This window comes from Microcaecilia unicolor, chromosome 3 (assembly GCF_901765095.1).
Source record: "Microcaecilia unicolor chromosome 3, aMicUni1.1, whole genome shotgun sequence".
Classification (NCBI taxonomy): Eukaryota; Metazoa; Chordata; class Amphibia; order Gymnophiona; family Siphonopidae; genus Microcaecilia; species Microcaecilia unicolor.
The window spans coordinates 89,795,946-90,884,456 of NC_044033.1; the positions used below are offsets into that span (position 1 = coordinate 89,795,946).

The 1,088,511-nt window shown below is 44.8% G+C and overlaps 6 protein-coding genes and 1 long non-coding RNA gene across 14 annotated transcripts in view; 4 read left to right on the plus strand and 3 right to left on the minus strand.

The window, feature by feature from the left end:
- LOC115465589 overlaps positions 1-53,618 on the minus strand; it is a 96,983-nt gene extending 43,365 nt beyond the window's left edge. For both annotated transcript variants that reach the window (XM_030196162.1, XM_030196161.1), the window contains exons 1-3: positions 53,384-53,618; positions 46,539-46,578; positions 15,721-19,230 (exon numbers count right to left, since the gene is read on the minus strand). In XM_030196162.1, coding sequence (XP_030052022.1) covers positions 15,721-19,230; positions 46,539-46,578; positions 53,384-53,503 — 3,670 coding nt within the window. In that variant the 5' untranslated portion in view covers positions 53,504-53,618. The remainder of the gene's footprint in view (positions 1-15,720; positions 19,231-46,538; positions 46,579-53,383) is intronic.
- Positions 53,619-276,440: 222,822 nt separating this feature from the next.
- B3GNT2 (UDP-GlcNAc:betaGal beta-1,3-N-acetylglucosaminyltransferase 2) lies at positions 276,441-338,625 on the minus strand. 2 transcript variants are annotated; one of them, XM_030196164.1, is made up of 3 exons: positions 337,928-338,625; positions 283,310-283,382; positions 276,441-279,421 (listed from the first exon to the last, which is right to left on the minus strand). In XM_030196164.1, exon 3 carries the CDS (start codon positions 279,410-279,412, stop codon positions 278,219-278,221), a length of 1,194 nt encoding a protein of 397 aa, XP_030052024.1. In that variant the 5' UTR covers positions 279,413-279,421; positions 283,310-283,382; positions 337,928-338,625; the 3' UTR covers positions 276,441-278,218. The 2 variants fall into 2 exon arrangements, with proteins under 2 accessions (XP_030052024.1, XP_030052023.1); XM_030196163.1 differs by lacking the exon at positions 283,310-283,382 and having other exon boundaries at positions 337,928-338,624.
- Positions 338,626-382,996: 44,371 nt separating this feature from the next.
- Positions 382,997-429,877, plus strand: LOC115465592. Its single transcript, XR_003941437.1, has 3 exons — positions 382,997-383,075; positions 428,627-428,723; positions 429,674-429,877. It is a non-coding gene; the product is annotated as an uncharacterized LOC115465592 (long non-coding RNA).
- Positions 427,373-741,911, minus strand: COMMD1 (copper metabolism domain containing 1). Its single transcript, XM_030196165.1, has 3 exons — positions 741,716-741,911; positions 620,944-621,225; positions 427,373-427,583 (listed from the first exon to the last, which is right to left on the minus strand). The coding sequence occupies exons 1-3, from the start codon at positions 741,887-741,889 to the stop codon at positions 427,476-427,478; spliced, it is 564 nt and encodes a 187-aa protein (XP_030052025.1). The 5' UTR covers positions 741,890-741,911; the 3' UTR covers positions 427,373-427,475.
- Positions 741,912-747,057: 5,146 nt separating this feature from the next.
- CCT4 (chaperonin containing TCP1 subunit 4) lies at positions 747,058-866,978 on the plus strand. Its single transcript, XM_030196167.1, has 14 exons — positions 747,058-747,322; positions 770,258-770,310; positions 771,127-771,216; positions 785,476-785,584; positions 805,200-805,342; positions 814,166-814,287; positions 814,444-814,576; positions 819,214-819,353; positions 826,724-826,820; positions 838,674-838,784; positions 838,862-838,992; positions 843,279-843,513; positions 865,307-865,420; positions 866,822-866,978. The coding sequence occupies exons 1-14, from the start codon at positions 747,199-747,201 to the stop codon at positions 866,834-866,836; spliced, it is 1,617 nt and encodes a 538-aa protein (XP_030052027.1). The 5' UTR covers positions 747,058-747,198; the 3' UTR covers positions 866,837-866,978.
- An 18,186-nt stretch (positions 866,979-885,164) lies between these two features.
- Positions 885,165-971,359, plus strand: FAM161A (FAM161 centrosomal protein A). Of its 6 annotated transcripts, none has more exons than XM_030196168.1 (6): positions 885,165-885,384; positions 895,271-895,335; positions 915,917-916,020; positions 936,292-936,545; positions 947,699-948,880; positions 970,673-971,359. In XM_030196168.1, exons 4-6 carry the CDS (start codon positions 936,298-936,300, stop codon positions 970,788-970,790), a joined length of 1,548 nt encoding a protein of 515 aa, XP_030052028.1. In that variant the 5' UTR covers positions 885,165-885,384; positions 895,271-895,335; positions 915,917-916,020; positions 936,292-936,297; the 3' UTR covers positions 970,791-971,359. The 6 variants fall into 6 exon arrangements, with proteins under 6 accessions (XP_030052028.1, XP_030052029.1, XP_030052031.1 ...); XM_030196172.1 differs by lacking the exons at positions 885,165-885,384; positions 895,271-895,335; positions 915,917-916,020 and adding exons at positions 916,642-916,647; positions 919,552-919,556; positions 923,472-923,474; XM_030196169.1 differs by lacking the exon at positions 895,271-895,335.
- A 52,956-nt stretch (positions 971,360-1,024,315) lies between these two features.
- The window catches only part of XPO1 (exportin 1), a 543,231-nt gene continuing 479,035 nt past the window's right edge, over positions 1,024,316-1,088,511 (plus strand). Inside the window, 1 exon segment of the mRNA XM_030196174.1 lies at positions 1,024,316-1,024,751. The gene's annotated coding sequence lies outside the window, so the exon portion shown is untranslated.

The following is a 1,088,511-nucleotide window of genomic DNA, read 5'->3' on the forward strand; positions in this document are numbered from 1 at the left end:
TTCCCAAGTCCGGTCCTGGAGTACCCCTTGCCAGTCAGGTTTTCAGGATATACACAATGAATATGCATGAAAAAAATTTGCATATAATGGAGGGTGTAGCAAATCAAGTTCATGCATATTCATTGTGGATATCCCAAAAACCTGACTGGCAAGGAGTACTCCAGGACTGGACTTGGGAAACACTGGTGTAGGTAATCTGTAGTGAGACTGAAACTGGTGGAGAATCATTCCAAACATTAAAAACAAATTAAAAAAAAAAATCAATGACCCTTTTATGAACATCAAGGGGCATTTTTGATATGACGTCTGAATTCAATTTTAGACGTTTTTCACAAAACGTTCAAAAATTCAGTAGTAAACATGGCCGTTTTCAAACCAGAAAAAGTCCTTGTTTTGAAAATGGCCATTATTTCAGTTTAGCACAGTTGAGCCCCAGATTATTTGTATTCAAATTTAAATCCCTATTCTGCTGAAAATATATAATGTATTCGGGGCACTATTTGGGGCCAAATCAAATATGTATATATGGTACAGCCCTAAATGTTAGTTCAAGGATCAATGTCATACACTAGCTGTCATGACTGCCGATTAGTGTGGTTGCACTTAACATCACCAGAAGAGGTGGCGTTGAATCGCAGCTGTGCTACTAGCAACTCAGTAGCGCAGTCAGTATGAAAGGCACAGGGATGCATTCTCCCACCCTTTCCCTTCCAATCCAATCCCCCTTTGAGCATAGCCTCATACCTTAACAGAGACATCAACTCTTCCACCTTCTCTCCCTCTTCCCCCCCCCCCCCAACCCAGGTCCACTCCGATCCACTCAGGGCCTCCGCTCTAGGTGCCCAGCGCTCCCACCAGGTGTTGTGGTGGACTTGCAGCCCTTCTGCATTTCCTCACAGCTGTATCCGGGGTGACTCCAGTTCCACCCCGATCTTCCCAGGGTCTTCTCTCCAAGTGCACAGAGTTTCCAGGTGCTTTTTGGCTAGAATCAGGCGACCCTCAGGGGGAGGAATGCTGGCTTCGGCCTAACCCCTGGTAAGCCTTTCCTCAGCTGAGAGGTGCCCAGCTCTACCACCGGCTGCCTTTCAGGTGCTGTGGAGGACTTGCAGCTCATCTGCATATCCTTACAGCCTTCTCCGGGGTGACACCCAGGTCCACTCCGATCCACTCAGGGCCTCCGCTCTAGGGGCATTTTTCTCTTTGTATCTAATCTTTTTCCAGTTGCTAAAGTACCTTAATCGTTTATGGCCCCTATTCACATTCTCTTCCTAGCTCTGTCCCTTCCTAATCTTTTCCCTCACCCCCTACCTCTCTCCGCTACAGGAACTCACTTCCCATCCATTGACTTCATCACCTCACCTTCTCTCCTACCCTCTTCCTCCCTCTTGGCTTTTAATCTCCGTCTCTTTCTTCCCTCCATTTTGCCTTCCCCATTCCACCTAAATACCTCTCGCCTTCGACGTCTTCGTGGCCTCACCTCTCCTATTCTCCTCCGCTCTCTTTTACTCCTTCTCTTACTCTCAGCTGGTGACATCAATCCCAATCCTGGCCCTCCTCACCAACTATTATCCAAACTCTACAGATCTCAACGTCACCTCTCTAACCTCATCTCTATTCCTCTACTCCCCTCCTCTTCTCTGCCCTTCTCTTGCGCCCTATGGAATGCCCGCTCTATCTGTAACAAACTCCTCTATATCCAGGACCTCTTTATCTCACGTCACCTCCATCTGCTCGCCATAACAGAAACCTGGCTCTGCCCTGATGACTCTGCTTCAGTCGCAGCCCTGTGCCATGGCGGTTATCTATTTTCACATACTCCTCGCCCTGCTGGCCGTGGCGGCGGTGTTGGACTACTTCTCTCTCCCTCCTCCAGATTTCAACCCCTTCTTCCACCTCAATCTCACTGTTTTTCCTCCTTTGAAGTCCACTCTATCCGCCTTTTCTCTCCTCTGCCTCTTCGAATAGCGGTCATTTATCGTCCCCCTCATAAGTCCCTTTCATCCTGTCTCAGTGACTTTGACGCCTGGCTTGCCTTCTTCCATGATCCTTCCTCCCCCTCTCTCATCCTTGGTGACTTTAATATTCCTGCTAATGATCCTTCCAACTCTTGTATTTCCAAGTTACTCGCTTTAACGTCCTCCTTTAATCTCCAACTATGCTCCACCTCCCCTACTCATCAAAATGGTCACTGTCTTGATCTCATCTTCTCCTCCAACTGTTCACCTTCTAGTTTCCTTGCCTCTGATCTTCCCTCCTCTGATCACCATCTTATAACTTTCACACTTAAATCTCCTCCCTCCCAGTCCCATCCTATCTTATCTAATTTATCTAGGAATATTCACGATATTGACCCTTCATCTCTATCCTCCCATGTTTCAAACCTCCTCTCTACTGTGGCACCATCCACGTCTGTCAATGAGGCTGTTTCTTCTTACAACAATACTCTATCCTCTGCCTTAGAGGCTCTTGCACCTTTGATGACCCGCCCTGTAAGGCGTACAAAACCCCAACCTTGGCTGACTTCTAATATCCGCTACCTACGTTCCTGTACCCGCTCCGCCGAACGCCTCTGGCGGAAATCTCGGGCCCTTGCTGATTTCTTACACTTTAAGTTCATGCTGACCTCCTTCCAATCTGCTCTTTTACGTGCCAAACAGGATTATTATATCCAACTGACCAACTCTCTTGGCTCTAATCCTCGACTTCTCTTCACCACATTGAACTCTCTCCTCAAGGTGCCCCCTCCCCCAACTCCCCCTTCATTATCTCCTGAGACCCTTGCTGAATTCTTTCACAACAAGGTTCAAAAGATAAACCTTGCTTTCTCTACCTCACCACCTCTCCCTCCACTAGTCCATTCCCCTCTCTCTCCTTCCCCTCATTCCCTTTCCTCCTTTCCTGAAGTTACTATTGAGGAAACTACACTTCTCCTTTCTTCCTCAAAATGTACCACCTGTTCCTCTGATCCCATTCCCACCCACCTTCTTAATGCCATCTCTCCTGCTCTTATTCCTTTTATCTGTCACATTCTCAACCTCTCACTTTCCACTGCGACTGTCCCTGCTGCCTTTAAACATGCTGTGGTCACACCTCTCCTTAAGAAGCCTTCACTCGACCCTACTTGTCCCTCTAATTACCGACCCATCTCCCTCCTTCCTTTTCTCTCCAAATTACTTGAGCATGCTGTTCACCGCCGCTGCCTTGATTTTCTTTCCTCACATGCTATTCTTGACCCACTACAATCTGGTTTTCGCCCTCTCCACTCAACCGAAACTGCGCTTACTAAAGTCTCCAATGACCTATTACTGGCTAAATCCAGAGGTCAATATTCCATCCTCATTCTTCTTGATCTTTCCGCTGCTTTTGACACTGTCGATCACAGCATACTTCTCGATACCCTGTCCTCACTTGGATTCCAGAGCTCTGTCCTTTCCTGGTTCTCTTCCTACCTCTCCCTCCGCACCTTTAGTGTTCACTCTGGTGGATCCTCTTCTACTTCTATCCCTCTGCCTGTCGGCGTACCTCAGGGTTCTGTTCTTGGTCCCCTCCTCTTTTCTATCTACACTTCTTCCCTTGGTTCATTAATCTCATCCCATGGCTTTTCCTACCATCTCTATGCTGATGACTCCCAAATCTACCTTTCTACCCCTGATATCTCACCTTGCATCCAAACCAAAGTTTCAGCGTGCTTGTCTGACATTGCTGTCTGGATGTCTCAACGCCACCTGAAATTAAATATGACCAAAACCGAGCTTCTCATTTTCCCCCCCAAACCCACCTCCCCGCTCCCCCCCGTTTTCTAGTTCTGTTGATGGCTCTCTCATTCTCCCTGTCTCCTCAGCTCAAAACCTTGGGGTCATCTTTGACTCTCCTCTCTCCTTCTCTGCTCATATCCAGCAGATTGCCAAGACCTGTCGTTTCTTTCTTTACAACATCCGTAAAATCCGCCCCTTTCTTTCCGAGCACTCTACCAAAACCCTCATCCACACCCTTGTCACCTCTCGTTTAGACTACTGCAATCTGCTTCTTGCTGGCCTCCCACTTAGTCACCTCTCCCCTCTCCAGTCGGTTCAAAACTCTGCTGCCCGTCTCATCTTCCACCAGGGTTGCTTTACTCATACTACCCCTCTCCTCAAGACCCTTCACTGGCTCCCTATCCGTTTTCGCATCCTGTTCAAACTTCTTCTACTAACCTATAAATGTACTCACTCTGCTGCTCCCCAGTATCTCTCCACACTCGTCCATCCCTACACCCCTTCCCGTGCACTCCGCTCCATGGATAAATCCTTCTTATCTGTTCCCTTCTCCACTACTGCCAACTCCAGACTTCGCGCCTTTTGTCTCGCTGCACCCTACGCCTGGAATAAACTTCCTGAGCCCCTACGTCTTGCCCCATCCTTGGCCACCTTTAAATCTAGACTGAAAGCCCACCTCTTTAACATTGCTTTTGACTCGTAACCACTTGTAACCACTCGCCTCCACCTACCCTCCTCTCTTCCTTCCCGTTCACATTAATTGATTTGCTTACTTTATTTATTTTTGTCTATTAGATTGTAAGCTCTTTGAGCAGGGACTGTCTTTCTTCTATGTTTGTGCAGCGCTGCGTATGCTTTGTAGCGCTATAGAAATGCTAAATAGTAGTAGTAGTAGTAAATATCAGAGAGGAAAGACACAAAAGGTCTCTTGGACAGATAAAGATGGGGCAGGGGGATGGGTAAATCAGTAGAATATACATGGTTAGGAGACTTATCGAGTTTCAGTAGGAGAATGTCCAAAATAGGGGGAATATCAAGCGATACAGGAGAGATTGGTAAGGAGGAAGGACGAGCCCATCTTTCCTCCTCAGAGGGTCTAGGAGAAGAAAATGCAAAATACTCTGGAGGCAAACATTGAGAAAGGAATGCATCCTTGCCCTGACGGTGCCAGGGAATAGGAAGAAAAGGGAATGAGGATGAGCCTGAAGAATGTCAAAGTAGAGTATTTTCTGAATGAAGCAAACGGCAGTTCAAAAGAAGCATAGACAAAGTTAGAAAAGCTAAAAGAAGTTGGTCAGCTGGAAGGGGGGGGGGGGGGGGGGAATGAAGGAACTGAAGAGGCAGCCACTGGTAAAGAAGGCAAACATGGAGTCAGAACAAGGGGGTGGGGCAAGAAGGCAAGTAATGAAAACCCCAGACCACAGGTATGCGCGCCATTGGGACGACATTCAAACACAGACAGGGGATTCAGACGGCAACATGCCAGGAAAAAGAAAAGGTGCAAAGTACTAAGAAAACTGTCCCCCTGTCGTCGCCCAAGGAGCACGACCTGCTCCTTGTGTGCGCTCTTTGGGTCTTTATAAAGATATACTGGTGACATCTCTTGCTCTCTTTCCTCTTAGCTACCTCTACTCTCTTCTGGCATGCCAACATTGCACTGAACAATTTCCTTGTCTGAATTATTAATATAAAGGGTCTTGTCACAACACTGTAAAAGATTCCAGTTTTTGGACAAGCAAAATATCTCAAGATCCTCACTTTCTTCTGGATGTCTGAAGATTTATGCGATCTCTAATGCTCATGTACTAAAACATCTATTTAATAATGTGTCACAATTCTACAAAGGTTTTATTTTCTTCAAAGCCAATATAAACTATTTGAACTTAATTTTTCCTTCTCGGAACATAGGTTTATGATCACTTATTACTATGGGTTAAATCATGCATATACTTTGCCAATTTCATGTCCAAATCTCTGCAGAACCCAAAATAAGTTGTAGGGTCAGAGATTTATCAGATGTGGAAATAAAGAGAACTGGAAAGACGTTTACAGTAAGATAAGTGCAAAACAAAAATCTTGAAAATGTATGTCTCTAACTCAGTATTTTTATGTTATGAATTCCAAAGTTAATATATCAAAATTTAAGTCTGGCAAGTTGAGAGTTCTAGTAGTTCTTACCGGCAAGTATAAACTCCCAACATTCCATGCTGTTATTGTCATGCCATGACTTCCCAAATATTTGTCCTTAGGCATTTCCTGCCATGTTTCTACAAAATAACCAGTTCCCCCCAACTTGGCATACAGTAGAAATGCGCTCCTTATTTTAGACTCTCTCCTGCATGAATTCAAAATGCTGTTCCATTTAGACTGAGGACAATTTTCAGAGGTATTTCTGCACATAAGATAGGATTTTAAGAACAGATATGGGATTTTTTGAAAAATTACATACCAATGTCTATTAGTATAGATCAATTTATCTGTAGAACTAGATTTTCCATTTTTTATTGTTTGCATGAATTTCGTTATCAAAATTGCCAACATATACACCAGCTCTTCTCATACTTATCCAGTATGAGCCCATTGTAAGGCAAAACACAGAGTCCGGACACCAGTTAGCTCGTCGCAGGTCAGCAAGCGAGACCAGGGCCACAAAAACAAGGAGTTTTCTTATACACACACACACACTGAATTGGGTGCATGCCGAGGTTGGATACAAATCTGGAAGGCCATACGGTGTTAAGCTGGGGCTTTTATTCTTTTACTCTTTTCTTTGTTAGTTCAGGAGCAAGTAATTTTTACTCTCACGCAAAGAAACTTCAGCCCAGGTTTTATGAAAAGAAACATGAACTTTACTTGATTTTCTGCAATAAGCAGTTCAAATCCTTTTAGAGTATAACAGGTTAATTTATAATCCAACTTAATATCTTGTAGCAAGAAGACCAGAGCCAAACTCAGGGATATGGTATATCGTAGATCCTCACAAATAAACAATCTGCAACGAGTGTGTAGTTATAACAAAGAAACTATCAAACACATCACTCCAATATAGTGTCACACTGGGGATTCAGATCTGAAGGATAAAATATATTAAATTTTTAAAAATAGCCTCAGTGTAACAGGGAGCCTGACTTTTATGCTCCACTGTAAATATTACCATCACAGGCTTCCACCACCTTCTGAAAAAAAACACAGAGAAAAACTCCCAGAATATTTCAAAAATTCTAAAGAAGTGGGAGAAAAGTCTGTGTTTAAAAAACAGAAGGGAGGGTAACACAATTTAACACAATACAGATCCAAATACCCACAACACTAAATCTCACTATGAATATAAATCACCCAAAGAGACACTAATTAGCAATCCCTCACTAGACTAAAATCCTCATTCAAACAGAGAAGCCTTCCTGCAAGTAAAGAAAACTCAAAATAGAGCAAAAACTCTTATAACATTGCTAGAATTGCTTAAACTTCCATCCTTACTAATGAATGGATTCTAATTCTGACAAAAAGTAAACTTTACTTAGCTCAGAACATCCAAATTGTCCTGACAGAAGTGCAGCCTCATAGGATTTTCATAGATCCTACAATATGTATGGATTTACAACTCCTCCTGTCCATTATCCATCCTTTCTGGGTGAAAACAACCTAAGGCTGTGCCTGCAGGCACTGGAGAAGTAAGCGATCTCCATTGTGGATCAGATCTCCCTGTCTGTCCACTCTCCCCAGAGGTGTACCTCTCTGGGCTACTACCTTGGGCTCCAAACAGGCGCTTTCCTGTTCTTGCTTCCAGGCTGGGGGGGGGGGGGATCCCCTGCTTTCACAACTGGAGCACTCTTCCACGTCCCGGTTAATGCTTGTACCTACAGAAACCTTCACTTAGCTCAGCCTTAGTTTCTTGAACCCATCCAGGACACTTCCTCACCCCAAGGGTCCTGGCGGGGGTAGAGGCAAAGGCCTTGTTTTCTCCCCAACAACAACAATATTTATTAACTTTAAACTCCTCCCCTACTGTCATTCAACAGCCAAGAACATTTCCCTCAGCACTTTTCCCATAAACACTCTCCTTAGGGCTGGGTTTCTCACTATTTCTAACCAGTTTCCCTCCCCCCCCCCCCCCCCAACTCTAGGAAGGAGTTGTTCAATTGTTTAGTAATCCCCATTATAATGGGGAATTATACAAGTATAATAGCAGACCCCCAATTCCCTTCCCTTTCTCATTTACTTCCTCATATTCCCCATCCATCTAAAGCATGAAGACAGCAGCAGTGGTACAATAGTGGCAGCAGTCATCATAGGGCCTTGAGTGTCAGGGTGTATTCACAGACCTCACTACTCTACAGAAAGGTCATACAGAAGGAGGGGTCAGGGCTCGTCTCAGAGACCTCATGCTGACTGCCACTACTGGTCATGGGTTCCCACACATTAAATACCTTCAAAAGAGGAGACAGGTTACAATTCAGGCTTCATGCACCTCTCTTCCTAGGACAGTGACTCTTAGAAGAAATCTGTGAATTTGGATCCAACGCTGCATGATTTTTTTTTGGAGTGGAGGAGTGGCTTAACAGTTAGTACAGAGGGCTGAAAACCAGAGTAACTGGGTTTGAATCTTGGTGCAGCTATCCGTGATCCTGGGAAAGTCAACCATTGCCCCAGGTACAGAATCTTAGATTTCTGACCTCACTAAGGACAGAGACAGAATCTTATTTGTGAGCGCACTAGGTAAAGAGAAAGTACCTATATATAATATGCAAAGCTCTTTGGTTATATCACAGAAAGGTGGTATATCAAATGCATTACCCTTACCCTTCTGGTTTCTTTCCCCTAGGACAGGGGTCCTCAAATCCAGTCCTTGAGGTTCATAACCCAGCTCAGAATTTCCACAATGGATTAGAGGACCCAAGCCCTAGGGTTTCCTGTAGCCCCTTAAGCCTCACAAGATTTTCCTTACTGCATGGGCTTTACCAGCCTGTGACTCAAACATGGCTTTCAGTGCAGTGGTTTAGCCAGTCTAAGACAGAAATCTATCTTTGAACCGCACCATTCATACTATTATACTTCCCTCCCTTTCTGGTGGGAATGCTAATTAGTTCTACACGTAGGCATTAATGTATCAAAATGATTGGAGGTGCCAGACAACACAAATTACCCCTCCTTGATTATAATGAAGGAACTTTCCTAATATTAGGGTGCTCAGCACCCACAGAGCTAGTGCCTATGTTTCTACTACCTCATTTGTGTTGAATGTTCCCTATCCTGGAAAGCTCCTTGTTTTAAATAATGTTATTCCTATACCTAGTACAGCCACTAGAGGTCTCTAACTAACCATTAGATGTAATTGTGAAGTTTCAAAGAATAGATTTTACAGTTTAAAAGAATAGGCACTACTGATCCATAGCAACAGGTATTGCTGTGATTTCCACCAGTACATATAACCAGTAGCAAGCTACAAGGGTCGGTCACTAAGTCATTGTACACAGAAACAAAGTTATATAGTTTGTCAGATTTCACAATAGAATTGACAACATAAAATACATATCAGGAACCTAAAGATCCAACTCAACCGGGATTAGAGGTATGCTAGCAGTGGGAAGGAGTATCTGTTTTGTGAGGAAAGCATGCCTCATAGAATTATTTGCAATCCCTCTGCATCTGTATGTGTGCAAGTATCTGTGTGCGACAGAGAAGAGAAGCAGTTTGAAAGCAGCCATGTTATTTTTCAATTTTTCAATGTATCAAAGTTTCTGCTTCTTCCATAGAAAATCAGTAGACCATCAGGACTAGCCAAAGAGTATCTGACACTCTTATGCAAACCTTCAATCATGTGCACCCACCCCTTCTCTATTCAATCCCCCTCAGGTAATCAACACCTCCCCATTCCCACTCAATCCCCCCTTGACATGACCAGCATTTCTCCTTCCCTCCCTAACCCCTGTTCAGGACTTCATCTCATCTTCATTTCCCTATCCCCATCCCATAGCCAGCATCTCTCCCTTCTTCTCTTCCTCCTGTCATTACCATACCTCTTCCTATGTCCATCCTAGAAGAAGAGCTGCTGTTGGTGTGGGGCCTTTAAACACAGGTACCCACTCAAGTGTTGCAACATCTCACCCATTCTGATGCAGAGCTTCCTGTCTGGGATAAGCCAGCACTTGAACATAGGCTTATGCGTACTGTGCTGATGCCAAAATCACTTGCAAGTTCGGAATTTGAAGAGATAGTGCAGTAGTGGCAGGGGGAAGAGAAGAGATAAGTGGAGAGATGCTGGACACTGGTGAGGGGAAATGAAAGGTTGCTCTCCTACCATGCCACCACCTTCCAAATGCTGCCATCCTAGACGGACACCTAGTTTAGTCCTCCAAACTGGCCCTATAAGCCATTTTTGAAGGGCATTATTTCTCTGAAACTCCCCCCATCTAGTCCCCCATCTAATCCGGCCCATTTTTAAACTTTTGTGTTTTCATCAGATTTTCCTCCCAAGCCAAATTTAGTTCCATTTCATATAGCTTTTGATAAGTCATTTTGAAGACAGATGTTCAACCCCTTATGTATAACTTCTTTCCAATATTCCCATTGGGTTGGAAAGAATACAAGTTTGACCTTTTGAAAAAGTCACAAGATTTTTAGCTTCACAAATCCTACTATGTATTTTAATACATCCAAGCTAAAGTCTGGAAACAAATTGAACTCTCTCATGAATTCTATTCATCAAGAGGTACAATACCTCCTCTGTCTCTGTAATTGAAATACTGAAAAATAAAGTGTGTGGCAATGCATCAAATTGGAGTTGGTTGCAATGGGGTTCTGTGTTATCCTTTCCACAATTATATGAACATTATCCAACTCTGAATCTGTTTCAGCAATTTTTTCAGGAACCGTTCCAAATTATTTGGCTTGAAACAATCCCAGGGAATCTAGCATATATTTCTCTGTGAGAAAATTGTCTTACTCCTCAAATATTCATTACCATTCAAATGTTTCATAATCTTATCCACTGTAAGGATTGTTTTAATTTCCCCATCTTCTGGTTTACCAATATCCTATTAGCAGGGCCGGTCTTAGGCAGAGGCGACCAAGGCGGCCGCATAGGGCCCCACTCTTAGGGGGACCCCACGCGGCGTGCCTCAACTCTGCCTCACTCCGACCGACCCCCGCTCGGATGACCGCATCATGATCCCGCTCGGCCGCCGCTGCTCCGCTCCCGCCACGTTGCAGCACAGTTCTCACCCGCCATCAGCAGCCTCCCGCCTCCCCGGACCCCGACAGTTGCACCGATGGCCCCGACAGAGAGTTGCAGTGCCAGCGCGACGGCCCCAGCTCCCGACAGAGAGTTGTAGCGATGGCTCACCCCAGCGTTTCACTTCCCGCTCAATGTCCCGCCTTCTGATGAGGTATTTCCTGTTTGGCGGGCAGGAGTCACTGAGCGGGAAAGCTGCCTGGAGCCTGGTCGGAGGTGAGCCGGTGTGTGAGTGAGTGCGACTTAAAAATAAATAAAGACAGTCAAGTAGAGCTCGAGCTGGAGCAAGTTTGTGCCACTGCCATTCAAAGGCAAGCCGGGTATGATGATAGCTTTTCTTATAAGGAAGAAGGAAGTTTCAAACCCCTTTTGTGCCATTTTAAAGGTAAATACTATTGCAGTAGTCTATTATTCTCCCATCAGTGATTAAGTCAAAATTCAGTGTTTTATGAAGGGCAGTGACAGGAAAAGATCAAGAGGTTAGCTAAAGTGGTGCGTGTATGTGAGGGGTGGGGACAGGGGCAAGTGGAGAGGGCTAGTAGTGCCAGACTTTACTGTTAATTTGCCCAAAGTTATTGAAAACCTAAAGAATCCCAAGTGGGCAGACTAAAAATTGTCTATCTAAAGGTACTTATCTTGCTATGCTGGCCAGATCATGTGTATTTAGGAGAATTTGAGTTTCCAAAGCAAATAGCATTGTAGCCTCAAGAAAGAGGGGCATTTCTCTAAGCATGTTCAGCTTAGGAGAGGAAAAGAGCACATATAAAATCCATTTCCAAGGAACCTTTTTAAATTAAAAAAAATAGGGGAATTTGAAAGTACTGGATCTTTTCTTAGTATTTTTCCTTTATTCTTCTTTGTTATGAGAATTAGAACTACTAATTATAGTGGATTTGAACTGAAATTCTGGGGGGGGGGGTTCATGATAGCATTGTGCTTATTATTTCAATCAGTTTTTTTTGTACAAGTTGTAGAAGTTTAGCTTCGTCTTTATTTGAAATTTCATAAAACATTTTTCTAAAAATGGAATGATCTTATCAATGGGGTGGAGCTAGGGTGGGGGTGGAGCTATGGTGGGGGTGGGGCTAGGATGGGGCCCCACCAAATTGGTCTGCACAGGGCCCCGCACTTGCTAAGACCGGCCCTGCCTATTAGGCCATAGAAAATTTAAGTCACTGCCCTCCCACCCTCAATATCTCTGCTACATCCAAGCATTGAGTGTCTTATTTCACCTCCTTTGTTTTATGTAGTATGTAGGTCCTCACATATTCTTCATAACATTTTGTTAAAAGTCCTGCCTTTATTTCAGGCAAGTTGTATGAAAAGAACATTTGCTATCTTCCGCATTCTGGAAAGCAATCACAAACAACAAGTTAAGTTCTCGAGAGAAAGCTGAAGCTATATCTTCCTCCTCCTCCTCCAGAGCAACCAGCTTTATCAACTTTTGCCAGTTTCTTTTTATCATTCATCTTCACTGGTCTGTTAGTTTATTTTGGACATATTCTAATTTGATCAGGTGAAGGATGAAAGAGCAGAAATTTCAAATCAGAGCAGCTTGGAACTAATGAGAAAAGAAACTTATACAGATTATATCTTATGACCTCAGTTTCAGAAAGAAACAAAATTCTATATTTCTTGTGAGAGGTAGCCAGAAGTCCATTTTTGGGGTTTCCCAGAGGTGGACTGAGGGGGCCACTAGAATTCTCTCCCCACCTCACATCCCCTGCTGCCAAAATATAATATTACCTTTGCTGTCAGGGATGTCAAGCCCTACCAGTCGAAGACTTCTCCTGCACGAATCCCGCCTGTGCTGAACGAGCAGCATGTAATTCAGCAGGTACGCTTCGGCTGCTAATGCCAGCACTCTGGGGGCTCTAGCCAAAAGCAGAAGGGGCCCCTCTCCCCATGGCTATGCCACTGTTAACAGGAAGCAATAACCGAGTAAGGGGTTGTACACACCTCATATTTTTGGTCTCTGCCTTGAAGAATGTGGGGGGGGGGGGGAGCAGTTGGGTGTTTGACCATTTCATGTGTTTTGGAAAAAAAAATCATGCTGCAATTTCTTCAATTGGGTACTGATGTGAGAAGCAAGAAGAGGATATAAGGTGGTTATGGACAGTTTGTGAACTCTTTTCTGATCTGGTGTTCACTAACCTGCCTTCCCAAATTTCTCAGCACCTGTAGATGTTTATTCTACTCCACTGGCTCTGCCACTGAGAGCACAAGCCCACCCATTGTCCAATGGAAGAATATGGTGAGAACTGTCTGATCTTGATGACCATGAGAACCTGTAGATTCTCAAAACAGTATTGAAATATTGAACCAATATTTTGGTGCATTGCATGTGTAATCCTGCCTGGCCAGGGCTCACAAAAAACAGTTTATACTTCAGATGAACTGGGCACAGGCCAGTGCCAGGACCAGGGCTGGGCTAAATCCTGGTAAGCCGAAGGGTATCTTTCTCTGGGCACTTCCAAGTCCACTCTCATTCAAAAACAACCAGCAGTCGCTCAGTTAAACTTTGACTGTTTTTTCTTAACAACAACTTGGGAAACAGTTCAAAACACAAATTAATATGTACAAGTCAGGGCATATGAACATTTCAGGTCAGCTTCAGACAAAATCTCCTTCCATTGCCAAACAAAATACAGTCATTGATCATCTGCAGCTCGGTTTTCTCTTTCACCTCTGTCCCACCCCAGACCAGGATTCCTCAAACACCAATGAAAGTTCTGCCAGATGTGAGGCTCCCCTGCTCCCACTCCTACTTGGAGTGACTTTTCATGTGGGCACACCGTCTAGTTCCCAAGTTGGGAAGTCCCTGCAGGTACCCTCTGCCCTGTGGCAGGGGCTTCATCCACTGCATGCTACAAAACTCCTCCTTTTTTAGTCCAAGACTTCCCCCTCAGGTTATAGAATATCATCTATGTCTGACAGCAGTTAAGCAGGAGCACTTAATGCTAGCTGAATGGCTGGTGTAAATGCTCATGCCCAAAGTTAGGCATAAAACCTACTAGCATAAGCCCATAGTTAAACACGCCAATTATGTGTGTAATTGCTGATACAGAATTCGAACTCAGCATGCATCACTCCAGCGCCTTATACAGAATTACCCCCATAGTGGATGGAAACTGACAGACGGGGGACTTATAAGTTAACCAGTTGGCAGTGAACATTTAACACCATTCGAATATTGGCCCAACTCTGATTTTAGATGGCAAACTTTTGAAAAGGACATTGAAAAGATAGTATTTGTTCTCAAATAAGGGCTACCAAAACGATGCCTGCCTACATGCAATTCTTACACCAAGAGGTTTAAGAGACACAAAAAATACAGTCTTTGCAGTAAAGGGAAAGGAGAAACTTGACAAACATTCAACTATCTAATGGTCTCCACTAAAATATATTTTGTGTAGGAAGGAAAAGGACAACATGTCATAATATGAAGTTGTAGAAAGGGAGGCTTTGAAGTACTTGTTTACTGAGAAAGTGATGGATGCTTGAAATAGCCTATTTACATAAATGTTATCAAACCGTAAATTCAAGTATGCATTTCCATACCAAAATCCAAATGTTTGTTTACCCAGAATGGGATAGAACTGGGGGAGGAGGTGTAATTGGAAAGCCTACTGTGCTGAATACTGGTTACATCTGCTTTAGTTTCCCCACAGGCAATCAAGGTCAACTAATATAAAACAGTGGTAGGGTTTTGATATACTCTTGGATATGGTTGGAAGGAGATAGTAGATAGCCTGTAGGCTTAACAATTACATTCCCCAAGCTAACAGCAAAATGGATAAGACACAACTTCATCGATATGGTCATGTTTGTAGTAACAGCTGAAAGTGTGAAGTAATGTAGGTGCAGGGCCAGCATTTGGGGTAGGTGGAGGGGGAAGAGTACAGACAGAACTTGCCCTGGGCTCCCAAAGCTTGCATGAAGCTGAAGGAGATACAGCTTGTTGGTGGGCTTTGCCCTCTCTACAAATTTCTGCCATGGGCTCCAGCATGTTTAAAAACACCATCCGTGTGTATGTGGGGGAGCTGGGTAGATTAAATAATCCTTATCTGCTCACCATTGCTACCAATGCTACATTACTGTACACATTTAGGATACTGTAAGAGCCTCCTATCTCCTCATGTGAGCAATAGGCTTTTATTCTTACTCCGATAGTAAGGATGCCCTTGTGATGTCATTATCCTCCATGAAAATAGCTGATTTTGTAAATCATATCTGAATTACGAGAAAGTATAATCAAGTTCCACAGCAGCACACAAATGCTCTATAACCAAACAAAATGCATGCAGCAGCTTAACAGAATGGTTATTAGGTCTACATATATCGGGATCAATCTACCTCACTTTTTCTGAACAATTTGAGCACGAAGGTTTTCACTGGGGGGTTTTTCCCATATTGTGATGGGTCCATTTTCTATCAAAAATTAAAAAAAAAAAAGACTAAAGGGAAAGTAAATATTAACTTGCAGTAGAGTCAGCAAATAAAAACTGAATATGAAAAGAAGATCAAAAATAATTTTGAAACAAAATTGCCTAAATAGAAAAATTCTGTTTATCTTTACAGTAGAGGGATATATAGCTGTAAGACACCAATACAATTAATAGGTTACTCAGCTTAAGTCAGAAAGTATAACTTGTGTCTTACTTCTAATAACTACATATTACTAAACCACAATTAAAATACTATTTAGAAAAAAAAAGTTTTATAGCTACATACCAAAATCATATTGGTCGTCTCTCGTTTCCAGAGGGGTCATCATTTGAGATACCATGTCAGAAAAGGAGTAATGAGATGTTCTCTTTCTGTGGGTGATCATTCCTAGATCTGTAGACAGTCTACTCCATCCTGCACTCTTCTCCAACTTACTGAATGGGGAACTTGGCAGTATCTGCAAGTTTGGTTTATCATTTATGTGAATCTCATTAACCTCTCTCAGAGGAGGTGTAACATCTTCATTTTGATTCCTAAATCTGTGAAATGCATACTCTCTTGCATGTTCATAAGCTTTCATTACCTGATAATTCAACCAGGCCCTGAACTGAGCAAATATGTCTGAAGACTCATTAATTGTATGATATTTACTTATATTATTTTCACTATAGATCATAGTGCTAACATCCTCAGGTACCCACAGTGATAGCTTCTTTGCATCTTGGAAATGGAGAAGTTCTTCAGAGCTTGTGGACAAATTCTCCAAGTCAACATTATGTGAAACATTTGGTGCATACATATTTTCTTCATCTTGTAATACTTGTTGTTGGACCTCAGCCCTTGCAAGTAGAGATCCAAAAAGTGGTGGGACAGTTCTACTTGGCAGTATTTGTTGCAGACCCATATTAAGAATGTTTTTGTGATAACTAACAGATACTCCTGTAGACAATTCATCTTTTAATATACTATTTGCTGCCATAGTAGCAACCTTAAGGTCCATTTTGTCAAGGTCATTCAATCTTGAATTTTCCAGGGTAAGAACTTTGAGATGTTCAAGAGCAGCTGTGAACACCAAATGTATGTCATCAGCAGCTGGTTCAGATTCTTCATAGGGACTACCAGGATAACTTTTTTCTTTAGATGTTCCCACTGCTACCGATTTAAATTGTAGGTGACTAAAAATTCCTGTTTGAATCTCGGTGACTGGTTGAATATTAGACAGCAAGCTTGGACTGATCACACCCTTATAAACTGAATGATTTAAATGCAAAACCTCACTATGCCTATTTGATGTAACAGAACTGAAACTTTTTATCCGAGTACTTAGAACAGTTTGTTCTTTAAGGTCGTCCATCGTGGTTTGAGACATTTGTACAATGGGAAATGTAACGTGGTCAGCACTGGTTTCCCCTGAATTTAGCTTTAGCTCATCCAGGCTAGTCAGTTCATTGGCTTCCTCAATACCTAGTTTATTCCTCAACACTTTTGATTGCAAAATGGTGCCAGCATTTGGAATGTCTGCAGGTTTTATGGGATCAATAAGGTATGGAGTACTTGTATTCGTTTTTGACAGCCAGTCTGAATAAATAGTTTCCCAGTAACTAGCAGTATTAAATGAATTCTGCTTCTCATTTAAGCCACTTAATATTAAGAAATTTGTTTTGGTTTTGAAATACTTTTCTTCGATTGTTAGATAAGCATGAGTATGTTCTAGTTCTATAGATGAAATGGCAGAAGTTTCTTCCCATGGTACTGTTGAAAATTCCATGGAACGATATGTAGCATGTTCTGTATGAGATTTGGGATTAGTGACATTATTTGCTTCCCCTGATAAGTAAGTGATGGGGAAAAAAAAGGGTGGTTGTATTGAAGATTTGTTTTTGCTAATAAGATCCGTTTCCATTACAGCCGTGGGGGCAACCACAGAAGCTAGCCAGGGCAGTCCTGTAGCAGCTTTGGATTCAGTGATGTCATAGGTTTTCTTTACTGAAGCTGCAATACCAATAGTAGAAAGGAAATATCGCTCTGTTGTTTCTAAGATCCCAATACAATTGATTTCCTTTAAATGCGTCATCATAGAAGGAAACAAGCGATAGAGAGTATAAGCTTCAGTGACACTACTGGAATTCACGTCCCTTACAGATGTTGAGGCCGTTATAGAAGAATGAAAGGTCTGGTCAAGAGAAGGTTTAATGTCACTGAGGTAATCTATTTCCTTTGTGGAAGCTTTCAAGTCATTTAAGATACTAACTTCCATTGAAACTGTTGGAACCAAGATGGAAGAAAACAAGGGTTGTAAAGAAACTTTAGAGTCACTCATGTAATCAGTTTCTGTGCCAGATGAAGAAAATAAGGGTTGTACAGAGGTTTCATAGGCACTCATTTTCCTTATATATGCTGAGGTAGCCACAGTAGAAAATAAAGACAGTGGCGTGTAGGGTCTAGTATCACTAACATAAAGCAGTTCCTTTGTAGTTACTGGAGCAACCACAGGATAAAGCAAGAATTTGATTGAAGGGTCAATATCACTGATATAATCTGTTGCCCATCTAGATGCAAAGGCAGGAACAGAAAAGTAAAAGGATTGCCAAGTACAAGGTGTAGTATCATGGACATAATCTATTTCATTTCCAAATGTTGAGACAGTCACAGAAGAAAGTAAATGCTGACTATAAACCATAGTGTCACTGCTGTAAGCCATTTCCTTTACAGACATTGGGACAGTTACAGAACGCAAATATTGTTCTATAAATACTTTAGGGTCCTTGACTCCATTAACTTCCTCCAATTGTACTGGAAGAGTATAACCTTTGATATCACCAACATAATCCATTTTCAGTAATGTTGAAGGACTTGTAGAAGCAAGCAAGGACTGAGAAACATTAGTCTGAATAATGTAATTCGCTCCAGTTACAGATGTTGGGACAGACTGAAAAAAAAAAGTTTGTGCATTAGGTTTTATGTCACCGATATCATCCATTTTACTAAGAGATACTGGAGCAGACTTGGAAGTCAGCAGGAGCTGAGGAATGTGTGTTTTTCTGTGATTTATAGTTTCCAAGGTTTGCTGAATATTAACTGCCATGACACTGATGTAATCTATTGGAGAAGGCAGGGATGGAAGCATGCTTTGCTCTGAAGCTGTTTCAAGGTTACCACTAGAAACTGTTTTTATGATAGTTGCAGAAGTGAAGAGAGAAAATGGAGATTTCTGCATAAAAATATTTGTATTATGACTGTGTTTAGTTTCCTTTAATTTTACTGCATCAGTAATGGAAGACAGTAATGGAATTTTGGTAGATAGTTTAGTATCGTTACTAGATTTGATTTCCCTTACTGGGGTCGGCAACACTATTGAAGAAAGTAATGGACAATGAACAGCAACATCGGTTCCATAGTCTTTAAATATATAATACGATCCATGAAAATATTTGCCTGCATGTTTATGAGAAGAACTGCTAGACAAAAAAACTACATGAACTGCCAAGGCCTGAGCTGCAAACATGTGAGTGATTTTGTTCCAACAGGCATATACAACGGTGTTCTCTACTGTTGATAGTACCCCTTCAAACACTATTTTATCTTCATTCTTATCACAATCTTCATTAGCTATGAAGTTTTTGATGTAAACAACAATATGTTTTCCTGGTCCAGCCCAGATGGTCCAGTTACACCAGATATTAGTTAACGAGTTGTCAGTATGCACTGGAGGGGAAAATTCTCCAAAATCTTGGCTTAGGAATAAATGGCAACTGGTTACCGGAACATACACCAACATTGGTGGTTGTGCAGACTCTGCAGGGGAAAAAAATGCCAAGAGTAAGTTTATTAAGTAGTTTTGAAGGCTATATATTTGTAAGAACATTGACAGGATAAAACCAGTGCAGAAGAGGGTTATCAAAATGGTGGTGCAAGGCCTGCAAGATATACCCCTAGTCCAAGCAACTTACAGAACCCTGGAGAAAGAAAGGTGTGAAACACTCAAATATTAGCAGGCTTCAATAAAATGTATGGTTAACATTTTCTATAATGAAGGATACTTGAGGAAAAAAAGGTCGATATGAAGCTGAAAGAAAGGATACTAAGACTTTTTATTAAAAACTTCTTTACTGGAAGGAAGTAATCCCTTAGAATTGCCCAGCAGAATGTTGGTTAAAGTGACAGAATTCAAGAACATATGCTCTTAATTCTATGAAGTACATCAAACGTTAGGCACCAACTCAGTGCATACCTTTAAGCACTAAATGAAAGTTAAGCATCAACTGAAAAATTAATAAAAACAAATTTAAAAAACCCAGGGTTAACCAGCAGTTTTGTACACAAACTACACATAGGCGCTATTCTGTAAGGTAGGGGCCTAAGTGCTTTAGGGCTTCTTTTACAAAGCCGACAAATGAGAGGAAGCCCATAGAAACTGAATGGGCTTCTTCTCATTTGCTATATCGAGAATCAGCAGCGCGCCTTTGTAAAAGGAGGCCCTTAGTGTGTAACTGCAAGGGGCCATGCTGCACAGTTACATGCAAAAAAAAAAAAAAAAACTTAGAGCACTAAGATGCATACAATTGCCAGTATTTAGGTGTTAATATTTACACCTGCCTTTTACATGGTGTATTCAGTAGTGTACCAAGGGCGGGGTGGGGTGGTGGAGGCAGTTCACCCTAGGTGAGGGCAGCAAAGGGTTGCATGAATAGTCATGTGGCTGTCAGCTCCACCAGTCCCCTGCCCCTGAACAGGAAGTAACATCAGAGGGAGCAGGGGACCGGCAGAGCCGACAGCTACATGACTGCTCATGCACCCCCTTGGTGTTGAGGTCGAAATTGAACTCGGGAACATTTTTTGGAAGGTCTTCATCTCCTGAAGCAGTGGGATAGGCACTGCGAAATGATGGCCAGCGTCGGGGTGACCTTGTTCATTTATACAAAGTGCCATTTTATACAAACTACAAAACTTGTTTCTCAAAAAACTATAAAAGTTTAAGATTCTGTGGATCTGAATTAAAGTTTTTGGAGATTTTAAAGCCAATGATTGAAAGATGATGGTGTGCACAACAGCACCCACCTAATTCAGAGACTTTTTTTCCTCCTTTTTGAAGAGAATATGTGAGTGACATACTATATGATGATGTCAATAGAACCATATACACTGATATAGTGAAGTCGTATTTTGATTTCTGTGGTTTTTCACTTCACTCCTTGTTTATTATTTGTGGCACTAAATGAAGTTACAAGGTAATACTTTTAAAATGGAATAGGAAGCCATTTTTACACTCAACGAATAGTTAAGCTCTGGAACTCATTACCAGATGTGGTGACAGCAGTTAACATATGTGGGTTTAAAAAAAAGTTTGAACAAGTTCCTTGAGGAAAGTTCATAGTCTGCTATTGAGACAGACATGGGGGGATGCCACTGCTTCCCTGGGATTGGTAGCATGGAATCTTGTTACTCTTTTGGCCATCATTGGAAACAGGATTCTGGGCTAGATTAACCCATTGATGTGACCAAATATGGCTACTCTTATGTTCTTATTCTAGACAGATGTTCATCTAATCTATTTTTAAAACTCACTTCCTTGTCAGTTAGGCTAGGCAGAGCAGGCCACTGCAATGTACAATCTGTTTACAACAATACAATAGATGTTACTGCAATGGCCTAAACCGGTTTTTATATTACTGAGTGACCCTTAGGGTGCAATTCTATAAAAGGGTGCCTAGACAGGCTGCTGTGTTCCTTTATAGAATACTAGTGTAACTATGTGCCCAACATTTAGGTGCTATCACTTACAGTAGCCATAGACCTGGGAGCAAGTGAATGCCTAAGTGCAGCAGCAACCCATGTAACTTATTTCAACATGCACACATAACTTAAGAGTACAGTACATCCTACTTAGAGTTCGATTCCCACCCACTCACCCCAGGCCTGGATATTTGATTTAGAGCTTTTTAAGCCAATTTACGGGGATCCTACACATGCTGTCATTCAAATGTAGTGTATATTATTCAATGCAAAAAATGTGAAAAAGGGTGCTATGTTGGAGAGACAGGCCAAACGCTCAAGATGAGATTGTGACACCACATCACAAACTAAAGTGCTAACCAGAGTGACACCTCTGTAGAACAACATTTTGCCAAACTAGAGCACTGCACTAATGGTTAAAACATAATTAAAAAAACCATCCAGGAATATAAAGCCTTCGAAATTAAAATTATGAAATATTTTGGCACCCACCAGACAGGACTTAAGATCTGGGTTTCCTATCACATTATAAACCATAAAATTATACTGCTTTGCCACCCTCTGATCATCCACTTCATTTCATTATTTATATACCGCTTAGACCTAAGCGGTTTACAGTCTCATTTCACAGGTCTGTCCCTAGTGGACTCACAATCTAAAGTAGTACATTGTACTACTGTTGTACCATCCACCATCCATCTCTCCCAGTTTCTCACCCCCTCTCCCCACCCATCCCTACCTTCCCCATGATATTGTCATTGGAATGCTTTTCTACATCACAGATATATTCTGATATATGCCATCATTTGCTCATTTCTGATCCAAAGAAGGGGTATCTTTGAAAGCTCATCAAAAAAATGTATTTAGTCCAATAAAAATCAAAGGTATCATTTTCTTGTCTTTGTCTTGTTTTATTTCTATTACCTAAGCCAATTAGGCAAATAAGTGGTTTAATTTGGGCATCTACATCAGCCAGTAATTAACTCTTAGCAATATAGTGTTTTTAGGTCCTTGAACAAAACCTAAAATAACATTCAGTGGATATACTCCTACTCCTTTAGCAACTTAACAAAATCACTAATGTTAAGATGCGGGCAGCAGTGCTGCATTGAGATGGAGGCTATTCAGTTTTTAGCATTGACTGTCACATGTTTATCTCTTATTTGGTGAGAGGTCATGAGTAAGTTCAGTGTAAAGAGCTCCTAACACTCAGGAAATGAATGCTATCCCTGGAGGCTAGAGTAGCAAACTTTGAGAAACTGAGGTACACAAAAAACTATATAGCGGAGACCTTAAGGGTCAAGGTAGAGAAGTCCCACTTCCAGTCAGGTAGCCTCTGTGTTGCTATAGAGAAGAAAGGTCACCCCTTAAAAGGAAAACATCACCTTGGTGCGGTAGAAGTGAGCCTGTAGCTAGGACCTGCCTTCCAGGGGATGCAGTATCCCCCTTGCACGAAGAATGTGTCTCTAGGGGCTTCTGCACATGAGGGAAGGATTGGGATGGCCATTTTAGTTGGAGATTCAATTATTAGGCATATAGATGGCTGGGTGGCTGGTGGATGTGAGGATTATTGTTACTTTCCTGTCTAGTGCAAAGGTGGCAAACCTCACATGCCACCTAGATAAGGTTTTAGACAGTGCTGGGAAGAAGCCAGCTACCTTGGTACATGTTGGTGTCAACAACATAGGAAAACATGCTAGGGAGGTTCTGGAAGCCAAATTTGGGCTCTTAGATAAAAAGTTGAAATCCAGAACCTCCAGGGAGCATATGCAGAAAATGTTCCATATGCAGGACTCAACAGATAGGCAGAACTCCAGCGTACCAATGCATGGATAAGAGATCCATGCATTGGTACGCTGGAGTTCTGCCTATCTGTTGAGTCCTGCATATGGAACATTTTCTGCATATGCTCCCTGGAGCATATGCAGAAAATGTTCCATATGCAGGACTCAACAGATAGGCAGAACTCCAGCGTACCAATGCATGGATAAGAGATCATGCTGGGATGAGGTATTTAGATGTTAGGAACTAGTCAACATTCTGGAGAAGGGAAAGCCTATTCTGAAAAGAAGGGCTCCACCTCAACCAAGATGGAACCAGGCTGTCAGCCCTAACTTTTTTTTAGAAAGGTATTCATATCTGTTACATTTCCTTTCCTTGAATCCTGCTAGACCCAGTCCATACCAAAGGGTTGTGTTCCTTCTTAACCAGCAGATGGGGGTAAAGATTCTGAACTGTTGCAGTGACATCACCAGTATAAGGACTGGTACATCCTTCAGTGTTGCTATTGCCCAAGCAGTATAGGACACAGATGAGCATTTCTCCTTAGGGAAACCTCTGCAGAACATATATTGATTTATATGCGGCAAGTCATTAATAAATGAGGAGCAGATAATCACCCTTAATTCTATATGCTGCCATCTTCTAGGGTTGTTCTTGGACTGTCTAGCAGGATTCAAAAAAGGAAATGAGCAGGCATGAATAATTTCTTCTTCATTGTTAACCTGCTAGACCAGGCCATGCTAGTGGAATGTACCTTAGCAGTTCCTCACAGGGAAAGGGAAGACAAGCCTCTCCCCCCCCCCCCCCCCACCCCCAAGTGACTGCCTGTCAAATGCTGCCTCACTATTGGCCAGGCTTGTAATGCTTCACAAAAGGAAGTGTAGTGATGATCACATTGCCACTCTACAGATATCTTCCAGAGACGTGGACTGGACCAAGTCTAGCTGGAACTACTTTTAAACCTACCTATACTGACTCAATGGCCAGCTTTATCCAGCATGATATAGAAGGCTTAGTGGCTCTCTCCTTTGTACAGCCCCTGAAAACAGGACAGTTTGTCAGACTTATGAAAGGGATTTGCCACTTTCAAGTATTGCAGCAAAACCCATCTCACATTCAATTTATAGACCTTGCAAGATAGTTCTAAGCCAAAGCCCAAGACCCTCTCACTCCCTCTGGGCCCCTCACCTCCCCTCATGCTTAAAGGCAGGGAAAAAAATCATCACCTGGTTGAGACAGGAGAGAAGACACTTTTGGCAAGAAGGACAAAATTGTCCTGGAAACTGAAAGCTCCGAGAATGACAAATACAGGTCCCTGCAGGACAAGGCCTGCAACTCTAAGACACTCCTGGATGACCACAGAGCCACTAGAAAAACAAATTTTAAAAGACCCCCACATTTTCCCCTCACAAACAAGAAAGTGCTGCCATACTCTGCTTCAAACTCTGCTGCAGAAAAAACCAGAACAGTGGATAACTAAGCTTGCCATGGAGAAAGCTGTCTTTTTGGAGTACCACTCCTTAGAGTCTCCACAAATGCACAAAAGCCAAGGAAGTGGAATACTTGTGGGCCTGAACACCGTAGAAAAACCCCACACCAAGTAACACTTGCTCTTTAGTCAGCACTTTTAAGGGCTAAGCCATAAGTGAGAAGGGATTTGGATCCTCCATTAGGATGGGGCCTGCCTCAGGATCCAGTCCCGTCTCAAAATCTCCTGTCCTTTTGGAAGGGAAACAGGACTCACCAGGAGGCACTGCATGTTCAGCTAGGAGTCAACAGGTGGACTGCAATCTGCTGCCAGTGCCAACACCACACTTCTGGTTCTTCCCCATTTGTTCATATATACTGCTGCCATGGCATTTTGTCAGACATCATCTGGACTGTCTTTATTGACAACTGTGCCAAGTAGATGACCCTTGCTTCTAGCATATTGTTCATGCAGCCTCCTGCTGTGACCACTTGTCCTGTGCCACTTTGCCCTAATAGTGGTTCCTAATCCCACAATGCTGGCATCCGTGGTGACCATTATCCACTGGGAACAGTCTAGCAGAACTGCCTGGTTCAAGTGCAAAGAGGAGCACAGTAGCACAGACAATGGAAAAAAGACCCCAAGGCCACTGGAGAGGGGCAAAGCAGCATCAGTATTGACAGAAGATCCCAAGGTGCAACACATGTGACCCCAGTTGCAAGTCTCTAGCCTCTACTCCTAAGGGTCATTTGTTTGATCCTTGGTGAGCCTGATACTAGCTAAGTAAACACAAGTGCTGTTTTCCTGACCCCACAGTCTATAATAGTATTGAAAATAAATGGATTTTCAGTGTATTCAGGAACTATGCCCATTCAGTTCATTTAAAGGTATATGAACCAAAACTTGCCCTCATGTCACCAATTGATAATCATAGTTGTCCGACAATGGCTACACATTCCGGTATCCACCTCTCCCTCCTTCCCCCAGACTGGATGCCTGGGCACTTCAGGGTTTTCTTACTGACTGGAGTGCTAGACTGCCTACTCGGTGCTGTCAATTAAACAGGAGGTACAATATTGTCCACTATCATTCTTCATGATAGCCTTTCCAGTCTTGGTAGATTTGGTAGCTGCATCCCAATCACCAAGCACTAGTCTGTTAGACTTTTGATTAATTTGTTTTCTCTTTTGAGGTCTCTTATTTTTAATTTTGTTTGTATTTTGTCTAGTAAGGTTGTAACTGTACCTTGCCATCTGACAATATGGGATTTTTGTGACTGCTCAAATTCACCTCACAAACCAGTACATATACTTGGGTTTTCCTCAGACTTTCATGAAAACATTTCAACAATTTTCCCTATAACTCAGCAGACTTGAAATTAATTATCAATATTTCTCATCTCTTAAAAGGAAACACGAACAAGAAGAAAATAGCTGTTAAGCTCAAATTGAAGAAACTTGCTGATAGTATTGTTATGGGATTTTTATAGTGTTGCTTATGAAACAGGTAAGAAAGCTTTGGCTACTTCAAAATATTGCTTCCGCTGCTGCATTACTGGGTATGTATGCTTGCTTCCCAAACTTTGGGCTGGCAAGTGAAAAAGCTGCCTCCCAATTGTTGAGGTCTACCTTGCACATTTTAAGATTATGCTCGAGTATATCCTCAAATTTAAGGCATGTTTTTCCCCGTATCTGTGCCCATTTTTCATTTGGCCATAGAGCACCACATTTGGGTATCATAGAGGGGCATAATCGAACAAAAACGTCTATCTCCATGGGCGTTTATCTCCGAGAAACGGGTCCGTGAAGGGGCGGACCGAACCGTATTTTCGAAAAAATTGATGCCATGTTTATTCGACAATTTGTGAGCTGGGCGTTTTTGTTTTTGAATAATAATGGAAAATGAAAGCGCCCAGCTCAAAAACGAATAAATCCAAGGCATTTGTTCATGGGAGGGGCCAGGATTCGTAGTGCACTGTTCCCTCTCACATGCCAGGACACCAACCGGGCACCCTAGGGGACACTTTTACAAAAACAAAAAAAAGGTAAAAGAGCTCCCAGGTGCATAGCACCCTTCCCTTGGGTGTTGAGCCCCCCCAAATCCCCTTCAAAACCCACTGCCCACAAGTCTACACTATTACTATAGCCCTAAGGGGTGAAGGGGGGCACCTACATGTGGGTACAGTGGGTTTGGGGAGGTTGGACGACTAAGCATTAAGCAGCACAATTGTAACAGGTGGGGGGGGGATGGGCCTGGGTCCACATGCCTGAAGTCCACTGCACCCCCTAACAACTGCTCCAGGGATCTGCATACTGTTGCCAGGGAGGTGGGTATGACATTTGAGGGTGAAAATAAAAAGTTGTGAAACATCATTTTTTGTGGTGGGAGGGGGTTAGTGACCACTGGGGGGAGTCAGGGGAGGTCATCCCTGATTCCCTCTGGTGGTAATCTGGTCATTTAGGGCACTTTTGGGGCCTTATTCGTGAAAAAACAGGGTCCAGGAAAAGTGCCCTAAATTCTAGCTACAAACGCATACTTTTTTTCAATTATCGGCGAAAGGCGCCCATCTCTGTTCGGGTGATAACCACGCCCCAGTCCCGCCTTCACCATGCCTCCGACACGCCCCCGTCAACTTTGTACGCTTCCGCGATGGAGTGCAGTTGAAAACGTCCAAGTTCGGCTTTCGATTATACTGCGTTATTCGTTTTTGGGAGATAAATGCCTATCTCCCAATTTAGGTTGCAATATAGGCGTTTTTGTCTTTCGATTATAAGCTGGATAGCATCCTCCATCCTTATTAGATAGCCTGTCAACGCTTTCCCCATCATCCCCTCCACATTAGAAATATAGCACTTCTGGAGAATTTCTGTTGGGAGATCCTGCAATACTACCTTATATTTAGGACTTCCAATTTTTAACTGATAAATGACAATTAAAATAAAAAAAAAACAACTTATGGAGCTATAAAAAGTAAAGTGTTTTATTGGATAAAAATCTGATAAGCTTTCCCTAGTTCTATTTCACCCCATCTCATACTTCCTTGGATCCTATTTTTGTGCCTTCTCTGCACTGTCCTCAGCTGCACAATTGTACATAGTTAATTCCACCGAAAACAGGTCTACACCAACCATTAGGCTGGCAAAGACTAGCACTTCCATATGGCTACTTCTTCACATACCTCCCCCCCTCTTCAGCTCAACCTTCACCAACTGAGAACCTGCCTCATCAGGGCCATCCTGCTCTTCTGAACAAAACGAGCACTTACACTTTCAAGTTTAACAGCCATGTGGGTCTCCTCTCATTAGCAGCACCTAATATGTCCCTGAGAAGGGTCACCTCCTCTTTTTGTCTCCCTGCATTCACATTTCCACTCCATACAATCATGGCTTTCTGGCATCCTGAAGCTCACTTTTTTCAAATTTTGCCTCTGAAACACTCTTGTCCCATCTCAACCAACTTTCTTTCTGACCTGCTTTCAACACTCCTCAGCAAAACCACTATTTTCTACTGCACACTAATCTTGTTTCAAAGTAGAACTGTAAACTAGGCAACACTGTGTTTGCAGTGACTTGTGCATCAGCTTTACACATTCTGAGGGGGATTTCAGGAGATAAAACAAAAACTTAAAAGTATCTCATGCATACTAGTAAGTCAATACTGGTACATCTCTTTGGTCCACCACTTCCCTTCCCCAAACTAGCAGGACAGCTGTGCTCAAAAAAAAAGGATTTGTTTTGCAGTTACTATGGCTCTATTCATTGTTCCATTCACATGGAGCCAGAAGCAGTGATCCAATTTGGTGCTTTAGAGAACTGCAGATGAGTAAATGGCATATTCAATGTAAATATATCTTCTTCTTGAGTCAGGTGATAATCCTATCATATACCAGAATCAGAATATATAGTCATGGCACTTTACTTCAGACTTGTCACCTCTCTCGGTTGGGGCTAAAAAAATAAAAACATTAACCTTGCTCAATAGTTCCTGGACCAGCTGAGGGAAATATTTAAATTAAAATTGGAACAAGATTCTGTAAAGAATCAGAATAATGTTTTCAAATATTTTATTTGTTAATACTCAAATTTAAAAGATGTGAACACAGATGTTAAGTAGTGTTAAATTATAAAGTGCTTCAGTAAGTGGTTATTGTACTGTGTTGTAATAAATAACTATCATAAATAAATACTTGAAAAAGAATTCAGTTCAATCCTAACATTAACCAATTTCTTTTCAGATATGTATAAATTATTAATCCAGAACAGGAATACCAATATTGAATCCTACTACTTTATCAGATGTGTGTAACATTTAACTTCTGTCAAGTGTTTAAATTAAATAATTACCTTTACCTAAAACACTCTAGAAAAGAACAGATTCTTTTGTGTACTACTTTTGTCTTTCAGGTTCTGGACTCAAGATATTGGTCAGGTAAGTATAATTCATATTAATGTGTATTCTCTTTCTATTCTTTCCTTTGTCTTTTCCTCTCGTTTGTTTTTAAATTCCTGTAGGGAAGTCATTTATCTGTGCGACTGTCTTTTATGGGATTCTTCACCTTTCTTGGCAGTAAGGCTCTTAGATTTTCCAGCTTTATCTTCTTTAGACCTTGCTCTAAAGAAACTGAAACTTGCTCTAAAGAAACAAAGATAATTATGAATTGCCGAACAAAAAAAACCTCTGCAGCAGTGCTCTAGGCCTTCAGGATTTAAACCCAAGTCACAACTGTTACAGTCCTCATCTCCACAGATATGAATTTCCTTACAAAAACTCTTTCAATTTTTCACAGAACCAGACAGGCATCCTCTACAGCATCTGACTCACCAATTTATGAGAATTCACACAACCAGTCAGATATACTAACTGCACAATTTCCAGTCAAACTCCTGAAATCAATTATTCAAAAACCACGTCTCTCACATAACTGGTCAATATATTACAAAACCAAATACTTAAACCATTTTTTCTCAAAAAATCTCATTCTCACAAGAGCACCGCTGTCACGTCTTCTCTCTGATGTCTTCAACCCTTCTCTCTTAACTGAAGTTATACTCAGGGTTGCCAGTGGAAAATTTTTTTCTAGCCCAATCCAGCCCAAAACCAGCCCAAAACCCGCCAAACACAAACCCCGCCCCTGACAACCCCCACCCCGCGTCATCACCCCCCGCCCCCGCCGTCACCGGCCCCGCCCTCGCCGTCACCAGCCCCACCTCCCACGTCACCGGCCCCGCCTCCCCCGTCACCGGCCCGCCCCCGCCATCACCGGCCCGCCTCCCCCCGGTCACCGGCCCCGCCTCCCCGTCATCGGCCCCGCCTCCCACGTCATCGGCCCCGCCTCCTACGTCATCGGCCCCGCCTCCCACGTCATCGGCCCGCCCAAAACGTCACTAACCCCGCCCAAAAAAACGTCACTAACCCCGCCCCCCCGCGGCCGAAAAAGGCAAAAAGCCGCCCGAAAAACCGCACAGAAACCCAAAAAGCCGCCCAAAAACCGCAACCCGCCGCGGGCAAAATTTCCCGCGGCGGGTCGTAGAAAACCGCCCAATTGGGCGGTAAAACCGCCCACCTGGCAACACTGGTTATACTGTTTCCCTAGTAACGGGCTTTGACAGCAGAAGACTCCCTTGCTGGGGTGGGGGGGTGGGGGGGGGAGTTAACCAATCAGAAGCTTGTTTGTTTTTTTTTAACAGACACTGCAATTAAAATCATGTGTACACTTCCATGACGACTCATGAGAGCGTGATTGAGTTATCATGGAAGTGTACACATGATTTTAATTGCACAATAATTGCACAGCATAAAAAAAGAAGAAAAAATGAGTTTTATAGGACTGGGACCAGCACTGCTGTTCGCTGCTTCTTTGTAGGAGCTGCCCTGCCAAGCCCAAGTTAAGTACATCTATTACAGTTTGATTTTTGGAATATCGAGTAGTATTGACATCTTTTGGCAGGTAGGGAGGGATGACGGTGCTATGATGTTGGTTGTGGTGGCGAGTGCACTGCTGGATAGCAGTTCTTGCGTACCCAGTTCTGAGCACTGTTCACTTTAATTTTAAGATAATATATAGTCCAAGTAATGTTAGGCTCTACACTATCTTAGCGGTTTAGGGGGGTGGTCATATGTATGTATATTAAGGTAACATTTTTCTATTTTTTAAGGCATTAAATTTCAACTGCCAGACACCTTGACCATTCTTCCAGTGTTTGGAGAGCCCTTCTCATGGTTTCTACTCCCTCCAGGGTATCCTATCTATTGGCTATCTTTGTGTGTCATTCACAAAAAAGGCAACTTTTCCTTCTAACCCATCAGCAATGTCTCTCACAAGTATATTACACAGAATCGGCCCCAGCACCGACCCCTGAGGAACTCCACTGCTCACCTTCCTTTCCTCCGAGCGGATTCCATTTACCACCAACCTCTGCCGTCTGTTGGTCAACCAGTTTCCAATCTAGTTCACCACTTTGGGTCCTAACTTCAGCCTTCTGTGAGGGACCATATCAAAGGCTTTGCTGAAATCCAAGTAGATTACATCTAGCGCACATCCTTCATCCAGTTCTTTGGTCACCCAGTCAAAGAGGTCAATAGGATTCGTTTGGCAGGATTTTCCTTTGGTAAAGCCATGTTGCCTCGGATTCTGTAACCCTTTGGCTTCTAGAAAGTCAACTAGCCTTTCCTTCAGCAGTAATTCCATTATTTTTTCTACCACCGACGTGAGCCTTACTGGCCTGTAGTTTCCCAGTTCTTCTCTCTCTCTGCTTTTGTGAAGAGGGACCACATCAGCTCATCTTCAATCCTACGGAACCTCTCTCATATCTAACGATCTATTAAATAAATCCTTAAGAGTTCCCGTCTGAGATGTATCCCATCTGGCCCCATAGCTTTATCCACTTTCAGATTTTCAAGCTGATTATAAACATTTTCTTCCATGAACAATGCTATATCCACTCCATTCACAGATACATCTTCAGCAGCCAACCAGGGTCCTTCTCTAGGATTTTCTTCCATGAACACCAAAGTGACATATTTGTGTAGCACATTCGCTTTATCCTCATCTCTCTTCACATAGCTATTCTCAGCATCTTTCAGTCTTGCAATTCCATTCCTATTTTTTCTCCTTTCCCCAATATATAAAAAAAAAGGTTTTGTCACCTCTTTAGCCATTTTTTCTTCCACCCACATTTTCATTAGCCATATTTCTTCTTTGGATCTTTGAGCTTAGTCCATTAATCTTTTCTGTGATCCTCTTGTTGCATTCTTCTATATATTTCTTGAACAAAGTCTCTTTTGCCCTTATTTTTTCAGTCACCCGTTTGGAGAACCATATAGGCCTTCCTGTTCCTCTTATTTTTGTTTACTTTTCCTTGTGTAAAGACCAGTTGCCATATTTATAACAGTTTAAAGCTTGGACCACTGTGCTTCCACTTCTCCAATTCCTACCCTGCCATCAGCTCCTTCTTCAAGTATTCCCCCATTGTACCAAAATCAGTACATTTGAAATCCAGTGTGTCAGCACTCTGCTTTTGCTCTTACATCAAACCATATCGTGTGATGATCACCATTTCCTAGGTGGGCACCCACACAGACATTGGAAACACTTCCTCCATTTGTCAGCACTAGATCCAATGTTGACCCATTCATCGTGGGTTCCGTCACTAGTTGTCTGAGCATGGCAATTTGACAGCCATCCATGATCTTTCTACTTCTTTCCAATTCTGCCAACACGACATTCCAATCCAAATCAGGCAAGTTGAAATCTCCCAACAATAGCACCTCCCCTTTCCTACCAAACTATCTTCTATCAGGTCCTTGTCCAGCTTCTTCATTTGTGCTGGAGGTCTGTAGATAACACTCGTGTGGATACAAGTTCCATCTTCTTTTTCCAGGATGATCCATATAGCTTCTTCCTTTCGCCAGGTACCTCGCATTTCAGCCGCTCTGATATTGTTTTTCACATACACCGCCACTCCATCTCTTCGGCCCTCCCCATCCTTTCTAAAAAGATTATAGCCCGGCATGGTCGCATCCCATTCTTGGGAATCATTGAACCATGTTTTTGTAATAGCAACAATATCCAGGTTTTCCTCTAACATCAGGGCTTAAAGATCTTGAACCTTTCTACTTAGGCTACGAGCATTTGTGCTCATTGCTTTCCATGTGCAAATTGTGTTAGGATGGTTTTCGTTATTTACATGACCTTTCCCTCTGCCATCAGGATTTTTCTGGGGGTGACTTTCCTAATTCCCTTGCTTCCTTTTGGCACCCCCACCCTCTTTAAATGTCTAGAAACATACCGTCTGAATTTCTTCCCAAAGATCCTTTTTCCTGTCACAGAAAGATGTAGCCCATCATTACAGTACCGCCTATGATTTTTGCCATGTACTACCCCATCCTCCTATGCGTATGAAACCTTCTTCTTTACACCAAACTTTGAGCCACTTATTGAATTTTACATAGTCTCTCTTCTCCCTTCCCATAGGTAGGAATAACTTCAGAAAACGCTGCAGTCCAAACCCAAATATCAGTTCCTCCCCAAGCTTCTGGAATGCTCTCTGTGCTCTAAATTATTGTTGGCCAAGTCATTTGTCCCCAGGTGGATTACAACATCAGTATTAGAATCCTTACTCTCCTATCGGACCGCATTCAGTATTGGTAGTCGATGATCCTGGAAAGCACTTCACTACATTGGGTCCTTTGAACTGTGTTCCTAAGTTAATGCCTCCGATAATAGAGTCTCCTACCAGTAAGAATTTTCTGCTTTGCACCGATCTGTCATTCTTTTGGGGAAGTCTCTTGGATTGTGTTATATTCCTTGCCTCTGGTTTCACATCAGTACTTCACTGCATGCAAATCTCTCATGTGGATATCTTGAAAACCCTGACGGGATGGGGTGCCACCAGGACCAGGTTTGGGAACCACTGAACTAACCATTTAATTCCTTACAGCCATAATCACATCTATTACTTCATTGTTACCACCACCACTTGTCCAAACTAATAAAAAGAAAAAAAAAGTCATAAAACAGTAAGACAATACTCTAAAATTATCACCACACTGCACAACAGATCTCCTTCACAAGTATCCTTTACAATAATTTTATATTTAAACGGTCAATACAAATGTTAACCCAAATGTTCACCTTTCCAAACCTGAAAAACTACCCACTCTTCCTCCTTAACCCTCCACCCAACCTCCATTCATCAAATTTAAATATATTTTCTTGCTACCAGACCCTGTCACCAAAACACTCAAAATTTTAGTTAGTAAACTTTAAAATTAACTTTTACCAACTCTTCTGACGTCCTCAATATCCTTCCTGACTGCATGTGGGTCCATCCAGCCCATCTCCATTCCCAACCCCAGCCACAGCCATATACTCCCACAGCAGGCCCACCAGGCAGCCTCAAATTCAAAGCCCCAGTTTCACATTGGGCCTACCTTCGTGCTCTGGAGCATTTCTACCCATATGCTAAAAAGTCCACATATGCGTAGAAACTCTCTGGCATGGCTCCAATCAGCCCTGGCCTTGCCTAACTTTGTGGCTGCCACAGCAGCACTTTATTCAACATGTCTGATGCGCTCACAAGCCTCCTGCCTCTCCCATAGCCCATGTAGCCTCTGCACCAATGTGTGCCCTCCCAGAGCACCAGAATACACCCTGGAATGACCACTCGGCAAGAACCTGGTAGCCAGCACAAAATTCACCATGTGACACCCAGAACTCAAACCAGTCCCAAACCCAGAACAGAACCCACCATACTCAACAAGGTAAACTATCATTTTTACTCTTGGATTTCATCACTAAAGGAGTTACTGAATGTGATTAATTCATGCTTGTCAAGTATTACTAGTTGGGGGTTACTGAGCATAAGTAAGCATAACTGAAATCGAATTTTCCTAAGTCTAAGATACTTTTAGAACATAAGAGTTGCCCTACTGTTCAGACCAATGGTCCATGTAGCCAGGTATTCCATTTCTAACAGTGGTCAATCTAGGTCACACGTACTGGGCAGAGTCCCTAAAAGTAGCAAGATTTAATGCTACTTAGCATAAATAATAAGCAGAGACTTTCCACATGTCTAACTTAATAAGGTTTTATGGACTTTTCCTCCAAGAATTTGTCCAGACCAATTTTAAACTCAGCTATATTAACTGCTTTTAGCCCTTGCTCTGGCAATGAGCTTGACTATAAGTTCAGCGAAACTCTTTTCTTCTATATTTTCTAAAAATGTTCTGCGTAACTTTATGGAGTGTCCCCTAGTCTTTGTACTTTTTGAAAAAGTAAACTATTGATTTGTGTTTACCCATTCCACTCCTTTCAGAATTTTATAGACCTCTACCGTATGTAGTGGACAGCTCATCCTCTGCTGTGGAACCTCAAATCTGTGTTAAGAAAGCTTTTCCTTATTTGGCAGACTGACCCCAAGCAGTATACTCCAACATACCAGTAGGGTGCAATTTCCAAGATGACAGAATCAAAGCTGGAGCTGGTAGAATTGCTCTTTTCCTCAACGGTAGCATTGAGGGTGAACTTGGGGGTAAGTAGATTATTAGGCCACTAGGAATTTCTGAATCAGGAGCTCTCTGGTTTGGGCCTGTTTTCCAATAAAATCTTATTTGGATGAACACTTGCTTACTGGATTGCTGCTGCTGCATTTTCTTTTCTTTAGTCGGGCCATACCATCCTGAATGAATGAGAGGATGTTATCCTCTCCTACCAGTAGATGGTGGTAGAAAAAAACTGATATTTTCCAGTGAACTCACCAGTAAAGGAAAAATTCCAGTACGCATCTACCAAAGCAGCAGAAGTTCCCTTTGAAACACACACCCATGCCTCATCAACCACTGCAGCTGCAACGATCACGCAAGCAAATAAAATAAAATCCGTGGCACTCCCTACCCTGCGTATACAAAATTTCTCCATTTTATATGTTTGTGTTTTTTTAAAACTGTAAGGGAAAGAGCAGAGCACATGGAGTGGGAAATAGACCTAGCAATCCAGAGATGAATGAGGAAACTTCGAATACTTCAACATCATTTATTAACAGGAGACTCGACACAGTACTGTGTTTCAGTCACAGGCCTGCTTCAGGAGACTAAAATATACATAAAACAAAAAAGAAAAAAAACATGAATACAATACATAATCAAAATTATATTGTAAAAATGTCTAATGGACAGAAATAATACAATTAAACCTAGCAACAGATGTAACAACCAATGTACAAAAAGTATCATAAAGGAAAAATGACCTAATAATTAAAAAAGTGATTAATATGATTAACATACGCGTATAGATACAAAAAGTGAAGCATAAGTAAACATAATAATAATAACTGACCTCTGCAAACGATCTTTCATATAGAAATTTGAAAAAAAACATTAAAATTGAGAATACAAATTGGGTCTGCAAAAAGGAAACATGAGTGCTACATTCAGAGTTATACAAACAATGGTTCATAATACATTCTGATAAAGTGTGGATAGATAGATACATGCAATGCAGTGTATAAAATACAAGAACTTCAAATATACAAATAAATTGAAAACTAATAAAAATACTGCATTCAACCTTATACAGTGGTGGAAATAAGTATTTGATCCCTTGCTGATTTTGTAAGTTTGCCCACTGACAAAGACATGAGCAGCCCATAATTGAAGGGTAGGTTATTGGTAACAGTGAGAGATAGCACATCACAAATTAAATCCGGAAAATCACATTGTGGAAAGTATATGAATTTATTTGCATTCTGCAGAGGGAAATAAGTATTTGATCCCCCACCAACCAGTAAGAGATCTGGCCCCTACAGACCAGGTAGATGCTCCAAATCAACTCGTTACCTGCATGACAGACAGCTGTCGGCAATGGTCACCTGTATGAAAGACACCTGTCCACAGACTCAGTGAATCAGTCAGACTCTAACCTCTACAAAATGGCCAAGAGCAAGGAGCTGTCTAAGGATGTCAGGGACAAGATCATACACCTGCACAAGGCTGGAATGGGCTACAAACCATCAGTAAGACGCTGGCGAGAAGGAGACAACTGTTGGTGCCATAGTAAGAAAATGGAAGAAGTACAAAATGACTGTCAATCGACAAAGATCTGGGGCTCCACGCAAAATCTCACCTCGTGGGGTATCCTTGATCATGAGGAAGGTTAGAAATCAGCCTACAACTACAAGGGGGGAACTTGTCAATGATCTCAAGGCAGCTGGGACCACTGTCACCACGAAAACCATTGGTAACACATTACGACATAACGGATTGCAATCCTGCAGTGCCCGCAAGGTCCCCCTGCTCCGGAAGGCACATGTGACGGCCCGTCTGAAGTTTGCCAGTGAACACCTGGATGATGCCGAGAGTGATTGGGAGAAGGTGCTGTGGTCAGATGAGACAAAAATTGAGCTCTTTGGCATGAACTCAACTCGCCGTGTTTGGAGGAAGAGAAATGCTGCCTATGACCCAAAGAACACCGTTCCCACTGTCAAGCATGGAGGTGGAAATGTTATGTTTGGGGGTGTTTCTCTGCTAAGGGCACAGGACTACTTCACCGCATCAATGGGAGAATGGATGGGGCCATGTACCGTACAATTCTGAGTGACAACCTCCTTCCCTCCGCCAGGGCCTTAAAAATGGGTCGTGGCTGGGTCTTCCAGCACGACAATGACCCAAAACATACAGCCAAGGCAACAAAGGAGTGGCTCAGGAAGAAGCACATTAGGGTCATGGAGTGGCCTAGCCAGTCACCAGACCTTAATCCCATTGAAAACTTATGGAGGGAGCTGAAGCTGCGAGTTGCCAAGCGACAGCCCAGAACTCTTAATGATTTAGAGATGATCTGCAAAGAGGAGTGGACCAAAATTCCTCCTGACATGTGTGCAAACCTCATCATCAACTACAGAAGACGTCTGACCGCTGTGCTTGCCAACAAGGGTTTTGCCACCAAGTATTAGGTCTTGTTTGCCAGAGGGATTAAATACTTATTTCCCTCTGCAGAATGCAAATAAATTCATATACTTTCCACAATGTGATTTTCCGGATTTAATTTGTGATGTGCTATCTCTCACTGTTACCAATAACCTACCCTTCAATTATGGGCTGCTCATGTCTTTGTCAGTGGGCAAACTTACAAAATCAGCAAGGGATCAAATACTTATTTCCACCACTGTACATGCTCTAAAGGATCACGACTAACCTCATTGCTATTAATGAACAAGCACTACCACTTTAACCCTAATGGCGAAAATGACTTATCTATAAGTGATGACCTAACATAGGTTACAATCCAACCTATTACTCAGGAACTTATATGCAATACCATAATGTATTATTCTTCACCATGTATGTACGCACCTTAATGCAATACCATTTGTAATTACGTTAACTGGAAATGGCAATCGCCATTACGGCAAATGTAAGCCACAATGAGCCTGCAAATTGGTGGCAAAATGTGGGATACAAATGCTACAAATAAATAAATAAAATAAATAAATGTTGGTGGAACAAAGTATGCTAAAGCTTAAAACAAATGCAGTCTAAAAAATGTGTAAACTTTTTTACAAAGACACCAAAAGACACTGAGGAATTGTGATCTAAGATGTTGACACGTTTGTACATCTAAAGGAATATAAACATAGAAAGAAGGCTTATATTAAAACATATGAAGAGTATCTTTTACATTACACCTACACTTATACTTCTGGTGATCAGTTTCATATAAGAGGTTGATACACTCTTCATATTGTTTTCAAGCTTAATTTTTCATTTTTTAGGCATGCTGCTGCTGTCTTTCACTACACACTATTATATTCAGCTTCCATGTTAATTTATTGAGTACCATGGTATTCAGTATATTTCTAAGTCCCTATGAATGATTAATGCGTATGTGTGCTTTTTTTTGTGCCTTTTAAAACAAGACATCATTCAGGCAAACTTTACTTCTGGCATCACACCATACATTCGACCTAATTTGAATTTCACTAGCGGTACTGTTATTTCAACGTCTTTATGGTAAAACAATTATATGCACCACATCTACCTGATGCATGTGATACTCTTATGTACCCGTAGTTTAAATACATTTGGCTCCATCATACAGATTTTTTACAATGCCATGCATTTTGCCGTTTGCAGTCACTTTCCAGGTTCTTTATCACTTTTTATCTCTATAAATGACACAAAGTCCATGTGTATCTGCATCCTTTTAAATACGGTAAGTGTAACAAACTGCTGTGCCCACATCCTTTTATCTACATATAGATAAAGATATATAAATAGGCTGCACACACCAAGCCATGTTAGTAACCTTTTTTACGGACCGCAGCACTTTTTTTTATCCATAATGGATGTTCATTCAGCTCTGCATAGTATCTGTTTTCTCTATTTTACAGACCATTTATTTTATCTTTCCGCATATTCTAACAATGCATACCATGCTTCCAAGAGAAGAGCCCAATGAATGTTTTCCTGCATCACTTTAATTCTTCATACTTTGTTTTTAGTTTGACATTTGTGTTGAATGCCAAAGGAACATCCGTTCAGTACAACAGTGTATTTTTCTTTACCGACATCATAAATAACATAGTAACATATAACATAGTAGATGACGGCAGAAAAAGACCTGCACGGTCCATCCAGTCTGCCCGAGAAGATAAATTCATATGTGCTACTTTTTTTATTTGTACTGTCCTCTTCAGTGCACAGACCGTATAAATCTGGCCAGCCCTATCCCCGCCTCCCAACCACCAACCCCGCCTCCCAACCACCAGCTCTGCCACCCATTCTAGGCTAAGCTCCTGAGGATCCCTTTCTTCTGCACAGGATAAATCTACTCCATACCATACATTTATGCAGCATCCATTAGCATTTTCTACACTACGTTTTTTTTACACTATGTTCAGCGGCACAGCCTACGTTCTCATTTGTTCTATCATCCTTTTATATATATATATATATATATATATATATATATATATATATATATATATTGCATCGTCCAGAGTTCACATGGGTATTCATTTACACATTCTTTAGACGGTACATTGCACGATGTGCATTTGAAATAAGAGTCCTTTCAACTAATTCATATTTACACATTTCCCCAGTACCTATAAGCTCACTTTTTAATAATGTTTTTTACAGTTGCCTTAGTGATGCACAAGCATTTATTATAGTTTTATATTATATATTCATCCAGTACCATTATTCATTCATACTTTTTAGATCTCTTTTATTCCCACTTAGCGACACATAAGTTTATTTTTTCAACCCTTCCATTTACAGTTTTATTTCATTACTCACATCAGTATTGCCAAATACCTTACACACCACAGAGCTCACATCAAGACCTAGTCACACAAATATATCCCATTGAATGAATCAAGCATGCGGTGTAGTTTTAATGTAAGCCTTTTTTTCTGTTTTTATATTCCTTTAAGCAATGTACAAACATGGGTCAACATCTTTAAACAATTCCCCAGTACCTTTGGGTGTCTTTTGTAAAAGTTTTTTTACACAGCGTTTTAGTTTGTTTTAAGCTTTAGCATATTTTTTCCACCAGCATTGACAGGTATCATGTACCTTCCAGAGCCTATATAAATACATATTTATATATACACATTGGAAATGATGTATGACGCATGATGTGCAGTTTTAATATCAGTTAATTTTTATATATGCATTCTGTCATGCAATCATTTTGTTCACTTGTTTTTATATGATCCTTTAGAGTATGTATATGGCCAGATGCAGTGTTTTATTTGTTTTCAATTCATTTGCACATTATTTCATGTTCTTGTATTTTATACATTGCATTCCTCTCAGTTCTTATGCATTATATCTATCCACACTTTATCAGAATGTATTATGAATCATTAACTGTTTGTATAAGATTCTGAATGTAACATTCATGTTTCTATTTTGCAGACCAATTTGTATTCTCAATTTTTAATATGTGTTTTGTTTTCTTTTTTTAATTTCTATATGAAAGGTCGTTTGCAGAGGTCAGTCATTATCATTATGTTTACTTATGTTTCATTTTTTATTTATTAGTTCATTTTTCCTTCATGACACTTTTTGTACATTGGTTGTTACCACACCTGTTGTCTAGGTTTTAATTGTATGATTTATATTTATGTCCGTTAGACATTTTGACAATATACTTTTGATTATGTATTATATTATTATTCATATAAATTTTTCTCTTTTTTGCTTTATGTATGTTTATTTTAGACTCCTGAGGCAGGCCTTTGGCCAAAACACAGTACTGTGTCGAGTCTCCTCACCCTATGCCTGGAATAAACTCCCTGAGCCCATACGCCAAGCCCCCTCCCTGCCCATCTTCAAATCCTTACTCAAAGCCCACCTCTTCAATGTCACCTTCGTCACATAACCATTATACCTCCATTCAGGATATCTAGACTGCCCCTACTTAACATTTTGTCCTTTAGATTGTAAGCTCCTTTGAGCAGGGACTGTCCTTCTTTGTTAAATTGCACAGCGCTGCGTAACCCTAGTAGCGCTTTAGAAATGTTAAGTAGTAGTAGTAGTTGAAGTATCCAAAGTTTCCTCGTTCATTTCTGGATCACTAGGTCTATTTCCCATTCCTTGTCCTTTCCTGTTTGTGTTTTGTGGGATCTCAGTGTTCATCTGTCTAGGCAGATTGTCAAAGAGCAGAGAGCCCCATGAGCCCCAGGCCTTAGTCTTTCAAGGGAGAGTCTCATCTAAAAGGAAATTATCAGGTACAACAACTTCTCCTTCCTTGTTGTCCAAGGCCATGCCCAAGCAGATTCACTCGGCAGGAGACAGCAAAGTGCCTTGAATGATAGCTCTGCAAAACTCTGAACAGGACCAAGCACATCCAGCCTATAGTACTTAACAAACAAATGGAGTGACACCACCATTGCTACCCTGCAAATATCATCCAGAGAGACCATCTGGGTCTGAGTTAAGTGCCCGCCTCAACCCAGGAGGCACAGATTCCTACAAAATATAGGCAGCTACAATGGCTGCCTTGATCCATATTTCAAAGGGGTCAAGCAGTGTCCAAGGCCTCCAGCAAGAACATGCTGCAGGGTAATATTTACCTATCTGGCATTTGGCGTTTGTGCAAGTACTTGACTCTTTAAATGTTCTTTAGAAGATTAGTTGCTCATAAAAGCTCATGTGCCAAGAAACATGTTTATTTGCTTTTATTACTGCTGCTAATGTCTGACGTCAATTTAAGCATTTGTTTCTAAATTTTGCTTTTTTTGTATAATATACTTTAGCATTCATTAATTGCTTGTATTGAGTGGTTTATGATGTTTTTATTTATATTTTACCTCATTTTATTTGAATATTCTATATACCACTATGAGGGGCATTTTCGAAAGAAACGTCTAAGTTGGGATTTGGACATCTTTGTAAAATGACCAAATCCAGAGGCGGGGAAAAGCGTATTTTTGAAAAAAGATGGACATCCATCTTTAGTTTCAAAAATACCAAGGACATCCTTAGATTTGGACGTCTTTGACTTTCGGCGATTTTCGAAACCAAAGTCAAAAATATCCAAATGCAAGCCATTTGGAGGTAGGAGGAGCCAGCATTTCTAGTGCACTGGTCCCACTGACATGGCAGAACAGCAATTGGGCACCCTAGGGGGCACTGCAGTGTACTTCATAAAATGCTCCAAGGTACATAGCTCCCTTACCTTGTGTGCTGAGCCCCCCAAACTTCCCCCCCCAAAACCTACTACCCACAACTGTACACCGCTACCATAGCCCTTATGGGTGATGGGGGCACCTAGATGTGGGTACAGAGGGTTTGTGGTGGGTTTGGGAGGGCTTGCTGTTTCCTCCTCAAATGTAATAGGCAGGGCCGGTCTTAAGGCAAGGCGGCCGCATAAGGCCTCGTGCTCAGGGTCGCCCCGCCTGCCCGAGCTCCAGTCCTCCCTCCCTCCCTCCCAACGGTGCGCACGATGGTGGTGTGGTGGGGGCGGTCCGCCCCAGATGTCAGCCGGGGGGGGGGGGGGTGCTCCGAGTCCGTTCCCGCTGCTCACACCCTGTCCTGCCTTTAAAAGAACAATTTGGAAGTGCTGGAGTGACAGGCAGCTCCTCGCGTCGGCCCTGCTGTCTAAAAATCTCTTTGACGTCGTTGGGCCTTCCCACATTGAGGCCCGCCCTCCTCTGAGGTAACTTCCAATTACCGCGAGACGGGCGGGACTCAATGTGGGAAGGCCCTAACGACGTCGAAGAGATTTTTAGTAGCAGGGCAGACGCGAGGCGCTGCCTGTCACTCCGGCGCTTACAAATTGTTTTTTTAAAGACAGTGAGGGTGGTGGGCAGCAGGAGAACGGAGCTGGTAGGTGGGGGGGGGGGACTCAGATGGGAGAAGAGTGTGCGATAAATGTATAGGAACTGCTGAAGGGAGAGAGAGGAGTGGGATGGAGAAAGCAGAGTAATAAACATGAGCTGAAATTATTTCAGAAAGTTGATAGAGGCCAGTTAATTGGGCAGTATGTACCCAAGCTAAGCAGTGATCTGCACCATGGAGTGGAGGGTAGGGAGAATTGTGTTTGCTTCTTTGTAGGCTGGACATTTGGGACTGTTTGGCTACATAGCTTATTCTCCAATGAAGTTTGATGGAGGTAAAACCATATAACATCTACTGGAATGGCAGGGAATAAGAACTGTGTGTAGGACTTAGGGGGACTAATACAGGGTGCTGTAGGATGGGGGTGAACTGCATCAGTAGAGCTGTGTGTGCACTGGAATAGCAGGAGTAGAGACGCTCAGGGTTGCCAGTCCCAAAGAATGAGAATCACTATCCTAGTGAGTGAAATTGAAGGCTAAAGAGTGAAAGCTTTCAGATGGCATGTTATACAAATTAAAGGAGCAACATCAAATGATATTTACATCTTTAGATGTTGCTGAAATCCCATCCTTGCTGTTGCTCCTGCTCAGCTTCAGGTCCTGGCTTGAATTAACTCCTGCTCTGTTGTTGCTGCAGTCTGGGCTCCACTTTTGTTTTTTGGAGCTGGCTGAGAACTGTACTAGTTCTGTTGCTCCAGTCCCGAAAATCCACTTTCTGCTTTACTCCCTCCATTAGGTTACCTGAGTTCAAAGATGGAGGGCCTGTTCTGCTGCCCCCTCCTCTATCAGGACACTGCAGGCGTATTCTAAACTTGGTGTGCCAACAGAGAAGCATAGTGGTGGGGAGCAGTGGCACAAGCTGGGCTGCCTCTAACAGATTTTCAGTGATAGGGACTAGAAAATGCCACCAGCCGTGCTATTCCAGTGTTCCTCTCTTCTTAGAGACGTCCAAAATCGGTTTGCGATTATACCAATTTGGACGTCCAAGTACCGATTTATGTCGGAAGATGGACGTCCATCTCTTTCGAAAATGTTTGGCGTCTTTTAAAACACAGTATTCGGCTGCCCCACTGCTTTTACTAACGCTTTTGTACAATTGAGAAGGCTCTTTACAGAGCTCAATCCTCGCAAGTGCGGCGATTCATAACTATAGTTATATATTTTGGGATTGTATCTCCATTTTATCATATAGGCACAGAACCTATACAACTTATATATTACATTACTACACTTTGACCCCTGAGACAGGCGTTGCCTAACGCCGAAACACGGCCCATGTCGGGTCACTTGTTAAATAAAGAATTACAGTTGTCCCAGTCTTGAAGGCCCAGTGTTGCTTTTTTGTCTGCATACTAGGGATGGTAAATCAAAATAAAGATTTGAACTTTGTACAGTTCCCATGGTTTAGGCTGTGATGTTACATGCTGCAGCAAAGCAGATGAGCTTAAGACTAAGTGCCTGTAAGGTGAGAAATCAGGACGAGGTAAAGCACTCAAGCAAATTAGGGAAAATATTAAAAGAAGAAGGGAAGAAAGGTGTTCTTAATGGAATGCTGCCCATCCTTTAACAATTATAAAACTATTTTTAAAATTATGAAACAAAGTTAGCTACCCAGCCTCTCATCAGAAGTCCCTATTTATTGGGATTTATTAACTGCCTTTATGAAAAGATTCACCCAAGGCGGTGTGCAGCAGGTACAGTTTAACATAAAACATACAATTTTGTTAACAGCATAACAATAGTAAAATAACCAAGAAATAAACATAAATACAATAAATGAGGTAAACTTGAAAAAAAAGTAGATTGTGTCAGGGGTCTATATCAAACATGTGTCAGGGGTCTATATCAAACAACAACACGTCTACACATCTGGCTCTAAACCAAAGTGGGAATTTTGCCCCACTTCCTGAGCGAGCAAAGCCAAGGTCTTTTCTTCACAGCTGCCACTGGGTACAAATCTGATTCAGGCATTGAATACAGAAGCAGGAGCAGGTTTGCAGAATCTCTCCACACTCGTCCTTCCCTACACCCCTTCCCGTGCACTCCGCTCCATGGATAAATCCTTCTTATCTGTTCCCTTCTCCACTACTGCCAACTCCAGACTTCGCACCTTCTGTCTCGCTGCACCCTACACCTGGAATAAACTTCCTGAGCCCATACGTCTTGCCCCATCCTTGGCCACCTTTAAATCTAGACTGAAAGCCCACCTCTTTAACATTGCTTTTGACTCATAACCACTTGTAACCACTCGCCTCCACCTACCCTCCTCTCCTCCTTCCTGTACACATTAATTGATTTGATTACTTTATTTTTTGTCTATTAGATTGTAAGCTCTTTGAGCAGGGACTGTCTTCTATGTTTGTGCAGCGATGCGTATGCCTTGTAGCGCTATAGAAATGCTAAATAGTAGTAGTAATAGTAGTTAATAGAACTACTGTAAAACAGTATCAAAAATATACACATTTAACAGCACTAGAATTCAAATACCAGAGATAAATACAATGTTAGCATAATACTACTGATTCACCTAATAAGCATGCATTAGGTGATATGTACAGTGGCAGCAGTGGATAGGGAGCGGAAGGGCAGTGGAGCAAAATGTGCCCCCCCACTTTGGCCTCTGGCCCTCACCAACCACCTACGCCCCTGGTTTGTACAACATCTCCCACCTCAATAAGAATTTCCCTACCGAGTCAGACCAAAGGGCAATAAGACTCAGTGTCCTGTTTCTGACATTGGCCAATCCAGGTCACAAGTACCTGTCAGTATCCCAAAAGGTAGCCAGAGTTTACACAGCTTACTCCAAGGATAAGCAGCTGTTTTCCCTCTCTATTGAGAAGTGGCCTAGTGGTTAGGGTGGTGGACTTTGGTCCTGGGGAACCGAGTTCAATTCCCACTTCAGGCACAGGCAGCTCCTTGTGACTCTGGGCAAGTCACTTAACCCTCCATTGCCCCATGTAAGCCGCATTGAGCCTGCCATGAGTGGGAAAGCGCGGGGTACAAATGTAACAAAAATAAAATAATGGTTTATGGACTTTTTTCTCCTAACCTTTATTAAATCTTGTCTATGCCAACTGTTTTACTACATCCCCTGGCATTGAAAAAAAAAAGTACAGTAGTTTCTCCTATTTGTTTTAAATGTATTCCTTATTGACTTCAGAGCATGTCCCCTAGTCTTTGTTCACTGGGCAGGAGGACTTGATTTCAATTCCCATGCCTTTCTCATGTGTCTTAGGCTGACCAAAGCTGGTGATACTGTAGATCTGGAGTTTAGTCCCTGGAAGGGACATGTCTCTGCTGTTGTCTTAACAGTGACAGCGACACTTGCTGGTTAGATAAGTGCATATGATCAGCTTGTGAAGGAAGTTGCAGTCTGTGTCCCTTGGGAGGAGTACCTTTGTCATAAATGAGATCAATAAGGGAAGAATGGCAAAATATGGGTGCGAGGCAATGGTTAAAATGGGCAGGAAAAACAATTGGAGGTGCCAGGGGAAAAAATGTGCAAATATGAGGAAAAAAATAATACAAACATAATATCACAAGACAAATCTCCTTTATAAAGATGGAAAAACAGCAGCTCTGAGAAACCACTTATATAGTATTTCTATATTTTTGCACATATACGGTTTGAATTTACTTAGGGGGTCTTTTACTATAAAAGTTTAGCTCGAGTTATCTGCAGCAGGGCCCATTTTATTCCTATGGGCCCTGCTGCAGATAATTCGAGCTAAGACCCCCTTAGTATGCAAATATTAAATCAAATAAAAATTTCTTACCCAATTGCCTCTGCTTTTCAATTAGCTGAACAAAATTATCCTAAAATTAAAAAAAAAATTGGTATGTTACAATTCAATATTAACAATTTAACCCACTTTTCAATAATAATTCAAGTAGAGTTATATTCAAGTACAATAGGCTTTTCCCTATCCCCAGAGGGCTTACAATCTGAGCTTGTACGTACAGCAACGAAGGGTTAAGTGACTTGGCCAAGGTCACAAGAACAGTGATGCACTTGGGCAAGTCACTTACCAGTAAAAGATACTTTTTAAATCTGAACATTAACACAGGAAACCAAAGCCTTTCAATTCAAATGTATTAAAAAAAAAAACCAAAAACTCAGTTATGAACTGAAACAGGGGCGTGCTTACAGGACCCTAGCCCACTGGTTCTCAAACCTGTCCTTGGGGACCACCAGCCAGTTGGATTTTCTGATCTCTAATGAATATGCACGAGACGGAGGTGACAGGCATGCAAATCTATTATATGCGATTTCTCTCATATGTATCTCACCCAACTGGCTGGTTGTCCCCCAGGACAGGCATGAGAATCACTGCCTTAACCACAAACATTTCCTTTACATTTAACATGCAGACTGCAACCCTTGCATTGCTAGCCTGATTTCACTCTCACAATTTTCTTTCACACAATTCAAAGGAGACTAGGAGTACTAGCCAATGCAGCCTCCTTTATCACACACAAGGGCTCCATCACTGCATTCCCAGTAGTCACACCATGAAGTGGGATTCTGCCTTAATACATGATTTTTGCCACATTCTATAATATAGTGAACTTACTGTACATAATACTAGAACTAATATCTCATGTGCAAATGCATACATAGATCTCCATAGAGCTTATGTTTAGTCATAATAGATACATGACAAATCAAATCATTTCTTGTATACCACTAATATCCCTTTTCCAGAGTTCAGTGCGGTTTACATTCTAGGTAAGACAAAAGCCAATAAAGTTAGTGTGAGGTATGAGAACAATTAGAGACCATTGGTGTAATGCACGAGATAAAAACATAGAAAAGGATCGTGCATGATTCTAGGAGGTAGAAGTCAATGGATCGTTATGAAGCAGTCTTTGGGAAGAGAAAAGTTTTTAGCCTCTTTCTGAAGCTAAAGTAGCTGTTTTCTGTTCCGATGGCAATAGGTGGAGATTTCCATATTTTAACTCCAAGTACAAGGATTAGAGAGCTGAAAATCTTCTGATTTCGAATTGTCTTTTGAAACGGTGATGCTAGCATCAGTTGTTCTTTCAGTCTGTTAGACTGGACCAAATATAGCAAAGCAGTCTTAGTCAGCAGTTCAAAGGTGAAACCCTCTAAGATTTGAAAAACTAAAACAAGCAGCTGTGAACCTGAGACTTTCTGCTATGGGAAAGCCAGTGCAGTTTGTTAAGGTGAGTTGGAACACTAGTATATCTATTCAAACTGTATATTAGTCTACCAGCTGTATTCTGTATGATTTTAAGTTTTTTCTGATACGACACAATATTAAGAAATAGAAAGTTACAGTAATCCAAGTGAGGTAGGACTGGAGTGGAGGGGTAGCCTAGTGGTTAGTGCAGTGGACTTTGATCCTGGGGAACTGGATTTGATTCCCACTGCACAGGGCCGCCGAGAGACTGGGCCAGGCCCGGGGCGAGACTGGGCCAGGGCAAAGCCACCCCCGAGGCCCCGCCCCAGCCCCCCCCCCCGAGGTCACCACCTCCCCCCCTCTGTCCGCCACCAGAACGGGCCCCCTGCATTGAAATCACAGCGTCTCTCACCTCCGTGTGAAAGTGCTGCAGGCAGCAGATCACCTCCCTTTGGGCCTCCTTCCCTCCCTGTGTCCCGCCCTCGTCTGACGTAACTTCCGCGAGGGCGGGAAGGAGGCCCAAAGGGAGGCGATCTGCTGCTGCCTACAGCGCTTTCACACGTAGGTGAGAGACGCTGTGATTTCAAAGCAGGGATCCCGGCCCGGTGGCAGATGGTCGACGACGGAAGGCGGGTGGGACTGCGGCGCCGGGCCCCCCTTGGAGGCCTAGGCCCGGGGAATTTTGTCCCCCCTGCCCCCCCATTTCCTTGTGACCTTGGGCAAGTCACTTAACCCTCCATTGCCCCAGGTACCAAAACTTAGATTGCGAGCCCTCTAGAGACAGAGAAGGTACCTGAGTACATCTAGCAGCACTATAGAAAATGATTAGTAGTAGTAGTGCAAGGCTTTTTGGTCAAAGAATGATCTGATTAGACATAGCAGTCTCATTTTGAATAGCATTTTCTTCCATAACTGGTTAATATGGGATGAGAAGGTGAGTGAAGAATCAAGCAAGACCCCTAGTACTCTGGTTTCAGATTCAACTGTAAAGCTTTGACCATTGGACAAAGATATTGATGATGTGGTTTTGGAACTACAGGACCTTGGTTTTTTGTGCGTTCAATTTTCAGTTTATTGGTCAGAGCCTAGGTGCTAACAGCAGTCATTCCATTCCCTACAGACTGAATTGTATCTTTGTTTGATGCTGTCACTGGTAAGAGAAGCAGGATGTCATCCACATAGGATAATAGTAGTTGATTAAGACCCAGGTGTATTGAGACAAAGGATGACAAAGAGATTGAACAGGATAGGTGAGAGGGGAGATCCCTGAGGGACCCGCAGTTAGGAGACCAGTAGTTGGAAAGTTTGCTGTTTTGCCTGACAGAATAACTTCGATTTAAAAGGAATTCACTGAACCATTTGATCACAGTCTCTATTATTCCTATCTGGTCCAGACGTTCAAGTAGCAATGTGTGGTCAACCAAATCGAACGCTGCCTATATAATCGAATTGGAGAAGAATTAATTGGTTTCCTTTGCACAGGTGTTATTTGACATATGCAGTGAGAACTAGCAGCAATGTTGATGATCTAATGCCAACTTGTGACCAGGGTAATATAGAAAACGTTTCCAGATATAAAGAGAGTTGATTACTAATGTAGGTTTCTAATACTTTAGTAAAAATGGGTATGCTTGCCACTAGACGATAGTTTACAGGCGGTTACATCTAGCCCAGATCCCTTTAACAGTGGAATGAGAACAATTTTGCCCATATCAGGAGGAAGAGAGCCATTTTTTAACAGCTAATTGAGATCATCGAGTAATCAGTTTACCGCTTCCATAGGGATGAATTTGAGTAACTATTTTGGGCACTGATCCAGGGAGCAGTTGGCTCGGGAGCATTTCAGAGCAGTGATCTTACATCCTGAACTGTTAGTGGTTGAAAAAATGTCCAGTTTTGGTCAGTTTTGAGTCCTTGGATTCTAGGATCTCCAGCGATTGAGGCTGAACCATAGGTTGGACTATTTTCCTCTGTTGGAGTAGGTTTAGATAGTTCAGACCTAAATTTGGAGGCTCTTATTGGCGAAATGATCAGCGGGACATGTTTTCTGTGAATGTTCCATCATCATTAGTGGAAGCTAGGTTTCTGGGAGAACGTATGAGATGTTAAAAACCTCAAAAGGTGAGTTGTGAATTCCGAGTCAGTTCCAGGCAAATGGTGCAGCAAAGCTTAAACAGCAGAGAAAGGAGCTAGCAATGGAAAACGGCACAAATAAGAGTGACTTGCTAGATGAACAATGTTCAAAAAAAAAAAAAGACTGTAGGGAGACAGAAAAAATGGTAACAATGAGGAGATGCACAATAAATACTTTTGTACAGTGAGCAATATAAGTGAACTGTATGGGGAGAAAGTGTAATAGCTTGAGGAGAGGGGTTTCATAGCTATAGCAATGTTGAAGGAAGATACGTTTAGCACCTGCAGTTTGAACAGATTACAACGGAGAAAGATGGTTCTGTGGGAGACCCTTGAGGAGAAGTTGCAGTAGTCGGGGGGGGGGGGGGGGGGGGAGAATGGGGATAAATGAAAGCATATGAGACTTTTAGTTGCATGTTCGGAAAGGGATGGATTTTTAGCAATGTCATAAAGGAAGAAATAGCATACACATATTTAAATTTCTTATATACCACTTGTAAGCCTGAAAGCTATCAAGGCATTGAGGTCAGTAAGTAATTTTGTATTCCTAGCAGTGTTTTGAATCTGCATGGAGAAAAGATAGTATACAAATATAGCACATTTCTACAGTTGATCCCATGACCAGTATTGGTAAGATAACGCTTTCCCCATAGGGTTTGTCTCTCAGTTCCAGTAAGCCATGTATGTCTCAGCTGTCTATGTGAGAAAGGTAGTGCTCAGACACATTGATAAAAAATTTACTAATTTATTACATGCTTTACATGTGAACACTGAAGTGCAATACACCAATTAGCAAAGCCAAACCAAATATACCTAGGTTTGTGCTTCTCAAATCTCTTCTGGAGGGGCACATGGCCATCAGGTTTTCTGGAAAGCCACAAGGAATATGCATATAGCAGAGACTCATTATATGTAAATCTTGTGGTGATCCAGAAAACATTTTTTTAAAAATCCAGAGACTTTTTTACTATATGAGTGGAAAGGTGAATTGGAGTGTATTCAATTTGCAGTTACAGTTCTTAATTTTCTAATACAGGTTAACACTTGTCATCAGTAGATTTGGAACTCCTATCTCTATGAATTCTGCAACATAAGGGCCAGTGAAATGGAAAGTGACCCAAAGCTGCTAATTGACAACTTGAAACTTAGGCTTGGCTTGGCTTTCCTTTCCCTACTGTGGCACTATGGAGCCTGTATACTGATTTCAAATGGACTACATACCAAAGTGCTCCTTGAAGAAAGGTTCAAACCCAGAACTGGCTGTAACAAGAGCTGAATTGGCAAGCAATTGATATACATTTTTTTTTCCAGTTTTGCACTAGATTTTTTATTTTATTTGCAGTTTTGGTTCTCACTTTTATAGAAATACACCGATCCTGAAAATATGGTTGCTGTAGGCCAGGGGTTCTCAACCAAAATTTCAAGACTCAGCCAGTCAGATTTTCAGGGATATTCACAATGAATATTCATGAGACAGATCTACATGCACTGCCACCCTTGAAAGGCACATGTCTCCCATGCATTTTCATTGTGGATATCTTAAAACCTTGACAGGCTGGCTGTGCTTCTAAGAACCACTTCTCTGGATTACATGGCTCAGGCCAGTAGTTCCCAAACTCGTTCTGGGGGGGTTCCTCAGCCAATCAGATTTTCAGAACATCCACAATGAATAGTCATGAGAGATTGCATGCACTGCCTCCACTGTATGCAAATCTCTCTGATGAATATTCATTGTGGGTATCCTGAAACCCTGACTGGCTGGGGAGTTCCCAGGACAAGTTTGGGAACTGCTGGCTCAGGAGTTAATGTAGTCACTCTGTACATTTCCCTTTCTTTAAAAAAAAAAAAAAAAAAACCCACCCACACACCTTTTAATCTTTCTCCAGAAACCAAATCAGTTGGCAACTACAGAGCAACTTATGACAGAATGGAATTAAGCTGGCCATATTAAAATAATCACTCCTTTCTAAACAGATTTCACCCAGTAATACACTAAATCTTCCACAGCACTCTCATATTCTAGCATTATACCTCTCTCCAGTGCATTTTATCCAGGGCTTTTTTTGAGGGGGTACTGAGTACCAGCACCTTTTCCATTGTCTGCTAAAATTGACCCATGGACCCCAAGTTTTAATGAAAATGTTCAGGCTCCACACACCAATTCTGCCTTGCCATAGATTCTGTGACTGGTTGCAGGGGTCTTGGCTATTGTGGAGTGGGTCCCTCAGTAATCAGCCCATCCCTGAAGGGTGGCCTAGAATTTGAGTACCAGCACCTTTTTTGCTAGAAAAAAACGCACTGATTTTATCTAATGAAAACGTTGCCGGTACTCATGTCAGGCCGCCCTTCAGGGGTGGGGTGATCACTGAGGGACCCTCCCCACAATAGCCAGGCTCCCTGCAACCAGTCACAGAATATATGACAAGGCAGAATTGGTGTGTAGAGCCTGAGGTTTTTCATTAAAACTTGGGGACCAGAAGTCAATTTTAGCAGACAATGGAAAAGGTGCCGGTACTCAGTACCCCCTCAAAAAAAAGCCCTGCCTCTCTCACACATACAAACCAAGTTGAGTCTTCCAGATATAAGCCCATTATTTATCTAAACCCCATAACACCTCCAGAAGGAAGTCTGAAGGAGATAACAGGGTTGCTCTATATCACAATAAGGTTGATTACCAGATAAGTTATTTTATTCCATTTAAAAGCACCACAGCAGCAAATGATCAAAGGCATAATCCAATCTGGAAATAAAGGGAAATCAAAACTCTCCAGTGCCTCTTCTTAAATAATCACTTCAGGGGCTTTTTTTTTTTAACTGAAGATTTGCTGCCATTTTATACATACAGGAAATATACTTAGTAAATAGGGCCCTGAGACTTTCTTGTAGCTTCAACTCTGCTTTCATGGCCTACAACCCTGGAGGGTTGTTTACTAAAGCTTAGCTCGAGTTATCTGCAGCAGGGCCCATTTTATTTCTATGGGACCAGCCACAGATAACTCCAGCTAAGCTGTAGTAAACACCCCCCCACCCCTGGTTTGTAGGTTTATGAATTTAGGGAATTTGTGAAGCACAGCCATTATCAGGTCAGTCCATTCTCTCTGGGTCTCCAGCATTTTGCTGGAAGCTTCCATGTTTTTCTTTCTTATATGCTGCTTTTTGTTGAAGTTTGCAGTCTTATCTGTTCCAGAGTCTCCAGCCAAATTAGCACAGCTCCAGGAAAACAGAAAAGGAGTCCAGCAAATATTTTTGGAATCCCTAGGAAAAATACTTTAATATAATGGCAAAGTCTACAAGGAGACTATCTTTAAGTACTTTTATTCACTTGGCAGGTTTGAGACACTCAACTTTTCATTTGCAAGTTTTGCCTTGTCTCTAAAGGTAGCTTTGGAAATTTCTTCACTTAATTGTTTTGCCAGGAGTAAAGACATCACACAAAAAAGAGTGAAAAAGAACACCTGCTTCATTGTAAAGATTTACCATATACTTCAAAAACAATTAAATAAAATACGTCATATTTCTGAACTCATCTAGAACTACCACTTGCTTTCTCTCTTAAGCCAGTAGCCATCCCTAGGATGTTCCTTGATGCAAAAACACAATGAATAAGACAAAAGTGCATTTTAGTTACTGAGCAACATCGCCACCTGTACACTGGGGGTGGAGCTTATTTTCACCTCATATTTAAGGCAGGACCTGGGAATTTGCCAATCTCTTCCACTCTAACCCTGGTCGTGCAATAAACCAAGTGGTTTAATGTCTTGTGCAAGAATAATTCAAAACATGCAAAGCACATGGTTGCAAAGCGCTAGGTCAGTGGTCCCCAAATCTGTCCTGGGGAACCACCAGCTAGTTGCACTTTAAAGATATTTATAATCAGTAAGTAAAGGATTGGATTTGCATGCATAGCCTCTGTTGCATTCAAATCCATCTCATGCACATTCATTGCAGATAAAAAATCTGATTGACTGAGGGTACTACAGGACAGGTTTGGGAACCACTGGTTTATGTATTAATATTTATTCCTTATCTAATCACCAAGGTCCTCTTGGTAAGTTACAATAACAAATCTATTAAAACAAGATTATAGAATTACAGAGCTTCCAAGTTACCCATTCCAGGAGGGAGACTTTTTGGCTAGTCCTGGTTTTAAATTCACACCCCAAAGCAGTGTAGTATTTGTAGTCCATGATTCTAGCCATGCAGGTCCCATAATGCACCAGGATGAGGTTGGCAGAAATCCAGGACTGGCCGAAAAGTCTCCCGCCTTGAATGGGTAACTTGGCAGCTCTGGAATTATAGCACAAAAAAAAAAAAATGAAATTTGCAATGTAGCTGATTGTGGACCGGTTTCTCCATTATAATATATATTATTTTCTCACTAATAGTGGAGTGGACTTGAGGTAGAGCTTGGAGGATTAGCTTAGTGTTTAAAGCAGGGAGCTATAACCCAGGAAGCCAGTGTTCAATCCCACTGCTATATCTTGTAACTCTGGGCAAGTCTAAGGTTGCCAACTGGATCCAGATTCACCAGAGTTGATCCAGTCCTGGGTTTACCCCATTGCAGGCAGGGATTTATAGTCTTGCTTTTCTTATGGGATCTTTTACTAAACATTAGCTCAAGTTATCTGCAGCAGGGCCTATAGAAATAAAATGGGCTCTGCTGCACATAACCTAAGCTAAAAGAAAGTTATAAGACAGACAAAGAAAAGTAGAAAGGACCAACACAGTTGGAAAAATAAAATGCCCATACAATGAAGGTTGAAAAATATATTTGGTTTTGAATTTATTAATTGGAATATGTCAACTTTGGGAAATGTGCATTTCTGATATCTTTGTGTTGTGCTATGAGAGGAAATGCATTTCTGTTTTATCAGTGTTACACTGCAAAGAGTGGCTTCTTGAAGATTTCAGTTTAGTTTTTATCCTCATATTTCTGTTTCTAATTTGTAGTCCCTTGTTCTGTTTTTGGTGGTGGTGGGGTGGGGTCTGTCTGTATTTTTGCATGTGCAATCAAGGTGAGGGATTCTGTTACATGTAGTTTTTTGTTTTGGGTCTGTTGTAATTTTTGCAGTACCACCTTTTCATAGATAGGACTGATACTGTTATGGCATGGCTGGTTTTGCTATATGCTGAGAATGGTCTTTTTGCAGTGTATCTTAATACATTATAATGTACCAGGCAGCTGGCTTTGGAGGGAATTTGTGTTGCTGTTACTGAGGCCATAGGAAAATTAAAATATTCATTTAAAATTTAATATTATGAGGCCAAATTATGCATTTTTATGGGATCATTCTTATTGGGGATAGGAAGGTCATTGTTATTGCTTTAGAAATCAAAATCCTGGGTGGAGGATCTAAGGCTCTCCGCCCTGATTCCTTTAAATACCTAGTAATACCTCTGTCCATAGAACTATCACTTCAGTTCTGGTCCCCTCCTCACTCTCTCCTGCCCAGTCCTAAACTAATAGAAGCACAAAACCCACACATAATGTAACACACTCAAAAAAATGTCAAAGCATTTATAACATTTTTTTAAAGAAATGTGCTCATATATTTTCACAGGGATAATCACAGACACTACGGTCTTAAATGTTATCCCGGGCAACTGTGTTTACTTGACAATCAATCTTAGCAACATAAGGAGATGTTGCAGTTGCTTTGAAACAGTGGCGTAGCCAAGGGTGGGCCCAGGCCCATCCCTATGATGTGGCTGGCAGGCATTCTTCCCACCCCCACCAGCCGAAAACTCCCAACAACTGTCCCTCCTGCATACCTTGTAAATAGATCATTACCTGCAGCAAGTAGCAACTGATACAGGCTGTAGGGCCAACATGAGCAGTGTGTATTAGTTGTTGCTCGCTGCCGGTGAAAATCTATTTAAAAGATATGCGGGGGGAGGATATTTGAGAGACCATATGGTATGCAGGTGAGAGAGAGAGAGACCAAGTCACTTGTGGGACAAGGCAGAGTTCTTCTGCCAACCCATCTTGGGCCCAGGCCCACCCAAAATTGGGTATCTGGCTACGCCCCTGCTTTGAAACTCAATAGTTGGGTGCCTTGAAACAGCAAGTTTGCAAAACATGATCTGTGTCAGGACCCAGCCAATTTGAGTTGAATAAGATAAGTGATCTTAAATATTTGTGTTTACTCCAGCACATTTTGGCACAAAAAAAGAAAAATAAAAGTAATGTGCAATGATTAGCTGCCCGGGTGGTTAATTGTGGTCAATCTTAAACAACAACAGGAGAGTGGAATCAATGGCATACCAGGCCAGGAGCTTCACTGACCTGTTTTCCTGTTACCTCTCCTGGTATGGGTCATGCATTTGATATGCTACCTTTCTATGGTACAACCATGTTATAAATAGGTACTTTCATTGTCCCCAGTGTATTGAAGAGTTAGGTGTCTTCCCTGGGGTCACCAGAAGCCATGGTGGGACTCTGCCCACTAACCTAACCATTAGGCCACTCTAGAAGTCTGCAAATCACTAGTGGAGTGGTCTAGTGGTTAGACCATTAGTCTTACCATCCAGCGATGCCCAGTTCAAATCCTGCTGCTGCTCCTTGTGATCTTGGGCAAGTCAGTTAACCCTCCATTGCCTCAGGTACAAACTTAGATTGTGAGCTCTCCAGGGACAGCAAAGTATTCAGTGTACCTGAATGTAACTCACCTTGATCTGCTACTGAAAAAGGTGTGAACAAAAGCCAAATAGCTAAACAACTGTGAACCACATAGAGAAAGAAAACTGTTGGCAGAAAGAGCAGGTCAGAGAAGCACTGGGCCTACTGCAATGCTAGCTATGTTTTTCTGCTGTCAGCAGGGATTGGACCACTTTGGATGGAGGAAAGTGAGGCAGAGGGAATGGATGTTGGAGGAGCACATTGTAGTTAGGCAGTAAAGAGAACATAGATTGCTTAGACACAGAACATCCCACCCAACTATCTCTCTTATGCTCAGCTGAGTACATCCTTCAGCATGAAATTAAACGCAGAAAAAACTCAATGCCTAATACTCACCTCCCAATACAACACAAAAGAATTTACAGCTATAAACACACCAAACCTGAACCTTCAAATCTCAGAAACACTAAAGATCCTTGGAGTCACTATCGACCGCCACCTAACGCTCAATACTCATGCTAACAACACAACTAAAAAGATGTTCTACAGCATGTGGAAACTTAAAAGGATAAGACCATACTTCCCAAGATCCGTCTTCCGCAGCCTAGTACAATCCCTCGTGCTCAGCCATCTGGATTACTGCAACTCACTATACGCAGGTTGCAAAGAACAAACACTGAGAAAACTTCAAACAGCCCAGAATACGGCAGCCAGACTCATCTTTGGAAAGCCAAAATATGAGAGTGCAAAACCATTACGAGAGAAACTACACTGGCTTCCACTAAAGGAACGCATCACTTTTAAAGTATGCACATTAGTCCACAAAATCATTCACGGTGAAGCCCCAGCCTACATGTCTGAGTTAATAGACCTACCACCCAGAAACGCCAAAAGATCATCCCGAACCTTCTTAAACCTCCACTTCCCCAATTGCAAAGGCGTGAAATACAAAACGCTACATGCATCAACCTTTTCTCACATGAGCACGCAGTATTGGAATACACTGCCACGCAACTTAAGAACAATCAACGAGCAAGCTTCCTTCCGCAGATCATTGAAGACCCATCTTTTCGAAAAGATTTACGGAAAGAACCAAAACACATAAAGTCCACACCTACTATTCACGAATGCATCACACATTCACCTCGGAACTCTCATTCCCGTAATATCACATCATTCATACCTTCAATCACAGAAAGATATATATCATATGTCTTTATGCCTTCTTATCGCCCTCTAAGCTCCCATTGTTTCCTCCCAATGTTTCAATGTTTGTGCTCCATTGTTACACTCCCAACGACACTTCAATTGTTTCGCATAATTATGCATAATGTAATCCATAACCAATCTGTAACAAATTGTATTTCCAACATTTAACTCATATTGTAAGCCACACTGAACCCGCAAAAAGGTGGGAAAATGTGGGATACAAATGCAATAAATAAATAAATAAATAAATGTTGAATTCAATGTACCATGCTAACGACTATATTGAGAGAGAAGCTGATTAGAGTACCATTGGGGCACAGATAACAGGCTTTTTCTTCTACCCAAGTAAAGCCTGTGCATGTTAGATATTGGAACACTGTAGAGAGTACAGCAAGATTGCTACAATCATCCCTGGGAAAGAGTGCATACAGGGCCGTGCCGATGCGGTAAGCGGGGTAAGCGCCGCAGGGGGGCGCCATCTTCTGGGGGGCGCCGCCGCTGCGTGCTTACCTTGCCCCTCCCGCTCCCATGTAGGAACTGCCCGCCCTCTTCTCCCCCCCAAGATCCCTTTCCTTTTTTTTTTCTTTTAAATTTACCTTCCTCCGGCAGCGCAGCGTCAGTGAAGGAGGCGGCGCTCCCAGTCCCGACGTCTCTAGCCTTCCATTGGGTCGCTCAGTGTTCCGCCTTCTTCTGATGTCATCCTTGATGTCAGAAGAAGGCGGAACACTGAGCGAACCAATGGAAGGCTAGAGACGTCGGGACTGGGAGCGCCGCCTCCTTCACTGACTCTGCGCTGCCGGAGGAAGGTAAATTTAAAAGAAAAAAAAAAGGAAAGGGATCTTGGGGGGGAGAAGCGGGCGGGCAGTTCCTACATGGGAGCGGGAGGGCAGGGGAGAGAGGAGCATAGATGGGAGGGCAGGGTTCATGGAAGGGAGAGAGGGGAATTGCTTGATCGGGATGAATGGCGGGGGCAGGGGACAGATGGGCATGGATGGGTGGGAGGGTAGGGCTCAGGGAGAGAGGGGAATCACTGCCTTGGAGCCAGGCAGGTGCGGGGGGGGGGGGGGCGGCGCCAACTGGTAGTCTGCAGGGGGCGCCAGAGACCCTTGGCACGGCCCTGAGTGCATACTGGACTCACTTGCTACTAGGACAATGGAGAAAATGCTCTAGATTAAACTTCCAAAAATTACATAGCCTTTACACAGAGGGGTCAATATTCAAAGCAATTTACCTGACCATCAAGGGATTGTTTGGGGCTATCCGCTGATATTCAAAAGCACTTAACCAATTAGTACAGTTGAATATCACTACAGACTGTTAAACTCAAAGCTATTATGTGAGCGGACTGAGGGCAGAGTCGGCACTTACACAGTTAAATGGCAATATTCGGCATTTAACCAACTCAGTTTAGCAGTTACATTGGAACACATAAAAGTCAGTCCTGTCTTTATGAAGTGTCGCTTATGCAGTTACCTGCTGAAATGGAGGAGTGGCCTAGTGGTTAGGGTGGTGGACTTTGGTCCTGGGGAACTGAGTTCGATTCCCACTTCAGGCACAGGCAGCTCCTTGTGACTCTGGGCAAGTCACTTAACCCTCCATTGCGCCAGGTACAAATAAGTACCTGTATACAATATGTAAGCCGCATTGAGCCTGCCATGAGTGGGAAAGCGCGGGGTACAAATATAACAAAAACAAAAAAACATTGCACTTAACTGCATAAGAGATAGCTGGCCTGGCATTGAATATCTGGAAATATCTGCAAACAGCCGGTCATGGATGCAGGGCTTTCATGACCGGCTGTTTGCAGTTATATCAAAATCCTTTCTTGTCATCTGGACCCTGAAGCAGTTTGAACGAAACGCTGGCCACCGTTGGCCTGGGGTCAAGTCAGCATCTTCAAACACCCACTGGATGCTGTTTCAGTGCTTCATTTAAGTTATAAGATAAGTGTTTTTCTTTTTTAAAAAAAGTTCACAACACTATGGCAATTGCACCAGTCTCTTTTGGTTCCACCAAAACTTGTGCCAACTGCTCCTTTCTACTACTTGCTTGGTCTGGTACCACTAAGTGGGAAGCTTCTTTCTTCAGTCCAGTTGCTCTGACTGTCAGCACTAAACAGCTGCTAAAATAAGAGAGAACCTACTTTCTGTTTCATGTGTAGTACAGGAAGTATTTCTTCACTACTTTCAATTCCTGTGTGGTACCAGTGGCTTGAGCTAAGAAAGGAGCTCCCTTTTCTGTAATGGATTTAGTGGTGCTGGGCAGATGGGAGAAGGAGGCTGATGAGACCAGTCTGATGCTGGAGCTGGGTAAAGGGGGCTGGGTGCTATCATGGGGGCAGGTGGGAGATGTCTGGTAGTGGAGGGAGTCTATGTTGCTATCACTGATTTGATACCAGAGTTTGTTTGTTGAGGTGTAAACATTCTATTTCTGCTCCTTACCTCTTGTTAGGAGAGTTTTAATGATTGATTTGGGAATGCTCCGTGAATGAATAATTATATTCTATATTCTCCGTGGGCACTTGTGCTCCTTATCCATGGCCGTAGAGCTGTGCAGCTAAGTCCTGGTGACTGCCAGCACCAGATGGCTCCACCCTGGAGGAATGAACTAAATATTTTTCTTTTGTGTGTGGTTTGACTTCGTTAAGCTGCTCCACTTTGGTTTTATGTGCATATAATATATAAGTATATATGGTTTATGCATTTTCATGATTTTGTAAAAACCTAATTGCTTGGCTCCTTTCAGTTTGTAATATTTTGGCACCTGTCAGTTTGTAATATTCAATCACTCCCAGCCACCTTACTGCCTTACTGTAGCTCTGAGGAGGGAGTAGGGAAAGGGGGCAGAGAGCCGGGGGGGGGGGGGGGCACCATCTCATCCCTCGCCTAAGGCGGCAGATTACTTTGGGACACCGCTGGAGACAGGGACTGATAGTGGAGCTGTGGGACAGGAGTAGACACAGGCTATGAGGGGAACTCAGAAGGAGCATAAGCTGTGTGGGGGAAGGTTGCTGGCAGGTGGAAGCATGATCTGGGAGACAGGAAGAAGAGCAGGCAGAGGGGTCGGGGGACACAAGCTGCAGACAGAAGAGAAGCTGAAAGAGATGGAGAAGAGCTGTGTGGGAATGGGAAAAAAGAGTGAGCGAGGGAAAGGGAGGTCATGGTGGAGAGAAGACATATGAAGGTGAGAAAAGGGTGAAAAGAGGAGGAAGGAGTAAGACTAGATGAGAGAAGCTGTAGAAAGAAACCATGGCGGGGACTGACTGAGAAAGAAGTGGGGATGGTCTGAGAGAAAAGAAAGTGTATGGTGTGTACAGGTTAGGAAGGGAAAAGGGATTATTGAGGATTGGTTGGGAGGGGGAGAATACGAGTTATATATGGGCCAGGGCAGACTGGAAGGCATAGCGAGAATGTCTTCCTGTGTGCACGCCACCTGCTGTGCTCTTCATTTGAAGATGTGTTCACAACCTACCATGCTTTAATTTCCTTTATATGGACTGGGTAATTTGTGCCGAGTTAAGCACCCCCAATCATTTTGAAAAGTTGACTCCTATGAGCCTTCCCTCTGCCGTGTCATGCCTCTTCTGATGTAACTTTCTGTTTCTGTATCGGCATGACACGGCAGAGGGAAGGCCCAAAAGCCAGTTGGAGGCAGCTTGTGTGAGTTGCTGCTGCCAACAATAAGTTTGAAGGACTACAGAAGGAGAAAAGGAGGAAGGAAGATGCAGAGATGCCAGACCGCAAACAGGAAGGAAAGATGGGGAGAAATGCATAAAACAGAGTATTGCACTGTGAATATCAGTGGAGCAGATTATTGTTGATTATATACATATTATTATTCAGCTAATTACTGTTTGGCGTGGACTGTGAGAGCTCTACAGAGGATTTTTTGATTGTTTGCACTAATAACAATATTTTTTTTTTCATTTCTAAGTTACAGATACGATATTGAGGGGAGTACTAATAATGGTATATTGAGCTGGAATGAATAGCCAAAAAACAGAATTTTCATGAAGGATAGCTCTTTGAACCATTGGTTCTGGTTCATACAACTGACAATCTCTCCATTTCACATTAACATTATGACGCCCTTTTACTAAAGGTTAGCGTGTTCTTCTCAACATTTAGCATGCACTAATTCTTAGAGCTTCTATACCAAGCTGCAGTAAAAGGGGTTCTGTGGTAGCGTCGGCACATGGATTTGCCGCTTACCAAGGCTCCTTTTACCATAGCGGGTAAAAAGCCAAAAAAAAAAAAAAAAGGAAATGGCTGTGCATTAAGTAAACACTTGCCAGGACTCCCGCTCTAACCCAGCAGTTAAAACAAAAATCCAGTCGCACTAGGGGTGGCACTACCACTGGTTCCCACATTAGGCCGGCGGTAGTGCCAAATTGGTGCGTGACAAAGCGGTGATATCTCTACCGCTGCTTTGTAAAAAGGCCCCTAAATGAGATCTTTTAGAGCGAGTGCAAGTGCTTCCTAGGACTCATATTGGGGGGTGAGCTTGGTATAGTTTATGTTTTAGAGATAACCATTTGGTGGTGACATACTAAAGAATTTGTCTTCATTACACATCCAAGAAATAAAAATAGTTGTTAATATTTTCTCTTCTCTCTGCAGATATGAAAATAAAGCTTTGTATTTTCAGAAAAGTTTTCAAAGAACTCATTTATTGCATGCGTGATGCACATATTTAAAGGCTGAGCAAGGTCCCCCACTGACTCCCATCTCCATAGGACCCCTTGGGCCTACATGTAATCTAGTGGTCCAGTGAGGTCCTATAGGCAGGAATGATGCCGAGTCACTCCTGTCCGTCTGGCAGCCAGTGTAAAATGACCGCAGTGACCTCTAGTGGATGCCTCGTGGCAAGAACATGTTCGGCCTTTAAATACGTGCTGCCTAGGAGGGAGGAGGGGATCAGGGTCGCAGGGGAGGGAAGGGGGATTCAGAAAAGCAGTACTTTATGCACGTCCCAGCCGATATTCAGCTGAGGCCTGCTTAAGGGCCCTGTTTACTAAGCTGCGTTATAGGCGCGTTAGCATCTTTTTAACTCGCGTTAACCATGTACGTACCTACAATATCCCTATAGGTGCCTACACGGTTAGCACGTGAGCTAATTGTAGGCATGTTAAACAGGGCCCTAAATGTCCTATGTGGGTCCCGGCTGAATATCTGCAGCTTCCTTAAATTTATATAGCCCTGTATATTCAATGCCAGTGCCTAGACATGGACCGGCATTGAATACCTGGGCTAAATCTGCCTGAGGCAGTCACTGTTTTTTAAAAAATGCTGTCCGCCGCAGGCTGAATATCGGCTGGATGGGGATTTTGACAAAAGAGCATGTAATAGATTATATTTAAATTTTTAAAAAGGATCTTTGAGGGAAAAGAGTGCAGGTATTGGATATATAGATGGTATCCATATATACCCACCTTCTGATGCTCCATTAAAAACAAGGGATTGTTGTGTGTGGAGTATTTAATAAAGGTAACGTGGAGGGGAATAATCGAACGTCGCTGGCAAAATAGGTCACCAGCGATCTATTTTGGCGGCAGCGCAACAGCTGGCTGGAACCGTATTTTCAAAAAAGATGGCCGGCCATCTTTTTTTTCGATAATATGGTGTGGGCCGGCGAAATGCCTTGGATTTTGCCGGGTTTGAGATCACCAGTTTTGTTTTTCCGCAATAATGGAAAAAACTGCCGGCGATCTCAAACCCAGCAAAATCCAAGGCATTTGGCCGTGGGAGGAGCCAGCATTTGTAGTGCAATGGTCCCCCTCACATGCCAGGACACCAACCGGGCACCCTAGGGGGCACTTCAAACATCTTATATAAACAACCAAATTAGCTTCCAGGTGCATAGCACCCTTCCCTTGTGTGCTGAGTCCCCCAAATCCCCCCCAAAACCCACTGCCCACAAGTGTGCACCATTACCCTAGCCCTAAGGGCTGAAGGGGGGCACCTACATGTGGGTACAGTGGGTTTTGGGGGGTTTGGGAGGGCTCAACATTACCCACCACAAGTGGAACAGGTAGGGGGGGGGGTGGGCCTGGCTCTGCCTTTCTGCAGTCCACTGCAACCAACAACAACTGTTCCAGGGACCTGAATACTACTGTCAGGGTGCTGGGTATGACATTTGAGGCTGGCATACAGGCTGGCAAAAAAGGTTTGTATTTTAATAATTTTAGTGTGGGAGGGGGTTGGCGACCACTGGGGGAGTAAGGGGAGGTCATCCCCCATTCCCTCTGGTGGTCATCTGGTCAGTTGGGGCACCTTTTTGAGGCTTGGTCGTGAAAATAAAAGGACCAAGTAAACCCGGCGAAATACTGCTTATCGCCGGGTTTTATTTTTCCATTATCCGCAAAAGCCGGCCATCTGGTAGCCATGCCCAAGCCTGCCCATGTCCCGCCTTCGCTTCACCGCCAACACCCCCCTTTGAACTTTCGCCGGCGAGGCGAAGGGAAAGCGGCGAAGCTATCACAAATGTAGCTTTCGATTATACGCTTTTCGCCGCTTTTGCAAAATCGCTGGCCATATCCCGATTTGTGTCGGGAAATAGCCGGCGATTACTTTCAATTATAAGCTGGATAGGCATCTATGTGTCTTTATAAAATAGGCTGTAAGAATTATACATAATAGCATACAAAGCTGTATGTGCTTGTACTCCATGTGTGCACATGCAGATTGTATAAATTGTGTGCATACATCATAACTCTACTCTAGTTCTGCTCAAACAGTGCCCTGGGAACAAAGTGCTTAAAAGCAGGCAGTATTTTCAGGTGCACCTAGTATTTTGGGGTGTCTTCCTGGGCACGTTTATAATAGTAAAGTTCTGCATGTAAAACATGCTTTTCATTTGCAAAATGCTTCATAAAATTACTCAGAAATATTTTTTGGCAACTAGGCTTAGAAATAGGTATCAACTGCAATGGTACATACAAGCTTTACTTTCTCTTTCACAATACGCTGTTAGCATAGCAGCATTACTGAAACTTATTTTATTTATTTATATTTATTTTTAGCACTTGATATACTGCAAGTGATCCCTGAGGGATTGTAGGGTCTGCAATTTCTATTACAAGTACTTTGCACTGTCTCTAATGAGCTCATAATCTAAGTTATATATTGTACCTGGGGAAATGGAAGTCTAAGGGCACCTTGTACTAACCTGTGGTAAAAGGGAGCCTGTTCTGGCGTCAGCACCTGTTTTTGACGCGCACTGAGGCCCCCTTTTACTGCTACTACTACTACTATTTAGCATTTCTATAGCGCTACAAGGCGTACGCAGCGCTGCACAAACATAGAAGAAAGACAGTCCCTGCTCAAAAAGCTTACAATCTAATAGACAAAAAATAAATAAAGTAAGCAAATCAAATCAATTAATGTGTACAGGAAGGAGGAGAGGAGGGTAGGTGGAGGCGAGTGGTTACAAGTGGTTACGAGTCAAAAGCAATGTCAAAGAGGTGGGCTTTCAGTCTAGATTCAAAGGTGGCCAAGGATGGGGCAAGACGTATGGGCTCAGGAAGTTTATTCCAGGCGTAGGGTGCAGCGAGACAGAAGGTGCGAAGTCTGGAGTTGGCAGTAGTGGAGAAGGGAACAGATAAGAAAGATTTATCCATGGAGCGGAGTGCACGGGAAGGGGTGTAGGGAAGGACGAGTGTGGAGAGATACTGGGGAGCAGCAGAGTGAGTACATTTATAGGTTAGTAGAAAAAGTTTGAACAGGATGCGAAAACGGATAGGGAGCCAGTGAAGGGTCTTGAGGAGAGGGGTAGTATGAGTAAAGCAACCCTGGTGGAAGATGAGACGGGCAGCAGAGTTTTGAACCGACTGGAGAGGGGAGAGGTGACTAAGTGGGAGGCCAGCAAGAAGCAGATTGCAGTAGTCTAAACGAGAGGTGGCAAGGGTGTGGATGAGGGTTTTGGTAGAGTGCTTGGAAAGAAAGGGGCGGATTTTACAGATGTTGTAAAGAAAGAAACGACAGGTCTTGGCAATCTGCTGGATATGAGCAGAGGAGGAGAGAGAAGAGTCAAAGATGACCCCAAGGTTTCGAGCTGAGGAGACAGGGAGAATGAGAGAGCCATCAACAGAAATAGAAAACGGGGGGAGCGGGGAGGTGGGTTAGGGGGGGAAAATGAGAAGCTCGGTTTTGGTCATATTTAATTTCAGGTGGCGTTGAGACATCCAGACAGCAATGTCAGACAAGCACGCTGAAACTTTGGTTTGGATGCAAGGTGAGATATCAGGGGTAGAAAGGTAGATTTGGGAGTCATCAGCATAGAGATGGTAGGAAAAGCCATGGGATGAGATTAATGAACCAAGGGAAGAAGTGTAGATAGAAAAGAGGAGGGGACCAAGAACAGAACCCTGAGGTACACCGACAGGCAGAGGGATAGAAGTAGAAGAGGATCCACCAGAGTGAACACTAAAGGTGCGGAGGGAGAGGTAGGAAGAGAACCAGGAAAGGACAGAGCCCTGGAATCCAAGTGAGGACAGGGTACCGAGAAGTATGCTGTGATCGACAGTGTCAAAAGCAGCGGAAAGATCAAGAAGAATGAGGATGGAATATTGACCTCTGGATTTAGCCAGTAATAGGTCATTGGAGACTTTAGTAAGCGCAGTTTTGGTTGAGTGGAGAGGGCGAAAACCAGATTGTAGTGGGTCAAGAATAGCATGTGAGGAGAGAAAATCAAGGCAGCGGCGATGAACAGCACGCTCAAGTAATTTGGAGAGAAAAGGAAGGAGGGAGATGGGTTGGTAATTAGAGGGACAAGTAGGGTCGAGTGAAGGCTTCTTAAGGAGAGGTGTGACCGCAGCATGTTTAAAGGCAGCAGGGACAGTCGCAGTGGAAAGTGAGAGGTTGAGAATGTGACAGATAAAAGGAATAAGAGCAGGAGAGATGGCATTAAGAAGGTGGGTGGGAATGGGATCAGAGGAACAGGTGGTACATTTTGAGGAAGAAAGGAGAAGTGTAGTTTCCTCAATAGTAACTTCAGGAAAGGAGGAAAGGGAATGAGGGGAAGGAGAGAGAGGGGAACGGACTAGTGGAGGGAGAGGTGGTGAGGTAGAGAAAGCAAGGTTTATCTTTTGAACCTTATTGTGAAAGAATTCAGCAAGGGTCTCAGGAGATAATGAAGGGGGAGTTGGGGGAGGGGGCACCTTGAGGAGAGAGTTCAATGTGGTGAAGAGAAGTCGAGGATTAGAGCCAAGAGAGTTGGTCAGTTGGATATAATAATCCTGTTTGGCACGTAAAAGAGCAGATTGGAAGGAGGTCAGCATGAACTTAAAGTGTAAGAAATCAGCAAGGGCCCGAGATTTCCACCAGAGGCGTTCGGCGGAGCAGGTACAGGAACGTAGGTAGCGGATATTAGAAGTCAGCCAAGGTTGGGGTTTTGTACGCCTTACAGGGCGGGTCATCAGTGGGGAAAAGGCTGTCTTTTAAAAAAAAGAAATGGCCTTGCGGTAAGTGAACTACTTGCCATGCAGCCATTTCAGGGGGAGAGGGAGCACTTACTGCCACCCATTGAGGTGGCAGTAAGGGTTCCTGCGCTAAACTGGTGGTAACCGGGCAGCGAACAGCGCTGCCCCGATTACCGCCAGATAAACACTGGCGCTACAAAAATTTAAAAAATACTTTTGTAGCACTGGAAATGGCATGTGCTGGGGGTGGGAACTACTGCTGGGCTGCTGCGGTAGCCTGGTGGTGATTACGGATTAGCGAGCGGTAAGCCCACATTGGGATTACCACTGCTTAGTAAAGGACCCCCTAAGTGACTTACCCAGGGTCACACAGAGCTGCAGAGGGAATTGAACCTGGCTCCCCAGGATCTCAATCCACAGCGTGAGTCCCCCCTCCCCCCCCCACTATGGGCTTTTGGCTTCACCCCTGCATTTGGTGCGACAGGGTGGGGGGCCCCCTAAGAGTGTTTGCTCCGGGCCTGCTTTTGTCTCTTGGCAGTCTTGTACCATTATATTTAGTAGTGTGTCTTGTATTCAGATGCCTTCCTCTTCACAAACTCCCCATCTCTTGTACATGTATCAGCCCAAAGGTCCCACATTACCCCTCCTCACCAGTGACAATCCAAGCAATAACAAAGTCGAATATTTTTCTCCCAAAGAAAAATTTCAAGATGAGCCATTCCCTACAGGAGTAACTGTTATCTTGGTAACCAATTAAGGGGGAAGTTATTAACGTGAGTTGTCATTAAGATGAGTAATTTTACCACTAATTCATGCTACTTTAGCACAGATCCCATTTTATGCAGTGAAACCTAGTTACTAATAACTGGGGTTAGCAGTAACATAGCATATCTTAACAGAAGTCCACATTGATAACTCCCCCCCTAAACATATACAAGGAAATCTGAGATAAAAGTTGCACCCCTTGTTACAACCTTTGTAGTCTGAGACAGAAAAGATTGCCTTCTCAACTATTTCACCCAAGCAGCAGCAGGATTTAAAGGGTCCACATGGCCCAAATCAAAGACCCCCAGTGTTCAACCCTAGCCCTGATGCAGGGAGTATTTGTTAAAAATAGATCCCTCTGGACTCCTCACAAGAAGACCTTCAACAACCCAGTGGTCCAGAAGCCCCTTAACACCCTCTACCCCCAACCCCAACTCAGGGCATAAGTGATTTAAAAAAATTATGCCTGGGGAGGATTGGTTTACCCTGGTTCCTTAGCCCTGGAACTCCAACTCATCAAAGAGGTCTGGGAGACAGGGCCGCTGAGAGACACAGCCAGACCTGGAGCAGGACTGGACTGCCATAGGCGCACCCTGTGCCCCCCACCTGTGCTGCTGCCACCGCGCTGCCCCTGCCTCCAGATACTCGGGCTGCTGCCTTGCTCTCTCCTCTCCTGTGCTGCTCCTGTCCATGCCAGGAGTCGGGACCCGGTTGATTGCATTAATACGATATCGCGCTAATGCAATCATAGTAACATAGTAGATGATGGCAGAAAAAGACCTGCATGGTCCATCCAGTCTGCCCAAGACAAACTCATGTGTATACCTTACCTTGATTTGCACCTGTCTCTCCCAGGGCCCAGACTGTACAAGTCTGCCCAGCAGTTTTTCCCGCCTCCCAACCACCTGTCCCGCCTCCCATCACCGGCTCTGGCACAGACCATACAAGTCTGCCCTCCCCTATTCTCGCCTCCGAACCACCAACCCCTCTTCCCCCCACCTGCTCTGCCACCCAATTTTAGCTAAGCTTCTGAGGATCCATTCCCTTTGCACAGGATTCCTTTATGCATATCCCACGCATATCCCAATCATCCGGGTCCTAGGCGGCACGCATGAACAGGAGAGGACAGACCTGGAAGCAGGCAGGAAGAAGCTTACCGGGTTCGAGCCTGGGCCCTCCCTTGGAGGCAGAGCCCAGGGAATTTTGCCCCCCGCCCCCTCAGTGGCCCTGTTGGGAGATGTTGAGGGCAAGGGTGATTCCTGCTCATTCCTGCCCTGTGGGCTGCCACTTTCAATATGATGATTATTTGGCAGCCTGAACTCTAGTAGTACTATACTATACTATTCCGGCACTTGTATTCCACCTATATCAACTTTGGAATCAAAGCAGGTAACAAAAAGTATCTCCCTAAAAAAAAAATTTGGCTTACCATTAAGACCAAACCAAAGTACAAAAAGTGGTATATTCACTAACAGAAGATTGTTTTCTTTGTATTAAATGTTATAATCTTAGTACTACAATACTATCACTAGAAATCAGAGGACAAAATTTGAAAGCTTCAAGTGCTAGGGTAGTAGTGGGTACAAATTGCCCCTGCCATCAATGTACCTTAGACTTCTAGGATGAGCCAGCCCTGACCTTGGCTTTTATGAATGGGGCAGAGCCTAAATAGGGCAGGACTTGGACAGGGAAGGAGTATTTGTTTAACTTTCTGTCTTGAGTTGAGGCTGGGAGTTTATAGGGACCACTTGACCATCAGAGACTTGAGGTCCTCCAGGAGAAGGATCCAGGGGTGCTCTTATTTAACATTTATGCTCTGTATCCGGGCTGGGAAGGAATCTTGGGGGGGGGGGGGGGGGACTGCTAGTGCACCATGGAGTGGAGGTCCCCCAGGGGTGATCTAAGGAGCCTTCAATTCAGGCCATGTAAGCCCTACAACTCTTGCCACCACTGCATGAAGGAAGCAACTTAAAAAAAAATTGGCATGTTCGTTGTCACAGCCAGGAATGTGCACAGTTCTGTGGCAACACGTAGAACATTTATTACAAAATTTAGCTGCAGATGAGCCAGAAACTCAGTTGCATTCTGTATCTGAACTTTGCAAACAGGTACGAGCCGGGAAACATTTTTGTGTTATATTCTGCAGGTCCATGGTGTGTACAAGCACCTCTTTCACAAGACTTTCAGTGTTTGTTTTGCCACAACAATATTTCTTTCCATTGTCTGAGTCATAAAGAAGTTTCTGAGTCAATCTGATACAGCAGTGGATGCTGCAAGAATAACCTAAAAAGAACACACTTCTGAAAGGAGTGCTTTAAAAACAAGCCTTTAACTTTACATGTAATCATGCTGTGTATAATAAGTTTATGATTTTCTTTTATTATCCATTTTTTTTCACTGTGCTTGTTCTTCCAGTCACTTTGCAGCTGACCGCCCTGGTTGCCTAGCAGACACAGTTGAGTCTCGTAACCTACTTCTCATCTGATTCCCAGAAGCCACAGCATCAGACACGAAGTAGGGAGTTCATGGATGCCTGTCAAAGTGCCTTGTTCAGATAAATGGTGACGGAACTCACAAGGGAAGGGTTGATGCTCACAAATAGAGGCTATTTATAGAATAGTGCTCAGAGTGCATTTGGGTGCCATTTACAAAACTAAGGGGCCCTTTTACTAAAGGGGTGGCGTGCGCCAATCTAGAACTACCGCAGGAGCCCTGCAGTATTTCTCACCCCAGCGTGCGCCATTTACGGAGCTACAAAAATATTTTACATTTTTGTAGCATTGGTGTTTACCTGGTTGGGTATTATTGGGAAAGGTATGGAAAACAGGTGTGAGGATGTTATAATGCCGTTGTATAGCTCCATGGTGCGACCGCACCTTGAGAATTGTGTTCAATTCTGGTCGCTGCATCTCAAGAAAGATATAGTAGAATTGGAAAAGGTGCAGCGAAGGGCGACTAAAATGATAGCGGGGATGGGACGACTTCCCTATGAAGAAAGACTAAGGAGGCTAGGGCTATTCAGCTTGGAGAAGAGACGGCTGAGGGGAGACATGATAGAGGTATATAAAATAATGAGTGGAGTGGAACAGGTGGATGTGAAGCGTCTGTTCACGCTTTCCAAAAATACTAGGACTAGGGGGCATGCGATTAAACTACAGTGTAGTAAATTTAAAACAAATCGGAGAAATTTTTTCTTCACCCAACATGTAATTAAACTCTGGAATTCATTGCCGGAAAATGTGGTGAAGGCGGTTAGCTTAGCAGAGTTTAAAAAGGGGTTGGACGGTTTCCTAAAGGACAGGTCCATAAACCGCTACTAAACGGACTTGGAAAAATCCAAAATCCCAGGAATAACATGTATAGAATGTTTGTACGTTTGGGAAGCTTGCCAGGTGCCCTTGGCCTGGATTGGCCGCTGTCATGGACAAGATGCTGGGCTTGATGGACCCTTGGTCTTTTCCCAGTTTGGCATTACTTATGTACTTATATGTACTTATGGTGCTGCCCAGTTACTGCCAGGATAGCGCTGGAGCCCTTACCGCCACCATAATGGGTGATGCTAAGTGCTCCTCCCCGAAATGTTAAGTGGTTCACTTACTGCATGACCATTTCTTTTTTTTAAAAAAGAGACAACCTTTTACCTGCTGCGGTAAAAGGAGGCCCTAAGCATGTGTCAAAAGCATGTGCTGACACTAGAGCAGGCCCCCTTTTACTGCAGCTTAGTAAAAGGACCCCTGAGTCCTTTATGTATAGATTGTATAGATTCTTGTAAAATTGCCCAGACTACATGCAGATAAAAATGTGCGTATACAACCTGTACATATACATGTTTACCTAAACTAAGTGAACATGTTCCTTTTGGAAAATGATGCAACTTATGCTCATACTAGTGGAACCATGCCCGTTTCCTCAACAATGAAACGGGCCCTAGGAAGGCTGTCATGTAAGCTTTTTTTTCTCTCTCTCCCCTGCCCTCCTCTCCATGTCCAGCGATTCTTCCCTCCCCTCCATGTCCAGCGATTCTCCTCTTCCCTGCCCTCCCATCCGTGTCCCGCGATTCTCTCCTCTACTGTCCTCCCATCCTATCCATGTCCATCAGTTCTTCTCTGCTCTGCCCTCCCCTCCCCTTCCCTTTCTCCCCTCGATGTCCCACGATTCTCTCCTCCCCTCAATTTGTACCTGAACGTTCTCTGGCTGGCTGGCTGGCGCTGGCTTCCGTTCCGTTCGTAACATCCCTCCTGACATCAGCTCGCCTCCAGCGTTTCCTTCCCTCTCACTGTTCCGCCCTATGACATCATTACGTCTTGACGTGAGGGCAGGACAGTGAGGAGAATGGAACACTGGAGGCTAGCTGATGACAGAATATGTTACAAACCCAGGCAACCAGACATGGAACATTGGAGGTGCAAATTATTATATAGGATGTGCTGCAAAGGTTAGGCAGTTTCTTCTAAAATTACCCTCCCTCAGGGTAATAATCAAAACTCCCCGCACTGGTGCAAATTTCACTGGTACTTTTACCCATAAAGGGCCCTGTTTATAAAGGCATGCTAGCATTTTTAGTGTACACTAAAAATTAGCATGCACTAACTGTATAGACACCCAAAGGAATATTATGAGCATCTACATGGTTAGCGTGCGCTAATTTTTAGTACGTGCTAAAAATGCTAACACACATTTGTAAACAGGGCCCAAAGTTTGAACAAATAATCAAAGCAGGCTTTTGCTTTGAATTTTGTCCCTGGTCAAAATTATATGCAGAAACTGTGTCTGCTTTTTCTGTGCGTAGAATTTCCATTGGAAAATATGTATGCAGCTTTGATTATCCAAAGCTATGTGCACATCTCCGATTGCCACCCTCCAATAACCTTTCCACTAAGCAAGTAAACGAATGCACATTATCAAACATGCATACTTTTTCCCACTGACAGGTTAGGCAAGAACCGGTGCCCTTGTTGTGGATAAAATAGTATTTATTCATGTTTTATGGTTTATTATTCATAATCAATTATTTGTTTATTTTTACTGATGGTTTGTAGATAGTCTTGGTTCCTTTGTTTTTCTTGGATTAGCGGTTTCATTCTTGTTCTCATTTCACCTTAGTAACAGCAACACAAACTGCCTCTACTTCCACATTGTGAAATGATACAAAATTATGCCAAGAAGACAATCAGAGCTTATATAGAAAACCTGTCATATCATAACTGGCAGAACTCAAACAACAAACACTTAACCTGTTAAAGGGAAGCACTGCAAATAATTGCAACTGTTGAGGAGAAAATAGAAAAATTAAAAACATTTTAGACTAGTATAGATCCTTAGACAAAAAATACATCCTAGCAAAATACCTCAACTCCATCTGACAAACTTTGCCAGATACAGAATAAGAGATCACAAATTAGAAACAGAAACTTACAGACAAATACTGAAATAGAAAGCCTGAGAAGCTAGCCAGACCCAACATGCAGTGCAACACTGGAGAAACAGAAATATACAGTGCCAAGAAACAGATTAACCCCCCCCCCCCCCCTCCAGGATGGTCCATCTCTAAACATTTGGGGCACTATTCATTCACTGAATATAGAGAGTCTACAAATGGGAAAAGCTGAAGAAAACAGTGACTCTACCTAGGAGCAGTCACTCTTTCAAGATCACCTCAACAGCAACCAGAAAATTAAACATGAAGTAGCAAAGAACCCCAGACTAACCTCTAAATTAGAGGTCAGTTGAATTTCGTTTTGGGTTTCTGCTTTGGCGAGAAAAAAAGGCCAAAATTTGGATTTGGCCATGTTTCAATTTAGAAACCCCTCCCCCTGACCAAAAGTGGTAACCACTCTCTACCCCCACCCCAACCAAAAGCAATTGGGGATTGCTCCTGTCCATGCTGGCTACACATTTTATTTATTTATTTGTTGCATTTGCAGCCCACATTTTCCCACCTATTTGCAGGCTCCATGTGGCTTACATAGTACCATGAGGCGATCGCCTTCCGGTATGACAAATACAGAGTGATATTATGGTACAATAAGGTGCATGTGTGACAGACACATAAGGGAATAGAAAGGAGGAAGCGTTAAGTTACAGTGGTGGAAATAAGTATTTGATCCCTTGCTGATTTTGTAAGTTTGCCCACTGACAAAGACATGAGCAGCCCATAATTGAAGGGTAGGTTATTGGTAACAGTGAGAGATAGCACATCACAAATTAAATCCGGAAAATCACATTGTGGAAAGTATATGAATTTATTTGCATTCTGCAGAGGGAAATAAGTATTTAATCCCTCTGGCAAACAAGACCTAATACTTGGTGGCAAAACCCTTGTTGGCAAGCACAGCGGTCAGACGTCTTCTGTAGTTGATGATGAGGTTTGCACACATGTCAGGAGAAATTTTGGTCCACTCCTCTTTGCAGATCATCTCTAAATCATTAAGAGTTCTGGGCTGTCGCTTGGCAACTCGCAGCTTCAGCTCCCTCCATAAGTTTTCAATGGGATTAAGGTCTGGTGACTGGCTAGGCCACTCCATGACCCTAATGTGCTTCTTCCTGAGCCACTCCTTTGTTGCCTTGGCTGTATGTTTTGGGTCATTGTCGTGCTGGAAGACCCAGCCACGACCCATTTTTAAGGCCCTGGCGGAGGGAAGGAGGTTGTCACTCAGAATTGTACGGTACATGGCCCCATCCATTCTCCCATTGATGCGGTGAAGTAGTCCTGTGCCCTTAGCAGAGAAACACCCCCAAAACATAACATTTCCACCTCCATGCTTGACAGTGGGGACGGTGTTCTTTGGGTCATAGGCAGCATTTCTCTTCCTCCAAACACGGCGAGTTGAGTTCATGCCAAAGAGCTCAATTTTTGTCTCATCTGACCACAGCACCTTCTCCCAATCACTCTCGGCATCATCCAGGTGTTCACTGGCAAACTTCAGACGGGCCGTCACATGTGCCTTCCGGAGCAGGGGGACCTTGCGGGCACTGCAGGATTGCAATCCGTTATGTCGTAATGTGTTACCAATGGTTTTCGTGGTGACAGTGGTCCCAGCTGCCTTGAGATCATTGACAAGTTCCCCCCTTGTAGTTGTAGGCTGATTTCTAACCTTCCTCATGATCAAGGATACCCCACGAGGTGAGATTTTGCGTGGAGCCCCAGATCTTTGTCGATTGACAGTCATTTTGTACTTCTTCCATTTTCTTACTATGGCACCAACAGTTGTCTCCTTCTCGCCCAGCGTCTTACTGATGGTTTTGTAGCCCATTCCAGCCTTGTGCAGGTGTATGATCTTGTCCCTGACATCCTTAGACAGCTCCTTGCTCTTGGCCATTTTGTAGAGGTTAGAGTCTGACTGATTCACTGAGTCTGTGGACAGGTGTCTTTCATACAGGTGACCATTGCCGACAGCTGTCTGTCATGCAGGTAACGAGTTGATTTGGAGCATCTACCTGGTCTGTAGGGGCCAGATCTCTTACTGGTTGGTGGGGGATCAAATACTTATTTCCCTCTGCAGAATGCAAATAAATTCATATACTTTCCACAATGTGATTTTCCGGATTTAATTTGTGATGTGCTATCTCTCACTGTTACCAATAACCTACCCTTCAATTATGGGCTGCTCATGTCTTTGTCAGTGGGCAAACTTACAAAATCAGCAAGGGATCAAATACTTATTTCCACCACTGTATGTCCAGTTCAGGTATTAGTATCGTTGTGTTGCAGGATTCAGGCATTTAAGTTGGATCGTTAGGGTATGCCTTTTTGAAGAGGATAGTCTTTAGTGATTTCCGGAAGTTTGGTAGGTCAGACGTTTTCGCTGCGTTTGGTAGTGCATTCCAAAGTTGCGTGCTTATATAGGAGAAGCTGGATACATAGGTTGATTTGTATTTGCAGCTTGGGTAGTGAAGGTTTAGGTATGAGCGTGTTGATCTTGTTGTGTTTCTGGTTGATAGGTCTATGAGGTTTAACATGTATCCCGGGGCTTCGCCATAGATGATTTTATGAACCAGAGTGCAGATTTTGAACGCAATACGTTCTTTGATTGGGAGCCAAAATGGCTTCCGTGTTCTCTTGTAGTAGTCTTATGAAACTGCCAGTGGAGGTCCCAGCAGCCATTTTGAGATTGGACCCAGCATGGGCAAGAGCAAGTGAGGAGGGCTTATGTCCATGCCGGTTCCAATCTCAAAATGACTGTCGTAACCTCCAGTGGCAGTCTCGCAAGACTGCTGCAAGAGGCCCCAGCAACCAATTTGAATGCAGATCCGGCATGGGCTGGAGCAACTGAGGATTGCTCCTGCCCTGACTAGGCCATTAAACCACCAGGGCTTCTAAGGTAGGCCTGGGAAAACCTACAGGAGATAGAAGGGCAGCACAATTGACAAAGTTAGTTCACTCTGTTCACTTAACAACCTTCCCCTTGATTTGATACCTTACCTTTAGCAGAAAACTCCCTCATCACAGGCTTCTGCTATTAATACTGTCCATGATCAACTCTGCTATTAATACTGTCCATGATCAACAACAGTCTCAACATAGGAATTTGCCCATATTATTGGAAACATGCCCATATATAGTCAATTTTGAAGAAAGAGAACCTACTCTCATCGGTAGTTTCCAATTTTCGCCAGATTTCTAATCTCTCACTTGTATCCAAATTGGTTAAAAAGACAGTTTTTACCAACTGTCACAATTTGTCGAGGACACCCATGTCCTCCATCCACGGCAATCAGGATTCAGAATTGGGCATAGTACTGAGACAAATATTGCAAGTGTCCTCAGTGATCTTTATCAAGCATTTGACAAGAGGAACATTGCTTTATTAGTTTCTTTGGATCTCACTTCAGCATTTGACTTGGTTGACCACTCACTCCTCCTTCAACGTCTTCATGAGTTTCACATCGGTGATACTGCTTACAGCTGGTTTGTCTCTTATTTGACTGTTAGGTTTTTCTCAGTGACTACTGCTACCTCTTCTCACTGACAACCCCTGTCCTGCGGCGTTCCACAGGGCTCTGTGCTTGTGTCCCTGCTCTTCAACATTTTCTTAAGCCCTCTCGCTCTACTAATCCAAGATTTAGGTTTCTCTGCCAATTTATATACTGATGATATTCTTATCGTCCATTATATGAACCCACTAGTTCCTGATGTCTCAACACTGCAATCTGCTCGTCATAAGATCTCCCAATGGCTTTCTTACAATCTCCTCGTCCTTAATCAGACAAAAACAGTTGGCTTCTGGATCACTGGCAATCTCCCTGCTCCAGTGTTAGCACCATCTCTCTGTGGATGCCCATTGACCTTAGTCACTAGTTTTAAATATCTTGGCATCATCATTGACAGTAAACTATCTTTTGAACCACAGGTCAATGCTCTAATCAAATCCTGTTTCTTCTTGCTAAGACAACTCTGTGCCAGCCCTCAGGTTCTTGATCACTCATCACAAATTACAGTACTACTGGCATTGGTAATTTCAAAGCTTGACTACTGTAGCATTGTCTATGCCAGCCTTTTTCTCAGTCTCTCTTACATAGACTTCAGTCAGTACAAACTTTAGCCATTAGGATCCTTTCAGGCTCATTTTCAAAAGAGAAAAACATCCAAAAAGTGACATAAGTCTACATTTGGATGTTTTTCTCACAAAAACATCCAAATCAGTATTTTTGAAAACACGTTTTAGATGTTTTTCTCTGAAGTCCATCAGAAGTGTGTCAAAATCTCAAGGGGGTATGCGAGAGGTGTGTTCAAGGCGGGACTTGGGCGTTCCTAAGACTTAGACATTTTTCAGCCTTAATAAAACAAAACAAAAACGTCCAGGAGTAATACTTAAGACGTTTTGAGCTAGACTTCATGGACTAAAACTTAGATGTTTTGAGCTAGACCTGTTTTTATAACAAATAGCTGCAGTGAGAATGGAACCTACTACCCCAGGATCAAAGTCTGCTGCACTAACCACTAGATTACTCCTCTACTCTACACAAAAAGGTGCCCTTACTCTCCTAGTGGTCACTAACCCCCTCACACCCCAAAAAATGTGATTACAAATATTACTTGCCAGCCTCTGATGTTATACTCAGGTCCATCATAATAGCATGCAGGTCCCTGGAGTAGTCTAGTAGTGGATGCAGTGCATAGGCGCCGACTCCGTGGGTGCTGTGGGTGCTCGAGCACCCCCAATAGTCACCCACCGGAAGTTCCCTGCAGGGCGTCCCCCATCCCTCCGAAATTTAAAAGTCACTCATCTTACCTCCTCGTCGGAGGAGTTACATCTGCAGCAGCAGCCCAGGAAAAAGCGTGCAGGTAAGAGACTCAGAGCTGTTCCGTTTGGTCTTTCTGAGCTCTGGTCCTGCCCTCATTTCCTGTTTACGCAAGGGTGGGACCAGAGCTAAGAGAGAGCAGACGGAACAGCTCTGAGTCTCCTGCCTGCATGCTTTTTCCAACCAGGAGGTAAGATGAGTGACTTTTAAATTCGGAAGGAGGGAGGGAGGTGGGGGGGGCCACCCTGGAACTGGGAGGGAAGGTGAGGGGGCCTGGAACTGGGAGGGTGAGAAGGGGGACCTGGAATTTGGGGGGAGGGGGCCTGGAACTGGGAGGGTGAGAGGGGGGGCCTGGAACTCAGAGGCAGGGAGGGAGGCCTGGAATTCGGAGGGGGAGGAGAGGGGGCCTGGCCTTGAACTGGGAGAGTGAGAGGAGGGGCTGGAACTCAGAGGCAGGGAGGGAGGCCTGGAACTCGGAGGGAGGGACAGGGGAATGCACCACCTGTAAAAAAAAAAAAAGAAAAGAAAAATTCAGCACCCCCAATCATTTTGAAAAGTTGGCTCCTATGATGCAGTGCACTGCAGACAGGTGGACCCAGCCTTCTACCTCCCTACCTGTTACAATTGTGGAGGAAACTGCGAGCCCTCCAAAACTTACCAGAAACCCTCTGTACCCACATATAGGTGCCCCCTTCACTCATAAGGGTTATGATAGTGGTGTACATTTGGGAGTAGTGGGTTTTGGGTGGGTTTTGAGGGACTCAGCAGACAAAGTAAGGGAGCAATGGTCAGATGTGTACCTGGGAGCATTTTATGAAGTCCACTGCAGTGTCCCCTAGGGTGCCCAGTTGCTGTGCTGGGATGTCAGGGGGACCAGTCTACTAAAAATGCTGGCTCCTCCTACATCCCAATGGCTTGATATTGTACGCTTTGCACTTGGACTTTTTTTTTTCAAAAAGTCCAAATCATAAACGTCCAAAATACAAAACGTCCATAGTATTTTCGAAAAAAAGATAGACATTTTTCTTTTTTCGAAAACGACCTTCTTTCCTGTTCAGAATTTTGTGTAAAAAGTCCAGATTTAGATGCTATATCGAAAATGGCCCTCTTTGTGACACATCATGTGCCTTCTCTCTTGAAACCATACCATTGGCTACCCGTTTCCCACAGGATAAAATTTAAGGTGCTTATTCTTGCATATAGGACTCTACCCACCAATACCCCTTCCTACCTTTCTTCACATATCCTACCTTACACTCCCTCCCGTGCCTTGCGTTCCTTAGATGACCATCATCTCTGTTTGCCCAGTCCTTAATCTGTTCACTTAGAATCTGCCTGCATCTCTCCATTTTATTACTTGGCGCCATCCCTTTGGAACTTACTCACAAAATCTCTGTGACTAGAATCCACATGTCCCAGATTTAAAACTGGTCCTAAGGCTCATCTGTTTCAAGACGCCTTTGATCTTTAACTATACTCCATCCTCTAGGCAGTTACTCACACCTCCGTAGCCTCTTTTCTCATTCTCTCTTTTCTCCTTGTTTTCATTTTTCCTGTCTGTTGTGTAGTTCCTTTCCTTTCTAAGTAAGATTTGATTGTACACTACTTTTCTGTATTTACAAAGGGAGGTATATTAAGTCTAATAAACATAAACATACATTTTTCATCAGGGGGGCATGTGGCCCTCTTTTGCTTGAGGGGGCTGTGCCATACCGGTTTCAGCTGAAACTGTGCGGTGAATTTCGGCCATGGGCTAGGTTTCGGCTGAAACAAAAAAACCTGGTTTCAGTCACACTCTATACATCTTCAGGTCTTTTTCACTGTGTATGATGCACAGGTTTATCAGAAAGAAAACAAATGTGAATGATATTCATGGAAGGATAGCTCAGAAAATACAACTACTCTTTAAAAATTATGGGCCTAAAATTCAATGATATATATTTGGTCAGGAGCTGCTCCTATTCAAATAAGTGCTGCTCACCAGGGCCAGCCATTGACCAATAGTGTTGGAGCACTCTGGGGTACAGAGCCTGGTACCACTGATAACTATCCAGATAAGCTTTGAATATCAGTAGTGCCACACTGCCATACACCCGGATATTTAGCACTAGCATCTTGGTATGGCCCAGCTCTGAGTATCCAGGTGTGAATTAAAATGCTGTGGTCGGTGTTTGAAGTCAGCACAGACCACAGCATATTGGGGAAATGTTTCTGTCCTCCTTAGAATTGCCAAAGATCATCTGGATGACTCACAAAAATGTTAGAATGTGTTATGGACAAATGAGTCAAGAAGGAAACCAACATGAAAAACCACCAAAGTCAAACATGGCAGAATAGATTATGGTAAAACAAAATACAGTGAGAATGAACAACAAGAAAAGGAAGATGATCCAGCACAAAACTGTCCTTTATTATGATAAATCACACAAATCTCTGATGATTATTTATTTTATTTATTTATTTGGATTTATTTACCACCTTTTTTGAAGGAATTCACTCCAGGTGGTGTACAATAAGGATAAATCAAACATGAGCAATAGGCAATTGCAGCAGTAAAAATATTCAAATAACAATACAAAGTATGACATAGAGGGGCATAATTGAACGGGGCGCCCAAGTTTTCATGAGGGCGTCCTCGCAGGGGCGGGGCAACACGTATTATCGAAACAAGATGGATGTCCATCTTTCATTTTGATAATACGGTCGGGGATGCCCAAATCATGAAATTTAGGTCGACCTTAGAGATGGTCGTCCTTAGGTCGTTTTTGAGATGGTCGTCCTCAGTTTTTGGCGATAATGGAAACCAAAGATGTCCATCTCAAAAACGTCCAAATGCAAGCCATTTGGTCGTGGGAGGAGTCAGCATTCGTAGTGCACTGTTCCCCCTGACATGCCAGGACACCAACCGGGCACTGCAGGTGACTTCAGAAAAAGGTCCCAGGTACATAGCTCCCTTAACTTGGGTGCTGAGCCCCCCAACCCCCCCCAAACCCACTCCCCACAACTGTACACCACTACCGTAGCCCTTAGGAATGAAGGGGGGCACCTACATGTGGGTACAGTGGGTTTGTGTTGGGTTTTGGAGGGCTCCCATTTACCACCACGTGTAATAGGTAGGGGGGTGGGCCTGGGTCCGCCTGTCTGAAGTACACTGCACCCACTACAACTGCTCCAGGTACCTGTATACTGCTGCGATGGACCCGAGTATGGCATTTGAGGCTGGCATAGAGGCTGGCAAAAAGTATTTTTAACCTTTTTTATGGTGGGAGGGGGTTAGTGACCACTGGGGGAGTAAGGGGAGGTGATCCCAGATTCCCTCCAGTGGTCATCTGGTCAGTTCAGGCACCTTTTTGAGGCTTGGTCGTGAAAAAAAATGGACCAAGTAAAGTCGTCCAAGTGCTCATCAGGGACGCCCTTCTTTTTTCCATTATCGGCCGAGGACGCCCATCTCCTAATCATGCCCCAGTCCCGCCTTCGCTACCCTGCCGACACGCCCCCGTGAACTTTGGTCGTCCCCGCGACGGAAAGCAGTTGAGGGTGCCCAAAAATCGGCTTTCGATTATGCCGACTTGGATGACCTTGCGAGAAGGACACCCATCTCCCGATTTGTGTCGAAAGATGGGCATCCTTCTCTTTCGAAAATAAGCCTGATAGTATACTACTTACAATGTCAACACAATAGTAATATAACATTTTAACTGACAGTGAAGGATATAAGCAAAGATGGAGCATATAGAAAGGTAAGAGAGTAAGAGGAGCTAGAAAATAAGGTGACTAATTTAAAGAAAGTTGCACATGAGGTCAGAAAGATGGTTAAATATTATCTCAGCTAGGGTAGGAGTGGATAAACATGTCCTGCTGCAGTATGTGCAGCCCATGTCACTCCTTGGGTGTGTGAGTGAGACTAACAAGTTAGTTACTTCTTCCATGATTAGTTAAATGTGGACTCGACACGGGCCATATTTCAGCAGCATCACCTGCATTAGGAGTCCATGAGTACTGAAAAGTGCAAGTGGAATAAAACATATGCAATCTTCCTAATCAGCAATATAGTGTTGTAGCTTTGTGGTACAATGGAGAAAAGATTCTCAAAACACTGATGCCGATAGCTTGCAAAGCACTCCTCTCAGGAGCCATCTAGTGGTATAAAGAAAGCTGTTGAGTCCGCATGTATCTAAGCATCAGAGATTTGTGCGATTTATCACAATAAAAGATGGTTTTGTGCTGGATCACCATCCTTTGCTCGTTTGGTCATTCCTATTGTGTTTTGTTGTTTTTGTGACTTGAGAGATTTTTTGCTTCTTCTCCATTTTATAGAATAGATTATGGTATCAGGCTACTCTGTTGCATGAGGACCTGGCTTCCCATAGTTCATGGAACCAGGAATTCTGCTTTAAATAAGTACATAAGTCTTGCCATACTGGGAAAGACCAAAGGTCCATCAAGCCCAACATCCTGTTTCCAACAGTGGCCAATCCAGGTCACAAATACCTGGCAAGATCCCAAAAAAGTACAAAACATTTTATACTACTTATCCCAGAAATAGTGGATTTTCCCCTAGTCCATTTAATAATGGTCTATGGACTTTTCCTTTAGGAAGCCGTCCAAACCTTTTTTAAACTCTGCTAAGCTAACCACATTTATCACATTCTCTGGCAATGAATTCCAGAGTTAAAATTACACATTGAATGAAGAAAAGTTTTCTCCGATTCGTTTTAAATTTACTACATTGTAGCTTCATCGCATGCCCCCTAGTCCTAGTATTTTTGGGAAGTGTAAACAGACGTTTCACATCTACCCGTTCAACTACACTCATTATTTTATAGATCTCTATCATATCTCCCCTCAGCCGCCTTTTCTCCAAGCTGAAGAGCCTAGCCGCTTTAGCCTTTCCTCATAGGGAAGTCTTCCCATCCCCTTTATCATTTTCATCACCCTTCTCTGCACCTTTTCTAATTCCACTATATCTTTTTTGAGATGCGGCGACCAGAATTTAGAAATGTTAAGTAGTAGTAGTAGGATTGAACAGAATATTTGAGGTGCAGTCGCACCATGGAGCGATACAAAGGCATTATAACATCCTCATTTTGGTTTTCCATTCCTTTCCTAATAATACCTAACATTCTATTTGCCTTCTTAGCTGCAGCAGCACACTGAGCAGAAGGTTTCAACATATCATCAACGATGACACCTAGATCTCTTTCTTGGTCTGTGACTCCTAACGTGGAATACTGCATGACGTAGCTATAATTCGAGTTCCTCTTTCCCACATGCATCACTATGCACTTGGTCGTTCTTACTTTTTAGAATTTTCCTGTTTCTACTGTTTTTTTGTTCATTTTTGGTTTTTCTTCATTTTTTCCTTTGCTCTTTTTTTGTGTCATCTTCGCTGTTTTTGACTGTCACTATGCACTTGATCACATTAAACGTCATCTGCCATTTAGACGCCCAGTCTCCCAGTCTCGTAAGGTCCTCTTGTAATTTTTCACAATCCTCCCGCGATTTAACGACTTTCAATAACTTTGTGTCGTCAGCAAATTTAATGATCTCACTAGTTACTCCCATCTCTAGGTCATTTATAAATATGTTAAAAAGCAGCGGTCCCAGCACAGACCCCTAGGGAACCCCACTAACTACCCTTTTCCATTGAGAATACTGACCATTTAACCCTACTCTCTGTTTTCTATCTTTTAACCAGTTTTTAATCCACAATAGAACACTACCTCCTATCCCATGACTCTCCAATTTCCTCTGGAGTCTTTCATGACATATTTTGTCAAACACCTTCTGAAAATCCAGATACACAATATCAACCGGCTCACCTTTATCCACATGTTTGTTCACCCCTTAAAAGAAATGTAGTAGATTGGTGAGGCAAGATTTCCCTTCGCTAAATCCATGTTGACTTTGTCTCATTAATCCATGCTTTTGAATATGCTCTGTAATTTTGTTCTTAATAATAATCTCTACCATTTTGCCCGGCACCGACATCAGACTCACCAGTCTATAATTTCCCAGATCTCCTCTAGAACCTTTTTTAAAAAATCGGCATTACATTGGCCACCCTCCAATCTTCCGGTACCACGCTCGATTTTAAGGATAAATTACTAACAATAGCTCCGCAAGCTCATTTTTCAGTTCTATCAGTACTCTGGGATGAATACCTTCTGGTCCAGGAGATTTGCTACTCTTCAGTTTGTAGAACTGCCCCATTACATCCTCCAGGTTAACAGAGAATTCATTCTCCGACTCATCAGTTTCGAATACCATTTCTGGCACCGGTATCCCACCCAAATCTTCCTCGGTGAAGACCGAAGCAAAGAATTCATTTAATCTCTCCGCTACGGCTTTGTCTTCCCTGATCGTCCCTTTTACTCCTCGGTCATCTAGCGGTCCAACCGATTCTTTTGCCAGCTTCTTGCTTTTAATATACCTAAAAAAAAATTTTACTATGTGTTTTTGCCTCCAACGCAATCTTTTTTTCGAAGTCCCTCTTAGCCTTCCTTATCAACGTTTTGCATTTGACTTGACATTCCTTATGCTGTTTCTTATTATTTTCAGTCCGTTCCTTCCTCCATTTTCTGAAGGATTTTCTTTTAGCTCTAGTAGCTTCCTTCACCTCACTTTTTAACCATGCTGGCTGTCATTTGGTCTTCCGTCCTCCTTTTTTAATACGCAGAAAATATTTGGCTTGGGCTTCCAGGATGGTGTTTTTGAACAGCATCCACGCCTGATGTAAATTTTTGACCCTCACAGTCACTCCTCTAAGTTTTTTTTTCACCGTTCTTCTCATTTTATCATAGTCTCCTTTTTTAAAGTTAAACGCTAACGTATTTGATTTCCTATATATACCTACTTCAAAGCTAATATCAAATCCGATCATATTGTGATCACTGTTATCAATGGGCCCCAGCACCATTACCTCCTGCTCCAGATCATGTGCTCCACTAAGGTCTAGGTCTAGAAATTTTCCTTCTCTCGTCGGCTCCTGTATCAGCTGCTCCATAAAGCTGTCCTTGATTTCATCAAGGTATTTTACCTCCCTAGCGTGCCCCGATATTACATTTACCCAGTCAATATCGGGGTAATTGAAATCACCCATTATTATTATGTTGCCCAGTTTGTTTGCGTCCCTAATTTCCTTTAACATTTCTGCATCCGTCCATTCATCCTGGCCAGGCGGACGGTAGTACACTCCTATCACTATCCTTTTCCCCTTTTTCCTTTTCCCCTTTACACATCGAATTTCAATCCACAGTGATTCCAAGAAGTGTTTTTTTTTTCCTGCAGAATTTTCAATCTATTTGATTCAAGGCTCTCGTTAATATACAATGCTACCACTCCACCAATTCGATCCACCCTATCACTACGATATAATTTGTACCCGTTATGACAGTGTCCCACTGGTTATCCTCCTTGCACCAGGTCTCAGAGATGCCTATTATATCTAATTTTTCATTTAGTGCAATATATTCTAACTCTCTCATCTTATTTCTTAGGCTCCTGTCATTCACATATAGACATTTCAAACTGTTTGTTGTTCCTATTTACATCATGCTTAGTACTTGACAGTATTAATTTGCTATCTTTTGTCTGATTTTTGTTTTTATTTAAGGACACCTGATCTACTACGGTCTCTTTTGCAACCTCACTATCAGGATACCCTGTCTTTCCTGTTTTGGTGATATCTTTGAAAGATACCTTATCCCGAACCACGCGCTTTTGAGCGACTGTCAGCCTTCCCCCCGTTTCTAGTATAAAAGCTGCTCTATCTCCTTTTTAAATGTCGATGCCAGCAGCCTAGTCCCACCCTGGTTAAGGTGGAGCCCATCCTTTCGGAATAGGCTCCCCCTTCCCCAGAACGTTGCCCAGTTCCTAACAAATTTAAAACCCTCCTCCCTGCACCATCGTCTCATCCACGCATTGAGACTCCGGAGCTCTGCCTGTCTCTTGGGCCCTGTACGTGGAATGGGTAGCATTTCAGAAAATGCTACCCTAGAGGATCTGGATTTGAGCTTTCTACCTAAGAGCCTAAATTTGGCTTCCAGAACCTCTCTCCCACATTTTCCTATGTCATTGGTACCCACATGTACCAAGACAACTGACTCCTCCCCAGCACTATCTAAAATCCTATCTAGGTGAAGCATGAGGTCCGCCACCTTTGCACCGGGCAGGCAAGTCACCAGGCGATCCTCACGTCCACCAGCTACCCAGCTATCTATATACCTAATGATCGAATCACCAACTACAACAGCTGTCCTAACCTTTCCCTCCCAGGAAGCACTTGGAGACATATCCTCAGTGCGAGAGGATAGTACATCCCCTGGTGGGCAGGTCCTGGCTACAGGAGTACTTCCTACTTCACCAGGGTGATGCTCTCCTTCTAGGAGACCTCCCTCCTCCAAGGTAGCACAGGGGCTACCAGACTGGAGGGGGGACTTCTCTACAACATCCCTGTAGGTCTCCTCTATGTACCTCTCTGTCTCCCTCAGCTCCACCAAGTCTGCTACTCTAGCCTCAAGAGAACGAACACGTTCTCTGAGAGCTAGGAGCTCTTTGCATCGAGCACACACATATGACATCTCACCAACTGGGAGATAATCATACATGTGACACTCAATGCAAACGACTGGATAGCACCCCTCTTGCTGCTGGACTGCTGATTCCATCTTAGTGTTTTTGAGTTTTTCAATCATTTAAAACTTGCTACAGTATTAAGGATATTAGCCTAATATAAAAGTGTCTTTTAGTTTCTATAGTATATTGTATGATTTATTTAGTGTTTCCTTCTTAGATGGTAATGAAATGTATTTAAAACTCTATAAGAGCACTCCTTGCTTGTTACTCTAATTACAATAACTGACTATAAATGAAGAGTTGTCCTAGGGGTGGGCGGGAAGACTAAACTAGATCCTGCAGTGCCTGCTGGATTCTGTTAATGCTGTGGTACAAAGATTTTAAAACTAAGTGGAAAAGACTATGAAGATTAGTTGATAAAATTTTCTTTTTATATTTTTATTTTGCCTATCACTAACCTACAATTCCTCCTTTAAACCCCAATCTTTAAGTTTCCAAAGCACAAAGCAAAATAGTGTTCACTTACCAGAGAAATGTCCTCTTCTCTCGGAACTTCTCAGAAAGGGACAGGGGTCTTTATAACAGAAAATTTGACATTAGATTAGTGAGATATAAATGTTTACTAAGAGGCATATTTTCAAAGCACTTAGGGTCCTGTTTACAAAGACGCACTAGTGGTTATAGCGTGCGTTAACCATGTAGACGCCCATTGGAATACTGTTGGCATCTGTACGGTTAGCGCGCTAATTTTTAGCATGCACAAAAAATGCTAGCACACCTTTGTAAACAAGGACCTTTGACTTACAAAGTTCCGTAGGTTACTATGGAACTTTGTAAGTCTACTTTGAAAATGAGCCCCTTTATAAACAGTTTAAGACTTTGTATCGGTCAATTCTGTATTGTGTTTCTGCTTTTGGATTATTGGCTGTTGAATAAAAATGATTTAACCATAAGCAAAGGCTGTCATCTTACAAGTGGTATTCGCATTTTAAATGTGGATATCCCAGCAGAATGATATAACTCTCCCCCCCCCCCCCCCCACCCCCCCAAACATATATAAACAGCCATTTAAGAAAAGGTTGGTGCTAAAAGTATATGCAGGGAAAATTTCTAAGATAGCCAGAAGTGTTGGGGACATGTTTTCAGCAGTATGGTATTCTTGACATGTATCCACGATTCTGGGTAGCATGTTGATGTACAGGCAAAGCCAGAAAAATGTCAGGACTTACACCGCCTATAAAGGACAAATAAGTCTTGCTGCAGCATGTTTCTGTGACTGCTTATATTAGTGCTGACTGGAGGACATCTGAAATGAGAGTCATTGAGCCTGATTGCATCTTTGTCCAGCCAGGTTTGCCATCTTCAATCTCTCTTGGTCCTATCTGTGTTACCTTCCCTCTGCAGCCTAGCTCTCATCCTTCTGCCCTGCCTGCAGGTAAGCACTGACACCTCACATACCTAGCTGCACAGGCATCCAGACCCCTGTCCCTTCAGTTCTGACCATAATATACTTGAATCTGCAGGGTGCAAGGTGTTATGCACATGTGAGCTTTTCCCAGCATCCCTGTAATTCTCTGGGAGGGAGATGAAGGTATGGGCTGACAGTGTTACCTAACAGGGAGAGGTGCCATCACCCAACTATGTTTCAGCCTGTTCCCTTACACCAGCAATCAATGTGAAAGGCATCCCTCCACAGCCAACCCAAGGCTAATGCGACTTCCACAGCCTATCAGTAATGTGCACACAATGACGCTAGCCCATGGCCCTTGCTACCACTCATTCAGCTGCCATGCCCTGAATGATGTCCATTGGGATTATGATCAAAGAACTTCACATGTCTTTAATATTGCTTTTTGTGCTCTACCCAGCATTTGAAAGCCAGGACACAGAAGTCAAGGCTGGGGCGGGCCAAGCTCACAGCTAGCTGTGCCCACACAGCATATCTCACTGGCAGGTGACAACACATCCAAGTTCAAATTTATTATTTCATATACCACAGATCAGTAGAAAAGGAAATGTCTAAGTGGTTTATAAAAATATAAACAAATCTGGTGAGGTAGGGAAAACAAACAACCACATATAAAGGACAGGATAAAAACAAAACAACAAATATCCGGGAAATCACATTCAGGTAAGTAGTACAGTATTGATTTCTAGGGAAAAAGGAATTGGAAACACATGAGGGTACAGAGCTGCATGTGTTGACTGTGAGATCAGCCTGGGTCAATTGATGGAAAAGCTTAAAAAAAGTAAAAAGTCTTCAGGCCGCCCTTAAATTTCTGAAAGGATGGCTCAGCTCAAACTCAAACACGTGAAGCAATTCTTCCCGAGAGAGACATTTCGCAACCTAATACAATCAACGGTACTAAGCCACTTAGATTACTGCAATGGAATTTATGCAGGATGTAAAGAACAAACCTTAAAGAAACTTCAGACCACTCAAAACACGGCAGCTATGCTTATATTTGGTAAAACGCAATTTGAAAGCGCAAAACCCCTCCGCAAAAAACTACACTGGCTCCTAATCAAAGAACGCATCGCCTTCAAAATCTGCACCCTGGTTCACAAAATCATCTACGGAGAAGCCCCGAGTTACATGACAGATTTGATCGACTTACCAATTAGAAATTGTCAGGTTCTCAGGTTCAGAGCCCGCGGGGCCGGGCTCTGGAGCAAACGTGAGCCCTTGGGCTGCTGACGAGGAGCGACAGCAGCAGGCAAAACCCACCAATCAACGCTGGGCAAGCACACCGATACCGGCAGGGACTGCAGGCACCGCCCAGCGAGCCGGAACACACGGACTGGAACACGGGACTGGAATTCCCTGGACTGGAGGACACAGGACTGGAACCCCGGACTGGAACACTGGACAGGAATCCCCCGGACTGGAACACTGGACTGGAATCCCCCGGACAGGAGGACACAGGACTGGAACACTGGACTGGAGCACACCGGACTGGTCCACACAGCTTCACCTGCACTTAGCTACTAAGCCCCCCAGGAGTTGAGCTCCTGGGTTTGAGTAGCCGGCAGGACTTACTGGACGACACAGGGACCAGGACTAGAACAGGCTGTAGCTGAAGTGCGCCTAACTCCTAAACTGACCAAAAGTGTTCCTAAGCCCGGCACCAACCAAAGAGCTCCTAAGCCCTCCACTAACAGCAGTGCTCTTATCAGAAACTAACAGGGGTGCCCCTACGCCCAACACTAACAGAAGTGCAAGGAAGCCACAAGGGAAAAGGAAGGGAAGACAAACGCCAGACCTAACACTGGTGCTTCCTAAGCACCAAGCTGCAGCAGCTAAACATGGGTTCTCACCCCGGTGCTTTCTAAGCACCCAGCTACAGCAGCTAAACACAGGTCACAAGGAAAAGCAGGGAAAGCACAAGGAAACAAGCAGGAAAGCTAAATACCCAAACAACAAAAGATGCTTCCTAAACACTTACTAACAAGGATGCTCCTAGCACCAAACTCCAGCACTGCACTAACAGCAGTGCTACACACCGTAGAAAAAAGGGAAAGCAGAGGAGCCAAAGGGAAAAACAGGGAAGTCAAACACACAAGTCACAAGTGCATACTGCACTAAACTAACCTGGACCTAAAGCTAGGGTTACCATTTTGTGTCATCTAAAAAAGAGGACACATGTCACACCCCCTACCCGCCCCCGCCACGCCTCATGCCACGCCCACACCACGCCCCCTTCGGGTCCTCGTTCCGCCCCTATTTCCCCCCCCCCATCACATAGTCCCCTCCCCCCCTTCACATACCCCCCCCTCACTTACTATCTAGCCCTGGTGGTCTAGTAGCGTCTTCTCTTCGGGGCAGGAAAGAGCCCCCTCTTTCCTGCCCGGAGCGCTGCCTGCCCTTGCCTGCTGCATCCTCCTCGGTCTGGCTGAGGATTCAAAATGGCCACCAAGAGTTGAAGCGGCCTCGTGAGAGTTCAACTCTCGGTGGCCATTTTGAATCCCCAGCCAGACCGAGAAGGATGATAGACAGGGGAGGCAGCGTTCCGGGAAGGAAAGAGGGGGCTCTTTCCTGCCCCGAAGACATCACTAGACCACCAGGGAACATGGTAAGGAAAGGGAGGGGACGGGAGACCAGACCCACGGCGCCGATCGCCCGCCCACACGCCCACTGCACACACGCGCCTGCCTGCACCCGCGCCCACGTTTGTCCAGAAATCCGGACAAACGTGGGTGCAGGCAAAATCCGCCGGACGCCCCGGACATGCCCTCAAAAAGAGGATATGTCCGGGGAAATCCGGACGAATGGTAACCCTACCTAAAGCAAGTAGCCAGAAGCAAACGTTGCGAAGGCCCTGAAGGAAAGAACCCCCTTCCTTATCAAGGCCCTCCCTGATGATGTCACACTCCCTAGCCCCAGGCAACAGCACACTGACCCAGAGAGACCCAACCCACACCAATGCAAAACCGTGAAGCACTTGAAGCCAGTACACCCAAAGAGAGGTAGAGCTAACTCAGTCCACCCACACAGCTGTGGTAAAATGAAACAATTAACCCCATGCTGCTGGAAGCTGCCAGCACAGAGAGACAGAGCCAGCTCAGACAGGACAGACAAAAGAAACAGAAGCCAGCTAAGAAGCTGACCCCCAGGAAAGAGGTAAGTTTGAGAGGGGTTCTGACCCCAATCATAACAGAAATGCATCCGAATCAACAAGATCTTATCTATATCTGCACTACCCAAGCTGCAAAGGACTTACATACAAAACAACTTACACATCTAGTTTTTCCTACATAAGTACACAACTGTGGAACGCAATACCAAAAGCCTTGAAAACGACGTACGACCACCTAAACTTCCGGAAATCACTAAAAACCAACCTGTTTAAAAAGGCATACCCTACCGATCCAACTTAAATGCCTAATCTCTGCAACACAATCAAACTAAAGCACGTAATGGACATAACACAACTATTCCGTTCTCTGATTCCCTAATGTGGCTGTGCCACATGAACTTGATCTTACCACAACATCACCCTGTATTTGTTCATACCGGAGCCTGCAAAGTCCTCTCCGGTACTATGTAAGCCACATTGAGCCTACAAATAGGTGGGGAAATGTGGAATACAAATGTAACAAATAAAATAAAATTAGGGAAGCTGACTCTAAAGTTTAGAACCAACAACACTGAAGGAACTGTTTCTGATGTGGTGCAGCCAAACATGATAGTGAGAAAGCACGACTAAAATGAATGAAGAGATCTGCAACACCCAGGCAGGTGTGGAGAACCCAGGCATCCAGGACTTAGAGAGAGCATGAGTACCTGTCACCAATACTGAGCAGCTGGTGCCATCCCCCTTCTTGGATTTAGAGCCTGATACACAGCTGAGGCTGGTAGTAATGGGGCCCATCATTGCCCTGGAAGAAGCCGGCAGGAACTGGTGATATGTGCCTGTGATCTAATAGTGCAAATCTGTGATATCATGGAACAGAGAAAGTGCAAATTAGCCGTATAGGAATGCATACTTGACATGATGGAGTGGCAGATGGCATAAATCACAGAGCAGATGCAAGAGAACCAGGATATGGTGTGGGTAATGTGGACACTGACTGCTGGATGGAAGTACTCTGTGAGAGGTAGGAACCACCCTGGAAGAGATAGCCCTCCCACAGTGACCACCTTCTAGACCCCAGCCCAGCCCATGGGTGCAGGGAAAAGGCAGGAGAACAAGACTGCCTCCAAGAGGCCTTTGAGTGGCTCATGGTGGGGCCTGTGCCAAGGGTAACTGGAAGCAGGTATGCCACATTGCCTGTAACCCACCAATAAATGTGGAGACAAACGGAGCAGATCAGTCAGTAGTACAAATCAATCTTATTCTGGGGTAAAAACCTAATAAAATGCCTGACACAGGCCGTGTTTCACTCAAAAGGGCTACGTCAGGGGCTAAAATTTGATCTTCATCAACAAAATAGTAAAACAGTGTATACTCTAATAAACACCATATGCAATTAATGGCCAAAGGTTTATGGCACCATACCAGATTTTAAAAAGCAGCATAGTTAAATTGTCAACGTTATAATCGCTCTTCCAGAAAATCACTGCATGTAATTTCACACTCCAGTATCACTGGCTTTTTTTTCCCAGCGATACCGGACTTTGAGGTCATAGTACAGACTTTTTACTAAACTAAGTTAAACACTTAACCCTACACAGCCACTCTAACACTTAAGGCAGTAGTTGGACACTTAGCATGCATTCATTGCCATCTTAAGGGGGTCTTTTACTAAGCTGCGGTAGTGTTTTTAGCTCACGATAGAAATTGGCTGGCAGTAAACACAAACATGCCCATAGGAATATAATGGAGGACTTACAGTCTATCTGCACATCCTCACAGCCTTCTCCACAGTGGCTCCCAGGTCTTCGCTCCAGGTCCCTAGCGCTTCTACCTGCTGCTTTTCAGGTGCTGTGGAGGACTTGCAGCCCATTTGCATATCCTCACAGCCTTCTCCAGGGTGACTCCCAGGTCCACCCTGATCCACTCAGGGCTTTCGTTCCAGGTGCCTAGTGCTTCCACCAGCTGCCTTCCAGGTGCTGTAGATAACTTGCAGCCCATCTGCATATCCTCACAGCCTTCTCTGGGGTGACTCCCAGGACTACCTCGATCCACTCAGGGCCTTTGCTCCAGGTGCTGCATGCCTGGCAGCGCATGAAACATTTTGTCTATATGCTTTGTATTTTCTTTCTGCTTTTTCTTATGGCTCCAGTACAGCTTCTCTTCTTGGTACTGTCCCTTCCCAATCTCTTTCTCCATCTGAAACCACTGTATACCGTAGGAACACATTACCCACCTTCTGCTTTCATCATCTCACCATCCCTTTTGTCTTCTCCCTTCTTCTCTGCCTTCATTGCTGTTGTCATGCCTCTCCTACTCTTCTCCTGCTCTCTGCTGGGGATATCAATCCCAATCCTGGTCCTCCACATCAGCTCTCATCCTCTTCGTGCAGGTCACGCTGTGATGTCTCCAATCTAATTTCTGTTCCTTTCTTCTCCCCTTCTTCACTGCCTTTCTCATGTGCTCTGTAGAATGCCCGCTCTGTCTGCAACAAACTTTCCTACATCCATAACCTCTTTATCTCTCGTACTCTCCATCTGCTTGCCCTAACTGAGACTTGGCTTTGCCCTGAAGACTCTGCTTCAGCTGCAGCCCTGTGTCATGGAGATTACCTTTTCTCTCATACTCCCCGCCTGGTTGGCCACGGAGGTGGTGTCGGGCTACTACTCTCACCCTATTGTAGATTTCAACCTCTTCTTCCACCTCAGTCTCACTGCTTTTCTTCCTTCGAAGTCCACTCCATCCGTCTATTCACTCCTCTACCTCTCCAAGTAGCAGTCATTTATCAACCCCCTGATAAGTCCCTTTCTTCCTTTCTCACTGACTTTAACTCCTGGGTATCCTTCGTTCTTGAACCTTCATCTCCTTCTCTTATTCTTGGGGATTTTAACATTCATGCTAAAGATCCCTCTGACTCTTATACTTCTCAGTTTCTCGCTTTAGCATCCTCTTTCAGTCTTCAACTGTGATCCACTACCCCTGCTCACCAGAATGGTCACTGTCTTGATCTTATCTTTAACCCTCCATTGCCCCTGGTACAAAATAAGTACCTGAATATATGTAAACCGCTTTGAATGTAGTTGCAAAAACCTCAGAAAGGCGGTATATCAAGTCCCATTTCCCTTTCCCCCTTTCTCCAGCTGCTCACTCTTCAGTTTCTGCGCCTCAGCTCTTCCCCTCTCTGCCCATCATCTGATAACTTTCACACATAAACACTCTCCCTCCCAGTCCCATCCAGTCTCCACCAATACATTTAGGAATCTTCAGGCTATTGACTCTTGCACTCTGTCCTCCAGTGTTTCAAATCTCTTCTCAACCACTATGTTATCCGTCAATGAGGCTGTCTCTTCCTATAATACTATTCTCTCCTCTGGATACTCTTGCTCCTTCCATTCCCTGTTCTGTAAGGCGTACCAAACCCCAGCCTTGGCTGACCTCTGGAATCCACTACCTACATTCCTGTGCCTGATCGGCCGAACACATTTGGATGAAATCCCGTCCCATGCTGACTTCATACATTTCAAATTCTTGCTGACCTCCTTCCAGTCTGCTCTTTCACTTGCCAAATAGAACTACTACATCCAGTTGACAAACTCTCTTGGCTCAAACCTCAATGTCTCTTTGCCACACTGAACTCTCTCCTCAAAGTGCCTTCACTTTCTCCCCAGACTCCAGCTGAGTACTTTCATGATAAGGTTCAAAAGATTAACCTTTAATTCTCAACCAAGTCATCTCCACCTCTCCTTTTCTCAGTCCATTCTCTCAACCCTCCTTCAACCCCTGCCTCCTTTTCTTCCTTTTCTGAAATCACTGAAGAGGAAACTGCATAGACCTACTAACCAGAAACACATTAAGATCAACACGAACATACCTAAATCTCCATCACCCAAGCTGCAAAGGTCTCAAATACAAATCAACCTATGCATCCAGCTTCTCCTATATAAGCACACAACTATGGAACACAATACCAAACGCCGTGAGAACAACATATGACCACCTGAACTTCCGGAAACTACTAAAAACTACCTTGTTCAAAAAGGCATACCCCCAACGATCCAACTTAAATGCCTTAACCCAGCAGCACAACAAAACCAAAGCTCATCCTGGACATAACTTAACTCTTCCTCCTTATGATTCCCCAATGTGTCTCTCACATATGAACTTTACTTTACCACAACCTCACTCTGTATTTGTTCAAATCGGTATTGGCGATCGCCTCTACGGTGCTATGTAAGCCACATTGAGCCTGCAAATAGGTGGGAAAATGTGAGATACAAATGTAACAAATAACTAATAAATAAATACATTTTCTTTCGTCCTCAAAACTAACTACCTGTTTCTCTGATGCTATTCACACCCACCTACTTAGTGCTATCTCTCCTACTCTCATCCCTTCTATTTGTCATATCCTCAATCTTTCACTTTCCACTGCTACTGTTCCTGATGCCTTTGAACATGCCGTAGTTACACCATACCTTTAAAAACCTTCATTGGACCCAACTATCGCCCCATCTCCCTCCTCCCTTTCCTATCCAAGATACTTGAACGTGCTGTTCACCACCATTGTATTGACTTTCTTTCATTTTAAGCTATTCTTGATACACTTCAATCTGGCTTTTGCCCTCTTCACTCAACTAAAACAGTGTTTGCTAAAGTCTCCAATGACCTATTCCTGGCCAGATCCAAAGGTCTCTATTCTATCCTCATCCTTCTCAATCTATCTTCTGCTTTTGACACTGTTGATCACTGTCTACTCCTTGATATGCTGTCCTCACTTGGATTTCAAGGCTCTGTTTTTTCCTGCTTTTCATCTTATCTCTCCCATTGTACTTTTAGTGTACACTCTGGTGGATCCTCCTCTACTTCTATCCCACTATCAATTGGTGTACCTCAGGGCTCTGTCTTGGGACCTCTTCTTTTCTCCATCTATACTTCTTCCTTTGGTGCTCTGATCTCATCCCAAGGTTTTCAGTATCACCTTTATGCTGATGACTCTCAGATCTACTTCTCCACATCAGAAATTTCAGCAGGAATCCAGGACCAATATCAGCCTGCCTGTCTGATATTGCTGCCTAGATGTCTCACCGCAATCTGAAATTAAACATGACCAAGACTGAGCTTCTTATCTTTCCCCTAAACCAACTTTCCCTCTTCCCCCATTCTCTTTCTCTGAGGATAACACTCTCATCCTCCCTGTCTCATCAGCTAATAACCTTGGGGTCATCTTTGACTCCTCTCTCTCTTTCTCTGCACATATCCAACACTGCTAAAACCTGTTGTTTCTTTCTCTATAATATCACCAAAATCCGTCCTTTCCTTTCTGAGCACACTACCAAAATCCTTATCCACACACTTTTTACCTCTCGCTTAGACTATTGCAACTTGCTTCACTCAGGTCTCCCACTAAGCCATCTCTCTCCCCTTCAAACTGTTCAAAATTCTGCTCTACAACTTATATTCCACCAGTGTTGCTATGCTCATATTAGCCTTCTCCTCAAGTCATTTCATTGGCTCCCTATCCATTTCCACATACAGTTCAAACTCCTCTTATTGACTTACAAGTGCATTCACTCTGCAGCTCCTCAGCACCTCTCCATTCTTCTCTCTCCCTAAACTCCTCCCCAGGAACTCCATTCATTGGGTAAACCTCTTATCTGTACCCTCCTCCTCCACTGCTAACTCCAGTGTCCGTTTCTTTTATCTTGCTACACCATGTGCCTGGAATAGACTTCCTGAGTCAGTACGTCAAGCTCCATCTCTGGCTGCCTTCAAATCTAGGCTAAAAGCCCACCTTTCGGATGCTACTTTTAACTCCTAACCCCTATTCACTTGTTCAGTACCAATGTCTGTTTTATCATTCTCAACTTAGAAATTCCCTTAGCCCTTATTTATCCTGTTTGTCTGTCCTGATTAGATTGTAAGCTCTATTGAGCAGGGACTGTCTTTTCATGTTCAAGTGTACAGCGCTGTGTATGTCTAGTAGTGCTATAGAAATGATAAGTAGTAGTAGTGGTGTTTACCACCAGCTGATTTAAACTGCAAGCTAAAAACGCTACTATGGGTTAGTAAAAGACCCCCCCCCCCCCCCAAGTGCACAGTGTGGAATGGCATGAGGGATGGATAGGGAAAAAGTGTGGACTGCATCTTGCAGTTAATGCATTTTAACTTAAGGTGCATTCATTGTTACCACAGCAGATAACGGAGATCATTTAACACTACCTCAATAAGTAGCATTAAGTTGTTTATCATGCAGTTAACGAGAAGTAAATATATTTTCTCTTTCCTTAAATGCATGGGCAGATGCTGGGAATGCCCCCAATAATTAACCCAGAGGCTTTGCAGTTACCACATGGTAATTTGGGGAATTATCACACGGTAGCTGCAAAGTTTACTGCACTTTACAAAATGGGCCTGATAGTGTTCCTCTGAATGAAACCTACACATTCATAGTCCTGTGGAAGATTGGCAGTAGAAAGTAATAAGTCTTTCTGTTTGATTATATTAGTTAGGATAGTAGGATTCACCAGACTACAAGTGCTAAGACGTTTCTAAGGGAGAATAAGAGAAAACGTAGGAGAAAAACTGAAAAGTGCCTATTGCATTCCAACCCAGAAATCCTGACTAATTTCATAGTGGAATAAAAAGTGCTCAAACACTTATATGAAGTACATTATTATTATTATTAGCATTTGTATAGCGCTACCAGACGCACGCAGCGCAGAACACCTGATACAAAGAGACAGTCCCTGCTCAAAAGAGCTTACAATCTAAATAATACAGACAGACAAGACAGTTACGGGTGAGAGAAGTAATGGGTGAGAAGGGAGGAAGGGACAAGGGGAGGGCAATTGTGGCTAGGAGCTAAAAGCAGCAGTGAAAAGGTGGGTTTTCAGCATAGATTTGAAAACAGGTAGAGATGGAGCTAGACGTATAGGTGCAGGAAGTCTATTCCAGGCATAAGGTGCCGCAAGAGAAAAGGAGCGAAGCCTGGAGTTAGCAGTGGAGGAGAAGGAGGACAACAACAAGAGAGACTTGTCCAGTGAGCCAAGTTCACGGGGAGGAACATAGGGAGAGATGAGAGCGGAGAGGTAATGGGGGGCTGCAGAGTGGATGCATTTAAAGGTCAGTACGAGAAGTTTAAACTGAATGCGGAAGCGGACAGGGAGCCAGTGAAGTGACTTGAGGAGCGGTCTAGTGTGGGTATAACGATTCTGGCGGAAAACAAGTCGTACCGCAGAATTTTGGACAGATTGGAAAGGAGAGAGATGGCTGAGCGGAAGACCAGTGAGAAGTAAATTGCAATAGTTCAAGCGAGAGGCGACAAGGGTGTGGATAAGGTTTCTGGCAGCGCATTCAGAAAGGAAGGGGCGAATTTTACTAATATTGTAAATAAAGAAGCGACAGGTTTTGGCGATCTGTTGAATATGGGCAGAGAAGGAGAGAGAGGAATCAAAGATGACTCCAAGGTTACGAGCCGAGGAGACAGGGAGGATGTGAGAGCCATTAACAGAGATAGAGAAAGGGGGGAGAGGGGAGGTGGGTTTTTACATTGTAAAAAAAAAAACATACCTTACTTTTTTGGTTGTTGGGGGAACACCGATTCCTGAATAAATTCTGTAGATTTGTTGTATCTAGAAATAATAATAATGATATAACAAAGAAACTTACAAAAAGTGAGGAGTCTGGGCAAAATTGTTGACAGACACATAAATTTGAACACATTACCCTAGTTCTGATAAAACTTCACTGGTTGCCAGTAAAATAAGAACATAAGTGTTGCCATACTGGGACAGACCGAAGGTCCATCAATCCCAGTATCCTGTTTCCAACAGTGGCCAATCCAGGTTACAAGTACCTGGCAAGACCCCAAAATAGTAAAATAGATTTTAAACTGCTTATCATAGAAATAAGCAGTGGGTTTTCCCCACGTGCAGATGACACAAAACTATTCAAGGTTGTTAAAACACATGTAGACTGTGAAAATTTGCAGAAAGACCTTAGGAAATTGGAAGACCAGACATCCAAATGGCAAATGAAATTTAATGTGGACAAATGCAAAGTGATGCACATTGGAAAGAATAATCCAAATCATAGTTACCTGATGCTAGGGTCCACCTTGGGGGTCAGCACCCAAGAAAAAGCAAACAGGATTCTAGGAATTATTAAGAAAGGGATGATTAATAGGACTGAAAATACTATAATGCCTCTGTATCGCTCCACGGTGCGACCTCACCTTGAGTATTGCATTCAGTTCTGGTCGCCGTATGTCAAAAAAGATATAGCAGAATTAGAAAAGGTTCAATCAAAATGATAAAGGGGATGGAACTCCTCTCATATGAGGAAAGGTTAAAGGGGGTTAGGACTCTTCAGCTTGGCAAAGAGACGGATGAGGGGAGATATGATTGAGGTCTACAAAATCCTGAGTGGTGTAGAACAAGTAGAAATGAATCTATTTTTTTACTTGTTTCAAAAGTACAAGGACTAGGGGACAATCAAGGAACTTACATGGAAATACTTTTAAAACAGAAGGAAATATTCTTTCACTCAACAAATAGTTAAGCTCTGGAACGCTTTGCTGGAAGATGTAGTAACAGCAGTTAGTGTATCTAGGTTTAAAAAAAAGTTTCAACAAGTTCCTGGAGGAAAAGTCCATAGTCTGCTATTGAGGCAGACATGGGGAAGCTACTGCTTGCCCTGGGATTGGTAGCATGGAATTTTGCAACTATTTGGGTTTCTGCCAGGTACCTGTGACCTGACTTGGCCACTGTTGGAAACAGGATACTAGGCTAGATGGACCATTGGTCTGACCAAGTATGGCTATTCTTATGTTCTTAGGTAGGAAGTTATCTAAATCTTTTTTAAACCCTGTTAAGCTGTTTGTGCCAGATTCTCTGGCAACGAATTCCAGAGTTTAATTACACATTGAGTGAAGAAATATTTTCTCTAATTTGTTTTAAATTTACTACTTAATAGCTTCATTGCATGCCCCCTAGTCTTAGTATTTTTGGAAAGCGTAAAGAAGCGATTCACATCCATCCATTCCATTCCACTCATTATTTTATAGACCTCTACCATATCTCTCCTCATCCGTCTCTTCGCCAAGCTGAAGAGCCCTAGAACTGAAAAAACTAAAAACACAAGTCAGAAGATTAGAACAAGCATGGAATAAGAAAAAAGACGACCCTACACTCAACGAATAGAAGCAATTACAAAGAAAATACAAATACACCATCAGACAGACTAAAAGATCATATTATAAAACTAAAATCGGACCAGGCTACAAGGATATATGCAAACTCTTCCAACTCGTAAATAATCTACTAAATACCACACCGGTTACCTCTAATAACATAGATGCCCCATCAGCAGACAACCTTGCGAATTACTTCTGGGAGAAAATTATAAAGATACGAACTATGATACCCAGCAACACAATTGATTATGCAAACTTCCTGGAGTGTCTAGATCCAATACATGGAGAATATCCAGCAGACCGATCATGGACCAACTTTGACTCACTATTGATCGAAAATATCTCCCAATCACTCAAAAGATACGCCGTCACAATGCAAATTAGACATCTGTCCTAGTAATATTGTAAGATCTGCCCCTCAACAATTCATAACTGACCTCATGAGATATCTAAACTACATGCTACAAAGAGGTCTCTTCCCAAAGGATAAAGGAAATATTCTACTCACTCCTCTACCTAAAGACGCAAAGAAAAGTACAAGTGACCTAACCAACTATCGCCCAGTAGCATCTATTCCGTTGATAACAAAACTTATGGAAGGAGTAGTGACGAAACAGCTCACTAACCACCTAAATAAACACTCAATTCTGCACTCAATCAGGATTTTGATTGAACTACAGCACAGAAACAGTACTAATAACTTTGATGAATACATTTAAACAAACAATTGCAACTGGCAACAACATACTGCTCCTACAATTTGACATGTCCAGTTCCTTCGATATGGTCAACCATGGAATATTATTACATATCCTGGAATACTTTGGAGTTGGAGGGAACGTTCTTAACTGGTTTAGAGGATTCCTGACAACAAGATCATACCAAGTAACAACTAACGCGGCGATATCAAACCCATGGATACCTGAATGCGGAGTTCCCCAAGGATCCCCCCTCTCAACAACCCTCTTTAACCTAATGATGATACCCCTAGCCAAGCTATTAGACAATCAAAATCTCAACCCATACATATATGCAGATAATGTTACGATTTACATCCCATTCAAACATAGCCTAAAGGAAATCACAGACAAAATCAACCAAAGCTTCCAAATCATGCACTCCTGGGTGGATGCATTTCAACTAAAACTCAACGCAGAAAAAACACAATGTCTTATACTCACCTCACAACACAACACAACACAAATGAATTCACCACCATAACCACCCCAAACTTTTCCCTCCCCGTCTCAAACAATCTGAAAATTCTGGGAGTTACCATTGATCGTAATCTCACACTTGAAAATCACGCAAAGAATACAACTAAGAAAATGTCCCACTCCATGTGGAAACTCAAAAGAGTAAAACCTTTCTTCCCAAGGGCCATCTTTCAGAACCTGGTACAGTCAATGGTATTAAGTCACCTGGACTATTGCAATGCACCTTATGCTGGCTGTAAAGAACAGACCATCAAAAAACTTAAAACAGCCCAGAATACCGCAGCCAGACTCATATTTGGAAAAACAAAATATGAAAGTGCAAAACCCCTAAGAAAGAAACTACACTGGCTCCATCTTAAAGAACACATCGCGTTCAAGATCTGCACGATTGTTCATAAAATCATTTATGGAGATGCCCCAACTTACATGCTAGACCTCATGGATCTGCCACCCAGAAATGCTAAAAGATCCTCCCGAACCTTTCTTAACCTACACTTCCCCAGCTGTATAGGATTAAAATACAAACTAACACACGCGACCAGCTTTTCCTATATGAGTACGCAGCTGTGGAATGCACTTCCAACTCACTTGAAAATGATCAACGAACTAAGTGACTTCCACAAATCTCTGAAAACCTATCTCTTTAACAAGGCCTACCACGAAAACCCATAATTAACTAAAACACAAAACCTATCCTCCTTTATCAGAATGTATCTTTCCACAACTGCATGACCAACTCCTTTTGTTTCCTTGACTTCTTTGTAACACCAATTGTATTCTCCACCCTGGTATGGCGATGCCATATCAGGTCTTTGTAAGCCACATTGAGCCTGCAAATAGGTGGGAAAATGTGGGATACAAGTGCAATAAATAATAAATAAGTTGTCCCATCCCCTTTATCATTTTCGTCGTCCTTCTGTGTACCTTTTCTAATTCCACTATATCTTAGAAAAGGTACAGAGAAGGGTGACGAAAATGTTATAAGGGTTGGGACAACTTCCCTATGAGGAAAGACTAAAGTGGTGCTCACAATTTAAAATCTTGATTTTTGTTCACAAATGTATAAATAATGAGGTTCCTCTCACACTGGTAACTTTATTGAGAGTTTATTGTCCTCAACGGTCTCTCTCTCCGTTCTAGCAATAAACTACTCTTGGATTTGCCATCTGTTAATCATTTATGTTTGGATGAAAACAGAACAAGAATGTTTTATGTGGCGGGGGTTAGGTTGTGGAATAGGGTCCCAGAGAAAATTTGTACTTTAAAGAACTAAGTACAATTTCGGAAACAGCTAAAAGCATTCTTATTTCAAGAGACTTTAAAATTAGAGATTAATTGACCAGAAACTATCTCACAATTTGTAAATTGTTAGAAATGACTGGATTGTATGGAAAATTTTAAGGGGTTATTTTTAATTTGTGATATATTTGTTTTAATTATTATGTATGTAGTTGATGTGAACTGCCTAGTATATTGGATAGAGCAGCATAAAAACAGTGATAAAAATAAATAAATAAACATCATTGAGGAGGTTAGTTATCAATGTGAGCTACCATTAACATTTTACTGTTTGTTTTTGGTAACTACATCTCATTGCATTAAATGGGACCTGGGCTAAAATAGCTCGTTAGTGGTAAAAAAAAAAAAAAACCTCTCTTAATGGTAGCTCATGTTGATAACTTTCCCATTTAGTATGTGGAACCAAGTAGCTAACTGTACATTTTTAACAAGAAAGAAAAAGTCTAGTTCTTAAACCAAACAGCATACTAAGAGGTATTGTAGCTCAGAATCCCATATAAATGATTATATAATACTAGTAAAAGAGGCCCGTTTCAGAGCAAATGAAACGGGCGCTAGCAAGGTTTTCATCGCCAACACCCCCCCCTCCCTCCCTCCCTGTCCAACCCCTTTGTTGTTCTGCCATTGCTCCACTCCCGATGTCATGACGTTTGATTAGTGTAAAAATATCTTAGATGAATTCATATTTGCATGTTGTATTTATTTGGTTAGAAAGGCTCAGTTTGCATTTGTAGTGAACAAATACTGGGTATTGTTGGTATAAGCAGGTTGCAAATATTCTAGGGTGTGTCAGCTTCTTCACTAGCAAAGAAGAAGGGATTATAGATTTGTGTTTGTTCAAGATCTCCAACAGATATTGGAGGGGCAAAGAGTAAAAGAGGTTTTGTTTTTTTTGCTGTGTCTAATATGTATTACTCGAGAGCCACAAAACAAACAGGAAACAGACTCCATGTAAACAGTCCAATCAGAAGGGAGTAAGGATGGGTAATAGACACTCCACCACAGGAACTGGTTCTTGAGAGATACTTTATTTAATGTTGGTACAGTAGGACCCAACACGGTCTTTGTTTCGGCATGTAACACGTCTATCTCAGGGGTCACAATAATATACAACTAAATGTAAATGGGTAGGAATATCCAAAACACTCCATTCAGAAAACAAATGGACCTCAAGTGCTGCCTGAGAGCTGATGTCCGTTTGTTTTCTGAACAGAGTGTTTTGGATATTCCTACCCATTTACATTTAGTTGTATTTTATTGTGACCCCTGAGGTAGGCATTTTACATGCCGAAACATGGACCGTGTCGGGTCCTACTGTACCAACATTAAATAAAGTACCTCTCAAGAACCAGTTCCTGTGGTGGAGTATCTATTACTTTATTTTATTTATTTATTTGTTGCATTTGTATCCCACATTTACCCACATATTTGCAGGCTCAATGTGGCTTACATATTACCATGAAGGCATTCGCCAATTCCGGTATGGGATAAGTACAAAATGTTGTAATGGGTTAGGGAAGATAAGATTCAATCAAGTTGGGTTGAGGTAAAAGAGTTTGTCAATGTCCAATACAATCTTTGATAGTGAAGTGTTGCAGGGTTGAGTCACTTAAGTTGGGTCATTTGGATATGCCTTTCTGAATAGGTGAGTCTTTAATAATTTCCTGAATTTTAGGTGATCATAAGTTGTTTTCACCACTTCTGGCAATGCGTTCCACAGGTGCATGTTTATGTAAGAGTAGTTGGACGCATGGGTTGTCTTATTTTTTTATTTTTGTTACATTTGTACCCCGTGCTTTCCCACTCATGGCAGGCTCAATGCGGCTTACATGGGGCAATGGAGGGTTAAGTGACTTGCCCAGAGTCACAAGGAGCTGCCTGTGCCTGAAGTGGGAATCGAACTCAGTTCCTCAGGACCAAAGTCCACCACCCTAACCACTAGGCCACTCCTCCACTCCATATTTAGTCTTTTACAATTTGGGTAGTGGAGATTCAGGTAAGACTGTGATGAACTGGTACTATTTCTGATTGGGAGATTGATTAGGTCGATCATGTAACCTGGGACTTCACCATAGATAATCTTATGGACTAAGGTGCAGGTTTTGAAAGAGATGTGTTCTTTGATAGGAAGCCAATGCAATTTTTCACAGAGAGGTGTGGTGCTTTGGAATCGTGTCTTACCAAATATCAATCTGACTGCTGTGTTTTGTGCCGTCTGGAGTTTCCTTGTGAGTTGTTCCTTACATCCCGCCTAGATTCCATTGCAGTAATCAACGTGGCTTAATGCCATTGATTGAATTAAATTACAGAAAACATCTCTTGGGAAGAAAGGTTTTAAACGCTTGAGTTTCCACATTGAATGAAACATTTTCTTAACGGTGGAGTTGACTTGGGACTCAAGTGTAAGATTTCGATCAATAGTAACACCTAGTATTTTGAGACTATCAGAGATGGGAAGGGAATTCTCTGGAGTGAATAAGGTTGTGGGTTTATAATTGTTGTAGTAGGATGAGAGGAACCATCCTCTACTCCCTTCTAATTAATATGTATTACTGAAACCAAAGTGAAGGATATAGATACTATTCTTTTAAAATAGAAACATACAAAGTAGCCATTGAGGATGCATAAGATGCCCCCATGGCAATGCCATGAACCTTGAGATAGTATCATTCATCAAAACAAAAATAATTCTTCTTTAATACAAACTCAAGTAAAGAAGTAAAAAATTCAGATGTAATCCTTTGAGATGTCAATTTTGGCTCCCATGTCCAACTTCAGTTGATCCTTCATCATACCAATCTAGAATTTAAATCCTTCTCAGCAACCAAAGTGGTATTAATAATCAGAAGCATAAAATCAAGACTATGTTTATTCAAATAAGCAATCCATATATCAAGAAAAAATTTATCTTGAATGAAAATCTTATGCTCCTTTAAAATGCGAAGACCAAGAGGAATCATGTGATTCTTGATTACTGTACCAAAATATTCCCATGTAACTCAGCTGTTATAAGCTACTTATGTAGGGGCCCTTTTATAAAGGCAGGTGAGGGCTAACGTGCAGTAACATGCACCCAATCGGCACTACTGCTGGAGTAGTGCATGTGCCCGGTGGTATTTCTGATTTTGGCGCATCCCGAATCCCGAGGTAGAAAATTATTTTCTACTGTCTACCACAGGAGGCATTCCTGGTCGTAACTGGCTGCACACTCAAGTTGACATGTGCTGCATGTGGGTAGCATGTGAACTCTTACTGCTAGGTCAATGGGTGATGGTAAGGGCTCAGGCCTTAAATAGGCGCATGCTAGTTTTAATATTAATGCAGGCCCATTTCATGGCCCATTAAAAATTGCCTTTTTCCCAGTCACGGTGAAAGATGGCCCAGTACGTGCCTAAAAGACGCGCCTACACTACCGCAGCCATATTTTACCGTGGCTTTGTAAAAGGACTCTGTAGTGCTTCTGTATCACTCTATGAGAAGGACTGATCATGTTAGCCACTATCATCCAAAAGTGCTGATCGCTGTAAAATGTTTGACATCTGTTCATCAGTATCTGGTTCATTAATTTGGACCATAATGAATGATAGAGATACACATTTCTCAAAAATTAAAAACCAGCAAGAGAAAAAAAACATCCAAAATTATCAAAGTCCAAAAACTCAAAACACCATGAATAAAACTAAAAAAATGTATAATACTGAAATTGGGCCTTCAAATGTGAACATCCAGAATGGATATAACCTTATTATTCATGAATAATCCTCTACAATTATCATCATTAGTCAAAAACAAGACCAAATATATCTAAGCAAAACATACAGTGTACATATATATCAATTCAGTAAAAAATCAAAATAGAATATCATTTTTTTAAAAACAGTGAAAAATCAACATAGGGCATAGTTATCAACATGGGCTACTGTTAAGAGGGAAGTTATCAATGTGGGCTACAATTGATTAATTTGTTACATTTGTATCCCACATGTTCCCACATATTTGCAGGCTCAATGTGGCTTACATAGTACCGTGGAGGCATTAGCCAACTCCAGTGATGAAACAAATACAAAGTGATGTTGTGGTCGAATTAGGTTCATGTGTTACAGAGTCATTAGGGAATCATAGAGAAGAAGAGTTATATTGTTCATTACGGGCTTTGGTTTCGCTGTATTGCCTGATTCGGGTACTTAGGTTGGGTTGGTAGGGTATGCCTTTTTGAACAGGTTGGCCTTTAGTGATTTACAGAAGTTGAGGTGGTCGTACGTTGTTTTCACAGCTTTTGGTAGTGCATTCCACAATTGTGTGCTTATATAGGAGAAGCTGGATGCGTAAGTTGATTTGTACTTGAGTCCTTTGCAGCTAGGGTAATGAACGTTTAAGTATGTTCGTGTTGATCGGATTGTGTTTCTGGTTGGTAGGTCTATGAGGTCAGTCATATATCCCGGGGCTTCGCCACAGATGATTATCGTGGACTAGGGTGCAGATTTTGAATGGAATCCGTTCTTTGATTGGGAGCCAGTGCAGTTTTTCTCGAAGGGGTTTGTCGCTTTCGTATCACGATTTTCCAAATATAAGCCTGGCTGCTGTGTTTTGAGCAGTCTGAAGTTTCTTTATGAGTTGCTCTTTGCAGCCCGCATAGATTCCATTGCAGTAGTCAGCATGGCTTAGTACCATTGATTGTATCAGATTGCGGAATGTTGCCCTCGGGAAGAATGGTTTCCACATTGAGTGGAACATTTTCTTGATTGTAGAGTTGACTTGGCTCTCAAGTGTAAGGTGACGGTCGATTGTAACACCGAGGATTTTCAAGCTGTCTGAGATAGGGAGGGTGTAATCTGGGGTATCTAAGATTGTGGGTATGTTCGTATTGTATTGGGATGAGAGGATGAGACACTGTGTTTTTTCTGTATTGAGTTTTAGTTGGAATGCATTTGCCCAATAGTTCATGGTATTCAAGCTGAGCTTGATTTCATTGGTAATTTCTGTCAGATAATGTTTGAAAGGAATGTATATTATAATGTCGTCTGCATAGATGTGTGGGTTGAGGCCTTGGGTGGATAGGTTATCTTACTGTTAACCTCAGCAATTAGTAACAGTGTATAGATATTTCATCACCTGACACTTCATCACTGAGAGACTTCATCACCTGACACTTTATCACTGTGTCACTTCATCACTGAGCCAGTTCATAAGTTGACATTTTATCACATCTGCGCCTGTTCTTTTGCATCTAAATATGAGCCTTGCTAAAACTTACACATAAAATGTCATGTTTAGGCATAGAAGAACAGTGATTTCATCACCTTAATCTGCCACTTCATCATGTGACACGTCACCATCGCAGACACTTCATCACATATTAAAGCTAAATGCATTCAAATTATATGTGTGGAAAACTTGCAGCAAATGGGAGAGGGGGTGTGTGTGCTGGTAATTTGTGCACATGTCTAAAAGAAACCAAAATGCCAGCACACATTGGCATCTGTTCTTTTGCACCTAACTATGAGCCTCACTAAACATATATGCCTATGTGCATCCAGCCCGCGCCAAATCAGCATTTCCACCTGGCTACCACATACCCCAGGCAGTAATTCTGAATTTGGTGCATGCCAAAAACATGCTTTAAAAATATTTTCTATTTTCTACCGTGTGATGCTTAACCGACAGTAAACGGCAGTAGTGTACGAGACCTTACTGCTAAGTCAATGGGTGGCAGTAAGGTCTCAGGCCGAAAAAGGATGCACACTGGTTTTTATTTTGCTACACGTCCATTTTCTTACCCCTTAAAAAAAGACCCTTTTTCTAGGACATTACAAAAAGTGGCCCAGCACGTGCCTAAAAGATGCGCTCACACTGCCGCAGGCCACATTTTGCTGCGGCTTAGTAAAAGGTCCCCATATATTATCAGGCACCAGTAGTTTGGAATCTTTTACCTCTGGAAATTCATTTTATTTTGAATTGTTTGGCTTTTTGTAAAATGCTAAAAAAAACTTGGTTGAGAAATTTTTTACAATACGTCTGACAACTGCTCTTTTCCAAGTAGAGGGGAACACCCCAGGTGTGAGACTATGGGGCTCATTTTCAAAGCACTTAGATTTACAAAGTTCTATAGGTTACTATGGAACTTTGTAATTCTAAGTGCTTTGAAAATATGCTTCCAAGTGTAACCATAGAAAGAGCTAGTGGAAGGAGACCTTGGGCAGGATCTTCAAGCCAGGCAGAAGGAATGGGGTCTAAGGGGGGGGGGGTGGTAGCCCTCATAGAAGAAAGGATATGTGTTAAAGCAGAGAGGTCAGGGATAGAAAAGTGTTCCAGGTCATGGATAAGGAAGTGATTGACGTGGAGGGGCATAATCGAATGGGGCGCCCAAGTTTTCATGAGGGGCCCCATAAAGGGGCGGGGCAACCCGTATTATCGAAACAAGATGGGCGTCCATCTTTCGTTTCGATAATCCAAACAACATTTTAGCTGGATTATGCGAATGTTTAGTAAGATTATCACAACACTTCTGTTTTGCCAGTTTCAGTTGATAGTTGCAAATTCTCAGGTGGAGTTTACAGATGGCAATCAGATCAGGGTGTTCGATGTCAACACCATTGGTGCTCTGCACTACAGGCTTGCTGCTTAGAGCCAGAGACCCCAATGATACCAGGGGTTCTTGTGAGGAAAGGACATCACTGTCTGAGTCGAAGGAGAATAGGCCTAGAGGGTTGTGTTTCAACAGGGCACTTGTTCTTCGAACAGAAGCTGGGGGAAATGTTCTGGGAATTATGTTGAGAGACGAAGGGTAGAGGAGGGATCTGGAGGATGAGGACATGATGGGACAGGCACCATGTGAGTGGCACACGCTGAACAACCAGTGACTTGAACAGAAAACTGACGATAAAAAGTGGTCGGACCAAGATATTGGATAACAGTGAACAGAGGAAGGCTGAAGTGAGGATGTGGTGAGATGATTAAAAGGTCAAGGGTGCAGCCTGCTGTATGTGTGAGTAGGTTCACCAATTGAATAAGATCCAAATGGGAGCCTGCGTTTGGTGTGCTAGTAGGAGAGAGTGAGAGTGCAGTGAGTCTCATACCATTGAAGAACTGGTTTGAGATCTTTGCAGCTGTGGAAACAGTGCCAACTTGGCTGGCATGTGACATCATCTGTCAGTGTCCAGGTATAAAGGAAGCCTGTGTTTGATATGCCAATGGGAGAAAGTAGTGCAGTGAGCCCTTGTGCCCTGGAAAAACTAGTTTGAGAACTATGCAGCTTCTTGAAAAGCACCAACCCACTTGGCATGTGATGTCATCTACCAGCATCTAAGTATAAAGGGGGCCTGCATTTGAGGCACACAACTTCATGTTTGGCCCCGTTGGAGTATGGGGGAAAACACAGGGACCCTTTTGATCTGATTTTTTGGGGTACCCAATATTTCTTGCTTATAAAGAGCAAAAGCAGAGTGAATAGTTGTGGTCCAGTTGTCTCTTTACCGGTGGTCTCAGGCACCATTGATACACATGTGGTTGTTATGTCTGGGTCCTTTAAAGGGGGATTATAGTGATGACCCAACCAACTATACGGCTTAAGAAGATGTTTTCAAGCTTTCAACCTACGTATTTTGTTTTCTGAATGAGATTAACAATATTGGAACAATATTAGAAAAGTAGGGGGGTATTATTCATCTCACCAAATGTTTGTTTTTGTGGTCTCTTCAGAGTATTATTGCACTTTGAAATTAATTTCATTTGCCAGATTTGCAAAGTTTGAAATAACATTTTTAAGACAGAGTCTTTTTTTTCTGACCAATGATTAAATAGTCCCAAATAGGAACAGTGTCCTGTCAGAGCTGGAAATTTCTGACTGCATTTTTTGTGGAGTTTTTTGTCTTTTGTTTTGTTTTGCATTGGAGAGACCCAACAGCAACACACTAAGCAGTTGTTCATTTTCAGCCCCTGAAGGGCTCTCCTTAGGTTCAGGGGGAAGATCCCTCAACCTTCCTTGTTTTCTTTAAGTTGTAGTTCCTAACAGATCTAGGCATGAGTCAGCAGTGTCCTTATCAGTGTCACCTAAAGCATCAATACCTTACAGTTTACAGTTTATTCCAAATTTGAAATACCACCATTTGGACATACTGGCATAAAGAAAGAAAATAAAAGAAGAAATTACAGTTCTTGCATAGAATAGAAAAGATCAAAGCTGCTGTCATGCTTCCCATGTCCACTCACTTCCTCCATCTCCCCATGTGGCTGTAGCATCAGTAGGTTGCACAAGCATCTCTAAAAATAAATGCCTTAAAATGTTTTCTAAAAACTTAATAAGATGGCTCCATCATCAAAAAAAAAATGGGAAGTTATTTCAGACAATGGAGTCCACTACACTAAAAATAGAGTGGTGAATAGTTTCTAAAAGATGATACAATTAACAGATTCTTAAATATGAATACAGTATAAGGAACCAAGAAAGAGAAGATGAATTTCATATCCAAGAGTTAAATTTTTAAATGTTATCCTATGACATTCAGAAGCCAGTAGCAGAGTAATATGATTCCATATTATTGCACCTTTGATAAGTTAACTGCTATATTTTTAAAAATGTGAAGATGTCTCTAAGCTCAGTTAAAGGTATTCAATCAAGCAGAGAATTACAATAAACAGTACTGCTTACTATTGTGGAATGTATTATGAACTTAAAGCTTTACCAGAGAATAAAGATTTAATTGACTTTGAGGGGCATAATGGAACAGAAACGCCTATCTCCATGGGCGTTAATCTCCGAGAACGGGTCCGTGAAGGGGCGGACCGAACCGTATTATCGATAAAAAATAGACACCCATGTTTTATTCGCCAATGTGTGAGCTGGGCGTTTTTGCTTTTCAGCGATAATGGAAAAGGAAAGTGCCCAGCTCAAAAACGAATAAATCCAAGGCATTTGTTCGTGGGAGGGGCCAGGATTCGTAGTGCACTGGTCCCCCTCACATGCCAGGACACCAACCGGGCACCCTAGGGGGCACTTTTACAAAAACAAAAAAAAAAGGTAAAAGAGCTCCCAGGTGCATAGCACCCTTCCCTTGTGTGTTGAGCCCCCCAAATCCCCCTCAAAACCCACTGCCCACAAGTCTACACCATTACTATAGCCCTAAGGGGTGAAGAGGGGCACCTACATGTGGGTACAGTGGGTTTGGGGGGGTTGGACGACTAATAAGCATTAAGCAGCACAATTGTAACAGGTAGGGGGGATGGGCCTGGGTCCACCTGCCTGACGTCCACTGCACCCCCTAACAACTGCTCCAGGGACCTGCATACTGCTGCCTGGGAGGAGGGTATGACATTTGAGGGTGAAAATAAAAAGTTGTGAAACATCATTTTTTTGTGGTGGGAGGGGGTTAGTGACCACTGGGGGAGTCAGGGGAGGTCATCCCCGATTCCCTCTGGGGGTAATCTGGTCATTTAGGGCACTTTTTGGGGCCTTATTCGTGAAAAAACAGGGTCCAGGAAAAGTGCCCTAAATTCTAGCTACAAACGCATCCATTATCGGCGAAGGGCGCCCATCTCTGTTCGGGTGATAACCACGCCCCAGTTCCGCCTTCGACACGCCTTCGACACACCCCCGTCCACTTTGTCCGCATCCGCGACGGAGTGCAGTTGAAAGCGTCCCAAATTCGGCTTTTGATTATACCGCGTTATTCGTTTTTGTGAGATAAACGCCCATCTCCCGATTTAGGTTGGAACTTGGGCGTTTTTCTCGTTCGATTATAAGCTGGTTTGTCATGTGATGTTTAAAGAAGCATTTCTTGGAAATATAAGAGGCATGTAACTTTCAAAGGTAATTCCCATCATCTAATATGACTCCTGATATTTTTAGTGATGACATTCAATCAAAGGGAGACCCTGCTAGAAGTATGGTGAGATTGGAAGACATGATCTCTTGTTGTTAGATACCATTCCTTTAGTTTTCTTAGGATTCAGTTTCGTCTTATGACTGAAGAGCCAATCCACTATCCTGGATAGTTTGGAATAAAAAGTGGCAATTTCCTGAGCATGATAAAGATCTGTAGTAGTCAGGATTTAAAAGCCATCTGCACATAAGCAAAAGCAGTCAATTTGAGTGACTGAATAAGTTCAAGCAGTTGGGCCATAAATATTTGAAACAGCATAGATGCCAACACAGAGCTCGAGAAACCCCACTTGTGAAGGTGTATGAGTCAGAATAAGACTAATTACGAAACACTGTATATGTCCAATCTGTCAAATATAACTCAAACTTGGCCAAAGCAGTTCCTGAGATACTAATTGATTGATGTCTAAGAAGTGACAATCCATGATAAACTACGTTGAAGGCTGCACATTGGTCTAACGATAGTAGAACCACAATTTTATGTTGACCAATATGGGCCCTGAGATAGAGCTGGTGTTAGCCACAGAAGTCTGGAACAGTTGCTAGAGACTCTCTCTCTCTCAGCTTCCTATGGTGAGTTTTCCTTGAAAGATATTTAGCAGGATCCAAGATGGCGACTTGAAAGGACACGAGGCTCAGAGCTCCTGAGTACCTAGATGATTGAACGCCAGTTTCCCTAATAAATATCATGGGGAAGCGAAAGGAGAAAGCTAAAACTCTTACCTCCCCGAGCTTAGCTGTGAACCCCGCTGTGCGCCAGACCATCCTGGAATCCTATGGAGTGACGATCCTCGGAGAGCAACAACCTGATTCTGCAGGGCCCGCTCCTGTTGGCGCGGACCATAGCATTGAGGGGGTATTGCTTAGCCCTCCCCCGAATACAGCCCCTCATCGTCCAGGAGTAAATACGAGTATGATGGAGGCAAAGGAGATCGGAGCAATTGGTGGAGTACCACCCCTGGCAACTGTGCTGGGAGCGCCCGTTGTATCTTCGACGCCAACCAATCTTACAACGGAAGAAGTGTTTTCTTCGTCTTTGGTTTGTGATACTACTCCTGCAGGAAACCACGGATTTGTTAAACCGGCTGTAATAACGCTTGAAGTGCTCTGGGACGCAATTCAAGGTATTCACACCTCTTTACAATCTATCTCTAACTCCTTTGGGGGTGAAATAACTAATTTAAAGGAAAAGCATAAAAATATGGCTGAAAAAGTCCAGGGAACTATTGATAAGGTAACAACCTTGGAAGGAGAGATTTCTAAATCTCAGAATATATCAGCCACTCTAATCAAGGAATGAGACATTTTTGCCCGTAAAATAGTATATTTAGAAAATCAAAGTCGTAGGAACAACCTGAGATTTATAAATTTCCAAAAATCTCCTTTAATTGCTCCTTTGGACATGTTGAAAAAATATTTTCTGGAAGTATTGGGAATCCCAGCGGCAGCTTTTCCACCTGTCGCTAGGGCCCAGTACATAACTGGAATAAAGAATAAAGTTGGACAACCTCAGACCGCACCGGACTTAGATTTGACTCATTTCCTTGAAAGTTCCTTGGATATAGTGACTGAAAGGACTATGTTACTAGTCACCTTTGCATTAGAAATGGATAGAAACAACATTTTTCGGACTTATTTTCGCCATATAAACACGGAATTCCTGGGTTCAAGTGTCCAGATGTTTCCAGATTTGGCTAGAGACACCCAGAAGAAAAGAAGAGAATTCCTGTCTTATAAGGCAAGAATTCTCAAGCTTGGAGTGGTTTTCCAACTAAAATTTCCATGCAGATGTCTGGTGTAATTAAATGAAAACAACTATGTCTTTTTCGAACCCTTAAAATTGTTACAATTTATTGAGGCACAAGAAAGTGTGGAAAAACCTTTACCTGCCTCCCAGTGAGATAAATGCTATTATGTAAGTTATCAGGTTTATGTTCGCTCTTGAAATTTCATATCTACATTTTTTCCTATATCTTTTTTACCTAGTACTTTGATCCTGGTTTTGATTTGTGGACAAAGTGTAAGGAGAAATATTTCCTTTTAAATATTTGTTGGATTATTATATTTCTTGTAAATTTCCAATACATTTATGTTGATATGTAAATAAAGTATTAAAAAAAAGATATTTAGTAAGTGGTGAAATATACTGAAGAAATGCAAAATGGGACAGACAGTTATGTCAGTTTTCTAAGGATACTGTAGGAAAGCTACAAGAGTTGGTAGCTGCTAACTTTAGTCTTGTCACACTTCTTAAGTGGTTAATGTATCAGGAATTAAAAGATAATCTCAGTTTACAATGTAAACTTGAAGTTTGGGAAAATAGAATTAGAAATATGTGTTTCCTTAATTTTCCCTATAATAATGATCAACTTTAAAAGTTTCTAAACATTTCTATTACTAACCAGATTGGTGTTAATAAGTGTTACTATATTTGAAAGCACATTAAGGTGGTTAATGACACCAATGGGGAAATAGATGTTTTAGAGCCATTTAGCACTTTGGATTGGAGCAATTTTCTAGAAAATTCTCAGATACCAGATTGAGCTACCCTATTGATGTCCTTTATCACTAAAGTGATGAGTCTGGTCTTGAAGGCATATTTTCAATATTAGGAGTCTTTTTTCCTGGAATGAAGAGTCAGGTTTTTTCATTGATGTATCGTGCACAACTCAACTGCACAGGAAATCCTTTTAGGCCCTGAAGCCCTATGTTTTGGCTATAGGGGCATCTTTTTTCCTTAAATATTTGTGCAAGTACCTTTTAATGTATGAGGGTAATCAATATGCTTTCTTTGTTGTTATGCAGTTAGAAAAATTTCTATCATTTGGAGAGGCGGTAGGGTTAGTGCCTGAGACAGGGGCGTATCTGTGTGGGGCCATGGGGCCCTGGATACCCCTGCCGACAACCCTCTCCACCCCCCCTCCCGCCGCCAACCCGCTGTCGCCATCGCCTATCTTTGCTGACGGGGGACCCCAAACCCCGCCAGCCGAGGTCCTTCCGTTGCAAAGCTGGCGGGGGACCCCAACCCCCGCCATCCGAGGTCCTCTCTTCCGTTGCAGCAAACCTTCCTGCTCTGAGTCTGACGTCCTGCAGGGAGGGGGGTGGAGAGGGTCATCGGCAGGGGGGGGGTCAAAGTTGGCGGCAGGGGGTCCGGCAATGGCGGGGGGGGGGGGCGGCGGCACCGGGGGGCGGCTAAAATGTGCCCCCTCACTCTGGCTCTGGCGCCCCCTCCCACCGAAGTCCAGATATGCCCCTGGCCTGAGAGAAGGAAGGGGGCTATTTTAAGGATCAAGTCATCCTCTGGGAGCAGTATGAGAAATAACATAAGGAAAAGAATTTCTCCTCAAGATGTGGACTGATACCATCATAGATGATTTAGCGTTGTTATTTGGTCATGTTTCCTGGTTTCTTTGGTAATTCATGTATGACTTTGTCACGATATTCAGGAATGGAGTGAGCCTTTGTGCTGATCCGAAGATCAACAGTCAGAATTCCCAACGCTTCACCCGCAGCGACCACCGTTCCCCAGCGGTTGAGCCCCTGGGTTCAGATGGCCAGCAGGACTTGGAGATGGGACGGATGAGAGTAGGACTCAGGGGATGACAGCGATAGCAGCAATTAGGAGAGGTCAGGGCCAGGCACAGGGTCAGGGCAGGCAGCAATCCAGCCAGGGCTACCCAGAGACTGGGCCAGGCCCGGGGCGAGACTGGGCCAGGCCCGGGGCGAGACCGCCCCTGGGGCCCCTGCCTCCCTGAGGTCACCCCCACAGCCACTCCCCCCCCCCCCTGCCCCCCCCCCCCCCATCTGCCACTGGGCCGGGCCCCCTGCATTGAAATCACAGCGCCTCTCACCTCCATGTGAAAGTGCTGCAGGTAGCAGGGCAGCAGATCGCCTCCCTTCGGCCCTCCTTCCCTCCTTGTGTCCCGCCCTCGCGGAAGTTACGTCAGACGAGGGCGGGACACAGGGAGGGAAGGAGGCCCGAAGGGAGGCAATCTGCTGCCCTGCTGCCTGCAGCGCTTTCACACGAAGGTGAGAGGCGCTGTGATTTCAATGCAGGGGGCCCGGCCTGGTGGCAGACTGTAAACGACGGAGGGTGGGTGGGACTGCGGCGCTGGGCCCCCCCTTGAGGTCCGGGCCCGTGGAATTTTGTCCCCCTGCCCCCCCCCCCCTCAGTGGCTATGAATCCAGCAGAAGTCAGGTCCAGGCACAAAGTTAAAACCAATTAAATCAGCAGTAGTCACAACATGAATGCACCAGATACCAGGAAGAAGTAGCTGAGGCAAAGAGAGGAGGAAAACTCCTAGTTTTAAAGTGAAGGCGTCTGAAATCAGAGTAAGTGCACCCAAAGTGTAGGCACATCCAAAGTATAGGCACGTTAAACCGGAACTGAAGAGAGAAGTGTATGTTAGCCTCTGCTTCCACGTCTGATGTTCCAGGTACGTGACAGACTTTTCCATTGTATGTTTGGAATAAATATATTTTCAAACTCAATTTTAATAAATGAGACACAGGAACGTTTCAATATGTAAGGTTTGGACAAAGGGAAGATAATTTTGTAACAGGTCACCTATCCTCTGTTGCAGGCATGTACTTCACTCATCCAGGACCCAGGGGAACACCTGTTTGGTATTTTCCCTTCAAATCTCCTCTTTCCACCTACTCCTCAGCTAGTTAAGGGTTCATATGCAGTATCCTGCTCAAAGAGATGCTACTTTTCTTTATAGAATACCATCATAACTGGTAACATATAGTACACACCTATAATTTGGCATGAGCACTTTTGCCAGCCATAGAGCTGGTGTTATGTACTTGCACCTAAATGCCAGACACATTCACATACTTTATAGTATTTTATAAGTTACATACGTGTTCTGCCCAGACACCACCCATTTGTCAAATATGCACCAAGATATTTACAGAATAGTACTTAAACAGATTTTCAGCATTTATGTGCTCACAAACTCATGTATATAATGATATTCTAATCATTTACTCCCACATTCATAAGAACATAAGCATTGCCATACTGGGACAGACTGAAGGTCCATCAAGCCCAGTATCCTCTTTCCAACAGTGGCCAATCCTGGTCACAGGTATCTGGTAAGATCCCAGAACAGTAAAACAGCTTTTATGCTGCTTATCCTAGAAATAAGCAGTGAACTTTCCCAAGTCCATCTTAATAATGACTTATGGACTTGGGAAATTGTCCAAACCTTTTTTTAAACCCTGCTAAGCTAACTGCTTTTACCCATTCTCTGGAAATTAATTCCAGAGTTTAATTACATGCTGAGTAAAGAAATATTTTCTCCAGTTTGTTTTAGATTTACTGCTTAGTAGCTTCATTGCATGCCCCATAGTCCTGGTATTTTTGGAAATCGAAAACAAGTGATTCACATTTACCCGGTCCACTCCACTCCACTCAGTGCTTAGCACCTTATTTATAGAATTATCATCTAAGAGGGTAATTTTATGAAGTTGTGCCTACTTTATGCCTATAATACCTGCACCTTCCTTTCTACTCTTATCAGTAAGCTACTCAAGTACACCATCAGAGATGTGAATTCCACCCAAGTTTACCATAGTGGTCTTCTTTAAGCAGGCTTATACTAGAACAGAATCTTTGTTAGCTTTTCACAAGAAGACATTTTCCTTTGGGAATTAGCATCACATGCTTTTCAAGAGCACGGGCCTGTAGATTAAATTGCTTTTATGAATCATGTAGTTCTGTTGTTTCCCAGGTTCTGTCCAAAATCAAATCCATACTCTGTTTATACATATCTAATATAATGCCTGTGAGGAAGTGTATAGGAGACTACCAGAAGTCAAGCCTAGTAAGGTTTTCTCCTCTGATATGCAAGCGACTTTATTGGCACAATATTAAGTCTGTGAAGCAATAGGTTTCCATGTATCTGAATACAGTAAATAAAGAGATTTTCTGTTTATTTTTACATGCTGGCTGTTTTTGTGAGGCCCTGCAGTCAGTCCTCACTCACACTACTACCTATTCTGTCAACAATGGGATCTGAGCTTCTCTATTTAGGAAGAAGCTGAATTCGCTGACCTCCAGTATAGAACCAGGAATTTGGAGTAAAGGGACTAGCCGTTCCCTAGTTAGGGACTGGAAGAAATGCATTCAGAGCTGAACAGGAAGGATTTGTGTGTGTATGCGCATCTACAGTGTACTACAGGGGAATAAGTCAGAATGGAGAGGCTACTCCAGGCCCTAGTGAAAGGGAAGCGGCAGCAGATTGTGAAGATACAAATTTTGGTTGGGTTCTGTGTTGCTTTGAACCTTTTTTTTTTTTTTGCTTGCATTTTCAGGATCCCGATCAGCCATGGTGAATGTCAACACTACCCACCTCAATGAGAGTAGATACCAGCAGATCTCAGTGAGAACAGAAAAGGTGTTGCAGGAGTTCTGCAAGTTCTATGAGGATGCTTCATATTATTTTTTAGTGACCTTTGAAAGAACTGCTAGAATGGCAACATAGGCCACTTACTTAGGGAACCTCAACTGGTAGCAGCCAAGTCACATTCCTATATGCAAATTCAGATGGGAGAGCCATATAAGCAGAGGTCAAGATCACCATCTTGAAACAGACAGGGTGTACTGCAGAAGCATTCCAGCAGCAGTTCAGGAAGGGGTACCTCTGTCCAAAAGAAAGTCCCAGAAGCTTCTTCTACAGAATTAAGGTTATTGCCTAAGGCTAAGAGAGGGGCTAAGACAGGAGTGGAAATCACTAAGGTTGTTCTGTTGGCACAGTTCATAAAGGGCTTGCCTTCACCTATGAGACAATGGGTTCTCCAACTCTCCAAACTGATGCTACAGGGTATGCTGGAGCTGGCAGAAGTTTCCATCAAGTTCAATCAGAGTCATAACCCTCCAAAGAGAGGAAGCTGCCCTTGAAACAGATGGGCACAAATGTGCCTGAATAGACCAAGGAGAGGATACTAGCCCCAAGTCAGGAAGACAGATGGGGAAGCCGGAGTACTTAGGGTCACCCTCACTAAGGACCCAATATCTGACAATGGCCCAAGTGCAGAATGTGAACTTATCTACATGTTTTAATAGTGGGGACTGGGGACATTTTACCAAAGACTGCCCTAGCATGGGAGAAGACCCTATGGATGTAGGTCTAATGAGTGTGTATTCCTGAAATTTTGTGGATGCTCCCCACCCCAAGACACAAAACTTTGTACTTCAAATGGAACTGGAAGGGATTCCCCTCCAGGCATTAGTAGATTCAGGAAGAGTGAAAACCCTCATTTGGAGGGAGACCATTAAAAGGCTTCAGGTTAACTATGAGCAGACAATTATATTGTCCTTTGTTCATGAGGACCAGAGACAATACTCAACTGCTCAAGTCACAATCATAGCATCAGTGCAATAAGCCACCATGGCTCCCTTACCATGGCTCCCTTACTCAGTTGTTCTGGGTTGGGGCTACCCAGACTTTATAGCTTTATGGACAGCTAAACGCCTCGCCTGAAAGTCGAGAGAGGAATTCTTCCCCAAGATCTTCTACTAGAGAGAGCCTTACGATCTAACAAGTATATTCTAGTCATCCTGGCTTATGCAACCTGCTATCTAGAAGTCATTGTTGATAGCTCCATCTTGTCATCCTTGGATCAATTGTGTTTTTCAGATAGATAATAATCCCTACCAGTTTGAATCTACTACAAAACTTTTAGGGATATAGGCTGGTAATCAGTTATCTATGGAATCTTAAGTTAATAATTTGGTTAAAAGTTCATTCTTCCTGTTTAAAACATTAAGAAGAGCTGGAAATGTTTTGATTCACCAAAATGTATCCTGATAGTTCAAGCATTACTGTTATCAAAATTGGATTATAGTAACTGTGTATATGCAGGATGTTCAAAAACCCTTCTGAAAAAGTTACAAACTATTCAGAACACTGCAGCTAGGCTTATATTTTCAGCACGGAAATATAATCAGGTAACACCATATCTTGTGCATATGCACTGGCTTCCAAATGAGGCCAGGATGAAATTTAAATTATGTATGATGGTATTCAAAATTATTCAAGGTATTGCACTACAGTATATGGTAGATCTTCTCCAACTGTCCTTAAAGAATAACAATCATGGTCTTCACATAAAAGGTCCCAGGTACGCATCTCACCATCACCCCCTTATATTGTATGGTGAGCCCTTCATACAATATAACCTACTGTACCCAACTGTATATCACCACAATAGCCTTTGCCTACAGGTGTCACCTATATGTAGGTACTATAGGTTTTTGGTGGAATTTGGAAGGATCACACTTTCCACCACAAGTGTACCAGTTAGAGTGGGTTATGGGCCTGGGTCCCCTTCTCTGTAGTCCACTGCCCTGATTAATAGGCTACTCCTACAGCTTTAATAGGACTGGCTTTAACATCTGAAGTTATCATAGAGGCTGGTATATACTGTTTCTTTCACAGCTTTGGTAGGTGGGAGGGGGCTCAGTGACCACTGTGGAAGTAAGGGGGTTTATGCCTTAATCCCTCCAGTGGTTATCTGGTTATTTAGGGTACCTTTTGGTCACTTAATCATGATTGAAACAGGTCTAGTCAAAAATGTCTTCATTGTGGCCCTAGATGTTTTCATTTTGTTCCATTATTGTAGAAAAACGTCTATCTTGTGGTGCCGCCCATGTCCCACCCAAAACACGTCTCCAATACACCCCCTTGAAATTTAAATGAACTGTGAAGCAAAACATCTAAAATCAAAGTGTCGAAAATTGCAAGTTGGACATTTTGGAGAAAAAAGTCCTTCTGCCACCTTATGACATTTTGGTATGTTTTTCTTTTTTGAAAATGAATCCCTACATTTATCAAAGCTGTTGCCTCTTCTTTTTCCTATTAGGCTGCATCAACATGGAATGCACTTCCCTTTCCCATACAATGACTAAATGATTACTTAGTATTTAGGAAAGTAGTAAAAACTGTTTTATTTCGGGAGCATTTGTTAACTGCACCCAAATTTTCTTACTGATTTATCTAAAGTAAAAAATTATTCATATTACTCATTATTTTATTATGCTAATTATTAAGGATTGAGCTGAATGGGTAATTTGTGGACTATAAGAATTGATATGTACTGTATTATGCACCAACATCATTAGAGACTACTGAGACTGCTGCTGGAAGTCCCTGAGACCATTTTCTGAGCTGGGCGTGCAAAGGAGCAGGAGCTGGAGCAAGTAGGGACACTCCTGCGACCACTACCCACCAGCGAAAAGGTAGGCCCAGTAGGGGACTACCTCCAGGGATGCAGGCTCGGGCAGGGGTCTGCCACAGGAGGGCTCAGGAGAGGGGAGCTGTCACCAGGGGAGGGATCTCAAGAGGGGAAAGCTGCCACTAGAGGGACTAGGAAGGAAGGAAGGAAGGAGCTGCTGCTGGGGAGACTCAGGAGGGGCGAACTGCTGCCAGGGAGCTCAGAAAAGAGGAGCTGTCACCAGCGAGCCCATATTTTGCAGTGGGGGGGGAGGGGGGAGCTGAGAATGATTGCAAGGGGGAGGAAGAGAGTTTCAGATGAAAATGCACTGGTATTTTCGGCTGAAACCCGAACCCAAATTTCGGGCTGGTTTCGGTACCAATCTAAAATTTCAGTCAGCCTCTATTGTCCAGAAAGACCAGTGCAGAAACATTTTTGTAGGTAGTGGGATGTCTTGGGAAGATTCTGTTGTTTCTTCTGTGACTTCAAGTGTGCTCCGAACTATGCTGTCTCTCTCCAGACTATCGGGAAAAAGGTGTAGTGCCCCTCGGGTGCATGGAACAACCACTAGCATGGCACTGTGCACTTAAAAAGCCCGCACAAAGATGGGCAGCAGGGTGGGTGCTGGGCGGCTGGTGAGCTTACCCACCATGCATTGGCACCCCGCTGAGAGAGGAGAAGAGAAAGCTAGGGATATAACCTCAAAGGAGATCCCGAGCGTCATCATTGGCTGGCGTTTGGGAATGAGTGCATCCCTCCTTCCCTCCCTAATTGATAGGTTTCAACCTTCAACCATAATGTTGCAGCTTTTGGCAGGTGTTCCCAAGCCTGACATGAGATATGCTTTGCAGCTGGGACAGTTGCGCTTAAGGTTGAACCCCCTTGGTGTGTGGCAGGGAGTTCTAGATTGCTGCTTGGTGAATTATCAGTCTTGCTAATGGCAGCGGACTTGGATTGGCATATTAAAGCTAGAAAGCTTTAGGTTGGCTTGGGTATCCTAACTTTAAGTTAAGTTGGATTTAAATAAAGCCGCAGCCAAGTTGTTGCCATTTGCAAATACATGAGTCCTGTGTTCATTTATGTGAGTTACTGAAGTTTTAGGCGGGCTTGAGAAGTCACGGTTGCCTATGTTATCATGTTGGACTCAATTTGGAACACCTTGGCATATCTCCACCAGGTCTGTCCATCTTTCAATAACCTGGTCAGCTTTTCAAGATAGTCCCAAAATACAAGAAAACCAAGGTTTCCACAAAAGAGTCCACCAAAGAAAACATAGAGTGGAAGAATACTAAGTACCAGGATGATGTTAAACAGAGGGAGCTTATTCTTCTTCCAAGGTAGCAGGTGGCAGCAGCACAAACGCTTCACTAACTGGGTTTTTTTTTTATTATTTTTTATTGAAAAACTGTTTTCTCTGTTATTATGCAGTGACAGTTTTATGTGAAAGCAACAACACCATAAGTATTGCAATAAATTTCTTTTAAAAGAACAATAGTAGCAAGGCTGTGGCTCCAGTCCAAGTGGTTTACATGTTATATACAGGTACTTATTTTGTACATGAGGCAATGGAGGATTGAGTGACTTGCCCAGATTCATAAGAAGTTGCAGTGAGAATTGAACCCAGTCCCCCAGGTTGCTGCGCTAATCACTAGGCTACTCCTCCAGAGTGAAGCTGCTCATGAGGGTACCTACCTGAAGTTCCAGTTAAGTCCCCTTCTGCGGGTGTTATGGCTGTGTTGCACGCTGAAGGTGTGATGTTATCACCATGCTGTGGCACCCTGAGAAGTCTGAACTGCAGCTCTACAAAATCTGAAGTGATTTTATTCAGCAAGGCTTGCCACCAAGGTCATGACATATCCTCTTTAATATAATCACTTGCGGAGGCGGTTTCGAGTTTTACATGACTGGAACATCCTACTTTGGGTTCTATAAATAGTTACCGTGGGGCTTTAGTTCAAAAGAGTTGCAGTGAGAAGGAATAAGCAGCTTGTGAAGGAGGGGGAAGGTTGTATGTAGGAATATTGAGAGAGGCAGCTTATGTCACACACCAGGGGCTACTGAGAGGGACTGTCAAAAGGGGGGAAAAAAGGGTATCTGGGGATTTCCCAAACCAAATAGAATTGGGTAAAAGTGACAGTGAACAGTTTAGTGTGTCTTATTCCAGTTTAGTCTTCAGAGTTTGCATATTTTCATGCAGGAACTTCTGAAGATTAGCATGTAAAATGTGTTTAGCAGGTGTCTTTTTTTCTTACTGAAATACATTTCAGTTGTTTCAGTTGTTTGAGTGAAATACTCCAACCGTATTTCAAGGTGGAATCTATGTATAGAAATTCACTTACCAGGAATAGCCAGGACTAATATCCAAGCCAGGAACATCAGGAAGAAACTTACTCAAGTAACATCACCTTTAATCCCCACCATGTGAGCATTGAGGTTACTGTAAAATTCAGCCAGTAACCATCAGCGTTTCTTTACGTGCTGATTACTGCCGGCTAAATTAGAGCTGAATATTCAGTGCTGGCACTGACCTGGGTTATCCGTGGTGCCTGGAAGTTATACAGGCATTGCCAATATTAATTTCCACATAGCTAACTGACCAAATTTGAGACTGCCTTTAGTGTGGCCAGTGCCCACATAACTCCCAGCTCCTCCCTGAATCACCCTGGCATTCTCTGGTGGTCAGAGATTATATTCAGCAGTACCATTTCCTTACGCGCCAGCAGTGGCGTACCTAGCGTATTTGACACCCGGGGCCAATCATTTTTAACACCCCGTCTTCTATATGAAAATATTATTTTTACTAATAATCCATGAGTCACACAACAAGGGTGTACCTAGGAAAGGCAGCATCTTAAACACTGCAGTGAGCACTAGAACATCAATACACCCATTGTAAAACTAAACAAGACATTAGTAAAAATGATCCTGCCAACAGAAAACCATGTCTTTTTCACAAACATACAACACAGATACATCCTCACTAAGTATAGAATAAGTAACCACAAACTAAAATAGAAATATGTAGACAAAAATTAAACTGACCACCAAGAGGCCAGATTCCACATACAATGCAACACCACAGCAGGGGCGTAGCTATGGGTGGGCCCACCCAATCACAACTCAGGCCCACCCAGTCTCAGCGCTCGGAAAATTGGGCATCGGGACCTGCTCTGGTATGCAGTGGTGTACCAAAGGCTCATGGCGGAGGGGAGAGACTGGACCTGAGGAAGAGAGAAGGGAGATAAGGAGGCAATGCTGGACTTGCGGGGGAGTATACTGATTCTGGTTGCTGTGGCAAAGAAGTAGTAAGATAATTTTTTGAGGTGGCACTTGCCGCCCTGTGCCATCCCATAGTGATACCTATGTCTTTCCTGTGATCTTTCTGGCAGTGCAGTTGAAAGTATGCGCTTGAAGAATAATACTATAACCCAGGCACCCACATTTATGTTCCCCTTGTGCACATAAATGTCTAGAATACTAGCACTTGTGTATTTGTACCCTTCCAAGGCAAAAGTGCCAGCAGGGCGCTTAAGAGCTATCCTGCAAATACCTGTGTAACATACATAGTAAGTATTTGCAAGAGGGTGTACACAGGCAGGACTTCCATGGGCATGTTCCTGCCACATTTAGGTGCCCACATGCTATCTCTAAGGCTGATGTAACTGTAGGTACCTAAATGTTACTGGATTACTCTAGTATTCCATAAAAGAACCCGGGTGCCACCCCAAATATTTCTGTCTAAAGATGCCACTGTTTGCATGGTTCTGCACCTCTGCAATTCTCTTAAAGACCCTAGGAAGAATCTAGTTCTAAGGGATAGATTCTCTACTGAAGCACCCTCCATGGACACTGATTTCAAACAGCAGTGGAATTAGAATGATATTGAATAAAAGGCTTGAAGCCTTATGAAACTTGAGATGCATGAAAGATGCATAGAAGGACTCAGGAGCTGATGCTCAAGACTACCACCAATGTTAACATAAGGTTAATGCTGGGTTTGCGCACACATTATTATGCGCCGAAGGCTCAAATGGATACAGCGCTGGTTTTTATTTGTGCTGAAACCATTACTGCAGACCGCATTTAAATGCATGTTAATGTGGTCATTCTACACCCTGCAGTCATGCACAAAAAATGTTTCTCTTGTGTTTAGTATGCGAAACTTTTTGCCAGTCCGGGGCAGCATAGAAGAGTTGGTTGAGAAAAGCAGGTGTCTAACAGCACCCCTTCTCTCCCTCCAACCCCATTACCGTGCCCCAGATTGCTTCCAACACCACACCCCCCAAGCTGAGCGCAATTCGACCCAAGCAGCCCAGCTTCCTCCCTCCCTCCCTCCCTCCCTCCCTCCCTCCCAATGTTAAATAAAAAAGATTCCCAAGTGGTCTAATGACCCACAGACTTCTCTCCCTCCCACCTACACATTCCCTAGAAGTACAGTGGCCTTCTTCCTCCCTCCCCCATCACATAAAAAACCCTCCCTGGTAGTCTAGTGTCCCCCATCCTATAAAAAAAACTCCATAGTCTAGTATCCCCCCACCCCATGACCCCAGCCCAAGGCCTCCTCCCAACCCATACCTGGAAGGGGGCAGGAATGATGTCCACTTGCTCCTGCCTCTGTGTGCCGTTATCTGCAAAATAGCAACGTCCCACCCTGCGCGATGGGATGCACTGGTTAGGGCCCATTTACCATAAAAGGGTATTTCTTTATCTGTCTTCATTTTTCTATGTTTCTACACCACAAGAAGTGGCAGAGGGAGAAATAGGATACGAACCCTGGCTTCCCTGCTCTCGGTCCATTGCTCTAAACACTAGACCACTCCTTAGTTACAATGTTAATGCTAATCCCTGGATATCCACTTCCAAGATAGCATCTCTCCATACTCTGTCTCACCTACAGTTTAGCAGCTCAGAATGGGGCACCCACTCTCATGGTGCTGACAGGTGGATTGAAGATTGCGAGTGCAGGGGTATATGCACAGGTGTAGACAGACCCTGAGTAGCACTTAGCAGGAGCCTCTTAAGTTAAGTGGTCAAGGTCAGCTAACCCTGAGATAGACAGTGCTAAGGCATAATGTGAAAGGAGGACTTGTCACTACCACCTATAGGCAGGATATCAAAATTACATCTTTCTTAAAGAGGCATGATCAAAACTGTGTAACCTTCTCCAAAGCAAATCATTGTTTCTAAAGAACAAGGGATCTTTGTGATTACAGTTATGTTTGTCAGAGTGTTGAGTAATTTGCATGTACTAGAAGTGAAAGATACCTCTTACCAGTAATATTTTTGTTTAGAAAATCATCTTGCCAGTATCTGTTTTATGGATGCTTCATCTATGTTTTTAAAAGCAGCTAATCATGCATAAGAATATGGTGATGCACTGCAGTGTTATTCAGCACACCTGAACTGGCTCTGCAGGGCAGTTCAAGGCTGATACTGGGCTTGCCCTGCAGTGCACATGGTTATAGCTCGCCTGGTCTGGGGTTTGGGAATAAAGATGCATTATTGATTGCATATGTCTATCTCACAAAATGAGACACTATAATATTTAGCAACAGGGACTCTGTTAATTGATATTTGTAGTTAAACATCTCCAGAGAGCCTTTAGCTCTAACTCACATAAAAAGATAATTAATTTAAGCTTGATCCCTTGCGGGGTACCCCAGGGTTCAGTCCCTGGGCCCATATTATTTAACCTCTTTCCTACTCTGCTTGGCCTCCCTAGTCAGTCACTTGACATTACTTTTTCACATATGCCGATGATAACCAACTTTTTTTTGTTCTGGACTCCCCTCGTCCTGTTCTTATGCCTGAACTCTCCTCTAAACTGGCAAAAATTGCTGACTGGCTGGTTAAGAATGGAATGAAACTCAACCCAAGTAAAATAGATGCTATCATCTTTTCCTAGAAATCTACGTCTCCCCCTCCTTTCCAATTATTTATCCAGGGAATCCAAATCTCCCTGAAGGAGTCAGTAAAAAGGCATAACCCTTAATAGGAATTCACTCATATTTCCAGTGTAATGAAGGGCTGCTCGATCACTCCTGGATAAATCAACCATACAAATCCTCATTCTTAGTTGGACTGAAAAACTTTACAACTCAGGAAGTTACGAACAATACAAAATACTGCTATTTTTTAGCATCAGGAAGTATGATCATGTCACTCCTCCACAGCCCCCCCCCCCCCCCCCCCCCGCTTTGCGAAGAGCACTGGCTCCTGATTGCCTATAGATTGCTGTTTTAAGATCCTCATTGCTGCTCACTAAAGCCTCTATTCTGGTTTACCTGCTTTCTTGTCTAGCTTTCTAGTCCCTCATATGCCTCAGAAAGCCCTTCGGTCATCCTAACATAATCTACTGGTTATTCCCTCAACCATTCTATCTGACTACACTGTACGAGAGCTTCCTGTTTCAGTGGTTCAGGCCCCCTGTCTCTGGAAAATTTACCGTTATATAGAAGATCTGAGTCATCTTTCACTTTCAGCAAGTATAAAGTTTCCCTGAAGACCTACTACACTGAGTCCTAACTTGCAGACTCCTCTTTATTTTCCACCTCCTGGTCTGTTGTGGTTGGAGCTGCCCTGGTTTGTAATTATCCTTCCCCCCTAATGTCATTTTGTTCTTTTCAGCTGTAACATAGCTCCTCTTGTTTTTGCCTCACAGCTCCTCAAGTCTTTTATTTTATTCTGTCCTTGTTTGATGTGTCTGTCCTGCACCTATATTTAACTGGTTCCCTTTTCCTTTGAAAACCATTTAGGTTGTTTTGAACTAGGCGGTATATCATATAAAGTTGGAATGTGAACATAAATATATGAATTTAAAAACATAGTTGCTTGTAAGGGTGGAAACGATCATATTTAATTTTGATTGAAGAGTTTACATTCTGTCTTTACAAAGGGGAACCTACAAGAAGTGCAATGTGAAATGTGTACACATATTGGGGAAAATTCTATAAATGGTGACGAAAACTAGGCGCTGATAAAAATCAACGCTCAATGTTATTCTGTAAAGGGTGGTCTGGGATGAGCGCTGTATATAGAATAGCGTTCAGTGCCAAATTCTGCACTCAACTTTGGGCTCAAGGACTTGCATCAGCAGAAACCTGGTGTAAATCCTGGCATGCAAGTTGGCACAGATCCCCGCTATTCTGTAACACTATGGACATCTTTTGTGAATGCCCCTTACCTGCCTATGCTCCTCCTACAGCCACGCCTCCTTTTGAGTTTCACATGATCCAACTTAGGCACCCATTGTTACAGAATACTGCACAGCCAGATCAGTGCCCAAATCATAATTAGTGACAAGTGCTTGTTAACTCCAATAATTAAATCATTGGAGCCCATTAACGGATTATTTTGGGCACCAATCTGGGATCTGCACCCAGTTTTGGACAGCCTTTATAGAATCTGGAGAATTGTACACACATATTGAACTACAAGTACAGAAGGAAGGGATTCAGTGGAATGGGCACTATATAGCTGTAAGGGGTAATTCTATAACTGGATGCCTCCAATTAAGTGCCCGGAGGGCACACAGTAAGAGCCTTTTCCATAAAGTAAAATAGAGTCCTACTTTTGTTTTTAAAATACTAGTATAACGACTTCCGGTGGAGGCATGGAGCAGTGAAGACGTGAGACAGAGCTGCTCCGGGGCGCATATTTAAATCGGCGCTCGTAGAATCGAACACCCACCCAAAAACCGAAGCAAACATCAGCAAAGACATTTAACACATAAATTGGCTGTTGGTGGCGGCTGAGGCGACGCGGATGGCTGCGAAAGCGGCTCGAAAAGATCCCAAAGAAAAAGCCCGCGCCGCAGAGAACAAAATGGCGGACAGGGCCGTGCCAGCATCGCCGTCACCAGGCACATCGTGGGCTGCAGAAATCACGGAAGAGGTGAGGGCAGCGGTGGAACAAGCGGTGGGCAATAAACTGCAACTAATAGTAGACAAACTAGAAGGGCTGACTGAGAGGCACACGCAACTGTTTACTGAACTTCAGGAAGTGCAGCGTAGAGTTGGGATAGCAGAGGAGGATATCCAAAAGGTCTCAGAGGAGCAACCGAGAATGCAGGCGCGCCTTGCAGAGGTGGAGGCAAAGCTCGACGATCTTGAAAATCGTTCGAGACGGAACAATCTGCGCCTTGTGGGGCTGCCTGAAACCCTGCCTGAGCGGAATCTCTGTGTATTTCTGGAAAAATGGCTGCCGGAGGCGCTTAGCAATGAGGAATTGGCAACAGCATTAAGGGTGGAAAGAGCGCACAGACTTGGCCAGAGGAGAGAGGATACAGGAAGGCCCCGAGTGGTGATCTTTAGGATCTTGAATTATGCCCATAAAATGCTCATCTTACAAGAACTGCGTGCAGGCAAGCAACTGGAATACAAAAGCAAAAAATTCCTCTGTTTTCAAGATTATTCCACTGCAGTGTCCACAGCAAGAAAGGGCTTTGCACCGCTGTGCACCAAACTTTTTGGGCTTAAGTACAGATTCAGCCTTCTATACCCAGCTAAGCTCAAACTGCTGGAAAATGGCCAAGCAGTCTACTTTGAGAAAGTAGAGGAAGCAACTAAATATGTAGACCGGATGCTAGCCAAAGAGCGCGAGGGCTGAGAACAAAAGGGAGCTCTATTAAGGAAAGAAGAGACTACACTGAGCATTGGTCGCAGGTTAAAGGCCTCAGTGGAGATGGACTGGTCCATACAGATACAAATTATTGTCATGTTTGGACTATATGAGTATTGTTATGCAAGTTATGCAAGTAGCAAGTTATAAGGGAGTCTGGCTGGCTCATATCAGGAGATGAGCCGTTGCCCACTTTTGTTGTTTGAGTTTTGAGAGTTTACGGTTGGCTCAGTTGCTAGAAGCATCAAGGATACTTGGCATAGCAGATAACTAATGACAGAGGCAAGACAGAGGAGTAGCGGACATAAAGGCTGCAGACAGTGATTGTTTGAATCTACACTGGGGATTTATTATGTGCCAAGTACAAGCAAAGCGGAAAAATGTGGTTGTTTGGGATAACAGACACGGATTTTTGAGGACTACAGCTGGCCAAATGAATACTGGAACAGTGAGGGGCTGGCACAGCTATTAACCTGAGGAGAACTGAGGGTACTTACGATGGACATGAACAGAAGAGACATTTTCGTTTATCTGGTTTTAATACAAGAGGCTTGGTGAGAAATAAGTTCTGGTGACAGGTTGGGTGGGTGGGGATAGCCACAGATACATGAGGCGCCCTAGCCTTGGAAAACAGGAAGTTATGCCAATAGGCAAGGGACGACAGATGGTGGGTATAGAGGGAGAAGGGGATACGGGGGGGAGGGAGGGGGGATGGGAGGGAGGGGGAAGGGAAGGGAAGAGGAAATCCTTGTATGCATGGAATTGGAAGGAGAGAAGTATGAAGGAAAACTTAGGGGTGACCCAAAGAAGCATGAGGGAGGGGAGGGCGGAGGCTGGGACGCTCTCTCCGTGTGTAAGAAAGAAGAGTGTACATAAAGCCTTGCAAGTAAGACACAAAAGAGAGAGAGGTGTGACATGACAACTTTGCAATGCATAACATGGAATGTGGGGGGCATTCACTCGCCGATTAAGAGGCAAAAAATCCTGAAAATGTTGAATGATAAAAAAGCGTCCATAGCGTTCTTACAGGAAACACATCTTACGAGGGATGAACATAAGAAGTTGAAAACCTGGTGGGTGGGAGAGCTATATGATGCACCAGCAGTTGGGAAAAAGGGAGGAGTGGTGATATTGATAAGGAAAAACTTGAATGTAGAGGTCAAGAAGGTGGTGGCTGATAGAGGGGGGAGATATGTTATAGCCTCAGTGGTTGTGGAGAGACAGCCACTCCTGCTATGCAATATATATGCTCCCAATACCTATGATAGGAAGTTTGTCACTCAAATCACGCGCAAAATCCATAGTTTGGGTGATATTCCCTTAATGGTAGGAGGAGACCTGAATGATGTATTAGACCCGACTTGGGATAGGTCTCAACCAACTGGGAGGGATCTGGCCAGAAAGGAGAGAGGTAACTCTAGAATTTGTGAAATGTTAGAACTGGTGGATGCATGGAGAATATTACATCCGGTAGACAAAGATTTTACGCATCTTTCCAGAGCACACCAAACGTTATCTAGAATAGACTATATATGGATCTCTAGAGAGCTACTAACAAAAGTGGAGGAGGCACAGATAGGCCCCATAACGATTTCCGACCATGCATGGGTGAGAGTCCAGATTAAAGTAGGTGCGGGAGGATTTCAGCTAGGATCCTGGCGTTTTCCAACTTATCTTTACCGCGACCCCCAGTTCTTGCCCTTCCTGGTGGAGAAATGGAGAGATTATAGCAGCAACAATGAACAACATAGGATAGACCCTATACTCTATTGGGAAGCGGCGAAGGCGGTACTTCGGGGAGATATAATATCTTATCTAGCTTTCAAAAAACGGGCCAGAAATAGGGAGGTGATGAGGCTGGAAAGACAGGTAGTAGCGCTGCGGAAGAAATATGGGGTACATCATGAACTAAGAGTTAAAAGACAGTTATTGGAGACACAACAGGCCCTTAATGAACTTTTACATGAGCAAACGCAGAAAACGAACATATATTACAAGTACAAGCTGTATAGGTTTGCTAATAAAAGTGGCAGATTTCTAGCTCGAATCGCCCATAGGCGATTTAGTGCCAAAAAAATACTCGCAATGGAGGGTAACACGGGAACACGGGTAAATACGGATGAAAGTATAGTTAAAATTCTGGGGGACTTTTTTGGCAGCCTATATGCAAAACAAAAAGACCTAGTGAGACCTAGTGAGACTTATCTTCATAGTGTGGATCTACCACAGATTTTAGAAGAGGATGTAGAGGTATTAAATGCTCCTATTACAGAAGAGGAGGTAGTCCTAGTAATTAAAGGGAGCAAATTGGGGAAGGCACCGGGGCCAGATGGCCTGAGGAATGAATTCTACAAGCTCCTAAATAGTGAGATCAGCCCTGTATTGACCGAAGTGTTTAATGACAACATACAACAAGGACAACTGCCTAGGCACCTAAATAGAGCGCAAATCAGTGTATTGCCAAAACCAGGTAAGCCAACTGATAAACCAGACTCGTATAGACCAATTTCGTTACTGAACACTGAATTAAAACTCTTAGCAAAGATATTGGCAAATCGGCTAGCCAGATGTTTACCATCTTTAATTATAGATTCGCAAGTGGGGTTTACGTGTGGGAGGGTTATAGCTAAGAATATGCGTAGAATATGGGTCGCCTTGGAAAAAATAAGAAATGATAGGAGCAAAGCCCTGCTTATTAGTTTTGACGCCGAAAAGGCGTTTGACCGAGTTGATTGGACTTATTTGTTTGCAGTATTGAAGGCCTATGGGATCACAGGTTTATTTGCGAGGGCAGTAAGAACTTTGTATACAGATCCGCAGGCTCAGATATATGCCAATGGGCTACGGTCTGATTGGTTCCCGATAAAGAGAGGCACGAGACAAGGATGTCCACTGTCGCCTCTACTTTTCATATTGGCGTTGGACCCTCTCCTCAGAGAAATCCAACATAATACTGATATTCAGGGAGTTACGATTCGCGACCATAGTTTTAAAACAGCAGCCTTCGCAGATGATCTGCTGGTATTAATCACTGATCCCAAACGATCTCTGCCACATCTCATGGAAAGTTTAAAGGAGTACGGGGACTATTCAGGATTCAGATTGAACCTCCTGAAATCTGAAGCGCTAGCTAGTAATGCAGAACTCGAGGGAGAGTGGGGAGATAGATTCCCTATAAGGTGGGCAAGGGGTTCCTTTAGGTATCTGGGAATACAGCTCCCTATGGACACTAGACAAATTTATGACTTGAATGTTGCTAAGTTACTAAAAGATACTCAGGAGCAATTATCCCGTTGGTCTGGGCTACCTGTGTCACTTATGGGCCGGATACAACTATTTCGAATGATAATTTTCCCGCGCTGGCTTTATGTACTGCAAGCGTTACCGCTACGCCTGGGAAGGCGAGAGTTGGTAGCATTGCGAAGACTAGTAGTGAAGTATTGCTGGGCTGGTAGAAAACCTAGGATGAAGTGGCAATATCTAATAGGGAATTGGAGGCAGGGAGGGTTAGGCATCCCAGACATGAGGACATATAATCAGGCATGTTTATTGAGGCATTTGAGGGATTGGGTCCTTGATACAAACACCTACACGGATGTGGATCTAGAGAGGGCATACTTTCATCCCTGGCATCTGAATTACTTAATCCATGTTAGGAGAAAAGGGCAACTACCGGAAAAAGTTAAAGATAGCATGTTGCTGGGACCGCTATGGCACATGTGGCGGGAACTGGTACAAAGGTGGGGTCAGGATCCAACGGCTAGCAGACTATTGCCTCTTGTTGGGAATAAGGATTTTACACCGGGTAGTGATAATGCAGTGTTTCGCACACTTCAAGGTCAAGGGGTGGAGCTATTGGGTAGCTTTCTCAGGGACGATAATACTGTGATTTCCATAGTTGACTTTCAACGTAAGTGTTCAGGGGGGCCATTGGGGATATTGGCTTATCATCAGCTCGCCCACTACATACTTAGAGGCATATTTTCAAAGCACTTTGGGAGGCTATGTTCCATAGGTTTCTATGGAACTTTGGGAGGCTAAGTGCTTTGAAAATGAGCCTCTTTAGTATCCCAAAGGAAGGATTAACTCATAGATTTGAGACTAAGTTGAGGGAGTTTTTGGAAGGGGATGCGTTGGGACAGGTCTCTGTATCTTGGTTTTTTAGAGAGCTGGAGAAAGGGCTACCACGGAGGCGGGTAACTGAGGTGGCGATGAAGTGGGAAACTGAAATTCATAGGAATATCTCTGAACACCATTTACAACAATCATTGAGGGGCATGCAGAAGGTGATACATAGTGCAGAGTTGCAAGAGTGCCAATATAGAATAATACATAGGGCATACCTCTCTCCCAGAAGGGTATTTCATGCACGGGTGACAGAAACGGATGGGTGCCTAAAATGTGGACAGGGCGGTGCAAATCTAACACACTGTATATGGCAATGTACGACCATAAAGGCATTCTGGGGGAGAATAGGCCAATTTGTAAGGGAGGTCACAGGATCCCAAGTTCTAATTACGTTTGAAAGAATGCTGCTGAGTGTGCCTAAACAATGGGGGGTAGGGACTCAGGGAGAAAGAGTGTTCCTGAGCAAATCCTGTATAGTGGGGAAAAAATGTATTATGAATCACTGGATAATGGATACCCCCCCTTCTTACTGGTACTGGCAAAATAAGATGCATCAATTGATGTTATGGGAAGCGAGAGGGGAGAGAGTGACACCAAAACGACAAGTGCGGTTTTTGACGGTGTGGGGACAATACATAAATATGATTTCACCGAAAGCAAGAAGTCAAGTGCTTAATGGGTTGCCATGGGGAAATGGAGAAGATAGGTTGAGATAAGGTTGAGCCATGCAACAAGGGGGGGCTGGGGGGGGAAGAAGGGGAGAAACATAAGATTTGACCAATAAGATTGAGACTAAGGTATGATTGATGATAAAACCATCGAACCATCAGAATGTTTGTTAAGGGAACGGGGGGGGGGGGGGGAAGGGGGGGGTAGGGGGGGGGGAAGGAGGATTGTTGATAATTCAGTTCATGTTATTCCAATGTTGATAGCACTATTATAGGAACTGATGTACAATTGGATTAAGTGTTGTACTATTTTGGAGTATACTCAATAAAAATGTTTTAAACTAAAAAAATACTAGTATAACTGGGTATTAACACACCTAATATTTAGGCGATTGCACTTACACTAGCTACAAGTGGCAATATGGGCTAAATTCTATATATGGCGCCTGAAAATTCCACGTAGAAAAAAAATATGCCTAGGCATGTTCTATAAAATACAACTGTATTTTATAGAATAGGCTTAAATTTCTGAGCAGTATATAGAATACGCGAGTGCCTTTCCATGCGACCAAATTTAGTCACGGCCATTTACGCCATGTTTTACTTTGTGTAAATCCCAACGCCTAAATTAGGCGCAGAGTGAGTATATTCTATAACTACATACACAGATTTTAGAAACACCCACGGCCCACCCATGGCCATGCCCCCTTTTCAACTAAGTGACTCAGAATTTAAGCACACCACGTTATAGAATATGCTTAGCGAGTTGTGTGCATAAACCTTAATTAATATCACTTAATGCTGATAATTGCTTAACATCCAATTAACAGTGCTGATTAGCTAGTTAACTAATTAAGTTACACACGTTCTTATAAAATGCGTTTCAATTTCTGCCCAGAAATTATGGCGCCATATGTAGAATCTCGGGGTATGTGTGTAATTTACAATATTCTGTAAGTTATGCAGATAAATGGGAGTCCTGCCTATACCTTTTTGCTAATGTAAGCTAAGTGGGTATTTAAAGAACAGCACTTAGGTGCCATGTTAACACTTATGTAAATGCCAGCAAGGGGTAATGCATTTCATATATTACCTTTCTGTGGTACAACCAAAGTGATTTACATATTATGTATAGGTACTTTCTCCATCCTTAATGAACCTGGAGCAATGGAAGAGGTCCTGTTACTAAGCTGCGTTAAAAAGTGGCTGACGCTGCTGTCTGCGCATGGGTTTACCGCGTTCTGCGGCCACTTTTAGCATGGCAGTAAACTGACTGCACTTGCTATATCCCCCATTAATAGCCACATGCTAATTTCCCAATTAGTGCATGGCCATTACTGCAGGAGCCCTTACCACCATCTATTGCTTGGCAGTAAGGTCTCCCGCAATACTCCCATGGTAATTGGGCAGCACATAGCACTATTCTTCTCCACAGACTACAGTATGAGTAAAAATATTGCTGTTTCATTTAGAACAACTGACCCCTGAAGACGCTCTATGAGCGAAGCACGTGCGTGTAGGGTCTCAGCGTGTGTATATGATACACTGCAATAATAAGAAGATATCAGCATGAAGCCAGTAGATATTGGATAGAATGTGTTGAAGAATGGTCGCATGCTTTTCTTGTTCTCTGTGGATTTTGAAGAAATCTTAAATGTTTGGAAGTATCAAGACTACTCTGTGGAGAAGAATAGTTCTATGAGCTCCGCCATATGGAAGCGCTGAATAAGAATCTTGTGTGGAACGTGGTTTTGAAAAACTAATCTTCTGAAGTGGAGTAACAGCATAGCAGACTACTTGGAAGAGACGTTGAGAAACATTGACAGAGTTCTTTACTAAAAGATTAATGACATCTTAAAATAAATGTTTTAGATAAGATTGTATGTGAGAGTGGCTGAGTGATTGTGTTCAGTGGCGTAGCCACAGATGGGTCTGGGTGGGTTGGGCAGGGCCGCCGAGAGGGGGGACAGGGGGGACAAAAGTCCCGGGGCCCGGGCCTCCAGGGGGGCCCAGCGCCGCCGCTGCCTGGCCCGCCCTCTGTCGCCGCCTGGCCCGCCCTCTGTCACCGCCTGGCCCGCCCTCCGTCCAGGGGCGTATCTGCGTGGGGCCACAGGGGCCTGGGCCCCTGCAGATTTTGCCTTGGACCCCCCTACCGCAGTTAACTCTCCCCCGCCTACCGCCAACCCTTTCCCCGCCTACCGCCGTCACCTACCCCGAGGTCCGCTCCTGCCGGCTTTTTAAACTATTACTTCAGCTGGCGGGGGACACCAACCTCCGCCAGCCCAGCTGAGGTCTTCTTTAACTTCTTCATCCTTGTGCTGTTAAAGTTCCATGATGCATCCTTCCAGTTGGATGGAGTTTGACATCGCAGCACGTTGACGTCCGTACAAAGTGCTGCGACGTCAAACCCCGTCCAACTGGAAGGATGCATCATGGAGCTTTAACAGCACAAGGATGAAGAAGTTAAAGAAGACCTCGGCTGGGCTGGCGGGGGTTGGGGTCCCCTGCCAGCTGAAGTAATAGTTTAAAAAACCGGCAGGAGCGGACCTTGGGGTAGGTGACGGCGGTAGGCGGGGAAAGGGTTGGCGGTAGGCGGGGGAGGGTTAATGGCGGTAGGGGGAAGGGTTGACGACGACGACGGGGGCGGCGGTAGGGGGGGTTATAATGTGCCCCCCCCCACTCTAGCCCCTGCCCTCCCTACCACCGAACCTCAGATACGCCCCTGCCTCCGTCACTCCCGGAACTAACATTAAGGCTCCTTTCACTTTGCAGCAAGCAGCAGCAGGTCAGGCCATTCCTTCCTTCCATGTCCCGCCCTCGCCTGACGTAACGTCCACAAGGGTGGGGCATGGAAGGTAGGAGGAGAGGTCTGCCGTACCGCTGCTTGCTGCAAAGTGAAAGGAGGCTTAAGGTTAGCTCCGAGGGCCCGGCCCGATAGCGGGTGGAGGGGGGCCCGGCGGCCTCGGGTGGGTGGGCGGCAGGGGGGCTGGCGATCTTGGGTGGGCGGAGCCCAGCGATCTCGGGTGGGCGGCGACCTCGGGTGGGGGGGCCCGGGGCGGCCTTGTTCCAGGCCCGGCTCCGGCTCCGGCTCTCGGCGGCCCTAGGGTCGGGGCCCACCCACTATGGATTCAGGCCCACCCAAAATTGTGGCATTCTTGCTGTGGCTGGTGGAGATCACCATACTTTGCCAGCTGAAGATTTCCTCTCCTTGGGCAGCCCTTGCTCTTCCAAATGTCAGCCATTAGCACTTGCCTTGAGCTGACGCTGAGACCGGCCCTTCTACACATGCTCAGTTTTTAAAAATGCAAAAGCACTGAGCATGCACGGCCTGCCAGCAGCAGCAGTTTGAGGCAAGTGCTGCTGGCTGCCATTTGGAAGACTGCTGGCTGTTCGAGGAGGAGGAAATCTTCAGCTGGTAGGGATTGGGGATCCCCGACAGCTCAAGTATTTAATATTTGGGGGTTTGTGAGGAGGGAGGGGTGGAGAGAGGAGCAAATCGGAGGGGGAGGTAAATCCCATGCCCACCCACCTTGGGCTCAGGCCCACTCAAAATTGGCCATCTGGCTACGCCCCTGATTGTGTTGTGGATGTTGGTATGTGTTATAGCTTTTAATAGACATGAGTAGCAATGTGAAGAATAATCTTGAAAAATCATGAGGTAGAATTATTTAATAAAGATTGAGTATATATGATATAACAGTTGTTGAAGAATTTGTATTGTATGCAGATTACAACCAGTAAACGAGAGTGTACCTATATTAGAACGGTAATGTATATGTATATCCAGGGGCGTATCTGAACTTCAACGGTAGGGGGGGCCAGAGCCGAGGAGAGGGGGCACATTTTAGCCCCCCCCCCCGGCGGCACTGACCCCCCCCCCCGCTGAAGACGAAGACGACGACGCCACCACTCCCCCCCCCCGCCCGACTACTTTAAACCCCCCCTCTCGCGGAAGACAGCTCCAACTACTTTAAACCCCCCCCCTCCTCCCGCCGTCGCGCCTCACCTCCCTTTGCTGGCGGGGGCTGGCCTGCCAGCCGAAGTCTCCGTCCTTCCTTCCGTCACTTTGCCGTCATGCCTCACTTCCCTTTGCTGGCGGGAGACCCCAACCCCCGCCAGCCGAAGTCTCCGTCCTTCCTTCCTTCCTTCGTTTGGGTCTGGTGGTTTCTGACGTCCTGCACGCTGCACGTTGTACGTGCGTGCGTGCAGGACGTCAGAAACCACCAATCTCAAACAAAGGAAGGAAGGAAGGACGGAGACTTCGGCTGGCGGGGGTTGGGGTCCCCCGCCAGCAAAGGGAGGTGAGGTGCAACAGCGGAGTGACGGCAGGAGGAGGGGGGTTGAGAGTGTCATTGGTAAGGGGGTCCAGGGGCAAATCTGTGGGGGCCAGGCCCCTGTGGCCCCATAGCAGATACGCCCCTGTGTATATCTCATACATATAAAAGCCAGCTCTTTCGCTCTTTCTCCCTTCCCCCATATTAGCATATTCATTTGCATTATATATATATATGCATATGCAAATGAGTATACTAATATGCCCTGCCCCATCCTTTGCCCCCCCCAAATGAAACAGCCAAACTACGCCCATGTCCCTAAGTGATTGCCCAAGGTCACAAGGAGATGCAGTGGGAATTAAACCCACTTTCCCTGGTTCTTAGCTCACTATTCTAACCATTAGGCTAACACACAATCCTTTTGAGAAGCAAACAGACAAACCTATTATAGTTTCACTTCTTTCAAATCTCATGGTGGATGATATCATCATGAATGCAAGACCAATACCTTTTTCTGTAAACAAACTGAATGGGTGAAGAAAAGCAAATGCAAAAAATGTGATGATGTTTCCCTGGGCACCCTTCTTCCCATAATTCAGAAACACGATTGGCTATGTTGTCTGGACTGACGGACGTGTATACACACATCCTGATACTTCCAGCTCACTGGAAGTATCTTTGGCTTTGGGTAGGAACACACCACTTCCAGTACTGCGAGTTGTCTTTTGGCCTCGTGTCAGCACCCAGGGTCGTTACCAAATGCCTAGAAGTAGTTGCAATGTCACTATGCAGGCGGGGGCTGTATGTGTTCGCTTATCTTGACAATTGGCTGGTGAAGAGTGTGTTAGAAGACGGTGCTTGGGATTCCATGCGGAGGATTATTTGGGTGTTAGAGCTACTAGGGTTCTTTATAAACTACACCAAGTCCCATCATCACCCTATCTAGCGATTGAAGTTCATTGGAGCACTGCTCAATAGGCAGAAGGTTTGAGCCTTCCTCCCAGAACCAAGAGCGGACAGTCTAGCCACCCTGGCTTCTCAGGTTCGAGCCTCTCAGCAAGTCACAGCTTGTCAGATGTTGAGATTGTTGGGCCACATGGCTTCCACAGTTTATGTGACACCCATGACACGCATTCATATGAGATCAGCCTCCCAGCGGTGCCAAGCCACGGGAGGTCTAGAAGATGTCATCCAAGTGTTCCCAGACCTTGTTCACTCTCTCTTCTGGTGAACCATTCCACATTCCTCAGCCTCAAAAGGTGCTGACAACGGATGCATCTTTCCTAGGTTGGGGAGCTCATATGGATGGGCTTCACACTCAGGGAGCCTGGTAAGCCCAGAAACAGGTCTTCAGATCAACCTTCTGGAATTCAGGCAGATATGGAAGCAGGGGGGCACCGGACCACTCCCTCTGTGTCAGGAGGCTGTCTGGATGTGGCGCTGGGCTCACCAGCACAGCATGTTCCTTTGAGCCACTTATATGGCAGGCAAAAACAACAGTCTGGCTGACAGACTGAGCAGAGTTATGCAACTGCACAAGTGGTCTGTCAGCAAGGGCATTGCCCGCAAGATCTTCCGAGCATGGGGCACCCCCTAAGTGGATCTCTTTGCCACTCACCTGATTCACAAATACCCTCAGTTCTGTTCCAGGCTTCGGGCTCATGACAGACTATTTATTTATTTATTTACCACCTTTTTGAATAGAGGAGTGTGGTAGCCGTGTTAGTCCCCTCCTCCTACCCTGTCAGACTGTCATAGTAATGCTTGAATGTTTTCACTTATATACACTGTCAGCTAGCACATTTGCTTATTTCTGATCTGAGGAAGAAGGGCAACCTTCGAAAGCTAATCAAGAAATGTATTAAGTTATGTCCAATAAAAAAGGTATCATGTTTTATTTTGTTTGATTTCTATTGACCACCTTTTTGAAGGAACTCAAAGCGGTGTACACCAAAAATAAATCAAAGATAATAAATAGACACTTACAGGAGTAAAAATATTCAAATAACAATACAAAGTATGGCATAGTATGCTATATTACAATTTTTGTTAGCACTTGTATATGTTTTCTACCCTCACACAATTAAATAATAGCCATTTTCCAACTATAAAACATGTTTTAGAAGTGAAAATTTACTTTACCCCCATTACCCAAAAATGCTGGATTCAAAGATAGCAATAACAGATGACATTGTGTATTTATGAAGAGTACAATTTGATTATTGATATGATGTGTTTGGGTCCAAGTCATCAAATTAAATAAACATACTGTGCTACAGTTTATTTTCTCACAATTAGCAGATTTAAGTTAGGGGTAGCTATAATGCAACAAGCTTAAAGCTTGTATCATGTCTCATCTTCAAAAGTGATTCCCACGGGTCAGTGTTTGAATGAAGATCCTGGGAAGGGCAGTGGAGGGGGAGAGGTGAAGGCTCACTGGCAGAAAACCAGATCTGACCCGGTGGATAAAGAAAGACTTCACATCATTCTTTAATGATCCCACTGCTCAGCGCTGCCTCATCGCTCTCTGCATCCAAAGAGAGAAGAAACTGATTACAAAAGTAAAAAGGTTTACTTTGTTGCCACCTTGAATTATTTAGGATGCTGGAAGTCAGGAGATATAAAAAAAAGACATTTAAACACCTATACCACTTCAATGAGCAGGATGCTTTCCTCTACATTGGGGGATGGGTTTTCTGTATACATATCCTCCCATCCCTGTTGTGAGGAAGACTTTGTTGAAACTCAAGCAAGACCACGGGAACATGATCTTAATTGTACAATACTGGCTACGGCAGATCTGGTTCCCTCTTCTTCTGGAGATTGGAGTTTTTTCCAACCCTCATCATGCAGAATGAAGGATCTCTTCTGCATCCCAACATTCAGTCTCTGGCCCTCATGGCTTGGATGTTGAGTGCCTAGAATTTGCTTTCTTGGGTCTTTCAGAGGGTGTCTCCTGGATCTGGCTTCCAGGAAAGATTCCACTAAGAGGTGTTACTCATTTAAATGGAGGAGGTTTGTCATCATGTAAGGGCAAGGCCCTACATCTTATTTCATGACCTACACAGACCCTGCTTAAATACCTTCTACGCCTTTCTGAGTCTGGTCTTAAGACCAACTCCAAAAGGGTTCACCTCAGTGCAATTAGTGCTTATCATCACCATGTAGACAGTAAGACCATCTCTGGACATCCTCTAGTTGCTCACTTCATATGAGGTTTGCTTTCATCAAAACCCCCTGTCAAACCTCCACCTGTGTCATGGGACCTCAAAGTCGTTCTCACCCAGATGATGAAAGATCCTTTTGAGCCTCTGACTTCCTCCCATCTGAAGTACCTGACGTGGAAGGTCATTTTCTTGGTTGCTGTTACTTCAGCTCGTAGAGTCAGTGAGCTTCAGGCCTTAGTAGTGGATGCACCTTATACTAAGTTTCATCACAACAAAGTAATTCTCCGCACACACCCTAAATTCCTACCAAAGGTCATGTTGGAGTTCCATCTGAACCAGTCAATTGTCTTGCCAACTTCCTTTCCCTGATCTCATACCTATTCTGGTGAGAGCACCTTGCACACCTTGGACTGTAAGCAAACATTGGCCTATTACATGGAGCAGACAAGGTCCCGCACACAGTCTGCCCAGCTTTTTGTTTCTTTTGATCCCAACAAGATGGGGGTCGCCATCAGGAAATGCACAATTTCTAATTAGCTGGCAAATTGCGTTTCTCTCACTTATGCCCAGGCTGGACTGACCCTGGAGGGTCATGTTACGACTCATGATGTCAGAGCCATGGCTGCGTCAGTAGCCCACTTGCGGTCAGCCTCCATTGAAGAAATTTGCAAGGCTGCGACATGGTCTGCAGTCCACACAACCACATCTCATTACTGCTTTGAGCAGGATACCCAACGCGACAGTCTGTTCGGGCAGTGTTGCAGAATCTGTTTGGGGTATAGAATCCAACTTCACCCTCTTAGGCCCGTTTTATTCTGTTCCAGGCTGCACTCTCACTCAGTTTGTATATAGTTTCAGGTTAATCTGAGTTATATCCTCGTCATTGTGAGACCCAATTGTCCAATGTTTGATATTTGTAGTGAGTCTGGATGCTAGGGATTCCCCACTTTGAGAAAAAATAGGACTGCTTGTCCTCAGAAAAAGCGAAGGTACTTACCTGTAGCAGGTGTTCTCTGAGGACAGCAGGCCTTATATTCTCACATACCCACACACCTCCCCTTGGAGTTGTCTCCTATTTATATTTTCATTTTTGCTGTAGTATCTAACTACAAAGTGATGTACTTAGGTAATAGAAATCCACGGGAGACGTATGTGTTAGGCGGTGAGAGTCTGATAGCTACGGACGGGGAGAGGGATCTTGGGGTGATAGTATCTGAGGATTTGAAGGCAACAAAACAGTGTGACAAGGCAGTGGCCGTAGCTAGAAGGTTGTTAGGCTGTATAGAGAGAGGTGTGACCAGCAGAAGAAAGGGGGTGTTGATGCCCCTGTATAAGTCGTTGTGTTCAGTTTTGGAGGCCGTATCTTGCTAAGGATGTAAAAAGAATTGAAGCGGTGCAAAGAAAAGCTACGAGAATGGTATGGGATTTGCGTTACAAGACATATGAGGAGAGACTTGCGGGTCTAAACATATATACTCTGGAGGAAAGGAGAAATAGGGGTGATATGATACAGACGTTCAAATATTTGAAAGGTATTAATCCGCAAACGAACCTTTTCCGGAGATGCGAAGGCGGTAGAACGAGAGGACATGAAATGAGATTGAAGGGGGGCAGACTCAAGAAAAATGTCAGGAAGTATTTTTTCATGGAGAGAATAATGGATGCTTGGAATGCCCTCCCGCGGGAGGTGGTGGAAAAGAAAACGGTAACGGAATTCAAACATGCGTGGGATAAACATAAAGGAATCTTGTGCAGAAGGAATGGATCCTCAGGTGCTTAGCTGAGATTGGGTGGCAGAGCCGGTGGTGGGAGGCGGGGCTGGTGGTTGGGAGGCGGGGATAGTGCTGGGCAGACTTATACGGTCTGTGCCCTGAAGAGGACAGGTACAAATCAAGGTATACACAAAAAGTAGCACATATGAGTTTATCTTGTTGGGCAGACTGGATGGACTGTGCAGGTCTTTTTCTGCCGTCATCTACTATGTTACTATGTAACTGTGAGAACCGTGCCCTAGCGAAGGGCAGGAAGGCACTTGCACATGCGCGGTGGAGTGTATCTCGCGCTCTACAAAGCTCTGTTTTGAGCTATCTTGAAAGGATTATATAAATTTTGGATGCATGACTAGGGACACAAACATACACTTATTTATTCAATATCACAATTCCTCATGTACAGATACAAAACAACCTTTTAGGGTGGATAGTGTTCCACAATGAGTCGGAACTAGAAGCAGGAAAGCTTAGCGTGTCGAAACAGCCGCGACTATGGACCCTGAAGCAAGACCCGAAACTCTGGCCACAGTTGGCTGTGGAAAGGAACCGGGCTGTAGAACTTCAAAAAGATAAGTCCCATAGAGTTTAATAATTAAGTGAGATTTAGAATGAAGAATGTTTACATAGTAAAGCACACATTCTGACAGATTGGAGGTTTTTTGCCTATGATGCTAGTGGGTACTCCTTAGATATATGACAGAGTATACTGCGAAACAAGGAGTCACTTTACGCCACGTGAGGCTTTTTCCTCCAAGTATAACCAAGACTTTAACACTCTAAGACGTTTTCATAAGTGTGAAGGATTTCATTGTGAGATTTGAGTAGACAATAATTTATTTATTTATTTATCACATTTATACCCCACATTTTCCCACATGTTTGCAGGCTCAATGTGGATTACAATAGACCGAAAAGGCTATCGCCAGTCCAGTAGTTATACAAATACAGTATGCCATGGCCCTGCAAGAGCAGACCACTGGAGAACCTTATTACATCTAAAGAACATTTTTATGTTTATTTTCTCTCCTCTACCTGTGAATGGAACAGGACCCCCATCTGATTATAACAATAGTAACATAGTAGATGACGGCAGAAAAAGACTACTACTACTACTACTACTATTTAGCATTTCTATAGCGCTACAAGGCGTACGCAGCGCTGTACAAACATAGAAGAAAGTCCCTGCTCAAAGAGCTTACAATCTAATAGACAAAAAATAAAGTAAGCAAATCAAATCAATTAATGTATACAGGAAGGAGGAGAGGAGGGTAGGTGGAGGCGAGTGGTTACTAGTGGTTACGAGTCAAAAGCAATGTTAAAGAGGTGGGCTTTCAGTCTAGATTTAAAGGTGGCCAAGGATGAGGCAAGAGGTAGGGGCTCAGGAAGTTTATTCCAGGCGTAGGGTGGAATAAGTCTGCATAATAAATAGTATTTTCTTTTACCAGCACCTGTTTTGTGTCTCCAATTTGTCCTGGTACCAGGCCTGCCCTCGCTCACATTACCAGAAGAGAATAACTTTATAAGTGATTTGGAGCCAGCATGGCTTTGTGCAGGAGCTTTTCTGTAGGCTATTTTACAGAGACACATAGAGGGGCATTTTCGAAAGAAACGTCCAAGTTGCAATTTGGACGTTCTTGCAAAACGGCAAAATCCAGGGGCAGGGAAACCCGTATTTTTGAAACAAGATGGATGTCCATCTTTCATTTCGAAAATATGGGCCTGGGTCCACCTGTCTGAAGTGCACTGCAGTACCCACTAAAACTGCTCCAGGGACCTGCATGCGCTGTCATGGACCTGAGTATGACATCTGAGGCTGGCACAACATATTTTTAAATATGTTTTTTGAGGGTTGGAGGGGGTTAGTGACCACTGGGGGAAGTAACAGGAGGTCATCTCCTATTCTCTCTGGTGGTCATGTGGTCATTTTGGGTACCTTTTTGTGCCTTATTCGTAATAAAAATACGTCTGGGTGAAAACGTCAAGTGTTCGTCAGGGATGTCCTTGATTTTTCGATTATAGGTCAAAGACGTCCAAGTGTTAGGCACACCCAAGTCCCGCCTTCGTTACACGTCTGACACGCCCCCTTGAACTTGGACGTCCTTGCGACGGACTGCAGTTGGAGACGTCCAAAATTGAGTTTCGATTATACTGATTTGGACGTCCATCTTCCAATTTATGTTGAAAGATGAACGTCCTTCTCTTTTGAAAATGAGCCCAATAGACTCATATGTTATCTATATAAGACAGGTTCAGCATATGTGCCTATATGCCTTCCCTGCCTAGAAACTGTAAAGCAGGGAATCGGGGGATAATTTTATAGCTTTTTCCACATGTAAATCATGCCTGAAAAGAATTTCACAGCAGTATACCAGCATACATGTGATCTGTTTGCAGACGTTCCTGGGGCAGTTTGAACAGAGTTGTGATGTATGTGTGTATTTTACTGAATGTGTGTACATGAATGGGGTAATTTTATAAAGGTTCTTATAAAGCCTGTTTATATGTGCATGGTCATTTGTGGAAGTTACTGCTCCTCCAGTACAGTCTACACTTACACATGTGCTGCCTATAGGCATTCCCAGGTGCATAGTCTGGATGGAGCAGACATGGACTTGCAACGTATGTGTGTATTTTATAAAATACATAGATACATCAGTAGACTGCACACACACACTTACACCAGTGGTATATTTAAACCAGGTGCATCTGTGGCGTGCACTCTCAGACATGGCCCCCACCCCAACCTTAAAATCATCTCTGCTGCAGTCTCAGGCAGCGGTCTCATGGGCTGCTTTCGGCCTGCAGTGGGACTTCCTCCCTGAACCGTCCTGCCCTTCACATCAGAAGGGGCAGGACAGTTCAGGAAGAAAAGGGAATGGCTGGGACTTGATATACCGCCTTTCTGTGGTTACAATCAAAGCGGTTTACATACTATATATACAGGTACTTATTTTGAACCTGGGGCAATGGAAGGTTAAGTGACTTGCCCAGAATCACAAGGAGATGCAGTGGGAATCAAACCCAGTTCCCCACAATCAAAGTCTGCTGCACTAACCACTAGACTAGGATGGTTCAGGAACAAAGTCTCACTGCAGGCCGCAGGCAACCTATGAATGTCGCTGCCGCTGCCCAGGTGAGGACTGAAGCAGAGAGGATTTTAAGGTACGGAGGGACGGCAGTAGCAGAAGTGCAGGGAGAGATGGGGGGGGGGGGTGGCACAGGAGGTGGGGAGATTCACTCCTTGTAAAAACTTCCTGGCTACACTACTGACCAACACTAGAGGATAGGTGTGTGCTATTGGAACTAGTTAAATTTTATAAAGGCACCTAGGTGCCCCTCTTGCCTTTATAAAATAGAAACACAATAGGTACTTTTTGGACATGTTAATAGACACCCTGTTATAAAACTACCCTCTGTGTAAATACAAGCAGTGGATCAGTTAGCTGGATTGCAGAGTCAGAAGCCTTTAAATAAGCAGTTTGGGAGGGAAGTCACTTAGATAAACATTTTTTAAGGTAGTATTTGGAAGATCCATGAATCTGTTTTTTACCTCCCCCGCCCTCCCCATGCTTAGTACATCTGGCCCTCTCATTATTTATGTTTTCAGAGCAGTACAAAGGGACAGCAATGCAATTAACCTAACAGAACAGGAAACACAGCTATCTGAAACAATGGGGTTTATGGTTTTAAAATGCTGCTTATATCACCAGAGATTGCTTATATTTAGCTGTTTTATAATGTGAGAGCTTTTAGTAGGAGTTTCATTGATTGCACCCCTACAGACACAGTGGATTGTAAAAAGCTTTATGGTCACAAATAAAAGGCACTAAGCACTTATTTACTTCCTGTTATCCCACAAGAGGCTCATTTTCTTCCTATTAACTGAGAGGAGGAATGAACTCTAGTCTTGTCTATGTATATTCTGAAATTTTTAAAGTGTCTGGCTGGTTTTTAAATCTGCTTGGAATCAGAACAATAGTTATATGTGATGGCAGGTTCTAGTTACACTGGTTTTGTTTCTCAGGTAGACAATAAAACACTAAGAATTGCTTAATAGAGGAGCCTCCAATAGGATTCAATTTGCATTTGGATTCGTGTTCTAAGTGCTCATTTGTTTCCTATAATCTGACAGGAGTACTGGGCCTCTGGGGCCTGGTATTGGCTGAGTATATTTTAGAATTTTTAAAATTGTCTTTGGCTGATTTTAAATCTGTCTTGAGTAGAGAGGTGTGGTAGCCGTGTTAGTCCACTTTTAAAGGTAATCAATAGAAATAAAACATGGAAAAGAAAATGATACCCTTTTTATTGGACACTAGTAAAAAAGGCCCGTTTCTGGCTGAAATGAAACAGGCGCTAGCAAGGTTTTGCGCGGAGTGTGTATGGTTGAGGGTCTGTCAGAGAGTGACTGTGTGAGAGTGAGAATGTGCAAGTGTGTGTGTGTGAGACAGAGTGGGTGTGAGTGTGTCTGTGAGAGTGCGTGTGTGTATGTGAGAATGAGTGTGTGCGAGTGCATATGTGAGACAGTGAGTGTCCTTCCCTGTCCCCCCTGTCAGGAGTCAGGACTGGGGGGACTGTGGACAGTCATGAAGGCAGCCCCTACCAAAATAATGAAAGCAAGACCATTTGTATAATAATCACTACGTTCCAGAGAACAAAATGGAGCAAGTTCCCACATGCTATCTTTTGCTTTCTGTATTCAGTAGCTGACAGGCTTGCTAGACTTACCTAAGTGGCTGCAGCTGCAATACACTGAAAAGCAGGGTTGCCAGGTGGAAATTTTTTTTCCCACCCAAACCAGCCTAAATCCAGCCCAAAACCCGCCCAAACTCAAACCCCGCCCCTGACACCCCCACCCCCGCGTCATCACCCCTGCCCCCGCTGTCATCAACCCCGCCCCCGCCGTCATCACCCCCGCCCCTGCCGTCATAGGCCCCGCCCCCGCCATCATAGGCCCCGCCTCCCCCGTCATCGGCCCCGCCTCCCCGTCATCAGCCCCGCCTCCCCCGTCATCGGCCCCGCCCAAAATGTCACTAACCCCGCCCAAAACGTCACTAACCCCGCCCCCCGCGGCCGAAAAAACCGCCCAAAAAACCGCCCTGAAGCCCAAAAAGCAGCCCAAAAAACCGCAACCCGCCGCGGGCAAAAATTTCCCGCGGCTGGTTGCGGAAAACCGCCCAATTGGGCAGTAAAACCGCCCACCTGGCAACACTGCTGAAAAGCAAGGAAACCTATGAGACGTAGATACGGCCGTCCCCTTGGCCTCTGACGCTCCTCCCTTCTTCTATTTGACTTCCCTCTGATAGGTCCGTCATTCGGTGTGATGCTCCTCCCTTTTCCTGTTTCAGTTCCCTTTGACAGGTCAGTTGGCCTCTGACGCTCCTCCCTTCGTCTATTTGACTTCCCTCTGATAGGTCCATCATTCGGTGTGACGCTCCTCCCTTTTCCTGTTTCAGTTCCCTTTGATAGGTCAGAGCGGTGCAGCTGTGACACTCCTCCCTTCTCTGATAGGTCAGGGCGGGGCAGAGATGTAGTGTGCTTAAAAATGGTTACAGAGCTTCGAACATACGAACTGTTGAAGCCTCAGAGTGTGCTTTAGAATGTTGAGGGTGCTTTTTATGTGCAGATGGGGTGTGGCCTACAGCCCAGATGGGCGTGGCTGAGACTGAGGGTGAGTAGTCCAAATAGCCTAGCCTACCAGGAGGACAGGAGTTCAGGACAGATGGAGTGAGCTTCAGAACACTGAGGGGGGATTTTATTTATATAGATAACTTAATACATTTCTTGATTAGCTTTCGAAGGTTGCCTTTCTTCGTCAGATCGGAAAATCTGTCTTGAATTTAAATTGTAGTTTATATTCCCATCCATCCTGTCCCCCCTCCTTGACCTTTCCAAATTTTCTTACATACACGCCCATAATCAAGAATAGCAGGCTTTTCTTTTCTGCTATTTTTTTTTTATTTGCAGAAAATGGGAACCAAGCTTAGTTCCCTCATGCTTTGCCTACCCTACTTCCTCTATTTGTATAGAGACAAAGCCATTTTCAGGAAAGGGAGGGTGGCAGGAAGTTCCTGAGTGCTATTTTAGGACAAGGAGTCTTTGATATGATATGCATGAGTGTCTTTACGGTTTTTAACCATCATTTCAATTCTCAAGTAAACCAAGAATTTCAGTTCTTATGTAAACCAAGAAGGCGGAACAGGCTACTCACTCTCTCTCTCACAAGTAATAACAAATGAGGTACACAAGGTTAGTTTGTAAGGGATAAAAGCCCTAATTAAATCAAACAGCATAAGGGAGACAAGACAACAAAGAAGCCCTGCACTTGATGGCTTTAGCAGATGGATTCTAACAAAAGCTTAACACACAATTTTTGCTTGATGATGCAGTAAACAAATTACATGCAAACCTGTGTATTAATGAGCAAGAGACTATCAAATTCATGCACACAAGGTTCTGCACTAAAGGTAGCTAGTGCTGTGTGCATGTCTGAACAGAAACTTTATCTGCACATCTGTGCATATGCTGGACTGCTATACTTTGCTTTAAATGTTTGCAATGATGATATTAATGCAGAATAGCAGTTCAGCACATGTACAGATGTGTGCCAATACAACTTTTTTCTGCTGAGACCTGTATATATCAATAGCTGTCCTTAGCACAGAAACATCACCTCCCCTGTTCTACCTTTTTTTTTATTTTTTACTACTACTACTACTTATCATTTCTATAGCACTGCTAGATGTACACAGTTCTGACAGCTTACAGTCTATTCAAGCCAGACAAACAAGACAAATAAGGGATTAGGGAGTTTCATTTCTTATGGAAATGATTAAAACAAAACGAGTACTGAACAGGTGAATACGGGGTTAAGGGTTAAAAGCAGTGCTTTTTTTGTGCTGGTACACACCGGTAAGGAGCGTACCGGCACCTTTTTTCCTCCCGGCGTCCGCCCCGTATAAGAGGCTTCGGGAGGCTAAGCCTCCCCAGCCCAACCGTGACCTTCTTCCCCTGCTGCCCCCACAAGCGCAGGGCTCCTTCCCTCCCGACTCAGCTCCCCAACCGGCTCCCCGGCTTAGCTCCCCGACCGGCAGCCCGACTCCTCTCTGTTCCTCCTCCGCCCCCCCCCCCCCGTGTTTTACCTTCCGTGGCAGCGACATCAGTAAAGAAGAAGGCACTGCAGGCTCGCCTCCAGCTTCTCCCTTCCCTCTTCACACAGTGTCCCGCCTTCTGCAATGATGCATTTCCTGTTTCCGCAAGGGCAGGACACTGTGTGAAGAGGGAAGGGAGAAGCTGGAGGCGAGCCTGCAGTGCCTTCTTCTTTATTGACGTCGCTGCCACGGAAGGTAAAACACGCGGGGGGAGGAGGAGAAACAGAGAGGAGTTGGGCTGCCAGTCAGGGAGCTGAGCTGGGGAGCTGAGTCGGGAGGGAAGGAGCCCTGTGCTTGTGGGGACAGCAGGGGAAGAAGGTCACGGTTGGGCTGGGGAGGCTTAGCCGGACGCCGGGAGGAAAAAAGGTGCTGGTTCACTTGGGGGGGGGGAGCAGGGAGAATCGCTGGACATGGAGGGGAGGGCAGGGGGAGAGAAGGGATTGCTAGACATAGAGAGGAGGGGAGGGCAGAGGGAGAGAAGGGATCGCTGGACAGGAGGGGAAGGCAGGGGGAGAGAAGAGATCGCTGGACATGGAGAGAAGGGGAGGGCAGGGGGAGAGAAGAGATCGCTAGAGAGGAAAGGAGGGCAGGGGGAGAGAAGAGATCGCTAGAGAGGAAGGGAGGGCAGGGGAGAGAAGAGATCACTGGAGAGAAAGGGAGGGCAGGGGGAGAGAAGAGATCGCTGGAGAGGAAGGGAGGGCAGGGGGAGAGAAGAGATCGCTGGGCATGGAGAAAAGGGGAGGGCAGGGGGAGAGAAGAGATCACTGGGCATGGAGAGAAGGGGAGGGCAGGGGGAGAGAAGAGATCGCTGGGCATGAAGAGAAGGGGAGGGCAGGGGAAGAAGAGATCGCTGGACATAGCGAGGAGGGGAGGGCAGGGGGAGAGATCACTGGAGAGGAGGGGAGAGCAAGGGGAGAGAAGAAATCGCTGGAGAGGAAGGGAGGGCAGGGGGAGAGAAGAGATTGCTGGAAAGGAAGAGAGGGCAAGGGGAGAGAAGAGATCGCTGGAGAGGAGGGGAGGGCAGGAGGAGAGACGAGATCGCTGGACATGGAGAGAAGGGGAGGGTAGGGGAGAGAAAGATCGCTGGAGAGGAGGGGAGGGCAGAGGAGAGAGGAGAATTGCTGGCCATGGATGGATGGAGGGGAGGGCAGGGGAGAGGAAAATTGCTGGACATGGATGGATGGATGGAGGGGAGGGGGATAGTGGGAGAGAAGAGATCGCTGGACATGGATGGATGGAGAGGAGGGCAGGGGAGAGAGGAGACTTGCTGGACATGGATGGCAGGGAAGAGAGGAGACATGCTGGGCATGAATGGAAGAGAGGGAAGAGAGGAAGGAGATGCATATGGATGGGAGGGCAGGGAAGAGAGGAGAAATGCTGGACATGGATGGAGGGGAGGAGAGAGGAGAAGTGCTGGACATGGATGGAGGGGAGGAAAGAAAAAAAGGAGAAGATGCATATGGATGGAGATGAGGGAAAGGGAAGAGAGGAGAAAAACTGCACGTGGATGGAGAAAATAGGCAAAAGCTGGATCCACATTATACCTCCTCTAGTCAATTCCACAGAGGAGGACCCAGCTTTTACTTATGGATGTATGGCAAGAAATGAAGAAGAAAGGAGGAAAGTAAAGAAATAAATGGAAAGGAAGCCCTGGAAACGGAGTTAAGGGAACAGGTAGAGAGCAGCAGAATCAGAGACTGGGACCAATATGGATAGAAAAGCAAAGACACCAGACAACAAAGGTAGAAAAAATCATTTTATTTTTATTTTAGTGTTTAAAATATGTCCAGTTTGAGAATTTACATCTGCTGTCTTATTTTGCAAGTGGGTATACTGGAGCTGTAACAGCTTTCAGAAATTATTTATAATGAAAAAAATCACGTTATTTTTTTTCTACTATACTAGTATAATATTTTCAATGATGTCTGTTTATATGCGTCATGGCTGGTATAAGGGGTGTGGCTAATGTGGGTGTGGCTATCAAAGGGGTGGGGCCATATGTGGTGACCCCGCCCATAATGAGTACCGGCACCTTTTTTTCTACAAAAAAAGCACTGGTTAAAAGTAGCCTAAAACAGGTGGGCTTTTAGCCTGGATTTGAATAGGACCAGAGACTAAGCATGATTTACCAATTCAGTCTATTCCAGACATGGTACAGCAAGATAAAAGGAATGGAGTCTGGAGCTGGTGGTAGAGAAGATGGCTATAGAAAAGAGCAACTTGCCTTATGAAATGGAGCTTCCAACGAAGGATGTAGGGAGAGAGGAGAGATACTGAGGAGCTGCAGAATGAATGTACTTATAAGTCAGTAAAAGGAGTTAAACAGGGCATAGTGCCCCTCGGGTGTACGGACCCGCCAGTAACATGGCACCATGCCCCAATGAGACTGCACAAGGGATGCAACAGCGTGAGTGCTGGGCGGTAGGGCAATTTTCCTGCCGCACATCAGCACCCCGCTGTGTGAGGAGGAGTCGAAGCCGGGGCTTTAAAAGCCCCAGGGAGAGCCCAAATGCCATCTTTGCATGGCGTTTGGGCAAATACCCTTAATCCCTCCCTCCCTCCCTCCCTGTCGGGATAGAGCATGTAATTATTATGTCGCAGTTTAGGGCGGGTGTACCGAAGCCTGATGTGAGATAAACTAGGCAGCTGGGACAGCTGCGCTTACGGTTGAGCCCCCATGCTGTGCGACGAGGAGCTCTGGTTTACTGTTTGGTGAATTATCAGTCTTGTTAGTGGCGGCGGACTGGGATTGGTATTTTAAAGCTGGAAAGCTTTATGATTGGCTTGGGTATGCTCAGTGTAAGTTTTTGTTGTATTTAAATAAAGCTGTGGCCAAGTTGTTGCCAGGTTCATAAAATACATTGAGTACTGTTTTCATTTATATCATCATGAAGTTCTTGGCAGGCACAAGAGATCTCAGCTGCCTATGTTATGAACTATATATGGAAATGGATAGGGAGTCAATTAAGTGAATTGAAGAGAGGGTTTGTGTGAATGTAGTGACACTGCAGAATTTTGAACAGATTGAAGGGGACAGAGACGGTTTAGTAAGAGCTCTGTGAGGAGCAAGTTGCAGTCATCCAAGAGGGAGATGATGAAAGCATAGACAGGGGTCCCTTGTGCTCGCAGGAAAAAAAAAAGAGCAGGTATTAAATCCTCACAGATGCTACTAAAGAAGAATGAGCTAACCCTTTGTACATGTCCTCAGACTTTGTATTAAAGGTCCTATGTTGTGCTCACCCTTAAAGTCTTCTGTGTATTTCTCTGCATCAGGGCAGAATAGCAAATAGCCTTCTTACCTTTGATTTTAATATGCCACATGGCTTTGCACAGTGTTAACTTCTACAAAACCCTTGTTTGCTTCTTGTGCCCACAAAATTGTGCACATTCACTCTAACCTCATGCCAATGTCTGTGCACTTTTGCTGCATTGGCTCCAAAAGCAGAACAGAAATAGCCACCAATATAGTTAAAAAATGAATAAGAAAAGAGCAAAACAAATAAAGAGACAAGGAGGATGAACATTACATTGGAAAGTCATGTGTGCAAATGTACAAAGTCTTTAAGTAAAACCATAGGGGAAAGGGGTTGATATGCTGCTCATGGATGGGAAGGAGAGAAGGGGACAAGCTGCACATGGATGGGAGGGAGAGAAGAGGAACAGCTGCATGTGGATGGAAGGGAAGGGAAGAGGGACATGCTGTACATGGAGGGGAGGGAAGGGAAAAGGGGGAAATACAGCACATGGATGGAGGATGGAGAGGAGAGGGGGACATGCAAATAAACACAATCCAAACTATGGGCAAATGAATACAAATGCACTTAGGCTGAATACTGGCATGTACCTGTGTGTATGTGTGTACATACATGTATGTATGTTAATATTCTAAATATCTACATGCATAACACTCACATAAATATTAGTGCCTATGTAATAGAAACAGAAGGGAAAATTTTGTGTTAAATTCAGTGTATCAAATGAGACCTCCGCTCCTTGTTCAGTTTGAATATTGTCTTTTTGTTTTTCTTTTAAATGATGGTAAATAGTAAATCTTTGAGACAGGTGGAAACGTCTGTTCTGGAATCTTCAAAGTTTCTAACAAATATTTTTTAAACATTATCAATTGAGCCAATGATGATATTTTAGGAAAATGAATCAATCTAAGAGTTTTAGCTCTTAGTTGATTTTCCAAATTGTCAGTCTTAACATGTAGTTGTGCATTTTCTTTAATCAAGTTAATCTGTGTTTGCTGACAGGATTTTAATGTCTCAGTATTCAACTGTGATATTTTCTCAATATTACTTATTCTTGTTTCCAAGTTTGCTATCTTTTCCATTGGCAACTTTGAAGTTTGGGTCACCAGTAGCAGTTTCTGGGAGAAAGAATTTTCTAACCCCATAAGGGCCTCCCATATTGAATCTAAGGTTATAACTGCAGGTCTTACAGGCAAAAAAGACTTACTAGGTAGGTGTTGTTAATTCAGCAAGAATTTCCCCGAACTGCTGTACTCCTCTTGTTGCACTGGAGTCTGCCAGAACACTGGCTCTCTCCATTTTCCTCTCTCCGACACCAGCTTCCAGCGTGTCCAAACTTCCAGTCGACCCCGCCACAGGAAACCCTCCCTGGTCGATGACTCTAGGGGTTTCCTGCCCCTGCTGCAGTTCCAGCGCCAGCATTGTTGGAGGCCTCCGTTCATTGGGGCAGAACGTGATCTCCGCCTCAAGCTGGGGGAGCGGGACACCTCCCACCACTCCCTCCAGCAGCGAAGAACCTAGCCCTGGACTTGTTTTGGAGGGGGGGTGCTGCCGGGTTCTTGAAGCCTGGATTGGCCGCTGTCGGAGACAGGATGCTGGGCTTGAATAGACCCTTGGTCTTTTCCCAGCATGGCGGTGCTTATGTACTTATGTACGTCTGTGCTCTGGAGGGGGCGAAAACCTGACTGTGATTCATGTAATATTGAGAATTTGTTTTTATAATCTGTAAGTTGTTTGGCTACCATGCTTTCCATCAGTTTGACTGACAACGGAATGGATGCTACTGGATGGTAGTTAGTGATTTCATTTGTTTTTTTCTTGGTGTCTTTTGGTATCAGAGTGAGTAGGATAGTGCCATTTTCCTTAGGGAAGAGACCTTGCTGAAGCATGTAGTTTAGGTGAGATGTGAGGTCTGTTATGAAGCGGTCAGGGGCAGATTTCATTAGGTAGTTGGGACAGGTATCTAGTTTACAGTGAGTGTTGGAGAACCTGCTGATCGCCAGTGCAACTTAATCGACGGTAAGGAGGGCGAATTTTAACCAGGTTCGGTCAGCCGGGTATTCTCCAGTGGTTGGGTCCAACTCATTAAGGAAGATTTCAATGTCAGTGTTGTCCTGAGGTAGCATGTTGCGTAGGTTTGCAATTTTTTCATTGAAATACTTAGCAAGTGTCTGCAGATAGGATGTCTGTATTCGATGGTGTCTAGGAGTTTAGTCATGAGTTGGTATAATCTCTTCGTGTCTTTGTAATCTGCCCCTATTTTAGTTTTGTAGTATGATCTTTTGGTCTATCTTATTGCGTATTTGTATTTTCTTTGTGATTGTTTCCATGTGTTGAGTCTGTGTTCGTCCTTTGTTTTTCTTCATGCTCGTTCGAGTTTCCTGAATTGTGTTTTTAGCTTTTTCAGTTCATCATTGAACCATGGTATCGAGTTATGCTTACGTGAAGTTTTTGTTTGTAAGGGTGCTATTCCATCTAGTATGCATTTGCATCTTTTATCCCATTCCACGAGGTAATATATGGAGTCTGTTTGTGCTGTCCATTCATTGTTGTATATCTGTTGCCAGAATGTTTTCATGTCTACTTGACCTCTTGTGCTGTAGGATGTGTGTTCTTGTATTTGGTGTGATCCCTTCTTCCACCAGTGTAGGGATAAATTTAATTTGTAGTGATCAGTCCAGGGTGTTTCTGTCCATTTAATATCTATTATTATTAGGGTCTGGTCTGTTGAAAGTTTGTGTGAGATAAGATCAGGTGTGTGCCCTTTGACGTCGGTTGCTTGCATTTGTGGCCATTTGAGATCCCATAGGTGGAGGAATTCCTTACATTCTTGTGCGTTGATTGAGTTTGGGTCTTCTAAGTGAAGGTTGATGTCTCCTAATACTAGTACATTGGAGTTGGTTACACATGTGTTTGAAATAAAGTCCATGAAGTTAGTCTGGCCTTCGTTCCAATTACCTGGAGGTCTGTAAAACAAGACACAATTCAAATGATCACGTAGGGTTTTGTTGTGGATTCAGATTGAGGCCATTTCAAGTTGAGGTGTCATGGACTCAGCAGTGGTTTCAGTGGTAAAGTGGGATTGATAGATTAGTGCTATGTCTCCGCCTCTCTTTTCCTTTCTGGTGCAGTGTGTGATTTTGTATCCTGGAGGGCACAAGTCTAGGATTATGGGGTCCTTTTGGTCGTGGATCCAGGTTTCATTGATGAAGAGTAGGTCAAGGTCTTCTGCCATGATCTAGTCTGTTAGTATTGCTGTTTCGTTTACTGCGGATCTGGCGTTGATGTAGCCCACTTGGATTATTTGAAATGGGTCTTCTGCATCTGATGTTGTGTGGACTTTTATTAGTTGTCATTTCTTTGTTGAGGTGAGTTTGTTTGGACCCTTCTTTGCATTCTGTAGTGGTTGTCTGCATGTTGGTGTTCTTCCTTTGTTTAAGTTGTTGTCAGTTTGATGAGGTGTGGTGTATCTGATCAATCTTTGATGATTGTATAGTATGCATATAATGTTACTTTCTGCAAGAGGGGTGGATCCCCTGCCTTCCTTTCATCAAACAAGTCAATTCATTGGTAAGCAATGAAAGGAATATAGGAAGCAATGTATCTTCGCTGGAAATGAAACACACAAATTAAGGGCTCCTTTTACTAAGCTGCGGTAGTGATTCCCTGCATGGCAAATGTGATGAAGCCCATTCAATTCCTATGGGCTTTGTCACATTTGCCATGTGGGAATCACTATCGCAGCTTAGGAGCCTTAAGTAAACTGAGCTATAAAACAGCAGGGAAAGTACTGACAAGAAACAAGCTATTTATATAAATGTTCTGGTAAAAGATGTGTTCACCAGTTCCTGATAAAGTGATACTGAGTCCAATGAAAACAAATTAGGAATTAAATACACCCTAAATCAACAAAAAGAGAAAGCAAGAAGTTCCTGTCAAGAGGCTTAGTATAAGGACAATGCCAAGGAAGATAAATGATGAACAATTATACTAAGAACCTGTGTTTGATTCCCAGATCAGGACTTCATCTTGCCGGGTTGGATGGGATGAAGGGGATGCTACAGAGGCAGTGCTCACAGCCCTTAGGAAGAATGGAGTCCTTGTCATCAAGCAATAGTGACACATGAACAGTAAGGGTAAATATTCAGCTGGTGGAGGTAAGCGTTTTTTTAGCTACTGCTGGAGTTATTCCCCGATATTCAATGTTTGGCATATTTGGGCACTGGCAGTGAATAACCAGGTTTGTGTGACCGGCTATCTTTTAGCTGGTTTAGTGTGATATCCAGCACTTAACCACCTAAGGAGCACCTATGCGCAACTAACGCGCGCCAATTCAAAATTACCGCCTGGCTACTGCATGGCCCATGTGGTAATTTCATTTTTTACGCGCACCAGAAAATATATTTTATTTTCTGGCGCACAGCGAAAATCAGGTGGTAACTCCAACTTGATGAGCGTAGGTGATTACCACACAGCTAACGCGAGGGAGCTTACTGCTAAGTCAATAGCTGGCAGTAAGGTCTCAGATAAAGTCTACAGACCTCCGACACAATTGGAGGAACTAGATAAAGATCTAATCGCGGATATTCAAAAGTTGGGAAAGAAGAGAGAGAGGTGCTGTTGCTGAGAGATTTAAATCTGCCAGATGTAGATTGGAAGGTCCCATCTGCGGAATCAGAAAGAAGTAGAGAGATTGTGGACGCTTTACAAAGTGCTCTGCTCAGACAAATGGTGACGGAACTCACAAGGGAGGGAGCAATGCTGGATCTGGTGCTCACAAATGGGGATAGTGTGTCAAATGTCCGAGTGGATGCCCACCTGGGCAGCAGTGACCAAACAGTCTGGTTTGATTTGACAGCTGAAGTGGAGGGGGCCACTCAAAACTCAAAGTCCTGGATTTCAGGCATGCTGACTTTAGTAAAATGGGGGAATACCTGAGGAAGGAGCTGATGGGCTGGGAGGACGTATGAGAAGTGGAAGGACAGTGGTCCAGGCTGAAAGAAGCTATAAATATGGTCACAAACCTTTATGTAAGGAGAGTAAATAAAAGCAAGGGAAAAAGGAAACCGATATGGTTCTCTAAGCAAGTGGCTGAGAAAATAAAGGCTAAAGAGTTGGCGTTCCTGAAATACAGAAGAAGAGGAACACGCAGAGGAATACCGGATGAAACTGAAAGAAGCCAAGAGAGATACGTCTGGTGAAAGTGCAAACGGAAGAACAAATGGCTAGAAATGTAAGGACGGGTGACAAAAATTTCTTCAGGTATATTAGTGAAAGGAGGAAGAGGGAATTGTGAGACTGAAAGATGCTGCGAACCGCTATGTAGATAATGATGAAGAAAAAGCAAAGTTGCTAAATAGATACTTTTGTTCTGTTTTCACAGAAGAAAATCCTGGAGAAGGACCGCGATTGACTGGCAAAAGTACATATGAGAATGGAGTGGATATAGCACCGTTCACGAAAGAGAGTGTGTATGAACAACTTGAAAATCTAAAGATGGACAAAGCTATGGGACCGGACGTGATCCACCCCAGGATATTGAGGGAGCTCAGAGAGGTTCTGGCGGGTCCTCTTAAATATTTGTTTAATAAATCCTTGGAGACGGGAGAGTTTCCGTGGGATTGGAGAACAGCGGATGTGGTCCCTCTTCACAAAAATGGTGATAGGGAAGAAGCTGGAAACTACAGGCCAGTAAGCCTCACCTCGGTTACTGGAAAAGTAATGGAAGCGATGCTGAAGGAAAGGATAGTGAATTTCCTGGAAGCCAATAAGTTGCAAGATCCGAGACAACATGGTTTTACCAAAGGTAAATCGTGCCAAACGAATCTCATTGAATTCTTTGCCGGCGGGGACAGAGAGCTGCGGGTGACCAGCGAGCACCGGGCGGGGATCGTCTAACAGCGACTCTGAGGCGCAGTCCGACAGGACCGATGACCTGCTCCCGCTGCTGCTGTGACCACAGGCCATGCTAGGAGCTGGGCGCTTCCCTCTGCCACCGTCCCCCGGGGCGGCTTTCCTGGGTGGGGGCGGGGCTCGGACCCCTTTCTTGACGGTGCTTCTGGGCGGGCTGGGCTTATTCTTAGCACTGGGGGTGCTGCGGTGGAACGGGTGGGGCGGCTTAGCAGAAAGGTGCGGGGATTTGGGGGGCGGTGGTGGTGGAGGAAGCTTGGCAGGGGAGGTGCGCGGGTCCCGCAGGAAGGGGCGCGCCGGGGAGGGGGCTCGGTGCAACCGCCGCGCCTGCTGCAGCTTGGGGTTGGCGCCACAAACAGCCTCCATCACATATACACACTCTCTGTCTCCGCAATGATTCATCTACCCCAGTGCCACTCTGCACCGCCCCCTCCCGTCACTCCAGCTCCAACAAATTCTTCTCAACAGCTGACAATGCCTCCATCCACGAAACTAAACACCTCTCGACAACAGAGAATATAGTTTGCCTCCCTCCCCCCCCCCAACACCATCGCATTAGGCTTGGAGAAGAAGGGATGAACCGGAGGAAGGGAAAACATGGATTACTACTAAAAACATTACAAAAACCTGCCGTCATCGCATGCTGGCTGTTGGATTCAACTTGGTTCGGCTGTTCCTTTCAGAATTGTAAACACACTTTCTCTCTGAACTCACTCTCACACTCTCTCTTTCAGACAGACTCACACACACACACTCACTCACTCTCTCGCACACACACATATACACACTCTCACTCTCTCAACTTTTAAATTGCATTTGAGAAATAAAAAATCTTGCCCGTTTTAATGGGCTTAACGGCTTGTATAATTTATAATGCAAATAAATATCACTACAGGCTGCACAATGTACAAATAATTTTATTAAAAATTTTTCTCTCTCCTGTCTTTGACATTTGACCATCCTGTGTAAACCTTATCCAGACTAATCATCCCTCCAGCCTGCTGAAAACTTTGAATACTCGTCAGCATACCCAAATGTGAAACCCAAATGACACTCTAAGCAGTTTCTTAATTTGTTTTTGAGTGAATTCATTAAGCTGAACCCCCATTCACAGTCAACACTGGATGCTAGAAAAGTTCACCCAGTATCCATCAGCTTGGTAGGCTCATAAAACTGTTCTTTTTGAAGTGCAAATGTCACCATCCACCTTATAATCGAAAGAGAAAAACGCCTAGATTTCGACCCAAATCGGGAGATAGACGTTTATCTCACAAAAACGAATAAATTGGTATAATCGAAAGCCGATTTTGGACGTTTTCAACTGCACTCCGTCGCGGATGCGGACAAAGTTGATGGGGCATGTCAGAGGTGTGGCGAAGGTGGAACTGGGGCGTGGTTATCGGCCGAGGAGAGATGTACGCGTTAGGGCGATAATCGAAAAAATAAAGGCGTTTTTAGCAAACATTTAGGACACTTTTGTTGGACCCTTTTTTCACATGAACAGGTCCCAAAAAAGTGCTCTAAATGACCAGATGACCATCGGAGGGAATCGGGGATGACCTCCCCTGACTCCCCCAGTGGTCACCAACCCCCTCCCACCACAAAAAAATGATGTTTCACAACTTTTTATTTTCACCATCAAATGTCATACCCACCTCCCTGGCAGCAGTATGCAGGTCCCTGGAGCAGTTGATAGGGGGTGCAATGGACTTCAGGCAGGTGGACCCAGGCCCATCCCCCCTACCTGTTACAATTGTGCTGCTTAATGCTTATTAGTCGTCCAACCCCCCCAAACCCACTGTACCCACATGTAGGTGCCCCCCTTCACCCCTTAGGGCTATAATAATGGTGTAGACTTGTGGGCAGTGGGTTTTGAGGGGGATTTGGGGGGCTCAACACACAAGGGAAGGGTGCTATGCACCTGGGAGCTCTTTTACCTTTTTTTTTGTTTTTGTAAAAGTGCCCCCTAGGGTGCCCGGTTGGTGTCCTGGCATGTGAGGGGGACCAGTGCACTACGAATCCTGGCCCCTCCCACGAACAAATGCCTTGGATTTATTCATTTTTGAGCTGGGCACTTTCATTTTCCATTATCGCTGAAAAACAAAAACGCCCAGCTCACAAATTGTCGAATAAAACATGGACGTCTATTTTTTGCGAAAATACGGTTCGGTCCGCCCCTTCACGGACCCGTTCTTGAAGATAAATGCCCATGGAGATAGACGTTTTCGTTCGATTATGCCCCTCTATGTCAACAAAGTTAGTAACTAGTTTGCATTTAATTTTTTCATGCACAGCAAGTTTAAAGTCATTATACTGCTTAACTATGGCACTATTTTCAGCTAAGAAGTCTGCCTATTTTGAACAAAAGTCATTAATTTTTTCAGCTTCATAGGTAAAGTCACACTCAGCAATCCCTGAACAATCAAAGGCTGGCCATTCTAGTACTTCATCTGCAGGAAACCTTTCTTCCAAATGAACACAAAGCATAACTCATATCCAATGCAATGCTTTCCTCATGGCTTTTTTGTTAATCAAAGCCTTAACTTCTTAACTTGGTCAGTATGCCATGTGCAAAATGAAGTGCTTCACACAATGTCAGGCCATGCCATTACAAAAGCTTACATGGTAAAGCCAGTTCATCTAAAACTTCTAGGCCTATCTGGTGTTTAGTGTTTATTAGTTTGGAAATGGGATCATGCGATTTACTTTCCCCAAAGTACTCAATCAGCACCTCATAATTTTGGATTATTACTTGCAGCACAAAGTGCCTGGATAACCAGTAATCACCTGACTTCACTGACAGGCATGGACTGTAGAAGTCTGCCCGGCACTGGCTTTGCTTCCCAATTACTGGTGTTGCCATCTAATTACCACTAAGTTTGTTTGGTTCCATGTCTTCTATATAGGATTTCTTTGTGTTTATCCCACTCATTTTTGAATTCCGTTACCATTTTCATCTCCACCACCTCCTCCCGCAGGTGGGCATTCTAGGTATCTACTTCCCTGTACATGAAAAAGTACTTCCTGATTCCTGACATTATTCCTGAATCGGCCTCCCTGCAACCTCAATTCATGTCCTCTAGTTCTACTACCCTCCCATCTCTGGAAAAGGTTTGTTTGTAGATTAATACCTTTCTGCACTTCTTGGCGTTAAATTTTAACTACTAGAATCCACTACACACTATCACCCAATAAAGAACTTGTATACGTACAAAACTATAACAAACAGTTCTCAACAAATATGATAAGGAAGTAATAAAAAAATAAGAGGAAAAAGCCTCAAAGAGCTCCAGGCATGTAAGTCTTCAGAGCTCAGTCTCTTCATCACTGGTGAAAAAAACTCATATCAAAATATGAACTTCTTTGAAATTTAATTAAAAAATTTGAATTTTTTGTTTTTAAAGTCTTTATAATAAAAATAATTCCTACTAAAGTCAACTTAGCTGTAACATATTGCTCTGTTGTAGTTGTTACCATTCTTCCTGTTCTGAATGGACCCACAACCTACAGTGGCTAGCGTTTTGCCTTGCTGCATCAGGGTCTATGGATCAAAAAAACTAGAACAAAAAAGAAAGAACATTCACCAGCCTACCTTCCAATAACTATCAACCTCTGCTACATTACTCTCACATTCTTCTCAATACCGCTGGCAAATTTCCAACTGAAGAAAAATGGACAAACACAACCTTGTCAAAATGGCCCCTTCTTACACAGGTGACATCAGATGCCGTAACATATCCCAACCAATTAGAACCAAATGGCTGAAACAGAAAGAATCCTTTGAAAAAATTAAAAGAAACAGCACAACTCAATCTGTACATTCAATCCTGCTCATGGGCCAGACTCCCCAGTCCGCCCAATTCCTTCACCAGTTGATCTGAGTGAGGCAACAACTGCTCCTTATTTCTAGCCCAACTTGAGATGGCACTTCAGGATCCCCCTTCTCCTTCTTCACGTTACTTGGAAGCAGCTTGCAGGCAACCAAAGACCTTTTCTTGCTCTAAATCTTCTCCTTTATCTCCTCCCAAAATTGTCACTCTCCCCAATATGGGCATTACCTGTCTGCATTTTATTCCATACACACTCCCCATGGGCTAGGCTTCCTCCCACCCAGGGTCTGACTCTCTACAGAGATTTACTCTCTTAGTAATCTCCATATAATAGGGGATTACATATCTAATCCCTTAAAAATTAGCATTCATCTCATAAGAAGTAAGGAAGTTGACATTTAAGCAAAGTTGTTCTTTTCTGAGCACCAACCTGGAGTCCAGGTGTGATTGAACATTCTGTCCTGAAGAAGGTGTCAAACTTTGCTTAAACACCTTCTGAATAGAGCGAGGGGCTGTGATGAGCTCCCTCCACCTCCCCCCCCCCCCCCCCCCCCAGTATAGCTTCCTTTCAGGTCAAATACACAGGAGGGGGACTACAAAATATTGAGACACAGGACTGCAGATCATCTTTCAGTGATGGCTGAGAAACCTATCTTATAAATAGGAAATGACTCACTGTTTTAACTCATTTGTTGTCCTGTATAGTTTAGTGGTATGCGTAATTTTTTTAAAAATTAGAAATCATTTCTTTTTACAGAAAACAAAATTCATTCTCATGAAACAGCTACCTATGATAAGGGAGCAACTGTGAACTGTAGTGAAAAATAACATATTCCCTGTGTTCTATACAAGCAAACTAATTAAACCACCTGGGACCAATAAACCAGGAAGGTCACAAAACCATGGGAGTTGTTTTTCTGCTGTTAATTGCTTTTATTTTTTCCTTGTTATTGTTACCACATGGAGAACGGGAGTATGGCCACTGCCCCACCCAGTCTGAAGACTCTTGATACCTGATTATACAGGACAAAATTTCACTTACCTACTAAACCTGACAACTCACTTTTACTTTGAGATAGTTTTTATAAACCAGTGTTGCCAAATGCATGGGAGAAGCTCCTTGCGACACATCAGATACTCTGGGAGTGTTCTATAGCAAGGCATGCATTACTTTCTTATTTATTATGAAAACTAAACATGAAATGTCCTCATTGACTTTGGTAGCAGATGCACAATGAGTCATTGTCCTACGTTCCACAGAGCTGCAGAACATTCAGCAGTTCTAGCATGACTTTAATAGCCAGGCATGAATATGCTTTAATTCCAGTTGACCATGGTAGCAGAGGAGCAATTTTTCTCCCTCAAAAATATGTGACAATATATTACTCTGGAGAGGTGTTCCATTACCCCTGATAGTAGTTTTGCTGATACGTATTGTGAAGAGTACAAGGACATGGAGTGGGAAATGGCCAGGGAAGGGGAGAGAAGGGCTCCTTCGGGGTGGCCCGAGTCCGCCCGTAGGGGTGGTTGCCATAGATTCCGGTCCCCAAGGATCCAGCATCTTAGGGAAAGCAGTTGGTCACCTTCCTCAGAGGAAATAGTGAGAGCCAAAGACTACAATTCCCAGCAGCCCTTTAGGGAGGCACAGAGTAGAGTCCTGCCCTGCTCGGTCTCTGCACTTTTACAGTCTGGAAGTTTTCTTTTTACCCTCCGCATTCTGGGGTTTGGAATTCCACAGGGTCCTTTGTAATCCACTGGACTACGGAGAGAGCTATATTGTAATCCACAGTCAGGGCTATCTTGCTCAACCTCTTCGCTTTTACAGTCTGGAGGTTTCCCTCTTAGCTGTCCCTTGCTTGGAACTAAGACTCCTAGGTGGGTGTGCCCCCCCCCCAGTGCATCCCGGATTCCACCACCACTGCTTCCCCCACTCAGCTCCAAACTCTCTCTGAAACAATCCCTCTCTCTATTCCTTCCCCTTTCCTAGGGAAGGGAAGGAGAGTCTCTGTGTGTTCCCTTCTCCCCTCCCCCCCCCCTTTTTCTCTCAGGTTCCTTCAACTTTCCTAATTAGGGAACGAGTCAGTGTTGCAGCACAAATCCCAATTTAAACAGTTCACTTTTATCACAGCACAAAACCCAATATAAACAGTTCACTTTCCACGTCAACCTTTTTTGGGGGATTATGGTTTATATGTTTTGTTCAATGTGACATACATCGAAGAAGAGACCATAAGCTGTAAAATATGAATTACAGAAAAAAATTGAAGTTTTGTTTATTTGTTTATTAGGTATATTCTTTACTATCTTTTGTTAGATACATCAAAGCAGTTACAATTATTATAATTACAATCAAAGCAAGAGAAAAGAACTCCAATGCTAAATAAGACTGGAACACAAACACAGCTGTTGTTAAAACTAGAAAGCACAGCAAATATATAACACATTCATTTTCATTTTTCTTTTTGTTATGGTTCACGACTGAAATTATTTCATGTTTGGTGAGCAATTTTTATTTTAATGGCTATGGTGATCTGTCATCTCTAATATCAAATACATTCTAGTTTTTATTAAACACTAGTAAAAAAAGCCCCGTTTCTGATGCAAATGAAACGGGGGCTAGCAATGTTTTCTTCTGTGTGCATGTGGGAGTGTGTGTGTCCCTGCCCTCTGGCCTCTCTCCCCTCCCCCCTCTGAGTCCTTCACTGTTACAGAGCCAGCGATTTGATTTCGTGCTCTGCTGTTTTCCTTCACTGACTGTTTGTGTTACAGAGAGGGCGGGGCAGACACTCATAGGGAAACCGGATATCTCGCCCCCTTCACACTTCCAGCTGGAGGCTTCATAGAACGTTGGTGTTGCTTTTTATATAGAGAGATGACTGTTGTATGATTAATGAGTAACCATTATTTTAGTTTAGTTTAGTTTATTTCAACAGTTACGATCATTTGTCCACTCCATAATTAATCAACTTCATTCATAGCATGCATGTTTTAGAAAATCACTGGTTAGCATACACGTCTCATTTTCACTATCATATCTCTGTTTGTAGGTTGTTTCTATGTGTTTTTAATCAGTTCAATATTTATTATTTACTGTTTTAAGGGATTTTGTTTACTCAATTTAATATCCACAATTTATTGTTTTGATTTTTTTATATATTTCATTTTAATGTGGATATATGTTTTAATTTGTATGTAGACCCCTGATGCAGGCACATACAAAGCCAATTTTTGGTAGCGGGTAACTGTCCATGGCTCCACCCCCACAGTAGCCATGCTCCATGCAACCAGCCACAGAGCATATGAAAATGCAGTATTGCAAATATTATATCAGTCCCTAGAACAACACATCCCTTGTTGGGAAAACAAAATAAAAAGGATTCTCTACACAGAAACTACATATCAACAGACTACATCACCACTACTTAGGAGCCAAGGCTCATAGTGTCCACCCAAGATTTGTGATTATTAAAGCAAAAATCATTGTCTCTTCTTCGTCTTCCTGCAGCTGCTCTAGGCCTGGAGGCTTTTCTCCTTCCCCTCCTCCTACAGTTGCTTCAGGTCTGGAGGGCCTTCATCCTCCTTCTCCTTCTCCTCCTCCTGCAGCTTCTTCAGGCCTGGTGAACCTTCTGCCTCCTCCACCTACTCCAGGGCTGTGGGGGGGGGGGGACATTCTTCTCCTCATCTTCCTCCTCTCCTCCTCCTCTAGGCCTGGGGGCCTTCCTCCTCCTCATCCTCCTGCAGCTGCTCTGGATCTTGAGGGCCTTCATCCTTCTCCTCCTGGAGCTACTCCAGACCTGGAGAGCATTTCTCTTCCTCCACCTGCTCCAGGGCTGGGAGGCCATTCTCCTCCTCATTTTCCTGTTCTCCACCTCTCCAAGTTGGGGGCCATCCTCTTCCTCCTCTTTCTTCTCCTTCCTCAGGGTACTGGAGCTCTCCTCCTTCTCCTCCTTCTCCTTCTCCTTCCGCTGCCCCTTCACTGCTGAAAGAATGAAAGATGAATGTTAGTCACTGTGGCTACCACAGGGCTGCATGGCATCAACATCAGGCAAGTATCTACAGAGGGGTGTCATATTATGGGCTTGCCAGTAGATTTTGTTGTGCTGTGCTTTTATGTGATGGTGACAGGCACCCAGGGCTACACAGAAACATGGTCTGGGTATGGACACAATATATAGGACATGATGTTAGTCTGGTTGTACATAGGCACCTATATTCCACTTTGGTGGGGAGAGGAAGAGTGTACTGATGGGTATGCAGAATGCCTCTGTGGTAGAGCAGCTCCTTTGGGTTCCGGGCATTTAGAGTGACAGTTTGGAGTTGGCCAATAGGTACAGTTACACATTGCTGAGTTGTCATGGCAGTGAGCACTCTTCAGACTCGGCTGTCAAATCCCTCTCTGCAGCTGCTATGGCTATAATGAGAGGGCCTTTGTATGACTTAGCAGTAGATACCCAGAAGGTGGTGATTTGAGGGCATGCTTTCTATTGGCAGATCCTATTGACAGGCACTTATCAGTTTCATCTTCATGGATGTGGCAGGGCAGACATGTGGCCACAGCTTGGCACTGTGGTATTTCTGATCCCTGCCTATGTGCTGTTAGTGACTGGAGGAGCTAAGAAACAAGACTGTGCATACTATTACTGCTACTACTTATCGCTTCTATAGTGATACTAGACACACACAGTGCTGTATACAAACACATAAGAGACAGTCCCTGCTTGACAGAGTTTACAATCTATTCAAGGCAAACAGAACAAATAAGGGATTAGGGAATTATTTATTGTGGGAATGATTATGTGTGTCATCATGTTAATGTCTATGTGGAGCATTGGGTGTTCCCTTTCCCTTAATGACAGTATGCCATATTTGGCACACTTAAGAGGCCACCATGCCATTTTCACATATATTCTACATATGTACCTTTTCTAAATTGGCAGAATATACTTGTCCAAAGAATCATTAGAGGGTGCTACCTTCGTACATGCATGTAAGAGGAAATGCCAGGTTACCTCTTCTGTGCTGCTGTGTAGTCATGAGATTTGGAACATCCCTTGACTAGGACTGTGGACACTGTAAACTTTTACAGAGTTTTTAGTTTAGCTTATCCCTTTCATTCTGTGTTTTGGTTTGTGAGGGTTCACAGATCAAACTGGTTTTAGCTGTTAGGTATCCCCTTCAGGTAGTTTCTTGTGAAGAACTGGTTTATCCCTGTTTCATGGAACTTGGAGTTTAGCTGTTTGTTTTTAATCATGGTTGGGGTAATTTTATGAAAGCTTGTTATTTATTTATTTACTGGGATGTATTTGTATACTGGGATTTATTAACCGCCTTTTATGAAGAGATTCACCCAAGACGGTGTACACTTACAATTTTGTTAACAGCATAGCAATAGTAAAATGATCAAATATAACATAAATATAATCAATGAGGTAAACTTGGAAATGGTGACTTGAAACCTATTAATAAGGTTAACATGAAACAGTATCAGCACTGCAGAACAATCAGATAACTGAAGTACAATAAATGTCAGTACAACATTACATTAACACCCTGATTTTATATATGGTGCTCAAAACTGTGTGCACAAATTTGGACACGTACCCAATTTGCGCATCCAAGTTAACTGACAAATGAGCCAATTAGCACCAATAATTGGGTGCTAATTGGCATTAATTTAAATTTACATGCGCATCTTTAGGTGCAGGGATCCATGCAGATCTGAAAAGGTTGGCAGCCATGGGAGGGGCATGGACAGATCAGGGGCGTTCCTGGAATTTGCTCGCAGTGTTACGGAATAAGGGAGATCCGTGTCTAATTTAGGCATGAGAATTTACACCAGGTTTCAGCTGATGTAAATCCTGATGCCCAAAATTTGGCATAGATTAGCACATGCTATTTTATAAACGACACTTAATTCTGAAAACCACTTATAGAACATCACTTGGCACTAATTTTTATCAGTGCCAATGTTTTGGTCCTAAGTGCCACTGGCTGTCTGGATAGCAGTCCTGAATATACATGTTTTTTAGATGTCTCAGCCACTGGCTCAATGTTGACCTGTTAGATTTTTACCTTAAGCTTCGTAGTAAGCACTGCACTTTCTACCTTTGTTCATTCTTAACTAATGATTGATTTTAAGATCCCCTAGGCAGAAAACCATGCCAGTTCCTTAAATAAATAAATCAGATGTTAATAACTTTCGTGTAAAACTGGTTGGTTGAGTGAGCAGATTTTAATTTAAAACCTCCAAGAGCTGCACCCTTGCTTAACAGATTCTAGTAGAATATGACACCTGTAGAAATGCTGTTTCCACATAAATTATTCCTTTTAAAGTATTGGAAAACTGTAGTTTACACACACTGAAGTCAGGCCAAGATGCACTAAAGTCATCGTTAGAGCCTTTCCCTATCGAATTCCATAGCGAATCTGTAGGGAACGACTATGCATAAAAGAAAGGGAATGCAAATGAGCCGCTCGTTGCAGCTCACTTGCATTCTCTAATCCCTCATAAAACCGTCAGATAATCAGCCGGTAGAGCATGCGCAGAGCAGCCAAGCGTTATGCTGGCTGCTCTGCGCATGCCAAGGATGTAAAACAAAAACCCAGCAAACACGTCCTTTATGGACGTCCTTGCCGCCCCCCCCCCCCCCCCCCCCCACCTGAGGTCGCTGCTCCCCGCTCCCTCCTGCATTGAAATCAGAACTTTACGCAGCCCCGGCCCCCCTCCCTCCCTTCCTTCCTTGAAATGACAGCTTCCCCGCCATCAGTCTGTTATTATGCCACATGTTTTTACACATGTAAAGAGTAGGACTTTAATAAAACTGTACAGCTCTATTTTATTCGGATAGTGATTTTCTATTTTATTCGGATAGTGACTTTTCTTCCCCCCTCCCTTTTTTTTCTTAATTAATGAGGTTAGTTTATAATACAATCTGTTATATGTACATTTTCTTAACTATTGCTTTTGAATATGTGAACTTTCTTCTTATATTTATATTTCTACTGATGGAATGTATTTTCTGTTTTCAAGTTTTATACTTCTGGTAACATTGTGAATTCAAATAAAAAAAATTGTACAGCTCTATACAAATGTATAAGTACATGTACTGAGTAAATCATACTACTAATATGGGCATTGCGTGTAGGCATTCCCAAGGGTGTAGTTTGGGAGGAGCAGAGGGGGAGTTGCGATATATATGTGTATTTTGAAAACACATGGATACACGTGCACATTAATGCCTTAAGGCTGGGTATAAATTTGTGCATGAATATTGCTTAAAAATGGATAGAAAACACACTGTTATGAGTGCAAAATGTCTTGTCTTATTGAGTTGAAAGGAAACAAATGAAATGAATTACCCAAATAATTTATCTGAAAATGAACTGAACCAATAATTTTTTTTTTCTGGGCACATCTCTTGATTTGGAAATAAATATACCTATGTACTAAAACAATAATAAAATCAGGAAATCTGATAAAGTAATTGATGATTAGGGTCAAAGTACTTGTTTAGGGGTTCCTTGAATGAACAGGGTAGGAAGAAGGGGAGAAGGATGGTGTTAAATATTTTAAAAAGCATTAAACAAATACAGGGTTTATGAAGAAAGTGAGGCACCATGAGAGGCACTGGAAAGAGGGAATGGAGGATCTGTTTATAGTAGTGTGATACACAGAGCTTTTACAGAGGCAGAAGAAATGGATAGAGATTTGATTGAAGACATTCACAGAATTACTGTGAAAGGGGAGGGAATTTTGCTGAGTGATTTCAATAGGCCCGATGTCAATTGGGACATCCTAGCTATGGTATCATCTAAAAGTAGAAAGATCCTGAATTCCGTACAGTGAAAACTGTTCCAGCAACTGGTAATAGAACTCATGAAGGAGAAGGTGATACTGGACCTGATATTTATAGATGGGGAGAGCATTTCTGATGTCATAGTGGGTGATCATTTGGGAGCCAGTGATCACTGGATTATTACTACTACTACTACTATTTAGCATTTCTATAGCGCTACAAGGCATATGCAGCGCTGTACAAACATAGAAGAAGGACAGTCCCTGCTCAAAGAGCTTACAATCCAATAGACAAAAAATAAAGTAAGCAAATCAAATCAATGTGTACAGGAAGGAGGAGAGGAGGGTAGGTGGAGGTGAGTGGTTACAAGTGGTTACGAGTCAAAAGCAATGTTAAAGAGGTGGGCTTTCAGTCTAGATTTAAAGGTGGCCAAGGATGGGGCAAGACATAGGGGCTCAGGAAGTTTATTCCAGGCGTAGGGTGCAGCGAGACAGAAGGCGCGAAGTCTGGAGTTGGCAGTAGTGGAGAAGGGAACAGATAAGAAGGATTTATCCATGGAGCGGAGTGCACGGGAAGGGGTGTAGGGAAGGACGAGTGTGGAGAGATACTGGGGAGCAGCAGAGTGAGTACATTTATAGGTTAGTAGAAGTTTGAACAGGATGCAAAAACGGTTAGGGAGCCAGTGAAGCGACTTGAGGAGAGGGGTAGTATGAGTAAAGTGACCCTGGCGGAAGACGAGACGGGCAGCAGAGTTTTGAACCGATTGGAGAGGGGAAAGGTGACTAAGTGGGAGGCCAGCAAGAAGCAGATTGCAGTAGTCTAAACGAGAGGTGACAAGGGTGTGGATGAGGGTTTTGGTAGAGTGCTCAGAAAGAAAGGGGCGGATTTTACGGATGATGTAAAGAAAGAAGCAACAGGATTATGTGGGTCATTACTGGGGTACGGGCAGTGATGATTCATATATTTTCAAACATTGCTTTTTAATTGGAAATTAGAGTCTGCTGTGAATCGATAGGACTCATATAATGACCTACTAACAAGGTTTGCTAGAATTTTCTACAGGGAAGCATTGGTGGCCATCTTGTGGGGATGATATTTAAGCTGCTGGAAAGGGAGACTTGAGCCAGAATGAGACTGAGTGGAAGATCCCTGCCTATGAAGTAAGCCTGGACAAGGAGGCTAAATAGAATAACTTTAACAGTAATCATGACATTTTGGAATAGTAGCATAGTAACATAGTAGATGACGGCAGAAAAAGACCTGCACGGTCCATCCAGTCTGCCCAACAAGACAAACTCATATGTGTATACCTTACCTTGATTTGTACCTGCCTTATTCAGGGCACAGACCGTACAAGTCTGCCCAGCAGTACTTCCCGCCTTCCAACCACCAGTCCCGCCTCCCATCACTGGCTCTGGACAGACTGTATAAGTCTGCCCTCCGCTATCCTCGCCTCCCAACCACCAACCCCTCTTTCACCCACCTGCTCCGCCACCCAATTTCGGCTCAGCTTCTGAGAATCCATTCCTTCTGCACAGGATTCCTTTATGCATATCCCACGCATGTTTGAATTCCGTTACCGTTTTCATCTCCACCACCTCCCGCGGGAGGGCATCCTGGATTGTGGCCATTGTAAACTTCTACTGAGTTTTTATTTTAACCTATCTGTATTTTTTGGTTTGCTAGGTTTCTAGCCAGAAGGTTGCTAGGCTGTATAGAGAGAGGTGTGACCAGCAGAAGAAAAGAGGTGTTGATGCCCCTGTATAAGTCGTTGGTGAGGCCCCACCTGGAGTATTGTGTTCAGTTCTGGAGGCTGTACCTTGCTAAGGATGTAAAATAAATGGAAGCGGTGCAAAGAAAAGCTACGAGAATAGTATGGGATTTGCGTTACAAGACATATGAGGAGAGACTTGCGGACCTGAACATGTATACCCTGGAGGAAATGAGAAACAGGGGTGATATGATACAGACGTTCAAATATTTGAAAGGTATTAATCCGCAAACGAACCTTTTCCGGAGATGGGAGGGCAGTAGAACGAGAGGACATGATATGAGAGTGAAGGGAGGCAGACTCAAGAAAAATGTCAGGAAGTATTTTTTCACGGAGAGAGTGGTAGATACATGGAATGCCCTCCCGCGGGAGGTGGTGGAGATGAAAACGGTAGCGGAATTCAAGCATGTGTGGGATAAACATAAAGGAATCTTGTGCAGAAGGAATGGATCCTCAGAAGCTTAGCCGAGATTGGGAGGCGGGGCTGGTATTTGGGTGGTGGGGCTACTTCTGGGCAAGACTTCTACGGTCTGTGTCCTGAAAATGGCAGATACAAATCAAGGTAAGGTATACACAAGAAGTAGCACATATGAGTTTATCTTGTTGGGCAGACTAGATGGATCGTGCAGGTCTTTTTCTGCTGTCATCTACTATGTTACTATGTTATGTTTCAAAGGTCAAACTGGTCTGAGCTTTCAGGTGTTCACGACAGGCAGTTTCTTGTGAGGATCTGACTTAGCCATGTTTTAATGGAACTTGCAGTTTAGCTGTATACTTTTTAGCCATATGGAGATAATTTTATAATAGCCACATAAACAGCTGTGTGTCTTTATAAAATAAGCACCTAGAACGAGAACCAGCCCCAACAGCGCATATATTTTTTTGGATCACATTATTAAAAATATGTTCTGATATCAAGATAACAAGTTAATTTTTGTGAAAAGTGATTACATCCTTTTCTTATATTATGCACCTATTCACAGATTTTGAATGTTTCTCGATATACACCTACACTCCCAAAATAATTTTGCCAGTTTATTAAATTTTACAGTATATCCAGAAACATTCAAAATTTATTTTTATTTTTGTTATATTTGTACCCCGTGCTTGGCAGGCAATGGAGGGTTAAGTGACTTGCCCAGAGTCACAAGGAGCTGCCTGTGCCAGGAATCAAACTCAGTTCTTCAGTTCCCCAGGACCAAAGTCCACCACCCTAACCACTAGGCCACTACTCCACTCTGTAATTAGGTGTATAGCATAAGGAAAATATGTAACTATATTTTTCCTATGTTAAGGGCCCTGTTTACTAAGGTGTGCTAGCAATTTTAGCGTGCACTAAATGCTAGAGACACCCATACATTTTGGGTGTCTCTAGCTTTAGAACACACTCATTTTTAGCACATGCTAAAAATGCTGGCATGCCTGTAGCACGGCTTAGCAAACAGGGCCATAATTTTGTTATCTTGATATGAGAACATATTTTTATTGTGCTAATGTTTATCATATTTCTGTTATATGAATACTAGTGAAAAAAGGCCCGTTTCGGTAGGCAATGAAACGGGCGCTAGCAAGGCAATCCCCCACTCTCCCTCGCTGTGTTGCTCTGTCCCCTCCGAGAGCCACGCCCCCTCCCTCCCTCCCTTCCTTCCGTGTTCCAGCCTCCCCTTCCTTCCTCCCTCCCTTCCACTTCCAGGCTCCCTCACTGAGTTCCAGACTCCCCCCTTCCTCCGATTTCAACACCCTCCCCTCCGCATTACTGACCCCTGGTCGCCCCTGCCGGGACCATCTCGCCCTCCCCTTCCCATCGAAAACATTCCCCCATCGCCGTTCCCCACTGCCCTCCCCCCCTCTGTCGTTTCATGACCCCCCTCGTTTTTACCTCCTGCACGCAGGGACGTCATCCGCTTCACACAGCCTCTTCTTTCGCTTCTGTTTCAGCTGTTCCTGTGGTCCCGCCCTCAAGAGCAGGACCACAGGAACAGCAGAAACAGAAGTGCCCCTTCCCCCCCACCCCGTGTCGTTCATGACCCCCCCTTATCTCCCCTGTCGTTTCAGGACCCCCCTCCCCACCTCTCTGTCCCTAAGAGCCATCTTTTGTTTTAAAGGTTTTACCTCCTGCACGCAGGGACGCTGCACACAGCCTGTTCTTTGGCTCCTGTTTCAGCTGTTCCTGTTGTCCCACCCTCAAGGGCGGGACTACAGGAACAGCAGAAGCAGAAGCGCCCCTCCCCCCCGTGTCGTTCATGACCCCCCCCCCCTTACCTCCCCTGTCATTTCAGGACCCCCCCTCCCCACCTCTCTGTCCCTAAGAGTTGTCTTTTGTTTTAAAGGTTTTACCTCCTGCACGCAGGGACGCTGCACACAGCCTCTTCTTTGGCTCCTGTTTCAGCTGTTTCAAGGCATGTTTGGCATCAGTAGTTTAAACACAATATGTCTTCAGTTCATATCGGAGAGGTAGAACATTAGCAGAAGTTTTATCTTACAAATAGATTGATTACAGTGAGTTGGGTTCTACTTTGGTTGGACAAATGACCTGTGGTGGGTGCCAGTGGTATCCATTATCCATCAATGGGCTGTACTGGATTGTACCTGTTGTACCTGGTTCAGGCAGGAAGATTTATGCCATATCAGACACAAATTGCGACAGCACAAATGTTGTTTATGCTCCTGTTTGCCCTTGTAATAAGATCTATATCGGGCACTCTACCAGACCTATCAAATATAGACTAGATGAGCACAAATTGTGCATAAAAAATGATGTCCTGACAGCACTTGTTGTATAACATTGGTCCACTCATAAACACACATAAACACACATTAGTGGACCTGCATTGGAGACTGATTGATAAGATAGAGCTGGAGTGGGAGGGTGATGATGTCGATAAATTGTTCAACTACAAAGAGCAACGATGGATATGTACTTTAAATTCCTTGTCCATGGGGAGAATTGAACAATGAATTAGATTGGGTTTCCTTAATGTAGATTGGCATTTTTCAAAATCTATTGCTTTCATTGATTGACTGATTACCTGTGGCCATTTATGATGTCATTAGCCTCTGGGGCATTCTATTGGTTGATGTGATTTAATGGTTTGAATACTCCCTGCCTCGTCACCATTTGTTTAGATGGGTGCCCTTTATAGAATACCGTGTAGTGTCAGGATCTGTGCTCAACTTTGGGTGTGAGGGTTTGCACCAACTGAAACCAGGTGTAAATCCTAGGGCATAAGTTAGGCGCAGACCCCCGAATTCTCTAATACTATGTGAATCTTTAGTGAATGCCCTTGACCTGTCCATACCCCTCCCCCTTCTGAATTGCACACTAAAAGATTTTTGCACAAATCTTTGTAGAATAGCGCTTAGCAAGATGTGTGCATAAATCCTAATTGGAGCTATTAACTGCAATAATTGGTTGTTAGCGCCCAATTATTGCTAGTTAACTGCTTGTTACTCAATTAAGATGTGCGTGCAATTTGGGCATGCAGTTTTGGGCACCATATATAGAATCCGGGGGTTAGTGTGGAAAATGTAGAGTACATAACTGCATGGCGGTGTGGATGTGGGTGGGGTATGGGTGGATCAGATATGCCCAGCACTTACACGCTAAGATTCTAGAATACTGTCAGTTACACACAGAACTGCAACATTTACTTGCAGTCATTTCCACCGGTTATTGACATGGTGTAAGTGGCCGCACCTAAGTCCATGTAAATGCCCACTTACACTAGTATTCTATGATGGCAATTACGCATGTAATTGCTGATATAGAATTCACACTTGGCGTATAGCATCCTAACATCTAAATTTCTATGACATTTTCAGAATTATCCCCTATATCACTTATACTCTCCCTTACAGAATAATGATTAGGGTGCTTGTGTGTGTAAATGGCACTTTTTGCTGCATTAAGACAGGCAAGGTGCATGTAGGGCGTATAGTTAAAGAATTGCTCTTATGGTCAGTCCTTTCTATGATTTGCCTGACAGGTTGATCCAGTCATGGGATACTTTTTCACTGAATGCCTGGACTGGATTAACCTGTAGAACAAAGATGAAGTTCACAAAGAGGAGAAGAACCAAAAAAAACCACGAAGTACTGGGACAGGAAAAGGCAACAGTGGGAATGACCAGACAAGTGAGCTGGGTGATTCAACACCTTATGTTCTTTATTGGCAAACAATATACAAGGAACAGATGGTTAAATTGTAACGCACTCAACATAGGCTGTGTTTCAGCGCGAGTGCCTTCCTCAGGAGTCCAAAAACATTTACAGGTTCACGGTGCCAGTACATTCTGGTCATTCCCACTGTTGCCTTTTCCTGAACAAAGATGGAGCCCATTGGCAATCCTGCTCTTAGTATAATAAATTTATTTGCCCAAAGGAGTGAATACATTTATGTGATATATTTTCAGTGTCCAGAAAAGGGATAAATCAATGTGTTCATCTGCCATCCAACTTTTTGTCAGGCCCAGTCAGTCAGTATTCACTTTTTTGGTAAGTCCTTTCCCAGAAGAACCTGTTGTACTGCTATTAGATTCAAAGTGTTAAAGTTAATGGGATCAATTCTTTTAGATATTGATCAGCGTTTCACTGAGGGGGTCTTTTACAAAGCCGTACTAGCATTTTTAGCTCATGGTAAAAATCAGCTGGCGGTAAATACTGAGACGCCCATTATATTCCTATGAACGTCTCAGCGCCAAAAATGAAATTATCACAAGAGCCATGCGGTAGCCAGGTGGTAACTCCATTTTGGCTCGCATTTGGTGCGCATAGACACTTACACAACTTAGTAAAAGGGCTCCCAAATTAGCACACAGACTAGGAATTAGAACAGTCTTGTCAAATCTAAAACACAATAGGCTTCTTTTACTAAGCCGCACTAGCGATTCCCCCTGTGGCAAATGCAACAAAGTGCATAGGAATTGAATAGGTTTCGTTGCATTTGCCACGCAAGAATCACTAGTGTGGCTTAGTAAAAGGAGCCCAATGTGTTATCAAAATCTCAGAACCTAACAAAAAGATCCCTGTTCAGACACTGGCCTTGCAGTTACACATGCAGAACAGAGATAGCCCTTCTTTAAATGCAGGCAAAAATTAACCTGAAATCCCAAGAAGCCAGACTCTGCATGCAGCATGATACCAGGAAAAAAGAAAGAAACACGTTTCCTCCTGTACAGTGCAAAATAAGACAGCAGATGTAAATTCTCAAATTGGACATATTCCAAACACTAAAATGAAAATAAAATGATTATTTTCTACCTTTGTTGTCTGGTGACTGTCTTTCTGATCATGTTGGCCCCAGTCTCTGGTTCTGCTTCTCTCTATCTGTTCTCTTATCTCCATTTCCAGAGCCTCCTGTCCATTTATTTCCTTCCATTCCCCTCCATCCATATGCATCTCCTTCCTCTCTCTTCCCTACCCTCCATCCATGTCCAGCATTTCTCCTCCCTCCCCTTCCCTTCACCTATGCCCAGCATTTCTCCTCACTCTCCTCCACTCCATGTCCAGCATTTCTCCTCTCTTACTTCCCCTCCTCTCTATCCATGTCCAGCATTTCTCTGCTCCCCTCCCCTCCATGTCCAGCATTTCTCCTCTCCCCTCCCCTCGATGTCCAACATTCCTCCTCTTCTCCTCCCCTCCATCCATTCCCAGCACTTCTCCTTTCTCCCCTCCCCTCCATCCATGTTTATTTTATTTTATTTATTTTTGTTACATTTGTACCCTGCGCTTTCCCACTCATGGCAGGCTCAATGCGGCTTACATGGGGCAATGGAGGGTTAAGTGACTTGCCTGCATTTCTCCTGTTGCCCCTCCCTTCCCCTCCATGTACAGCATTTCTTTCTCCTCTCTTCCCTCCCCTCCCCTCCTCTCTATCCATGTCCAACATTTCTCCTCTCCCCCTCCTCTCCATGATCAGCATTTCTCATCTCTCCCCTCCATGTCCAGCATTTCTCCTCTCTTCCCTCCCCTCCCCTCCATCCATGTCCAGCATTTCTCTTCCCTCCCCTCCCTGCCACCTATGTCCAGCATTTCTCCTTCTCTCCCCTCCCCTTTCCTACATGTCCAGCATTTTTCCTCTCTTCTTTCTCCTCCCCTCCATCCATGTCCACCATTTATCTTCTCTATCTCCTCCCCTCCATGTCCAGAATTTCTCCTGTCTTCCCTCCCTTCCTTGTCCAGAATTTCTCCTCTCTCCCCTCCCCTCAGGACCGGTCTTAGGCAGGGGTGACAGGGGAGGTCGCACAGGGCCTCGCACTTCCTGGGGCCCCGCGGCGCTCCCTCCCGCTCCCTGCTATTGCCATCTCCTTTATGCATGGGCCGCGATCTGACTGCTTTGCCTCTCCTCCCCTGAGCTGCAGGGTGCCCTCCTGGCACATACCTGAAGCCACCCTGGTGGTCTAGTGGATTCTTCAGGGCAGGAAAGATCCCCAGTCTTTCCTGCCCGCTGCCGGCACTGACCCTCTTGCTGCTGCATCTCTTTTTAAAAATGGCTGCTGAGACTTCAAGCGGCAGCCTCGCCGTGGGCTAACAAAGCTTTCTATATAGTCGGCTCAAGGATGCCTGGTTAAGTAAATTAAAAACTGGTTATGCATAAATAAATGAGTAAAAAGAAACATCCCTTAAAAAGTGGTAAGAATATATTAAAAATAGGAGTATAAAAATTATATAAAAATGGTATTAAAAATATAAATATAGCAATATAAATATATTAAGAAATAGGTGCAAAGCTACAAAAAGAGTCTCAAATCTATTTCAGAGTTCAAGCCAAGAGGTTCTCTGTTCCTCTCTAAGAAGATGTTTATCGATATCTTTTCCTCTCCATAAACTGGTGAGCACTTTATACGCAAAAAAATTGAGGTCATCAATGGAGTGATTCAAAGCATTCCAGTGTTCATTTAATGGTGTGGAGGCAACGTTGCGGCTGATGCAGCTCCTGTGTTCTATCATGTGAGTCTTTACAAGCCATTTTGTTTTGCCAACATACAGTAATGAACATGGGCATTGGATGATATATATGACGTGTATAGTATTGCAATTGGATTAATATTTTACTGTTTTTGACTGTGGGTGTGTAAAGGTAGTGACTTCCAAAGCATATGGGCAAATGCTGCATCTGCTGCATCGTCTATGTCCAAGGTGCATGTTCAAAAATGGATCAATTGAAGGATCTGGAACCATCTTATCTTTAAGATTCCTACCTCTGAAGTATGCTATGACCAAATTCTTGTCTCTAAAACAATCATGACCCTCCAAGATATGCCAATTTTTTTCAGCTATGAGAAAGAGTATCTTAATGTGGAGACAACATCTGGAGCCCCCTTATCCTGCCAAGTTGTCACTAGATTGCTCCTAGGCTTTGATCTGGCTTTTTCGTATTCTTCCTTGATGCACACGCGCATCCAATCCATGCATCTGCACCAGCACAGACCACCTTTTGGTGCACCTTAGTAAAAGGACCCCTAAGCCGCATATGCGCCTACGCGTGCCCAACAAGCACCAATTTGGAACTACCGCCCAGCTACCACATGGCCCGGGCGGTAATTTATGTTTAAATCTGTTTATTGACGTATTACGCAAGAGATATAACATACACAACTTTCCAACTAATAACATTTCTAATACACCAAACAACTGCCAAAATTTCTGTCAACGTCAATTAGTTTCCATTTACCTTCCCCTTCCCCCACCATATCCCATCCCTCCCCCTCCTCCAAGTTTAGGGTTTAACATTTTAGTGATGACTTAACAAAGAATATACAACTTGTAAAACTTATGCACTAATACTTATAGCAAACCATTAACTCATGACGTCCACAGTGATGCCATTTGTCATCCAAATTTCTATCACAAGCCCCCCTCCCACGCCCCCCCTTCCCTTCTGTTGCAAAGTTCAGGCTAATGATATTCCAACAAAGCAATGAAACAAACAACAGTTTATGTGATTAAAAAAAAATCCTTCTCTTTAGAGTTTATTAAATATTAAGCTACGAGCTTTAGGTGACAGTGATTGTATGTAGGGCTCCCAGACCGACAGGAATGCTTTCTGCCTCTTTGGGGAAGATCCCACTCCCCTGCATTCCAGTAACAATAGTTCATGTAATTTATTCCTCCAATGCCAGAAATCTGGCGGCGACTCATTCATCCAGGATCCCATAATTAGCTTCTTCCCGACCATACTGGCCTTACGAATAAGCTGCTGGGCCCCCTTGCCGTGAAGCCTGAATACTTCATATTTATCCAATAGGATCCCCTGTGGCGAGAAGGGAATCCGGGCATGTACCAAAGACTCCAGGTATTGGAATATCTGTTTCCAAAAGGCCTGGATCCGATGACACGTCCAGAGGGAGTGCAGCAACGTACCCTCCCCTGCCCGCATTTCGCACAAAGCGGATCCACAACCCCCCCAAATTTAAACAGTTGACTTTTGGCCATATATGCTCTATAAGTTATACGATATTGACATTCTCGTAGGCCTGCATTCACTGATATCTGGGGGATACGTGCTATCAGTTTGCGGACATCTAGTTCCAACTGCGGCTGCCCGAAATCCACCGCCCATCTTTGGCGAATAGGGCCCGTGTTCCTCTCTCCCTCTAGTTCCCCTATGGCTCTCTGTAGGCCTGATACAGACAGCCTATCTCCAGGGATCGACCCAAAAAAGGCCCGAAGCCTATGCCCGTGACTCTTCTCCAACTTGTTGTGGTCCAAAGATCTAACATAATGAGCCAACTGGTAGTATGCAAACAGATGATTCATACTAATACCAACTCCCAAGGCTCCCAGTGATAAGATCTTCCCCCTTGTATCCAGGACGTGCTAAAGTCGCGTAATCCCCAATTCTGCCCATCTACGGAATGTTTTATTCTCCGAACCTGGGGCAAATTGTGGGTTATCCTGCAGTGGCATTAGATCCGAGACATCTGCCTCTATGCCCCACATCTTGTTTAATTCCCTCCATACTTCCCTCAGGGGTGCCAGCAATATATTATTCCGAATGTGTGCCGGTATTACTCTCCTTGCGCAATGCAATAAGTAGTGCGGATGGAGCGGCTTAAAAAACTCGTATTCCATGCCCCGTGGTGTATAATCCTGCCTTCCTAGCAGCCAATCCCCCAGGTGTCTCAACAGACAGGCTTGGTTATACCTGCGGATATTTGGAAGCCCCATGCCCCCTTCCCTCCACGAGCCCATGAGTAATTTCAATGGAAGTTTCGGCTTAGCCCCCCTCCATACAAACCTCCTGAGGTGTTGGTACAATTGCTAAAGATCCTTATGCCTAAGCCACAGGGGCAGCACCTGGAACATATATAGCCATCTCGGAAATTCGACCATGCGAAACAAGTGTATCCGCCCATGCAAGTTAAGCGGTAATGCTCCCCACGTACTCAGCCGGCTCTTCATTTTGTCCAATAGATTAGTAAAATTTAGTTGGTATAACTTAGACATCTTCATAGAGATCCTCACCCCTAAATATGGAAGGAAGTCAGACGCCTACTTAAGCGGGAATCCTGCTCCCCACTCCTTCTTCACTTGTGCATGGGCTGTCAACGCCAATGATTTAGAGTAATTAATTTTAAGCCCTGCAAAGTCCCCGTACTCCTGGAGCAACTCCAAGAAAGCTCTCAACGATTGACTGGGGTGTGTGAGATGCACTAGTATGTCATCCGCGAATGCGGAGACTTTAAACGAGGAAGTTCCCCATGTCACCCCCTGCACTTCTGGGTGGGTCTCAATTTCCCTGATCAATGGGTCCAGTGCAAGCACAAATAGCAGTGGGGACAATGGACACCCCTGCCGGGTGCCCCTCCTTATCTGAAACCGTGCCGACTGCTCCCCATTGACCCACATAAACGCCTGTGGGTTCGAGTAGAGTGCTCCCACTGCCATACGAAATTGACCATCCATTCCAACTCTCTCCAGCACTTTGAACATGAAATTCCAAATTACACGATCAAAGGCCTTCTCTGCGTCAAAACTGACCAGCAGGGAAGGCCTTTCCCGCCTCTCCACAATCTCTAGGGAGGCCAAAAGTGCTCGAACATTGCTCCCCACTGATCGTCCTTTCACAAATCGGCCCGGGCGGTAATTTAATTTTTTACGCGCATCCACTATGTGCGCCAGAAAATTTATGGTGCACGGTGCTAACCGGGCGGTAATCGGCAGTGTATGCGCACTGACGATTACTGCCCTGTTAACGCATGAGACTTTACCGTTAAGTCAATGGGTGGCGGTAAGGTCTCAGGCCCAAAATGGACGTGTGCCGATTTTTATTTTGCCATATGTCCATTTTCAGCCCAAAAAAAGGCCACCTACCCTCCTCTCCTTCTTCCTGTACACATTAATTGATTTGATTTGCTTACTTTATTTTTTGTCTATTAGATTGTAAGCTCTTTGAGCAGGGACTGTCTTTCTTCTATGTTTGTGCAGCGCTGCGTACGCCTTGTAGCGCTATAGAAATGCTAAATAGTAGTAGTAGTAGTAGTAGTTTTTTGCAGGTGCACTGAAAAATGGACTTGCGCATGTCCAATACACGCATCTACACCAGCACAGGCCATTTTTCAGCACACCTTAGTAAAAGGACCCCTTATTTATTTCGGACAACACTATATCATAATGTGGATCAATATCTTTGGGAGTCCGCAATTTTTCTTCCACCCTAAGTTTAAGCTCATTACTATCACTATCATTATTTTTTAATCTCAATAATGTTTATTTTTATTGTTATATTTATATACATCATTCATTATATGTTATATTTATTTGTTTATGTATAGTGGTTTTTTGTGACCCCTGAGACAGGAGGGTTGACAGCCGAAACACAGGCCTGTGTCGGGCCTCATCTTGGTGCATTAATAAAAGACATTTGGATTCTATACTTCCCCATATGGAAGTCATTGTGTCATCCTTTACTCCTTGAAAATCAGGGTTCAGCATCTTTTTTCTCCATCTTAATTCCATTCTCATAGTCATCTACTTAATGCAAATCTAAATTTAGGTGCATAATGAAAACAGGTTCTTATATTTAAAATTTACTTTTAAGATCTCAAAATTTGATGTACTACCTGGCTTTAAGTGCTCGTATCCAGTGCTCTGTCCACAAACATGTGCTCTGCATTGCTCAGGCTGGAACAAATTACCAGACAAACTGAGAAACTTACCTTCTTTTGAAGACTTTCGTAAGGCTTTTTATTTTTAATGGGGTTTATTTTGTTTTCTTTTGTTCTGTGTTTATGCCATTATAATGGATTTCTTTTCTATCTTAATTGAATTTTGAATTACTATACCATCTTGCTACTTTCAATTTGCTTTTGAAAGGTGGTATTTTAAAACTAAATAAACCATAAAGTTTCAAGTTTATTAAGAACTTACTACCTCGTCTCTCAGCAATGCCAACTAAGCGGCTTACAGACTAATGAAAAAGAAAGGGCAACACAAAAAAGAGGAGGAAAGGGGGAGAGCTACAATAGCCATGATAGGAAAGTGGGGGGGAGGGGGACACATCAGGAAAGGGAGTGCCAGAGCCTAAGAAGGGAGTGACAGAGGGATGTCGGTGAGGTTTGATGTCTTTGTTTTTGCTTTTAGACTGTACATTCTTTTTTTGTAAACCATCTTACCCATTATCCAGTCTCCAGGAAAGTCCATATGAGAGCACTGTAAAACTCGGTTCTGAAGCAGCATTCAGCATGCTGTGTGCTTCACTGCAAAGCCCTGGGCTTGAGACCCAGGGGCATTGCTACTGTAGGCTTAGAGATGCTTTTGTATTCCCTTGGGGTGTTCTCACATCCTACATTTTTCTTGCCAATGAAGAATGAATTATTTATGCCATCATGAAAATAATTATTGTACACAGTAAATCTGTCTTCGAATGCGTCCTTATTTTTAACCAATAAACCAATATAAAGATAAAGGTTAAAATGAAGGAGCTTCTTCATTAGAAGACTGACCTGCTATGGCCTGTAAACAAAGCTTGTGTTATGTGTATCTTTACATGCTCTGTATAAATGCTCTGCTAGACATTAGTTCCTAATTGATCCCTAAGAGACCCATCAACAGAGCATGTGAACACAGTGCCAGCAACAGAAACAAATGCCTTTCTAAAGCAATAGAAGCAATTTTCAGTTCTAGGCAAGCTGTGTCCTTATAAAACTATGAGGTGCATTTTCAAAGGGTCTGGCCACTTAACTTTGGATTCCTTTTACTAAACTTAGGGCCCTGTTTACTAAGGTGTGCTAGCATTTATAGTGCGCACTAAAATTAGCATGCGGTAAATGCTAGAGTCGCCCATATGTTTCTCTGGGCAACTTTAGTGTTTAGCGCACATTAAAAATGCTAGCGCACCCTTAGCACTGCTTTGTAAACAAGGCCCTTAGCATGCCATTATGTGGATCTTTCCTGTGTTGATAAGGCAATTTTTACTGCAGCTGTAAAAATGCCCTTTTCAATTCTTTTCGTTAATGGCCGTGAATTAATGTTACTATTAGCCACAGCCAACTTTTTAATTACTGTGGTAGCACTTACTGCTATCTGGTTTGTAGGCGGTAAAGGCTCCCACATTATCTGTGCGCTAACCAGTTAGAACGTGGTAATGTAGATGTGCTAACTGGTTAGCGTAGAAACATCCACTCTCTGCCCCTGACACGCTGCCTCAAAAAATAATTCCAAAAAAATATTTACCACAAAGTTAAAGTGTGGCAATCAGGGGCGTAGCCAGACTTCGGCAGGTGTGGGGTCCAGAGCCCAAGGTGAGGGGGCACATTTTAGCCCCCCCCCCCCCCCGGTGCTGCCGACCCCCCCCCCCCCCCCCGCCATTGCTAAACCCCACCACCACCAACTTTGACCCCCCCCTCTGCCGACGACCCTCTCAACCCCCCCCCCTCCGCCAACCCACCGTCGCCTACCTTTGCTGGCGGGGGACCCCAACCCCCGCCAGCCGAGCCGAGGTTTTCTTCTTCCCAATCCCGCACAAGGCTTCGTTCTAGTCTGACGTCCTTCCCCATCAGGCACACTATTTCCCCTACTTTCCTCATCAGAGACCCCTTCTCTCTCGTACCATCAGCTACCTCATCTCTCAATCAGGCACACCTCCTCATTTATCAGGCACTTACTTTCCCTCCTCCTTACATACTCTCTCCTCCTTTCTCCAAGCATGCTACTAGAAGATTGGAGGGTGGCCAATGTAACGCCGATTTTTAAAAAGGGTTCCAGAGGTGATCCGGGAAATTATAGACTGGTGAACCTGATGTCGGTGAGAAGCAAAATGGTAGAGCCTGTTATAAAGAACAAAATTACAGAGCATATTCAAAAGCATAGCTTAATGACACAAAGCCAACATGGATTTAGTGAAGGGAAATCTTGCCTCAACAATCTACTACATTTCTTCAAAGGGATGAACAAACATGTGGCTAAAGGTGAGCCGGTCAATATTGTGTATCTGGATTTTCAAAAAGCATTTGACAAAGTACCTCATGAAAGACTCCAGAGAAAACTGGAAAGTCGTGGAAAAGGAGGTAATGTTCTATTGTGCATTAAGAACTGGTTAAAAGATAGAAAACAGAGAGTAGGGTTAAATGGTCAGTATTCTCAATGGAGAAGGGTAGATAGTGGGGGTCCCCAGGGGACTGTGTTGGCACTGCTGCTTTTTAACATATCTATAAATGATCTAGATATGGGAATAACTAGTGAGGTAATTAAATTTGCTGATGACACAAAGTTATTCAAAGTTGTTAAATCGCAAGAGGATTGTGAAAAATTGCAAGAGGACCATACAAGACTGGGAGACTGGGCATCCAAATGGCAGATGATGTTTAATGTGAGGACGTGCAAAGTGATGCATGTGGGAAACAGGAACCTGAACTATAGCTACGTGATGCAAGGTTCCACGTTAGGAGTCCCTGACCAGGAAAAGGATTTAGGATTCATCGTTGACAATACTTTGAAACATTCTGCTCAGTGTGCTGCGGCAGCAAAGAAAGCAAATAGAATGCTAGGTATTATTAGGAAAAGAATGGAACATTAAAATGAGGATGTTATAATGCCTTTGTATTGCTCCATGGTGCAACCACTCCTTGAATACTGTGTGAATTCTGGTCACCGCATCTCAAAAAAGATATAGTGGAATTAGAAAAAGTACAGAGAAGGGCGACGAAAATGATAAAGGGGATGGGACGACTTCCCTATGAGGAAAGGCTGAAATGGCTTGGGCTCTTCAGCTTGGAGAAAACACAGCTGAGGGGAGATATGATAGAGGTATATAAAATACTGAGTGAAGTGGAACGGGTAGACGTAAATCACTTGTTTACCCTTTCCAAAAATACTAGGACTACAGGGCATGCAATGTGTAATGTATCTCCACGGAGAGGTGAGCCCTTGAACACGATGAAGGAAACCCTCACCGGGCTGTCGGCCAAAACCCTGAGTCCTCTCTGTGCCTCCCGCCGTTCCCCAGGAGTTGAGCCCCTGAGTTCGGGCGGTGGTCAACTGATTCAGCTGACCCTGCTGCTGCTGTACAATCCGAGCTAGTTCGGTAAGGTCGGGTTTGTCCGACGAGCTCATGGCTTCGGCTTTCTGTAATGTATCTCCACAGAGAGGTAAGCCCTTGAACACGATGAAGGAAACCCTCACCGGGCTGTCGGCCAAAACCTTGAGTCCTCTCTGTGCCTCCCGCCGTTTCCCAGTAGTTGAGCCCCTGAGTTCGAGCGGCCAGCAACAGAGAGAACAAAGTCCCGCACAAAGTCCACAGGGTTAGACCAAGCAGCAGGTCACAGCAAACCAGGGCTAGGCAACAGGTCCACACCAGGCAGCGGTCACTAGAAGGTCCAGGAACAGGCAGGGGTCAAAAGCAGGTCCAGGAACAGGCAGTGGTCAATACCAGGCAGCGGTCAGAAGCAGGTCCAGGAACAGGCAAAGGTCAGAACCAGGTATCTGTCAGAAGTAGATCCAAAGCACTGCTACTAGTCAGCGAACCGAGTAGAAGCCGAAGCACTGATAGACTGAGGGCAGAGCCTTAAATAGGAAGGAATCAGGCTCAACCAGGCACAGCTGAAAACAAGATGGCAGCCCCCATCAGGAACACCCTGCGACCAAATAAGGGCTTCCTTCCTGCAGCTGCCACCTCCAAGATGGCTGCCCTGGCCTAACAGCCCTCTCCAAGATGGCCGCCAAACCCTGGAATAAACCTGAATCCAAGATGGCCACCAGTGCCCAGCTCAGAACAGCCAGGAAACATGACAGCATCCTCCCCTAAAGGCCTCCCTCTCTATTCCGGGCCTGGTTTAGAAGGATAGTGGGCATGGAAATCACGGAGCAGCTTGGGAGCGTGAATCTGACTAGCAGGTTCCCAGGAATTATCCTCAGGTCCGTAGTTTTTCCATGCCAAGAGATAGTAGAGACGTCCCTTCCTCACCTTGGAATCCAGGATGTCTTGAACTTCGAACTCTGGCTCTGAGGACACGTCCAGTACAGGGCCCACCTTGGGCCGAGGATGCCACCTAGACGAGACAAAAGGTTTGAGTAAAGAAACATGAAATGCATTGTGTATCTTGAAACGAGATGGCAGCCGGAGTCTATAGGTAACTGCCCCAGACGCTCCGCAACGGCAAAAGGCCCAATGAATCTGGGTGCGAATTTGAAGGATGGCAGTTGGAGCTTGAGATTCTGAGTATTGAGCCAAACCCGTTGACCTGGCGCCAGCTGAGGAGCGGATCGCCTCTTGCAATCGGCAAACCTCCAATAAGTCTCCGCGGCCCAATGAAGGTGGAATTGTACGTCCTTCCATACTGTGCGGAGATCAGTCAAGGTTCTGTAGAGCTGAGGTGGAGCAGAGACAGACGCTGCCCCTGGTGCTGGTGGCATAGGAAGGGGCAACCGTGGATGCCATCCATATGCTGCGAAGAACGGAGAGGTGTGCGCTGCTGAATGGAGACTATTGTTATACGCAAACTCTGCCCAGGGTAATATGGAAACCCAATCATCCTGTCGCGCATTAACATGCATCCGGAGGTATAGCTTCAGTGTTTGATTTGTACGTTCTACTAATCTATTGGTCTCCGGATGATAGGCTGAGGAGAAATGGGTCGTGATACCGAAGCTGGAACACAGGGCCCTCCAGAATCGAGATGTAAATTGAGGACCTTGGTCGCTGATGATGCGGATAGGCAGCCCATACAGGCGAAAGATATGGAGAATGAACTGCTGGGCAAGAGCTGCCGCTGATGGAAGTCCCTTCAGGGGAACGAAGTGGGCCATGCGAGAAAAACGGTCGATCACCACCCAGATGACGGTACACCCCTGGGAAGGTGGTAACTCTGTAATAAAATCCATTGACATTTCCTGCCAGGGAGCTTGAGGCACTGGCAATGGTTGAAGCAACCCCCAGGGCTTCCCCATAGGTCTCTTGTATTGAGCACAAGTGGGACAGGTGGTGACATACTGCCGGACATCCTGGGCCATGCGGGGCCAGCGATAATAGCGAGATATAAGATGCAAAGTCTTATGATATCCTTGATGTCCAGCGATCGTAGAAGCATGTCCCCATTTCAATATCTTCTTGCGGAACCGAGGGGCCACTGAGATCCTGGATTTCCCCGGAGTCGTGAGCGTAGTCACGGCAATGCAAGCTGGGTCAAGCATGGGCTGACACTCCTCGGTTTCTTCTGGTGGGTCAAAGGCTCGAGACAAGGCATCTGCCTGGACGTTTTTCTCTGCAGGGCGAAAGCTGAGGCAGAAATTGAAGCGAGTGAAAAACAAGGACCATCGGGCTTGTCGAGGATTAAGTCTCTTAGCATCCTGCAGGTAAAGTAGGTTCTTATGGTCCGTGATGACGGAAATCGGATGCACTGCTCCGTCCAAGAGGTATCGCCATTCCTCCAACTTGAGGGCTAACAGTTCCCGATCTCCCACAGTATAATTCCGTTCGGCCGCTGTGAATTTCCTAGAAAAGAAGAAGCAGGGATGCCGCTTCCCCGCCTCCGAGGTCTGTGACAGGAAGGCCCCCGCTCCTACCGCTGAGGCGTCCACCTCTAAAATAAAGGGTCACTGGGGATCAGGACTATGAAGAACCGGTGCGGAAAGGAAAGCCTTCTTGAGAAGTTCGAAAGCTTCGATGGCTTGCGGAGACCAATCCCGAACATTAGCGCCTTTCTTGGTTAAGGCAGTAAGGGGAGCGGCTATTACAGAGTATCGGTGTATAAACTGTCTGTAGTAGTTAGTGAACCCTAGGAACCGTTGGAGCGCTCGCAATCCCTGTGGTCGTGGCCAATCTTGAATAGCTTGCACCTTCCCGGGGTCCATCCGTAATCCAGTTGCTGAAAGGATATAGCCCAGAAAAGGGAGGCTGCGTTGATGGAATGCGCATTTCTCGAGCTTCGCAAAGAGGTGATGGTCCCGCAGTCGTTGAAGCATCGTACGGACATGCTTCACATGTTCCGGAAATGAGGAAGAAAAAACGAGAATATCATCCAGGTAGACGATGACCGATGAGTATAGAAGATCCTATAAAATGGAGTTCACAAAATCTTGGAAGACGGCTGGGGCGTTACAAAGGCCAAATGGCATGACCAAATATTCAAAATGCCCTTCATGAGTATTGAAGGCCGTCTTCCATTCATCCCCCGGCCTAATCCGCACTAGATTGTAAGCACCCCGTAAATCCAATTTAGAAAAAATGGTGGCCCCTTGGATTCGGTCAAAAAGCTCCGGGATGAGAGGCAAGGGGTATCTATTCTTGACGGTGATGGCATTCAACCCCCTATAATCGATGCATGGCCGTAATGACCCATCTTTCTTGGCCACAAAAAAGAACCCAGCGCCAGCCGGCGAGGAAGAGGGTCGAATGAAGCCCTTCGCCAGGTTGTCCCGGACATACTGCCGCATAGCATCTGACTCTCCGTGAGAGAGGGTGTATAATCGTCCCCGAGGTGGGATCTGTCCCGACACTAAGTAGATGGCGCAATCAAATGGTCGATGAGGAGGAAGGATCTCTGCTTCCCGGGCATCGAAGACGTCCTGGAACATTTGATACTCAGTAGGAAGCCCAGGGCACTGGGCCCTTACCTTCCCGGTGGCCGCCTCCACTTTAGAACTGGGTGGAACCATGGTCTCAAGACAGGTCTCCTGGCACCAAGGACTCCAACTGGCCACATCCCCCGTCTCCCAGTTGATCTGTGGCATGTGCTGGCTTAGCCATGGCATTCCCAGGATCACTGGATGAATGGCTTTGGACAGAACATACAGCTGAATAGTCTCCGTGTGACTCGCCCCTAATCTCATCTGTAGGGGTTTTGTGACTTGGGTAATGGCATAGGGCAATGCCATGCCTTGGACTGAAGTCACCTGCAACGGTGATACACAGGTCATACAGGAACTCCCCAACCCAGGCAGGAGGTCCGCAGCGATGAAGTTGCCCCCTGCCCTAGAATCAATCAAGGCAGACGTGGATACTACCGCGTCCTGAAATTGCAGGGTCAGGGGAACCACCACCAGCTTCTCCACTGGCGGGGGCTCTGGTTCTGGCTTAGAAAATACATGACCCAGGGCCACCTGCCTCAGTGGTCCTGGGCCTGGTCGTTTCCCGACTTTTTGGGACGTTGGCCTACCATATGGCCGGACTCTCCACAGTAGAAACAGAGTCGGTTTCTACGCCGAAACATTCGCTCCTTTTCGGTCAGCCGAGACTGGCCCAATACCATGGGTTCCTCCGATCTCTCTGCTGGAACTTCCGGAGCTGGTCTCGGAGTTCGACAGTCCTGCGGGGTGGAGGAGTGTCTGAGTCCAGGGCGCTGTTCCGCCCGCTCCCGAGCTTGCTCTTGGAACCAGACATCTACCCTAGTGCACAAGGAGATTACGGCATCTAGGGACGTGGGTACTTCTCATCCAGCTAGTTCGTCCTTGATGCGGCAATTCAATCCTTGCCAAAATATGGCGGTCAGCGCCTCCTGGTTCCAGCCCAGCTCGGCTACAAGGGTCCGGAATCGGATGGCGTACACTCCCACGGAGTCTGTACCCTGCTGCATGCACAGCAGCTCTCCGGCTACAGAGGAAGGTCTTCCGGGCACATCAAATATCATTCGGAATTGGCGTAAAAACTCACTAAAATTAAACAAAACTGGATCCCTCTGTTCCCACAGGGGGGTAGCCCAGGCTAAGGCTGGTCCAGACAAAAGAGTCATCATGTACATAACTTTGGCTTGATCTGAAGGGAAGGCTCGTGGCTGCAGGTCAAACAACATCCGGCATTGGTTAATGAATCCGCGACAAGCGGAGGGAGTACCATCAAAACATGGCAGGTCCGGAAGGCGGAACCCGGCGGGCGGGCCCGCCGGCTCTGGAGGAGCAGAAGCGTTGGACCGGGTGGTCTGGATTGTCTGAACCTGAGCACAGACGCTCTGTAGGGCAGTGGTCAACTGATTCAGCTGACCCTGCTGCTGCTGTACAATCCGAGCTAGTTCGGTAAGGTCGGGTTTGTCCGACGAGCTCATGGCTTCGGCTTTCTGTAATGTATCTCCACGGAGAGGTAAGCCCTTGAACATGATGAAGGAAACCCTCACCGGGCTGTCGGCCAAAACCTTGAGTCCTCTCTGTGCCTCCCGCCGTTTCCCAGTAGTTGAGCCCCTGAGTTCGAGCGGCCAGCAACAGAGAGAACAAAGTCCCGCACAAAGTCCACAGGGTTAGACCAAGCAGCAGGTCACAGCAAACCAGGGCTAGGCAACAGGTCCACACCAGGCAGCGGTCACTAGAAGGTCCAGGAACAGGCAGGGGTCAGTACCAGGCAGCAGTCAAAAGCAGGTCCAGGAACAGGCAGTGGTCAATACCAGGCAGCGGTCAGAAGCAGGTCCAGGAACAGGCAAAGGTCAGAACCAGGTATCTGTCAGAAGTAGATCCAAAGCACTGCTACTAGTCAGCGAACCGAGTAGAAGCCAAAGCACTGATAGACTGAGGGCAGAGCCTTAAATAGGAAGGAATCAGGCTCAACCAGGCACAGCTGAAAACAAGATGGCAGCCCCCATCAGGAACACCCTGCGACCAAATAAGGGCTTCCTTCCTGCAGCTGCCACCTCCAAGATGGCTGCCCTGGCCTAACAGCCCTCTCCAAGATGGCCGCAAAACCCTGGAATAAACCTGAATCCAAGATGGCCACCAGTGCCCAGCTCAGAACAGCCAGGAAACATGACACAATGAAGCTACAAAGTAGTAAACTTAAAATGAATCGAAGAAACATTTTCTTCACTCATCGTGTAATTAAACTCTGGAATTTGTTGCCAGAGAATGTGGTGAAAGCAGTTAGCTTAGCGGGGTTTAAAAAAAAGATTTGGATAGCTTCCTAAAAGAAAAGTCCACAAGCCATTATTAAAGTAGACTTGGGAAAATCCACTGCTTATTTCTGGGATAAGCAGCAAAAAATGTATTGTACTGTTTTGGGATCTTACCAGGTACTTGTGACCTGGATTAGCCACTGTTGGAAACAGGATACTGGGCTTGATGGACCCTCAGTCTGTCCCTGTATGGCAACACTTATTTACTTGTGTACTTATAACTACCCCCTACCTCGCCACCATCAGGCAAATTCCCTCTGCATTACTTGGCACATCTTCTTTACCATGCACCCCCACCCCCCACCGCCTGGAGTTTATGCTTGTTTTCTACCTCACCTCCTTCTTCCTGGTCCAGTTTGGCAGCCTGTGTATTCTTTGCACCTGTTTTAGCTGCTTGTGCTGCTTATCCCACTCCTGCACAGTTCACTATCTTCTCTTTGAAGCCACCTGCTCTAAACCAACTGAGCCCTATGCAGTTCAAAATGGAAATCAGTGAACCATGAGGGAAGGGGATGAGCAGCAACAGCAACTAAAGCAGAGGTAGAGAAGTGAGAGAGAGGAGAGCAGATGTCTCACTCCTGTTTCTGTTCTGCCAAACGCTATACAAATAGCAGCAAAACTGGACTGTCCAGTTGAAAACTGGGCAGTTGGCCACCTTAGTTTAAGGTTGTATTTATCCTACTTGCCCCAGGTACCAAACTACCTAGTTCCAGCCCTGCTTCAGCACATGTGTAGGAGGCTGCAAACATGCTATGTCATTGCAGTTTCAGACAGAACATTCTGTTCCCTGCTCTAGAAATCAGATGCCAATGAAAGGGTAAAACTAGGTGGTACACTTAGAGGGTCTGATCCAATACGATTCAAACAATAGTTTTAGGAGGGAAGCATAAAATCCAGTTAGAAGGGAGGAATCCTGTCCTTCTCCCAGAGGAGGTCGAGAGAGGAGTCTAGCTAAAAAGGATGTAGGGACATTGAGTGGAGAACTCCACCCAGGGGCCCACCAGAGTCTTATCTCACTGATCTAGGAAGCAGGAACACTAGTTAGACAGAGGCTGCTAGTCTGTTAATCAGCTGTCCCCTGGAGCCTCAAGAGACTGAAGTGTGCCCATTTTGCTGTAAAATGTTCAGAGAGGTCATTCTGACTCATAGCTTTCCCTCTGGGGCACAGAGTGCCCTAAGGCAGAAGGTCTAGTCTAGTCACAAAGAGACTGGATCCTACACCTTAGTAACATGCAGAGGTTGAAGCTGCTGATATCTATAGAACTCAATTAAGGAAGGGGTTGCTGGAAGTAATAATATAGGTGAGTGCCAACTTCCTTTGTATGCCAAGGGATATTTCACCACTCCAGGGGTTATCCTTCACCTGTTCACAAAGGCAAGCATTCAGCACTCAAGGAATCCATCCCATCTGAAAGGGAACATCTTACCACCATTGCTAGTTAAGAACACAGTAATCCTGTTATCACTCACTAAGTAAAATAACAGAGTCAGTTATTCAACTAATATATTAGAACATCTACACTGACAGGAGAAATGATACGGAATAGTTGGGAGAGATATGGGATGTACTGCTGAAGTGTAAGGAGTTATATCTACCACCTACTAAATGTATGAGAGTTGTTGGAGTTGGAAGTGTATGATGTTCCTCCAAGGACGCTTACTAATGTTCCTTTGATGAAATGTTATGGTCCATGTCGCCATCAATTATCCTTAAGGGTAAGGATAATTTGACTTTTGCTTTTATTTTTGATATCTTGTATATATTCGTTAAATACCAGAGCAGAGAGCTGCACGGGAATGAGGATTGCAGAAATCCCATGGAATCCGCAAGATTCCCATGGGTATGGAAGAAGTTACCATGGGAATCCCACAGGGATGGAAGAAGTCAAAATCTCTGGTGAAGGCTTGACATTACAACTTGATTATGTACCTGCCGCTGAGGTGACTGCTACGCATGTATGGTGCTACATATATGTAGCTTCTAAAATCACCTTCATGATATATGTGTGACAAGCAGGATGTAACATCTTTTTGAACTGTATAAATAGTGCTACTTTTACTATTAAAGTTTTCTTCTTTTTTTTAAATTTTATTTTAAAAATTTATATGTTGCACAATCTACCATCCTTGTGGCGTACAATATAACAAACAAAATACTAAATACAGAATACTAATACAAAAAGAATACTACATATGGTGATGGTGTGGTAAGATAAAGTTCATGTAGCACAGCCACATTAGGGAATCGTGCAACGGAAGAGTTGAGTTGTGTCAATTACGTACTTTAGTTTTGTTGTGTAAAATTAGAGGGTAAAGGGGTAATTTCATATAGCACAGTAGGGAACAATGTTTTGTGTGCTCAAATAAATGCCACAAAAAAATTAAACACAGAGAAATCAGAGCACCTACTTTTATGTGATATTTGCGTAGACATTTCTAGAGAGGGAGAAAAGGTGGGGCAGGGAGAAGTTTTATAAATTTTGCACATTAGTCCTGATTCTTACTGGCACATATACACACAAAATTACACCTGCCTCAGCAAGTGCAGATACATGTGTCTCCTTTCCCTGGCCTAGGGTAATTTTACAAAGGCATATATATACTTAGATATCCTAAGCATTCTGTTATAAAATTATCCTCTTGTGGATAAACACCAAAATCGTTTTACCCACACTAGCCCACTCCTCAAGTCACTTCACAGGCTCCCTGTCCACTTCTGTATACAGTTCAAACTTCTCTTACTGACCTTTAAATGCATCCATTCTGCAGCCCCCCATTACCTCTCATCTCTCCCTACATTCCTCCCCATAAACTCCGCTCTCTTGTCGTCCCCCTTCTCCTCCACTGCTAATTCCAGGCTTCATTCCTTTTCCCTCGTGGCACCTTATGCCTGGAATGGACTTCCTGAGCCTGTACGCCTAACTCCATCTCTACCTGTTTTCAAATCTTTGCTGAAAACCCACCTTTTCACCACTGCTTTTGGCTCCTAACCACTACTCAATTCCCCTCTCCTTGTTCCTTCTCAGCCAGTACTTTCCTCACCCTTAATTGTCTTGTCTGTCTGTATTTTTAGATTGTAAGCTCTATCAAGCAGGGACTGTCTCTCTGTGTCAGGTGTTCAGCGCTGCGTGCGTCTGGTAGCGCTATACAAATGTTAATAATAATAATAATAATTTTATAAACAACTTGAGCATATACCTCCAGATTCTATAAATGGCATTCACAATTGCACACTCCCAATATCCCCATGCAATTTAATAGAGTAACAAGCCAATTAGCGCCAATAATTGGGCACTATCAATTATTGATGCTAATTGGCAACAATTTGGATTTATACATACATCTTATTGAGTTCTATTCTATAAAGGTGCATGCCTGAATTTTTTAGTGTGCAGCTGAAAAGGGGCGTGGTCATGAGAGGGGCAGGGGCAGGGCAGGAGCCTCCACTAAAGATGCATGCAGTATTATAGAATCTAGGAGATCCACGCATAATTTGCACACAAGGATTTACACCAGATTTCAGTTGGTGTTAATCCTTGAGCCCAAAGTAGGGCATGTATCCTGGTGCTACACACTATTCTATAACAGCGCCTAACTTGGAGCAGTGTTTATAGAATAGTACTCAATGCACATTTTTTTTCAGTGCCCTGATTTGGGCCCCATTTATTAAATCTAGTCCATAGAGCAATCTTATAAATAGTCACAGGGAGGAACATTTTCGATATGACATCCAAGTCTGACTTTGGACGTTTTGCAAAAAACGTCCAAAATCTGAATAGGAAAGAAGGTCATTTTCAAAAAAGAAAAACGCCTATCTTTAGTTTTCGAAAATACTGTTTCGAACGTTTTGTGATTTGGACATTTTGTTTTTGGGTCTGTTTTCGAAAAAAAAAAAAGAAAAACGTCCAAGTGCAAAATACGTAAAATCAAGCCATAGGGATGTAGGAGGAGCCAGCATTTTTAGTAGACTGGTCCCCCTGACATCCCAGGACAGCAATAGGGCACAGTGGGTTTCTGGTGAGTTTTGGAGGGCTCACAGTTTCGACCACAAGTGTAACAGGTAGAGTGAGGTAGGAGCAGGGCTTTTTTTGAGGGTGTACTTGGAAGTACTCGGTACCGGTACCTTTTCCATTGTCTGCTAAAATTGACCCATGGATCCCAATGAAAGAGCTCAGGCTCTACACACCAATTCTACTTTGTCATAGATTCTGTGACTGGTAGCAGAGGGCCTGGCTATTGTGGGATGGGTCCTCAGTGATCACCCCACCCCTGAAGGGTAGCCTAGCATTTGAGTACCGGCACCTTTTTTGCTAGAAAAAACGCACTGGGTAGGAGCCTGGGTCCACCTGTCTGCAGTGCACAGCAGCGCTACGAGAATACTCCAGGGACCTGCGTGCTATTCTAATGGACTTGAGTATAACATCTGAGGTTGGCATAGAGGTTGGCAAGTAATGTTTTTCATTACATTTTTTGGGGGTGGGAGGGGGTTAGTGATCACTGGGGGAATAATGGAGGTCACCCCTGATTCCCTCCAGTGGTCATCTGGTAATTTAGGGCACCTTTTTGTGCCTTATTCGTTATAAAAACAGGTCTAGCTCAAAACGTCTTAGTGTTAGTCCTGGACATTTTTGTTTAGTTCCATTATGGCTAAAAAACATCTAAGTCTTAGGAACGCCCAAGTCCTGCCCTGAACATGCCCCTGACATGCCCTCTTGAGATTTGAATGTACTTCTGATGGACTTTATAGAAAAACTTCTAAAATTAGGTTTCAAAAATACTGATCTGGACGTTTTTCTCACAAAAACGTCCAAATGCTGCTTTATACCACTTTTTAGACGTTTTTGTGTTTTGAAAATGAGCCCAATAGGCCCTTATAAAATGTATTGGTGTTTATATGCAATAAAGTAAGCTCAAAGAAAACTGGGATGAATTTTCAGAGCAAGTTATTTGTTTGCTAGCAGATGGTGAATGCATAACTTGCCAATCCATATGTTTTAAAATTTTATATGAATAGTAGGTGGCCATTTAGTAATGTTTGACAGGTCCAGGCTTTTTTTTTTTTTTTACAACCCAGAACTGTCAAACAACTTCTGTGGGAGGATTATGCCTTGGGCACATGCCTAGGCCCAATCCTCCTGCAGAAGTATCCCTATGATCATCAAAGCTAATAATGTGCATGAATTTGAACGGTATTAGCATTGCTCATAGGGGCGTAATTGCCCCATGCTGTTCCGGGACTAATTGAAGAGCGCTGTTTGGAACAGCAAGGGGCTTTTGATCATCTGCACCTAGATGCCTAAGTCTAGATGCCTTGTTATAGAATTGACCCCTAAATGGGAATTTTCTGCTCAAAATCTGGATGCAAAAGAGTGACATAAACATAAACTGTGTGCCAGATCACCAGACATGAGAGATTGTCGTAAAAGAAATGGAAAACTGTATCAGGAATATTCTGTGTTGAGAAATGTTCAAAAGAAATTTGGGGGAAAATAGTCGTTCTTCTGATAAGGCCAATACTGGTGGCTGGTATAGGTCAGGAAGCCTAGAGGAATCAGTGGTGCAAAGCAGAAGAAGGGAAAGGGAAAAGGCTGATGACACTCAATGAATTACCTCTTCATGAGGACAATGTTTAAACCCATTTATTAGGGGGTAAATTCTACAAGTAGCACTTAAAAATCGGCGCCGATAATGTGTTATACTTAGCGCGATTCTTTAAAGAGTGTGCGTCCTTTATAGAATCGCACTTAGCACTAAGCTGCACCTAACCGTAGGTGCCTGCAATTAGGCCTGCTATAAGCAACATACATAAAATCCAGGAACGACTCCAGGAACACCTCTAACCACACCCCCAAATTGTTATGTGTGATAGGATTTAGGCACGATCCATTATACAATTGGATATGTACCTAAATCTTAATTATTGCCAATTAGTGCTGATAATTGATTATCACCCAATTATCAGCACTGATTAGCTTGTTCAATTAAGTTGTGCGTACTCTTTATAGAATCACGCTAAGCATGTCTTTAATCGGTGTCAATTTTTCAGGCACAGTAAATAGAATTTGGCCCTAGGTAAATTGGCTGTCCAAAAATTCCCCTCAGTCAATTCGATACAGTAGTGTACCAAGGGTGGGGCGGTGGGGGCGGTCAGCCCTGGGTACAGGCAGCAAGGGGGTGCGTGGAGCAGGCACATGGTTGTCAGCTCTGCTGGTCCCCTGCCCCCTCTAACATTATTTCCTGTTACAGGGCAGGGGACCGGCAGAGCTGACAGCCGCGCACCTGCTCTACACACCTCTTTGCTGGGAGGAAAGATCTGATGATGCACTTCGAGAGGAGGGAATGACACGCAGGGGGGTTGTGCTGTGCTATGGGGGGGTGCAGCGGCAACCCACCCTAGGTGACGAACAGACTAGGAACACCACTGATTCGACAGCTGTACAATCTAGCTGAATGGAGTGGAAATGTTTCCAATCCACAAGGGTTTCAAAGAGCACCTACTTTTAGCTACAGGAGAAGGTTGGGCAATAGAAAGTATATGTGGGAATTTGTTTTTCAGATTTCCACAAGTACTTTTCCCTTTGGATCCATGCTACACAAATATTTAGTGTACCTGAATGTAATTCACCATTGGCTATTACTAAAAAAGATGTGAGCTAAATCCAAATAAATAAATAAATGGAATGTGCAAAGTCTGTGGATACTGCTGTCAGACTTTGGCAGAGGAGTTTTCTTTTGAAAATTAGCTTGCATGTTTGTGGTCACACAAAACGTGTAGTTTATAATAGATCTCCACCTTAATTTGTGGTCATCGTTACAGGAACCCAAAAACATGACCATTATATCTGTCTCCAATAAGCAACAGTCAAAACAGACCTAAATGTTCAGTGCATGGGAATGCTTACAGTTCCAGCAGATGGTTTTCTGGTTCATAGAAGAACCACATAAGAGCTATTAATAATCCTGATCACATTCAAGAAGTGAGCTACATCAAAAGTAAGGTGCTCCTATGTACTTCTTTCCTGTTCCACTTGATATAGAGATATTGGATGTAGTCAGACATGCAAGCAAGCAAGTTCTTCAGAAAACGTTGACACCTTAGAAAGAGGACTATCTAATGCCAGTCAGGTCTCTTGCCACTCTCTAAAAGCAGCCAGTAGCAAGATAATAAAAAGGTGTTATCACTTTCACTTCAAGAGAAAGGTGGCCTACCTGGAGGTCATAAGTCAATGTAATTTCTCACAGATCTAAGAGATTAGACATTGTTACTCATGTTTCTGCTGCCTGTGAGGTGCTAATGTCAGAAAGGCTATATATATAGAAACGCAGGATAAGGTGGCATGACTCATCCACTTGAAAGTGTGCAAACACTGTAACATTGCTTTACTAGAAAAGCACTGGGATCATGACCCTGACAGAACTGTGGAGAACAAAAAGGTTCCCATACTGACTGATAAGAAGCTTGATGCAAGAAAATCAGACATAGTGGTAAAGCAGAAAAACTTAAGAATGACATTACTAAAACAGGTGTCAGTGCCAAGTAATTATTCTATACATTGTGGAGAGATGATCCTCAAGTACCAAGCCATACAGTCAGAGACCAAGAAAATGTGGCAGAAAGATTATCCATCAAATTGCGTGCCACAGGCCTCATTAAAAGCAATTACCAAGCACAGCTTGATAAGTTGCTTGCAAAGGCTTGGGCTGTCTGCTGTTGGATCAAAGCCTTCCTTTCAGGTTCCCTGCTCCCTACCCATTGCTGTCTGGCAGCTCTCTGTCCCTTTACTCCCCTCTCCCCTTATTCCTTCCCACAGGTAGGGCATCTCTTCTCTCCTCTCCCATCCCTCCCCCATCTCATCCAGCATCTCTCCCTCCCCCAGTCCCTTACAATCCTCCAAACTCACGTGTTGCTAGTGGCATCCATAAAGACAGGCTGCTTCCAGCTTGTGGGGCCTTCTTTTGCTATGTTCTGTCATAGGACGTTGCATCAAAGGAAGTAGGATATGGCAGAGAGAAGACCCTGTTGGCCAGAGGTAGCATAGCTACAGGTCTACCATTGCCAGTGACCCATGTGGAGAACTTACATAGTAACATAGTAGATGACGGCAGAGAAAGACCTGTATGGTCCATCCAGTCTGCCCAACAAGATAAACTCATATGTGCTACTTTATGTGTATACCTGACCTTGATTTCTATCTGCCATTTTCAGGGCACAGTCCATAGAAGTCTGCCCAGCACTAGCCCCGCCTCCCAACCACTAGCCCCGCCTCCCACCACCGGTGCTGCCACCCAATCTCCGCTAAGCTTCTAAGGATCCATTCCTTCTGAACAGGATTCCTTTATGTTTATCCTACACATTTTTTAATTCCGTTACTGTTTTCATCTCCACCACCTCCCGCAGGAGGACATTCCAAGTATCCACCACTCTCTACGTGAAAAAATACTTCCTGACATTTTTCTTGAGTCTGCCCCCCTTCAATCTCATTTCATGTCCTCTAGTTCTACAACCTTCCCATCTACAGAAAAGGTTCATTAGCAGATTAATACTTTTCAAACATTTGAATGTCTGTATCATATCACCCCTGTTTCTCCTTTCCTCCAGGGTATACATGTTCAGGTCAGCAAGTCTCTGCTCATACGTCTTGTAACGCAAATCCCATACCATTTTTGCAGCTTTTCTTTGCACCGCTTCAATTCTTTTTACATCCTTAGCAAAATACAGCCTCCAAAACTGAACACAATACTCCAGGTGGGGCCTCACCAACGACTTGTACAGGGGCATCAACACCTCCTTTCTTCTGCTGGTCACACCTCTCTCTATACAGCCTAGCAATCTTCTGGCTATGGCCACCACCTTGTCACACTGTTTCGTCGCCTTCAGATCCTCAGATACTTTATCACCCAAGATCCCTCTCTCTGTCGGTACATATCAGACTCTCATCACCTAACACATACGTCTCCCGTGGATTTCTACTCCCTAAGTGCATCACTTTGCATTTCTTCGCATTGAATTTTAATTGCCAAACCTTAGACCATTCTTCTAGCTTCCGCAGATCCTTTCCCATGTTTTCCACTCCCTCCTGGGTGTCCACTCTGTTACAAATCTTGGTATCATCCGCAAAAAGGCAAACTTTATCTTCTAACCCTTCGGCAATGTCACTCACAAATATATTGAACAGAATCGGCCCCAGCACTGATCCCTGAGGCACTCCACTACTCACCTTTCCCTCATCCGAGTGAATTCCATTAACCACCACCCTCTGGCATCTGTCCGTCATCCAGTTCCTAATCCAGTTCACCATGTCGGATCCTATCTTCTGCCTGTCAAGTTTATTCAAGAGCCTCCTGTGGGGAACCGTGTCAAAAGCTTTGCTGAAATCTAAGTAGATTACGTCTATAGCACATCCATGATTCAATTCTCCGTCACCCAGTCAAAGAATTCAATGAGATTCGTTTGGCACAATTTACCTTTAGTAAAACCATGTTGTGTCGGATCTTGCAACTTATTGGCTTCAAGGAAATTCACTATCCTTTCCTTCAGCATCGCTTCCATTACTTTTCCAATAACCGAAGTGAGGCTTACCGGCCTGTAGTTTCCAGCTTCTTCCCTATCACCACTTTTGTGAAGAGGGACCACATCCGCTCTTCTCCAACCCCACGGAACCTACTACTACTACTACTACTATTTAACATTTCTAGAGTGCTACAAAGTGTACGCAGCGCTGTACAAACACAGAAGAAAGACAGTCCCTGCTCAAAGAGCTTACAATCTAATAGACAAAAAGTAAAGCATTTAAATTTAAAATATAGCAGTCAAGCACAAGAGAACAGTCACAGAAGGACTGAAGATGTTGAAGGGTGGTCAGTGTGATTAGGTGTAACTCTGATTGGAGTAGTGGGAGAAGGTGATAGAAGAATAGAAATGGGTGAGGTAAAGTAATGAGTGGGTTGATAGTGAGGTTATATAAGACATGTTACTCTAGGAGTGGGTGGGTAGAGGGGTAGGGTGGGTGGGATTAAGTCTAAGGCAGGAGAAGGTATTCTCTGCAGCCTATCTGTGAGATGGAAAATGCTCTCTGAAGCTGCTGCTATAAGTTGTTAGTTTTCTCTCCCTGAAAGAGATCCAAGCCACACCCACGAAGTTCAAACTGTCTGGGGGGAGGGGAGGAAATGGCAGTGCTTGATGAAAAAGAGAGCTCAGTTTGATAGGAGATATACTATAGGATGTCATTCTGAGGCCAGGCTAAGTCTAAGGCAGGAGAAGGTATTCTCTGCAGCCTATCTGTGAGATGGAAAATGCTCTCCCGTCTCCAAGGATTTATTAAACAAATCTTTAAGAGGACCCGCCAGAACCTCTCTGAGCTCCCTCAATATCCTGGGGTGGATCCCGTCCGGTCCCATAGCTTTGTCCACCTTTAGATTTTCAAGTTGTTCATACACACTTTCTTCTGTGAACGGTACTGTATCGACTCCATTCTCATATGTACTTTTGCCAGTCAATCGTGGTCCTTCTCCAGGATTTTCTGTGAAAACAGAACAAAAGTATCTGTTTTTGCAAATTTGCTTTTTCTTCATCATTATCTACATAGTGGTTCTCAGCATCTTTCAGTCTCACAATTCCCTTTTTAGTCTTCCTCCTTTCACTAATATACCTGAAGAAATTTTTGTCACCCGTCCTTACATTTCTAGCCATTTATTCTTCCGCTTGCGCTTTCGCCAGACGTATCTCTCTCTCTTGGCTTCTTTCAGTTTCATCTGATATTCCTCTCCGTGTTCCTCTTCTTGAGTTTTTCTGTATTTCATGAACACCAACTTTTTAGCCTTTATTTTCTCAACCACTTGCCTAGAGAACCATATCGGTTTCATTTTTCTCTTGCTTTTATTTACTCTCCTTACATAAAGGTTTGTGGCCATATTTATAGCTTCTTTCAGCCTCGATCACTGTCCTTCCACTTCTCGTATGTCCTCCCAGTCTGTCAGCTCCTTCCTCAGGTAATCCCCCATTTTACTAAAGTCAGCATGCTTGAAATCCAGGACTTTGAGTTTAGAGTGGACACCACTTCAGCTGTTATATCAAACCAAACTGTTTGGTGGTCACTGCTGCCCAGGTGGGCACCCACTCAGACATTTGACACACTATCCCCATTTGTGAGCACCAGATCCAGCGTCGCTCCCTCCCTCGTGGGTTCCGTCACCATTTGTCTGAGCAGAGCACTTTGAAAAGCATCCACTATCTCTCTACTTTTTTCTGATTCCGCAGATGGAACCTTCCAATCTACATCCGGCAGGTTGAAATCTCCCAGCAACAGCACCTCTCTCTTCTTTCCCAACTTTTGAATGTCTGTGATCAGATCTTTATCTAGTTCCTCCAATTGTGTCGGAGGTCTGTAGACAACACCCATGTGGACAGAGGTTCTATCATCTCTTTTTAAGGTGATCCATATCGCTTCTTCCTTTCCCCAGGCCCCTGTCATTTCAGTCGCTGTGATATCATTTCTCACAAACAGAGCTACTCCTCAACCTTTACAACCATCTCTATCCTTCCTAAATAGATTATAGCCTGGTATGTTTGCATCCCATTCATGGGAACCATTGAGCCATGTTTCCGTGATTGCAACAACATCTAAGTCTGCCTCCAACATCAGGGCTTGAAGGTCATGAACTTTATTGCTTAGACTGTGAGCATTTGTGGTCATCGCTTTCCATCTACATTTCAGTGGAATTTTTATCTTCTGATTAGTTTCTTGTTTAGTCTCACTTCCTGCTGTGTTGGTAAGAAGTGATTTGCTAAGATTGTTGTTTTCATTGCTTTCTTTTCTACTGTCGCATCTTATCTTTAGCTTTAGCTAGGAGTGACCACTTGAAGTGAACTGCCTCCATATGCCACCCCTGCCTTCTAGTTTAAATGCCTAGAAATATATTGTCTGAATTTCTCCCCAAGGATTTTTTTTCCTGCCACAGTGAGATGCAGCCCATCGTTACAATATAGTCTTTTGTTTTTCCATGTATTGCCCCATCCTCCTATGTACCTAAATCCTTCTTGGTGACACCAGGCTTTGAGCCAGCTATTGAAATTCTCAGTACTTTGCAATCTTTTCTCTCCCTTTCCAAAGGTAGGTAGTACTTCAGAGAAAGCTATTGTTTGTATCAAAGGTTTTAACCCCTCTCCCAGCTCCTGAAAAGCTCTCTGCACGGCAAGTGGGGTATTACTGGACAAGTCATTTATTCCTAGGTGGATAACAACATCAATGTTTGACTCCTTAGTTTCTTCTCTGATTATAGAGATTATTTGCATGGTACTCATGGTAGCTGAAGAGCCTGGAAGGCATTTCACTTTGCATGGCCCCTTGAACTGTGTTTCAAAATTAATGCCTCTGATAATGGAATCCCCTAGTAACAACAGTTTCTGGGTATGAGTTTCAACATTAGTGATTTGGGGGTGTCTTTTCTCTTTGGGCACCTTCATATCTTTTTGTTCCACCTTCATTGCTTTTTCTTCTGCCTCAGTTCTATTTTTCAGGGACATCACAGTGCTTTAATGGAGCAAAAGAATTCTGTAGATGCAACACTTGTGAGGGCAGATGCTTCTGTGCCACATAACGTAGTCTACCTGAGCCTACCGTGAACCATCTATTCTTAGGTGGTTTTATCCATTGAGGCAGTGGTGAGAAGTTGGTATGATTCTGTGCAGTCATAGAAGCTGCTTTAAGTGCATCCAATTCCTGCTTTACTTTACTGAGCTCCTGTTTTAAACTAGCAAGCTGAAGACAGATAGGACAAGCCTTAAGTCTCCAGAAGATTGGCCTTGAAACTAAAGCACCACAATTATTACAGAGAATAAAAGTCATCCTGATTGGTTGAAATGGGTATGAACAAGTGTACTATGATGGGGTTAACAGTCTGCAAGATTGCCTGTGTGTGACTGAGGAGTAAAGTTAATGAGTTTTGGCTTGTCTATATATGATTGGAAAACCCTGGGGTGGGTGGGATGTGCAGAGGGTGGGTGGGACTATAAGTCCCAGTGAATCAGCCAAGTGCTGTATCAAAAAAAGTTCTCTAGGTATGACCAGAAATGATACAGTCTGATCAAACAATTTTCAGTTGATTAAACTTTCAAATTCCACTAGAATGTAACTTTCCTTTAGTAAATAAATCTAAATATTCCCAATAATTATAGCAATTTCATCAATGTAAAATGCAAATTTATAACCAGTTGGGAGACTAAGTTTTTGTTTTTGCCTAGGACTGGCAGAACCTTTCCACAAAGTTAGAATGCTACAGGACCAGAAGCAGTCAGAAAAGCCTATCCTCTATCAGAGCTAGGCAGGAAAGGAAAGAGGGTATTATTTTTGTTGTTGTTGTTTTTGTCTTTTTGGGAGGGGGGGCAGGGTTCAAGTGCACCGCAATACAAATTCACAAGGCAAATTAATTAAGCAATAAGCATTAAATTAAAGAGACTAGATATATCAGGTAGCTAAACCTATAGCCAAAAAGTTGAGAAATTAGAAAAAAATAATCAGAAATTACTGCAGTATTTTGGTTCAGTTCCAGCACATTGAATGCTTGAAGGGGTGGGAGCAGGAGAGATACAGAACCCACAGGGAGGGGGAGGGAAATATGCTGAACCCATGGAAGCATTGAGAAGGAAACACACCAGACTCATGGGTGAGAGGTAGGGGAAAATGTGGTACCTGTAGGAAGGGGAAGAGAAATGCCAGAGCTGCAGGTGGGAGGAGGGGAAAATGCTGAGACCATGGGGGAGGGTGGAAGGGAGAGATGCCTGACCCAGGGAAAGGGGAGAGGAAAAGATGCTGGATCCATGAGATGGGGGAGGAAAAGATGCTGGACTACCCGGGGAGAGACTGGAGTGGGTAGGAAGAGAGGGGAAGAGATGCCAGAACCAGGTCATAGAGGGATTAGAAGGGAGAGAAAGAGAGAGAGAGAGAAAGAAAGAGAGAGACTGGGGGAGAAGAAAAGAGAAAGACACTGGCCAGAGGGAGAGAGAGAGAACTGTCAGACCGCAGGGGAGGCGGTGGGGGGGAGAGAGAGAGAGATGCTAGCCCCAGGGTAGAGGTTATGGGAGGAAGGGAATAGAGAGGGGAAAAACTAGACACAGGGACAAACAGAAACATAGAGAAGAGATACTGGATACAGGAGGGAGGGTAGGAACTCTGAGGAGTAATACTGGACAGGGCAAGGTAAAGATACAGACGGAAGATGCAGAGTATGAGGGGACAGTAGAGACAGGGACACAAAGGTGATATGCTGAACAGGACAGATAGGGATGTAGAGGGAATATGAATGGTGGATATGGAGAGAGAAGAAATGTCAAATGGACAGGAGACCTTGCAAAGACAGGAAAAGAAAATTGAGAAAAGCAGAGAAGAGACACTGGGACTATAACGAATGGAGAAATAAAATGCTCAGATAACAAAGAATAGGTTAGCTTTGGGAAGTGCACATCTCTGATATCTTGCATTTCAATTTCTATTTCTCTAATATTACTGTACAGACTCTGACCTCTTGAGGTTTCTAGTTCAGTTTTTTAGCTTCATATCTCTATTACTGATCTGTGCTCTCTTGTTTCATATTTCTTGGGGGTCGGGCTGCGCATGTGACAAAGGTGTAGTATTCTGCTAGCACCTACTTTCTTTGTAGAGATTTGTAGCAGTCCCATTTATTCTGTTTTCTCATTAGGTGGTAAATTGGTGTTTTATGGCCCAGTATAGTATTTACTGTGCTGCCTTTTCATGTGTAAGTTTGTAGCTCTTTGAGTCCTGGAAGTTAGTGATGTTATGGTATAGTAAGGTTCTGAGTGGGCATTTGCACAAGTATGTGCATAGTGTTTTTCAGTGGAGGGATTATGTGTTGGACTTACTGAAGTGACATCTGGGGTGCTGCCTTGTATAGGTAGGATTGTTGATATTTGAGTCCCGGATGTTAGTGCTGCTTTATTATGACAGGTTGTCTATAAAGGTCTGGAATTTGTTTTTTGTAGGGTTTGGTTACTGGAACTCTGAAGGGGTCTCCTCCCCACCCTCCAAATCCCCACTACTTTGAGAAAGATGGTCTTCTAGTGGCCCATCTTAATTTTTCTGCCCAGGGCCCATTCAATCCTAGCTATGCCACTGGTTGCCTGTGCATATTGCATCTTATACATTCTAAAAAGAAGCTCTTTTTGGAGAGATACAAGTATTATGATGAGCATTATGTAATACATTTGAGAGACTGGGATGATACTCCATAACCCTGGCTTAGGAGTGAGGTTCATTACTGTCATGGTATGCCCAATGCTAACCCATATGGAGACTTGACTCCCAAAAGAAAAGAGCTTCTCTAATTCTAGCCTAGCATGACACAATCTGCTATAGGAGGCTTGGCATCCCTTGCAGCGTGCATAACAGTACACACATTCTCACTACCAATGAGATGTACCTGAGTTGCATATGACGCTTAGCCAGACCAACTGGAAAGGAAAGTACTACATGCATTGTCTCCTTAGTAGAAAATCTGCTGCTAATTGTAAGAAATGAGTATGTGATATGTTTCGGTGGTGCCCATGAAACGAAAGATATATACCCATCACATACACACACATTCCCTGTGGTGCACACCATTTGATGGGTATATATCTTTCGTTTCATAGGTGGTCTCTGTGATTAAGTTTCTCATTGTATGGTATAATTGTTTTTATTAGGCCAGTTTGGCCATGGCAGTGGCATAGCCAAGGGTGGGCCCAGGCCCACTCACTTGGGGCTCAGGCCCACCCAGTAGTAGCACACCTATGATGTGGCTGGCAGGGATGCCCAAGCCCCACCAGCCGAAAACTCCCAACAACTGCATACCTTGTAAATAGCAGATCTTTGCCTGCAGCGAGCAGCAAATGACAACATACTGTTCGCACTGGCCCCACAGCCTTCCATCTGATGTAAAAAGGGGCCAACATGAGTAGTGTGTATTAGTTGCTGCTCGCTGCCAATGAAAATCTGCTATTTAACAGGTATGCGGGGGAGGGGGATGTTTGAGAAACCATATGGCATGCAGGCGAGAGAGGGAGAGACCAAATTATTTGTGGGACAGGGCGGTGTTCTTCTGCCCACCCATCTTGGGCCCAGGCCCAACCAAAATTGGGTGTCTGGCTACACCCCTGGGCCATGGACAGTTCAATTGTTATCTTTTAGCTTTGTTACTTATGCACAACATCTACCATCAACAATACTCATTGTGCATTATTTTAATTTATCTTTTATGGATTTTATATCTCCAAGTGAGTTTATTTGTCAGTCCTTCATATTTATTTTATTTTTATTTATATTTTGTAGCATGTATATATTTTTTCAACATGTATGTAAATATATTTTTCTCAAATATATTTGTTTATGTATGATATATTTATGTATGTTTTTTAGAGCACTATTGTGACCCCTGAAGCAGGCATTTCTTAACGCCGAAACACGGACCGTGTTGGGTCCTTTGTGTCCAAGAAGCGAATAAAGCATCTCTTAAAGCACCATCTTCTGTGATGGATTGTCCTTCGGCCAGCCTCTACTCCTTTACCCTTGTACTGTATACATAGAGGTTCTTCCTGTTTGTTTGCTGTGCCTGCTCAGACCACATGATGGACATCTTGTGTTGTTTTTGGTGGCTGTGCTACATTTTGCTCAAAAATCTTGTTTCCCACATCATTATGTTCACATACATAAGTATTAACTAAGCTTTTCTTATCTTTGTTACATGCTTCGTTTTGCTCTATCACAGGGCTGGCCTGGTGGCTCAGTGACAGTACTGTGTGCTCTGTGCTTCAGTACAGAGTGTCCCAAGTATAGTCAGACCTTGTGTTCCATGGGCTAGCTGGGATGAAGATGCTATTGCATTCACAACCCCTGGGAGGAGGGAGTCACAGTCATCACACAATAACAACACCTAGAGGGTAATTTTAGAACAGGGTACTTAGGTAGACAGATGCTATTTTATGAAGACTTATATGTCTTTAGAAAATACTAGCATTAAGTGGCTAAAATTGCACCTATAGAGACAACCTGACATAATAAAGCAGCACTAATGTCCAGGAGTCAAATAGCAACAATCCTGCCTATAAAAGGCAGAACCACAGATGTCACTTCGGTAAGGCCAACACACAATTCCTCCATTGCAAAACACTTGTGCAAATACACACTCAGAACCTTACTATACCATAATATCACTGACTCCCAGGACTCAAAGAGCTACAAACTTATATATGAAAAGGCAGCACACTAAAGATTACACTGGGCCATAAAACAACAAGAGCAATAACTCCACCCACGTACCTTCCTGACAAGGGGCATACATTTAAGCCAGCCAATATTTTATAAAAGGCATTTTACATGGGTACATGGCCAGATATGTGCAAAAAAAAAGACTTTATAAATTAGCCCACTAATTGCCATACTTGGCACCCACATTAGCAAGGTTCCAGAGTGAGTTGCAGTTTGGAGCTCTTGGATGAGGCCTGTAGCTATGATAACTGGAAGGCTCTGGGGAGTGAAATATAAATTAATAGTAATCGAAAATGAAGACTGGTGATGCTATACAATAATCTAATCTTCTCATGATGAGGGCCTGTCACTAGATTATGTGGAGAGGGATAAAGGTACAATTGTCATATAGACTGCAGGTGGCACAAAGATGATTTCACCACCATTAAAATCTGATCGGAGACTGTTAAGCCCACATGAAGTGTTGCCCTCAGGTTGCATACCACTGCTTCTACTGAAACTGTCAACTCTGGGTGATCTTAATTTGAAAATCAGGATGTGGAGCCTCCTTCCTTGCCCACACTATCTTCATTTTTCCACATTAAGCCATTCAACAGTGTCTTGTAGATGTTTAAAAAAGGGCACGACTGAGCCCTGTGGAACTTCATAACTAATGTCCATACAGTGTTATTATTATTATTATTATATTCTTGATATACCACTTTTCTGTGGTACAACCAAAGCGATTTACATACAGGTACTTTCTCTGTCCCTAGAGGGCTCACAAAGTTTTTTGTACCTGGGGCAATGGAGTGTTAAGTGACTTACTCAGGGCCACAAACCTGGTTCAAGATATGGTTGGATGAACATAAGTACCATTTCCAACAGTGGTCAATCCAGATTCAAGTACCAGGCAGGATCCCAAAAAGTAAGCTAGTCTCCATTATTATTATATGCCCAGGGGTAATGTTTTTCTAAGAATTTGTCCAAGCTGTTTCTTAAACCCTGCTATACAGCTTCACCACAGCCTCCAGTGATGAATTCTACAGCTTAACTTTGAGTTGATCAATCCGATAGTTGAAAAATCTCTTCATATACTCCCTTTGTTAGTTCTAGGGGATTTTAACTTGCATTTGAATCTGGGGAGCAGGTGTACTAAGAATCCATGTTTAGAGAATATGAAAGAATTAGGATTTGCTCAATGCACTAATAACCTTGGTTGGGGGAGGGGGGTGGTGCTGGAGAGAATAGTATTAGATTTTCCAGGAACATTATTAGGTCTTACTGAGGATCACACTGATCCTTTCAAAAGATCATCTAGTCTCATTTAATAATAATAATAATAATAATAATAATAATAATAATGTCAAGTTGTCTATAGAGGTGAGGATAGCAATGTGAAGGAGCTGGCTGCCCTTTTTCCTGTTGGATGACCTTTCAACTGCTACAAAAGTTTGGATAACACAAGACAGGCAGGATGTGATTTGGCTCCAAGCCCAGCAACAATGGAATAAGCAGCTAGATCAGGCATGTAGGAGTTCAGGCCTTGAGTGCCACAAACAAGTCAGATTTTCAGAATATCCCTAATGAATATGCATATAATAATTTCCCAGTAATCATGCTATCAATATCAATTCTTTTTATTCAATATGAACATTTAAATTCTTAAAACATAGCACTCATTCATTCTTTACCTTTCACCCCCCCCCCCCCTCCCGTCTATATTAAAATCTTACATACTCACAAATCAAGCCCACTCGGTAGGTAGAACAATATATCCCATATAATGTTTTATCACTATCAATATTAAACCAAACCCTTCTATTCCTTTCCCTACTCTAATTATCATATAATAACAATCCAATATGTTCTAGGACAATATTTATACGCTCCAATTCTTCAATCAAATAACATTCTTGTCCATTGTTTTAAATGTTATTTCAATATCTGTGGTCATTTTTCTTTTAAAACAAATAAGTATTTGACATGTAAACAAGAACTTTATTTCCCATCTGAAAGTCCACCACTACAATAAAGGAAGAGGAGTATACCATAAGCTAAAAGGTATTCTAAGAAAAAAAAGGGAAAAGAAAAGAAGACTAACCACCAATCCTTCCTCAATTACTTCATTCAGGGCATAATAACAGAACTCAGAACACAAAGCCAAACCCCGCTAGCCCAACCTAGATATCCCAACAGGAAACTTATCAGCCAATTGTGAAGGCTCAAAGAAAACATATTTCACATCTTTAAACTTGACCACACATCTACAAGGGTACTTCAACAGGATAGTAGCTCCTATCTGAAATACTTTAGGACACAATAAGAGAACCTGTTGTCTTTTCTTTTGTATGGATCTAGCCAAATCAGGAAAATTTTGAATTTTCAAACCACAAAAGGAAAAATCTCTTTGAGGAAAAACAGTCCCATAACTTTATCTCTATCTAAATCAGAATTCATTACCACTATCAGTATGGTTGAAACAGCCTGTTTTTCAATAGACATTTCCAGAAAAGTTGTTAGACCAGTCTGTAAATTTGGTTCCAAAGAATCCTCCAGAGTTTCTGACTGCACCAATTTTTTAACCCATAAATAGTAAACTTTGGGAACAGCTGACGCTGGGATTTTTAAAACCTCCACCAACTACTTCCTGAACATTTCCTTAGCTGAGATATTTTTAACTTTGGGAAATTAATAAAATGAAGATTTTAATTCTTAGAAATGTTATCCAGATCTTTAATCTTGTTATGAAGTAAATTCACATCTTTAACCAAAGACCCTCTACATCAAGAAGCAGATTCCAAGGAACCTTCCAAAGAATCAACACAAGTCTTTAATGTGCCCATCTCAGCCTTTTGGGAGTCCAACTGTGTTGATAATAATGGAGACTGTTGATGAACCTTGGAAATATGAGAAGATAAAGTCATAACCAGCTCCTCTATTGCCTGCCAAATCGAGTCCAAAGAAACCACATCAGGTCATTATAAGAAGAAAAAAACCTTTGGTGTTTCTACACCTGGGCTTGCACAGGCACCTTGCACACTGAGCTCCTTCAAGGGAGCTGGCTCCAATGAAACCAATTCTCTTCTTTGCCTCTCCATAGTCACAGCCAACCCAAGGGCAGGTGAACTTCCTGTCACCTGCAGTCGGTCTCAGTTGGGAGTAGATCTTACAATCTCCGGATTCAGGGGAGGTTGCCCTACGCCTAGGTTCAGAGATGTTTCAGATGCCAAAGGAGATACCTCTCCTGCAGACACTGCAAATGCTCCCAGCGGGCGTACTCTCATGCTGCTGAATGAAAGGCCCCATGCACTGAAAGTTACAGTCCATCGGACCAACTTTGGGGTAGAAGTCATGACCACAGCACTGGTCTGGCTACTGCCCTTCCATTTCTTTTCCATACAGGAAAAAAGGCAGAAGATAACGAAAGGTTTGAGACCCATCCAGACACTCAGGAAATCGCAGCAGCCATCTTGCCTTAGCTCCTCCTCTCTAGGTCTTTATCTTCTGCTTCCCCTCCTCCAAGTCCAGCATCTATCCCTCTCCATCTCCACATCCCACACATGGGTCCAGCATCTTTCCAATCCCAACTTCCACCTACATAGATCCAGCATCTCTCTAATCCACTCACCCACCCCTTCCTGTGGTCCTTGAAATGCACAGTGGATCACTGGCAAAAGCAGCACTAAGCACAGGCTGCCTCAACTGCTGCCACCAGGGCCTTTTCTCTGCCACATCCCACCCACAAGAAGTTACATCAGAGTGGTGGCACATGGCAAGCCCATTCTCTCTGCCCCCCCCCAAAAAAAATAGTTCCGTCGTGGCCACCTCACTCCCCTTCTCCCTCTCTTTCACATCTGGATCTGGCATTTGCTCCCATCTGCCCATGGCCCAGCAACTCCCTCCTCTCTCTAAACCTCCCTCTTCCTGGTATACCTCATCACCTTCGCAGGTGGAAGCAGCGACACACATCTGCTGTCTGCGCCAGCCCCACAGGCATCCTTCTACAGCATCCCGCCCTTGCTGATGTCACTTTCTGTTTCCTCTCTGGCGGGACACTGTAGAAGGCCATCCACAAAGGAACTGAGGTACACCGGGTGGGGTATGGAAAGGAGTTGCCAGGCCACAGGTGGGGGCAAATGCTGGATCTTGGGGCAGAGGAGAGGGAGAGAGATGCATGACAAAGTGGGGGATAGTTTTGGAAGGTCCACCCAACTTAACTGTGGGCCCCCCCAAAATGACAGGCCTGGCTATGCCACTGCTTCAAAAAATGACCCACCCATCCACAAAGTCTCTCAGCATGTTTTTTTTCCAGTCATGCACAGGCTGCTAGCCTGTGACCTTCAGATTTCAAAATACAGCTATTCTGCCTCCTGAAAATAACTAGCCACATAGTTAAGAGGATCCTTTACATAATCAATGCATAATACTGTTTTGAAAGGATATAAGTACATAAGTACATAAGTAATGCCATACTGGGAAAAGACCAAGGGTCCATCGAGCCCAGCATCTTGTCCACGACAGCGGCCAATCCAGGCCAAGGGCACCTGGCAAGCTTCCCAAACGTACAAACATTCTATACATGTTATTCCTGGGATTTTGGATTTTTCCAAGTCCGTTTAGTAGCGGTTTATGGACTTGTCCTTTAGGAAACCGTCCAACCCCTTTTTAAACTCTGCTAAGCTAACCGCCTTCACCACATTTTCCGGCAATGAATTCCAGAGTTTAATTACACGTTGGGTGAAGAAAAAGTTTCTCCGATTTGTTTTAAATTTACTACACTGTAGTTTAATCGCATGCCCCCTAGTCCTAGTATTTTGGAAAGCGTGAACAGACGCTTCACATCCACCTGTTCCACTCCACTCATTATTTTATATACCTCTATCATGTCTCCCCTCAGCCGTCTCTTCTCCAAGCTGAATAGCCCTAGCCTCCTTAGTCTTTCTTCATAGGGAAGTCGTCCCATCCCCGCTATCATTTTAGTCGCCCTTCGCTGCACCTTTTCCAATTGTACTATATCTTTCTTGAGATGCGGCGACCAGAATTGAACACAATACTCGAGGTGCGGTCGCACCATGGAGCGATACAACGGCATTATAACATCCTCACACCTGTTTTCCATACCTTTCCTAATAATACCCAACATTCTATTCGCTTTCCTAGCCGCAGCAGCACACTGAGCAGAAGGTTTCAGTGTGTTATCTACGACGACACCCAGATCCCTTTCTTGGTCCGTAACTCCTAATGTGGAACCTTGCATGACGTAGCTATAATTCGGGTTCTTTTTTCCCACATGCATCACCTTGCACTTGCTCACATTAAACATCATCTGCTATTTAGCCGCCCAGTTTCCCAGTCTCGTAAGGTCCTCTTGTAATTTTTCACAATCCTGTCGCGAGTTAACGACTTTGAATAACTTTGTGTCATCAGCAAATTTAATTACCTCGCTAGTTACTCCCATCTCTAAATCATTTATAAATATATTAAAAAGCAGCGGTCCTAGCACAGACCCCTGAGGAACCCCACTAACTACCCTTCTCCATTGTGAATACTGCCCATTTAACCCCACTCTCTGTTTCCTATCCTTCAACCAGTTTTTAATCCACAATAGGACATTTCCTCCTATCCCATGACCCTCCAATTTCCTCTGTAGCCTTTCATGAGGTACCTTGTCAAACGCCTTTTGAAAATCCAGATACACAATATCAACCGGCTCCCCTTTGTCCACATGTTTGTTTACTCCTTCAAAGAATTGAAGTAAATTGGTCAGGCAAGATTTCCCCACACAGAAGCCGTGCTGACTCGGTCTCAGTAATCCATGTCCTCGGATGTGCTCTGTAATATTGTTTTTAATAATAGCCTCTACCATTTTCCCCGGCGCCGACGTCAGACTCACCAGTCTATAATTTCCCAGATCTCCCCTGGAGCCTTTTTAAAAAATGGGCGTTACATTGGCCACCCTCCAATCTTCCGGTACCACGCTCGATTTTAAGGATAAGTTGCATATCACTAGCAGTAGCTCTGCAAGCTCATTTTTCAGTTCTATCAGTACTCTAGGATGAATACCATCTGGTCCAGGAGATTTGCTACTCTTCAGTTTGCCGAACTGCCCCATTACGTCCTCCAGGTTTACCGTGAAGTCAGTAAGTTTCTCCAACTCGTCCGCTTGAAATACCATTTCCGACACTGGTATCCACCTGGAAGTTGTGCAAACAAGAGTTTAAGAAAAAGATGTTTAAACTCCCACCCTAGCCTTAGCCAGGAGTCCATGCAGAAGGGATAGATTTCAACAAATCAAATCCTGCTGGGCAGCCTTACTTAGGACTAATAGAAGAGGATCATTTATTACCTCTAGCCAGCCCTGCTTTTTGCTGCAGGGGGCTTGTTCTGCTCTGGATTCAGTGTCACCAGGGTCTTCACCGATCTACACTACTTTTATTCTTTTAGTAGAGAGGTGTGGTAGCCATGTTAGTCCACTTTTAAAGGTAATCAATAGAAATAAAACAAAATAAAACATGGAAAAGAAATTAAGATGATACCTTTTTTATTCTTTTAGTGAAATACTGCACTGCTCCTAGAGTCTGTGACCTGAAGGAGAAATGCCAGGACCACAGACTTTACTGCCTTGATAGCATCTGAGCTTTCTACACTTTGGTTCAAATCGGCTGCATGATATAGGAAATTGTTTTATGGTGCATTTCCCAGTCTCTGCTCAATAAACTACAAGTGAGTATCATGCCTCTGAAAGCTTTTGTTAGTCATATTTAAATTAGAGGACCCTGCACTGCAGGCCTTAACAATTTGCTTGCTTTGAGTTGTATCTGCTCTTAGTTTGCTCTGGAAAGCTTATGAGCTATCTGATAGCTCCAGATCATTGGGGGAAATCTGAACCCTTCATGGCTTTACTCCCACTGCCTGCAATGGGGCTAAAACCAGGACTGGGTCAACCTGTCCCTGAATGACCCAGATCTGTCAGGTAGATTTGCTATTTATAGCATTAATTCAATCCCAGGTGCACTCCTTGCCAGTGTTGTTCAAAATACTAGGTCGAAGTACTTAAGTAAAAGTAAAAACAAAAAGGGCAACCTTCGAAAGCTAATCAAGAAATGTATTAAGTTATGTCCAATAAAAAAGGTATCATCTTATTTTCTTTTCCATGTTTTATTTTGTTTGATTTCTATTGATAACCTACATAAAACTAAAAAGTATAGTGAAGAACACATTAAAAAATTTAGTTTAGTGAAAGTAAAAAAGTTATTGCCTAATATCAGTGGCGTTCCTAGGGGGGCTGACACCCAGGGCGGATCGCCGATGCACCCCGCCCCCCGGGTGCAGCGCCCCCCCGGAACAGCGCGATGCCCCCCCCGACGAAAGAACCCCGGATCCCCCAGCGAAAGAACCCCCCCCGGGTGCACGCCGCTGGGGGGGGGGGTGCCGCGCGCCTGACGGCTCTTCATTTTCAGGCTCCCTCTGCCCCGGAACAGGAAGTAACCTGTTCCGGGGCAAAGGGAGCATGAAAACGAAGAGCCGACAGGCGTGCACCCGGGGCAGACCGCCCCCACCTTGGTACGCCACTGCCTAATATAATGCTTTCCGAGTACAAAGTAAAAGTACTGCAACTACAATGAATGCAACTATTGTTAACAGTTTTAGCCCAATAATTTTGCTGCTCTACAATTCAATCCACTTTGCTTTTAATAAAACTAAATTTTGAAAATGACTCACTCATATAAGTGCCCTTGTGAGTTATTAATACAACACAGCTAAAAAGATGCTCAACAACTGCACTGGTAGGAGGTGGAGTGTTCACTCTGATAAAAAGTTTCTTCAGACTAGGCTGAAAAGCTACTGATGTCTTCTGAAAAGGTCTACAGGTGTTGATCAATGAAATGTACTTGAAACAGTTGATTTCTGTACAGCAAGGAATGCTTTATCATCATCATCATCATCATTATAATCTGCATTAAAAGTAGGGCTGTATCACTTCTATCTTCATCGCATCTTTGTTGGTATCATCATAATGCTGTCCACGTACGGAGAAGGCTTTCACAAAGTTGGAATCATTGTCTATTGTTCTGACACTTTTTCATATGATAAAAAACTCTGCTCAAATATCTTCGAGAACAGATGCAAGAACATTAAATGTGAGGGAACCTTTCAGTCTTAAGGCCAAACAAGCAGACTTCCTCTCTAAAGACTCTATCAATCCAGTGGAATGTAAAATTTGTGGTAGAGACATATGTTTAATCATCAAGAAATGCAGCCAGCTTTAGCTTTACCTCCACTTAAAAGTGTCCCAACTTGTCACTGTTCAGTTTAGCTGGAGATCAGTAATCAATTCAACAACCACAGGCAACTCCATTGGTCTCATAGGCTATAATCACTGAACAGCAAAACTTAAGATGAGATGATCCACTGTTTGCAATAGCAAAATCCTGTTCCAAGTTTTTATTATTATTATTTGTTACATTTGTATCCCACATTTTCCCACCTTTTGCAGGCTCAATGTGGCTTACATATAACCGTTAATGGCATTAGCCGATTACGGTCTGAACAAATACATGGTATGAATGAATACAATGTGATATTGTAGTAGAATGAGGTACATGTATGGTAGGTACAGTTGGGGGGAAGTTAGAGAGGGAAAGGGGGAAGAAGAGTCAGATAATGTCTGTTACGGTCTTTAGTTACATTGTGTCACAAGTGACCAGGTATTTTTATGTTGGGTCGGTGGGGTATGCTCTTCTGAACAGATCTGTCTCTAGTGCTTTCCGAAAATTTAGGTGGTTGAGCATAGTTTTTACTGCTTTTGGCAATGCGTTCCATAGTGTGCGCTTAGGTAGAAAAAGCTGGTTGCATAGGTGGATTTGTATTTGAGTCCTTTGCTGCTTGGGTAGTGGAGGTTTAGGTATGATTGTGCAGATTTTGTGGCGTTTCTGTTTGGCAGGTCGATGAGGTCTGTCATGTATCCCGGTGCCTCGCTGTAAATAATTTTATGAACAGTCATGCAGAATTTGAAAGTGATACATTCTTTGATTGGTAGCCAGTGCAATTTTTCTCTGAGTGGTTTGGCGCTGTCAAAACGTGTTTTTCCAAATATAAGCCTAACTGCTGTGTTTTGGGCAGTCTGAAGTTTCTTTATGATTTGATCCTTGCATCCCGCATAGATTCCATTACAGTAATCTGTGTGGCTTAGTACCATGGACTGTACCAGCTTGGAGAAGTGACGGCTTAGGGGAGACATGATAGAGGTATCTACTATAATAAAACGCAGCCTCAATGTTCTGAGGACACTGACGTCACTGAAGTCACTCACACACCGGTTCATGGTTTCATGGTGGTGAAGCCACACTACATCTTCATGCCCCGCCCTCGCGTCACACATGATGACGTCGAGGGCGCAACACGAAAACAAGGCTAATTAACGCACGGGGAACAGTAGGGAAACACGTACTCCTCCCCTTCCAAAAAATCCCAGCCGCCCAGGACGTCCACATCAACCCGACCCCTTTCCCCACATAGCCCCGCCCCTTTGAAGTTACCGCCCCGCCCACGGTACCACACTCACCCTCAGCAACGTCCCTCCCCCCCGTCACCTCCCCTCCCCTTCCCTTCCGCCTGTCTCCCTGGTGGTCTACAGGTACCTGTTCGGTGGGGGCAGGAAAGAAAGAGCCCCCTCTTTCCTGCCCGTAGCGGTGGTGGTAGCATCCTTGCTACATCGTGTGGGAGTCCGGCTCTCGGCGTTTCAAAATGGCCGCCGAGAGTTCAAGCTGCATCGCGAGACTTCAACTCTCGGCGGCCATTTTGAAACGCCGAGAGCCGGACTCCCACACGATGTAGCAAGGATGCTACCACCACCACTACAGGCAGGAAAGAGGGGGCTCTTTCTTTCCTGCCCCCACCGAACAGGTACCTCTAGACCACCAGGGAGACACGCGTAAGGGGAGGGGAAGGGAGTCCCCTGCCCGCTAGCGCCCATTTCATCGCCGCCAGAAACGGGCCATTTTTACTAGTATAAAATAATGAGTGGAGTGGAACAGGTGGATGTGAAGCTTCTGTTCACACTTTCCAAAAATACTAGGACTAGGGGGCATGCGATGAAACTACAGTGTAGTAAATTTAAAACAAATCGGAGAAACTTTTTCTTCACCCAACACATAATTAAACTCTGGAATTCGTTGCCGGAGAATGTGGTGAAGACGGTTAGCTTGGCAGAGTTTAAAAAGGGGTTAGACCGTTTCCTAAAGGACAAGTCCATAAACCACTACTAAATGGACTTGGGAAAAATCCACAATTCCAGGAATAACATGTATAGAATGTTTGTACGTTTGGGAAGCTTGCCAGATGCCCTTGGCCTGGATTGGCCGCTGTCGTGGACAGGATGCTGGGCTCGATGGACCCTTGGTCTTTTCCCAGTATGGCATTACTTATGTACGCGTTTGAGTTTCCACATTGAGAAAAACATTTTCTTTTTGCTGTTTCATTTGGTTTACCATGGAATCATTATTTACCCTTTGCTTCTGCTTTTAACTTTTAATTGCAAGCATCAGATGTAACTGAGTAAAAGTAATAGAAATTGGTGAAATTATTACTTCGCACTGAGCATGAGTTGGTGGCCGGAGGCTGTATGAGGAGAAAGGTGGTGACTCAGGCAGCGGCTTTCTTCGGCTGGTGGGGCTTCAGCTACCCCACCAGCCATTGAACAGGTACTGCAGCTTTTGAGGGGGCCTGAGCCCAAAATGGAGGGCCCAGGTCTCAAAGCCCCCCCCCCCCCCCCCCCCCGTGGCTATGCCACTGATCAAAGGCTCAATATCTTCCTTTCTCCTGCCTCCAGGCCCAACTCTCTCACCCTTCCTCCCTTCTACCCTCAGGTCCATTATCTCTCTCTTTTCCTTCCCTCCCAACTCCTCCCCACAAGTCCAACACCTCTCTCTTTTTCTTCCTTCCCGCCACCCTCTCCACCCCAGGTGCATTATCTCTCTCCCTCACTCCCTCTGAGCACAACATCTATCTCTCCCTCCCTCCCTCCCTCCCTCCCTCCAACCTTCTCTCCCTCAATTGGCATTCCCCCCTCCCCCCATGCATAGTCCAACATCTCTTCCTTCCCTTTTGGTCCTGTCTATGGTTCTCTTCCTCCTTCCCTCCCTCCCCCACCCCAAGGTTCTCTCTCAGTTCCCTTCTTCTAATGTTCACTTGCTCACCTGAGGTTCTCTCTCTATTCCCTCCCTCCCCACCCCTTGCCAAGGGTTCTTTCTTAATTCCCTCCCCCACCCACAGTTCTCTCTCAAGTCCCCCTCTCTCTATTCCCCACTCATAGTTCTCTCTCAATTTTCCCCTCCCCTCCTCACCCCCGGCCAAGGGTTCCTACTCAATTACCTCCTACTCCCCACCCTTGGTTCTCTCTCAATTCCTCCCTGCCTGCCCCCATCCACCTGATGTTCTCTCTCAATTCCCTCCTGCCCCCTGCCTGCAGTTCTCTCTCAATTCCCTCCTGCCCCCTGCCTGCAGTTCTCTCTCAATTCCCCCTTCATCTCCCCTCCCCTCCTGTAGTTCTCTCTCAATTCCCCCCTCCCCTCCTGTCTGCATTTCTCTCTCAATTCCTCCCTGCCTGCACCCCCCCCCCATGAGGTTCTTTCTCAATTCCCTCCTGTCCCCCACCTGTGGTTCTCTCTCAATCCCTCTGTCACAATCCCAGGCTTTGAACAACCAGACTCTGGAACAACGTGAACCCTTGGCCTACTGTTGTTGAGTGGCAGCAGGAGGCAAAAGCCCCCAAGCAAGACTGGGCAGGATTCAGGATGCACTAGGCTTGGCTAGAGTCAGATACTGGAACAAGCTTGGCTTGACTGGGCTGGACCCAAATGCTGGAACAAGCTTGGCTTGACTGGATTGGAACAAAATGCTGGAACAGATGGCTTGGCTGGACTGGAACAAGCTTGGCTTGACTGGACTGGAACCAAATGCTGGAAAGGATTTGGCTTGGCTGGACTGGAACCGGATTTGGGAACAAGCCTGGCTTGACTGGAACTGGATTCGGGAACAAGCTTGACTGGACTGGAACCGGATACTGGAATTGGCTGGATTGGAACGGACTTGGCTTAGCTGGACTGGAACCAGATTCGGGAACAAGCTTGGCTTGACTGGACTGGAACCGGATTCGGGAACAAGCTTGGCTTGACTGGAACTGGAACTGGATTCCGAAACAAGCTTGGCTACAAACAGGGCAGAGACAAGCAAGGAGGGGACTGGAGCAAAAGACTACCAGGGTAAAGACAGACAAGCAGGGACAGAACCAAAGCTGAAGGCTTGCAAGGCAGAGGCAAACAGAAAGGGAACTGGAGCTAAAGATTACCAGGGTAAAGAAAGACAAGCAGGAACACAAAGCTGACCCACATAGGCAAACAACAGAGCTATTGCTGAAGCTAAGGTAGAGGGGACTAGATTTAGCAAGACAGACTAGGCAAGACACAAAGCTGAGCCACACAAAGAACAGAACTATGGCTGAAGCTAAGGTAGAGGAGACTGGAACTAGCAAGGCAGACTAGACAGGACACAAAGTTGAGCCACACGGACAAACAACAGAACTATGGCTGAAGCTAAAGTAGAGGGGACTAGAACTAGCAAGGCAGTCTAGGCAGGACACAAAGCTGAGCCACACAGACAAACAACAGAAGCATGGCTGAAGCTAAGGAGAAGGGACTAGAACAAGCAAGGCAGACTAGGCAGGACACAAAGCAAACCAACAGACAAACAACAGAACTAAGGCTAAAGGCAGAAGTGCACACAGGCACCACAATTAAGAAGACAAGACACAGAAGTGCCCACAGGCACCCAGACAAGAACAAGGCAAGAAATCTAAACAGAAGTGCACACGGACTAACCTCGGGACCTTTGGTATTGCAAAGGCCCTGAATGAAAGTGCACCACTTCCTTATAACAGGACAAAGACAGGAAATACACAGAACCCAAAGTGAGGCTTGAAACACAGGGGAAGTGGAAACCCTACAGGACAGAAACAGGAAATACATACTGAACACCAAAGTGAGGCTTGGAACACACAGGACAAACACAACAATACAGACAATAGCCAGCTCATGAGCTGACCAACAGAAAAGGTGAGTCGAAAGAGGGGTCACGGCCACAATCGTGACACCCGCCTCCCCTCCCCCGACCACAGTTCTCGCTCAATTCCCTCCCCTCCCCCCCCATGGGTCTCTCTCAGTGCTCTCCCTTCCCCATTCGGTTCTCTCTCAACACTCTCCTTCCTTTCTCCACCTATACACACGGTCGGTCCAACATCTCTCCCTCCCATCCCAGACTTCCTGCAGCTCTCTTCCTTTCCCTTCCCAACCTGGTTTACCTTTGCAGGAAGTCTTCACTCTGCTGGACCAGCAGCAGCTGCATCAAAAGGCTGCCTGAGGCCTGCACTGGGATTTTTCCTGTGACCCATCCTGCCACAGACAGCCTTTCAATATGGCTGCTGGTGCTGCAGGGTGAAAGCTTCCTGTAAAGGTAAACTGGGTTGGGTTTTGTTGGAAGGGAAAGGAAGAGAAGGGTAAGGGAGAGAAACCTGCTGGTGGTCCGGGAGGGGAAGGATAGTTGCCAGACTGACCATGCCTGTGTACAGGCAAGGAAGGGAGGGAGGCAGGTTAATTATCATTTGCAATTACATTTTTTAATTGTGATTAATAGTTAACCACAATTAATGTGCAGTCCTAGTAATTTTATTCTTTATAATAGTTTCCACTATTTTGCCCGGCACTGAAGTCAGGCTTACAAGTCTCTAATTTCCTACATCACCCCAGGAACCCTTTTTAAAAATCAGCATTACATTGGCCACCCTCAAATCTTCAGGCACCATGGACAGTTTTAACGACAGGTTACAGATCACTAATAGCAGGTTAGCAATTTCATATTTGAGATCTTTCAGTACCCTGGGGTGTATACCATCCAGTCCAGGTGATTTATCACTCTTTAACTTGTCAATTTGGCTCAGTAAAGTCTTCCAGGTTCACAGAGATTTCTTTCAGTTCCTCTGCATCATCACCCTTGAAAATAATTTCTGGTACAGGTAGATCTCATACATCTTCTTCTGTAAAGACCAAAGAAAAGAATTCATTCAGTCTTTCTGCTATGGCCATGTCTTCCCTGAGTGCCTCTTTTGCTCCTTCATGATCTGACGGCCCCACAGATTCCCTCACAGACTTTCTACTTCTGATATATCTGAAAAGGGTGTTACTATGAGTTTTTGTCTCCACAGCAATGTTTTTTTCATATTCTCTTTTAGCCATCTTTATCAATGCTTTGCATCTAGCTTGGCAATGCTTATGTTGCTTTTTATTTTCTTCATTTGGATCCTTTGTCCATTCTTTGAAGGATGTTCTTTTAGCTCTAATAGCCTCTTTCACTTCACCTTTTAGCCATGCTGGGTGTCATTTGCTCTTCTTTCCACCTTTATTAATATGTGGACTATAGTCTGGGCTTCCACAATGGTATTTTTTAAAATCTCTTTATTATTATACATTTTATACAAGCATATCACTTGCAAAAGAAAAATTCCACTATGGTAATAATTCTAAGGGAAATTATCTGTACACAGATTAAATAATTCTATAGTTTCATATAAGTCCACTACCGGAGTCCAATAGTCCTATAAAGGAGAGAAAGGAAAATAATCTTTACATCAAATTGAGTTTCAGACAGGTTTCTATTCGGTTTTTTCTTATATAAGAGCTCTCCTAGCTGTTATAAAGGAGGACAATTTGTCAGGATCAAAATATACATATTTCACTGACTGGTAGGAAATTAAACATTTGCATGGGTATTTAAGATAAAATGTTGCTCCCATTTGGAGTACCTCCTGTTTCATTTGCAAAAATTTTCCTCATTTTGTCATAGTCGCCCTTTTGAAAAATAAATGCTGCTACAGTAGATTTCCTTAGTGACTACTCCAGATAGCAGCTCAAGTTTGATCATGCACACAGTATATAAATATGGAGCAATCCCAGTTATTCTTATACACTCAGCTCTATAATAATAGCTTTCAAAAGTCACTTTTCTGTAGTCATTGGAGAAAAAAGCTGCTCCATAAATCAAGATTCTGACAGGGGTTTCTTGTTTCGCAAATCTCTGCTTGATGCATCAGGGAAAGAAACCGGAGTTCCCTTTATCTGTGTCAACGGCTCACAACATGGCTCTGGTTTCTTCCCCTGATTCAGCAAGCATCATTGAGGAAAGGTGGATATGGGGGGGGGGGGGGGGGGGGGGGACAGGGAAAGATGGATAGGTGATCAGAGGGCGACAAAGCAGTATAATATTATGGTTTATAATGTGATAGGAAACCCAGCTCTTTGTTAAGATTTCTTTCATTTGTAACAAAATATTTCATCATCTTAATTGCAAAGGACTTATGTTCCCGGATTGTTTTAAAAATTCTTCTTAGTATTCTGACCATAAAGTCTTTGATGCAATATTCTGGTCTTACAAATTGCTCTCCCACAGAACTGTTACCTTAGTTAGCTTGCCCTATTTTGACCCCCTCCCCCTTCCATCCTCACCTTTCCCCCATGAATTTGTCATTGAAATGCTTTTATGTTTCACTTATATTTTCTGATATGTGTCATTTTTTGCTAAGTTCAGCCCCGAAGAAGATATTGATTTTGAAAGCTAGTCATAAAATATACTAAGAGGCCATTTTACTAAGGCGTGTAGGCGCCTACAAGCGTATAACGCACATCAAATTAGAACTACTGCCCGGTACTGCGTGCCCCGGGCAGTAATTCTGATTTTGACCTGCATCCAAAACATGCGGCAGAAAATAATTTCTATTTTCTACCATGTGGCGCTAACTGGGTAGTAATTGACAGTGTATGCATGCTGACAATTATCGCCCAGTTAACGCATGAGACCTTACCACTAAGTCAGTGGGTGGTGGAAAAAGGCCCAAAATGGATGCGCACTTTTTATTTTGCCGCACATCAATTTTTGGCAAAAAAAGGCCTTTTTTGCAGGCGCGCTGAATAATGGACCTGCGCGCATCCAATACATGCGCCTACACCAGCACAGACCATTTTTCAGAGTGCCTTAGTAAAAGGGCCCCTGTTAAAAGTGGAAAGCTGAAGGGAAATGGGACTTGATATACTGCCTTTCTGAGGTTTTTGCAACTACATTCAAAGCGGTTTACATATATTCAGGTACTTATTTTGTACCAGGGGCAATAAGAGTCACTGCAAACAGAAATGATTTGTCTCTCAAAAGTGGTTGTAATTTGTTGTTGGAGATAGAGAATGGATTAGGCAAACTACATAGAAAGTGTCACCCTAGGGGGGTGGGTGGGCTGAGAGACAAGGTGGGAGGGTCTAAACAACCAAGGAGCTGTAGAATGGGTTTGCCTTTCAGGAATACTTTAAAGCAAGCCTTTGAGGTTTGTTCCTTGGCTTTTAACTTGGTTATTCAAACAGAGTTATGGGTTAGATATATTAAGATTAGGTTTATTTCCTGTATCATTTAAAAAGAATTATGGGGTAGATATATTATGATTTCTTTTCCCGCTTATATTTCCATGTGGGTAATAACTGTGAGAATACTGCTGTATGTTATATTTTTCCTTTTGTAAATTGCTTTAATACATGCTGTGCTAAGCAGTATGTTAAGTTAATAAATCAAATCAAGCCAAAGGAAGTGCCTCAACAGAATGCCTATACAAAGTGAGTTTTATATTATTATATACTGTAGATATATAATTGATGTATCAATAGAGGCTTATCCTGAGCTTTGTCATTATATATCTTACCTATTGTATGGTAACTACTCTATTTTGTTTCTATATGATTTGAATAGCTAGGCAAGCAGGAAATAACAGTACATAAAAGCTGTAACCTGAAGGTGTAATTTTCACAGTTACAAGTCTTATTTAATATGGTAATCCTATTCTATTTGTTATAAAGAGAACAGTTCTCTTTATAACAAATTATTATTACAACTTACACAAGACTTTTATGGCAAATAAAAATCAACTGCTGAAAATTCTCTCAGAATTAAATAGAAGTGCTGACTTTTAAACAATCTATTATGAGGACCTCTATATCATAGTAACATAGTAACATAGTAGATGACGGCAGAAAAAGACCTGCACGGTCCATCTAGTCTGCCCACGATAAACTCATATGTGTATACCTTACCTTGATTTGTACCTGTCTTTTTCAGGGCACAGACCGTATAAGTCTGTGCAGCAGTATTTCCCACCTCCCAACCACCAGTCCCGCCTCCCATCACCGGCTCCGGCACAGACCCCGTATAAGTCTGCCCTCCCCCATCCTAGCCTCTCAACCACCAACCCCTCTTCCCCCGCCACCCAATTTCAGCTAAGCTTCTGTGGATCCATTCCTTCTGCACAGGATTCCTTTATGCCTGTCCCACGCATGTTTGAATTCCGTTACCGTTTTCATCTCCACCACCTCCCGCGGGAGGGCATTCCAAGCGTTCACCACCCTCTCCGTGAAGAAATACTTCCTGACATCTTTCCTGAGTCTGCCCCCCTTCAATCTCATTTCATGTCCTCTCGTTCTACCGCCTTCCCATCTCCGGAAAAGATTCGTTTGCGGATTAATACCTTTCAAATACTTGAACGTCTGTATCATATCACCCCTGTTCCTCCTTTCCTCCAGAGAGTATATCATACCGCATTAAAATACAAAAAGAGACTTTTTAATAGCAAGTGAAAAATAGTAGTAGACTTATTGGTCAAATACGACAAAAAAACATTTGCAGTTATTTACTAGGGCAGAGCTCAGATAGTTATAATGTTTGGAAATGACACTTTAATTATAGGACTGCTATTATAGAATGACATGGAGATGGGGACATGCAGTTAACCATGGGGACGGGAACGAGAACAAAGCCCTCCGGGTTGGGGGCAAACTTTGTCCCTCTGTCATTCTTTAAAAGCTTAGAGACTAGCCTTAAACAGGCTGTTCCAAGTAGATAAAACAGCATCTATAAAATGCTAGTAACAATATGTAAAAACTTAACATATCTTAGACAACTGGCAACTGAATTCAGTGAAAACAAACTGCAGAAGATGCTTTTGGATTTAAATGAAGCACTGTTAAATGACATCATTTGTCTCTTGTCTGCGACGTCCTTCTATCACATGTCCACTTGCTCTTACTGTTACTGCAACAGATTCATCCATTGTAGCTGGCAGCAAGGAACATTTTCAACATTTGACACTTATTTTTCTGTTCATCCAGTATGCAGTGTTGGTTCTCTTCTACACCTAGGTCTGAAAGAGAATCTTCTCAGATGATGTAAAAACAGAGGCAACCAAATCTTTGAGAAGATTCGCCCTTTCCTCTCTGAGCACACCACCCGTACTCTCATCCACGCTCTCATTACCTCTCGCCTTGACTACTGCAACCTACTCCTCACTGGCCTCCTACTTAGCCATCTATCCCCCCTTCAATCCATTCAGAGCTCTGCTGCACATCTTATATTCCGCCTGAACCGATATACTCATATCACCCCTCTCCTTAGATCACTTCACTGGCTTCCAATCAGATACCACATACAGTTCAAGCTTCTCCTTCTTATCTACAAATGCACTCAGTCTGCAGCCCCTCATTTCCCCTTACGTTCCCGCCCGTAACCTCTGCTCACAGGACAAATCCCTCCTCTCAGTACCCTTCTCCACCACCGCCAACTCCAGGCTCCGCTCATTCTGCCTCACCTCACCCTATGCTTGGAATAAACTTCCTGAGCCCTTACGCCAAGCCCCCTCCCTACCCATCTTCAAATCTTTGCTCAAAGCCCACCTCTTCAATGTTGCTTTCGGCACCTAACCTTTATACCTTTCAAGAAATCTAGACTGCTCCTATTTGACTGACTGTACATCTGTCCTTTAGATTGTAAGCTCCTTGAGCAGGGACTGTCCTTCTATGTTAAATTGTACAGTGCTGCGTAACCCTAGTAGCGCTTTAGAAATGTCAAGTAGTAGTAGTAGTAAAACCAAATTGAAATGGAAGGCTCGAGTCCATCAATCTCACAATTGTCAAAATCATGAACTGGCCATGGATCAACTTCACAAAAGTGTCCAAAAAGAACATGCAGTCTCTTTAGATGTTTCTCTTATTGTCCCTAAAATCCTCCTCTCAACAGTATTGACCATAACCTTAACAGCTGTGCTGTTAAATGGTATGAATCATGTTGCTGGAAGTATTTTCATCAGTACCAAAGGTATCTACGCTTGTGTTCCTTATCTCCAATCACAAGGACAGCATTCTTCCTAAGAGCTATTAGGAAGAAGAGCCAATCCTAGCTTTCTGTGTAATATTTTGGTTAATGGGTGAAGGAAGGAGGGATGGATTTTCACACAGTCTGCTAGGGTGATTGATTTTAACTTTGTATGTTTAGCACTTGTATATAAATAGATAATTATTGTTGTGATCCCCTTCGGTTTATTTTGTGCAATGGGCTTAATGGAGTATCAAATTCTATAAATCAATAAGTGCATCTTTCACATCTAAAATACACCCGAGTTCTTCAAGAGACAGAGGACTATCTCCATATAGGACTGACCTTAAGGTGGAGGGTACTACTACTACTACTACTACTACTATTTAGCATTTCTATAGCGCTACAAGGCGTACGCAGTGCTGCACAAACATAGAAGAAAGACAGTCCCTGCTCAAAGAGCTCACATTCTAATAGACAAAAAAATAAATAAAGTAAGCAAATCAAATCAATTAATGTGAACGGGAAGGAAGAGAGGAGAGTAGGTGGAGGCGAGTGGTTACAAGTGGTTACGAGTCAAAAGCAATGTTAAAGAGGTGGGCTTTCAGTCTAGATTTAAAGGTGGCCAAGGATGGGGCAAGACATAGGGGCTCAGGAAGTTTATTCCAGGTGTAGGGTGCAGCGAGACAGAAGGCGCGAAGTCTGGAGTTGGCAGTAGTGGAGAAGGGAACAGATAAGAAGGATTTATCCATGGAGCGGAGTGCACGGGAAGGGGTGTAGGGAAGGACGAGTGTGGAGAGATACTGGGGAGCAGCAGAGTGAGTACATTTATAGGTTAGTAGAAGAAGTTTGAACAGGATACGAAAATGGATAGGGAGCCAGTGAAGCGACTTGAGGAGAGGGGTAGTATGAGTAAAGCGACCCTGGCGGAAGACGAGACGGGCAGCAGAGTTTTGAACCGACTGGAGGGGGGAGAGGTGACTAAGTGGGAGGCCAGCAAGAAGCAGATTGCAGTAGTCTAAACGAGAGGTGAGAAGGGTGTGGATGAGGGTTTTGGTAGAGTGCTCAGAAAGAAAGGGGCGGATTTTACGGATGTTGTAAAGAAAGAAACGACAGGTCTTGGCAATCTGCTGGATATGAGCAGAGAAGGAGAGAGAAGAGTCAAAGATGACCCCAAGGTTTCGAGCTGAGGAGACAGGGAGAATGAGAGAGCCATCAACAGAAATAGAAAACGGGGGGAGCGGGGAGGTGGGTTTGGGGGGGAAAATGAGAAGCTCGGTTTTGGTCATATTTAATTTCAGGTGGCGTTGAGACATCCAGACAGCAATGTCAGACAAGCACGCTGAAACTTTGGTTTGGATGCAAGGTGAAATATCAGGGGTAGAAAGGTAGATTTGGGAGTCATCAGCATAGAGATGGTAGGAAAAGCCATGGGATGAGATTAATGAACCAAGGGAAGAAGTGTAGATAGAAAAGAGGAGGGGACCAAGAACAGAACCCTGAGGTACGCCGACAGGCAGAGGGATAGAAGTAGAAGAGGATCCACCAGAGTGAACACTAAAGGTGCGGAGGGAGAGGTAGGAAGAGAACCAGGAAAGGACAGAGCCCTGGAATCCAAGTGAGGACAGGGTATCGAGAAGTATGCTGTGATCGACAGTGTCAAAAGCAGCGGAAAGATCAAGAAGAATGAGGATGGAATATTGACCTCTGGATTTAGCCAGTAATAGGTCATTGGAGACTTTAGTAAGCGCAGTTTCGGTTGAGTGGAGAGGGCGAAAACCAGCTTGTAGTGGGTCAAGAATAGCATGTGAGGACAGAAAATCAAGGCAGCGGCGGTGAACAGCATGCTCAAGTAACTTGGAGAGGAAAGGGAGGAGGGAGATGGGTCGGTAATTAGAGGGACAAGTAGGGTCGAGTGAAGGCTTCTTAAGGAGAGGTGTGACCACAGCATTTTTAAAGGCAGTAGGGACAGTTGCAGTTGAAAGTGAGAGGTTGAGAATGTGACAGATAAAAGGAATAAGAGCAAGTGAGATGGCATTAAGAAGGTGGGTGGGAATGGGATCAGAGGAGCAGGTGGTACATTTTGAGGAAGAAAGGAGAAGTGTAGTTTCCTCTATAGTAACTTCAGGAAAGGAGGAAAAGGAATGAGGGGAAGGAGAGAGAGGGGAACGGACTAGTGGAGGGAGAGGTGGCGAGGTAGAAAATTCAAGCTTTATCTTTTCAACCTTGTCATGAAAGAACTCAGCAAGGGTTTGAGGAGATAATGAAGGGGGAGTTGGGGGAGGGGGCACCTTGAGGAGAGAGTTCAATGTGGTGAAGAGAAGTCAAGGATTAGAGCCAAGAGAGTTGGTCAGTTGGATATAATAATCCTGTTTGGCACGTAAAAGAGCAGATTGGAAGGAGGTCAGCATGAACTTAAAGTGTAAGAAATCAGCAAGGGCCCGAGATTTCCACCAGAGGCGTTCGGCGGAGCGGGTACAGGAATGTAGGTAGCGGATATTAGAAGTCAGCCAAGGTTGGGGTTTTGTACGCCTTACAGGGCGGGTCATCAAAGGTGCAAGAGTGTCTAAGGCAGAGGATAGAGTATTGTTGTAGGAAGAAACAGCCTCGTTGACAGACGTGGATGGTGCCACAGTAGAGAGGAGGTTTGAAACATGGGAGGATAGAGATGAAGGGTCAATATCGTGAAGATTCCTAGATAAATTAGATAAGATAGGACAGGACTGGGAGGGAGGAGATTTAAGTGTGAAAGTTATAAGATGGTGATCAGAGGAGGGAAGATCAGAGGCAAGGAAACTAGAGGGTGAACAGTTGGAGGAGAAGATGAGATCAAGACAGTGACCATTTTGATGAGTGGGGGAGGTGGAGCATAGTTGGAGATTAAAGGAGGACGTTAAAGCGAGTAACTTGGAAATATAAGAGTTGGAAGGATCATTAGCAGGAATATTAAAGTCACCAAGGATGAGAGAGGGGGAGGAAGGATCATGGAAGAAGGCAAGCCAGGCGTCAAAGTCACTGAGAAAGGATGAAAGGGACTTATTAGGGGGACGATAAATGACCGCTATTCAAAGAGGCAGAGGAGAGAAAAGGCGGATAGAGTGGACTTCAAAGGAAGAAAAACAGTGAGATTGAGGTGGAAGAAGGGGTTGAAATCTGGAGGAGGGAGAGAGAAGTAGTCCAACACCGCCCCCACGGCCAGCAGGGCGAGGACTATGTGAAAATAGATAACCACCATGGCACAGAGCTGCGACTGAAGCAGAGTCATCAGGGCAGAGCCAGGTTTCTGTTATGGCGAGCAGATGGAGGTGACGCGAGATAAAGAGGTCCTGGATATAGGCGAGTTTGTTACAGATAGAGCGGGCATTCCATAGGGCGCAAGAGAAGGGCAGAGAAGAGGAGGGGAGTAGAGAAATAGAGATGAGGTTAGAGAGGTCGCGGTGAGATCTGTAGAGCTGGGATAATAGTTGGTGAGGGGGGCCAGGATTAGGATTGATGTCACCGGCTGAGAGTAAGAGAAGGAGTAAAAGAGAGCGGAGGAGAGTAGGAGAGGTGTGGCCACGAAGGCGTCGAAGGCGAGAGGTATTTAGGTGGAATGGGGAAGGCAAAATGGACGGAAGAAAGAGGCGGAGATTAAAAGCCAAGAGGGAGGAAGAGGGTAGGAGAGAAGGTGAGGTGATGAAGTCAATGGATGGGAAGTGAGTTCCTGTAGCGGAGAGAGGTAGGGGGTGAGGGAAGAGATTAGGAAGGGACAGGGCTAGGAAGAGAATGTGAATAGGGGCCATAAACGACTGAGGTACTTTAGCACCTGGGAAGAAGATTAGATGTAAAGAGAAAAATGCCCGGCGCGCGGCACCTAGAGCGGAGGCCCTGAGTGGATCGGAGTGGACCTGGGTGTCACCCCGGAGAAGGCTGTAAGGATATGCAGATGAGCTGCAAGTCCTCCACAGCACCTGAAAGGCAGCCGGTGGTAGAGCTGGGCACCTCTCAGCTGAGGAAAGGCTTACCAGGGGTTAGGCCGAAGCCAGCATTCCTCCCCCTGAGGGTCGCCTGAGGTTTCATAATACATAATAGAGGTTTCATGTTTATGTTTATTTAGATTCTTGATAACCCACCAAATTCCAAGGACTGGGACAAGGCGGTTTACAATTAATAAAACAAGACAAAAATTAGAAAGGAACACAATTTGCAGATAGGACAGAGCACTTATACATAGCACACATACCAAATTAACTAAAAGAGAACAAAAAATTAAAATTCTTAGCTTTAAAAAAGAGATGGAATGCAGATCAACTAGGCTGTGCCATAGGCAATTTTGTACCAAAAGCCAATTTGAAAAAGTAGCCACTATGCTTCTGCCCAAAATTTACAGGCACTAATAGTTCTAGAGCAGTACTCCCCTTAACAGACAGCCCAAGGCAATCACTTCTATTCACCCCCTGTCTCTCCCCAAGGATAGTTCTGACTCCACACACACTATGGGGTAAAACGAGAATGAGTTAGACTGTCCTGAAAATAAATTGAACCATTTGGTAACCATAACATTATCTTCTCATGAGAGGTTAACCAAGATCATTAGACAGTAATTGTTTCATTATTATGTTGAAACAACAAATGCCACCCACATAATTTGGCACTAATTAGCACCTCAGCAGAGAGTCCAAGGACTGCACAAACATGGAGCCTGAATTACCATCTCCCTCTGCCTTAGAAATGTTCCCAACATGCTCACAGGCACATTGTGGTGGGTTAGTGTTTAGAAGCTTACACTACCACCACCTCTGCTTTTCCTGTTGTGTAAACCAATGTTTAAAATGACAGTTCCCTTTCACATGTATTACAATTTAAAACCATCAAAAAACAAACAGTTATCATTAGTTATTAGACCATAATTATTTTCAAAAGATAACAAGATGAACACATTCTGAAATGTGCAATCCACTTTCACTATTGCTGTTAAACAAGGAATTTGAGCCTGCAGATGTCAGCTGGAAGTAAAAAAGCAAAGAAACTGAGACAATCTTAAAGTTTAATTTTTTGAACTGACATTTTAGACCTCAATATTTTCTATACATAGTTCTTGTTCCACAGTGTCCCAAACACACTGTACTGTATCAAATGTTGGCTATTCATCACACTTACGGAGCACTTCCCAAACAGCTACTCACATATTGTGTATTATGGACACATCAGCATGTTCAGTACAACAGACAGGCAGGGAATGGCACATAGAAGAAAGGTGGCAGCCAAGTGTCCCAAAATCTAGTCCTCAAAGGCTGCATCCTATTTGAGTTTTCAGGATTTCCTCAATGAATATATATGAGATCTATTTGTAGACAGGGGAGGCAGTGCAAGCAAGCAGATCTCATGCATATTCATGATGACATTTCGAAAATCAGATTAGTTTGGACCCTCATGAACCAGATTTGGGGACCACTACCCTAACCAGCTAATAGTTAAGAAATAAAGGTGCCTATGACTTAAGTCACTTGACACTATTTATTTCAATATTTTGTCAACCCCACCAAGAAACCCCAGAGTAGATTAAAACATAATGTTCCTATGATGAACATCAGAGGCAGTGCAATGCCTTTTTGTTCGGGAGATCCCTAACTCCTCCACAACCCAAACTCAAACCCCTCTCCCCTTCTCCAAGGCCTAGCAATAGATCTCTTCTCCAAACCCTATTCCCAGTCTCTGTGTTATCTCTGAATCCTCTTCTCCCACTCCAACATCAGACCTTTCTCCCAGCCCTAGCATCAGCTTCCGTCTTTCACCTGCCCCCATTGAGTCCCACAATTTTAACACCCCCTAATATCTGTCAGCGTAAGCCCCTTTTCCCATCCCCATCCTCACATCAACCCCCAGCCTCTTTCTCCCACCCTCAGCTCCTGCATCAGCCCATTTCCCCTCTCCCTCCATGGTCTAGTATTATCCCCCTCTCTCCCCTGGTTCCAATTTCTCCTCTCTCTCCCTTTCCTGTCCCCCTCCCATAGTTCATCATCTCCCCCCACCATGGTCCAGTATCCCCACTCTCTTCCCTTCCCTACCTGTGCTCCAAGCATTTTCCCTCAAATCTCAGTCCCTGTAGCAGCTACTCCAGTGTAGCTATGACAGTGTTAGCAGGAACAATGCTGGTCAAGCGGCCATGGAGCCTCTGCGTTCAGGTGTGCTATGAAGCTCTGCTGGTTCAGCCTCCACAGTAGGAGACATGTTTGTCACAGGGGGTTGAGCTGACAGAGTCTCACAGAGCACTTGAATGTAGTCCTTTTATTGCTAACACTGTTGCAGCCATGCTGGAGGAGTTGTGACAGGAACTGAGGTTTGAGAGCAGTGCAGAAGAGGGGAAGGTGCCTGGACAATATGGGCTGGAGGAAGGCCTTTGTTCCCATCCCTATGCATGCATGCAGTGTTGGGGGGGGGAGCAAACTATGCCTAAACTCTGCAGGTAAGAGAAGGGGGCAAGCCAGCATGAAACATTTGGTGAAGCCAGAGCCCCCTATTATCAGCATAAAGTAAAGATCATGGTTAATAAAATCAGCATAACTTGTCTTATACTCATGCCCTGGAAGATTAGAACAGACCATGAAAATAGGAGCATACTGTTCCTACAGGTCTGTGCTCTGAAGAGCACAGGTACAAATCAAAGTAGGGTATACACAAAAAGTAGCACACATGAGTTGTCTTGTTGGGCAGACTGGATGGACCGTGGAGGTCTTTTTTCCTGCCGTCATCTACTATGTTACTATGTTACTATGTACACAGAGGATGCCAACTTAGACTTCAAGGAACATGTCTACTGTACCTGAAATGTAGCTCATCTTGATCACAGTTTTGGAAAACTGAGTTATTAAATAAAAAGATCCAAAATCTAAACATCCAAACAGAAATGAAGAAACTAGAGCTAGTACAATATCAGACTCAGTCAACAATAGGTTTTGTTTTTTTTACAATTACACAAATTCATTAATATACCTTTTTTTTTTTCTTTCATTGCAATTTTTACTTGTGAGGGAAAATAACTTTGTTAAATTTTATATTTACAAAAATGTTACATAACTATCAAGCACAATACTTGAGGGTATGAGAATTGATAGCCATCAATAGGGGGAAGGTCGAGAAATTCTATCCACTGAAAAAGGAAAATATAAAGAAAAAAAATCCACAGTTTGTATGGCAGTGGCAATGGCCAGCGGTGAGCCTGCGCTAGCCTTATCCATCCATCTTGCCCTTTTGTTCACCCAGTATCCAAGCACACCAGTTGTCTAGCTGGCAGGGATTCCCAAGCTTCACCAGCTGAGGAAATCCAGAACTGTGCTCAATCACTTAATCATGGCACTCACGTTGGGCTGCTGTTGCTGGCATCACAAGCATCATAGGCGGTCGGTGGCCCAACTGTTTGGGGAGGCTAAAGGGGGTGGGGCCAGGGGTGGAGCTTAAATCCATAATTGTCTGATAACACGCAGAAAAAATAAATAAAAAGTCACAATTAATACCTTTGATTAAATTTAGATATTAGATATGTATCATATGTCAAAGAATAAAGTGGTTGCTCAAAGCATATTCTAACCACAATCGCTCAACTGCAAAACACTATGCACAACTTTGTCCAAAAACACACTCAGAACCTTACTGTACCATAAATATTACACTGGGCAGACCTAATACACCAATATACCACCCATACGGAAAATGCAGACTGTCAACAATATGAAACACTACTACTACTACTTAACATTTCTAAAGCGCTACTAGGGTTACGCAGCGCTGTACAATTTAACATGGAAGGACAGTCCCTGCTCAAGGAAACAAGGGATCATATCATCACAATTCTCATGCAGAGCCACAAAACACCCTAATTCATGTTTAATGTGGGATAAAATGCCATAAATAAGTAAATAAATAAATATAAACTTTTAATGTTGAGCACCTTTTTCTCAAAGTGGACATATTCCAAACACTATAATGAAAATAAAATGATCTTTTCTACCTTTGTTGTCTGGTGACTTTTTCTGATCATGCTTGCCCAGTATCCGTTCTGCTGCTATCTGTCCTCAGTGCAGGTCAGGAAGTCATCCTCGTTAAATATCTCCCTGGCAACCCAGGACACCTCCAGCCAACCCCCCCTGCTTTCCCAGCAGTAAGGTAAACAAACCATAAACCAATTTCTACAACTGCTAGAAGGCTTTCACTGCAGCTCCTGCTGTGAGGATGGAGGTAAATCAACAATTTAATCCCCTCAGAGCAGCTGGACTCCATAGCTGCTCCATTCTGCTGCAGCAGGGGGGAGGCTTAGCCTCTCCACTACTACTACTACTACTTAACATTTCTAAAGCGCTACTAGGGTTACGCAGCGCTGTACAATTTAACATGGAAGGACAGTCCCTGCTCAAGGAGCTTACAATCTGCCTCTTATACCGGGCGCCTATGACAAGCATACTTGGTTCTCTCGCATAATCAGTTCATGCACAAGAACTAAGCACGCTCATGATGCCATCCTCAGCAACTCAACATGCTGCCACCGAGTGCCACGGTTGAGTGACTGAGCACAGCTCCAGTTTTCTTCATCTAGCAGGGCTTGGGGTTCCCTGTCAGCTAAGACATTGTTTAAATTTTGGTGGGGGATGGGAGGAAAGAGGAGACTGGAGGCAGAGGAAATGGGCTGCCTGGTGCTCCCTCCCCCCAAAGAGTTAGTTCTGGCTATGCCATTGTTGAATGGATTTAAAGAAGGTGTTAGACTTTTACAGGCGACGTGATTCTCACACACACACACACCAATTGAACTGATGTGTGTCCTGATTACTACAGTGCCTCCAGCCTTCTCCAGAGATAACAAGAGTTGCCCATCCCAATGCTGGAGATTGAAGGCCAGTGAGTGAGATTTTTCTAACAGGATCCAGCCATATCTAAAACTAGTTCTGGCAAATGCACATTCCAAAAACTGACATATTCCAATCAATAAATAGAAAATAAAATTGTTTTTTCTACTTTTGTTGTCTGTTCATTTCATTTTTCTTATTGTGTTAGTCATAGTCTCTGGTTTCTGCTTTCTTCTCTTAACTGCCTTGCCAGAGTCTCCTTGTCCATTTGGCACTTCTTTTCTCTCCATATCCACCATCCATCTTCTCTCTATCCCAATCTTTCTGACCCAGCATCACCCTGCCATGTTGAGCATCTCCCATTTCTGTGTTCCTATTCTCCCCATCCCCATGTGTCAGTCTCTCTCTCTCTCTTCTTCCCCTCCTGTCCAGCATCTCTCCCTCTCTCTTCCCTCCCTCTGCCCCCCCTAGGGTCCATCAACTGTTCCTCTCTCTTCTCTCACTCCTGTTCTGTCTTCCCTTTGCAGGACCAGCATACCTCTCCCTCTTCCTTCATTCCCCGCAGATCCTGGTACCTCTCTCTTTCCTTGACCCCCCCCCCCCCCCAAGTCCAGCACCTCTCTCTCTCCTCCCCTCCCCCATGCAGCACAACCTCTCACTCCTTGCCCCCAAGGAGGTTATGAAACAGCCTTGCCTTGCCCTCTCCCCCGATGCAGCACTGACCTCTCACTCCTTGCCCTCTCCCCCTGATTCAGCAACATCCACTCACTCCTTGCCCACCCCAATCATGATGTCCTGGAGGTCTAGGGTACTGTCGGGCAGCAGTGATCCCCAGTCGCTGCTACATGTGCCAGCTCTAAAGTTCAAAATGGTGGCTGTGACCTCTCATGGTAGTCTCACAACAGTTTGTGGCCACCATTTTAAACAGTGAGCCAGTATGGGAAGCAGCGATTAGGGGATTGCTGCTGCCCAACCACATGTCAAAGCCCCCTCCTCTCAACTTGTGAGAGAGGGCTTTGGCATGTGAGCTGGAGTCAGGAATGTGTGTGTCACATGTCAAATGCGTGTGACTTGGTAGTTTTGCTTCTCTCTGCTAGGCTCTTTTCATTTTCTATCACACTTATCACTATGGAATCTGTCTGCCCTGCACCACAGTGCTTGACCTCTTTCTGAAACACAAACTTAATCAGTGCCTAACTACTCTGTACCTAAGCCCTCTGTGTGCTTTTTGTGCTCTCTGTCCCTAACCTAAGCTTGTTAGTCTTTACCCTTTTTCATTCTACATTCCAACACAAACTTTTCCCTCCAAACTCTGAGAGAAATGGTATGCAAAATGTTGCTGCATTCAGGATATATGATGATATCACCCATGGGACTTAGAAGTAGACTGAAATAAGCTTGTTTGGCTGCTTGACAAAAAGTTTCAACATGGTAGGTCAAGTGATTCCTGTTTCTCCCTTGTCCCTTCCCAAGATAGCTCCATTCTGTCTGGTTAGCAGACTCATTAATGAAAAACCCATGACCCACAGGAGCAGAGATGCTGGAAACATAGCTGAAGTCATTGGAACTTCACAGTCAAGAAAGAAGTTGGTCATTATCCTCTGAGCACAAAAACAAAACACACCCCAGAGGAACCCATTGGAACAGCATGGAGTCTGTCCTTGATAAGTCAAGACCAAATTCTGGTCCAATGGGCGCCTCTAGGAATGTGTTTCTCCTGCTGATGCCTAGAAAGCAAAGTTACTCACTTGTAGAAGGTGTTCTCCGAGGACAGCAGGACACACATTCTTATATGTGGGTGACATCATTCGATGGAGTCCAGTGTGGAGCAACTTTCCAGCTTTTTTTTCTAGAAGTGTTTGGAACAGCACACCACACATGCATACTCATCTTCCTACCTGCTGCTATAGCACGAGACCAGGCACTCTAATACAAAAACTAATAGAATACAACTCCTAGGAGATGTGGATGGATATGTGAAAATGTGTGTCCTGCTGTCCTCAGACAACACCTGCTACATATGAGTAACTTCATCCAAGGACAAGCAGGACCATCATGTTATCATATGTGTGAATCCCTAGATACCAGGCTGACTGAAACAAAAACAAAAAAAGGGGGGGGGGGGGGGGAGAGAACAAAGCAGAGACCTAGAATATTTATTTTTATTATTTTTTTTAAATCAGCCTGGAACAGAAATGAAATGGGCCTGGAGGGTGGAACTGGATTCTAAACCCCAAATAGATTCTGAAAGATTCATTGTTCTAAGCAGTAGTGAGATGTGAATGTGTGGACTGATGACCACGTTGCAGTTCTGCAAATGTGTTCTATTGAGGCTGATCTCAAGTAGGCTACCAACGCAGCCATGGCTTTGACATTTTGAACCATGACATGACCCTCAGGAGGCAGCCCGTCTTGGGTATAAGTAAAGGAGATACAGTCCACTAGAGTGCATTTACCAATGGCTGTCTTCATCTTGTTAGGGTCAAAAGAAACAAAAGGCTGAGTGGACTGGGATTTAGTCTATGCCGGTTATAAGGCTAATGTTCTCTTGCAGTCCAAAATGTGCAGTGTGCTTTTGCTGGGATGGGCATGGGGTTTGGGGAAGAATGTTAGCAGAATTGATGGTTAAGATGGAACTCCAACACAACCTTAGGAAGGAACTTTGGATGCGTGTGGAGAACTATGCTGTTGTGATGAAATCTTGTGTAAGGTGGATCAGCTACTAGAGCCTGGAGCTCATTCATCCTCAGGCTGAAGTGACCACCACAAAGAACACCACCTTCCAAGGTCAAAAACTTCAGATGGCAGGTAGCAAGAGGTTCAGATGGAGCTTTTATCAGTTTGGTGAGAATGACATTGAGATCCCATGACATTATGGGAGGTTTGACAGGGGGCTTGAGTGGCAGTAAACTTCTCATGAATCAAACAACTAAAAGCTGTACAGAGAAGGGATTACCTTTCACACGCTGAAGGTAAGCACCAGTTACACTGAGGTGAACCCTAACAGAGTTGGTCTTAAATCCAGAATCTGACAAGTGTAAAAGGTACTCAAGCAGTTTTTGTGTAGGACAAGAAAAAGTATCTAGGACCTTGCCCTCACACCAGACGAGAAACCTCTTCCATTTAAAATTATATGTAACCATCTCTAGGGAAAGGTGAATAAAGAAGTGGATCCAAAATTGTTGAGAATGGCTGACTTTTCATGTCATGGGTCCATAAGCAGTCTGCAAAAGTTAAATGTTTGAACTTCTGTAACTTTTTCATTTTTTCACATAAAAGGATGGGGTATTACAAGTTGGTTGCTCTAACAGAATTCATTAAAACTTAATGTTTTGTTTCTGGTGATTTTAGTAACCTTTTCTCAGACATTGTTATATACAAGCAAGGAGGACAATGGAGACACCCTCATGCAAGCAGAGTCCATCACTAACTTCTCAACATCCAAGCCATGAGGACCAGGGTCTGTAGGTTGGGATGTAGCAGTGATCCCTCTTTTTGGGTGATAAAGGTCCAAAAACAGTACAGTTTCCACAGGTCTCTGAAGGCTAATTCCAGAAGTAGAGGGAACCATATCTGTCTCAGCCAGTAAGGCACAATAAGGATCATGGTCCCATTGTTTTTCTTGAGTTTCAGCAATATTTTCACTATGGGAAGATATGCATACAGAAGACCTGTCTCCCAATGAAGGAGGGACGCATCTGAGACTAGTCTGTTGTGCAACCTCAATCTAGAACAGTTATGAAGGACCTCATAACTGTAATTCAGATGAATGGCAAAGAGATTATGAGGGACCTCATAACTGTAGTTCAGATGAGTGGCAAAGAGATCAACCGAGGAGGTTCCCCATTCTCAGAAGATCTTATGGACTACAATCATATTGAGACCCCGTTCTTGTGGTTGCATCACTCTGCTCAGCCTGTCTGCCAGATTTGTTGCTTTTCCTGATCAGGTAAGTGACCCTGAGCCCTAAGTTGTGCTTAAGTACCCAGGACCATAACCTGAGCACTTTCCAACACAAAAGGCATGATCTTGTGCCACATTGCTTATTGGTATAATATATTGCAACCTAATTGTCCATGATGGGCCAGGTTGAATGCATCCATCGTAAACATCTTGTGGGGTCGAAGAATTTGGAATGGAAGTCCCTGTGTCAAATTGGACTGAATCATCCACCATAAAAGAGAGACTGTATCGTTTATACTGTGTCAGCTGTTCGGGGCTTGAAGTGTCTCACAAGTCTTGTATATTCTGGTTGTCATCAATAAAAATGTTGAATCATACAGAGAGACCCCTGCAGTGACATCCACCAGGTTGCTAGAGGCCTGCAAACACTGGAAATCCAGGGTCCACTGGGCTGGTCTCAAGTGGAGATGTGCCAGGGGTGTCACATAGACGGTGGAGGCCATGTGGTCCAATAATCTTAACATCTGCCAAGCTGTGAGTTGCTGGCTTTGAAGGGCCTGCAGCACAGTGTGGACTAGTGCATCTGTGCATTGATCTGTGAGAAAAGGCCTGGGCCTGAACCATATCTAGAAGGGCACCCATGAATGCCAATATTTGGACAGGGAGCAGATGGGACTTTGTATAACTGACAATGAATCTTAGTAGCCCCAGCACCCAAACAGTTCTGGATACAGATTTCTGAGCTCCTCTCTTCAATGTGCTCTTTACCAGCCAATCATCCAAGCAGGGAAACATGTGAACCCCCAGTCTGCATAGTGACACTACAACTACTGCAAGACATTTTGTAAAATTCCTGGCAGCCAACGCAAGACTGAGAGTCAAAATGTTAGCAGCAAAAACACTGGTCAAAGAGCCAGTATTAGTAGTGGTGTTTCCCTAATTTGGATCTGAGATACTGTCTGTGGCTGGAAAGTATCTAAATGTGTATATAGGCATCAGTCCAGACAGCATAGCCAATCATTCTCTTGGATTATGAGGATTAAAGTACTTGCCAGATACTTGTAACCTGCACTGTTGGAAATAGGATGCTGAACTTTTCCATGGTCACTTTGTTCATGGCTCTGAAGTCTAGGATGGGATAGAATGCTCCTGTTTTTTGGGGGACCAGGAAGTACTTGAGTAAAATCCCTTCCTTTTTTTTTTCCCCCTTAGTGGAATGGAATCACTACATTATCCTGCAAAAGGGAAGAGAGCTCCTGTAGAAGCATTCCCCGGTGCTTTAAGTCTGACACTCTTGGGGGGCAACTTGGAGACAATTTTTGTCAATGAAGGGTGTAACCCATCTGGACTATTTTGAGAACCCACTGGTCTGAGGTTACAATGGGGCCACCTTTCCTAGAAAAAAAATCAGCATCCCTCTTACCGGTAGGTCATCTGGAAGCACTATGCTCTGGAGCCAGTCAAAAGCTTATCCCTTAGTTTTTGACTGGGGAGCTAGCTAGGACTTTTAAGCCCTTTGCTGCCTCAGGTGGGAGCCAGAGGTCTGGGTGAACTAGAAAGGGCAACAGGTAGGAGGGCTCCTACGCCTCTGACAGCAGTAGAGTCTCCTTTAACTTGCACCCAAATACATCCTAGAAGAGAAAAATCACAGAGGGAGGGGCTGAGAGAGTTACTTGACGGTATCAGCATGCTTTTTGATGAGGTTGGTGACACCTTCCATTAATATTCACTCTGGAGCCTGCAAAGACCAAGGATGAATTGACCCCTTTACTACTGTAGAAATAACAAAAGAAATTTTAATCAGGAAAGAATAAAGACATAGAAATAAGATCAAACATGTAATGACACTATAAAAAAGACTTCAAGCAATCCAGATAGTACCAATGCTTTAGAGACCATGGCAAAGCAGTAAAGGTGCCTATAAACAGAACATGTCAACATTGTGTCATCTCCGTTACACTCTTTCAACAAACATAGGAAAGCCTCTTTTTCTATCTACTGTTTCAATGACTTGCCTTTGATGCTTAGGTTGGATAGTTCTTATCACTCCTTTAGGAAAAGATTGAAAACTTACCTTTTTCAGAAATTTCTATCCTACTTCAAGTGATTTTGATGTATGTGATATGATGAGTAAACTGAATTTTAACATTGCAAACCACATAGGACCTTGTTGGATTTTGAAGTATATAATAAAACCTTTGATTAGATTAGAAAAACAAGCTTTAAAGAATTTAATCTTCCTTGAGTTGCACTTGATATAATTCCATCAACCTTAAGATCTATGAATATGCATCTTTAGGCAGACTTTTGGTGTTTGCAAAAGTACAGTATCATCAAGAAGGCCCTATGTACCTACAGTACACATTTTAATTGCAATTTATCATTCACCAAATACTAACAGAATGCTCTCAGCAGAATCACAATATAAAACATATCACAGAAGATATGGATCAGCTAACCAAATATTTTACAAAATAAAAATTATGTAATATATTCCCCCAGGCTTATACCACTGGAAATAAAAACATAGGTAGCAAAAAAAAGCCAAGTGTAACCCAACCTTAGCTTCAGCACTACTCAGTCTCTATTACAGCAATTGACATGGATGTTGGTCACAGTGGTTAAGGGTAAGATGGTTCCCCCCTGAGACTGAGTACACTTCCACCTAAATGGTACAGATGTTAATATCCGGTGTGTGTACCAACAATCACTGAGCAAAATGCAGACTCTTTTTGAAAGTGTCAGTTTTATTGCACATTTATTTAGGTTAAAAACAATTTCATAAATACTTTTAAAACCAGTTAAAATCTATAAATATCTGCAAAGTGCTTTTAACAATATAAACACCTTAACTAAGGTGACATATGTTTTGTGTTTCTTTTCAGGGCCTCTACTCAGATTCAGACCAAAGAATCTTCTCTTTTTCCCTACCGGAGAACTCCATCAGATAAATAAATTTAACAATATTCAAACTTCACTTTAATATCAACTGTTCAAAAGAATATGTTTCTTTGTTTTAAAATCATTGTCACTTTTTGTCTTTACAGAACCTCAAAAATATCAGGAACCCCTCACCCTTTTCAGGTAAGTAATATACTGTTCTCAATTATGTTAAAATTATCAGGAATTAAAAATTGGAGCGCTCTTAAAGTGCTTTCAAAGTCTCAGTTTTAAAAAACCCTAATTTTCCTAGGAAAACAAATTTTAAAACATGTGTACGCCTGGAATAAACTTCCTGAGCCCCTACGTCTTGCCCCATCCTTGGCCTCCTTTAAATCTAGACTGAAAACCCACCTCTTTAACATTGCTTTTGACTCGTAACCACTTGTAACCACTCGCCTCCACCTACCCTCCTCTCTTCCTTCCCGTTCACATTAATTGATTTGATTTGCTTACTTTATTTATTTTTTGTCTATTAGATTGTAAGCTCTTTGAGCAGGGACTGTCTTTCTTCTATGTTTGTACAGCGCTGCGTATGCCTTGTAGCGCTATAGAAATGCTAAATAGTAGTAGTAGTAGTAGTAGTGTGCACACAAAAAGGAAATGGTAAAAAGTTATCCTTTTCCTCTGGTTTTCTTGCGTTGGCTAGCCTCCTCACTCCTGGTCAAGAACCTCATGACTGCAGCACTGGAACTGGAGCTGCAGCAGGACCTTCAGCTGGTGCTTTGGTACCTACTGACCTGTCTGGCTTTACATAAAGCAAAAAGAAAGTCTATCTCCCTTTTTGCTGCACCCGTAGTGTGTCCTCTCTCTCATAGGAACCTAACTGAAATAAGCTACCAAATACGGCCGGCACAACCCAGTAAGCATGGCACGGGGGCGCCGACCTCTTGAGGGCGCCACAAGCCATGCTTACCGCTGCTGGGAGAGATCCTCACGAACCTCACCTGCCCGCCCTCAGCTTCCCACAACAGCCCTCCTTTCCTGCCTGCCGCCCTGCCTTTAAAACTTTTGTTTTACCTGAAGTCGCAGTGGCGGCAGCAAAAGCGGCAGGCTCAGATCGGCTCCAGCCTTCCCTTCCCTCAGTGTCCCTCCCTTGTGGAAAGAGGAAATTATGTCAGAGGAGGGCGGGATGCTGAGAGGGAAGGGAAGCCTGGAGGCGAGCCAATCAGACGGCCACTTTCACTTCCGCCGCTGCGACTTCAGGTAAAATAAAAATTTTAAAGGCAGGGCAGCAGGAAAGAAAGGAGGGTTGTTGTGGGAGAAGAGGGCAGGCAGGTGAGGGTTGGGGTTGAACTGGAACTTGGGGGCTTAAAAGGAGGGGAGGTGGGAGCTGGGGCGAGTCAATGGACGTGAATGGGATGGGAGAGCAGAGGAGAATCGCTGGACATGGAGGGGAGGGCAGGGGCGAAAGGAGAGTTACTGAACATGGATGGAGGGGAGGGCAGGAGAAATGCAGGACATAGGTGGAGGAAGGGAAGACAGGAAGGAGATGCACATGGATGGAGAGGAGGGGAGAAATGTTGAATATGGATGGAGTGGAGGGCAGGGAAGAGAGGAGAAATGTTGGACAGGGATGGAGGGAAGGAAAGTAAGAGAAAGAAGATGCATACAGATGGAGAGGAGGAAAGACAGGAAGTAGATGCACACTGATGGAGGAGAGAGGAGAAATGCTGGACATGGATGGAGGGGAAAGAAGACAGAGGAGGAGATGCACATGGATGGAGGGGAGGGAAGACAGAGGAGGAGATGCACATGGATGGAGGGGAGGGAAGACAGAGGAGGAGATGCACATGGATGGAGGGGAGGGAAGACAGAGGAGGAGATGCACATGGATGGAGGGGAGAAAGGAGAAATTCTGGACATGGTGGGAGGGGAGGGAAGACAGAGGAAGGAAATGCACATGGATGAAGGGAAAAGAGGAGAAATGCTGGACATGGATGGAGGGGAGGGAAGAGAGAGGAAGTGAAATGAACATGGATGGAGGGGAAGAGAGAGAGGAGAAATGCTGGGCACAGATGGAGAGGGAAGAAACAGGAAGGAGATGCATACTGAATGAAGATGAGGGAAAGGGAAAAGAGGAGAAAAACTGCATGGATGGAGAAAATAGGCAAAAACTGGATCCACTCTATACCTTCTCCAGTCAAGTCCACAGAGGACCCAGCTTTTACCTATGGATGTAGGGCAAGAAATGAAGAAGAAAGGAGGAAAGTAAAGAAATAAATGGAAAGGAAGCTCTGGAAACAGAGTTAAGAGAACAGATAGAGAACAGGAGAATCAGAGACTGAGACCAAGATGAACAGAAAAACAAAGTCACCAGACAACAAAGGTAGAAAAAAATCATTTTATTTTCATTTTAGTGTTTGGAATATGTCCAATTTGAGAATTTACATTTGCTGTCTTATTTTGCAATGTATAGCAATGTGTTTCTTTCTGTTTTTCTGGCATTGTGCTGCATGCTGAGTCTAGCTTCTTAGGATTTCAGGTTACATTTGAAGAGGGGCTATCTCTGTTCTGCATGTGTGACTGCAAGGCCAAGTGTCTGAATAGAGATCTGTTTGTTAGGTTCTGAGATTTTGATAACATATTGTTTCAGGTTTGGCAAGACTGTTCTCCTAATTCCTGGTCTGTATGCTAATTTGGTGTGTGTCACTTTGGGTATACTGGAGCTGTAACAGCTTACAGAAATTTATACTGGAAAAAAGTTATTTTTCTTCTCCTATACTGGTGTAATATTTTCAATGATGCCTGTTTATATGTGCCATGGCCGGAAAAGGGGTGTGGCTACTGTGGGGGCAGAGCCATAGTGACCCCACCCCTGGATGGGTATGGGGCACTAATAGGCTGCAGGAGGGCACCAGAAACCCTAGCACCGGCCCTGCTACCAAATAAAAATATACGCAGGTGTCCCTCTGTGAGAACCCCAATGCTTAATCAACCCTGTTCATTTCCCAGCCAGATCCTTTTGTCCGGACCACTCTGCTTTCAGGTTCACTCTGCTAAGGAATCTAATCTTTGGGCCCGTTTTCCAGTCATTCTCTTACAGCCCTCTCCCTGAGAAACAAAACTAAGGAGACACTTTGCCAACTTCTTCTGGCATACCAAAACCAAATTAGGCTTTTCTTTAAATAATAATTTTTCTTGAATTCCCTTTTAGAATTAGCTTTTTACCAAAATCACCCAAGTGCTTTTCAATACTTAACCACACTTCCCAGAATTATTAGCTTCCCCCTAGGATAGCAATTGCAATAACTTAGACACTCAAATATCTCTCAGGCCCATTTATTTCCACAAACCTACCAGTGATAGTCCCCAACTGAACTTTCTGTCCTGCCCAAGCCGTTGTTATGGCAACCAGGGTTGCCAGGTGGAAAATTTTTTTCTAGCCCAATCCAGCCCAAAAACCAGCCCAAAACCCGCCCAAACACAAACCCCGCCCCTGACACCCCCGCCCCCGCCGGCCCCGCCCCCGCCGTCACCGGCCCCGCCTCCCCCGTCATCGGCCCCGCCTCCCACGTCATCGGCCCGCCCAAAACGTCACTAACCCCGCCCAAAAAACGTCACTAACCCCGCCCCCCTGCGGCCGAAAAAGGCAAAAAGCCGCCCGAAAAAACGCACAGAAACCCAAAAAGCCGCCCAAAAAACCGCAACCCGCCACGGGCAAAAATTTCCCGCGGCGGGTCGCGGAAAACCGCCCAATTGGGCGGTAAAACCGCCCACCTGGCAACACTGATGGCAACAGACTTCTAGCTATCATCTGACTCCCTCTGTCCAATCAGCAGTCCTGAAACAAAGGTTACAGTTTTTACCAAGAATCAGTGTTGCCAGGTGGGCGGTTTTACCGCCCAATTGGGCGGTTTTCCGCGACCCGCCGCGGGAAATTTTTGCCCGCGGCGGGTTGCGGTTTTTTGGGCGGCTTTTTGGGTTTCTGTGCGGTTTTTCGGGCGGCTTTTTGCCTTTTTCGGCCGCGGGGGGGCGGGGTTAGTGACGTTTTTTGGGCGGGGTTAGTGACGTTTTGGGCGGGCCGATGACGTGGGAGGCGGGGCCGATGACGGGGAGGCGGGGCCGATGACGGGGAGGCGGGGCCGGTGACGTGGGAGGCGGGGCCGGTGACGGCGGGGCCGGTGACGGCGGGGGTGGGGGTGTCAGGGGCGGGGTTTGTGTTTGGGCGGGTTTTGGGCTGGTTTTTGGGCTGGATTGGGCTAGAAAAAAATTTTCCACCTGGCAACCCTGCCAAGAATATGGAACCTGGGATCTTTTGACACCAGCTGCATTTTGAAAACCAAAATCTCCATAGGTTATAATGGGGAAAAAAAAAAAAGAACATTTTCCTAATATTCTTTTGCCAGCTTCTTGCTTTTAATATACCTACAAAATTTTTTTTACTATGTGTTCTTGCCTCTAACACAATCTTTTTTTCAAAGTACCTCTTTGCCTTCCTTGTCAATGCTTTGCATTTGACTTGCCATTCCTTATGCTGTTTCTTAGTACACAGGCCCTTCGTAACATGTTCTCCCCTTTTACGGCCTAAAATTAATTTTTCAATGGATCAGACCCCCATAGCCTACCTAAAGAGAGTCCTCAAAGACCCCTACAACCAAAAATAAATTTCACAAAATTTTCCAAGAGCCCCCAGCAAACGTGATCCCCCCCAAAAATCACATTTAAAAGTTAAAATAAAGATATTCCAGGCCCAAGGGACCTCTTAACCTGGCTCCCTATGTGTGAAGAAGGCCACTTCCACCTTCCAATTCGGTCCAGGTGTCCTGTCGCAGCCTTGTTTTAAAAGCCGTGAAAAAATGCAGTTTTGTATGGAGGTCCTGCCGGTCAGGCCAAAAATTGAGGCCCTGGCATTGTTTTGGGCCTACCAGGAGCTCTGGAGCTGAACTCAGCATGTGCAAAAGTGTGCACATGCTGAGTTGCACTCCATCTGACAGACCAAAGTCTGCCATTTTCCTACCGGGCTGCTACTACTACTACTACAAATCATTTCTATAGCGCTACCAGTCATACGCAGCGCTTCACAATTGAACATGAAGAGAGAGTCCCTGCTCAAAAGAGCTTACAATCTACCTGCCTTCTCTCAGCCAGTATAAGTTTCTTTAGCTGTGGTTGTACTTGCTTTAGGAGTGTTTTGATAAGATTTTTCAACTGTTTTGTATAATCATGTGTGGATTCTTCACTCAGTTTCCTATAGTATGTGTTGTCTGAGAGCTGTCCTTGTTTTTCTTCAATATATTTTTGTGTGTGTCCATAATCACTACAGAATCTCCTTTTTGTCTGCAGGTTTGATGACAATGTTTTATTTTGTAGGATTTTTATGGCAGCTCGTTCTGGTGGACAGAGATTGTACAAAATTATCTTCTGTTTGTTGGAAAGTTGTGATTTCAACCTATGCCTGAAACTTTCTATGTAGTTATCTAGTTTATTGCTTTGTCCATCATATGGGGTGAAATATGTGTTTTGTTTAAAATTGTATTCCAGTTTGTTGGGAGTCTCTCTATTGTAAAAATGTACTTTCAGGCAGTGTCCTCAAGAATTCTTCTAGATCTGAATATAGCGGAATTTCATCGAGTTTGCTGGAAGGCCAACATGACAGTCCTTTAGAAAATAGAGAGCTCATGCTCTGATAATTGGTAGTCAGAGGGGTTTATTATCCCCATTTGATTTGCACTTCCATCGGTGTGGTCAGTTGCAATTTGCCTGCAGAGGATCTGCTGACTCCCATACTCTCCTGGTGTGTTTGAATTCCGATTTTCACATTCCTCAGATGAATTGTGTCCAAGTTGTTTAGGTCTGCTCCATCAGGTGTTGGTGATCCAAGACGAGATGCTGTTCTGTGATTCTACAGGAGAAAGGTCACTTTTTTTTCCGCTTCCTTCGGAAAGCATGTGGTTTTTTTTACTTGGATGTTTTGCAGTTCCTTCCTCAGTTGGTCCAAAAGGTAGGAATGAAGTTCCTGCAAGTTTTTCATGATTTCTTCTTTCTGGATTTTAATCATTTTCTTCTTTTTGTAGAGTTGATGTAAACGTTTGTTTCTCTGGTTCTGACTAGTGCGTCTGCAGAGTTTTTCAGCATAGTCAGAATCGTAAGTAGTGGCCAAAGGATTTTTGATCTTGAGTCCTTTAGGAATAATGTCATTCTTTTTGCAGATTGTCAGAAAGTAAAGGTGGCTGTTCAGTTTTGTTTCTTTTCCTGTAAGTTTGCTCATTTGTTTCTTCGTATGGCAGTATGTGGTATCTTCCATCTTGGGTGAAGTGGTAGGGTAGCCATCTCTCCCTGTTTCTCATCCCCCCCTCCCCACCCTACCTTCCCCATGGGACTGTCATTGGAATGCTTTTGTGTTTTACAGATATATTCTGCTATATATGATTTGCTCATTTCTGATCCAAGGAAGGGTTACCTTCAAAAGCTTATAAAAAAATATATATTGTTAGTCCAATAAAAACAGGTATCATATTTTCTTTTGTCTTATTTTATTTCTATTTATTATCTTTAAAAGTGGACTAACACAGCTACCCTACCACTTTACCCATAAAATGTTAAGTTTTTCCTGGCATATTGGATACTGTTTGATATTGTAACTTCCTAGTATTGGCCTAGTTCTTTGATATATTGTAATGCACACTGATCCAGTAATGCGTTGTAGCAGAATATAAATTTTATTGTAATTGTCTCTTTGGGTCTTTAACAAGATTCATGTATTTTATCTGTAAAGAATAATCTTTTTGTCTAATTGTTTTAATAAATGATACATTATTCACAAAACCTATCATGTTCTAAGTGTGTGTTTGCTGCCTTAGACTCAAGTTTCATATTATTCCTCATTATTTCTCTCTGCTCCATATGTAAACCAAGAAACTTTAGAACGGGTAACATAGTAACACAGTAACATAGTAAATGACGGCAGATAAAGACCTGAACAGTCCATCCAGTCTGCCCAACAAGATAAACTCATTTTACACGGTATGTGATACTTTATATGTATACCCGAGTTTGATTTGTCCCTGCCTTTCTCAGGGCACAGACTGTAGAAGTCTGCTCAGCACTGTTCCTGTACTACAAGTTCTGAAGCTAACGTCGAAGCTCCTTAAAATTTACACTCCAGCCCATCCATATCTATTCAGCAACAATCAGGGCAAAGACCATAAGAAGTCCGCCCAGCACTGGTTTTACTCTGCAATTACCGGCGTCACCACCCAATCTCGGCTAAGATTCCGTAGACCCATTCCTTCTAGACAGGATTCCTTTGTGCTTATCTCACCATGTTTGAATTTCATTACCGTTTTCATCTCCACCACCTCCCGCAGGAGGGCATTCCATGTATCTACCACCCTTTCCGTGAATAAATACTTCCTGACATTACTCCTGAGTCTGCCCCCCCCCCCCCTTCAACCTCAGTTCATGTCCTCTAGTTCTACCACCTTCCCATCTCCGGAAAAGGTTCATTTGCGGATTAATACCTTTCAAATATATGAACGCCTGTATCATGTCACTCCTGTTTCTCCTTTCCTCCAAAGTATACGTGCTCAGGTTGGCAACGCAAATCCCATACCATTTTTCTAGCTTTTCTTTGCACTGCTTCCAGTCTTTTTACATCTTTAGCAAGATACGGCCTCCAAAACTGAACACAATACTCCAAGTGGAACCTCACTGACGACTTGTAGAGGGGCATCAGTACCTCCTTTCTTCTGCTGGTTATACCCCTCTCTATGCAGCCTAGCATCCTTCTGGCCACAGCCGCCGCCTTGTCACATTGTTTCTTCACCTTCATAGCCTCTGACACCAACAAGGTCTCTCTCACCTGAGTCGAGCTTACTAATCTCTCCCCTCCTATTTGGTATCTCTTTTGGGTTTCTGCACCCCATATGCATCACTCTGCACGTCTTGGCATTGAATTTTAACTCCTTTACAAGAACAGTATCATGTGAATATGCTCACAACAGATCTTTTTTTTTAAACTGCAATAGTGCTCAGTGGATTACAATTGACCACAGTCAGTATCTTAGTAATAACACCGTCCCAATATCATTGCACAGGAGTCCTCCTACCTGTCATTCATAATGATTAATTGTTCCACAATCAATTCAACAGATATAGAAAACCACTTAGCTTAGTAGGCGCCAGTAGACAAGCTCCTATGCTAGGACTGGTGCACCCGATGTTCACTGTGAATTCCTTGGTCAATGCAATCACAATTTCTTCAGTGAAACCACTTCCCCTGTGCATTAAAAATGAAGCTTCATAGACCAAAATGCTGCCATAATTTCTTGTTCCCTACATGGACCATGTTTCACCAGTTGCGTCTTCAGGAGGATGGAAAGCGATGACCACAAATGCTCGCAGTCTAAGCAATAAATTTCATGACCTTCAAGCCCTGATGTTGGAGGCAGACTTAGACATTGTTGCAATCACGGAGACATGGCTAAATGGTTCCCATTCTGCAAACATACCAGGCTATAATCTATTTAGGAAGGATTGAGAGGGTCGTAAAGGTGGAGGAGTAGCTCTATATGTGAGAAATGATATCACGGCGACCGGAATGACAGGGACCTGGGGAAAGGAAGAAGCGATATGGATCACCTTAAAGAGAGATGATAGAACCTCTGTCCACGTGGGTGTTGTCTAAAGACCTCCAACACAATTGGAGGAATTAGATAAAGACCTGATCGCAGATATTCAAAAGTTGGGAAACAAGAGAGAGTTGCTGGGAGATTTCAATCTGACAGATGTAGATTGGAAGGTTCCGTCTGCGGAATCGGAAAGAAGTAGAGGGATCGTGGATGCTTTCCAAAGTGTTTTGCTCAGACAAATGGTGACGGAACCCACAAGGGAGGGAGCGACGCTCGATCTGGTGCTCACAAATGGGAATAGCGTGTCAAATATCCGAATGGGTGCCCACCTGGGCAGCAGTGACCATCAAACAGTTTGGTTTGATATAACAGCTAAAGTGGAGAGCAGCCACTCAAAACTCAGTCCTGAATTTCAAGCGTGCTGACTTTAGTAAAATGGGGGAATACCTGAGGAAGGAGATGATGGGCTTGGAGGCAGTACAAGAAGTGGAAGGACAGTGGTCCAGGCTGAAAGAAGCTATAAATATGGCCACAAACCTTTATGTAAGGAAAGTAAATAAAAGCAAGAGAAAAAGGAAACCGATATGGTTCTCCAAGCAAGTGGTTGAGAAAATAAAGGCTAAAGAGTTGGCATTCCAGAAATACAGAAAAACTCAAGAAAGGGAAGACGGGGAGGAATACCAGATGAAACTGAAAGAAGCCAAGAGAGAGATACGTCTGGCGAAAGCGCAAGCGGAAGAACAAATGGCTAGAAATGTAAGGAGGGGTGACAAAAATTTCTTCATGTATATTAGTGAAAGGAGAATGACTAAAAAGGGAATTGCGAGACTAAAAGATACTGCGAACCGCTATGTGGAAAATGATGAAGAAAAAGCAAATTTGCTAAATAGATACTTTTGTTCTGTTTTCACAGAAGAAAATCCTGAAGAAGGACCGCGATGGACTGTAAAAAGTACAAATGAGAATGAAGTGGATAGAGCACCGTTCACGGAAGAGAGTGTGTATCAACAACTGAAAAGCTAGAGGTGGACAAAGCCATGGGACCGGACGGGATCCACCCCAGGATATTTAGGGAGCTCAGAGAGGTTTTGGCAGGTCCTCTTAAAGATTTGTTTAATATATCCTTGCAGACGGGAGAGGTTCCGAGGGATTGGAGAACGGCGGATGTGGTCCCTCTTCACAAAAGTGGTGATAGGGAAGAAGCTGGAAACTACAGGCCGGTAAGCCTCACTTCGGTTATTGGAAAAGTAATGGAAGCGATGCTGAAGGAAAGGATAGTGAATTTCCTGGAAGCCAATAAGTTGCAAGATCCGAGACAACATGGTTTTACCAAAGGGAAATCGTGCCAAACGAATCTCATTGAGTTCTTTGATTGGGTGACAGGAGAATTGAATCAGGGACGAGCTATGGACGTAATCTAATTAGATTTCAGCAAAGCTTTTGACACGGTTCCCCACAGGATGCTCTTAAATAAACTGGATGGGCTGAAGATAGGACCCGAAGTGCTGAACTGGATTAGGAACTAGTTGACGGACAGACGCCAGAGGGTGGTGGTTAATGGAATTCACTTGGAGGAGAGAAAGGTGAGTAGTGGAGTGCCTCAGGGATCGGTGCTGGGGCTGATTCTGTTCAATATATTTGTGAGTGACATTGCCGAACAGTTAGAAGGTAAAGTTTGCCTATTTGCGGATGATACTAAGATCTGTAACAGAGTGGACACCCGGGAGGGAGTGGAAAACGAAGAATGATCTGAGGAAGCTAGAAGAATGGTCTAAGGTTTGGCAATTAAAATTCAATGCGAAGAAATGAAACGTGATGCACTTAGGGAATAGAAATCCACGGGAGACGTATGTATTAGGTGGGGAGAGTCTGATAGGTACGGACGGGGAGAGGGATCTTGGTGTGATAGTATCTGAGGATTTGAAGGCGACGAAACAGCGTGACAAGGCGGTGGCCGTAGCTAGAAGGTTGTTAGGCTGTATAGAGAGAGGTGTGACCAGCAGAAGAAAGGGGGTGTTGATGCCCCTGTATGTCATTGGTGAGGCCCCACCTGGACTATTGTGTTCAGTTTTGGAGGCCGTATCTTGCTAAGGATGTAAAAAGAATTGAAGCAGTGCAAAGAAAAGCTACGAGAATGGTATGGGATTTGAATTACAAGACGTATGAGGAGAGACTTGCTGAACTAAACATGTATACTCTGGAGGAAAGGAGAAACAGGGGTGATATGATACAGACGTTCAAATATTTGAAAAGTATTAATCTGCAAACGAACCTTTTCCGGAGATGTGAAGGCGGTAGAACGAGAGGACATGAAATGAGATTGAAGGGGGGCAGACTCAAGAAAAATGTCAGGAAGTATTTTTTCACAGACAGAGTAGTGGATGCTTGGAATGCCCTCCCACGGGAGGTGGTGGAAATGAAACGGTAACGGAATTCAAACATGCATGGGATAAGCATAAAGGAATCCTGTGCAGAAGGAATGGATCCTCAGGAGCTTAGTCGAGATCGGGTGGCAGAGCCGGTGGTGGGAGGCGGGGCTGGTGGTTGGGAGGCAGGGATAGTGCTGGGCAGACTTATACGGTCTGTGCCAGAGCCGCTGGTGGGAGATGGGACTGGTGGTTGGGAGGCAGGGTTAGTGCTGGGCAGACTTATACGGTCTGTGCCAGAGCCTGTGGTGAGAGGCAGGGATAGTGCTGGGCAGACTTATATGGTCTGTGCCCTGAAGAGCACAGGTACAAATCAAAGTAGGGTATACACAAAAAGTAGCACATATGAGTTATCTTGTTGGGCAGATTGGATGGACCGTGCAGGTCTTTTTCTGCCGTCATCTACTATGTTACTATGAAGACTGAAAAATAACAAAACTATTAAAATCTTTGTTAAAGCCTCAGTTTTTGCTTAACATAATCTTATTAGAGACTTTCAAACCCTGTATAGTGAATCATGAAAATATCTGAAAAAGGTCTTGCCACCTCTCTTTACATCTTTATCCATTTTTTTTCTTCCACTCGCGCTTTCGCTAGCCATATTTCCCTCTTCGCTTCTTTGAGTTTAATCCAATAATCTTTTCTGTGATCCTCTCATTGCGTTCTTTTGTATTTCTTGAACAAAGCCTCTTTTGCTCTTATTTTTTCAGCCACTTGTTTGAAGAACCATATAGGCTTCCCTTTTCTCTTGTTTTTGTTTACTTCCCTAACATAAAGATTGGTTGCCATATTTATAGCAGCCTTTAGCTTTGACCACTGATTTTGCATTTCTACTAAGCCTTCCCCCTCCAACAGCTCCTTCTTAAGGTATTCCCCCATTTTATCAAAATCAGTACGTCTAAAATCCAGTACTTTGAGTTTTGTGCATCCACACTCCGCCTTTGCCCTTAAATCAAACCATATCGTGTGATGATCACTATTACATAGGTGGTCACCCACCCGAATATTGGAAACACTTCCTCCATTCGTGAGCACTAGATCCAGCATCAACCCTTCCCTTGTGGGTTCTGTCACCATTTGTCTGAGCAAGACACTTTGACAGGCGTCCAGTCTCCCTACTTCTTTCAGATTCTGCAGACGGGACGTTCCAATCCACATCAGACAAGCTGAAATCTCCCAACAGTAGCACCTCCCCTTTCATACAAAATCTTTTGAATATCTTCTATCAGATCCTTGTCTAGCTTCTCCATTTGTGCCGGAGGTCTGTAGATAACCCCCGTGTGGATACAGGTTCCATCTTCTCTTTCCAGGTCGATCCATAAAGCTTCTTCTTCTCCCCAGGTCCCCCGCATTTCAGCCGCTCTGATATTGTCTCTCACATAAAGAGCCACTCCTCCACCCCTTCGGCCCTATCCTTCCTAAAAAGATTATAGCCCGGTATAGTCACATCCCACTCATGGGAATCATTGAACCACGTCTCTGTAATAGCAACAATATCCAAGTTTTCTTCAAACACCAAGGGCTTGCAAGTCTTGAACTTTTTTTACCTAGACTACGAGCGTCTGTGCTCATTGCTTTCCATTTGCATAGTGAATTTAGGTGGTTTTCTATATTTAGATGACTTTTCCCTCTACCATCATGTTTATTCTGGGGGCGACTTTCTGATTTCCCTTGTTTCCTTTTGTCACCCCCGCCTTCTAGTTTAAAATGTCTAGAAACATACAGTATGAATTTTTCCCAAGGATCCTTTTTCTCCATCACAGAAAAATGTGGCCCATCATTACAGTACAGCTTGTTATTTTTCCACATATTACACCATGCTCCTATGTATCTAAAACCTTCTTCTTTACACCAAGACTCAAGCCACTTATTGAAATCCACTGTTTTGCATAGTCTTTCCTCTCCCTTCCCCTATGCAGGTATGGCACAAGCTTCAGAGGAGCAATAGTATCTATCTTTCTAGTCAGTTCCTGATTCTATGTAAAAGTCCACCTCATCTACAGTTTGAGTAAAAGAAAATACAACTTTGTGAAGGTTGACAAAAAGGTTATTGGAATTCGTTATTTCTTAATATAATATTCTTTGGTATTGCAAAGTGAATCCTCAGAGTTGGACAGACCATCTTTTGATCGGTTACAGGTTACATGGGACAATAAGTACAACTAGTACATTCATACAGTTTCTCCTCATTATGTGGAGCTGCATGCATTTTAATACAAGTTCATTGAGTAAGTCTACCACAAACAAGTACTTTACTAATTACTGGTTGATAACTTCCACCAGCCCCAGACTGTCACAGCAGAACATGACAAACCTGTTCTGGAGTCTCCACTCAACAACTCTAGCCCTATGACCAGCAGGAATGCTATGCTTTTTGCCACCTCCAATTACACCCTCTCCTTCAACCATTTATCTGCTGCCCATTCTCTGCCAAACTATGCTCCAAATGCAAATTCATTGTTGTATACTGACTCCCCAAGCCATGGTGCTACACAGCCGACTGCTCCTCAAAGAAACCTCCAATTTTTTTACAAGTCTTTTCTTAATCACTTAGTGACTCAAATGAAGTGAGAATATTTACAGATTCCTGTTCATAGAGATGGTCAGGCATCAGACAAAGGGCTACCAAAGTTCAGGCTACCCACAAGGAACCGTATCATCCACAAACCACCTTTTATCCCCTATTGCATTGTACATTGCCTCCTGTAACGCTACCTTTGACCTCTCGTAGCAGTGATCTCAATGTGACCAAGTACAGCTCAATCCCTAGGAAAAAAAAACAAACAAGACTGGGCTTTCGGTTTTTTGAATGATGGGACCAAAGAAACATTATCAGACCATGAGACTACTTGTGATAAGAATCCAGAAACCATCTAAGAAACCTGTTAATAGCTTTTGTGCTTTCCCTGGCATGAGTAAACAAGCAGTCAATCCCACAAGGTATTGACCCGGACAAGAGATAGAGCAATAGTGAAGAAGCTGTAAGAGCCTCGTGCTTCAGGGACCAAAGGCTGGGCAGCCAGCTAGCTCAGCATCCCGAATGAAGTGGTGCAAATTTGCAGTCCAGGAAGTGGCAAGTGATTTTGTTGAAACACCAACATGCATTGTTTCTCAGATTCCCCACCTTCCCAATGGGTCCTATATTGATGCTATTCTCCATTCCCCAATTGGATAGCTAATCTGCCCAGTGCTTGTCCCCCCATACCTTGCCCTGTTCATCCAAAAGGACTGGCTCGAAGATGCATATAGCCCTATGTGTCTCTTTTTCATCATTATGTTAACTGTAAAGCTTGTGAGGTGGAGGAGGAGTAGCCTGTTACAGCAGCTGGCTGAGAACCAGGACAGCCCAGTTCTAATTCAACTGCAGCTCCTTGTGATCTTGGGCAAATCATTTAACCTTCCACTGCCTCAGGTATAAAGCTAGATTGTGATCTCTCCAGGGAAAGAATATCTACAGTACCTGAACATATACCACATCAACAGCTTTTGGGTTTGCAGACAGTACACAAGAACTAAAAATAAAAAAATAAATGGATGTGTTGCACATCCCAGTACATATAATTTGCTCCCTGCCATCTTATCTCAAAAAACACTCATATTTGCCACGCCCAACCTTCACAGTCCTCATATGCTCAAAGCATAGGCCCCAGAACAGGTGGAGTCACAGATTATGTTCCCTCTAAGCAGAGCACATGAGCGATTGCTCATACATTTTAGGAACATTGCTCACAGATTTTACATTGTAGCTCACAAAAATGTTGGGTTTTTTTGTGCTATACACAGAAATGCACTGGTAATACTGGCGCTCAAAAGTTGCTGGTTTTTAAAAATTGTTGCACACATCAGGCCAAGCTCCTTAGTGGAAACATTGGTCAAGGACGCCCTGGCACCCCCAAAATTTGCAACCCTATCTCCCCATGATGCCTTTCTTCTCTTACCTTGCACCTGCATGTGCTTAAGGCCAGTGTGGCTAGCACTTTTGTTTGTTTTTCCAAAAAATGAAAACGTCACCTGCATCACTTGAACATAAATAACTGTCCAATTCATTAACAGCCTTCAAAGTAGAGAATGACACAGGGGCAGAGTTTTCCCCATCCCTTCGGGCTCTGTCCCCATCCCCACCTCGTCCCCACAGGATCCGTCCCCATCCCCGTGTCATTCTCTAGTCTGGGCTACCCTACAGGAACTTGTGTGGCTCGCTGTGGTGGTTCCAGTTCCTCTGGCAAAGGTGGGTCGGAGCTACTATTCCATTTATTTTGCGATGCCCAAGAAGGACGGCTCTTCCCAGCCCATCCTCGACTGGGCTATGAAGGTCAGGCATTTTCAACTGGAGACCTTGTGTTCCGTCGTTGTGTTGGTTCAGTTCGTGGAGTTCCTCTCATCCCTAGACCTCAAGGAGGTGTACCTGCATATTCCCATTTGGCCGCCACACCAACACTTCCTGCATCTTACGATTGTAGACACACATTACCAGTTTTGGGCCATGTCGTTCTGTCTGGACACGATGCCATGGACCACCTCCAAGGTCACGGTGGTGGTAGCCTTTCTATGGAAGGAGGGTGTTCAGGTCCACCCTTACTTGGGCAACTGGTTGACCAGGACATCTTATGCGGAGAGTGTGCAGGCTACAGCCTGGGTGATAGGTCGTCTTCAGTCCCTGGGTTGGGTGGTCAACTTCAGCAAGAGTCAGTTGACCCCTCTCAATCCCTCGAGTACCTTGGAGTGATCCTGGATATGCACCAGGGGAAGGTGGTTCCTCCCGGAGGTCCACCTGTCTTTGAAATTCATGACAATTACTATTTATTTATTTAGATTTTGCTCACACCTTTTGCAGTAGTAGCTCAAAATGAGTTACATTCAGGTACACTGGATATTTCTCACAAAGTTTGTACCTGAGGCAATGGAGGGTTAAGTGACTTGGCTAAGATCACAAGGAGCAGCAGTGGGATTGGAACCGGCCACCTCTGGATTGCAAGACCAGTGCGCTAACCACTAGTGTTGACTAATTAAATAAATATATGAGCATGCATATTCTCACTTATTTTATTTGCCTTGTCATTTTTGTAGTCATTCATTTGTAAACACTCATTTGCATTTTTGGTAATCAGTTATGTTTTTGCATTTACATTGACGTTCAGCAGTTGGCGACACTTATCCTTTCAAAAAGAGTACTCTGCTGTCCAGCTTTTTTTCTTTTGGCATTTATGCCTAACTGCGGAGCGTATTGCTGCTTTAGTTTTAGTAAGTACTCAGTGACACTGATTTTTTTTTTTTTTTTTTTTTTTTTTTTAACTGGCATCTCTGGAGAACATATCTTGAAGGCCTCTAACAAACGTGCAATTAACAGCCGAGCCGCCGTAGGGTCATCCCTGTCCTTAGGAGGGGAGTTCCTCGTCCTCCAAGGGATCCACCAGGGAGTGGGCTGATGATCCTGAAAGGTCATCCGCAGATCCCTGTCCTCCTAAGGCAGGGAAATCTCATCGAAGTCCTTATGGGTGTCCAAGTGTAGTCTCTTAGAAAACAGAGTGGCCAAAATCCCTGTGGGGTGAGAAAAAAACCGTCAGGACCCAAAGGTGGGGGGGGGGGGGGGGGGGGGAGAGAAGAAATGCTGGACAAGAGGCCACTTCATCAAAAAGACCTGGTGCATGAGAAGAACAAATTCCGGGAAAAAGGGAACTGAGAAGGCAGGGATGCCCCCCTTGCTCGCCACTACACCCACAACCAGGCCCTCCTTAGATAAAAACATGTCCTTCCAGCGCTGAACATGGTGGTGCCTCCAAGATGGTGGCTGGAAAACCGCATGCCAAGGGTGGGTCAGCGGAGCCCGCCAAATTCATCCTGACTCCCCAGATGAACCACACCTTGACAGGGAGACCACAGCATCCAATGACGACTCCAACACGGAAACGCAAGCACACGTGCCACAACCCCCCCCCCCCCCAACGCTGCTCACTGGCATCCACACCAGAAGCAGCTCTTCACCCCCTCCGCAGCCATGCATACTCACAGGGAATGACCAGCTGGAGACAGCTCAGGAAAGAACACCAGGTGCTGCAGAAATGATGGCCCACATGCCTCGCTGACTCCAACAGCAACAGCTGTGCCTGCCTGAGAAACCCACTGGTTATTGTATAGTGTGCCCCTCCCTTTGTATAAGAAGGCAGGAGATTTAAAGTTCCAACAGGCGAGAGATCAGCAGTAAAGGCAACAGGGGAGACAAGGAGGGACCTGGCACCACCAGGTGTCCCTACAGCCCACTGGGCACCCTCAACCCAACAGGCCCAGGGAAGGGCAGGAGACACCACCAACATAGAGCCACACTGCAGATGTCCATCCACTTGCTAGATAGAATACATACTGAAAGGTCTGCTCCACCGGGTCCCATAAAGCAGAGATCTGGTGTTCTATCTTCATCTGCTAGTGGGCGGACATAACCCATTCGTGCTGGATTGATCTGGGGGACGCTATGGAAATAAGGGTTAGAATGACACTGCAGGTTTTATAAATTTGTATTTAGGATCCAAAATGGCTATACGGAGCTCCTGAACACCAGTGAGGCAGCCTGGGTCAGGAACTTTCCCCAGTGTTGGAATGGGGAAAAGGAAAGGGAAACCGTAGCCACTTACCTCCTCAAGTTCTTTGGAAACCTCATCCGCCCGGCAGACTACCCTGGAAAGCTTTGGAGTCCGGAAGCGAGGAGAGCTGGCGATTGCTTGGACGGAATCCGCAACTTCAGAAGCGGACCTTAACGTTGAGGGAGTTTCACTAAGCCCTCCCACTTGCACAGCTCCTCCAATACCAGGTAGTAGATACGCGCCGACGGGGACACAACGTGTGAAAGCGCCCGAGGGAGGCTTCTCTTGTTGCGAGGAGGGCTCGAGGCTGTGTTAACCCCAGGAAGAGAACCTTCAGAGGAGACAGGCTTTTCAGCTTACCTCCCCTCCTACCTGAGGCTCTACTTCCAAAGTAATGGAGAATTGGTGAGACCTGCTGTGGTAACATCAGAACTATTATGGGATGCGATTCAGGGTTTAAATTTCTCTCTCCTTCAGGTTTCTAACTCTTTTAAAGGAGAGATTGTGGATTTGAAACAATCAGTTCAAGTTTTGTCTGATAATTATGAAAATCAGATGTATAAAACTGAATCATTAGAAGGGGAGATAGTATGTTTACAAAGTTTTGCCTCTATGGCTATCAAGGACAGATGTACAAGCTCATAAGCTGGAGTACTTGGAAAACCAAGGAAGGAAAAATAATTTGAGGTTTTTTTTAATTTTCCTAAGTCACCACTCATCTCAGCTCTTGATATGTATGCTAAGAAAGTATTTTGGTGAAATATTGGGAATACCAACTGAGGGTTTATCCACCCATAGTCAGAGCCCAATATATCATGGGAACTTCTAGATCTACTGCACGACCTCAATCTGATTTAAACTTGACTCAATTTCTGGAAAGTTCCTTGGACATAATAACGGAACAGACAACACTTCTTGTGACTTTGGCTTTAGAGCCAGACAAAAATAATTTTTTGGACTTATTTTTGACATATGAACGCAGACTTTTTGGGAGCAAAAATAAAAAATTTTCCTGACTTAGCAAGGGAAACAGAAAAGAAAGACAGAATTCTTAGCTTTAAAACCTAGAATTCTTAACATAGGTGGTATGTTTGTGTTGAAATTCCCTTGCAGGTGTTTAGTAATGTTGAATTCAAATAATTATGTGTTTTTTGACCCGAATAAGCTGCTGGAATATGTAAAACCTAAAGAAGGTGGGAAAATTAGGTTCTTACCTTGGTAATTTTCTTTCCTTTAGTCATAGCAGATGAATCCATTACGAGTGGGTTGTGTCCATCAACCAGCAGGGGGAGATAGAGAGCACTGAAAAATCATAGTGCCTCATGGCCAGCTAGCTCCATCTGCCTCTTCAGTATTTGAAGCTTCCAAAGCAGTGTGACACCACCACATATAACATGAACTTTCCTCACAGCGGATGAACGCCCCAGAACAGGAGCAACAATTCAAAGGAGGGACGAACTCAACCTCCTGTAACAGAACAGAAATCCTGAAGACTGTTTTCCAACTTCTCCCAATGAGGGAACATATCTACAGGAAAAACTGAACATAAAACCAAGATCAATCATATAATGAACCACTGAGGGAGGGCTCATGGATTCATCTGCTATGACTAAAGGAAAGAAAATTACCAAGGTAAGAACCTAATATTCCCTTCCTTGTCATCAAGCAAATGAATCCATTACGAGTGGGATGTAACAAAGCAATCCCTAGATAAGGTGGGAACAAGCCACACCACGCGCCAGCACTTGTGCTCCAAAATGCGTGTCTCTCCTGGCAGCCACATCCAGCCTGTAATGTCGGGCAAAAGAGAGCTTAGAAACCCAAGTAGCTGCACTATATATCTCTTGAAGAGAGTGTGCTCCAGTTTCAGCACAGGAAGAGGAAATCACTCTTGTGGAATGTGCCTTAAAGGCTTCAGGCGGAGGCCGGCCAGACAGCAGATATGCTGAAAAAATAGCTTCCTTGAGCCAACGGGCTATAGTGGCTTTAGACGCTGGAGACCCTCTGTGCGGACCTGATAACAGAACAAAAAGATGATCAGAGGTCCGAAAGGCATTTGACATGCGCAAATACTGCAACAGAGCCCTGCGCACATCTAGGAGGTGCAATTGCCCAAAGGATTCTGGAAACTCCTCTTTAGAAAAGGAGAGCAGGAAAATAGGCTGGTTTAGGTGAAACGCTGAAACCACCTTAGGCATGAAGGACAGCACAGTATGTACCATAACTCCGGACTCTGAGAATTGCAGAAATGGATCTCGACAGGACAGCGCCTGGAGCTCAGACACCCATCTCGCTGATGCAATGGCCACCAAAAAGACCGTCTTTAGGGTCACATCCTTCCCCGAAGCTCACCTAAGCGGTTCGAAGGACGAACACTGAAGGGCTTTTAAAACTAACTCCAGGTTCCAGGCCGAGCACGGAGCTCGCACGGGAGGACGGAGCCAAAGTACCCCTCTAGAAACCGTGTCACATCCGGACAAGCAGCCAGAGAGAAACCAGCGACCTTCCCTTGAAAACATGCTAAGGCTGCCACTTGATCACGCAAAAAGTCAAGTATTGGCGAGACAGAAGCCCGCATGGGTGTAATCGCTTTAGAAGCACACCAAGCCTCAAATTGGCACCAAATCCTGGCATAAGCCACGGAAGTGGAACGCTTGCGGGCCTGTAGGAGAGTGGAAATGACTTTATTGGAATAACCCTTGTCTCTCAATTGCGCCCTCTCAATAGCCATGCTGTAAGACCAAAGCGGCAGGAATCCTCCATGGTTACCAGTCCCTTTGACAACAGATTCGGTACCAGAGGTAACAGCAGGGGCGCCTCCACCAGCATCCGCCGGAGGTCCACATACCACGGCCTCCTGGGCCAATCTGGGGCGATGAGAACCACCTCTCCTTGGTGTAGCCGAATCCGCAGGAGTACTCACCCTATCAAGGGCCATGGGGGGAACACATACAGGAGGCCCTGAGGCCAGGGTTGAGCCAAGGCATCCAACCCTGCTGAGCGAGGATTTCTCTGTCTGCTGTAAAAGCACAGGACTTATGGCCTCCAGCGCAAATGCCAAAGATCCGCTATGGGCATCCCCCATTTGGCACAGATCTGCAGGAATACTTCGTCTGCAAGCTCCCACTCCGCTGGGTCGATTTGATTCCTGCTTAGATAATCGGCTTGCACGTTGTTCTGACCTGCAATGTGAGCTGCTGACAGAAACTGCAGATGTAGCTCGGCCCAGTGGCATATCTGAGCGGCCTCTGCGGCCAGTGCTTGACACTGAGTGCTGCCTTGTCGATTTATGTAGGCTACTGCTGTCGTGTTGTCCGACAGAATTCTGACAGCCAGTTCTTCCAGGGTCAATTGAAAGGCCAGAAGACCCTGGAATATCGCTTTCAACTGCAAGCGACTGATAGACCACTCCAACTCCTCGGGTGTCCACAGACTCTGGGCATGCCTTCCCCGGCAATGTGCACCCCAGTCCTTCAGGCTGGCATCTGTTACCACCAGGCACCAATCGGGGAGCGCTAGCGGCATTCCTCGCCGCAGCATGCTGGCTGAAAGCCACCACTCCATACTGAGCCGGGCCGCAGGGAGCCACGTGAGTCAGCATTGATAATCCTGAGATATTGGAGACCATTGTTGAAGCAGGGAACACTGCAGAGGTCTCAGGTGCGCTCTCACCCATGGCACCACTTTCAAAGTGGCCGTCATCGACCCCAACAGCTGGACAATGCCCAAAGCTCGCGGGCGAGGCATCCTCAGGAGCAGACGGACCTGGTTCAGAAGCTTGCACCGCCTTTGCTCGGGTAGGAACCGGACCCCCAAATATTCTAGAGATTGAGAGGGGACAGGTGACTTTTGGCCAAATTGACGACCCAGCCCAGAGATTGAAGTACTGAGACCACTCTGGCTGTTATCTGATGACTCTCCACTGCCGAGTCCGCTCTGATGAGCAGTCGTCTAGGTACGGGTGAACCCTCTCGCCTGAGAAAAGCAGCTACTACCACCATTACCTTTGAAAAGGTTCGAGGAGCTGTGGCGAGGCCAAAAGGCAAGGCCCGAAACTGGAAATGTTTTCCCATAGCCGCAAACCGCAGAAACCCCTGGTGCGGGGGCCAAATAGGAATGTGCAAGTAAGCTTATTTTAGGTCCAGAGATGTGAGAAACTCTCCTGCCTTTACCGCCGCAATGACGGAGCGCAGGGTTTCCATGTGAAAATGCCACACTCTCAGGGACTTGTTGACTTCATTTAAGTCTAGGATGGGCCGAAAAGACCCTCCTTTTCACGGCACCACAAAGTAAACAGAGTAATGGCAGAACCGCATCGGGACTCCACAAACACGTCTCTCACCGGGGGCATTGAATTCTATTCTGTAGCCATCTCTGATCAGGTCCAAAACCCACTGATCTGAAGAAACCTTGGCCCACTCCTCATGAAACAGGGAAAGTCGTCCTCCTATAACAGGGAGAGAGGAGAGGGCCGGCACACCATTATTGAGAGGGTTGCCCATGAACTCCAGGCCTTGAGCCAGCTGCTGCAGAACGTTTGTCCGAGTGAAAGGAGTTCCTCTGCTGAAAACGGGCACGAGAAGTAAACCCAGCAGAATGCCCCGGGCGGTACCTTCGAGCTTCACGGAAGCGAGGTCTGTAAGAGGAGGAAACCGCCTGACCCTTGGAGGAAGGCCGCGGCCTATCCTCGGGTAAGCGCTGGGGTTTAGCATTCCCCAGGCCTTTAACAATGTTCTCCAGTTCCTTACTAAATAGGAGAAGGCCTTGAAAGGGCAACTTCACCAACCTTTGCTTAGAGGCCATGTCAGCTGCCCAATGCCGTAGCCACAACAGGCGGCAAGCCGCCACAGCCATCTGCTTAGCCGAAGCTCTGACCAAATCATAAAGGGCGTCAGCCAAGAAAGACAAGGCCAACTCCATCAGCGGTGCCACCTCCGCAAGGGGCTCCACTCCATCTCTGGGCTGTTCCACTGCCTGTTGTAACCAAGCGAGGCAGGCTCGGGCAGCGTAACAGCTGCATGCAGACGCCCGTAAGGATAGGCCTGAAATCTCAAAGGACCGCATCATAGCTGATTCAAGGTGTCGGTCCTGCATGTCCTTCAGGGCAACCCCTCCTTCAATTGGGAGGGTAGTTCTCTTTGTCACAGCCGTGACTAGGGCATCCACTTTAGGCACAGCTAGGTGCGCAAAATGCTCCTCACTTAGAGGTTATAATTGCCCCATAGCCCTGGCAACCTTCAAAGGCCCCTCGGGGTCAGCCCATTGAGCAGAAACAAGCTCTTGGATGGAGTCATGCAAAGGAAAGGCTCGAGCAGGCTTCTTAGTACTTGTCATCCTCAGATTAGCAGAGGAGACTTCAGCACTCGCAGGATCTTCAATAGAAAGTGCCCGCAATGCATTAGAAATAAGCGCTGGCAGCTCATCGCGGTGGAAAATCCTCACCGTGGAACGATCATCTGGATCCAGTGGCAATCCTGCACCTTCCTCTGGCTCTCCAGACCACGAGGGCCTGCCAGACTCCTCACATCCCAGGGGGGGGGGGGGGGGGAGGAGGGGTGCGCCACTCTCTGAAGAGGAATAAAACCCTTCTGCACTTGTCCTGCGGCCATCTGTCAGGGGAAAACGTACCTGACAGCAATCCAAGGCCGGGCTCCACTGGAGGGGACACAGGCAGCAGGGCCAATTGAGACCCCTGCGGGAGAGCTCTTTTTAACATAAATGCTTTATGCAGCAGCAAAACAAACTCAGGGGAGAATGGCTCAACCTGGTCTCCCGGTTCCAGTCCGGGGGTCATAACTCTCATATTAGCCTCTACACGAGGCTCTCCTCCAGGCTCAAACCCCTCCTCCTCAGCGGGGGTTGCGCCATGCTGTTCCAAAATGGCGCCCACTGTCAGCTCCACAGAGCGAGAAGAGACCTCGCTCGCCATGCTCGGGCCGGCTCTGACGTCAGAAGAGCACGATTTACAGAGCCCTGCTGCTGATCTGCGCTTGCCACAACGGGAACAGCGCTTAACATCCTCCGCAGCCATCGCCAAAAACGGCGGGAAATTCAAAATGGCGGATTTGCGCCAAAATTGTCACGAACGCGGGCCCTCCCCGGAGGAGCTACAAAATGCTCTTACCTCCCCGGACCGAGTCTACAGAGCTCCAATCCGCTGCACAATCAGAAGAAAACCTCTTTTCTGGGATCACAGCACAACACGACTTTTTTTTTTTTAACGCTGTGAGGAAAGTTAGAGGCAAAAGCGCAAGAGGCAAATTTTTTTTTCCACTCCGGAGGATCAGTAGCGTGGGAAAGACAGGGAAAGGGCGAACCTATGGGCCTGTATCCACAGCGTGGGCAAAGACAGGGACAGGGCTAGCCTATGAGTCTACATCCACATCGGGGGCCGGGTAAGGCAGGGAAAGGGCGTACCTATGTGCCTTTAAAGTGGGCACCACCAGCCACAACACCTCTGCTACAACTGGTAACAGCACAGGAGCCACCCCAGGCAGATTTTCAGAAGGAGCTGAATAAGCTGCGTCCACCCTGCTGGGGAGATAGAGAATACAGACGAGGCAGATGGAGCTAGCTGGCTATGAGGTACTATGGTTTTTCAGTGCTATCTCCCCCTGCTGGTTGATGGACACAACCCACTTGTAATGGATTCATCTGCTTGATGACAAGGAAGTTAGGGATACCTTGGTCACATCTAGTAACTGAATTTGCTGTATATTGGTTGCGAATCTCAGGCTCTCCACTGCTCTATTTTAACTTTGTATTCTATTTATTTTTCCTTTGTATTTTTATTTCCTAGTATTTGGATCCAAATATGTGGACAAAGTGATAATTGTTTTTCTTAGTAAATAACTTTTCCTATTAATCATGTTTAGGAATTACCTAAACATTTATGTTAATTACATAAATGTAAAATAAAAATATATTGATAATAAATTTGTATTTATATGTATTGGATTATTATAAACATACTTAAGATATATTCTTAAGAAATTATTTTTGAATGCACTTGTGGTTAACCCTGTTACTTTACTGTTTGTTGTACACTTGGTTAAGTGGTAAAATGTTTGTGAATATTTGTGGTGGTCAATCCTTACTACGTACCTATATGTCACAAATCTTATATCCTGGAAGGGAAAATTAGGTTCTTACCTTGGTAATTTTCTTTCCTTTAGTCACAGCAGATGAATCCATTACAAATGGGTTGTGTCCACCTACCAGCAGGGGGAGATAGAGAGCACTGCCTCTCAGTATTTTGAAGCTTCCAAAGCAGTGTTAAACTGCAAAGTAGCATAACATGAACTTTCCTCACAGCGAACGAACGCCCCAGAACAGGAGCAATAACACAAAGGAGGGACTAACTCAACCTCCTGTAGTAGAACAGAAATCCTGAAGACTGTTTTCCAACGTCTCCCAATGAGGGAACATGTCTGCAGGAAAAACTGAACACAAAACAGAGTCAATCAGGGAGGGATCATGGATTTATCTGCTGTGACTAAAGGAAAGAAAATTACCAAGGTAAGAAGCTAATTTTCCCTTCCTTGTCAGCAGCAGATGAATCTATTACGAATGGGATGTATCAAAGCAATCCCTAGATAGGGCGGGAACAAGCCACACCATGCGCAAGCACTTGTGCTCCAAAAAGTGCGTCCCTCCTGGCAGCCACATCCAGCCTGTAATGATGGGCAAAAGAGAGCTTAGAAGCCCAAGTAGCTGCACTACATATCTCTTGAAGAGAGAGTGCTCCCGTCTCAGCCTAAGAGGAAGAAATTGCTCTTGTGGAATGTGCCTTAAAGGCATCAGGCAGAAGCTGGCCAGATAGCAGATATGCAGAAAAAATGGCTTCCTTAAGCCAACAGGCTATAGTGGCTTTAGACGCTGGAGACCCTCTGTGAGGACCTGACAACAATACAAAAAGGTGATCAGAGGTCCTGAAAGCATTAGACATCTGCAGATACTGTAACAGAGCCCTGCGCACATCCAGAAGGTGCAACTGCCCAAAAGATTCAGGAAACTCCTCCCTAGTAAAGGAGGCCAGATAAATAGTCTGGTTAAGGTGAAACGCTGAACCCGCCTTAGGCAGGAAGGAAGGCACAGTATGTACCGTTACTCCGGACTCTGAGAATTGCAGAAATGGGTCTCGACAAGACAGTGCCTGGAGCTCAGACACCCATCTCGCCAATGTAATGGCCACCAAAAAGACTGTCTTTAGAGTCACATCCTTCTCCGAAGCTCGCCTCAGCGGCTCGAAGGGCGAACACTGAAGAGCCTTTAATACTAGCCCCAGGTTCCAAACCGGACAAGGGGCCCGCACAGGAGGCTGGAGCCGAAGCACCCCTCTAAGAAACCGTGCAATGTCCGGATGCGCAGCCAGGGAGAGGCCAGCGACCTTCCCCCGAAAACATGCCAAGGCTGCCACTTGAACACGCAGGGAATTATAGGCCAAGCCTTTTTGTATACCATCCTGCAAAAAGTCAATTATCAGCGAGACAGAAGCCTGCATGGGTGTGATTGCTTTAGAAACACACCAAGCCTCAAACTGGTGCCAGATCCGAGCATAGGCAACGGAAGTGGAACACTTGCGGGCCTGCAAGAGTGGAGATGACCTTGTTAGAATAGCCCTTGTCTCTCAATTGCACCCTCTCAATAGCCATGCCGTAAGACCAAAGCGGCATGGATCCTCCATGGTCACCGGACCCTGCGTCAACAGGTTCGGTACCAGAGGCAAAGGAAGGGGAGCCTCCACCAGCATCCGCCGGAGGTCCGCATACCACGGCCTCCTGGGCCAATCCGGGGCAATGAGGATCACCACTCCTTGATGCAGTTGCTCTGACCTGCTATGTGAGCTGCTGACATAAGCTACAGATGTAGCTCGGCCCAGTGGCATATATGAGTGGCCTCGGCGAGCAGTGTTTGACACTGAGTGCGCCTTGTCGATTTATGTAGGCCACTGCTGTCGTGTTGTCCGACAGAACTCTGACAGCCAGTCCCTCCAGAGTCATGTGAAAGGCCAGAAGAGCCTGGAATATCGGTCTCAGTTCCAAGCGATTGATGGACCACCACGTTTCCTCGGGGTGTCCACAGACCCTGGGGGCATAGCTTCCCTGGCAATGTGCTCCCCAGCCCTTCAGGCTGGCATCCGTTACCACCAGGCACCAATCAGGAAGCGCTAGCGGCATTCCTCGCCGCAGCATGCTGTCTGAGAGCCACCACTCCATACAGAGTCAGGCCGCAGGGAGCCACGTGAGTCTGCTTTGATAATCCTGGGACAAAGGAGACCATCGTTGAAGCAGGGCAATCTGCAGAGGAACCATGTGCGCTCTCGCCCATGGCACCACTTCCAAGGTGGCCGTCATCGACCCCAACAGCTGGACAAAGTCCCAAGCTCACGGGCGAGGCATCCTCAGGAGCAGACGGACCTGATTCTGAAGCTTGCACCGCCTTTGGTCGGGTAGAAAGACAAACCCCGAGGCCGTGTTGAACTGGACCCCCAAATATTCTAGAGATTGAGAGGGGGTAAGGTGACTTTTGGGTATATTGACGACCCAACCCAGAGATTGAAGTACTGAGACCACTCTGGCTGTTATATGACGACTCTCTTCTGCAGAGTCCGCTCTGATGAGCCAGTCATCGAGGTACGGGTGAACCCGGATACCCTCTCGCCTGAGAAAAGCAGCTACTACCACCATTACTTTGGAAAAGGTTCGGGGAGCTGTGGCAAGGCCAAAAGGCAAGGCCCGAAACTGGAAATGATTTCCCAACACTGCAAACCGGAGGAACCGTTGGTGCGGGGGCCATATAGGAATGTGCAAGTAAGCTTCTTTTAGGTCCAGAGACGTGAGGAATTCTACTGGCTGTACCGCCGCAATGACAGAGCGCAGGGTTTCCATGTGAAAATGCCGCACTCTGTGACTAGTTGACTTTCTTTAAGTCGAGAATGGGCCGAAAAGACCCGCCTTTTCGCGGCACCACAAAATAAATGGCGTAACGACCGCAGCCGTGTTCGGCGGGAGGCACAGGGATCACCGCTCCAAGGTGCAACAAGACTTGTAAGGTCTCCTCTACCGCCGCCCGTTTGACGGCCTTACCGCATCGGGACTCCACAAACACGTCTCTCACCGGGGCACCGAATTCCAATCGGTAACCTTCTCTGATCAGGTCCAGGACCCACTGATCTGAATTTACCTGTCTATGCTTAGCGTGCATCCAACGCTCAGGGGCATCCAAGTCTGGCATCAGCCCCGGGCCATCATCAGTCGGAGGGGAACCAGGTAGCAGAGTAGTGTCAGACACCTACAGCAGAGCTCTTTTCAGCATGACGGCTTTATGTAAAATAAACACAAACTCAGGGGAGAAAAACTCACCCTGACCTCCCGTCTCCGAATTAGGAGCCACGGGGAACGGAGCTCGTCTGGTAGCCTCGGCCCAAAGTGCCCATCTGCTCTCAGACTCCTCCGTAACCGCGGGGGTCGAGCCGTGTGACGCTTCCAAGATGGTGCCCGCTGCCAGCTCCATTGAGCGGGAAGAATCATCGCTTGCCATGCTCGTACTGGCTCTACCGTTAAACAGCACGTTTTACAGAGCCCCGCTGCTGATCTGCGCTTGCCACAACGGGAACAGCGCTTAGCTCCCTCAGCAGCCATCGCCGAAAAACGGTGGAATAAAATTCGAAATGGCGGTTTCACGCCAAAATCACCCCGATCGGAACGCCATCCACGGGCCCTCCCCGGCAGAGCTGAGTACCTCAAAGGACTGAGTCCACAAGCTCCGGTCACGCTGCACAGTCAGGAAAAGCCTCAGAAATAGCATTTTTTAAACGCTGTGAGGAAAGTTGGAGGCAAACAGCTACAGAGGCACTCCGGAGGCAGAAGAGGGTGGGAAAGGGCGAACCTATATGACTGCATTAACACAGGGGGAAGGGTAAGGCAGGGAAAGGGTGAACCTATGTGCCTTTAAAGTGGGCTCCACTTAGCCACAACACCCTTGCTACAACTGGCAAAAGCACAGAAGCCACCCCAGGCAGAATCTTCAAGGAGCTGAACAAGCTGCGTCCAACCCTGCTGGGAGATAGAGAAATACTGATTGACAGATGGAGCTAGCCGTCCTAGAGGCACTATGGTTTTCAGTGTTCTCTATCTCCCCCTGCTGGTAGGTGGACACAACCCATTCGTAATGGATTCATCTGCTGCTGATGACAAGGAAACTTAAGATGATCACAGAACAGTTAAGGCAAAAATGTTTAAAGGAGTATTCCCATTTTTAACTCCAAGGTTAAATTTAAAAACGCATAAACTAGTTGTGACGTTTTGATAACTTTAATTAAAAAATTAACTTTATTTAACATGTCAATTTAAATTACAGCAGATTTAAAATAATATACTTTGAACCAACACTATACAAAATAAAATGTTGCACAAATTATTCAGGAAACTGTTTTGGTCTTCCATCTCAATAAATAAATACAGGCACTTCTACATAGATTCACAAGAAGCAGTCACTGCTATGAAATTACAGAGTGAAAATATGTTAAGAAAATTCAGAGTAGAAATGAATCCTTCAATTACGATCAAAAATGTCTAAACAACTATTAACTTACATGATGAACGGCATATTTTTAGCTTTATTTTCAAATCTCTAGAAATGACTGGAACCCAGATTTCACAAATCATGTGTCATTTCAGTGTGACAAAGGAATGTATGGATTGACCCGCTAGCCCAGTGGTTTAGACCAGGGTTTAGAAATGATCATGGAATTCCTATGTCTTAGTGTAAGTTGGAAGGGGAATGTTATGTAGTAGCTTCTGTCTCCTTGTGGAAAGGAAAACTGCTATGATCATGACTGCTACTATGTTGTGGAGGAAAAAGGATAATCCTCTAGGTTAAGAGGTCTTCAAAAGTGTTCATAAACAAAGAAAATAATCCTCCATGTAATCATAAAACAATATGGTTAAGTCAATAGTAAGACAATCAGATTCACAGCTAGTTAAGATCTTTTCATACTAAGGATATATGTATGTTGACCAGAGAAGGCCTATGTATGAAGGAAGAGGGAAAATAAAATGTGCAAGGTTGCCACCAAAGTCAAGTTTATAGTAATTTAAGCTTCATCACAGCACTTTACATTCAGACCAGGTGTTATACAAGGCCAAAGCACAAAAGATACATACTGGCTTGTGTAGGCTTTGGAGCAAAACTTCCTAAGTGGTGAATATAATCTAAGTAATAACCAAAACTCTCTTGATTCTAGAGCTGCTAGAGATCAGGTGTGTCAGGTTGATGAGGTAGGTGAACTACATGAGGTGCATGATGACCTGAAAGCTAACGGCCGTCAAACAATCAATATTAATGGGTTTTGACATTAGGAGAATTTACCTTAGCCAGAGAGGAATAAGATGACAGAATACAGCAAGTCTTAATAATCAAAGGGCTAAAGCACCCAACAAGACCAGTCCAGACAGCATATATAAAGAAAATATCAACTGACTGCTAATCTATAAAGCAGCTCCCTCATCAACCTAGGGGCACACACTTTTCCTTAAAACAGTAGCTGGAGATAAAGAAAATGAAGGCAATATATGCAGTATTTCCTGCTCCTTTTGAGCTCTCCCTATACTATTAGGGGTCAGATCACCAAATAAGTGTTTTGAACAATACCCAGCCATTAACAATTTTTCAAATCATTTAGTTGTTCCATAAGAACAAGAAATTATATGGTCTACTTCTGGCATTTTCTTGCTGCCTTAGTAATGTCTTACTCGCCTTTCAATATTAACTTTCAAAATTAGCAACAAAACATAAACCTGTCACTTTAAACATAAAGGGGAAATGCCTCAGGGAAATTAGCATAGCAGCATTTTATTTTTTGAATAAAAGTTTTCAATTTTCAATGCTCTCACTGTGCTGGGTTTGACATCTGTTGGAAAGACCATGTTATTGACCATCGAACCCCACTACACTGGGAACAGATTTTCCCAAAACTGTTAACATATTTCAGCATTTCAAAACTCTATCTTGGCTACAAATGACTGACAGTTAAAGGTGCATCCTTTCACATGGTCAAGTTAAATTCACCAATGCAAATTAAATACAATCCAAGTATAAATACTGTTCCTTTACAGGCGTTTTAATATGCTGTGTAACACAAATTTTACTATTCGTTCATAAAGTCAACTTCTCCCACCTTACTAACTGCATAGTCTAGACTGCCCACTACTACAGCTCAAAACACAGTAGGATATGGTAATGGTGTTTACCAACCCCAGACATCAGAAGATTGTGTTTCAAAACCTCATTTCAGAGATTGTACAAGTGAAGTAAGGCCTTAATGAATAAAAAACAAGATCACCACATTATGCTATAATCTCAAAACCACCACACATGCAGATTTATGCAGATTTTTGAAGTACCATATATGACTAACCAACTCAGGTTAACAACATGGGATTACAAATGACAAATTTGGAACAGAGATCAAGTGCACACAGAGGACGTTGTAATAGTTGGGAATTACATTTCATATTTAAGAAAGTCTTTGGGAACATTTTGTACAATCAAATGGTAGACTAAGCCTACTTGTACAATCTGCCATGTGCATCTAGTTTTCCATGAACACCACTTTATATCTTTAGCAGTTTAAATGTGGATCCTGCAACTGTGACCAAATTTTAATCATTTCTTGAGGTTTTCTGCTATGTACTAACATTAAGTTTGAATAGGAACAAATGTTTTTCTTCTGTTTTTCTTCTATATCAAATGTTTTGAAACCTTTGTGTTTTTCTGGAGCAAGCCCAAGTTTCTGAAGGCACATTCCAGTATAAACATCATCAATGGGATAAAGGAGAACCTGGTCAGTTATTTTGTACAATCTCAATGCCAGATTGCCAGAATAAAGAAATCCTCCACCTCCTGCATATGGAGGGTAAGAGCCTTCATATATACTTTCTGGGATGTAGTACTTCAATTTTTTGTCTCTATGAGGTCCAGCATCTTTGATAACATCACCTATAAATAAATCTTTGGCTTTATCCTTTGTTAAACTCTTCAAGTAATCCAGGATCTGATGGGTATTCACAAAAACATCATCATCTCCTTTAAAAATAAACTGGACGTCTGCACAGGACTGGCTAACCCATTTAAGGAATAGTATCTCCTTCAGTGTTAAATTGAAGAATGTGTCCCTGTAGCTCCAAAGAAGAAGGTCTTGATGAGTTTCACTCTCATATCTCAACATGTCTGAAAGGTCAGGGAAATTATCCTCAGCAGGAGTTTGCCCAAGCAAAAATACCCTGACTACAGATAAATCACCAACTTTCAGTTCTTGTCCCCAAGATTCCCTAATTGCTTGTCTTCTATCAAAATGTGGCGTTAGTGACTTGATAGCAAGCAGCAGAAAAGGTTTGTGCTGGCATTTATTCTGTTGATCCACCAATAATGAATAATTCCTACATCTCAGGTAGAATAAAAAGTCTTTAAATCTAGTTGGCAAGTTCTCAAAATCCTTTATCTCTGACATTACTGTTGTATCCACATCACAAACATTTATAAGACTAGCATTGGTAACTAAATTCTCTTCAACGGTCATGTTGGATAATAATGTCAAAACCGGATTGTATAAACTTTCTAGTTTCTGTTGATGTCTATTCCAATAAGCAGTGGATGGAGTATATTTCCTCCAGAACTTGCCCTGGGGTATTACCACTCTTACTTTCCCATCTTTGTCTCGACCATCTCCTCTTGCAACTTCCACAATAACATAAATAAAGAAATTGACCATCATTAGAATCAGCAGCTGTTTTAATCTTCTGCGTCCAACACTCATTTCTCATACCTAAACAAAACAAAATAAAACACTGTCAAACATAAAACAAACTTGCAAAAATATTGCTACCATAAACCTAAATAAATACTGGGACATAAAGAGACAAAGGGTTTTTACCCCCTCCCCAACAGAAACTTGATGAACCATTCACCTTCCAACATACTTGGCCAAATGGTGAATTACATCTAGGTATATGCAACAGAAGCTTATGAACGAAGAATAATGGAATTAACCTGAAATAAGTACTATCAGAGAGAAAGCAGGTAGGATTGTATGTTAATTTATAATTTATTACAATTACTTTAAATTTACACACATACTTTAATCTGTACATTAATCTGGTACTAAAATTGCTGACCCTATCAGGCAATTAAAACTTTTCTTCTACACAGCAGTACACAAATCTGCAGTTTGAATCATAGGGCAAGCTTACTTGAATATATTTTTAGTGACCATCTAGCAACAATGCACTGTGTACACAAGCCTTGTGCATTAACAGCAGATGGACTAAACACTACAACACCCTATGAAGCTGCACCTATTTAAAACAGCAACATAGAGGGATTGCCCTGTCATCTGCTGACATATGACTATCCCAGCTGCCACATATGGGATAATTTGAAGACATCATTGTTTTTGATGGCAGCATTGGAACAGCTGTGCTATGCCAGAATCACCAACCACATAATGGTTCTAAGACTAATTTTATATCAGTCAGAGCTAAGTTATGTGATCAAATGAACATTCATTAAGGTCTTACTGGCCATTGCCAACACTACTACTTAACATTTACAAAGTGCTACCAGGGTTAAGCAGCGCTGTACAATTTAACACAGAGGACAGTCCCTGCTCGAAGGAGCTTACAATCTAAAGGACAAAAAAGTGCAGTCAATCAAATTGGGGCAGTCTAGATTTCCTGAATAGATGAATAATGGTTAGGTGCCGAAAGAGACATTGAAGAGGTGGGCTTTGAGCAAGGATTTGAAGATGGGCAGGGAGGGGGCTTGGCGGATGGGCTCAGGGAGTTTATTCCAAGCATAGGGTGAGGCAAGGCAGAAAGGGCGGACCCTGGAGTTGGCGGTGGTGGAGAAGGGTACTAAGAGGAGGGATTTGTCCTGTGAGCGGAGGTTACGGGTAGGAGCGTAAGGGGAGATGAGAGTAGAGAGGTAATGAGGGGCTGCAGATTGAGTGCATTTGTAGGTTAATAACAGAAGCTTGAATTGTATGCGGTACCTGATCGGAAGCCAGTGAAGTGACTTGAGGAGAGGGGTGATATGAGCATATCGGTCTAGGCAGAAGATAAGACGGGCAGCAGAGTTCTGAACGGATTGAAGGGGGGATAGATGGTTAAGTGGGAGGCCAGTGAGGAGTAGGTTGCAGTAGTCAAGGCGAGAGGTAATGAGTGGATGAGAGTATGGGTGGTGTGCTCAGAGAGGAAAGGGCGAATTTTGCTGATGTTATAGAGAAAAGCGACAGGTCTTGGCTGTATGCTGGATATGCGCAGAGAAGGAGAGGGAGGAGTCGAAGATGACTCCGAGGTTGCGGGGAGGATGAGGGTGTTATCAACTGAAATAGAGAGTGGAGGGAGAGGAGAAGTGGGTTTGGGTGGAAAGACAATGAGTTTGGTCTTGGCCATGTTCCGTTTCAGGTGGCGGTTGGACATCCAGGCAGCAATGTCGGATAAGCAGGCTGATACTTTGGCCTGGGTTTCCACAGTGATGTCAGGTGTGGAGAGATAAAGCTGGGTGTCATCAGCATAAAGATGATATTGGAAACCATGAGATGAGATCAGCGAGCCCAGGGAAGACGTGTAGACTGAGAAAAGAAGGGGTCCAAGGACAGATCCCTGAGGAACACCAACAGAGAGCGGGATGGGGGTAGAGGAAGATCCATGAGAATGTACTCTGAAGGTACGGTGGGAGAGATAAGAGGAGAACCAGGAGAGGACAGAGCCCTGGAATCCAAATGAGGACAGTGCATCAAGGAGTAGATTATGACTGATAGTGTCAAAAGCGGCAGATAGGTCGAGGAGGATGAGGATGGAGTAGTGACCTTTGGATTTTGCAAGGAACAGGTCATTACAGACTTTAGTGAGTGCCGTTTCTGTCGAGTGTAGAGGGCGAAAACTGGATTGCAGCGGATCGAGGATGGCATGAGAGGAGAGAAAATCAAGGCAGCAGCTATGAACAGTGCGTTCAAATATCTTGGAGAGGAAGGGTAGGAGGGAGATGGGGCGGTAGTTGGAAGGACAGGTAGGGTCTAGTGATGGTTTTTTGAGGAGTGGTGTGACTACAGCATGCTTGAAGGTGTCAGGGACAGTTGCAGTAGAGAGGTTGAGGATATGACAGATGGAGGGGGGTGACAGTAGGAGAGATGGTGTTTAGTAAGTTGGTGGGGATGGGATCAGAGGAACAGGTGGTGCATTTCGAGGAGGAAAGAAGGTGGGCAGTTTCCTCCTCGGTGATATCAGGAAAAGAGGAGAAGGAGGCCTGGGTTGGCTGTCAATGCATAGTGAATACACAGGATGAATGTACTTCACTATGCACTGGTCAAAGTACAGTGTATCAGTAAAGAAATACAAGTTATCAGAAGCTTAATGAATGCAAAAAGATTACCTTAGTCTGCTTGTGAAAGTTTGCTTATAAAAGTATGTTGACATCTTTCATAAGCCTCTGTGTAAAGTTCACATTTAATTTCAGCATACAGTACATTTAATGCAGAAAACATGAAGGCTTCCCATATAGAATTTACATACTTAAGTACAGCACCTATGAAAACAGGAAATAATTTGAACCTGATTTATCTGATTTTCCTTCAGCGTGTTTGGGAAAAATGCACAAATAAAAGGTATTTTATTTTATTTATTCCCACTTCAACTCCTTGCGACTCTGGGCAAGCCCCAGGTACAAAATAATACCTGTATATAATATGTAAACTGCTTAGATTGTACAAACAGACAGGCAATATATCAAAATCCATCCCCCTTCCCTAAAGGGCTCAATCTCCCACCCCAGATCCAACATCTCTCGCTCTTCCCCCTCCCCCTCCTCTTCCCCAGGTCCATTATACTTTTCTTTCTTTCCTGGGGGTCCATTGTCTCTCTTCTCTTCCTCCTATTGTCCAACATCTCTCTCTCATTTCCTCCACCCCCATGAGCAGCACTAAATTATTCTTGTGGCTGCTAGAGATCACTACCTTGGCCATAACTCCCACTGCTGGCGGGTCTGCAGCTCACTCCCTTTCCCTTACCCAGGGTTCGGCATTTACCTCAGTGGAAGTAGCCTAATGGTTAGTGCAGTGGCCTGAGAACCAGGGGAACTGGGTTTGATTCCCATTACAGCTCGTACGGACTTAACAGCCATACTGGGTCAGATCAATGGTCCATCCAGCCCAGTATCCTGCTTCCAGCAGTGGCCAATCCAGGTCACAAGTACTTAGTAGAAACACAATTAGTAGCACCATTCCACACTACCAATCCCAGGGTATGCAGTGGCGTCTCCCATGTCCATCTCAATGACAGGCTATGGACTTTTCCTCCTGGAACTTGTCCAAACCTTTTTTTAAACCAAAGTTACATCTTCCAGCAACGAGTTCTAGAGCTTAACTATTCTTTGAGTGAAACAACATTTACTCCTATTTGTTGGAATGCTAAAAATGCTCAAGAATTCATGCTGAATGACCGAGATGAAGAAAACGTGGACAGAATATAGTAAGTCATTGTACTATAAAGATCAAGTAGATCAACAGTCATTTCAATCTGTTACATACGATCAGGGACGATTTGTAATTAAAGACTAAGCCGAGGCATCACTGAAAGCTTTATCAAAGAACAAAGCATCAAGCACTGATGGCACTCCCACTGAAATATTACAATGAAGCAGTTGTTAGAATACTTACACCACTCTGCCAGAAAATTTGGAAGACAACATCATGGTTCAGTGACAGGAAAAGATCTATCTTCAAACCAATACTGAAGAAAAAAAAAGAGTCAACTGCCTGTGGAAATTATCAAATAACTGTTCAGATCTCACATGCTATAACGATTCTACTTAAGATCATTCAGTGGAGATAATTATACCTGGAATAAACATAGAAACATGATGGCAGATAAGGGGCCAGATGGTCCTTCAAGTCTGCCCATCCTCAGCATCTACCTCCCCTTTTCCCCTAAGAGATCCCACACATCCCTGTCCCACACTTTCTTAAATTCAGAGACAGTCCTAGTCTCCACCACCTTCACCAGGAGACCAGTCCACACGGCACCACCCAATCTGTGAAAAAGTACTTCCTTAGAATTCTCCCGAGCCCATAACTTCTTAACTTTATCCTATACCTCCTCATTCCAGAGTTTTCCTTCATTTGAAAAAGGCTCACCTCCAGTACATTAATGCCACAGAGGTATTTAAACATCTCTATCAGATCCCCTTCTCTTCTAGGGTATACATATATAAGTCTGTCCCCATACGCTGTATGAGAGACCAATTTTGTGGCTGCCTTATGGACTGACTCCATCCCATTTATATTTTTTTGTAGATGCAGTCTCCAGAATTGCACACAGTATTCCAAATGGGGACTCAACAGAGACTTATACAAGGGCACTATCACCTCTTTTTTCCTGCTGGCCATTCCTCTTCCTTATGCACTCAAGCATCCTTCTGGCTTTGACTGTCGCCTTTTCTACTTGTTTGGTTGCCTTAAGATCATCAGATACGATCACCCCCAAATCCTGTTCTTCTTTCATACATAGTATTTCAACCCCTATACTATACCATTCCCTTGGATTTTTGTAACCCAAGTGCATGACCCTGCATTTTTTAGCATTAAATCTTAGCTGCCAATTTGTGAACTATTCCTCAAGCTTTGCTAGGCAGACTAGGCAGGACACAAAGCTGAGCCACATAGACAGACAACAGAACTATGGCTGAAGCTAAGGTAGAAGGGACTAGAACAAGCAAGGCAGATTAGGCAGGACACAAAACAAACCAACAGACCCAAGTGCATGACCCTGCATTTGCTAGATCTCTCCACATGCTATCCACAGCCTCCGGGGTGTCCACCCTATTACAGAGTTTGGTGTCATCTGCAAAGAGACAAATCTTACCGGACAGTCCAGCTTCAATATCACTCAAAGATGTTAAAAAGAGCTGGCCCAAGGACCAATCAATTAGGTGTTTTTTTTTTTTTTTTAATACCTGGTAGCTGCAGTGGAGCCCGGGGGAAGGACACCTAAACAGGGTGAGTTGGCGAGGGGTGGGGGGGATGGGGATCCGAAAGCCTGAGCCACAAGCCTCACCCAGTTTGCACTAAGAAGGACTGGGGGCAGGGCTCAACCAAGCTATGGGGCCACAGCCTGCAGAGACCAGAGCTAGGCCAGTGTCAGCAGTACTGACAGCACGACCTACCATCTGCTAAGGTTCAGAAAATACTCAATCTTTCCAAGGAGCACCACCAGCTAATACTGGTGAGGTGACTGGTAAAACTCAGTTTTTTTTCTCTACCTCCATCTGCTGGTAGGAGGGAAAAATGTCCACTGATGCAGAACAGTGGAGCTGAAGCTAAGGAAATTAATTTAAACTGAATCCTTGCCTGTACCTGCGAAAACTGCAAATCAAACAGCAAGGGATGTGCCGAAAGTCATCTTTTTTTAGTCTTAATATTTTTATTGATTTTGTAATAAAGAGAAAGCATTAATAACAGTTGTACTATAATATGATATTTAAATTGAGTTAAAATAAAGAAATAAAATAAAGAAAACTTAAAGTATGTAAGCAGTATAAAATTCTCTCTCATGGGCGGGACCAGAGCTTGAGAGCGAGACAGAAGGGAAGCGCGCTGAGTGAAGACTACGCTTTTCGTTGCCGCTGCCGACGCTGCCTTAACCCGGTACGTTTTTTCAATTGCAGAGGAGGAGGAGGAGGAGGGGGGCCGTGGTGCTGGGAGGGAGGGAGGGAGGAAGGACGGGCGGGCTGATGCTTGTTTGGAAGAGGGAAGGAGCAAGGGCAAGCGGCGTGGTGCTTGGTGGGAGGGAGGGAGGTCGGCCTGGTGCTGGGTGGGAGGGAGGTAGGCCTGACGCTGGGTGGGTGGGTGGTTGGGAGGGAGGCCTGATGCTGGGTGCTAGGGAGGCCTGATGCTGGGGGGGGTGGGGGGGGAGAGAGGAAGGCCTGATGCTGGGGGGGTGGGGGGAGAGAGGGAGGCCTGATGCTGGGTGGGAGGACTAGCAGCCTGATGCTGGGTGGGTGGGAGGGCTGGACATTTGTGGCTGGAGGGGAGAGGAGGGTTGCTGGACATGGATGGAGGGCAAGAAATGAAAAAAGGAGGAAAGTAAAGAAATAAATGGAGGCAAGAAATGAAGAAGATAGGAGGAAAGTAAAGAAATAAATGGAAAGGAAGCCCTGGAAACGGAGTTAAGAGAACAGATAGAGAGCAGCAGAATCAGCGACTAGGACCAATATGGATAGAAAAACAAAGTCATCAGACAACAAAGGTAGAAAAAATCATTTTATTTTCATTTTAGTGTTTGGAATATGTCCAATTTGAGAATTTACATCTGCTGTCTTATTTTGCACTGGGTATACTGGAGCTGTAACAACTTACAGAAATGATCTATAATGAAAGAAAATCATGTTATTTTTTTCTTCTATACTAGTATAATATTTTCAATGATGTCTGTTTATATGCGCCATGGCTGGTGTAAGGGGGTGTGGCTATCATAGGGGTGGAGTCATATGTGGTGACCCCGCCCATAATGAGTACCAGCACTTCGCGATAATTAATTAGATTTTGGGTTGCTGTTTGGGCACTCGGTCTCTGAAAGGTTCGCCATAACTGATATAGGAGATACAGGGCAACCTTGTCTGGTTCCTCTATGCAATAAGAATGGAGCAGAGAGTTCACCATTAGCTACAATTCGAGCAGATGGTAATGAATACAGTAAATACAACATATGTATGAAATTGTCAGGAAAACCAAAATGTCTAAGTACATTAAACAAATACTTCCATTCCACTTGGTCAAAGGCTTTTTCAGCATCTAGGGAGACAGATAATATAGGACAGTCTTTAGAGCGAGCGAAATGGATGAGATGACAAAGTAATCTAGTGTTAACAGCGCCATATCTGAGCTTTACAAACCAGCTTGATCTCTGCGTATAAGTGATTGAATAATGTTTTCCATTCTACAGCATAATAACTTTGTGTAGATTTTATAATCAGTATTTAGTAATGAGATTGGCCTGTAATTTTGTACAAGAGTACTCTCTCTTAGGTTTTGGCAGTACTACAATATTTGCATCCAAAAAATGACCTGGAGATGGGGAGTCCAATAAAGTTTGACAGTAGGTCAGCAAGTGAGTTGAAATTGAGGTGGAGAATGATTTATAAAATTCCACTGGAAGACCATCCGAACCTGGCCCGTCCTCGTCTGACGTAAGTAATCTCGTAGGTTACTTACGTCAGACGAGGGCGGGCCAGGAGCAAAGGAGGGAAATCCGAAGAGGCGATCAGCTGTTGTTGCCGGTGCAGCGCCTTCACACGGAGGTGAGAGGCACTGCGAGGGCCCGGTGGCAGACGGAGGGGGGCAGGGAAGCTGTCATTTCAAGGAAGGGAGGGAGAGAGGAAGTAGGGCCGGGGATGCGTGAAAGTTCTGATTTCAATGAAGGGGGAGGGGGAGGGGGAGCGGCGTACCATAGGTGCAGCGGATGGCTGCGATTTTTTTTATTTACATTTTATAAGTTTTCGAAGCCCGTGCAGCCCCAACGAGAGGTACAGACCTTTCATTAGCTTTCCTGGCATTTTCCAGCGTTAGGGCAAGCGGAAAAGCTTAGTGCATCTCATTTCAATAGGGTTTCTACACAATTTGCTCATCTGCATTCCGTTTGCGTTAGCTGCTACAGTCGTCGGAAAAAAGTATTTAGTGCATGCCAGGGTTTAGTGCTTGCTCGTTATTGCCTCGTAAAGTTTAGTGCATCTGGCCCAGAGTCTTTGTTGTTAGCAAAAAATTCAGTAGATTTCTGGGAGATATGTTCAAGAATGATGAATCTGAGAGCAAAGAGGTACTGAGTCTCCAAGTAGATTTTGTTGTATTAAAAGACCAATTAAAATCACAGGAAATTGCTGCGTGATCAGAAACTGATATTTCATGTATCTGTGCAGCAGACAACATAGGAATGAGGTCACTAGTGCTCAAAAAGTAGTCAATTATTGAATGTTTGATGAGAAGCAGAGAAAAAAAGAGTAATCTCTGGCTGTAGGATAAAGGAGCCTCAACAAATCAGACCACCCATTGGACTGCATAAGGACATTTAGTGAGTTACGAGCTTTGAGTTTGGCAGGCCTGCAATTTGAAGAACGATCTAAATAAGGATCAATGGGGAAGTTAAAGTCTTCTCCAATTATAGTGTGATGGTTAAGAGCAGTTGACCCGGATATGTTGATTTTATGAAAGAAATAAGGATCATCTATATTCGGAGCATAGACATTAATGTCAAGGCTTGTCTTCTAAGGAACCTTGTAGCCGAGACCATCTGCCTTCATTATCATGGATAAGGGAGATTAGTTAAAAAGGCAAAGATTTTTTTATGAGTAATAACACCATTTTTTTGACCATTTGCAGGGCTTATAAAACATTGATCAAACCAATTGTTTAGAAGTTTGAGACCTTCCCGTGCATCTCAATGAGTTCCTTGAAGAAAGCAAATGTCCAAATTTTTCTCTCAGATAAAGTAGGAGTTTTTTCCGTTTAATGGGATTGGAGATCCCTTTAATGTTAAGGGATAATATACGTAGCTTGTCATTGGTAATATTAAAGATTTGCATCCAGCTGATCAAAGTAACACATACAAGCATGAAGAGATTTTAGATATTAGGTGTAAAAACCTCAAAAAATAAAAGCAATGAATGGAGCAAAAAGAAAATAATAATCTTAACAAGAATAAAACATAAGCTCCATATAAAAAAAAAAAAGAGAAAAAAATCGCTTATGGGGCACATGCGCTCAGTATAGACAAAAAAAAAAAAAAAAAGTTTAAGCCAGCATACGAAAATATGATACTGTATATAGCAACAATACGTATATATCCATTGGAACATCAGCACCTTAAAGTGATCCAAATATCACATACTAGTCAGAGAGTCTTTATCAAGAAATTTTTGAAGGTCAGCAGGATCAGTATAGTATTTAGTATTATTCTGAAAAGTTATCTTCATGGTTGCAGGATATAAGAGGCCATATTGAGCACCTATGGCTTTTAGCTTAGGGCGCATTGCTAAGAATAATTTCCTTTTTTTTTTTTTTTGCAGTGGGTTTAGAAAAATCTGGAACCAAAAGAACTAACTCCAGCATACATTAGAAATTGTGAACAAGTAGCATTAAGTATCAGCATAAGCTGGTCATGTCGGAGGAATTTAACAATTATAGGTTGCGGGTAATTTCTCCCCGGAGTAAGTCGTAGCACAATACGGTGAGCACGTTCTATATCTATGAGAGTGCCAGCAGGCAAGTCAGCAATCTTTATGAAAAACGATTTTAAAAACTGAAACATATCCGTACCCTCAATTTGCTCAGGTACTCCCAGTATGCGCATATTGTTTCTTCTTAATCTGATAGGTCCTCAATGTCACGCTGCATGGATTCAAATTTATTCAGCTTCCGTTCCATTTCCAAATGAAGTGCGTCATGAGCTGACATACAGTATTCAAGAAACTCAATTCTGGCATTGAATTGAGTAAGTTGTGTAGAGATTGTAACTAATTCTGATTTTATTTCAGTGTTGAGATTCTGCTGCATTAAGATATGTAGAGCCTTTATATCATCCGCAAGAGATTCAGCATTGTCACGTGATAACGGCAACGGTGATTGCAGGGCCTTGTCAGTTGTAGAGAGGTCCGTTTTATTCCGTTTAGAGGCTGAATGAAAAGAATGCGAACCTTCATTCCGGTTGGATTTAGAAGACATCTTATTCATATAAGTTGAGAGCAGAACCCTGTCCAATAAAGAGAAATATTTAGCTGCTATATTGCGGTTTTAAGAGAAAAAGCTGGTGGGAGAGTAAACTCTAAGTGTCCATACTGGATGACGTCACGGCGTTCCCCTGCCAACAGCCATCTTGACACTTCACTGTATTCTGATCCATCTGCAATTGTTTAAGCAACTGGCTTGGCATTCCCACATGCATCCCAAAACAACAATCTAATACTGAAAGCACTGCTGCCTGCACTACCAACCAGAATATATCTGGCTTCAAAAACAGACAGTCTCTATCACCCTCACATTTATCATACACTGACAATACTGTCCATTATCACCTGTTCAAGTAACTCAATTTTCCTCACATCTGCTACTGCGAATATCCCCCAGGAATCTTATCCAGGCCCATGTTGTTACACTCTCCTTGCATTTACAAAAGTTCAGTTTTCTGTATATTCAAAACTCCGCCTATTAACCACTTTGCAATAGCAGCCAATCCTTCATTCAAATAGACCACCCTCACATTCCAACCCTTTCCCAAGGAGACAAAGAACTGCATGTCACCCACATAAACATATCCTTTAAAATACAGCCTTATCAGCCCTCCCAGGGAAGGCAAAAAAATGTTAAAACAGCAAGGACAATAAATACGACTCTTGCAGCACCTCCTAAGAACATCTGGTGGATCAGCTGACCTGGTCATTCACAAGCACCTGCACACCTGATGTACAAAATATTGATCCATTCTAAAGATGTCCCTATTATTTCCAACTTCTCAAACCTCTGAACAATCATTCATGCTCAAACAAGTCAAATGTTGAAGCTAAATCCAATAGAAAGAGCAATTTCTGCTCCCCCATCAACACAATGCTAAGTTTCATACTGCAGGGCCCTTGATACCTCCTTTGGGCTGTGTTCCCCTCCAGAATTCCACCTGAATCTCTACCAAACCTCCAACTTCCTCTACAAACTCATTCAATTACTTCATCGTCTTTTCCAGAACTTTTGCCAAAAATGGCAAATTTGAAACTGGTCTTCTTTCAGTCTATCAAGTCCTTAAACCCATATAACAAGGATCCAGCTTACAGACTATGGGATGTACCTCCATTAAAAATGTTCACCTGCTGGGGGGGGGGGGGGGGGGGGGGGAAGAGGGGGCACTAGTAAGCTATTGAACAAGATGGCTGCGTAAAGAATTTGTTCCCTCCCTAGTTTGCTAGATTACATAAATATAAGGGTTGGAAATTCTCAACTACTAAACATCAACCTATAGATGCAAATGTCTAGATCTACAAAAGATCCTCCCACCCCAAAGAAAACAGTGCCCAGGAGAACTACCTCAACCAATACTGAAGTTCTATAAGAGGAAATAAGAGCTCTTCATGAGTTAACTACGTTGAAACATGCAAGTTAAAAACTGATCTAGCAGCACTTTACCACCTCAATGTCTGATTTCCAGCTGCGCTTAGAATCTCTAGAATTGTAAAAAAAAAAAAAAAAAAAAAGAAGAGAGCATACTACTAAGGAACTCTCACAACTGAAACTACAGATAGATTTTTCAGGTCTTGTTCCAGATGTTTAGTTTAACAGAAATTAGCAAAATATCCAAATTTTGGGCCTGCCGGGAGGAGATGAAAGACCGGATATGCTTCAATTCTTAAAATGGTTTCCGGATTTACTGAAGCTTTGATGCGCAATCTGAACAACCACTTGGATTTGAAAGAGCCTATAGATTACCATCACATTTGAAACAGAAACGAGATTTCTACGTCCAACCATAGCAAAGCTACTCAGATATCCACAAAAATTTACAACTTTTTACAACAGCATACACTACACCCGTCTCAATACGAAGGCCGTAACATTCTCATCATTCAAGACCTGCAGAAATCCACGCACTTAAATGGAAACAATTCCTAAATATGAGAGACTATATCTTGGACCAAGGCATGGTTTACAACATCCTGCACATATGATCGTACCTTTAAATAACAGAAGCTGGATGAGAACCGCATACCATGGACACTTGGGCCAATCTGAGGCCACCAGAATCACCTTGCCCGGATGGTCCAAGATCCTGTGTAGCACTCTGCCTATCAATGGCAACAAAGAAAAGATGTACAGCAACTCTGACCTGGCCAAAGGTGCAGCATGGTGTTGATCTCCTCAGAACTGAACTCCCTTCATCTACAGAAAAAGCATGGCACTTTCTTGTTGCCATGGGATGCCATCAGGTCCACCTCTGGTGCCCTCCATTTCTGTTTAATAATCTGAAAGACTTTAGGAGCCCATGGGTTTAGGGACTGATTACTGAGAAAGTCCATCTGAATGTTTAGGGATCCTGCTATGCGAGACACCAATATCAGAGGAATATGCCTCTCCGCTCACTGAAACAATAGTCAAGTCTCTACAGAGCACTGCGCTCTGAGTGCTGCCTTTCCTGTTGATGTGACATTATCCGACAGAATCTGGACTGGATGGTCCCGGAGGATGGGCTGAAAGGCCACCAGGGTCTTCCTGACTGCCCCAAGCCTCATTTCAGATCTCATCGTAAGCTGCTTTAAATATTTAGGAGTATGTTTTGATTCCAGTTTGTCCTTTAAGGCTCATTTCTCAGCGATTATGCAGTCCGGTTTCTTGTGCTTAAACAATCATGGTTGGAGCCGAGTTATTTTGACTTCCACACCATGTACCTATTCCTTCTTGCCTTGCTCATGTCTCGTTTAGACTACTATAAATGTGGTCTTTGCAGGAAATTCCACAGTACCAGTTTAAACAGCTAGAACTTCAAAATATGGTGGCTAAATTGCTTTGCAAGGCCCCAAAATTTGATCACGTCTCTATCGTTAAGAGATTACATTGGTTGCCTATTATCAATATTGTTAACCCACAGGGCTTTATATGAAGAGATCACCCATATCTCTTTGCATCAATCTTCCTCAACTACCAAGTTGATCACTTCGATGGTTACATGAACGTGCAAGTTCCTCTGCCCCTCTGCACATGTTCACTTAGACAACATTCTTCTTTGCCTCCCTCTTACAGCATTCTCTACCTGTATCCTTACAAAAAGAACTGTCTTTAAAGAGGCTTAAAATTATGTTGAAGATTTTTTTTTTTGGGCCTAACATTTGGTACCTAATTTCTTGGGACAGGGATCTGGATGCATGTTTGTTTTGAATGGATCTCTCATTGTTTGCAACTGTCCATTTTTTAAATGGAGTTTTTTTCAAACTAAAATCTCTCTACCCATACAAATACACGATTTTGTTTATACACTGCTTTGGCCTGCCTATCAGAAAAGGCGGTAGATCAAGTTTTAAACATATGTAACTTAGCTAGCTTTGCTATCAGCTATCCAGCATTGCTCTAGAACCAATCCAGCATTCACAATTAGTATCAACAATCTAAGATATGTAAGAAAAGGGAAATACTAGAAACTATCCCAAAAAAAGGACACAAGGAAAAATAAATTGCTTCATATATGCCAGACCACATTAGACTTGCTTTATAGTGTATTTTACTTTAATCTCTTCATAAAGAGATTCAAACATAAAATTTACTCCAGAAAAATTTGAAATAAAGAACCCACATCAGAGGATTGGTTAAATGAAAACAACCATATAGACTGCAATATAATGAGATAAGCAACCAAGAAAGAGATGATTGGTTGAGCTGTATTGGAATCCTTTTAAATAAGTTAGGCACCATGTTTGAATCAGACTTACTAGCTGAAATAATAAGAAAGGTAAATCAGGTAGCAGCTGCCACTACCCTAGATAAGTATCTCCCACAATAAGTCATGTAGGACAATTCCTTATTGATGTATTTCTCTGTTGACAGGACACATGTAGGGGAGAGTATGAATTGAAGAAACATATATACTATCGGATGATCTCCCGAAGAACTTAGTGAAATGTAGGCTCTCTGTCGAGATTGTTGGATTATTTGTAGTAAATAATTAACAGATTTTAGTACACACAGCTTCAGCTTTAGAAATGTTAATTTCTTTCTTCATCTCTCTCTCATTCACCCCTGAATAATTCACTGCTGAGTCACTTTAAAGTTGAAGTAACAAAACATCTGTTTACTCACAGTTTGTAGTTAGATTATAATCAGACAGGCTTATATATACATTTTACTATACATTTGTCTTATCAGCTCCTTCCATGTGCTTAGATGGTAATGGATGCTCACACCACCATAGATCCTCTCAGGTTAGGAGAGATCATGAGCTCCATGTGCTCCATGTGCTGCATCTGCTGCATCTAACCCCCACAGGAAGTTGCATAGCTGTGTGACCTCTCTAAGTAATTCACATCAGAGGTCACAGAGTAATCACAGAGAAATAATAGGTGACAGTCAATGCATGTAAAAATACAATACATTCCAACAAACCCCTTCTCATGCATAACTGTCATGCAATTATTTATTCATACAAAGTCCAAGCTTTATACGCAGATTCACAAAATGTTCTCTGGGTAACGGTTTGGTCATGATGTCAGCTGTCATCTCACTGGTGTGACAATAGTGTAGACTGATGACCCCTTCTTTTGCCAACTCTCGCACGTTGTGGTATTTCGTTGCGATGTGCTTGGTGCGTGACTGAACCTTGTCATTCTGTGACAGTCGGATGCAGCTCTGATTATCTTCCATTATCTGGATTGGTCTCTTTTCAGCTATACCAAAATCCAGCAAAAGTTTTTCAATCCACATCAGTTCTCTGCACGCTTCCGATACGGCCACGTATTCAGCTTCTGTAGAAGACAAACTCACAATACTTTGTTTATGACTGGCCCATGAAATTTGTACATTTCCATACATAAACACATATCCACTTGTGGATTTATAATCAGAATGATCCCCTGCCCAATCTGAATCACAGTAACATATTAGTTTTGGATTACTATTGGCTGAAATCTTTAATTTACAATCAATGGTACCCTTTAAATACCTTACCATCCTTTTAACTGCAGTCCAATCTGATTTGGTAGGTGAGCTGACCCTTCTGCTCAAAATTCCTACTGCATTTGCTATATCAGCCCTGTATGTGGTAGCTAGATATAAAAGCTTACCTATGGCTGATCTATATTGGATGTTATCTGGTAAAGGTTCTCTTACTGTTTCATCCTTCAGAAAATCAGTGATCATGGGAGTGCTTACAACTTGGGCATCTTGCATACCTAAACTTTCAATAAGCTCATTTATTTTCTGCTTCTGGCTTAGAAGATAAGAACCATCATTTTGTTTCTCAATTTCTATACCAAGATAGTATGACACATTACCAAGTTCTTTTATCTCAACATTGAGGTTTAAACACTTTACAATGTCCTTGTACTCTTGCTCACTTTTGCTTGCAATGAGCAGATCATCAACAAAAGCTAAAATGTATGCATATTGTCCATTTCTGCACCTAGTGTACAAGCATTTATCTGCTTCACCTTGCTTAAATCCTAAATTGGTCAATATTTCATGCAATTTATCATTCCAACATTTTGCACTTTGCTTTAATCCATAAAGACCTTTGTTTAATTTACACACTAGCTGTCTTTGTTTTGTATTTATGAAACCTGTTGGTTGTTCCATGTACAAGTCTTCAGTTATATCTCCGTGAAGAAATGCTGTTTTCACATCAATGTGTTTGACTTGCATGCCTTTTGAGACTGCAATGCTCAGAAGTGTTCTGATTGTCGTGTGTTTCACTACAGGTGCAAACACTTCATCAAAATCTTCTCCATATTTTTGAAGATATCCCTTTGCCACTAATCTTGCTTTATACCTTTCCACTTTTCCTTGTGCATTCCTTTTTAACTTGAATACCCATTTGCATCCTATAGCTTTCTTGCCAGGAGGTAATTTTGTAAGAATCCAAGTATTATTTTTATCCAATGCATCAATTTCTTCTTGTGCAGCTTTATGCCATTCAGCAGCTTCTTCTGCTGGCATTTTCTCAATCTCATCCCATGTTAAGGGCTCTTGAGCTTCTGCTGACTTTGTTAGGTAAAACAGTCTTGGGGGTGGAACACCTTTGTTTTCCCTGGATGAGCGTCTGACAACAGGTTGGTCTGACCTTTCCGCATCCTCTATATCTGAGAGTTCTTCTCCAATTGATTCCCCTTCTCCAACTGTACTGTCTTCTTCAATGATCCTTTCTGTGTCTGCTTCCTCTGCCTGTTCCTCGTTAGATACAGATGAGTTGCTTTCAGACATCTGCCTTGGTATGGCATTTATATACACTGGCATGTCTATTATGGTTCTAGTTTCATATTCTGGATGATAAGGCTCATCTGGGATAATCCAGCCTTTATCAACCCTTTTGTTTTCATCAAAATATGTAACATGTCTTATGCCAACAATGCCAGTTTTCAGATTCAAAATTCTATATCCTTTGTGTCCTGGAGCATAGCCAACTAAAATGCCTCTTTCTGTTGTGGAATCCAGCTTATGCCTTCTTTGCTTTGGTATATGAGCATATGCTGTACTTCCAAATGTTCTTATGTGTGACAGGTTTGGCTTCCTACCATGCCATGTCTCATGTGGTGTGCGCTCAGCGCCTTTAGTTGGCATTCTGTTTTGTAGGTACACTGCTGTGAGAATGGCTTCCCCCCATAGTCTTTTAGGGAGATTGCTATCTGACAGCATACATCTGGTCATTTCCACAAGTGACCTAAATTTTCTCTCTGCAACAGAATTTTGCTCTGGTGTATAAGCTACTGTTGTGATATGTTGAATGCCTTCTTGTTCTAGAAATGTGCGCATGCTTTGTGAAGTGAACTCACCACCATTGTCGGTCTGAAGAACCTTTGGTTTTCTTTCAAATTTATTGCTCACCATGGCTACGTATTTCTTCAGCATGTCTGTGACTTGACTTTTCTCTTTCAGCAAATAGGCCACACAATATCTAGAGAAATCATCCAAGAATATTAGCACAAATCTGTTATTTCCCAATGATGGGATATTAAACGGTCCACATAAGTCACTGTGTATTAAGTCCAGCACTTTATTACTCCTATTTCCTGTGTATGCAGGAAATGAGGGTCTCATACCTTTTTGAGTAACACAGTCTATGCATTTCTCCATTTTACCAGCATCTGCACTTATCTGAATGCCGGTGGCCAGTTGCTTACTGTAAAGATCCTGGATCACCTTAAAATCACGATGTCCCAGGCGGCGGTGCCAGATTTCCAGACTACATTTACCATCATTCTTCCTTACTTGCGCCATATGTGAGGCTTCACCTGAAATGCTCAGTTTATAAACATCATTATGCATAAAAGCTTCAGCATACACTTCATCATTTTTAGAGATTGTGCACTTACTGTTTTCAAAATGAATCACAAATCCCTTCTTATCTAATGTAGATACACTAAGCATATTACAAACTGCTTGGGGAATATACAAGACATCACTTACAGGAATTTCTTTAACTTCATTAGACACTTTGCATTTTAAGAATCCAATGCCTTTTGCTTGGATCTTAGCAGTCCCTGCGTTTGCAGTTTTAAGAATACCTTCTTCTGGACACATTTCCTGAAAGAAATCCTTACAATTGGTTAAATGGCATGTGCTCCCTGAATCCAAAATCCAAGTACTTTCATTTGAATTATTATTTACCATAGTCAAAGATTTTTCTGCCATTAGAAAGCCCTTGTGTTTATCTTTGTCCTTCATACATTTCCTGGTTTGAAAATTCTTTAGTTCCATTGGCTTAGGTGAGCTAGAGGGAGTGTTTTGTGTTTCCTTACACCATTTAGATACATGTCCCTCCTTTCCACATGAGTAGCAAATCAGCTTGCCCTTGGGTGGAGTTTTCCCATAGCTCCGCCTTCCTCTGTTCTTTGCCAAGAAATTTGTTTCATTTCTCTCTGACTTGCTTTGAGAACACATCTCCTCAGAATCATTTATTATGCATTCCTGCCTTAGTTTTGATGTTGCCTGTTCAAAAGATTGCCCTTCAATGGCCTCATTTACAGACCTAAAAACATCAAACTTCTTTGATAGTGAGGTAAAAAGAAATGCTCTTTTCAATGCATCACACATGGGAATTCCAGAAAGTTCTAACTTTTGAAATGAAGACATAAGATGCATAATGTGATCATTACATTTACTTTTATCCCTTAATTTGGTTTCATTCAACTCTGCCAGCCAAATTGGTTGCTGCTTTGCATATGTAGTTGCATACATAGTTCTCAGTTTATATAAAATGTCCTTTGGTGTATCTTTTCCCTCCACTAATATGGCTTGTTTCTCTGAGAGAGCTTCCAAAAGCATGCACTTCACATAATAGTTTGCATTGTCCCATTCAGCCATATTTTCAGCTGTTCTGTCTTGGTCTAAGCATATATTTAATCTTTTTGCTCGAAGGAGACATATGAATCTTAATTCCCACTGCTGATAATTAAACTCAGTTAATCTAGGCACCTTGAGAGAATAGAACAATGGTGAATTTCTTCCCTCAGCCATTTTCTTAGCCTTCTGTCTGCTGTGTGGGGGGAGAGAGAGACAGACTGAATCTTTCCTTTAAAACTTAAGAGAAAAATGTGGCCTTTTTTTCTGCCTGGTAATATTTCTCTTCTTTTTCAATTCCTGGCCCTGGGCCCATAACCCTTTTGTTGGATTATTTGTAGTAAATAATTAGCAGATTTTAGTACACACAGCTTCAGCTTTAGAAATGTTAATTTCTTTCTTCATCTCTCTCTCATTCACCCCTGAATAATTCACTGCTGAGTCACTTTAAAGTTGAAGTAACAAAACATCTGTTTACTCACAGTTTGCAGTTAGATTATAATCAGACAGGCTTATATATACATATTACTATACATTTGTCTTATCAGCTCCTTCCATGTGCTTAGATGGTAATGGATGCAGCACATGCAGCACATGGAGCACATGGAGCTCATGATCTCTCCTAACCTGAGAGGATCTATGGTGGTGTGAGCATCCATTACCATCTAAGCACATGGAAGGAGCTGATAAGACAAATGTATAGTAATATGTATATATAAGCCTGTCTGATTATAATCTAACTGCAAACTGTGAGTAAACAGATGTTTTGTTACTTCAACTTTAAAGTGACTCAGCAGTGAATTATTCAGGGGTGAATGAGAGAGAGATGAAGAAAGAAATTAACATTTCTAAAGCTGAAGCTGTGTGTACTAAAATCTGCTAATTATTTACTACAAATAATCCAACAGAGATAACCGTCAAGAAGCCATTTTGAGCTAAGTTAAGCGTTCTCATACTTTCATTCAATTCACAATAGATGTCCTTTTAAGTTTGAAGCTTTATTGAAATATAAGATCACAAAAAAAAACAAAAAAAAAACAGAAGAAAAAAACTCCAATAAAAGCATTTTATAAATAAGAAAAAATATTTGAAAAAAATAAATAACCTATGGGAGGTTTTTCAGACCGGTGAAGAAGTTCACACAGCAATTTTGTAGGAAAAAAAAACATGATAAAAAGCCGAGCATCTGAGGACTTTCCCTCCTACAACTACTTGACTTAAAAAAGAAATTCCACTTAGGCTTGCTATTATTTATGTATAGTATGTTACTCACAATGTAAATACAATACACCTCCCTGCAATATTTCCCTGCAAGTTAAGAAACTGTGGGTAGAGGACCAAATCTCAAAATTACTTAAGCATTCGCTAGCACTGACAGTTTTAAAATGCAGTTACTCCTTATATCTAGAAGTAACTCTGTGGGGCCCTCATCTGTCAACATTTTATGCAGGAGTGGCCTAGTGGTTAGGGTGGTGGACTTTGGTCCTGGGGAACTGTGGAACTGAGTTCGATTCCCACTTCAGGCACAGGCAGCTCCTTGTGACTTTGGGCAAGTCACTTAACCCTCCATTGCCCCATGTAAGCCACATTGAGCCTGCCATGAGTGGGAAAGCGCGGGGTACAAATGTAATAAAAATAAATAAATAAAATATTGTAAAAATGCCCCAGTTTATTTTCAGTGAAAAAATACTGTGACAAAAAAGGTTGAAAATAAGGTGAAATTTAGATATACCTGTTCCTTTACATGAACCCTGCTATACTAACTTAAACAAGTGGATTGTGTCCCTGACACAGATAGAGATATTCCAGCCAAATCGCTTAGCACCACCTAAGTGGGGATATTTGATGGCACTTAACCAGACAGTGCCACCAAATATCCCCACAGACCGCCCAACACAAAAACAAGTGGGTGGTTCAGTGCAAGCACTAGGGGCGGTATTGGGGAAGAGCCAGGGGTTGAGTGGGTCCTGGCTTTTGAGCTGTCCTAAATTTACCTGCTTAGCTAAGCGGGGCTCAGCACTGAATATCAGCCAGGACCCGTATAACTATTTTTAAGTATAAAAGACCTCCCAATCCCCCTCCCGGGCTCCCAAATGAACCACAGCCCTCCAACCCCCCTCCAACTACAGGCTGTAAGCATCAATGCCTCTCCCCTCCCAAGATCTAAGTAGGACTCCCCCATGCTTGTCTCCCCATTAGTCCTATTGGGGTCATTGGATGGCAGGAGCAAAGCCTCCTCGATTCTGCCCCTCGCGGCTGCCTCAAGAGGACAACGACCCAACTAGGACCACCAGGGAGATGGGTAAGATTTGGGGGGGGGGGGGGGCTTGTAACAAAAATAGATATGCAGTTCCCAGTCAATATTCAGCTGGGACCAGTATAAAAAAATTTTACGTGGGCTCCAGCTGAATATCGGCTGGGACCTGCATAAACTCCAGCAGCTATGGCATTGCAAATTAGACATGATCCAGCACCGAATAGCTGGGGCTAGTCTAGCCAGCGCAGGCTGAATATCAGCCAGACTGATTTTTCTAGCGACATCAACAATACAGAGACTGGTGCCTTCTGAATTCTCCAGTATGCCCCTGACAAAGCAGAATAAAGTCCAAGGTATCACACCCATGTTCTAGCTGATCAATGCAGCAAAGAATTTTAATGCATATCTACATACAATAGAGAGAAAAAGCAGTGAACTCAATGACTCCCTTAAAACTGAAGTCTACTATGGAGGGTCCCAGACTGGTATAGCAGGACTCAAGGAAAGGAAATTTACAGGTATAACTAAATTTCACTTTCCTTATTGTGTCTGCTACACTACTCTGAACAAGTGGGATGTAAATAGACAGATTACACGGGGGGAGGGGGGAGAAGACAACCAGGGATCCTGAATAAACTCTCTTCCAAAAGCCAATTGTCCTCTAGCAAAAACATTGAGTCTGTGATGTTTCACAAAGGAATGTAGCAATGGCCAGGTGACTATCCTGCAGATATCCTCAGGCTAAATCACCCCGGCTTCCAACCAGGGGGTTGCTTGTGTCCGAGTCAAGTGAACCTTCAATCCTCTTGGCATCTGCTTATTCCGATAAATATAAGCTGCCTCTGCCGCCACCTTGATCCAAAGAGAACTGAAGATTTGAAGACTGGAAATGCACAAACAAATGATTTGAAAGGCAGAGGAATTTGTTTCCTGCAATTAACAGAGTAGAATGTGCTAGACATCCTCATTTCGATGCCAGTCATGCACAAGCGTGCCTACCCAACTGGGGGCCGACCATGATCCAGGACATAAAAGCAATTCCACCTTCCCCCTACCTGGCTATCTTGGGTGTGGAAGAAAGTGAAATTAAATATTACCTTGATAAAATTTCCTTTTCTTTAGTCAGCCTAACTGTTCTAAACAAGTAGGTGTTGACCCCTCCTACTAGCAAATACAGCTAGAGGGAAAAAAAAAACTGATCTCTTTCCAATTCTGAGGCAGTTCTTTCAATAGACCAGCTGTTTGGTGCTAAAGTTAGTATTTGCAGTTTTTCTGCATGATTTGCTGAAACTTGGACTTTGTTTTTCAACTCGTTTAGCAGGTCATCATAATCAGAACATTTGTCACATTTCTGACTGGTAGAAGGTTGAGTTTCAAACTCATTTAGGTCTAAGCCACCAGCAACTGCAAGATGATGACTCAAAGTATTTTGCACTCGCCTGATTTTGCGCTTGGTGTAGCCTCGTACATCACGCTTGCTGACTTTTTTGAACTTTAATGGAGAAATACCAAGAGATGTCAAACTTGTGTTCAACTTGCCAGAAATGTCACTGTGTTCATCATCTGCTGCTGTTGTTGATGATGATAAAGAATCAGCAGCTCTGTTACTGACGTCTTTTCGACAAGATGGACATAGTTTCTGACCCGGCACAAATATTTTGCTTGTTAAGGCCTTTAGCTGGGCTGCTAGTGTGTCATCCAGCACTCTTAAGCCCCTTTTTGCATTATGACCACCTTTGGAAAATGGGTTACAGCAGGTTCTTTGCAAAAATTCAAACTTTTTCAACAGTAAGGATTCATGATGAAGGCAAATAGTTGATCCAGCATCGAAAAGTTGACCAGAACCGCTCTTGTAACAACGTCTGTTGATCAGGCAGAAGCTCTTCAATTAATTTCAAACCTTTATTTTTATTGTATGTCAGTAAATGACACACTGATGTACTTGAACAGCCAACTGAGCAAAGTGGAAATTCATCTGATCTTTCTGGATCCATTGATGACCATTAGCATCAGTTCAACAAACGCATTTATTCTTGCAATCAGGTTTTCAATGGGTAAAATTTTACTTCAGTCTAAAGTGATTAATATCTTCATTTGTGGCATTTAATTCAATATAAATGAGCCTGTCGGTGCAGGTGCGATTTTCTTCAACAAGAAGTATGTATACAATGGTTTCCACCCTGTTTTTTAGTTTACTTGAACACAGTTTTATAACATAATGTTTAAAGAAAACTTCTTTAGCCAGTTAGACTTGGCCAATTATGATTGGTGAACCCTGTTGCAAGGCAGAATTGTTTGTTTCATTGCCCAATTGTATGCTTCTGGTACCTCCTGGCTCCTGAGTGTCTGTTGCTAGGCTTACTTTGATGCCTACAGTTCACTAAGAGGTCAAACTGTAGCAAGGGTGAAGAAATACCAGCAACAGACACTCAGACGCCTTGCAACAGGGTCCACCAATCATAATTGACTGCAGTTTTCTTTAAACCTGTTATGAAACCTGGCCTCATCCTTCCACATCCTAAAAAAACATTCCTGTTTTTTTTAGTTTTCTTGAATACAGTTTTATAACATAATGTGTTCTTTATTTTAAAAAAGTGGTGCTTTTTGAAAGAAGAATCACTTTTACTACACTTGTATCAAGGGTGTAGTAAAGAAATCACAGGCTGCTGCTGCCCGCAAACATTTGAGGGCATTTTTGCAATCCTTATATGAAGAGACTCCAAAATTGAAAACTACATATTCTGATAGAAGGAAATCTGCTCTTTCTAATGGTGCTAAAAGAAAGAATATTGAAGCTGTCCCACTGGAGATCAAGGGCATCAAAGATAGCCCAAAATGGGCAAAAATGCTTTTTATACCAACTTTGAACGCTTATAATTATTCAACCACTTGAAGGAAAGTGCTGCAAATTGGAATGCCTCATTACAGCCGTGCATTTAGTACACCTACCAAAAATCAACCTGAAAGGCCAACTAGTTTAGAAACTACAGCAGCCTCAACATCGCTGTAAATTGATTTTTGCCGTTGTTTTGGCAAAGTTTGAGCCTAAACCATTCAAAAAGTAAGAGGACTAGGAACATGGGGTTTTGCCAGTTCATTAAGCCCTAAAAGTAGTGCAGGTTCTCCAAATATCCCCCTTGTACTACTAAAACTTCCAGTTTTACAGCTTCTGGAAGTTGGCCCAAAATGTCATTTTTGCTCAGGCAACATTTTGCAACCCTTTACTTGAGGTCCCCTAGAACCTCCAATTTTTAGTCTTTTGAACTAACATTTTGCACAGCTTAGTTTTTTATCATAAAGAAACTATGTACCAAATTTCATCAAAATCTGAGATGGTGAGGTGGGGACCCCTGGTCCACTGAATGACTCTTTTGGCAGAGAGTTTATTCAGGATCCCTGGTTGTCTTCTCCTCCCCCCCCCCCCCCCCCCCCCCCCGTGTAATCTGTCTATTTACATCCCACTTGCTGTCACACCAGATGGCAAACCTCCTCCATTTGAAAGAATAACACTTTTTCGTGGAATCTTTCCCGGAAGCAAGACTCGGGAGACACCTTCTGAAAGACCCAAGGAGGCAATTTCTAAGCTCTCAACATCCAGGCCCTGAGAGCCAGAGACTGGAGGTTGGGATGTAGAAGCGACCCCTCGTTCTGGGTGATGAGGGTCAGAAAAAGCACTCCCAATCTCCACGGTTCCTCAGAGGACAACTCCAGAAGAAGAGGGAACCAGATCTGACGGGGCAGAAGAATGCAATGAGAATCATGGTTCCACGGTCTTCCTTGAGTTTCAGTAAAGTCTTCCCTACTAGAGGTATAGGAGGAAACGCATACAGAAGGCCTGTCCCCCAATGAAGGAGAAAGGCATCTGACGCTAGTCTGTCGTGGGCCTGAAGTCTGGAACAGAATTGAGGGACTTTGTGATTGAACCGAGTGAAAAAAGATCCACTGAAGGGGTGCCCCACGCTCAGAAGATCTTGCGGATAACGTCCATGTTCAGTGACCACTCGTCAGGTTCCATAATCCTGCTCAACCTGTCGGTCAGACTGTTGTTTACACCTGCCAGATACTTGGCCTGGAGAAACATGCCATGGTGGTGCGCCCAAAGCCACATCCGGACGGCTTCCTGACACAGAGGGCAAGATCCGGTGCCCCCCCCCCCCCCCCCCGCTTGTTGCTGTAATATACTGCAACCTGATTGTCTGAATTAAAATGATTTGATTGGACAGCTGATCTCTGAAAGCCTTGAGCGTGTTCCGGATCGCTCGTAATTCCAGGATGTTGATCTGAAGATCCTTTTGAAAGGACCAAGCTCCCTGAGTGTGAAGTCCATCTACATGAGCTCCCCACCCTAGGAGGGATGCATCAGTCAGCACTTTCTGCGGCTGAGGAATTTGGAATGGACGTCCCAACGTCAGATTGGATCGAATGGTCCACCACTGAAGGAACTGTAAAAGTTGGTGGAGAGATAGATCACATCCTCTAGATCCCCTGTGGCCTGACACCACTGGGAAGCTAGGGTCCACTGAAATGATCTCATATGTAGGCATGCCATGGGAGTCACATGAACTGTGGAAGCCATGTGCCCTAAAAGTCTCAACATCTGCTGAGCTGTGATCTGTTGAGACACTCGAGCCAAGGACACTAGGGTAAGGAGACTGTCTGCCCTTGCCTGGGGGAGATAAGCTCGAGACATGCGTGTGTCCAACAGAGCTCCAATGAACTCCAATTTCTGAATTGGGACAAGGTGGGACTTGGGATAATTGATTACAAACCCCAGTAGCTCTAGCACTCGAATAGTCATCCTCATGGACTGTAGAGCGCCTACTTCCGAGGTGCTCTTCACCAGCCAATCGTCGAGATAAGGGAAGACATGCACTCCCAGTCTGCGTAGCGATACTGTGACAACTGCCAGGCACTTTGTGAAGACCCTGGGCACAGACGCGAGGCCAAAGGGCAGAACACAGTACTGAAAGTGCCGAGTTCCCAACAGAAATCGAAGATGCTAGGAGTATCGAGATGTGAGTATACGCATCCTTTAAGTCCAGAGAGAATAGCCAATCATTTTCCTGACTCATGGGAAGAAGGGTGCCCAGGAAAACCATCCTGAACTTTTCTCGGACTAGGAATTTGTTCAGGGCCCTTAGGTCTAGGATGGGTCGCACCCCCACCCCCCCACCCCCATTTTCTTTTGCACAAGGAAGTACCTGGAATAGAATACCAGTCCTTCTTCCCCTGGTGGAACGGGTTCGACTGCATTGGCCTTTAGAAGGGTGGAAAGTTCCTCTGCAAGTACCTGCTTGTGCTGGGAGCTGAAGGACTGAGCTACCGGTGGACAATTTGGAGGCATGGATTCCAGATTGAGAGTGTATCCTAACCAGACTATTTGACAAACCCACCTGCCAGAGATTATAAGAGGCCACCTTTGGTGAAAAATATCAACCTCCCCCCGACAGGCAAGCCGTCCGGCACGGACACTTTTTCTGAGGCTATGCTTCACTGGAGCCAGTCAAAAGCCTGTCCCTTGCTTTTGCTTTGGAGCCGCAGGGGCCTTAGGCACACGCCATTGACGGGAAAAAGGGTGCTGGGACTGAGCCTGGATAGGCTGCCGAGAAGCAGGAGTGTACCTACGCCTATTATAGGAATAGGGATCACCCCTCTTCCCTCCAAAAAACCTCCTAGATGAGGAGGCGGTAGCAGAAGACGCACGGCGGGAGAGAGAATCCACAGCATCATGGTGCTTCTTGATCTGATCAACCATGTTCTCTACTTTTTCTCCAAAAAGATTATCCCCACGGCAAGGAACATCCGCCATTCGCTGCTGGGTCTTATGAACCAGGTCAGAGACACGCAACCATGAGAGTCTGCGCATCACTATACCTTGAGCAGCTACTCGGGATGCCACATCAAAAGTGTCAAGTACCCCTGGCCAGGAATTTGCGACACGCTTTCTGCTGCCTGACCACCTGGTGAAAAGGTTCGGCGAGCTCTGGAAGTGCTTCGACCAAACTGGACAGTTGCCTCACCGAGTTCCGCAAGTGGATGCTCGTGTAGAGCTGGTAAGTTTGGATCTTGACGGCGAGCATAGCAGCCTGATACATTTTCCTCCCAAAAGAATCCAAGGTCCTAGACTCTCTGCCTGGGGGCACCGAGGCATAGTCTCTAGTACTATTGGCTCTTCTGAGAGCAGAGTCCACCACCATGGAATCGTGAGGTAGTTGGGCTTTCACCATTATTGGTTCTCCATGGACTCTGTACTGGGACTCAGCTTTTTGGGGGGATCACTGGATTAGATAGAGGGAATGATCAGTTTCACATAAGAACTTCCCTGTGTTATGCAAGGGGGCCGCTGCAACTTCTGTGGGCGAAGAAGGATAGTCCAGGACCTCGAGCATCTTGGCTCTGGGCTCATCCACAACCTTCATAGGGAAAGGAATGTCCTTAGACATTTCCCGAACGGAGGAAAAAGAAAGACTCTCAGGTGGAGACAATCTTCTTTCAATCAGCGGAGTAGGATCAGAGGGAACGCCATATGACTCTTCCTCCGAAAAGTATCTGGGATCTTCCTCCTCCTCCCACGAGCAATCATCATCGGTGTCGGACAAAAGCTCTCTGAGAGCAACCTGAACCCAAGCCTGTCTCGACGTCAAGGAACAACGACCTTGAAAGGGATGTCGAGAAGTCTACCCCTGCCTGGACTGCGACGAAGCTTCCTCCGCCAACGTCAAGGGAGAATCGACCCGGGTGGCAGCCGATGTCAATGCAGCAAGCGGCACCGAGGACGGGGACCTCACCACAGGCGAAGGCCCAGATGCCGCTTCCACAGTCAATGCAGGAGGTGCAAGCACCCCTGGCACCGATGCAGATTGGCGCAGCAATCCCTCCAAAAGCTCTGGAAGAAGGGCCCTGATGCGCTCGTCGAGAGCCTCCATCGGAAAAGGCTGCGGGGCCAGTGGCAGAATCTGAGGGGGCTCAAGAGCCAGTACCAAGCTGCCAGAAGTCCGACGCATCGGCACCTACTGTATAGAGGGTGAGCGTTCCTCTTGGCGCCAACGCTTCTCGGGTGCTGAATCCCTCGGCTCCCTGGAGCTCTCAGTACCGTGTCTGGAAGGAGAACGATGACAGTGCTTCTTAGCCTTCACTCGGTGCCCATCATCGAGACTCATCGGTACCAAAGAGGAGAACGTGGAATCCTCATGCCTCCTCGGGGCCGGGTCCGACGAAGGTCGGTTCCGGGGGCCTGCATAGCAGTCGGCCTCGAGACAGGTGGAGACCCACTCGATGCCTCGCTGCTCAAGCATGGTGTGGTCGTTCAGCAGCCATTACCTGCGTCAACGCCGAACCAGCCGACCTCGGTACCGAAGTCGACGTCGAAGGACTGAACCAATCAGCAAAAAGTCTTTCACGCTGAGCCTCCCGAGACACTTGGGTCCGCTTTTTCATTAGAGAACACAGCTTACAAGCAGCTGGAAGATGATCGGGCCCAAGGCACTGGAGACACCACGCGTGGGGGTCGGTAGCCAAGATGGTACGGTTGCACTGAGTAAAACGCTTGAAGCCGCTGGGTGTCCTTGATGACAGCGGCTGCGAAACAGCGGCTGCGAAATTAAAAGACGCGATTGTGTCAATAAAAAAGGCACAAAAAAAAAAAAGAAAAAAGGGTAACGTAAACCCGACCACGTGGCCAAAAGAGGGCCGCAACGAAAAGGAAGAAAACTTACAACAGGGAGAAAAAACTAAGAAAATAAAGGAACTAAATACAAAAAATCTTTTTTTACAAATGTTTTATGGAAGCTAATGAAAAAAGAAAAAAAACTTACGGGCAATCCCCTAGACCGAAGGCAACAGCGAAGCAGGAAAAAACTCCGTGTTACCAGAATTCACAGAAAAAAAAGCAACTGAGGGACTCAAGCTCATGTCACGGGCGGGAAGCCGTTTGCGCATGCGCGGTGCACTCTGCCCGCGCGACAGAGCATTCGAGAGACTTCTTCATTTGCTCTCAAGATTTTGCCGGTCTCCTGGGCCGTCGCAGACGACGACCCAATGGTGAGAATCAGCCTGTTTGTCATCGCAGAACAAAGAGTAGAGTACCCCATGAGCCCTGGACCCCCAGGTGGGTTTCAGAACAGTACAGCTGAATAAAGGAAGAAAATTATCAAGGTAAGAACTTCACCCTCCTTAGCATCAGTCTGGGCTAAGCTCTGGAGCCAAAAAGAATATGGAGATCATCAGGACTCTCCCCATCCCTCTGATACCTGATGAGGGATGCGAATACTCCTGTTGCAGAGAACTGCAGCAAGTGAAAAAAATATAGGAGACAAAATGGCTCCCACCAAAAACATTGTGACCACAGAAGGGGGGGGGGGGGGCACCAGAGGCATTTGGAAAGGACACTGCAGAGGTACAAGCAACTTCAAAAGAGGCCACTAAAATAGTTCCTGGCTTGCACTATACACCACACAGACTAAAGAATAACGGAATAGGAGATAAGATACAAAAACATTCAAATATCTCACAGGATTCAATGAAGTACCACTTTGCAGAAAATGGAAAGGTTAATGGAAAATATGACACCGAAAAGAAAGAAGCTCAAAAAAGGAAGGCTTCAGCAAAGCTGATACGAGTCAGAGCAGTAGCAGCATTCATGCATACATGAGACACACAAAGCAACGGTAATGCCACAGATATAATAAGAATTATGATACTACAGTAACCATTCACAAAACAGGCAGACTTGGTGGACTGTGTGGTCCTTTTATGCTTACGTCTATGTTTTCACGTTCTGTATAACTTCCACAGATAAGGGATGAAAACTACATTTGTTCCCTCAAACAACATCAATGAGTACTGGCATACAGTAATACTAACTTGTGAGAGTATTGGCATCCAGTAATAGTAATATGTGAGAGGTTTATATTTGCAAACACATAACAAAAGTATCAGAAAACTAAAATGTGTTATATATAAATAATAAAGAACATCTACGTAGTAATACAATTTTCTTTTTGAATAAGAGTAGCAAGAATTTTTTAAGCTTATCAATTTGTTTATACCATCTACCTCCTGGCCCCTCCTCCGAGTGTATACTATTTGTTAATGAGAAGAAGAGAAGAAAAGTGGAGGATAAAACGATGGTTTCAAGAGAATGGAACACAACCAATCTTAAGTAAAACCAGTGTTTATTACAAATCAAAGCGACTCGACACAACGTTGTGTTATGGCCAAGAAGACCTGCATCAGGAGTCTGTGTGCAAGTGTCGAAAAGTAAAGTCTTGAGGACCACAGAGAAAATCAAAATAGTCTTTAAAAAGACCGTTGTGTGTTAGCACTGCTAGATGCTAAGACTTATACTATTTGCTAATAAAACAAGATTAATTAAAAAAAAAACATGCATACTTTCTTCTGGGTTTTCAGAGGTAATGAAGATACATACCTGTAGCAGGTATTCTCCGAGGGCAGCAGGCTGAATATTCTCATGATGGGTCATCTTCCGCGATGGCCCAGGAGACCGAAAAAACGTCAAAGCAAAGAGAAGAATCCAGAACGCTGCATTGCGCGGGCCGAATGCAGTGAGCATGCGCGAACGGCTTCCCGACCGTGACACGAGCGTGCCCTCTCAGTTCAATAAAAAGCAAACAAAGAATAGAACTCCTCCAAAGGGGAGGGGGAAGGGTTGTGAGAATATTCAGCTTGCTGTCCTCGGAGAATACCTGCTACAGGTCAATCTAAGTGAGAGTGTAGCCTGGAACAGAACAAAAATGGGCCTAGGAGGGTGGAGTTGGATTCTAAACCCCGAACAGATTCTGCAGCACTGACTGCCCAAACCGACTGTCACATTGGGTATCCTGCTGAAGGCAGTAGTGAGATGTGAATGTGTGGACTGAAGACCACGTTGCAGCCTTGCAAATCTCCTCAATAGATGTTGACTTCAAAAGAGCCACTGATGCAGCCATGGCTCTGACGTTATGAGCCGTGACATGGCCCTCCAGAGTCATACCGGCTTGGGCATAAGTAAAGGAAATGTAATCCATTAGCCAATTAGAGATTGTGCGTTTTCCGATGGCAACTTCCTCCCTGTTGGGATTAAAAGAAACAAACAGCTGGGCGGACTGTCTATAGAGCTTTCTCTGCTCCAAGTAAAAGGCCAAAGCTCTCTTACAGTCCAAGGTGTACGTGTGTCCAACAGAGCTCCAATGAACTCCAATTTCTGAATTGGGACAAGATGGGACTTGGGATAATTGATTACAAACCCCAGTAGCTCCAGCAGTCGAATAGTCATCTGCATGGACTGTAGAGCCCCTGCCTCTGAGGTGCTCTTCACCAGCCAATCGTTGAGGTAAGGGAACACATGCACTCCCAGTCTGCGTAGTGATGCTGCGACAACTGGCAGACACTGTGGGAAGACTCTGGGCGCAGATACGAAGCCAAAGGGCAGTACACAATACTGAGAGTGCCAAGTTTCAAACCGAAATCGAAGATACTTCCTGTGAGCTGGGAGTATCAAGATGTGAGTATAGGCATCCTTTAAGTCCAGAGAGCATAGCCTATCATTTTCCTGAATCATGGGAAGAAGGGTGCCCAAGGAAACCATCCTGAACTTTTCTTGGCCAAGGAATAGAATCCCAGCCCTTCTTCCCATGGTGGAACGGGTTTGACCGCATTGGCCTTTAGAAGGGCGGAGAGTTCCTCTGCAAGTACCTGCTTGTGCTGGGAGCTGAAGGACTGAGCTCCCGGCGTGCAATTTGGAGGCTTGGATACCAGATTGAGAGTGTATCCTAACCGGACTATTTGAAGAACCCACCTGTCGGAGGGATCACCCCTCTTCCCTCCAAAAAACCTCCTAGATGAGGAGGCGGTAGCAGAAGACGCACGGCGGGAGAGAGAATCCACAGCATCATGGTGCTTCTTGATCTGATCAACCATGTTCTCTACTTTTTCTCCAAAAAGATTATCCCCACGGCAAGGAACATCCGTCATTCGCTGCTGGGTCTTATGAACCAGGTCAGAGACACGCAACCATGAGAGTCTGCGCATCACTATACCTTGAGCAGCTACTCGGGATGCCACATCAAAAGTGTTGTAAGACCCCCTGGCCAGGAATTTGCGACACGCTTTCTGCTGCCTGACCACCTGGTGAAAAGCTTCAGCAAGCTCTGGAGGAAGTGCTTCAACTAAACTGGACAGTTACCTCACCGAGTTCCACAAGTGGATGCTCGTGTAGAGCTGGTATGTTTGGATCCTGGCGGCGAGCATAGAGGCCTGATACGTTCTCCTCCCAAAAGAATCCAAGGTCCTAGACTCTCTGCCTGTGGGCGCTGACGCATAGTCTCTAGTACTCTTGGCTCTTCTGAGAGCAGAGTCCACCACCATGGAATTGTGAGGAAGTTGGGCCTTCACCATTACAGGCTCTCCATGGACTATGTACTGGGACTCGGATTTTTTGGGTACCACTGGGTTAGAAAGAGGGCAATACCAATTTCGCATAAACACTTCCCTCAGTGTATTATGCAACGGGGCCGCAGCAACCTCAGTAGGCGGAGAAGGATAATCCAAGACCTCGAGCATCTCGGCCCTGGGCTCATCCATAACCTCCATAGAGAATGGAATGTCCTTAGACATTTCCCGAACACAAGATCAAAAAAAGAGACTCTCAGGTGGAGACCTTCTACTCTCAATTGGCGGAGTAGGATCAGAGGGAAGCCCACACGACTCTTCCTCCGAAAAGTATCTGGGATCCTACTCCTCTTCCCACTAGCGCTCATCAGTATCGGACAAAAGCTCCCTAAGAGCAGCCCGAACCCGAGCCTGTCTCGACGTCGAGGATCGACGACCTCATGGGGGATGTCGAGAAGTCGACTCCTGCCTGGACTCAGGCCCACTGATGTCGAGGGGGAATCGACCCAGGTGGCAGCCGACACCGGTACCACAAGCGGTACCGAGGACGGGGACCTCCTCACAGGTGATGGCCCAGATGCCGCCTCCGCAGTCGGTATGGAAAGCGCAAGCACCCCCGACACCGAGGCAGACTGGCGAAGCAACCCTTCCAGAAGCTCTGGAAGAAGGGCCCTGATGTGCTCGTTGAGAGCTTCCATCGGAAAAGGCTGGGGGGCTGGTGCAGGAGTCGGTTGCAGAATCTGAGGGGGCTCGAGAGCCGGAACCAGGCTGCCAGATGACCGACGCATCGGCATCTCCTGAATGGAGGGTGAGCTGTCCTCCCGGCGCAGACGCTTCTCGGATGCTGACTCCCTCGGCTCCCCGGTACTGTGTATGGAAGAAGATCGATGACGGTGCTTCTTAGCCTTCGCTCGACACCTGTCATCGAGACTCCTCGGTACCGAAGAGGAGGACGTGGAATCCTCACGCCTCCTCGGGGCTGGGTCCGACAAAAGTCGGTCCCGGGGGGGGGGGGGGGGGGGGCCTGCATAGCACTAGGCCTCGAGATAGGCGGAGACCCACTCGATGCCTCGTTGCTCCCAGCTTGTGAAGGTCTTTCGGCAGCCATTACCTGGACCCTCAGTGTTGCTGCTTCCCTCGACGTCGACACCGATGTCGAAGGACCGGACCGATCTGGAAAAAGTTTCTCACACTGAGCCTCCAAAGCCACTTGGGTCCGTTTCTTCATCAACAGGCACAGCTTACAGGCAGCTGGTAGATGGTCGGGTCCAAGGCACTGAAGACACCACACGTGGGGGTCGGTGCTACAGATGGTCCGGTTGCAGCGAGTACGTTTGAAGCCGCTGGGAGTCTTTGATGACATGGGCGGGAAAACAGTGGCTGCGAAATTATATGGCTCGATGTTGTCAAATAAAAAGGCACAAAAAAGAGAAAAAATACCCAGCCAAGCAGACTAAGGACTGCCATGACAGAAAATGAAAGGAAACTTAAAAAGATGAAGAAAACCTAAAGATTAAAGGAAAGAGGGGCTTTTTTTTTTTTTAATTTTGAAGAGTAAGAAGTTGAAAAAGATAAAGGGGAAACGATAAACGTTTACCCAGGTCTCTTGAGCTCTAAAATTGCAGTTGAAGAAAATACGCGATTCTCCGATCGTGGATCAAAAGAAACTGAGAGGGCACGCTAGCGTCGCAGGCGGGAAGCCGTTCGCACATGCTCAATGCGTTTGCGCAACGGGAAAATTAGGTTCTTACCATGATAATTTTTCTTTCCTTTAGTCATAGCAGATGAAGCCATTACGTATGGGTTGTGTCCATCAACCAGCAGGGGGAGATAGAGAGCACTCAACTTTTCACAGTGCCTCATGGCCAGCTAGCTCCACTGCCTCTTCAGTATTTGAAGCTTCCAAAGCAGTATGGCAAACCGCAATGGGAATAACATGAACTTTCCTCACAGCGAACGATGGCCCCTTAACAAGGGCATGAACTCAAAAAAGGAGGGAATGAACTCATCTTCCTGGAGGGTATAAACTCGTCCTCCACTTTGTATAAATGGAGGGAATATTTGCATCCTCCTGGAGGGAATAAACTCATCCTCCTATAACTGTAACAAGAATCCTGAAGACTGTTTTCCGACTCCCCAAGGAAGGAATATAACTTCAGGAAACAAGAACAGCAGCTAAAATCAGAATCACTGCAATACAGACAATCATACAGGGAGGGCTCATGGCTTCATCTGCTAAGACTAAAGGAAAGAAAATTATCCTGGTAAGAACCTAATTTTCCCTTCCTTGTCATCAAGCAGATGAAGCCATTACGTATGGGATGTAACAAAGCAATCCCTAAATAGGGTGGGAACAAGCCACACCACGTGCTAGCACCTGTGCTCCAAAACGCGCATCCCTCCTGGCAGCCACATCCAGCCTGTAATGTCGTGCGAAAGAGAGCTTAGAAGCCCATGTTGCAGCACTGCAAATCTCATGAAGAGATAGTGCTCCAGTTTCCACCCAGTAAGAGGAAATCGCCCTTGTAGAATGTGCCTTAAAGGCTTCAGGCGGAGCCTGGCCAGACAGCAGATATGCTGAAAAGATAGCTTCTTTGAGCCAACGGGCAATAGTAGCTTTAGACGCTGAAGACCCTCTGCGAGGACCTGCAAACAGCACAAAAAGATGATCAGAGGTCCTGAAAGAATTTGTAATTCGCAGATACTGCAACAGAGTCCTGCGCACATCCAAAAGGTGCAATTGCCCAAATGAACCTGGAAACTCCTCCTCAACAAAGGAGGGAAGAAAAACAGGCTGGTTTAGGTGAAACGCTGAAACCACCTTAGACATGAAGGAAGGCACGATCCGAACCGTGACCCCTGACTCTGAGAATTGCAGAAAAGGGTCTCTACAGGACAGCACCTGGAGCTCTGACACCCGTCTCGCCGAGGTAATGGCCATTAAAAAGACGGCCTTCAGTGTCAAATCTTTCTCTGAAGCACGCCGAAGCAGTTCAAAGGGAGCCCCCTGAAGGGCCTTCAATACTAACCCCAGGTTCCAAGTTGGACAAGGTGCCCGCACAGGAGGACGGAGCTGAAGCACCCCTCTAAGAAACCCTGCCACATCTGGATGAGCAACTAAGGACACGCCTTCAACCTTACCACGCAGGGAGGCCAATGCTACCACTTGCACCCGCAGGGAATTATAGGCCAAGCCTTTGTGTACACCATCCTGCAAAAAGTCCAGAATCGGCGAGACAGGAGCCTGCAACGCAGAAAGCGCTCTTGAAACACACCAGACTTCAAACTGGCGCCAAATCCTGGCAGAAGCCACGGAAGTGGACAGCTTACGGGCCTGCAGGAGAGTGGAAATTACCTTATTTGAGTAGCCTTTCTCTCTCAATTGCGCCCTCTCAATCGCCATGCCATAAGACCAAAGCGGCAGGCGTCCTCCATGGCCACTGGACCCTGTGACAACAGGTGCGGAACCAGAGGTAACAGAAAGGGAGCCTCCAACAGCATCTGTCGGAGGTCCGCATACCAAGGCCTCCTGGGCCAATCCGGGGCAATGAGCACCACTTCTCCTGGACGCAGCCGAATCCGCAGGAGCACTTGCCCTATCAAGGGCCACGGAGGGAAGACATACAGCAAGCCCAGGGGTCAGGGTTGAGCCAAGGCATCCAACCCGGCAGAGCGAGGATCGTCTGCTGAAGAAGCACGGGACTTTGGCATTGGAACTGGTCGCCATAAGATCCATCACTGGCTTGCCCCATTTGGCACATATCTGCAGGAATACATTTGTCTGCTAGTTCCCACTCCGCTGGATCGATCTGATGCCTGCTTAGATAGTCGGCTTGCACGTTGTTCTGACCTGCAATGTCAGCTGCTGACAGGGACTGTAGATGCAGCTCGGCCCAGTGGCAAATTTGTTCGGCCTGCGCAGCTAGAGCTCTGCACTGAGTGCCACCTTGTCGATTTATGTAGGCCACTGCTGTCGTGTTGTCCGACATTACTCGGACAGCCAATCCTTCCATGGTCACTTGAAAGGCCAGAAGAGCCAGAAACACCGCTTTCAACTCCAGGCGGTTGATAGACCACTCCGACTCGTCGGGCGTCCACAGACCCTGGGCATGCCTCCCCTGGCAATGTGCGCCCCAGCCCTTCAGGCTGGCATGTCACCACTAGGCACCAATCGGGGGGGCGCCAGCGGCATTCCCCGCTGCAACATGCTGTCCGGGAGCCAAGGAAGTCTGCACTGATAATCCTGAAATACTGGAGACCATCGTTGAAGTACAGAATACTGTAAAGGTCTCAGGTGCGCTCTCGTCCATGGCACCACTTCCAAGGTGGCCGTCATCGATCCCAACAGCTGGACAATGTCCCAAGCTCGCGGGCGGGGCATCCTAAGGAGCAGACTGACCTGATTCTGAAGCTTGCACCGCCTTTGTTCGGGAAGAAACACATAGCCCGAGGCTGTGTCGAACCTGGCCCCCAAATTTTCTAGAGATTGCGAGGGGGTCAGGTAACTTTTGGCCATATTGACGACCCAGCCCAGAGATTGAAGGACTGAAACCACTCTGGCTGTAGCTAGATGACTCTTTTTTTCTGAGTCTGCTCTGATGAGCCAATCGTCTAGGTACGGGTGAACCCGGATACCCTCTCGCCTGAGAAAGGCAGCTACTACCACCATTACCTTGGAGAAGGTTCGGGGAGCTGTGGCGAGGCCAAAAGGCAAGGCCCGAAACTGGAAATGTTTTCCCAACACCACAGAAACTTCTGGTGCAGGGGACCAAATTGGTATGTGCAAGTAAGCTTCTTTCAGGTCCAGAGACATGAGAAACTCTCCTGGCTGTACCGCCGCAATGACGCAGAGTCTCCTCTACTGCCACCCGTTTGGCGGCAGAACCGCATCAGGACTCCACAAACATGTCTCTCACCGGGGCATCGAATTCTATTCGGTATCCGTCTCTGATCAGGTCCAAGACCCACTGATCTGCGGAGATTTTGGCCCACTCCTCGAAAAAGAGGGAAAGTCTTCCTCCGATGACAGGAAACGAGGAGAGGGCCAGCGCACCATCATTGAGAGGGTCGCCCCTGAACTCCAGGCCTTGACCCGGCAGCTGCGGAACGTTTGTCCGAACGAAAGGAGTTTCTCTACTGAAAGCGGGCACGCGAAGTGAACCCAGCAGCACGCCCCGGGCGGTACCTTCTAGCTTCACGGAAGCGAGGTATGTAAGAGGAGCGGACCACCTGACCCTTAGAGGAAGGCTTCGGCCTATCTTCGGGCAAGTGCTGAGGTTTGGAATCCCCCAGGCCTTTAACAATGTTTTCCAGCTCCTCACCAAACAGGAGAAGGCCTTGAAAGGGCAACTTCACCAACCTTTGCTTAGAGGCCGTGTCCGTTGCCCAATGTCGTAGCCAAAGAGTGCAGCGAGCCGCCACTACTACAGCCATTTGTTTAGCCGAAGCTCTGACCATATCATAAAGGGCGTCAGCCAAAAAGGACAAGGCCGACTCCATCCGCGGAGCCACTTCAGATAAGGTCTCCGCTCCATCACCGGGCTGTTCCACTGCCTGCTGTAACCATGCCAGGCAGGCTCTAGCAGCATAACAACTGCATGCAGACGCTCGACCACTGAGACCTGCCAAATCAAAGGACCGCTTCAGAGCTGAATCAAGCCTGCAGTCTTGAATATCCTTCAGGGCAACACCTCCTTCAACAGGGAGGGTAGTTCTCTTTGTCACAGCCGTGACCAGGGCATCCACTTTAGGCATTGCAAAGCGAGTCAAATGTTCCTCACTCAGAGGGTATAATTGCCCCATAGCCCTGGCAACCTTCAAAGGTCCCTCGGGGTCAGCCCATTGAGCCAAAATAAGCTCTTGGACGGAGTCATGCAAAGGAAAGGCTCGAGCAGGCTTTCTGGTACTAGCCATCCTTGGATTAACCGAGGAGGCTGTGCCACTCCCAGGATCTTCAATCGAGAGGGCTTGTAAGGCATCTGAAATAAGCGCTGGCAGCTCCTTGCGGTGGAAAATCCTCACCGCAGACGGATCATCAAGCTCCTGTGGCAATTCTGCACCCGACTCTGGCTCCTCAGCCCAAGAAGTTCTGCCAGACCCCTCAGAATCCTCATAGCCCGACCACAGGGGGGAAAAGGGGGGTGTGCCACACTCAGAAGGGGAATTAGCCCTTCTGCGTTTATCAGGAGGATAAGAAACAGGCAAAGCCAACTCCAACAGGCCAGGATCCACCGGGGGGGGGGGGGGGGGGGGGGCAGGCAGAGGGTCCGAAGATCCCTGTGGAAGAGCTCTTTTAAGCATGTATGCCCTATGCAGCATTAAAACAAAATCAGGGGAGAAAACCGCTCCCTGAGCACCCGGATCCTGCCCAGGACTATCAGCTCTATTAGCCTCACTCAGAAGACCCCCCCCCCCCCGGATTCAGGGCTCTCCGTCGCAACGGAGGCTGCGCCATGTGGAAAATCCAAAATGGCGTCCGCTGCCAGCTCAGAGCACGAAAGATCGCCGCTCGTCATGCTCGGGCCGGCTCTACCCTCTGTACAGCATGAATTACAGAGCCCCGCTGCTGATTTGCACTTGCCACATTTAGAACAGCGCTTTACAGTCTCTGCAGCCATCCCAAAAACGGCGGTAAAATACAAAAATGGCGGTTCGCACCAAAAACGTCCCGATCGCAGGCCCACCCCGGAGGAGTCAGAAAACACTCTTACCTCACTAGACCGAGTATCACAGCTGCAGTCCTGCAGAAGAATCTCAAGAAAAAAAACCTCTTTTCCAAGATCGCTGCGCTAAAGCGCGACACGACTTTAATTATTTATTTATTTATTTTTACCGCTGAGAGGAAAGCAGAGGCAAAAGAGGTAAATAAAAACACTCCGGAGGCTCAGATAAGTGGGAAAGGCGAACCAATGTGCCTGCATCCACTGAGTGGGAAAGGACAGGGAAAAGCAAGCTAATATGACCACATCCACGGGGGCATGGGTAAGGCAGGGAAAGGGCTGACCTATGTGCCTTCAAAGTGAAGCTGCTATAGCCTCTAACACCCTGGCTAACAACTGGCAAGCCAGGAGCCACCCCCAGGCAGATTTTGATGGAGCTCGAAGAAGCTGCAGCCACCCTGCTTGGAGAGATAGAGAATACTGAAGAGGCAGTGGACATAGCTGGCCATGAGGTACTGAGAAAAGTTGAGTGCTCTCTATCTCCTCCTGCTGGTTGATGGACACAACCCATATGTAATGGCTTCATCTGCTTGATGACAAGGAAGCAGCGTTCTGGATTTTACTCTTTGCTTTGAAGTTTTTTTCTTCTGGTCTCCTGAGTCCTGGGCCGTCACAGACGACAACCCATCATGAGAATATTCAGCCTGTTTGTCCTCGGAGAAAGAATAGATCAAGAAATACTGTCCATTCTGTAAAAATGACCCATGAAAGTCATCACCAACACCTGTGAAAAGAAGGGGGAAAAAAAGGTTCCCCTTCTAAAGTATATATAAAAACTTTTAAAGGAAAATATTTACAGGAAAGCATTCCAGCACAAGTAACCATTTGCCAGTTATACTGAAGAGCTCCTGGAAGCTGTGCAACAAAGCCTACTGCAATAAAAGGCATTACTGGGAATTTCCACAAGTACAATTACGCAAGAGTCAATGAGTCAAGAGTCATTTTTCTTTGAAAATAATGTTCATACCAAGATAGTATATACAGCTGCTGATGTAATGCCCACACTTACTCAATTTAGATGAAAGCATAGATACTAGGAAAAAGCAGGCACAAAAACACACTTTCCATCAGACTTTCTGCACAAATTTCTTATACTTTTCTCAGCAGTTCCTGTGTTTACTTATTTTGCAATCTTCTCTGCCAAGTTCATTGTACAACTCTCTATACTTTTCAGGCTCCATGTTGTCTGTTCTCTCAAGTTGACAGTCTAAAAATTACCAATTGTTTGTTCAACTCGTAAGAGAATAAGAACAGGTGGAAAAAGCAAGTTAAAAAAAAATCTGGGGACTATAAAAGGAAAACAAATGTAAGGAACACCAACACAACATATTAAGTTTAATTTTAAATTTCAATGTATTTAATATAGATTTCTTTAGCATCCAGACTGCACCACACCTACTAGCAGAGGCAAAGAATCTGACTTTTCCCAGTACCACCATCAATATAAGGGTTTGTGCTCTGTGGAAAACTTCAGTATTTTTTTCTAACTTCAGAAGATAGTAGGCTGTTCAGGCTCACGATCCTGATCCTTTGCCTAACTCCCACCATGCAGGCTAAGGTCACACTATTTGGTCAAGTCTAATAGCCTTGTTCTCAGGTTCCCAGATCTGAGTGCAAAGCTTGGCTGTGCAGTCCCAAATACTTTGAAAAATCAGAGGCCATTGCCCTCTCTACTAACTGCAGTTGTAGACACCTACTAAATTTCCCTTTGGCCTGGTCTAAAGGGCTACTGAAGTAATTGGGGGTCTACCTTCATCTAGACACAAACGTCATTTATAAGAAAAATGTGCAAGAGAAATTAGAGGCCATTTGGGCTCTTTGTCATCGCTGGTGAGCCCTCCCCATCTCTTTCCTGGTCCGAATTGCATTGGTTAAGGTGGTGTACCTTTCCGAGTTACTTTACCCTCTCCAAATGATGCCTATCTGGGTTGTGCATAGGGATGAAGTACTGTATCGCGAGATAATTTCTTCTTTTATTTGGGGAACACGCAGAGCGCAGATTGGCTACAATAAACTCATCTGGGACCGCGATAAGGGGGGAACAAATCTACCAGATCTTCGTCTCTACAATGTCGCTATGGCTCTGCAATGGATACATGAGCTCCACACTGGCCATCTTAAATATGCAACAAGCGGGTGTATGGGGAAGTGATATCTCCATCTCGGTGTCTAATGAACTTCATTGTAGGAATAAGTGGTTTCGTCTGCCCCCTCTGCTGCGTCCCTTGAAGGTGGACTGGTGGAGAACTAAGTTGGGGGGAGCGAGGGGTCCTACTCCTTTCCTGGAACTTTTGCGAAACCCTGATTTTGCTTCTAGTCAAGATGGGTCTCCCTTTGGATTATGGGTTAAAGAGGGATGTAGATATGTGGGACAGGTGACTGCCTTGGGGCGGGGTAGTTTTCCCTCTTTCTCACAATGTCCGTCAGCATGGAACATCCCGCAGAAACATTTTTACTCATATTTGCAGTTTCGGCATTATGTTGCCTCTTTGAAAAGCCCTATGGGTGCATGTGTCTCTTTTACTACTTTAGACACTGTTTTCATGCAACTGCCCGCCAACCAAAATAAACTCTCACTATGGTATAGACTGGGCAAAGAGTATAGACCTTCTCCTTTTTTTTTTTTTTTTTTACAGAGCTAGCAACGGACTAGAGTACACGTCTGGGAGTAGACGTTTCTGTAAAAGAGCTGTCGATTTTTTAGTTTAGCTTTATGGGTTACCCCTAACGTAGGCCTTCATGAGATCCAATATAAAATTTTGCACAATGAATATATCACTAGGAGCAAGGGTAAAATCATGAGTCTTTGGGACTCTGATGACTGTGATAAATGTGGTCTAGGCAGGGGCTCTTTGGTACATCATTTCCTAGACTGCAGGTTACTCCAGAAATTTTGGCCCGGTGCTATTGCTGTTTTGAAAATGTGGGAAAATTAGGCTCTTACCTTGGTAATTTTCTTTCCTTTAGTCACAGCAGATGAATCCATTAACTGATGGGTTGTATCCGCCAACCAGCAGGTGGAGATAGAGAACACTGAAAAACCACAGTGACCATTGGACAGCTAGCCCCAACTGCCTTCAGTATTTGAGATTTCCAAAGCAGAGTGAATCAGAAAGGTAGAATAACAAACTTTCCTCACAGCGCACAACTGCCCCAGAACAGGAGCATCAAAGGAGTGACGATCTTAACCTCCTGTCACAGAACAGTATGTAGAAATTCTTAAAACTGGTTTCCAACTTCTCCCAATGAGACATATATGGAGGAGTGGCCTAGTGGTTAGAGTGGTGCTTTGGTCCTGGGGAACTAGGTTTGATTCCCACTGCAGGCACAGGCAGCTCCTTGTGACTCTGGGCAAGTCACTTAACCCTCCATTGCCCCAGGTACAAATAAGTACCTGTATATAATATGTAAGCCGCATTGAGCCTGCTATGAGTGGGGAAGCGCGGGGTACAAATGTAAATAAAATAAAAAATATATATCTGCATAAAAGAACTGAACAAACAACAAAGTCAGCTAGGGAGGGATCATGGATTCATCTGCTGGGACTAAAGGAAAGAAAATTACCAAGGTAAGAACCTAATTTTCCCTTCCTTGTCATCAGCAGCAGATGAATCCATTAATGGATGAGATGTTCAAAAGCACTCCCTACTTAGGGTGGGAACAGGCCACACCGCGAGCAAGCACTTGTGCTGCAAAAATCGCATCCTGTTTCGCTGCAACATCCAGCCTGTAATGCCAGACAAAAGAGAGCTGAGAAGCCCAAGTAGCCACACTACAGATCTCTTGGAGAGTGCACCCGTTTCAGCCCACGAGAAGGACATCGCTCTCGTGGAATGCGCCTTAAATGCTTCAGGCGGAGACCGGCCTGAAAGCAGATATGCAGAAAAACTGACTTTCTTGAGCCAATGGGCTATAGTGGCCTTAGACACCGGACACCCACGTCGAGGACCTGTCAACAATACAAAAAGGTGATCAGAAGTCCTGAAGTCATTTGTCATCTGTAGATACTGCAACAGAGCCCTGCGAACATCCAAAAGATGTAACTGCCCAAAGGAGTCCAGGAAATCTTCCCTAGAAAAGGAAGGCAGAAAAATGGGCTGGTTCAGGTGAAACGCTGAAACCACCTTAGGCAGAAAGGAAGGCACCGTACGTACCGTTACTCCGAGAATTGCAGAAAAGGGTCCTGACAGTACAGGGCCTGAAGCTCAGAAACGCATCTAGTCGATGTCATGGCCACCAAAAAGACTGTCTTGAGAGTCACATCCATCTCCGAAGCTCGCTTAAGCGGCTCGAAAGGCGAACACTAGAGAGCCTTCAACACCAGCCCTAGGTTCTAGGCTGGACAAGGCGACCGCACGGGAGGATGGAGCCTAAGCACCCCTCTGAGAAATTGGGCAATGTCCAGATGAGCAGCAAGGGACAAGCCAGAGACTTTCCCTCGATAGCATGCCAATGCTGCCACTTGAACCCACAGGGAATTGTAAGCCAGTCCTTTTTGTAAGCAATCCTGCAAAAAGTCCAGCACCGGCGAGACAGTAGCCCGCGTGGGAGTGATCGCCTTTGAAACACACCAAGCCTCAAAGTGGACCGCTTGCGGGTCTGCAAGAGAGTGGAAATGACCTTGTTAGAATAGCCCTCGTCTCTCAGTTGCACCCTCTCAAGAGCCAGGCCGTAAGACCAAATCGGCAGGAATCCTCCATAGACACCGGACCCTGAACCAACAGGTTCGGCACCAGGGGCAAAGGAACTGGTGCCTCCACTAGCATCCGGCGGAGATCCGCGTACCACGGATGCCTTGGCCAGTCCGGAGCGATAAGGATCACCAATCCCTGGTGTAGCTGAATCCGCAAGAGGACTCGCCCTATCAAGGGCCAAAAAGGAAACACATACAGGAGACCCGAGGGCCAGGGTTGAGCCAGAGCATCCAACCCTGCTGAGTGAGGATCTCTCCTTCTGCTGAAAAAGCGAGGGACTTTGGCGTTTGCACCTGACACCATTAGATCCATTTCAGGTGTCCCCCATTTGGCACAAATCTGAAGAAAAACTTTTTCTGCCAGTTCCCATTCCGCCGGGTTGATTTGATGCCTGCTGAGAAAATCAGCTTGCACGTTCCTCTGACCTTCTATGTGAGCTGCTGACAGAAGCTGCAGGTGGAGCTCGGCCCAGTGGCAAATCTGTGCGGCCTCTGCGGCCAGGGCCCTGCACTGAGTGCCGCCCTGACAATTTATATAGGCCACCGTTGTCATGTTGTCTGACAGAACCCGGACAGCAAGCCCCTTCAGAGTCTTGTGGAAGGCCATAAGAGCCTGGAATATCACTCTCAGTTCCAAGCGATTGATGGACCACCCCACTTCCACGGTTGTCCACTGACCCTGAGCATAGCTTCCCTGGCAATGTGCTCCCCAGCCCAAAAGGCTGGCATAGGTTATCACCAGGCACCAAGAAGGAAGCGCAAGCGGCATTCCTTGGCGCAGCATCCTGTTGGAGAGCCACCACTCCATACTGAGCCAGGCCGCAGGGAACCACGTTAGTCTGTGTTGATATTCCTGGGAAATCGGAGACCATTGTTGAAGCAGGGCAATCTGCAGAGGCCTCATATGCGCTCTTGCCCATGGAACCACCTCCAAGGTGGCTGTCATCGACCCCAGCAGCTGGACAAAGTCCCAAGCTCGCGGTCGAAGCATCTGCAAGAGCAGACGGACCTGATTTTGAAGCTTGCACTGTCGTTGGTCGGGGAGAAAGACAAACCCCGAGGCCGTGTCGAACTGGACCCCCAAATACTCGAGTGACTGAGAGGGGGTCAGGTGACTTTTGGGCAAATTTACCACCCAGCCTAGAGTCTGCAAGACTGTAACCACTCTGGTTGTAACCAGGCGATTTTCGACTGGCGAATCCGCTCTGATGAGCCAGTCGCCGAGATATTGGTGAACTCTGATACCCTCTCACCTGAGACAGGCAACTACCGTCACCATTACCTTGGAAAAGGTATGGGGAACTGTGGCTAGGCTGAACGGCAAGGCCTGGAACTGGAAATGTTGTCCCAACACCGCAAACTGGACGAACCGCTGATGCGGGGGCCAAATGGGAATGTGCAAGTATGCTTCTTTTAGGTCCAGAGCCGTGAGAAACTCTTCTGGCTGTACCGCCACAATGATGGAGTGCAGGGTTTCCATGGGAAAGTGTCGTACTCTTAAAACCTCATTGACTTTTCGAAAGTCGAGGACCGGTCTGAAAGACCCGCCTTTTCGAGGAACGACAAAATATATGGAATAGCGGCTGCAGCCGCGTTCGGCGGGAGGCACTGGGATCACCACTCCAAGGTGCAGCAAGACTTGCAAGGTCTCCTCTACTGCCGTCCGTTTTACGGCAGTGCCGCATCGGGACTCCACAAACACGTCTCTCACCGGGGCACCGAATTCCAATCGGTAAACTTCTCTGATCAGGTCCAAGACCCACTGATCCGAGGTAATCTTGGTCCACTACTCTAGAAAGAGGGAAAGACGTCCTCCTACTGCAGGAATCGAGGAGTGGACCGGCGCCCCATCATTGTGGAGCACGCCCCTAAACTCCAGGCCGAGACCCGGCCACTGTGGAGCGTTTGTCCAAGCAAAAGGAGTTCCTCTGCTGAAAACAGGCACGTTGAGAAAATCCAGCAGAGTGCCCCGGGCGATACCTGCAAGCTTCACAGAAGAGAGGTCCGGAAGAGGAGGGAAATACAGGGCCCTTGGAAGAAGGCCTCGGCCTATCCTCAAGTAATCGCTGGGGTTTAGAGTTCCCCAAGTCTTTAACAATCTTCTCCAAATCCTCTCCAAATAACAGGAGGCCCCAAAAGGGTAACCTCACCAGCCTTTGCTTAGAGGCCTTGTCAGCCGCCCAATGCCGTAGCCAAAGAAGGCGGCGGGCAGAAACCACCACAGACATCTGTTTAGCCGAAGCTCTGACCAGATCATAAAGGGCGTCAGCCAGAAACGACAGGGCCGACTCCATCCGCGGGGCAACCTCAAAGAGGGACACCGCACCATCCGCGGGGGTGTTTCACCGCCTGTTGTAATCAGTACAGACATGCGCGGGCTGCATAGGAACTGCAAATCGATGCCCTTAGAGCAAGGCCCAAAATTTCAAAAGACCGCTTCAGCGCGGATTCAAGCCGCCGGTCCTGCATGTCTTTCAAAGCGACCCCTCCCTCTACTGGGAGAGTGGTCTTTTTAGTCACCGCCGTGACTAAAGCGTCCACTTTAGGCATCCCCAAAGGGGCCAAGTGCTCCTCACTCAGAGGGTAAAGCTGACCCATAGCCCTGGCCACTTTCAAAGGCCCATCGGGGTCAGACCATTGAGCTGAAATAAGCTCTTGGATGGAGTTTTGCACAGGAAAGGCCCGAGTAGGTTTCTTAGTACTCGCCATCCTAAGATTAACAGAGGAGGCACCGCCTTCAGCAGAATCATCAATCGAGTCGGCCTGCAAGGAGTCAGTAATGAGCGCTGGCAGCTCGTCGCGGTAGAAAATCCGAACCGCACTGGGATCATCAGAATCCAGTGGCAAACAGGCCTTGTAGCGCTATAGAAATGCTAAATAGTAGTAGTTATCATCCATCCATGAGGGCCTGCCAGATCCCTCAGACTCCCCACATCCCGACCATGGGGGGGGGGGGGGGGGGGGGGGGGGGGGGGATTGCGCCACTTTCAGGCAGGGAATTTACCCGTCTATTTTTAGCATGTTTCCAACGCTCAGGGGAGGAAATAACCTCTGAAGCCATCCACAGGGCATCAACACCCAGGGGGAACCCAGGATGCAACGCAGTGACTGACACCTCCAGCAGAGCTCTTTTCAGCATAAAGGCTTTATGCATTAAAAGCACAAACTCAGGGGGAAAAAAACTCACCCTGACCCTCCGAAATAGGAGAAACGGATGTTGGAGCTCCTCTGGCAGCCTTAAAACAAGGCGCCCCCCTACACTCAGACTCCTCCGCAACCGCGAGGGTCGAGACATGCGGCGCTTCCAAAATGGCGCCGCTGCCAGCTCCATCGAGCAGGAAGAATCATCGCTCGGCATGCTCGTACTAGTGCGAGCGTCTAAGGAGCACGTTTTACACAGCCCCGCTGCTGATCTGCGCTTACCACAACGGGCGCAGCGCTTAACTCCTTCAACAGCCACCGCCAACTGGACGGAAATATAGCAATAAAATGGCGGCTTCGCGCCAAAACTTACCCCGTTCGGAACGGCGTCCGCGGGACCTCCCTGGAGGAGCTGGGCACCACTCTCAACTCAGAAGACCAAGTCAATGAGCTCCGGTCAAGCTGCACAGAACCAGAATCTCTGGAAAAAGCCTCAGAACAGCCACGCAGTAAAAGCGCGCTCTTTTTATTTTTTTTAACGCTGTGAGGAAAGTTGGAGGCAGGCAACAACAGAGGGACTCCGGGAGGCAGGGGAAATGAGTAAGGCAGGGAAAGGGCGAATCTATATGCCTTTAAAGTGGGCACCACCAGCCACAACACCCCTGCTCAACTGGCAAAGCACAGGAGCCACCCCAGGCAGAAATCCAGGAGCTGATCAAGCTACGTTCACACCTGCTGGGAGATAGAGAAATACTGAAGGCAATTGGGGCTAGCCGTCCAAGGGTCACTGTGGTTTTTCAGTGTTGTCTATCTCCACCTGCTGGTAGGCGGATACAACCCATCAGTTAATGGATTCATCTGCTGCTGATGACAAGGAATTTGAATGATTCATACGAGTGGTCATACGGGGTTCTGCTAATGGGCTCAGACACTGATTTACTTAGACAAGGACTCACCAGTCACCAATGTAAATTCATCCAGCTAGCTTTAGTTCTGGACAAAAAAAAGTAATTGTCAGCATTGGGCTGGCCAGCTGTCCCCACCTTTGGAGCGGTGCTATAGCAGTATGAGGCAGATGGCTGGACTGGGAGGGCCAGAGGTTATCTGCTCTGGCCCATCGGGCATCTCCACAGTATGGGAACTTATGGAAGTGCTGTATGAGGCAGTTGCCCAATGCGCCCCATGCCTCTGTTTTAGCTCAGTAGAGCCTGGACACAGGATTGGGGGGGGGGGGGGGGGGGGGAGTTTTCTGTTCTGTTCTTGTAACGGTATCAGTTTATTACTGAAATATGTAGCATATTTGCTGGATATATATACAGCAATATATTTGTGTATCTTTTAAAAATATATATTTGACACAGCAGCAGAGAGAATAGTTTTATTTCAAGCCTCTCTCTCTCCATTCCTTTTTCTGGGAGCTTCTGAGAGCAGGAATAAGTTAACTACAAACACTTAACAAACACAAAAGAGCTTCCTCTGCCCTCCCACCTAACAAAAGATGGACTAAGGTGGACACCCGAATACTCAGAGGAAGCATAAACAGGACATTTGCTTGTCAAAGGTATACCTGCCCCTCCCATCAGCTTCCAGACATGTGCAGAAAGGAAGGACTTGTAATGTGTATCTGCCCCAGAGACTGAACAGGACATCAAAAGACATTTGCCAGCAAAGTCCAGACTGTAAGTCTCGTGATGTCATAAGACATGGGACCAACTCAGGGGTCGTGTGCAGACCAAGATACCACAATGCTTTGCAAATGCTCAGGGGTCGTGTGGAAACCAGGAAATCAGAACAAAGATCCACATGGCATATGCTCCTGCAGATTGCAAGATATAAAAGGACAAGCTGTTTCCCAAGACTCAGATTTCTCTTCAACTGCAAGCAAGATTCTCTTCACTGCAAACAACTCAGATTCTCATCAACTGCCAGCAAGTCAGATCCTCTTCATCTGCTGATGCCTTGCTCCTGAAACATGTGCTCATCAATAAGCTGGACCACAGCATGCTTGTAACAAGGACTTGTAAGTTGATCTAGACCTGCTACTTTGTTCTAATTTTAAGCACAGATTACCTGTAAAGATTCCTCTCAAAACCTACCTCTCGTGTGCAATTGTATATTAAATCAATCTTTTTGAAGCTAAAAATATGGTCTCTTTGTGTTCTGAATATATATATACTTAATATATTTAATTTATTGCAATTATCACCTTTGGTGATTGGTGGAGAAATTAATATCCTAAAACTTATAAATACAGCGCTTGCTCTTAAATTATAAACAGTAGCGAGTTGCTCTCGAGCTATTTTCCCCAAAATAACTCATTTCTTCCAACATATTAATTGCTGGAGAAGTGGGTAGAATTTCTTGTAACATTCTTATATACAAAACAATGAGTGGCTAAGCAAAGCCTTGTAATAGTTGTGTAATTTTATCATGTTTACTCTCTATTTCGATAATGTTGAATTAATGTTCAAGCTTTGTTCTGTGCTACTTGTTAATAAACAGATTTTAAAAAAAGAAAATGACATGGTAAGCCACAGTAAATTCTAACTGCAGTGTTAAAGAAAAAACAATGTCTACTAGAAAACAACGCTGTAAGAGGAAAGCCTTAAAGGAAAACCAGAACAAAATAGCCCAAAACGAGGACCTATCTGAGCTTGAAAGAATAAGAATGTGATTTGAAGAGGATTTCGGACTGTCGGGCGAAGGAGACTAAGATCTTTGGAGCAAACGAGAACTTCCAAAAGGACAAGGAAAAAAATTACCCTGTATCGGACCTGAGAAAACCGGCAAGAGCTGCAACCTGCAGGAGAAGAGAAAAAGAGTAATCCTTTATGAAAGCCAAGAAAAAATACACCAAAAACAAATAAGAGATATGAGGCTCAACCACGCAACCGCCGAATAGAAAGCAAATGTGCTCTTAAGTTGCCAAGCCCGCAAAAGAGCCAAACGGTAAGACAAAATAAAACCTGGTATGGATGAAAAAATGGAACGTATTTTATTATATTTATTTATTTGACTTATTTAGTTATTTATTTTTTATAAATATGAGACGATGCCAGAGAGCTGATGGAGGAAACACGTATAGAAGGTTGAAAAAACCACTGCTAAACGACGGTGTCTATCCCTGCCGCCGTTGAGACTGTTACTGGACATAAGAAGCAAGAAATGTTTGGGAGACTGAAGGCAAAAAAAAAAAGAGATAACCCTCAAGTGACGCAGTGAAGTAGTATCAGATGAAAACACTGAAAATATAAGAGTCCATTCTCTTGAAACCAGGGTGAGACAACAAAGAAACAATGACTTGTAAATTACAGTTACGCGCATGTCCAACTATGTCAGGAGTCTCACTGACTGCAATCTCAAGAGTATCCTCTTAGTTTCTCCTTGGCGGATGACATAACCCATTGCCATGGCAAAGACCAACAGAGCTCTCACCGCCTTGCTTGACACTAGGGGAACTAAATTCACCTGAAAAGGTAAACGAATTGCTGTGGTCCCCAAGGAAAAAGAGAAAAAAATATACAAATAAGCTTCTGCCAAAAAGTGCACTGCACGAAGCAGCCCTATGACGGATCGAAGGTGCTTGTGATAATGACTTGATACTTCAATAGCGCGATTGACGACCACGAGATTCCAAATAGGACGAAGGAAAAAATTCCTTCTTGGGAACTAGAAAGTAAAATTGTACTCTACAGAATAGAGCAAGGAAAAGGCCGAAGGCCCAAGGTCATCAAGAAGAAATATAAACCAGGATGCTTGTAGAGGAGACGGAAGACCCTGCGCCAACCTGACTAAACAAAGAGAGAAAATTAAAGACATTGAATGAGAGATCAAATGAAAGGCCCGGCTACAGTCACCACCCAACCTAGAGACTGCAAGAGATGCACCCCCCGGTGCGTGACCTGACAACTCTGCTGATAAAGACTTTCTTTAATGAGCTAGTCATCTAGGTAAAGATGAAACGAGGATCCCTTGTTTCATGAGCGCCGCTGCTACTACGACCAGAACTTAGGTGAAAGTGCGGGGAACTGCCGCAAGACAGAAGAGCAGAGCACGAAACTGGTAATGTCGCCCTAGAATCGTAAAGCGCAATAATCTGCGGGGAGTCTGCCGAATAGGAATATGTAAATAAGCCTCTGACATATCCAAGACCGATAAAAGCTCTCCTCGCCACACTGCCACTATGACAGACCGAAGAGTCTCCATACGAAAACTCGTGACCCTGAGAGCGCGATGAACATCTTTTTAGCTCTAAAATAGAACCGAAGGGAGAATGCTGCCGAAAATGGCCGGTTAATGGCTAAGCAAAAACTAGCCATTTTCTGGGTTCTGGGGAGGAGAGGTGGCTAAGGACACTACATAAATAGAGCCACCTACCCCAGCCCTATGTCTGTGGCGTCCCATAGCTGGTTAAGTTTCGAATATAGCTGTGCAGCAGCTATGGTAGCACGCTCCGGACAGTATTTTATTTTTTGGTATAGGCTCAACCATTTGTTCAGTACAGACGTCTGATTCACCGGCTGATACTTTCCTGAATCTCCCCAATCCTCGTATCATGGTCATTCCTCCTGCCTCACTGAGAAGTACCAGACCCACACTCAGATATGAATGTGGTATTTGCAACCTGAATTGGCCACAGGTGGAATCACATGATGGACTTTGGTCATTCCCAGAATGGCAATACTGATGTACTTACGGCATAAATGCACAGGCAATGAGTGAGGCCCCTTCCAATTGAAAGGAAGCTCTGGAGTGAGGGCGGATAGAATGAAAATGAAAAGGGACAGACTTGGAAAATACTGTAACGGAAAGGGTGGTGAATTTGTGCCACAGTCTCTTGGAGAAGACGGTGGAGACAAGACTGTATCTGAATTCAAGAAAGCTTGAGACAAGAACAGAGGAACTCTAAGGAAGAGGAAGGGAGAGTAGATGGTATGGATGGGCATACCGGACAAAACCAGAATGTTTACAATCTGCCAATGCAGACTTGATAGCGAAGACAAAAACACAATTAGATGGTTTGAAGAACTCCCACCATCTTTAAGTGGAAAAATATGCACATTGAAAGGATTACCTTCTTCCATAAGTGGTCATATGTCCTGTAAGTACTAGAAGAAAGCTAAGATGAAATATGAGAGGCTTCAAGACAGTTGGAAAAGTAGGGAAGACATGAATAAAGCACGCCTTCTGAGGCAGTTGAGTGATTGGGTGCTTGGTAGACAGGACTGTCCCTCAGAGAATATGAGTTTATATATCCCCATGGCATCTGAACAATCTGCTCTATGCCTATAGAGAAAGATTCTTAATTCTTAAAACACTGTATAATACTACAGTCATTGAGGGAATAGAGAAAGTTTCTTAAATTCTTAAAACACTGTATAATACTACAGCCATTGAAGGAAATTCTTGAAAGGAATTAAGTTATTATGGCAAGATTTGTAGAGTGCTAATCAATTGAGCATTAGAGCCAATGCAGAACTTTGCCCCAGGTAAAGAGAATGACAGAACACAAAAAAACCCACACTTACACTGGACAACGATAAAAAATTATGTACTAGATAAGACCACTGTTAGTAGCCAAGTTATATATCTAAAACTTAAATCATGGAAATTGTGATATATAACTATATATGAAAGGGACCCTTTCATCCAAATATTGCCTGCTGATATTATGTGGATTCTAGAATCCTGTTTTCATAACCCATGCAAGGAAAGGAATAAGAAATGTTCAGTTTGAAGCTGAACTGCACTTGGATTTGCAGCATATCCTATAATAGAAAAGTCCCCGACGGAGAAAACGGAGGGTGAATCAAAATGGCCGCCATTCGCGCCACTTGCACTGTGGCGGTCCCCGAAAGCGCGTCTGACACCTCCACAACAATCGGAGTAGAGCGGGACGGCGGAGAAATAACAACCAGCGAAATAGACCTCGAAAAAAACAGGAGGAAGCATAGGCCCCGAAGAAACATCCCCAGCAGAGACAAATTATATGTTCCGGCTGCGTTAACTCCGCAATGGAAAAGCTGCAGCTGCGGGACCAAAAATGAGAAATAATGGAAGGCAGACGCGACGGAGCTGGCAAACATGAACTTGCGGATGCCGCCCGACAAAAGAGATTCCAACGAAACATCCAACTCCGTGCTGACAAAAAGCTGCTGTAGTCCCCCCTGTATGGCGGATCTCTCTCCGCCCAAGAAACAACTCGTCGCGCCTTTTTTTTTTTTTTTTTTAACCAAGCCGGCACCCGCTGCCCGAAATGCGAGGAAACGGAGGAAGAAATTCTGAGGGAGAAAATGGCCCGTTAAAGGCGCAGTGAACATTATTTTCTTCTATTTTCCCCTTTTATCTTTTTTTTTTTTTTTTTTTAAACAGCTGAAACAGAATAAGAAAAAAAATGCCCAAGAGCAATAGAAGAGCACAGAGCTGCCTGCATGATAGCAGTCTGGGGATCGTTTTTTTTTTTTAGTAATTTAAACAGCTTGCTCGTTAAAATGCTGGGAAAGAAAAAATACAAGTAAATTTAACTTCCTATCGTGGTTGCCTCTCCCAAAGGCAATACACCTTTCTAACCAAAGGGTAGCCCTTCCCAGCTAAGTCTGGGAGTTGGGGAGGAAGGGGGGGAGGGACTCGGGGCACCCGAGTGTAACACCCCCGAGGCTGGAAAAGAAAGAAAGAAAAGAAATACCTATCTGTCCAGGCTCTTACTGAGATTCCCCATGCACAGAAGAAGCATTATCCTTAGTAATAATACCATTAACCTCATAAAGAGAAAAAAGAGAGAGAGACTAATGGGCTCACTTCCTGCCTGCTGGAGACTGAGAAAATACTGAGGCTAGGACCAGGGCTCTTATTGGCTCTCTAGAGTCACAGATTTTTTCCTCAGTCTCCACCTGCTGGAAGGCAAGCACAACCCATCAGTCCAATCCTGGTCCGGTCCGGAGAGACGCTAAGGAAAAATAAATTTATTTTCTATTTTGTATTTAGAGTATGTCAGATTTGAAATGTACATCCGGACAGAGCTGGTGTTAGACATGGCTGGGGCCCAGGACAGAAATTTGGGAGGGGACCCCAAAGCCCAATGCTAGACTGCACTTCAACTTCCAGCAGGCTTGGGGCTCTCTCTGGTCAGGGGCCAAGGGCAGTTGCCCTAGTCAGTCATACTCCTCTAGCACCATTCTTGGCATGTGCCATCTTTATATTTTGCATAGAACAAGAGCAAATGCATCTTTTTCTACATCTCTGGTGTTGTACTACATAACTGTTCGAGGAGTCAGAGCTTGTGAGAATGGGATAGGAACTGGGACGGAAACAAACTTTGTTCCTGTGTCAGATTCTCTAGTGTGAACGTGAACCAGTGATGGCCGCTGGGGATTAGCACAGGGATGCAGACTCCAAGCTCTGACAAACCCGTAGTATGTAATCCAAAACATAATTTTAAATAATGAATTTATTTTACCTCCAAGCAAAATAGCCTGTATATAATAAAATGTAAGAAAACACTCTAAATTTAAACCTGGGAATTTCAAACTCTTAATTCAAGTTCTAAATCTCTAAAAGTTTGAAATGTAGGTTTTATGGGTGTCTCACTTTGCAATTTCCAAGGTTAAATAACCATAATGTTTTTAAATAAATCAACTAGGAACCTCAAACCTCCTAATAGGGAATACTCAGCAAAAAAATTGCACCTTCTACTATTTTCTTCAGGAGTAAAATACTATCACTGGTTCCAATAAAGAGAAGAAAAAAAAGAGAGAAAAACTCCAATTGCAAAAACTCATATATACATGAGAAAAACGAATGGTACAAAAACTCTCCTTGCTCTTCTCTCTCTCAATTTTAGAAATTAACAAAATGAAACACCTCCTCTCAAAACGCAAGAACCGGTAATTAACCCGGCATATCTTAAGGAATCCCAAGCTAAGGTAAAATTATGTATCATACCTGATAATTTTCTTTCCATTAATCATAGCTGATCAATCCATAGACTGGTGGGTTGTGTCCATCTACCAGCAGGTGGAGATAGAGAGCAATCCTTTTGCCTCCCTATATGTGGTCATGTGCTGCAGGCAACTCCTCAGTATGTCGATATCAAAGCTCCATCCGCAGGACTCAGCACTTAGAGAATTACACCCACAAAGGGACAAACTGCCCAGCTCACCACCGCCGAAACGGGGGAGGGGAATTAACCCAGCTCATCCCCACACAAGTGGGGGAGGGGAATCCGTCCAGCTCATCCCCACGGAGCGGGGGAGGGACACCACCCCGCCGATGCGGGAGGATCTGGCTTATCCTGCAACCGCAACCGCGGGAGGAGCTGACTGACCCTAACACCGCCGAAGCGGGAGGGGTACAAAGCTGCCCTACAGCCTCACGAAGCGAGAGGGAGCGCCGGCAGAATTTAGGTCTCAATCCAGCCCCATAAAACGGGGACCGTTGGGAGAACTTATGTACAGTATGCAGGATGAGGGGGAGGCTTAGGGCAGCTGTTAGGGGCATGCAAACTGAGCAATTGCCCTGGGCCCCAAGAATGACCAAAGCTAAAGAAGCCACAGCCTGCTTGCAGATTTTGGGGTTCCTATTTCCAAATATTCTGCTTTGGACCCCAGTATTTTGGAGGGCGGAGCCTATAGGTCATGTGCCACTTGTGGTTGGGGGAGGGGAGCACGGAGTGTTGCCACTATTTGTGGGATCAAGGTTTGGGGTGTCTCACTTGTGCCACTTAGGTGAGCTGGCCTAAAGATTCAACACCAAAAAAAGTGTATTAAAAAAAGACCCACATCAGGGACCAATATGTAAAGCAATTTGTATGCATTTTGCATGCCCAGTGGTTTTATGCTAATTTTCCCATACTCATCTTTCTGCTTGCATTAGGGAGTGGGATTAGCAAGAGAAAATTCAAGCATAAACCACTGCATTAACAGGTAGCACAGCTTACTGCCTCAATCCCCGAGTCAAAACAGAATGCTGCTGCTTCATGTTTATGCTTTCTATTCATAAAAACGTTGCACTTCATACAAGAATGTAATTAAAGTTCTAGCCATTATATAGATTTGGATTAGTTTACAATTATGTTTATGCATTCTTGCTATACTGCCCTTCATCACATACACTACATAACTCTCTATTTACAACATATTTGTGCTTACCACGTGAAAAGGTGTGTGCTTTACGTCAACCAGCTAGAACACACTTTTGTCACTCATCTCTAGAACAAGGGACTGCAGCTGAGGTTTTTGGAGCACGATTTCACTGCTGATCATTTCACAGTGATTATATTCTTGAACCAGGAATCTTGTTCTTCAGATTAAAAAAAAATCTCTTTATATTTATTTTATATTCATATTTCTCGACTTGACCATATTCTCGTATTCCTATGACACACCAATTTAACTGCAACCAGGGTCTGGATTCTGGTACCAGTGTTCTTTTAAAAATATATTTTCTCGGAATTGAAAGGTGTTGGCGTGGGGATTTAAATGGAAACGGTAAAAGATACTTGGCTTGTAATTGCTATGATCGTGGTAGACTGTGTCCCCCTTTTTTGCTGTTTTGTTATGTTCAGCTGTACTGTATTCCTGTTTGCCAGTTATTGCACCACTGTTTGAAAGTAAAAATATATTTTCTCTTATAACATACCTGCTCCCCAGCATACATAATTAGTTTAGTCATTAGACTGTTCTTTAGCTAGGGGCCATGTACCAGTGTGCCCCCCTAGAAATCTGAATGCAGTCACTAGGTGTCATCCTTTAACACCGACTATTATTACCCTGCTCCTCTGATGCTACAAATGCCATCTCCATCTTCACAGCATCCCCAGTCCTCAGAACACCTGCAGACCTAAATACTATATTTAGGCATCAAATCAAGAACCTGTCACATAGGTTAGCCTTGGCTCTACTACTTGCACTGCACAGATCTAAGAGGAACTAATCAAGACTAGTCCTATTGTGGCCACATGCCATGCCTGTGACTAATAGGTTAAGAGAAAATGGAACACTTCAAAAAGTTTTAGAACTGTCAGTAAAATGCAAGATGTGGCATGGCCTAATGGTTAGAGCAGCAGGTTAAGCACCTCCTGCTGCTGCCTCATGGTTGGCAATAGGTTGAGATCCTGAGGGACCAAGTTCAGTTCCCTCTGCCAGCTCCATGTGACCCTGGGCAAGTCACTTAGGGGTCCTTTTACTAAGCCACAGTAAAAGTGGCCTGCGGTAGTGTAAGAATGTGTATTGGGCATGCGCTGGGCCAGTTTTTACTGCGTCTGCAAAAAAGGGCTATTTATTTTAATGGGACAGGAAAAGGGCATGCGGTAAAACTGAAACCGGTGTGCATCCAAAACCAGCCTGAGCCCTTAACGCCACCCATTGATCTAGCGGTAGGGGCTCATGCGACACACGTGCAGTGACCGGTAGGCACACGCCAACTGCCAATTACCACTGGAAACAACGTGCATGGGAGGAAATAAATAAGTCATCCAGGCGTTATGGGCGCACATCAAATCTAAAATTACCACCAGGGGAGCATGGTAGCCTGGCGGTAGTCTCGTTTAGGCACGCGTTGCGCCTAAAGCACCTTTGTAAAATATCCCTTAGCCCTCCATTGCCCCAAGTAGAATGCTTAGATTATGAGCACATTAGGGACAGTGTAATAGAAATTGTGAACCACAGTCGCTTCAGGGATCACATGCGATATATCAAACACTGAAAATAAAATAAATACGATGGTAAACATGAAAGGGGAACTTTCTGATGCCTACAAATTCAAGCCATTTTTTTGTCAAACAAGAGGTCCCACCAACCTTTCTTTATTTACAACAAATCAGAAACTAGTGTAAGTGATCTAGCAATAAATAGGACAGCGTTCTCAAATGCATTTACAATGTTCTACAAAGGTGCCACTCAATGAGCTTTCTAAACAAAGGATCTATGGTTATAAATGTACACATTCTGATGTACCAACTTACTACACATTAAAATTAAGAGCAAGTTTTAATGTATAACTTTGTTAAACTGTTGAGATGCCTGTTGATAAATGTAAAGTCACCTGACCATAGGATTTAGCGTATTTGGCTGCTTAAGCTTCCAAGCTATCCAATGATGACAACTCCGTGTATATTACCATGTATGCAGCTTAACACAATACCATTTGTAATTCTGTTACCCGGAAATGGCAACAGCCATTACGGCAAATGTAAGCCACATTGAGCCTGCAAATGGTGGGAAAATGTGGGATACAAATGCTACAAATAAATAAACTCTTCAGAGTTAAATCGTTGTAATCATTCACAGCAGAATGACACAGATATCATACTGTACACATTGGGACATCTTTCCCCATGCTACATAAAGCCCTGCAATATACTTCATGGGTGACCCAAGACTGACGTGTACTATTTCTTTTGCCTGCATGGTTACTCGCCAGGTTTGCTAACAAAATTCCTTGGGGGGGGGGGGGGGGGGGTAGGGAAAAGGCACGGCGCCTGGAGACAACAGCCACTGACGCCGACCGAAACAATCAAAGAACAGAAAATTTCCAAGGAAGTTTCTCGTGTCGTTATTGTCTCCTGAGCTTTAAAAAACGAAAACAACCCAGACCAAACCCCTACCACGAGGAGGAGAAAACCTTCCACTCTCCCACTGACTTACGACATTAAGTGGGACGGCAGAAATGGTCAATCTAAGGACTGGAAAATAATGTGGGGATCGACAGCCTGCTACAAAAACAGAGACCCAATTGCCTAACCTCCATCACCACCCCAAAAAAATATCCCGCCCTTCCCGTACTCACCTCACTTCCCCAGGGCCGCCAGCGAAAAATAAAAACATTGCGCCCCTCTCACTCGTTCCGGCAGTTACCAAAACTGGACAGCAGAATCACCAAGAAAAAGCACAATTACACACACCCTACAGTATGTATGTGTAAGTTTCGTTTTCTGACAGTCTGCGGAATACTAAAATGACGGCTTTTTTTTTTTTTTTTGTAGTAAGCACCTCACAATCTTCCGTTAATAGAGGAAAAATACAGCAAATAAAATGGCTAATAGCCACAGACCTTGAGAAATTTGTACTAACCTTGCTGTGTGTCCGGGGAGGCATGGAAGTGAAAGCCCGAACGCGAGATCCACGAAAAGGAGCTGCCCAAGGACGGCTACAACGCCGAGGTAAAGCTTCATATAAGCGGTTCTCCTGGTACCGGCACTTTTTCCGTCGCCGGGGGTACGTGACCTTCCTCTTTCCTCTAGTGGCCCCTCTCGAACGGCCTCGGGAAGTGTCTCATCTTCCCCGCGTGCAGCCTCACCTGGAGTAACGAGCGTGCGTTCCCAACTTCCCTTCCGGCCGAGGCCCGAAATATGGGGAGGGGGCGCTATTAGCGCAAAAGGCCCCCCCGGCTTTATGCTGAGGGAAGTATCAGAAACACGGGCGCCGTCTGACTCTCCCGAAACGCACACCCTGCTCTGGCTGCAAACCCGCCGTCGGAGCCGAGTGACTTAACACTTGTTGCCTTCCTCGTCCCCACCACACAGACACAAGTCTACAGAGCGACAAAGCGCGCGCGCGCGCACTCCCTCGTTTGCGATCACGCGCTCCCGTTCCGCCCCCTAGGTCTTCGAGTTAAGCAGAACAGAGCATGACTCTGAAGCGGCTGCTGTCGGCCGCCAGTGCACGCGAGAGGACGTTCTTTGGGACCGGCACCGTCTGTGCTGCAGCCAATCCTTAGGCGGGATTGGGTCGCGAGGACTAGTCCGGGAGGGAGACGGCCGGCTCACAGAGGAGTTGTTCTTAGCTGGAGAGGTGAAGTGGGCAGGATCACGTGAGATGATCGCTGTCCCCCCACGAGGATTGACTGTCTTGGAAAGGGGAGGGGGGTGAAAGCAAGGTGAGGGGTAGGACAAGGTTGGGTAAGCATGTGAGGGAGTACGAGAACCCTACTAGGGTAGGAGCAACCTTTCTGAAACCAATGAGTCAACCTCTGTGGAACTGTTCACTTATTGCTCATTCTACTACTACTACTATTTTTTAAAATTTCTATAGCGCTACAAGGCGTACGCAGCGCTGCACAAACATAGACGAAAGACAGTCCCTGCTCAAATCAATCATTACATAGCCATGTTTGTTTTCAGGAGATTCATATTAAGCAGATCTTTTGGCATATTTTCGTAATTTTTAATTATAAGTATAGATGAAAGATTTATGAAGGCACCAACCGTGGCTAGACTTGGAGATGTGACAATTGGTAGCCTTGAGCACAAGTTCCAATTTTTTATGCTAATTCAGTCTCTTTATATGTGTTAAGTGTGTCCACTATATAAACAGATTGTTCAGAAGTTTGTGCAAGAAGTTTAAAATGGAGTTATGTATTTTGTGTTCGTCGCAGGACTTAAGGCATGTCAAAAATGCTATTATAATTTGTATAGTGTGTACAATGTGTATATATGGATATAATTTATTTATAGCATTTAATATTCCCACCCATGGGCAGGCTCTATGTGGCGTACAACAATCTATAAAAACATACAACAATTCAGCAAACAAACAATCAATGTCATAAGAGTGTAAGAGAGAAAGGGTAATAGCTAAGGAGGGAAAAGGGGAAAGAGTAGCGATGAGCAGTATGTTGCTATGACAGTTGTAATTCAGAAGGAAGAGATGCCAGGCGGGTTTGGAGTGTATACTCAACTTATTTCTCTCCACCAATACTTTGTAATCCCAGGTACTATGTAAGCCGCATTGAACCTGCTTTGAGTGGGGAAGCGCGGGGTACAAATGTAATAAATAAATAAATAATAAAGGGGGTCAATAGCGTGGTTTAATCAAGTAGGAGAGGCTGCTGCTTGCTTAAACCACACTGTGCAGGCTGGGAACTGATATTCAGCAGCACTTAAATGAACAGAGCTGCTGAATATCGGTTCTGACCACTATTGAACTGGACAGTCTGGGGAACAGGGGCAGTCTGGGAGTGGAGTTAGGGAGGAACTGGGAATTATGCTGGCACCGGCAATAGAAACATAGAAACATGACGGCAGATAAGGGCCAAATGACCCACCCAGTCTGCCCATCCTCTGTAACCCCTAATTCTTCCTGTTCCTAAGCGATCCTACATGCTTATCCCATGCCTTTTTAAATTCTGGAACAATCCTCGACTCCACCATCTCCACCGGGAGGCCATTCCACACCTCCACCACCCTTTCTATGAAATAATACTTCCTTAGGTTACTCCTAAACCTATTCCCTCTTAACTTTGTCATATGCCCCCTCATTCCAGAGCGCTCCTTCATTTGAAAACGGCTCTCTTCCTGTACATAAATGCCCTTGAGATATTTAAACGTTTCTATCATGTCTCCTCTCTCCTTCCTCTCTTCCAGCGTATACATGTTGAGGTACCTAAGCCCATCCCTGTAATTTTTGCATTCAAGACCGCTTACTAATTTCATAGCCGCCCTCTGGACTGACTCCATCCTGTTTATATCTTTCCGTAGGTGTGGTCTCCAGAACTGCATGCAGTACTCCAAATGAGGCCTCACCAGAGACTTATACAACAGCACTATCACTTCCTTTTTCCTGCTGGTCATGCATCTCTTTATGCACCTAAGCATCCCTCTGGCTTTGGCCTTCGCTTTTTCTACCTGTTTGAAAGCTTTAAGGTTGTCAGACACAATCACCCCCAAGTCTCGCTCTGCCTTCACACACTGAAGCACTACACCCCCTATACTGTACCGTTCCCTCGGATTTTTGCGACCCAGGTGCATGACCCTGCATTTTTGGGGATTAAACCTTAGTTGCCAAATATCGGTCCATTCCTCTAGCTTCGCTAGGTCCTTCCTCATGTCATTCACACGTTGCAGAGTTTAGTATCCTCTGCAAAGAGACAAACCTTACCAGACAGCGCTTCCGCAATGTCGCTCACAAAGACGTTTAAAAGAGCTGGCCCTAGGACCGATCCCTGCGGTACTCCACTGACAACATCCTTTTCTTCAGAGCAATCTCCATTTACCACCACCCTCTGTCTCCTACCATTCAACCAGTTTTTTACCCAATCGGTTACTCTAGGTCCCACACCGAGGGCACTCAATTTATCAGTCGCCTGTGCAGAACTGTGTCAAAGGCTTTGCTGAAATCCAAGTATACCACATCAAGCGCCCCTCCCACATCCAACTGTTTGATCACCCAGTCGAAGAAGACAGTCAGATTCGCCTGCCACGACCTGCCACTAGTGAAGCCATGCTGCCTCGGGTCCCGCATTCCATGTAGTTCAAAGAGAGGAGTGTGGTAGCCGTGTTAGTCCACTCTTAAGGTTATCAATAGAAATCAAACAAAATAAAACATGGAAAAGAAAATAAGTTGATACCTTTTTTATTGGACATAACTTAATACATTTCTTGATTAGCTTTCGAGGGTTGCCCTTCTTCGTCAGATCGGAAATAAGCAAATGTGCTAGCTGACAGTGTATATAAGTGAAAACATTCAAGCATTACTATGACAGTCTGACAGGGTGGGAGGATGGGGGTGGGTAGGAGGTATGCATGGGGACATCATAAGTACATAAGTACATAAGTAGTGCCATACTGGGAAAGACCAAAGGTCCATCTAGCCCAGCATCCTGTCACCGACAGTGGCCAATCCAGGTCAAGGGCACCTGGCACGCTCCCCAAACGTAAAAACATTCCAGACAAGTTATACCTAAAAATGAGGAATTTTTCCAGTCCATTTAATAGCGGTCTATGGACTTGTCCTTTAGGAATCTATCTAACCCCTTTTTAAACTCCGTCAAGCTAACCGCCCGTACCACGTTCTCCGGCAATGAATTCCAGAGTCTAATTACACGTTGGGTGAAGAAAAATTTTCTCCGATTCGTTTTAAATTTACCACACTGTAGCTTCAACTCATGCCCTCTAGTCCTAGTATTTTTGGATAGCGTGAACAGTCGCTTCACATCCACCCGATCCATTCCACTCATTATTTTATACACTTCTATCATATCTCCCCTCAGCCGTCTCTTCTCCAAGCTGAAAAGCCCTAGCCTTCTCAGCCTCTCTTCATAGGAAAGTCGTCCCATCCCCACTATCATTTTCGTCGCCCTTCGCTGTACCTTTTCCAATTCTACTATATCTTTTTTGAGATACGGAGACCAGTACTGAACACAATACTCCAGGTGCGGTCGCACCATGGAGCGATACAACGGCATTATAACATCCGCACACCTGGACTCCATACCCTTCTTAATAACACCCAACATTCTATTCGCTTTCCTAGCCGCAGCAGCACACTGAGCAGAAGGTTTCAGCGTATCATCGACGACGACACCCAGATCCCTTTCTTGATCCGTAACTCCTAACGCGGAACCTTGCAAGACGTAGCTATAATTCGGGTTCCTCTTACCCACATGCATCACTTTGCACTTGTCAACATTGAACTTCATCTGCCACTTGCACGCCCATTCTCCCAGTCTCGCAAGGTCCTCCTGTAATCGTTCACATTCCTCCTGCGACTTGACGACCCTGAATAATTTTGTGTCATCGGCGAATTTAATTACCTCACTAGTTATTCCCATCTCTAGGTCATTTATAAATACATTAAAAAGCAACGGACCCAGCACAGACCCCTGCGGGACCCCACTAACTACCCTCCTCCACTGAGAATACTGGCCACGCAATCCTACTCTCTGCTTCCTATCTTTCAACCAGTTCTTAATCCATAATAATACCCTACCTCCGATTCCATGACTCTGCAATTTCTTCAGGAGTCTTTCGTGCGGCACTTTGTCAAACGCCTTCTGAAAATCCAGATATACAATATCAACCGGCTCCCCATTGTCCACATGTTTGCTTACCCCCTCAAAAAAATGCATTAGATTGGTGAGGCAAGACTTCCCTTCACTAAATCCGTGCTGACTTTGTCTCATCAGTCCATGTTTTTGTATATGCTCTGCAATTTTATTCTTAATAATAGCCTCCACATCAAAGCATATCATTGATATTCTAACAGGATAGGTGTGGATAGGTGAGGGGAGGGTGATCAACAGAGAAATACAGCTTTATGGTTTATAATGGGCTAGGAACCCCAGATCCTTGTTAAGTCCTTTCTGTTGGGTGTTAAAATGTTCAATCATTCTGACTTCAAAGGTCTTACGTTCTTGTATGGTTTTAAAGTTACCTTTCAGGATTCTCACTGTGAAGTCACTGGTACAGTGTCCTGGTCCTGTAAAATGCTGACCAACAGGGGTGGGAGCCTTACTGGCACCAGTATTGTTCATGTGATGTCTATGTAGTCAGAAACATAACATGTAGTTCAAGAAATGTCACAATCCTCCTCTTTAGAAGCGTTTCCATTAGCTTACTCACCACCAAGGTCAGACTGACAGGTCTGTAATTCCCAACCTCCTCCTTACTTCCACTCTTGTGCAAAGGAACCACATCCACCCTTCTCCAGTCCACCGGGACCACTCCAGTTTCTAAGGAAGCATTGAAGAGGTCCGTCAGGGGAGCCGACAGAACTTCTCCGAGTTCCTTAAGCACCCTCGGGTGTATCCCATCAGGCCCTATCGCTCTCTACTTTTAGTTTGGCAAGCTCCTCATGAACACAGTCCTCCATAAACGGGTCTTGGTCTACCATGCATCCATCCCCTTTAGCCTTTGTTTTCTGCAGCCCTACCCCCAGTCTTTCATTCGTGAACACAGAGCTAAAATAATCGTTAAGCAGTTCAGCTTTATCCTTATCGTCTCTCCCTCAGCTATGAGCCTCACAATGCTATTATGGCACTTCCTTTTGTCACTTACATATCTGAAAAAGGTCTTGTCCCCCAATTTTACCGTATTAGCTCTTTTCTTCCATTTGCCACTTCGCTTTCCTGATAGCTTTTCCAGCTTCTCTTCACTTATTTAGGTATTCTCTCCTGTCTTCATCTTTCTGAGTCGTCTTATAACGTGCAAAGGCTAGCCTCCTTACCCTTATCTTTTCAGCTACTACATTCGAGTAAAAGAGAGGCCTTCTTTTCCTCTTACTTTTATGTAAATTTCTAACATAAAGGTTAGTTGCCTTTAATATAGCTCCTTTCAGTCTTGTTCATTATTGTTCTACATCCTTCAGCTGTTCGCATCCCGCTAACTGTTCCTTGAGAAATTGCCCCATCTCGGCAAAGTTAGTTCCTTTGAAATCCAGGACCTTCAATCTTGAATGAGCCCTCTCTTCTGTTTTAATATTGAACCACACCATACGATGATCACTAGATGCCAAATGGTCTGCCACCTTGACGTCAGAAACGTACTCTCGTAAGCACCAGGTCCAGAACAGCTCCATCCCGCGTCGGTTCCGTTACCCACTGCTGGAACAATTCTTCCTGTAGGGAATCTAAGATCTCTTTGCTTCTAGATGACCCCGCAGCCGGGACACCCCAATCAACATCCGGCATATTGCAGTCACCTATCAGTGGTACTTCCCCTTTCCTAGCTATCTTGCGGATGTCTTCAATTAAGTCCCTGTCCATTTCCTCCGACTGTGAGGGAGGTCTGTATATCACTCCGATATAGATACATTTTCCTTTCCCTCTATCCCGTTTAACCCACAGCACTTCTTCCATACCCCACATGTCCTGCAGTTCTGTCACTTGGATATCATTCTTAGCATATAATGCCACACCTCCACCCTTTTTTCCTACTCTGTCCTTCCTGAATAGATTGTAGCCAGATATAGCAACATCCCAGTCATGGTTCTCCTTGAACTACGTCTCCGTGACCGCCACTAAATCCAAGGCCGCTTCCATCATTGTAGCCTCAAGATCTAGAAGTTTGTTTCCCAGACTACAGCATTGGTATACAAGGCTCTCCAGATTTTACTCTTTTTATTCACTTCTATAGAGGCATTAGATATCCTACCTTCCTTGAGGTTAATAATGGCTCCGTGACCTTTTATACCCATCCCCATCAATTTTAGTTTAAAGCCCTCTTTAGTACTTTAGCCAGCCTGTTGCTGAAGACACTCCTTCCCTTCCTTTACAGATGGACACCATCACCGCTCAGTACCTCTTGGAAAATCATCCCATGGTCTACGAAACCAGAGCACTCTCATCGGCACCAACCACGCAGCCAAGCATTTATCTCCAAGGTGCGAGCTTCTCTCATTCAACCTTTACCTTTGATAGGGAGGATCGATGAGAACACCTCCTGCGCACCTAGATGTTTCATCCTCTGGCTCAAAGCCACGAAGTCTCATATGATATGTTCAGTAGGAAACTTAGCTGTATCATTTGTGCCAACATGGCAATATTTATTGTCGGTGCCTGCATAATTATCCAAGCAAGCTGGACTGCACAAAAAAGGCAATCATAACTTTGCCTGGTTAGCTATGCAGGTACAGCACTGAATACCGGCCGTACCTGTATAAACCTTCCAGTGCCGTTGATGACGTGGATATTCAGTGCCAATGCCCATATATGGCTCAACATCAAATTTCTGGTTATAACTTAGCGGATGGCAGTTAGCATTTAAAGAAACGCTGACTGCCGCCAGCTGAATATTGACCCAGAAATGGATATCCCTTACTCCTTGTGGAGACAGATGGTGCATACATTGAAAAAGTGAATTTATTTTTTCATATAAGACCTCCCTGTTTCTTTGTTACTGCTGTGCCTAGACGGCTGTATTATTGAAGAGATGCCAAGTGAATCATCCCAGAGTGTGAGATTTACCACCCCAAAGCGCGAGGTATTTCAGACGTGCCTATGGAGTATAAATCTAGAAAGATTCAAGGGCCTCTTTTATCAAGCTGTTCTAGTGGCTTCCAGTGTGGTAATGCAGAAAAAGCCCATTCACTTTGGGTCACTCCATTGGCATTGCCATGTGGGAACCACTAACGCAGCTTGATGAAAGAGGCCCTAAGCATAGCATTGCTTTGCAAATGAACAAAAAAAGCACATAAAATTAAGGGCCCTGTTTACTAAGCTGTACTAGAGGCACTTTAACGTTTTTAGCGCTTGCTAAGCATTAACGTGCGCTAACCATGTAGGTGCCCATAATATTCCTGTGGGTGTCTACATGGTTAGCATTCACAAATTTTTAGCATGCGCTAAAAATGGTAGTGTACCTTAAGAAACTGGGCCCTTATATTTGCCTTGTTTTTGTGTCTGCCTCTAGAAAGATATAGACAATAGAAGCAATACGAAACAATTTTCAAAGGGATTTGCTTAGTGGCTAAAAGTATGTGGATAGGTTGTTTTTTGTTTTTTTTGTTACATTTGTACCCCGCGCTTTCCCACTCTCATGGCAGGTTCAGTGCAGCTTACATGGGGCAATGGAGGGTTAAGTGACTTGCCCAGAGTCACAAGGAGCTGCCTGTGCCTGAAGTGGGAATCGAACTCAGTTCCTCAGGACCAAAGTCCACCACCCTAACCACTAGGCTACTCCTCCACTCTGTTTCAGAACACAGATGCCTGTAAGTGTAGACTAGAGAAACAGGAGGATGGGAGAAAGGGGAGGCAAATTATACAGGAAATTGTATTCAAATTTCTTCCTATTGGTTGGGCCACCTGGCTTATCTTTTCTTAGGCTTGCCTCTCACAAAAGCAGTGGTCTAGAACAATGCACTGGCATTGATGCTTTAACGAGTGAGTGACAGGGCTCAAGAGTGTGTGAGTGAGAGATCCATCAAATAAGTGTGATACATCTATATAAATAATTCTCACCTCCAATTCTGAAGCTCACTGTGTGGCAGGGAAACACTGAAGCCCTGTACTGTTGCAGCCTGTCACACCACTCATTCTCAGTCTCACTCATACATTCGCCCTCAGCCACGCCCCATCCGGACATAATTCGCAACCCCAACGTTCGAATGAAGCCCCCCCCCAAGCTCCACCCACTTTCGTGAAGGGTTCGTGGATTCATGGTGGTGAAGCCTCTCCACTGCCCATACCTGTCTGTCACGCCCTCGCGTCGAACGTCACAACGCCCCACGCCACAGAACACAAGTGCCAATTAAACCAGGAACGTCCCGCAGTCGACAACACACATGCGCCTCCGCAGGAAAGGGATCGTGGATTCGTGCTGCTAAAGCCCATCCAACTCCCCATGTCTGTATGCCCCGCCCATGCGTCACAATGCGATGACGTGAAGGGTGGGGCGGTAGACAGAGCGGCGCTGATACAGGACTTGGAGGGAAATCCCGGAGTCCCCCTCGGTATTTCTGGTGACACAGCGGAGTAGCGACGAGGACAGAACAAAAAACAAACACCAACAGGACTTCGAGGGAGATCCTGGAGCCCCCCTCCGAATTTCGGGTGACACGGCGGAGTAGCGGCGAGCCCAAAACAAAAATAAAACACAGAGAGGGAACTGTAGCTTCGCCCTCGCGTCAAAACATTATGACGTCGAGGGCAGGCCGGTAGAGATGCGGTGCCAAAACAGCACTTCTGGGAGATCCCGCTGCCCCCCCTCAGTAAGCACCTGGCTAGCGCCCGTTTCATTTGTTTCCAAAACGGGCCCTTTTTTACTAGTTACTAATAAGTGAAACCAAGCATATCTGTTTATTTGAAGGGGAAGTCTTTTACCTTCAGTTTCATGTGGGATGGGGGTGTCTTTTAACTCCAGTGTTTTGTATACAACGGACACCTTCTCTCAGCACTCACTCTTCCAAATTAAACTGAGATAGATTAAAAAGGTAGAGTCATAACTGGGTGATAACTCAGAAATGGACAAAATACAGTTCACAGGAATCAAACTAATATTGCTTGGAATCTTTGGTCTCTTGTCTTCTGTCTTGAAGCTTTTATCTTTTCTTTTCCTGTATCTTTTTGACTCATTGAGGCTTCCTTTCTTCTAGGTAATCCAATATTTGGAACCTAAAATACAATTCACAAGCAAGATCCCTCCCACTCATTAGGTTATGTACTCTCATGACATCATCAAATTTTTCAGTCTCTTTCCATGTCATTCCAGCTAGGGGAAACTATTTGCATATATTCTCCCACATAGTACATCATAGTACCTTCAGGGATAGATAGCGCCTTAAGTTAGTACATGATGTTTAAATACAAGGAAGCTATGAATCATTTCCGACTCCTCCTATATTCAATTTAGAATGAAGATCAAGCAAAACCTCAATATACAAATTGGGTAACACTGCAAAAGCAATGAGGCAACTTTTATTCATGCAATATATCACTCAAAATCGTATACAATAGATTCTCAGCCCACCATACAAGAGGGAGAGATAACAAAAAAAAAAAAGCAAAAACAAACCAAAGCTGTTTTATATATTTTAAAGCATCCAAGTAGCTAACTCTGTGTTTAGGGTCAGTAGAGATATATCTCTCATTCACAAACTTCAGCACACATTTACAAGGAAAATTAAGAAAAAATTGCACCAAAAACTAAATATTCTTCATGCATAACCAGGAATTGCCTTGTAGCATGAGTTGTCCTATACACATCTTGGGGGGGGGGGGGGGGGGGACAATATTCCAGTATTGTTTGCAGTTTACATCATATGTTAGAAATATTTCTGAGCACCTTGCAATCCTTAATTAGCGCTCTTCATTCAAGTGATGTTTTGTTGTATGTTTTTGACTGCTCAGTGAGTTGGTAGGGACTAGGGAACATTCTCCCAGCACACACAATTCCTTTCCATATCTTAAAATTCATAGTATTGGCACTTCCATTATTTTACTCCAAAAAAACAAAAAGAACAAGAGAGAGCTCAAAGACCAGAGGCTATAGTTATGCATTCTGCATTCCTCTCTCTTTTATGTTTGAGTTTTTTTTTAAACATAGTTGTTCCATATCTGCACTAATCAAGTGTGTATATGCTGTCACACCGCGCATGGAGACACACTATAGGAGAGGATCTGGCTTTATTCTTGGTGTAATGTCAGATTTGATCCCTCCCCCGCCTCAGTAGGAAGACTTCACACAGATATGTTCTACTACTACTACTACTATTTAGCATTTCTATAGCGCTACAAGGCGAACGCAGCGCTGCACAAACATAGAAGAAAGACAGTCCCTGCTCAAAGAGCTTACATGTTTACAAAAAGTCCCCAGTCTTGGAGCCAGAACAGCTCTTCAATTCAGGAGTTTATAGAAATTAAAGTTCGGGATAGAATCATTAAGAAAAACAGCTTGTTCTTTATAAAAAGTCCATTGAATCAAACCAGTCTCAACAAAAACACAGCAGTCCTCTTTCTTCACTGTTTATTTGCCCCAGAAAGAGGTCTTTTCCCCTAAGGGCCAGCTCAGCTGCCCTCCAGCCTGGATAAGCTCTGGTTGTTCAAACAGTTTTATATCTGTTAAGTTTACAGTTCTATGTGCAACTTATATAATTCAACAAAATATAGCCTCCTCATTCTATAACGTAGCGCTTATTATTAAACATCAAGTGCAACCATAGTTTATGGAATGTTAGCACTTATGCATGTCAGAGGCGCCAATAAGTTGGCATTTATGCGTGTAAGTGCTAGGCGCTATTCAATAAAGTATGTCCAATGCCTCTTACCCCCAGATTCTGCATAGGCTGCCCACATTTGGGCACGGATCCCAGATGCGCATAAAGTAATTAGTCAATTAGGCACTAACAATCAATTTTTGGAGTTAAGAACACTTAATTGGCAATAATTAAACATGGAAACAGAGAAAAATGTAGGCAGATAAAGATCATGTGGCCTATCCAGTCAGCCCATCTATTCTCCCTATCACTCCCTTAGGGATCCTGTGTACTTGTCCCAAGCACTCTTGAATTTACATACTGTTTTTGTCTCCACCACTTCCACCGGGAGGCCATTCCACAAATTCATCACAGTTTCCATGAAGAAGTATTTCCTCAGGTTACTTCTGAGTCTATCCCCTTTCACCTTCATCCTACTTCGTTCCAGAGCTTCCTTTCAGTTGAAAGAGACTCACCTCCAGTGCATTTATGCCGCATTGGTATTTAAATGTCTCTATCGTATCTCTCCCTCACGCCTTTCTTCCAAAGTATACTTATTGAGATTTTTAAGTCCCCATATGCTTTATGATGAAGACCACAGACCATTTTAGTAGCTGCCTTCTGGACCAACTCTCTCTTGTTTAAATCTTTTTAAAGGTGTGGTCTCTAGAATTGTACACAATATTCTAAATGAGATCTCACCAAAGTCTTATACAGGGGCATCATCACCTCTTTTTTCCTACTGGTAATTCCTCTCTCTGTGCACCCAAGCATCCTATCTTTTGCCGTCGCCTTTTCTACCTGTTCGTCCACCTTAAGATAATCATATAAGATTACACCCAAGTCCCGCTCCTCTTTCATGCACAAAAGTTTGTCTCCCCTTAAGCTGTACTGTTCCCTTGGGTTTTTGCATTCCAAATGCATGACCCTGCATTTCTTATCAGTAAATCTAAGTTGCCAAATCCCAAACCATTCCTCTAGTTTTGCTAAGTCCTTCCTCATGTTATCCATACCATCAGATGTGTCTACCCTATTGCAGATTTTGATATCATCCTTAAAGAAGCAAACCTCAGCAGATAGCCCTTCAGCAACATCGCTTACAAAAATGTTAAAAAGAACTGAACCTTGCGGCACACAACTGGTAACATTCTTTTCTTCAGAATGAGCTCCATTTACCACTAACCTCTGTCGCCTTCCACTTAACCAGTTCCTAACCCAGTCAGTCACTTTAGGGCCCATACCGAGGGCACTCAGTTTATTTATTAGTCATCTGTGAGGAACCCTGTCAAAGACTTTGCTAAAATCTAAATACAACACATCTAGTGCTCTCCTTTGATCCAACTCTTTGGTCACCCAGTCAAAGAAATTAATCCTGCAACTTTGCTTCCTTCTGAGGAAGGAAATGGATCAGCTGAGGAAGATCATGATTGTATGCAACAGATAGTTTTAGAAACTAAACCCCAGCCAGACCTCTCTCCCACTCCTTTAGTTAATGTTGACTTGACTCTGTATACCGGTGGATCCACACGCACTGTGGGACCAACAAGGGACATTAAGAGTGGGATATGCTGTGTGTACCCAGGATAGCATCCTGGAAACAGGAACGTTACCTTTCGCTTGCTCCCAACTATCTGAACTGTTCTTTTTAATAAGAGCCTGAGCTGTAAATATTTACACCGACAGTGGAGTTGGGATGCTTAGACAGATATGGGCACAGAGGAGATTTCTAACTCATAATGATTTTCTTGTGCACTGTTGTTTAATTTAATTCACAATGTCAGAGGTTTAAAATTATGCTTTGAAATGTGTGGAGTGAAGTTATAAAGGAGCTTGGGGGACATAGGAGTTAAACCACCATCCTTGAAGAAAATCTGTGTTGAAGGAATTATGTAAGTAGAGGTTTTTGCTGGAAGAAAATTGTATTGACAACAAGAAATGTGATTTATTGCAATTTGTTAGTTGCCATTTTAAGAGTTATGATGTCGGCCCACATATGATACTATGCTAGGGAATATGTTTGGAAAGGTTGATAAAATGATACGAGTAATGGGATACATTTGATAGCGTATAAGAGGAGATATCAATGTAAATTATGATGTGCACTTTTTTGGATAATTATGATATGTACCTTTAGGTTGTTGTTTCAGTTAGCACAGGAAGGGGTGAAGAGATGGATGCTTCTTGAAGGTATTTTTCTTTCTGAAACTGGCCTTTTAAGCATATCAGGACTTTTTAGACTCAGTGCACCCTGTTGGGCTCCGTAGGTGAGGTAGGGTTTAAACATTCTCATAGGGCATTTCTGCTGTACACTAGCCTGGGATTGAATTTCTGATAATTTTTCTTCTACTTTTAAAGACTATGGGGGGGGGGGGGGGGAGATTCTATATAAGGCCCCTAAAAAATCCAAGCAGAAAACATTCCTGCCTAAGCGTATTCTATACGTAGCACCTAGATTTATGAGTGGTATATAGAATACACTTAGTTCATATCCCAGCACCTAAAACTACGCATCTCCGTTTACAAAAACATGGCTTAAATCCAAGCACATAGATGTAGGCACAGAGGGTCATATTCTATAACTAAGTGCATACATTTTGGAACGCCCATGAAACACTCATTTCCCCGTCCATAACCATGCCCTTTTTTGTCTGTGCACATTAAAAGTTAGGCACAGTGAGTTACAGAATATGCTTAGCAAGTTGTACATGTAAATTCTAATTGCCAATTAGTGCTCATTATTGCTTGTTAAGTGCTGTTATCAATGCTAATTAACTTGTTAAACCATTTAAGTTATGCACATTATTATAGGGTTGTTTACAATCTAATAAAATAGGAGAAAAACCAAGATAAAACTGGACTAATAGACATGACACAAGAAAGGATAGTAGGGCAGAACTACAATCGTGACAGTAAAGTGGGGGAGGGGGTAGAACAGTAGGATAGTTAACAATTGCTTCTTTCTTAGTTCTGTTTTGTTCTTTTTTGTTACTATAACTTTATTTCTTTGTTATTGTTTTTTGACCTGGCAGCCTCCCTCCTACTCCTCTGGCTTTTGGCCAATTTGGAATCTGCCCATCCCTTTTAGATGTTATAAAAATGGGCTGAATCAGTAGCACCTTGGGCCTTTATTCACAGCAGTCCTGGAATTTAGCCCATTTTAAATCCCACTTTCTCTAGCTAGCTCAGCCTTTGCAGCAGCAAGTCCTTTGGTTAAGAAGCCCAGACCAAATCTCCCTCAGGAAACTGGTACAAATATATATTTATTTCAGTTCTCATGTCTGTCTTCCTGGCTGTTTTTAGAATTGTCCTTAAGGACTAGTACAGATAAGCTGGAGTCACCATGGATGCAGTGCTGTATATACAGTACTGGCAAACCCCATAAGGATGACTTCATTGCATGCCAGGAATTCCTACTTAAAAGGACACAGACAAAAGATATTCCAGTTATCACAGCCACCAAGCTTATAGACTTAATCTTATCTTTTTTAAAAACTATTACAAAAAGATTTCACCGTATATTGCTAGCAGGCTGCTTTTCTGATGCTGTTGTGCATAGAATACATTTTTGCATCATGGTAGGCAATACAATCTAAATAATAATAAAAGTTGATTCCACCTTACCCAGAAACCATAAGAGGGGGGCTGCCTGAGGAGTTGCATTCACAACATACCTGTACCTTTGAGCACTACAGACAGATACCCAGCACCAGTTGTGTACATAGCTCCTTTCTGTTGCTGCATCAGGACACCCTGACATAATAGCCTGGACAAAATAGTCCCGTAACAAAATATATCTTGACAAAATAGCATCTGTAACAAAATAGCCCATAGCCCTTCACAAAAATATGTATAGAAAAACTGTCTCCCTCCCTCTGGGGATCCAGCATCTCTTCTTCCCCTCTATCCCCCACTCCCTCATTTGAGCTGTCTCTTCATTCAACTCCCTCTCCAGTGTAACATCTTTCTTTCCCCACCCTATGTTCTGTCATCTCTGTCCTACTATCCCCTTTCCTGCATTCTGGCATCTCCCTTCCTATGGTCTGGAAATGCATCTTCCTTCCCACTCACCTCCCAACATCTTCCTTCCCACTCACCTCTCAACACAGTCTAGTATTTCTTCCCCTTCCTCCTGTCTACCCTTCGTATTTCACCCTTCCCCCCTCCCCTGGCAATCCTTCAATATTCCTGTGGGCCACCGGCAGTGTCAACAAGCTGCTTTGGCTGGCCCTGAAAGTGTTCTCTTTGTGTCCTGCCTATGTGGACATAGGAGGTTGTATCATGAGGTGGGAATCAACAGAGGAAACACTTTCAGGGCCAGCTGAAGCAGCTTGTTTTCTTTGTTGACACTGCTGGAGGTTCACAGGAATGTTGGAGGATCACCTAGGGGGGGGGGGGGGGGGGAAGGGTGAGGGAGATACCAGACCATGCAGGGCAGGCAGCAGGAAGAGGGAGACATTCCAGACAGCACTGAATCTGGGGTGGCAAAGGGGAGACATACCTTGGCTCAAAGCAGTAGCAGGTCTCAGAAAGACACAAAGTTGCTGCAGCAGGAACAGAGCAGGTAAAATACCTGGGGGTCAGGCCCTTTGGTTGGGGTGGCTTATTTGTCAGGGGCCAAATTGTGAGCAGTCCCTTTTGCCAGGGGCTTTTTTTGTCTGGGTTTTATTATTTTGTCAGGGTTATTTTGTGGTTGGGCCTTTTTGTCAAGGCTATTTTGACCAGGTAATCTGAGTCAGGTGTTCCCAGAGCTCTTTGGGGTGGGGTGAGAGACCAATCTTCCTACAGCCCTTCACAGCAAAAAAGGGAAGGAGGCAAGCTCTCCATAGCTTCTTGGGCTATGTAGGGAAGGCGGTAGGCCTAACGTCGACTGTAAAAACATAAGACAAGCCACAGTGAAGTCAGATCACAATCAAACCCAGTGTCCTGTTTTCAATAGTGGCCAGTTCGGGTCACAACTATGTGGCAGATCCCAAAAAGTAGATCAGATTTCTCATAGCTCACTTCAATGAATATGTGAATGCTTTTCCAAGTCTATCTGGCTAATAATTTTTCATGGACTTTTACTTCAGAAACTTGGCCAAAACATTTTTGAACTTTGCCATGTTATTCACTTTGACCATAACTTTTCATATTTCTATTTCTAATTTGTGATCTCTGTTTGATGAGGGTGTCTGTCTGTCACTGTGTTTTGCCTGTGACCAAGGTGTGGTATGTAGCTTGTGTAGATATCTATAGAAATCGCACCTACCAGTAGTAGGTGTACTGATATTCTATGGCCCAGTGTAATATTTTTAGTGTTGCCTATTCATATGTAGGGTTGCTATTTGAATCTTAAGAATTAATGCTAATGTTGTATGTCAGGTTTGCTTACATGTATGGTGAGTTGGATTTTTTTTTCAGGTTTTGTATTTCATAGTGTGCCTGGTATTGGAAAGATTTATGTTGCTGTTGCTCAGCATATGTTTTCTTTGGTGACTTCCAAGGAGAAATGACCTACCTGTTTTGGGGAAGATGTAGAATTTTTGTGCATTCAGAGCATGTTTACATTTAACTCATAAGAACTGCTATAGTGTGCCAGACCAAAGGTCTTTGGAAAGTTAAGCATTCCTCTGCCCCAACCCAGCTACTCTGCCCTGCAATTGCAAAACGAAGCAAGTGCTTCAATTAAATTAGACACTTGCTTCCTTTTGCCATTGCAGGGCACTACTCCTTCATGCCACCCAGCTGCCAAAAATTTCTGAGGAGAACACTGTAGTATCAAATGTGTAAATGTTGAGAAAAACACTGATTAGTCCAAGATTTTGTTGTTAAGGTTGCAAATTTGTACTACTGTGGCTGATATTCCGTATGTGTCTAACTCAAAATTTTTACCAAATAATAGATTAGAAAGTAATAATTATACAACACAGCCCATTGAGTAGCCATTTTTATTTGCTTGAATCACAGTTATCTATATAAATATTATTTTATACATACTTCCCTGTTTTGAAATCCAAGAAGTTGCTCTCTGTGACGCTACAGCACAACTATAAGCTCAACTTTAAGAAGACGAGTGAGTTGATCATTTATATATTTTTCCATTGCGCCAGAAGTATAAACTTTAAATAATCTATCCAATTATTTTAGATTACTGATCTATATAGAATAGTTTTTCTTTCCCAATAAAACCCGTTTTGTGTTACAATACACTATGAACTCTAAATTTATTAGACTGGCACAGTCTCCATTTTTATATGTTTTTATACCAATGCTTTTTTTGTAGACAAAAAGGTGCCGGTACTCATTATGGGCGGGGTCACCACATATGGCTCCACCCTGTGATAGCCACACCCACATTAGCCACACCCCTTACACCAGCCATGGCGCATATAAACAGACATTGAAAACGTGATTTTTTTTCATTATAAATCATTTCTGTAAGCTGTTACAGCTCCAGTATACTCAGTGCAAAATAAGACAGCAGATGTAAATTCTAAAAGTGAACATATTCCGAACACTAAAATGAAAATAAAATAATTTTTTCTACCTTTGTTATCTGGTGACTTTGTTTTTCTATCCATATTGGTCCCAGTCTCTGATTCTGCTGCTCTCTATCTGTTCTCTTAACTCTGTTTCCAGGGCTTCCTTTTTATTTCTTTACTTTCCTCCTTTCTTCTTCGTTTCTTGCCCTACATTCATAAGTAAAAGCTGTGTCCTCCGTGGAATAACTGGAGGAGGTATAACGTGGATCCAGTTTTTGCCTATTTTCTCCATCCATGTGCAGTTTTTCTCCTCTCTTCCCTTTCCCTCATCTCCATCCATGTGCATCTTCTTCTTTTTTCTTTCCTTCCCTCCATCCATGTCCAGCATTTCTCCTCTCTTCCCTCCCCTGTATTCATAAAGCAATAATTCTCTCTCCCCTCTCCTCCATCCAAGTCCAGCATTTCTCCTCTCTCCCCCCAAATCCCTCCATCCATCCATGTCCAGCAATTCTCCTCTATCTCCTGCTCTCCTCTCCATCCATTTCCAGCATTTCTCCTCTCTTCCCTGCCATCCCCTCCCCTCCCATCCATATGCATCTCCTTCCTGTCTTCCCTCCACCCATGCCCAGCATCTCCTCTCTCCCCTGCCCCCCCTCCCATGTCCAGCGATTCTCCTCTGTCCCCTTCCCTCCCCTCTCATCCATGTCCAACGATTCTCCTCTCCCCTGCCCTCCCATCCATGTCCAGCGAATCTCTCTTCCCTGACCTCCCCTTCCATTCATGTCCAGTATGTCTCCTCTCTCCCCTGCCCTCCCGTCCCATCCATGTCCAGCGATTCTTCTCTGCCCCTTGTCCTCCCCTGTCATCCATGTCCAGTGATTCTTCTCTCTTCCCTGCCCTCCCCTCCCATCCATGTCCAGCGATTCTCCTCTCTCCCCTGCCCTCCCCTTCTATCGATTCTTCTTTCCCCAGCCTGTCCTCCTCCACTGCCTGCCTGCTACGAAGCAATAAAGAAAGGCTGCCAGCGTCGGACTCGGCAGCGCAAATGGTGCAGGCAGCGATTGAGAGAGGCTGGCAGCGTCGGAGCTTCCCTCTGCGAGTCCCGCCTACTTTGTTTCAACTTCCTGTTTCCGCATAGGCAGGACTCGCAGAGGGAAGCTCCAACGTTGCCAGCCTCTCTTAATCGCTGCCTGCACCATTCGTGCTGCCAAGTCCTAGAAAAATAGTAAGTAGGCGAGTGATCCGAGTGAGAGAAAGGGTGCAGGACTCGCCGGGGGAAAAAAGGTGCCAGTACAAAAAAAAAAGCCCTGTTTTATACACTTATATTCCAGAGAAAAATGTATCACATTATACGGTGAAAGATCAAAAAAGTGACCTTTTGGATTGCAAAAAGGTAAAACGTAAAATTATTTTTATGTTTGTAACATATTTCATTAGTGTCTACTATGTTTTATAGTTATTTATGTATATTCCAGTGTTTAAAGAGTCCTTTGTATGTTTTATTTAACAGTTATTTCCTACAAAAATCTTTTATTGTAATATTTGCACCAAAATCAATGATGGGATGTTTGGGCCTCCTGGGTTCTCTCAGATGGATGTGAGCCTCACCTATTTGGTAGATGCGCGCGTACAACCGCCTTTGTGAGCTCTACCAGCAATTCCGCTGCCGCATGGGGTGGGGACAGGGGCGGTGAAGCCGGCGCCATTTTGTTTTCTGCTCCGCGGAGTCAGTCGTCTTTCCGTTTCGTTACTTTTGCAGCCACCGACATTTCCTTATTCACCAGGAATTTGTCCATACACTCTTACATTGATAGTAAGTTCGTTTTTTCCACTGTTTCAGGCCTGGGGGCGCTTCTGGTATCGAGTTAGAGGCTGCCCTCGGAGCTGGCGATGTAACTCACATCCACCTCCGCTCACTGCATCACGTGACCTCCGCCCACATGATTCTTATCGACGATTGTTATACATTGACCATGTTTCCCATTATCCTTATTGCTATCCCATATCCATTCCTCTCCATCCTCCTATGCCTACCTTCTAACGCTCATTTCCTTCTGCACCCATTTCCTCCTATGTTGATTTACTTATCCGTTAACCCCATTAACATTGCGTTTACTACAAAATGTATATTCTTTTTTACGCTTTGTAATTCTTCATATTGTAACTATGTAAGCCACATTGAGCCTGCCATGTGTGGGAAAGCGCGGGGTACAAATGTAATAAATAAATAAATGCTTACTCAGATGTCAAAATTGATCACGACTTCATATATATGCTTGATGTCAACGATCATAGTTATTTCTGTGTGATCATTTGTTCTCAATATTATTGTTTCTATTTATCTAATTTTTATTCATGTCTTTTGTTCATGATTTTTAATGTATGATTATGAATTTCCTAGCCTATCTCTATTTAATGGAATATGATTTATACATACCTGATCCGTTCGTATATATGTATATATATATATATATATATATATTATATGTATACAATTTGTTTATATGTTCCATTTACTTAACAATTTTGAAATTTATCGTTCCCTTATATATGGAGACGTTAAGTTTGCTTACTGTCAACATTTTTTAACAATTTTTAAAAATGTTCTGTATGGTTTTATATGATATATTTTTCAAAGTATTTATATGTTTGTTTCCTGATAGACTCCTGATGCAGGCCAGATAGGCCGAAACACAGCTGTGTCGAGTCTTGCTCACCGACCATTTTATTGTATTTTATTTCACCTTCTTTTTTGTTTATTAAAATATTTCATTGGATTTTTAACTGAAGCGTCTATTTTATATTTTATATATTTTGTTGTTATCTTCGCTGTTTTTTTGGTTCTGTTTACAGTTTTGCGGATACTGGTTTCCTCTGCTTTTTGCATGATATTCCGTAATAACATTTTAAAAATTAAATATATGAATTTTCCTTGTATATGTACGTACCAGCTGCCTTTTAATCCACCAATGAAGCATTGTGTATATAGGGGTAAGTTCACTTCTGGCCCTGGCCCCACCCCAGTTCCACTTCCTTTTTGTTTACAAATTAAGCCCTGCAGATAAGAGAGGTTTACCTGATAAACAGAGTTCCTGGGAGGAGTAAAAGGAGAGATAAGATTGTAAAACAGAGATGGGTAGTGACAAAATATTAGCACTTTGTTACAGTACCTAAGTACAATTGGCAATACTTTTACTTGTATTGAATTGCTTTTTTTGCCATACTTTTTATTTCTAACTCATTACAAGCTGTACTTTTGTACCTCTGCTTCTCTCCCTCTACAGGTGATGTCAGACCCGGCTTGCAGCTGATTCATACCAAACTTCTGGTTCCAAAAACAGCTGACCTGGAACTAGAAGTCCAGGCCCAATCAGATGCAAGCCGACATTTGACATCACTTGGAAACCCTAGTCCCACCCCCTTCTCCAAGTAAGATTGGCCTCTCACTTACCCAGACTCATCCAAGATGGCCTCCTATTCCTAATTTAGCAACAAACTAATGTGACTGCGTGATTGAAACGAGGAGGACTTGGAGGAGGCAGTACCTATGCGCTGAAGTCATCACGTGTGCACGTTGTGTTCAGCGAACTCTTGGTCCTGCAGCCTAATCAAGTTGCCCATAGCCCCTCCGTTAGTGCTGCTCACTTATCTCCAGCTGCCAGGGGTGCAGGATTTGGTGCAGCTCCTTCATAGAGATGGGCTGGCACTGCTCTGCAAGTCTGCAATCAGTCTCCAGGGAGAGCCTCCCCGGAACTAAGCCCTCTCTGCCCAGGCTGATGTAAGCTCAAACTGTATGACATACGGGCCAGCAGCATCAGAGGTCACCTGACTACTGGTTTGTGCGTGTGGAGACTGCTGAGTGCAGCCAGGTGGTAGTAGCGCTGTTCACCCGCTGCCTGCAATGGTAGATTAGTCACTGCTGCTAACTAGTAGTTAGCTCTCAGTCTCAGAGTCTTCACTGTGTCTGTTCTGCACTCTGCAGCAGTACCGGGCCAGGTGTATTATTTTTTGCTATAGCAAGCTAAGCAATCAGCCCACCACTGAGCCAAGAGAGAGTCGACTAGATATTTGCAGGTACCATTCCTGGCTTGTCTGACCTCTTTAGGGTGCAGAGGAGGCAGGGGGGGGGGAGCAGTGGGCAGTGGTGGCTTTTCACCTTGTTCTCTTGGATAGGGTTTCCCATTCCCACCCTTTCTTGCTGGAGTTTCTCATGTGGAAGCCTATCATCATGGTGATGTCAAAGCCAAAACATTTACAAACAAAAACTTAATCTACATTTAAAAATTCTGTGCATATAGCTATTAAAAATTGTATAGCGGCAATCATTTGAAAATGTAAAACACAAAACCCCCTCCCTCCTCCATCCTCTCACAAATAAATTTAACAAGCTTGTTAAAAAGGTATTCATTTAAAATTGTAAATTATTTTATTATGTTTATGTTGCATTGTACTCACAGAGATCTAGTCTGATTACAAGTTTATAGGTACATAATCACAATACAATATTGCTTGTAAACATACTGGATTCTGTGATCTTTGTAATATAAAAAAATTGTTTTAAAAGTTGTACTTTTTTACTTTTACTTGTGTTTTTCTTTTAGATAAGATGTTCCACTTTTACTTCACTACCTTTGAAGCCAGTACTTTTACTTTTTATTTAAATATTTTTCAAAAGTAAAACCCCATCTCTGGTGGAGAGGTACTGAGGAGCTGCAGAATGAATACAGAAATGGATAGGAAGCCAATTAAGTGACTTGAGGAGAGGGCTAATGTGAGCGTGGCAACACTGGTGTAATATAAGTTATGCAGCACAATTTTGAATGGATTGAAACGGAGAGAGATTGCTTAGTGGGAGACCTGTGAGAAGCAGGTTGCACTAGTCTAAGCAAGAGGTAATAAAAGCATGGATAAGGGTTTTGGTAGTGTGTTCAGAAAGAAAGGGACAAATTTTGGCGATATTATAGAGAAAGAAACAACAGGTTTTAGCAGTCTGTTGGATATGTGCAGAGAGAGGAATCAAAGATGACCCCCAAGGTTATGAGCTAATAAGACAGGGAGGATAAGAGTGTTATCCACAGAGATAGAGAATGGGGAAAGAGGAGTGGTGGGTTTAGGGAGAAAGATAAGAAGCTCAGTCTTCGCCATGTTTAGTAACAGATGGAAATGAGACATCCAGGCAGCAATGTCAGGCAGACTGAGACTTGGGCCTGGATTCCTGCTAAAATTTCTGGTGTGAAGAAGTAGATCAGGAAGTCATCAGCATAAAGATGATACTGAAAACCATGGGAGGAGATCAGAGCACCAAGGAAATAAGTATATATGGAGAAAAGAAGAGATCCCAAGACAGCCCTGTGGTACACCAACAGATAGTGGGATAGGAGTGAAGGAGGACTCACCAGAGTATATACTAAAAGTGTGATCAGAGAGATAAGAAGAAAACCAAAAAAGAACAGAGCCCCGAAATCCAAGTGAGGACAGCATATGAAGGAGTAGGTGGTGATCAACAGTGTCAAAAGCAACAGATAGATCAAGAAGAATGAGGATAGAATAGAGATTTATGCATCTGGCCAGGAACAGGTCATAGGTGACTTTAGCAAGGCCTGTTTCAGTTGAATGTAGAGGGCGAAAGCGAGATTGAAGTGGATCAAGAATAGCTTGAGATGAAAGAAAGTCAAGACAGCAGTGGTGAACAGCACATTCAAGTAGTTTGAATAAGAAAGGGTGGAGGGAGATGGGGTAATAGTTGGAAGGGCAGGTAGGGTCCAATGAAGTTTTGTTTGAGAAGTGGTGTAACTATGGCATGTTTGAAAGCATCAGGACCAGTTGCAGTGGAAAGTAAAAGATTGAGGATATGATAGAAGGGATGACAGTAGGAGAGATAGTACTGAGTAGATGGGTGGGAATAGGAACAGAGGAACAGGTAGTAATTTTGAGGATATGATAGATAGAAGGGATGACAGTAGGAGAGATAGTGCTGAGTAGATGGGTGGGAATAGGAAAAGAGGAACAGGTAGTCAGTTTGTAGAAGGAAAGAACATGTGCGGTTTTCTTTTCAGTGATTTCAGAAAAGGAAGAAAAGGTGGCAAGGATTGAAGGAGAGTTGACAATGGACTGGGAGAAGGAGAGGTGGAGGTGACTTCATTGAGATCTCAAGGTTAATTTTGCAAACCTTGTTATGGAAATACTCAGCCATAGTCTGGGGAGACAGTGAAAGAGGGGTTAGAGGTGATGTCACTTTGAGTAGAGAGTTCAGTGTGGCAAAGAGACGTTGAGGGTTTGAGCCAAGAGAGTTTGTAAAATGGATGTAGTAGTCTTGTTTTGCAAGTGAAAGAACAGACTGGAAGGAGGTCAGCAAGAATTTGAAATGTATGAAGTCAGCATGGACACGGGATTTCAGCCAAATGTGTTTGGCAGATCGGGCACAGGAAAGTAGATAGCAGATTCTAGAGGTCAGCCAAGGCTGGGGTTTGGTAGGCCTTACAGAACAGGGAATGGGAGGACAAGAGTATCCAAAGCAGAGGAGAGGATAGTATTATAGGAAGAGACAGCCTCATTGACAGACTTGGATAGCATAGTGGTTGAGAAGAGGGATGAAACAGTGGTGGAGAGAGTGCAAGGGCCAATAGCCTGAAGATTCCTAAATGTATTGGTAGAGATTGGACCTGACTGGGGGGGGGGAGGGTGATTAAGTGTGAAAGTTATCAGATGATGGTCAAAGGGAGAAGAACAGAGGTGCAGAAATTGGAGAGTGAGCATTTGGAAAAGAAGCAAGATCAAGACAGTGGTCATTCTGGTGAATAGGGGTAGTAGAGCACAGTTGAAGATTGAAAGAGAAACTAAGAGGCATAAGAGTCAGAGGGGTCATTACATGGATGTTAAAATCCTCAAGAATGAGGGAAGGAGATGAAGGGTAAAAAAAGAAGGAAAGCCAGGAGTCAAAGTTAGTGAGAAAGGAAGAAAGAGACTTATCAGTGGGCCGATAAATGACTGCTACTCAGAGAAGTAGAGGAGTGAATAGACAGATGGAGTGGACTTTGAAGGAAGAAAAGCAGTGAGACTGAGGTAGAAGAAGAGGTTGAAATCTACAAGAGGATAAGAGTAGCAGCCCAATATCACCTCCATGGCCAACTGTGTGAGGTGTATGGGAGAACAGTTAACCTCCATGAAACAGGGCAACCGCTGAAGCAGAGTCTTCAGGGCAAAGCCAAATTTCAGTTAGTGCAAGCAGATGGAGAGTATGAGAAATAAAGAGGTCAAGGATGTAGGCAAGCTTGTTGGAGACAGAGTGGGCATTCCACAGGGCACACGGGAAAGGCAGAGAAGAAGGGGAAAGGAGAGGAACAGAAATAAGACTGGAGACATTGTGGTGTGACTTGCATGATTAGGATGAAAGCTGATTTGGAGGACCAGGATTGGGATTAATATCCCCAGCATACAGCAGGGGAAGGAGCAAGAAAGTACAGAAAAGAGTAGGAGAGATGATGACAGCGATGAAGATGAGATGCACTCGGATGGAATGGAGATAGTTGAATGAAAGGAAGAAAATGTTGAAGCTTGAGAGCTGAGAAGAAAGGAGAAGACAAAAGGGATGTTGAAATGATGAAAGCAGAAGGTGGCCAATGTAGTCCTGAGGTATGCAGTGGTTTCAGATGGAGAAAGAGATTGGGAAAAGTCAGTGTCAAAAAGAGAAATTGTACTGGAGTCATTGAGAAAGGAAAATAAAAACTTGTAGTGCATGGCAAAATTGGTCGATGCACAAAAATGTCTTCTTATAAAATTGTCACAGCTGCATAAAAGATGGGGGAGATTCTATAAATGGTGCTAAAAGGAACCAAAAAATGGGTGCTAAGCCAGTATTCTATAATGGCAGAGTTATGTACTAAATCTGTTAAAGAATACTAGTGTGTCTGCAGATAGGCAGTAAACTTTAGACATGACCATTGCACCATGTCTATGACTGGCACCTAAAATCAGAAGTTGGGCACCTAAACATTACCTCAGGTACAAAACTAGATTGTGAGCCCTCCAGGGACAGGGAAATGCCTACTGTACCTGAATATAACTCACCTTGAACAACTACTGAAAAAAGGTGTTTGAGAAAAATCCAAATAAATAAATAAATGCATTTGATCTATAAAGTGTGCACAAGAATAGCATGCCTGTGCCCTTCCCATGTTAACACCCCCTTTGCAGTTGTGAACTATTGTCGTTAGGTGCTCAGTGTACAGAATAGGGACGTAAATCAATTATGCATGTAACTGCTAATTAGATATAGATATAGAACAGAATAGGTGACAGTATCAATCCTTGTGATACCCCAGATGTCAGTGCCCATGATAGCGATAAGGTGCTGCCAAACATTATGGACTGTTGCCTGTCTGATAGATAGGATCTGAACCAAGCAAGTACTGTTCCATTGATACCTGTTTCTGCCAGTTGTGCTAACACCGAGGCAAATCCCCTGTCTCAGTTTCTGTGAAGATCATCTAGTAGGGATATGAGGACTGTTTCTGTTCTATAACTGGGTCTGAATTGACATGGATCCAGATTGACATGGATCCAGCCAGTTTCTCTCTTCTAGCCAATCACTGAGTTGAACATAGACTGTAAGAAATGGGATGTTAGATACTGGCCGGTAACTTTCGACTTTGTCCTGGTCAAGGTTGTTGTTCTTTAACAAAGGGTGCACCACTGCCCTTTTTAATGCTGTTGGTAGTTGCCCATTAGAAAGAGTTCACAATTTTTGTGGTGACTTCTATGAGGCCCATACTTACCTGCTGTACTATCTTTGATGGGCAGGGGTTGAGGGAGCAGGTAGTTGGTTGAAGGTCTCTTGGGGTTTTGTTAAGGCTCTCCTCTGTTATTGGGTTAAAAATGTCCTTTATGTCTGTATCAGGAGGGGGCAAGTTTGTGCGCTCCTGGTTAGCAGATTGGAGACTGGGAGGTACTGCCTGTAAATCCTGGTAGAAACTTAATTTTGTTGGCAAAGTATGGAGCAACATTAATGCAGTTCTATTGTGGGGATTGCAGTAGGCTGCTTACTATACTGAACAGCTGCTTGGTTGAATTGGCAGCCAGTGAAATGCATTGATTTTTTGGATACTGTTAAGGCTTGGCGGTACTTTGTCGTGTGCTTCCTACTATTTAGCCTTTCATCCAGGTGAGAATTACATCATCTCCTTTCTCTGTCCTTCACATAAGGATCCACAGCTCTGGAGAAAATCAAGGTGACCGTTTGTGAGTGGGACATAAGATATTTCGTTTTCTCTAAGGTCTTGGCTAACTGTGTATTCCAAATGAAATCTAGGTGCCCAGATTCTGTTATAGAATGTTAGTGAAGCCTGGCATCGGGGTGCCTTGTATTTATGTGTTCTAAGTCACACCTGCCACAGACCTGATATTACTGTGGGCACTTAAATGCGGCAAGGGCGCGTGTAACTTACAGAGCCAGAACTAGAGTGAGATAACTGGGACATTGCCCTGGGCATCATATTGTTTTAGAGTGCTTACGGCACTGCTGTGCAGAGAAGGGAAGGGCCCCATGCCACTACAGTTTACAGCAATGCTCTGGGCACTACAAAAGTTAGTTTCAGCACTACCTGCTTTGAACATTCCCATCTCTGTTTTTATAGAATTCCATGCCTCAATAATTAAGGTTCAAATGAAGTACTTCTACCTTTTGGGCTGGCTTGAAAGAATGGTTTCTCACTCAAACATTCAGTTGTTATCTTTGTAATCCTTGACTGGTGCTGAACCCAGAACTCTGATCATTTTAGCAAGGAATAACCTGTTGAATTTTCGGCTATGATTTCAGACTTGTACTGTTCATCCCAACACCTGGTTCCTTCCAGTTACATTCCTTGTTTAAAATGTTTACATTTTAATTTTAGACTCTTCTCATATTTTCCCTTCATCAACATTTGTAACTTTCACTTTTTGTTTGCTTTTCCTGCCTTCTTGTCTCCTGTTACTTTATTTCTTTTTCTATGGTGCTCTTCATGGTTATTAAATTACTTTGATGTGTACACAGAAAGGCAGCACACAAAAACAAAACACTAAAGTCAATGTTAGTATTAGTTGACAGGATCTACCACAGCCCCTAAGATTTTATATTTGGTTTCTAGAACTTTGCACAAATTATCCCCTTAGTAGCTGGCAAAACATTTGGTTGAGTATATTTCCCTGTTATAAATTGCATTAATCACAGCAAGCTTTGCTGTAGCCATTTGAGCCAGGGAATGTGAGATTGCTGGTGACCATAAAAATTGTATTTAGCTGTGTTGCCCTGACTTTGTGGGATTCAGTCCCATTAGAGTGCTGGCTTAGATCGAATTTTTGACTTTTTAGGGACTTGGTTATTTAATCATACCTTTTAGTCTGGTTTATAACCTATCTGATCTCTATTTTATTAATGTATGTTGTATGACTATATATATTCAGTGATGTTACTGTAGTTCACACCAAGTTGTTTTGGATAGGGCAGGAGTATTACATTTTAATTAATCAATATATAAATACCTTACCCCCACTCCAGGGGTGACAAATTGCAACCCTGGAGGACTGAGAGGATCTGAGGCATCTGGATGGACAGTAAGGGATTAATAAGTGTTTAGGGTGGATGATAAAATGTGCCTTGAAGACTAGGATCAGAATTTTGAACTTGGTCTCATAGTTAACAGGAAGCCAGCAGTGAGTGGCCATTAAAGTGGCTGCATGATCAAGTTTCCAGGCAAAAGTATGGAGTCTGATAGCAATGTTCTGCATAAATTGCCAGATGTTTTATTCTAGTATTTTGTTCTCTATTTCGGTTTACATATATTCACCTGGTAGAATCTAGAGATTTATGGACTAAGTACTATAGCATCAATTTTCATATGGTTTATCTAAACTCTGCTGTTGAAGCTCATCCCTCCACTGAGTAGCTAAGGTGGTTATTTTAGAAGACCTATTCATGATTAGGGTGGTCATAAACCGACATTTAAACATGTATATTGCATTTTATTGTGTTGACATTGTAAGTAGCACACTATGCCATACTATGTACTCTTATTTGAATATTTTTACTGCTGCAATTGTCTATTTATCTTTGACTTATTCTTGCTGTATACCACCTTGAATGAATTTCTTCAAAAAGGCAGTAAATAAATTCTAATAAATAAAATAGCTGGGATATATATAATGTCCAAATCACAAATATGGGCATAGGGCAAGGGTGTGTTGTCTGGGCATAGGTTGCATGGGACTAGGGCTGGCTGAAAATATACATATGCATTCCCTATTTCAGAAGGGGAATGCACATCTATATCCTGTGAGATCAATATCGGGATTTACAGCCAGTGCCGTAGCGAGGGCGGCTGACACCTGGGACGGGTCGCCGCTGTGCAGCACGGCGCACTCCCCCCCCCCCTCAGCACTTGCACCTCCCCTCCCGGAGCGCTTACCACTACCATAGAAAATGGGGCAGGCGGGCGGGAGGTCCATTCCGCCCAGAGTGCACGTCACTGGGAGCTTCGTTGGCTCCGCTGGTTCCCTGCTCTCTCTGTTCCGGGGCAGAGAGAGCAGGGAACCAGCGGAGCCAACACCCCCCCCCCCCCCCCCAGCGGCGTGCACCCGGGGCAGACCGCCTTTGCCCCCCCTTCCTACGCCACTGTTTACAGCGGATGTCTAGGTTTTGTAAAGGTGTTTATTTTGTGCACCTCTACTGGAAGGATTAGGGGATGTAGCCTCCTTAATCCCCTCAGTGTTTTTTGTTCCTCACAAAAAGTGATACTGGCAAATAACTGGCTTTGTGACAGCTTGGGGAAAACTAGATGTGTAGGTTTCTAAAATAGCAGACACACATCTATGTGCCAGCACATATGTTAATGTGGTGGCCCTGTTGATATTTTAGATGTTGACACTTGTAAAATGGATGCTCCCACTGCATGTAGCCGGAGCCCATGTCTATTCGGCATGATTTTACAACAGGTTCTATGTTGGCAGATTCAGTTCTAAAATACTAGTAGAACCTGGCATGCCCCAACCTGGAGGCCTTAATTTCTATTTCTGTGTTCTTTGGGGCTTTAAATGTCATATATGACATTAAATGAAGTGTAGGAGTAGCCTAGTGGTTAGAGCACTGGTCTTGACATCCAGAGGTGGTTGGATCAAATCCCACTGCTGCTCCTTGTGATCTTGGGCAAGTCACCTAACCCTTCATTGCCTCAGGTACAAAATTAGAATGTGAGCCCTCTGGGGATACAGAAATACCCAGTGTATTTGAATGTAACTTGCCTTGAGCTACTACTGAAAAAGGTGTGAGCAAAATCCAAATAAATAAATACAACTATGCAGATATATTTTAGCTCTTCAAATTTGGGTGATGCCAGGATTAGAAGAACTCTAGCTGGCTGGTGCTGATTTTCAGGGTTATCCAGCTGAATGTAGCAGACTAATTCCACACACTCTCTCTCTCTTTCTCTTTCACAATCAGGACTAGGGGCTAGTTCAGGAAGTTATGGGGCCATCACAATTATGGGCTCCTCCTTCTGACAGGTGATAATAGGGCTGAGATGAGATTGGAGAAGTAGGCTAATGATTAGAGTAGTTGGCTGAGAACCAGAGGAGCTCAGTTCAAATTCCAATATAGCTCTTTTTGATCTTGGGCAAATCATTTGACCCTCCATTGCCTCAAGTACAAACATATCCCCCTGTTTATTAAGCTGCGCTAGTGGCTGCTTTGCGCTAATGCCAACATGGCTCATTCATTTTGAATGGGCTGTGTCAGCATTGCCGCATGGCTTAGTAAACAGGGGTGTTAGATTGTGAACCCTTCAGGGATAAAAAAAAAAAAAATTACCTGCAGTATCTGAGTACACCACTTCAATAGCCTTCAGCCTTGAGGTGGTATATAAATAAAATAATAATTATTTTAATGCATTTGTGACTCTGGACCTCTCAGTATCTTTTGCACCAACAATGTGGACATACAAGTTTGGGACTGTTCCAAAATACAAAAGTTTATTGAGGTATATGTGAAAGGGTGATAAGTTAGAAAAAATACACCTTTTTCTAGTGGCATCTATCCAGAAAGGGTTAACAGTCACAAAATTATAGTTCACAATCAACAACAGCAGGAGATTCCTCTGCCTCCCTGAACTCCATCAAGATACTCCTTAGGGACCCCTCCCAGTCTTTGGAGTTTCCTTTCTTGGTATGTTATTTATTTAATTATGACATTTATATCCCACATTATCTCAAATGAAATTTAAATTCAATGTGGCTCACAAAGATAACAAATGCAGAACTGACAAGGCGTTCTGATTACATAAAACAAAGTGGATATATACACATACAAATACTGGTAAAACATTGAAGTCTTGTTCATGTAACAAGTTTAATAATATATAGGACAGAATGTGAAAACGGACAGTTGTTATTACAGATATCTTTAAGGTTAATTATTTCTATTGTTGTGTATTGATCTTATCTTATGGTACCTGATCTCAGTTAATGATTTTCTCATAAAGGGCACCTTCTTCCTGCACATGAATGAGATCTTTTTCACTCCTGTGGTTCCTCCTCTGAGAATCCGTTGGCAGGACACACTGGTTAAGACCTCCTACTGGTGTTCCCCCTGGGTGCAGAGCCCTGTCAAACGCAGTAGAGATGCACAGAGTTACTTTTTAAAATTTTGTTTCATTTATTTGAAGCAAAAAACGTATCAAGTTGATATTCAATGGCACTTATCTATAACAGTTGCTGTTAGCCATAGCTAGGCCTATGTCCAGTTATTCAGCGACTCTATTTGCATAGTGCCACTGATACCTTTGAAGTGCTGGAGGAATCCTGGTGTCAAGTTGGGGTGGAGATAGCAGTTATCTTGTTAATGGTGATATTTAGGTCATAGTTATAAATGTGGGCTACCATTAAGATGAGTTATTTTATCTTTAACTTGAGCTATTTTAGCACAGGTTCTATTTTATGCAATGAGACAGTAAAATAACATGTCTTAATGGTAGCCCACATTGATAGCTTCCCTCAACCCCCTTCAGTCCTCTAACCAGAACTATCTGAATAAAGTTAGGATATCAAAGAAGCTGCCCTTTCTTTATTCTAGTAGCTATCTGGATAGTAGGACAAATATCCCCACTGCTGGCATTGAATATCCAGATTTTAATTCATTTGCAGTGGCTGACATTTGAAAACAAAGCTGATGGCCCTGGCCCAAAAATAGAATTGGCTGTCAACTGCACCTCCTGGTGACACATGGGTTGGAGAAAAAACATCTGATTACTGAGCTGGGGTGGGAGGGTGGTGATCTCAAGTGACTTTTAAATTATAAGCAGCAGAGATGGATTTTTACTTTAAATACAATAGCCCCAGCAGGTCTTAATTTAGAAACTGATTGGGTTTCCCTGATGTAGCTTTCTCTGATTGGCTAAAGCTTAGACCATGTGACTGTTACAGCATTGGGTTCAGTTTAACTATTGATAGTTATTCCCACCATCAAGTTATAGACAACCATGGTCAATGTGATTTATCGAGTGACTGGTCCTATGTTCACATGGCTCAAACATCACTTGAAGAATTTAGTTACTCAGCTGATCAGGAAGGCTTAATTTTACAACATTCATCCTTGTTAGATGAAGGTAGAAGTTCTAATTCATTATCATCATGGCAAGATTTTGAAAACCTTAACAAGTTTATACCTGCTAGTTTGTGTGCACAATATTTTCTCAAATTTATAGACACACATTTATACCTACTAGTTTGTGCAGGTAGCTTTTCCTTGAAAATCCAATGATATGTGCACAAGTCCAAACTCTGTCCCCAAGAACACCTTCCTTAGCGTCCCTCCGGACTGGCCCAGTGATTGACTGATGGGTTGTGCACGCCTTCCAGCAGGTGGAGACTGAGACTTCTGACTCATCAGAGATAGCCAATAAGAGCCCCTGCCAGATAGTGGAGTCCAGTAATCTCAGTCTCCAGCAGGTGGAAGGAAGGTGGTGAGCCCTGTCAGTCTCTCTTCTTGCTTTCTTTGTGTTAAAAATAGAAATCAAACAAAATAAAACATGGAAAAGAAAATAAGATGATACCTTTTTTATTGGACATAACCTAATACATTTCTTGATTAGCTTTCGAAGGTTGCCCTTCTTCGTCAGATCGGAAATAAGCAAATGTGCTAGCTGACAGTGTATATAAGTGAAAACCTGTCAGCTAGCACATTTGCTTATTTCCAATCTGACGAAGAAGGGCAACCTTCGAAAGCTAATCAAGAAATGTATTAAGTTATGTCCAATAAAAAAGGTATCATCTTATTTTCTTTTCCATGTTTTATTTTGTTTGATTTCTATTGATAACCTTAAGAGTGGACTAACACGGCTACCACACTCCTCTACTTGTGTGTTAAAAAAAAGGCAATTAATAATTAAGTTAATTTCAGTTTCTTTCCTTCTTTTTCTGTGCACCTACTGGTTGGGAACCTTGTGGAGGTAGTGGTCTGTGGAGGCCTTCAGTTTCCTCAGGGGTGTTACACCCGGGTAGCCGGGTCCCTCCCCCTTAGTCCTCCCTGCCCATTGTAAGCTCACTCTGTGGGTCTTTAGGCGGCTCAGACTCTTTGGGGAAAGAGATTCTGGGAGAGGCAGCTGTATTTACTTTTTAAAAAAAAAGCACTTCTGGGACCGGTCAGTGCAGCTCTGTTCTTCCCTGCTAGATTTCTTTGCCTGACGGCCTTTCTCCAGGTGGCGGTTGCCATTGAAAAAAAAAAAGCACGCTTTCCAGGGAACCAGGTGTACAAGCCGCCATTGCTGTTCCTATCATGGTTGAAAAGCTTAAGCGCTGCACCGTTTGTCAGTGCCGGGACATGGACAAAACGGGCCGTTGTAAGTTCTGCACTTGTGTAGAGAGCGCTCCAGTCACGGTTCCCACGGCAGCAAGTTCAACTAATTCGGGAGGAGTTGATGCTGTGCTTCCCTCTGTCAGTTCGGTGGTTCCCATTTTGGCGGGAACCGCTGCCATTTTGCCACCATCAGCTGATCTCCTGATTTCCCGCTCTCCTCCACCGGTGCAGTCTCAGCCTGCCAGCGTTTCCAATCTGCCTGCGGGTTCTGGGGAGGGTTTCCCCCCAGAGTTCATTTTGCAGATGTATAAGGCATTTTTATTGAGGCAATCAGATCCTCCTTCCACTCCAGCAGTTGTACTGGGGAAGAGTCAGCAGCTATCTGCCAAAAGGCCTAGAAGATCTTGTGAGCCTGATGAAGATTTGGATTCTGAGCCAGATTTTGCCATGCCCTGTTTAGAAGACCAGGCTTTACCCCAAGCAGACTCTATTGAAGATCCTTCTATTTCTTTAGAGACGGATATGGATTCTTTGATCCCTGGTGAGGATTCTTCAGTTCTTAGGATTTTTCACAAGGAGGATCTTCAAGATTTAATTGCCCAGGTTTCATCTACTTTGCACTTTGACATCAATGGAAAAATTATGCGTACTGTTAGTGGAAGCATTTCCTAAGGATGCTGGACACAACTTTATTCCATATGTTATTTGATGTTTTGAAAGCTTACTGAATAGACCAAAATGTTAGCTTGTTGAAGCTGTGAAGATAAAGCACGTATGCTATGATCAAGTAAAATTCTTACAATAAGGAATAATTTGTCCATAAGGAACAGTCTCATAATAAAAATGAAAACACTCCACTAGAAATAAGGTGAAAATAATATCAACCTAAAATGGAGGAAAAAGCCTTAGAGTAACAATGGAGCACTTAGACCATTGGGTTCATTAGCACCAGTTACCATGATATAGCACACTTGAACTTCCTGCAGTTACTATGTGCAGATAAGTTTGAATATTTTTGGAACCTTAGGGACACTTTAAGCACCTTTAGCTTTGAATATAATGAGTTACCCTGCACATTGCATTGTTGACCTTCTACGGAGATTTTTTTCTGCCGATGACTGAAATTGAGAAGCACGTATGAGTGCTTCATTGTTACTCTGAGGCTTTTTCCTCCGCTTTAGGTTGATATTATTTTCACCTTATTCTAGTGGAGTCTTTTATTTTTTGTTTTGAGAATTTTTGTCCCTCACTCCTCGTTGAATGTTTGATTGTGTATTTACAATAGGCACAGTGCCTATGTCCCACAAAAATGTTTTAATTTTTTTAATCAGAAAGAATAAAAATGAAGTAGGAGTTATTTGTTTTTATGCCTTTCCTTTCAGCCTTGAAAATATACACAATAAATAGAATATAAATACATAAAGTACAAATAAAATATACATATAATTCAAATTAAAAGCTCAGTCATATATTAAATGCCACCAAGGAAGGGGCTTAAGAAGGCAAAAGTGTCCAGGGCCCACAGAAATCATAATGTGGCTCTGGATAAAAGTGTAACTTGCTTCTCTTTGTCTACTTATGCTCTACCTATTCAGCCTGAAAAGACTGCCCAAAGCTGATTAGAAAAATTAAAGAAAATATACTAATCATGACTTTTAAATATATTCTAAGGATATTATATATTATAAGGATCCAGGACAAAACCTTACTTGATCATCTGACCTGCATCCTGTTTTACAGTCCACCTGGGAATTGGAACGAAAGTTATCCTATCTTCTCAGACTTTATTTCTAATATGTGTGTATCCAATGCCAATATACTTATCCTGGGTGATATTAACACTCAAGTTGAAGACTCGAAATCTTACTCAACACAAGAATGTAAAGAGTTTTTTCAATCTTTGGATTTTTCATTGCCAACTTGCGAACCCACCCACATTAAAGGTCATACACTGGACCTTTGTTCATTTAGAATGGCATCAGACCGAAATTTCCAAACAACTGACTTGTGTTTGGTCTGAGATCCCATGGACCGATCACCTTAAACTTAACTTATCCATATTATGGCAGAGAAATGGTCCCCACCAAAACCAACATCATACTACTATTACTACAAGAGGTCAAATAGATCCTACGGAATTTTGGTCCAGGATATATGACGAGTGGTCAGCAAATACGGATTCTACACACTTCCTTTCCAAATGGGACACAAGATGCAACAGTGTACTGGATGATCTAGCACCTCTAAAAGTCAAACCACTAAAAAGGATTAATTCTACACCTTGGTTCAATGACGAACTAAAAGAATTAAAGACGCAAACTAGAAAAATGGAACAAAAAAGGAAAAAAACGAACACAAGCTTAATTAATGGAAACTAGCTATCAGAAAATATAAATACACAATTAGACACGCACGAAAGTCCTATTATAAATCTAAAATCGGGCATGATTATACAGACTCAAAGAAACTATTTTATGTTGTTAATAAACTCCTTGAAACCAACTCAGTTACCACAACAAGCATAGATACCCCATCTGCTGATACACTGGCCAATTACTTTAATGATAAAATTCTAAAATTACGTAATTCACTTCCTCGGAAGAACTTATACACTGATCACGTCTTCAATTTTCTCGAGTCTACCTCTGAAGACCACCAAGCAGACCGTATATGGCTGCAATTTAACCCCTCTCTCCAATTACTTAGTCACTCAAGCTATTTCCAAATTCTCCAACTCTTTTTGCAAACTGGACATTTGCCCTAATTACCTACTCAAACTTGTCCCTTCACGATTCACTCAAGACCTCATATCACATCTAAATTTCATGCTTAAATTTGGCTTTTTCCCAAAGGACTATGGGAACATCCTTCTTACTCCTATACCTAAGGACTCCAAGAAAAAGTCCAATGATATCACAAACTACCGTCCAGTTGCTTCTATTTCATTGGTAATTAAACTAATGGAAAGCATGGTGACTAAACAACTCATGGAATATTTGAACAAGTTTTCCATTCTACATGACTCACAATCCGGATTTAGATCTTTATACAGTACTGAAACGGTTCTAGTTACCCGCATGTCCAAGTTCAAATAACTAATCGCTGGTGGCAAAAGTATACTTCTCCTCCAATTTGACATGTCTAGTCCATTTGATATGGTTAACCATGAAATCCTACTACATCTTCTTGATTACTTAGGGATAGGTGGAAGTGTACTTAGATGGATTAAGGGTTTTCTTTTATTCAGATCTTACCGAGTGAAACAGAACTCAATTTTATCATCTTCATGGAATGCAGCTTATGGAGTTCCTCAAGGTTCGCCATTTTTCCCCCACGCTTTTTAACATAATGATGATCCCATTGGCTAATGCCCTTTCCAAACTAGGTCTAAATCCATTCATATATGCTGATGATTGTATATATATGGCCACCCTTGCTCTCAGTAAAATACAGGTCAATGGCTCAGGCTAAAGAGCTAGGCCTCTACAAGCAAATGGCTCATAATAAGAGCTAGGCTTCTCTTAAAAATTCAAAGTCATCTCTGATACAAAATACATTTTTCTGCAGCACAAGCTGAACTGAGTTCTCCGGGAGCTGGCACGGGAGGGGGTCCTTTGCTCTTATAAACATGCCTGGGACTGGCATCGGTGAAGAGTCATGAAAGATGTTTTGGGCTAATGAAAGTAGATAAAGGGGTAGATGTACGTAGTTAGAGAGTACTCATAGGGAGGGGGGAGCTGAGAATAGCTGAGAAGAGCAGAGTGACCGATGAAGTCATCTCGCCAGCTGTGCTTTGCACCCCTTTTGTGTATAGTTAGAACCTGGGACCTAATGAAGTCACCCTTATCGGTTTCTTATCAACTGATAAGGGATAGCAAGTTCTGCTGACAAAGCTGGATCCCATTGGAATCCATTGGGTTGAGACAGTATAAAGGAAGCACCCCGAGAGGTGTAAGATGCAGATGCTGATGGAGGAGAAAGACAGAGCACCACCGAGAGCTGATGTGTCGTGTGATTCTGTTCCACTGTATGATTGACTGAATTGCTGGTATCTTCATTATTGGGTAATGTATCAATGCTAATTAATACTAATAAACTATATCTCTTTAACTAATTAAAACTGGGTTCCTCTTTAATTACAGACTTAGCTATGGCTGTGCCTGTACCGAACTGTCATGAGCAGATTCAAGGTTGGGAAAGCTAGATATCTGAAGGGCATATGTAACTTTGCCCAGAGAGATGAGACGGGCCACTGCTTCCGCTGCCTGATTAGCAAAGGCAGATTCTGAGAAAATAAACATGATGTTACAATCTATATACCTTTTAGACAGGACTTGGCTGAACTCACCAAGCTCATCAGTTCAGGCCTGTGCACAATGAACGCATGGGCTAACTCATTCCAGCTGAAACTGAATACTGAGAAGACTCACTGCATCATCCTGTCGTCTCAGCATAATAAATATAAACCTACCACTCTATATACTCCCAACTATTCCCTACCCATTTTGGATAGTTTAAAACTTCTTGGAGTTACAATTGATCGGCATCTAACCCTAGAAACCCAAATAAATTGTACCACAAAGAAAATGTTTTACTCGATGTGGAGACTTAAACGCATAAAACCCTTCTTTCCTCGAAATGTTTTCCGTAACTTAATACAGTCAATGGTATTAAGCTATATGGATTATTGTAACGGAATCTATGCAGGCTGCAAAGAACACCTAGTTAAGAAACTTCAGACTGCCCAGAATACAGTGGCGAGACTGATTTTTGGCAAATCTAAATTTGAATCTGCCAAGCCCCTTCGTGAAAAATTACATTGGCTTCCCATCAAAGAACATATTGCCTTTAAGGTCTGCACCTTGATTCACAGGATCATTTATGGTGAAGTTCCCAAATACATGCTGGATCTGGTTGACTTACCAGATCCTATCTAAATTTACACTATCCTGATTGTAATGGCCTTAAATACAAATCCACCTACGCCTCCAACTTCTCCTTCATAGGCAAACAACTATGGAATGCTTTACCCAAATCCGTAAAATCAACTCAGAACTATCTAAATTTCAGAAAATTATTGAAGACCATCCTATTCAAGAAGGCTTACTTTCCAGACTCAACCTAAGCTACCCCATTCCTGGTTTCAGCAAGATTCATGGACCTTATTACCTGTAACCTTGTATTATCTTTTGCTATTTTCGTTGTCTAAATGATACCTATTTGTTTATTATTTATAGCATTTTTATCCCACATTTTCCCACCAATTTGCAGGCTCAATGTGGCTTACATTTGCCGTAATGGCGATTGCCATTTCCGGTTAACAGAATTACAAATGGTATTACCTTTCTTTTACACTGCTTAATTGTACTTTTCTGTACTGTAGTCTTCCCTACAGTTCTGTGTAAGCCACATTGAGCCTGCATCTAGTGGGAAAATGTGGGGTATAAATGTATTAAATAAATAAATTCTATACACTCAGTGCTGCTATCTGGATAGCAAACAATGCTGAATATACATGGACAGTGGCGATATTTAACTGCTATCCATATAGCTAGGAGCTTTAAGTGAGGACAACCTTTTTGCTGCCCTACATTAATCCTCAAAGATATACAGAAAGCAGATAAATATCACCGACTAGCTCTAGAATTGCCCGTGTTGCACCCTCACTTCACCCTGTATTATTTGGAAAGTGCCAGGGCGATCTTTAAGAATTTTCAGCAGCACTATCCCGACAGTGCCACTGAAATGGATCAGTAGGGCTCTTATCCATATAGCAGCTGCTACTATACCAATAAGTGTTTTTGAATATTTTTTTTTTGTTACATTTGTACCCCACGCTTTCCCACTCATGGCAGGCTCTATGTGGCAGGCAATGGAGATTGGGCCAACAGTTTCATAAATTCACATAATAACATAGTAAATGATGGCAGATAAAGACCGAAATGGCCCAGCATCCTATCTGCCCCACAGTGATTTGTCTACATTGGGTAAATGCACGTATAAATTTTCATATCGAACCCAACACCCATCCCCCCCCCTTCCTTTGTAGGAAATGAGTGTGGACTGTACCTTGAAATTAACCTATAGCAACTTACCATGTGTTAACAGTTACCACAGCAGATAATGAAGATCACTTAATACCATCATTAAAAAGTGGCATTAAGTGCATGCATGTTATCTGTTGTCATACACTTAACACATAGTAAATGTATTTTATCTGTGTTAACTGCATGGGCAAATGCTAGGAATGTCCCCTAACAGTTAACGCAGAGGCTTCACAGTTATCACATGGTTATTTCAGCTAAACTTTACAACAATTTATTAAAAGGACACCTTAATGTTTTACAGGTGGGTTAATAGGTGATGTTGAATTGAGGACAGAGATCGTTTTTAATTAATTGGGTAAAGGTGAAAGATATCATGCCTTTGTTCACAAAACAATCTAGGAAAATCAAGACAGGGGGTGGGTGAAGAGGTGAGAAATGAGATTCAGATTGGGCAAATCTCTCCTGTCCTTTCAAATTAGCCTTGCACTCTTGCTAATTCATCTAACAGCTACAAACAGCTGCAAATAAACTGCAGGAAGGGGTAGTGAAGATGGGCGTATGGGGTTGGGATAGAAATCATGGGGTCAAGTGAGATGGAGTAGAATGGAATGAAGAGGATGCAAGAGAATGTGAGACTTCATATCACACCTCCCCTTAACACACTTCTACACACACACACAAAACACTTGCCTGCCTACTTCCACTCTCTCTACACACAAACACACATTGCACCTATTCCCACCTCCAAAATCTGTCACGATCTATGGCCCCAGTTTCACCTATGTGGAGGGGCATTTTTGAAAAGGATGTCCAAGTTTCAATTTGGACATCCTTGCAAAACGTCCCAATCTAGGGGCGGGGAAACCTGTATTTTCGAAACAAGATGGATGTCCATCTTTCATGTCGAAAATATCGTCAGGGACATCCAACTCCTTAAATTTTGCCGTCCCTAGACATGGATGTTTCTGATTTTCAGTGATTTTCAAAACCAAGGACGTCCATCTCAGAAATGACCAAATGCAAGCCATGGGAGGAGCCAGCATTTGTAGTGTACTGGTCCCCCTGATATACCAGGACACCAACCAGGCACCCTAGGAGGGCACTGCGGTGGACTTCATAAAATGCTCCCAGGAACATAGCTGTACCTTGTGTGCTGAACCCCCAACCCCCCCCCCCAAAACCCACTACCCCCAACTGTACACCACTACCATAGCCCTTACGAGTGAAGGGGGCACCTAGATGTGGGTTCAGTGGGTTTGTGGTGGGTTTTGGAGGGCTCGCTGTTTCCTCCACAAACGTAAGAGGTGGGGGGATGGTGCTGGGTCCGCCTGTCTGAAGTGCATTCACCCACTAAAACTGCTCCAGGGACCTGCATACTGCTGTCATGGACCTGAGTATGATATCTGAGGCTGGCATAGAGGCCGGCACGACATATTTTGAAAGACGTTTTTTGAGGGTGGGAGGGGGTTAGTGACCACTGGGGAGTAATGAGAGGTCATCTGGTCATTTTGGGCACCTTTTTGTGCCTTAGTCGTAATAAAAACAGGTCCGGGTGAAAACGTCCAAGTGCTCGTCAGGGACGTCCTTTTTTTCGATTATGGGTCAAGGACGTCCAAGTGTTAGGCACGCCCAAGTCCCACCTTCGCTACGCCTCCGACACGCCCCCTTGAACTTTGGCTGTCCCTGCGATGAAGTGCAGTTGGGGACGTCCAAAATCGGCTTTTGATTATACCGATTTGGACGTTTCTGTGAGAAGGACGTCCATCTTCAGATTTATGTCGTAAGATGGGCATCCTTCTCTTTCGAAAATGAGCCCAATAGCCACCCATAATCAACAGCAAGAGTCATGCAGGTTATGGAATCACAGAATGTATTTGTTGATGTCGCACAACTCTAGGCTTGTTTTATATGTTCAGTTGTAAAGGGAAATGCCATAGCTCCATGTTGAAAAACCTGAAATATATGTTGCAGAACTGGAGGCTCAGGGTTCATACTGATGTAATCTTTTCGTACCCAGTGAGAATCAGAGGGTTACTTTTAGTAAATTGTAATAGTTTGATGGGAGAGGGCCAGAATCAGCTTGTGCTGGGAGGCATTTGGCACAGATAATCCACCCATGCAGTGCTCCTTTTTCTTTCAAGAAGACAACTCAGGTCAGAATTTTATTCTGAACCCAAAATAAAAAGGTTTACTTAAACTTGGATTATTCAGGCAAACAATGGGGCAACTTCTCAACAATAACAATATTTACAGAGATAGAAAAAAATAATTTCCAACACCTGCATGCTCTAGTAGGTTTCTTTATGGACACTCTCCTCAATAGAGGATGCTGATAAAGATCTTTTTACAGCTTTATCCTCTCTGAGAGCTCCTTCCCCAGAGAGAAGCTTCTCTGTAAATCTACCAGTTTTCTAAGGACTCTTTTATACCGCATATACCAGCCAAATGGATCTAAATGATGTACAATCTATAAAAGTAATAGAAAAGAATGCCAGTAAATTAAACAGGAAAGATAATCATTCAGACAAGAACAAGCACACAAGTAGTCAAAATACAGCAGATCATCCCAGTTGCTCATATCGCTCCAGCCCCCAAGGGTTTTAAAAAAGTTTTAATTTTGGGAAAGGAATGTTCGCATTGAACATTAGGGGTGGAGTAAGGGCATCATTCCAAAGTTTAGGGGATAAGAAATAAAAAGCTGAATGTCTAGTGGATTCATAGGTGCTTTCTTGGGGTTAGACAGAACCAATTGATGGAAGTCAAGGGAACGCAGTGAACAGGTGGGCGTGTAGGGAATAATCAGAGCCAGTGGTGTGCTGGTAAATTTTTAACAACAGGCTCTCTCCCCGGTCCACCTCGGCACCCCCCCCCCCCCCCGTCCACCTCGGCGCCCCCACATCCACCTCTGCGCCCCCCCACCCACCTCTGCGCCCCTCCCAAAAAAATTGCAGAGCTGGCTATACCCAGGGGGGGGGGGGGGGCCGCGGCCAACACATTACTCTCTCCAGGAAAAAAAAATTAAATGATCCCAGGTTCCAATCTAATTCATGTTTAATATGGGATAAAATGCCATAAATAAGTAAATAAACATAAACTTTTAACGTTCAGCACCTGATTCTCAAAGTGGACATATTCCAAACACTATAATGAAAATAAAAATTATTTTTTTTCTACCTTTGTTGTCTGGTGACTTTGTTTCTCTAATCATGCAGGTCCAGTATCTGATTCTGCTGCTCTCTATCTGTTCCCTTGACTCCGTTTCCAGGGCTTCCTTTCCATTTATTTCTTTTCTTTCCTCCTTTCTTCTTCATTTCTGGTCCTCCGCATACTTGACTGTACAGTGGATCCAGCTTCTGCCTATTTTCTCCATCCATGTGCAGTTTCTCTCCTCACTTCCTTTTCCCTCATCTAATCTCCTTCCTCTATCTTCCCTCCATGTCAATTTCTCTTGCTCTCCCCGCCATCCATGTCCTGAAACTCTCCTCTCTCCCCTGCCCCTCTCTATCCATCCATACCCAGCAATTCTCTTCTCTCCCCTGCCCCCTCTGCCCATCCATGCCCAGCAGTTCTCTCCCCTGCTGCCCTCTGCCCATCCATGCCCAGCAATTCTCTCCCCTGCCTCCCTCTGCCCATCCATGCCCAGCAGTTCTCTCCCCTGCTGCCCTCTGCCCATCCATGCCCAGCAATTCTCTCCCCTGCCTCCCTCTGCCCATCCATGTCCAGCAGTTCTCTCCCCTGCTGCCCTCTGCCCACCCATGCCCAGCAGTTCTCTCTCCTGCCTCCCTCTGCCCATCCATGCCCAGCAATTCTCTCCCCTGCCTCCCTCTGTCCATCCATGCCCAGCAATTCTCTCCCCTGCCGCCCTCTGCCCATCCATGCCCAGCAATTCTCTCCCCTGCCTCCCTCTGCCCATCCATGTCCAGCAGTTCTCTCCCCTGCCGCCCTCTGCCCACCCATGCCCAGCAATTCTCTCCCCTGCCCATCCATGCCCAGCAGTTCTCTCCCCTGCCTCTCTCTGCCCATCCATGCCCAGCAATTCTCTCCCCTGCTTCCCTCTGCCCATCCATGTCCAGCAATTCTCTCCCCTGCCCATCCATGCCCAGCAGTTCTCTCCCCTGCCGCCCTCTGCCCATCCATGCCCAGCAATTCTCTCCCTCTGCCCACCCATGCCCAGCAATTCTCTCCCCTGCCTCCCTCTGCCCACCCATGCCCAGCAATTCTCTCCCCTACCTCCCTCTGCCCATCCATGCCCAGCAGTTCTCTCCCCTGCTGCCCTCTGCCCATCCATGCCCAGCAATTCTCTCCCCTGCCTCCCTCTGCCCACCCATGCCCAGCAGTTCTCTCCCCTGCCTCCCTCTGCCCATCCATGCCCAGCAGTTCTCCTCCCTCCCCTGCCCTCCCGCTCCCATCCAGGTCTAGCGATGTCCTTCGCCCCCCCCCATCCTCCCCTGCCGCTCCCATCCATCCGTTTCAATTACCTGCCTCGAAGCGCCACATTATCTAAAGCCTGCCTGCTGCCCGTCTCCAGCTGCCTGCCTTCCCTGCTTGCTTCTCAGGAGTTGGTTCGCGCCCTTAGTCCCGCCGCGGGAAAAGGAAATGACGTCAGAATGATGTCAGAAGGCGGGACTAAGGCGCGAACCAACTCCTGAGAAGCAAGCAGGGAAGGCAGACAGCTGGAGATGGGCAGCAGGCAGGCTTTAGATAACGCGGCGCTTCGAGGCAGGTAATTAACGGATGGATGGGAGTGGCAGGGGAGGATGGGGGGGCGAAGGACATCGCTACACATGGATGGAAGCGGGAGGGGAGGTAAGCATGGCGCCCTCCTGCCATGCTTACCTCGTGCAGTGGAGCCGGCTCTCCCAATACAACAACCGGCTCGCAAGAGCTGTCAAAATTTAACAAGCGGCTCTTGCGAGCCGGTGCGAGCCGGCTCCAGCACACCACTGGTCAGAGCAGATAAATAGGAGGATACACCCAGATAATAAGCTTTGTGTGTTAAAGAGCCTACAAATTGAGCCTACAAATAAGTGGGAAAATTTGGGATACAAATGTAACAAATAAAAAATAAAATAAATAAAGACAGAATTTAAAATAGAATCCAAAATTTGATAGGGAGCCAATATAGTTGGATAAATAATGGGAAAATATGATCAAACTTGTTGGCTTTGCAAAGAAGCCTAGCAGCACAATTTTGCAGTGTTTGTAAACATTTAAGTTGAGATAAGGGAATACTTGCATATACCAAATTACAGTAATCTAAAAAAGATATGAGAGAAGCATGAATATCTGCACATGTTATGATACAAAGTCCTTAGTAGGTGGTCCCTTCCCCAATGGGAACTCAGCTGCTTGGGCTCTTCATAATTGTAGATCTTCTGGGACTCTCCTCTTGTCTCCTCCAGTTCCTTCAGGCTTGATCTTTCAGTACCTTTCTTCTTAAAAGGATGTGGTGGTGAGCTTGTTCCCCATTCCAGCTATCACCTGTGGTAAGTACAGCAGCTTTATAGGCTCTATTACTGTTCTTTCTCCATTGCAGTGGCTGTATTAGCCAGAGACCCTCTTCCCTTTACAGTAGTGGTGCAAAGACAAAGGAATCAAATTTGGATTAAGTTTTTATACTAGCACAGTTTACCTCCAATAGGTATACTCTCTTGTAGAGCCAGCCCCGTCTTCCAAAAGCTGTTGAGGTCTGTAAAGTCAAAATACAATCTTAAGTAGAGTCACTAGAGATCTCAGCAGTTTCTTAACAGAGCAAAACCTTTCTTCTTCCCTCAGCCTTTGCTCCCCCCCCTCCAAACCTCAGCTCTTCACAGCAGCAATAACAATAACATACTGCCTGAACCAGCACTGGAAGCCTTCCCTCTGCCATGTCCCACCCACATGTAAACATGAAGTTATGTCAAAAGGGGTAGGGTATGGCAGAGAGTTTTCCTATGCCAGTCCAGGCAGATTAGTATTGTTACCATTGCCATGACGAGCCAAAGTTTGAAGGACCCAAGGAGGGCTGAGGGAGGAAGAAAAAGATAAGTGTGGATTTGTGGGAGGGGGTAGGAGAGGCACTGCATCAATGGGGGGAGGGGAGAAAGGAGCAGTACTGGACCTAGAGCAGGGGAGGAAACAAAGTAGAGGGAGAAAGATACTGGACTCTCAGGGGCAGAAGGAAGAGGCACTCTACCTGTTTGGGGGGAGGAAGAGGTGCTGGATCTATGGGTGGGGGGAGGGAGGGAGGTAAGAAGGTGAGAGAGATATGCTAAATCCAGGCAAGGAGGCAGAAGAAATGCTGGACCTGAAGTGGGGAGGGGGACAGAGAGATACTGGACCCAGAGGGGGAAGGACAGGAGAGATGCCAGAGGTGGGATATACCAGACTATATACAGAAGGAGGGAGAGAGTAAAAGACAGATAAGCTGGACTACAGGGAAGAGAGGGGAAAGATGTTGGATCTGGAGAGGGAGAGAGAGAAGGAAAGAGATGTTAGTGTGTAGGGAATGGAGGGAGGAAGGGAACAGTGGCGTACCAAGGGCGGGGCGGTCTGCCCCGGGTGTCAGCGGGTGGGGGGGTGCTCCGTTGGCGCCCCAGTCCCCACCTGCCTACCAGCTCCGTCGGCAGATGACCCTCTTCTCTTGCCACCTGGCACCTGACCTAGCCTTTAAAAAAATCTATGAAGCGGTGGTGCGGCGCCTCGCATCTGCTCTGCGTGTAAAGGAAGAAAAATCACCGCCGCTTCATAGATTTTTTTTAAGGCTGGGTCAGGTGCCGGGTGGCAGGAGAAGAGGGTCGTCTGGCGACGGAGCTGGTAAGCAGGTGGGGACTGGGTCGGGGAGGGGGGCTCAGATGGGAGAAGGGGACTGGGTCGGGGAAGGGGGACTCAGATGGGAGAAGGGGGCGGGAACTCGGGTCTGAGAAGGGGACAGGAGGGAGAATGGTTCTGGGGCTGAAACGGGGGGCCCTAATGCAAAGCATGTGGATGAAGGGGACTGGAACTGGGGGTTTGAAAAGGAGGGTAGGTGGGATAAGGGGGCCAGTACTGGAACTGAGGGCTGAAAAGGGGCAGGGGCTGAAACTGGGGGGGGCTGAAAAGGGGACAGGGAGAAGTGGCTGGGGCTGAAGCTTGGCACTGGTAGGAGAAAAGGGCTGGGGCTGAAACTGGGGACTGGTGTGGGGATTGGGGGCTAAAAAGGGAGGGACAGGGAGAAGTGGCTGGGGCTGAAGCTCGGCACTGGTGGGAGAAAAGGACTGGGCCTGAAACTGGGGACTGATGGGATAGTAGGGCTGAAACTGGAGGCTGAAAAGGGGGGCAGGTGAGAGATGTGGGCTGGGGCTGGAACTAGGGGCAGGTGGGATAAAGGGGCTAGAACTGGGGGCTGAAAAGAGGGGGCAGAGAGAGAGAGGGGACAGATCCTGGATGGAAGGGGAACGAGAGAAAGGGCAGACAGTGGATGGATAGGAGAGGGAGGACAAATGGTAGATTGAAGGGGCAGAGAGAGAAAGGGCAGACAGTGGATGGAAGGGGGAGAGAGAGAGGGGAGAGGGAGGACAAATGGTAGATTGAAGGGGCAGAGAGAAAGGGCAGACAGTGGATGGAAGGGGAAGAGAGATAGAGGGCAGATGTGGATGGAAGGAAGAGAGGGCAGACAGTGGATGGAAAGGGCAGGGAAAGAGGGCAGACATTGGATGGAGGGGACAGCAGAGAGGGCAGACACTGGATGGCAGAGAGAGAGCGAAGACAGATGCTGGATGGAAGGAAGACAGTGAAAAGATGATGAGGAAAGCAGAAACCAGGGACAACAAACTGTAAATAAAATATTTATTTTTATTTTTTTGCTTTAGGATAAAGTAGTATTGTAGCTGTGTTAATAAATGTTTATAAATAGAACATGTAAATAAGGTAATCTTTTTATTGCACTAATTTTAATACATTTTACTTTCAGAGAACAAAACCCCCTTCCTCAGGTCAGGATAGGATACTGTAACAGCACCATACTGTATTGACCTGAGGAAGGAGATTATGGCCTCTGAAAGCTATGTATTAGTCCAATAAAATTATATTATTTGTTTTATTTCTATTTGTTAATTTGTAAAGTGGTGATTGGTATTTGTTAGTTTTTTCAAATTTACATCTGCTGTCTTTATATTTTGCACAGTACTAGGGGACATTTTCTGTTTCTGTGGTGTTGCATTTAATTTTTGTCTAAATAGAAAGTTTATGATTACTTATTCTATAGTGGATTAGGGCGCATCTGTGTTTGTGAAAAAGACATGGCTTTCAGTTGGCATTGACTGTGCAGGATCAACAATCTGTATTATTCTGTCTGGTTTCATTTTACAATAGGTGAATTGATGTTCTAGTGCTCACTGTAGTGTTTAAGATGCTTTCCTTTTCCTTGTGTAACTCGTAGAAATTACTGCTTATGGTATGGTAGATTTGCTCTATAGGTCCTGAGTGTTTTGTATTCTTCGTATGTCTAGTACTGGATTTTGGAGGGGGGTGTTAAAAAATGACCAGCCCCAGGTGTCAACTAACCTAGGTACGCTACTGGAGGGGGAAATATACTGGACCCACAGAGGGAGGGAAATATTTTAGATGGGGGAGGGGTGGAGAGGAGAGAGACAAAGAGGCCAGACCATATGGGGGTTGGGGGATAGATAGAAAAGATCCTGGATCATGTTGGGCAGAGAATGCTGAAAGAAGGAATAAGCTGGACACAGGCAGGGAAAGGGACACACAGAAGAGAGATGCTGGGTATGGGGAGAACATAGGTACATGAACACAGAGGGTCGGTGCTGGACAGAAAGATAGTAAGGAGACAGAGGGTCAATGCTGGACTTATGAGAGGTTATGGACACAGAGGGACAGGGACACTGGGGGGGGGGTAGGGATATAGAGGGGCAATGATAGACACAGGGAGAGGGATATGGACATAAAGAGGATTCTGGACAGGAGAAGAGAGAGAAACAGAGATGGGAAATGCTGAACATAGGGGAGAGCATAGTGACACAGAGGGAAGATGGAGAAAGAAGACATGTCAATGGACTGGAGACACTGACAGGAGTTAAGAGAAGACAGAGGAAAGCAAAAACAAGAGACTAGGACTAATACAATTAAAAAATGACCAGACAACAAAGGTGGAAAAATAATTTTATTTTCTATTTAGTGATTAGAATATATCAGTTTTTGGAATGTACATCTGTCAGAGCTGGTATTAGACCCTGCTGGAGTCTAGGGAAGAACTTTGGGAATGGGAGAGAGCCCCAAAACCCACTACCAAGCTGTGCATTCTTCAGGTTCAGACAGGCTTGGAGCCCTCAATGGCCAGAGGGTCAAGAGCAGTTGCGTGGTTGCACTGCCCCTCCACGCCCCCCCCCCCCCCCCAGCCCGCCCAAACACTATCCCTGATATCAGCTATCTTTTTATTTTGTACAACATAGGGAGAAATGCATCTCTTTCTATTTGTCTGGGGTGTTAAATGCAAGATTCTTGTTGAGGTTTCAGTTTAATTTCTGTCTACATATTTTTACTTGTAGTTTGTGGGTTTGTGGTCATTTATTCTGCATTTGGTATCTGAGTTCTGTTTGTGTGACTGGGACCAGATATTCTATTAGCATGAGTTTTCTGTTAAGTGATATGAAATCATTTGACTTGTTCAGTTTTCTTGATAAATGAAGCTCACTTATGCTCACTTTCAAGTCGCTTAAGACAGATCTTCCCATGTACTTATCTTCTCTTACAATTCCATATTCTCCAGCCCATTCACTTCACTCTTTAAATGATCATAGTCTTGTGCTACCAGGTCCTAAGCAGGCCCACCTGGATTCTACTAGGCATCAGATTTTCTACTTTGCAGCTCCATTTATATGGAACTCATTACCTCGTTCTGCCCAAGATGAATCTTCTCTTTAAAAATTCAAAGCTGCTTTAAAAACTTTGCTTTTTGACCGTGCATTTCCTCCTCCTTAGGCTGGTTACGATCCCATATTATTGGGTTCTAGAATCTTTTCTCTTTAGCTATACTTCTCCTTCCCTCCAGCTTCTATTCCCATCCTATACTTTTACTTCCTTCCCTGGTTAACGTAGGGGCTGTTTTACTAAAGGGTTGCCGCTGGCCCAATGCGGGTGCCGGCGGTAGTTCCATCCCCAGCACTCGCCATTTCCAGTGCTAGCGGAAATATTGAAAAACTAGTAAAACAGGCCCGTTTCTGACACAAATGAAACGGGCACTAGCAAGGTTTTTCTCGGAGTGTGTATATTTGAGAGAGTGTGTGTGAGAGTGACTGTGTGTGAGAGAGAGAGAGTGAATGTGCGAGTGTGTGTGTGTGACAGAGAGAGAGTGAGACCGCTGGGTGCGTGTGTCTCCTCTCTCCCCTGCTCCCCCTCCAGTCACCCAGTGATTCTGCTCTCTCCCCTACCCCCCTTCCAGCCACCCAGCGAGTCTCCTCTGTCCCTTGCTCCTCCTCCAGCCACCCAGTGATTCTCCTCTCTCCCCTGCCCCCCCTCCAGCCACCCAGTGACTCTCCTTTTTCCCTTGCCCCCTCCAGCCACCCAGTGACTCTCCTTTTTCCCTTGCCCCCCTCCAGCCACCCACCGATGCTCTTCTCTCCCCTGCCCCCCTCCAGCCACCCAGCAATTCTCCTCTCTCCCCTGCACCCCGTCCAGCCACCCAGCGATTCTCGTCTCTCCCCTGCCCCCCTCCAGAACACTTGAGTATATCCCGCAATATGCCATTTTGAGCTGCATTAAGCATGTGTTAGTGCCTAATGTAACTTAGTAAAAGGGCCCCTAAAGGAGGTACAATGATAGGAGTAAATGGGAACTTGCTTAGCCTGTCCCTTAGAATATGCATCAGCTAAATGCTTTTGAACAGGCCAAAAAAGGTCAGGAAATAAGCTGCAAAATGTAATATTGGCCTATTGAACGTTGAACATTTGTATTAATCAACTAATTTATTTGATCTAATTTGATTCTTTGCCTTATAATTCAAGGAATACCAATGTGAGATATAAAATTATAATAAAATCATATAGTAACGTGGAGGGGCATAATCGAACTGGGCACCCTGGTGAAGGGGCGGGGCATCCCATATTTTTGAAACAAGATGGGCGTCCATCTTTCGTTTCGATAATACGGTCGGGGATGGCCAAATCTCAACATTTAGGTCGACCGAAATGTTGAGATCGCCGACCTTAGAGATGGCCGACCTCGGTTTTCGCCTATAATGGAAACCGAGGATGGCCATCTCAAAAACGACCAAATCCAAGCCATTTGGTCATGGGAGGAGCCAGCATTTCTAGTGCACTGGTCCTCTCACATGCCAGGACACCATCCGGGCACCCTAGGGGGCACTGCAGTGGAATTCACAAATTGCTCCCAGGTGCATAGCTCCCTTACCTTGGGTGCTGAGCCCCCGAACCCCCCCCCCCCAAACCCACTACCCACAACTGTACAATACTACCATAGCCCTTAAAGGGTAACGGGGGGCACCTAGGTGTAGGTACAGTGGGTTTCGGGTGGGTTTTAGAGGGCTCCCATTTACCACCACAAGTGTAACAGGTGGGGGGGGGGATGGGCCTGGGTCCGCCTGCCTGAAGTGCACTGCAGTACCCACTAAAAACTGCTCCAGGGACCTGCATACTGCTGTGATGGAGCTGGGTATGACATTTGAGGCTGGCATAGAGGCTGGAAAAAATGTTTTTTAATTTGTTTTTTTGGGTGGGAGGGGGTTGGTGACCACTGGGGGAGTAAGGGGAGGTGATCCCCGATTCCCTTCGGTGGTCATCTGGTCAGTTTGGGCACCTTTTTGAGGCTTGGTCGTGAACAAAAAGGGACCAAGTAAAGTCGGCCAAATGCTCGTCAGGGATGCCCTTCTTTTTTCCATTATCGGCCGAGGATGACCATCTCTTAACCATGCCGCCGTCCCACCTTCGGTACACTGCCGACACGCCCCCTTGAACTTTGGTCATCCCCGCGACGGAAAGCAGTTGGGGCCGCCCAAAATCGGCTTTTGATTATGCCGATTTGGGCAGCCGTGAGAGAAGGACACCCAGCTCCCAATTTGTGTCGGAAGATGGGCGCCCTTCTCTTTCGAAAATGAACCCGATAGTAACATAGTAGATGACAGCAGAAAAAGACCTGCACGGTCCATCCAGTCTGCCCAACAAGATAAACTCATATGTGCTACTTTTTGTGTATACCTTACCTTGATTTGTATCTGCCATTTTCAGGGCACAGACCGTAGAAGTCTGCCCAGCATTAGCCCGCCTCCCAATACCGGCTCTGCCACCCAATCTCGGCTAAGCTTCTGAGGATCCATTCCTTCTTAACAGGATTCCTTTATGTTTATCCCACGCATGTTTGAATTCCGTTACCGTTTTCATCTCCACCACCTCCCGCAAGAGGGCATTCCAAGTATCCACCACTCTGTCCGTGAAAAAATACTTCCTGACATTTTTCTTGCATCTACCCCCCTTCAATCTCATTTCATGTCCTCTAGTTCTACAGCCTTCCCATCTCCGGAAGAGGTTCATTTGCGGATTAATACCTTTCAAATATTTGAACGTCTGTATCATATCACCCCTGTTTCTCCTTTCCTCCAGGGTATACATGTTCAGGTCAGCAAGTCTCTCCTCATACGTTTTGTAACGCAAATCCCATACCATTCTTGTAGCTTGTCTTTGCACTGCTTCAATTCTTTTTACATCCTTAGCAAGATATGGCCTCCAAAGCTGAACACAATACTCCAGGTGGGGCCTCACCAACGACTTATACAGGGGCATTAAAACCTCTTTTCTTCTGCTGGTCACACCTCTCTCTATACAGCCTAGCAAGCCTTGTCACACTGTTTCGTCGCCTTGAGCTCCTCAGATACTATCACCCCAAGATACCTCTCCCCGTCCGTACATATCAGACTCTCACCGCCTAACACATACGTCTCCCATGGATTTCTACTCCCTAAGTGCATCATGTTGCATTTCTTCGCATTGAATTTTAATTGCCAAACCTTAGACCATTCTTCTAGCTTCTGCAGATCCTTTTTCATGTTTTCCACTCCCTCCTGGGTGTCCACTCTGTTACAAATCTTAGTATCATCCGCAAAAAGGCAAACTTCCAACCCTTTGGCAATGTCACTCACAAATATATTGAACAGAATCGGCCCTAGCACCGATCCCTGAGGCACTCCACTACTCACCTTTCCCTCATCCGAGCGAATTCCATTAACCACCACCCTCTGGCGTCTGTCCGTCAACCATTTCCTAATCCAGTTCACCACGTCGGTTCCTATCTTCAGCCTGTCAAGTTTATTCAAGAGCCTCCTGTGGGGAACCGTGTCAAAAGCTTTGCTGAAATCTAAGTAGATTACGTCTACAGCACGTCAGTTCTCCGGTCACCCAGTCAAAGAATTCAATGAGATTCGTTTGGCACGATTTACCTTTGGTAAAACCATGTTGTCTCGAATCTTGCAACTTATTGGCTTCTAGGAAATTCACTATCCTTTCCTTCAGCATCGCTTCCATTACTTTTCCAATAACCGAAGTGAGGCTTACCGGCCTGTAGTTTCCAGCTTCTTCCCTATCGCCACTTTTGTGAAGAGGGACTACGTCAGCTGTTTTCCAATCCCATGGAACCTCTCCCGTCTGCAAGGATTTATTAAACAAATCTTTAAGAGGACCCGCCAGAACCTCTCTGAGCTCCCTCAATATCCTAGGGTGGATCCCGTCCGGTCCCATGGCTTTGTCCACCTTTAGATTTTCAGTTGTTGATACACACTCTCTTCAGTGAACGGTGCTCTATCCACTCCATTCTCATTTGTGCTTTTGCCAGTCAATTGCGGTCCTTCTCCAGGATTTTCTTCTGTGAAAACAGAACAAAAGTATCTATTTAGCAAATTTGCTTTTTTCTTCATCATTATCTACATAGCGGTTCGCAGCATCTTTCAGTCTCACAATTCCCTTTTTAGTCTTCCTCCTTTCATTAATATACCTGAAGAAATTTTTCTCACCCCTCCTTACCTTTCTAGCAATTTGTTCTTCCGCTTTCGCCAGACGTATCTCTTGGCTTCTTTCAGTTTCATCCGGTATTCCTCACCGTGTTCCTCTTCTTGAGTTTTTTTGTATTTCAAGAACACCAACTCTTTAGCCTTTATTTTCTCAGCCACTTGCTTGGAGAACCATATCGGTTTCCTTTTTCTCTTGCTTTTATTTACTTTCCTTACATAAAGGTTTGTGGCCATATTTATAGCTTCTTTCAGCCTGGACCACTGTCCTTCCACTTCTTGTTCACTCTCCCAGCCCATCAGCTCTTTCCTCAGGTATTCCCCCATTTTAGTAAAGTCAGCATGCTTGAAATCCAGGACTTTGAGTTTTGAGTAGCCTGCCTCCACTTCAGCTGTCATATCAAACCAAACTGTTTGATGTTCACTGCTGCCCAGGTGGGCACCCACTCGAATATTTGACACACTATCCTCATTTGTGAGCACCAGATCCAGCGTCGCTCCCTCCCTCATGGGTTCCATCACCATTTGTCTGAACAGAGCACTTTGAAAAGCATCCACAATCTCTCTACTTCTTTCCGGTTCCACAGATGGAACCTTCCAATCTACATCCGGCAGATTGAAATCTCCCAGCAACAGCACCTCTCTCTTCTTTCCCAACTTTTGAATATCTACGATCAGATCTTTATCTAGTTCCTCCAATTGTGTCGGGGATCTGTAGACAACATCCACGTGTGTGGGAGAGGATTGGAGTATGGGTAGTGTGGTTTGAGTTTGAGAATTAAGTTGGATTATTTGGGTAAGCTTGTCTGAAGAGGTAAGTTTTAAGCAGCTTTCGGAAGGGTAGGTGTTCATTGGTTGTTCGGATGTGTCAAAGTATTGCATTCCAGAGTTGGCTACCTATAATGGAGAAGTTGGATGCATAGTAGGTTTTGTATTTGAGGCCTTTGCAATTGGGAAGATGGAGATTGAGATAAGTACGAGAAGATTTGGACCCGTTCCTGGCTGGAAGATCGATCAAGTTGTTCATGTAGCTTGGAGATTCGCCATGGAGGATCTTGTGGATCATTGTGTGGGCTTTGAAGTTTATACTGTAACCAGGTACATCTAAGTGCAGCCAAGGATAGAACAATCTCTTCCAGCCACAGGCTCCTGGTACAGTCAAGAAATAAATGTCCACCAGCAACTTCAATCTTAAAGACTTTATTCCATGCAGGTTTCTAGTAGACCTGATACACGGTTCCAACAGCAGCATTCACCTTCAATCTTAAGCACATGTAAGCCACCTGAAAGTGTGTGGCACATAGTCCCCCTTTAAGCAGTAGGCTATCAGCCCATACCAGGATTCAATACAGGCTCACAGTCAGCTCCAGTCTGGGCTCTTTATCCAGTGCACAATAAACAGTAGTTAAATTCCAAATAGAAGCAGTTCATTCAATTCATCATCACAGTTAAATCACAAAGCAGCAGTTTCTACCTTCTACTCTCTTTACCTTCAGGAGAGTTCAATACTTTAGGGACTCCTCATACCCAAGGGATTTCACCCTGCATCAGCTTCACCGGTAAATTCAATACTTTAGGGACCTCCCTTACCCAAGGATTTTCAGCCTGCAAATACTTTTGGGACTTCCTCACACCCAAGGGATTTCAGCCTGCTTCAGTACTTTAGGGACCTCTCTTACCCAAGGGTTTTCAGCCTGCAACTGCTTCTCCCCTTTGCTTCTCTCCCCTGGGACTTCTCCCACCTGCCTAATCAATCCCTGGCTTCTGCTCTCACAACCAATCATTCTCCTTCCATTAGCTTCCCCCACACCCATACCAGCTGAGTTAAGCATTAGACTAATGATGAGCTCCTGCACACAGGGTTTCCTATCTCTCTATCCCCTTAGTGGCAGCCAATCTACACATCCTGCCAGCTAACACCCATGTCTTCCCCTATTGCAGCTAGGAGTCCAGTTCGGGTTCCTCATCTCACCCCCTGGCTCCTTGCCTGCAATGCCTTCTGGGACTTGTATTTCAAACTGACAGTGCCTTAGCCCAACTATCCTGGATGTGACTCTATCACAATACTCAGAAACCACTTAGCAGTATTTTGGTTCAGGTCCAGCACATGGAATGCTACAAACAAAGATAATAGCAAACAGCAATAATTACAAGTATGAAAAACAAACAGTACTATAAAAAAAATCAAATTGATTAATAATGCAAATCAAATTCCACAATAAGAGAACCAAAAATACCACCCCCAGGGCTGCTGAAACGGGGTAGGGGAGCAAGATCCCCGCAGTCCCGGCTTCCAAGAGGGGCCAGGCCATAAGCATTGCATGGGGTGACAAAATAGGCTTTGTCACCCCAGTTTTAAATGCAAACCAGCATTAAATTCTCCCACCCCCGCCTGGTTCAGTATCTCTCGTCTTTCCCTCCTCCCCTCAGCAGTATCAGAAAAGAAAGCAGCCTGCCTGTGGCTGGCCTCAGAAATGTTCCCTCTGCTTTGTCCCGCCTCCTCTGACACAACTTCATGTGTCCATGCAGGCGGGACACAGCAGAGGAAACACTTCAGAGATCAGCCAGAGGCAAGTTGCTTCTTTTTTGATGCTGCTTGCAGCCATGAACACTGCCAAGGGAAGGAGGGAAAGACGAGAGAGATATTGAACTGGGAGTGGTGCCGGTGGTGGGCAGACAGGGGTGCTGTGGTGCAGTGGCAGTGGACTTGCAGGAGGTGGGGGTGGCGGCAGTGGGAAGGCAGGGGTGGGGGCGATGGCAGCAGGCAGGCGGAGGGTGCATTGTTTGCCCAAGACCTAGCTTTGTGTCTCGGTGGCCTTGCCCCCTCTCCCTTATGAGGAAGTAATCAGACTATTCCCCAAATATTAGATAAATAGTAAGTTGAAAAATTTCCCAACAGATTCTAGGAAAATAATTGAACCAAAAATCATGTGTGTCCAACTTTGGTAAGTTATGCTCTCTTCATTAGGAGGCGTATTTTCAAAGCACTTAGTTACATGATCAATGAAAAGTGAGCTAAGGATGATGCTGACTGAATATACAAAAGTTATCAATTGGACTGCATTGATCAGCATTTGTTTTTAAAAATCTTAAACACAGCAAGAGGATGTGATGTAGGGGCTTGATCAGAGCTGGGTATAATTCTATCTCATCTGAACTTCAGTTATCTTCTACACACTGCTTCCTCTGCTTAGTTTCCTGGAAGAATTGTTCCCAAAATTAATGTACAAAAATCTTCATTTATGACTGAATTTGGCTCATGTTGCATTCAGGAATGCTGTGATTCTAAAATTACTTTTCTTTTAGCCCCATGGGCTTTATTCTTCAGTTTTTGGTTATGCTACTTCTTGCTCACTACTAATCTCGTTTATCATAACTGCATCCTTGTCTGTTTATTTATTATTACTCCTGTGGGAATATGGAACAGGCATTTCCTTCCTCAGTGCTCCATATCTGACCCTGTACATAGCACTGATGAGAATCTGGAGTTCATGGTCTGAGCCAGATCCATCTGTAAAACAAAGCAAAATATTTATCAAAAATGTCAGAATCCATTTAAGCACTCCATGACTTATTCTGTCTATGCTGACAAATGCCCTTTCACTTGTTACTTTTCTTAAAATGTTTGCTCTTCAGCTAAAACAAATGTATCAATCCAGGTTAGAATTTTAATTGCAGTCTTTTTAGGCATCCTTTATGGTGAAATACTGTAGAAATGCCCTATGTGCTTGATGATAACTGTGCATACATGAAGAGGTTATGCACGGAAAACTCTTATTTGAAGGGAGCTATTCAAGTGAATTTCCACATTTGGGAAAACAAGCCTTTAAAACTCCACATGTAGGTAATTTCCTGCAACCAGGAATTTTACATAGAAACATAGACAAATATGTCAAAGAAAAACCATACGGCTTATCTAGTCTACCTATCCATACCAACTACTAAGCTCTATAATCTTTTCTATTCCCTTAAGCAGTGTTTCTCAATCCTCTCTTGCAGGCACACCTAGCCAGTCTGGTCTTCAAGATTGCCATAATTAATATGCATGAGATAGATATGCATATAAAGCAAAGTTACTTACCTGTAGCAGATGTTCTCCGAGGACAGCAGGCATATATTCTCACGTGTGGGAGATGTCAACCACGGAGCTGGATACTGCCATAGCGCACTTTCACTTTACAACTTTAAGGCAGTGCTTCCCACTAAACAAACCTCCAAAATAGAGACGTTGCTATTCAAAATGGAAAATGTGTGAACACAAAAGACAACAGTTATGAAAAGCAAGTAACTGATGACCAGAGATTGTTAAACAGCAGGAGCACGTATGAAAGAAAAATAAGGAAACATGACTAAAGAATGCCAAAAGCCGACCATGAAGCGAATTGATTGTACTGAGTGGTCTAAATAATTACTGCTACAATTAGGAGTATGCTTGACTATAAAAATATAAGCCTATTGCTCATGTTTGATCTATTCTTACTGTACACCGCCTTGAGTGAATTCCTTCAAAAAGACGGTAAATAAATCCTAATAAATAAATAAGCAAAAATGAGGAATTATATCACAAACTGTACCTGAAGTGTATAAAAACAGAACTGTAATGAGTCTTTAAAAAAAAGCCAGAATTAAAACCTTAACCCAAGCTGAAAAATAACAAAGCCATCCTTCCGCTTAACTGTCAATAAAAAAAACCCTGGTATTCTATAACACTGCACCTATATTGTACTGTTCTAGGCAAAGTATAGTGTAGTTTAAACAGCCAGCGTAAACCATCCCAAAATAGAAGCTTTACCAGTAGACTCTCAATTCTTAAGCAAATCTTCTTTATTGTAGTACTCAGAATAAACAAAGAAAATCCAATGTACAGTTCAGTTGCTTAGAAAAGAATTGTGGCCTTCTGCAGTTAGAATCTGTATCTAGCCACCTCAGAGGCAAGTAGATGGCCAGAACCTCAGCCCAGCTGAGAGGAAAAGCTGTAATACTCAAAGGGGATTAAGGGGGAGCAATTCAAGGAAAATAAAAGGGGAATGACCTGGGGAAATGGTGAAAAATCTTGATGGAATTACAGTAGATGAAGGAAGGGATCAGCCCCTAAAACAGCTCACAGGCATGCTAAGAAGACTGGGCTCTCTCCACACAGCCCGCAGGGGGCAAAAAAGGAGGGCTGGCCCCAGCTCAGAGCTAACAGCCAATATGGAAAGCTCACAAGGCATCAATCACAAGATACTGCAAACTATAAGGGGGGAAGCCCCAGTACACAGCGCTATTACACAAACAATGCAATTTTTTATTACATTTGTACCCCGTGCTTTCCCACTTATGGCAGGCTCAATGCAGCTTACATATTATATACAGGTATTTATTTGTACCTGGGGCAATGGAGGGTTAAGTGACTTGCCCAGAGTCACAAGGAGCTGCCTGTGCCTGCAGTGGGAATCAAACCCATTTCCCCAGGACCAAAGTCCACCACTTTAACCACTAGGCCATTCCTCCACTCATACTCATATTAAATATACATAACAATTCACCCTGCTGCATGAATATGGGGGCAGAGCATATATATTTGGAATGCCTCTGACCCGCTCATTCCCCTCCCATGATCATGCCACCTTTTGGGTTGTGCACAAGACATTTTGGTCATGCAGCATTATAGAATAGCACATAGGCAGATGTGCGCGCAAATCCAAATTAGTACCAATTAAGAACCAATCAACTCCAATTAACGTCAATAATTGGGTATTAGCACCCAATTGACTAATAGAGGATAATGGGTCTCCAATAATTGCAAATATATCACATGCATGTTTATTGCAGGACTCCAGAAAACCCAAATGGCTGGGTAGGAGGGGGTTGAGAAGCACTGCCTTACAGATCCTCTGTGCTTGTCTCATACTTTTTTTTGAATTGAGATATAGTAAAACCTCGGTTTTCGTCGATAATCCGTCCGAAAATAATCGGCGAAATCCAAAACCAACGAAAACCGAGGCAATAAGAAACAGTCAGTTATGCAGAGGCACTGATCCAAAATCAGCAGTGTGGGCACAATGGCGAAATTCTTATCTTCAAGCCACAGCAGAGGCACTGAACCAAGAGAGCAGGCAGTGATCACACAAAGAGAAACAACGCCACAGGAGAATGCCCCAGAAGATCGCCACAGGAGAACGCAAAATTAGCAGCGTGGGCACGCCGACAAAATCCGAGGCAACAGACGAAAACCGAGACAAATGTTTTGCAAACAAATTCGACGAAAACCGAAAACGGCGAAATCCGAAGTCACCGAAAACCGAGGTTTCACTGTACAGTTCTTGTCTCACACACTTTTACTGGGAGGCCACTCCATAAATACACCATTCTTTTCATGAAGAAATATTTCTTTAAGTTACTCCTTTCACATATGTCCTATGGCCCCTTGTTCTAGAGCACAGGTAACACAGAAACACATGGATTCCCTTTCACAACATTTATTTTTGTTACATTTGTACCCCGTGCTTTCCCACTCATGGCAGGCTCAATGCGGCTTACATGGGGCAATGGAGGGTTAAGTGATTTGCCCAGAGTCACAAGGAGCTGCCTGTGCCTGAAGTGGGAATCAAACTCAGTTCCTCAGTTCCCCAGGAACAAAGTCCACCACCCTAATGGGGAAGGGAGGATGAAGGGGATTCAAAAAGGCTGGGAGGATGAGAGAGGGATAATTTATGTGGGTGGGGATGGGTAAGAAGAGGCTGACAGGATAAAAATTCATTAAAACTATCAGCTGAAAGTAAAGAATGCTGTACCTTTGGAAAGATTGTGCACTCCAAGGAGTTCCAGCCCCCCACAAATACCCCAGGAGCTCCCTCAGAAAGGACTCCGGATTTACAAAGTTTTCTATATATGTAGTCGAGCTGCTTTTTCCTTCATTGCTTCTTGCAGAGCAGAGCCCTATAAGCATTTGAAAACATATTTAAATGACACCAAGCAAGGACTGAAATATAGAAAAAGATGGTTAGCATCGACATCTTGTCCTTGTTTGCATTGACCTCATGTTATTCTATTCTAGTCAAGGCTTTTTTTTATTCTGTCCTGTTCCTGAAAGGTTCCAAATGGAGCATAAATCAATAACAAATTAATTAGAAATATGGTCAAAAATGGTAAAATTAAAAATAGGCTTGCTTTTCTGATGTAGGCTATGAAAACTATAAGGCTTCTTATAGCTATTCTGCATGCACTTTTAGATTCTTTAATATATAATTTTTCAATGTGTTTTTTGTATTTCTTATCTTTTCATTACTCTTTAATTTTTTTAAGGCTGTATTTCGATAAAAATTTGTAATTGTGCAATTAAATCATGTTATTTATTTATTTTCCCCTCACCGCAGTTCCTTGTGACTCTGGGCAATGGAGGGTTAAGGGGCCCGTTTCAATAATCCAGTTCAACTTGTCCCCTCTTTCCATTATTTGGGTATCATTCCGTTATTTGAGTATCTCACTTTTTCCCCACAGGTCTCAAATTTGTGCATGGCTGGATTCTTTATACTGAGAGAACTACATTCAGTTAGAAGATTTTTTTTTTTATTTTGATTCTTTTCACTCTCTTATCCTATCTCTCTTAATCACCAGAATATGTTACTGCAACATTGTTTACCTAGGATGTTCCCGTTCAGTTTTGAAGAAACTTCAATCTCTCCAAAATACAGCCATTCGCCTCTTGTGTCATCTCCATAGAACAGACTGTTTCCCTGTATCTGCACAATTATCATTGGCTCCTGGTTGAACAGCGAATAATTTCCAAACTCATTACCTTGACATTTAATGCTTATCGTTTAGGTCTGCCCCCTTTATCTAGCTGTTCTTACTTATTCTCCTACCCAATTGCTACATTCCATAATTGATTATTGCTTGGTTCTTCTCAGCCCACTGGTCACCATGCTTTTTTCTTTACAGCACTGTTTTGGTATGCTACTCCACTTTCAATACATGCTGAGCTCTCCTTCAAGAACTTTAAACAAGAAATTAAAACCTGGCTATACAAACAAGCATTTGACCTAACTTGAACTAGCAGCTAAATACCAACCAACTGCCCATCACTTTTTCCCCTGACCTTTCCCCCTCCCTCCTTCCTCTATTTCCCTTCCGTGCTCATCTTTGTCCCTACTCCTTTCCTCTCTCGCCCCTGGTATGTATGTGACTCTTGACTGAATGTATTCTTTCCTATCATAAGCTATAGTTCTTTTTTCACATTGTTTTAAATGATTGTTTTTAGGCTGTAAACTGCCTGGATCTGCCAGTTTGGTAAGGCGGTATAGCAACCTTAATAAACATAAACATTCCTTCTAGTCCTTAGTTACCTAGGGTCAGCAATACCAAACGATCAGCAGCTTTCATCATGTCATGATTGTGGCCATGACCCCTCCCAGACTCACCTTATTTCTGGCGGTCAGCTTCTGAGCTGGCTTCCCTCTGTTTTGCCTGAGTTAGCTCTGTCTCTGTGTGCAGGCTGCTTCCAGCGTGGCTCTAATTACCCCACTATACTGCACCTGTGTGGGTTAAGCCTCTCTGTGTTTCAGTATGCTGTCTGCCTGTGTCTGGTAGTTGTGACATCATCAGGCAGGGCCTTGATAAGGAAGTGGTGTTCTTCCATTCAGGGCCGCAACGTTTGCTATAGGTCCAGGTTAGTGTTGGTGCAGTGTGCACTTTTGACTTATGTGTTTAGCTTCCCTGCTTTTTCCTTGTAGCTCCCCTGCTTTCCCTTTTGGTGCTGTTAGAAGCACTTTTGTTTTTGCTGTTAGAGGTACTTCTGGTTTTGGTGCTGTTGGAAGCACTTCTGCTTTCTGCGGTACTTCTGGTTGTGGTGCTGTTAGAAGCACTTCTGTTAGTGGAGTGCTTAGGAGCACTTCTGGTAGCTTGGTGCTTAGGAGCATCTTTGTTAGTTTAGTGCTGTGGAGCACTGCTGTAGCTTGGTGCTTAGGAGCACCTTTGTTAGTTTAGTGCTGAGGAGTACTTCTGTTAGTGGACTGCTTAGGAGCACTTTTGTTGGTTTAGTGCTTAGGAGCACTTCAGTCTGGTTACGCTGTAGGAACACTTCTGAGTTGCTGAGTTTCCCTGCTTTCCCCTGTGGGCTTCTCTGCCTTTCCTTCTTGTGCTTAGGAGCACTGCCATCTGATCCTGGCCCTGCATTCCTGGTTCTTGGATGGTTAAGCTTGCTCTATAGTCCCAGTCCCTGTGTTATCCGGTATCTGGTAAGTCCTGCCGGCCGCCTGAACCCAGGGGCTCAACTCCTGGGGGACGATGGCTAAGTGCAGGTGAAGCGGGTCCAGGGTGTTCCAGTCCGGTGTGTTCCGGTCCAGTGTGTTCCAGTCCGGTGTGTTCCAGTCCAGTGCAGACCAGTTCGGTGTACTCCGGTCCAGTGTGTTCCAGTCTGTGTGTTCTGGCTCGCTTGTCTGCATCTGCAGTCCTTGCCTGTGCCGGTGTGCTAGCCCAGTGTTGGTTGGTGGGTTTTGCCTGCTGCTGTCGCTTCTCGTCAGCAGCCCAAGGGCTCATGTTTGCTCCAGAGCCCGTCCCCGCGGGCTCTGAACCTGAGAACCTGACACATCAAAGCTAACACCAGACCTGGGTAACAACAGCATGAGGGTCCCATGTGGATGACATTGTAATTGGGGAGCATTTGAGTGGGGTTCCTTGAGAGTGTAGAAGAATGGCAAGAGAGCAGTTAGGTTGTGTTTTTTAAGAGCATTCAAGAGGGAGAGGGAATTGTGGGGGCAGCACAGTCTGCAATTTTTCTTTTATGGGGCAGGAGTAGTTGAATTATAATAAACATATTTTTCATTAAACAGAGGAGATAGCTGCTTAAGGACACTGTAGTGAAAGAAGCAATTCCTCCTCTATCCTGCGACAGTTTCTGAGAAGCGGTATTCCATTGGGTATGTTCACTTAAAAGTACAGGGGCTCTTGGGTCAGTGGGATAAGTAGTATAAAATAGAATTACCACTAGCACACTTCTAAACCCTTAAGGAGAGGGGTACAATGGGACACTAGCATTCAGTGAGGGGAGGCACCCCTTCTATCACAGTACAACTTTAGAGGTGTACCATTTCAATTCTCCCTCCCCTCTCCCCCACCAGTCAGGCTCTTGCATCCTCAGAAGAGAAGGATGCACTTAAGGTCACCTAATGGGTAAGCACAACCGTAATCTGGCCATGCTGTCAAGGATCCAACTCTTTTTTTTTAATGAGATTGGCTAGGCAGGAGAAGGGTTAGAGGTGTCTGGAAGGGTGTCCTTTACTGAATTGGGGATTTGGGTGCTCAAGAGGAAATTTGTCAAGCACCTAATTTGCCAAATTTAGGCCTGCTATTGCAGCACCTTGATTTGGGCAGGCAAGTTAAGTGGCTAGCACTGATAATCAACCCTAGTCAACTAAAAATCAAAAAATACAGAAAACAACAGCAGCAGTTAAAAACCATAAGGCCTAGTCAGTCTGTCCATCCACACCAATTGTTCAGCTCTATAGTCCCTCTTCCTCAGAGATCCTCTGTGCTTGTCCCATGCTTTCTTGAATTCAGACACAGTCAATGCCAGTGTCCCCTCTAGACTCTACAGGAGTACTCCAACTACATTGCTGCCGGGGGGGGGGGGGGGTGATGCTTCAATATTGTGTTTTCAATCACTAGGGACACACAGGTCCTCTTGAGTCCTGCAAACTTGCCTGTCCCTTGTTATTACAAATGTAATATTGAAACATCACCACTGATGGCAGGAATGTGGGTGGAGGACTCCTGCTCAGCTTAGACTCTAAGAGAGAATATTACTTATCGCCTGTCCTAGGAGGCTGTTCCGCACATCCACCACTCTTTCTGTAAATATGGTAGAATATTAAGCTTAAATAAATACATATATAAAATAATGGTGTGCTCTGTGCTGAAGGGTGGGCATCCATTTTCAGTTTCCTGAATTCTCTTTCATCATACCATGTTCTGTTTTATTTGCCTGACATTACTGAGAAGAGAGAATGAGAGGAGAAGGGATTCAAATGGGACTAGAAATTCTTGCCAGTAGTATGGGATTATTAAGGTAGGATGCAAATGGTTGCTTTATTTAGCATACTTTTTTGACATTTCAAAGGCTATGCAAACAGGGTGAGGTGGTACAGAATTTTGATTGCAATCCAATTCAGAAGTCATCTATCAAGTTACATATTCACAATATGAGAAGGACAATTTTCAAAGCTATTTTATAAGTTGCTGCCACCCCAGCTCCACGCCTTCTCTGTCCCTTGGAATGCCTACAGGTATTCTCATAAAAGTATGTGCTATGCATCAGTAGTGCATACTATTATATATGTAAACAAACAGTTCTTTGTACATATAAAAGGCCAAGGGAATTCCCTTAAAATGCACATAGTGTTATAGAATTTGGGGGATCTGCTCCCAATTTATGCCACAGGATTTACACTTGGTTTCAGTTGGTGTAACTCCCCGCGCCCAAAGTTGAATGCAAATCCCGGTGCAACACACTATTCTATAAAGGGCATTGATCCCGGAATGCCCATTATAGAATGCCGCTTTTTTCAGTGCTGAATTTTGAGCGCCATTATAGAATTTCCCGCTATGTGTGCTAAGAACATGGGATATGTTCTTTCTGTTCTCTATGAGGGCAATTTTCAGACTGCTGTGGGGCAATGACTGCAGATACTTTTACCTATTGACTCTGCCAAGTTTCCAAAGAGAAATTGTTGGTTACATGGGTAATTAAACATGTACTTCTCTGAAATCTGGCCTCCTTCAAGATGGCCAACACACAGTATTCAACAATGGGGGTAATTCTATAACTGTGTACTTATATGGAGGTGCTTAGAGGATAGCTGAATGGCACACATTCTTACAACTTGAGGTAGGCGCCTATTTTCCTTTATAGAATTCTACTATAACTGGTATATACCCCAATTCTATAAAAGTCACTGAAAATTGCACATGCAAATTTAGGTGTGGCCTGATTTGCACGTACAATTTAATAGGATGATGAGCTTAGTGCCAATAATTGTTTTTTTAACAAATAATTATTGACACTAATTAGATTTAATTTTGTGTTACGCTCCTAAGCTTTATGCACAGTCTAAAAAGGGAGGCAAGGAAAGGGGACGGTCACGGGCATTTTAGGGTAGAATGGGGCATGGATTTGAGTTACACACGTAATTACACAATAACAGTGTTCCACGTGTAAATTTAAGCGCAGGGATTTGCACCATGTTTTCATTGGTGCAAATGATCGTACCTAAATTTATATCCTATATAATAAAACGCACCTCCAACATTCTGAAGCTGACTGCATGGCTGAGGCATTCCTGCTCTCTGTATCCATCTCCTGAATTGACATCACGTACGTCCGGGTTCGTCACAAGCAGAAGTGACCAACCACACGAGGTTTCTCGGCTTCAGAATGTTGGAGGTGCATTCTATTAAATAGTATTGGTCAGTTCCTTGAAGCACAGCCAGAGCTCAGCGTCCTGCACAGTAACACTCAGACACCAGAGAGAGAGGGGGGGCCTGACACCAGAGAGGGGGGGAGGTATCTCTGTCACACACACTCTCTCTCTCTCTCACAGTCAATGTCTTTCTCTCTCTCACTCTCATACACTCTATGTCTCACACTGTATCACATTCACTCTCTATGTGTCACACAGTCACTCACACACTCTCTTGGTCTCATACACTCAGTCTCACAGATAGTCTGTGTCTCACACACACTCTCTCGCACACACTGTATCTGTGTGAAACACACTCTCTCTCACACTGTCTCACATAGGCACTTGCACACACTCTCATTCTCACACACACACTCTCTCTCACAGACACACTCGCACCCAGACTCACTCTCTCTCTCTCTCTCACACACACACACAATCGCACATTCATTCACTCTCTCTCTCATACACACAGTCACTCTCACATACACTCAAACATACACACTACGAGGAAAACCTTGCTAGCACCCGTTTCATTTGTGTCAGAAACGGGCCTTTTTTACTAGTGCAACTATAATGCTTAAGCGTTATTCTATAAACCACACAGAACTTTAGGCGCAGCTTATAGAATAATGCTTGAACAGTTTGTTTCGGTGTCGATGTTACAGGCACCATTTACTGAATCTACCTCATAGTGTGTATGAGCTTAGATGTGAGCCCTTACACCAAACATACAGCTGGCATGTGTGCACATAACTTTGCACCCCCACCCATGTGTACACCCTACCTGCAAACTACAAGCCATTGGAGAGTTATAGAATAGCGCTTAGACACAGATCTGGCACATTTGTGTCATGTCCCCTACCTCAACGCAAGCAGCGTCCTCGGGCTGCGCGGGGTCCCATTGACATGCACACTTGACTGGCACAGCCCTGAGCTATGTGTGTGTAGTTTTTCTCTGGGTTGGTTCAGAGAGACGGTGGTTGCAGGCTCCTTGATTGCTTTGCTTCCGTGCACCTGTCTGCTCTCTCTCTCTCTGCTTGGCTTCCCTTTCCCTATCAGCTATGTGTGCTGACTGAGTTCTGGTAGGAACATTCTTTGTCTTCCCTTGCTTCTCTCCTATGGGTCTCCTCCTCCTCCTGCTCTTATCCTATGGCTGTGCTCCTTCTCCCTGCCGGTTCCTTCCTGCTGATGTCAGACGCCAGCACTTTATTAGCTGAGCTCTTCCTGGACTCCATTCTTCGACTTCTACTTTGGTAGGTGTTACTTGCTCTGTAGTTTGCTTCTTATCTACTTGTCCCTCGTTGCTGACTTTGCCTGTACCTGGATTACTTGCTTGCCTGCTGCCTGCCTATTGACTTTGCCTATACCTGGATTACTCTCTTGCCTGCTGCCTGCCTATTGACTTTGCCTATACCTGGATTACTCTCGTCTGCTGCCTACCTAATGACGCTGCCTGCTTCGGGATTATTCTCCTTTCTGCTGACCGCCTGGCCAAATCCCTTGGCGCCCTTTTCTCATCTCTCCACGTAAGTGCTGCCGGCCCCCTGCACCTGGGGGCTCAACCTCCGGGGAACGGTGGTCACCGCAGGTGAACCTTGAGGTTGCCTGGCCGCCAAGCGGAACCCGGGTTTGCTACATTGGACTTGGCAACGCTCTACTTGGTACAAGAACTCAAGTACAGGACAGTGTGTATATTCTAGTACTACCCAAATATTGCGAGGCTGCCGCTACAGGTCATGACAGCCATTTTAAACAATGTCCATTTTCTTTCCTTAATGTCCTATATAAAGCTATCCTCTGATGTCAGAGCAGGATAACTCTTTAGTGGGCTCTAGGCAAGCAGGCATGTTAGGTTCTCTAGTATATAAATATATTTTAAAACTCACACAAATGGGGCCCTGCAGGATTCTGACTGCAGAAGAAAACTGGCAGAGAAAGCAGCAAGTAGTAAAGTCATCTCATCAACCTCTGTAGATTGTAGGACAATGGATTGGGGATGAGGGGAACGGACAGACCTCCAAGCAGTGGTGGTTTTGTTCTCCACTGCACTCTTCTTTCTGACGCAAGCTGCCTTACCAGGCCAAAAATCTGCCTTGGGAGTCATTGAATTAAAAGATCTGAGAGGACCCCTACACATTTGTGCCCTAGGCACATGCCAAGTTTACCTATGTCTTAATCCTGCCTTGTCTGAAATGCCTAAATTTATGCAGAAAAGATATGCCTACCTAAGAGCAGGTGTGACTTTGTGAGGGAGCTTTCGAGGAGGTTATTTTATAAAAGCACAAAAGTGCATATATTGCCTTTATAAAATAAGTACAATATATGTACCTGTGCCTTCCAAGCTTAGATCCCACATTACAAATTTCTTTCATCGTCATTGCATTAAATTACGCAGTGAACACTGTTCTCTGATGTTCAGTGCCTTGCAGATATGTTCATGGGACTCACTAAACATCTTTGCTGGAAATTTTTAAACAGAAGAATCAGCTTAATCGACTTTATTCATACCTGACAGAACTCAGAGGAGTTCATCATAAAATCCTGAAACATTTTTATTAATCTTTCTAGAACCATCATTCAGTGGTGGTTTGACTATGTGGGGGGGAGGAGTGGTGAAATAACAACTTAATATAGGTGACTCTGTTTTCATGTTTGTTTTCTTTAGATGGAAGAGGACATTGCTAGGTTTGAGAGGTTTTTCTGTTGACTTGCCAAGTTGGCAGTCATTAAGTCTTTCTGTGCATAGTGACCATAATGTATGAGATGCATGAGAAAAAAAGAACAATTTAAATCATCCATTCTGGAACTGGCAGTAGTACTGCTAGAAAATTGTTTTGATCCTGGTGTCACTTTCTTTAAGTACCAGGCACTAGCAAATGAAGTCTATTTTGATTTATGATTCCAAAACATGGTAAAATATAAGCATTTCAAGAGAATAATCTATGGCACAAAAAAGCAATGCCGTGAATTACAAAACTGCAAACTTTTGTTTTTAATCATTCCATTTCTTCCAGGAAAGAATCCAATTACAACTATGGCCTCCATGAACCATTCCACGTATTTATTATCCTGAACTTAAAAAATAGTTTCCAGCATCTGTTCTGAATTGGTTTTCTCTGTCGCCTTCGTCTCTCAGCTGTGCATCATGAAAACAATACACTTTCTATTAAACTCCACTCAATATCAAGAACTTTAGCAGGAAAAGCCTCAAAACTCCCAGACATAAGCCCATATTGGCACTAAGACAATCATAGACATAAAAACCTCCTATTAGGAGCACATTAAACCCATTAAAAACCAGAAAATACCATTTATCATTTTTCTTACTTACACCTTTTGCTAAGAAGTCACCAAAGAACAGCAATAATAATATAATCATATAAAAAATGAAATAATCTGTAGCCACACTAAATAAAAACAAACTATACCAGAAATACAATTGTGAACTAAAGGGCATAACAATATCATGCACTCCTACAGATTCTGAACACTAAAACTTAACAGGCCAATTTACAGTTATCTGTCTTTCTATGAATATCATCCCATTCATATTTTCCCAATGGTCAATGTACCAACAGGGGATACCTTCAGATCTTTAGATGTTATGCTCCAAATTAAGACCCTCATCCTGGGTGTCCTGCATTTTCAGCTCATCTTTAACTCTTCCTTTCCTATTTGGGAAAGAACAAGTTGTTCTAGGGCATCTTTGTGATTCTTTTTTTTTTTTTTTGACGATTCAGTATTCAGATTCCTTTTCACTTTGTTTCTGTTGGCAACATGTTGTGTAAACATCAATGTTATCTACTTTAGATGTCCTCCATCAAGGTTTAGATAAAGGAGACTTAGGGGCCAAGATGGTGGCAGCTCGAGCTTTTTCTTATCACCTTTACATTATTACGTGTTATTTTTGTTTCTGAATGGCTTATAGGTGCAAGGGGAAGGTGAGAAGCTATGTCCCCAAGCCTCTTAAATCTGACCCAAGAAAGCAAACCTTGATTTAGTCATTTGTCACTTCTGTCGTTTAGTGCACCTGGTGCTGTGCTGCTGGAGGATTGGCTCATGTGGACATGAGAAGCACCCTCTTACCTCCCACAACAAGAGTTACAGTGGCACAGGGCATCTAGAAGCATGCCGACATGTTTTTCCATATCGCTCGGGGAGGAAGCAGGAGGAGCTGCTTTAATGTCCCCACCTAATGCTGCTGACACAGTAAGATCTAAGTGGCCTGAGATATTATTTATTTATTGCATTTGTATCCCACATTTTCCCACCTTTTTGCAGGCTCAATGTGGCTTACAACACATCATGGATGGTGAAGATATATTAGAAAATAGACATTTAGTGTTACAGAAGAATTATGGGAACAAGATAACGATAGAACATGGCATAACCATAGGCGGTTGGTGGCCCAACTGTTTGGGGAGGCAAAAGGGGCGGGGTTAGGGGTGGAGCCAGGCGTGGAGCTTAAATCCATAATTGTCTAACACACAGAAAAAATAAATAAATAAAAATAAGTCACAATTAATACCTTTTATTAAATATAGATATTAGATATGTATCATATGTCAAAGAATAAAGTGGTTGCTCAAAGCATATACTAACCACAATCGCTCAACTGCAAAACACTATGCACAACTTTGTGCAAAAACACACTCAGAACATTACTGTACCATAAATATTACACTGGGCAGAACCTAATACACCAATATACCACCCATACGGAAAATGCAGACCGTCAACAATATGAAACAAGGGATCATAATATCACAATTCTCATGTAGAGCCACAAAACATCCTAATTCATATTTAATGTGGGATAAAATGCCATACATAAGTAAATAAATAAATAAATATAAACTTTTAATGTTGAGCACCTGATTCTCAAAGTGAACATATTCCAAACACTATAATGAAAATAAAATGATTTTTTTCTACCTTTGTTGTCTGGTGACTGTTTTTCTGATCATGCTGGCCCGATTCTGCTGCTATCTGTCCTCTTAACTCCGTTTCCAGGGTTTCCTTTCCATTTCTTTCTTTCTTTCCTCCTTTCTTCTTCATTTCTGGTCCTCAGCTTCTGCCTATTTTCTTCATCCATGTGCAGTTTTTCTCCTCTCATCTCCTTCCTCACTCTTTCCGCCCCTCAATCCATGTCCAGCATTTCTTCTCTCTCCCCTCCTCTCCCCTGCCCTTAATCCACCCATGTCCAGTGACCCTTCTCTCCCCCTGCAAGCACCCATACACAGCAACCCTCCTTCCCCTGCCCTCCATCCACCCATGTCCAGCAGTGACCCTCCTCTCCCCTGCCCTGCATGCACCCATACTCGGTGACCCTCCTCTCCCCTGCCCTGCATGAACCCATTATACCCAGCGACCCTTCTCTCCCCTCCATCCACAAATGCCCTGTGACTCCCTTCTCTCCCCTGCCACCTCCTCCCGAGTTCTACGGTGAATTCTCCCTCCCTCCCTCCGGATCCGGTCCCGGTCCCTCACACCGACCTGACTCTTCGAATTCTTCGGGGCAGGCAATCTTGCCTGCCCGCTGCCAGCGCTAACTCTCCCCCGCTGGTGCTGCTGGCGTTCGCGCTTCAAAATGGCCACCGAGACTTACAGGGCGGCCTCCAAGACTTCAGCAGAAGTCTCATGAGGCCGCCTCTGGAAGTCTCGGTGGCCATTTTTAAAGCGTGAACGCCGGCAGCGCCAGCGGGGGAGAGTTAGCGCTGACAGCTGAGCTCCGAAGAGTCAGGTCGGTAACGTGAGGGACGGGACCGGATCCGGAGGGAGGGGGAGGAGCCGGCTCGCTGCGGCTGGGGAGGCTTAGCCTCCCCAAGCCTTCGATACCGGTCGCCTATGGAACATGGTAATAGTATAACAAGCAGATATTATAAGACAGTTCTGAATATATATGTAGGAGTGGTGTCTGTTCACATTATCTCTGGGCAACCTGAACCATGAGGAAGTGTTTTGATTAAACCTCCGATTGTAACCCTGGTTGCCTCTGGGCTGCCCTGGTCTGGTTGGAAGCTTCAGAATCACAATGCTCTAGATAGTTCACTTTTTGCCACGCTAGACTTACAAATAAGTCTGCATGAGAGTTCTATTGGCTGTTGTCTAAGAGAGTGGATGGATTAGAACAGCAGGGAGAAGCCAGGAACACTATCTGCTACAGTGCCCACAGTAAATTAAATTGTTGGAGAACTAGCAGAGATGTCTTAGTTTAAGATTTGTGAACTTTCTGCACGTTCTCTTGTAACTTCCTTTTGACAACAGAATATTTTGGGGTATTCTTAAGATTCCAAGGGAAGCAGCTTCACCTGAGAGCAAATATCACTTGATTTTAAGATTTTGGCAAGAGGAATTAAGAGCACTCATTTTTTCTAGTGATAGCCTGAAATTGTCAGCACTGCTAGAGAGATCTGCTGGTGGTGTCTCATTTCAGCAGGATATATACTGAATTTTCCATCTTTATTTTTGTAATAAACCTGTTGCTTTTCTGGGCCAAACGGTCTGGGTTTACTCAGATTTACTTACAGCTGCACAAGATAAGAGGAAGAAATTTCTGTCTATGTCTCAGGAAGCATCAGCCCTTGGGTTGAAAATGTTTGATAGATTTCCTTGTAAATGTCTTGTGGTTAGTGGTAATCAGAGAAATACATATTTTTGAACCTGTCCAGCTACAAATTTTTATGGGATGGCAAAAAGGCAGCTCATGTGGCTTGTGGGAGCAGCAGATGGATAATGCTAAGTTGATTCTGAGTTTGGTCCTATCTCTGTATAGCGGTAGCGTTTTTAGCTCATAGTAGAAATCAGCTGGTGGTAAATGCCAAGATGCCCATAGGAATATAATGGGCATCCCAGCTTTTACCGCCAGCTGATTTCTACCGTGAACTAAAAACACTACCACAAGACCCCCTTTATCATAGTTACCATTTTGAAAATTAAATGCTGCTACAGTAAATTTCCCTTAGTGACTGCTGTGAAGAAACAGTGTGTTTTAAACCTGTAGAATGTATTGGATATTTTCCTGCATTAATTATGTCCTGAAGTGTGTTTCTCCTATTTGGCCAGCAGGTGATGTTTCTTTGCTGTAAAGCTGTTACAGAGAAATTAATGTTCTTCTCTTTAGTTTTAGCACAACAGAAAGCAAGAAGCAGTTTATTTTTTGAAATTTTTTTTGTTCTGGGCTTTGATTGGCCCAGGAGCTCATTTTCATTTGGAGAATACTGGCTTTTGTTCCAGGAAGAAGAGAGAGACAGATCTATTTGTTAAGGCCCTGTAAACAGTTACATTTGATAACTTGTGAGCAGCTATATGTCCTGATCGTCCCAGTTTAGAAAGTAAACAAATGTTTAGTTACTGTAATAATTGATCCATATTTCAGTTACCTGTCATTGTTTGCTGATTGCACTTTTTATGTTACACTGTTCAATTTTTAAGACAATAAACAATTTAGTTTATTGCCTCTTTGTCTGGACTGATAAAGAATCCTGGTGGTTTGTGTGTTGGTCAGTGAGTGCATGCTGAGAACTGTGGGACCACTGGGAGTGTGGCTCTAGTATCCTAGAAATCACTGGGGATACTTTGAAAGCGGGAGACTCACCCAGAGGTGGTTGTGACCCAGTCGGTGAGAGGAGGGTGCTAGTGTAGAGCACAAGCAGCACGTGCAAGCAGACCTGAGCTGTACTGGGGATAGAACTAAGTGGCCACGGGGTAACCCCAGGTGGGTGGCTAGGCATTTTGTGACAACTGCACTCCAGTTATTAAGTCAAACTTGATCATGTTATGATCACTGTTTCCCAGTGGACCCTAAACCTTTATCTCTTGTACTAAGACTCGCATTCCACTAAGGACTGGATCTAAAATATCCTCCTCTTGTCAGTTCCTGGATCAGTTGCTCCAAGAAGCAGTAATTTATTACATCTAGGAATTTTACCTCCCTAGCACTCCCTGATGTGGCATTTAACCCGTCAATATTGGGGTAATTGATTATACTGTTGCCAAATTTGCTAGCTTTTCTAATTTCTGTTAACATATTTTCATCTGTCTGATCATTCTAGCCTGGCAGATGCTAGTACAGCCCTATGTATATATTCTTTCCCTTCACACATGGAATTTCTATCTATAAGGATTCCACATTGCTGTTTCATGCCAAATTTTTATTTTGTTTGACTCAATTCCCTCTTTAACATACAGCACAACCCCCTCCAATTTGATCCACCCTATCATTGCAATATAATTTATAACCTGGTTACACAGTGTCCCATTGATTGTCCTCCTTCCACCATGTCACTGAGATAAGTATTATATCTGCCCCTGCATTTAGTGCTATATACTCTAACACTTCTGTCTTATTTTTTGGCTTCTAGCATTTGTATACAGACATTTTAAAGTGTGTTTTTTCCTTGCATCTACAAGTTGCTTAGACGTTGACAGGGATAATTTGCAACCTTTGCTGTGTTCTACCCCTAAACACTCCTGGTTTTCTTTTACCATTGTTGAAACATTCTATTGGGATTCTCTAGATGTCCTGTTACAATAATACCCTTCATGGATACCTTACTTTGAACCATGCACTTTTGAGCAACTGTCAGCTGTCCTCCCCATTTTGTTAGTGCCAGCAGTCTGGTTCCATCCCAGTTAAGGTGGAGTCTATCCTTTTGGAATAGACTCCCCCTTCCCCAGAATGTTTCCCAGTTCCTAACAAATCTAATCCCTTCCTCCCTGCACCATTATCATCCAGACATTGGGACTTCGGAGCTCTGCCTGCCTCTTTGTTCCTCCACCTGGAATGGAGAGCACTTCTAAATATGGTACCCTGGAGGTTCTGGATTTTTAGCTTTCTACCTAAGAGCCTAAATTTGTCTTCTAGAACCTCCCTTTCCTATATTGTTGGTAACCACATGTACCAAGACAACTGGCTCCTCCCCAGCATTGTCTAAAATCTTATCTAGGTGATGCATGAATCACCAGGCAGGCACATAACCAAGTGATCCTCACATCCACCAGCCACCCAGCAATCTACATGCCTAATGATTGAATCTTGAACAAATAAGGCCGTCCTAACCCTTCCTTCCTGGAGACACATCCTCGGTGTGAGAGGTTATTGCATCCCCTGGGGGGCAGGTCTTAGGTACAGCATCACCTCCTACCTCTCCAAGGTGATGCTATCCCTTCAGGTGAGCTTCCTCCTCCGTGGCAGCACAGAAGTTGCCAGACTGGAGGTGGGACTTCTCTACTATGTCCCTGTAGGCCCCCTCTTTATACATACCTCTCTGCTTCAGCTCCTCTAAGTCTTCTACTCTAGCCTCCAGGGATGAGAACCATTCTCTGAGTGCTAGGAGCCCTTTGCACTGAGTACACACATATGATCTCTCACCAACTGGGAGATAAAAACGTGACACAGTGCAAAAGACTGGATAGCCCCCATCTCGCTGCTGGACTGCTGCTTCTATCTTATTATTGATAATTTCTTAAATAAGTTGCTAATGGAGTAGGAATTTGTAGATTGAAGCCCCTTACTGTTGTTAGTTATATTCTAGGCTGTGCTAATATTTAGGGATTTTTATTATTTGTATTGTTACTTGTAAGTTTGCCTCTGTAAACCTAAATAGACTATTTCTAAGAGCTAGTTACTGACTGATAGGGATGCCCTAATTAAATTTATAGCCTTCTAATTGGTTCAAGGGCCTATAAATCAGAGATCAAGCCAGGGGTGGGGGAGGGAGAGAATTAAACTCCAAACTGAGGTTTCCTACAACACGCATGTCTAAAATTCATAGCATGCAACTCCAAAGGGGGCATGGGCATGGGAGGGGCATGGGCAGATCAGAGGCATTCCCACAAATAGGTTGACTGGGTTAGGAACTGGTTGAGTAGAAGGTGACAGTGGGTAGTGGTAAATGGAGCTCACTCTAAGGAAAAGGATGCTACCAGTGATGTGCCGCATGGTTCGGCTCTTGGGCCAGTTCTTTTTAACATTTTCATAAGTGATATTGGTGAAAGGCTGTCTGTTAAGGTTTGCCTCTTTGCGGGTGATACCAAAATCTGCAATAGGATACACACCCTTGATGGTGTGTGGAGAACATGAGGAAGGACCTAGGGAAGCTTGAGGAATGGTTCAGAATTTGGCAGCTAAGATTTAATGCGAAAAATGCAGGGTCATGCATTTGGGCTGCAAACCCCCGAGGGAAAGGTACAGTTTAGGGGATGAAGAACGTTTGTGCATGAAAGAGGAGCAGGACTTGGGTGTGATCATATATGATAATCTTAAGGTGGCCAAACAGGTAGAAAAAGCAACGGTGAAAGCTAGAAGATTGTTTGAGTGCATAGGGAGATGAATGGCCAATAGGAAAAAGGATCATGCCTTTGTGTAAGACCCTGGTGAGACTTCAGTTACAATATTGTGTACAATTCTGGAGGCCGTACCTTCAAAATGATATAAACAGTTTGGACTCAGTCCAGAGGGTGGCTGTTAACATTGTCAGTGATCTTTGAGCAATGGAAAAAACAGTGAGGTGGATCCAAGGAGGATAACAAACAAGTCTTTATTAGCTGTTTCTAATAAAGACTTGTTTGTTATCCTCCTTGGATCCACCTCACTGTTTTTTCCAATGCTTAACTTTGGGCACCATTTATCGAATCTATCCCTAAGTCCAATTCTTAACTCCAACATTGTATTTAATAACTCTATAATTGAGTTGGGTGATATATCATCAGTCTTTCCAAGTAAATGTGGGATACAAATGCAATAAATAAATAAATAAATAACACACCTTTATACAAGGAGGTAGCTTATCCAAGAGAACTGCGTGAACCTCAGTCAAATACTTCTTAAACATATCACGTGGAGGCACAGTCAGTAAGCATGGAAAATTTATAAACTGCAAATTCCCCTCCTGACAACATTTTCCAAATTTTCTGCCTTATTCCTTAGGAAGGCAAAATCCTTAGTCATAGATGAATGCAACTACTTATTAGATTCATAGTCTTTTCAACGTCTTCTAACCTGGAAGAGACCTACTGCAATTCTAATGCCTGGAACAAAACTAACTTTACAACTTGAACTTTCTGAGCCAATCCATTTAATTGGGGCACACAAATTTTTACTAAACCTGTGATAGCATCCCATAGAGCAGGCCTTCTCAACTCAGTCCTCGGGGCACACCAAGTCCCATTGGGTTTTCAGGATATCCACAATGAATATGCATGAGATAGACTAGCATGCACTTCCTCCTTGGTATGCAAAAGTGCCTCATGCATATTCATTGTGGATATCCTGAAAACTGAATGGGGCTTGGTGTGCCCCAAGAACTGGGTTGAAAAGGCCTGCTATAGAGCATCCAAAGCAATCACTGCTGGTCTGGATAGTAAAGAGAAGGAAACCACCATAGCCCCCAATGTCCGGTTAAGCACGGACTCAGAAACAGAAGATCAAGGGTGCCTGCTAGGATTTACCCTCGGGCCTCTGTACGTCACTCCTTCTATTGCAAATCATGCTGGACACCGACCCCTCAGACATTTCGCCTGCTCTAGCTCTTTCCAATCTGTCTGGGAGACAGACTGGACAAGGATTGGTGGCACAGACTAAAACCCTGAGTAAGGTTTTTTTCAAAGCTGACAAAGGGACCCATGAAGCACAGATCGTCGTCCACGTACTGGTCTTTCACGCAGGAAGTAGCAAACCACACCACTTAGCGACATCACTCAACACAAGAAACCGAAATGACTGAGAGACATATCTGCAGCCCAGGCAGATGAACAAAGACTATCCAGCCCCCCCCACACACACAAAAACAAACTCCCCAGAGCCCAAACAGACACACAATCACATGCACACACTCCTAAACCATAAGTAATCCCCAAAATGGCCAATCTAAGGGCATGGGTCTTTTATTACACAATAACAATGTGGATAATGGGGATACCAGCAGCAACTCCTAATGAACAGAGCAAACTACCAGTACGTATCACAGGAACACAATGCTCATTTCAACAACTGGAAGAGCCTAACCACAACCTAAGCAACAACACAGAGGCCAAACAAACAACATTAAACCAAACATGAACAACAACCAACAAAACCACAACATCAAAACGGACAGACCACACAGACAACTGCAACTTGTTAAAAACACCAACATTAAGCACGATACGTATGTCCTGATACCCATAGGTTATACAAATACAAGATCAGCAGTAAATAAGACAGCACTGCTAGGAGATTGAATAAACATGGAACAGCTTGGATTATTGCTCATAACTGAAACATGGCTGCACCTCGAAGGTGCCCCTGCACTGCTAGTCCTCTGCACACAAGGATAAAAAAAAAAAATTTTTTTTTGTTACATTTGTACCCCGCGCTTTCCCACTCATGGCAGGCTCAATGTGGCTTACATATTGTATACAAGTACTTATTTGTACCTGGGGCAATGGAGGGTTAAGTGACTTGCCTAGAGTCACAAGGAGCTGCCTGTGCCTGAAGTGGGAATTGAACTCAGTTCCTCAGTTCCCCAGGACCAAAGTCCACCACCCGAACCACTAGGCCACTCATATATATATACAGAACCTGTCGCTAAACACATCCCCAGCAATCGAAATCCTGGCATGCAAAATCACTGACAAAACACTAGCTGACCAACTATGCATTATATACTATTCTACCGCCCCACAGGAAGCTGGACAAACATCCAAAACGATTTTATGGACTTCGTATCAAACATCTGCACCAATCACCCAAATGTCCTACTAATAGGAGACATAAACATGCACCTAGAAAAACAAAACAACACAAAAACCAGAACCCTAATGAACTTCATAAACCAATGGAATTTCACAACAGCACAAGGTGATTCATCGCACACAAAAGGACACCTATTAGACACACTAGCTCACAAATTCTCAACAAATAACAATCAGATACTAGTAAATGTCATAACAAAACTATGTAAGCCACATTGAGCCTGCAAATAGGTGGGAAAATGTGGGATACAAATGCAATAAATAAATAAATAAATAAAACACAAATGGGAAGAGGTATTATGATCAGACCACAGCAAGCTCACTTTCACACTACAATGGAAAGAAAACGGCAAGAAAAGAGAACCAAGAATTCCACACGCATTCATTGCCCCATATAAGCCGCATTGAGCCTGCCATGAGTGGGAAAGCGTGCGGTACAAATGTAACAAAAAAAAAGTGGACCACCTTACTTTCTGGACAACAACGATAAATGAACATAGCAACATATCACCTGAGGATAAACACTTCATGAGAAACTGGGATAAAACAAGTCAAAACACATTAAACAAAATAGCACCACTCAAAACAAGAACCAAAAAACAACCACGTCCCTGGTTTAATGACAAACTACTACACATGAAAAAACTGTGTAGGAAACTTGAAAGAGCATGGGCCAAAATCAAAAGAGACACAAACAAAACCATATGGAGAAAAGCTTTAAGAACCTATAAAACAACATAAAGAAAGTGAAAGCAGAATACTAAAGCACATATATGAACCTCAAACAAACCAATAAAAAAAAAATATTCAAACTCCTGAACAAACTACTGAAAACCCAGAACATACTGGCAACAAATGAAACACCACCAACTGCAGATGAGTTCCACAATATTTCAAAAACAAAATAGCAAACACAAGATCAAATCTTGCAAAACCACAAACAACCATCACAGACTACCTACAAGACTGCGAAACAAACAACATCCATACTGTGGCAGACAGAACATGGACCACTTTCAAACCACCCCAACTAAACACATTAAAGACACTACTGACAAAATATACACATGCATACTGCCTACTAGACAACTGCCCCAACTACATGATGAAAAACCTGCTGGACTGGTTCATCAAGTACTTCACCAATCACATCATATACATGTTTGAAAGAAGTCAATTCCCAACAGACAAAGGCAACATAGTACTCACACCTATCCCCAAAAACGCAACTAGCAAGATCAGCAATATCACAAACTATAGGTCAGTGGCCTCAATACCACTAGTGACCAAAACGATGGAGGGTCTTGTAACACAACAACTAATGGAATACTTGACAAAATTCTCAATCCCTCACAACTCCCAATCAGGCTTCAGACCACATCACAGCACTGAGAAGGTCATAACCACTCTGATAATGAAATTCAGAAGCTTAATATGCTAAGGAAAAAACATACTGCTATCACAATTCAATATGTCAAGTGCGTTTGACTTAGTAGACCACACTACACTAATGACACTGCTCGACAACATGGGAATCAGAAGTGCAGTGGCAACGTGGTTCAATAGCTTCCTAAGGACCACAACCTATATGGTAAAGATGTCAAACCAGATATCAACCTCATGGATCTCTGAGTTTGGGGTATCACAGGGATGGCCAATATCACCAATACTGTTCAACATAATGATGGTGTCACTTGGTAAAAAACTTGGAATTAATGGGTTTCAACCTTTTCATATATGCAGATGACATCACCATCTTCATACCTTTTCACAACAGTATCACAAGCATACTGGACAAAGTTAAAAAAAGGCCTGGACCTCATGGAAGAATGGGCAACAACTTTCAAACTCAAACTGAACAGAGACAAAACCAAATTCTACTACTACTACTTAGCATTTCTATAGCGCTGCCAGGGTTACGCAGCGCTGTACAAGTTTAACATGGGAAGGACCATCCCTGCTCAAAAGAGCTTACAATCTAAAGGTTACAAACTATGTAGTCAGTGTAGGTATAATGAGTGGGGAAGGTGGTTATGCGCCAAAAGCAAGGGAGAAGAGATGGGCTTTGAGTAAGGACTTGAAGATGGGCAGGGAGGGCGCCTGATGTATGGGCTCGGGAAGGCTGTTCCAGGCATATGGTGATGCGAGGCAGAAGGGGCGGAGTCTGCCCACACAACCCCAATTCTTACCAAAACTTCACAATCAACCAACAAACATACTGCATCGAAACACAACTAAAAATACTAGGAATCATTCTTAACAAACATCTAACACTGGAAAACCAAATATAAGCAGTAGCAAAGATGCTTCAGAATACTATGGAAACTGAGAAGGGTAAGAGATTAGTTCCCTAGATAATCATTCCGGATACTGGTTCAATCAACAATACAATTGCAACTAGACTACTGTACTGCAGCATATGTAGGATGCAAGGAAAACACACTAAAATCACTGCAAACAGTCCAAAACACGGCAGAAAGACTAATATTCAAGAAGTTGAAATACAAAAGGGCAACTCCACTTCTCAGAGTGAAGGAGTAGCCTAGTGGTTAGTGCAGTGGCCTTTGATCCTGGGGAACTGAGTTTGATTCCCACTGCAGCTCCTTGTGACTCTGGGTAAGTCACTTAAGCCTCCATTGCCCCTGGTACAAAATAAATACCTGAATATATGTAAACCGCTTTGAATGTAATTGCAAAAATCTCAGAAAGGCAGTATATCAAGTCCCATTTCCCTTTCCCTACATTGGCTACCAGTCAAGGAAAGGCTACTCTTCAAAGCAAGCACCCTAATCTTTAATATACTATTCAGAACAGCAACCAAATATATGCTTGACATGATAGAACTATTCCCAAGGAATTCAAGCCCAGAAACCCAGTGGCGTACTAAGGGGGGGGAGGTCCACCCCGGGTGCACGCCGCTGGGGGGGTGCCACGCGCCTGTCGGCTCTTCGTTTTCATGCTCCCTCTACCCCGAAACGAAGAGCCGACAGGCGCGCGGCACCCCCCCCCCCCAGCAGCGTGCACCCGGGGGGGGGGGTTCTTTCGCCGGGGAGGGTCGCGCTGTTCCAGGGGGGGCGCTGCACCCGGGGGGTGGGGCGCATCGGCGATCCGCCCCGGGTGTCAGCGCCCCTAGGAACGCCACTGCAGAAACCAGAAGCTACCTACTCCTACATCTACCCAACTGAAACACCATTTGCTAAAGTCTCCAATGACCTGTTCCTGGCCAGATCCAAAGGTCTCTATTCTATCTTCATCCTTCTTGATCTATCTGCTGCTTTTGACACTGTTGATCATCGCCTACTCCTTGATACACTGTCCTCACTTGTATTTCAGGGCTCTGTCTTTCCTGGATTTCTTTTTATCTCTCCCATCGTACTTTTAGTGTTTACTCTGGTGGATCATCCTCCACTTCTATCCCACTTTCAGTTGGTGTACCTCAGGGATCTGTCCTGGGACCTATTCTTTTCTACATCTATACTCCTTCCCTTGGTACTCTAATCTCATCCCATGGTTTTCAGTATCACCTTTATGCTGATGAGTCCCAGATCTACCTCTCCACACCAGAAATCTCAGCAGGAATCTAGGCCAAAGTATTAGCCTGCCTATCTGACGTTGCTGCCTGGATGTCTCACCGCCATCTGAAACTAAACATGACCAAGACTGGGCATCTTATCTTTCCCGCTAAACCAACCTCTCCTCTTCCCCCATTCCCCCATAACACTCTCATCGGGCCTGTCTCATCTGCTCGTAACTTTGGGATCATCTTTTAGCTCAATACCAAAAGTCATAAGAAGCATCACAAATTTCCTTCAATTCAGGAAAGAAATGAAAACCTCTCTTTTCAAAAGATTTTACAGCTAACTACAAAAGTTATTGTTGCCTTTCCTTTTCAAATCCACCTCTCCTAAAGACATATGACCAAAGACTTGCTGACCTGAACATGTATACCCTGGAGGAAAGGAGGAACAGGGGTGATATGATACAGATGTTCAAATACTTGAAAGGTATTAATCCGCAAAAAAATCTTTTCCGGAGATGGGAAGGTGGTAGAACAAGAGGACATGAAATGAGATTGAAGGGGGACAGACTCAAAAAAGATGTCAGGAAGTATTTTTTCACGGAGAGGGTGGTGGATGCTTGGAATGCCCTCCCGCGGGAGGTGGTGAAGATGAAAACGGTAACGGAATTCAAACATGTGTGGGATATGCATAATGGAATCCTGTGCAGCAGGAATGGATCCTCAGAAGCTTAGCTGAAATTGGGTGGCGGAGCAGGTGGGGGGAAGAGGGGTTGGTGGTTGGGAGGCTAGGATAGGGGAGGGCAGACTTATACGGTCTGTACCAGAGCCGGGTGATGGGAGACAGGACTGGTGGTTGGGAGGCAGGAAATTCTGCTGGGCAGACTTATACGGTCTGTGCCCTGAAAGACAGGTACAAATTCAAGATATGAGTTTATCTTGGGCAGACTAGATGGACCATGCAGGTCTTTTTCTGCCGTCATCTACTATGTTACTATGTAACTATATGAATAACTATCTCCTAAAAAATTCTACAACTACAAAAGCTATCATTGCCTTTTCCTCTTCAAATCTATCTCCACAAAAACTGTATTGAATAACTACACAAACTATAGATGCCCTCTCCACAACACAAAGTACTACTGTAACTTCACCAAAATGTAAATTGTAAGCGACTTTGAACCAAAACCTGGATACAAGAATGCATAAATAGATAAATAAATAAACAAATAAATATTCTTCACATTTTACAATGGGGAGCCACATCTAGTTTTATAAATAACTGCAGTTTTGCACCTGCCCCAAGGCATGCACAAGCACCAACTTGAAGAGACAGGTGCAAAGGCAGAAGGAACCCCTTCTGTCCCTTCCCGCAGCCAGCTCCAACACCAGTAAAGCCCCCCCTCTCTCCCCCAGATCCCCTCTACCACCCCACATGACACAAAGTCACTAGGGATCAAGAAGTGCCATTTTGAACCTGGGCACTGGATGGACCAGGATCAATTAGAGATTGCTCCTTACTAGACCACCAGGGAAACCCCAGGTAAAGTCTGGGGCCCTTCACGGGGTGGGAATGCCTTACTTGTGTTCGGAGGTGGGAGGAGAACTGCTTTAATACTGTGTGTGCTAAGCGGTATATCAAGTAAATAAATCTAATCATAATCCAATCAAATCCCCACTATTCAGATATCAGCCTGACATGGAACCAGATTCTGCTGCTACAGCCAGGAACTCACCATGTTCCTAACTGCAGAAATGTATAATTTCCGGCGATGGGGTGCAGTTTTTTTACATTTACAGTTTGTAAAACTGCTGTTTCCACTGGACATGCTGGGAAATAAACATTCACTCCTGCACATCCTAGATATTTTACAAAACACTGCATTCAGCAGAGCCTTTTGTAAGATACAGGGGGAACTATGCACGTCCTGACCTAGACTTCTCAGTTCTTCCCTCAACGACCTATGCAAAAAGGGCCTTTTCATGTTGTCTTTGGTTATCTTTGTTCGTTTTTATGTTCTCTATCCATGCCAATGCAGATTTACAGTATATAAACTATTTTAAATAAAATTAATAAGCATGTGGTGGATGTATCATGGTGTGGGACTGCTTTGCTACAGCAGGACCTGGACAGCTTGCCATCATTGATGAAATCAATATTTCTGTTTTTTAGCAGTAGATTATAGAGAAGAATGTCAGGCCTTATGCAGAAAGCCAATAACCAGTGGGCTTGCTCTCCAAAAAAACCCCAAAACTGTATATATGTACAACTGTATTATACACTTTATTGGTACAATGGATATGTATAGGCAGCAACCGATTTACAAATAATATTAAAACAAACAATATTCTTTACGACCAATTGATTTTCACAGAATGTTTTGCTTGATTTCTGCTGCACTCTTATAAATGTAGCCAACTTATGTTTGCTATTCATCCAAGATTTAACAAATGGAGTTGCATCTAATTTCTTCCATCCAACCTGGAATGTCACAGTCTCCTTCATCTTATCTATCTTACTAACTAAATATCTTGCAAACAGATCAGCATCCGGCCCTACAGCAGATTCTTTAATGTTATAATACTGTGTCAAAAACCAAACAGTTTGATATAATTAAATCATTTCTTACCCTATATATCAATATACTCACTACTGGGAAACTGGAACAAGCTGGACTGTTACAGACTCCTATACAGACACTACATGCTAGCAGAATCCTGTCGTACATGCAGAACATGGACAGACCCTCAACTGATCCAAAATAGGGGGTCACAAATAACATACAGACAAAAACTGGAGATCTCCCAAGAAATCCAGATTCTATAAGCAGTGAAAATATTGTTAAAAATAACAGAAATGCATTTTCTTCCGCACTCTGCTAAGTACATTAAAAAAAAAAACATCCATAGGCAGCATATCCCCCTTTCCCTCCCATCAATGAGCAGCATGTCCCCCTCTCCTCTCCATCCCCTTCTATGTGCTGCATTTCCCTCTTTTCCCTTACCCCTCCATGAACATGTCCCCCTCAACTATCTTTTTTCCAGCCCCCCTCCCTGCATCCACAGCCATGATCCACATCAAGGATCACTTTGCCCTTCAGATCCTCCAGCATTTTATTTTCCCACTCCCAGTAGCTCAATCTTGGTACAATTTAGCTTAAGAAAGCCTTTGAATCTTTAGCCAAGATACCATTTTCCCTAGGCAGTTATTAAACTTCTGAGTAGTTTTCAGTGAACATGGTCTTAATTTCATGCAGCACTGCAGATCAGCATACAAGAAGCAAGGAAAACCTCACAATCAGAGATCAGTTTCTTCAGTATCTCATGAAGATGCTCCAAAGTATGCCTCTCTCTAGATCTTAACATCCGTCTTCTCCCACTTAAAAATTTAACAGAGCCCAGAAAACCTTAGCGGTGCACCTTACATACAATTTATATTAATGCAGGGAAGACCTGATACGCAGGAACTAAGTAGGCGCTATTGATGTTTGAGGGGATGGTTCTTGAAACAGCCCTGGGGGGCGATACATGATCGTGTCGGATGATGTACCCCCCGTCTGACATATGCTCTGCTCAAGATAAGTGTATGCTATAAGATCTATATTGTTTTTGGAGAATGTTTATATGAAGAATACTATCCATGGGGAAGCTAAGAAATTAACACTAAAGTTCTTGAAAAATTGCCTATTGAACTTCTTGAGGTGGGTGCAGAAAATCCTTACATTAATATAAATTGTATGTAAGGTGCACCGCTGAGGTTTTCAGGGCTGTCAAATTTTTAAGTGGGAGAAGACGGATGTTATTATTGATTACTTTTTCCCACTTTAGTTGACAGCGTATTTTTGAGTATTTTCTCTCTAGATCTTGGCAGCATTTTCAAATACCTTTATTCACCTGCAGCAGCGCATACATTCTTGCAAGAAATATTTTTGAGTAGAGATAAACCTCACAATATTTTTTACTATCTCAAAATCACAAATCTCTCATTTTCATATGTTCAATATGCTCCGACCTATGCATCATCTCATCCACTCGAAAAGGCAGGACCTGCCTCCCTTCTCTATTCTGTGGTCCAAATCAAATTGCTTTTCTTTACATTCTTTTCTTTCAGTAGCAGCCCTCAACCTGTTTCTAATTAGGAGACAGATTCATCTTATCAGACACACACTCGCTTTCTTTATGTTTGGCAAAAGCTATTAGTGCTTCCCTATGTGAAATCAGGCTACTGTGCACTAGCCAGAGAGATATGTCTGGCTCCTAGGCTCTGAAACAGCTTGCCAAGATATATCCATTTTATTGGTGATTACCAAGTCTTTTGGAATAAAAAGTAAAGGCCTGGTTATTTGATCAGGCTTTTAATTATATAAACTAATTAAAATGCTAGACTTTTAGTTTAACGTAGCCAGGCTTTATACGCATGCTAAAAATAAGAGTTTGCTTTTTACCTTTGCAAGGTCCATAGACTTTAATTGAATGTCACTGAATTTTTAATTTACTTTTTATTTGCATTGTCTGTATTACGTTATATAATTCTACGTCACTTTAACTGGACTTGGATCTAGAGCTCTCCATGCAGATTTTCTGGCTGCTCAGTAGAAAACATGGCCTGGATTGAGAGAAAAGATCTACAATCCAGTACAACAGGCTAGCATCCTGTTACAGTCTCATTGAATACTCCATCTGCAGCTGGTGGTGCACCTTATTTTGAATGACCTACTCGTATCTCTCTGTTTTGCTTTCCTTTTCAATTCCAGCTCAAAATTCATTCCTAATCCCAGTGGTTCTCAACCCTCTCCTGGAGGCACCCACCCCTAACCAGTCAAGCTTTCAGGATATCTACAATGAATATGCATGAGATAAATTGCATGTAATGCAAGCCTCTTGTATTCAAATCTCTCTTATGGCATATTCATTCTAGTAATCCTAAAAAGCTGATTGGCTAGGTGTGCCTCCAGAAAGGGTTGAGAAGCACTTTCTTAGCCCTTGCCTTTGAGTGTCAATATTAAAAAAAAATAAATAGTGTGGTGATTTTTTGGGATATTCTTTCTTTGCTGCCCCTACTTTCCCCCAGATGGCATGCCAGGTGGTTCTGAGTTTGGAGAGTGATTTGGATGACATGCACCTGTCATAGTAGTGCTAGCCGGCACCTCTCTTTCCCTGACTGCATGTTCTGCTATCACGGTGCTCTTAGGTCCAAGCAACCTAGAAGATCATGTGGCCTAGTGGTTAGAGCACCGGTCTTGAAATCCAAAGGTGGCTGGTTCACATCCCACTGCTGCTCCTTGTGATCTTGGGCAACTCAGTTAACCCTCTGTTGCCTCAGGTACAAACTTAGACTGTAAGCCCTCCTGAGACAGAGAAATATCCCATGTACCTGAATGTAACTCACCTTGAGCTACTACTGAAAAAGGTGTGAGCAAAATCTAAATAAATAATCTGGATCCCTTATAGCACTCAGTAAAAAGCTGCAGCCTGAGTTATGAGGCTTGACAATATTTTAATAGATTTTGTATAAAAATATACACAATTGTAAAGCATCTTGAAATACATTTGTTAAAAGAAAAGTGATAGAAAAGAGTGCTAATTGAGTTTATCGTCCCAATATTTACCATACTGTCTTCATTGGTACCAGCCGAAACGGGCACTTCGTTCTGAGAACTCGTGTATTTTGGAAGTGCTTTGTTTTTTACTTTTTTGATTGGAAATTTTGAGTATTTTCTCTCTAGATCTTGGCAGCATTTTCCCGTGGAGGAGAGTTTACTCCATAGTCGGTCCTATGGACATTTGTTGATGCAAGCTCCAAACTGATTCCTGTATAATGGGAACACAGTTTTGTGCTAAATCTAACTATATTGTTCTATGTTTTTTGTTTAATGTATTTTTTTATTATATGTTACACTGTACTTCGTTCTGGATAAGAGCACAATATAGATGCTAATAAATGAAATGAAAATGAATTCAAATTGTGCTTGTTTCATTTGTCTTTATGTACAAGAATTGATACTTGATGATGTCTATTACACTATTAGAGGTATTTGAAGTCACTGTTCCACAGAATCAGTTCTATTTTTCACCATTGTTAATTACAGATTAAAGTATGAGATGTTTATTATAAATCTATATATCCGCCTTATTTCCTCTGCAAGATACCTCTATATTTCAGCTGTGAAATATATTTGAGTGATAGTTTTAATTAACTGTTATAAACTAATAAAAGATAGTTGACCACAGGAACCTAGACAGAAGCCAAAGAAAATGCAAATGCTATAGATATAATTATATAATACTAGTAAAAAAGGCCCGTTTCTGGAACGAATGAAACGGGCGCTAGCAAGGTTTTCCTGGGAGTGTGTATGTTTGAGAGAGAGAGAGCCAGAGTGAATGTGCGGGTGTGTGACAGAGTGAGACTGTCTGTGTGACAGTGTGTGTGTGAGAATGAGAGTGTGTGACAGGGCCCCCTCCCCTGTTCCTAATGCCCCTCACCCCGTTCCCTCCCCTCCTTTTCCTCCTCCTTCCCACACTTTGGGTTCCTTAAGGCTTTCAAAAGTCTATGTACCCCAGTGGCCCTAACGCCCAGTATCCGGATACCCCACCGCTTTCCTCCTCACCCCTCCCCCAAGATGTAATACTTTCACGTCCTTAATTTCTTTTAAAAAGTGTCCTATCTACCCTGTGTACAAATGCCCGGCATTCAGATTGTGTTCCTCTCGTAAATTTTCATTTCTTTCATTCATTCAGAACTTGCCCCCCCCCTGAACACTTTTGGTTCCTTCAGTCTTTTCAAACTGTCCTATGTACCCTGTGTGCTAATGGCCAGCATTGAGATTGTTTTCCTGTCCCAAATTTGCATGTCTTTCAGTCATTCACAACTCCCCCCCCCCCTTCTCCAGTTTAACACTTTCGTTTCCTTCAGTCTTTTAAAACTCTCCTATCTACCCTGTGTCCTAATGGCCAGCACTCAGATTGTTTTGCTTTGCCAAATTGTCTGTCACTGAGGTCAGTGCGTGCCTGCCTAGCAGACCACTACCGGCAGGCACGGTCCCAAGCACATCCTGTTGGAGGTGAGAATTATTATATAGGATGATTAGCTCAAAGCTAGAGGCAACAATTTTATATCATAGAAAATCATGTTTATTGAAAAGCATTTTGTATTATCTTTCAAATTAAATCACTTTCCCCAGTAGAAAAACAATGCTAATCTTGAAGATCAACTGGTGTGAATCAATGCAGTTATGCTCTCTTCAGCTTCCGACAGTTTCTTCAGAATATAGTTAATCTTGGTTTCATCGAACTCCAAACAAAGAAATTCAGATTCCTGGAAAGCAAGGAAAGAAAATATTGAGTTGGGTGATGCAAACAAAGAACCTTTGATAAAATGTATTAAATACTGATTTTTACTCTTGAATTTATCCCTATACCACAATGGGGATATTTGGAATAACACTAGGAGTGGCTACAAGTAAACAGAGTGTCCAGAGTAGGGTGCAGTTGATGTCTGTTAGATATGTTCCATTGCTCTGAAGAATGGATCTTAGAACTAGTATTGACATACTCCATTTAAAGTTAAAACCTTTTAAGATCTTGTGAAACCTCAGGGCTGTTTTTGCTGTATTTTTGGAAGTTATCACAACCTACGAAGACTTCTGTTTATCAACAAAATTTCAAAAAAGCTGAGAAGAACAGGATACAGGTTGTATATTATACTTTTGTATTAGCTTAGTAGACAAATGACCAGTGGATAAAGTCATCCCAGTAATTGCTGACCTTTATTTCCTTGGGTACGTGGTAGAGTTGTGCATGGACAAAAAGTTCAGTTCATGCTCATTTTAAACATATTTTTCCCAACTTTTGGGAATTGTTTTTCATGTTTTTCCCACCTAAATACATAGTAACATAGTAGATGACGGCAGATAAAGCCCTATACAGTCCATCTAGTCTGCCCAACAAGATAAACTCATATGTGCTACTTTATGTGTATACCTCACTGATTTGTATCTGCCATTTTCAGGGCACAGACCGTAGAAGTCTGCCCAGCACTAGCCCTGCCTCCCAACCACTAGCCCCACCTCCCACCACCGGCTCTGCCACCCAATCCACGCTAAGCTTCTGAGGATCCATTCCTTCTAACAGGATTCCTTTATGTTTATCCCATGCATTTTTGAATTCCGTTACCGTTTTCATTTCCACCACCCTCTCCGTGAAAAAATACTTCCTGACATTTTTCTTGAGTCTGCCCCCCTTCAATCTCATTTCATGTCCTCTAGTTCTACCACCTTCCCATCTCTGGAAAAGGTTCATTTGCAGATTAATACCCTTCAAATATTTGAACGTCTGTCAATGTTATTTTTACACACATAGAGAGCTGCACAGGAGTGGGGCTAGTGGGAATCCCACAGGATGGGCCAAGGTCCAAGGGGATGGATCCAGACCTTGCGGGGATCCTGCAGAAATTTAGGTAAGTCCAGTCTTGCCTCCCCTCCCCTTGGGTGCCTTCCCCAATCATACCTCAGTACATCCTGATGGTCTAGTGGCCCCTTACAGACAGGAAAGATCCCCACACTTTCCTGAAGTCTTGCGAGGCCACTGCTTGAAGTTTCTGCAGTCATTTAAAAAAAACAGCGGCAACAAGAGGATCAGCGGCAGTAGGCAGGAAAGAGTGGGGCTCTTTCCTGCCTGTAAGAAGTCACTAGACCACCAGGATGTGCTGAGGTAAGTTCAGGGAGGGCACCCAGGGCTGGAGGGAAGAGGTGGGTGGATGGATTGAGTCATGCATGGGGGGAACTGTGGGTGGGAAGGAGTGAGGGGACCGTAAAAAGGGAGGGAAGGAGGGTTGGAAAAGATTTTGGTAAGGGGGGCATATATGGATAGGAGGGAAGGGAAAGCGGAAATAGAGCTCAAGGGATAGAAGGGGATGGAGAGGAGAGGGTGATATGCTACTCACGGATGGGAGGGAAAGGAAATGGGGACATGCTGCTCATGAATGTTTGCTTTTTGGAAATGTGAATCTTTAAAAATTTTTATTTAGCAGAGTATGGAAGAAAATGCATTTATGTTACTTTTACCAGTATTTACAGAATCTGGCTTTCTTGCGGGCGGGTCAAGATGACTTTACAGTGAGGTGCGGTGAGAGCAGGGGCGGTGCTGGATGGGCCATGTGTAGGAATGGAGATAACTTGCAGCAGGGATGGGCTAGATTCTTGTGGGGATAGGTGGGGACGGGTTACATTTCTGTCCCCATGCAACTCTCTAATTTGTATGCATGTTAATTCATATATATGAAAATGCACAAACGATTTGTGCACACTTAAAATTTTTAGGTGCCCAAACTGAATGCATGTTCACAAATGCATTCACCTTCTAAGTGGACTCACATGGTCATTGCCATATCATTTCATTCTGCACTAGATATGGAAACAATAGGAAACAGAAGAAACAGGGGAAGAGAAACCTACGTTAGAAACAAAGAAACGCAAAACCTGATGGCAGATGAAAACCATTAAATTACATGGAACAAAAGCCCAATGGATGACTCAAGTTTCTAAGAGGAGAAGGCAAGGTCAGCCAACATAAAACGGCAGCAAGACTCTATATATTAATTTTCAGTTTTTTTCACAGATTCATTTTAATACATGTTTTTAATGTTACAGATTTTTAGCGTGTATTGATTGAATTAACATGTAATAAATATTTAAAGAGCACTAATGAAGATACATCTATAACACATATATTTTTAAGTAGCACAAAATATGACAGACTGGGTCAAATAGTCCTGATATGCCACCATTTACCTATCCCTATGTAATGCCTATAGACAACCAAATGGTAATATTCTTTCAAAACAATTTGCAACATAGCACTACATAAATATATTTTTAAATACCATTCCATTTACATACTACAATGCTTCTCAGCCCTCTCCTGGAGGCACATATCTAACCAGACGGGTTTGGAGAATTTCTACAATAAACATACAGTACATGAGATACATTTTCATAAACTGGAGACCTATTGAATGCAAATCTTTCTTATGGATTTTCATTGTGGTGATCCTGAAAACTCAAATGGCTAGAAGCACCTCCAGGAGAGGTTTGAGAAGTACTGACATATACCATGGATGTTTCCATAAGAAGATGCATAAGATCTTCCTTTTTTTTGAGTGGAAAGTATTTTTATTCTATCAGTAAAACTGAATGTTGAAGGCAACGTACTGGGGCAAACACCCAAATTGCAACCAGAACCTAAGTACAAAGAAGCAGACTATCACGGCAGATGAAACCCTTACGGCCATTCGTTCTGACCATTTCCCTTCCTTTTGTAATACTGCAGACCATACTTGATGTCCAGCGTTATCCTCACTGACACTATTAAGAATTCTTTCTGCTACACATATGCTTTTTAAATTATAATACTAGTTTTATCCCCCAAACCTTCAAAAGGCCCTGTTTCTGTGAACAGATATTTCATTAACTTACTCCTGAGTATATTTAGTTCCAGTTACATTATAATCTTTTATCCAGACCTTTCTTTCTACTAAAAAGTAAAGTTGAATATTAAATTGACCCTGTGCAGCAAGTTTATAGTTTATTAGAGCTTGCTGAATCACCTTCTCTCAGTAAGATAACAAGGCATTGTACATCAATAAAACATGGGAAAATTAGAAAGGAACACCATCAAATTATACAAAAAAGAGGAAAAAAGAATAAACAACTAAATAATATAAATAAGATTGTGGCCTAGTGGATGCCCCATGAACCATCAGAACCCATTCAAGAAGGATTATTGAAGGAAGAGTATTCCAAAGTGACAGAGCTTGCCAAAAGAAAGCACGTTCTCTAGTAGAGACATAGTGGGCTTCCTTCAGGGGTGCAATTCTCAAACAGTTGGAGCAAAGAGCTGTAGCTGGGATATAAGGGATAACAGAGGAAGACAGGTACAATGGAATGCCGGAGTAAAAGACCTTGTGGATTAGAGCTAAAATTCTATATTGGATACGGAATGCGATGGGAAGCCAGTGTTGCTGAATGAGAAGGGGAGTGTCACGATCAAATCTACTAGAATGAGTCAAAATATGAATAACAGTGTTTTGCACTGTCTGAAGATGGCATAGAGCATGCTGTGGGAGACCTGAATAGATGGTGTTGCAGTAATCTAACCATGAAACAAGGAGAGCATATAAAAGTGTTATCTGTGAGGAAGTCAAGATAGAGCCTAACATATTTAAACTGATGAAGAGAAAGGAAGCAGGTTTTGGCCAGGGCAGACATTTGATGAGTAAAAGAGTTTTAAAGCAGTTTACAATAATAAAATTTTAAAACAGATAGCTGTCAAAAGAAAATAAAATGTGATAGAATACAATATCAATAACAATATAAACATAAATAAACATGCAGGATCAGCTCTGGACTGCTGGTGGTGATTAAATACAAAGCACCTGATGAGTTTTAATTTGACACACACATTGGCTAGTTTTTTCATGGTTTTAACACACCAGGCTTTAAAAAAAAAAAAACTGATTAAAAAAAAAAGAAACTATTGTTTTGGTATCTTTCCCTATCCCTTTAATGCAGGGGTGATCAATGTCAGTCCTCGAGGTCCACAATCCAGTCAGGTTTTCAGGATTTCCCCAGTGAATATGCATAAGAACTGTTTGCTTGCAATGCATATTCATTGGGGAAATCTTGAAAACATGACTGGGTTGCAGACCTCGAGGACTGACAAAACAATCTGGTAACAAAATAGCCCTTGACAAAAAAATGCAGTGCCATATTCTGGGCGGCAGTGGATCAGGCTTTTTGTCAGGGAGCTAATTTGTCAAGGGCTATATTGTGGGCAGGCCGTTTTGACAGTGGCTATTATGTCAGGAACTTTTTTGTTTGGAGATTTTTTGTCGGGGCTATTTTGACCGGGTACCGTAGTACAATCATCTTGTTTCTGGAATATTACAGCAATTCCTATGCTACAAGTAGAAGAACTATTTTGCCACATTTCTAATGACCAGAGATAAAATGAGAGGAAAGCACCCATCAGTTCTGAGATTAGAATTTTAAGTTGTAGGATCTCCTAAAAACTATTGATAACTATTAAGTGTAATGAAATAACTAAATAAATGTTAAAATAGATATCTCCAGTAATGTGGGCAACTGGCATAGAGATCTGGGAAATAATCACACCTGTTGGTCATAATGCAAAATATAACTTGCCTTTTTGTTATGCAGGGTTTGGCAATATTGTTGAAAACCGGGTCTAACAAAAGTCATACATTTCATACAGGACAGTACAGCTGTGTGACTGATACGCTTATGTATTTATACATTGTACTAGACCTAGAGGCTGACTGACTTTTGTTTTCAGCACCAAAACCAACTCAAAATCTAGGTTCAGGTTTTGGCCAAAAATGGCAGTGCATTTTTGGCTGAAACTGAATTCCACCCCCTCCCTCCCTGGGATCACTCACAGCACCCACTGTCCGCCTCCCAAGCGATTATCTTGGCACCCACCCTCTTTCTCCCATCACTCAAAGGCCCTCCCTGGGTTTACCTTTAAATTTCCTTGTGGTGTAGTAGCTTTTCAGTACAAGGGTGATCCCCAGTCACTCTTGCCATGCCTGTTCTGCAGCCAAAATGGTCACTGGCACTTCCCGCGGCACGCTCATAAGACTGCTGTAGGAGGGCCTGGTGGCCATTTTTAGACTGCAAACAGAATAAACCAAAACTACTGGAACTTGCACAAGCAAGAGCTATCTCAAAATGGCCACAATGACCTCCTGTGGCAGTCTCGTGAGACTGTCATGGGAAGTTTCAGCAGTGATTTGGGCTGCAGATTTGACGGGGGCAAGGGCGACTGGGGATCACTCTTACCCTGAAGAGCCACTTTCGTTTCGAAAATACTGCCAGGGACGTCCAAATCCTTAAATTTGGTCGCCCCCTAGATTTGGTCGTCCCTAGACATGGACATTTCTGATTTTCTGCGATAATCGCAACCAAGGACGTCCATCTCAAAAACGACCAAATGCAAGCCATTTGGTCATGGGAGGAGGCAGCATTTGTAGTGCACTGGTCCCCCTGACATTCCAGGATACCAACCGGGCACCCTAGGGGGCACTGCAGTGGACTTCATAAATTGCTCCCAGGTACATAGCTCCCTTACCTTGTGTGCTGAGCCCCCTCCCCTCAAATCCACTCCCCACAACTGTACACCAGTTCTTTACAGGTGAAGGGGGGCACCTAGATGTGGGTACAGTTGGTTTGTGGTGGGTTTTGGAGGAATCGCTGTTTCCTCCACAAACGTAACAGGTAGGGTGGGATGGGGCTGGGTCCGCCTGTCTGAAGTGCACTGCACCCACTAAAACTGCTCCAGGGACCTGCATACTGCTGTCACGGACCTGAGTATGACATCTGAGGCTGGCATAAAGGCTGGCACGACATATTTTGAAAGATGTTTTTTGAGGGTGGGAGGGTGTTAGTGACCACTGGGAGAGTAACGGGAGGTCATTCCCGATTCTCTCCGGTGGTCATCTGGTCATTTCGGGCACCTTTTTGTGCCTTTGTCGTAATAAAAACAGGTCCGGGTGAAAACGTCCAAGTGTTCGTCAGGGACGTCCTTCTTTATGGGTCAAGGACGTCCAAGTGTTAGGCACGCTCAAGTCCCGCCTTCGCTACACCTCTGATATGCTCCCTTGAACTTCGGCCGTCCCTGCGCCGGAGTGCAGTTGGGGACGTACAAAATCGGCTTTCGATTATACCGATTTGGATGTTTCTGTGAGGACGTCCATCTTCCGATTTGTGTTGAAAGATGGACGTCCTTCTCTTTCGAAAATGAGCCCGATGGTAACATAGCAAATAACAAAAGAAGATAAAGACCATCAGCACACATGAAGTATGGCCAATCCAGTCTGGCCAATAAGCTGGCTTAAGTTGCACTTGCCACTCTGTGCAGGTTATACCCTTCTATGCCTTTTTTGAAAGGTGAAAATCATTTGTTTTGCTTGAGTCTATCCTCTTGCTATATATGAATTCTCTGTGTTTATCTTATGCCTTTTTAAATTCTGTCATTGATATAATGGAGGTAGTGGGCATGTAAATCTCTCTCATATGCATTAGGAATATCCTGAAACCCTTACCCACTGGCAGCCCTTAAGGTCTGGGAGGGAAGACCAAAGAACTAGACCTTCACAATGGTGAGGTATTCAGTAGAACATGGAATCATGCCATTTGGGTTCTAATCTTGGCTTTTATACTGAGTCTCTGGGCCCTTAAGCAACTCAAGTTGCCTCTCCATGCCCCAGATAACAGGTTTTCCAAATATACGGAGGTACTAACTGAAAAAGATGAGAACCAGAAACTCAGCAGCAGAGCACATGAGACTCACAATTAAGTTTCAGGCCCATTTCCTGCTCCTTGGGTTAGCTGGAACTGGGAGCAACGCAGAAGGCAAGTGGAAGGAGAATCAAACTCAACCTATTTGCTAACTAAGGTACATGCTGCAGTAGGGGGAGGAGTGGCCTAGTGGTTAGGGTGGTGGACCTTGGTCCTGGGGAACTGAGGAACTGAGTTTGATTCCTGGCACAGGCAGCTCCTTGTGACTCTGGGCAAGTCACTTAACCCTCCATTGCCCGCCACATTGAGCCTGCCATGAGTGGGAAAGCACGGGGTACAAATGTAACAAAAATAAAATAAAAGATATTAGTATGTGGTATGCTGTGTGGCAACTACAAGGTTAATGATGGAAACACCCTTGTCTGTATATTTTTTATTTAGATGTTAGCTCATGTCTTTTCAATTGTAGTCCAAGGAGAGTTACATTCAGGAGTGGTAGGTATTTCTCTAGTAATCAAAAGGCTGGAATTGCTAAAGTGCACTACCATATCAGTGCATGCTATCACATATTAACATGTGTAATTTACAGCAGATCCCATTTATTCAACAGGGCCTATTTATTAAATAATGTGTGTTAATGATTTTAGTATATTTTAATAATAAATCTAGCCTTACATTTATAGTTGAGGCAATGAAAGGTTAAGTAACATGCTCTAAGGTCACAAGAAATATCACTTGAAGAAGTGGAATTGCAACTTTGGCTTCCAGGGTTCTCAGGCCACTGCTCCAAACACAAGGTTAGGTCTCTACTACTCATGCAGAATGAAAAACATTAATGTAACCTGGAACCACGGGAGAACGGGAAGGGAGGGTGGAGGCGGCCTCTGCTTTCCTAAGCAAATAAGCCGTAATCTAATAAACAGGTGTGTATATCTTTGGCACCTCTGCTGCTGTCCTAGTAAATACGTTAACCCCATCTGTATTTGCTCAACAGGAAATAAATTAGCAAACCAACAATAATACCAGCTCAGGTACATCTGTTACTGTCTTAGGCATGTTTATTCAAGCACCTGTGTCTCTGTTTGACCAAGGGAGCAAATTGTGTTTGTTAACAATGTACTTATTCTTTCAGTTAGCTCATTATGCTCTATTTAAGAAGGTATAATATGAACTTTAATTTAGAAAATAGAACTGCTGTTACCCTATAGGGCTATGACTTTTGGAGGAAGTTATCAAGATGTGGTAAAAGGCGAGCTTTTCCTGCATCTTGATTTACCTAAGGCATCATCAAACTGACTCCCATGTTTTGCTACAATCTTTTCACAATTTCACAATTTTCAGTCAGCAGTTTTCCTTATTTTTCTCTCTCGCACTCTCTTGGTCTTCCAAGCACAGGTTAAATCTGGTACCCGCTTTGTCCTTCTAGTTCCAAACTCTCTCTTTGGGCTCCTTTTACTAAGCGGCGGTAAGCCCAATGCCGGCTTATCGCTCACTACAACGGAAGTACCACTGGGCTACTGCAGCTGCCCGGTAGTACTTCCCACCCCTACCTCGCCATCTTTTCCGGTGATACAAAAAATTATTTATTTTTGTAGCGCCAGACTGTACCCGGCGGTGATCGGGCAGTGTCGTGCGCTGCCTGGTTACTGCTGGGTTAGCGTGGGAGCCACCTTCCCTCAATGAGTGGCGGTAAGGGCTCCCTGCCAAAATGGCCACGCAGCAAGTGCTTTACTTGCCACCTGGCCATTTCCTAGAGGAAAGCAAGACCTTCCCTTTTACCAGCTGTGGTAAAAGGGGGCCTCGGTGCATGTGTAAAACACACGTCAACACCATCACTGGCCCCCTTATGCCGCAGCTTGTAAAATGGGGCCCTTTGTTTCTATCTTCTTCTCCCCTTCTTTCCTGCATTGTCTTTCCCTGCCTCTCTTTCTTCTACAAAACTTGTCCATGCCCCTCTTTTTTTTACTTTCTTCTGCTTCCTCAATCCTCATCTCCATTCCCATTTCTCTCATTATTAATAAATCCTCCCCATCGCAAGTTGTTAAAGGATTCCATTTCATAACAGACATAGTAGGACCCTCTGCTTAGTGTGCGGCTGCGGCTAAGAAAGCAAATAGAATGCTAGGTATTATTAGAAAAGGAATGCAAAACAAAAATGAGGATGTTATAATGTCTTTGTATCGCTCCATAGTGCGACCACACCTCAAATACTGTGTTCAATTCTGGTCACCGCATCTCAAAAAAGATATAGTGGAGTTAGAAAAGGTACTGAGAAGGGCGACGAAAATGATAAAGGGGATGGGAAGATTTCCCTATGAGGAAAGGCTGAAGCGGCTAGGGCTCTTCAGCTTGGGGAAAAGAAGGCTGAGGGGAGATATGATAGAGGTCTATAAAATAATGGAGTGGAATGGGTAGATGTGAATTGCTTCTTTACTCTTTCCAAAAATACTAGGACTAGGGGGCACGTGATGAAGCTACAAAGTAGTAAATTTAAAACGAATCGGAGAAAACTTTCTTCACTCAATGTGTAATTAAACTCTGGAATTCGTTGCAAAAGAATGTAGTAAAAGCAGTTAGCTTAGCGGGGTTTAAAAAAAGGTTTGGATGGCTTCCTAAAGGAAAAGTCCATAGACCATTATTAAAATGGACTTGGGGAAAATCCACTGCTTATTTTTAGGATAAGCAGCATAAAATGTATTGTTCTTTTTGGGGGATTTTGCCAGGTACTTGTGACCTGGATTGGCCACTGTTGGAAACAGGATGCTGGGCTTGATGGACCTTTGGTCTGTCTCAATATGGCAATACGTATGTACTTATGTAAGTAAGCCAGTCCTATCCCATTATATACATACAGTTTATCATGTTTCTTTTCTTTAGGAAATCAGAGAGTATAAGTGCATAGGAACAAATCTATGACTAGCTGAACTTCTTTATGATGACTCCTGCAGGATGTTCTTCTTATGCTTCCCATAGTAGGACCCTGTCCAATAGGGCTTACAATTAAGTCAGTACCTGAGGCAATGGAGGGTGAAGTGACGACAAAGGTCACAAAGACAGTCAGTGGAAGAAGTAGGATTTAAACGCCGACTTCCTTGGTTTAACAGCCTATTCTTCCAATCATTTGGTTAAATCTCTGCTTGAGATTGTTGTCTGCCATTGTCTCCACTTCAAGCATATTCACCACTACTGTGAGAGCAAGTGCTTGCACAATAGAGTGCCAGATGAATTTTGGGAGTACCCCCTCCTCCCTCCAATAAGAGAGTATTACTTACAACTATTAGAGAGTAAGGGGAAGATGCACAAAAAAATCGTTAGAGCCCTACCCTTACCGATTCCCTTAACGAATCGGTAACGGAAGGGCATGCATCAAGCAATAGGAATGCAAATGAGCTGATCGTTGCAGCTCACTTGCATTCTCTTTTTTTTTTCAATTATTTATTTTTTCAACATAATTACACATCGATGCTCATACATTGAAATGTATAGATTCAGTACATAGCTTCAAGAATTTATATTACAAACAAAATCTTATCATATTTGTCCACAACAAGGGGATCCAAGATTAGGAAATTCTAACTAAAACAACTTATAAAGTGACACATATCACAACTGAACTAGAAGGACGTTAGGATCTTGCAGCCTAGACAGTACAGCTATGTGGGAACGGCCATCACAGACGGGTTACGTATAGCCTCCTTAGCTAGAAGAAAATCTTTTAATTTAATAGGACAGAAAAAAAGATAATTTACTCCGTCTAAAGAAATCATACATCTAGATGGATATCTAAGGGTAAAGGTTCCACCCAGGGAAAGGATTCTTGGTCTCAATGCCAATAACTCCCTTCTCCTGACTTGAGTTTCTTTAGCTAGGTCTGAAAATATGCGTATTTTCCCGCCCATAAAATTAACATTCATTTTTCTGAAATAAGAACGCAGAATTAAACTCTCATCTGACTCCAAGGCAAACGCTGTAAGTAAAGTAGCTCGATCTGAAATCTCAGAACGTTCTAGAAAATCAGTCAAATTGTCTTGAGGAGGTTCTGAGTCTATAGGCATAGGTTATTTTAATGTATTGCATTTTAGACACCAAAGGGTGACTTTCAACAGAAATGTCCAGAACTTCCAAAAAATACTTTTTCAATAATTCACCTGGAATAATAAATGAAGAAATCGGAAAGTTAAGTACTCTAAGATTATTCCTTCTAGCTTGATTTTCTATATATTCCAATTTCTTTGCCTGGATTTTGTTCTCTTTAATAACAGCCACCACTGTAGTCTGCGTAGATTTTAAATTAGATTCAAAAGTCTGAATTTTTTCTTGATGGGATTCGACTCTAGTGGTAAGCTGATTGGATCGTTCCTTTAATTGTCTTATTTCAGTCTGTGAGGAATTAAACATTCGCTGGAGGTTCACATTCACCCCTTGAATGGCCTCCCAAATCACATCCATAGTGATTATTGCAGGCTTTTCCATACCACCTCCTAACCCTAAGAGATTTACCTCGGGTTAAGGCTAGGGACGAATATCCCCTTCTTGCTGTATCAGTACCTGGGGTTCAAGCCAGAAACGGACCTCCACCGCCGACAATAGTCCGCCCACTTTGGACGCCTATTTGATCAGCGCTTCCTCTGTTCCGCTACTCCTTCCAGGTTGTGGTGGGCTCAAGCCTGCCAACGGGCTCAAAGTAGCGCCCTCTATACTGTGCTCCGTGTACGTCATTTCGGAGGTTCCAGTGGCAGGATCCCTTGGTCCCGGTGGGTGGATTCCGAAGGTCTCGAGTGCGGGTTGTGTCATGGTGGGACCACCAGCAAGACTCGAGGAGGTATGAGCCGCTGCTTTTCCTTTCCTCTTCCCCATTTCTCCCGGGGAGCGCTCCGTGACATAAACCCACAAGAGAAACTCTGGCGCTCATGCTCACATGTCTAGTTCGGCAGCCATCTTGGATCGAGTAAGCTCACTTGCATTCTCTATTCCATTGGTAAACAGTTGCCATGGAGCATGCGCAGAGCAGCCAAGCGTTATGCTGGCTGCTCTGCGCATGCCAAGAACGTCCTTTATGGACGTGCTTCACTTTAAAAAACAAAACTTTAAAAACCTGTACCTTGGACTGAAGCTGCACAGCCACAGCAAGAGAGGGCTCAGCAGTTCCTCTTTCACAGGCTCCCTCCCTCCGTGTGTGATCGGGATCTAAGAAGAAGGCACAGCTCCCGCCTCCAGGTCTATCTCAGCCAATCACAACGTTGTGATTGGCTCAGAGACTTCCTGGTCTCAGCTGAGTGAAGCACTTCCAAAAAAGATGTTTTTATTATTGCAAGGGGGGGGGGGGGGGGAGAGACGGCCAAAATAGACACACATCCAAAAAAAAAACGTCCATTTTGGCCGTCATTCCCCCCTGCAATAATAAAAATGTCTTTTTTGGCAGTGCATCACTCAGCTGAGACCTGGAAGTCCCTGAGCCAATCTCAGCGCGTTTAGCTCGGCTGAATGCGTTGTGATTGGCTCAGAGACTTCCTGGTCTCAGCTGAGTGAAGAACGCGCTGTGATTGGCTGAGATAGACCTGGAGAAGGGAGCTTCTTCTTGGATCCCGATCGCACACGGAGGGAGGGCGCCTGTGAAAGGGGAACTGCTGAGCCCTCTCTTGCTGTGGCTGTGCAGCTAAACGTGATTTTTCCTTCTGCTCTGCCTCCTCTCACTGCTCTGTTTACGCTTGTCTTTCTAAATAAAGCATTTTTATTTGTCTGGCTTGTGTGCATACTTAACGAGAGGTACAGACCTCTCGTTAGATTTTCCAGCGTTAAGGCAATCGGAAAAGGTTAGTGCATCTCATTACAATAGGGTTTCTACACAATTTGCTCATCTGCATTCCGTTTTCGTTAGCTGCTACCGTCGTCGGAAAGAAGTCTTTAGTGCATGCCAGGGTTTACTACTTGCTCGTTAATGGCTCGTTAAGTTTAGTGCATCTGGCCCTAAGTCCCAGTGGTGAAGATACGTGGGGCCACGGGGGTCTGTGCCTACCCAAATTTCCTCTGGGCCCCTGGTTTTGCTGGCGGGGGTCCCCAACCCCCGCCAGCTGAAGCCTTGTCAGCACCGGTCTCCGGCACCGCCACATTGCCTGCCCAGCTCTCTCTTCCCCCTCACGTCCTGCATGCTCCTTTTAGTGAAATTCAGCATGCTCATTTTCAATAAAAGGAGCATGCAGAACGTGAAGGGGAAGAGAGAGCAGGGCAGACAATGTGGCAGCGCCAGAGACTGGCGCTAGAGAAGGTTTCAACTGATGGGGGTTGGGGACCCCCCTGCCAGCCAAGGTGTTTGCTGCAGCAGTGGGTGGGGAGCGGCAGGCCAGCAGGGGAGGGGGGAGTGGCAGGGCGGCGGGGGGGAGTAGCAGGGTGGCAGGCCAAAATGTGCCCCACCACCTCGTGCTCTGGCCCCCTCCCACTGCGAGGTCTGGCTACGCCCCTGGTATGTCCTCCAGGAGCAGCAAAATACCAAGTGTACCTGAATGTAACTCACCTTGAGCTACTACTAAATAAGGTGTGAGCAAAATCCAAATAAATAAACTTTTTTCTTAATTTTTATATATTCAAGTGGACTAACACTGCAAACACAGTTCTTCATCTTCTAATGGCAACCTTCTGCTAGTTTCAATTTAACTAATCTGCACAGTTTACAGTGGGACTGAACCTAATGGTGTCCTTGTTTTTGCAGTTTAATTTTTTTTTGTTACATTTGTACCCCGCGCTTTCTCACTCATGGCAGGCTCAATGCGGCTTATGTTGAACAAGATATACCATGTGGTGTGCATGATCATGTTACAGAGCTGAGCAACTTTGTTTTTCACACATGATTAAATAACATACAGCTCTGAACCCCAGCTATCCAAATTACTGATGAGTCACAGTTCAAAGAAGCATTCGTAGTCCCAACTTACAATATGATATATGTTTTGAACTGCATGTAGGAAAGCTCTCATACACTGCTCAGAGTATTTTCAAGTGTAGATAATGTAGGTTTTGCTTGGCACTGTAACTACTCATGAGGACTTAATATGCTGCATTACTAATTCTGATAAACTTTTGAAATTAATTCACATAAAATGTTTAAAGCACAATGGGCTGATTTAGCATAATTTTTTCAATAGTTAGGCATCAGCTTAAACTCTGTAGGCTGTATAAAGTCAAAACAACTTCACTTCATAATTTAATTTCAGAATTGATATTCTACCTTTCCAATCACAAGAAGGTACACAGTACGGTATGATAAAATAACACACTGAGAAAACATAATTAGTGCCATTTTAGATAGATCGTGGATGTGGGAAAATTGATGTTTTGTCAAAAACATGCATACCCTGTGCCATATTTCAGCAAAGCAGGGCTGTATGTGTATACTAAACTCGATGTTTCTGTGTCCTCTGCCAAAGATAGCACCAAATATGTAGGAGATAAACATGGATCTCATAAAATATAGCCATGGTGCATGTACTAATCCAAAAGGTGCCTGTGTTGCTTAAACTGGGTCCATATGGGCAAACATGGGCATACCTTGCCCATATACATGGAGTAATTAGCATCTGTGAGCTTCCCTGGCCGTGGAAGTTGCCTGTGTATTGCATGCATGGCAAAATGTCTACCAGGGTTCTGAGAGTGACACAAAATGTGCAATGCTATACGTACAGCACCACAAAACATGCAGCCCTATCTATACAGGCTCCAGTTGCAGCACATCTACATACCCTTCTGACAATGATCTGGGCAGCCATGTGCCCTTAGGCCATCTCATACAATATATACAGCGGGCTCTATCGACCTGTCACATCAACGTAGAAGATGGAGGCCAGGAGGGCAGGAACTTTTCAAATAAAGAGAACAACCTCTTGGTGCTCCTCATTCTATATAATGAGGAATACCTCTTCATGGAGGGCAGGTGCTGGTTCCCACAGGCATCAGGAAGAAGGGTCTGTGCGGAGATCTGGAAGATGCTGGCAAGGTAAGGGACTCACACTGCCCACAAGACCACACACCTATCTTTGACCATGACAAGCGGCACAGCTACCATGCTCTTCAGTGAGGTCAAAAACTTATGTCCTGGCCTACATATCCTGTGAGAAGCATGTGGCCTGTTGGCCTTCCTCTCCTCCCGGTGTGCCTCATGCAGGATGGCATGAACAGCCCAGATGTTCTATCAGCTCATGGTGTACACTCCCACCACCAACATCCAGAGTGCTCCCCTCCACCAATACTTATCACCAACACTCAAAGTGCTCCCATCTACCAACACCCAGACTGAGACACAGTGCAGCAGCACAAACACTGTCAGACAACAGGTCAACAGACACTTCCTCACTTGTACACACACGCAGGCACAGATATAGATTTCATGTGCGGCTAGGGAGGCGGCTAAGCAGATGCAGACAGAGGGACTCGGTTGGGGCAGGGTCAGGGATGGATATGGAAGGGGTTCTTGAGTGGGATGGGAAAGGGTAGCAGGAGAGAGGTTTGTGGGATCAGGCAGGGCAAAGAGAGCTGGGCTACGGAAGGCAGGGGTTATAGATGACAGACCTGGGTGAAGATGGCAATCAGGTTCACAAACTCTCGCTTCAGCTCTCCTCTAATCAGCACCAATGCAGTCACACACAAAAAAAGAAACTGCAGCAGCACTTATTTTTCCTTTATAGTTGGTGTAAGTCCTAATGTTTTTCTTGCATTGGTCTGCATGTTGACATGCTACTCAGAATCAGATATAGATGTCAAGAATGCTGCATCACCCATGACATAACCCCGGACCATCTTGCCAAGCCTCTGGCCATTTTCTGTGTTTTTGGATGGTCACACTGGATAGACCATATAGTCCTTATCTGCCTTCATTTTTCTATGCTTCTATTTGAAGACCATAAGAACATAAGCATTGCCATACTGGGACAGACCGAAGGTCCATCAAGCCCAGTATTTTGTTTGCAGCAGTGGCCAATCCAGGTCCAAGTATCTGGCAAGATCCCAGGTAAAACAGATTTTATGTTGCTCTTCCTAGAAATAAACAGTGGATTTTTTTTTCCCAATCTTAATAATGGCTTATGGACTTTTCTTTTAGGAAATTGTCCACACCAATTTTAAATCTTGATACTCTAACTGCTTTTACCACATTCTCTGGCAATGAATTCCTGAGTTTAAGAACATAAAAACATAAGCACTGCCATACTAGGACAGACCAAATGTCCATCAAGTCCAGTATGCTGTTTCCAACAGTGACCAATCCAGGTCACAAGTACCTGGCAAGATCCCAGAAGAGCAAAAAAGGTTTTATGCTGCTTATCCTAGAATATGCAATGGATTTTCCCAAGTCCATCCTATTTATTTTATTTGTATTTATTAAACCGCCTTTATGAAGAGATTCACTCAAGGTGGTGTAGAGCAGGTACAGTTTAACATAAAGTTTACAATTTTGTTAACAACATAATAGCAAAATAACCATGAATAAACATAATTAAAATAAATGGGGTAAACTTGAAAACAGTAAATTGAAACCTAATAATAGAACTACCATGAAACAGTATCAAACATATACACATTTAACATCACTGGAATTAGTAGTAAAGACTTATGGACTTTTCTTTTAGGAAATTATCCAAACCTTTTTTTTTTATTATTTATACTTTATTCAATTTATATTTATGTAATTAACATAAATACACCTTTCAGCAAAAAAATCTTGAAAATGGGAATTACTTCCCCTAGAAGGAAAGAAAAACTTTAAGTAATTAGTCCACATAATATTGATCCATGAAATAGGAAATATTCTTAATTCAATAGATAAAAGTAAATTAATACAAATTCAAACAGACAGGATCTGGAGGAATGCAGCTGGGTTACACGCTAGCAATCAAGAACTACTGCAAATTATTCTTTAGAGGAAATAAAATCTGTTAACTTCTCTGGTTCAAAGAAAATATAATTTACAGTATTCAAAGAAATGTAACATTTACAGGGGAACCTTAACATAAAGTCCCTCCTATATGCAATACCCTTTCTTTCAACATCAAGAATTTCTTTCTTTTTCTTTGAGTTTCTCGCGCAAAATCAGGAAACACCTGAATTTTTGACCCCAGGAAGGGTGAATTTGTGTGACGAAAATAAAGCTTGAAAATATTGTTCCGATCTAATTGCAGAGCAAAAGTGACCAAAAGTGTAGTTCTTTCAGTTATAACCTCCAATGAGGTCTCTAAGAATTCCGTTAAATTTAAATCAGATTGGGGGTTAGGCAATCTTCTCTCTCCAGCTCCAGAGATATACAATACTTTAGTAATAGGTGGGTATCCCTCGGGGGGAATACCTAATACTTCATTAAAATACTTTTTTAACATATCTAGTGCTGGAATGAGGGGAGACTTAGGGAAATTAAGGAAACGTAAGTTATTTCCCCTAATCTGATTTTCTAAGTATTCTGTCTTCCGCTTTTGGAGGTTACTATCCTTCATCAATACTTGCGTAGTTGAGGTCACTATTTTAAGATCTTTATCAAAAAGTTCCATCTTTGTCGAGTGTTCTGCAATTTTCATTACTAAGTCATTCTGCACTCGCTTTAGCTCCGTTACTTCACCTCGCAAAATACCTGATATTTGTTGCAGGTTGGTATTCAGTCCCTGTATTGCCTCCCACAGAGAATCCAATGTAACGGTCGATGGCTTATTAAAAACTCCAAGAGTCATGGGAGAGTCGCTAGGGTTTCTTTCAGACGATACTGTCTGAGCTGCAACACTCACTGGCGTCAATGCGGCTGCGGGGTCTCCACATGCAGCTGCTGGGGACCGACTTCCGGATTTAGCTAGCTGCTCACTTGCTCCTGCAGCTCTTCCCGGTCTTGGAGGGGCCGTTATCGGAGGAGGACTCAAAGACACTCCCTCAGCGCTTAGGTCAACATGCTCTCCCGGACCTCCCAAGCGCTCGCTCCAGCTCCCTGCATTTGGAGTCCCGACTCCTCGAGCGTCAGCTGCTGCATGAGAGGGGGATCAACCCTGCCTGTGGAGGTAGGCACTCTGAGTTTACCCTTCCGCTTTCCCATAACGGGTCCGTGGCTTCTCAATTGGGCCAACTTTCAGAAGGTGTCTGGAGCTCTTTCCTGCATGTCTGTTCAGGCAGCCATCTTGGATCCTCTATCCAAACCTTTTTTAAACCCTGTTAAGCCAACTGCTTTTACCACATTCTCTGGCAACGAATTCCAGAGTTTAATTACTCATTGAATGAAGAAATATTTTCTCTGATTTATTTTAAATTTACTATGTAGTAGATTCTTTGTGTGCCTCCTAGTATTTTTGGAAACAGTAAACAAGCAATTCACAACTACCTGTTCCACTCCATTCAGTATTTTATAAACCTTTATTTGTTTTTTTTTTGTTACATTTGTACCCCGCACTTTCCCACTCATGGCAGGCTCAATGCGGCTTACATGGAGCAATGGAGGGTTAAGTGACTTGCCTAGAGTCACAAGGAGCTGCCTGTGCTGGGAATCAAACTCACTTCCTCAGTTCCCCAGGACCAAAGTCCACCACCCTAACCACTAGGCCACTCCTCCACTCCATATCACTCCATATCACCCCTCAGCTGTCTCTTCTCCAAGCTGAACAGCCCTAGCCTCTTTAGCCTTTCCTCATAGGGAAAGCCGTCCCATCCCCTTTATCATTTTCGTCACCTTTCTCTGTACCTTTTCTAATTCCACTATATCTTTTTTGAGATGCTGTGACCAGACCTGCACACAGTATTTGAGGTGCAGTCGCACCATGGAGCGATACAAAGGCATTATAATATTCTCAGTTTTGTTTTCCATTCCTTTCCTAATAATTCCTAACATTCTACTTGCTTTCTTAGCCTGCGCTGCACATTGAGCAGAGGGTTTCAATGCATCATCAATGATGGCATCTCAATCCTTTTCCTGGGTGGTGACTCTTAATGTGGAACCTTGCATCACATAACTATGGTCTTGGTTCCTCTTCACTCTTGCTGACTTGCTCACATTAAAAGTCATCTGCCATTTGGATCCCCAGTCTCCCAGTCTCGTAAGGTCCTTGTCAGCATGGACATACTTAAATTAATATGAAACCAGCTTGACATACTTAGATTAATATTAAACCAGCTTATGACTTCTGATAACTCCCCCCTCCCTCAGGAATCACTGAGGATATCAAATAGACCAAATGTTGCCCAGCTGGCTAATAGCCCTGTTGTTTCTCAATTACTCCTGATTAGCATACCTATGTCCTCTCTGGGCATCTGGGAGCAGTGCTCTCGGTGAGAACAAAAGAAAGCCAGACAGATAGGCTCCAGAACTAGGGACTTCAAAGAAGAGAACCTGTGACAATGGTCACCTTCTTGACTTCAGAAAGTAAACTGGAGTTGCTAAAGGAAAGAGCTGAAATCAAAGGCTGGGAAGAAAAGAAGTTATTTGAGATATATAAAGCAGAGCACAGGGCTCTGCTCTCACTTCTCTCTCTTTCTTTTTCTCTGCACACCACTATCTTGAGCCCCAGAGCACAGGGCTCTGGGGGTTGGCAGTTTTTCTCTCCCTCTCTCTCTGCACATGGCTCTGCTTTCTTAGGCTCTTCTTTCTTTCTTCTCTGCTCCCCCTTCTTCTCCAGCTCTACCCCAAAGTGTCTCTCCCTTCCTCTGAACACCACTATCCTTTCTTTCTCTCATTGATTCTCATCTAAACACACACACACACAGACAGCATTGCACTATTTCCCTGTACTAAGTGCTGTGAGTATATATATATATATATATATATATATATATATATATATATATATATGCAAATACAATATACTTTCTATATATATCCAAACCCGTGTGGATTGTGTATTCTTTGGGAACCCACTGCCTCTATGAATTGGACCTGACTGCCTCTACAAACCCACTGCCTCTGTGAACTGGACCCGGGACCATCCCTAGACAATGAATGCTGACAGTACTCTTGCAATTTTTCACAATCCTCTTGTGATTTAACAACTTTGAATATCTTTGTGTCATCAGCAAATTTAATTACCTCACTAGTTATTCCCATATCTAGATCATTTATAAATATGTTTAAAATCAGTGGTCCCAGCACAGACCCTTGTAGAACCCCACTATCTACCCTTCTCCATTGAGAATTCTGACCATTTAACCCTACTTTCTGTTTTCTACCATTTAACCAGTTTTTAATCCACATTAAGGTTATCAATAGAAATCAAACAAAATAAAACATGGAAAAGAAAATAAGATGATACCTTTTTTATTGGACATAACTTAATACATTTCTTGATTAGCTTTCGAAGGTTGCCCTTCTTCGTCAGATTGGAAATAAGCAAATGTGCTAGCTGACAGTATATATAAGTGAAAACATTATATACACTTATATACACTGTCAGCTAGCACATTTGCTTATTTCCGATCTGACGAAGAAGGGCAACCTTCGAAAGCTAATCAAGAAATGTATTAAGTTATGTCCAATAAAAAAAGATATCTTATTTTCTTTTCCATGTTTGATTTTGTTTGATTTCTATTGATAACCTTAAGAGTGGACTAACACGGCTACCACACTCCTCTACTTAATCCACATTAAGACATTGCCTCCTGTCCCATGACTTTCTAATTTCCTCAGGAGTCTTTCATGAGATACTTTGTCAAATGCCTTTTGAAAATCCAGATAAACAATATTGACTGGCTCACCTTTATTCATATGCTTATTCACCCCTTCAAAGAAATGTAGAAGATTAGTGACTAAATCCATGTTGGCTTTGTCTCATTAATCAATGCTTATGTATATGCTCCGTAATTCTGTTCTTTATAATAGTCTCTATTATCTTGCCTGGCACCGACATCAGGCTCACCGGTCTATAATTTCCCGGGTCACCTCTGGAACCCTTTTTAAAAATTGGCATTACATTGGCTGCCCTTGATTTTTTTTTTAATTTGTATGAAGTCTTTATTAAGCATTGAATAATCCCTGTACAGACAAATACGTCAGGAGGCAAACAGCATACAATCATGAAGAATAGATCAAACAATATAACCCCCATAGAAACTCCTTCCAGTAACACAAAAACAATCTGTTGACAATATCGATTTCAATGCTGCCAAAGTCTCAAACAGTGACCGCAGATTTGTAAAGTTTAAGTATAATACCCATGTCTCCCTACCCAATCGCCCACCTGGCCCACCCAAGTACCTCCACCCCTCTTCCCAACCACCCCAACACGTCTCCCCCTAGCTAGTGCAATGTTTCAGAAAAGGCTACCATATCGCCTCCCACATTGTCTCCGTATGACTACGCACAGCCCGAAGTCTCTCCATTTCACATATATACCACAGTTTATTTAACCATCTCATCAGAAGTGGGGCATTAGTTGCTTTCCAATATGCTGCTATCACAACTCTCGCCACCACCATAGTCAGCAACGCCTAAGATTTAGTAAGATCTGGTGGCTTTTTTGCAAACACAAAAAATTCAGGAGACCATTTAATAGGGATAAAAAGGAAGAATTAAAACACAGTCTATGTTGTATAGTTTTCCAATAGGCTCGAATTTTAAAACAGGACCACCAAATGTGACCCATCGTGCCCCTTTGAACACATCCACGCCAGCACATTGGTGAAACCCCAGGAAACATATGGTGTAACCTTACCGGAGTCAAATACCATCGATAAAGCACTTTAAGTACATTCTCCTGGAAAGGAACTGAAATAGAAATCTTGGACTAGCCATCCTCAAAGAAGTACCAATCCCCCTCATCAATATTCACCCCCAACTCCCTCTGCCATTGCTCCCTGTGTGCCGGACTGGGTCGCATCTCCCTACATTGATAGAAGTATAAACAGGTAATAAGCCCCCTAGTAGTTTTAGAGTCCTCACAAAGGTCCTCAATAAACGAGTGCTCCCGCACTAATGTTGCCCGGATCTCCTTTGAAGTGAGGAAGTGCCTCAACTGACAATAAGCAAACAACTCATTTGGCCAAATAGGATATTGTTCTTTCAAACAGTCAAAAGACAGCAGACGACCCTCATGAAATAACTGACCCCAGGACACCAGGCCCAGGGATCTCCACCGAGAAAAAGGCCCAGAAGAAACACCAGGGGGAAAGAGTGGGTTATTCGCTATTGGCGACAACTTAGATAACACCGTGTCCGGCTTGGCAAACAACCCATCCCAATAAAAAAATGTAGAAAAAAATTGATGGGCATAAATCCTTACTCAAGGACCTATGTTTCTGTGGAACCCACATCAAGGCACGGAGCGGACACGAGCCCACCTCAGCCTGTTCCAGTTTCACCCATAATTTATGGGGATGATCATGATACCACTTAAAAATTGCTCGCGTTTGCGCCGCCTTATACCACAGAACATTCGGGACACCCAGACCCCCCCCCCCCCCCTCCAATCTTTGTACAATAGAGCCCTTGGCAACCTAGGGAGCTTATTAGCCCAGACAAAACGAACCAATCTATCTTGCACTCCCCCAAGAAGCCCCTGGACACTCTAATAGGAAGAACTTGAAAAAGGTACATCAAACGTGGTAGTATGTTCAATTTTAACACCGCAATTCTACCCAGCCAAGACAAATCAGTAACATCCCACCTCTCTAAATCTATAAATAACCCTCAAGAGAGGAGGATAGTTAGCCAAATACAGCTCCGAAAGATTAGAAGTAATAGTGACCCCCAAGTATGTAATACCTCCTGATACACATTTAAAAGAGAAAGATTGCTGGATAGACTCCAATACCGGACTGGAGATGCCAGCCGCAAGAGCTTCCGAATAATGTACATTTAATTTGGTTAGACTCTGGAACTCATTGCCGGAGAAGGTAGTGAGAGCAGTTGTCCTTGCTGAGTTTAAAGGGGGTCTGGACAGATTCCAGAAGGAAAAGTCCATTGATCGTTATTAAATTTGGGGGTTTTGCCAGGTTCTTGGTGCCTGGATTGGCCGCTGTCAGAGACGGAGTGCTGGGCTTGATGGACCTTTGGTCTTTTCCCAGCGTGGCAGTACTTATGTACTTATGTACATATAATGACAAGCATTTCATCAACTTAGGTAAAGAGATTAACGGTTTTGTCAAAGAGAGAAGCACGTCATCAGCAAAAAGCGCCAATTTGGCTGCCCTTGATTTTAAAGATAAATTACATATTACTAACAATAGCTCTGCAAGTTCATTTTTCAATTCTATCAGTACTCCAGGATGTATGCTATCCAGTCCAGGAGATTTGCTACTCTTACATTTGTCAAATTGCTCCATTACATCTTCCATGTTTACAGAGATTTGTTGCAGTTTTTTTGACTCGTCAGCACTGAATACCATTTCTGGCACTGGTATCTCTTCCACATCTTCATCAGTGAAGACTGAAGCAAAGAATTCATTTAATCTCTCTGCTATGGCCTTGTCTTCCCTGATTGGCCTTTTTATCTCTGTCATCTAGCGGTCCAACTGATTCTTTTGCCGGGTTCTTGCTTCTAATATACCTAAAAAAAAAGTTATTGTTCTATGTTTTTTCCTCTAATGCAATCTTCTTTTCAAAGTCTATCTTTGACTTCCTTATCAGCGCTTTGCATTTGACATGCCATTCCTTATGAGGTTTCCTATTATTTTCAGTCGGATCCTTTCAATTCCTGAAGGATTTTCTTTTAACTCTATCTTCCTTCACCTCACTTTTTAAGCATGCCAGTTGTCATTTGCCCTTCCTTCCTCCTTTTTTAATACATGGAATATGTCTGGTCTGGGCTTCCAGGATGGTATTTGTGAACAGCATCCATACTCGATTAAAATTTTTGACCTCTGCAGCTGCTCCTCTAAGTCGTTTTTTTTTTTTTTTTACTGTTCTTCTCATTTTATCATAGCCTCTTTTCTGAAAGTTAAATGCTAAAGTATTGGATTTCCTGTACTTCAGAGCTGATATCAAATCTGATCATATTATGATCAATGTTATTAAGCGGTCCCAACACCATTACCTCCTGCACCAGATCATGCGCTCCACAAAGGATTAGGTCTAGGATTTAATAACAACACCTTGAGTGAAAAAACATTTTTTCCGATTTGTTTTAAATTTACTACTTAGTAGCCCCCTAGTCCTTGTATTTTTGGAAAGAATAAACAAGTGATTCATGTCTATCTGTTCCACTCCACTCAGTATTTTATAGATTTCTATATCTCCCCTTAGTCATCTCGTCTTTAAGCACAACAGCCCTAGCCTCTTTAGCCTTTCCTCATAGGGAAGTCATCCATCCCCTTTATCATTTTTGTCACTCTTATCTGTACCTTTTCTAATTCTGCTATATCTTTTTGAGATGCCGTGACCAGAATTGCATACAATTTTCAAGAAGCAGTTGCACCATGGAAAGATACAAAGGCATTATAATATTCCCAGATTTGCTCTCCATTCCTTTCCTAATCATTCCTAACATTCTATTTGCTTTCTTATCCACTGCTGCACAGTGAGTGGGAGATTTTCAACGTATTATCAACAATGACACCTAGATATTTTTCCTGTGCAGTGACTCCAAATGTGGAACCTTGCATCGTGTAGCTATAGTTTGGGTTTCTCTTTGCACTTGCTCACATTAAATGCCATCTGCCATTTGGATGCCCAATCTCTTGAGGTCCTCTTGCAATTTCTCATAATCCTGTTGTGGTTTAACAACTTTGAAAAGCTTTGTGTCATCACCAAATTTAATCACTTCACTCATTATTCCCGTTGCTAAATCATTTATAAATATGTTGAAAAGCAGCAATCCCAGCAGAGACCCCCGGGGAACCCCACCATTTATCCTTCTCCATTGAGAAAACTGACCATTTAACTCTACTCTCTGTTTCCTATCTTTTAACCAGTTCTTAGTTCACAGTCCTGCTTATTTTCGAAGGAGATGGCCGGCCATCTTCCGACACAAATCGGGAGATGGCCGGCCATCTCCTAAACCCAGCCAAATCGGTATAATCGAAAGCCGATTTTGGCTGGCTTCGACTGCTTTCCGTTGCAGAGCCGGCCAAAGTTAAAGGGGGCATGTCAGCAGGGTACGGAAGGTAGGACGGGGGAGTGGTTAAGAGATGGCCAGCTTCAGCCGATAATGTAAAAAAGAAGGCTGGCTCTGACGAGCACTTGGCCGGCTTCACTTGGTCCATTTATTTTTAGGACCAAGCCTCAAAAAAGTGCCCCAATTGACCAGATGACCACCGGAGGGAATCAGGGATGACCTCCCCTTACTCCCCCAGTGGTCACCAACCCCCTCCCACCCAAAAAAAAAAATTTAAACATTTTTGTGCCAGCCTCTATGCCAGCCTCAAATGTCATACCCAGCTCCCCGCGTTTGTGTCTGATCATTGGCCCATTAATTCCAAAATCCATTCCCTCCCCCTCCCTCACCTTACTGCCACCCTCTTATGCTATCCTAAAGGCTCCTAAAGACAGGCTGTTCTAACTTAATCCATAGTTATTCAGATATTGATCTGAATATCACTACTATCTGAATAGTGATGGTTCAGCTCGTTCTCCCCAGTCATTCAGCACTATTATTAATCCATGTAGTGGCACTAGATATCCATGATATACTGTAAGTGCTGCAAAAATGCCAACAGTGAAGTTTAAATATCAACCAGATAATTTATACATGTGATGAATAGTTTTATAATAGGTTGCCTATGTGTGAAGACCAGTGGGCATCTATTTCAGGCCTATTGTATAAAGACATATAGGTGCCTACATGTCTTAATAAAATTTCTCCCCAAAAAAGTTTGTATAAATCCGCTCCTGAACACACCTACACTAGAGTCGCATACATGTATGTGTACGGTAATTTTATAAAAGGCATTTTATGTGTGTATATCAGCCTATACATGTGAAAACACTTTTATAAAATTACCCCCATAGTATGTTGCTCCTGGAGTGCCCAGAACACGTCTCTTTGGCTCAAGGTATTACGAATTACACATTTAGCATTATACATACAATGCCAGAAAAGTTTCAAAAAAATAAAAAGGCACTTACATATGCAGCTCCTTGCCAAACATAGACGTGCCCTTCAAAAACTGAGCTCAATCTTCAGTACAGTCTTTAAAAGGGTTGAACCACTGAACTGTTCCCAATATGATTATACTACATTCATCTTTTTAAATCTCTTTTTTGAAAGATGTGAAGTAAGATGTTCCGAGGCTGGGCATCAGGACAGCCAAATAATTAAATCCTACCAATGCCTAATGAAAGCTTGATCAAATTTACTAGCATATGTTAGTATACAACCATGTCTCGTTTAGTTAGCAAGATTAATTTTAATACAGTCAGCCATCAGCTGGCTCAACAAACCACTCTTCAGAGCTATCACTTGAGAAACAGAGCTTCAGAATCAACAACAACAGACTTCCCATATCCTGAATCCACTCAGGCCCTGATGCTCAAAGCTCTGGTACTAAAGCGAACAGTGCCCCCCCCCCCCCCCCCCCCCGTATTGCAGGAACAGCACAGAAAAATAGCCCTCCAAAGTTCAAAGCTGTAAGCAGCGGTGGCCATTTTTGCAATGCATCAGGGCCCCTTTTTCTGAAGTGCCTGAGGAGTAGAAGCCCCGACGCTGGCAGGCTGAGTGTGAATCGCCGGTTCCGGAGGGAGAAGTGTTCTCCCTCCGGAACCGGCGATTCACACTCAGCCTGCCAGCATCGGGGCTTCTACTCCTCAGGCACGTCCCACCTCTGCGAAAAACAGGAAGTTGCTTAGAGTAGGCGGGACGCACCTGAGGAGGAGAAGCCCCGACGCTGGGGCACCATTGGAAAGGGGGGAGTAGATAGGCACACAGAGAAGGCACTACTGGAAAGGGGAGGAGGAGATAGGGACACAGAAAAGGCACTACTGGAAAGGGTGAGGAGATAGGGACACAGAGAAGGCACTACTGGAAGGGGGATATGGGGCAATGGTGACAAAGGGGTGAGATGGGGACAAAGAGGTAATGCTGGAAAAGGGGGAAGATGGTAACAGGGGTAATGCTGGGAAGATGGGGACACAGGACAATGTTAGAAAAAGGGAGAGGTGGGGACACCAGGACGGCAGATGCTAGAAAGGGGGAGATGAGGAGACCAGGTAGGCTTGTGCTGAAAAGGGGGGGAGATGGGGACACAGAAAGGGCAGATGCTGAACTTGGGGGCAGGATAGGGACAAGGGACACAGAAGGGAGATGCTGGACAGGACAAATAGTGGTGCAGAGGAAAAAAAGGATGGTGCATTTGGAGACAGATGTAGAGAAGGAAGGAAGAAGACAAGAGGTGAGAGAAGAAATGGAAAGGCAACCTGGAAAAGAATTTGTAAGGCTGACTCATGGAACATGGAAAAAAAAGACTGGGACCAGCCAAATTCACAGACAACAAAGGTAGAAAGAATTATTTTTATGTAATACTTTGTAAGGACTGAGATGTACCTGCTTTGTAAAATGTACAGGAGAAAATGCATTTCTGTCTCTTTTTTTTTTTTTTTTACCAGTATTGCACTGTTTAGTCTGGCTTCCTTGGGGGGGGGGTCTCTATTTCAATTTTTGTTGTTGTTGGTTTTTTTTTTTTTTTGTGGCTCCCTATTCTGCATTAGATTGGTAGTATGGAATGTTGTCACAATTTGGATTTCTGCCAGGTGCTTGTGACCTGGGTTGGCCACATTGGAAACAGGATACTGGGCTAGATGGACCATTGGTCTGACCCAGTATGGCTACTCTTATGTTATATAGACAAGGGTCTGTCCATGTTCTGCATGTGTGACTGAGGTGAAGGATTCTACTAGCATGTACTACTACTACTATTACTTAGCATTTCTATAGCACTACTAGGGTTACGCAGCGCTGTACAAGTTTAACAAGGGGAAGGACAGTCCCTGCTCAAGAGAGCTTACTATCTAAAGGTAACCAACTATGTAGTCAGTGTAGGTATCATGAATGGGGAAGGTGGTTAGGCGCCAAAAGCAAGGGAGAAGAGATGGGCTTTGAGTAAGGACTTGAAAATGGGCAGGGAGGGCGCATGGCGTATGGGCTCGGGAAGTCTGTTCCAGGCATAAAGTGATGCAAGGCAGAACGGGCGGAGTCTGGAGTTAGCGGTGGTGGAGAAGGGTACAGATAGGAGTGATTTGCCCTGAGAGCGGAGGTTACAGGTGGGAACATAGGGGGATAGGAGGGTAGAGAGGTAATGGGGGGCTGCAGATTGAGTGCATTTGAAGGTCAATAAGAGAAGCTTGAACTGTATACGATAGCGGATCGGGAGCCAGTGAAGCAACTTGAGGAGAGGGGTGATATGAGAGTATCGGTTCATGTGGTAGATAAGACGTGTGGCGGAATTTTGGACAGATTGGAGGGGGGATAGTTGGCTAAGCGGGAGACCAGCGAGGAGAAGGTTGCAATAGTCAAGACGAGAGGTAACGAGTGAGTGGACGAGGGTTCGGGTGGTCTGTTCAGAGAGGAATGGGCGAATTTTGCTAATATTATAGAGGAAGAAGCGACAGGTCTTAGCTATCTGCTGGATATGGGCAGAGAAGGAGAGGGAGGAATCGAAAATGACTCCGAGATTGCGGGCTGAAGAGACGGGGAGGATGAGGGCATTGTCAACAGAGACGGAGAGCGGGGGAAGAGGAGAGGAGGGTTTGGGTGGAAAGACAAGGAGCTCAGTCTTTGCCATGTTCAGTTTCAGATGCCGGTTGGACATCCAGGCGGCGATGTCTGAGAGGCAGGCCGAAACTTTGGCCTGGGTTTCGACTGTGATGTAGGGAGTGGAGAGGTAGAGCTGGGTGTCATCGGCATAGAGATGGTACTGGAAACCATGTGATGAGATCAGCGAGCCCAGGGAAGAGGTGTATATCGAGAAAAGAAGCGGTCCAAGGACAGATCCTTGAGGAACCCCAACAGAGAGCGGGATCTGTGTAGGAATGTGTAACAGTGCAGCTTGTTCCAGTTTCCGAATAGTAGGTATATTGGTGCTCCAGAGCCCCGTGTAAATGGGTTAGGGCTGTTATGGTGTGGTAAGTTTTGTGTTCTAGGGCAGTTCTGGAGTACCCCCTGCCAGTCAGGTTTTCAGGATATCCACAATAAATATGCATGACATTGATTTGCATATACTGCCTCCATTACATGCAAATCTTTTTCATGTAGATTCATTGTGGATAGCCTGAAAACCTGAATGGCAAGGGGGTACTCCAGGACCACCTAGGTAAACACTTCTCTAGGTCCCACTGTAATATTTCTAGCACTGTCTTTTCATAGATGGGTTAGGGCTGTTATGGTGTGGTAAGTTTTCAGTATAGGTTTTGGGTGTCTTTTTGCAGGGGGTTGTGTTATTTCACAAAGTGTCTGGCCCTATTTGAAAGTAGGCTCTGGGGCAAGGGCCAGGTCACCCAAAATAAAAATGTTCAAGACTAGTGTACTTCACAAGCAGTGGAAGGACTGGGTGTGCTATTCCTGAGGTGATGGTCACGATTTGAATATTTTTATTTGAAGTTAAGAAGACAGGTTGCCTGCTCTGGCCAGTCCAGGGACCTCTTCTGTGTCCTGCCTCCTGATGTAACTTACTGTTTCCTTGTAGGCAGGACGTAACCGAGACAGCCTGTATTAATCGTTGCCTGCCACAGCCCCTGAGCAACAACACATACACTGCTGTCTAGCTGACACAAACTGGGGCCTATTTTATAAAAGTCTGCTTCCCCTGAGATCAAAACCCGGCTACGCCTCTGACCAGGGCCACCGAGAGACTAGGCCGCCCCGCCTCCGCCCCTCTCACTTCCGCCCCCGCCCCCCTGCTGCAGTCCGCGGTCTCACCTGCCTGCCTCCACGGCTCCAGGCCCCTGGCATTCAAAGCGGCAGTCGCAGATCGCTTCTCTTCTGGCCTTCCCTCCCTGTGTCCCGCCCTTGTCTGATGTAACTTCCGGTTTCCATGAGGGCGAGACACAGGGAGGGAAGGCCAGAAGAGAGGTGATCTGCGACTGCCGCTTTGAATGCAGGGGGCCCGGAGCCGAGGAGGCAGGCAGGTGAGACCAGGGACTGCAACGCCGGCGGCCTGACCCCGGCGCCGGGCCCTCCTTGGAGGCCCAGGCCCGGGGAATTTTGCCCCCCTGCCCCCCTCCCTTCTCAGCAGCCCTGGCAGTAACTCCAGGTTGCCACGTGGCAATCCTTTAATAAAAGGGTCCCTATGTGTGCTGTGAGACTGAAAATAAGAGGGAGGAACATGCTTGGCATATGCATGTGAATTTCATGATAAGCACAGCACTTGTGCACATAACCAGACAAACTCTGAAGTGAAGCACATATCTGCACCTTTAAAAATAAGCTTTTCCACTTGAAATGCTTATATTTAAGTGCAGAAAACAGAAGCCAATGTGTGCTTTCACTTTTGGGTTTGCTCAGACTAGCACACATTTGTTTCTCAGTACCAGTGCTTAGAAGCTTGCATGGGTTTCCCTCCGCTTCTGCAGATTCTAAACAGAAATTCTCTCTTCAAACCCCTGTGTCAGCGCCAAGCTGGCATTAGGTTTCCAGTGGTAACAGCAGGGTTTGTGTGTTATTCTCTGAGCACTGGGAGGGCATAGTAAATGACCTCATTAACATTGGTTTGACAACATTTAAATACAATTTACAACTATTTTTGCCACACACGTTCTTTCCTGCGCTAAAGCCCTCTGAGTATTCTGTGCAGATTAATGCCAGTGCTTGTTCAGCAATAATCAGCTCTAACACCAGTGTTAGGTTCTGAGCATCAGCCCCTCATGCATCAATGATCAAAAGCAAACGCGGGTGCTAGAGGCCATTAGTTAGCGCTCTTGTTTGCTCCCGCCCAGTGATCAAAACTGGCGAGTGCCTGCAGCAATGAGCTCGTCGGCTCTGAATGCAATGAGCATGCAAAGGTATGTGAAACAGGGCATTCCCTTATTCCTCCCCAATGCTCAGCGGGCAGTGTACCAATCCCTAAGCCAGTTCGGAGTTGGCATTAGGGTTTGCCAGGGAATTGGGGAGGAATGGGGAGACCCTGTCATGCATGCTCACAGGCTTCCCCCACACACCACCTGGTGGTCCAGTGGGAACTATTGTCCCCCCCCCCCCCCATTGATCAACGAAATGGGCTGGAGGTCCTACCCCCCCCCCCCCCCCATCGCCACCATGACACAAGGGCTGGAGATCCGGTGAATCTTCAGCAATACCTGGTGTGCAGTGGGATCCAATAGTCCCCTCTCACCTCTCCAGACACAACCCCCCCCCCCCATGCAATACCTAGTGTGCAGCGGAACCTGATAGTCCCCTCTCACCCTGGTGGCCTAGTGCCGCCCCCAACTCTCCTGTACCTTTAAATGGGAGAGGGAGCACAACTTCCCTGCCCTGTTCAGTGCATCCTGGGATGTGCTGGGCAGGGCTTACCTACCATATAAGGGAAAAACTGCCTCCTCCTACTTAAAGATACGGGGGTGGGGGGGGTTGGAAGGCTTGGGGGGGTGGCACTAGGCCACCAGGGTGAGGGGACTATGGGGTCCTGCTGGACCACCAGGTATTGCATGGGGGGGTTGGACCTCCAGTCCCTTTCATTGATCAAGATGGGGACCTAGGCCACCAGGGTGAGGGGAGGGCAGTAGGGTCCCATTGACCCACCAGGTATTGCTTGGGGGAGGGGTTGTATGGGGGGGGGGGGGGAGCTGGAGGTCCACTGGAACTGTCAAACAACTTCTGTGGGAGGATTGTGCCTTGGGCGTATGCCTAGTCACAGTCCATCCGCAGAAGTCCCCCGATGATCAAAACTAATAGTACTTATAAATTTGCATTCTATTTGTTTTGATCATCGGGGCTTTATTTCCCCATGCTGTTCCCACACTAATTTTACAGTGCTGTTTGTAACATGAGATTTTCGATCATCAGCCTATCAGTGTCTTATCAAGTGGACATTTTCAGCATTAGCAAAAAGGAAGCAATTTGCACATACTCTTTGTAACACTAACAAAGTGAAATAAAATCTTGTAACATGTGGTTAGCCTTCTTTGTTACTGTATTGCCTTGAGACAGCTGCAGCAGTAAGAGGGACAAATGGCAAATGTATCTATAAAGGATACTGGATTCCTGCAGCAGGAGTTTTGGAAAAAAACAAGAAACTGGTTAATCAGCGGATGGTGGAAACACAAAGATATAACCCAATCATAGGCCAATAATGGATAAAGTAAAAATTGGTTTTACTAGTGATCCATACATAACAGAAGCTCAAAACTCTGAGGAAGATCCTTACAACTTCAACTAAGAATATTAAAGACATTTTTTATGAAATACATGATGGTGATCAGGTTTAGGGCAGAAAAAAATATTATGCAAGGGCTGAGTCAAACTCTGTGGTTATATCTACTATAATAAAACTCACCCTCAAGGTTCTGAAGACAACGTTCTGAAGTCACAGTCACACCCTGAAGGGTTCATGGATTCATTGTGGTGAAGCCACAACACTGACCATGTCTCTCAGCCCCGCCCTCGCATGACGGACCAATCAGAAAAAACACACTCAATGTTCTGAAACACAAAGGACCATCACAAAACCGTTCCCAGGCAACGCTAGGCAACATAAGACGGACCTATCAGAGGAAACTATGTGGCAATAAGGGAGGAGCATTCACCAGCAGAATGGCTCATTATCTGTGCAGCACGGAGAGCACAGAACCACCGCTTGAACGAGAGAAGAATATTCCTGTTGTGGGTATGTGCAAAAATAGACCGGAAGGGGGGGGGGGGGGGGGAAGAAATTTTTAAATGCCTAATGCCGGTACTGAAGAGTGCCGGAGGGCCTATAGCACAGACTATATTTGGGTTCGCTAGATGTGGAGTCGGTGGAGCTGGAGAACAGTGTGCCCCTCACCATCTGGGACGTGTCCGAACAAGACAAGCTGTGGCCCAGCTGGAAGGATTACCCGCGACCCAGCCAGCAGCAAATTTCCCTACTCCTTCCCTGCCTAGGAATCGCTGGAGACTGGCTGCAAAACTAACGAAACAACCGCACACCGACACACCACCTCCATCATTCGAAAGGCATCCACTCTTTCTACAACAGAAATGCAAACTAATAATACAAAACAAACAAAGAATACCTGGTTTCTCATGCGGCTGCAGGTAACTCCCTACCCCCTTCCTCTTCCCCTTTTGCTGAAGCGGCCAAGGACGTGCCCAACCATCCCCAGCCTCAGGCAAGCCATCTCCCACCTCGGGGATTCCCCAAGCACCCGGAAAAAGACGGCGCTGCTTCCCGCAGCGCATAAATGTTCCAGCATTCCCCTGCAGCAGGCCTGAAATGGACAGAACATACCGGATCACCCCCCCGACGGCCCGAGACTGTGCTCCTCTCCCTTCCGCCAACTTAAAACAACCATCTGCGTCCTCAGGCAAGCCGTCTCCCACCTCCAGGATGCCCAGAAACCCAGCCCAACGGAAAAAGACGGCGCTGCTTCCCACAGCACATTTCACTTCCAGCGTTCGCCTACAGCAGCCCTGAAACGGCAAAAAAATACCGACAGACCAAGAACGTGCTCCTCTACCTTTCGCCCATCTAAAACAACACTGCTGCCTCAGCACAACACAAAAAAAAAAAAAACCCGGAAAAAAACAATCCACCACTCAGCAAAGGCTGACCCCCTCTACAACCACATTTACATTTCACCAACAGAAAGACCCCCCTCCACAAACCTCCTTGACAGACAAAACCACACACACACAATACAACAGAAACAAACCCTCAAAGCCACACACCAATCCATCCCACTTTGCCAGCACAGCACAGCACATCCCCCAACCCCCCACCCAAAAAACAAACAAAAAAAAAGACACACATCAACAACCTGCACACACACCCCACCCTCACACACTCACACACACACACACGAAAACTCTGTGAGACATACACACACAACAAAAAGCCACATGCTAGCACCCGTTTCATTGGTTTTGGAAACGGGCCTTTTTTACTAGTATTCCAATAACTCCTTAAGTTAAATATAATGGAAACGATCCCTCTAAAGTGGGCCAGAGTCCTTCACCATGTGCATGGTGCATCAATACTGCAGTTTCAATGACGAGGAGCAAGCAAGTTATGCAGGATTGCCAGGGGACCTGCCTACTTTCAAGACTGAAATCACCTACTTACAAGAAATAAAGATTAATAAACACAAAAGCAACAAAAATTATAAGCTGATACCTTTGCATTGGACTTAATACATTTCTTCATGAGCTTTCAGGAGGTAAAACTCCTTCCTCAGGTTAGGACAAAATGAACCAAAGATGACACTACCCAAAATAACATAAAAAGCATTGTGAAGGAGAAAGTGGTTTGGGGAAGGGGAGCGATGGAGGGGTGATCAGAAGGTGATGTCCAATAGAGTTTTATAGCTTACAGGCCCCAATTTATTAAGCTGTGTTAGCATTCAGTAATTCCTGCATTAAGGGCCTAATCGTGTTCTATAAGAGGCGCCTAGATTTAGGCGCAGTATATAGAAAACATTTAGCTGATATCTGAGGGCCTAAAACTACATGCCTCCAACAAAAACGTGGCGTAAATCACCGCATGTAGATTTACAGGCACTGGGCCATATTCTAGAACTAAGAGCGTAAATCATGGAACGCCCATGAAATGTCAAGTTCCCCGCCTATAGCCATGCCCCTTTTGAACTGCACACATTAGAATTTTGGCGCAGTTCATTACAGAACACGCTTAGCGAGTTGTGTGTGTAAATTCTAATTACTGCCAATTAGTGCTCATTATTGCTTGTTAAGTGCTGTTATCAACGCTGATTAGCTTGTTCAGCCAATTAAGTTATGCGTGTTGTTATAAAATACACCTGGACTTTGGCACGGATCTCTAGGAGCGCTATATAGAATCTAGTTCTAAGCAGCTAACAATTAGTGTGGGCTTGCAGTAATAGTTAAGGCAACTCCTTAACAGCTAGTGCACAGTAATTTCCAAGTTAATTGCCTACCATGGAAGGAGGAATGGAATAGGTTAGAAATGTGCCTAACAGTTAATGCTCAGTGTGCTGCTGCGGCTAAGAAAGCAAATAGAATGTTAGGTATTATTAGGAAAGGAATGGAAAACAAAAATGAGGATGCTATAATGCCTTTGTATCGCTCCATGGTGCGACCGCACCTCGAATATTGTGTTCAATTCTGGTCGCCGTATCTCAAAAAAGATATAGAAATGGTGCAGAGAAGGGTGACGAAAATGATAAAGGGGATGGGACGACTTCCCTATGAGGAAAGGCTAAAGTGGATAGGGCTCTTCAGCTTGGAGAAAAGGCGGCTGAGGTGAGATATGATAGAGGTCTATAAAATAATGAGTGGAGTTGGACGGGTAGATATGACATGTCTGTTCACGCTTTCCAAAAATACTAGGACTAGGGGGCATGCGATGAAGCTACAATGTAGTAAATTTAAAACGAATTGGAGAAAATATTTCTCCACTCAACGTGTAATTAAACTGTGGAATTCGTTGCCAGAGAATGTGGTAAAGGCGGTTAGCTTAGCGGAGTTTAAAAAAGGTTTGGACGGCTTCCTAAAGAAAAAGTTCATAGACCGTTATTAAATGGACTTGGGGAAAATCCACTATTTCTGGGATAAGCAGTATAAAATGTTTTGTACATTTTTGGGATCTTGCCAGGGATTTGTGACCTGGATTGGCTACTGCTGGAAACAGGATGCTGGGCTCGATGGACCTTTCCTAGTATTTTTATTTATTTATTGCATTTGTATCCCACATTATCCCACCTATTTGCAGGTTCAATGTGGCTTACAGAGTTTTGTTATGACATAGTCATTACAGGATATAAAATACAATTGGTAGTAAACAAAGATTAAGTAAGGGAAGAGAGAAGGAGGTGTTAGGGAGGATAGTATAGAAGGTGGGCTATCATAGCTGGGTGAATTCATGGGGTAGTTTTGTAAGGCTATGGGTTCTCTTTGTAGGCCTTGTTGAAGAGATGTGTCTTTAAGGATTTGCGAAAATTCATTAATTCGTCAATACTTATGTACTGTGTATTAATAACCATTTATTTAATTGCATAGTAAAGAACTTCTCTCTGCTTGAGCTGAAAAGCACAAAGGCTTTGTAGTTGGCACACACTACTTTTGGCCGTTAACCCACAATAACTGCAAGATTTCATCTTGCTTGAATATAAAGGAACCATGATGTGTTAGAAAGCCCAGATCTTTGTTAAGTCCTTTCTTGTTAGAAAGGATCTGATAATATAAAGTCACAAGGCTTATGTTCCTCCTGCTCCTTTTGTTTTATGAATGCTCTGTTACGCATAAAAGAGAAGACTTACTTTCCTTTAACTCTCAACTATTAATGTATGTAGCCATGGCTTGATGGTAAATTCAAATAAAAACATTTGATAACAAAAGTTTTATATTCCTGGATAGTTTTAGGAGCATGCTGATCAGACTGTCATTGATGCAGTGCTTATGTCCTGAAAAGTGCTCTTCCACAGAGGTGTCACCTTGATCTGCTTTGTAGTATCTGATCTTAAGTCTATCTAAATTAATTCTTGCCTTAAACATCTAACCTGTTTAACCAATATCATTCTTCACATTTTATACAGAGCAATTTGGTGGCTATGGAGTCAGTTTCAGAACAGATTCACAGACGTTGAGTATAAATATTGGCATAAATCATGGCATAACTGCCTAAAATATTCATACAGTGCACACATATATGGATTTCTAATCACATGATCCATTATATTAAAAAAATGTATGCTGCCTGCACACACATGAATTTCTTTTTTTTTTTAATTTATTTTTATTGAATTTTTATATTTACATATTAAACATAAATGTATAGGCAATATCTGCAATTATTTAAAGAAAACTTATACACATATATACGGAATTATTTTCCCCTTAACTATGTCCACAATATAAGGATCCAGATACTAGGCAAACAGAACTTAAAACACAAAAAGAACTTACACATCATCATTGGACCAGTTGGGAGCTGACTAAAAATCGCAGCTGATTAAACAGTATAATTAACTATTGGGTGTAGCTGTCAGGAAAAATCTGAATTTTAGACCCCCCCAAAAAAGTGCATTTATATGACGGAAATAAGAATGGAAAATGTTATTTCTGTCCAGCTCTAAGGCAAAAGTCACTAAGAGAGTAGTTCGTTCTGTCACAACTTCTAAAGAACTTTCCAGAAAATCAGTCAAATTCATATCCAACTGAGGTTGTACATTTGGAGACTTTGAAATCCCCGTTATATATTGGGTTCTTACTATGGGCGCATAGCCCTCAGCCGGAATCCCCAATATTTCACCGAAATATTTTTTAAGTATATCTAAACAGGTATTAAAGGTGATTTGGGGAAATTCAAAGATCTCAAATTATTTCTTCGCCCTTGATTTTCCAGATATTCCATCTTACGGGCTTGACTGTCTCTCTCTTTAATAAGCATTGAGGTAACACTTTGTAACTGTAGAATTTCCCTAATACATCAGTTTTATTATTTTGGTCTTGAATATTGTCGGACAGTTTCTGATGAGATTGCTTAAGTTCCAAAATCTCTCCTTTAAAGGAGCTAGATATCATTAATAGAGTAGAATTCAAACCTTGGATAGCGTCCCATAGTGACTCCATCGTCACTACAGCTGGTCTTATCAAACTTCCATTCCCCCTGGAAGCAGAGCCCTGGATGGAAGACGAGGAGAGCTGAATCACCTGCATCTCCTCTGTTGTTAATCTCCCTGGGGATGAAGTGCCGGAGGTCCTCCTCTCTCGGCATGCGAATGCTGACCCACTCCGGGCGCCCCCATTTGTTGTGAACCTGCCGTCACAAAATTACTTCCATGTCATGGAGGGGCTGTACAGGAGGGAGGGCTCAGCGACACTCCCTCTAAACTGCAGTCCACATCGGAGGACGCGGAACCCATCGAGGCGGGTGTCTGCTCACCCAGCGTCCTCACCCCAAAATTCTCCTTTGTAGTCTAACGAGAGGAGGGGGTTCCTGCCAGGCCCCAGGAGGTAGGTGCCTTAGCTTTCCCCTTTCTTTTCCCCATCACCGAGACAAGGAAAAAGTCTTAGCACCAGGCTTCTCCGGGGATAATTCAGGAGCAGAGGAAACGCGTGACTGCTCCAGTTGCCATCTTGAATCCCATCAGCCCACACACATGAATTTCTAACCATACAGCCCCTGGATGCCCTTAAGCTAAGAGAACAATAGATATGTAATTTGAATGTTTGATGGTAATTTGTATTTTCTGTGTGTAATGTATGCTTTACACAGGGACAATAGGTTTATTATAATATTAAGCAGATGCATGCACACATAGAAGAATGCATGCTGACAAGAGCAAATGTACCTTTTATGCAATCTACGTGTAGATGCTCTCGAAGGGGTAGAATTTAGATGGAGCCAGAAGGAATGCACTTTTTTATTTTAAACGTTTATGTTCTGTCCATCCTATCATTCTAAAGGGGGGGGGAGTGGAATTAGTAAAGGTTTAAAGATGAGCAACCAAAATGATGAAGGGGATGAAACTCTTCCCATATGAGGAAAGGCTAAAGAGGTTAGGGCCCTTCAGCTCGGAAAAGAAATGGCCAAGGGGGGATATGATTGAGGTCTATAAAATCCTGAGTGGTGTAGAATGGGTAAAAATGAATCAATTTTTCACTCTCTTTCAAAAAGTATAAAGACCAGGGGACACTCAATGAAATCCTACTACACATACTTGAATACTTCGGCATTGGAGGAAATGTCCTAAGCTGGTTCAAGGGGTTCCTAACCCTGCGCTCGTATCAAGTTACATCACACTCAACCACGTCCAAGGCATGGATACCTGAATGTGGAGTTCCACAAGGATCACCCCTCTCACCAACTATTTTCAACCTAATGATGATCCCCCTAGCAAAACTCCTATCAAACCATAACCTCAATCCACATATATACGCTGATGATGTGACGATATATATCCCCTTCAAACATGACATCAAAGAAATCTCCAACGAAATCAATCAAAGCCTACACATCATGAACACATGGGCAGACACATTCCGTCTGAAATTAAATGCAGAAAAAACTCAATGCCTGGTACTCACCTCCCTACACAACACCAACGAATTCAACGCGATAAACACACCAAACCTAAACCTTCCAATCTCAGAAACGCTAAAAATCCTTGGAGTCACTATCGACCGCCACATAACACTGGAAACCCACGCAAACAACACAACTAAGAAGATGTTCTACTGCATGTGGAAACTGAAAAGGATAAGACCACTCTTCCCAAGATTCGTCTTTCGTAACCTAGTGCAATCCCTCGTCCTCAGCCATCTGGATTACTGCAACTCATTATACGCAGGCGGCAAAGAGCAAACACTGAAGAAACTCCAAACAGCCCAGAACACAGCAGCCAGACTCATCTTCGGAAAACCAAAATATGAAAGGGCAACACCACTACGAGAGAAACTACACTGGCTTCCACTGAAGGAACGCATCACCTTCAAGGTATGCACACTAGTCCACAAGATCATCTACGGCGAAGCCCCAGCATACATGTCCGAGTTGATTGACCTACCACCCTGAAATGCTAGGAGATCTTCCCGAACATACCTCAACCTCCATTTCTCTACTTTCAAGGGCGTGAAATACAAGACGCTACACGCGTCAACCTTTTCTCACACGAGCACGCAGCTTTGGAACTCACTGCCATGCAACTTAAGAGCGATCCACGAACAAGCATCCTTCCGCAGATTACTGAAGACCCACTTGTTTGAGACAATCTACGGAAAAAACCTAAACACATAGAGTCTACACTCACTTACATCAACACATCACACATCCACTCAAGATCTCTCATTCCCCCCAACTCCACATAACTCATACATATACTTACAGGAATAGGTAAACCATGTGCCTACATGTCTTAACACTGCCCTTAAACTTCCTATTATCTCCTCCCAAAGTCTCCCTGTTGATGTCCCATTGTGATATTCCTAATGATAATTTGATTATCTCGCATAACTTGTACAATGTAACCCATAACCAATTTGTATCAACTGTACTCTCTTTATTCATATCTTATTGTAAGCCACACTGAGCCCGCAAAGAGGTGGGAAAATGTGGGATACAAATGCAAACAATATATAAATAAATAAATTACATGGAAATACTTTTAAAACAAATAGGAGGAAATATTTTTTCATTCAAAGAATAGTTAAGCTCTGGAACTTGTTGCCGGAGGATGTGTTAATGATGGTTGGAGTATCTGGGTTTAAAAAAGGTTTGGTCAAGTTCCTGGAGGAAAAGTCCATAGTCTGTTATAGAGATGGACATGGGGGAAGCCACTGCTTGCCGTGGCATTGGTAGCATAGAATGTTGCTACTAATTGGGTTTCTGCCAGATACTTTTGACCAGGATTGGCCACTGTTAGAAGCAGGTTACTAGACTAGATGGATCATTGATCTGACCCAGTATGGCTATTCTTATGTTCTTATGGTAGAAGCATATTCTATAAAGCAACATAGGTACTTACTTTCCTTTATAGTAACAGTGAAAATACATATCTATAAGTTAGGTATGAACGCTTATGCCAGCCGTAGAACTGGTGTGTGTACACCTAAGTTCCAGTAATAGGTAAATAACATATAAGTTAAGTGCATGAGAATCCTGCCCATGCTCTGTTCAGACTATGCTTATGTGAATGCCTACCTGTCTAATACGCACTATGTAAGATATCTGCATATTTACAGAATAGCACTTAGGCAGGATTTTGGCATATATGCTTGTATGTGCATATATAGAACATGTGCAATTATTAAGCAAGATATGCAATAATAAATAACAGTAACATGAAATAAGACCTAATAACTATACAAAAAATAGTATCCTTGTCGAATAATTATTTGCAATACATTTTCACTGTGAGGGTTAGTAAAATCAAAGTGATGGCAAACAAAATCTATGCCACAAATGACCCTAATCCGGACTTTCATGTGCCAGTTAGCACAGCGGAGCGTATTCAATGGGATCCACATTTTTAAAAAAACCATCAGTCTTTATAAAGCACACATGCACATAGGTGCATCTGACTCAGAGAAGGCGTAACTATGGGAAAGAGTATTTGTGCACTCCTATGAAGAGAGGCTGAGAAGGCTAGGGCTTTTCAGCTTGGAGAAGAGACGGCTGAGGGGAGATATGATAGAAGTGTATAAAATAATGAGTGGAATGGATCGGGTGGATGTGAAGCGACTGTTCACGCTATCCAAAAATACTAGGACTAGAGGGCATGAGTTGAAGCTACAGTGTGGTAAATTTAAAACGAATCGGAGAAAATTTTTCTTCACCCAACGTGTAATTAGACTCTGGAATTCGTTGCCGGAGAACGTGGTACGGGCGGTTAGCTTGACGGAGTTTAAAAAGGGGTTAGATAGATTCCTAAAGGACAAGTCCATAGACCGCTATTAAATGGACTTGGAAAAATTCCGCATTTTTAGGTATAACTTGTCTGGAATGTTTTTACGTTTGGGGAGCGTGCCAGGTGCCCTTGACCTGGATTGGCCACTGTCGGTGACAGGATGCTGGGCTAGATGGACCTTTGGTCTTTCCCAGTATGGCACTACTTACTGTATGTACTTATGTACTTATGTAAGTACATGTTGCCTTTATAAAACACTGATAGCAAAAGGCCCTTCTCCACTTAGAAATAACTTGTCACTTAATTAAAAAGAAAAATATTTTTAATGTGGACGTTCAGAAGGTGGATAATATTTGAGTTAAGCATTCACTCCAATATCAACACCTGTACGGTCTTTTTTAAACTTTCAATTTTTCAAAATCGGTTCCAGTCATACAGTGATATAAAATCAATTTTATAGAGTAAAAGAAAAATTTTACATCTTCTTTTTCAAATAGTAATAATCAAAACATTAAAGGCTCCTTTTACAAAACCACAGAAGTGATTCGTGGTACGCCAAATGCAACAAAGTCCATTCAATTCCTATGGGCTTTGTCCAATTCAGCATATGGTAATTACTACTGTGGCACTGTAAAGCACTTATCCAAAATTATTTTCTTCTTCTCAAGACTACAGAAAACCACCTCCCGACAGCACTATGTTTCGCTATGAGCTGCATAAGGGAAGGAGTTCAATGTTTCAATACTTCACGTCAACTGAACTGAGATGTGCCATGAAGTGTTGAAACATTAAACTCCTTCCCTGATGCAGCTCATAGCGAAACACAGCACTATGTTGGGAGTTAGTTTTTTGTAGTCTGAAGAAAAAGAAATCATTTTGGATGAGATAGGTACTTAAGAGGCTCATTTTCAAAGCACACAGTCTTACAAAGTTATACTTTATAAGTCTATGTGCTTTGAAAATGAGCAACTTAATGTTTTGATTTGAGAAAAAAAAGAAATAAAAGTTTGTCTTTTAATTTACAAAATTGAATCATATAACTGTTCAATTGGAACTGATGTTGAAAAGGTGAAAGCTTTTTTTAAAAAGGACCGATGACAAATATAGGTGTTGATATTGGAGTGAATGCTTAATTCAAAAATTATCCACCTTCTAAAGGTCCACATTAAACATATTTTTTCCTTTTTAATTAAGTGATAAGCTATTTCTAACTAGAGAAGAGCCATTTGGTAGTGGTGATCTATATCTTTTTGACTGACCATTTATAATCAGTGCCTTTATAAAAAAAAAAAACCTCAAAATACATGCTTTTTTTCCATAAACACCCTGTTATAAAATTATCCCCTATGTGAGAAGATTACACCCTGTTCCACTCATCATTTGATTTTTGTATACAATCTAAAATGTTTTCAGCTTTCCTGATATCTCCCAAATGTTGGCCTTGATTATTTTGAAAACCGAATGAATAATGGTAACTGCAGAGGAGAGAGAAAGATTTCATGTATATTGCTAACATGCATTTAAGAAGTAAGACACAATGAGTAACTTTACAAATAACTGTGTGTGAATTAGTTGCGCGTTACATGCTTACACGAGTGTTTTTGAACACACAGTGAAGGGATGCAAGGAAATGTTCTAAGGTCTGTCATACTAATCAAGCTACAGATTTCCCCCAAACTAAGAGGCCCTTTTACTAAGCCGTGGCATAAAGCAGCCCGTGGCAGTGCAAGCGCATCTTTTGGGAGCACGCAGGCCAGTTTTTGCCACTTCCTGGAAAAAGGGCCTTTTTTAAGGGGCCGGAAAATGGAGGTGTGGCAAAATAAAAACCAGTGTGCGTCCATTTTTGGCCTGAGACCTTACTGCCACCCACTGCTGTTTACCGCCAGGTAAGTACCACACAGTGTGCACCAAATTCAGTACCTGGGGCACACGGTAGTCAGGCAGTAATGCTGATTTGGTGTGTGCTGTAGGCCCTTATGCACCTCTGTAAAAGGGCCCCTAATTGCACAGTATTCTGGCACCCCAATTCTTGAGGAATATAATGGGAGTAGATTTTTTTTTTAAGGAATCAGATTTCTTCAATTTACCTGTTATATGTTATTTTGTGGACTCAAAAAGAATTGAATTATTCTAAATGTGTTTTACTTTTTCTCTCCTGATAGAAAACCTAGAAAAAATAAGAGAGTCTCTCTCAGAGGATAATAGGGATGGGAGTAATGTAGGTATGCTCTAATGAAGAAATATTCAAAATGGAGGTCAGCCTGGCTTGAACTTATATGAACAGCACATTATGATCAACTGAGAAAATAATTACTGTAAGTGGACTGAGGGACTAAGTGCTATTTTCACATTGTTGTGTGAATGATTGTATAGCAAAGTGAATGGGGAAGTGGAACCTGAGTGATCAGATTTATGTTAAGGGATAATGTGAAAGGCAAAGTGTTGAGTACTTATTCACTGAACTAATAAGAATAAAATTATTTCATCCCTTTTATAAATCAGGATTTACTTTGCTTGAAAATGCTACTTCATTTAAAAGGAGGATATAGATTATTTCTATAGGGCAAACTAAAATAATTAAAATGGCATACTAACTGATAAGGATAACGAAAACACAACAATTACCAGAAGATCCATGAGACTTTCAAGACTTGGTAATGGCAGGGATGGCATGGTGTCACTACAGGAGTACATTAGTTTTACTGTGTAGGGAAACACGCACACATTCTGAATTATACTTACCTCTAGTACATGCTTGAGGAACCTGATGGACATTTTTAAGTGGTGCCCTTTTGCTGGTATGAGTCCTTAAAATATCATTAAAAATACATACAAATAAATCTTTGAGCAAAACACTTCTGAAAATGGACAGCAAATGGATTTATGGACAAATTTCTAACAGAAAAGTAAAGACCCCTTTAAATTAATCTTTGAGACCTTCCTAAAATACAGCAATATAAACATGGAAATAGAACCCTCAGTCCTCAAAATGAATTGCATTAATTAAGTGTAGTCTGCAGAATACCTCTTTTTAACACTCAGATGTTCTATACTTTGTCTCTAACTCCTTTTCATCACTACTATCCCAAATGTGGAAGAAAGCAAACACTGTACCGACAGTAGAGTCTGTCTGTCTCATAGATCGGATGTCCTTAACTGATTTTATTGTTCTTAAATAATATTACTTTATAAAAATGCTTCCGAACAGTTTGTTTTCATTTCCAAAGTGCTAATGAAATACGTGTACCAGTTTAGAATTAATTTTTTATGAGGTGTCCTAGCAACAATTCTTACATGTAATTCACCATAGTTATGGATAGCTTTATTTTTCAATTATGTTAGGTAATGTAAGAACACCAAATACAAATGCAATACAATACCCTATGTCACTGGTAACCGATAGGGTTGAACATTACGTATAGATACAAGCACTGTAGCAATACTGGGCCAGGGCACAATTTCCATTTATCCTGAGCATCCAATGTGAATTATTTATTGTGTGTAACTGTGAGTTTCTGATGCATTCTTATTTTCTCTATTAAAAACAAACCCTGAATTTTGCTTAGAAGGCAAAAGTACGTTTCTTTGTTCTCTAATTTCCATGTACAGGATGTTTAAGGTGCTCAACACCTTGGTCCTCCTGGGATGGTGTGAAGGCACTTCAAGGGTACTTCGAAACACAGCATGTAATGTTTATTTCAGTTTATATGTCACCCATTCTTCATGTGAACACAAGGCAATACACAAGGTTAAAGGCTAGTTCACTAAAGTGTGCTAAGAATTATGTCCTCTGAACAATTCACGGGATTTTTTAAACATTCTTAAATGTCTTTAGTTTTCCTGATATCTCCCAAACATTGTCCTTGATTATGTTAAAAAGCTGACCAATTCAGCCTGCATTTTAAAAAATGCTGACTGCCATATAATTAGTCAACTCCAACAGAAGGTAATTTCTCCACTGAAGATCAATGGCAAGCAAACAAGTGAAGAAAAAGAACTCTCTCAGATGGTGTCCTTAAAAAAGCTCTTTATTCACAAACAGTAAGCAAAAAGTGACCCAACACGAGTTATGTTTTGGCCCTACTGGCCTGCATCAGGGGTCTACAAACAAATACACAAATAAAACAATCAACACAAAACATAAAAATGTATAAAAGATCATAATCCATAATAAAAAGGTAAAGGTATATTATCAAAATCACAATAAGTGATTACAACCATGTAAATACTTAGGAACATATAACTGAGAAGACCATACCTAGGAATATTGTGAAGCAGTATGTTTTCCTAGAGCGGTTGGATTGCAGTCAAACTCCTATGTGGTATGTATATCTATGTGGACATAAAAATTACATATATATATACACACACACACACACACACAATTTGAGGATATACAAAAACAACAGTAGTTCAGTAAGAGAATAAAATAAAATGAAATAAAACAAAAGGCAATCGTAAAATCCAAATAAAATAACAGATGTCATTGTTTATATGCATATAGTTTGATCAACTCATGATGATAAAACACAGTGGCACGTAAAAAGTGCAAATATATATACTGATACATAGAAAGATACAGCACGTGAAGATCACAGCACATATGTATAAAATCCATAAATATTAAAATGAAATGAAAAAAGATGTCATTATATATATTGATATACAAATTAAGGGAGATGGAACATGAGGATGTCATATTAAAAATGGGGGTGTCAGGTATTACACGCGCAAAAAACAGAAGAAACCAGTCTTCGCAAGAAACAACAAAACAGCGAAGACGACTAGAAAAACGTCAAATAAAAAAATAAAGCCATGAAAAAATGATAAGAATCTTCAAATTTGTATATAAAAAAATAATAAAAAAATAAAAAAGCGACTCTTTGGTTGTGAGAATTAAAAAAACAAACTTTATTAATCAATGAATAGCAGGGAGAAAAGGACTCGACACAGCTGTGTTTCGGCCGTACAGGCCTGCGTCAGGAGTCTTCTCACTGTATGCTGATTTCTTATATTATCCAAATGGTAGAGGGAATATATGTATCTCTTTGCTGATGTTGTAGCGTAAAACAATACTTGAAACAAAATCAAATCCGAGAAGCGTCTCGTCTCTATAAGACTTTTAATACCAACAATTAGATTTTACTGAAGCTAATTTTGCTTAAAACTAGTGCTCTGGGGATACATCTGATTTCTGTACTTCTCAAAAGTCACTACTTATTGATGACCAATGCACAAGGAGGTAAATGCAGGAATTGCCATATATTAACATAAGACTTGACATACTGGGACAGATCAAAGGTACATCAAGCCCAATATCCTGTTAAAAAAACAGTGGACAATCTACATTACAAGTACTGTACACCTAGCAGGATCCCAAAAAGTAGATTCAATGCTTTGACAGACAGATCATGTTCTACATTTGTTGGTAATATTATATACAAATGGAGCCATGGCTATTTAGAATGTCACAATTTCTTCTGCTTTTTTTTTACTTAATTCACATTAAGACAATAGCCCTTTTTTTCCCAACTCGGCCTGGGAAGAATTGGAATAAGCAGCAGGTTATTTAATAAATCAGTAAAGAAATTATCACCCTTGGAGCCATGCTAAAATTATTGTGAATGAAAATATTTGACACTTTTGCTAAAACCAAGACAGGATCAGGAATTGCTGGGGTTGTATAGGCCACTTCTGTTAATAAATCATGATTTTAAAACACTGACATCAATTACAGTGAACAGAATGGACAAAATGTTGCCTACACTGGTCCACAAAGGCCAAGTAGGCATTGTAAAAGGAAGGTATACTTCCACAAATTTAATGAGAATGACGAGAGCTTTGCAGGTTAAGGAGATAAATATGTAAACTCAGTCTTAGCTATTCTTGAAGCCAAAAAAAAAAAACATTTGATAAACGTTGGACTATCTTTTCTAGAGACTCAAACAAATCAAGATTAAATGAGAATTTTTGTTACACTTTTTTACAATGAGCTTGTAGTGCAAGAAACAGTAAATGACCAATTATCAAAAAGTTTTGATCTACAAAGAGGGGCTCGACAAAGGTATCCATTGTTGCCACTTTTGTTTGTCCCATCATTTGATCCTTCAACCATAAATATTAGGGAGGTTAGAGATATAACAGGGATCCATAAAGGGTCCAAGGAATTTTGTACTAACCTGCTTGCAGATGACATGGGGGAGGTTCACAGAACTCCAGCGCTGTAGGGAACAGTGCCAGAAAAGACTGGCTGGAACAGTGAATCTAAATTACTGACTGATGCTCAACACTAACAGCATTCAAATTATATGTACACTGTGGGTGTTGAGCATTGGACGTTAACCCCTGGATTCTATATATGTTACCTAGATTCCACGAGGAGAAACACGCGTAACTTAATTGGCGTAACAAGGTAATCAGCGTTTTTAACAGCACAAGCAATGAGCACTAATTGGCAATAATTACAATTTATGCGCAGAAATCGCTAAGTGTATTCTATAAAGAACTACACCTAAATTGCAAAGCACGCAGTTCAAAATAAACAAGTAGATTAAAAGGGGCATGTTTATGGGCATTTCAAGGGCATTCCAACATTTCCGTGAGTAATTACAAACTACGGGTCAGTGCGCCTAAATCTACACACATAGATTTACACCAGGTTTTCATTAGCATAAATGAACGCATGTAGATTTAGGCACTATGTTATTGACTAAGCGTATTCTATATACTACACCTAGATTTTGTAGAATACACTCAGTTCCGCATGGATTTTTTAGGCACCATATATAGAATCTGGCTCTAAAGGGGGAGAAATGTTCCTGGCATAGTAGTCATAGCCAGTCAATGAAGAGAGAGGGGCGGAGAGCACCGCTTGGAGGATAGAACAGCTATAGCTCACTTCATGGAGCTTATCTTGTTTAAAAATGATGCGGATCTATTTTTATGGAGGAGGCAGCCATCAAGGAGACAGTGAAGAAACATCAGACCATAAAATAGATAACCTATATGAGATGGAAACATGAAGTACACAAGAAGCACTATATATATTTGCATAGGACCAGATTCTATATAAGCTGCCTATCAAGCTGCGTGGTAAACATTTCCGCCTAAGCATATTCTGTAAGCGGCACCTAGCTTAAGGCACGGTATATAGAATATGCTTAGTTGATATCCCAGTGCCTAAAACTACGCACCTCCATTGATAACAGCACTTGGCAAGCAATAATAAGCACTAATTGGTAATAATTAGAATTTATGTGCACAACACACTAAGCATATTCTGTAATGAACCGCACCTAAATTCTAATGTGCACAGTTCAAAGGGGGCATGGCTTTGGGCAGGGAAATGGGCATTTTGTCATCGTTCCAAAATTTATGCTCGTAGTTATAGAATATGGCCCAGTGTGCATATATTTACGCACAGGAATTTACGCCACATTTTCACTGGTGTAAATGAAGGCACATAGTTTTAGGTGCTGGGATATTAGTACCGTGCCTAAATTTAGGTGCCACTTATAGAATACTCTTCGGTGAAAATGTTTACTGCATGGATTTTTTTAGGCGCCTTATACAGAATCTGGTCTTTAGGCGCCTTATACAGAATCTGGCCCTCTGTGCCTAATTTAGGTGTCAGAATTTACACCAAGTTTTAGTTGGCATAGACCGGCTCTCAGCGTATTCTATATACTGCACGGAAATTTAAGCCTATTCTATAAAATGAAGGCATACTTTAGAGAATACGCCTAGGCATATTTTTTTTCTGCACAGAATTTTCAGGTGCCATATATAGAATCTAGCCCTATATTCTTATTGATTGTTCTACATTATGGTTGTTTTGTTTATTATATTATGAGAATTTTGTGGACCATCTTTTCCTCCCTCCCTTTTTCTGATGATTGATGCTTTTATCTGCTGGAGTGTTATTTTCCTCTTTTTGTCTTACTAACGAACAATTACTGGCATTAATTGGCCTTAAATGGGATTTACATATGGATCATATTCTATAATAATCCGTTCGTAAATCCTAGGATGCGTTTTTTGGGGGAGATGTGTTCGGGGGGAGGGTTCTATAAGTTATGCACATTTTCATAAAATACACCTGATGTGTACCTAATTTAGGCACCGGCATTCGGCAGGCGTAAATGTAGGCAACTTAACTTAGGCGGGGATTAGGTGCTTAGGCCCTATTCTATAAAGTGCGGGTACCCTTTATAGAATACCGCTCAGCACAATTTATTCCACACCAAGAATTTGGCGCAATTTATTGAATCTAGTCCATTAAGGGTCTTTTACTAAGACACGCTAGCGTTTTTAGTGCATGCTAAAAATAAGTATGCACTTAACACTAGAGATGCCCATATATTCCTATGAAAAACTCCAATTCAGCAGACCATATATATAATATGTGGGAATAACCTTTAGAAACATATCTTAGTAATCTAAAAGTATAAACAGTATATAACATATCAACACTTCTTCATATCAATGAAACCGAGTGCAATTCTTTTTTTTTTTTTTTTTAAAGGTCTAATTTATAGAACAGGCAGCTGAATATGCGAGTGTTGGAGTATGGGGCAAGCACTTTCAGAATGCATGTTTGTGAGGGATGGGAGGGAGGGAGGGAGGGAAAATAAAAAGTGGAAAAGGTGCTTTGGTTAATAAGTGTCATGAATATGTCTAGATTATATGCTGTTTGCTCAGTTGGTATTTGAACTGTAGGAGATTTTCTGCATCTTGTAAATAAAACCATATTTTAAAAAATATTGGTATGCAAAACATGTTCTTTCTGATTTATAGCCTGCTTGTTTTTTTTTTTTTATTCTCTCCACTGGGCTGCTGCTGCTGCTGCTATTGTATTTCACTGTGGAAGATAACAGTGCCTGTACTAATGATGTTATTTTACTTTATCTAAGACTACATTAAATTGGATGAGCAGTTGGAACTAATGGTCCACAGAAAAAATAGTAGCTGCTACTATTTAATTGCATTATTTCGAGGGATTATTTTAAAAAGCATTTCTGCAGATGACACTGTAAAGAAAACAGGCTTTCATAACACTGCCCCAACTACATGATTTTTTTTTATTTGCATGATGTCTTTATTGAACATTAATACAGAACAATAGACTCGAAGGTCATGAATACAAATATGTCAAGTCACACAAAAGTCACCTACTGCACTCAAATCTCTCTACTTACAACATCCTAAAGTCAACCTCGATTTACTTCATTAGGTTTTTAGATTTTTGTTACTTATGAAATACTCCCCACCCCTCTCCCCACCCCTCTCCCCCCCCCCCACCTCATCCCCCCCATCGTGCCAACTCGCAGAGGATCACTCAACACTTCCATCCGTACAAGTTCTGCTGTTGCTCTCTAAGCACTATTGGCACCAGTGATAAAGAAATTCCATATCGAGTACCATTTACTTTTCTGCTGTTTTCTTTCTGCTAGAAGTCTCTCCATCTCGCACACATGTCGCAGTTTATTGTACCACCTTGTGACTGAGGGAACCCCCTTCTGTTTCCATTGAGATGCAAGTACCACCCTCGCTGCCTCCACTGCATGTTTCACCAACTCTTGCTGACATGAGGTTAGGCCCACCACCTTTACAGAAAAAAAGAAAAATCTCAGGAGCCCAAGTGAGCTGACATCCCAACCAGTGCTGCAGCCTACTATGGATCGCTTTCCATTAAGCTCTGGCTTTAATACAGCTCCACCACACGTGGCCCATAGTTCCCCGTCAACCACACCCCCTCCAACACAAACCAGAGGAGGACGGGTAGATCCGTTGAAGATGATCCGGGGTGAGCCAACTACATGATTTTAAACTTATGCATGTACATCCTGTATGTGCATATGCTTACCTGCTCCGAGCAGAGGTATTTCTGGGACCAGAGCTGGCAAGTTACAGTAGTGTTACTGTGCATACTTTGTAAAATAGCTATATAAATATCCTAAAGATTCTTATATTGAAAACCAGACTATCAGACGGTGATTTCACTATATTCAACTTCACACTGAATATATACCAGGCTCCTCATAGGTCCCTTTACTATTCCAATGCAACCATTTTTTCTTTCCAACTTTCAGCCAAGACTTATAGCATTTATAATTGCAATAAAAAGCACAGGACACACTGGCCTTAGTTCCTCACAGCCAGAGCCACCTAGTTCTAAGTACCACTCAAAACACCAACGTTCATCCACTCATTTAAGTTTTGTTTCTATATCAAAAATTCAATGACTGAACGCATTGTGTGGCTGCAATTCAATGTATATAGGTTTGCTGAAGAAATGTTTAAAAAGATTGCAGCAGGTACAAAATGTAGCAACAAGCTGACATTTCTTTAGAAACATATGTATATAAAGTTAACCAGAACTCAGCTGCTCCTAGTCCTGAAGAGGTGCTGAGAGAGGACCTGCTGATGGGCACAAAATTTCAGTGGTGTATCTTATCTGCTGGAAATTGCATTCAAACTTGGGAATAGGTAATTTCATTATCTTCTTTGTTAAATTACTCTACTTAATAGACAATAGTGTAGCCGTTTAAGTGTCTGTTAGGGTTTCATAGTAACATTGGAACATAGTAAATGATGGCAGATAAAGACCTGAATGGTCTATCCAGTCTGCCCAACAAGATAAAGTCATTTTACATGGTATCTGATACTTTATATGTAAACCGAGTTTGATTTGACTTTGCCATTTTCAGGGCACAGACCGTAGAAGTCTGCCCAGCACTGTTCTTGTACTATATAAATAGTTCAGTATTTTAGGTTGCATTTTAGAGCTTGGCATAAAATCAGTTTAGAGCACAGATACCAGTGGAGGAGGTGGAGGAGGTGAAAGCATATCAGAGAGATAAGGAATTGAAGCTTGAAATCCCCAAAGTTGATGGATCAGTGACCACTAAGAGGAGAAAGGTAGAGGTGACTGGCGATTCTCTTCTGAGGAGTACAGAGGCGTCCATCTGCAGACCAGACACAATGTCCTAGGAGTTGTGCTGTCTGCCAGGTAACAAAATTCAAAATGTTACAAAGAGCTTGCTGAGACTCATCAAGCCTAATGACTTTTATCCAATGCTGCTCATCCATGTTGGCACAAATGATACTGCTAGGTACCCCTCTGAATGTAACAAAAGTGACTTTATGGCTCTGGGAGAGAGGGTGAAGCAGACAGGTGCACAGGTGGTGGTCTTGTCGATTCTCCCTGTTGAGGGGGTAAAAGCCAAGGCAGAGAAGCTCACATCCTGGAGATGAATATATGACTGCACAGATGGTGTTGTCAAGAGCATTTTAGCTTCCTGGACCATGGGATGTTTTTCCATGGTGTCCGTCTATCAAAGAAGGGGAGATGTGTCTTCAGCTGACTGGCTAACCTACTGAAGAGGGCTTGAAACTAGAATCACTGGGGCAGGGTAATCAAAGCCCCCAGGTAAGTACAAGCCCTCAGGTAAGTGAAGCATTAAACACCTCTACACAAATGGGGAAAAAGGGGCAATGTCTGGAAAGCAGTATATACTAAGGCCTGACGTATGAAAAATAAAGTTTTACATCTTGAGGCTGTGATGGAAGAAGCTGATGTGGACTTAGTGGCGATCACAGAGACATGGTTCAAAGAGAACCATGACTGGGATATAGTTATACTGGGCTATAATCTGTTCAGGAAAGACAGGGTAGGAAGAAAGGGAGGGGGAGTGGCATTACTGGGGAGATTCTATACATGGCGCCTGGAAAATCCACACAGAAACTATTTCTACCTAAGTGTATTCTATAAGGCATGGTATATAGAATACACTTAGTTGATATCCCAGTGCATAAAACTACACGCCTCCATTTATACCAGCGGAAATGTGGTGTATATCCTCCACATAGGTTTAAGTGGACTGGGCCATATTCTATAACAATGTGCCTAAATTTAGGGATGCCCACAAAATCCCACCCATAGCCATGCCCCTTTTGAAATGCGTGCTTTAGAATTTAGGCACAGTTCATTATAGCATATGCATAGCAAGTTATGCATGTAAATTATAATTGCTAATTAGTGCTCATTATTGCTTAAGTGCTGTTAACAACACTGATTGGTTTGTTAAGCCAATTAAGTTATGTGCATTGTTATGGAATATACTTAGATTTAGGTGCAGAACGCTATGCACAATATATAGAATCCAGCAGTATATGTTAAAGATAATATTAAAGCCACATAACTGCAGGACCTACAGGGTAAAGAAGAGGCACTGTGGGTCAATCAGGAAAGAGGGAATAGCAAATTATTTACACTGATGTAATATACAGGCCTCCTTCACAGACAGAAGTGGACAGAGGTTTAATTGAAGACATTCAAAATATAGTTGTGAAAGGGGAAGTACTACTAACAGGCGATTTTAATATGCCAGATGTTGACTGGGGTATCCTTATTGCGGAGTCCTTTAGAAATAGGGAGATCCTGGATCCTCTACAGGGGGGAACTATTCTAGCAGTTGATAATGGAACCCATGTGGGATGGGGCCATACTGGACTTAGTGTTTACTAATGGGGAGAGTGTTTCTGTTATAGCAGGTGATCAACCAGGATGGTGTGATTTAAAATTAAGATACGTGTGGAGAGGGTTCATTCAAAAGTGAAGGTTCTAGACTTCATATAAACTAACTTTATTCAGATAGGGGATTACCTCAAGAAATTGCCATCTGGATGGAAACATCTGGAAGAAGCTGGAAAGCAGTAGGCAAAACTGAAAGGAGCTATTGTAAGGGCAACAAATCTTTTCGTAAGGAAAGTAAATGAAAGTAAGGGGAAAAGGTCTCTTTGGCTCTCACAAGTAGTAGCTGAAAAGATAAGAAAAAAAAGGTTTGCCTTTATAAACTACAAGAGATCGCAGAAAGAGGAAGAGAGGTGACAATATCTGGAAAAGTTAAAAGAAGCTGGTAGTCAGGAAAGTAACGATGCAAATGGAAGAAAAAATAGTCAACACGGTAAAATGGGGGAGGGAGGGAGGACTTTTTTTTAGATATGTTAGTGATAGGAGGAAGTGCAAAAGTGGCATTGTGAGACTCAAAGATGAAGGGGAGCAATATGTAGAAGCTGATAAAGATAAGGCGGAATTGTTTGTTCTGTGTTCACAGCTGAAGAGCTGGGAGCAGGACTGCAGAAGACAAAGACAAATAGAAACACAGGGGTGGTAGTCCCTGAACGATTTTCAGAGGACTCTGCAAGGAGCTGGCTAAACTAAAGGTGGACAAAGCGATGGGGCCAGATGGAGTACATCTGAGGGTACTGAAGGAACTTAGGGAAGTTCTAGCAGTTCCGCTGGCTGACCTTCTCAATGCTTCTCTAGAGTTGGGAGTGGTCCCGGGGACTGGAGAAGAGCAGATATGGTCACAAAAGTGGAAGTAAGGAAGAGGTTGGGAACTACAGACCAGTAAGTGCGACTTCTGTGGTAAGTAAATTAATTAAATTAATGGAAATGCTTTTAAAACACAGAATAGTAAAGTTTTTGGAATCCAATGGATTACAGGACCTGAGACAACATGGTTTCACTAGAGGCAGGTCTTGTCAGGCAAATCTGATTAATTTCTTTGACTGGATACCCAGATAATTGGATCAAGGGAGAGCGCTAGATGTGGTGTATTTAGATTTTAGCAATCCCTTTAACACAGTTCCAAATAGACAACTAATAAATAAACTGAGTGCCCTCAGTATGAGCCTTAAAGTGACTGTGTTAGGAACTAGCTGAGTGGAAGATGACAGGATAGTGGTAAACGGAACTCATTCTGAGGAAGTTACCAGGGTTGTCTGGTAAGGTTTGCCTCTTTGCAGACATAGGAGCCAACTCTGTGGGTGCTTGAACACCCCCAATATTGAGAAAATGTCAGACTTGTGAGTTCTTTTACCAAATAGAGCACTGCTGAGCCCGGTACTCGGACCAGGTTCTGCTTGGCGGCTGAACAACCCGGGTTTCACCTGCGCTGACCGCTGTTCCCCAGAGGTTAAGTCCCTAGGTGCGGGCGGCCTGCAGGACTTACGAGACGCAGGTGGAAGCGGGGTGGTGAACGTATCGGCCAGGCAGGCAGCAGGTCAACAGAGTAATCCAGGCACAGGTAAAGTCAATAGGCAGGCAGTCAGTCAAGAGAGTAATCCAGGTACAGGCAAAGTCAGTAGGCAGGCAGCAGGCAAGAGAGTAATCCAGGCACAGGTAAAGTCAATAGGCAGGCATCAGATCAAGAGAGTAATCCAGGCACAGGTAAAATCAATAGGCAGGCAGTAGGCAAGAGAGTAATCCAGGTACAAGAAAAGTCAGCAACGAGGGACAAAGTAGAGAAGAAGCAAACTACTGAGCAAGTAATACCTACCAAAGTAGAAGCCAAAGCATGGAGTCCAGGAAGAGCTCAGCTGATAAAGTGCTGGCGTCTGACATCAGCAGGGACCATCAGGGAGAAGGAGCACAGCCATTGGATAAGAGCAGGGGAATGAGGAGCCGGAAGACCAATAGGAGAGAAGCAAGGGAAGCCAGGCAGAGAGAGAGCAGACTCAGGTGCGTGGAAGCAAAAGCAATCAAGGAACCTGCAGCCAGAGAAGAACTATATATACATGGCTCAGGGCTGTGCCAGTCAAGTGTGCGTGTGGATGGGACCCTGCGCAGCCCAAGAATGCCGCTTGCGTTGAGGTAGGGGACATGACAGAAAATTCCTTGTATGTATCCAGGGAGGGGTTATTTCCATTGGGCTTAGCACCCCCAATAATTTTAAAAAGTTGGCTCCTATGTTTGCAGATAATACTAAAACTTGCAATAGGGTAGACACCCCTGATAGTGTGGATAACATGAGGAAGGACTTAGCAAAGCAGATGGTCTGGAATTTGGCAGCTTAGACTTAATGATAAAAAATGCAGGGTCATGCATATGGACTGCAAAAACATGAGGGAATGGTACAGTTTAGGGGTGAAAAACTTTTGTGCACGAAAGAGGAGCAGTACTTGGTGTGATCGTATGTGATGATCTTAAGGTAGCCAGACAGGTAGAAAAGGCAATGGTGAAAGCTAGAAGAATGCGGTGCATAGGGAGAGGAATGGCCAGTAGGAAAAAAGAGGTGATGATGCCCTGACCTCATTTACAATATTGAGTACAATTCTGGAGACCACACCTTCAAAAGGATATAAACAGGATGGAGTCGGTCTAGACAGCGGCTACTAAAATGGTCAGTGGTCTTCCTCATAAAGCATATGGGGACAGACTTAAAAATCTCAATATGTATACTTTGGAAGAAATGCAGGAGAGGGGAGATATGATAGAGACATTTTAATACTTATGTGACATAAATGCACAGGAGGAAAGTCTCTTTCAACCGAAAGGAAGCTCTTCAATGACAGGCATAGGATGAAGGTGAAAGGGGATAGACTCAGAAGTAACCTGAGGAAATACTTCTTCAGGGAAAGAGTGGCGAATTTGTGGAACAGCCTCCTGGTGGAAGGTGGAGATGAAAACACTATCTTAATTCAAGAGAGCTTGGGACAAGTACATATGATCTCTAAGGAAGTGACAGGGAGAACAGACGGGATGCTGGGCTCGATGGACCTTTGGTCTTTTCCCAGTATGGCATTACTTATGTACTATGTACTTAGAATTCTGTGCAGAATGCTGAATATGTTCTGTTTATGGCTGTATGGCTGCCTTCCTCCCTCCCTCTCTACCTATCTGATAACACACCACTATAGCACAACAAGAGAGAGGCGCTGCACAGCCACACATCAGACTGCTTCCGCCTTCTCTGCCACTTTGGTCCCCAGCAGTTCAAGCTGTGGGTCTGTATAGAGGCCCGCGCAGCCCAAAGGAACAGTCATGCTCAGGATGGCAAAGAAAGAGAAGAAATCAGCCCGATGTGCAGCTGTGCAGCTCCTCTCTCTTGTCGCACTGTAGTGGTGCGAGTGCAGGTACACAAAGAAGGAGGGAGAGGGGTGCCTGAAAAATGGTGGAGTGTGGGAGGGACTAAAAAATGTGAATGAAGTTTGTGGGAGAGAAGGCTGGAAAAACATGGATGGAGTGAGGGTGGGTGGAAAAATGTGAATGGAGTTTGTGGGTGAGGGGGCTGGAAAACGTTGGATGGAGTGGGGGAGGAGCTGGAAAAAATGTGAATGAGGTGTGTGTGTGCACCATAGGAAGGGGGGTGGAGGGATACAGGAAGGTGAATAGGGTTGTGTATGCCATGGAGATGCTGAAGCAAGATGGATGGGTTGGTACATACTATGGGAGCGGGGAGGGCTGGAGCAAGGAGGGTGAGATGAAGTGTGCCATGGGGGGAGGAGCTTGAAAAATATAGATAGAGTGTGTGTGTCATGGGGCAAGAAAAAAGTGGTTGGGGGGATGTATGCACCTGGGAGATGCCAGCCCTTATAATGAGGGAATTCTGCACAAGAAAATTCCAAATAAAGGGTGAAACTTTGCTGAATTTTCAAATATTTATTTATTTATTTGTTACATTTGTATCCCACATTTTCCCACCTATTTGCAGGCTCAATGTGGCTTACATAGTACCAGAATGGCATTTACTCTTTCCGGTGTGAACAAATACATTGTGCTGTTGTGGTAAAATGAAGTTTATATGGCAAAACCACAGAATAGTCGTAATGTGGAAGGGTAGTATTGTGATCATACGTGCTTTGGTTTTCTTGTGTAGCCGAGGTCAGTCTTTTAAGTTGGATCGGGATGGTATGCCTTTTTGAACAGGGTGGTTTTTAGCATGTTCCGGAAGTTTAGGTGGTCGTAAGTCGTTTTCACTGCTTTTGGTAGTGCGTTCCACAGTTGTGTGCTTATGTAGGAAAAGCTGGATGCATAAGTAGATTTGTATTTAAGGCCTTTACAGCTTGGGTAGGGTAGGTAGAGATGTGATCGTGTTGAATTGGAGGCGTTTTTGGTTGGTAGGTTGATTAAGTCTATCATGTATCCTGGCACTTCACCACAGAGAATTTTATGAACCATGGTGCAAATTTTAAAGGCAATGTGTTCTTTGATTGGGAGCCAGTGTAGTTTTTCTCTGAGGGGTTTTGCAGTTTCGAATCACGTTTTTCCAAATATGAGTCTAGCTGCCGTGTTTTGAGCAGTTTGAAGTTTCTTTAAGGGTTGTTCTTTACACAGTATTCCCCAGGAGTAAAATATGAAAATTAGAGAGCACATCTCGTTTTGTGTAGTGTTCAATGGCATACTGTTTCAGCTAATGACAGCAGGGCTCTTCCAAAACACAATAGGATGATGTAAAAAGAATAAAGAATCCTTCTTACGTCACCCTGTTGTTTTTTGGAAGAGCCCTGCTGGTTGCACTAATCATTCTGTGAGTACTTTTATACTTAGTGAGCTACAGCCCTCCGCTTCTGTGTCTTCCATACTGCTTCAGCTATAATATACAAGTTTCTCTTTCTTCTAGGGGTATTCATGACAAGGTGTCTCTTTATCTGAAGAATTAACTACATCTTACTCTTCTCCAGATCAGCTGAGGTTATCTCAGGAAATGTTTTTAAGTATTCCGGCTCTGTCATAAGCTAGGCTTGTTGGAACTAGAGAGAAAAGAGATTTCACAGTTTGTGGAATGCATTACCTAAATAGTGCCTTTCTCAGGAATTTGGAGTTTTAAAAAGGGCTTAAAAACCTGGCAGCTTATGAAAGCTTTTGGAACTTACCAGATGGTTCTATGGATAAATAGGAAAAGACAGGTAATTCAATCTGAAATCCAAATCCAAACAAGTATTCTGTTTGTTTTTAATGGAGTTAACATGTGAAATGCTACCTACTTTCTTCCCAATTCTTTCCCAAATACAGATTAAGTACTTAGGTGAGAAAGCAAAACTCCTCTTTTGACCACAAAGGGGCTGGATTTATTAAAGGCTTTTTTTTTTTTCACTTTTTGTGTCTATGGGAGAACTCATGAAGAACAGTCCTATGTGCTTATACAAAATACTTGGTTTAATGCTCCATTGGCAGTAATTTCAAACGCTGGCTAAGTCAAAGAGTAATCAAACTTGAGTTTCCTATTAGTAACATTGGAACACTAACCACTGGCCATGAAACTGCCTATCTTTCCTACATACAGGGAGTCTTTTACTAAGCTAATCCGGAACTACCGCCGGGCTACTGCAGCAGCCCAGCGGCAGTTCCCACCCTCAGAGCGCACCATTTCCAGTGCTACAAAAATATTTTTTAATTTTGTAGCGCCGGGGTTTACCCAGCGGTAATCAGGCAGTGCCGTGTGTTGCCTGGTTACCACTGGGTTAGGACGGGAGCCCTTATCGCCACTTCAATGGGTGGTGATAAGTGCTCCTCCCAAAATGGCTGTACGGCAAATGGTTCAATTACCACAGTCCATTTCTTCTTCTTTTTTTAAAGACACCCTTTTACCCACTGTGGTAAAAGAGGGCCTTAGTGCGCAGCAAAAGCATGCGCTGGTTTTACTGCAGCTTAGTAAAAGGGGCCCACAATGCACTATGGTTTCAAAGTTTTTGCCCTCTTCACTCGACAGAAACAGCACTCTCTAAAGTCTGTAATGACCTGTTCCTTGCCAAATCCAGAGGCCACTACTCCATCCTCATCCTCCTGGATCTATCCGCCGCTTTTGACACTGTCAATCATGACTTACTTCTTGCCACACTGTCCTCATTTGGGTTCCAGGGCTCTGTTCTCTCCTGGTTCTCCTCCTATCTCTTCCACCGCACCTTCAAAGTTCACTCTCATGGATCTTCCTCCACCTCCATCCCCTTATCTGTTGGTGTTCCCCAGGGATCGGTCCTTGGACCCCTTCTCTTCTCAATCTACACCTCTTCCCTGGGCTCCCTGATCTCATCTCATGGTTTCCAGTATCATCTCTATGCTGATGACACCCAACTGTATCTCTCCACACCAGACATCACCGCGGAGACCCAGGCAAAGGTATCGGCCTGCTTATCCGACATTGCTGCCTGGATGTCCAACCGCCACCTGAAACTGAACATGTCCAAGACCGAGCTTATCGTCTTTCCACCAAAACCCACTTCTCCTCTTCCTCCACTTTCTATCTCAGTTGATAACACCCTCATCCTCCCCGTCTCATCTGCCCGCAACCTCGGAGTCATCTTTGACTCCTCTCTCTCCTTCTCTGCGCATATCCAGCAGATAGCCAAGACCTGTCGCTTCTTCCTCTTTAACATCAGCAAAATTCGCCCTTTCCTCTCTGAACACACCACCCGAACTCTCGTCCACGCTCTCATTACCTATCGCCTGGACTACTGCAACTTACTCCTCACCGGCCTCCCACTTAGCCATCTATCCCCCCTTCAATCTGTTCAGAACTCTGCTGCACGTCTCATATTCCGCCAGAACCGATATACTCATATCACCCCTCTCCTCAGGTCACTTCACTGGCTTCCGATCAGATACCGCATTCAATTCAAGCTTCTCCTTCTTACCTACAAATGCACTCAGTCTGCTGCCCCTCACTATCTTTCTACCCTCATCTCCCCTTACATTCCCACCCGTAACCTCCGTTCACAGGATAAATCCCTCCTCTCGGTACCCTTCTCCACCACCGCCAACTCCAGGCTCCGCTCATTCTGCCTCGCCTCACCCTATGCTTGGAACAACCTTCCTGAACCCTTACGCCAAGCCCCCTCCCTGCCCGTCTTCAAGTCTTTGCTTAAAGCCCACCTCTTCAATATTGTGTTCGGCACCTAACCCTTACTGTTCAGTGAATCCAGACTGCCCCAATTTGACTGCCCCTATCAGACCGACCGTTCACTTGTCTATTAGATTGTAAGCTCTTTGAGCAGGGACTGTCTCTCTTTGTTAAATTGTAGAGCGCTGCGTAACCCTAGTAGCGCTCTAGAAATGCTAAGTAGTAGTAGTAAAGTTCTTGTTACAAATTTAAACTATTAGCACAGGATACAAATCTTATTTAAGTTAGTTTCTTATCTAAATTACAACTAAGCTCTAATATATTTTTCTTACATAAGGTAATGTACCACAATATTTTACATTCTTCCCTTACCACCCTCCACCCCCAACAGAAAGGGAAAATTAGGTTCTTACCTTGGTAATTTCTTTCCTATAGTCACAGCAGATGAATCCATTAACTGATGGGTTGTATCCGCCTACCAGCAGGTGGAGATAGAGAACACTAAAAACCATAGTGCCTCTTGGACGGCTAGCCTCAACTGCCTTCAGTATTTGAGATTTCCAAAGCAGAGTGAACCATAAAGGTATAATAACATAAACTTTCCTCACAGCGAACAAACGCCCCAGAACAGGAGCAATAACCATACAAAGGAGGGATGAACTCCACCTCCTGTAGAAGAACATCATGTAGAAATTTTGAAAACTGGTATCCAACTTCTCCCAATGAGATCTATATCTGCATGAAAGATCTGAACAAAAAACAAGTCAGACAGGGAGGGATCATGGATTCATCTGCTGTGACTAAAGGAAAAAAAAATTACCAAGGTAAGAACCTAATTTTCCCTTCCTTGTCATCAGCAGCAGATGAATCCATTAACTGATGGGATGTACAAAAGCAATCCCTACTTAGGGTGGGAACAGGCCACACCGCGAGCAAGCACTTGTGCTCCAAAAATCGCATCCTGCTTCGCTGCAACATCCACATCCAGCCTGTAATGCCAGACAAAAGAGAGCTGAGAAGCCCAAGTAGCTGCACTACAGATCTCTTGAACAGAGAGTGAACCCGTTTCAGCCCACGAGGAGAAAATCGCTCTCGTGGAATGTGCCTTAAATGCTTCAGGTGGAGACCGACCTGAAAGCAGATACGCAGAAAAAAATGACTTCCTTGAGCCAACGGGCTATAGTGGCCTTAGATGCCAGGCCTCCATGCCGAGGACCTGACAACAAGACAAAAAGGCCATCAGACGTCCTGAAGTCATTTGACATCTGTAGATACTGCAACAGCGCCCTGCGCACATCCTAAAGATGTAACTGCCCAAAGGAGTCCGGGAACTCTTCCCTAGAAAAGGAAGGAAGAAAAATGGGCTGGTTCAGGTGAAACGCTGAAACCACCTTAGGCAAGAAGGAAGGTACTGTACGTACCGTTACTCCGGACTCTGAAAATTGCAGAAAAGGGTCCTGACAGGACAGCACTTGCAGCTCAGACATGCGTCTAGCCGATGTAATGGTCACCAAAAAGACAGTCTTGAGAGTCACATCCTTCTCCGAAGCTCACTTAAGCGGCTCGAAGGGCGAACACTGGAGAGCCTTCAAAACCATGTCCGGATGAGCAGCAAGGGACAAGCCAGCGACTTTCCCTCTATAAAATGATAATGCTGCCATTTGCACCCACAGGGAATTGTAAGCCAGGCCTTTTTGTAAGCCCTCCTGCAAAAAGTCCAGCACTGTCAAGACTGTAGCCCGCGTGGGTATGATCGCCTTTGAAACACCCCACGCCTCAAACTTACGCCAGATTCGAGCATAAGCTGCGGAAGTGGACCGCTTGCGGGCCTGAAAGAGAGTGGAGATGACCTTGTTAGAGTAGCCCTTGTCTCTCAATTGCGCCCTCTCAATAGCCAGGCCGTAAGACTAAATCGGCAGAGCTCCTCCATAGACACCAGACCCTGAACCAACAGGTTCGGCACCAGAAACAAATGAACAGGAGCGTCCACCAGCATCCAGCGAAGATCCGCATACCACAGACGCCTTGGCCAATCTGGAGCGTTGAGAATCATCAGATCTCAGTGCTGTCGAATCAGCAGTAGGACTCGCCCTATCAATGGCCAAGGAGGGAACACATACAGGAGGCCTGAGGGCCAGGGTTGAGCCAGAGCATCCATCCCCACCAAGTGAGGATCTCTCCTTCTGCTGAAAAAGCGAGGTACTTTGGCGTTTGCACTTGATGCCATTAGATCCATTCCGGGAGTCCCCCATTTGGCACAAATCTGAAGAAAAACTTCTTCTGCCAGTTTCCATTCCGCCGGGTCGAATTGATGCCTGCTGAGAAAATCGGCTTGCACGTTGCTCTGACCTACTATGTGAGCTGCCAACAGAAGCTGCAGGTGGAGCTCGGCCCAGTGGCAAATCTGAGCGGCCTCCACGGCCAGGGCCCTGCACTGAGTGCCTCCCTGACTATTTATGTATGCCACCGTTGTTGTGTTGTCTGACAGAACCCGGACAGCAAGTCCCTTCAGAGTCTTTTGAAAGGCCATAACAGCCTGGAATATCTCAGTTCCAAGCGATTGATGGACCACCCCGCTTCCACGGGTGTCCACAGACCCCGAGCATAGCTTCCCTGGCAATGCGCTCCCCAGCCCAGAAGGCTGGCATCTGTTATCCCCAGGCACCAAGAAGGAAGCGCAAGAGGCATTCCTTGGCGCAGCATCCTGTCGGAGAGCCATCACTCCATACTGAGCCGGGCCTCCCTGACGATTTATGTATGCCACCGTTGTTGTGTTGTCTGACACAACCCGGACAGCAAGCCCCTTCAGAGTCTTTTGAAAGGCCATAACAGCCTGGAATATCTCAGTTCCAAGCAATTGATGGACCACCCCGCATCCACGGGTGTCCACAGACCCTGAGCATAGCTTCCCTGGCAATGTGCTCCCCAGCCCAGAAGGCTGGCATCTGTTATCCCCAGGCACCAAGAAGGAAGCGCAAGAGGCATTCCTTGGCGCAGCATCCTGTCGGAGAGCCACCACTCCATACTGAGCCGGGCCACAGGGAGCAACGTTAGTCTGCGTTGATATTCCTGGGACATCGGAGACCATTGTTGAAGCAGGGAAAACTGCAGAGGCCTCATATGCGCTCTCGCCCAAGGCACCACCTCCAAGGTGGCCATCATCGACCCCAGCAGCTGGACAAAGTCCCAAGCTCGCGGGCGAGTCATCCGCAGGAGCAGACAGACCTCATTCTGAAGCTTGCACTGCCTTTGGTCGGCGAGAAAGACAAACCCCGAGGCCGTGTCGAACCGGACCCCAAAATACTCGAGAGACTGAGAGGGGGTCAGGTGACTTTTGGGTATATTGACCACCCAGCCTAGCGCCTGCAGGACCACCACCACTCTGGCTGTGGCAAGACAACTCTTGGTTGCCGAATCCGCTCTGATGAGCCAGTCGTCAAGATAAGGGTGAAGCCTGAGACAGGCAGCTACGACCACCATTACCTTGGAAAAGGTACGGGGAGCTGTGGCTAGGCCGAAAGGCAAGGCCTGAAACTGGAAATGTTTTCCCAACACTCCAAAGCGGAGGAACCGCTGGTGTGGAGGCCAGACAGGAATGTGCAAATATGCTTCTTTTAGGTCCAGAGATGTGAGAAACTCTCCTGGCTGAACCGCCGCAATGACGGAGCGCAGGGTTTCTATGCGAAAATGTCATACTCTGAGGGCCTTGTTGACTCTTCGTAAGTCGAGGATCGGTCTGAAAGACCCCCCTTTTCAAGGCACGACAAAATAAATGAAATAGCAGCCGCAGCCCCGTTCGGCAGGAGGCACCGGGACCACCGCTCTGAGGTGCAGCAAGTCTTGTAAGGTCTCCTCTACCGCCGCCCGTTTTACGGCAGTGCCGCATCGGGACTCCACAAACACGTCTCTCACCAGGGCACCGAATTCCAGTCGGAAACCCTCTCTGATCAGGTCCAGGACCCACTGATCCGAGGTAACCTTGGTCCACTCCTCTAGAAAGAGGGAAAGACATCCTCCTATTGCAGGCATGGAGGAGTGGACCGGCGTCCCATCATTGTGGAGGACGCCCCTGCACTCCTGGCCTTGAACCGGCCCCTGCAAAAGGAGTTCCTCTGCTGAAAACGGGCACATTGAGAAAACCCAGCAGAGCGCTCCGGGCGATACCTGCGAGCTTAATGGAAGCGAGGTCTGGAAGAGAAGAGAAACACAGAACCTTTGGAAGAAGGCCTCGGCCTATCAGGTAACCGCTGGGGTTTAGAGTCCCCCAGGTCTTTCACAATCTTCTCCAATTCCTCTCCAAATAACCAGTGGCGTAGCAAGGGGGGGGGGGGCGGGGGGGCGCGGTCCGCCCCGGGTGTCAGCTCGGGGGGGTGCTCCCTGCCAGCTCCCCCCCTCGGCGCATCGACACCCCCCCCAACCAGCTCCCACACCCTACCTTTAAAAAGAATATCGGAATCCCAGGCGCCTGCCCTGCACCTAAAACAAATGTGGACCGTCGGGCCTTCCCTCGCTCTATCTGTCCCGCCCTCCGCTGATGCAACTTCCTATTTCCGCAAGGGCGGGATAGACAGAGCGAGAGAAGGCCCGAAGGTCCACATTTGTTTTACGTGCAGGGCAGGCGCCTGGGATTCCGATATTCTTTTTAAAGGTAGGGTGCGGGAGCTGGTCGGGGGGAGGGGGGTGTCGATGCGCTGAGGGGGGGATGTCATCATGCTGCACCCGGGGGGGGGGGGGGTGCAATGGCGAACCTCCCCGCCCCGGGTGGCAGCCCCCCCGCTACGCCACTGCAAATAACAGTAGGCCCCGAAAGGGTAGCCTCACCAGCCTTTAATTAGAAGCCATGTCAGCCACCCAATGCCACAGCCAAAGAAGGCGGCGGGCAGAAACCGCCACAGACATCTGTTTAGCCGAAGCTCTGACCAGATCATAAAGGGCGTCAGCCAAAAATGACAGGGCCGACTCCATCCGCGGGGCAACCTCAGAAAGAGGACCCGCACCATCGGCGGGCTGTTCCACCGCCAGTTGTAGCCCGGAAAGACATGCCCGGGCTGCATAGGAACTGCAAACAGACGCCCTCATGGCAAGGCCCGCAATTTCAAAGGACCGCTTCAGCGCAGACTCCAGCCGCCGGTCCTGAATGTCTTTCAAAGCGACCCCTCCCTCTACTGGGACAGTGGTCTTTTTTTGTCACCGCCGTGACCAATGCATCCACTTTAGGCACCCCCAAAGGGGCCAAGTGCTCCTTACGCAGAGGGTAAAGCTGACCCATAGCCCTGGCCACTTTCAACGGCCCATCAGGGTCAGACCATTGAGAAGAAATAAGCTCTTGGATGGAGTCATGCACCGGAAAGGCCCGAGTAGGCTTCTTAGTACTTGTCATCCTAAGATTAACAGAGAAGACCTCGCCTTCAGCAGGATCATCAATCGAGAGGGCCTGCAAAGGCGTCCGAAATAAGAGCTGGCAGCTCATCATGGTGGAAAATCCGGACTGCATTGGAATCATCCAAATCCAGTGGCAAACAGACACTCTCCTCTGGATCATCCGTCCCTGAGGGACTGCCAGACCCCTCAGACTCCCCACAGCCTGACCATGGGGTGGGGTGGGGGGGAGGATATGCGCCACTTTCAGATGGGGAATTTACCCGTCTATATTTAGCATGTTTCCAACGCTCGGGGGAGGAAATAACATCTGAAGCCATCCCCAGGATCTCAGCACCCGGAGGGAAGCCAGGATGCAACGCAGTATCAGACACCTGCGGCAGAGCTCTTTTCAGCATGAACGCCTTATGTATTAAAAGCACAAACTCAGGAGAGAAAAACTCACCCTGGCCCTCCGCCTCCGACAGGAGAAATGGATGTAGGAGCTCCTCTGGCAGCCTCTAAACGAGGCGTCCCCCTGCACGCAGACTCCTCCACAACCGCAAGGGTCGAGACATGCGGCGCTTCCAAAATGGCACCCGCTGCCAGCTCCATTGAGCGGGAAGAAACATCGCTCGCCATGCTCATACTAGCGTGAGCGTCTAAGGAGCACGTTTTACACAGCCCCGCTGCTGATCTGCGTTTACCACAACGGGAGCAGCGCTTAACTCCCTCAGCAGCCATCACCCGACCGGACGGAAATATAGCAATAAAATGGTGGCTTCGCGCCAAAACTTACCCCGTTCGGAACGGCATCCGCGGGACCTCCCCGGAGGAGCTGGGCACCACTCTCACCTCAGAAGATCGAGTCAACGAGCTCTGGTCAAGCTGCACAGAACCAGAATCTCTGGAAAAAGCCTCAGAACAGCCACGCAGTAAAAGCGCGCTCTTTTTTTTTTTTTTTAACGCTGTGAGGAAAGTTGGAGGCAGGCAGCAACAGAGGGACTCCGGGAGGCGGGGGGGAATGGGTAAGGCAGGGAAAGGGCGAACCTATATGCTTTTAAAATGGGCACCACTAGCCACAACACCCCTGCTCAACTGGCAAAGCACAGGAGCCACCCCAGGCAATCTGAAATCCAGGAGCTGATCAAGCTACGTCCACACCTGCTGGGAGATAGAGAAATACTGAAGGCAGTTGGGGCTAGCCGTCCAAAAGGCACTATGATTTTTCAGCGTTCTCTATCTCCACCTGCTAGTAGGCGGATACAACCCATCAGTTAATGTATTCATCTGCTGCGGATGACAAGGAACTGACTGGTTGACAAATACCTTTGAAATATACACTACAGCAGAAAAGTTAATATTCAAACCATTGTTTACATTTGAACTGAAAAGGATTCTGAATGCATTATGCTAAATTGCAGAGCCTGCTTTCCGTTATGGAAATACACTAATCTATGCTGCTCAATGTCAAACTGATATTCTTATGATAAGATACTGATTGGTGGCCAAGGCTTTTTACCTAAGTAACTTTAGAAATGTTTGCTTTTAGAAAATGTCTACTTTCTTAAAGTTGTTTAAAGTTAAAGTGCTTTCAAGTAAAAATAAGTAAGGGATTGATTCATCCAGTCTGAGTCTAGATAGGAAGTTGTAGTCAATAACCATTCAGGTAGGCTGGCAAATAAAAATATTTGCTATTCAAAGTCTGAGCAGGTAAAATACAGAAAATCTTCCAGTTTATTCTGGAATGATGTCTGGACTGAAATTATGGATCTTCTACAATTTAAAGAACCTATATCAATCGAACTTGTTCTATGGAAATCCCCTGTTTTTTCATCCTCTTTATCAGAAGATGACAAAAAACCTGTTTGACTTTCTGATTTCTATTGCTCTTAAACTGATAGTTAACCACTGGAAAGATAATTCTCATCTCTCTCTTCCCATGTGGTAGAACTGGGTATTGTTATTTAAGAAATATGAAAATGTTCTAGAATCCCAAAAATTACAAATCGTCAATTCTCTAAATAGAAAAAATGTGATATTGACCTTACTAATGGGCCCTTTTACTAAGCTGCCTAGGCACCTACGCGCGTCAATTTTCAGTTACCACTCAGCTACCATGTGGCCCTTGCGGTAATTTCATTTTTGATGAGTGAGTGCTACGCGTGCCGGAAAATATTTTTATTTTCTGGCGCATGGGCAGTAATCATCGGTCAATGGATGGTGGTAAGGTCTCAGACCCAAAATGGACGCATGACAATTTTCATTTTGCCGAACGTCCATTTTCGGCAAAAATGAAAAAAGGCACTTTTTACAGGTGCACTAAAAAATGATTCTGCGTGCACCCAAAACATGTGTCTATACTACCGCAGGCCATTTTTCAGCACACCTTTGTAAAAGGGCCCATACGTGATTTTATTACTCTTTACTTCTATAGAAGTTACTCTTTCTGTTCATTTCAACTGAGCAAGTTTTAACTATCCCATTCCCATGCTGATAATTGTTCTACACTGTTTGTTCTATCATATTTTGAAACTGTTCAAACTTTGTCTGACTTGTTAAATCTAATTATATTTGTACATTACAAAATCAAATAAATATATAAAAGAATATTGAAAATCCAGATTTAAGCAATAAGAAGTCAGTCAGTGCCATTTTTAAAAGAGCTGACTGAGGATGGGAAATGAGCACCTTCTCTGACATCTTTCTGCCCTGCCTCATAAAAAGTTGGGAAAGTCTTTCTGGAACTGAAAGGAGACACAGTGGATGGGGGTGGGGGTGGGGGGGGGGGATGTTGTAGGGTGATGATGGCCCTTGGCTTTTGCTGAGTGGTAGGATGGGTGGAGAAAGAGAATTAGGCCTCACGATCACTTACCCTTCCATTCAAGGAAAGGAGGAGAAGGACTGAGTAGTGGCCAGGGTTTGGCCCTTGAGACCATCTAATCTTCAGTTTGGAGAACAGTGAGAGATCTGTTTCTATTTAAACACTTGTATTTTGGTGATTTCCACCTTTGTTTTGTTTGTCCTTTGACTTATTGTGAGAGATTTTTGTTTTCCTTTTTTGGGGGGGGGGGGGGGGGGAAGGCCAGCAGAATGCGGTAAGCAGGGTATGCATGACAGGGGGGCGCCAACATTCAGGGGGTGCCAGAGACTGCCATGCTTACCCTTGCTTACCCTCCCCCACCACCAGAGCAATGCCGCCATCCCCTTCCTGCATACTACTACCTTGCCGCCCGCCCGCCCGCCCGCCCTGGTGGTATAGTGGTCTCTGTGGCTGCGGAAGCAGGAAAGAATCCCACTCTTTCCTGCCTGCTGCCACTACTCTGTCTCCAGCGCTCTCCACTTTTCTGTACCATGGACGGCCAAGCTGTATTTTAGAAACGGCTGCTGAGGCTTCTGAGACTGCTACCGAAGTCTCGGCAGTCATTTTGGGAAAGCACGGTGGCGGCGCCCGCAGCACAGAAGAGAAAAGTGGAGAGCGTCGGAGACAGAGTAGCAGCAGCGAGCAGGAAAGAGTGGGATTGTTTCCTGCCCCCGCCGCCATAGAGGAAACTACACCACCAGAGTGGGCGGCAAGGTAGAACTCTAGTACGCAAGAGGGGGATGGCGGCATTAATGGGGGGGGGGGGGTTTGGCACAGTATAAGTCATCACGAGGACAAAATATAAGGAAACCAATGGACTGCATTAGGGGCTTAAAGCCCATTTAGTTATGTTAAAACAAAAGAGATCTGCATGAAAGAAAAAAAAATTATTATTATTTTGACTTATGAAAACCACTTGTCCCTGAAACATGCTCAAAACAGAATAATCCATTTGTACAAAAGAGATGAGATGAAGATGTGGTTCCATGCACCCCAATGGAAGAACAGTTTAATTTTACTTCCAATCTTAGTAACACCAGGCTTCCCAAGGCAGATTACAACAACAGTTAAGCCCAGTTAAGATTAACAGCACACCTTCACTGAAATTTGGCTATCAGTCTTATTTTCAAAAGAGAAGGACGCTCATCTTTCAACACAATTCGCAAGATGGGTGTCCTTCTCACAGGGTCGCCCAAATTGTAATAATCGAAAGCCGATTTTGGACATCCCCAACTGCTTTCCGTCGTGGGGATGACCAAAGTTCCCAGGGGCGTGTCGGAAGCGTAGCGAAGGCGGGACTTGGCCATGCCTAATACATGGGCGTCCTCGACCCATACTGGAAAAAAAAGGGCGTCCTTGACGAATACTTGGACAACTTTGCCTGGTCCTTGTTTTTTCTTACGATCAAGCCACAAAGAGGTGCCCGAACTGACCAGATGACCTCCAGAGGGAATTGGGTATGACCTCCCCTTACTCCCCCAGTGGTCACTAACCCCCTCCCACCCTCAAACAATTTTTAAAAAATATTTTTTGCCAGCCTCAAATATCATACCCAGCTCCATGACAGCAGTATGCAGGTCCCTGGAGCAGTTTTAGTGGGTGCAGTGCACTTCAGGCAGGTGGACCCAGGCACACACCCCCTACCTTACACTTGTAGTGGTAAATGTGAGCCCTTCAAAACCCACCGTACCCACATCTAGGTGCCCCTCTTCACCCATAAGGGCTATGGTAGTGGTGTACAGTTGTGGGGAGTGGGTTTGGGGGGGGGTTGGGGGGCTCAGCACCCAAGGTAAGGGAGCTCGTAACCACTCGCCTCCACCTACCCTCCTCTCTTCCTTCCCGTCCACATTAATTGATTTGATTTGCTTACTTTATTTATTTTTTGTCTATTAGATTGTAAGCTCTTTGAGCAGGGACTGTCTTTCTTCTATGTTTGTGCAGCGCTGCGTATGCCTTGTAGCGCTATAGAAATGCTAAATAGTAGTAGTAGTAGTAGTAGTAGCTATGTACCTGGGAGCTTTTTCTGAAGTTCACTGCAGTGCCCCCTAGGGTGCCCGGTTGGTGTCCTGGCATGTCAGGGGGGCCAGTACACTACGAATGCTGGCTCCTCCCACAATCAAAGGGCTTGCATTTGGTTGTTTCTGAGATGGACGTCCTTAGTTTCCATTATCGCCAAAAATCAGAAACGACCAAGCCTAAGGACGACCATCTCTAGGGACCAGTGGAGTAGCTACGTGGGGCCCGCAGATTCACCCCAGGACCCCCCTCCTGGCGAACCCGCCCCCGCCGCCGCCTACCTTTACTTTTGCTGGCGGGGGATCCCACTCCCCGCCAGCCGACGTCTTCTCAGTCCTTCCTGCTCTTCAATTTGTTTGCTGACGTCCTGCACGTAATTGTACGTGCAGGACGTCAGACTCAGAGAACAGTTCTGTTCTCTGAGTCTGACGTCCGTCAGCAAACAAATTGAAGAGCAGGAAGCGACTAAGAAGAAGACGTCGGCTGGCGGGGAGTGGGATCCCCGCCAGCAAAAGTAAAGGTAGGCTGCAGCGGCGGCGGGTTCGCGGCGGGAGGGGGGGCCGCAATGTCGGCGGTGGGGGGGTGGCGCCGGGGGGAGGGCTAAAATGTGCCTCCTCCCCCCGGGCTCTGGACCCCTCTCCCACGGAAGGCTGGCTACGCCCCTGCTAGGGACAACCTAAGTGTCAAGATTTGGGCGTCCCCGACCGTATTATCGAAACGAAAGATGGACGTCCATCTTGTTTTGATAATATGGGTTTCCCCGCCCCTTCTCCGGGACGTCCTGCGAACTTGGGTGCCCCTTTCAATTATGCCCCTCTATGTATTACTATATTTATAGAACAGTGTAGAAAAAGGAGCACAAAATACAGCCTTTATTAGTGCTGTTTCCACCAGCAACAATAATTTTTTAAGCAGTTTTAATTATATTCAATTTTATTTCATGATATTTATATCTACATATGGGAAGCTTTCAAATAAATTAATAAGCTGTCAAGTAAAAAAAATAAAAATAAATAAACTTTTGTTCTTCACCTTTTAAGGCACTGGGCTGAAAAAGGGTGTGGGGAGGAAGAAGAGAGAAAGGAGATGCTAGATGGGGGGGGGGGGAGGCGCCAACTGATAGTTTGCAGGGGGGCAGCAGAACCCAAGCACCAGCCCTGTGAGGGAGGGGGGTCTGTTAGATCACCATAGCCCTTCAGCCTTTCTCTGTGCAAACTAGACCTTTCACTTTGGACCACTTAGAATGAAAGATTTTTGCCAATAGTTAGTAGGTATGAGAGGTTATGGGGTAATATTCAGCCAGCAGTGATCAGTGTATTTTGGACAAGTGATTTAAACAGCCAGGAGCCTCTCCTGTCTATTGAAATCACTCTGAATATCAACACCTATTTTTGTATTATTTTTGATTTTCATGTTTACCACTACTTAGATTTTAGCAAAGCTTTTAACACAGTTCCACATAGAGACTAATAAATAAATTGAGTGCCCTTGGTATGAGCCCTAAACTGACTGACTGGGTTAGGAACTGGTGAGTGGAAGGCGACACAGGGAAGTGGTAAATGGAGCTCACTCTGAAGAAAGTGGTATGCCGCAAGGTTCGGTTCTTGGAATAGTTCTTTTTAACGTTTTTGTAAGCAATATTGCTGAACAGTGTCTGCTAAGGTTTGACTGTTTCGTGGATGATACCAAAATCTGCAATATGGTAAACACCCTTGATGGTGTGAATAACATGAGAAAGGACCTAGCAAAGCATGAAGAATGGTCCAGGATTTGGAAGCTAAGATTTAATGCTAAAAAATGAAAATCATGCATTTGAACTGTAAAAACCCAAGGAAACAGTACAGTTTAGGGGGTGAAGAACTTTTATACACAAGAGGAGCAGGACTTAAGTGTGATCATACGTGATGATCTTAATGTGGCCAAACAGTTGGAAAAGGTGATGACAAAAACTAGAAGCATGCTTGCGTGCACATGGAGAGGAATAGTCATTAGGGAAAAGGAGGTGAGATGATGCCCCTGTATAAGATTCTGGTGATGAGACCTCATTTAGAATAATGTATACAATTCTGGAGACCTTCAAAAAGATATAAACAAGATGGGATTTGGTCCAGAGAGCGGCTACTAAAATGTTCAGTGGTTTTCATCAAAGTGTATGGGGATAGACAAAGATCTCAATATGTATACTTTGAAAGAAAGGCAGGATATGGGGAGAAATTATAGAGATGTTTAAATACCTCCATGGCATAAATGCACAGGAAGCGAGTTTCTTTCAGTTAATAGGAACCTCTGGAATAAGAGCACATAGGACAGACTCAGAAGTAACCTAAGAAAAATACAAAATCCTGAGTGGTATAGAATGGGTAAAATTGAATTGATTTTTTATTCTTTCAAAAAGTACAAAGACTAGGGGACACTCAATGAAATTACATGCTAATACTTTTAAAACAAATAGGAGGAAATATTTTTTCACTCAACAAATAGTTAAACTCTGGAACTCATTGCTGAATGATATGGTTACAGCGGTTAGCATATATGGGTTTAAAAAAGGTTTAGATAAGATCCTGGAAGAAAAATCCATAGTCTGCTATTGAGATAGATATGGGGAAGCCACTGCTTGCCCTGGGATCAGTAGCATGGAATCCTTCTACTATCTGGGATTCTGCCATGCACTTGTGATCTGGATTGGCCACTGTTGGAAGCAGGATACTGGGCTAGATGGACCATTGTCTGACCCAGTATGGCTATTCTTATGTTCTTATGTACTTCTTCATGGAAAGGATAGTGAATTAATAGAACAGCCTCCCAGTGGAGGAGATGAAAACTAACTGAATTCAAGAAAGCTTGGGACAGGTACTTAAGATCTCTAGGAGGAAGGGATAGTAGATGGCATGGATGGGCAGACTAGATAGGCCATATGGTCTTTATCTGCCTTCATTTTTCTATGTTTCTACTGTTGCCACATTAGGTTGGCAAAAATTTAACAAGCAAAGGGTGAAATGTATTACTTTACCATGTTAAATATGTGACCATCCTTGGGAAAAGGTGACTAGAGTCACCAGAAACAAAAAAAATTGATTTTAATGAATTCTGTTGGACTTACAGCCAGTCCTCAGGGCATACCAAGGCATGCCAAGTCTCATCAGATTTTCGGGATATCCACAATGAATATTCATGAGTTAGATTTGCATGCAATTTGGGCAGTGTATTCAAATCTCTCATATGCATACTCATTGTGGATATCCTGAAAACCCGATGAGATGAGGACTGGATTGAGAATGGCTGTAATAGAAAACAGTTTGCAAACCCCATCCTTTTATGTGAAAACTAGTAAAAAAAAGGCCCGTTTCGAAAAAAAAAAATGAAACGGGCGCTAGGATGTGGTTTTTTTTTTCTTTTTCTGTTTGATATTAAGGGATATAAATTTTTTTAGGGATCCCTTGCAGGCAGGCAGGAGGAGGAGTAGATACGGGTTGGTTTGAGTGTGGAATGTGGGTGGTGTTCTGTAGGGGGGGAGGGGGTTGTGGGAGTCTCTTTGTGTCTGTAAGAGAGAGATGTTGGTTTTTACTGTTTCAGTTTCTGTATTAAGGGGGTTGGGGGAGGGAGTATGTGTGTATGAGTGTGAAAGCAAGATGCTGTCTGTCCATGGCAGTGTGTGACATTTTGGGGGGTGGGGAGTTTGGTTGTATGTATGTGTGTTAGTGAGTGATGCTGATTGTCCATATTAGATGTGTTTGTTTGTTTTTTTTTTGTGGCTGGTAGGGGGTGATTGTCTGCGTGTGAGTGTGAGACAGTAATCTGAATTCAGCAGGGCAGTCTGATGTGCTATTTGTAGGCACTTGTATTTTTGATGAGACCGGAGGAATCCGTTGCAGGCAGGCAGGAGGTGGAGTAGATATGGGTTTGTTTCGAGTGTGGAATGTGGGTGGCGTTCTGTAGGGGGGGGGGGGGGGGCTGAGGGCGTATGTGTCTGGAAGTCTCCATTGTAGGCTCTGAATTCTGCACGGCACTCAGGTGGGCTGTTTGTATGTGCTTAAAGTTTTCATTAAACCGGAGTGATGTTTGGGGTTTTTTTTTGGGGGGGGGGGGTTGTGCGCCGGAGGGTTCCGTTTGGGTGCTTTTTGTTTGGGGGGGGGTGGATTGGTTAGAGTGTGGAATGTGGGTGGCGTTCTGTAGGGGGGGGCAGGGCTGAGGGCGCATGTGTCTGGAGGTCTCCGTTGTAGGCACTGAATTCTGCACGGCACTCAGGTTGGCTGTTTGTATGTACTTAAAGTTTTCATTAATCCGGAGGGATCCTTTTGGCTGTTGTTTGTTTGGGGGGGGGGGGGGGGTTGTGCGCCGGAGGGATGCTTTTGTCTGCTTTTTGTTTGTGTGTGTGTGTGGGGGGGGGGGGGGGGGGGGTTTAAGCGCGGTTAGTGTGCACAGGTGGTTGTAGTGATTCAACGGGTCAGCGATCCCTTGTTTGTCAGCTGGTTTTCATAGGTCCTTGGTGTGTCTGTCGTCATGTTTCGTTGCATGGCAGCGGGTTGGCGATCCCATTCGTTGTGTCAGTGCTCCGCCCTCGACGTCATCACGTTTGACACGTGGGCGGGGCAGACACTCATGGCTAGAAAGTGGTCTCTGCCGCCTCACTTTTAGAATGTTGGGAAAGTGAGGCTTCATTAGAACGTTGGAGGTGCGTTTTAGATAGAGAGATTTTAAAAAGTTGCTGAAGTTTAAACGTAACTTTTTATGGCTGCTTATGCACCCATGACATGAGAAATTGGCCACTCTCAACATTTTGGATTGACCACTTTAGTCATCTTTTATTTATTTATTTATTCCCAATGCACATTACAATTTTTATTAATACCCACATAGAAAAAGTTTAAGAACATTTTACGGCTTGGGGCCTTTTTAAGTATTAACCATGCTGATTTATCGGCTTTTAATATACCTAGCAAATAATGCAAATTATGAATAGCATTATCCATGTTTTACAGATAAATATTTCAACTTATAGCAGTAAAACATTTTTCTAAATGGTTAATATGACTTGAGATCAGCAACATTACTTCTGGGTATACCTAAAAAGTCTGACCTAACTTCTTTCCATCTCATGACTACTGAGGAAGCACTTTTATCATTCAAGTTAAGCAACTCATTGTCTCCAAAGAAGTCTCAAAACCCAACAGAGCTCTATGTCATTATTTCCCTACATCAAGACATGTAGAGTATATTCCATATTTATGAAACACTTCTTCAGTTCCTACCAATCTTTTAGGATTCCTTATGACCTTTGGCAAATCAACCAACTTTTTTGTAGCTTATTCCCCTTGTATTTTTGGAAACCATAAACAAGTTAGTCAGGTCTACCACTCAGAATTTTACAGTCCTCTATTATATCTCCTTTCAGCCATCTCTTCTCCAAGCTGATCTGCCCAAGGTCATAAAGTGTTGAGATTTGAATCCTGGCTTCCCGGCCTGCTGCTCTACTCCATTTCCAGCCATCAATTGGTGCCCTGAGGCACTAGAGGGTAATAAGGGCCATCTAAGTCACAAGACATTTCTGTAGGATCTAAACTGTCATTTTTCCCTGGGATTCAGCCTGCTGCTGTAACCACCAGACTATGTCTCATGAGTCCTGGCATCTCTTTAAAAATGTGTTTATTATTGCCTGGTTGAAAAGCCCTTTCTTGTACCAAAATGGAAGAACTGTTTTCACACTCCAGACTGCATAGCTTAAGGCTTAATACAGCGACTCTGAGCAAACCACAAGACTAGGTTTCTTACTCTAAAGGGAGGGGGGTTTGAGACACAGAAGGAGAGGAAGAAATCTCTAGTCAAAGGGGATTTGAAAGGCAGATCTTCTGGCTGAGGTGAATTGTCTGAGAGAGAGAGAGAAGTGTTATAACTGACATCACTAAGCTAAGGAGGGAGGTGAGCAAGTGGCATAGCTTGGCTCAGGTCCACCCAGCGGCAGCACCCCACATCAACGTCTCTCCTCCTCCGTGGCGCCCTAGCATCTGATCGCCCATTGCTGAACCCTATTCCTCCCTGGTGTACCTTAAAGGCGTCCCCAGCGTCTGCAGTGATTCAATTATTGCTGCCTGCACTGGCCCTGAAGGCTTCCATCGGCCGGGTCCCGCCCTTGCTTTCATCATTTCCTGTCTGGTGGGACCTGGCCAATGGAAGCCTGCGGAGTCGGTGCAGGCACTGGGGACGCTTGTAAGGTACACCAGGGAAGGACGGGGTTCAGCAATGGGTGGTCAGTTGCTGGGGCGCTGCAGAGGAGAAGAGATGTTGATGTGGGGAAGGTGAAAAAAATCTAAAAAAAAATTTTTATATCTCCGGGGGGTGGGGGGACTTGTGGAGTGCCATACCACCATCTAAGTTAGCTCTGGGCCCATCCAAAATACTGGGTCTGGCTGTGCCATTGAGGTGAGCAGCACGGTGAGTGATATATGTAAATTGCTCACTGAGAGAAAAGACAGACAAAATGATCAACATTTACACACTTTGGGGATGACTATTTATTAAAGTCACGGCTTTCTTTAAGGGGGTACTGAGTACCGGCACCTTTTCTAGTGTCTGCTAAAATTGGCCCATGATCCCCAGGTTTTAATGAAAAAGCTCAGGCTCTACACACCAATTCTGCCTTGTCATACATTCTGTGACTGGTTGCAGGGGGCCTGCCTATTGTGGGGTGGGTCCCTCAGTGATCACCCCACCCGTGAAGGGTGGCCTGACATTTGAGTGCCAGCACCTTTTTCACTAGAAAAAATGCACTTATTAAAGTTAATAAATAATGCAAACACACTAAGTAAATGTAACTGAAGCTGCTTATTAGGTCAGGGAAATTCCTCGCCAGAATATAAGTGGGGTAGACTAGCTTCTCTGGGTTTCAGAACCCGATTCAATCTTTGGTTCTTGGTCTTTTAGCTGGGAGGCAAGTTTTCCTCTATTGGGGAAACCCTGCAGCTGCAAGCCACAGGCTCTAACAGCTAGGAGCTATGTACCTGGCAGGGAGAGACAGACTTAAATACTCCTCTTGAAAGACATCAGTGTAGCAGCCCTTGGGAGCAGGCTCAGGGGCAGGGAGGCCCTTGGGAGCAGGCTCAGGATGGAAACAACTTTAAAAAGGCCATTGAGGGCACAATCGGTGCCTGAGACTGAGAAACAGAGCAGCCCTTGGGAGCACACTCAGCTCAAGGCCCAGAAGCAGAGAAGCCCTTAGGAGCCAGGTCAGGGCATGGTGGATAGTCAGGGCTTGAGGCCCAGCAGCCCTTGAGAGCCAGCTCAGGGTAAGGCTTTCTGGGGCACAGTCAATGTTCAAGGCCCAGTGGCAGAGTGACCCTTGGAAATGCAGTCAGTATTTGGAGCCCTAGCAGAGGCTCCTGAAAATGCAATTGGTACTTAGAGCCCAGAGAGGGTGGAGGCTCCTAGGAGTACAATCAATATTCGGAGCTCAGAAGTAGGGACTGGCCAAGCCAGACTGACTCAGCCCTCATTGGATGGCCAGTAGACACTGGTCCAGAGTGCTCCAGAAAAAGGTGAGATCTGGAGGAGCCTGGTGGAGATGGACAAGGGGAATGACGGAGAGGTGTTTAAACCTGCCACACTGGCAAGGAGACTAACTGGATTCAAGAGCACTGTTTAAGGGTTCTTTAGTAGTTTATTGAACACCATTCATTCACTCAGGAGGTTTCATATGTTGACTATCACAAATATTTCTCATCAGCAAATTCACTGCGGTCTTTTGGGGTTTTCCCAGAGGAAGACCTACCTACTAATACCTTTCTTCCCCAGGCAGAGGCACCAGGCGCCAATCTTTTCAGGGCCCAACAGAGCCTGCCAAACAGAGACTCCAACTAGCTCAAACTCAGACCCAGGAGTGCTCCCAAAGGGGCATTACACTCAGTACTAAGGGTTAGTGTATACTGTGCATTCCTGTCTGCAGTAATGCAGATAGCAAGCCCCAAGTCAAGCCTACTATCTCTTAAATGTGTCCTTGGTGGGATGCATTAACCCAACCACCTCCAATATCCCTGACACCAAATTTCCCGTTCCCCACACCAATCTAGCACTCACATTCCCATCTTTTACTCCCCTCCCTCTTAGCCCCCTGGCACCCACTGGGTGTTCCCCTGGTGGCTAGTAGAGGAAGAAAAGGTGTGATCCCCAGTTGCTCCTACTCAATTGATTGCTGGGTTCAAAATGGCACCACTAACCCCCTCTGGTGGTAGTACTGCTAGGGTCCACACTGCCAAATTAAGGAACACAAAACTACCACGGGGTCATCTTTAAACCCCATGACTGATGGAGCAGGAGTGACTGGAGATTGCTCCTGCCCCCACCCACACTAGCCACCACAGAAACCACAGGGAGGTGCTGGGGAGGGGAGTTTCAGGGGAGGATTGGAACTTGAGTGTCAGAGGAGGTCTTGTGGAGATGAGGGGAACTAAGTGTAGACACCATCCCCTTCAAGAGGCACCCTGAGAGCATCTGGCTGCTTCTTAGCAGCCTAATTTTCCTGTTGAAGAAAGATAACACTGACTTAAAACTCACATTATTTTTACATGAATAATGTAGCTTGCAAAGTTAAATGCAAGCTGCATTATTCAGTTTGCATAATGAGGTGCTTTGCATGCATGTGTATTTCATTATTTAGCTCATGCTGCAGTAAACTAGCATGAGTTAAGGGCAAATAATGCAAGATTTTGCCTTTTAATGCATGCTAAATTGCACAAATCATGATTTTTTCCTTTGCACTTGTTAGTAATACACCATGGGGCAACCAGTACGATACGTTTTACCCTACAGCAATAAAACAATATATTGTGGTAAGATCTGGTAGCTGATATGTCTATAAACTTCCTTTACATCATCCTTATCAAAAAGATCCAAAGAGTCAGATCCACAATAGTTTTCTTAACCCAGAGGCCCTTTTACAGAACAGCAGTAGGCCCAACGTGGGCTTACCGCTCGCTCTTCCAGGACTACCGCTGGCCCAATGTGGCCACCAACGGTAGTCCCACCCAAAGCACGTGCCATTTCCGGGGAGAAAAACCCCGGCAATGGCTTGTGTTGCGGTAACCCGGTGGTAATCGGTTACTGCCAGGTTAGAGAGGGAGCCCTTATCTCCAACTCAAAGGGTGGCGGTAAGGGCTCCCTGTCACATGGCCACACGGTAAGAGTTCTCTTACCGTGTGTCCATGTGTGACTGGGGTCTTTTTACCCACTGTGGTTAAAAGGGCTCTGGCGAGCGGGAAAAAATGGCCCCCTCCACTAGCGCAGGGCCCTTTTTCCTGCAGCTTGGTTAAAGGACCCCCCAATATCCTAGAAGCCAACATCACAAATTTACTATTAGCTCTTTTACATGGTTTGTTTTGAATACCTCCCTCACAACTAGAAATATCACCTAAACAAACTGTATCTTGAATTGCACATCGGGCTGATGCAGAAACCTTGATTTAGAACTATGCATTGACACAGTGTACGGCTTCCTAACACAAGAGCAATGCCAATGTTTTGGTCCTCAAAGCAATTACCAAACAACATGTAAATCCACCCTTCACAAAACATGTGTGCTAACATGGGAAAGCACACTGGATGCATGCACATTCAGGTCTGTGCACAGAAATCGGCACCTGGAGTTGCATGTGCACACATCTTCGTATGTGCTGGAATGCTAGTCTACACATAAAATTTGTGTGATACCAATATTTATGTGCTGAAGAGCATTCCAGCACATGTGCAGATGAGTGCACATGCAACTCCAGGTGCCCATTTCTGTGCACAGACCCATGTCTCTCTGCAGTCTGGCACTTATGCTTTTTGTATCAGCACACCTCCCACATGCTCTAAAAAAGTTGCAGATCATTATACTCACGGTAAGGGAAAAGACAGGCATGAAATCCTCACTATAAGCACTGCAGAAGTTCTGAGCTAAGCATTGATGCCTTCTTAGATCTGGCATTAATGTCCCAGCATTATGCTTATCCTTTTGGTCTTTGTTATTCAGTGCAGATGCAGAAAGGTGTGCAGAACAGCATCATTACCATGGATTTAAATGTACTGTGCACTGGTGTGCATGCTAGGCGTTGCACATGGTTACCTCATGCGCTAAACCTGCTTTTGCATAGGGTGCCACAAAACTGTGTACTAAAGCCAACCAGTGCGTAAAGCCTTGCGTGCTTCTCTGCATCAGCTCCTCAGTTTGATTATATCCATTATCTGTTGCTGGCAATTAAGGATGTAGTCACATGCCAAGAAACTATTTATTATACTTCTAAGCTGATTCTCACAGCAGTGATCTTAGCTACTCCATTTTAAATCCTGACATTTTAAAACTGCATCTCTTGCAGTGCAATATTAACAGACTTATTTTTTATTCCAACCAAATCAGACATTATTAATGTAGTGGGTTGTCAAAAATGTTATGCCATTGCTATTGCAGACAGCACATTTTGGCCCCCGCTCCAGAAATCAGATATCCGTCAAAGGGTAACAGCAGAAATTATAATCTAATATGACTCAAATAGGAGTTTAGGAGTGGCCTAGTGGTTAGGGTGGTGGACTTTGGTCCTGGGGAACTGAGGAACCGAGTTTGATTCCCACTTCAGGCACAGGCAGCTCCTTGTGACTCTGGGCAAGTCACTTAACCCTCCATTGCCCCATGTAAGCCGCATTGAGCCTGCCATGAGTGGGAAAGCGCGGGGTACAAATGTAACAAAAAAATATATATAAAATTTAGTCACATGGGAGGAGCCATGTATTTCCTCTCCTAGAGGGAGACCAGTTAAGAAGGATATACAGGAGATGTGAGTGGGGCCCTGAGATCCACCAGGAGCATCGCTCCCTGAATAGACAAAGGGAGCAGTAGGAGAAGCAATTATACAAGGGCTGCCAGTCTGTTAATCAACTGTCCCTGGAGCCTGAGTTAAAATACTGAAGTGTTTCCATTCCACAGTAAATTGATCAGAGAGGTCAGTCTGACCCAGAGCAGTCCCTCTGAAGCAGAGTGACCTAAGGCAAAAGGTCTGGTCACAGGGAGGCCGGATCCCAAACAGCAGTCAGAGAAGAGCAAAGGTTAAAGCTGCTAACATCTGCAGACCCTAACAGGGGTAGAGGTCACAGGCTACAAACAGTCACAACAGAGCCAACTTCCTATCTGTGTCAGGGATATTTCACAAACCAAGAGGTTTATCATCTGTTCACAAAGGCAAGGGTTCAAGTACTCAGGGAACTCATACCATCTGAAAGCGAATATCTTACCACCATCACCGGGATAAGAGCATAGTAACCCTGTCACCTCCCTTTAAGAGAAACAATAGAGGCTCATGAATTCAACTAATATACTGTACTATAACATCTAAACTGAAAGGAAAAAATGATACAGGATAGCTGGGAGAGATAGGAAATGAATGCTAAAGAGAAAGATGTTATAGCTACCGACTATTAAAGGTATAAAAGATGTTGGAAGCGTATGATGCTAATGTTTCTTTGATGAAGTGCTATGATCTATGTTGCCATCAATTTATCTTAAATACTATGGACAATTTGTCTTTTGCGTTTTATTTTTCTTATGTACAAAAAGTAGGCTCCTATCAGGATAATTCAAGAGGATCTGCATACACCATATACTAATACCGTGTTTCCCCGAAAATAAAACACTGTCTTATATTAATTTTTGCCCCCCAAAATGCGCTAGGTCTTATTTTCAGGGGCTGTCTTATTTTTCGGGGAAACATCGGGGTTGGATCAGGGTTGGCCTGCCCCCCCCCCCCCCCCCCCGTTGCTCCCGGAACTAACCTTAAATGCCTCCTTTCACCTTCGCAGCAAGCAGCAGCAGGGCAAGCCACTCCTTCCTTCCGTGTCCTGCCCTCGCCTGACGTAACGTCCACGAGGGCGGGGCATGGAAGGAAGGAGAGGTCTGCCCTGCTGCTGCTTGCTGCGAGGGTGAAAGGAGGCGTTTAAGATTAATTCCGGGAGCGACGGAGGGTGGGTGGAGGGGGGGGGCCCGGCGACCTCGGGTGGGGGGGGGGGCGGCCCAGGGGCGGCCTTGTCCGGCTCTCGGCGGCCCTGCTTTCAAACAAAAATTTGCTAGGTCTTACTTTTGGGGGAGGCCTTATATCTACCAATTCAGGAAAACCTCTACTAGGTCTTATTTTCGGGGGATGTCTTACTTTCAGGGAAACAGGGTAGTGAAATATGATCCTCAGACACAGATTTTCAACTGGCTATATTGAAGCCATACTCCAAATTGTCAATCATAGGATCAATGCAATTATTTTAATTACATTTGTACCCCGCACTTTCCCACTCATGGCAGGCTCAATGCGGCTTACATGGGGCAATGGAGGGTTAAGTGACTTGCCCAGAGTCACAAGGAGCTGCCTGTGCCTGAATGGGGAATTGAACTCAGTTCCTCAGTACCAAAGTCCACCACCCTAACCACTAGGCCACTCCTCTACAGATGATATACCAAATCAATAAACCGCAACAAAAATCTTATGAAATGAGATTGAAGGGGGGCAGACTCATGAAAAATGTCAGGAAGTATTTTTTCACGGAGAGAGTAGTGGATGCTTGGAATGCCCTCCCACGGGAGGTGGTGGAAATGAAAATGGTAACAGAATTCAAGCACGTGTGGGATAAACATAAAGGAATCCTGTTCAGAAGGAATGGATCCTACGGAGCTTAGCCGAGATTGGGTGGCAGAGCTGGTGGCGGGAGGCTGGGATAGTGCTGGGCAGACTTATACGGTCTGTGCCAGAGCCGGTGGTGGGAGGCGGGGCTGGTGGTTGGGAGGTGGGGATAGTGCTGGGCAGACTTACACGGTCTGTGCCCTGAAAAGGACAGGTACAAATCAAGGTAAGGTATACACAAAAAGTAGCACATATGAGTTTATCTTGTTGGGCAAACTGGATGGACCGTGCAGGTCTTTTTCTGCCGTCATCTACTATGTTACTATGTAAAAGCTTCTGGTAAAAATGCAAAGTGCTCAATTCTCCTTAAATTGCACATAACCCAGGATAATACAGTTCATCGAGCAAAACATTCATCACACTGGGACAGACCGAAGGTCCATCAAGCCCAGTATCCTGTTTCCAACAGTGGCCAATCCAGGTCACAAGTACCTGGCAAGATCCCAAAAGACTAAAACAGGTGAGTTACATTCAGGTACAGTAGGATTACCTTGTCCCTTGAGAACTCACATTCTAGGCTTGCACCTGAGGCAATGGAGAGTTAAGTGACTTGCCCAAGGTCATAAGGAACAACAGTGGAATTTAAATTGACCGCTGCTCTAATCATTAGGCTACTCCTTCACTCCACTGTGTGCTAACAGTATGCATTAAGAGCCAGATTCTATATAAGTGCCTAAAAAATCCGTGCGGTAAACATTACCGCCTCAGCATACTCTATAAGCAGCGTCTAGATTTAGGCGCAGTATATAGAATACGCTTAGTTGATATTCCAGCACCTAAAACTATGCATTTCCATTTACACCAACAAAAACTGGGCCATATTTTATAACTACATGCATAAATTTTGGAATGCCCACAAAATACCCATTTCCCTGCCCGTAAATTCTAATTATTGCCAATTAGTGCTCATTATTGCTTGTTAAGTGCTGTTATCAACTCTGATTAGCTTGTTAAGCCAATTAAGTTAACGTGCGTTGTTATATAATATGCCTGGATTTTGGCACGGATCTCTAGCCACGCTATATAGAATCTGGCAGTAACTGCGTAACAAACTTTAGTAAAAGGCACCCTAAGACTACTCTTTTTTAAAAATCATTTATTTATAATTTTTCATTTTACAACGGTCACGTGCAAACAGTAATACAGAGATGATTGCACATTAATACAATATAAGAAGAAAACAATCCCAACTAGATATATGGATTATATACAATCTTTCTCTTTCTTAGACCACAAAGTGAAGAAAAATAGGGAGAGGGAAATAAGACAAGGAGATCAATTACTACTACTACTACTTAACATTTCTAGAGCGCTACTAGGGTTACGCAGCGCTGTACAGTTTAAACAAAAAGGACAGTCCCTGCTCAAAGGAGCTTACAATCTAAAGGACGAAATGTCAAGTTGGGGTAGTCTAGAATTCTTGAATAGAGGTATAGTGGTTAGGTGCCAAAGGCGACATTGAAGAGGTGGGCTTTGAGCAAGGATTTGAAGATGGGCAGGGAGGGGGCCTGGTGTATGGGCTCAGGGAGTTTATTCCAAGCATGGGGTGAGGCGAGGCAGAAAAAATTAAACAGTAAACAGAAAAAAGAAAACATGGTATTAACCTGATTATCCCCAGATATTACTCATCTAATACATTATTCCACATTGATCATCTGGTTGGCTTCCTCAAGACCAAACACGGCGTATAGTCAATTCATTTCATTGAGAACATACCTACTGTCCAGGTTTTAGTTAGAAATAATATATCTGATTACATTCCCTCTCTTTTAAAAAACCAGAAATTATTTAACGATAGATATACTCAAGTCTCTAATTCAAATCCCACTGATTAAAGCAATCCCAGTCCTCACAGGCTTCACTCCTTTCGAAGTAATAATTAACTAATAACTACTCTTAGCCACAAGGATAGCATGGCCAATTTAGCCAGCTAGGTTTTTGCCGGCTAGATTTAAGCTAGTTAGATTTTGGTTTTGGATTTGATCACATGCCTTCCCAAATCTGCACTCAAAGTGACTTACAATTCAAATACTGTTTTCATTTCTCTGCCCAAGACAGCTTACAATTTATGTAATTTTATTCTACAAAAGCTTAATATACTGCATATTGCACAGAAGTGCTAGCGGTCTACAAAGTACAAATCTAAACAGAGAGCTTGAATGTCAAATAGTAGTGTAGTCCACAAAGAGGCTTATTTTCAAAGCACTTAGCCTCCCAAAGTTCCATAGGTTTCCATAGCCTCCCAAAGTGCTTTGAAAATATGCCTCAAAGCGAGCTCAACAGAACAGAATGTAGTGTGATGGGTGACATCCAGGCGTAACTGTACCCGAGACAATGGAGAGTGAAGTGATTCACCCAAGGTTACACAAAGTATCTGTGGGAGATACAGAATATGATTCCTGGTTTCCCTGATTCTCATTCCACTTTCTAAACATTAGGCTACTCCTCCTCTGAGCTGAAAATTTGCTCACATTTAGCTGGCTATATGATAGCTAGTTAGAGTTTCCCTCTACAAGATTATCAAACTTGTCCCATTAGGTCTTTTATTAAATTTTACTTGGCCACCTTACATTTCTAGCTAGATTTCAACCTCTTATGCCCTAATCAGTTGCCACAACTATAATGAGACCACATGTCAGTCCTTCTGGAAACAGTGGATTAAATATGCAATGTTTAAATTAATTTGCTAGTCAATTAATAAGTTATAATAAAAAACATTTTGTATGAGGAGTTTGTTTGTACTTTGCCAACAAGTCTCAACAAGCAGGAATTACAAAGTTAATATAATACTGGACAGAGAGATTAGCAAGGGGGGGTGAGTGGGGAAGGTGCTATTTAGTTGATTTAAGATATGATAGGAATTTTTCCTTTATATGCCTTGCTTGTGAACATGAGTTTATTAATAGGAACCTCAACATGGGGCAGAGGTGGCCAAACTCGATACTTGAGGGCTGCAATTCAGTTAAGTTTTCAGGTTTTCCATAATGAATTTGCATGACAGGCTGTGAATCACACATTTCCAAACCTCTCCCCCCAATCTATGCCCCTTTACATTTAAGCATGGATGACTGGGGTCCATATAGAGTGGCGGACATGGCTTTGGCCACCTTGTAGGACAGACTAGATGGACCTTTCGGGTCTTTATCTACCATCATTTACTGTGATACTGTGTTATTTACTTTCCCAAGGTGAAAAAAAAAAGTTAGTGCTAAAGTGTTCACTGGATTTTCTTTTAAAACACTTATTAATCTTGTCAGAGAAATATCTTTTGGTAAGTATAAGGCAGTCTACTCTTCCTCTAATAACCTCAAGTGGTCAGACAGCACTATGGAATAAATGTATGTTGGCTGAAACGTAGGTTCTAGGTATCATTGGTGAGCCATAACTGTAAATTCACCCAATATCTTTGTTTGTTAAGTCTTTCCCTCTGAGAAGATCTTCAAATCCAGAGATCCTTTTCTTATTTTATTTCCATCATTTGCAGGGATTACATTTAAGAAAACTTTAGAGAATTCTTTTAGCTTTCAGGCTGTACAATTTTGGCTGTCATTACCTGTAGTGCTATTGGGAACCTTTTCTTATACTTCTTTTAGAAAAGAACTAAAAACGTTCTTATTTAAAATATTTTATGCTTAATTTTTCTGGAATGTTTTAATTTTGTTAACCGCTTTGAACCACCATCTTGTGGGAGTTGGCGGTATAAAGCAACATATCATCAACATCATCACCAGTGGTGGTCACCTAGAGCACAAGCTTCGGGGGGGGGGGGGGGGGGGGGTCAAAGCAAATCAAAAGTTCTCACAGCCTCAAATTCAATAAACCATCAGTATGTCATAGTTTTACACGCTGGGGAGTAATTTTCAAATTGCCTATCTACCTGCTACCTGGATAAACAGCCATTTAACCAGGATAAGTGGCCTTTGGAAATTGTCCTCATTATGTATGGTAAATATACAGAAAAAGGAGAACCACAACAAAAAGTGAACAAATAAAAAATACAATTATTGGATCAATAATACTTCAAATCTATGTCAAGTGGAGGAGTGGCCTAGTGGTTAGGGTGGTGGACTTTGGTCCTGGGGAACTAAGGAACTGAGTTCGATTCCCACTTCAGGCACAGGCAGCTCCTTGTGACTCTGGGCAAGTCACTTAACCCTCCATTGCCCCATGTAAGCCGCATTGAGCCTGCCATGAGTGGGAAAGCGCGGGGTACAAATGTAACAAAAAAAATGTACAGTATAAAGTGATCATACAACCACACAGTTCGTATAACATCTTTTCAGTGGCCTTCTAACTAGTTACTTTTTTAGTTTTCTTTTTTAATTTCTTTAAAAAACAGTGGACTAACACGGCTACCACACCTCTCTACTTTAAAAAGGAGGAAAAAGACCCCAGTTGGCTGTGACTGTCTTACCTAACCATAAAAGCAGGCGGACCTGCAGTCAGGTAGACACTTATGATTCATAAACAGTTCACAGTTCTCTATTACTGGTCTTAAAAAACCTCCATAATATTTTATTAAAAAAATTAACGTGAATTCTTCCTAAGTCTTTTCAACAAGAATGAGTATATACTATGCGTGACTTCAAAGCAGGAGCAGTTCCAACAGGACCCGTTTCACTACATAGGCTTCCTGAAGGGAATAAGCTCACTGCCAGCGATTTAGAATTGTATCCGCCTGCCATTACCTCTTGGCAGACTGCAACACATTTGCCAGTGTTTTATGAGTGTTGTTATGCACTGCAGAGTTAAAGTATTTGTTTGTATGCAATTGATAATACCATTATCTAATACTCTCTTATTCTCTTTCACAATGCAACTGTTTTTTGTTGTTGCTGTTTTCTCTTTTTAAAGCTGAATACAGTCCAAGCATTAAAAATATGCTTCCAGAATAGCCACACCTGAACTCACTGTATATTCATTTATGACATTTTATGGTATGTTTGCAAAGACTTGCATGGTTATCCCTCCTAAATCAATCCTATCCAGCTAAATGGACTTTTAGCAAGTTTAAGTTGCCCAGGTCCAGGAGAAAGACCATTTGGCCAGTCCTGGTTTTGTACTTACATCTCGAAGCTATGTGGTATCTGTTGTCCTTGACTCTACCTATTGAAATTAGTATTGCAGGAATCATAAAGCATCAGGATGGAGCTGTCAGAAATCCAGGACTGGCTGAAAACCTCCTTCCAAGAATCAATTACCTTGGTAGTTCTGGGACTAAATGCATGTATTTTTATTACGCAGATACTTCTTGGAAGAAAAAATGAGTTGTTACCTATCATTTTCTTTCCGTTAGTCCCATAAGATCAATCCAGCGACTTGTGGGTTATGTCCCTCCACCAACAGATGGAGATAGAGAGAGAACCTCAGATATAGCTATATGTGGTCATACGCAGCCAGTATTGTCAATACCAAAGCAGTAAACTCCAAGAACCAACTGAGCTACAAACTCTCCTGCCCTTAATCTCCAAATTGAAAACCTCAACTGTCCGTGCGGGAGACCTGTAAGTAGATACATTTTTTTAAAATCAAACATAGGAACGCCTACCCAGAATAAGAAAACCGCGCCAACACGGGAAAACAAAACTTGAAGAAAAACACTGAATCATACAAGGGTGGGCCTCTGGGTTCATATGATGGACTAATGGAAAGAAAATGATAAGTTAAGAACTATTTTTTCCTTCCATAGTGTCCCCAGATCAATCCAGAGACTTGTGGGATGTACCAAAGCAGTCCTCAAGTGGGGTGGACCACCTATACCCTGGAAGCAATCACCGCCGCCCCAAAAGCCACGTCCTGACCGGCCACCAAGTCCACTCTGTAATGCTGCGTGAAAGAGTGTACTGAGGCCCATGTGATGGCTCTGCAAATGTCCTCCAAAGACACCAAACGAGCCTCAGCATGTGAGTGCATCTGAACCTGCAAGGGAGGCATTCATCCCCCAGCAATATAAATCGAAGTAATAGCCTCCCAAAACCAGAGTGCCACTGTGGCTTTAGAAGCCATTTCTCCTTTTTTCCTACCTGTGTGAAGAACTAACAGATGATCTGATCAACAGAATTCATTAGTGACTTCCATATAACGAATGAGAATGCGCCGAATGTCTAGACACTGCAGGGACCGGAATTCAGCCGGATAGTCCTCCCGGGAAAATGCTGGCAACATCAATTCCTAGTTCAAATGGAAACGAGACACAACCTTAGGTAAAAAATACAGCACTGTCTGAATGCAAACTCACGCTTCTGTAAAGCGGAGAAATGGCTCCCTGAACAATAAAGCCTGTAGCTCTGAGACTCGGCATACAGAAGCAATAGCCACCAGAAAAACCATCTTCATAGTAAGGCCCTTCAGGGACAATAGACCCAAAGGCTCAAACGGTGGGTGCTGCATCGCCCATGACATGATGTTCAGATTCCAAGACGGTAACACCGGCAAGCGTGGTGGCTTTAGGTGATTCACCCCACGGAGCAAGTGGACTACATTCGGGTGAGCAGCCAACAAGGATCCCTGAAGGTGGCCCTGAAAACAAGCCACAGCCACTACCTGAATTTTAAGTGTATTGAGGGAGAGTGACTTTTCCAAGCTTTCCTGCAAAAATGCTAAAATCACAGAAATCGAGGTCAACATTGCAGGGATTCTGGCCGAAGAACGCCATGCTTCAAAGGTGCGTCAGACTCTAGTGTATGCTGTGGAAGTAGACCTTTTTCTGGCCCACAGCATGGTTGCAATAACTGAATTGGAATATCCCTTCTTCCTTAAATGTGCCCTCTCAAAGGCCAGGCCATAAGACCAAAGTGGGAGGAAATCCTACATCCAAATTGGTCCCTAGAACAGAAGCTCTCCCTGAGCGGGAAGACACAGTGACTGGCCCAACAGCAATCTGATCAGATCCACGTACCAAGGATGCCTCAGCCAATCCAGCATTACTAAAATCATCGTGTCAGGATGCCTCACTATCTGACCTATCACTCGACCCACCATGGGCCATGGAGGGAACACAAAGAGTAGTCCAGAAGGCCAACTCTGGAGCAGTGCATTGATCCCTTGGAACAGTACTGTCTTCCCCTGCTGAAGTGGGCTACTTTCGTGTTTAACCTGCTAGCCATGAGATCCATCACCAGAATCCTCCAGTGGGCTGTGATCTGCTCGAACTCCAAGTGCAACAGTTCCCACTCGCCCGCATCCAACTCATTGCGACTGAGAAAATCTGCCTGCACATTCATTGACCCCGCAATATGTGTCACTAAAAGTACAGTGAGATGCCTCTCTACCCAGAGGCAGAATAATTCCACTTCTCTCGCCAGAGAGTCGCTCTTTAGTTTGACTGTTTCATTTGTGGGGGCAAAGGATGGGCCGGGGCATATCAGAATATTCATTTCCATATTTATATATGCAAATGAATATGCTAACATGGAGGAAGGAAGGAGAGAGATGGCTTTTTTTTTTTTTAGGAATAACCATAATGAATATGTATACATATACATTATGGTTATTCCCAAAAAAGCCAGCTCTTTCTCCCTCCCTTCCTTCCTTCTTTCCTCCTTACCCAGCACTCCCCTCTTCCTCTCCAGTAATATTTCCCCACCCCCTTTCCCATACCATGCCAGTGTAAACCTTAGAAATGCATAAGCTCTATATGTAGATCCTTCAAGAGGTAGTGTGTCATGATTTAGGCACCTTTTCCATTGTCTGCTAAAATTGACCCATGGTCCCCAAGTTTTAATGAAAGAGCTCAGGCTCTACATGCCAATTCTGCCTTGTCATAGATTCTGCGACTGGTTGCAGGGGGCCTGGCTATTGTGGGGTGGGTCCCTCAGTGATCACCCCACCCCTGAAGGATAGCTTGGCATTTGAGTACTGGCATCTTTTTCGTTAGAAAAAACGCACTGCGTGTAATTAAACTCTGGAATTTGTTGCCAGAGAATGTGGTAAAGGCGGTTAGTTTAGCAGAGTTTTAAAAAGGTTTGGACAGCTTCCTAAAGGAAAAGTCCGTAAACCGTTATTAAAACAGACTTGGGGAAAATCCACTGCTTATTTCTGGGATAAGCAGCATAAAATGTTTTGTACTTTTGGGGGATTTTGCCAGATATTTATGACCTGGATTGGCCACTGTTGGACACAGGATGCTGGACTTGATGGACCTTTGGTCTGTCCCAGTATGGCAATACTTATGTAACATACCATAGGAAGACAGACTGAAGGAGCAGCCATAAGAGATGCATTTTCTGTTGCCTGAGCCCTGTGACCACTTGAACTGTAGTGGTGGTACAAGCACCAGAAAGTAACCCATTAGCTCTCAATTTCTTGTTGTCAGAGTTGAGTTAGCAACCAAGAAATTCATAGCCTGGTTTTAGTAATGGGACATCTGTCCACTAAGAACTGAACTGAGAGATCAGATAATAATTTCATGTAAGCTGACTAAGCTGGAATTTTAACTGTTGACCTACAAGTGAAAAACTCCATAGCCCTGTGCCAATTTCCTTAAGTTGTCCAGGGCCCCTGGTATTTCTGCTCATGGTCAACACCACCTCCCTCTGCAGGTTCTACGTTATGGCATTGATCCTCTGTATACCAAAGCTCCCTTCCAAACCTAGGTCAAGTGTTGACTGACTAAAAACATTACCACCATTATTTAATCTCGGAGAAGAACTGCAGTAGCTTTCAATGGTACAGAAAGTTGGCAAGGGCAGGCAAAGTAGAATACATCCCAGTTGGGAGAAAATGCTGGGGAACTAATGGGGGAAGAAGGGAAAACACATCCATTCTTAAACAAAGAGGAGGAAATTAAAATAAGTACTTGGCTAACTGAAGAGCACCCCAATTCAACTGGCAACACTTAAGCAACCATTAAGCTAATTAAAACAGAAGAGGCACATCTTGGATCACACTTATTAAAACTTTAGTGGATAACTTAATTGATTTTATTTTATCAGAAACATTAAACAAAGCAACTGAAAACCTGTGACAATTAGGACTATTTTATTGAGAAAAGGAAAAACATAAAACTCTCATGTTTAATACCGCACATATATTTTTGTTAATAGCCTTAACAACTCTGGCTGGGAAGTCAAAAACATCTGAATAAGAGGCAGATGCAGGAACCAAACGTAAAAAAATCTAAATCGTTAAAGGACTTACCGATTTCTAAAAAACGAAGAATGCACCAAGAAACCCCACCTGGAAACTCCGATTTGTAATTCAAAAGTCGGATGCATGACAGTTTCGTAGCGGAGCAGAAAATGCATGCGCTGTTGCAAATTCGTAAAGCACACGGTATCGACATAGGTAATATGCGACCCTGCCTGACGTCATTAACATGCGTCCGCAGCATGCATCCACAGCGTGTAGGAATCGCGTCGCTGCTGCTTAGGCGATCACCGGGCTACTGCCCTGCTTCGTTTTTCTTCTCGCTATTTTCCTTCCTTTGTGCCACGTTGTGTTTTTTAAAACAAAGGTGTTCACAGGTGGGTAAGACGTTGTCATGAGCCTCTGATGTTGTAAACCGTGATTTCGCTGCATTTGCCGTTAATAAATTATTTTTCCCTTTTGTAAGGTGTGTGGTGTGTGCCACATGTGGTTTCATCCTTTTTGTTTTCCCCAAAATCGTTATAGGTAAGAGGCACACATGAATTTATGAAATGCATTGATTGCGATTTGCTGCCATTTGTTGTTTTACGTCTACATTTTTTTCTTTTCAAGGTGTGTTCTGCATTGTTCCACCGTTCATTCGTTCTGCCAGAGTAATAACTGTGGAAATTGTTACTGGGGGAGGGGGGGAACCCACAACAACACTGCCTGCCTGCTGCATCTTTCACCATGCCAAGCTCTGCAGTTTTATCCACAAGCAACACGTGCATAAATCATGGGACAGGCAGCTTGCTAAAGGAAATCAAGCAAAGTGTTTGCTCTTGTTGTTCTCCCCATGACCACACAGATGCATTACAGCAGCTAAGTGAGTCTTTGGAGATTAGAACTTGGTTGTTTTTCATGGTGTAAATTGCGATTAGAAGCAAGTAAGGCAAGATTTTAGTACAGTAGTCTCTATGGAGACTTCCTGTCCAGGAAATAAAGCATTGAAGAGAATAACCCTACTTTGCCTAGCTATGAATACTTGTTGCCATCATTCCAAAGCTTTTATCTGTGAGGCCTTATTAAACGTTCTTAAGTTTGTCAATTGTGCATGGAATTCTATTGTACAAGTGCAAAAAAAAGAAACTGGTTCTTTGTTCTGCTTGTAAGTTCTTAATTCCAGGAAAATGTTTTAGTTTAAGATGCTAGAAGTTTCCATTGTAAGATGTTTATCAAATCATGTTCGCGGTCTCTTACTCAACATCCTAATAATGAAACTACAAAGTAGTAAATTTAAAACAAATCAAAGAAAATATTTCTTCACTCAACGTGTAATTAAACTCTGGAATTCTTTGCCAGAGAATGTAGTAAAAGCAGTTAGCTTAGCAGGGTTTAAAAAAAGGTTTTGAATAGCTTCCTAAAAGAAAAGTCCATAAGCCATTATTAAATGGACTTGGGGAAAATCCACAGTTTAATTTCTAGGATAAGCAGCATAAAATGTATTGTACTATTTTGGGATCTTGCCAGGTACTTGTAACCTGGTTTGGTCACGGTTGGAAACAGGATGCTGAGCGTGATGAACCTTCAGTTTGTCCCAGTATGGCAATACTTATGTACTTAACCCTTCACATGGGTGATGTCACACGCCTAGCATTCTGAATAGACTAGTGCAGAAAAGAGCACTTGTAAGGGTATTACAGAAAACTTAAAGTGAATGTATTTGACAGGTTTACCATAGCAACTATAATAAGGTATAAAATAACTAAAGAGAGCATTTTCAGAGTTATCTCCTATTTAGTTTTCTTATCATTATCTAGTTGAGAGACATTTCTGTTTCTCATATCCACCAATCTGGACAAGAGGTTACTATAATACAAAACTGCCAACGTGACAGATTCACCTTTTTGCTCATTGCCCTCTGCAGCATCTTTCTTAGTACCCATAGTACCTCAATCAGGGGCTTTCAGATACTACGCTAAGGGGCTCATTTTCAAAGCACGTAGAAAAAAAAAAGTGATTCATGCCCATTTTAAACAATTTTCCCAATTTTCATGCACGTTTCATGTTTGTTTCACTTATTTATTTGTATTTATTAACCACCTTTATGAAGATTGTTCTTTGCACGTGCATTGTATGCACAGTAGAATTTTTTAAATAAGTGTGTACAAGCAATTTGTGCACCATATACATTTTTAGGCGCTCAAATAAACCAAATGCATGCTCATGAATGCATACCACTAGAACCTGCACACAAGAAAATGTTCATATAGTAATCATAATGCGATGATAGCCTTATCCTAAAAAAAGGAAGAAATCCACCTCTTTAACATTGCTTTTGACTCGTAACCACTTGCCTCCACCTACCCTCCTCTCCTCCTTCCTGTACACATTAATTGATTTGATTTGCATACTTTATTTTTGTATATTAGATTGTAAGCTCTTTGAGCAGGGACTGTCTTTCTTCTATGTTTGTGCAGCGCTGCGTACGCCTTGTAGCGCTATAGAAATGCTAAATAGTAGTAGTAATAGTAGTAGTAGTTTTACTGTTTCTCAAACTTCCTATCAGGCCAATTTTACAAAATGTAGACAAACTTTAGACCAAATTTTTAGACCTAATTTAGACAAATTTTCGCTGCCTTAAATTGATTTTCAGTTTAACCTAGCCTGTGAAAATCACCCTGTCAAACAGCTAAAACTTAACCCCCCCCCCCTTCCGTTTACTAAGCCGCGCTAGCAGATGCCGTGCGCTGGGCTTTGAATGGGCTTTGAATGGGCTGTGTCGGCATTGCCATTAGTAAACAGGGGAATTACAACATTCCATGTCTGGATGCTTAAGCTTTGCCAGCTAGAACTGAAAATCAGTCAGCTAAGTCCTCTCCCACCTGAAAAAATGAAAACTGTGGTCAACTCTACCCTACTCCCTCCCCTAAAGTCCCCACTTCTTCCCAACAGCGATGTAGCCAGACCTGCTCTTCCTAACCCCCTCCCCCAGTAGATATATAAAATACAGGGGTTTTTTTTGTTTTACCTTCCTCTCCATCCCTGCATCCAAAATTTCTCCCTGTCTCTTCCTTCCTGCCCCCTCTGTCCTTGGTTCCAACATGGCTGCATCTCTTCCCCACCTGTGGACCAGCAACTTCCCCTCTCTCTGAAACCCCCCCCCCCCATCCCTCCCCAGTTTACCTCTGAGGTGTCATCCATGGCTGCAGCGATTCATATTAGCTGTCTGCACCGGCCCTGCAGGCTTCTCTCTGCCATGTCCCATCCTGACTAACATTACTTTGTTTCCTCACTGGGTGGACATAGCAGAGGGAAGCCTGTGAGGCCGGTGCAGGCAACGAATATGAATCACTGCTGCCACCAGCAACACCTCGCAGCATGGGCGTAGTTTGACTGTTTCATTTGGGGGGGCAAAGGATGGCCCAGGGCATATTAGCATATTCATTTATATATTCATATATATATATGCAAATGAATATGCTAATATGGAAGGAAGGAAGGAAGGGAGAAAGAGATGGCTTTTTTGGAAATAACCATAATGAATATGTATGAGAAATCTCATATATGTTCAGGATGTGAGTAAATATAATAAAGAAGCATTAAGACAGTTAGCAGATTGAACATTTTTTGCAGTCTTAATACAAGATCCTACGGAACAATATCAAGATCAGGTTCATCAGTTATTGAGTACAGCGGTTAAAGATGGGGTTATAACCATTCAGGAATACCGCTACTTGTTCCGTCAATATCCTAGAGTTCCGATAATTTATTTCACTCCTAAAGTACATAAGGATAGAGTTAACCACCCCCCCCCCCCCAGGCGGCCCATTGTGTCGGGATGTCAATCACTATTTGAAACTTTATCCCAATACCTTGATTATCATTTGCGCCCTTGTTTACAGTCTATTACATCTTATGTGCGAGATTCAAAACATCTTTTGGAAATATTGGATCAACTTAAAATCTCAGAGAAAGCTCAGGTATGTTTAGTGACGTTGGACGTAACGGCTCTCTATACAAACATACAACAGATAGAGGCGGTACAACTGATAGATAGTTTGTTGGAGAATCTGCCTCTGTCAGTTATCTAAAATTCAGTTGTTAGGTAGGATGGCTAGATTGGTGATATATCATAATTACTTTAAATTTCAGGATACATTTTATCTACAAATAAAAGGAGTAGCAATGGGGGCTACTGTAGCCCCCACTGTTGCGTGTTTATACATGGATCAATTGGAAAAGAAAGGTATTTATACATCTCAATATTTTGGAGGAGTAATTAAATGGCTACGGTATATTGACGATATACTGCTGATATGGCAAGGCACTGAATTGGAATTAAAAAATTTCTTGCAAGAATTAAATGAGATTAGTGACCATATCAAGTTTGTGCATCATATAGGGGTCAGCGAAGTTAATTTTTTAGATATCAATATTTGTTGGGAGAATAATAGATTTCAGACCCGAATGTATCGTAAAAATACTGACCGGAATAGTATGCTTCATTACCGCAGTCATCATCCAAAAGCATTAAAAGATAGTATTCCTACAAGTCAATTGTTACGAGTACGTAGAGCGTGTAGCTCTAGGGAAGATTTCTGTGTTCAGGAAGAACAGATGATCAGTAGGTTCCGGGTTTGAGGCTACCCCCATAAAGTTTTGAAAAAGGCAGCCAAATGAGTATTTAATTATCATCCAGAATGGGGACGGAATGCAAATAATAGGGTTAATGGATGTAAGCCTTTAACGTGTGTTTTACCTTTTACTAGAGCATCGAATGACATTATAAGCATTATTCGTCGTTATTGGCCCATGTTACATATTCATCCTGCATTTAACGTTACACCCCGGTTTGCTTTTTCTAGGGGTATGAATATAGGTGAACAACTGGCTAAGAGACGATATAATCGTGACATCCCTTTAGTGAATAGTGGCCATCATAGATGCAATCAATGCACGTATTGCCAGTATGCCATGGAAGTTACTCAAATCCAAATTCCTCATTCTAGGAAAGTACATTACCTTTATGAGAATACAAATTGTAACACTGTAAATTGTATATATGGAGTGACCTGCCCTTGTGGTTTGTCGTATATTGGCTTGACATCTCGGAGGATAAAATTGCGAATTTCTCAACACTTAAGCAATATACGAACAGCCCGTTTGGAAGCCCCTATTGTAGCCCATTGGTTAGAAATGCAACACAATCTAGAGGAGTTTCGGTTTGTTGTTCTTGATTGTGTTAAATTAGAGAGGGGTGGTAATATGCCTCAGGCACTACTTAGGAAGGAGCAGCGGCCCCAGCTGGACTCAATAAAGAGATTGAGTGGTTAAACCTCTAGGATATTTAACCTCTGTGTTAGCCTGTAACCATCTATTGAGGAAGCCTGCTTCCGATCCTACTCCTGTTCCTTGTGATCTTGGGCAAGTCACTTAATCCTCCATTGCCTAAGGTACAAATTTAGATTGGAAGCCCTCCATGAACAGTGGAAATACCTAGTATACCTGAATGCAATTCATCTTGAGATACTATTGAAAATGGTGTGAGGTAAATCCAAATAAGCTAGTATACCATATACACATTTCAAAATTGATTTCTGAAAGCCAAGCATCAAACCTTGATCATCAGTTTTTGGTGCCTAACTTGGGTGATGAAATTTAAGTGTTGCCAGAGCTGTGCTGCTACAATGCCTGTTCTGCTTCTCTATGGTGCTGCAGAAGTTCCCAAGACTCCTCCTCTGATGCAGGCAGTAAGCTCTTGAGAAGAGGCAGGAGGGGGCATGAAGACCTAGAAAAGCAGCATTAGGTGGAGGGTTGAAGAATCAGCGTTGGCCAGAGGGGAAGGTTAGAGACACAGCATTGGGAAGGGGACATGCATCACTGTTTCTCTGGCACTGCACTATATACAAGAGTCTGGCTTCTTGAGGATTCAGTTTAATTTTTGTTTACCTACTTATATTTTTAGTTTGTAATTACTTATTCTATACACGGGGGTCCATGAAAAAGAAGCGTGGTAGAGCTGGCTCAGGGTACTAGTTTTACTGCACAATTAACTAAAAAAAAATCCCACAGCCATGCTATAAGTAATGAGCATGCAAGTTAAAGTCGCAGTAATCCACAGCTCATTAAAAAGGCTCGGTAGTCTAGTGACTTCCCTCCCTTGTCCAGACCCCTCTGTCCATGATTTTAAGAAATCCCTGGTGTCTGTGTCACCCCCCAGCCCTGTACTTAAAAAACAAAACAAAAGGAGTGATGTCCACTTGCTCCTGCATTTGGTGCTGCCATTTTCAAAATGGCAGCACCTGGCCCCATGCAATGCATTCTGGGTCAATCTGCCATATAAGGGAATTTTTCCATGTATGGCAGATTGACCTCGCCTCTCAGAAGTAGGGAAAGACAGAGGGCCACAAGACTTCCAGGGATGTTTAGGGGTAGGGGTGGGGGTGAGGGCAGAGGGACAAACAGAAAGGAGAAGAAGGGGGGCTGCTAAACTACCAAGGTTTTTTTTTATGTTGGGGGAAAGGAGGATCTGGGTTGTGTCAGGTGGTAGTAGGGCCAATAGATGAGTGAGAGAGGACACATGGTTAGACACCCACTCCTCTCAACCAACTCTTCTACACTACCCTGAACATGGTGTAAAGGTTTACACACACAATGTGTGAGAAAAACTTTTTTCTGCATTGCTGTGAGATAGTTTATGACCACATTAACATGCATTTTAATGAAGTCTGCAATAAGGGCTTCTGTGCAAGTTATCACCCACGCTGAAACCCTTTCTGCATTGCTATCCCATAGTAAATCTGTGTTAAACTCATGGTAACCATGTAGGACGTTTTCTGTATGAGCCCCTTAGTGAGGACTATCTGTGCTTTGCATGTGTGAGAGAGATCAGATATTCTGTTAACACTGAACATCTCTGTAGGACTAACCTGTATTAATCCAGCTTTTTCAAGTTTTCCAGTAGGTGAATTGATGTTGTGGCCACTGCAGCGTTTATGGTACTGCATTTTCCTAGGCAGGACTTTGTGTGAGTCCTGGAAGTTAGTGCTGTTATGAGGGTAGAATTGCTTTATAGGTCCTGGCTTCTGAATGACTTTTGTAGGATTTTGCACTACTTCACAATATGGTACTGGATTTTGGATTTGGGCAGTATATTAGTGGCTTTAGCAACAGAATAGGACTTAGGCTTGAAGAGCTCTCCCCTTACAGCAAAGGGCCAAAGGCAGTGAGGCTGAACCAGAAGACAAGGTTTGAATCTGGGAAGGGGGTTTATACCCTCCAGGAGTTCCCTCCAAAATCTTTCTCCTCCTCTAGTTAGCATACTAGACTGTAGTAAAATTTACATTTGTTAATATTCTGGAGGATGCTGGAAAAGCATGGATGCAAACTCTAATGGACTACATTTACATGTCACAAGATTCATACTAAAATGTATACTGGTTGAATGAAATGTTTGGAGAGCCTACCTATCAGCCCACCTTCTAAAGGACAACAGTACTGGATGGATATAGTCCTATTGAGCAATGATGGTTGTGACTGTGGGGTCAAATGTTGAGAAAACAATTCATTTTAGTCCATGATTTTGTTCAGTGCTACAAATTTGTACTACTGTTGGTGATATTTAATAAAAAGAATTTTAAATAATATTTGAATTTCCCAAGTACTATGTATGTACATACCAGTTTCTTTTTTATGCACAAATGAAGCATTGTGTGTGAAGGAGTAAGTTCACCTCCCGCCCTGGCCTCGCTCCCAAAGTTTACTTCTAGCCCTGGCTCCACTTCCAGTTCCACTTCTTTTTGTCTACAAATTAAGCCCTGCTCTGAGTCTCAAGGTTCTGGGATGGATGCCATCCAGTCCTCTGATTTTGTCCGCTTCCAGTTTTTCAATTAAACAGTGTAATATCAACTTCATTTTCATATGTACCTTTATCAGCCAACCGAGGTCCTCCTCTAGAATTTTCTATGGTGAAGACAGAAGTACTTGTTAAGCACATCACTTTCCACATAGCAGTTCACAGCATCTTTCAGTCTTACAATTCCATTTTTAGGGGTGGGCAACGATAAAAAAATTCTAATCACGATAAACCGTGTGATTAAAAATTTGAATCACGTGATTAATCACGATTAGTCATGGCATGCATTTTGGGTATTTCTCTCACCCTTTCCTACTGGCTCTCTCCTATTGAGCATAAACATCTCTCTCTCTCTCACCATCTTCTCTCATGCCCCCCTCCCTAGCATTCACCCAAATTCTGTCATGCCCTCCCTTCCCCAGCCTTCACCCAGTTTCTCTCATGCCCCCTCCCCAGCCATGAAAATTCTCTCATGCTTTCACCAGCCTTCACCCAAATGCACTCATGATCCCTCCCCAGCCTTCACCCATTTTCTCTCATGCTCCTCTCCCCAGCCTTCACTCAGATTCTCTTCTGTTCCCCTTCCCAGCCTTCACCCAGATTCTCTCATGCCTCCCCTCTCCCCAGCCTTCACTCAGATTCTCTTCTGTTCCCTTCCCCAGCCTTCACCCAGATTCTCTCATGCCTCCCCTCTCCCCGCGTTTACCTCAACAGGAGGGCTCAGACTCCACATTTTCTGTTCTTCAGTGCCTCAAAGTCCATTTTCTTCCCCAGCACAGCGATCAGGCTCTGTAGACACTTGAGCTGCGCAGTGCAGGAAGTCGAGGAACCAAAAGTCGCGGTTTCAAGTCCCGCGACTCTCGTCTTGATTGCCGTGCAGGGGAAGAAAATGGACTCTGAGGCAGCGAGGAAAAAGAGAAAATGCGGAACCCATCTGTTGAGGCAATCGTGGGGAAAGAGGGCGGGTCCGCGTTTAAAAAACAGCTGGTATTAAAACGTTATTAACGCATTAATTGCCCACCCCTAATTTTTAGCCTTCCTTTGTTCATTAATATACCTAAAAAAAAGTCTTGTTACCCGTCCCTATGTTTTTAGCCATTTGTTCTTCCACCTGAGCCTTTGCCAATCGTATTCCTCTCTCCATTTCTTTCAGTTTATCTAGTAATCTCTTAGGGGTAATTTCTCCAAGTGGGTTAGTTTTGTGTATACCATGACAGGAATGTGGAGTATGATCTCAGTCTCTCAAATTTACTGCCAACGCTCGCTGTAGTACTTGTACAGTCAAAACTTTTTTTGTGTGTGTGCAGCCCAGCCATATCTTTCTTCAACTGCTCTGTCTCACAAACTCTTCCCAATGAAGGAAACATCAAGGATAAAGTCTTGAATTCATTTGCATTTCTTCCTGAGCAACATGCAACCAAAATTACTACCTAGAACAGTGATGGGCAACCTTTTGAGCTTGATGTGTCAAAATTCGCCAAAAAACCGAGCATAACTCGGGTGGTGTGTCACTTCGAGAAAAATCACTGCTACTAGGACCGCCCCCGGGCCCCCCCCTACCCGAGATCGCTGCCCACCCGAGGTCGCTGGGCCCCCCCCTCCACCCACTACCGGGCCCAGAACTAACCTTAAAGCCTCCTTTCACGTCGCAGCAAGCAGCAGCAGGGCAGACCTCTCCTCCTTCCTTCTGTGCTCCGCCCTCGCGGATGTTACGTCAGGCAAGGGCGGGACACGGAAGGAAGGAGTGGCCTGCCCTGCTGCTGCTTGCTGCGACGTGAAAGGAGGCTTTAAGGTTAGTTTCCGGGAGCGAGGGCGGACCCAGTGCATTTTTTGTAGAAAAAAAGGTGCCGGTACTCATTATGGTTGGGGTCACCACATATGGCTCCACCCCTATGATAGCCACACCCACATTAGCCACACCCCTTATATCAGCCATGGCGCATATAAACAGACATCATTGAAAATATACTAGTATAGGAGAAAAACAATAACTTGTGATTTTTTTTCATTATAAATCATTTCTGTAAGATGTTACAGCTCCAGTATACCCAGTGCAAAATAAGACAACAGATGTAAATTCTGAAATTGGACAAATTCCAAACACTAAAATGAAAATAAAATAATTTTTTTCTACCTTTGTTGTCTGGTGACTGTTTTCTATCCATACTGGTCCAAGTGTCTGATTCTGCTGCTCTCTATCTGTTCTCTTAACTCCGTTTCCAGGGCTTCCTTTCCATTTATTTCTTTACTTTCCTCCTTTCTTCTTCCATGTCCAGCATTTCTCCTCTCTCCCCGCCAACCCCTCCATCCATCCATGTCCAGCAATTCTCCTCTATCTCCTGCTCTCCTCTCCATCCATTTCCAGCATTTCTCCTTCCTCTCCTGCCATCCCATCCATGTGCATCTCCTTCCTATCTTCCCTCCCCTCCATCCATGTCCAGCATGTCTCCTCTCCCCTCCCCTCCCATGTCCAGTGATTCTCCTCTCTCCCCTGCCCTCCTCTCCTATCCAAGTCCAGCAATTCTCTCTTCCCTGCCTTCCCTTCCATCCATGTCCAGCAATTCTCCATTCTCCTCTCTCCCCTGCCCTACTATCCCATCCCCTCCATGTCCAGCGATTCTCTTTTGCCCCCTATCCTCCCCCTCCCTTCAATGTCCAGTGACTCGCCCCAGCCTCCACCTGCCCCTGAGATCATTCAAACCCCAGCCCCACTTGCCCAGCCCCCCAGCCCCACTTGCCCATACACACATACCCCCAGCCCTACTTGCCCACACACACCACCAGCCCCACTTGCCCACACACACACACACCCCAGCCCCACTTGCCCACACACACCCCCAGCTCCACTTGCCCCCACACACACACCCCCAGCCCCACTTGCCCACACACACCCCCAGCCCCACTTGCCCACACACACCCCCCAGCCCCAATTGGCCACAAACCCCCCCCCCAGCCCCACTTGTCCACACACCCCCCAGCCCCACTTGCTCACCCTCCCCTGCTGTTTGCACCGATCCCTGCCTCGTAAAACTTATTTTTTCGCGAACCGGCAGACTGAAGAAATAAAACAAACAGCTGACAGGCTTGCCTCCTTCGATCGCGTCGGCTGCTTCCTTTCCATGCATTCTCAGCGTGTCCCGCCCTCGAGGAAAGGAAATGACATCAGAGGAGGGCGGGACGCGCTCAGAATGCAGGGAAAGGAAGCGGCCGACGCGATCGAAGGAGGCAAGCCTGTCAGCTGTTTGTTTTTATTTCTTCAGTCTGCCGGTTCGCGAAAAAATAAGTTTTACGAGGCAGGGATCGGTGCAAACAGCAGGGAGCGAGCAGGGGAGCACTGGGCGGACCACACTGCGGCGGCACCGCGTGTCATCGAAAATGACTACGCGTGTCAGTGCTGACACGCGTGTCATAGGTTCGCCATCAGGGACCTAGAAGGTAAAATTATTAAGTAAAGTGTACCTCCATGTTTCAAACCGTGTTTCCAACTCCAAGAAGGTAGTAGCTTTTCTCACCTTGGGCCAGGGCCGGTACTAGATATGATGGGACCAAGGGAAGATGCTAGGAAGACAGCCCCAAAGTCTGTTTGCAGAATGTATTTATTATAATAATTCAATATTTGGCACACTACTCATGCACTATACAAAAAAGGAGACAGGATTAAACCAGGGAGTATTGGAAAAGAATATAAGGAAGAAAAACTATAGCTTTATTAGTTAGCAAAAATGAGTTTTGAATAAGGACCAAAAGACTAGCAGAGAAGGAAAGTATTTAAAAAACTGTGGGCAATTTATTTTGCAGTGATGGTCCAACTATAGAAAGGCAAAGAAACAGAATGAAGCTTGGTTGGTGCATGGGAAGGTGAAGATGATATGTAACTGTGCCCAAAGAAAGCAAGGAGCATGGAAGGATAAAACATGCATTTGGGACATACCATGTGGAGGATTAGCCTAGTGGTTAGTGCAGTGGACTTTGATCCTGGGGAACCAAGTTCGATTCCCACTGCAGCTCCTTGTGACTCGGGGCAAGTCACTTAACCCTCCATTGCCCCTGGTACAAAATAAGTACCTGAATATATGTAAACCACTTTGAATGTAGTTGCAAAAACCTCAGAAAGGCAGTATATCAAGTCCCATTTCCCTTTGGGGTAAATTTCCAGTAAGCCATTTAAATCTGTGCATATACTTTTATGTATGCACATATTAAGCTGGCATTCAAATATGCACACTTTGCATCTGAATATCAGCTTGTTATGATTTATTGTTCATTGGATTTGCAACACCACCTTTCCTGAGGGACATAGCAAAGCAGTTTACAAATATAAAAATCAGAAAGAAAGGAATACTATCTCATTATAAGGTAGATAGTATGAAAAAAAAAAAAAAGACAGAGAAGGAAAAGGTAAAGAGACAGGAGAGAAGTAGGCACCATTATTAGGAACATGTCAAATCAGCCAGTCAGAATGCTATGTGCCCACCAAAGGCTTGTTGAAATAGTTAAGTTTTTTAAGCTGCTTTAAATTTTGGATAGAAAGGTTCTATATGGAAAGAGGAAGGACATGCATTCTAAAGTAATGGTGCACCATATTAATAAGCACTGTGGCAAGTGAAATCAAGTCACACACAAGAAACTGAAGGAACATACAGTTGCCCATTGTATAAATAGTGTAACGCTCAAGTGGAAGTAGAGGGAATAATGAGGAAGGAAAGATAAGCGGGTATGTCAGTATGAAGTATTTCATTGGTTATCATAAGAATTTTGAACTGGATCTTGTACTGAATTGGCAGCCAATGGCGATGGATCAGAAGTGGATGAATGTGTCAGAGTTATTGGCAAGACAAGATTCTTATCACTTTGTTCTGTACAATTTACATAAACTTAATCAAATAGAAGGAAATTCCAGCATCAACAGAATTACAGTAGTCTAAATGCAAGGCTACTAGAATGTATGAAACAGTAATCTGGGAGGTTTCATCAAGGTAACAATGAACTGCTCAAAATTGTTGCAATGCAAAGAACCAAAATGGTAAGGGAACCGCAGGAGCGGAACACTGTGATCCACTACGTGATAAGGAGCAAAACAAAGGAGTAGTGTGACCAGCAGGGCAACTTCAGGAACAACTGCACAACGAAGTGATGGAAGAAAAAACTTTATTTATAATGCCCGACACGGCACCATGTTTCAGCCAAGTGCCTGCCTCAGGGGCCTAGATAAAAACGGAAACAAACATTGTGGGACAAAAAGATAAAACAATCCAAATGTACATGTATATAATCCATTAAATGTCTACAAACACTAGTTCATAGAGAATATATGTATATATAAAGTACGTGTAAATAAATATAACATATCATAAATGAGTAAACATAAAATAAGATCATCAAAATGTAATGAAAGATAAAAAACTCCATATATAAAATTAAAACATATAATCATGAAAGATACATAAATACATAAAAACGCAATTTATTAAATAGTAACATACATAGTAACATAGTAGATGACGGCAGAAAAAGACCTGCACGGTCCGCCCAGTCTGCCCAACAAGATAAACTCTGTAACAACTGAGCACCTCTCCGTGCTGTCTGCTCTCGACCTGCACCTCTCCGTGCTGTCTGCTCTCAACCTGCACCTCTCCGTGCTGTCTGTCTTTACCCACACAAGAGCTTGTGAGCATGACACAGGAGACCTCGTGGCACTCTGCTGACTTGCCTCTGGAACTCGACCGCTCCCACTATCCCCACTCAGGAGACCTCCTCTGGAGACTGCCGCCTTTTCCACTCAGCTTCACTTTGAGTTCTCTAGTCCCCCAGAACCGCCTGTAGTCAGTGGGCCTTTCTGCACCCTTCCCTGGGGATACAATTATTGCCTGGGTCCCACCAACCCTCTGCTCTTCCCTTGGTTTCAACTTTCAGTCACTGTTATTCAACTGTCAAGGGTAGCAGGGATTCTCTGGTGTCCTTGTCTTCAGGGGGATATTCAACAACAAGGTCCCATCTGGGATAGTGCCCTTTGTAACCCCCCACAGGGGCGCTCTCTGGTGTGCATTGGCCCTCTAGTGGCTCCTGCCTGGCCTCACCAGCCTTTTGCCTCAGGGAACCACCTTGAAACCAGACTTCTCTGTGACTGCATTGACTCAGGCCTCTAGGTTTGGTCCTCCCCTTTCCCTCAGGGTGACCTCTTCCTTAACCTGCAGTCCTGGCCCGGCCTCCCCGCTGTATCATCTGGTAACCGACCCACCTTACCAGTTCTTCTGGTGGGGCCCCCAGGTCACCCTTCTCTGGAAGATAGCACAGCTTCTTCTGCTTGCAAAAAATATGCAAATTAGCTGGTTGCATGTAAATTCAGTTTATTAGCTATGTTACAGTCTTGTGGGAACCTGGCTTGCCCACTACTAATCTGTTACTGCGATTCACCCCCTGAGACCATTTACTGGGGACATCTGGGTCTCAGGGTATAACAGCCTCCTCCCCTGGATAGGACCTTCTTTATTCACATTAACCTTACGGTCCTATTCTCCACCCCACGGCTGTTTGTTCTTTTAAACACTTCAGTAGCAATTGTTCATACCCCTAGTACCCAGTGCCTGGTCCCCACCAGGTAAGTACCTCATTGGGTTTGGAGGGAACCTTCTCCTAACCTTTCTCTTGAGCTCTATTTCAGCAGGCCTCTTTCCTCAGTCTTCCTGCGAGTAATCCTCAGGCTCTGGGTGTTGCAGGTTCCCCCATCTTCTCTCCCTTGGGCAAAACTTCTCTCTTTCGGGCAAACCTCTCTCCTCTACTGAGAGGAAGCTCTTTATGAGGTGTCCAATAAACCTCCCCACCTCTTGAGACCTCGCCCCTCTGGTTCTAGAAAGATCTGGGTCCATAAGTCTCTTCTCACTCCCCCAGCTATCTCTCTGGAGCTCCCTCTACTGGCCCATACATGCCAATACTCAGCTCGATCCCTGGAGCTCCCTCTAGTGACCAGAATGGGCATTTTCCTGATTTCAGTGGAAGAGCGCCCTCTGGCGGCCACCTCCTGTAAGGGCAGACCCTGTGGTTATCACAACTCACATGTGCCATTTTTTGTGTATACCTTACCTTGATTTGTACCTGTCTTTTTCAGGGCACAGACCGTATAAGTCTGCCCAGCACTATCCCCACCTCCCAACCACCAGCCCTGCCTCCCACCACCGGCTAAGCTTCTGGGGATCCCTTTCTTCTGAACAGGATTCCTTTATGTTTATCCCAAGCATGTTTGAATTCCATTACCGTTTTCCTCTCCACCACCTCCCGCGGGAGGGCATTCCAAGTATCCACTACTCTCTCCGTGAAAAAATACTTCCTGACATTTTTCTTGACTCTGCCCCCCTTCAATCTCATTTCATGTCCTCTCGTTCTACCGCCTTCCCATCTCCGGAAAAGGTTCGTTTGCGGATTCATACCTTTCAAATATTTGAACGTCTGTATCATATCACCCCTGTTTCTCCTTTCCTCCAGGGCATACATGTTCAGGTCAACAAGTCTCTCCTCACACGTCTTGTAACGCAAATCCCATACCATTCTCGTAGTTTTTCTTTGCACCAATTCCATTTTTTTTAACATCCTTCACAAGATAAATCAAGCACATAAGTGTTTATCTAGGCCCCTGAGGCAGGCACTTGGCCAAAACATGGAGCCATGTCAGCCATTATAAAAACATTTTTTCTTCCATCACTTCATCGTCCTGTTGTTCTTGAAGTTGCCCTGCTGGTCACACTACTCCTTTGTTTTGCAACACAATGAAAACATTTTTGACTAAGGTCAAAATCTGGGTCTCAAAGGAAAACTGATGACCAACGTAGACCCCTAGATACTTACCACCCAATATTCAGCGCTATTTAACTGGCCAGGAATGGGTCCTGGCCGGGTAAATAGCGCTTAACTGGCTATCTGCATATATTCAGTGGGACATAACTGGTTATCAACTGAATGGAAGCCTTTTTCTGACTGCAAATTTACATCATCACGTCTGCCTGATGGGATTTAATTCATTGGTGTCTGGACCTTCTTGCAGCCATTTTGAGGAATCATGTTACCAGTCCTCCCCTGTTGATGCCGTTTGGTTAAAACGGGATCTCCTGTTGGGTCTATATAGGTGTTCTCAGCATATAGATAAGTACTTTGTTTATACTACCTTAGTGCTACTACTATTTGGATTATGATGCTGGGAAGTTACTCATGTGATCTACTTTTTGGGAAGAGCCTACTATTAAATTGAACATTAAATCGTTATGTGGAGTTTTTTTTGTGACCAATGATTGAATGTGAGCTTTTCACTATTATCATCGGTGGCTGTTTGTTTGAAGCTCTGATATTACTGAGGTCTTTTTCCTCCAGTTTTTTGTATGGCAGGCTCTTACCCCTAAAGTAGAAGAGGAGTGATATTATTTATTAATTTTGACCACTTCTTGTCCTGGGATTGGTTTCTGATAAGAGGTAATTGAAATCACCCATTATTATAATGTTGCCCAATTTGGCAGCTTTCCTAATTTCTGTAAACCTTTGTTCATCTGTCTGTTCACTCTGTCCTGGTGGACGGTAGTACAGCTCTACCAGCATGCTTTTTTCCCTTCACACATGGAATTTCTATCCACAAGGACTGCAAGCTGCTATCTGTTTTAAGTACAATATTTATTTTGTTTAACTCAATTTCCTCTTTAATAAACAGTGCACCCCCCTCCAATTTAATCCACTCTATCATTATGTCCCATTGATTGTCATCCTTCCACCAGATCTCTGAGATGTCTATTATGTCTATCTCTTCATTTAGTGTTATATACTTCAACTCTCCCATCTTATTTTTTAGGATTCTAGCATTTGTATATAGACACTTCAAATTGTGTTTTTTCCTAGCATCTACAAGATGCTTTGAAGTCGATGGGGATAACTTGCATCCTTTACTCGGTTCTCCCATTAAGCCCTCTTGGCTTTCTTTCACCATTATTTAAACCTCTCTATTGGGATTCCCTAAATGTCCCGTTTCAGTAGTATCCTTTGAGGATACTCCACAACGAACCATGCGCTCCTGGGCAAATATAGGATCCCCCCCCCCCCAAACACATTTTAGTTTAAAAGCTGCTCTATCTCCTTTTTAAAAGTTAGTGCCAGCAGCCTGGTTCCATCCTGGTTAAGCTGGAGCCCATCCTTTCGGAACAGGCTCCTCCTTCTCCAGAATCTCTCATCCTTGCACCATCATCTCAACCATGCATTGAGACTGTGGAGCTCTGCCTGCTTCTTGGGTCTTATGTGTGGAACGGGGAGCATTTCTGAAAATGCTAACCTGGAGGATCTGGATTTCAGCTTTCTACCTAACAACCTAAATTTGGCTTCCAGAACCTCCTTCCCACAGTTTCCTATGTCATTGACACTAACATGTACCAAGACGACCGGCTCCTACCCAGAACTATCTAGGATCTTATCTAGGTGATGTATAGGGTCTGCCACCTTTACACCAGGCAGGCAAGTGACCAGCTATTTACATGCCTAATGATCGAATCACCAATTATAACAGCTGTCCTAACCTTTCGCACCTGGGCAGACGCTACTGGAGACACATCTTCTCTGTGTGAGAATATTGCATCCCCTGGTAGGCAGGTCCTGGCTAAAGGATTACTTCCTACTTTACCAGGGCAATTCTCTCCTTCTAGGAGATCTCTCTCCTCCAAGGCAGCACAGGGGCTGCCAGACAGGAACTGGGACTTCTCTACAACATCCCTGTATGCCTCCTCTATATACCTCTCAGTCTCCCTCAGCTTTACCAAGTCTGCTACTCTATCCGCAACAGAACTACTTGTTCTGAGAGCTAGGAGCTCTTTGCATCGACTACACACATATAAACCTCTTATCAACTGGGAAATAATTATACATGTGACACTCAATGCAAAAGACTGGATAGTACCCCTCTTATTGCTGAACTGCTTTCTGAATCTTAGTATTATTGTGTTGTTTAAATTTCTTATGGTACTAGGGATATTAGATTAATATAAAGAACCTTAAAATTATATAGTATATTGTGTGATTTATTTAGTGTTTGCTTCTTAGAAAGTAATTAAATGTAATGAAAACTTAATGAAAACTCCCCTGTTATCCTAATTAGAATAATTGACTATTAGTTAAGATTATAAATGAAGAGATGTGCTAGGGGTGGGTGGGAGGTGGGGAGGATGGGTGGGAATAAAGACTGAACTAGGCCCTACTGTGCCTTCTACAGGCTATCTGTTAATGCTGTATGTTGTGGTTCAAGTTTTAGAAACTATGGGGGAAAAGTTAATAAAGTTTGCTTTTTAAAAATTCTGTCTTTATTAACAAACCTACCTTACCTCATTTAAACCCCAACCTTTAAATCACCAAAGTACAGAGTACAAAAAATGTTCAGTTACCCAGAGAAATGTCCTCTTCTTTCATGGGTTGGTGGTCAATTTTCTTGCGCTGTTCCAAACGGTGCTTTAAAATTAGTGCTGGAACAGCATGGGCAAATAAAGCCCCGATGATGAAAGCTAATAGCATGCAAATTTATACTTGCTATTAGTTTCGATCATTGGGTCACTTCAGCGGGAGGATTGTGCCTGGGCATGCGCCCAAGGCGCAATGCTCCCTCAAAAGCTGTATGACAGGTCCAGGCTATAAAAAAAAAAAAAAAACACTGGACCTGTCAGCCCAATTCAAGGGCTCTGCCCAGTGTATTCTGGGATGCATTGGGCATGGCTTCAGTACCATATAAAGGAGTTTCTTTAAATCATAGAAGCACAGAGTACAAAAAATGTTCACTTACCCAGAGAAATGTCCTCTTTTCTCAGAGCTTCTCAGAAAGAAAGTTTCCTGGGACCTTTCCTCTCTATATAGTTTTGATTATAAGAAAACTACTTCAAACAGACCCTTTGAAGCTAACATAGTAATCAGATTGCCCTAGTAACTTCTGCAGCTATTCTACCTTCCTCACACCTTAATTAACACCTAATTCTGGTTAGTAGCACTGCTACCTCACTTCCAGGCAAGAACAGAAAGTAACTTTCTTTTAAAACAAAGTTTACAAATTGCTACTATCTTTTTAATGCTCTTGGCTGTTTTCTGCCTCTAGAAGAAAGCTTCAGTTTAAAACTATGGGAAAAGAGTTGTACACTAACAGGCTTATTTTCAAAGCACTTTGGGAGGCTAAGTTCCATAGGTTTCTATGGAACTTTGGGAGGCTAAGTGCTTTGAAAATATGCCTCTATGGAAACTAGTTAATAAAGCTTGCTTATTTTTTTAAATGAAGACTGAACCAGGTCCTGCTGTGCCTTCTAGAAGCTATTTGTTTATGATGTATGCTGTAGTTCAAGGTTTAGAAACTATGGGGAAAAGGGTAGGGAGACTAGAAGATAGAAGAAAGCAGAAACCATAGACTGGGACCAACACAAATATGTCAGTTTTTGGAATGTACATATTCTAGAACTGGTTTAAAATATGGCTGGGGCCCGCGAGAGAAATTTCACTCACCAGTATTGCAATGGTAAATCTCCAGCTTTGAGATGGGCCACTCTTGACATCTCTGCATGAGCCGTGCTCTGCATGCTTTTCCCACTTTTTTTTTTAACGTTAAATTTTTATTGAATATATGAAAAATTTACAAACATTATATGCTCATTACAACTTGGCATATTTGGTCTAACAAACTTGTATTGAAAAAGCTACAGTTATTCGACCACCCCTCCCTTGACAATTATCCCTCCCCCTCCCCCATTAGATTCCCCCTTAGGAATGCTGAGTTAGAGCCACAACATGTGTGGATCAGGCGACCCTAAGGGGGAGGAATGCTGGCTTCGGCCTAACCCCTGGTAAGCCTTTCCTCAGCTGAGAGGTGCCCAGCTCTACCACTGGCTGCCTTTCAGGTGCTGTGGAGGACTTGCAGCTCATCTGCATATCCTTACAGCCTTCTCCAGGGTGACACCCAGGTCCACTCCGATCCACTCAGGGCCTCCGCTCTAGGTGCCCAGCGCTCCCACCAGGTGCTGTGGAGGACTTGTAGCCCTTCTGCATTTCCTCACAGCTGTATCCGGGGTGACTCCAGGTCCACCCCGATCTTCCCAGGGCCCTCGCTCCAAGTGCACAGAGTTTCCAGGTGCTTTTTGGCTAGGATCAGGCGACCCTCAGGGGGAGGAATGCTGGCTTCGGCCTAACCCCTGGTAAGCCTTTTCCTCAGCTGAGAGGTGCCCAGCTCTACCATCGGCTGCCTTTCAGGTGCTGTGGAGGACTTGCAGCTCATCTGCATATCCTTACAGCCTTCTCTGGGGTGACACCCAGGTCCACTCTGATCCACTCAGGGCCTCTGCTCTAGGTGCCGCGCTCCGGGCATTTTTCTCTTTACATCTAATCTTCTTCCCAGTTGCTAAAGTACCTCAGTTGTTTATGGCCCCTATTCACATTCTCTTCCTAGCCCTGTCCCTTCCTAATCTTTTCCCTCACCCCCTACCTCTCTCCGCTACAGGAACTCACTGCCCATCCATCGACTTCATCACCTCACCTTCTCTCCTACCCTCTTCCTCCCTCTTGGCTTTTAATCTCTATCTCTTTCTTCCCTCCATTTTGCCTTCCCCATTCCACCTAAATAACTCTCGCCTTCGACACCACACCTCTCCTACTCTCCTCCGCTCTCTTTTACTCCTTCTCTTACTCTCAGCCGGTGACATCAATCCTAATCCTGGCCCTCCTCATCAACTATTATCCCAATGCTACAGATCTCACCGTGACCTCTCTAACCTCATCTCTATTCCTCTACTCCCCTCCTCTTCTCTGCCCTTCTCTTGCGCCCTATGGAATGCCCGCTCTATCTGTAACAAACTCCCCTATATCCAGGACCTCTTTATCTCGCGTCACCTCCATCTGCTCGCCATAACAGAAACCTGGCTCTGCCCTGTTCAAACTTCTTCTACTAACATATAAATGTACTCACTCTGCTGCTCCCCAGTATCTCTCCACATTCGTCCTTCCCTACACCCCTCCCGTGCACTCCGCTCCATGGATAAATCCTTCTTATGTGTTCCCTTCTCCACTACTGCCAACTCCAGACTTCGCGCCTTCTGTCTCGCTGCACCCTACGCCTGGAATAAACTTCCTGAGCCCCTATGTCTTGCCCCATCCTTGGCCACCTTTAAATCTAGACTGAAAGCCCACCTCTTTAACATTGCTTTTGACTCGTAACCACTTGTAACCACTCGCCGCCACCTACTCTCCTCTCCTCCTTCCTGTACACATTAATTGATTTGATTTTCTTACTTTATTTTTTGTCTATTAGATTGTAAGCTCTTTGAGCAGGGACTGTCTTTCTTCTATGTTTGTGCAGTGCTGCGTACACCTTGTAGCGCTATAGAAATGCTAAATAGTAGTAGTAGTAGTGCACTGTCAGAAGTCGGATCATAAAGTCCCAATCTCTTATCCGTAAGTCTTTCCAGCTCTCCAATCAAGGATAGCTTTAATATCCAATCAGCTTCGGTCGGCCCCTCTGATCGTTTCCAGTGATTAGCAATGACAGTCTTGGCTGCTACCAAACACATTCTTTTAAGGCGCCTCTGCTACTTCAGGCCCCCTCTGTTGTCCAAACCCAATAAACACCACTTTGGGTCGCAAGACAAAGGTTTGCCCGTGTGTATAGCAATCCTAGCAACAACTATCTCCAAGAAGGGTTGGAGCCTGTCACAGGACAGCGCTGCGTATGCTTTGTAGCGCTATAGAAATGCTAAATAGTAGTAGTAGTAGGACCACAATATGTGTAAAAAAGTTCCCCTTTCCATGCCACAGCGCCAGCAGGTACTGGAAGATGTAGGAAACATAGCTTATATTTTTACAGGGGTGTAGTACCATCGTGTTAATACTTTATATATGCATTTTCTTTCACAAGTGCACATTTTGAAGCCTTTTTAACTTCCCTACATATAGCTTTCCACTCACACTGAGTAAGTTCCACCTCGAAATCTTGTTCCCATTGTTTCATATATGTAAATTTCTGAAATTTAGCCCCTCTAATAAATGTATACAGGATAGAGATAGTACCCTTTATTTTACCCATAGAGGCCCAGATATTTTCAAAATGTTCATAGTCATCTGGGTCTTCTCTCAACCACCCCCTCTGGGATATATAGTGCTTAACCTGTAGGTAGAAAAAGATCTCAGATTCAGGACTAGCATATTTCTCTCATATTTCCTCGAAAGATCTCAATTTACCCACATCTATAAAGTCCCTAAAGCAAATGAGACCCTGGATTGCCCATCTTTTTTTTTTTATACAGGGTGCCCAAATCCTACTGTGAACCCAGGATCTGAACTAACATGTGCAAATGAGGAAGATTGTCCTAGTCTCCCAAATCTAGATCGAAGAGAGCACCACAGTCCCAGAAGGTGCCGCACAATCGGTTTATTTGAAAGTTGACCATAGGCCCTGGAGGACAAGGAGGCCCACAAAACTGCCCCCAGAGCATATTCCCTCACATATTCCTGGTCCATAATTGCTGCGACTGTGCGCGTCTCTTGGCTCCAGGCCAAAATCAGCTTCAGTTGAGCCACCCAATAGTACCACAACAAGTTTGGAACTCCACGGCCTCCCATTTCCACCGATCTCCACATCGCTGTCCTATGTAACCTCGGTCCCCCCCCCCCCCCCCCCCCCCCAATATAAACCACAATATATCACGCTGTAAACGCTCCAGCTCTGACTTGGGGACTGAGATCAGTACAGTCTGAAACAAAAATAGTAATCTTGGTAAGATATTCATTCCTATTGCTGCGGTGCGGCCCCACCATGACAACCATCTACCATGCCAGTCCGCCAGATCTTTATGAAGTTGCTTGAACAGGGGAACATAATTTTAATTATATAATTGGGAGATGTCGAAAGGGGAACTCCTGGGCCCAAGTATCCAGCTCCCCTTGCATGGCCGACATTCCCATAAATTATTATTTATCATAACTGATCTTGAACCCTGATAATCTACTAAAATTATTTAGTTCTCGCATCAATACTGGTAAAGTAAGACCTGGTAATCTCATATAAAATAGAATATTGTCCGCAAAAAGAGCCAGCTTATGCTCACTCTGTCCAACTTGGACTCCCTTAATATCTTCCAATAACCTTACCCTCTGAGCCAGGGCTTAATATAAAGGGCAAAAAGCAGGGGTGACAATGGGCACCCCTGCTGAGTACCCCTCCAAATCTTAATAGAAGAGGAATAACTTCCATTGATCTTACGTCTTGCCACCGGGTCTTGATATAGAAGATCCAGCCAACCCAAAAATCCCTGACCTAGCCCCATATACTGTAATACTTGCCACTGATATGTCAATTCAACCCTATCGAAAGCTTTCTCGGGATCAGCGCTCAAAAAAGTCACCGGGTTCCCACGCCGCTAGGCCTCCCACATAATGTGTAAAGTATGTCTGATATTATCTGGTACTTGCCTTCCTACCACAAACCCCGATTGATCTGTATGTACCCAACATGGGAGCACCCGCCCCAACCTATCTGCCAAGATCTTAGACAAAATTTTTATATCTAAATTCAACAATGAAATTGGGCGGTAGGAGCCAGATAGTGCTGGATCCCACCCCGGTTTCAGGAGCACAGATATTCCCGCTTCATGCATACTCACTGGAAGTTGTTGAACATTAAAGCAAGTATTTCCAACCCTTTGCAACAGAGGACCCACTTCCCCCACAAATATTTTGTAGAACTTTGCTGAAAAACCATCCAGGCCTGGGGCCTTTCCATCTTTAAGGCCATTGACTGCTCAGATGATCTCATCTGATTGAAAAGGTGCCTCTAATTGTGCACACTCCTCACTAGTCAATGTTGGTAAGTTAAGCCCTTGGAGAAATTCATGAATCACTACTACTACTACTTGACATTTCTAGAGCGCTACTAGGGTTACGCAGCGCTGTACAGTTTATCAGAGAAGGGCAGTCCCTGCTCAAAGGAGCTTACAATCTAAAGGACGAAATGTCAAATTGGGGCAGTCTAGATTTCTGAATAGAGGTAAGTGGTTAGGTGCCGAAGGCGATATTGAAGAGGTGGGCTTTGAGCAAAGATTTGAAGATGGGCAGGGAGGGGGCCTGGCGTATGGGCTCAGGGAGTTTATTCCAAGCATAGGGTGAGGCAAGGCAGAAAGAAAGGGCGAACCCTGGAGTTGGCGGTGGTGGAGAAGGGTAATGAAAGGAGTGATTTGTCTTGAGAGTGGAGGTTACGGGTAGGAATGTAAGGGGAGTTGAGGGTAGAAAGGTAAGGAGGAGCTGCAGATTGAGTGCATTTGTAAGTTAATAGGAGAAGCTTGAACTGTATGCGGTACCTGATCAGAAGCCAGTGAAGTGACTTGAGAAGAGGGGTGATATGAGTATATCGGTCCAGGCGGAAGATAAGATGTGCGGCAGAGTTCTGAACGGATTGAAGGGGGGATAGATGGCTAAGTGGGAGGCCAGTGAGGAGTAGGTTGCAGTAGTCAAGGCGAGAGGTAATAAGAGAGTTGTATCTACCCGTTCCCCTGCACTATACAATGTTTGATAAAATTGGGTGAACTGTGTACGGATATCCTTATCCTGATAATACAAAACATCCCCCTGACCCTTAATTTTAGTAATAGTGTTTAGCTGCTGACGCCTTCGAAGGAGATTAGCCAGCATCCCACCTGATTTATTTCCAAATTCAAAGAATTTTTGTTGGGTTAATTTCCTCATATATTCTACTTTTTCAACCTGAAGTTTATTAAGTTCCTGGCAACAATTGCCAACACCTCATCTGCTCCCCCCTCCTGATTTAGACATTCCAAGTGAGCCAGCTGTGCTCTGAGATCTAATTCTTTACTTTCCCTTTTTTTTCTGGCTCCCCATTTAATTAAGTAGCCCCAGAGCACCGCCTTTAAGGCATCCCATAATGTAGCTTCAGTAACTTCTCCTGTATCATTTAGTGGAGGAGTGGCCTAGTGGTTAGGGTGGTGGACTTTGGTCCTGGGGAACTGAGGAACTGAGTTTGATTCCTGGCACAGGCAGCTCCTTGTGACTCTGGGCAAGTCACTTAACCCTCCATTGCCTGCCGCATTGAGCCTGCCATGAGTGGGAAAGCGCGGGGTACAAATGTAACAAAAATAAAATAAATAAATAAATAAAATTGCCAAGTAATCACGAATAACATCCCGAAGCTCTTGACATACTTTCTTGTCGCCGGAAGGCCCTCATTCAACCTCCAAAAATAGCTGGCGTTTCTCAACCTCCAGGCCTCCCAATATTACACCGACCGGTGCATGATCGGAAACCGTGATGCTCTCTATTGTAGAATCTAATGTATTTATTTATTTATTTGTTGCATTTGTACCCCACATTTTCCCACTTATTTGCAGGCTCAATGTGGCTTACATAGTACCGTCAGAGGTGTTTGCCCAGTCAGTGGATAACAAATACAAAGTTGTATAGTGATCATATGAGGTATAAGTGGAGGCTCGGAATGGATGAAGATTGCGTGTTGTCCTGTTCGATCATAGTCATGCTGTGTTGGTGCCCCCATAATTGACGGCTACACCATAACATGTCTATTCTGGTATAAGTGGATTGAGCATAGGAGTAGAAAGAATAGGATCTCTGGCCAGGATGCTGCAGACACCAAACATCTATCAGGTCTAAGCTTGAGATCAGAGACTTCAACTGCTTACAATTTAGTATATTTAGGCCACTAGTCCCTTTAGCATGGCCCAAGTTTGTGAGAGCTAAATTGAAGTCTCCTCCCAGGATCACCATTCTTTTCCGAAACTGTAACAGGTCTTCAGTTATTCCCCCCAAAGAAATCCCCTTGTCCTGTATTGGGTGCATACAAATTTATGATTGTAACCTCCTGACCAAAAAGGAAACCTCTCATTGCCAAACACCGCCCCTGATCATCCCTGAATACTGCCTCTTTAGCAAAGAGAACCCCCCTACGGATATATATTACCAACCCTCCAACCTTTTCCTCCCCTTAAATCAGAATGAACAACATATTCACTATATGCCTTATGGTTAAACAACTGTGTTTCTTGTCTTCGTATATGGGTCTCCGGAAGCAGGATCACATCCCATTGAAGACGTTTTAACTCCCTATGGACCAAGCTTCATTTGCCTGGAGAATTCAACCCCTTTACATTCCATGATCCTACCCTTATTTTTTTCTGCCCTCCTCCTATGCCCCCCTTCCCCCCCCTCGTTGACTGGTCAGCCACTCTCGTGACCAGTGTTCACCCTGAGGAAGCACCTCAGTACCAGAGCAGACCCTATTTTCATAATATCCCAGTCCCACCGTGTTATCCCCTCTCTCCCCCTTCCTTTTCCCTCCCTTCCCCTCACCACTTTCCCACCTATATACCTCAATCGTAACCATCCATTCATATACATCCATTCATACAACAATAAAAAAGTATATTGGGAGGGAAAGTAGAGGAACTTCTCTCTCTGTCTGCTGATGCTGCACTAGCCAAATTAACAGTTTAAAAATCTCTCTCGAGGTTCCGAAACTTTTCGCGGAGCCACGACCAGAGCGTCTCTTCTGCCATGCCTGCTTGCTCTTCTGCGGAGATAGAGTTGATTGAGTGATTTCCGCTGCCGCAGGCGGCAAATCCATGCATCCAAGCTCTCATAGTGCTTTCCACGCCTCAATCAATGTGCGGACCCTCCGCGACTGGCCCGCTATTGTGAACAACAATCCGAACGGGTGCAACCAGTGATAGCGGTATCCACACTTCTGCAAGTATTTGGTGAGGACCCGAAAATCCCTCTGCTTCTGGAGTGTCGCCCTCGCGAAGTCCTGAAAAAAACAAGCTTCTATGGGCACGATCGAACTTGATAGTAGTTGCGGGACCTTCACCTTGCTCACCGTCCTCAGGACCCAGTAGTTTATTAAAGAAAGCATAAATTACACCGCCTGGTGCAATTTTCCAAGTCTTAAAGCATCTCTTGTAATATTTCATGCTCCTTCCGTTCATTATTGAGCTCTTAATACAGTGTCTCTATCTTCCCCTCCAAGCTCTTCAGTTTTTCCTCGGCCTGTCCCACGCAGTTCCCTATCTCACAAACTTCTTTCCAAATATTAGCCACCGCCGTTTGGATTGTTTTCCTCACCTTAGTCATCTCAGCTTTCAACGCCTTAAACCATCTGGCTACATCTTGCTTGGTGAGTTCACCTTCGTTTTCTGTTAACTCTGCAGGATCCTCCATCTTCAATCCTGAATCTGCCATTTTGGCACAAGACTTTGCTGACCCCCGAACTGATCCAGCCGCCAGTTTACTTGCAGTCGTTGTAAACTTATATTTCTCCAATCGATGTCGGGCTGACATTGCCCAATATCTCATTAACTCAACAAGAATGGGGGGGACAGAGGCTCTGGGGACTAGGTAAATACTTTATATTCACTGCTCCAACGGAGCTAAGCACTCAGGCGTCCATCTTCTGGAACTGACGTTACTTCCTCCCTTCCCACTTGTTTTTATGTCTATGACTAAGCTTGACAACAGTGCACATTCAGGCCTAACACACAGTTTCTTTTCTGTCGAACACAGTTTTCCTCTAAGTGCCTAAAAGAATTTAAAGCAAAAACTCAAGCTACAAGGCACAAATAAGATCTTAACTTTTTGATTTAAGCCTACCAGGTCCTTTAGGCACAAGAGGTAGGAAATTCCTCTGAGAAACCAGTGTTCTTCCTGTCTGTAAAACAATACAAACTCTTCTGGAAAGATTTACTGGTTTTGCTCTAGTTTTTCTCCATTGTAAAATCTGTTCCATTTTTTTGTCCCAGTATTTTCTCATTAAAAATACCTGGACAATTTTAGTGACAATTGTTAAATAGTTTTGTACTGGAGCAAAAATTCATGCCCTTTAACAGAATAAAAAATGCAGTGAATGACCTACAATCTAATGTCAACCTGAAAATGAGCAAAATATGGTTCACAAGTCTTAATCAAATCAGAAGTACAATGAGCAGAAATTATATTATTTGTTTAGAGTTCATACAGAGCATAATTACATATCTTTAAAAAACTAGGAGAACCTATTAATTCCAATTGCTTTTATATATGATCAAATAACCAAAGACAAAGAAAATTATTCTCCCATCAATTTAAGCCCACAAAACAAATTACAGAAAGATCTGAAGATAATAAAAAAAAATAATAATAAATAACCAGAGCAGACAGATCTCACTAAAAGGATTAAACAGTTCTGAAAGGTACACAAATACAAGGGAGAGTAAAGCACGTACATCCATGATTTAGAGTGCCTTTCAGCATGGCTCTCCTGAAAATGACCAAATGATCTCAGCTTCACCAAAATGAGGACATTCTGGGGGGTTCTTCTAGGTCACTGCGTTCTAGTTGGTCAAAGAAGACTATAGCCAGGGTACGCAGGGCTTCTCATTCTCTCACTGGCTCATGGTCCTAATTCCTGTAGCATAGGCCTTCCCCTTACCAGCTGAGTCTGCACTGATACCATTGCCTTCATGACTGATTCTGCTGTAATTTCCTTCTCCCTCTGATAGAGTGTACAAGTAGCTCGATTTCTGGGCCTATAGTGAAACCCTGTGAATAGCAACAGTCCAGCTGAGTCAAGGTTAGAACTCCCAAATCAATAAAGGAAATGCAAAGATTGTCTGGCTTATGTTTTGCAGGTTTGCAAACAGCCTAATGCTTAAGCCATACATATCGAAGGCAGTGCTTAAGCCATACATGTAGAAGGCAGTTCTATAAAAGGTGCTAAAAGTTAGGCGCCCAAAATCTAGGTGATAAGCTAGTATTTTATAAAGATATACTTGTAAACTACTATCATTTGAGAACCTACAGGATCGGGTAGTGGATACATGGGGTAACCATTTTGTGTACGCACAACTTAAGCATTACGTTCTTTCGCTGGAATCGTCGCTTCTGGGGAACAAACTAGGAGCCAGGATTTGAGATTTCTTTCAGGTGGCAATGGACATGGATCTCGAGATTGTGTAAGATCTGGGTCAGCTGGGATCCCAACATAGACTTTTCCTTATGGAAAGCTAGATGGGCAGCGGATTCAGGGATTTCCTTGGAGAGTTGGGAGGTTGCTGCTACACTCCAGGGCATTCACACTTTGACTTCAGATGTGAGACTTAGGGAGTGTGGCTATAGAGTGATATCAAGAGCTTATATGTCACAATTGGCTCACGTGGGAGGGACCGGAAACTCTGACTGTTCTAAGTGTGGCATAGTTCTCACACTCTGTACCATGCTCTCTGGGACTGCCCGCGGATCCAGCTTTTCTGGGATAGGATTGGGAGATTTTTGTCAAGGATGTTAGAACACAGGATTCAGGGGTCATTTGAACAATTTCTGTTTGATATACTTGGTGCTTATCATCCCCTGAACAAATCTGCTATTTTGTTTGTGCCGCAAACTAACCTTGGTGGCTCGGAAAGTTATATTCCAATACTGGAACTCACCAGATACACGAGCCTTTTGGCACTGGAGGAACCAGGTACACCTATTGGTCTCATGGGAGGCCCCGGAGGCGAGGGGTTCCCCCAAACGCAGGCTGCGTTTTATGCAACTCTGGAACCCGTATCTGCAGATTCTGGGCCCTCAGGGACGTAGTCTCCTCGTTAATATGTTATAAGTGATGTCTGCAATATCCCTACACTAGATAAGATATGACTTGGTTGGGGGGGTATAGAGATAGGCCTTTATTGGCTTTGGGAATGGAGGTGTTTATTGAACTAGTACGTTTGTTACATAGGTTGCTATTCTCACATGGTTTTGGGATTTGAACAGCTGTGGGTACATTATACCAAAGTTGCTCTATTTTATTTTATTTTTTGTTACATTTGTACCCCGCGCTTTCCCACTCATGGCAGGCTCAATGCGGCAGGCAATGGAGGGTTAAGTGACTTGCCCAGAGTCACAAGGAGCTGCCTGTACTGGGAATCGAACTCAGTTCCTCAGTTCCCCAGGACCAAAGTCCACCACCCTAACCACTAGGCCACTCCTCCACTCTTTTCTGTTATACTGGAACATACTGTTGAGGAGGGAGGGGGGATTTGGGAGAAAATATGGTGCTAGGTAAAGGAATTATCTTTTGTATTAGAAAATACCAAATTGTTGTGATTATATGTTTCAATAAAAAATTGTTTAAACATAAAGGTACACTTGTACATCAATACGAGGGCTGAATGAAAAGTAACATCTCCACATCCATAACTTATGTTTAAATGAAGATATTGTAATGAATAAAAATTTAAAATAATACTTGAAACTTGCTCTTTTATTACATGCATTTTCTACAAAGTCGATACCATTCAAACTGCACATATTGTCTCTTCAACCTTAAGAACATAAGAGTAGCCACACTGGGTCAGACCAATGGGTCCATCTAGCCCAGCATCCTGTTTCCAACAGTAGCCAAGCCAGGTCACAAGTACCTGGCAGAAACCCAAATCATGGTGACATTCCATGCTACAAATCCCAGGACAAGCAGTTGCTTCCCCATGTCTCTCTCAATACCAGACTATGGACTTTTCCTCCAGGAACTGGCCCAAACGTCTTTTTTTTAACCAGATACACTAACTGCTGTTACCACATCCTCTGGCAGAGAGTTCCAGAGCTTAACTATTCATTGAGTGAAAAAATATTTCCTCCTATTTGTTTTAAAAGTATTTCCATGTAACTTCCTTGAGCATTCAATTTATTTCTACTCGTTCTATACCACTCAGGATTTTGTAGACCTCAATCGTATCTCTCCTCATCCATCCTCTTTTCCAAGAGTTCTAATCTCTTTAGCCTTTCCTCATTTGAGAGGAGTTCCATCCCCTTTATCATTTTGGTTGCTCTTCTTTGAACCTTTTCTAATTCCGCTATATCTTTTTTGAGATATGGCAACAAGAACTTAATGCAATACTCAAGGTGCGATCGCACTATGGAGCAATACAGAGGCATTATAGTATTTTTGGTCTTATTCACCATCCCTTTCCTAATAATTCCTAGCATCCTGTTTGCTTTTTTGGCCACCACCGCAAACTGTGCAGAAGATTTCAGCATATTAACTACGACACCTAGATTTTTTTCTTGAGTGCTGACCCCCAAGGTGGACCCTAGCATCAAGCAACTATGATACAGACCATTCTTTCCAATGTGCATAACCTTGAATTTGTCCACATTACAATGCACTTGCCATTTGGATGCGCAGTCTTCCAATTTCCTAAGGACTTCCTGCAATATTTCACAGTCCACATGTGTTTTAACAGCCTTCAATAGTTTTGTGTCATCTGCAAATTTAATCACCTCACTTGTCATTCTGATTTTCATATAATTCTGGAGATCACACCTTCAAGAAGATATAAACAGGATGTAGTCAGTCCGGTGGGCAGCTACTAAAATGGTCAGTAGTCTTCATCATTATAACATATGGGAACAGATTTAAAGACTTTAAAGACTTCATAAGTATACATTGAAAGAAAGATGGGAAAGGGGAGATACGAACAGAGACATATTTATTTATTTATTAGTTACATTTGTATCCCACATTTTCCCACCTATTTGAAGGCTCAATGTGGCTTACATAGTTCCGGAGCAGTACTTGCGGACTCCAGTGCAGACAAAAACAAGGTGATGTTGTGGTTAAGTAGTTCGATAGAGTTAATGCGGCGCAACCACATTGGGATTGTGCAACGGAAGATTTGTGTCTAGTCTGTACCGTGATTTAGTTACGTTGTGTTGCAGAGATCGGGCATCTATGTTGGATCGGTGGGGTATGCCTTTTTGAACAGGTGAGTTTTCAGGTTTTTCCGAAAGTTTAGGTGGTTATTCGTGTTTTTCAAGGCTTTTGGAAATGTGTTCCACAGTTGTGTGCTAATGTAGGAAAAACTGGACGCCTATGTTGATTTGTATTTGAGTCCTTTACATCTTGGGAAGTGAAGATTTAGGTATGTTCTTGCTGATTCGGATGTGTTTCTTGTTGGTATAAATACCTCCATGGCATAAATGTACAGGAGGTGAGTCTCTTTCAATTGAAAGGAAAATTTGGAATGAGGGGGCCTAAGATGAAAGTGAAAGGGAATAGATGCATAAGTAATCTGAGGAAATACTTCTTTAAGGAAAGGGTTGTGGATGTGTGAAACAGTACCCCAGAGGATGTGGAGGAGACAAAGACTGTATATAAATTCAAGAAACTGTGGGACATATGATCTCTTAGGGAAAGGAAGGGTTAATAGAAGTATGGATGGGCAGACTTAATAGGCCATATGATCTTTATCTGCTGTCATTTTCTCTATTTCATGTGACTCCCCCCTCTGCAGAGAGAAGCACCTGTACTGTTAACAATATAAACACGGTTCCCTGTGGGGGGAAAAGGGGGCAAAGGCTGGCCCTGCAAGTTATGCATGAGGAGTGTGTACTTCCTGCTGAAAATGTGCACTTGTAAACTCTGGGGACAATGCAGAAATCTTGCATTATAGCCATGTGCCAATGCTTAGTGCAGTGATTCCCAAACCTGGTCCTGGAGGCACCCTAGCCAATCAGGTTTTTCAGGATATCCACAAATGAATATCCATGAGAGATATTTGCATGAACTGCCTCCACTGCATGCAAATCCCTCTCATGAATATTCATTGTGGATATCCTGAACACATGACTGGCTGGGGTCTCTCAGGTTTGAAACCACTGGATTAGTGCATGGCTTCCTAATTCACGAGTAATGCAAACATTTTGCTTCTCGATGAAATAGCCAAATAACATGCAAATCAGTCCTGTGCAAAAAGTGTACTAACATGGGAGAGCACATCCAAACTCATGAGCACATGGGTCTGTGCTAGCAGAAAATATGCCTTGTGTACAAATTAACACCTAGAGTTGCACGTGGTATTTATGCACAGAATAGCATTCCATCAGATGCATGTGCATGTAGCTCAGATGCTGCTACAATTTTTGGGTGTAGACCTTCATACAGACCCATGCATAAAACCCATTTTTGCACAGGGTGCCCTTCAATTGTGCACTAAAGTGGAACTAACCGGTGCACAAAAAAAACAGTACACTTGACCCCTACCAAGGAAGTAAAATGGAAACTTTGCCGGAAGTATCAAACATATACATGGCAAGTGACCGACTCACCCGCAAATGCGCAGTAGAGACTTCCCTCTCTGTCCCGCCCTCGCGTCAAGACGTGATGACGTCAGAGGGCGGAACAGAGAGGGAAACGGAGTCGGACGCTGCCTGCCGCTGGAGCCTGGAAAGTTGAAACGAACCAACATCGCCGGCGCACCAACCTCCACCCCCCCATCCTGACGTCGCCGCCGCTCCCGCCCCCCTCCGTATCGAGCCCCCTGCACTGACATGACAGCGCCTCTCACCTCCGTGTGGAAGCGCTGCAGGCAGCAAAACACAAATCTCGCCCGTTTTAACGGGCTTAACGGCTAGTCTTTTTAAAAATTGACTTGTAGCCTCACAGGCTTGAAAGCTCTATGAGAAAACTGAAAATTGGCCTCGCTAAATGTGTGAAGAATCAGTGTTGATGTCACAAAGCTCTCTTGAATACTCTTCCAGAGTATCAATACAACTCACACTGAATATAAAGTGCATAAATCGTAATTTATTATGGGATTATTTTACAAAGCTGTGCTAGCGATTCCCACATGGCAAATGAAAGGAAGCCCATAGGAATCGAATGGGCTTCCTTTCATTTTCTGCACCAGGAAACACTAACACGGCTTAGTAAAAGAGGCCCTATATAAATAGTGTAAGCTGATAAGTATGTCCAAATTACTTAAATTGTTATTTTATAATTCAACAATATTAAAAAAATGGTTCTTTGTGAAAATAATTGTGTTTCTTTTACAGGATCTCTCTTCAGAATTATTGGGAGCACCTGACAGTTAAGTATGTGTATGTATGTATTCTTTATTTCCTTTAAATGTAGCTTAGTGTTTCAACGTCCTTTTAAATCTTTTCCTCTTTTTCTCACTTATCTGTTAAAGCTCTCTTGTTTCTTTGCTTCATCTGTCTTGTATATCTTCATCTGATCGTCTCCCTGTACTGACTTTAAGTTCAAATAAAAAAGAGAAAACCTGCTTCCCTGTGTGTTTTACTTTAGTGTTCCCACCTCTCAGGATTCCTCAATTGCTGCTTGACCTGACTTCAAGGAAAATAAAAGATGATTTCAGATCCTTAACTATGAATCGTTTCTAAAACTTATTTTGTTTCCCTACAATAGCTAACCAGGAAATCTGTTTTCTTTTCTTCAGGAAGCTACTCCTCTCACAAACATACTTTCTCATATAAATCCCTCACACAGAAATACATAAGGTAAAATGTAATAGAAATCAAAATTCCTGTTCTTCACTTTTTTATATGATGAGATCAAAATGTACATTGGGGTTTTTTTAAATCTAAACTGGCAATTTTATAAACCAGGCATTCCTTCAAATTCTGTCTTAGTTTCTCTCTCCTTCTTCCAAGAGGAGCTCAAAACTATAAAGTTAAATTCTCAAAGTTCCCAGTCTATTACCAAAAAAATTAAGGGACCCTTTTACTAAGTTGTGCTAAAAAGTGGCCTAAACTATGATTAGCGCGTGGGTTTCCTGCACGCTGAGGCCACTTTTAGTGCGGCTATAAAATGGCTGCATTTCCTATTTCCCCTATTAATGTCCACGAACTAATTTCCCAGTCCTTTCTGGTCAATAATCAGCTTGTGCTCACATACATTCACTATGGTGTTTGCACACAGGGGGTCTTTTACTAAAGCTTTGCTCGCGTTATCTGCAGCAGGGCACATACAAATAAAATGAGCCCTGCTACAGATAACACGAGCTAAACATTAGTAAAAGACCCCCACAATGTTTTAAACTTGCATCATTTACACAGTGTTTATATTAATTGTTGTCTGTATATTTGGTATGTTTTATCCTCTCTGCTTATTTATCAGATACTGATATGCTCACTATTCTTAAAGCTTTTGATTTTTTAATTTATTGTAATTTTAGTACTTTAATATGATTATGCTTTATTGTTGCATGTTTTAAGAGCTTTTTGTCTGTGTGCATGTGTTTTAATTATATTTATATTTTGTATTTTTTATCTTTTTATATTCATATTGATATGTGTTTAATTTAATAGTGTGTTATAAACCCCTATTTGGCGAAACGTGGCCATGTTGGATCTATTTCAATAAAGATTTTCCTAGACTCCTGGTCTGCTCTGGTTTCTGATCAAAACAGGAGCGGGACTTGGGTGGTAAAATTGTGGAACAGCCTCCCATTGGTGGTGGTGGAGACAAAAATTTTTAATTGAATTCTAAAAAGATTGGGACAGGTACATAGCATCTCTAGAGGAGAGGAAGGGGTAATAGATGGCATGGATGGGCAGACTCAGTGGTGTGCTGGTAAATGTTTAACAACAGGCTCTCTCCCCGGTCCCCCTCTGTGCCCCCTGTCCCCCTCTGCGTCCCCCCCCCCCCCCAAATTGCAGAGCTGGCTATAGCCGGGGAGAGAGCCGGGGTGGGGGTGGCAATGCATTCCTCCAGGAAAAAAAAATTAAATGATCCCAGGTTCCAATCTAATTCATGTTTAATGTGCGATAAAATGCCATAAATGCCGTAAATAAATATAAACTTTTAATGTTGAGCACCTGATTCTCAAAGTGAAAATATTCCAAACACTATAATGAAAATAAATTGATTTTTTTCTACCTTTGGTGACTTTCTGATCATGCTGGCCCAGTATCCAATTCTGCTGTTATCAGTCCTCTTAACTCCTTTTCCAGGGCTTCCTTTCCTTTCTTCTTCATTTCTGGTCCTCAGCTTCTGCCTATTTTCTTCATCCATGTGCAGTTTTTCTCCTCTCTTCCTTTCCCCTCAACTCATCTCCTTCCTCACTCTTCCCTCCCCTCCATCCATGTCCAGCATTTCTTCTCTCTCCCCTCCTCTCCCCTGCCCTCCATCCACCCATGTCCAGGGGCCCTTCTCTCCCCCTGCCCTGCATGCACCCATACCCAGCGACCCTCCTCTCCCATGCCCTCCATGGGCCTCTGGGATCACTCTCTCTGCTATTTACTTCTACTTTCAAAAGCTCAAAGTCAATATTGAGCCTGCAGCAGTTAGCACTTTTTTTTTTAAATACTGACCATCTGATATTCAGTTGTGACCTGTTAAGAGTATCTGGCTGGGTCCCAACGTCCCTCTCCCCCAAGATTCCAATCTCCCTCTCTCCCACACCCAGAAATATCATGAAAACCCCTTCTAATCTCCCCTACCCTCCAAATGTCACAAAAATCCCTTCCAATTCCTCCACCCAACTCCCCCCCCGGGTCCCAACATCCCCCTCCCCCAAGATTCCAATCTCCCTCTCTCCCACACCCAGAAACATCATGAAACCCCCTTCTAATCCCCCTACCCTCCAAACGTTACAAAAATCCCTTCCAATTCCTCCACCCAACTTCCCCCCCCCCCCCCGGGTCCCAACGTCCCCCTCCCCCAAGATTCCAATCTCCCTCTCTCCCACACCCAGAAACATCATGAAAACCCCTTCTAATCCCCCCTACCCTCCAAACATCACAAAAATCCCTTCCAATTCCTCCACCCAACTTCCTCCCTCCCAAACATAGACAGCACCCTCACTCTCACCCCAAGTATGCTTCGGGTCTACCTGCCTTGTCCTTCCAATTCTTCGGGGCAGGCAGTCTTGCCTGCCCGCTGCCAGCTGACTCTCCCCCGCTGCCGATTCACGTTTCAAAATGGCCGCCGAGACTTCAGCAGAAGTCTCGGCGGCCATTTTTAAAGCACGAATCAGCAGCGGGAGAGAGTCAGCTGGCAGGCAAGACTGCTTGCCCCGAAGAATTAGAAGAACAAGGAGTCGGTGAGGATCCGGAGGGAGGGAGGAGGGAGGGAGGAGAGCCAGAGCCGGCTCACTATATTTAACAACCGGCTCGCAAGTCGGTAGAAAGATTAACAACCGGCTCTTGCGAGCCGGTGCGAGCCGGCTCCAGCACACCACTGGGCAGACTGGATAGGCCATACGGTCTTTATCTGTCTTCCAGGTTCCCGAGGTCCTCCTACAATTTCTCACAGTCCGCATACAATTTAATGACTTGGAACAGTTTTGTGTCATCAGAAAATTTGATCACCTGCAGTAGCCTGGTGTGTATGTGAATGGTGTGGTGGGGGGGGGGGAGGGGAGGGGAATTTTTGCACAGCCCCCACCAATTCCTGTGAATGGAATCAGAGCAACTCTCCTGGACCCTATTCCCTATACCAGGGGAAGCAAATGGCATTTCCCCTCTCTTTGGCAATTCATTTAACAGAAGTAGAGCCCTCATCTGCAACTTGTTAAAATAATTAATCTTTATGCTCTTGCTCCCGAGAAAAGGTCCCCCCCCCCCCCCCCCCCCCCGCTAGCAGCCAGGAATGGAGTCCTCATAAGTAAAGCTACACAAGGGTTGCAAGTAAAACAAAATACGTTATTTGCACATACAAGCAGGTGAAGCAGCCTGTTCACTTCACAGACTACATAAAGTAAGAACAGCAGGTCTCTTGAGTGAATATATTTTTTCCTTCAGCCCTGTCTCTGGTAGACTCCACAATCTCAATATTCACTAGTCCTTACCTTCCCATTAACTCAGCAGTTTCCTTGTTTATCTTTAGGCTTCCAGTTCAATCAAAAGCAAAGCAGGCACCATGAGTTTTCATTCAAAAAACATTCCCCTGTTTTTTATACCCTCCCAACTTACTATAACAACATAAGAAAAGCCATGCTGAGTCAGACCAAGGCTTAGTCCAGGTCACAAGTACAAAGCAGATCTCAAAAAGTAGACCTATTTCCTATAGTTAATTTCCAGGGATGAACAATGGCTCTCTGAAGTCTATATGGCTAATAATTTTTTATGGACTTTTTCTCCAGGAACTTGTCCAATTCTCTTTTGAAAACTACTTTGTTGGTTGCCTCGGCCACATCCTCCAGCAACAGTTTCCACAGTTTAATTATGGTTCTATAGTCCTTTCTTTATATCAACAGACCTTAAAACCTACAATCATGGACCTTAAAACTAGGTGTAGCCACTGCACAGTGACTACAGCTCCCTTCCCTCAGAGGCTGCAAAATCTGCCTTAGCACTGCAATCCAAGGAAGAGAAGACCCAAACCAGGAATCAATTGGCCTCCCCAATTCTTTATGTAGCTAGAAACAGGCACCACCTTAGATACTGGCTTTCTTTCTTGTTTTCCATTACTAAAACAAACAACTGTAACATGTATAAAAAAGGCTTTGACTTCTGTAAATAAAAGTTTTCAAATTAACATCCTGTGTGTGTAAACCCATCTCTAATAGAGACTGGGGCTCTTGGCACAAGTGGTTAATGCAATTTCCTGATTGAAATAAAAGGTTGCATTTATCTTAGAAATAAAATGAGGAGCTGATCTTATAACTACCTTACTCTGAAAGAATAAAATAAACAGAAAAAGCTGAAATTTTTATTGGTGTTGTTAAGTCTAGAACTGATTTACTTAATACAATATTTTATGAATGCTAATGAATTAGAGATGATAGTAGATCTTCAACCCAGCTGTTCCATAAAATTATTTGTTCTTTGTTACTCTTTAAATTCCAAATTAATTTTAATTCCATTTCAACCAACTTGATAATTTCAGTAGAAACTCTCAATTATTTATTGTTATAACTTTCAATATGTATTTTTCAACTTCTACATTCAGTGCATGAAGACATTTTAAAATCCTTCAATCTCAATTCTTTAATAACATCTTTATCACAATTTGCAATGCACGGATAGAGATGGACAAGAGTTCTGTATCTTGTATGTTCTACCAGAAATCATCAATTTCAACCCTTCCTCTAGACTTAAAATAGGGAGGGTGCCCCTTGCGCACTTAAGGTTACAGAATACTAGCACTTGAGTGTTACTGCACCCTTACCTGCACTGTGTCCCCCTAAGCTGAGAGGGAGTCCTCCAACTGCATTGCTGCCAGTGGGGGGCGGTGCTACAATACTGCGTTTTTAATCACTAGTGACAGGCAGGTTCTCTAAAGTTCTGCAGAGTCTGCTTGTCCCTCACTACTGAAAATGTGATAGTGAAACAGCACCCCACCCCCACACACTCTGGCAAGACTATAGGTGGAGGACTGCCGCTCAGCTTACAGTGAACATGTGCTTACCTGCAAAAGGGCCAGCAGGGCACCTAAATGCTATTCTGTAACAGCATGTAAGTGGAATAGCACTTAAATATAAGGAAAGTATATACACTGATGGAGGATGATCAGCACACAGACAGCTCTTCACTTACACGTGTAACTCATAGGATGTTGTAAGTAACACGTGTTCCTGCTGCATTTACACAACAGCAGGTATGCCAGGTCTATGGCTAGTGTGACTGTGAGTGTGCAAAGGTGTGCCGACAGCAGGTTACACTAGCATTCTGTAACGGAATCTGGGCACCCAGATGGTGTTACAGAACAGGCTTTCACTGTGTGACATCAGGGCACATACAATGAAGTGCCCACTCACAGAATTGTCCCCATAGCTTCCTATTTATTTAAATTTAAAACCAGACTCTTCTCAATGGTCTTCAACAATCTTTTAGTGAATCAATAGCTACCTATTGATTGCTCTTTAAAACATCACTAATTGAGTATCATCAGCAAATAATGATTACACATCAAATGGCTCCATAATTCTTGCCAGCAGCGCTAAATAGAGATTAGAACAGGAGATAAGGGACCCATAGGGAACACCGCTTTTTATAATATACTCCCTGTGGTCCTTCTGATCAATAGGAAGAAAAGCAGTATAAGGTTTGAAAGCATAAACCAATATCTCACAGGTGGGATAGTAACAGGTTGTTATGGACATTATGCAAAGCAGCCAACAAATCAGCTGTACTCAAAAGGGCATCGTATCCCTGATCTGTCTTAGGGGCAGATGCACTAAAGCTAAATGAGCCTTTAATGACTCTCCAACGAGGAAAATTTGATCCGTTGCATGCATCAAAGGGCTTTTACCGAGGAAGCCAGCAGCTAACGAAAACGGAATGGAGATGAGCAATTAGTGTGAAAACCCCATTGAAACGACATGCACTAACCTTTTCCGATTGCCTTTACGCAGGAAAAAGGCAGGAAAACTAACGAGAGGTCTGGACCACTCGTTAGGACAGCTCTGTGCCAGGAAAAATCATTAAGAGAAGAAATAAACAAACTTTGAGCCAATCCCAGCGCATTAGCAGAGCTAAAAGCGCTGTGATTGGTCCAAAGGACGTCAGAAAAACATAAATAAATAAAAATAAAAAAAGGGTCGGGAGGGGGCAAGGGCGCTCATCAGGAGCGTCCTGTACGGACGGCCTTGCCCCCCCCCCGCTGCTCCCCACTTTCCGCCGCTCCCCCACCCCGAAAAAGCAAAATTCGAGCAGCCCCTGCCCCCCTCCCTTCCTCACTACTCTCTCACCTCAGCTCCGCCTCCCGACATCCTCCGTCCTGTGCCCCGCCCCCTTTTGGGGTCGTCGCCGCCATTCCCCTCCTCCATCGGGCCCCCCTCCCTCTTACCGGGCCCGTGCAGCGCCTCTCTCCTCTGTCCGAAGGCGCTGCACGGGCAAGAAGAAAGCCTGATGCCTGCCTTCGCCCAGCTTCGATGGCGCGTCTTTCTCCTGCTGGGCCCGCCCCTTTCTGACGTCAGTAACCGTGCAGCGCCTTCGGACAGAGGAGAGAGGCGCTGCACGGGCCCGGTAAGAGGGAGGGGGGCCCGATGGAGGAGGGGAATGGCGGCGACGACCCCAAAAGGGGGCGGGGCACAGGACAGAGGATGTCGGGAGGCGGAGCTGAGGTGAGAGAGTAGTGAGGAAGGGAGGGGGGCAGGGGCTGCTCGAATTTTGCTTTTTCGGGGTGGGGGGAGCGGCGGAAAGTGGGGAGCAGCGGGGGGGGGGGGGCAAGGCTGTCCGTACAGGACGCTCCTGATGAGCGCCCTTGCCCCCTCCCGACCCTTTTTTTTTATTTTTGTTTTGATTTGGGAGCCATGTGCTTGTGATTTGACTGTGTTTTGACTGTTTGTGGCATGCGCAGAGCAGCTAACATAACGCTTGGCTGCTCTGCGCATGATTTGGGGGCCGATTAACGATGTGTATTGTGATTCTTTGATACATTGTACGTTTCTATACCGATCTGAGCATGTGTGACTTTTTTTTTTGGTGCATTCTTCGTTTTTTAAAAATCGTTAGGGCCTTTAACGATTTTGATTTTTTTACGTTTGCTTGATGCATCTACCCCTTAGTTCTAATGCTGTCCATAGGGAGCAACTGAATAGTCTCTCTGTTATGTTACAGTCAGTAAACAAACTGCAAAAAATACAGTACCTAAAAGTGATACAAAACCCAGATAACTGATTAGAAACTGGACAAAAATCTATAAACTGGTTAGAATTATTTTTCTATTTTTTTTTTTAAACAGGAGTAATAATTGCCTTCTTAAGATGCCTTATCACTATTCTTGCCTGAGATAGATTTATCAAATAAGCAATAAAAGAAACAAATCCATTTCTTAAAGACACAAAACTGGAACCAAATCAAGCAATTTAGCAGAAGACAATTTAAATATGTTCAATTTCCATTTGTGCTCAGGTCCCTGGCTTGCAGCCTCATCCTTTCCTTCCCCGGCCTCTTCCTCTGCCATGCCATTTTCCTACTTCCCCCTCAAGATCATCATCATCAGATTTATCTCTACTATTACTACTACTCAGACTACCAGATGCAGCTTGAAAGCTAATAGATTTGTTTTTTTAATGGCTCACCAGCCTCATCTTTACACATCCATACATAAACATAACCATCCTTAAGGATACAGCACATCTTTCGCAGATATGCAGATTTTGGACATTCGAACTGTGCCAGATCTGGTCACTCTGGATGTTTGCCAGCCAGTCACATTGAGAAAAAGTCCATAGGGTAAGGCTCGGAGCTATGGAGAGCCCAGGACCCCTCCAGGCTTCAACAGGCAAATGTCTGTGAACTGATCCCTGGGGGCTAGCAGTGGCCAAATAGCTCAATCAAAAGGCCATATGCTGTGGACTGAACCCTTGGTAATCAGGCCTCCCTTGAACAATCTTGCTGCATCAATCCAACTTATAACATCTGCTGGAGGCAAAAGGAATACTGGTGAGGTCCAGAGCTGCACTACTTCTTATACTAGTGATGTCATCACAGAAAGCTCGGTGTTCTCTGCCTCCATCTGCTTGTTGGGGAGCATAACCCAGGGACGTAGCTATGGGTGGGCCTGGGTGGGCCCAGGCCCACCCAAGCAGCCGGCAGCTGTCCGGTCCTCCTCTTCTCTGTCTAATTTTGTTTTTAGTGCAGCCATTAGTTTTACACGCTGGCGCCGCTACTCTGTCGCTCACGCCATAAGTCCACATCCAGTTTTAAAGAACTCTGCTGCTTTGCTCCTCCCCCTCATGTGCGACGGCGCCGCAGAGCTGCATGGGAGGGGAAACTATGCCGGCTACCGTCGCGGGTGCAGTTCCTCCACTCTGCCCTGTTTCTGAATGATCAGCCTTATTTTTATTGATTCCGGAGCGGGCTACCGTTGCGGTCGCGGTTCCGGTTCCTCCACTCTGCCCTGCTTGAAGATCAGCCTTATTTTGTTGATTCTGGGGTACCGTCGTGGTCGCGGTTCCTCCACTATGCCCTACTTGAAGATCAGCCGTATTTTGTTGATTCTGGGGTACCGTCGCGGTCGCGGTTCCTCCACTATGCCCTGCTTGAAGATCAGCTTTATTTTGTTGATTCCGGGGTACGGTTCCGGTTCCTCCACTCTGCCCTGCTTGAAGATCAGCCTTATTTTGTTGATTCTGGGGTACCGTCGCGGTCGCGGTTCCTCCACTATGCCCTGCTTGAAGATCAGCTTTATTTTGTTGATTCCGGGGTACGGTTCCGGTTCCTCCACTATGCCCTGCTTGAAGATCAGCCTTATTTTGTTGATTCCAGGGTACCGTCGCGGTCCCTCCACTCTGCCCTGCTCTTAATGAAGATCAGCCTTATTTTGTTCATTCCACCCAGGCCTCAGTACTCCCCCATGGCTCCACAACAGCACACATGGAGCGGAGCGCAGCACAATGATTGCACTCTGAGTTTGCACCACTATCTGCCACCACCATCAAAGCCCAGCTGCCCAGGCCAGGTAAAATAAATATTTTTTTTGAAAGTTTAACATCGTGTACAGTGTAATGGTGGGTGGGGGTGTTCTCTTCACTGCCTAGGTAAAAAAAAAAAGGTATATTTAATAATTAAATGTACCTTTTTTCACTAGGCAGTGAAGAGCCCACCCCCACACAGAAGCCCACCAACAATACATTTTTATAATTCTTAGGTTACAATCTAAAAAAGGTTGTATATTTTTCTTGTTGCTGCCTTGGTGGGTTTTGGGGGGATGTTCTCTGTAGTGTCTGGGTTAAAATAAAAAAAAAAAGGTTTAAATATAAGCAGGTTTCTGGGTGGAGGTAGACTCTGCAGTGCTCAGGACATTAAAAAAAAGTCTTATATTTAATGCTGGTGTCCTTCATGGTGAGGGGAAGAGATGCAAGACCATGGGAGGATGGGTAGGGGGTAGGACAAGGGTGATGCTAGGCTAAAGGGAGGGGTGGGGGGCTAGGGTAGGGCTTATCTATGGGATGAATGATTGTGAAGGGAAAGGATGATACTGTGCTACGGGGATAAATGGGGAAGAGGGTAAGGTAGAGAAAGGAAGGGCTGATGCCGGGCTACGGAGATGGATGGTGGGGTAGGGAAGGGAAAAGCCAATGCCAGGCTGAAGGGCAGGGAGGGACTGATGGCAGGCTACAGGACAATTGTTAATGTTTGGTCCTCTATTCTGTAATTGATGAGAGTTGGTATGTGCTCTGCATGTGATCAAGGTGAGAGATTCTGCTGGCATGTAGTTTGTGTCAGGTTGTATAAGTCTGACTTGCCTGACTTTTCCAACGGGAAGTGTATTGCTGTTATGTATATGCACTGCTGCCTTTATAAAAGTACTGATATTGGTATTCGTGTTCAGAATTGGTGTTGAGATTTGCAACATAGACTCTAAAAAGTTTCTTTGCAGGATTTAGTGTTACTTCACAAAGTACCTGACAGTTAAGGGATTTTATATTGCTAGTATTGAGGTGCTACCAGAATTTGAATACATCTTTCCTGTGTATTTATATTGCAAGATCCTGTCGTGCGTTGAGAGGTTTGCCACTGCAGTAGACTTATGTCTGGTCAATTCTAAGATATGCGAAAATGAAATTATATTTAAAAATATTGTTTTTTCTGTTATGTATGTGGTTTACACTGATGCAGTTGTTAGGCAGACTACATAGAAATCCATCATCAAGTGCATTCTAAGGCCTTATTTTGTAGTATCCCAAGAAACACTACTCACATCTATATACATAGTGCCCACCCATATTAACTCTGGGCCCACCCAAAATGTCAAGTCTGGCTACGCCACTGGCATAACCCACTTGTCTGGACTGGTCTGACAAGATAAGGACAAACAATTATTTTCCTAAAATAACATATTTTCCTCTCCTCCTCATATATAACATTATCTAACCCTTCCTATCTTCAACCCCTAATTTGCCTGAATCTTACCTACCCTAACAAATAATTGTATTTGTTCCTCTACCGGACTTGGCGAATGCCTTTACGGTACTATGTAAGCCACATTGAGCCTGCAAATAGGTGGGAAAATGTGGGATACAAATGTAACAAATCTATATATATAAAACTCACCCTCAACGTTCTATTGTCTGCTGACGTCGCTGAAGCCAAGGTTCGTATGTTTGAAGCTCTGAAGCCACGAAACTCACAGTCTCTGGGTCCCGCCCTCGCGTCAAACGTTATGACGTTGAGGGTGGAGCAGATTCTCACCTCCAACGATCTACTCAGGCCACAAACTCCGGATTTCCACACTGTAGCTCTGCTCCGCCCTCACGTCAAAGTGCGATGACGTCGAGGGCGGGGCACAAAAACCGCCACCCACACAGAGCTACAACGGAAACAGCACCGGTGCATGCCACGAACCAGGTAAAACAGCGATGAGCCATGCAGCCATGAAACCCTTGCTAGCGCCCGTTTCATTGCGCTCAGAAACGGGCCTTTGTTTACTAGTAAATAAATATCATCCTAGAAAATGAAGTAAAATCCTGAAAACTAAGGAAATCATTTCAGGAAATCAAATTTCTTGACTAAGAGCTTGAACAAAGAACCATGCTTTTACTAGTTTCCTAAACCATAAGATAATTCTAATTTCAGGTCAAGGGGAAATATTTCCATTATGCCCCATCCTTGGCCACCTTTAAATCTAGACTGAAAGCCCACCTCTTTAACATTGCTTTTGACTCGTAACCACTTGTAACCACTCGCCTCCACCTACCCTCCTCTCTTCCTTCCCGTTCACATTAATTGATTTGATTTGCTTACTTTATTTATTTTTTGTCTATTAGATTGTAAGCTCTTTGAGCAGGGACTGTCTTTCTTCTATGTTTGTGCAGCGCTGCGTACGCCTTGTAGCGCTATAGAAATGCTAAATAGTAGTAGTAGTAATTATGTAGGCGCAAAATATTTCAAGGTTGACCACTGTGTTGACATTAATCTTACTTATGAGCAACTTCAATAGCCAAAGGGGCTTGCTGAGAAAACCATAATGGCTGAGTTTTAGTGTTGAGGTGAAGAAAGCAAGATAGATATTACAATTTTCCTGTCCATATTCCTTTGTATACTGAAAGGTAATTACTGCAATGGGGTTACAGGATCAAATTTGAGCCCCTGAGAACAAAAGCTATCTTTACTATTCTCCTGCTAACTCTCTCCCCAAACAGCTGCCTACTTTTTCTCCTTTCACTACTCCCCCCATCTAGTCATCTGCTCTCACTTCCCCCATCAATTCCCTTTTACTCTCATCCCTTTCCAATCATCTTCTCAACATATCTGCTCTGATGTCCTCACATGCAATTATTTTCTATCATACTGTTATCCCTAATCACTTCTTCTGATGTCCTTTCTCAATTGTTCCTGCTCTGATTTGCTCACCCCATCTGATCCCTTCACATGTTTCATCCTCTTTCTGGCTCTCTCTCATATACCCCTCTTCCTGTCACCACTCCTGACTTTCTTTAAAACACTCATCTCTTCTTCTTCATAATCCCTGCATTTTTCACACATCCTCTATTTACACTACTCTACATCTTCATCACTGCCTCTCTCATACTTCTACCTTCCATCAGGACTTCTCATAACCCTTCTAAATCATCGTCAAAGCCACTCATACCTCCACCAATCTCCTGTCAGTTCTCTTACCCTTCACACTCCCTCCATTTTCTCCTCTTACACACTCTCATCACTATTTCTCATGCCACCACTTTCACATCCTCAAGTTCCCACTCTTCTCTTCCCTCTGTGCAGAAGGAGTTGCCTAATGCTTAGTGCAGTGGGCCAAGAACCTGGGGAACCAGGTTTATTTATTTATTGCATTTGTATCCCACATTTTCTCACCTTTTTGTAGGCTCAATGTGGCTTACAGTGTGCTGTAGTGGCGATCGCAATTTTCGGCATGAAAATACAATATGGAATTTGATTGAATGATAAAGTAACTTATAATCAGATCATTTCTGGCATGAGAGATTAGTTAAAGGAACATTAATGTTCATAATTTACAGAGTGGTTTAAGGAAACCGGTTATAGAGAGTTTGGTTTTATCTAGTCCAGGAAGAGTATCATTGCTTGGTGATTAGGAAGGATCTTTGTGGTAAGCCTTGTTGAATAGGTTGGTTTTTAGTAATTTTCGCAAGATTGTTAGGTCGTGCGTTGTTTTTATGACATTTGGTAGAACATTCCAGAGTTGTGTGCCAATATAGGAAAAGGAGGATGCATAAGTTGATTTGTATTTAAGTCATTTACAACTGGGATAGTGGAGATTCAGGAATGTGCGTGCAGACCCTTTTGTGTTCCTGGTTGGTAAGTCTATGATGTCTGACATATATACCGGAGCCTCGCCATGGATGATTTTATGGACCAGGGTACAAATTTTGAACGTAATTCGTTCTTTCAGTTGGAGCAAATGTAGCTTTTCTCTTAGGGGTCTGGCGCTTTCGCATTTCGCTTTTCCAAATATGAGCCTGGCTGCTGTGTTTTGGGCTGTTTGGAGTTTCTTGATGATTTGTTCTTTGCAACCAGCATAGATGGCATTACAATAATCTAGGTGGCTTAGCACCATTGATTGAACCAAGCTGCGGAATACTTCTCTTGGGAAGAAAGGTTTAACTCTTTTGTTGTATTTTTCGCATGGCTTTCCAGTGTGAGATTTCGGTCAATTGTAACTCCAAGAATTTTCAGGCTGTCTGAAACAGGAAGGAAGGTTTGATTCCCAGGGCAGCTCCTTGCGAACCTGGGCAAGTCACTGAACTCCACTGCCCCAGGTAGAAAACTTAGATTGTGAGCCCACTAGGGACAGAGAAAGTATTTGCATATAATACAGGTACACCGTTTTGGTTGTACCACAGAAAAGCAGTGACTCAAATCCATGACCCTTTTATCATGGAGGAGAGGCACTGAATGGAGAAATGGGCTTGAAATGACAAACTGATAGTACAGCTCTCCTTCCACCTGGGCCATGAAGGGAACTGGGGCAGATAGAGAGAGGGAGGCAACAGTACAACTCTGGAGGGAACAACATTTTTAAGGAAGTCATTTACCCTTCCTTGGTGACACCTATGGTGATCACAGAATGAAGATTGGAAGCTCACCCAATTGTCCACACTAACCTTGACCCACTACCATTGGAATGCTGCAAATATCCCCTTTCTATATATTGTAACTCTATGCCCAAAACTCTAATTAAAACTATAGCCAAAAATTTCATGCTGAAAGCTACTCAAAAGTTGTATGGGGGGGGGGGGGGCCATGTCCTTTTGCTGTGATGTAGTTTACCACCCTTGGCATGGAAATAAAGCAGGGTGAAAAAAATTAACAACTAAGTGTGATGGTTTCCTGCCTCCAACTTGCTCTGACTGCTGGATAGGTAAATTCCAGTTACATAACAGGAAGTCACCAAGCTGGCTAGTGGCCTATGCGGCAATGTTGAGAGCTGGCAGAACAGAGGTTTGAATCTCTTTTGAAGAGCAGATATAGAGCATTGTTGCAAAACTGATAAGGTTGACCCTATAGAAGGAGGAAAATAGCTGCTACTTCTGGGTTGACCCCTGCCAGCTGAAGAAGCAGTGCTGAAGGAGAGTCTTGGAAGAGACTGCCCTCAGGGCCGGCAGGGTTATTATATAAAACTTGGCCATGCCATCTGAAGTAGCAGTTACAAAAAAAAAAAAAAAAATTATATATATATATATATATATATAGTGGTAAATTGGCATCTCCACTGGGAATGGCCACAGTGCAACTTGTATACTGTCTCATGATGTATGCTGCTAATGAGCTGAGACTGCTAGTTGTGATGGGCAAATGGCAGGCAATCCAAACTGGCCCAAGGGCTCAGGTATCTTGGCAGGAGACCATAATCTACTTAGGATGCCAAAGAATCTTATTGCTGTTTCTCTCCCTGGAAATTAACTTGTTACATAATTTGGAATTCTTTATGGTGTAGCTGCCTGATCCCCAGTACTTTATTCTGTGCTAAACACAAGTACATTTACATAGGAACATATCAAACAGTATCTAACTTTAAGAATCAAGATGATGAACCTGGAAGGAACATAGCACAAATATCAAAATTAGACAGAATTATTAAAATTAAAAGTAGTATTAGACAGCTCAAATATGAAACTCAGGTATGGGCAAACTATTTTGCCTGTGGCAGCAGCATAACTGCAAGCCTACGAATGCCACTCCTATGAGGAAAGTGACAGGCTGCCATGGAATATAGTTTGCCCATCTGTGATGCACCACCAAAATACAGCAGTTGTGCTTCATGGCCTCATCTTTCACCCTTGACTCAACGTATGATGCAAAATAGTAAAAATGCACCATTCATCTTTTCTTAATCAACTATGTGATGACCACAGATCATTCTTTACATACATGAGTTAATTTAAATATTAAACTAGTGCTGTTCAAACAAGTCTTAAACAAGAACACAAAAAGGAAATCACAGCATTAAACAAATACAATAAAGGTTTTCTCTCTCTCTCTCTCTTAGGTCTATGAAAAAAGCACATCTGGCCCATTATTTGCTCAGAAAGTGTGGTTCTGAGAAGCAAAGTATAATATGCTCCTAAACCTACACATAGAATGCAAGTGATGAAAAATGCAAAGGTAGGGCAGCTCTGAAGAAAAATTAAGGTCTTTCTTTTGGGTCAGCAAACAAGATACAGCCAACACCTGGCTTATTGCATTAACTAAATACATTTTAACTAGCTTTTGAGAGTTATGTTGTCTTCACTGAAAAATAAACAAAGTACTGTTGTCAGAGCAATGCTGAATGCTGAGCAGGAAGGAGGGAAAACAGCATCCTCCTGCCAGGTCCTTGTGGGTCTCTTGAGGTGAGCTAGCAGTTCAGAACAGTGCAGGAGGTGGTCATAAAGAGGGTACAGAGTTCATGGAAATTGAAGAGGCAGGACAGCACAGTAGATCACATCTCTAGTGGATTTTGTTGTTATTTTTATGGAGTGCTGAGGGGTGAGGATTTTTTTTTTCCCCATGCTACTAGGGGAGGTTGTCAGCTTGCTTGAAATATACCAATTAGAGCTGACTTTCAGAACTAACTGGCTAAATTTAACCAGACAAATCAGAAAGCTGGTCTAAATCTATGTGTTCAAATTTTGATATGAAAATTTCAGCTGAAAACCTATATAACCCTTACCTGTCTAGGTGAAAATCAGGTGATTGACTAATATATTTTTATAGTTTGAAGGAGATCAGGGCCAGGGCCAGCTTGAGCTGAGAAGCCATTTGGCACAGCAATCCATTCACTCAGCAGTCTTATTTCTCTCAGTAAAGCAGTCCAGTTCAGAATATAAGGTCTCAATGAAAGATTTACTGTAACTTGGCCTATTCAATCAAATCTCTGGAAAATTGCTCAGTAGCAACTATGTACAGCAATAGTAAAGTAGGAAAATATTTTAACACTCACAGTATTTTTTTTCTAGTTTTTTTTCTTTCTGACGGATACTCTCTGGGAAGGAGGCTTAAAATAAAGTCCTTTTTGAGCTTTCTACTATTTGGGATCCCCTCTCCCTATATAGTGTCTTCTTTGTAATTCCTTTATGTATTTTATGTAGGACTCATTGAGCCTTCAAATGCAAAGCCCCTGGTATAACCTTCTCCAGATGGGACTCTGCTGTTGGTACCTTTATCCTTGTGGTTTCTTTATTCTTCAGATTTGATATTTCACTGCTCCTGTCCTATGAAGGCAGTGGTGGTTGCCTGGTCCTCTATCCAGATTCTACCAGGAATCAGTGCAGCAGCTGAATGGCTCTGTTACTATTTTCCATAGTCCCTCTCTTCCCCTGTGCACTGGTGGCTAGCGAATCAGGAGCAACCCTTACATTAATGATGCAGTGGCCAGGGAGCAGAAGCCAAAGACAAAATACTCACCCTGAGCTTGGTATTTATATAACCTTATTTTTCCGTCCAAGCTACTGTCAGTCGAAGCAGAAGGGCCATTCCTTGTTCCAGGATAGTTAGGGTAAAAGAAGGGTCAACCATAATATATTAAAGAGAGCATTTAGAGTCTCTGCACTCCTAAGCAGGGCTGAACCTTGATGCCTCTACACCTAAATCTAGCCATCTGGTCAGAAGCGGCTAAAAAATTCACTTGGATTGCATGATCTGCTTCTGTTGTCTATCTCATGAATATTCATGAAAACCCAGCAGGCTGACTGTGTCTAGAGAACTGAACTGAGAACCACTGACCTAAATCCAGATCTTTCCTTCTATTCACTTCTCTTCCTTTCATTGTGGCCAAATCTATATATAGTATGGTCAGGGCCGCCGAGAGACTAAGGGTGGCCTCCCCAGGAAAACAAGGGTAGGTCCCTCTGTGCAGGCCCCCACCTACCATGAGCCCCCTATCCTCTGGGACCCCCTGACCCTCCACCTGGAAGTAGCTTACTGCTTGCTAGGTCTCTCTCCTGCTCCTGTGTGCTGGGATATTGCATTATTGAGTTAACTGTGCTCTGCAGGCTATGGATCCTTTTTCCTGCTGCTGCATCCCCTCCCGCCTATGCGGAAATAGGAAGTACTTCACATAAGAGGTGGGCCATGACCGGCACAGCAGAATTAATGCAATAACCTGCACACAAGAGCAGGAGACCAATCCAGGTTTCTGCTTGTGCCTGTCACTGGAAGCCTGAAGAAAGCAGCTTTTCTATTGTTGGCACTGAGCTCCCTTTGAAGGCTGGGTAGTGCCCCCCCCCCCCCCCCCCCCCCCCCCCGACAGCCCTGAGTATAGTTAACTTTGGTTTTGTTATATTAGTCACAAAGGAGAGCATCTTAATCAAAGGGGTTAGAAACAATGATTTCATTGGAAACAGAAACAAGTCAGCCCAGGCTCCACATTTACTGTCATTTTGTGCTGCATTCACCTTGCTTCTCCTGTCTTACCTCTTTGACAAACTTAGCTTTGAAATAATGACCTAACTGCAACCCAGACATCAAACAGAATCCAGAGGCATTCTTCACTGTCCAGTTGCTGTTATTAACATAATTACAGAGTTGTTCCAGCCTGTCTGCTTGCACCTTGAACTACAGTGCAGAGTATGTTCCTGCCAAATAATAATCAGCGTCTCCTGTGTGTCTGAAAGAAACCAGACAGAGTGGAGTTTGCATTAACCAGGCCCCAGACGAACTGTAAGATGGAATAGTGAAAGGACTACCTTTCAGCTAAATACGACTATGTTTAAGGAGTAGTGAAGTTAATAAGTTAAGGAACAGTTAGAAAAAGAGAGCACTGAACAGCCAGGTCATGCTTTGAAATTAAAATCTACCTCAAAAACCCATAGGGTAATAACTCATAATATATTGTAAAAATGTCACAAAAATTATCCAAAACTATACATACGGATAGGTGCTCATAAACAAATAAATCCCCAAAGATTCTTATTAATTCCAATAGGGAATCTCTCTCATGAGCTTTAATCATTGTACATATCTAGGTAACAATATTTTTCACTCTACTATATGTTTACGCAATTTCAACTATTGTAATTAAAAAGTGTACTTAACTGAAAAAGCTCAACAACTTGCCCAGGTCCCAAGGTCCTGGGCAAGCACAATAGCTGAAATTGATTAAACCTTTTTAAACTCTGCCAAGCTAACCGCCTTCACCATGTTCTCCGGCAACGAATTCCAGAGTTTAATTATACGTTGGGTGAATAAAAAGTTTCTCCGATTTGTTTTAAATTTACTACACTGTAGTTTCATCGCATGCCCCCTAGTCCTAGTATTTTTGGAAAGCGTGAACAGATGCTTCACATCCACCTGTTCCATTCCATTCATTATTTTATATACCTCTATAATGTCTCCCCTCAGCCGTCTCTTCTCCAAGCTGAAAAGCCCTAGCCTCCTTAGTCTTTCTTCATAGACAAACACACTCAAAGAAAATGCTGCATGGCTGGGGGGAGAGACACACACACACACAAAGAAAATGATGCATGGCTGAGGAGAGATAGAGAGACACACACACACACAAAATGCTGCATGGCTGGGGAGAGAGAGAGAGACGCGCGCGTACACACAGAAAATTCTGAATGACTGGGGAGAGAAAGAGACACATACACAAACACACTGAGAAAATGCTGTATGGCTAGTGAGAAGAGAGTGACACGCACACACACAGAAAATGCTGTGTGGCTGGGGAGACCGAGTGAGACCCACACACCCAGAAAATGCTTTATAGCTAAAAATGCTGTATCTAAAAAATATACCTAAGCTTTAAAATACTCTACTGCCGAATATATGTAAGGCATCAAAATAATATTGTCATATCAATTTTGACCAATACCAAAAGAAAGATATCCACAACAGAATAATAGATATTAATATAATAAAAGACATCTGTGTAATCTCCGCATAGTAGCACCCAAAAATATTTGAAGTTGATAAACCAGATTGTGTTGAATTGATACTCAAAAACAAAAATAAGGCAAATCCTACTGCACACTAAAGGCATAATAGCACAAGCAGAGGAATAAATCAAGTGAAAAAAAATAGGATCACAAAAGTCTATTGTTGAAAATAAAATAAAATAAAATAAAAAAAAACAATCCAGAACAAATGTCCACTACACACAGTATATCAACTGCCCAACATGTTTCAGCAATCAGTGGACTGAAGGTGCTAGATACGCTGCTGAGCATTTGAAACTCTGCCAGAGACTTCATGAGCTTAAAGTAACCTATTTATCTCCAGTTCAACATTTCTCATTATTTATAACTGTGCTCCTGAAGCAGGCTCATTGCCAAAACATGTCTAGCAGATGATGTGCTTGTTTATGTATTAATTGAGATTTATTAACCGCCTTTATGAAGAAATTCACCCAAGGTGATGCACAGCAGGTGAAACTTGAAATAAAACAGTTTTGTAACAGCATAACAATAGTAAATTGACCAAATATAAGCAAAATACAATCAAAGAGGTAAACTTCAGGATGGCAAATTGAATCCTAGTAATAGGATTAACATGATACAGTATCAGAAATATAAACATTTAATTGCACTGTAAAGTAATCCATATAAAATAAATATAATAAAAGGCAGAACATAAATGATACCAAGGCAGCATGGAGGAACATTAATTTGACACATACATAATACTGAGATGAAATACCTTAATAGGCAGGTATTAGAACATACAAGCATGGCCCATGGTTGCACCAACCATCTGATATCCTTGCACCCCCATGGCCATCTAGTATCCCTGCGGTCACCCGGCTCACTTTTAAGGGGGGAGTGACATTATTATTATTTTTTAGGCATGGTAGTGATAAAAGGAGTGTAAAAGTGGCATTGTGAGGCTCAAAGTAAAGGGGAGGAATAAGTAGAAACCGATAAAAATAACACAGAACTTAACAAATATATCTGTTCTGTGTTCGCAGAGGAAAGGCCAGGAGCTGGACACAGAAGGCAAACTTAAACAGAAATGGAAGTGTGGAAGACCTTGAATGATTTTTAGAAGACTGTGCTCTTGAAATGTATGCTAATCTGAAGGCAGACAAAGCAATGGGGTCAGATAGGATACATGTGAGGATAGTGAAGGAAGTTTGAGAGAAGCACTGGCAGCTCCACTATTGACCTTTTCAATGTTGCTGCTGCTGCTGCTGTTTTAGGGTGGTGAGTGATCCCAGAGGACTGGAGAAAGGCAGATGTGGTCCCTTTCCACAAAAGCGGAAGTGAGGAGGTTGGGAAGACAAATTGGCTAGTCTGACCTCTAATGATGAATAAATTATTAGTATTGTAAAGTTTCTGGAATCTAATGGTTTACAGGACCCGAGGCAACATGGTTTTACTTCAATTAGGTCTGGCCAGACAAATATTGATTAATTTCTTTAACTGGGTGACCAGACAGTTGGATTGAGGGAGAGTGCTATATGTGGTGTACTTAGATTTTAGCCTGTAACACAGTTCCACATAGGCAACTTACAAATTACCCTAGTGCCCTCAGTATGGATCCTAAAGTGGCTGACTAGGTTAGAAACTGGTTGAGTGGAAGTTGACAAAGGGAAGTGGTAAATAGAGTTCACTTAAAGGAAAGGGATGTTACCAGTGGTGTGCTGCAGTGATTGGTTCTTGACCTGGCTCTTTTTATCGTTTTTGTGAATGATAATGCAGAAGAGCTGTCTGAAAAGGTTTGCCTCTTTTCGGATGATGCTAAAATCTGTAATAGGATAGATGCTTCTAATGGTATAGATAACATGAAGAAGGATCTAGCAAAGCAGCTAAGATTTAATGCTAAAAATGTTATGGTCATGCATCTGAGCTGCAAAAAAAATAAGGGAGATGTACAGTATAGGACAGTGGTTCCCAAACCTGATCCTAGAGGCACCCCAGTCAGTCAGGTTTTCAGGATACCCACAATTAATATTCATGAGAGAGATCTGCATGCAGTGGAGGCAGTGCATGCAGATCTCTCTCTTGAATATTAATTGCAAATTACTCTCTAGTAACCGTTTAACATTTTAAAAAATTCTTTATTAATAAATCAATATACCTAAAATTAAATCCATTCCCTTAACCCATAGTTACACCAAACCAATCCATGCACACTCACATTCACCAACACATTTAAAATTGCACACAATTCTCCAAAATACTATTACAATACAACATTAAATAACATATATCTGGCGATATTTTGCATCAATATGTGATCATAGTTCTTTTAGTCACTTGTCAATCCAGTGCTCTGAAGTCTCCCACCAGAGCAACCATCAGTATGTGGAGTAATAATATTCTTTCTTCCAACAGACCATCATAATATCAGTGATAAATCATGAGCAGTCAATGATGATGTCAGTCATAAATATCCAAGATGCCCATCTTCACTGTTAACAATATCTAATGTTCCAGATATATATATTTTTTGAAATCATTATTGCACTTTTTTTTTTTTTTTTAGAGTTTCACTCTTTCATATTCTCTTGGTATTCCACCATACGACCAGGACCCGACATGCTCATGTTTCGCTATAAAAGCATCATCAGGGGTCTTGAATTTGGCTCATCCAGGTGGTGAGGTAGTCGAATACCAGCAATGCGATGGCGAGCTCAACTGCTCTCCCAAACGCACAGATGGTCACAGGCTAACACAGGGGTTAAATATCCTAAAGGTTTAACCACTCAATCTCTTTATTGAGTCCAGCCAATATGGGCATCTTGGATATTTATGACTGACATCATCATTGACTGCTCATGATTTATCACTGATATTATGATGGTCTGTTGGAAGAAAGAATATTATTACTCCACATACTGATGATTTTGATTCATTGAAAGTGATTTGAAGAAAGGTTGCTCTGGTGGGAGACTTCAGAGCACTGGATTGACAAGTGACTAAAAGAATTATGATCACATATTGATGCAAAATATCGCCAGATATGTTATTTAATGTTGTATTGTAATAGTATTTTGGAGAATTGTGTGCAATTTTAAATGTGTTGGTGAATGTGAGTGTGCATGGATTGGTTTGGTGTAACTATGGGTTAAGGGAATGGATTTAATTTTAGGAAGATTATGTTGATTTATTAATAAAGAATTTTTTAAAATGTTAAACAGTTACTAGAGAGTAATTTGTAGTATAATACGTGCAACCAATTATAGAGTTTGGACCTAGATTGAGTTTATGAATATTAATTGTGGATATCCTGAAAACATGACTGGCTGGGGTGCCTCCAGGACCAGGTTTGGGAATGATTGGTATAGGGGATGAAGTACTTCTGCGCATGAAAGATGAGTGGGAATTGGGGGTGTTCATATCAGATGATCTTAAGGTGGCCAAGCAAGTAGAAAATGTGACCGCAAAAGCCAGGATTGGCCAGCAGGAAAAAAAGTTGTGATAGTGCCTCTGGCGAGACTCTGTTTAGAGTGTGTACAGTTTTAAAGACCACACTTTCAAAACGATATTATTTATTTTTATTTATTTTTTATTACATTTGTACCCCGCGCTTTCCCACTCATGGCAGGCTCAATGCGGCTTACAGGATGCAGTCAGTTCAGAGGGCAGCTATTTAAGTTGGTCAGTGGTCTTTGTCATAAAGAGTATGGGGACAGACTTAGAGATCTCAGTATGTACACTTTGGAAGAAGGGTGGTAGAGGGGAGATATGATAAAGACCTTTAAATACCACCATGGCATAAATGCACAGGAGGCGAGTCTCTTTCAACTGAAAGGAAGCTCAGGAATAAGGGGACATAAGGTGAAAGTGAACAGACTCAGAAGTAATCTAAGGAAATACTTCTTTATGGAAAGGGTGGTGGATGCATGGAACAGCCTGCCAGTGGAGGTAGTGGAGACCAAGAGTGTATCCAAAGTCAAGAAAGCATGGGATAAACACATTGGATCTCTAAGGAAGAGAAGCATATAGTGGATGGTATGGATGGGCAGACGGGATGGGCCCCTAATAGTCTTTATCTGCTATCGTTTTCTATGTTTCAAATAACATAGTATATATTCCTCTACAATATATTATTCCCCCACGTCTCATATAGTAAAAGCTACAAAGCACCAAGGCACTTTCACTTTCTGTATCCAAATGCTTTTCATCCATTTGGATACAGAAAGTGAAAGTGCCTTGGTGCTTTGTAGCTTTTACTATATGAGACGTGGGGGAATAATATATTGTAGAGGAATATATTCGAGTTATTCCCCAAGTTTTCCACGTCATCACTGTGACCCCTGACGCAGGTGCTAGTCACCGAAACACGGCCCGTGTCGGGTCTTTTTGTCAAGGCTCATTCATTAAAGAACTGTGTTCCATTTTTAAAGGCCCGTGGTGCTGTTTTGTTTTTTTTTGCCCATATTTGTACACAATCCTGAGATCTGCGTGTAAGTAAATTAGATAATGAGGCCTTAATGCCTAACTGCTTGTTAACAGCCAATTATTAATTGGAACTCATTTGGATTTGCATGTGGGTGTGACCATGGGCATGTCAGGGATGTTCACAAAAGATGCATGCAGTATTAACAAAATTCCAAGGATCCACACCCAACATGCATGCCAGGATTTACACCAGGTTTAAATTCTTTACGTCCTCACACCCAAAGTTGAGTGTGTGAATCCCTGCTCATCTCAGAGCGCTCATTATAGAATAGCGTTGAGTGCTGATTTTTCAGCCCCATTTATAGAATCCAGCCCAAACAACCTAACAAACTCTAGTAAAGGGGCCCCTTAATTTTAGTGGTGGGGTTCAGGAACTCTCCAGTAGTGTGGAGAGATCATTGAGGTACATGTTAAAAGTAGATAATGAAGGCATGCTTGGATCTTATGAAGCTACATATCGGCTATGTGTCATATACTTTAATGCCAATTTATTGAAAACATGGTTTTAATTAAAACAGACATTCCACCCAATTCCAGTTTGCTTCAGTTTACGATTGAGCCCGGTATGCTAGATAGAATCAAAAGGTATTTTAAGGTTAATAAGACATAGAAATACACTCCCAGAGGGTGTGTATTTCACATACTTGTTTATCAGCGATTGTAAAGCACAGATGTGGTCAGCGAAACCTAATCTGACTTCTGTGCAAGCTTTTGTTAATCATTACCTATTGTAGTACTGATAGTTGAGGATACAACATAGTTTGCTAATGTTACTGTTGACACAAATCATTCTATATTTATTTGGGTTAGTGACGAGTTCTCAACCCAATTCTTGGGACACATCTAGCCAGTCAGGTTTTCCAGATACCCACAATGAATATGCACGAGAAAGATTTACATACAGTGGAGATACATTTGCACGCACTCTCTCATATATATTCATTCTGGATATCCTGAAAACCTGACTAGTTAGGTCTGTTCCAAGGACTGGATTGAGAACCCCTGGGTTAGTGGTGTTTACATGCTTACAGATTGGGGTGATTAATCCCGCTAACCAAAATAGCCAGAAGAGAAATTAATGTTAAATATTTTTACTAGTGTTTCCTGGACTTCTACACTGCTGCAACTGAGAATATTTTATTACCCTATCAGCTACACAAGCTTCACTGGACTAAATTGTCTGTAGACATTCCTTATATTTCCTATATTGTTAAAGGAGTGTCTAGTGATGCTAATTTCAAAATGTTTAATGTCACCTGGGGCTATTTTTGATATCTTGTACAAGGTGATCAAATTTGACCTCTTTACACTAACTGAGGGGCCCTTTTACAGAGCGGCGGTAAGCCCAACGCGGATTTACAGTTTCACTCTTTCAGGACTACTGCTTGCTCTTTCAGGACTAGGCAGCAGTCCTGCCGCAAGCGCACGGCATTTCCGGTGGAAAAGAACCCCCCCCCCCCCCCCCCCGGAAATGGCTTGCACTGCGGTAACCCGGCAGTAATCAGGCATCGGCGCATGCTGCTGGTTACTGCTGGGTTAGCACAGGACCGAATGGCCATGTGTGCCTGGGGCCTTTTTTACCCGCTGCGGTAAAAAGGGCCCTGGTGTGCAGGAAAAATGGCCCCTACTGCCAGCGAAGGCCCTTTTTCCCGCAGCTTGGTAAAAGAGCCTCTTAGTAAATGATGGCAGATTTAAAACCAAAATGAGCCATCCAGTCTGAATTATTCATTCTGATTTTGCCTCTATTCAGTTTCATTGTAAGGTTGCTTTATAGTCTTTCAGATTACGAAGATAAGTGCTACATAGGTCTTCCAAAGGGCTCTTTAATGCTTCAGCTCAGAGAATGTTCTTACCATTTATCTTACATTTTTACATTCCTTTATCAACTTGGAGTAGAGGAGTAGCCTAGTGCTCCCTGTGATCTTAGGCTAGTCACTTAACACTCCACTGCCTCGGGAACAAAGTTAGATTGTGAGCCCTCCAGGGACAGGGAAATACCTACTGTACCTGAATTTAACTCATTTTGAGTTACTACTGAAAAAGGTGTGAGCTAAATCAAACAATAAATACTTTCAGTGTGTTTGGATGGATTTCTGATTTTTCAGTTAGCAATTCCCTTACTGCTCTGTGGCCACTCTTCTTTGAACCTTTTCTAATTCTGCTATATCTTTTTTTTTGAGATATGGCGACCAGAATTGAATGCAGTACTCAAGGTAAAAATGTTGATTAGTACAGGCTTTTACCTCACTCCTCCCTGAGTTTAGCGGATTGGTTGTGCTGGGATTTAAACGCACAACCTTGGGTTCTAGATGCAAATTCTGCACCTGCAAAATGGAGAGACTTCTGGATAGCCCTATGTGTGTGCATCACATACATACTCATTATGGATGTACTGAAAACCTGACTGGCTTACAGCACTTGAGGAATGGAGGTATTTATCCTTAGATTATACCACAACAGACCTAAGCAAAGAAATTAACACCTTGATTTACAGAGTTCAGTCTTCTCTTTTGGGCGACAGTGATCAAAGTAAATATCTGTACCCAATATTCCATCCCGAAATCTTCATACAGTTTTCCCTATATACATATATATATATATATATATATATATATATATATATATATAAACAAAATAAAGCAAAGGATGAAAGAGCCTTAGTTAAATTGGACATAAAAACAGATTGACACTTTCCTGATGAGTGACTATAGTCAAACAATACAGGACACAGACCAATGAAGTTACATGGAAATACTTTTAAAACAAACATAAGAAAATATTTTAACACTCAACGAATAGTTTTACTCTGGAGCTCATTGCCGGAGGATGTGGTGATAGTGATTAGCATATCTGGGTTTAAAAAAGGTTTGGACCAGTTCTTGAAGGAAATGTACGTAGTCTGTTATTGAAACAGACATGTGGAAGCCACTGCTTGCCCTGGGATTGGTAGCATGGAATCTTGCTACTATTTGGGTTTCCACCAGGTACTTATGATCTACATTGGCAACTGTTGGAAGCAGGATACTGGGCTAGATGGACCACTGGTCTGATCCAGTATGGTTATTCTTATGTTATATAATGGTAGTTATGCATGCAAATGCATCTCATGAATCTCTCGAAAACCTGACTGGCTTGAGACACTTAATGACCAGATTACAACTATCCTGGGCATATTCAGTGCCACTTTAACCGAGTACTTAAATCTGTCCAGACAGACACTTCTGGCTCTTAAATCTATAAAGCTAAATTTGTATATGTTGTCTAAATCAGAAAATGGGCGTCCGAGTTGGAACATTCACAATTTGCAACCTAAAAGTATGTCCATAAATATGTGACTCAAACAAGATTGATACTGAAGAGGAGCTTCCTATTTCTTGTAAACGCTGAATGATTATGCAGAGAGATCAAGGAAGACCAAAAGAAGTGTTTCCTTTTCTTTCAGCAGATGAATGAAAAATTCTACTATAGAACAGAAAAAGATATGTAATTTTTTTTTCAGTTGTCAGAGTTAAAAGCTGTCTTTCTCTTACCACTGTACCTGGCGTCTGAGCAGATATATTTTTTTTTTACTTACTGTTCCTATCAGCTTTATTGTCTCTAACAGTAAAGCTAAATGATGAGGTCAGTCCTTTATTGTTCCTGGAAAATTATCACAAATCACACATTTGTGATCTCAAATTACAAAGTACTTTCTTTTGACTCTGTTGTTTCAAGTAGTTTACTGACATTCTGTATGTCTGGTTGAACATTCTTATCTTCGATACAGATTCAGCAACTAGGTTTGGATCTTTGGATTGCACAAATAGAATATTTAGGTTCACAACACGGGAGATAGAATTTTTTGTTATAGTAACCTGTTCTGCGATTACCAGTTTCCTTTTATTTCCGTAGACTATGTCATTTCCTCTCTCTTGCCTTTAAATATATTTAATCATTTTTAACTGCTTAGTTGTTTAATGATAGGTGGTATATCAAGATAAACCTTGAATCTTGAAATACATACAGTGAAGTAGCATTTCCAGAGATCTAGCTAAGGTCTACAGTTACTAACACAGGGTAATGCTATTAACACATGTTATTTTACCACAGGTCCCATGTTATGCAAAGGGATCTAGTCACTAATAGCATGTGTTAACTGTGTTAGTATGTGGTAACGCAGCAGCTCACATTAGAAAATCTAGGGGCCCTTTTACTAAGCTGTGGAAGCATCTATGCGCGCCCAACACATGCCAAAATGGAGTTACCGCATGGCTCTTGCGGTAATTTCATTTTTGGTGTGCGTCCGATACGCGCATCCGAAAGATAGTTTTCATATTCGAACACGTGCCAACTGGCATTTGACACGTGTTGGTCATTACCGCATGGTTACTGCTTGAGTCTTTACCGTTAAATCAATGGCTAGCAGTAAGGTCACAGACCCAAAATGGACGCGCGGCAATTTTGATTTTGCCGCACGTCCATTTTCGGCAAACATTTTAAAAAGGCCTTTTTTACAGGCGCACTGAAAAACGGATCGGTGTGCACCCAAAACCCGTGCCTACACTACTGCAAGCCATTTTTCAGCGCACCTTAGTAAAAGGACCCACTAGTTTAAAAGAAGCAAATTAAATCAAAGATTTTGATAATTCACCGAGGTGAGCAATTACATTTAGCCATCTAGTTTTACTAGGCAGAGGGAGATCAGGGAGAAAAAAAAAATATAAATAGAGCTAGCACTGATTTTAGAGTTAAACAATTTGGCCAAAAGTAGATGAGAGCATAGCAAGCCTAAATCCACCTTGCCAAATCTCCCCTCCCTTCCACTTGATGGTGAAATTATACCAAAGCAGGTCAACAGCCCCTATTCCTATGGATCTTGTCCTTCCTCTGAATTTTTTAAAATAACTTTCCCATTGCAACCTGAGCAATGCTATTCAGAAACATAGAAACATGACGGCAGATAAAGGCCAAATAGCCCATCCAGTCTGCTCATCCTCTGTAATCCCTAACTCTTCCTTTTCCTAAGGGATCCCACGTGCTTATCCCACGCTTTCTTACATTCTGACACAGTCCTCGACTCCAAGACCTCCACCAAGAGGCTATTCCACACTTCCACCACGCTTGCTGTGAAATAATACTTGGATTCCTCCTAAGCCTATTCCCTCTTAACTTAATCGTATGCCCCCTCGTTCCAGAGTTTTCTTTCAGTTGAAAAAGGCTCACTTTCTGTACATTAATGCCCTTGAAATGTTTAAACATTTCTATCATATCTCCTCCCTCCCTCCTCTCTTCCAGCGTATACATGCTGAGGTTCATAAACCTGTCCCTATATGCAAAGCCAGCAGGAAGTAAGCCTTTTTCTTCCTCACATGTCAGGCTGAACAGGTTTTAGAGGACTTTTCCTAGAGGGGGTTGATGAATAATTGTTTTAAATAAAGAGGAAGGGTTATATAGAGTGGAGCTACCAGCTCTCCAGTCCCCCTCAACTTATGTGTGTAATGGAGAGAGGAGAGCCTGCATGGAGGAGTAGGCTATGGTCTCTTAAGCTATTGAGATATTTTATTATTTTCCCCTCCCCTATTCGTTCTTTCCTTTAGTTTTCTTTATTTAATTCTCTTGTGTGACTGTCTTGCTTTACTATTTTTAATGGCGTTCCTTTTTCTGATTTCCGTGTGGCTCTACCATGCAGCTTTCTGCATCAACTTCCCAGACAGCACATTTTTTTAAGACCACACTCTACAAAATCATCTAAAAAAAACATTTTGTGCTGCCCTCATTTGCATGGAGGCAGGTTGCCCCTTTGTTTATATCAGTGGCGTAGCCAGACCTGACATTTTGGGTGGGCCCAGAGCTAATAAGGGTAGGCACTATGTATATAGGTTTGAATAGTGTTTCTTGGGATACTACAAACTAATACTGCCTTAGAATGCACTTGATGATGGGTTTCTACGTAGCCTGCCCAACTGCTGACCTGCATCAACATAAACCACATACTTATTGGAAAAAAACAATATATTTTAAAATATAATTATATTATCCCATATCGTAAACTTGACCAGACATAAGGCCACCATAATGGCAAATATCTCAACACATGATAGGATCCCGCAATACAATCAGAGCAATGAAATTTATCCTTAGCCCAGCATCAGCCTTTCCCTTCCCCACCATACATCCCGTTTGCTAGGCATGAGCCCTACCCTAACCCCCACCTCTTCCTGTAGCCCTGTCCTACCCCCTAACAATCTCCCCATAGTCTGGCATATCCCCTGCCCTTCCCAATCTCCCCTACCCCCCATCCTCAACCACACCAGCCGTCCCCACCCAAAAACGCACCAACATGAAAAATACAACTTTTTAAAAAATTTAACCTGGGCATTGAGCCTGTCCCCTAAAACCCACCGACATTAACATAAAACATTTTTTTTTTTAACCGGAGCACTGCAGAGACCATCCCCACCCAAAAATCCACTAACATTAAATATACCTTTTTTTGCATAGGCAGTGAAGAGCCTACCCCACCCAGAAGCATATAAAACATTTGTATATCTGGGCTCGAGTTTCCCAAAAGAAGCTATGGATATTCACAGTATGCAGCCAGTGAGTGTGCAAGTGGTGATAAGAACTTACTGTGCTGTCTCCTTCCAGTGTGTGCCTGTTGTGGCTATGGTGCAGTGTTGACTGAGGCCTGGGGCTGAAGGGTGATCACTGAGGGCCCAATCCAACTTCTCCAGCTGAGGGAGTCCGGGTCCTAAAGGAGCTTAGTGCTGGCACAGGACAGTGAGTGGTTCAATTACAGCACAGTAATGAAGAGGAGACCTTGCCTGGAAGAAGAGCCGCAGCAGATTCTGTTGTGTGTGATGCAGAGGCATGGGGAGGGGGGCAGGGCAGGTGCCACATGAGACTGAGAGAGCTACAGAGCAGTACAGCAGCAGCTGCGATGAGACTGAAAGAGGCAGAGAGGTATTGCCGCTGCGGCGCGTGCTGCAGCACGTGCTGCAGCAGCAGCAGGTCCTCCCATTTTCAGGAAAAGTCCCAACTTCCCGTTTGAGGCACCGCAGGGCTGCAGACAATAAAAATTAGGCATGCAAGAGTGGAGGACTGCTGTTGTTTGCTTCCGGCTTTATCCATCCATGTGCCTGAATTGAATGTGCAGCCTACTGGTGCCGAACTGATTGGAGGGACAAAAACTGTGGGTGGGCCTGAGCCGAGATTGGGTGGGCCTCTGCCCACCCAGGCCTACCCGTAGCTATGCCCCTGGGTTTTTATATATATACACACACACACAATGGACATAATTTTATCAGATTGCATTGCCTGTGGCAGTTTGTGGGTATTGAAAGAACTGAAACATGAAATTGCTGATCTGCTGCTAGTGATCTGTAACTTGTTAAAATCGTCCATAGTACCTGAAAAATGGAGGGTGGCCAATGTGACACCGATTTTTAAAAAGGGCTCCAGGAGTCATCCGGGAAATTACAGACCGATAAGCCTGACTTCAGTGTTGGGCAAAATAGTGGAAACTATTATAAAGAATAAAATTACAGAACACAAAGACAAACATGGTTTAGTGGGACAGAGTCAGCATGGATTCAGCCAAGGGCGGTCTTGCCTCACAAATAGGTTTCATTTCTTTGAAGGCGTGAATTAATCTCAGTATTAACTGTAATGTGCAGCCTCCACTTTAAAGGGACGATTCTATAAAGGTCGCTAAAAGTTAGGCGCCAAGATGCAGCACACTAAGCATTAATTCTTACAACAGCATCTGGGCATCTAGATTCTATTATAGAATACTAGCATAAGTTGGCATTTACATGCCAACATTTAGGAGCACCCACTTAAAACCATGTCAATAGCAGACATAAATACATGTACCTAAATGCTGCACTTTAGCACATAACTTACAGTATTCTGTAAGTTAAATGTGTAAATGTGAGACCCACCCATGTGCCTCCCCTCATGCATGTCCCTTACAATTATGTGCTAAGCAAGTTGAGCGTAAAGCTTTAGAATACCGCTTAGTGCCAACTAGCATTTATGCATGTAACTGTAAAAGTCTTCTGATATTTAAAACCATTTAACTGGCCAGGAATGGCTCCTGGCTGGTTAAATGGCACTTAACCGGCTATCTGGCAGTATTCAGCAGGAGATCGGCGGTTATCTCCTGCCGGAATATTGCCAGTTAGCGCTTACAAGGAGATTCTATATATGGCACCTAAAACCTTAGCGCTGAAATCAGTGCCAACTAAGTGTATCGTATAACCGGCACGGATTATAGAATATGCTTAGTTGATATTTCAGCGCCAATATCTGTGTGCATCCATTTATGCCAACAAAAGGAAGGGGGAAAATATCAAGCCCCACATCACCCAGTTGCTCTGAACCTAAATGTTATGTCGTATCAGAGAATGCCTGCTAGAAAAGCCAAGTTTTAAGAGTGGGGCTGAATTTAATATCCATGAGGAGTTGATTTTAGAGAATAGGTGCAAGGTAGCCAAAAGCCACATCACCAGAGGAGTCAAGTAATATTTTCCTGAGGGAAGGTATTACCTGGAAGCCTATATTTGAAGAATGAAGTGTACACGAGGGCCTGTAAGGATAGAAAAGGGAGCTGACATCACTTTTCCTCCTTGGATTCTTCCATTTTGAAAAGATATGCCAAATATTCTAGGGACTCCTGAGAAAGGTGCACTCTGGTGGTTATTGCAGAACAGACCCAAAGGTTAGGAGTGAGGTGATAGGGAGTATATTGGAATAGAAATAGAGAAAATATGTTAAATCTTTTATAAGAGTAAGGCAGTGCTTCTCGACCCAGTCATCAGAGTACACACAGTCAGATTTTCAGGATAGCTGTATTGAATATGTGTGTGAGAGATTTGCATGCACTGCCTCCTTTGTATGCAAATCTATCTCATGCATATTTATTGTGGATATCCTGAAAACCTGTATGGTCAGGTGTGCCCCAAGGACTGGGTTGAGAAGCACTGGATTAGGGTACCTACAGTTTTCACATATACTTTAACAACAAAAATGTTAATAGATATAAATGCTTGAGTCACAAATACCATAAAGTCTCTAGACCCCAGAACAGAGGTTATATGATTTTTTTTCACTGTAGTGTGATGATAAAATACAGTTTAAGCGTCTGCAAACCTTGAAATCTACAAAGCTGAGAGCACAGCTGCTACAGGGTTGTTGGTTTTTGTTAGGACTAACAGGATAAAAAGAAATCTTAGAAGTATTGACTCAGAAATGACATAGGATGAGCTGGTGCCCTTTGATCAAAATTAATGGTAATACATTACAGCATAGGGTAGAACTTTACTGTAGTATTTATTTATTAGGATCTATTTATTGCCTTTTTGAAGAAATTCATCCAAGGTGGTTATACAGCAAGAATAAGTCGAACATGGGCAACAATTATCAGCAGTAAAAATAAATTTACAGATAACTGAACATAGAATGGCATACTACTTACAATGTCAACACAATTTGCAATAAAAATCTTAATAGACAGCTTAGGGTGTAAGCAAAGGTGGAACACAGAGATAAGATAGAGTAACAGGAGTTAGAAAATAAGGGGACTAATTTAAAGAAAGTGTCATATGAAGTCAGAAAGATGCATGAATATAATCACATCTAGAGTGTGGATACACAAGCCCTGCTATAGCATGTGCAGACCAGTTTTAGTCCTTGTGTATGTATGTAGTGGCTATGTGTTTAATAAAGTTAATTTGCATGTAAAGAGCACTTTGCATGCACTAAAAATAGTGTACTATGTAGTGAATGTGTAAAGTGATTACCAGAGTATAAATGAGGGAGCACAGAAAATAGCCTTCCATCCACTCTTTTTCATGAGCCTGGAAAAGGAAAAAATTTCACTCCTGCTGTACGCTAAATCTTACATGTTTCTCATGCATGCTGTGGCCCAAAATCCTCTGTGCTAACCACCTGTTTCCCCAATCCTCTGAATACCTTCAATCCCCATTCCTCAATGCTTTGAATGCCATCAAATCCTCTTCCTCTGAGCACCTTCAACTTGCTTGGTGGGCAGGAAATCAACTCCTGCATAGACATCACGCCCAAAGACAAATGACCCTCCTTTCACTACCTCCAACAATCTACCTGCCTCCTGGAAACATGTCTTACCATTCAGAAGGGTCTGGATATTTGAGGGCAGAAGGAATGTCCAAGTCTTCTGATTGCACTGCTGCTGCTGGTGAATAATGCCATTAGGGGTCCTTTATTCATGTCACATAATGGGGTGAAGTGTCCCTGGCAGTGGTGCAGGCAGAGCGGTTCTGACCTCCTTCCTGTCTATGAAGATCTAGCCCCTTTGGATTGGTAGGACTGTTTTCCAGAACGTGGAGCCATTTTTTGATGTTTTTTTTTTCCTTTTAAAGTTTTCAGAAAAATATAACACCACCAAACAGGAAATGACACTTTATACACCCATACCAGAAAATACAGTGCACTTTGAAACATGTCACATGAACAAGATTCTTTCCTATGTCTTTATGATATTCTGCCTCTACATACTATAACATATTTTGTACATACATGTATTCATTTTTGCCCCAGTCAACTATCTTGCTGATTCCACCATTGCATGAAGGAACCCCATATTTTCTGATGCTCTGCTATCTTATGTATGCTATAAGCAGTGGTACTTTCCGTTTGATAGATGTCTGCAGTATTTCTTCTCTTCCAGGAGCCTCCAGTCCCTTCCATTTTATAGCAGTGCAGCTCTTTGCTACCAGAAGGCACTGTCTTTTGATTAATCTGTCTTGTTCTATGTTCGCTATTTGTCCCTCAACGTTTAGTAAACAATAATCTGGAGTAATATCAATATCCCACCTTATGATATCTTTAATAAACACTCCTATCAGTTTCCAAAACTGGGGGTGGGGAGGGGAAAGTAGGTTGGGGAGCAGGCACTTTTCCTTCATTGTGGTTTGGCAAGAGAGGAAGTAGCTTGTACTGATTGATCCAAAGTGAAAGCAGTTAGCACAAGGGACTTGTTGTTACAGCTAATGTGAACATAGGGGGCAATTCTATAGCTGGATGCTACAAATTAGTAGGGTTACCATATTTTGGCCCCCCAAAAGGAGGACATACCCCGCCCCCACCACACACCCGCCCTGCCCCTGTCACACCCTCGCTCTGCCCCCTGTCACATTTTCCTCTCCCCCCTGTCACATACCCTGTCGTCCCCCTCCCCGTCACCCTCTCCCCTTACCTTACTACTGCCCTGGTGGTCTAGTGACCTCTTCGGGGCAGGAAAGAGCCCCCTTTTTCCTGCCCGGAGCGCTGCCCTGCATGTATCCTTCCTGTTGGTGATCTTGGCGCCGATTCAAAATGGCTACCGAGAGTTGAAGTCTCGTGAGGTCACTTCAACTCTCGGCAGCCATTTTGAATCGGCGCCGAGGATCAGCAACAGGAAGGATGCATGCAGGGCAGCACTCCGGGCAGGAAAGAGGGGGCTCTTTCCTGCCCCAAAGGTGGAAGAGGTCACTAGACCACCAGGGCACTAGTAAGTAAGGGGAGGGGAGGCTAGCAATCTGCCCATTTGTCCGGATTTCTGAACAAACGGGCAGGCTGGCGGGCGGGCTGTCCGCCCACCAGCCTGCCCATTTGTCCAGAAATCCGGACAAACGGGCAGATTGGCAAAACGCGCCCGGTTGCCCGGACATGTCCGGACATATGGTAACCCTACAAATTAGGCACTTAGATTTTGCAGGCTATTAGCCTATTCTGATAGAGCACTTAATGTAGGTAAGTGTTCTTACAGAATGCTATATTAAGTCAGCATCTATGTGCCTACATTATGTCAACAGCAGGCATAAATGCATGCGCCTAAATTCAGCACTTTAGCATGTAATTTACAGTATTCTGTAAGTTACACGTGTAAATGTTGGCCACTCCCATGCTCCACTCATGTGCCTCCCCTGTGAACACCCCCTTGCATTTACATGCTAGGGCAGTTTTGTGTGTAAGAGAATACCAGAGAACCAAGATGGTGTCTTGATGGAAGGATGTGGCAAGAAGTGCTCTGAAGCTTTCTTCAGAAATGGGAGAAAAGTGTAAGGGGGAAGAGTAGGGATTTTCCTTCTGAATCCCAAGTAGCTCTCCCCTATTGGCAACAAACTATATCGGAGTTTCTTACCGTAAAGTCCAATCAGCCACTGACAAGATCTGCTGAGTCGCTAGAAGCAGTGTCTGTTGGAGCACTAAATACCACCTTCAGTCTGGAGCCACAGGTCACTCTTCCTCCACCTGGGTTGGTGTCATTGGTTAGGGAGCAGCAGTCAGAAGCATTGCATAGGGGTGCAGGATGAGCAGAGAGCTTCAAGTCAACTGATGGAACGCCATCAAAAGAAGTTGCAGGTGGAGAGCATCAGAGGAAATGCCCAGATCAGCAGTTATATGGTGGGTCTACCTCAACCTACCCAGGTATTGGGGCAAGGTCAGAGGCCTATAGTTGCACTACCTCCCTTGGCTAAAGCATAAACTTATTACTCTTGGGTCGCTATGGGACGTGATCATTGCAATGCATAATTCTATCACTACTTTGACTACAGCATTTCTGTCAAATCAAGACATTACCAAGACTGCTACAGAGAGCCTGACAATTAGAGAGTCAGGCTACTACTTAGAGAAAGTTCAATCAGTTATTGTGAAAGATAAAACACTGACTGCTATTAGAGAATTTGAAAAATTTCTTTTCAATATCCTAATCTGTGTTTTCTAAACTTTCCAAAACACTCTATATTATCATCTGGAGAAATTCTAAAGAAATATATGGAAGAAATATTGCACATTCCTAAAGAAGCATTGCCTCTCTTTGCAAAAGCCTACTATATTGCTTCAAAAATATTACCTCGGGAAAGAAGGGACACTTCCAAAGGTGGAGTTAATTTAACTCAAAATAGTCTGGATGTAACAGAATATTTGGAAAGTTCTGAGCCAAATAGTCGAGTCACCCTCATTACTTCCTCAAGATTGTGATCATATATTGAGATTATTTTTCAAGTTTAAACATATGGAGTATATGGGACAAAAGATCTGGGTTTTTCCAGATCTTACTAAGTTAACTCAAGAGAGAAGAAAGAGGTTTTTGATATGTAGACAATGGGTCTTTTTGCTAGGTGGTACTTTTCAACTTCGGTGTTCATGTAAATGTGTAGTTATTATATTTTCCACTAGATATGTCTTTTATGATCCAGATCATCTGCAGATCTTGGTAGAAGCTAAACTATTGGAAAATGCCTAATTTTTACGTTGGAGGCATAGGAGCCAGCTCTGAGGGTGCGTGAGCACCCCCAATATTCAGCAAACTCTTTGATTGTGTCCAGGGAGGGGTAATTTTCATTTTTTTTGTTACATTTGTACCCCGCGCTTTCCCACTCATGGCAGGCTCAATGCAGGTTACATGGGGCAATGGAGGGTTAAGTGACTTGCCCAGAGTCACAAGGAGCTGCCTGTGCCTGAAGTGGGAATCAAACTCAGTTCCCCAGGACCAAAGTTCACCACCCTAACCACTAGGCCACTCCTCCACTCATTAGCTTTAGCACCCCCAATCATTCTGAAAAACTGGCTCCATTGGTTGGAGGTTACTAAGAAGTGACAGGAATGTTAGTTAGGACTTTATCCACCATCAGTGTTATTCCTTTTCATCTCTTTTTTAAATAAGCCCTGTTGCTTCAACGGATATTTTCCTTTGGTCATCCTTAACTTTGTTGACTAAGTAGCAATGTTGTAGTATAATAATGTTATTTTCTTTTTCTGTTTCTATTATGTGCTTTTCTTTTAAGTGTTTTTGCTTATATAAACTTATAAATGCAAATAAGAAAGAGAATACCACTGAGCATGTGGCTAGCGCTTATGCATGCAACTGTAAGAGTCACATGCAGAAGTGCTAGTATTGTATAACTTATATGCATAAATGGTACTTAACTTTAGGCAATTTGTTATAAGATGTCGGTGTACGGAAGTAATTTTGTAAAGGATTTTTCATGTGTAAAGGTCTTTATTTTTATTAATACTAGCTGTCCCTGCTGGCATTGCTCAGTGATAGGTTAGTACTTTGTAACTGAGAAAAACAAGGTTTATTTGTGTGTAATAACACTATATAAGTATGTATTTTTAACTCATTTATGTATTGGCTACCAGTACAATACAGGGCTAAATTTAAAACTCTGTCTGATCTTCAAGGCCCTGAAAGGACATGGCCCTGAGTACCTGAAAAATAGGATGATCCGCCACACACCGCGCCAAGGACACTAAGGTCTTCCCAAGAACTTTCACTAACCATACCCTCTCCAAAATACATTACACAATGTGATACCCACAAGTGAGCCTTCTCGGGAGTAGCCCCCACACTCTGGAATGCACTGCCTGAAAGGCTGCGCTTAACACAAGACTATCTCTACTTCAGGAAGCAGGTGAAAGCTTGGCTCTTCAACCAGGCCTTTAACTGGAAGAAGTAACTAACTCGTTAGTCTCATTCACACACACACACTCACAAGGAGTGACTCGGGCTGCATATACTGCAGCAGGACGTTTATCCACTCCTACCGTAGCTGAGATAATATTTAACCATTTCTCTGACCTAATGTGCAGCTTTCTTTAAATCAATCACCTTACTTTCTAACTCTTCCTACTTTCTTACCCTTCTATATGTTACATCTTTGCTTTACCCATCACTGTCACTTATGTTCTATTACGTATTGCGTTGACATTGTAAATAGTATACCATGCCATACTTTGTATTGTTTTTGAATATTTTTACTGCTGTAATTGTCTATTGCTCATGTTTGATCTATTCTTACTGTACACTGCCTTGAGTGAATTCCTTCAAAAAGGCGGTAAATAAATAAATGATGGTTGTTACGTTTTGTGGAGACTTTCATATTCGTTCATTGAGTTGTAAGAAAAAGCTGCCTCTTGTAAATTGGACTTTAATAGTATTCTAGTTGCTTCTCTTTTACGATACTTTCTAAATGTTGAGCATTTCGCTGTCCGGTTTCTTGGACTCTGATAGCAGCTTGTGTTTGTCTTTGGTACTGAAGTCGTATTTCATTTTCTTGTTGATTTTCAATACTCCTTATTTGAGCTTTCCTTTCCCTTTGGTGCACAAGTCGCTTTTGATTTTCAACTGGCGTTTCATCAACTCTTATTTTAGTCTGCTTTTTTCACTCATCTGCAAGCCGTAGTTCATCCTCCATTGTAGTTTCAACCACCCTGGATAGAAAACAAACTGTTTAGTATCTGGATCCATGACTGGCCCAAAAACGGTGGTCTGCTTTAAATATATTCTAAGCGAGCCTTAAACTTTGACAGTGCTGAGGGGTGCGTGAATTGGGTATGTTAGAATGGGTGCATGTGCGTGAGGGTCAGGGTGTGCTACTGAGGAGTTGTACTGTACTGTTGCAAAGAAAAGCTACGAGAATGGTATAGGAATTGCATTACAAGACATATGAGGAGAGACTTGCTAACCTGAACATGTATACCCTAGAGGAAAGGAGGGACAGGGGTGATATGATACAGACGTTCAAATATTTGAAAGGTATTAATCTGCAAACAAACCTTTTCCGGAGATGGGAAGGCGGTAGAACTAGAGGACTTGAAATGAGCTTGAAGGGGGGCAGACTCAAGAAAAATGTCAGGAAGTATTTTTTCATGGAGAGAGTGGTGGATACTTGGAATGCCCTCCCGTGGGAGGTGGTGGAGATGAAAACGGTAACGGAATTCAAACATGCATGGGATAAACATAAAGGAATCCTGTTCAGAAGGAATGGATCCTCAGAAGCTTAGTGGAGATTGGGTGGTAGAGCCGGTGGTGGGAGGCAGGGCTGGTGGTTGGGAGGCAGGACTAGTGCTCGGCAGACTTCTATGGTCTGTGCCCTGAAAATGGCAGATATAAATCAAGGTAAGGTATACACAAAAAGTAGCACATATGAGTTTATCTTGTTGGGCAGACTGGATGGACCATGCAGGTCTTTTTCTGACATCATCTACTATGTTACTATTTCCAAATAATATAAATATGATTCACAATCTATCCAATATTTCAATTTGAATAATCTACCTTTCAATACATAATGCTCAGAGATAAAAACCAATATGATGAGAAAGTTCTTTGTAGACTTCATCCTTTGAGGCGTCCCTTACTAGCAGAGGCCTCTGTGCCATGATGCTACACAGCACTCTTGTTGATTAGATGATGTACCAGAATGCTGGAGCTACATCCACTCCTGAGAGCTCATAGAACTGTTAAGAGAACCACTTGGTTTATGTGTTTAATTAGTTAGTGGTTTCTTCATATACAGCAAATGATCATTAGAGCAAAGTTGCAACTCCAGCTCAGCTGCACTAGACTCTTTGTTGCAAAGATCCATTGAAAAACCTCAACATCCTTCATGTTTTTCTAAAATGCACAGGTTTGTCATTGTCAAACAGGAGTCGACCCATTGCTATGACAAGACCATCCCTATTTATTCTTGAGTTTCAACAAGAATTGACTGAGGAAGAGGATGCTAGCTTTTTCAGGACTGCCCCTTCACTAGTGCCCTATTTGTCAGCTCTTCTACATCCTTAGATTTACCCAATGTCCTTTCAGATCCAATAATCCAGGTAGTAAATAAAATTAAATTTCAGAACTCAATTCCAGTAATGACGTTGAAGCTACAGTAAAAGAGTTGCTTTGCCATCTTCCACAGTAGACACTTTGTTTTGGAGACTGTTACCAAGGGTTTGTTTAGAAAGAAGCAGAACAAGCAAAGACTTGTTAGCTGTGCCTTGCCCTTGGTGGTCACAAGGTTTGCTGCTCTATTTACTGTAAACAAAATTCATGATCATAGTGGTCTCTGCTTTTATAGTTCTTGACAGCATGAATTTTTTTTTCTGTACATATACTTTTTTTTAAACAAGGCATTTAAACACACGTTTCCTTGTCATCATCAGCAGATGAACCCAGAGACTTGTGGGTTATGATCATTTACCAGCAGGTGGAGATACAGAGTGCCAAACTGAAATCTGGGACATAGGATGGTATGCTCCTTGGTCAGTCAGTATTCTGTGTCTCCAGCAGGCAATGGATGGTCTCTCACAACCTCCTGGTTTTGCTTCTGTGGCTCTTGTTCCAGATACCCTGGTTCATTTGAGCTTGGAGGTATCTAGGCTGATAGAGGTTCCAGACTTGGGGTATACCTGGAGGTATCAGGTCCCTTACCCCCCCCCCCCCCTTCCCTGCCACTTCTTTCCTCCTCCTTACAGAACTTTAAAAAAAAATAATGCTGGAAGAAAGCAGTTTTCTGGACAAGAGGGGTGCACTCCTTTAGCTGTATAGATTCAGCCACATGTTCAGAGTCAGAAGGCCTGTGGGTACTGGTAAAGCCTGCAAAATTGTGAGTGTGTGAACTTCCATTCTTCCCCTCTGCTGTTTGGGTTAGTGCAGCTGGGACAGTACACTATTTCTTTTGAGCTACCTGTGTGGGCATTTGCCTGTGTTTTCAGGACATCACCAGCCCGAGATCGATTTTGGCATTCTTTTATACAGTACCTCTCTTCAGTTGGCAGCAGCCATTTTGGTCACAGGCTGCAATAATGGATTGCTCTTTCTTCTTTTCTATCTTTGCAGCGTTCGGACCGGTTCTCTTGATTGACAGAGGTTTTTTTGACTGCCTGTGTGGTTTTGAGTCTCAGCTCCTTCTTGCATAGCAAATTCCTGCACAGAAGCCTGGACGTTGCTGCTTCCAGGTCACTCTCGTCTTCTCAGCTGCCCTTGCATCCTTCTCATTGGCGACTTTTTCCAGGGTACTCCTCCCAGCTGCATTTTCAGTCCACAGCTCACTTCTCTTTTTGAGGCCTTGGCTATGCTGACATAGGCTATCCTTTTTTCCTGAGGGCATCGTCTCCTCACTGTTGCCTGGCCTAATCTTTCCCGGCTGCATAAGCAGCCTTTGGCTTGTGCCAACGCTTGCAGGGGTGTTTGGTGCCCTAGTTGCGTTTACTCCAGGTGTTGGGTTGTGGTGTTTCTTGTTTTGGTAGCTGCAGTTCTGTGCCACTTAGACTATTCTTTTCTCCTTCCTTAGGCATGGCCATTTTTCTCCTCTTTGATGCAGGGGCAGCTGGTGGCCCATGTCCGCATGAGAATCTAGTGGTGCACTGCTGCAGTAGCGGCCTTCGTGGCACGTTGGTCACCCTGGCATGGCCTTCCTAAGGCAGCGATCCCATGCAGCATTGGGAGCCTTAGACTACCAGTTGTCTGGCCTGTTTTTCAGTTCCTTGTGGCATTGTCAACCTTCAGTTCCTGACTGCTTTCATGGACTTAGACCAGGATACTGTGGCATTTCCACCTTGTAGCTCTCTGCGCCTTTGGCTACCTTGGGGCCGTTCCGGCATGGGTGATTGCTCTTCAGATTTAGTGCAGTGGTTCCCAAACCTAATCCTGGAGATACCTCAGCCAGTCAGGTTTTCAGGATATCCATAATGAATATTCATGAGAGAGATTTGCATGCAGTGGAGACGGTGCATTCAGATCTCTTTCCTGAATATTCATTGTAGATATCTTAAAAACCTGACAGGCTGAGGTGCCTCCAGGACCTGGTTTAGTCCGTTCCCCTCTCTCTCCTTCCCCTCATTCCCTTTCCTCCTTTCCTGAAGTTACTATTGAGGAAACTACACTTCTCCTTTCTTCCTCAAAATGTACCACCTGTTCCTCTGATCCCATTCCCACCCACCTTCTTAATGCCATCTCTCCTACTCTTATTCCTTTTATCTGTCACATTCTCAACCTCTCACTTTCCACTGCGACTGTCCCTGCTTCCTTTAAACATGCTGTGGTCACACCTCTCCTTAAGAAGCCTTCACTTGACCCTACTTGTCCCTCTAATTACCGACCCATCTCCCTCCTTCCTTTTCTCTCCAAATTACTTGAGCGTGCTGTTCACCGCCGCTGCCTTGATTTTCTCTCCTCACATGCTATTCTTGACCCATTACAATCTGGTTTTCGCCCTCTCCACTCAACTGAAACTGCGCTTACTAAAGTCTCCAATGACCTATTACTGGCTAAATCCAGAGGTCAATATTCCATCCTCATTCTTCTTGATCTTTCCGCTGCTTTTGACACTGTCGATCACAGCATACTTCTCGATACCCTGTCCTCACTTGGATTCCAGGGCTCTGTCCTTTCCTGGTTCTCTTCCTACCTCTCCCTCCGCACCTTTAGTGTTCACTCTGGTGGATCCTCTTCTACTTCTATCCCTCTGCCAGTCGGTGTACCTCAGGGTTCTGTTCTTGGTCCCCTCCTCTTTTCTATCTACACTTCTTCCCTTGGTTCATTAATCTCATCCCATGGCTTTTCCTACCACCTCTATGCTGATGACTCCCAAATCTACCTTTCTACCCCTGATATCTCACCTTGCATCCAAACCAAAGTTTCAGCGTGCTTGTCTGACATTGCTGCCTGGATGTCTCAACGCCACCTGAAATTAAATATGACCAAAACCGAGCTTCTCATTTTCCCCCCCAAACCCACCTCCCCGCTCCCCCCGTTTTCTATTTCTGTTGATGGCTCTCTCATTCTCCCTGTCTCCTCAGCTCGAAACCTTGGGGTCATCTTTGACTCTTCTCTCTCCTTCTCTGCTCATATCCAGCAGACCGCCAAGACCTGTCGTTTCTTTCTTTACAACATCCGTAAAATCCGCCCCTTTCTTTCCGAGCACTCTACCAAAACCCTCATCCACACCCTTGTCACCTCTCGTTTAGACTACTGCAATCTGCTTCTTGCTGGCCTCCCACTTAGTCACCTCTCCCCTCTCCAGTCGGTTCAAAACTCTGCTGCCCGTCTCATCTTCCGCCAGGGTCGCTTTACTCATACTACCCCTCTCCTCAAGACCCTTCACTGGCTCCCTATCCGTTTTCGCATCCTGTTCAAACTTCTTCTACTAACCTATAAATGTATTCACTATGCTGCTCCCCAGTATCTCTCCACACTCGTCCTTCCCTACACCCCCTTCCCGTGCACTCCGCTCCATGGATAAATCCTTCTTATCTGTTCCCTTCTCCACTACTGCCAACTCCAGACTTCGCGCCTTCTATCTCGCTGCACCCTACGCCTGGAATAAACTTCCTGAGCCCCTACGTCTTGCCCCATCCTTGGCCACCTTTAAATCTAGACTGAAAACCCACCTCTTTAACATTGCTTTTGACTCGTAACCACTTGTAACCACTCGCCTCCACCTACCCTCCTCTCTTCCTTCCCGTTCACATTAATTGATTTGATTTGCTTACTTTATTTATTTTTTGTCTATTAGATTGTAAGCTCTTTGAGCAGGGACTGTCTTTCTTCTATGTTTGTACAGCGCTGCGTATGCCTTGTAGCGCTATAGAAATGCTAAATAGTAGTAGTAGTAGTAGCACTGATTTAGTGCTTGCACTACTGCCCTTCTAGCTGCTGTAGCCTTGTGAGTAGGTGCCAGATGGGGTGCCCCCGGGAACCTGGCAGGTTGCAGCCTTCTGTTTTTGTTCTTTTTGCTGTTGATTTGTGAAAAACAGTTTGTGGTGCCTTCAGCAGTCTTTTTGTGGCTCTGGTGTTCCAGAACCCTCCTGTTTCGGGCTACATAGACTGCCTCGCCTTGTTGCCCACTGCATACTGTCAAGTTCTTGCTGTCTCGAATGCTCTCTCTCTGCAGAGCAGGTGGCATGGTTGTGTCTTTTTGCTTTTACAGGCACTCCTTTGCTGTTAGCAGCTCCAGCTGTGTCAGCCTCCGGCATTTCTTGTGGTCATTGTTGGCCTGTGCCTCACAGTGACAGATTCAGCTCAGTGCATCTACAGCTGCTGTGCTAGCTTGTGACTATGGTATCAGCAGAATTTGGTTCTTTCATGGCTGTTGAGCTTATATCATTGGTACATGTGGAGTGCGGCTCCATCACTGTCTGTACAGCACAGTTTCCTCTTTCCATGTGCTGCATTGATCGGTATTTGGCTGTGGAGTATGGTTCTGGCTATATCCAGTGGCCACATCATCATATCTAGTGTGGTCCACTTGTGCTTCGCTGGTCCCAGTCTCAGTTCAGTTCTGTCTCGAGATTCCATTCCCAGTTTCCTCTCTGGTTGGATTGGCTCCATATCTGAATGGGGAGCAAACCCCTTCTTTTTTGTGTGTGGAACGCAGTCCTAGTCCAGACTGAACGTGACCATCTATGCCTGGTGGCCGTGGCTCCTTTGTTGGGCACAGTTCCATTTCTGATGACTGGGTACAGCTCCATCGCTGCCTGTTGAGCACTGCTTCATGTTTCTGTGTTGAGTCTTCTAGAAGGCTAAAAGAGAATACGAAGAGAAACTTGCCGCAGAGGCAAAAACTCACCCTGACAACTTTTTCAGGTACATCAGAAACAGAAAGCCTGTGAAGGAATCCATGGGACCGTTAGATCATGAAGGAGCAAAAGGGGCACTCGGGGAGGACAAGGCCATATCTGAGAGACTTTGCTTTGGTCTTTATGGAAGAAGATGTAAGAGATCTTTTTGTATCAGAAATGGTTTTCAAGGGTGACGATGCAGAGGAACTGAAAGAAATCTTGGTAAACCTAAAGGCGTACTGAGCCAAATTGACAAATTAAAGAGTAGTAAATCACCTAGACCAGATGGCATGCATCCAAGGGTACTGAAAGAAGTCAAATATGAAATTGCTGATCTGCTGTTAGTAATCTGTAACCTGTTGTTATAATCATCTGTTGTACCTGAAGATTGGAGGGTGGCCAATCTAATGCCAATCTTTTAAAAGGGTTCAAGGGGTGATCCAGGAAATCACAGACTAGTAAGCCTGATGTCAGTACTGGTTAAAATAGTGGAAACTATTATAAAGAATAAAATTACAGTACACATAGACAAACACGGTTTAATGGGACAGAGTCATTATGGATTCAGCCAAGGGAAGTCTTGCCTCACCAATTTGCTTCATTTCTTTTAAGGCTTGAATAAACACATTGATATAGGTGAGTAGGGCGATATTGTGTATCTAGATTTTCAGAAAGCTTTTGACAGAGGCCCTCATGAGAGACTCCTGAGAAAATAAAGAGTCATGGGATAGAAGGTGATGTTCTGTTGTGGATTAGAAATATGTTATTGGACAGAAAATAGAAGGTAGGGTTAAATTGGCCATTTTTCTTAGTGGAAAAAGGTGAATAGTGGAGTGCCACAGGGATATGTATTTGGACCGGTGCTATTTGACATATTTATAAATTATCTGTCTGGAATTAGGAATGACATGGAAGGTGAGGGCTGCCAAGAGGGGAGGCAAAATTCCCCGGGCCTCCAAGAAGACAGAAAACTCCAGTTCTGGGCCCCCATTGAATTGCCTGCCAAGTGGCTGATGGGCTCTCAGGCCATGCATGCTTGGTTTTGAAACCGAGCATGCATGACATGATAGAAAAGCAGTTGCAGGGGCAGGCAAAGCGGCAGAGGAAAGACCAGTGCTGGAGGAAGACCTCTTCTGCTGGCAGGGTCTCGGGATCCCCACCAGCCAAGGTACTTGATATCCTGGGGGTGGCGGCAGTGGTGAGCTTGAGGGGGGCAGCGATCCTGGGGGGCGGTGGCCCTGCCACAGGCCCAGCTCAGTCTCTCTGCGGCCCTGAGGGAGGTGATTAAGTTTGCAGATGACACAAAACTATTCAAGGTGTTAAAACATATGCAGACTGTGAAACATTGCAGGAAAACCTTAAGAAATTGGAAGACTGGGTATCCAAATAGCAGATGAAATTTAATGTGGACAAAGGTAAAGTGATGCATGTTAGGAAGAACAGTCCAAATCATAGCTACCTGATGCTAGGGTCCACCTTGGAGGTCAGGACCCAAGAAAAAGATCTAGGTGTTGTTGTACACAGTACACTAAAATCTTCTGCCCAGTATGTGGCGGTGGCCAAAAAAGCAAATGGGATGCTAGGAATTAGTAGAAAAGAGATGGTAAGTAAGACTGAGAATACTATAATGGCTCTGTATCAATCCATGGTGCAACCTCACCTTGAGTTTTGCGTTCAATTCTGGTCGTCATATCTCAAAAAAGATATAGCAACATTAGAGAAGGCTCAAAGAAGAGCAACCAAAATGATAAAGGGGATGGAACTCCTCTTGTATGAGGAAAGGCTAAAGAGGTTAGGGATCTTCAGCTTGGAAAAGAGATGGCTGAGGGGAGATGTGATTGAGGTCTACAAAATCCAGAGTGGTGTAGAATGAGTAGAAGTGAATCAATTTTTTACTCGTTCCAAAAGTGCAAAGACAAGGTGACAATGAAATTACATGATAATATTTTTAAAACAAATAGGAGGAAATATTTTCACTCAACAAATAGTTAAGCTTGAAAGTGAGAATGGGACTTGATATACCGCCTTTCTGTGGTTTTTGCAACTACATTCAGAGCAGTTTATATAGTATATACAGGTACTTATTTGTACCTGGGGCAATGGATGGTTAAGTGGCTTGCCCAGAGTCACAAGGAGCTGCAGTGGGAATTGAACCCAGTTCCCTAGGATCAAAATCCGCTACACTGACCACTAGGCTACTCATAGGCGGTCGGTGACTCAAGTGGGTGGGGCTAGAGTCAGGAAATGGGTGGGGTATGGGGGGCGGATTGGAACAGAATGGAGCAAGCTAAAATGTCCAGCCAAAAGTTATGCACTGGCCAGGGCAAAATTTTAAAAACTTATCACATAAGTACTTTTGAATATCAACCCAACTAAGTTGTGGGAAAACAAGGGACCTGATATTCAAAAGGGCTTAACTGGTCAGGAGAGGCTGAGTGTGCTGGGAGAGGATATTCAGCAGCACTTAACCGGACAGCATCACTAAATATCTCTTCTGCCTGCCACAGTAGTGTCTGGTTAGTGCCAGGGCAGAGCTTGGGTGAAGCTGATACTTAACCATTTGTTGGTGATATTTATGTAGCGATATTCAGTCATCAAAAAGGCTATTTTAATGTTACCTGCTGAGCAACACAGGCAAAAGTCTGAAAATTGGCTGGTGTATTTTTCTACCTAGCTCAAAGACTGTGGAAGGAGTTATCAAAATATATTAGATCAGAACTCTTCTTTTTTTGAATGTTAAATCCTGTTTAAAAACGTACTTTTAAAACTGGCTTATGGGCTGGTAAAGTCTTGAATTCTTTTTTGAGTTGTTGGGGGCTAAATGAATAGAAGTTGCACTGCTTGTCAGTTTTCTTTCTGTCTGTTGTTTTAAACCTTTTACCTACCACCTCCTGAGTGATTGTGTTAACTGTCCTGTCTGGGTAATGGCATTCTTTTCCTAACTGAATAATGCTTTTTGTGTAATTGTAAACTGCTTAGATCAGATTCTGGCAGGCTGTATATCAAATGCTTGAATAAACATATTCTGTGCCAGTGCCAGAATATTGCCTGGCATTGAATATCTGAACTTCAGCCAGCTGCTGCCAGTGTTTAAAAACTGCTGACCAATGTGGGCTGAATATTAGCTAGAATATTTTCATTAGAGTGTCCAATTTTCAGATTCTGTTTGAGGGTATATTTTGGGAAAGGTACGGATAAAGTATAATGTGGTGTTATGTTCCACCAAATTCAATAAATATTGACTGATTTTATTTCAGATAAAACCAAAGTGAGAGACACTCCCTCCGAATACTGGGTATTTGGCCACCTTATATGTGTGAGATTTGTCCAAATGCGTTTTGCTTTGTCTCCTGATAGGCTCTCTCTCTACTCAGGAGATTAGCATGCAGTTATGCAGAGTATAGAACACCATTGTGAAGACTCAGAATTCTTGAACCAAAATTGTCTGTAATGCAAATTCAAACAAAAGGAAATAACTTATAGTTAGATGTTCTGGACAAGAGTCTCTGCACTGTAGAACTAGGAGTGTGTTCTCTACCAGCTCACCTTGTATACAAGGGGAGCCAGGAGATCTCAGCATCAAGCTGATAGAGTAGATGCTGTGAATATTTTTAAACTGGTTAAAAATTGATTATTTTACAGTAGCTTGAAGAGAGAATATGCAACAAGGTACAGCAAGTGTACTTACAGATCTTAGAAAAACAAGCTGCAGACACTTTCTCAACCCCAAAGGAAAGAGAAGGGGCAGGCTACAGCCCAGCATACACAGGGCCAAGGGCCAGCCACTAGGAAAAGTCCCATAAGGCATAGGGAACTGGAACATATGCTCAGGAAAAGCCTATTACAAGCACTGCAGAAGACTAACATAAGAACAACCATACTGGGTCAGACCAATGGTTCATATAACCCAGAATCCTGCTTCCAGCAGTGGCCAATCCAGGTCACAAACACCTGGCAGAAACCCAATTAGTAGCAACATTCCATGCTACCAATCCCGGGGCAAACGGTGGTTTCCCCCATATCCATCTCAACAACAAACTATGGACTTTTCCTCCAGGAACTTGTCCAAACTTTATTTTTAAACCCAGATACGTTAACTGCCATTACCACATTCTCTGGCAATGAATTTTGGAGCTTAACTATTCTTTGAGTGAAAAAATATTTACTCCTATTTGCTTTAAAAGTATTTTCATGCAATTTTATTGAGTGTCCCTGGTCTTTGTACTTTTTGAATGAGTGAAAAATTGATTCACCTACACCTGCTCCACACCACTCAGGGTTTTGTAGACCCCAATTATAACCCCCCTCAGCTATCTGTTTTCCAAGCTGAAGATCCCTAACCTCTTTAGCCTTTCTTCATAAGGGGGCAGTTAATCCATTCATCATTTTGGTCGCTCTTCTCTGAACCTTTTCTAATTCCGCTATATCGTTTTTGGATACGACAACCAGAATTGAATGCAATAATCAAGGTGAGGCCGTACCATTGAACGATACAGAGGCATTATAATATTTTTGGTCTTATTTTGCATCCCTCTCCTAATAGTTCCTAGCGTCCTGTTTGCTTTGTTGGCCGCCACCACACACTGGGCAGAAGATTTCAGCATATTGTCTACAATGACATGTAGGTCTTTTTCTTGAGCACTGACTCCTAAAGTGGACCCTAGCATCAGATAACTATGATTCAGTTTATGCTTCCCAATGTGCATCACTTTGCATTTGTCTTCATTAAATTTCATCAGACATTTGGATGCCCAGTCTTCCAGTTTCCTAAGGTCTTCCTGAAAATTTTCACAATCCGCATGTGTTTTGAGAACTTTGAATAGTTTCATGTCATCTGCAAATTTAATCACCCATTTTAAAAAATGTTAAATAGCACCAGTCCTAGTACAGATCCCTGCGGCACGCCACTATTCACCCTCCTCTATTGAGAAAAATGGCCATTTAAACCTACCCTCTGTTTTCTGTCCAATAACCAATTCTTAATCCACAGAAGGACATTGCTTCCTATCCTATGGCTCCTTATTTGTCTCAGGAGGCTCTCATGAGGTACTTTGGCAAAAGCTTTCTGAAAATCTAGATACAAATCGGAAGATGGGCGTCCTTCTCCCAGGGTCGCCCAAATCGGCATAATTGAAAGACAATTTTGGGCATCCCCAACTGCTTTCCGTCGCAGGGACGACCAAAGTTCCTGGGGGCGTGTTGGAGGTGTAGCGAAGGCGGGACTTGGGCGTACCTAACACAAGGGCGTCCTCGACCCATAATCGAAAAAAGAAGGGTGTCCTTGACGAGCACTTGGACACTTTACTTGGTCCTTTTTTTGTTACGACCAAGCCGTGAAAAGGTGCCCGAACTGACCAGATGACCAACGGAGGGAATCGGGGATGACCTCCCCTTACTCTCCCCCAGTGGTCACTAACCCCCTCCCACCCTCAAAAAAATTCTTTAAAAATAGTTTTTGCCAGCCTCTATGCCAGCCTCAAATGTCATACTCAGGTCCATCGCAGCAGTATGCAGCTCCCTGGAGCAGTTTTAGTGGGTGCAGTGCACTTCAGACAGGTGGACCCAGGCCCATTCCCCCCTACCTGTTACACTTGTGGTGGTAAATGTGAGCCCTTCAAAACCCACCACAAACCCACATGTTGGTGCCCCCCTTCACCCATAAGGACTATGGTGGTGATGTACAGTTGTAGGGAGTGGGTTTTGGGGGGCTCAGCACAAAAGGTAAGGGAGCTATGTACCTGGGAGCTTTTTCTGAAGTTCACTGCAGTGCCCCCTAGGGTGCCTGGTTGGTGTCCTGGCATGTCAGGGGGACCTGTGCACTACGAATACTGGCTCCTCCCATGACCAAAAGGCTTGCATTTGGTCGTTTCTGAGATGGGCGTCCTTAGTTTCCATTATCGCCAAAAATCAGAAACGACCAAGTCTAAAGATGACCATCTCTAGGGATGACCTAAATGTTAAGATTTGGGCGTTCATGACTGTATTATCGAAATGAAAGATGGACGCTCATCTTGTTTCGATAATACAGGTTTCCTCGCCCCTTCACCGGGACGTCCTGCGAGGACGTCCTCAGGAAAACTTGGGCACCCCTTTCGATTATGCCCCTTCAAGTTAACCAGCTCACCTTTATTGACATGTTTTTTCCTATGCATTAACTCTTAATCTGGCAGATAATGTGGCACAGTTAACAACAACTGAATAGGTCTGATTCAAACTTAGCAGGGTAAAACCAAAATTAAGCTATTTATGCATTTCACCCCCCCCCCCCCCCCCCCCCAGGCAGCTAAGTTCTTCCTTGTGCAGTTAGAAGTAAGGAAATATAATTTATGCAACCCCATCACATTTCTGAAGGCCTTAGGTGAATGGGAGAAGCAACTGTGTCCTTTTTCACTGGGCCGTAGCCAAAACCAGCTGGGATCAACTGTGTCCATAACCAAATTTCTAAAAACATATCAGGTACCTACTTCTAACACTAATCTCACAAGGCAATGACAACTAAATGAAATCAGCTGGTGAATGATCTACAATCATGCATAAAGTCCAACAGGCCAGCCTTATCCTGTTCTTGTTTTAAGGCTAATAACAGCCATTAACCTAAACAACATTGTTGTTTTGCTATAATTAATTGTTCGAATTTTCCCTAACAGTAGGCACTATCTGACATGTCTGAATTATAAAAAGCCTTTCACTGAGCCTTTTATTACATTAAAAACAAAAAACAGTTATCATTGGAATTAATCAAAATATTGAGCAGGGTGCAAAATCTACTACCATTATCTACTTAATCAGGTCAACCCGATTGTACACAATCTGTTGCTAAGTTAGCAGCACATTGCATCCTACCCTCTTCCTTCTAATTTGACTTGAAGGACAAAGTTCATTCCTACCAACCACAACCAAAGTCTTTTATGGAGCAAGGCTTGGGTCAATGACAACTCAATCAACATAATTAAAAACTGGAACATTTCTTTCTCTGAATAGCAGAAGATATATGAGGGCTGACTGGTTTCCACATCAACACAGGAGGTCAAAAATTCTACCTTGGTCTGTAACTCTGCCCCTACTCCCACACCCCGTCCAATCTTTTAGCTATCTAGACTGAACCTGTTGTTTTTCCTATTTCTTCTAATCGATAGCAAGATGAATATTCCCAGGTCCCTAATGCTACAATATAGCACAATTAACTGGTAAGACAACACTTCTTACTTAAATTTCACTAGCCAGCTACAAGGGCATCCTCAGCACTCTATGGCTCATATGGTTGAAACTCAGCTTCACTGATGATCCTAAATAATACCCAAAGCAGAGGTATATGACGGAAAATATTGAGACACGTTCCCTTTAACAACAGTTATACATACTCAAAGTTCCTTTGCACAAAACTGTCTCAAACACAACTTGTAAAAAAATGCAAAGTGCTGTATATTTCAATAACAATTTTTCTTCATCTCAATTATTAATTAAAAGGAGAAAAAGACCTCCGATATCCTAGACTTATCATTACATCAGATTTTCATTAAATAAAAAGCCACAGCTGAAACAAAAAAAAGTGTGCACTTTCGAAATCTTCAGGTTGACTAGTAAAGGCAGATCTGCTATCATGTCTTACAACAATACTCTATCCTCTGCCTTAGACACTCTTGCACCTTTGATGACCCGCCCTGTAAGGCGTACAAAACCCCAACCTTGGCTGACTTCTAATATCCGCTACCTACGTTCCTGTACCCGCTCCGCCGAACGCCTCTGGCGGAAATCTCGGGCCCTTGCTGATTTCTTACACTTTAAGTTCATGCTGACCTCCTTCCAATCTGCTCTCTTACGTGCCAAACAGGATTATTATATCCAACTGACCAACTCTCTTGGCTCTAATCCTCGACTTCTCTTCACCACATTGAACTCTCTCCTCAAGGTGCCCCCTCCCCCAACTCCCCCTTCATTATCTCCTCAGACCCTTGCTGAATTCTTTCACAACAAGGTTCAAAAGATAAACCTTGCTTTCTCTACCTCACCAGCTCTCCCTCCACTAGTCCGTTCCCCTCTCTCTCCTTCCCCTCATTCCCTTTCCTCCTTTCCTGAAGTTACTATTGAGGAAACTACACTTCTCCTTTCTTCCTCAAAATGTACCACCTGTTCCTCTGATCCCATTCCCACCCACCTTCTTAATGCCATCTCTCCTACTCTTATTCCTTTTATCTGTCACATTCTCAACCTCTCACTTTCCACTGCGACTGTCCCTGCTTCCTTTAAACATGCTGTGGTCACACCTCTCCTTAAGAAGCCTTCACTTGACCCTACTTGTCCCTCTAATTACCGACCCATCTCCCTCCTTCCTTTTCTCTCCAAATTACTTGAGCGTGCTGTTCACCGCCGCTGCCTTGATTTTCTCTCCTCACATGCTATTCTTGACCCATTACAATCTGGTTTTCGCCCTCTCCACTCAACTGAAACTGCGCTTACTAAAGTCTCCAATGACCTATTACTGGCTAAATCCAGAGGTCAATATTCCATCCTCATTCTTCTTGATCTTTCCGCTGCTTTTGACACTGTCGATCACAGCATACTTCTCGATACCCTGTCCTCACTTGGATTCCAGGGCTCTGTCCTTTCCTGGTTCTCTTCCTACCTCTCCCTCCGCACCTTTAGTGTTCACTCTGGTGGATCCTCTTCTACTTCTATCCCTCTGCCTGTCGGTGTACCTCAGGGTTCTGTTCTTGGTCCCCTCCTCTTTTCTATCTACACTTCTTCCCTTGGTTCATTAATCTCATCCCATGGCTTTTCCTACCACCTCTATGCTGATGACTCCCAAATCTACCTTTCTACCCCTGATATCTCACCTTGCATCCAAACCAAAGTTTCAGCGTGCTTGTCTGACATTGCTGCCTGGATGTCTCAACGCCACCTGAAATTAAATATGACCAAAACCGAGCTTCTCATTTTCCCCCCCAAACCCACCTCCCCGCTCCCCCCGTTTTCTATTTCTGTTGATGGCTCTCTCATTCTCCCTGTCTCCTCAGCTCGAAACCTTGGGGTCATCTTTGACTCTTCTCTCTCCTTCTCTGCTCATATCCAGCAGACCGCCAAGACCTGTCGTTTCTTTCTTTACAACATCCGTAAAATCCGCCCCTTTCTTTCCGAGCACTCTACCAAAACCCTCATCCACACCCTTGTCACCTCTCGTTTAGACTACTGCAATCTGCTTCTTGCTGGCCTCCCACTTAGTCACCTCTCCCCTCTCCAGTCGGTTCAAAACTCTGCTGCCCGTCTCATCTTCCGCCAGGGTCGCTTTACTCATACTACCCCTCTCCTCAAGACCCTTCACTGGCTCCCTATCCGTTTTCGCATCCTGTTCAAACTTCTTCTACTAACCTATAAATGTATTCACTATGCTGCTCCCCAGTATCTCTCCACACTCGTCCTTCCCTACACCCCTTCCCGTGCACTCCGCTCCATGGATAAATCCTTCTTATCTGTTCCCTTCTCCACTACTGCCAACTCCAGACTTCGCGCCTTCTATCTCGCTGCACCCTACGCCTGGAATAAACTTCCTGAGCCCCTACGTCTTGCCCCATCCTTGGCCACCTTTAAATCTAGACTGAAAACCCACCTCTTTAACATTGCTTTTGACTCGTAACCACTTGTAACCACTCGCCTCCACCTACCCTCCTCTCTTCCTTCCCGTTCACATTAATTGATTTGATTTGCTTACTTTATTTATTTTTTGTCTATTAGATTGTAAGCTCTTTGAGCAGGGACTGTCTTTCTTCTATGTTTGTACAGCGCTGCGTATGCCTTGTAGCGCCATAGAAATGCTAAATAGTAGTAGTAGTAGTAATGTCTGCATGAAAGCACAATGGTCCAACTATCACTATAGGGCTCTAAGTATAAAGGGCCATCCAACACTGTCATAATAGCTACAACCCCCCCCCCCCCCAACACCACCAAAACAAACTGCAAGATAGGGATGGTAAAATATATTAGAAACTTAAATGTCCACCAAAACCTTTTAGATGTCAAGGAATTTTTTCCTCTTATGCTTACATTTGCTTACTGTTTTCCCCCTAGGTTGCTCTTTAGTATTTTGTCTAGTTCTTACGTTTATGCTTATTCATTTTGCTTTTTTTAAAATTGTATATTTGCATTTCTATACTTTTTACTTCCTACAGGTGCTATTCTCCCCTCTGGAATAGTAAGACAGAGACAAGGGCAGCCCTGGGTCCTGCTGTCAGCAGCTTCTGGACATGGGCTGGGTCCTTGAGATCAGTAAAACCTCCTCTGCCTAGGTACAGACACCTATTTTCATTTTATTTCCTTATAAAATATTTATAGCCCACTTACCATTATGCTACAAATATCTAACAACCAAACATTCATAACACAAAACAAAACTTAGGGGACCTTTTACTACGCTGAACTTAAAAAATGGTCTTAGTATGCCCTTACACAGGTCGTTCCCGCATGCTAACCTCATTTCTAGAGCGGCCGTAAAATCGGCCTTTTTCTATTATATATATATTTTTTTTGACTATGCACTAACGTTAGCATGGCCAAAAAACAATTAACATGGGAGCCCATATCATCTATTATTTTAGAGGCAGTAGAGGCTCATACAACAGACTGCATTGTCAGTGTGATAGCTGAATACCACATCGAAGCCCATTCTCTACCCCAACACTCTCCTCCCAAAACAAAAAAAATAATTACCGTGCAGTAAGTGCACACAGATGGTAAAACCAACACAGATTAGTAAAAGGGCTCCTTAATTAGTATAACAATAAAAATAAACAAGAGAAAAATGTTAACACAGCTAATTATAATACATAATTAAAATGCTAAACTAAACAAAGGGGTCAATATTCAGCCAGTAGCACTCAGTGTTTTACTCTCCGCCACCATTGTTGTGCCTGGAAATTCAATATCGGGCCATGTCCAGGCTCTGCGCTGCATTTTTGGGTTTACAAAGGCAACTACACTATAGCCGTTCAATGTGATAATCAGCACTTAGAGGCAGATGCAGCAACCAAACATAAAAAAATCTAAATCGTTAAAGTCTCTAACGATTTAAAAAAAACGAAGAATGCACCAAAAAAAAAAAGTCACACATGCTGAGATTGGTATTGAAACGTACAATGTATCAAAGAAGCACAATACACATCGGTAATCGGCCCCCAAATCATGCGCAGAGCAGCCAAGCGTTATGTTAGCTGCTCTGCGCATGCCACAAACAGTCAAAACACAAGCACATGGCTCCCAAATCAAAACAAAAATAAAATAAGGGTCGGGAGGGGGCAAAGGCGCTCATCAGGAGCGTCCTGTATGGCCGTCCTTGCCCCCCCCCCCCCCCGCCCGAGGTCGCCGTTCCCCCCTCCCCCACTTCCCCCTGCATTCTAAATTAAAAAGCAAACATACCTTTAGCAGCCCCGGCCCCCTCCCTTCCTCACTACTCTGTCTCCCCTCAGCTCCGCCTCCCGACATCCTCCGCCCTGTGCCCTGCCCCCTCTTGGGGTCATCGCCGCCATTCCCCTCCTCCATCGGGCCCCCCTCCCTCTTACCGGGCCCGTGCAGCGCCTCTCTCCTCTGTCCGAAGGCGCTGCACGGGCAAGAAGAAAGCCGATGCCTGCCTTCGCCCAGCTTCGGTCGCGCGTCTCTCTCCTCCTGGGCCCACCCCTGTCTGACGTCGGAGGAGAGGAATGGCGGCGACGACCCCAAGAGGGGGCGGGGCACAGGGTGGAGTATGTCGGGAGGCAGAGCTAAGGGGAGACAGAGTAGTGAGGAAGGGAGGGGGGCCGGGGCTGTACGACAACAGGGTTGAAAGCATTCTCAGGTGGTTCAGTGTGTTTTATTTATTCAATCTGTAACTTGCAGCCAAGTAATAGCTTCGTTTCATGGCTCACTGCTGCTGAATGAGGCTTCTATTGCTTTGACCTTCCTTGCCTGATGTTCATGAGACTTTCCATGTCCTGTCAACTAGGGAGTTAAAAAAAAAATCCCCAGTTGCTGCTGTAGGAATCAATCCAAGGCACATCAGACTATTTTTGAACTCCTTGGGGCTTGTAGAGGCTTCTGTTTATGGATTGTGCCTTTCAGTTTCCTTTTGACCAATCACAGCGCTATTAGCTCTGCTAATGCGCTGGGATTGGCTCACAGTTTGTTTGTTTTTTCACTTTACGATTTTTCCTGGCACAGAGCTGTACTAACGAGAGGTCCAGACCTCTCGTTAGATTTCCTGCCTTTTTCCTGCTTAAAGGCAATCGGAAAAGGTTAGTGCATCTCGTTTCAATGGGGTTTTCACACTAATTGCTCATCTCCATTCCGTTTTCGTTAGCTGCTAGCTTCCTCGGTAAAAGCCCTTTGATGCATGCAACGGATCAAATTTTCCTCGTTGGAGGGTCATTAAAGGCTCATTAAGCTTTAGTGCATCTGCCTCTTAATCAGCTACGCGGCACTGTATAAAGATAGGATTAACTTTTATGTAGGTCCTATTTATGTGATGAACTTGGCTAGTTAAGTGCTGAATATTGGCACTTAACCGGCCAAGTGCTGATTCAGCCCCAGAACAATCCTAAAATAGTTGATTTTTGCATCAGGCTCTAATGGTCATTTTCAGCAGCACTAACCAGTTAAGTGCTGCTGAAAATCACCACTTAGCCCCGAACAAGCAATTTAACTGGCCAGGAGCCATTTCTGGCTGGTTAAAAATCACTTTGATTTAGGTTTTTACGAAAAAAATCAAGTCAAGTACTTATAAAGTTAGTGGGCCAGAATTCTAAAATTCTGCCTTTTATTTTTCTTCTAAGACCCAGTGTTTTTGGACATTTTTTTCTGGTACAGAGTTAGTGTGGTCCTTGGCATACTTTGAGGCATATTTTCAAAGCACTTAGCCTTCCAAAGTTCTATAGAAACCTATGGAACTTTGGATGGCTAAGTACTTTGAAAATATGCCTCTTTGCTTTCTGCAAGGCGTACTCCACTACTATGGAATGATGTGGCAACTGCACTGTGTCAGACTTTGGGTTTGCTTGCATTTTATGACTATAGTCTAATTTTGTAGCTAGCACAATAAACTAGATTCTGCCACATCATTGTTTGCAGTTCTGGGTCTATTGGGACAGAAGTCTTCATCTTGGACTGATCTGGTCAGACCTATGGTCTCCAGATGTTTATCATGGTGAGGAGTTGCTCCTGGTTAGTCTGGTGACAAGAATAACTCTTCAAATAGCTCCTCTCCCCTGGCTGGTATAGCACCAAGGATAGAGTATCCTCTGTGTAAGTACCTCAGAGCTTCTGAGGAAGCTCCTAATACTGGTCTTATTGATATCTATATAGGCAAAGGCTTTGACATATCTAGGAAAACCAGACAAACTTCAAAGCTTTTTTTCATACAATCTGTGTAAGATATTAGAACCTAAGCTCCCTGATAGGGGACTAAGGAATAGTCATCTGCCTTTGGAACCAGTATCTGTGACACTAGGGTTAAGACTGTGCTCTGTGCAGACCTTTTCTCCACTGAAAAATCTTCAGCTCTGTATGCTGTTGTGGTATAGAACAAGATCTACTTGTGCTAAAAATTTCTGTGATGCATGTTCTGTGTGGAGCCATTGCTCAGATATCTGTGTTGATGACTTCTGCACTGAGCTTAATTTATGGTCTGGATGCAGTTTCTGTGAAGAATCCAGCTGTGCTAACATCCCTGGTGTGCTATATACTCAGTTTCTGTACTGATGGCTTATGCACAGAAGACAGACAAGCCTTCTGCACAAGAAACAAGTACTGAATAATGATTTCCTTCTACAGTGATGATCCCTACACTAAGAACTGTAGTGTTACAAATGCAAAACATGACTCTCACCTGATACAAAATAGGGAACCACAAAAAAACATGCAGACAAAAACTGAAAGCAGAGATACATGTTGTGGAACACCAGAGAAATAGAAAGAAATGCATATCCTTCTGTACAGTACAAAAATAAAGTTGACAGATGTAAATTCTCAACACCGACATAATTTAACCACTAAACTGAAAATAAAATCATTTTTCCTACCTTTGTAGTCTGGTAATTTTATTATTCCAATCATCTTGTTCCCAACCTTTGGCTCTGTTTTCCTCTGTGTTTTTAACTTTGTTTCCAGGGCCTCCTTTCCAATTGCTATGTCTTTTCTCATCTCCTGCCCTGCCCTATATCTGTTTGGCACTGATCTTTGACATTTAGCCTTCTTCAATTTCTCTGCCTCCTTCACAAATCTATCTTGTTTTCTGCCTTCCCTTTCCTTCCCTTCATATGTAGTCTGTCTCTCCATTTTCCTTCCCTTCATATGTAGCCCACCTCCCTTCTTCCCTTCCTTTCATATGTAGCCCGTCTCCCCTCTTCCCTTCATGTGTAGCCCGTCTCTCCTCGTCCCTTCCTGTCATGTGTAGCCCGTCTCCCCTCTTCCCTTCATGTATATCCCATCTCCTGTCTCCACTCTTCTGTTCCCTTAATGAGTAGCCCATCTCTCCCCTTCCTTTCATGTGTAGCCCATCTCCCCTCTTCCTTTCCCTTCATGTGTAGCTCCATCTCCTTTTTCCTTCCCTTCCTCTTCATGTGTAGTCCATCTCCCCTCTTCCCTTCATGTGTAACCCATCTCCCCTCTTCCCTTCCCTTCATGTGTAGCCCGTCTCCCCTTTTCCCTTCCCTTCCCTTCATGTGTATCCTGTCTCCCCTTCCCCATATGTGCAATATTTCACTGATTTTCCTCTGTGGTATTGTTTCTCCTTTTCCCGACCCACGTTCCCTTCCGCGGGTCTAATATGTTTCCCTACTTTGATCTCCCACCCCTAAAGCCTCTTTCTCCTCTCTGCTGCAATTCTACAAACTTTGTGGTTGTCAGCAGCTATTACAACAGGCCTTCCTCTGGCCATCCGGAGGCTTTCCCTCTGTATCGTCCCTCCCATGCATCAAAAAGAAGTTGTGTCAAAAGGAAGGACCCCCGGGCTGGCTAGAGGAAGGCCTGTTCTAATATCTGCCAGCAACCTCAAAGTTTGTGACACTGTGGCAGAGAGGAAAGAGACCTGAGAGGTGGGAGGAGGAAGATAGTGAGGTGAATCCAGACCTGTGGGGAAATGCAATGATTCTCTTTGGGGTGTCAAGACAGTTTTTTGGGGTGGCATTTGCTACCCCGTAGAGATGCCTATGACCTGGAGGGGATTCCTGCAGGATTCCCGAAGACTCCTCTGTACACCTGGGGAGAAGCCGCAGCACACCGGTTGAAAAACGCTGTCCTAGTGATATCCTTGCACAATTCCCCTAATTCTATAAAAATGAGTGCCCAATCTTACGCTTGGTCGACAAAGTTGGGTGCCCAATTTATAGAATAAGGTCAGTTGTGCACACAATTTAATTTAATAATTGGCTGTTAATTAGTGTTATCTGCTCCAGCTCCTCTGTCTGCCAGCTCCACTGTAAATCAGGAGAGCAGTTCCATCGAGTGGGCAGAAGGAGAAAGCAGCACCTCAAAGCCAGACACTGGCGGGTGACATTAACTGAGCAACTCAAAAGCAAGTCGCCTCCTGAGTTTAGCATCTGCTCCAACTCCTCTGCCTGCCAGATCTCTGTAAATTGAGAGAGCAGTTCCATCGAGCAGGCAGAGAGTGGCAACTCAAAGCCTGACACTAGCGGGTGACATCATTAACTAAACAGTTAAAATTTGTGCCACCTCCTGGGATGTTGCGCCAAAGGGGCATACCCAGCCCCTTTGTGCCCAGCTTCTTGTGCAAGTTCAGAGGTGGGACTTTAATGGGTGAGGCTAGCCTTTCTGTGAGCAAATTGTAATGTATTGTTATTAATGTCTGTACATTCCCTTATGGCAAGTTTAGGGAAATGGCTATTATACCAGTTGCTATTATTATGGATAGCTGGGATGCAAGTTGCTGCGCTTAGACTGGAGCAAGATTCCTGTACTAACTTCAATCAGACGGTGTCTCAGGTGTCAAGATGGGTGGTCTAGTGAAAACAACTTTAGCACAATAGCAAGCAATTTGTCAGTTTCTGTTTTAGGGACAGGTCCAGATGGCTATTCTAATGGTACAAAACACAGGAAATCTAATGTGTACAGACAGTTGGTTAATGTAAAATGCAATACTGCTACTAATGAAACTTTTATACCAATACTCATAGACTATATAAACATCAGATCAGTTGTTAATAAGGCTGAGAGAACCAGAAAATGGCTAGAAGAAAAACACTTGTCTGTTTATATCAGAAACATGGTTACATCTCAAAGACAATCCAATCTTGATGGAACTACGTCCTCCAAGTTATAACATACAGTGGGGGAAATAAGTATTTGATCCCTTGCTGATTTTGTAAGTTTGCCCACTGACAAAGACATGAGCAGCCCATAATTGAAGGGTAGGTTATTGGTAACAGTGAGAGATAGCACATCACAAATTAAATCCGGAAAATCACATTGTGGAAAGTATATGAATTTATTTGCATTCTGCAGAGGGAAATAAGTATTTGATCCCTCTGGCAAACAAGACCTAATACTTGGTGGCAAAACCCTTGTTGGCAAGCACAGCGGTCAGACGTCTTCTGTAGTTGATGATGAGGTTTGCACACATGTCAGGAGGAATTTTGGTCCACTCCTCTTTGCAGATCATCTCTAAATCATTAAGAGTTCTGGGCTGTCGCTTGGCAACTCGCAGCTTCAGCTCCCTCCATAAGTTTTCAATGGGATTAAGGTCTGGTGACTGGCTAGGCCACTCCATGACCCTAATGTGCTTCTTCCTGAGCCACTCCTTTGTTGCCTTGGCTGTATGTTTTGGGTCATTGTCGTGCTGGAAGACCCAGCCATGACCCATTTTTAAGGCCCTGGCGGAGGGAAGGAGGTTGTCACTCAGAATTGTACGGTACATGGCCCCATCCATTCTCCCATTGATGCGGTGAAGTAGTCCTGTGCCCTTAGCAGAGAAACACCCCCAAAACATAACATTTCCACCTCCATGCTTGACAGTGGGGACGGTGTTCTTTGGGTCATAGGCAGCATTTCTCTTCCTCCAAACACGGCGAGTTGAGTTCATGCCAAAGAGCTCAATTTTTGTCTCATCTGACCACAGCACCTTCTCCCAATCACTCTCGGCATCATCCAGGTGTTCACTGGCAAACTTCAGACGGGCCGTCACATGTGCCTTCCGGAGCAGGGGGACCTTGCGGGCACTGCAGGATTGCAATCCGTTATGTCGTAATGTGTTACCAATGGTTTTCGTGGTGACAGTGGTCCCAGCTGCCTTGAGATCATTGACAAGTTCCCCCTTGTAGTTGTAGGCTGATTTCTAACCTTCCTCATGATCAAGGATACCCCACGAGGTGAGATTTTGCGTGGAGCCCCAGATCTTTGTCGATTGACAGTCATTTTGTACTTCTTCCATTTTCTTACTATGGCACCAACAGTTGTCTCCTTCTCGCCCAGCGTCTTACTGATGGTTTTGTAGCCCATTCCAGCCTTGTGCAGGTGTATGATCTTGTCCCTGACATCCTTAGACAGCTCCTTGCTCTTGGCCATTTTGTAGAGGTTAGAGTCTGACTGATTCACTGAGTCTGTGGACAGGTGTCTTTCATACAGGTGACCATTGCCGACAGCTGTCTGTCATGCAGGTAACGAGTTGATTTGGAGCATCTACCTGGTCTGTAGGGGCCAGATCTCTTACTGGTTGGTGGGGGATCAAATACTTATTTCCCTCTGCAGAATGCAAATAAATTCATATACTTTCCACAATGTGATTTTCCGGATTTAATTTGTGATGTGCTATCTCTCACTGTTACCAATAACCTACCCTTCAATTATGGGCTGCTCATGTCTTTGTCAGTGGGCAAACTTACAAAATCAGCAAGGGATCAAATACTTATTTCCCCCACTGTAGCTCACCTAACTAGGCACAAAAAAAAGGTGGAGGGGTAGCTCTAATTTATAAATCTTTCTTTAAGGTAGACTTGTTTACTGAATATTTATCCCCCTCACCAGAAATGATAGATTGCGAGATGAATGATGAAACACTAAAAGGCAACTTTGCTATGTATTATTTCATCGACTCCCAGGTAGCTGGAATAGTGTTCAAGCTGAATTCTTGGAATTAATTTCAAACATCTGCACCAATTTTTCAAACATAATCCTACTGGGTGACATTAGAACATTTAGAAAATTGTGTGGATTCCGAGACATCAGATCTAATGAACTTTTTAAATCTATGGAACTTCATCTTACTACAAGCTACCAGGTCCCATTCAAAAGGCCATCTACTAAATCTACTAGTTTACAGGTTTTTAGAAAATAACAGCGATATCATAGAAAATCACAATTGGGAGCAGGTAATATGGTCAGACCATAGTAAATTAAGTTTCACTCTGAACTAGAAAGAAAATGGAAAGTATAGGAAGCAAGAATCCACACAAGAATTTATAACCAGAGGGAAATAGATGCATAATCATTCTGGTCAACAATGCAGATAACAAATAAAATATTCCAATTATATAGACTTTATGTGGAATTGGGATAACATCAGTAAGCAAACTCTGGACAAACTAGCCCCATACAAAACTAAAACTAGATCAAAGAAGCAAAGATGTCTCTGGTATAAAACAAAGCTATGAAAACGCTGTGCAGAAAATTAGAAAGAAAATGGTCAAAAGATAAATCAGAAGTGAACAAAAAGATTGTGAAAAAAGGCCTTAAGAAACTATAAACATGAGCTAAAAAGGACCAAAGCAGAATATTATGGCAAGTATGTAGGATTAGATTGTGCTAATGTTAAAAGGATTTATGGGGCTCTTGAACAGTTTAACGTACACCCAAAATCTAACTATGTCAACTGAGATTACAGACAAGCTTGCACACTACTTTGAAAACAAGATTAAAATATCAGAAGAGATCTCATCAGCCCACAAATGGCCATACATGATTTTCTATATGACTGCGAGAAGTTAGATGGGCCTGTCATAGCAGATAGGATACAGTCCTCCTTTAAGCTACCTTCGACCTCTTTAGTGAAATCACTCTTACTAACATATGTGCATGTAATTTGTTTACTAAATGGATGCCCAAATGATATCATGAAGGAATCACCAACTGGTTCATAGAATATATTATTCAACACTTACACCCCTGTTTATTAAGCCACACTAGCGGCTGCCTTGCGCTGATGCCGACACAGCATCGCTTAGTAAACAGGTGGGTTAGTTTTTATGTTTTCTATTGGTCTATTTCCGGCTGATAAAGAAAACATTATACTTACACCTATTCCTAAGAATAACATGGCTAAAAGAAATAAGGTTTCTAAATATAGACAGTTGCTTCAATTCCACTATTGACCAAGACCATGGAAGGTTTGGTAGCTCAACAACTGATGGAGTACCTATCACACCATTCAATTCTGCATGAATCCCAATCTGGTTTTAGTCCACAATTTAGCACCGAAACTGTTTTAGATATGCTTGTAACAAGATTTAGAAGTACAATTAGCAAGGTGCAAAAACATTTGCTACTACAATTTGATATGACCAGTGCATTTTATGTAGTGGACCACTTCATATTAATGAGCCTACTAGATCATTTTGGGATTAGTGGTGCTTTGTACACATGGCTCAGGAGTTTCTTAAGAAATAGAGATAAATAATGTCATTTTGAACCCATGGACATCAGAATGCGAAGTACCCCAGGGCTCTCCTATCTCCTCAATTTTGTTCAATGTCATGATGGCCCCACTAGGAAGGAAACTAGCTATGTTGGGATTTAATCTTTTCATATACACAGATGATGTTACTATTTATATTCCTTTTAAAAATGATTTATCTAAAATACTGGATACAGTCAAAACAGGTCAATATCATGGAAATATGGGCTACGACCTTCAAACTTAAATTGAATAGAGACAAAACAACATTTTTGGTTATTTCCTGTTTACATTGTCAAATTTCTTATCCTAATTTCAAAATCAACAAAATAATATATCCAAATGAAACCCAGTTAAAAATCTTAGCAATAATCTTTGACCAGCATTTGTCTTTCGAAAATCATACATCTGCTGTAATAACTAAAATTTTAAAGATTTTTTTGGAAATGAAAAAGGATTAGAGATTATTTCACTAACCAATCATTCCAATTATTAGTACAAACAATGGTACCATCACAGATTGACTATTGTAGTACATGTGGAGAGAAAGGAATCTGTGATCAAAATGTTACAGACAGTTCAAAACACAGCAGCCCACTTGATTTTCAGGGTATCGAAGTAAGAAAGGGTAGCCCCTTTATTCCTTACATTGCACTGGCTCCCAATCAGCACACGATTAATGTTTTTTAAATTTTGTTTGGGATGGCACCAGACTATATGATGGACTTAATTAATCTATCAAGGAGGAATGCAGACCCAAAAACAAGAGACTATTTTCTTCTTCATCTCCCTAGCTGTGAAAATATGGTTTATAAGTCAGTTCACATGGCAAATCTAAACTAACTGGGGTCCAAATTGAAGAACCTAATTCCAAAGCAAATAAGAGGAATTAATAATTATCTACTATTCTGTAAAAACCTAAAAACATGTATTTTAAGAAATTTTTTTTTTACTAAGAATGAGTTCAAGAAATTGAGGTTTTATCTTTGTGAATAAAATCTTATCGTTAAATGTAAGCTATATAGAATCTTTGTGAATGTAATCCTGTTTGTTAACTGTAAACCACATTGAACTGTATTAATTTTTGGATAGTGTAGGATATAAGAAAAAATAAATAAATTATTGGCATTAACTGACCTTATTCACTATGCTAGATACTGTGTGTGCAATTTCTGTCACATGCAACTTCTAGGGGGGCATGGCCATGGAAAGGGCATGGACAAGTCAGGGGTGTGCCTATGGGATACGCGGGCAGGTTATAGAATCCTAGGCATTAGATGCCTAACTGCCAATAGCTAGGCACAAGCACTTACACCAGCCTTTGACATGGTGTAAGTGCTCCCCTCCCCATAAAGTTAGGTGTGAAACTATGACCTTATGCTAGCATTCTATGCCAGCAGTTCTGCATGGAACTTCCATTATAAAATTCGCACTCAGTGACATCAATGAGCTAAAAAAAAGACAAAACTAGTCTCACCATATTTGACTAAACACTTGTATGGAGAGGATAGCAAGAAAGATGCCTCAATATCTTTAGTCTCTTGTCTCGTTGCAAGAAATGCTTTCCATCTTTCTTGAGTTAATTTTTTAATGTCTGGATAAATCCAGACCTTTTGACCACAATTAACATTTAGTTTTATTGTTAAGGAGGGAACACAGAGTAGAAATGCTTTCAACTGACACCTTTCATTCTCATATATTGACATCTCTAAAATTAGTATCATCCAACAAAGTTGAGACACAAAAATAAATGCCATTAATTATAAATATTCATTAATCCACATCTTTCTACATTACACTGAAAGCAAACAACACTTCTAAATTGTGAATCTCACTGTGAATATTCAACATGATAGTAAAAAATCTCCTGGAGGAAAGGTAATCCTAAATCCACCTAGCTCAAATTAATATTGGTATGCACATGAATTACCCTTTGTACACAGAGTAATTAATTCAACTATATCACTTATTCATATGAAAAGCATTTTTTTAAATATGTCCTAGCTTACCTGCCCATTTTTTCCCAGTTGAATCTCTGCTATAGCAACAGGGGTATTGCCATGATCTATGTGCCGGGATTGAGATTTTAAGTCAACTCTCCAGTTTATGGCCTTTAGAGAGTTATCCCACTTGGACCGAGTGATTAGACTGTCTCGAATATTTATCTTATGATTCTTCCAAAACTTTGCGATAACTCTGGCATTATCTTCTGTGATTCCACCTTGTTTCTTGGTCTGGGCAGTCAGGAACGCTTCAAGCTGGTTCAAATCCATGTCTGCGGAAACTATAGACTAGGTGAAAAAAAGAAGTAAAAAAGAAATTTTCCTTAGACAATGGGTGCAGAATTATTCTAACAAAAATGAAACAGGTTTAACAATGAGCATACCCCCTAGTTTTATAAAAGTGTGCCCAAATTGAACGTGCAATTTACAGAATAAGGTCAGTGGAATGCATAATTTAATAGATTCAATGCTAACTGGCCTTAACAACCAATTATTTGATCTTTTATTATCCTCTATTATCTCTGTTGTTTTATACGATACGTTTACGATTTCTATTTTACTATAAGTTTGTTTAATGATATTTTACCGAACCGTAGCCTTTCCATGATATTGTGTAAGCTACATTGAGCCTGCAACTGGTGGGAAAATGTGGGGTATAAATGTGTTAAATAAATAAATAAATTATTGGCTATAACTGGTAACTGCTCTTATTTGGTATTCTATAAGTTGAACACTTGCGCCTAAAGTTAGGCACGTAAATGCACACTTACACTAGTATTCTATAACAACAAGTGCACATGCAACTGCCATTATAGAATCTGCTTAGTGTGCCTCATCTCAACCAGGGCCGTCGAGAGACAGAGCCAGGCCTGGGGCAGGACCACTGCAGCCACCACCCCCTCCACTCAGGATGCAGCTGCTGCCGCCGCCCCTCACTCGCTCAAGCCACCACCGCCCCCCACCCAGGTCCCGACAGGGGCAGGAGACAGACCCCGGCACCAGGCCCCCCCTGGAGGCTGGGCCCAGGGAATTCTGCACCCCCACCCCCAATAACAACACCTAACTTTAGGCAATCTATTACTACTACAATACTTTTCAAGAAATTACATCTGGCTCCTCATATGCAACTCAAAGTAAAAGAGACACTCAAAATATTAATCATGAAGAGTACCAAAGAATCAATTTATTCAAGAACAATTAACAATTTAATTCTATGTAAGATACAGCAAAGCTTATAATTCCATAAGAAGACAGAACTCATAAAAACAAAATTAAAATATATAATGTTATTGAAATACACTCTTAGAATTTTGCTAACTCCAAATCATCTTATTTTATTTTCCCTCTATTCATACATACATTAGCATTATATGTGAGAGTTAATTTTAAAATAGGGCACCTATGTTGAAAGTCTAAGAAACACCTATTTGGAGAATCTCTCTATATAAAACGCACCTCCAACGTTCTAATGAAGCCTCTGTTAGCCAACATTCTAAAGTGAAGGGGGTGAGATCAAATTGTGTCTGCCCCGCCCACGCGTCAAACGTGATGACGTCGAGGGCGGAGCAATGACACTCAACCAATCGCAACGCTCGGCAGCGAAGCGTCAGGGAAGGAGGCGGCGCTCTCGACGTCTAGCCTTCCCTTCGCTGTGTTCCGCCTTCTTCTGACGTCAAGGATGACGTCAAAAGAAGGCGGAACACAGCGAAGGGAAACCTAGACGTCGGGAGCGCCGCCTTCTTCCCTGACGCTTCGCTGCCGGAACCGGCACGGAGGTAAATTTAAAAACAAGAAAAAAAAAACCAAAACAACCATGTTGAGGGGAGAGAAGAGGGTGGCCACTAAAGAACAACAATGGGAGCGGCAGGGCAGGGGAGAAACGACAGCATGGATGCGAAGGGGGGGGGGGGAAGAAGAGGGCGGCCCAGGCTGGGACATGGGAGAGAGAGGAGCATGGATGCAAGGGGGGTCATGAAAGGGAGACAGGGGACTTGCTGCAAAAGGATGAATGGAGGCGGCAGGGGACAGAGGAGCATGGATGGGCATGGATTGGGATGGCAGGGCTCAGGAAGAGAGGGCAATTGCTGGAAAGGGATAAATGGAGGGGGCAGGGGACAGAGGAGCATGGATGGCCATGGATTGGGAGGGCAGGACTCAGGGAGAGAGGGAAATTGCTGGATAGGGATGAATAGAGGGGACAGATGGGCATGGATGGAAATGGATTGCAGGGCAGGCCTCAGGGAGAGAGGGCAATTGCTGGATAGGGAAAAATGGAGGGGCCAGGTGACAGATGAGCATGGATGGGCATGGATTCGAAGGGCAGGACTCAGGGAGACGGGAATTGCTGGATAAGAATGAATGGAGGGGACAGATGGCCATGGATGGATATAGATTGCAGGGCAGGCCTCAGGCAGAGAGGGGAAATGCTGGATAGGGAAAAATGGAGGGGCCAGGTGACAGATGAGCATGGATGGGCATGGATTGGAAGGGCAGGATTCAGGGAGAGGGGAATTGCTGGATAGGGATGAATGGAGGGCACAGATGGCCATGGATGCATATGGATTGCAGGGCAGGCCTCAGGCAGAGAGGGGAATTGCTGGATAGGGATGAATGGAGGGGCCAGGTGACAGAGGAGCATGGATTGGAAGGGCAGGACTCAGGGAGAGGGGAATTGCTGGATAGGGATGAATGGAGGAGACAGATGGCCATGGATGGATATGGATTGCAGGACAGGCCTCAGGCAGAGAGGGGAAATGCTGGATACGGAAAAATGGAGGGGCCAGGTGACAGATGAGCATGGATGGGCATGGATTGGAAGGGCAGGACTCAGGGAGAAGGGAATTGCTGGATAGGGATGAATGGAGGGGACAGATGGGCATGGATGGATATGGATTGCAGAGCAGGCCTCAGGCAGAGAGGGGAAATGCTGGATAGGGAAAAATGGAGGGGCCAGGTGACAGAGGAGCATGGATGGGCATGGATTGGAAGGGCAGGACTCAGGGAGAGGGGAATTGCTGGATAGGGATGAATGGAGGGGACAGATGGGCATGGATGGATATGGATTGCAGAGCAGGCCTCAGGCAGAGAGGGGAAATGCTGGATAGGGAAAAATGGAGGGGCCAGGTGACAGATGAGCATGGATGGGCATGGATTGGAAGGGCAGGACTCAGGGAGAGGGGAATTGCTGGATAGGGATGAATGGAGGGGACAGATGGGCATGGATGGATATGGATTGCAGGGCAGGCCTCAGGCAGAGAGGGAAAATGCTGGATAGGGATGAATGGAGGGGGCAGGGGACAGAGGAGCATGGATGGGCACACACACACACTCTCTATCACACTGTGTCTCACATACACACTTGCACACACTCTCATTCTCACAAACACACTCTCTCTCTCACACACTCACACTTTCACTCTAACTCTCAAACAGTCACTCTCACATACACTCTCCCAAACATACACACTCCGAGGAAAACCTTGCTAGCGCCCGTTTCATTTGTGTCAGAAACGGGCCTTTTTTACTAGTATTTTATAAAGGCAATGTAGCCAGCACCAACAGCACGCAAATGTTCACACACATATTTACACTTACTATGAAACTGGTTCCAGGGTGGCTCAGGAGATTTTTTTTTTAATTATTTAAAGTTTATTGAATCAAAAACAAAATAAAGCATGTACAATAACAGTACCTTCAATGGAACAAATTCCAAGTAAGGAAACAGTAACAAGGTTGACAAATCTCAAATACATCCTCCATGCACCCAACACCCAGCCAATACCCCCCCCCCCTCCAAAACCCCGTTCAAGAATCAAGCAATGAAGGGTCAGGGTGTGAGGACCACTGAATATAAGGGTCACAAATGCGGTGATAAGTCAGTATGTGACCTGTGCACAAGGCTGTTAATTTAGACCTTAGGTGAATATAGTCCACTTGCGGAGGGGGCCACGTGATGCTCTTCAGCTGAGCGGACGTCTCTTGGCCAAGCTCCGCTCCAGCCACCCCAAAATTATTTAATTTGCCTGCAAGATCTTCCCTACGTGAGGCTACAAGTGTCCGGTCAGCGAGTCGGAGCTCAAGCCCATTTTAACAGTAGAGTAAGGGGGTTATGCCCGCGAAGACCCTGCGGACAGGAAGGCACCACGCACAGAACTTGGGCCTCAAGATGGCGGCAACGCAAGCGAGTCCTCCACAGGCCAGTCTCTCGGCGGAGACCACTAAAGACTTAGTGTAACAGATATCGGCAGTGCTTGAGGACAAACTATCTAAGCTGCAAACGTCGGTGGATCAAATTTGGGACTCCTTGGAGTGGCAGGGCGCACGTATCCAACAGGCGGAGGACCGCATCTTGCGCCAGGAGGTTCGTGCTGAGACGGCAGACATGAAGATTCTGGCGCTTGAGAAACAATGCGCACTTCTAATGCAACAAGTCGATGACCAAGAGAACAGAGGAAGGCGAAACAATCTCCGAATCATAGGGTTACCTGAAACTGTAAAAGAAAAGGATCTTCATTGAGCGGTGGCTGCCGGAACAATTGAACATACAGTAATCAAACAAGGTGCTGAGAGTCGAGAGGATTCACCGACTTTGTACCCTGCGTGAGGAGGAACAGCGCCCGAGACCTTTGATGGCCAGAATACTTAATTATGCGGATAAGGAGCGAGTGCTACAGGCATAGAGGAGGGAAATCGCTTGACTACAATGGACATAAGCTACTACTGTTCCAACATTACTCGGCAAGTGTTGCTGATCAGAGGAAGCAGATGGGCTGACATTGTAAGCATCTGTTTGACAAAGGAATAAGATTTGCACTATTGTACCCAATGAAGGTGCATGTGGTGCACGATAATAAAACTATATTTTTCATGGAGCATGGAGCTTTGGGCGCATTTGTGGACAAACAGCAATGATTGGCGGAGATACACGATTTCTCTCTAAAGTACCGCACTCGCGCTGATCAGGGGTCTGATGTGCTGACGCACTCTGATATTGTTGAGGAACCTGACGGCGACTAGGAACATGGGCCTTTGCCTGGCGCTCAGATGGGCCTGAAGGCCATACTGGACATCATGCTTCTTTCATTATTAGCTGGTTGGTTCAAGCAGGGTTTCGTTTAAGCTCATTTAAGTCTGTTACTGATTCAGAATTAATATTTCCTGGAAAGATCTTACTTTTACTGCTCATAGAAGGGGGTGGGGGGCATGGGAGGGTTAGTGGTGTGAAGGAAGGGGAATGTTTGTTGTGCTTTTGTATGGGTTATGTGTGCTAGTATTGTTGGTTCCTTTGGTGGGTTGTCAGTGGGGGGGAAGGGAGAGCTTGGTTTAGTTTCTGGAGAGGGAGGGGTAACATGGGGAGTTAGGGGGGATAAATGCAGTGGTGTGCTGGAGCAGGCTCTCACAGGCTCTCGAGAGCCGTTTGTTAAGTTTTTAAGAATTTTGGGAGCCGGTTCTCCATGGCTACTTTAACAAATAGATCCCAAAATGTGGGCTTGGGCCCCTCCTGAATTCTCTTTTACTTTGCTGGTGAGAGAGAGCCCCCTGTTAACAATTTACCAGCACACCCCTGGATAAATGTAATACATGTTCATTGAAATCTTATAAGTTACGAGGGGGGAGAGTGATACTGCAGGGTGAATGGAGGGAGAAGTCTCTGCTATATGTTGTTAGCTTCACATTTGTCTGGGGGGCTCAGCTGGGAGGTCCCCTGGGCAGGTTGAGGATAGTGGTGTACTCGTTTGACCCTCGGTTGCTGATGATGCTCCATGGTTGCTCTTAAAGTGGTATCGCTAAATGTGGATGGTGTCCATTCCCCTGTAAAAAGAGCTAGAACCTTACAGGCGCTTAAGAGACTGCATACAGACATAGCATTTCTACAAAAAACTCATTTGGGAAAAGCAGAGCACCTTAAACTAAAGAGGGACTGGGTGGGGGATCTCTACTTTGCCGCTTATAACAGCAGGCAGCGGGGAGTGGCTATACTGATCAATAAAAATGTGGTGTTCACGATGCATAAGCTATATCAGGACCCAGACGGTCGTTTTCTCAATGTGGCAGGGTTATTGCAGGGAAAGCAGGTGGCTCTTTGCAACATTTACGCACCTAATTTATATTCACACAAATTCTTTACACTTTTGGCAGTGCGTTTGACTGCCTTTGATGAATATCCCTTAATCCTGGGAGGGGATTTTAACATCACTAGAGACCTGCTGATAGGCTGCAAGCCGCCCAAAAGACCATTCAAGGGCCATGAAGGGAAAAGGGTGAACTTCCTTATTGAAGAGTTGGGGGTGGTGGATTATTGGTGCTTGCATCACATAGATGGGTGTGATTATACGTTCTTTTCCCACCCTCATGGGGTCCATGCACGCCTGGATTACATCTTGCTTTCGCACTCTTTGGCTTGGGGAGCTGTTCAGGCGGGGATAGGGACGCCCGATGTTTCTGACCATTCCCCAGTGTGGGTTGAGTTAGAGTGGGGAGATAGGGTGGACACGTTTCGCTGGCGTATGAACCGTGCTCTTTATCAAGACCGGGAGTTTCGTACATATCTACGTCAGGGGTGGTTGGATTATGTTGCTGAGAATGATGTTCAGTCCGTGGGGCCTCGCGTTTACTGAGAAGCAGCTAAAGCGGTGCTTCGAGGTAAAATCATAGCGTACACTGCATCTTAATAGACACAGGGAGCACACGATTCGTGATCTTACGAAGCAACTGGGGGACACTAGGAGAACTTTTATTCTCAGCCCATCTGATGTATCCTGCAAGGTCTACTATGATGTTAAGAAACAGCTTCAGGTGGTGCTGGACGCTAGAGCTCTCTATAGTATCAAGCTCTATAAATATCGCCTACACCAATAGGGTAATAAGACTGGTAAATTGCTGGCTTCTTTAGTGAAGCAGAGGTCAGCAAAAGGTTACATCGGCTGAATCAGGGATGCCGCAGGAGCCAACCACACACGGAGGGAAGCCACACAGAAGGAGTTTATCCGGTTTTATACCAACCTCTATGGTAACAGCCCCTTTTCAGTTGAAAGATGTGAGGAGTTTTCACCAAAGTGAATCTTCCATCAGTGACGCCAGACCAATTGGCGCTTCTTAATGCGTCTCTGCGAGGGATTGAAGTGCAGAGAGTCATTAGGCAGTTGAAGTTGGCTAAGGCACCAGGTCCGGATGGCCTTGGTAATGAATTCTACAAAATTTTGCAGGATCTGGTGATCCCTTCCTTCATCCCAATGTGCGAGGATTTGAAAGACTCGCGCACTATGGGCCCCACTTTGAATCATGTTTATATCACGGTCCTCCCCAAGCTGGGAAAGGATACTGATCTTGTGGGATCTTATAGACCTAGCTCATTGTTAAATCAGGATGTCAAGATTCTGGCATCGGCGTCTAGGCTTAACTCTTTTCTGCCTCTCCTAGTTCACAAAGATCAGGTGGGTTTTGTCCCAGGAAGGTATGCTTCCGCCAACATACTAAAGATGAGCTGTATTTTGCTAGAGGGGAGTTTCAGGTCAGGGGATGCCATCCTGGCCAGTTTGGATGCAGAAAAGGCTTTTGATAAAGTGATTTGGGAGTATCTGTTCTGGGTACTACAGCAATTTGGTATTCGGGGGACATTTCTAGACTGGATTCGGGCACTCTATAGTAACCCCTCAGCTCAGATTATTATCAATGACACGCTGACTGAGAGGTTTTCGCTGCATGGGGGAACCAGGCAGGGATGCCCACTTTCCCCCCTTTTATTTATACTGACTCTGGAACCTCTTGCGGCGCAGATTCGTCAGGACCCTGCCTTGAAAGGGGTGTCCACGGGGGGTAGGGAGTATCAAATCAATCTGTTCACGGATGATATGCTCCTAGTGCTAGACAACGCGTTCTCCGGCTTGCCGCAGGTTATGGCCATCATACGGGAGTTCGGTGCATTCTCCGGCCTTAGTATAAGTTTTGGGAAATTGGAGGCGTTGCCTATCAGTCACCCTTGTGTAAGCGTTTCTTTGCCCAGCTTCCCTCTGTCATGGGCCGGGGTGGGTCTCAAATATCTTGGGGTATACTTGGGGGTGGATCAGGCGTGGGTCTACAAGAAAAATGTCTTGGAAAAGCTAAATGTGATAAAACAATTGTATCACAGCTGGAAGGACCTCCCTGTAAATTTTTTGGGTCGTTTTGCATTAGTCAAAATGGTCCTCCTGCCTAAGATATTGTACCCTTTACAGATGCTTCCGCTCTGGGTGCGCGGGTCAGAGGACCGTCTATTCCGAAGCATCGTTGGTACTTTTATTTGGCATGCCAAGAGGCCTAGGATATCTTTTACTAAGTTAACTTTTGGCAGGGCTCTGGGGGAGGGGGGGTTCGGCTGCCTGACTTGAGGATGTATAATGTCTTGGGGCTTCTTCGTTGGGTGCACGTTGGGTGCATGAGATCCAATCGGGAGTCCACTTCTTTGCCCCAGCTGACTTTTGGGATAGCTGGAGTGCCCCTTATAACCCTTTTGCAGTTCTCGGTCCTCATCAGCCACGGGGTTTAGCAGTTCTACAAGGAAACCCTTATCTGGGTGCTCCGAGGCGAGCGTGGGAATGGTGGTGGGCTCGCATTGGAACAGAGGGAGGATCTAGCCCTTTTTTAACCTTGGTGGGTAACCCCAACTTTCCTGCAGGCTGTGGTTCCCCAGTGTTCCAGAGATGGGTTGAGAGTGGCTGTCGATATCTGGGGCACCTGAGGCAACCCCCAGGGGCAAAGACTTTCCATCCTTTGATCAAATCCGGCATGCATGGAATGTCCTGAACTCTCAATTTTTTGCATACCTCCAGGTGCAGGATTATGTTCTGACCCTTGAGCATCATTGTGGGAAGCCTGTGGCTTTCCAGCAAGCGGACATGTTTTTTCTAAACCTGCCACCCAAGTTAAATAGACTTTCCCAGTGGCACCAGTTTATTCGAGACTCCAGTAAGGCCCATTACTTGAAGGAATTAGCTGGGGAATGGAGCTGGGATGTTGTGGAATGAGTTTCAGAGGCACAGCTTTGGGCTGCATTTGAAAGCGTTAGCACAGTAACACCTAATGTGGCATTGCAGGATATCCAGTTTAGGATCCTACACAGAGTACATATCACCAAGCAGAGAGGGAAGGCAAAGAGGCTGTGGGAGAGTGATTTGTGTGTTAAATGCAAGGCGAGTGCTGGCACCTTCCTACATTCCTTTATGGAGTGTCCAGCGCTGTCCTTATTTTGGACCAGAGCACTGGGAGTTATTGAAGACACTTTGTGTTGCACATTTGATTGGTCTTACTCAGTAGTGCTGATGGGTAGTGCGGCTCAATTATTACAGAAAGGTCTCGGAGAAGCGCAGTGCAAATTTGTGTTATTAGCTACCATCCTTATCAAAAAATTCATCCTACTGGGTTGATCTGGACCCTCCATCAATCGTTGCCTGGCATGGTTTTATGCGGGAAATGGCGAGCTGGCTGCTTACTTCTCTTAAGTTTTCTGCCTCAATGGGGCATCGTCAGTACCGTGATATATGGAGCAGATATGTTTCTTGATATGTGTCAGAGACTTCTGTTGCTGATATTACTCTGTGTGTCCCTGCGGAAGGAGGGGAGGGTAGGGAGGGGGGAGGGTAAGGGAGGTGGGGGGTTTAAATTAATAAAATATGAATCAGAGGGGGGAGTTGACTCTAATCTTGGCAACTAGGATGACTGGAATGTGATTATTGAATTGAGATTTAGTTTGAATTTTGCCTATGTGTATTCTGCTATGATTTGTAGTGTGTTCTGTTGTAATGCTCTTGCTGCTCTCTGTTATATGCATTTCTCTGATTCAATAAAGATATTTTTTAAAAATAGTCCAACTTGCGCAGGATCACATGACGTCCAGGTTAAGTAAGCTGCGTCCATGCTACTGCTAGCACCAACTTGTGGCACACAAACTTGAGTGACCAGATGATGGGTGGAAGATTTCACTCCCTGTGGCTTAACATATAGAAGGCAATGATACATTTTCATGAGGTAAGTAGTCTTGGTTAGGCTTGAAACAAATTTCAAAACATTAGTCCAAAATATTTGAGTATTAGGACAAGCCCACCAAATGTGACACATATCCCCCTCTAGCTCACATTGGCGCCAACATAAAGCTGACCCCAAACGGAACATTTTGGCAAAATGCTGGGGTGTGTAGTACTAGCAGTAGAATATTTTGTACCCATTTTCCACTAAAGTACTAGATACAGATACCTGAAGTAAAGATTTAAACACCCGCGTCCATTGTGTATATTCGTAAGAAACACCCAATGCCTTCTCCCACTTCAGTAGGTAGTACATGATGGGCTTATGACAGGAAAAGAGAGCCCTATATAGTCTAGAAACACCCCCCCTTCCCTCTCCACTAACAATTGCTCACTCAAGAAGGGTCTCTGTTAAACTCAGCTCCCCTTTCACCCTTTGGAAGATCCTCAAAAGAAAGTAATTCTCCCTCCTCTCATACCTGTCCAAGCTCGCATAAGCCTAATCCCTCCCAGAGTGATAGCAAGAATCCAATGCCCCCGGAACAAATTGCGAGGCAAAACATTTTCCACGAACAGTACTCCAGGTGGAGAGAGGCCACTGAAGCAGGGGTGGGGCCCCCCCTGGATAACCTCCCTCAGAAGCCGATCTGGCAGCCAGGGTATTGCTCTCAATGGGTAATGGTCCAGCCAAGTTTGTTCAAGAGATTTCCATATCTTACCCTTGCCCTGAAACTAATCTGCTAGGATTCTGAGATGTGCCGCCTGGTAGTAAGTAAAAAAGGAAGGCACTCCCATTTCACTTTGCGCACATAATTGGTACAATACCTCACGACACACCTGGGGCGGCCTTCTCTTCCAAATGAATGAAAAACTTTACATCGTAAACCCCTAAATATTTTTCAGGTAAAGAAACAGAGAGTGCCATAAATAAATACAGCATTTTGGGGAGTAGAATCATTTTGACCGCATTGATACGCCCAAGCCAGGAGAGTGTCAAGCTCTCCCAGCAGTCTAATTCCAAAAACAGCTCATGAATCTTTGTTGGAAAGTTAACCTTGTACAAATCATCTAGATGTTGCATCAGGTGGATCCCCAAGTATTGAATATAATGTGGCACCCAGCAAAATGGGAAGCGAGCTTGCAAAAAAGCACCTGTTGGTTGGGGAGATAAAGAAATATTCGGCTCTGCTAATGTTAAAAGGATATCATCAGCAAAAAGAAGGATCTGAGACTCAACCTCCCCACTCCTCAATTCCTTAATATCTGGATTGTACGAATGCAGGCAGCCAAGGGTTCAACAGCCAGTGCTAAAAGGAGAGGAGATAGGGCGCAGCCTTGTCGCGTACCCTGAAACAAGGAAAAAGGCGGAGAGAACTGGCTGTTGACCTGAACAGAGGCACAGGGGGCTGTATATATGAGAAGAAGCCAATGAGAAAATCGACCCGTTATACCCACCCTATCTAGAACAGCAAATAAGAACGGCCAATGTACCCGTCAAACGCCTTTTCAGCATCAAGTGATAATAGCCACAAAGAGGTTCCGGTAACTTGAGCACAATATAAAAGATGAAGCGCTCTAAGTATTTTATCAAACGTTTGGTGCCCCTGAACTAAGCCAGCCTGGTCCTCGTGAACTAAGAGTGGAAGGTAGTGTAATTGAGAGGCTAAGATCTTGGTAAAGATTTTATAAACCACCCCCAAAAGGGAAATAGGCCGATAAGAGCTACATAATTGAGGGTCCTTACCAGGTTTAGGCAAAACTGTTATTGCTGCTAAATTCCACGTCTCTGGGAGTGACTGGCCCTCACTGAGAGAATTAAACACCCTTAAGAGTAGCAGAGCTAAAAGCTTACCAAACGTCTTGTAGAATTTATTAGTGAATCCATCAGGTCCCGGAGAATACTAGAGGCCAGTGCATGGATCACTTGAGAAATCTCATCTAATTCTATGGACCTAGAAAGCATTAGTTGGGCTCCCTCTGACAGCCTGGGTAAAGTAATCTGGTCTAAGTAGGTGGAGATAGTGTCCTCAGAGGGGCAGATATCAGGAGTACAGAGAGCTTCATAAAACCGCCAAAACAGTGTTAGCAACTGGGTTGGATCCAAACCTACCTCACCATTATCATCTTTAAGGCTCGAGACGTGCTCGGGCAGTCTGTTGTTTAAGCTTATGAGTCAAAAGTCTACTGGCCTTATTACCAAACTCAACATGCAGCTGACGAACCCGTTGAAGCTACTCAGAAATATCAGCCAGGTGTAACTCATATATTTCCTGGCGGAGTTTGTGCGCTTGGCCTAATAATGAGGGGGAGGTCTAGAGGCCCGCTGGCAGAGTAGGCCCTCCACCTCCGCTAACCACTTTCATAGTAGATCCTCTGCCAGATAGCATTCCTTCCGTACATGGGCCCTCAATGCAATGAAGTGTCCGCGCATAACAGCTTTGAGGCCTTCCTACAAGATGCCAGGTGAGACCTCCCCATTATTATTTAACTGAATATAATCCTAAATGTATGATCTGACCACATGTCCACGAACATGATGAGAAATCGAGGCATCACCTAACCAAAAATAAATTTGAGAGAAGGAATTATGAACAGAAGAAAAGTATGTGTAGTCTCGTTGGACAGGATTGGCTTGCCGCCAAACACACATGGAGGAATACCGGATGAAACTGAAAGAAGCCAAGAGAGAGATACGACTGGCAAAAGTGCAAGCGGAAAAACAAATGGCTAGAAATGTAAGGAGGGATGACAAAAATTTCTTTAGGTATATTAGTGAAAGGAGAATGACTAAAAAGGGAATTGTGAGACTAAAAGATACTGCGAACCGCTATGTGGAAAATGATGAAGAAAAAGCAAATTTGCTAAATAGATGCTTTTGTTCTGTTTTCACAGAAGAAAATCCTGGAGAAGGACCGCGATGGACTGGAAATAGTACAAATGAGAATGAAGTGGATAGAGCACCATTCACGGAAGAAAGTGTGTATCAACAACTTGAAAAGCTAAAGATGGACAAAGCCATGGGACTGAACAGGATCCACCCCAGGATATTGAGGGAGCTCAGAGAGGTTTTGGCGGGTCCTCTTAAAGATTTGTTTAATATATCCTTGCAGACGGGAAAGGTTCCGAGGGATTGGAGAATGGCAGAGGTGGTCCCTCTTCACAAAAGTGGTGATAAGGAAGAAGCTGGAAACTACAGGCCGGTAAGCCTCACTTTGGTTACTGGAAAAGTAATGGAAGCGATGCTGAAGGAAAGGATAGTGAATTTCCTGGAAGCAAATAAGTTGCAAGATCCGAGACAACATGGTTTTACCAAAGGGAAATCGTGCCAAACGAATCTCATTGAGTTCTTTGATTGGGTGACAGGAGAACTGAATCAGGGACGAGCTATGGACGTAATCTACTTAGATTTCAGCAAAGCTTTTGACACGGTTCGCCACAGGAGGCTCTTAAATAAACTGGATGGGCTGAAGATAGGACCTGAAGTGATGAACTGGATTAGGACCTGGTTGACGGACAGACGCCAGAGGGTGGTGGTGAATGGAATTCGCTCGGAGGAGGGAAAGGTGAGTAGTGGAGTGCCTCAGGGATCAGTGCTGGGGCCGATTCTGTTCAATATATTTGTGAGTGACATTGCCGAAGGGTTAGAAGGTAAAGTTTGCCTATTTGCGGATGATACTAAGATCTGTAACAGAGTGGACACCCGGGAGGGAGTGGAAAACATGAAAAAGGATTTGAGGAAGCTAGAAGAATGGTCTAAGGTTTGGCAATTAAAATTCAATGTGAAGAAATGCAAAGTGATGCACTTAGGGAATAGAAATCCACGTGAGACGTATGTGTTAGGCGGGGAGAGTCTGATAGGTACGGGCGGAGAGAGGGATCTTGGGGTGATAGTATCTGAGGATTTGAAGGTGACGAAACAGTGTGACAAGGCAATGGCTGTAGCTAGAAGGTTGTTAGGCTGTATAGAGAGAGGTGTGACCAGCAGAAGAAAGGGGGTGTTGATGCCCCTGTATAAGTCGTTGGTGAGGCCCCACCTGGAGTATTGTGTTCAGTTTTGGAGGCCGTATCTTGTTAAGGATGTAAAAAGAATTGAAGCAGTGCAAAGAAAAGCTACGAGAATGGTATGGGATTTGCATTACAAGACGTATGAGGAGAGACTTGCTGAACTAAACATGTATACTCTGGAGGAAAGGAGAAACAGGGGTGATATGATACAGACGTTCAAATATTTGAAAGGTATTAATCCGCAAACGAACCTTTTCCGGAGATGGGAAGATGGAGAACAAGAGGACATGAAATGAGATTGAAGGGGGGCAGACTCAAGAAAAATGTCAGGAAGTATTTTTTCATGGAGAGAGTAGTGGATGCTTGGAATGCCCTCCCGCGGGAGGTGGTGGAAATGAAATCGGTAACGGAATTCAAACATGCGTGGGATAAGCATAAAGGAATCCTGTGCCGAAGGAATGGATCCTCAGGAGCTTAGTCAAGATCGGGAGGCAGGGCTGGTGGTTGGGAGGCGAGGATAGAGCTGGGCAGACTTATACGGTCTGTGCCAGAGCCAGTGGTTGGGAGGTGGGGATAGTGCTGGGCAGACTTATACAGTCTGTGCCCTGAAGAGCACAGGTACAAATCAAAGTAGGGTATACACAAAAAGTAGCACATATGAGTTATCTTGTTGGGCAGACTGGATGGACCGTGCAGGTCTTTTTCTGCCGTCATCTACTATGTTACTATGTCAGATGCCAGCTTGCAAGAAATGCAAGTAGCAGCTCACGATTATGCTGCGCATAGTGTATTATCGCTGTAGAGTTATCAAGCTGAGGGTTCAAAGTAAAGTTAAAATCTCCCCCCACTAGTACCGACCCCTCCCTGTGTTTCAACAGTTACTGGTCAAACTGGTGAAAAAAACTCCCTGTGACCTGCATTAGGGCCGTATTTGTTCACTAGAGTATATTTCTGCCCCCTAGAGAAAAAAATCAGTAAAAGAAAACGCCCCCTTTTATTCCTAACAGTTTTTTCAATTTGCCAGGGTCATGAGTCATTAAAGGCTATCAGAACTCCCTCCCCCCCCCCCCCCCGACTCTTAGAATCATCACGATTAGAAGCAAAGTATAGGGCAGGATATTTACGATGATGACACAGATGTTCATGCACTGATTTTAAATGTGTCTCCCGAACCAGGGCAATATGCACCCTAAGTCGAACCAACTCCTGAAAAAGGAGATGTCACTTCATAGGAGTGCTAATGTTATATCAGACATAAGAGCAGGAATTCAAGGAGAATATATACCCAAGTGGGCCCCATGCACATTCCTTCCCCACCACCACCCGTCCCCCCCTCTCTGGAATCCTCCTCCAACCCATATACTAATGCATCCAAAGTATCCCCCCTTCCCACTCCCTCCTTCCCTTCCCTCCCTCATAGATCTGAGATCCCCCACCTATAAAAGGAGAGGTATCCAATGAAGGAAATGTGTCTCAACCCCCCCCCCCCCCACACAATCCACAAAAATAGTAAATAGCAATGAGCTGAAAATTCCCCAGCAACCAGTGAACAAAATTACAACAAAACAGGAGAACCTAGACACCCCATCTCAGATTACAAACCAGGAACAAAGTTCCAGAATCCACAGTGCTCCCTAAACATTCAGGCAGCACACAACCATCACCTCAACCCATACATATACGCAGACGACGTAACGATCTACATCCCATTCAAACAAGATCTACAGGAAATCTCCAGTGATATCAACCTAAGTCTTCACATCATGCACTCATGGGCGGATGCATTCAAGTTGAAACTTAATGCAGAAAAACCCAATGCCTAATACTCACCTCTCAACACAATACGAGCAAATTCACCACCATAAACACACCAAATTTGACACTCCCTATCTCGGACACCCTAAAAATTCTTGGAGTGACTATCGATCGTCATCTAACACTTGAGAGTCATACGGAAAACACAACCAAGAAGATGTTCCACTCAATGTGGAAATGAAAGAGTAAGACATTTCTTCCCAATGACAGTCTTCCGTAACCTGGTACAATCAATGGTGCTCAGTCACCTAGACTACTGTAATGCACTCTACGCTGGATGTAAGGAGCAGATAATCAGGAAACTTCAGACAGCTCAGAACACCGCAGCCAGACTTGTATTCGGAAAAGCAAAATATGAAAGCGCTAAACCACTATGAGAAAAGTTACACTGGCTCCCACTCAAAGAACGCATCACGTTCAAGATTTGCACCCTAGTTCATAAAATCATCCATGGAGATGCCCCAGCCTATATGTCAGACCTGATAGACTTACCGACTAGGAATGCCAAAAGATCAGCCCGCACATTCCTTAATCTTCATCTCCCAAGCTGCAAAGGTCTAAAATACAAACTTATGCATGCATCAAACTTTACCTACTTGAGTGCCAAGCTATGGAACGCACTGCCGCACAACCTGAGAATGATCTACGAACTAACAAACTTTCGAATATCATTGAAGACCCATCTTTTTAATAAGGCATACCACATAGAACAACAAATATAAATGCATGCATCTCCTCTACCTTTACTCAGAACTATTTTTATAATATCTGCTGTTTTAAACTTCTACTAAGTTACTCAAAATCTCTATGTAACAACAAGTGATTACGTTCTAATCTATTACCACCAAGAACGATACATTGTAAGCCACATTGAGCCTGCAAGAAGGTGGGAAAATGTGGGATATAAACGCAATAAATAAATAAATAATGTCTGACAAGAGCCTAATAGCTCAAGTAGACATATCAGGTAAGCTGACCAGCAGACTGCTGGCACTGCACGCATTTATGTACCTTCGCCACCCGCTGCCATTTAGGGTGCGAGGTCAAGGTCAGAGTGGGTCGAGCTATGTTGGGAACTGGTGTCGCTACCATTGGACCCCCCCTCCAAAAGGACCTTGCGGGCCTCAGTCAATGATTTAAATTTGGTGCACATGACATCTTTACAGAACACAAGAGCAAAGGGGTGCCTCCATCGGTAGTGAATACCCATCTCATGGAGCATCGCTGTGACCAGTTTCAGATCTGCCCGACGTTTGAGAGTAGCAGAGGCCAAATCTTGATAGATGGTAAAATTATGTATAATCATACCTGATAATTTTCTTTCCATTAATCATAGCTGATCAATCCATAGACTGGTGGGTTGTGTCCATCTACCAGCAGGTGGAGATAGAGAGCAAACTTTTGCCTCCCTATATGTGGTCATGTGCTGCCGGAAACTCCTCAGTATGTCGATATCAAAGCTCCATCCGCAGGACTCAGCACTTAGAGAATTACACCCACGAAGGGACACTCTGCCCAGCTCACCACCGCCGAAACGGGGGAGGGGAATTAACCCAGCTCATCCCCACACAAGTGGGGGAGGGGAATCCGTCCAGCTCATCCCCGCGGAGCGGGGGAGGGACACCACACCCGCCGATGCGGGGGGATCTGGCTTATCCTGCAACCGCAACCGCGGGAGGAGCTGACTGACCCTAACACCGCCGAAGCGGGAGGGGTACAAAGCTGCCCTACAGCCGCACGAAGCGGGAGGGAGTGCCGGCAGAATTTATGTCTCAATCCAGCCCCGTAAAACGGAGGGGAGAGGAATGCAGCAGCTCACTGTAACACAAAGTCGTCTCAACTCTTGAAGAATCCAAGTGAAAGAAGAACTTGAACACGAAGTCCTCCTGAAGTAACTGAAGGCTAAACTTGAACCTAAAATTCAACCAGAATATAAACAGTACAGATATCTGGGAGGGGCTATGGATTGATCAGCTATGATTAATGGAAAGAAAATTATCAGGTATGATTATACATAATTTTACCTTCCATATCATCAAGCTGATCAATCCATAGACTGGTGGGATGTACCGAAGCAGTACTCACCCAGGGCGGGACATAGAAATCCCTGACCTCAACACTGAAGCTCCAAACCGGGCCTCCGCCCATGCAGCCACAGTCAAACGGTAATGCTTGGAGAATGTATGAGCCGAAGCCCACGTTGCCGCCTTGCATATCTCTTCCAAGGAGACGGATCCGGCCTCTGCCATCGAGGCCGCCTGAGCTCTCGTGGAGTGAGCCTTCAGCTGGATAGGCGGCACCTTCCCCGCGGCCACATAAGCCGCTGCAATGGCTTCCTGGACCCATCTTGCCACTGTAGGCTTAGCAGCCTGCAGACCCTTACGAGGACCTGCAAACAGGACAAACAGATGATCCGATTTCCGGAAATCATTGGTCACTTCCAAGTATCTGATGATGACTCGTCTCACATCCAGATATTCAAGAGCGGAGTACTCCTCTGGGTAGTCCTCCCTACGAAAGGAAGGGAGACAGAGCTGCTGATTCACATGGAAGCGAGAACCAATCTTGGGCAGGAAGGAAGGCACTGTGCGAATAGTCACTCCTGCCTCAGTGAACTGCAGAAAAGGCTCTCGACATGAGAGCGCCTGGAGCTCGGAAACTCTTCTGTCTGAAGTGATAGCCACCAAAAAGACTGCTTTCAACGTCAGGTCTTTCAGAGATGCCCTCGACAAGGGTTCCAAAGGCGGCTTCTGCAATGCTCTTAGCACCAGGTTGAGATTCCACGCAGGCACCACTGAGTGCAGAGGAGGGCGCAGGTGATTAACTCCCTTGAGAAAGCGCACCACATCTGGCTGCGAAGCCAGGGAAGCACCCTTCAGGCGGTCCCTGAAGCAAGCCAGAGCCGCTACCTGGACTTTAAGGGAACTGAGCGACAGGCCTTTCTCCAGACCTTCTTGCAGGAACGCCAACACTGAAGAAATTGGAGCAGTGAAGGGAGAAAGTGAGCCTGCTTCACACCATGCTGCAAAGATACGCCAAACCCTGGCGTAAGCAGTAGAAGTAGAGCGCTTCCTCGCTCTCAGCATAGTGGCGATGACCTTGTCTGAGAAGCCCTTCTTCCTCAGACGCTGCCGCTCAATAGCCAGGTCGTAAGACCAAAGGGAGAGGGATCCTCCATCACCACGGGACCCTGATGTAACAGGCCCTGCTCCACTGACAGCCGCAGAGGATCGTCGACTGAGAGCCTGAACAAGTCCGCATACCAGGGACGTCTGGGCCAATCCGGACCCACCAGGATTACCCTGCCGGGATGCTTTGCCACCCGGTCTAGCACCCTGCCCAACATGGGCCAGGGCGGGAACACATAGAGGAGCTCTTGTGTCGGCCACTGTTGGAGAAGAGCATCTACTCCCAGGGATCGAGGGTCCCGTCCTCTGCTGAAAAAGCGCGGCACTTGGCCATTGGCCGATGACGCCATCAGATCTAGGCTCGGCTGGCCCCAGCGCTTCGTGATGTCCAAGAACGCCTGAGCAGATAGTTGCCACTCTCCGGGCTCCAAGGTATGGCGACTGAGAAAGTCCGCCTTGACATTCATGACTCCGGCAATGTGGGCCGCTGAAAGCTGCTCCAGGTTCGCTTCCGCCCACTGGCAAAGACTCATAGCCTCCTTGGCTAGAGGGGCGCTCTGGTACCTCCCTGGCGGTTGATATAGGCCACAGCCGTGGCATTGTCCGACAGGACCCGTACAGGCTTCAACACCAGTACCGGGATGAACTCCAATAACACCAACCGAATGGCTCTGAGTTCCAGGAGGTTGATAGACCACTTGCCTCTGCAGGAGACTAGAGCCCCTGCGCTGTCCTTCCCAAGCAGTGGGCTCCCCAGCCCATCAAAGAGGCGTCTGTCGTGACGACAATCCACTCCGGGGTCACCAGAGGCAATCCTGCAGACAACTTGTCTGTCTGCGTCCACCAGCTCAGCGCCTTGCGCACTGCTGGGTCCACGGGAAGGCGCACAGCATAATCCTCCGACATCGGAGTCCAGCGCAGCAGCAGAGATAGCTGTAGTGGTCTCATATGAGCCCTGGCCCAGGGCACTACTTCCATCGTGGCCGTCATAGAGCTCAACAGCTGCACGTAGTCCCAAGCCCGAATAGGAGAGGCTACTAGGAACTAGTCCACCTGAGCCTGAAGCTTGACAATCCGATTGTCTGGCAGGAACACTCTGCCCACTTGGGTGTCGAATCGAACTCCCAGATACACCAGGGACTGAGTCGGGCGCAGCTGGCTCTTCTTCCAGTTGATGATCCATCCCAGGGAGCTCAAAAGAGCAACTACCCGGTCCATAGCTTTGCCGCACTCTGCATAAGAGGGGGCTCGGATCAACCAGTCGTCCAGATAAGGATGGACTTGTACTCCTTCCTTTAGCAGGAAGGCCGCTATGACCCCCATTACTTTGGAAAAGGTCCGCGGAGCAGTAGCCAACCCGAAAGGGAGGGCTCTGAACTGGAAGTGTCGTCTCAGGACTGTAAAACGCAGAAAGCGTTGGAGAGGAGGCCAGATGGGAATATGCAGGTACGCTTCCTTGATGTCCAAGGAAGCCAAGAACTCTCCTGCCTTCACTGCCGCTATAACAGAGCGGAGAGTCTCCATGCGAAAGTGCCTCACTTTCCAGGCCCGATTGACCCCTTTGAGGTCGAGGATAGGCCGGACAGAACCTCCTTTCTTTGGAACCACAAAGTAAATGGAGTAACGTCCCTTGCCAATCTGATTTTTTGGCACCGGAACGACCGCACCCAGGCGGATCAGGTTGTCCAAGGTCTGCTGCACTACCACAGCTTGACCGGAGACTTGCAGGGAGAGAGTACAAACCCGTCTCTTAAGGGTTGGCAGAACTCTAGCTTGTAGCCGTCTCTGATGACTTCCAGCACCCACGCGTCTGAAGTTATAGTGGTCCACTCGCCCAGAAACGAGGACAGCCGTCCTCCAATCTGCACTGGGGCGTGGACCAAGGCCCCGTCATTGGGTACGAGACCCTGGGGGAGGACCGGAGGGAGCACCTCCGGGACGGCGGTCTCTGCGAAAGGAATGCTGCTTGGGGGAGAAATTCCTCTTGAAGGAAGAGGGGGCAGAGGAACCCGACTTGCCCGGGCGGTATGGAGGTATCGGGACGAGTACTAACCCGAGCCCTGACCCCTGGTAATTTCTTGCCCTTAGACGTGCCGAGATCGGTCACGATTTTGTCCAGCTCGACCCCAAAGAGCAGCTTGCCTTTAAAAGGCAATCTAGCCAGGCGGGATTTAGAGGCGTGGTCAGCAGACCAATGTTTCAGCCAAAGCCACCGCCGCGCAGAGACTGTCTGAGCCATGCCTTTAGCTGAGGCTCTCCAGACATCATACAGCAAGTCTGCCAAATAGGCTAAGCCCGATTCCAGGGCCGGCCAATCAGCCCTCAAGGAATGATCCGAGGGGGAAGCCCGCTGCCCCATAGTCCGGCACGCCCTGGCCACATAGGAGCCGCAAACTGAGGCCTGCAAACTTAAAGCAGCTGCCTCCAAGGACGACCTTAAGGCCGCCTCCAATCTTCTGTCTTGGGCGTCCTTTAGGGCCGTGCCACCTTCCACCGGCAACGCCGTTTTCTTAGTCACCGCAGTGATTAAAGAATCCACGGTAGGCCACAGATAGGCCTCACGTTCACTCACAGCCAAAGGATAGAGGCGGGACATAGCCCTAGCCACTTTAAGGCTCGTTTCCGGGACATCCCATTGAGCCGCAATTAAGGTGTGCATGGCATCATGCACGTGGAAGGTTCTAGGCGGGCGCTTCGTCCCCAGCATAATGGCAGAGCCAACAGGGGCTGAGGGAGAGACGTCCTCCGGAGAGGAAATCTTCAAAGTGTCCATGGCCTGTAACAACAGGTTGGGCAAATCCTCTGGGCTAAAAAGCCGCGCTGCAGAGGGGTCATCCGCTCCATCCGAGCGGGGATCTATCTCCTCCAAGGAATCCGCAAAGGATCGTTGGGAGACCTCAGACACGCTGCCCTCATCTACATCGGAGGAGACAAAAGTCCTCCAAGGCCTGGAAATCAACCCGAGGGCGTTTACCTCTGGGAACCTCAACCTCTTTATCAGAAGAGGGAGCAGGGGCAGCGTTTTGCATGAGGAAAGCCTGATGCAGCAGCAAAACAAACTCGGGGGAGAAACCCTCCAGACTGTGCACTTCCGCAGCCTGGGCAACAGCCCTAGACGCACTCTCAACCGGCGCTCGCAATAGCGGGGGAGAGACATGCTGCGCATCCAAAATGGCGTCCGGCGCGAAACTCCGTGAAGGAGCCGTGCGGGAAGAACGGCGCTTAACTTTAGCCGCTTTTGTGCCGTCGCCCAAATTAAGGGCGTTCATGGCATTAATGTCTCCAACCTCAAGGGCGGCCCCGAAGAAGCCGTCCGAGCCGCGTGGCCGGCCAAGATGGCGGAGGCGAGGAGCGGGGGATGGGCGTTTATGGCGGGAAAAAACCGCCACGCCGGAGGAACGACCGGGACATTCATCGGTCACTAAACTATCACCCATCAAGGGCGAATCAGGTTGTAAAACCCCCGCATCCCCTCTAGAAGCGCTCCAGCGATCTGGGGAGCGACCCTTTGCGCCCTCGCCCTCTGACGCCATTGCCACGAGGAGAAGAATCGGGGAACCCCCTGCCCGCTATAAAAAGGTAAAATTACCTGCTTGACGCTCCGAGCTGTAACGAACTGGTGTCCCAGTGAGTAGCTGCAATGAACGTTTAAAGAAACGTCGAATTAAACGCCTTTAAAGACGTTTAAAAATATATATATTTTTTTTTTTTAAACGGAGCCAGCGGGAGGGGGGAGAAAAGGAGGGACCTGGCACCACCAGGTTTGCACTTGCTCAAAAGAGCCCTCAACCCCAGGCCTCAACAAAACCTAAGGATTAGGCTTGGAGGCCTAGCCAGAGCTGCTGCTGTGTGTGACCACCACCTGCTGAGATAGAGAACATACTGGGGAGTTTCCGGCAGCACATGACCACATATAGGGAGGCAAAAGTTTGCTCTCTATCTCCACCTGCTGGTAGATGGACACAACCCACCAGTCTATGGATTGATCAGCTTGATGATATGGAATTCCACATTATAAGAATCACACTGGAAGTTATTAGCTTGGTGGGCCACTTTCAATACACATTCCTTGAGCTTAAAGTCCTGGAAGCAAGCAATATCATTCTTGGAAAGATTATTCCATGTGGGGCCCAAGGCCCTATGGGACCACTCCAGTAGGACTGCACTGAGGTCCAGCGGTGACCAGGTGTCCGACAACAAAGAGTTGACTAGCCATTGCACCACAGACTCACAGTCCAGGTATGCCAGGGTTTCAGGTGAATATCTGCAACCTGCCGGTCCAGTGAGCCTACTGCCTCTGACTGCTCATCTAAATCAGCTCTCCACTTCCTCCAGCTGATTGCCTAAATCGTGGATCTCACCTCACAGGTCAGCTCCCAATGTTGCAAGGTCTAATCAAACAGCCTTAAGGTCAGTCCTGATTTCTTGAAGCCAGTCATTTAATTCAGGGAAAGGCACCGCCTCCGTCACCTCATGTCCATCTCCCGATGCGAACATATCCAGGGTGACGATCCCCCCCGAATGATCTGAATCACGCGGAACCGCTGGCTCCGGGCCTACCACACGGCTCACGGATGAACTGCCGGCAAAAGCGTACTGATAGATCTGTTCGCAAACTCATTGCCAACCAATGTCCCCACCACTAAGCAATATTCCACTGCTCAGGTTACAGTAGATGTCACTGGATGCTGGAGAAATGCCAAAGAACACCTTGAGTGAGTGGGAACTTGCTCTTCAAGCAGCCATACTGCTTGGTGATGTCACTTCCTTTGCTCAGGAGATTTGTTACTCTTTGTTTTGTCAACTTTTCCTATTGCATCTTCCAGGTTCACTGAGATTTGTATCAGTTCCTCCAAATCATCACCATAAAACACCATTTTTGGCGTGGGTAGTTCCCTTCCATCTTTTTCAGTAAAGACCGAAGCAAAAAATTCACTTAATTTCTCCACTAGGACCTTATCATCCCCTGAATGTTTCTTTTACCACTCAATGATTTAACGATCCAGCTGACTCCCTCACAGAAGTTTTGCTTCAAGTGTACCAAATAAAGTCTTTATTATGAATTTTTATTTCTATAACAAGATTCTTTTCAAATTCCTTTTACCTGCCTGGTCAATGCTCTTCATCTAACTTCCCGATGGTAATGCTGTTTCATATTTTCTTTATTCAGATAATGTTCTATTTTTTTAAAAAGATTTTCTTCTGGCTGTAATAGACTCTTTCACCTCGCCTTTTAACCATGCCGGCTGTCGTTTAGCTGTCCTTCCATCTGCATGAAAACACTGGGCTTCCAAGACAGTATTTACTGTCAAAATAATGCCAATGCCAGATATAATCTTTGCAGATGTTTCTTTTTATTTTTTACCATTTTATCATTGTGTCCCTTTTGAAAGTTAAATACTAACACACTAGATTTCCTTAGTATCCTTCTTCTAGAATATCATAATTTTCATATATATATATATATATATATATATATATATATATATATACAGTGCATTTTGTCTAGCAAAAAAGGTGCTGGTACTCAAATGCTAGGCCACCCTTCAGGAGTGGGCTAATCACTGAGGGACCCACCCCATAATAGCCAGGCCCCCTGTAACCAGTCACAGAATCTATGACAAGGCAGAATTGGTGTGTAGAGCCTGAGCGCTTTCATTAAAACTTGGGGTCCATGGATCAATTTTAGTAGACAATGGAAAAGGTGCTGGTACTCAGTACCCCCTCAAAAAAAGCCCTGTATTTGCCCTCTTGTAGTATAAGTAGTTTGTTCTGGTGTATTGTTTGAGCCCTTCTTCTGCCAGTTTAGAGTTAGGTTCAGTTTGTAATGGTCAGTCCAAGGTATTGCTGTCCATTTGATGTTTGTTATTAATAGGTTATTGTCTGTAGGTAGTTTATGTGATAGGAGGTCCAATGTATGTCCTTTGATATGGGTAATTTGAATGTGGGGCCATTTAAAATCCCAGGACTGTAGGAAGTCTTTACATTCATGTGCGTTTGTGGAGTTGGGGTCTTCTAGGTGAAGGTTAATGTCGCCTAATAGCAGTATGTTGTTGTTGTTTACGCAGTTGTTTGATATGAAGTCCATGAAGGTGGGCTGACTTTCCTTCAATTCTTTTAAAGGCAGCAGCTCCCACACACTTGCCTGAGTCTCAGGTACTCTTGCTGCTGTGCCCAGGGATTTATATAGCCAATCCTTGTCTCACGGAAGCCACCACATAAATCATTCCATCCACTTTCCTCGCTTGTACCTCGGCTCCGTTTGCAAGGAAACCTCTCTTCAACAACCCTAACGCCAGCTCCGAGCTGGCATTAGGTTCCCGGCAGTAAGAGAGCCCTTGTTAAGACTGCTCTTCTTTGAGCATCGGGGTGAATCGCAAATGGCCTAATTTAAATGCAATTTGCATGCTATTTGTGCTAGCCTTTAGCATGCTCATTGTTCCCCACACTAGAGCCCTTGGAGCATTCAGCACTAGCAAATGCGGGCACTAGTCCGGTGCTAATGGCCTACAGCACTTGCATTTCTTCTGAGCATCAGGGCCACAGTATCTGGATTCTCATTTTGTCCAGTACCGACACTTTTAAAGAAATTATCTGTAAATTATCATATACCAAATACAAATTATTGTTTACAAAAGTCTATGTCACTGTGACATCATTAACAGTAAGCTGGTACCCCTTTTTTAATTTTTTCAAATAATTTATTGGGATTTATTTACCGCTTTTATGAAGAGATTCACTCAAGGTGATGTACAGCAGGTACAGTTTAACATAAAACTTACAATTTTGTTAACAGCATAACAATAGTAAAATAACCAAGAATAAACATAAATACAGTAAATGAGGTAAACTTGAAAACAGTACATTGAAACCTAATAATAGAACTACCCTGAAACTATCAAAAATATGCACATTTAACTGCACTGGAATTCAAATACCAGAGAAATAATACAATGTTAGCATAATACTAATGATATACCCAATAAGCATTTTTATAATATACCACTGCATTCTTCAAAACAGAAGGAGCAAGTTCCCACAAACCATCTAGGAACAGGTAAAAAAAACAGCTTTCACATGCTCCCAGATTTCAACCTAAATACATGTTAAATGTGAGATATGATTGTCATAAATAAATAAATAGATAGAAATTGAATGTTAAGACCTGATTCTCATAACATGATGTCTGTTTTAGTGGCCTATTACCAGGAGAGAAAAAATCTCAGAACATTCAACTAACATGGATATAGTGGTAGTTTTACAGTGCAAACATTTTTGAATGCACGAAAATCGCTGAGTGGTCATGCTAAAAAGTCTAACTTCGCCGTGCCATCAGGCTGCCACAAATTCCTGAGGAGAACATTGTTTTATCAAATGTGTGAATGTAGACTGTTTCCACCCACCAAAATAACACAACAGATGTACAGATCAGTAGGACTCAAATAATTTCATAACAAGTCATAAACAACACAGTTTATACCAAAATTGTTTATACCAAATTGTTTAACCACACTTTGGTTTTGCCTTCGGGTTTAATAAGCAATACCATGTGCGTCTAAGGTCTAGATAAACAAATGTAAACAATTTATGTTTAAGGCATATGCTGTAAATATGTAATACTTGGTGGCAATAATTAAACAGTGATGGAATATTCACATAGCAGGCAACCAACAGATTTATTTTCCACTGAAAATAATCAACTTTGTATAAATTTGGCGACTAATACTGTGCTGCTTGCTATCTTGTATTTTGGCGGTGTATTGTTTGCCTGCAGTGGAGGAGTGGCCTGGTGGTTAGAGTGGTGGACTTTGGTCCTGGGGAACTGGGTTCGATTCCTACTGCAGGCACAGGCAGCTCCTTGTGACTCTGGGCAAAAAACTTAACCCTCCATTGCCCCAGGTACAAATAAGTACCTGTATATAAAATGTAAGCTGCATTGAACCTGCTATGAGTGGGAAAGCACGGGGTACAAATGTAAGAAAAAAAAAATCGCACTTGCAAATATTTTTCTGACATGGCTTTAATTAACAAAAGCTACCATAAGAGGCAGACAGAGGGTCCATAGTAACCTATGGAAGTTTGTAAGTCTAAGTACTTTGAAAATGAGCCCCATCCTATATAATAATTCTCACCTCCAACATTCTGAGGCTGCCTGGAATCGTGGTCTGCTAGGTGCTGTAGATCAAACTGACGTCATTAATCCCACTGATTGGCTGCACCTCGGGTGAAGTCACAAAGCAAGCAAACCTATGAGATGCTGCAGGACGTTTAATAGACAGGAGTGGAAGTGAGTAAAGCAAGTCTATGGTAAGCAAGAAAGCCCATTGGTTAATCTCTGTTTCCACTCCCCTACGCAGCCGTCATTGGTATACACTCAAAAACAAGCAAACCTGGGAGCTGCTGCTTCACAATGTCGTTTTTAAATTGTTGTTCCATCTTAAACAAGTCTAAAGCTGTTTCAACTGGATAGACAGTGCCTTAAAACGTGGAGGACAAAAGGAGGGGGGAGACAGACAGACCCTGCAACTGGGAGGGAGGGAGGCCGACCGATCCTGCAACTGGGTGGGAGGGAGGGAGGAGGGACCCTGCAACTGGGAAAAAGGGAGGGAGGGAAAAAGGGAGGGAGGGAGGGATGGAGGGGGGGACCCTGGAACTGGGAGGGAGGGGGGACCCTGGCACATACTCTCATTCTCACACACACACTCGCACCCAGTCTCACTCTCTCTCTGTCCCACACACTCGCACATTCACTCTCTCTCACACAGTCACTCTCACACACACTCTCTCAAACATACACACTCCGAGGAAAACCTTGCTAGATCCCGTTTCCTTTAAAACAGAAACAGGCCTTTTTTACTAGTAGTCATATAATTACCATTATAATTTTATCTGTATTTGGGTAATGACTGAGAAAATGCTATTAAAAATTATATTACAAAGCATGAAGTTGACTTGGTTAACTTCTGCTGTAAATCAACCAGTAGTAAAAAACAGTAATAATATTAAGTGCATTTTTATAATATACTACTGCATTCTTCAAAACAGAAGGAGCAAGTTCCCACAAACCAGCTAGGAACAGGTTAAAAAAAGCTTTCAAATGCTCCCAGGTTTCAACCTAATACATGTTAAATGTGAGATATGACTGTCATAAATAAATAAATAGAAACTGAATGTTAAGCACCTGATTCTCATAACATAATGTCTGTTTTATTGGCCCATTACTAGGAGAAATAAATCTCTGCACGAATATAACATATGATAGGGTGTCCCTGTAACCAGCCCCTCCAACTGACCACTGATTAAGATTTATAACAAATTACTACTCTACCTATGAAACGTCATCCCATTTTTATGCTTCCTCTGTATACACCCATATGCTGCACAAGCTGGCATGTTTGAAAATATAAGTGAGATTAAATAAAAATGCTGCCAACAATAAAGAACGACAACGTAGATGCAGCAGCTCATAGGTTTGCTTGCTTTGTTTTGCGTATATGGGGATGACAGCACCGCGGGTAAGGGAAAACTCAGACTAACCTAATTGGTTTCAGCGTTTTGATGTCACTTCATCTCCTGTCTATTAAACCTCCTTGATTGTGTGTATAGAAGTAAGTTTACTTCTGGCCTTGGCCCTGCCCCCACTTCCTTTTTATCTACAAAATAAGCCCCATACTTTCACACTGTTCCCGCTCATCCTTTCCACTCACACATTCACACCCCTAGATCAATGACTCAGAGCCACCCAAAAGTTCTTTAATGTCGCGTATTTGAAATTCACTATCCACTAGACCATGCAGCACCACCAATGGGAGACTGCTAATCTCACCCCGAGATTCCTTTGGGACTTCCAACACTCTCACTATCCTCCAAGTCCTTATTTATTTTAAAATTTTATATACCACCTAAAACCTAGGTGGTTTACAAAAAAACATTCTTCTCTTGTTGGCATGTGTCTTGCATAACCTTCTGCCATTTCACTCCACTAGTGTCCTCTGCACTGTTCCTGCCTCTCAAATCCTCTGGGCCCTCAAGCCCCAGCTCTTTTAAGGAGACCCATGCCTCTTCAAGAGTGCACTCAGTTCTACGAACACCTCCAACAGTAAAAAGCAATCCAAAGAGAAAATGTAATCTGTAACACACTCCCTCTTTCTGAAGTTGTTTGGTCACTGCCCAAAAGTCTCTCCACGTCCACAAAGTTCCAGCAGCTAAATCCAGCAAGATAACCACATCTTGTTGCTCCCATTTCAAGGTCCTTATTTTCTGCATAGCAACCAAAATTCTCTCCTTAACCTCATATTCATGCAGACAGATCACAATGTCCCGTGGTTTATTAGAACGAGGCTTGCCCAGTGCTCTATCGGCATGATCCAACTTAATTTCCCCCAGTGAATCGCCACTGCCTGCTGCATCAAGCATTGCTCTGCAGATATTTTGCAACCGCTTTATAGTCACTATATGTGTCTGCTTCTGGAATTCCCTTGATAATTAAGTTATTGCATCACATTCTATTCTCCAATTCCTCAAGCTTCTCTTGTACCTGTCGCTCCACAGCATCCATCTTGTGGATTCGGGCCTGTATTCCACCATCTCCTCCTCATACTCTTCTATTCTCATCTCCACCTCTTCCAACCTTTTACCAGTCTCAGATATCTCTTTTAGTTCACCCACCATTGCTGCTAATTCTGAGCACATTGGTATGAGTTCACCTCTCTGTACAGATGCCTCACTCTCCTCCAACACCGCCTTTTCACATGGCAGAACTGTCCTTCCCACTGATGCTCTGATGTTGCTCAGTCACCATCTTACGAGTCCCTAGAAAACTCCCTTGCTAATTTTACTACCAAACTCTCTTAAATCCACTGTTCTTCGTTGAGTAGTTGCCATTGGCCCTGCAGCTGCTCATTCTCTGCCATGAGATTATCACCTCTCAGCCCTCACAGATGCAGTAGGATGAGTTTATCACCTCTCAGCCCTCACAGATGCAGTAGGGTCCACAGTCAGAGCTAACTCAGCTCGTATTCATTCAGGTAGGTGATTTAAGTCTTAAGTTTCAAGTTCATTTATATAGGACTTTCTATCCTGCCCATCAGTTACGTGTCTGAGTGACTTACATTCTAAAAGTACAAAAATTAGTAGTAAGACAGACAATTACAAAACAAGGCAGAAAAGAAAGGAGGGTAGAAATACAACGCAGATAGGATAGGACAGAATAGGAGGGTGGGGAAAAGGGAGAGGAGGTACTTCACAACTGTACTGTTAATCAGATTGATCCTTTTGGGGACGGAGAGGGATTATGAATATGTGTCTATAAAAAGGAAGGTCTTGAGTTCAGCTTTGAATGCCAGAAGTGATGTGTGATTGTGAAGCGATTGTGGTAGTTTGTTCCAGTGTTCTGAACCTTGGACTGAGATTGTTTTCCCGAACGTGCTCGTGCCTAATTTCCCAAAAAGCTGGTGTCACTAATAGATTTTGGGAGAAGGATCTAAAAAAAACATTGATTTGAATATAGGGTCAGTAAACATGTGAGATAGGGCGGTTCACCAAATGAATGAGTTTTGTAGACCGATAATATTGTATATGATGAGGTGGGGTAGGGAGAGCCAATGTGCTGCTTTCAGTAGTGGAATAACATGGCCATATTTCTTCTTGCCGGAGATTAGTTTAACAGCCGTGTTTTGGACTAATTGTATTCACCTGATGTCTGTCAGTTTAAGGCACATATAAAGCCAGTTACAGAATCCAGTTTGTTGATTACAAAGAAGTGGACAAGGGTATTGAGCGCTGCTGGATCTAGAAACGAATGGAGCGTATTTGTCTAAGTTTATAGTAACAACTCTTAGTTACATTGGCAATCTGAGAATGAAAAGAAAGTGCTTCATCCAGAATGATCCCTAGAATTTTTGTGTTCTGTACCTGTGAAACAGTAGCAGTATTAGAATGATGGAATGTGCAAAGGTTCTATGCAGTGAATGCATTTTGATTTTGCAGGATTAAAAATTAGCTTGTTTTGCTCTAACCAGTTAGTGATCTTAGTCAAGGCACAGTTAAGGTTGCAAATCATCTGTATGTCTGTTGGATCAATGTAATATAACAAATGGATACCATCTGCAAACACAAATGATGCAAACCCGAGAGACTGAGCAAGCTTAAGAAGGGGTGCCAAGTAGATGTTGAATAGCATGGGTGATAAAATTGATCCCTGTGGAACTCCACAGTCAGGTGGAATGGCACAGATTGTTTTTCTAGGTATTGAATGACATACAAACGGTGTGTAAGATATGATTCAAACCAAGTGCCATTTACTTTGTTATACCAAGCAAGACATACATGAAGGATGAACTTAAACAAAAATAAAAAAGTAAAACTATTCATATTTTACCTCTGATTTTTATATTTAAAAAGTAGTCATTTACAAGATTTCTTTATCTAGATTTCTTTTACCATTCATCATCCATTGCCCTCAGAAATTCTAACAGCAGTGACCTTGCGTGAGTTTAATATCCTGTGGTCTGTTAGCATGTCAAGCATTTAAGAATCAGTAAATTAAAATACAACAGTAACTCTATTAGGTGCAAGGTTTCTGATCTGTTTCCATTATGAGGCAGAATGGATTCAACAGCATTCTGCACAGACTGAAGTCTAACTAATGGCTAAACATTTCCAGTTGGCTTTACTTTTCAAAGTGCCATTTTTCATAGACAGGGCACATTGGATGATATTCTAATTAGAAAAGCATAAGGACCAGATTAGTTTAGTTTATGCAAAAGGGATACAGCTGAAGTCAACTTTACATAGGCAGCATACTTTACAAAGGGATTTTCTCAAGCAAGTCTACTAACAAACAAGAAACCATTTTGGAGTGCTGGGCATGGAAATACACAAGTCTCAGTCTCAATCTTCAATCTCGGTACTTAAAAACTCTCTAATCCCAAACCAGGTTCAAAGTGGCTAACAAGACAAAAATCAAGAGCAAGAACATACAATCAAATAATAAAATACAATCACATATTAAACAGATGAGCACCAAATAACCGTCAAAGATTGTTTGGTGCTCGTCAGAGTTTGGCGACGGTGTTTTTGGATAGAGTTAGTAACTGCACTTTTGCTTTATGCCGATACACAATTCTGAGGTACAGTAGTGTTACCAAAAATCGTCATAAATACATGTTACAGGGACTCCTGAGGCAGGCCTGAGTGGTCGAAACACGATTCATGTCGAGTCCAGCTTTAGTAATAAACTTTTGATGTGAACTCTTTGAGTCCGTTTGAAGTTTTTTGGATCATCATCCTTCTTGTCTCCTTCTCTGTGTTCATTTGCTGCTAACTGGTACTACAAAATGGGTGGCAGTAAATGCTCCCGAGATGATTTTTTTAAATGGCTGCTTGCTAATGGCAACATCAGCACATGGCAATTAATGCAAAACATTTGTTTTAAAAAGACATTTTCATATCTGTAGTAAATATAACCTTAATGTGCAGGAAAGACCCACAAGGGCGAGCTAAGGCCACTTTTTACTGCAGCTTAGTAAAAGGAGCCCAAGTTTTTAACTTATTACAGACTAACCAGTGTCAGCCAAAATCTAAAAACAATTGTGCTGCCACAGATATCTAGTCCTGTGAAAAATAACGGTATTTCATCTGTCTAGAAGTAAAAATCCAATTCAAACCTCCATTTCAAACACCAGTGGGGCCAGATATAAATTAAACAGGGCTGAACTTGAATCCTGTGGGACTCCATGGTTGCTGACTTTTACATCCTACCTAAACTACATGCTTCAGCGTGGGCGCTTCCCCATGGCTCACGGTCACATTCTCCTAACACCAATCCCAAAGGACCCGAAGTGTGGGCCTAGTATTATTTCTAACTACCGCCCTGTTGCTACTATCCCATTGCTTGTCAAGACTATGGAGAGCATGGTTAATTCCCAGCTCGCTGATTATTTAGACAAATTTTCAATTCTTCATGCCTCCCAATCTGGATTCCGGTCTCACCACAGTACCGAGACAGTGCTGGTTACTCTTCTGTCCAACTTTTGGAAGGAACTGTCTTTTGGGAAAAACATCTTGCTTCTCCAATTTGATTTGTCAATTGCGTTCGACATGGTTGACCACAATCTCCTCCTTGCGCTGCTAAGTGAATTTGGTGTTGGAGGCACTGTCTTGGATTGGTTTCGGGAATTTCTATCTTGCTAATCCTATCGGGTCAAAGTCCAGTCCACTATATCTCCATCCTGGAAGTCGCAATGTGGAGTTCCTCAAGGCTCCCCCCTTTCGCCTATCCTCTTTAACATCATGATGACCCCACTGGCACCAGCCCTTTTCAACCATGGCCTGAATCCCTACATCTATGCTGATGATGTGACTATCTACATTCCTTTCCAAACTTCCTTAGCCGAAATCACAGCGGACATTCAGAACAGTCTCGCCATTATGGTCAACTGGGCTAGCACATTTAAATTTAAGCTAAATAAGGTGAACACACATTGCCTCATTCTCTCCTCCCCGTTCAAACAGTCTATCCCGGGCACGATTGCTGCGCTGGACTTCTCCATCCCTATCTCAACAAGTCTGAAGCTTCTCAGGGTCACTCTGGATTCCCACTTGACTCTCAACCTCCAAGTATCGTCAATTGCGAAGCGTATGTTCCTTTCCATGAGGTCTCTTAAGTGTATCAAGCCGTTCCTGCCGTTCGACCTCTTCAGGACTCTAATCCACTCCCTCGTCCTGAGCCATTTCGACTACTGCAATGGAATTTATACCAGCTGCAAAGAACATACCCTTAAGAAACTCCAGACTGTGCAGAACACGGCGGCGAGGCTTCTATTTGGCAAATCTCGGTTTGAAGCAGCAAAACCCCTTTGTGAAAAGCTCCACTGGCTCCCGGTTAAAGAACATATTGAATTTAAACTCTGTGCTCTTACACACAAGATAGTTTACGGGGACGCTCCAGCTTGTATGTATAGCCTGATTGACCTTCCTCCCCGAAATTCCAAGAAGTCGCCCTGCACCTATCTCAATCTTGACTTTCCAAACTGCTGAAACTTAAGATACAAGATACTCTTTGCCTCCTCTTATCTTTATGAGTCCCCGTTATTGGAACACGTTACCATTATCGTTAAGAGAGCTATCCGATCACAGCCTGTTCAAGAAGTCCCAAAGACCTACCTATGTGATCGATCATACTCCTCTGCTGCTTGACCTCCTGCAATCTCTCATCCCTTTATCCTATTGTTTCCCTCCCTTCCCCTCTACTGCCTTATTCTCTGTTGTTCTAGAATTACTATGTTATTCTTTTCCTTGAATTTGTAAGCCACATGGAGCCTGCGTCAGTGGGATTTTGTGGGATATAAGTGTTCACAATAAATAAAAAAAATAATATATATGTCCCACATGCTGCATAGCCAAGCGATGACCGGACTCTTAAGAATAACTAATATCAGATGAGTGACTGTGCTTTTCTTATATTAACTCTATGTCTTCTCTTTCTAAGACTCTTAAATGGAAGATTTTTAAAAGCTTCAACTAGGGTCAATGCTCCTGATTTGTTTTATTGTCTGCCTAATATGTCATTAGGGCAGATATATTCTCTAACTAACTTTATTACTCAGGCCAAGATGCACTAAAAAATTGTTAAAGCCCTTCCCTTACCGATTCCGTTAGCGAATCGGTAAGGAACGGGCATGCATCAAGGAAAAGGAATGCAAATGAGCTGCTCGTTGAAGCTCACTTGCATTCTCTATTCCATCGGTAAACAGTCGGCTGGTCGAGCAATCGCAGAGCAGTCAAGCATTATGCTGGCTGCTCCGCGCATGCCAAATACGCCTCTGTGTCGCCCAAAAGGAAGATGCCGCGCTGCTCACCCCCTCCACGGCCTGCTGCAGGAAGGCTCCAATGCGGCTCAATCGTAGCAGGAGAGTGCAGTTGAAGACGTCCATCCAAAAAGACGTCCTTTTTGGACGTCCTTCCCCCCTAATAATAAAAACATCCTTTTTGGACGTGCTTCACTCAGCTGAGAGACCTTGAAGTCTCTGAGAAAATCACAACGCGTTTAGCTGAGCTAAACGCGCTGTGATTGGCTCAGAGACTTCCAGGTCTCTCAGCCGAGTGAAGGATGTCCAAAAAGGACGTTTTTATTATTGGCGGGGGGGAAGGACGTCCAAAAAGGACGTCTTTTTGGTTGGACGTCCTCAACTGCACTCTCCTGCTATGATCGAGCCGCATCGGAGCCTTCCTGTAGCAGGCCGTGAAGGGGGTGAGCGGCGCAGCATCTTCATTTTGGGTGGCACGGGTTTTTATTAAGTAAAGGACGTCCAAAAAGAACGTCTTTGGAGTGGGGTTTTTTTTCAGGTAAAGGACGTCCAAAAAGGACGTCCCTGACGACATTTTTTTCTTCTGATTTGTCCCAATGAGAGGTGCAGACCTCCCGTTAGGTTTTTCATGGTAAGGGGATCGGAAAACCGTAGTGCATCTCATTATAATAGCCTTGCAATAGCCTTTGGATCATCTGCATTCCGTTTTCGTTAGCTGCTACTGTGATCGGAAAATGGCTCGGAGAAGCCTTTAGTGCATGCCAGGGTTTACTACTTGCTCGTTAATGGCTCGTTAAGTTTAGTGCATCTGGCCCTCAGTTACAGTAAAGACTAGATTCTGTAAGTGGTGCACAAATTTGGGCACTGAAAAAAATAAATGCTGAACACTATTCTATAAATAGTACTCCAAGTTGAGGGCCATTTATAGAACAGTGCGTCATGCTGGTATCCACGTCCAAAACTGGGTGCGAGGATATACACCAACTGAAACCTGGTGTAAATCCTCATGCGTAAACTATGCATAGGTCCCCCAAGTTCTAGGATACTGTGTGCATCTTTAGTGAGTGCCCCTGACCCACCCATACTCCTCTCATGGCCACACCCTCTTTTCAGCTGCATGCCATGATTTACGTACACATCTTTATGGAATAACACTTAGCAAGATACAGGCATAGATCCAAATTGTTGCCAATTAACACCAATAATTGTCAGCACCCAATTATTGGCTAATATATTAATTACTCAATTGAATTGCACGCACAAGTTGGGCACACGCAATTTTGAGTGACATATATTGAATTTAGGAGTAAATGTGAAGTACTTATCTTTGATAGTTCTGGGAGATTTTAATTTACATGTGGATAATGTCCATTATGCTTACACTTAGGACTTTGTGTTTATTTTAGTTAGTATGAGTTTGTGTCAAAGTGCCAATTTTCCCATGTAAAAGGCAGGATACACACTCCAGTCGATATTCAGCCAGCGGCAGTCAGCAACCCCCTAACCCTACCTTTGCTCCCTGGTAGTCCAATGGGGGCATTGAGGGCAGGAGCAAGGTCACGGCCTAAGGATGATGTGATTTTGACAGTATGAGGCAAGACACCTGGAGATAAGCACCTATGCTCCTGCCTGTAGAGTGGCATGGATAATCATGGAGACCTGGGGGATGTTGGATAGGCTCCCCAGCGCTCCGGGCAGTACTGCTGTTGTGGGAGCAGCAACATTGTTGAGATCTGTATGGGCTTGTTTCTAGATGTGTCAGAGTGGTTGCTAAAGAGGTCAACAGGATGCAGGATTTCCATGTTAATACTTTATCCCTCTGCCACCCAGTCCAGATGTCATTAATTTTCTCACAATTATATAAATAATTAGCATGTGCTTAAGTTGTTCTTGAGTTAAACAGCAAGAGCAAATTTTCTGGTGTGCCACCAACTTAAAACAATCACTCTATGTCTCTGATCCAGAGCACTTTGTTTTTAAACAGTTTCTTAGTATTTGTAATACCTTAAGTCTGCTTCTTTTTGTTCTAGGGCCTGGAGTGAAATATGGTCCTCTGAATTAACTCTGTGAGTTAAGTGTTTTGTGTGGGAGTTATAAATATAGTTTAAACTGCTTCTTGGTTTCCAAATAAGGGTAAAATGTTCCATCCGGTCGTAATGATGTTTATCATTTCTTGCCAAGGATTTTATCATCGCATCCTGCTGGGTGGTTGCTTCTCAGTCTGATTTGCAGTTGCTGGAAGCTGGTGGCGTGATTTTTGCAAGGTCTGTTTCCTGACTAATGCCAAGGGTAGTCTTTAAAAGATGTGTCTGGCTTTACAAATGTCGAGTTGGCTGGGTTGTCTGACATTACATCAGCAGCATGTGCTGCCATTGCAGTATAATACTTTAATCACATTAAAGGTCAAATGTACTTAAAGCTTCAATTTCCACAAAAAATATGACCTTTTTGCTAGAGTTCTTTTGTGCCTGTCAAGTGGTTAAAAAAGGCTATAGGCAAATAGTGCTGCAGTTCTGCGTCCCAATGCAAAGGAGACTCCACAAGGACAGCATATTCCAAAGCCACTGGACAAGCTCGACAGCCCATGTAGTCCTTGAACAGGCTTGTAGGAATATGTGTTTTGTTTTGTTTGCAAATGTAAGGCTTATTGCTTCCTGAAATGCAGTGGACCTCTGACTTTTAGTTCCTTCCTACTCAGTTTGTTGCTTTCATAAAGTTCTTTGCTAAGCTACTCTATATTAGGACATTGCAGCTGCTACTCTAAGGAACTGGTATCACTGGACAATAATGAGCAGCAACTGTTAAATGTCCAACTCCAAAGAGAACCTTCTTGGGGTTTTTTCTGTTCCATGGCTGTATTGACTTTACCCTAGAGGATCACTTTAAAAGGAAGTCATTCTTTCTGTGAAGGTCACAATTGTTTTAGATGTAATAGTCATTCTCCATTGATGAAGTTTATTTTTAGTCATTTTTAAGTGGCCCATTGCATTGGATTGGCTCAACATGTTCTGCATTAATTGCAACATCATAAATGACATCACACAGACATAGTGGCTGGCAGATGTGCAGTTTAAAGCATTAAAGAACAAATACTGAGCAGTAAAATTTGAAAGTACTGAAGAATAATTAACACTGATTGCCATGCGTACCCGTCAAATACTGCACTATTACAGAGATGGTACATTTTTCTGTTAAAGAAATTACAGTTACTGTGATAAGGTACTAATGGTCTGGCAAACCCATTGAGAGTAACTTTTTTCTAGTCTTTTTTGCTGGGTTTTAAAAATACACTTGCCTGGTCTTGGTGTATTCGGCTCTGATTGGGGCCCTGATGAATAGACCACCTGGGATCTCAGTAGGAGAAGACAATAATGGGGCCCTGGTTGACAGAAAGGTGCTGCAGTGGAGGGATGGTGGAAGAGAAATGGAAGAGGAATGATTGATGGGAATGTAGGATAATGATGCATTGATAAGTCATTCTGTGTGATGAAATGAAGCTCAAATGTTCTGTGTTCCTAGCTTTGTTGGCCTGCGTGGAACAGGAGTGCAAGATTGTGAGACTATGACACCAAATACAACATATGCATTACCGGAAAGTGGGTGATTAGTGGTCAGTGAATGCTGTCTCCTCTTTAACAGTACAGCAGTGACCAAATAATGGAAAAAAGTTACATACAAGGGAATAAAGTATTGATGTATCCTCCCAAATTGTGATGACTATTTTTCCATGAGTTTGATTGCTGGGCTTTACCCCATTTATTTCTATAGAGTCAGGGAGAGTGATATTTTAGGAAGTATGCAAATGAGGAGTGGGGCAGTATGGGCAGGCATTTTTAGCAACTTGCCCTTATATCATGCTGATGACATGGCCTCAACATGTTCTGAGTAGATTCCCAGTCTGTTTCTGTAGTGTATAGACATCAACATAATAACTTTGCATGTCCTAAAAGGAATGAGACTTGCATGCTGGGAAATGAAGCAGGTAATGCATTCTAAGGCACAACAGGCTTACTGATGGACACACAAAATTTATTTAATTCATATTTTGTAAAAGTGGAATATAAATACTGAGTTATCAAGAAAGCAATACCAAGAACCTACAACAATTTAAAATAATGCAAGCATAATAAAATAAAAACACAGAGGTCAACATTCAAAAACGTTTTATGTGGTCAGTGCTGCCTTGTTTTTTTTATAATGTGAAAATGCCAAAAGTATCAATTGTGTATGGACAAGATGATGTCTGTCCAACACGTATCCATTTCTCTTTTGCAACCTCACTATCAGGAAGGATACCCTATCGTTTCTAACAGTTGGCCAGCAAAAGGTAAGGCATCTCAAGGTTCCTCTTTGTCACCAATGTTATTTAATATTGTTATCAGTTCACTTGACTCAATTAAACTTTCCCAAGGCGAATGACTATTCTCATATGCAGATGACGTTTTTATGCTTGCTCCTGCCTCTGCCATTTTAACTGATACTCTTAATAGAATATCTTTTTGCATCTCTGAACTTCAAAATAGGGCGCTTTGTAATATGTTAAAAAATTAATACTGCTAAAATCAAAGTTTTATGGTTTAGAAATCTTGATGTTGAGGTTCCTTCTTCAATTTTTTTGTCTTCAGATATTTCTTTGCCTGTTGAAAATAGTTCAAGAGTAAAAAATTGCAACTGATCCAGAATATAGCTTTTCAAATTAATAAGTATGACAGTGATCTCTAAAAATATGAGGAAAATTCTGGCAGCGTTGAAGGCCACCAAGGTCAAGTGGACTCCATCATTACTTATCAGCTTTGCGTTTGAATGGGTAGTGTGGGATTTTCTTTTTGGAACGCTTGAGGCATATGGGCTTTTTAATTCAAGCAATCACAGCATTGTATTACCATCCTCAGGCTAGGATGTGGGTGAACGGTTGCCTGTCTGTGCCCTTTGAAATTCAAAGGGGCACCCACCATGGTTTCCCTCTCTCCACCCTCCCTTTATGTCTTAACTTTGGATTCTCTGATACATGACATACAAAGTAATCTGGAAGTAAAGGGTTTTCCATTAGGTAATGGGGAGTTTAAATTTGCAGCGTTTGAGGACACTGTGCTGGTTTTCCTTTGGGAGCCCAGATCATCTCTTCCCATTCTCCTGGAAAGTTTTTAGGAGTACGGGGATTTCTCACGCCTTTGTTTAAATTTGAATTAGTCGGAGGCCTTAGCAGGGACAGCAGCGCTGTGTCAGGAGTGGGGATCAATGTTTCCGCTTCGTTGAACGGATCAATCTTTTTGGTATTTGGGTATCCAAATGTCCATGGACCCCAGGCAGATATACAAATTAAATATAGATAAGCTTTTAAGGGATACTTTCCACCAGTTGGACACTTGAGTGCACTTGCCTCTTTCGGTGTCAGGGAAAGCTCAATTATTTCATATGATTCTTTTTCCTTGGTGACTCTATGTGTTGCAGGTCCCTTCCCTTGCGGCTTTTGCAGAGGCAACTGATTAGTCGCTTCTGTTGGAATGGGAGAAAATCAAAATTACGCTGGCAATACCTTATGGGTTCATGGAGGGAGGAGGGAATGGGTATTCCCGATCTGAAACAATACAATACTGCCTGTCTTCTTCGTCATCTTAAGGATTGGGTGTTGGGGTCCTCTTTGTATATGGATGTTATGTTTGAATAGGAGTTCTTTAAGCCATTGCACCTGCCTCATCTTTTGCATGCCAACTTTAAAAGCAATTTATTATTGCCCCCTTGGTGGCATTTATGGAGAGACACTACCCTTGTGGAACCAGGTTCCTGCTAGTAGCTTATGCTTGTCTTTGGTGAGGAATCTGGATTTTCAGCCTGGTCAAGATAATGTGGTATTTCAGAGGTGGAAATTGCAGGGCCTGGTAATTTTGGAACATCTGACTGGAGAGGGGGGTTCCCTACTTTCCTATGCAGATCTGCAACAGCATTGTTCTTTAGCCCTGGCTGATAGATTTGCTTGTCTGCAATTCTCACAGTATTACAAGAGTTTACCCTCTGCCAGCCTGTCATTACAGTTTACTTGTAGCTTCAGAGAATTTTTGGAAGATGATGCGGCAGGACAAATTTCTAGCTCCTGGTTTAAAAAAGCATTAAACTACATCCTCCCCAACTTTACATTTCTCTGCTCGAAACTTGGACTAAAGATATGGGTAGCCCTCTTACTACGTCCATTGATCTCAATACATTCAAGGCTATCCCAACACTACTACATAGTGCAGAGTTACAAGAGTGCCAATATAGAGTGGTGCACAGAGCTTACTTTTCTCAAATGTGTTATGTCTGGGAATGTGAGCCCTTGTGCCCCGACTGAGCACAGCGAAGATGGAGTGACACCGCACTCGGTCAAGCAGCCAAACAACCCCTAGCTTCACCTGGGAAGCGACCGCCGTTCCCCGGGAGTTGAGCTCCCAGGTGCAGGCGGCCACCAGGACTTCCGGAACCGGCAGGGTTGCACGGCCACTGACCCGACAGGCAGGGAGAGCAGACACTATCCAGGAGTAAAGGAATCAGCAGCGCAGCAAATAGAGAAACAGTCCGAGGTCTAGGCAGGCAGCAACACAGCGCGTAGTCATGCAACAATCCAGGGTCTGGTACACAGGAATCACAGGAACAAAGATAGCCGGCTGTAGAACACAAACGTAGTTCACGACCTCTAAGCACTAGAAGCCGAAGCATGGAAGGACTGGTGGCAGGGCTTTAAATAGTGTAGGAATTAGGCTCAAACATGTGCAGCTGTTCCAAGATGGCTGCCCCCATCAGAGGAGATGCTCTACGCCCAAATATGGGCTTCCTTCCTGAAGCTGCCCAACTTCAAGATGGCTGCCACAACCTGAGACGCCCATCTCCAAGATGGCCGCCCTATCCTACATCCAAGATGGCCACCGCCTCCTCGAATGCCCATACCCTGCGCAAGCAGGCTGCACCTCTGGAGGAGTGTAACAGAATGTAACAAATGTACCAACACCTCAAAATGTTTGAAATGTAAAACTCATCATAAAACTTTTTTTCATGGAGTTTGGCAGTGCAGACACATACAAGTGTTCTGGGTGGCCCTCCTCATATATTTGCAACAAATTTTGGGACATCCTCTTCGGCAGTCAGCCGAGGAGATTCTGTTTAACATAACTCAGCTTTATGGGGCCAAGGGTAGTGGTGAGCAAAGTTTCTTGGGTAAAGCCTTTGGGGTGGGGAAGAAATGCATCATGAATCACGGCTACAAGAATTGCCTCCTACATTCTGGTATTAGAGAAACAATGTTATGGGAGTCCACTCACCCCAAGAGGCAAAAACAGTTTTTAGCTATCTGGGAACCTTATTTATACTCAATATCCTCCAGAGCTGGAAGTCAAGTTTTGAACACAATGCAGGTAACTTCTCGGGTGCCTTCCATGGACATCTGGATGGGGACGGGGGAGGTGATTTAGGCAGTTTCAGGGTCATCAGAACCCTGATGCTGAGCCCTTTATAGTTTTGCATATGTTGGCAGGGTGGTTTGGGTAGGATAGAGTTGTTTTCCAGACATTTGTATGATGTATTATCTTGTTCCTTTGATACAGTTGTGGTTGCATACACATTTCTTCACTAAAAATATTATTATTAAAGATATGATATTATTAAAGGACGATAGAGATGCCAGACATTTGAGAACTGCACTGGCGTCCTTTGAAGAATCATGTTATTTGCAAAACTGTTTGTGTTACAGTTTTGGTTTTGCAGGGTACAGTTACTGAACTGTTGATTTATATATTTTCTCAATCTCTTTGTTGTCATTTACCCACATTGCAGGATCAATTATTGATAAGATGCCCCTTTACTAAAGATATTAGCTATAAGTGATTTCTTAAATCCATGTTTCCATTTCAGGAAAAAAGAAGCCCAGACAATGGTGGGGAAGGACAATGAATTATAACAACACGTTACCTAGCAAGGTAGTTACTTGTTTAAATCAAATATGTCTTCTATTGTTTTTGAAAAATCAAGTAGTTTGTAGCCAGTCTTAAAAAACGAAGAAGATTGTTCCAAATATAAATAGCCTGAAACGAAAACATGGATTTAAGAAGTCGCTTTTAGTGAATACCTTTAGTAAAGGGGCATCTTAACAATAATTGATCTTGCAATCTGGGCAAACGACAACAAAGAGACTGAGAAAATAAATAAAATCAATGGATCAGGAACTGCACCCTCAAAATTAAAAAACAGAACACAGTTTTGAAATTGACTCTGGTTAGTCAGTTCTTACAGTCACAGAAGAGCAGATGAAATGTGAGTGAGCCTTAAGATATAGTTTATAGTTCATTAATTCTTGATATGCCCACCTTTTCTATCAAAGGTCTAGATGGGTTACAAACAAAAAGAACAATTAAAAGCAGAAAAGAACCCCAAAACAACAGGAAAGAAAAACAACACATCTGAACCAAGAACAATTACTCCTCTCCTATAATCATACCCAAACCCCTACACACATACCCCACACATCCACACAGGTGCTTCAAGGCCGACTGGATTCTAGAGCTGCCTCTTTAAAAGCTGGCACTCTCTCTAGTAGACACTATACAAGCCATAGTAAAAGTCGGTAAAGCCACAAAAGATCTAAGCTGTCTTCCAGTTGTATACAGTTGCACCAATATTTCTAGGTACAATATAGTACAGTCATACAATGCTTTATGCATCAGGATGAGCAATTTAAATTCAATTCCACAGGCACCAATGTTAATGCACATACAGTGGTGTCACATGGTCCCATCTATGTCTCCCCCCACCTTAGCAGGCGAAATTGCTGCATTTTGAAGTGTTTGCAGACACTTCATAAAATACTGAGCAACTCCTACATATGCCAAAACACCATAATCCAGCTGCAAGCTTAGTAAGGAATGAATAAGAGAATGCAAGCTATCCTCAATAAAATACATTTTAACTGCACGGAGAAGACAAAGAATAGTGAACCCCCACCACTAGCAGCTAGAACTTAGAGAAGATGTTGTCTTATTAAAGCTTCAGGCGACTCACTGTCTTTGGAGTGGGTTTTACTCCCTGATTTTCAAGTTCTCCGAGTCTGGGAGAAGTTTAGCATACTGTTGCTGAAATATTAGCTCAGTATAGCATGTTAAAACCACTCCCATATACAAAATGTAATTATAATTGGGAGTGTAAATATAATTAAAATCACTCCTTATACTGTTTATTATATTAAATATAAATTTCCTATGTAATATTGTGTCATCCATTGTAGCACATGAAAGTATCCCTTCCTGCCTTTTAAATCTGATATCTATATCAAACATATAAATGGCAAGTGACTAACTCACCTGCAAATGCGCAGTAGAGACTTCCCTCTCTGTCCCGCCCTCGCGTCAAGACGTGATGACGTCAGAGGGTGGAACAGAGAGGGAAACGGAGTCAGACTGTCGGACGCTGACGCTTGGAAATGAACATCGCGCGCACCAACCTCCACCCTCCCCACCCCCCCCTTCCCCGCCGTCGCTCCCGCCCCCTCCATATCGGGCCCTCTGCACTGACCTGACAGTGCCTCTCACCTCCGTGTGGAAGCGCTGCAGGCAGCAGCACAGCGATCTGCTGCTGCCTGCAGCACTTTCACATGGAGGTGAGAGGCGCTGTCAGGTCAGTGCAGGGGGCCCAGCTTGGAGGGGGGAGGGAGCGGCGGCGAGGAGGGTAGCTGGACACGGGGGGAGGGCAGGGGGTAGACGGCATGGTTGCTGGACATGGGGGGAGGCCAAGGGAAAGAGGAGGGTTGCTGGATATGGGGGGGAGGATTGGTGGACAGGGTGAGGCCAGGGGAGAGAGGAGGGCTGCTGGACATGGGGGGAGGGCAGGGGAGAGAGGATTGGTTGCTGGACGGGGGGGGGGGGGTTGCCAGGGGATACAGGATGGCTGCTGGACATGGGGGGGAGGGCAGGGGAGAGAGCAGGGTTGCTGCACATGGATGGATGGAGGTGAGAATTATTACATTTTGCAAAACACAAATCTCGCCCGTTTTAACGGGCTTAACGGCTAGTATATATATATATATATATATATATATATATATATATATATATATATATAGAGCTAGATATTGTAGTCAATTTTACTGTAAAAAAATTCCTATGAGTTCTGCATTAATGATTTGCATTTCAAAGATGCATACAATTTTGGTACATTGAGCCTGAGAAAGCAGCTTTCAGCTGTCTGTAGAAAGTATTCTCTCACTTCTGGAGGGATATTGGGGAAAATTCTATAAAGGGCATTCAAGAATGAGCACCCATTATAGAATAGCCATAGAGTGCCAATTTTAACTCCTAAATTTAGGCGCCAGGACTTACACCTGCAGAAACCAAGTGTAATTCCTGGTGCCCAATGGGGCGAACATCCTCAGTATTCTATGACATTGCGTGCAAATTTTAGGAATTCCCCTGATCTGCCTATATACCTCCCATGGCCACACACCCTTTAGGGTGGCACACATTGCTATAGAATAGCACAACAAAATGTGCGCCCAATTCCAAATTGACTTGTCATCTTTGATAGAGGTAAAGTACAGAACTAGAATAGGGTTTTGGTTGTCCTTTCAGATACTATATCGCATAATACGGAATTGTTACATTTCTTTAGTGGTGGTCTACCATACTTGCTGTTTTGTCTCTTCTGACGTGTAGAGAGGGCTGCATGTTTTTATGTATCTCATTTACTTGTATAAGACTTTGTGATACTGTTAACCTTAACTTGTAAAAGAAACTGTAAGCGGCACTTGTTGGCACTGGCTAAATGGTGACCTAGGCAGCTGATTTGGCTTTTATTATATTTTGAGTTGTTGATTTATTTTACGAATGTCTATGCACACTGCTCCAGATAAGGGCGGTATATAAATGGTAAATGAAATGAAGCTGCTAAGAAACATTTTGGAAGGACAGCTGAGCTAGTAGTCTAGTGGTTAGTGCAGTGGAGTTCGATTCCTACTGCAGATCCTTGTGACTCTGGGCAAGTCACTTAACCCTCCATTGCCCCTGGTACAAAATAAGTACCTGAATACATGTAAACCGCCTTGAATGTAGTTGCAAAAAACCTCAGAAAGGCGGTATATCAAGTCCCATTGGATCCTTAGCCAATTTACTTGGGCGCACATCTTGGATCGGTGCCCAATATCAGAATCCAATTTTGGATGGCATATATAGAATCTGGGAAATTATGCTTCCACAAGGAACTATGCCTTCATTACATCAAGACTACATTACTACACTGTACAATATGATAGCATCTCAGTTAAACACGATATAAAAGCTCAGTGCTATTCTTAACATACTGGCAGCTGTTTTATGACTGTTGACAAAGATTGTTGATGTGGCCTGTGGTGCGTGTATAACCTGTGCTTCAATAGAGATATTTACAAAAAAAAAAAGCTCAGTGCTGCCAACATATTTCTGTCAGAAAGGTAACCACAATCACATCATAATCTCACTTACTGCAGTCAATCATTTGAAAGACCTTGGTCATGACTCATTTCACAATGTAAACTCATGGCTCACCAATTTCATCATTGGTCAAAAACTTGTTGTGTGTGTTATGCTTTAATTCAAACTTTCAAACTGTTCATTTATATCTGTTTTCAAACTATGTAGAACATCATACTTATCCCTCTGAGCCCATCGGTAAGCTGCAGAGATAACATCTGAGGTGACTTGCAGCTGTTGAGGCTGAATTGGATAAGAAGCTGCATTTGATGTTTGATAAAACTGAAGATGTACATGATCACCTAACAGTCTAGGGTTTAAATTTGATGCATATCAGCATTGTACGGATGTGTTTGAAGAGAACTTGCAAATCGTGGACCATACACAGGAATTTCTAAGGGCACAAGTGGCAGCACTGGAAAACAAGTTTGATGACTTGGAAAATAAACAGATCTTGTCATAGTAATTTAAGCTAGTGGGACTGCCAGAGTCCTTCTTATCAAGTGGGCCCAAAATGCTCAGAGGGATCCTACCCAAGAGCAGTCATTTAAATAAAGTCCTAAATTCTGTCCACCAGCAGGGCATATTGCAAGCGCCCTGAGCTGGGAAGTCATTGACCTGTGATAAAAAAATTTTGTTTTCAAGATTATTCCGCTGCAGTAACAGCACAGCAAAAAGCATATGCTTCAGTGTGTTCTACATTTTTTTTGAAAGAAAAGAAAATTTATCTTGTTATAACCCTGCAAAACTGTGTGTTGCTCATGGTGGTAAAAACTTTTTTTTTTTTTTTTTTTTAACTCTGCTGCAAAGGAATTTCAGGCTATCTTGCTGGTGGAAGGATCCGGAATTTGATGGGATAATGTTGTATAGTAAATAAAGTTCTGTGGGCACATCTGAAAGCTTTATAGCTACATAGTTCCAGTTATTTTTATCCTGGTTCATCTGACACTTTCAACCTAGAACTTGCATAGTGGAGTTCAAGTTCATCAAAATGGTTTGTGATTTGTTGGACCTTTGAAAGAGCTACTACTGGCTAATTGCAGCATTCCTGGAGGTTATGACCGAGAAAAAAAACGTCGACAGGATTACTTACACAATGGCGCAGCTCCAGGATCATAAAGGCTACAGAATTTTTATAAGACCACCTAAGGACAATATCAGCGAGTTTAACAGGCCTAAATGTCATCTTGTGCCAATTTCACCACTGAAAGTTTGAGTTTGATAGCAACAGAGGCCCTATGGAGGTAGTTCAGCTAAAGAAGAGCCAACCTGGAGGATCATTTGAATTCTGTGTGGACAGGGGAAGCTATGAACAATGTAATTCTCCTAAATCTACATTGGAGCTTCCGCATCAGGCTGTTTATTATATTATAAAATAATGTGATACTTGGACTGCTTTGATTTTTCTAGCAAACTGGTAGTAGTTATAGATTTCATACCGGAAAGAGAATTACATCATTAAGGAATAAGTTGGCCAGTTCATTAAAGCATACATTACTACTGAGAGCCAACAGCTATTACTCTGGCTAATACTTGGCCAATAAGCTGTTGTAAAATTTTTTCCACCCGATATTTAAAGGCAGCAAAAACATCACTTAAACAGCTATCTGACGCTGAATATCGCCAGTCAGCAGCTTAAAGATGGCCGGTTATATCACGCGATATGATCAACTAACCCTGATTTTTACAACCCAACCGGCCAAGTTTGGCAGCCAAATAGCTAAAATAACTTTAGCCAGCCTCACTTTAAGCGGCCAGCACAAATATCAGCGTAGCCGGTTAAAATTTTACCAGCCAAAGTTAAACTGGATATTCACTGGCAGTGAATATCTGGATTTAGCACCGACCACGAGAAACAGCCCGGCTATCTCCCGTAGTCTGAATATCGAGGCCTTTGTCATACCTTGTCGGGCTTTGATTTGGTTCCAGTGATACAAGGTGGGAACTTTAATTCAATTTAGGATCCAAACTTTGATAAATCCTAACATCCTCACCATGATAAGATTAATTGCACTAAGGGAGTGAAGTTCGAATGTGTGGTAACATGAACAAAGGCGGGCCCTGGAAACTGACACTTTGGTCAGGTCCAGTGTTGAGAGAAACTGGGTTCCTTCCAACCTGTCAATCAGCACATCAAGTAGCCTTCCAATTTGGAAAGAGTGTTCATCTTTCAAAAATCAATACAGAACCAGATACTCTTGTCAGTTTCAGCACCAGCACAATGGAGGACAACCAATTACTGGTGGATTCTTCAATGACCCCCAGTTCCAGCATCTCAGCGATCTCTTTTCCATGGCCTGCTGCTGGGCTTCTAGAATCTAGTATGGGTGCTGTAAGACCACCACTCCTGGATCCATGATGGTATCATGGGATGAAAGGTGTGTCCGACTTGGTACACTGGAAAACGCAGAAAGGTGCGAGAACATCTTTTAGCGTTTCCGGGTGGCAGCTCCACGAGGTCTAGCATATAGGTCGAGGTATCTCCATAGATGATTTTATGAACAATCGTGCATTCCTTTTATTGGTTTGATTCTTCTTAGACATTTTAGGATTTTCAGCTACCAAACCACAAGGGACTCCTGAGGCAGGTCTCTGCGGCCGAAACATGATTCGTGTCAAGTCCAGTTTTTATTGTGGAATAAACTTCAAATGTGAACTCTGAGTCCATTGGATGTTTTTTCATCATCTTCATTGGCTCCTTCGCTGTGTTCACTTGACTCTTGGCACTTCCTAAAACCCCATGTTCCGCTAGTGTGAGCCTGGCCACAACATCCCCGAGATGGAACCACAACTTATCTTCAAATCCTAGTACTCAAAATCCACAATGGTTAATTCTTTTAAAGTTATGTTAATAAATAGTAGAACTATGAAGTATCTACTATTCAGCCACATGACACATAACAGCATTACACTGGAGAAATGAGTATACAGCTACCTCTAAGTGGAGGTAGTCTGTCACTTTTCACTGTTGGCCCACGTGATAGCTTCTAATGGACAGAGAGACGGAGATGTAATATTGTTAGTAAGTGTTATAATATGAAAGAATGCATGGGTCATAAAAGTTATTCACACTTTTCATGTGCCAGAAATTTTGAAATGAACTTGGAATCTTTTCATTAAACTGCATTATGTGCTAACACCAGGGGAGGACTGACAGGAATCTGGGCCTCCGGGCAATTAGGGTCTTGCATTTGTTGTAATATTTCTAACTCACTTTAGACAAACCCCTAATGTAGAAATATACAAAGTAATTAAATCATGCTAGCAGTGCATTCATGGTATACATTTGGAATGATATACATATTGTTTTGCTTTCTAAATGCTCCACAGGCTCTGGGACAGTCTTTCTCAACCTTTTTTCACTTGGAACACACCTGATGGACTATGCTCAAATATATGTGACATAGTGCATACATGACCCTCACTCACAGTCCTTTGGTCTGACACAGCATAGCAGTTCTTATTTATTGGGATTTATTAACCGCCTTTATGAAGAGATTCACCCAAGGTGGTGTACAGCAGGTACAGTTTAACATAAAACTTAAAATTTTGTTATAGTAAAATAACCAAGAATAAACATAAATACAATAAGTGATGTAAATTTGAAAAGAGTAAATTGAAACCTAATAATAGAACTACCATGAAACAGTATCAAAAATATACACATTTAACATGTAACATGCTCTGCATCCACAAAAATCCGACTTCCCCTCAACAACAGATCCAGATCACAACTAGGAAATTTCTCCATGGAAGTCACCATACCAAAAAAAAAAAATAATTCTAATTTTCATGTCATCTGAGCAATGGTAACAAATCTCTCCACTACCAAGCACATTGTAAAATAATACAAAACCTCTCCTCTGCCTCCAGGTCCCATATCTCTCCCTCTCTCTCGCACTCCACTCCACCTCACGGTCTCACTCTTTCTCCCCCTTTCCTTCCCTCCGCCTCTAGGTCTCGCATCTCTCCCTCTCTCCCCTTCAATCCCTCCCAAACAAAACAAAAAAAAGAGTTTTTTTTTTAAAAAATGGAAGATACAATTAAAAATATTGACTGATATTTTCAAACAAAAAATACACACTTTTTTTTTAAAGGTCAGTTAAGAAAAAGTGAGATAAAATGACTTGCATGCCACTATGAGTTTTCCTTATTCCTAACTTTCTACCCCAACTGTGAGGTCCTGCCTGTTTAGAATAATTCAGGCACAATATGTTCCATCTGATTAGAAAATACAACTGGAAAATATGTAGCCTGGGCTAAATTTGGTATGGTGGATGAATTAAAGGAGGGGAAAAAACTTGAAAGCTTCAGATGAAGGTTCACAGTGCCTCTGTTTCATTCCTTTCTTATCTACATATACAGTTTTGTCCAAGTGTACTCTGGTTGAAGTAATGTCCTTAGATAGAAAGTTTCGATGGATAAAAATAGATGGTAATGGAAAACTATCTTTTTTTTATGTAGGAATTATATTTCCATATCATCATGCTGATCAATCCATAGACTGGTGGGTTGTGTCCATCTACCAGCAGGTGGAGATAGAGAGCAAACTTTTGCCTCCCTATATGTGGTCATGTGCTGCCGGAAACTCCTCAGTATGTTCTCTATCTCAGCAGGTGGTGGTCACACACAGCAGCAGCTCTGGCTAGGCCTCCAAGCCTAATTTTTAGGTTTTGTTGAGTGCCTGGGGTTGAGGGCTCTTCTTGAGCAAGTGCAAACCTGGTGGCGCCAGGTCCCTCCTTTTCTCCCCCCTCCCGCTGGCTCCGTTTAAAAAAAAAAAAACAACAATTTTTGAACGTCCTTAAAGGCGTTTATTTCGACGTTTATTTAAATGTTTATTGCAGCTACTCACTGGGACACCAGGTCGTTACAGCTCGGAGCGGAAAGCAGGTAATTTTTACCTTTTTATAGCGGGCAGGGGGTTCCCCGATTGATCTCCACGTGGCCTATGGCGTCGGAGGGCGAGGGCGCAAAGAGTCGCTCCCCTGATCGCTTGGGCGCTTCTAGAGGGGATGCGGGGGTCTTAAAGTCTGATTCGCCCTTGTTGGGTGACAGTTTCGTGACCGATGAGTGTCCCGGTCCTTCCTCCGGTGTGGCGGTTTTTCCCGCCATAAACGCCCATCCCCCGCTGCTCGCCTCCGCCATCTTGGCCGGCCACGCGGCTCGGACGGCTTCTTCTTGGGCCGCCCTTGAGGTGGGAGACATTAATGCCATGAACGCCCTTAATTTGGGCGATGGCACAAAAGCGGCTAAAGTTAAGCGCCGTTCTTCCCGCGCAGCTCCTTCGCGGTGTGTCACGCCGGACGCCATCTTGGATGCGCAGCATGTCTCTCCCCCGCTCTTGCGAGCGCCGGTTGAGGGTGCGTCTAGGGCTGTAGCCCAGGCTGCGGAAGTGCACAGTCTGGGGGGTTTCTCCCCCGAGTTTGTTTTGCTGCTGCATCAGGCCTTCCTTATGCAAAACGCTGCCCCTGCTCCCTCGTCTGGTAAAGAGGTTGAGGCCCCCGGAGGTAAACGCCCTCGGGTTGATTCCCAGGCCTTGGAGGACTTTGTCTCCTCCGATGTAGATGAGGGCAGCGTATCTGAGTTCTCCCAACGGTCCTTTGCGGATTCCTTGGAGGAGACGGATCCCCGCTCGGATGGAGCGGATGACCCCTCTGCAGCGCGGCTCTATAGCTCAGAGGATTTGCCCAACCTGTTAGTGCAGGCCATGGGCATTTTGAAGATTTCCTCTCCGGAGGACGTCTCTCCCTCAGCCCCTGTTGGCTCTGCCATTATGCTGGGGACGAAGCGCCCGCCTAGAACCTTCCACGTGCATGATGCCATGCACACCTTAATTTCGGCTCAATGGGATGTCCCGGAAGCGAGCCTTAAAGTGGCTAGGGCTATGTCCCGCCTCTATCCTTTGCCTGAAAGTGAACGTGAGGCCTATCTGTGGCCTACCGTGGATTCTTTAATCACTGCGGTGACTAAGAAAACGGCGTTGCCGGTGGAAGGTGGCACAACCCTAAAAAACGCCCAAGACAGAAGATTGGAGGCGGCCTTAAGGTCGTCCTTTGAGGCGGCTGCTTTAAGTTTGCAGGCCTCAGTTTGCGGCTCCTATGTGGCCAGGGCGTGCCTGACTATGGGGCAGCGGGCTTCCCCCTCGGATCATTCCTTGAGGGCTGATTGGCCGGCCCTGGAATCGGGCTTAGCCTATTTGGCAGACTTGCTGTATGATGTCTTGAGGGCCTCAGCTAAAGGCATGGCTCAGACAATCTCTGCGCGGCGGTGGCTTTGGCTGAAGCATTGGTCTGCTGACCACGCCTCTAAATCCCGCCTGGCTAGATTGCCTTTTAAAGGCAAGCTGCTCTTTGGGGTCGAGCTGGACAAAATCGTGACCGATCTCGGCACGTCTAAGGGCAAGAAGTTACCAGAGGTGAGGGCTCGGGCTAGTACTCGCCCCGGTACCTCCAGAGGACGGTTTCAGGAAGCCCGTCGGTACCGCCCGGGCAGGTCGGGCTCCTCTGCCCCCTCTTCCTTTAAGAGGAACTTCTCCCCCAAGCAGCATTCCTTTCGCAGAGACCGCCGTCCCGGAGTTGCTCCCTCCGGTCCTCCCCCAGGGTCTCGTACCCAATGACGGGGCCTTGGTCCACGCCCCAGTGCAGATTGGAGGACGGCTGTCCTCGTTTCGGGGCGAGTGGACCACAATAACTTCAGACGCTTGGGTGCTGGAAGTCATCAGAGACGGCTACAAGCTAGAGTTCTGCCGACCCTTAAGAGACGGGTTTGTACTCTCTCCCTGCAAGTCTCCGGTCAAAGCTGTGGCAGTGCAGCAGACCTTGGACAATCTGATCCGCCTGGGTGCGGTCGTTCCGGTGCCAGAAAATCAGCTGGGCAAGGGGCGTTACTCCATTTACTTTGTGGTACCAAAGAAAGGAGGTTCTGTACGGCCTATCCTCGACCTCAAAGGGGTCAATCGGGCCTTGAAAGTTCGGCACTTTCGCATGGAGACTCTCCGCTCTGTTATAGCGGCAGTGAAGGCAGGGGAGTACCTGGCATCCTTGGACATCAAGGAAGCGTACTTGCATATTCCCATCTGGCCTCCCCATCAACGCTTTCTGCGTTTTGCAGTCCTGGGCCGACACTTCCAGTTCAGAGCCCTCCCTTTCGGGTTGGCTACTGCTCCGCGGACCTTCTCCAAAGTAATGGTGGTCATCGCGGCCTTCCTGAGGAAGGAAGGAGTACAAGTCCATCCTTATCTGGACGACTGGTTGATCCGAGCCCCCTCTTATGCAGAGTGCGGCAAAGCTGTGAACCGGGTGGTTGCTCTTTTGAGCTCCCTGGGGTGGATCATCAACTGGGAGAAAAGCCAGCTGCGACCAACTCAGTCCCTGGAGTATCTGGGAGTTCGATTCGACACCCAAGTGGGCAGAGTGTTCCTGCCAGACAATCGGATTGTCAAGCTTCAGGCTCAGGTGGACCAGTTCCTAGTAGCCTCTCCTCTTCGGGCTTGGGACTATGTGCAGCTGTTGGGCTCTATGACGGCCACGATGGAAGTAGTGCCCTGGGCCAGGGCTCATATGAGACCACTACAACTCTCTCTGCTGCAGCGCTGGACTCCGATGTCAGAGGATTATGCTGTGCGCCTTCCCTTGGACCCAGCAGTGCGCAAGGCGCTGAGCTGGTGGACGCAGACAGACAAGTTGTCTGCAGGAATGCCTCTGGTGACCCCGGAGTGGATTGTCGTCACGACGGACGCCTCTTTGTCGGGCTGGGGAGCCCACTGCTTGGGAAGGACAGCGCAGGGGCTCTGGTCTCCTGCAGAGGCAAAGTGGTCTATCAACCTCCTGGAACTCAGAGCCATTCGGTTGGCGCTTTTGGAGTTCATCCCGGTACTGGCGTTGAAGCCTGTACGGGTCCTGTTGGACAATGCCACGGCTGTGGCCTATGTCAACCGCCAGGGAGGTACCAAGAGCGCCCCTCTAGCCAAGGAGGCCATGAATCTATGCCAGTGGGCGGAAGCGAACCTGGAACAGCTGTCAGTGGCCCACATTGCCGGAGTCATGAATGTCAAGGCGGACTTTCTCAGTCGCCATACCTTGGAGCCCGGAGAGTGGCAGCTATCTGCTCAGGCGTTCTTGGACATCACGAAGCGCTGGGGCCAGCCGAGCCTAGATCTGATGGCGTCATCAGCCAATTGCCAAGTGCCGCGCTTTTTCAGCAGAGGACGGGACCCTCGATCCCTGGGAGTAGATGCTCTTCTCCAACAGTGGCCGACACAAGAGCTTCTCTATGTGTTCCCGCCCTGGCCCATGTTGGGCAGGGTGCTAGACCGGGTGGCAAAGCATCCGGGCCGGATAATCCTGGTGGGTCCGGATTGTCCCAGACGTCCCTGGTATGCGGACTTGATCAGGCTCTCAGTCGACGATCCTCTGCGGCTGCCAGTGGAGCAGGGTCTGTTACATCAGGGTCCCGTGGTGATGGAGGATCCCTCCCCCCTTTGGTCTTACGGCCTGGCTATTGAGCGGCAGCGTCTGAGGAAGAAGGGCTTCTCAGACAAGGTCATCGCCACTATGCTGAGAGCGAGGAAGCGCTCTACTTCTACTGCTTACGCCAGGGTTTGGCGTACCTTTGCAGCGTGGTGTGAAGCAGGCTCATTTTCTCCATTCACTGCTCCAATTTCTTCAGTGTTGGCATTCCTGCAAGAAGGTCTGGAGAAAGGCCTGTCGCTCAGTTCCCTTAAAGTCCAGGTAGCGGCCCTGGCTTGCTTCAGGGGCCGCCTGAAGGGTGCTTCCCTGGCTTCGCAGCCAGATGTGGTGCATTTTCTCAAGGGAGTTAATCACCTGCGCCCTCCTCTGCACTCGGTAGTGCCTGCGTGGAATCTCAACCTGGTGCTAAGAGCATTACAGAAGCCGCCTTTTGAACCCTTGTCAAGGGCATCTCTGAAAGACCTGACGTTGAAAGCAGTCTTTTTGGTGGCTATCACTTCAGACAGAAGAGTTTCCGAGCTCCAGGCACTCTCATGTCGAGAGCCTTTTCTGCAGTTCACTGAGGCAGGAGTGACTATTCGCACAGTGCCTTCCTTCCTGCCCAAGATTGTTTCTCGCTTCCATGTGAATCAGCAGCTCTGTCTCCCTTCCATTCGTAGGGAGGACTGCCCAGAGGAATACTCTGCTCTTAAATATCTGGATGTGAGACGAGTCATCATCAGATACTTGGAAGTGACCAATGATTTCCGGAAATCGGATCATCTGTTTGTCCTGTTTGCAGGTCCTCGTAAGGGTCTGCAGGCTGCTAAGCCTACAGTGGCAAGATGGGTCAAGGAAGCCATTGCAGCGGCTTATGTGGCCGCAGGGAAGGTGCCGCCTATCCAGCTGAAGGCTCACTCCACTAGAGCTCAGGCGGCCTCGATGGCAGAGGCCGGGTCCGTCTCCTTGGAAGAGATATGCAAGGCGGCAACTTGGGCATCGGCCCATACATTCTCCAAGCATTACCGCTTGACTGTGGCGGCACGGGCAGAGGCCCGGTTTGGAGCTTCAGTGTTGAGGTCAGGGATTTCAATGTCCCGCCCTGGGTGAGTACTGCTTCGGTACATCCCACCAGTCTATGGATTGATCAGCATGATGATATGAAAGGTAAAATTATGTATCATACCTGATAATTTTCTTTCCATTAATCATAGCTGATCAATCCATAGCCCCTCCCAGATATCTGTACTGTTTATATTCTTTTTTTTATAATAATTTTTATTGACAAGAGGAATAAACACAGCCTGCAACCATATAATCATAAACCAACAGTAGCACACCACAAGATATATATATATATATATATATAAAATATACAAAATCTCACAAATCCATTGCTCTATCTGTATATCACATCAGTGCCACTTAACTTCTTAAATTCTAGTACAAATTCTGTGACCTATCACTACATAACAGAGCATAACATCTGCGTCACTCCCTCCTGTTCTTGTTTTTAGTTTTCTCCCCCCACCATCCCCATCCCCTCCCAGTCCAAGTACCCACGGCCTCCCCAACCCCCACATTCTCACACACATTCACCCATGCTCGCAGTTGCACCCCCCTCCCCCCTCCCCAGAGACTGTCAACAACATCTACCAGTGCAAGCTCCCAGTATTTTCAATCTCCCTTCTACAAGCCCCACTCAGATTAACTTCGAAATGCAGTCACAACTTCTTTTCCACAATTGATGTCCCGCAGATAGTCGTTCCCTTTCGCCCTCAAACTGCATCATCTCACCCCCCTCCCAACGTGCCATTTGTCTCATGGATGCGTACCATTTGGCTAGGGGTGGGGGAGACTTATCCACCCAATGTTGTAGTATAACTTTTTTTGCTAACACCAGAGCCAGGAGCACAAACCGACACTTCAGGACAGGAAGCCCCTGAATCACTAAATCTGAATCTAATCCCATCAATAATATCCTGTAGTTCCAAGCTACTGAGAATCCTACTACTTTTTCCAGATGTGCCAGCACCCCCACCCAAAATGTCTGCAACACCCGACACTCTAGAAAGTGGTGTACCAACGTACCTTTATGGTTCACACATTTATCACAATCCTCAGACTCCCACAGGCCCATTACCTTACCCCTGCTGCGAGTGAGGTACGCGAGGTGTAATAGCTTTAATTGAGATTCGTGACAACTCACATTAGGGGTTAGCCGATATGCCAAGTCAAAACATCTCTGAGTCTCATGTACCGAGACTTCCATGCCAAGCATGTCACTCCACCTTTTTGCTAAGAAAACTAGAGTTGAACTAGGGACCCATGATTTACCTAGATGATACCAACAGGAAAGCTTATTATTCTGCACTGGCATCTGTTTAAATACCACATCAAGTCCTGTGAATACCGGGAATCGCCTATCCTCCTGGCGCAGTGAAAGCAAATAGTGTCTAAGCTGCATATATGAGAAGGAGAGAGCTCCAGGGATGCTCCATCTATTCTGACATTCTGCAAAGGTCAGAAGTGCATTCCCCCTCCTTGTTCCCAACTGCCCTACATATTTACACCCCTTCTTTGCCCATACTCGAAAAGGAGAATGACCCTGTCCCACTGGGAAATCTGGATTAGCCTGAATCTCTATAAACGGAGAGGGGCCCTTGTCCCCCCCCACCCGTTGGCGCCACCATACCCATGCTGCCCTCAGAGGTTTCAAAAGTGGAGAAAGTTTGCCCCACTTATGTCTAGCATGTAAGGCGTTAAAAACTGACCATGGAAGAGCAGCATTTTCCCACACCTCAGGGGATGCGAACACATAGTGCCCCGTATGTACTTCGTGAATCCACCGGAGGAGTGCAGCTACGTTATACACTCTTAAATCAGGTAAATTAACCCCTCCTTCACTTCTAGACCTAGTAAGTTTACAGTATCCAATTTTGGCTCTTCGCCCTCCCCAAATGAATGACGTAATCACACCCCTGTAAGCTGCCTCATCTTTGCCTGTTATCCACATGGGCATCATTTGTAAATTATATAAGATTTTGGGGAATAGCACCATTTTAACTAGCGCCACCCTACCCAGGAACGAGACAGGCAGCTCCCTCCATTGCTTGCACAACTGTTTAATTCTATCTAGCTTATCACGTATATTTGCTGTATACATCACACTAAAATTTAAATGTAAGTACACTCCCAAATATTTCATTGGGCCCTTTGCCCAGGCTAAAGGGAAATCCAGACTCTTCCTGCAAGCACAATTATCAGACAGCCCCATCGCTTCCGATTTGTCAAAATTAATTCTCAACCCAGAAAATGAACCAAATTGTTGAATGAGATCTATAAGTATGGGCAACCCCTTGGACGCCTTACCTAAGAAGAGGAGCATATCATCTGCAAAAAGATTTATTTTGTACTCACATTTTCCAATTTGAACTCCCTGTATTTCTGCTGTCTGTCTGATCTTACAAGCCAGGGGCTCCAGGGCCAGGACAAAAAGCATAGGAGATAAAGGACAACCCTGCCTGGTACCCCTCTGTAGCTCAAAGGATGGGGATAACCTGTTATTTATCAAGATTTGTGCTGTAGGACTCCTATACAAAGCTCGAACCCCCTGTAGAAATTCCCCCAAAATCCCAAATTGTGGTAAAACCCAAAAAAGATGGTCCCAGAGTATTTTATCGAACGCTTTCTCCGCGTCCAGGCTCACTAACAAGCTGTCACCTGGCTTTCCCCCCTTCTCTAATATGGCACTCAGCGCTCTCAGGATGTTTGTAGAGGCATATCGTCCTGGAACAAATCCCGTTTGATCAGCGTGCACCAGAAAGGGCAACACCTTCCCCAACCGAGCAGCCATAATGCCAGCAAAGATCTTAACATCCTGGTTGAGAAGGGAAATAGGACGATAGGAGCCCAGAAGCTCTTTATCTCTCCCCGGCTTAGGCAGAACAATAATTGATGCATGCGTCAGGGTTCCTGTGTTCCCTCCGTCCTTGCACAATGTCTCAAATAAGGCACTAAAGGGCCCTTCTATACGTCCCCCCAGTATTTTATAGAACTCAGGTCCCAGCCCATCAGGTCCTGGAGCCTTGGCTAGTTTCAACTTTTTGATAGCCAGCTGCAATTCACGCCCCTGTAATGGCTCGTTTAGAGAGTCTCGTTGCTCTTGTGTGAGAGTTGAAAGTCTAAGATCCCTAAAAAAATTATCCCTGGCTTCCCTATCACACTGCCCCTTATCATACAAGGCTTTATAAAATTCAACAAAAGCTCGCTGAATGTCTGCCTCCTTATCCACTGCCTGTCCCGTCCCCGTTTTAATACGTGTTATCACCTGCTTTGCTGATCGATTTCTCACCATATTGGCCAACAATTTCCCCGTCTTATTCCCCCACCTGTGCAGACGGAACTTGTAAATTTGGATGTCTCGCAGAGCTCGCTTGTTTAATATATCATTAATCTCAATTTTTAATTCTTTAAATAGGGCCTGCGCCACCCCATCTCCTCTCACCGCTGCTGCTCTTACATCATTAAGCTGACCCAATTTATCAAGCAGTTCCTTCTCTCTCTTTTTACGCGAGCTAGCAGTGTACGCTATAATTTTCCCTCGCATTACTGCTTTTCCCGCTTCCCAGAGTATGCAAGGATCAATGTCCCCCGTCATATTCTCTGTTAAGTAGAGCTCCCATTCACGGGATAGGAACTCCTTAAAATCTTCATCTCTATATAAAGTTGGGTTCATACGCCATCCCGATTTGGTCCTATCTCCCACTAATCCAATGTCCACCCGAACTAAACTGTGATCAGAAACGACACATGATTCAATCTCTGCTGTTTGGCACACCGCAAAAAGGGGAGGGGCCATCAAAATATAATCGAGCCGTGCATGGCATTTGTGTACATGTGAGAAAAAGGTATATTCTTTATCATCTGGGTGTAATGCTCTCCATGTATCCACTAAGCCCAAATCCCGTTGTAGCAGTCCTATTCCCCTCTCACCCAACCCTTTGGGCCGTACCTTCGGCGGCTCACAGTCCACTAAGGGGTCTGCTGTCAAATTAAAATCTCCCCCTACAAGTACCTGATAATCTTGCACCTGTGCCAAATTAGCTAACAATCCTAAGTAGAATTTTTTGGAGTAGACATTTGGAGCATAAACCGAACATAACGCAACTTTTAACCCTTGAATAGTTCCTGTCCAAATCACCAATCTTCCCTCTGGGTCTTGTATTATTTTATGGCATAATATATCTAAACCTTTACCAAACAGTATAGCCACACCCCTTTGCCTGCTATTATATGATGAGAACACTACTTCACCTACCCAACCCTGCTTCAATTTAAGGTGTTCTGGGGCAGATAAATGGGTTTCCTGCAACATCAAAACATCAATTTTCAGCTGTTTCCCATAATGCAGTAGTTTTTTCCGTTTAATCGGGGAATGTATTCCGTCAGCATTTAATGTAGCTACCCTCAGACTACCCATTGTCCCAAACCCGAATCATCCTCATAGCAAACCAATAATTCAACAACTCTCTACCGGACAACATCCCAGCAGTGCTGTCCGTCATAGAACTCTTATCATACTCTACTGGCAGTCTGAGGTTCCACATTAATCCCCTGTCTGTATTGCTCAACAGTCTCTCACTCACACACCCTCCCTCCCCCCCTAGATCTCCCCTCACTCCCTCCCCTGTCCCTCCCCCAAGCAGAAGCTCCCCCCCACCCCCCCACCAGTAACTTAATATCGGCAATCTCCAACTAGTCCAAACACTCCCTTCCATGTTTTCATCTCCCCAAACGTACAAAAACATCCACACTTCCAAGCTCAACCACACAAGCCCTAATAGAACCCACATCCCCTGTACCCATCCCCTCCCTAACCTTCCTCCCCACTCAGTTGAGATCCCCTGTCTCCCAACCATTACCCTCACATTTCCCAGCATCTAGCACCCCTCCCCCTCATCATAGAGACACTAATTAACTGGCCTCTCGCTTTACAATCCCTGCTTCCCCACCTGGTATGCAAAACTCCTATGTATTTCCATGTCAAGGAACAACCAAATAGCCCTTAACAACCATATACACATTTCAACATTCTTCCAACAGTATTAACTTCCCAACACAGCACAATACTATTATTTAAAGCCCTTCATCACAGTGCGTTTGGCATATGCATTGACCACTTTTCTTTTCGCATTTAATTTTTAGTTCTTTACTTTACTTTAATAGGTTTCCACCCACCTTTCCCCCAGCACTGCAAAAACACGTCTCTCCACGGGTGGTTAAACCCTACAAAGACAAACATTTACTTTCTGCTTAGAACATCTTAAAATCAGATTGGCTCCTACGCTCTGACAAATTAACAAACACCGGGTAGACCTTTGGTGCTCTGATCAAAGTTTTGACACTGCAGAGGCTCCCTTCCCCCAGGGCTTGAGTTCCATATCCCAATCAGCAAAACAAACAGAGTTTTTACATCTTGTCCTGCATACACACAATACTTCTTGCTGACTTGTGAACAAACAAAAACAAAAACCCCAGTGCTGCTCCTTCCCTGGCTTGATTCTTCTGCAACCCAACACCTCCGTTCATCGCCGCTCCTCACCACGCACCATATCACCTGGCAGTTTATCCAGGAAAGCTTGCAGTTCCTCAGCTGTTGTTAATGTAAAGGAGTTGTTGCTATAAGTTATCCGCACCTTGGCTGGGTACTGAAAGGCAAACTTAACTCCTTTCTGGAATAGTTTAGTGCAGTACGGTGCCAGCAATTTCCGCTGTTCCATAACACGTGCTGAGAAGTCCTGAAACAGCAATATCACAGCTCCTTCATATTCCACCCGACGCATCTTTTTAAACTTATCCAGAATTGTGGCTTTAATCAGGTAGTTCAGGAACCTTGCAATGATCAAGCGTGGTTTCCCACTCGTCTCTCTGCGTGGACCAACTCGGTGGACCCGTTCTACTTGCCCCCTGCACAACTCTGGATCAATCCCCAACTGCTTCGGGAGCCAGTTTTCTGTGAGGCTTTTTAAGTCCGCCTCTGCCACAGATTCAGGGATTCCCACGATACGAATGTTGTTCCTCCGACTGCGATTCTCCTGATCTTCCACCCGATCTCTCAGAGTGCGGAGTTGTGCTTCGAGGTCCCCTATACGGCCTTCTGCTGTTGCCATGTGGTCCTCCTGCGATGATATTCGTTCTTCCGCTTCTTGCAAACGGGCCGCATGAGAGGCAATACATTCTTTTATTTCGTCCATGCCGACATTTAGCTTTGCAAGCTTGTCATCCAGGAGCTGTGACATGTGCCTCAGGGATATCTGAACCATCTCTTCATGTGAGGATCCCTGGCCCAGGTTCTGTGTCTCCAATGATGGTGGCGACGGAGTTGGTGGGATCGGCGACGCCATTTTGGGTTTGAGCAGGGTACCTTTCTCCTTTCCACCTTTCTGCGATTTTATTGGCATGCCGCTCTGCCACTACTTGCAATGCTCACCCACCTGATCCACGATCTTTCAAGCACCCCCCAAAACGCTTTATAAGCCACTAAGGTATCGTATGTGCCAACTTGTAAGGTTATAGAGGCTGAGGGGAAGGGAGCCGAGCCGATAGACGTCCGTTCAGTCTCTTAGCATCACGTGACCCCCCACTGTTTATATTCTGGTTGAATTTTAGGTTCAAGTTTAGTCTTCAGGTACTTCAGGAGGACTTCGTGTTCAAGTTTTTTCACTTGGATTCTTCAAGAGTTGAGACGAGTTTGTGTTACAGTGAGCTGCTGCATTCCTCTCCCCTCCGTTTTACGGGGCTGGATTGAGACTTAAATTCTGCCGGCACTCCCTCCCGCTTCGTGCGGCTGTAGGGCAGCTTTGTACCCCTCCCGCTTCGGCGGTGTTTGGGTCAGTCAGCTCCTCCCGTGGTTGCGGTTGCAGGATAAGCCAGATCCCCCCGCATCGGCGGGGTGGTGTCCCTCCCCCGCTCCGCGGGGATGAGCTGGACGGATTCCCCTCCCCCACTTGTGTGGGGATGAGCTGGGTTACTTCCCCTCCCCCGTTTCGGCGGTGGTGAGCTGGGCAGAGTGTCCCTTTGTGGGTGTAATTCTCTAAGTGCTGAGTCCTGCGGATGGAGCTTTGATATCGACATACTGAGGAGTTTCCGGCAGCACATGACCACATATAGGGAGGCAAAAGTTTGCTCTCTATCTCCACCTGCTGGTAGATGGACACAACCCACCAGTCTATGGATTGATCAGCTATGATTAATGGAAAGAAAATTATCAGGTATGATACATAATTTTACCATTTAGAAAAAAATAGTTGAGTATATGGTTATGGGCCTGATTTATTCAGGTTTATTTCTTTAAGTGTCAGACGATGAATTGGGCCTTAAGTTCATGCCCTCAGTGAAGAACTGTGCAATTGCTAAATATTTAAGAAATAAAAACAACATAAAAAATATGAGTCTCAGTGATGCTACTACTAACTGGAAATTGTTAGCTGAAAGGGTGGAGATGAGCGGGCAGGAAATGCTGGAAACACTTGATAAAGTTGGTGGCAAGACTGGCTTGATGGACTGCCTTTTCAATTACTATATAAAGTTTTGGGCTTAATTCTGTTCATTTCTTGATGCAATAGCAATTACCCTGGCGGAAACAAAGGGGCTTATGTACTAAGCATTTTCCTCATGGACAGGAACAACTGGTGGTGGGATGGCAATATACAATAAGAATGGCAGAGTCAAGTAGGATAATGGCACATAAGGACACAATCTGCACTCTGTAATATCTGTAAACAGGAATGTCATTTGTGATAGGTAAGCAAGTCTTAACTGGGAAAGATCTAAGTACTGAAAAATTAGATAAAAATATTAATAAGCTAGACTAAGTGAGAATTAGAGAATACACTTGTCAAAGAGGTAAAAACTACTACAGTACTAACATTTTTTTCAAATACATCAAAAGCAAGAAGCCTGTGAGGGTTTCAGTTATACCATTATGGGGTCCTTTTACTAAGCTGCAGTAAGCATAACACATGCTTACCGAAGGTTAAAAACCACTACCAGGGGAGCAGGCTCAGGTGTCCTGTGGTAGTTTTGGGATTGGCACATGCTTCCCATGCGCTAAAAAAATAGATTTCATTTTTTAACATGGGGGGGGGGGGGTGTCTGAGGGAGCAGAGTAGGTGTGTACTAAGCTAATCGGTTAGTGCAGCTATATCACCATGCACTAACCAATTAGCACATGTTAGTGCAAGTCCTTACTGCCTAGAAAATAAGCATTTGGTAAGTGCTCATGTGCTAACAGGAAAATTAGCATATTGCCATTAATGGGAATTATGGAAAAATCGGCCATTTTACTACCCCTCTAAAAGTGTCCTCAGTGCGCAGGAAAGACCTGCACTTGGAATAGCGCTGGCCACTTTTTAGCACAGTTTAGTAAAAGGGCACCTAAATAATTAAAAAATAAAACGGGTATTGGAATTCTGTATGGGACACAATATCTTCCACCTTGAATATTCAAGATGTTTTATCATATAATATAGTTATATGTGGATCACTAATGTTACAATCATCAATAGACAAATATCAAGCACAATTACTGGATTTAATGTTACATCAAGCCCTTAGAACACTTTTCTTTTGTTGGAAAGATCTTGACAAAGTAACTTATTTATCATGGTGGAATTCTGTGTGTATTTAGCTAAATATGAATATGCTGCGGCTGAAAAACATAATTCACTTGTTAAGTACAACAAAATATGGTCTCCTTTACTAAACTCACTACGTAATAACCTTTGTCAGAATTGAAATTATGTATTACTCCTGTGATTTATGATCTGTTATTGAAATAATCCCTGACTTGCCCTAACTTGAACATGGACACTATAAAATTATCACATAAACAAAGGATCTATGAAGAGATACAATATAGATAATTAAGGGATTTTATAAAAGCAACACAGGCACCTACCATAATTGCCAATGCTCATCCACAAATTTGCCCTCCCTTTTACAAACCCACACAGCAATGGGCTATATCGGCATTACCACACAGTTTTATAAAAAAGGGGGGGGGGGAGTTAGTTCTTCTCCGAGACAGGTGATAAATGTGTGCTTGTATTCTATATGAGGACGCATGTACTTGATAAAATATGCATATAGATCACAACTCTGTCCTCGCTCTGACCAATCTATGCTCAGATTGGGTGCTAGGTTGTGGTGTTCTTACTCTTTACACATGTATACACCCCCCCCCCCCCAGCCCACCCCCCAAAACACTATTTTACAAGAACCAAAGTCCGCATGTAAAAAATGCCTCATACCTGTAAAATGCTTTATAAAAATTACCTCCTAGACTTTGCAATTTTCTGCTGCCCTATGGTCAAATACAAAGGAAGTTGTTAAATCAGTAAACTGCTATCTGGAATTCATCCTAATTTGAAAGCTTAAAAATAAATTTAAGCTTACCTCTAAAAACAAGTACTTTTTCTGGGTAAAGTACCCTAATCCCTCTCCCCCACGCCACTAATGTTATTATGCTTCCTTTAAACAAAGGATTCATAGATGGATGTCACACCAACCTCCAAGTTATGTATGAATACAAACAAGTTTCGTGTTTTATCAGTCAAGTGCAAGTAATCTTGAACATTTATTTGGTTTCTATAACAAAATTTAAATCACACTAATCTGGCCACATTGATTCAAGCTTTAATCAGTTCTCACTACCCAGATGACACACCTAGAGTGTCAGGTTTTCAGGATATCCACAATGAATATGCATTAGATAAATCTGCATGCACTACCTAAAGGGAAAGTCCATAGACCATTATTAAATTGACTTGGGGAAAATCCACTGCTTATTTCTGGGATCTCTTTGTCTGCACTGGTCGCTGGTGAAGTACATGTAAGTTCCCTTGACAAAGCGAGGCAACGCGAAACAGGCTCCTGTGGGGACAAGACATCTACCGGCTATTTAACAGACTGTTGTCAAATGAGATCCAAGCAATACAGGACAACTGAATCCACAGCATGAGTTAAAGACAACAAAGAAGCGTGTGGTTTTCAGTAAGATGAAGATAAGTCTAAACATTGTTTCTGCATTAGTTTAAGCTCTGCACATAAGCTATAGATAGTGCATTTAAAAATTAATTAAATAATAGATATAAACCAAAGAAAAAATAATTATTTGCAGCACAAGGACTGTGGTAGCACTTATCAGTATTTTGTAGGACACTAATGTTCAGATGGTTGACAGCACTATCGGTGGTTGGGGGCCGTTGATGATTATAATATAGTCACTAAAGCCGAGGCTTTAAAGAAGTGCAAAAAGAAATGCCTATGTGACAGTATGAGACATCCCCTTATCAAATAATAAATGAGCTTTAGCTGCTCCACCGGCAGATTTGTTATGTATGTTTCAAGTTAAATTTGGTGGAGGGGTGCCATTTTTTGTTACAATTTTGATTATTTCTGGGATAAGCAGCATACAGTGTATTGAACTTTTTCAGGTTCTTGCCAGGTATTTGTGACCTGGATTGGCCACTGTTGGAAACAGGATACTGGGCTTGATGGACCTTTGGTCTGTCCCAGTGTGGCGATACTTATGTACCTCCACTGTATGCTCATCTATCTCATGCATATTTCATTGTGGATAACCTGAAAAGCTGACTGGCTCGATGTATCCTGAAGACTGGGTTGAGAACACCTGGTTTTCTGTAATATATGTTGTAAGGCATATAGAAACTCCAAATTTATCCAAAATACTACTGAAAGTATTCTCATTAGGCATCATTAAGAAATCTTCACTGGCTGTCATTTCTCCTAGCAGTATTATTCTATTTACAAACAAAGGAGAAACGCTATGCTGTCTGGACCTGAAGGGTGCACAAAGCAATATAGAGACACATTCTATCACTGAGATGTATCTCCGATTTGCTGTTGCATTCCGGGTCCCTGACGAAGGTCGTCTCAAAACCCTGCAATGTTGGACACAGATGGATTCTGCCACTTGAAGTTGGAAGCAGCAGCGAAGGAAATATTACAAACGCCGGTACAAGCAGTAGCTGCCAGGTGCTGTGCACACACTCGGCAGTTCAGAGATAAGTGTGCCTTTTTTCAAGAACATTTTCTTTAAGAACATTTCCCATATATTTTCTTCCTTACACAATATATATATGTTCTTTATTGTATAGACACAGGATACATGTGATATAGCCCCGCATAGGGGCAATAGAGTGCAATGCTCCTCTGACCCCATCCCCACCAATTTACTTAACACCATCTCTCCTACTGTCACCCCCACCCCCCCCCCCCCCATCTGTCATATCCTCAACCTCTCTCTCCACTGCAACTGTCCCTGACACCTTCAAGCATGCTGTAGTCACACCTCTCCTCAAAAAAACATCACTTGACCCTACCGGTCCCTCCAACTACCGCCCAATTTCCCTCCTACCCTTCCTCTCCAAGATACTTGAACACGTAGTTCATAGCCGTTGCCTTGATTTTCTCTCCTCTCATGCCATCCTCGATCCGCTTCAATCCGGCTTTCACCCCTTACACTCGACAGAAACAGCACTTTTTAAAGTCTGCAATGACCTGTTCCTTGCCAAAACCAAAGATCACTACTCCATCCTCATCCTCCTCGACCTATCCGCCGCTTTTGATACCGTCAATCACAATTTACTTCATGCCACACTGTCCTCATTTGGGTTCCAGGGCTCTGTCCTCTCCTGGTTCTCCTCTTATCTCTCCCACCGTACCTTCAGAGTACATTCTCATGGTTCTTCCTCCACCCCCATCCCGCTCTCTGGGAGTTCCTCAGGGATTTGTCCTTGGACCCCTTCTTTTTTCAATCTATACCTCTTGCCTGGGCTCCCTGATCTCATCTCATGGTTTCCAATATCATCTTTATGCTGACGACACCCAGCTTTATCTCTCCACACCAGACATCACTGCCGAAACCCAGGCCAAAGTATCGGCCTGCTTATCCGACATTGCTGCCTGGATGTCCAACCGCCACCTGAAACTGAACATGGCCAAGACCGAGCTTATTATTTTCCCACCCAAACCCACTTCTCCTCTCCCTCCACTCTCTATCTCAGTTGATAACACCCTCATCCTCCCCGTCTCATCTGCCCACAACCTCGGAGTCATCTTTGACTCCTCCCTCTCCTTCTCTGCGCATATCCAGCAGATAACCAAGACCTGTCGCTTCTTCCTCTATAACATTAGCAAAATTCGCCCTTTCCTCTCTGAGCACACCACCCGAACTCTCATCCACTCTCTCATTACCTCTCGCCTTGACTACTGCAACCTATTCCTCACTGGCCTCCCACTTAGCCATCTATCCCCCCTTCAGTCCGTTCAGAACTCTGCTGCACGTCTCATCTTCCACCTGGACTGATATAAACATATCACCCCTCTCCTCAAGTCACTTCACTGGCTTCCAATCAGGTACCGCATACAGTTCAAGCTTCTCCTACTAACCTACAAATGCACTCGATCTGCAGCCCCTCCTTACCTCTCTACCCTCACGTTCCTACCCGCAACCTCCGCTCTCAAGACAAATCCCTCCTTTCAGTACCCTTCTCTACCACCGCCAACTCCAGGCTCCGCCCTTTCTGCCTCACCTCGCCTCACCCCATGGCTGGAACAAACTCCCTGAGCCCATACGCCAGGCCCCCTCCCTGCCCATCTTCAAATTCTTGCTCAAAGCCCACCTCTTCAATGTCGCCTTCGGCACCTAACCACTATACCTCTATTCAGGAAATCTAGACTGCCCCAACTTGACATTTCGTCATTTAGATTGTAAGCTCCTTTGAGCTGGGACTGTCCTTCTTTGTTAAACTGTATAGCGCTGCGTAACCCTAGTAGCGCTCTAGAAATGTTAAGTAGTAGTAGTAGTAGTAATGTTCATATGATTATACTGTGACACATGTATCAATGCTCTGATCAAACAAATTAGAAAGGAAAAAAGGCAAACAAATTAGAAAATTGTTCAATGAGGGATGAATGTTTATGCGATGTATGAGAGTAGGGAAGTTTTTCTTATTCTTTAGGATACAAATAGTGAGTTTATTCTTTGCAGGTAATACGTTAGGCACGTTATTGTTGTGGCCATCACTTGATTGGATTGGGAGCATGTGTTTGCTCACTGGTGTTCATTAGAACATCTGGAGGTTTTCTATGATAGAAAAACCCATCCACCCTCTTGGAATAGCCTAACTTTCAGTGGGCTTGGGTGAGTCTGACCTCTGAGAAATTCTCCTTTTCACACAAAATGTTTTTAAGATTTCTTTTGTGTATTTGAGATTGTATTAAGTTCTCTATCTATACCCTCTTAAAGTTTTTTTAGTAAGTTCTATAGAACCCTGGTTTGTACTTCTGTTATAGAATACAAGGTGTTTACACCAAGTTTTACTTGGCATAAATGCCGAAGACTACATTTAGTCACACTGGTGGGTGCTAGGCATATTCTATAAACCGCAAGAAACTTTAGGCGTAGTTTATAGAATACACCTAGGGAAAGATTCATGAAGTAATGAAAAAAGAACAGAAGAGGTGGGTTTTGAATTTAGGGAGTGATGTTTGGTTACGGACATGTAGTGGAAGGTCGTTCCACAGCTCTGGATGCAGCAGAATGTAATCATCATACAGGCATGTAGGGGATAAGGAGATTGTTCAGATAGGCAGGAGGGGAAAATTAGGTTCTTACCTTGGTAATTTTCTTTCCTTTAGTCATAGCAGATGAAGCCATTATGTATGGGTTGTGTCCATCAACCAGCAGGAGGAGATAGAGAGCACTCAACTTTTCACAGTGCCTCATGGCCAGCCAGCTCCACTGCCTCTTCAGTATTTGAAGCTTCCAAAGCAGTATGGCAAACCACAATGGGAATAACATGAACTTTCCTCACAGTGAACGATGGCCCCTTAACAAGGGCATGAACTCAAAGGAGGGAATGAACACATCCTCCTGGAGGGAATAAACTCGTCCTCCTTATTGTATAACTAGAGGGGATACACGCAACCTCCTGGAGGGAATAAACTCATCCTCCAAAACATAAACTAGAGGGAATGGACTCATCCTCCTATAAGTGAACATGAATCCTGAAGACTGTTTTCCAACTTTCTCCCAAGGAAGGAACTTCAGGAAACAAGAACAGAACCTGAAACAGATTCACAGCATACAGACAATCATACAGGGAGGGCTCATGGCTTCATCTGCTATGACTAAAGGAAAGAAAATTATCAAGGTAAGAACCTAATTTTCCCTTCCTTGTCATAAAGCAGATGAAGCCATTATGTATGGGATGTAACAAAGCAATCCCTATATAGGGTGGGAACAGGTTACACCACGCGCTAGCACTTGTGCTCCAGAACGCGCATCCCTCCTAGCAGCCACATCCAACCTGTAATGTCGGGCAAAAAGAGAGCTTAGAAGTCCATGTTGCTGCACTGCATATCTCTTGACGAGAGAGTGCTCCAGTTTCAGCCCAAGAGGAAGAAATCGCTCTGGTAGAATGCGCCTTAAAGGCTACAGGCGGAGACCGGCCGGCAAGCAGATAAGCTGAAAAGATAGTTTCTTTGAGCCAGCGGGCAATAGTGGCTTTAGACGCTGGAGGCCCTCTGCGAGGACCTGATAGCAAAACAAACAGATGATCATAGATCCTGAAAGAGATAGTAACTCGCAGATACTGCAGCAGAGTCCAGCGCACATTCAACAGGTGCAACTGCCCAAAAGATTCTGGAAACTCCTCCATATCAAAGGAGGGCAAGAAAATAGGCTGGTTTAGGTGAAACGCTGAAACCACCTTAGGCATGAAGGAAGGCACGATCCGAACCATGACCCTGGACTCTTGAGAATTGCAGAAATGGGTCTCTACAGGACAGCGCCTGGACCTCTGACACCCGTCTCGCCGAAGTAATGGCCACAAGAAAAACGGCCTTTAGTGTCAAATCTTTCTCCGCTGCTTGCCGAAGCGGCTCAAAAGGAGAAGCCTGCAGGGCCTTCAAAACTAGCCCCAGGTTACAAGCTGGACAGGGTGCTCGCACGGAAGGCCGAAGCCGAAGCACCCTACTAAGAAACTGTGCCACATCTGGATGAGCAGCTAAAGACACACCTTCAACCTTACCACGAAGGGAGGCCAACGCTGCCACTTGCACCCGCAGGGAATTATAGGCCAAGCCTATTTGTACACCATCCTGCAAAAAGTCCAGATTCGGCGAGACAGGAGCCCGCATGGGTGTGATCGCTTTTGAAGCACACCAAGACTCAAACTGGCGCCAAATCTTGGCATAAGCCACGGAAGTGGAATGCTTGCGGGCCTGCAGGAGAGTGGAAATGACTGTGAATAGCCTTTGTCCCTCAATTGCGCCCTCTCAATCGCCATGCCATAAGACCAAAGCGGCAGGCGTCCTCCATGGCTACCGGGCCCTGTGACAACAGGTTCGGTACCAGAGGTAAAGGAAGGGGAGCCTCCACTAGCATCTGTCGGAGGTCCGCATACCAAGGCCTCCTGGGCCAATCCGGGGCGATGAGGGCCACTTCTCCTCGGTGCAGCCGAATCCGCAGGAGCACACGCCCTATCAAGGGCCACGGAGGGAACACATATAGTAGGCCCGGAGGCCAGGGCTGAGTCAAGGCATCCAACCCTGCCGAGCGAGGATCTCTCCGTCTGCTGAAGAAGCATGGGACTTTGGCATTTGAACTTGTCGCCATAAGATCCATCACGGGCTTGCCCCATTTGGCACATATCTGCAGGAATACTTCGTCTGCTAGTTCCCATTCTGCTGGATCGATCTGATGCCTGCTTAGATAAACGGCTTGCACTTTGCTCTGACCTGCAAAATGAGCTGCCGACAGAAACTGAAGATGCAGCTCGGCCCAGTGGCAAATCTGTTTGGCCTGCACGGCCAGTGCTCTGCACTGAGTGCCGCCTTGTCGATTTATGTAGGCCACTGTTGTCGTGTTGTCCGACATCACTCTGACAGCCAATCCTTCCAGGGTCACTTGAAAGGCCAGAAGCACCTGAAACACTGCTTTCAACTCCAGGCGGTTGATGGACCACTCCGACTCCTCGGGTGTCCATAGACCCTGGGCATGCTTCCCCTTGCAATGTGCGCCCCAACCCTTCAGGCTGGCATCTGTCACTACTAGACACCAAATCGGGGAGCGCCAGCGGCATTCCTCGCCGCAGCATGCTGTCTGAGAGCCACCACTCCATGCTGAGTCGGGCCGCAGGGAGCCAAGAAAGTCTGCATTGATAATCCTGAGAAACTGGAGACCATCTTTGAAGTAGGGAATACTGTAGAGGTCTCAGGTGCGCTCTCGCCCAGGGCACCACTTCCAATGTGGCTGTCATCGATCCCAGCAGCTGGACAATGTCCCAAGCTCGCGGGCGGGGCATCCTCAGGAGCAGACGGACCTGATTCTGAAGCTTGCACCGCCTTAGCTCGGGTAGGTATACATAGCCCGAGTCTGTGTCGAACCTGGCCCCCAAATATTCTAGAGATTGCGAGAAGGTCAGGTGACCTTTGGCCATATTGACGACCCAGCCTAGAGATTGAAGTACTGAGACCACTCTGGCTGTAGCTTGATAGCTGTTACAGAGTCTGCTCTGATGAGCCAGTCGTCTAGGTACAGGTGAACCCCGATACCTTCTCGCCTGAGCAAAGCAGCTACTACCACCATTACCTTCGAAAAGGTTCAGGGATCTGTGGCGAGGCCAAAAGGCAAGGCCCGGAACTGGAAATGTTTTCCCAACACCGCAAACCTCAGAAACTTCTGGTGCGGGGGCCAAATTGGGATGTGCAAGTAAGCTTCTTTCAGGTCTAGAGACGTGAGAAACTCTCCTGGCGGAGCACAGGGTTTCCATGTGGAAATGCCGCACTCTCAGGGACTTGTTTAATTCGTTTAAGTCCAGAATAGGGCGAAAAGACTCATCTTTTCGCGGCACCACAAAGTAGATGGAGTATCGGCCGTAGCCGTGTTCGGCGGGAGGTACCGGGGACACAGCCCCTAACTGAATCAGACCTTGCAAAGTCTCCTCTACCGCCGCCCGTTTGGTGGCAGAACCGCATCAGGACTCCACAAACACGTCTCTTACTGGGGCATTGAATTCTATTCTGTAGCCATCTCTGATCAGGTCCAGAACCCACTGATCTGAGGAAATATTGGCCCACTCCTCGGCAAAGAGGGAAAGACGTCCTCCGATGACAGGAAGCGAGGAGGGGGCCGGCGCACCATCATTGAGAGGGTCGACCCTGAACTCCAGGCCTAGAGCCAGTGGCTGCGGAACGCTTGTCCGAGCGAAAGGAGTTCCTCTGCTGAAAAACGGGCACGAGAAGTGAACCCAGCAGAACGCCCCGGGCGGTACCTTCTACCTTCACGGAAGCGAGGTCTATAAGAAGAGTGGACTGCCTGGCCCTTGGAGGAAGGCCTCGGCCTATCTTTGGGCAAGCACTGGGGGGTTTAGGATCTCCCAGGCTTTTAACAATTTTTTTTCCAACTCCTCACCAAATAGAAGGCCTTGAAGGGGCAACTTCACCAACCTTTGCTTAGAGGCCATGTCCGCTGCCCAATTTCGTAGCCAATTAAGATGGCGAGCCGCCACTGCTACTGCCATTTGTTTAGCCGAAGCTCTGACCATATCATAAAGGGCATCAGTCAAAAAGGACAAGGCCGACTCCAGCCGCAGAGCCACATCCAAGAAGGGCTCCGCTCCATCTCCGGGCTGTTCCACTGCCTGTTGCAACCACGCCAGGCAGGCTCTAGCAGCATAACAACTGCATGCAGATGCCCGAACAGTAAGACCTGCAATTTCAAAGGACCGTTTAAGTGCTGCTTCCAGCCTACAGTCTTGTATATCCTTCAGGGCAACTCCTCCTTCCACAGGGAGGGTAGTTCTCTTTGTCACCGCAGTGACTAGGGCATCTACTTTAGGCATTGCAAAGCGAGCCAAATGCTCCTCATGCAGAGGGTATAATTGCTCCATAACCCTGGAAACGTTCAAAGGTCCCTCGGGATCAGCCCACTGAGCAGAAATAAGCTCTTGGATGGAGTCATGCAAAGGAAAGGCTCGAGCAGGCTTTTTGGTACAAGCCATCCTAGGATTCACAGAGGAGGCCGTGCCACTGTCAGGCTCTTCAATAGAAAGGACCTGTAGGGCATCTGAAATAAGCGCTGGCAGCTCATCACGGTGGAAAATCCTTACCGCGGAGGGATCATCCAGATCCTGTGGTAATTCTGCACCTGACTCTGGCTCCTCAGACAACGAAGGCCTGCCAGAACTCTCCGAATCCTCACAGCCCGACCACGGGGGGGGGGGGGGGGGAGGAGGTGCACCACAATCTGAAGGGGAATTAGCCCTTCTACGCTTTCCTCTATGCCAATTATCAGGGAAAATAGCCTCAGCGGGCAGTCCCAGGCCAGAATCCACCGGGGGGGGGGGGGGGGGGGAACAATAGAAGGGGCCTCAGACAACCCTTGAGGGAGAGCTCTTTTCAGCATGTATGCTTTATGCAATAACAACACAAAATCAGGGGAGAAAAACTCACCCTGGGCACCCAGATCCCGTCCGGGGCTAGCCGCTCCCTGAATAGCCTCAATTCGAAGTTCCCCCCTGGGCTCAGGGCTCTCCGTCTCTACGGAGGCCGCACCATGCGGAGAATTCAAAATGACATCCGCTGCCAGCTCTGAGCGGGAAGAATCAACGCTCGCCATGCTCGGGCCGGCTCTTACACCTGTACAGCACAATTTACAGAGCCCCGCTGCTGATTTGCGCTTGCCACACCAGGAACAGCGCTTTACATTCTCTGCAGCCATCGCTGTAAACGGCGAGAAAATTCAAAGTGGCGGTTTCGCGCCAAAAATGCCCTGATTGCGGGCCCACCCTGGAGGAGTTAGAAAACACTCTCACCTCACCGGACCGAGTATCACAGCTCCGGTCCCATAGAAGAATCAAAGGAAAACCTCTGTTCCATTTTTTTTTTTTTTTTAACGCTGTGAGGAAAGCAGAGGTAATAAGAACTCCGGAGGCTCAGATGAGTGGGAAAGGCGAACCAATGTGCCTGCATCCACTGAGTGGGAAAGGACAGGGAAAAGCAAGCTAATATGTCCACATCCACGGGGGCATGGGTAAGGCAGGGAAACGGCTAACCTATGTGCCTTCAAAGTGAAGCTGCTATAGCCTCTAACACCCCGGCTAACAACTGGCAAGCCAGGAGCCACCCCCAGACAGATTTTTGATGGAGCTCGAAGAAGCTGCAGCCAACCTGCTTGGGGAGATAGAGAATACTGAAGAGGCAGTGGAGCTGGCTGGCCATGAGGTACTGTGAAAAGTTGAGTGCTCTCTATCTCCCCCTGCTGGTTGATGGACACAACCCATAGATAATGGCTTCATCTGCTTGATGACAAGGAATAGAAGGCAATTTTGATTTGAAAAACAGCAAAAGGATCTTAAATTTGATGCAGGAAAAGACAGGAAGCCAGCACAAACAAAAGGTGTGACATGATCAAACTTGTGTGCATTGTGAAGATGTTAGCAGCGATTGACTGAATTAACTGAAGATTTTTCAGAGAGTTAGGAGGTAAGCCTAAACAGAGAGAATTACAATAGATTAAGTGGGGAATGACAAGACCCAGAATGATAGGACAGAGGAACGCGGAGGAGACAATAGGATGGATGGAACAGACACTTTGGAGAGCAAAGAGGCAGAACAAAGAACAGTATTGATTTGCGGCGTGAGCAAAAAGGATGAATCAAAGATAACACTGAGAATTATTACAGTTTTACGGAAAGGGAGCTAATGCCCATCCAGTAAAAGAGGAGAAGATAAAATGGACTGGAAGGATGGAAAAAGGATAGCAGAGTTTAGAAATAAAAGGTAAGATTTCAGCCAACTAGAAGCGGGTGACAGACAACTATTAAGGCGGGTCAGAGATTTTGTGCCTTCCTGCACACAACACCCCCTCTTTTGCGGTCTGGCAGCTCTGTCCCTCTCTTTCTCTCCTCCACTGACCTTTCTCTTGGTCTTCCCCCCCCCCCCCCCCCCCCACTATTCTCCATACTTCAATTGTGCAGGCAGCAGCAGAGATTATGGCAGGCTGCTGGTGTTGGGGCACTTTCACTGCTTCATCCTGCCTACGTAGAAACAGGAAATTCAATCAGAGTAGGTGGGACATGGCAGTGGAAGGGCCCAAACGCCAGCAGCCTGTCATAATTGCTGCCTGAGAAATTAAAGTACAGAGGACCAAGGGGGGGGGGGGGGGATGAGACACAAAGCAAGAGAGAATGAGGAACTGGACTTTGAGCTAATCTCACCAATGGGCAACTGTGTGGCTGGGCCCCCTCTATGCAGGGACCTGGGCCAACTGCCCCCTTTACCCATTGGTTAAAACGGCCATAGCTGGGTGTGCCCCAAAAACCAAGTTGAGAACTACTGCAATAGAACTGGCCCAGGAAACACAGGTAGGGGACCTAACTGGAGTAGCAGCAAATGGCGTTTGGAAGTAGGAGTACAGATAAATTAATGTCACCCACTCTAGCTAATTCAACAGGGTTATATTAGCTAGAGTGGGTATGAGTGCTGTATGAGTGTGATGAGAAGAGACCCAGGGTGATGGACGTCTCAAAAAGTGTGGAAGGTGTTAAGGAATCATTTCCTACAGAGATCATAGAATACAATGCAGAATGGATTGACTGTATTGAATATATGACCATGCAGGAGAAAGTAGCAGAAACAAGTGAGGCAAGGATCTGCAAATGCTCAAGCAGTGCAGATAGAGCAGACCACACAAACCAGTACGTAGGGTAATAGGCAATTAGAGCAGCAGAACTAAATACAGTGCCCAACGTGACTACATTTCGCCTATGTAAGGCTGCGTCGGGGGCAAATAACTGTTAAACATAACTGAAATTAAAAACTAAAAATGATTAAAACCAAATTATATAAGATCAATGACAATATAAGGAGATGCATAAAATTAGTCCATTATAGAAGGAATAATGACTAACAGACCAAACCAGCTGCTAGTTATAAACAATGACATATAAACATATACATACAAATGTGCACCCCAGTTTAAACACAATTATTGAGCTAGCTTAGGTGATGTGAAATTATCAGTCAGTGGGTGAATTGATGCTCATCACAAAGTTGGCGATTTACACTGGTGGAAGCACCACACTGTGTTTAAAAAGAACATTAAAGAACTAGGTAGGACACTTACCCAGAGGAAATGATTAAAACACACATCCCTTTAACAACAGTAGTGACAGATCTAAAAAAAAAAACGTATCAAAACTATGAAAAATAAAAATGTTACAACTGAAAAAATGGCAAATGATAAAAGGGATGCATAAATGCAGACTACTCACAGTCAAAACAGTAACGGCAATTCTCTTCATAGCTTCTATCAGAATGTCATCCAAACTTATGACCAGCAAGTTTATAGTTGCTGTGCTCAGGTATCACTTGTAAACGTTTGCTTAAAAAAATAATTTATTCTTGTTAACCCCCCCCCCCCCCCCCCCCAAAATGCATGTAGACATGAAAACATGACTAAAAAGGGAAGACACACTCAAAAACAGTTTTAAACCTTGTGAGACCCCAAGCTTGGGTTGAAGAGTAGGCAGGTAAAAAACACAGCCGGACAAAGAGGTGAAACCAAAATAAGTATTCATTCAAAGGAATCCTTGGGCTTGTTCCTTTCACAGGGCCAGAGAGGTACAGGATAGAAAGCTTCTGCAGTCTAGTACATGCAGTTGTAAACAAGCCTCTGGCGGTAGGCCAAACAGTCTGCGACTGCTGGTGTTGACAAGCCCCAAACACAGTTGAATAGTTCTCAGTTCTCTGCTGAGGCTCAGGTCTGACTCCAGCCAGACCTCAAAGCAAAACTTACAAAGTTAAATCTAGCAATAATAAATGGCATACCTCAGCCAGATCACAATTATGAAACTAACTTCAGCGTCATATGCTGGGGATTCGGCTCTTCTCTCCCTGGGCCTCCTTAACCCCAGGCAGGCCCTTTTATACTCCCAGGTCTGGGCTCTGCTCCTACTGGATAAATTCCGGAGCAGGATCAGTGCTCTTAAGGTGGACCCGGCTATAGGAGGGATTGTTCTTAAGGTGGCCCAGGGCTATCAGGGGGACTTTTCCTAAGGGTGACAGACAATGTATGTTTATTTATTTATTTATTATATTTGTATCCCGCACTTTCCCTGTAAAAGCAGGCTCAATGCGGCTTACATAGTAATAGGTAACACAGAATTTTGTTATGTAAAGTAGGAAATTAAGTATAACATAATAGAAGGATGGATGGGTAGTAAATGGATAGGTAGGTAGGTAGAGACAGGCGATAGAAAGAGGAGAGTAAGGTGGGAGATAGATTCTGGGTCAATGTCGTTTTCTCTTCAGTATATGTAAGGTAGATGGGTTCATGAGATTAATCTGTTCTATAAGTTCTATTAATCTGTTCTATAAACTCCTCACAAGCTTTTAAAAAAAACAATTGTTTCTGTGACATTGTTAAAAAAAAGTTTAAATCTATGCATTCCAGTGGCCATTTTATGAGTTCCAATGGCACAATGATAATGTGTTTTGTGTGTCATTTACATGATTAATCAGCTCCATGCACCTTTTAGTGTTTGTTTTGATGTCTCAGATTATTTTTTAGTTATCTTCTTATATTGCATGTACTCAATGCATTCAGCCATTTGTTCCAGTGTGACCTGATGCTAATGACATCATCATCATGTCACTGGAATCGGGTCACATTGCTTCTTAGGGCAAATGCTCCAGGAACTGACAAGAATGTGGAATGTAGGGCTTAGTATAAGAGGTAACGGTACTGAGGCCACTGGGAAATAGTGATCATAACATGATCAAATTTGAGCTAATATCTGGAGTGAATTCACTAAGGAAATCTATTGTAACAGCATTTAATTTTTCAAAAGGATGACTATGATAAAACTAGTAAAAAAGCCCCGTTTCTGATGCAAATGAAACGGGGTCTAGCAATGTTTTCTTCTGTGTGCATGTGGGAGTGTGTGTGTCCCTGCCCTCTGGCCTCTCTCCCCTCCCCTCTCTGAGTCCTTCACTGTTACAGAGCCAGCGATTTGATTTTGTGCTCTGTTGTTTTCCTTCACTGACTGTGTTACAGAGAGGGCGGGGCAGACACTCATAGGGAAACCGGATATCTCGCCCCCTTCACACTTCCGGCTGGAGGCTTCATAGAACGTTGGTTTTGCCTTTTATATAGGGAGATGAGGAAAATGATTACAAAGAAACTAAAAGGATCAACCGCAAAGGTTAGGACTTTAAACCAGGCATAGACATTATTTAAAAATACCATCTTGGAAGCCCGTATCAGATGTATTCCAATAAAGGTGAAAAAAAGAGCAAACAACAGCCAGCATAGTTAAAAGATGAAGTGAAAGAGGCTATTACAGCCAAAAGGACATCTTTCAAAAAATGGAAAAAGTATCTGAATGAATAAAACAAGAAGCGACATAAGCACTGGCAAGTTAGATGCAAAACACTGATGAATAAGGCTAAAAGAGAATATGAAGAGAAACCTGCCATGGAAGTGTATAATTATACTACAGCAAGATGCCCACCGGAAGGGTGGAAGGCCAGATTTTAGGACTCAGGCTGTAAAAATACCAGCTAGGTTTAAAAATCTATGACTGGCTGAGCAAGGACTTGCTTTTCCTGTAAGTTAATATGTGTCCCCGCTTGGGATCCATCCACTGGAATAGTGGTGGGTCAATTTACATACCTTAAACAGCCTAAACTGCTAAAAAGTACTGAAGTGATTTAATATTTGAGAATCTGCAAAAAGCAGGTCTGAACAATGAGTCCTGATACAAACTTGGTACAACTTTTAAATCAAATACAGCACCTGTAATGAAAGATCAGATGAATAAAATGGAGCTTATTAGTTTTGGTATACAATGATACAGAGGTAATACAGAGTTCATGAGAAAAGTATGAAAAGTATTGCAGCCGGAAGATGTGAAACTGTTATCTCAACGCTTCCCAAAACATGTTGATAATTAGCAGTAGCTGAGAACGGAAGGAGGTGGGCACATCCGACAGCAGATCGCATGGGAAAGTATGATCTCAGAAAGTGAGAAAGATTAGGAGCAAGGTTTCTCACCATTCACTTCTATGGAGAGGATAGAGTATAAAAGAAGGGAGATTTTGGCTTGGTTTGAGAGTCCTCTCCAAAGCTTCTGTCAGACGGCGAAGCCCTGTGCGGATGAAACCAGAATCTGATGTCTGTATTTGTATCAACTTGAAGACTTGTCTTTGGGTAAGAAATAAAATGTACTTATCTATCTAAACCTATCTCTGTCTTTATTTTTATTGATTCTATCTTCTCTTTACCTAACATTTAGTCTACAAGGTAGATCATATACAAGTGACACTCAGTCTTTGCAGAAACTTAGACAGATGTTTAATAAGATTTATGTGGGAACATAAATGGCCCAGAATATACCTAGACCCAGAAAAACAGAAAGCTGTAGTTATGGGAATTAGTTTTCAATTACGGCTCCTAATGCCACCCCAGAACAGACCCCCTTATGATTGGGTGACAATGGAGGTTAGAGAAACTATACAGAACCTGATATATGAACTAAGTACCTTTAGTCCCCCGTGTGACGGAGTCAGAAAGAGGTCTATAAGGGGGGAGATTTAAAACAGTGGTGAGCCCCGAACGCTGACAGTACTCGCTGCCCTTCTTTATCTTCTTTTGAACGCAAGAGGGGATACTTAATTTTGTGCGTTCAAATGTTCTCTGTTTCTCTCTGTCACTTTATTTTCCTTCTCTCTTTTTTCTCTCATACTCACCTGCCTCTCCCTACCGCTACTTTCCGTCCTTCTGCCTCACACGGACATTGCCCATTAGAGGGGTATTGGGCACCAATGTTCTGTCCGTTTTCCCCCCCTACTTTAAATACTCTTCTATTTTTCTGTCTTTTTACTTTCTTCCCTGAACGTCTTACTGCCCTGCGCTGCACTAACGCAGTGGGGTTGAATATTTGTGTTCAAACCTTCGTTTCTGTCTTTCAATATTCTGTTCTGTTTTTTCTCACCCTCTTTTCTTTCTCCTATCCTGTCCATCTCTTTGATTTGCGTGATGTGCGCAAGGCTGTGCTTGTTGTGTGAATGATGCATACCAACGAATCCAGGCGACTGCGATTTGGGGTTTGCTGTAAGCTTATTTCAATGTTCAAAATCTTTGGATTGGTCTTTATGCTAGCAATTCTCGCTTAACAATCCTTAGAGATTGCGCATTTTCTGCTTCCAATCCCACCCTGTGTTCTGTCTTAATCCCTCCTTTTCAAATCCCTGTCCCCTTGTTCTCACTATGTATTCTGTTCTTTCTTCTTCTGTCGACCTTATTTTCCTCCCCAATCCCTTTTCCTGTTCTCCTTCATCCTAACTTCTTCTACCTACCTCTCCTATTAGTCCCCTGGGTCTAATCCTGCTCTTTTCTCTTCTGTATGTTCCCGTATCGAGGGAATTTCCTTTACTCTAGGAGAACAGCACGCTTTAAGATTGCTCTCCCTTAAAACATCTTTGTGTGTGTCTCTGCACTCTGTCTGATTTGGACTGCTGTTCCACCTCTGCTTTCCTTATTTCTCACCCCATCTCATTATGCCGTTGTCATGCACGGTACCGGTTTCCATCTGTCAAAATCTGGCCTGGCCTTTTCACTTTGAAGCGCATTTCCTGTTCTTTATTCAGTCCTGTGCTCTCACCCCACCCCCATAGTCCAATCTGAATCCCTTCCTCCACAACATTTTGTTCTTGTCCCCCTTTTTCTGCCACAATAATCTTCCCTGCCCTCCTCTCTGATGCTCTACCGACTCCTACACCATATGTCTGTGGTCCGTGTGAAATTTATAAGGCTGTGGCCCGCACGGTACCAATTGGGGTAACTTGATACCTTACATACACCTTTTTTGGCTTCTTGTGCAAACCAGAAATCATTTATTTTTTGATTTCCTAGGAAACTTTTCTTTTTCCTTCTCAGTCCCATGTGCTGTGAGGGTTGATTCTCTTTCCGGAACAAAGCTTATTATATTACTAGTAACTGTCAATATTTGATATATATACTCCCTCTTGGGCTTCGAATCTGCCTTTGTAAATCTATTTAAACTTGCCCGAGGAGTTGTAAGTTCTAAACCCCTTTTTTTTTTCTTACATTTTTTTTTAATATCCTTATCCTTATCCAGGCTCCCGAAACTGCCATTTCTTTCTGTAGCTTTTAAAAGTTTTCCCTAATAAGTGCTGTAGTTCACTATCTCAAGGACATGAGAATCTGGGAAGATTGCCCACTTTAGCTGCCTTATCAGTCCAGCACTGCTTTGGCAGAGGAGGCTCTACAGTTCACTTTTAAAAGCTAAGAAAGTGATTTTTTTTTCTCTCCTCTCCCCCTTTTCCGTTCGTTTTTGTCCCTGTTCTATGCTGAAGTGGTACAACAGTCTTTTACACAGGTATCTTTCAACTCCGGTTTCCCCTCAAAATTGGTTCCTTAAGCAGGCACCATAATTGTAAAATGACTTATCTTTTCATGCCTCATGCTGCCAAGTCCGTTGTAAGTGCACTTCTGAGCATGTAAGATTGTACGGATGTATTTCTTGGCTTTCACTGTATCTTAGTCTTACTCTGCATTCTCCTTTTATCAGGGCATACTTTTTTCTCCTCTTTTGTGTCATTTTATTAGGACGTTGTCTCCCACTCCCCAAAAATTCACGGCTCATACTGCTTTGACTTTTAGGTGTTGCTCTCTATTTCATTCCATCTCCCTTAAACAAAGGCTTTCTCATTCTGTCTCTGAGTCATGATTTTAACCCCGAGACAGGTTTCTTTATTTTTGTGCTGCAAGTAACAGCTTGATAGACCTTATTGTGCTACACCATGTGCTTACAAAGTTTTAAAAGGATATTTTTCCTTCAAACATACATTACTTGACTTTCCCCTTTAAAAATCAGCTTTCTCCTTCTTTGTCCTAGTGTGGTTTCCTGTGATCACATTACAATGCTTCTTAGCACACTTCCCTTCTGGTTTTTATTCTCCTTTTCCTATAACATCCACGTCAACATTAAATCCTTATAACAATTTTCTGTAAACCTCTTTGATGTTCTGGTTCTTCTTAAACTCTCTACAGGATTACTGCTAAATCATATTAAAAGTTTTACTTCCCAGAAGCAGTCTTTTAACCACAATGTTACCCTCTAGATAAGATTCTCGTATGCTTTGCATCTCCGATACTCTGGTTCTAGTTTCTTGTACTCTATTTTAATGGTGTACTCGTTTAAAAGAAATATAAGTTACAGCCCCAGCACCGTACTATCGTGTTAGTTTAATACAAGCCTGCTTATCTTCAGGAAACATTGATTTTTGAACAGTATTATAGATTGTCAGAATTATAAATTGTCCTCATATTTAAGTCCCATTTTAAGGACTATATTATAACGTTATCTACAAGAAATACTACACTTCCTCGCTTGCATTGTGATTTTCGTCCTGGCTTATTTTAAACACTTGTAATAATGAGCTAGGTTATAATATTTCTTGATGAATATTTCCACGTTCTAAGAATGACAATCACTTTTAAATAATATGGTTCTATAATGAATTAAATTGTGTAAGTCTTTATAACAAATTTTCTGTTTTTTACTCGACAGCATTGTAAACCGGGATCCAACACAGACAGTTGCTAGAAATTACAGTGGTTTATTGTTACATTAAGAGCTAAAGAAGCATTTCTTTGCTTTTACCTTAATAGATATGCATATAAAATATGTTTTATCTTTCCGATTGAGAAGATAATGGCTGCGCACCATGATAATACAGCGTTGCTTCACATCTCAAGTTATTTCCTGTTGTTTCTTTATAACCCAACCCACCTTCTCTTTCCTTCTAATGCTGCAGCTGTTCTGTTTGTCATCATTTAGACATACCATTTCAGTCACTGATTAGTATGTATGTTTTATGCCGTACCACGATTCTGGTGTCCTGTTTCACAATTTATTGCATTATATGCTTCTCTTATATTTTCCTGTTTAGATGCTACTTCCGATCTATCTGGTACCCGCCCCAAAAGCATTTAATATGTATTTACCTTTATTTCATTTATTCTAGGGGTATAGGCCTGGACTACACATGTTACAATACCTTTCTTGCCTTTTGTTGAAATCGGTGTTTCAGTAACATATATGGTTATCCCCTGTTACTCTTATTATAGTATGTAGTAGTTTCATGTCTTGTTTAAAGTCTATATTTTGTTTCCATATACAGCTCCCAACCTACCCTTACAGCTTATTTTTTGCCTTACATTACAAATTAGGTAGGCCCAGTTTTTATCATATAATTTCATATACACTTATCTTTCCTAAATAGTTTTCTTCTTTTACTACAGGTATGAATGAATTTATTTGTACTGTTTGCCCTTGTATTACAGGCTTTCTTATTGTATCTGTTCCGCTCTAATGCTTTTGAGTTTCCTTCTCCTGGTTTGTTGAGTGGAAAATATATTGTCTAGTGAATGATGAACGTGGAATTTTTCACATTTTTTGTCCTGACTAAGGTGTTCTAACTAAAGGCTCTTTTTATGACTGTGCCTTACCCGAAGAGCTTACATGTGTTGAGTCATAAATCTTTCTTTCAATTTTCTTTTAACCTGATTAATTTTATTTTCACTATCGTTGCAGTTTATTTCAGGGGCTCTTCCCTTTTATTCAACTCTTTATTTCTACCTTTCTTAAATACCTGTGTCACGCTATAATCATTGGGTTCGATACCGATGCCTGGGACTTACACCCATTGGAGGGCCGCAAACCCTTCAATGGATGACGGTATCACAATTACTAGGAGCAGACTTCCATTCCATTTTCGGAATGGCCTGCGGTTTCGGCATTATTGCCCACCTATGGGTTACCTGTATAGATGATCGCTGTGGCAATACAGGGACGCCTAAGACACTAGTTGAGATTGTATACAGGTTGACTAGGGCATCTAAATTATTTTTAGGACAGTTAGGTAATGTGGATGCTGCCTAGCCATGAAATTTTTGCATGCTTGGGTGCTGAGTGGATGCCGCTATTGTGTGGGATGCCGCCAAAGCTTTAAAGGTCCATTGGGATGGTTAGTCGCGTGTGATTCCCTAAACCAGCGGAACCCCGTTGGACCGCTGCTCTTCTACTTGCGAGACCTTGTTCGCTGGTCTTTTGAGTTCTTTTTGGGAGTGTTTGCAATGTCCCTTCTTGGGGGCTCTATCATGGGTTTATACTCATGGCTGATAGCCGTTAGCAGACAAGATAGTTTTGGGATTACTCTTGTTTTTTAGAAGCACACTCTGGGGAGTAGTTTTTATTAATTTGGGATAGAGTAGTATAAATATATAATAGCTGACACTACGTATTTATTTACTTTTGTACTGTCTCTCTAGGCATATTTCTGTTCACAGTTTTTGTCTTGCTTTCTCCTAATGTCACTTGCGATTAAAGCGTTGAGCTTTCCGCCAATTAGTAATTTTTATTTTGGATCCCTTTGTCGGAGCACATTAATAGATGCGCGAGTATGATTGTGTTATGTCTCTGCATGTTTTACTATTAGGATAATCATTGCATGTTTTTGTAAACTGTTAGCACATTATCATTTTTAGATCTCCTTGCTATCCCTGAAGCTGCCTTGTGAACCACTGACCTTGTACCAGGTTCTAGATCTAATCAATATATATATATATTGCTAATCTAGTTCATTTTCCTATAGCATATATTAAACCAGCTAGTTATTAAGGAATCATTTCTTTAGTTTTAAATTAGTGCTTTAAGGTTACTCTGCGAGATTGCCTATCAACTGCAGTGGTAGTAAATCTCAAAGGAGTGTTTTTTTCCATGATTGTATATTATTTCATTTAAGCAATGTTTGAAAATTGCATAATTATTCCAGATATTTACTATAAAAGGTTCTATATTATATGCCATCTAACACACTGTTTATTTGTGATGTTGTTTAAAATAACCAGTGCTGATGTTCACTTCCTGGCTTTTTATTGGGGATGTGTTCCGTAATAATGAATTAACTGTTTTAATTTTTTCTTTTCACGTCTTATCTACAACTTTCAAACTTCCTTCCCTGCCTCTTAAAGATTTATGGTTTTAAGACAGAGTTCCAGCATTTCTGGTTCTCAGTAGGGTTTCAAGATTAACCCTTGCATAACACAACTAACTGGTAAATCCGAACTAAAGAAATTCAGTTTGCTATTATTTTAAAGTTATGTTCAGAAAAGACTAGCTACAATTGCCAACTTCCTTTTTATTGAGACCCGTACCTATGGAAAACAGATAAAGTAATAACCTTCTTTTCCTCCTTTTCCTCTCCTGCAGTATTAATTCTATGAAGACTAATTACACCAGCATGACGTATTAATATAAAAATTTCAACTTACAGTTTTTGCCTGACCCCCCCACTTTGGTGTCAGGTATAGGTATAGACCTATTTTCAGTCACCATTATATCCAATGCTTGCAGTGAGCAGTAAACTCAAATTAGATACAGGAAGCACCGTTATTTCGTGATATCCTTAAGACCAAATGACAGAGATTAACCCTTGTAGTTCTTATTTTCTCTAAAGTTCATCTTTACAATATATGATAAAGAAATTCATTACGTGTATCAGATTTTTAATGACTGGATGGGTTTTTCTGTGATTCTGTGTTATCCTTGCTACTCTTTGTTTAGAATTCAATTTACAATGAAGGCTTACAAGCTGTTCCATTTGTCATATGAACATATCCTACTGATCAATTTGTGCATTTATTGCATTAATAAAAATTGTTATTATATTCTTGATTTTTGAATTTTACTAAAATATTTTAATAAATGCTTCTACTCGTTTCCTACTTATAGAGCTGCTTCTCCTCTGTATTTAAAATATATTCTAAATTGTAAATTGATTCCTGGGAATATATAAGCTTATTTCTAGCTATCCCTCTGTATGTGAATCTTGATATGCTGTCATAATTTAGGGCCCAAATTGTGAAAGCATAAAAAGGATCAGTTTAAAATTTAATATAATTTTTATTTTCCAAATTAGTTCTGAACTGTTACAGAGGACTATAGGTTATTGTCCTTCTCATTTGACCTATTTAAACCTTGTAAAGGTCACGTGAGGAGGCCTCATAGAAATATATAGTTTTTACATCTTTCTTTTCTGATATTGCCTTTTCTCTATCTTTTAAAATATCATGTTAAAGGCTACATTTTCCTGGAGCAGACTCTGACCACAATGTTTCCTCAGACTCTGTTGACTTCCTGAGCCAGCAACATCTCATCTACAGAGAAAAATTGTTTTCTACTTGTAACTTATGATTTTATATATTAAAACTATGCTCCTATTGGTGCCCCAAAGAACTAGCAATGCATTCTTTGACTTTTCTTTCTAATGATCCTGTGCTAAGATTTAACTACTAGGCATTACTCGTATCTCATCTCTATTTATTAAGTCCTGTAGGTTGAGTGAAGACTGCAAATCCAATTCCTGATCTACCGCCTCTATTTCAGTTTAGTACTTCTACTGCAACTGACCTCTGGCAAGAAAAAGGAGCACCAACTTCTCCAATGAGAATTTTCTTTTGTCCAAATGATGTCCTTAATTTAGACCTTCTTGGTTATGCTCTTAAATATTCTGCTATATTAAATATTTTTGCAGGCTCATCTTTTCCAGAACTTACATGACACTTTACATATGAGCTCTCTTTTACAACAAACATCGACCGTGATTCCAGAAGATACTTCCATCACCTGGACTAGTTATGAGTTTTAAATTTCTGCACATTAGTCTTCTGCTTTGATTATGACTATTTCCTAAGCTACCCTTCTTTTTGAATCATCTAACTCGTAAGTCCTGCTGGCCTCCTGCAGCTGAGGGCTCAACTCTTGGTGAATGGTAGTCATCGTAGGTGAAGATTCCATATCTATTGGCGATAGATTGCGAGGCATTGCCCTCCATACATCAATAGTTGAACATTTACCATCATCTCTAAATTTTTAATTGTTTTTTTGTAATCTTCTCTTTTGTTCCATATACTTTACCATTGTTATTTGATCATGTCTTTGTAATAATTACCAATCTGTCTTGCACATTATGCAAGCCAGAAGTGTAGATATATTATGCAAATCCCAATTCCTAGTATTAAGAGGGTTGAAGTTAAAGCTCTGACCCCTACCAATCAGGAGATATAATTTCATATATACTATTGTTGTTTATGTAAATTGGCTTTTCATTATTGAACCCTTCTGGTTTCCCTTTTGCTTTTGCACCTAATTAACACTGTTTTCTCCATGTTGACATTGTCTTTCATGTCTATTCAATTCACACCGCATTATGCCCACTAAGATATAGCAATGTATCATTCAGGCATACAGTTATTTTGCTTATTCCTTTGCCAGCCTCTGGCTCTTGATGGACTGATTATGATGGTGTATGCCTAGAATAAAGACATGAAAAGATCCCAGTTTGTACACCACAAGTACATCTTCAAGATCTATCCTGGCCCAAATGATGTTAGATCCCCCAAGGTTGTGGCAATGACCTTTACACCTTGCAAACTACTGGACCACAAGTCTTGGGTCCATGTGAAAGATATACGTGTTTACTCAGCCGCAGAACCAGATGTTACCAGCCTAACCATCTCAAGACCGGCAACTTCCTTCAGCAAGCCAGCCTGAAAACCCAGCCCTGTTAGATCTTCCAGATTCTTCAGCGCTTCCACCGCCTCAACCATGATCGATGAAAGAGAATTTAGAACTGATACTTAACTTGAGAATTACTGTTGCTGTTTATGGACATTATAGATTCATATTTTGTTTTATTTTCAGTTTAGCAGCAATCCTGTCTAGATATTGAAAAGGTTTTATTTTTATTTTCCCATTATTTCCTTTAATTGTTCTAATTGTTTTTCCACGAGTTTCCCCGTCATTTCTGTTTATGTAATTTAAAGTGAAAATTGATATTGTTCAGATACAAGGGTAACATCAAACCCTAATACTGGCTAAGATATCATAATGTAGATGTAAACTCTGTTAGTATCAACCTGTTATGCAATTGTTTAACTTTGGTGTAGGCTTACTTGAGCTGCATGTCTTTCTGTAGGTCTGACTAAGCTCCAAGTGGGGTAACGGATATTCTGCATACCGACAACCTAAAACAGCCTGCAATCAGAGTACTATTTGTTGAGCCCATAACAATACTTAATCAAAACCACTGAGATACATACATTAGGTTATCTCCCCATGTACTATGCACTAGATACAATAGAAGTCATAGAAAGACCTGAAAGTGTTTATTAGTATGATCCACCTGAAATTGCTATTACCCGTATACCTATACTTCATGGGATTTTGTGAATGAGCTCATGGATTAGTCCCATTCATAAAACCTCTCTCACTACAGGTTTGAGTACGCCTCAAGAGGGGTAACATCAAGATTAAGGCCCAAGGGGTTGGGTAATATAAAGGGAATTCCATATGCCCAAAACAATACCACCTAAGAGTGAAGTTTTCTGTCTTGCATAATATCTGCTAGCAATCCATAAGAACAAAACTCCCCCTCTCGTTTGATAGCTTGCCACCTTCTGGAATGGATGATGACGAGCTTGACGAGCTTTGTGTCACCCCTCTCCAGAGGGGGTGACAAGTGGGGAATGTATAATTATACTACAGCAAGATGCCCACCGGAAGGGTGGAAGGCCAGATTTTAGGACTCAGGCTGTAAAAATACCAGCTAGGTTTAAAAATCTATGACTGGCTGAGCAAGGACTTGCTTTTCCTGTAAGTTAATATGTGTCCCCGCTTGGGATCCATCCACTGGAATAGTGGTGGGTCAATTTACATACCTTAAACAGCCTAAACTGCTAAAAAGTACTGAAGTGATTTAATATTTGAGAATCTGCAAAAAGCAGGTCTGAACAATGAGTCCTGATACAAACTTGGTACAACTTTTAAATCAAATACAGCACCTGTAATGAAAGATCAGATGAATAAAATGGAGCTTATTAGTTTTGGTATACAATGATACAGAGGTAATACAGAGTTCATGAGAAAAGTATGAAAAGTATTGCAGCCGGAAGATGTGAAACTGTTATCTCAACGCTTCCCAAAACATGTTGATAATTAGCAGTAGCTGAGAACGGAAGGAGGTGGGCACATCCGACAGCAGATCGCATGGGAAAGTATGATCTCAGAAAGTGAGAAAGATTAGGAGCAAGGTTTCTCACCATTCACTTCTATGGAGAGGATAGAGTATAAAAGAAGGGAGATTTTGGCTTGGTTTGAGAGTCCTCTCCAAAGCTTCTGTCAGACGGCGAAGCCCTGTGCGGATGAAACCAGAATCTGATGTCTGTATTTGTATCAACTTGAAGACTTGTCTTTGGGTAAGAAATAAAATGTACTTATCTATCTAAACCTATCTCTGTCTTTATTTTTATTAATTCTATCTTCTCTTTACCTAACATTTAGTCTACAAGGTAGATCATATACAAGTGACACTCAGTCTTTGCAGAAACTTAGACAGATGTTTAATAAGATTTATGTGGGAACATAAATGGCCCAGAATATACCTAGACCCAGAAAAACAGAAAGCTGTAGTTATGGGAATTAGTTTTCAATTACGGCTCCTAATGCCACCCCAGAACAGACCCCCTTATGATTGGGTGACAATGGAGGTTAGAGAAACTATACAGAACCTGATATATGAACTAAGTACCTTTAGTCCCCCGTGTGACGGAGTCAGAAAGAGGTCTATAAGGGGGGAGATTTAAAACAGAAGCAAAAAAAAAAAAACTCATAGTAATAACTTTTTTAGATACATGGGAAGCAGGAAGCCTGTGAGGGAATCTGTGGGACCATTAGATCCTCAAGGAGCAAAAAGGAGAACTTGGCCTTTACTGAAGATGATGGAAGAGATCTACCTGTACCAGAAATGGTTTTCAAGAGTGACGATGCAGAGGAACTGAAAGAAATCTTGGTAAACCTAAAGACATACTGAGCCAAAATTGACAAAATTAAAGAGTAATAAGTCACCTGGATTGGATAGAATGCACCCAAAGGTACTGAAAGAACTCAGTCACAAAATTAATGCTGATCTAATGTTAGTCATCTTTAACCTGTTGTTAAAATTGTCCATAGTACTTAAAGATTGGAGGGTGGCAAATGGAACCCCATTTTTTTTTTAAAGGGTTCCAGGAGTGATCCAAGAAATTGCAGATTGGTAAACCTGACTTCAGTGCCAGCCAAAACAGTGGAAACTATTACAAAGAATAACATTACGGAACACATAGACTAACATGTTTAATGAGAAAGAGTCAGAATGGATTCAGCCAAGCGAAGTCGTGCCTCACCAATTTGTTTCATTTCTTTTAAGGTGTGAATAAACACAATAAGGGCAAGCTGGTAGATGTAGTGTATCTATATTTTAGAAAGCTTTTCACAAAGTCCCTCAGGAGAGACTCTTGAGAAAATTAAAATTTTATGGGATAGAAGGCCATGTTCTTTTGTGCAATAGGAACTGATTAACAGATAGAAAACAAAGAGTAGGTTTAAGTGGCCATTTTTCTCAGTAGAGGAAGGTGAATAGTGTAGTGCCACACGGGATCTGTATTGGGAATGGTGCTATTTAACATATTTATAAATTATATGGAAATTGGAATAAGTGAGGTGATTAAATTTGCATAAGACACAAAACTATTCAAAGTTGTTAAAACACATGCAGACTGTGAAAAATTGCAGGAAGACCTTAGGAAATTGGAAGACTGTGCACCCAAATGACAGATGAAATTTAATGTGGACAAATGCAAAGTGATGCACATTGCAAAAGAATAATCCAAATCATAGTGACTGGATGCAAGGGTATATCTTAGGAATCAGCACTCAAGAAAAAGGATCTAGGTGTCATCACAGACAATACACTGAAATCTTCTGCTCAGTATGTGGCGGCTGCCAAAAAAGCAAACAGGATGCTAGGAATAATTAGGAAAGGGATGAAAAATAAGACAGGACATCAGAGCCAATAAAGTAGTAGGTTTATTGTTACAGTAAACAGTGAACATTAAAAAAAACAAAAAAACAAACAGGTGAAAAAGTACAGCAAGCAATCAAACATATAAACGGCAAGTGACCGTACTCACTTGCAAATGCGCAGTACAGACTTCCCTCTCTGTCCTGCTCTCACGTCAAGACGTCATGACGTCAGAGGGCGGAACAGAGAGGGAAATGGAGTCGAATTGTTGGACGCTGCCGCCTGGAAAGGAACATTGCGCGAAACAACCTCCTCCCTCCCCGCCGCTGCTCCCGCCCCCCTCCACTGACCTGACAGCGCCTCTCACCTCCGTGTGGAAGCACTGCAGTCAGCAGCAGAGTGATCTGCTGCTGCCTGTAGAGCTTTCACACGGAGGTGAGAGGCGCTGTCAGGTCAGTGCAGGGGGCCCGGCACAGAGGGGGGAGGGAGCGGCGGCAATGAGGGTAGCTGGACATGGGAGGAGGGCAGGGGGGAGAGGCCATGGTTGCTGGACTTGGGGTGAGAGCAGGGCACAGAGGAGGGTTGCTGGACATGGGGGGAGGGGGGGAAGCCAAGGGAAAGAGGAGGATCGCTGGATATGGGGGGGGAGGATCGGTGGACAGGGTGAGGCCAGGGGAGAGAGGAAGGCTGCAATACTCGCCCGTTTTTACGAGCTTAACGGCTAGTAACAGATAACCAAAACAAGGAGCCATATTAAACCTATATACCACTTGCTACTACCCGGGGTGTTCAGGAAATATAGCTGCTCACAGATTATAAAACAGAACTGCTCAAAGAGCCTCAGCAAAGAGATATTTCTCTCTCCACTCCCTGGCTGAGACTGGGGAAAATCCAGTACCTTCAGACTAGATTTGAAATCCAGGGCCAATCAGAGCCCAGGGCATCAATTTTGAAAGTGGCTGCCCAATGGTACTGCAGATTGCCTTTCCATAAGCTTAAACTGGAAAAGAGAAAGTCTTTTTCTGCAAGAGCTTTGAACTCAAAACAAACGTCATCTGCTGGCCAATTAGGAGAAATACACTTCATGAAATAATAGTTTTCAGGCTTAGAAACCCAGGGGGTCTTTTACTAAAGATCAGCTTGAGTTATCTGCAGCAAGGCCCATAATAAAAGCCACCCCCCCCCCCCCTCCCCGCAGTGTTTTGTCACAGTCCCTAAGTGTGGTTTACACTGAACTGCAAATTATGACCAACAAAATATTTACCAGTATTTAACCTCTTTTCTACTTTTATTAGGTCCTGCTTTATGCCTTTTTCAGTTTTTACTTCTTTCACAACAGTATGGCAGATGCTTGCTCTTCTTTTGACCTTTTCAATTTGTAGAACGTATTTTACCGTGTATTTTTGAACCTTCTCCTTATCTCATGCAGACGTTTATTCTTCACAACTGGTCCTTTCAGTTTCTTTCTAAATTTCCTCTTTCTCCCCCTATCCCCTCCCTAGCAGTTATCTTTCTTTTTCTTTCAGCTCAGTCAAAAACAGTGCTGGGATCCTGGTACCATGAGCTTCCATTCACAACTACCTAAGGAGTTTTCCCTTATTTTGACAGATCCATGCTCCCACTGCGGTTAGTCTGACCATTCCAGCAACAATTCTGAGGCTCAGAGCCATGCACCAGGGCACTTTCTGAAACCTTGCATCAATGTTTATATTTATTCCAACACTTTATATACCAACTTTCTTTTCAAATTCTTTATTTATATTATAGAAACAATAAATTATTTAAGGCAAAATTTAAAGGAAAATATATCAAAACAAAAAAAAAAACCTCTTAATTACTCAAATCAGTCACAAAAGTTGAAGAGGGTGAAAAAAACTAAGGACCCTCTTTACTAAGCTGCGCTGTAGGCACGCTAACATTTTTAGTGCATGCTAAAAATTACTGCAGGCTAACACTAGACACACCCATAGGAATATATGGGTGTCTCTAGCGTTAGCATGTACTAAAAACTGTAGCACACCTTAGTAAACAGGTCCCTTAGAAGCAAACAAAAATTAGATTAAAAGAAAGGGCCCTAGCATGAAATACACACACACAAAAAAAGAAAACCACCAAGAGTGGAAAGAACACGGTTCCACAAAGTAGACAGAGGGGCTCATTTTCAAAGCACTTAGCCTTCCAAAGTTCCATAGGTTTCTATGGAACTTTGGAAGGCTAAGTGCTTTGAAAATATGTTTGAAACAAAAAGGAGTGGGAGCTGGATCAGGCTCTTCAAAAACAGATTCAGGACTCCAAAGTGAAATTATAGGTGTTTATTTAAGCTGACTCGACATGGCACCATGTTTCGACACATATGTGCTTGACTCAAGAGTCTTGATGTATATACTTGACAGTCACATATCCTTGGTAAATGCGTCTGGTAAAACAAACATGAACTGGTTTTTAAAAAGACCGTTGGTTAAGGAAAAAGTACAATAGCTTGTGAAATGCCACTTTTCTTTTTTTCTTTTTTTTTTTAAACACTGCAGCACATTTCACAAGCTATTGAACTTTTTCCTTAACCAACGGTCTTTTTAAAGTATGTTATTTTTCGCTCTATTCAATGAGAAACTGATTTTTTGCACATGAGCACAGATATGTACAGACAGAAAGATAGACTGACCATCCATAATAGATGCTCATGCTTTTGTGTAAAACGCATCTTACAATTATACAGTAATAGCCTTAGCATGCACCAAATTCTCACACCCTACTAGGAGAAGTGCTAGCTGAGGCAAAATAACAGTACAATTTACAGAACTCAAAACATAGACCCCTTACCGCCTAAAGTAATCATGATCTCTCTTTTAAAAATTAAATTCTACTATAATAGTTTTATTTTTTCCCACTAATCCTCCCTTACCCCAGGTACAAACTAAGGGCCTCATTTATTAGCTTCTGTTGGAGTGCATTAATACCCATTAACACGTGTTAATTTGATTGATGCACATTATGTAACACAAATCTCATTTTTCTCAAAGAAGCCTAGTTACTAAGGGCATCATTTATCAAGTCGTGTTAGCAGTTTCCACACGGCAATGCCAATGGAGCCCATTCAAAGTGAATGTGCTTTGTCGGAATTGTCGCACCAGGAACTGCTAACGCAACTTGAAAAAAGAGGCCCTAAATGCACTTTAGAAGTAAAACCTTCGATGTAAACCTTCTGGAGCAAGCAAGTACCTACTCAACACAAGCTACACAGGTTAGCTTGGATTTGTAAATGCAATTACATTAAGACAGGACTTAACAAGGATCTGGGTTTTCTAGCCCATTATCTATATTAATAATTCTCACCTCAAACATTCTGAAGCTCACTCTGTGGCAGGGAAACCCTGGAGCCCTGCACTTAGGCTGTCATCACTCATCACTGTCACTCATGCACCACTCTCACTGATAGACCCACCCACAGCCACGCCCCTTCCGCACATAATTGCCTACCTCAACGTTCTAATGAAGCTCCAACTTCCGGTTTGTGAGGTGCCAGAGATCGGAATTTTGCCCCTTACTATTTGCCCCGCCCTCGCGTCAAACGTGATGACATTGAGGGCGGAGCTATGACACTGGACCAATCGCATCGCTCCGCCCTCAACGTCATCACGTTTGACGCGAGGGCAGGGCATACATCGATCTACTAGGCGACGATGATTGCAGGGAGTGAGCCAGGCAGGCTGTAGGTCACAGGCAGCGAGGGAGCCAGCCAGCCACTCTCTATGTCACGGGGCGGGTCACCGACCGGGGCGGGCCGCCCACGACCACCCTGAAGCACGGAGGGTAAGTCCACCATCAAGGGGAGGGGGGTGGGAACAAAAGTGCCTTGCTAGCGCCCGTTTCATTGGCCTCAGAAACGGGCCTTTCTTACTAGTAAACCATAAAGCTGTATTGCTCTGTTTGTCACCCTCCTCTCACCAATCCACCCCCACCCTGTTAGACTGTCACTGAAATGCTACAATGTTTCACTTATATATACTGTCATCTACCACATTTGCTTATTTCCGATCTGACTTAGAAGGGCAACCTTTGAAAGCTAATCAAGAAATGTATTAAGTTATGTCCAATAAAAAAGGTATCATCTTATTTTCTTTTCCATGTTTTGTTTTATTTCTATTGATTAGATCTAAAAATGAAAAAGAATGCTTGCTCACCTTTAAAACAAACAGTATGCTTTAGCTTAAAATTAACATGACTTCATTATTAATATAATTAATGTACTTTATCTATTTTGCAATGTTCCTGCAATACACCCTTTGCCCACACAAGATGCAGAATTCTATAACATAGCTAGTATTGTACTGCCACCTACAGGAAAACAGAGAAAATGCAACATGTATAAAATAAATGATGTCTTAATCATTTATGTTTGCTTAATTCAGTTACATACTAAAGATTGGTTGAACTTGTTTAAAATAGTGATTTAATACCATGGAAATACATTTTACTGATAACACCAAAGTAAAGAACATCACAATAGGATCACAGAGCTGCATGATACATTATATGGGAAATAAAGATACCAGATCATATCCATGACACAGAGAATTAAGACGTTGTGATTTTCAAAGTATTGCTATATTCCCTTCCCCCGCCACTCCCTATGACAGTACAATGCAATTGTTAAGCAACGACAAAGTAGAATACACCATATTGTTACAGAAAATTTAGGATTCTACTTTGAGCTACTGGCATTAACATGGTCCTTTGACCATGATAAGGTCCTGAATTCCAATTTGTTCCATAGTTAACAAGGTTATCATCTGAGAGTGCTGTATCAACATAGCGGAGAGACATCAGCAGTTAACCAAACATCATCAGAAGCGCACCTTTCAAGAACAGGAAAAGAAATGTCAAGGTTGTCAAATAGGAAGCCAGTAAAGCTTTGAGTCTGGTCGACCATGTTCTTAATTATTAATAAAGCAGCATATTATTAACTTCTTCAATATATCAGCTTAGAACTGTTAAGTCCATTCACATCAATAATGAACCATGATTATTGTCCCTATTCAGACCTAAGGGGATGATGTTAAATTTTCTATGACTTCCATTTCAGCAGTTTCACCTCAGAGTGTCCCTTTGTAGGAGTATGGCAACCTTAAGATCAGACAGTGTTCTAAAAAGTTGAAATGTTCTACTGGTTTTTGAATGCTGCCATTTTTCTAAAGTCAGATGTGTCCATTTATTCTTTTTCTTAGGGACTGACCCATTTGTCCTATGTAGACAACAGAGAAACATTGCTTGGAGATGGTGGCATATATTACATTGGAGGAAGAACATGTGGATGATCCATGGATAAGTAGTTATGTTGTTGGATCCTGTGATAGTGTTACCTGGATAAATATAGACATAGCATTGACATCTGGGTCTCTAGAAGGAGTGGGTGTTATTGAACAGCTTTTGGTTGCTGGTATCTGTCTTGAGGTTAGAAGGCTGTTGGTATGCCAGGATAGGAATACCATCCAAAGCCTGAGAGAGAATGGCATTAGTGTCCAAAATGGATTGTAGATCCTTGATGTTATATTTTAGTGGTTTCAGCTGGGAAATGTGACAGCCAGGGCCAGGGGTGTTCTGTTATTGTCCTTTTGGGACTGGTCCTGTAGCAATTTGTTAGGCCACATTGATCTGCCTTCTCACTTCATTGGATGGGTAGTGTAATCTTGAGTATATATGTGTTGCAGTTTCTCCAGATAGGGGTTTCTCTCAGAGGGGTCAGAAGAAATGAAGATGTACTGTATGGCTTGGTTGTAGATACCTTCCTGCTCTTTCCACTCATGATGGCAGCTGCAATTCTTATTCCACCTGCAAAAGCAGCAGAAATGACACCCCAGCCAAGAAAGCATCAAGACGATGTTTTCACCAGAAGCATGTCAAGATCACTAATTTACATTTTTTTCTTATTTTGTTTCTTTTAATCCCTTATTATGGAGAAGAGGAAGGGTGGGTCCATGGTATATCCAAAGATCATGACTCATTACAGCATCAAACCTACAGAGGTACTAAGGAGAAACTACCGAATGCAGAATAAAAAGAGAACTGGAGAGATAGTAATTTCTCTTCTTTTCTACTCACCATATAGGCACTACTGTATGTTTCATACAGGCAAGCATCATTAACTAGTTGCCACAGTGTATAAACCCTTTCCCCATAGTTTTAAACTGAAATTTTCTCTAGAAATTGGCATTTTTCCATAGTTTTAAACTGAAAGCTTTTCTAGAGGCAGAAACTAAACAGCCAAAAACTCCTTTTCTAAAAGGCAGTTATTTTCTGTTCCTTGGCTGCTGGAGAGGTAGCTCATCCAGTGACCTCAATTAAGTGTTAATTAAGGTGTGGGGAAGTAGAATACTTGCATAGGTTGCTGAGTCAGCTTCAAAGAGCCTGTTTAAAAAAGGCCCCTTAGATTCAAAACTGTATAAAGAGGAAAGGTCCCACTACTTTCTTTCTGAGAAGTTCAGAGAGAAGAGGACATTTCTCTGGTAAGTGAATGCTATTTTGCTTTCTGCTTTGGGAACTTAAAGGTTGGGGTTTAAAGGAGGAATTAGGTTAGTGTTAGGCAAAATAAAAATATAAAAAGCAAATTTTATCAACTAATCTCCATAGTCTTTTCCACTTAGTTTTAAAAACTTTGTACCACAGCATTAACAGATAGAATCTACCAGGCACTGCAGGATCTAGTTTAGTCTTCCCACCCACCCTCCCACCCCTAGGACAACTCTTCATTTATAGTCAGTTATTGCAATTAGGGTAACAAGCAAGGAGTGCTCTTACATTACCATCTAAAAAGGAAACACTAAATAAATCATACAATATAGTACATAAACTAAAAGACACTTTTATATTAGGCTAATATCAAACATAAACGGCAAGTGACTGACTCACCTAAAAATGCGCAGTACAGACTTCCTTCTCTGTCCCGCCCTTGCATCAAGACGTCATAACGTCAGAGGGCGGAACAGAGAGGGAAACGGAGTCGGACTGTCGGACGCCGCCGCTGCCGCCTGGAAACGAATATCGTGTGAACCAACCTCCACCCTCCCCCACCATCCCCGCCGCTGCTCCCACCCCCCTCCACTGACCTGACAGCGCCTCTCACCTCAGTGTGGAAGCGCTGCAGGCAGCAGCAGAGCGATCTGCTGCTGCCTGTAGCGCTTTCACACGGAGGAGAGAAGCGCTGTCAGGTCAGTGCAGGGGGCCCGGCACGGAGGGGGAAGGGAACGGCGGCGAGGAGGGTAGCTGGACATGGGGGGAGGGCAGGGGGGAGAGAGCATAGTTGCTGGACATAGGGTGAGAGCAAGGCAGAGAGAAGGGTTGCTGGACATGGGGGGAGGGGGGAGGCCAAGGGAAAGAGGAGGGTTGCTGGATATGGGGGGGGGGGGGGGGAGGATCGGTGGACGGGGTGAGGCCAGGGGAGAGAGGAGGGCTGGAATACTCGCCCGTTTTTACGGGCTTAACGGCTAGTCCTTAATATGTAGCAAGTTTTATAATTATTGAAAAACTCAAAAACACTAAAATGGAGTCAGCAGTCCAGCAGTGAGAGGGGTGCAATCCAGTCTTTTGCACTGAGACATGTATGATTATCTCCCAGTTGGTGAGATGTCATATGTGTGTGCCCAATGCAAAGAGCTCCTAGCTCTCAGAAAACGTGTCCGTTCTCTTGAGGCTAGAGTAGCAGACTTGGTGGAGCTGAGGGAGACAGAGAGGTACATAGAGGAGACCTACAGAGATGCTGTAGAGAAGTCCCACCTCCAGTCTGGTAGCCCTTGTGCTACTTTGGAGGAGGGAGGTCTCCTAGAAGGAGAGCATCACCCTGGTGAAGTAGGAAGTACTCCTGTAGCCAGGACCTACCCACCAGGGGATGTACTATCCTCTCACACCGAGGATATGTGCTGAAAGCCCACCTCTAACATTGCTTTTGATTCGTAACCACTCGCCTCCACCTACCCTCCTCTCCTCCTTCCTGTACACATTGATTGACTTGATTTGCTTATTTTATTTTTTGTCTATTAGATTGTAAGCTCTTTGAGCAGGGACTGTCTTCTATGTTTGTGCAGCACTGCATACGCCTTGTAGCGCTATAGAAATGCTAAATAATAGTAGTAGTAGTAGTAAAGGTTAGGACAGCTGTTGTAGTTGGTGATTCGATCACTAGGCATATAGATAGCTGGGTGGCTGGTGGACATAAGGATTGCCTGGTGACTTGCCTGCCCAGTGCGAAGGTGGCAGACCTCACGCGTCACCTAGATAGGATTTTAGATAGTGCTGGGAAGGAGCCGGCTGTCTTGGTACATGTGGGTACCAATGACATAGGAAAATGTGGGAGAGAGGTTCTGGAAGAAAAATTTAAGCTCTTAGGCAGAAAGCTCAAATCCAGATCCTCTAGGGTAGCATTTTCTGAAATGATACTCGTTCCATGCGCAGGGCCCAAGAGACAGGCAGAGCTCTGGAGTCTCAATGCGTGGATGAGACGATGGTGCAGGAAGGAGGGTTTTAGATTTGTTAGGAACTGGGCAACATTCTGGGGAAGGGGGGCCTATTCCGAAAGGATGGGCTCCACCTTAACCAGAGTGGGACCAGGCTGCTGGCATCGGCATTTAAAAAGGAGATAGAGCAGCTTTTAAACTAGAAATGGGAAGAAGGCCAACAGTCGCTTAAAAGCGCATGGTTCGGGATAAGGTATCTTTCAAAAATATCACCAAAAGAGGGAAGATAGGGTATCCTGATAGTGAGGTTGCAAAAGAGACCGTAGTAGACCAGGAGGCATATTTTCAAAGCACTTAGCCTTCCAAAGTTCCATAGACACCTATGGAACTTTGGAAGGCTAAGTGCTTTGAAAATGAGCCCCCAGGTGTCCTTAAATAAAAATCAGACAAAAGATTGCAAATTAATACTGTCAAGTACTAAGCATCATGTAAATAAGAACAAATATACTTGAAATGTCTATATGCAAATGCCAGGAGCCCAAGAAATAAGATGGGAGAGTTAGAATATATTGCACTAAATGAAAAATTAGATATAATAGGCATCTCTGAGACCTGGTGGAAGGAGGATAACCAGTGGGACACTGTCATACCAGGGTACATATTATATCTTAGTGATAGGGTGGATCGAACTGGTGGAGGGGTAGCATTATATATTAAATGATAGCCTTGAATCAAATAGATTGAAAATTCTGCAGGAAACAAAACACTTCTTGAAATCACTGTGGATTGACATTCCATTTGTAAAGGGGAAAAGGAAAGTGATAGGAGTGTACTACCGTTCGCCTGGCCAGGATGAACAGACGGATGCAGAAATATTAAAGGAAATTAGGGACACGAACAAACTGGGCAATACAATAATAATGGGTGATTTCAATTACCCCAATATTGACTGGATAAATGTAACTTCGGGGCACACTAGGGAGGTAAAATTCCTTGATGAAATCAAGGACAGCTTTATGGAGCAGATGGTACAGGAGCAGACAAGAGAAGGAAAAATTCTAGACCTTGTCCTTAGTGGAGCGCATGATCTGGTGCGGGAGGTAATGGTGCTGGGGCCGCTTGATAAAAGTGATCATAATATGATCAGATTTGATATTAGCCTTGAGGTAAGTATACATAGCAAATCAAATACGTTAGCATTTAACTTTAAAAAAGGAGACTATGATAAAATGAGAAGAACGGTGGGAAAAAAAAAAACTTAGAGGAGCGACTGCGAGGGTCAAAAATTTACATCAGGCGTGGATGCTGTTCAAAAACACCATCCTGGAAGCCCAGGCCAAATATATTCCACGTATTAAAAAAGGAGGATGGAAGACCAAACAACAGCCGGCGTGGTTAAAAAGTGAGGTGAAGGAAGCTAGTAGAGCTAAAAGAAAATCCTTCAGAAAATGGAAGAAGGAACCAACTGAAAATAATAAGAAACAGCATAAGGAATGTCAAGTCAAATGCAAAACGCTGATAAGGAAGGCTAAGAGGGACTTTGAAAAAATAAAGATTGCGTTGGACGCAAAAAACACATAGTAAAATTTTTTTAGGTATATTCAAAGTAGGAGGCCGTCAAAAGAATCAGTTGGACTGCTAGATGACCGAGGAGTAAAAGGGGCGATCAGGGAAGACAAAGCCGTAGCGGAGAAATTAAATGAATTCTTTGCTTCGGTCTTCACCGAGAAAGATTTGGGTGGGATACAGGTGCCAGAAATGGTATTTGAAGCTGACGAGTTGGAGAAACTTAATGAATTCTCTGTAAACCTGGAGGATGTAATGGGGCAGTTCTACAAACCGAAGAATAGCAAATCTCCTGGACTGGATGGTATTCATCCCAGAGTACTGATAGAACTGAAAAATGAGCTATTGTTAGTAATATGTAATTTATCCTTAAAATTGAGCGTGGTACAGGAAGATTGGAGGGTGGCCAATGTAACGCCGATTTTTAAAAAAGGTTCCAGAGGAGATCCGGGAAATTATAGACCTGTGAGTCTGACGTCGGTGCTGGGCAAAATGGTAGAGTATTATTAAGAACTAATTATAGAGCACATTCAAAAGCATGGATTAATGAGACAAAGAGGCTCATTTTCAAAGCTCTTAGACTTACAAAGTTCCATAGATTGCTATGCAACTTTGTAAGTCTAAGTGCTTTGAAAATACGCCTCAAAGTCAACATGGTTTTAGTGAAGGGAAATCTTGCCTCACCAATCTACTACATTTCTTTGAAGGGGTGAACAAACAAAGGTGAGCCGGTTGATATCGTGTATCTGGATTTTCAGAAGGCGTTTGACAAAGTACCTCACGAAAGACTCCAGAGGAAACTGGAGAGTCATGGGATAGGAAGTATGTTCTATTGTGGATTAAAAACTGGTTATAAGATAGAAAACAGAGAGTAGGGTTAAATGGTCAGTATTCTCAATGTAGAAGGGTAGTTAGTGAGGTTCCCCAGAGGTCTGTGCTGGGACCACTGCTTTTTAACATATTTAAAAATGACCTAGAGGTGGGAGTAACTAATCAGGTAATTAAATTTGCTGATGACACAAAGTTATTCAAAGTCGTTAAATCGCAGGAGGATTGTGAAAAATTACCTTACGAGACTGGGAGACTGGGTGTCTAAATGGCAGATGGCGTTTAATGTGAGCAAGTGCAAAGTGATGCATGTGGGAAAGAGGAACCCGAATTATAGCTACGTCGTGCAAGGTTCCACGTTAGGAGTCACGGACCAAGAAAGGGATCTAGGTGGCATTGTTGATGATACGTTGTGTTTTATTTTCCCCCTCTTGGACCTCTTTCTGACTCCAGATCACACGGGGGACTAAAGATACCTATTTCACATAACAGGTTCTGTATGGTTACTCCAACCTCCATTGTCACCCAATCACAAGGAGGTCTGCTCTGGGTTTGCATTAGGGGCTGTGATAGAATTCTAATTCCCATAACTACTGCTTTCTGTCTTCCTGGATCTAGGTATACTCTGGGCCATTTATGTTCCCAGATAATGCTTATTAAAATTCTGTCTAAGTTTCTCCAGAAACTTAGTGTATGTGATCTGCCTTGTAAGCTAAATGTAAGGTAAAGAGAAGATAGAATAAAGACAGAGATAGGTTTAAATAGATAGATACATTTTATTTCTTACCCAAAGACAAGTCTTCAAGTTGGTACAAGTACAGGCATCAGACTTTAATCAGGTACATTCAGCAGACAGATTCTTGGTATGATCGGACGGAGCCCTGCCGTCTGACAGAAGCGTTGGGGCGGATACCAAAGCTATGGCAAATTGTCCCCTCTTTTATACACAAACTCTCCATAGAAGTCAATGGTGAGATACCTAGCTCTCAATTTCTGAGCTGATACTTTCCCATGCAGTGTTATCAGCATGTTTTGGGAAGCTTTGAGATAACAGTTCCACATCTGTCTGTGTCGCAATACTTTTCACGCCATCTTAAGAACCCTGTATAACCTCTGTAGCCTTCTATACAAAACTAATAGACTCCATTTTGTTCATCTGATTTAAAGTGACAGTTGTACCTGTTTGTGTCAGAACTCATGGTTCAGACCTGCTTTTTACAGATATTTGGCCTAGTCAGTACTTTAGTTATTTTAGGCTTCATAGCCTTGGCCCTCACTATTCCAGTGGTAGATCCAAAGCTAGACCATATATTAACAGTTGAAACCTTCTGTCAGTGTGCTGCTGCGACTAAGAAAGCAAATAGAATGTTAGGCATTAGTAGGAAAGGAATGGAAAACAAAAATGAGGATGTTATAATGCCTTTGTATTGCTCCATGGTGCGACCACACCTCGAATATTGTGCTCAATTCTGGTCGCCGCATCTCAAAAAAGATACAGTGGCATTAGAAAAGGTGCAGAGAAGGGCGACGAAAATGATAAAGGGGATAGGATGACTTCCTTATGAGGAAAGGCTAAAGTGGCTAGGGCTCTTCAGCTTGGAGTAAAGGTGGCTATGGGGAGATAGAGGTCTATAAAATAATGAGTGGAGTTGAACGGGTAGATGTGAAGTGTCTGTTTACGCTTTCCAAAAATACTAGGACTAGGGGGCATTTTATTTATTGCATTTGTATCCCACATTTTCCCGCCTATTTGCAGGCTCAATGTGGCTTACAGATTTTGGTTATGACATAGTCATTCCAAGATGTCAGATACAAGTAAGGAGGAGGAAGTGATGTCATCGAGTGACATGGTCGCTTGAGAGCTGAGCTCCGCATGACTCGTAGCGATTAAACGAGCGAAAGCCCGCTCTGGAAAGTGTATTGAGCGCCATCGGAGAGTGGAGACTCAAGTGATAGCGGCTGAAGGCGATTTGGATGCGGGAAGAGGCGAGGAAGGTAGATTTCGCCCGCTTTGCATACTCCTCGGTGCTGCGAGGGGAAAAAAAAACAAAATGGCGGCCGCACAGCAAAACCGCCAGGAGCGAGCACAGCCGGCGTCTCCCGGTGGGACAACACCTCCGATGGAAGCAGATGCCAGCAAAGACCGGGGGAAGCCAAGCGGAGGAGATGGGACCCGAATGGCAGCAATGGCTCCAAGAAATAAGAACAGATCTGAAAGCAATGCGGAATGATCTGGTGACAATGGGAGCTGACTTAAAAGGCGAAATACGGGAGCTTGGATCCAGAATTGAGGAGGTGGAGACTAGACTGGATGCTCAGTCAGAGTCGATCGAAGCCCTGGACCAACGAACCACTGCAACTGAATTGGCACACCACCAGGTCTTAGACAAGCTGGAGGACTTGGAGAACCGGAGCCGCAGGTGCAATTTGCGTTTCAGAGGGCTACCAGAATCCCCTGCCTATTTGGACTGTGAATCCACGGTTCAAAAATTGGTGAGCGAGCTTCTGGCGGTGGGCGGAACAGTGATGGAACCAGCTTCAATCCAACTAGAACGAGCCCACCGAGCACTTGGGTCCCCACGGGCTAACCTTCCAAAGGATATAATAGTCTGCTTTAGAGACTACAAGCTGAAAGAGCAAGAAGCGAAAGCGGCACGGCAGACTCCAAACTTTACCTGGGACACATACGCAGTAGAAATATATCAAGATCTTGTGGCCACTACTCTAAAACGCGGAGCAGATCTTAGACCGGTCACTAGACGCCTTCAGGAACTTGGAATCCGATACAAATGGAGGCACCCCTTCGCCCTAGTATTCTATAAGGTGGGAAAGATGCAGCAAATAAGATCACCCTCAGAGGCAAAGGAGATCCTGCCAGAAGAAGATACGGCCGAGTCATCTAATTTAGGAGCAGCAGCAAAGCAAGGCTCAGCGCGAATGATACCACCAAAATGGCAATGAGTGGGGAATGGCCAGAAACGTCTGAAGCATCAACAGTCGGCAACCAAAGTCTCCTGAAAGAAGCCAGACTAGGAGGAAGGATATCCCATCTGTCTATGCCTTACATAGAGGCTGGATTGCCCTGGCAGAGACTTCAGGTTGAAGATTATCAGGGTGCTTGTCGCACTGTTGAGAGGCACAGGTACAGCTCTGGATGACTATGGGATGTGGTTGGGAGTGATACCTCAATGTGCTGGCACTATGTTTATCCTGTTCGGCTGTTACAAAGTTAAACTGTTCACTAAGGATGTTATGTGACTTAAAACTTGTATGGGGCTTTGACTGTTTATATTATATGAGTACTAGCAAGGTCTTGACATGACGTACACTTAGCTCACACTCCTTCCCTAGATGCCCTTGATGTTTCACAGGGGCAGCTTTAAAAGTCAGGGGGGTGGGTGGGAAGGACTACTTCAGAGAAATTAGGGGACAGGCCCAACAGGGATGGCAGAAAATGAGGAGACAGCTAAAATTCCAGAAAGCTATGGAAAGATATGCTAAGATGAAATATGTCTGACCTTAACTTACTGCTGCTCAATGCGAGAGGGCTGAATATCCCAAGGAAGCGACAACTCCTGTTTAGAGAAATGCTTCGCCTTCGGGCGGATGTGGTCCTGGTGCAGGAAACCCATCTATTGCCCAAATCTGAACACCTATGTCGGTATAAAAAGTTTCCAACTATATACTTTGCGTCTAATGGGGATAATACGAAGAGTAAGGGAGTGCTCATAGCATTTGCGGGAGATAAACCATGGAATATTTCAAAGGTGGTTAGGGACAAAAGAGGAAGATATCTCCTAGTGATTTTCTCACTGATGGGACAGGTCTACACTATAGTGAATGTTTATGGCCCCAATATGCAGCAAGAGGGATTTTCTTCTGAACTAGATCAGGTAATTCAACAACATATAGAGGGCTCTCTAATAGTCGGGGGAGATTTCAACCTCACTTTACAGCCCTACCTCGACAACTCTTCGGGTAACACACGATATGGCCATAGAGATAGAATACGACTGCAAGAATTTATTGCCCATTGGCATTTAATAGACTTGTGGCGCCAGTTATATCCACAAGAGCGAACTTATACATATTACTCCACAGTCCATCAGTCGTTCTTCCGGATAGATTTTTGGCTAGGGGAGATATCAGTAGCAGGAATGATGGGTACCCACCAGATACTGCCCAGAACCTGGTCAGACCACTCCCCAGTACTGATGCAATTGGTGCTACCCAAAGCCCGAGGGGGGAGGAGAGAGTGGTGCTTAGATGATGCTCTCTTACAAGATCCGCTTAATGTTGCGAGCATAAAAAAAAATATTACTGAATACATCCAGTTCAATGATAATGGGGAGGTCTCACCCATCACAGTTTGGGAGGGATTTAAAGCAACTATGAGAGGCCACTTGATAGCACTTAAGGCACATGTTAGGAAGCAGCGAATGTCCAAGGAGTCAATTAGAGCAGGAAGAATCCAGACTTCATCGGGGAAGTTCGGGTGATTCGCAGACAATCATGGACGAGATCCGCCGGCTCCGGAATCAAATTTGCGATCTAGAGCTGGCGGATCTAGCTGAGGACCTACAGAGAGCCCAGCAGTCCCATTATGAATTTGGTAATAAGGCCAGCCACCTGCTAGCTTATAAACTTAAACAGCAGGCAACTCGCAATACGATTGCGAGTTTGACAGACGAGGAGGGGGAGATCCACACAGACCCTGATTACATAGAAGAGGCATTTACAGACTACTATGGCACACTGTATGCCAGAGGGGAAGAAATAGCGGATATAGATATGGAGACTTATTTAGAGGATGAGGAGCTCCCTAAATTGGCAAGTAATGACGCCCAGAGGATGTCACAACCTATTGAGTTAGAAGAAATTACCTGCACTATAAAAGGGCTACCAACAGGAAAAGCTCCAGGCCCCGACGGATTTACCAATAAGTTCTACAAGACATTCGGGAAGCTGTTGGCCCCTTTGATGTTACGGGTATTTAATTCACTAGAGACTAGCTCGGGGCTCCCGCCAACGTAGAATCTGGCCAACATAATGGTTATTCATAAACCCAGGAAAGACCCCCAGCTTTGCGGATCATACAGGCCCATCTCTCTCCTGGGGATAGACTATAAAATCTTTACAAAAATTTTAGCAACACGGGTACAGAAACGCTTACCTTCTCTCATTCACGAGGACCAGGCGGGATTTGTGCATGGGAGACAGACGTTTGACAACATACGACGAGCCCTACACATGATTAACAACGCACAGGACACACGGTCCCCTCTATGTATCCTGTCACTTGACGCTGAAAAGGCGTTTGACAGAGTGAGTTGGGCCTTTCTATTTGGAGTGTTAGTTAAAATGGGATTCTCGGGGCGATTCATTAACTGGCTCCAGCTAATCTATAAGACTCCCGCAGCCTCAATACGATTAAATGGCAGGCTTACAGAACCCTTCCTCCATTATAAAGGGACAAGACAAGGGTGTGCGTTGTCTCCCTTGCTTTTTGCCATCGTGATGGAGCCACTTGCGATACGACTTCGAGCACATCCTGACATTAGAGGCCCACGGTTGGGAGGCCTAGAAACACGAGCTCTCCTCTTTGCTGACGACATTGTGTTAATGCTGAGAGATCCTGAGACTTCCTTCCCACGAGTGCTAGAAATACTATATGCTTATGGGAGAGTCTCGGGTTTCAAAATTAATTTAGACAAATCTGAGGCATTAGATATAAATATCTCTACCGAACAAAAAGCCCGACTGCAACAAGTTGCCCCATTCCGATGGGCACTGCGCTATATCCGTTATCTCGGGGTAAATATGCCGAGAAACATTGATGAGCTCTTTCGGGTTAACTTCCCTGAGACGCTACGAAAACTCTTCCAAGACCTACAGAGGTGGGATGGCCTGCAACTGTCGTGGGTTGGGAGAATTAGTGCAGTCAAAATGGTGATACTCCCTAGGATACTCTATCTCTTTATGGCACTACCAATTTCAATCCCTGATAGCTTCCTAAGAAACCTCCAGCGAAAGGTATTCTCCTTCATCTGGAAAAAAAAAGACCCCCGCGTGTTCGAAGGAAAGTTATGTACCAACCTAAAGAGCGAGGGGGGATGGGGGTCCCGTCTTTTGCCCTATATTTCCAAGCAGCACATTTGAGGGCCATAGCCACATGGTTCACGGACGTGGAGAATATTGGGACGCAGATAGAACAGGGCTGGATGGGACCCTTTCTGCTTAGGGCCATTCCCTGGCTGGCTAAACAGGAGTTAGAGGAATTAATAAAACGATGCCCACCATTGATACAGTGGCCCTTGCTTACTTGGAGTAAGGTCCGGGAGCGCTTTTTCCCAGGGCGCAGATACTTCCGCCACATGTATCTTAGATTTGCTCCTCATTTTGGGCCAGGCAGGGGGACACAGCCTTTTGCAGTTGGGAGAACATGGGATTATGTACATTAGGCCAAATGTGGGAGGAAGGTGGGACGCTGTCTTTTGAAGAACTTCGTAGGGAGCATGGGCTGTCCCCCCTGCAAGCTTTCCAGTACTACCAAGTGCGAGATTTTCTAACCCGGCGGGCAAAAGGAGAACTTAGCCTAGCAGAAACAAAGGTAGAAAATGGATTAATGAAGGGGGGAGGCAGGGGTAGCATATCACGACTTTATGCAGCGTTACTTCTATACACCAACCCAATAGAACATTATCTAAATAAATGGGGTGATGCCCTAGGGGTAGCATATACGTTTCCCCAATGGAAATTAGCATTTAGATCCTTGCTCAAAGTTTCAGTCTCTAGCACTATGGTCGAAAATGGCCATAAAATATTATACAGTTGGTATTATACTCCACATCGTATTGTAAAAATGTTTCGCACTGGCTCAGCTAAATGCTGGCGACAGTGCGACACTACAGGTGATATGACTCACACCTGGTGGACCTGTAGACATGCCCAGGCCTACTGGGGAGAGATACTGAAATTCCTACATGAGGTCACTGGGGTGAGCTACCCAATGAAAATGGACCACTGTTTACTGCATTTCAAACCTAAAGGAGTCCAAAATTCAATACATCAATTTGCTGGCCAGGTGTTTGTGGCCAGCAAGCTGGTCCTGGCAGCAGCTTGGAAGCAGCCTGTGCTACCAGGTCTTACGAGAGTCCTGCAGAAACTGGACTACATTGGCCTGATGGCTAAACTCACTGCGCTGCGGACCAGTTGATTGATGCAGCACCAAAAAATCTGGAAATCTTATGAACAATGGCAGTCCTCACAGCGCATCCCTGGACAGTAGCGGATAAAATGCAATGCTGGAATAGATAGAATTACGAGAACACTGAAGCAGGAAGGGAGGGACGGGGGGAGGGAGAGGGGGAGGTTAAAAGAACACGTTCAGACGTGACGGAAGGGAAACAATCATGGAAATTTTTGACTAGCGATTTGGTTGTATTAGAAATGTTTTCCTTACTGCCCTGTTTGTACATGACAATAATAAAATAAATGGTTAAAAAAAAAAAAAAAAAAAAAAAAAGATACAAGTAATAATGTTCAGAGATTAAGTAAGGGAAGAGAGAAGGAAAGTGTTAGGCAGGATAGTGTTAACGGTGGACTTGAATAACTGGGTAGGTTGATGAGGTAGTTTAGTCTGGCTATGGGTTCTCTTTGTAGGCCTTGTTGAATAGGTGTGTCTTCAAAGATTTGCGGAAATTAGTTATTTCGTCAATAGTTTTCAGGGCCTTAGGTAGTGCATTCCACAACTGTGTACTCATGTAAGAGAAGGTGGTAGCGTGTATCAGCTTGTATTTTAGTCCTTTGCAGCTGGGAAAGTGTAAATTGCGAAATTTGCGGGCTGATCTTATAGCATTTCTGGGAGGCAGGTTCACGAGGTTTAACATGTAGATTGGGGCGTCTGCGTGAATGATTTTGTGTACAATCGTGCAGATTTTGAATGCAATGCGTTCCTTGAGTGGGAGCCAGTGAAGTTTCTCTTAGGGGTATTGCACTTTCATATTTGGTTTTTCCAAATATGAGTCTGGTGGCGGTGTTCTGGGCTGTTTGGAGCTTTTTGATAGTCTGTTCTTTACAGCCAGCGTACAATGCGTTGCAATAGTCCAGATGACTTATTACCATAGACTGTATCAGGGTACGGAAGATGTATCTCGGGAAGAAAGGTTTTTCTCTTTTGAGTTTCCACATGGAGTGGAACATCTTTTTCGTCGTATTCTTCACGTGGGTATCAAGTGTGAGGTGTCGATCAATGGTAACGCCAAGAATTTTCAGGTTTTGTGAGACGGGAAGTGAACAGTATGGTGTGGTTATGGTGGAGTAGTTGTTTGTGTTGTGTTGTGAGGCAAGTACAAGACATTGTGTCTTTTATGCGTTGAGTTTTAGTTGGAATGCATCCACCCAGGAGTGCATGATTTGGAGGCTATGGTTGATCTCGTTGGTGATTTCGTTTAGATCATGTTTGAACGGGATGTAAATTGTAACATCGTCTGCGTATATGTAGGGGTTGAGGTTCTGATTGGCTAGAGGTTTGGCCAAAGGTATCATCATTAGGTTGAAGAGAGTTGGTGAGAGGGGGGATCCTTGTGGGACTCCACATTCAGGTATCCATGGAGGTGATGTGTCCGCGTTCATTGTTACTTGCGATGAAGCTACAATGTAGTCAATTTAAAATGAATCGGAGAAAATCTTTCTTCACTCAACATGTAATTGGGCTCTGGAATTCATTGCCAGATAATGTGGTAGGGGCGGTTAGTTTAGCGGAGTTTTAAAAAAGTTTGGACGGCTTCCTAAAGGAAAAGTCCATAGACCATTATTAAATGGACTTGGGAAAATCCACTATTTCTGGAATAAGCAGTATAAAATGTTTTGTACTTTTTTGGGATCTTGCCAGGTAATTGTGACCTGGATTGGCCACTGTTGGAAACAGGATGCTGGGCTTGATGGACCTCCAGTACAGACATGGGCATCAAGCGGAGAATGAACAAGATATTCGCCCCCTTTAAGAAATGCACCATATCCAGATGAGCTGTCAGAGAGAAGTCCGCGACCTGCCCTCAATAACAGGCAAGAGCTGCCACCTGAACCAGAGCTACTTGTAGGCCAAGCTCTTTTGAAGGCAGTCATTCACAACACGAGCAATTGACTCGAGAAACGTAAGAGGAACATAAGAGATCCCATGCCCAGGACGCACACCGCACTTCAAATATGCACCACACCCTGGCATACGCTGTAGTTGTCAATCTCTTCTGAGCATGCAGAAGATTTGCAATCACTGCATCCAAATAACTCTTCCACCGCAATCTCACCCTCTCAAGAGCCAGGCCATAAGACCAAAGTGGGAGGGCTCCTCCATCTGTATTGGCCCTTGCCATAGCAGCCCGGGAGCAACCAGGAGCCCAATTGGCAAGTCACCAGGAGCCAAACTAAATCCACATACCAAGGCCTTCTGTGCCATGCCGGAACCACTAAAATCAACAAGTTTCCTTGATGCCCTATCCTGTGCAAAGTCCAGCCGATCAACAGCCACGGAGGAAAGACATACAGCAGGTCTGCCTCTGACCAAGGCAGAAGCACGTCGAGCCCCTCAGACCAGAACTCTGCTTTCAGCTGAAAAACCGGAGCACCTTCATATTTGCTCGGGTCACCATGAGATCTATTGTCAGAGTGCCCCAATACCGCTCAATCAGGCGGAAGGCCTTCTCTAAAAGTCCCCATTCCGCCTGGTCTAAGACATTGTGGCTGAGAAAGTCCACCTGCACATTGATGCTCCCCACAATGTGAGCCGCCGACAGATACAGGAGATGAGCTTCCGCCCAGACCAAGAGGTCCTGAGTCTTCGAGGCCAGCACCAGACTCCACGTACCGCCCTGGCAATTGATGTAAGCCACCGCTGTCATGTTGTCAGGCCTGGGGACTCGATCTACCCAAGAGGCCGCACACCTCACCTTGCAGCTTGGTCTGACTGGGCTCCAGCAGGAAGATCCGCTCCTGAGCTGTGTCAAACCGGACCCCCAGATACTCCAGAGACTGGGACAGGACAAGAGAGCTCTTGGGAAAGTTCACACCCAACCCAGGAATTACAAAAGCTCGATCACCCAAACGGTAGCTCGCCGACTCTGCTCGAATCAACCAGTCCCCGAGATAGGAATAACTTGAATTCCTTCCTTGCACAAAACGTTGTCGCCACCATCACCACCACCACCAACCACCTTGGAGAAATTATGGGGGGCCATCATGAGGCCGAATGGAAGGGCCTGAAATTGAAAATGATGCCCCAGAATGAGAAAGTGAAGATAACTCTGGTGCATATGCCAAATAGGGATAGGCAAAGAGGTCCAAGGCAGTGACGAATCCCTCGGCTGTACTGCTGCAATCACGACCGTAGTGTCTCCATCCTGAAATGCTTGACCTACAAGAGTCAGTTCACCCTTTTGAGGTCCAAGGCATGCCCCGTTTGAAGAGAGGGCACGGAAATCACTGACTCTATGCGGAGCACATCCTGGAGAGCTTCCTTGACTGCCAAATGCTTAGACGTAACGGTACACAGCCGGTCTCAGCACCACCGAGCCACCCTTGGGGAAGACCAGCACAGCCGAGGGTAGCACCTCCACTCCTATTGCGAAGGACTGCAACAGCGCCGTGTTGCGTCAGTAGAAGCAGAAATTATGACGAGCATGCCCACCCACCACTTCAAGGCAGTAAACTGCCCCCATGGTGGGAAAATATGCTCTGTCCCCAAGAAGTGTCCACAGCAGAAGTAGGAAGACACCCTCTACGAAGATCCACAGAAAAAAAGCCAAAGCAGGAGCAGAGGATGACACAATGACAAATGCACCAGGGAGATGTAGTTCAAAGCCAGCTGACTTAATGCTGACCTGTGAATTTTCCACAGTGCGTTACTTTCCACATCACTGTGCTTTGGAGGCTGCTGCTTTTATTGACTTTTGCTACAGCACCAGACATTACTCTCAGCTGTCTCAGTGTTTTGTGTCTTCTCATTTTGGTGCTTGAATAAATCTGCTTTAAACTACATCTCCCTGGTGGAAACGCAAGCCGTCCCCTCTGCTGGTAGCAGTGCACTACATGCTGCAAAGCGGAGCGTCGTTTGCCAAATCGAGAACAATGTCTAGCTGTCTCCGCTGCCATTTCCCTGCTGCCCAGAAGAAGGAAGAAAGAACTGGCACTCACCAAAGGAAGAAGAGAAAGGTGCACCAATGCAGCGAGGCCTCCCAGCAAGACCAGTCCACTCCAGCTCCATGATCAAAGTCTGTTGTTCAGGCACTGTGCACAGAACTCTGTGTTCTAGTATCTGTCTCTCTTTTTTTTTTTTTGCAGGCTGAGGGTTTGGCTTTTGTTTTCCCAGTTGTGAGGAAGGAAACCTCAGCCACAGACAGCCAAGCCAGGCACTGGGAGAAGGGGGATATTGGGGTGAGGCAGGGACCCGGAAAACCAGGTATGCCCCCAAAGAAGGCACCCTTGGCCAACCACCCCCTGTCTCAACTGGCCACACCACCCAGAACTCCCTGCAAAGTCAAATCCAGAAGCTGATGAGAATCCATCCACCACCTGCTGGAGATAGAGATATACTAATGGATGGAGGGGTTGACCGTCTGGTATCACTGCCTTCAGTCTGACTATCTCTATCTGCTGGTAGACAAATACAACCAAGACAAGCGAAAAGGAGGAGCAAACCTCATGTAACCGTGAGTGACGAACAAAATAGTGAGGTAGAACCAAGGAGGATATCTTCATTACCTTCACTGACCCATAGAGGATATTGCATGAACTCTACAGCTAGAACTTTGACAACATTCTTCTATGTTGTTAAACATTTCCACCATTACAACAGAGATCCACTTGACACCTGAGGCAGGCATTTATGCCGAAATACGGCCGTGTCAGGTTATCTTTCAGCTGTTACAAATAGACAATCTGATATCCTCCTTGGTTCTACCTCACTATTTTGTTCATCAGACAAATACAACCACCAGTTCTTGGATTCATCTGCTGCTGGTGCTAAGGTACAGCAGTTTTACGAATACGGACGCTGGGTACGTTAAAGGGCAGTCATAGGATTAAATGAGTTATCACTCCCTATATTGGCATCTATTAAATGTTTTGGTGTCATTTTAGATCTAGCATTGCAAAGCAGCAGTAGCGTATAGAAAGGTAAGAGTTACAACCTAAGTTTAGACAATGTTCTCTAAGAAGTCAGTTTTACTTACAACTGATTTTTAAGTAGATTGCAAAGAATTGTGTAGCAAAGAAGGCAGACATTCCTCAGGATTCACACACACAGGCTCCTCAAAAAGCTGAAATCAGTTAAACGGATGGCTCCGTAAGGCCTTGTGAACCTTGCAAAAGAAAAGTGTATCTTTGTTTTGCATTAATAATGAACAGTGAATCAAAAATAAAATAATTGACTTGGAGGCATATTTTCAAAGCACTTAGACTTATAAAGTTACATTGCAACCTATGGAACTTTGTAAGTCTCAGTGCTTTGAAAATGAGCTCATTGGTGAACTTTAAAATTAGATATGAAAATACATTCAAATATTTTAGAGTGTGATTATATTAAACAAGGTTTTGTTTTTTGTTTTTTTTTGGGGGGGGGGGGGGTTGACCAAAGATGGTAGTCTTATTGAGAGATTTTTTAATGTGCCTAGTTTGGGGCCATTAAAACCACTAAGGTCTTTTTCCATTTATTAAAGCATATAATTATTTAATCATAGTAGGTATAATGGAATGGAGTTCCCTCAGGACAGGTTTGGGAACCACAGGCCTAAACAGTTGTTTCTTGCCCTGCTCATGAGAATATGGAAGGCAGTGAGGAAAAGGAAAAATTATACCTTACCTGATAATTTTCTTTCCTTTGTCGCAGCAGATTAATCTAGGAACTGGTAGGTTATATCCGCCTACCAGCAGGTGGAGTTAGAGAAACACTGAACTGAAGACATTGACCCTGGACATCCAGCAAATTAGTCCTTCAGTATATGTAGCATCATAAAGCTGAGTGATAGAAAACATAACATGTCAACCTTCCTCACAATGACATCAGAACAACAAACCAGAGTACAAAAACTCTAGAGAACAAAATTGAAGAGGAAAAGTTGATTTTTTTTTTTTTAACCACTGCATCTGCAAGACCTGATGGAAAACAGAGCAACCATAAGGATCCTGGATTCATCTGCTGTGACTAAAGGAAAAAAAATTATCAGGTAAGGTATAATTTTCCTTCCTTATCCTCTGCAGCAGATTAATCCAGAAACTGGTGGGATATACCAAAGCAATCCCCTAAACTGGATAGGAAGCAGCGGTAACCTGAGCTAAGACAGTTGCCCCAAACTGCATGTCACCTCGCTCAGCCACATCGATCCTATAATGAGTCACGAAAGAAAGATGGAAAGCTTAAGTAGCAGCCGAAAAAATCCCCTGCAATGAAAGAACGATTGTCTCAGCCCACGAAGTTGAATGCACACGCATCGAATGTGCTCGCATCACATCTGGAGGAGACCAACTTTCCACTATGTACGCCAAAGCAATTGCCTTCTTCAGCCACTGAGCTAATCTGCAGCAAGTTGTAAGCCAAACCCTTCTGCAGTCCATCCTGGCTGACCCCTTGCACCCGATACCTTCGCTCCTGTGGCCGATCGGCTGAACGCCTCTGGAGGAAATCTCGCACCCATACTGATTTCATTCATTACAAATTCATGCTATCCTCCTTCCAGTCCTCCCTATTCCTCGCCAAACAGGACTATTACTCCCAATTGACTAATTCCCTCAGCTCTAACCCTCGTTGTCTCTTCGCCACCCTTAACTCCCTCCTCAAAGTGCCCTCCACTCCCACCCCCCCACCCCAACTCTCTCCTCAATCACTGGCTGATTACTTCCATGACAAGGTGCAGAAAATCAACCTCGAATTCACCACCAAACCAACTCCTCCTCTTCACCCTTTAACCCACTCCCTCAACCAACCAACCCAGGCCTCCTTCTCCTCTTTTCCTGATATCACCAAAAAGGAAACCGCCCATCTTCTTTCCTCCTCGAAATGCACCACCTGTTCCTCTGATCCCATCACCACCAACTTACTCAACACCATCTCTCCTACTGTCATCCCCCCCATCTGTCATATCCTCAACATCTCTCTCTCCATTGCAACTGTCCCTGACACCTTCAAGCATGCTGTAGTCACACCTCTCCTCAAAAAAACATCACTTGACCCTACCTGTCCCTCCAACTACCGCCCAATTTCCCTCCTACCCTTCCTCTCCAAGATACTTGAACGCGCAGTTCATAGCCGTTGCCTTGATTTTCTCTCCTCTCATGCCATCCTCGATCCACTTCAATCCGGCTTTCGCCCCCTACACTCGACAGAAACGGCACTATCTAAAGTCTGCAACGACCTGTTCCTTGCCTAATCCAAAGGCCACTACTCCATCCTCATCCTCCTCGACCTATCCGCCGCTTTTGATACCGTCAATCACAATTTACTTCTTGCCACACTGTCCTCATTTGGGTTCCAGGGCTCTGTCCTCTCCTGGTTCTCCTCTTATCTCTCCCACCGGACCTTCAGAGTACATTCTCATGGTTCTTCCTCCACCCCCATCCCGCTCTCTGTTGTTCCTCAGGGATCCGTCCTTGGACCCCTCCTTTTCTCAATCTACACCTCTTCCCTGGGCTCCCTGATCTCATCTCATGGTTTCCAATATCATCTTTATGCCGACGACACCCAGCTTTATCTCTCCACACCAGACATCACTGCAGAAACCCAGGCCAAAGTATCGGCCTGCTTATCCGACACTGCTGCATGGATGTCCAACCGCCACCTGAAACTGAACATGGCCAAGACCGAGCTTATTGTCTTCCCACCCAAACCCACTTCTCCTCTCCCTCCACTCTCTATCTCAGTTGATAACACCCTCATCCTCCCCGTCTCATTTGCCTGCAACCTCGGAGTCATCTTCGACTCCTCCCTCTCCTTCTCTGCGCATATCCAGCAAATAGCCAAGACCTGTCGCTTCTTCTTCTATAACATTAGCAAAATTCGCCCTTTCCTCTCTGAGCACACCACCCAAACTCTCATCCACTCTCTTATTACCTCTCGCCTTGACTACTGCAACCTACTCCACTGGCCTCCACTTAGCCATCTATCCCCCCTTCAGTCCGTTCAGAACTCTGCTGCACGTCTTATCTTCCGCCTGGACCGATATAATCATATCACCCCTCTCCTCAAGTCACTTCACTGGCTTCCGATTAGGTACCGCATACAGTTCAAGCTTCTCCTATTAACCTACAAATGCACTCGATCTGCAGCCCCTCCCTACCTCTCTACCCTCATCTCCCCCTACGCTCCTACTTGTAACCTCCGTTCTCAAGACAAATCCCTCCTTTCAGTACCCTTCTCCACCACCGCCAACTCCAGGCTCCGCCCTTTCTTCCTCGCCTCACCCCATGCTTGGAATAAACTCCCTGAACCCATTCGCCAGGCCCCCTCCCTGCCCATCTTCAAATCCTTACTCAAATCCCACCTCTTCAATGTCGCCTTCGGCACCTAACCGCCATATCTTTATTCAGGAAATCTAGACTGCCCCATCTTGACATTTCGTCCTTTAGATTGTAAGCTCCTTTGAGCAGGGACTGTCCTTCTTTGTTAAACTGTACAGCGCTGCGTAACCCTAGTAGCGCTCTAGAAATGTTAAGTAGTAGTAGTAGCAAAAAAACCAACGTCTGCAATACCAACGCCTGAAGAGGAGACCAGGTGTGAGCAGCACACCAAGCTTCAAACGTTCACCACACACAGGCGTACACCGTAGTAGTGGAACGCTTCCGAGCTCGAAGCAATGTCATAACGACCACGTCAGAATAGCCCTTCTTTCTCAATTGCAACCGCTCAAGAGCCAAGTCGTAAGACCAAAGCGGGAGGGAGCTTCCATGACAACTGGGCCCTGATGAAGAAGGCCCAGCACCAACAGAACCTAAAAGGGCTCCTCAAGAAGCACACAAACTAAGTCTGCATACCAAGGCTGATGCAGCCAATCTGGTGCTATCAGAATGACCTGACCCCGGTGAAGACCTATTCTGTGAAGCACCCAGCCGACCAATGGCCATGGGGGGGGGGGGGGGGGAACACACACAGTAGCTTAGCCTCCAGCTAAGGTTGGAACAGGACATCCACACCCATGGCACTGAGCTCTTTTGTTCTGTTCAAAACTTGGGCACCTTGACATTCACTCCAGTCACTATCAGGTCACTCTCCAGAGTCCTCCATTTGAGGCAGATCTGATGAAATGCTCCTGAAGCCAGCTCCCATTCTGCCAGGTCAATAAGATGTCGGCTGAGAAAGTCAGTAATGGTGCGCTGCCGACAACAGCGGAACGTGACCTTCCACCCAATTCAGAATTTCAACCCGCCGCCACTACCCTGCTCTGTGTGCCACCGCCGTAGTGTTGTCCGATAGAATGCGGACCAGCTACCCCTCCAGCAGCCTCTGAAAGGCCAGCAAAGCCTTCCACTCGGCCCGCAGCTCCAGGCAACTGATGGACCACCCCACTTGTCTCCATCCAATACCCCTACGCATACCGGTGGAGGCAATGAGCCCCCAATCCGAGAGGCTGGCACCCATAACCACCAACAGCACCCCCACTGAAGTTTGGGCTGGCACAGCCTGCTCATACTGCATTTTGCCAACGAAAGCCACAGCAGGCAACGCTGGAACTCCTTAGAAACTGGAGACCATCTGTACAAAAATGCCTGCTGCAGAGGATGCATGTGAGCCGTCACCCACGGTACTACCTCCAGGGTGGCTGTCATGGAGCCCAACACCTAGACATAGTCCCAGACATACTGACACTGCAGAATCTGGGCACTTGCGTTATGGAATGAGAGGATTAGCCGCTATAATCAACCGCTAAAGGGTAAGACATCCATTTGGCCAAACACATAGTGAAAGTGCAAGCACAAGCACACCTAAATACATACAGGGTGAAGCAAAAAAAAAAAAAAAAGTAACCCCTAGAGGTTTTTGCTGATTTCTGAGCAACTGCTTGGAATTTCAATGTGAAATTTACAGCTTTATTTGCTGTTACAATCTACATTTATATGCCACGTGGAATGAGATTCATCTTTAAACTGGGCAAAGTTACAGACTTTTTAGCATGACCACCCAGCGATATTTGTGCATTCAAAAATGTCTGCACTGTAAAATTAGCATTATTAAAAAAAAAAAAAAGGATAGCAGCCTACTGTTAATGATATCACAGTGACGTAAACTATTTGAATTTGTATTTGATAATATGATAATTTTGCAGATAAATTCTTTAAAAGCATTTCGGATCAGAACAGCAATCAAGGGGCAATGTGTCAGTGGCAGACAAAATGAGAATTCAGACACTGTATGAACAAGGTTTTGGCGCAAAGGCTGTTAAGAACATCCCAAAGCAACCAAGGCCTATGTTAAAACTGGGAGCGGACACCTTGAGCATTCACAGTAACTACAAAATTGTATAATCAGAATGATGTTTTAGCTCAAACATTTTTAATGTGCAAAAATCGCTAGGTTGTAATGTTAAAATGTCAGTAACATTAACATATCTTAAGATAATTACATGTTGTTTAAGAGTAATATGTAACTATGCTGACTAAATAATTAAGTCAAATTTCTCGATGAAATTCAAAGCAGTTGCTGAGAAAACTACAAAAAATATATAGGAGGGTTACCCTGTATATTCAGCAGTGCTACTTATGCACATAGAAACCCTAAATATATGTATTAAGGGCCCTGTTTACTAATGTATATGTTTATTCAGTCATGGTGATACCATAACGGAGCTATGTTAGCCACATAGAGCCTGCGAATATGTGGGATACAAATGCAATAAATAAAATAAATGTGTGCTGGCACTTTTAGGGTGCACTAATACTACAGACACCTATATATATGGATGTCTCTAGCGATAGCACGTGCTAATTTTTAGCGCACACTACAGCACAACTTAGTAAACAGGGCCCTAAGTGTTGGTGCCTGCTGGGCTTAACAAGATAACAACATTGACTCACTATTTACTATTAGTTAGGTAGGCATAATACCTTTATAAGTCTTCAATTTTTATTATGGCATGCTCTGTTCTTCTGCATTTCCCACCTAAGATACACGATAAGCGCTCCCCAATTTCTCAAATAAAAACATCCTCCCTTTTTATATTACTAGAAAAGGTGAAATAAAGAGAGGTCTTTGACGTTGTCCCCATACCTTGAGCACGCCCCTCATCTTATCCAGCAGCACCCGGAATTCATGTGGAGATAACTGAGGATAGAGCTCTCGATTAAGCAACTCCTCGCTGATTTCCGTGTTGCTGAAATAAGTGCGCTGTACAATTCCATTCAGCAGGGCACTCAAAGATTTAGAGCTGTCCAGATCGGCCATGATGATGACAAGTCACGTGAGTTTATCACGTGAACCGGTCACCGAAATCTACTGGTCTGCCACCCAAAGAGGTTGAAAAACACAGGAGCCGGGATGACGTCAAAACGTTGAAGACACTTAGGTTAGACTTTGTTTCCTTTTCTCCGCGCAGCCGTTATCTAGTACACTCAAAACAAAGCAAGCAAACCTGTTGGCTGCTGCACCTCGTTGTCGTTCTTTCTTTTTGGTAGCATTTTTATTTAATCTCACTTATATTTCAAACATGCTAGCTTGTGCAGCATACGGATGTACACAGAGAAAGTATTGGTTTAATCGGTTAGGGTACTAATTTATTCGACATTTTAAGTCATTGTGTCATTTAGAGGGGCAGGCTATAGGCACTCCCTGTATTCGTTTACAGATGTTTTCATCTAGTAAAGGGCCGCCAAAACAGACATCATGTTAAGAGAATCAGGTACTTAACAATCAGACTTACTATGTATAAGCACAATTAAGAAAAATATTAATTAGGTTGAAACTGGGACCATTTAACATTTTTTTTTCTGTGATTACATCAAAAGAAAAAAAGATGGCATCTGGTAACTTGCTTCTTTTTGTTTTGTAGTGTTGCAGGAATTACCACTATTGTTAGCAGAATCTGTGGTACTTCAAGAGTCAAACACCACACACCAGAATGAGAGAGAAGTCTTCTTTATTTGCCAGCAAACAAAGTAGGACATCAGCACTTAGGTCTCTTCTTCTCTTTCTCAGCTCTCTGGATCTTATGGCTTCTGTCTCAGCTCCTTCTCTTCTTTCTGTTGTCTCTCTCCTTCTTCTGACGTAAGCTGCTTCTGCTCTCAGTTATATAGGGTCTTACACCTCTCTAGCCCCCCTTTCTCACCAGATGGTAAAGAATAGATTGATTACCCTGCCTTGAACTAATTATTACTTACACATTACTTAAAAATATCAGTTACATAGGTTTGATATTTCCTAAACTGACCTATGACCTGGGGCCTCTCACACTAGACATTGTGGCACCTATCGCTTGCATTTTATTATTATTAAATTCCCAATCAACTTCATAACTTAGGTTCATTGAGGGGCTAAGGGGCCAGTCCTACATTTATTATTACTTTCAGAAAACCAGTCCTTCACTTAGCTATAATTAATCAAGACTTTCCCTGACCTCTTTCACCTATTAGCTTCTACACAGAACTCGCTAGTACTGTGGATAATTCAAACCAGATGATGACCTCTAAAAGTCAGCCACTGGATTTAAAAGATATTCTACATAGAAATAGAACTTACTAATTACACAGAATAAAACATATTCTAAAATAAGCAGAAATCAGAATTCCTTATAAGACAAAATCTAACTCATCTAGAATATCTAGAATTATTTATCTCTACTCTATCTCCTTCTAACCAGCATTAGACTAATCCTTTAAACTGCCTGCAATATGCCTGGCTCATAATGGTATCCAGATGTGGTAAATAATACCTATCAACAGTCCATCACTCAAAAAGGGACAAAGAAAGTTTCATTTCTCACTGACCTTTCTAAACTCTTAGTCTAGCAAAAGTTAGACATTTGAGTAATTAAAACCAGATGGCATTCCTCCACTTTACAGGACTGCAAAATTAAACACCAAATATGACTTCTTTGCCCAAGCTGCCTCAGTAGAATGAGTGGTATCTTATAAAAATGCCCTTTTTTTTTTTTCTTTTTTTTTACTACTATTTCATAGATATGTATTGAATAATTAGGTAGGGGCTTCCTTTATGCAGAAATTCTGTCCAGAGGCAGACTAAATGTGCAAACATTGTTCAGTTCAGCACACTATTAGCCGCCAAATTCATGCAAAGTTCATTATGTTCAATGGAAAATAAATCTATTGGCTTGCCTGCTTGCTATGTGAATATTCCATCACTGTTTCATTATTGATACTAAGTATTACATATTAAGGGCATTTGTTATAAACGTTTTAATTCGTTTATTCAGTCTTTACATACACATAGGTTTGCTTTTTAACCCCAAAGGTGAATTCTAAGGGTGGTTGAACAATTAGGTCTAAACTGTGCTGTTTGTTTGTTTTTTACTTGTTTTGGACTGCTTTGTGTCCTGCTGATCTGTACATCATCTGTCTGGAATTTTTGAAGATGGAAATTAACAAATAAAAATTACGTCTTGGATGTACTCTGTAGAAGTTGTTTACTTTTGCAATGTGTGTATGGATGCCTATTCTGGTGTATGCATGTGATAATATTTTAATAACTGTCTATACTTATGGCTATCTGAACATGCGTCATCATTAAAAGACCGACTTTTAAATGCCCAGCTGGGTATATATGGTAATCTCATCTTTGTTAAATGCTTCAGACATATCCATCTATTTGCTCCCATGACATAACTGAATTCTATTATTCTGTGTCACTGTATTTTTAAATGTAAGCCACATTGACCTGAGCCCTGCCCTCCCAATCCATGCCCATCCATGCTCCTCTGTCCCCTGCCCCCTCCATTCATCCCTTTCCAGCAATTCCCCTCTCTCCCTGAGCCCTGCCCTCCCAATCCATGCCCATCCATGCTCCTCTGTCCCCTGCCCCCTCCATTAATCCCTATCCAGCAATTCCCCTCTCTCCCTTCCATGACCCCCCTCGCATCCATGCTCCTCTCTCTCCTCTCGCTCCCATGTCCCAGCCTGGCCCGCCCTCTTCTCCCCCCCCCCTTCGCATCCATGCCCCCCCTTTGCATCCATGCTCTCGTTTCTCCCCTGCCCTCCCGCTCCCATTGTTCAACTGCCCGCCCTCTTCTCTCCCCCCAACATCCCTTTTCTTTTTTTTTCTTTTTAAATTTACCTCCATGGCGGTTCCGGCAGCGCAGCGTCAGGGAAGGAGGCGGCGCTCCCAACGTCTAGCCTTCCCTTCGCTGTGTTCCGCCTTCTTCTGACGTCATCCTTGACCATGTAGGTCCCTATAAGGATATTGTAGGTATGTTCACAACACACATACATGGTTAACGCGCATTAAAAATGCTAATGCGGCTATAACGTGGCTTAGTAAACAGGGCCCTTAGTTATGTTTAAACAAAGATCTTCATGAAACAATATATTTATTTGTATTTTGACTTATACAACCATGTGTCCCTGAAACATAGCTAAAAACAGAATAATCCATTTGTGTATCTAAAATGTAAACTTCTACAAAACAGATACAGATGTGATTCCATGTGCCCCAATGAAAGGAGAGTTTAATTTTACTTCCATTTAATTTCAATATATTAATCTTTATAACACCAGGCTTCCCAAGGCCGATTAAAACAACAATTAAGATTAACCCATCAAGAAACAGGATATCCTCACTGAAATCTCGCCTTCTGTATTGTATAGAACAGTGTAGAAAAATTAGCACAAAATACAGAGGTTATAGCTGCTGTTTCTACCAGCTATAATAATTTTTTAAGCTGTTTAGTGATATGCAATTATCATTTCATTATATTTATATCTAGATATTGGAAGGTGTGAAATAAATTAAAAAGCTGTCAAATAGGTAAAATAATAATAATTATATATATATATATATATATATATATATATATATATATATATATATATATATATATATATATATATATATATATATATATATTTAAAAATGTTTTTTTGTCCTCCGCCTTTTAAGGCACTGCTTATCCAACTGGAATAGCTTTAGACTTGTTGTTACAGATGGACCAGGCATAGCCAGCCAGTCCCTTATCCTATATAATAATTCTCACCTCCAACAGGATGTGCTTGGGACCGTGCCTGCCGGAAGTGGTCTGCAAGGCAAGCACGCATGCACTGACCTCAGTGACAGACAATTTGGCAAAGCAAAACAATCTGAGTGCTGGCCATTAAGGACACAGGGTTGATAGGAGAGTTTTAAAAGACTGAAGGAACCGAAAGTGTTAAATGGGGGGAGGGGGGGAGTTCTGAACGACTGAAAGACATGATCATTTGGGAAAGGAAAACAATCTGAATGCTGGCCATTAGGACACAGGGTAGATAGGAGAGTTTTAAAAGACTGAAGGAAACAAAGTGTTAAACTGGAGAAGGGGGGGGGGGGAGTTGTGAATGACTGAAAGACATGCACATTTGGGACAGGAAAACAATCTCAATGCTGGCCATTAGCACACAGGGTACATAGGACAGTTTGAAAAGACTGAAGGAACCAAAAGTGTTCAGGGGGGGGGGGGGGCAAGTTCTGAATGAATGAAAGAAATGAAAATTTACGAGAGGAACACAATCTGAATGCCGGGCATTTGTACACAGGGTAGATAGGACACTTTAAAAAAAAAATGAAGGACGTGAAAGTATTACATCTTGGGGGAGGGGTGAGGAGGAAAGCGGTGGGGTATCCGGATACTGGGCGTTAGGGCCACGGGGGTACATACACTTTTGAAAGCCTTAAGGAACCCAAAGTGTGGGAAGGAGGAGGAAAAGGAGGGGAGGGAACGGGGTGAGGGGCATTAGGAACAGGGGAGGGGGCCCTGTCACACAGTCTCATTCTCACACACACACTGTCACACAGATAGGGTTACGATATGGCTCCAGAAAAAGGAGGACGGATTGAGCCAACCGGGTTTTACTTCCATTGCTTTCAATGGAAGTAATTGAGCCAGCCAGGTTTTACTTCCATTGCTTTCAATGGCTAGCTCAATCCGTCTCACTCTGTCACACACCCGCACATTCACTCTGACTCTCTCTCAAACATACACACTCCCAGGAAAACCTTGCTAGCGCCCATTTCATTCGTTCCAGAAACGGGCCTTTTTTTTTACTAGTTTCTAATAATCTTTTGCTATAGTTTTGGGTGTCCTAAAATGGCGTCAAGCTCCGCCCACTGGCTTCAGCCTATGGACTACAACACCCCTGGATCTGCTAGCGAGGAGGTTGGATGAAAAAGTCACCATAGTAACTGAAAAAAAAAAAAAAAGTGGTCCTTGTGTACGAGGAGGTTTTCATCCAACCTCCTTGTTTTCTAAGTGTTCCGATTTGACTTTTACATAAGCTTATATTTTTATATTATATTCTTCGAAGTGCTTGAACAAATCTTCTCTAGCTGATGACTTGAGAAGTATGAAATAGTGCGTGGAGAAACCATGCAGGCGCCGCTCAAGACGCCAGTTTTACGTCATCAGTCGCTGCTGCATTGAGCTAGGCCCTCTTGCAACCGGTGTTCGATCTGGAAGCTTCTTGACAGGGAGGAATCCTGCCGTAGGGAATCTGCGGCCATCCGTTTGTCAGTTGTCAGTGTTGGACTTTGGTCACCGGTCCTAGAACGCAGAGATGCCGGAAAACATCTCTCCTAAAGGGTTGGTGGTTCCTTCCGCTGGAGCCAAGGGTAAAGGCGCCTATCAGGATCGGGACAAGCCGGCTCAGATCCGATTCAGTAACATCTCGGCGGGCAAAGGTAAGGAGAGTAATACCGATCTCTTTAATTTCTGCAGGCTTGGAAGAGGGACTCTATCATAGTCCTAGCCAGTCTGTAAGACATAAGAAGAAAGGAGAATTAGAGATACCATTTGTTAGGAAACTTGATTGTCAATTAACCCCATCCCCCTTCACCCCCCCCCCCCCCCCGATATTTCAGTAGAAGTCGCTGGAACGATCGGGCCTGTTTATGGTCCAACGGCATTTAAAGAGGTAAATCTGGGAGGAGTAGCTTAGTGGTTAGTGCAGCGGACTCTGATCCAGGGGAACTGGGTTCGATTCCCACTGCAGTTCTTTGGGACTCTGGGCAAGTCACTTAACCCTCCATTGTCCCAGGTACAAATAAGTACCTGTATATAATATGTAACCCGCTTTGAATGTAGTTGCAAAAAACACAGAAAGGCGGTATATAAGTCCCATTCCCTTTCCCTGCGTGCAAAATGGAAACAGTAAAGCAGTGTGTGAAAAAAAGTTTAGTATAAGAAGGTAGGCTGCTATTTAAAAATTTGGAATAGTGTTGAAAAATGATTTTCATGAGTTGGTAGTCCTGGGAAACTTCACCCTCCTACACCAATGAGAAATCCACCATTCGGAAGGTAACATACTAGGGATTCAAAGCACAGTAAAATTGTAAGAGGAATGTATATGCTGAAGATCGTTATTAATAGTTCTTATTTCACGGGGCGAAGTGTGGTAATATTTATTTGTTTGACATACCCCACATTTTCCCTGCATAATTTTGAGTTCAATGTGGCTAACAAGCAAAAAAGAAGTAATTACAAAATATGAATCAAAATATGTAAACTCACGTTTATCAATAAGGAAAGAATGGTAATTATATAAATAATAAATCATAATAGGGAGAATGGAAGGGGAAGATTAGGCACCAGGATCAATTGACAGAAATATTTTGAAAAGGAAAGATATCAAAAACTTACGAAAAACCAAATAATCATGTTGGGTCTTACACTTTTCGGCAAGGAATGCCACCATTTAGTCCCCTTGGTATGAAAAGCTGAATATATAGATTCATAAACTACTTTTTTTACAGTAGGAAAATGAAGATGTAGGTAGTCTCTTGCAACAAAGATTGAATTGCAAGAAGGCAAAGTAACAAGGGGCAACATGTAGAGACATGGGCAATACCATACAAAATCTGAAATATGAGAGCACAGAGTTTGAATAAAATCCTGTCCCTAATGGGAAGCTAATGCAAGTGTATCAGCAAAGGGAGTATCCCTCTCAAAGCCTGGTACATGCATGACAAGTCTAGCCGCAGTATTCTGGGTAGTTTGCAATTTCCTTAAGATACGTTCTTTACCCCCTGCATTACAATAATGTTGGGTCAAGATAAGAGATTGGACAAAAGAGACTAACACACTTAAGCTTCCAAAGTAATTTAAAAGATTAGTAACCACAGAGGACACCTGAGATTGATAGGTTACATGCAGATCAACAACAACCCCAAAAATATTTAGAGTGGACTCCAAAGGATAAGAAATACAGTCAGTGCTAAAATTGCTGCAGGAATCATGGTCAAACAGATTATATTGACCTACGATGTGGTAAGTTTTGATATATCGCCCTTTGTTTAAATATAACAAGGCGATTTACAACATCAAACATAAATATTATGCAAATGTGTTAAGTAACAATCACTTTCTTGTTAAAATAGAAATAGAATTAGTTTTAAGTTAAATCCTATAGATTTTCAATTTTTTGTTCTGGATTTAATTTAGCGCTTGAGGCTTTCCCTCCTGCTTAGCTAATGTAACTTCACTCTTATGCATCTTTAAAGGGTTCAGGCATTTCTTTGAGAACTGAGGCAAACATCACACTTCTGTCCAATATATACAGCATGAAAAATTGAAGTGCAATTGCAGGTTAGATTTCCGAGAACAATGGACCTTTTGTAGGTTATTTGGCCTAAGAAAGGAAAATGTGTATCAGCGTTCTAGACCATATTCATCTGAAAATCCACTCCAACATTGTTTTTCTTCAGTTAAAGGTATAACCTATAAAAAAAAAACGTTGTTTTCTCCAGGACTACCATGCTACTAGAACTCATCTATATAAAAAGATGTGACCATGTGTGAAGAGAGAGAAAAAGAAGAAAAACTAAAGCCCCAAAACATGCATTCTGTTTGGAGAATGCTAGTTAGTACTGCCACCTGGAATGAATGGAACGCTGCAATATAAGCAAACTCATTTTACTTTTCACAATTATGAAATTTAATTATTAAGGGGGTCTTTTACTAAGTCATGGTAGCATTTTTAGCTCGTGGTAGAAATCAGCTGGCAGTAAACGCCAAGACACCCTTTATATTCCTATGGGCGTCTTGGCATTTACCAGCCAAAAACACTACTACGGCTTAGTAAAAGACCCCCTGTCATCTATTTGATTTGAATTAAAGTCCAATCAAATTTCAGTTTCAATTATGGTTACAGTGCTGAAATTGGCCCAAAAGCCTTTTTTGTCCAGAAACTGGCTGCTTGTTTTTAGTGAAGCTGAAAATTTGTGCTTTGTCCTGTTCATGTCCCCCTCCCTCCTGGACCTATCTTACAGTCACTGGCATTCTAGGGGTGTAGTCAGAGCAGGAATGATCCCTAGTTGTTCCTACCCTTGCTTGCTCTGCTCTCAGAATGTCTGCCATGATCTCTAGTGTCAATCTTGTGAGACTGCTGCACAAGAAGAATTGGCAGCCATTTTGAGAGTAGAGCTGATATGGGCAAGAGCGACTGGGGGCCATTCCTGACTTGTATATAGACCATCAGGAATAGTAAGGGAGGCTTCTCTTTGCATTCTTTTTTTTGTTGTTGTTTCCATATCATCAAGCTGATCAATCCATAGACTGGTGGGTTGTGTCCATCTACCAGCAGGTGGAGATAGAGAGCAAACTTTTGCCTCCCTATATGTGGTCATGTGCTGCCGGAAACTCCCCAGTATGTTCTCTATCTCAGCAGATGGTGGTCACACACAGCAGCAGCTCTGGCTAGGCCTCCAAGCCTAATCCTTAGGTTTTGTTGAGGCCTGGGGTTGAGGGCTCTTTTGAGCAAGTGCAAACCTGGTGGTGCCAGGTCCCTCCTTTTCTCCCCCCTCCCGCTGGCTCCGTTAAAAAAAAAAAAAAAATTTTGAACGTCCTTAAAGGCGTTTATTTCGACGTTTATTTAAGCGTCTATTGCAGCTACTCACTGGGACACCAGGTCGTTACAGCTCGGAGCGGACAGCAGGTAATTTTTACCTTTTTATAGCGGGCAGGGGGTTCCCCGATTCTTCTCCTCGTGGCATATGGCGTCGGAGGGCGAGAGCGCAAAGGGTCGCTCCCCGGATCGCTGGAGCGCTTCTAGAGGGGATGCGGGGGTCTTCAAGCCTGATTCGCCCTTGTTGGGTGACAGTTTCGTGACCGATGTATGTCCCGGTCCTTCCTCCGGCATGGCGGTTTTTCCCGCCATAAACGCCCATCCCCCGCTCCTCGCCTCCGCCATCTTGGCCGGCCACGCGGCTCGGACGGCTTCTTCTTGGGCCGCCCTTGAGGTTGGAGACAATGCCATGAACGCCCTTAATTTGGGCGACGGCACAAAAGCGGCTAAAGTTAAGAGCCGTTCTTCCCGCGCGGCTCCTTCGCGGAGTGTCGCGCCGGACGCCATCTTGGATGCGCAGCATGTCTCTCCCCCGCTCTTGCGAGCGCCGGTTGAGGGTGCGTCTAGGGCTGTTGCCCAGGCTGCGGAAGTGCACAGTCTGGGGGGTTTCTCCCCCGAGTTTGTTTTGCTGCTGCATCAGGCCTTCCTCATGCACAACGCTGCCCCTGCTCCCTCGTCTGGTAAAGAGGTTGAGGTTCCCAGAGGCAAACGCCCTCGGGTTGATTCCCAGGCCTTGGAGGAATTTGTCTCCTCCGATGTAGATGAGGGCAGCGTGTCTGAGGTCTCCCAACGGTCCTTTGCGGATTCCTTGGAGGAGACGGATCCCCGCTCGGTTGGAGCGGATGACCCCTCTGCAGCGCGGCTTTTTAGCCCAGAGGATTTGCCCAACCTGTTGCTACAGGCCATGGACACTTTGAAGATTTCCTCTCCGGAGGACGTCTCTCCCTCAGCCCCTGTTGGCTCTGCCATTATGCTGGGGACGAAGCGCCCGCCTAGAACCTTCCACGTGCATGATGCTATGCACACCTTAATTTCGGCTCAATGGGATGTCCCAGAAGCGAGCCTTAAAGTGGCTAGGGCTATGTCCCGCCTCTATCCTTTGGCTGTGAGTGAACGTGAGGCCTATCTGTGGCCTACCGTGGATTCTTTAATCACTGCGGTGACTAAGAAAACGGCGTTGCCGGTGGAAGGTGGCACGGCCCTAAAGGACGCCCAAGACAGAAGATTGTAGGCGGCCTTAAGGTCGTCCTACGAGGCTACTGCTTTAAATTTGCAGGCCTCAGTTTGCGGTTCCTATGTGGCCAGGGCGTGCCTGACTATGGTGCGGCGGGCTTCCCCCTCGGATTCTTCCTTGAGGGATGATTGGCCGGCCCTGGAATCGGGCTTGGCCTATTTGGCAGACTTGCTGTATGATGTCTTGAGAGCCTCAGCTAAAGGCATGGCTCAGACAATCTCTGCGCGGCGGTGGCTTTGGCTGAAGCATTGGTCTGCTGACCACGCCTCTAAATCCCGCCTGGCTAGATTGCCTTTTAAAGGCAAGCTGCTCTTTGGGGTCGAGCTGGACAAAATCGTGACCGATCTCGGCAAGTCTAAGGGCAAGAAGTTACCAGAGGTCAGGGCTCGAGCTAGTGCTCGCCCCGGTACCTCCAGAGGACGGTTTCAGGAAGCCCGTCGGTACCCGCCCGGGCAGGTCGGGCTCTTCTGCCTCCTCTTCCTTTAAGAGGACCTTCTCCCCCAGCAGCGTTCCTTTCGCAGAGACCGCCGTCCCGGAGGTGCTCCCTCCGGTCCTCCCCCAGGGTCTCGTACCCAATGACGGGGTCTTGGTCCACGCCCCAGTGCAGATTGGAGGACGGCTGTCCTCGTTTCTGGGCGAGTGGACCACAATAACTTCAGACGCTTGGGTGCTGGAAGTCATCAGAGATGGCTACAAGCTAGAGTTCTGCCGACCCTTAAGAGACGGGTTTGTACTCTCTCCCTGCAAGTCTCCGGTCAAAGCTGTGGCAGTGCAGCAGACCTTGGACAATCTCATCCGCCTGGGGGCGGTCGTTCCGGTGCCAGAAAATCAGCTGGGCAAGGGACGTTACTCCATTTACTTTGTGGTACCAAAGAAAGGAGGTTCTGTCCGGCCTATCCTCGACCTCAAGGGGGTCAATCGGGCCTTGAAAGTTCGGCACTTTCGCATGGAGACTCTCCGCTCTGTTATAGCGGCAGTGAAGGCAGGGGAGTACCTGGCATCCTTGGACATCAAGGAAGCGTACTTGCATATTCCCATCTGGCCTCCTCATCAACGCTTCCTGCGTTTTGCAGTACTGGGCCGACACTTCCAGTTCAGAGCCCTCCCGTTCGGGTTGGCTACTGCTCCGCGGACCTTCTCCAAAGTAATGGTGGTCATCGCGGCCTTCCTGAGGAAGGAAGGAGTACAAGTCCATCCTTATCTGGACGACTGGTTGATCCGAGCCCCTCTTATGCAGAGTGCGGCAAAGCTGTGAACCGGGTGGTTGCTCTTTTGAGCTCCCTGGGATGGATCATCAACTGGGAGAAAAAGCCAGCTGCGCCCCACTCAGTCCCTGGAGTATCTGGGAGTTCGATTCGACACCCAAGTGGGCAGAGTGTTCCTGCCAGACAATCGGATTGTCAAGCTTCAGGCTCAGGTGAACCAGTTCCTAGTAGCCTCTCCTCTTCGGGCTTGGGACTATGTGCAGCTGTTGGGCTCTATGACGGCCACGATGGAAGTAGTGCCCTGGGCCAGGGCTCATATGAGACCACTTCAACACTCTCTGCTGCAGCGCTGGACTCCGGTGTCGGAGGATTATGCTGTGCGCCTTCCCTTGGGCCCAGCAGTGCGCAAGGCGCTGAGCTGGTGGACGCAGATGGACAGTTGTCTGCAGGAATGCCTCTGGTGACCCCAGAGTGGATTGTCGTCACGACGGACGCTTCCTTGTCGGGCTGGGGAGCCCACTGCTTGGGAAGGACAGCGCAGGGACTCTGGTCTCCTGCAGAGGCAAAGTGGTCTATCAACCTCCTGGAACTCAGAGCCATTCGGTTGGCGCTTTTGGAGTTCATCCCGGTACTGGCGTTGAAACCAGTACGGGTTCTGTCGGACAATGCCACGGCTGTGGCCTATGTCAACCGCCAGGGAGGTACCAAGAGCACCCCTCTAGCCAAGGAGGCTATGAATCTATGCCAGTGGGCGGAAGCGAACCTGGAGCAGCTTTCAGCGGCCCACATTGCCGGAGTCATGAATGTCAAGGCGGACTTTCTCAGTCGCCATACCTTGGAGCCCGGAGAGTGGCAGCTATCTGCTCAGGCGTTCTTGGACATCACGAAGCGCTGGGGCCAGCCGAGCCTAGATCTGATGGCGTCATCGGCCAATTGCCAAGTGCCGCGCTTCTTCAGCAGAGGACGGGACCCTCGATCCCTGGGAGTAGATGCTCTTCTCCAACAGTGGCCGACACAAGAGCTTCTCTATGTGTTCCCGCCCTGGCCCATGTTGGGCAGGGTGCTAGACCGGGTGGCAAAGCATCCCGGCAGGGTAATCCTGGTGGGTCCGGATTGGCCCAGACGTCCCTGGTATGCGGACTTGATCAGGCTCTCAGTCGACGATCCTCTGCGACTGCCAGTGGAGCAGGGCCTGTTACATCAGGGGCCCGTGGTGATGGAGGATCCCTCCCCCTTTGGTCTTACGGCCTGGCTATTGAGCGGCAGCGTCTGAGGAAGAAGGGCTTCTCAGACAAGGTCATCGCCACTATGCTGAGAGCGAGGAAGCGCTCTACTTCTACTGCTTACGCCAGGGTTTGGCGTATCTTTGCAGCGTGGTGTGAAGCAGGCTCACTTTCTCCCTTCACTGCTCCAATTTCTTCAGTGTTGGCGTTCCTGCAAGAAGGTCTAGAGAAAGGCCTGTCGCTCAGTTCCCTTAAAGTCCAGGTAGCGGCTCTGGCTAGCTTCAGGGGCCGCCTGAAGGGTGTTTCCCTGGCTTCGCAGCCAGATGTGGTGCGCTTTCTCAAGGGAGTTAATCACCTGCGCCCTCCTCTGCACTCAGTGGTGCCTGCGTGGAATCTCAACCTGGTGCTAAGAGCATTGCAGAAGCCGCCTTTTGAACCCTTGTCGAGGGCATCTCTGAAAGACCTGACGTTGAAAGCAGTCTTTTTGGTGGCTATCACTTCAGCCAGAAGAGTTTCCGAGCTCCAGGCGCTCTCTTGTCGAGAGCCTTTTCTGCAGTTCACTGAGGCAGGAGTGACTATTCGCACAGTGCCTTCCTTCCTGCCCAAGATTGTTTCTCGATTCCATGTGAATCAGCAGCTCTGTCTCCCTTCCTTTCGTAGGGAGGACTACCCAGAGGAGTACTCTGCTCTTAAATATCTGGATGTGAGACGAGTCATCATCAGATACTTGGAAGTGACCAATGATTTCCGGAAGTCAGATCATCTGTTTGTCCTGTGTGCAGGTCCTCGTAAGGGTCTGCAGGCTGCTAAGCCTACAGTGGCAAGATGGGTCAAGGAAGCCATTGCAGCGGCTTATGTGGCCGCGGGGAAGGTGCCGCCTATCCAGCTGAAGGCTCACTCCACAAGAGCTCAGGCGGCCTCGATGGCAGAGGCCGGATCCGTCTCCTTGGAAGAGATATGCAAGGCGGTAACTTGGGCTTCGGCTCATACATTCTCCAAGCATTACCGTTTGACTGTGGCTGCACGGGCGGAGGCCCGGTTTGGAGCTTCAGTGTTGAGGTCAGGGGATTTCAATGTCCCGCCCTGGGTGAGTACTGCTTCGGTACATCCCACCAGTCTATGGATTGATCAGCTTGATGATATGGAAGGTAAAATTATGTATAATCATACCTGATAATTTTCTTTCCATTAATCATAGCTGATCAATCCATAGCCCCTCCCAGATATCTGTACTGTTTTTATTCTGGTTGCATTTCAGGTTCAAGTTTAGTCTTCAGTTACTTCAGAAAGACTTCGTGTTCAAGTTTTTTCACTTGGATTCTTCAAGAGTTAAGACGAGTTTGTGTTACAGTGAGCTGCTGCATTCCTCTCCCCTCCGTTTTACGGGGCTGGATTGAGACTTAAAATTCTGCCGGCACTCCCTCCCGCTTCGTGCGGCTGTAGGGCAGCTTTGTACCCTTCCCGCTTCGGCGGTGTTAGGGTCAGTCAGCTCCTCCCGCGGTTGCGGTTGCAGGATAAGCCAGATCCCCCCGCATCGGCGGGTGTGGTGTCCCTCCCCCGCTCCGCGGGGATGAGCTGGACGGATTCCCCTCCCCCACTTGTGTGGGGATGAGCTGGGTTAATTTCCCCTCCCCCGTTTCGGCGGTGGTGAGCTGGGCAGAGTGTCCCTTCGTGGGTGTAATTCTCTAAGTGCTGAGTCCTGCGGATGGAGCTTTGATATCGACATACTGAGGAGTTTCCGGCAGCACATGACCACATATAGGGAGGCAAAAGTTTGCTCTCTATCTCCACCTGCTGGTAGATGGACACAACCCACCAGTCTATGGATTGATCAGCTATGATTAATGGAAAGAAAATTATCAGGTATGATTATACATAATTTTACCATACCACCATCAAGCATCTAGATACACAAAAAGAACTGGTAATTGCACTCAAATTTTAAACCTGTACAACACACCCCAAACCGCCCCACCCATGAGCAATAGAGGTCAGTGTAAACCAAAATGGCTCCCGGATCACCTGAAACGGACGACCACCTGGTGATGTCAGTTCCTGGACATGTCACTGCTGCATAGTGAGAACATGGATCATAGCTGCTTTCCACTGTTGGACTGTGGAAAGATCCCTAGAGAGCCAAACTGTCAGCACCAACTGCCACAAAGGCTGCATCATAGGATATTTCCACAGCATGTGTCTCAATAATGCCTCTGCATTTCCACATTTGGGACATGCTGCTGAAAAACAAATTTTAAACAAATTTTAATTAGAAAGTCTCTCTTGGATGAATAGTATAGTTTCATATTCAGTTTATATTGTAACTCTCAGTGAGGGACATGGCCCGTAAGGCCCCGCAAGCCCTTGATCCCTGTTGGCAGGCAGCCCTCCAGCAAAGCGGTGCCCAAGTCAGCAGCCCCTGCCTGTTCTAGATGTACAAAGATCGGCTGGGCCCGCGCTATCCTTAAGGTGATGATGAAAAGTCAGTGGAATTTTATGCTGGGACTCCAAGGTCAAAGCTGTATCCAAAGTCTCATAGATCTCCCCTGTCAATTGAGTCTTGTCCAAAGAGGCAATATAATGCTGTAATTATAGGTTAGAAAATGCTGTGCAAGTTATTTGTTGCATTGGATTACATGCCTTATCAGACAAATTCAGTGTGGTACAATAAAATAATTCTATAAAATGTATTTATTAGAATTTATTTACTGCCTTTTTGAAGGAATTCACTCAAGGCGGTGTGCAGTAAGAATTAATCAAACACAAGCAATAGACAATTACAGCAGTAACAATATTCAAATAATACAAAGTATGGCATAGTGTACAATGTCAACACGATATGTAATTAGAACATTTTAATTGACAGTGTAGGGTATAAGCAAAGATGGAACATGTGGAGGGGAATAATCGAATGGCGCCGGGCGATGTATTTTGGCGGCGCCGCAAACAGCTGGCCAGACCTGTATTTCGATAATACGGTTCTGACCAGCCAAATGCATTGGATTTGGCCGGGGTTTGAGATGGCCGGCTTCGTTTTTTAGCGATAATGGAAAGTTATGTCGGCCATCTCAAACCCCGGCCAAATTAAAGGCATTTGGCCGTGGGAGGAGCCAGCATTTTTAGTGCACTGGCCCCCCTGACATGCCAGGACACCAACCGGGCTCCCTAGGGGTGACTGCGGTGGACTTCAGAAAAGCTCCCACGTGCATAGCTCCCTTACTTGGGGAGCTGAGCCCCCCAACACCCCCCAAAACCCACTACCCACAAATATACTGCACCCACTAAAACTGCTCCAGGGACCTGCATACAGCCTCTAGGACTTATTGCTGCTGAATAACTTTGGCACACCAGTTCACACGTGAAGACTAATCTCTCTGGAAAAGTCCTTTCTTGAAATAACCACGTTTACTCACAGTTAACTGCAGATCAGAGGTTGTGCCCCACTGGCAAAGAGTCCCCTGGTACTAAGATTAGCAGTAGGTCAGAGCTGGCACAATGGTGTACAATGCCCTCTTTCAGCACCATTCAAGGTAAGAACTATGTTCTCTGATGTGGGTAACACAAGAAAGGGATCTAAAACTGTCTTACAAAAATGGCCACTACCGCATGGACTACAACAGGAAACAAAACAGGGCACACTCTGACCCAGTAAGCAGGGGGAAAAGCAGAGACTACCAATACCTATACCCACCACAATGCATTGCTGATGTGACTCTGCAGTGTAAATAACAGAATAGGTGCCACACTCATCCCAGAGCCACATCACAAGCAGGCAAAGGCTGTCAGAGGACAGAACACATTCTGCTGTCAAGGAGGTGGGTACGGCATTTGAGGCTGGTAAAAAAAGTATTTGTAACCTGTTTTTTATGCTGGGAGGGGGGGGGGGGTTGATGACCACTGGGGGAGTGCGGGGAGGTCATCCCCGATTCCTTCCGGTGGTCATGTGGTTAGTTCGGCCACCTTTTTGAAGCTTGGACCTGAAAAAAAAGGGACCAAGTAAAAGCGGCCAAATGCTCTTCATCGCTGTTTTTTTTTTTCCATTATGCGCTAAAGCCGGCCATTTCTTAACCCCGCCCATGCCCCGCCTTCGCGTCGCTGCCAACATGCCCCCTTGAACTTTCACTGGCTCTGCGACGGGAAAGCGGCGATGGTGTCAGAATAGCGGCTTTCGATTATACCGATTTGGCCGCCTTTGCGAGATCGCCGGCCATCTACTACTACTTAACATTTCTAGAACGCTACTAGGGTTACGCAGCGCTGTACAATTTAACAAAGAGAGACAGTCCCTGCTCAAAGAGCTTACAATCTAATAGACAAGTGAACGGTTGGTCCGATAGGGGCAGTCAAATTGGGGCAGTCTGGATTCACTGAACGGTAAGGGTTAGGTGCCGAACGCAGCATTGAAGAGGTGGGCTTTAAGCAAAGACTTGAAGACGGGCAGGGAGGGGGCTTGGCGTAAGGGTTCAGGAAGGTTGTTCCAAGCATAGGGTGAGGCGAGGCAGAATGAGCGGAGCCTGGAGTTGGCGGTGGTGGAGAAGGGTACTAAGAGGAGGGATTTATCCTGTGAACGGAGGTTACGGGCGGGAACGTAAGGGGAGATGAGGGTAGAAAGATAGTGAGGGGCAGCAGACTGAGTGCATTTGTAGGTAAGAAGGAGAAGCTTGAATTGAATGCGGTATCTGATCGGAAGCCAGTGAAGTGACCTGAGGAGAGGGGTGATATGAGTATATCGGTTCTGGCGGAATATGAGACGTGCAGCAGAGTTCTGAACAGACTGAAGGGGGGATAGATGGCTAAGTGGGAGGCCAGTGAGGAGTAAGTTGCAGTAGTCCAGGCGAGAGGTAATGAGAGCGTGGACGAGAGTTCGGGTGGTGTGTTCAGAGAGGAAAGGGCGAATTTTGCTGATAAAGAGGAAGAAGCGACAGGTCTTGGCTATCTGCTGGATATGCGCAGAGAAGGAGAGGGAGGAGTCAAAGATGACTCCGAGGTTGCGGGCAGATGAGACGGGGAGGATGAGGGTGTTATCAACTGAGATAGAAAGTGGAGGAAGAGGAGAAGTGGGTTTTGGTGGAAAGACGATAAGCTCGGTCTTGGACATGTTCAGTTTCAGGTGGCGGTTGGACATCCAGGCAGCAATGTCGGATAAGCAGGCCGATACCTTTGCCTGGGTCTCCGCGGTGATGTCTGGTGTGGAGAGATACAGTTGGGTGTCATCAGCATAGAGATGATACTGGAAACCATGAGATGAGATCAGGGAGCCCAGGGAAGAGGTGTAGATTGAGAAGAGAAGGGGTCCAAGGACCGATCCCTGGGGAACACCAACAGATAAGGGGATGGGGGTGGAGGAAGATCCATGAGAGTGAACTTTGAAGGTGCGGTGGGAGAGATAGGAGGAGAACCAGGAGAGGACAGAGCCCTGGAACCCAAATGAGGACAGTGTGGCAAGAAGTAAGTCATGATTGACAGTGTCAAAAGCGGCGGATAGATCCAGGAGGATGAGGATGGAGTAGTGGCCTCTGGATTTGGCAAGGAACAGGTCATTACAGACTTTAGAGAGTGCTGTTTCTGTCGAGTGAAGAGGGCGAAAACCGGATTGAAGCGGATCGAGGATGGCATGAGAGGAAAGAAAATCAAGGCAGCGGCTGTGGACTGCGCGCTCAAGTGTCTTGGAGAGGAAGGGTAGGAGGGAGATGGGGCGGTAGTTGGAGGGACAGGTAGGGCCTAGTGATGGTTTTTTGAGGAGTGGCGTGACTACAGCATGCTTGAAGGTGTCGGGGACAGTTGCAGTGGAGAGAGAGAGGTTGAGGATATGACAGTTGGAGGGGGTGATAGTAGGAGAGATGGTGTTAAGTAAGTTGGTGGGGATGGGATCAGAGGAACAAGTGGTGCATTTTGAGGAGGAAAGAAGGCGGGCAGTTTCCTCCTCAGAGATATCAGGAAAGGAGGAGAAGGAGGTCTGGGTTGGTTGGTTGAGGGAGAGGGTTGAAGGGTGAAGAGGAGGAGGTGGCTTGGTAGTGAACTCAAGGTTGATCTTTTGCACCTTGTTGTGGAAGTAGTCAGCCAGTGATTGAGGAGAGAGTGAGGGAGGGGGGTGGGAGCGGAGGGCACTTTGAGGAGGGAGTTAAGGGTGGCGAAGAGACGACGAGGGTTAGAGCTTCCGATTTGTGTCGGAAGATGGCCGGCGATCACTTTCGAAAATGAGCTGGATAGATACGTAAGAAAGTAAGAGGAGTTAGAAAGTAAGGTGACTAATTTTAAAGAAAGTTGCACATGAGGTTGGAGAGATGGTTAACAGTGAGGACCGAGTATCTGAAGTCTTTTCCTTGTAGTACGTATGATATCATAGTGAGAGATTTACTTGCAAGTGGTGGACTTATATATATCATATAGATAGGTAAGTGAGTAAGAGGAATTAGAAAATAAGGTGAGAGATGGTTAAATATTATCTCAGTTATGGTAGGAGTGGATAAACATGTCCTGCAGTATATGCAGCCTGTGCCACTCGTATGTGTGAGTGAGACTAACAAGTTAGTTACTTCTTCCATTAACCCATTAGTGCCCAATGTTCCCATAATAAGCCATATGGGAACAAATTGATTTGTTCCCATATGGGAACGTTGGGCAGTAATGGGTTAAAGGTTTGGTTGAAGAGCCACACTTTCACCTGCTTCCTGAAGTAGAGATAGTCTTCTGTTAAGCGGAGCCTTTCAGGGAGTGCATTCCAGAGTATAGGGCTACTCTGGAGAAGGCTCGCTTGAGGGTATCGCATTGTGTAATGTCTTTTGGAGAGGGTGTGGTTAGTGATAGTCCTTGAGAGGACCTTAGTGTCCTTGGAGATGTGTAGAGGATCATCCTATTCTTCAGGTACTCGGGGCCATTTCCTTTAAGGGCCTTGAAGATCAGACAGATTTAAATTTAGCCCTTTTGTACTGGTAGCCAGTGAAGGTTTTGCAAAAATGGTTTGATGTGGTCATGCCACTTGCAACCTTCTATTAATCTTGTGGTCATGTCGCTTGCAACCTTCTTTTAATCTTGCTGCAGCATTCTCACAACCTTCTTGTAATCTTGCTGCAGCATTCTCAATCAGTTGGAGCTGGTGCAATCCCTTTGTAGTCAGACCGTTGTAGAGTGCATTACAGTAATCCAGTCTTGATGTTATCATGGCATGCTCAACTGAAATAAGATACCTTCTTGATGTAAGGAGAGAGGCAGCATAGCTGTCGCAAATAGTAGAAGCAGCTCTTGAAGTTTACTTGCATATATTTTGAAACTTTGTGGCCATTGTTAAAAAAAAACACCAGGTCTAAATATTTTTTATATATTTTGTTTGTATTTTTTTTAACATTTCTTTATTCATGCATAAAGCCATACAAAACAAAAAATTAGATACAACAGTGCCACTGTATGACAAACACCTGACAAGAAGCATTATGCTTGGGTGCATAAAGAGAGGCATGACCAGCAGGAAAAAGGAGGTGATAGTGCCGTTGTATAAGTCTCTAGTGAGGCCCCATTTGGAGTACTGCGTGCAGTTCTGTTGACCGTACCTACAGAAAGATATAAACAGGATGAGGTCAGTCCAGAGGGCGGCTATGAAATTAGTAAGCAGTCTTGAATGCAAAAATTATAGGGACAGGCTTATGAACCTCAACATGTATACACTGGAAGAGAGGAGGGAGAGAGGAGACATGATAGAAACGTTTAAATATCTCAAGGGCATTTATGTACAGGAAGAGAGCCTTTTTAAAATGAAGGAGAGCTCTGGAATGAGGGGGCATATGACAAAGTTAAGAGGGAATAGGCTTAGGAGTAACCTAAGGAAGTATTATTTCCTTGTCATCAAGCAGATGAATCCATAACGAATGGGTTGTGTCCACCTACCAGCAGGGGGAGAAAGAGAGTACTGAAAACCATAGTGCCTCTTGGCCAGCTAGCTCCATCTGCCTCTCAGTATTCTCTATCTCCCCAGCAGAGTTGGATGCAGCTTATTCAGCTCCTTCAGAAATCTGCCTAGGGTGGCTCCTGTGCTTTGGCCAGTTGTAGCTGGGGTGTTGTGGCTGGTGGTGCCCACTTTAAAGGCACATAGGTTCGCCCTTTCCCTGCCTTAACCGGCCCCCGATGTGGACGCAGGCATATAGGTTTGCCCTATCCCTGCCTTTCCCTCACTCTTCTATGTGGATGCAGGCACATTGGTTCGTCCTTTCCCTGCCTTTCCCACTCTCCTGAACCTCCGGAGTGCCTCTGTAGCTGTTGCCTCTAACTTTCCTCACAGCGTTAAAAAAACAAAAAAAAAATGCGATGCGCTTTTTAGCGCTGCGATTCTGAGGCTTCCTTCTGTCTGTGCAGTGTGACCAGAGCTCTGGGACTCAGTCTGGTGAGGTAAGAGAGTCTTGTAGCTCCTCGGGGGAGGGCCCGCGATCAGGATGTTTTTTAGCGCGAGTTCTCCATTTTGAATTTTCCGCCGTTTTCGGCGATGGCTGCGGAGGTTGTTAAGCGCTGTTCACGTTGTGGCAAGCGCAGATCCGCAGCGGGGCTCTGTAAATCGTGCTCTTCAGACGTCAGGGCCGGCCCGAGCATGGCGAGCGATGTTTCTTCTCGCTTGGTGGAGCTGGCAGCGGGCACCATCTTGGATGTGCTGCATGGCTCGACTCCCGCAGGTGCGGAGGGGTCTGAGGCCGGAGGGGAGCCTCGGATGGAGGCTACCAGAGGAGCTACTTACCCCGGATTGGAACCGGGAGGCCAGGATGAGCCATTATCCCCTGAGTTTGTGTTGCTTTTACATAAAGCGTTCATGTTAAAAAGAGATCTGCCGCAGATGTCTGACTCTGCGTTGATACCTTCCTTCTCTCTTCCCTTACCTAATCTTTGATCATTACTAATTGTATCTAACATCATGGAATGACTATGTCATAACCAAACTCTGTAAGCCACATTGAGCCTGCAAATAGGTGGGAAAATGTGGGATACAAATGCAATAAAATAAATACCTGGTTCCCCTCCGGTGGAGACCGGCCCGGGGTTGCTGTCAGGGATTTTTCCCCAGACAGCTGGCAGCAAGACAAGCGCAGAAGGGTCAATTCCCCTTCAGAAAGTGGCGCACCCCCTTCCGCCCCCCCCCCCCCCACTGTGGTCAGGCTGTGGGGATTCTGAGGGGCCTGGCAGGCCTTCGTGGTCCGAAGAGCCAGAGGAAGGTGTAGGATTGCCACTGGATCCAGATGATCTCACTGCGGTCAGGATTTTCCACCGCGAGGAGCTGCCAGCGCTTATTTCTGATGCCCTGCAGGCCCTCTCTATTGAAGATCCTGTGATGGGCGAAGCCACCTCTGGTAATCCGAGGATGGCAAGTACTAAGAAGCCTGCTCGAGCCTTTCCTTTGCATGACTCCATCCAAGAGCTTATTTCGGCTCAATGGGCTGACCCTGAGGGGCCTTTGAAAGTTGCCAGGGCAATGGGGCACTTATACCCTCTCTGTGAGGAGCGCTTGGCAGTGCCTAAAGTGGATGCCCTAGTGACGGCTGTGACGAAGAAGACTACCCTCCCAGTAGAGGGAGGGGTCGCCCTGAAGGACATGCAGGACCGGCGTCTGGAATCAGCAATGAAACGGTCCTTTGAGATTTCAGGCCTAGCCTTACGGGCATCTCTGTGCAGTTGTTATGCTGCTCGAGCCTGCCTCGCTTGGTTGCAACAGGCAGTGGAACAGCCCGGGGATGGAGCGGAGCCCCTTGTGGAGGTGGCACCGCAGATGGAGTCGGCCTTGTCTTTTTTGGCTGACGCCCTCTATGATCTGGTCAGAGCTTTGGCTAAACAGATGGCTGTGGCGGTGGCCGCTCGCCACCTTCTATGGCTACTGCATTGGGCGGCTGACATGGCCTCTAAGCAAAGGTTGGTGAAGTTGCCCTTCCAGGGCCTTCTCCTATTTGGTGAGGAGTTGGAGAAAATTGTCAAGGGCCTGGGGGATGCTAAACCCCAGCGCTTACCCAAGGATAGGCCGCGGCCTTCTTCCAAGGGTCAGGCGGTTCCCTCCTCTTCCAGACCTCGCTTCCGTGAAGCTTGAAGGTACTGCCCGGGGCGTTCTGCTGGGTTTACTTCACGTGCCCGCTTTCAGCAGAGGAACTCCTTTCGCTCAGACAAACGTTCCGCAGCGGCCGGCTCAAAGCCTGGAGTTCATGGGCAACCCTCTCGATGGTGTGCCGGCCCACTCCTCGATTCCTTCAGTTGGAGGACGTCTTTCCCTCTTTCTCGAGGAATGGGTCAAGATTACCTCAGATCAGTGGGTTTTGGACCTGATCAGAGATGGCTACAGAATAGAATTCAATGCCCCGGTGAGAGACGTGTTTGTGGAGTCCCGATGCGGCTCTGCCGTCAGACGGGCGGCGGTAGAGGAGACTTTGCAAGGCTTGTTGCACCTCGGGGCGGTGGTCCCTGTGCCTCCCGCCGAGCACGGCTCCGGCTGTTACTCCATTTACTTTGTGGTGCCGCGAAAAGGAGGGTCTTTTTGGCTCATACTCGACTTAAAGTCAACAAGTCACTGAGTGCGGCATTTTCGCATGGAAACCCTACGCTCTGTCATTGCGGCGGTACAGACAGGAGAGTTTCTCATGTCTCTGGACCTGAAAGAAGCCTACTTGCACATTCCTATTTGGCCCCCGCACCAGCGGTTTCTCCGGTTTGCGGTGTTGGGAAAACATTTCCAGTTTTGGGCCTTGCCTTTTGGCCTCGCCACAGCTCCCCGAACCTTTTCCAAGGTAATGGTGGTGGTAGCTGCCTTTCTCAGACGAGAGGGTATCCGGGTTCACCCGTACCTCGAAGACTGGCTCATCAGAGCGGACTCTGCAGAAGAGATTCATCATGTAACAGCCAGAGTGGTCTCAGTACTTCAATCTCTGGGCTGGGTCGTCAATATACCCAAAAGTCACCTGACCCCTTCTCAATCTCTAGAATATTTGGGAGGCCGGTTCAACACGGCCTCGGGGTTTGTCGTTCTACCCGAGCAAAGGCGGTGCAAGCTTCAGAACCAGGTCCGTCTGCTCCTGAGGATGCCTCGCCCGCGAGCTTTGGGCATTGTCCAGCTGTTGAGGTCGATGACGGCCATCTTGGAAGTGGTGAAATGTGCGACAGCGCACCTGAGACCTCAGCAGTGCTCCTGCTTCAATGATGGTCTCCAGTTTCTCAGGATTATCAATGCAGACTCACGTGGCTTCCTGCGACCCGGCTCAGTATGGAGTGGTGGCTCTCAGACAGCATGCTGCGGCAAGGAATGCCGCTAGTGCTCCACGATTGGTGCCTGGTGGTAACATACCAGCCTGAAGGGCTAGGGTGCACATTGCCGGGGAAGGCATGCCCAGGGTCTGTGGACACCCGAGGAGTCGGAGTGGTCCATCAATCGCTTGGAGTTGAAAGCAATTTTCCAAGCTCTTCTGGCCATTCACTCGACCCTGGAAGGATTGGCTGTCAGAGTTCTGTCAGACAACACGACAGCAGTGGCCTACATAAATCGACAAGGTGGCACTCAGTGCAGAGCACTGGCCGCGCAGGCCGCGCAGATTTGCCACTGGGCTGAACTACATCTGCAGTTTCTGTCAGCAGCTCACATTGCAGGTCAGACAACGTGCAAGCCGATTATCTAAGCAGGCATCAAATAGACCCAGCGGAGTGAGAACTGGCAGACGAAGTGTTTCTTCAGATCTGTGCCAAGTGGGGGACGCCCATAGCGGATCTTATGGCCTCAGGCACAAATGCCAAAGGCCCGTGCTTTTACAGCAGATGGAGAGATCCTTGCTCGGCGGGGTTGGATGCCTTGGCTCAACCCTGGCCTCAGGGCCTCCTGTATGTGTTCTCCGTGGCCCTTGATAAGGCGAGTTCTCCTGCGGATTCGGCTACATCAAGGAGAGGTGGTTCTCATTGCCCCGGATTGGCCCAGGAGGTTGTGGTATGCAGACCTCCTGCGGATGCTGGTAGAGGCTCCCCTTCCTTTGCCTCTGGTACCGAATCTGTTGTCTCAGGGACCAGCGACCGTGGAGGACCCCTGCCACTTTGGTCTTACGGCATGGCTATTGAGAGGGCGCAATTGAGAGACAAGGGTTATTCCAGTAAAGTCATTTCCACACTCCTACAGGCCCGCAAGCGTTCCACTTCCGTGGTTTATGCCAGGATTTGGCGCCAATTTGAGGCTTGGTGTGCTGCTAAAGCGATTACAGCTATACGGGCTTCTGTCTCGCCGATACTTGACTTTTTGCAGGATAGTTTACAAAAAGGCCTTGCCTATAATTTCCTGCGTGTTCAAGTGGCAGCCTTAGCATGTTTTCGAGGGAAGGTCGCTGGCCTCTCCCTGGCTGCTTATCCGGATGTGGCACGGTTTCTTAGAGGGGTGCTTCGGCTCCGTCCTCCCGTGCGGGCTCCTTGTCCGGCTTGGAACCTGGGGTTAGTTTTAAAGGCCCTTCAGTGTTCGCCCTTCGAGCCACTAAGGCGAGCTTCAGAGAAGGATGTGACCCTAAAGACGGTCTTTTTGGTGGCCATTACTTCGGCGAGACGGGTGTCTGAGCTCCAGACGCTGTCCTGTCGAGACCCTTTTCTGAGAGTCCGGAGTTATGGTACATATGGTGTCTTCCTTCCTGCCTAAGATGGTTTCAGCGTTTCACCTAAACCAGCCTATTTTCCTGCCTTCCTTTTCCAGAGAGGAGTTTCCGGAAGCCTTTGGGCAATTGCGCCTTCTAGATGTGTGAAGGGCTCTGTTGCAGTATCTGTGCATGTCAATTGCTTTTAGGACCTCTGATAATCTTTTTGTCCTGTTATCAGGTCCGCGCAGAGGGTCTCCAGCGTCTAAAGCCACTATAGCCTGTTGGCTCAAGGAAGCTATTTTTTCAACCTATCTGCTGTCTGGCCGTCCTCCGCCTGAAGCCTTCAAGGCACATTCCACAAGAGCAATTTCCTCTTCTTGGGCTGAAACTGAAGCACTCTCTCTGCAAGAGATGTGCAGTGCAGCGACATGGGCTTCTAAGCTCTCTTTTGCCCGACATTACAGGCAGGATGTGGTTGCCAGGAGAGACGCGCATTTTGGAGTATAAGTGCTGGCGCGTGGTGTGGCTTGTTCCCACCCTATCTAGGGATTGCTTTGATACATCCCATTCGTAATGGATTCATCTGCTTGATGACAAGGGAGGGAAAATTAGGTTCTTACCTTGGTAATTTTCTTTCCTTTAGTCATAGCAGATGAATCCATGAGCGCTCCCACAGTGATTCATTGTGTGATTGATGTTGTTTTATGTTCAGTTCTTCCTGTAGATATGTTCCCTCATTGGGAGAAGTTGGAAAACAGTCTTCAGGATTTCTGTTCTGTTACAGGAGGTTGAGTTCGTCCTTCCTTTGTGTTATTGCTCCTGTTCTGGGGCGTTCATCCGCTGTGAGGAAAGTTCATGTTATGCTACTTTGCGGTGTCACACTGCTTTGAAAGCTTCAAATACTGAAGAGGCAGATGGAGCTAGCTGGCCATGAGGCACTATGGTTTTTCAGTGCTCTCTATCTCCCCCTGCTGGTTGATGGAAACAACCCATTCGTAATGGATTCATCTGCTATGACTAAAGGAAAGAAAATTACCAAGGTAAGAACCTAATTTTCCCTTAGTAGCCTAGTGGTTAGTGCAGTGGACTTTGATCCTGGGGAACTGAGTTCGATTCTCACTGCAGCTCCTTGTGACTCTGGGCAAGTCACTTGACTCTCCATTGCCCTTGGTACAAAATAAGTACCTGAATATATGTAAACCGCTTTGAAAACGGTTTAGTTGCAAAAACCTCAGAAAGACGGTATATCAAGTCCCATTTCTCTTCCCTTTGCAAGGATGGATTGCAGGTTCATCCATAACTTATAATTGGCTGACTTCTACTCTTCTTCCTATCAGGAGAGTCTGCAAGTTTCATCCAAGATAACTACTATTCTTCAGTCCTTAAGATCGGTATTAAATTTCACCAATAGTCGGTTGTTTCCGACACATATCTTGGTGTATCTGGGAGTGATATTCGACATAGGCTTAGGAAAGGCATTTCTTCCTGTTGCTCATCAGCAAAAGATTCACACCCAAGTCAGGTTCTACTTTTCCCTACCAGGTCCTGGGGTCTGGGAATACGTTTTAAGTTCTGGGCACAATGGCTTCTATCTTGGACATTCGTTCATGGGCCAGATTCCACATCAGACCACTTCAGGAGTTCTTTCTCAGCTTTGATCTCCATCTCTCTTGGAACCTCCAAGCCAAACTCATTCTCAACTGGAAGATTCAGCACAGTTTTCCTCTGATACTTCAGAAGTTCTCTCTCTCTCTCTCTCTGCAGGCGGCTAGCTATCTGTAGCTCATCTGCTCCTAGGATGTGCTTTAGCTGGGTGTAACTGATTTCAGATCCCTTCTAGAAGACGGACAGTCAACCTCCTCCTGAATTGCCAGATGTGGAGATGGGGCTGGCATATTTCGCTGATTCTTTGTATGACTTGATTCGGGTGTTGACCAAGCAGATGTCTGGTGGTCACAGCATATCTGTCGTTTGATGTGGTTGCACCACTGGGCGGCAGATGCAGCTTCAAACAGTAGCTAGTTAAGCTGCCTTTTAAGGCAAGCTGTTGTTTGGTGAGGTCTTAGCTTAGTTGGTGAAAGATCTGGGTGATTCATAGACCTAGACGTCTTCCTGGGGACATGTCTAAATGTTCGCTCCAGTTGGGTCAAGTTCACCTTTGTTTTAAAGATACCAGGTGCTATCGTACAGGGCAACCTAATTTTCTTAAGAGATCCAGGTATCAGCCCAAGCAGGGTTTCAGAACTCCAGACTTTGTCCTGTTGAGTTCCTCCTGATTACTCCTGAAGGATTGTCGGGGCGCTCTGCTCTTCATCTCAATCAACCTTTGTTTCTTCCCGCTTCATTGACATTCACAAGGTACTCCTATACTATTTGGAAGTGACTGAGTTCCATTGGTCAAATCATTTGATCATGCTTTGCTTGAGATCTCAGAAAGATAATGTGGCTTTCAAAGCCATGCTAGCTTGGTGGATCAAGGAGGCTATCATGTCTGTGTATTTACTAGCAGGTAAACCACTTCTGGCCGGATTCAGGGTGCCTTATACCTGAGCTTTCATGACTTCCTGGGCAGAAGAAGCCTGTTGGTTCTCCCTAGAGGAAATATGTAGGGTAGCATCATGGTCTTCAATGCATACCTTCTCCAGACACTACTGTTTGGATGTCTCCGCTTGGTCGGATGCATCTTTTGGAATATTGGTGCTATCTGTGGGCGCTTCAGGTTCCCACCCTATTTTAAGACTGCTTTGCTACCTCCCACAAGTCTCTGGATTCATCTTCTTCTGACACCTAAGGAAGGAAGTTATTTCTTACTTGATGATTTTCTTTCCTTTAAACACAGTAGATGAATCCAAAGGCCCACCCTGTTTTTGCCATTAGTTAGTTCTCTCTGTTGGAACTTGTTGCTGCATTTTTATATTTTAGATGGACTGTTGTAATCGGTTTATGTGTTTGCAGTTCTTGGTTTATCACTTTTCCTTATGGGGAAGGAAAAATGTTATTATTCTGTTTTCTTCTGCTTTGTTATGAGAAATACTGACCAAGTATCATTCCATCCTATAAGACAGTGCAGTGCAGTTCAGCACTCTATATATTGGTAGATGGTCAAAACCCACAAGTCTCTGGACTCATCTGCTGAGACTGAAGGAAAGAAAATTATAAGGTAAGAAATAATTTTTTTATAAATGAGACCCCTATTGAGCTCTGTCTTTCTGTTCTCTGCTCAGACAAAAATTGTTTGAAAATTGAAGCCAATAGAATTCCAAAATCTTTTGGAAATGTTTTTTATTGACTTCTCAGTTTTAGCGTTCAATAGACATAATATTGTTTTTCAGTGACAATATTGTTGTAAATATAAGGGAAAATGAGTTCTCCTGAAGTCTGGTATTGCATCAAAAATTAACTTAATTTGATCAGTTGACCTTAATAGTCCTCATCTGTTGTAACGTTTTGCTTATGTGTTTTAGTGCATGCTTATCTTAGTGACTGAGTAGACCTATCAGAATCTGGAAATAAACTTCTTGTGTATCTAGAAATAATAGGAGCTGTTGTTTCTTTCAGCTGTTGCTGATGCCATTAGAACAAGCCTTGGACCAAAAGGAATGGATAAAATGGTAAGAAGTTACCTATAAAGGTGTCTTAAAAAATAAAAACCCCAAGATGAATCCCCCCCCCCCCCCCCCAAAAAAAAAATGTGGGCAAGGGAAGATCAAGATTTCTTAAGGCGGTCAGATGGGGAAGGGGGAGTATCATCCCCCAAACCTGTCTTAACATTCCTACCCCTTGCTGGCCTGTTACCTTGAAAGTGAGATGATCTGTCAGCACTCCCCTGCCAAGCCCTTGATCGATGGTTGTGTCAGATTTTGAGGAGAAGGTTGGGATGGCCCTATTGCCGCTTTATTAGGCAGTGTCTAAGTGAGGCAGCAAAAAGCGGCTGTAGTCAAACCAAAATAAGTCCTGACAGCTATACATGAAGAACCATCAGTGGTACTTTACTTGCAAAATAAAGGTTAATATTTAAAAGTATAATGTTTTATGTTTTTATAGAGCTGTAGGATTATCATAATTGTAAAGTTTATCAAAATCTTGGCAGGAGGAGCCAGTGGGCTAGGGAACTGAAATTGAGGTAGAGAATAAGGCGGAAGTTTTGCCTAGTGTACCCAATACTCTTGCACCAGCCCTGACTGACAAAAGCATTTCTGACCATGTTTCCTGCCCAAGTTGGCTGTATAGCATGGGAAGGGATGGCCAGAGGAACTGATTCAGTCTTGAGTTAGTGCATCCAATCCAGGACCCAGTACTGAGGGTGATGATTCTTCATAATGGGAACTTATGGGGTGTAGATGATTCTTCATATGATCCAGATTTTTAAATGTGTCATAAATAATTTCTGAAGATCTGTGGTAACTTAGAGAGATGTATTTTTCCAGATCCAAGATGGAAAAGGGGATGTGACCATTACAAATGATGGTGCCACTATTCTGAAGCAAATGCAGGTTCTGCACCCAGCAGCCAAAATGGTAGGTTAATTTTCCTGAACTATAACATTCAGGGCATATTACACAAAAACTAACATGTTATTCTCCCTTCCAAACTCACCCTTAAAAATTACTCCTTTTGGCCAGACTACCAATCCTGTACATGCTCGTGAAGTCTTATATGAAGCACTTGTTTTCATGCCATCATATCTTCTTTCTAATTTAGTAGACCTATATCTTTCAAATGTGGGGACTTAATTCAAAATGCACAATTACAAATATCCCAAACACTTCTTCATTTCAAATATTCATATAATGATACCACAATGCTTCACCATCATATGATATCAAATGGGGATCTTCAGATTTTCAACTCTCTCCACTATCTGGGAACTCTGTCTCCGTAATTGTGCTGCTGAACTACACTTATAAAGCTAAGTCATAGTTCATGATTTATAATGACGAGTTTGGTATAGAACTACTCAGAAGCATATGGGAATTAAAATTAATAAGATACATAAAAAGAAAAGAAAAAAATCTTTTGTAATGAAATATCAAATTACGGGTTGATCAATGAGGATGTAAGCAACACCATTAACAATTACGGAGACAGAGTTCCCGGATGGTGGAGAGAGTTGAAAATCTGAAGATCCCCGTTTGATATCATATGATGGTGAAGCATTGTGGTATCATCCTACATAATAATTCTCACCTGGAACATTCTGAAGCTCACTCTGTGGGAGGGAAACACTGAAGGCTAGGCTGCCAGCAACACTCACTCTCACTCATGCACCACACTCACTGTCACTCAGGACCCGCCCTCAGCCACGCCCCTTCCAGATATAATTCGCAACCCCAACGTTCTAAATGAAGCCTCAAAAGCCCCTCTAAACCGGAACAGTGAGGCGCCAGAGATATCCTGTTTGCCTATGCCTGCAAATTGGAAGTCTGAACTCTGAAGTGCCATATGTCCCGCCCTCGCATCACAACATCATGACGATGAGGGCGGACCACACTGCAGGAGACAAACGCGATCTGCAAAGTCTGAACTGTGAAGTGCCGTATGCCCCGCCCTCGTGTCACAACGTCAGGGCGGAACACACTGCAGGAGACAAACGCGCTGTGCGGCGCCCCACACTGCACAAAAGTAACGCGCCATCTTGACGGAAACACCATCACGGAGCTCGCAGATGCCTTGAGGGGGGTTGGAGGACAGCTGCCTCCATGACAGCCGGTCGCGAGGCTCCAAACGCTATCTCCCCGTGCCTGCAGGGTGCTTCGGGGACAGCTGGCTCGCTGAACATGCCTGTACAGGATGCAAACCCCCATTTCCCCCTGCCCCAAAACCGTGCTAGCTCCCGTGTCATCTCTCCGAGAAACGGGCCTTTCTTACTAGTTATATGAATATTTGAAATGAAGAAGTGTTTGGGATATTTGTAATTGTGCATCATATCTTCTTTATCAGATATAAGGTGTGATTTCTGGCAGTAAGGAATTCTATAATTGAGGTCTTTGTACTGCACAGGCTATAAGAAATGTACATTGCAATCAAATTCCACTGGAGACCATAGTTTTACATAACATCTTTAATGCTGCTCCTGCTACACACTCAGTTCACCCTGTGGACACTCGGAGGGTCCTCTAAAGCACTACTCAGGGCCCACTTAACCATGTGCTGCCTTATGCTGGCAAACACCTACATATTGATTGTCTTCCTCCCTACCTCTGGTCAAGTTCCCTTCCCTGCAGGTATTCTTTAGTGGTTTATAAGGACACAGACGTTCTTTAAAACAGGGATGATGGAGTTTTTAGAGGTGTATGTTGTACCTTTGGCTTAGACCTATGTATGTCTATCCTGGTTCAGACTGCTTTTGGGGTGACCTCCATTAACCAACTTTATCTTTCTCTAGGGAGAATGGAAGGAGCCTGAGCTGATGACTTTCACAGTAGTCTCTGGCAGCGAATGGATTGAGACTCCCTTTTATGATTATTTTGCACTGTAGAGATAAACCTGATAGGCTGGGAAGGGTTGTATGGACTGGGGCAGCTGACGTGGTGACAGAGGTCCTCATGGATTCCCAACAGGTTGAAGTCTAGGCCAAGGGCCAGTCAGCCATATAGGACGGGGGGATGTACTAGCTTGGGAGTGTTCTGATTCACTGTTGGGAAGGGGAGGGGGTGTTGAGGAGGTCTACTAGAGCTGGAGAAAGGTGAACTCCCTGAGGAAATAGGAATAACTCCTTGGTAATCCATCTTTTCTGGAGAGGAGAATTGGCCAGCATGATCTTGCAAGCTCTTGAGGCTCTCCATGTAGCGGAGGCTAGGACCCCTGGTGATCCGATTCTGGAATGGGGTCTGCACGTCTTTCCAGTGCACCAGGCTATACAGACCATGATTTTTGCAGTGGGATGTGCTTGAAGCAAAGGTAGGCCAGGCCAGGCCATGGAGTAGCTCTATCCATTGATACCAGAGGAGGAGATACTTATGTTCTTGAAGGAGAAGCAGGATGTCACACATACAGTTGGGTGATGTCATATGATGGTGCTCGTGTGGAAACTCTCCCCAGCGTTGCATCATGCGTGCACACATCTTCCCACCTGTTGCTGTCGAGTATGATGTGGTCACTTGTTGTTCTCTTTTCCTGTGGAGCAGTACTGACATGCTTTATAGCCCTCCTTTAGCTCGCACTCAATTTACTTTTGATGAGATTTTTTTTTCTTCAGACTTTGTCTGTTGTGCATAAGTTCTGTCACTGTTATGCAGGGCCTTAATCCCTTGTAGTTTCCCTTAGGATTTTTGGCACTTTTAAAAGTTTCTTTTTCTTTCCTTTTTTCTTTTTTTCTTCCACGGTCCACTAGGCCTCTTAGGCCATGGACAACCAGCTTGATACATTTTTCACTCTAGTTGCTTGAGTTTAGTGTGGCAATTTTCCCCTACACGTTCCAACAGAAAGCTCCCAGTGGCTTTAAGACATGTACCTAGTGTACAGGACTATCCATTACAGACACTCATAACTGTTCCCTGCGATGTCTGGTACCCGATCATGATTCCTTCTCTTGTAAACTGTTTGCAGATTTCGAGGAGAGTCATTGAAGGTTGCAAGAAGCTGCACAAAATGGTTTTTGGTGCCAAGAAGTCCAGTCCATTGACTGCGGCATCCTCTGGGACCTGCATTGGGCACCAGGGCTACATCAGTGTTGAGAGGGTCTTGACATTGAGCATCGGCGGTGGTTATCAGGGTCAGGCATGCTCTGATTCCCCCCTTCCCCTCCCCCCCCCCCCCCCCCCCAAGGAAGATAAAAAATTTCACCTTGTCTGTGTCAAGGGATGCTTATGGTGGGATGTTAGGTAGAGGCCAAGGCGCACCAGTATTGCTCCCCCTTGAAACATAGTGCTAAGAGCATCAAGTCACTGAGATTACCAGTACCCCCAATATAAGCATAACTTGCCCTCCTTGAAATCGGATGGGTCATGTCAGTCTCCAAGGAGCTGAGACCTTGTCCACAATACAATTTATATGTTTCTGAAGGATGTGACTATGCCAACTAGAGCCTGGTCTTTTTTTTTTTTTTTTGTGGCAGCACTCAAGGAGCATCTCCTGAATTGATTGAGAAATGCTTGGAAAGCTCCTTTGTACAATAAGAAGCTGTGGTGTCAGGCAGCCTGGACAGACAGTACAGCCCATCTTTGCTTTGCCTACAGGCAGTGCATGGGTTTCATCGATACTGAGCCTTTGAAGGGCATCGGGGTTGGTGCAAACTGCACCAGTTTTGATCTCTAGCCCTTCAAGAGAGGAAACATTGAAGTTGTGTGCTGCTTTGATGTCTCAGGCCTAGGCTTGACTATGGTATCAGTTTGAGGCAGACAGAAACTTTGATGTCTCTAGGGAAGTACTTTCTATGAGTCAGATTCTAAGTGCTCATGGGCATTCGAGGAAGCATTGGAGAACCTCTCAGAGGGAGGAGCCATTTGGTCTTTCTTCAGATCCGTCTTCACCACGTGAGAGGAGGGACTCTCCTTCTAAGGAGCTTTTTCTTGATTTTGTATGGGAAGTAGCCATGTCCGTCCCGTTTGAGTTGAAACTGAGGATGATCCCAAGGTAGAGTTGCTGGACACACGCCAATTTGATGATTCCCCCAAAGGAAACTGTGACAAATGCCTGTACACAGAATCCTGAAGCTGGTACAGATGATGTAGGAGATTCCCCCCCCCCCCCCCCCATACAACAGGTCAACAAGCAGGTTGACTGCATAGACCATTCCGTGGTGGATGGAGCTGCGCTCAAAATGACCAAGAGTACGAAGATTCCTCTGTGCCCCAGGGAGAGAAGCAAGAACATTAGAATCTTTTGGAGAAAAGCTTTTTCAGAATACAATGCTTACACCCTGTATATCTTCTTACCGGCTCTTAATGAGCATGCAATTCTGGAACATTGTGTGCAGTGTGGTAGAGTTTGACATACTGTTCCCTGGAAGATGGCCAATGAGCTCCATAAGCTAGTAGCCAAAGAGCGGGACTATGGAAAATACATGGTTAGGACAACTTATATTTTATATGTGGTGTTGACAGCTTCTGCAGCAGTGATTGTGATGCGCATTTTACCTGGCTGTGGTGTCTTCCAGCTGAATGTTCAGGAGAAGCTGATGGATTTTCCATGCTGTGGAAATAATTTTGATGATGAGGTGTAGCAGAAAGCTCACCTTCTCAAGAAGAACTTGGATTTGAATAAGTCATGCTCCATTCCCATTCCCTACTCAGCTTCCTTGACCCAGGAGGTGTTTTAGCAGGAGAGCAACAGAGATCCTATTGTTCTCTCATTGGTGTAACATATCCTTTCCCCTCCTACTCTTCAAGATGACTCTGGAATCTTGCCCAATACAGCAACAGGCTTAGAAACCCCAACAGGCTCCCCAGTTAAAGGGTGAGCTTTTGTCTGGCTCCAGGCGAGCATAACCTTAAATCTCAGTAACTATCTCCGATGTCCTGCCTAGTAGGAGGAAAGCTAATTTTTTTTAATTTATGCAATTTTATACATTTATCAAGCAACACACAGAACTGTAAGGAAAAGTAGAAACATATAATCATAGACACACAGAAAAACAAACCCCCAAACAAGCATGTTGTTATTCATGCCACAAAAACTGAAAATTCCAAGGTTGGTTAGAGAAAAAATATGAAGTAATAAACTATTTTAGGAAATGACATAGTTAAGTGATTACTACTAACATGAGCCAAATCCTTAATGAGAAGTTAAACCATGACTTTGGCATTCAAGTCCTGAGAGCTCACTCGGGAAATCCTTTTGGTGGCCAAAAGGGCAGGTAACTGAGAAGGTGCGGAAAACACAAATGTTATGGAGGGGGGGGGGGGGATTTAGGGGACCTTTAAAAAAAATGTACCTATCCTGGATAACCAATCGGTTAAAGGGGTGCGAATTGGTAAATATGAGTTTAAGATAGCGGCATTTGCGGATGACCTCTTGGTACTAGTAACGGACCCTCGGGAGTCTTTTTGGGTGTTAATGGATATACTGAAAGAATATGGAGATTATGCAGGCCTAAGCTTAAATTTAGCTAAATCAGAAGCGTTGGCCTCCTCCCCGAAGGTGAGACGGTTATGGGATGGAGACTTCTCGTTGAGCTGGGCTGATGATTCATTTAAATATTTAGGGATTAGGCTGACCATGGAATTGGAAAAACTATACGCTCTCAACATAAACATTTTATTAGAAGACACAAAGAGTCAATTGGGAAAATGGGAAGGCCTCCCACTATCTTTACAGGGTAGGATGAACTTAATACAAATGGTAATATTTCCTTGATGGTTGTACGTAATGCAAACACTCCCTCTATGCTTGCTTCAGAAAGATTTCAAAGGGGCGGCTAGGGCCTGTAGCAGCTTTTGTTGGGCAAAGAAGAAACCTAAACTGCAGGCTACGTTTATGGTAGGGGGGTGGCAACAAGGAGGGCTAGGATTACCAGATTTACAATTGTATAATCAAGCATGTTTACTGCAACATTTAGGAGATTGGCTCGATCAGACTCAGGTATTTACACCGATTGAGTATCAGCAAGAATACTTCTCCCCCTATGACTTCATCACACTGCTACACCAAGCACGCGGCCAGCTCCCGACCCACTTTAAAAACTGCACATTACTCCAGCCAATAAGGGAGGCGTGGAGGTCACTAGTTAAAAGATTGAGAGGACACCCTTTAGTCTCAGACCTGTTAGCTCTTAGAGGTAACTTAGATTTTGGTCCAGGTCAAGATAATTCAACGTTTTTGAGGTGGGAGAGGGTTGGAATCACGAGGGTGGAACATTTACTGGGTAGGGACGGAGACCTTAAGTTATGAGGAGTTGCAAAACAAGATTGGGACAGCCTGGGGGGACCGATTTGCATATGCCCAAATTAAACACTATTATTAAATTTGAATAAAAACGCATTGAGGGTGAAACTGGGAAATACGTGCATTTTTTCAGGAACTAGAGGCAATCAGAATATCAGTGTCATCTCTCCATAAAGTGTTGGTAAAGAGGTCTGCCCCGAAAAACTTCCTAACTATCAAACAAATGGGAAAAGGAATCGGGGGAGTCATTAGCGGGCTGGGATGTTGAGGCTACATTGAGGGGCATCCCGACTCTTACTATAGATGAGAGACTGCGAGAATGCAGTTATAGGGTGGTCATGCGGGCATATATGTCTAGGCAACAGCTGGCGTATGTAGGTCACATGCAAGAGGCTAGGTGTATCAAATGTGATTACTCACCCCACACTCTTTATCCTGCTTTTTGGGGATGCCCAGGAGTATGAGCTTTCTGGGAGCGGATACAGGGATATATGTCTAAAATATTAGGGACACCGGTGGGTGGGACCTGGGACCACTTTGTGTTAGATACCCCACTAGCATTCCGCCCACAGACTAGGGGAGCACGGCTGTGGTGCCAAAAGCTATGCCTGGTGACTCAAAAAATCATATTACAGAGCTGGATAGTCCCAGAGCTACCATCTTTTAAACTATCTTTTAACTGTTTCTACAACAGCGTATTGTATTATTCTGAAATGTATTATTGACTTGTATTACTGGCGCCAACCTCTAACTGCTAATACTGCTTCATACTGTATTGTACTGAATTGTACTATTGACCGTTATTATTGACTACTGACCTCTAAGTGCTTACATTGCACCATATTGCATTATTTTGGATAATATAAGTGTTCGCTAAAATCCCATCAACTACTACTGCTCCTATTGCATTAGAGTGCATTTTACAATTTTGTACTATTAACTATAAGTTTTCACCAGTTATAGTATCCTGAATTGTTAGCCATTAATTTCCATCAACCTTACTGTATTATACAAAATCAACGTCATAATGAATATTTCCAAATTGCTCTTAATAATTTATTTCCTATCCCTAATCTCTCATGGACTGACCATTACTCCCACAAACAACAATATACTCACAGTACTTAATCCTTGCAGATTACCTAAATACAATACTCCTCACCAGAAGAATAACAACCAATTAAAAGGAAAATCTGCTACACATGGCTACAGTCAATTCAAAGGAAAGAAAGGACAAAATAAGACCAGATTCCAAGATGATAGACAACTAACAAAAATTAACACATCTTCGATCCTAACCGAATCCTACCAACCAATTGGGTTATGTAAATGCCAGATCAGTAGTCAATAAAACAACAATAATAACAGATTGGATCGTTTCAGACAATCTCGCTTTTTTTATCAGCGAGACCTGGATTCATGACCCTAAAGACCCCATAATTTTAGACTTATGCCCCCCCCCCCCCCCCCCCGGTTATAAAATTACCCATTGGACAAGAAATGGAAAAAGAGGAGGAGGTATAGCTATAATTCACAGATCCCACTTCATTGTTACTACCATAACCGAATCCATACTCCCCCAAATCGAAATTGCCTCAGTCAGAATCAATCATATTAATCTGCTTGACCACCTTAATATAATCCTGTTTTACAGACCACCAGGAAACTGGATCAACTGCCAAGCACACTTTATGGACTTTATTTCGAACACATGTGTTTCTATCTCCAACCTTATTATATTAGTGGATATTAATCTTCAGCTTGAAAGATCCTAATGCTATTAATGTGCGCAAATGCATGGATCTCTTCCTTTTATGGGATCTTCATTGGCCAAATATGGAACCAACCCATATTAAAGGACATACACTTGACATCATTACATATAAATTCTCATCAACCCTAAATCTTTCATTAACAACCACAAAACGGACAGCTATACCATGGTCTGATCACTACAAATTGAATCTTATCCTCCAATGGCGAAAAAATGACTTACACCATATTAAAGAACGCTTGTCCTATACCACGAGAGGCCAGATTGACCCGGTTAATCAGTTCATGAGAAACTGGGACGAAACAAGTGAAAACACACTAAACAAAATAGCACCAGTCAATACAAAAATCACAAAACCACGTCCCTGGTTTAATGACAAACTACTACATATGAAGAATCTGTAGGAAACTTAAAAGAGCATGGGCCAAAACCAAAACAGACTCAAACAAAACCATATGGAGAAAAGCCATAAGCACATACACAAACAGCATAAAGAAAGCGAAAGCAGAATGCTACAGTACATATATGAACGTCGACCAGACCAGTACAAAAAAGATATTCGAATATATGAACAAACTACTGAAAACCCAGAACATATTGGCAACAACTGAAACACCACCAACTGCAGACAAACTTGAACAATACTTCAAAAACAAAATAACAAACACAAGATCAAACCAACATCACAGACTACCTACAGGACTGCGAAACAACAACCACACCGCAGCAGACAATATGGACCACGTTCAAACCACCCCAGCTAGACACAGTAAAAACACAATTGACAAAATACGCGCGTGCATACTGCCTACTTGACAAATGCCCCAACTACATGATGAAAAACCCACCAGACTGGTTCATTGAGTACCTCAACAATCACATCACATACATGTTTGAAAGAGGTCAATTTCCAACAGACAAAGGCAACATAGTACTCACACCTATCCCTAAAAACATTGCCATCAAGTTCAGTCATATCACTAGTAGCCTCAATACCACTACTGACCAAAACAATGGAAGGTCTAGTTACTTGACAAAATTCTCAATTCTTCATAAATCCCAATAAGGTTTCAGATTACAACACAGCACTGAGATGATCATAACCACCCTGATAATGAAATTCAGATGCATAATATGCCAAGGACAAAATGTATTACTACTACAATTTGACATGTCAAGTGCATGCGACCTAGTAGACTACACCACGCTAATGACACTGCTCGACAGCATAGGAATCAGCAGTGCAGTGGCAACATGATTCAGTGGCTTCCTAAAGACCAGATCCTACATTGTAAAGATGTCCAACCAAACATCAGCCTCATGGATCTCTGAGTGGGGGGGTACCACAGGGTTCAACAGTACTGTTCAATGTAATGATGGTGCCACTTGGAAAAAATCTGGAATTAATGGGTTTCACCCCATTTATATATGCAGACGACATCGCCATCATCGTATCTTTCCAAAACAATATCACAAACATACGGGACAAAATAATTACAGGATTGGACCTCATGGAAGAATGAGCAACAACTTTCAAACTCAAACTAGACAGAGACAAAACCAAATTCCTAGTATTATCCAGCCCACACAACCACATATCCTACCAAAAATTCACAATCAACCAACAAACATACCACATCGAAACACAACTTAAAATACTAGGAATCATTCTCGACAAATATCTAACACTGGACAATCAAATATCAGCAGTAACATCGAAATTCTTCAGAACACTATGGGAGCTGAGAAGAATAAGAGACTATTTCATTTCCCTAGACAATCTTTCTGGATACTGGTCCAATGAATGATGATATCACAACTAGACTACTGCAATGCGGCATACGTAGGGTGCAAGGAAAACACATTAAAATCACTTCAAACAGTCCAAAACACGGCAGCAAGACTGATTTTCAAGAAATCGAAATACGAAAGAGCAACCCCACTGCTTGAAACACTACATTGGCTACCAGTCAAGGCAAGAATATTTTTCGTAAGTACATAAGTATTGCCATGCTGGGACAGACCAAAGGTCCATCAAGCCCAGCATCCTGTTTCCCAACAGTGGACAATCCAGGTCACAAATACTGGCAAGATCCCCAAAAAAGTACAAAACATTTTATGCTGCTTATCCCAGAAATAGTGGATTTTTCCGCAAGTCCAATTTAATAATGGTCTATGGACTTTTCCTTTAGGAAGCCGTCCAAACCTTTTTTTAAACTCTGCTAAGCTAACCACCTTTACCACATTTTCTGGCAACAAATTCCAGAGTTGAATTACAAGTTGAGTGAAGAAACATTTTCTCTGATTCGTTTTAAATTTACTACTTTGTAGCTTCATCGTATGCCTAGTATTTTTGGAAAGCGTAAACAGACGCTTCACATTTACCCGTTCCACTCCAATCATTATTTTATAGCCCTCTATCATATCTCCCCTCAGCCATCTCTTCTCCAGACTGAAGAGCCCTAGACGCTTTAACCTTTCCTCATAGGGAAGTCGTCCATCCCCTTTATCATTTTAGTTGCCCTTCTCTGCACCTTTTCTAATTCCACTATATCTTTTTTGAGAGATGGCGACCAGAATTGAACACAATATTCGAGGTGAGCACCCTAATCTTCAAGATACTATTTGGAATGGCACCTGAATATACGCTTAACACGATTGAACTATCCTCAAGAAATGCCAGCCCAATAAACGGAAACTACCTACTCCCACATCTACCCAACTGCAAAAACACCATCCTCAAAACTATCTACACAGCAGGATTTAGCTACCAGGATTCCAAATGATGGAACTTGATACCAAAACCATAAGAATCTTCTCCAATTCAGAAAAGAAATGAAAACCTACCTCTTCAAAAAAAATTCTATAGCTAATCACAAAGATGTGGCCTTCCTTACAAATCTACCTCTTCAAAAACTATATGAATAAACATCACCAAAACTCCTACAAGCTACCACTGCCTTTTCTTCTTCAAGTCTGCCTCATCAAAAACTCTATGAATAACCACATGAACTATAGATGCCCTCTATACATTGCACAGCACTATTGTAACTCCACCAAAATGTAAATTGTAAACCACTTTGAACTGAAATTTGTTTTTGGATAATACTGGGATACAAGAAGGCATAAATAAATAAATCTGGAGTTGACTAAAGCCCATAAAAAATTCACTCAGCTTTTTTTTTTTTTTTTTTTAATCCAAACAGGGTCATAAGCAGTGCACTCTTATTGGTTAGCAGACCAAATTTCCTTTACTTATGCCCGGGCTGGGCTGACTCTGGACTGTTGTGCCATAGTGACATAGATAGTCCACTTGAGATCAGCCCACACATTCACATCTCGCTACTGTTGGGAACAGGACTCCCAATGTGATGATCAGTTTGGTCAGACAGTGCTTCAGAATCTAGGGGCTAGAATCCAACTCCACCCCCTTAGACTGATTTCTTTCTGTTCCAGGCTGCCTACAAAACAAAATATAGCTACAGAACCCCATAAGTCCTGCCTGTTATGGGCCTTGTTAGTGTTCCCTATTTTTAAGGCAGCCTGGGTAGCTAGGGACCATAATCTGTAAGAATATGGTATCCTGCTTTTCGTCGAGAAAAATTATCTGTAGTAGGACAGCAGAATGCATACCTTTACATACCCATCTACCTCCCTTTGTAGATGAAAGCTGTGCATATTAGACTGACCAAGTTCTAGGTGACAGCAGCAGGCGGAAAGATGGGTGCATATGCAGTGCAATATGTCCAAAAACTAATGGAAAATTAGTTTGCTAAGATTCCCCTACAGGCTCTGTCGGATGACATTGCTCATCTGTAAGAATATGTGTCCTTTTCTCCTCAGTGAACACCTGCTACAGGTGAGTAACATTGCTTTCCCAATAGTCAATGTGGTGCTGACTATGGTGACCAAAAAGAGAGCTGTCCTGAAGAATCTGAAAGATTAGAAGTTTGAAGCTCTTCTGAAACAGTGATTTGAAGTGTTAGCCCTGGGGCTGCAGATGGCTATCTTGAGCGCCTATATGTCCAGGGTATGTTCTACGCAGGTTGCATATGACAGATGTGGCCCACTTGGAGTCAGGCCTCTGTCATGGATGTATTGTAGGCTAGGACATTGGCAGTTTTGGTCTTGTTGAGGTGTCTCGCTCTGTAATTGGACAGCCGACCTGGCCCCCAAATTCTGTCTCAACCGACTACTGTTCAGAGGTAAGCTGCTGCTTGGAGATGATCTGGAACAGATGATTGTCAAGGATTTGGACAAGACCACCTGTAAACATTGCTAGAAGACATCTTGAGTCTCAGTCAAGGGCCACTTGTGAGAGACTATTGTCCAGCAAGGGATGTATGTTGGATAAAAGATCAAGGTTCTTGGTGTAGTTGATGACTTTTGGTTCAACTGCAAGAAGGGTTGCCAGGATCAGAAGGTCATAGGAGGCCTATAATGAGGCTATGGGGGCCCCTGCCCTTCCCATGAAGCAGGTTGGCTATCCACTTTTATGGAGAAGTGGACCCAGATTACCTCCAACCAACGAGTCATGGACATGATGCAGAGAGGCTGCATGCTGGAGTTTCCCCACACCTTAAGAGATGCCTTTAAGGTGCCCCCCCCCCCCCCCCCCCCAAAAAAAAAATAAAAAAAAGAAGAAGCCAATCATGTCCACCCTGGAGCATTTGGTTGTACTAGGGATGGCAGTTCTGGTTGTGGAAGAAGATTGGTTCACTGATGCTTTTCATTTCCTTTGTGGTCCTGAAATAGGAAGGCTCCTGTTGTATTCAGAATCTTAATATCGGAAACTCAAATTACCGAGAAAGATCTGGGCACTCCTAGCAAAGCAGGCTGTTGTGAAACGCCTAGCCACCCACCTGGGGTTACCCCGTGGCCACTTGGAGGGTCTATCCCCAGCACAGCTCGGGTCCGCCTGCACTTGCCACTTGTGCTCTACACTAGCACCCTGCTCCCATTGACTTGGTCACAACCACCTCTGGGCGAGTCTCCTCTCAAATTATCTCTAGTGGTTTCTAGGTTACCGGGGCCACACTCCCAGTGGTCCCACAGTTCCCAGAAAGCACTCACAGACCCAACACACAAACCACCAGGATTCTTTATCAGTCCAGACAGGTAGAGGTAATAATTGTATTGTCTTATAAATATATTGAACAATGAACAGAAAATGTACAATCAGCAAATAACAGGTAATTGAAATATGGATCAATTATAACACTAACTAAACATTTGTTTATTTTCTAAAAAGTACCTGGGGAGATCAGGACATATAGCTGCTCACTAGTTATTAAATATAACGTTTTACAGGACTTCAGCAGAGAACCGTCTTTCTCTCTTCTCCCGGGCTGAAACGGGGGGGCGGGGGGGGGGGGGGAGAAACCCCAGTACAATTCAAAAAAAGGAGCACCTGGGCCTATCGGAGGCCTGTCAACAAGTTTTAAAAGTGTACTGCTCACATTACTGTAGATTCACTTTTTCACTGAGTGAAACTAAAAGAGGGTATTCACTTTTCTACAACAGTTTTAACATAAAACATGCATTACCTGCTGTCCAAACTAGAGAAATGCACTTCAAGAGTTAATTTAGGCAATTTACAGGCTTAAAACACACTGTTCTGTCACAGGAGCATGAGCAAGATATCACAGCAGGAGAGCCATTTAAAATAACAAGAGGGTTAAGGACTTATGTTGCCTTTCCCTTTACAGTGCTGTTCTGTATCCTTTTGGGAAAAGGAGAGGGTGGCATTGCACGCCTTACCACTCCTCCCCTCCCCATGACTCTATACACAGTTGTAATTTTCTGCTGCTTTACTTGTACCTTTAATTATCCCACTTTCCTGCTCTCTCCATATTACAGACTGGTGAGGTAAAAGGAATTTGTTTCCTTCTAGTTACCCACAAAGCTTCTGGAGATTCACATTGTCTTGACCTGCAGCATGCACTTAGATTCCCAGGCATGAATCAATTTTAGACACACAGGCATATTTTCAAAGCACTTAGCCTTCCAAAGTTCCATAGGTTTCTATGGAACTTTGGAAGGCTAAGTGCTTTGAAAATATGCCTCATAGCTTATCTCCTGTTTAGCCAAGGCATCCTTCTTACTCTAGTGTTTTGACTCTCTTCCACCCTAATAGATAGTGATTTGTTCTTACAGTCCTTTACTTTTTTTTTTTTAGTTGGTGGAGTTATCCAAAGCACAAGATATTGAAGCCGGGGATGGCACTACATCTGTTGTTGTTATTGCTGGTGCTCTGTTAGATGCCTGCTCAAAACTGCTCCAAAAAGGTATTTTTTTTAACTTGTTCTCACTGATAATTTGAGGAAAGGATGGAATATGCCCTACATTTCAGTTAATTGTTTTTAAGTCGTGCCCTGTAATTGAATTGTAGAATAATGTTATCTGCTCAGTTGTGTTTAGTAAGATACTATTTCCTTAGTGTAACATGTTGAGTATTCATGCAGATACTCGAATAGTATACTATTAATTTTCTGTATTTATATTCCATATTTTATAGCACTAGGTTAAACATTGAATTAGTTATGGATGCTGAAATATATAGAGTGTCTTTCCTTCTCCTCCTGCTGGACCAGTCCAGACTAATGTGTGTTCTCCCCTAGCCAGCAGGGGAGTGCAGAGCAGTGGCGTAGCCAGAATGTAATTTTTGGGTGGGCCAGTGGGTAGGTTGGGTGGGCATGCATTTCTTCTTCCCTTCTCTACCCCCCCCCCCCCCATGAACTTTAAAAGTTAAATACTATAAATTTGAACCCCACCCCACCCCGACATCCCATCTGAGCCCCCCTGCACGACCCAGTCCCCACCTGCCTACCAGCTCCACGATCGACGAGCAGACGACCCTCGTCTTCCATCCGGCATCGAGTCTTAAAAAAAAAAAGCCCGGAGAAACGCCTCACGTCTGCTGTGCACTGCTGTAAAGCAAGCAGCAAATCGTCTCGTCGGTCCTTCCTTCACTGTGTCCCGCCCTCTGATGTAACTTCCTATTTCCGCAAGGGCGGGCACAGTGAAGGAAGGACCGACGAGACGATTTGCTGCTTGCTTTACAGCAGTGCACAGCAGACGCGAGGCGTTTCTCCGGGCTTTTTTTTTTTAAGACTCGATGCCGGATGGAAGACGAGGGTCGTCTGCTCGTCGATCGTGGAGCTGGTAGGCAGGTGAGGACTGCAGTGCCAGCAGAGCACCCCCCTCCCCACCTGCTGACACCCGGGACTGGGCGGGCCTGGAGGGAAACTGGCTGGGCCCATCCAGGCCCACCCGTGGCTACGCCCCTGGTGCAGAGGGCAATGAACTTCAGTGACCTCACCACCACTGTATGGATTAGTGCAGTCCTATAGCCCTCCAGTATTCTCTGCTTCTAATAGGTGTGTTCAGGGTGTAGATTGGATTGGACGGTTTCAGTTCAACTGTTGGATGGCTGTAACGATGGAAAGTTAAGTAGGCAGTGTGATCTGGTTCTTGGAGATATGGGTCATGGGTTGTGTCCCTGGGAAACCAGAAGCTCTTGGGGTCAATCCAAGGAAATTCGCCTGATTGAGCTGTAGGAGTCACAGCCCCTTTATAGTTCTTACTTGGCTTGGAGCTGCTGATGAGTAACCCCCAGGATCGAATACAGTGGGTGGGGGCATTGTGCAGGGAGGGTGCAGCCTTTAGGGAGCCCCTCCTGTATTTGTGAGTGCCTTGATTCCTTCCTCCCTGTTTGTCTCCCATCCCTTCTGTATGGGAGCGCAATTTCTTTTCTTTTTAAGTGCTTACTAGGCTTCAAAGACAGGGAGCAAGCCTGCAGGGGCTCCAGGGACAGGCCAGAGCCAGTTTCAGACTAGCTTGGGCAAAAGAGGCGGTGTTCTAGTGGCTGCACAGGCTGCACCAGACTGCAGTGAGCAGCAGCATAGTTTGGTCACTGGCTTTGTTTTTTTCCTCCCCCTGCCAGTGATAGGGAAGCAGTGGGGCAGCCAGCAATGAAGCACCAGAGGATGACTGAGGCCTGGCTGGTTCTTGGGCCGGCATCTGAAGATCTTTTCCCACTGGCAGAAAATGTAGCCATTTTGAGAGACTGTGTTTCCTGTGCACTGGGCTGCAGGGTTGAGAGGATAGAAACCCCAGTGACGGGAGAATTCATGAGTGTCAATGGAAGGAACTACAAGAAGGGAGCTTTTGGGGGGAGGGGGGGAGTCCAGTCAGCTCTTTGGTCCTGGGCCAAGAGCTAGTAAGGGAAGAAGCCCAAGCTGCAGAGGAGAGGTGAAAGTCTTCTTCTGGATTCGGAATGTGAGAGGGAGTTTTTGCATTTAGATGAAGATGAGTCCTCAGTTAATTTCTTAGGCAGTTGGAGCTGCCATCCCTCATCTTCCAGGTAACGTTCTTTCTCAATATGATAGAGGTGCCAGAGGAGAAATTAGTGGATAGGGACTCATTTCTGGAGGCTGTAACAAGACTGAAATCCTTTCCCTTTCATAAGGTCCTACGTAAGATCATGTTGGAGGAGAAAAACCCAAACCTTGTGTTCAGGGGAGTTAGATGTTTGAATTTTTTGATGTAATTCTTCTTTATTATGTTCCTCCAAGTGCAAACACTTTCATATAGGATAACTATTCAAAATCTTGTTTATGAAAATGGTAGTTTCCTCTTATTATTGGGTTTCAGCACTTGTATTAGATGTTCAAGGGCTCCGGACTGGACTTTTACTTGCACAAGCCTGAGCATGCACATAACTGAAGTTACCATTTTCATACCATTATTTAAGAAATCACAGAGAGTTGGTGTAGCTTAACTTATTTATTACAGTACTGCTATTGGACTGTTAACAATTTTCTGAAAAAGATCAATAAAACAAATACAAAATTTGCAACTCTAGTGTTATTTGAAAGGTATTTAAAAATCTGTAATTGTTTTCTGTACTGTGTTTTGTCTATTTGTGTTGTAGACAAGGTTCTTACTTGCACCTAACCTGACCGTGCACATAACTGAAGTTACCATTTTCATACCGTTATTTAAGAAATCAGAGTCAAGGGATGTCCGCTCTCACCCTTACTATTTGTCTTGAGTATAGACCCCTTGATACGGGAAATTATCTCGAACCCAGACATTAAAGGAGTGGAAATAGGGGGAACACGGCTTTAAAGTCTCGGCCTTCGCGTACGATCTCTTGGTACACCTGACTAACCCCCAGGAATCCCTTCTAAACTTAATGGACAGCACTGCAGAATTTGGGGATTTTTCAGGGTTCAAACTAAACTTAGATAAATCTCTAGCGTTGCCTACTAGCCCATGGTACGTAGACATTGGGAGGGACAGTTCCCCTTGCGGTGGACGACGCGTCAGTTTCGATATTTAGGTGTTAAACTCCCATACAAAACATTCCTGATACGAGACCTAAATGTGGCCCACTTGTTGGACCAGACGGGACAGATGCTATCATGGTGGGCATGCCTACCCGTATCATTACATGGCCGAATACAATTATTTAATATGATTTTATTTCCCAAATGGCTATATATATATATTACAAACCTTGCCGACTCAGCTTCTTAAGAAAGAAGTTAAAGCCTTATATAGTTTACTATCCAAGTTTTGTTGGCAAGGGAAGAAACCAAGAACCCAATTTAAAAACTTATTAGGCTCATGGAGCCAAGGGGGACTAGGGGTGCCGGACATGCAAGGCTACAGTTGGGCATGCTTGTTAAGGCATCTGGGGGATTGGGTCCTGGATAAACAAAGATATACTCCTCGGAAATTAGAGCAGGCAACATATGGTAAATGGAATGTTTTTTCGTTAATACACTGCCCTACGGGTAAACTTCCTGAGGAAATACGCAATAACCATCTCTTGAAGTTGATTCGGGCATCATGGAACTTTCGATCCCATTGCTAGGAGGGAATCCACGGCAATCGGATCATATACCACTAGTGGGGAATCCGGAGTTTGCCCCAGGTAATGATAATAGTAGTTTCTGACGATGGGAGAGCAAGGGGATCCATTATATCCAAGATCTGTTAGACACAGAAGGGCGGATGTGGACATGGGAGACAATGTTGGTGTCTGGGAAGGTAGAGACACGGGACCTATTCGCCTATCGGCAAATACAACACTATATCCAAAGCTTGAATATAGTGGATCAACGGTTCTCCCTCAGAAAATACTCAAGTTTTTTGAGCTTATTTAGGATAGGGGGATCTCGATATCAACATTGAACGTAGCATTAGATAACATACAGAGGAAACCAGGGAAGGAGATACTACAACTGCGGTGGAACCGAGATTTGGGACTACCAGCCGCCTCCATAGATTTGGTTAAACTAATAGGGCGTATACCATCGGGGTCGGTTAGCGCAGAACTTCGAGAATGTAATTTTAAAGTACTACATAGAGCATATTTCACACAGGAATGCCTCTTTAAGGTAGGAGGGATTATTAGTTCCCCAAACTGCATGAAATGTAAGAAGGAGATAAACTCAATCATACATGCGTTTTGGGAATGTGTGCAAATCCAAGCATTTTGGAAAAAAGTGGCCCTCTATTTGGAACATCTGGGGGGGGGGGGGGCGACCGGTGAGGCTATCCCCGACAGGATTTCTATTAGACCGCTTTGAGGACTTTGGGCTACAAGATAAACATTTTAAATTGCTCATTTGGAAAGCAGGGGTGTTGGGCAAGAGAGTAGTGTTGGGGGTGTGGACCAGCGATCAGGCTCCATCATATTGGCAATGGAGGAATAGATTACATAAGCTGATGCTATTGGAACTCCAGTATGCCCGCTCGACGTTCAATAGAAAAAAATTATTTCTTTTAACCTGGGATAGGTATATTCAGTCCTTGTCCCATAGAGCCCGCAGTCTGTTATTGAACTCGATATCTTGAGGAGACCTATAGAGAGCAGCAAAGAAAAAAGAGCTAGAAAAAGTGGGGACTGGGGCGCCTCGCGGCCTCGGATGGCACAGAGTCGAATTTTGGGGGGGGGAGAAAGACGAAGGGATAGGGGAAGAGGGGAGGGTAGAAGATAAACGGAGCAATGGGGAAGAACAACGGGTTATTAAAGACTGGACACGCTGAGCATTACTACTTACAATCAGTTGGGAGGATTACACTCCCTGGGGGGGGGGAGGGGGTAAAACCCCGGGGGGGGGGGGGGAATAGGGTATGATGGGGAATAAAATATTAAATGGTTGATGTTCAGCTGGTTTCGGTGCTCATGTTTGACAATCAAGATTTGTACTAAACGCATGAGAAAAATCTGTTGTGTACTTATCTACAATTTCATCATTAAAAATGTAGAAACATAAAGTTATAGAGGTGGGAGGGAGAAAATGTACACTCTTGATGACAAAGCAGAAGACTTGTATTGAGGTGTATACAAATGAGGAATTACTCAAATGTTGCTAACAGAAATGTTAAGTCTTTGTTTATTCTGTTGATCATCAATAAAAATTGTTGAAACATAAAAAGAAATCAGTAAGTATAGCTTAACTTGTTTATTACAGCACTGCTGTTGGACTGTTAACAATTTTCTGAAAAAGATCAATAAAACATAAATAAAAATTTGGCAACACAGAACTAGTGTTATTTAAAAGGTATTTAAAAAATCTGTAATTGTTTTCTGTACAGTGTTTTGTCTATTTGTGTTTTAGACGAGGTTCAGCAGGTCATAATAATGTTCATAACTCTGGCAACCATTACCCTCTAGATAAGCTCTTACAATATTCAAGCTTTGTAATGCAGCAGCAAATGTCACAGTGAGTATTGCTTCATATTCACTGCCAACGTCCACCCCCACTGGCTCATCTGTGTCTCAACATCCTCAGCCAAAGACTGTAACTCCTAGCAAGTCTCTTCATCGTTTATATCCGCAGAAGTCTGCAAGTCGTCACCGACAGCCACATAGCAGTCAAACTCCTCTGGAGTAACTCCTGTTGGGAGATCCACAGTGGATGCAGGATTGCCAGTATCGTAGAATTCTTTCTTAAAGCTCATCCGTCTGTAGCAGTTGGCAATCGTACTTTGGGTAACTCAACACCAGACCTCCTCCTGCATGTGTAGTGCATCCAGTAGGCTTAGCTTGCAAACCAACTCGGTTGCTCTCTTGTCAGTGTTTTCATCATGCCCCCCGTCAGATGGCTCTGTAATGCTTCTTGAAATTGGCTATGATATCCTGATCCATTGGTTGGATAAGTGAAGTTGGGTGGTTGGAATACAACCTTAACGTTTGATAGTCTGACATCAAAGCTGTGTGCTGCACTGTTGTCACATAGTATCAAAATTTCACCTGCGCATTGTGTTGTTCAATTTTTTCAGCCATTGCAGTCAAATTTCTCTGGTCATCCAAGCATTTTTGTTTGCTTCAAAGGCCACTGGGAGTTTAACGTTCTTGAAGCAACGTGGCAGTTTACTTTTCCAGATTGTTAGTGGCGCCAATTTTTCACTTCCATCCATGTTGCATGAGAGTAGCAGTGTTGGTCTTTCCTTTGGCACTTTTGTTCCGGCTACCTCAGCCTGCTTGAATGCCAGCGTCCCATCTGGAATAGCTCTTCAATAAAGACCCGTTTCATCTACATTGAAAATGTTGCGTGGTTGGTAATCTTTCATGATGCCCGGTAGAACATTTTATACATCGTTCCACACCCATCTGTAAGGTATGTTATATACAAGAGGTACTTAGCTGACAGAATACTGCTAAATAGCAATTATTCTGGACTCGTGTCTAGGGGAGTGTACTTCGTTATCCCAATGACAAGCTAGCTGTGCTGGAAAAAGGAACAATGCCACAGAAGGAATATATATATTATTTATAGAAATATTTATAAATAGTTCTGCAGCAAAATGCCAAGCAAAATACAATAACTTGCTATAAAAATAGATTATCACCAAAATAGAAAATGATATATTATTATCCTTATGGACTAACTAAATGAGTGATTACACAACCAAACAATACCGATCCTAATGATTATTAGGAGATCTTATACCACACGTCTTATGCAAAATACAAAGTTAGCAGCTAAATTCATAGACCATAAATCTTGACATAAAACCCATCTGTCACAGAATAACGACAAGGACTAATTATCCCCCTGGCCATAGGAATAAATCCTGTTATCTCACCCTGCAGTCTGAGGCAGACTTCCAGTGGTTCTGAAGTGGATTTATCCTCTTAGACTCAAGCTGAATTCCCAGCGAGTCTCTGGGTCAAGGAATTAAGTCTGAGATTTGAATCCTGAATGCAAAGAGCACAGTCTTTAGGCAAGGCCTGATACTGTAGCTGAGCGAACCTCGTGTATTTGTCACAAGGTATGCAGTTCACTGGTGTTTAGGAAAATCAGTCTCTAGCTCATTTAGAGCCTTCTGTTCACCTGCAAATCCTCCGGTTATTTCCTTTCCTTTTCTTCCTTTCTCTTTAGTCCAAACATTTTGGTATCCAAGGGTCAGGTGATACCTGTGGACCAATCACATACGGTGACATAATGTCCAGCCAGCTTCATGGTCAAGAAGCGAGCCTTCGTTCAGTGGCATGCAAACTCCCTGTCTGCTCAGATACCCCTGGAGCCCTGTGTTTCTCTCCTACAATCTTCCCAGGAGATAGCAGCCAGTGTGCAACACAGAATATGCCCTTGGATGAAATCATCTTGCAATGCTCAGCAGTAATGTTCATTTGTAACCAAGCTGGTTTCTGATAGTTACAGGCTCAGGCTAAAATCCGTATTGTTATAGGCCAAGACCAGCAAAGATGAGATTTCAGGTAAATACCCCTACACATCTCATCTGTATCTTGTTTTTTGCCATGCTGGTTCTTAAACTTGAAACCATCCAATCCATCCCTTCACTGTGCAAATCACAAGCTACTAGCCAATAAAAGTGAGTGAAGACTGCCCATCTGACCTCATTGATTCAGGCCTTGTGGTACAGTATTCAACTGCTGTGCTGCAGTGCGATTGGACATCACGAACCGGGGAGCCAATGAGGTTGGATGGATTACTCACATGGCATTATGACTTTACAAGCGAATGAGGAAAATTGCAATTAAAAGGAGTGAAGTTGTAAAAAATTGTTCAAGGCATTGCACTTAAGTGGAGTGTGCGCTTATCGCTGGTATGCCAAACCAGAGTAAGTTAACATTGGACTGAATGAGAAAAATTTGGGACTGTAAGTTTCCATTGCAAATAAGCTGAGTGTGCGCTTATCCGATGTACATTTAAGTGGCGTGCACTGTATATTTTTTCCGGTTTGTTCTAACAGCTGTGATAGTGTTTTGTTTAGAAATTAGTAAGCGTACATATTTCAAGTTATTTCTTTATCAACTGCTATTTTTGGCTCGTTCATTTAGCCTCGCTTGCACAAGATGCAAGTTATGGACAATATTTAAAACTTATTATTCAGGAATGCTGATTTCAGCTCTGGCTTGGGCCATAGTATTTCTGCCACTAGCGAGTGTTTGGGGTGGCTATAATTGAACATTTATTTAATGAAGGAACAATTTTACATTTCTATGGATATGCAGCAGTGGCTGAATCTGGGGAGGGGGGACTATTTGCCCATATGCAGTTTTGCCATTATTGTGTGGGTTTGGACCAGCAGAGTTTGCGTTCTGGATTAGGTAGGAAGTTGAGAGACTTCTTGAAGGGAGACACACTGGGAAATATTGGCTTCCAGGCTCCATAAGCCCTTGGAAAGCATTTTATCAGGCAAAGATTACAGGCCCCTTATGGAGAGTTGGAGCAAGGATACAGGCTACTGGGTGGAGCATGTGGAGTTATGAATCTTAATTATAGAAATCCCAAGGATGGTTCTTGGTGCTGTTAGAGGATTTTTTCCCAAATTCAGGCTTAAGTGTGATCTGCACTGCAATACCTTTCTTTGTGCCATTTGGAAATGTTGCCAGACACAAGCTTTTTGGATATTAAGGATGACTATTAGGTTACTATATTATCCTATTTCCTTGTCATCAACAGCAGATGAATCCATTAACTGATGGGTTGTAGCCGCCTACCAGCAGGTAGAGATAGAGAACACTGAAGAACCACAGTGACCCTTAGACAGCTAGCCCCATCTGCCTTCAGTATTTCTCTATCTCCCAGCAGGTGTGGACGTAGCTTGATCAGCTCCTGGATTTCTGCCTGGGGTGGCTCCTGTGCTTTGCCAGTTGAGCAGGGGTGTTGTGGCTGGTGGTGCCCACTTTAAAGGCATATTGATTCACCCTTTCCCTGCCTTACCCATTCCCCCCTCCTCCCGGAGTCCCTCTGTTGCTGCCTGCCTCCAACTTTCCTCACAGCGTTTAAAAAAAAAGCGTGCTTTTACTGCTTGGCTGTTCTGAGGCTTTCTCCAGAGATTCTGGTTCTGTGCAGCTTGACCGGAGCTCATTGACTCTGTCTTCTGAGATGAGAGTGGTGCCCAGCTCCTCCGGGGAGGTTCCTGCGGATGCCGTTCAGAATGGGGTTAGTTTTGGCGCGAAGCCACCATTTTATTGCTATATTTCTGTCCAGTTGGCGATGGCTGCTGAAGGAGTTAAGCGCTGCTCCCGCTTTGGTAAGCGCAGGTCAGCAGCGGGGCTTTGCAGTACGTGCTCCGTAGACGCTCGAGCTAGTACGAGCATGGCGGGTGATGATTCTTCCCGCTCGATGGAGCTGGCAGCGAGCGCCATTTTGGAAGCGCCGCATGCCTCGACCCCCGCGATGACGGATGAGTCTGAGTGCAGGGGGACGCCTCGTTTCGAGGCTGCCAGAGGAGCTCCAACCTCCATTTCACCTAATTCGGGGACAGAGGGCCAGGGTGAGTTTTTCTCCCCTGAGTTTGTGCTACTAATGCATAAGGCCTTCATGCTGAAAAGAGCTCTGCCACAGATGTCTGACACTACGTTGCATCCTGGGTTCCCTCCGGGTGTTGATGCCCCAGGGATGGCTTCAGATGTTATTTACTCCCCCGAGCGTTGGAAATACGCTAAACATAGACGGGTAAATTCCCTGTCTGAAAGTGGCTGTGGGGAGTCAGGGATCTGGCAGGCCCTCAGGGACAGATGATCCAGAGGAGGGTGCCTGTTTGCCACTGGATTTGGATGATCCCAATGTGGTTCGGATTTTCCACCGCGACAAGCTGCCAGCTCTCATTGCTGACGCCTTGCAGGCCCTCTCGATTGATGATCCTGCTGAAGGCGAGGCCTCCTCTCTTAATCTTAGGATGGCGAGTACTAAGAAGCCTATGTGGGCCTTTCCTGTGCATGACTCCATCCAAGAGCTTATTTCTGCTCAATGGTCTGACCCCGATGGGCCTTTGAAAGTGGCCAGGTCTATGGGTCAGCTTTACCCTCTGAGTGAGGTTCACTTGGCCCTTTTTGGGATGCCTAAAGTGGATGCTTTAGTCACGGCTGTGACGAAAAAGACCACTCTCCCAGTAGAGGGGGGGGGGGGGGGGGTTGCTTTGAAAGACATACAGGACCGGCGGCTAGAATCCGCGTTGAAGCGGTCCTTTGAAATATCGGGCCTTGCCTTAAGGGCATCTATTTGCAGTTCCTATGCAGCCCGCGCCTGTCTTTCCTGGTTAGAACAGGCGATGGAGCAGCCCGCAGAGGGTGCGGGGTCCCTCTCTGAGGTTGCCCCACGGATGGAGTCAGCCCTGTCATTTTTGGTTGACACCCTTTATGATCTGGTCAGAGCTTCGGCTAAGCAGATGTCAGCAGCTCACATAGCTGGTCAGAGCAACGTGCAAGCCGATTTTCTCAGCAGGCATCAAATTGACACAGCGGAATGGGAACTGGCAGAAGAAGTGTTTCTTCAGATTTGTGCCAAATGGGGGACTCCTGGAATGGATCTTATAGCGTCAAGTGCAAACAGCCAAAGTCCCTCGCTTTTTCAGCAGACGGAGAGATCCTCACTCGGCGGGGTTGAATGCTCTGGCTCAACCCTGGCCCTTGGGCCTCCTATATGTGTTCCCTCCTTGGCCCTTGATAGGGTGAGTCCTCCTGTGGATTCGACTACATCGAGGATTGGTGATTCTCATCGCTCCAGATTGGCCAAGGTGTCCGTGGTATGCGGATCTCTGCCGGATGCTGGTGGAGGCTCCACTTCCTTTGCCTCGGGTTCCAAACCTGTTGGTTCAAGGCCCAGTGACTATGGAGGATCCCTGCCGATTTGGTCTTACGGCCAGGCTCTTGAGTGGGCGCAATTGAAAGATAAGGGTACTCTAACAAGGTCATTTCCACTCTCTTGCAGTCCCACAAGCGGTCTACTTCTGCAGCCTATGCTCGAATATGGCGTAAGTTTGAGGAGTGGTGTGCCCCGAAAGAGGTCACACCCGCACGGGCTACAGTCTTGCTGGTCCTGGACTTTTTGCAGGATGGCTTACAAAAAGGCCTGGCTTACACGGGCTACAGTCTTGCTGGTCCTGGACTTTTTGCAGGATGGCTTACAAAAAGGCCTGGCTTACAATTCCCTTTGGGTGCAAGTGGCAGCGTTGGCATGCTACCGAGGGAAAGTCTTGGGCTTGTCCCTTGCTGCTCATCCGGACATTGCCCAATTTCTCAGAGGGGCGCTTTGGCTCCGCCCTCCCATGCGGTTGCCTTGTCCAGCCTGGAACCTGGGGCTGGTGTTGAAGGCTCGCCAGCGTTCGCCTTTTGAGTCACTTAAGCAAGCGTCTGAGAAGGATGTGACTCTCAAGACAGTCTTTTTGGTGGCCATTACATCGGCTAGACGTGTATCTGAGCTTCAGGCTCTTTCCTGTCGGGACCCTTTTCTGCAGTTCTCAGAGTCTGGGGTGACGGTACGTACAGTGCCTTCCTTTATGCCTAAGGTGGTTTCAGCGTTTCACCTAAACCAGACCATTTTTTACCTTCCTTTTCTAGGGAGGACTTTCTGGATTCCTTTGGGCAATTACATCTTTTGGATGTCCGCAGGAGTCTGTTGCAGTATCTACAGATGTCAAATGACTTCAGGACTTCTGATCATCTTTTTGTCTTGTTGATAGGTCCTCGATGTGGGTGCCCGGCATCTAAGGCCACTATAGCCCATTGGCTCAGAGAAGTAATCTCTTCTGTGTATCTGCTTTCAGGGCGGGCTCCCCCTGAAGCGTTTAAAGCGCATTCCACGAGAGCGATTTCCTCCTCGTGGGCTGAAACAGGTGTCCTTTCTCTTCAAGAGATCTGTTGTACAGCTACTTGGGCTTCTCAGCTCTCGTTTGTATGGCATTACAGGCTGGATGTGGCAGTGAAGCAGGGCGCGCATTTTGGAGCGCAGGTACTGGCTTGTGGAGTTGCCTGTTCCCACCCTACGTAGGGAGTGCTTTTGTACATCCCATCAGTTAATGGATTCATCTGCTGTGAAGGGAAAATTAGGTTCTTACCTTAGTCACAGCAGATGAATCCATGATCCCTCCCTGTCTGACTTTGTGTTTTTGTTCAGTTCTTTCATGCAGATATTGTATCTCATCAGGTGGAGTTGATGAACAGTTCTTACAGTTTCTACATGCTGTTTTATTGCAGGAGGTTGAGTTCGTCGCTCCTTACATAAGTACATAAGTACATAAGTAGTGCCATACTGGGAAAGACGAAAGGTCCATCTAGCCCAGCATCCTGTCACCGACAGTGGCCAATCCAGGTCAAGGGCACCTGGCACGCTCCCCAAACGTAAAAACATTCCAGACAAGTTATACCTAAAAATGCGGAATTTTTCCAAGTCCATTTAATAGCGGTCTATGGACTTGTCCTTTAGGAATCTATCTAACCCCTTTTTAAACTCCGTCAAGCTATCCGCCCGTACCACGTTCTCCGGCAACGAATTCCAGAGTCTAATTACACGTTGGGTGAAGAAAAATTTTCTCCGATTCGTTTTAAATTTACCACACTGTAGCTTCAACTCATGCCCTCTAGTCCTAGTATTTTTGGATAGCGTGAACAGTCGCTTCACATCCACCCGATCCATTCCACTCATTATTTTATACACTTCTATCATATCTCCCCTCAGCCGTCTCTTCTCCAAGCTGAAAAGCCCTAGCCTTCTCAGCCTCTCTTCATAGGAAAGTCGTCCCATCCCCACTATCATTTTCGTCGCCCTTCGCTGTACCTTTTCCAATTCTACTATATCTTTTTTGAGATACGGAGACCAGTACTGAACACAATACTCCAGGTGCGGTCGCACCATGGAGCGATACAACGGCATTATAACATCCGCACACCTGGACTCCATACCCTTCCTAATAACACCCAACATTCTATTCGCTTTCCTAGCCGCAGCAGCACACTGAGCAGAAGGTTTCAGCGTATCATCGACGACGACACCCAGATCCCTTTCTTGATCCGTAACTCCTAACGCGGAACCTTGCAAGACGTAGCTATAATTCGGGTTCCTCTTACCCACATGCATCACTTTGCACTTGTCAACATTGAACTTCATCTGCCACTTGCACGCCCATTCTCCCAGTCTCGCAAGGTCCTCCTGTAATCGTTCACATTCCTCCTGCGACTTGACGACCCTGAATAATTTGTGTCATCGGCGAATTTAATTACCTCACTAGTTATTCCCATCTCTAGGTCATTTATAAATACATTAAAAAGCAACGGACCCAGCACAGACCCCTGCGGGACCCCACTAACTACCCTCCTCCACTGAGAATACTGGCCACGCAATCCTACTCTCTGCTTCCTATCTTTCAACCAGTTCTTAATCCATAATAATACCCTACCTCCGATTCCATGACTCTGCAATTTCTTCAGGAGTCTTTCGTGCGGCACTTTGTCAAACGCCTTCTGAAAATCCAGATATACATATCAACCGGCTCCCCATTGTCCACATGTTTGCTTACCCCCTCAAAAAAATGCATTAGATTGGTGAGGCAAGACTTCCCTTCACTAAATCCGTGCTGACTTTGGTCTCATCAGTCCATGTTTTTGTATATGCTCTGCAATTTTATTCTTAATAATAGCCTCCACCATCTTGCCCGGCACCGACGTCAGACTCACCGGTCTATAATTTTCCCGGATCTCCTCTGGAACCCTTCTTAAAATCGGAGTAACATTGGCTACCCTCCAGTCTTCCGGTACTACACTCGATTTTAGGGACAGATTGCATATTTCTAACAGTAGCTCCGCAAGTTCATTTTTTAGTTCTATTAATACTCTGGGATGAATACCATCAGGTCCCGGTGATTTACTACTCTTCAGCTTGCTGAACTGACCCATTACATCCTCCAAGGTTACAGAGAATTTGTTTAGTTTCTCCGACTCCCCCGCTTCAAATATTCTTTCCGGCACCGGTGTCCCCCCCAAATCCTCCTCGGTGAAGACCGAAGCAAAGAATTCATTTAATTTCTCCGCTACGGCTTTGTCCTCCTTGATCGCCCCTTTAACACAATTTTCGTCCAGCGGCCCAACCGACTCTTTGGCCGGTTTCCTGCTTTTAATGTATCTAAAAAATTTTTACTATGTATTTTTGCTTCCAACGCTAATTTCTTCTCAAAGTCCTTTTTTTGCCCTCCTTATCTCCGCTTTGCATTTGGCTTGGCATTCCTTATGATCTATCCTGTTACTTTCAGTTGGTTCTCTCTCCACTTTCTGAAGGATTGTTTTTTGGCTCTAATGATTTCCTTTATCTTACTGTTTAGCCACGCCGGCTGACGTTTAGTCTTTTTTCCCTTTTTTCTAATACGTGGAATATATTTGTCCTGAACCTCCAGGATGGTGTTTTTAAACAGCATCCACGCCTGATGCAAGTTTTTTACTCTGCGAGCTGCTCCTTTCAGTCTTTTTTTCACCATTTTTCTCATTTTGTCGTAATCACCTTTTCTATAGTTAAACGCTAGCGTACTTGATTTCCTAGTTTCACTTCCTTCAATGCCAATATCAAAACCGATCATATTATGATCACTGTTATCAAGCGGCCCTCGTATCGTTACCCCCTGCACTAGATCATGAGCACCACTAAGGACTAAGGCCCAGATGCACTAAACGTTTTTCATCGTTAAATGAGCCCTTAAGGAAGAATTTCCGATCCTTTCCATGCACTAAAGCCTATTTTTCGACGGTAGTAGCAGCTAACGAAAACGGAATGGAGATGAGCAATTAGTGTGAAAACCCCATTGAAACGACATGCACTAACCTTTTCCGATTGCCTTTACGTAGGAAAAAGGCAGGAAAACAAACGAGAGGTCTGGACCTCTCGTTAGGACAGCTCTGTGCCAGGAAAAAGTGTTAAGTGAAAAAATAAACAAACTTTGAGCCAATCCCAGCGCATTAGCAGAGCTAAAAGCGCTGTGATTGGTCCAAAGGACCTCAGAAAACACATAAAAAAATAAAAATAAAAAAGGATCGGGAGGGGCAAGGGCGCTCATCAGGAGCGTCCTGTACGGACGGCCTTGCCCCCCCCCCCACTTTCCGCCGCTCCCCCCACCCCGAAAAAGCAAACTTCTAGAAGCCCCTGCCCCCCTCCCTTCCTCACTACTCTGTCACCTCAGCTCCGCCTCCCGACATCCTCCGTCCGTGCCCCGCCCCCTTTTGGGGTCGTCGCCGCCATTCCCCTCCTCCATCGGGCCCCCCTTCCTCTTACCGGGCCCGTGCAGCGCCTCGCTCCTCTGTCCGAAGGCGCTGCACGGGCAAGAAGAAAGCTGAATCAGCTGATGCCTGCCTTCGCCTAGCTTCGATAGAGCGTCTTTCTTCTCCTGGGCCCGCCCCTGTCTGACGTCAGTAACCTACGTAGGTTACTGACGTCAGACAGGGGCGGGCGCAGCAGGAGAAAGACGCGCCATCGCGAAGGCAGGCATCAGCTGATTCAGCTTTCTTCTTGCCCGTGCAGCGCCTTCGGACAGAGGAGAGAGGCGCTGCACGGGCCCGGTAAGAGGAAGGGGGCCCGATGGAGGAGGGGAATGGCGGCGACGACCCCAAAAGGGGGCGGGGCACGGACGGAGGATGTCGGGAGGCGGAGCTGAGGTGACAGAGTAGTGAGGAAGGGAGGGGGGCAGGGGCTTCTAGAAGTTTGCTTTTTCGGGGTGGGGGGAGCGGCGGAAAGTGTGGGGGGGGGCAAGGCCGTCCGTACAGGACGCTCCTGATGAGCGCCCTTGCCCCCTCCCGATCCTTTTTTTATTTTTATTTTGATTTGGGAGCCATGTGCTTGCGATTTGACTGTGTTTTGAACGTTTCTGGCATGCGCAGAGCAGCCAGCATAACGCTTGGCTGCTTTGCGCATGCTTTACGAGCCGATTACCGACGGGGATTGGTGCATCGTTCTTTCCAATACCGCACCAAACTTTTTGGGGCTGTGTTTTTGGAGCATGCTTCGTTATTTTAAATTCGGTAAAGGTTTTAACGTTTCTGATTTTTTTACGTTTGCTTGATGCATCTACCCCTAAGTCTAGTATTTTTCCTTCTCTTGTCGGCTCCTGAACTAGCTGTTCCATGAAGCTGTCCTTGATTTCATCAAGAAATCTTATGTCCCTTGCGTGTACAGATGTTACATTAACCCAGTCTATATGCGGGTAATTGAAATCCCCCATTATTATTGTGTTGCCCAGTTTGTTTGCGTCCCTGATTTCCTTTAACATTTCCGCATCCGTCTGTTCGTCCTGGCCAGGCGGACGGTAGTACACTCCTATCACTATCCTTTTCCCCTTTGCACATGGAATTTCAATCCACAGTGATTCCAAGGAGTGTTTTGTTTCCTGCAGAATTTTCAATCTATTTGATTCAAGGCTCTCGTTAATATACAATGCTACCCCTCCACCAATCCGATTCACCCTATCACTACGATATAATTTGTACCCCGGTATGACAGTGTCCCACTGGTTATCCTCCTTCCACCAGGTCTCAGAGATGCCTATTATATCTAATTTTTCATTTAGTGCAATATATTCCAACTCCCCCATCTTATTTCTTAGGCTCCTGGCATTCGCATATAGACATTTCAAACTATGTTTGTTGTTCCTAAGTACATCATGCTTAGTACTTGACAGTATTAATTGGCAATCTTTTGTCTGATTTTTATTGTTATTTAAAGATACCCGATCTACTACAATCTCTTTTGCAACCTCACTATCAGGATACTCTATCTTCCCTGTTGTGTGGTTATTGCTCCTGTTCTAGGGCATTTGTTTGTTGTGAGGAAAGTTTATGTGACATTACCTTTCTTATTCACTCTGCTTTGGAAATTTCAAATACTGAAGGCAGATGGGGCTAGCCATCCAAGGGTCACTGTAGTTCTTCAGTGTTCTCTATCTCCACCTGCTAGTAGGCAGATACAACCTATCAGTTAATGGATTCATCTGCTGTGACTAAAGGAAAGAAAATTACCAAGGTAAGAACCTAATTTTCCCATTCTTCAAAGGGGTAATACTTAAAACGGAGGCCTGTGGGATTCAGGGCAGGAGCCCTAGATTATTTTGAGGCAAATATATATATAGTTGGGAAGAAATGTATTCTCCATCACTGGCTACAGGAGACTCCCCTCGTCTTACTAGTACTGGAAGAATAAATTACATGCTCTAGTGATGTGGGAAGCTGAGTGTGAATACGGCCCCTAAGCAGCAGAAGGCGTTCTTGTTGATGTGGGATTGTTATTTACAGGATTTATCGCCTAGGGTACATAGTATTGTATTGAATGGCTTTATCAGTAAGACTTCACCCTAACACCTTGAAGGGGTGGTAAAGTAATTTACTCTGCCGGGTAGGGTTGGGAGGGTGGAGAGGTGAGTTTATATGTTTGGTAATGATATTGGTTCACAAGGATGGCTTGGAGTCATAGGATAACATTCATTCATTAGGGGAAGGGGAGGGTTGAAGGGTTCGGAGGAGGGGGAGATACAATTTCAGATGCAGACATCCACTTTGAAGATTAAGACACAAAGGTTTTGTTCTTTGAAATGGATTTACATTGTCCCCTGGATTATATGTATGGCGCTCACAATTGTGTGCACAATTTGAGTGAGGAGCCAATTAGCACCAATAATTGGGTATTAACAATTGGCAATAATTTAGATTTATGCTAAGCACTAATCAATAAAAGATGTGCTTGTAAATCTTTTAGTGTGCAACTGAAAGAGGGGTGTCGCAATGGAAGAAGCATGAGCGGTTAGGAGTGATCACTAAAGATGTACGCACTATTATAGAATTTGAGGGATTATGTGTGAGGATTTTCATCAGGTTTCAGTTTCTGTCTCACGCCCAAAGTTGGGCGCGGATTCCAATGCTACATGCTATTCTATAAATGGTGGCCAATTTGGAACGCTGATTATTTATGTATTTATTTGTTACATTTGTATCCCACCTTTTCCCACTTATTAGTAGGCTCAAAATGGCTTACATAGTTCCGGAGAGGTGGTTACAGACTCCGGTGTGAACAAATACAGTGTAGGGGTACTATTATAGTATTGTATACTATTAACAAGCCGTAAAGCCTGTTACAACGGGCAACATTTCTGTTGTGCGTAATGTAATGAAATAACCAAACTTGCAATATGTTTTATTTCTGAAATGTAAAAAGAGAGAGAGAGAGTGAGTGTGTGTAAATGTGTGTGTGAGAGTGATACAGAGAACGTGTGTGTGTGAGAGTGATACAGAGAACGTGTGTGTGTGTGTGTGAGAGAGAAACAGAACGTGTGTGCGAGTGTGTGAGAGAGACAGAGAACGTGTGTGAGAGAGACAGAGAAAGTGTGTGTGTGTGCGTCTGTGTGAAAGAGATTTTGAGAGTGAGTTCAGAGAGACAGAGAGATTGTGTATGTGTGTTTGTGTGAGACAGAAAGTGTGTGTGTGTGCATCTGTGTGAAAGAGAGAGTGTGTGAGGAGTTGAGAGTGAGAGACAGCAAGAGAGTGAGAGTGTGTATATGTGTGTGAGTGAGAGAGAGATATAGAAAGTGTGTGTGTACGTCTGCAAGAGAGTACAGAGAGAGATTGTGTATATGTGTGTGTGTGAGAGAGAGAGACAGAGAAAGTGTGTGTGTGAGTCTGTGAAAGAGAGAGTGTGCGAGTGTGTGTAAGAGAGTGAGAGTGTCTCCTCTGTCCCCTGCCCCCCCTTTAGCCACCCAGCGATTCTCCTATCTCCCCTGCCCCTTCTCCAACCACCCAGTGAGTCTCCTCTCTCCCCTTCCCTCCCTCCAGCCACCCAGCGATTCTCCTCTCTCCCCTGCCCCCCCCCCCCGTAGCCACTCAGTGATTCTCCTCTCTGCCCCCTCCAGCCACCCAGCGATTGTGCTCTCTGCCCCCCCTCCAGCCACCCAGTGATTGTGCTCTCTGCCCTGCCCCCTCCAGCCACCCAGCGATTCTCCTCTCTCCCCTGCCCCCCTCTCCAGCCACCCAGCGAGTCTCCTCTTTCCCCTGCCCCCCCTCTCTAGCCACCCAGCGATTCTCTTCTCTCCCCTGCCCCCGCCCTCCAGCCATCCAGCAATTTCTCTTCTCTCCCCCCTCCCCCAGGGCACACACCGATTCTCCGTCGCTTTCCCGAGCTTGCCTCTTTCTTTTTGGCCTGCCCGCTGCCCCAGCCAAACAGCTGATCCACGCCAGTCCGCTTCCTGCTTTGCCGATCTCACTCTCTGCAGCATCTAGCTTGCCTCTTTCTTTTTGGCTTGACGCTGCCCCAGCCGAACAGCTGATCCACTCCGGTCCGCTCCCTGCTCTGCCGCTCTCCCTGCAGCATCCCTTCGCCGATGCAGGACGCGGCCAAAACATGACGCCACCCTGACCCCCGCAAATGAACAGTTCTGGCTCTTGATTTGCCCAACAGCAGGGTTGATCTGGTCCTGCCTCTAATCACATCGGCAGAGACCTGTGACGTGACGTGCGTGCGCAGAACAGCTGACAAAAAAAGCCCTCACCAAATTGCCAACTTTATTAAAATCCACCTTACATTGAATACTGCGCTGACATCCTTAAACTAGCAATGATTACAACAGTTTTTAGAGGTCAAAGATGACTTATCATTTATTTTTTTTTGCTAGGAATTCATCCCACCACCATTTCTGAGTCATTCCAGAAAGCATTGGAAAAGGGAATAGAGATTTTAACCAGCATGAGCCAGCCTGTTGAGCTCAGTGACAGAGAAACCTTGCTTAATAGCGCAACAACTTCCCTGAATTCAAAGGTAGGGATCACTTTTACATATTTTGAAAGGAAAAAATTCAACAAATAGCATGTGTGTGTGTGGAGTTGATTAATATATACTAAAATCTGGCAACTATCATGGTAGCGTATTTTAATAAAGCAACCTTTTGGTGTGTGAATAGAAACTCTAATAAACTTAGCCCTGATTTCTTCCATTTCCAGTTATTGCAAAGAAGGAATTCAGGGGGCGATGCACAAAGGTAGCTGTCCAGCTACCACAGGAGAAAATACCGAATTGCAAAGAGTGACCGATGCACAAAGGGGGTGGCATGCAGATGAGATGCACGGATCCCCCTTTGTACATCAGTTGCTGTTTGCCATGCAAAGCTGTCAGTTGCAATTGGCATTGCTGTCAAATTCAGTTGACACAGAACACCACAAACTTTATTCTACCCTGGTGGTTCAGTGGACCCCTTCTCAACCCCCCTCCCCCCCCCCCCCCCCCGCCCTGGGCCACATACCTCTAGAGTTGGAGGCAGGAGCAGTGCCTCCTGCCCTCTCAAAATGGCAGCACCCAGCCCAGTGGATCCCAAGATGCAAGAGCTGGGTGCCACCATCTTGAGAAGGTGGGCCCAGAGAGAGGAGGCGTTGCTCTTGCCTCCAGCTCTAGATGTATGTTGTCCGGAGCTGACGAAGACCACCATGGAGACTTGGGGGGGGGGGGGGGGTCTACTAGACTACCAGGGTTTTTTTTTTAAAAGGTCTTGGGTGGGGGGGGGGAGGTATCCCTGTACACTTTAGCGCCTACCGTGGGGAGCAGTCTGCTTGCACTAAAAGGACAGGTCCAGAACTGCTGTAAAATAATGCAAATTAAAGGTAGACACTCAGGTCTGTGCATTGCTCGAATGCTCATTTTAATACTAATGATCTCGTTATGCATATATATAGGGTAGTTCCATATGCTATCATATAGGGTAGTTCTATGCTGATCAATCCATAGACTGGTGGGTTGTGTCCATCTACCAGCAGGTGGAGATAGAGAGCAAACCTTTGCCTCCCTATACGTGGTCATGTGCTGCCGGAAACTCCTCAGTATGTTCTCTAAAAGCGGCTAAAGTTAAGCGCCGTTCTTCCCGCGCGGCTCCTTCGCGGAGTGTCGCGCCGGACGCCATCTTGGATGCGCAGCATGTCTCTCACCCGCTCTTGCGAGCGCCGGTTGAGGGTGCGTCTAGGGCTGTAGCCCAGGCTGCGGAAGTGCACAGTCTGGGGGGTTTCTCCCCCGAGTTTGTTTTGCTGCTGCATCAGGCCTTCCCCATGCAAAACGCTGCCCCTGCTCCCTCGTCTGGTAAAGAGGTTGAGGCCCCCGGAGGTAAACGCCCTCGGGTTGATTCCCAGGCCTTGGAGGACTTTGTCTCCTCCGATGTAGATGAGGGCAGCGTATCTGAGTTCTCCCAACGGTCCTTTGCGGATTCCTTGGAGGAGACGGATCCCCGCTCGGATGGAGCGGATGACCCCTCTGCAGCGCGGCTCTTTAGCTCAGAGGATTTGCCCATGGGCATTTTGAAGATTTCCTCTCCGGAGGACGTCTCTCCCTCAGCCCCTGTTCGCTCTGCCATTATGCTGGGGACGAAGCGCCCGCCTAGAACCTTCCACGTGCATGATGCCATGCACACCTTAATTTCGGCTCAATGGGATGTCCCGGAAGCGAGCCTTAAAGTGGCTAGGGCTATGTCCCGCCTCTATCCTTTGCCTGAAAGTGAACGTGAGGCCTATCTGTGGCCTACCGTGGATTCTTTAATCACTGCGGTGACTAAGAAAACGGCGTTGCCGGTGGAAGGTGGCACGGCCCTAAAGGACGCCCAAGACAGAAGATTGGAGGCGGCCTTAAGGTCGTCCTTTGAGGCGGCTGCTTTAAGTTTGCAGGCCTCAGTTTGCGGCTCCTATGTGGCCAGGGCGTGCCTGACTATGGTGCAGCGGGCTTCCCCCTCGGATCATTCCTTGAGGGCTGATTGGCCGGCCCTGGAATCGTGCTTAGCCTATTTGGCAGACTTGCTGTATGATGTCTTGAGAGCCTCAGCTAAAGGTATGGCTCAGACAATCTCTGCGCGGCGCTGGCTTTGGCTGAAACATTGGTCTGCTGACCACGCCTCTAAGTCCCGCCTGGCTAAGTTGCCTTTTAAAGGCAAGCTGCTCTTTGGGGTCGAGCTGGACAAAATTGTGACCGATCTCGCACGTCTAAGGGCAAGAAGTTACCAGAGGTCAGGGCTCGGGCCAGTGCTCGCCCCGGTAACTCCAGAGGACGGTTTCAGGAAGCCCGTCGGTACCGCCCGGGCAAGTCGGGCTCCTCTGCCCCCTCTTCCTTCAAGAGGAACTTCTCCCCAAGCAGCATTCCTTTCGCAGAGACCGCCGTCCCGGAGGTGCGCCCTCCGGTCCTCCCCCAGGGTCTCGTACCCAATGACGGGGCCTTGGTCCACGCCCCAGTGCAGATTGGAGGACGGCTGTCCTCGTTCCTGGGCGAGTGGACCACAATAACTTCAGACGCTTGGGTGCTGGAAGTCATCAGAGACGGCTACAAGCTAGAGTTCTGCCGACCCTTAAGAGACGGGTTTGTACTCTCTCCCTGCAAGTCTCCGGTCAAAGCTGTGGCAGTGCAGCAGACCTTGGACAATCTGATCCGCCTGGGTGCGGTCGTTCCGGTGCCAGAAAGTCAGCTTGGCAAGGGGCGTTACTCCATTTACTTTGTGGTACCAAAGAAAGGAGGTTCTGTACGGCGTATCCTCGACCTCAAAGGGGTCAATCGGGCCTTGAAAGTTCGGCACTTTCGCATGGAGACTCTCCGCTCTGTTATAGCGGCAGTGAAGGCAGGGGAGTACCTGGCATTCTTGGACATCAAGGAAGCGTACTTGCATATTCCCATCTGGCCTCCCCATCAACGCTTCTGCGTTTTGCAGTCCTGGGCCGACACTTCCAGTTCAGAGCCCTCCCGTTCGGGTTGGCTACTGCTCCGCGGACCTTCTCCAAAGTAATGGTGGTCATCGCGGCCTTCCTGAGGAAGGAAGGAGTACAAGTCCATCCTTATCTGGACGACTGGTTGATCCGAGCCCCCTCTTATGCAGAGTGCGGCAAAGCTGTGAACCGGGTGGTTGCTCTTTTGAGCTCCCTGGGGTGGATCATCAACTGGGAGAAAAGCCAGCTGCGCCCAACTCAGTCCCTGGAGTATCTGGGAGTTCGATTCGACACCCAAGTGGGCAGAGTGTTCCTGCCAGACAATCGGATTGTCAAGCTTCAGGCTCAGGTGGACCAGTTCCTAGTAGCCTCTCCTCTTCGGGCTTGGGACTATGTGCAGCTGTTGGGCTCTATGACGGCCACGATGGAAGTAGTGCCCTGGGCCAGGGCTCATATGAGACCACTACAACATTCTCTGCTGCAGCGCTGGACTCCGATGTCGGAGGATTATGCTGTGCGCCTTCCCTTGGACCCAGCAGTGCGCAAGGCGCTGAGCTGGTGGACGCAGACAGACAAGTTGTCTGCAGGAATGCCTCTGGTGACCCCGGAGTGGATTGTTGTCACGATGGACGCATCTTTGTCGGGCTGGGGAGCCCACTGCTTGGGAAGGACAGCGCAGGGGCTCTGGTCTCCTGCAGAGGCAAAGTGGTCTATCAACCTCCTGGAACTCAGAGCCATTCGGTTGGCGCTTTTGGAGTTCATCCCGGTACTGGCGTTGAAACCAGTACGGGTTCTGTCGGACAATGCCACGGCTGTGGCCTATGTCAACCGCCAGGGAGGTACCAAGAGCGCCCCTCTAGCCAAGGAGGCCATGAATCTATGCCAGTGGGCGGAAGCGAACCTGGAACAGCTGTCAGCGGCCCACATTGCCGGAGTCATGGATGTCAAGGCGGACTTTCTCAGTCGCCATACCTTGGAGCCTGGAGAGTGGCAGCTATCTGCTCAGGCGTTCTTGGACATCACGAAGCGCTGGGGCCAGCCGAGCCTAGATCTGATGGCGTCATCGGCCAATTGCCAAGTGCTGCGCTTTTTCAGCAGAGGACGGGACCCTCGATCCCTGGGAGTAGATGCTCTTCTCCAACAGTGGCCGACACAAGAGCTTCTCTATGTGTTCCCGCCCTGGCCCATGTTGGGCAGGGTGCTAGACCGGGTGGCAAAGCATCCAGGCCGGATAATCCTGGTGGGTCCGGATTGGCCCAGACGTCCCTGGTATGCGGACTTGATCAGGCTCTCAGTCGACGATTCTCTGCGGCTGCCAGTGGAGCAGGGCCTGTTACATCAGGGTCCCGTGGTGATGGAGGATCCCTCCCCCTTTGGTCTTACGGCCTGGCTATTGAGCGGCAGCGTCTAAGAAAGAAGGGCTTCTCAGACAAGGTCATCGCCACTATGCTGAGAGCGAGGAAGCGCTCTACTTCTACTGCTTACGCCAGGGTTTGGCGTATCTTTGCAGCGTGGTGTGAAGCAGGCTCACTTCTCCCTTCACTGCTCCAATTTCTTCAGTGTTGGCGTTCCTGCAAGAAGGTCTGGAGAAAGGCCTGTCGCTCAGTTCCCTTAAAGTCCAGGTAGCGGCTCTGGCTTGCTTCAGGGGCCGCCTGAAGGGTGCTTCCCTGGCTTCACAGCCAGATGTGGTGCGCTTTCTCAAGGGAGTTAATCACCTGCGCCCTCCTCTGCACTCAGTGGTGCCTGCGTGGAATCTCAACCTGGTGCTAAGAGCATTGCAGAAGCCGCCTTTTGAACCCTTGTCGAGGGCATCTCTGAAAGATCTGACGTTGAAAGCAGTCTTTTTGGTGGCTATCACTTCAGCCAGAAGAGTTTCCGAGCTCCAGGCACTCTCATGTCGAGAGCCTTTTCTGCAGTTCACTGAGGCAGGAGTGACTATTCGCACAGTGCCTTCCTTCCTGCCCAAGATTGTTTCTCGCTTCCATGTGAATCAGCAGCTCTGTCTCCCTTCCTTTCGGAGGGAGGACTACCCAGAGGAATACTCTGCTCTCAAATATCTGGATGTGAGACGAGTTATCATCAGATACTTGGAAGTGACCAATGATTTCCGGAAATCGGATCATCTGTTTGTCCTGTTTGCAGGTCCTCGTAAGGGTCTGCAGGCTGCTAAGCCTACAGTGGCAAGATGGGTCAAGGAAGCCATTGCAGCGGCTTATGTGGCCGCGGGGAAGGTGCCGCCTATCCAGCTGAAGGCTCACTCCACTAGAGCTCAGGCGGCCTCTATGGCAGAGGCCGGGTCCGTCTCCTTGGCAGAGATATGCAAGGCGGCAACTTGGGCATCGGTCCATACATTCTCCAAGCATTATCGCTTGACTGGCTGCTCGGGCGGAGGCCCGGTTTGGAGCTTCAGTGTTGAGGTCAGGGATTTCAATGTCCCGCCCTGGGTGAGTACTGCTTCGGTACATCCCACCAGTCTATGGATTGATCAGCTTGATGATATGGAAGGTAAAATTATGTATCATACCTGATAATTTTCTTTCCATTAATCATAGCTGATCAATCCATAGCCCCTCCCAGATATCTGTACTGTTTATATTCTGGTTGAATTTTAGGTTCAAGTTTAGTCTTCAGGTACTTCAGGAGGACTTCGTGTTCAAGTTTTTCACTTGGATTCTTCAAGAGTTGAGACGAGTTTGTGTTACAGTGAGCTGCTGCATTCCTCTCCCCTCCGTTTACGGGGCTGGATTGAGACTTAAATTCTGCCGGCACTCCCTCCCGCTTCGTGCGGCTGTAGGGCAGCTTTGTACCCCTCCCGCTTCGGCGGTGTTAGGGTCAGTCAGCTCCTCCCGCGGTTGCGGTTGCAGGATAAGCCAGATCCCCCCGCATCGGCGGGTGTGGTGTCCCTCCCCCGCTCCGCGGGGATGAGCTGGACGGATTCCCCTCCCCCACTTGTGTGGGGATGAGCTGGGTTAATTCCCCTCCCCCGTTTCGGCGGTGGTGAGCTGGGCAGAGTGTCCCTTTGTGGGTGTAATTCTCTAAGTGCTGAGTCCTGCGGATGGAGCTTTGATATCGACATACTGAGGAGTTTCCGGCAGCACATGACCACATATAGGGAGGCAAAAGTTTGCTCTCTATCTCCACCTGCTGGTAGATGGACACAACCCACCAGTCTATGGATTGATCAGCTATGATTAATGGAAAGAAAATTATCAGGTATGATACATAATTTTACCTTGGTATCTGCTAAGGGGAACAGTAAAAGGAACACAGAGCTCCTTTGTGCAGTACAAGCTAAATAATGTTTACTTCAGACAGGCTACAACTGATATAAAGCAGACGTTCCAAGCACAATAAGCTTTGTGCATTAGGCCCTTAGCCTTTGAGGGGTATAATCGAGAAGGACGCCCAAGTTTTGCTGAGGACATCCTCGCAAAACGTCCCGGTGGAGGAGCAGGGAAACACGTATTATCGAAACAAGATGGACGTCCATCTTTTGTTTCAATAATACGGTTGGGGACGCCCAAATCCTGAAATTTAGGTCGTCCTTAGAGATGGTTGTCCCTAGACTTGGTCTTTCTGATTTTCGGCGATAATGGAAACCAAGGATGCCCATCTCAGAAACAACCAAATGCAAGCCCTTTGGTTGTGGGAGGAACTAGCATTCGTAGTGCACTGGTTCCCCTGACATGCCAGGACACCAACCGGGCACCCTAGGGGGCACTGCAGTGGACTTCAGAAAAAGCTCCCCGGTACATAGCTCCCTTTACCTTCTGTGCTGAGCCCACAAAACCCACTACCCACCACTGTACACCACTACCATAGCCCTTACGGGTGAAGGGGGGGAACCTAGATGTGGGTTTGTGGTGGGTTTTGGAGGGCTCACATTTACCACCACAAGTGTAACGGGGGGGGGGGGGGGGGGGGGGCTGGGCCTGGGTCTGCCTGCCTGAAGTGCACTGCACCCACTAAAACTGCTCCAGGGACCTGCATACTGCTGTGATGGACCGGAGTATGACATTTGAGGCTGGCACGTCATATTTTGAAAGATGTTTTTTGAGGGTGGGAGGGGGTTAGTGACCACTGGGGGGAGTAAGGGAAGGTCATCCCCGGTTCTCTCTCCGGTGGTCATCTGGTCAGTTGGGCACCTTTTTGTGCCTCGGTTGTAAGAAAAACAGGGCCAGGTAAACTCGTCGTAAGTGCTCGTCAGGGGTGCCCTTTTTTTTTCCATTATGGGTCGAGGATGTCCATGTGTTAGGCACGCCCAAGCCCCGCCTTCGCTACGCCTCTGACAACCTCCCGGAAACTGGCCATCCCTGCGACGGAAAGCAGTTGGGGACGTCCAAAATTGGCTTTCGATTATACCGATTTGGGCGACCCTGTGAGAAGGACCCCCATTTTCCGATTTGTGTCGAAAGATGGACGTCCTTCTGTTTTGAAAATGAGCCTGCTTGTAGGCCAGATTTAACCCATTAGTGCCGAATGTTTATGAGAACATTGGGCACTAATGGGTTAACCTTTTGTGCTGGATACATAAGGATGAATTTGGTAGTGAAGTACAAGTCCTGTAGTTCTCCGATTTTATAACTGGTGTATAATATTTCAGTGTTTCACTGTTATGTGTAGGAAAGTTTTATGATATTGTGCAGTGCTACTACTACTACTATTAAACATTTCTATAGCGCTACTAGACTTACGCAGCGCTGTACAAATTAACATGAAAAGACAGTCCCTGCTCAACAGAGCTTACAATCTAAGTTGGACAGACGAACAGACAGCTAGGGGTGGGGAAATTGCAGTGGTAGGGGTGATAAGTGAGGGTGTTGAGTAAGAGAGTCATGGTTAGGAGTCGAAAGCAGTAGCAAAGAGGTGGACTTTAAGCCTAGACTTGAAGACAGCCAGAGACTGAGCCTGACGTACTGGCTCAGGGAGTCTATTCCAGGCATAGGGAGCAGCGAGATAGAAGGAACAGAGCCGGGAGTTAGCAGTGGGGGAGAAGGGGGACGACAGGAGACATTTACCCAGCGAACGGAGTTCACGGGGAGGAGTGTAGGGAGAGATGAGAGCGGAAAGGTACTGAGGAGCTGCGGAGTGGATGCACTTGTAGGTCAAAAGGAGAAGTTTGAACCGTATGCGGAAGCGGATAGGGAGCCAGTGAAGCGACTTGAGGAGAGGGCTAACGTGAGTATAGCGACTCTGGTGGAATATAAGACGCACAGCAGAGTTTTGGACAGATTGAAGAGGAGATAGATGGCTGAGTGGGAGACCAGCGAGAAGCAAATTGCAGTAGTCTAGGCGAGAGGTGATAAGGGTGTGGGTAAGCACACCCTTGTAGGACGGGGGTGTTACCTCCTGGTAGCACCCCCGTCCTGGGCCTACCTTGTCATCAGTGGGCAGTGGGCACTGGAACATACCCATTCACTCCTGTACACAAGTTAAAATGGCTTCTTGGAATGCCAACAGAAATCATGTGACACCTCCACTGGAAGTCCCAAAAGCCATTTTCACTATGGAGCCAGCCATGTGCAAGAGTGAGTAGAGATGCTCCTGCATCCACCACCCACCAAGAAAAATGTAGGTCCAGGACGGGTTTACTTCTAGGAGGATGGGTTCTGGAGGAGGACTACCAACCAGAGAGTTGGGTCCAGGAGGGGGCTTCCGCCAGTGCGTGGGTATAGTAGGGGGCTCTTGTTGGTCAGGTATGAGGGGAGGGAGTGAGGGCTGTTTTGGGAAGACAGTTTTATTTTTGGATTCAGTTTATACCAAAACCAAGTGGCCAGTTTAAGTCACAGATCTGGTTTTGGTAAATCTGAAGATCCTGTTTTCGTTAGGGGTCTGGTCAGTGGACATTTTCTCGTGAATTCTAGTGCATCAGATAGTCCATGTTTTACTGACTTTCTTTTACTATTAAACTGTTTAGGTGGTATCACAGTACTCCAGTCTGCTTTCTCCAATGAGCGTTGATGCAGTAATGAAGGTGATTGACCCATCCACAGCTACCAGTGTGGATCTCAGAGACATTAAAATTGTCAAAAAACTTGGGTGAGCCCCGTGACATTTCAACACAGTGTATACAGTCTTTCAAATGCTTATTTGAACATTTATATCTGTTAAAATTTTTAAAAAGTGTATTTTTCAGATCTATCCTGTCCCATAGATTGCTAATGAAGATGTTGTTTACTGATTTATCTGTTTTAGTGGCACGATTGATGATTGTGAATTGGTTGAAGGTTTAGTTCTTACTCAAAAATTGGCAAATACTGGTGTAACCCGTGTTGAAAAGGCGAAGATTGGTCTCATTCAGTTCTGTTTGTCTGCTCCAAAGACAGATGTAAGTAAACCAAATGTTTTGAAAACTGTTTCTCAGCACTAAAAGCATTTGTAGGTCAGGCGGTTATATTTAATTTCAGTGTGAAAGGTGCTGCTTCCCCAGAAGTAGCTACCTACCCTTCTGCTTGGATGATTAACTATGTTCTCCAAGACCAAGGAGGCCATGTTATTCTCGCACTTGAATGGCATCATCCATGTTGCCCAGTGTGGAATGCTTTTATAGCATAGTATAGCTTTAAGAACATGCGCCAGCGTCCCTACCATGCATAGGCGAGAGTTTGGGACTATCAGTCTCTTTTCATCCACCGCGTCTGGTGCATTGCTGCTTTTTGAGCTATTTTTCTGCCTTTTTTGGGCATTTTTTTGCCCGATTTTTGAGAGAGGTTTTCCTTCCCTCCCCTTAATGTAAAAGTAAGGAAAAGGTAACACTTTTTCTTGTTTTGTTGTGCTCACAAGGCCTGCTTTGGTCGGGATTTTTCCCCTCTTTTTTTTCTTGGTGATTTGTCCCCTTTTACTGTCACCATTGGGTCATTTGCCTTGGCCACGGCACTTTTTCCTTGCATGTCATCGAAGGTTCCCAGTGGTTTCAAGCACTGTGCTTGATGCAGTCAGACTACCTCTGGAACTTGCACCAATTCTTTTTGTCTCCAGTGTTTGGACATAGAACATAGCCCTACCACCTGTCTTCTTTGCCTTCATAAGCAGAAAAGAACACGGTTGTCTAGAGAGGCTGAGAGAGAGTTTTTGCTGCCAGGTCCGAATTGTCTGCGCTTGCACTGGCATCGGGTGCATCAGTCCCTATGGCAGCTAGACACATGTCCAACACTGGGAGTGGATGTGCATCGAGCAAGTCTCCACGTCTCTGCCATCCACTGTGCAGGGCCTCCAGGACCAATCAGCATTGGACCTGACACCAAAGAAGCTTGAGGATTTGCCGTCGTCCTCGTCGGCAGCGAAAAGTGCTGATGCTTGGCATTGGGTGAAAGCCAAGAATCACAAACATCGATCTCCTTAGACACATAGTGCTAGGGGCACGAGAGATCCAGTCCCTGAGAAGTGTTGGCACCGGGAGGAACACTCCCTCTCCATCGAGAAGGTGCTGACAATGAGGTCTCCTTGCAGCTGGGACTAGGTACCTGAGTCGACACCAGCAGTTCAGCAGCCTGTCTGTGAACCGATACTCCAGCCTTTCTCAATGTTAGCCCTCGATGAGTGCATCCGGGCCATTCTTCAGGATCAATTGGCGGGTGCCTCGGCATCAGGGGTGCTTGCAGCAGCCATGCCTCTACCTGCTGCTTCACAGAGCCCTCAGTCTGTCGTGAAGTCACCGATGCGTCAACAGCTGCCCATGCGGGTACCCCCTCAATGTCAATGGAAGAAGCTTTGCCGGAGATGAGAGTGGAGCCTACATCTCAGTGCCACTCCAGGCAAGGACCAAGTTCCTCACACTTGAGACAGGCCCAGTCTCGGCCGTCCCATGAGGAGTTGTTTTCAAACACCGATATGGAGCACTCATGAGCGCCTGATGAGAACCCAAGATACTGCTTGAAGGAGGAGTCCTATGGTATCCTATCTGACCTCTCCTCACCAGAGAGGAGTCTCCACCTGAGAGCCTCTTCTTCCCAGCTTTTATCAGGGAAATGGCGGCTGCCATTCCAGTTCATTTGGAGAGACAGGATGAGCCCATGGCTGAGATATTTGAGGTCTGGGTCTATGACCCTCCTCCTAGAGAGGTTGTGATTGTCCTGCTTCATAAGATCTTGCATGATGTTCAGGACCCTGTCCTCCTCAAGATGACTTATACCATGTATCGGATCCAGAGTTCCCATGGGTTTGTTAAGCCGCATTTGCCGCCTCATTCCCTGGCGTGAAATCTGTGCTCCAGCGTTCCAGAAGTTCCAGAGACTTTGCTTCGGCACCCCCAGACAGAGAAGCTTGAGCTCTGGACTCCTTTGGGCAGAAGATGTATCGGGTTTCTATGCTCATCCATATATAGTCATACCAGCTGTAAACGTGTATCTACTTGCAGAACTTGGTGCATAGTATGACTGATTTGGTGGACTGTCTCCCTTCGGAGCAGGCCAAATCTCTCGCCAGCTGGTCAAGCAGCAGAAGAAATGTCGGATTTTGGCCAGGGGCGCTTTTGATACTTCTGATGTGGCAGTGATGCATAGACTCTCATGGCTGTGTGTCACTGACTTGGACCCAGGGGTCCAATAGAGATTAGCAGATGCTATGTGCCGGGGGTTAATCTGTTTGGAGAGAAGGTGAAGGAGGTCACAGACCTCATCAAAAAAAATATCAGTACCATCGATACTCTCCCTTCACCTTCCTCATCCAGGAGGTTTTTGGGCAAGTCAAAAGAGGTTTGTACTATTCTTAGGAATAGATACACTCCTGTTCGCCCTCCTCAGCAGTCTCAGCCCCAATACACTTGTTCTCATTCAACAACGTGTGCCTAAGGCCCAGCCAGCTCCCCAGTCAAAACAGGGGACGAGTTTTTGACTGGCTCCAGCAGAGCATAGTCGCTATAACAGTGACCGTTCCGGGCTCAGTTTTTTTCCAAGAAAGATGACCCCTTGTAACCTCCGACTGATGGGTTCTTCAAATCTCAGTTACATCCTGCATTGGTGTCAAAGACCACCAAATTGCTCTCTGAGAGCATCTTGCATCAGCTCTCAGAACACATGGGCCTTCAAAAGGCCCATGTGGTCGAGCCTATTCCACCAGGTGAGGAAGGGAAGAGATTCTGTTCCAGGTACTTCCTCTTCCCAAAGAAAAAAGGGGGATGGCTATCATCCTAGACCTAAGGACCCTGAAAAATTTCTTGGTCAAAGAAAAGTTCCAGGTGGTTTCCCTGGGCACCCTTCTTCCCATGATTCAAGAAAAGATTGGCTATGCTCCCTGCACTTAAAAGATGCCTACATTTGCATCCTGATACTTCCAAGCCACAGGAAGTATCTCTGATTTCGAGTGGGAACACATCACTTTCAGTATTGCATGTTGCTGTTTGGCCTTGCGTCAGCTCCCAGGGTTTTCACCTTGTGTCTAGCAGTAGTCACAGCATTGTTCTGCAGAGTGGCAGTCCATGTGTTTCTCTACCTGACGATTGGCTGGTGAAGAGCACATCGAAGGACAGTGTTCAGGAGTCCATGTAGAAGACTGTTTGGATGCTACAGCTACTGGGGTTCATTTTAAACTACCCCAAGTCCCATCTGCTCCTGGTTCAACAATTGGAGTTTATTGTAGCCCTGCTATGAGTTTCTCCCTATGCCAAGGGCAGACACTCTAATTGCACTCACCACTCTGGTTTGGTCTAGCTTAGTCGAGATCGGGAGCTTAGTCGAGATCGGGAGGCGGGGCTGATGGTTAGGAGGCGAGGATAGTGCTGGGCAGACTTATACGGTCTGTGCCAGAGCCGGTGGTGGTAGGCGGGGCTGGTGGTTGGGAGGCAGGGATAGTGCTGGGCAGACTTATACGGTCTGTGCCAGAGCCGGTGGTTGGGAGGCGGGGATAGTGCTGGGCAGACTTATACGGTCTGTGCCCTGAAGAGCACAGGTACAAATCAAGTAGAGTATACACAATAAGTAGCACATATGAGTTGTCTTGTTGGGCAGACTGGATGGACTGTGCAGGTCTTTTCCTGCCGTCATCTACTATGTTACTATGTTACTTTTGTGGTACCAGAAATTTGCTAGGGTAGGATCACCCTCTACAGGAGGTAAAGGGGGGGGGGGGGGGGGGGGGCAGAAAGCTTTGGTGGAGTCACCCTGAGGGGTTTAGGTGAGTGGTTTCTGCTTTTCCCAAAGAGGTCCACATCACCTCATAACGGTGGGTGTTTGAGTTTTAGCAGGGTTGTGTTCTAGAACTCAGAGAACCAATTTCTGATACCTCTGTGGCTTTTTCCCTGTGGTTCATTGCTCGGGAAGGCAGTAATAGAAGGAGAAGAACCTACATAGTCTTCTGCAACTGGGGTCCATTGTGCGGTTCCCATGATGGAGTAAGGTTGGGGATGCTATTCCATTTACTTTGTGGCTCCAAAGAAGGGAGGCTCCTCCTGCCCCATCTTAAACCTCATAGGAGTCAGTGTGTTCCTGCAGGCCCCCCATTTCCACATAGAGCCTGTGCATTCCATGAGTGGCAGTCAGGGTGAGTTTCTCACATCCTTGGAGTTACCTGAGGCATATTTACATATCCTGATCTGGGCGTATCCCAAGAGCTTCCTCTGTTTCCACATGCTGGGGAAGCATTACCAATTCAGTGCCCTTCCTCTAGGCTTAGCTGTAGTGCCGAGAACCAGTGATAACTTTGCTACACAAGGAAGGGCATGATAGCCCTTCTTTACCTGGGCAACTGATTGATTCAAAGAAGGTGCTAGAGTAGGTGCTCACAAGAGTAAGTGGAGTTGTCTTAGGACTTTTTTATGGAATGGGTGAGGTGATGAATAGCACTGTTAAGCTTTGGAAAGGATGCTGGAAACTTTCAGTAATCAAGCTATGGTGAAATCAAGCAGGAAAATCTTATGTGCTTTTAAGAGTTACTCTTTCTTCATATCTTAAGTATATTCAGTTCAAAGATAATTGTTTAAAGCAGGGGAAATTGAAAATCTTTTCAAGTTGATTTTATTTTGTTTTGCAGATGGATAATCAAATTGTTGTTTCGGACTATGCTCAAATGGACAGAGTATTGCGTGAAGAAAGGGCCTATATACTAAACCTGGTTAAACAGATTAAGAAAGCTGGCTGCAATGTGCTACTCATTCAGAAATCTATTCTCAGGTGTGTACCTGTTTGTTTGCAAAAGTTACACCACATGTTCAGTATGTATTATATAAAATCTTTATTTGATTGACCAGTGCAGGAGTGGCCTAGTGGTTAGAGCACCGATCTTGACTGCTGCTCCTTAGGTACAAACTTAGATTGTGAGCCCTCCAGGGACAGAGAAATACCCAGTGTACCTGAATGTAACTCACCTTGAGCTACTACTGAAAAGGTGTGAGCAAAACCTACATTAATTAATTAATACATTTGAGACGCAGTTTCTCAGAGGACAAGCAGGCCAGATAATTCTCACATGTGTTGACGACATCCTCATTGCCTGGTGTGGAACACTTTTATAGCATATACATCTTTAAGAGTTATGCACCAGCGTCCCCACGATTCATACGTGAGTGCCTTCCCACCAGCTGTGGGAGCACGGGACCAAAAGTCTCTCTTAATCCGCTGTGAGAAGAGAGCATGCTGTTTGCAGCTCCTCGCAGTATCTAGTGCATTGCTTCTTTTTCCACCTACGCCTGTTCCTCATTCTGCTGCATGGTGTCACAACAGATCATGGGTTCTGCAGTCACACTGAAGTTCAGGTTAGAGTCATGGGCCTGTAAGGTTTTCTCTCATTTTAGATCCTGAACCAAGGTCAGGCCTTGAATCAAAGCTCTTAGCTATGATGATAGTATACAGGGCACACGACAGACTAGCATTGGATACCTTCCTCCTCTTTTGGGGGAGCTGTCCTCTGTATGCGTATCCTCCCATCCCTCTCGTGGGAAAGACTTTGCTGAAACTCAAGCAACACCGAGGAACCATGATAATCGCCCCTTATTGGCCCAGGCAGATCTGTTTACCTCTTTCTTCCGGAGTTATCATCCAAAGAACCCTGGAAAATAGAGTGTTTTCCAACTCTTAGTACTCAGAATGAAAGATCTCTTCTGCATCCCAGCCTCCAGTCCCTGGCCCTCACAGCCTGGATGTTTAGAGCTTAGAATTTGCTTCTTTGTATCGTCCTGAGGGTGTCTTCAGGGTCTTGCTGGCTTCCGGGAGAGATTCCACTAAGAGGTGTTATTCTTTCAAATGGAGGTGGTTTGCCATCTGTTGTGAGAGCAGGGCGCTAGATCCTTTTTCTTGCCCTACACAGACTCTGCTTGAATACCTTCTACATCTTTCCGAGTCTTTCTCAAGACCAGCTCTGTAAGGGTTCACCTCAGTGCAAGTAGTGCTTACCGTCACTGTATGAAAGGTGAGCTCATCTCTGGAGAGCCTCTAGTTGTTCGATTCATGAGAGGTTTGCTATTACCAGTGCCCCCTAGCAAACCTCCAGCTGTGTCATGGGACTCAAGGTTGTCCTCACCCAGCTGATGGACGCTCCCTTTGAGCTGCTAGATACCTGTCATCTGAAATAGTTGACCTGGAAGGTCTTGTTTTTGGTGGCTGTTACTTCAGCTCTCAGAGTCAGTGAGTTTCATGCCCTAGTAGTGGATCCACCTTAAACCAAATTTCATCATTACGGAGTAGTTCTCCGCATGCACCCTAAGTTCCTGCCTAAGTTTGTGTCAGAGTTCCATCTGAATCAGTCTTATCATCCTTCCAACATTCTTTCCCAAACCTCATGCCAATCCTGGCAAAAGTGCACAGCACACTTTGGACTTCAAGCAAGCATTGGCCTTGTATTTGGAGCGGACTAGGCCCTACAGACAGTCCACCCTGCTTGTTGTTTCTTTTGATACCAACAGGATGGGGTCACCATGGGGAAATGCACAATCTTAGATTGGCTGGCAGATTGCATTTCTTTCACTTACGCCCAAGCTGGCTTGACTCTTGGGGGTCATGTCAAAGCTCATAATGTTGGAGCCATGGCTGTGTCGGTAGCCCACTTGAGGTTAGCCTCTATAGAAGAAATTTGCAAGGCTGCAATGTGGTCTTTAAAACTCTGTGATTAATGTGTTACTATTTGCGATTAATTTTACCAGCCACATTTTCTTTCTTACTTATTGTTTTCCCCTGCCCGTGCATCCAGCATATAGTACTCTCCTTCCCCTTTTCCCCAACAGCACTTACTAGGAGCTAGGACTCCGGGGTCAACCTCAGCATTACTGATGTCAACTTCTTATCCCCACTGCCTTTACATAGCCACCAAGTCGGTGCACTTGGTCAGGTGCCTCCAGAATTGGCTGTTTGCTCAGAATTCAGCAGGGAGCCAATGAACAGTGTAGGTTTTGAGGAGACAGGTTAGAGGCAGCTAGGGATTGAGAGGACCGTGTGCTGTCACTGTCACAGCCCATTGTGGAGGCGCAATGTTCTTTCCTTAGCGTCCCCCGGCCCGGCCCAGATTGTAACTGATGGGTTGTGCACGCCTTCCTTCAGGTGGGTACTGAGAATTCTGACTCTTCAGAGAGAGCCAATAAGAGCCCTTGCTAGGCAGAGAAAGATCCAGTAATCTCAGTCTCCAGCAGGTGGAAGGTGGTGAGTCCTCGTCTGTCCTTTTTCTCTATTTTCCTCCTGTATGGGGTTTTTTGATTGGTATTGTGTGTTTGGAGTAGTACTCTTCTGTGTATCTGGAGTTGGCTGAACCTGCTTAGTGGAGGCTGAGGTCCGCGGGGATCTGTTACAGCCTCGGGGGTGCTACACCCAGGTGGCTGGGTCCCTCCCCACACTAATCATCCCTTTTTGCAGAATTTCCTTCTGTGTGCATATTGCCTAGGTCCCTTCAAGGGAAGAGTAGCAAGGCTGGGAGAGGCAGGGCCCTCTCCTTCAGTCACTCCAGTTCATTCAGCTGGGGGGAAGGATGCAGCGACAGCAAAGGAGAAATCGGCAGTCCCGGCTTTGGCGGGAACCATCGCCATTTTAGCTGCCTCTGCTGAGCAGTCTGTTTCTCTGCCAGTTTCTTCAGAGCAGGTACAGTCAGAATCCTTTTCTCTCTTCCCTGCAGGCTCTGTTGGGGGGGTTTCCTCCTGAATTTGTACTACAAATGTATAAAGCATTTATGTTATAGAAGTCTAACGCTTCCCTGGTCCCTTCTGGCAAAAGACCTCCAGAAGGTCAGATGGTGGCAGCTAAAAGGTCCAGGGAGTTCTGGGTTCTGGATGAGGATCTTATTTCTGATCCAGACCTGGAGATGCCCTTCTTAAAGGAACAGGATTTTTCTCAGGAGGGCCCTGTGGAGGAGGACTCTGGCCAGAGTGATTCAGGGGCTGAACCTTTGTTCCTGGGACAATCCTTTGGTCCTTAGGATTTTTCATAAAGAAAATTTGCAGGAATTAATTTCTTTGGTTTCCTCCACCTTACATTTTGAGGAAGAGGAGTCTCTGGCTGCGGAGCCCACAAAACAGACCTGCTGATAAAGGGGGTCTGTAAACCAGGTAAGACTTTTACAATGCATCAGGACATCAGGGATGTTATTCAGGTGCAGTGGGACGTCCTGGATTCAGCCTTCAGACCCGCCAAATATATGGTCCGTCTCTCTCCAGTCCCGGAGGCTGACAGATCCCTGTTGAAGCCTCCTGTGGTAGATGCGGTGGTCTCGGCAGTCACTAAGCAGAATTCAGTGCCAGGGGATGGTGGCACTGCGCTTAAAAGATGTTCAGAACTGCCGTATGGAGGCACTGTTGAAGAGTAGCTTCAATGTGTCAGCCTTGGCAGTGCAGGCGGCCATCTGCAGGTCTTTGGTAGCCAGATCTTGTTTTCACAGGTCAGAGAGAGTGCTTGATAGATCTTCACATGATTTGTCTGCCATAGATGCTGAGGTGGCCAAGCTTGAAATGGGTTCGGCTTTTCTGACAGATGCTTTGTATGATTTGCTGCAATCATCAGCCAAGTCTATGGCTTTGAGTGTAGTGGCTAGACGATATCTTTAGCTTAGGGGTTGGTCAGCGGATGCGGCTTCTAAGTCTAAGCTCAGTTAGTTTCCCTTCAGGGTTTCCTTATTGTTTGGTGAGGAGTTGGACAAGCTAGTCCGCAGTTTGGACCGAGGACCAGCCTAAGGCTGCTAGGTGTACTTTGTTCTCGGGCCAGAGTCGCAGCCTTCATAGTTTTAGATCAGGTAAGGCGGTTACAACTCAACGCTCCAGGTTTTTCCAGAGGAATCAGGCCTTTCGGGGAGCTCACAGGGGAGACAGGGATGTGGGAGTCTCTTTCCAGTCTCCCACTCATCTGTCCCAATGAAGGTGCCCAGGCCTAGCCTCTGGTTCCAGTAGTTGCGTGGTTAGCGCAGTTTTACTGGAGGTGGGCCCAGATCACCTCAGACCAGTGAGTGCTAGAGGTTATTCGAGAAGGGTACGCCTTAGATTTGCGTGTCCTCTGTCAGACGCATTTCTGGAGTCTCCTTGCCGGTCTTGTTTCAAGGCGGCCATCATCAGGGACACTCTAGAAAGGGAATAGAAGTGCTTCTATAGCCCTGGCTGACAAGCCTTCTGTATGCCTTTCCTCCGTGGCCTCTGGTAGGTTGTCTTCTGCAAAGGATAGAGGCGTGATTTTGGTAATACCAGACCAGATTGGCCCCGCAGGTCCTGGTATGCCGACCTGTACCTGCTCGTCGGACCTTTCTCAAGTTTCTGGAGGATCCCGGCCTGTTGGTCCAGGGTCTGGTGGCTCATCTAGACCCGGCTCGATTTTTGTCTTATGGCTTGGCTCTTGAGCGGCCATGGTTAAGTAAAAGAGGTTATTCTGCGAACGTAGTTTCCACCATGCTTTGGTCCTGGCGTCACTCTACTTCTCTTAACTGTATCAGGGCATGGAGAGTGTTTGAGGCTTGGTGTGCCGAGTTCGGTGTTTCCCCCTTTCAAGCTTCAGTAGCGCAGATCTTGGATTTCTTGCAGTGGGGCCTGGAAAAAGGTTGTTTCTCTCTTTGCTTAAGTTTCAGGTGGCAGCTGTTTCCTGCTTTCGGGGGCATGTTCAGGAGAAGTCCCTGGCTGTCCATCCGGATGTTGTACGTTTTTTACGGGGGGGGGGGGGGGGGGGGGGGGGGGGCTCTAGTGCAGACGATCTTTCCCTTGTGGGACCTTAATCTAGTTCTCTCGTCTCCTGTACTTTGAAGGATTTGACGCTCAAAGCAGTTTTTCTAGTGGCCTTTGCCTTATCTAGGAGAGTGTCAGAGTTGCAAGCTCTTTCATGCTGGTCTCTGTTCTTGGAATTTGCTAAGGACTGAGTAGTATTGTGCCCCGTCCCTTCCTTTCTTCCCAAGGTCTTGTCACGTTTTCATGTGTCTCGGTCCGTGATTTTGCTGGTCCTGGGCTCTTCTGGGTCCGAGCAGCAGTGTCGTCTGAAGTTTCTTGATGTCAAGCGGGTACTCGGGAATTATTTGATGGTTACGGAGGACTTCCCGCAGGTGGATTGGCTGTTTGTTTTGCTTGGGAAAGCTCAGAAGGGATTAGCGGCTTCTAAACCCACTCTTTCTAGGTGGCTGAAGGAGATGATAAGCCCGTACCAGAGGGAGTGGAAACTCGCTCTACTAAAGGCCAGACGGCTTTGTGGGCTGAGCATTTTCTGGTTTCGCCTTTAGAGATCTGTAAGGTGGCAACTTGGTCCTCTTGCATTCTTTTTTGGAGCATTACCGATTAGATGTGCAGAGTTGCCGGATACAATCTTCGGGGAGTGTGTCCTCACAGCGGGTTTGCTAGGGTCCCACCCATAATGTTACTGCTTTGTTACTTCCCATCAGTCACAATCTGGGCCGGTCCGGAGGGACACTAAGGAAGGAGAAATTAGGCCTTGCCTGCTAATTTGCTTTTCTTTAGTCCCTCCGGACTGGCCCGGAAGCCTCCCCTGTATGCTTCAGTTTGTTGTGTTGTTTAAGTCAATGGATCTTGACATGTTCATGCAGCCTTTTTAGTGCCCTATTCTGTTAGGCACAGAAGGCAGGTGGCACAGGAGTTGGTCTGGTGCCAGTGGCTGCTCAGGTTTCCAGATGCACAGAATGGGATTTTTCTTTTTTTCCTGCTTTGTTACAATATACTGGATCTTTATCTGCCTAGCAAGGGCTTTTATTGGCTCTCTCTGAAGAGTTAGAATTCTCAGTGTCCACCTGCTGGAAGGCAGGCACAAACCTTCAGTCGCAATCTGGGCCGGTCCGGAGGGATTAAAGGAAAGCAAATTAGCAGGTAAGTCCTAACTTCTCCTTTGTGGATTAGGTTAGGAATTGGTTATTGGACAGAAAACAGAGGGTAAGGGTAAATGGCCATTTTTCTTAATGGGGGAGGGTGAATAGTAGAGTGCCACAGGGATCTGTATTGGGACCAGAACTATTTAACATTTATAAATGATCTGGAAATCAGAACAACAAGTGAGGTGATTAGATTTGCAGATGACACAAAGCTATTCAGAGTTGTTGAAAACACAAGTGGACTGTGGAAATTGAGTTCAGATTTGCATAATTCACTTTGATTTTGTTGTTGAGTTAAGTTACAATTAATAATCTGAGGTTTTCATATAAAAGAAAATATCATTTTCTTTAGTTTGTCTTCACTACTGTCAGATCTTTTTCCTGGTTCCATATGCCAGTCCTACCTTCTAGTTTTTAAATACCTAGAAATCTGCTTAAGTAATATTCTTATACCAAATTCAGATTGGGTCTAAAACCATTTTTTTTCACAAAAGCTTGGCCAATTACTTTGGCCTCCCTTCCTCCTTTCACCTCATATCTTAATATGTAATAATGTGGTCTTAACATTGTATGTCTAGTAGTGTAGCTATGATGCTTAATATTAACTGTTCTTTATCAGTTTATTATGATGATTGTAAACTTCTCTGATGTGTTTACTGAAGGTAGGACTATAAAAGTAGCCAAAAATTATGCACCCAATTTGCGCAATTTAATTGAATAACAAGATAATTAGCACCAATAGCTGGCTTTTTAACAAGCAATTACATAGTAACATAGTAAATGACGGCAGGTAAAGACCTGTATGGTCTAATCTAACCCTTCTACTATCCTTCAGTTCTGAAATGTGGCTTTTTAAAATTCTTTTCTGTTCCCTCATTGTCTTTTTGTAAACAGTTTTGGTATGTCATGCAAAAGGTGGTAAAACAAGCTAAATTAATGGCTCCAATTAAATCACACATGGTTGAATATGGTAAGGGTCTATGGGAAAAGATGCCCACTGCATCTGACTTGTAGTGGTTTCTTAATTGTAGGGTAATAGTTTGCATTGGAGGCATCCCTCACAGTGCCATTTAAAGATAAAAATTTTGAACATGAAAATGTGTCGCCTGTTATATAGGTAATGTCTTGAAACATCCCTGGTACCTGAGAGAATGCAACTTTATTTTAGTAAAAGGTTATGAAAATACAGGGAATGTGTCCAGTCTTTGACAATACAACAAAAATAAGTAACTCTTTTGTTAATTGAACAAACACAGCTAAATCCTGTGATTTCTTCTAGGGATGCTCTCAGTGATCTGGCTTTACATTTTCTGAACAAAATGAAGATCATGGTGATCAAAGATATTGAGAGAGAAGATATTGAGTTTATATGTAAGGTAAAAGACATGCATTCATTTTTAGTTTTATTTCAGTTTTTGTAACATTTATTTTTATGAAATCACTTTTTTTTTTGTTTTAAATAAAACAGTAATTACACATCTAGTTTTCTGAAAATCAAGGTTAATGGCTCCATCTGTCTATAGCAAGTGTCTCACCTGGGGGGCACCCCTATAAGATAAAATACATTTTTTAATGGGATAGGGAATTGCTTTGTGCCTTGGAGGCATATTTTCAAAGTACTTAGCCTTCCAAAGTTCCATAGGTTTCTATGGAACTTTGGAAGGCTAAGTGCTTTGAAAATATGCCTCTTGGTCACCTAGGAAGTGCCCTACTCGTGAGTGCCCGTGCTGAACTGCAGCAGACAACGTGGAGTTTTTTGTTTGTTTTTAAATTGTTTGTTTATAGGTTTAAACTCATAATTTATCAAGTAAACACCTTTCAAGATACAATAGAAAACAGAAATCAATTAAAGAAAATAACAAAAGTCACAATATAACTAATTTTTCCACTGTAAAAGGTTAAATCTGATCCAAGATTTAAAGAAAAACACTAGAAATAGAAAAAAAATTGAAAGGTTCACCACCCAAGTCCACTTCTTCAGCCACCTCTGACAGTGATCATATGAGATCACTCAACAACATTAACATCCTCTTTGGATTTCAGAAAATCATCCAATTGTTTTGGGTCAAAAAATTGAAACTATCTACCTTGAAATGTGGAGGAGTTGTTTTTTTGTGTGTGTTTTGTGTTTGTTTTGTTTTTTAGACAAAGTTGGTCAATAAGAAGCTTGCAGTCTTGCTATTACCGAGCAACTGGTGTAGAAAGTACTATTTGCTGAGGTGTGGAGAGTGCCCTAATTTCTTTATTATTCTAGCAGCCTGAAGTGGGAAAGCCTTTTCGTGATTACCTTCCTGCTCTGTTATGTCAGCACAGTCAGAGAAACATTAAGTGCTGTTATATGTGGGAGCACCATTTGCTTGTGACTTCATCAGGCTGTCGTCATTATATAAAGGGAATCTTTTGAGGTTCTCGCCTGTCACCACAGAAGCTGTTTTAGCCAAAGAGTGCCAAGATTCCAACCTGTAGCACTGCAGCCTTTCAGATGTCAGTAGCGCAAGGTGCAGGTACCACCACCATTTTCAATACTATGGTGGCAGCCCCATCTTTAGATGAGCCCCATACATTAGCTCCTGAACTTATAAAAAGTGGAGTGGAGGAGTGGCCTAGTGGTTAGGGTGGTCGACTTTGGTCCTGAGGAACTGAGTTCCATTCCCACTTCAGGCACAGGCAGCTCCTTGTGACTCTGGGCAAGTCACTTAACCCTCCATTGCCCCATGTAAGCCGCATTGAGCCTGCCATGAGTGGAAAGCGCGGTGTACAAATGTAACAAAAATAACAAAAAATTCTATGCCCTGTTTCACTTGAATTGTGTAATTTTGGCTTTGATTCAAGGAGAGCTTGTGAGATGTATACTGCAACGGAATTTATGTGGAATGCAAAGAACAAATTATAAAGAAACTTCAGTCCGCTCAAAACAACGGCAGCCAGGCTTACATTTGGAAAAACACGACTCAAAAGCGCCAAACCCCTCCGAGAAAAACTGCACTGGCTCCCAATCAAAGAATGTATTGCTTTCAAAGTCTACACCTTGGTTCATAAAATTATCTACAGCGAAGCCCTGGGATACATGACAGAACTCATAGACCTACCAACCAGAAACACAACAGGATCAGCACGAACATACCTAAATCTCCACTACCCCAGCTGCAAAGGACTCAAATACAGAACAACCTATGCATCCAGCTTTCCTACATAAGCACACAACTATGGAACGCATTACCAAAAGCCGTGAAAACAACTTATGATCACCTAAAATTCCGGAAATCATTAAAAACTAACCTGTTCAAAAAGGCATATCATACCGACCCAACTTAAATGCCTGTACCCTGCAACATAACGAAACCAAAGCTCGTAATGGACATATAACAACTTTTCCTCTCTACAATTCTCTGTGTCTGTACACACAAACCTTATTCTACCACAACATTACTGTATTTGTTCATACCGGAATTGGCAAACGCCTTTACAGTACTATGTAAGCCACATTGAGCCTTCAAATAGGTGGGAAAATGTGGGATACAAATGTAACAAAATACTAAAAACCTGCAACAAAAGACAGAAGGAGAATATGCTTTAGCTGCAGCTCTGATACAAACAGCCAGCTGATCAAGAGAGAAAACCACTTCCCAGTTCCCATTACTCTAGAGAAAGAAAACTGCATGTGCTTATAATTAAAAAAATGTAGTCAGCTGACTTGCCTCTGTGCAGTTCTCTTCTGCTTCTGCAGGTTGGGACTCAGGACAGTAGTAGTAGTTCGCTTCTGGTGCCACAGCTCAGCTTGCTGCCTCTGATCACCTTAGCTCGCTGCTTCCGTTCTCACTCCTTCGGTGCTGCTGACTATGTGCTGCTTGCTCGACTTCTCACTGACGCTGCCTCCTCTCCGAGTCCTCCAGTTCTGCTGCTCAGTGCTCCTCAGTGGGGATGCGTCCTACTTTCCTAGTCCACCGGTGCTGTGCTGCTGAATCAGGTGATGACCTTGCTGCCTTCGAGCTTATATATATTCTGGCACCGGACCTGGCTGAAGCCTACTGCTCACTCAGCAGCATGACTCATTTCACCTCACCACCTCTCCTGTTGGAGCCCTGCCCTGAGGTGTACAATTAAGGAAAGAGAACATTCTCCGAGGACAAGCAGGCTGCTTGTTCTCACGACTGGGTGACGTCCGCGGCAGCCCCCACCAACCGGAAAAATGCTTCGCGGGACGGTCGGCACGCAGGGCACGCCCACCGCGCATGCGCGGCCGTCTTCCCGCCCGTGCGCGACCGCTCCCGCCAGTTCCTTTTTTCCGCGACTGGAGAGAGTTGTGCTTTTGCCACTCTCTCTGTTTTCAGCCGCCGGATTTTTCGACCGCGTTTACGCGGATCGTCGCTTCGCTTCGGACTACCGTTCGGTTTTCCCTTTTCTTGTTTGTTAAAAAAAAAACCAAAAAACAAATCTGCGCGTGTGGAGCACGCGCTCCCCTTTTCCCTCGCTTCTAGCGGGGACGCCACGTTGCGGCCTAGTGGTCGCTCGGTCGTTTATTTTTTCGTGGTGTGATTTTAGCCACCATTGACGACTTTGACTTCGCCGACGCGATTTTTCCGTCGATGTCCTCGAAGGTCCCGAGTGGATTTAAAAAGTGTGGTCGCTGCGGCCGGCCGATCTCGCAGACCGACACCCACGCTTGGTGCCTCCAGTGCCTCGGGCCGGAGCACAATCTCAAGTCGTGTGCTTTGTGTCTCGGTCTCCGGAAACGGACTCAGGTTGCGAGGCAAGTTTCTGCGGGACCGTCTTTTTGGGAACTTGCGCCGGCCCCTCGACGTCGACCTCGACGGCATCGGTATCGAAGGCCGGTTCTTCGGTACCGGTATCGATGCCCGAGACATCGGCACCGATGGCAGCGACCCCAGGAGAACAGGTCCCGCCAGCCCGCCGGTGAGAGTGGGGTTGAGAGGCCGCGCGGGCAGTCGGCCCCGGTCACTCCCTCAGCTCGTGAGCCACGGGACCGAACCCTGTCTGACCCGGGTACCTCGAGACCGAGGGGGATCGACCTCCTCCTCCTCCATGCCCTCCGGCGCCGGTGACGTGCATCGAAAAAAAGGACAAGAAGCGTCGTCACCGGGCGCCCTCGGTGCATCCCGAAGAGGAGTCGACGTCGAAGCGTCATCGTCGAGAGGAGAGGTCCCCGTCGGTTGTGGAGGTACCGACGCGTCGGGGTTCCGGCACCATCGGTGCCGTCTCCTGGCTCCCAGCAGCTTCCGGCACCGACACCCTTAGCGGCCCCACCGCCTTTCCCGGCAGCGGGCCTGGACGAGTGCCTCAGAGCCATCCTTCCGGGGATCCTGGAAGGGCTGATGCGCCAGGCTGTGCCGGCGCCGGGGGTGCTTGCGCCCTCGGCGCCGATGACTGTGGCGCCGGCGAGCTCTAGCCCGGCGCCGGGGCTGTCGACACCGCCGCCGCTTGCGGTGCCGGTCTCGACTGGCACGCAGGTGGAGTCCCCGTCGACGTCGATGGAGGGAGCTCCGTCCCCGCCGGCGCGGGAGTCCACCGCTCGACGACACCGAGACCTCGGTGCCTCGACGTCGAGCCGGGCCCGGTACAGGACTCAGCTACATGAGCTAATGTCCGATACCGAGGATGAGGACTCGTGGGGGGAAGAGGAGGACCCTAGATATTTCTCCTCAGAGGAGTCTACGGGCCTTCCCTCGGACCCCACGCCTTCACCGGAGAGGAAGCTCTCACCTCCTGAGAGTCTCTCCTTTGCCTCCTTTGTGCGGGATATGTCTATCAGCATTCCCTTCCCCGTGGTCTCTGTGGAAGAGCCGAGGGCCGAGATGCTCGAGGTCCTCGACTATCCATCACCACCTCGAGAGTCCTCCACGGTGCCGCTGCACAATGTCCTGAAGGAGACGCTGCTCCGGAACTGGGTGCAACCATTAACTAACCCCACCATTCCCAAGAAAGCAGAGTCCCAGTACAGGATCCACTCTGACCCAGAGCTCATGCGGCCCCAATTGCCCCATGACTCGGCGGTCGTGGATTCTGCTCTCAAGAGGGCACGGAGTTCGAGGGATACCGCCTCGGCGCCCCCGGGGCGGGAGTCTCGCACTCTGGACTCGTTTGGGAGGAAGGCCTACCAATCCTCCATGCTCGTGACCCGCATCCAGTCATACCTGCTCTATATGAGCATTCACATGCGGACCTATGTGCAACAACTGGCGGACCTGGTCGAGAAGCTCCCGCCGGAGCAGTCCAGGCCTTATCAGGAGGTGGTCAGGCAGCTGAAGGCGTGCAGAAAGTTCCTGTCCAGGGGTATTTTTGACACCTGTGACGTGGCATCTCGTGCTGCGGCCCAAGGTATAGTGATGCGCAGGCTCTCATGGCTGCGTGCCTCTGACCTGGACAACCGCACCCAGCAGAGACTGGCTGACGTCCCTTGCCGGGGGGATAACATTTTTGGTGAGAAGGTCGAGCAGATGGTGGACCAACTGCATCAGCGGGAAACCGCTCTCGACAAGCTCTCCCACCGGGCGCCTTCAGCATCCACCTCAGCAGGTGGACGTTTTTTTTCCCGGGCCCGGCAGGCTGCACCCTATTCTTTTGCAAAGCGTAGGTACAACCAGCCGGCCCGAAGGCCTCGTCAGGCACAGGGACAGCCCCAGCGCGCTCGTTCCCGTCAACAGCGTGCGCCTAAGCAGCCCCCTGCGCCTCCACAGCAAAAGCCAGGGACGGGCTTTTGACTGGATCCACGGGAACATAGCCGCCCTACAAGTGTCCGTACCGGACGATCTGCCGGTCGGGGGGAGGTTAAAATTTTTTCACCAAAGGTGGCCTCTCATAACCTCCGACCAGTGGGTTCTCCAAATAGTGCGGTGCGGATACGCCCTGAATTTGGCCTCCCTGCCTCCAAATTGTCCCCCGGGAGCTCAATCCTTCAGCTCCCATCACAAGCAGGTACTTGCAGAGGAACTCTCCGCCCTTCTCAGCGCCAATGCGGTCGAGCCCGTAACACCCGGGCAGGAAGGGCAGGGATTCTATTCCAGGTACTTCCTTGTGGAAAAGAAAACAGGGGGGATGCGTCCCATCCTAGACCTGAGAGGCCTGAACAAATTCCTGGTCAAAGAAAAGTTCAGGATGCTTTCCTTGGGCACCCTTCTGCCAATGATTCAGAAAAACGATTGGCTATGTTCCCTGGATTTAAAGGATGCATATACTCACATCCCGATACTGCCAGCTCACAGACAGTATCTCAGATTCCGCCTGGGCGCACGGCACTTTCAGTATTGTGTGCTGCCCTTTGGGCTCGCCTCCGCCCCACGAGTGTTTACGAAGTGCCTCGTGGTGGTGGCGGCGTACCTACGCAGGCTGGGAGTGCACGTGTTCCCATATCTCGACGATTGGCTGGTCAAGAACACCTCGGAGGCAGGAGCCCTCCGGTCCATGCAGTGCACTATTCAACTTCTGGAGCTGCTGGGGTTTGTGATAAATTACCCAAAGTCCCATCTCCAGCCATCCCAGTCTCTGGAATTCATAGGAGCGCTGCTGAATACCCAGACGGCTCAGGCCTACCTTCCCGAAGCGCGGGCCACCAATCTCCTGGCCCTGGCTTCGCAGACCAGAGCGTCTCAGCGGGTCACAGCTCGGCAGATGTTGAGACTTCTGGGTCATATGACCTCCACAGTTCATGTGACTCCCATGGCTCGTCTTCACTTGAGATCTGCTCAATGGACCCTAGCTTCCCAGTGGTTCCAAGCCACCGGGAATCTAGAAGATGCCATCCGCCTCTCCACCAGTTGCCGCACTTCACTGCTCTGGTGGACCATCCGGACCAATTTGACCCTGGGACGTCCATTCCAAATTCCGCAGCCTTCGAAAGTGCTGACGACGGATGCATCTCGCCTGGGGTGGGGAGCTCACGTCGATGGGCTTCACACCCAGGGTCTGTGGTCCCTCCAGGAAAAGGATCTACAGATCAACCTCCTGGAGCTCCGAGTGATCTGGAACGCACTGAAGGCTTTCAGAGATCGGCTGTCCTACCAAATTATCCAAATTCGGACAGACAATCAGGTTGCAATGTATTACGTCAAGAAGCAGGGGGGCACCGGATCTCACCCCCTGTGTCAGGAAGCCGTCGGGATGTGGCGCTGGGCGTGCCGGTTCGGCATGCTCCTCCAAGCCACATACCTGGCAGGCGTAAACAACAGTCTGGCCGACAGACTGAGCAGAGTCATGCAAACCGCACGAGTGGTCGCTCCATTCCAGAGTGGTACGCAAGATCTTCCGAGCGTGGGGCACCCCCTCGGTGGATCTTTTCACCTCTCAGACCAACCACAAGCTGCCTCTGTTCTGTTCCAGACTTCAGACACACGGCAGGCTAGCGTCAGATGCCTTTCTCCTTCATTGTGGGACCGGCCTCATGTATGCTTATCCTCCCATACCTTTGGTGGGGAAGACCTTACTGAAGCTCAAGCAAGACCGCGGCACCATGATTCTGATAGCGCCCTTTTGGCCCCGTCAGATCTGGTTTCCTCTTCTTCTGGAGTTGTCCTCAGAAGAACCGTGGAGATTGGAGTGTTTTCCGACTCTCATTTCGCAGAACGACGGAGCGTTGCTGCACCCCAACCTTCAATCCCTGGCTCTCACGGCCTGGATGTTGAGGGCGTAGACTTCGCTGCGTTGGGTCTATCTGAGGGTGTCTCCCGGGTCTTGCTTGCCTCTAGGAAGGATTCCACTAAAAAGAGTTACTTTTTCAAGTGGAGGAGGTTTGTCGTTTGGTGTGAGAGCAAGGCCCTAGAACCTCGCTCTTGCCCTGCACAGAACCTGCTTGAATACCTTCTGCACTTATCAGAGTCTGGCCTCAAGACCAACTCAGTAAGGAATCACCTTAGTGCGATTAGTGCTTACCATTATCGTGTGGAAGGTAAAGCCATCTCTGGAGAGCCTTTAGTCGTTCGATTCATGAGAGGCTTGCTTTTGTCAAAGCCCCCTATCAAGCCTCCTACTGTGTCATGGGATCTCAACGTCGTCCTCACCCAGCTGATGAAACCTCCTTTTGAGCCACTGAATACCTGCCATCTGAAGTATTTGACCTGGAAGGTCATTTTCTTGGTGGCAGTTACTTCAGCTCGTAGGGTCAGTGAGCTTCAAGCCCTAGTAGCTCATGCTCCATATACCAAATTTCATCACAATAGAGTAGTGCTCCGCACCCACCCAAAGTTCCTGCCGAAGGTGGTGTCGGAGTTCCATCTTAACCAGTCAATTGTCTTGCCAACATTCTTCCCCAGGCCGCATACCCGCCCTGCTGAACGTCAGTTGCACACATTGGACTGCAAGAGAGCATTGGCCTTCTACTTGGAGCGGACACAGCCCAACAGACAGTCCGCCCAATTGTTTATTTCTTTCGACCCTAACAGGCTAGGGGTCGCTGTCGGGAAACGCACCATCTCCAATTGGCTAGCAGATTGCATTTCCTTCACTTACGCCCAGGCTGGGCTGACTCTTGAGGGTCATGTCACGGCTCATAGTGTCAGAGCCATGGCAGCGTCGGTGGCCCACTTGAAGTCAGCCACTATTGAAGAGATCTGCAAGGCTGCGACGTGGTCATCTGTCCACACATTCACATCTCATTACAGCCTCCAGCAGGATACCCGACGCGACAGTCGGTTCGGGCAGTCGGTGCTGCAGAATCTGTTTGGGGTGTAAATCCAACTCCACCCTCCAGGACCCGAATTTATTCTGGTCAGGCTGCACTCTCAGTTAGTTGTTCTTCGTAGGTCAATTTCTGTTGTTCCCTCGCCGTTGCGAGGTTCAATTGACCTGGGTTATTGTTTTGAGTGAGCCTGAGAGCTAGGGATACCCCAGTCGTGAGAACAAGCAGCCTGCTTGTCCTCGGAGAAAGGGTATGATACATACCTGTAGCAGTTGTTCTCCGAGGACAGCAGGCTGATTGTTCTCACCTACCCTCCCTCCTCCCCTTTGGAGTTGTGTGTTTCATCTTTTGCTAGTTATTCAACTGGCGGGAGCGGTCGCGCACGGGCGGGAAGACGGCCGCGCATGCGCGGTGGGCGTGCCCTGCGTGCCGACCGTCCCGCGAAGCATTTTTCCGGTTGGTGGGGGCTGCCGCGGACGTCACCCAGTCGTGAGAACAATCAGCCTGCTGTCCTCGGAGAACAACTGCTACAGGTATGTATCATACCCTCTATTGGACTAATTTGGAGACCCAGAATGAGGCTTGAAATGCATAGAGACAGAGCCGGAAGTTTGGAATGGAGCCAAGGTATTGTACACAGTTCTGAGGCACCATTTCCAGTGTTGTACTTTTTCATTTGGCTTAGCTACAGCACCCAAAACATTTTCCAAGGTAATGGTAGTTGTCACCCTGCCTTGCGGGTGGAAGGAAAGAATTTTAGTCCATCCCTTCCTTGACTATTGGCAAATACGAGCAAAGTCTTAAAAAAAGAAAGCATAAGGGTCATCAGTCTAGTGGTAGAGTTTCTTCAAGATCTGGGATGGGTAAATGTATGACATTGTGGGCCCAATACAGCAATATTTGAGTGTGAATAGGACATGATACTTTGTGCACCCAGTTCTGTTTGTTTTTTCTTTTCCTGATAGGTCTTTTTTGGGGGGGGGGGGGGGAAGGGGGCAGGGAAGGAGTTCTTTTCCATCTAGCAATTTCTTGTTTCTGTATTAAAATTTGTTTTCTAAAAAATCTGGTATGGTTGGTCAAGTCATCGAAAAGCAAGCTTCGACCATCTCAAACTTTGGAATATTTGAGAGCATTGTTCAATACGCAGCAGAATAAAGTGTTTTCCCGAGCAGAGAGAAAACAAGTCGCAGGCCCAAATTAACAAAGTTGGATTCTTTACACTGGCTGCATGGGACTGCCTACTAATTTTGGACTCGGTAGCAGTGATGTTGGAATTGATCCCATGGGTGAGAGCTCATATTCAACCTCTTCAGTGAGCTCTTTTCTCTCACTGGTTGCCACACAGGTACAAGACTTCAATGTGAATTTGCTCCTTCAAAGATGCTAGGAAAACTCTGTTCCGGTAGTTGCAAACATTTAGCTTGGCACAAAGAATGAGTCTGGAAACTCCAAACGGGATAGTAATAATTGTAGGAGCAAAGTAAGCATTACTTGTGCAGTATGCCCAGACCTGCAAGTTAGGCCATGTATATGGTCTCATACATACATGACATCCAGCATTAACAACCTGATTACAATATACAAACTCAGACATTTCATCTATAAAGCCTCTAGAACAATGCGGAGACATCAAGTTAAACAGAAGTACAACTACTTGTGTTTACGGTACTTGGAAGCTGCGGATAAGGTCACGATATTCCAAGACAATCAAGCTGTTATCAGAATTAACGTTTCATTGCTGGCAGACTGTTACCAGAATTGACATCAGTGCAGGACTCTTGTAGACACTGTGGCTGTCAACATGTACTTATTTGTGTTACTGCAAGGACAGAAAGTACGTCAGTACAGATACAGCTTCTGATTTCTCTATAAAAATGGATATTTTATCAGAGATAGAGCTGTAGTGTCAACATCACATCTGAGGGGCAAGATCTGCATTGGACCAGACAGACATCTGAAGGACTGCATCGGGTTATATGCCATGTGTCTTTGTATTAGTGCTCTGGGGTTAGAGTGACTCTTTGTACTTCAGAGTCTAGTTAGGGATTTAGGGGCATTTACTCTTAGCTATTTCTGTAATGGGATTGTCTTTGTTTTTATTCCTGTCTTCCTTATATTATTTGCTACTATTGTAAATAAAATACCCTATTTTTATAATACTTGGATGTGGAGTTAGTTCCTTCTATTATTTTGACACAGTGGGCTTGGATCTAAGGATAAGGGGAATACATTTGCACCTGACACCAGACTTACTAATGTTAGTCTTTTCTGGGACCCATTTGTTTCAGAATTTATACTAAGAGTCAGGTACCCCAATAACACCCCAAAAAGAGTGCTATCTGTATTGGGCCTACATAACTATGAATGCAAATCTCAGCAGCTGGGGAGCATGTTGCCTGTGCTCAGGGGCATCTGGAAATTAGAGCTATTCAGCTAGTTCTGATAGTTTTCAGCCATCCTGATGTTTCAGAAGAGATCTGTTTGCATTCTGTCCAGCAGTGCTAAGGTGGTGGCATATATGTGAACAAGCAAGGAGGTTTAAGAGATCTCAAGTGTCAGAAGATACTGCAAATGATGATCTGGGCAGAACAGAATCTAGAAGACATCTCAGTAGCAGGGATAGACAACATTCAAGAGTACTTTCTCAGCAGGAACACTTTGCCCCATCTGCAAGGATCCATTCCTCTGGATCCATTTTCTGCAGTGGTGCAGCACTACGGTGTCCAGATCATGGGCTTAATAGCAGTTCTCGATGCATAAGTGCCCAGATTTTTCGGTCAAAGAAAGGAGAAGCAGTTTGCAGAAAAAAATGCTCTTGTTCAACCATGGCCAAGTTCAGGCCTATTGTATGTTTCTCTGCCTGGCCACTCCTGGTCCAAGTCATTAAAAGGATTGTGGCATGAAGGGCTGGTGGTTAGCTCCAGATTGGCCCAGGAGTCTGTGATATGGAGATCTGAGACCACAAGTCAAGACTCTCCCTTAGTTTTATAAGACAAAAAAGGAATCTTAGTAAAGGAAAGTCTACTTCCTTGGCTTATGCGAGTTTAGAGAAATTTTGAAGCTTGGTGTAATTTGTTTTTCCTTGAGTCTCTCTAGACCTGTCCAGAACCACCTTTTATAAGCAGGTTTCTCTTTACATTTTTGAATTTATTAAGAAGATTTGATGAGAGCTATTTAATCTTTTCCAGCTGATTAGCCATTACAAATCTTAAAAGCAGTTCAGCTTTTTGTTTTGGTTGTCTGTTGTGGGTTAATCTTGGATCTTTGGGGAGTTACTCCTACTGACTTACCAGTGGGCTACGCAGGATACCTCAGTGGTGATGTCACAAGTCATTTGTTCTCAGTTTCCACTTGCTGGCAGAAAAGCATAAACTAAGCGTCTGGAGGGACTCAAAAGAAAATTAGCAGGTAAGACCTAATTTCTTCTTTCTATGTGTCTAGACATCAGTACTAACTATTAGGAACACTCATTCATAACTGTATTAAACCACATAAAAGCTGGACAAATTTTGTGCTGTATTTCAGCTGAACTGTGTTTTTTCTGCTTGTATGGAAACAGTGTCTTGCTGCAGTTGATGTAAGCAATATTCATATTTTTCAGACAATTGGAACCAAACCAATTGCACACATTGATCAGTTCACATCTGATATGTTGGGATCTGCTGAGTTGGCAGAGGAGGTCAGCCTAAATGGTTCTGGCAAGTTGGTGAAGGTAATATTGAGTTCTGCAAGTATTAAATAGGAAAACCTTGTCTTTCACAATCCGATTGTGGCATTTCTGTACCATAGATCACAGGCTGTACAAACCCTGGAAAAACTGTCACTATTGTGGTTCGTGGCTCCAACAAACTGGTGATTGAGGAAGCTGAACGTTCAATCCATGATGCTCTGTGTGTCATTCGCTGCTTAGTGAAGAAGAGGTAAGTAACAATAGAGAAATGTTTTTATTACAAATAAAGAATAATGCATATAAAAACATGCTCTCACTGTTATGTTATAGATACTACTACTACTACTTAACATTTCTAGAGCGCTACTAGGGTTAATAAGATAAAGGACTTCAAACTTGTAATCAATTAATTCAGTTTAAACAAAGGAAGCCTCAAGAGTCTAGGGTACCTACAGAGATGGTTAACCCTTTAACAGACTCATCATCATAGGTTTCATTATAACCTCCGAAACCAACCACAGTGTAAAAAATTCCCTAGTGCAGAATAGACATTGTAGCAAACAAAAACGGAGTACCTTTTATATACCACAAAAAAACAGAAGAAACCAGTCTTCGCAAAAAACACTGGACAAAACAGCATAAACCAACAGAAAGAGAAGAAAACCAACAACAACAAATCCAACTACCGAGGAAACAGACAATTAACAAAAATAAACACATACAACCTCCCCACAGAACCTTACCGCTCAATCCGAATAGGATACATCAACGCAAGATCAGCGATAAGCAATTCCGTAGACATACTAGACTGGACTACCACAGAGAAACTAGACCTTCTATTCATCATGGAAACATGGTTTCACGGCCCCACAGACCCCGCCATCAAAAACACATGCCCACCAGATTACAAAATCACCCACTGGACAAGAAACGGAAAAAGAGGTGGCGGAATAGCCATAATTTACAAATCCGAGTTCACCATCACAACTACTGGTGAATCCACTTCACCACAACTCGAAATCGCCTCGACAAGAATCAATCATCCGAACCTACAAGGACACCTCAATACAATTTTATTCTACAGACCACCAGGAAAATGGAAAGACTCCCAAGCGCAACTCATGGACTTCATCTCGAACACATGTGTCTCGGCCTCCAATATCTTCATTATAGGAGACATCAACCTACATCTTGAAGACGACACTTCAAAAAACACACTAGAATGTAAAGAATTCCTAAAACTATGGGACTTACACGCTCCAAACACCCAACCAACACACAAAAAAGGACACACACTAGACATCATCACACACAAATTCGACCAAGACTCAACTATCCTACTCACAGACACAAGATGGATACCCACACCATGAACAGACCACTATAAAGCACATGTCTCCCTCCTCTGGCGAAAAACACACAGAAACGCAGTCAACAAAAACGAACGAACAACATACACTACGAGAGGAAAAATAGACCCTACATCATTCTGGCAATAGGTCTACCAAAATGAATGGCCAGTAAACACTAACACCGTACAGTTCCTCCTAGAATGGGATAACGTATGTAAAACAATATTAGACACAATTGCCCCATTCCAAACTAGAACATCGCACAGGAAAAAATCTAATCCATGGTTCACCGAAGAGCTGAAAGAACTGAAAACGCAAGTCAGAAAACTAGAACGCGCATGGAACAAAAAGAAAGATGAACACACACTGAATGCATGGAAATCACTTCGGAGGAAATACAAATACACCATAAAACAGACTAAAAGAATACACTATAAAACTATGATTGGACCAAACTACAAAGACACGCACAAACTCTTCCACCTTGTAAATAAGCTGCTAGACACTACACCTGTTACAAACAACAACAAAGAAATACCAGGGGTTGACGACCTCGCGAACTACTTCAAAGAGAAAATCATACAACTACGACTTAGAATACCCACCAGCCCTACCGAATACACCACATTCCTGAACTGCCTAGACCCTGAAGACGGAATACACCCAGCAGACAGGATCTGGACCGAATTCGAAGTACTGTCAGAAGACCTTATCTTTAAAACGCTTAAAAGATTTGCCAAATCCCAATGCAAACTAGACATCTGCCCAAGCAACCTCATGAAATCAGCTCCTCATCAATTCATATTAGACTTAACGAACCACCTGAATTTCATGCTACAAAACGGACTTTTCCCAAAGGAAAAATCTTACTCGCCCCAATACCCAAAGACACTAAGAAAAACGCTAGTGAAATAACTAACTACAGACCAGTTGCATCCATACCACTAATAACCAAAATAACAGAAGGAGTGGTAACTAAACAACTCACAAGTTATCTCGACAAGTTCTCAATACTGCATGACGCCCAATCAGGATTCCGTTCGAAACACAGCACAGAGACAGTATTAACTACCCTATTGACCAAATTTAAGCAACGGATCGCAACAGGCTCCAATATACTCCTTCTACAATTTGACATGTCAAGTGCCTTTGACATGGTTGACCACGGAATCCTATTACACATTCTTGAATATTTCGGCATCGGAGGCAATGTCCTAAATTGGTTCAAGGGGTTCTTAACCTCACGCTCATACCAAGTCACATCAAATTCAACCACATCTGCTGCATGGACACCTGAGTGCGGAGTACCGCAGGGATCTCCCCTCTCACCAACAATTTTCAACCTACTGATGACCCCACTAGCAAAACTTCTATCAAACCATAACCTCAACCCTTACATATATGCCGATGATGTAACGATATATATTCCTTTTAAACAAAACATCAACGAAATCTCCAACGAAATCAACCAAAGTCTACACATCATGAATACTTGGGCAGACGCATTCCGACTGAAATTGAACGCAGAAAAAAACTCAATGCTTCATATTAACCTCCCAATACAACACAACAAAATTTACTGCTATCAACACACCTAAACTAAACTTGCCAATTTCAGAAAATTTAAAAATCCTTGGAGTAACAATCGACCGCTACCTTACACTTGAGACTCACGCGAACAACACAACAAAAAAGATGTTCTTCGCCATGTGGAAGCTGAAAAGAATAAAACCATTCTTTCCAAGATCTGTCTTCCGCAACCTGGTACAATCACTCGTATTAAGCCATCTAGATTACTGCAACTCATTATACGCAGGCTGCAAAGAACAAATAATGAGAAAACTTCAGACAGCCCAGAATACAGCAGCCAGACTCATCTTCGGAAAACCAAAATACAAAAGCGCAGCACCATTACGCGAGAAACTACACTGGCTCCCACTCAGGGAACGTGTCACCTTTAAAATATGCACGTTAGTGCACAAAATCATTCACGGTGAAGCCCCTGCATACATGTCTGACTTGGTAGACCTGCCACCTAGAAACGCCAAAAAATCATCCAGAACTTTCCTCAACCTCCACTTCCCTAAGTGCAAAGGCATAAAGTATAAAGTACTACATGCATCAACCTTCTCCTACAAGAGCACGCAACTCTGGAACGCACTGCCACGCGGCCTAAGAGCGGTTTATGAGTTGACAGACTTCCGCAAACGACTGAAGACCTATCTCTTTGACAAAACATACCGCAAGGATCAAAACATATAAATCCCATATACACCATAACAACGCCTCAAGATATTACCCGTGTACTCCACTTCCCCGTACTCTCTCCCATTCAGTAATCTACCCACAGATAAAAAATGTTTACCCCATCGCTCTCTTGCTATTATTAGATCAGCGTAGTAATTCCCCAACGTCATATCCTTTAGTTTCTACGCCCCAAAGGTGATTGATCTGACTCTGTCTTCCTTAACTATTCACAATGTAACCCATATTCGTAATGTAACAAACTGTATTTCCATCATTAACAATGTATTATAAGCCACACTGAGCCCGCAAATAGGTGGGAAAATGTGGGATACAAATGCAATTAAATAAATAAATAAATAAATAAGATGACTAAAAAAAATAAAAAATAATAAAGAAATAAAAAATAAAATAAAAGAGCGGTGACACTTTGGTTATTGAAGTTAAAAAGTAGACTTTATTTGTCGATGGATAGCAGGGAGAAAGAGACTCGACACAGCTGTGTTTCTGCCGTATATAAAAGGTCCTCCATTTTTTTTTTTTGCTACAGTGTCTTTTCTCCACAAGGGAGTTTTTTAAACTGTGGTTGGTTTTGGAGGTTATAATGAAACCTTTGATGATGAGTCTGTTAAAGGGTTAACCATCTCTAGGTACCCTAGACTCTTGAGGCTTCCTTTGTTTAAATTGAAGTCCTTTATAACATAACAATGAGAGCATTTTTTATATGCAGTTTCTGTTTTTTGCTCTTCAGCTCTAGTTGTTGAATTTTGAGAAATAAAGAATAATGCAGTTTGTAGAGGATATAGAAGTTTACCTTCAGAAATCTAATTTGTAAACTGCTCTGGTATTACTGCATGAAGGGCAGCGTATCAATTATGAAACTGAACTGAAGTTTTTAGATAGTTAAACCAGCTGTTTACCACGTGCTTTTGATTTTTAGAGCTCTGATCGCAGGTGGTGGTGCCCCAGAAATAGAACTGGCATTTCGGTTGAATGAATACTCGCGCACACTGAGCGGTATGGATTCCTACTGTGTCCGTGCCTTTGGAGATGCCATGGAAATTATTCCATCTACTCTGGCAGAAAATGCAGGCCTTAACCCTATTTCCACTGTAACGGAGTTGAGAAACAGGCATGCTCAAGGAGAGAAAACTGCCGGCATTAATGTGCGAAAGGTAATGTCTGACACAGGCAGTGATGAGATTAGTTTTGCGGTTTGGTAGTTTCATGTGTAAAAAGCAAGATGAGAATCTCAAAACAATTTCTTGAAAATTTGACCAGCACTGAGCACTTTCTAAACTTCTTATGTAATACCTTGTGTATGCTTTTAAAGTTACATTGAAGACCACTACTGAGCTTGTAAAGAAGATAACATGCCCCAAGTGTAGGTCTTACTAGTCCTCAATCAGCTCACGAAAAGCACTGTTTGAGCTCTTAGGTCATCACTCAAGCATCTGACCTGGAAAACAATATTTCTAATTGTCATCACACATACAGGAGAGTCAGCAAACTCTCAGGCCTTGGTCATTTATGGCTCATACAGTAATATCTTCGCCAGTAGAGCATTACATCTGTTAAGCTCCTGCCCAAGAGTGAATTTCAACTCAGCCAGTCTATAGTTCTCCTTTCATTTAGTCCTACATGTATCCTCCAGCAAAAGAGGCCTTACTCAAACTAGACTGTAGATGCTTTTTTTCAGAGGACAAGCAGGTCCTTGTATTCTAACAGCTGGGTCTGTAGTGGGTACTATGCTTGGGTCTGTCAAGACAGCAAGTAATAAGAAATACAAGTCCTGAAAAAATTGCAATAAAATAAAGTGTGTTTAGGAAATTCTCAGAGGACAAGCAGGCCAGTTGTATTCTCACATCTGGGTGACATCACCAACAGAGCCTAGTGCAGATGCTGACTTAGCAAGATTAACTTAGAACTTTCTAGTAGCATCCCATTGCACATGCATCTGGTGCCTTCCTGCCTGACACACGAGCGTGGGTTCCTCAGTCTTTGTTTTTCCGCTTAGCATGGAGGACATGTCTTTGTGTTCTTAGTGCATACATCTCTCTTTTGCAGTGTCTTCAAATAAAGGTAATTTTTTTTCCTTATTTAAATTATTTTTTGTTTTTCTTAATTATATTTTAATTCCCTTTAATTTTACTAGTTTTTTTTTTTCAGCTCTTCAGGTTTCCTTCTTTTTTGGTTTGAGCACTGCCTCTGTTTCTGTTCACAATTGAAGAGTTTAATTTGGTTCTTTTCTCCATGTCCCAGTGGCTTCAAAAGGTGCGCCCAATATAATTGGGTTATTTCTGTTATGGACCCACACTCTTAGTGTATTGGGTGCCTTGGGAAGGACTATGAGCTAACTCTTGTTCTCTCAGTTTAAAAAAAGCAGTTGACACAGAGGGCGTGGCAGGTCCAACAGGAGAGATTTGTTTTAGCTCCTCAAAGGCCAGTACATCATCGTAGGCACTGGAAACATCAACCTTGATGACTGCCAAGTCTTCATCATCCACTGGGAGTGCACTGGTATCAAGAAGGTCTCCACCCCTCTCAACATCAGGCGCCAAGAGTAGACCTCAGGACCAGTCACTGTCGGACCCAATATAGAGGGCATGTACAAGTTCAACGTCCTCGTTGGCACAGAAGGGCAGCAGTGTTGAGCATTGGAGGAAGACACGGTCAGTCTTAGGGGTGGTCGCACAGGGCCTCGTACTCCCAGGGGCCCTGCGCCACGCCGGCCTTGGCATGTCTCTTTCTCTTTCACCCCACCTGAAACCCAGCGTCTCTCCCTTCTGGATCCTCTAAAGGTGCATCATTCCCTTCCCTGATGCCAGCGGCTGTGATTAAGACATGTTGCTGTGGCTGCTGTTGGGGGCCTTCCCTCTGTTGGTCCTGCCGTGGTCCTGCCCATGTGGAAACAGGATGTTACCTCAACCAGAAGGCGCCAAGGTGGGACCGACAGGGAAGGCTCCGCCGCCAGCCACAGCAGCATGTCTTAATCACAGTTTTTTTGTGTAGAGATCTGTAGCAGTCCCAATAGTTCTTTTTGCTCACTAGAAAGTGTATTGGATTTTGGGTATCATATAATATTTACAGTGCTGCCTTTTCACAGATAAGGTTGGGTTTTTTTGCATCCTGGGAGTTAGTGCTGTTATGGTACAGTAAGTGTTTTGCAGTGGAGGAATTGTGTGTTGGCCTTACTGATGTTATGACAAACTAAAATTAAATTAATCATCAAACGTACATACATGTGTCAATTTTTAGAATAATGGGGGAATTTTAAAGTAGTTTGCCCACGTACCTGGATCTTTTCTTAGTTTGATATTTTTCTTTATATTCTCTTCTTTGTTATGAGAATTAGAGCTCTTAATTATAGCTGAATAATATTTGGTTGGGATGCTGCTAGAAAGTTCTAACCTAATCTCGATAGCGTTCACACCAGGCTCCATCAGATGACATCACCCAGCTATGAGAATACTTGGCCTGCTGTCCTCTGAGAACATCTGCTACAGGCGAGTAACTTCGCTTTAGTCTACCATCTGTGACACAGGTCGACTCGAGTCATCTCAGTTTTTCGTTACCTACAACCATAACTCAGGCCTACTTGGAAGTTATGTGCACAGTATCCACCTGGATTTTGCATTGTATCAACTGCTGCTACTGGCAGGCTAATCAGTGATTCCTCACTGGAATCGGTGCACATCACCTTGGAGGCACAGAGACCTCTATGGTTCCCCCACTCCCAGACATCTGCAAGGCTGCCACATGGTCTTCAGTTCTTACTTTCAGCAAGCCCTATGCTTAGTCTTTATAGCTTCTTGGGACATGATCTTCGGCCAAATGGTCCTATGTAACCTCTTTACTTAATGATCAGTTTTACCGTCTGCCATTACTGAGTTGTATAAGGACCTGCAGCTTGAGAATCGCCATAGAATGTGCCTGTATTTCTTCTACTTGTACTGCTACTCCTACTGTCCAACCTGGCACAGTGCTAGTGAAGCCTGCCCTTGAATTGGCCAACTCCCTACAGGTTTGGCAGGGATAGTGTTTATTTTACTCTTAAGCTGCTGACTTCCTGTGTGGTGTGAAGGGGGGGGGGCACTCTGGATGGTGTTGGTTCATGGCAGCCCCCTTGCTCCTTCTGGAGGACAGAGTCGTGAAGAGGGGAGGGGGATTTCCAAGGGATTCCACAATTGACTTTGGGGCACAGTTCTGCAGGCACACTTAACCACTTGCCTTCCCCACCAGAGAACTCAATTTCTTACAGAACAATACAACTAGGGAATGAACTGAAGAGAGGAGGGGCTACTATGTGCTTGTCCCAAGATTCTTTGAATTCAGATACAGTCTTCATCTTCACCAGCTCCGTTGGGAGGCCATTCCACAAATTCACCATCCTTTTCCATGAAGTATTTTCTCGGGCTACTCCTGAGTCTGTTCTCTTTCACTTTCGTCCTACACACTCTTTCCAACATTTATGCCACGGAGGTATTTAAACATCTCTATATCTCCCAGCACACAGAGTGCATCAGATGGAAACAGGATGCTGGGCTTGATGGACCTTTGATCTGTCCCAGTGTGGCAATACTTACTTATGCTTTAACTGCATTTGCTTGATGTGTATGGAGAATCCTCATTACAAGTAAGCAACATTTTGGCCCTCAACTTGTAAAGTATAGACAATAGAGGCCTAAGAATAGAGGGTAAAGGGTGTTGAGAGGCTGGATTTTGCTAACAAGCTGGTGGAGATTAAGCAAAGAACAATTAGTACATACAGACGCTTCTATTTCCTTCCCCCAACCAAAAACAAAAAAGGGCAAAACAGTAGAAACCAAACAAGCAAGGACTCAAATGCAGTATGATGAAAGATGGAAAAGTCATGTTATCTTGCTGTTTAAAAAAAAAAAAAAAAATTGTCAGGCAGCTGTTATATAAATATTCTTCTAGCCCCTGTATATTTCCTGTGGATACAGCCTATTGAAATTCAGAGTGTATAGAGCAGTAACTGCTTAAGAGAACTGCTACCAGCATCACTAATAAAGTAATGTGCATTATTTTTTTTTATCACAAGGTCTATTTAATGCAATGGGACCTAGTCAATAGTAACATGTATTTATCATTTTACATTCAATGCCAGTAGTGGATATTAGCAGCTATGGCCCTTAATTCTATGTGATAATAGCAAAGTACCTGTGTTTAGTTTACACTGAAGAATTTATACAGTTATAACAATCTAGTTTTAGTTTTTTATGTAGTGGTAGTGATTGTGTGGTTTTCTTAAAGCAGAAATCATTTGACATGTACATCTGCAGCATACTTACATACTGGAGTGAGAATGCAGAGGAAACCTGTGTTTCAATAGACTTTTTATACATTATGCCTGTATTCTAAGGAGCCCTTTTACTGAAGCTTAGCACACATTAACAGACAGTGGACACGAAATACTGTGTATGTTGTCCTTTCTCAGAGGACAAGCAGGCCATAATTCTCACAATTGGGTAACGCGATCCCCCATAGCCTGGTCTGGAGCTTTTAACCAGCTTTAAAAGAGCTTTTGTGGATTGCGAGGCATGCTCCACTGCAAATGCGTGAGTGCCTTCCCGCCCACCACAAGAGTGCAGTTACTGCAGTTGTTTTTCTATCGCAGTGAAGAGTGGTCAACATTTTGTCCTGCTCGTCACAGCTTGCTCTGAAGAGCTTCCCAAGTGCCTTTCGGCGTTTAGTTTGCTATTTTTGGCGTGCCCATGTTTGGATTCCCACTTCCTTTATTGTTTTTAGTCCTTTTTTTCTTGTTGTTGCCCTGCTTGGCCCTCACCCAGTGGTGCAGCCTCAGACACCGGTGTCACGTGTGGCCCCAGTGATGACTTCTACCCAAGCCGGTACTCCCTCGATGTCGGTGGAGGAAGCTTCACTGGAGTCAAGGTGGGAGCTGACGACTGGGACTTGCATACCGTCTTTCTTTTTTTTTTTTTTTTTTTTTTTTTATAATTTTCAATATATACATCTTATCAAAGAAGCATAGAAACAATTGCAATAATCAAAAACAGAAAAAACTTACATTCTAGAGATAAACTAGTTATCTCATTGAATGAAATAATATTTCAAATATCGACCTCAAGATTGGAAATACCTAACTAGATCCAAGATACAAAATATCATTACAAAGGAAATAATATTTATCAGATGATTACACTCCCGAAAAACATTCTCTATGTATCATCCAGTGTCCATATGGGACCTTAAACCTTAACAATAACATTCTCAGTCTCCTTAGAACATAAAAAGTCCTCGAGTTATTTTGGCTCTGAAAATTGGTAACTATTCTGTTGGTAAATAAAGCGACAAATACAAGGAAATTTAAGGGTAAACGTTGCCCCTGGATTTAATGTTTTTTGACGTAGAGCCAAAAAGGCCCTACGTCTGGCTTGAGTCTCTCTTGCTATTATCACAACTTTAGAGCCAAAAAACATCGAGTCTAAGTGTTTAAAGAATAACTTCAGTACCATCTCCCTGTCTATTTCAAGAGCAAATGTAACCACTGCTGTTGTCCTTTGGGTAATTATTTCTAAGGAAGACTCCAGGAAAGATGTCAGGTTCAGTCCTCCATCCACAACAGCATGGTCACCTCCAGATTTAGATGGTGTTAAAGTCTGAAGATAAATTACCCTTGTTATGGGTGGGAGAGATTCACCCGGCATCCCTAGAACCTCCCGCAAATATCTTTTAACCATTTCAGTTGCTGAAAAAATGGGAGATCTGGGGAGTTGACAAACCGCAAATTAAGTCTTCTTTGCTGATTTTCAAGGTATTCCATTTTCTTTTTAACAAAATTACTATCCTTAATCATGGCTTTGTTCAAGTTCTCCAGCTTGAGAATTTTGTCTTCAAGCAATTTTGTTTCCGACAACTGTCGGGCATTAATTTGCTCTTGAATCAACAGGGCTTTCGACAAAGTTTTTATTTCACCTGCACTTTTCAATAGAACCGTCTGTAACGAAGAATGCATTCAAAAAGTTAGGTCCCATAGTGCTTCAATAGTCACTACGGCAGGTTTCACCATTTCAATATTAAACTCAGGAAGGGGTGAGTTAGAGATCAATTTTAAACCATCTCTCGTTGGTAGAGGAAAATTTTTAAAGCTCTGTCCTACCAGATCTTCCTCCTCACCCATGTGTTCGGTTGGGCTCCTTTCTTCGATGGTCTTTTCCATTCCAGGCATGGGACCCAACGAATCACAAACCGCTCGCTTGCTTCCTGGTTGAGGTGGTGCCGCAGGGACTTCTGGGCTCAGGGAAGCCCCGTCTGCACTGCTGACCGAGTTGTTAGAAGCCGGTCGGATAGCAGGAGAAGATGTCGAATGGGGTCCCAGAGACACTCCGAAGCTTTCCAACGTCGTCTGCCTCGAGAGGGGGGGTACCAGTAGGGGTAACAGGAGCCTCCCTCACCTTTCCCCGCCGCTTCCCCATAATATGGGAACCGGACTCCTCTTTCAGTTCTACGGAGGTAGGCTTCAGAGCGTGTCTGAGGTAACGTCCTAACTCAGCGCCATCTTGGATCCTCCGGCTGACATACCGTCTTTCTGTGGTTACATTCAAAGCGGTTTACATATTTTATATATATATATATATATACATACATACACATACATACATACATACAGTGCAATCCGCTTAAGGGCAAGGGTCTGGGACCAAAGAAATGCATGCAGTTAACCGGAGCGTGCACTTAACCATTGTGACCTAAAGAAGCTTGACATCTGATAAACATATATACACTACTGTTTATTATTATACGTACAGTATACAGTCTCCGTTAATTGACGTTAGGCTTACTTGAAGTATAGTCCTCTGTACACTATTGGGTCTGTGAGTTCCATAGACTGTCTGCCAGACGGTAAAAACTGTCATAGCACTGACATCCAGTGGCCTCCAGATAGGCCCGCACGGTGTTGACTCTCCAGTGCTCTTGCAAAAGTGACAGGAGGAGGTTGTTTAATTTCGTCAGCATGTGCCTCGCTGCTCATTTGTTCATCTATTTCATCATCAGCCATTGTTGCCTGCGTATAGGCGCGTATCTCGACATCAGTGCTATCGTCAGCTGTTTGTAGATCGTAATCAACAGCTACGTAGCGATGAAACTCCTCTTCAGTAACACCGGCTGGTATGTCAATAACCTGTTCATCTGACACGTTTGCAACAGCTGCATCTGTTTCGTCCCTCTCCACATCCTTAACAAAGCTTGCCCACTTGTAGCAGTTCACAATGGTTGCCTGTGTAGCATGATTCCAGGCTTCTTTCTGCATATGTAGGGAATCCAACAGTGACAGATTACGAGCCAGTTCAACAGCACATTTATCCTTGCCAGTCTGGTCATCCAATAACGCTCATCAGACAACGTAGCACAAGAGGCCGATAATGTTGTTTGAAATTGGCTATTATGCCCTGATCCATAGGTTGGATCAGAGAGGTAGTGTTTGGTGGCAGGAAGACCACCTTGACATTAGACAGCCTGACATCATCCCTGTGTGCAGCACAATTATCACAAAGCAACAAAATCTGACGCTTTTGTGCCTGCATTCTAGTGTCTAACTTCTTTAGCCACTGTTTCCAAATTTCCCCAGTCATCCATAAGTACATCAGTAATGCCACACTGGGAGAAGACTAAAAGTCCATCGAGCCCAGCATCCTGTCCACGACAGCGGCCAATCCAGGCCAAGGGCACCTAGCAAGCTTCCCAAACGTACAAACATTCTATACATGTTATTCCTGGAATTGTGGATTTTTCCCAAGTCCATTTATTAGTGGTTTATGGACTTGTCCTTTAGGAAACCATCTAACCCCTTTTTAAACTCTGCCAAGCTAACCGCCTTCACCATGTTCTCCGGCAACGAATTCCAGAGTTTAATTATGCGTTGGGTGAAGAAAGATTTTCTCCAATTTGTTTTAAATTTACTACACTGTAGTTTCATTGCATGCCCCCTAGTCCTAGTATTTTTGAAAAGCGTGAACAGACGCTTCACATCCACCTGCCTGTTCCACTCCACTCATTATTTTATATACCTCTATCATGTCTCCCCTCAGCCGTCTCTTCTCCAAGGGGAAGTCGTCCCATCCCCGCTATCATTTTAGTCGCCCTTCGCTGCACCTTTTCCAATTCTACTATTCGCTTTCCTAGCCGCAGCAGCACACTGAGCAGAAGGTTTCAGTGTATTATCGACGACACCCAGATCCCTTTCTTGGTCCGTAACTCCTAACGTGGAACCTTGCATGACATAGCTATAATTCGGGTTCTTTTTCCCATATGCATCACCTTGCACTTGCTCACATTAAACGTCATCTGCATATTTAGCTGCCCAGTCTCCCAGTCTCGTAAGGTCTTTATGTAATTTTTCACAATCCTGTCGCGAGTTAACGCCTTTGAATAACTTTGTGTCATCAGCAAATTTAATTACCTCGCTAGTTACTCCCATCTCGAAATCATTTATAAATATATTAAAAAGCAGTGGTCCTAGCACAGACCCCTGAGGAACCCCACTAACTACCCTTCTCCATTGTGAATACTGCCCATTTAACCCCACTCTCTGTTTTCTATCCTTCAATGGTCCATGAATTTGCGTTAGCCTTGTATGACACAGGAGGTCGCTTAACTTTCTTGAAGCAACGGGGCTGTTTGCTCTTTCCAATGACGAGGGGTTCCAATTTCTCACTCCCATCCATATTGCAGCAAAGGAGGATCGTCAGTCAGTCCTTCAACTTTTTTCCTCCAGTAGTTTCGGCATGTATGAATGCAAGTGTTCCATCAGGAATCGCTCGCCAGTAGAGACAGTTTTCGTCAGCATTGAGGTGCAAACTCGTTCAAGATGGTAGGAAGAACTGAAACAACCCAGTTTTCAGCACCAAAGTCATCAGCATCTTGTTTCTCACCATGCTGTTTCTTGAACTTTATGTTGTTCCTCTCCTTCCATCTTTCCAACCATCCAACAGTGGCTTTGAATTCAGATAGTCCAAGACTTTCAGCTAGCTGGTTAGCTTTCTCCATAAGCAGTGGACCACTGACAGGAAACTGTCTGCTCTTGACTTGAGAAAACCACCGAAGAAGAGCATCTTCTACCTCCTCAGCTTTACCCGCCCATTTTCATTTCCGTTGTGGATTTGTATTGTTTTGCCAGTCTTCCAGAAGCTGGTCTTTCTGCTTCACGACACGTGAAATTTGACTGGGATTGACACCATATTCTTTAGCAATAGATGCTTGACTTTGTTTTCAAAATTTTTAAGAACTTCTATTCGTTCAGCCAGTGTTAAAGTCTTACAGTTCCGCCGCGACGACCCCAGTGTACACTCTAACAACATTCTTTTGCTTATTCTGCTTGTGGCAGCTAAAGGGGTGGTAAATTTGAAATCTTGTTGGTTGTCATGCGCCAATCAGCTTCCATATTCCGTGCACGCGCTTATGCGTAGTCTTTCCTGCAGAGGAGCAGTCTTAAACCTTGCATATAAGCGAATCTTGCACTTACCAGTGCTGCGCGAAACCGAAATTTGTACCCATAGAAATTGATGGCACCAAAAACGGGACTGAAGTACGGCATGCAGTTAAACAGAGCATGCGCTTATCCGACGTGCACGTAAATGGAGTGCATCCGGGGCAATGGAGGGTTAAGTGACTTGCCCAGAGTCACAAGGAGCTGCAGTAGGAATTGTTCCCCAGGATCAAAGTCTGCTGCACTAACCACTAGGCTGCTCCTCCACCCCAACATTGTTCCTCTATGTCAAGGCAGGCTCGGTCTCAGCCCTCCCATGAGGAGGTTTTGACTGATACCAATGAGGAGCGCTCATGGGAATTAGAAGAGGATCCATGGTACTTTTTGGAGGATGAATCCCTATGGTATCCCCTCCACTTGAAAGAAGAAAATCTCCCCCCAAGTGTCTTTCTTTTCTCTCTTTTGTGAAGGAAATGGCAGCTGCCATTCCATTTCCTTTAGAGATGGAGGACAAGCCCAGGGCCAAGTTGTTCGAGTTTCTGGACTATGAGTCTCCTCCTAGAGAGGCTGTGGCTGTCCCTCTCCACAAAGTACTGCAGGAGGTTCTCATTCAGAGTCCCCTCTGTCACGGTACTGCCCAAGAAAATTACTATGTACCAGATCCACAGCACACCTAGTTTTGATAAGCCCCAGGTGCCTTCTCATTCCATGGTGGTGCAGTCAGCCCCCAAAAAAGCCAGGAGTTCTAGAGACTATGCGTCATTGCTCCCAGGCAGAGAAGCTAGGACCTTGAACTTTTTTGGGAGGAAGATGTTTCAGGCCTCTGCTCGTGTCACACATTCAGTTATACCAGCTGTTCATGAGTGTCTACTTGTAGGACTTGGGGCACAAGATGCTTGACTTGACTGACTCTCTCCCACCGGAGCAGGTTGAGTCGCTGTGCCAGTTGGCAAGCAGCAGAAGGCGTGTCATAAGTCCTTTGCCAGAGACATATACAACACTTTTGATGTGGCATTCAGGGTCTCTGCCCAAAGTATAGCAATGCGCAGACTCTCATGGCTGCGTGTTTCTGACTTGGAGCCAGCGGTTCAGCAGAGGTTGGCGGGTTCACCAGAGGGATAACCTTTTTGGAGAGAAGATTGAGGGAGGTTGCTGACCAAATCAAAAAACATACTAGTACCATATGTTCTCTCTCCCACTGGGCACCTTCTGCATCAGCTTTCTCCTCTAGGTTGTCTTTTAGCAAGTCGGGAAGGGGTGCCTACTATTCTCAGAGGCATAGATAGCGTCACCTCCTCTTGTCAGCCTGCTCAGTCCCAGCACGCTCGTTCCCGTCAGTGTGCGCCTAAGGCCTCTGCTGCTTCCCAGTCAAAGCAGGGGATGGGCTTTTGATTGACTCCAGCAGAGCATAGCAGCTGTTAGTGCCCATCCCGGATGACTTGCTGGTTGGGGGGAGGCTGAAGTTTTTCCACGAAAGGTGGCCCCTTATAACCTCGTACTGGTGAGTTCGCCAAATAGTCTGTCTCAGATACACCCTAAATTGGCATCTGAAACCTCCAAATTGCCCACTGGGAGCTCATTACTTCAGTTGTCAGCACAAGCAGGTACTTATAGAGGAACTCTCAGCCCTTCTGAAGGCCCATGCGGTCGATCCCATTCCACCAGGGGAAGAAGCGTGGAGATTCTATTCCATGTACTTCCTTGTGCAGAAGAAGAAAGGAGGGATGCATCCCATTCTTTTGCCTAAGGGCCCTGAACAAATTCCTTGCCAAAGGAAAATTCAGAATGGTTTCCCTGGGCACCCTTCTCCCCATGATTCAGGAAAACGATTGTTTCTGGAGTTAAGAATGCATATACTCACATCCCAATACTCCCATTGCGTCCCTTCCGATCCAACTTAAATGCCTGATCTCTACTACACAAGAAAACTAAAGCACGCAATAAACATAACACAACTCTTCCGCTCTACAATTCCTAATGTGGCTCTGCCATATGAACTTTATCTTACCACAACATCACATTGTATTTGTTCACACCGAAATCTGCAAACACCTTCCAGTACTGTGTAGGCCACATTGAGCCTACAAATAGGTGGGAAAATGTGGGATACAAATGTAACAATAATAATATTAATAATACTAGCCTCAGCTACCCCAGTATCTGCAGCGTATCCGGTACCTCTGATTGCTTCTATAGTATTTTTGGCATCTAAATTTCATGAGGAGTGGTCCAGTAGCTACTTCAGTGTAGAGGTAACTTAATAGTTGTTGCAATCAGCTGAGAGTAAGCACAGAGCTCTAGGGGTGCTGTTCCACGACCCACTGCAGCTTGCTATCTTTAGTGTGCAATGGTGCAACAGCCATATTCTGTTACGCCATCTGTCTCTGGTTCTTAGCCGCACTTGTTAGCTCCAGTGCGCAGCAGTTATAGTGCACAGACACACCTTCCTATTCTTGTCCCTATCTGCAAGAAGTTAGCGCTGGCTTGGGCATCAGACCACTGATGTGGCTTCCAAGTCACATTTGGCAACCTGCCTTTTGGAAGTAATCCTGGGACTGTAGAAGATCTTGGGCAGTTGGGTAAAGACCTGAGGGACTTCCAAGTCTCAGAGATTGCCAGGGGACGAGTTTAAGGATGATTTTTAACCCGCTTGGTTTTGTCGTAGGTTTTGTGGGGCCAGGAAAACCACTTTCAGGGTTTCCACTACGACAAGCCACCTGGCTGCTGGTAGAATGAGCTCCGTTTCAACTCCAGGTCAACCTATGCCTGCTGCATCTTCCAATGATGGAGTCTCAGTTCACTCCTCCAGGACTCCTGTATTAGTTTCAAGAGGAGTGGACCAAGATTACCTTAGCTCAAATGTGTCTTAGTTTTTCTATCGCACAGTTACAACCTGGACTTTACTACAGATTTTACTTGGAGTCTACATGCAAGCTCAAACACTGTCAGGCAGTTCTTGCCACCTTGCCAACGTTTCTTCCTTTAGGCATAGTCGAGTCTGTCCCCAGTTGCAATTGGGGAATGGGAAGTTGTTCCCTTTGCTTTATTTTATTTATTTATATTTTGCTCACACCTTTTTCAGTAGTAGCTCAAGGTGAGTTACATTCAGGTACACTGGATATTTCTGTGTCCCAGGAGGGCTCACAATCTAAGTTTGTACCTGAGGCAATGGAAGGTTAAGTGACTTGCCCAAGATCACAAGGAGCAGCAGTGGGATTTGAACCGGCCACCTCTGGATTGCAAGACTGGTGCTCTAACCACTAGGCCACTCCTCCACTCATAGTTCCAACCAGGGAGCTTCCTTCCAGCTGAGTTTGGACATCATAAGAGTCTAGGGTGTTCACGGTTCAGTTTTTCACAATGGGAACCTTGCAGTGTGTAATAGTTCTGTCTGGTGGGGAGAGTTTCTAGCCTCCCTGGACCTCAAGGAAACTTACTTTCATATTCCCAGTGCTTCTTGCTGCAAAGGGATCTTAGCGATTTATGACCATGTCATTCAGCCTTTCCATGTTGCCGAGGACATTTTTGCAAGGTCATGGTGGTAGTGGCAGCTTTCCTTCGTGAGGATGGGTTGCAGGTTCATCCATACCTTGTAACTGACTGATTTGCGGTTCTCTCGATCAAGAGACTCTGCAAACCATCCAAGATACCTACTCATCTTCAGTCCTTAGGATTGGTAATCAGTGTCACCAAGAGACAGTTGTTTCCCTCACAAATCTTGGCTTATCGGGGAGTGCTGTTCCATATAGGCTTGGGAAGTCCTTTCTTTCTTTTGCTCCTCAGCAACAGATGCCAACCCAAGTCAGGTTTTACTTTCCCTACCAGGTCCAGGATATGGAAATAGGTTCAAGTTATGGGCACAAGGTTCTCTTTCTTGGACATTTCCCCATGGGCCTGAATCTATCAGACCACTTCAGGGGTTCCTTCTCTGCTTTGGTTCCCATCTCTATGGTTCCCTTCAAGCCAACTTAGTCTCAATGGATGATTTCAACACAGCTTTCTGCTGATATTTCAGTTCTCTCTTCCTGGAGGTGACTATCTGCAGCTTGTAGACTGCTAGGGTGTGCCGTAGCCTGACGGCAACAGATTTCGGATCCCTTCCAGAAGGCAGGCAGTCAACCACTTCCTCACTTGCCAGATGTAGAGTCGAGGCTGGCTTAATTGCCAGTTTTCTTCTGTGATTTGTTTCAGACATCAAATAGACGTTTTTGGTGGTCACAGCCTGTCATTTGATGTGATTGTGCTACTGGGTGGTGAATGCAGTTTCTAACGATGGCTGGTTCAGCTCAGTTTTCAGTGAAACTATTGTTCGAGGTCTCCATGAAGTTGGTGGCAGACCTGGGTGACTTATAGACTCAGCGTCTTCCTGAGGACATGTCTACAAGTTTTTTTCACCAGTCCAGGCAGGTTCTCAACTACCGACTTCATCCGTTTGAGATCCTCTGGATTTCTACTGGTGACGGGCGCACAGTCCTGTCCTGCATACAGTGGTTTCTGCCTTCCATCCCATTCCACCTTTTTCTCCTCCCACTTCTTGGATGTTCACCATATACTCCTATACTATTTGGAAGTGACCAGCGAGTTCCGTTGGTCAACCCTTTGCTTCTTGCTTTACTCAGGACCATAGGAAGGTACCATAGGAAGGCTCGCCATTTTAGATTGGCAGATGTAGGCATAGCGGTTTTGATGTCAGCAGGAGCAGACCTTTTGTAGAATTGGCGTCAGTGTAATGCTGAAGAGCTGTTCTGCATAAGTTCCATTTTATTCAAAATCCTTTTAGGGGAGCAGCTGCTCCCCTTGCACCCCACCCAGCTACGCCTCTGCATAGTGGGGCAGTGCCTGGGATGACCCACTGAGCAGAAGTGACTTCCTACATAGCCTTATGCACTGATAAAGACTGTAGCGGTCTTCTTGTGCTCACCATTTTAAGATTAGCAGATGTAGCGGTGGCGGGATCAGAAGCAGACATATTCAGAACCTGGAGAGCCTTAGGTGTATAGGAAGGTGGCGACTCCTTACGAAACACCCATACTGCGGTAGGATCATCAGATTCCTGACCTGCTGAGCAGAAATGCCTCCTGGCATACCGTCGTGTTGTCCTCTGGCTGGTCACAAGAAAGGGGTTCTGGCTTCAAGAGCCGTAGTGGCTGTTGGCTGAGAGAGGCATTTTCTTCAGCAGGCCTCTGTATGGGACGGTCTCCCCGTTACGGGTGGCAGTGCTTTCTTCCAGAGCGCAGTTGACTTCCTTTTCCGTGTCCCATCTGGTTTCCATGGCTGCCCTTTGCAGTTCGGCCATTTGGTCCTCTATCCTGCTGTGGATGGCTTTTGCCGATCACCCACTTGATCTGCTGTCCTTCCCTTTCCAGGCTTGGCGTGGCAGCGCTAGGCATTCTAGATTTGACGTGGCAGTGCATGTAACCGCGACCTGTGGATCATTGCTCCAGTCTGCTGAGGTTGTAGTACCCCGCCCCACTTGAACAGTAAATACTAGTGATGTGTTCAAAAAAATTTGGTTTGTTCCATCTTCTGAAATTTTCCAAGTTTTCAAGTGTTTGGTTTGTTTCAAGCATTTGTTTTAATAGAAATTTAATATGTTATAGGATATCACACACTGTGCATTAAATCCATTTTAAAAGTACTAAATTTGTTAAAATGCACCAACAAATGCACATGCCTAATACATTGCATGCGATTACTGTCAAAATAATCTCCACACTCCCCTGGCTGGCCAAAAGCAACCTAGCCTGTTGCGATGTGAGGAGCCATGCAACACCGCCTTGGGTGAACCTCTTCATAAAGGCAGTTAATAAATCCCAATAAATAAATAAACACACCAAGAAAGGGGAAGCTAGAACTTAAAACATTTGGCAAAACCAACTAATCATAGATGCATTTATGTTATAAGAAACAGTGTTGATAAGAACATAGTGACTGGTGCAGTAGGATCTGATATTTGTTAGATGGGCTTCTCCTTTGTTGTGTATCGTGGAAGGGAGATGAATTAATACCCCTGGCTGATCTCCGTGAGGAATATGGTGTTACGCAACAAGAAGCATTTCAATATAGGGAACTCCAGGATGCAGAAAAAGCGTTCGACCGTGTTAATTGGTCTTACTTGTTCGAGGTCCTTCGGTATGTAGGCTGAAAGGGCTGGTTTGGCCAAGCAATTCATTCTTTTTGTACCAACCCTATTACCATGCTATTGGTTATTGGTACCTGCACCCCTGATTTTGCAATCCAGAAAGGAACACGCCAAGGGTATCCGCTTTTTCCTTTGCTTTTCTTATTGTATCTAGAACCCCTATTGCATACTATTCACATCAATCCAGAGATCTCAGGTGTGCATCTGCCACAACTTAAAGTAAAGGCTTTAGCTTTTGCGGATGACATTCTTCTAACTTTGTTTCAACCTCGTCGAGCGTTGCCGCTGTTACTTTCAGCAATAGATGAATTTAGTTTTTTCTCTGGGTTTCAACTAAATCATTCAAAATTAGTAGCACTTCCAGTGCCGCCCTCTCTTAAGGAACAGTTGGGGGATGAATATTCCAGTGGGCCTCAGACAAGCATTTGGGAATTTGTTTAACCGCTGATCTTTTGTGCCTCTTTGCTGTTAACATAGCTCCTCTTTGAGCCCCTCACCCAGCAAACCTTGAGAACTTGGAAAATGCTGCCATTCTTCCTTACAGGAAGAGTGGATCTTTATAATATGATCCTAGTACCAAAATGGATTTACACGTTGCAAGTATTGCCTCTTTTGTTTATTTTGCACTATAGAGATGAGCTCTACTTACATCAAGGGGTAACTTCATTCCTTTGGCAGGGCAAACGAACTCAGTGTCCATTACCCTGCCTCCAACTGTCCCTGGAGAGGGGAGGGTTGGGACTGTTAGACATCAAACTATTCTCTGTAGCCTGCAATATGCGACATCTTACAGATTGTTTTCAGGTTACAGATTTTTTCGCATGCACTAGTACTGAGATATCTCTACTGAAACCACATCACTTTGAATACTGGTTGCAGGCAGCACCCAGTAGGGTCCATGTACCCCCCTCATTTTGCACACTTATTTGACCCCCTCAGCAAAGGTTGGCGCTGGCTGTGTAGACTGCTTGGGTTGTCGAAAGAGGTATCCTCCTTGCTACTGATTCGTGGAAATTTGGATTTCCTGGCGGGGAATCTATCACCAATTTCTTAAGAGATGGATGGAGGAGGGGACCCACTATTTATATCATGTTTTGACAGCTGCGGGGCTGTTGAAACCCATATTGGACCTTTTGAGGGGAACCCCAGTGTTTCAGGAGCACTTTGCATATTTGCAATTACAATACTACTAGTAAAAAAGGCCCGTTTCGTAAACAAATGAAACGGGCGCTAGCAAGGCTATAGAGAGAGTGAGAGTGTGTATATGTATGTGTGTGTGTCTGTGTGTGTGTGACACAGAGAAAGTGTGTGTGTGTGTCTGTCTGTGTGAAAGAGTGTGTGCACAGGTAGGGTGAAAATAAAGAGACAGCAGTGAAATTTTACATAGGACAGCTGAACCATTTGAGGCGTGTTTGTGTGTCTGTGTGAGAGAGTGTGTATGTGTGTGTGAGATAGAGACAGTGTTAGTGTGTGTGTGTGTGTGTGTGTGTGCGTCTCTGTGAAAGAGAGTGTGAAAGGGTAGGGTCAAAATGAAGAGACAGCATTATAATTGTACATAGCACAGCACAAACATTTGAGGCAGTTCTTGCCTTATCTCCCCTGTCGCCCCCTCCATACCCAACGATTCGTTCCTTGTCTTCCATCCCCTCTGTGTCCCGTCTGTATGTGTGTGTGTGTGTGTGTGTGTGAGAGAGAGAGAGAGAGGTGCTAGCAGTGCCTGTGATGGTGGCAGGTCAGTTGCTCATTATAGCCAGATAAGAGTGAGAGTGTGTGTGTATGTGCTGGTTTTTTTCCTTCCCTCCTATGCCCACTGTGTCCGTTGTTTGTGTGGAGATCAGAGATCTATATGGTCCTTTTAGCGTTGCTGTTGATGTCGCGTAGCAACTGTGTGCTGCTGGTTTTAATTGTTCTGCGATGTGTCTTATGTCACGTTCCGTTGCTTAGTAACGGGTTTGTGATGCGATTGGTTGAATGTCATTGGTCCACCCTCGACGTCATGATGTTTGATGTGGGGGGGCGGGGCCAACACTCATGGGCGAATTCCTGGTTTCACCACCATGCATTTAGAATGTTGGGACTTGTGGAGGCTTCAGAATGTTGGAGGTGTGTTTTATATAGAGAGATATGCAGTTCCTTCCCAAACATTCTTTGACCAACGAAGTGTGGGAACGTTTTAATACTATTTTTGAGTTTGGATTTACAGTTACTGATTCCAGTCAAGTATTATCATGGGCATTTGAGGGAACAGCTGACAGAGCCTGATTATGGGTTACTGGCGCAGAGGTGGACAACAGAAGTCTCGGCATCTGTATCAGCATCCCAATTGCAGACTTGTCTGAAGCAAGTGTGTACCTTAGTGGAAATTGTTAGCTATCGAAAGATACAGTTCAAATTCATTTACCCGGTTGTATGTCTCCTGTTGTGAATTGAGGGGTCCCGAGCCCCCCCAAGAAGGCTAGAGTGACCTTAATCTGACTCCATCTCCAAATAGCACTAGTACTGGGGTAATCAAGGAGTTATAAAGTTCTAAGAGGAATTGCCACTGAGAGAGACGTTAGATCTAAGGGACCCGCATTAGTCCGCCTCTCAGCACTGGCAAGGAATAGATACCAGCCTTATGACAAACTGGATTTAGGTTACAAGTTATACAATGCAGCGAATGATAGCCTGATACAGCAGAAGCATTTATACTTACAGCCTTTCATCATTAAGTGAAGCCCACAAATCATCATTTGGAATGAAGAGTTTATTTGCAAATCAGACTTTAATCAGATACATTCATCAGACAAATTCTGGATTCAGCTGATTGGAGCTCTGTGTCCTAGATACGCTGGGGAGAACCTCCGAAATATGCTTGGGAGACCAGTCCTTATATACCATCTGGTCCCCATACAAGTCTATTGAGAGGGACTTTTTTCTAATCTTGCTCAATCTATGAGTCATGCCCTCCGGCCAGGTGCCCCTCTTTCCGTTTTTGTAAACACTTCCCTAGATACGGACATCCAAACATCCAAACATTAGCTATTACAAGCTATTGTGTAATTTCCTTTTTTGTAAACACTTTGTTCTTATGAAGATATCTAAATATAGATATATCAATTTCATAACATCTTGTGATCTGGGTGCCAACTTATTAAAGACAGACTCCGTGTTATGAACCAAACTTCTTATCATTTCTGTCTTTAATTTCTACATCATGTGTGTTACACGCAATTTGGAAGTTGCACCAGGTTTCATTAGAACTCACCAAGCAGTCCTTGCTCTTGCAGGCTCTCTGCTATAAGGCCATCATCTTGTTATCAGGCCTACTCAGTGCTTTTCAGCTGTTTAAAGCTATGTAGCTTGGCCCACCACTATTCCAGTGGATAGGTCTTTAGCTAGAACACATATTAACTTGCAGGAAAAGCAAGTCCTTGCTCAGCCAGTCATAGATTTTTAAACCTAGCTGGTATTTTTACAGCCTGAGTCCTAAAATCTGGCCTTCCACCCTTCCGGTGGGCATCCAGTGAGGGCCTCTTGCTGTAGTATAATTATACACTCCCCTCAGAGTTTTCCGACCCACGTTGAGGTCAGATTGTTGCCCAAAATGTAGAAGGGAGGCCGCGCACCTGGGACACATGTTTTGGACTTGCCCTGCTATACACGTTTTTGGGGGCGCAGTTGAATAGACGTCTCCCGAGTATGACAGGTTAGCTGGGTGCCGTCCCCTCTTCAGTCTTTTGAAGCTTTTTCCATCACTGGTGGCCAGCCGGCTGGCCTTCAGGCTTTCCTGCGCCGAGCCACTTTGGTGGTGGTACAGAATATTTTGAGTTTGTGGCTCCAACCAGAAGCACCTACACTATCTCATTGGCATGTGGCTATGATCCAACTGAGCGTTCTGGAGTGCAAAAATATTTCAGACTTGGCCACAACAGCAGTGGATGAGGTTTTTAGCACTTGATCTCCCTTTTGGGATTCCCTAACCCCAGTGGCCCGTAGTTGTATTTTGAATGCTTGATGAAGTGGAGTCTAATGATTAAGGAGTGAACTTTGTTGAGGATTTGGGGGGGGGGGGGGGGGTTGTACAGCTGGAATCTTATGTGTTCTGTACCACAAAGTAATTTGTACTTGTGTTTGTTCTTTTTGAAACTTAATAAAAATGATGTGAAACAAATTTCATGGCTAGTACCATGGTTGGTTTAAATAAATAAAAAAAGTATCCATTTTCAATGGTACTACACCCTAGCTCATCTTTCTAAAATCTATAAAAGTAACATAAGAATAGCTATACTGGGTCAGACCAGTGGTCCATCTAGCCCAGTATCCTGCTTCCAACAGTGGCCAATACAGATCACAAGTACCTGGCAGAAACCCAGTTAGTAGCAGTACTCCATGCTACCAATTCCGGGGCAAGCAGTGACTTCCCCCCATCCATCTCAATAATTAGGACTTTTCCTCCAGTAACTTGTCCAGACCTGTTTTAAACCTAGATACGCTGACTGCTGTTACCACATCCTCCAGCAGCGAGTTCCATAGCTTAACTATTCTTTGAGTGAAAAAATATTTCCTCCTATTTGTTTTAAAAGTATTCCCATGTAATTTCAGTGAGTGTCCCCTAGTCATTGTACTTTTTGAAAGAGTGAAAAATTGATTCACTTTTACCCATTCTACACCACTCAGGATTTTATAGACCTCAATCATATTTACCCTCAGCCTTTCTTTTCCAAGCTGAAGAGCCCTAACTTCTTTAGCCTTTCCTCATATGTGAGGAGTTCCATCCCTTTTATCATTTTGGTTGTTGTTCTTTGAACCTTTTCTAATTCTGCTGTACTTTTTTTTTTTTTTTGAGATACAGCGACCAGAATTGAACACAATACTCAAGGTGAGGTCGCACCACGGAGCGATACAGAGGCATTATAATATTCTTGGTCTTATTATTTTCCTAATAATTCCTAGCATTCTGTTTGCTTTTTTGGACACCGTCACACACAGCAGAAGATTTCAGTGTATTGTCTACAATGACACCCAGATCTTTTTCTTAAGTTCTGACTCCTAAGTTGGACCCTAGCATCAGGTAACTGTGATTCAGAATAGGTGTTGGGGAAATTGTGGAGAAGGAGGCACCTTCTTTTAAGGATGTAAAAACAATTGAAGCGGTGCAAAGAAAAGCTACGAGAATGGTATGGGATTTGCGTTACAAGACTTATGAGGAGAGACTTGCTGAACTAAACATGTATACTCTGGAGGAAAGGAGAAACAGGGGTGATATTGATACAGACGTTCAAATATTTGAAAGGTATTAATCCGCAAACGAACCTTTTCCGGAGATGGGAAGATGGTAGAACGAGAGGACATGAAATGAGATTGAAGGGGGGCAGACTCAAGAAAAATGTCAGGAAGTATTTTTCATGGAGAGAGTAGTGGATGCTTGGAATGCCCTCCCACGGGAGGTTATGGAAATGAAAACGGTAACTGAATTCAAACATGCGTGGGATAAGCATAAAGGAATCCTGTGCCGAAGGAATGGATCCTCAGGAGCTTAGTCAAGATCGGGAGGCGGGGCTGTTGGTTGGGAGGCGGGGATACAAAAAGTAGCAAATATGAGTTATCTTGTTGGGCAGACTGGATGGACCATGCAGGTCTTTTTCTGCCGTCATCTACTATGTTACTATATGGTGGTCAACAATATGTAGAATTTTGAACACTTATCTTGCGGGCACCATATCCCTTTAGCCCAGAGTGCTGTTTACTTCACCATAATCAGCTGGAACTTCTAAGGAGGCTCGTAAACTGGCAATTCATATTTTCACAGCCGTGAAGATCACCTTGGAAAGATTTTGGGAACAAATTCAAACTCTGCCATTGGAGAAGATTCTGTTGAAATTGGATTATATATGTCTGTTGTCCAAGTTGATGGCTCTTAAGTATGGCTGGATTTTGCCATGCCATATAAAGTATGGGACATGTATGGAGAGCTCAGAAAATTATGTAAGCTGATTCATGAGTTCCCTTAGTAAACCCCTTGTAAGACCTTTGAAACTTTCTTATGCTAAGACTGCCCTCAACGATAAGTTGGGGTGGGTGAAGGGGGGATTGAGAGGGGGAAAGGGTTTTCCCAGGTACTGTATATCGAACTGAATTGTTGAGGTGTATGGTGTTTATAATTTCATTGCATTGTATTTAGTTTCTTATTGAAATGTTCATAAATAATATTGGAAAAAGATCCTTCTTATTAATATGAAGGATATAGATATGCATAGTGCAGTGTTCAAATACAATTATGGAAATTTCTTGCAAAATATTTAGTAAGTCAAGAAATATGTATTCGTAAGTAAATTGTAAAAGAGAGTTGTTAACCTTCTGTTTGTTTTTCTAGGGTGGGATTTCTAATATTCTGGAGGAGTTGGTGGTGCAGCCTTTATTAGTATCTACCAGTGCTCTGACACTAGCTACTGAAACTGTGCGCAGCATTCTGAAGATTGATGATGTGGTTGGTATTCCTTTATAGTAATGTTTTGATTTAGGTAACTACCAGTTAATTGAGACCTGAATCATAGAGTTGAGTAAAATATACATTTGTGTTGTATTTATTTAGGAAGTGGTGTGAAGGAGGGCTCCTGGTATTGTATCCTCGGAATTACCTGGCATTTTCCCCCTTATTTGCTAAAGTACCTCACCTAATCCTAGCCCAGCCACATACCACTGCTCCCTCTGGAACCCCAAGTTTTTGGCTAGTAGTTTTTGCCATTGAGTAATGGTGGAGACTCCTTTCTAGGTCTGTGGATTATGCTTCTGCAGCAAACCCAGCCCTAGCTGATTCAGGGTATTTGAAGATTTGATCCAGGGTCACAAACTCAGGCTCTACTTGTATGTAGCACTGCCACAGAACCACTGGAGATGCCTGGATTGTGTTTTAATTCTAGTATAGTCGGTGATCTTTGTCTTGGTTGAAAGCAGTGCCACACCAGGGCTATGCAAGCAATGTGGCTGCATCAAGGAGGTTTGATAACAGGAGACCTGAGCCTATCTGGCCCACTGAAATCAGTAGGCGGAGCTTGGCACCCTATCAATTACATTGTTTTAGGTGTACCAAGATGGCGGCAGCAGCAGCTGCATTAGAGAGAATTAAAACCTTGGGTGGAGACCAACTTCAGCCTTGTGACATCATGCTGTCTCCTATCGTTAAATCTCCTTGGGCTGCATAGGGCACAAATATCGAGGGTGCAAGAAATTGATCCTAGTCTCCCATCTCTCCTTATTGGCAGGAGGGGGAGGCACCAGTGAGTGAGTCTCACAGGGTACACACCTGTAGCTTGGTATGGACTTGATTGAAAATACTAATGGTGGTCCAGTGAACTGTTTTACTTATGGGAGTTGACATGTTCTGAAGTGTCCCCAGTAGCTTTAAAACTGAAAATCTGTCAGGTACTAGTTTACAGTGTCATTTGTCAGCATTGTAAATATTTCTACTTTCATATGTACTTCGGAAATATTGCAGAGTACGGGATTGAGCAGTTTCCTCTTACAATTCTTCCTATCTATGCTATTTCCCTGAGTTGTTTCAAAAGTAAAGGAATTTGTGATCATGAAGTATGCAGATCAACTGCAATAAAAATACAAATTCTATGATTTTCATATTAGTGATATAAGAATTTTAAACCTAGATTTTTAACACATCCTGTGGGGTTTTTTGGATATTTATTTTCGCTTTACAGCAAGCATTTATAAAAGTGTGTTTATCTTCCGAGTTAGCATTATCATTACCATATTCTGTCAATTACCATTGTAACTACAGAACTCCTGATTTTAAGTGTTAGAATATGGATAGATGGTATATCAAGTAATTCTGATTAAAAAAACAAAACAAAACATTTTTAACATTCCTTTACAGGTGACTACTCGATAAATAGACTGTTGTATTGAATACTGGCAGAATGGTGGCCCATTACTCTTTGCTGATCCCCATTGCTGGCTACGGATCCTCTTAATTGAAAGTTTATATGCTTGTATTAACAACTATTTAATAAAAGCTTTTGGGTCAAGAAGACCATTTACGTTTCTTGCATTTCTTAATTGAGGATGCATTTTTTTTTTCATTCACATGTTGCTTGCATTTTACTAACATTCAGAACACAAGCACTATAGCACCACATCTCTCCCTATCTCAGCCTAAATCTCTTTAAGCAAATTGAGGCAGTGAACACTACATGCTGACATCACCCTATGTAGCTTGCCCTGTCAGCCACCAGCCTCCAGTATTCTGGCTCCACCAGATAGATAGTAAACCCTTGCAGCTATGAGAGCTGGTTAAATTGAAGAGGATTGTATGTTGGTGACCCCTCCAGGTGATGATCATCCTAGGATCCGCTGCCTAATGTTAACTTAAGGGTTCTCCTTTTCTGGGGCAACAGGTAGTTCACTGACTTTCTATGTTCCCACCCCCTTCACTGTACCTTCCTGTTTGGCTTCTCCAGGGCACTTATCTGAAAAAATAATTTTCCCCAAAATTTATATACCATCTACACCTAAGCTGTTCCCAAATAACAAACATAGCTTAAAATCATCAAGCAAGAACATAATATAGCAATAACACACAAAAATAGTGTTCCACGAAAGAGACAGTCACCCAGTACAGAAATAGTACCACTGTTAGTCCCACCTATAGGCAGCAAAACATCCTTATGTAAAGTCTTCCATAAATTGAGTCTAAAAGATTTTTAAATTGAAATGCACCAGCACATAAAATGCAAATGTCCTGATCTAATTTAGGGGGCTGTCTTAGGTATGACAACAGGTAGGTAGTTGTACTGAAGACTTTAGAGGGCAGGCCTGAAAGTGTGCACAACTGCAGCACTAGAACATTGCAGGCCGTAGGTAAATGGTTAGTCAGTAGCCTAATATTTGGGCAGGGGAGGGTAATGTACCCGCAGGTGTGCACCTGCAGCAGCCTGCCACACAAGTGTTGGGGCCAGTGTACTGTAGCATGGCTGGGCAGAATTACAGCTTCTGAGTAGTGCAGATCCTCAAAGGCAATATACAAGTGGCTTCTGGGAGAAATAGCACAGTTGAAAAAGTTTCAGTGCCAATCAAAATTTATCTATAAACATCAATAATTCTTACAAGGAGGAAAAATGGCCACAGAGGTCCAGTCGAAACAATCACATATCAATTGGTGACTTACAGAGGACAGATACTTCATGGGACAATTAAAAAAAAAAAAAAAACTTCCTAAAACTACAGAAATACCTCTTTAGAAGTGAAAATGTCACTTGTGCCAAAATGGTCCCAATGATGGTGACCAGCAGTTCACTTACAAAAGATACATCAGTGGTCAAGGACCATCTAGAAACAAAATCACAAAATTAGTATATTCAAATGTATATGCTAAATTGTCTTGTGAGGCAAAAAGAACTTACTTGTGAAGAGCACATAGAATCATTCCATGCTTCATCTTTGCTATCAAAAATGGCTGCAGTAACAGAGATGCCAACGTTTTAAATCCAACTTGACATAACTCTGGTGAATCTGCCTATTCTAACATTAAAGTGTAAACATTCCATAAGAAATTTTTTGAGAAATCCTTTTCAAGAGGATCATTAAGTAAAAATGCTGCCATTCTCTCTTTAAATTTATTCTTAAATCTTTTTTTAATTGAGAAATATTCAAAAACAATACAAGTGCATCGATCAAATGTAATGAATAAGAAACCCCCATGCAATCTTGAGTGCCTTCCCCCCTTCCAGGGAACAACCAAGACATTGTAAAAACCATAATATATTTTTGGTCTGGACTCTTACATCCTCAAACCAAAAACACTCCAGAGGCCAACATCCTGCCGCACACAAACCTAGTCTCCCCCTTCCCCTATCCTCTCATCTAGGAGGTGTGGTGATTCCTGTCTAGAAAGCTATTGAGGACCTGACTGTGGGCGGCTGGTGAGAGTGAATAAATATGAGTTCCAAATGGCCAAAAAGTGTCCAATGCATGGGATAGTTTTGAGCCCCCATATAATTCCGAAAGCATCAAGGCATGCAGTTTATTGCACCAATACCAAAATGTGGGTGGAGAGACCTGTAGCCAATGATTTAAAATACATTTTTGACCCAATATGTAGGCTTTTCCCAAAAAGTATCCTCCTCCTTTGCCTCTCGAGCCCATGAAGGAGAGTGTATTCAATAAAACCCCTTCTAGAGAACATAAGAATAGCCATACTGGGTCAGACCAATGGTCCATCTACTTCTTCAAAACTATTCCCCTTGGGCTGGGCTTCCTCCAATCCTGGGACCTCCCAGTCACTCCCCCCAGTGACTCTACAGGGACTTACTTTCCTAGAAATCCCAATCTCAGGGGATAACACCCTTCCCCTAGCCACCAAGCCCTTGACCACAAGGGATTCCCTAGGTTCTGTTCTCCCTTCCCTTTGGGAACATCATTTCAACTTTATTCAACACATAATATCATTTCCTTTGTCACACCTCCCAGTGATCGGTATCTCAACATAGCCCTTGTTATGCAACCACATTATTCACATCAAACTTCATCTCGGTACTTCACATTTTGTAAAGAAATACTTTTTCCTTTTTTTTTTCCCCACCACAGTCTCCTACAGGGAACTGTCTTTCTCAAAGGTCAGCTAACCCCCAACCCCTTCTTTCCTCAGGAGAGACTACCAAGCCCTCTCTCCTTCTCCACCCATTGGACACATACATTATCAATGGGGAATTTCCTTTTTTCCCCTTCACCAGCTTTAAACAAGACAGGTAACATCAAGGATAGCAACCTTTTTTCAAGCTGTAACTATCTCAGCCCCTCCCAGCATGAGTCAGATACCCAGATACTGTAAGGATGGCAGCCTGCTTAGCCTTGAGTAGTTACATCACCTATCATTTTTTCATTACCCCACATATTTCTTTAAACCTTATTTTTTCCATTAATAATATAACCTGGTTATGACCCCCATCTACTTGGACCTTTTTTTGTTGGTTTGACAGTTTTTGTTGGTATGACTCCCACATCTGGGACCAGGGTCCAACCCATCATAATTTTTCATAACATGCCTAACATCTCCTTATAGTAACACTTCATATTCTCAAATCCGATTTGTCTCTAAACCCAGGCTCATGCCCAATCATTTTATTTCCATACTGCATCATTTCTTGCTTTCAACAGAGAACCCTTCAATTTCTTTCAAACAGTTAACATTTTTTTTTTCTTGCTGGACCTGAGCCCTACTCAATCTGGGCTCAACCATACCACTTGTGGTCAGGGTTTTGAACCATAACTCCACCCCTAAATGATTAGGTCACCCTAAGGTATTTTGGGTCATGGTATTTATCCACAACCTCTTCACAGTCCAATCGGCATACTGGACCAGGACATATTCCGGAATATTACTCTGGGAATTTCCATCTCCACAGGATATGTGGTGTCCATCCTGTGGAAAATTTTTATCCATGCCTATATGGGCATCCACCAGGCACATTACGATGAGAGAGACATAAGGGTAGGGCAGCCCCCATAGATCCCACACCACCTTCAAGTGCCGGTCCACTCAGCTGACCTTGGGTAGCTTTGTCCCCACGGCTCTCCCACTCTCAATTGATACTCTGTGAAGGAGTTCTTCAGGCACTGGTTCCCTTAACCAGCAACCCTCTAATGCCTCCAGGGTTCAACCCAGGCCACCCCTCGGCATCGATGACATTGGTGGGAATCCACAAAATCCAGAGATGGTTCACCTCGGACTATGGACAACCCACTTCACTGCCAAATTCATTGGGATACTGGTGTTCAACTCCCCAGTGGCCAAAGTCTAGCATGGTTGCTGGTTTAGACAAACCAGTTTCCAGATCCCATTAGACCCTCCACATCAGGCAGTTCTGCTTCCTAGAGTCACTGTATATTTTGTATCACACTACGAGCCTTTTGACTCTAGCCGATACTGCAACCTTTGTTGTTTTTTCGGGTTTCACCTTCCCCCTCATCACAGTGGGCACCGGGGCTACTTTCCTTGCTATTACCAAGGCCCCTTCCCAGTCCAAAACCACTTCTTTGTCCACGGGTCTTTGCCTCTGTCCCCGGCCACGAATCCAACTGGTCGGAGGTTCCGGACTACTCTCCAACAGTGACGGGACAGTGGGGATGTTGGCTGGGCTCGGCCTCGGGATTCTCTGAGGTGTCTCCAGCTGCGGGTCACTCCACTGAGCCCTTGGAAGATTTGATCTGCAGCGATGCAGGGCGTATGATCCCTGATGATGCGCTGCGCCCCCTCCTTCTTATAGAAGCCCACTCCACAGTCCAGGCAACACAGTCTCACTGGCGTGGTCTCACCCTGATATGGACAGCTTGGTCACATTACGTGGCCCACCACAATTTTTTCTCCTTGATTCTCTCTCTGTTCCAAATCACCACATTCTCCAAAATCCCATGTGGTTTTGCAGATCCTCCTCCCCTTTTATAGAGTTGTGTTGTACTTTCAACCCACGTGCACGTCCTCCGTTCTCATGGACGCGCTAGTGATGTCATCCACTCTCACCATTCAATGGCAGTTTGTTCCCAGAGTCTCTGCTACATGCTACCACAGGAGAACTTCAATTCCCTCCTCCCTGGCTGGTATAGGAATCACCACCATGATGATTCAGCAAGTTCTTCAACCCTTTTCCAGGTACTCATAATTTTGGTGCGCTTAATTATGACCGTTAGCGCAAACTTTTACAGGGTGGAAAATTTCCAAATTTTTACTAGGCTCTGTACCAGCAGTCCCTCTGATATCAGTAACAAATTTGTAAATCCCAGGCCCTCCAATATTTGTAATCACAAAAAGGCAGCTCGCTTGCTTGATGCCAGTCTCTCCCACTGTCAAAATAAAGTACTTTTCCAGCTTTTTCAAATCCTAGCAATTAGAATAAAATCATCCCCCCCCCCTTCACATCCCAGCAGTTCCTCCAGATGTTTATGTAACGCCCCCAACCTGGGCGCTTCTGGGTTCCGGGATCTGACCCTTCTGGAGCCAGTCTCCATTAGACTCTTCTTTTTCTTTTTTTTTTTTTTTCACTTTGTGCTTGGTGCCTTCACCTGGTGAAAGAAGCTTTATTGGATTGGATCACCCTCCTCTCCCCTAGGAAACCCAAAAACAAGTCCAAATGCAAACTGGTGGAATCAAGACCTTCACATTCTCTCAAGTACAAAAAAAAAAAATCATTGTGGAGTCTTGAGTTCATACAAACTCAAACTGTTTATTCTTCAACTCTCCAACTAACTCTCCAAACCTTAAGGCACGTTTTTTAAAACCACAATCCTTCTGGTATTTCCCTTATCAAGGAAACTCCTGTACACTCCTTCCTTGTATGTTTATACAGAGGCTTTTCAGCAGGACTGTTTACGCTTTTTACAGACTCCCGCCCATGCCTGTCCCAGAGAATAATATCCCAGAGGCTGTGCTCTTCTCGCTTTCTAGGTCCAGACCCTCTGTGACCTGACCTCCTTCCAAGTTGACCTTTGTGTTGGCTCACCCAAGATTTGGGATGGGCACTCCCTGGTCCAATCCCACACTCCTGAGCTGGGTCTCTCCTCTGCCCACCCGTAGCTCTCTTTTACAATTGCCACTTTGCTGAGCCACTTTAGACTGCCCCAATTTGACTGCCCCTACTTGACTGACTGTACATTTGTCCTTTAGATTGTAAGCTCCTTGAGCAGGGACTGGCCTTCTATGTTAAATTGTACAGTGCTGCATAACCCTAGTAGCGCTTTAGAAATGTTAAGTAGTAGTAGTTTACTTGTCCTACTTGAGATTTCCTTTACTCCTCCAGGTCAGTGGCAGGGGACCATCAGGCAATCAAAGACCCCCCCCCCCCCCCCCCCCCAAAGAGCAAATACTCCTCTTTATTTCTTTCCAATCTCCTCCCCCACCTCCTCATCACTCTTCAGTCTCGGGGCACTATCTCTCTGCATTTTATTTCAAAACTACTACTCGAGCTGGGCTTCCTCCCATCCAGGGACCTCCCAGTCAGTCCCCCAGGGACTCTCTCATAGTAGTCCCAATATAACAACAGAGGATTATTTATATTTATTTATATATATATAACTAAAGAATACCAAAAATTAAGCAGATGGTGCAATGGTAAAAAAAAAGTGTCTTTTTATGAAATTCAATGTTCATGGTAGCTACACTCCTAGATGTGAACAGTGTCTACCAAACCACAGTACGAGCCTATCTAGCCCATTATATGGGCTGAAGCCAGTGGGTGGAGAATACCACAATATTGGTTTGTCCAAAACATTCGGAAATGGTATTGAAAACAATAGTAAACTTGTGCAGTGTATATGAGGAGGTTTAGTTTTGCATTCTTTTTGAGGGGGATCAAGAGAGAATATAAGGGGAGTTGGGGGAGTTTAAGGGGTCTGTGAAGGGGGGAGGGTTATATTCAAGATATGTTTGTCAATACTCCAGAGCTTGCTTTGTTATTTGCAATGTTGTATTGTTGATTTCAGTGCAATGCTGTATGCATTTAAGGTTTAACGGTTTTTATTCAGGATCAAAATAAAATATACCCAATATCAAGCAACTAAGCAACAAGTGCAAACAGCTACAAGATAAGCAAGCATAACAAAAAGCAGAAACATCTTACATCAGCAACTGTATAACACATGATTCTCATTTTGTTGCGAGAAACCTCCCATTACCCTCCAACCTCATAACCCTTTCTACTGTTCTATTTTATCGAATATGTTCAAGATTACCCCCTACCCTGCCTTACCTCTTACCAGAACAAACTATGTGCTGTATGCCTTTGTTTTTGCTTTTGATGACAATAAAGATATAAAAGGCTTATGACTGCCTATGTGTGCGTTTCTTTTTAATTTGTCAGCTTTTTTTGCTTATTTGTAAGCTCATATGTAGATATATATCATGAAATACAGTTGAAAATCACTAGAACAGCATTTTTATTAAAAAAAAAACGTAAGCGATGGAAGCAGCAGTAGTAAACTCTCTGTATTTTGTGTTCATTTTGTCTACACTGTTCTATAGAATACAATAATACATGGCCGAATCTCAGTGAGAATATCCAGTTTCCTGAAGGGTTAATCTTAACTACTGTTGTAATGTGCCTTGGGAAGTCTGGTGTTATAAATTTGGAATACATTTAAATTAAATGGAAGTAAAATCAAATTCTCCTTTCATTGGGGTACATGGAATCACATCTTCACTTCATCTCTTTTGTAGAAGTTTACATTTAAGATACACAAATGGATTATTCTGTTTTAGGCATGTTTCAGGGACAAGTGGTTTTATAAGTCAAAGTAATAAAAATGTTTCTTTCATGCAGATCTTTAATTTGTTTAAACATAAGTAAATGGGCTATAAGCCCCTAATGCAGTCCATTGGTGGTCTTCTATTTTTCTTGTGATTACTTTTATTGTAACCTTATAAAAAAAAACTCTAAAAAATCTCTCTAGTGTATACAATGTGTATATTCTTTTTTTTTTTTTTTTTTTCTATTGCTAATGTGCTCAGTGATGAGGGAGACCGGCTGGACTTATTCACAGTACTATACTGTGATTACTCCCATGCTGACATCATTGCACCCCTACCGCCACCTTTTTCTAATTATCCTATTATTCTATTACGACCAGATCTTAGTTTGTCCAGTTGTAGATGTCAACCAGATGTCAAGCACAACACTTATCTTGGTAAGGGGCGGTCTTTGTGTCAGCAAAATCTCCATTCGGAATCCCACTCCAACAATTATTGATTAAGCTGCTGCTTATCCCATCTGCTGCTCCGGTGCGCAAACTTGCTTATCCTTCCTGTCTAGAGAGATTTTTTTTAGGGTTTTTTTTTTTATAAGGTTGCAATGACATAAACAAAAAACCGAACGACAGATTATAATACCCCAGCTGTGCGTTAAATTGTACAGCGCTACGTAACCCTAGTAGCGCTTTAGAAATGTCAAGTAGTAGTAGTAGTATATCTATTACTTTTATTGTGCCAGAACTGAAAACTTATCTTTTCTTTCTGGTTGATAATAAAAGGAACTCATAGTGAACACTAGCCACCCAAATGGGCATTTCAAAGTCTGTCTTTTAATGATGCTGCATATTCAGAAATCATTGCCATAAGTATAGACAGTTGTGTATCACATGCACACATTGCCAAAGTCAACAACAACTAACAACTTCTTTATGTTCTGATTTGGGTGTTTAGTGAGTAAATGTTATCAAATACATATTTATCTCATGCATATTCATTTTGCATATTCTGAACCCTCACAGGTTTTAGGGTACGTGAGGGCCCGGTTGAGAACTGTTGGGCTAGCTGACCTCTTTAAGTCCCACACACAGCCCTGTTATAAATCAGTGATAACTTTGTATCTTTTCTTTGCTGGCTGAGCTGAGAAACCAGAAGTAGGAAGATGCTTGTGTTCCGTGTATAAAATTATAGTGCATTTTTATAATATACCCCTACATTCCAGAAAACAAAAGGAGCATGTTCCCACATACCATCTTTATCTAGGCACAGGAAAAAAAGGATTTTAAATGCGCACAGGTTTCAACCTAATTAAGGTGTAATAAAAACCTTTGTTCTTAGAAATAAGAACACTGAATGTTTTTTTTTAAGTTCAATGTTTTTCTTGATATATATAATACAAAATAGAAAAAGAAAAAATGAAATACATATGATAAGTAAAACAAAAAAAGCAAACTGGTCAAAGAATCTATTAACTATTATAGTCAGATGGTGTGTCAATACAAAAGGGTAACAACATAAATCATATAAGGAAAAAGCATCATAACTCAAATAAAATTTTTCCAAGGATGCAGGGTGAGTTGAACAGATAAAGAGTCACAAAAGGGCAAATTTTGAGCAAAATATGCAATATAATAGGTTACTATGTAACTTTGTAAATTTAAGTGCTTTGAAAATACACCTCCATGTGTTCTTAAATTTTTGATAACTCACAAATTTTTCATATGCAAGGGATTTATATATATAAGACACTGAAGCCAACCACATATAAATATGGAGCTTATTCAATTACTTCCAAGTAGTTTTCCACTTTTCCCCCATCCCCGTTTTTGTGAAGAGGGATCACATCAGCACATATCCAGTCCAGAGGAACTTCTCCAGTCTCTAAAGTTCTATTAAATCCTTAACAAATTCCGCTAGGACTTCTCTGAGCTCCCTTAGAGGCATATTTGAAAATGAGCCCCTCAGTATCCTGGGATTTATCCCATCTGGCCCCATAGCTTTGTCCACTGCCATATTTTCAAGCTGTTTATAAACACGTTCTTCCATGAATAGTGTAATATGTGCTCCATTCCCAGGTATACCTTAGGCAGTCAACTGCGGTCCTTCTCCAGGGTTCTCATCTGTGAACACAGCGCTTACTTAAATTGTGCTTAATGTATATCTGTATTGTGTACTGCTCTGTTTACTAAATTAGACTAAACAAAAACCTCCACCTTTCTCTCCCTCTCTGCCTCTGGTATTGCACATTGTTCAAGAAATACAAAAGAACGCAACGAAAGGAACACGGAAAAGATTATCGGATTAAACTCAAAGAAGTGAAGAGGGAAATATGGCTAGCGAAAGTGTGAGCAGAAGAAAAAATGACTAAAGATGTCAAGAGAGGTGACAAGACCTTTTTCAGATATATTGGAGAAAGGAGAAAAGATAGGAATGGAATTGCGAGACTGAAAGATAATGAGAGTGGTTATGTAGAAAGTGAGGATAAAGCGAATGTGCTAAACAATTCTCTTCGGTGTTCACGGAGGAAAATCCTGATGAAGGACCTTGGTTGGCTGCTGAAGGAATATTTGGGAATGGAGTGGATACTGCGCCATTTATGGAAGAAAGAGTTTATAAACAGCTGGAGAATCTGAAGGTGAACAAAGCTATGGGGCCGGATAGGATACTGAAGGAGCTCAGAGAGGTCCTGGCGGGACCTCTTAAAGATTTATTTAATAGATCTTAAGAGACGGGAGAGGTTCCACGAGATTGGAGACGAGCGGATGTGGTCCCTCTTCACAAAAGTGGAGACAGGGAAGAAGTGGGAAAACTACAGAACGGTAAGTCACGTCGATGGTAGGAAAAATAATGGAGTCGCTGCTGAAAGAAAGGATAGTTAACTTTCTAGAAACCGACCCGTTACAGGACCCGAGGCAATATGGTTTTACCAAAGGAAAATCCTGCCAAACGAATCTTATTGACTTTTTTTGACTGGGTGACCAAAGAACTGGATGAGGGACGTGCGCTAGATATCTACTTGGACTTCAGCAAAGCCTTTGATACGGTCCCCCACAGAAGACTCGTGAATAAGCTAAAGGGTGTCGCGTTCCGCGCGCCTACCTGCTCTCCTGCGGTGGGGAACGGGAGTCAGCGGCCTCCGCAGTGCGGGAGGACGGCCGAGGGGTCACCGCATGGGGGCCGGCGCTGCCGCGAGACTGGCGGGTCAGGCTGGGGCCGGCAACGGCCGGTCTCTCAGGTGGAGGAGGTCGGGACAAGCTTCGTGCCGCCCAAGATGGCGGCGCTGGGACGCGGGGGCCGACGTCCTCTTCGCTCCGTAGCCAGGAGGCTCGGGAGCTCCGCCAACATACTCCGTATTGGAGGACCAGGGGGTGACTCCGCCTGGGAGATTGGGCAGAGCCAATCCGAGGGGCTCTGCCGACTCCCAGGGCCGGATTGGTGGGGTTCTCCCTCGGGGGCGGGGTGGCGCGATATTTAAACACGGAAGCTAGCTGACATCGGGGCTTCAGGTTCTGTTCCCGAAGCCTGCGCAGTGATTCCGTGTAGCGTCTTGGTGGACTTATCCAGAGACTGTGCTGATACTGAGATCCGGATTGCTAGCCTCCTATGCTAGCCACTTATCCAGAGACTGTGCTGATACTTAGATCCGGATTGCTAGCTGCCTCTCCAGAAACTGTGCTGATATTTAGATCCGGATTGCTAGCCTCCTATGCTAGCTGCTTATCCTGAGACTGTGCTGATACTTAGATCCGGATTGCTAGCCGCCTATGCTAGCCACCTATCCAGAGACTGTGCTGATATTTAGATACGGATTGCTAGCCGCCTATCCAGAGACTGTGCTTATACTTAACTACTGATTGCTAGCCGCCAGCCCAGGGAGTTGCCCTGAGCCTGACTGCTGGCTGCTTATTGCCCGTTCTTCCCGACTCTAGCCAGGTCAGTCCGTCAACCCCGCGGTTCCAGCAGTCCTGCTGGCCGCCTGCAGCTGGGGGCTCAACCCCTGGTGAACGGCGGCCGCCGCGGGTGAAGATTCGGGGTTGCACGGCTGTCCTCTGAGGTCCTTCGGGGCCTTGCGGGACCTAAGGGCTCACCGACGTTAAAGACAAGACAAAGGGTTGAACTTAAGACCGAAAGTGGTGAACTGGATAAGAAACTGGTTGACCGACAGGTGGCAGAGGGTGGTGGTAAATGGAATCCGCTCGGAGGAAAGGAAGGTGAGTAGTGGAGTTCCTCAGGGTTTGGTGATGGGGTCTATTCTGTTTAATTTATTTGTGGGAGATATTGCTGAAGGGTTGGAAGGAAAGGTGTGCCTTTTTGCGAATGACACAAAGATAGCCAATAGAGTGGATACCCTGGAGGGAGTAGAAACAATGAGAAGGGATCACCAAACGTTAGAAAAATGGTCGAGGGTCTGGCAGTTAAAATTTAATAATAGAGGTACTCTGGGGATCTATACACTAAAGGTTTCTCAGTATATTAATCTATATAGAAAAAGTAAGAAACCTATAAATGTTTAAATGTGCTATCTAGAAACTTTGTATACCATGTGTCCTATAGAGGTGTGCAATATAGCGTAATAATGTGAATAGTGCTCAGAATTAGGTGCATGCGATAAGCTGTAAGACAGCTTGTAACATCAATACCAGTGCCACCATCATCGCATTATCAGACCCTCCCTTCCTTCCTGCCTGACAGAGCTAAGGTAAAAGACAAAACTCCCGACCATAAGCCTTGAGCCTAGGTCTATATTAAATAATAACGGTTACTTAGCTCTATAACAGTTGTGACCATTCAAAGTGCTAACACTTTTGATGTATGCACAGGAAGAAAAAAAAAGTTAAATGGCTTCTCCCAGGTTTCAACCTAATTAAGATTTAAAGAAAAATCTTTTGTACTTATAAATAGAAACTCTGAAGGTTCAGCACCTGATTCTCATAAGATGATGTCTGTTTTGGTGGTTTTTTACTAGGTGAAACCAAGGGTGTAGCCACGGGTGGGCAGAGGCCCACTCAGTCTTTGTCCCTCCAATCAGTGTGGTGCCAATAGGGCCTGGACTAGCTCAGGATCTGGAACTGGAGAGGTGATCTCTACTGCTTCTGCTTGTTGAGCCGCCTGTGCCTGACTATGGGTCACCATAGTGGAAATGCTGACTCCACTAACATACATAGTAACATAGTAGATGACGGCAGAAAAAGACCTGCATGGTCCATCTAGTCTGCCCACGATAAACTCATATGTGTATACCTTACCTTGATTTGTACCTGTCTTTTTCAGGGCACAGACCATATAAGTCTGTCCAGCAGTATTTCCCGCCTCTGAACCACCAGTCCCGCCTCCCATCACCGGCTCTGGCACAGACCCCGTATAAGTCTGCCCTCCCCTATCCTAGCCTCTCAACCACCAACCCCTCTTCCCCCCCGCCACCCAATTTCAGATAAGCTTCTGTGGATCCATTCCTTCTGCACAGGATTCCTTTATGCCTATCCCACGCATGTTTGAATTCCGTTACCGTTTTCATGTCCACCACCTCCCGCGGGAGGGCATTCCAAGCGTTCACCACCCTCTCTGTGAAGAAATACTTCCTGACATCTTTCCTGAGTCTGCCTCCCTTCAATCTCATTTCATGTCCTCTCGTTCTACCGCCTTCCCATCTCCGGAAAAGATTCGTTTGCGGATTAATACCTTTCAAATATTTGAACGTCTGTATCATATCACCCCTGTTCCTCCTTTCCTCCAGAGTATACATGTTCAGGTCAGCAAGTCTCTCTTCATACGTCTTGGAACGCAACTCCCATACCATCCTCGTAGCTTTTCTTTGTACCGCTTCCATTTTTTTAACATCCTTCGCAAGGTACAGCCTCCAAAACTGAACACAATACTCCAGGTGGGGCCTCACCAACGTCTTATACAGGGGCATTAATACCTCCTTTCTTCTGCTGGTCACACCTCTCTCTATACAGCCTAGCAACCTTCTCGCTACGGCCACCGCCTTGTCGCACTGTTTCATCGCCTTCAGGTCCTCAGATACTATCACCCCAAGATCCCTCTCCTCGTCCGTGTCTATCAGGCTCTCCCCACCTAACACACACGCCTCCCTTGGATTTCTACTCCCTAAGTGCATCACTTTGCATTTCTTTGCATTGAATTTTAATTGCCAAATGTTAGACCATTCTTCCAGCTTCTTCAGATCTTTTTTCATGTTTTCCACTCCCTCCGGGGTGTCCACTCTGTTGCAAATCTTGGTGTCATCCGCAAAAAGGCAAACTTTACCTTGTAACCCTTCGGCAATGTCACTCACAAATATATTGAACAGAATGGGCCCCAGCACCGATCTTCCGAGCGAACTCCATTTACCACCACCCTCTGGCGTCTGCCCGTCAACCAGTTCCTAATCCAGTTCACCACTAGCAAGGGTAATGTTCATTGGACCCATGTTGGTCCCATACAGCATTGGTATCGGCATGTTTTTCATTATTCGTACTTCTCTGTATCCCAATCCAGGAATACTCAAGCAATGGGTACAGTCTCTTGGGATCCATTGACTAGCACTAATTCTGCAGTACACTCTGGTAGAATATCATCTTCTGGCACTAGCTCTGGTTGTAATAAAGTTGTAAAGTTGTAATAAAGTCATGCTAGAGCCAGTGTCCACAAGCCCAGCTACCAGGGTTTGATTCACAGTTACTGGGGTCCAGCACTTTCAATTCAGGCACATGGATGGATACAGCTGGCAGCAAACAACAGCAATCCTCCAATTTTTATTGTTTGCAGCCCTGCGGTATCTCAAACGGGAAGTCGGGCCTTTTCCTGAAAATGGGAGGACCTGCTGCTGCAGTATGCGCCGTGGTGGCAATACCTCTCTGCCTCTTTCAGTCTCATCGCAGCTGCTGCTGTACTGCTGTGCAGCTCTCTCAGTCTCATATGGCACCTGCCGTGCCCTGCCTCCACCTCCCCATGCCTCTGCGGCACATACAACAGAATCTGCCGTGGCTCTTCTTCCAGGCTGGGTCTCCTCTGCAGTACCGTGCTGTAATTGCACCACTCACTGTCCTGTGCCAGCACTGAGCTCCTTTAGGACCTGGACTCCCTCAGTTGGAAAAGTTGGATTGGGCCCTCATTGATCACCCTTCAACCCCAGGCCAGCACAGTAAGTTCTCAGCACCACTTGCACATTCACTGGCTGCATGCTGTGAATATCCATAGCTTCTTTTGGAAAACTGGAGCCCAGGTATACAAATGTTTTATATGCTTCTGGGTGGGGGTGGGTTCTTCAGTGCCTATGCAAAAAAAAAAAAAAAGATATTTAATGTTAGTGGATTTTTGAGTGGGGATGGTCTCTGCAGTGCTCTGGTAAAAAAAAAAAAGTTTTATATTAATGTTGGTGGGTTTCAGGGGACAGGCTCAGTGCCCAGGTTAAATTTTTTAAAAAGTTGTATTTTTCATGTTGGTGGGTTTTTGAGTGGGGACGGCTGGTGTGCTTGAGGGTGGGGGTAGGGGAGATTGGGAAGGGCAGGGGATATGCCAAACTATGGGGGGGGGGATTGTTAGGGGGTAGGACAGGGCTGATGCTAGGCTACAGGAAGAGGTGGGGGTTAGGGTAGGGCTTATGCCTAGCAACGGGGATGTATAGTGGGGAAGGGAAAGGCTGATGCTGGGCTATGGGTACATTTCATTGCCCTGATTGTATTGCAGGATCCTATCATGTGTTGAGATATTTGCCATTATAGTGGCCTTATGTCTGGTCAAGTTTACGATATGGGATAATGTAATTATTTTTTAAAATATTGTTTTTTTTCCATTAAGTTTGATGTCAGGTGTGGCTACGCCACAACCATCTAAGTATGAATCAAGGTTGTTAGGGTGTCCCTATAACCAGCCCCTCCAAATGGCACACTGATTGTGATTTAGAACAAACTAGTACTCTAACCAATGAAACCGATATTTCCTCTGTGTACATCCGTATGCTGCATAAGCCGGCATACTTGGTAACATAGTAGATGACGGCAGAAAAAGACCTGCACAGTCCATCCAGTCTGCCCAACAAGATAAACTCATATGTGCTACTTTTTGTGTATACCTTGATTTGTACCTGTCCTCTTTAGGGCACAGACCGTATAAGTCTGCCCAGCACTATCCCCGCCTCCAAACCACCAGTCCCGCCTCCCACCACTGGCTCTGCCACCCAATCTCGGCTAAGCTCCTGAGGATCCATTCCTTCTGAACAGGATTCCTTTATGTTTATCCCACGCATGTTTGAATTCCGTTACCATTTTCTTTTCCACCACCTCCCGCGGGAGGGCATTCCAAGCATCCACTACTCACTCTGTGAAAAAATACTTCCTGACATTTTTCTTGAGTCTGCCCCCCTTCAATCTCATTTCATGTCCTCGTTCTACCGCCTTCGCATCTCTGGAAAAGGTTCGTTTGCAGATTAATACCTTTCAAATATTTGAATGTCTGTATCATATCACCCATTTCTCCTTTCCTCCAGAGTATACATGTTTAGGTCAGCAAGTCTCTCATCATACGTCTTGTAACGCAAATCCCATACCATTCTTGTAGCTTTTCTTTGCACCGCTTCAATTCTTTTTACATCCTTCGCAAGATGCGGCCTCCAAAACTGAACACAATACTCCAGATGGGGCCTCACCAATGACTTATACAGGGGCATCAACACCCCCTTTTTCTGCTGGTCACACCTCTCTCTATACAGCCTAACAACCTTCTAGCTACGACCACCGCCTTGTCACGCTGTTTCGTCGCCTTCAAATCCTCAGATACTATCACCCCTAGATCCCTCTCCTCGTCCGTAGCTATCAGACTCTCACCGCCTAACATATACGTCTCCCGAGGATTTCTGATAGGTTGGTTCAGTGGCATAGCCAAGGGTGGGCCCAGGCCCACCCTCTTGGGGCTCAGACCCACCCAGTAGCAGCACCCCTATGATGTGGCTGGCAGGGATTCCCAAGCCCCACCAGCTGAAAACTCCCAACGACTGTCCCTCCTGCATACCTTGTCAATAGCAGATATTCACCCGCAGAAAGCAGCAACTGATATGTTCTGTTCGCACTGACCCCACAGCCTTCCCTCTGATGTATTCCCGCCTATGGGAAGTTGCATCAGAGGAAAGGCTGTGGGCATAGGCGTAGACTGGGGGGGGCGAGGGGGGGCAATGCCCCCCCAAACGACGATGAGGCACCGCCGCGCCATTAGTTTAAAAAAAAAACACATGCACGCACGCGCTCCTCTCCACCCGCTTGGCTTCCCTGCTCTCTCTGTCTGCGTCCCGCCTTCCTCTGACCTTCCTCTGACGTCAGAGGAAGGCGGGACGCAGACAGAGAGGGCAGGGAAGCCAAGCGGAGTAGCGGACGGAGAGGAGCGTGTCCGTCTACCCCTCTCTCTTCCTCCCTCCCTCCCTCCGCCGCAGGCAGCAGTCTTTTCCAGCGTTCCTGGCAGCGGTAGCGTTGTACACGCTGCCTTCGGTCTGCCCTGAAGCCTTCTCTTCAAGTTCCTGTTCTCGCATAGGTGGGAACAGGAACTTGAAGAGAAGACTTCCGGGGCAGACCGAAGGCAGCGTGTACATCGCTACCGCTGCCAGGAACGCTGAAAAAGCTGAAGACTGTTGCCTGCACCGGAGGGAGGGAGGGAGGAAGAGAGGGGGTAAACGGAGTCACCATCTTGGACCTCGCGGGGGGGGGGGGGGGGAGGGAGCAGAGGGAAGATGGATGGGACTGGGAGGGGTGGGGAGCAGAGGGAAGGAGCAACAGATGGATGGGACTGGGAGGGGTGGGAAGCAGAGGGAAGGAGCAGGAGATGAATGGGACTGGGAGGGGTGGGAAGCAGAGGGAAGGAGCAACAGATGGATGGGACTGGGAGGGGTGGGAAGCAGAGGGAAGGAGCAGGAGATGAATGGGACTGGGAGGGGTGGGAAGCAGAGGGAAGGAGCAACAGATGGATGGGACTGGGAGGGATGGGACTGGGAGGGGTGGGAAGCAGAGGGAAGGAGCAGGAGATGAATGGGACTGGGAGGGGTGGGAAGCAGAGGGAAGGAGCAGGAGATGGATGAGACTGGGAGGGGTGGGAAGCAGAGGGAAGGAGCAGGAGATGAATGGGACTGGGAGGGGTGGGAAGCAGAGGGAAGGAGCAAGAGATGGATGGGACTGGGAGGGGTGGGAAGCAGAGGGAAGGAGCAGGAGATGGATGGGACTGCGAGGGGTGGGGAGCAGAGGGAAGGAGCAAGAGATGGATGGGACTGCGAGGGGTGGGGAGCAGAGGGAAGCCTACTGGAAAGAAGACACTGAATAAAACAGAAGACACTGGGACCAAAGCGAATAGAAAAACTAAATGATCAGACAACAAAGGTAGATAAAAGTATTTTATTCATAATTTATTAATTGAAATGTGGCAGCTTTTTGAAATGTGCATCTGTGATATTTTGCCTGTAAATTCAATTCCTTCCTCCACATTAGCATATTAATTTGCATATGTATATATGCAAATGATATGCTAATATGCTCCGCCCATTCTTTGCCCCCCAAATGAAACAGTCAAACTACGCCTATGGCTGTGGGACCAACACGAGCTGTGTGTATTAGTTGCTGCTCGCTGCTGGTGAAAATCTGCTACTTAAAAGGTATGCGGGGGAGGGGGGATGTGTGAGAGCCCATATGGCATGCAGGCGAGAGAGGAAGAGACAAAATCACTTGTGGGACAGGGTGGAGTTCTTCTGCCCACCCATCTTAGGCTCAGGCCCACCCAAAATTGGGTGTCTGGCTACGCCTCTGGGAAGGTTTACTTTGTTTAGTTTGTACTGGGATGACGGCTGGGAGGGGCAGGAGGGACTGAGCCGGCTTCAACTTTGTGACGTCATGCCGACTCCTGTTCTCTAACCGTTTAACTTCCACCTCCTGGGCTTGCCTGAGTAGTTACCGAACGGTTACCCTAGCAGCCAGGGCAGCGTCGCAGTTGTTGTACGTGCTTCTGACGCTGGGGCAGTGGTTGTGGTTGAACGGTTGTGGGGGAGAGACGTTGCTAAGGGCGATTTGCATCAATTCTCCATCTTCGCCACCCTTTGCTTGAACTCTCCTCTTCCTTAATCCGCGGACTAGAGAGTGCCGGTCGCGTTGCACAAGAGGGAAAGGGAGTTCCAGAGCGGCACGGGGGAGAGACCCGAGCGTTCGGAGGTGCTTTGCGATTCCTGTCACTGCAAGGTAGGTTCTGTTGAAGAAGATAGTATGTCTTTTAATATAACCTTTTTTTCTGTACGATCTTTTGGTCGAGGGACCACGCCCTGCCATTTAGTTAGTTATCGAATTTTTGGCTGCACGTATTCTGGTCATGAAAATCTAACGAACAGTATTGTGTTTTTAATGGCATCATTAATGTAGTGCTTTAGAAAAGTTATTAGATTGCTTCTAATGGTCTTTGCATAACAAGTCGCAGGTAGAGATGCCAGGTTACCCAGTTCTAGGATGGAGACTTTTTGGGCAGTCCTGGTTTTTTGAACTTACATCCCAAAGCACTGTGGGATTAGTGCCTGAGATCCTGCCCATTGAAATCAGTGCTGCAAGTTCCATAATGCATAAGGATTTGGAGGAGGGTCAGAAATCCAGGATTACCCCAAAATCTGCAGCCTGGAACTGGGTAAGTTGGCATCTGTGTGTTTGGAAGTTAAGTAATGTACTGAAGGTCTCCATTCTTGCTGCACCTTGCATGAATCAGAATGCTCAAGGAAAGGGATTATAAAGCTAGCATTGGTCTAGTAGGGCTGCCTTGCCTTTGATCCACTGAGTATATGGTACATGGCTGTGCTTTTCAGCACCTGCTGAGTTATGCAAATGAGGCCCTGCAATGAGTTTCTTCATCTTTCCTTGCAGTTCTATACATTCCCTTCTGGCAGCCTCTATGGATTAGAGTAGTGGTCTTCACTAATTTTTAGGCCAGTTCTAATTTGTCTGTAAAGTGGCTGAATGAGAGCCAACAAATATCTTCCCCTTGCAGGGCGGCTAATGACGTATCCCATGTAGGCCCTCTTTATCACTCAAAGCTCCTTGCTCAATACCCAGAGCTGCCAAGTTACCTAGTTCCAGGAGGGAGATTTTAGGCCACTTCTGTATTTTAGACAGCCCTCATCCTGATGCATTGTGATGCAGGTATCACAATGCATTGATTTCAATGAGTAAAAGCCCTGACTACATGAATTTAAAGCCAAAAGTCTCCCTCCTGGAACTGGGTTATTTGGCAGCTGTCTGCCTGTACCACCAGTCTCTGTCACACCCTCCCTATGCTGTTCCTCCCGTCTCTCTCAAACTCCCTCACAATGTGCTCCTGCTCTTTTCTGCCCCGCTCACCCGGAATTCTACTTTTTGGTTCACAACCCCCCCTCCACCAGCACTTTTTAAAACTGGAATTGTGTATGTTATAATAAATAGTGATGTGCTGTGGACTCCCATGGGCTTTCAAGGGGAGATAACCATACCAAGAGGAGAAAAATAGGGAAAACCCCACTGATAAGAAACTGATAAGCATATCTCTGGAGACAAATGGTTTAAAATTTATTTCTTTACAATGCATTTAGTTAAGCACAAATGCTTTTCTCTTTGATACATCTGAAGCAATTACATCCTCATCTGAATATGAACACCTCCAACCAAAGTATAAAAAATCTGAGAAATAACAAAGCTACCATTACCATCTGCTTACAGAAAGGGAATGGGACATAATTATGTGAGGAAAGATTACCACAGCAAGAAAAAAATAAGTTATTTGTCCTACTGTTACAGGTTGTCTTAGGCTTACCTTTTGCTGTTTGGGGGAAAAATTGATGAAGATAGGGGCTACACCAGAATCTTCAGGAGTTTCAAGTGGCTTCCTGGCTTTGCATTGAAGATAGTTTCAGGATAAAATGAAATTAAACGGGTAACACTATATTGTCATATTGCAGATAAAGAAGATCATTAGAGGTCATTTCAGAACAGTTAATGGAATTATTTTTCTGTACATTCAAGTGGGTTAATGTGGCAACCACAGTATTTTAGCATGCTTTCCGTTATCAATAGAAATCAAACAAAATAAAACATGGAAAAGAAAATAAGATGATACCTTTTTTTATTGGACATAACTTAATACATTTTCTGATTAGCTTTCAAAGGTTGCCCTTCTTCATCAGATCGGAAATAAGCAAATGTGCTAGCTGACAGTGTATATAAGTGAAAACATTCAAGCATTACTATGACAGTCTGACAGGGTGGGAGGATGGGGGTGGGTAGGAGGTATGCATGGGGACATCAAAGCATATCATTGATATTCTAACAGGATGGGTGTGGATAGGTGAGGGGTGGGGTGATCAACAGAGACATACAGCTTTATGGTTTATAATGGGCTAGGAACCCCAGATCCTTGTTAAGTCCTTTCTGTTGGGTGTTAAAATATTCAATCATTCTGACTTCAAAGGTCTTACGTTCTTGTATGGTTTTAATGTTACCTTTCAGTATTCTCACTGTGAAATCACTGGTACAGTGTCCTGGTTCTGTGAAGTGATGTCCCACTGGGGTGGGGGCCCTACTGGCTGTATTGTTCATGTGATGTCTATGTAAATTGAATCTTGTCTTAAGCATCTGGCCTGTTTCTCCAATATAGCATCGTTCGTTACATTTTTTACACTGAATGATATATACCACATTGGAAGATGAGCAAGTGAAAGATCCCTTTATGTTGAATATCTTTCCTTTGTGGATAACTGTGGGGTCCTGTGAAATATTTTGGCATAGTTTGCAACTGGATAAATTACAGCATGCTTTCCGGAAATTATTCGCTGTCATTGGATTTCATTTTTTTTTAATCGATTTTTGTTTTAACCTGTTGAAGGGAATCTGGCATTTCCATATCATCATGCCGATCAATCCATAGACTGGTGGGTTGTGTCCATCTACCAGCAGGTGGAGATAGAGAGCAATCCTTTTGCCTCCCTATATGTGATCATGTGCTGCCGGAAACTCCTCAGTATGTTCTCTATCTCAGCAGGTGGTGGTCACACACAGCAGCAGCTCTGGCTAGGTCTCCAAGCCTAATTCTTAGGTTTTGTTGAGTACCTGGGGTTGAGGGCTCTTCTTGAGCAAGTGCAAACCTGGTGGTGCCAGGTCCCTCCTTTTCTCCCCCCTCCCGCTGGCTCCGTTAAAAAAAAAAAATAATAATTTTGAACGTCCTTTAAGGGCGTTTATTTCAACGTTTATATCGGCGTTTATTGCAGCTGCTCACTGGGACACCAGTTCGTTAAAGCTCGGAGCGAGAAGCAGGTAATTTTACCTTTTATAGCGGGCAGGGGGTTCCCCGTTCGGTCTCCACATGGCTTATGGCGTCGGAGGGCGAGGCCGCGAAGATTCGCTCCCCGGACCGCATGTGTGCGTCTAGCGGGGATGCGGGGATTTCAAAGCCTGACTCGCCTTTGTTTGGGCGTCAGTTTGGAGTCCGGTCAGTGTCCCGGTTCTTCCTCCGGTGCGGCGTTTTTTCCCCGCCAAAAGCGCCCATCCCCCGCTGCTCGACCCCTCCCCCCCCCATTTTGGCCGGCCACTCTGCTCGGACGGCTTCTTCTTGGGCCGCCCTCGAGGTGGGAGACGTTAATGCTATGGTCGCCCTTGATTCGGGCGACGGCAAGGAAGCGGCGAAAGTTAAGCGCCATTCTTTCCGCATGGCTCCTTCTCGGAGTTTCGAGCTGTACATGATATTTTGGATGCGCAGCATGTTTCCATCCCGCTCTTGCGAGCGCCGGTTGAGGGTGCGTCTAGGGCCGTGGCCCAGGCGGCAGAAGTGCACAGTCTAGGGGGTTCTCCCCTGAGTTCATTTTGCTGCTGCATCAGGCTTTTCTTATGCTAAACGCTGCCCCGGCTCCCCCCTCTGATCAAGGGGTTGAGTCCTCCGGAAGCAAACGCCCTCGGGTGGACTTCCAGGCCCTAGAGGACTCTGTCTCCTCTGATGTAGATGAGGGCAGCGTATCTGAGTTCTCCCAACGGTCCTTTGGGGATTCATTGGAGGAGACTGATTTCCGTTCGGATGGAGCGGATGACCCCTCTGCAGCACGGATCTTTCGCTCAGAGGATTTGCCCAACCTGTTAGTGCAGGCCATGAGCATTTTGAAGATTTCCTCTCCGGAGGACGTCTCTCCCTCAGCCTCTGTTGGCTCTGCCATTATGCTGGGGACGAAGCTCCCGCCTAGAACCTTCCACGTGCATGTAGCCATGCACACCTTGATTTCGGCTCATTGGGATTTCCCAGAAGCGAGTCTTAAAGTGGCTAGGGCTTTGTCCCACCACTATCCTCTGCCTGAAGGTGAACGGGAGGCCTTTCTTGGGCCTACAGTGGATTCTTTAATCACTGCGGTGACTAAGAAAACTGCGTTGCCGGTGGAAGGTGGCACGGCCAAAAGGACGCCCAAGACAGGAGATTGGAGGCGGCTTTAAAGTCGTCCGAGGCGGCTGCTTTAAGTTTGCAGGCCTCAATTTGCGGCTCCTATGTGGCCAGGGCGTGCCTGACGCTGGTGCAGCGGGCTTTCCCCTCTGATCCTTCCTTAAGGGCTGATTGGCCAGCCCTGGAATCGGGCTTGGCCTACTTGACATACTTGCTGTATGATGTCTTGAGAGTCTCGGCTAAAGGTATGGCTCAGACAGTCTCTGCACGGTGGTGGCTTTGGCTAAAGCATTGGTCTGTTGACCACGCCTCTAAGTCTCGCCTGGCTAAGTTGCCTTTTAAAGGCAAGCTGCTCTTTGGGGTCGAGCTGGACAAGATTGTGACCGATCTCGGCACGTCTAAGGGCAAGAGGTTACCGGAGGTCAGGACTCGGGCCAGGGTGCCCGCCCCGGTTCCTCCAAAGGACGGTTTCAGGAAGCCCGTGGGTATCGCCCGGGCATGTCGGGCTCCTCTGCCCCCTTTTCCTTCATAAGGAACTTCTCCCCCAAGCAGCATTCCTTTCGCAGAGACCGCCGTCCCGGAGGTGCCTCTTCCGGTCCTCCCCCAGGGTCTCGTACCCAATGACGGGGACCTGGTCCATGGCCCAGATCAGATTGGAGGACGCCTATCCTCGTTTCTGGGCGAGTGGACCAGGGTAACTTCAGTCACTTGGGTACTGGAAGTCATCAGAGATGGCTACAAGCTAGAGTTCTGCCGACCCTTAAGAGACGGGTTTGTGCATTCTCCCTGCAAGTCTCCGGTCAAAGCTGTGGCAGTGCAGCAGACTTTGGACAATCTGATCCACCTGGGTGCGGTCGTTCCGGTGCCAGAAGATCAGCTTGGCAAGGGACGTTACTCCATTTTCTTTGAGGTACCAAAGAAAGGAGGTTCTGTACGGCCTATCCTCGACCTCAAAGGGGTCAATCAGGCCTTGTAAGTTCGGCACTTCCGGATGGAGACTCTCCGCTCTGTTATAGCGGCAGTGCAGGCAGGGGAGTTCCTGGCATCCTTGGACATCAAGGAAGCTTACTTGCATATTCCCATCTGGCCTCCTCATCAACGCTTTCTGCGTTTTGCAGTTCTGAGCCGACACTTCCAGTTCAGAGCCCTCCTGTTCGGGTTGGTTACTGCTCCGCGAACCTTCTCCAAAGTAATGGTGGTCATCGCGGCCTTCCTTTGCATGAAAGGAGTACAAGTCCATCCTTATCTGGTCGACTGGTTGATCCGAACCCCCTCTTATGCAGAGTGCGGCAGAGCTTCAGACCGGGTGATTGCTCTTTTGAGCTCCCTGGGGTGGATCATCAACTGGGAGAGAAGCCAGCTGCGCCCGACTCAGTCCCTGGAGTATCTGGGTGTTCAATTCGACTCCCAAGTGGGCAGAGTGTTCCTGTCAGACTATTGGATTGTCAAGCTTCAGGCTCAGGTGGACAAGTTCCTAGCAGCCTCTCCTCTTCGGGCTTGGGACTATGTGCAGCTGTTGGGCACTATGACGGCCACGATGGAAGTAGTGCCCTGGGCCAGGGCCCATATGAGACCTATACAGCTCTCTCTGCTGCAGCGATGGACTCCAGCTTCGGAGGATTACGCTGTGCGCCTTCCCTTGGATCCGGCGGTGCGCAAGGCGCTGAGCTGGTGGCTGAGGCCAGACAAGCTGTCCACAGGAATGCCTCTTATGACCCCGGAGTGGGTTGTCGTCACGGCGGACGCCTCTGTGACGGGCTGGGGAGCCCATTGCTTGGGAAGGACAGCGCAGGGGCTCTGGTCTCCTGCAGAGGCAAAGTGGTCTATCAACCTCCTGGAACTCAGAGCCATTCGGTTGGCGCCTTTGGAGTTTCTCCCGGTCCTGGCGCTGAAGCCAGTACGGGTCCGGTCGGACGATGCCACAGCTGTGGCCTATGTCAATTGCCAGGGAGGTACCAGGAGTGCCCCTCTAGCCAAGGAGGCCATGAAGCTATGCCTGTGGGCGGAAGCAAACCTGGAACAGCTGTCGGCGGCCCACATTGCGGGAGTCATGAATACTGCTCAGGCCTTCTTGGACATCACGAAGCGCTGGGGCCAGCCGAGCCTAGATCTGATGGCGTCATCAGCCAATTGCCGCGCTTCTTCAGCAGAGGACGGGACCCTCGATCTCTGGGAGTAGATGCTCTTCTCCAACAGTGGCCGACACAGGAGCTTCTCTATGTGTTCCCGCCTTGGCCCATGTTGAGCAGGGTGCTAGGCCGGGTGGCAAAGCATCCGGGCCAGATAATCCTGGTGAGTCCAGATTGGCCCAGACGTCCCTGGTATGCGGACGTGATCGGGCTCTCAGTGGACGGCCCTCTGCAGCTGCCAGCGGAGCGGGACCTGTTGCATCAGGGTCCCATGGTAATGGAGGATCCCTCCCCCTTTGGTCTTTCGGCCTGGCTATTGAGCGGCAGCATCTGAGGAAGAAGGGCTTCTCAGACAAGGTCATCGCCACTATGCTGAGAGCGAGGAAACGCTCTACTTCTGCTTACGCCAGGGTTTGGCGTACCTTTGCATCGTGGTGTGAGGCAGGCTCCCTTTCTCCCTTCACTGCTCCAATTTCTTCAGTATTGGCGTTCCTGCAAGAAGGTCTGGAAAAAGGCCTGTCGCTCAGTTCCCTTAAGGTCCAGGTAGCGGCTCTTGCTTCAGGGGTCACCTGAAGGGTGCTTCCCTGGCCTCGCAGCCAGATGTGGTACGCTTTCTCAAGGGAGTTAATCACCTGCGCCCTCCTCTGCACGCAGTGGTACCTGCGTGGAATCTCAATCTGGTGCTAAGAGTCTTGCAGAAGCCGCCTTGTGAACCCTTGTCGAGGGCATCTCTGAAAGACCTGACGTTGAAAGCAGTCTTTTTGGTGGCTATCACTTCAGCCAGAAGAGTTTCCGAGCTCCAGGCGCTATCATGTCGGGAGCCCTTTCGGCAGTTCACTGAGGCAGGAGTGACTATTCGCACAGTGCCTTCCTTCCTGCCCAAGATTGTTTCTCGCTTCCATGTGAGTCAGCAGCTCTGTCTACCCTCCTTTCGTAGGGAGGATTACCCAGAGGAGTACTCTGCTCTCAAATATCTAGATGTGAGACGAATCATCATCAGTTACTTGGAAGTGACCAATGATTCCGGAAGTCGGATCATCTGTTTGTGCTGTTCGCAGGTCCTCGTAAGGGTCTGCAGGCTGCCAAGCCTACAGTGGCACGATGGGTCAAGGAAACCATTGCAGCGGCTTATGTGGCCGCGGGGAAGGTGCCGCCTATCCAGCTGAAGGCTTACTCCACTAGAGAACAGGCGCGGCCTCGATGGCAGAGGCCGGGTCCGTCTCCTTGGAAGAGATTTGTAGGGCGGCAGCTTGGGCATCGGATCATACCTTCTCCAGACATTACCGCTTGACTGTGGCTGCTCGGGCGGAGGCCCGGTTTGGAGCTTCAGTGTTGCGGTCAGGGATTTCTATGTCCCGCCCTGGGTGAGTACTGCTTCGATACATCCCACCAGTCTATGGATTGATCGGCATGATGATATGGAAGGTAAAATTATGTATCATACCTGATAATTTTCTTTCCATTAATCATAGCCGATCAATCCATAGCCCCTCCCAGATATCTGTACTGTTTATATTCTGGTTGCATTTCAGGTTCAAGTTTAGTCTTCAGTTCCTGTTCAGGAGGACTTCGTATTCAAGTTTTTTCAATTGGATTCTTCAGGAGTTGAGACGATTTTGTGTTACAGTGAGCTGCTGCATTCCTCTCTCCTCTGTTTTACGGGGCTGGATTGAGACCTAAATTCTGCCGGCACTCCCTCCCGCTTCGTGCGGCTGTAGGGCAGCTTTGTACCCCTCCCGCTTCGGCGGTGTTAGGGTCAGTCAGCTCCTCCCGCGGTTGCGGTTGCAGGATAAGCCAGATCCCCCTGCATCGGCGGGTGTGGTGTCCCTCCCCTGCTCCGCGGGGATGAGCTGGACAGATTCCCCTCCCCCACGTGTGGGGATGAGCTGGGTTGATTCCCCTCTCCTGTTTCGGCAGTGGTGAGCTGGGCAGAGTGTCTCTTTGTGGGTGTAATTCTCTAAGTGCTGAGTCCTGCGGATGGAGCTTTGATATCGACATACTGAGGAGTTTCCGGCAGCACATGACCACATATAGGGAGGCAAAAGGATTGCTCTCTATCTTCACCTGCTGGTAGATGGACACAACCCACCAGTCTATGGATTGATCGGCTATGATTAATGGAAAGAAAATTATCAGGTATGATACATAATTTTACCTTGAAAGTTAGTCAAGAAATGTTTTTTGTTTGTCCAATAAAATATTACCTTATATAATTTTATTTGTTGACCTTTATTTTCATATATTCAAGTGGACTGACAACATAATGGCACTACTTTTTCATTTCTATTCAGAAGTGAATTAATAGTTCTTATGCTATGGGGTGAGGGGCATTTGTTGCTTGGCAGTGTTTGGCTAATCAGTATTCAGATGACCAAAACAGAAACTGCAAGCACCCATGACACTGTTCTTCTATGTTTAAATATGAGCTTTTTTTAAGTTAAAACAATTTTTGAATTTAAAGGCGCAGAAGAACAGTGCTGATGTGTGCTGTGTGCTTGCACTTCCGGTCTTGCCTGGGCATGCACACAAGAGCTATGCTTACTTTGAAACTCTTGTGCATGCACCAGTAATGTTCCTCTCCTTTACTTTTGGTTTCATAGCGCACATATGAACATAAGAATAGCCATAATGGGTCAGACCAGTAGTCCATCTAGCCCAGTATCCTGTTTCCAACAGTGGCCAATCGAGGCCACAGGTTCCTGGCAGAAACCCAAATAGTAGCAACATTCCATGCTACCAGTCCCTGGGCAAGCAGTGGCTTCCCCATGTCCATCTCAATAACAGACTATAGACTTTTCCTCCAGGAAGTTGTCCAAACCTTTTTTAAAACCCACATGTGCTAACTGCTGTTACCACATCCTCTGGCAGCGAGTTCCAGAGCTTAACTATTCTTTGAATGAAAAAATATTTTCTCCTATTTGACTTAACAGTATTTCCATGTAATTTCATTGAGTGTCCCCTAGTCTTTGTACTTTTTGAAAGAGTGAAAAAATGGATTCACTTTTACCTGTTCTACACCACTCAGGATTTTATAGACCTCGATCATATCCCTCCTCAGCTGTCTCTTTTCCAAGCTGAAGATCCCTAACCTCTTTAGCCTTTCCTTATATGAGAGGAGTTCTAACCCCTTTATCATTTTGGTCGTTCTTTGAACTTTTTCTAATTCTGCTATATCTTTTTTGTGATACAGCGACCAGAATTGAATGCTCCATGGAGTGATACAGAGGCATTATAATATTCTTGGTCTTATTTTGCATACCTTTCCTAATAATTTCTATCATCCTGTTTGCTTTTTTTGGCTGCCGCTACACACTGGGCAGAAGATTTCAGTGTATTGTCTGCAAGGGCATCTAGATCTGTTAAAAGAATTTTATTTAACAATACTCACGAATACCATCAGACCAAGTCAGGTTTAAGCATTTTTATTTACTTGCAAGGAGACAGATCCAACTGCAGCCAGAAGGTTGTCTGACTCAAACGTTTTTCTATTTGCAGGGACACAAAGAAAGCTTAGTGCCTGTGTGTCTGTCAACATAATTTCATTTCTAACATGTTTCATTTCTAGGCTACTAGTCGGCTTGTCTGGCTCCCAAGCATATCTAAGCACATTCCATTCTACTTATGTACAAGGTCAGAGAATCTACATTTCAGAGGGTCTATATTTATTGTAGAAATTGTAAGTATGATTAACCCTATATTAGCAAGATCTTTTTCTTGAGTGCCAACTCCTAGCATCAGATTAACTATAATTAGGACTATTCTTCCCAATGTACTACTGTGTGTTTGTCCACATTAAATTTCATCTGCCTTTTGGATGCCCAGTCTTCCAGTTTCGTAAGGTCTTCCTGCAATTTTTCATAATCTGTGTTCATTTTGACAGTGTTTTATAGGTTTGTGTCATCTGCAAATTTAATCACCTCACTTGTCATTCCAATTTCCAGATAATTTATAAATACGTTAAATAGCACCGGTCCCAGTACAGATCCCTGTGGCACTCCACTATTCACCCTCCTTCATTGAGAAAAATGGCCATTTAACTCTACCCTCTGTTTTCTGTCCAATAACCAATTCCAAATTCACAGAAGGACATTGCCTCCTATCTCTTGACTTTTAATTTTCTTATGAGTCCCTCATGAGGAACTTTTATCTAGATTTTCAGAAAGCTTTTGACATATATCAGTTGGCTCACCATTATCCACATGTTTATTCACGCCTTCAAAAAAATGAAGCAAATTGGTGAAGCAAGACTTCCCTTGGCTCAACCCATGCTGACTCTGTTCCATTAAACCATGTTTGTCTACGTGTTCCATAATTTTATTCTTTATAATAGTTTTGCAGAGGACTTCCGGTGGAGCCGGGCGGCAAAATGGCAGCGCTGCCGTGAGCTCCGTCGCGCCACAATATGAGGCCCCGAATTTGACGGTCCAGACCCGCTCCAACGAAACACCACAGTTTGGCGGAAGGCAAGGAGATAATTAGCGCATATGATGCAGTGCCGCGAAATCGATGGGAGCAACGAAGAACATAAAATTTAAAATCAACAGCGCGCCACATAGCACAAAATGGCGGCCTAGGCGGAAATCGTAAGCCGCTCGGCGGCAACGGGCTGATCGGAGAGAGCAACCAAACGGACGAGGTCGGAGCAGAACGAGGAAGAATTGAGCCCAGGGCATACAATTGTACAGAAGAACAACAAATCAGACGATCGGTATAATTCATCCAGAGCCGGCAAGAACAGACAACTGAAGTGGTAATACACAAATGCTTACCGGGCAGTTAATGTTTTCAGCCACATTAAGGCCTTGTTTTTTCGAGTTAAAAGACTGCAATAGCGGCTGGTAATCTAGTGAGAGTGGTTTCCCCGAATATTGGTACGAGAAAGAAAGGGGTGGGTAGCATGCACCCAGAAGAAAGAGAAGTCCCCCTTTTCTGGCGCACAAGGTTTGCGGAAGCTTGACTTATAGTCACAAGAAAAGATCTCAGAAAAGCCATATATAAACACGGATTATACCTAAGATTTTCGTGGGCTGGGACTCTCTTGATACTTTGAGTAGCATTTATAATTGCACTCGCAGGCGGGGCGAGAGGTGACGGAGGGCGTCCCCAGTTTTTGCATGGAGCAATACCTGAAGCCTATGTCCTTGGGAACCACGCGTAGAGGAACAAAGTTTGAAAAAGAAAAAGCATCTCCACCTAAATCCAGTCAAAAAATGGCGGACCAGAAGCAATCTGGGGCAGGAGAATTCACTGAAAAGCAACTCGCCCAGATTACTGCCGCGGTGAGCGCGGCCCTCAGCCCTAGATTTGATTTATTGGCCGGGCAGATGAAAAACATGGAGTCATCAATGGCAGACACAGAGAAGAGAGTGGATGAGGTCGAAAACCGGATCTCCACAGTAGAGGACTCAGGATCACAGCATTTACAAGAAATAGCGCGCCTACAGGAGCAGTTAAAGCTGCAACAAGAGAAATTAGAAGATATGGAAAATCGGGCACGTAGGTGTAATTTAAGACTTGTTGGACTCCCAGAGAAAGTTGCGGAGAAGTCTCTGGGGCCCCTTCTAGAAACGTGGCTGAAAAAAGAACTGGCTTTGTCTGATAGCTACTGAGAACTATGCATAGAGAGGGCACACAGGCTGGGACGCTGGCAGCAAGGTATGCTGAGGCCCAGAATTGTCATTATTAAAGTGCACAACTATTTGCACAAAGAAGAGATCATCCGAGGCTTCAGAGTAAGACGAGATTCCCTCACATATGAAGGGTCCCCAATAAAAATTTTTCAAGACTACTCGGCAGGAGTCCAGGAGCAAAGGAGACGATTCCATCCGATATGCGCTGCATTGGCCAACAAAAATAAGAGATTTATGCTAATATATCCTGCCACTCTGAAGATACAGCATAAGAATCAGTGGCACTCTTTTCAGAAGGTCCAAGATGCGCAACAGTTTGTAGATGTTGAATTGAAAGAACCAGAACCCTGAGAGTAAAGGCGGACCGGAGGAACAAGAGCCATAGCAGTGAACCTCTGCGTTCGGGGTTCAAGGACTGGTAAATACAAATGTAATGGTAATGGTTGAGATTTGCAGGCTCATACTTGAAGCACTTGGTATCCTATAGTTTGATGGAAACCAGTGGGGCCTGGATTCTCGGAGTGATTTGGGGATGCACCTCTTAATGTTGTTATTCTGGTTAAAGTTGCACAGTTGGAGACATTGTGGGTTAAAATGTTAGATTGACTCATTGCTGCATAAGATTTAAGTATGATCCAGACACCAGACTCTACTATACACAACAGAATAAATGCAAGAAAAGGGGAGAACTGGAATAAAACACGGGGGGGGGGGGGTAGGGTCACGTTAGGGGCTTCATGATGGCGACAGAAGTCAATAAGGGTTAGCATATGGCGGGAGGGATAGGGGGAGGGAGGGGAAATAAGGGGAGACAACAGAAGGGATGCAGTACACAGAGACACCATAGAGAACAAACAGAGGAGGAACGAGACCGTTTATTAGTAAGGAAAACACTAGGCGATAGAGACACAAAAAGGAATCCACTTACTTTATATTTAATGAAGGCTGACGCAGAAGTTGAAATGACAATTTACTTAGCGAGGCGGCTGGGGAAGGGCTGGGACCCAGTCGCCGAAAGATATAAAACGAACAAGAGTAGATGCTATATTGTTATCTGTACCACATTGTAAATTAATATCATGGAATGTGGGGGGCATCACATCCCCATGTAAGAGGAAAAAGATTTTAAAACATTTAAAACATCTAAATGCTGATGTTGTGTGTATGCAGGAAACAAAACTGTCAGATTTGGAACATGACAAACTCCAGCAAAGTTGGGTTGGGCAGGTGCTCTATGCCTCAGGGGAAGGGAGAAAAGGTGGGGTAGCGATATGTTTCCATAAACGTTTAGCCTATTCAGTTAAAAAAGAATTACAAGACCCTGCAGGACGATATCTCTTGGTCAAATTATGGTTACAGGGGAGGGAATTATATATACTAAATATATATGCCCCTACACCACCGGAGAGGTCATTCTTCCCTAATTTGCTGAAGCAAATGACACCATATCAAGGTAAAGATTTGATTGTAGTGGGAGATATGAATTGCTTGATGGACCCTAAGTTAGATTGTACGGGGGTAAGAGGACAGGCGCAAGCAGGACACAAAGAAGGGAAAATACTGAAGGAATTTGGGTACTCTCTCTCTGTGATAGACGTTTGGAGGAACTTGCACCCAGAAACCAAGGAGTACTCGCACAGATCGAGAGCTCACGGTACGTGGGGAAGGATAGACTATATATTCATGTCCGAGTCACTGTTTTCTCAGGTCATCAATTCTAAAATGGAGGAGATATTAATTTCTGACCATAGTCCCGTCTGGGTTGAATTAAATGACCCCAGTGGACCGGTGATAGCTAAACGCTGGAGATTCCCGAGTTATTTAGCTAATGATAAATCATTTCAAAAATTTTTAAAGGCCCGATGGGAGGAGTACGCACATTTCAATAAAGCCCACCAATCCAATCCCAAACTGTTTTGGTGCACAGGAAAGGCCGTTTTGCGGGGAGATTTGATCGCATATGTTGCGGCTAGAAGGAAGAGATCTGCACGCAGTTTAATTAGCTTAAACCAACAACTGGCGAGGGCAAGACGCCGATATTTGGCGCAGTCCACAGAAGTTAATAAAGACAGATACTTAGCAATACAAGCCTCCATCAACTCACTATTGCATGAGAATTTACTTAGAAATCAGACCTTTCAGAAATATAAGTTCAATAGATTTGGTAACAGGGCAGGGGGACTCCTAGCAAGGATGGTTAAGGGGAGGGGCGGCAATCGGACGATCCCAGTAATTCGGGATAATAAGGGATGTATCACTAACAAGTTAGAAGACATACAAAAAACCTTACAAGAGCACTTTATGCACTTATATAAGAAAGAGAATTTAGGGGGGAGACATGAAATAGGGGAGTTTTTGCAGAGGTCCGGAATGCCACAACTTGGAGAAGAAGAGATAGCTATGCTAGACTCCCCGATTCAGTTGAAGGAGTTGCAAACTGCGATTAAGGGCTTAAAGTCCTATTCGGCACCTGGGGTAGATGGATACTCGGGAGAGTTCTATAAAATTCTGCAACTCTCCTTGTTGGGCCCTCTATATGCATATCATCAAGCGGTTATTTTAGATGGGAAGTTCCCATTGCATGAGAATACTGCGAGTATATCTTTATTATTAAAACCTGGGAAAGCAGCAGAGGAGCCGGAGTCATACAGACCTATATCATTAATTAATGTAGACATTAAGTTGTTGGCAAAGATTCTGGCTGAGCGTCTTAAAATATACCTTCCCAAGATCATTGGGCCTGCGCAGGTGGGGTTCATACCAGGGAGACAGTCAGTATTGCATGTGAGGAAAGCATTAATGTCCATGGCCCAATGCAGATATCAGAAAATCCCTGGGTTAGTGGTCAGCTTAGATGCTGCTAAGGCATTCGATAGGGTTAGTTGGGACTTTCTGTTTAAATCACTGGAGTGGATGAAATTGCCCAATGGGATTCTGCGAGCAATACAAGCCCTTTACACTGATGTGAATGCACAGGTTGTGGTTAATGGTGGGACAACGGCAAGATTTTCTGTAGAAAGAGGAACACGTCAGGGTTGTCCCCTCTCACCATTGTTATTTGATCTGACACTGGAACCCCTGATCCGGCTGTTAAATTCGGATAATAGGATAGGTGGAGTGCACTTGGGAGATCAAGAGGTGAAGGTCCTAGCTTACGCAGATGATATCCTTATGTTGCTTACTGACCCCCAGCGCTCATTACAAACTGCACTGGAGGTGATTCGGGAATATGGTAATTTATCAGGATTCTCCCTGAACTATGATAAATCGGGAGCAATGGCCCTTGGCGAAACGGTTAAAGTAAAATGGCAAGGAGAGTTCCCTGTCACATGGGTAGGCCCTAAACTAAAGTATCTGGGGGTGATGATTTCTAATAACTATGTTTCGTTATATAAGGATAATGTAAACCCCCTTATGGATATGACTAAAAGTAAACTGACCATGTGGCAGGAATTGCCACTAACAATTTGGGGAAGAGTTGCGCTTTTTAATATGATGATAGCTCCCAAGTGGCTCTATGTATTCCAGCAACTACCCCTCTTTCTAAAATCTAGGGATGACAAATTACTCATTAAAATAATACAGGGGTACTTGTGGCAAGGGAAAAAACCTAGATTAACATATGAACAACTTACAACACCACGGGACGCGGGAGGAATGGGTCTTTTGAATATTAAGTTCCTGACGGTTGCCTGTTCGATGAGACATATAAACGACTGGTACCGAGGGACTTCGGATTTTTCAGCAACATCTGTGGAGACCTCCAGGATCCCTGGGATGCATTTCAGTACATTACTGCATACCGGGATTGCTTTGCCTTCGGATGCTTTTAAAATACATCCGTTGTTGCGAGCGCTCAGGGAGACCTGGAGGTGGACCTGTAGAAGACGCCACTTCTCGGCCCGGATATCACCTTGGTTGTCGATCCGTAATAATCCGGCCTTTTTACCTGGGCAGGGGGGTGGAATATTTCACAAATGGGGAAAACAGGGAATGGTGTATTTAGCACATATTGTGACAGAAGAAGGGAAAATATATTCCTACCCTGAGCTCCAACAAAAGTATAAGATCTCGGGGAATAACCACTTTGCATATTATCAACTAAAACATTACTTGGCCTCTCTAGATTGGAAAGATTTAACGGAGGATGTGGTGGAAGTCCTAGCAGAAGATTTCACCCTAAGAGCTCAGCTTGCTGTTCCTCTGAAGTTCCATCATCAGCAGCTCAAAGATTCAACGGCTGAGCTAGATTACATGGGGTTGGCACGAGGGTGGTCACGGGATTTAGACTGTACAATTTCCCCTGAGACCTGTAAAATGTACCTGAAATCCTTATACAGACAAAGGCTGTCAGTTCCGCAGAGAGAGAGGTTATACAAGTGGCTCCTCAGAACCCATATATCTCCGAGTAGAGCATTTAAGGCTGGATTTGCAGAGAATGGGAACTGTCCGAAATGTAATTCTGTAATGGCCACATTGGGACATATGTTTTGGGGTTGCAAGCATGTTAACAGATTTTGGCAACGGGTAGGGCAAGAGATAGATCGGATTTGGAACTGCACATTCATTAAAGATCCACAAATATTATTCAATAACTTTAGATACACAGCAATACCTCCGGAGGGGCTCAAGGCGTTCTTATGCATTGGAGTGTACTATGGCATTAACACAATTTTGCAGTTTTGGAGGGGGATGGAGGAGCCTCCCCTGCAGGTGTGGCGGGGTCAAATGCTTAAGCAAATGCGAGTTGACCGGTGTGGAATACGAGAGATAGATAGTCTACCGGGCCAGAGGTTCAGGGCGCAGTGGGAACCATTGTGGGAGACCCTAACACCCCGAGGGAGGAGTTACTTATTAAATTTTTGAAATCGCTATTGCATTAGGCTATACACATGATTTTGGGGAGGAACGGGTAGACTAGGTGATTAATATGACACCCTACTTAATGAGGTTGAAGACAAATATTTCACCAATTAAACAAGTCACCAGACTGATAACGAGGGATTTTGAAAGACATGTGTGATTGAGAGACCGTCACATACTTTAATTGATAAGGGGGCATGCTTGGATGCACGCACACTAGTTTGGGAGACATAACGGCCTTAGGTTGTGTCGCTTAAATCTGTTCCTTTTTGATATAAGTTGGATGAATAAGAAAGGTGTCAGACTCTGTGTAAAGTAAAGGGAAGGGGTTGGGATGGACGAAGAGGTAGGGAGGGGGGACTTTGTAAACACTAGCTTTACCCTTGAGGAAAGGAAATAGGAAAGATTCCAACGAATCTATAAGAACACAAGATTCGGTTGGGAGATACAAGGGAAGGCGGGGAGGGGATAAGGGAGGAAATGTTAAACAAAAAAGTTGATGATGAATGCTGTTATGTTATTATTCGAATGGAAGTCTTGGGGTGACACTGTGTGTACTCCGGACTATTGTTGTGACAATATATGTTTATCATCAATAAAAATGTTGAACTATAATAGTTTTGCAGTATTGCCTGGTAGCGATGTCAGGCTTACCAGTCTAATTTCCCATATCACTTCTGGGACCCTTTTTAAAAATCCACGTTACATTGGCCACCCTCCAGTCTTCAGGTACTACAGACGATTTTAATGATAAGTTACAGATCACTAACAGCATATCAGCAATTTAATGTTTGAGTTCTTTCAGTGCCCTGGGGTGTATACCATCCTGTCCAGGTAATAGATCACTCTTTAACTTGTCGATTTTGCTCAGTACAAGTACAATTTCTTTTGAGTATTGGAGAACAAGATTTCTGTGCTGTTATTGCACTGTGGGGTCTGTCACACTTAAACAATGGTCATGACGTTGTTTCTGCTAGTGATCAGACAAACCAGGACAATATGACTTGCAGTGCATAACTCTTGCCACCTGAGCCATTGACCACTTTCTGAAAGCCTGTAAAACCCATGTATTTGAAACTGCTGTAGAACCAAGGCAGTGTCAGTATAGTCAAAACATTTTTAAATATGCTTTGATTTTCAACTGGTATTCTTAGTGATCACATTGTAGATCAGATCAACTAATGGGTTCTTCCTATTTTGTATCTATAGAAAAAAAGTGACCATCTCTGGGAAAAGGTGACTAAAGTAGCGGATCTAAAATATTGAGAATGCTTATGGACCCTTACAATGAAAAATCAGCCAGTCTTAAAAAGTTACATGTTTAAACTTCTGTAACTTTTTTTTTATTTTCACATAAAAGAATGGAGTTCGAACTCCTGTATTACAAATTGTTTGGTCGAACAGAATTTGTTAAAACCTCACTTTTGTTTCTGGAGACTTTAGTCACTTTTTCCCAATGATGGTCACAAATGATTTAGTGGGCCTTTTACAAAGCTGTGCTAGTATTTTTTTAGCTCGTGGTAAAAATCAGCTGGTGATAAACGCTGAGATGCGGTAAAAATCAGCTGGTGGTAAACGCTGAGATGCTCATAGGAATATAACAGGCATCTCAGTGTTTATCGCCAGCTAAAAATGCTAGCTCAGCTTTGTAAAAGACCCCCTTAGTACATAGGCTCCCTGTTGGTTGGGGTTGATGTGTGTAGTTAAGAAAAAGCTGAAGAAGATGGAGTTAGTAAACATTGACAGTTGTAGGAAAAAGTGTAAATGCAGCCACTAGCAATTGTTGGTTGCCACAACAAACCAATTTGATGGACCCCCTACTATAGCTGCAAGCTATTTTAGAAATGTGTCTATAGTCTAAGCACCATGTTAATGATGCATAAGAGGTTTACAATTAGATGGGTCAAACCAGTCTACGAAAGCTAATCCTCAGAGTTGGGACTGGATTTTCTGAGCTGCTTTGCCCTTCTATGTCTATTGGGGTGTGTGTGTGTGGGGGGGGGGGGGGGTACTTATTTATTTTATTTGTTACATTTGTATCCCACATTTTCCCTCTTATTTGCAGGCTCAATGTGGCTTACATAGTACCGTAAAGGCATTCGCCAAGTCCGGTAGAGAAACAAATACAAGGTGATGTGGTCGAATAAGGTTCATGAGTTTCGGGCGCGGTGGGGATAGAAGAGAGGAAGGGTTATGTGGTGTCTATTACGAGCTGTGGTTTTGCTGTGTTGCAGAGTTCAGGCACTTATGTTGGGTCGGTGGGATATGCCTTTTTAATCAGGTAGGTTTTTAGTGATTTTCTGAAGTTTAGATGGTCATAGGTTGTTTTCATGGCTTTTGGCAGTGCGTTCCATAGTTGTGTGCTTATATAGGAGAAGCTGGATGCATAAGTTGATTTGTATTTGAGTCCTTTGCAGTTCGGGTAGTGGAGGTTTAGGTATGTTCGTGATTATCCGATTGTGTTTCTGGTTGGTAGGTCTATGAGATCTGTCATGTATCCTGGAGCTACGCTGTAGATAATTTTGTGGACCAGGGTGCAGATTTTGAAGGCAATACGTTCTTTGATTGGGAGCCAATTCAATTTTTCTCGGAGGGATTTTACACTTTCAGATCGTGTTTTGCCAACTATCAGCCTGGCTGCTGTGTTTTGAGCAGTCTGGAGTTTCTTTGTAAGTTGTTCCTTACTTAGTAAATAAAGCCCTTTGTATTTAATATTCATCAGAATGAAGGGCTTTAAACTTCGTTTATGCAGAAGTTTGGTTTCTTGTGTTAAAACCCTAGGATGCAGAGCCTTTTGGAAATCTGATGTTTTACTTTATCATTTGACAACATTTAAGCATTTTTTTTGGACATTTCAGTGATTTGGCTGGCTAAGAGTAATAGAGATTTATTGGTGTATAGGTGCTGCGAGGTGCACAAAAATGTGTTTTATTCTGATCAATGAGACAAAATGTTCTGCCCTCTTTATCATTCTCAACATGCTTCTGAAATCCCCTCATCATCCCCAGCAGGCACATTCATACTTACTCCCTCTTTCTCAGTCCCCTTCCCGATTTTTTTTTTCTTTCTTTCCCCCCCCAAGTTCTCATTCTCAGGATCACTCTCCCAAATGCAGTCTCAGTCTCCTCAGGTATCATGTTTCTGCTCTCACACTTGATCCTTGAGTCTCCATTCCCCCCCTAACCAAAGTGAGACCACACTTTCCTTGTAGTCTCTACTACCCAACGAGTCCCCATTCTATTCCCCCACCCTCCCATGCTCTTGTTCTTTGAGTTCCTGTCCTTTTCTTCTAGACCCTGCTAATCCCTGCTCCCCTAATCCCCATTTACCATACAAATTCAAGTCCCTTTTCTTTCCCTTTCTGAGTCCCACTCAGTTCCCAAAATTCCTATTCTAAAACTAAACTGCTATTCCCTTAATTTCCATCTTCAATATCTACCTCCTGTCTCTTACACATTTTTTGTCCACTAGCAGGATTGAATTGGTGATGTCGGTGCAGGTCACCAGGAAGCAAGAGTTCTCAGTTCGGAGCATGTACAGTTCTTCCTGCACACAGTGGTGTTCTTAGCCTTGTTTTTTTCCACTCTGCTGAATGGATGCTAAACACACTCTTCAGGCAATTTTCTTCAAATTCTCTTCAACTGATGTTAATTCTGTTTTTTTTTTTAATGTTCTTTTAATTAGATTTATCTTCATGGACTTCGTTTCAAATATATGTGTATCCAACTCCAATACACTAATATTAGGAGACATTAACCTTCACCTTGAAGACCCAAACTCTACCAACGCACGAGAATGCAAGGATTTCCTTCATCTATGTGACCTTACATGGCTACACATGCAAACAACCCACGTGAAGGGTCACACACTCGACCTCATCTCATACAAACTGTACACTAATCAGAACCTAACCATAACACAAACTAGATGGACAGAAACACCATGGACCGACCATTACAAACTAAACCTATCCCTAAAATGGCAAAAAAGGGGTTCTCTCCATACACGAGAACACACAACTCACACCACGAGAGGCCAAATAGACCCGGATACTTTCTGGCAACAGATATACAACAACGATTGGACAGCACAAACGGAATCCATATATTACCTCTCAGAATGGGACAAAAGATGCAGACACATACTAGACGAAATAGCACCCTTACAAATAAGAACTTCATGTAGACACAACTTGATACCATGGTTCAATGAAGAACTGAAAAAACTAAAACACAATCTAGGAAACTGGAACGCGCATGGAAAAAAAATAAAGACGAACACAACTCAACGCATGGAAACAACTACAAAGGAAATACAAATACGCAATAAGACAGATCAAAAGGTCGTACTACAAAACTAAAATTGGGCTGGACTACAAAAACACAAAGAAACTATACCATCTTGTGAACAAACTACTAGACACAACGCCGGTCACCACAACCAACACTGACATCCCATCTGCAGACAACCTTGCTAAATATTTCAATGAAAAAATCGTAAACCTATGCAAAACCCTACCTCAGAACAACATGGACATAGAAAACTTAATTAATGGTCTAGACCCAACCCCTGGTGAATACCCTGCTGACTGAATATAGTCACATTTTGCTCTCCTCTGCGCTGACAGTTACGTAGGCGATTAAACAATACTCCAACAACCATTGTCAACTGGACACCTGCCCCAGCTACCTAATACAATCTGCCCCCCACCGCTTCATAACAGATCTCACATCCCACTTAAACTTCATGCTTCAGCAGGGTATCTACCCTAAAGAAAAAGGCAACATCCTGCTCACCCTAATACCAAAAGACACCAAGAAAAAAACAAACGACATTACCAACTACCGCCCAGTAGCATCTATCCCATTAGTAGTCAAACTAATTGAAGGAGTGGTGACCAAACAACTCAATGACTACATAAACAAATTCACTATACTACACGAGTCACAATCAGGATTTTGACCCCTACACAGCACCGAAACAGTACTACTCACTGTCCTAACCAAATTCAAACAGGAAATAGCAATAGGCAAGAGCATTTTCCTCCTCCATTTTGACATGTCAAGTGCGTTCGACATGATTAACCATAACATACTGCTAAGACTCCTAGAATACTTCGGAATCAGTGGTGGCACTCTCAATTGGATTAAGGGTTTTCTAACCACAAGAACATATCAAGTGAAATCAAAAACAAACATATCGTCACCATAGAAACCAGGCTGCGGAGTACCACAAGGATCACCACTATCACCGATCCTTTTCAACCTTATGATGACTCCACTAGCCAAGACCTTATCCACCCAAAGACTTATCCCATTTATCTACGCTGATGACGTTACATTATACATCCCCTACAAACATGATCTGGCAGAAATCACCAACGAAATCGAGCTAAGCTTAAAGATCATGAACTCATGGGCAAGTGCATTCCAACTAAAACTCAATACAGGAAAAACACACTGTCTCATCATCTCATCCCAATACAATACATACAAACCCACAAACATTAACACCCCAGGATACACCCTCCCTATTTCAGAATTCTCGGAGTAACAATCGACCGTAACCTATCACTAGAGACCCAAGCAAAATCCACCATAAAGAAAATATTTTTCTCAATATGGAAACTCAAACACGTGAAACCATTCTTCCCGAGGGAAATATTTTGTAACCTGATACAGTCAATGGTACTAAGCCACGCAGATTGCTGTAATGGAATCTATGCGGGATGCAAGGATCAAATCATAAAGAAACTTCAGACCGCCCAAAACACAGCAGCCAGGCTTATATTTAGAAAAACGCGTTTTGGCAGGCCAAACCACTCCGAGAAAAATTGCACTGGCTACCAATCAAAGAACGCATCACTTTCAAAATCTGCACGATTGTTCATAAAATTATTTACGGCGAGACACCAGGATACATGACAGACCTCATCGACCTGCCAACCAGAAACACCACAAAATCTGCACGATCATACCTAAACCTCCACTACCCAAGCAGCAAAGGACTCAAATACAAATCCACCAATGCATCCAGCTTTTCCTACCGAAGCGCACAACTATGGAACGCATTGCCAAAAGCAGTAAAAATTACGCTAAATCACCTAAATTTTCGGAAAGCACTAAAGACAGACCTGTTCAGAAGAGCATACCCCACCGACCCAACATAAAAATACCTGGACACTTGCAACACAATGTAACCAAAGACCGTAACAGACATTACCTGACTCTTCTTCCCCCTTTTCCTCTCTAAGTTCCCCCCAATTGTACCTACCATACATGTACCTCATTCTACCACAATATCACTTTGTATTCATTCATACCATGTATTTGTTCAGACCGGAATCGACTAACGCCGTTAACGGTAATAGGTAAGCCACATTGAGCCTGCAAAAAGGTGGGAAAATGTGGGATACAAATGTAACAAATAATAATTATTATTATAACTTTTTCAGTAGTAGTTCAAGGCAAATTACATTCATGTATACTAGCAATTTCCCTGTCCCCAGAGGGGCTTTCAGCCTAAGTACCTGAGGCAATGGAGGGTTAAGTGACTTGGCAAAGATCACAAGGAGCAGCTTCGGGATTTGAACCTGGCTTTGCTGGCTATTTTCTTTTCTCTTAAAAAAAAAAAAGTCCCTCCCCTCTCACTTATGTTGCAATTGCTAGGGTTTAGGTCCTGACAGTAGTTATGGCAGAAAAATCTAAAACTCTGACACATATTCAAAATATCTAATCTGCTTGGGTGCAGATCAGAACCAGGCAGAATCAAGTTTTGTTCTTGCATATGTCCTCGAGGCCTGAAGAATTGACTGAATTACCATGATAATCCCTACAAAGCTGAAAAAAGCTTGTAATCCAGTCACCCATGGCAAATGCCAAGCAATGCGTAAACTGACATTTGGATCCTTTCTTGGTAGCTGGTGAGTGCTTAAGTACTGCTGAAAAGAAGTGCTTGAAAAATGAAAGCATCTCTCTACACTGAAGTTTCTCGGTAAGATTCCTATAGGAGTTCTTAGATCCGGACTTCATCCCTCCGAGATGAGGGATATGGAGGAATCTCCTATGCCAGTAAGATATACATCTTAGGAGGATGTTTTAGCCCAGGTTTGTCATGCACGTGGCATGATGTACCATTTTCTGCTGCAACAAGAAATGAGAGCACATTTCTCTCCATCCCTTCTCTAGCCCCCCCCCCCCCCCCCCACCTCCTCCACCACCACCATTGCCGGAGTGCCTAGCATCTCTCTTCTTGCAGGGCCTGGTAGAGACTGTGGACCATGTATAATGAGAGAGCAGCCATCCCCAGAGAAGTGCTATCAGAGGGCAGAGTAGAAGAGGAATTTGTGCAGAAAGGATGTTGCAGGGAATCAGAGATGTCAGCAGCATTATGTAGAAGGGTCAGGCTCAACAATGCACCAACCCCTCCCCCCAAAAAAACAAATACTAGCACCCTTGCACAGTAGCTGAGGAAGGGAGAAAGAACCACACACCACTGGTACACTCCAGCTCAGTATGTGAAGGGCTCTATTTCTCTGGGCCTTGTCACAGGTACAGAAGAAAACAGGTCTGTCTCTAGTGGGATCACTATTTATCATTACCAGCAAATGTGAGGGTTGTATGACAACCAAGGTCACCAAGATCCAATGTGGGAATTGAACAGTGAAATGGTAAACATTTGTGCACAGGTCCCTGATATAGATATGGATATAAAAATGTGGGAATTGAATCCAGATCTTCCAAGTCGTAGTTTAACACGTAGTTTAGCAAATACTGAGGAAACTCCAAACAGCCCAGAATACTGCAGCCAGACTCATCTTCGGAAAACCAAAATATGAAAGTGCAAAACCCTTACGAGAGAAGCTATACTGGCTCCCACTTAAGGAACGCATTACTTTTAAAGCATGCACATTAGTCCACAAAATCATTCACGGTGAAGCCCCAGCCTACATGTCTGATCTAATAGATTTACCACCCAGAAATGCTAAAAGATCATCCCGAACTTTCCTCAACCTCCACTTCCCTAATTGCAAGGGCTTGAAATACAAGGCGCTGCACGCGTCAACCTTTTCCTACATGAGCACGCAATTCTGGAATTCACTGCCGCGCAACCTGAAAATGATCTACGAGCAAGCCACCTTCCGCAAACTATTGAAGACCCATCTTTTTGAGAAAATTTACGGAAAGAACCAAAACACATAAAGCCCACACCCACTGTTCAATAGTTCATCAATACAGCCACTCTGAATTCTTATCCCCTGTAATCTCACCACACTCGTACCTCTACTCACAGAAAAGGTATACCAAATGCTTTCTTGTTATTATATACTGCCCCTTTTAGTTTCCCGTTGTTTCCTCCAATGTTTCACTGCTCTTTTCCATTGTTATATTCCTTAATGCTACTTGACTTTGTCTCGCACAACTCCTCACAATGTAATCCATAACCGAGTAGTAACAAATTGTATTTCTATCATTCACAACTTATTGTAAGCCACACTGAGCCCGCAAAGAGGTGGGAAAATGTGGGATACAAATGCAATAAATAAATAAAATAAATAAATAATCATCAAACTATGCCATCACACTAAAAACCCAGGCATACACAAGCATTTTAATATATGTGTGTGTGTGTGTGTATGGCACAGTGAGTACCTCCATGGATTGCATGGGGGGACTTTCTCCATGCACAATGTTCTGCTCTCTTCAACGAATAGTTTTTTAGAGGTTGCCTGGTCTCCTGCTGGACTTTAGGCGTGGGCTGGATTAGGCCTCAGCTTAGATGCTGAAGTACTCATATTCCATATTTTTTTTTCAGCTTATCTATATAAACTACTAGTATTGCCTTCTGGAGTCATCTTTGCTCCCTTTAGACCAGGCCCCTGTTTACCGTAGTGGTCAGTTCAGGTCTTAAGTGCAAGGTAGCCAGTTGGTGGCAACATGTTGGACTGCCACTCTTCAGTTGTGTGCGCAGGCAGTTATTCCCATTGTTGGGACAGCTGGCTCTCCATTTCTGTGCTCCACTTTCTTTGTAGGTTTTCCACAGTGCCTCTGCTCTCTGGTTCGGACTCTACTGTTGATTTGCCCTGGGCCTTTGCCTGTTGGATTCCTGCACCGGGCTTTTGGGCAGCTAGCAATTCTTACAATGTAACTGCATTGCTTCCTGGTTGCAATGTCCAGCTGAGAGCAAGGGCCAAGATCCTCGGGTCCCTTGCCACTGAGTTGCTCTGGAACCCTGGCAATAGGATTCCTTTTCATGGCATTAGTCAGCTCGTGTTTATTCCTGAGTTGCTTCAGTTAACAGAATGGCTTTCTCGTGCTAATCATCAGCTGGGAGTGTGCACTGGGAGATACAGGTTGTGGGTTAAGGACCAATGCAGCTTGCTCTCGATAGCGCACTGTAGTTCACCCAGCCAGATTCTGTTCCAGCTGCTTCCTAGGCAGTTAGCCACGCTAGTTTAGTCCCGTGTGCAGTCATATCAGCCTAGTCTGATGCTCAGCCTCACTGGCCACTTCTTACCACTCTCAGCATGCAGTCAGAAGCCTCTGTAACTGTCCTCTGCCTAGGTAATCTTTGACAAGTTTCATTTTCAGGGAACTTTTTTGGTTCAGAGAAACTCCTGATATGGGGTTTGTCACCTTAAGGTCTCCAGGCCGCTGTGGTTCTAGGAGCACAGGTTGCATAATGCAGTTAATGCTGTGGTCCCTTCTTTGGTGTCATAGGACCAGGTATTACAGTTCGTGCCCTTAGTCCTGCCTTCTGACGTCATTTCCTTTTTCCACGAAGGCAGGACTAAGGGCATGAACATCATCCGAAGCAAGCAGGGGAAGCCTGGAGACGGGCAGCACGCAGCAGGGCTTTAAATAGCGCGCGCTTCGACGGAGGTAATTAAAAAAGACTGGAGTGGGAGGGGAGGGTGGAGGCGAAGGACATCGTTGGACATGTTTCGGAGCGGGAATGAAGGGCAGGGAGGAGAATTGCTGGGTATGGATGGTTAGAGGGGGCAGGGAAGAGAATTGCATGGATGGGTAGAGGGGGCAGGGGAGAGACTTGCTGGGCATGGATGGGTAGAGGGGGCAGGGGAGAGACTTGCTGGGCATGGATGGGTAGAGGGGGGCAGGGGAAAGAAGAGAATTGCTGGGTATGGATGGATAGAGGAGGGCAGGGGAGAGAGGAGAGTTTCAGGAAATGGATGGAGGGGAGAGCAAGAGAAATTCTGGACATGGATGGAGGGCAGGGAAGGGAGAGAGAAGAAATGCTGGACATGGAGGGAAGATAGAGGAAGGAGATTAGATGAGGGAAAAGGAAGTAAGGAGAGAAACTGCACATGGATGGAGAAAATAGGCAGAAGCTGGATCCACTGTACAGTCAAGTCTGCGGAGGACCAGAAATGAAGAAGAAAGGAGGAAAGAAAAGAAATAAATGGAAAGGAAGCCCTGGAAACGGAGTCAAGGGAACATATAGAGAGCAGCAGAATCAGATACTGGGCCAGCATGATCAGAGAAACAGTCACCAGACAAAGGTAGAAAAAAATAATTTTATTTTCATTATAGTGTTTGGAATATGTCCACTTTGAGAATCAGGTGCTGAACATTAAAAGTTTATATTTATTTACTTATTTATGGCATTTTATCCCATATTAAACATGAATTAGATTGGAACCTGGGATCATTTAATTTTCCTGTAGATAGAGTAATGCATTGCTCCCCCCCCCCCCCCCCCCGGCTATAGCCAGCTCTGCAATTTTTTTTTGGGGGGGGGGGGGGCGCTGAGGTGGACGGGGGGGGCGCCGAGGTGGACCGGGGAGAGAACCTGTTGTTAAAAATTTACCAGCATACCACTGCTCTATGGAAACCTTTTCCTTAAAGTGACCACAATTCTTCAGCATTTCCCAAAACCAGACTTTTGTGGTTATAACAAATGGAAAATACAAATCTTTATTCTTGGTATTTGTTTATAGGGTTTTCAGAATACACAAAAGCACCAATAACAAAGTAATATTCTCCTTTCTTTAGAAACAGTAGAGCATGAAACGTATCAGTGGGGATTTATTCCTACCAAAGCCCTTCTCTGGTTTCACACAGTACTGGTTACTCGTGGGCAATCCCTCTCTTACTACTACTACTACTTAACATTTCTAGAGCGCTGCTAGGGTTACGCAGCGCTGTACAGTTTAACAAAGAAGGACAGTCCCTGCTCAAAGGAGCTTGCAATCTAAAGGACGAAATGTCAAGTTGGGGCAGTCTAGATTTCCTGAATAGAGGCATGGTGGTTAGGTGCTGAAGGTGACATTGAAGAGGTGGGCTTTGAGCAAGGATTTGAAGATGGGCAGGGAGGGGGCCTGGCGAATGGGCTCAGGGAGTTTATTCCAAGCATAGGGTGAGGTGAGGCAGAACGGGCAGAGCCTGGAGTTGGCGGTGGTGGAGAAGGGTACTGAGAGGAGGGATTTGTCTTGAGAGCGGAGGTTACAGGTAGGAACGTAGGGGGAGATGAAGGTAGGGAGGGGCTGCAGATCGAGTGCATTTGTAGGTTAGTAGGAGAAGCTTGAACTGTATGCGGTACCTAATTGGAAGCCAGTGCAGTGACTTGAAGAGAGGGGTGATATGAGTATATCGGTCCAGGCGGAAGATAAGACGTGCAGCAGAGTTCTGAACGGACTGAAGGGGGGATAGATGGCTAAGTGGGAGGCCAGTGAGGAGTAGGTTGCAGTAGTCAAGGCGAGAGGTAATGAGAGAGTGGATGAGAGTTTGGGTGGTGTTCTCAGAGAGGAAAGGGCGAATTTTGCTAATGTTATAGAGGAAGAAGCGACAGGTCTTGGCTATCTGCTGGATATGCGCAGAGAAGGAGAGGGAGGAGTCGAAGATGACTCCGAGGTTGCGGGCAGATGAGACGGGGAGGATGAGAGTGTTATCAGCTGAGATAGAGAGTGGAGGGAGAGGAGAAGTGGGTTTGGGTGGGAAGACAATAAGCTCTGTCTTGGCCATGTTCAGTTTCAGGTGGCGGTTGGACATCCAGGCAGCAATGTCGGATAAGCAGGCCGATACCTTGGCCTGGGTTTCCGCAGTGATGTCCGGTGTGGAGAGATAAAGCTGGGTGTCGTCGGCATAAAGATGATATTGGAAACCGTGAGATGAGATGAGGGAGCCCAGGGAAGAGGTGTAGATTGAAAAAAGAAGGGGACCAAGGTTCATCCTAACAGTGTCCTCTTTACAGCACTGCACAGAGGTTTAACCCACCTTTCCATGCATATAACATGTGCCGCTTTCAAACCCTTTTCTGGATTCAATCTACCAGCACTGTTCCCTTGGGTTACAAAGCTCAGCACATGGAGATTTCTCCCTAACTATAGCTTTGCTTCCCCCAGCCCAAACCTCCTTCTAGGCTCTCTTTCCAGACTGTAATAAAATCCTTTATACTTTCCCAAAGGCTTTTCTCTCCCAGCCTCTCTTTACCTTCCTGGTATATTCAATACTTTAGGGTCTATCCAGTACCAAAGGAATTTCTGCCTGCCCATGTTCCACTTTGATAGATTCAGTGCTTTAGGGACCTTCCCATACCCAAGGAATTTCAGCCTACTTCTGTTCCTATTCGCACTCTGTCTCTCTCCTTCAAATACTGCTTGCATTGTGTGCTTCCAACTATACCCTCTTTCCTCTGCCCAGCAGCTAATGAGATATCTGCTCCAGCTAGGGAGAGACTAGCTCCTAGATGACCTTTCCCAAGCGGCTCTGCTCTCTGACCCCACTTGTCCATTGGAGGTACCTTCTGCCTGGTGCTTCTTCTTTTTTTTTTTTTTTTTTTTTTGTTACATTTGTACCCCGCGCTTTCCCACTCGTGGCAGGCTCAATGCGGCATTCTGCTTTCTTGATTACAGGGAGTTCCTTGGACGTAGACAAAGAAGCAAAAGATATATTAATCTTTTATATATGTGTGTACACACACACCCACCCCGGGTTTCTAATGCGATGATCTGGATTCATTTCTTACATTTTTTTATATCCATATATGATACAGACTGATGTTGGGGATCATGTTCACAGATATCTGCCATTTTACTGTTTCACCAGTGACCAGTATGAGCTGGTAACCCACCAAGCCCAGCTGACAATGCAGACAGTACAGGTCAACGGGCATACACCTATGATTTAAAAGGATTACAATCTGGCATGTCCAGGAAACCCACAAATATGACGAACATACATGCCAGGTGTTGAAAACCAATCAGCAACAACTAGGTACAGGGCATAGTAAGGGAGCGGAATCTACATATGCACTCTACTAATATTTTGCAGAGCACCACTGTGCAGCACAGAATCACCCCCTTTGGTATGCACGACCTGTAGGTCTGCTAAGGCTGCAGAATCGTGCCTGGCAGAAAGAACTGCTGCCAGCCATCTGCAGTATAGCACTATTGGGACAGACCTTTGTACATGTGCTTTGTAATGAGGGCAAATAAGGGGCCATACAAATGAGTTGGGGGGGGGGGGGGACCTGCTGGAGTGTAGCATGTCATGTTACTAGATATATGTTGGCTAGCCAGGCCATGTATAGCCTTCCCTGTGCCAAAATTGCTAACAGACCTCCTGTACACAGCACAGGGAGCCTTGACAATCAGTTTGCAATGATGGGGAAGTGTGTTATGTCCATCTACAGAGTGCCAAGTTGTACTGCATCATAGGTGATTAGTCACTCTACTCCTCTAATCCCCCTTCCTTTCCCAGCTTTTCCATACATACAGAGGAGCTGAAGAAAAGGGCCAGACACCTGCGGTGGTGCAGGCAGCAGTACCTTCAGAGGATCTAGGAGCAGCTTGATACAGAGGCAGGTCAGTAACAATACACACTGAATTCCCCACTACAGTCAGTGGAACACACAAATAGCAGTGCTGGTGATACAGGGGCCAGGCAACCGGTTAGGCTGGCTGGATAGGGACCATGCCACTGAAGGCCGTGTCATAAGACAAAGTTGTCATGTGGTGCCATGATGTTTGCTGGAATTGGCCCATCCCAAGCAGATAGGGATAATCAAGAGGCATCAATGCCACATTAATGCATTAAGGGTACTGTGTTTTGCACATGCCTCCAGCCACAAGGTAGTCACTGCATCACTTCCTCAGTGTGCACCCTTCATTACCAGGAGGGAGACGGTAGGTGGGTCATTGCAGGGTAGGCCATAATTGGTTTGGCTGCCAGATCTTTATAAAAGACTGACGTCTGTTTTTCCTCAGAGCAGTCAGTAATTAAGTTTCCATATCATCAAGCTGATCAATCCATAGACTGGTGGGTTGTGTCCATCTACCAGCAGGTGGAGATAGAGAGCAAACTTTTGCCTCCCTATATGTGGTCATGTGCTGCCGGAAACTCCTCAGTATGTTCTCTATCTCAGCAGGTGGTGGTCACACACAGCAGCAGCTCTGGCTAGGCCTCCAAGCCTAATTTTTAGGTTTTGTTGAGTGCCTGGGGTTGAGGGCTCTTCTTGAGCAAGTGCAAACCTGGTGGTGCCAGGTCCCTCCTTTTCTCCCCCCCTCCCGCTGGCTCCGTTAAAAAAAAAAAAAAAATTTTGAACGTCCTTAAAGGCGTTTATTTCGACGTTTATTTAAACGTTTATTGCAGCTACTCACTGGGACACCAGGTCGTTACAGCTCGGAGCGGAAAGCAGGTAATTTTTACCTTTTTATAGCGGGCAGGGGGTTCCCCGATTGATCTCCACGTGGCATATGGCGTCGGAGGGCGAGGGCGCAAAGAGTCGCTCCCCGGATCGCGTGGGCGCTTCTAGAGGGGATGCGGGGGTCTTAAAGTCTGATTCGCCCTTGTTGGGTGACAGTTTCGTGACCGATGAGACGCCCAAGACAGAAGATTGGAGGCGGCCTTAAGGTCGTCCTTTGAGGCGGCTGCTTTAAGTTTGCAGGCCTCAGTTTGCGGCTCCTATGTGGCCAGGGCGTGCCTGACTATGGTGCAGCGGGCTTCCCCCTCGGATCATTCCTTGAGGGCTGATTGGCCGGCCCTGGAATCGGGCTTAGCCTATTTGGCAGACTTGTTGTATGATGTCTTGAGGGCCTCAGCTAAGGCATGGCTCAGACAATCTCTACGCGGCGGTGGCTTTGGCTGAAGCATTGGTCTGCTGACCACGCCTCTAAATCCCGCCTGGCTAGATTGCCTTTTAAAGGCAAGCTGCTCTTTGGGGTCGAGCTGGACAAAATCGTGACCGATCTCGGCACGTCTAAGGGCAAGAAGTTACCAGAGGTCAGGGCTCGGGCTAGTACTCGCCCCGGTACCTCCAGAGGACGGTTTCAGGAAGCCCGTCGGTACCGCCCGGGCAGGTCGGGCTCCTCTGCCCCCTCTTCCTTCAAGAGGAACTTCTCCCCCAAGCAGCATTCCTTTCGCAGAGACCGCCGTCCCGGAGGTGCTCCCTCCGGTCCTCCCCCAGGGTCTCGTACCCAATGACGGGGCCTTGGTCCACGCCCCAGTGCAGATTGGAGGACGGCTGTCCTCGTTTCTGGGCGAGTGGACCGCAATAACTTCAGACGCTTGGGTGCTGGAAGTCATCAGAGACGGCTACAAGCTAGAGTTCTGCCGACCCTTAAGAGACGGGTTTGTACTCTCTCCCAGCAAGTCTCCGGTCAAAGCTGTGGCAGTGCAGCAGACCTTGGACAATCTGATCCGCCTGGGTGCGGTCGTTCCGGTGCCAGAAAGTCAGCTTGGCAAGGGGCGTTACTCCATTTACTTTGTGGTACCAAAGAAAGGAGGTTCTGTACGGCCTATCCTCGACCTCAAAGGGGTCAATCGGGCCTTGAAAGTTCGGCACTTTCGCATGGAGACTCTCTGTTATAGCGGCAGTGAAGGCAGGGGAGTACCTGGCATCCTTGGACATCAAGGAAGCGTACTTGCGTATTCCCATCTGGCCTCCTCATCAACGCTTTCTGCGTTTTGCAGTCCTGGGCCGACACTTCCAGTTCAGAGCCCTCCCGTTCGGGTTGGCTACTGCTCCGCGGACCTTCTCCAAAGTAATGGTGGTCATCGCGGCCTTCCTGAGGAAGGAAGGAGTACAAGTCCATCCTTATCTGGACGACTGGTTGATCCGAGCCCCCTCTTATGCAGAGTGCGGCAAAGCTGTGAACCGGGTGGTTGCTCTTTTGAGCTCCCTGGGGTGGATTATCAACTGGGAGAAAAGCCAGCTGCGCCCAACTCAGTCCCTGGAGTATCTGGGAGTTCGTTTCGACACCCAAGTGGGCAGAGTGTTCCTGCCAGACAATCGGATTGTCAAGCTTCAGGCTCAGGTAGACCAGTTCCTATTAGCCTCTCCTCTTCGGGCTTGGGACTATGTGCAGCTGTTGGGCTCTATGACGGCCACGATGGAAGTAGTGCCCTGGGCCAGGGCTCATATGAGACCACTACAACACTCTCTGCTGCAGCGCTGGACTCCGATGTCGGAGGATTATGCTGTGCGCCTTCCCTTGGACCCAGCAGTGCGCAAGGCGCTGAGCTGGTGGACGCAGACAGACAAGTTGTCTGCAGGAATGCCTCTGGTGACCCCGGAGTGGATTGTTGTCACGACGGATGCTTCTTTGTCGGGCTGGGGAGCCCACTGCTTGGGAAGGACAGCGCAGGGGCTCTGGTCTCCTGCAGAGGCAAAGTGGTCTATCAACCTCCTGGAACTCAGAGCCATTCGGTTGGCGCTTTTGGAGTTCTTCCCGGTACTGGCGTTGAAGCCAGTACGGGTCCTGTCGGACAATGCCACGGCTGTGGCCTATGTCAACCGCCAGGGAGGTACCAAGAGCGCCCCTCTAGCCAAGGAGGCCATGAATCTATGTCAGTGGGCGGAAGCGAACCTGGAACAGCTGTCAGCGGCCCACATTGCCGGAGTCATGAATGTCAAGGCGGACTTTCTCAGTCGCCATACCTTGGAGCCCGGAGAGTGGCAGCTATCTGCTCAGGCGTTCTTGGACATCACGAAGCGCTGGGGCCAGCCGAGCCTAGATCTGATGGCGTCATCGGCCAATTGCCAAGTGCCGCGCGTTTTCAGCAGAGGACGAGACCCTCGATCCCTGGGAGTAGATGCTCTTCTCCAACAGTGGCCAACACAAGAGCTTCTCTATGTGTTCCCGCCCTGGCCCATGTTGGGCAGGGTGCTAGACCGGGTGGCAAAGCATCCAGGCCGGATAATCCTGGTGGGTCCGGATTGGCCCAGACGTCCCTGGTATGCGGACTTGATCAGGCTCTCAGTCGACGATCCTCTGCGGCTGCCAGTGGAGCAGGGCCTGTTGCATCAGGGTCCCGTGGTGATGGAGGATCCCTCCCCCTTTGGTCTTACGGCCTGGCTATTGAGCGGCAGCGTCTGAGAAAGAAGGGCTTCTCAGACAAGGTCATCGCCACTATGCTGAGAGCGAGGAAGCGCTCTACTTCTACTGCTTACGCCAGGGTTTGGCGTATCTTTTCAGCGTGGTGTGAAGCAGGCTCACTTTCTCCCTTCACTGCTCCAATTTCTTCAGTGTTGGCGTTCCTGCAAGAAGGTCTGGAGAAAGACCTGTCGCTCAGTTCCCTTAAAGTCCAGGTAGCGGTTCTGGCTTGCTTCAGGGGCCGCCTGAAGGGTGTTTCCCTGGCTTCGCAGCCAGATGTGGTGCGCTTTCTCAAGGGAGTTAATCACCTGCGCCCTCCTCTGCACTCAGTGGTGCCTGCGTGGAATCTCAACCTGGTGCTAAGAGCATTGCAGAAGCCGCCTTTTGAACCCTTGTCGAGGGCATCTCTGAAGACCTGACGTTGAAAGCAGTCTTTTTGGTGGCTATCACTTCAGCCAGAAGAGTTTCCGAGCTCCAGGCACTCTCATGTCGAGAGCCTTTTCTGCAGTTCACTGAGGCAGGAGTGACTATTCGCACAGTGCCTTCCTTCCTGCCCAAGATTGTTTCTCGCTTCCATGTGAATCAGCAGCTCTGTCTCCCTTCCTTTCGTAGGGAGGACTACCCAGAGGAATTCTCTGCTCTCAAATATCTGGATGTGAGACGAGTTATCATCAGATACTTGGAAGTGACCAATGATTTCCGGAAATCGGATCATCTGTTTGTCCTGTTTGCAGGTCCTCGTAAGGGTCTGCAGGCTGCTAAGCCTACAGTGGCAAGATGGGTCAAGGAAGCCATTGCAGCGGCTTATGTGGCCGCGGGGAAGGTGCCGCCTATCCAGCTGAAGGCTCACTCCACTAGAGCTCAGGCGGCCTCTATGGCAGAGGCCGGGTCCGTCTCCTTGGCAGAGATATGCAAGGCGGCAACTTGGGCATCGGTCCATACATTCTCCAAGCATTATCGCTTGACTGTGGCTGCTCGGGCGGAGGCCCGGTTTGGAGCTTCAGTGTTGAGGTCAGGGATTTCAATGTCCCGCCCTGGGTGAGTACTGCTTCGGTACATCCCACCAGTCTATGGATTGATCAGCTTGATGATATGGAAGGTAAAATTATGTATCATACCTGATAATTTTCTTTCCATTAATCATAGCTGATCAATCCATAGCCCCTCCCAGATATCTGTACTGTTATATTCTGGTTGAATTTTAGGTTCAAGTTTAGTCTTCAGGTACTTCAGGAGGACTTCGTGTTCAAGTTTTTTCACTTGGATTCTTCAAGAGTTGAGACGAGTTTGTGTTACAGTGAGCTGCTGCATTCCTCTCCCCTCCGTTTTACGGGGCTGGATTGAGACTTAAATTCTGCCGGCACTCCCTCCCGCTTCGTGCGGCTGTAGGGCAGCTTTGTACCCCTCCCGCTTCGGCGGTGTTTGGGTCAGTCAGCTCCTCCCGCGGTTGCGGTTGCAGGATAAGCCAGATCCCCCCGCATCGGCGGGTGTGGTGTCCCTCCCCCGCTCCGCGGGGATGAGCTGGACGGATTCCCCTCCCCCACTTGTGTGGGGATGAGCTGGGTTAATTCCCCTCCCCCGTTTCGGCGGTGGTGAGCTGGGCAGAGTGTCCCTTCGTGGGTGTAATTCTCTAAGTGCTGAGTCCTGCGGATGGAGCTTTGATATCGACATACTGAGGAGTTTCCGGCAGCACATGACCACATATAGGGAGGCAAGAGTTTGCTCTCTATCTCCACCTGCTGGTAGATGGACACAACCCACCAGTCTATGGATTGATCAGCTATGATTAATGGAAAGAAAATTATCAGGTATGATACATAATTTTACCATTTGTGATCTGTTTTCACTAACAGCTTATTCCTGGTGGGCAGCTCAACCTGTTTCCATTAGGATGCTAAGCCTACATAATACTACTACTACTTATCATTTCTGTAGCTTTACTAGACATACACATCGCTGTACATTGGACATGAGACAGTCCCTTCTTGACAGAGCTTACAATCTAATTAGGACAGACAAACAGGACAAATAAGGGAACTAAGGTGGGAATGATAAAACATGGGTACTAAACAAGTGAGTAAGGGTTAGGAGTTAAAAGCAGCATCAAAAAGGTGGGCGTTTAGCCTAGATTTGAAGACTGCCAGAGATGGAGCTTGACATACTGGCTCCTGGAGTGAAGGCCCTGAGTGGATCGGGGTGGACCTGAGTCACCCCAGAGATTTCTGTGAGGATATGCAGATGGGCTGCAAGTCCTCCACAGCATCTGGAAGGCAGCTGGTGGGAGCGCTGGGCCACAGTAGCCATAGGGGCCACTGACTTTCTTCTGCCCTACTCCAAGGCAAGGTTTGAATCATTGAGCAATGTTCATAGGTAATTTAAAATGCAAAATTTCCTCCAAATGTTATAATATAGAGGTCCAGTAGGCTTGGGGCACTCCCACCAAATTTTGTTCCACTGTATGCATAAAGAACGGGGTTTAGAGCTTGATGGGAGAAAGGTATCCACATAATACACCAAATAAAAGAGGAGGAGGCACCTGAGGTGCTATGATTTGAAATATTGCACAAAGATGGGTTGGAGGCGAGGATACAGGTATTGTTGTTTGCAAATGATACAACACAATTTAAAAGTGGGCTAGGGATATAGCAGGTGAATATACGGAAGGGAAATGTAGAGTGGGGATGAGAGGAGGGGATGCGCTAGGAGAAAAGTGCACAGCTTGGAGAAATGCAGTATAAAATGCTACATCAACTATATAGCCACAAACCAGAATGTCTAATATACTTCATAGACTTCCCAACAAAACGAGGGTAATCAACACCAGTGAAGGGTTGTTCAGTGAACTTCATTGTGCAAGATGTCCTTACACATAGAGACTTACATACTTAAATCCTCACAGGTTCTTTGACTGACTCCTTCTTGTGTTATTTATTATTTTCAAAATCTTATATTGTATAGTAAAGTCTTATTCAATTTTCTATCACAATTTATATCGATACGACTGAAATTCACTGACCAACCCTTCATTGGTGTTGATTAACTGGGTTTTGTTGGGAAGTCTGTGAAGTATATTTGACATCCTGGTTTGTGGCTAGTATTCACCTAATTGCCTAATTGTTTTGGTTCTTTAAACATCAACTATATATGCATTCAAGATGGGTTAGTAAGATACAGAGAGAAAGGTCAGGCCGTTGCCCCAGGTGTGATAACCTGGAGGGAACGTATATTCATTGCTGGTGAAATTACCCCAAAATAGCAAAGTTTTGGAAGAAGGTATTGGCACACTTGGGGTAACTTTTGATACAGTGTAACCCAAGAAGAAAGGAATTGTGGGGCTCATTTTCAAAGCACTTAGACACACAAAGTACCATCTACTTGGTACTATGGTACTTTGTGTGTCTAAGTGCTTTGAAAATGAGCCCCTGTGTCTTTTGGGTTTGGAAGATGAGCTGGAGTGGAATGAATATTGTTTATTTGTGAGAAAAGTATGCTTGATAGCAAAACGATGTATTCTGATTCAGTGGATACAGGCAGAACCTCCCCCACCCACCCAGTGCAAGTTGAGCCAGTAAGTGGTGGAGAAGAAAATTAATAGATTTATGGTTCTGGATCCCCTTTTTGGACTTGTGAATAGCTAGGTTGCAAAGTGGGCTTTTACATGTTTTATATATCTGATATGTTGAATAGACTGTCCGTGAAAACATGGTTCAGAATTGGGCCCTGCTAATAAGAAAAATGGCTGTGGTGGACAAAGGGGGGGGGGGGGGGGTGGAATATACATCTTGAGATGAGTTCTTTGCTGGCTGTTTGACAAATATGCACTTATGAACTATACCTATATGTAATATGTGAACCATTTTGGTTGTACCACATAAGGCAGTACATCAAGAATCTCATAAACATAAATAAACCTTTTTCCATAAATTTTAAGCTTTTAACAGATAGTCCCTGCCACATATATTTGTCTGTAAACTGCTGCATACTGATAGTAGCACTATACAAATAATGCCATTTTTTTCACCAGCCTTCTGAACCAGTCCAGATGATTGAGTTATGTCCCTAACAGGCATATGGAGGCGGAGAGCACCAACAATTCAATAATGTCATCACCAGTATAAGGAGTGAGGCAGCTTTGAACTTGGTAGTGTTTTTCTGCCTTCAGCAGATGGTGCATGTTAGATTGGTGCAGCAGATTCTTCTGTGTAGATCTCTGTCTCCAGGGTACAATCCATGACCTGCAGCCTTTGAGGTAGCGCCTTGGCCAGGGTTAACTTCCATGGATCAATTGAGTGTATAAGAGTCTGACTCTGTAGACCCAAATTCTAGCTGATGGGCTTTAGCTTGTGAGGTTGATCGGCTGGGGGTCCTACAGGGCCTTTGCTGGCAGGAGTAAGTTAGCTTTCTTTTTCCTTAACTTGCCCCCACCTCTTCAAATTACTCTTCTCGCTTCTTTTGGGCCTTGGTGCTGTAGCTCTGGCCTGTGGGCCTCAGTGCTGGTGGTTGGAGATGGTTGGCTGTTAGACCAGCAGGGTTTAGTGGGTGTCCTAAGGAATTGGCTGATATCTCTTGTTGTCTGTCTGTGCCTCTCCCCCTTCCCCTTCCCTTTGGTTCAGCAACTGCTCTTTCTTGTCCTCCTCTTTCATGGGAGGGGTTAAGGTGCACAAGATTAAGTAAATTAAAAAAAACAACTGGTGTAGAAGAAAGGAGATTTGTAGTTAATTTTTTTTTTTTTATTTGTGAGAAGCCTTTATTGAACTTTCAATCTTTACAACAGAGTTTTTTAAACAAACATTCCATATCATCAAGCTGATCAATCCATAGACTGGTGGGTTGTGTCCATCTACCAGCAGGTGGAGATAGAGAGCAAACTTTTGCCTCCCTATATGTGGTCATGTGCTGCCGGAAACTCCTCAGTATGTTCTCTATCTCAGCAGGTGGTGGTCACACACAGCAGCAGCTCTGGCTAGGCCTCCAAGCCTAATTTTTAGGTTTTGTTGAGTGCCTGGGGTTGAGGGCTCTTTTGAGCAAGTGCAAACCTGGTGGTGCCAGGTCCCTCCTTTTCTCCCCCCTCCCGCTGGCTCCGTTAAAGAAAAAAAAATTTTGAACGTCCTTAAAGGCGTTTATTTCGACGTTTATTTAAGCGTCTATTGCAGCTACTCACTGGGACACCAGGTCGTTACAACTCGGAGCGGACAGCAGGTAATTTTTACCTTTTTATAGCGGGCAGGGGGTTCCCCGATTCTTCTCCTCGTGGCATATGGCGTCGGAGGGCGAGGGCGCAAAGGGTCGCTCCCCGGGTCGCTTGAGCGCTTCTAGAGGGGATGCGGGGGTCTTAAAGCCTGATTCGCCCTTGTTGGGTGACAGTTTCGTGACCGATGAATGTCCCGGTCCTTCCTCCGGCGTGGCGGTTTTTCCCGCCATAAACGCCCATCCCCCGCTCCTCGCCTCCGCCATCTTGGCCGGCCACGCGGCTCGGACGGCTTCTTCTTGGGCCGCCCTTGAGGTTGGAGACATTAATGCCATGAACGCCCTTAATTTGGGCGACGGCACAGAAGCGGCTAAAGTTAAGAGCCGTTCTTCCCGCACGGCTCCTTCGCGGAGTTTCGCGCCGGACGCCATTTTGGATGCGCAGCATGTCTCTCCCCCGCTCTTGCGAGCGCCGGTTGAGGGTGCGTCTAGGGCTGTTGCTCAGGCTGCGGAAGTGCACAGTCTGGGGGGTTTCTCCCCCGAGTTTGTTTTGCTGCTGCATCAGGCCTTCCTCATGCACAACGCTGCCCCTGCTCCCTCGTCTGGTAAGAGGTTGAGGTTCCCAGAGGTAAACGCCCTCGGGTTGATTCCCAGGCCTTGGAGGAATTTGTCTCCGATGTAGATGAGGGCAGCGTGTCTGAGGTCTCCCAACGGTCCTTTGCGGATTCCTTGGAGGAGACGGATCCCCGCTCGGATGGAGCGGATGACCCCTCTGCAGCGCGGCTTTTTAGCCCAGAGGATTTGCCCAACCTGTTGTTACAGGCCATGGACACTTTGAAGATTTCCTCTCCGGAGGACGTCTCTCCCTCAGCCCCTGTTGGCTCTGCCATTATGCTGGGGACGAAGCGCCCGCCTAGAACCTTCCACGTGCATGATGCCATGCACACCTTAATTTCGGCTCAATGGGATGTCCCAGAAGCGAGCCTTAAAGTGGCTAGGGCTATGTCCCGCCTCTATCCTTTGGCTGTGAGTGAACGTGAGGCCTATCTGTGGCCTACCGTGGATTCTTTAATCACTGCAGTGACTAAGAAAACGGCGTTGCCGGTGGAAGGTGGCACGGCCCTAAAGGACGCCCAAGACAGAAGATTGGAGGCGGCCTTAAGGTCGTCCTTTGAGGCGGCTGCTTTAAGTTTGCAGACCTCAGTTTGCGGCTCCTATGTGGCCAGGGCGTGCCTGACTATGGTGCAGCGGGCTTTCCCCTCGGATCATTCCTTGAGGGCTGATTGGCCGGCCCTGGAATCGGGCTTAGCCTATTTGGCAGACTTGCTGTATGATGTCTTGAGGGCCTCAGCGAAAGGCATGGCTCAGACAATCTCTGCGCGGCGGTGGCTTTGGCTGAAACATTGGTCTGCTGACCACGCCTCTAAATCCCGCCTGGCTAGGTTGCCTTTTAAAGGCAAGCTGCTCTTTGGGGTCGAGCTGGACAAAATCGTGACCGATCTCGGCACGTCTAAGGGCAAGAAATTACCAGAGGTCAGGGCTCGGGCTAGTACTCGTCCCGGTACCTCCAGAGGACGGTTGCAGGAAGCCCGTCGGTACCGCCCGGGCAAGTCGGGTTCCTCTGCCCCCTCTTCCTTCAAGAGGAATTTCTCCCCCAAGCAGCATTCCTTTCGCAGAGACCGCCGTCCCGGAGGTGCTCCCTCCGGTCCTCCCCCAGGGTCTCGTACCCAATGACGGGGTCTTGGTCCACGCCCCAGTGCAGATTGGAGGACGGCTGTCCTCGTTTCTGGCCGAGTGGACCACAATAACTTCAGACGCGTGGGTGCTGGAAGTCATCAGAGACGGCTACAAACTAGAGTTCTGCCGACCCTTAAAAGACGGGTTTGTACTCTCTCCCTGCAAGTCTCCGGTCAAAGCTGTGGCAGTGCAGCAGACCTTGGACAATCTGATCCGCCTGGGCGTGGTCGTTCCGGTGCCAGAAAGTCAGCTTGGCAAGGGACGTTACTCCATTTACTTTGTGGTACCAAAGAAAGGAGGTTCTGTCCGGCCTATCCTCGACCTCAAAGGGGTCAATCGGGCCTTGAAAGTGCGGCACTTTCGCATGGAGACTCTCCGCTCTGTTATAGCGGCAGTGAAGGCAGGAGAGTTCCTGGCATCCTTGGACATCAAGGAAGCATACCTGCATATTCCCATCTGGCCTCCTCATCAACGCTTTCTGCGTTTTGCAGTCCTGGGACGACACTTCCAGTTCAGAGCCCTCCCTTTCGGGTTGGCTACTGCTCCGCGGACCTTTTCCAAAGTAATGGTGGTCATCGCGGCCTTCCTACGAAAGGAAGGGGTACAAGTCCATCCTTATCTGGACGACTGGTTGATCCGAGCCCCCTCTTATGCAGAGTGCGGCAGAGCTGTGGACCGGGTAGTTGCTCTTTTGAGCTCCCTGGGATGGATCATCAACTGGGAGAAGAGCCAGCTGCGCCCGACTCAGTCCCTGGAGTACCTGGGAGTTCGATTCGACACCCAAGTGGGCAGAGTGTTCCTGCCAGACAATCGGATTGTCAAACTTCAGGCTCAGGTGGACCAGTTCCTAGTAGCCTCTCCCCTTCAGGCTTGGGACTATGTGCAGCTGTTGGGCTCTATGACGGCCACGATGGAAGTTGTGCCCTGGGCCAGGGCTCATATGAGACCACTTCAACACTCTTTGCTGCAGCGCTGGACTCCGATGTCGGAGGATTATGCTGTGCGCCTTCCCTTGGACCCAGCAGTGCGCAAGGCGCTGAGCTGGTGGATGCAGACAGACAAGTTGTCTGCGGGAATGCCTCTGGTGACCCCAGAGTGGATTGTCGTCACGACGGACGCCTCGTTGTCGGGCTGGGGAGCCCACTGCTTGGGAAGGACAGCGCAGGGGCTCTGGTCTCCTGCAGAGGCAAAGTGGTCTATCAACCTCCTGGAACTCAGAGCCATTCGGTTGGCGCTTTTGGAGTTCATCCCGGTACTGGTGTTGAAGCCTGTACGGGTCCTGTCGGACAATGCCACGGCTGTGGCCTATGTCAACCGCCAGGGAGGTACCAAGAGCGCCCCTCTAGCCAAGGAGGCTATGAATCTTTGCCAGTGGGCGGAAGCGAACCTGGAGCAGCTTTCAGCGGCCCACATTGCCGGAGTCATGAATGTCAAGGCGGACTTTCTCAGTCGCCATACCTTGGAGCCCGGAGAGTGGCAGCTATCTGCTCAGGCGTTCTTGGACATCACGAAGCGCTGGGGCCAGCCGAGCCTAGATCTGATGGCGTCATCGGCCAATTGCCAAGTGCCGCGCTTTTTCAGCAGAGGACGGGACCCTCGATCCCTGGGAGTAGATGCTCTTCTCCAACAGTGGCCGACACAAGAGCTTCTCTATGTGTTCCCGCCCTGGCCCATGTTGGGCAGGGTGCTAGACCGGGTGGCAAAGCATCCCGGCAGGGTAATCCTGGTGGGTCCGGATTGGCCCAGGCGTCCCTGGTATGCGGACTTGATCAGGCTCTCAGTCGACGATCCTCTGCGGCTGCCAGCGGAGCAGGGCCTGTTACATCAGGGTCCCGTGGTGATGGAGGATCCCTCCCCCTTTGGTCTTACGGCCTGGCTATTGAGCGGCAGCGTCTGAGGAAGAAGGGCTTCTCAGACAAGGTCATCGCCACTATGCTGAGAGCGAGGAAGCGCTCTACTTCTACTGCTTACGCCAGGGTTTGGCGTATCTTTGCAGCGTGGTGTGAAGCAGGCTCACTTTCTCCCTTCACTGCTCCAATTTCTTCAGTGTTGGCGTTCCTGCAAGAAGGTCTGGAGAAAGGCCTGTCGCTCAGTTCCCTTAAAGTCCAGGTAGCGGCTCTGGCTTGCTTCAGGGGCCGCCTGAAGGGTGCTTCCCTGGCTTCGCAGCCAGATGTGGTGCGCTTTCTCAAGGGAGTTAATCACCTGCGCCCTCCTCTGCACTCAGTGGTGCCTGCGTGGAATCTCAACCTGGTACTAAGAGCATTGCAGAAGCCGCCTTTTGAACCCTTGTCGAGGGCATCTCTGAAAGACCTGACGTTGAAAGCAGTCTTTTGGTGGCTATCACTTCAGCCAGAAGAGTTTCCGAGCTCCAGGCGCTCTCCTGTCGAGAGCCTTTTCTGCAGTTCACTGAGGCAGGAGTGACTATTCGCACAGTGCCTTCCTTCCTGCCCAAGATTGTTTCTCGCTTCCATGTGAATCAGCAGCTCTGTCTCCCTTCCTTTCGTAGGGAGGACTACCCAGAGGAGTACTCTGCTCTTAAATATCTGGATGTGAGACGAGTCATCATCAGATACTTGGAAGTGACCAATGATTTCCGGAAATCGGATCATCTGTTTGTCCTGTTTGCAGGTCCTCGTAAGGGTCTGCAGGCTGCTAAGCCTACAGTGGCAAGATGGGTCAAGGAAGCCATTGCAGCGGCTTATGTGGCCGCGGGGAAGGTGCCGCCTATCCAGCTGAAGGCTCACTCCACGAGAGCTCAGGCGGCCTCGATGGCAGAGGCCGGATCCGTCTCCTTGGAAGAGATATGCAAGGCGGCAACTTGGGCTTCGGCTCATACATTCTCCAAGCATTACCGTTTGACTGTGGCTGCACGGGCGGAGGCCCGGTTTGGAGCTTCAGTGTTGAGGTCAGGGATTTCAGTGTCCCGCCCTGGGTGAGTACTGCTTCGGTACATCCCACCAGTCTATGGATTGATCAGCTTGATGATATGGAAGGTAAAATTATGTATAATCATACCTGATAATTTTCTTTCCATTAATCATAGCTGATCAGTCCATAGCCCCTCCCAGATATCTGTACTGTTTTTATTCTGGTTGCATTTCAGGTTCAAGTTTAGTCTTCAGTTACTTCAGAAGACTTCGTGTTCAAGTTTTTTCACTTGGATTCTTCAAGAGTTAAGACGAGTTTGTGTTACAGTGAGCTGCTGCATTCCTCTCCCCTCCGTTTACGGGGCTGGATTGAGACCTTAAAATTCTGCCGGCACTCCCTCCCGCTTCGTGCGGCTGTAGGGCAGCTTTGTACCCCTCCCGCTTCGGCGGTGTTAGGGTCAGTCAGCTCCTCCCGCGGTTGCGGTTGCAGGATAAGCCAGATCCCCCCGCATCGGCGGGTGTGGTGTCCCTCCCCCGCTCCGCGGGGATGAGCTGGACGGATTCCCCTCCCCCACTTGTGTGGGGATGAGCTGGGTTAATTCCCCTCCCCCGTTTCGGCGGTGGTGAGCTGGGCAGAGTGTCCCTTCGTGGGTGTAATTCTCTAAGTGCTGAGTCCTGCGGATGGAGCTTTGATATCGACATACTGAGGAGTTTCCGGCAGCACATGACCACATATAGGGAGGCAAAAGTTTGCTCTCTATCTCCACCTGCTGGTAGATGGACACAACCCACCAGTCTATGGATTGATCAGCTATGATTAATGGAAAGAAAATTATCAGGTATGATTATACATAATTTTACCATCTTCGCTTTTCTTTTTTTTTTGTACATAGAAGAAAAAAAAAAACAGGAACATTTTATATACCCAGTGTTACATGTACTTCATCTCCATTGTATCAGCCCTGTTCCTTCGTAGACTTCAACAGCTTTATAACATTTTTTTCCCCTTTCCCCCATTATTTCTCCCCCCTTCATCCCCCCCCCCCCCGAGTCCCTCCCCTTTTCCTTTCCCCCAATTTTTACTCTGGTCCTCCACACTCATAAACTGCATTCTCTCTCTAATTCTAGTTAACTGCATTTACAAAGAACTGCCATGTTGAATGCCACTGACCTGTCCGATGTTTTCGTATTGCTATGAGCCTTTCCATCTCACACACACATTTTAATTTGTTTTGCCATCTTGTAATTGAGGGGACTGTTTTTTGCTTCCAATGCAACGCTACTGTCACTCTGGCCACTGCTGTCACCTGTCTCAGCAACTCAAAAGATGGCGACCTGAACGGACGCTGAGACGGGAGCTCTGCAAGAAGACCGAGTTCCAAACGAGCTCCAAGCGAAACTGCCCCGTCGAAACCGCGCTCAGGGTCCCTCGACGCCATCCAAAAACGGAAACACTCCCTTCAGGGAGATCGGTGGCCCTGATAGACGGCGATCGGAGTTGGATGACGGAGTCCAGGAAACCGGAGGACCGCGTGAAGCCTCTAGCGATAAGGCACCGTTAAGACTACGATCCAGGTCCAGATCCCCCGAAGCCGTTGGAGAGGCGGAATACCTCCTCCGAGAAGGAAAAGGATCACCGAAAGACGCTGTCCAGAACCTGCCGGAGCCCTAGGAAAGGGGAAGCTGCGTAAGGACCGAACTCCTCTGCTGAGGCCCACACCTGGGGACACAAAGGCAAGCCAAAGCGGCCTGACCAAGAGGCACTCGTGCTGCACGACTGGAGACCAAGCCAGCTAGGATATCGGCGCGGGACACCACGAGAACGAGACCGAAATTTAAACACTTTTAAAATAGACTCCATCCTGCCGAGAGGAAAGCACAGAGAGCGACCGGGAACCGACAATCGAAGTGAAACAAAGATCGCCCAACGGAAACCCGCCACGAGGCGGTGCCCCTGCGATCTCGGCCTAACTACCGCAAAGACCTCCATCATCTCGTCATACCAGAAGACGAGAAACGCTGGAGATCAACTGCCGACCTGCATAATAGCAGAAGGAGAGAAGGGCAACACACCAAAATACACTCACCACTTTACCGGACTACAGGTCATCCAAGCACATCAGAAGCACCAGGGGACCAGGCAGAGAGAGAGCAATCCAGACCTCCCTGCCTACACAGGTTAACTCTTTGCTTGTCTGTCAGCTGCAACACGGTAGCAAGGAACTCCGGTGATAATTGCATGCCAGCACAGGTTAGCTCTCTGCTTGTTTGTCTGCTGCAACATTGTAGCAAAAACTCCTATGATAAATTGCATGCATAGACACTCTGATTGTAAGACTACTATGTTTGCTACAATCACTGTAGTAAGTAACCCTAGAATCTGACCAACCTATATGTCTCAATTGTATTGCTTTTAGTGCCTGATTATAACTGTTTCTAAGTGCATTGCATTATAAACATGAACACTAACAAGCTACTGATAATAATCTATCTCATTCCCATAATCTACCACGCATGGACCACCCCCAACATCATCAACAACCCAACCACAATTCACCAACTCTATGTACAACCTATTAGCAACTCACCAGACCAAAAATACAATAACCAACCAAAAGGAAAAATCCCCACATACGAACACCACCAACAGAAAGAAAAAAAAAAAAAACAACAACGACAACAACAAATTCAACCACCGAGGAACAGACAACTAATAAAAATAAACACATCTAACCTCCCTACAGAACCATACCGCTCAATCCGAATAGGATACATCAACGCTAGATCAGCAGTAAGCAACTCAGTAGACATACTAGATTGGATCACCACAGAGAATCTAGACCTTCTATTCATCACGGAAACATGGTTCCACGGCCCTACAGACCCCGCCATCATAGAGACATGCCCACCAGAATACAAAATCACCCACTGGACAAGAAATGGAAAAAGAGGTGGCGGAATAGCCATAATTTACAAATCCGAGTTCACCATCACAACCACTGGCGAATCCACCTCACCACAACTCGAAATCGCCTCGACAAGAATCACTCATCCGAACCTACAGCGCAATCCTATTCTACAGACCACCAGGAAAATGGAAGGACTCCCAAACGCAACTCATGGACTTCATCTCGAACACATGTGTCTCTGCCTCAAACATCCTCATAATAGGAGATATCAACCTACACCTCGAAGACGACACCTCAACAGGCACACAAGAATGCAAAGAATTCTTAAAACTCTGGGATCTACACGCACCCAATACTCAACCAACACACGTAAAGGGACACACACTAGACATCATTACACACAAATTCGACCCAAACTCAATTCTCCTACTTACAGACACAAGATGGACACCCACACCATGGACAGACCACCATAAAGCATATGTCTCCCTCCACTGGCGAAAAATACACAGAAATGCAGTCAACAAACATGAACGAACAACATACACCACGAGAGGAAAAATAGATCCCACAACATTCTGGCAACAGGTCTACCAAAACGAATGGCCAACAAATACAGACACCATACAATTCCTCCAAGAATGGGATGACATATGTAAGACAACATTAGACACAATTGCCCCAATCCAAACCAGAACATCACATAGGAAAAAATCAAATCCATGGTTCACCGAAGAGCTGAAAGAACTCAAAACACAAGTCAGAAAGCTAGAACGCGCATGGAACAAAAAGAAAGATGAACACACACTGAATGCCTGGAAATCACTTTGGAGGAAATACAAATACACCATAAAACAGACTAAAAGACTACACTACAAAACAATGATTGGACCAAACTACAAAGACACACACAAACTCTTCTACCTTGTAAATAAATTGCTAGACACCACACCAGTTACAAACAACAGCAAAGATACACCAGGGGTCGACGACCTCGCGAAATACTTCAAGGAGAAAATTATACAACTACGACTTAAAATACCCACCAGCCCTATTGAATACACCACACTCCTAAACTGTCTAGACCCAGAAGACGGAATATATCCAGCAGACAGGATCTGGACCGAATTCGAATTACTGTCAGAGGACCTCATCTCTAAAACACTCAAAAGATTCGCCAAATCCCAATGCAAACTAGATATCTGCCCAAACAACCTCATGAAATCAGCTCCTCAACAATTCATAATAGACCTAACGAACCACGTGAACTTCATGCTACAAAACGGACTTTTCCCAAAGGATAAAGGAAAAATTTTACTCACCCCAATACCCAAAGACACAAAGAAAAACGCAAGCAAAATAACTAACTACAGACCAGTAGCATCTATACCACTAATAATCAACATAACCGAAGGGATGGTAACCAAACAACTCACAAATTATCTCAACAAGTTCTCAATACTGCATGATGCCCAATCAGGATTCCGGTCAAATCACAGCACAGAAACAGTATTAATTACTCTTATGACCAAATTTAAACAAATGATTGCAACCGGCACCAATATACTCCTCTTACAATTTGACATGTCAAGTGCCTTTGATATGGTTGACCACGGAATCCTATTACACATACTTGAATATTTTGGCATCGGAGGCAATGTCCTAAACTGGTTCAAGGGGTTCTTAACCTTACGCTCATATCAGGTCACATCAAATTCAACTACGTCTGCTGCATGGACACCTGAGTGTGGAGTACCGCAGGGATCCCCCCTCTCGCCAACCATTTTCAACCTAATAATGATCCCCTTGGCAAAACTTCTATCAAACCATAACCTTAACCCTTACATATATGCCGATGATGTAACGATATATATTCCTTTCAAACAAGACATTAATGAAATCTCCAACGAAATCAACCAAAGTCTACACATCATGAACACCTGGGCAGATGCATTCCGATTGAAACTGAACGCAGAAAAAACTCAATGCCTCATACTTACCTCCCAATACAACACGAATAAATTTACCGCTATTAACACACCTAAACTAAATCTGCCAATCTCAGAAACTTTAAAAATCCTTGGAGTCACTATTGACCGCCACCTAACACTTGAGACTCACGCGAACAACACAACCAAAAAGATGTTCTACTCCATGTGGAAACTGAAAAGAATAAGACCATTCTTTCCAAGATCTGTCTTCCGCAGCCTAGTGCAATCACTCGTACTCAGTCATCTGGACTACTGCAACTCACTATACGCAGGCTGCAAAGAACAAATACTGAGGAAACTTCAAACAGCCCAGAATACAGCAGCCAGACTCCTCTTCGGAAAACCAAAATACGAAAGTGCAAAACCCTTACGTGAAAAACTACACTGGCTCCCACTCAAGGAAAGTATCACCTTTGAAGTATGCACCTTAGTTCACAAAATCATTCACAGTGAAGCCCCTGCATACATGTCTGATTTAATAGATCTGCCACCCAGAAATGCTAAAAGATCATCCCGAACTTTCCGATCATCACTAAGTGCAAAGGCATAAAATACAAAGTACTGCATGCATCAACCTTCTCTTATATGAGCACGCAATTCTGGAATACTCTACCACGCAACCTGAAAACGATCTACGAATTAACCAACTTCCGCAAACTATTGAAGACTCATCTCTTCGAGAAAATTTATTGCAAGGAACAAAACACATGAAGTCCATACACACTAATAGAAATGCATCAATACACTCTCTTCTGAATTCTCTTCCCCCGTATTTTCACCACACTTAAAACTCTACCCACAGATAAAATTGTCATACCCTAATGTTGTCTTGATATTGTTCTATCGCCCTATCATTTCCCCATTATTACATTCCATCGTTTCTATTCCCAAATGATGTTTTGACTTTGACTTTGTCTTCCCATAACTCTTCACAATGTAACCCATAATCGTACTGTAACAAATTGTATTTCCATCATTCACAATGTATTGTAAGCCACACTGAGCCCGCAAATAGGTGGGAAAATGTGGGATACAAATGCAATAAATAAAAATAATAAAATAAAAAGATGTCAGTCCTCTCACCGGTGCAGAAAAAAGAAACACCTCAGGGACCCAGGGTATCGGGCATCCCAACCAACCCTGAAGTCTGTCTTGCACTGCCTTCCAGAATGCCTTAACTTTAAGGCAATGCCACCATATATATGCCCCATGGTTCCCCTCAGACCGCATCCCCGCCAACATAACCCCGCTGTCTTCGGGTATATTCGCTGGAGTCGGTCCGGGGTAAGGTACCACCTATATAATACCTTTACTGCATTTTCTTTGAGCGGTACATGTATAGAAACACCCGCCACCTTTCTTTCTATACTCTCCCATTCTGCTTCCTCCATGGTCGTACCTAACTCCTTTTCCCACGCCCGCCTGTGACAACTATGTCCTGGAGCCTGTGCGCTGACTCATCTATATAGTCTCCCAATGAGCCCTCGGGATCCAGTTAATTTTTCACATATCTCCTCGAGGGAGACTGGTTGCCGTTGAATGACCTTTCTGGTTGCTGCATTGTAGTTAATTTTTTAACTTAGTTTTGGGGACAGTGGCATGGAAAGAAGGTGCCTGTTTAAGGGAATACTGCCCTGCCTCAGATATCTATGGATTTTGGCACAGGTGGTGGGAAAAGTTGGATTTCAGGAGTAGCAAGTGCAGTGCTCATCTTGATCTGTAATGGGTGTTTTAAAAGTATATTTTTATTTTTTTTTTAACTTACATCAGGTTGGTTCCTGATGCCATCCAAGTGTTGGAGATCTGCTTTGGCAGTGGTATACTGGTAAATCTAGGGCAGCACCACTCCTTATACTAGTGATGATGATACCGAATTGTCAGCATTCTCTGCCTCCATCTCCTGCTTGGGGATGTAAACCGCTCATCTTGGCTGGTCTAGCTGGACTCTAGAAAAGGAAATTAGCTGACAAATGGGTATGGATATTTTCTGGAGACAAGTATTGGGCATTCTGAGAACACCTTCTTGGTAACATGCAGCTGCTTGTCATAAAAATAATACCTTATTTACAGGACACAATGAATTCTGAATCGGATTCTGAAAGTGAACACAGCCTCTATGAAAAGAAGAATCGTGATGGTGAAGACTGCATAGACTTTTCTAAAATGTGGTGCTCAAACAGGGAGTATTACATGCAACTGGAGAAACTGAAGAATGCCCACATAAAGGCCATGGCACAACTAGAAAAAATGTACCAAAACAAGCTACACCTCAAGGGAGTACTGCCCTTGGAGAAGAAGGAAAATATTGGTAGTGAGGTCTACAGGTAAGGCTGTATGTATTCTCTACTTGTGCATTCACCACTTCTTAGATGATAGTATGGTGGCAATGGGCAGGGATATTGAATTGATCTGCATCAAAATAAAGCATTTTAAAGGTCTCTGTTCGTTGTGTTGGTACCACTCCCCATTTCTAAATAAAGAATAAGGCATTAATTTTCAGAATTGCCACAGTTAGCAGTTCTGTAAAAGACAAGAAGAATACAAATCAAAATCCTAGTAGTCATTCATGCAGTTCTAGTATATGGGGTGAGGAGGGTGCTCCAAAAAACTTGAATACTTTTGCTCATTAATTTGTGTATAATTACTGTGGAGGAAAACCTCATAAATAAATGTAAACATATAAAAGTTGCTTAATGATTAGATTTCACTGTAAAAATTCTTAAAATTGACAGCAAATTATTTTTACCCTGTCAGTATATTAGAGGAATCCTAATGAAAAGACATTATATTTTTGGCAGAAGGAAGTTCCAGTGATCCAGTATATTCTCTGAGGTCAAGCAGGCTCTCATATTCTCATGTGTGGGTAGACACCGATCCATGTCGTCCCGTCAGGCATTTATGCCCAAGTAAAAAACAGAGCTTTGTGAAGCACAAGCTGCGTTCCACTTTTTCTTTCTCTCTGCATGAAGAGAACCTGCATTTCTTTAGAGTCTCTTCACTTGTCTGGTTTTTCGAGCTTTTGAGTGCCTTTGACCTTTCTTTTTCATACCCCTTGCCTTGTTCCCTTTAAAAAAAAAAATCCCTTTTGTTTTTCTTAGTTTTTTTTGTCTGCGTCTAAGTTTCCTTTATTTTTCGACGTAGGCCATCTTTAGGCCCTTGCTCCAGTCAAGAACCCCCTTTTTTTCGTGCCTTTGCCCCTTTTTCAGGCACCATTGAGCCATTTGATTTGGCTGTCGAGGCCTTCCTGTCCATGTCCACGAAGACTCTCAGTGGCTTCAAGAGTTCTACCCGATGCAACCGGACCATCTTGGGAAAAGATACCCATTCTTGGTGTCTGCAGTGCCTTGGGCCTGACCATAGCCCTGCTAGGTTTCATGAGAAGCAAAAGATTTTTGGAGCCAGGTCCGGTTCCTCAACATTGGCATCGAGGTCGGAGGCGTCGGCATGGATGTCGAGTGTCGCACCAGCATCGGGAGTATCGGTAGGCATGGCTGCTTCGAGACCTCAAGACACTGGGAGCAGTGAGGCATCGAGTGGGTCTCCACCTGTCTCGAGGCCTCCTGCTATGCAGACTCACCTGGACCATCCATCGTTGGACCCAACCCCGAGGCGATGTGAGGATTCGACGTCGTCCTCGTCAGCACCGAGAAGCATTGGTGATGTGCTTCGAGCAAAGGCTAAAAAGCACCGTCACCAGTCACCCTCTACACATGGTGCTGGGAGCTTCGAGGCACCGAGGCATATGGCACCCGAAAAGCGTCGGCGCCGGAAGGACTGCTCTCCCTTCATCCAGGAGGTGCCGATGAGACTATCTCCAGGCAGCTGTGATCCTGCTCTCATATTGGCCCCAGCGGTTCTGCAACATGTGCTTCAGCTGATGCCCCAGCTCTTCCGATATTGGCCCTCAAGTGCATCCAGGCCTTGCTGCCTGAGCTGCTAGATGGCCTCATACAGCGATGTGCCATGGTATCGGGGGTGCTTGTGCCTGCCATACCTTCTGCTGTGAACTCACCTGGTCCTCAGCCTGTGGTGTGGCCTCCAGCGCCATCTGCGGCACCGGTGTCGACTGCCATCCAGGCTGGCACCCCTCCATCTGTGGAGGAAGCTTTATCGGAGTCGAGGCGGGAGCCAATCTCTCGACACTTCTCTCGGGGACATGACTCCTTGGCATCGAGGCAGACCCGGTCTTGGTCATCTCATACAGAGATTGTGTCTGACACAGAGAAGGAGTACTCATGGGAATCGGAAGAGGATTCCAGATATTTTTCCTCTGACGAGTCTTATGGGAGCCCTTCTGAGCCCTCCCCACCACCTGAGAGTAGACAGTCTCCACCCGAGAGCTTCTGTTTCCCATCTTTTGTGCAGGAAATGGCTGATTCTATTCCGTTCCCTGTAGAAGTGGAGGATGAGCCTCGGGCCGAGATGCTCGAGGTCCTGAACTATACCTCCCCTCCTAAGGAGGCAGTGATGACTCCTCTCCACAAGGTATTCAAGGTAGTCCTCGTTAGCAACTGGGCGACTCCTCTGTTGGTCCAGGTTGTCCCCAAGAAGATAGGCACCCAGTACTGGATCCATGGTGAGCCTGGGTTTGTGCGGCTATCTTCGTATCATCCACAAAAAGGTAAACCTTTCCTTCCAACCCTTCAGCAATCTCTCTCACAAATATATTAAACAAAATGGGCCCCAGCACCAACGCCTGAGGAACCCCACTGCTCACCATCCTTTCCTCCGAGCGGATTCCATTTACCACCACCCTCTGCCACCTGGTGGTCAACCAGTTTTCTGTCCAGTTCACCACTTTCAGTCTAAGTTCAGCCCTTTCCGCTTATTCATGAGTCTTCTGTGGGGGACCGTATCAAAGGCTTTGCTGAAATCCAAGTCGATTACATCTAGCGCACTGCCTTCATCCATTTCTTTTGCCACCCAGTTAAAGAAGTCAATGAGATTCGTTTGGCAGGATTTTTCTTTGGTAAAGCCATGTTGCCTCAGGTCCTGTAACCCGTTGTCTTCTAGAAAGTTAACTATCCTTTCTTTCAGCAGCGACTCCATTACTTTTCCTACCACCGACGTGAGACTTACTGGGGTCTAGTTTCCCATGTCTTCCCTGTCTCCACTTTAAGAGGTGCTGCGAGGACCTCCCTGAGGTCCCTCAGTATCGTGGTATGTATACCATCCGGTCCCATAGCTTTGTCCACCTTCAGATTCTCCAGCTGTTTGTAAACTCTTTCTTCCGTAAACGGCGCAGTATCCACTTCATTCCCAAATATTCCTTCAGTAGCCAACCGCAGTCTTTCACCAGGATTTTCCTCGGTAAACACCGAAGAGAAGTAATTGTTTTGCACATTTGCTTTATCCTCCTCACTTTCCACGTTATGTTCCGCACCTGTAGGGCGGCCCACACGGCCAATTCACCTCTGAGCGCTTTTTCGGTAGCGGTGGCCGGCCATACTGGCTGTCGGCATCGGCCATGCTCGGGCCAGTCTCGATGACCGGCCATGCGGATGGCGGTAGGCATTGGTCATGCCTGGGCCAGCCGCGATGGCCGGCCATTCTGAAGTGGGCGGAGGGGGGGTACCGGTCAGGTTGGCTATCAGCATCTGTCAGGCTCGCTTCAATATTGTAGCCGGCCATTTTGGTTCAGTCCTGGAGGCTGGCCATGTGGACTGTTGGCGTCCAGGAGGTGGGGCTTCCTTCCGGCGGATTGTGCAGGATTGGTCATCTCTCACTGCTGCTCCAGCCTTCTCTAGCAGCCAACCTACCCAGGATCGCTCTCTCCAGCTGACTGTAGTTACTGCCGATGAGGGGACTATTTAAGAGCCACATTCTCCTTCATACTTTGCTTTGGCTTCTATTGTTATAGAGGTTTGGTGCTTGTGATTGAGCATTCTGCTGTCTACTTTGCTGTTTGCCCTGACTATTGGACCGGACCTGACTATTCTCTGTTCTGCTGCCTGCCCTGACTCTTGGATTGGACCTGACCATTCTCTGTTCTGCTGCCTGCCCTGACTCTTGGATTGGACCTGACTATTCTCAGCTTTGCTGCCTGCCACGGCCGGCGGCTGTGTGACCCCGCTGGTATCCAGAAGTCCTGGTGGCCACCTGCACCTGGGGGCTCAACTCCCAGGGAACGGTGGTCGCTCCCCAGTTGAAGCTAGGGGTCGTCCGGCTGCCTGACCAAGTATGGCGCTCCTCTTCAGTCCACCATGCTCTGTCAAGGCACAAGGGCTCACTACCGCAGTATTGCAGTCATCATAACACCACATAACCATTCTCATTATCTTTCAGTCTCGCAATTCTATTCCCATCTTTTCTCCTTGCTCCAGTATATCTGAAAAAGGTCTTGTCAGCTCTCTTTACATCTTTAGCCATTTTTTCTTCCGCTCGCACTTTTGCTGGCCGTATTTCCCTCTTCGCTTCTTTGAGTTTAATCCGATAATCTTTTCCATGATCCTCTCATCGTGTTCTTTTGTATTTCTTGAACAGAGCATCTTTTGCTTTTATTTTTTCAGCTACTTGGTTGGAAAACCATATAGGCTTCCTGTTTCTCTTGGTTTTGTTTACTTTCCTCGTGTAAAGATCAGTCGCCATATTTATAGCAGCCTTCAGCTTTGACCACTGATGTTCCACTTCTGTTCCACTTCTACGCCTACCCACTTCAACAGCTCCTTTTTCAGGTATTCCCCCATTTTATCAAAATCAGTACATCTGAAATCCAGTACTTTTAGTTTTGTGCGTCCACAATGCGCCTTCGCCCTTATATCGAACCATATGGTGTGATGATCACTATTACATAGGTGGGCACCCACCCGGATATTAGAAACACTTCCTCCATTCGTGAGCACTAAATCCAGCATCGACCCTTCCCTCGTAGGTTCCGTCACCATTTGTCTGAGCAAGGCACTTTGACAGACGTCTACAGTCTCCCTACTTCTTTCCGATTCCGCAGACGGGACGTTCCAATCCACATCAGTCTCGGCTGAATATCTTGTGGGGGTCCCAGCTAATATTGGCTAGGACCGTCATAAACTCTTGTGGCCAGTATCTGACGAATTAGCCCTGGATATTCAATGCTAATGGCTGTACATGGCCCAGCAGTGAATATTTGGGGCTAATTCTGCTCACGGCATCCAATGTCTGATTCCTGTGTAGAAGGAATGGATCCTCAGAAGCTTAACCGAGATTGGGAGGCGGGGCTGGTGTTTGGATGATGGGGCTAGTTCTGGGCAAGACTTCTATGGTCTGTGTCTTCAGAAGCTTAGCCGAGATTGGGAGGCGGGGCTAGTGCTGGGCAAGACTTCTACGGTCTGGGTCCTGAAAATGGAAGATACAAATCAAGGTAAGGTATACACAAGAAGTAGCACATATGAGTTTATCTTGTTGTGCAGACTAGATGGACCGTGCAGGTCTTTTTCTGCCGTCATCTACTATGTTACTATGTAACTTTTTTTTTTTTTTTTTTTTTTTTAATTGGAACATCCAGAACTGCACATAGCACTCAAGGTGCAGCAGCATCATGAATCAATATAGATGCATTATAATAATCTCTTATCCATTGCTTTCCAAATAATTCCTAACGTTCTATTTGCTTTTTTGATCACCGTCACCTGAATTGAGTGAGGATTTCAGCCCGCTGTCTAGAGCGGGGGTGGGCTACCTGTGGCCTTCCATTGAATTTTATGCAGCTTGCAGGACCATGGGAAGGATACACAAAAAACTACCATTAACCAGTATTTTAGTGATTTTTAAATATACTTCCTTAATTCCCCAGTGGCTACTGTCCCCCTCTCTCTTCCCTCAGAGTCTGGTATGCCTTTCGGTTTCACTTTGACAGCTTCAGGTGGTATGGGCATTCTTAACAGAGCAGCAAGTAAATCTAAGTAGCCCAGTGGTTAGTACAGTTGGCTATTTTGGATTCAGGTTCAAATCCTACCTCAGCTCTTTTTTTTTTTTTTTTTGTAATTGAGTCCTCCAGAAACAGAAAAATATTGATTGTACCTAAATATATAAGCCATCTGCAAACCTAAAGGCTATAAAGTGGTGTACATTCAGGTACAGTAGGTATATTGTTCTTGGAGGGCTCACAATTAAAAAAACAAAAGAGTTAAAGTGGGATTTGAACCTGAGTTTGTAGGTTCAAAGTCCATTGCTTTAACCACTAGGCTGCCCCTCTTTTCTGTATGGATGTCTGTGTGACTATTTTCAAAGAATGCTGCTATACAAACGTCCCTTGTTTTTCCCCATTCATAATTGGGATGTTCCAGTTCATAAAATGGATGTTCGTGCTAGACATTCCCAGCATATGGACGGGATACATCTCACGTATTTTTAAACAGGAAAACTTGACATGTTTCGTTTTCGAAAATACATTTGAGATGGATGTCCATTTGGGATGTACTGACTTGGTGGTTCTTTTAAAAACGCTGCTCCACGTCAACTGGCTCATTTTTATGTTTATGTTTATTAACACTTTCAAAAAATTATAGTAGATTGGTAAGGTAAGTTCTCCGAGGACAAGCAGGCTTGTTTTTCTCACAAGTGGGTTGTCGTGGTCCAGCGACGCCCGGTTTGGCAAGATTGCCAGAGGAAAAAACTTCTAGAGCTTTAAGGAGCGCAAGCAGTGCTCCAATGCGCATGTGCTTTCCTGCCTGCCGCACGAACGCGCCGCCTCAGTTCTTTTTCGTCTACGTGAGAAGAAGCTGGTTCTTTTCTGTGCTCCTCAAACATCCGGTATAATCTTTTCGGAGAGAAGGTTGAGGAGGTCGCTAACCAAATCAAGAAGCATACTGATGCTATGTCTTCTCTCTCCTGCCGGCCATCTTCTGCTACTGCCTCCTCATCCGGGAGATATTTACTTCCAGCCCACCGGAAGTATCTTTGATTTCGGCTGTGAACACATCATTTTCAGTACTGCGTGTTGCCTTTTGGCCTCATGTCAGCTCCCATGGTCTTTACAAAATGTCTAGCGGTAGTCGCAGCATCGCTATGCAGACTGGGAGTTCATGTGTTCCCTTATCTCGATGATTGGCTGGTGAACAGCACCTTGGAGGATGGTTCTCGGGAGTCCATGCAAATGACTGTTCGGGTGCTGGAGCTACTAGGATTCGTTATCAGCTACCTCAAGTCCCATTTCCATCCGGTTCAACAATTGGAGTTCATAGGATCCCTGCTCAATATGACTGTCTGAGCCTACCTCCCAGGGATGCGTGTGCACAACCTTCTTTCCCTTGCGTCCAAGGTTCGGGCATCGCAGCAGGTCACAGCTCAGCAGATGTTGAGATTATTGGGCCACATGGCTTCCACAGTATACGTTACACCCATGGCACGTCAGCACATGAGATCCGCTTAGTGAATCCTAGCTTCTCAGTGGTATCAAGCCACGGGAAGTCTAGAAGATGTCATCCAAGTGTCCCAGAGCTTGTACGCTCCCTTCAATGGTGGATAATTCGGTCCAATCTGACCTTGGAAATTCCATTCCAGATTCCTCAGCCGCAAAAAGTGCTGTCAACAGATGCATCTCTCCTGGGGTGGTGAGCTCATGTAGATGGGCTTCACACCCACGGATCTTGGCCCCGTCAGGAAACTAATCTTAAGATCAATCTCCTGGAATTCCGAAAGATCTGGAACGGTCTAAAGGATTTCAGAGATTGGCTGTCCCATCAAATTATTCTAATTCAAATTGACAATCAGGTTGCCATGTATTACACCAACAAGCAGGAGGGCACCGGATCTCGCCCTCTGTGTCAGGAAGCCATCCAGATGTGGCTTTGGACTTGCCATCATGGCATGTTTCTCCAAGCTACTTATCTGGTGGGCGTAAACAACAGCCTAGCCAACAGGCTGAGCAGGGTAATGCAACCGCACGAGTGGTCTCTAAGTATGGGTGTATCCCACAAGATCTTCCGAGTGTGGGGCACCCCCTCGGTGGATCTTTTTTTTTTTTTAATCAACTTTTTATTTTAAACAAACTCCTAAGAGTCATAGAAATACAAGCAATTTCAAAAAATCCTTCAACAAGATATATAAACAGAAATTATTTTCCTTTAACTATCGACCATAAAATTAAGGCAAATTGATCCAAGATTTAAAGAAAATACAAGAAATGAAATAATAGTTGCTGCTGCCAAGAAGCATCTCCCCCCTTAGCCTATCTAGCAGTGTTGTCTGGTGGCCCAACTGTTACATTAACATCCTCTTTAGAGGCCAAGAAATCTATCAACTGTTTTGGGTCAAAAAACTGAAACATTTTTGTTTGATACACAATTCTACATATATATGGACATTTTAAAATAAAGTTAGCTCCTATGGTGAGAGTTCTCGGGCGTAGTGCCAAAAAAGCACTTCGCTGTTTCTCTCGCCAAATCTGGATATAACCTTACTTTTGAGCCAAAAAAAGTTGATTGTAAATGCCTAAAGGAAAGCCTCAAAACAGCATCCCGATCCATTTCCAAAGCAAAAACAACTAGTAATGTTAACCTTTGAGTTACAACCTCCAAAGAGGATTCTAAAAAAGATGTCAAGTTCATCTCATTCCCTCTATTGGGTTGAGAGGTAATATTCTCCGCACTAGTTCTGTTAGGCAAATATTGTGCTCGCACAATAGGGGGTAAGTTTTCACGCGACATACCCAAAGTCTCAATCAAATATTTTTATACCATATCAATGGAGGAAATCAGAAGAGACCTAGGAAAATTCGTAAATCTCAAATTTAATCTTCTTGATTTATTTTCCAGATATTCCAAACGTCTTGCCATAAAGTCTCTGTCCTTAATCATTCCCTGGTTAAGGACTTCCATTGTTTGCACTTTTCCTCCATTTTTCTCCATATTGGAAACTGTATTTATAATTGTTTGTGCTTGCTGGAGGGACACGCTGGATAATATCTTTATATCTGATGAATTTCTCAGAGTCTGTTGTTGTAAAGAGCCATGCATGGTTGCAGTTAGGTCCCAGAGTGCTTCTAAAGTCACCATGGGAGGTTTTTTAATTACTCCCGCTTCTAAAGCCAAAAGGGTGGTGTTAACAATTTTTCTCAGGTTACTCACGGTCTCTTCTTCCACCGTGACTGTTCCTGGGCCTTGCAACAGAGATAATGGGTTCCCTCGTTGCGTTAGCCCTTCACTCTCTGGAGAGAGCAACGCAGACCTTGTTTCTCCTTCCAGTCCTCTTGGCTGCGGGGGCCCCGTGCATTCAACGGGGCTGAACGACACCCCGTCATCACTGCTGGCCAGCCCACTCATGCCGGTCCCGACAGCAGGGGAAGAAGTGCTACTCGGTCCCAGAAGCACCCTATATTGCTCTAGCGTCGGCTGATTCTGAAGGTGGGTTCCGCTTGGTGTAGAGGGCAACACTCGAGATTTTCCCCTCCGCTTCCCCATAACTGGGAAATCAGTTCCTTCCGATCTGTGCTGTGCTCAATCGAGCGCGTCTGGTGCAGCAAACTGATCAAGCAGCCATCTTGGATCGGCTTTGAACGTCGGTGGATCTTTTTACCACTCAACCACAAGGTTCCTCATTTCTGTTCCAGGCTTCAGGCCCATAGCAGATTGGCGTCAAATGCCTTCCTACTTCATTGGGAGACAGGCCTTCTGTATGCATATTCTCCAATACCTCTAGTGGGAAAGACTTTGTTGAAACTCAAGCAAGATCACGGAACCATGATTCTGATTGCACCCTATTGGCCGCGGTAGATTTGGTTCCCTCTTCTTCTGGAATTGTCCTCCAAAGAACCGTGGAGATTGGAGTGTTTTCCTACCCTCAGAACGAGGGGTCGCTTCTGCGGCTCAACCTCCAGTCTCTGGCTTTCACAGCCTGGATGTTGAGAGCCTAGAATTTGCTTCCTTATGTCTTTCGGAAGGTGTCTCCCGAATCTTGCTGGCTTCCAGGAAAGATTCCATTAAGAGGTGCTACTCTTTTAAATGGTTTGCCGTCTGGTGTGACAACAAGGCCATAGATCCCCTTTCTTGTCCTACACAGACCCTTCTTGATTACCTTCTACACTTATCAGAGTATGGTCTCAAGACCAACTCTGTAAAGGTTCACCTTAGTGCAATTAGTACTTATCATCAGCGTGTAGAAGGTAAGCCCATCTCTGAACAGCCCTTAGTTGTTTGCTTCATGAGAGGTTTGCTTTTGTCAGAGCCCTCTTTCAGACTTCCACCAGTGCCACTGAATTCCTGCCATCTGAAGTACTTTACCTGGAAGGCCATTTTCTTGGTGGCTGTTACATCCGCTTGTATCAGTGAGCTTCAGGCCTTAGTAGTGGATGCACCTTATAATAGGTTTCATCACAACAGAGTAGTCCTCTGCATGCACCCCAAGTTCTTGCTGAAGGTGGTGTTGGAGTTCCATCTGAACCAGTCGATTGTCTTGCTAACATTCTTTCCTTGTCCTCATGCCCACCCTGGCGAAAGCAGCTTGCACACCTTGGACTGCAAGAGAGAGTTGGCCTTTTACATGGAGCAGACGAAGTCCTTCAGACAGTCCACCCAGTTGTTTGTGTCTTTTGATCCAAACAGTAGGGGGGTCGCAATTGGTAAACGTACCATATCCAATTGGCTAGTGGATTGTATTTTCTTCGCTTATGCCCAGGCAGGGCTGACTTTGGAGGGTCATGTCATGGCTCATAATGTTAGGACCATGGCTGCGTCGGTAACCCACTTAAAGCTGACCTCCATTAAGGAGATTTGCAAGGCTGTGACGTGGTCCACACATTCACATCTCACTACTGCCTTGAGCAGGATACCCAACTTGAAGGTCGGTTTGGGCAGTCAGTGTTGCAGAATCTGGGGTTTAGAATCCGACTCCACCCTCCTAGACTCATTTTTATTCTGTTCCAGGCTGCACCCTCATCTAGTTACATTTTAATTCAGGTTAATCTGTGTTACATTCTTGCTGTTGCGAGGCCCATTTGACCATTGTTTGTTGTTTGGGGTGCTAGGGATTCTGCACTTGTGAGAATAACAAGCCTGCTTGTCCTCGGAGAAAGTGAAGATACTTACCTGTAGCAGGTATTCTCCGAAGACAGCTGGCTTCTTATTCTCACAGTCTCGCCCACCTCCCCTAAGAGTTGTCTTTTCATGTACAGTTGTTTAGTTTTTGCTTTTGTATTGAACTAAGGTGGCGTGTTTGAGCGTTGGGCGGGAAGGCACTTGCACATGTGCATTGGAGCACTGCTTGCGCTCCTTAAAGCTCCTTAAAGCTCTAGAAGGTTTTCCTCTGGCAGTCTTGCCAAACCAGGTGTTGCTGGACCATGACAACCCACTTGTGAGAATAAGAAGCTGTTGTCCTCGGAGAATACCTTCTACAGGTAAGTATTTTCGCTACTTCTCTTTCTTAAATCCATGTTTAGCTTCTTCTATTTTGCCTTGCATCAATGTTAGGCTCACTATAATTATATTGATATGATTTGTAATAATTTCTATTGATTACCTAATAATTAATAGTAAAGTAAGCATAACTGGCTTAATCTTTTGTCCAGGTCAGCTTCTGAAAAGAGTGTATTGGAACAAGCTGCTTCACCTAAATCCACTACAGAGTCTGCTGTGAACAGTCCCGTTTCCTCAGGCTTGTCAAATGGTCATAGTGATGAATCAACAGATGAAGAAAATGGTAGTAAAGATGGAGTTTTAACTTCAGCGCAGCTGCAGATCTTGAAAATGTGGCATGGTTTCTCTGTTGATGATTACACCCAGAGGAGTTGGCATGACTTTCCAAGATCATCTAAACTCAAGGATAAAAAGAAAGCAAAGAATTGGTCAAAAAAGGTCACTGTTCCTGAACCTTTTCAAATGACTATTAGAGAAGCTAAGAAAAAACAACAGAAAGTTAAATCCAAATCAGAGATTGAACTAGAAAATAGTTTACTGAAGAAACTATTGGAAGAAGAAACAGAGTGTCAGAAACAATTTAGAGCAAATCCTGTCCCTGCATCAGTCTTCTTTCCACTGTACCGTGAAATAATGGAAAGAAATGAAGAGCGCAGAAAGTTTGTGAAAGACAGAAGCAAAGAGATTTTGTTGGCTTCGCAGAAACCATTTCAATTTATTGAGAGAGAAGAGCGGAAAAAAAAAATGAAGAAACTGCAGTTAGAAGACTTAGTAGCTCCTAAACTGAAAACCCACACATTTAAAGCAAAGCCTGTGCCCAAGTCAGTTTATAGCCCAGCTATCAGTGAAAGGTTACAAGAAAACAACCTTTACAGGGCAATTCGGATTCAGATGAGAGCTCAAGAGCTCTTACAGAGTTCAGTTCCTCCCAGCATGCTTACTTCACATTGTCCCTCAGGAGAAAGGAAATCAAAATGCTGTGAGCCAAAGGAAGAGCTTTACAGAAAACCACAGATCAACTTGCAAGTTCCAGATTTTGAAGTTTTGCACAGAAAGTTCCAGAAACAGCTCCTTCAAAAGAAAGATGCAAAACAGGTCACAGTATGTGAGCCTTTTTATCTTCACACATTAGGTATCCCATCCAGGAAAGAGAAGATTCTTAGGGACATCCAAACAGATGAAGATAAGCTAAAGGAAACACGCTGGCCATACACGACACCAAGGCGCAAGCCACAAATAAGATGCTCAAATATTAGTACATCTCCATGGAGTGTTTTGGAAACTGAACCTCCAAGAACCACAGAATCTACAAAGAGAAGGCAGCAAGCTGTCAGGTACATATTTTGTGTGTTAGATTAAGCCCCTACTTTTTTAGGGATTATTTCTATCATCTGAGTTATCAACTAATTTTAGTTCATAAACAGCGCTTTCAGATTTTTAAATCTTGGTTCTCAAAAGTTATCTGTAAAGACATTTTTGGCTTGTACTGTGAATAGAAATTTAGAGAATAAGTAACTCAGTTTCACCCATGATTGTTGTTTGACAGTTCTGTGGAAAACCTTTCCAAGACTAGAGAAATGCTTTAGTTCTTAGTTGTAATCCTTGTAGGCTTCATTTATACTAAGCAGGAAAAGATTATCTCATTTGCACAAGGAGAAAATGCCAATGAAGAATACCTGGAGAGATACTCACCAGAAGAAAGTATTTGAATTATTTGGCTCTAGGGCTTCTTCCTATATTTTATTTTATTTATTTATTTGTTTGTTTGTTTGTTACATTTCTATCCTACATTTTCCCCACCTATTTGTAGGCTCAATGTGGCTTACATAGTACCGGAGAGGCGTTTGCAGACTCCTGTGTTAACAAATACAAAGTGATGTTGTGGTAAGATATAAGAGTCATTAATATACAACTTAACAGGCTAGTAGAACTGATTCTCCAAGGACAAGCAGGCCAGTTGATTCTCACATGTAGGTGACGTCATCTATGGTGCCTGGTGAGGAATGCTCTTTAAGAGCTCCCGGCAGTGCTCATACTGCGCAGACACGAGTGCTTTCCTGCCTGCCGTGTGAATGCGGGACCAGCAGTCTCTTCTCATCTGTGGTGAGGAGAGAGCGCATTTTGTGCAGCTCCTCACAGTGTCTGCGTGCTTTTTTTTTTTTTCTTGAGAGCTTTTAGTACTATCCCTTGTGTGCATTTTTCCCCTATTTTGCCTTTTTCCCTCTTTGGGATACTTTTCCTTCCTGCCTTTAAAGTTTCTTTTGTCCAGTTTTAAGTTTTCTTTATTTTTCTCAGGCTCGTAAGGCTCTCTAAAGCCTGACATCAGTCGGGAGTTTTCCCTTTTATTTTTCTGGTGTTCTGCCCCTTTTTATATCATGATAGTTATTTGATTTGGCCACAGCTGTTTTTCCCTTTCATATCATTGAAGGTTCCCAGTGGTTTCAAGTGTTGTGCTTGGTGTAATCGTACCATCTCTGGGGTTGACACCCATTCCTGGTGTATCTAGTGTTTGGGGCCAGACCATAACTCTATCAACTGTATTCTTTGTGCATGCAAAAAAAACCCCCACAGAAGTCCAGAGACACTCAAACGAAAAATTTTGGAGCCCAGTCTAATCATCGACATTGGCGCTTGCACCAGCATCAGGTGCATCAGTCTCTATGGCTGCTATCTGAGGCAGGCTTGATTTCAACCCTCCTATGAGGTGTTTTTTTGCTGACACGGATATGGACCGGTTATGGGTGTCTGATGAAGATCCAAGGTACTTCTTGGAGGAGGAGTCCTGTAGTATACCATCAGACCCCTCCCCACCAGAGGAGAGGCGAAAGTCCTCTACCAGAGAGTTTCTCCCGCTTTTGTGAAGGAGATGGCAGCTGCCATCCCAGTTCATTTAGAGATGGAAGACGAGCCCAGGGCTGAGATGTTTGAGGTGCTGGATTACAACTGTCCACCTAGGGAGGCTGTGACTGTCCCACTTCACAAGATCCTGTGTGATGTTCAGTTTAAGAACTGGGAATCCTCTCTGACCCTGTTCTCCCCAAGAAGCTAGACACCATGTATCAGATCCAGTGTTTAGCTGGATTTGATAAGCCACAGTTGCCTCATCATTACCTGGTGGTGAAATCTGAGCTCAAATGGGCCAGAATTCCAGAGATTTTGCTTAGGCACCCCCTGGCAAAGAAGCTCAAACTCTAGACTCATTTGGGCAGAAGATGTATCAGGCCTTAATGCTCATATCCCGATTACAGTCGTACCATCTCTACACGAGCCTCTACTTGCAGAACTTGGTATGCAGTATGACAGGCTGAATCTCTTTGCCAGCTGGCCAAGCAGCAGAAGGCATGTTGTAAATTTCTGGTCAGGGAACTTGATACTTTTGATGTTGCATCCAGGATTTCTGCTCAAAGTGGACAGACTCTCATGGCTGAGTGTCTCTGACTTGTACCCTGCGGTCCAGCAGAGGTTGGCAGGTGCTATGTGCCGTAGAGATAATTTTTTTGGAGAGAAAGCAGAGGAGGTCACAGACCTCATCAAAAAACACACTGATACCTTTGATACTCTCTCCTGGTGAGTGCCTTCTGCACCCTCCTCATCCAGGAGGTTTTTGGACAAGTCGAAGAGGCATCCCTATTTCTCATAGAGGCATAGGTACACTCCTCGCCCACCTCAGCAAGCTCAGTCCCAGCACTCTTGTTCACTTCAACAGCATGCACCTAAGACCCAGTTGAAGCAGGAGGTGAGTTTTCGACTGGCTCCAGCAGAACATAGCCGCCATAAATGTCCCATATGACCTACCGTGGGGGTGGGGGGGAGAGAAGGCTGAATTTTTTCCAAGAAAGGTGGCCCCTTGTAAGGTTCTTCAAATAGTTCGTCTCGATTATTTTATTTATTTATTTATTGCATTTGTATCCCACATTATCCCACCTCTTTGCAGGTTCAATGTGGCTTACAATATGTCAAGGATAGTGGAAATGAGAAGAGGGTGAACATTTAGTATAACAGAGAGATTTAGGGTTAACTGGTAGAGGAATAGATGAGAATGCTAAGACAGAAGGCATAATAACATTTCTAGATATATGTGGGAGTTTCACATGTTTTGGTCTTTGTGGTATATCTTGTCGAAGAGATGAGTCTTTAGTAGTTTACGGAAGTTAGTCAGTTCATAGGTCGCTTTTAGGTTACGTGGCAGTGCATTCCACAATTGCGTGCTCATGTAGGAAAAAGTTGATGCATGCGTTAATTTGTATTTTAGATCTTTACAGTTGGGGAAATGAAGATTAAGGAATGCATTGTCGACATAGACCATCAAATTGCCCTCTGAGATCTTGTTTCAGCTTTCATCACAAGGAGGTACTTGCAGAGGACCTCTCTGCCCTTCCCTACCAAGGGAAGAGGTTCTATTCTAGATACTTCCTTGTGCTAAAGAAGACGGGGGTGGGGGGATGTGTCCCATCCTAGACCTAAGGGCTCTGAACAAATTCCTATTCAAAGAAAAGTTCAGGATTTCCCTGGGCACCCTTCTCCCAATGATTCAGGCTCAAGATTGTCTATGTGCTTAAGGATGCCTACACTCATATCCCGTTACTTCCAGGAAGTATCTTAGATTTTGGGTGGGAACATGTCACTTTCAGTATCACGTGCTGTCATTGAGCCTCTCATCAGCTCCCAGGGTTTCAAAGTCTAGTGGTAGTTGCAGTGTCACTATGCAGACTGGGAGATCATGTGTTTCCCTACTTGGATGATTGACTGGTGAAGAGCACATTGACAGACTGTGCACAGGAGACCATGCAGAGAGCTATTTGGGTACTAGAACTACTAGGGTTCATTTTAAACTACCCCAAGTTCCATCTACTCCCTCTACTTCCAGGCCCAACTCCTGAGGAAGCCAAGATTCTACTAGGTCCCACAGCTCTATCCTTTCTCCTTGAGGCAACCCGACAAGCCGGATGTTATTGCGGCGACTCTTGTTCTTTTGGTCATCAACCCTCTCCTGTAAATGCTTGCAGCGTTTCTCCAAGTTTGCTACCTGCGAGGTTATGGTGGTGGTAAGGTCCTCCTGATGCGATATTCTGTATTCTGCCTGTTGAATGCAGGCGTTTTGCATTGCCATACTCTCCTTGAGCTCATTCATTGGGGCGTGCAGCTTGGATAGTTTGTCATCTAGAATATCTGCCAGATTCCACGTTATTTCTTTAATCGCTGCCTCTTGCAGCGCAACCACTGGCAGATCTCTTCAGTGTATCATGCTCAGGCGCCATCTTGGCTGCGTGACTGCTTCCGCGCTCCCTGGCAGGTCTCGGGATCTTGGCGGGCATAGCCAGATCAACACGCCTCAAAAATCTCCACAGTCCCTCCATCAACTGCACCAACTCTTAAGCCACTTAGCAGTACTCACTGGGGTCCAATATGGAGAGGATAACAGGCATTAACGCTGATTTTCCATGGTAGTGGGGAGGAGAGCAGGCGCCATGCGTCCGTTTAGGTCACAACCATCACATGACCCCCATAGCGTTCCTAAATTCGCATGCTATTAGCTCTAATCATTGGGGCTGTATTTCCTTGCACTGTTCCTGCACTAATTTTATAGTGCTGTTTAGAACAGAGTGGGGAAATTGATCATGGAGGCATCAGGACTCTTTTTACTAAGGTGCTCTAAATGGATTTAGCATTTGCAAACGATTAGCATGTGCTAAATGCTCAGAATCCCATAGGAACAAAATGGTCTGCATGGCACTTTATGCTTGCTAATTCATTAGCATGTGCTAAATCCATTAGTGCACCTTAGTAAAAGAAACTATAATTGTCTTATCTACCTTTGTTCTCCCATACCTTTTGTTTTCTGAGTTATTTTTGATGAATTCTTCAGTGAATTAACATGGACTTAGTTTTAGTTTATGTTTCTACTCAGGAAATAACTTGAGGCAAAACAGGAAACTGGATGAAGACTATAAATTTATTTATTTATTAGCCTTTTTGAAGGAATTCACTCAAGGCGGTGTACAGTAAGAAACATGGAATACAAAACAAAAACTAAGGCAGAAAATGCTGAAGAAGCTTATAACAACTCGGACTAAAGCTAATGATCCACACCAGAGGATAGCCCATATGTTGAATTCTAAATTAAAATTGTTGAGGTATTGCATTATGAAGAGCAGCAAACTTCTAAATGAGAATAGTAGTAGCGTTGAATTTGTAAATTTTCACTACCGTATTCATTTATGGTTCAACAATTTAAGATATTGTTTAAATATATTATTTATTTTGTGTCTTGTAAGAAATTCTGATCCTCCACATTTTAATTTATTTTTCTTGTCAACCCAACAAAGGGGTTGATAATGTCTGTCTATCTAGCAACAAAAATAACTCCCTGAAAATTTAACTAAAGGGTGACCACATTTTTTTTTTCTTTTTTTTGGGGGGGGGGGGGGGGGGGGGAGGGAGGGACACCGATGAAAAGACACATCAACTTAAAAATTGGTACTGAACGGTTATGGAAAGAGTCGGAGTGGACGGGTACTTTCGGAGGGCAGTGGGTGCGCTATACTCTAACCCACAGGCTTACATGTGGGTCAATGGGGAGAACTCGGCACGGTTTCAGATTAGAAGAGGCACCAGGCAGGGGTGTCCATTGTCCCCACTGCTGTTTGTGTTAGCTCTAGACCCTTTAATCAGGGAAATTGAGAACCACCCAGAAGTGGAGGGGGTGACATGGGGCACTTCATCGTTCAAGGTTTCCGCATATTAGTACATCTAACACACCCAGCTCGATCATTGAGAGCTCTGTTGGAATTGTTTCAGGAGTACGGCGATTTTGCAGGGCTCAAAATCAATTATTCTAAATCTTTGGCATTAACAGCTCACACAAGTGTGAAGTCAGAGTGGGGAGCTGGATTCCCGCTCAAGTGGGCTTCGGACTTTCTTCCTTATCTAGGAGTGAGAATCTCTATGAGTACGTCCCTGTTATACCAACTAAATTTTAATCATCTGTTAGATAGGCTAAAGAGTCGATTGAGCTTGTGGGGGACATTACCGCTTACGTTACATGGGCGGATACATTTGTTTCGAATGGCTGAATTCCCTAGGTGGCTATATACATTCCAGGTACTACTCTTGTGGCTTCGGCGTAAAGACCTGAGTCAGCTCTATGGGTACCTGAGGAGGTTCGTATGGAGAGATGCTAAACCGAAACTTCCTTTGAGCTTACTCATGGGCTCATGGAGGGAGGGAGGTATGGGACTTCCTAATATCCGCAGATACAACCAAGCTTGTCTGCTGCGCCACTTAGGGGACTGGCTAATGGGGAGGCAGGACTATACACCATGAGATGTGGAATATGAGTTTTTTAAACCGTTTCATCCACATTACTTATTGCATTGCGAGAGGAGAGCAATTCCGATATACATGCGAAATAGTGTGCTATTGGGCCCCTTGAGGGAGGTTTGGAGGGACTTGAATAGGATATGGGGCTTGGCGGCAGATGTATCAGACCTACTGCCACTGCAGGACAATCCACAATTTGCCCCAGGGTCTGAAAATAAAATATTTCGCAAATGGGCAGATATGGGGATCACGAGGCTTGAGCATGTTCTGGATACAAGGGGGAAGATCCTATCATTAGGAGCCTTAGGAGTAGGTATTTGTATGAATCACCTATTCGCATATCATCAATTGGCTCACTACGTACGGTCTCTGAACCAAAGTAAGCTGGAAAGTGGGCATGGGCGTAGAATTAGGGCCTTTTTTGGGATGGTTCCCGGAGATAGGTTGTCGGTATCGGGCCTGCAGAAAGCTATAGGGGTGCAAGAGGGACAGAGGAACACGGAGGTTATTCGCCAAAGATGGGGAGTAGATTTGGGACAACCAAACTTGCAATTAGATTTCCCTAAATTGATAGCTCGTATACCCCAGTTGTCGGTTAATGCAGGTCTTCGGGAGTGTCAGTACCGTATAATATACAGGGCATATATGGCCAAAAGTCAATTATTCAAATTTGGGGGGGTTGCAGATCCGCTTTGTGCGAAATGTGAGCAGGGGGAGGGTACGCTAGTGCACTCCCTTTGGGCATGCCATAAAATTCAGGCATTTTGGAAGCAGATATTTCTTTATCTAGAGTCTCTGGTGAAGCTACGGATACCATTCTCACCTCAGGGGGTATTATTGGATAAATATGAAGTATTTCGACTTCATGGTAGAGGGACCCAGCAGCTCATTCGCAAGGCCAGTCTGGTCGGGAAGAAGCTCATAATGGGCGCATGGACGAGTGGGTCCCCACCAGATTACTGGCATTGGAGGAACAAATTACATGAACTTTTATTGTTGGAGCGTAGGGGGGTAGGGTCCTCCCCCAGAAGGCGTAAAACATTTTTGGCGGTGTGGGAACCCTATATACAATCTTTGTCGCATAAAGCTCGCAGTTTAATATTTAACAAGCTTTGATAGGAAGAGAGTTGTGGTTTTTTTTTTTTTTTGTGAACAGTCAGGAAGAATAAAGACACAGAAAATGGGAAAGTGCATTCATAGTGAGGGTGGGAAAGAGTCATGGGGGGGGGGGGGGGTTAATAGATGGTTTCTAAATTAGGGTGGAGTGTCATCAGAGTTCAGGCACTCTGCTCGAGCAGCGACGTTTAAATACTGCTGTGATAGTTGAAGGCTCCACTATTTATGTTTGTGATGCAGCATTGCAATATTGTTTTATGTTAAAGGGTCATACATGGACTTCAATATAATGTGGAAAGCAGTTTATGAGGGACTTTTGGGAGGGGGGAGGAAAATGTTGGGAGAAATGTTTGATGGTAGATTGTTCTATTCTATGAGAGTCGCATACGCATTTGTACTGTACGTCTTATCTTCATTTGTTACTTGAAATGTTCTTTCTGAAATACCATAACTAAACTGTTAGAGATTTTTGGGGGGGGGAGGGGGGAGGAAGGGAGGGACGAAAAATGTAAAATGTTCTTGGAGAGCAGAGGTAATTGTTCTATTTCTCTGTGTTTGTTGCAAAATGGAAGTTGTCTCTTCAATAAAATATATTTAAACATAAAAAATTGGTACTGATCAGACTAGGAGTTTCAGAGAAATAAGCTCCCGATAAATATGGCTCAGTACATATCTATAAAGAGAAGCAGTTTGAGCTTCTGCAGCACAGAAACTTTTGAAACAGAAAAAAAGATAGTTAGGGAATTGCTCTTTTCAAGCACACACCAAACTGTCCCTACCCTCTTCAGAAGCAGGGATGCTTCTGTACTCTCCTGTACAGACATAAGCAGAGGAATTGGAAATAATTTAATGGGAATGCTCCACATGTTTTTCACACCTTGCATTCTCCTCCACTTCCCCCTACCAAATGCTGCTACAGCCCTGTCTCTGATGGACTGCCTTTTAGTAATTTAGGTATGTATTTCTTTTATTTTGTTGCAAGTCTTACTGTGAAATGTACATTTTTCTTAATGGTTGCTCCATGTATATGTGAGTCCAGGTGGTGTGACCCCCATGGGGCTACAACCGAGGTCTGTCTTGCTGCTGGTCTGTGTCCTTATCCCTACCTCTTGATCTGTTCCATGATATTTTTCTCCCTCCCCCCCCCCACCCCCATTGTGGCAGTGTTATTTGTAGTGCCTCTGCTACATACATTTCAGTAAAAAAAAAAAAAAAAAGGATAAGACAAGAAAAATAAAGGAAGTGAAACCATCACAGAGCAGTTTTTTTCTAGGACTGTGCTGGAGGGCTGCAAAGGAAGCCCTGGGAGTCCCTGGGAGGGAGGAGCTGCGGAATATACCATGTTAGTAGTACAGCTAGCTGCTTCTGCGCCAACTGCGATAGTGATCTGGTGGGCAGCCTGTAAAGGAGGCTTCTGGCTCAGCTATGTTTGGGGAACTTTTGGGAGAGCTTTGGTTCATGCAGCTGCTTCATTTTTTCCACCAGCAGGAACTACAACCATCTTGGCAGCTGGCCACATGTCTCCTGCACAGCATGGATCAGAAAGGGAACTGATTCCTGAGGGCCTGGGCAGGAGAGGTCTCTAAACTTGTCAGATTAGGTAAGGTAGCCTTTTTTAGCTAGTAGTTGCTGCAATAGATCTCAAGTTGTTATCTAAATAAAGCTCTGGTTGCCTTCAGGATCCAGGGAAGCCAGTGCAGCAGCAGTCTCAGGCATAGAGTAATGGGCCACCCAGGGTTCTCAGTCCTTGGAGCAGAGGGGCTCCAAATACTCTAGGCTGTCATTGCCAGTGTTTGAGCAGTCTGGATATCCCATTCCTGCCCCAACTCTGGCATAGGATTGTTGGCTTGGTAAAGAAAATGTGTGCTTTCCCCACTTGGAGCCTTTACCCTAAGGAGAGTTCTCCCTGTTGGAGGAGGAAGCCTGTTGCCATTTTCCTGTTTCAGAAGGAGGAGTTGGCATTCCTGATTTCTCAGGTGTCTCTTCCTTTAGTGACCGATGTCCCTGAAGAAGAAGGAATGGACAGGAAACCCATTTTGGAAGGTTTGTGAAAGCAAGGGTTTCTTTGATGCTGGGGGAGTCCAAGTGGTGATCTGTGGGGGCTCTGATGCTTGGGTGCTCTTTCGATAGTCCCAGGAACTTTTAGAACTGTCAGAGATGGCATGCTTTTGGAGTACAAGATGCATTGTCTTGATCAGAATGAGGAGAATATGAGGAAACTGTAATCTGCAAGTAGCACCAAACAGTCCAGAAGAAAGAAGATTACACCTCTTAATTGCAGAAGATACTTTATTCCAGCAAGTTCAATCTTACAAAAGCCTGATGTGAATCACTTTTCGCCCTAATATTGGACTGCATCAAGTGCAACTAAAAGTAACATTTAGAAAATATCACATGCATATATCAAATAATAACATCAACATTAAAACATCAAAAAGTAATTAAAAAGTACTCACAATATTCCAGTCAGATACATACAAAAAGCTGTTCTTTAACATCAATTTCTATATGGCCAGAGTCACTCCTAGGCAAATAAAAAAAACATTCATGTTATTAAAAACAAGAAATACAAAGTATAGCCAATTAATATAATTCATAAGAAATAATCAATGAGCTACCAGGTACTTCTTAGCCAGGATCAGGTGACCCTCAGGGGGAGGAATGCTGGCTTCGGCCTAACCCCTGGTAAGCCTTTTCTTGGTTGAGAGGTGCCCAGCTCTCCCACCGGTTGCCTTCTCAGGTGCCGTGGAGGACTTGCAGCTCATCTGCATATCCTCGGAGCCTTCGCCAGAGTGACTCCCAGGTCCGTTCCGATCCACTCGGGGCCTCTGCTCAAGGTGCACAGTGCTCCTACCAGGTGCTGTGGAGGACTTGCAGCGTTCTGCATATCCTCACAGCTGCATCCGGGGTGACTCCCAAATCCACCCCGACCTTCCCAGGGCCTTCGCCACAGTTACCCAGGGCTTTCGCTCCACCTACCCAGAGCTACCAGGTACTTCTTAGCCAGGATCAGGTGACCCTCAGGGGGAGGAATGCTGGCTTCGGCCTAACCCCTGGTAAGCCTTTTCTTGGTTGAGAGGTGCCCAGCTCTCCCACCGGTTGCCTTCTCAGGTGCCGTGGAGGACTTGCAGCTCATCTGCATATCCTCGGAGCCTTCGCCAGAGTGACTCCCAGGTCCGTTCCGATCCACTTGGGGCCTCTGCTCAAGGTGCACAGTGCTCCTACCAGGTGCTGTGGAGGACTTGCAGCGTTCTGCATATCCTCACAGCTGCATCCGGGGTGACTCCCAAATCCACCCCGACCTTCCCAGGGCCTTCGCCACAGTTACCCAGGGCTTTCGCTCCACCTACCCAGAGCTACCAGGTACTTCTTAGCCAGGATCAGGTGACCCTCAGGGGGAGGAATGCTGGCTTCGGCCTAACCCCTGGTAAGCCTTTTCTTGGTTGAGAGGTGCCCAGCTCTCCCACCGGTTGCCTTCTCAGGTGCCGTGGAGGACTTGCAGCTCATCTGCATATCCTCGGAGCCTTCGCCAGAGTGACTCCCAGGTCCGTTCCGATCCACTCGGGGCCTCTGCTCAAGGTTCTGGGAGAAGAGGATATTTCTCTGGTAAGTGAACAAATTTTGCTTGTGCTTTCGGAATTTGAAGATTGGGGTTTAAAGGAGGAACTGTAAGTTAGTGATAGGCTGATATCCTTAATACTTTAGCAAGTTTTAAATTACGGAAAAACTCAAAAAACACTAAGATGGAGTCAGCAGTCCAGCAGCGAGAGGGGTGCTATCCAGTCTTTTGCATTGAGTGTCACATGTATGATTATCTCCCAATTGGTGAGGTGTCATATGTGTGTGCCCGATGCAAAGAGCTCCTAGCTCTCAGAGAACGTGTCCGTTCCCTTGAGGCTAGAGTAGCAGACTTGATGGAGCTGAGGGAGACAGGTACATAGAGGAGACCTACAGGGATGTTGTAGAGAAGTCCCACCTCCAGTCAGGTAGCCCCTGTGCTACCTTGGAGGAGGGAGGTCTCCTAGAAGGAGAGCATCACCCTGGTGAAGTAGGAAGTACTCCTGTAGCCAGGACCTGCCCACCAGGGGATGTATTATCCTTTCGCACCGAGGATATATCTCCAAATGTTGCCCGGGAGGGAAAGGTTAGGACAGCTGTTGTACTTGGTGATTCGATCATTAGGCATATAGATAGCTGGGTGGCTGGTGGACGTGAGGATCGCCTGGTGACTTGCCTGCCTGGTGCGAAGGTGGCGGACCTCACGTGTCACCTAGATAGGATTCTAGATAGTGCTGGGGAGGAGTCCGCTGTCTTGGTACATGTGGGTACCAATGACATAGGAAAATGTGGGAGAGAGGTTCTGGAAGCAAAATTTAGGCTCTTAGGTAGAAAGCTGAAATCCAGATCCTCCAGGGTAGCATTTTCTGAAATGCTACCTGTGCCACGCGCAGGGCCCAAGAGACAGGCAGAGCTCCAGAGTCTCAATGCGTGGATGAGACGATGGTGCAGGGAGGAGGGCTTTAGATTTGTTAGGAACTGGGCAACATTCTGGGGAAGGGGGAGCCTATTCCGAAAGGATGGGCTCCATCTTAACCAGAGTGGGACCAGGCTGCTGGCATCGGCGTTTAAGAAGGAGATAGAGCAGCTTTTAAACTAGAAATGGGGGGAAGGCCGACAGTCGCTCAAAAGAGCATGGTTCGGGATAAGGTATCTTTCAAAGATATCACCATAACAGGGAAGATAGAGTATCCTGATAGTGAGGTTGCAAAAGAGATTGTAGTAGATCGGGTATCTTTAAATAACAATAAAAATCAGACAAAAGATTGCCAATTAATACTGTCAAGTACTAAGCATGATGTACTTAGGAACAACAAACATAGTTTGAAATGTCTATATGCGAATGCCAGGAGCCTAAGAAATAAGATGGGGGAGTTAGAATATATTGCACTAAATGAAAAATTAGATATAATAGGCATCTCTGAGACCTGGTGGAAGGAGGATAACCAGTGGGACACTGTCATACCGGGGTACAAATTATATCGTAGTGATAGGGTGAATCGGATTGGTGGAGGGGTAGCATTGTATATTAACGAGAGCCTTGAATCAAATAGACTGAAAATTCTGCAGGAAGCAAAACACTCCTTGGAATCACTGTGGATTGAAATTCCATGTGCAAAGGGGAAAAGGATAGTGATAGGAGTGTACTACCGTCCGCCTGGCCAGGACGAACAGACGGATGCGGAAATGTTAAAGGAAATCAGGGACGCAAACAAACTGGGCAACACAATAATAATGGGGGATTTCAATTACCCGCATATAGACTGGGGTAATGTAACATCTGTACACGCAAGGGACATAAGATTTCTTGATGAAATCAAGGACAGCTTCATGGAACAGCTAGTTCAGGAGCCGACAAGAGAAGGAAAAATACTAGACTTAGTCCTTAGTGGTGCTCATGATCTAGTGCAGGGGGTAACGATACGAGGGCCGCTTGATAACAGTGATCATAATATGATCGGTTTTGATATTGGCATTGAAGGAAGTGAAACTAGGAAATCAAGTACGCTAGCGTTTAACTATAGAAAAGGTGATTACGACAAAATGAGAAAAATGGTGAAAAAAAGACTGAAAGGAGCAGCTCGCAGAGTAAAAAACTTGCATCAGGCGTGGATGCTGTTTAAAAACGCCATCCTGGAGGTTCAGGACAAATATATTCCACGTATTAGAAAAAAGGGAAAAAAGACTAAACGTCAGCCGGCGTGGCTAAACAGTAAGATAAAGGAAATCATTAGAGCCAAAAAACAATCCTTCAGAAAGTGGAGAAGAGAACCAACTGAAAGTAACAGGATAGATCATAAGGAATGCCAAGCCAAATGCAAAGCGGAGATAAGGAGGGCAAAAAAGGACTTTGAGAAGAAATTAGCGTTGGAAGCAAAAATACATAGTAAAAACTTTTTTAGATACATTAAAAGCAGGAAACCGGCCAAAGAGTCGGTTGGGCCGCTGGACGAAAATGGTGTTAAAGGGGCGATCAAGGAGGACAAAGCCGTAGCGGAGAAATTAAACGAATTCTTTGCTTCGGTCTTCACCGAGGAGGATTTGGGGGGGACACCGGTGCCGGAAAGAATATTTGAAGCGGGGGAATCGGAGAAACTAAACAAATTCTCTGTAACCTTGGAGGATGTAATGGGTCAGTTCAGCAAGCTGAAGAGTAGTAAATCACCGGGACCTGATGGTATTCATCCCAGAGTATTAATAGAACTAAAAAATGAACTTGCGGAGCTACTGTTAGAAATATGCAATCTGTCCCTAAAATCGAGTGTAATACCGGAAGACTGGAGGGTAGCCAATGTTACTCCGATTTTTAAGAAGGGTTCCAGAGGAGATCCGGGAAATTATAGACCGGTGAGTCTGACGTCGGTGCCGGGCAAGATGGTGGAGGCTATTATTAAGAATAAAATTGCAGAGCATATACAAAAACATGGACTGATGAGACAAAGTCAGCACGGATTTAGTGAAGGGAAGTCTTGCCTCACCAATCTAATGCATTTTTTTGAGGGGGTAAGCAAACATGTGGACAATGGGGAGCCGGTTGATATTGTATATCTGGATTTTCAGAAGGCGTTTGACAAAGTGCCGCACGAAAGACTCCTGAAGAAATTGCAGAGTCATGGAATCGGAGGTAGGGTATTATTATGGATTAAGAACTGGTTGAAAGATAGGAAGCAGAGAGTAGGATTGCGTGGCCAGTATTCTCAGTGGAGGAGGGTAGTTAGTGGGGTCCCGCAGGGGTCTGTGCTGGGTCCGTTGCTTTTTAATGTATTTATAAATGACCTAGAGATGGGAATAACTAGTGAGGTAATTAAATTCGCCGATGACACAAAATTATTCAGGGTCGTCAAGTCGCAGGAGGAATGTGAACGATTACAGGAGGACCTTGCGAGACTGGGAGAATGGGCGTGCAAGTGGCAGATGAAGTTCAATGTTGACAAGTGCAAAGTGATGCATGTGGGTAAGAGGAACCCGAATTATAGCTACGTCTTGCAAGGTTCCGCGTTAGGAGTTACGGATCAAGAAAGGGATCTGGGTGTCGTCGTCGATGATACGCTGAAACCTTCTGCTCAGTGTGCTGCTGCGGCTAGGAAAGCGAATAGAATGTTGGGTGTTATTAAGAAGGGTATGGAGTCCAGGTGTGCGGATGTTATAATGCCGTTGTATCGCTCCATGGTGCGACCGCACCTGGAGTATTGTGTTCAGTACTGGTCTCCGTATCTCAAAAAAGATATAGTAGAATTGGAAAAGGTACAGCGAAGGGCGACGAAAATGATAGTGGGGATGGGACGACTTTCCTATGAAGAGAGGCTGAGAAGGCTAGGGCTTTTCAGCTTGGAGAAGAGACGGCTGAGGGGAGATATGATAGAAGTGTATAAAATAATGAGTGGAATGGATCGGGTGGATGTGAAGCGACTGTTCACGCTATCCAAAAATACTAGGACTAGAGGGCATGAGTTGAAGCTACAGTGTGGTAAATTTAAAACGAATCGGAGAAAATTTTTCTTCACCCAACGTGTAATTAGACTCTGGAATTCATTGCCGGAGAACGTGGTACGGGCGGTTAGCTTGACGGAGTTTAAAAAGGGGTTAGATAGATTCCTAAAGGACAAGTCCATAGACCGCTATTAAATGGACTGGAAAAATTCCTCATTTTTAGGTACAACTTGTCTGGAATGTTTTTACGTTTGGGGAGCGTGCCAGGTGCCCTTGACCTGGATTGGCCACTGTCGGTGACAGGATGCTGGGCTAGATGGACCTTTGGTCTTTCCCAGTATGGCACTACTTATGTACTTATGTACTTATAACTTACCCAACAATACTCTAAGGGTACACATAGATTGTAGCACCAGCAGAGAGTGAGTCATTTCTCTAATACAGCTTCTTATTACTGGCTTTAAGCACTTTCTCTCTGGGATCATATCATAGCTAGAATAACTTTACAACAAATTATCAGAATGAGAACAATTCTCAACAGACTAAAAGCATACTATACAAGCATTAAGGTAGGCAAGAAGTTTTTTTTTTTTTTTGTTACATTTGTACCCCGCGCTTTCCCACTCATGGCAGGCGCAATGCGGCTTATATGGGGCAATGGAGGGTTAAGTGACTTGCCCAGAGTCACAAGGAGCTGCCTGTGCCTGAAGTGGGAATCGAACTCAGTTCCTCAGTTCCCCAGGACCAAAGTCCACCACCCTAACCACTAGGCCACTCCTCCCTTCTTTTCTTTCAGAGTATGCATTTAAAGAACAACTTTTAATTTGGAGAAGATTGATGACATATTTATCTTTAGGAAAGGCACAGAAGATATTTCATGCACATTTTAAAAACATAGAAAAAAAACATAGAAAAATGTAGTCAGATAAAGAACATATGGCCTATCCAGTCTGCCCATTCATGCTATCTACTCTTCCTATCACTCCCTTAGAGATCCTATGTACTTGTGCCAAGCTCGCTTGAATTCAGATATGGTTTTCATCTCCTCCACTTCCACCTGGAGTCTGTTCCATTAATACACCACCCTTTCCATGAAGAAGTATTTCCTCAGGTTACTTCTGAGTCTATCCCCTTTCACTTTCATCCTATGCCTCCTTGTTCCAGAGCTTCCTTTCAATTGAAAGAAACTCGCCTCCTGTGTATTTATGCTGCATAAGTATTTAAATGTCTCTATCGTAGCTCTCCTCTCCCACATTTCTTCTAAAGTATACATATTGAGATCTTTGTCCCTATATGTTTTATGACAAAGACCACTGACCATTTTAGTAGCTGTCCTCTGGACCAACTCCAGCATGTTTATATCTTTTTGAAGGTGCAGTCTCCAGAATTGTACACAATATTCTAAATGAGGTCTCACCAGAATCTTATACAGGGGCATCATCACATCCTTTTTCCTACTGGCCATTTCTCTCCTTAATCACCCAATCATCCTTCTTTTGCTGTTGCCTTTTCTACCTGTTCGGCCACATTAAGATCATATATGATCACACCCTCCCGCTCCTCTTTCATGCACAAAAGTTCTTCAGCCCATAAACTGTACCGTTCCCTTGGGTTTTTGCAGCCCAAATGCATGACCCTGCATTTTTTAGCATTACATCTAAGCTGCCAGATTCCAGACCATTCCTCTAGCTTTTCTAAATCGGTTCGATTCAAACTTGAAATTTCAGATAAATTTATGATAATAGGGAGATACCTATTTTAGACATTGTAGACATCTTAGAATAAATGATGAATTAACTCTTCTAAGTTTGGTACTTGCCAATGAATCAATTCAACTATATTTGTGAGCAAGTATAGTATCCTCTCTGATTATATGATGTTTTGTTAATTTAAATAATTGGAGGAAAAGACTTCAGAGGCTTAGATTTCACAAAATAATTTTTCTTGTGTGAGTGCTGGGCAAGCTTCCTCATCAGTCAGAAAATCCTCCAATATTGTTTTTTATTAACCTCTATTTTGTAGTTCATTTAGAATGAAAATCTAATTATTATAAGAGGGCACTTATCTCAAATCTGGCTTGCACGTTTAGGTTCGCTCTATATAATGCCCTAGAAAAAATAAAGAGAGAGGAAAATGTCTAGGGTATCTTGGAAATTTATTTCAAAGATTGTTTGGAAACTAGACCCCCAACCACATCAGATTCCAACGTCTTTTTTTGGCCGAAAGACACTTTTCTTGTTACTGGCATTTTTGCAGAACGAGTTTCGGCGAAGCAGTCAGCTCTGTTGCACCTTTATGTAAGTATTTTCCTCTTTTCTTATTCAGTAACACATGTTTTAGTCGGGTGCAGATTGCATGATCTATAGCAGGAAGTACCTGGCACATTTTCAAATATATAAATACTAGTAAAAAAGGCCCGTTTCTGACACAAATGAAACGGGCGCTAGCAAGGTTTTCCTCGGAGTGTGTATGTTTGAGAGAGTGTATGTGAGAGTGATTGTGCGAAAGAGAGAGAGTGAATGTGCGAGTGTTTGTGTGTGTAACAGCGAGAGAGAGACTGGTTGTGAGTGTGTCTGTGAGAGATTGTGTGTGAGAATGAGAGTGTGTGCGACTGCATATCTGAGACACAGTGAGTGTGAGAGAGAGAAAGTGTGTTTCACACAGAATACAGTGTGTGTGAGACAGAGAGTGTGTGTGAGACAGAGAGAGTGTGAGAGAGTATGTGTGCGATACACAGACTCTCTGTGAGCAGCCACCCATGTCCAGCGACCCTCCTCTCCCCCTGCCCCCTCCTCCAGCCACCCATGTCCAGCGACTCTCCTCTCTCCCCTGCCCCCCCTCCAGCCACCCATGTCCAGTGACTCTCCTCTCTCCCCTGTACCCCCTCCAGCCACCCAGGTTGTCCAGCGAATGCTTCGGGGCAGGCGGGAAAGATCCCCAGTCTTGCCTGCTCGCTGCCGGCGCTGACCCTCCCCTGTTGCCGGATCGCTCTTCAAAATGGCCGCCGAGACTTAAATTGATGGTGCTCTGTCGCTGTTTAGAAGTGGCAATTCATTGATGTCCAAATTTACCACTCTCCAACAGGGGAGTTGTTTTGATATATATATATTTTTTTGGTTGGCTATTATATATCTATATCTATAATTAATTTTTTTGTTATGGCATCAATATATTGGCATTTTTAGGTTACATAGTAGCGGAATTGCTTTCATCAGTGCTTTGCCATATGACGAGACTCGAGCGTTTATTATTCATTTAGAATAGCTACATTTTTTTAAGAAAAGCAGCCAATACCTTTTAAGTTTTTTGTTACACAATTTCAGTCTAGCCTTTTTTAAGAGTTCTTCTTTGGTACATTGTTAATTAATACTGCCATTCTTTTGACATATTAATATCTTGCCTTATAACTATGAGATTTTTCCCCACAATTAGTTCTTATTGAAATTGTTCATGCATTTTTGTATTTTTTTTTTGTTATTATTTTTTTATTTTAATTTTCTTTTCTGATTTTTTAGATTATGGTTTTTAGAAATTGATTTCATTTCCAGTCCCGTTTGAGCATTTTTAAACATTGTTGCCACTGCAAATATATCTAATATAATAAAACGCACCGTAAACATTCTGAGGACAAAGATTCTGAAGTCACAGCACACGATAAAGGGTTCATGGTTTCATGGTGGTGAAGCCATCCGACATAACACGGACCTATCAGAAGGGACCTATCAGAAGGGGCTTGCCCACTAACAAAGCAGAACTGTTACCAGGCAACGGAATGCGACATAGAACTCACCTATCAGAAGAAAAAAACAGAAGAAGGGAGGAGCATTCAGCTGTAGAATGCCTCATTGTCTGAGCAGCACAGAGAGCAGACGAACGCCGCTGGAAAAAGAGAATATCCCAGCACTGGGTATGTACACAAATATTGTTGTTGGACCCGGGGAAACCAGGAGTACAGCGTGCCCCTCGCCATCTGCAACGTGCCCCGCCACCTGCAAAAATTAAACCCGACCTAGCCTGCATCACAGACTGACCCAGGTCTCCTCCCCAGCCTAAGATTCGGTACAGACTGGCTGGCAAACTGCTTGAATATACAAAACCGCTAACTCCTTCAATATACAAAACCAGAGGCAACAAAGAAAAAAAAACATTATCACGCAAGTGCACATAACTGGAACACCTCCCCCCTCTTCACCTTCTCCCGAACCAAGCAACCCAGGACGTGCAAAACCATCCCCCACCTGAAAAAACCCGTCACCCACCTCGAGGATGCACACACCGCACTGCTTCCCGCTGCGCATTCGTCCTGCATTCCTCCTGCATCGTTCCTACGTTGCTGCCCTATAACGAACCGAAAGAGTGGCATACTCTCCCTTACGCAAACCACACCACCCAAAACAAGACGCCGCTGCTTGCCACAAGGACCAAAAATACCGTTAAAACCGACGGCCCCAGACAGTGCTGCTCTCCCGCCAACCAACAAAAACATCCCCGGCATAAGGCAACCCCTAACCCACCTCAAGGATTCCCCCACCTCAATCACCCCGGGAAAAGACAGCGCCGCTTCATACAGTGCTTTTCTCTTCAAAGGAAAAACTACAGGAGGAAAAATAAAACTACATGCTAGCACCCGTTTCATTTGTTTTGGAAACGGGCCTTTTTTACTAGTATTTTTATAAAGCCTTTATGTTTTTTTATATTTAGCATTGACTGTGTAGGTGCTCTAACATGGAGTTCTTTTATTATTACTATAATGTTTGTAGTTATGATAGCACCTGTTGGTGCAAGGGTCTGACAGTCCGACTGCTGTATTGGCATTTCCAATATGACTACATACTGGGGCAATTTTACTAAGCTGCGTAAGCATCTACACGTGCCCAGTGTGCACCAAAATGGAGTTACCGCCCAGCTACCGTGTGGCTCTTGTGGTAACTTCATTTTTGGCGTACATCCAATACGCGCATCTGAAAAATAATTTTTATTTTCGGACGCGCACCAAGTGGCATTTGGCACACGTAGGTCATTACCACCCAGTTGCCATGTGAGACTTTACTGCTAGGTCAGTGGTTGGGGGTAGGGTCTCGGACCCAAAATGGGCACGCAGCAATTTTGGGAAAAATTTTAAAAAGGCATTTTTTGTAGGTGTGTTGAAAAATAATTCTGTGCACGCCCAAAACACGCGTCCACAGTACCACAGGCCATTTTTCAGCACCCCTTAGTAAAAGGACCCCACTGTTTGCTGATTTGAAAGGTATATGCCGTATTATATATTTTTTTGCAACCCGTCTCACCTTTGCTTGTGTATATCTTTCAAAGATTTTTCCTGGATTATGTTTTCTATTTAAGTCTGTTGGATTATTACTTTGTATTTATTTGTTTTAATTCATTTATTTATTAATGTTGTTTTTATTAATATACCCCTGACGAAGACTGTGTTTGTCGAAGCATGGCCCTTGTTGGGTTGTTTTATCAGCATTTTTTTGAAGAATAAACTTTGGTCATTCTGGTCATTTTAGTTGGCTTTTTCCACTTTTTTGGTTTTGATTTGTATGTTTGTGTGGAACTCACCAGTGCCCTTTGGTGTCTTTGTCATACACATGAACATTATCAGGTGTGTCCCATCAGAAGAAAGTTGAGAGCCACTGCTCTAGAACATTGCACTGTGCAGGCGTCTCTTCATTGCAGTTGATTAGGCTTCATGAATTCCATTTCAGCATTTATGTGACAAGTCCAGTAATCTGGAATGCTCTACCAGTTGAATTGCATAATATTGAGAAGTTTGTACTCTTTAGGAATCACTTAAATGCGTATCTGTTTAAAGCAAGATTTTACAAATACAGCTTCTGTTGCTTCTAGAATACTGAACATGTTGCATTTTGGTGAGATGTTCCCTAAATATAAAATGAATTGTATAGTTTTTTTATTTGACACATTTTATTTGTATGTTATTTTATGTATGTGGAAATGTTTATTAAAAATACATAAATACCTAAATAAAATAGGCACCCTCATATAGAATTGCCCTTAATGTGCCTAAGGTTTATTTCTTTTGGTGTAGATTGAGACATTGGTGATGTAGCTTTTGCCTTGCCACTTGATTTGAGCAACTCAGAAGGCTGTGATTCTTAGTTTGTGTATACTACTACCACACGTGTGTCACGTTTACAAAGCTGGAAACTGGGTTTGTGAGCACTTGGGCCATTGCCGAGGAGCAGCAGTGGCAGGCAAAACCACCCCACGCTAGAGACAGGGCAGATCTCTGACAAACAGTTAGGCTTCACCTGCACCTGGCCACTTTCCACCAAGAGTGGAGCTCACGGCTTCAGGTGGCCGGCAGGACTTACTGGACAGGGCAGGACTGGCTAACAGCTAGGCAGCACAGGGACAGCAAGGCAGGGAAAGGATAGGCCAAAGGACAGGACTGAAAGCTGCGAGCAGCCACTGAAACAGGGAACAAACACAGCTAGACAGGAGACTGAACTGAAAGCTGCAAGCAGCCACTGAAGCAGGGAACAAACACAGATAAACCCAGAACTAGACAAAGACATACAACCAAGACACAAGACTGGGAAACAAGCAATACAGTAAACATGCAATACCCTAAACATAGACTAACTAGAACAGGCAAGACTTCAGGCAAGAACAAGAGCAAGGAAACAAACTCAGGCTGAAGTGCAAAAGCACCAACATACCAGGGCCTTAGACGCAATGCAAAGGCAAAGCAGAGAGTTTCAAAATGGCTAATAAGCCCAGCAGCAGCTGAGGCTCACTGCTGCAATCACCAGGCAACTAAAGGTGCTGTGCAGGTTCAACCAAAACAAGCAAGTCTGGCAGGCCGGAAGATCCGGACCGGACTGGGCTGAAATCTGGAACGGGTGACAGCACACAGACAATCTAATGCAGCCAGCACACAGAGACAGAGACAGAACTAACTCACAAAGAACAGACAGAAGCCAGCTCAGAAGCTGACCACAGGAAATGAGGTGAATCTGAGAGGGGGCACGGCCATAGACGTGACAATGTGTCATGGCAGCACGATTTGAACTCAGTTTGCTTGTCTGCTTCCTATTTGCTAATCAAATTGACAACAGTTGTAAACATTTTTTCACATGCTGCTCAACTGATTTTTTCCTACATGCTTTAAATTTTACTTGACCCAGTAAAACCACCAGTAAGCAAAGAATTTCTATTTCTTTTCCTTTCAGTTTTCAAGATGAAAGTGATCATGGTGTGGAATCTGAAAACGAGGAAAAGTATTCTAAAGATTATGGCAATGATAAAGTCAACTTGGAAATCGGGAGTATTGATGATGAAACTAGTTGACATTGATTTCTCTGTGCAATCCTGTCTTTTGTGACTTAACTTTTGGTGAAAGGAAAACAAATGACCTTGAGAGAGTCTAATGAACTATGTCTTATGAATAATAATGTGGAAAGGTGGACTATGCTCCTTTTTTTCCCTCTTTTATAGTGAAAATAGGTCACCAGCCTCCAGTGTTCCTTGTAGGCTGGGCAGGAGTCAGTTTCCCTGTGATCTTACCATCAAGGTTGTTGCCACAGTCTCATGATTTCAGCCTACAGGGTATGCAGGTTCTGCTAAATTCCCTGAGCATTTGAAAATATTAGCTCTTCCTACTCAAAAGGGAATGATCAGTTACTTTTCTGTTAAGAGTAACTCATGAACAATGCTTCTCTTTATTGTTGATTCATTAATTTCCCTGTAAATCAGATTAGAGTTATACTGATTTACAGGGAAATTAATGAATCAACAATAAAGAGAAGCATTGTTCATGAGTATTCCACCGTTGCAATCGATTATCCTGATTATCTTTAATTTCCTTGTCATCAAGCAGATGCAGCCATTACAGATGGGTTGTGTCCATCAACTAGCAGAGGGAGATAGAGAGCACACTTTTTTCAGTGCCTCCTACCAGCTTGCTCCACTGCCTCTCTTCAGTATTCTCTATCTCCCCTAGCAGAGTGGCTGCAGCTTCTTCGAGCTCCATCTAAAATCTGCCTGGAGGTTGCTCCTGTGCTTTTGCCAGTTGTTAGCAGGGGTGTTGGAGGCTATAGCAGCTTCACTTTAAAGGCACATAGGTTCGCCCTTTCCCTGCCTTACCCATACCTCTGTGGATGTGGACACATTGCTTAGCTTTCCCTGTCCTTCCCCACCAACAGTGGATGCAGGCACATAGGTTCGCCCTTTCCCTGCCTTTCCCACTCACCTGAGCCTCTGGAGTTCTATTTACCTCTGCTTTCCGCACAGCGTTTAAAAAAAAAAAAAAAAAAGCGCTTAGAAGCTGGAACAGAGGTTTTTCCTTCCCTTTTTCTGTGGGACCGGAGCTGTGATACTCGGTCCAGTGAGGTAAGAGTGTTTTCTGACTCCTCTGTTGTGGGCCCGCGATCGGGGCGATTTTGAATTTTACCGCCGTTTTCGGCGATGGCTGCGGGGACAGTAAAGCGCTGTTCCAAATGTGGCAAGTGTAGATCAGCAGCGGGGCTCTGTAAATCGTGCTGTACAGACGTTAGAGCCGGCCCGAGCATGGCGAGCGACGATTCTTCACGCTCTGAGCTGGCAGCGGGCGCCATTTTGAATTTACCACATGGCGCGAGCTCCGCTGAGACGGAGAGTCCTGAGCATGGGGGGAGGCCTCGGAGTGAGGCTGATATGGGAGCTACTAGCCCCGGCAGAGATCCGGGTGCCCAGGGTGAGTTTTTCTCCCCTGATTTTGTCTTATTAATGCATAAAGCATACATGCTTAAAAGAGCTCTCCCAGAGAGCCCGGCATGGGCCTCTTCTAATGCCCCCCCCCCCCCCCGGTGGATTCTAGCCTGGGTATGCCCTCTGAGGTGTTATTCCCTGATAATTGGCAGAATATGAAGCACAGGAGGGCTCATTCCCCTTTAGAGAGTGCTGCACCTCCATCCCACCCCCCCCCCCCCCCCCCCCCCCCCCCCCCGTGGTCAGGCTGCGAGGATTCGGAGGACTCTGGCAGGCCTTCATGGTCTGAGGAGCCAGAGTCTGGTGCAGAAGTGACTCAGGATCTGGACGACCCCTCCGCGGTGAGGATTTTCCACCGTGATGAGCTGCCAGCGCTTATTTCTGAAGCCCTGCAGGCTCTCTCTATTGAGGACCCTGCCAGTGGCACAGCCTCCTCTGTGAATCCTAGGATGGCTAGTACCAAAAGGCCTGCTCGAGCCTTTCCTTTGCATGACTCCATCCAAGAGCTTATTTCGGCTCAATGAGCTGACCCTGAGGGACCTTTGAAAGTTTCCAGGGCTATGGGGCAATTATACCCTCTGAGTGAGGAGCATATGGCTCGCTTTGCTATGCCTAAAGTGGATGCCCTAGTCACAGCTGTGACAAAGAGAACTACCCTCCCTGTTGAAGGAGGTGTTGCCCTAAAGGATATTCAAGACCATAGACTGGAATCAGCACTTAAACGGTCATTTGAAATTGCAGGTCTCACTATTCGGGCGTCTGCATGCAGTTGTTATGCTGCTAGAGCCTGCCTGGCTTGGCTGCAACAGGCAGTGGAACAGCCCGGTGATGGAGCAGAGCCCTTTTCAGATGTGGCTCCGCGGATGGAGTCGGCCTTGTCCTTTCTTGCTGACGCCCTTTATGATATTGTCAGAGCTTCGGCTAAACACATGGCAGTAGCAGTGGCAGCTCGCCGTCTTCTTTGGCCACGGCATTGGGCGGCGGACATGGCCTCTAAGCAAAGGTTGGTGAAGTTGCCCTTTCAAGGCCTTCTCCTGTTTGGTGAGGAGTTGGAGAAAATTGTAAAGGGCCTGGGTGAGGCTAAACCCCAGCGCTTGCCCAAAGACAGGCCTCGGCCTTCCTCTAAGGGTGCGATGGTCCACTCCTCTTACAGACCTTGCTTCCGTGAAGCTCGAAGGTACCGCCCGGGGAGTTCTGCTAAGTTCACTTCTCGTGTCCATTTTCAGCAGAGGAACTCCTTTCGCTCGGACAAACGTTCCACAGCCACTGGCTCAAGGCCTGGAGTTCAGGGGCGACCCTCTCAATGATGGTGCGCCGGCCCTCTCCTCGAGTCCTGTCATCGGAGGACGTCTTTCCCTCTTTGCCGAGGAGTGGGCCAACATTTCCTCAGATCAGTGGGTCTTGGACCTGATCAGAGACGGTTATAGAATAGAATTCGACGCCCCTGTAAGAGACGTGTTTGTGGAGTCCCGATGCGGTTCTGCTGCCAAACGGGCGGCGGTAGAGGAGACTTTACAAGGTCTGATTCAGATAGGGGCCGTGTCCCCAGTACCTCCTGCTGATCACGGCTGCGGCCGCTACTCCATCTACTTTGTGATGCCGGGAAAAGGAGGGTCTTTTCGCCCTATTCTGGACTTAAAAGAATTAAACAAGTCCCTGAGAGTGCGGCATTTTCACATGGAAACTCTGCGCTCCGTCATTGCGGCGGTACAGCCAGGAGAGTTTCTCACGTCTCTGGACCTGAAAGAAGCTTACTTGCACATTCCAATTTGGCCCCCGCACCAGAAGTTTCTGAGGTTTGCGGTGATGGGAAAGCATTTCCAGTTCCGGGCCTTGCCTTTTGGCCTCGCCACAGCTCCCCGCACCTTTTCGAAGGTTATGGTGGTAGTAGCTGCCTTTCTAAGGCGAGAGGGTATTCGTGTTCTCCTGTACCTGGACGACTGGCTCATTCGAGCAAACTCTGCTGCAGAGAGTCAGCATGTAACAGCCAGAGTGGTCTCAGTACTTCAATCTCTGGGCTGAGTTGTCAATTTGGCCAAAATTCACCTGACCCCCTCGCAGTCTCTAGAATATTTGGGGGGCCAGGTTCGACACAGCCTCGGGGTATGTGTACCTACCCGAGCAAAGGCGGTGCAAGCTTCATAATCGGGTCCGTCTGCTCCTGAGGATGCCCCGCCCGCGAGCTTTTGTGACATTGTCCAGCTGCTTGAATCGATGACAGCCACCATGGAACTGGTGCCCTGGGCGAGAGCGCACCTGAGACCTCTATAGTATGCTCTACTCCAAAGATGGTCTCCAGTATCTCAGGATTACCAATGCAGACTCTCTTGGCTCCCTGCGGCCCGACTCAGCATGGAGTGGTGGCTCTCAGACAGCATGCTGTGGCGAGAAATGCCGCTGGCGCTCCCCGATTGGTGCCTGGTGGTGACAGATGCCAGTCTGAAAGGCTGGGGCGCACATTGCAAGGGGAAGCATGCCCAGGGTCTATGGACACCCGAGGAGTCGGAGTGGTCCATCAACCGCCTAGAGTTGAAAGCGGTGTTTCAGGCGCTTCTGGCCTTTCAAGTGACCCTGGAAGGATTGGCTGTCAGAGTGATGTCGGACAACACGACAGCAGTGGCCTACATAAATCGACAAGGCGGCACTCAGTGCAGAGCTCTAGCCACGCAGGCCGAACAAATTTGCCACTGGGCCGAGCTGCATCTACAGTTTCTGTCGGCAGCTCACATTGCAGGTCAGAGCAACGTGCAAGCCGATTATCTAAGCAGGCATCAGATCGATCCAGCAGAGTGGGAACTTGCAGACGAAGTGTTCCTGCAGATATGTGACAAGTGGGGCAAGCCCGTGATGGATCTAATGGCGACAAGCTCCAATGCCAAAGTCCCGTGCTTCTTCAGCAGACGGAGAGATCCTCGCATGGCAGGGTTGGATGCCTTGGCTCAACCCTGGCCTCCGGGCCTACTGTATGTGTTCCCTCCATGGCCCTGGATAGGGCGAGTGCTCCTGTGGATTCGGCTGCGTCCAGGAGAAGTGGTTCTCATTGCCCCGGATTGGCCCAGGAGGCCTTGGTATGCAGACCTCCGACAGATGCTTGTAGAGGATCCCCTTCAGTTACCTCTGGTTCCCAACCTGTTGTCACAGGGTCCGGTGACCATGGAGGACACCGGCCGATTTGGTCTTATGGCCTGGCGATTGAGAGGGCGCAATTGAGAGGCAGAGGCTATTCCAATAAAGTAATTACCACTCTCCTGCAAGCCCACAAGCGCCACTTCCGTGGCTTATGCCAGGATTTGGCGCCAGTTTGAAGTCTGGTGTGCTTCCAGAGAGATCACACCCCTGCAGGCTCTTGTCTCGCCGATTCTGGACTTTTTGCAGGATGGTATACAAAAAGGCTTGGCCTATAATTCCCTGCGGGTGCAAGTGGCAGCGTTGGCCTCCCTGCGTGGCAAGGTTGAAGGCGTGTCTTTAGCTGCTCATCCGGATGTGGCACGGTTTCTTAGAGGGGTGCTTCGGCTCCGTCTTCCCGTGCATGCACCTTGTGCAGCTTGGAACCTGAGGCTAGTGCTGAAGGCCCTTCAGGGTGCTCCCTTTGAACCGCTTCGGCGTGCTTCAGAGAAAGATTAGACACTGAAGGCCGTCTTGTTAGTGGCCATTACTTCGGGGAGACGGGTGTCAGAGCTCCAGGCGCTGTCCTGTAGAGACCCTATTCAGCAGTTTTCAGAGTCCGGGGTCACGGTTCGGACCGTGCCTTCCTTCATGCCTAAGGTGGTTTCAGCGTTTCACCTAAACCAACCTATTTTCTTGTCCTCCTTTGTCGAGGAGGAGTTTCCAGAATCTTTTGGGCAATTGCACCTGTTGGACGTGCGCAGGACTCTGCTGCAGTATCTGCGAGTTACTAACTCTTTCAGGACCTCTGATCATCTGTTTGTTTTGCTATCAGGTCCTCGCCGAGGGTCTCTAGCGTCTAAAGCCGCTATTGCCCGCTGGCTTAAAGAATCTATCTTTTCAGCTTATTTGCTTGCCGGCCGGCCTCCGCCTGATGCCTTTAAGGCACATTCCACTAGAGGAATTTCCTCTTCTTGGGCTGAAACTGGAGCACTCTCTCTTCAAGAGATTTGTAGTGCAGCAACATGGGCTTCTAAGCTCTCTTTTGCCCGACATTACAGGCTGGATGTGGCTGCCAGGAGGGACACACATTTTAGAGCGCAAGTGCTGGCGCTTGGTGTGGCTTGCTCCCCACCCTATCTAGGGATTGCTTTGATACATCCCATCTGTAATGGCTGCATCTGCTTGATGACAAGGAAGGGAAAATTAGGTTCTTACAGTGATAATTTTCTTTCCTTTAGTCATAGCAGATGCAGCCATGATCCCTCCCTGCCTGATGCTATCTGCTGTAAATCCATTTCAGGTTCTGTTCGTGTTTCCTGGAGATTCCGTCCTTGGGAGAAAGTCGGAAAACAGTCTTCAGGATTCTTGTTCAATTAAAGGAGGATGACTTAATTCCCTCCAGTTTCATGTTTTGGAGGATGAGTTTATGCCCTCCGGGAGGATGTTTCATTCCCTCCATTCTGAGTTTAATGCCCTTTGTTGTAGGGCCATCGTTCGCTGTGAGGAAAGCTTGTGTTATTCCCATTGCGGTTTGCCATACTGCTTTGGAAGCTTCAAATACTGAAGAGAGGCAGTGGAGCAAGCTGGTATGAGGCACTGAAAAAAGTGTGCTCTCTATCTCCCTCTGCTGGTTGATGGACACAACCCATTTGTAATGGCTGCATCTGCTATGACTAAAGGAAAGAAAATTATCACGGTAAGAACCTAATTTTCCCATAACCATTCTAGGCACAGGTCACAAAAGAATTAACAGTAGGGCTCGCTGCTTACTTCATGAAATGCAGATTTATAAAAATGTCAGTATCTCTGGAAAAGCACAACTAAAATCACCACAAAGAAAAATAAGTAGGTTTTAATGAATTATAATAGAGCATACAATTTGTAATACAACAGGCCAAACTCTGTCCATTTATGTGGGGGGTGGGGGGGGAGGGAAAAAGCTAGAGAAGTTCAAACGTGACTTCTTTTGGACCCACGACATGAAAATCGGTCATTCTTAATAACTTGGATCTGTGACTTCAGTCATATTTTTTTCCAGAGACAGTCACATATTTCCTTCATTAATTCTTAAACAATAGTTGGGTCTCTGTTCTACCAGATTTTTCTTACAGTGTGTTGGTAAATTTCAAGTGAGGGTCCTTCATCAATAATCATTACTCCAATGTAGCTGTCATTATGAACCTTGTAATTATGCAACTATGCTTTTATCACCTGTGGAATGTAGCCAGTTTTCAGTAGCCTAAAAAACAATAAACTAGCCTGTTGTGAATGAAAGACAAAATATATTCCCAAATAGTTTGCTTCTGGTATTCATAGATGTTAAAGTGTAATCAGAATCCAGACATGATGTACTTGTTTTTGTTTCAACATTTTTATTGATGATTCAGCATATCAAACATAACCATAAGGTTAAGTAAATAACAATGTAAAATTGCAAACTATACTCAATGAAAAATATAAAGCATCCATTCCATCATCAAAGATTTACCTATTTTCTCCCTCCCCTCCCCCAATCCAACCCCCCCCCCCCCCCCCCTACATCTTTAGCAAAACAAGTATTTTACCCAGATGGTTACATTCAACATAGACTCAACCATAAATCAAACACCCCCTCCCCCCATCCTCAGAACCCCTCCCTCTTTGTACTTTTGCTTTTCTATAAATGTGGTATTATTATGTTGCAGTTAGAAACAGAATTTTCCTCCATTGGTCATTTTTTTTAATTGATTTGCATAAAATCAGTTAAAATATTTCCTACTTTTAAAAGTAATGAGTCACCTGGCATTGCTAGGAAAATTAGTATCTAATTGTTGATGTATGAGATTTGGACAAACTTTGTGCAAAGCACTGGCATATAGAATGATTTCTGTTTTAGAGATAGGTGTGAAAATGTACAGTTTTTTTTTTCTAGTCCCAATTGTGCATGCTTCATAAAGTTGGCCATGTGAAAAGCAAGTAGCTCCTAGGTTAATATCTGTTACTTTAAATGAACTCTTAGCTCTTTTGAGAGCAGATTTGACTACCATAGAATGGTGGGGCAGCTCGGGCTTCTTGCAGTCATGAGCCATCTGGACTCTATACATAGAGTATGTCATGTTAGGAAATGGCTGTACAGAGAGGAGTCCATATTCTTCATCTGTGCCTGCCATAGGATGTTTTGCATAGGCGCTGTCATGGCTTCCTTAGGGGGGATCCTTGTAATCAAAGACATCCAAAATAGCAGCTCAGGGCTTATTCTTAATCTCCAAATGAAATGGAGTGGCTCTAGCCATTTCCCTCAAAAAGCTAAGGAAGGAGAGTTCCTCTGGTAGGGGACTTTCTGCTGTCATGAGGGGGTTTGATTGCAGACCAAGGGAGCCCTCCACCAAGACCTCCTCTTGCTCTACATCAGATACCCAGGAACAGTCACACTCAGCATAGTACTCTGCTTGAGAAGTCCAGGTCTATCTGCCTTGGGCGACTAGTCTGGTATCTAGGCTGTGGGCATTAGAGCTGAGGGGCTGGTCCTGACCTGAACAGTGAAAAGCTGCTTCTCCTGATGGGATGGAAAAGAGCACTGCCTCTTTTGAAGCTGACACCGGCACTCTCTCGTCAGTGGCGTAGCTACAGGTGGGCCTGGGTTGGTCCAGGATGACACAGTCTTTATCTGACCCTGCAGTTAGGCTGCAGCACCTTTCACTTTAGCCATATGCATGCAAGCCTGCATCAGCAGCTGGCAGCAAACAGCAACCATGCTGCTACCTGCCAATTCTTGTTGCTGCAGTCAGTGCTTGGGAATGGGAAGTCGGGACTAGAGAGTTGCATGTGGACAGAAATTTCTCCCAGCCTGTTCCCAATGGAATCTCCTCCATCCTCGCCCTTCCCCTGTACTAAAATAATCCAACTTGTTGATAACTTCCCCTCTCAGTGCTTATGGGGATTGCAATGCTATCAACCATATCCATTAATTTTTTTGTGCTATTATAATTGCTAAGCTAGCTTAGAAACACATGGAAAGGATAGGTAGGCTGGCCTGGTACTACACTAATGCATGAACCCTGCATCCATCCCCGTGGACCTGGAGGGGACCCCGTGGGAACTGCAGGATTCCCACAGTCCCTGTTCCTGTGCAGTGCTGTAGTTGGTCTCAAAATGGGAGGACCTGCTCCAGTATGTGGCAGTAGTATCCCGCTGTCTCTGTCTCATCGGGCTGCTTTAGTGCCCTGCATTGCTGTCAAGTGGTATCTGCCCTGCCCCCCAGTACTCCCACAACAGAATCTGTTGCAGCTGAGCCTGGCAGATCTCCACAGTACTGCACCACTCACTGTGCCAGCACTTAGATTCCCTAGGACCCAGACTCCCTGCTGGACTCAGCTGGAAACATTGCCTAGCATTGGGCCCTCAGTAATCAGCCCTAGTTCTCAGCACTCACCTGAGGCCACAACAGGCACACACTGGGCAGGTCACTTAACCCTCCAATGCCCCAGGTACAAAAAATAAGTACCTGTATAGTAAATCGCTTTGAATGTAGTTGCAAAATGCCACAGAAAGGCGGTATATCAAGTCCCATTTCCCCCTTCCCTTGCATGTGGTGCAGAGCACTGACTACAGTCAGTTGCCTTGCACCACGTGCACACTGACTGTTTACCCATAACTTATTTTGTGAAACTGAAGCCCAGGTAAAACAAATGTTTTAATATGTGTAATGCTGGTGGGCTCTTCACTGCCTAGGGGGAAACAAAAAAGAGAAAACAAGGCAACAAACAGTCTACTAGATCCAACATGGAACTGAAAGAGAAACAGACCTTCTGAAGAAAAGCAGTTTCTATTGGTTCATCAATACTCCCAGGATTCAAGTACAAGCAGTGGCGTTCCTAGGGGGGCTGACACCCGGGGCGGATCGCTGATGTGCCCCCCACCCGGGTGCAGCGCCCCCCAGGTGCAACACGACCCCCTCCTCCGGCGAAACGCAACTATCCCCCTCCCCTTACTCTGCTATCCCAATCCCTGGTGGTCTAGAGGTACCTCTTTGGGGCAGGAAAGAGCCCCCTTTTTCCTGCCCGGAGCTGCAAGACTTCCACTCTCGGCGGCCATTTTGAAACGCCGAGAGCCGGACTCACCACAGGACAGGAGTATGCAGGGCAGCTAGCAGCTCTGGGCAGGGGGCTCTTTCCTGCCCCGAAGAGGTACCTCTAGACCACCAGGGATTGGGATAGCAGAGTAAGGGGAGGGGAGGGGGAGGAGAGATGACAGGGGGGAGGTGAGGGTGTGGAAGGGACGGGACAGGGGACGAGAAAGGGGCAGCTCCCCCCGGTGCATCTTTACCTGCTGGGGGGGGGGTGGCGGCGCTCGTCTGTCAGCAACGTTCGTTCCTTGCTCCTTCTGCCCCGTTACAGGAAATAACCCGTTCCGGGGCCAGAGGGAGCAGAGAACGAGAGTTGCCGACAGACGCGCGGCACCCCCCCAGCGGTGTGCACCCGGGGCGGACCGCCCCCCCGCTTAGTACGCCACTGAGTACAAGTGCCTAACATGGCCATAATTTGCCAAAACTGACTGCATCAGGGGCAATAAGCTGAAACACTAAACAAAAACATTAAGGGACATAATAAATAAATGCAAATACCAAAATCCTATAAAGCCATATACAAGCAGCTTCATAATGCTATAGATAAAAAAATCATAATTTAAATCAATGAAACATATCTATAAAATAACTTCATGATATAATAGTAAAATCACAATCAAACCAAATACATAAATTAATAAATAAAAACATTAATATAAATGGATGTGGTCCAACTGTACCAAGTCAACAGATTAAAGATGTGTGTCACTATGGCACTCTCTATCACGAACTTGTATGTAGGCAAATTTGAAAAGAGATTTTTTTGAGAGTGAGCCATGTAGTGAACATATGTTGTAGAGACGATATATTGATGATATCCTCATGATTTGGAAGAGCACTGTTGAACTCCAGACAATGCACTAGGCCAAGATACGCTCCAACTCCTCCTGCAGAATGTCCCAGAGCCATTCCTCGGAGACGGGCATCACTAAAGGTGGGGTTGATGTCAATTCAGTGACAGTCCAAAGATGCCAGTGCCAAATCAGAAGACTGGTTCTGGCAATTAAGAGACTTGTCACATCGGAGGTGCTATGAGAGAACTTCAATAAGTATTTACTGGGAATTTGCAGACAGACAGAGTTAAATAAGGTAACCTCAGTGTCTTATTTTAAGTTACAATGCTTATTTAGCAAAGGCAGTTCATGGAATAGTTCTTTTCAGCATTTAAAGTCAGTTACAATTCTATAGCATTTAAAATAATTATTTTAGAGCTCATCATAGTATCAGTATGGAACACAGCTAATCGTCACAGAAAACCTCAGTTTAGAGTTTAAATTTCCTCCCATCCACCCCTGGCCTGTTTTCCAGGCCTTTGAACCAATTAGGATGCTAGAAAGTTAATTAGGAAATCTCTTGTTAGCTCTTAGAAGACAAATCTACTTAGGTCCATAGAGCTAAACCTACTAACAACAATAAAAAAAAAATAAACTATTAAATATTAGTATGGTATAGTATATAACTAGCAATCTTAGGGGACTTCAGTTTACATACTCCTACTCCATTAGCAACTTAATAAGTCCCCAATAGTAAGATGCAGGCAGCAGTCCAGCAGTGAGATGGAGGCTATCCAGTCATTTGCACCACGTGTCACATTTGATTATCTCCCAGTTGGTGAGAAACTATATTTCTCCGAGGACAAGCAGGTTGCTTGTTCTCACGACTGGGTGACGACCACGGCAGCCCCGTCCAACCGGAAAAAAATTTGCTTGGGGCACGCCCACCGCGCATGCGCGGCCGTCTTCCCGCCCATGCGTGACCGCTCCCGCTCAGTTTCTCGTTTTCCGCGCTTGGAGAGAAACTGCTTTGTGTCCTCCTCCATTGTCAGCCTCGGAAACCGGTTTGCGACCTAGTCCGCTTTTTCCTTTGTTTAGTGGTGCCGCTCGTGCCTTTTTTCTCTTATTCCTACTTCTTGTTACAAAAAAAAAAAAGGTCCCCCTTTTCTTATTCATTTTCCGTTCCTTTCCTTTCGCCGCTGTCGCAGACTCTTGGCCACACGTTCGTGTTTTTTCCTCCTCGTGACCCGTTTTGCCACCACCATCGATGATTTTGACCTCGCCACCGCGATTTTTCTGTCGATGACATCGAGGATACCCAGCGGCTTCAAAAAGTGTGGTCAGTGCAGCCGGCAGATCTCGATCTCCGACACCCACACTTGGTGCCTTCAGTGCCTCGGGCCTGAACATAATCCCAAAGCGTGTAACTTGTGTCTCGGCTTGAAGAAGCGGACACAAGTAGCGAGGCAAGCTCAACGGGACCGAATTTTTGGAGCTTGCATCGGCCCTTCGGCGTCGACTTCAGCAGCACCAGCGGCGTTGACTTCGGCTTCAGACAGGGCATCGACCTCAGCATTTCAGGTACCACCGGCCCGATGACCATCTTTCGCTGGGAGCAGCAAGCAGCCGAGTGGGCCTCCACCTGCCTCGGCAGTTCCTGCTGGGCAGGGCGATCGGGACCGACCCCTTTCGGACTCAACCCCGAGGAGGCGTGTAGAGTCCACGTCCTCCTCGTCGGTACCGCGGCGCGCCGATGACGTGCATCGAAAGAAGTTGGCTAGGAAGCATCGTCATCCGTCGCCCCCTTTGCACGGTACCAGGAGCTCCAGGGCGTCGAGAGAGTCGGCACCCGAGAAGTGTCAACGCCGGGAGGACCGCTCCCCCTCCATCCAAGAGGTGTCGGTCGTTGGGCAGTCCGGTACCGTCTCCTGGCCCCGTGCAGATTCTAGCACTGACTCCTGCACCGGCCCCTCAACCTTCCCTGACAGAGACTTTGGATGAGCGTCTCTGAGCCATCCTTCCAGGTATCCTGGAAGGGCTGCTGCGCCAATCTCTTCTGGTGCCAGGGGTGCTTGCACCCTCAGCACCATTGATGGAAGCGCCGGCTGGCTCTGGCCCTGTTATGCGGCCGTCGACACCGGTGCGTCTCGGCTGCCACTCAGGTGGAATCCCCATCGATGGAGGGAGCTTCGTCCCCGCTAGCGCGGGAGTCCACCTCTCGACGCCATCATCGAGGACGTAGCTCCTCTGATTCGAGACGGGCCCGGTTAAAGACAGAAGTCAGAGAACTCATGTCTGACACCGAGGAGGAGGACCCAGGTATTTCTCGTCCGAGGAGTCCTGTGGTCTCCCCTCTGACCCCACTCCTTCACCGGAGAAGAAGCTCTCGCCACCTGAGAGCCTCTCCTTTGCCTCTTTTGTTAGGGATATGTCTGTGAGCATTCCCTTTCCTGTGGTTACGGTGGACGAGCTAAGGGCTGAGATGCTCGAGGTCCTCGACTATCCATCTCCACCTAGAGAGTCTTCCACAGTACCGTTGCACAATGTCCTGAAGGAGACGCTGCTTCGGAACTGGATGAAGCCTTTATCTAATCCCACCATCCCAAAGAAGGCGGAGTCCCAGTATAGAGTCCACACTGACCCGGAGTTGATGAGGACTCAGTTGCCTCGTGACTCTGCAGTCGTGGATTCTGCTCTCAAGAGAGCCAAAAGTTCGAGGGATACCGCCTCGGCGCCCCCGGGGCGTGAGTCTCGCACGCTGGACTCTTTTGGGAGGAAGGCCTATCATTCCTCCATGCTCGTGACCAAGATCCAGTCTTACCAGCTCTACACGAGCATCCACATGCGGAATAATGTGCGGCAACTGGCGGACCTGGTTGACAAACTCCCGCCGGAGCAGGCCAGGCCTTTTCAGGAGGTGGTCAGGCAGCTGAAGGGATGCCGTAAATTCCTGTCCAGGGGTACTGTGATGTTGCATCCAGATCCGCTGCCCAAGGTACAGTGATGCGCAGACTCTCATGGCTGCGCGCCTCTGACCTGGACAATCGGACCCAGCAGTGGCTGGCGGATGTCCCTTGCCGGGGGGATAATATTTTTGGTGAGAAGGTCGAGCAGTTGGTCGAACAGCTTCACCAGTGGGAAACCGCCCTGGACAACCTCTCCCACCGGGCGCCTTCAGCACCTACCTCTTCAGGTAGGTGATTTTTCAGGGGAAAGAAGACTGCTTCTTATGCTTACACCAAGCGTAGGTACAATCCTCCTTCCCGACAGCCTGCCCAGGCTCAGCCCCAGCGCACTAGTTCGCGTCAACAGCGTGCGACCAAGCAGGCCCCTACGGCTCCCCAGCAAAAGGGATGGGCTTTTGACTGGATCCAGGGGAGCATAGTCGCCATACAAGTGCCTGTGCCGGACAATCTACCGGTCGGGGGGAGGTTAACATTTTTTCACCAAAGGTGGCCTCTCATAACCTCCGACCAGTGGGTTCTCCAAATAGTATGGTGCGGGTACACCCTCAATTTGACCTCCATTCCACCATATTGCCCGCCGGGAGCTCAGTCCTTCAGCTCCGACCACAGGCAGGTACTTGCAGAGGAACTCTCCGTCCTTCTCAGCGCCAATGTGGTCGAGCCCGTACCACCAGGGCAAGAAGGGCTGGGTTTCTATTCCAGTTACTTCCTTGTGGAAAAGAAAACAGGAGGGATGCGTCCCATCCTAGACCTGAGAGGCCTGAACAAATATCTGGTCCGAGAAAAGTTCAGGATGCTTTCCTTGGGCACCCTTCTCCCCATGATTCAGAAAGACGATTGGCTATGCTCCCTGGATTTAAAGGATGCTTATACCCACATCCCGATACTGCCAGCTCACAGGCAGTATCTGTGATTCCGTCTGGGGACACAGCATTTCCAGTATTGTATGCTGCCCTTTGGGCTCGCCTCCGCACCACGGGTGTTCACGAAGTGCGTAGTAGTGGTGGCGTTACGCAAGCTGGGGCTGCATGTGTTCCCTTATCTCGATGATTGGCTGGTGAAGAGCACCTCGGAGGCAGGAGCTCTACAGTCCATGCAGAGGACTATCCGACTTCTGGAGCTACTGGGGTTTGTGATAAATTACTCAAAGTCCCACCTACGCCCAGTCCAGTCACTCAAATTCATTGGAGCCCTGCTGAATTCACAGACAGCTCATGCCTATCTTCCTGAGGCGAGGGCGCAGACACTTCTATCCCTCACCTCCCAGGCCAGAGCCTCCCAGCAGATCACAGCTCGGCAGATGTTGAGACTCCTGGGCCATATGGCCTCTACAGTCAATGTGACTCCCATGACACGTCTTCACATGAGACCAGCTCAATGGACCCTAGCTTCCCAGTGGTACCAGGCTACGGGGAATCTAGAGGATGCAATCCGCCTGCCCGCCAGCTTTTGCACTTCACTCCGCTGGTGGACAATTCGCTCCAATTTGATCTTGGGACGCCCATTCCAAATTCCTAAGCCGCAAAAGGTGCTGATGACGGATGCATCTCTCCTAGGGTGGGGAGCCCATGTTGATGGGCTTCACACTCGAGGACTGTGGTCCCTCCAGGAATCTGGTCTGCAGATCAACCTCCTAGAGATGAGAGCGGTCTGGAACGTGCTCAAGGCTTTCAGAGATCGGCTGTCCTTACAAGTTATCCAAATTTGGACAGACAACCAGGTTGCGATGTACTACATCAACAAGCAGGGGAGCACCGGATCTCGCCCCCTGTGTCAGGAAGCCGTCGGGATGTGGTGCTGGGCTTGCCAGCATGGCATGCTTCTCCAAGCCACGTACCTGGCAGGCATAAACAACTGTCTGGCTGACAGACTGAGCAGACTCATGCAACCGCATGAATGTTCGCTCAATTCGCGTGTGGTACGCAAGATCTTCCGGGAGTGGGGCACCCCCTTGGTGGATCTTTTCGCCACGCAGACCAATCACAAGCTGCCTCAGTTCTGCTCCAGGCTTCAGGCCCACGACAGGCTAGCGTCAGACGCCTTGCTCCTGCATTGGGGGAGCAGACTCCTGTACGCGTATCCTACCATACCTTTGGTGGGGAAGACTTTGCTGAAACTCAAGCAAGACCGTGGCACCATGATTCTGATTGCGCCCTTTTGGCCCCATCAGATCTGGTTCCCTCTTCTTCTGGAGTTGTCGTCCGAAGAACCGTGGAGACTGGAGTGTTTCCCAACCCTCATCACGCAGAACAAGGGGGCGCTTCTGCATCCCAACCTCCAGTCTCTGACTGTCACTGCCTGGATGTTGAGGGCGTAGATTTCACTGCCTTAGGTCTGCCTGAGGGTGTCTCCCGAGTCTTGCTTGCTTCCAGAAAAGATTCCACTAAGAAGAGTTACTTTTTCAAGTGGAGGTTTGTTGTCTGGTGTGACAGCAAGGCCCTAGAACCTCACTCTTCTCCTGCACAGACCCTGCTTAAATACCTTCTACACTTATCGGAGTCTGGCCTCAAAACCAACTCAGTTAGGAACCATCTTAGTGCGATTAGTGCTTACCATTATCATGTAGAGGGTAAGCCTATCTCTGGACAGCCTTTGGTAGTTTGGTTCATGAGAGGTTTGCTTTTATCAAAGCCCCCTGTCAAACCTCCAACAGTGTCATGGGATCTCAACGTTGTCCTCACCCAGCTGATTAAACCTCCTTTTGAGCCACTGGCTTCTTGCCATCTGAAGTACTTGACTTGGAAGGTCATTTTCTTGGTGGCAGTCACTTCAGCTTGGAGGGTCAGTGAGCTTCAAGCTTTGGTAGCCCATGCTCCCTATACCAAATTTCATCATAACGGAGTAGTCCTCCGCACACACCCTAAGTTCCTGCCAAAGGTGGTGTCGGAGTTCCATCTGAACCAATCAATTGTCTTGCCAACATTCTTTCCCCGTCCTCATACCCGCCCTGCTGAACGTCAGTTGCACACATTGGACTGCAAGAGAGCATTGGCCTTCTACCTGGAGTGGACAAGCCCACACAGACAGTCCGCACAATTGTTTGTTTCTTTTGACCCCAACAGGAAGGGGGTCGCTGTTGGGAAACGCACCATCTCTAATTGGCTAGCAGATTGCATTTCCTTCACTAATGCCCTGGCTGGGCTGACTCTTGAGGGTCATGTCACTGCTCATAGTGTTAGAGCCATGGCAGCGTCAGTGGCTCACTTGAAGTCAGCCACTATTAAAGAGATTTGCAAGGCTGCGATGTGGTCATCTGCCCACACATTCACATCTCATTACTGCCTCCAGCAGGATACCCGACACGACAGTCGGCAGAATTTGTTCGGGGTTTGAATCCAAATCCACCCCCCTAGGCCCATTTTTATTCTGTTCAGGCTGCACTCTGTTAGTTGTTCTTTGTAGGTCAATTTTTGTTATGTCCTCGCCGTTGCGAGGCCCAATTGACCCTCTTTGTTGTTTTGAGTGAACCTGGGAGCTAGGGATACCCCAGTCGTGAGAACAAGCAGCCTGCTTCTCCTCAAGAGAAAGCGAATGATACATACCTGTAGCATGTATTCTCCGAGGACAGCAGGCTGATTGTTCTCACCTTCCCTCCCTCCTCCCCTTTGGAGTTGTTTTTCTTATCCTTATTTCTGTTGCTTTTTACTTAACTGAGCAGGAGCTCACGGGCAGGAAGACGGCCGCGCATGTGCGGTGGGCGTGCCTCATGCGCGGGACCTCCCGCGAGAAGTATTTTCCGGTTGGAGGGGGCTGCCTTGGACGTCACCCAGTCGTGAGAACAATCAGCCTGCTGTCCTCGGAGAATACCTGCTACAGGTATGTATCATTCGCTGTATGTACTCAGTGCAAAGAGCTCCTAACTCTCAGGGAATGTGTCTGATCACTGAAATAAGATTATTATGCAATTATATTTCCATCAACAGCAAGTTCAGTTTATGGTGAACCTGTATGGTTATTTCCAGATATGTCTAAACAGACAGCACAAAATAGCTTTTCTTGCATTATATCAAAGTACAGTCTTTTAGTGCTCCACCAGATATTGTGGACTTGGACTTTGATACTGTAGGGTATGTTCTTTACAAGAGGTACTTAGCTGACAGAACACTACTAAATAGCAATATCCTGGACTTGTGTCTAGTGAAGCGTACCTCTTTATCCCAATGACAAGCTAGCTGTGCTGGAAAAAGAACAATGCCACAGAAGGAATATATATATTATTTATTATGTAAAGAAAAATATATGTATAAAAATAGTTCTGCAGCAAAATGCCAAGCAAAATACAATAACTTGCTATACAAAGAGATTATAACCAAAATACAGGTAATGACATATGATTATCCTAATGAACTAACTAAATGAGTGATTTACACCACCAATTACAGTACTGAAATCCTAATGATTAGCATCAGAAGTTATACCACACTTCTTATGCAAAATACCGTAGCAGCTAAATTCACAGACCATAAGTCATGACATAACCCATCTGTCACAGAATAAAGACAAGGACTAATTATCCCCCTGGCCATAGGAATAAATCCCGATCTCACCCTGCAGTCTGTGGCAGACTTCCAATGGTTCAGAAGTGGATTTCTTCTCTCAACTTGAGCTGAATTCTCAGCGAGTCTCTCAGGACAGGAATAAGGTCCAAGAAGAATTCTGGATGCAAATGGTACAGTCTTAGATAAGGCCTGATATTGTAGCTGAGCAGGCCTTTTCAGTTGGTTACAAGGCACACAGTTCACTGGTGTTGGGAAAATCAGTCTCTGACTCTGCCGAGCGTTCTGTTCACCTGCTAATCCTCCGGTCGTCTCCCTTCTTCCTTTCTCTTCAGTCCAAACGTTTTGGTATCCAAGGGTCAGATGATACCTGTGGACCAATCACATACGATGACATAATGTCCAGCCAGCTTCATGGTCAAGCAGCAAGCTTTTGTTCTACTATCGACGGCAAGCAAACCTCCCTGTCTGCTCAGATACTCCTGGAGCCCTGTGTTTCTCTCCTACAATCTTCCCAGGAGATAGCAGCCAGTTTGCAACACAGAATATGTCCTTGGATTAAGTCATCTTGCAGTGCTTAGCACTAATGTTCCTTTGTATCCAAGCTGGTTTCTGATGGTTACAGATGTATTCAGGTCATTGTCTGAAGAATCCATATTGTTGTAAAAGAATGGTTCAGGCTTGTATAGGCCAAGACCAGCAAAGGTGAGATCTTAGGTAAATACCCCTACAATACCTACTAGAATTATTTTTCTTTTTTTAATTTTGTTTCCTTGTGACTGGTTACTAAGTTTGTGTATCAGTTTTAATATGCAGAGATTCTCTTTGTCATTTTCTGTTTATGTTGAAATATATTTATTATATAACAAAAGAGAGGGAACAAAGTACAAACTAAAGTCCAAACAAAAAAACAGCACCACGGGCCTTTAAAATGGAACAAAGTTCTTTAATGAATGAGCCTTGACCCGACACGGGCCGTGTTTCGGTGACTAGCACCTGCGTCAGGGGTCACAGTGATGACGTGGAAAACTTGGGGAATAACTCGAATATTTTCATCTACAATATTCCCCCACGTCTCACGTAGCAAAAGTTATAAAGCACCAAGGCACCTTCACTTTCTGTATCCATTTGGATACAGAAAGTGAAGGTGCCTTGGTGCTTTATAACTTTTGCTACGTGAGACATGGGGGAATATTGTAGATGAAAATATTCAAGTTATTCCCCAAGTTTTCCACGTCATCACTGTGACCCCTGACGCAGGTGCTAGTCACCGAAACACGGCCCGTGTCGGGTCAAGGCTCATTCATTAAAGAACTTTGTTCCATTTTAAAGGCCCGTGGTGCTGTTTTTTTGTTTGAAATATATTTATTGAAATTCAGTTGCTAATCAAATATAAGTTTCAGCTGTGAAAATGGAATACAAAATACAACTGAAACTTTCAAGCAGCAACATCAACGACAAGTTACAGTTCTGCCCCTTCCCCCACCCCAAACCACATCCCCAATATCTTGGACACCCATCCTTTGTCCATCACAAATCCAATCTGTAAAGACAACATGAGTCTCTCACCCAAGATCATCTAATGATATAATATCCTTAAAGGTCCAGATTATTCAGCAACGCCGAACATACCCACATTGTTAATGTACTCAGATAAGGGTTCTAGCTCTTACAAGGTGGAAGAATTTTGTTATTTTTTAAAATCAATGTTAATCTTTCCATCCTGAAAAGTTCATGCAACTGATTTCTTCACTGTAGTAAAGTAGGTGTGGAATTCTGTAACTATTGTAGCAGGATGTGTCACTTAGCAATCGGCAATCTTCAGGATCAATATACCATAAATTTAGTAGAACCTATCTAGACTCACCAATGGTATGAGCATAAGAAAAGCCATACTGGGTCAGACCAATGGTCCATCTAGCCCAGTGTCCTGTTTCCAACAGTGGCCAATCCAAGTCACAAGTACCTGGCATAAACCCAAAGAATAACAACATTCCATCCCAGGGCAAGCAGTGGCTTCCCCCATGTCTATCTCAATAGCAGACTATGGACTTTTCCTCCATGAGCTTGTCCAAACCTTTTTTAAACCCAGATACACTAACCATTGTTACTATATCCTCCAGCAAAGAGTTCCAGAGTGTTAACTAGTCATTGATTGAAAAATATTTCCTCCTATTTGTTTTAAAAGTATTTCCATTTGGAAGGGGAGAGAAGCCAATGGGGCCCAGAAGAGTACAGGGCTCATTTGGGAGATTCATGGGGACTGGGAGGAAGGAGGGGAGAAAATGTTTAAAAGATTGATGAATGATGTTATCACTGTTTGTAAGGTTGGAAGCATCTGGGGCGAATTGTTGTAGACCCCTGATTCTGGTTGTGATACGATGTGTACATCAATAAAAATTGTTGAAACATAAAAGTATTTCCATTTAACTTTCTCGAGTGTCCCCAAGTCTTTGTACTTTTGGAACTAATAAAAAATGTATTTATTTCTACTCGTTCTACACCACTCAGGATTTTGTAGACCTCAATCATATCTCCCCTCATCTGTCTCTTTTCTAAGCTGAAGAGTCCTAATCTCTTTGGCCTTTCCTCATACAGGAGTAGTTCCATCCCCATTAACATTTTGGTCGCTCTTCTTTGAACCTTTTCTAATTCTGCTATATCTTTTTTGAGATGTGGTGACCAGAACTGAATGCAATACTCAAGGTGAGGTAGTACCATGGAGCGATACAGAGGCATTATAGTATTTTCGGTCTTATTTACCATCCCTTTCCTAACAATTCCTAGCATCCTGTTTGCTTTTTTGGACGCCTCCACACTCTGACCAGAAGATTTCAGCGTATTATCTACGACAACACCTAGATCTTTTTCTTGGGTGCTGAAACCTCAAGGTAGACCCAATCTCTCTTTAATTCAGATACACTTTTCGTCTCCACCATTTCCACTAGGAGGCTGTTCCATGAATTTACCACCCTTTATCTGAAGAATTTCCTCAGGTTACTTCTGTTGCATTTAAGTGCGCAACTGAAACACTTAGTCATGGTCATTTACACCAGCCACTGACATGGCGATACACATAAATGTTGACTTATCCCAGTATGTACAGTGCAATCCACTTAAGTGCAAGGGTCTGGGACCAAAGAAATACATGCAGTTAACTGGAGCGTGCACTTAACCGTTGTAACCCAAAGAAGCTTGACATCTGATAAACATATGTACAATACTTTTTATTATACGTACAGTATACAGTCTCTGTTAACTGACGTTAGGCTTACTTGAATTAATCATTCATAGTCCTCTGTACATTCTTGTGTCTGTGAGTTCCATGGACTACTTCTTCCAGACGGTAAAAACTGTCATAGCACTAACATCCAGTGGCCTCCCGCACGGTGTTGAGACTCTCCAGCGCTCTTGCAAAAGTGACAGGAGGTCATTGAATTTCGTCAGCATGTGCCTCACTGCTCATTTGTTTCATCATCAGCCATTGCCTGCGTGTAGGCGCATATCTGGACATCAGTGCTGTCGTCAGCTGTTTGTAGATCATAATCAACAGCTACGTAGTGATTAAACTCCTCTTCAGTAACACCGCCTGGGATTTCAATAGCCTGTTTATCTGACGCGTTTGCAACAGCTGCATCTGTTCCGTCCCTCTCCATATCCCTAACAAAACTCGCCCACTTGTAGCAGTTCACAATGGTTGCCTGTGTAACATGATTCCAGGCTTCTTTCTGCATATGTAGGAAATCCAACAGTGATAGATTACGAGCCAGTTCAATAGCATGTTTATCCTTGCCAGTCTGGTCATCCATAATGCTCATCAGACGACGTAATACAAGAGCCCGATAATGTTGTTTGAAATTAGCTATTATGCCCTGATTCATAGGTTGGATCAGAGAGGTAGTGTTTGGTGGCAGGAAGACCACCTTGATGTTAGACAGCCTGACATCATCACTGTGTGCAGCACAATTATCACAAAGCAACAAAATCTGACGCTTTTGTGCCCGCATTCTATTGTCTAACTTTAGCCACTGCTTTCAAATGTCCCCAGTCATCCATGAATTTGCATTAGCCTCGTATGACACAGGAAGTCACTTAACATTCTTGAAGCAACGGGACTGTTTGCTCTTTCCAATGACAAGTGGTTCCAACTTATCACTCCCATCCATATTGCAGCAAAAGAGGATCGTCAGTCGGTCCTTCAACGTTTTACCTCCTGTAGTTTTGGCTTGTTTGAATGCAAGTGTTCCATCAGGAATCGCTCGCCAGTAGAGACTGTTTTCATCAGCATTGAAAATGTTACGCGGTGCAAACTCGTTCAAGATGGTAGGAAGAACTGAAACAACCCAATTTTCAGCACCAAAGTCATCAGCGTCTTGTTTTTCACCATGCTTTTTCTTGAATTGTATGTTGTTCCTCTCCTTCCATCTTTCCAATCATCCAGCAGTGGCTTTGAATTCAGTTAGTCCAAGACTGTCAGCTAGCTGATTAGCTTTCTCCATAAACAGTGGACCACTGACAGGAAACTCTGCTCCTGACTTGAGAAAACCACCGAAGAAGAGCATCTTCTACTTCCTCAGCTTTTCCCACCCATTTTCGTTTCCAGCGTGGATTTGTATTGTTTTGCCAGTCTTCCAGAAGCTGGTCTTTCTGCTTCAAGATATGTGAAATTTGACTGGGATTGACACCATATTCTTTAGCAATAGATGCTTGACTTTGTTTGTTTTCTAATTTTTTAAGAACTTCTATTCATTCAGCCAGTGTTAAAGTCTTACAGTTGCGTGACAATGACGACTCCAGTGTACACTCTAACAACATTCTTTTGCTTATTCTGCCTGTGGCAGTTAAAGGGGCGGTAAATTTGAAATCTCATTGGTTGTCACGCGCCAATCGGCTTCCATATTCCATGCATGTGCTTATACGGAGTCTTTCCTGCAGAGGAGCAGTCTTAAACCATGCATATAAGCGAATCTTGCACTTATCAGTGGTGTGCAAAACTGAAGTTTGTCCCCATAGAAATTGATGGCGCCAAAAACTGGACCAAAGTACTGCATGCAGTTAAACAGAGCATGCGCTTATCCGATGTGCACTTAAATAAAGTGCACTGTATATATACAATATAGTCTTATTACACAACTGCAGGAACCAAGTATGATTTAAAAAATACTGTTTCTCAAACATACAATTTACCCAAAAATAAGAAAGAAAAGACCTCATAACGACCCAAGCCCACACTTCTTGCTGACTGAAATTCCAGCATTCCATAAATGTGGTTGGTCCATCTATAATCATGGGTCAGAAAAACCTCCCCAAAAAGTTAACATTTAGTGGATCGAAAACACTTTTCAACTTTATTGTACTATTAACATCCACTAAAAAGCAAAAAATTAGACTTAGCTTTATTTAAAGTGCACAGCTGATTTTCCGTTCGGCTGAGGTCTTGACGGAGACCCGTTTCGCAGCGGCTTCTTCTGGAGACTCAGCCAAGGAATGTCTAATGCTGTGCGTTCATGTTATGGCTAGCTTACAGCAATGTTTCACTTAGCAATCAAACAAGCTTTATGCAAAAATAAAGCAGAAACAACCCCTTCCACAATGTCTTCCATTAAGTATATTGAGTTCCTTTGTGGGGGCTGCATCCCAGATTTGGCCACGCTGCACTTCCCATCTGTACGAAATTCCATTTTCTTTACTCGTGTGGGGTGAAATACATATAAAGAAGAATTTTATATTAAAGCTTCTGAAGATTTGAGCTTTCCACCAAAAGGAAGCTACCCTGCAGACTGGTTCTTAAAACTTCTACTGAATAGCTCCCAAAGTCCTGATTTCATTTGTCAGCCACTCCCTGAAGGGGTTCTGAGACAGGATTTCTTTCACTCCTTTTTAGTATCATCCCACCAAACCTATAACTGCCAGGAATGGCCAATACTCAAAAGATGGATTCCCTACAGTCAGCACTGCAACTTGCCAATAAAGTATGCATACAATGTCTTATTTGCTGGTATGAATACCAGTCTCAGGGTTAAAGTTTATAAGTAGCTTTTACTGTATTATATATCTAATAAAATAGTGTCATCTTCCTCCACTAAATGTTGCAACATCTTTAATCCATTAATACCCCAACATCTATAACAAGGTTCAGTGACCCCTGGTAAAAAAATATCTGCATTACCAACTATTGGAAGGTATTTAGAACATTGTGGATCTATTGGTTTAAGCAATACACGTTTTTTACCTCCTGAGGGAGTTTACTTGCCTTAGAGAAACTGATAATGGGTAACTTAGCCTTATCTCTTGTGCATGACAAGGTCATATCACAAAATTCAGATGAGTGTATTATAACTGACATGCAGGACAATATGCTCTTAAATCTAATATGGCCAAACCCTCCATCATTGAGTGCATATGGTGAAGGGTCAGCCTTGACTTCTCTCCCCCCCCCCCCCCCCCCCCACACACACACATAAAAAGCACCTCAATTTGTTATTCTAAATATGCAAATCCTTGGGCTGCAGAATTGGTAAAAGCTGCAAGGGATATCTCCATTTATAATCTTGAGTAGCTGCACCTTACCCCCACAAGGAGACAGGTTTTTAACTGTTTTGATGACATTGTTTGTTTTGTTTAATAGAATTGTAAACTACTATAACACTTTAGTCTTTAGTGATATATCAAATAATAAAATAAAATCGGGTAAATTTTGCCCTTATTTTTTTTACACAAAGATTGAGTCTCCTTTAATTTAATTTTGTGACAAATTTGATAAATTACATGAGATAGATAGTTCTAGATATTTCATCCATCACCCACTCATCTAGGTGTTAATGTGCCCACCCAGGCTCTCAGTCAGACATAGTGCTTCCAGTTTGTCCACATTGATCCACAAATCTGATGTGTCCAACAATCTTTCAAAAGAAAAAGAGGCTAATTTTCAAAGCACATAGACATAAAGTTCCATAGTAACATATGTAACTTTGTAAATCTGTGTACTTTAAAAATGAGCCACCTTAATGTCCTCAGCAGAGAGGTCTAGGATCTGGTAAGCATAGTCAATAGATCTGCAAATAAGGCCAGTTTAATTTCTTGTGAACCCACTGGGATACCACATTTCAGGATCACATAGCAGTTTTAATGCTAAAGGCTAAATACAGTGAACAAAAAGCATCAGGGATAAAGGGCATCCGTCTAGTGACTCAATAATGAAGGGGAAAGATAGGGAACCATTAATGAATACCTGAGCCCAGGGTACTTTATACAACAATCAAATCCAATCTATAATTAGACCTTGAAAGCCAAAACGCTACAGTAATTCCCATAGATGTTATTTTCTGTTTAAATACATAATACATACAAAGTAAAAAGGTGCAAATTAGTTTACAATTGTGATTCTGTTACAACAAATGTGTTCAAAGTCCACTACTGCTCCTTGTAATCCTGGGCAAGTCACTTACTCTCTGTTGCCACAGGCACAAACGTCAGGTATTTTTCTGATTCCAGAGGGTGTATAATCTAAGGGCTTCTTTTACAAAGCCGCACTAGCAATTCCTGTGCGATAAATGAGAGAAAGCCCATTCAATTCCTATGGGCTTCCTCTTGTTTGCCGTGTGGGAATGCTAGCGCAGCTTTGTAAAAGAAGCCTTTAGATTATACACCCTCTGGAAACAGAAAAGTACCTACTATAACTAAATGGAACTCAGCTTCCGCTAAAACCAAAAATGTTCCCTTCCTTATTAAGTTAATTGTATATAACTTCATATCTGCTGCTCCTTCCATTCCTCTGTGGTACTAAGGACAGCAAATGTGAAGCAATACAATACACCCCTTTCAACTGACAAGTTTAGATAACGTGGTCAACTTTATTAAACTACAGTACATACCAACATTTCTTTAAGTCAAGTTTTCTATTAAGTCTGATAAGTTCTTTTTGTACTAAGGCTTCACATTCCTTTTCAGTGTGATGAATAAAGTCTCACAGCATGTAACTGGATTAAGACAATTGGCAGTCCTGAGTCATCGGCGCGGATTGATAACATCACCTGCTTGCATAAATTAGATGCTAGTCACGCCAGTGGGGCACAATTTGCCCCTTTGTATGCAACTTAATTTTTATTAGTAATTTCTGGAGATTGGGGTTTTAGGGATTTGTTTTTTTTTTTTTAATATTTTGTTTTATTTTTCAATTGTTTTTAACATGCACTGGCTACTAATTATGGGTGGCCCTTTTGGGCTTTTCCAATGCTTATTCAGTTACTACTGACTCATTAGCTTTGAAAACACCTGTTTTGTCTACCTCTATTCATAGTTCAAGGCTAAAAAGAGGGTTTAACCCTTTTAATAGATATTTAGTAGATTGCTTCTCACTCCATTTGAACCAAACTGTTATAGCAAATTAGGCCAGCAGGCACACAAGTATTTTGTAAAGGCCATTCCTATTTAAAACCAATTAAGTGCGACTCATCATATGTTGACATGATCTTACGCCAGTCCCATTCAGTTATGCCAATGTTAGATCAGTGGGTGTGATACCACGAAAAAGGGTTGAAGGTGGGCCTGTTAAATAACAGCCAAACAAAGGGGTATAAATGAAAAGAAGTGTTTATTTAATCGAATCCTTGAGGCCTGTTACATCACAGGGCCAGGAACACAAAGTAAAATGCCTCTGTAGTTCAAGAAGCACAGTCTTAAGCAGGCCTCTGGCAGGCCCAGAGTACAGTCTGTGGCTGGTGGGGCTGACACTCCCCAATCATATCCTATAAATCCTTCTTGGTTCTTCTCTGAGTTTTAGGGTCTGGCTCCAGCCAGACAGAGCAAAACTTGCATGTCTCAAATGGGAAACAAAAGTGGCTTACTTCAGCCAGGTCACAATGATTAATAGTGAGTTACAGTGGCGTATGCTAGGGCTTTGATTTTTCCTTCCCTGGGCCTTCCTAACCTCAGTCTGGCCCTGTCCTTTATACTTCCTGGTTCTGACTCCACCCTTTCCAGCTCACTTTCTCCAAGGGGTAAGACTAGTGTCCTTAAGGTGACAGGCTATCTGAGGGGCAGTGTGATATAAATAACCTCACAGTGGGTAACAAAAACTGCTATTGTTACAGGATTTTATTATTTCTCTGGATGTAGGCTTTATGTTCTTAGTTGAAACTTGATTGTCTGAGCAAGATAGTCCTCTTATTCCTCATTTTTGCCCTTTAAGTTATAATGTGTTAGTCTCCTCACTTAAGTAAAACAGGTAAATGGGGGCTTAGCTATTGTGTACGAGTTGTTGTTTTTTTTTTTTTGGTAAACTTACTTTGTAAATTTGTGTGTGTGTTTTCTGAGATAGAATGTATGTGTGCAGACTCCAAGATTAATTGGTATCTTTTTAAAATTCTCTGGGAATATTATTTATCTATCATCCCCCAGGTTAAGGTTAAAAGCCAAGTCTTTGTTGCTGGATCTGATCTCCTAGCTTCTCAGTCACTTTTTGCGGTTAATTATTTTGAGTGATCTAAATTTACACCTGGATGATGATTTTGATTCTACTGTTAGAAATTTGAAGTCTTTTTTTTTTTTTTTTGTACTCTTGGGATTTGACATATCAGATTAAGGGCCCCACTCGTGAGGAGGGGCATACATTAGATTTTCTAAGGGCATATCCCTCCTATTTAATTGATAGTATAAGTTGAACTGTAGTCCCTTGGTCTTACCATTTTCAGTTGAATGCTATACTACATATTTGTCTGTCTAGGTCTTTCTGTAAACAACAATCTAGATCGATTCTATCGAGAGGCAAGATTAATAATGATATTCTATAGGCTTGTTGTTAAAGGATCCTACTACTTTGAAATTTCACTGGGATTCACTATCAAAATCTGTGTTAGATAGGGTAGCTTCACTGATGACTAAGGGCCCGATGCACAAAAGTCCCTGTAAAGCACCGCATGCCATTTTCTATTTCCACCTTGGTAAAAACTACCAAGGTGGAAATTGCTAACAAAAAACAAACAAACTGCATGGACTTTTACTGTGCAGCTTGGGCAGGTCATGTGCATAGCAGTCAGTCACTAAGTGTGGTTGAGCTAAGCACGACATTTCAGGATAGCAAAGCCACTGCTACGTATTGTATGAAAACAGTGTGTAGCTTTTTTCTAAACCTTGGGACACAGCAGCAAGATAGAGACAAAGCAGGGCTGCATATCATGCAGTTGGTGCTGGGGCTACCCTGGTTCATTCTGCTTTCGCCGGGCGAGTTTGTGCCTGCCCACCTTCTGGCCAGCTCCACAGTAAGCCGGGGTTGAAGGTGGTAGATAGGGACAGCAGACAACGGGGCGTCTGAGGATGCTGGCTTGCAGGGGTGCTTTGAGTTCTGCCCAAGGTCTTTGCTAGCTGTGGAGGTTTTCCCTGCAGAGGATGTTGACGTTGTTGGCCTGCAGGGGTGCTTCGAGTTCCTACGTGGGTCATAAGTGGGCCCGATCTGCCACCCTATACCCATTCCCCAGCCCCATACACAAAGCTCTTGTGGCCGACACTCCTGATTGCCTGTTAAAATTCCTTCAGAGAAGGTAGATGTTCCTTTCTCTGCATTGGTCGGAAACAGCTGTGCATTGCTCAGAATGCACATTTGAATTGTAACCAGCTCATTATCATAGTTTTACATACTGTTCTCATTGGCTGCCAACGTGAGTGGACAAGAGCCTGCAGAACTCCTTTGTACATGTCTCGCAGAATATCATTCTCACTATACTGGCTTGGATTGGTCTAAATCTCACACTGCTGCCCCGGTAAGTTTTGTGCATTAGAGTCTAAGAAAGTTCCTATAAGAAAATATGCTCCTTGGTTTACTGCTTGTTTATTGGCTATGAAAAGTAGTTGTCACCACTTAGAAATAATTTGGAGTAAATGCAGATATATTGTTGACAAACTATTTAAGGATGGGTGTATTGCCCGTTGATATGGGTTGAATAGTTTTGAACCCTTTACCTTAGGCAATAGGTTTAGATCTGCCTTTGCTCGCCGGCTTTTGTCCAGTTGCAAATATACCTTTTTTTCATTAAACTAATTGAAACCTTTGTTAGTGGTCTGTTTGCTGTATATCTGGACAGATTTTCATGTCTGCATTTTTGACAATTTGATTTCAGGACTAGTTGGAGAACTGAGACACTGTTGCTTGTTTTAACTTCTCATGGCAAAAAAAGTGTTAAGTCTAAGTAGGCAGTCTATTCTGATTCAGTTTGATGGCAGCTTTTGATGTCATAGACCGTAATTTGTTATTAGAGAATTTAAGTGAGATTGGCCCAACAAGTTCAGATTTCAATTGGTTTTGAGAATGTCTAACTAATCGAAGTTACTGTGTTTGCAAAAATATTGTTTATCAGTTTTGGTCTCTGGGCTGTACAGGGTTCTTCATTGTCCCCATAGCTTTTTAATTTGTTCACATGATCTCTAGGTTCTATTAAGTTGAGCATGGATGAGCTTCTGCTCTCTTATGCAAATATTTGTTATGCTCATGCCTGTAGGTAGGGATCATGCAGATACTGCTAAAATATTATTTTCCAGTATGGACAGCAATGGGCTTTGAGTAATAAGTTCAAGCAGAATGCTAATAAAATTAGAATACTGTAGGGTTTAGAAACCCTAATGTTTATGTCCCTGTGATACTGTGAGCAAGGGTTGAGAGTAGGTCTTCAAATGACAGCCTGCCAAGGTTGTGGAAATAAGGTACATGCTTTATTCAGTAAGCCTGAGGCCTGTTGCGTCACAAGGTTGGGAACAAAAAGGTATGGAGGCATATTTTCAAAGCACTTAGACTTACAAAGTTACATAGTAACCTATGGAACTTTGTATGTCTAAGTACTTTGAAAATGTGCCCCACAGTCTCTAATTCTGAGGAAAAAGGCTTGGTAAGGGCTTGTGGCTGACAAGGCCCAAACACAGTCCATGACCTGTGACTGCCATGCCCCAAAACACAGGCTGTAAAGTTCCTTTCTCAATTTCTCTGGGCCAGCCAGGCCTCAGAACCAGGCTCACAACTATCCAATTGAAAAGGCTGGCTTACCTCAGCTAGGTCATAGTAGCTAGATGTATATAGTGAAGGCGTATGCTGGAGATCACTAATTCCATCCCTGGGCTTCCCCAACTTTTGCCTGGCCCTTCCTTTTATAGTTCCTGACCTTTTAGCTCCACCTCTCCCATCTCACCACCTCTCTGGGCAGAATTAGGTGGTTTAAAGGTGGTTTGAGCTACCTGAGGGACTATTCTTAAGGGTGAGGGTCAGTGTCCTATATACCCCCCTCACAGTCCCTAATACTGTAATATTGCGTTTGGGTAAATATTTTCTTGTTGAGGAAAAATCTAGGATCCTAGGTATTATTGTCAGTTCCTCTTTGACCTTTGAATCCCAAATAAATCATCTGTGGCAGAAAACTTTTTAAAGTGAGAATTACGGCTGGTGAGGTCCTATTTTGATACATCTTCTTTAGCTTTATTGGTTCAGATGTTGATCCTCTCCCACTTAGATGATTGTAATGTTTTATATTTGGGCTTATCATCTAAGTTGTTGAATAAGCTTCAACTTTCAAAATACTTCTACTTGGCTGATTTATAGGATTAAGAAGTTTGACGGTGTTTCTCCATATTTGACAGCATTGCATTGGTTTCCAATACGTAAGCGGGCTATATTTAAATCAGTTTGTTGTTTCAGAATTGCTGGGAAGTTTGGTAAGTGATTTTTCAATGTCAGTCATCTCAATTACAGGAATTATTGCTTTTTTTTTTCATAATTCTAGAGGGGTGAGCTTTTTAAGATTTTTTAATACATTGTTTTCATTTGCAGTAGTTTCCTTGTGGAATTCTGTACCCTCTCTTGTTAGATTGGAGATTAACTATCGGATCTTTTGAAAAGTTGACAACTGATTTTGTTAAATTAGTTTTACTCATTATATGTATTTTATTTTAATTCTATAATGTTAATCTTCCACTTTTTGTAAACCATAGTGAACCTGTGAGGGGATACGGTGGTATAAAAACAATACATTGATAAAATGGCTGTATGTATACTGATTGCTATGTTTTGTTATTTTGCTTTCATAAGTATAAAATGACCAATGCACTGACCTATGAAGTTCCATAGGTTAGCAACCATTTTTGTGTTATTTAATCACAAGATGGGATACAAATGAGCCAGAAGAACACTTCTGTGATTTAATACTGCAAAATATTTTACTTCTATGCAGCTGGGAGAACATGATTTGAAAGAGCTGAATACCTTTAGATGGCAGCAACAGGTTTTTAATGACCACATATGAGAAGTTTCCTTCCCCTTTCCCCTGATGGGGTCCAAGACCTATACCAAAGCTAAAATTGGGAAAAGCCACCTGCTGGAGGCCCCCTTACTTTTTTTTTTGTAAGTAAGGGTGTCCCCCCACTAATCCCATGCTTTCCCCAAAGGGAATAATCTAACAGAAGGAAAATCCCCAATAACTCCTACCCACTACTAGATTCCCCCCTTTGGTATAAGTTGAGAGATAGGAAGAGTCTAGGAGACACCCTTAGTTGCCACCAACCCCCCCCCCCCCCCCCAAAAAAAAAAAAAAAAAAAACCAAATCAGATAGCAGTTCTTAGGGTAGGGAAATGTAATCATCAACATGGGCCATCATGAACTCTGTGTGTGTTGGGGAGGGGTTTGAAGATAATTGCCTCAGAGTTTATAGTTTGAGGGTTATCTTTTTTTGCAAAAAGCAAACCCTTTAATGGCAGCTTTGCTTATTTTTTTATATCACTGTTCATTAATGCAAGATTTAAACTTTAATGTTTGGTGGCTTACATATTATAATTTACAATGGAGAACATATGCCAATCACTTCAATAGGGTTCAGAGAAACACAGAAAAGTGTAGGCAGCTGAAGACCAAATAACACATAAAATGCCAAACTCCTGACATTTTCACACAAAGCACATTTGGGAACCGATTCACTAGTTAGTAGATCTGTGAGATTACGTTCAAGCTTTTTGCACTGTGGTAATGGGAATGTAGATTTCTCAGCCAGGTTCACAAGTTTAATTTGGGCCTCTATAGTTTTAGCAACAGTTGAGGCTGAGGACATTATTTTGCAGCTGCACTTAATGTGGCTCAAGGCCCAGAGATAGCCCCCCCTCACCCCTTCCTTAGGGGAAGGGGAGGGTGGTCTGTCACTGGGCTGGCTTGTAGTTGTCTAGCATTGCTGTATATTCCCTGCCCATATGTTATCCCTCTGTCCTATTAATGGGAGTAGCAACAAAACATGATGTTCAAGTTATTCACAGGATAATGTGCCAAGTGTGGCCACTGGGTTTACAGGCATGTTACAAAGTAGGGGAGAATCAGTTTGGTAAGTAGGTCTACAACCAAGATAAGGATACAAAATTTCTTCATGTATACATATTAGGGAGATCCTGCACGTTTTGCTGAAACATGATGCAGTGACAAATCCTTAACTGTTATCAATAAAGAGTGTTTGGTTTTGGTTTTACTACTAGGTGTTCTGAGGTTTGTCTGTGAAGAGCCAAGATGTTTCCCATTTTTTTCTTCCTTTTGTGTATTCCCACGTGATTCTGATTATCTCCACTTCTGTGGCCTTTGGTTTTGAAAAAAAAACAAACCAGACCTGATGCCTAGGTTTTGCAGCATGGAAAGTTTCTAATTGGGTTTCTGCCAGATACTTGTAACCTGGATTGGCCACAAGCCTAGATGGACCATTGGTCTGACCCAGTATGGCTATTCATATGTTCTTTGTTAAGAGCTGTGAAAACCAAGCAGCACCAGCAGCAGGCCCTCTAATCCTCGACCCTCTGTGTGGGTCGGAACTGGAACCAGGTAAGAGCCACGACCCAGCTCTCCCCCATGACACTTACCCAACTGCAAACCTTAGGGCGATTACGACCCGATGTTGGGTCACAAAAGAAAACTACAAACAAAAGAATCTTATCACATTACTAATGTTTTATTCTTACCAAAGTTAGAAAAAAAAAAAAAAGCCTATTCTGTAGCAAAAACAAAGCAGAGTAACTTGAAAACCATAAGCAAAATGGAGCCAGCAGAATGGACATCTATCTCAGTCAGTGGAGAGTGACTGATAGAGGCTTGAAGTGTGCTAGTTCTTTTTCCTCACAGGAGGTTTCTATGGAACTTTGGGAGGCTAAGTGCTTTGAAAATACGCCTCTTATTCTCTTAGGTCAGAGTACAAAGAAGCTGATTCTGTAGTATTGTCATTTCCTTTTTATTACATGATTGAGAAGGCACATAAAAGATGCATTTTCTGGGTCCTCATTGGGCACATTCTTTGTTAGAAGCTTCTTCTTACAGTTATATAAAGTAACTAGTAAAAAAAAAGGCCCGTTTCTGAAACAAATGAATCGGGCGCTAGCCAGGTTTTCCTCGTAGTTTGTATGTTTGAGTGTGTGTGTGAGTGACTGTGCGATTGTGTGTCAGAGAGAGATTGTGTCTGTGTGGTTGTGTATCTGTGTGTGTGTTTCAGAATGACTGTGTGCGAGTGCATATGTGAGACACAATGAGTGTCCTCTCTTCCCCTTTGCCCCCCCTCTCTCCCCCCCCCCTCTTATGATCGCTAAAGTAGCATCCCTTCCCTTAAAGGCGAGGGCAGGGCAAACACTCATGGGCAAACTTTGATCTACACCACCACAGATTTAGAATGTTGGGACTTATGGAGGCTTCATTAGAATGTTGGAGGTGCGTTTTATATATAGAGATGGGTCGTGATCCTGAGGAAAAGGTTACATTCTCAGGAACCAGTTTGTTTTCTGTTCTATATTTTCTCCCTCACCTTAGGGCACCCAGGGTATCTTCACCTGTCCTTATATTCCTTCTTCCCACACCCTTCTAGCCATAAATATAGTGCTGATGGAAAGGGTATGATACATACCTGTAGCAGGTGTTCTCCGAGGACAGCAGGCTGATTGTTCTCACGACTGGGTGACGTCCGCGGCAGCCCCCACCAACCGGAAAAAAGCTTCGCGGGACGGTCGGGACGCAGGGCACGCCCACCGCGCATGCGCGGCCGTCTTCCCGCCCGTGCGCGACCGCTCCCGCCAGTTGAATAACTAGCAAAAGATGAAACACACAACTCCAAAGGGGAGGAGGGAGGGTAGGTGAGAACAATCAGCCTGCTGTCCTCGGAGAACACCTGCTACAGGTATGTATCATACCCTTTCTCCGAGGACAAGCAGGCTGCTTGTTCTCACGACTGGGGTATCCCTAGCTCTCAGGCTCACTCAAAACAAGAACCCAGGTCAATTGAACCTCGCAACGGCGAGGGAACAACAGAAATTGACCTACGAAGAACAACTAACTGAGAGTGCAGCCTGACCAGAATAAATTCGGGTCCTGGAGGGTGGAGTTGGATTTACACCCCAAACAGATTCTGCAGCACCGACTGCCCGAACCGACTGTCGCGTCGGGTATCCTGCTGGAGGCAGTAATGAGATGTGAATGTGTGGACAGATGACCACGTCGCAGCCTTGCAGATCTCTTCAATAGTGGCTGACTTCAAGTGGGCCACCGACGCTGCCATGGCTCTGACACTATGAGCCGTGACATGACCCTCAAGAGTCAGCCCAGCCTGGGCGTAAGTGAAGGAAATGCAATCTGCTAGCCAATTGGAGATGGTGCGTTTCCCGACAGCGACCCCTAGCCTGTTAGGGTCGAAAGAAACAAACAATTGGGCGGACTGTCTGTGGGGCTGTGTCCGCTCCAAGTAGAAGGCCAATGCTCTCTTGCAGTCCAATGTGTGCAACTGACGTTCAGCAGGGCGGGTATGCGGCCTGGGGAAGAATGTTGGCAAGACAATTGACTGGTTAAGATGGAACTCCGACACCACCTTCGGCAGGAACTTTGGGTGGGTGCGGAGCACTACTCTGTTGTGATGAAATTTGGTATACGGAGCATGAGCTACCAGGGCTTGAAGCTCACTGACCCTACGAGCTGAAGTAACTGCCACCAAGAAAATGACCTTCCAGGTCAAGTACTTCAGATGGCAGGAATTCAGTGGCTCAAAAGGAGGTTTCATCAGCTGGGTGAGGACGACGTTGAGATCCCATGACACTGTAGGAGGCTTGATAGGGGGCTTTGACAAAAGCAAGCCTCGCATGAATCGAACGACTAAAGGCTCTCCAGAGATGGCTTTACCTTCCACACGATAATGGTAAGCACTAATCGCACTAAGGTGATTCCTTACTGAGTTGGTCTTGAGGCCAGACTCTGATAAGTGCAGAAGGTATTCAAGCAGGTTCTGTGCAGGGCAAGAACGAGGTTCTAGGGCCTTGCTCTCACACCAAACGACAAACCTCCTCCACTTGAAAAAGTAACTCTTTTTAGTGGAATCCTTCCTAGAGGCAAGCAAGACCCGGGAGACACCCTCAGACAGACCCAACGCAGCGAAGTCTACGCCCTCAACATCCAGGCCGTGAGAGCCAGGGATTGAAGGTTGGGGTGCAGCAACGCTCCGTCGTTCTGCGAAATGAGAGTCGGAAAACACTCCAATCTCCACGGTTCTTCTGAGGACAACTCCAGAAGAAGAGGGAACCAGATCTGACGGGGCCAAAAGGGCGCTATCAGAATCATGGTGCCGCGGTCTTGCTTGAGCTTCAGTAAGGTCTTCCCCACCAAAGGTATGGGAGGATAAGCATACAGGAGGCCGGTCCCCCAATGAAGGAGAAAGGCGTTCGACGCTAGCCTGCCGTGTGCCTGAAGTCTGGAACAGAACAGAGGCAGCTTGTGGTTGGTCTGAGAGGCGAAAAGGTCCACCGAGGGGGTGCCCCACGCTCGGAAGATCTTGCGTACCACTCTGGCATGGAGAGACCACTCGTGCGGTTGCAAGACTCTGCTCAGTCTGTCGGCCAGACTGTTGTTTACGCCTGCCAGGTACGTGGCTTGGAGGAGCATGCCGAACTGACACGCCCAACGCCACATCCCAACGGCCTCCTGACACAGGGGGCGAGATCTGGTGCCCCCCTGCTTGTTGACGTAATACATTGCAACCTGATTGTCTGTCCGAATTTGGATAATTTGGCAGGACAGCCGATCTCTGAAAGCCTTCAGTGCGTTCCAGATCGCTCGGAGCTCCAGGAGGTTGATCTGCAGATCCTTTTCCTGGAGGGACCACAGACCCTGGGTGTGAAGCCCATCGACATGGGCTCCCCACCCCAGGCGAGATGCATCCGTCGTCAGCACTTTCGTGGGCTGTGGAATTTGGAATGGACGTCCCAGGGTCAAATTGGTCCGGATGGTCCACCAGAGCAGTGAAGTGCGGCAACTGGTGGAGAGGCGGATGACATCTTCTAGATTCCCGGTGGCTTGAAACCACTGGGAAGCTAGGGTCCATTGAGCAGATCTCATGTGAAGACGAGCCATGGGAGTCACATGAACTGTGGAGGCCATATGACCCAGAAGTCTCAACATCTGCCGAGCTGTGATCTGCTGAGACGCTCTGGTCTGCGAAGCCAGGGCCAAGAGATTGGTAGCCCTCGCTTCGGGAAGGTAGGCCTGAGCCGTCTGGGTATTCAGCAGCGCTCCTATGAATTCCAGAGACTGAGTAGGCTGGAGATGGGACTTTGGGTAATTGATCACAAACCCCAGCAGCTCCAGAAGTTGAATAGTGCACTGCATGGACCGGAGGGCTCCTGCCTCCGAGGTGCTCTTGACCAGCCAATCGTCGAGATATGGGAACACGTGCACTCCCAGCTTGCGTAGATACGCCGCCACCACCACGAGGCACTTTGTAAACACTCGTGGGGCAGAGGCGAGCCCAAAGGGCAGCACACAATACTGAAAGTGCCGTGCGCCCAGGCGGAATCTGAGATACTGTCTGTGAGCTGGCAGTATCGGGATGTGAGTGTATGCGTCCTTTAAATCCAGGGAACATAGCCAATCGTTTTTCTGAATCATTGGCAGAAGGGTGCCCAAGGAAAGCATCCTGAACTTTTCTTTGACCAGGAATTTGTTCAGGCCTCTCAGGTCTAGGATGGGACGCATCCCCCCTGTTTTCTTTTCCACAAGGAAGTACCTGGAATAGAATCCCTGCCCTTCCTGCCCGGGTGGTACGGGCTCGACCGCATTGGCGCTGAGAAGGGCGGAGAGTTCCTCTGCAAGTACCTGCTTGTGGCGGGAGCTGAAAGACTGAGCTCCCGGAGGGCAATTTGGAGGCAGGGAGGCCAAATTCAGGGCGTATCCGCACCGCACTATTTGGAGAACCCACTGGTCGGAGGTTATGAGAGGCCACCTTTGGTGAAAAAATTCTAACCTCCCTCCGACCGGCAGATCGTCCGGTACGGACACTTGTAGGGCGGCTATGTTCCCATGGATCCAGTCAAAAGCCCGTCCCCGGCTTTTGCTGTGGAGGCGCAGGGGGCTGCTTAGGCGCACGCTGTTGACGAGAACGAGCGCGCTGGGGCTGTCCCTGTGCCTGACGAGGCCTTCGGGCCGGCTGGTTGTACCTACGCTTCGCAAAAGAATAGGGTGCAGCCTGCCGGGCCTGGGAAAAACGTCCACCTGTGGAGGTGGATGCTGAAGGCGCCCGGTGGGAGAGCTTGTCGAGAGCGGTTTCCCGCTGGTGCAGTTGGTCCACCATCTGCTCGACCTTCTCACCAAAAATGTTATCCCCCCGGCAAGGGACGTCGGCCAGTCTCTGCTGGGTGCGGTTGTCCAGGTCAGAGGCGCGCAGCCATGAGAGCCTGCGCATCACTATACCTTGGGCCGCAGCACGAGATGCCACGTCACAGGTGTCATAAATACCCCTGGACAGGAACTTTCTGCACGCCTTCAGCTGCCTGACCACCTCCTGATAAGGCCTGGACTGCTCCGGCGGGAGCTTCTCGACCAGGTCCGCCAGTTGTTGCACATAGGTCCGCATGTGAATGCTCATATAGAGCAGGTATGATTGGATGCGGGTCACGAGCATGGAGGATTGGTAGGCCTTCCTCCCAAACGAGTCCAGAGTGCGAGACTCCCGCCCCGGGGGCGCCGAGGCGGTATCCCTCGAACTCCGTGCCCTCTTGAGAGCAGAATCCACGACCGCTGAGTCATGGGGCAATTGGGGCCGCATGAGCTCTGGGTCAGAGTGGATCCTGTACTGGGACTCTGCTTTCTTGGGAATGGTGGGGTTAGTTAATGGTCGCACCCAGTTCCGAAGCAGCGTCTCCTTTAGGACATTGTGCAGCGGCACCGTGGAGGACTCTCTAGGTGGTGATGGATAGTCGAGGACCTCGAGCATCTCGGCCCTCGGCTCTTCCACAGAGACCACGGGGAAGGGAATGCTGTTAGACATATCCCGCACAAAGGAGGCAAAAGAGAGACTCTCAGGAGGTGAGAGCTTCCTCTCCGGTGAAGGCGTGGGGTCCGAGGGAAGGCCCGTAGACTCCTCTGAGGAGAAATATCTAGGGTCCTCCTCTTCCCCCCACGAGTCCTCATCCTCGGTATCGGACATTAGCTCATGTAGCTGAGTCCTGAACCGGGCCCGGCTCGACGTCGAGGCACCGAGGTCTCGGTGTCGTCGAGCGGTGGACTCCCGCGCCGGCGGGGACGGAGCTCCCTCCATCGACTCCACCTGCGTGGCGGTCGAGACCGGCGCCGCAAGCGGCGGCGGTGTCGACGGCCCCGGCGCCGGGCTAGAGCTCACCGGCACCACAGTCATCGGCGCCGAGGGCGCAAGCACCCCCGGCGCCGGCACAGCCTGGCGCATCAGTCCTTCCAGGATCCCCGGAAGGATGGCTCTGAGGCACTCGTCTAGGCCCGCTGCCGGGAAAGGCGGTGGGGCCGGTAAGGGTGTCGGTAGCTGCTGGGGGCCAGGAGACGGCACCGAGGTGCCGGAACCCCGACGCGTCGGTACTTCCACAACCGACGGAGACCTCTCCTCTCGACGATGACGCTTCGGCGTCGCCTCCTCTCCGACATCCGGATGCACCGAGGGCGACCGGTGACGGCGCTTCTTATCTTTCTTCCGATGCCCGTCACCGGTGCCGGAAGGCATGGAGGAGGAGGAGGTCGATCCCCCTCGGTCTCGAGGTACCGGGTCAGACAGGGTTCGGTCCCGTGGCCCACGAGCTGAGGGAGTGACCGGGGCCGATTGCCCACGCGGCCTCTCACCCCCACTCTCACCGGCGGACCGGCGGGCCGACGGGACCTGTTCTCCTGGGGTCGCTGCCATCGGTGCCGATGTCTCGGGCATCGATACCGGTACCGAAGGACCGGCCGTCGATACCGATGCCGTCGAGGTCGACGTCGAGGGGCCGGTGCAAGTTCCAAAAAGACGGTCCCGCAGAACTTGCCTCGCAACCTGAGTCTGTTTCCGGAGACCTAGACACAAAGAACACGACTTGAGATTGTGCTCCGGCCCGAGGCACTGGAGGCACCAAGCGTGGGTGTCGGTCTGCGAGATCGGCCGGCCGCAGCGACCACACTTTTTAAATCCACTCGGGACCTTCGCGGACATCGACGGAAAAATCGCGTCGGCGAAGTCAAAGTCGTCAATGGTGGCTGGAATCACACCACGGAAAAAGAAACGACCGAGCGACCACTAGGCCGCAACGTGGCGTCCCCGCTAGAAGCGAGGGAAAAAGGGGAGCGCGTGCTCCACACGCGCAGGTTTTTTTTTTTTTTTTTGTTTTGAAACAAAAAGGGAAACCGTACGGTAACCAGAAGCAAAGCGACGATCCGCGTAAACGCGATCGAGAAAATCCGGCGGCTGAAAACAGAGAGAGTGGCAAAAGCACAACTCTCTCCAGTCGCGGAAAAAAAAGGAACTGGCGGGAGCGGTCGCGCGGTGGGCGTGCCCTGCGTCCCGAGAAGCTTTTTTTCCGGTTGGTGGGGGCTGCCGCGGACGTCACCCAGTCGTGAGAACAAGCAGCCTGCTTGTCCTCGGAGAACAATGGCCACCTGCTTCCTTATCTTTGGTTGTTTCCCTCTTTGCTCACACACAGTTGTGCACATATTATACTGTAGCAGAGTTACTCTCCTCAGGGAAAAAGTGTGTGTGTGTGTGTGTGTGTGTGGGGGGGTCCTAAGGTAATTGCTTTGGCTTGAGCAGTGCAGGGAAATGTTTTTGAACCACAGTAAGAGAAATTCATTTAATATCTCACCACCTGTAGATGTGTACTGGGCCTTCATATTTACTAGGCCTTATTCTCAACAGCTCCATGGCACTTCCAATGCTTGCACGCAGACATATGCACTACTTCCTCCCACTGCCTGCATGCAGACAGACACATGCACTACCCCCCCCCCCCCCCCAAGTCTCTGGTCTGGTGCTGATCACAAGTGGCAGAAAAGGAGAGTGGGTGCGTAAGATAACACAGCCTCATCTTCGGTCACCTGGTTCTGAATGTAAGAGTTGAAGCTACTTTACAAGCACTGGTGGTCTAGCTGTGCAGTCCAGGCAGGAGTGATCTCTCCTGCCCCTCCCAGCTCAGTTGTCAAAATGGCTACTGCGACTGCCACCAAGGGTAACGGTGATTGCATGCCCTGACTGCACTACTGGGCCACCACTGTTTGTAAGGTAGGCCCCATTTCAGTTATGAGCAAAACAAAGCAACAAAATTTGGTCCCAGGTTTGAGAGATACCTATGGGAATGTGTATGTGATGGGGGAAAAAAAAGCTGAGAACGAGCTATAGGAATATGTGTGTGCAAGCGTGTGCATGCATGGGGGGGGGGGGGGGGGGAGAGGGAGGCAGAGAGAACTGTGGGGATGTGAGTATGCTGGGAGCAGGGATGCATAGAGAATGAGGGGGGTTGCTACGAGATGGAGAGAAAATGTTTAGGGGTGCATACCCTGGAAGGTGACCCATATAGAGCCTGGTTAATCAAGAAGATATTTAGAGCACCAGCAGCAACAAAAGCAGCCCATAAACAGCATTCCCCAGTAGCCCAGGCAATAGGTTAATTAAAATGTTAAAGAAACTAGTTCCTTTGGGCGTGGGGAGAAGAGAACAGAGGCTTATGTGGGCAAGGGGAGGGGGAAGAGGGATTGAGAGAAGCTGCAAGGCAGGGATGCAACTCCAGGGTTGTTTCCAGAATGGCTGGATAGGGGAATAAGAGGCTGTAACAAAATGCCTAGCCACCCACCTAGGGTTACCCCGTGGCCACTTAAGACTGTCTACCCCAGCATAGCTCAGGTCCGCCTGCACCTGCCACTTGTGCTCTACACTAGCACCCTCCTCCCACTGACTGGGTCCCAAATACCTATTGCCAAGAGTCTCCCACTCTCAAATTATCCCCCAGTGATTTCTAGGTTATAGGGGCCAGTGGTTCCACAGTTCTCAGAAAGCACTCGCAAACCCAACCGGATTCTTAGTGAGTCCAGGCAAGCAGAGGCAATAAACTAAAATTGTTTGTCATGAAAAATAGAGAACAGTGAACCATAAAAACAGCACATAACAGGTAACTGAATATGGATCAATTAATAAACATATCTAAATAGTACCTGGAAAATACAGGAAATATAGCTGCTCACAGATTACAGAATAGAACTGCTTACAGGGTCTCAGTAAAGAGGTCTCTCTCGCTCTACTTCCAAGTAGAGAGCTGAACGGGGATAGCAGGAAACTAACAGAGCTTTGCTTTCCCTCCCCACACATACCTTAGATTATCCTGGTGGTCTAGTGGCTTGCTTCAGGGCAGGAAAGGTCACCACGCTTTCCTTTCATCGTTGCCACTTGTTTAAAATGGCTGCCAAGGCTGTTAAAGTCTTGGTGGCCATTTTAAACAAGCGGTGGCAGCGGGCAGGAAAGCATCGGGACCTTTTCTGCCCTGAAGCAAGTCGCTAGACCACCATTAATCTGAGGTATATGCGGGGAGGACATCAAGGGCTGGAGGAGAAATGGATGGTGTTGTGTGTAGGTGGGAGCGAGTTGAAGCCAGTTAGGGTGGTCTCTGTTTTCCTGTCCTTGCACAGCCATCATTGTCATACACTCAAAACAAAACAAACAAACAAACCTGTGAGCTGCTGCATCCATGGTGTTCTTTATTGTTGGAAGCATTTTTATATAATCTCACTTATATTTTCAAACATACTGACTTGTGCAGCATATGGATGTACACAGAGGAAGTATAATACGGAATAAAGTTTCAGAGGTGGAGTAGTAATTTGTTTATAAATTGTAATCAGTGTGTCATTTGGAGAAGCTGGTTAAAAGGACACCCTAGCATTGTTATATTCATGCAGAGATTTTTCTCCTGGTAATGAGCCATTAAAATAGACTTGAGAATCAGGTGCTCAACATTCAGAGTTTCTATCTATTTACTTATTTATTACATTTATATCCCAAATTAAACATAAATAAGGTTGAAACCTAGGAGCATTAAAAATCTTTTTTTTTTTTGCCCTGTGCCTACATTAAAAGAAAAAGATAGCATGTGGGAATTTGCTCTTTTTGTTTTGTGGATTGCAGAATTATAAAAATACCCTTGCCTTTTTTTTATTACTACTATTTCACAGATAGGTATTGAATACTGAGGGAAGGGCTTCCTTCATGCAGAAGTTCTGTCCAGCATCAGTCTAAATGTGCCAGTAGTGGGTTCTGCTGCAGATAACTCGAGCTAAGCTTTAGTAAAAGTCCCCCTAAAGAAGGAAGTCAGTTCTCTGTAACAGCTTGAAACAAGCATGCACCACCTTGGTGGCCAAACTAGAGAAATAAACTACAAGAAATAATAGTTTTACAGGCTTAAAACCTACTGTTTTGTCATATCTTCCTCCTCAAGAAAGAGACCCCGGACTGCAGCCTCTACAGACTGCTAGTCAGATCTTGACTCTTCCTTTCTGGAGAGGCCATCAGTATTATCATGTTCACTGCCTTTCCAGTGCTGTATGGTAAAGTTATACATCTGCAGGGACAAGCTCTACCGGAGTAGCTTCCCATTCTCTCCTGAGACTCTCTTAAGCCAGATCAATGGATTTGGATCTGTGATGACAGTAAAGTCTTGCCTATACAGGTATGGTTGTAATTTTTTAAGGGCCCGCACTAAGGCCAGACACTCTTTTTTAATAGTGGCATAGGCTATCTCTCTGTCAAGGAGCTTCAAGTCGCAAGATACACGGTTCAAGGTCAATCCCCACCCATAACCCCAAAAATACAAAACACACAAGGCAATTAATCTCCCTCCCTTTTCTCTTCCAGATCATACCCCCTCACAACATTATCTTTTGCATATCCCTTTCCCCTTCCAGACATGCAGTTCATGTGTGTGTGTGTGTGGGGAGGGGAACAAATGCCCCCCCCCCCCCCCCCACTAGGTTTCAACCTAATTCAGCCCCTCAACATGACACACTGATTATCATTTATAACATCACTACCTATGAAAAGTTATTTGGTTATTATATGTCCTCTGTGTACATCTGTATGCTGTTCTAGCTTCCTTGTTCCAGACCAGATACAAGCAGCTACTGTCAGTAAAAAAAAACAAGGCAGAGGGTGGGAAATGACCAGGTGAAAAAGTCCTAGGTGGGAATTGGCTGAGGGGGAATTGGTGGGTGGAAACTCGCCCGATACTGGATACAGAATGGGGTGCTTCTCCCCTCTGCTAAGCACTTGACTGAGTACAGCCCCAATGCCATACACTGCAGCATCAGTCTGTACCACAAATCTTTGCTGGTAATCAGGTGCAACCAATACTGGATCGGTAACTAATGCTGTTTTTAATTTTTGGAAGGCCACTTTACATTCTGGTGATAAGGTAATGATTCAGGGTAGTCTGTTTTTAGTCAAGTCAGTCAGGGGCTTGGCTATGGAGCTGTAGTAAGGCACAAACTTTCTGTAATACCCCACTGTTCTACGGAACAGTTGCTTTTTAGTTTCAGGAGTGGGCCAACTTTGCATAGCTTCTACCTTAGCCGGTTAAGACTTCAGCTGTCCACCTCCCACTCTGTGCCCTAAATATTGCCGCACTTTCATCCCTATCTGACAGTTGCTGGGTTTTATAGTCAGGTGGACCTCCCTGATTTGGTCCAGTACTCCACTCAAATGGATCAGGTGGTCATCCCAAGTTTGACTGTACACAGCAATGTCATCAAGATAAGCCCTAGCATGCTCCTGGAGTACATCTGAGACATTTTTCATGCCAAAAGGAATCACAGTAAATTCATACAGACCAAATGAGATAATAAATGCTGATCGCTCTTGAGCAGCAGCTGTTAGGGAAATCTGCTAGTACCCTCAGCTAAGGGTCATTGTAGTCAGGTACTGGGCCCCAGCTAAATGATCTACTAACTTGTCCATCTGGGGAACTGGATAGGCATCAGATACAGTACATTCATTAAGTCTCCTGTAATCCACACAGAAGTTAGCTTCAGAACTTAGTACAAGAACAGTGCTGGACAGACTTCTACGGTCTGTGCCCTGAGAAAGGCATGGCCAAATCAAACTCAGGTATACATATAAAGTATCACATACCATGTAAAATGAGTTATCTTGTTGGGCAGACTGGATGGACCATACAAGTCTTTATCTGCCATCATTTACTATGTAGAAGTGGGTTGTGCCATTTTTTGCAGGAACAATAACTACAGGGGAAGCCCAGGGACTAACACCTGATCAACCTCCTGCTTCATATGCTTCTCCACCTGAACAGATATTTGATAGGCACTCTGCTTCAGCGGCTCATGGCCATCTGTGTTTACATTGTGATTAGCCAAATGGGTAATTCCTGGTTTAGTAGAAAACACATCAGCGCACATAAACTTAAACAAGATGTCGAAAGTGTTGAGGATAAAGTTAAATGTTTAAATACACAGGTGGAAAATCAAGGCAAGGAAATACACCAGATACAAGAGACTCAAAACATAATGTTGAAGGATTTAATTAGTTTAAGAAAAAAAGCTGAAAACATTACCAGAAATAATAATTTGCGGTTTGTGAACTTTCCGTATTTGCCTAATATGGCCCCTAGAGAGACTTTAAAAAATTACCTTATGGAAATTGTTCAAATTGAAGAAGATAATATACCTCCTTTTACCCAAATATTTTACATTCCCTCTGGGACCATAAGGCAGCAACAACAACAAGAGAATCAACCTCTAGATGTGTCTGCATTACTAGAGACCTCCGATATCGACCAAGCACTGCCAGCCACTTTGGTGGCGACAGTAACTTTACTACCCGATAAAATCTGGATTCTGAGATTATTTTATAAAAATCGTGATAAAGTATTTAAGGGATTAAAAATTAATATTTTCCCAGATGTGTCAAGAGAAACACAGCTACGCCGACGGAAATTTTTGCAGAAGAAACAAGAAGTGATTAACATGGGAGCTACTTTTTTCCTAAAATTTCCGTGCAAGTGTTTAGTTACCTACCAACAAGAAAAATGTATCTTTTTTGACCCATCCCAATTGGAGTTGTTTATTACAGCAAGAAAGACTGATGGAACAGTAGTTCCAACTAGTGAAAACGTTTGAAATAGAATTAAAGCGTCTTAAATGAGTCCGACCCACCATTTGTTAGAGATTTTCCTCGTAAAGCTTCACATATTGTACATTTTGAACTCTGTTAGTGGACTTTTGATTGAGACAAGAAATTATGTAAAATGTTTTGCTTTTGAAGTATTTTTCTTCCTTGATCAATCTTTTCTGTTACAAGATTGGAACGCTTGTATAATTAAAATTGAATAAAAAAAAAAAGAAAACACATCAGCATACTTTTGCAATACTGCTTCTAACTGCTGTCTCCAGGTAAGGGTTAATTACTCTCCCACCACAATTTGTTGTATAGATACCTCTAGTAAGGTCTCTGTAAGGAGGTCAGGTATGGGTTCACTGTCATGACACTCTTCTGGTGGGCTACACACAGCTAGTACTACGGCTGTGCAATTTGCATAGGCAACATATTTACATGAAAGGTATGTTGCTTTCGGTCTTGAGACTCCATACATATAACATAGTTTGTACCATTCAGGCACCTTATGACCTTTTGTAAGGTCCTGCCGAGTTAGCTTGAAGTTTATTATGATGAACTGGGACTAAACCAAGTACCTGCTGGCCCTCTATTTCAGGCCTTACAATCATACCAGGTCTTTTGCTTAGTCTGGGCTGCCTACAAGTGATCTCTGACAAAGGCCACTGTTCTTCTAATCTCTGCCGCACATTAACTACATATTCAATTACAGGGGTGGAACAGGTATCAACTTTCCCCTCCCAATGTTCTCTTCTTATTAGGTCAAGGGGCCCTCTCACCCTCCGGCCATAAAGCAACTCAAATGGGAAGAACCCACTGGACTCCTGAGGTACTTCTTTGTATGTGAACAGTAGGTAGGGCAGGTAATTTTCTAGTCATGGTCTCCTGTCTCCACAAAAGTCTTTAACATATGCTTTAATGTCCCATTAAATCTCTCCACCAGCCCATTAGTTTCAGGGTAATAAGGGGTGGTATGTACAGATTTCACTCCAGTGTGACCACAGATTCTGGATCAGATCATACAGACTGTGGCCCTTGGTCTGAGTGTATCGCTTGTGGATATCTTAACTAGGCAAATATTTCTAGCAGGGCCTTGGCCATTTTCTCTGCCTCTATTGAGGATAGGGCTACCGCTTCAGGATATCCGGTAGCAAAGTCCACCACTGTCAATACATATCTTTTTTCCAGTCCGGCTAAGGACAGCTAAAGGCCCCACTGTAGCCACAGCTATTCTCTCAAAGGTAATGATTTGGGGTAGTCTGATAATAGGTAAAGTTTTCAGGGGGGTCTTCATGGTGATCTTGGGTATCACCCACTCTTTGGCACACATTACAGCTTTGACAAGTCAGCTATGGCTCGAGATACTTCCAGGCAATAGCCGTTCTGTGTCTATCTAGTGCATATGCGTGAATATGCCTGGGACATACAGAGTTGCTCTGTATGCCGCGGGCCTTATAAGCTGCTTGCCTACTGTCCAGGGCCTATTAGGATCAGTCTCACTATACAAGCCCCATTTCTACAGGATACAATCTTTACAAATCTGACTGGTTGGTTGACCAGCCCTCTGCCTCAGGGCTTCCAGGTCAAGGTCAGAGTGCTGTGCTTCATGAAAAGCATGTCTCTGTCCTATATCAGTATCCATAGCTGGAAGGGTTGCTGCTGGTGACTCTAACGAATCAGGGACAATAGTCTGATCCATAGACGATCAGTTAAATCAGGCTGTTCCATAATCACGTGCCCAACCACCTCTGGAACTGGTGCTGCTGGAAGCTCTGGAGTCCCTCCTCCCAGCAGCTGCTTCCACCTGGACTGGCTCAGGATACTGAACTAGAGAGGTGAGCTCTACTGCTTCTTGGGCTGCCCAGGCCTGATTACGGGTCACCATGGCTCACCATAGCAGAAATGCTGACCTCCGCTATCACGGGTAATGTTCACTGGACCCATATTGCACCTGCACAGCATTGGTACTGGCGTGTTTTTCATTATGCCTACTTCTCTATTCAGTTTTTCATGTCTGCTACTCCACCATCCTAGCTTAGCCCTATCTTTTTAATCATTCTCAACAAAATACCTCCCCTCACTTTCAGTAACTTCACCAGTAACAAAGGATTTTTAGTACCGCTATCATATATTACCTCCGTGCTGTTTTCCAAATTACTATTACAGACGCACTTTTTTTTTTTTTTTTTGCAGGCATTTAAATCCACTTTTCTGCAAACCAGTGGTGCAGAGAAGACATACTCTTACACCATACATCACAAAGGTATCTTTAAAGGTAAGAACTAGCTTTCTTCACGTTCAAGTGTACAGCGCTGCGTAAGTCTAGTAGCGCTTTAGAAATGATAAGTAGTAGTAGTTGTCCACATTTAACCCCACAGTTATTTTCCTTTTTGCCAGTGGCTCTGGCTGAGGGTTCTTATTTCAGTTTCTCTGCACATCACACTGTATTTTTTTGTTAACCCCATAGTTTCCTTCTGTTTCACATTTAAAGTCTCTTTACAGTACACCTTTCACACTCCTTCACATATGTCTATGTCATCCCCAGTCTACATGCTACTTCTTACACATTCCTCAGCAAAGTTCTTGTTTTCTCTGCACAGTAACTGTCATTTCCTATTGGGTTTGTTTACCTTTTACACATAAGTGAGGTTCACCTTGCCCCTATATAGCTTGTGTCTTTCGGTACTTACTAGGTCTTTTTTTCCCTACACACAGTTGTCATTTCCTATATAGCCCACATCTTTCCATTTGTGCCACTCCCAACAATTCTGTATTTTCACCCCTCTATACCTCTAACTCCATAGACCACGTGTTTCCCATTTGTGACTCTCCCTAAGATCAGTCTGTACATTACATCCCCTCATAATTCACTTCTACTTGGTGTCTTATATACCTGCTTCCATAGCCACAAATTCATGCTCCTCACCAGCTTCGCAGTTCACAGAACACAATCATCATGCTTTGTCTCTTTTTTTACCATTCACTATCCCCCTCCTTCACTTGATCGTCTCCACCAACATATGCTTTGCCTCTGTCCACCATTGTTCTCTCTCTTCTATCACAGTTTTGATACCGCTACTCCAGATCATATGCCCCCACCATTTGAATAGGTCTTATTGCTTTTTTTTCAAAATGTAATGCATATATCTATGTTAGACTACTACTTTTTCTAAAATATTTACTTCTGAAGACCTTAGTACATAAGTAATGCCATACTGGGAAAAGACCAAGGGTCCATCGAGCCCAGCATCCTGTCCACGACAGCGGCCAATCCAGGCCAAGGGCACCTGGCAAGTTTCCCAAACGTACAAACATTCTATACGTTATTCTTGGAAATTTTGGAGTTTTCCAAGTCCATTTAGTAGCGGTTTATGGACTTGTCCTTTAGGAAACCGTCCAACCCTTTTAAACTCTGCTAAGCTAACCGCCTTCACCACTTTCTCCGGCAACGAATTCCAGAGTTTAATTACACGTTGGGTGAAGAAATATTTTCTCTGATTTGTTTTAAATTTACTACACTGTAGTTTCATCGCATGCCCCCTAGTCCTAGTATTTTTGGAAAGCGTGAACAGACGCTTCACATCCACCTGTTCCACTCCACTCATTATTTTATATACCTCTATCATGTCTCCCCTCAGCCGTCTCTTCTCCAGCTATATAGCCCTAGCCTCCTTAGTCTTTCTTCATAGGGAAGTCGTCCCATCCCCGCTATCATTTTAGTCGCCCTTCGCTGCACCTTTTCCAATTCTACTATATCTTTCTTGAGATGCGGCGACCAGAATTGAACACAATACTCAAGGTGCGGTCGCACCATGGAGCGATACAACGGCATTATAACATCCTCACACCTGTTTTCCATACCTTCCTGATAATACCCAACATTCTATTCGCTTTCTTAGCCGCAGCAGCACACTGAGCAGAAGGTTTCAGTGTGTTATCGACGACGACACCCAGATCCCTTTTCTTGGTCCGTAACTCCTAACGTGGAACCTTGCATGACGTAGCTATAATTCGGGTTCTTTTTTCCCACATGCATCACCTTGCACTTGCTCACATTAAACATCATCTGCCATTTAGCTGCCCAGTCTTCCAGTCTCGTAAGGTCCTCTTGTAATTTTTCACAATCCTGTCGCGATTTAACGACTTTGAATAACTTTGTGTCATCAGCAAATTTAATTACCCTCGCTAGTACTCCCATCTCTAAATCATTTATAAATATATTAAAAAGCAGCGGTCCTAGCACGGACCCCTGAGGAACCCCACTAACTACCCTTCTCCATTGTGAATACTGCCCATTTAACCCCACTCTCTGTTTCCTATCCTTCAACCAGTTTTTAATCCACAATAGGACATTTCCCTCCTATCCCATGACCCTCCAATTTCCTCTGTAGCCTTTCATGCGGTACCTTGTCAAAGAACGCCTTTTGAAAATCCAGATACACAATATCAACCGACTCCCCTTTGTACACATGTTTGTTCACTCCTTCAAAGAATTGAAGTAAATTGTCCAAAAGGATTTTTGTATACACATTTACCAAGGTTAGTACCTATATCACTTATCCAACATACATACACCTATAGTTACTGAAACATACAAACATATTTTGATTGTTTTAAAATCATATTCCCTTTGAGTCCTGTTTAAACAATGTTGCATATTTTCATTTATTTTTCACATCAAATTCTGCAGTTTAAATTTTTTTTTCTATGTCCTTTATTATTGTTTAACCTTGTAGCCAAAGTTATTGTTTTATAGCAACTTTATAACATTTGTATATTTTTCTTTTACATGTATACCTTTGTTTATATTGTACTAAAGATGCTTTTATCTCTTCCTGTATTAATGTAGACTCCTGAAGAAGGCACTCAGTGCCAAAACATGGTACCGTGTTGAGTCTTCTTTCAATAAAAGTTATTTCTGCACTGGACATCCTTGGTCTGTTCCTTGAAGAGTCTAATACAGTTCCCACTCTGCTCCTGCTCTTTTGACTTTGGGTGGGACATTGTTCTTTTCCACTTTTGTGGTTTGGTCACTACAGCTTTAAAATGCACCACCTGCTGGCCAAAGTACAGAAATACACTTTTACAAGGTTAAAACCCACTCTTCTGTCACAGAGGCTTTAGGCTGCAGCTGCAGGGATGGGGGTGGATGGCCAATGGGAGATTAAAAGTGCAGATGGGAAATAGAGAAAGGCTAAGGCTGCAGCTTAGAGCCTTAGCAACTGCATCCTAAAGCCTCTCTCCACTGGTGGGTGAGAGATAGGGAGAGCAGTAGCCTCTTATTTGTTCCTTCCCCACTACTGTATAAAGTTTTGTATACATCACATTGAGCACATGTACAATATATAAATGAGCATAAATTAATTCTAAGCAAACTTGAGGCCTGATTTAAAAGCATTACAGTGTTTTGGTGAGTATAAGTCATGCATGCTAATATACTCATGCAATGAGCACAAACATAGATGTTTGATTATGTGGTGCAGTTGAAAAAAAGATCTGTAGTTTGTGTTTGGAACAATGCTTTTCATACATTCTTCCTGTATGGTAAGCTAGTTTTGGTACAACAGAAGGTTTGCAAGTCTCATCTCTCAGCTAATACTGTTTGGCATAGGTATGCAAACCTTGTTACCACCATGGTCATATTTTCTAGAAATGGAGTATTCAGAGTGGGGCTATTTTACAGAGAACAGAACACAAGTTACTATGTGAAATTAAAGCCTTAGAAGGTAATGCAGATGCTGAGAAAGCTGCAAAACTACAGCTGACACGATGCAATAGTCAACTACACATCACATAAGATACACTATATATATATATATATATATATATATATATATATTATATTTTTTTTTATTTAATTATTATTTCAGCTAAAATAATATGGGCCCTGTTTACTAAGCAGCGTTATAGGCACATTAACCATGTACATGCCCACAATATCCCTATAGGCGCCTACATGGTTAGTGTGCGCGCGCTAAGGGTAGGTGCGCTAAAAACACTAACAAACCTTAGTAAATAGGGCCCCTTGTGTGGCCAAAATTTTCTACTTGGTTTCGGCAAAGTCTGCCCCAAACAGGTGTAGCCTCTGCTTCATACCCCCCACCCCCTAAGCCTACTTCACAACTGCTGGTGGTCTAGTGGTATAGTCAGAGCAGGAGTGAGCCCCACTCCCTCCTGTCAATGACATCCAGTGGCGTAGCCACAGGTGGGCTTGGGTGGGCCAGGGCCCACCCATTTATGGATCAGGCCCACCCAACAGTAGCACATGCTTAGTGGTAGCTGGTGGGAATCCCAAGCTCCACCAGCTGAAGATTTCCCCTGATGGTAACGAAAACGCTACTCTCCATGACACCTGCGCATGCTCAGCTTTCAGTGCATGCCTGCTGCCAAGGTGGAAAGAAGTGTTTTCCCACCAGCTGAGCTAATTTGGTTTTTATTTGGGGGGGAGGGGGGAACACTTGGTGCCCACCCAATTCTTGCCTCGGCCCACCCAAAATCTGTTGTATGGCTACGCCCCTGATGACATCCCCAATCTCAAATTGGGGAAGTGTGATCCCCAGTTGCCAAAACGGATACATTTTTGTCTGAACCCGAAGGATGAATACTGATTTCAGGCCGGTTTCAACAGCAAAAACTGAATTCAGTCAGCCTCCATATGTAATCTGACATTGAAATGAATGATACCCCTACTCAACCATCCGACAGTTTCTGGCTACCTAATCCAATAACTAAAAAGCATTCAGTCTTTCAGTAAGTTTCCCTACAGGGCAACATATTTATTATTTATTTTATTTGTGCATTTGTACCCCACATTTTCCCACCTATTTGCAGGCTCAATGTGGCTTACATAGTACCGTGAGGCGTTACCACCTCCGGTGATGAAACAAATAAAGTAATGTTAAAGAGAATGAGATATATATGTGTTACAGACAAATTAGAGAATGAGATATATGCGTTACAAATTGTGGCTGGTCTTACCTTCAGGGTTGAAATAGTCCAATAGCCTACAAGAAATTATAGTAGAAACCAGATACTTGTTTTGTTGCAGCCTCAGTGAGTTCCTACCTAATTACTCCAGTACTTAACTTCTCAACACTAGAACAAACAGGAAGAGACCCACCGAACCTAAGCACTGCTGCGAATTTTTTACTTAGGTGACCACAGCCTAGGACATACCTACTTGCATATAGCATATGTATTAAAAAATAATTGAAAGGCTCCCATCCACAAAGAAATCTATATTTACTAAAGTGAAAGGTTAGAAGTAAAGTTTCTGTTTTCTTACACAAGTCAAGGGCAACTACCATTTCAGTTTTCTTAGGTCAAACCCAAAACGAAACCGGATGTTTTTCTTCTCCCTACATATTGAAACGTGAGCGAATGAGAAAAGCATGTGGGGCCATAAAGACAACCAATAGTTTGAATTGGAACAAAACCAGAACGTAAATTAAATAGCTTCCAAAAAGCACTATCATTCCTTTCAGCTTGTCCTAAAAGAAAACATCTGGGCCAGTAAAAACACCTATTGTACCCGTAAATAGTACATAACCGCTTTGGTCGTATAAGACAAGTTGTATACCGAGAATCTCAAAGAAACATAAGTACTCCTCTCACATAACCCAATACAAAATCAACTTTGAATTGGTTCCGTCCCCACGCCGCGACAAAATCTGTAAACTTAACCAAACAAACCCCAAACAGAAAATACAACCACTAACCAGAATATACAATCAAATTAGCCCAGTATCCCTTAGCCCAAGGACTGAGAGAAAGAAAAATAAGACTGTACAACAGCAGCGACCAAGGGCAACTCACCCGTCCCACTGGTGTTTTTCGAATGCTACCATTTATAAATGCGAGTTTTGCGATCACCTCACCTCACTTACGCCTTCACCTCAAGCCTAAAAACTGACCATAAGACTCCAACCCCTTCCCTCGTTTGTAACCATTATTGAGAAAAAAAACTTTGCCTTAACCTCCGTTTAGCCTTCCTTATTTCTAAGGTGTGCACTGCAGAATCACATTGGACGTAAAAGCGAATTGAACCAATCCGCTAACACTCTGGGCGGCTCTTTCCAACCTTCTGAGTGCAAATCGCCGCTGGAGAGAGGCAATGCCGTAACGTAGGCGCGTGAAAGGCTTGAAAAAAAACAGGCAGCAGCCGCAACCAATAGGAGGCTGACCGGGAGCGTCGCGCACAGCTCGCTATCCAATGGAAGGCAAGAATGGGTGAGGCCCAAGTCCAAACGCTCCGCGGCGCCATGGGCTGAAAACTAAACCGAGATGGAATCTCCCAGTCTGAACCGGTTTCAACCGGTTATGAGTTTGTTGCACTAGAGGAGAAGAAGCGTTTCTTTCAGTCTCCCAAACCGCTGCGCTGCTTGTAATTTGGTGGAAAATTCACGGCCAAGGAAAGTTTAACCCATAAAATGCCCAAGGACGATCGACTGATGTGAAATTAGTACTACTGGAACGGCGAGGGCGTTGAGCTTGGTTACCCTCGGTTGCTACTGAAAGGATCTTAGGTTGGACTTTATCCTGCCTGTAGCTGACCAGCCGGAGTCACATTGGTTAATCGTATTTGGCCCTTATTTTACGTTTTGTTTATAGCGCCTGCGCCCAAATTTGTAGAGGCGAAGAAAAACATCCTAAACCCTCGATTTAAAGTTTGCATAATTTCAAAATAACAATAAAATAACATTCTACTGGTAAGAATTTTTTTAAATCTTTTTTTTGTGCTCGAAAACTATTAAATCCTAAGGACAAGACAGTTATTCTATTTCGGTAAGTAAATAAATGGAATGTTCCCGTGCGAGAGGTGGTGGTGGGGTGTGTGTGTAGCGGATAGAAGGATTATTATTTTAGAAAATAATGTGAAGGTGGAGAGAAAAGGCCTGGGTTCTATGTATGAGAGTGAGTTGAGGCCTTCTGTGTTAGGCTCTACTCTCTCTCAGCCTCCTATTGAATGAAGCAGGTGATACCAATAATGCCAATAAACGTGGGGGAGGCACCAGCGCCCCCATCATTGTTCTCCAGCCCCGAATGTCGGCCCTTTCTGTCCCACCACCTATTTTTCCGTCGTAGCACCCTTACGGTGGGAGAGAGGACAACATACAGAAATAGGGACTGTTTAGTGCTGCGAAGGTCTTTCCTCTTCTTTTTCTCCACACATGGCTCCCCCCAACCCCCTCTCTTTAGCGAGTTTATTAGCAGTGGAAATTTCCAGAAATATTTGGCGTATAGGAGCATTGAAAGGTCCGTACCGATCACGTGTGATGCTGGAAAGCAACGAAAGGGGGAGGTACTCTGGTGGTGGTTGCGTTTGCGAGCACCTAGAGAGGGGTATAGGGTTTGGTTAGTTCTACCAAAGTCTTGTCACGCCCCCTACCCGTGTGGCACGTGGAAGTTTATGGTTTTTAAACATGAGCTCTTGATAATTTTTTGTAGGCATTTGGGCTTAAAAGCCCGCCCGTTGGTGTTGGATAGAACATTCACTCATTCATGAGAAGGGTTAGGCGGCTGTGCAAGTTTTAGTGCTCTCCGAGGTGGTATTCCCAATAAAATTCCGTTAGGATTCTGGTAGTACAGGTTACTGAATTCACTCACTTTTAGTATGGGTATAAATTTTGAAGGGACGCATTGTGTATGTATACATCACGTGTTTCATTCGTAGCGTTATACCACTTTAAGCGTAAGATACGTCTCTGAATTCAGTAGGGGGGGGGGGCTTATGTAAAATATTTTTTAGCCCTTGAGCTTGAGAGTTTGATAGTTAAGTGTGTTGATGTGAAAGTATGTGGTGGTGGTGAAGTTAGTGAATGTCATTATTAAAATTAGATATTTTATATTTTTGGCATAAGACAGTTTTCTGAAAGGTCAGCTCATCTTTTGAGTTTTTTTTCCTGTGAAGCAGCTCTTGACTGACAAGTTTTCTAGTTCATATAGCTTAGTATATTTCGAGATAGTTGAATATATTTAACACATTTCCCGTAATTTTCGATTTTTTTTTTTTTGTTAATTGGTTAATCTGCGGGTTAGACCTTTGCTGTTGGAGCCGTATTTATTTTTTGTAGCACCCGTGTTTCTTATTTGTAGGCTGCTATCTGATGTTCTTAGGAATAGCTTGGGGTCCAAATCAGTTTAATGTAGTTGGTACTGACGGGATAGCCGCCATTTGTGTACTTCGGTTCTGGCCTATAGGTAATCTGAAGATAAAATTGGGAGTGGCAGCATGCCTTCGTATAGTATTAGACTTGCCCGCAGCAAACAAGTTGTAGTTCTGTCACGTGTAGTCAGAAGGATTAGAAACATTTGTTCTTGAGCTGCGCATAGCAAGTGTGTGAATTGAAACCACTGGTGAGAAAAGGGATTTTGGTACATATGTATATAGGTTTGAGAAGGAATATTCATACTGGATATGTTAATTATTCATGTCTTAACTTCTTTAGCAATGTAGCAATGCGAAAGAAATGTCAAGTGCACAGAATTCTGATGAATCTTGTATTCCTATAGTAACCTTGACGAAGAAACATTTAACTATGTGACTCAAAGGTCCACAGTGCTGCATACAGTGAGTGGAAACCCCTTACTATTTTTTATGAGAAACTCATGGTGGGAGCTGCAGATGCCATCTCATAAATATGCTTGGGCCAAATACATCAAAATAAACACAAAGTTCTTATGTCAAACACATTGCACAAATTGAAATGTCTATTAAGTAATTAGTGGTGCTTTCATCCCAGAGGGAGTCTTCTTTGTAAAAAGGATTTGTACTTAAGAAAAGAAGACTTGTGTCAAACAATTTTGCTTTTAGGTCAAAAGGGAACCTAGTTGTTTCTTTATAGTCATGTTATTAACAAGTCTTGTTTTTAGTTGGTCTGTTTTTCACAATGTGAAAAATGTTCATTAAATGGAACGCACTACCAAAAGCCGTGAAAACAACGTATAACCACCTAAACTTCCGGAAATCACTAAAAACTTAACCTGTTCAAAAAGACATACCCTATCGACCCTACTTAAATACCTGAACCCTGCAACACTACGAAACCAATAATGGACATAACTCTTCCTCTATATAATTCCATGTTTGTTCCACATGAACCTTATTCTACCATAACATCACCGTGTAACTGTTTATACTGGAATTGGCGAACGCCTTTACGGTACTACGTAAGCCACATTGAACCTGCAAATAGGTGGAAAAATGTGGGATACAAATGTTACAAATAAATATTTGTGCTAAATTGAGGGGTGCAACCCATCATAATTGCACCCAAACCAATAAATGTATAGTTACATCTGGGACAGTGTGTCTATATACATCCAGATTGTTTGCCACTGGTATATTTTTGTTAATGATCTAGCTTGGACCAGTTTCTGAAAGAGTTGGCTTATGTAAGAACATTTTACTGATGAATGGAAAGCCTGGAATCTTGAAACATGCATGAATGCAACATTTTGCTTTGCTGAATTTCTCACGAATATTTTCTGCCTTTGTTCCCATTTAGAGTAATCTACAAGGGTAAAAATTTAGAAAGAAAGCTGTGAACGTGTGGAACCACAGTGCAAAATTTGGTGGTCCTTCTAATAACAGCGGAAAAACTGTTAGTGACTCCCAAATTTTTTGAAATCCAGAAAAGAAATTGAAGTTCAATTTATGAATGAAATTCCAGTTGTATTATCTATTCTGTAGAAAGTTTTTTTTTTTCTGCAGCACACGGGAATCGGCAGTGTCATGAAAATAATGGAAAATCATGGCTCTTAAAAGGGACACCACACCAATATGCACTAAGGGCTGTCTTTCCTTTTTCTTTAGTGTTTTGAATTAGGGCAACACTGTTTTAAGTGGGGAGTGGAAGTGTCAATTAGATGTCTCTGCATTCTGTTCAGTGAGAATGCTTGTAAACAGTTTAATAAGTTGGTAAAATAAGATGGGAAAAAGACTTGTGATTTGGAGGCTTAAAATGGAAATGAAAAAGTTTCCAATTCTTAACAAACCCTTTGTTTTTATTATGTTAGGAAAATTAAATTGCTTGGTGTATAGATTGTTGGAACTAGAGCTGTTCTGATGTTATATCCAAGTGAGGTACTATAGCAGTTTTTGTATAGTTTTGAAGTCAAAACGTTTTACATCTTCCATGTAGTATCCTGCATAGAAATGATTTATGTACTCTATTGATTATGCATTCTATTGGCCCAAGAACCAGGGGATCCTTTTGTATGGCAGATAAGAATTGGGTCTCAAGGTCTTAATAAAACTCTTACAGACTTGAACTTTGGATTAGAGCATGCTTTATACCATTTTAACTTTCCTACTCTTAGCATTGTCTTTCTCAAGATCAGACAACTGATTGATGACAATAAACTTAATGTAAGTGGTTCTGGACTGTAAGTTTAGTGGCAAACTTGCACAGGGATTTTGTCTACTGTCACTTAATTTTTCTGATATTGCTTCCATAAGGCTAAATAAATGTTCTCTGGGAAATTGCTGTTAGTGTCTCCCCCCCCCCCCCACACACTTGTGTATACATAGAGAACTTGTACTCAAGTATTTAGTAATTCCATATCATCAAGCTGATCAATCCATAGACTGGTGGGTTGTGTCCATCTACCAGCAGGTGGAGATAGAGAGCAAACTTTTGCCTCCCTATATGTGGTCATGTGCTGCCGGAAACTCCTCCTGTATGTTCTCTATCTCAGCAGGTAGTGGTCACATACAGCAGCAGCTCTGGCTAGGCCTCCAAGCCTAATTTTTAGGTTTTGTTGCGTGCCTGGGGTTGAGGGCTCTTCTTGAGCAAGTGCAAACCTGGTGGCGCCAGGTCCCTCCTTTTCTCCCCCCTCCCGCTGGCTCCGTTTAGAAAAAAAAAAAAAAAAATTTTGACGTCCTTTAAAGACGTTTATTTTCGACGTTTATTTAAACGTTTATTGCAGCTACTCACTGGGACACCAGGTCGTTACAGCTCGGAGCAAGAAGCAGGTAATTTTTACCTTTTTATAGCGGGCAGGGGGTTCCCCGATCGATCTCCACGTGGCCTATGGCGTCGGAGGGCGAGGGCGCGAAGAATCGCTCCCCGGACCGCGTGTACGCTCCTAGCGGGGATGCGGGGGTCTTAAAGTCTGATTCGCCCTTCTTGGGGGTCAGTTCGGAGGCCGGTCAGTGTCCCGGTTCTCCCTCTGGCGCGGCGGTTTTTCCCGCCATAAACGCCCATCCCCCGCTGCTCGCCTCCGCCATCTTGGCCGGCCACTCTGCTCGGACGGCTTCTTCTTGGACCGCCCTTGAGCTGGGAGACGTTAATGCCTTGGCCGCCCTTGATTTGGGCGACGGCAAAAAGGCGGCTAAAATTAAGCGCCGTTCTTCCCGCGCGGCTCCTTCTCGGAGTGTCGCGCCGGACGCCATCTTGGATGCGCAGCATGTTTCTCCCCCGCTCTTGCGAGCGCCGGTTGAGGGTGCGTCTAGGGCTGTGGCCCAGGCTGCTGAAGTGCACAGTCTGGGGGGTTTCTCCCCCGAGTTTGTTTTGCTGCTGCATCAGGCTTTTCTTATGCAAAACGCTGCCCCTGCTCCCTTGTCCGATAAAGGGATTGAGGCCTCCGGAAATAAACGCCCTCGGGTGGATTCCCAGGCCTTAGAGGACTTTGTCTCCTCGGATGTAGATGAGGGCAGCGTATCTGAGTTCTCCCAACGGTCCTTTGGGGATTCCTTGGAGGAGACGGATTCCCGCTCGGATGGAGCGGATGACCCCTCTGCAGCGCAGATCTTTCGCTCAGAGGATTTGCCCAACCTGTTAATGCAGGCCATGGGCATTTTGAAGATTTCCTCTCCGGAGGACGTCTCTCCCTCAGCCCCTGTTGGCTCTGCCATTATGCTGGGGACGAAGCGCCCGCCTAGAACCTTCCAGGTGCATGATGCCATGCACACCTTAATTTCGGCTCAGTGGGATGTCCCGGAAGCGAGCCTCAAAGTGGCTAGGGCTATGTCCCGCCTCTATCCTTTGCCTGAAAGTGAACGTGAGGCCTTTATTTGGCCTACCGTGGATTCTTTAATCACTGCGGTGACTAAGAAAACGGCGTTGCCGGTGGAAGGTGGCACGGCCCTAAAGGACGCCCAAGATAGAAGATTGGAGGCGGCCTTAAGGTCGTCCTTCGAGGCGGCTGCTTTAAGTTTGCAGGCCTCAGTTTGCGGCTCCTATGTGGCCAGGGCGTGCCTGACGATTGTACAGTGGGCTTCCCCCTCAGATCCTTCCTTGAGGGCTGATTGGCCGGCCCTGGAATCGGGCTTGGCTTATTTGGCAGACTTACTGTATGATGTCTTGAGAGCCTCAGCTAAAGGTATGGCTCAGACAGTCTCTGCGCGGCGGTGGCTATGGCTGAAGCATTGGTCTGCGGACCACGCCTCTAAGTCCCGCCTGGCTAAGTTGCCTTTTAAAGGCAAGCTGCTCTTTGGGGTCGAGCTGGACAAAATTGTGACCGATCTCGGCACGTCTAAGGGCAAGAGGTTACCAGAGGTCAGGGCTCGGGCTAGTGCTCGCCCCGGTATCTCCAGAGGACGGTTTCAGGAAGCCCGTCGGTACCGCCCGGGCAAGTCGGGCTCCTCTGCCTCCTCTTCCTTCAAGAGGAACTTCTCCCCCAAGCAGCATTCCTTTCGCAGAGACCGCCGTCCCGGAGGTACGCCCTCCGGTCCTCCCCCAGGGTCTCGTACCCAATGACGGGGTCTTGGTCCATGGCCCAGTGCAGATTGGAGGACGCCTGTCCTCGTTTCTGGGCGAGTGGACCAGAGTAACTTCAGACGCTTGGGTGCTGGAAGTCATCAGAGACGGCTACAAGCTAGAGTTCTGCCGACCCTTAAGAGACGGGTTTGTACTCTTTCCCTGCAAGTCTCCGGTCAAAGCTGTGGCAGTGCAGCAGACCTTGGAAAATCTGATCCGCCTGGGGGCGGTCGTTCCGGTGCCAGAAAATCAGCTTGGCAAGGGACGTTACTCCATTTACTTTGTGGTGCCAAAGAAAGGAGGTTCTGTACGGCCTATCCTCGACCTCAAAGGGGTCAATCGGGCCTTGAAAGTTCGGCACTTTCGCATGGAGACTCTCCGCTCTGTTATAGCGGCAGTGAAGGCAGGGGAGTACCTAGCATCCTTGGACATCAAGGAAGCGTACCTGCATATTCCCATCTGGCCTCCTCATCAACGCTTCCTGCGTTTTGCAGTACTGGGACGACACTTCCAGTTCAGAGCCCTCCCGTTCGGGTTGGCTACTGCTCCGCGGACCTTCTTCAAAGTAATGGTGGTCATTGCGGCCTTCCTGAGAAAGGAAGGAGTACAAGTCCATCCTTATCTGGACGACTGGTTGATCCGAGCCCCCTTTTATGCAGAGTGTGGCAAGGCTGTGGTCCGGGTGGTTGCTCTTTTGAGCTCCCTGGGATGGATCATCAACTGGGAGAAAAGCCAGCTGCGCCCGACTCAGTCCCTGGAGTATCTGGGAGTTCGATTTGACACCCAAGTGGGCAGAGTGTTCCTGCCAGACAATCGGATTGTCAAACTTCAGGCTCAGGTGGACCAGTTCCTAGTAGCCTCTCCGCTTCGGGCTTGGGACTATGTGCAGCTGTTGGGCTATATGACGGCCACGATGGAAGTAGTGCCCTGGGCCAGGGCTCATATGAGACCACTACAACACTCTCTGCTGCAGCGCTGGACTCCGGTGTCGGAGGATTATGCTGTGCGCCTTCCCTTGGACCCAGCAGTGCGCAAAGCGCTGAGCTGGTGGTTGCAGATAGACAAGTTGTCTGCAGGGATGCCTCTCGTGACCCCGGAGTGGATGGTCGTCACGACGGACGCCTCTTTGTCGGGCTGGGGAGCCCACTGCTTGGGAAGGACAGCGCAGGGGCTCTGGTCTCCTGCAGAGGCAAAGTGGTCTATCAACCTCCTGGAACTCAGAGCCATTCGGTTGGTGCTTTTGGAGTTCATCCCGGTACTGGCGTTGAAGCCAGTACGGGTCCTGTCGGACAATGCCACGGCTGTGGCCTATGTCAACCGCCAGGGAGGTACCAAGAGCGCCCCTCTAGCCAAGGAGGCCATGAATCTATGCCAGTGGGCGGAAGCGAACCTGGAACAGCTGTCAGCGGCTCACATTGCCGGAGTCATGAATGTCAAGGCGGACTTTCTCAGTCGCCATACCTTGGAGCCCGGAGAGTGGCAGCTATCTGCTCGGGCGTTCTTGGATATCACGAAACGCTGGGGCCAGCCGAGCCTAGATCTGATGGCGTCATCGGCCAATTGCCAAGTGCCGCGCTTTTTCAGCAGAGGACGGGACCCTCGATCCCTGGGAGTAGATGCTCTTCTCCAACAGTGGCCGACACAAGAGCTTCTCTATGTGTTCCCGCCCTGGCCCATGTTGGGCAGGGTGCTAGACCGGGTGGCAAAGCATCCGGGCCGGATAATCCTGGTGGGTCCGGACTGGCCCAGACGTCCCTGGTATGCAGACCTGATCAGGCTCTCAGTCGACGTTCCTCTGCGGCTGCCAGTAGAGCAGGGCCTGTTACATCAGGGTCCCGTGGTGATGGAGGATCCCTCCCCCTTTGGTCTTACGGCCTGGCTATTGAGCGGCAGCGTCTGAGAAAGAAGGGCTTCTCAGACAAGGTCATCGCCACTATGCTGAGAGCGAGGAAGCGCTCTACTTCTACTGCTTACGCCAGGGTTTGGCGTACCTTTGCAGCGTGGTGTGAAGCAGGCTCACTTTCTCCCTTCACTGCTCCAATTTCTTCAGTGTTAGCGTTCCTGCAAGAAGGTCTGGAGAAAGGCCTGTCGCTCAGTTCCCTTAAAGTCCAGGTAGCGGCTCTGGCTTGCTTCAGGGGCCGCCTGAAGGGTGCTTCCCTGACTTCGCAGCCAGATGTGGTGCGCTTTCTCAAGGGAGTTAATCACCTGCGCCCTCCTCTGCACTCAGTGGTGCCTGCGTGGAATCTCAACCTGGTGCTAAGAGCCTTGCAGAAGCCGCCTTTTGAACCCTTGTCTAGGGCATCTCTGAAAGACCTGACGTTGAAAGCAGTCTTTTTGGTGGCTATCACTTCAGCCAGAAGGGTTTCCGAGCTCCAGGCACTCTCATGTCGAGAGCCTTTTCTGCAGTTCACTGAGGCAGGAGTGACTATTCGCACAGTGCCTTCCTTCCTGCCCAAGATTGTTTCTCGCTTCCATGTGAATCAGCAGCTCTGTCTCCCTTCCTTTCGTAGGGCGGACTACCCAGAGGAATACTCTGCTCTCAAATTTCTGGATGTGAGACGAGTCATCATCAGATACTTGGAAGTGACCAATGATTTCCGGAAATCGGATCATCTGTTTGTCCTGTTTACAGGTCCTCGTAAGGGTCTGCAGGCTTCTAAGCCTACAGTGGCAAGATGGGTCAAGGAAGCCATTGCAGCGGCTTATGTGGCCGCGGGGAAGGTGCCGCCTATCCAGCTGAAGGCTCACTCCACTAGAGCTCTGGCGGCCTCAATGGCAGAGGCCGGGTCCGTCTCCTTGAAAGAGATATGCAAGGCGGCAACTTGGGCATCGGCCCATACCTTCTCCAGGCATTACCGCTTGACTGTGGCTGTTCGGGCGGAGGCCCGGTTTGGAGTGCTTCAGTGTTGCGGTCAGGGATTTCAATGTCCCGCCCTGGGTGAGTACTGCTTCGGTACTTCCCACCAGTCTATGGATTGATCAGCTTGATGATATGGAAGGTAAAATTATGTATCATACCTGATAATTTTCTTTCCATTAATCATAGCTGATCAATCCATAGCCCCTCCCAGATATCTGTACTGTTTATATTCTGGTTGCATTTCAGATTCAAGTTTAGTCTTCAGTTCCTGTTCAGGAAGACTTCGTGTTCAAGTTTTTTCAATTGGATTCTTCAAGAGTTGAGACGAGTTTGTGTTACAGTGAGCTGCTGCATTCCTCTCCCCTCCGTTTTACGGGGCTGGATTGAGACATAAATTCTGCCGGCACTCCCTCCCCGCTTCGTGCGGCTGTAGGCAGCTTTGTACCCCTTCCGCTTCGGCGGTGTTTGGGTCAGTCAGCTCCTCCCGCGGTTGCAGTTGCAGGATAAGCCAGATCCCCCCGCATCGGCGGGTGTGGTGTCCCTCCCCCGCTCCGCGGGGATGAGCTGGACGGATTCCCCTCCCCCACTTGTGTGGGGATGAGCTGGGTTAATTCCCCTCCCCCGTTTCGGCAGTGGTGAGCTGGGCAGAGTGTCCCTTTGTGGGTGTAATTCTCTAAGTGCTGAGTCCTGCGGATGGAGCTTTGATATCGACATACTGAGGAGTTTCCGGCAGCACATGACCACATATAGGGAGGCAAAAGTTTGCTCTCTATCTCCACCTGCTGGTAGATGGACACAACCCACCAGTCTATGGATTGATCAGCTATGATTAATGGAAAGAAAATTATCAGGTATGATACATAATTTTACCTTATTATTTTGATTGAAATGTTTAAATATTGAAGCCCTAATTTTTTATTATTCAATATATAATATTTTTTACAGACAAATATATGTTCATAGATTGGATATCTGCTGACAGTAATTTAGTAAAAGTTTAAATTGTCAAGGCTTCAGTCTTGGCTACTGTCCATTTGGCTATCCTGCATATGTATTGGTAATTTGGTAAAATATTTCACTCATTTCATATTTGGATGTGAAGTGCTGTTTCCAGGTTTCTAGGAATTCTTTGAAGAAAAATAAATGATACACAAAGGGGCCTTTTACTAAACTGTGGTAAAAAAAAAAAAAAAAAGGGTCTTTCTCATAGGCTAAGGCCATTTTTACTGTGGCTGTAACTTCCCTCCCCCCCCCCCCCGTCTTTTTTTATTTTTATTTTTTGCATTAAAGGCCAGGTGCTAATGTTGCCATTAGCGTGTGGCTATTTTTAAAAATTACCGCCAGAGCACCTACCGCCACCTATTTTGTAGGCAGTAAGGACTCCTGTGTTTTCTGTTTCATAACCAGTCAGCACTCGGTAATGTAGATACACAAACTGGTTAGTGCAGGAACGCCCATCCTCTGCCCCTGCCAAGCCCCCTCAAAAATGAGTTGTTTTTTTTTTTTAGCCCATGATTAGTGCATGCAGATTGCAATGTTACCTTAGGATGCGTGTGCACATCCCAAAGTACTCCTTTTTGAGCTATTTTAGAATTCTACAACATTCTGCAGATTACCCTCAATGCAATACAATCACTATCTTTGGGTGATATATAAAATGTTATTAATCAAATATGCAGGATTCCCCTTTCCTTGGCATCATTACAAGATTAGTCCTGAACCTGTGGGTTGTTTTCCTTGATTAGCGAATGGAGAAAAAGAAGTTTGGGGAGGGGGGACCCTGTGTGCTTTTCCCTGAAAGGGCACTGTACAGCATGAGTCCATTAGTATTTCTGTCTCCAGCTGACACACCATGCAGCTTCTGGGTTGATTTGGATAGACAGACTCCTGAACCATCTCTTGATGATTATAGTAGAGTATAGTAGGGAATACTTGGTGGAGTCTAGGTCCCTTCCTTAACTCCCTGTTTGGGATATTTTTTTTTCCTGGGTTTTGAGGCGCTGCTGTGAGTAAAACGGAAATGGCTGAGTTTTGGGCACAGCTTTATCAAACTGAGGGGTTGACTCTGGCCAAGAGTGGAAGCAGGATGACAAGTGTGATGCTGTCTACTCAGATATTTCATTTACATGAGCTGTGCTGAACTGAAACTGTGCCAAAGAGGTAGTATTAACGAGTGCCACCTCGGATAATGAGTGATCTGTTTTGCTTTAACGGATATCTAGACAGAGATGCAAGTTTGGCCTCTTAGTATGGCTGTTCCTTATTTTTCATGCCTGTTCACAGGCTGAATTGCCTTATAGTCCCCTAATTGTGGGTGTTTTTATTCTGAGGCATCTCATGGCTGTTGGCTCGGTGCACCATATGCAATCTGAATGGTTGTGCTTTCTATTTTACAGTTTTTGTATTTTTTTTCCTGGGCTCTGAATTTTTCTCTTGGTCTCTAACAGTGTGCCCCTTCTTGGCAAGAGAAACCTCACAATTGGGAGTGCTGTCCTACGTTTCTGTGTAAAAGTGCGGGAATGGTAGCTATCTTACCTTCTTTCTTCCTGCAGCTCTCTTTACAGTTAGGCACTTGGTCAACTCTGTCCTCTCAGCCAGAGCAGCTGTGGATGTAAAGGTCGGTTCTCTCCTCCCATGAACAAAGTTGAGTTGAAGTTCTGCTTGGAGCTTTTCCCTGCCAGAGAGTACAGCTCTTGGAGGCTGGTCGAGGTTCATTCTAGCAAGGTGAGATGTCTGCATCTGAGACCTGTTTCCTCTTCTGATTGACTCTTAAAGTACTGCTCTAATTTGTATTAAAAAAAAATTTAAGAGGAGATCTCTGAGGAGTCTGGGATTTCCTTCCCTCCTTCCATCCGTCATTGCTTTTTGGACCACTGAGATTGCAGAAGGTTCTCGGCCTCTGTAACTTACAAGACTGACCTTCTCTTGGTAGAGGGTACACAGTTCATTTTTAGCAAACTGTCAGCTGTGGATGTTGGGGTGGAAGTGGGAGGGTTTTTTGCTATGGTCGATCACTGCCAAGGGAGAAGGGAACTTAAGCAGGTGACTGTCGAACATATCCATGAGGAGGCATCCTGAGTGGGCCGCAGCACTAGTGTAAATTTCCTTAGCGTGAGCTCCACTGTTCTGCAAAAGTGGGTTATTATCCCCTCCTACCAGCAGATGGAAATAGAGAAAAAAAACCACGAGTTTTACCAGTGACCTCATTGATGGTGCTCCCTGAAAGATTCAGTACTTTCTCTACCTTGGTAGGTCATTCTGTCTGGTGCTCCTGTTCCTGGCCTAGCTTCCTTTTTTACTGGCCGCAGCTGTACAGCTTGGTTGAACCTAACGGCCACTTCCAGGTTATTCAGTCCCCAGACTGGACCTGGTCAAGCACAGAACTTGGCTCAGCTGCCCCCAGTTGCAGTTCTTCATGTCCACTGGGTGAGGCTTCTGGCTCGGTCTTGCGGAACCTTGCCTGAGGGGTGCAGGACCCTATCCACCCCACCCATCCTTGCCTGCTCACCCTGTTTGGATGTCCCTCACCCCCTGGGCTCCCCTACAGCTACCAGTCATAGAAAAAAAATCCTAATTGGTTTGTCTGGCTTTGCTTTATCCCTAACCTAAGCATTTATTGTACTTCTATGTTATGTACTAGACTTCTACAAACCTACATTTTGTAACCGCCTTTTTAGCAATATGTAAGCCACATTGAACCTGCCATATGGTGGGAAAATATGGGATACAAATGCAATAAATAAACTTCCATATAAGTCCTGCCCAGCACATCTCAGGCTGCACTGGGCAGGGCACCACCATTTTGAGGTGGCACCAGCAGAGGAGGGAGGGAGTACCAGCTTTTCCCTCCCTCCTCCAACTTTGAGTTAGACCGCTGGGGGTGGGAGGTGTATAGCTTGCGGTCCCTCTGGACCGTCAGGGTATTTTCAACTTCGAGGTAGGGTGTTCAGGTGGGTGTCCCGGCTAGCGGTTCCACTGGACCACCAGAGTATTTTCAGTGTTGGGGGGTGACAGGACTGGAGCATTTTCAGTGTTTGGGTTGGTGGGGGAGGGGTATCTGGGGGGGGGGGAGTGAGGGGCCTGGGAGTCCACTGGATCTCCAAGCCCTTATGTTAGGGGGCTTGGGTTTGACAGGTCTGGGCCTTTTTTTATTTTTTGACAGCCTGGACTTGTCAAACCTCTTCTGCGGGAGGCTTGTGTCTTGAGCATATGCCCTCGCAGCAGTCCATATGGTGGGCAAGGACAACGTGCAAGTGGACTTTCTTAGCCACGCTCTCCTGAGTCTGGGGGAGTGGGAGCTGGGGCAACAGGTCTTTCAGCTCATTCTGGAATGCTGGGGTCCTCCACTGTTTGATTTGATGGCTTCCACAGTCTATGCAAAAGCAGAACATTCCTTGTCATCAGCAGCAGATGAATCCGTTAACTGATGGGTTGTATCCGCCTACCAGCAGGTGGAGATATGAGAACACTGAAAAGACACAGTGGCCCTGGACGGCTAGCTCCTTCTTCCTTCAGTATATCTCTATCTCCCAGCAGGTGTGGACGTCGCTTGATCAGCTCCTGGATCTCTGTCTGGGGTGGCTCCTGTGCTTTGCCAGTAGAGTGGGGGTGTTGTGGCTGGTGGTGCCCACTTTGAAGGCATACTTGGTTTTGTTCCCTGTCCCTGCCTTACCCCATCCCCCCTCCTCCCGGAGTCCCTCGTTTGCTGCCTGCCTCCAACTTTCCTCACAGTGAAAAAAAAAAAAAGGGCGCGCTTATACAGCGTTGCTGTTTCTGAGGCTTTCTCCAAAGATTCTGGTTCAATGCAGCTTGACCAGAGCTTGTTGACTCGGTCTTCTGAAGTGAGAGTGGTGCCCAGCTCCTCCGGGGAGGTTCCTGCGGACAGCGTTCTGTGCGGGGTAAGTTTTGGTGCGAGGCCGCCATTTCTATATTTCCGTCCAGGTCGGGCGATGGCTGCTGAAGCAGTTAAGTGCTGCTCCCGCTATGGTAATCACAGGTCAGCAGTGTGACTTTTGATCCTTAGACGCTCGTGCTAGTACGGGCATGCGAGCGGTGATTCTTCCCGCTCGATAGAACTGGCAGTGGGCGCCCATTTTGGAAGCGCCACGTGGCTCGTCCCTCGCTGTTCCGAGGCTTCTAGAGGAGCTCCTTCCCTCCACTTCTATATTACGGGTGCGGAGGGCCAGTGTGAGGTTTCTCCTCCTTCCGCTCCCCTGAATTTGTGCTGCTGATGCATAACTACTACTACTATTTAACATTTCTAGAGCGCTACTAGGGTTACGCAGCGCTGTGCAAAGTAAGACTAAGGACGGTACCCTGCTCAGCAGAGCTTACAATCTAAAAGACGAAATGTCAGTTGGGGTAGTCTAGATTTCCTGAGTAGAGGTGTTGTGATTAGGTGCCGAAGAGCGACATTGAAGAGGTATGGGTTTTGAGCAATGATTTGAAGATGGTAGAGAGGGGGCCTGGCGTATGGGCTCAGGGAGTTTTGTTCCAAGCATGGGGTGAGGCGAGGCAGAAAGGGCGGATCCTAGAGTTGGCGGTGTGGAGAAGGGTACTGAAAGGAGGTGATTTGTCTTGAGAGCGGAGGTTACGGGTAGGGACGTAAGGGGAGATGAGGGTAGAGAGGTAAAGGATAAGGCCTTTATGTTAAAAAGAGCTGATGCCGGAGGCGTCTGACGCTACGATACGGACTGGATTCCCTCCAGGTTTTGATAGCCTGTGTTGGCTACAGAGTTTACTTCTTTCCCCGAGTGTTGGACTGACGCTAAACGTAGACGAGTAAATTCCCCGTCTGAGGATGGCAACTCTCCCTTCCCCGCTGTGGGGAGTCTGAGGGGTCTGGCAGGCCTTCATGGACGAATGATCCAGATGAGGGTGCCTGTTTGCCACAGGACTTGGATGATCCTAAAGCAGTGCAGATTTTCCACCGCGACGAGCTGCCAGCTCTCATTTCTGATGCCTTGCAGGCCCTGTCTCTTGAAGATCCGGCCAAGGGCGATGCCTCCTCTGTTAATCCTAGGATGGCTAGTACTAAGAAGCCTTCTTGGGCTTTTCCTGTGCATGACTCCATCCAAGAGCTTATTTCAGCTCAATGGTCTGACCCTAATGGGCCTTTGAAGGTAGCCAGGGCTATGGGTCGCTTTACCCTCTGAGTGAGGATCACTTGGCCTTTTTGGGATGCCTATAGTGGATGCATTGGTCATGGCCGTGACTAAAAAGACCACTCTCCCCGGTGGAGGGAGGGGTCGCTTTGAAAGATATGCAGGACCGGCGGCTAGAATCCGCGCTGAAGCGGTCCTTTGAAATCTCAGGCCTTTCCTTAAGGGCGGCTATTTGCAGTTCCTATGCAGCTCGGGCCTGTCTTTCCTGGTTACAGCAGGCGGTTGATTAGCCCGAGGATCGTGCGGGTTCCCTCTCTGAGGTTGGCCCGCGTATGGAGTCTACCCTGTCGTTTTTGGCTGATGCCCTTTATGATCTGCTCAGAGCTTCGGCTAAGCAGATGTCTGGCGCGGTTTCTGCTCGCCGTCTTCTTTGGCTGCGGCATTGGGTGGCTGACATTGCCTCTAAGCAAAGGCTGGTGAGGTTACCCTTTCGGAGCCTTCCGCTGTTTGGAGAGGAATTGGAGAAGATTGTTAAAAGACCTAGGGGACTCTAGTTCCAACGGTTACCTGAGGATAGGCCGAGGCCTTCTTCCAGGAAGTCCCTGTTTTTTCCCTCCTTTCCAGGCCATGTTTCCGCGAAGCTCGCAGGTATTGCCAGAGGCACTCTGCTGGGGTTTCTCAACGTGCCCATTTTCAAAAGAGGAACTCCTTTTGCTCGGACAAACGTTCCGCAGCTGCTGGCGAACGGCCAGGAGTTCAGGGGCGTCCTCCACAATGATGGGATGCCGGTCCACTTGTCGATTCCTGTAGTAGGGGGTCGTCTTTCCCTCTTGAGGAGTGGACCAGGATGTCTTCGGGTCCTGGACCTGATCAGAGAAGGCTACTGATTGAAATTTGGTGCCCCGGTGACACGCTTTTATAGAGTCCCGATGCGGCACTGCCGTCAAGTGGGCGGCGGTAGAGGAAACCTTGCAAGTCTTGCTGCACCTCGGAGCGGTGATTCCGGTGCCTCCCGCCGAACGCGGCTACGGTCTCTACTCTATTTACTTTGTGGTCCCTTGAAAAGGCGGGACTTTCAGACCGATCCTCGACTTAGGAAGAGTCAACGAGGCCCTAAGAGTGTGACACTTTCGCATGGAAACCCTGCGCTCCGTCATTGCGGCGGTACAGCCAGGAGAGTTTATCACGTCTCTGGACATAGTAACATAGTAGATGACGGCAGAAAAAGATCTGCACGGTCCATCCAGTCTGCCCAACAAGACACTCATGTGTGCTACTTTTGTGTATACCCTACTTTGATTTGTACCTGTGCTCTTTAGGGCACAGACCGTATAAGTCTGCCCAGCACTAGCCCCGCCTCCCAACCACCGGCTCTGGCACAGACAGTATAAGTCTGCCCAGCACTAGCCCCGCCTCCCCAACCACCGGCTCTGGCACAGACCGTATAAAGTCTGCCCAGCACTATCCCCTGCCTCCCAACCTCCAGTCCCGCCTCCCACCACTGGCTCTGGCACAGACTGTATAAGTCTGCACCGTACTATCCCCGCCTCCCAATCTCCAGCCCCGCCTCCCACTACCGGCTCTGCTATCCAATCTCGGTTAAACTCCTGAGGATCCTTTCCTTCTGAACAGGATTCCTTTATGTTTATCCCACGCATGTTTGAATTCCGTTACCGTTTTCCTCTCCACCACCTCCCGCGGGAGGGCATTCCAAGCATCCACCACTCTCTCCGTGAAGAAATACTTCCTGACATTTTTCTTGTCTGCCCCCCTTCATCTCATTTCATGTCCCTCTCGTTCTAACCCGCCATTCGTATCTCCGAAAAGGTTCGTTTGCGGATTAGTACCTTTCAAATATTTGAACGTCTATATCATATCACCCCTGTTTCTCCTTTCCTCCAGGGTATACATGTTCAGGTCAGCAAGTCTCTCCTCATAAGTCTTGTTACGCAAATCCCATACCATTCTCGTAGCTTTTCTTTGCACTGCTTCGATTCTTTTTACATCCTTCGCAAGATATGGCCTCCAAAACTGAACACAATACTCCAGATGGGGCCTCACCAATGACTTATACAGGGGCATCAACACTCTCTTTCTTCTGCTGGTCACACCTCTCTCTATACAGCCCAACAACCTTCTAGATACAGCCACCGCCTTGTCACACTGTTTCGTCGCCTTCAAATCCTCAGATACTATCACCCCAAGGTCCCTCTCCCCGTCCGTACCTATCAGACTCTCACCACCTAATACATACGTCTCCCGTGGATTTCTATTCCCTAAGTGCATCACTTTGCATTTCTTGGCATTGAATTTTAATTAGCAAACTATAATAGAAACCTTAATTGAAATTTTAAAGTATTAAAAATGTTCTCATTTACTCATATTGTATACATAATTACTTTTTGTAAAAAGCTCAATAAAATTATATAAATATTTATTTATTGTGCTCAGTTTTTTTGGTGTATTGCTGTGGACTAAAAGTCCAAGCTTTGCAGGGACACCACATTTACATCATAGCACATCCTACCTCCATCCTGATCATAATGCTTAATTGATGGACAATGTCCAAAAAAAAAAGGATGTTAAAAAACTGATGTTCAAAAAATTGAATAATAGCTACTTAGCTTAGGTAGAGATTGTGCAGAACCAAAGATCTTCTTCCTGCAAAGTTCTTGTCCACTGCAATACTTTTTTCAGAAAAATCACTCCGGAGTGATTTTTCTGAAAAAAGTATTGCAGTGGACAAGAACTTTGCAGGAAGAAGATCTTTGGTTCTGCACAATCTCTACCTAAGCTAAGTAGCTATTATTCAATTTTTTGAACATCAGTTTTTTAACATCCTTTTTTTTTTGGACATTGTCCATCAATTAAGCATTATGATCAGGATGGAGGTAGGATGTGCTATGATGTAAATGTGGTGTCCCTGCAAAGCTTGGACTTTTAGGCCCAGATGCACTAAACGTTTTTCATCGTTAAATGAGCCCTTAAGGAAGAATTTCCTATCCTTTCCATGCACTAAAGCCTATTTTTCGACGGCAGTAGCAGCTAACGAAACTGGAATGCAAATGAGAAACTACCATTGAAATGTAGACAATTCGGAATGCACTAACCATACCGACGATAGCAACGATTCACTTACCGCCAGAAATTTAACGTCAGCTCAGACCTGTCGTTAAAGCCTGAGCTGTCATCTCCCCACTGCCCCCTGCACGATGAAAAACCAAATTGCTGGCATGTTTTAAAAGAAAAGTGGCTCCCTGCTTCCCTGTGCCTAAAATAAAAAAGGAAACTAAATTAAAAAAGGATTGGGAGGGGGCAAAGGCGCTCATCAGCAGCGTCCTGTATGGACGGCCTGGCCTTGCCTTGCCCCCCCCCCCCCCCCCCCGAAGTCCCCGCTGCTCCCCGCTGCTCCGTTTGTGAAATAAAAGCTTTTAAAAATGAAACCTTTGCAGTTGCTGGGCTCCCCCTCCCTTCCTGTGTCTCTCTTCTTTAGTCGGCAATGCTCCGCCTCCTGCCCTCCTCCACCTCCGTGCCCCGCCCCCCCGATTTCGTCCCCGCCGCTCCCCCCCCCCCCCCACCGGACCCCCCCTCCACCATAATGGCCGGTGCAGCGCCTCTCACCTATGTTTGAAGGCGCTGCACAGGATGGATCAGCTATTCTTCAGCTCTTCTGTCTCCTCCGATGTCTCCTTTTTCTTCCTGTGTCCGCCCTCCTCTGACGTCAGTCATTATGGTGGAGGGGGGGTCTGGTGAGGGGGGGGGAGCGGCGGGGACGAAATCAGGGGGGCGGGGCACGGAGGTGGAGGAGGGCAGGAGGCGGAGCATTGCCGACTAAAGAAGAGAGACACAGGAAGGGAGGGGGAGCCCAGCAACTGCAAAGGTTTCATTTTTAAAAGCTTTTATTTCACAAACGGAGCAGCGGGGACTTCGGGGCGGGGGGGGGGGGCAAGGCAAGGCCGTCCATACAGGACGCTGCTGATGAGCGCCTTTGCCCCCTCCCGATCCTTTAATGTTTGTGGAGACATGCAGGGGAAAGTGGGGAGCCACGTGTTTGTGTGTTCTTTTTTTTCTTACGTTTCTGGCATGCGCAGAGCAGCCAGCATAACGCTTGGCTGCTTTCCGCATGCTTTACGAGCCGATTACCAACGGGGATTAGTGCATCGTTCTTTACAATACCGCACCAAACTTTTTGGGGCTGTGTTTTTGGAGCATGCTTCGTTATTTCAGATTCGGTAAAGGTTTTTACGTTTCTGATTTTTTTTACGTTTGCTTGATGCATCTACCCCTTAGTCCACAGCAATACACCAAAAAAACTGAGCACAACAAATAAATATTTATGTTTAATAATGTTTTTATTGATGAATGTATAAATGATACAATATTCTAGCAATCTTTAAAACCCGATTAGCCAACATTTCAAATCTGTATTAATATTTTAAACGTCTATCATCAACATTTTTATGTTTATTTTCCCCCCTCCCCCCATCCCCCTCCCTCCCCTTCTGTTATATAGTATGTTTATTGACTGTATCCAATATTGAAAAAGAAAATCTGTACAGAGTTATTATCAAGGAAGTTTAACATGAACCTTTAGCGTATATTGAACCACAACCAATGTATTGTTCAACCAGATTTCTAATGGAAATAAATATGGCATGCTATCAACATTCCATAGTCAGTATATGCAAATCTTGTGTTTCATTGCTTTCCACGTTTCTTCCTATCATCTGTCAAAGTTGTTGTTCATCAACACGTTAACGCCCACAGGGCAGGAGAAACGTATCATTTTTAAAATATCATCTTCCTCTTCCCATTTTTCAGATTCCCATCAATCTATGTCCTACTTTCCCCATCTACCTTCCCGCCCCCCCCTTAACCCACCCTGAGATATCTTCCAGAAATGTATCTTTCTGTAAAATCAAAGGGAATTCAGCACCAGACTTCTACCTCTAGTGTGCAGTGTCTGAATATATGGGCCCCAAATGTCCAAAAAGGCCTTCCTCCTCCTACTTGAACCTCCCACCCCTCGACGTTCATATAACATTAATTCATGGAATCTGTTTCTCCAGTGCCAGAAGTCCGGGAGAGCACTTCCAACCCATTGACAAAGTAATAACCCTCTTGCCCACCAAACAGGCCCTACGGATCAAATGTTTCCCCGATATGCTCTGTAATGCAAACACCTCATGCCTGTCCAACAACACACCCATCGGGGAGACCACTACTCCAGAGCCCAATATCAAGGACAGATACTGCAGGATCTCTCTCCAAAAAAGTTGTACCCGAAAACATTCCCACAAACAGTGAAACAATGACCCAGGTAATCTTCTACATTTTTCACATAGTGGATCTTCCACCCCTCCCATTCTAAAAATCTGAGCTTTTGTAAGGTATGCTCTATGTAAAATTCTGTATTGGCATTCACGGAAGCCCGCATTGCCAGTCATCTCCGGAATTCTAGACACTAACATATTAAAATCCAAGGACAACCCTGGTCTCGCTAAATCTCGGGCCCATCGTATTTGTATTGACTCCCGGTCCTTTAAAAGTGGCAATTTTCCTAAGATCTTATATAACGTAGAGACCGAGAGACGTTCTGTATCTTTTCTTGTTAAAAATTGTCTGATTCGGTGACAATGTCTATGTTTAACGCCTTAAGTCTACTGACCTCACATAATGCATAATTTGATTATAAGCAAAAATGTTGTTCATGCTATAACCAATACCCAATGCTCCTAAACTTAATAACTCCCCTTGCTTGTTTAACAAGTGTTCCAGACGACTAATGCCCAAGCGTCCCCAAGCCCGAAATGTTTCATTATCTATCCCTGGTTTAAACAATAAATTCCCACAAATAGGTAGCATGTCTGATGTATGTTTCGATATACCCCAAACGCCCATCAGGTCTTTCCAAAGAGATCTCAAAGCTGTCAGTAACAGGCTATTTTTTAAATGCTCAGGTATATGCACCCTAGGTGCCTGTAGTAAAAAATAAAAGTGGCAAGGAGCAAAAAATTGAATCTCTATTCTCCGGGGTGTATAATCTTCACGGTCAAAGAACCAGTCACCAAAGTATCTCAATAAGCATGCCCTGTTATATCTTCTTAAGTCTGGCATACCTAGGCCTCCCTCTTTCCAGTTGCCCATTAACAGAGGCAGCGGTAGTTTAGCTTTTTTCCCCCCCAGCAATATCGTCTAAGCAAACGATGCAAGATTTTGAGTTCTCTTTGTTTGATAAGGATTGGTAGCATCCGTAGGCAATAAAGCCATCTGGGAAATTCCACCATTCGAAACAACTGAATGCGTCCGTAAAGTGTAAGAGGCAAAGTCACCCAACTTTTCAGTCTTGTCTCTGTCTCACCCAGCATTCTATCCACATTCAATCGATAGAGATCTGCTGAGGTCATAGACAACCATATTCCCAAATAGCGAAATGATCCCCGTGCCCACCGAAGTGGGAAATCCTGCCCCCATTCCTTCTTCTGATCTTCCGAGGACGCCAACGCTAGAGATTTCATATAGTTGAGCTTAAATCCCGCATAATCTCCAAATTCTTGGAATAACTCCAGCAGGGCCGGGAGAGATTGAGATGGTTGTGTCAAGTGCACCAATAAGTCATCTGCAAAGGCTGACAATAGAAATCTCGAAGCCCCTATCTGGATTCCTTTGATCTCCGGATGAGTTTGTATCGCCCTAACCAAGGGGTCCAAAGATAAAACAAACAATAGAGGAGAGAGCGGACATCCTTGCCTAGTACCTCTAAGTATATGAAATAATCGAGAACAGGTCCCATTCACCCACACATAAGCCATTGGTTCCGAATATAGCACCTGAATCGCATCTAAAAATGATCCTTGAATACCGTAGTGTTTCAGAGTCTCGAATAGGTAAGGCCAGCTCACTCTGTCAAAGGCTTTCTCTGCATCGAAACTAATTAACAGAGAAGCCAGCTTTTTATATTGCACTGTCTCCAAAGAGGCCAAGACTACGCGAAGATTCCTAACCGCTGTCCTCCCCTTCACAAACCCCACCTGAGCTTCCTCCACCAAGTCCGGGAGTACCTGAGCCAGCCTGTTCGCCAGTATCTTAGCGTATAACTTGGCATCTACATTGAGAAGGGAAATTGGTCTATACGCTCCAGGGTCTGCCCTATCCCCTCCCTCTTTTGGGATAACTACAATCTGAGCTCTCTTCATTGTGTCAGGCATGGTCTTCTCTTTTACCATAAAATTGAACAAAGCTAAAAGTGGTCTTTTGATATGCTCGTAGAACTGTTTGTAAAACTCTACTCGATAGCCATCTGGACCTGGCGTCTTGTGAGAAGCACTTTGTTGTAACGCCAACATAAGGTCTCCTTCCTCGAGTGGGCTATTTAGTCGCTGTATTTGGCAAGGGGACAACTGGGCAACTGGTATGGATTCTAAAAACATATCAGCGTTCAATCCTTCATTTCCGGCCTAGTATATAAAGCCTCATAATATTGGCCAAATCGATCTGCTATATCTTGGTCCGTTCTCAACAGTCTCCCATTGAATCTTTCAATTGTAAAATTTTAGAGGCTCCCCTTTTACTTCGCACCATGTTGCCAACAACCTCCCTGCTTTATTGCTATACTGGAATAGTTTATATTTATAATAAAATTGGGATTTAACCGCCCTCCGATGCAGCAATTCATTGAGCTCTTGCTGTGTACTTAAAAGCAGTGACTTATTCTCCGCAGTAGCAATCCTACCATACATTTTTCTATATTTACGGACCTGTGTTTCCAACCTCAAGATCTCCTTATCTCTAATCTTTCGAGCTCTAGCACAGTAAGAAATGATGTTTCCACGCAGGACAGCCTTTTCTGCTTCCCAAAAAAGGGTCGGCTGCTGTCTATGAATCCCATTATGGGACTCATAATCTGTTATCTTCTCTGCTAGAAATGTCTGAAATTTGTCATCATGTACTAGGTCTAGGGGATATCTCCAAAGGCGCATTCCACCCTCCTTCCCGGGCCTCCCCCATCTCAGCCAAATGATAGCATGATCTGAGACCTCATAAGGACCAATCTCAGCCTGAACCATCTGTGAAAACAGGGGAGTTGAAACAAATAGATAATCTATTCGGGATTGGGACGCATGAGCTCTGGAGAGATGAGTGTAATCTCGATCCGATGGGTGTAGAACACGCCACACATCCACAAGGTCCAACGCATCACAGAGCAAAGCCAAGGCTCGAGCACCTCCTCCCGAACCCCTGGCACCAGTACCAGATCTATCCAGCCGTGGGTCGACCACTAAGTTAAAATCACCTCCCAGAATGATATTTCCCCCTTTAAATTTGGACAAATTGGAGATCAGCCCCTGAAAAAACTTTTTATCATATGTATTTGGGGCATATACATTACAGAGTACTAGAATATGACCCTCAATCTCTATCTCCGCCAGAATATAGCGGCCCTCCGAACTTCTCAATGTGGAGGTGACCTTTATCTGCAGACCCTTTCGAAAAAGAATCAGGACTCCAGCTTTCCTCCCCACCGCTGGGGCTTCCAACATAGATCCCACCCATCCTGTCTTAAATTTTAAGTGTTCCCTTGAGGACAAATGTGTTTCCTGGAGTAGGGCTATATCTACTTGTTGTCTTTTCAGCACCTGAAGCACCTTTGTTCGCTTTATCGGGGATGATACTCCCCCAATATTCCACGAAACTATCTTAAGTGATCCCAGTACAGCAGAAATTCAATAACATCATGAAAAAAGTTATACATTTAAACGAAAGAAGGGAAACCCTCCCAGCCCGTATGGCCTCCCCTTTCAGTCCCTTTGAATTTTGTCTCTGAAATCCAAATTCTGTCAGATACTTCCCTCCCTCTTTAACCCTCCCCCCCCCCCTATCTCTACCCCCTCCCCCCCAAAAGCACTCAACCATTCCCTCATGGTTTAAATCACGTGAGCTCCCCCCTCCCCCAACACCCCTTCTAACTTTAATATCTAGTATAGTACCTTTTACAGTCCTTCCCCCTTGTTTCTTTATATAATCCTTATACCCATTATTATTGGGGTTATCCCCTTATTGTTATCCATAATTACTCTGTGATAACCTCTCTCTGAAAAGAGATCCATCCAACCTTTATAATCTTTATCAGGGAGTTACAGTATCAGATGTTAAGGCCCAATTATAAAACCGTATCTTTCTTCCTCCAAGTTCAATTTTCCGTGCCCCTTTAAACAAAGAACCTTTGAAATAACAACAGTAAACATATCATGCCCCATATATCTTCCTTATAGTCAGTAAAAGATAGATATTTTCTGGGCTCTAAAATTACCAAGTTGTGTCCCGCCTACTCGGCGTGAACTCGCCATCCCCCGCTTTTCAAATCTTCATCTTACTCAAATCAGCCATATTTTCTTTTTTGTTCTTTCAGGCCGGATCCTCAGGGGTCAGGTCTCGCTGCACAAACTTTAACGCTTCCACCGCTGATGAAAAGAGCGAGTGTTTCCCATTATGCCATATTTTTAGTCGGGCCGGATAAAGTAAAGCAAACTGAATTTTCTTTTCAAACAATTGTTGGCACACTCCACGAAATGCTCTTCGCTGTAAAGAGACTCCAGTCGAGAAATCCTGGAAGCAGCGTATCGTATGGTTCTCATATTGTATGTTCCCAGCCTTTCTGAATGCCCGGAAAATTTCTTGTTTATGGGCAAAATTCAGGACTTTGAAAATAACAATTCTTGGGCGGGGGTCCTTCGAATTCCCAGGTCCCAGCCGGTGAGCACGTTCTATTCTTAAAGGCCCAGCAGACATTTGTAAAGATAAGATTTTTGGTAGCCAGTTTTCTAAAAAGTCTCTTAATTCTGAGTCTTTGATCTTTTCAGGCAACCCAATCATTCTTATGTTACTTCTGCGAGCTCTATTTTCTAGATCTTCCAGCTTACTCTCCAGCCGTTCTACCTTGCTCTCTAGGTCTTTTTGTGTGGTCTCATGCTGCTGCACTTGATCCTCCACATCAGATAATCGCTGTTTATATTGAGAAAATTCTGACTGTATATTTTCCAGCTTCGCGTCGATGCCTCCTAATTGTTCTTTGATCGCTTGCAGTTTGTGGTCTACTGACGCCCCCAGCATAGCAGAAACTTCCGCTGCCACCTCCGCGGCCCACGCCGAGCTCACAGGCCTCGGACCGTCTCCCTCTCCGTCTGCCATCTTGGAATCTGCTGTGCGGGTCCGCATGTTTTCTTTTTTGGGGGGTTTAGCCGCCATCTCTCCTCTGTTAAGTTTTATTTTAACAGACCGCGATGCCCCGATGTTTCGGATCGCCGTTGTTGTTCTCTTCGCGTTTTAATGCAGCGAAATAAGGTATTGAATTTCAAAAAACGGCGCGGGGAAGGCGGGAGCTCAGCACGACGATACCTTCTCTCTAGCCGTGCATCACGTGATCCTTTCACAAATAAATATTTATATAATTTTATTGAGCTTTTTACAAAAAGTAAATATGAGTAAATGAGAACATTTTTAATACTTTAAAATTTCAATTAAGGTTTCTATTATAGTTTGCTAATTTTGTAATTTGAAACCGATTTTTGCTGAATACCCAGAATTACGTTTGGTATTGAATTTTAATTGCTAGACCTTAGACCATTGTTCTAGCTTCTTCAGATCCTTTTTCATGTTTTCCACTCCCTCCAGGGTGTCCACTCTGTTACAGATCTTAGTATCATCCGCAAATAGGCAAACTTTACCTTCTAACCTTTTGGCAAGGTCACTCACAAATATATTGAACAGAATCGGCCCCAGCACCGATTCTTGAGGCACTCCACTACTCACCTTTCCCTCCTCTGAGCTAACTCCTTTCACCACCACCCTCTGGCGTCTGTCCGTCAAACCAGTTCACCACTTTAGGTCCTATCTTCAGCCCCTCCAGTTTATTTAAAAGCCTCCTGTGGGGAACCGTGTCAAAAGCTTTGCTGAAATCTAAGTAGATTACGTCCATAGCTCGTCCCTGATTCAATTCTCCTGTCACTCAATCAAAAAACTCAATGAGATTCATTTGGCACGATTTCCCTTTGGTAAAATCATGTTGTCTGGGATCAGCTTACTTGCACATTCCTATTTGGCCTCCACAGCAGCGGTTTCTCCGGTTTGTGGTTTTGGGCCAACATTTCCAGTTCTGAGCCTTGCCTTTCGGCCTAGCCACAGCTCCCCTTACCTTTTCCAAGGTGATGGTGGTGGTAGCTGCTTTTCTCAGGCGAGAGGGTATCAGAGTTCAACCGTATCTCGACGACTGGCTCATCAGGGCGGATTCAGCAGACGAGAGCCGACTCGCCACGACCAGAGTTATAACTGTTCTTCAGACTCTGGGCTGGGTGATCAATTTGCCCAAAAGTCATCTGACCCTCTCTGTCTCTCGAGTATTTGGGGGTCCGGTTCGACACGGCCTCGGGGTTCGTCTTTCTCCCCAACCACAGGCGATGCAAGCTTCAGAATCAGGTCCGTCTGCTCCTGCGGATGCCTCGCCCTCGAGCTTGAGACTTTGTTCAGCTCCTGGGGTCGATGACGGCCACCATGGAGGTGGTTCCCTGGGCAAGAGCTCATATGAGGCCGCTGCAGATTGCTCTGCTTCAGCAATGGTCTCCGCTATCCCAGGAATACCAATGCAGACTAACGTGACTCCCTGTGGCCATGCACAGTATGGATTGGTGGCTGTCCGACAGGATGCTACGAAAGGGAATGCCGCTCGCGCTTCCTTCTTGGTGATTAGTGATAATGGATGCCGGCCTTTCGGGCTGGGGAGCTCATTGCCAGGGCAGCTATACTCGGGGTCAGTGGACACCCATGGAAGCGGGGTGGTCCATCAATCGCTTGGAACTGAGCGCGATATTCCAGGCTCTTCTGGCCTTCCAGAAGACTCTGAAGGGGCTTCCTGTCCGAGTTCTGTCAGACAACATGACAGCGGTGGCCTACATCAATCATCAGGGCGGCATGCAGTGCAGGGCCCTGGCCGCGGAGGCTGCTCAAGATTTTCCGCTGGGTCGAGCTCCACTTGCATCTGCTGTCCGCAGCTCACATAGTACTACTACTACTTAACATTTCTAGAGCGCTACTAGGGTTACGCAGCGCTGTACAAATTAACAAATAAGGACAGTCCCTGCTCAGAAGAGCTTACAATCTAAAGGACGAAATGTCAAGTTGGGGTAGTTAAGATTTCCTGAGAAGAGGTGTAGTGATTAGGTGCCGAAGGTGACATTGAAGAGGTGGACTTTGAGCAATGATTTGAAGATGGGTCAGAGCAACGTGCAAGCCGATTTCCTCAGCAGACATCAAATCGACCCGGCGGAATGGGAAATGGCAGAAGTTTTTCTTCAGATTTGTGCGAAATGGGGGACGCCAAAGTCCCTTGCTTTTTCAGCAGAAGGAGAGATCCTCACTTGGCGGGGTTGGATGCACTGGCTCAACCCTGGCCCTTGGGCCTCCTGTATGTGTTCCCTCCTTGGCCCTTGATAGGGCGAGTCCTCCTGCGGATTCGTCTGCACCGAGGATTGGTGATTCTCGTCGCGCCGGATTGGCCAAGGCGTCCGTGGTACGCGGATCTCCATCAGATGCTGGTGGAGGCTCCCTTTGCCTCTGGTGCCGAACCTGTTGGTTCAGGGTCCAGTGACTATGGAGGATCCCTGCCAATTTGGTCTTACGGCCGGCTCTTGAGAGGGAGCAATTGAGAGACAAGGGCTACTCTAACAAGGTCATCGCCACTCTTTTGCAGGCCTGTAAGCGGTCTACCTCTGCAGCTTATGCTCGGATCTGACGCAAGTTTGAGGCGTGGTGTGTTTCAAAAGCGGTCACACCAATGCGGGCTACAGTCGCGCAGGTACTGGACTTTTTCCAGGTCAGCTTACAAAAAGGCCTGGCTTACAATTCCCTTCGGGTTCAAGTGGCAGTGTTGGCATGCTTCCGAGGGTAAGTCTCTGGCTTGTCCTTTGCTGCTCATCTGGACATTGTCCGATTCCTCAGAGGGGCGCTTCGGCTCCGTCCTCCCGTGCGGTTGCCGTGTCCGGCCTGGAACCTGGGGCTGGTGTTGAAGGCTCTTCAGCGTTTGCCTTTCGAGCCGCTTAGGCGAGCTTCTGAGAAGGATGTGAGGATGCAACCGACGCCAAATATCCAGCAATTGCCATTTGCCTATAAAGCTATGTAATTTAATACGATCCGAGCGAGAATATAATATTCCTGCTATGGCGTTATCTTAAGTGTGGTTGTAAGGTTAAAATCGCCTCCCACCAACAAAGTACCCTCCACGTGTCTAGAAGGGATCGCTGATAGGTCATCAAAAAAGACTCCTTGATGCTCATTAGGGGCATAAAGATTTAAGAGACAGCACCTCTGTTCCCACCTGCAAAACCAAAAGAATATATCGTCGTCGTCCCCTATCAGGGAGTATGTGCCTCACCTGCCGAGGATACATTTGGGAGAGAGCTACTAATACTCACTCCTTTTTTTTAATCTGTGTGACTAGAAGCAAAATAAAGGTGATAATAATATTTGTTGCATTTGTATCCCACATTTTCCCACCTCTTTGCAGGCTCAAAGTGGCTTATAATACATCATGGATAGTGGAAATGAGAAGATTATAGACATTTGGTATTACAGAAGGATTTTGGGTTGCATGACCATTATGACCACATAGGTGTTCATGTGTTTGAAGTAAATGTGTCTCCTGCGCAAAGGTTACGTCTGCACGCAAGCGCTGGATCTCTATAAACATAAGTTGACGCTTCACTAGTGAATTCAACCCCTTAACATTAAGTGTAAGAAACATAATAAGTCATTATCTATCCTATTCATTATTTAAGCCACTGTTTGCACATACAACTTGTAACATCACAGTATAGATCTGAAGACCAGCCACCAACCCATTAGGGCAAAATAACCACCCTCCCAAACCAAAACAATCTCCCTTTCCTTACCCCCTTCAATAACCAGGTACTCCTCCCTTCTAAACATGAGGGTGCCTCAGAAAGAAGTGACTTCAACCCTTTTCCCAGTCATAACAAACTTATAAACCACTTGTAGCAGAGAGGATCCATGACCAGTTTCCCCCGGACCAATTACTAGTGATTTCTTTTATCCGCATCGATGGGCCCCAGCCAGTGGTAAATCAAAGTCCCAGGCACTCCATGCCCAGCCTAAAGGCAACTTTTTAATGTTTTTGCAATAGGGCCTGTAGATTTTAAAGCAGAATCCGACTGCTGGCGTTGAAGGATGAGCTGCCTTTGGCGAGGCTGAAGGACGGTTTGGGGTATCCTTCTTGTCAGCAGCTGCTTCTTTAAAAAATTTCTGCTGCCTCCGCAGCCGTCCGGATCTGATGCATCTTGCCTTCTTTATAGAATCTCAAAGCAAATGGGTAGCCCCATCTATTTTGAATTCCTTGAGAGCACAGAAACTGTGTAAAATGCTTTAGCTCTGCCCGCCTTTTCAGTGTAGCTGCAGCCAAATCTTGATATATTTCTATATGGTAGCTGTCCCACATGAACTCTTATATCGTTCAGGAGGCATGCATGATTTTTTTCTTTTAGCTTAGTCTGAGAAGCAGGCTATCAGATCCCAGGGTTTATTGGTGCTCGGGGCCCCAAGGACTGGTGTGCCTGTTCTAGATGTATTTCTGCAGGGTCCATCACTATCTGCATTTCCACCAGCAATGCATTTGCCGTCTTCTGCACCACAGTCTCGCAGTCTGAGTATAGCGGTGAGTCTGGAAGGCCCTGATAGCGAACATTACACCGGTGACTCTGGTTCACCAACTCTTTGATGTGTTTCAGCGTGTGTCGCTTTATTCTGCAATGTTAGGGTATTTAGAGTCTCCGTTTGCTCTTCTAAATGCTCTTCCGCCTCCACCACCCGGTGACCCAGTGCCCCAATCTCGCCTGTCAAATCTGTGACCAGTGTGGCCAGGTCATTATGCACCGCTTTTAAATCCGCTATTTTCCTTGTCATCAAGCAGATGAATCCATTATGTATGGGTTGTGTCCATCAACCAGCAGGGGGAGCTAGAGAGCACTGAAAAACCATAGTGCCTCATGGCCAAGCTAGCTCCATCTGCCTCTACCGTATTCTCTATCTCCCCAGCAGGGTGGACGCAGCTTATTCAGCTCCTTCAGAAATCTGCCTGGGGTGGCTCCTGTACTTTGGCCAGTTGTAGCAGGGGAGTTGTGGCTGTTGGTGCCCACTTTAAAGGCACATAGGTTTGCCCTTTCCCTGCCTCACCCGGCCCCCGATATGGATGTAGACACATAGGTTTGCCCTGTCCCTGTCTTTTCCCACTCTCTCATTTGTGGATGCAGGCACATTGGTTCGTCCTTTCCCTGCCTTTCCCACTTTACTGATCCTCTGGAGTTGGAAATTTGCCTCTATTGCTGCTGCCTCTAACTTTCCTCATAGCGTTAAAAAAAAAAAAAAAAGTTGCGTCGCGCTTTGGTGCTGTGATTCCAGAAAAGAGGTTTTCTTCTGATTGTGCAGCATGACCGGAGCTCTGGGACTCTGTCTGGAGAGGTAAGAACGTTTTCTAGCTCCTCTGGGGAGGGCCCGCGATTGGGACGTTTTTGAATTTTCCGACGTTTTTCGGCGATGGCTGCCGAGGTTGTTAAGCGCTGTTCCAGTTCTGGCAAGCGCAGATCAGCAGCAGGGCTCTAAATCGTGCTCTTCAGACGTCAGAGCCGGCCCGACCATGGCGAGGGATGTTTCTTCTCGCTCAGTGGAGCTGGCAGCGGGCTCCATTTTGAACGCGCAGCATGGCGTGACCCCCGTTGAAGCGGAGGGGTTTGACTCTGGAGGAGAGGCTAACGGGAGCTTTTAGCCCTGGACTGGAACCGGGAGGCCAGGGTGAGCCCTTCTCCCCTGAGTTTGTGTTACTGCTGCATAAAGCGTTCATGTTAAAAAGAGCTCTCCCGCAGGGGTCTCATTCGGCCCTGCTAACTGTTCCCCCTCCAGTGGAGCTCGGCCTCGGATTACCGTCAGGCGCATTCTCCCCTGACGGCGGGCCGCAATACAAGCACAGAAGGATTAATTCCCCTTCAGAGAATGGCCACCCCCCTTCTCTCCCCCGTGGTCGGGATGTGAGGATTCTGAAGGGTCTGGCAGGCTCTTGTGGTCTGAAGAGCCAGAGGAAGATGCAGAATTGCCACCGGATCCAGATGATCCTTCCGCGGTGAGGATTTTCCTCCGCGACGAGCTGCCAGCGCTTATTTCTGATGCCCTGCAGGCCCTCTCTATTGAAGATCCTGGGAGTGGCGAAGCCGCCTCTGGTAATTCGAGGATGGCAAGTACTTAGAAGCCTGCTCGAGCCTTTCCTTTGCATGACTCCATCCAAGAGCTTATCACAGCTCAATGGGCTGACCCCGAGGGGCCTTTGAAAGTCACCAGGGCTATGGGGCATTTATACCCTCTATAAGTGAGGAGCATTTGGCGCGCTTAGCAGTGCCTAAACTGGATGCCCTAGTCACGGCTGTGACAAAGAGAACTACCCTTCCTGTTGAAGGAGGTGTTGCCCTGAAGGACATGCAGGACCGACGCCTGGAATCAGCTATGAAACGGTCCTTTGAAATTTCAGGTCTATTCTTACGGGCATCTGCATGCAGCTGTTATGCTGCCCGAGCCTGCCTCACTTGGTTACAACAGGCAGTGGAACAGCCTGGAGATGGAGCGGAGCCCTTTGCAGAGGTGGCACCGCGGATGGAGTCGGCCTTGTCGTTCTTGGTTGACGCCCTTTATGATCTGGCCAGAGCTTCGGCTAAACAGATGGCTGTGGTGGTGACAGCTCGCCGTCTTCTATGGCTACGGCACTGGGCGGCTGACATGGCCTCTAAGCAAAGGTTGGTGAAGTTGCCCTTCCAAGGCCTTCTCCTATTTGGTGAGGAGTTGGAGAAAATTGTTAAAGGCCTGGGGGATGCTAAACCCCAGCGCTTACCCGAGGATAGGCCGCAGCCTTCTTCCAAGGGTCAGGCGGTTCCCTCCTCTTACGGACCTCGCTTCCATGAAGCTAGAAGGTACCACCCGGGGCGTTCTGCTGGGTTCACTTCTCGTGCCCGCTTTCAGCAGAGGAACTTCTTTCGTTCGGACAAGCAGTCCGCAGCGACCGGCTCAAGGCCTGGAGTTCAAGGGCGACCCTCTCAATGATGGTGCGCCAGCCCTCTCCTCGATTCCTGCAATAGGAGGACGGCTTTCCCTCTTTCTCGAGGAGTGGGTCAAGATTTCCTCAAGTCAGTGAGTTTTGGACCTGATCAGAGATTGCTACAGAATGGAATTTAATGCCCCGATGAGAGACGTGGGTGTGGAGTCCCGATGCGGTTCTGCCGTCAAACGGGCGGCGGTAGAGGAGACCTTGCAAGGCTTGATTCACCTAGGGGCGGTGTCCCCGGTGCCTCCCGCCGAACACGGTTCCGGCCGTTACTCCATTTACTTTGTGGTGCCGCGAAAAGGCGGGTCTTTTCGGCCCATCCTCGACTTAAAAGAAGTCAACAAGTCTCTAAGAGTGCGGCATTTTCACATGGATACCCTGTGCTCCGTCATTGCGGCGGTACAGCCAGGAGAGTTTCTCACGTCTCTGGACCTGAAAGAAGCTTACTTGCACATTCCTATTTGGCCCCAACACCAAAGTGTGGAGGAGTGGCCTAGTGGTTAGAGTGGTGGACTTTGGTCCTGAGGAACTGAGTTCAATTCCCACTTCAGGCACAGGCAGCTCCTTGTGACTCTGGGCATGTCACTTAACCCTCCATTGCCCCATGTAAGCTGCATTGAGCCTGCCATGAGTGGGAAAGCGCGGGGTACAAATGTAACAAAAATAAAGGTTTCTGCGGTTTGTGGTGATGGGAAAACATTTCCAGTTCCGGGCCTTGCCTTTTGGCCTCGCCACAGCTTCCCAAACCTTTTCCAAGGTAATGGTGGTAGTAGCAGCCTTTCTCAGGCGAGAGGGTATTCGGGTTCACCCGTACCTAAACGACTGGCTCATCAGAGCGGACTCGACAGAGGAGAGTCATCAGGTAACAGCCAGAATGGTCTCAGTACTTCAGTCTCTGGGCTGGGTCGTCAATATAGCCAAAAGTCACCTGACCCCCTCTCAGTCTCTAGAATATTTGGGGGTTCGGTTCGACATGGCCTCAGGGTTTGTTTATCTACCCGAGCAGAGGCGGTGAAAGCTTCAGAATCGGGTCCGTCTGCTCCTGAGGATGCCTCCTCCGCGCGCTTGGGACATTGTCCAGCTGTTAGGTTCGATGGCGGCCACCTTGAAAGTGGTGCCCTGGGCGAGAGCGCACCTGAGACCTCTGCAGTGCTTCCTGCTTCAACGATGGTCTCCAATGTCTCAGGATTCTCAGTGCAGACTCACATGGCTCCCTGCGGCCCGGCTCAGTATGGAGTGGTGGCTCTCAGACAGCATGCTGCGGCGAGCAATGCCGCTAGCGCTCCCCGATTGGTGACTGGTGGTAACAGATGCCAGTCTGAAGGGCTGGGGTGCACATTGCCGGGGAAGGCATGCCCAGGGTCTCTGGACACCCGAGGAGTTGGAGTGGTCTATCAGTCGCTTGGAGTTGAAAGCGATTTTCCAGGCTCTTCTGGCTTTTCACTCGACCCTGGAAGGATTGGCTGTCAGAGTTCTGTCGGACAACACGACAGCAGTGGCCTACATAAATCGACAAGGCGGCACTCAATGCAGAGCACTGGCCGCCCAGGCCGCACAGATTTGCCACTGGGCCGAGCTACATCTGCAGTTTCTGTCAGCAGCTCACATTGCAGGTCAGAGCAACGTACAAGCCGATTAAGCAGGCATCAAATCGACCCAACGGAGTGGGAACTGGAAGACAAAGTGTTTCTTCAGATCTGTGCCAAGTGGGGGACACCCGTAGCAGATCTTATGGCGTCAAGTGCAAATGCCAAAGTCCCGTACTTTTACAGCAGACGGAGAGATCCTTGCTCGGTGGGGTTGGATGCCTTAGCTCAACCCTGGCCTCGGGGCCTCCTGTATGTGTTCCCTCCGTGGCCCTTGATAGGACGAGTACTCCTGCGGATTCGGCTACATCAGGTTCTCATTGCCCCGAATTGGCCCAGGAGGCTGTGGTATGCGGAAGTCCGGCGGATGCTGGTGGAGGCTCCCCTTCCTTTGCCTCTGGTACCTAATCTGTTGTCACAGGGACCGGCGACCATGGAGGACGCCTGCCGCTTTGGTCTTACGGCATGTCTATTGAGAGGGCGCAATTGAGAGACGAGGGTTATTCCAGTAAAGTCATTTCCACTCTCCTACAGGCCCACAAGTGTTCTACTTCCGTGGCTTATGCCAGGATTTGGCGCCAATTTGAGGCTTGGTGTGCTTCTAAAGCGATCACACCCATGCGGGCTTCTGTCTCGCCGATACTTGACTTTTTGCAGGATAGCTTACAAAAAGGCCTTGCCTATAATTCCCTGCGTGTTCAAGTGGCAGCCTTAGTATGTTTTCGAGGGAAGGTCGCTGGCCTCTCCCTGGCTGCTTATCTATCTGGATGTGGCACGGTTTCTTAGAGGGGTGCCTCGGCTCCGTCCTCCCGTGCAGGCTCCGTGTCTGGCCTGGAACCTGGGGTTAGTTTTAAAGGCCCTTCAGTGTTCGCCCTTCGAGCCGCTAAGGCGAGCTTCAGCGAAGGATGTGACCCTAAAGACGGTCTTTTTGGTGGCCATTACGTCGGCGAGATGGGTGTCTGAGCTTCAGGCGCTGTCCTGTCGAGAGCCTTTTCTGCAATTCTCAGAGTCCGGAGTTATGGTACGTACGGTGCCTTCCTTCTTGCCTAAGGTGGTTTCAGCGTTTCACCTAAACCAGCCTATTTTCCTGCCTTCCTTTTCCAGAGAGGAGTTTCCGGAAGCCTTTGGGCAATTGCACCTTCTAGATGTGCGAAGGGCTCTGTTGCAGTATCTGCGCATGTGAAATGCTTTTAGGACCTCTGATCATCTTTTTGTCCTGTTGTCAGGTCCACGCAGAGGGTCTCCAGTGTCTAAAGCCACTATAGCCCGTTGGCGCAAGGAAGCTATTTTTTCAGCCTCTGATCATCTTTTTGTCCTGTTGTCAGGTCCACGCAGAGGGTCTCCAGTGTCTAAAGCCACTATAGCCCGTTGGCGCAAGGAAGCTATTTTTTCAGCCTATCTGCTGTCTGGCCGGCCTCCACCTGAAGCCTTCAAGGCACATTCCACAAGAGCTATTTCCTCTAATTGGGCTGAAACTGGAGCACTCCCTCTTCAAGAGATATGCAGTGCAGCGACATGGGCTTCCAAGCTCTCTTTTGCCCGACATTCCAGACTGGATGTGGCTGCCAGGAGAGACGTGCATTTTGAAGCACAGGTGCTTGTGGCTTGTTCCCACCCTATCTAGGGATTGCTTTGATACATCCCATTCGTTATAGATTCATCTGCTTGATGAAAAGGAAGGGAAAATTAGGTTCTTTCCTTAGTAATTTTCTTTCCTTTAGTCATAGCAGATGAATCCATGAGCCCTCCCTCAGTGTTTCGTTGTGTGATTTTTGTTTTATGTTCAGTTTTTTCTGGAGATATGTTCCCTCATTGGGAGAAGTTGGAAAACAGCCTTCAGGATTTAATTTTATGTTATAGGAGGTTGAGTTCGTCCTCCTTTGTGTTATTGCTCCTGTTCTGGGGCGTTCATCCGCTGTGAGGAAAGTTCATGTTATGCTACTTTGCGGTGTAATACTGCTTTGGAAGCTTCAAATACTGAAGAGGCAGATGGAGCTAGCTGGCCATGAGGCACTATGGTTTTTCAGTGCTCTCTATATCCCTATGCTGGTTGATGGACACAACCCATTCGTAATGGATTCATCTGCTATGACTAAAGAAAAGAAAATTACCAAGGTAAGAACCTAATTTTCCCATACGTGGAGCGGACAAAGCCCTATTGACAGTTCGCCCAATTGTTTGTTTCTTTCGATCGATCCCAATAGGAGGGGAGTCGCCATCGGTAAACGCACCATCTCCAGTTGGCTAGCAGATTGCATTTCCTTCACTTATGCCCAAGCTGGACTGACTCTAGAAGGCCATGTCACGGCTCATAATGTCAGGGCCATGACTGCGTCAGTGGCTCAGTTGAAGTCAGTTTCTATTGAGGAGATTTACAAGGCTGCGATGTGGTCTCAGTCCACACATTCACATCTTACTACTGACTTCAGCAGGATACCCGGCACAACAGTCGGTTTGGGCAGTCGGTATTGCAGAATTTGTTTAGGGTTTATAATCCAACTCCACCCTCCTAAACCCATTTATGTTCTGTTCTAGGCTGCACTCTCACTTAGTTGTGTTTCTTTTTAGGTCAATCTAAGTGATGTCCTCGCTGTTGCGGTGCCCAATTGACCAATGTTCATTATTTTGAGTGAGCCTTGGGGGCTAGGGGTACCCCATCAATGATGCTATTCAGCCTGCTTGTCCTCGGAGAAAATGAAGATACATACCTGTAGCAGGTATTCTCCGAGGACAGCAGGCTGAATTGTATCACAACCCACCCTCCTCCCCTTTGGAGTTGTTCCTTTCCTTTTTTTGTTTTTTGTTAACTAAGGGAGACATGCTCATGCATGCGCGGTGCGTCTTTCCCCACGCGATGTCGCGTTCTCGAAAGTTCTAATTTTTTTGTAAGTTCTGGGCTCCTGGGCCGTTGCGGACGATGACCTATCAGTGATACTATTTAGCCTGCTGTCCTCGGAGAATACCTGCTACAGGTATGTATCTTCATTTTACTGCTTATCCCAGAGTCTATGGACTTTTCCTTTAGGAAGCCGTCCAAACTTTTTTAAAACTCTGCTAACCTAACTGCCTTTACCACACTTTCCGGCAACGAATTCCAGGGTTTAATTACACGTTAAGTGAAGAAAATGTTTCTCCAATTCGTTTAAAATGTACTACTTTATATCTTCATCGCATGCCCTCTAGTCCTAGTATTTTTGGAAAGCATAAACAGACGCTTTACGTTTACCCATTCAACTCCACTCATTATTTTATAGACCTCTACCATATCTCCTCTCAGCTGCCTTTTCTCCAAGCTGAAGAGCCCTTGCAGCTTTAGCCTTTCCTCATAGGGAAGTCGTCCCATCCCCTTTATCTTTTTCGTCGCCCTACTCTGCACTTTTTCTAATTTCACTGTATCTTTTTTGAGATGCGGTGACCAGAATTGAACACAATATTCGAGATGCGGTCGCACCATACACCATAGAGCGATACAAAGTCATTATAACGTCTTCATTTTTGTTTTCCATTTCTTTCTTAATAATACCTAACATTCTATTTGCTTTCTTAGCCGCAGCAGCACACTGAGCAGAAAGTTTCAATGTATCATCGACAACGACACCTAAATCCCTTTCTTGGTTTGTGACTCCTAACGTAGAACCTTGCATGACATAGCTATAATTCAGGTTCCTCTTTCCCACATGCATCACTTTGCACTTGCTCACATTAAATGTCATCTGCCATTTAGACGCCTAGTCTCCCACTCTTGTAAGGTCCTCTTGTAATTTTTCACAATTCTCCCGCGATTTAACGATTTTGAATAACTTAGTGTCATCAGCAAATTTAATTATCACATTAGTTACTCCCATCTCTAGGTCATTTATAAATATGTTAAAAAGCAGCGGTCCCAGCACAAAGCCCTGTGGAACCCTACTACCTACTCTTCTCCATTGAGAATACTGACCATTTAACCCTACTCTCTGTTTTCTTTTAACCTGTTTTTAATCCACAATAGAACACTACCTCCTATCCCATGACTCTCCAATTTCCTCTGGAGTCTTTCATGAGGTACTTTGTCAAACGCCTTCTGAAAATCCAGATACACAATATCAACTGGCTCACCAAGATTTCCCTTCACTAAATCCATGTTGGCTTTGTCTCATTAATCCATGCTTTTGAATATGTTCTGTAATTTTGTTCTTTATAATAGTCTCTACCGTTTTGCCCAGCACTGATGTCAGACCGGTGTATAATTTCCCGGATCTCCTCTGTTACCTTTTATAAAAATCGGTGTTACATTGGCCTCGCTTGATTTTAAGGATAAATTACATATTACTAACAATAGCTCCACAAGTTCATTTTTCAGTCTATCAGTACTCTGGGATGAATACCATCCGGTCCAAGAAATTTGTTAGTCTTCAGTTTGTAGAACTGCCCCATTACATCCTCTAGGTTTACAGAGAATTCATTCAGTTTCTGCAACTCGTCAGCTTCAAATACCATTTCTGGCACCAGTAGCTCACCCAAATCTTCCTCAGTGAAGACTGAAGCAAAGAATTTATTTAATTTCTCCGCTAAGGCTTTCTCTTCCCTGATTGCCCCTTTTACTCCTTGGTCATCTAGTGGTCCAGCCGATTCCTTTGCCAGCTTCCTGCTTTTAATATACCTAAAAAACGTTTTACTATTTTTTTTTTGCCTCCAACGCAATCCTGTTTTCAAAGTCCCTCTTAGCCTTCCTTATCAGCAGCGCTTTGCATTTGACTTGACATTCCTTTTGCTGCTTTTTATTATTTTCAGTCGGTTCCTTCTTCCATTTTCTGAAGGATTTTCTTTTAGCTCTTCCTTCACCTCACTTTTTAACCATGCCGGCTGTCGTTTGGTCTTCTGTCCTCCTTTTTTACTATGCAGAATATATTTGGCCTGGGCTTCCAGGATGGTGTTTTTAAACAGCATCCACGCCCGATGTAAATTTTTGACTCTCACAGCCGCTCCTCTAATTCCCCCCCCCCCCCCCCCCCAATTCTCATTTTATCCTAGTCTCCTTTTTAAAGTGAAACGCTAGCGTATTTTATTTCCTATGTATACTTCAAAGCTAATATCAAATTCAAATCGTATTATGATCACTGTTATCAAGTGGCCCCTTATGCAAAACTGGTTGTTCCCTTTGCTCCCATGATCCCCAAGAAGACATTCCCAGTCTCGGATCCATGGTGAACCTGGGTTGATGAGGTCTCAGTTGCCCCACAATTCCATGGTAGTGGACTCTGCCTTCATAAGAGCCAAGAATACTAGGGACTATGTCTCGGTGCTCCCAGGCAGAGAAGCTAGGACCTTGGGCTTTTTTTGTGAGGAAAACTTATCAGGCCTCTATGCTTGCTGCCCATATCCAGTCTTACCAGCTCTACATGAGTGTTCACTTGCGGAACTTGGTAAGGCAGCTGTCTACTTTGGTCGATGTTCTTCTGGAGCAGGCTGAGGTGTGTCGTAAATTCCTGGCCAGGGGCGCTTACGATACTTTTGATGTGGCATTGAGAATTGCTGCTCAGGTTATAGCGATGCGTTGACTTTCAAGGCTGTGTGTCTGATCTGGATCATTTGGTCCAGCAGAGGATGGCGGATGTACCTTGGGGTGGGGGGATAACCTTTTCGGAGAGAAGGTGGAAGATCTGGTTGATCAGATCAAGAAGGTGCCTTCTGCTACAGCCTCCTCAACTAGGAGGTTTTCTGGTTGGGGGCGCAGTGTTCTCCCTATTTCCTATGCCAGGCGTAGGTACGCTCCGGCATCCCGCTAGCCTACTCAGGCTCAGCCCCAGTGCGCTAGTTTTCATCAACAGCGTGCGCCTAAGGCCCCTGCTGCTCCCCAGGAAAGCAAGGGACGGGCTTTTGACTGGCATCAGCAAAGTATAGCTACAGTTTGCCGGTTGGAGGGAGGTTAATGTTTTTTCACCAAAGGTGGCCTCTCGTAACCTCCGACCGGTGGGTTCTTCAAATAGTCCGGTTAGGATACACCCTCAGTCTGGAATCCAAACCTCCAAATTGCCCACCGGGAGCGCATTCATACAGCTCCCAGCACTGGCAGGTACTTGCAGAGGAACTCTCTGCCCTTCTACAGGCCCATGTGGTCGAACCCGTTCCACCAGGGGAAGAAGGGCTGGGATTCTTTTCCAGGTACTTCCTTGTGCAAAGAAAACAGGAGGGATGCGTCCCATCCTAGACCTAAGGGCCCTGAACAAATTTGTAGTCTTGTGAAAAGTTCAGGATGGTTTCTCTGGTCACCCTTCCCATGATTCAAGAAAACGATTGGCTATGCTCTCTGGACTTAAAGGATGCTTACACACATATCTCGATACTTCCAGCTCACAGGAAGTATCTTCGATTTCGTCTTGGAACATAGCACTTTCAGTACTGTGTACTGCCCTTTGGCCTGGCGTCTGTGCCCAGAGTGTCTACAAAGTGTCTAGCAGTAGTTGCAGTATCGCTTCGCAGACTGGTAGTGTATGGGCATCCTTATCTCAATGGCTGGTAAAGAGCACCTCTGGGATGGTGCCCTGGAGTCCATGCGGATGACTATTCAGGTGCTAGAGCTACTGGGGTTCGTAATAAATCTACTCCAAGTCCCATCTCACTCCTGTTCAGAAATTAGAGTTCATTGGAGCACTGCTGGACACGAAGACAGCTCGGGCTTATCTTCCCGAGACAAGGGCAGATAACCTCCTGTCCCTGATGTCTACAGTTCGAGCGTCTTGGCAGTTCTCTGAGGACAAGCAGGCTGCTTGTTCTCACGACTGGGTGACGTCCACGGCAGCCTCCTCCAACCGGAAGAGTTTCACAGCAAACTCAAAAAGTTTTGCGGGTGGTCCCGCGCGCAGGACATGCCCACCGCGCATGCACGGCTGTCTTCCCGCCCGTGCGCTCCCGCTCAGTTTTTCGTTTTCCGTGTTGGAGAGAAACAGCATTGTGTCCCTCTCCTCTCAGCCCTTGGAAACCGTCTGGCGATTCGTTTGCTTTTTCTCTTGTTCAGTGGCGCCGTCCGCGCTTTCTTTTTTCTTTGTTTTCAAAAAATTAAAAAAAACAAACTTGTTTTCCTCTAGTGTACTAGTTTTGGCCGCCTTAAGTTTCCTTTCGCTGCCGTTGCGGCCCTTTTGGCCGAGCATTTGCGGTCTTTCCCTTTTGTTGCCCTTTTTGCCGCCACCATCGACGATTTTGACCTCGCTGCCGCGATTTTTCCGTTGATGACATCGAGGATTCCCTGCGGCTTCAAGAAGTGTGGTCGGTGTGGCTGGGCAATCTTGCTTTTCGACACCCACACCGTGCCTTCAGTACCTCGGGCCTGAGCATCATCCCAAAGCGTGCAAATTGTGTCTTAGCTTAAAAAAGTGGACATAGGTGACGAGACAGGCTCAGCGGGATCGTTTTTTTTGGAGCTTGGCCTGGCTCTTCAGCGTCGACGTCGACAGCATCAGCACTAGCGACGTCGACTTCGGCACCAGATATGGCATCGACCTCAGGAGAGCAGGTACCACAGGCCTGACGACCACCTCTTGCTGGGAGCAGTGAAAAGTCGAGTGGGCCTCCACCTGCCTCGACAGTTCCTGCTGTGCAGGCCCATCGGGACCGACCCTTTTCGGACTCGACCCCGAGGAGGCATGTGGATTCCACGTCCTCCTCGTTGGTACCGCGGAGCGCCGATGACGTGTATCGAAAGAAACAAGCTAAGAAGCATCATCGGTCGCCCCCTTTTCACGGTACTGGGAGCTCCGGGGCGTCGAGGGAGTTGGCCCCCGACAAGCGTCGACACCGGGAGGACCGGTCCCCCTCCATCCAGGTGTCGATGCGTCGGTCATTGGGCAGTTCGGTACCGCCTCCAGGCCCCGTGCAGATTCTATCTTTGACTCCTGCACCAGCCCCTCAGCCTTTCCCGACAGAGACTCTGGACGAGCGCCTCCGGGCCATTCTTCCGGGTATTCTGGTTGCTGTGCCAATCTCTCCTGGTGCCGGGGGTGCTTGCGCCTTCGGCACCGTTGATGGAAGCGCCGGCTGGCTCTGGCCCTGTGATGCAGTCGCCGACACCGGTACCGCTTGCGGCATCTGTCTTGGCTGCCACTCAGGTGGAATCGATGTCGATGGAGGGAGCATCGTCCCCGCCAGCGCGGGAGTCCACCTCTCGACATCATCATCGAGGACTTGGTTCCTCTGAGTGGAGATGGGCCCGGTTTTGGACTGAAGTCAGGGATCTCATGTCCGACACCAAGGAGGAGGCCTCGTGGGTGGAGGAGGAGGACCCCAGGTATTTCTTTTCCGAGGAGTACTGTGGTATTCCCTTTGACCCCACTCCACCGGAAAGGAAGCTCTCACCACCGGGAGAGCCTTTCCTTTGCCTCCTGGGATATGTCTGTGAGCATTCCCTTCCCCGTGGTTACTGTGGATGAGCTGAGGACTGAGATGCTCGAGGTCCTCGACTATCCATCAACACCTAGAGAGTCTTCCACGGTTCCGTTGCACAATGTCCCGACGAAAGCTGAGTCCCAGTATAGGATCCACAGCGACCCGGAGTTGATGAGGACTCAGTTGCCACACGACTCCGCGGTGGTGGATGCCCCTTGCCGGGGGGATAATATTTTTGGTGAGAAAGTCGAGCGGTTGGTCGAACAGCTTCACCACGACAACCTCTCCCACCAGGCGCCTTCAGCATCTTACCTCCTCAGGTAAACGATTTTTCAGGGGAAAGAAGACTGCTTCTTACGCTTATCCTAAGCGTAAGTACAATCCTCCTTCCCGTCAGTCTTCCAAGGCTCAGCCCCAGCACGCTTGTTCGCGTCACCCCAGCAAAAGCAAGGGACGGGCTTTTGACTGGATCCGGAAGAGCATAGCCGCCATAAAAGTGCCCGTGCCGGACGATCTACCGGTCGGGGGGGGGGGGGGGGTTAAAACTTTTTCACCAAAGGTGGCCTCTCGTAACCTCTGACCAGTGGGTTCTCCAAATAGTGCAGTGCGGATACACCCTCAATTTGATCTCCATTCCGCCAAATTGTCCACCAGGAGCGCTCAGTCTTTCAGATCCCACCACAGGCAGTTACTTGCAGAGGAACTCTCCGCCCTTCTCAGCGCCAGTACGGTTGAGCCCATGCCACCCGGGCAAAAAGTGCTGGGATTCTATTCCAGGTACTTCCTTGTGGAAAGGAAAACAGGGGGCATGCATCCCACCCTAGACCTGAGGGGCCTGAACAAATATCTGGTCCGAGAAAAGTTTAGAATGCTTTCCCTGGGCAACCTTGTTCCCCTGATTCAGAAAAACGACCGGCTATGCTCCCTGGATTTAAAGGATGCTTATACTCACATCCCGATACTGCCAGCTCACAGACAGTATCTGCGATTCCGTCTGGGAACACAGCATTTCCAGTATTGTGTGCTGCCCTTTGGGCTCGCCTCTGCGCCATGGGTGTTCACAAAATGCCTGGTGGTGATTGTGGCGTCGCTGCGCAAGCTAGGGGTGCATGTGTTCCCTTATCTCGACGATTGGCTGGTGAAGGGCACCTCGGAGGCAGAAGCTCTTCAGTCCATGCAGTTGACTATTCAACTTCTGGAGCTACTGGGGTTTGTGATAAACTACCCAAAGTCTCATCTCCGCCCAGTCCAGTCACTCGAATTCATTGGAGCTCTGCTGAATTCACAGACGGCTCATGCCTATCTCCCCAAGGCGAGAGCGCAGAATCTTCTGTCCCTCGCTTCCCGGGCAAGAGCATCCCAGCAGATCACAGCTCGGTAGATGTTGAGACTCTTGGGCCATATGGCCTCTACAGTTCATGTGACTCCCATGGCTCGTCTTCACATGAGATCAACTCAATGGACCTTAGCTTCCCAGTGGTAACAGGCTGCCGGGAATCTAGAGGATGCAATCCGATTGCCCACCAGTTTCCGCAATTCACTCCACTAGTGGACAATTCGGTCCAATTTGACGTTGAGACGTCCTTTCCAAATTCCTCAGCCGCAAAAAGTGCTGATGGATGCATCTCTCCTGGGATGGGGAGCCCATGTCGATGGGCTTCACACTCAAGGACTGTGGTCCCTCCAGGAATCAGGTCTGCAGATCAACCTCCTGGAGTTGAGAGCGGTCTGGAACGCGCTCAAGGCTTTCAGAGATCAGCTGTCCTTTCAAGTTATCCAAATTCGGACAATCAGGTTGCGATGTACTACATCAACAAGCAGGGGGGCACCAGATCTCGCTCCTTATGTCAGGAAGCTGTCGGGATGTGGCACTGGGCTCGCCGGCACGGTATGCTCCTTCAGGCCACAACAGTCTGGCCGACAGGTTGAGCAGACTTATGCAACCGCACGAGTGATCGTTCAATTCTAGTGTGGTACGCAAGATCTTCCGGGAGTGGGGCACCCCCTCGTTGGATCTTTTCGCCACTCAGCTCAATCACAAGGTCCCTCAGTTCTGTTCCAGACTTCAGGCCTACGACAGGCTAGCGTAGGACGCCTTCCTCCTGCATTGGGGGAGCGGACTCCTGTACGCGTATCCTCCCATACCTTTGGTGGGGAAGACTTTGCTGAAACTCGGATGCTTTTCTCTTACATTGGGATTCAGGCCTTCTGTATGTGTATCCTCTGGTGGGGAAGACTTTGCTGAAACTACAGCAAGACCGCAGAACCATGATTCTGATTGCGCCTTTTGGCCACGTCAGATTTGGTTCCCTCTTCTTCTGAGTGGAAGAACCGTGGAGTTTTCCAACCCTCATCACTCAGCGAGGAGGCGCTTCTGCATCCCAACCTCCAGTCTCTGGCTCTCACGGCCTGGATGTTGAGGGCGTAGATTTTGCCTCCTTGGGTCTTTCTGAGGGTGTCTCCCGAGTCTTGCTTGCTTCCAGGAAAGATTCCATGAAGAGGTGTTACTCTTTTAAATGGAGGAGTTTTGCCATCTGGTGTGATAGCAAGGCCCTAGATCCTCGCTCTTGTCCTACACAGACCCTGCTTGAATACCTTCTGCACTTGTCAAAGTCTGGTCTCAAGACCAACTCCGTAAGGGTTCATCTTAGTGCAATTAGTGCTTTCCATTATCATGTAGAGGGTAAGCCTATCTCTGGACAGCCTTTAGTTGTTCGCTTCATGAGAGGTTTTACTTTTGTCAAAGCCCCCTGTCAAACCTCCACCAGTGTCATGGGATCTCAAGGAATACAAAGACGTAGCGGAGAGACTGAATGAATTCTTTGCTTTGGTCTTCACCGAGGAAGATTTGGGTGGGATACCGGTGTCGGAAATGGTATTTCAAGCGGACGAGTCAGAGAAACTTACTGACTTCACGGTAAACCTGGAGGACGTAATGGGGCAGTTCAGCAAACTGAAGAGTAGCAAATCTCCTGGACCGGATGGTATTCAAACTAGAGTACTGATAGAATCGAAAAATGAGCTTGCGGAGCTACTGCTAGTGATATGCAACTTATCCTTAAAATCGAGCGTGGTACCGGAAGATTGGAGGGTGGCCAATGTAACGCCGATTTTTTAAAAGGCTCCAGGGGAGATCCGGGAAATTATAGACCGGTGAGTCTGACGTCGGTGCCGGGGAAAATGGTAGAGGCTATTATTAAAAACAAAATTACAGAGCACATCCGAGGACAAGAATTACTGAGACCGAGTCAGCACGGCTTTTGTGTGGGGAAATCTTGCCTGACCAATTTACTTCAATTCTTTGAAGGAGTAAACAAACATGTGGAGAAAGGGGAACCGGTTGATATTGTGTATCTGGATTTTCAAAAGGTGTTTGACAAGGTACCTCATGAAAGGCTACAGAGGAAATTGGAGGGTCATGGGATAGGAGGAAATGTCCTATTGTGGATTAAAAACTGGTTGAAGGATAGGAAACAGAGAGTGGGGTTAAATGGGCAGTATTCACAATGGAGAAGGGTAGTTAGTGGGGTTCCTCAGGGGTCTGTGCTAGGACCGCTGCTTTTTAATATATTTATAAATGATTTAGAGATGGGAGTAACTAGCGAGGTAATTAAATTTGCTGATGACACAAAGTTATTCAAAGTCGTTAAATCGCGACAGGATTGTGAAAAATTACAAGAGGACCTTACGAGACTGGGAGACTGGGCGGCTAAATGGCAGATGACGTTTAATGTGAGCAAGTGCAAAGTGATGCATGTGGGAAAAAAGAACCCGAATTATATCTACATCATGCAAGGTTCCACGTTAGGAGTTACGGACCAAGAAAGGGATCTGGGTGTCGTCGGTGATAATACACTGAAACCTTCTGCTCAGTGTGTTGCTGCGGCTAGGAAGGCGAATAGAATGTTGGGTATTATTAGGAAAGGTATGGAAAACAGGTGTGAGGATGTTATAATGCCGTTGTATCGCTCCATGGTGCGACCGCACCTTGAGTATTGTGTTCAATTCTGGTCGCCGCATCTCAAGAAAGATATAGTAGAATTGGAAAAGGTGCAGCGAAGGGCGACTAAAATGATAGCGGGAATGGGACGACTTCCCTATGAAGAAAGATTAAGGAGGTTAGGGCTATTCAGCTTGGAGAAGAGACGGCTGAGGGGAGACATGATAGAGGTATATAAAATAATGAGTGGAGTGGAACAGGTGGATGTGAAGCGTCTGTTCACGCTTTCCAAAAATACTAGGACTAGGGGGCATGCGATGAAACTACAGTGTAGTAAATTTAAAACAAATCGGAGAAAATTTTTCTTCACCCAATGTATAATTAAACTCTGGAATTTGTTGCTGGAGAAAGTGGTTAAGGCGGTTAGCTTAGCAGAGTTTAAAAAGGGGTTGGACGGTTTGCTAAAGGACAAGTCCATAAACCGCTACTAAATGGACTTGGGTAAAATCCACAATTCCAGGAATAACATGTATAGAATGTTTGTACGTTGGGAAGCTTGCCAGGTGCCCTTGGTCTGGATTGGCCGCTGTCGTGGACAGGATGCTGGGCTCGATGGACCCTTGGTCTTTTCCCAGTATGGCATTACTTATGTACTTATGTCCTCACCCAGCTGATGAAACCTCCTTTTGAGCCACTGGATTCCTGCCATCTGAAGTACTTGACCTGGAAGGTCATTTTCTTGGTGGCAGTTACTTCAGCTCGTAGAGTCAGTGAGCTTCAGGCCTTGGTAGCCCATGCACCTTATACTAAATTTCATCATAACAGAGTAGTCCTCTGTACGTACCCTAAGTTCTTGCCGAAGATGGTGTCGGAGTTCCATCTTAACCAGTCAATTGACTTGCCAACATTCTTTCCCCGTCCTTCATACCCGCGCTGCTGAACGTCAATTGCATACATTGGATTGCAAAAGAGCATTGGTCTTCTATGTGGAGTGGACAAGCCCCTTCAGACAGTCTGCCCAAATGTTTGTTTCTTTTGACCCCAACAGAAGAGGGAGTGGCTGTCGGGAAACACACTATTTCCATTTGGCTAGCAGATTGCATTTCCTTCACTTATGCTCAAGCTGGGCTGACGCTTGAGGGTCATGTCACTGCTCATAGTGTTAGAGCCATGGCAGCGTCAGTGGCCCACTTGAAGTTAGCCACTATAGAAGAGATTTGCAATGCTGCGACGTTGTCATCTGTCCACACATTCACATCTCATTACTGCCTACAGCAGGATAGCCAACGCGACAAGGGGTTTGGAAGTCGGTGCTGCAGAATCTGTTCGGGGTTTAGAATTCAACTCCACCCCCCCAGGCCCATTTTTATTCTGTTCCACACTGCACTCTGTTAGATGTTTCTTCGTAGGTCAATTTTCGTTGTGTCCTCACTGTTGCGAGGCCCAATTTACCCTGTTTGTTGTTTTAAGTGAGCCTTGTGGCTAGGGATACCCATATGTGAGAACAAGCAGCCTGCTTGTCCTCGAAGAAAGCGAAGTTACTTAACTGTAGCAGGTATTCTCCGAGGACAGCAGACTGATTTTTCTCACCAACCCGCCCGCCTCCCCTTTGGAGTTCTTTTCTTTCTTTTTGCTTCATAAGTTGACTGAAGCGGGACTCTCGCGCTTCGGGTGGGAAGATGGCCACGCATGTGCGGTGTGCGCACCCGTGCGCTCGAAGGCTTTAGCAACCTTTGTTGCTAGGAAGATTTTCTGGACCTTTGGCTGTCGTGCACGTCACCCATAAGTGAGAACAATCAGCCTGCTGTCCTCTGAGAATACCTGCTACAGGTAAGTAACTTCGCTTTATTGGAGCTGCTATTTGTTGCAGTTACGTGTCTAGGGCCAGGTTGTGCTGGCTAAAGCATTTACCAGAGTCCCCAGAGGTATCCTGTTTGGAATCATGAATGGCCTTTTGGCCAATGTTCTGTACGATCTGGTATGCCAGTCCTCTCTTTCCGTGGCTTTGGCTTTGCCATTGAACTACATGTACAGTCTCTAAGATGCTTCTTGGCCAACCACCCTTTAGGAGCGTTTGCTTTTTGAGGAGACACAGAAGTTGTCTAAGGATTTCGGTTAGGCCCAGCCTCTGCATCTTCCTGAACTGCATCACAAGGGATCCTAGCTGATGGCTTATAGCTAAGGGCCGCTCGAGGGGTAGATCTCAGTTTTGTCCAGAGAAATGTGATTTGAATTCTGTTTTTGGCCCTGGCAGGCTCATCAAGTAGTGTTCCTTTTAGAGATCCAAAAGGACAGGTGACTCTGGGCTCTCCAGCGCAGCTCAGTGGCCTAGATTTTCCTAATGAGAATGTGCCAGGCCCCTCAGTGGCTTGGATAAGATGGTAGTTGGGCCCACATCACGTCAGATCAGTGGGTGGAGCAGGGCTATGCCCTTGCACTGGCCCAACCCATGCCAAAAGCCTTCATGGTCTTGCTGTGTAGCTTGGTAATAGTGACAGTGAGTTACTCTCTTGCTGCAGTGTCGTTTAGATCTGGGGCGTTGTGTCATTTATTTTGTGGTCTCAAAGAAAAGGGGGAGAATCTTTTTGGCCCGTTCTAAATCTCAAAGGGTGAATGACTACCTTAAGGTCCAGCACTTTTTGAGATGGTCAACTAGCCAGTTAAGTTCTTGACCTCTCTGAATCTTTCAGAGGCTGATCTCATATTCCAATATAGGACCACAAGTGCTATCGCCCACTTTTGCTGGGGTGTCATCTGGAGTTTCGAGCTTTACCTTTTGGGCTGGCAACAGTTTATTGCACTTATTCCAAGGTGATGATGGTGGCGGCAACAATCTGCTTGTGCTATTGGGGGCATTCAGGTCCATCCTTACCTGGATGATTGACTGATCCAAGCTGACTTGGTGGAAAATTCTGTGAGTGCCACTGCTTGGGCCATTTTTCTTTTGGAGCACCTAGGCTATGTGGTGAACCAAGCAAAAGGTCACCTGTCTGCTACCCAGATCCTGGAGTACCTGGGTGTCTGGTTTGACATGGCACATGACACACTTTTTCTTACGGAGAAGCACCTGGTAAGCCCCAAGCCCAGAATTGGAGTCTCAGGACCAGAAGAGAAAATACTGGAGATTTTTCCACCGAGGACCATCAGATTATACCAGTGAGCTCAGTGGAAGAGATCAGTTTTTCACTACTTTCATCTTCTGGCAGGAGGGGATAACATCCACTCGTTGACGATAGTACGACACTTGTCAAGGAATGAATTCATCCTTTAATATTGGAAGCCTTCTGATCTCAAAGCAGCCTCACAGTAGATAGGGCATGATCCAACCAAATTCTTGGTTCAGGCTTTATATCACAAATGTTTGGTAGTATTCCCTTTTCCACCCCTGTCATATCTATTCTGGAGAAAATAAATGACATGCATTTGAATCAAAGGTGTAATTTCTCTCGTCTTCGTTCACACTTCACTTCCCTTAGCTCAAGTGAGTTCATCGGCTGCATTTAGTTTCTTCCTGTGACCACCTGTTGCTCTTTCCCCTTTAACTATCTTCTCTTGGGTTAATAATCAAGGTGAGGTTTCCCCCCAATAATCATTAATCCCTCTGGAAATTGGAATGATAAGTGAGGTGATTAAATTTGCAGATGACACAAAGCTATTCAAAGTTGTAAAAACACATGTGAGCTGTAAAATAAATTGCAGGAAGACCTTAAACTGGGCATCCAAATGGCAGTTGAAATTTAATGTGGACAAATGCAAAGTGATGCACATTGGGAGGCAAAATCAAATCATAGTTACCGGATGCTAGGGTCCACCTAAGCTGTCAGCACCCAAGAAAAAAGGTCTAGCTGTGATTGTTGACAGTACTCTGAAATCATCTTCCCAATGTATGGCGGCTGTCAAAAAAGCAAACAATACTAGGAATTATTTAGAAGGGGATGGCAAATAAGACCAAGAATAATGTAATGGCTCTATATCCTCCATGGTGTGACATCATTGTGAGTATTGTGTTCAATACTGGCCGTATCTCAAAAAAGATCAGCGAAATTAGAAAAGGTTCAAAGAAGAGCAACCAGAATGATAAAGGGGATGGAACACTTTTATGAGGAAAAGCTAAAGAGGTTAGGGCTCTTCAGCTTAGAAGAGATGGCTGAGGGGAGAAATCCTGAGTGGTGTAGTAAAAATCTTAATTTTTTTTTAAACTCCTTTTAGATTAAGGGAAATGCAATGAAGTTAAATGAAAATAGTTTGAAAACAGGAGGAACTATTGTTTTTCATTCTGCGAATAGTTAAGCTATGGAACTTGTTGCTAGAGAATGTGATAACAGCGGTTAGCATATCTAGGTTTAAAAAAAAGATTTGGACAAGTTCCTGGAGGAAAAAGAGTTCTTCAGCAGGGGTCCTCTGCGGCCCTGCTTTCTGTATCCCCTCCAGTGGAGTCTGGCCTTGGATTACTGTCTGGAGCGTTTTCCCATGACAGCCGCAAGACAAACACAGAAGGGTGGATTCCCCTTCAGAGAGTGGCGCACCCCCTACCCCCCTGTGGTCGGGATGTGAGGACTCTGAGGGGTCTGGCAGGCCTTCGTGGTCTGGAGAGCAGGAGGAAGGTGCAGGATTGCCACCGGATCCAGATGATCCTTCCGCGGTGAGGATTTTCCACCGCGATGAGCTGCCAGCGCTTATTACTGATGCCTTGCAGGTCCTCTCTATAGAAGACCCTGGGAGTACTGAGACCTCCTCCGGTAATCCGAGGATGGCAAGTACTAATAAGCCTGCCTGAGCCTTTCCTTTGCAAAACTCCATCCAAGAGCTTATCACAGCTCAATGGGCTGACCCCGAGGGGCCTTTGAAAGTTGCCAGGGCTATGGGGCAATTATACCCTCTTAAGTGAGGAGCATTTGGTGTGCCTAGCAGTGCCTAAAGTGGATGCCCTAGTCACTGCTGTGACAAAGAAAACTACCCTCCCTGTGGAAGGAGGAGTTGCCCTGAAGGACATGCAGGACCGTCGCCTGGAGGCAGCTGTGAAACGGTCCTTTGAAATTTCAGGTCTATCCTTACGGGCGTCTGCATGCAGCTGCTACGCTGCCCGAGCCTACCTCGCTTGGTTACAACAGGCAGTGGAACAGCCCAGAGATGGAGTGCAGCCCCTTTCGGAGGTGGCACCGCGGATGGAGTCGGCCTTGCCATTTTTGGCTGACGCCCTTTATGATCTGGTCAGAGCTTCGGCTAAACAGGTGGCTGTAGCGGTGGCGGCTCGCCGTCTTCTGTGGCTATGGCATTGGGCAGCTGACATGGCCTCTAAGCAAAGGTTGGTGAAGTTGCCCTTTCAAGGCCTTCTCCTGTTTGGTGAGGAGTTGGAGAAAATTGGTAAAGGCCTGGGGGATGCCAAACCCCATCGCTTACCTGAGGATAGGCCGCGGCCTTCTTCCTAGGGTCAGGCGGTTCCCTCCTCTTACAGACCTCGCTTCTGTGAAGCTAGAAGGTACCGGTAGGGGCGTTCTGCTGGGTTCACTTCGCATGCCCTTTTTCAGCAGAGGAACTCCTTTCGCTTGGACAAACGTTCCGCAGCAGCAGGCTCAAGACCTGGAGTTCATAGACGACCCTCTCAATGATGGTGCGCCGGCCCCCTCCTCGGTTCCTGTGTTAGGAGGACGACTTTCCCTCTTTCTCGAGGAGTGGGTCAAGATTACCTCAGATTAGTGGGTCTTGGACCTGATCAGAGAAGGCTACAGAATAGAATTCAATGCCCCAATAAGAGACGTGTTTGTGGAGTCCTGATGCGGTTCTGCCGCCAAACGGGCGGCGGTAGAGGAGACCTTGCAAGGCTTGATTCACATTGGGGCGGTTTCCCCCGTGCCTCCCGCCGAATGCGGCTCTGGCTGTTACTCCATTTACTTCATGGTGTCGCGAAAAGGAGGGTCTTTTCGGCCTATCCTAGACTTAAAACAAGTCAACAAGTCTCTGACCATACGGCATTTTCACATGGAAACCCTGCGCTCCGTCATAGCGGTGGTACAGCTGTTACAAGAAATGATTTATCTTGGAGCACAAGTGCTGGCGCGTGGTGTGGCTTGTTCCCACCCTATCTGGGGATTGCTTTGATACATCCCACTCGTAATGGATTCATCTGCTTGATGACAAGGAAGGGAAAATTAGGTTCTTACTTTGGTAATTTTCTTTCCTTTAGTCATAGCAGATGAATCCATGAGCCCTCCCTCTGTGGTTCATTATGTGATTGATCTTGGTTTTATGTTCAGTTTTCCTGTAGATATGTTCCCTCATTGGGAGAAGTTGGAAAACAGTCTTCAGGATTTCTGTTCAGTTACAGGAGGATGAGTCCATTCCCTCCTTTGACTTATAGCTCCAGTTTTGGGGCGTTCATCCGCTGTGAGGAAAGTTCATGTTATGCTACTTTGCGGTGTAATACTGCTTTGGAAGCTTCAAATACTGAAGAGGCAGATGGAGCTAGCTGGCCATGAGGCACTATGGTTTTTCAGTGCTCTCTATATCCCTATGCTGGTTGATGGACACAACCCATTCGTAATGGATTCATCTGCTATGACTAAAGGAAAGAAAATTACCAAGGTAAGAACCTAATTTTCCCATCAATGTTTAAAACATTGGATTGGCCACTGCTGGAAACAGGATACTGAGATAGATGGAACTTTGATCTATCTCAGTATGGCAACGTTTATGTTCTAATGGGAAAGGGGAAGTTTATAATGTAAGTAATGATAATAGGGGGAGTGAAATTACAAAAAGGAGGGGCTTTAAAAGGAGGTCTTCACTTAAAATTATGACTCATGAAAGACAATTGGAGTAAAGTTCTGGTATGAGTTTTATTGTCTAGTATTTAGGATGGATCATTATGGTATGCTTTATTGATCAATTTGATTTTTAGTAATTTTTGTAAATTAGTTATACACGGCATAACTAATTTCTGGAAAAATTACTAAAAACCAACCTGTTCAATAAAGCATACCATAATGATCCATCCTAAATACTAGACAATAAAACTCATACCAGAACTGGACTAAACGGAACTTTCTATTCTTGAATGCCTAAGTTACTCTATGATTGAACCTTACCGCATTACCATTTTATTTCTCATCACGAAAAGTGAATTCTTTTTAATTTGATTGCCTAATCTACACTGTCATCTACGAATCTTAATGCAATATAACTCTTTATTTTTCCTTCTGGAAATGGTGATCACCTTTACGGAACAATGTAAGCCACATTGAGCCTGTAAATAGGTGGGAAAATGTGGGATACAAATGCAACAAATAAAATCATGGAGGAGAGTCCATGTAAAATTCCATAGAAAAATAGTAGGCCTTCAGTAAACTGTTACATTTTGAGAGAGACAATTCCTTCCTTGGATAAAGAGGAAGTGAATTCCAAAGAGTTGGAGCCATTATACTAAAACAAGAACTTCTGTAAATATAAAGAAAATCCTGTTGCAGAGAAGGGATTGTTAAAGATGTTGCTGTGAGGATCAGAGGGCTCTTGTGGGTGAATAACAAACCAGAAAAGAAGGGCGTCCTGAAGGATGAGTCTGAAAAGATAGATTATTGAGCTTTGACAGTGATCCCTTCTGCAGTAAATTGTAAGGTCAGAGGGTAAAGCCAGTGATATTTTATATTTGCATATCTCAATCTCTTGGTTATACAAGTAACTTCTCTCCTATGTAGGGTGTACAGTGACAGATTTGAGTAAATTTTCATACCTGCTCCTTATCACTGAAGTCTGCCATCTTGCATGTTGCTTGCTGTACTGCTTCTTTAGCTTTAAAGTTAAGGAATAATGCAGGATCCCTGGGCTTCCCCTCTTTCCTAGGCCTGTCTGGATGTGACTTTTCTAGTTGTGTGCGTAAGTTTGGTAGAGTCCACACCCATCGCTTCCAAAAGGCATACACAGAATTTTTGAGTCCAGGAGTTGTATTTATCTGTTAAGGTTTCTTGGCATAGCAGAGGATTCAGTTCTTTGTCACCCATCTTATTCCACAACTTGCAATGCACTAATTAAAGCTATGGTAGCTTTGTTTGTACAGTTATCATAGAATACTTCTAGTCCTCTAATCTTTTTTTTTTTTTCAGTATCTTATACCTGGTATCTGAAATTGTTTAGTTCTGTACGCAGGTCATCCGCTTGAGCACATTTTCAAGAACACCAGCTCAGATTTAATTTAATTTTTCCGAATCAGCCCCACAGCTCATGGTGCAGCTGCGATAGTTCTCGGTCTCTCATGGAGTATTGCTGTGGGATCTCTAACACTTTATTCCTCGTGGGCATCTGCACTCTGGTTGCCATCTTCAAGTCACTCTGTGAGGTTTTCCTGCACGCTTTAAAGCCAAACTGTGTCAGGTCCATTCTTGTGTTTTGTATTTTTGCCATCAGCAATGCCTTGCTACCTCTTGGCGGTGAAATCTGGTGCTATAGGGTGTCTTCTACCTTTTTCTCTTCTGTGGGAGATGTTCAAGTTATTTTGATATACTGCAAATCTACTGCTACTATTTATTTCTATAGCGCTACTAGACGTACGCAGCTCTGTACACTTGAACATGAAGAGACAGTCCCTGCTCGACAGAGCTTACCTAATTAGGACAAACAGGACAAATAAGACATAAGGGAATATTAAGGTGAGGATGATAAAATAAGGCAGACTGTCGAAGTAGTTTACAAAGTCAAAGTACTTAAGGAGCAGCTAAAAGACAGGGTTAGCAAAAACACAAACAAAAGCAAAACACATATAAAGGTAAAATGGTTACAATTTATGACAGATAATAGTGGGTGCAGTGGAGAATGATAAAACATAAGGATTGATGCTGTAGCCAACCAACAAAGCACAGTCTCAGCAGAAGGTAAATTAACTTGGTCTTTTCCCCAAGTTTAGTTCTTTATCGGTCTATCTGGAACTCCAGCTTTACACTGCCATCAGGGTGAGTGATGTCACCGGAAGTCATCAGTTTTGATATTGGTGATGAATTGAAAGCTCAAACATATAATAATTGCCTTCGGTTGTCTTAGTTTTGATATAGGACAACAGCAGCTCCTATGAGGGGAAGGAAGTCAGCTTTGATCTGTTATTCTCTGGCTCCATCTCCTGACTGGGGGACATAACCCACATGTCTAGACTGGTCTGGCAGGACAAGGAAAGGAAATTAACAGGTAAGTCCACATTTCCCCTTTTTACAGTTTGTGAAATATTCATATTAAGGCCATGTTATTCATTTACCAAATCTCCTTCCTTGAACTTTTCTGCAGGTAGTGTTTATTCTCCGAGGACAAGCAGGCTGCTTGTTCTCATATGTGGGTTGATGTGTGCATTGGCCCTGGAATAGGTGTTTTGCAAAGCAAAATATAAAACAAAGTTTTGCCAGTGTTTTCTGGTGTGCGTGCACCACGCATGCGTGGACTGACTTCCCACCCGCCCGCCGTGTGAGCATGTCTCGGTTTCTTTTTTTCCGTGACGAGGTGCGGCAGGTTCCTCCTGTGCTCCTTGTTTAGGCCCGGAAAAAGAGTCTTTGGTTTTGCGAGTTTTTCGCAATTTTTTGTTTAAAAACAAAAAGTTCCTTCCTTTATTTTTTGTTTTACTTTTCTCCAAGAGGCGGCCATAGGCCGCACGGTCGGGTTTCTCCCTTTTTGTGCCTTTTTCTTTTTTAGCACAATCGTGCCGTTTGATTTCGCCAAAGCCGTTTTTCCTCCCATGTTATCGAAGACACCCAGCGGCTTCAAACGTTGTACTCTGTGCACCCGGACCATCTCAGGTACAGACATTCATTCGTGGTGTATCCAGTGCCTTGGGCCTGACCATAGCCCAGCTGCTTGTAGTCTGTGTCTTATGAAGAAATGGACTCAAGTGTCTCGAGAAGCCCAGTGAGAAAAAACTTTTGGGGCTCGTTCTGGTCCTTCGACATCTGTACTGAGGTGGGCATCGTCGGCATAGACATCGAGGGAGGCATCGACGTCGGGAGCAGAGGTAATGGTTGCTGAGAGACCAACGTGGGAACATTGAGGCATCGAGTGGGTCTCCACCTATCTCGAGGCCTCCTGTTATGCCAGGCCCCCTCAGATGTGGCCCCGAGCAGACGTGAAGATTCCACGTCGTCCTCATTGGTACCATGTAGTCTCAATGACTGGCATCGAGTGAAGGTGAAGAAGCACCGTCATCGATCTCCTTTGACACACGGTGCCGGGAGCTCCAGGGCGTCGAGGGATTTGGCACCCGAGAAGCGTCGGTGCAGAGAGGACCGCTCCCTCTCTATATAGGTGCAGGGGCATAACCAGACCTTGCCGGGAGGGGGGGCCAGAGCCCGAGGTGTGGGGTACTGTTTAGCCGCCCCCCCCCGAGCCGCCGCCACCGCATTGGACCCCCCTGCTGGCCTGCCGACGATCCCCTTGAACCCTCCTCCTGCCACAAACCCTCCCCCTCCGTCGCTGCCCGCCCGCCGCCGCATCAGATACCTTGTTTGCTGGCGTGGGTCCCTGAACCCCGCCAGCTGAAGAGAGACTTCTTCAGCGCCGGAGTAGCGCCTTCGTTCAATGAAGTTCCTGGTGCGATCAGCTGTTTCGACACTTTACGTCCTGCACTGGGCTACATACATGGTGCAGGACGTAAGGCGTCAAAACAGCTGATCGCACCAGGAACTTCGTTGGACGAAGGCGCTACTCTGGCGCTGAAGAAGTCTCTCTTCGGCTGGCGGGGTTCGGGGACCCCCGCCAGCAAACAAGGTATCTGATGCGACGGTGGGGGAGAGTTGATGGCGGGAGTGGGGGTTCAAGGGGATCGTCGGCAGGGGGGCCAGGGCCCCCTCAGGCCCCACGTAGGTATGCCACTTTATAAGAGGTGCCAATGCGTCGGTCTCCTGGCAGCCCGGTACCTCATGGCAGCCCGGAACCTCGTCAGATTCTGCCATATGTTGTTCCACTGACCCTGCAGCCTTTTCCGATGGCAGCTCTCAAGGAGAGCATCAGGGCCCTGCTTCCAGAGCTTCTGGAAGAATTGCTGCGCCAGTCTCCTTCGGTGTCGGGAGTGTTTGTGCCTTCCGTACTGTCTGCAGCAGTGCCATCTGGCTCTTCATCTGCAGTGAGGTCCCTGGACTCGGTGTCGGCTGCCACCCAGGTCGACTCCCCTTCGACGTCGGTGGAGGAAGCTTCGCCACAGTCTAAGCGGGCGTCGGCCTCTCGACATTTGTTATCGAGGATGTCTATCCTCTGTGTCGAGGCAGGCTCAGTCTCGGAGTGCCCTGAGAGAGGTCTTATCCGATACTGAAGAGGAGCGTTCGTGGGAGTCGGAGGAAGATACCAGGTACTTTTCACCTGACGATTCCTATGGGATTCCCTCTGAACCTTCCCCTCCACCAGAAAGGAGACTACCTCCTGGAGAGTCTGTCCTTTACACCTTTTGTATGGGAAATGGCTACGGCTATTCCTTTCCCTGTGGAGCTTGAGGATGAGCCCAGAGCTGAGATGCTCGAGGTCCTGGACTATTCTTCTCCACCTAGAGAGGCTGTGACTGCTCATCTACATAAGGTACTGAAGGAAGTCCTTATGTGGAACTGGTCGTTCCCTCTGTCTGGCTCCGTGATCCCAAAGAAAGCTGAATCCCAGTATCGGATCTATGGTGAACCTGGGCTGATGAGGACTCAGTTACCCCACAATTCCATGGTGGTGGACTTCGCCCTCATGAGAGCCTAGAGTACTAAGGACTATGCCTTGGCGTCCCCAGGCAGAGAAGCTAAGACCTTGGACTCTTTTGGGAGGAAAACGTATCAGGTCGATGTGCTCGCCGCTCGAATTCAGTCACCAGCTCTTCACGAGCGTCCACTTGTGGAACTTGGTGAGGCAACTGTCCAGCTTGATCAATGCCCTCCCTCCGGAGCAGGCTGAGCCTTTTTGCCAGGTGGTCAGGTAGCAGGAGGCTTGTCATAAATTCGTGGCCAGGGGTACTTTTGATGTAGCATCGAGAATCGCTGCTCAGGGTATAGTAATGCGCAGACTCTCATGGCTGCATGTCTCTGACCTGGACCATTCAGTCCAGCAGCGAATGGCAGATGTTCCTTGCCGGGGGGGGATAACCTTTTTGGTGAAAAAGTAGAGGATCTTGTTGACCATATCAAGAAGCACAATAATGCTATGGATTCTCTCTCCTACCTGGCATCTTCTGCTACAACCTCAACTAGGAAGTATTTTGGAGGGAAGAGGAGTGCTCCCTATTCCTATGCTAGGCGTAGGTACACTATGACTTCTCGGCAGCATGCTCAGGCTCAGTCCCAGCGCGCTCATTCTTGTCAACAGTGTGCGCCTAAGGCCCCTGCTGCTCCCCAGCAAAAGCAAGGGACGGGCTTTTGACTGGCACCAGTTCAGCATAGTCTCTGTAAGAGTGTCTTTACTGGACGACTTGCCGGTTGGAGGGAGGTTAATGTTTTTTCACCAAAGGTGGCCTCTCATAACCTCCGACCAGTGGGTTCTTCAGATAGTCCGGTTAGGATACATGCTCAGTCTGGAATCCAAACCTCTAAATTGTCTGCCAGGAGCTCATTCATACAGCTCCCAGCACAAGCAGGTTCTTGCAGAGGAACGCTCCGCCCTTCTGAATGCCCATGCGGTCGAACCTGTTCCGCCAGGGGAAGAAGGGCTGGGATTCTATTCTAGGTACTTCCTTGTGCAGAAAAAGACAGGATGCGTCCCATCCTAGACCTAAGGGCCCTGAACAAATTCTTAGTTCGAGAAAAGTTCAGGATGGTTTTCCTGGGCACCCTTCTTCCCATGATTCACAAGAACGATTGACTATGCTCTCTGGACTTAAAGGATGCTTACACCCACATCTCGATACTTCCAGCTCACAGGAAGTATCTTCGATTTCGGCTGGGAACATAGCATTTTCAGTACTGTGTACTGCCCTTTGGGCTGGCGTCTGCGCCCAGAGTGTGTCTAGCAGTAGTTGCAGGGTCTCTACTCAGACTGGGAGTGCGTACGTTTCCTTATGTGAACGATTGGTTGGTGAAGAGCACCTCGTAGGATAGTGCTCTGGAATCCATGTGGATGACTTTCCAGGTCTAGAGCTACTGGGGTTTGTAATAAATTACTCTGGGTCCCATCTCACTCCTGTCCAAAAATTGGAGTTCATTGGAGCACTGCTGGATACGAAGGCAGCTCTGGCTTACCTTCCCGAGGCAAGGGCAAACAACCTCCTGTCGCGACTCAGCAGATCACAGCTCGGCAAATGTTGAAGCTTTTGGGACACATGGCCTCCACAGTTCATGTAACTCCCATGGCACGTCTACATATGAGATCAGCTCAATGGAACCCAGCTTCCCAGTGGTATCAAGCTGCAGGGGATCTAGAGGATGTGATCCAACTGTCCATAGATTTTCGAAATTCTCTTCAGTTGGTGGACAATCCGGTCCAATTTGATCATGGGATGACCATTCCAAATTCCTCAGCCACAGAATGTGCTGACAACGGATGCCTCCCTCCTAGGGTGGGGAGCTCATGTAGATGGGCTTCATATTCAGGGAGCCTGGTCTTTCAGGAAACCGGTCTTCAGATCAATCTCCTGGAATTACGAGTGATTTGGAATGCTCTAAAGGCTTTCAGAGGTCGGCTGTCCAACCAAACCATCTTGATTCAAACAGGCAATCAGGTTGCAATGTATTACACCATCAAGCAGGGGGACACCGGATCTCACCGTCTGTATCGGGAAGCAGTTCCAATGTAGCTTTGAGCACGCTGTCACGGCATGTTTCTCCAAGCTACTTATCTGGCAGGTGTAAACAACAGTTTGGCCGACAGACTGAGCAAGGTAATGCAACCTCACGAGTGGCCACTGATCTTCCGAGCATGGGGCACCCCTTTGGTGGATCTTTTTGCTACTCAGATCAATTACAAGGTCACTCAGTTCTGTTCCAGGTTTCAGGCCCACGACAGACTAGCGTCAGATGCCTTTCTTCATTGGGAAGTAGGCCTTCAGTATGCGTATCCTCCCATACCTCTGGTAGTGAAGACATTGCTGAAACTCAAGCAAGATTGCGGAACCATGATCCTGATTGCTCCCTTCTGGCCGCGCCAGATTTGGTTCCCTCTTCTTCTGGAGTTGTCCTCCAAGGAACCCCTCATTCTGCCTCACCTCACCCAGCTGATGAATGCTCTTTTTGAGCCACTGAATTCCTGCCATCTGAAGTGCTTGACCTGGAAGGTCGGTTTCTTGGTGGCTGTTACTTCAGCTTGTAGGGTCTGAGCTTCAGGCCCTAGTGGTTATCGCACCTTATACTAAGTTTCATCACAACAGAGTAGTCCTCCGGACGCACCCTAAGTTCCCGCCTAAGGTGGTGTCGGAGTTCCATCTGAACCAGTCAATTTTCTTGCCAACATTTTCCCCCCGACCTTATACCCACCCTGGCGAAAGCAGCTTGCACACCTTGGACTGCAAGAGAGCATTGGCCTTTTAAGTGTAGTGGACAAAGCCCTTCAGACAGTCCGCCCAGTTGTTTGTTTCTTTTGATCACAACAAGAGGGGAGTCGCCATCGGAAAACTCACAATCTCTAATTGGCTAGCAGTGCATTTCCTTTACTTATTCCCAAGCTGGGCTGACTCTGGTGGGCTATGTCACTGCTCATAATGTTAGAGCCATGGCTGCGTCGGTGACTCAGCCTCCATTGAAGAGATTTGCAAGGCTGCAACGTGGTCTTCAGTCCACACAGTCACATCCCACTACTGCCTTCAGCTGGATACCCGGCGCAACAGTCTGTTTGGACAGCCAGTGCTGCAGAATCTGTTTGGGGTTTAGAATCCAACTCTACCCTCCTAGACCCTTTTTTGTTCTGTTTCAGGCTGCATTCTTAGCTTGCTGTATATAGTTTCAGGTTAATCTATGTTCTCCGAGGACAAGCAGGCTGCTTGTTCTCACTGATGGGTGACGTCCACGGCAGCCCCTCCAATCGGAAACTTCACTAGCAAAGTCCTTTGCTAGCCCTCGCGCGCCCGCGCGCACCGCGCATGCGCAGCCGTCTTCCCGCCCGAAACCGGCTCGAGCCGGCCAGTCTTCTTTTGTCCGCACTCGGTACGGTCGTGTTTTCGCCGTGTCGAGCCCCGGAAAGTCGACTTCGCGCGTCCAATTTATTTTGAGCGTGTTTTTTTCCTTCGGGAAAGTTTTCTCTTAGTCGGGAAGTGCTCCGGAAACCCCCCGCCGGGTTTCGTGTAAATCCTCCCCGTACTTCCAGCTTTTTGCCCCGGTAAGTTTTCTTTCGTCGTCGGGGTAGGCCTCTTTTTGGCCTCGGTCGAGATTTTTCTCCCTCTAAATTTTGGTGCTTCAAATTTCGCCATTTCGGCTTTTGATTTCGCCGGCGTGATTTTTCCGCCCATGACATCGAAGCCTTCCAGCGGCTTCAAGAAGTGCACCCAGTGCGCCCGGGTTATCTCGCTCACTGATCGACACTCGTCGTGTCTTCAGTGTCTGGGGGCCGAGCACCGCCCTCAGAACTGCAGTCTGTGTTCCCTGCTTCAAAGGCGGACTCAGGTAGCGAGACTAGCCCAGTGGAACGTGTTGTTCTCGGGCTCTTCGTCGGCATCGGCACCGGGATCTTCGAGTGCATCGACGTCGTCAGCGTCCAGACCATCTTCCTCGGCCGCCCCTGCATCGAGTGCATCGAGGCATCGGGCCTCTGCATCGGCGCCGAGACATCGGATAGCTGCATCGACGTCGGTGGTACCAGGACCTCGTCTGCTGATGTCGTCGGACGGTGGTGCATCGGGTGGAGTGCAGGTGAGGGCTGTCCATTCCCCTGCTGGTGGCGGTGAGCCCTCGGGTGGGTCTCCGCCTACCCTGAGGGCTCCTGCGGTACAGCCCCCCCGAGATCGACCTTCTTCAGTCTCGGCCCCGAGGAAGCGACGGATGGATTCGACGTCCTCCTCGTCGGTGCCGGGGAGCTCCGGTGACATGCTTCGGAAGAAATCGAAGAAGCATCGACACCGGTCTCCTCCCCGTGTCGGCACCGAGAGCTCTGGGTCGCCGAGGGATTCGGCACCCAGCAGGCATCGGCACCGAGAGGACCGCTCACCCTCTGTTCAAGAGGTGTCGATGCGCTCCGCTCTGGACAGCCCGGAACAGCCTCCACGCCCGGAACAGGTACTGACGTCGACGCCTGCATCGACCTCTCAGCCTTTCTCTGCAGCCACTCTAAACGAGAGCCTCCGGGCCGTTCTCCCAGAGATTCTGGGAGAGCTGTTGCGCCCTACCCCTCCGGTACCGGCGGTGCTTGCGCCTCCGGTACCGTCGAGCGTGGCGCCGGCTGGCCCATCGCCCAGGTTGAGGTCCCCGACGTCGGTACCGCGTGCGGTGCCGACCGCGGCCACCTCCCAGGAAGGCTCCCCGACCACGTCGGCGGAGGGAGCTTCGCCGATGCGGGCAAGGGAGTCTACCTCTCGACGCCCCCATCGTGGACGGGGTTCCACGGAGTCGAGCAGGGCGAGGTTGCAGACACAGGTCCGGGAACTTGTGTCTGACACCGAGGGTGAGGCCTCGTGGGAGGAAGAGGAAGATCCCAGATATTTCTCTGACGAGGAGTCTGAGGGTCTTCCGTCTGATCCCACTCCCTCTCCTGAGAGACAGCTTTCTCCTCCCGAGAGTCTGTCTTTCGCTTCCTTTGTCCGGGAGATGTCTACGGCCATCCCCTTCCCGGTGGTTGTGGAGGACGAGCCCAGGGCTGAAATGTTTGAGCTCCTGGACTATCCTTCTCCACCTAAGGAAGCGTCCACTGTTCCCTTGCACCATGTCCTGAAGAAGACATTGCTTGCGAACTGGACCAAGCAATTAACTAATCCCCACATTCCCAAGAAGATCGAGTCCCAGTACCGGATCCATGGGGACCCAGAGCTGATGCGCACTCAGTTGCCTCATGACTCTGGAGTTGTGGATTTGGCCCTAAAGAAGGCTAAGAGTTCTAGGGAACATGCTTCGGCGCCCCCGGGCAAGGACGCTAGAACCTTAGACTCCTTTGGGAGGAAGGCCTACCATTCCTCTATGCTCGTGTCCAAGATCCAGTCCTACCAACCCTACACGAGCATACACATGCGGAACAATGTGCGGCAGTTGGCGGGCTTGGTTGATGCTCTTCCCCCTGAGCAAGCCAAGCCTTTTCAGGAGGTGGTCAGGCAGCTGAAGGCGTGCAGAAAATTCCTGGCCAGAGGAGTTTATGACACTTTTGATGTTGCGTCCAGGGCCGCTGCTCAAGGTGTGGTGATGCGCAGGCTCTCATGGCTGCGTGCCGCCGACCTGGAGAATAGACTCCAGCAGCGGATTGCGGACTCGCCTTGCCGTGCGGATAACATTTTTGGCGAAAAAGTCGAACAGGTGGTAGACTCTCTCCACCAGCGGGACACCGCATTCGACAAGTTCGCCCGCCGGCAGCCTTCAGCTTCTACCTCTACAGGTAGACGATTTTTCGGGGGAAGGAAGACTGTTCCCTATACTTCTGGCAAGCGCAGGTACAATCCTCCTTCCCGACAGCCTGCGGCCCAGGCTAAGCCCCAGCGCGCTCGCTCTCGTCAGCAGCGTGCGACTCAGCAAGGCCCCGCGGCTCCCCAGCAAAAGCAAGGGGCGAGCTTTTGACTGGCTCCAGCAGAGCATAGCCGACATCCAAGTGTCAGTGCCGGGCGACCTGCCTGTCGGAGGGAGGTTGAAAGCTTTTCACCAAAGGTGGCCTCTCATAACCTCCGATCAGTGGGTTCTCCAAATAGTCCAGCAAGGATACACCCTCAATTTGGCCTCA

What these genes read in the sequence shown, in the direction of transcription:
- COMMD1 (XM_030196165.1), bottom strand. Translation starts at nt 741,889, where the DNA reads ATGGCCGATCTGGACAGCTCTAAATCTTTGAGTGCCCTGCTGAATGGA. An exon ending in AGATGAGGGGCGTGCTCAAG is followed by an intron (nt 621,226 to 741,715) that starts GTATGGGGACAA and finishes TTTTTCACCTAG; the next exon opens with TCTATAGTTTCCGCAGACAT. An exon ending in AACTGGGAAAAAATGGGCAG is followed by an intron (nt 427,584 to 620,943) that starts GTAAGCTAGGAC and finishes CTTGCTTTCCAG; the next exon opens with GAATCTGAATTTCTTTGTTT.
- B3GNT2 (XM_030196164.1), bottom strand. Translation starts at nt 279,412, where the DNA reads ATGAGTGTTGGACGCAGAAGATTAAAACAGCTGCTGATTCTAATGATG.
- CCT4 (XM_030196167.1), top strand. Translation starts at nt 747,199, where the DNA reads ATGCCGGAAAACATCTCTCCTAAAGGGTTGGTGGTTCCTTCCGCTGGA. An exon ending in TAACATCTCGGCGGGCAAAG is followed by an intron (nt 747,323 to 770,257) that starts GTAAGGAGAGTA and finishes TGTTTCTTTCAG; the next exon opens with CTGTTGCTGATGCCATTAGA. An exon ending in CGCTGCTTAGTGAAGAAGAG is followed by an intron (nt 838,993 to 843,278) that starts GTAAGTAACAAT and finishes TTTGATTTTTAG; the next exon opens with AGCTCTGATCGCAGGTGGTG.
- FAM161A (XM_030196171.1), top strand. Translation starts at nt 936,298, where the DNA reads ATGAATTCTGAATCGGATTCTGAAAGTGAACACAGCCTCTATGAAAAG. An exon ending in ATTGGTAGTGAGGTCTACAG is followed by an intron (nt 936,546 to 947,698) that starts GTAAGGCTGTAT and finishes TCTTTTGTCCAG; the next exon opens with GTCAGCTTCTGAAAAGAGTG. An exon ending in AGAAGGCAGCAAGCTGTCAG is followed by an intron (nt 948,881 to 970,672) that starts GTACATATTTTG and finishes TTTTCCTTTCAG; the next exon opens with TTTTCAAGATGAAAGTGATC.